Below are 1,153,433 nucleotides of genomic sequence, written 5' to 3'. Positions count from 1 at the left end.
TCTAAAGAAGACAATGACAGGTTTCAGAGTAACAGCTGTGTTAGTCTGTATTCGCAAAAAGAAAAGGAGTACTTGTGGCACCTTAGAGACTAACCAATTTATTTGAGCATAAGCTTTCGTGAGCTACAGCTCACTTCATTGGATGATGACATACAGTACAACCTTATATAACCAATAACAAAACAGACCTTTATTATATTTTAACAATATTACATCAGTAAATATTGATTGATCCTGACAAACCAGGGTAGTGAAAACAATCTGTTAAAATTGCACAATAGACTGGTTTCATCAATAAAAAGCACCCAGGTACATGCTAACAATGATGGAGGCTACAATTTTTTTTTGTTCTCTTGTGTTAATCTCAGAATTACTCAGACAGTTCTGTATGTATACACATAGAAAATAATTTCATCTTAGTAACGAGCACTCTATGCAACTTCTAAAAGTACGGTGGGGGGGTTTTTTGGGTGGGGAGGGTTAGTGTGCCCTTAGGCAGCACCTTGAGCACCAGACAATGTATAAACTGCACTGCCGCAGGAGGACCTCCCTGCAAGAAATTTTACCTCTCACACACCCTTGCCATGCTTCCCTCTTGCTCTTTTGCGGTGGTGGAGGGTTATTTTATAGCCCTTTACAGGGTTGAAACATACTTGCAGTCATCACAGGAGTGATGGTGCCATGGCTGTACCTCTCCCCACCCACTCTCCACCTTTCCCACCCTCTTGCTTACAAGCATGGAGTGATGGTATTGGGCATGCAGCCCCTATTCTCCTCCATTGCTTGCAGCTGCAATCCAGACAGCCTTAACACAACTGAGTGAATGGTCCCTATTTCACCATGTGGCTGCATTACTATTAGGGACATTCTAGGCCATTGTGATTAAGAGAACACCATAGGGGTGATAAATAGCTGAGCAAAGGAGGTCTTAGAGGGGAGATAAACTGTGCAGCACAAAATCCAATAATAAAATTGTATAACACTTTTACAAGCAATAATAGTTTTTAAAATACCAGCTCTAGCACACAAAGAATAACACCCCCCTCCCCCGCCCGCCCCAAAAAACCACATTAGTTTCATAAGAGTTCTCTTTTATTTCAGGGTTTTAATTTATTTTGGTGATCATTTAAATTGATCCATGATAATATTACTCAAGTAGGAATATACGGTCAAAAATAGCTTCAGTATCTGAACCATTTAGATTAACATCTCACACATCAATAACTCCTTCCCCGCCCTCCCCCCCCACCCGAAAGTGCTCCTTATATGATGTTTTAGCATGCTCATATAAAAAAGGATTTCTTTTGTTCTCAACAATAATCACACATAATTCTCAACAAAAACACAGTTTGAATAATTGGTCCCTGGGTCTCAAGTCTAGCTGAATTCTATCTGCCACAGGACAAAATGTGTTTGGGGCAAAGTTGGTTTTACGCTGTCACTGAGCTTCTCTGATCCTGAAGATAGTCTGGGCTCGGGTACAACTCAGAGTTACAACTGACTGACTGCAGCAATTCTCAAAGGGCTGATGTGGCAGCCAGGAGTTGCTCCCAGCCACAACTTCAATATGCTCCCTTGTGATAGGATGGATAAATGCTTCAATGAAGAGACAGGGCACAGGAGCAACTCTGGGCTGGCGAGTCCCCGCCCCGGCAAGCCTGCTGAGCATGCTCCAGTTTGAGTAGGGACTTGAAAGGGTGCCTCTTTAGCAAGTAAGGCGGTGGTCAGAGAGAGACAGATCTGCACTCACTGCTACAGAGGGACTATGCCAGAAGGGTATCCCCAAGGAGGAGTACTGCTGCCCAAAGCTAGGACTCCTAGCCTGAAGAGGTCCGTGGGTTGGGATGCAAGGGACTACTACAAGCCACAGTGCACCCCACGGAGGGACAGAGCCCATGGGGAGGGTGTCAGCTGGACTGCAGGTAGCAGATGCTGTATTTACGGTGCTCCAGAGGGCCCTTGAGTTGAAACCTGGTGGAGTGGGAGGGTCCTGGTACACCTATCCCTTATTGCTGGGCAGGGGCTTCTGCCAGAGACTGTAACCTTTGCATGGGTACTCACCTGCTCACTCGCCAGAAGCTGGGGTTGAAGCAGGTGAGAAGTGATATAGACCTGGCGTATGAAGCTGTATGTCACAGCAGAGTTTTTCCAAGTTGTAGGATTCTTCAGCTGGCTGTTTACAGTCCCTGTGTGCCACCAAAGCAGCACAGAGAGAGAGAGAGAGGGATCTCCCCATCCCAATCTTTAACATTTATACATCTTAAAAAGAATAGATTTCTATTTTCTTACGTTGTGATCATGGTGTCTCTTTTCCTTGTCAATTTCTGTCTTGTGACTGGGTAAAAAAAATCACAGAAAAAGTTGCTTTCTTTTATCTGAACAAGGAACTTCATTAGAATAAGGAAACAGTATTATCATAAAAGCCATGTTATCTTTTTCTGCTCCATTGTCGATCTCCCAGCTCTGCACTCCATGCCTGCCACTCAAAACTCCCCCATAACATACACGCATGCGTGCACACCACACACATGCATACTCTATGACCCAAGAACCCTGTGATGTCAACTGGCAAGGGGTTACAGGAATATCTAGATTCTGGTATGTAGATTCTGGTTCACCAAAGAATGTCATGTGAAGTCTTAAACGTAAGCCATGCTCATGCTGGTCATTAATATAAATGTATGTACAGATACTATGTATGGAATTTTGTATATATACTGAAAATGTGGTGTTGTTTTTTTAAATCTGTATCAACATATTAAGTCACCAGCAAAACTGAAAACCGGGTTTGCCTCCAGACAGGAAGTAAGAAATGTATCTCTCTCTGTCAGGGATGTCAAGTATTCATTGTAAGTTAACACAATGGATGCCCATTTATATACGAAGTATAATGTTAACAAGGAGATATGAAGTCAACAGGACAGTAGCACACAGGAAAAACAAGCCACGGGTGTTTATCCTGTCTCTATGTACAGGCAATGAATTTTGGGGGTATACGTAGAAAGCAAAGAGGACATCCCCTCATACAGCACCTATGAAGGTAAACATGCTGTCCATTTACTTCATGAAAATGGGATCTCAACCAACCTTGGTTGAAAACACTGCAGAAGGCTTTGGGTGAGAGAAACTTGTTTAGATAGGAGGTTAACCTGTTAGTTGAGTCTCTAGAAGGCATATTATGATTTTTATTTTATATGTAACCTTACACTTCCAGTAGCCTTAGTATCTCCTGAATCTCTAGTCTTTGATTAGTGAAAACAAGAATAAGCTTTTTTTATAAATATGTCTCAGGGCTGAGGTGTTAAGCAAAGTGCTCGGCCTGAGCTGGTACGTACACTGTTCCATAGCAGACATGGTATTTCTGTGAGTGGCCAGTGTCAGGAGCTGGATAGCACAGAGGAATGCTTCAAAGGGGCGTGTGGACTGGGATTCATCTCTTGTTAGTCTGCAAGATGAAGATAGGGCTGGTATTGCCCAGGGAAGAGTGCTTGAGTGGCTGACAGGCTGGTGGTGTCAGAGAGCTGACCCCAGCTAAACACAAACAAGACTCCCTCTCACTGGAGATAGGGGGTAACAAAGTGAATCCAGTCCTGGATACCCCAAGAACTGTCTTTTTCACACATACACTCCACATACATTCAGTCCACCAACTATTAATTTCTTTATCTTGGAGCAGATTGGTAAGGCACTGGGGCAAAAAGAAAAAATACAGTAATAGCTATACTGGTGGTAGCTATAATATGACCAGGTCTTTATGTGTAATAAGTGTCAGGTGTGAGGACATGCAGAGCAAACAGGAGCCCAGTTCAGATCTTCTCAGACAGCATCCAGCTGATCACAGGAGCAGCCCATGCTAGAGACTGGCTTACTAGGCAACCCAGTCAAACTGGAGAAGCTTCCCCATTTGCTGTATCAAGGTGTGTCCTTTCATTCAATCTGTGCTCTCTGACCTTCTAAATACCGTGTTCCACAATGTGGCTGGCTGTTCAAGACACAGTGTCTGAATCCTCAGTCTGTACTTTGATCATTTCTACCAGATTAATATTTTGACCAGTTCAGCCTTTATTCAGCTGTACTTACCTGAGAGGTTGATTTCCTCTTCACTAGAGTCTAGTTGATTTACATTTTGAAACACACACACACACACACACACTATATAATTCATTTTCATGTTCAAATCTTGTGTTGTAATAAATTAATGAATTGAACAAGAATTATTGCAGATATTGCTAAGGGACATGCATTTGATTTCATGTCAGTCAACTTCACGATGATTTCATTCCATTGCCTTTGAATCACTGGAAAAGATATTTTGAATCTTTTATATTTTCAGTAGCATTAAGCTATTAAAATAATTCTGTCTGCAAGATTGAATATATGAAACCCTAAGCAACAGTGTAAAAATGAATAATAGAGTATAAAGTGACTTTTATATATTTAATTTAAGCTAAACAGTGAAATATTTTGATCAAAATTGCAGGTTTCAATATAGCTGCTCAGTAACCCTGCAGAGTAAAAAGTCAGACTGTCTTCTGGTGTCATACAATACACTGGGTACATGGCTTTTATGTCTTTAATGATAGCCTCTTTAACTGTTTATATGCTAACCAGTAGATTTAGATCATTGCCTTAATCTCTTGAAGAGAACATTTTATCTAAAATACATATGTTTGATTTATTTTGACCCTGTCCATATCTTTTCACTTAGGGTGTACCAGCGAGATAGCTCACAAAGTAGGTTTGATTCAGTTCCTGGCATATATGCTATGATTAAAGAAATGCAACTTTTACATATGAATTAAACAGTATGCAAAGTTTGAGTGTATGCACTGATTCCATAATGTAAAATAAGATGGATGCAGTATTGGTGCATCCAACTGTGGGTGGGGCCTGATTAGCATAATGTGCCTACACAGCAAAAGAGCACCCAGGGACAATTAATCAGTGGGAGCCAATGAATGTTATGGAGATATACAAAACGGTGTCATTTAATGATCCAATGGTGGGACAAAAGAGACTTTATGCGTCCAGAGGACACACAATTGTACTGCTGGCTGCCTCAGTGAGACAGCTGGCACTCTGCTGGTGTCATTTCTGTACCTATTGCAGACTCATTGAGTGTCCTGTCAACCAACTTTGAGTACTTTTTATTTACATTGTGTCATGCCTCACTCATGGCTACCATGAGACTTGTGTTGCTTGCTCCACATGCAGAAAAGTGTTTGTAAAAACTCATAGCTGATAATTCTTTAGGCTCTTGGTGAATAGAAAGGTAACTTTTGAGCTACAAAATATTAAATGGTTGCTCTGGCAGCATTCATATGATAAGGTAAACAAATGTGGCTGCTCCCTGCTGTACACAACTAGTTGCCTTAGAGACCATGGCATAGTTCAGCTGAAGTATCTATCTGCAGAATGGCTAATACTTCTCTTAGAGGGCCTGTAGCAAGCAGAGGGGCTGTGATTGCCATTGGCTGGATCAATTAGATTAGAAGATAGTGAGTCACTGAAAATAATAACTGCAATTACTGCAAGTCTCAATTTGCAAACGAACAAATGGAACAATATTTTAAGTGTGCCCACTCAATATGTTGTAATTCTATTTAGGCAGGATTATATGTTTGGCTGTAGCAGTCTCTGTGTTTGGGATAAATGCCTCCTTTTAAGAAGGCAAACTAGGTGGCATCATTTCATGTCCAATATTTTCTCTGTGGCATTATAACCAGTCAATAATCAGCTGGCCTCAAAGGAGGCTTAATACCAAAGGTACAGTCAATCTATATTAAATAAGAGCTGAACCTTTTAGGCAAGTCACAGCTCATAAGTTTTTGAAAAGGATGAAAGAACTCTTTCTTTAGAAACTAACAGCACAATGTCCTTAGTATACAAACAGGTGCAGAGAAAAGAGCTGAGACTTGAAGCTTTGATAGTTTTAGAATATGCAAGCTGTTCTCCAAACAAAAGATGCTGTACTGTGAGGCTGATAAAACCTGTCAGAGAATAGAGACCAGGGAAATGAGGGTAAAGAAAGCAAGTTAAATAAATAATGGGTCTGATTCTCTTTGTGATGAGGACAGTTTTATACTGGTGTAATTTCATTATCAATTGATATACTCCTGATTTGCACCACAGTAAATGAGAGGAAAATCAGGGCCAATATTTCTACTCTTTAATTTTTCAGAACACATTCTCCTTTAATTTACCAGTAGCAGGTAGGAAATTTGACAATCGTGACAGTGTTCAAATTTCTTACAAGATTTGAAACACAAAAAGGCCATTATATCCAGATTAAATACTAATACAGTACAGCACTCATATACTGTACAGGGCTCATAGAAGGCAACATTCTACTCTCAGATCCATAGGACAATGCTTAACTCCAATATTCTGCTCCCTTCAAATGCACAGATGAACTGAGGTTAATAGGAATTATAGGCACGCTAGAAGAGCAGATTTGAGATCTTTTGAGTAGATCTGAGAGGAAATTTTTACAATTTGTGTTAATCTGGATGTTTCACAATTGTGCTTCAAACACCACATGGAAACCACCACAGTAGCAATAATGGATGACATCTTAGTTGCAATGGGTGAAAGCCACATCTCACTGCTAATAATATTTGAGCTTTTCTCCAGCTTTTGGCATGGTCTGCCACAATGAACAAAGTAAGGGGTAACTGCTCATCTTCTCCCAAATTCCTCTTCTGCAGAGTCCCCCAGGAATCTATTCTGTTCCCACACCTCTACCATATTTACATAAGACCACCTGGAGAAGTACACCACAGTATCTGCTGTCATAATAAACTGATTACACTCTTGTATTTCAGAATTTTTTCACAGCTGCAATCAGTAACAAGACAAAAATGCCTGTGAAAAGCTGTCTCAAGCTCATCCCAGCATGACTAAAGTGATGCTGGTGAGAAGGAGTGTCAAGGTTCCTCCCCCACTCTGAACGCTAGGGTACAGATGTGGGGACCTGCATGAAAAACCTCCTAAGCTTATCTTTACCAGCTTAGGTCAAAACTTCCCCAAGGTACAAAATATTCCACCCTTTGTCCTTGGATTGGCCGCTACCACCACCAAACAAATACTGGTTACTGGGGAAGAGCTGTTTGGAAACGTTTTTCCCCCCAAAATACTTCCCAAAACCTTGCACCCCACTTCCTGGACAAGGTTTGGTAAAAAGCCTCACCAATTTGCCTAGGTGACTACAGACCCAGACCCTTGGATCTTAAGAACAATGAACAATCCTCCCAACACTTGCACCCCCCCTTTCCTGGGAAATGTTGGATAAAAAGCCTCACCAATTTGCATAGGTGACCACAGACCCAAACCCTTGAATCTGAGAACAATGAAAAAGCATTCAGTTTTCGTACAAGAAGACTTTTAATAGAAACAGAAGTAAATAGAAATAAAGAAATCACCTCTGTAAAATCAGGATGGTAGATACCTTACAGGGTAATTAGATTCAAAACATAGAGAACCCCTCTAGGCAAAACCTTAAGTTACAAAAAAGATACACAGACAGAAATAGTTATTCTATTCAGCACAATTCTTTTCTCAGCCATTTAAAGAAATCATAATCTAACACATACCTAGCTAGATTACTTACTAAAAGTTCTAAGACTCCATTCCTGGTCTATCCCTAGCAGAAACAGCATATAGACAGACTGAGACCCTTTGTTTCTCTCCCTTCTCCCAGCTTTTGAAAGTATCTTGTCTCCTCATTGGTCATTTTGGTCAGGTGCCAGCGAGGTTACCTTTAGCTTCTTAACCCTTTACAGGTGAGAGGAGTTTTTCCTCTGGCCAGGAGGGATTTTAAAGGGGTTAACCCTTCCCTTTATATTTATGACAAGGAGAAAATACTCAGATGAACTAAATGGATCACTGATCACTGTCCTCCCTTTGATCGAAGGTGTCTGCAATACAAGCTAGCAAGGGCACATCAAAACTCCTCTGCTCTCCACTAGCTTCCTATGGCATTTTAATTCATGTTCTAGATCTCAGTCCTTATCTCCAAAGTGCTCCATGACCCAGATTCAAGATACCTAAAAGACTGCCTAAATTTCTAAGGCAAAGAGTGTGGTAAACAGTTATGCTTCTTTGGCACAATGGAACTCTCAACAATAAAAGTAAAGCTTGTCTGTGCAGGAGACAGAACTTTCTTAGGGGCAGTCCAAGACTGTGGAATGAACTCTCCTAAGATCTAGGGACCATCATAAAACTCATCACATTCCATAAAAAGTGCAAGTTGCATTTCTTTGACCTGCCGTCTCAAAACATAATCACCTAGCAACAGGCATACTTACTTAAAACAAACAAACAAACAAAAAACCCCTACCAAAGACACTTCACTGCACACATTTTTCTCCCTGGGAAGAGGATGAGGGAACAAACAGCAAGTGACAGATGTGTAGTCATGTTGCTTAATGCACTACTGGAAGTGCTAAGCGGGATGTAAGAATCTATATACAATAGAATAGGATAAACAGAATTTGTCAAAGTGGTGCAAAATCTCAGATCTTAGCATAGACACTCGTTAGTATCCATGATAAAAATGTCGTCTTCCATCTACAACTTGCTTGGAGACATTGCCTTTTCCTCTCGCAGGAGGTTATGCTCACAGTGATCTATGCTCTCACCATCTCTGTTATGATCCCTGTATAGGCTGCCCCTTCTGAGAACCTTTTACAGTTTCTCAAGTGCATCTCTGTTAAGTGGAAGCCCATGCCTCCACGTCTCTTTGGGGGGCACCCTGCTTTCTAACCACTCTGAATGGATTTCTGGGTTACAACTGTGATTCCTGGTTTCCAACTGTGATACAGAGCAGGTTCAGTGAGCTTGGTGCCCGCAAGAGTGTGCCTTCAAGACCCTGTGGACAGTAACAGTATGCAATGTTCCAGAAAAACCTGCTTCAAAACAAAGTGTGATTTATTTGCCAAAAGATACACAGCAATCAGAGAAATGGATTTAAAACTAGAGCCCTGTAGCCATACTGTTTTACCTAGGTTTGGCTTTCTGCTCCATCCCCTAGATAGACCTGACTTATCCTTGGTGCCTCTGTTCTCTTGGGGACCAAGTTATAGGATTTCTAGTGTGGATCCTGACTCTCTATCAGTTTGCTGCAGCTGACAACTTAACCCTTCACTTTCTATGGGGCAGATCTTTTGAATGATCAATTCTTTTGATTTCCAGATTTTCAGCCTTGGCAAAACAGCTATGTGACTAGGGAGCTATGTGACTAGGGTTGTGGCTGAGGTGTCGCTTCTTCACAGCTGGTTATTGTGTAGAGGGTTTGTTGGGATGCTCCTTTTCTAGCCCATTGTGTTGCCTTTCCTGCTTTGTGCCCCAGGCTTTCCTGTTTAGATCATGCTCCTTAGTGTAAATAACCAGTGGTATGCACCACAGCCATAAAAATAATACAGATACGTCCCAGTTCTCCACAGTCTCCACATTGGATTATTGTAATTCACTCTATGTGGGTCTGAAGTTGGCAGTAATTAAGGGTTAGCATACAAAGTGTCATAAAAGAATTACAAGCTATATCTGATGGAGACCACATCCTGAACTCCTCTTCTGGCCTTGAAACAAGCCCCTCCCCGCACCTGGCCAAACACATTAGAAGCAAGCTCCTCACAGACTAGACACACCAAATCAAAGCAGCACCAAACCCTGCCAGATCAACATATGCAAAATCTCCAGACATATCTCCACTGCTACGATGATCAGCACCATTCACCATTCAAGATCCATTGGTTCTACACCAGTCTACCACAATACATGATGTACCTCACACAGTGCATCAAATACCCAACAACTATTTGGCTGAAACCAGACGCTCTCGAATGGACTCATGCAGCAAAATGATAAGACAAAAACACCATATCACCTGTGTCTGAACACTTTTCACTTTTCTCAGTACTCGTCCTCAAAGGAAACAAGCACAACCCCTTCAAAAGACAAGCCTGGGAACTTAAATTCAGAAGCCTGCTAGACACTAAAACCCATGGACTCAACAGACACACTGGCTTTATGGCCAACAATTTGTAACATCCTACTGCTTTCTAACCCTTAATTGCCCAGTTCATTTTAAGTTGTCTCCTACAGCATATGCAAACCCCTTATACTTAACAATCTGTCCCAACGTGTGTTTAGCTTAGGTACTCTGGTTTCCTTCCCCAGAGCTGAAGAAAATCTCCGTGAAGCTCAAAAGCTTCTACATTTCACCAATTGAAGTTGGTCCAATAAAATATATTACCTCACCCAGCTTGTCTCTCTAATGTACATACTATTATTTAAAATAATGTGTTGCCCATGCACCATGGCTGTTCTCACACAGGATTGGATTTTACATCAGACATAGATGGGAAACCCCCAGAAACTGGAAGTATCAAGACTAAATCCTAGTCTCACTCAAGTTAATGTAAATGTTATCTTACTCTTTATTAGGCTAAAGATTTACAAATAGATTTTGTTAAATTAATCTGTTAGCACTGCCAGTTCAGTCCTTTTAATTTGCAGGTTACATGACATAGGGGCCCAGAGTGTGGTACAGAGAAACACTTAAAGAATATATTAAAAACTTTAAAGAACCATGTTGAATTAAAAAGTCATTAGCTGAGACTTGAAGCTGAACAACAGTCAGATTGTTGAAATGCTTTCAAGCAAGAGTTTCAAAACCGCTATTTAAGTGGGTTCCCTTGAGCTGAGTGTGTGAAGAACAGTTTCCTGCACCTGTATTGAGCCATTAATTTTGTTATGGAAATATTCTTCTGCAGATAGAAGCAGAAATGAATTTGCCTGAATAGAGCTGTCCCATTCTGGTTACTGACAAAAGGACAACTTATCATCATCAAGGTCAAATTGATTTTAGAGTAAGGGCAGCAACCGTTTTTGTTATTACTATTGCTGCTGTGTGACTAGCTGTGGCTATTATTTCCTGAGTCCCTTTTATTTTTGGACTCTGGCTGTGAATACATTAGAGCCTGTCCATATAAACTGTGCTAATGGAGGTAGTGGCTGTTGTCAGGGTGGGCTACAAAAATTTGAGATGGCACCCTCCTCAAATTATCCAGGTCTGAATCACTAAGAAGCTAGCTTTCACCCACAAAGAATTTGGAGCCAATTACCACTGTAGTCAAAAACAACTTTTCAATTGACCTCAGTGGAAATTGGATCAGAGCCAAGTAGAGCTATCTTTACAGTAAGTGCCAATGTAGACATGGATTCCATTGCTTGATTATTGTCTCCTGTTTCTGTTTTGATGTTAACAAGATTCTGATAGCTACAAGGAGTCAATAGTCCTCATGGAAAAAATAGCAGAAAATCTATGTTTCAAGGAAGTAGTGAAATTGAGCAATTATGCCACCCAGAGATGTGCTATAATGTGGTTAAAAAGGAGAAAAATACAAAGGAGAGCATTGAGCTACTCATAACATTCTAGCATATATTCATTTACTGGTATATGTTTCAGGAAGACAAAAGAAGCAAGTCTGTCAAATTAGTCTTCGTCAAAGAAGAGCCAAAAAGCAGCCAAGCTAGTGAATATTTCTTGTTAAAGAATTCCAATTTCAAAACATACCAGTGTAGTGGAAACAATTTACAAACTGGATGTCAAATCCTTCTGCTTGGTCCTAAGGATAAACAAAATATTCTCAAGTGCACTATCCATGATGAAGTATAAAATATTCCATATCCAAAAGAACTCTGTACATTAAAGAACAGTACTGAAGTTGTAAAGTCAAGCACTCAAAAAAAAAGGAAACTCCAGTATTAAAGCTCCCCATGTAACTTTGCTCCTTTGTGAATAATCATTATGATAGTCAATAAACAGTAGTTTTTCCACAGGACTCCTGTTTCTTTCCTTACTTATTTTCTCATGATGATTCCTGAAACTGATTTCTTCTTCCCTGCACATATTAATTTTCTACTTTCAATATAATTTATTGTGAGGGGGAAGAGTCAATACACCAATTTGCTTCCTCACCCCAGTTTGTAGCCAATTCCATTTGGAAGAGTTGGAAAGGATAGTTTTATGTACTACAGTTCATTTTCCAGTTCTACCTGTGTGTTCTTAGGAAGTTTCATAGATTTTAAGGCTACAAAGATTATCTTCTCTGACCTCCTGCATGTAAGGATCTGTAGACTAGAACCAGGGTCTGTAAAGCCGGAGGTAGCTGAGGTTCTCACAGGGCCACCAGGAGCCTCTGCAGTACTGCAGCCAGGAAGCAGTTTAAAGTGTGGGCGCCACAGGAAGTATCACCTGAGATACCCAGAGTGACAGTACTCTGAGGCTCTCTAATTGGCCAAGCCCCCTAATTAACCCTGGAAGGTGGCCCAGGAAATTTTTTGCGTAACCAAATACACTTTGGGTCTGCTGTAACTGTAGATCTCATCTTGTCTCCTGATCTCCAATCCCAGTCTGACCCTGTGCCTCCTGGTTCTAGCCTTTTGCTACTTCTGGTCTCTGACTCTGGTTTGATTCTGATCCTGATTCAAGCCTGATACTATCTCTGGACTCTGGCCTGACTTTGACCCTAACTCCTGCATATAGAGTCTGGCACTAGCAATTTCTCAGTCCCCTGCTCACTGACTACTCCTTGATGTGTGGACCACAGCCCAGCTGTGATTGCTAGGCCAGACTGTCCTGGTCCCATACACTGCAATTGATTTTCACCAATTGATTCCTGCATCAAACCAATAATTTTTGGTTGAGCTGGAATTTATCTTTTAGAAAGACATCCAGTCCCTTCAAATGATAGGGATGTAATGATGGCCAGCTCATGCCAAGGTCCTTAGGCCCCAAGTGAACACTGATGAATGCATAGCTGAGAACCAGTTTAGCTCACCTGTATGTTAGTATTAGAATAGGTATTAGATCTGAAAAAAATATATGTTTACTGTTTCGACTTTATGAAATGCTTGTAGGATGCTGCATGTATTAATCTCATTTAACATCTGTACCCTGTGATATAAGGTTATATTAAATGTTTGCCATGTCAACCTCTCTAACTGTGTAACTCGCCGAACTGGACAGAAGCACTAACTAATGTAAGGCTAGCTTCCTATATAAGGTGTTAGATTCTGCACACAAGAAGGCCCATTGAAACCAAATGAGCCTTTGTGAAATATCAAAGGACAAAGACTCTATTGATTATTCCCCTCCACACCCCTGAAGAGGAGATGTGCACAAAGGCTTGTCCCATCAGCTTGAACTCTGGGGGAAGGGAATAAAAATCTGTGACAGGAAGAACTTGGATCTCTGTGCTTCTTGGCCTTTGGGAGGGGAAGATTTCTAAGCACCAGCAAGCTGCTTAGCCTAGGTTAGTCCTAGAGGACATGTAGAGCTTGTATATTGCAGCAGCTTCTATTACCTTATAGAACCTAAGACTGCAACTCGTTTGTGTGTAGGTTTACTTGCTTTAACCTTGTAAATAACTCTCATTTCTTTTTCTTAATAAATTAACTAAATATTTATTTACTGTAGGATAGGCTACAGGAATTATCTTTTGTATAGGATCTAAGGTGCAACTGATGTGGGTAAGTGACTTGTCCTTTGGGACTGGGACTCCCAGTTTAGGAGAAACCTGAATATTGTTGTGAGTTTTGCTGTAAGGAACCATTTACCACAAAGGCAAGCTTACTGGTGTGGTAAAATAGCTTGGAGTACCCAGGGGGATTATCTGTGATGCCATGTTAAGGCTGTTGTAGTGCCTGAAAAGTTCACGCTTGATGTTTGGTTAGTGAAATCAAAGCACAGAATTCACAGGCAGTTTGGGGTTTGTGCCCAGCTTCTTAACAGTCTGCCCTGAGGATGGTACTTGTACTCCTGAGCCACTAGAGACAGCTTGAAAAGGGAAACCACCATGTCCTTAATTAACTTATTCCAACCAATTTATTCTTATCCCCCACCCCCCACTACAAAAATGTACATCTTATTTCCAGTCTGAATTTGTCTAGCTTCAGTTTCCAGCCATTGGATTTTGTTATGCCTAGACTTCGATGAAAACGAGGGTTTTTTTAGTTCTCTCTCAATTCCCCCCCCAAAATGGGGAATTTTTTTAAATTGGTTAAATCAAACAAAAATGAATATTTTTGAAATTTTTAGTGAATCAAAAGAGGTTGAGGAAAAAATTAATTATGTTTTGATTTCAGGTATTTTTAATTTTTTTTAAATTTAAAAATAAATAAAACTAAAAGCTTAGATAATGTTGAAACAATGTTTTGATTATTTTTAGCTGTTTGTCAGCCAAAATAATAGGGCAACACTGACACAAATTTGCAAATGTTTTGGTGTCACTGAATTTGCTCTTTTATTTAAAAAGTTTTAGTCAAAAAATTTCACTCAGGTCTGCTTAAATGTCATTTTGAGGTATTCAGTTGCCCCTTTGTGACTTTACAAACATTTATCTTACTACCGCTCTTCCAAGGCATGTGATTAAAACACAAATGGATATATTAGAGGAGCTTACAAAGCATTTCTCCCACATTTTCATTAAAATCACTCCATGAGCTCTGAAACTCTTGAGAGGTATCATATTGTAGGTTTTATGATTAAATACAGTAATCAGAATTATTTATGATCAGCAATATATTTTTTCACAAAGTATTTCTAAACTGATTTTATATTATGTAGGTTATAATGTTATTACCCAATAATTCAATGTCACACTATTAAAACCTAAAAACTATTAAAAACAATTACAATAATATAAGCATTAAACCCTAGGCATGTGAGCACTTCTATCTTAGCTTCTATAGCAACATTATATAGATGTCTTTGGATAACTCTACAGTTCTTATTACGATAACTGTCTGCTGGCAAAAATGAATCAATTGGAGGCTCTTTGCATAAACTATTCCTTGAGAACACTTTAAAGTTTATTGAAAAAGCCATGTGTAATTTGGCGAATGAAACATTTTATCTGTAGTCTGGTGTTCAAAGTTATTGTGGCAATAAATATTTTTATCTTACTGATAATGTGCTGTGACAAGTTTAGATTGAGTGCTGCTTTGATTCACAGCACTGCTATTTAAGTCAGGCTTAGAGTGGGGTAAGTTAATAAAGATGAAGTGGACATGTGTTTACAATATATTTCAAGTCCTTAAAAAAAAATGAAATGCTCAGTCTTGTTCAGCTACATACATCCTCCCACAGAGAATGAGGATCATTCCCAGTGTTTATCTATTTTTGCCTCATTTAGTGAAAAATAGTTATTAAGAACAGCCAAGAGTGAGATGGTTAAAATACGTACTATATAAACATTAATAGTTTGGTCTTTATTCTGAAATTGCAAGAATCGCAGGACTCATTAGGCGTTTAAGTCTCGAGATGCTCACCCACACCATATGCTTGAAGACTAATAGCTCGGCAGAGGTGCTCAAATCTGAGCTGGAAGGGCAAGAAGACTTCAGGCCTTACTGCACTGCATGAGAACTTGAATGTAAGGACTGCTCAGAGCTACTGTTGACAATGGCACAATAAATTGTGTTTCTGCAGCAGGGCTTTTGGAAGTATTGTGTCTGCCTGAGGCACAATGCTTGTAGGAGCTCCTGAGAGGATGGCACATTTATGCTTCACTTCAACTTCAGCCAGTGGCTTAAAGTAATAATCTGGCTTTATAAAAGTTGAAAAACAAATTTGCAGATACATATTTTAAGAGGCAGAAGCTTTAAACAAGCATAAAGGAGAACTGCACACAACACACAGTCAACCTGGGGAACTCATTGCCAAGGGATGATGTGAAGGCCAAAAGTATAACTGGGTTCAAAAAGGAATGAGATAATTTCATAGAGGATAGGTCCATCGTGGCTCGGCCTGGAAGACAGGGGATGGATCACTCAATAATTGATCTGTTCTATTCATTCCCACTGAAGCAACTGGCAGTAGCCCCTGTCAGAAGACAGGATACTGGGCTAGATGGACCATTGCTATGACCCGATATGGCCATTCTTATGTTCCTGTATTACTATAAGATTGAAAATTAAAATGCATACAGTAAAAATAATCTAGCAGCCTCCAAGGATCTCAATTTGCTTTACAAGATTTATGAATCACTCCATTCCAGTTCCCTGTGTCATAGGTTTTATGTCCATTTTGAAGATGAGGAAACTGAGGAACAGACTGCCATACCAATTTTAATTAGACTGACAGAAGCAGGCTGAATTCAAAGGGAAGCCCAGATGCCAAGCTGCTGCATGTGTGATCTCCTGAGTTAGGTAGAGCTCCTGCTAAAGTTTCACAATATAATATGTGAGTTTGTTTCGAATACTGTCCTTGACTGTTTCACATAGGATACAGCCAGATCTGTGTATACAGTGCAGGACTCTGATAATACGCCTTCTAGAGTTGTAGAGAGAAAATATCACCTTTTACTTGCACAATGCAATCAAATGGACTTATGGCAAAGCTAGGGCAGAGAAGGCCCTGAGGACTGAGGGGTCAAGACTCCGAGACCTCAGTCGGGGGAGACCCAGAGGCCTTTGACTAACCCAAAGAACTATCCCTTGCTGGACTTTTTATATACCCGGAAAGGGGCAGACAGAAAACACATGATCTGGCTGGAGGGCCAAGTCACGGAAGAAACAGACCCTGCTGACTCAAAGCGCCTTCAACAGGGGGACCAGGAAAGAAGAGGATCTGCTATGCCCTGCCTGAGCAGTGGGTTGTGCCTGTGGTGAGTGAGCTAGTTAACATCTTAAGAAGTGCAAGAAAAAACGGCTCATTTAAAAATCTTAGTGTATTCTGTGCACTGAGCTGTCAAAATACCATATATCCTTTGAGCTGTGTTTGTTTCTTCTAGGACGCCTTTTAAAGCTGATCGGCAAAGGAGGGGAAAAAAAACTTTGCGCAATTTTTTGCTTATTTACGATGGACAAAGTCTGAAAACTGTTTATCAAACTTGCTTCTTTTTAAATTATAAATTCAGGTCTTGTCTGTAAGGGAAGACTCTGGTGACTGCAGAACCAATAAAAAAATGGCATCAGAAGAAACTTGTAACCAAACTGTTTGATTTTTTTTCTTTGTTTTTGTTAATATTTGTTTGATTCCAATGGCTAACGAACATTTGGAAGAAGGGAGCCCTTTGTCAAAGACTCAACCTGTCTTATTACCTCTTCAGTTACGTTGTGGGAGTTCAAGCTAAATATTTAGGAGACCTTAAGAAGTCCTTCTAGAAAACCAGGTAAAGCCAGACTTCACATTATTGATGAAAGAGAAAAGCAGAAAAAATAGTTACTAAAAACACCACCACAAATTTCAGGTCTTGTTTATGTATCATAAAATAGCAAAAATGGCACAAACTGAAATTAAAAAAAAAATCCTTCACAAGTCTCTTTAATCCTCCATCCCTATTCAGCTTTGATCTCTTTGGATGGGAGAATACACGTTTGAATGACCTTTTGTTTAGTCCTCCTTTCGATACATTTTAGAATCTTTTGAGATTTCCACTTTTATTTTTCTCCATGTTCCAGGCTAAAATGTCATATGGTGTAAATTCAGTAACTCCTACACTATGCATCTGCTTTACACAGCCATCAAAAAGGGCATCTTTCTTCACTGACATATTTGGAAACTGTAGTTTTTTGAACAAACACAAAAAGGCTCTTCAATAAAACAATATAAAGCTGTCACCTTCCACCCAAGCATAAGACAAAAAACTCAGAGTACGTATTTCAGCCACTAGACAATGCACAAAACATAAAGCTATCAACACAAGAGACTGGAAAAGAGCCCTTTATGGGGCATAGAACTACATTCCAGATCCTCAAATGTGTTTAGGCACCTAATTCCCATTGACTTCAATGGACTTAGACACCTAAATACCTTTGATGACCTGGGCCTCAGTGACTTGGTTAACTTTTCCTATGTCAAATGCTCATTACAGAATTGAGTGTGCAGGGATTGGAGGAGAGAAGAGGTATGATAGTCCTTGTTTAAGAAGAGAGGATCAAAATAACATCAATGAACAGCAGCTGGGAAGCCAGGGTGCAGAAGAAGCACCTTTGAACCTAAGCATCTTGAGCAAAGATACAGTCCATTGAAAAATTGGAAATTCCCTTAATAATACAGGGCATCTAGTTCACTAAGTCTCTCTGAAATGAATTCATCTAAATGGCAATAAATGGCACTAAGAAAAATGAGTTCACACTGCTTAATGCATTTCCATTAACGCACTAGTCATTTCCCCCCCTCAAAAGAGACCGGGGCTAATAGCAGCACTGTGTCTAAAGATGTACTGTACAAACCTTGGTTGAGGTCACTGAGGGTTCACTGCAGTTAAACACTGTGACAAAGTGGGAATGTTCTTAATGTTTTCTCTGAATACTGTGTGGGTACCTCAGTTTCCCCAATGCAGTTCTTAAGTATCTAGGTAGTGGGATAAGGGTGTGTGATTGTTGCAGAGCCCTAGAGAGCCAGTGTGATGGTGTCTACACAGAGAATGGCTGACACCCTGTCTCCTGGCAACTGATGGCCTGGGCCCTTCCTCTGCAAGGGTGCCAACTGAAGGTGTTGGAGAACAAAGAGATCAGGTGGCCTCCTGGCCTGGGAAAGAGACAAAGGCAAGAGGAGGGGTGGGAGAGTTCCAGTTTGGAGCTGGCTGGGGAAATGGAGGGAGGCCCAGATGGGGCTCTGGCCTCCCTGCCTCCCAAGATGGACCTGACTGAGGGGTCCTGTTCTCCGTACATACAAGCTCTGTTTTAGACCGTGTTCCTGTCGTCTAATAAACCTTCTGTTTTACTGGCTCGCTGAGAGTCACGTCTGACTGCGGAATTGGGGTGCAGGGCCCTCTAGCTTCCCCAGGAGCCCCGCCCGGGTGGACTTGCTGTGGGAAGCACACTGTGTGGAAGGGGATGCTGAATGCTCCGAGGTCAGACTCAGGAAGGTCGAAGCTGTCTAAGCTTCTTGCCCTGGAGACAGCATGCTCACAGAGAGGAGGCTCCCCCAGAGTCCTGACTGGCTTCGTATGGAGTAGTTCCAGAGCATCGCCTGGTGACTCTGTGACAAATACCCATCACTGTCCATATCAGCTGACTCAGGCTTACTGGTCTCGGGCTCCAGGGCTGTTAAATTGTGGTGTAGACGTTCAGACTCAGGCAGGATCCTGGACTCTAAGAGCCTCACGGGGCCTATGGAGTCTAAAAATATGAAAGATTCCCAGGCCAAGAGGTAATGTTTTATAAACGAATTATCAGATCTCTGTGAAACTTGGTTTCAGTGCACAGGTTTTTGATCTTTTGGGGTTTATTGGTATCTTCCTCTATGGGCCAAATTCTGTATTGTACCTTTTGCTCTCCTTTAAAGTCAATGGGGTTGCATGGGATTTAAAGCCCTACAGTAACTGGTCTCTGGAATTTCACTCGGATTTATTGGTTCAAGCAAACTCCCCAAATCAAATCAAACCTCAGATGAAACTTCCATGTCCACCTGATTTAATGATGACAAGATTTCAGCATGAAAGCATACCTCACCCAAGATTTTCAGGAACTTGGATCACCTGCAACTGGGCCAAGGTTCCCTTAAGTAGTCTGCAAGCCTTTTTGTGAACCCGGGCTGAATTACATGTTTGTGATACAACAACAGTTCAGGTGACAGCTTTTTGTGATTTTTGGGTTCCACATGAAAGTTTTGCTCAGCTTTGTCATTCGTCTGTATAACAGTTTTATTCTGGGATCTCAAATGATTTAATAATGGAGCTAAGAATAAATATTTATTTAATGTTGATCATTAGATTTTAAATGTGCTCCTCCTTTCCTCTGGAAAACGACACTGCCATTGCCAACCAGCCAGGAAGCTGATCACCTAGGAAGCCAGGCACCTGGAAAGCCAGGCAAATGGCTAGAAGCAAGCAGAGCAGCTGGAAAGTTGGCCAAGCAGCCAGGAGCCCGACAATGGGGAAATTGGATAGCTTGCCCACCAGCTGGGGAGACAGGCAGCTGGCCAGTCCACCCACACCATCCAGGCATCTGTCCAGGCAACCCAGGAGCCAGGCAGCAGGCAAGCTGATCAGCAGGCAAGCTGGTAGCCTTCTTGTGCATCACATAGCAGCTATTTTTCATCTTTTAGGTATTTTTATCAGAAAATAAAGGAGAACTTGATCCATCAAACAATACGTTAATATTTATGGTAAAATTGGATTTCATCTTTTTATATTATTAAATCCAAGGAATTCAAATTACTACCTAGAAGGTGCTTTGTTGGTGGACCTGACAATAGAAACGGGTGAAATTTTTTAGATGAAACATTTTTTCACCAAAAATACATATTCAGGTAGACTGCAATGTTTTGCAAATTCATGTCAAATTTGCCTGAGGATTTTGGCTGGAAGAAAAAAGTCTTTTAATTATTTTGGGGTTGTTTTGACATTTTCAGAATGAAATATGTTTTTTTGATTGTGTGAAACAAAACATTTAATTTAACCTAATTTTTTTTAGCTTTTTCATTTTGTCAAAAGATTAGAAAAAATTATATTAGGTTGATCCAAAATTATTCATTTATTATTTTATTAAAGTTCGTTCCCTGAAGTGTGAAATTGATTATGTGCACAGCTCTACCTAACAAATTCAAATAGGTGTTTTATGACAATAAATAGAATAAACCTATAATCTTTTAACTGTTAACTGTATGCCTGGAGTGTATGGATTTTGTTTCACATGTATTTTGAGTTTTAATTTTAGATAAGACATGATGATATTTTACTAGTTTTAGTCATCACTAATATAACATCCTCCCTAATTGGGTGAAAGGTGACCCTGATTGTGCACCACATAGATTGGACTCCCTGCTGTCCGATTAGGGCTTTTATTGTACTGTGAATGTAGAGGTCTCCTGATAGCATGATTATGTTTTGTAGTTCTTTCCCTTAAAATCATCCCTAACTGCTACTCACCTGTTCACAGACAGACGAACATTAACCCTTTTGCCACATCATCACACTGGGTTTGGCTGTAATTTTTATGCCATCATAAAATCCATCATTCAGAATATTTTTAAAAAGCCCTATGCACGTCTGCTGGGATAATACTTTTAAACTGGATTTGGTATTGTAGGAATGGATTGGGGAAAAAAGTGAAATGAAATTAAAATATTTTTCTTTGAAAATGACTGAATTCCATTATTTTTGGTGGATCCAGTTGCCATTTCTTCCCTGGAATGTCTATTTACCTTGTCCTAAATGTTATCTCCTACTTCTTAAGCTGAAGAAGAAATATTTACTATGTGAAGTTAATGGAACGGCTATCCACTGAGCAGTCTTAACAATAGATGCACTATTTCTGCTTCTTGGCCTTTATGCCTATTGACCTCTGTTATTTTGTCTCTCAAAATGCAGGAAGCAGCAACAACTAAGTCTCCAGCACAGTGATACTCAGACGGAGGCTCGTCAGCTACAAGTGTCTCTTTAATGTGTTTCCTGCAGCTCTTTGCAGCACATGATATTAAAACACAATGTGATTTAATTATTAACCAATCTAAGTTATTAACCAATCAGGATGATTTTACTATGTTATTAACCAATTGTAGTTGATAAAATAATAATATTTGGTCAGTCATTTTGCTGTGAGAATACTATATATTTCCCCTGTCATACTGTTTCAATATGAACATATAGTACTATAGTAAATGATACAGTGAATTCACACTTCTGTGACTCTTTTCATTGCTAATTTGGCTCCTGAACCACTGAGATCTGAGTATCACTGGTCTAGCATGATACTTGTAAGCCAAAGAGTTTTAATTTTAAAAATTATATTACTCTATGGCAGAGTACTGATTCCATCCTACACTTGCATTTATTTATTTATTTGTATCCATACGCTCACATTTAACTCCCATCTGTTTTGTTCTTCATCTATATGCCAGCAGCTTTCATAAATTTTCAGCTGGAGGCCATTTACTATTATCTGAGGAAGAATAAGGAGTTTAAGTTATGCTTAAAAAGAAACCAAGCAAACAAAAAAAATCATGAGGATGCGAAAAGCATTTTCTGGCTGGGTTGATCGAAAAAAAGAAAGAAAGGAAAAAAGGCAGGCATTGTGTGAAATAACTGAAATGAGTCATCAAGAAAGCCTCAATATGTTTTGCAGCTGCCAAAGCCACTTCAGTTATTTTTCAGGGAAATAATTAACATTAAATCCAGCACTGCTTTTCAAAGATCAAATTGTAATTGTTTCCAAAAAGGCATTATTAATCTTTTATTGGTCAGAAGTCTGTGACTTTTCCTATTTGATGCACATCTTGCTACAATCATTCCTGCCTTTCCTTAAGATTAGACTGAAACTGAGCGCCTAAAGTCAGATTTCAAACTTCATATTTAAGTATCTAAATTAGTGGCCCACTTTTAGAAGTACCGATTGCTCAGCAGCTCCCAATGAAGGCTAAATGTGGACTTTGGAGCCTTAAGCTTTCAAGCCTAAGCCTAGATTTTTATAACAAGCTACCCATTTGTTGAACAACGTGTCATGCAGAGAACATAAAAGGCCAATATTCTGTGAATGATACTGCCTTTATATAAGTTTCTGTGAGGAGGTCAGTGAATTGGTGTTATGCTATAAAGCTGCAAATGCTCTGGGACCCAGTTACCTAAGAGCCCCCTTCTTTCCGGTGTCATATTGCTAGAGTAGAGTTCAGTGGAAACATGGCAGTAGGCGCTCTCACTACAAATGAGACTGTCAGCTGGACGCTGTTCAGGATATGAAGAATCCAAGACTAAAAGATTTGCTTTGCTCCTGGGTTCACCAGAGTCTGAATATGTTGAAGATTCAGTATGCTGTAAAGACCTCACTTTCCAATAGGCATTTAGGTAGGCTGGTATTTCCTAGAGGTAGAGATTGGAGGATGACTGATTTATGGTGGGATTTTATGGTATGATTGAGTTGAGTGTTTATTGCTTTAGTGGGAGACACTGTTAAGTGAAAATTGACATATATGTGACTCAGGGACCCCTTGGTGTCAACTGGCAGAGGGCATAAAGGATGCATGATGGATTCCCTGGTCAGATGTCTACATAACCATGCACAAGAGGGTGGCATGAGATACTACCAACAGCCAGTAATGCCCTGGTCATCCTAATTGTTGCGAGATATATATATGGATAATATTAAAGGAGTTATGTGTTTATATTGAAAACTGTGTTCTTAAGGTATGTGATTTAAGACAGGTCACCAAAGGTGGTGATAAGGTTCTATTCAGGCAGGAAGGAGCAGACACTTATCTCTCTGGCTGGTCACTGTGTACTGTGTGTTATAAAATGTAAGTCTAGTTGCATTACTGTGCCTGAAGCTAATGAAGAGATTGTAAATTCACATGAGAGAAGATCTGCAGAAACACCCCCAAAAAACATCAGGGTGTGTTCGGTTTATGACTAAGGTCAATGGATTTGGGGGGGAATAACTTGGGGTATTAAAGTACACCTGGAGTTCTTCACTGAAGACACAAATGCTCAGCGTGTTCTGCCTTATGCAAGGAGGGTCACAGCCAATCTGGCTGGAAAACACTGCAAAGATTTTGGGTGAGCAAAACTTTGTTAGAAGAGCATCTTAGTAATTAAATCTAGGCTTCAGAATACACATTATCATATTATTTTATATGCAACCATTTGTTTCCAGTACTCTGACTTGCTACTTCTTAAATAGCTATACTTTGTTAAATAAACGTTTGCTTGTTTTCACTATAAACCTATCTAAGTGCTGTGTGTTAAATGCAGCAGCAATCTAAAGGGAAACTGGCAAACTGGTGTGTACTGCTTCTTTGGGAGCAGCTAATCTGTAAAGACAATGGGTGTCCAGTGGATCAGGGGCTAGACAGTCCAGAGGGATGCGTGGCAGGCTCGGGTGTTGGAGCATGCTTATTGCTAACCTGCATAGGCTGAAGAAGCAGTGTTTGTATTGCCCATGGCTGGTGGAGTTGGGGAACTGACCCACAGCAGGCACAGCCAAAGCTTTCTCACGCTAAGGGCAGGTGGCCTCACAACCCTGGGATGTGTCACAGTATCAAAGTGCAGTACTGAAAAATATTTAGATTTTCTAATGGTGTGTTTTTAAATTGGAAATAGATAAGCAACACACTTTAAACATGGTTTGGGTTAAAAAAAAAGCTGATACATTAGTGTCCATTTGTAAGTCCAGTTAAATGTACATATTTTTAGTAACAGTATCAGACAAGGAAGTATTAGTTAGCATTATTGGTCTAATTCATTAACTTCCAGCATACCATGCCAGATCTCTAATGTTCCAGTAAGCTCACAGGTGGCTGTCTAGTGTGCACTCTTTCTAACTCTGTCTAGGACATTGTAAAGCTCATTTACAGGCTCATACCAGAAAGCGGTTTTCATGGTCCTATGTAGCAGACAATATCCAAAACTGATGAGTGAGCTTTCTGACCCCCTCTCTTTGTTTCATATCAATGCACAGCTAGAGATATTAATGTCATTCATTCTGTTCCTGCAAAGTGAGAGAGCCTGTTTTGCACCATTATCAAGAGCAGTGGGGGCTGTATTTTCTCCTTCTCCTAAGCTTGAACCAGAAATCAGAGTTTGCACATAAAATGTCTTTGTGAAATAGACAGCGATCTGATTCAGTATGTGCTTTTCCTGCCGATACTGCGATGTGCATACTCTAATATACACCAATACTATATTTTGCAGACAGATACTCCACCGCTGTTGTTTCGTTGTTGAGTTTCTTCCACAGCAAAGGGTTGGGTTGATGGTTAAGGTGGTGTGGGTTAAGTATCCACTATATATGTTTCCAATAACTGCCAATCTGCGCAAAAGTGATCTCAACACCATCCCAGTGATCCATTTCCTTTACTGTGCATGGCTTTCCCTGAGCAATGATAATGTGTCTCTGTAAATGACCAAACTGCTGTCACCTTGCAGAATTTGCAAACTTCTTTCTCAACCCATCACAGCTTTGATTATCTTTTTTCTGTGCTCAGAGCAGAGTTTTGGCATAAAACACAACCAAACCCAGTGTGATGCTGTGCAAAAGGGTTAATGTGATCTTTGGATACATGAACAGGAGTGTAGTGATTAGGGGTAAGGAGGTGATTTTATCTCTGTATACATTTTGGGTGAGACTGATACTGGAATATTGTGTACAGCTTGGGTGTCCACATTTAAAAGGGTTGTGAAAAATTTGGAGAGGGTGAAGAAAAGAACCACAAGAATAATTTGAGGGCTGGAGAAAATGCCTTTAACAGTGAGAGACTTAAACAAAACAGATTGAGCTCTTTATCTAAAGTACTGGATTACAATTTGTAAGTACCATCACAGGGAGAAAATATCAAGAACTAAAAGACTCTTTAATCGAGTGGTGAAAGGCGTAACAAGAACTAATGGCTTGAAGATGAAGCCAGACAAATTTAAATTAGAAATTAGGCACAAATGTTTAACAATGAGGTGATTAACCAGTGGAGCAATCTATCACAGGCTGCAATGAATTCTCCATCTCTTGATATCTTCAGATCAAGACTGGGTTTTTCTGGAAGCTATGCTTTAGCCAAATACAAGTTATTGGACTCAATATAGAGGTAATTGTGTGAAAAGTAGTGGCCTCTGATATACAAGAGATCAGATTGGATGATCAAATGGTCCCCTCTGGCCATAAAGTTTATGAACCTGTGAATCTATCTTATTCTTTCCTCATGTTGCTTGCCTGCAAATATCAAGTAAGCTAAGTATTAATGACCTTTATTGTATATGCAATCAGCTAAAGCTGCTAAGCATACTCAGAAAACACAGCTGTATCTCCTATCCATATTCTTGGGTAATATATCATATACGGATCTTTGCCATCAAGTTACAGTACAATTTTTCATTTAGGGTATCAATAATAAAATAATGCATTTGCATATGAGCTTTTAAAGCTTGAAAATTAAATTTGTAGTCATAAAATATTTTAAAATGAGCATTGTGTTAACAAACAATTATACTTGGTATTACTGTATAAATAGCAGGATTTTTTAATCTTGGACCTACTGCTATATAAGACTATTTTCATACTTGTCTTTGGAGACCAACTTGTTAGTCCAAGAAGGAGGAGTTTAAATGTGAATAAGACTGAATAAACCTTCTTTACATTAAGAACATTCACATCAGTAGAACTATACCAATTTAAGAAAAGGAGTACTTGTGGCACCTTAGAGACTAACACATTTATTTGAGCATAAACTTTCGTGAGCTACAGCTCACTTCATCGGGGAGCTTATGCGCAAATAAATGTGTTAGTCTCTAAGCTGCTACAAGTACTCCTTTTCTTTTTGAGAATACAGACTAACACGGCTGCTACTCTGAAATATATCAATTTAGTTAAACTGCACAATCCACTAATGCAGAGGTTCTCAAACTGTGCCCCCACGGACCACCAGTGGTCCGCAGGCTCCATTCAGGTGGTCTGCAGATAGTTCCCTCTAAGGTGCACACCTGGGTGGCCACACAGGAGAGAATGAAGGATCATCCACCTAATTAGTGGAGCCGTGCAGGTGTGGCTCCACTAATTAGGTGCCTGGACCATGGTGCACATGTATGGTGAGAGGGTGGTCTTGGGGGGGAATAAGGGGTACATGGGAGGGGGCAGTGAGAAGAGGGAATGGGGGGAATTTGGGACGTGCAGGGCTACAGCGGCCAGAGAAAGAGGCGGTTCAGCAGCTGCTGTGGTGGGGGGGAGAAACCCCCATCCTTCCTAGCCCCAGCTCGAGGGCTACCATGGTGGGGGAGAGAGGGCACATCCATCTCATTAGAAACGTAAGACTACTGATATTAAAATATGAGTTGTGTGCATTTATTTGTAGAAAAAAATGTTTATTATTATTAGGGTTTTTTTTATATAGCACTTTTATCCAAAGTGCTTTACAATAGTTAGCTAACGGTACAAACAACATTTGGAATGATCATTAAGTGGTCTGCTGAGACCCTCAGCAATTTTCAAGTGGTCCATGAAAAAAAAAAGGTTGAGAACCACTGCACTAATGAAAATGGGTTACAGTGGTGCAAAGTGGGGCTTCTAATGGTAGAGTAGGCTATAAGACCACATTTTTGTTGGTGCAATCTGTTTATGTGAGTGATGAAATCCGGACCCCACTGAAATCAATAGAAGTTTTGCCATTGACTTTAATGGAGCCAGGGTTTCACCTTTGGGTTTTACTGTGGGGGTAACTAAATCAATATAGTTACTCTGTTGTACATTTTTTTCAGTGTAGACAGGACTAATTCCTAAAAAAGGATAGAGAATGATGGCTAAGCAGTTTCATTTTCACTGGATATTGCAGACATGCAGCGTCTTGCATTGCGAGCATGCATCACCTTGAACAGAAAGTGAATGATCTTATAATGTAGGGGAAGGGTTGTCACTTAGGCTGAGACTTTCAAAGGGACCTAAGGCAGTTAGGAGCCCAACTCTTGGACTTTCTATGAGAGTTGGGTTCCTAAATACTTTCGGCCCCTTTGAAAATCCCAGACCAAATGTTTCTCAATTGCAGATGAAGGTTGTTAAGCAGACAAAAGTATGAGACAGCCTAGGGGTTTGATAGAAAGTAAAAAAACAAAAATAAACAAATGCAAAAAACCCTGAAGGTGCTTTAGGAAAGCAGGAAAAGAAGGAAATGAGACAACCAGGAAGGGGGAATAAAACAATAAAGAAGGTATTAAGGGTGAAGGAGGCATTTGCTGAAACATGATAAAATATGAAAGTTCAAATGTGCAGGCTGGAACAAGTAACTGCTAGCAAAATCAGGGCTGGAACTAACAATCACGGAATTAAATGCCACAGCCAAGTCACAAGTGAAATGTGTATCTATCAAATGGGGGAAAAAAGAAAACTACCCCAACACTGCCTCTTACCTCATGGTAATCCAGAGAACTAGGCATAAACTACCTGGGACACAGTCCAGATTAGCATTGTTTTGACAATCAAGATTTAATGAAGTCACTCAGAGCCAGCAGGAAAAATGAGACAGGATTATACAGAATAATAAATGAACACATCATTAGGCTCAGGTGCAGCATTCAGTGGAATTGTTCTGCAGCAGAATATGGAGTTGGGGATAGGCATGCAGCATTACATTATGTAAAGAGAGTGTTACAGGGTGTCAGGGTTCCTTCCCCACTCTGAACTCTAGGGTACAGCTGTGGGGACCCGCATGAAAGACCCCCTAAGCTTATTCTTACCAGCTTAGGTTAACAACTTCCCCAAAGTACAAACTTTGCCTTGTCCTTGAACAGTATGCTGCCACCACCAAGTGTTTTAAACAAAGAACAGGGAAAGAGACCACTTGGAGATGTCTTTCCCCAAAATATCCCCCCAAGCCCTACACCCCCTTTCCTTGGGAAGGCTTGATAATAATCCTTACCAATTTGTACAGGTGAACACAGACCCAAACCTTTGGATCTTAAGAACAATGAAAAATCAATCAGGTTCTTAAAAGAAGAATTTTAATTAAAGAAAAGGTAAAAGAATCACCTCTGTAAAATCAGAATGGAAAATACTTTACAGGGTATTCAGATTCAAAACACAGAGGATCCCCCTCCGAGCAAAACCTTAAAGTTACAGAAAACAGGAATAAACCTCCCTCTTAATACAGGGAAAATTCACATAAAACAAAAGATAAACTAATCCACCTTGCCTGGTTTACCTATACTCGTTGCAATATTGGAGACTTGGATTAAGGATGGGTTGGAGAAGATGGATTTCTGTCTGGCCTCTCTCACTCCCAAGAGAGAACCATCACGCAAAACAAAGAGCACAACAAAAGCCTTTCCCACCCCCCAAGATTTGAAAGTATCTTGTTCCCTTATTGGTCCTTTGGGTCAGGTGCCAGCCAGGTTAGCTGAGCTTCTTAATCCTTTACAGGTAACAGGATGTTGCCTCTGGCCAGGAGGGATTTTATAGCACTGTATACAGAAAGGTGGTTACCCTTCCTTTTATATTTATGACACAGGGCAAACAACGTATTATAGATGCATACCATTGGGACAGAAATTGTCCAGGGGGAAATGAAAGTCATGATATCCAGAATTAGCTAAAACTGGAAACAAGAAGAATAGAAGGGCCAACTACTAGCATGTCAAAGGGCCATGAAATTAAAACCCAGTGGTCTCAGATGTAAATGGTGTTTACATCTGGTGATGTACTCTGTTCAATTTACTCAGTAAGTTTGAAATTAGTCCTGACTATAATCATTAGTAAAAGGCAGAGTGTAGGAAGACTACAAATTCAGAAGGGCTATTTATTTATTTATTTATTTTCTGGTACTGCCTCAAGACCCCATTCAGGATCAGGGCCACATTGTGCTAGGCACTATATAGACAAAATGAAAGACAGCGGTTGCCCCAGTGAGTTTACAATCTAATTAGACAAGATGGATAAACAAAGATAAACAAGCAACATGCATGCAATATCATTCTTTTATGTTTAAAAAGTCTACAAAGAAACCTAAATCAATGCATTATATTCCAAAGAGGAAATCAGTTGAATAGATGTTTTTACAACAGTTGTTAAAACACTAATCTTAATTATGTTAACTCTGTGTTGTAGTGCTTTAATATATCCTTTCACAGAAGCTGTCAGTTTCATGCCTGTCCTCCATCTTCGGGGTCGGAGGGGGGAAGAAATGTACATGAAGAGATTCCTGTACCATGTTACAGATGGTCAGTACTTGGTATGATTTCTTTTCTTTGGAAAATTCTGAATATTTGAAATTTCCTGTCATCCCAGACTGGAATGAAAAGTCAAAATTTCCAAGAAATTCCCACAGTATCTCAATTTCATCAGATCAGCATTTTTTGACTAAATACAGTTCCATCAGAACATTTTCACTAGCTCAATAAAATTTATTTATTTACATTAATTTGAAATATTAATAAAAATATGCCTGTACAAGGGTCTATTACCTGAACAGTCTAACAAACCCGCAGCAGCATTAAAATAATCATTTTGAAAGGACCTCTACCAGCCTGCCACTTACAAAAAAGGTCCTTTCAACCCCTTCATCATTCTGGGAAGCAAACTGCTCTCTCTAAATAACATATTAAACAGATGCACAATATGGCAACTGCCTGTCTGAACAGGTGTGCAATTGTTCTTCTATGCACTTTCAATTACATGGGCTTTTAGGTGATGCTTAAGGCACTCATTCAGCGAAACATGTTCTTGAACTTCTCTCTTATTCAGAAAAGCACTTATACATATGTTTAAATCTAAATGAAGTGCTTTGTTGAATCAGGGCAAAGAAACAATTTTGCGTCATATAAGCGAGCAGGAACACTGAGGCAGGATATTCTGTTCAAGTATTTAATTGTATTTTCAGCATAATTAGTCATGTAATGTGCATCCATATTTAGTCAGTGAATTTGCAAATATACAACAACCATGATTTACTAAAAAGCACTTTTTTGTAATGCTGTCTTCTGGAAGTTACCAAATAATAATTTAATGGTTAATATCTGTTTTTTATCCAAAATTAGTCATTGAATCTCCCTCATGGTGAAAAATCTTAGTTACAGTGCTTGTAACTAATATAATTGGCTGGGTCTAACAATCAGAGATTAATAATATCACTTTATGCAAAGATACCTTTGAGCATAATTGTTTAGATTTCACTTCCACCAGGAAGCTTTTGTGCTCTAGTAATTCAAAACTGTCTGAAACTAGAAATATCAAACTTCATTTGTTTGGTAGATCTAATTAAGACCTAACTTTTAAACCATATTTGAATAATTCCAATTAGTGGCTGAGAACTTGGTGAGAATACTGCAAAATATTCGTTTGAATTTTTAATTTCACTTCAACGATGATTGCATTCACTTGTCTTTATTTCTGCATACATTCATGCAGTTGAGTTGTAATGGCAGAAACATTTGCAGAAAGGGAGGTTCATGGTTGGATGAAAGATTAAAAGTACACAGGAAATGAATTTTAAATTGTCATGCATGAGTGTTTATGCCAGAAGTGCCAATTAAAGAATAAAAAGTATATAATTAATAAGATACATGGTATTATTTTTACTCTTTGTTTGGTACATCTAGAAGGAGAAAAAGGTGGAAAAGGTAGTTATCAAAAATATGTATTTTAAATGCATAAAACTAGAGTCAAGTGAATAATTCACAACTATTAAGTTATCTGTTATTTTTCTATGAATTTTCATGATTTATTTCTAAGGGACATCCCAATTCATCACACATTTGTAAAGGACATACTGAATTTAAGCAGTTACAGTTTTAATACTACCAAACCATTTTTTTCCGATGTGGTTAGATTTTAAATTTTAAAGTAGATCTGCAAAACAAGCTTACTTTGAAGGCAATTTGGTTATGAATATTTAGTATTGGCAAATGCACCATGAACTAATACAAGCTTAACAAATGAATCATAAAAATGCCCTTTAAAAACAGGTGGAAGACATCTAATATGTACATGTTGAGAAAAGACACATTACTGTCTACTCCTATACTATTTTGGCTATACAGGAAGCTTGATTGCTGTATAGCTGTATGCTCCTCTATATGAAATTTAGCAATTTCACGGGCTGGATTATTACTTGCAGCTCTCACTACAGCAGCATGCTTTGGCATCAACCCTGGTGCAGAGTTGTGCCTTAAAGGCCTAATTGAGTCAACAAGGACTCATGAATGTGAAAGATCTGAGAATACACAAACTTTCTGATATAAATAAAACTTTATCTTTTAACACCTTGTGATGGGATCTACAAATCGCACCTGGCCGGGATAGGGTTAATGATCTGCTGTGGGTTTAATCTGCCCTGCTGTGCTACACCTGCAGTAGGGGTCAGGCTTGGAGGGAGAAGTTGAAGAGGGAAGAGCACAGGTGGTTTCAGGGATGATTGGAAAAGATAGCAGATGATTAGCTTGGTGAGAGAAGCTTGTCTGGGAACCCCTCTCCCGTGGCTATTTCCTGTCAGCCTTGCTGAGGGAAGGTAGACCTGATGTGGAACTACAGTTAGCATCTACCTCAGACTTGCTGTCTGATAGAGCCTCCCTGAAGGAAGGTAGGCCAGATATGAAACTCTGGTTTGCTATCTGTGCCTTGCTTGTGGCTAGGTAAGACTGCAGTTGGTGTCTTGCTTGAAGGTGATGACAGCTAAATAAAACCTTTTCTTGTTGTTTTACACCTAACCATTGGTCTTGGTAGTGACTTGACCTGAACTTAAGAGTGTTCTGGCTACTACTCTCCTATGTGGTAAAAGGTTCTCTTGATCAAAAGAAGAGGGGGTGGGAGGAATTGTATTTCAATGTAACTCACCATAAGCATCACTAGACTGAGATAACTTAGTTTAAATGTAGCTGAAATATTGTCTTTTCCTGATACATGCCGCTGGTAGTCAATGTTTGCTTTCACTATTAGTCCTGGATAAAATGCTGGTTCACACCTATTCAAATTCAGATATGACTAATGAGCAGAAACAACATGATTTCAGATTCTAGCTGCCCTGAACAGGCTTTCTGGAGAGGGATAGAAACCTGGGCAGTCTGATGTAACGGAGGGCTGAAGCTGGCCTATTATCCGCAGAGTGATTTGTCTGTTTCTGTGCAAGGAGTAGCCTTCAGCTCAACTCAGTCTCTCAAATGATATTACAAAGCTTGTTTTCCCCCAACAAAGGCTATTCTGACAGGAATAATAACTGTTAACCTTTGAAAGTGCTTCAGTAAAAGGAAACAAGTTAGTCTAGTGTGCATTTATATTAAGTGGATTTTAGTGCTCACACAGGCACAGAGCTGGAGAGTGAAGATCTCTAGCTATCTACAGAACTGATAAAGCACAGAGAATGGCACTGCATATTTCTTCTGTGCTGGTCTCCTCAATCTCCCAAAAAATAGCTATGTCTTGGGACCATCTCTATCTGTCTAGCTGAAGCTTTTCTACAGTGCCTATTGCCACAATATCCTAAGCCCTGAATATGTAATTTAAATAAATTGTCCATACAGACCTGTGGAGGTTTGAGAGTAATTACTATGAAGAAACAATAATTAGGGTTATCTTTATGGGATTAAAAATGGCCTGCCATCATTCCTTGCTTGCCTATTTGTTAATATTTCACTAATTAAGGTTTAGTGTTCACACATCTGTCTAGAAGGAGAAAAAAGATGCTTTCAAGTACTGTAAGTACGTCAAGATACAGGTACATGTTGTGAGCACAACATCTAATACCAATATTTTGGAACATATCATTTCATAAAGTATAATTTTTTCATGTCATTGAGCATGAAGACAGACTCAATCTGTCCTGTTTCAAGGACAATTGCTTACAAGAGAAATTTAGATTTTCATTGTGACACCCATATAATGGCATGCCTCTCTTTGCCCCCCCCCCCATTCGCCCCCAAAGATTGAACAGACAGTTACCCCTCCCAGGCACTCGCTTCGATATACAATACGAAACAAAGTAAGCTTTAGAATGGTTACAATCTGCTTCTAAAATGTAGTAATTAAGCACAGTAAGTTCCATAGCATTAATAGTTCTCTACCTAAACCCACTGCATTGCTTTTCATGCTTTGGTGTTTTTGTTTTTTGTTTTAAGCAGGCCCCTGTCAAGCTAGATCAACACAATGACACAGGGAAGTCTATATAACTATATAGTAACTTTACCTTACTGATCAAGTCCATATACACTATTCACAGAATTGTTACATAGCAGCTCCACATCTTACAGTACTTACATGTTACAGTATTTACATAATTTCTCTCAGCAATATGACAAAGCCCATTGCTTCAGGGAAATGGCTCAAGGCACTGAGCTACAGCTGCTCTGTTTCCCCTTCAGCTGTGCGGCAAGTGCCTCCAGTAGTCACCCGCTGTCCCACAATTGGTGAAGTTGGGAGGGTTAGAAAGAGAGGCACTCTGGAAGGTCCCAGGTCTGTTTGCCAGACACCAGAGAGATCCTAAGGCTGTAGGGGAAGCAAGATGGGTGCTCACCTGCCTCCACCTGAGCCAAGGAAGGTAAGTGCTAAGTACAGGATAGCTCCCTTCCTACCTCTCACATACCAGAGTTAAGGAATGCAGTTATAAAGAAGAGAGAAGGAGCCACTAGGAACCTCACAAAGGCATGCACAGAGCCCTGGAGATAACTGAGTGGGGAGGCTGGTATGCAGAGATTCAATTTGCAGGGAAATAGGCAGACCCTCCTCACCACTCCCCCCCACCCCCGCCCCAAACTAAAATTCTTTTTCTCTCCCCATAGCTCTCTGCAGCATCCCTGCTATGTTTGCCTAGCTACAGGGCTGGACAAACGTCATGGCTATTGGCACAAAACAGCTCTGCCATCCAGAGATATTAATCTCTTAGCCAAGCACCATAAGTTTTATCAAACAGCTTGGTAAGCGCAGCTTGAAAAGGTTTTCATTCTGCTCACTCCCAGTGAGACGACCAAAAATAGCTTGCTGCTATGCATTGTAAAGCCTGCAATGTCAGATCTAAATTGCTGATTCTCCCCCTGCCCCTCCTGCCCCCTGTAGATTCAATCCTACTAAGAATCTTCAAATTGTTTGTGCCTAGCTGGAGGCTTCTCTCTACATTCTACCAGTTTGTAGAAGGTATGAGATACCCTTCCCATTACAAATAGTGTAAAGACCAATATGTGGCACTAATTACTTTGAATAGTATCTCACAGCAGGCAGAGCCCCTTACTTACAAAGTGAGGCATTACCTTTATTCACAGGGAGTATCTCACAATCTGGTCCTGAGCTCTCGGCTACTTTTCTTAAATGTTTCTAAACATAATTTTTTGAATATTTTCAAATACTGTCCTATGTCTGTTCCTGTATATAACTTCCTAAATTCTGTTCAGAGCCCACACTAGGGTCATAGGCAGAGGTCCAGGCAAATCTTCCTTTTCTTATGTCACAGTTCAGGGCAACAGCATTTGTATTCCCTCTTAATGGTCCAGGAAGGGCACCCACTCTCAGGCTTCTAGTTCCTCAACTGTTGCCTTTCGTGGGTGGAGACCCACATTTCTCTTCCTTTTTACTGGGGTATTCCCAGATTGTGTAGTTTCCCTGCTTACACTGTTGTTCCCAGTACAAATGATGACATCTGCTTGCAGTCTCTGAAGTGAAAGATAACAGTGTTTGTCAACAGTTCTTGCTTAGAAAGAACATCTCACTCTTAAGGTAAAAGAATTACAGAAAACCTACTTAAAAGAACACAAGAATCTAGGCACATGCTAATAACATACCTGAGTTAACACTAACCCTAATATGGATTCTGGTAAGAACAAGCCAACCCCCCATGCCAGGGAGTTCTTGTGGTTTCAAGTTCATCATACTTCAGCTCAAAGCAAGCACCCAGACTTATGGGGCCTTAACAGGCCCAGTCCTTCCAATTCTTCCCAAAGGACCGGGGACCTCCATGGACCGGAGGTCTTGTCAGTTTGCTAAATCAGGAAGAAGGCCCTGAATCAGTTCAAAACCAGGCTATTCATCCAAAAATCCTTTCTTCGTCAGTCCTTGGAGAATCTAGTTTGAACTAGTATATTCAAACATTTCAGGGCGGGGTGGCTTCAAAGGTAAAACCAGAGCAATTACGTCAACACATACACCCTCCTCCTACGGGGACCCAGTTAATCTTAAAATTTCACACTGTCATAGGATCTTGTGAAACAATCTTCACAATCCATTCCAGGGATTGCATTAGTCTTTTCTTGCTGCTAAAGAAATTCCATACAGTCTCACAATAATACATAAACATTTGCATTTTGAAAACAACAAACCCCAAAGATGTTAAAACTAATTCAATAAGGTTTAAGTTAAATTGTTAGTCTGTCACAATGTTCAGGGTCTCTACTAGGACCATATATTAAAAAGAGACTTTTTTTATCTGAACCTCCTAAGGGTGTTTTTATCTGTTATAATGAACTATATCTAAGTCTAAAGCTACAGAAAGCAAGACGCTTGCAATGGAAGCCTTGTTAACAGTTCTACCATGGCTCATCACTCATGCTACCATCTTTATTGTCCTCATTTCCAAAAGCACCAACCCCAAATATGGTGTGTTAAAATCAAAAATTCCTTGGGGCTTCTGCAATTCCTGGAAGTTTAGCCATAGGTAGTAGATCTAAATAGTGTGTTTAAAATAGACTTTGGTTAGGAATTCTTTGACTACAGTGCGTTTTGTTTTGTTTTGTCTCCATTGGTAAAAACAAAAGTTTGCAACACAGGGTCTGGTTTGAATAATTTCCAGACTCAAAAGACTTAACGCTTTTGATGCTTTTGACACCCTCCGCCCCCAATCCAGTTTTCTGGTTCAAAAGACTCTTTTTTGAAATGTCAGTTAATTAGTCTGAAAAGCTATATTAAAGTTCAGAATCCAAACTTCTTAATTGACCCCAACAGCTTTTTCATAGGTATGTGAAATATCAGTCCTGAGACAGGAAGATTTATTGCATGATGCTAAATATATGTTTATTTGTAAGTACTAGGAAGAAGCAATTTGATACATTGAGTTGTAAATCCACACAGCAGGTTAAGACAGGAAAACTAATTTTCCATGCAAAGGCTTTGAATAAAATCTTAGCCATTTGCAATATTGGCTCTTAGTTATGGTAGATAACTCTAAAGGAAAAGGCTTTGTTAAAAACTGACTTCCCAGGAAGCAAAGACGTTTGCAAAAAAACTGAAAATGGACCATGTTCAGGTATACTTTTCTGAGAATTGGCACTATACTGAAATACCTGTAAAAGCAAACTGGTTGGGAGGTCAATGACAAGCATGTAGCCAGACCAGATTGTAGGATACACTGGAAAACATGCCGATTGCTATGTGATCTAGGCATGCAGCAGCTGAATTCACAGCTATGGAATACAAAAATAGCTGCTGAAGTCTCATTATATCAGATGATTCGCCTCATCAGCCACAGGGTGAAATGATTATTTGGTGCTTCTGCTTCACTTCTGCTTTCAAAGAAAAGATGGTCATTTTCCCTGTCGGTCATGAATGCTAGAAAGGTAGGCCAAAAAGAGAGAATATCCCCAGACAGGTAGAAACTTTGTTTTTAATTGTTGTCTCAGTGATGACAAGTATCCACTTTTTATACCTGGCCGCAAGGTTAGGCTGCTATATTAGTCTAACTGCTCCCACCTTTTTACATTTTTTTTCTTTCTTAAAATTGTAAACACATCTGAAGTCAGCTAGGTCTTGGCTGAACTTCAGGGTCAAAGCTAGGACAAAATTCTAGTGGATGGCCTACAAATTAGCTTGGAAGGATTAGATTTTTATCAGTAAATGTCAATATCACTGTGCATGCACAAACTGACAAAAAATGCCTATTTGTATATTTTGATTATCAATGGAAATAAAGTAAGAAAAATACTGCTTGAGAACTTATTAGAGTTTGACATAAGGATATTTACTCTGTATATTTTGACATGTGATGACAATTTGTTTTAACAGTTATAAAGCTTTAACTTTTGAATCTGTCTGTCATTAAACTGTCTGATTCCCCCATAATTTTGCACAACTGAAAATTTAAATCAATAAAAACTAAAATCTGTCAAAATTGAATAAATATAAATTCTACCAAGTCTACCTATAAGATTGGCATTTCAGTCCTTCCTTTATGGCACGCATATCAATTTTAAGTAGTCTTCTTTTGAAGAACGGGCTGTCATAAATATAAAGGGAAGGGTAAACCCCTTTAAAATCCCTCCTGGCCAGAGGAAAAATCCTCTCACCTGTAAAGGGTTAAGAAGCTAAAGGTAATCTCGCTGGCACCTGACCAAAATGACCAATGAGAAGACAAGATACTTTCAAAAGCTGGGAGGAGGGAGAAAAACAAAGGGTCTGTGTCTGTATGATGCTTTTGCCGGGGACAGAACACGAATGGAGTCTTAGAACTTAGTAAGTAATCTAGCTAGGTATGTGTTAGATTATGATTTCTTTAAATGGCTGAGAAAATAGCTGTGCTGAATAGAATAAATATTCCTGTCTGTGTGTCTTTTTTGTAACTTAAGGTTTTGCCTAGAGGGATTCTCTGTTTTGAATCTAATTACCCTGTAAGGTATTCACCATCCTGATTTTACAGAGGTGATTCTTTTTTTACTTCTATTAAAAGTCGTCTTGTAAGGAAACTGAATGCTTTTTCATTGTTCTAAGATCCAAGGGTTTGGGTTTGTGGTCACCTATGCAAATTGGTGAGGATTTTTACCAAACCTTTGCCAGGAAGTGGGGTGCAAGGTTTGGGAGGATTTTGGGGGGAAAGACGTTTCCAAACTACGTTTTTTCAGGAAACCAGATAAAGTTTGGTGGTGGCAGTGGAAGTCCAAGGGCAAAGGGTAAAATAGTTTGTACCTTGGGGAAGTTTTAACCTAAGCTGGTAAAAGTAAGCTTGAGAGGTTTTCATGCAGGTCCCCACATCTGTACCCTAGAGTTCAGAGTGGGGAAGGAACCTTGACACGGGCTGAGGCTAAAACTCACAAAGTTAGGTACATAAATCCACAGAATGACTTATTGACCTCCAGATCTACATAAAGAGATGTGGATGCCCAATACTCTTGAAAAGGAGGCCACCTATTTAGGTGCCTAACTTCAGGTACTGCATTTGAAAATTTTGGCCTTATGGAGGCCAATGTCTGACTTCCTGAATAAGGACGGAGTAGTGATTTCAAGACTGGGCCCAACAGGAAACTCTAAGTGGTAGTATTGTCAGATTCTACATTTAGAGAAGGGAATTGGGGAGAGAATCTGGCTCTTTATAGAGCAATTGGCAATTTCTTTTTCAGATTCTCATGTACATTAGCAAAACTGCAGGGATTGTTGTCCAACACATGTTGATTAATTGTATATTATCTTTTAATTCATGAAAACATATCCCTTCCTATTAGCTTTTGAATAGCTCATTTACCGAAGCCTAAATATTGGCCTTAATCATATAACAGACTACTAGACTGTTTCTTTGAGTACTGATGCTTAAAACAAATAGGATTGTAACAAAACAATCACATTAGAATGTAAATAGTCCAAATGTGCTTAGTGTAGCTGAATAATACACAAGGAAAGTTAGAGGCATGAGATTAGTGTTGTCAAAGATACTTAGCCCTTTGAATATGAAATAAAACTTACTGGCATGTAGTACAAATTTTGAAACCTGATTAGTAATTTATTATCCACATGAAAACAAAGAACTGCAGGGCTTAAGCCAAATTTTCACTTAAGACTAAGACGGTTGAAAATTCAACAAATGTAACTGAAATCAATTAAGATTTGATACTGAGATACCGAGAAGGTTGTAACAGCTATGTTTTTGAACAACTGTTTTTTTTTAAATAGAGAATTCCAATTCTTTCCTCTTTTATGAACTGTTTGTCTCCAGGCACAGGTTTATCAGTAAGTGACCAGGAAAACTGTATGTTTCCTTCTGAAATGTAGGCTAGAAGTTTCTCATCTTATTCTGGAAGTCAAATTATAACCATCCAAAACTTCCACAAATTAAACCTAGAAAAACTATTTTAAGGAAATACAAACAGGTATCAGTTGTTCACTATTCCAGACTTATTAATCAGCAGAAATAACTTTGGTTCAACTTTTCATCTATTTAATGTCTTTATTTTACAGTGACATTTCTGAGTGCCATCTTCTCTTTTAATTTCAGTCATTCATAGAGGAATTTGTACTGGTAAAATAATATAAATATGGGAAAATTCTCACTCATATTCCAGGCCGTTAAAGAAAAGAGTAGTGGTGATGACTGTAGTGGAGGCCTCCTCACTTCTCCCTATTAAAGCTTCATTGTATTCTAGATAGGTTCTTATATCACACTCATCACCATAGTATTGAGCATCTTCCAGTAGTGCGTGAAGCAGCGTGACTAATATCTGTTATGAGGTGGTGGTTCTCTGATCCTCCATTGAGAGAGTAGAAATGTGTGCAGTGGAGCATCTTGGTTGTATAGGGTTTTTTAAATAAACCTGTTGCATTGTATTTGTTAGAAAAGCCAAAGTCAAAAATAGGCCTCGTGCTTAGAGAAGGTGGTGAGATGTGCGAAGGTCCTTAATTCATTCCACAGTCTCAGTATGGCCCCTTAATTACAGAATTTATGGAGTATATACTATGAAGTCAAACAATGCTACAAATTTGTAGTTGTCAGTATCTAGAAATACTAAAGGGAAAGGACCAAAGACAAAGTTTGCAGGAGTAACGGAAGGGTAACACCACCAGAGATGTGGGGGAATGTGAGGAGGGGGTTAGAATCCTAAGGGTCTGGGGTGGAAATTTGAGAAGATGGTGGTCTGTGCTACAATGGACACTTTGGTTTGGTCACAAAGAGAGTAGGAAGTGGGACAACTTCAATATTGTATATTGCATTTCCTCTTTGAAAACTGGGCCCTCATCCAAATGTGATACTCTTATTGTAATATTACATCTGCCACCAAGTCAAAATCTTTAATTAATTAAAGAATTCCTTTATTTAGGGTACAGATGTCTCAGCTCAGGTTCTTCACCACAGGGTCTCTGGCTAGAACTATAATTTTGGAATGAGGGAGGTAATATTTTCTATTTCCTAGCTGACTGATATCAGGAAACATCTCCTTGTGTTGTGATGCCAAGGGATGAAAAAGGTGAGGTTCTAAGGGTATTCTACACTTCATGTTCCTTATGATGGTGTGTTGAGTACTTACACAGCACACACCCCAAAATGGGTATACATTGATGGTTAGATGGTGAAGCACTATTTAGGCAAGTAGAGTGGAGACCCACTTGAATGCTTATGGTACATACCCTACACAGCACTCTCTGCACCCAACCAGTGCCTCTCCCATCTACACTATTTTTACTAGTGTAGTGTCCTCCTGCTGGGAGCTGCCACAGCCTTTCCTCACTGTGGGGAGCCATGCATCATACTGTGGATGCAGCATGTAGCTACACATACTCCATTAATGAGTATGGGATGAGGTGGATGAGGCTTTCTTCCGGCAACTAAAAGAAGTTACTAGATCACAGGCCCTGGTTCTCATGGGAGACTTCAATCCCTGATATCTGCTGGGAGAGCAATACAGCAGTGCATAGACAATCCAGGAAGTTTTTGGAAAGCGTAGGAGACAATTTCCTGATGCAAGTGCTGGAAGAGCCAACTAGGGGCAAAGTTCTTCTTGACCTGCTGCTCACAAACCGAGAAGAATTAGTAGGTCAAGCAAAAGTGGATGGGAACCTGAGAGGCAGTGACCATGAGATGGTCGAGTTCAGGATCCTGACACAAGGAAGAAAGGAGAGCAGCAGAATACGGACCCTGGACTTCAGAAAAGCAGACTTTGACTCCCTCAGGGAACTGATGGGCAGGATCCCCTGGGAGAATAACATGAGGGGGAAAGGAGTCCAGGAGTGCTGGCTGTATTTTAAAGAATCCATATTGAGGTTGCAGGAACAAACCATCCTGATGTGTAGAAAGAATAGTAAATATGGCAGGCGACCAGCTTGGCTTAACAGTGAAATCCTAGCTGATCTTAAACACAAAAAAGAAGCTTACAAGAAGTGGAAGATTGGACAAATGACCAGGGAGGAGTATAAAAATATTGCTCAGACATGCAGGAGTGAAATCAGGAAGGCCAAATCACACCTGGAGTTGCAGCTAGCAAGAGATGTTAAGAGTAACAAGAAGGGTTTCTTCAAGTATGTTATCAACAAGAAGAAAGTCAAAGAAAGTGTGGGCCCCTTACTGAATGAGGGAGGCAACCTAGTGACAGAGGATGTGGAAAAAGCTAATGTACTCAATGCTTTTTTTGCCTTTGTCTTCACGAACAAGGTCAGTTCACAGACTGCTGCACTGGACAGTATAACATGTGAAGGAGGTGACCAGCCCTTTGTGGAGAAAGAGGTGGTTTGGGACTATTTAGAAATTCTCCCTTGGTGAATCCATGCTGACTGTTCCTGATCCCTTTCCTCTCCTTGAAATGCTTCAGAATTGATTCCTTGAGGACCTGCTCCATGATTTTTCGAGGGACTGAGGTGGACTGTAGTTCCCCAGATCCTCCTCCTTCCCTTTTTTAAAGATGGGCACTACATTAGCCCTTTTCCTGTCTTCTGGGACCTACCCCAATCACCATGAGTTTTCAAAGATAATGGCCGATGGTTCTGCAATCACATCCATCTACTCCTTTAGCACCCTTGGATGCAGTGCATCCGGTCCTATGGACTTGAGCAGGGTGTGATCGGGAATCCTCAGAGTTTCTCACAACCAGAAGTAAGTACCTTTTGACTAACCATCTCTAGCGCACACCTTGGTTTGGGAGTCCCTGAGACACCCCCTTTTTAATACAAACCACAATAGGATGCACAGGCAAGAGGACTGAACGGGAGTGTTTGTAGCCAAGATTGTTGGGGTGCAGGGATCGCTGGAGGCGAAGGCTGCACTGCCATGTACTGAGCAACAGGGTGTGTGCTGCAGTGATTGTTGGGGTGCAGGGATCACTGGAGGCGAGCAAAATTGGTGAACAAAACTGGACTCGGTACTCTAGTTGAGGCTTAACCAGTGCCAAGTAGAGTGGTACTATCACCTCCTGTGACTTGCATACTAGATCTGTTAATGATACCAAAAACTGCATTTGCAATTTTTGCAAGAGTGGTATTGCTGACTCATGTTGAGGTTGTGATCCACCACAACACCCAGATACATCTCAGTAGTGCTGTTGCCAAGCCAATTTCCCTCATCTCCCATTCCTCATTTGTGCATTTGGTTATTCTTTAAGTGAAGCACCTTACATTGTCTTTGAATTTCATTTTGTTGTCCATAGCCCAGTTCTCCAGAATATCAAGATCCCTCTGAATTTTAGCTCTATCCTCCAAAGTGTTAGCAACTTCCCACACTTTTGTGTCATCTGCAAACTTAATCAGTATGTGTTCTATATCCACATCCACATCATTTAATAAAGATATTGAACAACACCAGACCCAGAACAGATCCCTGTGGAACCCCACTTAAGGCCTCCCTCCAATCTGATGTCATTCAATTAATAGTTACTCTTTTTGTTTGCGAATGTTTTAACCAATTATGTAACCATTAATGGTAGTTCTGTCCAGACTGCATTTCTCCAGCTTTCTTATCAGAATGTCATGTGGGACTCTGTCAAAGCCTTGCTGAAGTCCAGGTATATTATGTCTACCAAATTGCATCTTCATTTTCCTCTTCATTCATGAAATTGCATCTTCTTTCTTATTATAAATAGCATGTATCAAAGTAAATAGCCATGCTATCATAATGACTTACAAGTAGAGTACAGAATCAAGAAAATTTTAATGATTTTTTCCAGTTATCTTTAGGAACAACTTGACAGTGTATGAATTCAAACCTTAACATTAGTTGATTTATCCTATTGCTAACAATTTTTTTAAACTTTGTACTTCAGAATAACTGATATTTCTTTACCCTTTATCCCCTTTGGCAGACTCAGGTGATGTATTTAAATTGTATTTGGAATAGAGATTTGACATATATTGACAGTTCCAGATCCAGACTAACATGGCTACCCCTCTGATGCTTGACATATATTGAGACAGTTATGATGCCTTTAATTAATCTATAAACAAGTGACCAGAGAGACAATATTAAAAATCAGTGGAATAGGAAGCATAGCTTCATTTTAATTGAGTTCAAGGCAGTCTTATAGCTATAGAGATATCTAGATGCAGAAATTATGTGTGGCTCTTCTCTGAAGATCACTGTCAGCTATTTCCATAGGATGAGCAATAACAAAACAAAGGGACTAAATAGATTTAATTTGTTATTTAAGACAATATGAAGAATAGGTTTCAAAGTTTTAGTAATTTTCCAGTTGCCCACTATGCATCTCCATGGCTGAAAATCAATACAATTGGGAAAAGAAAATGTTGATTCTGGAGAAATAGGTAATGCCTGTCTTATCCTAGGTAATAAGATTAAGATATTACATCACTTAGATTATTCCTTCAAAAACAGGTGATGAAATTACTCATTTCTGTCAGTTTTCCCAATGGGAACTTCAATTTTGTTGAAACCCTATTTTCTGGTGGGGGGAAGAGAACATTCCATCTTAAATTTTTTTGACTAGCGCCACAAACGATGCAGACTGGCAGGAAGCATGACAAAATTCCATCTGACTGGAACTACCTAATGTGATAGAATATGAACCATTAACAAAGATGGCATAGTTAGCAAAAATAGAGGCATGACTGCCACATAAACTGATTAGTAGCCAAACACCACTATCTGGCTATAATCAATTACCTCACTTAATGCTGTTAATTAGTTCTGTGTATTACAGTAGTGTGCAGAATCCCCAGGTACAGACGCTATGGCTCTAGGTGCTGAACAAAAACAGTCCATGACCAAGTTTGATCTTGCTAAGATGAACCGTAAAGAGCTTATCATAGCATGTTGTGTTGGCCTGTTGTAGGACAACCTACCCTGTGACAAAAGGGTGGCTCTTGTTTTGGACACTTAACTGGCTATGACAACAGGGTTTTGGCAGATAGCTAGGGTTGGTCTAAATGTAAGACTAAAATAAATGCTTTTTTTTTTATTTAAGAAAATTCTCTCCAGGATTACTTGAGGATTCACTGAGGGATTTTGACTGACTTGTTCTAATTCCAACTGTAGACTTTTGGAACAGCTTTTAAACATGTCATTGAGACAGATCTGTAGCTCGTCAGTTACATCAATTAGATGTAACTCCATCAAAGTCAATGAAGCTACACCGTTTTAGCTGAGGATCTGGTACAACAGGACCAGATGAAGCAATAACTCTTATATAATTTTGTGAAGTTCTTCTCACAGTTTTTCAAGAAGTTCCCAGCCCATACCTGCACTCCTCTCTCAAAAGTGAACATTTACTTTGATGTGTCTAACCTTAAGTGTTACCATGATTCTTGGGTATTTTAGTCGTACATTAAGATGCTTTCTCTCTAATAGGACATCTGATACTATTGTCTTCATATTTGAAAAAATATCAGAAACATGTTTTATTTCAAGTACATAGTTTAGACAGCAAGCTATCATGTCTTCCAGCATCTAATTTAAATGGGAAAAAGTCCCAAAAGGTACATCATAAATTCACAGTAATTCTGGATAAAGTTTTTTCATTATCTCATTTCATACTGTAACATTAAAAATGTAAAAGCAATCAGCTTCAAATGCCCAGGGGACTATTCCAATTACTACTTTTTTTTATTTTATTTTAAAGAGAGTGTGTCACTCAAGTCTGAGTGGCACAAAGGAAATGGTTGGCTGTAGTAGAAATGCAAATAGGGTCTTTTAAAGTATGTCCTTCAAAACACAATTTCAAGTGTGATTTTTTTTTTAAATATATAAACTGATAGAAGACATTTGTGGGAATAGTCTACTGCATGTATTTTAAGACATATGGAGGCCTGATTGTCTTCCCTTGAAATCAGTGGAGAAATCTCTCATTAGCTTCACTGGTCCAGGATTAGACCTTGAGTGCACAAATGTTCTTATATTTGGAGCCAAAGCTCTGCCCACTTTCTTGATCCAATCCTATTCCCACTAAAATCAATGGTAATCAGCCCACTGAGTTCAGTAAGGGCAGGAACAGGTCTTGTTTCAGTCTTTACTCTAGAAAACTTATCAATTGACTTATTGACATCAGGTGATGAAGATTTGCTGGAGTACGATTTGCAGGATTTAGCTCTGAATGTAGTACTATTAGTGCTTTTGTCCATTCTTCTGCGAAAGTATTTACTTCTAGCTCTTCATGGGAGCTATTCATGTGTGCTCAGGGACAGAACTTAATCCTTATTTACCATTAAAGGCCTACTCCTATTGAAGTCAATGAGTCTTGCCATTGATGTCAACAGGCCCCTGAGTGTGTGAGCGCTTCTGAGCCCTGGTCCCTGTCTCCTGTATAAAGCATCTATGCAGTGTTGGTGCTATGTCAAAAATATTACTAAATTAAAATAAACTATGTTAATAGTACTGTAAGTTTCTTTTGCTTGGGTTTATTTAATCAAAGTAGAAATCACCTATGCTGGAAATAGGAAAATATGAAAGGACAACAAACAAAGTGTTTTAAAAATAAACAACCCAACCCTACTCTCCCCCTGCCTCCTCAGTAATCTGTGGACATATTTTATTCAGTACAATTATCATAAACTGACCTTTTGGTCCAGATGTTAGATGAGGCTGATCTGCACCAAACATAATTCTGGGGTAAGCATGCAAAAGTAAGTTAAAGCTTTAATTTGATGCTCCCCTGACTCTTCTGCAAGCTCAGTCCAGGGTTATGCAAGAGGAGCCTGCAAACAGCCAGTAGGATGGACTGAAACTGTAGACTGGTGTGGCTTAGGGGCATGCTGGTCAATCTGTTTTTTCCACCCATGTCCTCTTTCTCCTCCTACATTCCTAGTAGAGGTGAGGGAGTGGTATAAGAGCCTCTGTCAGTTCTAGGCCACCGAAGGATAAACCTTATCCTAAACTGGTCCTCCCTGGGCCAACTGAGCCAGCTTTAATGTTTGTTTGTTTTTTGTTTTTGTTCTGACAAAGTGGCACAAAGCAGACATACTAGACTGGAGAGTCTATCTCTACTTGTTTACATATCAGTACAGCTACTCCCATGCTAGTTGTGTCTTAATTCCCCTTACCATTACAGATACTTTTAGCGCTCTAAATTAGAATACAGGAATTAAGTTGCATTTTGAAGTTAATTTAAATTTAGACTTTTCCATTGCCAGAGCAAAGACTCGCATCATTTGAATCTAAATACATTTTCAATTTTTATTTTCATGGTGTGCAAGAATATTCCACACAAAAATAACCCTTGATCCCTTTGCTTTATTAATCCTCTTATTGGATGCAGTTATACAAATCATTTCTCAGGAGAAACAAAAGTTGCAAACACACTAAATATAAAGGTTGGTCAAAATTGAAATTTAGCTTCTATGTCACATAGTCTTGATCGGAATCTCTTCAATAAGTGGCACTTACTATCAGTTTGGAAGGCATGGCGGTAAATGACTAAAATTGATAGCACAACTATTTGGAGGCAGAATATATAGAAAGTGTCAAAATTGCTATCACAGTTTCCCAATCTGATGTTACTATTCAGGAGTGTTAGAAAAAATGAGGAGTCCCTGTGGCACCTTGGAGACTAACAATTTTTTGGGGGCATAATACATCCTGAATGGTACACCCACTTTTTTGGGTGGAAGTGAGGGCCTGTATGTGCCCTGTCAATATTAGGGACACTTTTGACAAATTTCCCAGCATTGGTTCAGCTCCATGTAGTTAGGAACAGGAGCTGCTCCTTACGGAAGTCTGTGGCCAAACTTTCACTGGTGCAGGATTGAACCAGAACCTAGATCAATCAAAGCAAAGAACTAAGTGCAAGTGCAGGCTGATATCTGGATGCAATTTATGCTGAAATACACTGAATTTCTAAACAATGGGAAACTTTTTAGTTGCCTTTATTTGTGCTCCAGCATATGCATGGTTATTTCAGTGACAGAAAAAATAGCATGTGTATATATCCTGCCACTAATCTGTGTATCTCAATGTACTTTAGAACATTAAGGGTCAGATTGAAATGTTAAGCATCCATCTATAGAAGGGCCCTAAGACTTCAGCTTTCAGACATTTCCCACCATTCCAAGTGGCGGGGCTTCCTTCATCCAGTTAAATGAACATGGGGGTTTTTACCAGATGGGATGAGGGGAGGACTCAGGACTTCAGCATGGATGGCCTAGTCTTCAGTATCTTTCACTATAGCTTTCCAGGATGTGTTCATTGATAGCTAAGTGAACGCTCTCAGAGGGAGGTAATGACCCATGCCTCCTTCAGAGTTTTGTGTGTTTGTTTTTTTTTCCCCACATGATTCTACTTGTGATAAACCCATTAGGCAACCATATATGAGGTTGATCCAAAGTCCATTGATGTCACTGGAACGACTCTCTTAATATGAGCTGATGCAATTAAAGATTGTATTAGAAAGCATGTATACAAAGGGACAATTAAAATTGTGCATATAGTCTTACCTTGCCAGTTCCTTCCTTTTGACTGCTTCACTGTATGTCAATGTTTTCTTAATGTAGCTTGTAAAACTAATCTCATTTTAAACAACCTTTTGTAAAAAATTGGAGGGCTCATTGACTTATTATCGTGTATCATTCTTAATCTTGTACATTGGAAGAAAAACATAAGCCGCAAAATATCTGCTAGTAGGGTCTATTGTTTATCCCTTACTCGGAGGTATCCAAATCTTTGCTGGAGATACTATAATATTTCTAAAGAAAATGCCTTATCCTCTGAACTAGATCGGGTTAACCCTTCTTGTACCACATTTACCTTAGCTTGTTTCTATGCTTATCTCCTTGTTGCCAACTTCCATGGCAGAGAGCACCACTTGTACTTACTTGTCTGTTCTATATCTGCAAGCTTTTCTTTCCAAACCACCTGTTCTCTCGAAGGCCTAATTTCCTCTAGCCAAGTTCACTAACTGGGTCCTCTGTGTACTGGGTAGAGCGCATGATTGAAGCTTGACCAACCTGTCAACTATTAACACAATTTGGGAGTTTTACCTGGGAAAGAACTGCAAGTTCCTAAAGACAATTCTTGCCCTGATTCACACCTCTATCAAGTCCCATTGAGTTTAATGCTGAAAATTCTGCATCATTTACAGGGAGGGCAGCTCTCATTTTCTTCAGTGGCAAATGTACTCTTTTGCTAGGGAAGAATAAACCCCTTAAGCCCTGATCCCACAAAGACTTAGGCACATGCTTAATTTCATGCACAGGAGGAGTACAACCTCGTTATGGGTTGGGCGTAACCAATGACTTTAGATCATCCTGAACTGAATAAGTGACTGAAATAACAGTAGGCTCCAACCCCAAAACTCAGACACATGCCAAAAAGGAAGGCAAATGTAAGGCTGCCCAGAAACTTGAACTACATGACCTGGATGGAGGGGGTTTGTGGTATGTGACTGAAGTGTAGGGTTGTGTTAGAGACAAGCTGGACAGGCGTAATGTGAGAGACTTAGAGGAGGCTTCTGGTACTGGCAAGACTCAGGGCTGTAAGCAAAAACTGCTTCCTCTTTAGTTCCTTCTGTATTTGGGGAAAAAAATGACTTTGTGTAGTTTTGTAAATAAACAGGACTGCATCAACAAAAATACCTGACTCTCTCTTACCAGTTTCTCCTAATTGGCACAACCCACAACACCCCAAATATAGCTAACTGCTTGGGTCAGAAAAGTGTAATGACACTATCAATCCCTCACTTTCATGTGTATTATTCACACATTAAATTTTTTAAAAATTCTTCTGAAGCCTCAGGCTAAATATTTTTCAGATGATACGCATTGGAACCTGGCTAGTGACACTGTGTGGTTACACACTGGCTCTACTAAGAAACGTGGCACGCAAACACACGATACTATTATGGACTTGTCACCACAGGGTGGTTTGGCACTTGCTGGTGTATTTTGCTACCCTTTTGTATCCTGGAGGAGGCTGTAGCTCAGTAGCAAAGGGGTGATCTCTGTGTAGGCCACCTGTAATGTGCTTTGGTGTTATGCTGGAGGAAAGGTATAGAGTAAGTACAAATTATCAGAAGTTGATGCACATAGTACTGCCTCTTTTTCTTACTCATTCCTGGTTTCATTCTTTTGTCAAGGAACAGCAGCAGAATCTTCTTTACAATCAGACCACGTGCTTGGCCAGTGAGCTCTCCCCAAAGAAACCACTCATCACTTGTTCAGTACTAGTTTTAATTAGAACTCTCATGATCCATGTCCTTGTGTGTGCTCTGTCTGATCTTCATAAGAGGTGATGATGATTTGGGCAGCACAGCTTTAATAGGACATCTTTAATGTAATTATGCAAATCACCATTCGGCTAGCTTTTCAGGATGTATCTCATCCTCCACCTGCTAAATGGCAACAGAGCAGAAAACAGCAGCAGAATAGAGTTCTTCCTGCTTTGCATCATCACACTTCAATAGCCTTTACTATGCTTTTATTATCAGGCATCAGATATACACCAACACCTGGATGAAAAAGCTTGCCATGGGCTGATAAAAGAGAATTTAATTTGATAATTTTAAAGCCCAGTGTTGAAGAAATCTCGGACTCACATTGTCCATATCTCAAAGAGATTGTCCTTGACTTACAGCCATGTGCTAATAAAGACAGAACAACAAAGTAATATCTGGCATATATTTCCAAAGAATCCTCCACAGACTTCTCCTGTAATGGTACCAGATATATTCCAAACTCTAACCCATCTGCAGTAAATTACCCATTTTCCTCACGAGCAGGCATATGCCCAGTGTCATAAGGTAACTGAACTTTTCTAGGCCCCAAGCCAGGAAAACACTTCAACTTCAGTGGGACTACATATGTGCTTAAAATCAAACACGTTTAAATGCTTTGATAGAATCCTAAATAATGGTCTCCTCTGGTACTCCAATTAGACCCTGGGTTTTTGAGCCTGCTGGCTTTCATAGCTACCTGTATGACTTCTCTTGTTTCTACACTTTTACAATAGGGCAAATTGGTAATGGCCAGGTCCACTTTTGATGCTTTTGTTATTGGCCAGCAGCCTTCTACTATTTCTATCAGTACCCTTCAGGGAAAATGATTGCCTTTTGTTAATCATGTATCTCAATGTTTGATATTATATAATCACTATAGATTAGAAACTGCCAGTTGATGATTAGGCTCCATGTGTTTTTTCATAGGAAATGTGCTTCATCATTTTAAAATAGTCCTAAATACAGCTCATTGGGAATTTTTCAACTAATACCTACCTCTTCATCAGGTCTTCAAGTCTCCCTTTGTAAAGCACAAGTATTATCCCTTGTACATATGGGGAAACTGAGTGGAGGGGTTGCCCAGCTGGTCAGTGGCTGAGCTGGGATTAGAACCCAGGTCCTCTGAGTGCCATACCAGTGCTCTATCCACTTTTCATCAAATGTTAATTCTTTGAACCAAAACTTCACAAAACTGTGTGGTTTGGGAATCAGGAGATTTGTCAAATATTTTTGTTTTGATCAGACACAATTTCATTTTGGACATTTTGGCAAAAGCAAATGATTGGATATGCAAAATGGCCTGGGGGAGGGGGAGAGAGGGGTGAAGAGGACATTTCAAAATATACAAAGTAAATATCCCTAAACTCCAAATTCTCAAGCAACATTTCTCTTTCGTTGTTTATCTGTAATGGAAATATTTTTTTTCTGGTTTATGGGTGTATGGTGGAATCAATGTTTACTGCCTTTACCAATGAAAACCCATATGTACCCACCAATATAGGATCCAGTACTATAGTGGGATCTCAGCTTAGTCTTTTTACAGTTAAGGAAGTCTCCTGGAGATTCTCTGTTACACCTATTAAAATGGCATTCCTCAAATTATAACATCAGCTTGGCCAATGACTGAACATCGCCTATGACGTTGCACTCCATATGATTTTATGCAAATATGCTAATGAATGTGCATATAATGTAACTGGAATATGCTTCATGCAATAGGTCTCTTGTAAGGCATCATTACAAAGCTTATCTATTGAGTGTGGTCATCCTATTTGTATAAATGCATCATTCTTGTATCTGAAACTAGAAATATGAAATATAACTGATGTCCTATTGTAATTATGCAAAGTGTGGGCCATTAATGATGGTTTGGAATCTTGATGGCTCCCATCAACTAGGACAAATGGCTCTATTTACTTGCAAGCCATCCTGTGAGACCCCAAGCCTTCATTCTTCCTGGCCTGACACACACAAAATGTGACCATGTCACCTGGTACTGGAATCCATCTTACACCTGGTGCTTTTCCATTTAGAAGGAGGGGTGGGGACCCAGAGAGACAAGATCCCCGCCTTGTGCCAAAGCTATATAAGGGGATGGAACAGAACAAAGGAGGTTCCAGTAATGAGAAATCGCCTAGTTACCACCTGAACTGGAGTTAACAAGAACTGTACCAGGGAAAGGATTGGGCCAAGACTAGGAAGGAGTCCAGTCTGTGAAAGAAGCTTATTGGAACATCTCTGAGGGTGAGATTTTTATCTGTAATCAGTTTCTTAATGTATTAGGCTTAGACTTGTGTGTGTTGTTTTGTTTTGCTTGGGAACTTATTTTGTTGTCTGTTACTTAATATCACTTTTTTGCTTATTAACCCAGAGTAAGTGATTAATACTTGGGGCAGCAAACAGCTGTGCATATCGCTCTCTGTGTTATAGAGGGCAGACAATTTGAGTTTATCCTGTATAAGCTTTATAAAGAGTAAAACGATTAATTTGGGGTTTGGATCCCATTGGGAGTTGGGTGTCTGGGAGTTAGAGACTGGAGCACTTGCTAAGCCGTTTTCAGTTAAGTCTGCAGCTTTGGGGACGTGGTTCAGATCCTGGGTCTGTGTTGCAGCAGATTAGCATATCTGGCTCACCAAGACAGGGTTCTGGAGGCCCAAACTGGCAGAGCAAACAGGCTCAGAGGTAGTCTCAGCACATCAGGTGACGGTTCCAAGGGGGTCTCTGTGACCGAACCCAGGACACCACCATTCACTATCTTTCACGAAGATAAAGTGCTTCATAGGGGTAGCTGACTCTCACCTTTTAATCAAATGATTAATTTGCCAGTATTTTTTCCTCTAGATCGTCTGTAGGTGAGTCAAAGCTGCACATGTTAGCATCTAGAAGAGCTTTGGCTTATCTTAACATAACCAAAGAAAGTCTCCTAATCACTTCATTTTATATGCAGACGACAACCACTAGGGACACAGTTTCTTCAGACATTACGTAGATATGCTAGGGCTAGCCTACATTTCTACTCAGTCTGGAGCTGAACTCTGGATTGTCAGACTTTTATAACAGTGAAGACTTTATGGATCAATGTTGTGTTGCATAAGTATTGACTGATTATGCTATAGGAAGAACACCACATTGTTAGGATAATGCAACTAATCTAACTGAAGTATAGTAACACTAGTCCCAGTCTAACTTTTTTTTTCAGGTTCTTGAGTTATTTACACTTCTTGCAGACATGAATGGCTGTGCAGTAACATGAAAACATTGTGCACCAGGAATCATTCATTATCATGCAAATATCCAAAATATTACAAGGTTTAAGGAAACTAACAGTACATTTGTGATGATAGCATTCCCATGCCTATAATTAGTGAAAGTGAAATGAGACTTGAATATTTTTTAAAAAAATCTTCAATTAGAGACAAGATAGAAAGATTTGGGAAAAATGTGAAGGCCTAATACTGGGGTAACTATGATGCTGCTCAACCACTGCCCTATATGCATGTTCCCTGTCATAATGTTAGAAACATTGAACCAACTGTTTAGTTACACCAATTCAGTCGTCTTGAAGTCAGTGAATTTGTATGGGTATAAGTGCAGAATGTAGACCATTTAATTGCCTCTGTCTTCACAGATAAGGTCAGCTCCCAGACTGCTGCACTGGGCAACACAGTATAGGGAGGAGATGAGCAGCCTTCAGTGGTGAAAGAATAGGTTAAGGACTATTTAGAAAAGCTGGACATGCACAAGTCCATGGGTCCAGATCTAATTAGGGTGACCAGATGTCCTGTTTTTATAGGGACAGTCCTGTTTTTTGGGACTTTTTCTTACATAGGAGCCTATTTTTCCCCCCCCACACACACCCCCTGTCCCGTTTTTTCACAGTTGCTATCTGGTCACCCTAGATCTAATGCATCCAAGGGTGCTGAGGGAGTTGGCTGATGCGATTGCAGAGCCATTGCCCATTATCCCTGAAAATTCATGGCGATTGGGGGAGGTCCCGGACGATTGGAAAAAGGCAAATATAGTACTCATATTTAAAAAAGGGAAGAAAGAGAACTTGGGGAATGACAAACTGGTCAGACTCACTTCAGGACCCAGCAAAATCATGGAGCAGGTCCTCAAGGAATCCATTTTGAAGCACTTGGAGAAGAGGAAGGTGATCAGGAACAGTCAACATGTATTCATCAAGGGCTAGTCATGCCGGACCAACCTGATTGCCTTCTATGATGAGATAACTGGCACTGTGGATATGAGGAAAGTGGTGGATGTGATATATCTTGACTTTAGCAAAGCTTTTGATACCGTCTCCCACAGTATTCCTGCCAGCAAGTTAAAAAAGTATGGATTGGATGAATGGACCATAAGGTGGATAGAAAGCTGGCTATTTCATCGGGCTCAACGGGTAGTGATCAACTGCTCAATGTCTAGTTGGCAGACGGTATCAAGCAGAGTGCTCTAGGGATCAGTTTTGTTCAACATCTTTATTAATGATCTGGATGATGGGATGAATTGCACCCTCAGCAAGTTCTCAGGTGATACGAAGATGGGGTGAGAGGTAGATATTCTGGAGGGTAGGGATAGGGTCCAGAGTGACCTAGACAAATTGGAGGACTGGGCCAAAAGAAATCTGATGAGGTTCAACAAGGACAAGTGCAGAGTCCTGCATTTAGGAAGGAAGAATCCCATGCACTGCTACAGGCTGGGGACCAACTAAGCAGCAGTTCTGCAGAAAAGGACCTGGGGATTACAGTGGATGAAAAATGGGATATGAATCAGCAGTGTGCCCTTCTTGCCAAGAAGGCTAACATTATATTGGGCTGTTTTAGTAGGACCATAGCCAGCGGATCGAGGGAAGTGACTATTCCCCTCTACTTGGCACTGGACTATTGCATCCAGTTTTGGTCCCCACACTGTAGAAGGGATGTGGACAAATTGGAGAGAGTCCAGCGAAGGGCAACGAAAATGATTAGGGGGCTGGGGTACATGACTTACGAGGAGAGGCTGAGGGAACTGGGGTTATTTAGTTTACAGAAGAGAAGAGTGAGGGGGGATTTGATAGCAGCCTTCAACTACCTGAAGGGGGGTTCCATTGAGGATGGCTTTCAGCTGTTCTCAGTGGTGGCAGATGACTGAACAAGGAGCAATGGTCTCAACTTGCAGTGGGGAAGGTCTAGGTTAGATATTAGGAAACACTATTTCACTAGGGGGGTGGTGAAGCACTGGAATGGGTTATCTAGGGAGTTGGTGGACTCTCAATCCTTAGAGGTTTTTAAGGCCCATCTTGAGACACCCCTTGAGCAGGGGGTTGGACTAGATGACTTCCTGAGCTCTCTTCCAACCCTAATCTTCTATTTTTCTAATTAGCTAGTGTCAAGGTTCCTTCCCCACTCTGAACTCTAGGGTACAGATGTGGGGACCTGCATGAAAGACCCCCTGAGCTTATTCTTACCAGCTTAGGTTAAAAACTTCCTCAAGGTACAAATTTTGCCTTGTCCTTGAACCCTATGCTCCCACCACCAAGCGTGTTAAACAAAGAACAGGGAAAGAGCCCCCTTGGAGACATCTTCCCCCCAAAAAATATCCCCCCAAGCCCTATACCCCCTTTCCTGGGGAAGGCTTGATAAAAATCCTCACCAATTTGCATAGGTGAACACAGACCCAAACCCTTGGATCTTGAGAACAATGAAAAAGCAATCAGGTTCTTAAAAGAAGAATTTTAATAGAAGAAAAAGTAAAAGAATCACCTCTGTAAAATCAGGATGGTAAATACAGGGTAATCAGATTCAAAACATAGAGAATCCCACTAGGCAAAACCTTAAGTTACAAAAAGACACAAAAACAGAAATATACATTCCATTCAGCACAGCTATTTTACCAGCCATTAAACAGAAGAAAATTGAACGCATTTCTAGCTAGATTGCTTACTAACTTTTACAGGAGTTCTGAAGAGCATTCCTGATCTGTTCCCGGCATCACACACACAGACAGACCCTTTGTTCCCCCCGCCCCCATCCAGTTTTGAAAGTATCTTGTCTCCTCATTGGTCATTTTGGTCAGGTGCCAGCGAGGTTCTCTTAGCTTCTTAACCCTTTACAGGTGAAAGGGTTTTGCCTCTGGCCAGGAGGGATTTTATAGTTCTGTGTACAGAAAGGTGGTTACCCTTCCCTTTATATTTATGACAGCTAGTATTTTAATATTACCAAAAACGAAAGAGAAGCAGCAAAACTTGGAGATTGTGGTGGGGAACAGGAGACTTGCCACCTACCAAACTCCATGGAAAAGCAAACATGAGATTACATTTTAAATTCTTCAATTATTTACTAAGATGGTATTGCATTTTAAAAAAATGCAGATATGTTCTAGTGGTAGCTCTTACCAAAAATAGTTGAATTAGAAATCAGCTTAAATCAGATGAAAAGGGGGTGAGGTGGGGCAGGGCAGAGAATGGATGTCGCAGGAGACATAAATTTAGCAAAATTCTTCTCATGAAATTGAAATGGTTAGCTCCTATGCGTCCTATTTGGCCTCTCTTCCATCTTTCAAAGCAAAAGTAACTAGGTGAGCATGCAGCAGTGCTCTCTTCTGACTACACACTACTGTAATAATATTTGTACAAAATATGCCTTGTAAGGTGTTAATGAAAAGCTCATGACTCACTGGTTATTAATATTGCACAATGTAGGTGCAAACAACTGATGCAAAGTTATGGACATAAACTAAAATTAGAATTCTTAAACTGTTTGCCATCCAAGCAGGAATAACCTCACCCAGACAAATGTAGCTTTTCCACAAGGGAGTTACTAAAAAAGTACTTCTGAAAGACAATGAGAATGTATTTATATATTACATAAACAGATCCATCAAACTAAGAAGGTCTGAAGGAAAACCTCACACTATCATGGTGCAGGAGAATATTGACAATAACATGTTCAATGTTCGTTTAGTTACACTGGAGAGGGCAGGAATTAAATAACTAGCATTTTAGCAGACACCACTCCAGCAGTGGGGGAAGCAGCAGGGAGCTTCCTTCAAGAACCTCATGTTTTCCACAGCTGGAAATAGTTTTATCTGGGGGTCTCCTTGTGAAGAATCCATTTCAATGATTCATTGGACAATTACGGTTTCTTGGCCCCACTCTTATCAACCATTTGACACTGGGGGATAGTTCCCACATCTTGTTAGGAACGTGTGGTAGGGATTTTACCTTGAACCAAGTCTAGCTTGTTTATTTTAGTTACTAGAAAGCATGTTTTTTATTTTTCCAGAAACCATTTGACTTTAATCCTTACACTTGTACTTACTTAAAATCTATGTAATTAAATACACTGGTTTTATTTTTAATCTAAAGCAATCCAGTTCTTCATTTGAACTTAACTGTTTAATAACTCCAATTAAAGTAAGGAACTGTTGAATAACTGCTCCTTAAAGAAGCAACAAACATTAACATCCCTCTGATTGTTCCACACAGGACTGGAGACTTCAGAACCCACATTTTGGGGGAAATATGGGGGTGGGTAGAGTGTGGTGTCACCTTACCAGTTGTTAACCAAGGGTGGTGGAGCTAGTTTGGAAGTCTGTAGTATTGCAGGCAGGCTCCAGGATCCAAAGCATTGGACCTGGGCTTTCCAATATATATAGACAGAGCACGCTTGTTGCTGACTGTGGGTATCCCAGTCAGCAAGCTACAGAAGCAATGCATTGTGAGGCACTCGGGGTTACAGGGTAAGAGGTGATAACTCTTCATAGGTCTGTATTGCACCTCAAAATATGACCACCATTAATGCAATTCTGAAATGATCTAATTTCATAGTAATTACTGTTGTGTATAGGTGATCAAAAGTGAACTCTACTTTTTTTTTTGTCTGAATCTTTCTCCGTGTCATTCACTGACATGCTCATGGGGGAGGGACATTGATCTTTTCACTTAAAGATAGGGCATTCTGCTTTTTTTGTTCATGTGTGACGGGTGTAGAGTTAAGAGAGCTCGGTTACCCATGTTCTTTGAAATGCAGAGAATGTTCAGAGATTTATGGGGGTAGCATCTTGTCACTGGTGTTTAGCTGAGGGTTATTATTTATCTGTCAGTCAACATGAGATGAGTGTGTCTTGGCAACCACAGCGTGAGCTAATGCAATTTTAATTTAACACAGAAGAACTCGCTGCCACCCAGTTTTTTTCAGAAATTGTGACAGCTTGCATTTTTGGAGACTGGAATCTTGCTGGCTTCTTTCAGAGTAGCAGTCGTGTTAGTCTGTATCCGCAAAAAGAAAAAGGAGTACTTGTGGCACCATATGCTCAAATAAATTTGTTAGTCTCCAAGGCTGCCACAGGTACTCCTTTTCTTTTTGCTGGCTTCTCTGTATCTGTCACAAAAATGGCAAAGATCCAGATCAGAACAGATTAATTTAAACATAACAGATCACCATCTGAGATGTTTCCTTTCACCTATCAAGATTGCTCAATCTAGTCAGTGGCTGTGAGGTTGCCAGCCTGTCACAATTCTAAGAAAATGCCAGATTACAATAGGAGTGTGAAGTGCTTTTCTGTCATCAGATGTGTGCACCTTATGGGTCCTCCCATAGTCGGAAAATTAATTTTTCCTTATAAAAAAATCTTTCAGCATTCTCACAAAAACCCCTTTTCCAGTCTTTATTTTATTTATTTATTTTTGTATGACTGAAAATTAGTCATTACAAACAAAAGTGTGAATTTTTTAAATCAATCATTGCATTGAAGTCAATAGAAGTTAAGGACACCTTGCAGGATCAAACACCTCACAGGACCAGCACTAACTTAGTGCCAGAATTAACCCTTTTTGATTCCATGAGCATGCAGATTCCAGACTAGTTGTGTTAATTTCTATATGCCAGGATTGTTTTTTTTAATTTCTTTTCTCAAGGACAACATTGTTGTGTGTGGATTTTTTGTTTTTTTTAGCAACAGGCTTGTTTTTTTCTTCTTCTTTCTTCCTCTGACAAGGTAGGACAACTCCGCACACAACAATCAGAAAGATCAGCTGCAAGTATCCAGGCTGTCTTAATCCCCCCCCCCCATCATTCGCTTCTCTTTCATATTTTCTGTAGAATGTTTTTTTTTTTTCAGTCAAGAGTAGCAGATAAATAAGGCAGCTCCATATGGCAAGACTTAAGTGTTTGAACTCCCTTTGCTTTTAACCAGTGGTGAGCTGGAGCTGGTTCGCTAGAACCGGTTGTTCAATTTAGAAGCCCTTTTAGAACCGGTTGTTCCGTGAGGGACAACCGGTTCTAAGTGGGCTTCTAAATTTAACTGGCCAAAAGTGGCGCTTTAGGCGCCGATTCCATGGGTGCTCCAGCCCTGGAGCACCCAAGGGGAAAATTTGGTGGGTGCAGAGCACCCACTGGCAGCTCCCCAGCCCAGCTCACCTCACCTCCGCTCCGCCGCCTCCCCCTCCCCTGAACACGCCACCCCACTCTGCTTCTCTGCCCCCCCAGGCTTCCTGCAAATCAGCTGTTCGCACGGGAAACTGGGGCAGGCTGAGAAGCAAGCTGCGGCTTCCCGCTCAGGCTCAGGGAGGCAGAGCGGAGGTGAGCTGGGGCGGGGGGGCGCATGAAAAGGGCTGCCCACGCCGCAGGAGGTAACCCGGAGGGGGTGCGCAAGGGAACCGCTCCCCGCCCCAGCTCACCTGCGCCACCCTCGGCCTGAGCGGGAAGCCGTGACCTGCTTCTCAGCCCTCCCAGGCCTCCTGCCGAACAGCTGATTCGTGGGAAGCCGGCGGGAGGGGGGGCGCGGAGAAGCAGAGTGGGGCGGTGTATTCAGGGGAGGAGGCGGAGCGGAGGTGAGGTGAGCTGGGGCCAGGCGGGGAGCTGCCGGTGGGTTTTTTCCCCGTACGTGCTCCAGCCCCGGAGCACCCAGGGAGCCGGCGCCTAAGGCGCCACTTTTGATCAGTGGGGGGGAGCGGCTGCTTCCCTGCTCCCCCGCTAGCTATGCTCCCCCACCCCTAGGAGCCAGAGGGACCTGCCGGATCCTTCCTGGGAGCTGCCGCAGGTAAGCACCTCTGGGACTCCCCACCTTGCCCCCCGGCAGGTGCCTCTGGCTCTTAGGGGTGGGTTGGGCACCCACTACGGTGGCCCACGAGACCCTCCTGCCCAGTTCTGGGGGCAGTCAGGGGAGGGGGGTGGATGGGGCAGGGGTCCTGTGGGGGGACCTCAAGGAACTTGGGGGGTTGGATGGGGCAGGAGTCCCATGGGGCGGGGGTAGGCAATGACCTCCTCGTGGGGTGAGGAGGGAACCCGTTGTTAAGATTTTGGCAGCTCATCACTGCTTTTAACTATAGCTGGCATCTCACTAGCTGAAACTAATCAGTGACACTTTATTTCTGCAAATCTGAAAACATTAAGCAAAATAAGAAATTCTGAAAGTTACAACATTCAATAACTTATTCATGTATTTTTTATCTGTTTAATATTCAGAAACAATGCAGTGAACAAGTGCACTGTGAGCATAATTCATTGATATCGGACTGAGAGGAAAGCACCATTCTCACCTCATTGACTTTAATGGGTATTGGATCAAGTACATAAGCCCTGATTGAACAAAGCACTTAGCCTACGCTTACCTTTCAGCTTGTGAGCAGTCCGATATTTTAAAAACACACCTATTTTCTCTGTTATCTTCAAGCAGCAAACAAAACATTCAATGAGCCTATATGCATGCTCTAAGCTAAGCACATATTTAAGTGCTTTCCTGGATCATGGCCCCAGAGAAGAGCCTGAATTCAGGTTTTGAGCTTGGTGGGGTTTTTTTGTTCCCAGATTTGGGTATACTGAAGAGGAAGGCCTAAAAGGTAGGGAGTACCTTAATCACTTTTGAGATACACCTCTCTTCAAACCTGATAGTCCAGTAAGTCTACATGGAACTTAACATCAGTGATAAATAAAAACAAGCAGCCATTTTGAGCATGGAATGTTCAGAAGATGTCAGGTCTAGTCTTCCACAGTGAGTAAGGTCAAGTGGCATGCAGTCTTTAGAGAAGTAACTAAGAAGGAAAATATAGCTTCCCAGTGAAACTCCCTAACCTACGAGCACTCTTGAGTTACACAATTAGCAGAAACAACTTCTAAGAACTGTTTTGGAAACTCTCCAATAAGGACAAAACAGATTCCAGGATTTTAGACTTCTTGCAAAAAGAACGCAAAGAAAAGCAAGACAATCCAGTGAACAATTGCCTTAAAGAGGTGATTTTTGAACTGGTCAGTCTTTCGGTATAAAACCATTTTTCATCAAGCAATTATGGGGGCACAGAATCAAATTGCTTACATTCTAGGTCTTAGCTTTCACCATTTAATGACTTTAACACCCAAAATAAAGGTTTAAAGCTCTGGCTAAACTGAAATCTGTAACACAACTTTACTGTAGAGTCTCTACCACTCCATAAGAGTAACAGTATACCTAGCCTTATTACATTGAAAGGCAATATAACATGGAGGTAACTTAGCTGTGTATTCCATCATAGATTTGTCTCTATGTTTAATTCATGTACTTTAACCTCGTGAATAAAGTCTTCCTCAACCATGAATTCACAAAAGTTGGAGTACTATTTAATTTTTTTTAAAGTTCTAAGCTCTAGAGCATCATTCTTTAATTAAAGTGACTGACTTCTGCTGTCTAAACCATTCTTCAGACTTTTAAAAATCAGACATATCTGACTTCATTGCATGTTTGATCTTCAGTTGTTGTGCCACGGCTACTCTGGCCTCATTTATTGCACCATTTTTCTTCCAAAAAGGTAGGACCTTTTTTCGGGGTCCATGCTATATTTCATAGATCTGTCTAAACCTTAGATTTTACTTTAACAGGGTATGTATCTATATTATTAGTTCCTTTCCCTTCCCTCATTCATGTCCTCACACTTTTGCACAGGAATGGCCGTCTTTTCATCTGACCTGGCCTTTGTAGTATGTTTTAATCTTCTTGTATGCATCAAAGTCAACATCTGGAATGTTCAGCCATCAAACTGGTGTATCATTGAGGGTTGGAAGGTGTACTGCAACACCTTGTTGTTTTCTAATTAGACTCCACCACGTGTTTTGCCATTTGCATCACTTTCTCACAGTCACACTGAAGATAGGGCTAAGCAAACTTCTGCATTGTGGCAGCCACTCTGGCCATTCCAATCAGCAGCCTGTTAAGCCTAGTTCAGGATCTGCATCCCAGACTGCCAACAGATGGATGTAAGTTAGGCATGCTGACAAATTTCAGAAGCCCTGTCTCTCTATCCCAGAGTTGTTGCCACTCTGCAAGGATATAGCTATCAGCCCTGATGTGTGGTGGTTCAGCCAAGACTGGCAGTGGGCTGGCAGCACTGCACATGAGAGCATGCACGGTGGCTACAAAAGGATATTGCAAAGTAAATAGTGGCAAATCAGCAGGAACTACTGGGGTAAGTGTGTTCCTGAAGCAGGCAAATCTTATAGGAAGTATGCGCTTATTTACACCCATTAGAACCACTGTTCTTATACTTATAAGAAGCACACAGGATCTTTATAGGGAAGAAGGCAGCATGCCACATTTATTGAGAATACAACAGTTAGCATATGCCTTTCAATCTCTCTCTCTCTCTCTCCTGCCAGTTGATGTTTATAGTTACCAGTCCAGAGTCCGGATCAATCTAGTGGCCAGCCAGATTGGTCGCAGAGAGGAGCAGGGCTCTGTCAGTCACCATCTGATGCCCCTGGAGTGTGGCAAGACTAACCCAAAGTCCCATGGCCAAGCACCCTGTTCTTAGTCTTTTTACTCTGTTGAAGTCTATGGATTTTGCTGTGTCAGTTTGTGACTGGTTACTTCTTAATTGGTAAAAAGAACAGGAGTACTTGTGGCACCTTAGAGACTAACACATTTATTAGAGCATAAACTTTCATGGGCTACAGCCCACTTCATCGGATCCATTAATTGGTGCATCTTTTGATGTAAAAATTCCAGTACACCTCCGAGAGGGTCATCCTGTCCTGGTTCCGATTTAATTAATTGTCCTGTCATTAGGGGTGCTAGCCTTCACCTCAGGGTCGTCAATTTGTCCTTCCTTCATTATGGATGCGTGTTGATGATTCTCTGGTGTCGTTAAGTCTCTTTACTCCTCCTTCCTTGACCATCTGGCCTTCACACCTTATCTTTTCCTGATGCATACATTCCTCATTCACACAAACAATCTTTTTTACAGAGACCTTTGAGAATACAAACAGTGTCAGTATCTCCTTCACATAGACACAATACAAGATCCTATCTTTTACTTACTAAACCTTAAAACAAAGAAATGTATATTTAACTAGAGTGCCTAATTTGTAATACATATAGGAAACCATAGTAGACATTATAACTTACCCTAAAACAAAAGGGTGACCATAATTAGTCATAAGGATTGTTCTGGTCTGTCCCTGCCTTATCAGTACAGACACTGGCAGTCCGTACGATGCATTTCTACCAATGTCCCAGAGGGTCATTCCTTTCTGCTATTCAAAAAGGGTGGCTGGTAAAATGAAATCAAGACCTACATTAGTACCTCTATTCTTATAGTACAGTTATAAAATCCTGCTCCTACATTGTGAGCCTTGTGTGCAGCAGGTTACTTTCATTGATCATAGCCCTCCTCTCAACTCTATGGCTAATGGCATCTTGTCAAAATTTTGAAGGAGGTATAAGAGCCAACACCAATTAAATTAGATGTTCATATGTGGCTAAGAACAATAATACTGTGGTTGTGTTCACGATGTGCATGCTGACTTCTACCCCAAACTGCTACACAATGTTACACTGGAGCAAATACTTTGCCTCTGCTTCCCTGGAAGTTCCTGCTAGCTTCCAGAACAAGGCAGTGTGGGAGATAATCTGTTTGTTTAAGCATTCTAGACGGGACCAGTATGTTAGACTGCAGTCCAGTTTGACTCCTAAGTAAGGGACAACTGGCTGGAAAGGGAGTGGGCAATCCTCAACAGGGACTGTAAGGGTTGATTGGCCAGGTGATCAGATGAAAGATTGTGACCATCATCTTAGATTTCAGAGTAACAGCCGTGTTAGTCTGTATTTGTAAAAAGAAAAGGAGTACTTGTGGCACCTTAGAGACTAACCAGTTTATTTGAGCATGAGCTTTCATGAGCTACAGCTCACTTCATCGGATGCATAGCTATCCGATGCATATGCATATGCATAGCATATATATATATATATATATATATATGCATATATGCTATGCATATGCATAGCATCCGATGAAGTGAGCTGTAGCTCACGAAAGCTCATGCTCAAATAAACTGGTTAGTCTCTAAGGTGCCACAAGTACTCATCATCTTAGACTCATTTAATGTAAGTATCCACTGAGTCAGATAAGTGGCCAGAGTATTCATGTCCTGACTGACACACTATATAATACAGAGCACCATTCACATCAACAGATGTCATCCATATATACATACTTATCAGTCTCCGTGTTGATCTTAAATATATATTTTGCAAAGGAAAGGAGCTAGATTGGATCCTTGCAGGAGTCAATTATGGAGATGCCTAAGCCAGCTAGCTGACTTTGTCTCTCCTGCTTGAGACAAAGCTCCAATTAGTTATAATTGGGGCCCTACCAAATTCAGAGCCATGAAAAACGAGTCATGGACCATGAAATCTGGTCTTGTGTTTTTGTACCCTATACTATACAGATTTCATGGGGGAGACCAGCATTTCTCAAATTGGGGGTCCTGACCCAAAAGGTATTTGCGGGGATGTGTGTCGCAGTATTGCCACCCTTACTTCTGCACTGACTTCAGAGCTGGGTGGCCAGAGAGTGGTGGTGTTAGCCGGGTGCCCAACTCTGAAGGCAGCGCCACCACCAGCCGCAGCGCAGCTCCTTTTTGGGTCAGGACCCCTACAACTACAACTCCGTAAAATCTCAGATTGAAATAGCTGAAATCATGACATTTACGATTTTTAAAATCCTAAAACCGTAAAATTGACCAAAATGGACTGTGAATTTGGTAGGGCCCTAGTTATAATTTCCATGATAAACTGCATCATGATCTTACAGGGAATAGTGTTCAGCAACTTGGCAGAGGCAGCTCCACATGCCAGACAGTATTGTCTGCAGCTGACAGAACCACCAGAATGGCACCAGTTTCTCAAAGGCATCTTCAATGTCTTATGCTTAGATGAATGATTTGATCTTGGGTGCACGGTTCTCAACTGAAGCCAGCCTTAACACAGGACAGTTTTGGTTCAATAGCCTTGTTGATGTGCAGCAGAATCAGTCTCTCCATAAGCTTGTCCACAGATCTTGGGGATCTTCCAGAAGTATTCCTGGTTTTGGAATGGCTGAGCTTTGCCCTGCACCAGTTTTTTGGGATACAGTTGATGTCCCAAAAGCTGGCTGCTTTGGTTTTAGGTGAAATAGGAGTTCCCTCTGGATATAATCCAGGCCTCAAGAGCCTTTTCTGTTTTTCATAAGCTTTGTGGCTTGGTCCAGCTCTCTGAGAAAGGACCCATCAAGTCTGAATCCACACTAGGGTCTGTCACCTCTCTAACTTCAATTTTGACTGCAGGGCTGAAAGACTTATCCAAGTTCTGTGCATGGCCATTAGCCTCGAAGTAGGATGAGAGAGCAGTTGCGGTGACTGAAAATCATTTTTGCTGAGGCTGGAAACTCCAGAATTTTTTTTACTTATTCTGGCAGACCATGGAAAGTCCATCTTTGTGACTGTCTCCAGCAATTGTGCCTGGCTTGATCCAGCAGTTGAATGAGGTCCTTGCTCTTATTAATGGTGGTCTGTTCATTATCAGCAGATTTGAATTCCTAGTAGAGTTTAATTGCCTGTGACTACTACCCAGGGATATGTTGTCGGCGTTAGCCTCTGGAGATCAATTTATTCGAAGCTGCCTGAACTAATTAATGTAATGTTTGGTTGGAGGAGTTTACATTGCCTGGACATGTCAAGTTCTAGCTTGCTGACAGATGTCTGTCTTCTGCATACCCCTCATATCAAGCTTTCCAAAAATTCCATTTGGCCTTCTGCAAACTTTCCACCATGGGCCTGTCCATATCAAACAGACAACCAATGCCGAGACTTCAGGAAAGCTTCAAGCTCCTGCTACTCTGACAACTGACAGCAGTTGCTTGCAAAATGAAAAGGCTATGTTGGGTGAAAAACCAATTGTCCATCTGCTACTGTGAGCTTGGCGTTTGTTTTGCGTCCTAGAGTTGTATGTTAGCAACTGATGCCCATTCCATTAACCTCTCCATCTGCATTGTTGTCAATACAGCTTGACTTTTCAAGAATTAAAGTTGCCACCATAGAGTCGGTAAAGTTAACTGATGGGGGCTTGTAGATATTAATCAGCACAAGCTCTTATCTCTGCCTGCCATTATATGTCATTTAGACCAGATATGGATTTAGTGACAGTCCTTCTGTAATGTAAAAGGCTATTCCATACTGCATGTGATAGGGATGAGCCATGGCAGCATAGCATGGAACGGTAAGCTGCATGTCAGTGATAGAGTATATCTCCTGAAGGAAGATTGTGTGTGCTTTGAGGTTTGTAAGGAAGTGTGACGTTTAATGACATCTGTTCATTAGCACATTTATAAAGTCTTATTTCTGAGCCCATCTCTCTCCCCAGGATGCTCTGACATGCATGTGATCAGGGTAGGTGTTGCTGCTAGTTCCCCCTGGTTATAACAGAGGGAATGGCTGGCAGGGCATTCTCTGTAAGTATCCCAGGAATCTGGAACATCTTACTACCATGGTCCAAATTTTGTCAACTTTCAGGGTATCTTGCAAGGCCCATTTGTTTCATCCAGTCTCTAAGAGCAGTAAGGTGACAGAAGCATAGGATAATATTTTGAGGTGTTCATATTTGACTGTGAGCTGATGGAATGGTATCTTTCATTTTTTGGTTGAAAAATGCCAATTCACTGAAAGCAAAATGTTTCATGGAAACAGGACAATTTCAATGCGGGGTGGGGTGGAGGAATCCAACACAAAATAATCTGATAATTTGAAAATTTCCTCTGACTAGCTTAATTAAACACCTGTACAGTAAGGTTATCTATACTCACTGTGTCGAACACCTTGCCTTAAAGGTTCGGGGGATCAAATAATCATTGTGACCTACAGAACCACCAGCACATCTCCTAAATTCTGAATATAAATAAGCAAGTTCACAAAGAGAGTCAGGATTTGTTCAGACCGCAGCATAGGAAGTCTTGTATGGAAAGTAATTCTGGCAAAACACACTATCAACCCCCCAAAAAGCACAGCAGCGCTCTAGAAGTTGTCTTGTGGTAACAACCTTAATGTTCACTATTTCAGTCCCATAACAAACTTATGGCATCTTAACCAATAAAAATAATAAACAAACAACCTTTTGGTAACAAATGCCATCCACATAACAAAAGGCCTGTAAGTGCCTCAGTTTTTTTTAGGCCATTTCACCCATTCACTTCCTATACTTGGGCATGTGTGTGTTGGGGGGGGGGCGGGGAGGGGAAGGAATCATGAAATACTATATGCAAAGATCATAAGATCTGATCTAACAATAAATAGGTCTTACTAATCATCCTTTGCTACTTTCAGTTCAAAGTAAGTCAGTGTCAAGCTGTCTGGAATGACTCACGAATGCAGGTGCCAACCTCAGGGCAGACTGTTACAAACCAGGGCACAAACTCCAAACTGATGTTGGTTCTATAATTAGAATTCACCAACCATGTAACAAGTATGAGCTCCTCAAACACTAACATCCTTAACGTGGAGTCACAGACTGTCCCCTTGGGCACTCCAGTTGATCTTGCCACTCAGGCAAATTTGCCTTTGTGATAGATGGTCTCTTACACCAAAAATCACAATAATATTCAGGTTATTTCCAGTCCCAAAGGACCACTCACTTATCCCAGGTCAACTGCACCTTAGGTCCTACACCAAAGACCATGTTTGAGTCAAACCTATAATCAACTAAAGATTTATTAACAATGTTATTTACAAGGTTAAAACAAGTAAACATACACATAAACAAGTTAGTCTTAGATTCCAAAAGGTAATAGAAGCTCCTATATTATTCAAACTCTATATGTCCTCTAGGGCAACCCAGGCTAAGCAGTTGGGGATCCCAACTTATGCTTAAAAATCCTGCCCTCCCAAAGTCCATTTTGCATAGAGATCTAGTTTCTTCCTCTTGGGGATTTTTTATTTCCTTCTCCCAAAGTTCAAGCTGTGAATAAACTAACATTTTTGCATGTCCCCTCTTCATGGGTCCAGGGAAAATAATCAACAAATTCTTCTGTCGACTGATGTTCCACAGTGGTTTGTCTTCTGTTCATACGTCATCTTTTGTTGGGCAGGAGATAACACCTCCTGTGGTAAACAAGTATTTCACACTTGGTAATACTTTTTTCTTTTGACTGTGGGAGAAGATGGCTTCCAAGTTCACAGAAAACATTACTGGAATGACAGAGCAAACACTTAAATATTTACTTTTATAATACAGGATACAGATATTAAGTGAGATTAATGCATGCAGCAACTCACAAGTGTTTTATAAAGTTCAAATACTAAAACCATCTCTAAGTCTAATACATATTTTACCAACACTAACACACAGATGAGTCAGACTGGTTTCCAGCTATGCATTTGTCAGTATTCACTGAGGCCTAGGGCCCTTGGAATGAGCTGGCACCTGGTCTGCCAGCATCAGTCATTATAGTAGTTTAATTTATCCTCCTTTTCTAACTGCTGCTTGGTATCTATGGTTTATCTCGGTCTATAGTTTACCATGTGTCCATCTACCTCCTCCAGATGCATTTATTAAAGCTTGCACAGACTTAGAGGTGCTTTAATTCACTACTTTTTCATTTTCCTCTTTTCAGTGTAGCTCCCCTTTCAAAGTTTTAAAAGTAAACTTTTCAGACTTTAAATTATATACCAAACTATGCTTGCATATAGACTATTGTTATGAGGTCTAGATTCTGTAGTACTAACATGTTGGCCAAGATTCAGCACCCTACTCAAACTTCATTGGAGGCAGAAGCTGCAGGGAGCCCTGAACCTTTGCCACTCAGCCTGTGGCATAAATCACAGCTGCCAAGAAGCTGCTGTGTCCTGCCTCACTCCCCCCCCGACACTGTCACTCCTAAATTGGAGAAGAGGGTGCAGCTAACACACAAGATGTCTATACCACTTCCACCAGCTTTCCTTTAGCTAAGAGTGCAGCTGCATAATAGGGATTTTCCATTGAGCAGCAGTGATTGTTTCAGTGGGCACTTTACATGGGTGAAGACAAACACATGTTTGTGGGATTGAGGACCTGCTGTCATTATGGGACCTAAAAACTTAATTTTAAGCTCAATTGTAGAAATTGTGTAAAAGTTCATAAAATGTCACAAACCTACAACAAATGTTAATAGAAAAGTACAAAAGGGAGACAAACTAAATTAGTCTAAGCAAGCCTATTAATATAATTTAAGTACTAACATTAAACTAATGCTTAGTAAAAACACATAGAATGGAAATCTAGTAAACTAAAATTGGTGTCAAATATTAACCCTAACTGACCTACAGAATGATGGGATCGATTATTCCACCACCACTCCCTTTTTATGTCCTTAAAGGGAGATAGTTTTGGAGGGGGGTGAGAACAGGAAGGAAGAACTGATGGAGGCTACTAGAGTGAGCTTCACCATAGTGGCTGACACCTTAGGCCTTCATACTCCCTAATCCTCAAATCTGGTTGGACCAGAGAAAGGGACCCAATTAACACTGACAACTCCACTGGCTCCAGTTGAATCCCAAATACCACCTGAAATGAAACTGGATCAGTCTTTAACAGCTCCAGCTCCTCTCAACGTTTTTTTAACCAGAAGGACATTTATTACCATCATTAGTATCATTTAAGAGGCTCATACAAGGTTTTTTCCCCTACTGAAATGCTTTCCAGATACAGGGGAGGGAGAATAAAAGTATTACTTAATACTTTACATTTCAACCATTTTTCCTTTTTTGTATTGTTCATAAGAAGTTAAAGAAGGTCATACTACCTAGGCTAAATACCAAATCTTATTAAACATTAAACAAGATGTTGTATTAATGACTTTGGCCCATTTATTCAGTCTAAATTAATATAACATTTTTTTTAGCAGCCCAACATAGTGCCCAATGTGTAATATATACTCAGAAGCTGGCACCTTAGCAAACAGGCAATTGTTTTCAAAGTTAGCAGCTTGTTTTAAAATTCTTTACTATATTAAACTATTTAAAATAAGCATGCAAAGCAAATATTTTTCCTATTTAAAAAAAAACAACCTGAAACTGGTTGAGTGATTATGCAAAAGAAAATTAATTAGACCCTCTCAGAGTCTCTCTCCTTTTGAAATTAAAATATCAGTCACTTATTTGTTAACTTTTCTTTGATGAAAAGGAAAGTGTTCATTTTACTCTGTTTTGATATGTGAAGGGCATTCATTTTATCCTGTTTTTGACAGATAAGGTGGAAGAGAGACAGGATAGAAAAAGCTGTATTTAAACCATTTGTTGGTGGTTTTGGAACATTGGACCACTGGTTAGTTACAAGTGGATGCTTTGGCTGGCGATCTGAATAGAACACCTGCTGCTTCAACTCTGGTTCACATTTTGGTCAGGGATGTCATTTGATTGGATTGTTTCTTTTTAGACAAGGCAGCCTTGGATGAATTCAGTGCAGCTGATCTCAGGAGTTGATGAAAAGCTGAGAGAATGAGAGGATAGAAGAAAAGCTGTGTGGGGGCGGGAGGAGGAAGAGGAAGAGGCAGAAAGCAGCACAGCAATGGGAAGAGGTAAAACAATACAGGATTTTACATGCCTCTGCCCACTGATGGGCTGAGGACTGGATGACATGATGACTTTCAGTTGAGTCTGAGGAAGCTGAGATGGGTTGCAATCCTTGGAGACTGGGGAAAAGAGGAATTTCTTGTTTTCAAGCTCTCTTCAGAAATTACTGCACCCACTTTGTGTGTGTCATGCTGGGGCCAACACAGCTACAATAATGCAAACAAAAATTTAAAATAGATGGCTTCTCACTGTTTAGACTTAGTAAGTTACTGATGTACATTTTTGTCAAGAAAATGTTTGATCATGTACATATGTTCATTTGCTCACTGCATCTCCTGCTGTTTGTGTATACTCTGTGTGGGCGTAATGTAATTGGAGAATTGAGTTTTTTCCTTAATCAACCACCACCTTAGTAAAATGTAATGTAAAACAAGCAATCTCAACCTGAGAACTGTCAGTATAGCTTAAGTGCAATTCAAAAGATAAATCTGGCATTTTCACAGCATCCACACCTTGTTGCTGGTTCAATGAAAGTACATCCTCTTGAAACTGTGACATGATCCATACCCCTCTCATGGCTTCCATTATGCTGAATATGCTCTCCAAACTTTCCTTATTTTGAAAGAAAGCAGGCATACATCAGCTTTCCTTTTTCACTTGGTACTACAGACCTTTATTTCAAAGTGGTAATCACTGAATGCTACAATGGTACTTTTGGAGTGGGCTTTTTTTCATTTCTAGTGATCTTAGATGGCTTGACATTGCTCCTTTAATATGTTCCTGAACAGCACAGTACTATCTCCACGCTATTTGCCTCTGTTTACTTAGAATATTAAAATGTTTGTGCTGGTTGAAGTAGTTTTAGGTTACAGGGAGAAAAAAAAAATCTTGCCTGAATTCCTCACTCTTACTCCAAGATGAATCTGGAGTAACTCCAGGATTTAAGGCAAGTTACTATGGATTTGCACTAATATAATTGAGCAGACTTTGAACCTTCATATACACGTACTTTTATTAGGCCATAATGCAGCAAAGTTAAAATTGAATAACATTTCTTCTTTAGCATAATATTGTTCACACAGACATTTTCAAGCATATTACATGTTTGTTCCCTCTGGCAAGATAAACCCTTTGGCAATAAAAACGAGACAGAAGAAATTAAAAAGAATAAATGCAAAGATGACTTTTTACCCACAGTGTAGCATTTGTCACGTTAATTTAACAGTCTCTTTTTTCCCCCCTCCAGATCCTATAAATGAAGAAATCAAAACCTTTTATAAATTAAATATAACCAGAGTCTGATCATAGATGCGTGTTCTTACAACTTTGGGTAGTTGAAATGATCACACATTAAGAAAAAAGAATGACATACCATCAATTTCTAATGTCTTAAGTAAACAAGAATTTAAATATACTTCAAATATTCTTCATGCTTTTGCTAAGCCATGTTTTGTGTCTATCTGGTTATGTTTACTATTAACATCTGGATGGAGATGGGTCACAACCTGTTGGGTATTCCTGGGGGAAAATACCAAAACAGACATTGATCTCTTGATAATGGGAGATTAAAGATGAAAATGATTAAGTCCATGGACTTTCTATAGTATTTAAGAGCCTTCTTAAAGAAAGATCACCTGCTTAAACCCCTGTCAAGACTTTTTTAAATTCAAGATGCAATGCTAATCCTAATTCATAAAAGCTCTTTAACCTGTTACCCTCCACAAAAATCCTGTAACATGATTTTTAGGACCAAATTTTTAAAAGGTGTAAACTTTAGTACACACACAATACATGGATTTAGCCATGCAGCTGCATGAACAAGTGCACCATAAATTGCATACATCAGTTTTGAAATTTGAGTGTTAGGCACCTAAATACCTATTCTGCACAAGTAGTTAACTTACATACACAAATACAGAAACGGAGGGCCCAATTCTCATTTTCAGTAAAGCCTGTTTACACTGCTCTGGCAGTGTAAAAGGGCCTTAAAATGGATGTAAATGTTCAGTGTTTTTGAAATAAGAGATCAAATTCTCCAATTAACAAGAGGAGGGGAAGATTAACTCAACCAGATCCATGAGAGACTGACACTTCCAGCTTCCTTAGTAAACTCAAGTTATCATTCCTACTAGCTCGCTTTGCACAAAGCGATATACAATTACTGCTCAATGAATGGTAAACATGTAGCAAGAGTGGGTCCCCATTCTCTGGGGACATACACAGACTCAGATTTAGCAGCATTGTCTGAAGTGACTCTGCCCCATAGTGCTATGTTGTACTGAATTACCAAAACATGACATCTAACCTGCTCTATTTCTTTAAACAAATATTTGATAGAAATAATATGAATTTAACTTTGAAAATTAATGGCCTAAGGTATGCTTCTCTGATAGCAGTGAGTACAAAGGCACGAGGAGTCTTATTCCTTTTTGGTGCACTTGCATGGAGGACAGGTACAACCTACTGGCCACATGGGAGATTTCTGGCCAAGGCCAAGACAAGAACTTGGGCCTATGGTCTGAGATGACAGCACTGCAGCTAACTCTGTAAAAGGTGTAGGGAGGGAATCCATTCCCCACACTTCTCCAGGCTACTACTGAGTTAGTGTGTGTGGTTCAAAGGCAGTATCCTCCTTTGCCCCAGCATGGCTCAGGCTTATATGAACAGCAAGTTTAAAGTTGTGGGAAGACTAACAAATCACTAGTTTATTTTAAACTGTGCCTTCCCCCACTTTAAGCTGTTAAATACATATGGAGATCCCCTATATTTATATTGGACAGATTTTATCCTTGTTTAAATATATTGAAACTATGAAGAAATGAGTCTTTGAATTCAAATAAAATATCTTTTGTATAAAATGTGAAAGCAACTAGATAAAGCACTTTTATAAAGGAAAGTGATCCGTCCAAAGACAGACTCATCTGGAAAACAAGTTGTGTTAAGTAGGCAAGTAAACAGACCTTTAACACACCATTTTTATTTAAAAGGCAGCGCTACTGGCATCAAACCAGTGATAGAAAAATTAATGTAGATAGTGACTAAACTAGGGCTAGGTCTACACTTGGAGTTGGGTAGACATGCACTAGCTCTGAGCTTATTGTCCAAAGTATAGCCAATTACTTGACTACACTTGTGGTTCAATATTAAAAATGTTACAGACCAAATAGCCAATTTATTGTCTAAAGACAACAGTACAATATCTATCCTTCTGGGAAGTGGTTCTCACGCCCTACATGGCAGGTTTGCTCCCAAATATGCATGCAAAACCAGTCATATTTATAATATAGTAGTTTGAGTTAAAAACGATTTAACATGAACATAATACCTATTTGTGTGTGAGTATATAAAACATGTATAACTAGCTAAAAATAGTGCAACTGTGGCGGCAACAGCTTGGGATAGACACCAAGTAGAAACCCACCCGGACCCTCTGGGTATGTACTCAGGGCACCTAGTCTATGTTGCCATTTGCTGCTACCGTGGGTTAGATTATTAGTTTGAGCTAGTACATTTAAAAAAAAAAATCAGAGCTAGCATTTGTCTACTTGGAGGGGAGGGGGAGGGATAGCTCACGGAGGGATAGCTCAGTGGTTTGAGCATTGGCCTGCTAAACCCAGGGTTGTGAGTTCAATCCTTGAGGGGGCCATTTAGGGATGGGGCAAACATTGGGGATTGGTCCCGCTTTGAGCAGGGGGTTGGAGTAGATGACCTCCTGAGGTCCCTTCCAACCCTGATATTCTATGATCTACTTGAGCTGGGAATCTCACCCCCAAATCCAAGTGTAGAAAGGTGGGTCCTCAGTACAAAGAACTTCAGGTGTTTTTCAGCATTGATGCAGCTGTACTAGGGATACCAAAGGTATAAGATATAGTACGGTTCAGGCACAGGTTCTCTTCCCCATGTGGTATCAAATCCTAGGCTAAGAATATCTGGTGCTGCTTTTATAGTCTTTTTACGTAGTTAATTGTAACTTTTTCCCCACCCTCTAAAGTTGAATGTTTCAAGCTATTTTCTTTCTTAGTGCAAATATGAGAGAGAAGCAGGCTCTGAGACCAGCAAAGGATAACCTTTGTCTACCCTCTTGAACCACATGGTCAAAGCACACTCCTCGGAGAATAAAGACTCCCTGTGATCGCTGGAGGAGTGGATTAGGGCACAGAGCTTTCGCATTTTAATTTCTGAACCTGAACTCTTGATCCTGCTTATGTTGAAGTCAATTGGACTTTGGCCGTTTATTTTCAAAGGAAACAGGATGAGGCTCTGACTGTTCAAAGAGACAAGTTTTTTTTATCTGCTTGATATAAGGACAGACAGTTTGGCATATATAAGACTTTCTGCAGTTTTATGAATACATATTTCTAAGTGTTCTACCTTTTGTCTTGATACCTAACTTCACTCGGATTTGAAGTCAACAGGTTAACAATAACCAATAAAAATATAAAGTATCGGCGGAGTAGCCGTGTTATTCTGTATCCACAAATCCTCCCTTCTCTTCATGTGCCAGTATATGTATTTATGCCTGTATCTGTGATTTTTCACTCCATGCATCTGAAGTGGGTTTTTTACCCACAAAAGCTTATGCCCAAATAAATCTGTTGGTCTTTATGGTGCCACTAGACTCCTCGTTGTAAAAACAGAAAGTTACTACACTTTGTATTTCTATTTTTATTTCAGTTTCTCTCCTAACATGGAAATAATTGACTACTTGAGTTTTAATATTCCTGGTTCTTGGAATCCTGTTAAGACAAGAGATCGCTACTCAGGAATTCTGATCTGAAGAAGAGTTTGCTAGAGTGCCTAATCAGTCCTTTCTATAATACATTCCAAATATTTGGAACACCCAATTTCAGCACAATTGTGAGTTGTTATAACATGATTGCTTTTGTGCAGATGAGGCAAAACTGTAAAACCATAAGGGAAATATGCTACAGCCTTAACATTTAGTCCAGTTCTCATTTGATCATTTCTGTACAGATAGGCCAGCCTATATGTTAACATGTTTAGGGAACAGTTATGTTAAAATTCAGTGTCTTGCCCCCAGTACCATTATAATACAGAAATATTTGTAGCGTAGACATGTACTAGATCAAACAAAACAGTAGCATTCAATAAAATGCTCATTTCATTATCTGTATGACAATGAATAACTTAAATACTTGGTTTATACACCACACAACATGTTACAAGGTTGCCTCTGCCTGGCTTAAAAGAGTATTAGTGGCATTATGCAGGCTGAACAAAAAACAAACAAGTTTACTGAAAAATCTCAAATATATTTACAATTACACTTATGCTCACAAAATAGTAATGTTCATTGATAGTCCGTCCCGGAGCATGAAGTCTTCATTTGAGCCATTGAGCATAAGGAGCAGCGGTGCAATCTTTCCTACAGTGCTCTTCTAGAATACCTATACCCTGACCTGGAAGCTGGGGACCTACATTGTTTTCCAACACAGTTAGTCTTTGGCTTCTGACTGTTACTAAGAGTGCTAATTAGTTCCTTTATTGTGGATTTTGTGACATGGACACATGCCTACCAAGAACCAGAGTGAGAGTACCAAATTTATTTCCTGTAAGACTCCAAACAAGGCAACAGATGGGAAAAGCTTTGACATTCCTAATCTGGTCTCCATTTGAGTCTGCATCCGGGTGAACTGTTCCTTATCTTATTTGGAACATATCCACCATCTAGTCCCCAGACCAGAATAAGAGTAGATGTGGTCCTAAAAACAAATGTTCTCTTTACTGTGCACTGAAAGCTATCCTATATTTTCAGTGTGAAGGACTTTGACTTAATCTAAAACAGTTTTTTGCCCAAGAGAAAAAATCTCCCCCCAAACCAACATAGTTGTGAGAGCAAAACCCCCTCCACAGACCCCTTATATCAGCGAGTCACCCACATAGACACAGGTTATAGTAGCAAAAAAGTCTTTTGTCAGCATAGCTTGAAACTTTTGCCAGTATAGTAATGGCAGTTTGGGTTATGTTAAATTTTTTTTACAGACGCTTGTAGCAGCAAAACTAGTTTCCTAGTGTAGATGCACTTATACCACAAAAAAGTGCTTGTGATGGTATAACTCACTTCATCTGGAGAACTGGTGTAGCTATATCAGCCAAACATTAACTTGCTGCTATAAAATCATGTCTACTAGAAGGGATTGCCAGTATAGCCATAAATACCAACCCTTTCTTATGTAGACCAGGTCTAAGTCTCCTTGAGAGTTTCTCTTCTGTCACATACTGCATATGTGCTGAAAACAGAATAAGCATATATCTTGGCACAAATGCATAGTACTTAAATTTTTTTTTAAAATGCAGGCCACAGAAAACAAAGCTCCAAACTCCACATACAACACCTCTTGCATAACAAGTTCTATTTCAGGAAAAAAAACCAGTACATTTCAGAAAAAAAGCAGTACAACACATCCACAAGTGATCCTGAAGTATCTTTGTTTAGCTTATCACTTTTTGTGAATAAATCTTATTTGCTCAACAAGGAACAACTTGAGAACAGCACACATCTAGCTACATATCTGACAGTTTCTAGACTGCAAGCTATCACCGATTCTTAACAGAAATGTACCAGATTTGCAAGTACAAGACTGCACTTGCTGCTTTATCAGAGCATGATATGCCAGATGTATAAAATATTACAGTACAATGATTTCATAACTTGAGCTATTGGTTACCAGACTAGCTCTAAGCAGGATACCATGACTGGAATAGATTAGTCATTTGAAACCTCTACAGAGAGTATTTACATGTTATAAGACTCGTGGCCCACTGCATATCACCGGTTGTACACAAATGCCGCAGAAAAAGCGCATACAATGGTCGCTTAAAACCAGCTTTTCAGTTTGCCTTAAGTTCTCCTGAGGTTTCCTCAGCTGGAGGAACAGAGCATGCTGGCTGTATTCTTGTCATTACCCTGACTTTACAGCTGGGGATGAGTTGAATGGGGTTTGGGAGAGTGAAAATAATGGGGGCGGGGGGGAAATGGAGAGAATTTGTTAGAGGAGAAGGGTGGTCACTCTGTTCCCCAAGATCACATCTGCTGAGAGGAGATCATAGCTCACTGCAGGGAGATAGAAAACTCCCAAACTCTGCCCAATCAGGGTGTGTGTGTCTCTCTGTCTTGAAACTGCTCTTTCCCTTCAGCTATATTGAGGCAATATACCACTATATTTCAGAAACTAATATATTACTCCTGGGTAATATTTCACCACTGCTGGAATCTGAGCCAGCCCATATTTGTGAGGAATGAAATGACAATTTGGTATCTCTGCTACATACATACAAAGATACAATTCATGATGTTAAATTGTGTGTTCTGATTTGGTTTACATTACATAAGTTTATTTTTTACTTTTTACAACTGAGTAATATTACACCTTTGCTATTCTTTGCAACAGCTTATGATCACATAATTTGAAGCTGATGTTTTTTTCTTTTAAATGTTGACTCTCATAGCCAGCACTCATTAGTAGGAATACCTCCTACGGTACAAGAGTGTCATCTAGTGAGTGGTTTGGGTGAGAAATGTAGCTGAATGGCCATATGACATCAGATCCTCAAAGTATGTAGTACGTTGGTAACTGCATCATCCATACATTTTTAAAATTTGCGTGTTGTTTTTTTAACCGTCATCACTTTGCTCTAAAATAAAACACAACTGTTTGACAAATCTGCCATTAAAGAGGAAAAAACAAAAGGTGAACTTTAATAAGTGATTCAGATTTTCAAGGGTGGTAGAAGAAGCTTACTTAATTTTTAAGGCAATATGATTTATTTCAGCTATAATTCAGAGTTTCCAAACTCTGATGGGGTCCTACTCACCAAAGTGGCACCTCCTGCTGGGAGTCTGAGATTAGCTCTTTCAGCTAGAGCAGCCTCTTCTGGTGGCACCTCTGCTGCTGACCCATCTCGGCCCAGGCACTCCAGCATCTTTTTCATGACTTGGCCCTCCAGCTGTGCCACCATCTGTGTTTCTATCTCTGTCTGAATCCTTCCATTTCCTCAGTGGTGAGTGGAGGGGACCCAGGCCTGGCCACGACTTCAGGTCCCAGCCCAGGGATCCTGTGGATAGCAGTCGTCTTCTACCCTCCTTAACTTTCATCTCTGCTTCTTCTGTTCCCTGGGCCACTTCCCCATGGCCCCAGTATCTTCTTTGCCCTCTTCTCTGGGCCTCCAGACAGAACATCCCGAGAAGGAGCTCCCTCAGCCCTGGTCTACACTAGGAGTTGAGGTCGAATTTAGCAGCGTTAAATCAATTTAACCCTGTACCCGTCCACAGGATGAAGCCCTTTTTTTCGACTTAAAGGGCTCTTAAAATCGATTTCCTTACTCCACCCCCAACAAGGGGATTAGCACTGAAATTGGCTTTGCTGGGTCGAATTTGGGGTACTGTGGACGCAATTAGACTGTATTGGCCTCCGGGAGCTATCCCAGAGTGCTCTATTATGACTGCTCTGGACAGCACTCTCAACTCAGATGCACTGGCCAGGTAGACAGGAAAAGGCCCGCCAACTTTTGAATTTCAATTTCCCGTTTGGCCAGCATGACAAGCTGCAGGTGACCATGCAGAGCTCATCAGCAGAGGTGATCATGATGGAGTCCCAGAATCGCAAAAGAGCTCCAGCATGGACCGAACGGGAGGTATGGGACCTGTACGCTGTATGGGGAGAGGAATCCATGCTATCAGAACTCCGTTCCAGTTTTCGAAATGCCAAAACATTTGTCAAAATCTCCCAGGGCATGAAGGACAGAGGCCATAACAGGGACCTGAAGCAGTGCCGTATGAAACTTAAGGAGCTGAGGCAACCCTACCAGAAAACCAGAGAGGCGAATGGCCGCTCTGGGTCTGAGCCCCAAATATGCTGCTTCTATGATGAGCTGCATGCCATTTTAGGGGGTTCAGCCACCACTACCCCAGCCGTGTTGTTTGACTCCTTCAATGGAGATGGAAGCAACACGGAAGCAGGTTTTGCGGACGAGGAAGATGTTGATTGATGATGAGGTTGTAGATAGCTCACAGCAAGCAAGCGGAGAAACCGGTTTTCCCGACAGCCAGGAACTGTTTCTCACCCTGGACCTGGAGCCAGTACCCCCTCCAGGACCCACCAGGTGGAGAAAGGACCTCTGGTGAGTGTACCTTTTAAAATACTATACATGGTTTAAAAGCAAGCATGTTTAATGATTAATTTGCCCTGGCATTCGTGGCTCTCCTGGATATACTCCCAAAGCCTTTGCAAAAGGTTTCTGGGGAGGGCAGTCTTATTCCATCCACCATGGTAGGACGCTTTACCACTCCAGGCCAGTAGCACGTACTTGGGAATCATTGTAGAACAAAGCATTACAGTGTATGTTTGCTGGAATTCAAACAACATCTGTTCTTTATCTCTTTGTGTTATTCTCAGGAGAGTGATATCATTCATGGTCACCTGATTGAAATAGGGTGCTTTTCTTAAGGGGACATTCAGAGGTGCCCGTTCCTGCTGGGCTGTTTGCCTGTGGCTGAACAGAAATGTTCCCCACTGTTAGCCACGGGGAGGGGGAAGGGGCTAGCCACGCGCTGGGGGGAGGCAAAATGCGACCTTGGAATGAAAGCACACGTGCTATGTATGTAATGTTAACAGCAAGGTTTACCATGAAAGAGTGTATCCATTGTTCTATAAAATGTCTTTTTAAATACCACTGTCCCTTTTTTCTCCACCAACTGCATGTGTTTCAAGGATCACAGGATCTTCTCCTTCCCAGAGGCTAGCGAAGATCAGAAGGCGAAAAAAACGCACTCATGATGAAATGTTCTCTGAGCTCATGCTGTCCTCCCACACTGACAGAGCACAGACAAATGAATCATAGAATCATAGAATATCAGGGTTGGAAGGGACCTCAGGAGGTCATCTAGTCCAGCCCCCTGCTCAAAGCAGGACCAATCCCCAATTAAATCATCCCAGCCAGGACTTTGTCAAGCCTGACCTTAAAAACCTCTAAGGAAGGAGATTCTACCACCTCCCTAGGTAATGCATTCCGGTGTTTCACCAACCTCCTAGTGAAAAAGTTTTTCTAATATCCAACCTAAACCTCCCGCACTGCAACTTGAGACCATTACTCCTTGTCCTGTCCTCTTCTACCACTGAGAATAGTCTAGAACCATCCTCTTTGGAACCACCTCTCAGGTAGTTGAAAGTAGCTATCAAATCCCCCCTCCTTCTTCTCTTCTGCAGACTAAACAATCCCAGGTCCCTCAGCCTCTCCTCATAAGTCATGTGTTCCAGACCCTTAATCATTTTGTTGCCCTTCGCTGGACTCTCTCCAATTTATCCACATCCTTCTTGTAATGTGGGGCCCAAAACTGGACACAGTACTCCAGATGAGGCCTCACCAATGTCGAATAGAGGGGAATGATCACATCCCTCGATCTGCTGGCTATGCCCCTACTTATACATCCCAAAATGCCATTGGCCTTCTTGGCAACAAGGGCACGCTGTTGACTCATATCCAGCTTCTTGTCCACTGTTACCCTTAGGTCCTTTTCCGCACAACTTCTGCCTAGCCATTCGGTCCCTAGTCTGTAGCGGTGCATGGGATTCTTCCGTCCTAAGTGCAGGACCCTGCACTTATCCTTGTTGAACCTCATCAGATTTCTTTTGGCCCAATCCTCTAATTTGTCTAGGGCCCTCTGTATCCTATCCCTGCCCTCCAGGGTATCTACCACTCCTCCTAGTTTAGTATCATTCGCAAATTTGCTGAGAGTGCAATCCACACCATCCTCCAGATCATTTATGAAGATATTGAACAAAACGGGCCCCAGGACCGACCCTTGGGGCACTCCACTTGATACCGGCTGCCAACTAGACATGGAGCCATTGATCACTACGCGTTGAGCCCGACAATCTAGCCAACTTTCTACCCACCTTATAGTGCATTCATCCAGCCCATACTTCTTTAACTTGCTGACAAGAATACTGTGGGAGACCGTGTCAAAAGCTTTGCTAAAGTCAAGAAACAATACATCCACTGCTTTCCCTTCATCCACAAAACCAGTAATCTCATCATAGAAGGCGATTAGATTAGTCAGGCATGACCTTCCCTTGGTGAATCCATGCTGACTGTTCCTGATCACTTTCCTCTCCTCTAAGTGCTTCAGGATTGATTCCTTGAGGACCTGCTCCATGATTTTTCCGGGGACTGAGGTGAGGCTGACTGGCCTGTAGTTCCCAGGATCCTCCTTCTTCCCTTTTTTAAAGACTGGTACTACATTAGCCTTTTTCCAGTCATCCGGGACTTCCCCCGTTCGCCCGGAGTTTTCAAAGATAATGGCCAATGGCTCTGCAATCACAGCCGACAATTCCTTTAGCACTCTCGGATGCAACGCATCCGGCCCCATGGATTTGTGCACGTCCAGCTTTTCTAAATAGTCCCTAACCACCTCTTTCTCCACAGAGGACTGGCCACCTATTCCCCATGCTGTGATGCCCAGCGCAGCAGTCTGGGAGCTGATCTTGTTCGTGAAGACAGAGGCAAAAAAAGCATTGAATACATTAGGTTTTTCCACATCCTCTGTCACTAGGGTTCCTCCCGCATTCAGTAAGGGGCCCACACTTTCCTTGGCTTTCTTCTTGTTGCCAACATACCTGAAGAAACCCTTCTTGTTACTCTTAACATCTCTTGCTAGCTGCAGCTCCATGTGCGATTTGGACCTCCTGATTTCATTCCTACGTAGAATCATAGAATATCACGGTTGGAAGGGACCTCAGGAGGTCATCTAGTCCAACCCCCTGCTCAAAGCAGGACCAATCCCCAATTTTTGCCCCAGATCCCTAAATGGCCCCCTCAAGGATTGAACTCACAACCCTGGGTTTAGCAGGCCAATGCTCAAACCACTGAGCTATCCCTCCCCCCATTTTTATACAATATTTTTATACTCTTCCCTGGTCATTTGTCCAATCTTCCACTTCTTGTAAGCTTCTTTTTTGTGTTTAAGATCAGCTAGGATTTCACAGTTAAGCCAAGCTGGTCGCCTGCCATATTTACTATTCTTTTGACACATCGGGATGGTTTGTCCCTGTAACCTCAATAGGGATTCCTTGAAATACAGCCAGCTCTCCTGGACTCCTTTCCCTTTCATGTTATTCCCCCAGGGGATCCTACCCATCAGTTCCCTGAGGGAGTCGAAGTCTGCTTTCCTTAAGTCCAGGGTCCGTATTCTGCTGCTTACCTTTCTTCCCTGTGTCAGGATCCTGAACTCAACCAACTCATGGTCACTGCCTCCCAGATTCCCATCCACTTGTGCTTCCCCCACTAATTCTTCCCGGTTTGTGAGCAGCAGGTCAAGAAAAGCTCCCCGCCCAGTTGGTTCCTCTAGCACTTGCACCAGGACATTGTCCCCTACATTTTCCAAAAACTTCCTGGATTGTCTATGCACCGCTGTAGTGCTCTCCCAGCAGATATCAGGAAGATTAAAGTCACCCATGAGAACCAGGGCATGTGATCTAGTAGCTTCTGCGAGTTGCCAGAAGAAAGCCTCATCCACCTCATCCCCCTGGTCCGGTGGTCTATAGCAGACTCCCACCACTACATCACTCTTGTTGCTCACACTTCTAAACTTAATCCAGTTTCATACCGGAGCTCTGAGCAGTCATACTGCTCCCTTACATACAGTGCTACTCCCCCACCTTTTCTGCCCTGCCTGTCCTTCCTGAACAGTTTATAACCATCCATGACAGTACTCCCGTCATGTGAGTTATCCCACCAAGTCTCTGTTATTCCAATCACGTCATAATTCCTTGACATCACCAGGACCTCCAGTTCTCCCTGCTTGTTTCCAAGGCTTTGTGCATTTGTATATAAGCACTTGAGATAACCTGCTGATCGCATGGAGGCAGACAATGTCAGAGTGCAGGAAAGCACAGAATGATCAGGAGGAGAGGTGGCGGGCTGAAGAGAGTAAGTGGCGGGCTGAAGAGAGGGCTGAAGCTGAAAGGTGGTGGCAGCGTGATGAGAGGAGGCAGGATTCAATGCTGAGGCTGCTGGAGGATCAAACTCATACGCTCCAGCGTATGGCTGAGCTGCAGGAAAGGCACCAGGAGCACAGACTGCCACTACAGCCCCCCGTGTAACCAACCGCCCTCCTCCCCAAGTTCCATAGCCTCCTCACCCAGACGCCCAAGAACGTGGTGGGGGGGCCTCCGGCCACCCAGCCACTCCACCCCCTCCACCCCAGAGGATTGCCCAAGCAACAAAAGGCTGGCATTCAATAAGTTTTAAACTTTTAAAGTGCTATGTGGCCTTGTCCTTCCCTCCTCCACCACCCATCCTGGGCTATCTTGGTAGTTATCCCCCTATTTGTGTGATGAATTAATAAAGAATGCATGAATGTGAAGCAACAATGACTTTATCTGCAAGCGGTGATCGAAGGGAGGAGGGGAGGGTGGTTAGCTTACAGGGAAGTAGAGTGAACCAAGGGGCGGGGGGGTTTCATCATGGAGAAACAAACAGAACTTTCACACCGTAGCCTGGCCAGTCATGAAACTGGTTTTCAAAGCTTCTCTGATGCACACCGTGCCCTCCTGTGCTCTTCTAATCCCCCTGGTGTCTGGCTGTGCATAACCAGCAGCCAGGCAATTTGTCTCAACCTCCCACCCTGCCATAAACGTCTCCCCCTTACTCTCACAGATATTGTGGAGCGCACAGCAAGCAGAAATAACAGTGGGAATATTGGCTTTGCTGAGGTCTAACCGAGTCAGTAAACTGTGCCAGCGTGCTTTTAAACGCCCAAATGCACATTCTACCACCATTCTGCACTTGCTCAGCCTGTAGTTGAACAGCTCCTGACTACTGTCCAGGCTGCCTGTGTACGGCTTCATGAGCCTTGGGAGCAAGGGATAGGCTGGGTCCCCAAGGATAACTATAGGCATTTCAACATCCCCAATGGTTATTTCCGGTCTGGGAATAAAGTCCTTTCCTGCAGCTTTTGAAACAGACCAGAGTTCCTGAAGATACGAGTGTCATGTACCTTTCCCAGCCATCCCACGTTGATGTTGGTGATATATCCCTTGTGATCCACCAGTGCTTGCAGCACTATTGAAAAGTACCCCTTGCGGTTTATGTACTCGCCGGCTTGGTGCTCCGGTGCCAAGGTAGGGATATGGGTTCCGTCTATGGCCCCACCACAGTTAGGGAATCCCATTGCAGCAAAGCCATCCACTATGACCTGCACATTTCCCAGGGTCACTACCCTTGATATCAGCAGATCTTTGATTGCATTGGCTACTTGCATCACAGCAGCCCCCACAGTAGATTTGCCCACTCCAAACTGATTCCCAACTGACCGGTAGCTGTCTGGCATTGCAAGCTTCCACAGGGGTATTGCCACTCGCTTCTCAACTCTGAGGGCTGCTCTGATCTTGGTATTCTTGCGCCTCAGGGCAGGTGAAAGCAAGTCACAAAGTTCCATGAAAGTGTGCTTACGCATGTGAAAGTTTCGCAGCCACTGGGAATCATCCCAGACCTGCAACACTATGCGGTTCCACCAGTCTGTGCTTGTTTCCCGAGCCCAGAATCGGCGTTCCACCGCAAGAACCTGCACCATGATGCCCACATTTCCAGGGCCCCTGCTTTGAGAGAAGTCTGTGTCCATGTCCTCATCACTCACGTTACCACGCTGACGTCGCCTACTCGCTCGGTATCGCTTTGCCAGGTTCTGGTGCTGCATATACTGCTGGATAATGCGTGTGGTGTTTAATGTGCTCCTAATTGCCAAAGTGATCTGAGGGGGCTCCATGCTTGCCGTGGTATGGCGTCTGCACAGAAAAAAAGTGCGGAACGATTGTCTGCCGTTGCCCTGACAGAGGGAGGGGAGACTGACGACATGGCTTACAGGGTTGGCTTACAGGGAATTAAAATCAACAAAGGGGGTGGCTTTGCAAGAAACTGAATGGCCCCCTCAAGGATAGAACTCAAAACTGGGTTTAGCAGGCCATTGATTTCACAGAGGGAGAGAGGGAGGAGAAAATTAATACAAAACAAATCTAGTCTATTTCTTGTTTTGAGCCACTTCGTCTATCTTTATACATCTTGCTGGCAGCAGACTGTGCAGTACGACTGCTAGCCATCGTCATCTCCAAGGTGCTCGACAGAAGACGGTTCAGTATGACTACTGGCCATCGTCTTCTGCTACCTGCAGATTAAAAGACAGTGCGCTGCCGGTAGGACTGAATCACCATGAGACAAAACAAGGGAAATGACCTGGCTGAGTCACTCCCATGTTTGCCCTGGCACCCAGTTGAAAGAGCATCCAGGACTACGTCGACGACGGCTACCAGTCATACTGCACTATCTGCTGCCAAAAGGCAATAAACTGCTGCTGTGTAGCAATGCAGTACCACATCTGCCAACACCTAGGAGACATACGGTGATGGTTAGCTGAGCGGGCTCCATGCTTGCCGTGGTATGGCGTCTGCACAGGTAACTCAAGAAAAAAGGCGCAAAACGATTGTCTGCCCTTGCTTTCATGGAGGGAGGGAATGGGGGCCTGACGATACGTGCAAGGAACACAGTCCTCTCTTTTTGGGCTCCCTGTAGCAGCTGCCTCTGCTCTTCCCTACAGCTCCCTTTATGTGAGCCCACTGGGCTCTGAATGGTTGTTCCCTGCAGCGTTCCTCCAATTGGCTGCTTTCTGCTCAGCCTCTCTAGGCTGCTTGGAGGACTCACCTCCACTGCTCCTTTCTGAGACAGCGTGCAGGCCCACAAGGCCTCCATTAACCCCTCTTCTTCAGTATGGGGTTAACACCCCATCACACGAACCTAGGTGCCTATATCTATATTTAGGTGCCTGTTTTAGAGAAACATTTTAATCTTTATTTAGAAGCTGAATTTTAAGCACCCAGGCTTAAATTTTGGCCAGGAAAAATATGGACCTGATCCAAAGCTGACTGAATTAATGGGATTGGGCCTTGCAAGAAGGGGGCAAAAAGGTAAACTAGCAAGAGAAATAAGTAATATGTGAAAATGTTATCATTTATAGAGCACCTTATATTGGAGGATCTGCTACCTATGTACAAGTATTAATTAGCTGAACTTCATAACACTCTTGAAGTAAAACATAATTATACCTATTTTGCATATATGGAATATTTTGCCCTTGGAAGTGGGTATAAATGTAAACTATATCCACTTAGTCTCATTTACAGTACTGAAGCAGTGTGAAGAGGCCTTAGTGTAAGTGGGAGTCAGTACCCAAATATCTTGCCCTTTGCCACACTGTGCATCAGCAATAAATCTGGGAACCGAATCCTGGAGTCCTTGTAGGTTCTAACTCCAAGACATAACTCCTTGTAAAACTGTTTATGAAAACACTAGGAGAAATACTAAGGCCCTCCCCAATCTTTAGGGAGGCCCAAGAACTGCCCATGCACCAAAATGAACAAGAAAAATGGAAATATGAAGCCCTTAGAGAATTAAGGAAGGTACTAGATTTAAAAAACATTGAATAAGTCCTGTAGATTTTAAAAAAGGATTGAAGATGCTTTAGTTGCCTTAAATAAGCATTTAATTTTGATTTTATAAGATACTAAATGTATATTTAATGTTATATTTTTAAAAGAACACTTAAGCTTTATTAGACTTCTAATCTGTACAACTAAATAAAATTTAATTATAGTGAAATTAAATTCTTAGTTGAGCCATTTAAAGTGATACCCACTCCTGTTATTATCTAGATCGTGAGACTACTTCATCTGCTTCACTTCAGCTGTTCTTTTATGTTCTTGTTATTTGTAATCATTCCCTGGCCCTATTTCTAACTTCCTTTCAATTACAAACTCCTCTTCCAAATGCTGTCATATTTTCTATTTCTGCTTATCTTGCCTAGCTGTTCTAAGCTGTTCCTCCTTTTCTGACACATCTGTTATCATTCCCCTTCCTTTTAGCCAATTATACATTTTGCTTTCTTTTTCTTTCAGTTCTGTGGAAATACATGGCACACAAACAAAGCAGCCGATAAATAACAGAAACAGGATTCAGAGAGAGATTCAGCCATGACTATCCTTTTAACTTGCCTAATCAATAACAGGAGAAGATTCAATAAAAATTATGATCTTTTGAAGCATGTGGAGTTCTGTATTGTGCAAGTCTAGAGGTTTGTGATACAGACCTGGCAAATTATTCAGTATAAAACTTTTTTTCTGGTAATCTGGAATGGATCAGATATTTCAGTGTTGACCATAGTCACTTAAATATGAGGACAAAGTGGCAATTATTCCCAAAGTGAGGGCCTGTTATCATTGGTTCTCAGAAGTTTTCTACACTATTGTTTTGATTCACATCAAAACTCCTTTTCTGAGTCATATGCTTTTCCTTGGCTATAAACTTTCCTATCATTCTGTTGCTTTAATGATCACATTTCTGTTATCTTTAGGTTGTACTTTAGCTCCTTTATTTGTGACTTTTTTTTCCTTAGGAGAGCTGTCAAAATCCTCTAATCATTAAGCATGCTAGTCAGTATTTTGGTAGCATAATAAAAATCATATTCTACTTTTCACTTAATAGATGGCTCCCAATCTGCCAGCATTTGAAGTCAGAATTATTCTACATTAGGTCAAGCAATTATGACTCTTCATTCTTTATTCATTAAGGGGATTCCTATATATACACTGTAAGGACATCCTTTTGAAAAGGACCACACTTTCCATACATGGGATCCTAGATGGGGGAATGCAGATATCAGGTATTTCATGCAGACTTCCCCCCCGTTTTATCCCTGGGAATAATACAAAGACATCATGCTCTCACCACTGTTCTACTATGGGAATTCAGTTACTTCATTCAATAATATGAAGATAATCCTAGCCCTGGATGTGGAAGTGCCCAGACTGCCTTGGTATAAACTTAAAAGGAAAAACTACTGAATTATATTTTGCCCTGGTAGAATGAACATTTGTGGACATGGGGAATGTTATGTTTTTGTCTGTGGAGAGTAAAATCCACTATAAATTAGAAGGCAAGGTTTTTAACCTATGTAACCATGCCAGGGAACCAAATAAAACACTCTCAAATAGTTTATATAGAACTAAATTGATAAGAGATTGGTTCCCTTGATAACTGCTGAGCTCACAGAAAGAAAAAGAGGGAGGGATAAGTCTGAGTTCAGGAATTTCCTAATCTAGTTGTGTGGTCTGGGATGCAGTTGTCAGGGTACCTTTTAAATGTTCTAGAATTAGAGCAGTGAACACCCTGCAGGGTATCACCGTGCCAGCAAAGAACCATGGGCCTCTCAGAGGGGAACAGTCTCAGATCACCCTGAAGATATCTGGAGGGAGGAAGCATGCCACTAGGTCCGAAGACAGGCCACTACCATAAGAAATGCGGAGCTCAGAAGATTTAAGAGCATGTTTGGACTTTTACATCTCCCTCCTTCAAGAAGATTCCAGTGGTCCCTTCGGGCCTTACAATCTATGGATCTGAAATTTGACTCAGGTTTTGTTCGAAGGATCTGTACAAATTCCAAGTACATTTTGTTTAAATTGAACAATTTACTTGTCCAGTTTTCTTCACTGGGTTTATTCTGAGCCTTAGTGGACCCTCTTCTTTTTTCACTCCCTGTGATTTCAAGGCCAGATGTTACAATGACTATCGTCTGACTGAGGAAGTTTGGATTTGGCTATAACTCAACTGTTTCTATGGCTAATCCAAGAACACCTTAATGCTGGACAACAATGTAAACTGCTCATGCAAGGTTGAATTCGTTGCCTCCACACCATCGTGAGCTTGCACCAGCAATTGTCAGTCTTAATCTTAAAATCTGATTGTCTGTATGTTCGCATAGAGCACTAAGGTTAGATCATGAGACCAGCCACCATGTTATCAGTGAGCTCCCCTTTATTGTCATTAAACCCTATGTAGTAATAACACTAATACATATATTTTCATTTCATCACACTTGATTGTTCAAATTTAACTGCATGAAGTGAAGTTCATGTGCAATTAAATCTTCACATCTCTTTAGAGCTAATTCAGATCTCTAGTTTTTGATTTCTGATCAAATCAAGTTAAATTTATACCAAAGAGGATTTCCGCACCACTGCCCCCATTGTTCCTGAGGAGGGAGAAAAAAATACATACATTCATCCCCGCTTTGGAAGCCAAGAGTTCCTATAGTAATGCAAACATGCATTAGAACTAATTGAGGAAAAAGTCCACAAACTGATACAAAGGAGTATAAAAACAATAAGCCAGACACAGAAATTAAGTGAATAGAAGTATTCACTGCATTAAATACAAAAACAATCCACTCTTTCAAAATGTCGAATCTAAAGGAGTTCTTGCCCACAGTTGACAGCCATGTAACAGTATTTTGTGTAAGAACTTTGCATACATAGTAACATGCACTGAAGTTAACTTTCAGGATCTGAGAGGACTGTTCCTGTTATTCCTCTAGGAGGCCATCAGAGCACTCTCTCAACTCTTGGAAACTTCATTTTGTCTATAGCAAAGAGAGACAGAGAAAAAATGTTTCCAATTCTAGCAGAGGATTTAGAGCCAAAGTCTGCCCTCTTTGTTTAATTACAACAGTGCTATGGAGAATCTGATCTGTTGCCTCAAAGAGAGCATATCAGAAATATAAATGACTGTAACCTAAGTTAGCAAGTTAATCTGATGTGAATTCTGGTAACTTCCAGTTTTTTAAACAAAAGCCAGAAAGGCTATGTTTATCAAGTGCAACTTGGTTTTCTTACAGCAGGAAAAGATACCCAGGCTTGAATAGCAGTGGAATTCCTTTTAAACTACATAACTCATCCAATCAACTACAGTGCTTGTGAAAAATGAGCGCATGCATTTAAAAAATAGCTGGTTCCAGCTCAATTCATGTAAAACAGAGATGATAGTATTAGGAAGAGGGAAGCACTCCAAGGAAGTATCTAGGAAGACACTGACCTCTTCCTCTAACAAGGATGTCTAACCTCTGATCATCAGATTATTACTTACTAATATATAGTTTTATGATTTTACTGGACTCCTCACTGCTTGTAGACATAGATAGCAACACTTACTCGAAATGTGTATTTCCACCTTCAGCATACTATGCTTATTCCTCCTGAATGAAGCTTCATTAACCACCGTGAATCGTATTTTTGTCTCAACCAAGTACTGCAGCTCACTCTACCGAGGGATAAAGATATGGAAACTCCATCCTGTATGCCACACAGCAACTAGAGATAGTTAGAAAGTGGGAATATTTTTCCCCACAAAAATTCATGAAAAATTTGTTTTTTTGATTGAAAGTTTTCTAATTGAAATGTTTTGATATCGAATATAGCAGCACCAGCCTGTTGCACATAGATAATATAGTGAACATCACCCCAGTGCCCTGCATGGTCTGTGAATTCTACATTTGATTCTGGAAACTCTTTGAGGTCTAGTTTTAATCCTTAAGGTCCTTAGCTGGTCCCTCACCCATTATCTTAATTACCACCCCATCATCCTGCTTTACATTAAGGCAAAGAATTCTTCACCATTCATTACTATTGAATTTACAAGGTTCTCTATGGAAATGCTCCTGTTAACAGCTCAAAGATGCACCAAGACTGTATTTACTAGTTGTGCTTCAACTAACAATTTATTAATCTTTTAATTCTCCCAACATGTGTGCACACACCAAATCAACAGTAAGTTAACTAAGTTCATCTTCATTTCTTAGCTCATCTTAAGGATTTATATTCTAGTAATATTATAAATTGACTCTGCCTGACTGAGCCAAGAAAGCACTTACTTCACAGAAATAAGTGATTCAAAAGTCCTTGAGCATCACTTCTATTCAAAGCACACTTTGTGCTGCTGGTCCTTAAACAAGCATTGAAAGAAGGAACTTGTGTGCCAATTTCACACTTTTATACTGAATACCACATAACACACTGGCACTTTGGAGTCTTCGTTTTTTATTTCTTCTAAGTTGGGTGGCCAGTTCCTCTAGAAAATTGAACCAGATAATTAGTTTGGACTCCACTTGAGAGAGTAATGTGCATAGTTGGACAATCAGACAACCAGTACAAAAATTGGTTATCTAACCCAAACCAACTGTTGAATGCTTTTGTGAGTAAAACAAACTCAGCCCTTTTAATAAACTATAACCTTTATTCATCATATCTTTTAAAAAAAAGAAAATGAGATATGAGAAACCAGTTGTAATCAGAGTGGGAAACTAACAGACTGAGACACACATTTGTTGGTTACCACAAAGTGCATGGAATTTCTCTCCCCATGAGAAATGTTGGCTTACTTAAGTTATAAACTTTGGAGTAACAGAAAGATGTTGTTAGATCTAAATAACCAATTAATAAAACTTAGACTGAAAAGGTCTATATATAACCATAAGAACATAAGAATGGCCATACTGGGTCAGAGCAATGGTCCATCTAGCCCAGTACACTGTCTTTTGACAGTGGTGCCAGATGGTTCAGAGGGAATGAACAGACTAGAGCGATTATTGAATGATCTATCACCTATCATCCAGTCCCAGCTTCTGGCAGTCAGAGATTTATAAACACCCGGAATATGGGGTTGTGTCCTGACCATCATGGCTAAAAGACATTGATTGACCTATCCTCCTTGAATTTATCAAATTCTTTTTTGAACCCAGTTATACTCTTGACCTTCTCAACATCTCCTGGCAATAAATTCCGCAGGTTGATTGTGCATTGTGTGAGGAAGTCTTTCCTTACGTTTTGTTTTTTAAACCTGCTGCCTATTAATTCCATTGGGTGAGAAACCCAAAAAAATCCATTAAAAATTTGATGATTAGTATTTTATTTATTTATTTATTTTGAAGAAAAGAAAATATATTTTCCAACCAATTCTTCCCCTTGGAGCCTTCATCCAAAATACAAATTTGGTCTAAAATGAACCTTTTGTCTCAAGCTTGACATTTTTATTTAGGTGTTTAGAAATTTCACTAGATGGATTTTATTCTAAAAGATCTATAAGCTAAAAATAGAGGAAATTATCAAGTCATATTAATTAATAATGCTCCTTGTAGCTTTCTGTTATGTGGAAAGCAAGAGTAGTTTTCCAAGCATCTACAGATCTGTGGAGATTTTATGGAACAATGGTTTCAGATTAAACTAGACTTTCATTTGCTGCATATGAAATTAGACTTCTCTAAGTGTCTAACATCCTAGCATATATTATAATTTATCTCCTTTACTGTTATAGAGTTGTGTAATGTCTGGGAATTGTGACTGATGAACTGTTCCCACTGTCACTGCTTCAGTGAGTTACTCCATAGTCCTTTGTGCCAGTTTAAAACCTCTGAGCCATGTTTAGCTGTCAGAGTCCAGTGATTTTACAGCTTGGATGTTATATAAGGTATTTTAGTTTGGCTTAGCTTTGTTTTAATCTGTTCTAGTTCAGAATAGTAGTGTGAATAAAATGTTAAAACAGACGTTTTAGGTGTGCAATCGGTCACCATCAAACTGACCCAAGCAAGAATTGTAATTGACGTTATTTGCTAAGAAAATTACAATCTGACATTCATTATTGCATCTGAGAATACAGATGGAGTACTACTCTATCAATTCTCAATCAGTTTCTAAAGCGGTAGAAAAACAAATGCATATAAACTGTAGATTGATTTATGCATGCTGGCGGTGCTGAGATATATAATAAGTTCCTTTCATATGGAAAATGTTTCAGATGTCAGCGGCTAGAATTTAAGAAATCAGTGATTGTACCAAACAAACCACGTTATCTCGGGACTTTGAAGACTGACAAACTGCATTCTTCAGGACTGCTAGGCAATTCAGTGCTTCCTGTTTATTAAGAGCAAAAGTTCTACAATTTTTAAAATGGTTTTGTCTGTTTGAAATATATTACTCAAATTCCTTCTTTGAAAGGATTATTACGTGCAATTGGACTTTATTATCTTTCTAAACAGATGATGAAATGTGGTTCTTCAATTAAGTTAGCATTCCAATTTCTTTCACAGGAGAATAATCAAAAGTAAAGACATGTACGTCTGTCGGCATTAAAAAGATGTCTTTGTTCTTCATGTTAAAGTTTTGTTAAACATCGTTAAAAACAAGTGCATTCTAGGTAAAATAAGTTTTTTGCTGGCCTGGAATGAAAAAGGTAATAAAAAAAGATATGTTTTGTTAATTAAGTTCCATGTAGGCACAGAAGAAAAACTGGTCGTTTTTTGTCCATTCTACAATAAGACAAGATTTGTTCCAATATCCATCTTTAGCTGTTTCTGGGGCACTCGGGGGGAGGGGGGGGTGGGGGAAGAGGGTGGAAGAAGAGAGAGAGAGAGCGCACTAAGGAGCTAAGACAGAGAAAGTCCTGGAGGGAAATGCTGGTGATATCTCAGTGTCCTGTCTGAGCTTGGCTTTTGATTTATATTGTGGTGTTTGAAATGCACAAGAAGGTAGAATTAAAAATTGCAAAGGCAGCCTTAATTGTAGCATAAGAGGTTTTCTTTGCAAGTATAATGTATGTTAATAGAGGGTTTATTTTTGTATTGCATAAATTAGATTGGGATATCCCTAAATATAGGGATAATGGAGGAAATTTTCAGAAGTGTGCACATACATTTAAACATGCACAACGTATGTGGGAAAATGACTTTTAGCATGCACATCAGGATTTGGGCATGTCTACTTTGGGCATATGCAAATGTGTACAAGCACTTCTCAAAGTCTGACCCATAATAAATAAACACACAAAATGTGGAGTGAGGAAGCCAGCACAGGGAGCACTGAGAAGAGAAAGTCATAGCTATATGCTCAGAAAGTCCACAAATAGCCTTTGGTAGTCAGCATTAAGCTGAAGAGGAAACCTTTCATGATCCCGGCAGCCTAGTTTACATGTAACACTTCAGCTGGCATGAGAGACCAATAGTAACAGCAGAGTCAAATATGTGATTGTGATTCCAGATGCGTGTTCCTGCCAGTGGTGGTATAGCTATGTGGGTCCCAGGATATTAGAGATACAGGTGGGACAGAAGTTTGTCCAGTAAAAGATATTACCTCACCCACCTTTTTGTTCCAAATGAATGATTCTTGGCAGATATGTACATGGTAAGATCCAAAGTCAATAATGCACAGATTCTCTATGGTCAAGCAGCAAGATAATGGTGATGACAAAAGAATGTCGTTTTTAGGCCTCTGGGAGCTGAAACGTTCTTTCGGAGGAGCAGAATTATGAATTCTACTCCAGGATTCAGTCTTCTCGCTCTTTGTTGGATTAAATTTTTACTGTTGCATCATTTGATTGCAAACATAATTTCAACTACTGTTAGGAACATTGGGCATGCACCAGTTTCCAGGATTTATAATGGAGTATGGCACTCAAAAGAAACATGTATATGGAATTAGTTCTACTTTGAATAATCATCTCTCAGGACAATGTTTTACCTACATCTCCACAATTCTGCCATTAGACAGTGATTGGATGGTATTACAGGAAACTTTACATCTTATGTTAGTCAGAATTATCAACAGCATCTCTTCTTATCAGAAAAAAGAGCATATCCAACAACTGAGTCACTGGGGTCTGATCCTAAGGTCACTGAAGCAAATGGCATACTTTCCAGTGTGAAGTCAATGGACTAGTTAAGTGAGCTCTGGATCAGGCACTTGGAGAAGACATCTTCATAGGAGAGAAATCACCTTTAGCTGAACATAAAATCTGTCTCTCCCTCATCTCAGCCAAATTACAGGTCTAACCTTTCAAGGTGTTTACTGCTTCCTACAAAACCCTCATCTCTTAATGAGATCCTGTACGCTTGTAAGATTTGATTCAGAAAAGCAATTTCATGTGGACTTAAATCCCATTGACTTCAATAACTGTCTTATTGAATGGGTACTGTTTTTTTAACGTGTGCACACACACAAATGGTTTAGACAACATTAATATTTAAAAAGTAAATATCCTGTGGATTTCATGTAATACCACAATGAAAAAATTCAAGAAGCTACTCAGTGAATATTTTTGAAAAGCAACCATTTTGTTATGAACTATAATAATGTTAACAAGAGTACTTTTTGCACAACAATACATCAGAAAAATGCTTTTTTCCCTTTTAGAAGGTCCACTCAACTAGACTTCGATATATTATCAAAAGGAAAGAAGGAACTTTGTACATCTACAAAGGGAAATGTAATTTATTTTAATTATTTCAAATTTCTAGTGCAAGTACACATTTTTACCCACAGCATTTTGTTGGTATTTCCAATGTGTCATTTCAGTAGGAGTTAGTATTTTTATAAATGCTATACAAATCATAAAATGTACTGACTGCACTTATCTCAATGAGTTGAACTCTACCTACATATGTATATATACTAAAGATAAAGAAGTGCATGCATGCTTGCATTTGTGTGACTCAGAATATTGATATAAAGTTGAAATACATAGAAAGATTGCATACTCTAAACTTTCCAAACTGCATTAATAAAGACACTTTGGAAACATTTTGAGTACCATCTCTATGTTGATATATAGCTGAAACTGGCTTATAATGAAAATTCCTCAACTGTAAGTACAGCTTTGCCCCCTCGACACTGATATTGTATACAATCAAGTATAGCATTTCTCTTGTGACAAATTGTTGATTTGTTCATTATAAATAGAACTAATACTACCTGAAAAACCCTTACACATGTCAATTCACTTAGCTACTGAAGAGAATGCTGCTTAATAATTACAAGTTGCCTTTAGTAGTTGTTTTCAGTTTGTAAGTAAAGTCCCAACAAGTAGACTATTGCTTTTAAAGGCATCAGTTAAAAAGTAGTTCTCTACAAAACATTCATAAACCTGACAGTAGTCTTGGCTTAATGTCAGTCATAACATTGCTGGCATATAATACCATTGTGTCAACTGAGTGCATATGCATTAATTTTTAGGCATATTTGACCAGGTCCTATATATCATGGCTAAATAATAACAGTCCAAGGCCTGTATTATCTTCTCCACTGGATGACATGCAGGAGATGACAATAACAAATAATGTCCAAATAAGTCCAGGAAGCATTTAGGCCTAAGAAGTATCATCCTCCCACTGAGGATGCAGAGACCCCTTCCTCAGACTGACACACAACTGGGACTGTCCAGTTTCTGGAAGGAAAGCAGCCCATCTGGAGTGGTGGCAAACTGGCAATGACTGATCTGCAGTATTCTCCCCCAGACATAGAAAGTGAGTATGGAGTGTCCCAAGGGAGTTAATGTTGTTGATAGCAGCATTGATGTAAGCTGAATACCACTGCAAGGTTCCCTCCCCTTGATGAGAAGAGGAGAAGGGCATGGGGTGACAGTTAATGATTTTTTTTTCAAAATAACATGGCACATTTTTTATATAGGTCTGTGATATCATGATCAATGGCCTCATCTAGTGTCTAGCTTCAGTGTTCCTGAAATTTTTGAATAACTGTCAAAAGTTTGCAGTTCCTTTCTTTCGCCCACTGGAATTTATTGTACCTCTTCAGTGCTTCTAGGCATCTCACAGCAGGGTGAAGATTTCACCCTCTTTGACTCCTCTGAATTATCACTGATATCATGGCAAATTGAGGAGTGCTACAATCATCTTCTCCAGTTCTCTGCTAGCTCTCCTTTCTGAGGGATTCAAATGGCTTTCTTTGCTTCATTTTTTCAAAATATCTTTTTTCTGGGCCTAGTCATCACCAGGGGCTGATGCAGTAGGAGGAAGTCATAGCCCCAACTTCACCCTGACCCCAATGGACCCTGTAGGGGCAAGGTTGCGGAAGATTGGCGAGGAGCTAAGTGGTGGACTCAGTATGTGACTGGAGGTAAGTGGAGGATGCAGGCAGTTTCAATGAACTTTGTCCGACAGCCCCTGCCAAAAGATATTGTCGCATAGCTCAGCATATTTTTGCCTGTAAACAAGTCCGTTTATGTAATAAGCATAAATTATACATGTAAGAATGTAACCGGCTGTTGATCCCATGTAACCCCGAGATAAGCGAGGAGAATATAGCGCCTCAGAGGACTCCCCCCACAGTGGAGTCCTGCCTGGTCAGCTGTTCCGAACGGCCAGAGTCCCCTGCAGCCCCTCTGCGCGTCCTAGGGGCTCCCTGCGCAGATTGGAGCATAAGTTCTTCCTTCCTTCAATAAAGCATAGTTTACTATCCTTAGGCCTGAGTGTCCTCCTTTCGCTGGTATCTTCCCCCCCAGCCCTTGAGGGCACAGACCCAGTTTTTATGGGGTGATAAGAAAGCATAGGGATTATGCTCCTGCTATTGATTCTTGCTGGCCTTGCATTGAGGTGCAAGGGAGTGGGTAGGTACTGACACATTCCTCCACTCTGAAACTTTTCAGAGACTAGGCAAAATCTTAGCTATAATGCCACATGAGCCAGCACAACTCAGGCTGCTCTCCTGCTGTTACTCCAAAATATAGCTCAGGCTCCAAGAGCCTTCAATTGATGCTGTTGCCTCCAGTTGTTTTATATAACTGATGAAATCACTTCCAGCATTTCTTGCCAGAAAAAGACTTACATGGTTTTGTTTAATTGTTGTAGCAGCTCATCACACATGCAGCCATTGTTTTGGTGTTTCTGTACAAAGTCTTTCCTGATGCTACATATCATCAACAGCTCTTTTGATACCCACTTGCAAGTGTCCTCATTTGTTCTTACAGACAATGAAGGATCATATTACTCACAAACATAAACTCACTCAACTTCTAGGTAATTCTAGTACCAACATTAATATAATTCTAATAGACAATTTATTTAAAAGAAATATGACCCATTGCACCTAGGCAAAGTGCAGGAAGAATTGGGCCCCAAATTAGTAAAACTTGATACAACACCACCGTTATATTCCAAATGACAATAAACCTCTTTCTGTAGAGTAGGACTTCAGAATTTATCAGTCACCTAAGTTAGTTTTGATCTAATATCTTGTGCACTTTACCAAGTTTCAAAGATTTAGGGCATAGCAAGAGGACTCTTAGTCATCAACGGTTTTTATCCTGAGGCATAGACCTGGGTTACTTAAATGATCTGATAGGAGATATGACAATAAATGATTCTGACCAATCAGAAAAATGAGGTGCTGTAATGGCATCAGATGCTTAAATGCCCCAAAGACGAATTGCACGGAAGTGCTAACTGTCCGAGAAATAGAGTTTTGTGGAGAGCTGGGAAGATCCGATCAATATGTTTGAGCTTGTCAGTAGTCAGGTCATGGCATTTTGTACATGTTACAATTACAGAATATGAGCATGAGGAAGGCCAATAAAGAATTAGAGATTTCCAGTCAAGTCTGGAGGATGAGTGCACATATCACTTAATATCAGATGCTAAAAGCTCTCAAGAGGCCACCAATATCTCTAAGGCAGAGGAGGGAAACCTGTGATTAAAGCAAGACTCAAGGAAGTCTCTCGTAAAAACTTCATACCACATATTTGAAAAGCGATGGTAATACTATCAAAGTTCGGAAAGATGGTAGTGGGCGATAGCATTGATGGCCAGAAAGGAATAATTTTGTGTAAGTGAACCAACTGGCACTTAAGCGTAGCTCCACCAGACCAAAGAATCTGGGCCTGCATTTTATTTGGTGATCAGGGAAGACGTTGCATTTAGAGAGAGACACACACATTCAAATTAGAATAAACAACTATGCATTTGCATGCAGAAAGGTCTACCAGCTACCACCGAAAGGCAGATGTGATCAGTGACGCATTAGAAATGTTTCAGAAAGCATTGCAGGTTTTCTTTGTGCAAGAATGTTCGTGCCAGATATGGCTTACTCAAGCCCATGCCCTGTTGCTAAACCTTACAGTTCTCCAAACAAGGAAAAGAAACAATTCCACGTCACTAATCACCTAGTACAAATAAGGAATTACGAAAGCCAAAAATCCAAAGCAATAGTTACCCCGAGTAGTTTGTAAGAAAGACAGAGAAGCATTGTTTTAACTGAAGGATTTTGAAGAGTGAACAAATTAATAAAAACCTAAGTCATTTAATCAAGAATTCTTCAGGGGCTAAATGAATCGAACAAATTGTTTTTACAAAGAGTGTGTCTAATTCTAATACAGTAATGTTCTTGCCATCAGAATTTTTTCCCAGTTGGCATTTTGCTTGTGAAAAGACCAGGTAAAAACTAAATAACTATTTAAAGGATTTGGACCAATATTAATAGGGTTTTCTTCAGATCTGAACAATTAAACCAATGGCAACGGCCAACTGTTTATAAAAAGGAAACTAGACAGTGAAAAATCCTTAAAACAATATTTATATAACTACTGTAGCAATTTAGGCCCCAATCCTGTGATATCTGTAAGGTTAGACTCTTGCATACATGCAAAATCCCATTGGCTCCTTATGACTGCAGACACATAAATTACCATGGAGTTGATTTTTGGAATCAGAGTGTTTTGTTTTGTGAATTTTTCTCTTTATTTGCCTATTGTTGATGTTTGTGTTTGAACAGGAGCTATCTCCTTCTGATGGATCTTGTAATGAAATTATAGTCCTGTATTTATAATTGTTTGCCAAGCAAATGACAGCAAAGTCATATGTTCTACATTATAACTTTGCTTCATATTACATGAGCAGGAAAGGATGGAAACAAAAAGGACATGAAAAACTGTGAAAAATGTAGGTAGTTGCATATGGCAGATGTATAGTATAATTAAAGGAAATGTACATTTTTCCCCCAACTGTGAAAATCTCCCTTTTATGCAAGCATAAGGACCCTAAAGGAGTTAGAGATCTGAATTCTACTGAAATTCAATATGATTTCTGGTTTCAGAGTAGCAGCTGTGTTAGTGTCTATTCGCAAAAAGAAAAGGAGTATTTGTGGCACCTTAGAGACTAACCAATTTTGAGCATAAGCTTTCGTGAGCTACAGCTCACTTCATCGGATGCAGGTGCCACAAGGACTCCTTCTCTTAATATGATTTCTAACTCCGTTAGTATCCATTACTTTCCAGAACCTCAAAGGTTGTTCTAGTTTCTCCTTTGATGTTACTTGGAACTTGTGCTGGGTAATCGCCAAAGTGTAGACAAATTTTCCATTCTTTTACCATGTAATTCCTGTTTCATTTCTCAAGTCTATAAGACATTCTTTTGTTTTTTTGGAGGAGCTGGATGGAACAGGGTAGAGCAGTGGAACCCAATTATGGTATGGGACTGCTGTCCATGTTGTAACTACTCTAGTGCATCTGAGTTATGGTGGACTGTGCCTTTAAGGGCTAAGCTTCCCAAATAGAATCTGGGTAGGCTCTGTGAAGCTCTTGTTGTGATTGGCCAGTTGAAACCAGACAGAATACAACGGAGCTCTTGCAAGCACCTTAAGCTCTGAATGATCATATAATATCACATCTGCTAATTTGGCATCTCTCTTTGCTTCCCTTTTCTGTTCGATACGTACAAATTGGACCTCAAAACTGGAGATGGTCACTGTGAAGAGACTAGTAAAACAAACAAGAGAATTCCTGGTTATATTTTGAAAGATTACCTGAAGGGGCATAGAAGCCAGTCCAGGGAAGGCCACATCTTCCCATTTGAAGTCCATTATGAATCACAGCTGATCAATATCTCATGGAAGATGCTTGGCTTTCCATGACTTAGAAAGGTGCGATATAGTAAAAGAGTAAGGCAAAATCTAAATCAAAACTCAAACTAACAGAGAGACTGCAGCCCTTCTGGCCATGTTCGAAATGCCCTCACAGCCTCTTGGCTTTTTTTTTTTTTAAAATGTGCACAATAATCATACATAAATAATTCAGAAAAAATAGCACAAGAAAATTTGAATGATACTAAGAAAGTTCTCTTCTAAACAATAGTTTTGTTTTATCTTTTTCAGTTTGCCAAAGCTGCTGTGCATCCTTTGGATATTGCTACAACTTCCACTTCAATTTGCTTTTCAATTGCTAGCAATGCAGCAAATTAAGTTGTCACTTTCTATTATAAAATCTAAATTAGGTGGTTTATAATCACCTTTACAATTTAAAAAAGAGGAAGTTGTCAGTCATTTGGTACAGAACCATATAAAATGATTGAAAGAAGCTTTATTCACATGCTTCCTAAAGTGCTGTGTGTGAGCTTTTATTTATATATTACTGCTGTTGCGCTTTGTCCAGATCTTTTGTCGTACAGAAACAAATGTAATTGTCCCATTCGAACGGAGTAAGATCCTCAAGGGTTTATACAGAAACTTTCATTTCTGCATCATCGTTATGAAAGTAGCCCAGATCAAAAGTGACCCAAAAATATTTTAACTGTTAGTGGCTTATGTAAAATGTGTTGATGGTTTCCTAATATGCTGTGTGATTTGACAACTCTGGTTGTTTTTCTGGTTTGGGGGAGATTGGTGGGTTTATATAATAAATACATAAAAGATGCCTAGAACCCAGGATATGCACTGTGTCAATTCCAGGATATTCCAGGAGACACAAGGTAGGTGAGGTAATATCTTTTATTATGAGGTAATATTATTTGGTCCAATAAAAGATATTACCTCTTTCACCTTGTCTCTCTAGAACCCAGGATAGGCACTTTTTTGCCATATATGTCTGAATCAATGTGTAAATACGAGGAGAGACTGAAAACACTGGGGTAACATTGCATGCTGGGTCTCTAAGAGGCTTTAAGTCACCTTTGTGCCCCCTCATCCAGAGCTGCTCAGAGGGCTAGAATGGCACCTGCTGTAAGGAAGACAACCCTGAAGTCCTGTCTAAGTTATGGCTGTCTCCCCAAGCTACCTTATGGGCTGTAGCAGTGCTTGGATTCTCCAGTGATGTATGTTGTAGCCTTGCCCCCAGAACGTCCCTTCCATTCCCAGGTCTGCCCCAGAACAGTCCTACACCTGGGCTTGCCAAGAGTATACTCAGAGGGCAGCCTCATGACTATTTCCCACAATGCCTGCACATGGGTTTTTAGGTCTCTGCATGCCGCTTTGGCCCTTTCATCCTCCATAAATAGGCCAGATCCAGGGTCAAGATCTCACCCTAGGACTGTTAATCTACAAAGGAGACTACAAAAAATTAGTTATACAAAATAATCAATGGAGAAGAGAAGGTAAATTAGACACTCCTATTTACCCTTTCTCATAATGCAAAATTGAGGGGACACTGAGTGAAATTGAAAGGCAGCAATTTAAAACTGATAAAAGAAATATTTTATTTAAATGGGACATAATTAAGCTGTGTAACTGATTAGCATGAAATATCAAGGTCAAGAGCATAGCAGGACCCAAGAAATGATTTATGTGACTAATGAGAACAAAGAGGTACATGAGATAAGATTCAACAAAGAATTAGCGAAGTAAACCCACATGCTCTGGACATAAGACAACATCTAAATTTCCACTGTGGGCCATTTCTTCCATAACTGTCTACTGTGCAGTTTCTTGCACCTTTCTCTGAAGCATCTGGAACTGGCCACTCTGAGAGGTAGGATACTGGACGAGAGAGATGATTGATAATTTCTGTGCTCAGACACGGAGTCACAAAGTAAACATTTAGCATGAGAGCAGCAGCTATGGAAACAGTACTTAATTGCCTTATTTGTGCCAACTCTAAAGGGATTTTTCATTTAGATTACATCACTCTGAGATTAAGTATCCCTTTTAATCTTTTAATGTTGACACTACAAGTTTTAGTTGTCATTTGGTTTAAATTGGGAGGATTAAAATTGTTCTCTGGTTCCACTCCAGCAGCAGTAACACAATCAAACTGAGACTAAGGATGCTCCAGTTGGTAAGGTGATCATTTTTTAAATGTGAAAGATGCCTCCTTGCACATGTTAATGCATGTCTGACTAGTTCACTCATTTTTGACAAAATTCATGCTCAAGGGGAGACTTAAAGAAACACTTCCTGCTGTGCTTGACTGAGTGGGGAATGCTGTTTATTTTCTCTGCATGGATTTAGGCAGAACCATCCATCATAGCACTGCACACTGGAGTATTTGACACTATTAGGCAACTCAGGCAGTACTAAAAAAATTGGTCCAATAGTTTAGAAGAATTGGGTCTTTCCCATGGGATGGTCAGAGATTAAGCTGGTTTTTCTCCCGCCCCCACACTTCCACTTTAGGAGAAGCCAGAGAGAAAAAGAAAAGCTCCTCCTTTAGTCACAAGCAGGTGATATGGGGGAAATTTTGACAGCACACAAACTGTCTTCTGCTCTTGATCTGAAAGCCTATTATGTTGATGGCAATGAGAGTTGCATGTATGAATCAAAGGTAGTATATGGCCTGAATACATCTAATGGCTAAAAAAATGAGGAGGAGAAAATTACACAGAAAAAATCATTAGGGGAAATATTGGTTTGCAACCTGTACTCCATGTGAGCCATTTATTTAGAATAGCAGGGATATTGCTGATCAGCACAAAGGACTGTTATTTGCAGAGACACATAAATCACCTGCAGACCTGCCACAACATGCCACTCTTCAATGCCCCAGAGAACTTCCTTGGGTGCTATTTTTCATTATTTTTTTCCTCCATTATTTCAGCAAAATATCTTGAGGAATCATTGAATTCTGCCAAGCAGTCGAACAGCTCTGACAAATTGGCCAGTTCTAATCACTTTGGATAAAACAGGTAAGCTGTCGAATAAATACAGTGGCATTATATTTAATATGTAAAGGCACAGTAACTCTGACGTAATGTGGAGATTTAAAAGGATGAATCAATAGTTATTCTCAGGGATTGCGTTCACTACAGAGCTAAATCGGCGCTGCTGAGGTGGATGTGGAGGCATTGATTTAGCAGGTCTAGTGAAGACACATTCAATCGATGGGGGAGAGTTGTCCCATCAATTTCTGTACTCCATCTCAATGAGAGGCAGACACAATGTCAGCAGGAGAGTGTCTCTCATCAACATAGCAGAGTGTGGACCCCGAGGTAAATAGAGCTAAGCTACATCGACTGGAGTTACTCTACTAACGTAACTCAAATTGCATAGCTGAGCTCAACCCGCAGCTGTGGTGTAGACCAGGCCATAGTGTCTGTAAAGATATAGCCGATGTTTTATTTATTTCCTTATTGCCAGAATGAAACACTAGATCAAGTTTTTGATCAGTGTCCATAAAGTTACAAATATATTAAATAAATAAAAGCTTCAGTGTCTGGGTAAAATTAATCATGTATCTATCATTCTTTAGTTTACAAAATGATCTCATGTTAAAGAAAAATGAAAACCTATTTGCAATGCTGAGCACAACACATACAAGTCAACTAGAGGAGAAGAGCAGCATGGGCAAACCTATTTTTCAATGGGCCAGTGCCACTTTGTATATTTGTAGTATTTTTTCATTTCATAATATCATTTCATAATGTGTTAAAGAATTCCATAAAATATAAAGGAAATGTGATGGTACCGAGTTTAAGTTGCCAGAGCAAATATAACTCTTGGAATTTCTTCGGCTGAATGCTTGTTTTCACATCCTTACTATTGCGTGAGTCCTAGCTATAAAACTTAATTATAATAAAATTTCAATATATTTCATTACATCTTTCATGGAATTATCTCAGTGCTTTACAGGCAGTTAATTAATTGACACAAAACCCTGACAGCTACAGAAGTTTTTATGAGTACTTTTTTTGCTGATACAGACTAATATGGCTACCACTGTGAAAGAAGTTTTTATTGCATTCATTTTTCTGATGCAGAAGCTGAGGCTAAATGTTTAAAAGCGGCACTGTTAGAGACAGGACCAAAATTCCTTGTCTCCCTGTCCCATGCTGTAAGCATGACACTTGATGCTCTTGCCTCCAATTCTCTAGAGGCCAGTGAAATGAATATGGAGGTGATAGAGGTAGAAATGACCAGTACAAACTACTATCCTTATATTTGTGCAGGTGAATAGAAAGGAGGAGACATCTGTAAAAATATTACCAGTAATTCATTACAGTAGTTAATTAGCTTATTTGACTTAGAGACAGGGCTGAGCCATGAGATCTGCTCACTGCTTAATCTTCTGCTGATCATTTTGGGTTTTCAGTGTGTGTGTTAAATCTGTTCATATAATCTGCTTAGTTTTCTTGGATGGAGATGCAGACACTAGTTTAGCTGGGTGCCAACCAATTAATAGCATTGAGGAACAGGACAGAGACCTTGTCTGGTAAATGTAACATACCAGGAGCCAGTGGAGGTATTGGAATACAAGGATGATGTGTTGTGGTGGCAGGCTGATGCATTCTGCATGAGCTGGAGTCTGCATTGCTGTCACTTTCAGTCCCAGCTACACTTTAATTACAGTAATCTAGTTTGGAGGTGACAAAGGAGTGGATCGCTGTGGCCAAATCCTCATCCAGGAGAAACAGGTAACATTTCTTAGCAAGATGACATTGAAGGAAGCCACCTTTCACCACTGACACTACCTGGTCATCTAGTCTTAGAAATGACTCTAGTAGAACTCTTTAGCTATGTATCACTTGCATGAATGGGACACATTTTAGGAAGGGGAAGACCATGTCACAGCTAGTTCTTCAGGTGTTTTTGCTGGAGAATCAACTTTTTCAGTTTGTGGTCCTGCTGGAAAACCCTTGATTTTTTTCAGTGGTATTATTACTCCATACACGAAATACATGACATGGTGTCAGGAATAATTCTAGTGCCAGAAGACAGTAGAAACAGAAGGAACAAACTACAAAGGTTGCAAGTTCTCATCAACATGCCACTCTTCAATGCCCCAGAGAACTTCAGCTTTGACAAACCTTCATAATGGACAGATTGGAAGCAGTATTTTGAAAGATTTCAAATTGCTACAAAACTCTGTAAGGAAACTGAAGATATTCAGGTAGGCTTTTTAATTTATGCTATGGGGAAGCAGGCAGAACATATCATTAAATCATTTGACTTTACTTAAAATAGTCACAAATATGACTTTGAAAAAGTTCCAGCTATGTTTGATGTATATTTTATAACACAGAGAAATGTGGTTTATAAAAGAGCATGTTTTCACCAGAGAATTCAAGGACCAGGAGAAAATGTTGTGTTTTATAAGAGCTCTGGATGCATTAGCTAAAAATTGAGATTTTGGGGGAATTGCAAAACATGAAAATACCAGAAACAGGCAGGTTAACAGATAAAATTCTTTCACAGCAACTGCAGTTAAAAACAGACTAACCCTACCCACAGCTATATACATGCAAGGCAGTCTGAACTAATCAAGCAGCAGAACAAAAGGCAACTTGGAAAAACCTGAAACTACCTTAGAAGCTGTAAACAGCACGAAGACTAAAAATCACTGTTGATGAGGTTAATGTGATTTAAACTAATTGCTGAATATGTTTCTGGGAAAAATCTGGTAGTAGCAAACATTCTGTGATGGAGCCCAGCATCAGACTCCGCTATCCATGAGCTCAGAGATGACATAGTCATACGCGGATGCTGCGGACCTATACAAAACAGTGTCAAAAAAGACTACACCATCTACAAAAAAAGCAACCTTGACAGACATTAACTTCAAGAAGTTCTATGGTGCATGTGAATAACATATTTTATTTAAGCTAACCTCATTTATATCTGGTAGGTCATTTAAATCTTATGGAAGACACATCTCTGGTGTATCTCTGTGAGAAGGAAGTTCTGTAGTCTGTCCATATATGATACAGAAGCCCTGCAACCTACGGTATACACAAAACACATAACATGCTCCTAAGTCACTTAAGTTATTTTAAAATTTTCATTGTGTCCTTTATACCCTCCATGAGCTTACAAAGCCCTTCCCCAGTGGTGGAAACTGACCTTGCTGAATTTTCTGCATTTTGTTTCATTCAACTGTAGGTTTTATTGTGAGACTGATATCGGTCAAAGTGTTTCCCTAGAGTCATAGATTCCAAGCCCAAAAGGCACATTGTGATCATCTAGTCTGACCTCCTGTGTAGCACAGGCCATAGAGCTTCCCCAAAACAATTCCTAGAGCAGATCTTTTAGAAAAAACATCCAATCTCAATTTTAAAATTGTCTGTGATAGAATCACCACAACCCTTGTCAGATTGTTCCAATGGTTAATTACTCTGACTGTCCCCTTTCACCCCCCAAAAGTAATTTATTTCCGTACTGAATTTGTTTGGCTTGAACATTCAGCCACTGGATTGTGTTATACCTTTCTCTTCTAGGTTGAAGAGCCCATTACATATTCCCCATGTTGATACTTACAGACTGTAATCAAGTCATCCCTTAACCTTTTCTTTGTTATGCTAAATAATATGAGCTCTGAGAGCCTATCACTATAAGGCATGTTTTCTAATCCTCTAATTACTCTCATGGCTCTTCTTTGAACCCTTTTCAGTTTATCAACATCATTCTTGAATTGTGGCCACCAGAACTGGACAAGTATTCCAGCAGCAGTCAAATCAGTGTCAGATCCAGAGATAAAATAATCTCTCAACTCCTACTCAAGATTTCCCCTGTTTTTGCATTTCATTCGCCCTTTTGGGAAGGGACATAGAGGATAGCCTAACATGAGACTACTTCATTATTAAGGCAGGCTGAGAGGCTATTTGAATACAACTGTAGAGTGCAAAATTGTAAATACTAATTGAAGCCATTGTACTAGCAAGTGAATTAGAACAGATCCATGAGCCGGAAAGGTATGAAGGAGCAGCCGTGAGGATCTGGGGCCACAGAGCTCAGGGACGGAACAATGAGGGCAAAAAGGATCAACAATATAATTGTCTGCAAGAAGCAATGAAAATACTGACCAAGGAAGTCTGAAGAGGGAAAGGCAGTCTGTAATTGCACAGCAACAAAAGGTACCGAGAGAGAGACATGTAGATTTTCAGTCAAGATACACAAGATAACTCCCTGACCATGGCTCGAAAGGACACTGGAGTATATTACTGAATGCCACAGAGGATTGGACCTGCTGGAAATGTGGAAAGACTGGACATTTTAAATGGGATTACCCATTGATTAAAACTGATGTTGGTCAGACTGGTGCAAGGAATAGCACCACAAGCTGTCAGTTAATTCTAGGCCACTGAGCTATCTGAGTGCTATTTTAGAGAGTGATATCTATCTGCCTGAGAAGATTGGAGGAACCTCAGGTGAAATCCTAATTGCTTTTAAGACTATAACCAGGGTCATATTGGGTCAGATCAATGGTCTATAGAGACTGGTAGCCTGTCTTCCTATGGTGGCCATGCCAGATGCGTGAGAGGGAATTAACAGAACAGGGCAATTAGCGTGTGATCCATCCTCTGTCGTCAACTCCCAGCATCTGGCAGGCAGATCCTTAGAGACACCCAGAGCATTGGGGTGCATCCCTGACCCTCTTTGCTCATTTTGTATGTATAGTTGGTAATATGTTTTTTCAAATGTGCATTACTTTGCATTTGCCATTTTGTTGTCCAGTCACTCAGTTTTGTGAGACCCAGATCCCTTTGTAACTCTTTGCAGTCTGCTTTTGGACTTAATTACCTTGAGTAATTTTGTATCATCTGCCAACTTTGCCACCTCACTGTTTACCCCTTTTTCCAGATCACTTATGAATATGTTGAACAGCAATGATTCCAGTACAGATCCTTGGGGGACCCTGCTATTTACCTCTCTCCAGTCTGAAAACTGATAATTTATTCCTACCCTTTGTTTCTACCTTTTTACTGATCTCTAAGAACATTTTTCGTCTTATCACATGACTGCTTACTTTGCTTAAGAGCTGCTGGTGAGGGACCTATCAAAGGCTTTCTGAAAGTCCAAGTATACTCTATTCACTGGATCACTCTTGTTCACATTTGTTGACCCCCTCAAAGAATTCTAATAGATTGAGGCATGATTTCCCTTTACAAAAGCTGTGTTGACTCTTCCCCAATGAATCATGTTCATCTGTGTGTCTGATAATGCTGTTCTTTGCTATGCTTTCAACCAGTATGCATAGTATTGAAGGCAGGCTTGCTGGCCTGTAGTTTCCAGGATCACTTCTGGAGCCTTTTTTTTTTTAAATTTGGCATTACATTAGCTATCATCTGGTACAGAGGCTGATTTAAGTGATAGTTTACATATCACAGTTTAGTGACTTATTACAGTTAAATTTATCAATTTGTTCCAAAACCAACTTTATCAACAGCTCAAGTCTGGGACACTTCCTCAGATTTGTCAGGTAAAAGAATGGCTCTCTCACATCTTCTGCAGAGAAGACTGATGCAAAGAATTCATTTAGCTTCTCTGCAGCAACCTTGTCTTCCCTGAGGGCTCCTTTAGCAACTTGATTGTCCAGTGACTCCACTGATTTTTGGCAGGCTTCCTCCTTCTGATGTACTTTAACAAAAAAATTGCTGTTTTTTGTGTCCTTAGCTAGTTGCTCCTCTTCTTTCTTTCTTTCTTTCTTTCTTTCTTTCTTTCTTTCTTTCTTTCTTTCTTTCTCGGCCTGCCTAATTACACCTGACTTGCTGGAGTTTATGCTCCCTTTCCACTTTCTTCAGTAGGATTTGACTTCCAATTTTTAAAAGATGCCTTTTTGCCTCTAACTGCCTCTTTTACTCCATTGGATAGCCATGGAGGCAATTTTTGTTTGTCCTCTTACTATTTTTATTTGGGATATGTGTGACGGATTGGGTCTCAGAAACCCCCTTGGGACTGCCACCTGATGTTCTGAGACTACCTCTGAGCCCAATTACCCTGCCTGCTTGGGACTTCAGTACCCTGTCTTGTTGAGCCAGACATGCTAGCCTGCTGCAAACACCAACCCAGGTCTGAACCACATCCCCCAAAAGCTGCAGACTTAACTGAAAACCGCTTAAGAAGTGCTCCTGTCTTTAGCACCCAGACACCCAGCTCCCAATGGGATCCAAACCCCAGATAAATCAGTTTTACTCTGTATAAAGCTTATGCAGGATAAACTCATAAATTGTTTGCCCTCTATAACACTGATAGAGAGATATGCACAGCTGTTTGCTTCCCCAGGTATTAATTGCTTACTCTGGGTTAATTAATAAACAAAAGTGATTTTATTAAGTATAACATGTAGGATTTAAGTGGTTCCAAGTAACAGACAGAACAAAGTAAGTTACCAAGCAAAATAAAATGAAACATGCAAGTCTAAGCCTAATACAATAGGAAACTGAATACAGATAAAATCTCACCCTCAGAGATGTTCCAATAAGCTTCTTTCACAGACTGGCCTCCTTCCTAGTCTTGGCCCAATCCTTTCCCTTGGTACAGTTCTTGTTACCTCCAGCTCAGGTGGTAACTAGGGGACTTCTCATTACTGGAACCTCCTTTGTTCTGTTCCATCCCCTTATATAGCTTTGGCACAAGGCGGGAATCTTTTGTCTCTCTGTGTCCCCATCCCTCCTCCTAAATGGAAAAGCACCACATTAACGATGGATTCCAGTACCAGGTGACATGGTCACATGTCCTTGGAGACCCTGAGCCTTCATTCTTCCTGGCCTGACTCACAGGAAGGCTTGCAAGTAAACAGAGCTATTTACAACCAATTGTCCTAGTTGATGGGAGCCATCAAGATTCCAAACCACCATTAATGGCAAACACTTTGCATAATTACAATAGGACCTCAGAGTTATATTTCATATTTCTAGTTTCAGATACAAGGATGATACATTTACACAAATTGGATGACCACACTCAGTAGATTATAAGCTTTGTAGTGATACCTTACAAGACACCTTCCACATGAAGCACACTCCAACCACACTACACTCACCAGCACAGCCTCACAAAATCATATGGAGTGCAATGTCACAGTATGCATTTAATATTAGCCTCTATGGTGTGTTTAAAATGTTTCCGTGCAGCGTGAAGGCATTTAATTCTTGACTGTTCCTTTTAATTTCCTTTTACTAGAGTTCTCACTTCTGTGTAGTTCCTCTTTTTGAAGTTAAATGCTTCTCTACTGGGTTTCTTTGGTATTCTTTGCCCCCTCCCCAGGATGTTAAATTTAATTACATTATGGTCACTGTTCTTGGAGCAAAATCTGTGTGTCACTTAGGGCTAAATCAAGAATTGCCTCTTCCCTGTGAGTTTCAGGACTAGCTGCTGCAAGAAGCAGCCATTTTGGGCTCCAAGTTTCTGTTTTACTTGAAAAAGCTATGGAAAGAAGCTTTCAGCGAGCCAGCACGGAAATTAACATCCTACTCTGTGGTGGTCAGAGGGGAAAATGGCCAAAGACTGAATGTAATGGGCCATTGGCAAACCACCATAGAAACTGATAACCTTAAACTGGTATGGGATTTTAATGTAACAGAGGACTGTGATCAAGGGGCATTGGTTGGGGCTGATTTTCTAATGATGTACAGTATTAACCTTAGTATGCGGGGTTAAACATGCATTATAATTGGAAAATACATACCTGTACTTTGCCAGAATGATGTCACTGGTGTATTCAGTGTAACTATGGCAGAGGATGTAATAATTCTCTTAAGGGTGAAAGGAGTAGTTCCACCCCAGGTAATAAGTATAGCAAATAATTGAGACTAGACAGCATTATGGGGCCATGTGGTGTCATTGAGCAGGTATGATTTCATGATAATATACTCTCTTTGCTAATTTGCATAGTTAATTTATCAACAGAGCCTCAGAGCTTAAGATTCTAGTGTGGTTCACTAATTAGGGAAGTTTTTTCCCCCTCCAACTCCCTTTCCAGTTTTGGAATCCTGTTATGCCCAACACGAAATTAGACACTCTATGGTTCTGGAGTTTGCTGAGCACGCAAGCTCACCACCCAGCACAAGGATTCACGTGAGTTGGTGGAGCCTATAGATTGGTCACTCCTTTCGTCTGGACCAGTCACATACCAGATGGCTTCCATAGAGGTAACTGTCCTTCAGGGCCACTGAGAAATCCTCTAGTTTGGGCTACTTTGTGCACCATTCAGTTGTCCTTGGCATCCCCTGGCTTATCACCCCTGACACAAGAAGTGAAGTTTCTCTTGCCTTCTAACTAAAAGGTATATTTCATTCATTCAGGCCTATATGAGTTTTATTTTGTGGCTCTGTTTTGTAATCATCAAAAGCATTTGCTTATGCAATGTAGATTGACTGCTAAATTTTCATTATATTGACCTGAAATCACCTTTTCCAAATATGTATGTAAAAGGCACTGTGGTGGATTTTTTAAAAAATGATAGACAACAGAGAACTGCTTTTTAATTCATAAAAATTATGCCACCAGTCTGATGACAAATAAATTCTAAGTCCCCCCCCCCTTCATCATTTGGTATGGAAAGTGGATTGAGTAAATACTGAAATGAAATACACTAGCTGCCATGAAACATTTCTTTTCTCATTCACTGAAAGTGGACCTCTCCCATTCAATCATGCAATGAGAAACTGAGAGGAAATGTAGTGACAGTTTAATTTGAAAAAGCTGTCAGGCTTCTCCTGGTAACACAATTGGACACTATTTCAGCTGAGGAGCTTTAGGAAGCTTAAGCCTGACAGCTATGTAAATTGACTAAAACCAAAAGGCTTTAGCATCATGGATTTCATGTTTGTAAGGATTTTCTTCAACCATGTCTGCTTTTGCAATTATGCTTTTTTTTTTTAAAAAAAGTTATAATTACAACCTATATATCATACTGGCTTCAGTAAAGAGACAGAATGAAAGATGCTTTTTGAGTTGGGTGAATTTTCAGTTGCTATAAGTGCTAATTGTTATTCAATAGGAAGGTCACACTTCATCTACAAAATTGCACAGAAAGGTTAGATAATTTTAATAACTGAAAAAACCTCAGTGTTTCAAATCCTTGTCTTTGACAGCAAAAATCCTACCACATTTCATGATGCAGTTGTTGAATTCCACAGCTCCATGTCTGTAAACACAGGAACATAGAGCAGGAACAGTAATTTATTTAAATAGATCTTTTCGGTATCTGTGCTATTTTAAAGTGCCTGTGCAAAATAGACTAACAATGTTTAATGCTTTTTTTTTCTTTACAAACTGGAAGGGTGCTGTGCAAATTTTTGAAAGGAGGATATAGAGAACAAATGGGAAAATAAAATCTTCACCATTCAAATATTACGTTACTAAGGCAGAACTGACTCCAGGGCTTCAGCAGTATCCCTGTTTAATGGTGGAAATATACCTTATTTTTTTGTGAGGCAACATTAGCTAAATATAGTATTATGAGATCAAAATTGTCATTGTCTTTCTAGCTCCAGGGCGATTAATCTTTTAGAAAACAGTTAAGGTGGGGTTTAAGATCTGGCAAATCTGAGAAAAGTAGATTTGTCACATCTCTGTTCTAGTCAGAAGACTGATTGTGATCACATGCATGATTGCAATCAGCGGACAATACATCTTAGCAATTATTCCTACTCCCACCTATAGGGCAGGAAGGATGTGCGTTTTAGGGATCATACAGCTAAGACAGAACCAAAAGAACCTACCCTGAACGGATCCAGAATGACTGAGGGTTGATCTGAGAACAGACTAAACCCTTTGGGTCAATTTGCATTTCAGTTTTGTTTTTCCAAACCCCATTTTCCCAAACCCTCACTTCCTTATCTCCACCAAAAAGATCCATCTGCATTCAGAAAGTGTCCATGTTGGGATATGGTGTAGTTTTGTTATTTTAGTTTACATTTTCAAGAAACATCAGGAATTTAACACTTGTCTGATGAATAACAGTCTTCATTAAATTATATTGCAGTACCATAATATTGCACTTTGCATTTAGTTCTGTACTATGCTGCTCAGATTGCTGATCAGTCTTGCTTTACTGAACTTTTGTCATTTACTTTGAAAAATGGGAGATATACATGTGCTTATGGCATTCTTTGACTTGTTTAGAGCCTTTTTATTTCTAATAATTTTTTTTTATTTTTTATAAATAGGGCTCACAACATTTTTAATCTTCAAGCTGGTTTATATAGTTAAACTTAAATTAAAGTTGTGATTTTTTTCCCAATATAGTTATACTGGTAAAAGCCATAGCGTAAGCACAACTATACTGGTATAAAGGTACCTAATACTGTTACAGCTTATTTAGGTTCCTGAATCAGAATAAGCTAAGCTGGTATAAACAATGATATAACCAGCAATGCTTTAGTTAAATACAAGTTATTGGGCTCAATACCAATTCACTTTCCATGCTAAAGGAATATTAGGTTTCAGAATTTCCCACTACCGTAAAACAATTCTGCTGAAATATATTTCATATACAGCCAAACATTAAGCATGTTTTTGGATTGGAAATTAGGTCAAGAACCTTCTCATCTCCATTCTCTTTAGGATGTGGACAGATGATTTCTTTGGGACAGATTCTCCTGCACCTTTTTGCAGGTTTGTGGTCTTGGAGGTGGGAAGGAATCTCCTTCAGTCCATGCTTGGCCTGCCTGAGGACCAGGGAGATTGCAGTCCGTGTTCTTGCCCAAGCAAGATTCTACATGTGATATTGTTTCTATCCTGAAACATAAGGATCATGCAAAATTGTTCATCCAAAATCAGAGACTAGACTTGAAGTCACTTAAAGTAACAGGGTCAAATTAGTCTGTGATGTAACTCCATTGACTTCACCAATTCAGTATTAAGGCCAGGGCCCTTCCCAATCCCAGTGTGCCTCCAATGTAAGGGCGAGGCATGACTGCAGTCCCTGACATTCCCAAAGCACAAGGGATGATTCCCCCTATCACTTGTGTGGAGTACCTGCCATTGTTGTGTGGGGATGAGTGTGGCTGTAGAGACTGAGGGTAATCCTCCACTGTGGAAGATGAGGTTCTGGGTTCCAGGAGGCAGAAGAAACTGCAGCTGGCTGAAGCCTACAGGAAGCTTTCAGCTATATTATGTAATGTTTAAACAAAAGTAATTTGACTGTTAAATACTAGATCCCCATTCCTTAATAAGAACCTATCATCTTCTGGATCACAAGCTGCCAAAATGAGAAGGGAGAGCCACTGACTGTTTCCCAACCAGCTATGTGCTGTGAGGAGAGGCTATGCTAGGTGAAGAGATGGTGCAATGTGAGCACTTCAACTGCATTCCATAGAGCTCTGGGCAAATGTATCTCCTTGAAGCACAATGCCTCTAGACAGAGGGCCTATCCCCAAGGTGGCATGAGAGGGACCATCTGGGAGGGGTTAGCTCAGGCCAGCTCCTTCAAAGCACAAAATAATGAAAACATTCTATTGTCATCTTGGCTACTCAGCCCTCTCTTCCTTTGTATGTCTCAGTTCCTTGTTCTTATCTTTAGTCTGTAAACTCTTTGGGCAGGAATTGTCATTTATTATCTATCGGTCCAGTGCCTACCACAGGGGAGCACTTATAGGATTGAGACTTCTGGATATTCTTGTCACGAGCATAGAATAGAGAGAAATTTTTTGATTGCATCTATTTGTTATCCAGTTTTTATTCAGATAACTTCTTCTATACACCCAGAGTCCTAGGTGAATGTGGAAATGAAATTCAGGTCCTTTTTGTATTTTCCCCCTCCATAAAGAATATAGACAGTCTACCTTTCTGTAACTTGTACAGGCTGCTTCAAGATACGGGTTGGGGAGGGTTATCTATTTTGTGTGTTGTGCTTGAGACAGATTCCTGCACCTTTTCTATGATTATTTCAAACAGATATAAATTGAAGATACGTATTATGATACAAATAATCTGCTGTCTAAAGCAAATATATCTACATTGAATACCACTAAGCTAAAATATTGATAGAGTATTTGCCGGGGCAGCACCAGCCTCTTTGGGGGGAGGGGGGGTGGCTGGCTGGCTGGCTGAGGTGTGCCAGACAGAAAATGGGGGGGAGGGTTGTGCTATAAATCCTGTGGGCACACATGCTTATTTTAACAAAAAGCACTTAAACATATGTTTTTTTTCTGCTATCTGCATGGGGCTGCCCCCCAAATGTTCCCCTGTGCTCCCTTAGGGGGGCATACCACACAGTTTGAAAACCTCTGTTCTAAGGTCCCTTGCTAGTGTGCTCAGAGGCAAAATTTTGTTTCTTATTTCAGATCTGGCAATTGGTTTAATCCTGTCCATGTGAGAAAAAACTACTGTAGAAATCGAATTCCACTTACACCCTGAGATATCTATGGTGTCCAGTCCCCCCTCCTCCTTTTTCATATAAAGATTTGATATAAAGTTAGATTTCAGTTGTCCCAACCATTCAACAGACTGTAGTTAAGTTTACAGCAGCATTTATTTGTTTTAACACAAGTATTGATATGCAGGATGTTTAGTTCAGTCAGCATTTAGTTTGAGGGCCGCAATGCCTATCAGTGATTCTTGGATGATTTGGGGGTGCTAATAAGAATCTACACCCATGGCAACAGCCCCCCCTCAACTTCACCAAAAGAAAATAAAGAAAAAATGTTGTGCAGTGCAAGGCTCAAGCCAAGGAGACCAGGTGGGTGATTAAAGTCTTTCTTCGCATCAGTGGCATTTTGGCAACTTTAAATATATGGGTGCAAAACAAAAGCCGGTCAAATTAGGTTATATACATTACATGTATTATCATTATCAGACTTATTTAAATGAAACTAGCTCATTTTGTTCTCTAGTGCAATAAGGCAGCCCCTGAATCTTTCTTTAATCTGCTTATTGGGCCTCATTATTAAAATCACGCTTTTAAGCTGTGATCACTAAATCAAATAATACACAATGCTTGTGGAAATCTGCATAAGCTATTTTTGTTCATTTTAACTAAAAGATGAACTGGGCTTCAAACAATGAGCCTTTCTGTGACTACCAAGAAATCCCCTTGTGATTTATTCTTAATGCTATTGCATCTACCACTTGTGTGCTAGATGTGCACTTTTGTTTACTGTGTCTCAGTGTGTGTGTGTGTGTGGGGGGGAAACCTATTCATGTTTTATGCAGAAGTAATCTTGATTTTGATGCAACTACAAAATGAATTAATTTTGATCACACTTCTTCTGCTGTGATGTTGGCTGGTTCAGAGACTAACGCTGGAAAAGCAATTTGGGTTCCATACTTTCAGTGAATTCATCTACTACAGCCCAGGTGGGCTGCTTCTAGATGCTTTTCCATCTTAGCTCCTCCTCCAAAAATGGGGACATAGAAAGAAAGAAAGATATTGATATAGTCTGTGGGAGACAACTGTATGTATTTCTCAATGAGATTTAGTTGCTGAGAAGTGATCGATCAAACAAAGAGAAGTTTCTACCATAGGTTTGATACCAAGGGGATCAGTACTTTAGAAATATAATAGATGAATTAGATGGGCATGATAAGCACTGGAACTTTTGAATGCTTATCTGAAGATTATCAGAACCTCTTTGATCTAGAATCTGGGCTGTGAATCTCATAACTCGTACTGGTCAAAACTCAAAATTTCCATTCCAAGGGAAATTTCAACAGTTTCAAATTTTGTTTAATTCCAATTGGAACAAAAGAAAAAAAATCGATGTTTTGGATATCAATTTGAAATCTTGTTTTGGGTCAAATGCATAGAAATTCATAAAAAGCCTTGACAATCTCAGATTACAGGTTACTAATACTAGCGTTAATGACAGGTCTAAACTATAAAATTCAAATCAAATGTCCCAAACCTCAGAATATTTGGATCTTGTAATCTGGTACAGCCTGTGATAAATATAGGAATGAGCTATGAAATTCAGATTTGGGCCTGGAGTTGAATTCTTATCCTCATCCATCACCTAGAGGTTTTAGGAGCTGGATTTTGGGTTCAGGCTCACCTGACACCTGAACAATATTTGAGACAGTGCTTGGAGAGGTGGAAAGCTGCCTCATACTAGTTTGTCGGTCTGTCTTATCAGTAGGATTCAGCCTGCAGGCTGAACATTGCAGCTGGTTCTGAATGTTCAGGAAAAAGCCCCGCTGATTTGCTGCTGAAGGTAAATATAACATAAACCTATTTGCCCAATCCTAACAATTAGGAATGGGTCTGGGAGAATTTTCAGTAGTCATCAAATAAGTTGTATATGAAAACTGGGCACTAAACTTTTTCTACGGGAAGGGAGGGCTGTGTTTCTAACTCATGTAGAAGTATCCTACATATATTTCAAATGCATTGAAGAGTGAGGTTCAAGATACAGCTTTTGTAGACGTATATACCAGTGCTGAGTGCTCTTACATTTAAACCTCTGTTAAATGGAGCATGTCTTGGCATTACTGAGTCTCTGGCTAAGCAAACAGGAGGGCTGCTCAGTCAGGTAAGGATCAATGGTTACCTTGTTATATTAAAATATTACTTAACTGTACTTCCATTAGCAAGCATGTGTGCATTTTTTTGTCCATTTTCAAAATATTTTACTTGCAAATTTAAGTCTACAGACACTATGCACCCTTTGTGAAATGAGCCAGTTTGCACAGGACAATGGAATGGAATGCAATCACACAGGGCAAAATCCATTCCACCTGCTTAAACCTTGAATACTTGGGATTTATGTGGTTGGACTTCAGAGCAGCCAGGTCCTGAAATCCCATGCCCAGCTCTGGGGCTTGGAGTAGAAATGGGGTCCGGTAGTGTGGCTACCAGCTCTGTATAAAAGTCCAACTGTGAAGTCGAGCCTTGCTGAGCCCCAACCTGCCCCCACTGTTACCTACCACACTGGGCTATAATTTAGCTCCTATCCATAGTTCACATGCACATAGTGGTGCATGATGTTGAGGGCCCTGATTCAGGAGTGTGTGAATGTGTTTGGGGCTGGGGGAGGCATGAGCCACTCTTCTCTGAAGGCAGAGCTGCCTTCACAGCTGGGCAGCCAGAACATGGCGGCTGTTGATCAGGCACACAGCTCTGAAGGCAGAGCCGCAGCAAAGAAGTAAGAGTAGCATGGAATGGCATTGCCACCCTTACTTCTGCACTGCTGCTGGCAGCAGCCGCCGCTCTCTGGCTGCCTAGCTGTGAAGGCAGGGCCATACCATGCCACCCTTACTTCTGTATAACATTTGACCTTTGCACTAGGAGGGATGGCTACAGGAGGCTAAGGCAAATTTTGGGCTGGCTATTGCCTCTCATGTCTTCCCTAGCACTGCCCTGAGTGTTTCTGGGGTGTTTTAAATATAAAATTACTTTTTAAAAGCTGGTGCAAAAATTTTATTTCTCTCCTGTCCATCCTTCCCCACCCCCAATTCTTGCCATCCTGTAGCAACTGTGCAAAAATGGAGTCAAACACAATATGCTTAAAATATATATTCACAGTATGCAGTAATTATACTTTTTGTTACTGTGTTTTCAGCAAATTGTTTTTTTGATCACAATACACCTTTTTTTTATTTTTCACATCCACACCTTGCAATTACCTGTCTTTGTTCACTACAAAGTCAAAGTATTGTGTTTCTTTTTTAAATGCGAACTGGGAGTTGTTTCTTTGTGCTCAGTCCAAAGGATCAGTGTGTGTTGGTCACATACTGGACTTCATGTGGAGCATAAAATAACACAGTTCCCTTTGATACTGAGGGTGACAAACAGTGATTATGTTCGGTATTATTGATTTAAATGAGCAGACTAAGAATAGAGTGATGTCAACACAAGAGCACCCTCTCAAAGTTATGCTGACAACACTGCCCCAGCATGCTTTCCCAATAAAGAGGAAAAGCATGCTTCTTGTTTTCTTGATAGTTGCTGGCACTCTGTTGAAAAGATATTCCAGCCTTCCACTTAGTAGGACCCCAAATGTACAAACTGGTCCATGTGAAGACCCAGTGAAATCAACAAGGCTTTACAAGGGCACAGTAGTCACCCATGTGGATCAATTTCCAGGATCAGGATCTATGGTCACAATCTGGTCTATAGAACTACTTCTTCGTCTTCAGTGTAGGAGAAAATGCATCCTCTGTGATCATAATTTCACTGACTGGGTAGTGCTAGTAGAAAATGAGGAGAAAAATCAGATTGGAAAAAGTATTGGGAGTGTGCATGATTTTGGTAGTTATAAAAAGACAATAGTTTTTAAACAGCTCTTGTTGGCCACACACCTGTATTACATTGTTTGCTTGCAAGTGGCTACAACTAAACAGCAATAATTAGTAATCAGTGCAGTTTGACATTACTACAGTGTCCCCTTGCCGTTTCTACTCGCACAATAGGGAATAAAAGCACAGTAAGACACTAATATTGAAATGCTAGCGGCTTGATAGAGTGAAACTGATGACAGTGTAATAAATGCAGGCTTTTTTAATGGCATCCACACTTGTCTAATGATGCTCACTGGCTAAATTCTTAACTAGTATTAAGCAGTGCAATTCCATTGAAGTTTACACCATTTCTGAATCTGGCTCTTTGATGTGAGACTTTACTCTGGAAAAGCTTCATAGGGTTCCATTTTTATTGTTATTCAGTGATTTCTCTGAGTTCTCTTCAGTCTATAAGTATATTTTTTCCCATCTGCCATCCCTAGATGGGATGTGAGATTCAAGCTATGTTCTTTCTACTTCTCATATAATTAGTAATAGAAATTCTGCAACAAACTTAGTAAACAGTTCATTCAGCTCCTTCTCCCATTACTTTTATCTCAGCAGTGCTGAGAAAGGGAGCTAATGGGTTAAAAGCATTAAAACCTTACTTTTGTAGATAAGCAGATTAGGAGATTGCTCATAGGTTAGACAGTGAAATGTCTGTTCGTAAGTGGACTTTAAAGTGACACAAGTATATAATGTGAGTTCAACAAAGTAGCACCTAGAAGACTAAATAAATCAACAAAATATGAAACTCCAGCTTAGATGCTGACTCAACTCTTTAGAGAATTAAAGTCAAAAGCCAAAAATGTCAAGCTTGGACCAAAAATATCCTAATGTTAGGCTCTCACGTTCATACTTAGACACGTAACTAAGTAGCCTGAAGTTGTTTTTTTTCCCTGTCCTCCTCCCCACCCCCTGACGTTCTGAGTGCACACACACAGCTCTCTTTTGTCACTGGTGAGAATCTGACCTCTGGTGGTTTGGATTATGAATCTCTGGCTACCCATCAGTGTCACTAGATAATTACACTGAGTGTCATCAGCTTCACTCTATCAAGCTTTCAGCACTGTAATATTTCCAAGGTACGTGTCTTAGGCGTTTTCTAGCGCACTTTTTGGAACAAAAGGCTAATTAGAGAGAGCTGGTAAGACTGGCTGGTATCCACCTCAGCCTCTCAAAGGTTCTGGACCCATGGTGCTTATGGACAGGAATGTGTCTCCATATCCTTTTATAAATTTTATTAAACTTAAACAAAAATAAAATCAAGAAAATATATCCAAGCTAAACGATTAATAGCATTAAACTAAAAATAAAGCAATATAACAAATCAACAGGTTAGTCTAAATATTGGATTAAAATTGAATAATCAAACTAAATAATCAAATATTAAAAATAATCAAGCCTTATACAAATTCTAAGAAGGATTCTAAGGACATGGTTGTCTATTTGGTTATAAACCCAAACAATTTTTTTTCCAAAGCCAACTCTATAACTTGGAGCTGATTAAATATCTTAATACTGAAGCCAAATTATTATCAAAAGGTCTAAACCACAGCCTCAGAGCCAATTATAAAACTTCCTTCTTAAAATCCAGCTCTTATGTGGTGGCTAGCCCTTGCCCACCCAAAAGAGAGAGATTGTAATATAGACTTTAACAGATCTCTCTTGATAAACTGAAGTTTGATGAATCTTGCAGGTAACTATATTAAGTCTTTTAGGACTTGTAAACATAAAGCACAGAACATACTTTTTGTGAATAGTTTAATGAAACAATATTTAAGGCTGTTTAAACCTGGGGAATTTTTTTTTCTGGAACCTTCCCCATATGCTCTGTGTGGGGGCACACAGACACATGCATTCAAACAGCCACATTTCACTTCCACATCTTTTGAATAAAAAGGCTAAATAGGCTGAGACATGTCCCAGCTAAAAAAACAAAAATGCTAAAACAGAAAAGCAAAACAAGATATTTAAGCTAACGGGGGCTGCACACGCGTCAGCTCTTGCAGTTTCTGGGTTCTTGTAGAGTCAGAGCTGGATCTGCAGACAAGAAGCTAGCGGTGGTGATCTATTGACCCAGTGCTTCCCACTAGTGGGCCTCCTTTGGGTGTAGGGAGAGATTGGTCAAAGGCTGGAATGGCCTGGTGGTGGATGCTGTGACTTCCTTCCCTCAAGGTGACTAATCTTAGGGATTCTGGAATGTCACTCTTCTCTCACTTGGCTTGTTGATTCAAAAGGCAAAGCCTTCTTGGTCTTACTCTTCAGTCTGTTGGTTTGCAAAGAACTCAGCCTTATATAATCTCCTTCCAAGTCCTTCAGACAAATCAGGTACAATGGAGCAATGCAAATTGGTTCAACTGGGTTCAACTTAGGTCATGCTTAGCTAGCATCAGTCCCACTTAACTCAGCAAAATTTTAAAATATTTGAAGTTATTCATACTATGGAGACTGTTAGTCTGTGCATCCTCCCCTCCCCAAATATCAAAACTCTAGACATGTGAGACCACTTTTGAGGAAGCTCACATGGCTTTATCTGGGTTAAAACGTTTTCAGATGACATTGTGCCACCAGGTTATGGAAATTTTGACACACAACTCTATAAAAATAGCTGATTAGAAAAACCAATCACTCAATGTTCATTCATAAGCAAAATTAAAAACAAGTTCAAAATTATGACCTGATTCATCACTATCATTTCTTTTTCTTGGAGGTTACCATAACCTTTCTAATTTGAACCAGAGCTATAGGTAAAACAGCTATACTTCTGGAATCTACAGAATCTATTAACATGAAAACTTGTAAACTTTAAAAAAAATTCTTAGTCTATAATCTCATATATGCAATTTTTCATACACTGTGCACCTCTTGCAAGGTGGTTTAACTATGGTTAAAGTGATGTTTACTAGTTAACCTTTTCTCATGTGGATCCAGTCTAAGTGTATTTAATGCCCAAGGAAAAATATTGATAATATGTGATAAGACTCAGAAATGACCCATCTCCAGTATACAGAAGAACACCATCAACTGTATGGTGGGTTGTTGTTTTTTTTAGTTAGTTAAACTGGTCCTCCTTGGTGTTTTATTAAGGATTGTCTGAAGTTGCTGTTAAAAATTATATGCAGCAGTACCACTTATGTTGGTGAGACGCAATAATGAGGGTAAGATGCCAACAGCCATTTGGGTGGGCATGCTAATATAACAACATCCCCTCTGGTGAGACCAAGCATTGCGCAGTCTGCTTGATCTGTTGGGATGGTCAGTCAGCTCCTCTTGCCTGTGTCCCTCTGGTAGTCACATTCTGGGCTGTCATAAATATAAAGGGAAGGGTATCACCTTTCTGTATACAGAACTATAAAATCCCTCCTGGCCAGAGGCAAAACCCCTTCACCTGTAAAGGGTTAAGAAGATAAGATAACCTCGCTGGCACCTGACCAAAATGACCAATGAGGAGACAAGATACTTTCAAAGGTGGGGTGGAGGGGGACAACAAAGGGTCTGTCTGTCTGCATGATGCTTTTGCCGGGAACAGATCAGGAATGCTCTTCAGAACTGTAAAAAGTTAGTAAGCAATCTAGCTAGAAATGTGTTAGATTTCCTTTTGTTTAAATGGCTGGTAAATAGGCTGTGCTGAATGGAATGTATATTTCTGTTTTTGTGTCTTTTTGTAACTTAAGGTTTTGCCTAGTGGGATTCTCTATGTTTTGAATCTGATTACCCTGTAAAGTATTTACCATTCTGATTTTACAGAAGTGATTCTTTTACTTTTTCTTTAATTAAAATTCTTCTTTTAAGATCCTGATTGCTTTTTCATTGTTCTTAAGATCCAAGGGTTTGAGTCTGTGTTCACCTATGCAAATTGGTGAGGATTTTTATCAAGCCTTCCCCAGGAAAGGGGGTGTAGGGGTTGGGGGGATATTTTGGGGGGAAGATGTCTCCAAGGGGGCTCTTTCCCTGTTCTTTGTTTAACACGCTTGGTGGTGGCAGCATAGCGTTCAAGGACAAGGCAAAGTTTGTACCTTGGGAAGTTTTTCACCTAAGCTGGTAAGAATAAGCTTAGGGGGTCTTTCATTCAGGTCTCCACATCTGTACCCTAGAGTTCAGAGTGGGGAAGGAACCTTGACATGGGCTATGAAGGGCTATGCAGAAATTGGGCTTGTTTTTGGCTTAACTGGCTTGTGAGTTGCTTTTTGGCTTGTTGCTTGTTTTTGTTTGTTTGTTTGTTTGTTTTTAAAATTGTGTCCCAGCAAGCAGGGGCAAGGGGGGAGAGAAAGTCAGGGGTGCACAGCAGGCTGCCCACAGTCCCAGACTGTTTGCCGGGGGATCTAGTCACATAGTGTTGGGGTTCTTAGGCATTGGCTTGTTTTGGCCTTGTTTTGAGATGGGATTAGCTTGATTTTTGGCTTATTTTGAAAGTCGGGTGCTTATTTACTGCATGAAAGTTGGCAACTGTGGTGCTGAGTCATCCTCTCTAGTCAGGTCATATCACTCAGAAGACTTCTAAGAATGAGGTGTTCTTCTTTACAAAGAAAGCTTTTAAACCGGATGAAGGAGTACTACATTGCTGATATGCACCATGGTAAGATTAAGAAATAAATGACCACTTGCAGGATCCTGAAAGGTTACAAAAGATGTACAAAATAGGTACTTGCTTGACACTCTAATAGATCAAAGGTTCCAAGCTTTACAGATGACACATGATTTGGCATAAGATGAACTGTGCCAGGATGATTAAGAAAACTTCAGCTTGTTAGAAGGATAAAAGTGTAAGTACTAGTGCAGGAGCCTTTGCTCAGTTGGGTGCACAACTTAGCTGTTCCAAACTCACTAGTTTGCCTCTGTAGAGAAATGCTGAGTGGAGGAGTGGTTCTGTGACTCAAGATTTCACAGACACTAGCCTTAAAAAATCTGCCATAGGCTGTGTCAGTGCTAATTTAGCAAAATGTTAGCAACAGTTCTCTTGAATGTCAATGGGACTTGGGATCCTGTGTAATTTAGACACTACTGAAAATATTGCCCAATACCTTGTTCATCCATCCTGACTTACTATCACTAGTGAATCTAGTGAGTAGCACATGACTGGTGGAGAGATACTGCTGATCTATCCCCTTTTTTGTTAAGCTGATAGAGAGGGACACAAGACATTGCCATTGAATTGATGTTTTAATAATTGATGTGGACATAGTGGCAAAATGAGGACAGACATGAATGGAATTAAGTGATTGGCCTCAGTTTATATTAAACTTTAACAGAAGGGTGGGGCACCACGAGGGGGACAGAGGGTGAAGCAGGATGGGGCCCTTAGCCTGCAAGGGCCACAGGGTCTCCCTCATCACATGGGCCTATGACCTATCACCAAAATGCCAGGTCTTTTACCTCTGGGAACAGTTCACTTTATTCTCTTACCTGCACTGGAAACTGGCTGCAAATTGCAATAAATAAACACCACCCCAGTACCTCAGTGAGGTACTGACCACATTCCTACTTTCCCCACTGTGGCTTGAAGTGCTGCAAGGAAGGCAAAAACTCCCTGGTCCTCGGCCAAGTGGCCATGGGAAAGAAAATTCTTTCCTGATCCCCCTAAACAGACTATCAGCTAGACCCGCAGCATCTGTGAGGCCAGGTTCTCATTCCTGGGCAGTGTAGGCTAGTGGAATGGGACCGAGAGAGACTCTACATTCCCCCTGCACTGGGCTAAATCCTGGCAACAGGGAAATGCTGGCCAATCAGCACCCCTCTCTCCCAGGTGGCCAATGGGTACCAGAGACTCCCAGGAAGAGATCCTACCTATTGTCCCTTGGCAAGTGTCTTCCTTCCTTGTATTGGGACTTTCCTCCTTTCGCCACTAGCCACATCAATTTCCTCCACTCACTGATGCAGGCAGGTGGCATTAGGTCAGGTGGGTGGAGTATTGGTTACACCTTTGCACTGTATAATATATATGGCCAAGATTTTCAAAAAATGGCTATCTAAAGTTGAAATCATCTGAAGATGCTAGACGTTCAAGTAATTCTGGAAATGAGGCTAGTTCTTTAGATGCCTAAACCTGGACTTTGGACCTTAACTTTATGCACCCATTCTTGAAAAATCTATATTAAATTTTGAGAATCTTTCAAAATGCTTTATGAAGAAAAGAAAGTCTGTGGTGTTTATCAGACTATATAAAGTTCATGATGTTTATGTGAAAAGCAAAGGCAACACTGCAATGCCTTTTATTGTAGTTCCTACATTAACAGGCTGCATATAAATAATGATCACTGTCATCAGTAAAAGTGTGAAGGCATAATTTAAAAGGGCAAACATTTCCTAAATCTGTCTCTGTAATCAACTGAAGTCTCCCCTCCCCCCCCCCCCCCCACACACATAGTTTTTATAGTGGCAATAAATTTCATTTCACTAGGGATCTAGATATAGTACTGTGGATAAAATAGAATTCCATAAGCCTAACTTGACAGAATGGGGACTTCTGTTTAAAAAAAAAATCACATACCTCTTCTTTTCGAATGAACGTGAATGTTTCCGTGTAACTACATTGCAATGCTTGCCTACTGGAACATTTGCTATTTGTTATCAGACTGGCTGTTGTTTTTCATATTTATAACACTGAAAGCTGTTATTGGGAACATCTCTTCCTACCAATGTCCAAGGTTAATATTTTAAAGCATTACTGAACATGTGGTTAATATCTTCCTAATAGATGACAGGCTGCATAAGATCATAAAGGATATAAACCTGCTGCCTATTGTGTACTATAGAAAATATTCTAATATATTTATAATTTGTCAACATTTCATTTATTTCATGCTTGCTCCATTGCCAGCACCTAAGGGTCTGACCCCATCAAACATAATTTGTGAGGTAGCTGGCCCCTGAAATCTCCAGAGACCTCCTAAATTCTGCTATCAGAAACTGTTACTCCCTATTAGCTGGAGAAAATTCTGTGCTCTGTGCTCTTTTTTCTTTTAAGGGTGAAGTTCCAGCCTGACTATACTCGTAGGCCTGGTTCCTGCAAAAACTTAAGTGTGTGCCTAACTTTACATGCATGAATAGTCCTACTGAGTTCCATGAGAATACTCACATGCAGAAATTTGTACAAATGGCTGGGACCTTAAGGTATTACCACGTTTTTCTGTTCATGATTCTATACAGATCTAATTGTATAAAAAAAAAATTCAGGTGGCCACAGCTAATTCCAGATTAATTCAGATGTCTCAGTCAGTTACATTACTTAGAATGAGGAAAATCCTCTGAAGTAGTTTCTGTGCAGCCTTTTTGGATATGATCCAGCTGAAAAATAACCTGACTTCTGAGCTGCACAAGCCACTGTCACTTGTTGGCGGTGGATTCTGAAGCTGGTCATTCTAGTCCAAGGGGAATGTTGGCTTGCTATTGAGAACCAAAAGAAAAAAATAATACAAAGCCTGCCCAGTGTCATCCGACTGCACAAACTCCCATAGTGCACAGGTCTTGATCCTCTGCTACAGGTCCTGACCCTTTCCCAGCCTACCCTTTTTGTTTCATCGATCAACTTTCAGCTCAACAAGGATTTTGCAGAATTAGAGGGGCTTTGGAGAAGGGAATTGAGAATGGTTAAAGGTATGTAAAAAACTCTAACATGAAGAGAGATTGGGATTGTTCACCTTCGAAAAGAGACAAATAAGAAGGGATGCAATAAAAGTATACACAATAATGACATATAGAGAAGATAGGAAGAACAGAAGTTCCTGATCTATCTCATAACACAAGAATCATTCAGTGAAATTGACAGGGGAAAATTCAAAACTCCTAGATGGAAATACTTTTTCATTCAATGTGTAATTAGATTGTGGAACTCTTTGACTCAGGAAGTCATTGAAGCCAAAAGTTCAGCAAAATTCAAAAAAAGTATTGGATATTTGCATGGATATCAATGATATCCAGAGGAGTTTTTAATGACAAATGTTGGAAAGGATATTAAACTTTGTTCTTCAGGACTTTTTGGAGATCAAGATGAGACCTAATATGGTGGAAGGGGAAGGGGGGAAGGGAAGGAGGAGGCAGATTATCCCACATCTGCCTACTGAGGTAAATTTACACCTTCCTCTGAAACATCTGGTACTGACCTGTTATTGAGAAGGATCTGAGGTCTGATGGCAGCATGGCAATTCTATATATTCTATATCTATGATTCTATATTTCCAACAACCTAGAGGTGGTACAACTTACAGGATTTATCTAATTCCACTTCTATGCAGATAGGGATTTAGGAGGTTAATTGCCTTTGGGCTTTGCCTGTGTACTAAGTTTAGTTTAGAATGAAGAAAATTACCTGCAAGTGTGAAGTGGAGGATTCTTATAAAGAAGTGAATCAGGCTCTGCCCTTCAATTCCCAATGCCCTAATTAGCTGCTTCTATTTTTTCCAAGCTTCCTTTGGTCCTTTTCTTTATCTCCCTGACAAAGAACTGCAGTGTAACCAGGTTTCCCCACCCCCCGCTGTGAAAGCTTAGATTCACCCCTGTAAACAATATTATAGTATTTTATAGTGAAGGTCCAAAGTTCTGTATCTTACAGAAATGTTACTGCAGCATTTTAGACCTGTTGGGTAGAAACTGTAGTACTTTGATAAGGGAAAATAAGACAAGGAAAATTAATATTGTAGGGCAACTTAACACAATCCCTGATCCCATATTACTAATGGCATTCTGATATCTGTGAGAAGTAACCCATTGTGTAACATTATTAAAGAAGACTGACTTTTTTTTTTTCAAATGCAGTTTTAGGTTAGCTCAAGGTAAATCCTTTCCATTTTGGGAATTTACAAAACACCAATCGCTGAACTATGAGGACTTTTTTCTTTCTCTTTCCTCCACAATGTTACGACCAGTTCTATCACAGACCTAACTACGTAACACAATGTGGTGGCAACTGTAAACAACGTATTTACCATACCCATTCCCCAGAGTTTGGCACTTTAGTTCAGATTTTCTATTGAACTAAACTGACATAATGGACCATATGGTCAAAACATTTTTTTATATGCAAAGAGTTTGTGTATGTTTTGTGTGCACAAGCACTGCATTTGTGCATGCAACATTTGTAGATGGTTGTGGTGCAGATCAAGTAATTGGATACTTGTCTTCATAGCTGCATTCACAAATACCTATTAGATTTCCTAGATATTGATGTTGTATGGCTATGATAGCTGTGCACTCACATTTTATATGGGCACTTTCATCTGCTTTGAAAATGTAACCCAAAGGCTCTAGTCCTTAAATCTGGCTACCCTATATTCAGTATAGAATGAGGGGAGGGTCAGAAAGTGATTGTACACCACCTTTGTGTTCCCTCAGTAATTCCCATGGCAGTCAGTATATGGTATTCCCTTCCCTCCCCCGCCCCCCCAGCATATATTGGAGCTGTGTTGTCTTGTGGATTTGTAAGACTGGACTTTTAGAAGTAAGGCTTTGTTAGAACTAAAACAGAGATACATAAGACAAAGGAGAGCCAGGTGCTCCTAGCTATGTGTCTGGTGAAGCTGACTCTAGACTACTTCCAACCAGATCTTCCTAGCATGTGCTCTGCTCTTAATGGCACAGTATATACTCCTAACACCTCCCTTTTTCCAGCAAAAGCAACCCCAACAATTTAACATGTATACTAACTTTCTGTACAAACACAATAACATAATCATCTTTGTTAGCAGTGTTCAATGAGTCTTTCACGTGTTCTGTTCAGCCTATTAGATCTATGAGGCACCACTTCAATCCTTGCACGAGCTGAATCAGCAGCCTCTTCTGCTTTCTGGTCTGAAAGACCGTCAGTGGTTTTCAGAATTGCTTTTGCCTGTAGCTGTGAGTGAAGCATCTGCCTCCTTATCATCTTCTTCTTCTACTTCAAGAAGATGGCTGATGTCTTCTGTTCCTCTGAAATGCATGTCCTTCAGGAGTCTGTGCTTCATATGACCATGGGGCGACTTCACGAGTCACTCTGCTGTCTGTGTCCAGGAAGTACCATCATGAATCCGCACAGCAACTGAGGATTTCCAAGTCTCTAACACACTGGACCCACTGTCATAATACATCTTTTGTATATACTTATCATGTTGCTTGTATTTAGGGAGTCTTGTTCTCAGCTTCCTGCCAAACAGTCTCTCTGCAGGTGACAGTCCATGATTCATTGGTGCTGTTCTGTAGTTCAGTATAGACAAATATGGAGCTGTATTTGAGTCAGTGGCCTTTTTTTCAAAAGTCTTTTAATAATTTTGACACCATTCCCTACCAGACCATTGGATTGACACTTGGGAATTGAAGTTGCATGATTAAACCCATGCTCTCTTAAAAAAATAATTAAATTCATGTCCATCAAACTGTGTACCCTTATCAAACATAAATTCAGGGATTCCATGCCTGGAAAATATGGATTTCATGGATGTTAGAACATGCTTTGATATGGTATTTTCTAATAACCTCTGGATAATGAGAATAATAATCCAAAATAAAACCATAGTTTTACCTGCATATGTAAATCACACCAACTTTAGACCATGCCCTTAATTGTTCATTGTTTATCATCATAAACAATGTTTTTAAGGTTGGTATTTTTTATGTTTTATACATGAACAATGAGATAGAAAAAAAAATGAATTTGTTGCCAATACAGTATCTCTCTCTGACTCTGTTTTTACATTTCTGCATGCCCAAGCGTTCTTTATGTATTCTGGTGAGCATGTCAACTTGTAACATCTTAGACACGATTGTTCTATTTCCTCTAAGCAATATGCCATCAATAATGGACAGTTCTGTTTTGAACTGGAATTATGGGCTTGGTATGTAATGTCTTGGCCACACAGCGGTAATAACCTTAATTACCCTCTGTAAAGTCTCATCCTTAGCTGTCGCCTCAGAAAATTCATTCCTCTTTCTTTTTGAGATAAGACAATTCTTTATCAGGCTAACATGCACAATGTCTGACTGCTCCTGTTTCTACTACAATTTTATCAAATGGTCTGGGCAATGTGTCCCTTATCTCCTCTATCATATGTACTCTGTGTATCAGCCCAAGGGCTTGTTATTTTTTAAATCCAATATAGGTGCTTTATTCCCTTTACCCACCACTAAGTTTATCAATTCTATTTGATCTTTTACTTTCATTTCTAGTACACATCTAGTAGGAATGTCCAGAGTGTCAGCGTCCTGTTTTCTATTCATTATCTTTATTCTGTTCAGAGTGATTTCTTCTGCTTGCCACAGTCTTACTGCTTTATCCAAAGTGAGATCCATATCTTCCAAAAGTTTTTCTTTGCGGCTTTGGATCTCTGATCTGAATTATAATTTGACCCATTATAATTAAATCTGTTAACTGTCCATATTTGCAGGTTTGGCTCATTAGCTTGAATTCTGCAAAGGACTCTCCTTCCTTTTGTCTTCAAAGGTGAAGCTTGTACCTTTCAAATATTTCAGTGTTTTTAGATATACTATATTCTTCTAATTTCTGTTAAATTGTTTTATAACTTGCTCTCTCTGCCTGACATAGTTGCGTGCTATTAAAGACATCTACTGCCTCAAGTCTTGCAATGGCTAAAAAGGCTGCTATTTTCTGCTGGTTGTCTTTCTCATCAAAGGCAACTGCATGAATATGTATTTGTCCTTGTCCACATGTTTGCTGACTTCCTCAAAAAATTCTATTAGATTGGTGAGGCGTGATTTCTCTGTACAAAAGCCATGTTGACTCTTTTCCAACAAATCCTATTCATCTATGTGTCTGATAATTCTGTTCTTCACTATAGTTTCAACCAATTTGCCTGGTATTGAAGTTAGGCTTACTGTAATTGTCAGAATTGCCTCTGGAGCATCTTTTAAAAAAATTGGTGCACATTACCTGTCCTCCAGTCATCTGGTACAGAAGCTGATTTAAGTGACACAAAAAGTAAGATTTTAAAAAATGATTGATTTCATTTCAGAACATTGTTATTGATAAATTCATCTTTTTAAAGATGGATAGAAACTCTCCACTGATCTTCTTTTTTAACCTTTATTTTTTCTTTATTTCTTTATTTCATCCACCCAGAAAACCTGTCACATCGTGTCATGCTAGATACTGATTAGGAAAAACCAAATATCAGCCTTGAACAAATGGAGGACAATACAGCATTGCTGAAACTTAGCTATTGTTGGAACTTTCAAAAATGCTGTATCGGCTAACATAAAATAAATCTCTTTTGCACTCTTTTAAGTTGGCAATAGGCCATTTAAATTATTAAAGAACATTTAATACTGTTTTGTCAGCAATCTAATGCTCCAGTTCCAGAAAGTATCCCTATTCGGGGTAGCATTTAAAGACATGTTATGTTTAAATGTGTTCTTTAGTGCTTTCCTAAATAGGGGCCTGAATAAGCAATCCTTTCTTCTCACCATAGGAAATACTCTGGACCTACTTGTACCAATGAGTTCAAAAGGCATTTTTTGATTATGAGAAAAAAGAAAAATTTAACAAGAACTACAATTAAATTATTTAATGATTAAACAGAAATTGGTGTAGCATTAACTGAGTGATGCAATCAATACCTTTATCCTAATAAAAAAGCAAAATGTTTAGTAAAATTTGTTTTCAAAATATTTGTAGAAGTGTGCCACTTAAAGCTTCTTCAGTTTAATTATTTTGTTCTTGTACTCAGAGCACTTTAAATAAAACAGCTTGTTACAACTGAGCTAAAGAATTTTGAACTTGCCGGTAGTTTCAGAAAACTTAAATGTAATACAGATATGGCACTTAATTCTGAGAAAAGCCTTCACTACCAAATTTAATATGCAGTACCAATTGAAATCTACACTGGCTAATATTCTTTTTTGTTGCTACAGTATGTATTGTACATGTCTAAGTAAATATTAGTATAATTAAAATGCATTACAATGTGGTAGAGGTTAAGACCTCTCCAGTGAAATCTAACTTTTGATTACTTCTTTAATGTACCTGTTTTTTAATTTGTTTTTCAACATTTCTATTTGTTGTTTATGCTTATTTAGCATGGCCCATAATACCTTTTCTCCCAAGTTCTGTATGGATTAGCAGTGCAACTGTCTGTACACAAAAGACATAGTTACATAATCACAAAGGGAAAAAAAATGCCTGAACAGCTGGCTGAAAGTATATCTCTTAATGGATTTCCAGACAACATTTTTCTAACCAGGTATCACATTTGAGGATCAAATTACACTTGCCCAACAGCCTTCAAAATTCAGTGAGAGCACTATAACCAAGAAGTGCAAAAGTGCTAAAATTACATTTGAATTCTATGATTTTGAAAAAAAATCTATATTCACTGTTTAATAGTTTGAATAAATTCAATTGTATTGAAATAGAACACAATTTGCCAGTATAATATGGTGATATGTTAACTTAATGCAAATGTATCCTTATTACGTTGAGTACCACTAAAGTACTATCAATTCCATATACAAGTAAGAGCATAGGAGAGCAGAAAAAGAGGGGAGAAATCATGATTAATATGCTGTTTCCAAATATTTTTTTTAATTTGTGGAGGAGGTAAACAGAATTATGAATAATTTTATGAGCAGCATAAATAATATATTGAGTTCTACTAAAAATAATTTTGCTGCATATACTGGGCTTTTTCTTTTGCTATGACAGACTATAGTAACACACATTTTGGCCAGCCAGGGCTTGTCACATTTGCACACAAGGGGCTACACCCTCCTGCATCTGTAGGAGGGAAAATAGTCCTGTTAAACTTCCATGAGGCTCTTGAAGTTACTCCCAAGATTTCCCCTTTGGGTGGAATTAGTAGCTGTGTGGCTTTTGAGGAATGACAGGTGGCCTTCAAATGATGCTGAGGAAACATAGGAAGATCTGATGCTCACACTGGATTTTGGGCACCAAGACAGAGAGAGAGAGAGAGAGAGAGAGAGAGAGAGAGAGAGTCTCTCTGTGCTTCTCTTGAGTTGCTGTGGAGTGAGCGTTACTTCTGGTAGGACAGGAAGAATGGTTTCATGGTTAAAGTACACACTCTCTGCATCAATTTCCTCATCAGCCAAATGGGCAAAATGATACTTGCTATCTTCCATCCTTTGTCTGACTTGTTTGTTTGGACCCTGATTCAGCAGAGCATTTAAACATGTACTTATCCTTAAGCATGCAAGTAGTGCATTAGAGTCAATCTGACTGTTCACATACTTAAAGTTTAAGCACGTTGTCACAGGCAGGGGGGGTTGGGGCTCATGCTCACCTGTTCCAAGTTTAGCTGTCTCCACAGGTGGCTGGAGGGAAAGAGTATCGGGCTTATGATAAGTTTATAGGGTAGATGGGCTGCGAGGAATTCTCAGCCCAATTTTCAAGGTTCTAGGGCTTGAAATCCACAGTAGAGGGTAGTTAACTTGAGGTGTGGTATGGCCATCCTTGTCAATAATAAGAAAGAGGAATTGATTAGAGCCCAGGCAAGTTGGAAGCTGGGCCCAAGAAATGGGCTAAAGACAAGTGAAAGAGAACATAGTCTGAGAGGAAGGGTTGTGATCAGCAAGAATCTGGAGCAGAAGATCTGGTTTTGGTTGACTTACCTAGAGGACTAAGGCAGCTCAGTGACCTAACCATGCTGGTTCCCCACCTGAGAGTGGAAACTGAGGCAGCAGATGGGCCAGAAGCCAGACTGGGTAAGTCCCTGATACATGTGTGCTTAACTGTTCTGATGAATTGAAGCATTAAAGTGTACAGCTTTTGTTTTTGTTTTTGCAGTAGGGAGTGTCTTTTTTATCTATATGTACAGCAACTAGCACACTAATAAAAATAATAGTTTCATTCATGTTTTCAAAATACTTTGATACCCTTTTGTGGAATGTGCAGTAGAAGTCTAAAACATTATTTATTATTTATTTTATTATTAGCAGCATTAACTTCTGGCTTTTGTGACAGTTTCTATTCTATTCTTGAAATGCTATTAATATTGTTTTAAAGGGCAATACATTCTCACCTTTTGTTTTGTCTTTTCAAATCTTACAGAAACTAATTTTAACTATATTATGTTCTTAAAGTTTTTATTGTAAGATCTTAATAATTATTGAAATTAAACATGCTTTTCCATCTTTACTTTAACTTCTCTCACTTAATTCATTTTATTTTTATTAGCACCATAATGAAAGAAGATGGATTTAGAATTTCTGAGAATTATACACTTTATCACTGACATCATTTACATTTTTTCCCATCTGGCTGTAATAATTTCATATAGGTCACCCTGTCCACTTGTCACATTACGCACCAGTTTTCCATCCAGATAATACCATTTACCTTCTGCCATCTTTATAATCTTATTAAGCATTGGTGTTTTACTCAACCTGTTTTTAAAGTCTTTCCTGTGAGGGGAGAGAGAATATATGACCCATTCTTTAATCTGTCGTTAACCTCACTGGGAGCTTTACCTGATTACTGACTGCATAACACACCCTTCTTTGTGGCCACATTTTGATACCCTTACTTGTACTGTGTAGTAGTTTACTCCATTGAGTTGTATCAGTTGAATTATTTGTAGAATAAGCAACTACGCAACTGACACTGGGACAGAGGCAGACACTGGGACACAGGCTATGTCTACATTACCACTTATGTTGTAATAACTTATGTCGCTCACAGATGTGAATACGCCACCCCCCCTGAGTGACATAAGTTACACAGACCTAAGTGCAGTGTAGACAGCATTATGTCAGCAGGAGAGCTTCTCCTGCCCACTGGTTGGGGGTGGATTAATTGAGTCGACAGGAGAGCTCTCTCCGATCATTTTAGAGCAGCTACACTAGAGAGTTTACAGTGGAGCAGCTGCATCAGTGCAGCTGTGCCACTGTACGCTCTCTACTGTAGCCGTAGCCTTAGTAAGTAACTCAAGTTTGTTTGTCCTTTAACACTATATGTAACTTTACAAGATTAAACCTTTAATTGCATATATATAGCTATAGAGTCAGAAAAAGTTAGAAGAGGTGGTTTTACAGCATCTGAGAGATGGTAATCATATATGCAGATTGGTATTATGGGACTTTAGAAAGGCTTTACACTCCTTATGTGTTTATTCTAAAAATGAATTGCACTCATGTTCCTCTCATATCTGAACGAGTAGCTGAAAGCCCACGCTGTCACATGAGTGAAATTTGTAAAGTCATGTATATTAAAAAAAAAAAAATCTGAAAATGGCTGAGAACGTAAAAATTGGATGGTAACAGACCACAAATCCCTGTAATGATTGAACCCAGTGATGTTCTAACAAAAAGTGCTCTTAGCCATGCTTCTAGCTGTTCCCAGCATTTCATATTAACTGTACAGACATTCTAGGTTTCAGAGTGACATTCCTGGAATCTTATTAGATAGTACAAATAAGAGAGAACCTCTACCTCAATGGTCACAAAAAGTCTCCAGAGGAGAGTTGCAACAATTATCCTAACATCACCACTAAAATTATGGAAAAGATATGGAAAAAGAGAGAGAGAGAGAGGAAATATTATACAGAAAGTTTGTAATCAAAAATTTCAAGGCAGAAAATTGTATTAGAGGTGTGAGCATCTGGCATAGTTAGAAATGGAAAAACAAGTCAAGTAATGGTGAGACGCATCCATAACAACTTATTTATCAACATGGACAAAAGGGGAGAGAATAATTTGATTTCCCACATGACCTGATGTGTGTACTTTGTAGCAATTCCAGTGAATGCTGTTCAGGGCTCCAGTTTTGGAAGTGTGCATTAACAAAATGTAATTGCTCACAATGTTATCAGCTGCAAGAGAACTATCTGCCTGAAGTATTTGGCTAAGAAGCACAGTATAGGAGGTCATTGTTAATAAAATTATACAGCTTGGAACAGTTTAACCAGGCTCTTCTTGTGAACATGCTTCTAGTGACACTCGGCTCTGCCAGTTATATTCCTGTCCTCCTTGAAAGCCACTTACTTGAATACACTTGGAAAAAAATGTTTTGAACAGTTGTTCACTTGATAGATCCCAAGTGTGTATTTAACCATTAAAGTATTATTAAACTCCACCCTTAATCATTTATTCCAAAAAGCTTCAACGCCACTGAAAAGCCACACGTAGGTTGAGATAGCAGTGCTATGGAGAAGGTAGCATCCTGGTCTGAATCCCTCTGTGTTCCTTTAGTTTTATATCTTGACAGGAAGGTTTTCTTTTTGTATAAAAGAAAGTAGCAACAATGTTCATAGTGTCAAAATACAGTTTTTCCAGAAAATGGCTTTTATAACTAACTAAATGCCTCTGCTTATTGCAAAGAAAATACAGGTTCTTTGAGTGGTACCCCTTAACTAAAGTGAAACTGAACTCCAGAAGACATTCCATCTAAAAAAAAATAAGCATTTGTACAGATTCCTAATATAATATTCGGACAAGAAAGTGAATGGGAGAAAAAATAACTCCCTAAGATTGAGAGGGGAATTAGAATTTATAAATAAGGAAATAGCTATTTTGGTTTGTCTGAGAAACATGGGACTGGCGAGATATTGTACAGTATGCCAGATAAGGGTCACTTTCCTGATATGATTTGTCTATAGACAGTGATGACAAAAATGGAAATGACTTTGGAAAGATGAAATTCTCATGGCAGAAAGGCAACCAGTTCTGATATATAGCACTGACACGGAAAGGAAAAAAGGATTAAAAGAAGGCAAGCCTGGACTGTGTAATCTGATCCCTCGATTATGCTTGTACAAATCCAATTGCAGGACTGGGGCCTGAAGTCTTAAATGATGTTACAGGTTCTGATGGTAGATTAAATGTCTGGACATAAGAAACAAACCTTAGTTAAAAGCAATGTTCCTCTTAGGGTATATCTACACAGAAATTGAAAACCTGCAGGTGGCCCATGCCAGCTGACTCAAGATCACAGAGCTTGGGCTGCAGGGCTGTTTAATTGCTTTGTAGATATCTGGGCTCAACCTGGAACCCAGGCTCTAGAACCCTGTGAGGTGGCAGGCTCCCAGAGTTTGGACTGCAGTCAAGCTGCAAGGTCTATGCCATAGCCCGAGGCCTGCAAGGCTTAGTCAGCTGGCATAGGCCAGCTGAAGATGTCTAATTGCAGTGTAGACATTCCCTTAGGGGGCTGACAAAGCATACAGAGTTAGATTCTGTGGCTCTGCAAACCTAAAATTCAGTTTGAGAGCAGGTTGGGATTTCCAGACCTATTTTTTTCCCCTGTCATTTCAACCTATAGGGTTTTTCACAAGGGTGTTTTGTTTTGTTAATTTGAAACCTATGTCTTTTCTATGTATCGGAAATCTATGCTATGTAGTAGAGATACAAGCAAGCCCTAAAAGCTATGTTGGCAAATGAATGTGTCCGGTTTATGTCTCTCTGTCTCTCTCCTAATTTCATTGCTTTTCTCTTTCTCTCTTTTAGGTGGAATATGAACTCTATCATATTTGAATAATTTAGATTGCACACTGTTCAAGCAGATTCAAAATAAGGCAAAACAAACTCATCTCTGGGCCCAATATAGAGAGAATGATGATAGATTGGCATATGAGGGAAAGATTAGAAACAACTTTGTTGCATTTAGTGATCGAGCACTTGGAAAATTTAGGTAATGTGAAATGCTTGATGTGCATTTAAGTGTTTTGTGTACAGTGAGAACACTGCTGTGTTAAGCGAGACAAACGAGACATTCTCTCTGATAGTTGTAACTGTTTCTTGAATTTTTCTGTCTTGAAACTGGAAATATTGTAGTGCAATACTTCTGCAGCGGGGGAATGGACAGAGTAGTTAATTATGGAGTGGGGGAGTAGTGCTGCATTATAGTGTTGTGAGAGGAGATGTAGTGAGGGAAATAGGGAAGTAGTGCTCTACAATGTGTGTGACATACAATATGACAATAAATTGATCTTTTCTCTGAATCTTGAACTTCACTGTAAAGTGATGTGAGACTATCTGATGAGAGTTTCTGCAAGCACAAAATACCCTTATTTTTCTGTGAGATGGCTCCTAATGTGCTCATTACTTTAGCAGGTATGCACTCACTGTAGTAACTCAACACTGTTTGGACTACATTGCTCCTTTTTCAAATATCATGGAAAATTACAATAATTTCCCTCCCCCACCCCTTTTTTAATCTTAAACATGTCCATCTGCAATCTTAAAATCAAATTTTGGCCTTGCATCATTCTTGTGCCAGAATGACTTCAGTGGAGTTACTCCTAATTTACACAAGGGAGTGAGGATGATAATGCCCATAGTAAATGCAGCATATACTACTGGATATAATACCAACTGAGGTTGGTGTAGAGGGTCTTCATAATACGCAAGGCAGTAGATAGATAGAATCCTATTCCCAAATTAAGTGACCACTATCTCCTCTGGGATAGAAGGTTGTAGTACTAGATGTAACAACAAGAGAAGTGGATCAGTTTACTGGGAACTCCATGTTATATTGTTCAGTCTTTGACAGTTCAGACCCCATCACACTATATGTCAGGACCTTCTGCACTCAGAGGAGTGTAGACTTTTCCCTGGAGGTCCTTAACACTCATATGTGTTCTGATTTTCATTTTGAATCTAAGCAGGGGATATGAAAGTACAAGGTCAGTTATGAGATTTCATTGTCCACCTACTTTATATATTCAGTCAGCAAATGCTGCCTACTGTGTAATGATTAAATGCCTTTAAAAGAGTGTCACGCAAGAAACCTCTGAAAATTATATGCAGGAAAAAAGTCTGTTTGAATACAGAACAGCATTCATATTTAGAGTTCATTTCAACATAGTCACAGATGTTTGGACTGAATCTTATGTGTACACTGAATACTTTGAGGCAGATTGTCATCTGCATTTCAGTGGACAGAGGTGATGAAAACTTGATAAAGTACTTACTGAAGAGTATATGGAAGTCAGCTGCCTCAGCAACATCATGCCATATTGCTCTTAGATCCTTCAGAGGACTCATTGAGATGAGAATCTAAATGTCATGTAGGGAGGGGATGTATAATGAGGAGCATGGTGAATGCTAGGGCCAGAATATTTTGCTCTCTCTTCTACAGAAAACAGCTGGAAAGCCTTGAAAGTTTAATACAACCTGATCTTATATTAATAATTGTGTGGTCTTTTCTCAGGTAGAGCATGTTTGGATGCTATTTAGCTGCTTTGGGGTTGCGGAAGGGAATGCCCCTCATGTTTTCTGGAGCTCAACAAGATTTTGACCCCGGTTGAGGCTTTACAACCAGTTAATTGGACCATAATGCTTTTTGGGTACCTGGAATTCTGCTCCATTACCCTTCACAATGTGATGTTTGGAACGACTCTTAAAATTGGGCAATGCCAAATTTCTTTAACTCCCGGTATTTTCCCAGGATCTCTTAGAGGTCAAAGTGTATGTTATATAAGCATTACTTTAGTGAAATGTTTTTGTCATTATTGTGAAATTCACAGGAACTTAAGGTGCAAGTGAGATTTTGCAGCACCATGCTGCTGAAGATAACGGTAAAGAAAAGTTTTTCACATGATTAACTATCTCAGTGTTTATCTCTAATGTAAACTTTCCATTCCCTTTTGTGCACAAAATATGAGCAAGAATATAGGTAAAACCGTGGAATTTTGTGATCTCTGTGAAATCATTGAGAATGTTTTTTTTGCTAAGGCTTCAATATTTCACAGCTCTGCCTACTGTGCAGCTTAGTTTGGAAAGTCACAGGAGAGAGTGAAGAGCTGGAACAGTCATGACTCTTCGATGTTGTCTTGTTTCAGATAAAAAAAACTCAAGACTCTTGAACAAGGAATGACAAAGTATAGCAAATTGATACAAATTCAATATCAGAAGCCTGTCCAAAATCTTTCTTGGAATATAGCATACCAAAACTTAATAATACAGCAGAAAATTAGTACCATACAGAACATCTGATGCTCAACAAACAGCAAATAGTGTGGGTCTGCAAAATGTGGAAAAAGGAAGAGGCAGGCTTATGTACTACAGTACTTACCTATGGAAACAAAATCTAACTTCCTTAAGAATGCACATTGAAGCTGCTGTTGCTTATGGCAACAGTCATTTGTAAAAGGTAAGAATTTGATCAGTGGCCACGAGCCTCACCATCTTCAGCAAAAACATTAAAACCCTCCTCTTGGCTAGACCTAGCCACCACTCAGTAACATCATCAAAATCAAATATTATGAAATACATGCATAGAAGAAATATTGCAAAAGATGGAGGAAAGATCTCATGTGCAATTTAATATGTTTCGGATGCACCCAGTTACTTCAGTAATGGATACAGTATAATAACCTCTACAGATAGGTAAATAAATGAATATCTTATGACATTAAAAATTATCAGAAATCTGAGAACACGGAGGCCTTTGAACCCTGTATCTACCATTTTTTCTCCTGGACACCTGCTAGTTATTCCCCCTAGATGGGAGACTTGCTCTTTAGGATTGACATTTCTGATCCATATCTGCAGGCCATACCACTAACTTCATTAACCTGCACTGGTCTGGAGAGGGTCTTACACAACCCATCACACTGGCTGCATGGGGTTTGTTTCAGACATCATTAGAAGTGCAGGACTTCACTGATGGGTTTTCATAGTCAAATCTCCTGTAACTTACAACATTATGGATTCATATGTCATCTTTTGTTTTGTAGATTTTGGGGTCTTGTATATTTTTTTCCAGGAAATGAGAATATTTAGTCCAAAGAATAAGAGGTCTGCATTATATTTCTGGTGTCCTCAAGTATTTAGGTGTAAAATAGTATGATTGGAAGCCACTGGGATCTTCATGAAACAGATATGTATTTCCTGAGTATCTTGGTATGCACATTTATCTAGGTAAATAAAATAGGGTTCTACTGAAAGGAAACCAGCTGACCCAGTAATGGAACTGAAACTTGCTTTCATACAATTTGTAACTGTAATAAAGGAAGAGATAGAGTGTATGAATAAAAAGAACTAGATTAAATTTAAATCCTTTCTGCACCAATGGACAATCTTAGAGCCATATTCAGAGGTGAGTGTAAGTAGGTATAAATGGAGTCTAGGCTAGTGTATTACACACCACCTCCCAGTCTTCCCAATGTATGTTTCTCTCTCTGACATTCACTTATTGGTACATTGGCATATTCTAAAATGGTGTAAGTGAGCTTGATCCAAAGCCCAATTTAGTCAATGGCTTTGGATCAGTCCTCTGAGGCTAAGGGGGAGCATAACTTATAGCATCTTAAACATAATGTTTGAATTCTACCTTAAATGTTTAAATATTGGGGAAGGAAAATATTCATTTAGATTATATTCTTAAAAGGAGTGTCAAAAATGGGTGGCAAATGGAGATAACAAAATCTGGGACAGTCAAGAGACAAGGTGGAATATGTCTTGTATGCTGATGTACAGTACTGCATGTTCTAAGCCTGTAGACACTTTAGACAAAGGTTAAACTGTAGACCATTCTGTGTGGGTTTGTTTTGTTTTGTTTTCCCCCTCCCCCAAACAAAGTTGAGTTCTCAGACTATAGGAAGTGAACATGCCCTGTGCCTATACTTTCATAATGGAAGTGATACGAATCACTGTACAGGGACCATATATAGATATGATTTTCAGATCAAATTTAATAGCTTGATAAATGGAACTAAAACTGGGTACTAGAAATGGCATCTTTAATGGTGATTCATCAGAAAGATAAGCTGGGAAGTGACCCATTTTAAATTTTACTTTTCCTTTAATTGTACCGTATTATGCTTGATTATATAACATATGCATCCATGTTATGACTGTAGCTTACAAAAAACATTATTCATATAAGAATGGTACAGTTAATTATATTCATGTGATCTAAATCACAAAGATGCACTGGAAATGGCCCACCTTGATTATCATACACATTGTAAGGAGAGTGATCACTTTACATAAGCTATTACCAGCAGGAGAGTGGGGTGAGGGGAGAGAAAATCTTTTGTAATGATAAACACCCATTTTTTCATGATTTGTGTGTATAAAAACAAACATCTTCTGTATTTTCCACCGTATGCATCCGATGAAGTGAGCTGTAGCTCATGAAAGCTTATGCTCAAATAAATTGGTTAGTCTCTAAGGTGCCACAAGTACTCCTTTTCTTTTTGCGAATACAGACTAACACGGCTGTTACTCTGAAAGATGCACTTAGTCACTTTTAGCTATCCAAATCTCTAGTATATGTCTAAATGTCATCATTATTATTGTTTCTAAAAATTATGAATAAAAAAAGCCTAAAAAGCATGAAGTACCAAAGATTGGATACTACAAATTAGAAAGAAATAGAATCAGCTATAGGTACTCTGACTAGTAGCATTTATGCTATACGATGTAAATCTCCAATTATTCCCAAGAATAGAAAGAGGGTACAAGATAATTTAACTTCACTTCAAGTCTGCACCCCATTATTCAAATGAATTTGAGATTTGGAAAAGTTCAATTAACCTTTTAAAATTGTTGCCCACCTCTGCGCTTCCTGGTTTCAGTTAGGACTGGACGTGGACGTACCAAAATACCACTGAAAGCTCTTCTGAAGCTATTTTTAAAGAGGGGAGTGTTTGAGCAGTCACAGTGCACTAACACTTACGAATGCTCATACACCAAAACAGCCTCCTTTATAGTGCAGGTAACCCAGCATGGAGTGTGCTGGCACATGCCTTCCTCTTCCATCTCTGAGGGCTCCAATATAACTGGTAGCTCTTTTATCTCCACCCAGAGAGGTCTTCCCTGAGCAGCGTCCCTAAAGTTGGGCTCCTGAGTCCATATTCAAGCACCTAAGTGAAGTAGCTTGATTTTCAAAGACTATAACTCTAGCTCTCATTGGCTTCTAAGGGAGTAATAAATGCCTAGAAACTTTTAAAAATCAAGCTACTTCTGCTTAAATGCCTGCAAACAGGAATTGTCAGACTGTAGCGAATTAGTTCATTTTATCATTCATTTATTGTGTGTTGTGTGATGTCATGATTAACGTTGTATGTCATATATAATCACAGTATGCCGAATAGATTTAAATTATAGGATTATAAAAGTATAAGATTGTTTAGTAGTCAGAAGGGATAAGTATGTATTAGGTATCTTAGTAAATAGGGTTGAAACACAAGGCTTTTAGCTTAGCCATACTAGGCCATAGGCTTAAGAAATGCTTGACATAAGTAAGTGACCAAAAATGACCCTATGTGAAAGATTACAAGAAAAGATGTGCCAATGGGTAGTATTGCAAAAAATGAATAGAGTAATTTTTGACTACAAGATACCTGGTAGTCAGATTTTCTAACACATGCCCTAACAGCAGAGTGCACTGTGTGTAAAAGTTTAATGAGTTATAGTCAGAATCACATTATAAAAGATAGTGCCCAGACTGGGAAAAATGAATTCGCTCTGGGAAAACTGCAGCAGGAACCATCCTTCTACTGATGATCAATTGGCAAGGCATCCATCAGACCTTAAGAATATCATTAAGGATGTGAGTATAACTATATTTGTAACTTGTGCATAAGTCTTTATAGGATTTCTATATGCTTGGGTAATCATTACTTTAATTGTAACTTTAATAAACCTTGTACAAAAGACTAAACCTTGTTCTTATAAATGTATGTGTGGTCACTATCCTTGGTCTTCGTGTTCCTAGACACTCTAAATCTGAAGGAAGTAGCAGAGGTGACTTTCACTCTGTTGAGCTTGAGTCTGTAGCCACCAGAGATGAATTTACAGTGGTGTAACACCACATTAAAAAATTCACATTAAATAAAACAAAAGGCTATAATACAGAATCAGACCAATGGTCCATCTAGTCCATTGAAGGCTCTTCTTATGCTATTTTTAAGGTCCCTGACCTTTGCCAGCATCAGATTCTTCAGAGAAAAGCACAATCCTCCCCCCAGTAGGCACATATGAGATAATCTGGCTCCATGAAAGTCTCATCCTAATCTTTAATAGTTAAAGACTAGTTTAAGACTTGAAACATGAGACTTCATCTCTTTTCTAAAATTCTTTTTGTTAGCATTAACTATTATATAAACATTCAATCCTTATTTGAGTCTTGGGATTGATGACATCATGTGGAAATGAATTCCACAGTCTAAGTGAATGTATGGAAACGTTTCCTTAATTTTGAATTTGAATTAGAAACTTTGTTTTAATGTCTGTTCCCTTGTTCTTGTGATGACATAGGGAGAACATAGGCTCAAAATCTCAATAGGGATTTAAACACCTTGGTTTGAAAATTTTATCCTTAATATATGTCTAATAAAATTTTTGTCATTCTCTGCTTTTTCTCTGAGAAACTTCAAGCAAATGTATAGGCTCTATGAAAATGTATATTCATTTTGTATAATATATATCTTTCAGAAGCAGATACCTCTGTAGTGGCAGAAAAATTCAGGTAATTAGTATATTTTATTGTCAGTTTTTGCCCTTTCAACAGCATCAAGTTTCCATTTCCTCTAGAGTAATTCCAGTTGTTGTTGTTTTCTAGAGTAACGCTGCCTAAACTGAAGCTATTTGCATTAGAGCCACAGGTTGAGGAATGCATCTCTAGCATCCCTACCAGGCCATCACATTTTGTCCCTCTGGTCAATGGAATTTATACCTGTTGTCTTACAAAAATCTTCTTTCCTAAATATACTGATCAAAAGACAGACTGGACTAGTATGAGTTGACACATTATTGTAGAGAATACCTGTGTTACCTCATGACTGAAGAACAATAGTATTACATATTATTGACTGCACTAAATATTCTCTGAAAATTATCCATAAATTCATCTTTAAACCAATTTAATAAAAACTACTTGGAAGAATATATACTATTGTACAACCACACTGCAGTCTACCAGTTTTTTTTAATCTGTTCTAAATGTGACCCATCAAGTTCACAGAAATCTTTACAAGTGAAAATAGGTTCATGTCACGTTCACTTACCATTCTGAAATGATATGAAGAACTATAAAGCCTATGCAATTTGGCAAAGACAATTCTGAGAAGTTTTAGAGTTAAAATGATTGATGTATATTCAATAGCTTTGGCTGCAAGAGTGCCAAGTCACATGCCTGGCATACTTCTGGGCCAATGATATTCTAACACCTGCTATTCCAACTGTCATCTTGGATTCACCATTTGCACCAAATGCTGTAAAAGTTTTGACAAATAATTTATCAGCGAATCCATGTTTCTTCAAGAAAGTGAACAGATGTTCTGCAATGTCCTCATATTATACCTGCTAATTTAAATGTATATTAATGACTCAGACTCTATTGCTAGACAAAAAAGAAAAATCGTTTCATAGTGGTTAGTAGATTAATTGATGAAAATGGATTAGTCATTTGAACAATTTTGCCCACTGATTTTATCCATAATGTTACATATTTATGTGCCTATTTAAGACTACCAAGGGTGCTCCCCTGGCTGATGGCAAAAAAGACAATGTGGCTTGAGTCTTTCATTTTAAAATTCTGTTTCTTTGTTTGAGATTGACACTGCCTTTTGTCTAATCACTTAAATGCATACAAAAATCACTCTCCCCCCCACCACCACTCCAATGAGTAAAGGGGAAAAGACAGTTATCAGTCACTTATTATAATTACCCATAGACGAAAGCTGACTGTAGAGTGTAGCTTTCAAGCTCTCTGTTTTTCTCTTTCATAAAGAGAGAGTACTCTTTTATGCTAGTACTAATTGACTCTGGTTTCCCTTGGCCCTTGCCTTATGCATGGTATAGAATCTGAATAGGATTGGGAAATGTACTTTAAATGGGTACTGGTAAGTGGGAGTAGAGAAAAAAACAGCAAATCAGGCACAAGAGACTCAGAAATGACATTTAAGAATCATAAAAAACACAACACTTCAGTACCTATGAATTAAGTCAACAGTGTTCCTATAAGGTACTACCTCTATTTTGCAGATAGGGAAAGTGTGGTACAAAGAGATTAAGTAAATTGCCTGAAACCACACAAGAAGTTTTTGGCAGAACTAGAATTAAATTGCAATCAGATCTCCAGATTTCTAGTCCTACAACTTGACAATAATATTCCTTTCCTCTGTCCCCAAGTTCTTCCCCCGAACTGAAGAACAGTAAATCACTCTATCTTCCTCTATAGAGACAGTTACTGCCATCCATCCAGGGAGATAAAACTGCCTCATCTCCTGTGATGGGGTGCATGTGGCCTTTTCAGCTTTCTACAGGAGGCCCCACCGTCCACCTACACCCTGCCCCTGGAAGAATCAATGTGGGCGGAATGGAGCAGTGAAGATGGGTCTTCTACACCTACCAAGACAAGTATCTGTGGAGCAGTCATCTTGGAAACTACAGACACCTGGTCCTGGAGGGGCTGGTGACAGCCAATCATAACCCAGCAGGCTCAGCTAAAAGTTGCTGCAGCTCAGTTGCTGGCTGGGACCACAAGAGTAGGTAAGTTTGCTTTTTTCTGGTAGCAGGAGCCTGAGGACTAGCTAGGATTTCTCTCTGGCTGCACTACATAGCTGGGTTTGCAGGGAGAAAGGTGTAAGCCTAACTTGACATGAGTAAGATCTCATTTCTCTGTGGGCATAATTAAGCTGTAAATAAGGGTGTAACAAGTCACTCTAACTAAAATAAGCATGAAACCCCTGGTACTAGAGACAGTGGACAAGATAAACCTGGAATGTAGAGAACAGGTGATACATGGACAGAGCATGCTGTACAGGGATTGGTTCCTGCAATGTAACTAAGTGACTCATGAAGTGTGTGATGCAATGTATAGTCAGGAAAGCAGGTGTTAGTAAACCTATATATAAGGAAAGGTTTTGTTATGTAACTTTGGATTTGTGATGTACCTTGCCTCCATCTCCTGCGTTTGAGCCTGGCCAGCTCAGGAATAGTGTTGCTATATGCCAAATAAAGTTACTTGACTGACACATTCTGGAATCAAACTGAGTTTTTGGGAACCAAGTGGACAAGGCCGATCCCAGCAAAAGGGACTTGAGAACTTTTGACTCTGAGATAAGGCTGAAGATAAGGGGGCCAGGTAGGAAGAGGCCCATGAAAGTAGTAACAACAAATTGAATTAAATAGTACAGGCTTTTGTTTATAGGTTCCCTGGGTTGGAACCCAGAGTAGTGGGTGGGCCCATGTTCCCCTGCTGTCCACCAGCAAAATGGTGTAAACTCTGAGAAGCGGGGGCGGGCCTAATCTAAAACCTGAGGGATTGGGCTGAATTTAGAGAGCTAGGAGTGAAGACCTTGGGGAGGAGAGATACAATGTTTATTTGTTGGGCCCTTTGCTACCCCACAATGAGTTCGTTTTGATTGTGTGACCTCGCCAGAGAGTTGCGCCACTGAAAACCTGCCAAGTGAGGTCAACAACCTACAGGAGTTCCAGGAGTGGGGAAAAGTCTGAAATACTGCACCCAGCTGCAAGAAGGCACTCAAGAGGTGTGTCCCTCCTGACAATTCCCTTTAAAAACGAAACAAAAAATTCCATATCAGCCTTGATGAACATGGAACGGTGTCTGAGAGTATCCTTAACCAATGATAATGGCAATAAGAGAGAAGTAAACAGAATAAATATTTGATTCTGAATTGCAGAGAGGGTTGAATCCAGTCTCTCTTTATATGCACATTACAAGGCTGTGTTAATCATAACGTCAGATTTCTTTTTGCTGAAAGTGTCCAGATTTTATACACTTTAAACAGAAGCTTTTTATAGAAGATGAGGTAATGGGGTTGGGAGAAGAAAATTCCCAAAGCATCTGCTTTTCCAACATTCCTGCAGCTGTACCACCTCTCAGCTCTTGCACAGCAAGAACACACATCCAAAATATCATATTTAGACAGCAGTTTGGAAAAGATTTCTGAATCCTTAACAAAGATTATCATTGTTTTACATCAATTGTAGCTTAATTGATGCAACTTCCACAGTCAGTCTCTCTTTTTTATTTGCAGATGAGTCTGAATTTTTAGTTAAATAAATGCACCAGGATGACCAGACACTGATAAATACACAAAATTTCAACCAGCTCTACATTTATTAATTAAATAATGCTGCATGGTCCAAGTCACATTAATGTCAATCAAGGAATCAAAAATAAGGTTTAAGCTCAGTCTTGAAATTCGAATAAGGTACTACCTAAAATGATTAATAGCAATGCATACAAATGGTTTATAGCAGAGAGACTACAATAACTTAAAGTTTTATTGACAGGCCTGGTTAGAGGTGTCATGCATGTAGCATAATAATGCTTTTAATTAACACAGATTACAGTTAAACCCCAAATGAAGTCAGAAGGAGCTCAACACTGTGTTATTCACAGCAGAGACATGACACCTGCTTTCCTTCAATTCAGACATAGTTGACAGGTGTAATTGCTACAGTTTTATAAGGTACCACACTACACTTCCTATGCAAGCCTGCTTTTTTCTTGAGGTAAAAAGCATTACAAAAAATATTAAAATAGCATAAGTGCATGCTAATAAGCTTACCAGATATCATCCCAACTCTAATGTGGGCTCTGGCCAGATCAATCTTTCAAGACCCCACCACTGGGGTTTCCTCTGTGGTCACAAGTTCCTCACAGCCTCAGCACCCAGTCCTTCTACCCCCCACCCTAAGGATTGGGGCCTTCTGTGGACCAGCAATCTTGTCTATTTGTGGATCAGCAAAAACAGCTCTGAGGCTGTTTAAAACCAGGCTGTTTATTCAAAATCCCTTTCTTTGTTAGTCCCTGGAGAATCCAGTTTGAACAAGTATATGAAGCCACTAGGGGAGTGGCTTCAAAGAGCTGATAATGAAGGCAATACATTAGCATCCATGTCCCTACTAGCGAAGGTACATTCAATGCCACAATAACACGCGCACACACTTGCATTTGAATACAAAGTATTTCAAAGGTATCAACCCTAATTCAATAAGGTTTAACTTAATACAGTAAGGATTATCTTAATTCTATAAAGTTTGTTCAGGATATTATCAGTCTGTCACAAAACCTAACCTGTTTTCCCATTGCCATATAACAGCAAACTAGTATGAGATAACTGGGGATTGTTTTCTTCCCCAAATAATCTTTTAATATAGAAGGGGATAATCTGCCAGCAATGCAGATTTTAGTACTGTATTATGCATCACTCCTTAAAATAGCTCAAACGCTTTCCCTGGTTTTAGCCCCTTTATCCCCAGTGTTTCTCTGCCCCATTCCCTTATGTCTGTGCACATTTGAACAGTTTTTTGAAGCTGGCCTTTCAGTGCAGACTGAGGCATTTTCTCTTCTTGTTCCAACAATGTGCCAGGATATGGCTAGAGTACAAAATCAATTTAGAGATGCAATTCAGAGAAACATTGTTAGATATTGTAAGAAGTATCTATTAGTAAGTCTTTGAAATCCCCAGTCAACACAATGCTAGACAAATATATTGCCTCTGATTGATTACTATCAGCACACAGTATATTATATTGGTTTGTATTAAAGTCTTGTTTTTTTTTTCAGAAATAGCAGGTATACACATTTAAACAGGTGCATTGTACCAAAAATATAAATCCTTAAAAGCATTTTACTATTGGTGGTTTTTCTGTATATATCACCTTATGTGCCACACAGAGCACTGCATGCAAGATAGAAAAATTCACAATGCTTGTGAATTCATAATTCAACAAATAGTAAAAGGAAAGCAGTTGGCCTCCTATAGCCAAAATATAACCTGCTTCAATATTTTTTTCAGTTTGTTTCTCTTCTCCTGAGAAAGCATCAGTTTTTACACATTGCAATAAAGACTACATTGTTCTGATTTTGCCTTTACCCCTCAACCCACTGCAATATTTAAAGTGTCATGCACTTATATTTTCTTTACTTTCACCAAGTGATGTTTCCAGAGATGCTGTGCTATGTTACCTTGAGAAAGTCCATTCTGGTTGTAATTAACTGGCAAGGCTATATTTGGGCATTGCACTATTCAACTGAAGCACAAAGGAATTGTAATGTAGAACTTTATATTCTAATTTTATAACTTCAGAGAAAAAATTGTTCTTTGAAATATTATTGCACTGCATATTTCATCAATGTTCAGTTAACTCATATAAGATGAAAAGAAAAGGAGTACTTGTGGCACCTTAGAGACTAACCAATTTATTTGAGCATAAGCTTTCGTGAGCTACAGCTCACTTCATTGGTTAGTCTCTAAGGTGCCACAAGTACTCCTTTTCTTTTTGCGAATACAGACTAACACGGCTGCTACTCTGACACCTGTCATATAAGGTGAAGGACCTAGCGAAGGTCCACCTTGTGATCACACACCAGGCTGTTGTATTGGACCCAACCTCTGGATCCCATGTGCTTCCAAGCCTACTGGATCTGAGTAACCATCTCTTCTTCTGGCCTCTCGAGTAGTCTCCTAGAGTACAGACTTCCTGTCTGGTACCCCTTCTTGGGATGTAGGATCCCATGGTCCAACTGACTTAGGCCCCCACATATCCCCAGATGCTTAAACTCTCCTTCCCCAGAGTTTCACCTTCATAGGTACTCTTGGTTACAATTTAACTCAGGACTATGTGAGAGTTAAACATGTAACACACAAACTTTTGCAAAGGCACTTATTAACCATGCACAGTTTACTCATAACAAAGTTCACAAGTTACTCATCTAGGGAAAAATAACAGAGCTGTGCTCACAACCCTCCCTCCATTTTCTTTCCCCTCCTAGGAGCCTTTTGGGTATTAGGCAGTGGCCTTCAAGTGATTCAGAACACTCCTAACTCCACCCTTCCATCTCAAAAAGAAAAGGAGTACTTGTGGCAGCGTAGAGACTAACAAATTTATTTGAGCATAAGCTTTTGTGAGCTACAGCTCACGATGAAGATAGCTGTAGCTCATGAAAGCTTATGCTCAAATAAATTTGTTAGTCTCTAAGGTGCCACAAGTACTCCTTTTCTTTTTGCAGATACAGACTAACATGGCTGCTACTCTGAAACCTTCCATGTCAGTCTTCTCAGAAGCCTTCCTGTTTATAGGTGGTCTTGGACATATGTCCCAATGTGAGACCCCATGCCACAGCCATGCTGAATTCCTGTGCACAAACCCCCTTAATTTTAGGATGGAGCTGAGGGGTAGAGCTGGTAAGAGTTATTAGCAAGTCACTAATCTTTGTGAGCTGGCTGGAGAACTTTCTGTGCTATCTCTCCCCCAGGTAAGAAGCACCCACTCCTTTTCCAGTCTTGTTATGCATTACAAGCAAGCAATGCATATACTAGTTTAAGCTAGCTTTCAACACAAAGTACAAAGTAGTCATGTACAAAATGGAAGTTCTAATGCACAATGCAGAGTACAAAACAAAATAACTTTTGCAATGTGACACAGACTGGTTCCTTGAACAGTCACACAAAGTAAATAATGAATAACAGATTCATAGATCTTTTGAGGCTGGAAAGGACCATTTGTGATTGAGTCTGATCTCTTGCATAACACAGGCCATAGGTCTTCCCTGAGTTAATTCCTGCTTCAACTCCAATAGCTGTAGTTGAACTAGAGCATGTCTCTTTTAGAAAAAAACATTTAATCTGGATTTTAAAAATTTCACCACAACCCTTGGTAAATTGCTCCAATGGCTAATTGCCCTTGCAGTTATAAAAAAGGGGGGGGGGGGGAGGGAAGCACATTTATTTCTAGTCTGAATTTGTCTAGCTTCAACTTTCAGCCATCAGATCTTACCTTTTGTGCTAGATGGAAGAGCCCTCTACTAGCAAATATATTTTCCCATGTAAATTCTGTTTCCCATTTACTTATAGGCTGTGATCAAGTTGCCCTTAACCTTCTCTTTGATAAGCTGAATAGAAACACAGAATGATAGAAATGTAGGGATGGAAGGAACCTCAAGAGGTCATCTAGTCCTACCCCCTGTGCTGAGGCAAGACCAAATATATCTAAACCATCTCTGATGCGAGTTTGTCTAACCTGTTCTTAAAAACATCCAATAACAAGGAGTCCACAACCTTTCTTGAAAGACTGTTCCAGTGTTTAACTATCTTTAAAGTTAGAAAGCTTTCCCTTATATTTAACCTAAATCTCTCTTGCTTCAGATTAAGCCAATTACTTTTTGTTCTCCCTTCAGTAGACATTTTAAAGTTTATCAGGTCCTCTTTCATCTTTTCTCAAGACTAAACATACCTAGTGTTTTTTAGTCTTTCTTCATTGGTCAGGTTTTCTGTTTTGTTTGTTGTTTGCTCTCTTCTGGATTCTCCAATTTGTCCACATCTTTCTTAAAGTGTGATGATCAAAACTTAACACAATACTACATCTGAAACCTCACCAATGCTGTGAAACAGTGGGACAATTACCTCCTGTGACTTATGTATGACATTTTTGTTAATACATCCCAGAATACTAGCTTTTTCACAACTGCATCCTATTGTTGGTTTATATTCAGTTTATGATCCATTATAAGCCCCAGATCCTTTTCTGCAGAGCTACTGCCTAGGCGGTTATTCCCCATTTTGTATTTATGCATTTTCCCGCTTCGTATGTCTAGTATTTTGTGCTTGTCCTTATTGAATTTGAGCTCTTCAGTGCATTCACGGGCACGTTTTCCAATCCTCTAATCATCCTCATGTCTTTTATCTGAATGCGCTCCAATTTTTCAACATCCATTTTGAAGTGTGGACACCAGAAATATTCCAGTAGTGGCCACAAGAGTGCCAAATACAGAGGTAATATAACCTCTCTACTCCCTACTCCATATTTCCCCGTTTAGTCATACCAGGATCTCATTAGCCCTTTTGACCACAGGCAAACACTGTTAGCTCATGTTCAGCTGATTGTCCACTGTGAGCCTCAGTCTGTTTCAGAGTTAGTACTTCCCAGGATAGTCCCACATCCTGTAAATATGACCTATGTTCTTTGTTCCTTACATTTGGCCATATTATTTGTTTGTGCTTAATTACCAAGTGATCCAATATCTCTTTGTATCAATGACCTGTCCCCTTCAATATTTATACTCCCCCAATCTTTGTCATCTGCAAACTTTATCAGTGATGGTTTTTATATTTTCTTCCATGTCATTAATAAAAATATAGCATAGGTCCAAGAATTGATCCTGGTAGAACCCCAATAGAAACATGCCAACTCGATGTTTCTCTCAAAATATATTTTGAACCTATCAGCCAGTTTTAAATCTATTTAATATGTGCTATGTTGATCTTGTATGATTCTGGTTTCTTAATCAAAATGTTGTGTGGTACCAAGTCAAATGCCTTATGGAAGTCTGTTACATCCAAACCTTCACTAACCAGTCTGAGAAGTGATTCAAAATGAGGAGCCTCATTTAGTATATTAGGTAAAATTAGAAGTTCTGTCATGGCATGGCATGCAATTATCTACAGTTGTGATCACTTTAATGTGTTATGGGCCTGGATGAGGAATTACTTACTTCATATGTTTCTTGGGAAATAAAACGATGCATACCCCCCAGCAACAACTTTAGAGTAGGTAATCTTGACTGTATAGACTTAGATGTTGAATCAGGATTAACAAAACGAACAATTTTACTCGTTCAGCCAGTAGGATAACAAGGTCCTGATGCAAAGCCTATTCAAGTCAGTGGAAATCTGCCCACTTTAGTGGGCTTTAGATCTGATCCCAAATAATGTAAATATATGTCTGACATTCTGTCCAGTAGCTTGCTGGTGCATGCGCACATACACATCATCGTCAGCATATTAAAGATTGGCCCTATGTGCAAAAGTAACTTTAAATAATGAGATTCTGCATCTTTTTCTTTCATTGATCTCCTTCCAACTTCAGAAGTTCTGCATTGTGGTGCAGTTTGCTAGTGGTGTCTTCAGTTAGGCCAGACAAGTCAGCAGGGAACTATTTGATGCATTTCCTCACTCAGAGCCCTCCTAAAGAACAGGGTCAGCATAACTGTGTACTTATTTCATATTAAGCTTTAGGGGACATGCCCTCTAGCAACACATTATGTTTCTGTAAAGTAGCTCATTTAAAGCATTCATTATTTTAAACCACTGTGAATGTCTGTGGGGTTTTGGTTTTCTTTTCCCTCTGGCAAAGAACATCTGCTGCTGACAGAGGTGTATTTTCAAATATGCTGATATATTTTTTTCAGGATGTTTTATTGTGTTGTTTCAATTTGAATATCGTAATGCTATATTTAAGGTACAATTGCTTTATACTGGATACATGTCTCCCTATAAACGAATATTTACATAATTCCTATAATTTTATATTGTGTTATTAGAGGACTCACAATCTATTTCCAATCCTTGCAATGGCTGGGGTGCACTACACAGAATGTATTCTGTTAGCAGACAGGTTTTCCTTCTCTAGTGACACAAACACAGGATTTTATGTTCTTGTATGTTACTATCAAGAATATTTAATATGGAATAGAGCAAGGACATAACATACCAAGAAGAAGTCTGCTATACTTTCTAAGCAGCAATATTTGTCCATATTTTGGAAGCCTGTAAATGAAATTCATTGACAGCAGTCTTTACATTGGACTGCATATTCCTGCCTTTAACAACTGCACAAAAGACCTATGCAATTTCTCCTCAAAGCACTAAGAAATATGAATATTCAAATAGATAATTTGAATCTACTGATGGCATTTTTATTTAGAAAAACATACTCAGGTACACATATTGATTTTCAAGAGACACTGTTGCCAGTGTGCACCATGTACCTAGAATGTCATAGTCATTCATCTTTTTTAGAAGAAAACTACTAATAAAATAAGTACTCAGTAGTAAACATTCTTGCTCTTAATTTCCTCTCCAAATACAGATAGAAGGAACAATCCCAATAGTAGAAAAATTATGATAATGCTTGAAAAGATCTAGAAATGCCAGAATAACATTCAAAAAGTTGAACGTGCTGAACTTCTTTACTATTGGTTTAAATTAAAATTGACTGAAGGCAAGCCATCAGCATGACATCAGGTCTTAGTTTAACCAACTTCCATTGTTTTATTTTTAATGAAATATTTTTTCTTCAGATGACCTGACTTTGTTTTCCCTATTCCGCACAGCTAAATGTTTGCCATGAGATATGAGAGACCACTGCATACATATATGAAATATTTAAACACCAACTAGGAAGAGGAAGCTTTGAGTGCACTGAAACAAAGTGAAACTGGGAGTAATGGTTGACTAAAATACTTAAAAATAGACTGAAAAAGCACTATTAAATGAACAATAGGCAATAATTCAGTGATGGCACAGAGATGGACTAGATGACTGTTCCTATGCACAATGTCAGTATGACTTAAACAAGAGACACTTCTCCAGAAAAAAACTAATTCAGATGAAAGGTCACTGACACCTGCATTCCCGAAAGTGTGGGACGCACAGCATACTGTTATAATTATGGATGGATTATGTTAAAATGATGGAGAGGAGGGCATAGTTTAATATAACAGGCTTCCCAATTTGAAATGGGACCAATATGAGGCACCATTTCCCAATCTATCCCCATTACACAATCAAAAACTTGCAGGAAAGGGTAAGGTTGAAGAAAAATGGTATGTATTCACTATCAGCCCTTCACTGTTCTCTCATAATCCCAACTTTCCCTTCCTTTTCCTCCCCTTTGCGGAGATCAAGGAAGAAGGAGGCACGGCTCGGGGCCCTATTTCCCCTGGGGTGTTGGCTACTTCCCACCACCTAACACAGATGTAATGAGGTTAAGTGGTGTCCGTATAAAATAAGTAAGAACTACTGATTATTCCTCAAGGAAGGCTTTTAATGATTTCTGACTATAATAACAGCATAAACAAAACAAGAAAAGGAAAACCAAAGACCAGCACTGAATAAGAGTTACTCTACATATGCTGGTCCTGGCAAGTCATAATAAAAGCCCAGAAAACAAGCATAAGTAAGGCTCTTATTCACCAGCTTTATATTTCTGGTGACAAACTATTTCAAAGGCAACATAAAGCTGATGAACGACAGCACCACATGCATCCGCTCGGACTACTTAAAAGACAAGCACAAATACATGCAAAGCTATTATGCATCAGCTACCTATTATCGACTTTATACTATGGTATCGATACGACTATGATCAATTTGGCTTGAGCAACTAGACAACTTTACTCCGTAGACCTACCCTGCATTCGTCCGAAAAATACATTACCCTTCAGTCGGCCGCTTTCCACACTGGCCAGGTACAAACAGTCACGAAGTGCACGTCCCTTCAGTTCAGGGGGTGTGGGTCAGGTATGACCGAAAACACACACACACACACACACACACACACACACACACACACACAACCTCCATCCCCACCCCTTTCCCCAAGGCCCTGACCCCCACTCTGCCCCTTTCCACCTCCTCCCCCAAGGTGTCCCACCCACCTGCTTTCCGTCCTCCCCTGAGCACCTCCTGTGAGCCGCTGAGCAACTGTGGCTGGTGAGTGCTGAGCGCCCCACTATTTTTTTTCCCCATGGGTGCTTCTGCCCCGGCGCACCCACGGGATCAGTGCCTATGAGTAGATCAGCCACACGACAGTGCCTACATTGCATTTTGCTGTTACTGGTGAAGCTTAGTCTCATTAGCATCTAGTGACCAGCAACTCTTGAGGCTGATCTGAATTAAACTAGGAATCCTACAAACTATGTGAGAAGGCTAGAGCTGAATTTTATCTTAATTACTTTAATAAAAGAGATCCCCAGTGAGGAGGTGAAGTTTTGTCTCTACACTCTCTATTTTAGGACTACTTGGGAAAAGCACCTATTCACAATCTGGTTTTTTTCTGCTTCTTGAACCATGGCACTATTGCCCTCTTTGGTTGGCAGACATCTTTAGGGGGAAACAGAAATAAACACAGGTGAAGAGGTGCCCTCTGAAAAAGAAAATCTACTTGTGACAGATGTTATGGACACATGTAATATATATATGACTATAGTATCAACTTAATACATTTTATCAGTATTTCTGTAAGCTGGGGACTGTATGACGGCACCACGGGGGAGGATTACCAAGCTCCTTTCGGGAATTAAAACCAAGGGGGTAATTAGTGCAGCCTGTAGTATATAAGACCAGCCTACACTGGCTGAGAATCCCCACTTTTGGACTTGCCAACTGACAGGAGACTTTAAGAAAGGCACCTCTGGAAGTCTTTGAAGGCCTTTGAAGTCTACCTAATTACCCATGTGTAAGATGGGTGACTCCTGGTAAGCCACAACAGGCATGTACACCTTTTATAGTTTTCTTATGTTTTCTGTGCAATGCTTTTGTCCTAAAAATATATATATATGTATTTTTTTATAAAGGGTGACTGGTCACCGGTATACACTGGCATAGTCCCTGGCAGTGAGAAATTAAAACCGCAGGTATTAAACTAAGGGCAGATCTGCTGGTATGAACACTGTGAATTGCAGGGAAATGGCACATTTAATTCCACAGTCAAGGGGGTGAAGGATGTGGGCTTCTGGCCAAAGAAAGAAAGGGGCCTGAGACTTGAGTAGGTGCCCTGAAGGGGGTCAGAGGTGAAGTTAAGCCCAAAACTGTGACACTAATCTCTATCCATCTCTCTCTCTTTCTTTTTTCCTCTTCTGACTTTTTTCAAAGTAAAAAATGTAGAACTAGAAGGGAGCTCAATAGGTCATCTAGTCCAGTGGTTCTCAACCAGAGGTATGTGTACCCTTGGGGAATGCAGAGATCTTCCAGGGGTACATCAACTCATCTAGCTATTTGCCCAGTTTTACAACGGGCTACATAAAATTCACTAGTGAAGTCAGTACAAACTAGAATTTCATACAGATAATGACTTGCTTATACTGCTCTATATACTATACACTGAAATGTAAGTACAATATTAATACTCCAACTGATTTATTTTATAATTAGTAAAAATAAGAAATAAGCATTTTTTCAGTAATAGAGTTTGGTGACACTTTTGTATGTTTGTCTGATTTTGTAAGCAAATAGTTTTTAAGTGAGGTGAAACTTGGTGGTACGCAAGACAAATCAGACTCCTGAAAGGGGTACAGTAGTCTGGAAAGGTTGAGAGTCACTGATCTAATCCAGTCCCCTGCACTGAGGCAGGACTACGTATTATCTAGACCATCTCTGTAAGGTGTTTGTATAAACTGTTCTTAAAAACCTCCAAAGGAGGGAGATTCCACAACCTACCTAGGTAATTCGTTCCAGTGCTTAGCTATCCTTACAATTAGGAAGTTTTTCCTAATGTGTAACCTAAATCTCCATTGCTGTTATTTAAATCATTACTATTTGTCCTGTCCTCAGTGGAGAACAATGCATCACCCTCCTCTTTATGATAACTTTACATATTTTAAGACTTGTCATGCCCCCCTCAGTCTTCTCTTCTCCAAACTAAACACATCTAATTGTTTCAATCTTTCCTCGTAGGTCATGTTTTCTAGCCCCATCATCATGTTTGTTGCTCTCCTCTGGATGTTCTACAGTTTGTCCACAGCTTTCCCAAAAGTATGCCCCAACCTGGACACAATAGTCCAGTTGAGGCCTTATCACTGTTGAGTGGAAGAATTGTTTATCATGTCTTGATTACAACACTCTTCCTAATACATCCCTGAATGATGTTTTTGGGTTTTTTGCAACAGTATTATGTTGTTGACTCAGATTTAGTTTGTGATCCTCTGTAACCTCTAGATCCTTTTCTGCAGTACTCCTTGCTTGGCAGTCATTTCCTATTATGTATTTGTGCAATTGATTGTTCCTTCCTATGTACAGTACTTTGCATTTGTCCTTAATGAATTTCATCCTATTTATTTCAGACCATTTCTCCAGTTTGATAAAATCGCTTTGAATTCTAATCCTGTCATCCAAAGATCTTACACCCCTTCCAATCTGGCATGTCTGCAGACATTAGAAGTGTACTCTCTATGCCATTATCCAAATCTATAACTAGCCTGAAATATGTATGTGTAGCCAAAAGGCAAACACTGGTTAATTATAAATAAGTTCCAACCATGTAATTTACTCATGAGTCAGCTCATTTATAGCAATGAATAAGGACTGCTGTATTGGATCTTCTAACTCAAATTTTTTGACAAGCAATTATAAAGGAGTGAGTTGGATATGCTACAATATGGATTAAATTTAATGCCATAAGTATTATGTGAACAATGAATCAGAGATTATTGCAAAATATATAACTTAAATGAGTTAATTGTGTACTGCCAATTTTGTTTTATTAGGTAACATCAGTGCTAACCTAAATTCATATTTTAATTACGCAAGACCAAACTACCTCTAACTGCTGCTGTTTATCATCAGTCTATGTACTGAAGTATTTATGGTTTGTGCAAAAATGGATGCAAAGTTTAAATAGAGCTATATATCCATAAATGGATAATTAACTTGACATATCTGCATTAAATGGATAATTATCTCTGCAAAAGGATACAAATAAAGTCTTGGTAGGGTGGGAAGGAAGGCAGAGGGGAATGGAAAATGCTTAAAGAATATAAATTAAGTCACACAGGCAACGAGTATTCTGCACCAGTTGTAGTCCCTTACTATTATGGTAACTTAGGATACAGTCCTAGCCATACCATAATGAACATTTTAAACTATGCAGCAGCAGCCAGAACATATATTCCAGCATCAGTCTGAAGGACAAAAGGTTTTCAGCCAGCAGTATAAAACACTTGGAAGTCTCCAGAGTTTTGCTGTAAAATCATGAGAATTTAGTGAATGACTGTATAGTCTGAGTTCCCAGATAACAAAAGTTTTAAGGCTAATGTCTTATTTACATCAGCTGGCAAAACTTTGACAGCCACTATGATGGAGCATATGTCTTTTTTCAGAATTCTAAACGTATTTATACAGAAGCATTATACAGAGCTAAAGCCAACACTTTTGCTCCGTAAGAGAGTAACCTTTCTCCCTTACTCTCAACACGGGTTAATGATAACGGACATCTGCCTGTTTCTTGTCATCTTGGATTATAACTGTGTCTTCCTACAGGTGTGGACAAGTGCCTAGGACACTGCAAGTGCTGTCATAACAAATAATTATATCAATTCATTTGTCACAGGACTCCGAGCAGCCATGGGACAGTAACAACTTTTGGTCATTATTATGAAGCTGAGTTATGTTTGCATGATTATTGTTTGTTCTCTCTCACACAACAGAGTGGCGGAAAACCAGGAACAGAATCCCATTATGTAAGAGATCGTTTCTCCCCCAAAAGAGCTCACAATTTAAAGAGAGAAGACAAAGGGTGGGAAAAAGGAATGCATCATACAAGCAGATATAAGTACCATTTGTGGGAAGCTGTAAAGGTGTGTCTATCCAGAGGTGGGGGAGGGGGAAGGGGAGTGTGTGTATGCTTCTTATAGATGTGCTGTTAAGGTTATCTGACACTCCCCATTATAAGACTGTGTTTTCTGTTGTTTATAATTTTGTCAAACTTTAATCATTTGGGCTGAAAGTTTCCATGCCAGCTATCTGCCTGAGGCTGACTTTTTTTAAAATTTCAGCCAGAACAGTTCAGCTGTTTCTCAGAATGAGGCAAGGAAAATGTTTTAAAAAAAAAAATCTGGCCACTTTTTTACAGCCCTAATGCCCACAATCCTTCAACAAGGACTTACATTTTATAAGAGGGGTAGTCTTTATGTAAGGGTGTGGGGGATTTTTTGATCATCCTCCTGAAAATCCACCAAATTTGGCCAAGTTATAAGTCTTTGAAAAACCTCAGTTTCCACATGATCAATAGAGACTTCATAGATTTTAGCAGCTAAATTCCTTGAATATTCCATCTACACCAGGCATGCTCAAGCTGAGCATTCCTTTCAATTTCAGCTGTGGTCTGATGCAGGGTGTGCTGTGCTGTCAGTAATGACCCCTCTGCTGGATCCAGGCAGCTTGGAGGAGAAAGCTGCCTGATTCAAATGCAAAGAGAACAAGAGCCAGATCTGCCAGACTGAGCAGTAGGGAGGGGCAATATTGGGACAAAGGACCTGGGGGGGGAGAAAACTGGGCCTGAAGGCGGGCAGGAGGGAGCAGAAAATTGCAACTAGGAGCTGCAGTGGACAAGAGTGGGACTGGCCAGTCAAGGAGACTGGAAGCTTGGGACAGGGACTGTGATTCGCTGGGCAAGGAGCAATCTGTGGGACTGAGATCAGATGGGGAGGCTGTGGGGAAACCTGAGCAAGAAGACTGGGCATGTGAGCCTGTGAGCCATGGCAAGGAGGTAAATAGAAAGAGGAACTGATGAGAAACTGGAGTAGCAGGAGAACTGGCAAAGAGAGGAGGCAAAGGAGCTGGTGCAGGGAGATGGATTGGGATTGGGAGCCAAAGGGGCTAGAAAACATGGGTGAAGAAGAGAAGGGGGAAAGACAGATTGGATAAGAAGACAGAAGGGGGGAACTAAGACTAGCTAAGCAAGGAGACTGAGGCTGGTATGGCAAATTAAGGTTGGACAGTCTGCTTTAACTCTGGCATTTCATAACTTTTTAAAGTGCTTGACATTGCAGTTTTAATAAAATTCTTTTAACATGGTGTTTTGTGTGTAATTATATAACACACACAGCTGACTTAGAGTTGGAACGATTTGTATCCCAGTACTAATCTCCTATGCCATTCAGTCTTCCTTAGAGCATAGGATGAACTTGAGATGTCTGATAAAATATTACAGAATTCAGCACTCCTTTGAACACGTTTCTAATACAGAATGTAGTTTAAGCTGCAGAATCAATAATAATTATACAAGCTGTTACTAAATTGAATTCATTGTAATAAAATTTATATATCTCAAACATCCACATATAACTTTGAAGAAAATCAGGAAAGCATTTATTGTGGAAAATTCTGCAATTAGTTTTAAAAAGCCTTAATTTCACAAAGACATGAAAAAACAAAAGAATTCCCCTTTTCTGGTGTTAGAGATAAGAATTTGGTAATGGTTCTAATACAATATTCAGTTCTGTTACTTATCACCGTATTCTCTCCAAGGTTTAAGAATTCTCAAAAGTGAAACAGGAGAAAAATTTTTTAACAACATCCTATGCTGTCTGCCAGTCCCTCTCATTCTTATAAACTCAATATTTGCAATGAATTAAATGTATACCGGTGACCAGTCACCCTTTATAAAAAATTAAATGAATAGAACTAATTTCACTTTACTCTATGTGTTTAGCAATATGTTTCTCTCTTGATTAACAGAAAGCTCATTTTCTTAACTGATCCCAAAGAAATTAGAGAGAGGGTCTTCTTGCCAGTGAAAAATTTTCTAGTGATTTTACCAATCTAGTTTTAAACAGCTCCAAGGATGGGGATTTAAATTTAAATGAGAATTTTTTTTAAACACTGCAATAATACTGTACACTCAAGAGAAATATTGGCCTCTGGCTGTCCTAAACAGTGAAAAATAAATACAACAGTAAACTGTAAAGGAAAAGTTCATGATGCAATCACCACTGGTGTGTTTATAGCAATATTTACTACAAGTCCAAAGAAATAACCTGCATTTACTAAGAGCTTAACTAAATTATATGCAGCAAACAGCTTTCATAACATCTTCAAAACTTCATCTCTAAACTCTAGACTGGGATAATATTAGTACATGGCCACCAGGACAGAAGCATTAAATCAACAAAGATCTCTTTGGTTGCTCATACCATGAAGCCTTGCATCTAGCAGCATCTAAAAGCTGATATTTTTGGCAAATTAACCCTTTCATGAATGTCACATACACCACAAACTCACTTAATTCTGAATGTATATCTTTACCCCAGCCCTGTGCATGCTAGTACTTCCTTTAGGTTTTTCACTGTGGGTGAAGTTTGTCCTTGGACAGAAGGCTTGTAAAAGACTCTCCATACCATGGAAGCGCTGTGGTACTTCCATAGGGGTTGGGGAGGTTCTCTGCGCACCCAAAAGCTTATAGAAAAATATAGAATTCAATAGACAGCTACAGTGTATCACTGGGCTAGTTCAACAAAACCTATAGAAAGGTTAGCAATTTCAGTTAAAGGTTTCTTAGAGACATTGCTATACAATGCTATTAAATTTCTATAGGACCATGTATGTTTGATCCCTATTAAATTCCATAGGACTTTCCATATTGGTTATACCAGTTCTGAATACAAAATCCATGGGTAATGTATATATGTTGTGCTAAAATGTGAAAGCATGCCATCTTTTCTTATGCTGTTGGTAATAGCTGGCCTGCAATCATATAAAACTGCAAATACCCAGATGGTTTTGTGTGCCCTTTTCTCAGGGAATGACAGGACTTCTTTCTCCTAAATATACAGTAGACTTAATTGTGAAGCATTTCTTTACTGAGAACAAGAACATCTACATTTCATATAAAACCTTGGTATCTTATTTTGTTCTACAGTCTTTGTTCAGAAGAGCAGAAACTCTGTGGAGATTCAGATCCTTATCACTAAACAATGGCAATTTCATGATGAAACTGTGATAAATCAAAAATGCTACCTTGCTTACAGAGCTTCGTGCTCCTAATATTTCTTTTCCCCTCAGAGTTCCATCCTGTTCAAATTGTAGAAGGAGGTGAGTTGATGACAAGAACAATAGCTTGGTCTTTAAGAAGCTTAAAAGTAACTTGAATCTTGTATCCAAAGGAACAGCTAACCATCTTGCCTGAGGATTTACTGGAAGAGAAGTCCTCTACTATCCAATATGTCTCTTCAACACATTATTGCAGAAGATAGATACTTTTTATTCCACAATCATTTTTTTTCTTCATATAAAGCAAAGAGGGGATAAAATCTATCCCGTTTTTTGTTTGGTTTGGTTGGCTTTTTTTTTTTTGACTTTGTTACAAAATAATTTTTCAGGCAAATGTTTAGTATCAAGCTAAAGGGCTGATTACACTTGTTATATAATTGAATTTCGTAACAGGTCATAACTTTTAATCATTTCACTCCTTTTCTTGTCCTGGGATAGGCCATTCTCTACACACCTTTGAGTGCTAATTAATTCCAGGGGGCAGAATTAATGTTGCTCATGCAAACATAATTTTATCATTTGCTAACCTTTGAGTGCTGTGCTTGACTTTGCAACCTTAATACCATTTAAAAAAAATAGGGATTTTTAATGCAACTATGCGTAGGTTTAGGAATTATATGAACCTCTTTGAAAATCATCAAGCTTTTTACTCACTGTAATCACACTTAGCATAGAATCATATACAATAGATATAGGAAAGCATACTAAACCATCCAATCTATTCTCCTGACAATCTATATTGTTTCCTACAATATGTTTTCTACTGTCTTGTCTGTACAGCTTTTTAAATTATGCAATCAAAGAAATTCTACTTTCTCATAAGATTCATTCTTTATATTCAGCCTAATTTACCTTTGCTGATTTTCACACCATTACTTTTAATTGTCTTTCTTAGAAGACCCTAAGTAGTTCTATTTGGTATTTACATTCCTCAGATAATTAAATGTAACACACACATTTGGATAAATATCCTCTAAGGAGTGTGTGTGTGTGTGTGTATTTTTATATTTATATATGTGTCACCTTTTTAGTCTTTCCTTATAATCCCTTCAGAGCTTTAATCAATTTTTTTGCCCTTTTCTGAATTTCTTCAATATACTTTTGGCACTGAGCTGCTCAGATAAGAACATAATAATTTAGGTGTCATTTCACTAGTGCTGGCAAGAGGCCTATTGCTTCCCTAGTCCATTATAGTTCTATGCCTATATGTATAAACCTCATGTAGTTTACCCCTACATCATTGAGATCGCAACACCATGTTATTTAATTATTAAACTGAAATTATTAATTTAAAACAGTTTAAATAAAATATATGGTAAACCCATTAATAAAAATTAACAATGATGACTACAATGGGGACTGTTGAAGACATCATTAGCATAGGGTGCAAAGTAGAAAAATGTAAAAGTAAAAAGGTATCAGAAAATAAAACTAGAATTTCAGAGACTGTCTGAACAGATTTTGAACATAATCAACATTATAAAATGCTTTGGTTTTGCAGCTCAGGAAGGAAAACCAGGTGTACAGTATGCTACATAATAAGATCTTGTTTAATATTCAGTACATGGCTCAACATGGCAACAGAAGTTCTGCAAATTAAAATAACACTTTTAATAGATGACACACTGCCATTGTGCCAATAATTTGGGGGTCTTGCAGGTTGATGCTGTTAGAAGGAGAAGCGGCTGATGGAGTCAGGTACCTTTGATGCAGTCCTGTTTATTTATAAGGAATGTAGAAGCCCTGTTTCTATGAATACATGAGGAACCAAAAAACAGGAGATGGACTCTTTGCTTACAGCACCAAGCCTCCTTTCGGCAATTTGCCCAGGCTGTGTGTATTCTACCCCTGCTAAGTCCCTTCTTGTCAGGACTTCTGCTGGGAGAAAATGTCTTAAAGTCAAGTACTGTTTCCAAAAGAGAGATTGCAACATGATACCTCTAAACTGAAACAATTTCAACACCACCCAGAGAAATCAAAAGTTGCTGCAGGTGCGCAACCCATCTCATGATCAGGGCACTCATTTATGTGTTAAAATATGGATTTATGGGCCTGACTTCATGCACCTAATTTGAAAACTTCGACTATAGAGAGCACAATAAAGGCCAGAGATATAAGAAAACCTGCAAAATCAGGAGAATGTTAAGAAATATCTTCCCTCCTACTTACTTCATGGCATTTGAAGAAGGTGAGGGTCTTTTGTGTGTTTGTTGTTTTTTCAGGAAGTGTAGAAACAATGAAAGCATCAATCATTTATCTATTAAAGTTCATTTTTATTCCTTGCATTAAAGAAATAGCATTAAAATTCCTATTGAAATTGTGTTGAGGCAGAGAAACGGAAGAGGTTAAGCAGAGCCTTTGGGCTCAGCTAGCCCTGCCCCACTACACCTGCAGCCAATGCCAGGGGAGAGAGAAGAGAGAACCTGGCTCAGTTTGGGGCTGTCTGATGAAGAGGGAGGAACTAGCTTCCTCCCTACATGAGGGGAAGGATCACTAGCCTGCCAGACAAGTCAGCCAACATGTGACAAGCACTTTTTCCCAGACCAGAGGAGACTGAGGGTAAGGGGAGTACCTGGTCTAGGACAGAACTGGGTGACTGAAGTACTGAGACCTTGTGGGGTTTTAGTCCTGTTATGGGAGAATTAAACTTGACATTACTGCAGTCAGCCATTTTGTTTGTCCAATCACTGCTAGCTGAAAACCAAATACCACATATTTAGGAATCATTTTTAGGATTCTAAGAGGCAAGGCCAAACAGCTGTATGATTCTCCCATCCTTCCATTCTGATTAGTAAAACTGCAGAGTTAATGTACCGTGAGAATGGAAGGAATGTTTGGACAGCAGACATTGGTTTTAAGTGCCCCTAAGATACGTTTTATTGTTCAGTATGATCAGAAATACTAGAAATGCTTTGATGATAAGAGACAATTAGTAATTTGCTGAAGCTAGGAAAATTGGTGACCCATTAGGGGTTACTATGGTGACCTACAAATCAATTTGTAACCTGCGAGGAGTCACCATGCATTATGTGCTTTGTTTAAGTTATCTATGAAAGATTAATTTAAAAAAATACACTTTGGAGCAATCCGAAGGAGCTTTTCTTTGAGCAAGGAGATGACATCTAAACTCCCCAGCAGCTGGATGGAAGGAGGGCCTCTGGAAGCCCGGCTGTTGATCACTCAAAACCATCTCAAACTTTGGGTAACTATAATTTGGGGGTGCTCTGAATCTATTGCTATTGCATATGTGTGTGTGCACTTGAGATCTAATAAAAAAGTAGTTTTGAGTGAAAGCATTGTTGTTTGTACCAATCATTTATCATACAGAGGAGCTGAATCTCCATTGATTTATACCTGACACTGCCTGGAGAAAACAGGTTGTTACTATAGTTTTGGGGTTCTGAAAACACCGGCTAACAACCTTACCAAACTTACAACTTCCCCAAACTGGAGCAACCTGGCGCCACAACAGGACACTACCCAGGATCCATGCGGGGCCACTACTAGAAAAAAGCCACCACTACAACTTGGAGTATAGGGCTCATGCCCCAAACTAAAGGGACCACAGTAGGAAGTAGCCCACAGTAGTGGACATAGACTCCCTGCTGGGATGTCCCCTACTTGGGATGGACTTACCGAGGGCTCTGGGCTGGGACCCCGAGGACTGCAAGGTCCTGAGTCCCCCTACCTTTCTCTATCCTTAAAGACTGAGGCACCTTGACCAAGCAGACAACTGGAAATCAAGCATTCCAACCACTAGGCTGCCTGACCCTCCAAGCCCCCTGTTACAGAAATCGATAGGAACAGTGAGTTTCTAAGGTTTATGATCAAAATATAGATAGTCCAAACCTTAGAAATGCAGTGTTACCATACCACAGCTTTGAAACTTTACTATGAGGAAGAAAAATGCTGCTTTTAAACATCTTAATTTAAATGAAACAAGCACAGAAACAGTTTCCTTACTTTGTCAAATCTTTTTTTTTAAACTTTCCCTTTATGTTTCACACAGTGCTGTAATTTGCTTTTTTCCCTTTCTGTTGCAGCCTGATTGTGTACTTCCATGTCCAAATGAGGTGTATGCTTGACCGGTCAGTTCATAACTCTGAGGCTGTACTGTATTCCTTTTTATGGTACAACATGCACTTTTTATAGGTGTCTATATTCTGTAGTTTCTGGTCATAACATTCTAGTCAAAATTTATGTAATAGTAAGTGTGGAAAAATAAAATGCAGCTCTTAGAAAAATAAATCTGTATAATATTGCAGCACTAAAACAAGAATGTTGGTGAATTAATATTCAACAACCCACCCAAAAGTTCTAAGGAAAAAATAGTATATGCATTTGTAATCTTTATAAAGGCAGTAAGAACAATAGGAGCTTTATTTGCATATTGCTGTTTGAATCAACAATCCACAGTGATAAAAGATCAAAAAATACCGTCAAGAAATATGCATTTTCCTAAAGTTTCACAAGACGAGGGTTTCAAGACTTCCATCTCAGATGTAGAAGAACATAGTAAAGACACTCATCTGGTGTAAATCAATTTAGCTACAGTGAAGTTAGAGGAGTTAGGCTGAATTATTTGGGGGTATGGTCCACGGACTCTTTACAGGCTCTTTTTACGCATTGATTGTGGTAAGCAGAGGGAGGTCAGGGGACTGAAAGAAGTAGGGTTTCCTTATGGAACAGTCCAGTAGGATTCCAAAGATTTTTGAACCATCTTATAGAATTTACTAAAGAATTATACCCGTGCAACAGCATTCTAAAGCATCACTCAAAAATCTTCTAGAAATGATTACATTATCTATTATGTTCTATAGCTTTTCAGCATAAGCCCTTTATAACTCCATTGGTTTAATCCTGTTCAGTTCTAGAGGACTTTCTCATAAGGGTTACTGTAAGATCATGGTGATGCTTGCTCATCTTGTTGGTAAAGACAAGGTTAGGGGAATATCCTTTGTGGTGGATATAGAAGTAGATACAGGGCAATAAGCCTAACAGATAGAAACAGTGAAATATAAAAAGGCAGCAGTCATCACTATGGAGAGCTAACACATTTCATCAGGGATGCAAAACCTCTGACTTCAGATTTGAAGGCAATCTTTAATTATTAGGGATTAGAAAGAGACCTTTGTGGGGGGATGAACCATGCAGCTAATCCAGAATGGCAATTCCTATGTTCCTTTGAAATCCTCAGAGTGATTGGGAGGGAAAGGGGAGACAGAGTTAGGATTTAAAATCAAACATAAAAATAGGTGGATGAGCTGGGAGGGTGACATATCCAGTATAAAAGGGAGCAGGAGAGAAAAGCTGGAAGGAACTAAGATGTACTATGAAGGGAAAAAATGGGAGTGGTGAGGAGGAGGAGTTTGGAAGGAAGTGATATGAAACCTGAGGCCAATACCACTGCTGAAAGGGTGAGAGGAAATAAAGGAAAGGCTGCCATATAGGAGTGGTCACATGACACAGCCAGGTATTTGTCAATGTTAGGGGTAGAAGGAGCAGGTTCTGAAGAGAAAGGAGGTACAGGAACTGATCTGGAGAGCAGGAGGAGTAGCTGGAGAGAGGAAGATGAAACAGGAAAGGAGGTTTGAGGAGGCCAGTTGCTCAAAAATGGGTTGAGGAAACCAAAGGAGGGTTAGCAGATGGTGGGATGAAGGAATGGGAAAGATGAGGGTGAAAGCAGGGAGTGATGTAACCAGGTGCTGGCAAAGTACAGTTTAGTCAGTGAAATACAGACCACAATTAAAGTGCTGTAATAATTGGCACAGGGCAGAAATTAGATGATACAAACATAAGGAAAGTTAATATAATTAAATGAGGCAGATAAAGGATAAAGCAGGAGATGGAAGTGAGGTGCTGGGGTGATATCAAGGGTAAAATAAAGGGGAAATATCATGCTGCCAGTGTGCTGTGGAAGGTCCCTGAGGGAAGTTCTTATAACAGCAATAGGCTCAGGATCTACTAGTTGCATGGAGCCCGTGACAGCTAACTGTGTTTATACTTACTGCAGAAGTCCAGTGGCCTCCCCTTTGTTCTAGTCTCTCATACCCAGCATTCCTTTCTGGCCTTAAATTTTCCACTTCACTGTTGCTGCTTACTCTAGTTTCCCAAAGCCTCTTTCTACCACTATCCAGTCCATTCACTTGCCAATGCAACTGTCCTGTAACTTTCAAAGTCAGGACATCATGACCAGCCAGTTACTTGGAGGATTTAGTTGATCAGTGAAACAGAAATTATGGTTCAGAAGTCTGGAAGCATTTGACAGATCATTTGCACTATCCTGTTTATCTTGAGAGCATCACATTTTGGAGTGGTGTAATGTCTTGTGGAAGTAAATCAGCACATATGCTTTTATTGGTAGAGCTGCACCAGTTTGATCAATACTTCAGCAGTTTGTGCACAATTATAAACTCTAGCATTGTTGACATTCTCACTTTACAATATTGTATACCAGGATCTCTGGTGAGAATTTTCAGACCTGGATGCCTGAAATTAGGCTCCTAAATTCATACTTAGGCAAATAAATAAAAGTTTGGCCTGTTTTTTAAAGGTGCTCAACAACCACAGTTCCCATTGACTTCAGTGGTATTTGTAGGTGCTTAGCATTCCTTATCAATCTTACCACTTTTATTAATGTGTCTAAATATGGATTTAGGAGCTTAATTTCAGGCAACAGGTTTGAAAATGTTAGTCTATGTTTTTCTTTTCTAATGTTTGCTGTTACAGTTCAACATCAAATATGTTCCGACACTATGAAACCAAACAACTTTGATCACTCTGTTCTCATTAACTCTGATATATGTGTTTGTTTCATTGCCAGCAGAATATATATATGCTGCTGACAGAGAAACAAACAAAGTACCAGTTCTAATAAATAGCTCTGTGATGGACTTAATTCCATCATCTACAAGGCAAGGGAAAAAAATTCAATTAGTCATGCTCTGCACCTGGTGGGAGGGGAGTGATTAAATTGCCTCCTGGCCAGAGGAGGTGGAGCTAGATCTTGTAACTAGACTGGGGGAGAGACCACATAGGGATAGATCTCTTTGGGGGAGAGAAGCCCTCAGCTAGAGTTTAACAGACAGCAAATAATGTGGGAAGAACACTATGGAAGCAGGTTAGGACCGTGTAGGGAGAGTTCCTGAGATATGGCCAGCAGGAGAACTGCATTGGCGTCTGAGAGGGGTGGAAGTGGTATTAGTTTGAAGGTTTGTTTGTGCTTTCACTTGGACTTGTTTGTGTTTATGCTAGAAGGGGTTTAGACTTTCATTTGATGTGGCTGGAGGGCCAAGCCACAGAACACCCACAAGGGGAGCTGGGGAAAAAACAAAAGCTGTGAAAGGCCATTGTAGGGCTGAGGAAAAGCATAGTAAGGGATGCTAGAGATAAGGATCCTGTGCAGTTCTGTGACTAGAAATGAGGGGGTGACCATGAGGTAAGAATGTGTAACTACAAGCAGTTGTCTTGGCGGTTATGAACAGAGAACAAAATCCAACATTCAAGAGGATTTAATCAGTGAAAAACATGTAGCTACAATGTGTATAATTAGTATCAGGTTACAGTTGAGACATAAACAGCCCTTGAATAAATTGCTGCAAGTTCTTTGTGTGCAAATCCAAGCCATAGTGACCGAAAATTGTTACCACCTGCTGGCTGTTCATTGACCTATATAAAATGAGTTTAGCGGGCTCATCAATCTAGTTCCCAGTTGTCCTCGTTACAGAAACTACTTAAACTGGCAGTAATTGTCACCCTTCTAAAAGTTCGTCAAATACTGACTAAAAAGGTGACTGTTATTTGCGCAAAAAAAAAAGATAGAGTTCAGTTCCTTTTAATTGTGGTATCATATTATTAATGAATATTCAGGCAATGGCTGGATGTTTGTGAAATGCTTGCGAATCCCCAAAGTCTCCAAATTAATACATGTCGAAAACTTGTATCAGAAGAGCTTAATTTGTCATTCTTAGGGGAAAGGAAGAATCCTGGCCCTTCTGACGTCATGTTCAAATTCCCATTGAGCTGAATGAAGCCATGATTTCTTACCTCCACTTCAAAATGCTATAATTGTGAGGCAGATAGCTCTGCATGTAAAAAAAATCGAAACACACCATTTTGTGTAGGTGTGGGGTGGGGCATTGTTTTACTCTGACCAAGCGAAAGTCTAACCTTTCTCCCAGATTTTTTGTCAAAAAAGCTGCTCAAAGTTGAGATGCTGAATTCTAAAATATAAAGGGGAAGTTATAGGCATTCATCTGTTTATCAGGAATTGCCCTCTGTGGGCATGTAAGCACAACTGGTTTATTGCTATGATTACAATTCCAACATTTTTGCTAGCTTTGCATGTTTGAAATTGTTTTTGAGTCAGGGCTTTTTAGGATGGTTGACATAATACATGTGGACTGACCTATGTCTTTGAATGGCTTAGAATATCTATGACCATTCTGAGTGACTGGATCTGTTTTTAGAGATGTGGACTTTCTGAGCCAAAGTTGAGTTCATTTCCATAATGGTGACCTAATTGGACCCCATTTGGTGATAGCAGTTACCGCATTCTGATTTGCCAAGAAGCTCCTGAGAAGACTTAAAAGGAGGATGAGCCAGCCAGGTCACCACTTTCAAAACTGAATGAAAGGAAGAGGCAAGCAGTTGGCTGGTTTGCTTGCCTCTGTTTTTTTTTTTTTTTTTTTTTTTGTCTGCAATGGCTGCTGCTACAATCATTGTTTGCTGCCTCTGGTCATGCAATGCCCCCATTGCTGACAAAGTGGCCTGTGCTTCCTCTATCTTGGCATCTGACAACCAAGGAGTAGGAGTCCAACAATCTGTGACTTCTAAGATTTGACATCTACAAGAAAATAACTTCTAGCCAGACAGCAATTCAGTGAACATAAATAATCAAAGCCAATAAAGACCACCCACTTAACTTTTCTATCAGATTTCCTGAAGTTGAATGAAACCACAAAAAGTCACTACAGTAATTGGGCATAAGTATCAACTCTTTTAGTTATTTTCCAATCTTTATTAGTAGAGGAATGCCTCTATCTCAGCATTCTTGCGCTTGTGTTTTAAAACTCCAGTTGATGGCTGGTGAGGGGGAGAGTGTAAAACACACAGAATTTATCTGAGAAAGCTAGCTATAGATAGTCAGATACCTAAAACAATCTTGATGTCATCTGTTACATTTACTATTCAATCTGCTATTTTGAAGTGTGTTTCCATGTAACCCGGTGTTGGAGCGGGGTGGGGAAGACAAGATAATTTGGGCAGGCTGCTTTAAATGGTTTCAGAGTTATAATTTCAACATTAGCTTCAACCTGGAACTGATTTGATCCTCTCTGTATCAGCTGTTTGGCTAGAATATAAATATATCAGTTGACATTGAGACTGATAATGCCTTGTTACTTTTGGGGCTGACTGCTAAACAAGACTGCTGCCTTCCCGAATTATTATATAGAGTTTCTAAGGAATTGTTGATTTACTTTATACTGTTAATCAGCATAACTAGATTAATCTGCTAGTAACCTACTTTCCTTATGTTTGATTTAGTTTTACATATCAATGCTTTTGCTGAGTTATTTAGCCTGTTAATAATGTATATAAAATCAGAATCCTATTGATTTGGATGTTTCATCTTTTGACATAAGATCTCTGGACCTGAGTCATCACTTGAATAAACCAAAAGCAATTCTGTGACCAACTTAGTGGTAGTCCATAGACCTGCCCCTATAGGCCTTGAAGAACTTGTGCCTGAAGTGATCAACTGTTCCTTTTTGAATGAAAGTTGACTCATGTAGTGATCATTTCTTTTCATAAGCTATGTGGGTTCCAGAACCTTTGAGGGCCTAGTGAGCTGGTCAGAATAACATCCATACTGGGTCAGACAAAAGGTCCATCCTGTCTTCTGACAGTGGCCAATGCCCGGTGTCCCAGGGGAATGAACAGGTGGTAATCAAGTGATCCATTCCCAGTTGCTCATTCCCAGCTTCTGGCAAACAAAGGCTAGGGAAACCATCCCAACCCATCCTGGCTAATAGCCATTGATGGACCTATCTTCCATGAATTTCTTTTTTGAACCCTGTTATAGTCTTGGTCTTCACAACATCTTCTGGCAGAGTTCCACAGGTTGACTATGCATTGTGTGAAGAAATACTTCCTTTAGTTTGTTTTAAACCTACTGCCTCTTAATTTCATTTGGTGACCCCTAGTTCTTGTGTTATGAGAAGGAGTAAATAACACTTCCTTATTTACTTTCTCTACCCCAGTCATGATTTTATAGACCTCAATCATATTCCCGCTTAGTCGTCTCTTTTCCAAGCTGAAAAGTCCCAGTCTTATTAATCTCTCCTCATATGGAATCCATTCCATACCTCTAATCATTTTTGTTGCTCTTTTCTGAACCTTTTCCAATTCCAATATATCTTTTGAGATGGGGCAACCACATCTGTATGCAGTATTGAAGATGTGGGTTTACCATGGATTTATAGAGGCAACATGATATTTTCTGTCTTATCTATCCCTTTCTTAATGATTTCCCAACATTCTGTTCACTTTTTTGACTGCCGCTGCACATTAAGTGTATGTTTTCAGAGAACTATCCACAATGACTCCAAGTTCTCTTTCTTGAGTGACAACTAATTTAGACCCCATCATTTTACATGTATAGTTGGGATTATGTTTTCCAATGTGCATTGCTTTGCATTTATCAACATTGAATTTCATCTGCCATTTTGTTGCCCAGTCAGCCAGTTTTGAGAGATCCTTTATAGCTCTTCGCAGTCTGAGTGGGACTTAACTATCTTGAGTAGTTTTGTATCAGAACTACTTATAGATCAATTTATACGCTGGCCAGTTCCCCATAATAAGTCTATATTCTACGCACAGTCATTAATTAATGGAAAAGATTGTTCACCTCAGTCAATTACACACCACAAATTAGAGCTGGGAAAATACTGAATTTTTCATGTGCAACTATTGTTAATAAAGAGTAACAGTGAAATGTATTGATTAAAGTATTGACTAAATACTTTTCAAACAATCCTACCATAAAAAATAACTAATGAATAGTTGTGATGAAGAGGTTCTGAATAAACCACAGGTGGAAAACTATTTGTTCAAACTAATCTAGGAAGACTTACAAATATTGCATATATTCTTAGAAATTTGAACTGGTTTGTCAGGAACAACTCAACCAACTCTATTGTCTGGACAACGTAGGGACACCTGCTTTCTACCTGTTATGCGGATGCATGAATGGGAAGTTCTTCTCTATGCTAAATTCCTATAACTAAAAACTAAGTGCTGCAACTAATTAGATATTTGAGTGACTAATACAAATATATGAATCAATTAGACAATTCATATACATGATATGTCATGGATATTTGACTTGGTTTTGAAGAGAAAATTAAAATGTTCTGCCCTGCTGGGTGACCAGTTGAGCAGGATGTATTTTTATGTAGACAACTCCACATACTTGGCAAAAATATTCTGTGGAAAGAGCAAAGTCCTAAAGCATAAGCCTTATCCTCTATAGGTGACTAGCTCTGCAGACCAACCTTTACTCTCTCTGGTATTTCTGATTTATTTTTGACAACTACAAATACCATCTGTGGCCAAACATGAGTGGGTTTAATAGATTAGTAGTGTCTGCCATCTGGTGGCTGGATTTGCCATGAGACCATCTTGCTCATAGTGATGCTGAGACATCAAGAAAAAAGAAAGAGGTGTACTTGTGGCACCTTAGAGACTAAAAATTTATTTGGGCATAAGCTTTTGTGGGCTAAAACCCGCTTCATCAGATGCATGCAGTGGAAAATACAGTAGGAAGATATATATATACACAGAACGTGAAAAAATGGTGTTGCCATACCAACTATAACAAGACTAATCAGTTAAGGTGAGCTATTATCCTCATTGCCTGTAAGCAACAATTCTCAGGTGAGGGGGAAAAATAGAGCCTGAGCAATCCTTTGAAAGTTTGCCGAAATGAGAAAGGGCTTACTGGTATAGCTATACTGGCAGACTCTAGATGTATAGAGTGCAAGGACAGAAGTCACCATTATGATCATTCTATGTGGGCCATAAAACGTCTCTAAAATAATTCCTAGAGAAGATCTCTTAGGAAAACATCCAATCATGATTTGAAAATGGTCAGACTCCACTACAACCCTTGGTAAATTGTTCCAGCGGTTAGTTACTCACTATTTAAAAATTACACCTTATTTTCAGTCTGAATGTGTCTAGCTTCAACTTCCAGCCATTGGTTTGTGTTGTCCTTTCACTGCTAGACTGGAGACCACATTAGTAAAGATTTGTTCTCCATCCAAGTATTCACAGACTGTAACAAAGAGACGGTTAAGGGGTGACTTGATTAAGCTAAATAGTGTGAGCTCCTTGAGTCTCACTATAAGACATGTTTTCTAATCCTTTAATCATTCTTGTGGCTCTTCTCTCGACATGGTCTAATTTATCAACATCTTTTTTTAAATTGTGGACACCTGGAATACTGTGTCAAGTTCTGAAGTGGTAACACCAGTACCAAATACAGTGGTAATATAACCTCTCTACTCCTACTCAAGATTCCCCTGGTTATGCATCTCAGGGTGGCATTACCTCTTTTGGCTACAGTGTCACACTGGAAGCTCATGCTCAGCTGATTATGCATCACAACCCCCACATCTTTTTCACAGTCACTTCTTTCCAGGATAGCCTCCCATCCTGTAAATATGGCCTACATTCTTTGTTTGTTTATATTTACATTTAACTGACCGTATTAAAATGCATATTGTTTGCTTCCCCTCAGCTTTCCAAGCAATCTCGATCACTCAATCAGTGACCTGTCTTCTTCATTATTTACCACTTCCCCCAACTATTATCTGCAAACTTTATCAGTGAGGATTTTGGTTTTTTCCAGGTTATTAATAAAAATGATAAATAGTGTAGGGACAAGAACTGATCCCGCAGGACCCCACTAAAAACACGTCTATTCAATGGCCCACTGCTTCCAGTTACATTTTGACACCTATCAGTTAGCCTGTTTTTAATCCAGGTAAATTTTATATTCTAGTTTTTGTTACTCAAAATGTCACGATGTATCCCGTCAGACACCTTATAGAAATCTAAATATATTATGTCAACATTCTTACATTTACCAGCCAAACTTGTAATCTCATTTAAAAAAAAAGATATCAATTTAGTTTGTCAGGATTTATTTTCTATAAATCCATGTTGATTGATATTATATTGCCCTCTTTTAATGTTTTATTGAGTCCCATAACATCTGCTCCATTAACTTGCTTGGGATTGATCTCAGACTGATAGGCCTATAATTACCCAGGTAACTGCAAAAAGAGTACTTTGGCTACTAGAGCTGATACCAGCAAAATAAGCTATACCAGCAAAAGCTTTTTCTTCTTCCCTAGTGTTTTGGTGCAACTGTATCTATAGTAGGGCTTTTTCTGGTATAGAATTGTCATAAGAAAAATCATACCCCTAAATACCATTGCTGTACTGGCAAAAGCTTCTAATACAGACCTGACTTAAGTCACTATTTACTTCTGAATTATTTTTGAAGCCTCAAGGGCTAATCACCTACACACAGGAGGGTTGTAATGAATGCAGGCAGATGCTGTCTTCAAATAGATAGACATATCCAGTGCAAAGAGGTACTCTGTGTTTGCTAATAGATATCATTACACTCTTTCTGCATTAGAAATATGTTTATGAATGGATATTAACACTTCAGTCATGAGGTGTTTAAACAAAATAGGAAATCTCTATTAACATAATTTTGAATACAGTGGGCCAAACTCAGCAGTGATGCTAAGTTGTATTTTCTTTCCCCCAGGAAGCTTTTCACCAATTCACTTCTGACTTAAATTTACACCCACTTACCTATGTGTAACTTATGCATAAAGACACCCTACACATCTCTGAGCTTGACCTACTGAGTCTTGGGCATAAGGGACTCTTAGCTGGTGTAATAAGCATGCTGAGCAGCTAGAATAGAGGAGTTCGCGAGGAAAACAACTCGCAGGAAGGTATATGTAGGTATGTTAAATTGCCCGCACGGCTTTAACTTAAACTTTCTTCTGGCCATTCAATGTGTCACTTACTCCAACTTAAATTCCCTTGCTTTCATATATGGTTAAGTCTAGGGGAGTCTGGACAAGTCCGTACATTGCACCATGAGAGTGAGGGCTTCTACTTCTACTGTTGACCTTATCGTCCTACAATTGTTATGAATTGTAAGGGCGGGGGGGGGGGGTGGTCTTTTTTTTTGTTTGTGTTGATTTTATGTTTGTGTGTGTGTCTATATCTATATCTGTGTCCTTTTATCCTTTGCTGCCTCCCTGTGGCTGGTTGTAGTACTATCAACCACTCTTTATTATTGCTAATAAAACTGTTTAGTGAAAGTTTTTTAAACAGTGATTCTCATAAAGGGATAGAGATTCAGCCATGTGGAAAGGACCCAAGAAGGCTCTATGCTGCACTTCAGCCCTTCTGAGCTTTTAACACCAATGTATTGGTGGAGCACAGGGCCTTGTATATGCCTTCATCATTAAGGTGGTATGCAGTGTAGTAGTAGCCGTGTCACTCCCAGGATATTGGAGAGACAAAGTGTGTGAGGTAATATCTCCCATAAAATATATTACCTCATCCACCTTGTCTTTTTCTTCACTAAGGTGCAAAAACTGCTCTGACTTCCTTAGCACAGAAGCCACAATCCTGAAAAAAAAATGCTCTACTTGCTGGTGCAAAGACAAAGGGTCTGCTTTTGCTCTTATTAAAAGTCTCAGTTCAGAGAAGCACCTTATCATGTGTCCCTTGAAGAATGGGCTGCTGAAAACTTCATGATTCTAATATCTGACAGATGAAAGGAAGCAGAAATAATGGCCTGTGAATGGACCCCATATTTAAGATTGATCTATTTAGTTCTGCTATGGCCGGTTCCCAGTGATGAGCTGCCAAAATCTTAACAACAGGTTCCCTCCTCACCCCACGAGGGGGTCGTTGCCCACCCCTGCCTCCCAGGACCCCTGCCCCATTCACCTCCCTCCCCTGTCCCCTGACTGTCCCCAGAACCGGGCAGGAGGGTCTTGTGGGCCACCGTAGTGGGTGCCCACCCCACCCCTAAGAGCCAGAGACACCTGCCGGGGGGCGAGGTGGGGAGTCCCGGCGGTGCTTACCTGGGGCAGCTCCCAGGAAGCATCCAGCAGGTTCCTCTGGCTCCTAGTGGTGGGGGAGCATAGCTGGGGGGGAGCAGCTGCTCCCCCACTGATCACATCAAAAGTGGCGCCTTAGGCACCAACTCCCTGGGTGCTCCGGGGCTGGAGCACCCATGGGGAAAATTTGGTGGGTGCAGAGCACCCACCGGCAGCTCCCAACCCCGTGCCCGACCCCAGATCACCTCATCTCCCCTCCACCTCCTCCCCTGAACCCACTGCCCCGCTCTGCTTCTCCGCGCCCCCGCCCCAGCTTTCCGCGAATCAGCTGTTCGGTGGGAAGCTGGGGAGGGCAGAGAAGCAGGCTGCAGCTTCCCGCTCAGGCTGAGGGTGGTGGAGGTGAGCTGGGGCTGGAAGCGGTTCCCCTGCACGCCCCCCCGGGTTACTTGCTCTGGCGTGGGCAGCCCTCCTCGCGCCCCCCCACCCCAGCTCACCTCCGCCTCCCTGGGCCTGAGCGGGAAGCCACCGCCTGCTTTTCAGCCTGCCCTGGCTTCCCGCGCGAACAGCTGAAGCCGGGGCGGGGGGCGGAGAAGCAGAGCGGGGCGGCGCCTTCAGGGGAGGAGGCAGAGGCAGAGCAGAGGTGAGCTGAGGCCAGGGGTGGGGCGGGGAGCTGCCGGTGGGTGCTCTGCACCCACCAAATTTTCCCCTTGGGTGCTCCAGGGCTGGAGCACCCATGGAGTCGGCGCCTAAGGCGCCACTTTTGGCCAGTTAAATTTAGAAGCCCTTTTAGAACCGGTTGTCCCTCGTGGAACAACCGGTTCTAAAAGGGCTTCTAAATTTAACAACTGGCTCCAGCGAACTGGTGCGAACCGGCCCCAGCTCACCACTGCCTGTGCCACTGTGAAAGATATCAGCCTGAAAATGCAAGGAATAATTTACAAATGAGCAAGGACAGGAAATCTGAAGTAGAAATGGGGTTAGGGAAATGGATATCAAACCTATAAAGAAATCCAGATTGGCTATAAGCGTGAGGAGTTGCTGGAAGTATTTCTTTATCTAGGGCCTCTATTTGCACTTAACTAGATCTGGTATGAAACTTTCTGGAAAAAAAAAACAACAACCAACTTTTGTTGGAAAAAACCAGTTTAGCAAACTTGAAATCTCTAGTGAAAGTGAGTCAACTCAAATCAGGGCTTTCAGAACTTCCAGGATGTCTCCCACAGAGAAGGGAGCCTAGAAGCCCTGACTCTACCTGGAGCTCAGCTCAATGTTCTGGAGCAGGGAGACTGGAAATCCTAGGGGATCTCAGGGCTTCTAGGCTCAATGCTGCAGAGGTGGGAGTCTGTTGGTCCTGGAATGAGCTTCCCTGGTCCACAATTATAGGGCAGCCCCTTAATGCATACTGCCCTAGGACTGGCACTCTGGGCTTCCAGACTTTTGGTCAGCTGGCTCACTAGGCTGTCTTCTTGGGAGTCAGGTCACTCAAGTAGAAGCAGCGAAACTGACAAGAATCTCAACTTCAGTCAGCAGTTGCAGGTTCAGGGAGCAGATTTCATTTCATAAATGATTTTATTTGTCAGTCTTTATTTGACAGATTTCATTTGTCAGTCCTTCCAAAAAGATACTATTTCAGCATTTCCAGTACATGAGAAATTTAAAAAAAAAAGAAAAAGATATAACGCTGAGTCAGGACAAAACCAAATTTTAACATGCCAAAATTTCTTGCAAACCAGAAATCCTGCATTTCAACCAGATCCATGTTCAAGTTTGTTCCATTGCTTTGATAGGAATACTGCCTTGGCAAGCATCAGGTCTGTGTCTCAGATCTGGCCTTTCACTTTTTTGCTGCATCATAAACTAGGGTCTTTGGCCTTTCATAAGGAAGTCATCCAAATTCATGATGGGCTTAATTTTAAGAAGTCAACAACAAAGTATTGTAACATTTACCTTTCTTTCTGGGCCCTTCTTTCCTATAAAAACTATATTGTCTGAACACTCTCATGACATAATTATTCTCAATCTTTTCACTAATACCTCAAAGCATTCTTCCCCTTCCTCATCATCTGTTTCCTTAGACATGCATGGTGCAAGTATTTCAGCACTAGTAAGCATTAAAGCAGTGCAACATTTCTGGCTCATCTTCCATTTCACTAGCCCCCTTTTTTTTAACTGCAGTTCAAATTTCTATCTGAATTTTTCCCAGGGTTCCTCAGCATTCCTCATAATTTTTAGGGCTAGAAGGTAGTTTACATGACCTAGTTGCATAGACTTTACAGACATTATTTTTATTTTACCATTCACCTTGTAGCCAGCTGTTACAATTCAGGGTAACTGCACCTGCATTTCCACTCTGTGCTCTACAAAGGCACCCACTCTGTGCTTCAGGCTCCCTTGGCCATCACCTCACTTGAGCAGAAGCCTGCATCTTGCTCTCTTCTGACCAGGCCACATGGCTGCCTTGCTATACGGTGATATTCCAGTGAGAGACTCTGCCTAAGGAGGCCAGATTACTTTCTCTTCAGAGACTAGTAACAGAGTAATTGCCAGCTATTATAATGTACCACAGCACTTCCTATGCAAGCCTATTTTATTCTTAAGATAAAAGCACTACAAAGAAAGCTTTAAAAACAATAAAAGAACCAACACACAGGCTAATAAGTTTACTAGAGATCACCCCAATCCTAACATGGGCTCTGGCAGGACTGGTCCTTCCAACCTCCCCCCAAGGGATTTCCTTGTGGTTTCAAGTTCATTACCTCTTCATCTCAGAACACGAACTTAGGGAACCTCAGTAGTTCCAGTCCTTCCAACGCTTCCCTAAGGACTGGAGGCTCCATGGAGCAGGGGTCCTGTCTGTTTCCTGGATCAGGAAGAACCCCTTAAGCGTATTTTAAAATAAGGCTATTTATTAAAAAAAAATCCATTCTTTGTGAATCCAAACAGAACTAGTTTATGTGAGACTCTCAAGGGGATGGTTGTAAAGGGCTGATAATCAGAGGAATTACATTAGCACACCCAAATTTACATACAATCTCACAATTACCTTGGCGTCCCTTGTATTAAAAATACTTTAAACCTAATCCAGTAACATCTATCTTAATTGTCCAGGATATTGTCAGTCTGTCACACCAGCACCACTTTTGTGTCATCCAATTTTTGCATAATGCGGCTTTTTAGTCAAGATTGTAGTAGCTGTTAGGATAACTTATTTAGGGCCAGATGCTGCCACTCATACACAAGCTGAGGAGTGTTGTTCTCATTGAGCAGTCCCATTGAAATCAGCATCTAGACCTTGACTAAAAACAAGATATAATTTATCAAACAAATGTAATTTTGTTAGTGCTGGCTGCATTCACTATGTCTGTATCTGCAACTGTTCCTGCCTCTGTAGTTGTTTATAGTAGTGATTTTTTTTACATCAGTGTAACATTGAAAACCATGGTGTGAAGGGCTCTCTGGCAGCCATTTTCAATACTAAGATGATTAGTCTTATTTTGAGCAGATTTAATTGAACTGTACTGAATACAACTTCTCGGACCAGAGAGCTGTCTATGTAGGACTCCTGAGATTGTTAATGCCAGCGAATCTGAAACTATGTTAGCAAAAGTAACAAAATTCCTTCATGTAGGCAAGGAAGACTGAACAGGGCATGTGAACTTTGATAGCAGCCTGCAGGCTGTGTAGCAACTTCAGATTTCTTGAAAAAGATTAAGACTTTATAGTACATACAAGGGCTATTTGAAAAATGTTTGCTTTCCTCAAATTTTCAATTTTTCATCAGAAAATTAAAAACCCGGAAACTCTTTTTCTCTGAATTTTTTTTGACTATTGACCAAAAAGCTGAGTTCCACACAAACACATAAAATTTTCAAACCAATTCTAGCACATACACCAGCTTTGTGTGTCAGATTACAGCAGCCACATGACTGCTGTGATTTACACTAGCTTTACCTAAAAAAAAAAAAAAGGAGTCCTTGTAGCACCTTAGAGACTAACAAATTTGGTCATAAGCTTTCATGGGCTAGAACCCACTACATCAGATGCATGGAGTGGAAAATACAGAAGCAGGTATAAATACATGAAAAGATGTGAGTTGCCTTACCAAGTTTGAGGTCAGTCTAACGAGACAATTCAATTGACAGCAAGATACCAAGGGAGGAAAAATAACTTTTGAAGTGGTAATGAGAGTGGCCCATTTCAGACAATTGACAAGAAGGTGTGAGTAACAGTAGGGAAAAATAAGTATTGGGAAAATTAGGTTTAGGTTTTGTAATGACCCAAGCACTCCCAGTCTTTATTCAGGCCTAATCTGAGGGTGTCTAGTTTGCAAATTAATTCCAGTTCTACAGTTTCACTTTGGAGTCTGTTTTTGAAGTTTTTTTGTTGAAGAATTGCCACTTTTAGGTCTGTTATTGAGAGACCAGGGAGATTGAAGTTTTCTCCTACTGGTTTTTGAATGTTATGATTCCTGATGTCAGATTTGTGTCCATTTATTCTTTTGTGTAGAGACTGTCCAGTTTGGCCAATGTACATGGCAGAGGGGCACTGCTGGCACATGATGGCATACATCACATTGGTAGATGTGCAGGTGAACGAGCCCCTGATGTTGTGGCTGATGTGGTTAGGTCCTGTGATGGTGTCCTTTGAATCGATATGTGGACAGAGTTGGCACCAGGGTTTGTTGCTAGGTTTGGTTCTTAGGTTGGTGTTTTTGTTGTGTGGTGTGTAGTTGTTGGTGAGTATTTGCTTCAGGTTGGGGGGCTGTCTGTAAGCAAGGACTGTCCTGTTCCCCAAGGTCTGTGAGAGGGAGGGATTGTCCTTCAGGATAGGTTGTAGATCCTTGATGATGCAGCTGGAGAGGTTTTAGTTGGGGGCTCTAGGTGACGGCTAGTGGCATTCTGTTACTTTTTGTTGGGCCTGTCTTGTAGTAGGTGACTTCTGGGTACCCTTCTGGTTCTGTTAATCTGTTTCTTCACTTCACCAGGTGGGTATCAATGTAATTTTTTGGTAACTATGCTCCTTTTTGTCTCCATTACGCCTCTTTTGGAATTTGCCGTTTGGGTAAGGACTAGACAGAATACCTACAACTACTATCCTCAAACGTCCTCAAAAGTGTAGAGTACAGTACAGTTCACTAGTGGTAAGTTGCATGTCTATCCTATTCCAACTCTATACAGACACAACTACCCAGGAGAATAGAAGCCACAGAACCCAGGGACAAAAGAGAAGCAGGATAAATATTGCTCCTAGATGAAACATGTATATCTGAAATTTTTAATGATACAGAGCAGTGATCCAGATGTTAAAATTTAGTCACAGTTATTGTAATAAGGTTATTCTTGTGTAAAATTAACTCAGTCTTTTACTAAAAGGTTAATGTATGCAATATGTCAAGAATTTACATAGTTCTATTATGAATGCTGAATAAATGGGATACTGCTTTTGTTCTACAATGACTGGGGGGTGGGGGGCGTTAGTTTTTATTTTTAAACTTGTGCATGATTTTGGTGCTCGTTAATAGCATTGGTAAGTGTCAAGTTCTATTCTCTTCCATTTGTGGGCTTAACTTTACTAAAGTTAGTAATGAATCCCACATGCACAGTTCAGTCTTCATTCGTTTGAACAACTACAAGCCATTATACATCTTTAATGAATAAAGCCACTGCATTACATATTAACTCTATTTGCTCTTGACTAATAAGGTACATCTACACTGCCTGCTTTCAATGGCGTGCAGAGTACATAACCAATTATTTCACACACACACACCCTGCGCAGGTATAAATAGTGGTGTAGACAGCGAGGCTCAGCTGAGACGTGTAGAGTAAGAATGTCGGAAGGGTGTGGGTGTGTATGCAAGTGCGTATCCTATGTGGCTCTTTACTCGGCCAAGCCATGCCTGAACATCTATGCTGCTACATTTAGCCCTGGAGTGTCCTGCTGCAAGAGCCTTTCCCTCCAGCAGGGAAAGGCTCTGGCAGCAGGGACCTGCTGAAGCCTTTCTCTGGTGCTTCCCCACTACCAGATCCTTTCACAGATGTGTAGCTACACACTGCACTGTAGGGTCACCAGGTTTTTGACCGGAATGCATGGTAGAAAAGGGACCTTGGCGGCTCCGGTCAGCACTGTTGATTTGGGCCATTAAAAGTCCCGTCAGCAGTGCTGCAGGGCTAAGGCAGGCTCCTTGCCAACCCTGACTCCGCACAGCTCCCGGAAGTGGCTGGTATGTCTGGCTCCTAGGAGCAAAGGCAGCCATGGGGGCTCTGTGTGATGCCCACACCCACAGGTACTGCTCCCGCAGCTCCCATTGGCCGCAAAAGCCAGGGCAGGCAGTTAAGCACCGCCTGGCCAGAGCTTGCACCCCAAACACCTACCCCAGGTCAGAACCCGCTCCTGTACCCAAACCCCCTCCTGTACCCAAACCCCCTGCCCCAGCCCTGCATCCCCTCCTGTGCCCCAAATCCCTCATCTCCAGTCCTATCCCAGAGCCTGCACCTCCAGCCAGAGCCCCCTCTGGCACTCTGACCCCCTGACCCAGCCTGGAGCCCCATTCTGCACCCATAACCACTCATGTCTGGCCCCACCCCATAGCCCTCACCCCCAGCTCAAGCCCTTATCCCTTCCTGGACCCCAACCCCCTGCCCCACCTTGGTGAAAGTGAGTGAGGGTTGGGGAGAGCGAGCGATGGAGGGAGGGGGGATGGAGTGAGCCAGGGCAGGGCCTCAGAGAAGGGGCGGGGCAGGGGCTGGGCAAGGATGTTTGGTTTTGTGCTATTAGAACATTGGCAACCCTACTGTACTGTGCAGTCAGCCTGGTTTTCACTGTGGCATTTAGCAATGCATACCAAATATGCTGCCAAAAGTGGTGTGGTGTTAGACTCCTCTGGTTGGTGGGGAAATCCACCAGCAGTATGGGATGAATGATCCTCTTTTTTGGCACAAGGTCCCAGGTTATGCTGTATGGGTTGGAGCATGGGCATCAGCACCCCCTGGAGTGGGCCATCTGGAAACAACAGAGCTGCACCAGACTTCCTTCTCAGCCCTAGGGTTTTTGTGAAGATTCTGCCTAATTTGAACAGTGGATTTTCTGATATTGGGATGCAGACATTTGTATACACCAACTTGGAAAGCAGATACGGAAGCATGAGGACACTCTAAGACAACTGCCCCTACGGGCATCCTGGCTTTAGACGGGAGGAGGTTGTATACAGAAAGAGGAGGCTGATCAGTAGTCTTACAGTCTCTGACATTGACTTCACAGAGGTTTGGATCAGGTCCTTAGTGCATTAACACTACACTAATAGAAACTCTATTTAAAAATCCATAAATAGCCTAAATAAAAAAACAGCCAACAGAGTGCAAGATGAACTCATTGGGATGTGTTCAGATACTATATGGTGAAGTCCAGGTTTTTGTCTTCATGAGTTTTTTGTATGGAAATGTAAGTCAGCTGTATATTGATTGTGTGTGTGTTTATTTTTAAACACCTCATCAAAACAACAGATCAAGTCCTAGAAGCTGACTGAGAGAGTCTATGACAGAAGTGTACTAAACAAGTTTCACTGGAGGACAGATGTTATGGAAGCTGAACATCAGATTATCTGCATAAATACTGTCAAATTTACAAATGAAGTTGTCAAGTGACTGAAGGATGGCTATGGACTCCTTACAAACTGGAAAATGGAGCTATGAAACTGTCAGTAAGCCATTTATCCATAGAAGTTATCAAGTACAAGTAGAGATTTTATACAGAGATTTAAAACTAATTGTTACTGTGAGGGGTTTTTTTGTAATGGTAATTATTTAGTTTTCTACATTTGTAAATAGATGACATTGCAGTAACTAATAGCTTAAGGAAGACATTACAATGACCATTACTTTTAGCACAATTTTTCTACAGGTGACAAGGGTCCAATATACTCAGGAAATTGAAATGAATTGTCGTCTTCTGTTTTTGAAAAATACTGGCTTTGCCCTCAGAGTTATTCTGAATAGTGAACTTGTCAGACTGCGTAGCCCAGACAGACTGCAGAAACTCTTAGAGATGAATGGTATTTGGCCACTCCTTGTCCTTACGCATTAGTTAGCCAAGGATATGCTACAAGACCAGTTGAGACAGATTCAGTAACTACATTTGGAGATTAAACTATATTCTTGATAATTTAGGGAAAATAGCATAAATGGTAAGGGAAGGCACATGCTCTAAAAAGAACCTCTTTGGTTTCTATCAGTCCACTCCCTTTCTTAACACTGTTTAACCCATTTTCTCTCAATGTACATAGGACAAAAAGTGCATATTGTTACAAAGTAAGACTTGAAGGGCATCCTTCTGTTCTGATAAATATAATCCAATATCTGGTTAGTATTCTAGAGTATCCTGGTCTGGATGATAACAATGATGAATAACTATAACCAACTGTGATTCTAGGGGCTTCTCTTCCCCTCCTCCCCCTCACAGTGTCTGACAGTCTATGGACTAAACTTTAAACATCTCAAGACCATTTTTTCCTTTTGGATATAAATATATATTGGTGGAAATGACACATTCAAGAAGTCAGGAATAATTATATGTATATATATTGTGACAGGGTCAGGCCAGATGGCTATAGGAGAGTAATTTTTTTTTGAAGCAAAAGATGTTTTTTTATTTGCATAACACACTTACAAAATAAAAACAGCATCATATGCAATGTGTAACACAGCAATCAGTCACAATTGTTTTCTCATTAGCTTCAGGGGAGGGAAGTGTTCAAGCTTGCCTGGGCCCAGAGCGGGGGGCTTCCTCGACTCTCGTGGTCTTCCACCCTTCCGAGTTACCTGGTGGCCCAGAGCGAGGGGCCTTCATCGACTCTCGTGGTCTTCCACCCCTTCAAGTTACCTGGCGCCACAGCCAAGTGTCACCAACAATTCCCTCCTCTGAAAGCACCCAACAAAAGGGGCAGGCTGTGGGGTGGACAATCGGGGGGGGGGCACGTGCACCCACGCGTGAAAGGACCCCTCTAAGGTGGTGGTGTCCGCAGCAGCAATGGCTGGGGCTGGGGTCCCTTACTCACTCCCCCAATCAAAGGGTCAGACAAAGGGACCCAGATGGGGACACCGAGCAGAGAACCTTGGACAGCGCTCACCGCTCCTCAAAAGCATCAAGGGAGTCGGTGGACGCTGCCCAGAGGAACTCTGCCCGGATACGTGAACAGACCGAGGATTGGAAAACGGCCCCACAGTCACAGGAAACTCCATCGGCTAACCTCCTCTCTCTGGCTTTACAGATGGCCGTTTTAGCCAGGGCCAGGAGGAGGTTAACTAGGAGATCCCATGACTTTGTGAGGCCACGGATGGGGAGTGCATAAATAAAAAGGTGAGGGGAAAAATGCAACCAAAAACGTAATAGGAGATTTGTGAGGAGCTGAAACAGGGGCTGCAGCCTGGCGCACTCCAAATATACGTGCACCAAGGTTTCCCTCACACCACAAAAGGGACAAGTATCTGGGACGGGAGTGAACCGTGCCAAGTACGTGCCCGGTCATAGTCCAGGAGGTCTCCGACTCTCGTGACTTGTGCCAGGATCAAGCTCTGGCACACCGAGCGGGACTCCGCCACCTACACACGGAGCTGGGCGTTGTGTAGCAGGGGCTCCGTGAGGAGATCTACCCCCTCGGTGGCTGCCACAGACCTGGTCGTTAAAAACAGTTTCCAAGTCTGGAGGAGGTCCTGGTAAAAGACCAGCAGCCCCGAGAGGTCTCGCAGAAGACCTCCTGGACAGAGATAAAAGAGCTGCCGGTCATATCAGAGCCCTCTGATGCGGCGCAGGATGGCGTGCGCCAGTGTGCTCCACGCTGAACTGCCTGCACCATAGAGGAGCCTCTGTAGGGCCTGGAGGCGGAAGACATGGACCTGAGTGTGTAGACACTTCAGGCCCTGTCCTCCTTCCTTCAGGGGTAGATGAAGAACCCCTACAGGGGCCCAGTCTGTTCCTGACCAAAAGAACCCCAGAATCGATGTCCGGAGGTTGGTCAGGAAACCCGGGGCTGGGACCAGGATGTTGAGCCGGTACCAGAGCATGGACAGGACTAGTTGATTAAGCACCAGCGCTCTCCCTCGGAAGGAGAGACATCGGAGTAGTCCCATCCATTTCCGGAGCTGCTCTATCACCCCGCCCTCTAAATTTTCCCCATTCTCCAGCGGATAGGGATGCATGGCAGAAAGGTGAAAGCCAAGGTTGAGCAGCGGACCCGCGCTCCACTGGATGGTCTGAAGCACGGATGGGAGGGAGCTCGCCTGCCGCCAGTCTCCTACCACCAAGCCAGAGCTCTTGACCAGTTGACCCGGGCAGAGGAGGCTGCTGAATAGATGGCCTGGCAAGCCTCCACCCGAGCCAAGTTGCCGGGGTCCTGGATCATGAGGAGCATGTCATCAGCGTACGCCGACAGGACCAGCTGCAGCTCTGGCTCCTGCCGCACTAACCCTATCAACCTCCTGCGAAGGAGACAGAGGAAGGGTTCGCTCGCCAGAACGTACAGCTGGCCCGAGAGGGGGCACCCCTGCAGCACTCCTCCCCGAAGCTGACCGGTTCGGTCAGGGTCCAGTTGAGCTTAACCAGACACTCTGCGGAAGCGTACAGCACCCGGAGAAAACCCACAAACTAGGGTCCGAAGCCAAACGCCTGCAGAGTGGGTGATCTAGGAACAGGAGGGCGAACGACAGACTGTCTCTATGCTCGAGTTCCAAAAGGTCCTGAACCATAAATAGGTTATCAAAGATACTGCGGTCCGGGACAGTGTAGCTCTGGTCTGGGTGGATCACGTCCACCAGCACAGGCCCTAGCCGCAGCGAGATTGCTTTCACTACGATTTTGTAGTCAGTGCTGAGGAGCGAGACGGGATGCCAATTTCGTAAATCGCGGAGGTCCCCCTTCTTCAGCAATAAGGCGAGCACAGCTCGCCTGCACGAAAGAGGGAGGACCCCGCTCTGCAGAGACTCGGCCCAGACAGTGACTAGGTCTGGGCCGAGGACATCCCAAAACACGTGGTAGAACTCCACGGTCAGCCCGTCCATGCCTGGAGACTTATTAGTGGGCATACGATGGAGGGCTTCTGAGAACTCGACCAGATTGAGAGGCAATTCTAGCTGGTCTTGGTCGCTCGCGCTGACCGTAGGGAGCTCCTCCCAAAGCACTCTGCAAGTGCAAGGGTTGGTCGGATCTGAGGAGAAAAGACTTGTGTAGAAGGCTCGGGCCCTCCCACACATCTCCGCCGGTTCCGTGAGGGGGGTGCTATCTTCTGCCAGGAGGAAGGTGACGTGTTTCTTAGCCCCCCTCGTTTTCTCCAGGGCAGGAAGAAGCGGGAGCCGTGATCCATCTCCCGAAGGAGGCGGATGCGGGATCGAACAAAGGCGCCCCAGGCCCGATGGTCCTTGAGGGCCCGGAGCTCCTCCCGCTTCTCCCGGCACGCTCCGCAGAGGAGCGGGTCTTCGGGGCTGGCAGCCAAACGCCTCTCCAGCTCTAAGACCTCCCGTTCCAACTGCTCTATTGCCGCATTTCTCCATCGGCTGGTGCCCCGGGTGTAGTCGCGGCAGAAAAGCCGGGCGCACACCTTCCCCAGGTCCCACCATCGCCACGCCGAGGGAAAGGCACGCCACTGCCCTCACCAGGCCAGCCAGAATTCCCGGAAGGACGTCACGAAGCCTTCATCCTCCAACAGGCTGTTGTTAAAATGCCAATAGGCCGTCCCTGGCCTCTCCGCACAGAGGGAGGCTGTCACGGTGGCTAGGTGATGGTCAGAAAATGGGGCCAGCCAAATACTGGAGGAGTGGGCTCGTGAGAGATGGAAGCGTGATAAATAAATGCGGTCCAACCGGGAGTGGCTCGACCGATAGGCTTCCACCCGGACAAAGGTTAACGTGGAAGTGTCATCCAGATGTCCACTAGGGAGTGATGTTCGACTATCTCCCGGAGGGTGTCCGCGGCGGCCAGGCTCTGCTCGGCCCCCGAGTGGTCTCACTCCTTGAGGGTGGTATTAAAATCCCCTCCCAGGACCAGGCACTCGTGAGAATCTAAGGTGCCGAGAAAGGCGGACGCTTGCTGATAAAATTGCAGCCACTCCAGGCCCGATGTCGGGGCATAGACGTTAATGAGGTTAACCACAAGCCCCTCCATACGGCCCTGCAGAGAGCCATCCTACAACCCCGGGTGTTCAACATTGCGATGGTGAGAGGTGTCATGGGGGGGACTGAGGGGGGACCTCACTGGCAGGGACGCTCGCATCCCCCAGCGGGCTGCGCAGCAGTCCTTGACCCATCCCGTAGGTGAGTAATTGGTCATGGAAGACGCGGACCCGCCAGTAGGCCACTGCATCCTGCTTCCCCGTCCCTTTATCTTCCCCCATGAGGGCCCTTGAGGCTCGGAGGATTTGAACGGCTGGGGCTGGTGTCTCTCGCTCTTCCCCTCAATCAAAGGGTCGGACGGAGGGAACCGGACGGGGTCACCGAGCAGAGAACCCCGGTCAGCGCCCACCGCTCCTCGAAGGTGTCAAAGGAGTCGGCGGACGCCGCCCAGAGGAACTCCGCCCGGATACATGAATGTACTGAGGATCGGAAAAAGGCCGTACAATCGCAGGACGTTTCATGGGCCAACCTCCTCTCTCTGGTTTTATAAATGGATGTTTTAGCCAAGGCTAGGAGGAGGTTAACCAGGAGATCCCGCGATTTTGTGGGGCCATGGATGGGAAGTGGATAGATAAAGAGGTGAGGGGAGAAATGAAGCCAAAAGTGCAATTGAATATTCGTGAGGAGCCAAAAAAGGGGCTGCAATCTGGCACACTCTAAATATACGTGCGCCAGGGTTTCCCTCACATTACAAAAAGGGCAAGTATCCGGGATGGAGGTAAACCATGTCAGAAACACGCCCGTGCTCACAGCTCCGTGAAGGAGCCGCCAGCTGATGTCCCCGACGGGCCTCGGGATCAAGGTGGAGTACAGGCTGGCCCACCGAGGTTGCTCACCCTCCAAAGGTGGCAGGAGGTCCTGCCACTTTGTATCGGGGCGGGACACCAGGGTGTGGGCGTGAAGGGTGTGCAGCGTGAGTGTGTATAAATATTTCCATGGTGCAATTTGAAAACTGACCTGCTGCAGTTCATGCAGCCGGCTTGCAGTGAAAGGGTAGGGGTTTGTTGGGATCGTCAGGGTAGGGGCCCAATGGAAAGGTCCTGCGGACCTGGGGTAGAGGATGGGCGGGGTGCGTCCTCGCGCAAGGCTCGGTTGACATAAGCCCGAGCAGCGGGGGTCAAGGCGGCCTTCACCTCCTGAAGTACGTGCCGGGGGGTATGAGGGCTGGAGAGCCCCATGCGCCGAGCGAGCGTCAGGGGATCCAGCCAGTCTCTCCAGTCGTAGTCCAGGAGGTCTCTGACCCTCGTGACTTCCGCCAGGACCAACCTCTGGCGCACCGAGCGGGACTCCGCCACCTGCACACGGAGTTGGGGGTTGTGTAGCAGGGGCTCCGTGAGGAGATCTGCTCCCACGGCGGCCACCACGGACCTGGTCGTTAGAAACAGTTTCCAGGTCTGGAGGAGGTCCTGGTAGAAGACCGGCAGCCTGGAGAGGTCTCGCGGAAAACCTCTCGGACAAAGATAAAAGAGCTGCCGATCGTATCGGAGCCCTTGGAAGCGGCGCAGGAAGGCGTGCGCCAATATGCTCCACGTCGAACTACCTGCACTATAAAGGAGCCTCTGCAGGGCCTGGAGGTGGAAAACGCGGACCTGAGTGTACAGACACTTCAGGCCCTGCCCTCCTTCCTTCAGGGGCAAATGAAGAACTCTGACAGGGGCCCCGTGCATTCCTGACCAAAAGAACTCTAGAATCAATCTCCGGAGGTGGGTCAGGAAACCCGGGGCCGGGGCCAGGGTATTGAGCCGGTACCAAAGCGTGGACAGGACTAGTTGGTTAAGCACCAGTGCTCTCCCTCGGAGGGAGAGACATCGGAGTAGCCTCGTCCATTTCCGGATCCGCTCTATCATCCCGCCCTCTAAATTTTGCCAGTTCTCCGGCGGGGAAGGGTGCGTGGTGGAAAGGTAAACGCCGAGATAGAGCAGTGGACCCGCGCTCCACCGGATGGTCTGAAGCGCGAGTGGGAGGGAGCTTACCTGCCGCCAGTCCCCCACCGCCAAGCCAGAGCTCTTGACTCAGTTGACTCGGGCGGAGGAGGCTGCCGAATAGATGGTCTGGCATGCCTCCACTCGCGCCAAGTCGCCCGGGTCCTGGACCACGAGGAGTATGTCATCGGCGTACGCCGACAGGACCAGCCACAGCTCTGGCTCCCGCAGCACCAACCCTGTCAACCTCCTGCGGAGGAGACAGAGGAAAGGCTCGATCGCCAGAGCGTACAGCTGGCCTGAGAGGGGGCACCCCTGACGCACTCCTCCCCGAAGCTGACCGGTTCGGTCAGGGTTCAGTTGAGCCTAACCAAACACTCCGCGGAGGCATACAGCACCCGGAGAAAACTCACAAACTGAGGTCCGAATCCAAACGCCCGCAGGGTGCTCAGGAGGTACCCATGATCTACTCTATCGAACGCCTTCTCCTGATCGAGAGACAGGAGGGCGAACGACAGACCGTCTCTCCGCCCGAGTTCCAAAAGGTCTCGGACTAGAAAGAGGTTGTCAAAAATGCTGCGACCCGGGACAGTATAGGTCTGGTCTGGGTGGATCACGTCCGCCATCACGGACCCTAGCCGCAGCGAGATTGCTTTCGCTACGATTTTATAATCCGTGCCAAGGAGTGAGACGGGACGCCAGTTTCGTAGATCGCGGAGGTCCCCCTTCTTTGGCAGCAAGGCGAGCACCGCTCGTCTGCACGAGAGAGGGAGGACCCCGCCCTGCAAGGACTCAGCCCAGACAGTGACTAGGTCTGGGCCAAGGATATCCCAGAACGCGCGGTAAAACTCCATGGTCAGCCCGTCCATGCCCGGAGATTTATTGGTGGGCATGCGACGGAGGGCTTCCGAGAACTCGGCCAGGGTGAGAGGCAGCTCTAGCCGGTCTCGGTCGCCCACGCTGACCGTGGGGAGTTCCTCCCAGAGCACCCCGCAAGCGCCAGGATCGGTCGGATCCGGGGAGAAAAGGCTTGCGTAGAAGTCACGAGCCCTCCCACACATCTCCTCCGGATCCGTGAGGGGGGTGCCGTCTTCCGCTAGAAGGCAGGTGACGTGTTTTTTGGCCCCCCTCATTTTCTCCAGGGCATAGAAGAAGCAGGAGCCGCGGTCCATCTCCCGAAGGAGGCGGATGCGGGACCGGACAAAGGCACCTCGGGCCCAGTGGTCCTCGAGGGCCCGAAGCTCCTCCCGCTTCTCCCGGCACACTCCGCAGAGGGACGGGTCCTCGGGGTCGGCAGCAAGGCGCCTCTCCATCTCTAAGACCTCCCGTTCCAACTGCTCTATCGCCTCATTTCTCTGTCGGCTGGTGCCCCGAGTGTAGTCACGGCAGAAGAGCTTGGCACGTACCTTCCCTAGATCCTACCATCGCCGCACTGAGGGAAAGGCACGCCACTGCTCTTGCCAGGCCAGCCAAAACTCCCGGAAGGACGTCACGAAACTCTCGTCCTCCAACAGGCTGTTGTTAAAGTGCCAATAGGCCGGCCCCGGTCTCTCTGCACGGAGGGAGACCGTTATAGTAACTAAATGATGGTCGGAGAAAGGGGCCGGCCGAATGGTGGAGGAGTGAGCCTGTGAAAGATGGAAGCGGGATAAGTACATACGGTCCAACCGAGAGTGGTGCGACCGATGGGTCTCCACCCGGACAAAAGTGAACGTGGAAGTGTCATCTGGGTGATGGTCACACCAGACGTCCACTAGGGAGTGATGTTCAACTATTCCTCGGAGAATGTTTGCGGTGGCTGGGCTCGGCTCGGCCTCTGAGTGGTCCTGTTCCTCGAGGGTGGTGTTAAAGTCCCCTCCCAAGACCAGGCACTCGTGCGAATCTAGGGTGCCGAGAAAGTCAGACACCCGCTGATAGAATTGTGGCCGCTTTGGGCTCATTTGCGGGGCATAGATATTAACAAGATTGACCACGAGCCCCTCCAGGCGGACTCGAAGGTGCAGCAGGTGGCCCGGCACGGCCTCAGTGACCCCTAGCACCTCGGGCCGTAGGGTGGGGGAGAACAGGGTCACCACTCCAGCTTGCCAAGTCGTGAAGTGGCTAAAGTATACCCCGTCCCCCCACTCCAGCCGCCACCTGTCCTCGACGGTCGGGTCCGTATGGGTCTCCTGCAGGAAAACTACAGAGTACCCCCCTTCCCGAAGGTAAGAGAGCACCTGGGACCTGCGGAGAGCCATCCTACAGCCCCTGGTATTCAAGGTTGCAATAATAAGAGGCATCATGTGGAGGGCTGGGGGCATGGGGGTTTCTCATTGGTGGGGGTGTTCGTGGCCCCCGGCGGGTTGCGCAGCAACCCGTGACCCATCCCGTGGATGAGTAGATCATTTCGGAAGCTGCGGGCCCGCTCGTAGGCCGCAGCACCGTGCTTTCCTTGCCCTCTGCCCTCCTTTATAAGGGCCCTTGTGGCCTGAAAAATTTGATCAAAGTCCCCCCATAGCTGAAGAGCCATCTGTACCCTATTGTGGGCGCCACGGGTGTGTTCTAAGAACTTCCATAGTGCATGCCGCAGCTCATGGGGGGGTGGGGTTACGATTTCCGGGGTATTCCCTGGTGGGGCTCTTAATACAGCCTCATGGTCTGCTAAGGTGGGTAGACAGGGTGTGGACCACCGACGGGGCATCTGACAGGCTGGGGTTATTAAATCCATTTCGCGCCTTGGGGTGGAAGGGGATGGCGGGGGGAAAATTGCAACTCCTAATGAGTCGCGACTAGAAAGTGCAAAGACTGCTCCCTGGGGGGAATCTGCAAAAGGCGGAAAAAAAACAACCCCAGGGGCAGCAATAGCATTGCAGGAGGAGGTAAACTGGGTGGGGACAGGGGTGGGGGCAGGGGCAGAGGTAAGGCTCTGGGGTTCAGGAGGCAAGCAGCTAAAGGAAGGTGCCTCCTGAGCAGAATCAAGGGTTAAGGGGTAAGGGAGGGGGCTCCCAGTAATGCTAGGCGCTGGCTCCATGGTGGTCTTGGCGGCCATGGCATCAAGTGGTGGACCACCTTCTGCAGGGTGCTCGCCCGGGAAGGCAATTAGGGGGAGGGAGCATGGGGAAAGGGGGGCTGGGGTGAGGTTGCCCAGCTCGAGGCCAGCTGGCAGTAAATCATCCTCTCCCTGGGTGACCGGGGTCAAATCTAGGGCCTCAATCTCCGCATACACGGAGGAGAGGCCAACTCTTGCTACCCCGGGGGCCTCTCCTCTAGGGCCCGCCTCAGCGGTCGCCTCGGGGTTCGCGGGGGTTTCGGGTGGTATCCGGGCAGAAGGGGCGTCTTCAGGGGTTGCGGAGGGGAGGGTCTCCCGTGGAGGGAGGATTCTGCCCTCCAATGCCAGTCTGTCTTCCCCTCCCGACACCAGCGGATGGATCTCACTTGTGGCCGTAGCGGAAGGCTCGATATCAGTGCCTCCCTTCCTGGTCTTCCGGGGGGCTTCCGCGTCGGATGGATGCAGCGGAGCTCGAGCCTTCCGCTTGCCTCGCTTCCCCTGGACTAGGGTCCAGCCCTCCATAGCGTCGTCTGGGGGTTGGTTAGCAGGGGTCGTGTCGGCGGGCGGAGGCGATGGTTCAGGGGTTCGGGGGGGGTAGCAGTGAGGCAGCATGAGGGGCGGGGGGTTCTCCTTGGGGCGGGCCCTCTCCTGTACCCGGTAATATCTTTGCCACACCCTCCTCCATAGGCTCTGCTGAATTGGTAATAGCAAGGGTGGAACTCCCTTGCTCGCCCGGGCGTTGTAGGGAAGGTGTCTCTTGGGCCCGGACGGGAGCAGCGATGGGTTGAGTAGGAGGAGGGTTGGTTTCAGGTGCCGGGCGGCCAGGGGCGTCGGCAATGACGGGGCCGATGTCCTGTCGGGTCTCGGGGGTCTCGAGTGCCCCTCCCCCCCGGGCCAAAGGGCAGTCTCTGCGGACATGCCCCGCTGAGCGGCAGAGGTAGCACCGGGCCTCTCTGGTGGACTAAAAGACCCGATAGCGGGCTCCCTGGTAGGGGACTAGGAAGGACTCCTCAAGCGCCTCTCCGTCACGCGCCCCTGCCGGCGGTAGAAGCTGCACTTGCCGGCGGAACGAAAGGATGTGACAGAGGGTGGGGTCCTTGCAGCCCAAAGGGAGAGGGCTGATGACAGAGACAAGTTTCCCCAGGGTGGAGAGAGCGTGTAACAGGGCAACATTGGGTAAAAAGGGAGGAACAGAGGTGAGGACGAGGCAAACGCCCAGGTCTTCTAGCGGCTCTAGGGGGACAAACACCCCCCCCCACCGCCAGACCCCTCTCCACCGCCTCCTGGGTGGCAGCCTCCGAAGCTAAGAAAAAAACGACCTTCCCATACATCTTGGAGGCCGCCACAATAGCCGTGGGTCCTACCACCTTCGCCAACGCCTGCACATATGTCTCCACGTGGGGCGAGGCGGGCACCAGGAGGCAACGGACACCGTGCCTCCTGGTCAAGGTGGGGAAAGGGCCCCAGCTGCTGGTGATGGTAGCGGAGGCAGTGGGTGGGCGAGATGACGAGGCGGCAGGCAGGGGGGAGCCTGCCACCGCCCGGGCATACGTCCTGGGGGCCGGGGGAGAGACATTCGCAGAGCTGGTGGAGGGAACAGCGGGGAGGGGCGCCACGGTCGATGACGAGGCCACAGCTGTGGGGGCAGCCCCTGCCATGGAGGGCCTAGATGTTTTAGCGAGGCCATTTCCTTTCTTCCCACCCTGGCCTTTCCGGCCAGCTGGGGGGGGGTGGTTCCTAGAATCTGGGGGGGCGGTGGGCGCAGCAGCGGCAGTAATCGCCCCAGTGCCTCCTGCTGCCGGTGCCCCAGCGGGGGCGGTGGCAAGTATTTAAACGATAGTTGTGGGGGGGGACCTTGGAGGTTGGGCGGGGGGGTGGGGGAGGGACAGCTGATATTATTAGTGGGGCCCCACCCCTCTCATTCCCCGCCATTGTGAGCAGGGAGAGACGGGGAGACACTGGAAGGAGGAGGGGGGAGGGGGAAGCAGATTAACTGCTCCTCCCTGCTGGGCTGCAAGCAGTGGGGGGGAATGCCAAATGGGTTGGACTGGGGGGGGGAAACAAAAATCTGGGTCTGGTAATAGGGGCAAGCTGTGGGATAAGCAGTCCGGGGGGGGGTGTAGACCCACGCACGTTTGTCCAAAGAGTCTCGTTTGGTCGACTGTTATGTCCGGTCCGAAAGGCAAAGTTCAAAGCAAACAGCTGGATCTGAGGCAGATGGCAGGTTGCCAGCAGGGACGGACGGCGGGGGGCCGTGACAGTTGTAGTAATATTGGTGGGGGGAGGGGGCACCGATGGATCGGGAGGCAGCTCCGTGCCACACCCCCTGTGCCGCCACAAACGCAATTAAACCACAGTCAAACTCCTCCCCACGGGAGTATAATTCAAAAAATTACTCAGTCTTACGGCCCCCTCCACGATGATTTGTAGCTTCCCCGGGTGATTTCCTCTGAAAATCTTCTTCTCCAACTGTGTTGGCTGTGTTCCAAGGCTTCCGGCAGGCCGAGAATGTTGTAAAGATAAGACAGGAATTCCAAACAAACAGCGAAACGGTTGGGTCTGGGGGCTTCCACTCCCCCCTCCGGATAGCAAAATCGGCAATCTTCCCCCCCCTCCTCCGGGGGGTTCAGCTAAAACAAATAGCTGCGCCCGAGAGCAGGCGAGGGGGGGGGGGTGCTGGCGGCAAGCTGGAGGCCGACTAGCACGTAAACAACAAGAAGAAAAAACAACACAAAATCAAACCAAAACAAAAAAAGCGTCTGGCCCGGTTGGGGCGGGGGGGGGAACTAAGTCAGGGTCCAAAAGTAAGAAAAATCCAGGCCAGGGGGCTTTAGGAAAGAATAGAAAGCAGATAGCTGAGGAGCAAGCGAGGGAGGTCCCGTTTCCAGAACAATCAGGAACCTTCTGGAGACAATTAAGACAGGCTGATTAGAACACCTGCAGCTGATCAAGAAGCTTGCTAGAATCAATTAAGGCAGGCTAATCAGGGCACCTGGGTTTTAAAAAGGAGCTCACTTCAGTTTGTGGTGTGCGTGTGAGGAGCTAGGAGCAAGAGGCACTAGTAACTGAGAGTGAGAACACGGACTGTTGGAGGACTGAGGTGTACAAGCATTATCAAACACCAGGAGGAAGGTCCTGTGGTGAGGATAAAGAAGGTGTTGGGAGGAGGCCATGGGGAAGTAGCCCAGGGAGTTGTAGCTGTTGCACAGCTGTTCCAGGAGGCACTCTAGACAGCTGCATTCCACAGGGCCCTGGGCTGGAACCCAGAGTAGAGGGCAGGCCTGGGTTCCCCCCAAATTCTCCCAACTCCTGGTCAGACACAGGAGGAGTCGACCTGGACTGTGGGTTAAGAAAAACGGCCAAGCTGAGGGCACCGTGAAGCTCCAAGGTGAGCAAATCCACCAATAAGCGCAAGATCCACCAAGGTAGAGGAGGAACTTTGTCACAATATATAAAATACACACACACACAAACACTGTGTGACAGTTGTTGGAAAAGGCTAGGTTTTTACTCAGAGAAAACACCTTTAGATTTGATTTTTTTCAGCCGCTTGACAAGAATACTATACATTTCTGACCTAAAGGAGTTCAGTTTCAGCTTTCTCCACTCGCTGCTTAGAAAAAATAGAAAAGCACCAAGAGATGTTATTTTTAAAGGCTTCATTACAATACTCCTATTTCTGATTTACTACCTAAACCATGGCATTTTTTAATCATTGGTAGTTTACAAATACTTTTTTCTGGTATTTTGTGATCTTATTTAATCTCATCTAGATCAAGAAGTTGTTTTCTATTTCGGTTGACTGATATACCCTTTATGTTTTTCAGTGTGGGTCCTTTCCTTTTAAAATGTTTTCTTCCTTGATTGACTTGGTTCTTTCCTCCAAGAAGGTCTACTTTAGGGCAGGTCTTTCACTAGAACAACTTCACCTTATCCCATATTAGATTCTTGGTTTCTCCTTCCCAATATTATTACAACTTGACTTGTCTGTGTTAAGCTGTATTATTTCTGTACAATGCTGTAGTTAAGTATTTGCAATCCATAAGACTCTTCTCCACTATATAGAAGATACTTTAAGGAAATAGACAGCAAAGCATTTGTTGAATGAGGTCCTTCGAAAAAGTCAATACTCTTTTGTAAAAGAACACTGAGGAAGCAGTGTTCTTAGCATCAAAAGTCTAAAAACGCTTTGATCAGATGGCCTATTTATAACCAATTTTCCTCATGATTGTTCCTATTAGTAAGTCACATTTTGCATCTACAGTATTTTATGTTGCTTCCCTGATTTAGTGAGCTTCAAGCACAGTAGGATTCAATATCCACTGCAAAGGATTATTGGATTGGATAGTCTAGAAGGAAGACTGGGAAAATGCAAACAACAATTCACTCTCTATGCCATGGCACATCATGTAACTGTTATTAGTTTCATTGTTGTGGTAAAATTGAAGTCTGCAATGCTTGTATGTGAAACCTTTAATTAAGAAATTGAGCTGTTACCACTGACAATCAAAAAAGTATTCTTTTAAATATGCAAATCTGATCATAATTCAGCAATACTTGATGAAGGAAGTCAATGTTTAATAATGAACTCTTCCAGACAGGCTGTTTCAATAATGGGAACTAATAGATGTCAGAGAGTACAGATCAGTGTTAATCCAGGCAATTTCCTTCATGGTATACTGTCATAACGTAAACAGGCCTTCAATCTGTCTAAAAATATTTACTTAACACAACTAGAATCATTTATGAACATCAACAAGGCACCAACAGATGACTTTATGAAGTTCCCTGCAAGTGTAAAAAAGCCACCAAGGGAAGCAACCTATCAATTACATCCCTTAAGATTCAGCCTCCAATAATTCCTTTCTGATGACTTTTCATTTGAATTCCTACCTGACGGTATAATGTTAGTAACAGATGTATTTAAAATCAACCTATCATCATCAATCCAGCTTGCCTGTATTTCTGTCTGTTTTTAGTAAGGAAAGGAAATTCATTCATTAACTGTGTTCTCCTTGAGGAAAAAGAACAGCATTTGAAAACAAGCCATTATGTAATGCTGCAGGGTTATCAAATAAGAAAACCAATCCCACTTACGAAAGAGTGCCTTCCTGTCATCTTCTCAGAACGGGGTAGGAGATCAGAATATTGGGCGGCAGATGCATGAGCAAACCTGCTAGTGAATATAACAGGTAAAGTGACATGTTAGGACTAGATTTATCCAATGATCTCTGCAAAGGCACTAAACCTCCCCTTCTTAACTGGCTGTTTCTAGTGGGCCACTAGAGTGCCATGTTGAGAACGGGTCAGAGACTCAGCACTCCCACTATACTCAGCAAGCACTGCATCCCCCACTGCATGGTGTACCACAAATCCTCCTCCCCTCCACACCATCACTTCACTAGCTAACGTGTCATACTTCACTGCATATGGGCTATGTGTAGCTACAGTACTTTCACCAGTCAGTTGTTCCTCAGATTCCCCCAATACTTGACATACAACTGTTGCTGTACTCCAAGCCACCTGCCTGGATCACTCTCTTAAAGGGTGGCCTGAAATCACTGCCCTATCTGCCTGGACCTATTTATTGATACAGTCCTGTGAACAGTGTTCCTCAAAGTATGACTAGGCACAGTCAAAAAGCATGTGTTACAATATCTACAGTATTACATGCTGGTAGGATACCTTAGCCACTAATTAACAATGTTTCAGGTCCAGTAGGTGAAGGAGACTTACCAAGACTTTCGTACAAAATACCTACCACTCTGATGTAACTCTCAGCAGAATGACATACAAAATAATTTTATTACATTTATATTGACTTTGCCTAAGGAAGGGACACAAATAAAAGGGGGTCTTCCCCAGTCATGAAACTAGCTTACCAAAGATTAAAAACACAAACAACAAAAAACATCACCACATAAATCATTTCAGAACAACTATTACATGTCTTCAGTTTAAGAGAAAGGGGTGGGGACATTAAAAGAACTTCCTTAATGCTCTGGATGATGGGCTGGATTGCACCCTCAACAAGTTCACAGATGACACTAAGCTGGTGGGGGAGAGGTAAATATGCTGGAGGGTAGGGATAGGGTCCAGAGTGACCTAGACAAATTGAGGGATTGGGCCAAAACAAATCTGATGAGGTTCAACAAGGACAACTGCACTTAGGAGGGAAGAATCCCATGCACCGCTACAGGCTAGGAACCAAATGGCTAAGCAGCAGTTCTGCAGAAAAGGACCCAGAGATAACAGTGGATAAGAAGCTGGATATGAGTCAACAGTGTGCCCTGGTTGCCAAGGAGGCTAACGGCATATTGGTCTGCATTAGTGAGAGCATTGCCAGCAGATCGAGGGAAGTGATTATTCCCCTCTATTCGGCACTGGTGAGGCCACATCTGGAGTATTGCATCCAGTTTTTGCCTCTCCCCCCACTACAGAAAGGATGTGGACAAATTGGAGTCCAGAAGAGGGCAATGGAAATGATTAGGGGCTGGGGTACATGACTTATGAGGAGAGGCTGAGGGAACTGGGCTTATTTAGTCTGCAGAAGAGAAGAGTGAGGGGGGATTTGATAGCAGCCTTCAACTACCTGAAGGGGGGTTCCAAAGAGGATGGAGCTAGGCTGTTCTCAGTAGTGACAGATGACAGAACAAGAAGCAATGGTCTCAAGTTTCAGTGGAGGAGGTCTAGATTGGATATTAGGAAAAACTATCTCACTAGGAGGGTGGTGAATCTCTGGAATGGGTTACCTAGGGAGGTGGTGGAATCTCCATCCTTAGAGGTTTTTAAGGCCCAGCTTGACAAAGTCCTGGCTGGGATGATTTAGTTGGGGTTTGTCCTGCTTTGAGCAAGGGGTTGGACTAGATGACCTCCTGAGGTCTCTTCCAACCCTAGTGTTCTATGATTCCATGAACTAACTTCCCAACAAAGGAGAGAACAAAACATAATCACATAGTGATAATATTGGCCCAGAACATCCCCTTCTGCAGAAATACCAGTGGATTTAAAACTACTTACAGAAGAGCCCCTCAAGGAGTTCTTGAAGGTCATTCTGAGGGCAGCCTCTCCTTGCCATGTCTGCCCCAAAGACCTTCCTTACAGGCTCAGAGATGGTCAATAGAAAAGCAAACAGCAGACCAGAATTTTTTTCCCCCAGGTAATTCATAGGAGATATTAAAACTGAAGTGCTAGTAAGAGACTGACTTTTTATTACAGTGACCATACTGTCAAGCCAGTTGCATGTTGTCTGTATTCAATCAATAATAACTAATTATGCCATTTGGTCAAGATCACCTTTTTCTTATTCTTGCTGCTAGGAGGACTTCATGTTGTGCATGTATTTTTGGCAGCATACGTGTGTGAGTATAATGTATTGCATTCTCACTGAATCTGTTCATGGAGCACCTCATCATATCATTTAAGAATATATGCCATGACCTCTTCAGAAGACAAGTTATATACCTGTTTGATCACATGCATTTGCAGACATCTGTTTAACCCAAGTGCAAATGGATGTATGTTCTTATGCTGATTTCCAGCATGCCTTTCACTTGGCAGCTAATTTCTTGTAAAGAAAAGGCAACTGACTTTCCCACTTGACAATTTTATCTGGATCAAATTATTGAATGAGTTTATCTAGCAGTGTGCAGCCTCATTCATGTTCCCAATGGAATGTATTGTATTGTAGATGTCAAACGCCTCGTGGTCTGCCACGTGAAACACCCTTCTGTTTTTCTTTTTCTATATGATTGAGTGCTGGTCAACAGCAGCTGTACCAGCACTCTGATCACTAGCTTACCAATTAAATCGCCCTGGAGTAAACCTGAGAGGCAAAACTGTGGGGAAGGGGATGGGAGAGCTACAACTCTAATTAACCCATTAGTTTAGAAAGTAGAAAAGTCACAAGAAGGAAGTGCCTGGGGGCAGGGGGTGTGAGAGTGATTGATTGGCTTTTGAGGGATCTCTCAGGGTGAAGATACCTTCCGTCTTCCCTCTCCTTTGCTGAGTGAGCTAAGGAGAGTACGTTTGTAATTACTGAGCTGCACAAGTCTGTAAAAGTGGTGGGGAAATAAATATTTTGTAAATAAATTGTTTGACCAAAAAGAAGGTCTCCAAGCGGTTTGTGGCTAGAAAAGAAACAGAAGCAGGATGATGCCATACCACATTCTGCCATATTGCTTCTTTCAAACAAATTTTAGAAACAGTGCAGCCTACTCTTCCAACTCTTCCCTTCCAGACTGAGGGATCTGCCCCATTTTTGTAAAAAATGTCACTTCTTTCTGATACCATGTACACAAGGACTGAGACCCAGATGTTCATTTTCTAGTGGCTAGTTCTACATCCATTCCTTGGTGAGTTACTTGAGGCCTGCAAATGGAGTGGAACCTCTATGCTCATGGATCTCAGACCATGATCTCGAATTTCAGTTATTTATTTATGCATTGGCAGAAGGCCTAATGGAGACTTACAGATAAAATGGTTAGGTCTCTACCCCAGCAGTTAACAATCTAAACAAGACAATACATAGTCACACCAGGCACTAGGTAAAGGAAGCAGAAGGGCTGATGTGGGCTAATTACTAACAAAGGCAATTTAGTGTCAAATGTTGTAGCTTGATTAAAGATAAGTTGGGCCATTTTACCTATGCTGTACATTTTAAGTTACTAACAATCATATATATGTTACGGGGTATGCAAACCTGTACACTGGATTAATGAGGTTTTAGTGGTCTGGCCTGTAGACCAGGGCTGCAGTGATCTCTTCCCTGTAGCCCTTGGCAGAAATATCAAGTTTGGAGGCAGGCCCCTCAAGCTAAATGGAATAAACAGGCTAAAAGGAGGAAGAAGGGTTCAAGGAGTTGGTAATCCTGGTAGAGGAGAAAGAGCTCTTCTGTGGAAGAAAATGAATCCCAGGTCCTGAGAAATACAAAATATCTGGAAGTAGGGTAATCACCCATTCCTTATTTTAAGATGTATTGAAATGTATTAAAAGTAATAAGTAGTACCATTTTAAGCATTAAATTGAAGCGTAGGACAATTGCATTGTATACTTGAGGGCAACTTGAGAGAAAAATAAAAATACATAATATGCTATGAGAAATGTTGTTTCTCTAAGATGTCCCTTAAAATAAAGCATTGTCCCTTTATTTCCATCCAACAAACGTGGCCATGCTACTTGGAAGAGAGAAGGCCCCTTCAGGAAAGGAAAACTCAGGCTACAGAGTTTCCCATCCATTTGGTAAATGGGAAGACTGAGCCAGGTTTCTTCATCGTAATGAAAAGCTGGGTTGACAGTTATATGTGGGTTTCCCACACCCCTCGGACTGGAGTACACAAACAATTGGAAATGTGAGAGACTTTCCAGGATGACCTGAGGAAAAGAGAAGACCCAGAAGTATGGAGGGATTTTTGGTTCCATGAAGGAAAGGATGTGGTCGGATCTGGTATGACAAACCTTGGTCTGGTCTGGTAAGACAAGCCCTATATTCTTAATCCGTGCTGACTGTAAACAATTTGCCTTCACAGAAAACAGATCTGTAGCTATTAAACAACTTGCTAAAATCAGTTATATCAGACTACAAAACCAGTATTCTCTCATGGTTCTCTTGTTAAATATAGCAATTAGTTTAGAAAGTCCAATCATTTTAGCACTACACTGTAATCTTTAAAAATGGATTTTATTGAAAATGTATGTGGATATAACTATTAAGACTTGATTTTTAGTTAGTTCATTACAATAGTTAACGCTAGTTCATTCTTTCTATTTTAAAATACAGCAAACTGAGGCGGGGCGGGGGGAGACTCTTCATAAATAAGGCAACCCAGACAATGGAAGACTAACACTTCCTGTGCTAGGAATTTTCTAAAGTTGGGCTATAAAAGTATTTATGTTATCTGAGAGTTGTACACAACATAAGCACTGGTGTAAAGCATAAGCTGAGGGTGCAGCAAAATGTGACATGCCATAGGGAGTCAGGAAAAAAAAAGGTTGAAGGTTGCAGTGACTCTAATGTACAACAAATGCATTTCTTCTGGTAAACATTTTACATTATATATTTAGGTACAGTAGGTGTCTCTATCTCGTTCCCCAAAAATATGTTAGGGGCTGTGAAATGGTATGAGAAGGGTAAGAAAGTGTATTCATGACCAAATGAAATTATGAGCATTTTAAGAAATGTTCTGGAGCCATCATCTTGCTTTGTAAGCTATTTAATTACACTCAGTGTAGGAATGATGAGCAAATATCTAACAGAGCTAGCAAAAAGTATAACTCAAACGCAGGACATCTGAGAGTCACAGAAGTTTTACGAAAGGGAACTTTGTCTTTCAAACTACCCCTAGATGGCACTACTGACTTTGAAACAGGGTAGACATAAGCAGCATCACAGTCCATTTTCCTATTATTGTAGAGCAACACAGACAGCTGCAGCATTTCAGATTTTTGATTGCAAATTAAATACATGATATCCATCCAAGCACTAGTAAAATGCTGTGGGAAAAGGGAAAGAGTAGGCAAAGAGCAACCATTTTTAATATTAAAAATCAAATTACACTCATGTTTTAGAACCATTTGAGCAAACATCATTAAGAATGCATTTCCTTCCTTGCTTCCCCATTCCTACCTTATACTGTTACATCTTTAGAATGCTTCTTGTCTGCAGTATGTGCATTAGTAAAGATGAAAACAGCACATACCTCCCATTTTATAGTCCAGGAGTATAAAGGATGACACTAGTCTTCCCTGGATCATCTTAGCAGGCTGCAAAACAGTTTTCAGGGAAATAATTTATGCAATAGTTCTCTTCAAGAACATGTTATTACACATTTCCTGACATATCAGAAATACTGTGTAATGAATCCTGGGCCACAGATTAAAATCAGAGCATTCAGCACCTGGGAGGGGATGCACCTTCATGATATGTCATTTATTTTAGGTAGCTTTTTGGTGCTTCAATTCAGCAAAGCACTTGAATATACCATTAACTTTAAGCCTGTGGTTAAGTGCTTTGCTGAATTGGAGCCCCCAAAAGCTAAGCGCATGCTCAAGTGCTTTTGCTGAATCAGGCCCTAATTTGATGTCCTTCTTCAAGTATCTTTCAATAAGTTATCCCACCTCCACTTCCTTACATTTATGAAGTAAAATCTTAGCTCCATTGCAATCAATGGCAAAACTCCCATTGACTTCAACAGAGACAGGATTTCACCCATAGAGTTTAAACTTCTCCCTGTCATGAAAAAAATGTCCTGTTATGCAAGGTGAAGTCCACTGAATAATATCAACTTACTGGTTAAAAAATAAAACACTTCTCTTCTGCGGGACAAGTGAAACTTTGTATGTATTCATAGTGAAATTTTACAAGAATTGTATGTTTATACTAATCTTTAGCAAGTGGAATAATTTATGCTATTAGCAGCTTCTGTTCTAAACTGATAAACTGCACTGTTGCCTTTTTCCAGACAGCATATTAGATAAAATGTACATATCTGCCTTTGACAGAAGATTCTCCAAAGTGGCATAGTTTATTGTAAATTGGGGACTTTTAGCAATATGCGTAAGTTATTTATATTCCACCATCTAAACAGAAGTAACTGAGATGGCATTTCCATCTGTGATGGATATCATTTTGCTCAGTTGAAGAAAACTGTTCCAATTTTTCCCAGTTTAGCAGATTGCTCTGCTGCCATTTCCGGAACCAGTGAATTCAAAGTGAAATTCTGTCAAAGCCGCTGAGAGATAGGGTGACCATATTTTTCTAGCCTGTGTGTCCCCCAGCCCTCCCTCCCTCCTGCCCGTGGGTCTGGGCCAAGACCCTCCTTTCTCCCCCATGCGTGAGGCTGGCATGAGCCCCACCCGCCTGAGCAGGGCTGGTGTTGCTGCTTGTCCCCCTTCCCCCCCGCCACGTTTCTCTGTGCCCTGCTAGGGATCGCGTCTCCCCCCGCCCTTTTTTTTTTTGGCAAAACTGTGCATGTGTCCAGTTTGCTCTTTGCAACTAGCAAATGGGAAAATGCCCAGTTTTGCCAAAAATATCGGGACAGCTGGGATGGAGCTTAAAAAAAGGGACTGTCCCGACCAAAACCTTACTGAGGGGAAACCATAAGTCAACTCAAGTTTGCTCAGACATCAGTTCCCATCTAACTACAAGTTAAAAAATGAAGCAAAAATGGTCCAAGGTTTGGGCTTGTAACCAAAGATTTACACAGCACTATGCACCAGTCATTTCTTTATGACAGCCTTGCAGGCAAAACATTTCAAACTTGAGCGCCCAAAGTTAACTTTGTGCGAGTTAGATGTACCCGGTTTGCCCAACATAGATGAACACCAGTGTGCCCATTCACGGGCAAATCTTGTTTCCATTGATTTCAATGTGTAACTTTAGTGCCCTAGTGGCCATGATGGAGTCTGCTCTGCAGACAGCTCCAGCCAAGAAAAGGTGCATGCAGGAACACAGCAAAGACAATGCTCCTTCTGGGTCCTGTCCCCAGTCGGCCACTCTGTCCCTCCCAGGCTTCGGGCAGGTTCTCGGCTGCTTCGCTATGTGAGGGCCTGCTTGTTGTAGCCCTTCAGTCTGGAGCTCCAGGCACACATACCCTTTCACTTTCCCTGTCTCCATACTTCCCTTCCCAGAAAACAACCCTTCCTTTTCATGGAACAATCAGCACTTCTTCTCCTCAGGACAAAGATTTAAAGGAGCTCACACTGGAATACCCAACTAAAACCAAGTTACAGGCTTCTATAAAGTGTTGCCTAATGGGGAGAAGCTGGAAGGTTAAGTATTAAGAATTCAGTAATTAGAATTTTGGGGTTTAGAGAGAAGCTGGAAGTTTCTCCCCAAACCCCCAAATTCCAATTACTTAATTCTGTGTCCTTCCTGAAGGAAGAAAAGAGAGCTCTATTTGACTCCTACAGCAGCTCTGATTGGCTGGTCTTCCTCAGAAAGCGAGGGAGTGAGGAGGGCAGGCAGTCAGAGGGAGTTTTCCCCTTGGAGAGGCTGAAAATCATGTGAAGGCTGGATGTTTTCGTGTCATTCCAAACTGGCTCCAGCTGGGGCTAAAACTGAGTTCCTAGCTATTAAATTGCAAGAGTTGGCAACACTGTGCATCAAAATTAAGTAAAGAACAATACCTGAAAAGAAGCTTACACAGCTTATTCGCTGTGAGATTTGTTTCTAACCTGAACATCTATCAGGCTGGTTGCCTGAGTGCAATGAATATTTCTTGTTTCTGATCACCACAGAACTGAAAGTGCTGATCCAACCAAATGATGCAGTATAGTATCACCTCATCTTTGTAGCCTATATGATTTTTTTTAACCTCGGGAATAAAAGTATCTGTAATGAAGATTGTGTAGGACAATCCAAGTGCTTATCAAACTAATAAGTCTAAACTGATAGACTGCATTGATGCCTTTTTCCAGACAGCATATTAGATAAAATGTACATATCTGCCTTTGACAGAAGATTCTCCAAAGTGGCATAGTTTATTGTAAATTGGGGACTTTTAGCAATATGCGTAAGTTATTTATATTCCACCATCTAAACAGAAGTAACTGAGATGGCATTTCCATCTGTGATGGATATCATTTTGCTCAGTTGAAGAAAACTGTTCCAATTTTTCCCAGTTTAGCAGATTGCTCTGCTGCCATTTCCGGAACCAGTGAATTCAAAGTGAAATTCTGTCAAAGCCGCTGAGAGATAGGGTGACCATATTTTTCCAGCCTGTGTGTCCCCCAGCCCTCCTCATCTTGGTAGCCTATATGATTTTTTTAACCTCAGGAATAAAGGTATCCGTAATGAGGATTGTGTAGGACAATCCAAGTGCTTATCAAATCCCTTGATATTTCCAAAGATTATAAAAGTCAAACAAGGTCACACTGTCTGGTAGGGGGAAGGAGGTCTTGGGAAAAGAGAGGCTGCCCCAGAACTTTTTATTAAAAACAGTGCAAAGTGGTCAGGAGCATCAGTTGATTTTCACTTTGACTAAAGCCACAACTTCCATGAATTTTAAAGGCTGCATAATTTGAACTGTGTCCCATGAATGATCTTGACAATGCAAGTAGAAGCAAAATGTTTTGCATAGTTCTATATTTAGTCTCTAGGGTCTGATATTTTTAAAGGTGCAGAGTCCATGAAACTCTAGTTGAAGCTCAATGGAAACTGCAGGTGCTCAATGCCACTGACAATTAGGAATTTAGGGCTAGATCCTCAAAGATCCTTAAACTTCCTGCCTACCCTATTTTTTGGGGGTGGGGGGAGTTGGAGGGGGAGAGAAAGGACTTCAGTGCCTAACTCCAGGAGAGGGTTCATGGCTGTGAATCCAAAGCTTCTGGAGGGGAGGAGCATAAGATCGACCTCTTTTCTTCACATTTTCCGTCGGCTAATTTAGGTGCTGAGTCTAAGTCTCCCCTTTGTGGATCTAGCCCTTAATGGCTAAAAACATATTTTGTGCATTAATAAGTCTCATAATAAATCTATAGTCAATGTTTTCAAACAGTTAGGTGCTGTAACTATCCTGTCAGTTGTATAAAATTATAAATGCCATTAAAGAGGAGAAGGTGTCCCAGAAAGCTGACATTCCTCCCTGTCTCAGGTGTGTGTTCTGTAATAAGTAATTATTCTGAGTGCAGAGTAATGAAATCAGCTTGGAAGAGCTCAGATTTCAATCAACATGCAAAAACTTGTCTTTTTTGTAAGTGCCATTTCTTACAATTGGCTGAGTAAAGAATTATTATTTTTTGTTATTGCTTTGTGAGGAAACTGCTACTGTAACAAGTTTGTCAGGATTGCTGACCTGCTGGAAAATAGCACTCAGTATAAAAAAACCCCTAATCTAAGATAGTGCTTTAGGAAATTGTTCACAAACCATGAGACTCCACATGATTTGTACCAAAAATAGTCTTATTTCCACTTTAATTATGTTTCATGCCTGGCACTGCTGCAACTGGAGAGAGAGCCCAAGTCAATTTTTCGTTTTGCCAGCTGAAGGAATAGATGACTTTGCACCCTCTAATTGGCATTTTAGCTTTTGACATAATATTTCTGTAGTACTTGAGCTGGCTAAACAAATGCGATGATTGTATTACTTGGTCCCTGGAAGATATTTCCTGAAAGTCTGAAAAGAGTTTTAAGATTCCACTGCCAAATCCATACTTTATTTGTAATTGCTTGTGGATTCCATCTCTACTCTGTTCTATACCTCTCACTTTGGAGGTGTTAACATCAATGCAAGCATTCTTCATGTGTCTTCCAAAAGTGCTCTAAAATTTGTGCTCAAAGGGTGAAATTCCCCAAGGTGCAGAGGGCCAGTACAAGGCTCAGTGCTTAAACCCTGAGTTGGTATTGCATGGCAGAGCAGCTACACAGCGGGGCTTCTCTACCCATGTACCATGGAGGAGGTCTATGTGCTGGTCTGACACAGGACAGTATTCAGAGCAGCTTTGGGAAGGGTGGGAGATGAGCTAGGGGATTTATACTGACATAGATTGTGTCCCTGACACACTGCAGGTGAGGCACAAGGGCAGCAGCTATTACTTAGACTTAATGCTGGGGAAATTCGCCATATGGACCGTGTAATTGGTACTTTCAGCAGGCCTTCTGGATTGAATGAACTTCGCCCAATAACAGTAAAATACTTTATTAACTCTACTGCTTATAAAGATTGAGAACTGGGGTTATTTACTTTTGTACTAAGGGAAGAATGTAGAGACTTTGGTAGTAGATTATGTAAGTCATTAATAGGCAAAGACAGGTTTCCCATGATTCTTTTTAAACACTTTTTTTGTGAACTTCTAAGTAGAGTTCACTTCTCTCATTACTTCTATTATTTATTATTTAAGAGATATCAGTAAGAGAGAGGAGAGATCTTTTCAGATGAGGTTGGAAAGAGATGGAGAGTTGAAGTGGCAGAGGGGAAGTGGAGGCCTGTTACCAGAAGGCAGGAGTTCCAGACGAGAATGTTTCAAACTGGTGCTGAGTATGTGAGAAGTAGTGTTATACTTGTGGTATTGCCAAGCATTCAAAACGTCGTGAGATTTTACAATAATAACTGTAGGATCTTTTTTTATTCACCTTCTGATTTATGAGCTGTCAGGGCTCGTGGTTTCAAACTGTTTTCTGAAATCGTGAGTGATAGAAACGTCATTATTTTAAATGGAAAGTTGAGATCACCTGGCTCACGGAGCTGGGGCTTTAACAAATTCTAAATATCACCATAGCCACAGCAGTTCTGACTCTTCTGTTTTATTGTATTTATCTTTTTATCTCAACACAAATAAATATTAATTGCTTTGCCTAAGCATCAGTTTACATGTTTGCCTCTTAAATACCATTTTACTTCGTCATTTTTCAGAACAAATCACACCTTAATGTAAAAATCAATTAATTTGCATACTTATTTTTCAATGTGGAATTTCAGTGTAAGTTCTTACACATGCTTGGCCTACCCAGAATTCAGATGTATACCTGCTAACCTCTTTTTATCCTAAATATTATTTCCATACTGCATTCCAAGTTTCAGGTAGAAGTAATATTCCCAACCAAAACAACTTCGGGTATAAACTGGAGCAGCCTGGGCTTCCTATGGGAGGCAAAACAGCCTAGAGTCTGTAACTTAATATGATCCTTCTAGGGATAGACGAGCCGCATGAATTTCCAAGGTATTATGGTAGTTGGTGGGTTCAGTTTTCACAAAATGAATTGGAATTTGTGAATCTTTTTTCTCTGTGAAACCCATTGGTTCTGAGCCTGGGTTGACCAAGTGAAGTCGGCAGTGTGTCTGCACCTCCAATAGAGATATTCAAGTCAGTTGCATGTCTCTGGTTCTTCAGAATTTCCACACCCCGGATCTACTGACAAAGTCTGGAGTACAGCTGGGTGAAGGGCAGTACCAAAGGCACAGGGAAGTTGAACACAACTTCTCCCTCCTTTGTATGTTTCTTTGCCTGTCTAACAGTAATTCACAGGGAGCATAGAGTGACAGCATATGCTATAGAAATGCACTCATCATCAAGAGCTTAATCCAAATGGAAGGACTTCCAGTACCTTCAATGTTTTGGAATTTTTTTTGGGGGGGGGGAGAGTGAGGGGAGGATGCGAGCTCAATGAATCTAAATCACAGGGTCTCCTGCTTATGGAAAGGTGCATTATATTTGCACATTGGCATTCTAGCTTGGAACTTCAGTGCTTATCTTTGGTAACCTGCCCTGTGGTTGTTTATAGTCCAGGCAACCAGTAAGAGCAATTTCAGATCTACAGAATATCGTTCAGTTTTTTACATTGTTCTGTACAATGTTTGTGTATACTGTAAAACGTCTCTTATTCACAAGAAAAATTCTGCAAGCCACTAGTTTGGCATATAAAACTATGTATCAAGGTTTTGATTAGTGGTAGAGTATATTTTCCTTCTGGATCTCTTTTTCTAGAAAGAATTTACCTTTGAGGATGTGAGACGGTATCAAAATAGGCATACTGGATTACTGCACAGACTGCAAAGAAAAATAGAAGAAATACTAATGTGATGGATGTTACAAATTAGGATGCCATAATACCCAACATGTTGAAACCTGCTTTATGCCTTATATTTGCATAGGAATATAGAAGTGACTGATGGCTGCTATTATATGCAGACTGCTTATGACACCTTTACCCAGATATTGGGTGAGAATCAGAGCAATGTAACTTATGCCCAATCACATCCTGTTTTGGTCCAGACATGCCCATTTTGCAGCTTGAATAGAGTGATGCCACCCAGGTCACTGAGGGCATGTCTATACTGCAATAAACACCCACGGCTGGCCCATGTCAGTTGACATGGGCTTGGGCTGTGGAGATACGAAGGGTTTTGAGCTGCTCTGTTTTGTTTCTTAACCACAGCACTGAGAACATTGCTTGTACTGAAAACATTGCTTTGTCACCATTAACTGAAAATAGCGGGAAAAACAGAATAAAATTAACCTAATCGATAAGAAATGGGGTGGCAGCAGTAGACCATATCATTAAAGTGCACAAGTTAACAGTTAAGCATATACTAAAGAAATAAGGTGATGGTTTATACTTCCAAACTTTGGTAATTTAAGTGTATGTACAATGTTGGCACACTGCCAAGGATAGTGAGGTGGCTGTTTTAAGTAGTTAAGCTATGGTCAGTGTGTTAGTACAGTGGCCTCCAAACTTTTTGGATCACGCACCCCCAGGGCCAGCTCTAGGGAAGCAAAAAAAAACAAAAAACCCAGAGCTGCGTGCCGCCGAAGACGGAGCGGGGAGAGCCGAGCTGCTGCTGTGCCGGCAGCACTCCTTCGGCGGTGCTCCTCCTATCGCGCAACCCCAGGGATGGTCTTGCGCACCCCACTTTGGAGACCACTGTGTTAGTAGGCAGAGTGTGACGTGAGGTTAGGAAAGATCACTCCAAAACTGAAGGGAGGGGCCAGTCAGGCATGCTCAGTCCAAAATTATGTGAAGGTCACCATCCCATAATACAAAAACTTGCTGTGTAATAACTTTGAATGACAATTAGATTTAGCCGTTGTAATTGGTCTATGAGTATGGACCAATCAGAAAGGGTCTGAAAGTGATTGGAGGATAGGCATGCTAATGCTAGCATTTAGAATAAGCCGGTCAGAACAGGCCAAAAACTGTATATCAGGCAGAGAGCAAGCAGGCAAAAGGCAGTCAAGATAGGAGCGGGAGACGGAGGGAGAACCAGAAGCGATCAGAAGAAACCTAAAAGAGCAAAGAAATCAGAAGCAGCAGCAGAAGCAACCGCAGGGTGACAGCAGCAGCAGCAGTTCCTTCCAAAACAGAGGAAGAGAAGCCTACAGAGAGTAAGCATGCCCGCAATAGTATATAGAATAGAAATAGGGTTAATGAATGTGTATGCTTGGGACAATAAAGATGAGTGTCTGTGGAGTGTATCTTTGTTATTATATATAAATTTTAGGGTTTATTAAGACTGCTGTCAGTGTCCTGCATGTGGCTGATCACCATATGCAGAAATCACTTAAGTCATTCCAAATGTATGATGTTATGGTCTTGGGTACTTTAACTTGTATACCTGTGCTAAGGGATTTATGTTTAGTGCTTTAAATTAGGTTTAGATTAATTGTATTAAGAAAAGTTGGTTACACTAAATAAAGAAAATACTTTGTTTTGGAAAAGTACTGCCTGAGTGTAAATCCTTTGAGCGGAGGGTTGTATCCATGTCCTCCCAGGGATGAAAAGATCTAGTCTGTTCTGAGTTTCCTGAAGGGCACAGGGAGATCTTGGCACTTCTACTAAGGTAGGCCACCTCCTTTCACCTTGCAGGAACAGATTAATAGGTCAACATTTTGGGAATCTGGAAGAAAGCAATAGGAGGGCTTTCCTGGCATTCCTGGATCTGTTCTTGGAGTAACAGTGGGACTATAAAATTACAGTGTAGACATTTGGGCTCTGGGTTGAGGCCAAATGTCTGCACTGCAATTTTATAGCCCTGAAGTCCAAGCCCCTAAGCCCACATCAACTGACATAGGCCAACCATGGGTGTTTTATTGCACTGTAGACATACCCTGTATCTCCATATGCATGAACTTTACACAAGTGAAGATACCTAACTGGTGTATTTTGATTCTCTCTGATTCTGATTGGTGGTGTCATGCTCACTTTGCATCTGTGTAAATGCCTGTGCAAGGCAGTGATGAATCGGGTCCATAGGATTTCCTTGTTCTGACACAATCTCACTAAGTGGGGGCTCATAAGACCTGCTGGAAGGGAGCCAGATCCTGCAGACTGTTGGTAGTAGGATGTGGAATCCACAGCAAGACCTAAGAGGCTCATCTGGCCCCCTTCATGAGCCTTAGGAGGTTCACCAGGGAACTCCTTAACCCTTCTATTCCAATGACTCTTAATAGTCAGGCTAGTCATGATCATGTTAGAGTTCATCAGAGGCCAATCTGAGCCAGCTAAGGACTGTGAGGGCTGGCAGCCCTAATGCTCATGAGATGTGGAGGCCATGAGCTTCCTAAGGCCAAGAAGAGGCAGAGAATAGAGGCTGTCAGGTAGCTTAAGTTCCTAATATGTGATCGGATCAGGGAAAATCCCCAAAGGAATTTTGGGTGGGACCCAGACATCAGCAGAAGGCCACAGGGGAAGCAAGGAAGGGGTTCATAACCCATTTGGTTCCCTCTATGTCAGCTGAGAGCAACAGGAAGCCTTCTGTCCTTCCCACCTGCATCCATGCACATCCCTAAAATCTGCAGATTTCCCAAGCCTGCTGACAGCCACATTTCCTCATGCTTTCCCTGTCTGTGTACCTTAAGATGTTCTTTCAACTTTAGGAAGTCAAGAAGAGGGGACACTTTCATACACTTTCTGTATGATAGTGCTCTCCATTTTAAATATAGGGAATCGTTCTCAATCTAGTAGAATCTTTCAAACTGGAAAAAAAAATATTAATCATGACCACTGTAAGCATTCTCTAAGCTCTGCAGAAGGAGCCCTAATCCTGAGCACTTACAGATCTTCAGAATTGGGACTAACTCCCTCCCTAGGGTAAGGACAGTGATTGACAGGAGACTTAGGCCTTATCTATATACCTTTAAATATGCTGGTATAGTTATGGTGGCATTATTCAATCCAGTGTGGGTGCAGTTATATTGGTATAAAAATGCGTAGACTAGTATATTTTATTCCTCCAAGAGAAGGAGAATATAACCACACCTTGGCACACAGCTGGGGATGCCTGACCCTCTCCACTGCACCAGTGAGGACCCCAACTTGATACCTGTGAGATCTAGCTCTGTCCTCCCCTCCCTCGTGTCCCTCTTCATCCCCCACTATCTTTCTACTGTCCCATCTATTTCTTGGATTTCTATCTGATCCTGAGATCAACCACACCACATGGCACCAATACAGCTACATGAGATGGCCCATCCAGCTTTGTCCAGCCTGAGAAGGACCATGAAGGAGAGGATGTGACCAAACCACTCAGGTGACATCCCTGCTCAGGAAGGTGAGCTGGAATCCAGAATAGCAGCTGTTGCGGCCAACCTGCTGTCCCAAACCCAAAGCATCCATCCAAGACTGACTAGCTGACCTGGGGCCTGAGATCATCAACAAAAAGCCATATTTTCCCCATCTTTACCATCCTATCCTCTGTGTGTCTGTTTTGCCAAGAGCAGGAAAGTGCTTATCATTCATGAACGTATTGAACAGCACCAACCCTTTCTTCCCCACCAAGAAGGACTGCTTGACAGAATAAGAAGCTAATCCCTGGTGTCTGAAAAAGGGCCTTAGATAGCTGATTGCTTTTGCATAACCCCTCAGGTTCAGATTCAATGCTTCTTTTGCTTTTTTTTTATTCTTTTTCTTTTGTGTATGCCAAGCAATACATTTCTGAACTTTGGAATGAATTTTCTAGCACGTTTGTGATGATACAAAGCAGACTGTGGTTTCTGTACTTGAAACACAATTTCCTGGTGCAAGTGCTGTAGTAACCAAGTAGGGGCAGAGCTCTTCTTGACCTGCTGCTCACAAACCGGGAAGAATTAGTAGGGGAAGCAAAAGTGGACGGGAATCTGGGAGGCAGTGACCATGAGTTGGTTGAGTTCAGGATCCTGACAAAGGGAAGAAAGGTAGCAGCAGGATACGGACCCTGGACTTCAGGAAAGCAGACTTCGACTCCCTCAGGGAGCGGATGGGTAGGATCCCCTGGGGGACTAACATGAAGGGAAAAGGAGTCCAGGAGAGCCGGCTGTATTTCAAGGAATCCCTGTTGAGGTTACAGGGACAAACCATCCCGATGAGTCGAAAGAATAGTAAATATGGCAGGCGACCAGCTTGGCTTAACGGTGAAATCCTAGCGGATCTTAAACATAAAAAAGAAGCTTACAAGAAGTGGAAGGTTGGACATATGACCAGGGAAGAGTATAAAAATATTGCTCGGGCATGTAGGAATGAAATCAGGAGGGCCAAATCGCACCTGGATCTGTAGCTAGCAAGAGATGTCAAGAGTAACAAGAAGGGTTTCTTCAGGTATGTTGGCAACAAGAAGAAAGCCAAGGAAAGCGTGGGCCCCTTACTGAATGAGGGAGGCAACCTAGTGACAGAGGATGTGGAAAAAGCTAATGTACTCAATGCTTTTTTTGCCTCTGTCTTTACGAACAAGGTCAGCTCCCAGACTACTGCACTGGGCAGCACAGCATGGGAAGGAGGTGACCAGCCCTCTGTGGAGGAAGAAGTGGTTCGGGACTGTTTAGAAAAGCTGGACAAGCACAAGTCCACGGGGCCGGATGCGTTGCATCCGAGAGTGCTAAAGGAGTTGGCGGATGTGATTGCAGAGCCATTGGCCATTATCTTTGAAAACTCATGGCGATCGGGGGAGGTCCCAGATGACTGGAAAAAGGCTAATGTAGTGCCCATCTTTAAAAATGGGAAGAAGGAGGATCCTGGGAACTACAGGCCAGTCAGCCTCACCTCAGTCCCCGGAAAAATCATGGAGCAGGTCCTCAAGGAATCAATTCTGAAGCACTTAGAGGAGAGGAAAGTGATCAGGAACAGTCAGCATGGATTCACCAAGGGCAAGTCATGCCTGACTAATCTAATTGCCTTCTATGACGAGATAACTGGCTCTGTGGATGAAGGGAAAGCAGTGGACGTGTTGTTCCTTGACTTTAGCAAAGCTTTTGACACGGTCTCCCACAGTATTCTTGCCAGAAAGTTAAAGAAGTATGGGCTGGATGAATGGACTATAAGGTGGATAGAAAGCTGGCTAGATTGTCGGGCTCAACGGGTAGTGATCAATGACTCCATGTCTAGTTGGCAGCCGGTATCAAGTGGACTGCCCCAGGGGTCGGTCCTGGGGCCGGTTTTGTTCAATATCTTCATAAATGATCTGGAGGATGGTGTGGATTGCACTCTCAGCAAGTTTGCAGATGACACTAAACTGGGAGGAGTGGTAGATATGCTGGAGGGTAGGGATAGGCTACAGAGGGCCCTCGACAAATTAGAGGATTGGGCCAAAAGAAATCTGATGAGGTTCAACAAGGACAAGTGCAGAGTCCTGCACTTAGGACGGAAGAATCCCATGCACCGCTACAGACTAGGGACCGAATGGCTCAGCAGCAGTTCTGCAGAAAAGGACCTAGGGGTTACAGTGGATGAGAAGTTGGATATGAGTCAACAGTGTGCCCTTGTTGCCAAGAAGGCCAATGGCATTTTGGGATGTATAAGTAGGGGCATTGCCAGCAGATCGAGGGACGTGATCGTTTCCCTCTATTCGACATTGGTGAGGCCTCATCTGGAGTACTGTGTCCAGTTTTGGGCCCCGCACTACAAGAAGGATGTGGAAAAATTGGAAAGAGTCCAGCGGAGGGCAACAAAAATGATTTGGGGACTGGAACACATGACTTATGAGGAGAGGCTGAGGGAACTGGGGATGTTTAGTCTGCGGAAGAGAAGAATGAGGGGGGATTTGATAGCTGCTTTCAGCTACCTGAAAGGGGGTTCCAAAGAGGTTGGCTCTAGACTGTTCTCAGTGGTAGCAGATGACAGAACAAGTTGCAGGGGGGGAGATTTAGTTTGGATATTAGGAAAAACATTTTCACTACGAGGGTGGTGAAACACTGGAATGCGTTACCTAGGGAGGTGGTGGAATCTCCTTCCCTAGAAGTTTTTAAGGTCAGGCTTGACAAAGCCCTGGCTGGGATGATTTAGTCGGGGATCGGTCCTGCTTTGAGCAGGGGGTTGGACTAGATGACCTCCTGAGGTCCCTTCCAACTCTGATATTCTATGATTCTATGAACACTGAACCTGGTTTAAAACTGTTTAATGTTGTGATGGCAGTCATATTAACACCTATGATTCTCTGTGTTCATTTACTCCATTCAAATTAACACAGAAAAGCTTTGTTTGAGATGTACATTTGCCATGTTACTAGCATTTTTATCTGTAATATTTTTGAGCGGTAACATGCTTTCAAACAGCCTGCAACCTTAACTTCAGAATAATAAAGACTTTTATGGGGAAAAACATTATGTACATATTATTTTCCTTAGAATTTTATCTTACCTTCTCTGTGCCTTTTTTCACACGCTCTCAGTATTTATTTTTAATTCTGCCTGATGTATGATCCATTTACACCATATTTTATCACTGGAATATTTTTTCTCTTTCTGCCCACTCTCTGTCCCCTCCTTTCCCCCACAGTTTCTCTTAAATAGAGCAGGAACCTAATGATATTAAAGTTGAATCTTTACTCCTATGATATATGAATATGTAACAAATTAGACAAAATAAATTTGCTTATGTCCTACTTGTACTAAAGGCTCATGTGACTGAATACTGTAATGCAGTCTTACATTAAAAACTATGGCATGTAACTATGATCTATATTTGCATACCTTATTCTCTCTGTTGTTTCCTTTTGAAGACTCGGGGCCTGATTAAGGTTAACAGAAAGGCTTCTGGTAATATCAAATGGTATTAGATTTAGCCTTAAAACAATCAGGCCTGATTCTCCTCTCCCTTGCACCCTGTGTAATTATTTACATGGGGGTGTAAAACACACCAAAACTGATTGCAAATTTGCCCAAGTGTAAATTATGACACAGGGTGCATGTCAGTGGAGAATCAGGTCCCACATTTCTTTCTAGGTATATCTGGTTTGTTTGTTCTCTCTGTTGTTAATGCTGATTTCTAATTTCAGCAAAGCTTAAAAAAATTGAAATGGTCTTTATGTTCACTTCCCCCCTCTAGATTCACTTGAATACTTTCAGAACTGTAGGTCCTTGATTTGCAGTTGTTTATCATAAACACAAAGGGTCCACTTCTATAAATAGTTTGGCCTTCTAAATTGGCTTAGAGGATCACTGTAAAACATGAATTGATTGAATCAAACTATAAAATTGCTATTAAAAGTGCAAAAGCCAGTAAGCATTCTGGCCTTCAAATCACCTTTCTCTCTTTTGTATCACAGCTTTCTTGTTACAGAAGTCTATTCCTACTTATCTCTATTCAGGCTATACTGAGGTTCATGGCACTTACTCATTGACTAGAAAGCTTTTTTAGGGAAGAAGAAATCGAAGGCCAACTATTAAGTGTTATAAGACCACAATTACTATGATTAGTTAATTTCTGTCACTTCCTTTTTTCTTATTTATATAAAAAAGCCAGAATTCTTTCTCTTTGCAGCTGTAGAGTGAGTCCTTCCTCTGGTTATTTTGGTTTAATCCCATCTATCTTGTATGCAGGCAGATTTACATATTCATCTTTTGATGTATAGTATAAATACGTATTGTTCCTTCTATAGTTAAAATTATATTAATTTAGTTTGTTAATATCCATAGGTCCTCTTGTTTTTGTGCCATGAATAAGATATTTTCAAACGTCAGATTTTTCTATATGTTATAGAACAAAAACCAAAGCTTTGGAAACACCCTGAATATGTAGAGAGGAGGAGAGGGAGAAGTCAAAGTGGGGTCTATGTGCTGCGTTCTCGTCACCAGTGAAACAGTTACTTGCTGTGATATCTGTGTCCCCCCCAAAAGCAAACACATTGCAAGATTGTGGTCAGTCATGTTTATTCAGGTAGGAACATCTTCACTCCACCATCATTTCAAAGGCTTTTATGCAGTTTGGAATTCAGACAGTGAAATATATTCTGTGGATAAAGTTGAGGATGAAGGTGACATTAGTACCATTGCAATATCTTTTTTCTATTAGCATGTCTGCAACCAACACAGTCTGTCACTTGTAAAGATTTCTATAACCAGTAGAGCTCATTAGAGCTCGCACTCAGAAAATACCTAGATAGCTATAAAACTTCTGCAATTTTCTCCTGGGGAAAATACCAGGTTTGGGCCCTTCCATCTGTGCATAGATCCATGGTACTCTTAAATTTCTTTGAGGTGTTATTTCTCTTCTTTCAAAATTCACAAGGTATAGTGAGTTGTCTGAATCTTGGTCAGGCAGTAATTACTCAGGGAAGCCAAAGGAAAAGTTGTGGCATGTACAAAAAAGCGGACAGTGTGTCTCACTACTCATTAACTTTCTTCTCCATCATCTATAGAAAGCACTTGCAACAAAATCTCAGGGAGAATGGCATTGCTGTCTAAAAGCCATTAAAAAGCCTCATAAAACTACTTGAGACCAAAATAAACGTGACTTTTCTTCACCAGAATTGAGAACAGGATGTATTGTCACTGACATCGAGAGCAGTGTTTCTGGAGAAGTTCATGAGGAATATTTCACTCAATCTTTGTAGTCATTTTCTCAAAGTTGTGAATATTCTCTTTAATATACAAGCCAAACCAAAGTAAACTGTAAAGAAACTGATGCAAAATATCACTCTCAGTAGATTTTTACCTTGCATATGTTGCTATATTTTCACGAACAGGAAAAAGCTGTGCATGAGTACTGTGTGGACTAAGTAATCCCGACCTGCCTTTGGTCTGAAATAGCCCTGTTTGTTTATTGGTTTTTTTTTAAATCCTCAGGGCACATTATAAGGTGCATCTATTTGCACAGACTGCTGCAAAAGGGTAGGATTTGATGGGGATTTGCTATGCAATGGAGAAGGATGTTTTGTGTTTTTCAGCAGTTTGAGTTCTGCTGGCTGTTGGAGGAAAGTATGCTGCCTTTCAATTTTCTTAAGTTCTTGGATCAAAATTGCTTGTGCCAAGGATGCCTAGAGCTTTGCATAGGGGCCCATTTTTACAAATCTAAATAAATAATATCACTCGTCAATGGATAGTTTGATGCAGGAGTTTTGTCTGAGTTCATTTTAGGCTGCTACTTGTTTGCTTCGCATATTGGTACCTTTATCTGCTTTGCCACTTTAGTGTGGGGTTGAGAGTAACAAACTTTCAGTAAGTCCACTGAATGCCAATGGTGAGTCATAGGAATTACTAGTATTCGCTCTTGCCTACACATACGTTACTCAAGGCCATGAGCAGCAATGACTGGTTTATATCTGCATCAAAGGCTGTAAAGAATTATATTTATATGGGCTTGGAATGAGATGGGAGCTTCTTCGCTTACAGGGGGAAATCCTTAGACTGCAAGTGAGCTTTCTTGTAATCTGGATCATTTTGCCAAAGATTCCCAAACTACCTTAATTTGGGATAGTTTGTGGTTGTAGGTTCATAATTTGTAATTTGGGATTAGTTAGCCCTGAAAGTTGTAGATACCCTTAAATAAATTCTGATTCCTTCCTATCCATAGCGATGTTTTCTTACTTTACACTGGTGCATGTGATAGTCTGTTCTGGACACAGTAACAATTCTGGCCTGATAGCATGCTGCCTATGTGGTGTCCTCAGGAAGAAGGCCCAAACCTCTTTTGCCACAAGAGTGGTTCTTCCAGGACCAGAAGGGGTTAAACAAATGGGACCTTTGTTAACTTTCTATGGATTCTCCTGATTTCTCTGAGCTTTCTGTCCAGGGCCATCCAGGCAAAAAGATAAGTAGCTACATTATGGCTCTGGTTGGCCACAGTCTTACGAAAATTGCCAGTCTTCACTTGATCCAGATGATGGTTTTATCTCATCTTCCCATGCTAAAATTGGCTTTTCCTTACACATGTCATCCTTCTTGAGTGCACTTAGAAAAATGAGAGTGCAGGCTTTTGGCTGCCTGATAATTCTGGGTGAAAAATAAAAAAGTTTGTTTGAACTTCAGCAAGTTATTGTAGCTTAGAGCAGTGTTTCTCAAATGCAACCACCATGACTGCATGAGGACACCAAGGGCTTTTCTTTCAGCCTCAGCCTCCTGGGCAGTGATTGTGGGGGCCAAAGCAGCTGCCCCTCCCACTCCCCGTTGGTCCTGGATGTGCCACATTGGTGTTGGTTCTGCCAGCAGGGTTGGGCCCTGCCCTCCCTCTGGAGACACCTGGGGCACAACACTGGAGGAGCAGGCAGCCTGTGAGTTTCCCACCTTCCCAGGGGTGGTGGGGCTCGGGCTTCAGCCCTGGGGTGGCAGTCACCAGCCACAGGGCTTCAGGCTTCAGGCCCTGTCCTTGGGCCCTGGCTGTGGGGCTTTGGGCTCCGGCCCTGTCCCCTGGCTGCAGGGCCCCATCTCCTGGCCACGGGGCTTTGGGCTATGGCCCCAGGGCTTCAAGCACCTTCCTGGGGCACTGTGCCCCAGGCTTCAGGCTTTGGCTCTGGCTCCCCGCTGCCTCCCCCACCCCTCATTGCTCCTGGCCCCGCTGCCTATCCATCCACCTCCCTGTCCAGGGCTTAATTTGTCCCCGGGCTTGCCAGGGCTGAGTAAGTCTGCTGTGAAAAGTGATACTCGTATGTTTGGTAATATCCCTTTTCACAGCAGACTTAGTAGCTGGGAGGCTGTGAAAAATATTAACAGACATACAAATGTCACTTTTCACAGCAGCAGACTTACTAGCTAGCAATAAATAAATTACAATGATTTTGATGTGCAGATGTGCATATTTCTTTTTCCTAAAGTTAATTAAGTATTTTAGGAAAAATTGTCAGTGGCCTCCAACAAGAGTTGGTGGCCTCACTCTGATGCCACCAAGAAATTTGTCGTGAGAACCCCTGTCCTTGGGCCTCTTTGCACCCTGGTTTTAAATGTATTTGCCATCTCCTGGTTAGTCTGAAAGCAAGTGTTCAGTTCATTGTCTGTGATTAGGAACAATGATTCAGACTGTCTTTTCAAGCAATTTGTATGTTGTTAAGATCTCCCCACTTTCCTTTTCAGATAGATTGGAATGAAGATGATACAGTCATCTGTGGCAGCCTGTGCATCCTCATGGGGTTTATGAAGTCCATCAATAAGTAATTCAGAGATTCATTTTAGTTTTCTCTCTGAACTGACTTTTAATAGCATACCACTCTACATCACACATTTCACTAGTCTTGCATTTTAAGAACTTGGCATAATGAATGCATGGTCAATGTAATTATGTTTTTTATTAGGCATGAATGATCTCTGCATGGTCCTTGTATTAGATCCTGTAATACTGATGCTTTTCACTATCCATACTTTTGCCAGTATGGGTAATAAATTAATTCTTGTAAAGAGCCTTGAGATCCTCAAATTAAAGATGTTATAGAAATGAAAAGCAAATAGTCAACCTGACAATGATACCAGATCCCATAGCTCTACAGAAACCCAAAAGCAAACACTTTGTGCTTTTAACTCCTATGTGTCAGGCAGTAGAAGATAAGGTTCTGTTTCGCTGCCAGCAGGTATACAAGAACCAGAAGCGGGTCACTTAAAAAAAAATCTATTTGCAGAGACAATTTGTTCTGGTCTAACCAGTTGGTTGCAGGGGATGGAAGCTCTGCTTTGTTCATCCAAGAATGAATACATAGTTTCAATGCCAGTAGCTGAACAGCACAGAATACCCCACCTTGTGCACCCAAGATGAGCTTTTTCTGCTGTCTTACTAGACCAGGAGTATATAAGGGAGAAAAAATAAAAAAAAAATAAAAAAAAAATCCTGGCCAGCACTGAGAGGAATTTTAGTCTTTGTTCTACTGATACCGATGGAACAAGGCTAGTAAAGTAAGACACAAACATATACCTTGTGTGGGATGGCAACCAGTGCTCCCTCCCTGTCTCAACTGTTTCTAAACTGTCTTTGATAATTCTCTAGCAAGCAAACCAAAAGAAATGCAACTAATCATCACAGCATTGTTAGAATCCAGAACAGTCTCTCAGAAGTGTGTATTTAAAATACTACAATATAGTTTGTAGGCCAGATCCAGAAGTTTTCCCTAAAACCTTAGAATGTCTGAGTCTGCTTTTCGGTTGTTTCCCCACCACCACCACCACCACCACCACGACCCCCGCCCCACCCCAAGACTATAGACACTGGTCAAGTACAGAATTGAGTGAAAGAATCTGATTTCAATCTGAATGGAGTTGTTTTTTGTTTTGCTTGTTATTCTTTATTGTCACTACTGTAAACATAGTTACAGAGTAGAAGTTCTAGGGGGACAGGTTAACAATGGCGTTGAATCTTTTGTTGACTGCAGGTTAAAAAAGCAAATGGATGAGATCCTGGAGTTCTCTGTCAGCTGCCTTTCACAGGCATGTGACTTCAGGATCATCCCAGAGGCAATGGCAGAGCAGTCCAAAATGCTGTGTCAGTTGAAAAGCATCAAAGCATTAATCTATAACCAGAAAAATCTGAAAACAAAGATCCTTTTTAATGATGTTACTGTACAGTAGGCTAAGTACACTTGAGACTAAAGAAACCTCTCGTGTCATGCCTATTGTGACTCAGTGTTTGTTGCTATGATACTGAAGGGCTAGCTCTAGAGTAGATGAGCTCTGAGCTAGGGAATGTAAATGCTGCTTCAGCTTTGGGGTCTCATTTACTGGCCCTGTACACTAGCTGGAACTGCACAGAATACAGCCAGTTTTTGTTGGTGTTGCTTATTAAAGTAGAGACAAGATTCTGACTCAATAGGTGCTACAGCAATGACTCAGGGTACTGATGACAGAATAAAACCCCATTCAATCTTTACTAAATAAGGAATTCCGAGAATGGAGAATGTCTGGAAATAAAAAAAAAATGTAGATTCTAAGGCCAGAAGGGACCACTGTGGTCATCTAGCCTTACCTCCTGTATAACACAGGCCCTAGGACTTATCTGAATTAATTCCTTTTTTCATTCTAGAGCATATCTTTTAGAAAAGTATTAAATCTTGACTTAAATCTTTCCAATGATGGAGAATCCACCACTCTTGGTAAGTTGTACCAATGGTTAATTACCCTCACTTTTTTTTTTTTTTTAAAAGGTGTGTCTTGTTTGCAGCCTGAATTTGTCTAGCTCTTGCTTTGAGGGATTATACATTTTGTCTGCTAGATTGAAGGGCCTGGGTTGGGACCGGTGGAGTGGGAGGGCCTGGATTCCCCTACCTTGTTTCCCCTCCTCCCTGTCATGAGAGAACCCAGAACAGGGGGATGAAGGGTCATGCAGGAGAGACTAACGCCTGCTACATATGGCCTGGCAGCGCCCCCTCCAGGCCAAGCAGATTGAAATGAACTCTGAAGCCATTGCCTAACCACTAGGTCAGCTGGCTATTGGATTGACCTGCTACACCCGTATAGATACTTACAGACTGATCAAGTCTCCCCTTACCCTTCTCTCTGTTAAACTAAACATATTGAGCTCCTTTTCCAGTCCTTTAGTCATTCTTGTGTCTCTTCTCTGAACCCTCTCCAATTTATCAACATCCTTCTTGACTTGTGAGCCCCAGAATTGGACACAGTATTGCAGTAGCAGCCACACTAGTGCCAGTACAGAGGTAGAATAACCTCCTTGATATTCCCCAAGGATTGCATTAGCCCTTTGGGCCACAACATTGCACTGGGAGCTCATGTTCAGCTGATTATCCAGCATGATTCCAAGTCTTTTTCAACCTGCGTCCCAGGTTGCAGCCTCCCATTCTGTAAGTAAGGCCTTCATTCTTTGCTTTTAGATTTGAGTTTATATTTTACCATTTTAAAACACACACATTTTACCAAGTAATCCAGACCCAGTTGTAGATTCATACCACTCAGTAAATAAAATAAATAAATAAAAAGTGTGACCTCTAAAACTTTCAATTCTAGTGAAGGTGAGAAACTAGTCTGCAAATCTGAAGATGAGAGATCCTTTCAGTTTTCATCCTTGTGTGTACTTTGGACCTGTAAGTGAAGAGGAGCTGGAAGATGGCCTCAGTGGAACTCTTCAGTAACCTGAACAACTATTTTAAGAAGTTGCCCCTTTTCTTCAGAGCTTGGGCTTAGTGATCCATCCTCACGATGGTGACCCTCAACAGGTGACGGTGAAAACAGCTGAGTATTCATCTGCTTGCTTGCAGCATATCTCTTCTTTTTCACACAGCACTGAGGTACCACATGGTCCTGTCTAATCAATTAAGCCCTGCCTTGTAATATAGTAACACTTGCAGTCCTGCCTTTTTAACAGCTCAGGCACTGCATCTGAGTCCTAGTCCTAATCTCCAAGCCTGGCAGTTGTAGTCATTCCGCCCCATCAACTCTTTCAATCCCATTAAACAGAACAGTTCTCCCTAGGATTCAAGATTCTCACCTTCTTTTAGATGTGAAGCATGACCTTGTAGAAAATAGTACCTATCCTCAGATTCAAACCACTCTGCCAGTATCTTAATACTCATCTGTATGAGAAGGCCATGGTTGAATCCTGAGGTTTTATCAGTAAACTTTTCAGGCTATTGGTAAGTATATTCTGTAGCTTGCAAGTTGCAGAACAGGCATTTATGGAAGAGGAGGAGGGATGGAGGGTGAGGTAAGCAAAAGTGTGTTAAAGAATTTTTGATTTTCTAGAAAGCTAATTTAAATTACCCAGATTCTCCCATGCCTTCCATGTTGCACCATCCTACTCACTTTCTCTATAAGCTGATTTGTATCCAAACCAAGATCTTTTGTTAGCCATGAATCTGAAAGCATATACATGGGATGTGTCGCCTCAGTGCCCTGTACATCTCTGTGTAAACATAGAGGATTCAGCTCATTGGTTCTGCTTTATTCACAATCTCCCTTTCATCATTTGAGTAATAGTTGCTGTCCTTTGTTCTCCATGTTGATATGTCTGTCTCTTCTCCTCTGTCTTTTTTCTTCTAAGTGGAGGAGTCTTTTTGTATCCTTAGTCCTGGACAGAGTTTCTAAGGATTCCCTACTTATATTTTCCTTACGCAACTCCTCTACCATTCAATGAAGGCTGACTTCACCAACCAATATCTACTCCAGGATTACTTGATTCCTGGAAGAGCCCAATAGTACATTTCCCTGAACTAGATAGCACTTCAGAGAGTCTGTAGGTTTTAATTATAGAAGCTAACACTTCTAATTACCTGCTTAGTAGATGCAACATGGGAAGGTTCAATCATGTTAGTATTTAGAGGCAGATAAAGCGAGTATTTGTAATAACTGGTATCCAGGTTTTTCTCTAAGTCCAGGAACAAATGGGCAAACTAGACAAGAAGTCATGGATGGTGACTGCTAATGACTCTCACCTTGTAGTTAAATAGAGGGTCTGAATTCTTTCCTTCTCTATTGAACTATCCATTCCTTTCTAATGAAATGCTAGTTGTACTAATAGCGTTGAATAGTGCACACCAGTGCATGTGCACACATAGTCATGCAGGCATTCAAACATTCACACAGAAAACATGCTTTGATTTTCAGATACCTTGTTTTAAAAAGATTTTCTCTACCCCTGTATCCTGCTAATGGATTGAACCATGAACAATTGCTTGCATTATTTTAAAAGTATTTCATTTCATCTGTAAACACCAGTCTCTGACAGTTCATTCTGACTGAGAACCCTTGAATTTACACAAACCTTCTGTCCCTAATATTGTGTGTTTTATGGATGCTGGTAGTAGCTGATGCTCGTGAAAGTAATTGAACCCAATGAGTACATACCATAGGGAATACCCCAGCTTAGGAGCCAGTCCAAGGATGTAATGAGTTTCTTTCTTTACCTTCGTTGAGCAAAAGATACATAAGTTCTGGCAGCCATATTTCCAAGGAGATGAGGTTTAGAAGTTCAGCCCCATTGTGACAGCCCAACAAAGTGGTCATTTTTCCATTTACTTCCGCTCTCGTGATTTTTTGTTTTTCCTTTCCTTTAAGTATCAGAGCTTTATTTTCCAGGGGCTGTATTCTATCATAAAAATGAGCTCTGTACAGTACTCCATGTTTGTAATCCTTTCACTGAAGCAATCTCATTGTGGTGTTATTTTATCTATTGAGTTCTGCTGCATCTGCTGCGGAGTGATAGTCCTGTCCTTTATTGCTGTGATATTTTAGGTGACTTTCTGGACACTCTGCCAAAGTTTCTGTCGAGTGAATAGCATTGCTGCCCTGGACTTCTCAGCTTTATCAATTGAGCTGTGGATTCATCATATTGTGAAGATTGGTGTCAGTGGACATGATTTGAAGGCTAGAAATGGTGAGTGTGAATGTTTTTTGTTTCCGCCCTTGTAAGTGTTTGAAAGGAGCAGATGCTCAGAGAGCTTTCTAGTTTTCTCCATATATGACTTACTTTCTCTCTCCTACCCTGTATTTTGTTGCCAGGAATGTGCTACTGGTTAGGAAGTTTCATCTCCTGCTCTTAAAGGGATAATGACTTGGGTATCTTTTTCGTAAACTATAACTAAGGCCCTTAGATTTAGTTTTTATGATATTTTTACTTAATTTCCCAGTTTTCCCAAAAGCTATTATTTGCTTTTTACTGACGTGTATTTTTACTTGAATTTTGGACCACTCAAATATATGAAAATACTAATTATGTTAAGAAAACACAGTACATTAGGTTGATGTCTATTATAAATCAGAGAAAGTATAAATATGAGGCTGTCTGTTAAAGTAAGACAGTGTAGTTGAAGATACATATATGCATGTGTCTGTGTATGTATTGTTAATGTATAGTTCATTAAATAAACCAAAACATTAAACTATTTTTGCTTTCAATACTCTTACTTTTCTCTATTTGTTGCTTTTTTCCCTCTCCCTCAATCTTAACCCCAATATTTACCCAGAAAACTATTAAATTATTTTTTTGCACTGCTTTTCACCAGTTTTTAAACTTTTGCAGTGAACACTGAAATTCCTAGGCATTTGAAACAAAATAAAAGCCAATATCAAAGGGCCTTGACTATAACTCCCTTTCTGAAACTTGTTCCAGTTTCACTGAAAAGCCTGATCTACATTTACTGATGTGGTACTTGTTCAAAAGTGCAACACTAAAGAATGTTACATGTCTTGGTTTCCCTCTCAGGAGCTGGGGAGCAGCTTCAACCAGTCCCATAGAAATAATGTATCCTTTGTAACATAGCTTTGGGCTTTCCCCTGAGAGTCATGCTCTTTTACAGAGATCCCAGTGCAAAATCATCTCTCATATTTAGGCCCCAATCCTTATGTCTAAGTGATCTTTTCTTGGCACAGAATTTGAGGGGTGCAGGGGGGAAAGGTGGCTTTCTGAATCTGGATATGTCTCTGATGTGGTTGTATGAATGAAAAATGTTAGTTCTGGCTTTGGATAGGATATTGTAAAGCAAATTGTAACAATTTTAACTGACCTTGCAGCATACAACATTGTAACAATTGCCTGGGTTTATATTTGGGTATATCAGCGCAGCAGCAATTACCAATGAACTGTGTATTCTTAGGTTGCCGTACTAGAGTTACCGGCATTGCTTATTGTTATGCCAAAAGACTGTTCACATACAGGCAAGACTCCCATGAAGCTTTGTGAAGTAGTGCTAAGAGGGCCAAAGAATTACTTGTAGGTAGCTTTTACTTGATTATAGAGCAAAAATATCTATCTAAAGATTACAGGCCAAAGGTCAAAATTGATAATCCCCATTTCTTTTTCTTAACTGAAAATTGTATGAAGTTGAAATGGTGGGGCTAAGGGTTATTATACTGTAGATTAGAATCTCTTGTAATTTTCACAATCTATAAACCAGACCAATAAACCGTGTGTATCACCCTTAAATGAGAAACTATCGAACTATGGATAAATGATGAATAACTGTCCTGTCAGTCTTAATTAAGCTGCTGGATTCAAATATAGGTCTTTTCTCAGGGCAATTAACAGTTGGGAACACAAAAAAGTTTTTAATTCACAGTAAAGCCTTATGATACAGAGGAGAGAATGAACTGTATTGAATATAACAATTCACAATTTCAGATAAATTTACAGACTAGATTTACACTTTTGAAGAATAAAAAAGTGGGGACATATATGCATCTGAGCAAGGGGAAATATTTCTCCCTAGCCTGCTGAACAATGGCTGCATATCTACAATTATTCCTGCAAAGGTGCAGAGAAATCAACTTTATTCCTGATAATGTAACTAGAACTTCAGGTGCAGTGGTCATTGTGTTTAGAAACTGATTCCAGAGATATACAAATCTCATCCACTGTCAAGCCCCCACTTTCTTTTTATGTGCATGAGACAAACTTGGACAGGTCACATAGGAGAATATTATAACGTTCACAGGTTGTATGCTGACAATTAAATACCTTTGGTAGTTTCTGACACACCTGGTGTGATGCACAAAGAGATACTTAGAATCCTGTACTGACCTAGGGAGGTGGTGGAATCTCCTTCCTTAGAAGTTTTTAAGGTAAGGCTTGACAAAGCCCTGACTAGGATGATTTAGTTGGGGATTGGTCCTGCTTTGAGCAGGGGGTTGGACTAGATGATCTCCTGAGGTCCCTTCCAACCCTGGTATTCTATGACCTATCTGTAAAATATGGCACATCTAATCCAACCACTATTTTATCTAGGCATGGATAGCATTTGTGACTTATTCTGACTTCTTGGGTTTTTTAAATTAGCATGCATGTAACATATTTTCAGCCATAGTATAGGTCTTCTGTATGGTTAGGTGACTTATATGGTACATAAACCTTAAACTTTAGGTTTTCTGTTTAAATCCAGCCTAGCTCATTATCAAAAGTCCTTTTCTGCTGAATGCCTTTTAGTAACCTGTATGAAATGAGTTGTTGATCTCATTTCATTTCGTACTAGTCTCATATCCATATCACATTTTAGCATTAGTCTCAGCTGAGAGACCAAAGACTGAGTGGTAATAAAGACTGAACTACCTGTTAACCTCTAAAGTTAGTCCTTCTAGCTGAGGACTAGGACTTTTCTGGGTGGTTTGGGGAAGTTTTCACTGCCACTTACCATCCTGCACTTGCTCTCTGAAGACACAGTTCTGCAGATGTTATTGTGAGTAGTGTTTATTCACCTGAATAATTCCTTTGAAATCATGAGAAAGTACTTTCTCAGTATGAGACTGGGCTGCAAAATCTGACCTTGAATAAACCGAGGATTTCATACATCAGTGCTGTCAATCTGGTACTTTTAGCCGGCACTAAATACACTTGAAATAGAAGAGGAAAAAAATCTTTGACTTGAGGTGAATACTGTGGGAGTGCAGGATTCTATATTTGTATATTGAAAGTATACATTTGAGTACTAAGGAACCTATGTGGCATTTCTTATCCCTTACTGATGTAAATCTCATTAGTTTGGATTTCTGTGACTGATGTGACTTTTAATCTCTGACCTTGAAACTTTTGAGCTACAAAAATCTGCACTGCAATTACAAAGTAGAAAGACAATGCATTATAGTAAAATCTCCTTTAACTACTATTTAAACAAACAACAAAAGTGCAGAGTTCATTACAGGGGAGAGCCTAGAATGAGCAACAGATCAAATAGTCTGTGCAGTTTCTGAACAAACTTGTCATCAAAGTTAATGGGAAGGCTAAGTGTATCACTGATCTAGTGGTGGTAATTAGCTCTATAATTAAAGTTATGGTTAAAGGTCAATCGTAAAAAGTCTGATCTCTATTTCCTGGCCCTAGTCACATCATCTGGGGCTGAGTTACAAAAGGTTGCTAGACCTATCACTGGTTCTAGTGGCTGCTATTACGAAGTTCATAAAATGCCATAGAGCAGAGGGTCAATTCAGTAGGTAGAATGATGGAATAACTTCTGGATGGATGAGTTGCCAAGACACCTAGGAGAAGAAACAGATAACGCTCTCCAGCTTGCCGGTAAGAGACAGCACTGCTCTATTGCCGTACACAGCCAGCTCTTCCATATTGGGCTACAGAAGCTACTAAGTATACTGGAGTAATCGGATTTAATACCTTGGCCAGGATTACTTGTAAAATCACACATTTAGTCTTAATTGATTAAAACCTAAGGTAACAAGGTGAGATGCCTTTTAGGTTTTACCTTGTTTGGGAGAATGGCTTTTAGTTTAACTTTTTTTAATTGAAGATAAACAGAATTGTTAACAGTACAAATCATTTCTTTCCCACAAGCTCTAAAAGAGAGGGTGACAAATCTGAGAGGTAAAAGAACACAGCAGAGTTGAGTCAGTGTAGTTTGAGCTGTAGTTTTGGGTTGGTTAATTTACAAGGGTTAAGATTACAGTTTTAAAACCTTCAGTATTTATTATACCATTCAATAAAAATATTCCACACTTAACCATTTTTCAATGGCAAGGGTTGCAGAGTAGGAAAAAAAAAACTTAATTATGCCAATAGCTCCCTTATTTACAATATTATATGTATAAACTTATTACAGTAATTTATTAGCTATTATATGTGAGGAAACTAGTGCATATATTTTCTCTTTATATCTTGTTGAAAGACAGGAAAAAAACACTTATCTCTACAGAAGAGAGATGGTAAAATAATTGGACCCTGAAATTATTACAGTTGACTACAGAGCTAAAACATCAACAGTTGTGAAAGCTGCTGTCATGGCCAGACTTACCTTCATTGTAACTCCCACACACTGCTTTTAAAATGTCCTCCTCTTTGTCTATCATTGCATAGAGCTGTTTCTCGCTTCTTTAACTTATAAAAATAGTGTAATTAATAGAAAAGTGAGTCAGTCAGTATGGGGCTTCTTAACATAATTAGTTGTCATAAAGGTGCAAGCCTAATGGTATTCTAATTAGCTCTTTGAAATCTGATGTTTGGTTCTTTTGTTGTTGTTTTTTAATCTTTCCAATTCTAGAGTCAGGCTAAGGATTGTACTATCCTAGCACTTCTATACAACCATGAAACTTCCACCCCCATTGTGCCTAAAGTACAACAACCCCACATTAGGGTGGGTTTGTTCTGAATGTATTTCTTTTAAATGTGGATGCTGTATTTTTGCAGAAACCACAAATAAGTCTCCTCACACGCTGAAAGATTCCAGGGCCAAATCAAGATGACTGGGTATATATATTCCTACAAATAAAAGAAGATCAAGTAGGTCATAAACTGCCCAGAGATTTCACCTGGCTCATTCTGAATTCACAGATCCACTGACCAGTCCCCTCCCCCCCAAAAAGAATACCCGGTCATCATTGAAACAACACTTTTGAAAGGCCAGTCAAATCTTACCACACTTCTAGTTCAACAGCTGCAACCCTTTCCCTGCCTTCTCTCTTTTGGAGACTGCTTTCACCATTTCCACATGTGTGGAGGCAGATCACGACAGACGGGTGGGTCACAGAGGTCATAACATTGGGCTACACCATCCACTTTGTATCACTCCCTCCTTTCCAGCCCCCTCCCCATCCTTCTTAAAGGATGGGAGGGATAGCTCAATGGTTTGAGCATTGGCCTGCTAAACCTAGGGTTGTGAGCTCAATCCCTGAAGGGGCCATTTAGGGATCTGGGGCAACAATTGGGGATTGGTCCTGCTCAGCAGGGGGTTGGACTAGATGACCTCCTGAGATCCCTTCCAACCCTGGAATTCTATGACTTCTCTATTAGTTTTTAATGAGACAAGAAATAGACTCTCTCCTTCGATTAGTAGCTATAGAGCTGGTCCCAGCTCCTCACAAAGGAAGGGGGTTCTATTCAAGATATTTCCTTGTGCCAAAGAAGGGTGGATGGTGAAGACTGATTTGGATCAAAAACTACTGAACAAATTTGTAATGTCTCAGAAGTTCAGGATGTCGTCCCTGGCAGCTATAATCCCTTCACTAGAGGCAGGAGATTGGTTTTCAGCCCTCAATTTTCAAGATTCCTATTTCTACATAATGATACACCCATCTCACAGAAAATACCTATGATTTACTATAGGCCAGGAACATTTTCAATAGAATATTTCCCTTTGGCCTTTCCTTGGCCAAATGGTGTTCTCAACAGCTCTAGTGGTAGTGACCACTTGCCTTCATTGGGAGGTGATTTTAGTCTTCCTGGATCTTGACAACTGGCTGCTCAAGGATAGATCTTCTGAAGCATCCACTAAGATGGCACTCTTTTTTTTTTCCCAGGAACTGGGTCTTCAGCTCAACATAAGAAAATCCATTTTAACCCGGTACAGAGAATACAGTTCATAGGAGTGTACTTGCATTCATTGACAGACAGGGCATACCTTCCCACAGACAGATTGTTAACTCTATCAGATCTAGTCAGGACCATTCAAGGGAGTCTTCGAATCACAGTAAGGAACACCCTACAACTCCTGGACCATATGTCAGTTTACACCTTTGTGAACAATCAGGGAAGATTAAGCCTCTGATTCTTCCAGAACGGGCTCAGAATGATATGTTCACTTACCAAAGACAGTTTGGACAAGCAGCTCACAGTCCCTTTTCATGTGAAGAACTCCCTAGACTGGTGAAAAGATCAACTCATTGTCAGCACATTCCTTTTGTTCTTCCAACTCCAACGATAACCATGCAAGTGATGCATCTTAACACCCTCACTGCTCAAGGCAGACGGTCACCTCCGTAAACAAGTCCCAACATTAACCTGTTGGAACTCAGGGCAGTCAGGAATACTTGCCTTCATTTCCTAGCTGTCATGAGTGCATACCCATCAGGATCATGACAATATGGCTTGCATGTTCTATATCAACAGACGAGGGGGGCAAGATTCCTCCCTCCCCATGTGCCAAAGCAATAGAGCTGTTGAACTGATTTATAGCCCATCAGATCCAAATTTCAGCCTAACTTCCTGAGGTTCAGAACACCACAGCAGATCCTGTCAGCAGGCATTTCTCCCAGGAATACAAATGGGAACTGGACTCTAAAATTCTCCACAATATATTCCAAAATTGGGGACTTCCAGAGATGGACCTCTTCACTACCTCTGGGAACACGAAGTATCACCTGTTTTGCTCAAGAGGTAGTCTAGGCCGTCACGGTCTGGGAGATGGCTTTCTTGGATGAAAGGGCTAGTCTATGGTTTCCTCCAACACCCATAATACTGAAAGTGACAAACATGATCAGACAGGACAAGGCCAAGGTTATTCTTACAATACTGACCTATCCAAGACCAGTTTGGTATCCTTCCTACTTCACCTGTGTGTCCACTCAGCAATCAGACTTCTGATTATTCCTCATCACCTCTCTCAAGACACAGGTCAGTTTCTTCATTCCAACCTAGGGATTCTTTGCTTCAGGCATGATTCCTTGGTGTTTCATGGGGTTAGAATCTACCTGCTCTGTGGAAGTATGACCAATGGTACTGGATAGTACAAAGGAGGCAACCCAGTTTACTTACCTGCAGGAGTGGAAGAGATTCAATCACTGGTATCAATGCCTCTAGCCCTCTGCTATCCCGGATTACCTGTTAGCCCTAAAGATACTGGAGTTATCGGTTAGCTGGATGAAGGTTCATTTAACTGCAGTATCAGCTTTCATTCTCTGGGAGAAGGATTTTATATATTTGTTCACCCTATGTTTTCAGGATTTATTAAGGTTTTTGGCAACCTCTCTCAAAGCCTCCATTCAAACCAATGATAAGTTCTTTGCTTAACTTCACTTCTAAAAAGGCCACCTTCATGGATATCACATCAGCCCATAGAGTCAGAGAAACAGGGCCTTGTTGGCAGACCATCCTCTTGTGGTGTTCTTCAAGGACAAGGTTTTTTTTCACCCACACCCTAAAATTTTACCTAAGGTACAATTGGATTTTCATCTTAACCTGCCAATTCATCTGCTGGTGTTATTTTCCAAAACCACATATGTATAAACCCCCTTTCATATCTTTAGATGTTAGACAGGCCTAACATCTAGATAGGACCAAGCAATTTCAGACGTCACCTAGACTGTTTGTTTCCATCACAGACAGATCCAAGGGGTCCACGATTTCTGCCCACAGACTGTCAGGTGGATCTCTGAGTGCATTGCTTCTTGTTATGATGCAGCTGGTGTTCAACGCCCACAGACGGTGACAACACATTCTATCAGATCACAAACAGCATCCATCCACAGCATTACTCAAAAACATTCCACTATCTGAGATATACAAGGCTGCTAGCTGGGCTTCAATACACATGTTTTCTAAACACTATGCCTTGATCCACGCCATCATTTCAGATGCGGCACTTAGTAATGTGGTCCTATCTTTATGCTTACAGCACATATCTGTCTATGTAACCAGGTTATCTTATTCCAGTTACCATTTGTCCATCCTTTCATCTTTCCCTCCTACAATTTGTTACACTCGTTGCGTCTCGCTTCACTTTAGATCATAAGCTCTTTGAGACGGGATCCTATTTACATGTATGAAATATTGTGCAGCATGAAGAGTTTAGCACAATGGCATGCTGATTTTGATTTGGATCTTTAGGGTGCATCTGAAATATAAATAATAATAGTCCAGATTCTCAATTTGATGTAAATTGGTGTAGCTCCATTCAAGTCTATGGACCTATGCTGTATATATCAGCTGAGCATCTGGTTCAATAATTTTATTGGATTATTTGAAAAATACCTGATGTTAAACTATTGAGAGGTTTGAAAATGCATTCATTCCAGGGACCCTTCCAAATGATAATAACTTAGAGCTCATGAACAGTAACTAAAGAGCAAACAGGTGAGAACCATTCGTTTATCTAGAAGCTGAGACTTGTGTAAGAGGGAGAAATGTACCTGTTTACTGTGCCAATTTAAATCTGTGGCAGCAGCAGTTTTTTCATCAGGCAGCATTGCAGTATTTTGCAGAGAATGATTACACTTGCAGTAAATTCTCCTGTAACTATTACAATCAGAACTGTCATTCCCTTAAAATTATTTTCTTCTGTGATCAAGGACCAGTGCACTCAGACATGAGAGAGTGATGTTAGCTTGTTTTTATTGCAAGTCTGCTTTTTCTCCCAGAGGCATTAAAAAGCCAGTAAACCCCCCACAAATTCACATTCAACACAAATACTTGCAGCACAACTTTGACCCACTACATTTTTAACTGCATTTTTAGTGCTTATGAAAGTTACAGTTATGATATCTCTAGCACTCTGAAGTGTTCTGTTTAACTACAGCATGGTAAAACAGAGATGGTAGCAGCCCCACTTCCCCATTGCTATTTTTTTTTTTTTTTAACCTTGACATGGAGGGGAAAATTTTAACAGTTGTAGAATTTAGCTTTGGAAAAAAATGTTCATTTTTAAAATCCTTAAATTATGTCCTACATTTTGTAGTGAAAGCAACCAGTTTTCCTTAAGTATGTTTAGAAACAGATGCAGCACAAGGCATAGAAAGTGTAATATTACAAGCAAAGACTAATTCTGATGAGAACTGATTTACTGTCAGGTTATTCTTTTTCTATGGTAACAGAAATTAAGGTCAGATCAGAACAATAGTAATTTTAAATTACAGGAAAAAAACATACTATGGCAATTCATATTTAGCTGATATATCATAGAATGAGATTTGAAAACAGGAACTGTGTAGGCAATTTAGCATACACTAAAATAACTATGGCAACCATCTTCGGTGCTATAAGCAGAGTTTTGCAAAACTGATTTTTGAAATTACTCAAGATGCATAGCAGAGTCTCAAGAATCCAACAAAATGGAATTAGACTGGGTTTGTGCTCAAATTTGGAAACCTTGTATTATTCAGAGCAGTGCATATGTATGTAACTTTGCAGCTCTCACTAATGATAAGGAGACTTGTATGGCTATACACATTGCCCTTTTAGAACATGTAAGTCTCATGACCAAGATTTTTAAAAGTGACTTTGTCATTTTGGTTGCTTCACCCTTTTGGGTACCCATCCTGAGATGTCTTAAGTGTCCACCTTCTAAAAATCAGCCCTCTTCAAGGCATCTCAAATTGGGCAAACAAAATCGCTGGTCACTTCTTAAATATCTTGACCCAACTCTTTATTTAAACCTCTCTGTTAACTGTAGTAGTTTGGAATCCTTTTATATGTTTATTTCTTGAGTGGAATGCCTTTACTATTAGCCCTAATAGAGAAGATGGTTTGGTCACTGTAGTGGAAAAGAATATATAATCTCTACTCTGGAGAAAATGTATTCACGTGATGTTAGTTACGTAGATAGCACCTAGTTATCACCGTCAATGCTGAATTATTGGTGTGTGTGCACATGTACTAACCATAGGAGGGAAACTTTAGAATGCTATACAGCTAGGTATTTGGTGGTTTATATTAACATAAATATTTTGGAGAAATAAAGGAGTATTAACATGTGAAATAAAACTTGGAGGGCCTATCCTCGTCAAATGAGGAACAAAGGGCTTTACAAAAATTGGAGGGATAGGCTATCAAGCAGCTTATGTAATTTAATGTGGAAAAATGTTGATTAAGACTGAGTCAAAAATTCTGAAAGGGATTGTGACCTAAACGTATGCCATGTTCTCCTTTACTTACTACAGTAAAGCGACAGATATGGTAAGTTCCTGCAATATCCTGGACAAACCTTTCTGAATTAAGTTTCCATATCTTAGGAGTTCATTGTATTAAAAATGCAAATGTATATGTATTATTGTGGAATTATAGGTGATGTCCCTGTGGAGGAGACCTGGCTAATGTAAACATTGGGAAGCGTTATGAGCTACAAAGGGCTCTTTGAAACCATGTGCTTGACAAACAAAGTTAAGTGTCATTTCCAGGAAATACTTGGGTGGAGGGGTAGACTACTTCTCACTTCCAGGCCCAACCTTTTGGAGCTTCCTCCTGAGGAGAGCCCCACTATCTGCTGATCACCCATTACACAACAGCATGTTTTTTTATCCAAACTGTATAAAAGAGTGTCTCACAGATTCATGGGTTTGCTTGTTCTGAGCTAACAGCTGTTATGAACTTGTCTCCACAGAAAAGTCTGTGGATGGGGTTTGAAGGACTATTCACTTGCCAGAGCCTTTGCTGGAGCTGGGGTGATCTCTGCTAAATTTATTAACATGAATAGGCTTGTTTATTATTTGCAATGTTTTATTTGCAATGCTTTTACCTTAAGAATAAATGTGCTTCCTTTGAAAGAGCTGCATGGTAACTTAACTGTGGCTAATTAGGCTGCTTATACCTTCTGAGGGAGGAAATACAGGTGCAATTGCCCTGAATTGTGAGAAGTATAACTTTTGTTGCTGTATTTACTAGAATAGTTGCTCTAGTACTTTCAAAATAATTGATATTCATGCAATTATATTTATATCTGAGGACTGTCAGATACTGGCTTATTTGCTATGATTATTTGGTCCCCTAAACAGATTCATATTCTGCACCATGTACAATTTCATTTCATGAAATTTATGTTTCTAGTACTTATTGTTGGGAACCTTCTGCATATGAAATGATGTAGAACTATGTTAGATAACTCTGTGATGTGTGAGCTGCCCCCAGTCATTCCAATGGGATGTTCATTGTAAAAATTGATGATGGTATTTTGACAGACAGATTTTCAAATAATGTAGGGCAGAATTGTACAGCTAATGCAATAATGCTAGTATTTTTATTGTCTATTTAAATGCATCCATAGATAAACAAAGGATAGAAATACAGATGATCCTAAAAGCGTCCTGCATCATTTCTCCTTCCCCCCTCCCTCCACGGAGTGATGCTGAATGCAACACTAAATTCACTAGCTGAAAAATTAGGCCCCAACCCTACAAACACTTGTGCAGTATTGACGATCTCAGGCATTTAAAAATCATGAGTCCACTCCAAAATATCATGAAATTGACATAAGTCGTGATTTAAAAAAAATAAATGTTGGGTGCTTCATAATTGCCTCCTATTTTTAGGGCTTTTATTGTATACTCAGATCACATTTTCAAGCTTTGTTCCTCAACTGAGGGATCGATTTTTACAATCATGTGAATCCATGAGCTGAGGCTTTCAGAGAAACACCGAATAGGGGAAATTCATGTTACAACCATGAGAGTTGGCACCCATGCTTATGCTTTTGTTTAACTTCATTCATGTGAATAGTCTACTTAACGTCAATGAATTCCTGATCCAAAGGCCATTGACGTTAATAGGAATCTTTCCATTAATGTCAGTAGGCTCTGGCTTGGGCCCCAAGGGCCAGATTTTTAAATATATGTAGGTACCTAAAGGTGCAAGTAGGGGCCTAATGGGATTTTCAAAAGCATCTCTCTTGATCTCTAGGTGCCTACATACCTTTTAAAAATCTCTTCCTTAGGCATTTTCTAGACAAGCAGTTAGAGAACAGCAAGCTGGGTGAAAATCCACAGCTCACTAGTGTATCACAGACTAAATGTCCCTGTGGACCCCACTACCGTGCACTAAAAGTTCCCTAGTATTGATTGATTGATGTACTCCTGTTTCAAAGCTGTGTAGATTAAAGTTCCCGAGGGAACGTTTAGTGTGCAGTAGCAGGATCCACAAAGGCAACTAGTCCCCAGCGCACAATCACATTGTAGATTTCACCCAGCTTGCCACATACTAACTGTTCATCCAGACAAGCCCTTAGTTACTAATAAAGGACCATATTCTACGGTCAGTCTTCTTACAACATTCTGTCCTCCCATTATCATCTGTGGGAGGCCTTCAGCGGAACGAGGGTAGCACATCAACAAAGCCCTTCCCCAGAAGTCATAATTAAAAGTAAAGGAGTACTTGTGGCACCTTAGAGACTAACCAATTTATTTGAGCATAAGCTTTCATGAGCTACAGCTCACTTCATCGGATGCATACTGTGGAAAGTGTAGAAGATCTTTCTATACACACAAAGCATGAAAAAATACCTCCCCCCACCCCACTCTCCTGCTGGTAATAGCTTATCTAAAGTGATCACTCTCCTTACAATGTGTATGAATCCAGGGTTTAACAAGAACGTCTTGGGGGGGTGGGGGTGGGGTGTTAGGAAAAAACAAGGGGAAATAGGTTACCTTGCATAATGACTTAGCCACTCCCAGTCTCTATTCAAGCCTAAGTTAATTGTATCCAATTTGCAAATGAATTCCAATTTAGCAGTCTCTCGCTAGAGTCTGGATTTGAAGTTTTTTTGTTGTAATATTGCAACTTTCATGTCTGTAATCGCGTGACCAGAGAGATTGAAGTGTTCTCCGACTGGTTTATGAATGTTATAATTCTTGACATCTGATTTGTGTCCATTTATTCTTTTACGTAGAGACTGTCCAGTTTGACCAATGTACATGGCAGAGGGGCATTGCACATGGTGGCATACATCACATTGGTGAATGTGCAGGTGAACGAGCCTCTGATAGTGTGGCTGATGTTATTAGGCTCTGTGATGGTGTCCCCTGAATAGATATGTGGGCATTTTTTCATGCTTTGTGTGTATAAAAAGATCTTCTACACTTTCCACAGTATGAATCCTTTTCTTTTTGCGAACACAGACTAACACGGCTGTTACTCTGAAACCCATAATTAAAAGTGTTATCTGGTCCTTTGTGCAGAATGAGTTTTAACTTGCCCGCTGAAGTAAACAGTTTCTACCTATATAGTTAAAAGAACGTGCATAAGCTATTTAAAGATCACAGAAGGGGAGGTGGGCCAGCTTTGAGTCTCTCATATTGCAAGCAGATGCACTGCCAACAAGCCACAGGTGTATACTAAATAAACAAGAAAATATGAGTGTGATGGTGTGATTATTATTCATCTCAAATATCTTCTTTTTCTGACTCTTCTAATTTGGTAGTTTCCGGCTGTTGAAGTCTTGCTGCTGAAATCTGCCATCAGAGAATCGCATCCAAAACAAAACAGCTTTACCATTCTGAAAACTACTTCCTTTTCCAAAGGAATTTGAAACTCTCTAGACAGACAACTAAGTGAAGCCAAACATGCAAAAATAAATGAATACAAAAAATTGCAATAGAGGCTGTAGGAAAAGTGTAAAGTAGGTGATGCAAAAAGCAGAATGAAAAGTGTACACATGAAAGGGCTGGAAAACAGAATTGCTATTGCCAAATAGCTCTTCCATTAAAACTTTACATTAATAATATCTATGTAAATAGATTTATATATATTTTTAAAAGTGGCACCTGTCATGGTTTCAGAGTTAGCTGAACCTCAGACCTCTTCTCTGGTCTAGTACACCCCTTGGATCTCAGGCCCTGAGCCTTTACCTCTTCTGGGATTGAATCCTGCAATTCTCTCACTCTTAGACCAGGTCCCAGGCTACAGCACCCATTGTATCAACCATGCTTACCCCAGGTCAATACAATGGGTGCCAGGTCAAGGCTGGTGCAGACATTGCGGAGAGCCATCAGAAAGCCCAGCAGGCCCGACTGGGGTCAGTATCTGCAATTCCTCCCTTTGGGAGGTTGTGACCAGCAGCCAGCCAGCCTTAACACCAAAGTATTGTTTAATAGTAAAAGCAGGAAGAAAGTGTAGCATAAGAGAAAAAGGAGTTTGAAAACAACCAAAGGTGCATACAGGTCTATCTTACCTAAACTCTTCAATGGTGTAAGATAATACTGGACAGCACATGGATCCTTCTCACAGAAATGTTGGGCTAAGGTAAGTTGTATCCTGACAAGCAGAGGACACTAATAAGTGTCCCAAAACTCACCACTTTGCCTTTTTCATCATGATTCACTGCATTACTGACCACACCTGGCTAACTGCAATACTTCCTGAGAATAGGGGTGCCTACTGTTGTTTGCCTGCTAGATCATTCCTCATTACGTGATAGCTTGAAATAAGACAAGTCCAGATTTCCTGTCACGTACACCAACTTTAAACTGGTGTAGTGCCAATGACTTCGATGCAGTTAGTCCTAATTGGTAGAAGCAGCACCAGGAAGATCACATGAGGGCACCCCCACTCAAGACCTTGGCATCAGCTTGACCTCCTCTTGATCTGTCACAGAAACATTTGTGAAGTACTGCATGCTCGATCAATGCAGTGCTGATTGTGACACTGACCAGGCCCTTGTCCGGGTCAAGCTCCAATTACACTCTAAAAAGATCTATCGTGCAAAACCCAAAGGCAAACCTTGTATCAACATCACTAACCTGAAGGATTCTGACACCTGTGAAAAGTTTCAATGTGCACTTTATCTTGTTTCTGAAAAATGATTCCCCTGATTCTGACACCTTGTGGGAAAATTACAAGAGTAAGACACTGGCTACTGCCAAAGATGTCTTTGGAACAACAAAGGAAAAACAACCTGACTGATTCACAGCCTCTGAACATCTGCTGCTCCGCTCCCACTCATAGAAAAGAAAAAGCAAGCTCACCCAACTTTACTTCAACAACCAGCTGAGTCCTGAACTCTTAAGTTCAAAGAGGCTAAGGTTGCAGTCCAGAAAGACACCAGAGAATGTGCCCAAAAGTATTGGCATGACTTGTGCAAAAAGATTCAGACCTGCTTTGAAAGAGGGGATTTTTGTGGTACCTGTGAAGGAATCAAAGATGCACTTGGTCCAATTTGTAAAAAGACTGCAAACATGAAGGCAAAGGATGTTACCATCTTGATTGACAGGCAAGAACAACTTGACTGATTGAATGAACATTACAAAGAACTCTACTCAGAGGATGCCATTATCTGTGATACTGCCTTAGCTGCTGTCAAGGTTCCTTCCCCACTCTGAACTCTACGGCACAGATGTGGGGACCTCCATGAAAGACCCCCTAAGCTTATTCTTACCAGCTTAGGTTAAAAACTTCCAAGGTACAAACTTTGCCTTGTCCTTGAACCGTATGCTGCCACCACCAAGTGTTTTAAACAAAGAACAAGGAAAAAGCCCACTTGGAGACGTCTTCCCCCAAAATATCCCCCCAAAACCTACACCCCCTTTCCTGGGGAAGGCTTGATAAGAATCCTCACCAATTTGGAACAGGTGAACACAGACCCAAACCCTTGGATCTTAAGAACAATGAAAAACCAGGTTCCTAAAAGAATATTAAAGAAAAGGTAAAAGAATCATCTCTGTAAAATCAGGATGGTAAATACCTTACAGGGTAATCAGATTCAAAACACAGAGAATCCCTCTAGGCAAAACCTTAAGTTACAAAAAGACACAAAAACAGGAATATACATTCCGTGCAGCACAGCTTATTTTACCAGCCATTAAAAAAAGGCAATCTAACGAATTTCTAGCTAGATTACTTACTAACTTAACAGGAGTTGTAAGGCTGCATTCCTGATCTGTTCCCGCCAAAAGCATCACACAGACAGCCCAAACCCTTTGTGTCGTTCCCCCCCATCTCCAGATTTGAAAGTATCTTGTCTCCTCATTGGTCATTTTGGTCAGGTGCCAGCGAGGTTGTCTGAGCTTCTTAACCCTTTACAGGTGAAAGGGTTTTGCCTCTGGCCAGGAGGGATTTTATAGCACTGTATACAGAAAGGTGGTTACCCTTCCCTCTATATTTATGACAGTTGCCATTTCCCAGCTTCCAGTGATGCAGGAGCTGGAACAAATACTGACTCTTGAAGATGTAGAGAATGCTATCAAAGAGATTGTTCCTTGGAAAGCAGCAGGCAACAATCAGATACCTCTGGAGCTCCTAAAGGCAGAAGAGGGAAAGCTTGCTAGTGACATCTCTGTGCTTGCTGGGAAGAAACCTACAAACCCCAGGATTTGAAAGATGCAAATATAATTACTTTATACAAAAATAAAGGGGACAGAGCAGACTCCAAAAACTACTGGGGGATAACTCTGCTCACCATGCTTCACAAGATGCTTGAAAGGGTCCTGCTGAAAAGACTCCAAGTCCTCGCTGAGAGAGTTTACCCTGAGAGCCAGCGTGGGTTCATAGCTGGATGCACCATAACTGACGTGTACTTCACAATACACTTGTTGCAAGAAAAAACCCGTGAACCACAGGCACCTCTCTATGTAGCATTAGTTGATCTTCAAAATGCCTTTGACATGGTTAGCAGGAATGGCATATACAAGATACTGTCAAAAATTGTCTGTCTGCAAAAAATGCTCTCCCTGTTTAAGGAGTTCCATGAGGGAATGAAGGCAACTACCCAGTATGAAAATGAAACATTGTCTGAGTTTAGCATTGATACTGGCATGAAGTAAGGCTATGTCTTAGCGCCTACTGGCTTTGGCATCTTCTTCTCTATTCTTGTTAAGTACGCTTTTGGAAACAATCAATCTGGTGGACTAATTAAATCAAAGATGGACAGCAACTTGTTCAAAATCAGACAATTCTAGAGCAGAAGGCATGTCACCCAGCTCACTATTCAGGATCTGCTCTTCGCAAATGACACTGCATTCCTCTCTAAATTATCTGACGAACTTCAGGTCATGATGAATAAGTTCTATGTATCAAGTTCAGCATGGCAATCAGTATCAAGAAAACAGTTGTCATGTCACAGGATACCAACATTCTACCTAAAATCTACATCAATAATGAAGCTCTGAACGACGTGGATCACTTCTGCTATCTTGGCTCAACTCTAACTAGCTCACTTAGCCTTGATAGGGAACTAGATGTGAGAATCAGCAAAGCTTCTGTCACCTTTGGGAAACTTGTCTGGAACAACAAGTTGCTAACCCTGAACACAAAGGTGTCTGTTTATCATGCTTGTGTCCTCAGTACCCTCTTTTACAGTTATGAAAGCTAGGTCATGTACTCCAAGCAGGAGCAGAGGTTGAATAGCTTCCACCTTTGCTGCCTCAGAAAAATCCTTGCAGTCACTTGGGACCAACGGATCACTAACAACGAGAGAACCGGCCTACAGTCTATGCAGACTATGCTGGTTGCTCACAGGCTTCGGTGGCTGGGACACGTGGATTGTATGTCTCAAGATCGCCTGCCGAAGGTTGTACTCTATGGCCAACTTAAGAACCACCCACGATGCAGAGTAAGGCCAAAGCTCAGATACAGCAACAAGGTAAACCAAGGTCTCAAGGAATTCAGCATCCCACTGACATCTGGGAGAACTCTGCCCACAATCGCTCAGTCTGGAGAAGCCAGGTCAAGGTTGATGCAGCCATTGCAGAGAGCCATCAGAGAGCCCAGGCTCAGGCCTGCAGACGAGCCAGGAAGCAGAGAGTGCTTCAACCTCCATCTGACGAGTGGACTCATAGCCACTGTGGTAAGGTTTGCCTCTTGCGCATCCCATTCTTCTCCCACACTATTGTCAAGCACCATTGACTGACTTTGTTGTGTTTCCTTTCATGTCAAGTTGTTGGATGGCCATATATTCCCTTTATCTGGCCTACAAAGTCATCTTACACCGCAAAACTGTGAAATGGTTTGATGTCCGCTCATGCAGGAGGCAGTTAAGTTCAGAAATAGTGAAATTTTAAAGAAATCATCATATTTTGTTATTAGGATTTGTTACATAAATGTTGGTTCTTGTTTGATTGGCTGATTTTATTTCATCCAAGGTGACCAATTGCAGCTGAGTCTAGTTAGGCTCAGAGTCTTGAAAAGGGACTGGACTCCTATTTTCATGTTGAGGAAGGTTGTTGATGAGATACTAGGAGAGGTTTTATAGTGTTATGGAGTTTGTTGATTGAGGGACTGGTGCTAGATGTTTTGTTCGGTGGTTATTTTGGCTGCATCAGGAAAAAAATTAACCTTTTACTAAAAACTCTTCATCCTGTTCACCCACAGCTGCCCTGGGAGCTCCCATTCCCCCCTACATTTAAAGACTCTAAATTTTGGGGGGGTTAAAGTGGCCAGTTCTCTCCTCTAGTGGCTTCTAAGGAGAAATGCCATATAATAAATATAATGGGGGTCTGTCTGTACCTGTCAGGCACATATCACTCGCAGATTTCTATGCCCTGTTGGCCTAAATGTGTGTGTATGAGAGACAGGGTTGTCACATTCATACAGGGAGCACTCAAATGGCAGATTGGGTAGACTGAAAGAAGATCAGCTGTACTTTATTAACTCTACAATTACTCAGCTCAATCTGAGTCTTCTTAGGATCTTGAAACCATTAGTACACACTATTCATTCTCAGATTCATAACACAGGTGTATCCATAATCACTATCAAACTTGTAACCTCATACCTAGCCTATAGGCCTCTCTTGCTCTTCCTCAAGAGAAATCAATTACATCCCCTTCACACAATACACTGTCTAAAGACCTCAGCATTCACCTAAAGAATCAACATTACCTTCCCAAAGATGTTTTTCTTCAAAGCTTTTTTGAGCTGCATTATTTCTAACTGTGAAGCAGAATTGTGCTCTTCCTGTCAAACCCAAATGCAGTTATTTGTTTGTTTATATATCCTTGTTATTTTAAAAATGGTTTTATAAAAAAAAAAGTTTAAGTTTTTCGGGACACATTGGTAACTCTTCAACTACATAACTGAGTTAACTAATTCAAACAATAAGATATTTAACTGTTTTCTGTAATCAGATGAAAAAGCTACTACAGACAGGTTTTGGGTTTTTTTTAAATTCTTTTTAAAGTCTGTTAGAGAAAGGTTTAAAGCTTTATAGTCAATGAACAGGGACAGAGAAACAAATCTTCACTTAAAATAAACAAACAGAACTTCTAAAGGAGATGCAAAGGAAAAGATTAAAGCAGTTGCTTTTGCTTGGAAGATGTTTTTACACTTTGGAATGGTTTGATATCAAATATTTTTAGCTTAATTAACAGTAATAGTTTTATTAGTTTATCGTATTCTCTCAAATGTTCTCATTAATAATGAAAGAATATGAAAGTGACAGTATTTAGTTACCTTACTGTTTTGTATGGGGGTTTATTATTATTATTTTATTCTGTTTACTAACTTCATGAACTTCCTATTTTCAAATCTTACTTCTTTAGGTAAATGACTTTTAGATACAAAATGAGGTATATTAAATATGAAAAGAGCATCTCTTCTCAACTCAGTTTGATGAAGAAAAAATAAAACCTTTTCCTCCAGAAGAAATGAATGAGTCCGGAAGTCTAGGGGAAATAGTCTTTTGAAATTTGTTCCTCCCCCCCCCCCCCCATCATTTGAAATGTCATGATGAATTTTGACTGGCTCTACAACTGGTTAAAATATTGTATGGGGGGGGGGGGGGACATTGTGAATATTTGTTCAAAATGTTCCTGTTTATTTTTGAAATTTCTGAAATTCAAACATTTTAAAGTTTTCAACCAGCTGTAAGAATGGCAGTGAAACAACAAATCTCTTATAATTACAGGATATTGGAATACCTATATCTACAACATATATTAAAAGTAGAGATAGGCTCCCTAAGTTAAAACATGGCAAAATATGGATCCAGCTCCACCCTCTCTCACCCTGAGAATTCCTCTGGCACAGGGTTTTTGTTTGGGCCTAATTAATATTAAAAAATATTCTTCCTGATCCTCCCCATCTTGACCCATGTAGCCAGCCATGCTGTCTGTCTCCAGTGATTCCCCTAGAAGATCAATTACATTCCTTGTTACCAGTGTCTGAGGGCTATGCCATTCAGTATGTTAATATACACAAGAAGGGCATGGCCAAACCTGTGGGCATTGCTATCTCTAGGAAATTAGTAGTTTTCATGAATTCTAATGTATTCCCCAGTACAGTATTTAGGAGGAGTTTAAAAAGATGGAGAAGAAAGAAACAGAAGATGCATCAATTTCTTAACAAAACAGCAGCAAGTGAGCTTGATTTGGTGTGCTATGTATTCATACTCAAGGCCATTCAGGACCCTGGGGTCCAGTCTCAAGCATCATCACATCAGAAGATAGGTATATCAGAAATGAGGACATGCACTAGTTAAGGCACAGAGATTGAAGTGCACATACTGAAAGGGAGATGAAAAGGAGAATTGAAAAAGGGAAAGAAAATGGGGAGCAATGAATGCTAGTGAAGGTCAAGAAATTTTAATTAAAGCATATTGAGTAAAGTCTATGCCTGATTCACTTCATTTAGTGGTAACTATGTTAGCAGCAAAGGCAGTCTTTGAAGCAGAGTAGAATAAGGGAACAGAACTATGGAAATGCAGAAGCTCTGAAGTTTAGAAAGCATTATTACAGTGACCTTAAAGTGAGAAGAGGCTATTTTTATAAAGATTTGCTTGCTTGACTATTTCATTTTCTTGTTTTTCATAGTTTCCATAATAGGCACTATTACCTGATCTGCCTGGCACTGAGTGACCACACATTTTAATCATGTGTTGGGAAGTGGCGATCTGTGGTCAATTTAGGCTAGTAAAGTAGCACAGAAATGGATGGGGCTTAGCTATTGTAACTAATGTGTGATTCTCTGAGGCATTAGCCATTGTGTGCTATTGTGATCCATCTGAACTCAGGAACATTAAACAGGACTTTGCAGGAGCTTAGATATAAATTGGTCTCTGATGTCAAAGCTATTATTTATTTGTCTAGGGCCATCAAATAGTCCAGCAAGGAACTCTAGAAACAGAGCTGACTATCCACGCTTGCAAAACAACAAGCAAAGCATATACATTTGTAACTCAGGTGATAAAGAACAGCATAATGAGATACATGTAATGGATGGTTTAGGACAAGATATTCAGTTCAGAGCTCAGACTGCCACAGAACTGGTAAAATGGCTTTCTGGGCTGGAGGTGGACAGATTAAATAAAATGTTAATCTGTCTAGTCACAAAAGGTCATGAAACTCCAAAGCCTTTAACTGTTCCACTCTTATAAGTTGCATTTGCATTAGTTAATTTCTCTTGTGAAATGCATAGGTGGGTGGAAACAGGCTCTTAGGCAAAACAGGTGTGTTTATTTTTTCAGTTGCATTAGCTAAGCCAGTTGAATTAATGTTAGTGAAAACTTTGCTAAGATTCAGGCTAGCATATCTAAAGGTATGTGAACTGCTTGCTTTGCAGCCTAGGCTCCCCTTTTATGCCCATTGAGGCAAGACATAAATATGTCAAGGTTTAGACAGATGTGTATGGTTGATATTTTCTGTATGTGATTTCCTGTCATTCTTTTTTGTTTTGTTTTGCTTGTACTAGGCAATATAAGAGGTCCCACTGTCAATTAAGAAACTGGGGTACAATTCCTGGCCCTATGAGAGTCAGTGGGAGTTTTGTCATTGACTTCAGTGGAGCTAGGATTTCACCCCTGGTTGTTCCCATTTTTTTCATTGGCTCACTGTGTAACTTTTGGCAGGTCACTTAACCACTCTGTGCCCTCACTTTCTCCATCTGTAAAACAGAGATGGTAATGCTGTATCCTAGCCCTGTCAGTTGATAAGGATTGGAATACAGGAACAGCATTTAGGGCACAGGTGTGGCCCCAACAGATGCTGCTGGCCAAAAAGATTCTGAACTCAAGATCCCGGGTAAATATGTGCCAAGAGTGGAATACACATGGACAATCATTCAAAGAAGAACTAAACCTTTTAAGACACGCTGAAACATTCTGACATTTGACTGGATCTAGAAGTGGGTATAATATAAACAGAGAGAAGTGGATGTATTTCTGGATAGAAATAAGAAGCCTGTTCTTGTTAAATTTGCAGGCCCATTTTTTCATACTGAAGGGATTTGATTAGTTTGAATAAGCACCAAAACTTTTGAATTTGGACTCTAAATATTTTGACTTGTGCCAATTCCCGGGTGTTTGCAAGCTGCAAGCAAAATGGAGGTAGTTGGGATAATTAAGGGGAATTGAAAGGTTGCATCTGAATGCAAAGAAAATTGCAGTGACTAGAAAAGAGCACTAGTGACAACTAATTAACATGACTACATTATATTATATTTGTTATGCCTGCCATTTTGGTATGGAAGACAAGAGGCACTTACCATTATTTTAGGGGGGAAATATATGTTTCAAACTATACTACTAGATAGAATATCACATATACCATGTTACAAAGATATTCTGAAACAATGTGTTCCCCTACAGAACCTCAACAAATGGTTTTAAACTGGAAAAGCAAAATTGAAACCAAACAAAATAGATTTAAACATTTTGCTATATCATGTTTCATATAGAAATTAATTTCATAAAAACATTGGTGTCACTGTACCTCAGTGGGTCACAACTAAGACTACCAAATTCAGGACAAACTGCTGAGACATAGGGTAGACTCACACCAAAATGGAGGATATTCTATCATTAGATTATACCAAGCCAGTAACAAAAGTAAACTTCTGTTTCACCACATTGGTTAACAAGAAGTCAAAAATGCAGTCTCTTTAGGCATTTCAGACTTTGTTTCACCACCCAGACACTGGACTCTGATAAGTAGTTTTTGAAAACCAATTTAATCAAATATAGGGCTCTTCTAGTCCCAAGAGATCAGCCACATAGCCAGGTCAATATATAACCCAGATTTTACCCAATAATCATGCTGGTGCTAATCCTTTAGTAACTAAAAGCTAAAAGGTTTCATAATAAAAGAAGGAATAAGAGTTAATAAAGATTAATAGATTCTACACATAAAAATAATTGCAAAGTCCTTATATCAGGTGTGTGGCAGTGATGGAATAACTGCTGACTTATAAAGTCTCCACTAACTTCTGAAAGATTGGAAGGTCCTCAGTCCATAGTTCAATATGCTCCTTTTAGTTGTAAATCCACAGTCCAGAGAATCAGAGCAGGACAGAGGCAAAATGGAGACATCTCAGGGGTCTTTTATATCCTTGGACATGAGCCTGGAAATTTACTGTCTCAAACAAAGCTCTCAGCCCAATTGTAGAAAATTACTGGCACAAGATGGAGTCTAGGGTCATATGATCATATCATAAGTCCTTATATGGCTTGATGACTCACAGGGAGTAGCCATTGGCCTCTTGGAGCCTGAAGCTTCAGCAGAGAGGGCTATCAAGGTGGAATGTGTTTCTTCCATGGCCCATTGTGAGCGCTAAATGCCTTTGATGAGCCATCAACATGTAGCTGTCTGGCCTCAATATACATTTTATCTGGTGGGTGTTATCCAGGAATACAATCACATGTATAGAATACAAATCCATAAGCACATATAAACATTATAATCATCCTTAGCAAATAATAACTTTCCACTGACACCCTATATGACAAACTTTGTATAAGATGTGTTGCAATTGTATAACAGTGGCAATATCAATGAGATAAATAGCTGTGTTCAATCACACATCACTAATCCCTCAATGCAAAATTGATGCAAGAAGGGGTTTCCCAGACACTGCTGAATACATCCTAGGAACTTCCCATTCTTGGTCTTATATTATTACAGCTTCTAACCCAACATTATAAGTATCGGTGTATAACAGAAATGATTAATCAAAATCAGGACTGAATAAAGCAGGCCTTTTCTTTATAAGGTCCATTATGGAAATAACAGTGTTACTGAATTCCTTTACAAACTCCTGGTAATATCTGGTTAGACCAATAGTGGATTGTATCATGCATCCGATGAAGTGAGCTGTAGCTCACGAAAGCTCATGCTCAAATAAATTGGTTAGTCTCTAAGGTGCCACACGTACTCCTTTTCTTTTTGCGAATACAGACTAACACGGCTGTTACTCTGAACCTATCTGCTCTTGCAACATAATCCCTGCATGTTTCGTATGAACTGACCAGGAGCTACTGAAAATAGCTAATTTAACCATACGGGCTCTGGCAAATGTTTGGAACCCCTTTAGCATTAACTCAATGTAAATATTAATGTTTTCTGTAGCATATGCATTTTGGCATTTAACCATGAAAGGCATGGATATCTTTATTTTGATACCATATAAATTGTTTACAATGATAGGGGATGAGAGTATAGATGTTTACCATCTCAAATATTATTTATAGTGAAGTAAATGTTTTGTCCCTAAATGTACAATATATTTGATCTTTTTAGCTACTCATACAACTATTTATGGAAAAGTTCTATGCAAATAGATAGTTATTTTGCTTAATCAATCTGAAATGTTTATTCTAGTCAGTGCTGGAATACTTTAAATGCTCTCATGATCAATTCTCTTGCTTTTTATGTGCCTTTCTCGTCTGAATTTATTTCCTCGACTAGTTTTTGTCATCTGGCTAAATAAGTCTATTAGCGGTTTCTGATGTCTGATGAGCTCCATAGTAAGGTGTTTATAAATTGTTCATTTTACCATGCTCAGGGACATTCTTTAAAGTTCATAATCTAGTTCATTAAGGACTGTGAACATTCAATGAGATTTTATATACATAAAGATACATGAACCTTTAAAAAGTATCTAGGAATTTCTAATGAATTCTTATTCATTAACTGTGAAGAATAAGTTCATGAATGGAACAATATGATAAATGTACTTGAACTTTTCTGCAGAGTTCCTGACCATTTCATTGATCATGAATAATTTAATAGCCTTTTAATTAAATTTTCATGTACTGTTCGTGAGCAAGTTCATCTTAGCCCTAACATGTACCTACAATTAAAAAAATGCTGTGAGATTTATTGCAGTATTCAAGCATTAATTCCAATGCAAAAAATATCATTAAAATTAAAATAGGACCAATAATATATCTGAAATATTTTTATTGGCTTAAATGGCAACACACCAGAGAGTCTGAATACCAACTATAATAAACTTATCTAGGACCTTTATTTGTCACCCATGCTCCAAGGTGATTTATAATGTGAAATTATGAATAATTTTCTGTCATAACAACCAAGCTTTTACAAGAACTAATAGTTTTTTCTATAGTTTAAGGTGCTAAAATGGGTAGTCTTGTTCATTCTTGTTAAATCTTGCAAACAACTTTCAGCACATTATTTTTGATGTTACTAACTTCACAATGAACTAAGAAAATTATATATGCATATACATATATTATAAAAGCATGCAAACTATATCTTCATCTCCAATCCATCTTTAATATTATTATGCAGGCTGACAGTAATTTGGCTTTCCCATATAATTAAAATGCGATAATTTCAATTTTTTTTTCTAATTTCATGTGGATTTTAAATGGTGCTTGCTTTAATTAAGCTAATTAAAAGGGAAAAATACAGATCCCTGCTTTCATGTTTGTTCATTCAAACTTTCTTAAAGGATCTCTGAAACTTTTGCCGGTTCCATAAAGCATTTCTTATTAAAAAAAAATTGCCTTTTTCTTTCAAACTCTGCTTCATCACTGCAAGGTTATATGGGTCAGAAGGGTCATGCTGTTTTTTCATACCTATGTTCACCTGTCCCTTCTGATAACACAGATAAGATAAGTAGTTGAGAAAAGTCTCAATGTCAGAATTTTTCTAATAATTTTATAAGGCTAATGGCTGAAGGTGAATGAATTTCTGCAAATTACAAAATGTCACTTCTTTCATCTTGTTCTCTCACATCAAGTGCCAGTAATTCTAATTGTACAGCATCCTGGGGGAATGGTTCTGGGGGCTAAGTATATTTATATAAATTGTTGTGTAATAAAAGCCCAATAATAGATTTTAAGAGCATAATTCCTTAACTGTGACCTTCTTATTCCACGTACACATGTAGTATATACTTAGAGGTGTAAATAACACCTCAGCAATGTCATTATCAGGTGGGCTTGACTGAATACGCCATGTGAGTGCTCTGACATTCAGTGCTAACAAAACTGCAAATGATGCAGTTAGTCAAATCTGCAACTTTTATAAAGTAGTTTGGAATATGACTTTCATAAAAATTAATGTTTGCTAAAATAAAGCAGGCATAGTTTGCCCAAGAACACTTACAGGTGCTTCCTAAAATGTGGGACTGAACTTGATGTTTTAAAATGATTTATGCAACTAGACAGTGTAATCAGACTGTCAGTGAAATGAAACACTGGCCACAGTCATCACAGTACAGATCTTGTATGGAAGATTCAGGATGTGTGTGAGAGATAAGGTAGCTGGATGATACACAGGAGATTGCAATTTCAACAGCAATTTACCAGAAAGCTAAAAATAAAGAAACTTCCTTTCCTAGAAAAATGTAGATGTGGTTTTGCTGAAGAAAATCATAGTTTTATTTACCTAAAAGATTAGAGAATTTGCTTCTAATTCTCAAAGAAATGTAGGGACTGGAATGTAAGTTATCCCCAAGGGCATTTCAAAAGATATCTGCAGCAATTTGATAGAATCCTTACATATTTTTTAAAGTGTAGCATAATTCTTGTCAAGTTAAATTCCTGTATTTTTCTTTTCATTAAAATCTTTCTGCCCAGAGAAAGGATGCTTTATAAGGTAATCAGTACACAAGTCACATCCATCATGCTGAGTGGGAAAAATGGGGGATGGTCAGGAGCACAAAGACTGAGTGAAAAAAGTGTTATGAAAAAATCAGACCACAAAAATATGTGTTAAAATAGTGTAATTTTTGTGTTCTTCTAATAGTGTCCGTGTCTTAACTCCTATGTAAAAAACATGTCAGTAACCATTTAGACCAGTAAAATATTGACTTTCATATAGGGATATAACTGGAAATACTCCTTTTGCTTCTAAATTATCTTTTGGGTTTTGAGAGCGGATAGTATGTTGCAGATTTTCTGCCAAGTTCAGCTTGCTGCAACAACAGGGCAGTTTCCAATGAAATTCATTATCATACCTATAAAAAGATGCAGAGTCATTAATGAACATCATCTAATACACAGAAAGAAGGAAATGTGATTTGGCCAGCAACCTCTGCAGATGCCTTTCATAGCCCAGTAATTACAACACTGGCAGCTAAGAGAGGAGTGCAAGCCAAGCAGGAAGTGGAGACACTACTTAAGGAATTAACAGCAAATTCAAATGTTACTGCTTGAATGATATTTCCTGGAGCCTGACACTTGCCATTAAATGTTTACTTGAAAGCTTAGGGAAGTACTGAAAGAAGATGGAAGGGCACAGCATGAAGTGCCATTACTATTAAGGAAAGGAGCAATTGGGAGGATTATCATTTCAATAGTGCTGCAAATGTATACATACATCATCTAGATTTCTTACAGACTAACATTAAATCTACCTTTATTCAAACCCATTAACAAGGACTAAAGATGACTAAAGACAAAAAAATGAAGTAGTGTGTTTGGTCACAGGATTACTGTGATAGCAGATTTTGACAGCAATGACGATGTACTACGGTGTATGCTCAGTCGGTAAGTTTAACTTAAATATTTGCACACAAATGGCTAAATAGATGCCAAACTACAGTAAAAGCTTTGTTATCTAGCATGTTGGGGGAATGGTGGGTTCCAGTAAGTAAAAAATTCCAGTTAACTAAGAGAGAGAGAGTTTGGGTGCGGGATGGGGTTCAGGGCTGGGGATTGGGGTGGAAGCGGGGTCTGGAGCAAGGATTCTGGGAGGGAGTTTGGGTGCGGGAGGGGGCTCGTGGCAGGGGGTTGGGGCGTGAGAGGAGGTGTGGGGTTCTGTATCCAGCGGCGCTTACCTTGTGCAACTCCCCATAAGTTTTGACATGTCCCTGCTGCTTCTAGGTGGAGGGGCAGCTAGGTGACCTCACTCCCTGGAAAAATCATGGAGCAGATCCTCAAGGAATCAATTCAGAAGCACTTAGAGGAGAGGAAATTGATGAGGTACAGTCAGCATGGATTCACCAAGGGCAACTCATGGCTGACTAACCTAATTGCCTTCCATGAGAAGATAACTGGCTCTGTGGATGAGGGGAAAACAGTGGACGTATTATTCCTTGACTTTAGCAAAGTTTTTGATACGGTCTCCCACAGTATTCTTGCCAGCAAGTTACAGAAGCATGGGCTGGATGAATGGACTATAAGGTGGATAGAAAGCTGGCCTCTCTATCCAACAGGCTCAATGGGTAGTGATCAATTTTCTCCATGTCTAGTTGGCAGCCGGTATCAAGCGGAGTGCCCCGAGGGTCGGTCCTGGGGCCGGTTTTGTTCAATAACTTCATTAACGATCTGGAGGATGGTGTGGATTGCACCCTCAGCAAGTTTTCAGATTACACTAAACTGGGAGGAGTGATAGATACATTGGAAGGTAGGGATAGGATACAGAGGAACCTAGACAAATTAGAGGATTGGGCCAAAAGAAATCTGATGAGGTTCAACAAGGACAAGTGCAGAGTCCTGCACTTAGGATGGAAGAATCCCATGCACTGCTACAGACTAGGGACCGAGCGGCGTGGCAGCAGTTCTGCAAAAAAGGACCTAGGAGTTACAGTGGACGAGAAGCTGGATATGAGTCAACAGCGTGCCCTTGTTGCCAAGAAGGCCAATGGCATTTTGGGCTGTATAAGTAGGGGCATTGCCAGCAGATCAAGGTGATTGTTCCCCTCTAATCGACATTGGTGAGGCCTCAACTGGAGTACTGTGTCCTGTTTTAGGCCCCACACTACAAGAAGGATGTGGAAAAATTGGAAAGCGTCCAGCGGAGGGCAACAAAAATGATTAGGGAACTGGAACACATGACTTATGAGGAGAGGCTGAGGGAACTGGGATTGTTTAGTCTGCAGAAGAGAAGAATGGGGGGGGGGGGGGGGGCGGGATTTGATAGCTACTTCAACTACCTGAAAGGGGGTTGCAAAGAAAATGGATCTAGACTGTTCTCAGTGGTAGCAGATGACAGAACACGGAGTAATAGTCTCAAGTTGCAGTTTCACTAGGACGGTGGTGAAGCACTGAAATGGATTACCTAGGGAGGTGGTGGAATCTCCTTCATTAGAGGTTTTAAAGGCCTGGCTGGGATGGTTTAGTTGGGGATTGGTCCTGCTTTGAGCAGGGGGTTGGACTAGATGACCTCCTGAGGTCCCTTCCAACCCTGATATTCTATGATTCTATGACTCTGCCTACTGCCCCTGCCCCACCCCAAGTGCTGGCTCCATAGCTCCCATTGGCAGGGAACCCCGCAGGTGCCACCCTCACAGCAGCAGGGACATGTTGCTGCTTCTGGGTGCTGCCCATTTCCAGCACCCTGCACCCCCTCCCATGCCTCAACCCCTGGCCCACGCCCCCCGCTCGCACCCAAACTGCATCCCAGAGCCCACGCCCCATACCTCCTTCTGCACTCCAAACCCCTTGTGGTCATTCCTCTGCCTAGGAGTAGCAGGGACAAGTCTGGGGAGCCACATGGTAGGGAGCCTGCCAGCCCCGTGCCAACCAAACTATAAACTGGACTTTCAACGAAGATCAGAAATGCCAGTTTATAGAGTTTTCCGGTTAGTAAATTGCCAGATAACATCCGATGAAGGTGCAGATAACATCCAATGAAGTGAGCTGTAGCTCACGAAAGCTTATGCTCAAATAAATTTGTTAGTCTCTAAGGTGCCACAAGTACTCCTTTTCTTTTTGCGAATCCAGACTAACACAGCTGCTACTCTGAAACCATAGATTTTACGGTATTTTCCCATTTAAAAGTTTCCAACTAATGAATAAAACCAGTAGCAACTGTAATTTGAAAATACAAAATACAAAATGTTCAACTTTGCATTCATCACCAAGAATTGGATCAGTGACTGTGGAGTGAGCTGTGCTGACACTGACCAGCAATTTCCTAATTTATGTGCAGGGTATCTATATAACATGATAAGAGAAAGATGAGAAATGCATCAACAGTTTGGTAGATTAGATAGATTGGTCGATTTGCTTGGTTGGAAATGTATTAATGCTTCTGACTCCCGCATTGAAAACTCAAAGTTAAGTTCTTTTAGAGAATGCCAGTGGACATGTTAAATAGAAGGTAATTATTGGAAATTATTGGGGGGGTTTCAGTCGTCCCTACTGAGGTCAAATATGTTTTACTGTTTCTCTCTACTGGATTCAGATGATACTGGAGGTACTTATCAATTCAGTGGTCTGTGGTAATTGTTCTATGCACTCTTAGAGCACTGAGAAATTGTAACTATTTTTTTTTAAAAAAGTAATAAAGACATGAATCACTGAATGTTCATAAGAAACTTCATTATCCCTGTGCATGAGTAGGTCTACAGGAGGAAAGATCTTTGGTCCTTGGGTGAAGACTTTAAAATCTCCAGTTATTTGTATTTTAAAAAAAATTGTCTGTACTGTGACACATTTCAGACAGCTGATCAACACAGTTGGTGATATTTTCATATTCTGTCTCTAAAATAAACCATTTTACTTAATGAGACAATTCTCCCCTTTGATAGACACTGTTGTCTAGGCCTATATGGCAACTGAGGCATTTAGTTCACAAACAGAACCTCACCGTTCTATTTGCTTGGGTCAGCAGAGACCCATCATCATCCAGGTTGGCTTAGAGAGTTGTGAGGAAGATAACTAAATCCTGCCTGAGTGCAGGGGACTGGACAAGATGACCTACTGATGTCCTTTCCAGTCCCACATTTTTATGATTCTATGGCCACTTCCCCATGGTGGCTCAGGTTTGTTGAACCCAAACCTCTATCTACAGATATCTCTACACCCCATTCTATCAACCTTACCGTTTATGTGTTTGGATGATGGAAGGTGGCTAGTATTTAGGCCTTCTGATATTTTTGGAGCCGGTTGACCTCTCCCACACTTCACTTAGATGGTCAGGGACTGACGGATTGTCATTCTTTCCAGGGGACTCCAGTAAGGAACACTGCCTTCTCCAGAGTTTAGACTTCCAAAAACAGAGTAATTGTCCGTTCCCTCCATAACCAGTGCAGCTAGAACAGAGAAAATACAGATATGCCATATTTTTCATCTATGTCCTACACTCGTGGCACCTGGAAGTCTTCATTTTCAAATGCACAGGCCTCTATCACTTTAGCTAAAGAAGAACTACAGCACCTAGTAATAGGATTGATAGAGAAGATATGCTCTAGTAAACCTTCAGTAAGCCAGAAAATGCATGAGCAAGTTTAATGTTCTATCTAATATTGGGTAATACATTATACCCCAGTTAGGCAAAGCAGAAAATTTCAGTATCTAATATAGTTGAAGCCAGATAACAGATACATTTGAGTGACTCACTTCAACACCCATTGTTGAAGTCAATTAGAATTGTGCCTGAGATCTGCTGGACTGGACTCTTAATATTCTAGGGTGGCTAACTACGTAGCACTTGAACATTTACTGTGTTTCTTCATTGCCAATAAATAAACCCTAAGGTTCTTAATACTGATAAGTATGGCAAACTTTTTAAAACAATCATATTATTTTTCTTGGACAAGGAGCATTTCTAGCTCTATGTAGACATCTTACAAATTTTCTGTTCTTGATTAGGAGAATGGCATCAGGGGCATAAAGTATTCTTCAGCAGCAGAAATAAGACAAAAATGTTCTTTACATTACAAGCACGCATATACCTTACATTATTTATTGTGGTAACCAAACATTCCATTATCTTAGATCAAATATTTGTATATGCTCCTGCCTATCTTGGCAGATCAAGAGTGTCACCTTTAGTACAATTAAGGTGAAAGAACCACTGAGCAAAGCTGAATGTTGTAACTGTGCAACTGTAAGGATATGGGAGGTGACACTCAATCTTCAATCGATATAGAGAAGTGTATATTAATATTTCATAAATCTTTGTGGTTGTAAAATTTTGGATACGTTTCAATAACTTTTTTCTCATTAATTTTTTCCAGTGCACACCACAGAAAGACCCTGATTAGTCTAGCTAGAATGATTCATAAGCAATTTAAGAAGGTTTATTAAACATCTCTGATTTTTCACATAAAGACATAATGCAAACTAAAAAATATAGTATAATTTACTGGACAATGTTTTTTCCAGGAAAATGTTGACGGTGATATTTAAAGGTGCCATACCAAATTATTATTATTTACGCTATAGTATAAAATTCCCATCAAGCATGCAAATAAAAGATAAGCAGCACAATAAATCACAATACTTAGGATATATTTTCTTCTGAGCTCTTTAGCAGTAGCTATCATATTGTTAATATTAAGGATTTCCTGTCTACTTCCAGCCATTATTGTAGCTAAACTAGCTTATACTGTTGACAATTTAGCACATTCTAGGGATAAGATAAATGAATATAGGTGTGCTGAGTTTATAAAGCAGAGAAAGCAATATTCATCTGACAGATATTTCATTTGCCCAGACAGAATTATGCCTGGTTGGTGCTTCTTGGGTGCATTCATCCTGTAAACCATGTTAGGAAGTTAGGAGAAGTGAGGTGTCCCAGTGTTGGACTTATGGAAATCTTCTGATGCCAGAAACTGATTTTCGTTAGGCTCAGTGTGTCCTGGGCTTTCTCACTCCCAGTATGTTAATGCGTCAATTAAGAAGAGAGGAACATTTCTTTGTCCACTTGTAAGCCAGGTAGAATGGGCTGTTGTAAAGGCTCCTGACCCTGTTGTTACCAGGAGGCAGATCTTCAGCTGGTGTAAATTGTAAATAGCTCCATTGACTTTAATGGTCTTTCTTTCCTAGTTTAATTTTCAGAGTAAGGTAGTTTATTTCTATGGAACTGTAACAGTTTACATCAGCTGAATTCCTGGCTCCTGGATTTTTGATGAGCAAAGCAGCTAGCCACACAAAAACCTCAGGGATTAGAGCATTAGTAAAAATAGAGATTGCCGTCCTGACACTTCTGAGTAAATGAGGAAACCAGATTAATTGGATTAAGGTTTACATGGAGAAGGACTGATATTGTATTGGGAATGGAGTGGAGGGAGCACTGAGAGTTGGGAATCCTTAATATGAGTATAATATGAATATAATACAAATCCAGTAGTCAGCCCAGCTGACCATCACTAGCTCCTTGTTGTTTCATATAACAATTTCCATACCTTCTGAAGCTAATGTGGAATCTACAATAAAAGCTCACATTCTCATATCTTGGACCTATAAAACAAGAGGCTGCCATACTACAACTCTTCTCTGTTTTTCACCATCTTAATATGAAAATTAAACTTTGAAAGACAAATAGACTAGTTGAGAGAGACATGTAAAGAAATATAAAATCCAGGAACATGATCTATTTTTTCTAAACTATTTCCTTTCATAAAGTTAAACCACTTAAAATAAGGCTGTAGTTTGCATAAAATAAGCTTTAATTTCTAGAAATTGTCCTCCCCCCCCGCCCTTTACTCACTTAAACTACTTTAAAAGCCAAACATACAATTTGAGGGACAGGTAAAAGGGACAGGAATAATTTTAATGTAATGCTCTAATAACTATTGTGTCTTCCTTTTCCATACTGAAGTATTCCCATTAAGTATGGGAGTTTGGAACATCTGTTGAAAAGACTGAGGAGTGAAGGGAAGGAAGCAAGACACAGAGTGAAGTTACAGAGCCTCCACAAGGAGACCTTGGCCCCCTTCTCTCAGAGGAACCCAGTTTTGAAGGCAAATGTACAACAAACTAGTGTTTAGGCCCTGATTCAACAAAGCACTCAAGTACATTTATCTTCAAGAGCATGAGAAAATGGATCCCAATTAAGCAAAGCACTTAAGCACATGCATAAATCCCATTGAGTTCAATGAGACTTCAATACATGATAAAAGTTAAGCACATACTTGAGTGCTTTGCTGAATTAGTGCATAAATCTCTTGGTTGTTCTACATGTGACAAATCTCAAATTTTTAAATACAGAAAAAAATAGTCAAAATTATCTCCATGGGTGCCAGTTTTCTGCACATACAGCACAGCCATTCGGTAATTATCACTAGAAGCATATTTTTTTTAAGTTCAGGAATCGATATATAACAAATAGGAATGCCATTTACCATTAAAATTTCACAAAAGAAAAATAGCTGTCCATTATTCCAAAGACTAATCTACTCCAATGTCTTCATCTGTTTCATAAAATATAGGAGTAATATTTACATTTCCCTTAAGATTAATGCTACAATTTAAAATATTTTATAATGATATGAATAGGAGAAACATTTTTAGCAGAAGGAACTGTAAACTGTCAGATTATAGCTCAACAATGGTATTAATAAAATGATTAATGAATCAATCAAAATAGTGTGTAATCAATTTTTGACACCTGTTTTTGATATGAATTAGATTATAAGAGTCTCAGAACAAAAACTGGTTTTAGAGTAACAGCAGTGTTAGTCTGTATTCGCAAAAAGAAAAGGAGTACTTGTGGCACCTTAGAGACTAACCAATTTATTTGAGCATAAGCTTTCGTGAGCTACAGCTCACTTCATCGGATGCATACTGTGGAAACTGCAGAAGACATTATATACACAGAGACCATGAAACAATACCTCCTCCCACCCCACTCTCCTGCTGGTAATAGCTTATCTAAAGTGATCACTCTCCTTACAATGTGTATGATAATCAAGTTGGGCCATTTCCAGCACAAATCCAGGTTTTCTCACCCTCCGCCCCCCCCCCCCCCCCCCACACACACAAACTCACTCTCCTGCTGTTAATAGCCTATCCAAAGTGATCACTCTCTTTACAATGTGTATGATAATCAAGTTGGGCCATTTCCAGCACAAATCCAGGTTTTCTCACCCCCCCCCCCCCAAACACACACACACAAACTCACTCTCCTGCTGGTAATAGCTTATCCAAAGTGACCACTCTCCCTACAATGTGCATGATAATCAAGGTGGGCCATTTCCAGCATAAATCCAAGTTTAACCAGAACGTCTGGGGGGGGGGGGTAGGAAAGAACAAGGGGAAATAGGCTACCTTGCATAATGACTTAGCCACTCCCAGTCTCTATTTAAGCCTAAATTAATAGTATCCAATTTGCAAATGAATCCCAATTCAGCAGTTTCTCGCTGGAGTCTGGATTTGAAGTTTTTTTGTTGTAAGATAGCGACCTTCATGTCTGTAATTGCGTGACCAGAGAGATTGAAGTGTTCTCCGACTGGTTTATGAATGTTATAATTCTTGACATCTGATTTGTGTCCATTTATTCTTTTACGTAGAGACTGTCCAGTTTGACCAATGTACAAAGCAGAGGGGCATTGCTGGCACATGATGGCATATATCACATTGGTGGATGTGCAGGTGAACGAGCCTCTGATAGTGTGGCTGATGTTATTAGGCCCTGTGATGGTGTCCCCTGAATAGATATGTGGGCACAGTTGGCAACGGGCTTTGTTACAAGGATAGGTTCCTGGGTTAGTGGTTCTCTTGTGTGGTATGTGGTTGCTGGTGAGTATTCGCTTCAGGTTGGGGGCTGTCTGTAGGCAAGGACTGGCCTGTCTCCCAAGATTTGTGAGAGTGTTGGGTCATCCTTCAGGATAGGTTGTAGATCCTTAATAATGCGTTGGAGGGGTTTTAGTTGGGGGCTGAAGGTGACGGCTAGTGGCGTTCTGTTATTTTCTTTGTTAGGCCTGTCCTGTAGTAGGTAACTTCTGGGAACTCTTCTGGCTCTATCAATCTGTTTCTTCACTTCCGCAGGTGGGTATTGTAGTTGTAAGAATGCTTGATAGAGATCTTGTAGGTGTTTGTCTCTGTCTGAGGGATTGGAGCAAATGCGGTTGTATCACAGAGCTTGGCTGTAGACGATGGATCGTGTGGTGTGGTCAGGGTGAAAGCTGGAGGCATGTAGGTAGGAATAGCGGTCAGTAGGTTTCCAGTAGAGGGTGGTGTTTATGTGACCATTGTTTATTAGCACTGTAGTGTCCAGGAAGTGGATCTCTTGTGTGGACTGGACCAGGCTGAGGTTGATGGTGGGATGGAAATTGTTGAAATCATGGTGGAATTCCTCAAGGGCTTCTTTTACATGGGTCCAGATGATGAAGATGTCATCAATATAGCGCAAGTAGAGTAGGGGCGTTAGGGGACGAGAGCTGAGGAAGCGTTCTAAATCAGCCATAAAAATGTTGGCATACTGTGGGGCCATGAGGGTACCCATAGCAGTGCCGCTGATCTGAAGGTATACATTGTCCCCAAATGTAAAATAGTTATGGGTAAGGACAAAGTCACAAAGTTCAGCCACCAGGTTAGCCGTGACATTATCGGCTATTACCAGCAGGAGAGTGAGTTTGTGTGGGGGGGGGCGGAGGGTGAGAAAATCTGGATTTGTGCTGGAAATGGCCCAACTTGATTATCAGACACATTGTAAGGAGAGTGATCACTTTAGATAAGCTATTACCAGCAGGAGAATGGGGTGGGAGGAGGTATTGTTTCATGGTCTCTGTGTATATAATGTCTTCTGCAGTTTCCACAGTATGCATCCGATGAAGTGAGCTGTAGCTCACGAAAGCTTATGCTCAAATAAATTGGTTAGTCTCTAAAGTGCCACAAGTACTCCTTTTCTTAGAACAAAAACTGTGCACTCTGTATGCTGTTATCAGAAATTTCCACGTCTTGTTATCTGCACATAATTGCTTTTCAAAGATAATTTCTCTCTTTGGATAGTGCTGAAAGATGGGAAAAGATTAACCCTTTCCTTTTCCTTTACCTCCTTTTATAAAAATTAAATAATAATGAAAACAGAGCTCAACATAACACTAAAAACTTACATCTCTTTAATCCCCTGTGGATATACTGTAAAACAAATGTTCTTCCAGACAGCCCTTTGTAATTTGTTCATTAGAAAGAGGCTGCTGCACATCAAAGAGAAAATGAAATTTTAAAAACTCTAGACATGCTTAAACTGAACTGCTAATGTAGTTTTTATACCCCACATTAGATGAGTAAGTATATTTATTATACAAATTTTAGCACAAAAGTAGCCCTTTATTTTCTGTTCTGATAGTATTCACGGAGAGATCAAAATGTTCAGGAATATGTTCATTAAACCTATGTAAAACTATGTGCAGTTTATAAACTGTTCTGAGAGTACTAGTTCAAATATTCAGTATCTACAGTTCAAAAATCAAGATGCTTATCAGCTATAAAAATGCATGAAAAGTTTCTGTTCTCAGATTACTGTAACTCTGGATGAGTGTAAAATCAGATTTCCAATGCAAACAGATTTCTAATGCAAATCATTATGATTTCAAAATTAGCTGTCCACCAGAATTCACTAATATTCCTGCCAGTAAACTTTTCTGATAGCATATTGTGGAAACAACAACTACTCCAACCCAACAAAAAGCGAGATGAGAAGACTTGTCTTGAAAGCTTGTCTCTCTCAGGAACAGAATTTGGGCCAATAAAAGATAGTACTTCACTCATCTTGTCTCTCTAATGAGAGGACTTGAACATAAGTGTGATTTACTTCAAAAATATAAATGAATGTTCAGAAATAATGGTATTGTGATGGGGGGCATGCACCTCCACACAGGGTACGTCTACACTGCAATTAAAACCCCACACTGGCCCATGCCAGCTGACTCAGATAGGCAGGGCTCAGGCTAACGGGCTGTTTAATTGCAGTGTAGATGGTTGGGCTCAGGCTGGGAGCTGGGCTCTAGGAACCCACAGGTTGGGAGGGTCCCAGAGCTTGGGCTACAGCCTGGGCCTGAACAGCTACACCACAGTTAAATAACCTGTTAGCCACTGAGCCCTGGGAGTCCAAGTCTGTTGGTATGGGTCAGCCATGTGTATCTAATTGCAGGATAGACGTATCCTGAAAGAGTTAATATGGGCTTCTTAGGCCAGTTATGCTACCCAGCTTCACCTGATAGTTAATGATGAAGTCAAGCTGGAGAATTAGTTAGGTGAGTGGTATAAACACAGGAAGTTGAAGGCAAAGGGGCCTAGAGGAGAATTTTTCAGGCCCTTTCTGGGAGTAGAGTGTTAAAGACTGGTATGTTAGAGAGGAATCCTAGGAGGAGAGAAAGTCTCTGGATCCCCTCCTGCCTAGAGAAGTCTGGCTAGGCACACAGAGAAGCTATAGGAGTAGAGCAGTAAGATCTGCTGGGAAGCTCTGATCAAAGGGCAGGAAGTAGAGTTCTAGGGAGATATCCCTGAGTTGCATTCAAACAGGGAATAGATCCCACGGAAAGCTGGGTCTGTAAGGTGAAGCTCAAGGAGGGTAGAAATGGGCTTTTGTGTTTTCTAGCTTGGGTGTTTGTTAGGGGATTTCAGAGAAGTGTGCTGGCCCTGTTTAGAAGGGTCAGGCTAGAGAAGTCATGGGGAAGGTAGCCTGAGAAAGGCTGGGTAGGAAGAAGTCTAGAAATGCAGCAGCTAGGAGTTATGCAAAGCAGATCTTGGCTGCTGATTATGGGGTCCCTATGTTAGAGCCTGGTATAGTGGAAGGCCCTGGCTTCCCTTTCCAGCTATCGGGGAAGTTGGTATGGAGCCCCCCACAATGTAGGGGGAAAGGACCTTCAAAGTCCTGGACTAAGAAGGTGCAAGGGCCATGGGGCTCAGTTGGGGGTGCAGATTTTCCTTTTGTCAGAACATTGGACTGTTTTCTGTTGCTCTGGAAGGGGTGGACAAAATCATGACCTGGCTGAGTCATAGGAAGAGGGGAGCCACCACAGGACCCTGGGGTGCCAGATGGGGAGAGAACTGCTATGCCCAGCCACAAGGAGACTCTAGTGGTGAGGCCACACTTTCACTGGTACGTAGTCCTCTATCTCGCTGTAGTGAATCACTTTTAAGATGCTAATTATTTTTGATATTCTAACTAGCTGCTGCACTGTGTCTTTAAGTTGGTTTGTTTTTTTCCTGTTGGGCTGATAGTAATTCAATGTGTTTACTTCTCAAAATAATTCTAAAATTATATATAGTAAATGCCTGAGGCATGCTACAATTACTGCCCATAATAGTTTCCTGTCTCTTGGCAATACTTGCAAAGGAGAAATAAGTGTGAATAGCCTAATGCTTATCTATCTCTGAAAGGACAAATCTGAAAAACACTGTAAATTGTCATGTCTGTTTTGATTACATATAGTTACATTCCATTGTAACTTTTTAAAATAAACTCTCATTACTTGTAATCACCAAGTGGAATCTACATGTTTATAATCAGAATAATTTGACCATCACCTGTGTCAAGAAGGTCTTGTTTATTTTACCCTGTTCTTTGATGTGTTAGCCACCTTTTCCTAAGAGGCTTTGTTAAAGGTTTTGGGGACATAACCTTTACTCAAGTACTTAAACAGTGTCAAAATGTAGACTACTCAATTGACTTTTTCATTTTATTATGGTCTACCTTATGAATGTTGGACAACATTTTTCTTGCTAAAGGAGTACCTGCATACAGTTTGTTAGCTTTTATTTTGCATTGATGAAAGCAGACATGGACAGAATTAGAATTTTCAAATTGTAGCAAAGAGGTTATTGTATGTCAGAACTCCATTATCTTCATGTTATATTAGTTGATATTTACAATAATGTTTGTCTTCAAAACTTCTGAAAAATACCCTTCTGATCTCCATTCATCCTACTCATTTGTTTATCCATCTATTTTATTTAGAGATAGGGGGGGAAAAAGAATGGAAGTGATCTTGCTCTAAGTTTATCCTAATTACTTGGATGATATTTCTTAGATATTTTGAATGTAATAGTGGTTATTTCTTTGTGAATATACTGAAGTCTAATTACTAGTTAGAATTAGAATAGGAAATCCAGCCTATGGAAGGCCTGCAATGTAGTGGAACTGGTGTGGCTCTACCATGCAGGGAGGTGACAGGATGTGGGGCTTCCACGGGGCCACAACTTCAAGTGTTCTGGTATTCACTTCTTCAGGAGCTCTCTGTCTCTCTCAGCACAGAGGCATGTTCAGGGTTTAGGCAGATAGATTCATAACTACACACAGGGTATGTCTATACTTACACCCATACTTGAGTACTGTATCTTGTAATACTCCTGAGTGCTTCCCAGATCAATGCCAAAGAGCTCACATGTGCAGTGGTGGATATGGGTGTAATACTGTGTAGACACACATACACATGTCCACACTGCCGCTGTAGGTTTGTGACACTGGAGCTACCATTTCAGGGGTGGTATCCCAGGGTTCTTTGTACTACAGGGAGACACGCTCTAGGACCTGCTTTGCTGTGTGTTGTGGTACTGTCTCCCACCTTCACACTCTTGATGATGGTAATTCCTGATCATGTTCCACCCAGTTTTGCAAGGAATACCAGGAGGAAGACATGGAACAAGTAGATTATCTGATTCTGCTCCTGCCATTATTGTGTGACAAATGGCTATACAGTGGAGTGGGTGCTTGGTGAGATGATGGATGGAAGTTGGGTATCTTCTGACACAGGAACCTATCCTTGCAACAAAGCCCGTTGCCAACTGTGCCCACATATCTATTCAGGGGACACCATCACAGGGCCTAATAACATCAGGCACACTATCAGAGGCTCGTTCACCTGCACATCCACCAATGTGATATATGCCATCATGTGCCAGCAATGCCCCTCTGCCATGCACATTAGTCAAACTGGACAGTCTCTACGTAAAAGAATAAATGGACACAAATCAGATGTCAAGAATTATAACATTCATAAGCCAGTCGGAGAACACTTCAATCTCTCTGGTCACGCAATCAGAGACATGAAGGTCGCTATCTTACAACCAAAAAACTTCAAATCCAGAGTCCAGCGAGAAACTGCTGAATTGGAATTCATTTGCAAATTGGATACTATTAATTTAGGCTTAAATAGAGACTGGGAGTGGCTAAGTCATTATGCAAGGTAGCCTATTTCCCCTTGTTTTTTCCTACCCCCCCCCTCCCCCGGCCTTCTGGTTAAACTTGGATTTATGCTGGAAGTGGCCCACCTTGATTGTCATGCACATTGTGGGGAGAGTGGTCAGTTTGGATGAGCTATTGCCAGCAGGAGAGTGAGTTTGTGTGTGTGTGTGTGGGGGGGGTGTGAGAACCTGTATTTGTGCTGGAAATGGCCCACCTTGATTTTCATGCACGTTGTAAGGAGAGTGGTCACTTTGGATAGGCTATTACCAGCAGGAGAGTGAGTTTGTGTGTGTGGTTTTTGGAGGGGGGTGAGGGGGTGAGAGAACCTGGATTTCTGCAGGAAATGGCCCACCTTGATTATCATACACATTGTGAAGAGAGTGGACACTTTGGATGGGCTATTACCAGCAAGAGAGTGAGTTTGTCTGTGGGGGGGCGGAGGGTGAGAAAACCTGGATTTGTGCTGGAAATGGCCCATCTTGATGATCACTTTAGATAAGCTATTACCAGCAGGAGAGTGGGGTGGGAGGAGGTATTGTTTCCTGGTGTCTGTGTATATAATAATGTCTTCTGCAATTTCCACAGTATGCATCCGATGAAGTGAGCTGTAGCTCACGAAAGCTCATGCTCAAATAAATTGGTTAGTCTCTAAGGTGCCACAAGTACTCCTTTTTCTTTTTGTGAATTCTGACACATTGACCCTCTAGGTCAGATCTCGTCAATGACTTCATTCAGTTCACATTATATGCGTGCATGAATGCCAATATTGCCACACTTTATCCTTTTGCTGACTGTTTCTGGTGCTGTTAGAACCAGCATGTCATGGTGGGATCATGTTTTGGAAACCTGGGATGGTCAACAGTGGCTTCAGAATGAGGAAACAAACCTTCATGGCAGTGTATAGGTAGCTTTACCAAGACTCCAATGCCATGAAAACCTGAATCGGTATCGCTTTCCTGAATCAAGTGGGTCGCTATTGCCCCATGGAAGCTGGCTACACCAGAGAGCTATAGGTCTGTTGCAAACCCCTTTGTGGTTGAAAAGCTATCTATCGGGGTCATGGGTTTGCTGGTTTGTGGCAGTTAATGCTGTGGTTTAACCACTGGTGGTTGCTATAAGAAAAATTCTAAAAATAGCAGCTGGATTTCAGAGGATGGGGTTTCCAAAGGGCAGTGACATTTTGAGTTAATTTGAAAATGACACTTCATTATCAAACTTAGCTTTATTTTTTTTTTAAATAAAACATCCAACAATGAAAACACACAACCAATTTTAAGGTTAAACAAAACACTTCATTTCACTCCAGATGACCTCTTTTTGTTTGTTTGTTTGTATTTTGGTTCAAACTGATTGTGTGGTTTTTGATTCAGCATGTGTACACGCTAATTTGCTCCACTCTAGAAAGGAATTGACTAGAGGTGAACACAAAATTCCACTGAGCTGGATTGGTGTGACGTTAGATTTAAGGGATTTTGTTAAACCGGGTCAGTTGGCATACTCTGAAATGGTCCACTGATTGGACATACCATTCCTGGAATTCTTTGCCATTTTGGTGGCAGTGACTGTTTGAGGACAAGCATTTACAAATAAGCGTGTAATTCTAGAGGGACAACTTGGTGGTGGTACATTTATTCAATAGCCAGTCCTCCATCCTGAGAGATCTGAAGGCATTTGTCATGCCATAGTTAACATAACATCTGTGTTACTGCTAAATATATACCCAGGATTAAAGATTACAGTTGGACAGATTTTGAGTTGGTGCCAGCAGTCAATAAGGAGCCCAAACAAATGCTGGTGGCCTTATGAAACCATGGCTCATGACTGCTCTTGGACTAGTGCAGTAATCAGGAGTGAAGAGATCAGTAGAAATATCTAGGATTATGTTGGGGGTGGGGAGGAATTAAGGCATTTAATGCGGTTTCAGATGAGGCTGGGTCTGCCTAGGATTTGGCCCATCTCTGAAGAGCAGGTATTTCAGTATCTGGTGTCATTGCACCATAAGCTACCATCAACCACCATTCCTGGTCACTTATCCCACTATAAAATGTGATGTCTGATAAAAGTTACCTAGATCCTTTTGGTGGGATTTTTAGATTGGAGACTGCTAGATGATTGGTTTCTAGCCAAAGGCCCTGAGGAAGGTCCCCAACAACCTATGACTATTCAGATTCTTAAGGATCTGGTGCAAGTTCTTGGCCAGATACGCCAATGTGACCAGCAGGTAGCCTCTTTAAAGGCTACATTCCTGGTGGCTTTATTTGGGGTGGGGGAAGGGAGCATTTAGAGCTGGTGAATTGATGCCTGGGTTAGCAAGGGATACTTCAGGCAGGCCTATAGGATTAAGGAGTTTACACTGTGGTGAATGATTGGTCATCTTGAGCCTGCGGTTGACAAAGCAGATTGGGGAGTGCAAGGTGAGTCCCTAGAGCTACAAGAGGGTAGCAAGGCAGATTTCCCAGGCAGGTCATTAAGGCTTTATATAGTAGCAAGCTGGTTGGAGATGAGTCCCATCACAAAACCCCAGATTGTGGCAGTTTTAAGAGGGATTTATTGACTCCAATGGTGTGAGTGACTGTGCTATTGATCCAATTTCATGACTGACCAAACTGGTAAGCTGGCATGTGGATTTGCGGACAGTGTTGTCCACTGGGCCTGCAGGCAGCCAGTTGCCCCAGGGGTTTGGAGCTCAGCCTCAATAGTAAGACCGACCTGAGTTGGCCTGGAAGGAGAAGTTTGCTGTGAGACCAGCTGATGTTTCTGGGACTCTATGGCAGCTGCTGCCACCCTATTTGCTTAAATGAAAGCAGATTGGGATTTTGTGACTGAGTTGATTTTAATCATTGGGCAAAGAGATCTTGGACAGGTACATGACTTTCCAAGAGGGGGATCGGAGGAGTAGAACCCAGGTCTGCAAGGTATTGGATGACTGCTTCTAGGCCACAACCTGGTAGCTATGGTAGAGCCAAGATCAATATACTAGAAGACCAAGCACTCTGGGAAATGCTGCCTCTGGCCTGTGGTCCAGGAACACTATTTAAGCATGTAGGGAGTTCCAGGAAGTTGTGTGTATGGTACCTGGCCTGCTGCTACAACAGACTCTACTCAGTTCTTCAGCTCTTATCTTTTCTTGATTCCTGATCCCTGAGTCCAACTATATGACTAGACTCCTGGATCATGACTTTGGTTCAGAGCTTTGGCTTGGCTCCAGGTTTCTGTCTCTGACCCATGTCTCCCTACTCCTGCTCTGACCACTAGTGCTTACTCCTGGTCCTACCATTAGCTCAGACTGCCCACATCCCAGTGGTGACAGGTGACTATAAACTGTTCTAAAATGCTGTAGTAAAGGGTGTGGGAGGGAGTTAAGTTTCCTTGATTTGACAAGGCCAGACTCCTGAGTTGGGAGGTGTCAAGGTTCCTTCCACACTCTGAGCTCTAGGGTACAGATGTGGGGACCTGCAGGAAAGATCCCCTAAGCTTATTCTTACCAGCTTAGGTTAAAAACTTCCTCAAGGTACAGACTTTGCCTTGTTCTTGAACAGTGTGCTGCCACCACCAAGTGTGTTAAACAAAGAACAGGGAAAGAGACCACTTGGAGACATCTTTCCCCCAAAATATCTCTTCCCCACCCACCAAGCCCTACACCCCCTTTCCTGGGGAAGGCTTGATGATCCTCACCAGTTGGTACAGGTGAACACAGACCCAAACCCTGGGACCTTAAGAACAATGAAAATTCAATCAGGTTCTTAAAAGAAGAATTTTAATTAAAGAAAAGGTAAAAGAATCATCTCTGTAAAATCAGGATGGTAAATATTTTACAGGGTAATCAGATTCAAAACATAGAGAATCCCTCTAGGCAAAATCTTAAGTTACAAAAAGACACAAAAACAGGAATATACATTCCCTCCAGCACAGATTTTACAAGCCATTAAATGAAAGGAAATCTAACTCATTTCTAGCTAGATTACTTACTAACTTTACAGGAGTTGTAAGGCTTACATTCCTGATCTGTTCCTAGCAAAAGCATCACACAGACAGCCCAAACCCTTTGTTTCCTCTCCCCCCCCCCCCCCCCGCCGCGATTTGAAAGCATCTTGTTCCCTTCGCCATTTTGAGTCAGGTGCCAGCAGGATTACCTTAGCTTCTTAACCCTTTACAGGTTAAAGGATTTTGCCTCTGGCCAGGAGGGATTTTATAGCACTGTATACAGAAAGGTGGTTACCCTTCCCTTTATATTTATGACAGGAGGTCACTAAATCTGCACACAAACAGGGAGGCTTGCTAATTACCCAAGTTAGGGGTATACTTCAACTGGGGAGCAGATGTTGGTTAACACTTCCCTCCCTGTCAGGGAACCTGGCTGGGAGCCTTCTGGAGTAGGAGGCAGTCAAGCTAACTACTGTCTCCTCCTTGTGGTAGGTGTCCAGTGTAGGTACTCATTTCATATGTAAGTGGGGGAACAGTCCTACTATTGTGGGGAACTTTCCTGGCTTCTGCACTACCAGAGTGAAGTGGGCTAGCGAAAGGATCTGAGTCCTCGCTCCCACTTCCTTTACCCAGAAGCCTCCCTGCCATTGAGGACTCCCCTTCCACTCTCCTGTTTGGCAGAGTCCTCGTAACCCCAACAAGGCTGGGCTCAGGATTCCTGGGGGCTTGACCCCCAACCCTGCTGTGGTCACCTAAGACAGGGGCTAGGGTGTCCCCACTCTGGGGTACTCTCTCTGTACTGGGCACTTCTCTGACCCACTGACCATTACATACAATTTAAAGCAAATGCAAATTATTTAATCAACAATTTTAAAAAAGAATAAGGAAAAATAGGAAAGGTTAAAGGAAACACATCACCCCACTCTGTGGCAGGGAACAACACAAACAGTGTCTCTGGAATGTCAGGGCAGTTCATAGTCTGTTACTTGCAAGTCCCAGGCCTCCTTCTCCGGCCCTGGCTGTGCTGCAGGGATGCTGTGGGTTGGACGCTCGCTCTGGTGGTGGCCACACTGTCAGGCTCTAGGTGGCAGGGTCTTTCTTCCCAGCATTGCCCCCACCCTGTCAGGGTTACCAATCCCCCTCCGAGTCTGGCCTGCAGAGCCTCCTGGCTGAGGCATCTCCCTGTGTTGGGCCCACTGCCCAGGGTCCCCCCTAGCTCTCCCCAGTTGCTCATGACTCCCAGCCCCAGACTGCTCCAGCCCCAGCTCCAGCTCTACTCTGCCTCAGCACTGCTGCTGCTCTGCCTCCAGCTCCCTGGGCTGCTTCTCTGGCCCCTCTGGCTCTGGTTGCTGCAGCTCTGCTCCCAGGACAGGTCTGCTCTGCAGGCTGCTTCTGTGACTCTGCTCCCAGCACTGACTTGCTTCGTGGGCTGCTTTTGTGGCCCCTCTGGCTCTGGTTGCTGCAGCTCTCCTCCCAGGGCAAGTGCTCTCTCTGGGCTGTGCCTCTGGCTTTGGGGCTGCAGCTCTGCTCCCAGGACAGGGTCTGCTCTCTCTGGGCTGCTCTTCTGGTCCCTCTGGATCTGGCACAACTTTGGGCCCCTGCTTTCTCCTTAGCTCAGCCCCACTCTGTCTGACCCAGGCAATTCCAGCTCACACAGAAGACAGGACCTCCCTGGCCTCCTGACTCCCTGATTAGCCTGCCCACGGTGTCATTCAGGCTGACCTGGAGCATTGGCCTCTCCCCATTGCTGCTAGGTACTGGCAGTCTCAGGGTCCCAATTCCCCATCGACCCTTTCCCCTTTTAGTACTGGGAGCTAGCAACTAAAACACCCCCACTGAATGTTAGTAAGGGGGAAACAGTCCCCTTACGCATAGGACATCTGGTTCCCTGATAAAGCAGCGTTGGATGTGGACTTGGGGGATGCTTTCTCCTGAGGATGGTGGAGTTGGGGCTTCTAATGTCTACTACAGCAAGGAGGCTGCCCCCCTCCCCCTTAACCCTCATATGGGTGGAGTGTATGGGGAGGGCTGTGGGGGCTGATGACAGCCCTTCCATAAAAATGGAAGCAATAACCTGCACTGTACAAGTCAATGCCAGATCATTCCTAGATAATTTATTAAATTTGTAGCCTAATTAAACCACATCCTTATCTCTTTATTCTGTCTGTTTGGGACAGTAATACTTGAAATGGCATAGTAGAGGCAACTGAACATTGTCTGTGGCTTGTCAGGGGAAGGAAGAAAAGGTTTTAATCACAGAAGAAGTTAGTGCTAGCCTAAAATGCTTAGAACAGTAAATGTTTTATCCTAACAGTATTTAGAGGAAGAGTAGAAACATTGAGTGGTGGTGACTGATTACTCTAAAATTGACTTAAAGTTCCAAAAATAATAAATGACTAGGGACAACTAAGAAAGATACACCTATTGATATTGGGAATCTTGAACATGTACTAACAATGACACAGCTTTCAAAGGTAATTGCAAGTAATTGAGAACTGCAGAAGTACAGGCACACTGCAGAAAAGCAAGTGTGGCTGCAACTTCCAGAAAAAAGATACAAGAGTGATTGTGGCAATTAATGCTCTGTGTGTGTAAAGCTTTTTTACTTGGGATTTAAATTATGGAACACATCAATAGACTTAAAAAAACAAACACAAACTTTCTGCATCTAAGATAATGGAGCCATGGGCAATACATGTATATACGGCAAGTCTGGAAGACAAGTTGATTAGCTTTGCCTTTGTTTTTTGACACAGTTCTGTTCAGCCAGTAACACAGCAAGTGTGATAATTTAGGATAATGTCAGAATGTCCTTGAAGTCTTATTTGTAAAATTAATTCCAACTGGTTTGGATATGATCATCATGTAGGCTGAACTCTTATACAAATGATCGTGATTACCACTGGGTGAACTGTATTAGATGCCTGAAGTAGACACCCAGACTTCTAAATATGTTTTTATATCTTTATAAATACTGATTCAGTTAATGGTTCTCCTAATTACTTTTTGTTCTGCTATATATTAAAATAGTTGGTAAATGTTCCATTTATTAACTAAGATTTTGAATTTGTCTTTTTAAAATTTTTATAGTTGTTACACCCTAGAAAACAGGTTTGCACTAAAAATAGAACTGATTATCTTACTGACAATTTTTGTAGTAAAGCAAGGGAATTGCTTGCTGACTTTTCAGAAGATAGCATAAGAATATTTCTAATGTCCTATATTTGTTTTAAATTAAGTACATGAGCAAATTATGCAATAGCCTGCTGAGACTTAAATTGGTGTGAGAATGAGAAGACCAGAAATTTGTCACTGACTAGTGGTATGCAATGAAAGAAATAAGACTTGTGTGGCCTTGCATTTGAGTTTGTTTCAAGGGAAGTGTAAATCTTCCTGTTATCTAAACATAGCTAGAATATTAATCTCTTTCAAAATGGGAAAGTGTTTACTACACTGGATTAGAAACCTAAGAAGAAAATACAGTAAAATCAGTTGTCATTAGGAATGTGCACAAATAGATAAGAAAATTGGTAACAGATTTACTGACAGATAATTAACTCAGTAATTTTGAAATGTCATCTTCTATAATATAGATGCAAAAGATTGAGACAACCTCATAGGTATTTCTCTGATAAAGAGTTCTCTATTCTTATCCCATACAAATGTTACCCAAACTACTTTGTACATCTAAGGAATAATCTGCTTTCCATTAATTTGTGCTATCTTTTTGATGGATATATACATTAATGACTTGTTAAGTGTGAAAGTTAGTTGTGCCCCAAATGTCCACACCAACCTCTTTATGGAAGAATTTTTAAAGATGTGAATTAGCAGGTACTACACTATACACAAGCAGGTAGCTGCTTACTAAGCAGCCACTTGTGGCCAGGGGTTGCCTTTGCAGGTCATTTAAGAATTCCACATCATCTCTCTTGGTGCTAATAGCCCCTCTACCCATGGCTAGCTTAATAATAAAAAGGTTCAAACAGTGCTCAGGGTCCCTAAAATAAAGTCCATGACCATAAAACAAGGTCATACTTGGCCCTGGTTCTTCTGACACCCTGAGATCTTCCTCTAGCCTAGTCTGCTCAGCTCTCTGGCCCTAACTTCCTTCTCCTGTCACCCATGCTCTCTGTAACTTCCTGCTGCTTTTGATGAGGAGTCCTTTGATCCATCCCAGGTGTCTTTAGTAATCAGGGTTGGCTAGCCTCCCCCCTTGGGAAGGGGGGAGCAAACCACTCAGTTACACAGCCCTGCTGTGAATTGGGAAGGATCTGTGCCCATTTATTTAGTTAACTTTAGTGGCCATTGGGTCAAGGTTTGATCCGGCTCACATTGAAGAGGAGAGGCAGGCCTGAACTGACCAATGCAATAACTCTGCATAATGCCACACAAGTAGTATTTCCCCCATGTATTGTGACAATTCAGTTTTAATGAATATTTTGTGATATTTCATAATTTTCAAAGGTGCTGAGCATCTACAGCTCCCATTAATTTCACTTGGATTTCTGCTTGCTTGCCACTCCTAAAAATCAAACCATACTTAGGTACATCCTTATGCCCAGTCTAAAGATTTCAAGACATTTGGAGGCTTGGACTTTAAAAAAAAAACAAAAAAACCCAAATATGTGAGGGGGCAGAAGAAGGGAGGGGTCATTGTAGGCAGCTCAAAACCTGGGCCCAACTGTCCTTTTCTGCCACAACTCAATGTCTTCCCCCTCTTCAATCCACGGTTGCCTCCACTGTGTTCCACTTTCTCCAGTTCTTTGCTGCGTTCTTGTTTCCTTTGCATGCACAGCCCCTCTGCTCCATTCATGAGGCACCGTTTAGCTGTGACAAAAATGAACAAAGCACTCGGCCCTGCCAAACACCTCTTTATGTGCAAGAAGCAAGTGAGGAAATTTGAACAGCTGGGGTTTTGTTTAGGTATTCTTTAAGATCCCTTACTATTGTGTGCACTCAAGTACCAGTAACACAGAACAAAATTTGGTGCCTTTTATTGACTTAGTTTAATTTGTTTGCATGCTTTAAAAAATGATTTTTCTGCACAAGGGGATAAATTGTAGAAGTTTTTATTTTTATAGTGTAGTTTTGTGTGGTTTTTTTGGTGTATCAACACCTCCACAAGATCATAAGTTTTTTACCACAGAGAATATAACCATAATCCCACAGCATTTGGAAGGAACAGCTAGAGAGGTAGCTTTCCCCCCCTCTTCCCCCTCCCCCCCCCCCCCTCCCTCAGGTTCTATAGAATTGGATAGATTGGTTTAAAAATTCTAAAGAAATGTCATAACATTCTGAAGTACCCATCAAAGTTTTCAGTTTTTTAGCAGTGGGCTTAGTTCACTAGCCCTTGATACTTTTGCAGTAAAAATTAAAATTAGCCTATTTTTTGAAAAATATATTTCTTTGAACAAATTATTCAGGTAGCCATTTTATATTCTGAGGATCAGTTGTAATTTATATGGGTGATTTAAGAATGTCAGGCAATTAAGCAGACAAATTGATGTACAGCTCTGTAACATGACACCTACTGCAGTTGAATCATTATTTACCCAGTGTGCTAATTTTAGTCCTGGTCTCATTGAAGTCAGTGGCAAAACTGTCACTCACTTTAATAGGACCAGGATTTAGCCCTCAGGCTTTACAATTCATTTGAATCAGTCTCATGACACAAATTGTAGTGAGCATAGAGTAGTATTAAATCCATCCTGTTTATCCAAGATTGAGTAATGGAAATGTTAACAAGTTAACTGTTCTCATCACAGATTTAAGAAATGCACATTCCCCTTTTTTCAGTTGATATTTATCTTTAGTCATAATTCCCCATAACTCGCTATATAATAAACAGTGGCAATAACAAAGAAGTAAGATAAGTAATAAATAAAAGGTACATAAGGTACAGTGAAGTGCTCCTAAGAACACTTGAATATATGCTCTTGATCAGAGTTGGATGCCTATGTAACCCTTCTGCCCGTCAGAGTTGGCAGCAACAAGGGCCGGGTTCAGTATCTAGCGGTTCCATTCCAATAACACAATGCAAAACTGGCTCGAGCCCCCACCCAGTGACCTGGGACAAATATATACCACCCCCGCTGGACACCTCCAAGAGGCAATACTTCCCCTCTCACAAGCACAGAGTCTGAGTGTAGCAAAAAGCCTTTTAATAACAGAGAGAAACAATGTGGCATTATGTTGGGGAAACACTACCAACAGGATTCAGAACACAACCCATGAGCAAAAAACCTGCCCCAAGCAAATTGGGGCATGTCCTTTCCCTTTGGTTCTTGAGTCCAGCAACCCAAAATCACCCAAAGTCCCAAAAGTCTCTGTTCCTGGTCAGGGCAGCCCCAGAGTTCAAAAGTTTATCTGCAGAGTTTTACCTCCCAACCTGGGTGGAGATGGGGCCGGCGGGGGGAGGGGCGGAGGTTAAGGGGCACCTTACATGGTCCAAAGCTGATTGCCCCACCTCTCCATGGGGCTCCGCTCTGCCAGCTGCCCCATGAGCTGCTCCAGGCATCCGACAAGCTGCTCTGCTTGCAAACTGCTCCGCCATATATCTTCAGGCTCCCCTGCTACTTAACACAATACTCAGTGATTTCAGCTCTAGTAAGCTTAGCTCTTCTGTGATTTCAGCTTGTAGTAGGGGAGCCTCAGTGCTGGTGCACCATTAGCCCAAAGTGAATTCAGCTCAGCAGCCTGTAACTAGACTCCTAATGGAATCAAAATTAGTTCTGATATTCCACAGTGGAGAGAGGAGGAAGTGTAATTAGCATGTAAAGCCCTCACCAGGTAGTATTAATACCTCTCCCCAGCCTCTCTCCATTCACTGGGTTTTGGAATGCATGACCCTTGCCCAGTGAGTGCTGCTGAGTTGATGGTGAGTCCCTCCATCATAACAAAAGGCCGAGTACAGTTCCACTGTCCTTGATTCACATGATCAGGATAATAGCTTATTCCTGCCCCAATAACAGAAACTGGGGCTCCTACAGCAGCCAAAGTGACCACCTAGGCAGGGTGGGTGTGCCTATGCAAATGAGATCAGCCCCTGAAGTTCTTTTCCACAACCCACTGTGACTCGCCACCAGATGTCAGGGTAGAGCTCATCCTGACTCAGCTTACACCTACAACCCAGGCTGCACTGTAGCTTGTGTGTGCTGTACTGCTAGTGCAAAGAGGCTCTAAAGCTGATGTACCTGGCCACAGCAGAATTATCCTAGTGTTCAGAGATCCTTTGGTGGCATAGAACTGATGTAGTATTGGCTCCTGTGCTTATCCTCCCCTCCCTTGTGGGTTGCGTAGGGAACATGGCTAGGGAAATAAGGCATGGCCCTACACCCCACTGATCCCTGGCTGCCTCTATGGTGCTCTGGTACTGTTGGAAGCTGGCACAAGCTGGACAGCCTTCAGGCTGCTCTGTCATATGCCAATGGACCAGCCAGGATGAGGAGAACTCAAAGCTGGTTTTAGGCCATTTTTCAATACCCCTTCCTGAATTGCACTCAGGCCTCCAGAGCCACAAATGTAGTCCAAAATATTTGCTGCATTCTACAAGCATGAAGCTAGTTTAATGCTGAAGTGAGAGGCAAGGTGTTACATTCAGTCCTAGTACTGTCAGTTGTCCCCCAATAAGCTTAAAGTGGTCAAGGCAGTTTCATGTCCTTGGGAATTGGGATCTAGAACTTACTGATATGTTAATTTTCACATTCATGGAAGATAATATTGACATGCAATATCACAAGTTGAAGTGGTCACCAAATCATGCCTTTTCAAATTAGTCACTAATTAATCAGAACAACAAAACCACATACTCAAAAGATAAAGGAATCAATGAGTGGAGTGAGTGGATGCTTACATCTTCATGTGCAGTTTTTTATGCTGAAACTATTTTTCATGCCTGACTTCAGTAACAGTACAGTCTTGTGAGTAGAGGACATGCATGCACAGTGTCAGGTGGTCAACATTTGCACAAGAGTCCTCCAGATCTTGATGGTCATCCCTAGCTTGTCCTTGGTAACTAATGGGTCAGGGGAAAGAGATGAAAGAACTTGTGTTTTGTTGGCCAATTATTACTTTCTTCAAGCAGAAGTCTTTTCTTGCTCTAGGATTTCAAGTCCTTTCTCATCATTTTGATTCATGCTGCTGCCATCTTCGGTTTTTGCAATTCATTTTATGTACGTAATATTGCTAAGCTCCACACATTGAACAACCCTGTCAGGACCCAAAAAAACATAAGATTGGCTTAAAACCCATGCGATTTTAAAAAATACCTGTTTGTCTGGGTTTCAAGTGTTAATAGAAAGCACAATGTAGGGCTGGAAGGGACCTCTTGGAGTCCTCTAATCCATTATTCCCCTGTGCTGAGGCAGGATTAGCTATACCTAGATCATCTCTAACAGGTGTTTGTGTAACCTATTTTTAAAAACATTTAAGGACAGGATTCCACAATCTCCATAAGTAACCTATTCTAATGTTTGCTATCCTTATGTAGAAAGTCCCCCCCCATTATCCAACCTAAAGGTCCCTTGCTGGAAAACTAAGCTGACTACTTCCTGTCCTACCCCTGCTGGACATGGAGAACAACTGATCACTGTCCTCTTTATAACAATCTTTTACATATTTGAAGACTTCTGTTCCCTCTCAGCCTTCTCTAAACTAAACATGCCAACTTCTTTGAACCTTTTCTCACAGGTCCTGTTTTCTAAATCTAATTTTTGTTCCTCTCTAGACTCTCTCCACTTTATTCAGACCTTTCTTATAGTATGGTCCCCCAGTCTGGAGACCATACTTCAGCAGAGGCATCACCAGTGTCCAGTAGAATGCAACATTTACCTCCTGTGTCTTATGACACTCCTGCTAATGTATCCCAGAATGACATTTCCCTTTTTTTCACAACAGCATTATGCTGTTGGCTCGTAGTAAATTTGACTCATTGTAATCCCTGGGTCCTTTTCAGCAGTACTACTGCCTAGTCATTTATTCATTTTGTCTCTGTGCATTTAACTCTGCCCCCTTTCTTAAGGACTGAGGGTTTGTCTATACTGCAATGTAAACCTGGGCTCAGACTTGGCCTTGAGCCCACCCCACCCCATGCATCTACACAGATCTCTCAGGCTTGGTCCTAGGACCCTGTGAGGCTGGAATGTTCAAGCCCAAGTCAAGCTGAGACCCAGGCCCTATTTCTTTGTGGTGTAGACAAAGTCCTCCCCCCACTTGGGTCCTGGCTACTTTTGGAAACTCCCAACCCAACAATGCCATCGGTTAAATGCCTTTGTCCTCTCTCTAGCCCAAGAATCTGCAGTCAACAACAGGGAAACAGAAGAACCCCCCCACCCCCTGTCTCTTGGTGCAGTGAAGCAGTTTAGTGAGTGAGCGTTATGGTGGCCTTCCCTTGTCTTCTAATTGGCAAACTGCAAATGCACCATCCGAGAGCCTTCTGTGTTTACAGTGGAAAATGAGCAGAGGAAGTCTTTTGCGAAGTGCACAGCTTCATGGTCATGGGAGCACCGACAATAGTAAATATTTGCAGTGTAGACACACACTAGATAAACACCTGTGGCTGGCCCACGTCAGTTGACTTGGACTTGCAGGGCTCAGGCTTCAGGGCTGTTTAATAGTGGTGTAGATGTTCACATTCAATCTGGAAACTGGGCTCTGGGAGCCTGTGAGGGGAGGCAGATCCCAGAGCCCAGGCTCCAGCCTGACCCCAAGTATCTATATGTCAATTAAGCATCCCCTGAGCCAGTTGACATGGGCCAGCTGTGGGTGGGTGTTTGCAGTGTAGACATATAGAGTTCAGTTTCAAGCCTCTCTTCCCTCTCTCCATTAGGGCTGAGGTTCTCATGTAATATTATTCTAGGAGCTGGAACTTTAAGAAAAACAAATTGCAAGACTTTTGACAATCATAGAAGTCACAACCCTGCAAATGGGGGTGGGGAGGTTTCCCTTTCTTTTATTCTGACTATTTGGAATTGAATCTGAGACTTGAACTCATTTCTCATTTCCCACTTCCCATCATGTACAGTGGCAATCTGTACTAAAATTAGCTATGTAAGAATAAAGCTGTGGTTGTTCTGACAGTACTGAAAAATTGTTTGCAATTGGAAGGAAAGGCAAATGTCCCTCATCTTAAAAAGAGCCCTGACTCTTTACCAACATATTTGGTGGTGTTCAGCAGGTGGTGCTGTTACACATACTCTTTCAAATTTCTTTTTCTTAGCATGCCAGCAAATATTCACTCTTGGGAAGAAATTCTTATGTTTACTTAGTTATGCAAATGTAAGGGGACTGCTGCCCCCTTACTAACATTCAGTGGGGGTGTTTTGGTTTTCTAGCTCCCAATACTAAAAAGGGGGAAGGGTCGATGGGGAACCAGGACCCTGAGACTGACAGCCCCCAGGAACAATGGGGAGAGGCCAATAGTCCTGGTCAGCCTGAATGACAGGGCGAGCAGGCTAATCAGGGAGTCAGGAGGCCAGGGAGGTCCCATCCTCCCTGTGAGCTGGATTTGTCTGGGTCAGACAGAGTGGGGCTGAGCTAAGGAGAAATCAGACGCCCGAGCTGAGCCAGATCCAGTGAGAGCAGACCCTGTCCTCGGAGCAGAGCTGCAGCCCCAAAGCCAGAGGCGCAGCCCAGAAGGAGCGGACTTGCCCTGGGAGGAGAGTTGCAGCAACCAGAGCCAGAGGGGCCAGAAAAGCAGCCCACGAAGCAGGTCAGTGCTGGGAGCAGAGTCACAGAAGCAGCCTGCAGAGCAGACCTGTCCTGGTAGCAGAGCTGTAGCAACCAGAAGCAGAGGGGCCAAAGAAGCAGCCCAGGGAGCTGGAAGCAGAGCAGCAGAGACAAAATGGTGCAGCTGGGGCTGGAGCAGTCTGGCCCTGGGTGTGGTGAGCAGCTGGGAAGAGCGAGGGGGACCCTGGGCAGCGGGCCCAGCACAGGGAGACGCCTCTGCCAACAGGCTCTGCAGGCCAGGCTTGGATCGTAACCCCGACAGGGTGAGGGCGACACGGGGAAGAAGGGTCCTACCACTTAGAGCCTGAGAGCGTGTGGCCACCACCACAGCAAGTGTCCAACCCACAGCATCCCTACAGCACAGCCAGGGCCTGAGAAGGAGGCCTGGGACTTACAAGGAACAGACTGTGAACTGCCCTGACATTCCAGAGGCACTGTTTGTGATGTTCCCTGCCACAGAGCGGGGTGATGTGTTTCCTTTAACCTTTCCCATTTTTCCTTATTCTTTTAAAAATTAATTGTTGATTAAATAACTTGCATTTGCTTTAACTTGTATGTAATGGTCAGTGGGTCAGAGAAGTGCCCAGTGCAGAGAGAGTACCCCGGAGTGGGAACACCCTACCCCTGTCCTTGGTGAGTTGGGGGTCAAGCCCCTCAAGAATCCTGGGCCCAGCCTTGTTGGGGTTACGAGGACTCTGCCAGACAGAGTGGAAGGGGAGCCCTCAAGGGCAGGGAGGCCACTGGGTAAAGGAAGTGGGAGCGAGGACTCAGATCCTTTCGCTAGCCCACTTCACTGGCGTAGTGCAGAAGCCAGGAAAGTTCCCCACAAGAGCAGAACTATTCCCCCCGCTTACATAATGGGTTTTAGGAGAGGGAGTTGTGGCCTTTGATTAGCCAATTCTTGAGGCAGAACATGGTACCTGATTACTATGAAGTTTCTGAAGGGCTAACTGTAGGGGCAACAGTAAAAAGGGATAACTTATTCAGGCTGCTGGACTTGGACTCTGCTGTTCTTGCAGACTAGCTCATGTACAGACAAACTAAGCTGTGAGGCCTAATGTCACCATATGCAATTTCCATTAGTTCTCACCTGAACTAAGCATTTACAGGAGAATGAAGGTGTAAATTTTTTGTCTTTACGTCCACCTGCCACAGCAACTAATCTAAAATTTATATTTTGACCTTATTCAGTAAGGCCCACTCTTTCAAACTTGGCTGACTAAAATCAGGCACCTGAATTTATATTTAGGTACCTAAAAAAGTGGTGGTATTTTTCAGAAGTGCTGATCACCTATATGTCTACTGAATGCAATGGAAGTTGTACGTGCTCAGCATCTCTGAAAATAAAGCCCTTTTTTTTCTTTAGATTCCTCAATATTAATTTAAGATTTAGGTGCATAACTTTGGATTTCCAGTTAGGAAATCTTTGCATCAATAACACATCTAACACAGACCATCTTTCTGCCTTGCGTTCAGTTTTTTTATAATGTGGTACATTGTAAATATGGCCCTCTGACGCTAATCCCATTGCAAGTTCATAAACTGACTAAAAAGGCACTAAAAATCCAAATCACATGACTGACCTGTGTATAATTTGGTGTGATTTTTGTATTCTGCTCTTAATTACTGTGCTGCAAGTCAGGCATTAAGGAATAAATGTTGTGAAATGAGTAGTTTTTCTTGTGAAAGTCAGGGTATAACTTTTTCACTCCTAATTAGAGAAAGGAAAGGTTGTTAACATTTTAACAGTATGCCATTTTCTGTTTCTCAGTATCTGTCACAAGTTTATTTTAGTTTTAGTCCTTGGAGTTGAATGCTTCCTTACAGCTGAAACAGTTCTAGTAAGACTAAAAACTATTCATAAATGTCATTCTTAAATTAATAACTTAATTTTATGGGTTGTTAGGAATTTAAGATTTAATGTGCATTTCAGTGGAATCCTTGTAACATCCCCACCAAAAAAAACCCAACCCCAAAACTCTTTATTTAAAAATATTCACTGATTAAACAAAATAAAATATTGGAAAATAAACATAAAGACATTCCTTGTGAATGGCAAACCGAGTTTTGGCCAGCTCTGATCTGCTGCTCCATCTTTTGGAAGCCCCAGAAACTCCCCAACTTGAGCCCCTTGAGCTGGGGTTCTCAGGACTTTTGGGCTCCCTGTTGTGAATCCAGGAGCCAAGTTACTGCTTGAGCTGGAGCACCCAGAACCTTCAGGCTCCTGCCTCCATGCAGGGAGCCTAGAAACCTGACACAGCGAGGCGGCTGCTGCAGAGCCCCAGAGGAAGCCTGGGATCTGAATTCTAAGCTCCCTGATGTGTGGGGATGGGGAACCTAGCTGCCCCAAGAGCCCTGGCTTCAGGGGCTGGCAGGCTCCTGACTATGGAGATGTGGACCCTGGAACATGGGCTCCTGGGACAGTTTCCAAGGGAAACCCTGCCTGTGTTTCATTGAAAGTTTTGGTGACTAAACATTATGCTTTCTTTGAATGGGTAGTTTCTGACTAAACTAAGTTTCAATGCAAAAGTTCCAACCAGCTCTTCTACAGCCAGTGTACCTGACAGGATTACAGCTGGGGACCATGACCTATAAACCATATGCTCCTCAATGCCCCCAAAAGTTCACTGTTGATAACTATAACTGCTACCATGCCTGACAAACACACTACACAACTGTCATAATAATATTTATCTAAAGTGTATCTTGTAAGGTGTATTTGGTGGTTTTTTTAATAAAACTGACACTCTGGTCATTAATATTCTTGCATAATGTATGGTTAGCATGTGAAGAGTTATGCAGGTGTTCTAGAAGTATGTTTTGTTTCGACAAACAGGTTTGTCTTGGCGTATTTCTACACTCAAAACTTTAAACTATATGAGGTTGACTTGTACCACTGCAGTAATTACTGAGGTGGCTGTATGTCCACTCTAACCTCCTTGGGCTGGTATGCATCCTCACCAGGAGTGCTCTTACCAACCTAAGAGGGGCAGTGTTGGGAGCTGACAGCCTGGTCTCTCAGCTCCTCTTGGCTCCCTGTTTCCTGCCAGGAGCTGAGGGGAAGCTGCCCAGGGGCTTCTTGCCTCCCTGGTCCCTGCCAGTAGCTGGGCAGCCTTGTGAATTTCACAACTCCAGCATGGAGCCCTGAAATGGACAAGACAGCCAAGTTTCCCATCCAGGAGCAGAGGCAGGGGGAGCTTACAGGAACTTCTCTCCTCCCCATTCCCTGCTGGCAGCAGGGTCCAGCCACTAGGGCTTCTCATCCCTGGGGAACAGGGTCCAGCCACTGGGCTTCTAGCCACACTCCTAGCTGGAAGCATGGCCCAACTTTCCAGGGCGGTGGGGCAGCTGAACTCAAGGGCTTTTGGCTAGAGTTTTGAAATTTACATTGGCTGTTCGCTATCTTGTCAGTAACAGTGTCTAAACAGACACTGTGTTGCCCTAACTATATAGATATAAGCCCTCAGCGTCTTGTGGAGGTGGAGTTATGTTGGTGTAGTAGAGCACTTACACTGGCAGGACAATGCTGTAGTGTAGACACTGACATAATTAGGTCAACATGAACTGCCTTAAATTGACCTAACTGTTTAGTGCCTGGTCTACACTACCCAAAGAATGTAAATTTTCCCAGTCCACTGGGGTCAAGCTTTGTAAGCCAGAGACAATGGATAATATATTTGCTGATATATATTAAACTGATTGATCAAGCTAATAGGTGAAGGAGTAAACAGTGTGGCTTGATTACAAGCAAAACACAATGAAAGTATATTTGCATTGAAGGTAAACAGAATGATCAAACTAGCAAGAAGAGGGTCCCAGCTTGCTGGAAAGCAAATAGCATGACCAGAGCCTGAACCCCAGGGGATCATCCTGGTTCTGGGGACAAAACCAATGAGTTTTATGAAATAAAGAGAAGCCATTTTCACATCCATTGTTTTGGAGACAAGGGGGTCAGCACCCTCTGATTCTGTGAATGGTGGCTCCTCCTTCCTGAGGGGCTGGAGATGCTGATAGTTTCATTAGTCAAAGATTGTAGCTTGCTAAAGTTGTGTTTTTAGTCACTAAAATGCATGTTTTTGTTTTGTTTGTAACATACCTGTTTCTTTTCTCTTGCTTAATATCACTTAAATCTATGGTCTTTGCTAATAACTTGTACTGAACTCTGAGATGAGTTATAGTGAAACTGAGAGAGTGTGTCCTCAGTTGAGGACACAAACAGATTGTGTATATACTGTCTCTTTGGAGACAGTGGACTAAATAATTTCTGTGACTGTCCAGTGACAGGGAACTTGGGTTCACTGGATATTACATGCAAGGCAAGGCTGAGACTGATAGAATCTGGAGGAGTTTACTGGTAAGGTTGTCTGACTGGTACATCAGATCCCTGATGCAGCTTAAGTTCTGCCAAAGTTCTCTGTTGCAGAGGCTAATGGTGACTTAGGGTTCTGATTGTCCCAAGAAAATATCACAGCAACCTTTACTTTCTGTGGAGATGATGAAGGAAAAGCAATAGATTCCACTGCTGGTGAGTTTCTTCCATCCTCTGATGTGTGAGGAAGAGGAGGAAAATTTTGCCACTTCCCCTACACAGATTCCAGGGATTACAGAATGGTCCTCACAGATCCATGTCCCCGTTTGCATTCCATTGGGCTGGTCTATTTTACCGCTTAAGTTGCTGTAATTTACATTGCTCAGGGGTGTGAAAGACACCCCTCTGAGCAATATCAGTTACATCGACCTAAGAGCTGTCCACACAGGTGCTAAGTCAGTGGAAGATGCTCTCCCTCAGCCATAGCTTCCACCTCTTATGGAGGAGGAATACATATGCCAATGGGAGAGCACTCTCCTATCAGCATACCATGTCTTCACCAGATGTGCTACAGTGGTGTAGCTGCACCCATATAATGCAGTAATGTAGACTTGCCCATAGTGTGGGGAGATGGAATGGAATTAGGAGAAGAGAGCAGGGTGTGAAGAAGAGCGAGGAGGATAAAAAGGAAAAGGAACATCAGCGTTTAGGAGAACTTTAGATGAAAAGTCAAGAAAAATTAGAGAATCAAGAGGCAGCAATGGGGGAGGAAGTGAATTATTGAAAGGAAGAAGAAGAGAACTTGAGACATAATGGGCCTGACTGATCTCTATTATATCAGTTATGCACCAGGATAACTCTAGTGAAAAGTCAGAAGCAAGCCTACATAGACAAAATTTCTGTCTGTTGCCACACTGTTACACTGAACAATTTGTTTGGTTTGCACAGAACTGTGTAAAACAAGGTTTGAGAGAGCTGACTGAGTAGCAGAGCCACACAAGAGGCCAATATTCTGTTGTATAGGGGAGGGGATAACTTGGGGTTTTGTATTTTATTTTGCATCAGTTTGCTGGCCCTTGGACTGCTTTAACATGTGTTAATGTGTCTGGAAGTATGAGAGTGAGCTCGAGGCATGGTGGCTTTGGCTGCTTTGTTTTGACTCTGTCAGAGGATCTGTCCAAGCATTAGTGTAGGAAATCTCCTCCACCAGTGTGTGGTTTAAGAAAACAATTACCCTACTATTTTCCAGCTTTATTTCAATATGGCTATTCTGTTCATTTCTAAACTCCTTGATTTGGGGGAGAGGAAATTCCACAAGCTGTTGATCACAGAAAAATAGCATCTTCTGTTTAGCATTTTCCTTTTCTTGAATGCAGATCTTGGGTGCACCTAAGGGCATGGCTACACTTGCAGGTGTAGAGCGCTTGGAGTTAAACCAGCCTTCATAGAACACGGTAGGGAAAGTGCTACAGTCTGTCCACACTGGCAGCTGCAAGTGCACTGGCATGGCCACATTAGCAGCTCTTGCAATGGCCACAGAGAGCAGTTCATTGTGGCAGCTATCCCAGCATGCAAGGGGCTGCAACATGCTTTTCAAATGGGGGTGGGGTGGGTGGAGTGTGTATGTGTGGGGGGAGTGTGGGTTTTTGGGGAGCTGATAGCGTGTCAGCATGCTGTCTTGTAAGTTCAGAGAGCAGCAGACCCTCCCTCCCCCCACTTCTCTCTCACACAGCATTCCACAGTAATGGTTTGCTTTGTCTCAGAGCAGATAAGCATGCCACTGTCAGAAACAGAGCTTTCAAAGGGCATATCCGCATTCCTGCAGCGATTCCAAAACAATGAGAAGAGTGGGCCACTTGACTTAAGGGGATTATGGGACGTTTCCAGAGGCTGATCAGAGTGCAGTAATGCAACACCTCATTCACACTGATGCCCAGGCATTTCAGCCAAGGCACACAAAGTGTTAATCTTCTTGCCGAGGTAGAGTACCAGGGGCGCTCTAGCCACAGAGTCAGAGTGCTCTACGTGCCTTGCCAGTGTGGACGGGTATTGAGCTAGGGTGCCCAGGGCTGCTTTAATGCACTCTCACAAGTGTAGCCAAGCCCTAAGCCAAAATGAAAAGTAGTGTTCTTCAGGTACCCGTTTCACACTATTTTTATCTTTGCTCAATACTGCCTGAAGCCTGGGGGGAAAAGCTAATTCACATATCCAGTGGTGAGCTGGAGCCAGTTGTCAAATTTAGAAGCCCTTTTAGAACTGGTTGTCCAGAGGGACAACCGGTTCTAAAAGGGCTTCTAAATTTGACAACCAGCCAAAAGTGGCACCTTAGGCGCCACCTCCGTGGGTGCTCCAGGGCTGGAGCACCCACGGGGAAAACTTGGTGGGTGCAGAGCACCCACTGGCAGCTCCTCGCCTGGCCCCAGCTCACCTCACCTCTGCCTCCTCCCCTGAACATGCCACCCTGCTCTTCTTCTCTCCCTCCCCCCCTCACCCCGCCCCAGCTTCCCACAAATCAGCTGTTCACGTGGGAAGCTGGGGCGGGCTGAGAAGCAGGCGGCGACTTTGCACTCAGGCCCAGGGAGGCGGAGGTGAGCTGGGGCTGGGGGGGCGCGAGGAGGGCAACCCGCACCGCAGCAGGTAACCTGCGGGGGGGGGGGGGGGGGGCACAGGGAAACTGCTCCCTGCCCCAGCTCAACTCTGCCTCCCTGGGTCTGAGCACGAAGCTGCTGCCTGCTTCTCAGCCCTCCCAGGCTTCCCGCACAAACAGCTGATTCGCGGGAAGCCACAGGGGGTGGGTGTGGGGGCAGAGAAGCAGAGCGGGGCGGCATGTTCAGGGGCGGAGCAGAGGTGGGCTGGGTGCGGGGAGCTGCCAGTGGGGGCTCTGCACCCACCAAATTCTCCCTGTGGGTGCTCCAGCCCCAGAGCACCCAGGGAGTCAGTGCCTAAGGTGCCACTTTGATGTGATCGGTGGGGGGAGCAGCCACTCCCCCTGTTCCCCTCCCCCCCCCAGCTACACTACCCCACCTCTAGGAGCCAGAGGGAACTGCCAGATGCTTCCCAGGACTCCCCACCTCATCCTCCGATAGGTCCCTCTGGCTCTTAGGGGCAGGGCATGGTGGGCACCCACTACGGTGGCCCACGAGACCCTCCCACCCAGTTCTGGGGGCAGTCAGGGGACCAGGGAGGGGGGTGGATGGAGCAGGAGTCCTGGAAGAGGGAGGGGGGAGCAGGCCATAACCCCTTCATGGGTTGAGGCGGGAACTGGTTGTTAAAATGTTGGCAGCTCATCACTGTGGAGACTATTTATAGGCACAAACAAAAAGGTCAAAATAAAAGGTCCTGTGGGACTTAGAAGCCATTTTGACAAGTGAAAACATGGGCTCTGAAATAATATACTTTAGTTGGCTGAGTAAATGGAGTCAAACCAAGAAAGCTCTGAAAATACCAGTATGAGCATTTGTTAACATCAATGAGAGCTTAAGTTATCAACACTGTAAAACATTCAAAAAGAGTGAAAGGAAACAATGAAGGAGCAAAACCCCATTCAACACAGGTACAGTATGCAGTTTACTTCAAGTATAATCATGTTTGAAAGGAATAAACAGGAAAGCCAATATGAAATGTCACTTTAAGACCCTAAATACTAATGGTGAGTGGAGATGGGTGAACTTGAGTGCCTAAATGAGGATATTGGCATCTATGCACCAGAGCAACTTGGTAGAATTCTGACAATCAATGGAACGCTGTAATACCAGGCTACAAACTATATTGGAATGATCGAGTGAGTCTTGCTGGTGAGGCAGTGGCACTTTGTGAAAGAAAGCATCGACTCAAATATAGTAAAAATCTTAAATCAAACTGTACCATAGAATCTCTATGGATAGAAATTCCATGCTTGAACAGTGAGTATAGTTGTACAAATATATTGCTGATCTGACCTGACCTGGATGGTAATGGTGATTGTGAAATGTTCAGGGAGGTTAGAGAAGCTATAAAAATAGAAAACTCCAATAATGGGGGATTTCAACTATCCTCATTTACTGCATAGGTCACCTCAGGATGGGATGCTGAGGTAAAGTTTCTAGTCACCATTAATTACTACTTCTTGGAGCAGCTAATTCTGGAACCCACAAAGGGGAGAGGCTATTCTTGATTTTAGTCAAAAGTGGAGCACAAGATCTGGTTCAACAGGTGAATAAAGATGAACCATGCAGCAATAGCAACCATAAGTTAATTTAAACATCCTTTGGGGGGAGAGGGGAATACCAAAAAAGCCCACCACAGTAGCATTTAACTACAAAAGGAGGAACTTCGTAAATGGAAATTAAAAAAGTCACGAGTGAAATACCTGCAAGCTTCATGGAAAATTTTTAAACACCATAATAGAGGCTCAAATTAAATATACTCCAATTTAAAAAAAAGAATAGAGGACAAAAATAGCTAAACAGAGTAAAAGATGTGGTTTGAGGCAAGAAGGAATTCTTTAAAAATTGGAAATCACATTCTACTGAGGAAAATAGAAAGGAGCATAAGCTCTGGCAAGTCAAGTGTAAAAGTATAATTAGACAGACCAAAAAAGAATTTGAAGAGCAACTAGCAAAAGACTCAAAAAGAAACAGCAAAAAATGTAAGAACATCAGAAGTAGTGGGGCCACTGGATGATCAAGGCCACAATCATTGGGGCCGCTGGACAACTGAGGTACTAAAGAAACACTCAAGGGAGACCAGGCCATTGCAGAGAAGCTAAATGAATTTTTTGCCTTCGTCTTCACCACAGAGGATGTGGGTGGGGGGAAATCCCACACCTCAACCATTAGTTTTAGGTGACCAATCTGAAGAACTGTCCCAAAATGAGATGTCAATAAGGGAGGTTTTGGAACAAATTGATAAATTGAACAGTAATAAGTCACCAGGACCAGATGTTCCAAAGGAACTCAAATATAAAATTGCAGATCTACTAATTATCATATCTAACTTATTTAAGTCAGATGATTTGAGGATAACTATTTTTCAAAAAGGCTGCAGAGGCAATCATGGAAATTACTGGCCAGTAAGCCTAACTTCATTACTGGGTAAATTGGTTGAAACTATAGCAAAGAACAGAATTCAGACTGTTAGTACCTGTTCTTACGATCTACTTACCTTTAGTTCTTTTTTCTGTATATTTGATTCATTTATTATATAGGCGTTCTTTAGAATCTTTGTCTTCAACAAAGAGTGTCTGTCTGAAGTCTAAGGCCCAGAACACTGGTCTTGACCAATAAGTAACCCTATTCAGGAATTTATTCATTATGCTGTATTTAATAACTCTAGGGCACCTTAGTGTCTATAAAACTCCAGATACTCTTGGAAGCTAACAAACATATATAGACTAGGGAAAGTAAAGAGATTATTGTTATAGCAGATATTTTCTGTTGGAAGTGAGGGGGGAAATCAACATGGAAGAATGATTGTGAGGTAAGAGACCCACTGAGAGATATTAACTTGAATTAATTGTTAGTCCTCTGAGCTGTAAATAATCATGCCTTCATACATGAGTCAGGTAAACTGAGACTGTATAGAAATGACATCACAACATTATTATGGGAGAATATTCTTGGCAACTAGGTTTCCTTTGTCTGAAACCCTATATAAGGATAGTGAATAAAAACTCTGCATCCCTACCAGATGCGGGAAAGACACACATCCAGCTCTTAGTCTGACAACAAAGGGTGGTAATATATGTATGTATTTCTGTATCATGCTGTACTAATTTCTGATTAATAATCTTAGATTAAATTTCAATGGAGCCTGTTATTTCTACCATCTTGAGTTATTAACTCAGACACGCAACAAGACACACAGATGAACATGATTTGTTGGGGAACAGTAACACAGCTTTTGTAAAGGAAGTAGTATCTCACCACTCTACTAGAATTTTTTTTTTTTTTTTTTTTGCGCAGGGAGAGGGGGATCAACCATGTGGACAGTGGTGATTCAGTGGATATAGTGTACAGTGGACTTTCAGAAAGCCTTTAACAAGTCCTTCACCAAAAGCTCTTAAGCAAAGTAAGCATTCATGGAATAAAAGGGAAGGTCCTATTGTGGATCAGTAACTGATTAAAAGACAGGAAACAATGGGTAGGAATAAATAGTCAGTTTTCAGCATGGAGAGATATAAACAGCAATGTCCAACAAGGATCTGTACTGGGAACAGTACTATTCAGTATTGCATGACAGACCCAGACCAGTGGGATACAGGAGTCTGGTAGAAGGCAAATATATTGGCCCTTGGATGAACAGTTTTCTGTTCCCTGAGTGACCAGAGCAGGAGCTGCCCTAGAGCAATCAGGAACCTGCCAGAACCAGTTAAGACAGGCAAGCTAATCAAGACACCTGCAGCCAGTTAAGAACTTTCTAGATTCAATTATGGCAGGCAGGCTAATCAGGACACCTGGTTTAAAAAGGACCTCCCATCAGTTAGTAGGAGTGTGCCCCAGGAGCAGGGAGTGAGAAGGTGTCCTGCTGGAGGAGTGATCAGGCTTCAGGAGGAAGATCCTGCAGTGAGGATAAAGAAGGTGCTGGGGGGAAGGCAATGGGGAAGTAGCCAGTGAGTTGTAGCTGTCATGCAGCTGATACAGGGAACATTGTGGACAGTTGCTATCCTCAGGGCCCTGGGCTGGAACCCGGTGTAAAGGGTGGGCCTGGGTTCTCCCTCCCCAATCCCCCCAACACCTGATCGGACACAGGAGTTGATCTGGTCTGTGAGAAACATCAGAAGGGAAGGCCTAAATTGGAAAGGGATCTGCCCTGTCCCCGACCCACTAGGTGGGACACAGACTGTGGGGATTGTTCTGTTTCCCCCATGCTGGCCAGTGATGAGGTCAGCTGAGTGGACGGCAGGTTTGAGCCATTAGCAAGAGTGGCCAAACTGAGGGCTGTCCTGAATCTCTGAGGCAAGCAAATCCACCAATAAGTTCAGGACCCACCAAGGCAGAGGAGGAACTTTGTCACAGTTGATAAATGCAAAGTAATGCATATTGGAAAACATAAACAAATTAAACATGATGATAAATTAGCTGCTACTGCTCAAGAAAGAGATTTAGGAGCCTTGTGGCTAGGTCTCTGAAAATATCCACTCACTGTGTAGTAAGTCAAAAAAGCTAATGGAATGTTAGGAACCATTAGGAAAGGGATAGATAATAAGACATATAATGACATGACCTAAATCCATGGATACCCACACCTTGAATACTGGATTCAGTTCTGATCACCCCATCTTAAAGATGTATTTTAACTGGAAAAGGTACAGAGAAGGGCAACAGCAATGATTAGGGGTACAGAACAGCATCCATATGAGGAGAGATTAAAAAGACTAGTGGTGTTCAGATTGGAAAAGAGATGATCAACAGGGGATATGATAAAGGTCTATAAAATCATGAGTGATATGGAGAATGTGAATAAGGAAGTGTTTACCCCTTCACATAATGCAAGAACCAAGGTCACCTAATGAAATTAATAGGCAGCAGGTTTAAAACAAAAGGAAGTACTTCTTCCTGCAATGCATAGTCATGTGGAACTCATTGCCAAAGAATGTTGTGAAGGCCAGAAGTATAACTGGGTTCACAAAAAAATTTGGAAGTATTCATGGAGGATAGGTCCATCAATGGCTAGTGACCAAAATGGTCATGGATGCAATCCGATGCTCTGGGTGTTGCAGTCAGAGACTTAGACAGATGCTGGAAGTGGAGGATCCCTTGACGATGGATCCCTTGATTGCTCTGTTCTGCTCATTTCTTTTAAGCATCTGTCATTGCCCACTTGTCAGAAGACATGGTACTGGCTAAATTATCATTGGTCTGACCCAGTGTGGCCATTTTTATGTAACAAAGCAAAGAAATTCTGTCCCCATTGAAGTCATTGAGGATTTTTCCATTTACTTCAATGGACTCAATTTTTACCAAAAATCCCATGTCGTAGGCAAAGCTACAGTGCTCTTTCCTGGAGAATAGAGTGAAATCTTAACACTGATGCTACTGTAGGTTCTGTTGCACTGAAGGGAATCTGAGAGTAGTCAAGGCTCTACACTAACTCTCAAAGGAGTTAGCAAGATTAGAGGATTAAGAGGTGGGTGACGAATTTAAAAAAAAAAACACCAAATTGTTTAGTGTAGAGAGGAGGGGAATAAGAGGAGACATGGAAGAGATGTACAGAATGATGATTAGGAGAAAAGGTAAATCAGGAGCTCCCATTTTCCCTTTGTCCATAAAAGGAAGGGCAAGGGAACACTCAATGAAACTGATAGAGAATAATTATTTTTTACAAAATGAATAATTAAGTCGTGGAACTCACTGAAAGGATACTGTGGCCAAGAGGTTAGGAGGATTCAAAAAGTTATTAAACATTTATTTGGCCAATGAGAACATCCATAGCTATACGATAGGAAATAAAAAACGGAAGGGTTAACCCTCATTTTCACGGCACAAGACAGCCTGTCACTGACCGAGATTAGGAAGAAACTTTCCCCATAACCTTGTTGTTCTGTGCCTCCCGAGTAGGAGATTTTTTTTGCATCTTCCTGTGAAGCATGTACAAAATTAAAATGTTCCATTTCTTTCTCAAATTAGTTCCCCTGGTAGCTACACAACAAACCAAGAAGATTTAAAAAGCAAACAAACCTTTTCAATCAACCTGACACAAATGAAGGTTCAGATTTCATAAAGAAGCATTGGTAAATAAAGCCTGTGATTCAGGCTGCTTCCGTCTGACTCCTGAGACCTCCACAACTGAGGTCTGATATTACAGGCAAGGTTAGGGTTGGAAAGAGACTAACAAAGCTCTCACTGAAGGATAAACATATGTCTTGGCTAAGATTTTACTGTTTGAATCCTATGCAAGTTAGTTCAGTCTACTTATCTAGATTCATTGCATTTCTTACAGGGATTTGTAGTGCTGTCCCATTTCTCTTAAAGACCCATCCCACCCCAATCCCCTTTCTTTCCAGTGCTGCCACCAGGTAGGGTTGCCAACAATCCCTTATTACAGGGCACAGCCTTTGTTTTTTTTCATCTCTGTACAAGATCAGGAGTTGCTGAGTGCCGCAAAAAGCTGCGAGAAATATTCCTGGCAAATGTAGGAGTATACTGCTGCTTATTTATTTATTTATTCATTATTAATAATGGCAATGATATCAGGAGGAGGGGTGGAGTGGGGGGTGCTAAGAAAACAATCCCTTATTTTTATAACACTACCAGGAGAACTATTTTGAGGAAAGAAATAGATTACTTCTACTTGTTAGTCTTTCTTAGCCACGAAGCATATTTATGTGACTGTCAAGGTTTCTTCCCCACTCTGAACTCTAAGGTACAGATGTGGGGACCTGCATGAAAAACTCCCTAAGCTTATTTTTACCAGCTTAGGTTAAAACTTCCCCAGGGTACAAACTATTTTACCTTTTTTACCTATTTTACCTTGGACTTTATTGCTGCCACCACCAAGCATCTAACAAATACATAACAGGGAAAAAGCCCGCTTGGAAACGTCACCCTACACCCCCTTTCCTGGGGAAGGGTTGATAAAAATCCTCACCAATTTGCATACGTGAACACAGACCCAAACCCTTGGATCTTAAGAACAATGAAAAAGCAATCAGGTTCTTAAAAGAAGACTTAACTGAAGAAAAAGTAAAAGAATCACCACTGTAAAATCAGGATGGTAAATACCTTACAGGGTAATCAGATTCAAAACATAGAGAATCCCTCTAGGCAAAACCTTAAGTTACAAAAAGACAGACAGGAATATACATTCCATTCAGCACAGCTTATTTTATCAGCCATTTAAACAAAACAGAATCTAAGGCATATCTAGCTAGATTACTTACTAAGTTCTAAGACTCCATTCCTTTTCTGTTCCTGGCAAAAACAACACACAGACAGAGAACCTTTGTTTCTCCCCCCCTCCAGCTTTGAAAGTATCTTGTCTCCTCATTGGTCATTTTGGTCAGGTGCCAGTGAGGTTATCCTAGCTTCTTAACCCTTTACAGGTGAAAGGGGTTTTCCTCTGGCCAGGAGGGATTTTAAAGGTGTTTACCCTTCCCTTTATATTTATGACAGTGGCAGTGTAAGAACCTTCAGGACTAGAACCTGGAATTAGGTAAACTGCTGATGCATCTATATTACCAGTAGAAGCTGAGCCTGTTTTTCTGTTGGAGGACCCTGTGGAACGAGGCTGTTTAGGGACGCCCAGAAGGACCTAAATGGAGGCCCATCACAGCCCCCGATGCTAGTATTTTTAAACCAGGAAGCCATCATGAGGAGCTTTTTGAGCAACAATGCAGACTTCCTACCAGACCTTGCTTGCTGTAGATGCTAGACTCAGGCTGTTGACTCTGGTTCATCCTTGACGTTTCTATTTGCTTGCTGTCTATAACCTGGTGCCTGACCCTGATATCCTGACCCAGCTTGACTCTGACTCTACTAGTCACCTGCCATCTGCAACTAGGTGTCTGACCCTGACTTCCTGGCATTCAGATCCAGCTAGCTCAAGGCCCCATTACTCATCTCCTGACTGCAGTTTAGCAGTTGATTGGTGCACACAGTCTTCCCATGACCCAGCTCTGAGAGGCAGTGTACTGTACTTCAACCCTACGACTGTTTACTTTATCAAAAAACAACTCACAACTGCACATGTTGGGGTATTTTAAATTAGACACATTGTACAGTGGCGGCACATTACCTTCCCAACCACTGTGCTGGGATGTGTGAACATGTACACCATGGAGCATATTCCCCTTTTTAATGCATGCACAGACCCCTATCCCCCCACTATTAACATCAGCAGGAGTTAAATATGCCACAAGAAAAGTGAAGGTGTAGCTGCTGTATTACTGTTTCATGATAGTTGCTAGACATTCTTTGTTTTGCAGAGACTTTGCATGTAAGGATTCTTACAATGATCCAGAAAGTTTTATCTTCTTCTATACAATAACAGGATGTTATGTTATATAATGTGGAATAGAACAGCAAATACAACTTAGAGTATATCTAATCCATAAGTAAGAGGTGAGAATGAGTTACTGTTGTAAATTTAGGGCTATTCTATTTTATGGAGCTATGTAATGATATCAAGAAATAGATGTGTAAAATACTGACCCAAGAGCTCAGTGCCCATCCAGACCCCACTCACTCAATACAACCAAAGAATGGGTCTTTCAGGCACTCTTTTGCAGGATTTAGGGTGACTGCCAGAGACTAACAATGAAGGGGCTAAGCTGCCTCCATCAGATGCACCAGTGCTAATTGATAGCTCCAGGCAGGAACTTTCAGCCAGGCTTATAGGGGAGGAAGGGTCCCCAACCCCTGCCAAGTCACTGAACATGGAGGGAAAGCAGCAGGAGATGCTGTGATTCTCAGTTTCTGTGAGACTCTGAATATGCCCTGAGGTTCCTATGTTTACTCTCAGCCTGTAGATAGCTCCATGGAGACTATGTAGCAGGGCACTAGTAGGGCAGGGCACTGTACCAAGAAAAGAGGGGCAGGATCCAATAAGGGGGCAAAGGCGTTAATTTGCATGAGCTCCCTGTGCCCTTTCTTAGATCCAGGCCTGTAGCCACTAGGCAGTTTATACCATCCCCCACCCTTCCCACTGTGCCCGTCAAAGTATCCTCAGAATCCGTTAGGATGGTATGGTTCTCTGGCACACCCCCTGGTACAGTTGTGTCTCAGTAGCTGGTCCTTAGAGCTGCTACTCTTCCTTATTCCCCCTCGGCCCAAAATGCATCTCATAAGCAGACTTCAATTATCCCTCCTGGCAGTAAGGATATTTGAAAACCCTAAAATGGCTGCTACTCATCCAATGACTGAGAAATTACATTACATGTAAGGACGTACACGCTGGCCACCCAGTATCCCTGCCCATCCCCATTCAAGTCCATGTCCCAAGCTCGACTCATCCATGCTTTGAGTGCCAGTGGTTTACACTGCTGAGCACTGTACACATTTATCTGTCCTATGTGGCTGGTCCTCAGCATTCATCAGTACTTGTGCAGAGTGCTGTGAGCTAACATTCTGGTTCTCAACATTTCTTCTTTCAGCAGCCTGCAGGATCAAATCCCAACTGACTGTTCACATCAAAATCCCCAGGGAAATACACTGGTAAGCCTCCCATTGATTTCTGTGGGAGCAGGACTAGGCTGAGTGATAAATCAAGCCATATTCTGTTGCAATAAATATTCCTGTCAAGCAGTCCAAACAACTTTACTGCAACCAATAATCCTTATGTCTCTTCCTCCCCTGTCCCCCTTTGCATACACCTTGAAGGCTGATCTATCTGTCTGTAAGATTAGTACTGCAACTTGATGCTTTCACTTTGATCCTGATGCATTCTTCAGTTTCTCTAGAATTTAGTAAATCAGCAGCAATAGATTAAAAATGTCATCCTTTACAGGCAGTTCAGTTGTATCATTTGCTTTTGATCTTAACAATAAAACCTACTGAGATAATGTGAAAACCTTCTAATTCTTAGTAAACAGCAGCCTCAGAATACTATCCTTCTAGTCTGTTTTCCAGTGAACAATGGATTGCCACCTCTTGCCAATTAAATGGTACACAAATCATTGTGCATTTTACCCTCTTCTTTAAGTACTATCTTGCAATATTTTACCGGTCATGTTTTTCACTGCCATATTTGAACCAAAAAAAAATCTATTACTCAGATAGCAGTTTCTGTTCCACTTCTCATCTACGCCCTTCCACCTGTGTGTGTTTGTTATATTTTTATATAAATATATATATATATATAATATATATTTATTTATTTTTATATGTATTATATTACATGTAATGTTTGTTTTTATATAAATATATAATATATAAAACATAAAAAAAGTTTAGATAAACTGGACTTGGTGAGTAATTTATTTCTGGTGTAATTCTTTTTTGAAGTGAATGGAATTACATCAGGAATTAACTAGATTGAAATTTTATGAGAAAATAGAAATGAAATAAAATAGCAGCTTTTTATTGTAAAAGTACAATAGCTGTGGTCATAATGTCTCAACATCTTATATGCATTCAAGCCAGCTGCTTTTCAACCTAGGTCTCCCTTTCAGTACCAGTGTGGTTAAAAAAAACAAGTGTCACAGCAAAACTTTTCTTTTAAATTACTCTACTTATATAATAATCTGTATTTGATGCATTTTTACTAGAAAATTCATGTATAGCATTGCACGCTAATATGATTGCAAACATCTGAGTTATTAAACCTTTGAAAAATGAACTTCATAGTATAAATGTTAAATGACTCCATAGCTACTGAGAGTTAAATGGGCACTACCATAATTCAGTTATTAAGCAATGCATAATGATGCCATTTTAATTGATAGTACATGTATATAATTTACAAATACATAGTATTTGAGACCTCCGTTTTCCATATGAAAATCTATCTTTTTAATTTTAAGGAAAATACTCAGAATTTAAACTATTCCAGCAATAAATCTGGAGGAAATTTTATAAATCCTATATTTTTAAGCATGGAAACAGACTTCTGTCACTAATACACTCATAGTTTGGGATTTGTACTTTGGGGCACATGTGGAGGGAAAAACCCTTTGAAATCCCTTATAACTCATTTATTTTATGTTACTAAATATTTATCCAGAGATTAAAGTAGGACAGAATGGTGGGGAGCCCATTGCCCTCCCCTGGCTGGAAGCCAGGGTGAGCTTCCCCTTCACCACCACCCTGCTTGGGTGAGCAGCACTCTCCACAAAAGTTCACCTTTCTCCTGGGCTGGTGCAACGACATCTCTTCCTCCTATTTCAATTTACTCTAGCCATCTTTACTGGTTTTACAAAGTGGGAATGATTGTGTCATGTGGTCCTCCGTTAATAGGTGGAACTTGTCTGTTGACATATGTTTGAATATTTACCTCTCCGGTTACTAACTTCATTTCATGGGGGGAGAAAACCCATGTTGCTATCCTTTGATGGAGGGTGCTAGAGAAATATCTAATTCTACGTAGGATGCATAGGAAAGAAATTGCTAATGCAAGAATGACATTTAAACCCCAATAATTCATATGTCTATACTATGAAATTAAGTCGATTTTATAGAGGTCGATTTTTAGAAATTGGTTTTATACAGTTGATTGTGTATGTCCCCACTAAGCGCATTAAGTCGGCGGAGTGTGTCCTCAATACCGTGGCTAGCATCGACTTACGGAGTGGTGCGTAGTGGTAGCTATCCCACAGTTCCCGCATCTCCACTGCCCATTGGGATTCGGGGTTAAGCTCCCAATGCCTGATGGGCCAAAAACATTGTTGAGGGTAGTTTTGGGTACATATCATCAATCACCCCGCCTTCCCTCCGTGAAAGCAACGGCAGACAATCATTTCGTACTTTTTTTTTCGTGGGTACCCATGGAGACGCCATGCCACGACAATCATGGAGGCCGTTCAGCTCACCGCTGCTGTTGTAAGCATTGTAAACGCCTCGCACATTATCCTGGAGTATGCACAGAACCGGGCTAAGAGGACGAGGACGACTGTGATGAGGACATGGACAACAGACATTCCTGAAAGCACGGGCTGTGGCAATTGGGACATCATAGTGGCAGTGGGGCTGGTTGATCTAGCGGAACGCTGATTCTGGGCCCGGCAAACAAGCACAGATTGTGCGACTGCATAGTATTGCAGGTATGGAATGATTCACAGTGATTGCGAAACTTTCACATGCGTAAGGCCGCTTTCCTTGAACGTTGTGAGTTGCTTTCCCCTACTCTGAAGCGCAGGAATACCAAGTTGAGAGCTGCCCTGACAGTTGAGAAGCGAGTGGCAATAGTCCTGTGGAAGCTTGCAATGCCCGACTGTTACTGATCAGTCGGGAATCAATTTGGAGTGGGCAAGTCTACTGTGGAGACTGCTGTGATCCAAGTAGCCAATGCAATCACTGACATTCTGCTATCAAGGGTAGTGACTCTGGGAAATGTGCAGGTCATACTGGATGGCTGCAATGGGGTTCCCTAACTGTGGTGTGGTGATGGATGGAACACACATTCCTATTTTGGCACCGGATCACCTTGCCAAACCATATATAAACTGCAAGGGGTACTTCTCAATGGTGCTGTGCAAGTACTGGTGGACCACAAGGGACGTTTCACCGACATCAACATGAGATGGCTAGGAAAGGTGCATGACGCTCACATCTTTAGGAACTCAGGGCTGTTCAAGCAGTTGCAAGAACGGACTTACTTCCCACACCAGAAAATTACTGATGGGGATATTGAAATGCCAATAGTTATCCTTGGGGACCCAGCCTACCCCTTGCTCCCATGGTTCATGAAGATGTACACAGCCAGCCTGGACAGTAGTAAGGAGCAGTTCAACTATAGGCTGAGCAAGTGCAGAATGGTGGTAGAACGTGCCTTTGGATGTTTAAAAGCTCGCTGGCACTGTTTGCTGACTAGGTTAGACCTCAGTGCAACCAACATTCCCATTGCTGTGTGCTCCATAATATCTGTGAGAGTAAGGGGGAGACATTTATGGCGGGGTGGGAGGATGAGGAAAATCGTCCGGCGGTCAGTTTTGAGCAGCCAAACACCAGGGCAATTAGAATAGTGCAGCTAGGTGCGCTGTGCATCAGAGAGGCTTTGAAAATCAGTTTCATGACTGGCCAGGCTACGGTGTGACAGCTGTGTGTGTTTCTCCTTGCTGCAAACCCGCCTCCTTTGTTGATTTTAATTCTCTGTAAGCCAACCACCCTCCCCCCTTTGATCACTGCTAGCAAAGGAAATAAAGTAACTATTGTTTTGAAACCATGTATTTCTTAATTTAAAAAAAAAAAAGACGTGAGAACCAACAAGGTAGCCCGGGTGGGATGGGGTGCAGGAGGAGGGAAGGACAAGGCCCCATTGCTTATTGTAGCCACACTACAAATCAAAACTGTTTGAGTGACAGCCTTCTGTTGCTTGGGCCATCCTCTGGAGTGGCTGGGTGCCCAGAGCCTCCCCCATCGTGTTCTTGGGAGTCTGGGTGAGGAGGATATGGAACTTGGGGAAGAGGGCAGGTGGTTATACAATGGATGCAGTGGATGCAGTCTGTGCTCTTGTTGGCTTTCCTACAGCTCCAACAGATGCTTCATCATGTCTGTTTGCTCCCCCATTAGCCTCAGTATCACCCCTTCCCTCTGCTCTTTGCGCTCACTTAGTGCTTTCCTGGCCTCTGCCACTGAATGCCTCCATGCATTAAGCTGTGCCCTATCAATGTGGGAGGACTGCATGTGCTCGGAAAACATGTCATTGCGAGTGCATGGTGGTTTTGCTTTGTTTGGCCTTCTAATCTGCAATAACCTCAGGGAAAGAGATGGTAGGGAGAGCATAGAAACATTTGCACCTGGGGGGAGATAAAAAGGGAGAGTAAAAGATAAGATATATTTCTGAGAACAAAAGGGAGACTCTTTCACAGTGAATCAAGCAATTCACAGCAGACAGCACATGTGCTTTAGGTAAAAGGTCACATTTTGCCTTTTATATTGAGCGCCTGCCGGTATGGTGACACATCACACACAGCTGGGCAACAGAATTTGGTTTCCAGGCAGCCATGGTAAGCCTTTTGGTATGTGGGCTTGGCTTCTTCCGCCTTTATAACATGTGGGAATGGTTTCAAACTGCAGCACCATCCTTTCCCAAAGTGAGCAATGCCAGTTGGGTTTCATGTTTAAAAGGAGGAGCTGCAGTTTTTGGGTGGATGTGCAGCACACACCTCTCCCGCACCCCACCACATGGCTATTCTCCGGGATGATCCCTTCACCCCTCCCCGCCGCATGGCTATTCTCCGGGATGATCCCTTTTAGTCAAGTACAAACAACCCAGCACAAATGGGGTCCTTTTACTGTTCCCTTACAAAAATTCCCCTATTTCAACCAGGCGACCATGAATTATATCACTCTCCTGATGCTAACACAGAAAGATATAGACCGAACGTTGCTTGAATGCGACCAAAACCCAGGCCCATTCGCTGCCATGCTCCGTGCTGCAATAATTCCAGAATACTGGCTTGGTGTGGTAAAGTGTCCTTTCGTGGAGGACAAAATAAGGCAGCCCTCCCCAGAAACCTTCTGCAAAGGCTTTCAGAAGACCTCCAGGAGAGCTTCATGGAGATGTCCCTGGAGGATTCCTGTTCCATCCCCAGACACGTTAACAGACTTTTCCAGTAGCTGTACTGGCTGCGAATGCATCCTAATTCTTCAGGGCAAATCAAACATTAAACGCTATTGCTTTTAAACCCTGTACTGTAGTTACAAATGTGCACTCACCAGAGCTGCCTTCTCCAGCTTCAGGGTCAGGGATCCCGCCTTGGGAGGGTATTGGCTCCGGGGTGATGAAAACGTCCTGGCTGCCGGGGAGAACAGAGTCACCACTTGCCTGCAGCATGTTCTCCTTCTGCTCATCCACAAAATCCTCCTCCCTGTTGCGTGAGATTCCCCCCTGGCAGGTGTCCACAGACAGTGGTGGGGTAGTGGTAGGGTCCCCCCCTAGAATGCCATGCAGCTGATCATAGAAGCAGCATGTATGGGGCTCTGATCCAAAGCGACCGTTTGCCTCCTTTTTCTTTTGGTAAGCTTGCCTGAGCTCCTTAACTTGCATGTGGCAGTGCTGTGTGTCCCTGTTTGTAGCCTCTCTCCACCATGCCCTGTGCAATTTTTTTTGGCATATATATTAGCATTTCTTCTTTTTGATTGGAGTTTGGCCTGCACAGATTCTTCTCCTCATACAGCAATCAGATCCAGTGTCTCCCGTTCACTCCATGCTGGAGCTCGTTTGCGATTCTGGGACTGCATGGTCACCTGTACTGCTGAGCTCGCCACACTGACCAAACAGGAAATGAAATTCAAAATTTCCCGGGGCTTTTACTGTGTACCTGGCTAGTGCATCCGAGTTGAAAGTGCTGTCCAGAGCCGTCACATTGGAGCACTCTGGGATAGCTCCTGGAGGCCAATACCATCGAATTGCATCTGCATTACCCTAAATTTGACCCAGCAAGGTCGATTTTTAGCGCTACTCCCCTTGCTGGGGAGGAGTACAGAAGTTGATTTTAAGAGCCCTTTAGGTCGACAGAATGGGGTTGGTTGTGTAGACGCATTTGTTTTAAAACTGAACTAATGCAGCTAAATTTGACTTAACCCTGTAGTGTAGATCAGGGATAAGTTAAGCATAATGGACATTCTATATGTAGACTTAAAACTTATTCTCTTCAGGCTTGTTACTGGCCAAAACAAGGAGTACCTTTCCATTGATGAAGGAAAAATACTTTATCAATCCTTACCTGGATTATGACCCAAATATGAAGTCTAGCCTCAGAAGAAGTAATCTGTATTAAAGGAACAAAATATAAGAAAATACTATGTAATATGGGACTGTCAGGCTTTCCTCCCCACTCTGAACTCTAGGGTACAGATGTGGGGACCCGCATGAAAGACTCCCTAAGCTTATTTCTACCAGTTTAGGTTAAAAACTTCCTCAAGGCACAAATTCTTCCTTGTCCTTGGAACGGTATCGCTGCCACCACCAAGTGAGTTAGACAAAGATTTAGGAAAAGGACTACTTGGAGTTCCTGTTTCCCCAAAATATCCCCCAAGCCCTTTCCTGGGGAGGGTTGAGAGTAAACAAGGTGAGCACAGACCAGACCCTTGGGTTTTTAGGACACTAAAAACCCCAATCAGATTCTTAAAAACAGAACTTCTATTATAAAGAGGGAAAAAAAGTAAAAGAAACACCTCTGTAAAATAAGGATGGAAGATAATTTTACAGGGTAATAAGATTTAAAACACAGAGGATTCCCCTCTAGGCAAAACTTTAAAGTTACAAAAAAATAGGAATAAACCTTCCTCTTAGCATAGGGAAAATTCACAAGCTAAAACAAAAGATACTCAAATGCATTTCCTTGCTATTACTTACTATTTCTGTAATTTTAGATGTATAATTCAGTAGGAGCTGGATTACTTGCTTGGTCTCTTTTTGGGCTTTTGTTGTTCTCTCTGGAGACAAACAAAAACCTTCCCCCTCCCCAGATTTGAAAGTATCTTCTCTCCCCATTGGTCTTTCTGGTCAGGTGCCAACTAGATTAAGAGAACTGATTAATCCTTTACAGGTAAAGGAGGGATTTTATGCTACCCTTAGCTGTATGTTTGACAGGGACCAATTCATATAATACCTAGAAGTGGATGACTTAGCACATTGAGCTCAATCTAACTCTCATTAAAGTTAAGACTTCCATTGACTTCAGTGGGAGGTGAAATAGATCCTTTATGCAGGAAGTCAGTTTACAGTAATATCATTTAGATTGTGTGCACATGGTGCCAAATCTTGTCATCAATCAAACTCTTATTGGTTTTAGTGGGAATCCTACATACGGAACGATGGCCAGGTCAAGCCAAAGTGTGTGTGTGTGGGGGTTTTTTTGGTTGTTTTTTTATTTAAATCTTTGTTAGCATTTGAATTTGTGTTAGAGGATTATATATGTATAACTTTTGTAGTCCTTCACATAGCAAATTATTCATTGTAATCCAAAATATAGGACCATATATATAAAACTAAAATGAAAATAAATACACTTTATAAATGTTTTAAGTTAACAGACAAGAAAAGCCTCCTATTCAAAGTGGGGGAGGGCGGAGGAGGAGGACCATGAGACAGAAGGGAAATCAAGTTTCCTGAGGAACAGGGGTGAATGATAGTTTTGTTTTCAAATTCTGAATAAATATTTGTGAATGTTGCAGACTTTGGAGACAGCTAGCCTTATGCAGCTACTAGTTTACAGGGCTTGTGAAAGATGAAATCCATGTTATCTGCACACCTGTCCACAAGTGAACCAGCAGTTGATGAAATCTGATCCTGCCACTCCTTAGTACCACAAGTCTGAAGCCAATCAATGCTTTGGTGAAAGTCTAGAAGACAGGCTAAAACAGAGCATCTTAGGTCTGGTCTACACGTATATTTGCATTGGTTAAATTAAGGTCAGGTCTATTCTTGGAAGTCTTTCCCAGGAGATCTGTACTAGTATACTATATCAGCAACGCATCCCTAATATAGACACAACTTATAATGACAAAGCTGCCCTTTTGTCAATATAGCTTATTGCACCCACCTCCAAGCAAAAATAAGCTATATTGGCAAAATCATTTTTTGTTGATCAGGGATCACCCCCTTGACCAACATAACTATGTTGACAGAAGTTTGTAGAGCAGACCTGGGCTAATTGTATGATTTTTATACTGATTTAGTTAAACTAGTGCTGTAGCTCACGAAAGTTTATGCTCAAATAAATTTGTTAGTCTCTAAGGTGCCACAAGTCCTCCTTTTCTTTTTGCAGATACAGACTAACACAGCTGCTACTCTGAAACAACTCCTGTTTTAGTTAAGTTTAATCCATTTACATGTCTCAATTCAGTTTTGGTTTTTTTGTTTTGTTTTTAAACAAGACCTTAGTATGGATATTAATGTTTACCTATACACACAGGAGCATCTGCTTTATGCTTCAATTTGAAAATATCCCTAAAAGATGATTTTACATGAGTAGTGAACAATAAAGCCACCTCCTCTAGACCTCATACTTATTAAGTATGCTTCCCATCAACAATGTTCTGCATCTATCAGAAAGATGAGAAAAGACAGTCACTTTCCAGAGATAAACAAATGGTAATGCGAGGAGTAGGCGCAGTGCAGGAGCACAGGGAATGATAGCTTGACGGCAGACTTCTTGGAGGGTTTTGTTGGAAGGATTTTAAGGTCAGGATTAGGACTTTGAGGAGGAGATTTGTTTGTCTGTACTTGTACATTTTTAATATTTTAATGTCTAATTGTAATGAGTTGCTGTGTCTAGATATTAGCAATGAAAAAAACAGACACCGTTGTGGTGGTGGGGAAGCACTTTGAGAGAAACCTGTCCTCATTTGCATTCCTCCTCAAGGCTTACTGCTACTGTGACACCTATGAGAAATGGTCCATGCACAATGGTTAGGTAGATGGTATTAGGAATCCCTACTGGCCTATTTCAGTTATTCTATTTCTCATGATTTATTAAAAATGAACTGGCTCAAAAACATCTATCACATAGCTAGTGTTTGTAGCCACATCTTCCTCATTATTTACATTTGTACTCCTTCCCTTGTCCAATTGTTTACATCTGCTTATTACATCTTGCCTTAAATTTGACTGCAAGCTTTTCACGGGCAGGCCTCCTCTAGGCTCAGTGCTATAAAAACGCTTAGACATGTTGACATGGACTCACTGGTCGTGCCCACTCTTGGCCCCGTGCGGGGGTGCCCCTTTCAGTGAGCCAGCCCTTCTCGCGTGGGTCCACTCTCTCTCGGGGTTAAGCCCCTCCACCTCCTGGAGCCGCATCTCACTGAGCCTTAGTACACCTGTTTCTCACTGTGGGCCCCCTCAGGGAGTCCACTTGCTCTGGACCCCCAGGGCCTCCACCCCCCAGAGGGGATGATGCAACCCTGTTCTCTAGACTGGAGTGACTCTCAGCCAGCGTAAAACAGGAGGGTTTATTGAGTGTTGAACACAGCACAGGAAACTCTCAGGCCTGGCCTCCCTCAGCACAGCACATCCCAGTCTCCCCTGCATCCAGGTGGGCTCTGCCTGCTTCCTCTCTCCAGCCCAGAGCCCTCCCACTGGCCAGAACCGGCTGTGACTCCTGAGCTGGGCCTCCAGGTCACCAGTCACTGGGGTTTCCATTCTCCATGCCAGCAGTTGGGGTTTCAAGTTCCCTCGCTGGTCCTCTGTAACAACAAACTCCCTCTCCCTCACCTTGTTAAACCTGTAGCACCTAGGGAAACTGAGTCCCACCCCCTCTGCATGCAAACCATAGGAAAAACAAGAAAATCCCCCATAGGAAACAAGGAAGAGCAAGAAACTCCCCCACTTCGTCACACGTGTTTCTTGCCCTGAAAAAGCTACTTTGTTGATCAGTGGTAGCAAGGATCTTCATTTAGTTTGATAGGTTCTAATGCTTAAACCTAAAAGGGCATAGTGCGAGTGACTTCTGCCAGTTTAACAGCTGCAAGGTTCCAGCACAAATTAAACATGCCTTCCTCCAGATGCAAACCCAGAGGGACATGGATATTATAACACAGCACACTCACAGCTGGGGTGACGGTAGTTTAGTTAGATTAGACAGGTTTAATCTACACCCTGTGTAATTCTAGCTAAATCTAATACTTTTTGTTCTAAATGGGATTAGATATTAAAGCTTGCTGATTCTTGCTCTTAAGTACAGTATTAAACCAAACACCAGCATTAGGTGAAGGAAATAGCTAGGGCGTGTTGACGAGGACCGTTTCTTTTTTGTTTTTACTTTACTGTGGAATATTGGAGGAGGAGTGGATTAGAAATAGGTGACCGTGTGCCACATAGTCTATTTCTTCCTGAGATAGCAATGGGGCAGAAAAGCAAACATTAATTGACCTTTGTATCTTCTTTGTCTGGATTCAATTGATGTGTGTCATGTTAATTTTAATTTAAAAAATTGTATGCCTGGAGGCTATAAGACAAATCACTGTCAGCTGTAGGTCAATCATATAGACATTATCAGGCAAAACCTCAAAAGAAGTCATGCATATTGCACCAAAATCAATGGGAGCTCAGCCTGAATAAAGACTGCAGGATCTGGACCTATAGCTTTTACCAGATCCAGATAGTATGTATTTTTCTGTGATGTGTAATGTTGGGGGGGGGGGGGGGGATTTTTTTTTTTTTAAATAGAAGAGGACTATTAAACTAAGACAATCTATTTCAATAGTTTTGAAAATACATTGCCTTGAATTTTAGTGAGTTCATTAAAGCTTCAATTATTTAATGATTATTGCCAAGAGACCATCAAAGTTAATAGTGCTTTGCTTTTTGTTTTTTTCTTTTTCTTTTTTTCTTTAACATCATTGTTGTAACATTGCTGATAGATAAACTGAATTAAACATGACTTGCTTAATTCTTTATATAACTATTGCACAAAAAGTTCAAAAAAAATAAATAACTCATTCTCCAAAAAGCACTTGTGGTAGTTGATTTGTTTATAAATGCATTTCAATCTAATTTTATAAAAAAGGAAATAATTGTGGGCCTGTAGTGTACTAATGAATGAATAAAATCAAAAGGTCCATACATCTCAGGAGGATATTTGCTCTTCTAGCAATCCAGATTTTAATTGCACAATGATTTGCTACAATTTCAGGAAGGATACTGTTTGCATGCTTCTCGTATTTTGAGTTATGTCACAGTGAACTTCCACAATATAGTATAATGAATGTTTTGCAGATTGCTCAATTAGTTAATTTTTTAAAATAGAACACTGAATTCCTATATTTCATTTTTGTTGGTCACTGACTATGACAGATTTATTACAGCACAGTCTTAGTTTCCCCCTATTTCATATTTGGTGTGAAATTTATAGAGGGTAGTGGGAAAACTCAAACAAAAAAGCACAAATACTAATAGCTTAAAATTCTGAGGTACAAAGGAACAACCGCAGCACAAAATTGAGAAGGAAGAAGTGTTCCAAGCTGTAACAAAACATCCATAGAGAGGTTTCTAATTATTTAACTAAACAAAACAAAAACACTGCTGGGAGATCCAAACCAGTGCAGACATGAGGCGATCACCAATTTTTTCAAATCTGAGTGACTAAAATTAGGCTTCTAAATCTATGATTAGAACCCCAAATTTGTGGGCTGTTGCTCTTAATGACGTAATTGAGAATATCGGTCCCTAAATATGAATTTGGGTGCTTAGTGTAAGACACCAATGTTACAAAACATTGTCCACTGGGCTCAAGTGCCTCAAAAGAGGAAATAAATTAAGGTAGAGATGGTCTAACTTCACTACTCCAAGATATATTAGCTTTAGGAAAAACATGACTGACATACCAAATAGAGCAAGCTTCAGGGGATATCTATTCAAGTTGTTGCCAGATGTGTATTTTGCCATTTTCCGCGCCATCATCCCCAGGCAATACTAATGGTATATATCAAACCTAGCCATTTACTTATGATTGATAAGGATGAGAAGGAATCATAGTCTCTTACAGAGTTTTAACCTATTCAAAACAATAATACTCCCAAGTAAGAGAGCAGCAGTAAAATGGTCATGTACCAATAAGCTGTAGAAAGGAAAGGAAATTCAACTGTTATAAGACAGGGTAGCTTGCATGGGAATGAAGCTTGTTACAGAAATTAAGGTACAATGCAATGTGTTTTCCTTACTTTTAACACAGAAAGATGAGCTATGCTATCCTTTTCATTTTTAAATACAATACTCTGTTTATGATATACAATTCATGTCATTTCAGTACTCTGCAATGGAAAACTAGATTTGTTATGGTAACCATAGTATGCCATGATAATAGTTTAAATCTGACAAATATTTTGAAGATGTGAAAAATTCCTACAAGAGATTACAAAACAATGTTAGGGTGATATATTGTAAGTGATTTTCACGGTGCCTTATATTAAAATCAAAAAGAAAATCAATATGGCTCAGCTGTAAGCTAAATTGAAAGGAGAACCTTTGCCCTTACTCTTAAAATCACTTAGAGTGGGTCCTTCCATGAAAGGCACTACCAGATTAGTGCAGGAACATTGTGTGAATAAAGCTCACTCAAAGAGAAAAGTTTAGTTGCTAAAGGAAAGTCCCAACCAGAAGAATGTAAAGATTTGAACAGGGTACACAGTTCAGCAAGGATGGTGCTAGACCATGTACAACAATATTCAGTACTTGACAGATGAAATTTAAAGATTAATGTGCTGACATGAAAAGACCTAAAGTGACCCAAACACAGGAGTAATATGATCAGAAAATTCAACTTATGTGGAAAGCTTTGCTGATGTATAATAGAAACAGAGAATGTCTGTATAACAGCAGAAAGAAGTGCACTAATCAAATCGACATAGAATAAAATCTTGAAGACTGTCAGCACAGAGTGTGTACGAGTTATCCTCACTGTATTTTTTTCAAATGGAGACAACTGAGTTTAAGAGGGTAGTCGTATGTTCAGATAACAAGTCTGTAATTCCAAATGACCCAAGGCTGTTGACAAAATCAGCAGCTAGATCTATCGTAAAGTACAAGCTAAGGAAGCTCAGCTTTATTGTCCGGCATGTCGAAAGAATGATAGGAGGCATTAGATATGAGGTTAATCAGGTTGCAACTTTATTATTAGATGTCTGGGACTAACCTGGCAGATACATTTTGCACCTGCACTGCACATTTTATGTCCCTCCAGCAGATCCACTGCTGGGACCCTCCAATTCCAGCCAATTTTTTGTGGGAGGGGGCTTCCACAGGTCCCCCCCTATTTATCCAGGTCCCTCCAGCAATTCCTTTGCCGGGACTTTACTGACCACCCCCACTTATAGGAGGGGTTAAGGTGGACTATAATGATGGGGAGGTTGGCTCTCTGCTGTACCAATCAGAGGAGTCCCCAGCTGCCCCAGGCTTGCTCAATCACCAAACACCTCTCCTTAATTCTTTTCCAAGCCATTTTTCAGTTCTTTTGTGCCTTAATTTATGGAGTACCTGCACTGAACATCTGCTATACTCTTAAATAAAGAGTTGCCCCATATGGCCTACCACCTGTCATGCTATCATGAACAGAGCCCACCTGAACCTGCTGCAAGGAAGGTGACACCTCCCCTGCACCTGGTCAACATGGTGGTAAGGGAAAAATTCCCTCCCAGCCACCCTTAGCAGGGCGGCTAGCGTAATGCCCACAGCAGATATAGCTGAACACCCGGCATATTTGTGACCTACATACGGAGGGAGTGTGGGTGCTGACAGGCCTGTTCTGAGTGAATGAAGGGAGTGGCCAGGCCCAGGCTGACCTTTTTAAACCCTCATTCTTAGGTGGTGAGTCATCCACCATGCTGACTGCTCTTCCAGCAGTTTTACATCTCCTCTCCTCCCTCAAGCCAGAAAGTTAAATGCTTAAAGAGCAGGGCAGTGATTCTCCAGTGTCTGCTATCAATCAATTGCAATTCACTTGTGTCTGTATTAAGGTAACGTCAGCCGACCATCTAAGAGCAAAACTCAGTCAAGCAACTTCACAAGAAACGCTTACCAGGCCAAGTATACCCTTGTTAATGCACAGGACTATAAATCAGGATATCTGGGTTCTATTCCCACCTCTGTCACAATCTTTCTGGGTGTCCTTGGAAAAATTAACTTAATTTCTCACTCGGTTTCCCGTTTCCTATGTGTAAAATGGATGATAACCATTCCAGTTCTCTACTTTTCTTCTGAGATTCTTTATTCATTAATGATTGTGAGGTGTTCAAATATTATAGAACTAACTCCAAATCATCAGTCAGAAATTGAGCTAAATATTACTATCATGAGTCATTTATTTAGAGGCCTTTTTATAGTAAAGTGTCTCTTTCAGTACAGATAAGCTTATGATCTGCATGACTGAGAGAACAACTTTGACTGTCTAAGGACTTGTCAACATAGAGAGTTACTGCAGAATAGCTGTTCCTGATTAACTCCCTGAGTGGATACTCTTGTTCCAGAATGAGCGCGCTAGTGAATTAAGCTAATTCAGAATAAAACACTCATTCTGCAGTAAGAGCATCCACTCATGGAGTTAGAGTGCTGTATTCTGAATTAGCTTAATTCACTGGCGCTCTCGTTCTGGAACAAGAGTATCCGCTCATGGAGTTAATCAATCATGAATAGTTAATCCATGTTAAATCCTTGCCCCCACTTTATTCTGGATTACCTTTCTTGTGTAGACAGGCCCCAATCGTGCAATCCAGAAAATGGCCAATTTTTGAACCAGCTCCAGAAGAGAAACTGGATGACACAAGGGGCAGTATTTTCAAAAGCATTCAGCATTGTTTTAACTCTCTTTCTACTGGAGTCAATTCCACTGACCTCAGTGGTAGCTGGGTGAGGTCAATGCTGAACGCTTTTGAAAATCCCATCCCATATGTACTTTTCTCAATATTTCAAATGTATCATAGTCTTATTTAGGAGAACTGTAGGGAATGTTCTAAGTTTATAATGGAGATTTATGCTCCATTGGGCATGTTTTGAGATAATCAAACCAAAATATTTAGATGTTCCAGTAAAAGTGTGTGGATCACAGTGACAGTCTGCTGAAATATGTAACTGAACTGTTAAAGTCTAAGGATGCGATATAGAGATAATGTGCTGATTGTAGTTTCTGACTAAAACAGTCTATGTACTGTGACCCGATTTTTAAAACTGAATAATACCAAACACATGTGCCTAAGGCTGGATTATCATGGCCTTTCTGCCTATACAAAAATAGTCAAATTATAAATCTCATAAAATACCTGCAAGCAATAGAATAAAATAGAAGTCAATTTCTGAAAAGAAGAAATCGGCCCACTGCCAAAACATCAGTCACAAACTGATTCAAGCACAAAAATACACTTTGTGAAGGAGCCACTATGATCATGTAATTAGAACTCTAGAGAAGAGACCATCTGAAAAGTTGTCTTAGCCACAGGAGAAGAGGGTTTAAGTCAGACACAAGGAAAGTGTTAGGCCCACTTTTAATATAATATAATTAATGGAGGTGGTGGAAATTCAGAATTCTGACATTTCAAAATGTATCTGTTTCAAATCTGAACAAAACGAAACAATAAAAAATGAAATTTCCTGTGAAATGAAATTAAAAAAAAAATAGTTATGGGTCAATTGAAATGTTTGTTTTTCTAGGAAATAGAAGTCAAAATAAAAACATTTCCATTAACTTATATAAAATACAATCTATTTGAAATGAGAAATCAAAATGTTCCATTCCAATAATGTGTGACTGGAATATTGTGACCTTATCAGAATGCTTTTTTTCTATTTTATATGACAAAATGTTGTCAATTGACCTGTGCCCAGAAAAACTTTTGATTTCAACAAAATAGCATTTTCTTATGGAGACACTTTCCACTGGAAAATTTTCGAGCAGCTCTAATAAATGGCCTGGGGTTCTGCAGGTCAACCACTATGACCTGAAAAACTGGCAAGCCAATTGTCCGGAAAATTATCTCTGTTTTCAAAGGTTCAGGTTCAAGAATCTTCTTGAGGCTGAGAAAATGTTAAGTGTCTGGAAAAGGATTGCTATCTTGTCTTTTTATCTTAGCATGAAAGAGCTCAGCTAGCCATAGTTTATCTCAGGGGTGGGCAAACTACGGGCAGCATCTGGCCCGTCAGATGTTTTAATCTGGCCCTCAAGCTCCCGCCGGGGAGTGGGGTCAGGGGCTTGCCTCACTCCATGCAGCTCCTGGAAGCAGTGGCATATCGTTCCCCCTCGCTCCAGCTCCTATGCATAGGGGCAGCCAGGGGGCTTCTCACACTGCCTTCAGCCCAAGTGCTGCCCCCGCACCTCCCATTGCTGGGAACCATTGCCAATGGGAGCTGCAGGGGTGGCACCTGAGGATGGGGCAGAACAAAGAGCTGCCTGGCCATGCCTCTGCATAGGAGCCAGAGTGGGGACATGCTGCTGCTTCTGGGAGCTGCTTGAGGAAAGTACCTCCCAGAGCCTGCACCCCTGAGTGCCTCAGCCCCTGCTGTGTCCCCCCTCCCACCTTCTGAACCCCTCAGTCCCAGCCCAGAGCACCCTCCTATACCTCAACCCCTTATCCCCAGAGCCCACACCCCCAGCCGGAGCCATCACGCCCTCCCACACCCCATCCCTGATTTTGTGAGTATTCATGGCTCTCCATATAATTTCCATACCCAGATGTGGTCCTTGGGCCAAAATGTTTTCCCACCCCTGGTTTATCTGGTGTGGTCAAAGCACAGACAATCCACTTATTTAGCTCCCAAATCAGGAATTTATCCCTATTTAGGAAAACAGATACTCATATGCTAACCTTAAATGTGTGCATACATCTCACTGAAGTAAAGTACTTTCCTGAATAGTGATTGGGCTTAAGCCTGTGTGTCACTCCTGGGCTATCAGCAACTTTTGAACCGTCTCAGTCATCCCCTCCGGGTGACAGCCTTCTAGCCTTCACCTCCCTGGGGTGGAATCTTGTGATTCTCCCACTCTCTCATATTGAAATACTAGGGTACAGTCCCCTGTGTAACACCTGTCATTGCTCAGCAGGCCTGACTAGATTCAGCTGCCCTGCAAGACTTCCCTTCAGGAACTGTGTCCAGTGTGAAGACAGTGACAAAACAAAGGATTGTTTAATATCAACAGAAGGATCACAGCATGACAAGGGATATTAACACAATGAAGTGTCTGTGCCTCCTGCTCTCTTCCCAGCTTTTCATGGGTGATTGGTCCCTTTTGTCCCCCTCAAAGTTTCCTGAACCTGGCCAAAGCAGTTTATGCACTCCATCAAGCAGCATCTCAGATAAACTTCACAATAGTTGGTCTCTGTATGCTGTCTACTTTCCTGATGGAATTAAACCCTTGTAACCAGTAGTGAGCTGGAGCCGGTTCGCACGAACTGGTTGTTAAATTTTGAAGCAGTTTTAGAATTGGTTGTTAACCCGCTTCCCTGCAGGGGGCATTGAGGCTTTCATGGGCTCTGGCCGAGAACTGATGTAATTCCTCCTCCGGCCGCTGGGGGCGCTGCGCTGCAGGAGCCATGTGGGCTGCCGCCTGGCCCTGGACACGAACCCTGTTGCTGCTGCAGCTCCCCCGACCCCTGGTCCTGGGGCTCCCACTGCTGCCTGGTGGGTCCCCGGCTGCTCTGCTGGGCCTGGGCTGTGTCCTGCTGCTCGGGCTGCTCCGAGCCGCTCTCCCCAGAGGACCCTCAGCCAGCCCCTGTCTCCAGCCAGCTCCGCACCCCCGCCCTGCCCGCAGCCAGCCCCGCACTCCCTGCCTCCAGCTAGCCCTGCCCCATGCCCCTGTTTGCAGCTGGCCCCACGTCCACTGGTGCCTTGCAGTTCCCAGGGCAGTAGCCCTGCACACCTGCTTCAATGAGGGGGCTAGGAAGCAGCTGGGACCCACACATGTGCACACCCTAGGGTGACCAGACAGCAAGTGTGAAAAATCAGGACGGGGTGTGTGTGTGTGTAATAGGAGCCTATATAAGAAAAAGGCCCCAAAATCGGGACTGTCCCTATAAAATCGGGACATCTGGTCACCCTAGCACACCCCCAGGAAATGGCAGGGACTCACACATGAAACGGAGCTCATTTCTAGTTCAGGCCCATCTTTTTAAAAAAGAACTTTAGGTAGGGTTAACATACTCCCGTATTTTCCCGGACATGTCAGGCTTTTTGGTTCTTAAATTGCCGTCCGGGAGGAATTTTTAAATTTTAAAAATTCCTCCCAGGAAAATATGGATGTATGGTAACCCTACTGGTACAAAAAATACATACTGGGGCACATCCCTTAAATCAGAACTTTTTATAGGGAACCGGTTGTTAAGATTTTGGCAGCTCATCACTGCTTGTAACCATGTAGCAAACATAAATAAGATCAAAGAATAGATGAATATATAGTGTATCATCCTTCACAGCATGCACTTCAGTTCTTTCCTGAGTTGGGACTCTAGAGAGATCAACTCCCAAGTCTGAAATATCACTATGGCCCAGATTCAGCAAGATGACTAACTATCAGCATAAATATTTAAACTTAGGTATCAGCTTGAGTATCCCTCTGAATTGAGGACAATGTGAGCCATGGTCTGAATGACAATATCTAACTTAATGACAAATATGACTCAGGGAATTTTCTTTCCAGGGGTTCTAAAATAGGAAACAGAATAATGAAAGCTACCATATGTGGTCAGCTGGAGAAATCAACTATAGCTGGGATCAGTAGGAATCAGATTTAATTCCATCTCAGACAATACAAGGAAATTTGAATAGGGGCTTGATAGTAGAATAACTGGGGATAGTTAAAAAATTAAAGGCTGATCAATAACTAATGTTAGTTTCCAATGAAAATATCAGAGGTCAACTGAAGAAATTCCCTTTCATTAATTGAGGGAGGTATCTTGTGCTTTTTTAAAATATGTCCATAAAGTAAAGCGTTTGTCCAAACAGTTAAATCTGATGCAGTTAGAACTGTGCTGCTAACTGACACTGAGAAATGAATAGATGTATGTGACAGAAAATTCTTGTGGAAGCCAGATATTCTATAAAACCTGTGTGCAGCCCAGAAAGGAGTCAGATCAGATCAGCATAATATGAAGAGCTAGATTTCCCCCACCCCACCCAGATTGTACTCCTGCTTGGGGGGCGGGGAGATAAGGGGAGTCAGACATATGGATCTCTCAGATCTGTGGTGCAGGGTTTGGAAGCACTGCATGTGTGCTAATTCTTCCCTCTAGCACAGTTGAATGGGAAGGGAGAAGCCAGGAATAGGTGGGGGCATCCTCCTTCAAGTGTCATGGGGGGGGGGGGAGGATAGCTCAGTGGTTTGAGCATTGGCCTGCTAAACCCAGGGTTGTGAGTTCAATCCTTGAGGGGGGCATTTAGGGATCGGGGCAAAAATTGGGGATTGGTCCTGCTTTGAGTAGGGGGTTGGACTAGATGACCTCCTGAGGTCCCTTCCAACCCTGATATTCTATGATTCTGTTCTATTCCAGTCAGCAGAGCTGAGCCAGCAAAGGGAGTGGTAGTAATGTAAGGCTAATATAGTCCAGCAGCAATTATTACCTCCTTCAGCCCCAGTTCCTTCCTTGGGATACTCCTGGAGGTAGCTGTGTCCGTGGAAGTACCATCAGTGAACAAAATGGACATAAACACCCCCAAAACATGGAGATCTACAGTGTTAAATATGCCAAATTCTAGAGCTCATCAGATTATTCATTGTGAATAATATTAGTTGCCCATTGGAAATCATTCACACACTAATTTAGATTTCTATGAATGTACTGATTCATAGGCAAGTATTCACTCACTAGCTTGTATCCACAAAATAATTAGGCCTATAGGTTGTTTATGAACAGTTCTCTTCAACCATTCACTGCTTGTTATTTAGGATGGGTGACAGAATTATATATGCTCTCTAGTGGGATACTGAAACTTTTTTAAACTAGTGAGTAATGGTTGAAAAAACTGTAGATGATAAATAGTTAACAACAAATATAATAACGGTCCGTATGATATTTTTAGCTGAATAATGAAACTTTTAGGATTCGTGAATATTTTCACAAATACCCAGTAGATGTTCATATACTCATGAATGACACACATGAGCTCAGCAACCTCAGTGCTTAAACGTGATGATATTCTTGAAAGACAATATGGGCAGCAGTTGAATTGTTCTAGAAGGGAAAATGAAAAAAATCACTACAAGGTGCCACTGAAAAGAAAACAATAGTAAAATTTAAAATTCAGTATATGTCCCTCAGATAAAATAATCTGAGCGTTAGAACCAGTCCAGGTCTCTGTAATGCAAGCCATATTAACGATATAATCATAAATGAATAAGGTGGGACTTATTTGATAGAGAGCTACCATTTAATGAAGCAGTTGCTGAAATGGCAAATAGATGAGGAGAAATATTTTCAAGATGTTCAATGGCAAACTGACATAAATGACTAGGAAAAAAAGTAAATATTTTAACAATATTTAAAAGGGTAAATAGGATATCTCAGGGAACTATAGGGCAGTTACACTGACCTCAATTCTGGGCAAAAACTTGGAAAGGCTTAAAATTAAAAGATGGTAGCATAATTAATGGAAATAAACATGGCTTCATGGAAAATAGGTCTTCTCAAACTCAAGTATAGTTTTTTTGATGAGATAACACCTTTTTCAATCAAACTTAACATTTGATATAATATTCTAAATAGAACTGCCCAGGAAACCATTTCTGTTACATGGGAAATGCTGATATTTTGAAAATTTTCATCTGACTGGGAACAAAACAAACTTTTGAAATTTCCAGCAAAATAATCTTCAAAAATATTATATTTGGTCAATTGAAATGTTTCCTTTTGTGGCATTTTAATTTTTTACATTGCATTTTTATTTTCTTTTATATTTCTTTATTATAACTTATATGATAAAACTTTGAAACAAGAAGTCATTTTAAAATCAAAACATTGCATTCTGATAAGGTCCGAATGTTTCAACCTTATCAAAGCACTTTGGATTTTTTTTCTGAAACAAAAGTTTGTTGAAATTGACATTCCCATGGAATGTCTCAGTTAATTGGCATTTTCCAATGGAAAAACACTTAGTTGGAAATTTTCTGACCAGCTGTAACACTTAGAGTTCTGCAAAGCATTGTACTTACACCTGCTTGATATTCTAAACTTAAAAAGTCTATTGTGAAAATAAATTAATTAAAAACTCACTAAAAGTAATTGTAAATGTGTGTATTCCTAGGAGGGCCCCACAGAGTTCTTGTTCCAATTCTATTCAATATCTTTGAGTGATCCAAAAAAAATTTCTGGTGAAGTTTGCACATGACACCACAATTCATAGAATCATAGAACCTCAGGGTTGGAATGGACCTCAGGAGGTCATCTAGTCCAACCCCTACTCAAAGCAGGACCCCAACTAAATCATCCCAGCGAGGGCTTTGTCAAGCCTGACCTTAAAAACTTCAAAGGAAAGAGATTCTACCACCTGTCTAGGTAATTCTTTCCAGTGCTTCACCACCCTCCTAGTGAAAAAGTTTTTCCTAATATCCAACCTAAACCTCCCCCACTGCAACTTGAGACCATTACTCCTTGTTCTGTCATCTGCCACCACTGAGAACAGTCTAGATCCATCCTCTTTGGAATCCCTGTTTCAGGTAGTTGAAAGCAGCTATCAAATCCCCCTCATTCTTCTCTTCCGCAGACTAAACAATCCCAGTTTCCTCAGCCTCTCCTCATAAGTCATGTGTTCCAGTCCCCTAATCATTTTTGTTGCCCTCCGTTGGATGTTTTCCAACTTTTTCACATCCTTCTTGTAGTGTGGGGCCCAAAACTGGACACAGTACTCCAGATGAGGCCTCACCAATGTTGAATAGAGGGGAATGATCACGTCCCTCGATCTGCTGGCAGTGCCCCTACTTATACTTCCCAAAATGCCATTGGCCTTCTTGGCAACAAGGGCACACTGTTGACTCATATCCAGCTTCTCGTCCACTGTAACCCCTAAGTCCTTTTCTTCAGAACTGCTGCCTAGCCATTCGGTCCCTGGTCTGTAGTGGTGCATGGGATTCTTCCGTCCTAAATGCAGGACTCTGCACTTGTCCTTGTTGAACGTCATCAGATTTCTTTTGGCCCAATCCTCTAATTTGTCTAGGGCCCTCTGTATCCTATCCCTACCCTCCAGCGTATCTACCACTCCTCCCAGTTTAGGGTCATCTGCAAACTTGCTGAGGGTGAGATCCATGCCATCCTCCGGATCATTAATGAAGATATTGAACAAAACCGGCCCGAGGACCGACCCTTGGGGCGCTCCACTTGATACCGGCTGCCAACTAGACATGGAGCCATTGATCACTACCTGTTGAGCCCAACAATCTAGCCAGCTTTCTGTCCACCTTATAGTCCATTCATCCAGCCCATACTTCTTTAACTTGCTGGCAAGAATACTGTGGGAGACCATGTCAAAAGCTTTGCTAAAGTCAAGGAATAACATGTCCACTGCTTTCCCCTCATTCACAGAGCCAGTTATCTTGTCACGGAAGACAATTAGATTAGTCAGGCATGACTTGCCCTTGGTGAATCCATGCTGACTGTTCCTGATCACTTTCCTCTCCTCTAAATGCTTCAGAATTGATTCCTTGAGGACCTACTCCATGATTTTTCCAGGGACTGAAGTGAGGCTGACTGGCCTGTAGATCCCCAGATCCTCCTCCTTCCCATTTTTAAAGATGGGCACTACGTTAGCCTTTTTCCAGTCATACAGGACCCCCCCCCCCCCCCCCCCCGATCACCATGAGTTTTCAAAGATAATGGCCAATGGCTCTGCAATCACATCCACCAACTCCTTTAGCACTCTCGGATGCAGCATATCTGGCCCCATGGGCTTGTGCTCATCTAGCTTTTCTAAATAGTCCTGAACCACTTCTTTCTCCACAGAGGGCTGGTCACCTCCTCCCCATGCTGTGCTTCCCAGTGCAGTAGTCTGGGAGCTGATCTTGTTTGGGATGACAGAGGCAAAAAAAGCATTGAGTACATTAGCTTTTTCCACAACCTCTGTCACTAGGTTGCCTCCCTCATTCAGTAAGGGGCCCACACTTTCCTTGACTTTCTTCTTGTTGCTAACATACCTGAAGAAACCCTTCTTGTTACTTTTAACATCTCTTGCTAGCTGCAACTCCAGGTGTGATTTGGCCTTCCTGATTTCACTCCTGCACGTTTGAACAATATTTTTGTATTCTTTCCTGGTCATTTGTCCAATCTTCCACTTCTTGTAAGCTTCTTTTTTGTGTTTAAGGTTAGCAAGGATTTCACTGTTAAGCCAAGCTGGTCACCTGCCATATTTACTATTCTTTCTACACATCAGGATGGTTTGTCCCTGTAACCTCAATAAGGATTCTTTAAAATACAGCCAGCTCTCTTGGACTCCTTTTCCCCTCATGTTATTCTCCCAGGGGATCCTGCCCATCAGTTCCCTGAGGGAGTCAAAGTCTGCTTTTCTGAAGTCCAGGGTCCGTATTCTGCTGCTCTCCTTTCTTCCTTGTGTCAGGATCCTGAACTCGACCATCTCAAGGTCACTGCCTCCCAGGTTCCCATCCACTTTTGCTTCCCTACTAATTCTTCCTGTTTTGTGAGCAGCAGGTCAAGAAGAGCTCTGCCCCTAGTTGGTTCCTCCAGCACTTGCACCAGGAAATTGTCCCCTACCCTTTCCAAAAACTGAATTGTCTGTGCACCGCTGTATTGCTCTCCCAGCAGATATCAGGGTTATTAAAGTCTCCCATGAGAACCAGGGCCTGCAATCTAGTAACTTCCGTTAGTTGCCTGAAGAAAGCCTCATCCACCTTATCCCCCTGGTCCGGTGGTCTATAGCAGACTCCCACCAGGACATCACCCTTGTTGCTCACACTTCTAAACTTAATTCAGAGACTCTTAGGTTTTTCTGCAGTTTCATACCAGAGCTCTGAGCAGTCATACTGCTCTCTTACATACAATGCAAGTCCCCTACCTTTTCTGTCCTGCCTGTCCTTCCTGAACAGTTTATATCCATCATGACATCCATTATGTCATGTGAATTATCCCACCAAGTCTCTGTTATTCCAATTTATAACTTTACCAATTCCAGTTGATAAAGTTATAAATACTTAGATGGCTTGGTAAAGTAGACTCATTTGAACAATGAGTTTTTAAGACTGACACACGTAGGATAATACACCTAAGATCAAAGAAAGTGGTCACATTTACAAGACGGGGGACTGTATCTTAGAAAGCAGAGATTCTCAAAATAATTAATATTCATGATACAAAACTAATTGAATATGATCTCCCAGTGTGACACTGCAGCTTAGATGGTGCAGTCAATGGCAAAACTCCTACTGAATTTTTAAAAAGTTCATGAAGTGCAATGAGTTCCTAAGAAAATTAGTAGTCTCCACAGATCCAATATCTCATAACCATTTCCAAAGAAGAAACAGGGAAAGTAGAACTTACATATAAGTGAAGACCTTACAAATGAATTTTATTTCACAATTTAAAATTTTTAGCTCTATAAATGAAAACTTGTAAAATCAATGTTATCTATACTGCTAGAAAAGAGAAGGGGAAAAAAAAAACAGACTATTGCCAGTAGAAGAAAGTATTAATGTAAAAACAAATCACTAACGCCAAAATGTTAAAACTTTAGGTTGCGAATATCAATGGGATCTAAGGGTGTTAAGTATTCTTGAACAATCATGTATTTTATTTCAGTGCCCAAATATGTCTTTAGGCATCGCAAGGAACCTATATAGCATCTGGAAATTTAGGACTAGCATTGTAGGCAAACACTAACGTGTGTAGCTTTCATCAGGAAATTGAACTAACTCTTTCTTCTCCTCATTGCGATGATGATCAATTACTTCACCAAAACCCACCCTTCTAGAGATTTCTTTGCATGGAATTGCTAAATAAATGGAGATGTAACAATATTTAGGAAATATACGTTTATAAATATTCACTTGACTCTTATGTTCCGTATATCAGATTTAGTAATGGAGTCAATGGAGTAATGGAGCTACTGATACCTTAGAGTGAAGGGAAATGTGTTGTATCTGATAAAATGATTTAAGGCAGTATGGATTTAAGGCCCAATCCTGGTAATCTAATTAATGCAAAATTTTAGACTGAAAATAGGGCATTCAAACTGGAAATAAGTATATTGTTAATTGAGAGTAATCACTGGAACAATTTACCAAGGATGTTGTAGATGGCACTCTGGCAACTTTTAAATCAGGATTTGATATTTTTTCTAAAAGATTTGCTCTGGGAATTACTTTGGGGAAGTTCTATGGCCTGTGTTATACAGAAGGTCAGACTAGATTATCACAATGGTCCTTTCTGGCCTTGAAGTCTAGGAATCTATGAAAATTCCAGTTGGGAGTTTTTGTTAGTAGTTTGAGCAGGATTTGATTCCTAGTGGGCTAGGCAGTACAACTAGTAGTGGAACTGGCTGAAACATATAATTTCTGGTTTGTGAGAAATGTTAGCATTTCAAAATATGGTTTCGTTCCAAATTGATTTTGTTCCAATGTTTTCAAAACTTTTCATAAACCAGAAACTCCGGGGAAAAAATTAATTTTGGAAACACTGACATATTTCCAAAACAAAATTTGCTCCCTGGGACTGACAGCTGCTGTGTGACATTTACATTCATGTTGCTATTGCAGTGGGGAAGCTGGCAATATCAATTTCACTCTGCAGCTACTGTGGCTGCCAGTGTTTGCAACTCTGGGGAGAACCCTACCCTGAAGTCTGCCCCAGAGCTGCAGACCCTGGGATTCATCCCAGGACTTCGAGGCTCCCAGGTCTACAGCAGCGAAGCTGGGAGCCCTGAGAGACCCAAGGATTTCCAGACTCCTTGCTGCTTAGCCAGGAGCTGAGCTTCAGTTAGTTGGGTCTCCTAGAGCTTCATGGTTCCACGGCAAGGAGTCTGGAAACCCTTGCATGGAGGAGCTGTCCCAGAGCCATGAACCCTAACACCTGGAGTCCAATCAGCCCACCAGGCCAGCTCTCAGGATTCCCTCAAACCCTGTCTGGGCTTCAGTGGAAGTTCACCAAACCTGACTTGTTTTTGTGAGAAATTTCAGGTTAATCGCTGGAAAACTATTTAGGGCTGAATCATGTTCCAACAATCAGTCTTAGTCTAAATGTTTTCTGCAGGCTGACTGAGTGGAGCAGACATGCTTTGAGGAAAAATTGTGTACCTCTGCAATGAATGAGCTGAAGTATTCCGGACACCTCCTGCTCTGTTTTTAGTATTGATTAACTGTTAAAATAACAATGAAACAAGGGAGCTGCAACTATTAATTGAACACCAGGATAGGATCATAGAGAAGCAGAGGTGAGTGAACTGTTGCAGGATGTGTAATGGTTAGTTCAAGCCTATCATTGAGATGCCAGCCTGTGAAATGTTGCCTGATGAGCTGTTGACTGGGTGTAGAAATGAGATCCATGCATCTAAATTACTATAAGCTGTTTTCTCTGCTTTCCTTTTATACGGTAATAAAATCTTCTTTTTCATTTAGGGCCTAATTCTGCAACCTTTACTCACACAAATAGTCCTATTGACTGCAGGTACATGCCTTTATTTATTTGTTCTAATATTGTTTTAATGTTTGAACAGTAAATGTAGTAAATGAGTTCCGTTAATCTCATTTTAAGACTGATCTTTTCTATGCTGTCTCTGCCTCCTCTTAAGTCCTTTTTTTAAATTGACTTTGAGTGAATGTTTTAATTTATTCACAACACAATGTGCTAGAGTCTGCCCTCGGATATGTTGGTTTAAATCCAGAGAAGTTTTATTGACTAGAAAAGTGATTCCTGATTTACCCCTGTGAGCGCGCAATCTGGCCTCATGTCACTATAACAGGGTGGTCTGTAACATGCACCATGTACTCTCTTCTAGAAAAGATTTTGAAATACAGTTCTAAAGAAAAGCATTGTGTAAAATAAAGCGGAATTGTTATGGTTATTTAGAGTTCAAAAGCCTGTTGTTAGGTATCTTGTGTGTCAGAAGTTAGGTACAACACTTTGTCCATGGGTTCTGTTTCCCAGAACTTGGTTTGTTACTACTGTGGGTTTGTGCTAGATAGGGAGATTACTCTCTTTACGTTTGGTAAAGGGTGGATGTGCCACCCCAGGGAGTAGCCCTGGAATGGAATTGTCAGTCACATTTCCTACCCTGCTGCCCAATTGCTTTAGGGAGAAAGTAATTAAGTGCAGCCTTGGAAAGGGTGAATCTTACTTCCCCTATCATGTCAGATGAGCTCTACTGGCTAGTGGGGCGGGGGGGGGAGGGATTGGGGACAAAGCCAAGTTTAGTTATACCTCCCTCCACTGTCTTCTCTCCATCCACTTGCTCATGGGTGGACTTAGCTTCTGCATGGAGCTTGCTGTCTGGTACAAACTGAGTAAACCCTGTACTGCCAGGAAGGAACCTGCACTACATGCACTAATTCCTTTGCATGGCCACAGAGGGCTCTATTTCAGTCTAGCCCTAAGGAAATAGCAGATGTTAAATTATAGGGTGTAATTTCACTGTTTGTGGTTTATGTAATATAGAAGGATCTAAATCCTTTTACTTTGTCAGCTTATGAATTGGTTGTCTTAGATCACAGATTTGATTTGTAACTTTGGTTTTACGTGTGGGTTTATTTGCATAATTGTTTACACTGTCAAACAATATCATGGCTGACCCCAACAGAAGAATACCTATGTCTAGCAGAATCTGGGTGCTTAATAGTGTAGTGTGATTTAATCAATGTTGTCTAATATTTTTCTTTCTTTTTGAAGGGATAGCTCAGAACCGAGAAAACAATTCACAATGAATAATTCATTAATCGTGCATCCTTCCCCCCACCCAGTTAGCCAAGTTTTCTGTTCAACGGTTCTTAAATTAATTCATTATTCAAATGTACATGTGAATTTCTTCAGTAAAAACACCTTAAACTTCAGATAATTTGCAGTTTATTATGAATATTCACAAAATTGTTGTTGCATCTGTTCCTTGATTGGATGACTTATGGAAATAGTAGCATGTGACTTGCAAATTGTTGCTATTGAAATCTAATAGAGCTGGTCAAATAGACTACAGTCTAATAGATGGGCAAATAACCTAACTAGTCTGAAAATTGAGCTAGATATGTTTATGAGTGGGGATTATATACTGCAGTGCTTGCAATAACACGGGACTGGACTTGCTGACCAAGGAGATTGCCTCCAGTACTATGTCCCCATGTAAATACTGAAAACCAAATTTTCACAGTTTTGGGATGCGGAGGTAAAGTTGTTTTTGTGCCTTAATTCACACTTCCATATCTTAGCATGTTTGGATTTCTTTAGTGTAACCATAACTACTTACAGTCTATCTATTCTTGATTTTGGGATAATTTAAACTTCCCCCTAAAGTATCTTACCCAAAACTACCGATATGTGTTAGAGAGCTTATTCCTTCACTCTCCCACTTCCCTGGTCCTTCTCGCATGACCAGAGAGCAAGAATACCCGAAGTCCGAAGGTGCAAACAATTCGATGTTTATTGGGGTGAACTTCCAGCAAACTTAAATACAAGTTCCTTTTTCCTTATTTTTGAATCCCAACTTACTTCCTGTTTGCCCCTAATTTATATAGTAATATTCTTAGCTATACCTTAACCAATCATTCTACTGAAATTTAACTAACCAATCCTAACATACTGTAACATGATTAGCTAACCAATTATATCCCACCACCTTAATTAGTTTACACCCAGCAAAATTAATTATACAGCAGACAGAAACAATCACAGAACCAGACAGAGACCATGCCAATAAACAATAGCAAAGTGGGAACTATAATGACAAAACAATACAGAAACGAGGATTTCACAACTACATCTATAAAGACATAAGAGTTTCCCAGCTGTGTTTATTGATAAGTGAGTTCTTACCAGACAGAAACCTATCAACCTCAATTTCCTTTTACATCTTCTAGGCACTTCCCTTTCTCTGCAGGTGATAGGCACTCTCAGGACAGGATTGTATTCCTAACAGCCCAATAGCACCTTCTTTCAATGTGACTGGTTTGGAATGTGAGGAGGTGACCGGTCGCTTCCCAGCTTATGGCTGCCTCTATCGCTTAGCCAAAGGCCTTAGCCTAAGAACAGGGCCTCAGACTGTCACAGTAAGAGAAGGACCTTACACTGGCAGACAGTGATTTTGATTCTTTCTTTTATACCTCTAACTAGCCAAGTGATAAGAATACACCTAAATTCTTAAAGTACAGGTCTTTACAGACAGGCCTGAATATCTATATCCTAACAATATGCACTGTCCATCTTAACTTCATCTTAACAATTTTTTTCTCTGGGAAAGTAGAAAACAATAGCTAACAGCATTAATATAGCATATTGGATAGGAGATGGATATTGGCAGATAGTCGTCTGATCCTTCTTTGTGGTGCTATAATGGGGGATAAACAGAACAAGCATCAACACTGAATTGTGATGAAGCTTCAGAAATGTCAACTGCTCTATTGGGTGAGTCTTTTAGATATGTCCCATGGGATACTTGTTTGCTTCCTCTTTTGAGTATATAGCTTGACTGAAATAGTCTTGTGGCCAGTCTGGAGCTCCTATTTACCCTCTCCCAACAGAAGGGGCAACATCTGATGAAACTGAAAGGCAGCAAGTTGAAAATAACAACACATATTTTTGCACAATGCATAACTAAAGTGGAACTTACTGCCACAAAATATCATTGAGGTCAAGAGCTGAGTAGGGTTCAAATAGCTACTAGGCACTTACATTTATCATAAAAACTCCCTCAGTTACATTTAATAGAATAAAATGTATAAGGGATGCACACTCTTATGCTTCAGGAAATAAGTCATCTAGTTGTATGTGGTGAAAAGGCAGCTGGCAATGTGGGCATGGCATTCAATTAAGTTGGAGGAGGAGAAGAAATCTTTCCTAGAGGTGGGTTATTCCTTAATTGAATACAACAGCAGGACAGGTCCTGCAGCAATATCTGAAACAATTGAGACTTGCCCAAACTCACAGGGAATGGTAAGGCTTAGGGAAGATAGTCCTGTATAAAGACTAGTAATTCTTTTAAGGCCTATTTTTTTCTGAAATGCTTTGATTCTAAATAAACAATATTTTGCCATAAGATGTCTGTGTGGACAATGGATGCTGTTGGTCATAGCTGCTAAGGAGCAGAACTGCAGGTACTGAACCCAAGTCAGGCCTACTGAGGTAATCACAGTTAGCCCCAGGTAACTGCAGCCCAAGACCCTGTCTGAGCCCAAGACCCTGTCATGTGACAATCTCTCCATGCTTTGCTCTCCTCCTGCCTTAACTCTTTTGCTCCTCAGTCCCATCACAAGGTCAGCCCTGCCAGCTCCCAGCTTTGGCTCACCCCAGCCTCCTTTTCCTCTGCTCCTGTCCTCAGGCTGCAGAGTCTCTCTGGTGGAAATACTGTGACCAGGCTGACTTCCACCACTACAAATTTATTCTCTTCTCCTAGGTTCTGCCATCTTTGTAGCTAAACACTCCCATTTAATTGAATCCCATGCCTGACAACCCAGGTGCCTTTGGACTACCTTTAATTCACTCCTAAAACTCCTCCCTTCCCTCTGCCTTCACTATTCTCTCTACACAAGATCTCAGGCTTCTCACAAGAGAAAATTGACAAAATAGTACATGATCTTTCCTCTCCCATTGACTCACCTTCCCTACCCCTTCCTCTCCCACAACTCCCTCCTCCTCCCCAGTCAGACACTGAACTTTCTTGTCTGCTGTCCTTGTCTAACTGCTTCAGTAAGTATAGCCACCATTCTGAAATCTGTATACTGATCTGGAAGGAAGGATTGCCTTGTAGTTAACATAGTTGAATAGGAATCAGAAAATCTGGGTTTCTAGTTCCACCCCAGATTTCCTGTATGATCTTGCACAAATCCACTTATGAGAAATGGAGATAATATTTCCATACTCAGAGCTGCTTCAGGGATATATCCATAAATATTTGAAAAATGCCGAGATATGTGGTGAAGGGAGCCACATAAGTACCATAAATAGATTTCAGAGTAACAGCCGTGTTAGTCTGTATTCGCAAAAAGAAAAGGAGTACTTGTGGTACCTTAGAGACTAACCAATTTATTTCAGCATGAGCTTTCGTGAGTGAGCTGTAGCTCACGAAAGCTCATGCTCAAATAAATTGGTTAGTCTCTAAGGTGCCACAAGTACTCCTTTTCTTTTTATAAATAGATTTGACACTTGTGAATATGAACTACTAATCTAGCACTTCGCTTAAAAAGTGGTGAATTTGTTTCCTTGTATTTCTTTACTACTAGTTCCTCTGAAAATAGTGATTGTGATTTGATCTTAATCCCATGACAATGGATTTTTTTCTAAATTTCTTTCCAAAAACATAGAAAGAATAAGCAGTATGAATCCATTCAGCCTCTTTCCTGACTTTCAGACTGAATGGAAAGAATATATGATTTTCCCACATGATATTTTGCACAAGATGATCTTTTGAGTATTTGAATAGACTGAAGTGTACTTTTCTTGTCATCTTTTATAGATATTTGAGGAATTTTTTTTGAATGAAAATTAGACTTTCCTGACAAATCTCATAATTCTCTAAATAATAAAGGATGGTGCTGATAAAAAAGAGACTTTAGCACTTGACTAGTATGTCATATTTAATTCAGAGTCCCTAATTTTAAATTAGCTGAATTTTGGAAAAGCATTAATTAAATCCTGGAACAGATTTGTTATTAAAATGTACAGGCACTAAAGAAGCTGCACTTTCAGCTCACTAACAAGTAACAAGTACCTTTTACTTCCCACTTATCTGCGAAATGTCAAAGTGGGCCTTTTAGTACTTCATTTTATAAAACAGATGTCTCTTTTCAATTAAAATGTTGAACAACATTTGGTTACAATGTTTATAAAATATTTGTAATGGTGTTTAGTACTCTTCAGCCCTTCCTCTCCATTTTCACAATGTATATTAGGATTAGTTAACTCAAAATCAGTTTCTAGCCTTATATTATGTTAGCATGTTAATGATCAATTGCCCTACAATGTAGAGTCCTATACAGCTCAAGTATCATGGCCCTGTTATTTGTTAAGAAGGTATGTGGTTACTGACTCCATAGCTAGCTGCTGTAATCACAAAAAGGGTTGATTTGCAGATGGCAAAAAGTGTGGGGTGGGGGTAGAGGGGCAGAAATCCTGTGTATCCTGGATTTGTGGACTGGGCTGAGAAGAGGAAAGGGAAGAGAAAATCATGCACATTAGAAGCCTGGAGGCCTATTTTCTCCCCCACCTTCAGGATACTGGAAGTTACTTGTATCCTGCAGGGGAGGGAAAGGGTAGGATGTGGGCCTCCCCCTTTGTTACACAGCTCTGTACCATTTGGGCGTTGTCATTTTATTTGACACTGGAACTAAGGCATGCTAACTCCTCTGTAGTCCTGAAAGGGAGAGGGACAAAGTAGGAAGTGGTTTAAAAAAAAATTATCTGCAAAAGAGATAAGGGAGTTTCACCTAAGAAATTCCCTTCATCCACCAGATGAGGCAGTAACACTAGTACTTGCCTTGAAAATAGGTGATTGTAAAGTGTTCTGGGACCTTTTGTCCCAAAATGCAGAGACCCTGGACATTGCAACTAGAAAAGATTTGCAAGCTTTTTGATGGTCTGTGTGTAATGACACTGGCCAGAATTGGCGTCCCTATTAATTAAGGGTTCCTGGAATCAGCTAAAGGGCTGTGGCAGACTCCAGACACTCTTCACCCTCCATCTCCAAGTACATGGAGAAAAGTTGCAGGTGCCCAAGAAATCTTTGAGCAGTGCTTTTTTTAAATGGCTGCCCACATTCATAGTCTTTGGTCATCTTAGTTCAAGAAAAATCAAAGTCCACTAAAGGCACTTCTCAGGAGAAAGATTCCAAGAAACTAGGCATGTCTGGGTGAAAGGCATATTCATCAGCTTCTGGTTGCAAGCTACCAGGCATTGTTTGCCAAGTAGAAATATCGTCCATGGGAAATAAATATCTCTCTTCCTTTGAAAAATCCTGCAGAATGGCAGAGATGAAATGAAAGATGAAGTAGAGGCAGTTAATAGCTAGAATATCACTGCAGGTGGCCATGAACACCTCTGGTACAGCTGTAAGGTCCATGGCCACAGACGTCACTATGAGACAAGTTACCTGGCTCAAGTTATTTGGCCTACCACATGTAATACAGACCACAATCCTTTCAAGGAAATGGATTCTTCAACCAGAGGACAGAGAGAGAACTCCATTCCCTTCATGACCACTCTGTGGTACCTGAGAATTTTCACCCTGGCTCCCTACAGAAAGTCCTACAAGTATCAACCCCAACAAAGAGGACACCTTCCTACTTTCAAGGTTCTCAATATAGTCTTCCTGAGACTGATGGAGAATCCATTTGAACCTCTCTCAGAATGTTCCTTACTCTGAAGACTTACTTCTTGCTATAACTGTGGCCAGCAGACTACATGAGCTTCGGGTGCTTATGGACAAACTTCTGTATGTGATATTCCATAGGCACACGGTGAAGCTGCAGCCTCACCTAAAGTTTATTTCTAAAGTGGCCTCAGATTTTCATCTAAATAGGTCAGTCAACGTCCCTGTCTTCTTCCTGAAGCAATACTCTGCACTGGGAGAAAAGAAATTGCATATGTTAGATTGACAGGATCAAACCTTTCGGACTGTTGCCCCATCAATTTATAGCCATAGCTAGGTGTGCTAAATGTTTATCTCCTTAAAGGATATAAAAATGACCACCACATTATATGTCATGAAATTACCGCTTAACATACAGGCTCACTCCACCAGAGCTAAAGCAACATCCTCCACCTTCTTCAGGAATGTGCCAATATCACATTGGTAGATGTGCAGGAGCTTCTGTTAGTGTGGCTGATGTGATTAGGCCCTATGATGGTGTCCCCTGAATAGATATGTGGACACAGCTGGCAACGGGCTTTGTTGCAAGGATAGGTTCCTGGGTTAGTGTTTTTGTTGTGTGGTGTGTGGTTGCTGGTGAGTATTTGCTTCAGGTTAGGGGGCTGTCTGTAAGCAAGGACTGGCCTGTCTCCCAAGTGATGGGTCGTCCTTCAGGATAGGTTATAGATCCTTGATGATTCACTGGAGGTTTTAGTTGGGGGCTGAAGGTGACGGCAGAGGCTCGTTCACCTGCACATCTACCAATGTGATATATGCCATCATGTGCCAGCAATGCCCCTCTGCCATGTACATTGGCCAAGCCGGACAGTCTCTACGTAAAAGAATAAATGGACACAAATCAGACGTCAAGAATTATAACATTCAAAAACCAGTCGGAGAACACTTCAATCTCTCTGGTCACTCTATTACAGACGTAAAAGTCACAATATTACAACAAAAAAGTCAAAAACAGACTCCAAGGAGAGACTGCTGAATTGGAATTAATTTGCAAACTGAACACCATTAAATTAGGCTTGAATAAAGACTGGGAGTGGATGTGTCATTACACAAAGTAAAACTATTTCCCCATGTTTATTTTTTCCCCCTACTGTTCCTCACACGTTCTTGTCAACTGCTGGAAATGGCCCATCTTGATCATCACTACAAAAGGGTCCCCTCTTTCCCCCCCGCCTCCTGCTGGTAATAGCTCACCTTAACTGATCACTCTAATTATAGTGTGTATGGTAACACCCATAGTTTCATGTTCTCTGTGTATATAAAATCATCCTACTGTATTTTCCACAGCATGCATCCGATGAAGTGGGCTGTAGCCCACGAAAGCTTATGCTCAAATAAATTTGTTAGTCTCTAAGGTGCCACAAGTACTTTGTTCTTTTTGAGATGTTGTAGTCAGTGTATATTCCCTGATCCAAGGGCTTTGAATTGTGAGGGAACTGGGGGAGGGTCATGACCACCCCACCTTTTATTCCCTCTGAGGGGAGCACAAGCAGGCACAGGTTCCATGTGTGGTCCTGACAGACACTGGGTTTTTTTAACAGCAATCTTACATGCATGAGGCAGTGACCTGCACTGACAAAATCTTGAAGAATTAGAGTTTCTATGGGGCAAATAACCCTTCTCTGTTTTACCATCTGAGAGATTAAGGTTTAATTCCTGAGCCAGGCACCTTTCTCTTTAGGTCTTCAAAACAATTCCTCAGCCATATATCATCTCAGGAAGGGGCTATCCTCTGTTGGGAAGGACAGAAATAAAGCTTAGCACTAGGAGGCCAAGCCTAATGAGCCTGTTATGGTTTTGAGTCTCAAGAATAAAGAGTTTGGTATTACTGTACTGGAGCAATGTGGAAAGAACATTAAGATAAAGATGAAAACTTAAACCTAAGATTATGGCAATCCCAGTTAATGAATACACAAGAATAATCCTAAACCCCTTTTTAGTCATACTTTGTTTAGGTATTGTGGCAAATTGCTGGCACTACTTTGATGAGTCTCACGCTTTCTCTTCTTGGGGAGGGTTCAGGGCACCGTTTCTCACCCCTGAACTGGGGTATTAACTGCCCCACTAGTGTCCTAGAGGAGGGGAATGGAGAGGGAGGGACTCGGGCCCACCCTCTACTCCGGATCCCAGCCCAGGGGCCCTAGGGATAGCGGTAAACTGCTTGAACTAGCGGTTCCTTCCCTCTCCTGCCCTTCAGTCTGTGGGGCTTCCTGCTCTCCCTCTGCACAAACCAGGTGTCCCTTTACCTAGGGTCTTGGTCTTCTTAGCCCACTGCAGCACTTCTCCAAACTCTCCTCTGCTTCCCTCCAAACTGCTCTCTGCTCCAACACCAATCCACTCTGTTTCAACTCCTCCAAACTGCTTCAACTGCTTCCCTTGTCTGATTGAAGCGTGTGTGTGTGTGTGGGGGGGGGGGGTAATCAGGTGACTGGCTTCAGGTGCTTTAATTGGCTTCAGGTGCTTTAATTAATTTATAGCAAACTTTCTTCCCTCTACAGCGAATAAGGCTCCCTTTTCACGCTCTCCTGCTGCCCCCTGGCCTCGGCTTTCCTTGCTTTTTGCCCCTGCTTTCAGCTTCCCCCCCGGCCGGACCAGACGTTCTCTCCCCTCCTCCCCCCTATTTTTTTTTCTGCTGTTGCTTGAGTGCTGGTCAGCTGCCGGCTGACTGTTGCCCGCCCCCCCGGCCCACCCTCGGACATTGCTGCCGCTCCAGCTGAGGCCCCCTGAGAGGGGGGGGTCTGCTGGCCCAGTCCCCAGAGGGAGGGAGTGGAGGGACCCAGCCCCCAGACCCAGCCGCTTGCTGTTTGTTCATGGATCCGTATCCGGCTGAGAGAGACTCTTATAATCTATTCCGGCATCCCTGGAATGCTACAGCTACAAAGAAAACCCGGAAAAGAAAGGGAAAAAGCCACCTACCGGAGGAACACCGCCCGGGGAATTTACAAATCGCCGTTGAGGGGGTCTTAAGACTGAGTAACTTTCGAACTATGCTCTCGTGTGGGGGGAGGCCTTGACTGTGTCTTGACTGTGTTTGTAGGGACACAGGGGGTGTGGCACGGAGCTGCCCCCTGATCCATCTGTGTCCTCCCAACCCCCACACTACTATCTTCACCACTGCCCCCCTCCACCGTCTTTGCAGGCTGTTTAACATCTGCCTCTGGACTCAGCTCCTCACCCTGATTTCACCGTGTGGGCCAGAAGCACCAGCCAACCAAAGAGGACTCTCTGTACAAGCGTACGGTGGTTCATGTGCGCCCCCCCACCCTGAATGGTCCACCTCACAGCTTGTCCCTTTTTACCTGACCCCAACTCCTGTTAACCACCTGCCACTGCCCCCGCTGGGGCATCGGCAATGGAGGGCACCGGGGTGACCTCCGCCGCTGCCATGCCCATCACCTCCCCAGACTCTAGGGAAGCCCCCCCAGCCGACAGAAAAGGCCAGGGCAAGAAGAAGGGGAAGGGCCCCGCTAAAACCACCAGGTCCTCCATGCCAGGGGCCACCCCCACTGCTGCGGCCCCGCCACCGACCATGGTGTCCTTCCCCGCTGCCTCCTCCACCAGCTCTGCGGGTGTCCCTCCCTCAACCCCCAGGATGTATGCCCGGGTGGTGGCAGCCCCCCCGCCTCCCGCCTCGTCATCTCTCCCGCCCACCGCCTCCGCCACCATCAATAGCGGCTGGGGCCCCTTTCCCACCATGACAAGGAAGCACGGTGTCCGATGCCTCCTGGTGCCCGCCTCGCCCCACATGGAGACCTACGTGCGGGCGTTGGCGAGGATGGTGGGGCCCTTGGCCATTGTGGTGGCCTCCAAAATGTATGGGAAGGTTGTCTTCTTCTTAGCGTCGGAGGCTGCTGCCCAGGAGATGGTGGAGAGGGGCCTGGCAGTGTGTGTGGGGGGGTGTTTGTCCCCCTAGAGCCCCTGGAGGACCTGGGCGTCCACCTGGTCCTGACCTCTGTCCCTCCTTTTCTCCCCAATGCTGCCCTGTTACCCGCTCTTTCCACCCTGGGGAAACCTGTTTCTGTTATCAGCCCTCTCCGGTTGGGTTGCAAGGACCCCACCCTCCGTCACATCTTTTCTTTCCGCCGGCAAGTGCAGCTTCTACTGCCATCGGCGGCGCGTGACGGAGAGGTGCTCGAGGGGTCCTTCCTAGTTCCCCACTAGGGGGCCCGTTACCGGGTGTACTTCTCCATGGGGGAAGCCCGGTGCTACCTCTGCCGGGCGTCAGGGCATGTCTGGAGGGACTGCCCCTTAGCCCGGCAAGGAGGGGCACCTGGGATCCCCGAGACCAGGCAGGAGATCGGACCCATCATTGCCGTTGCCCCTGGCCACCCGGTACCCGAACCCGCCCCCCCCTCCTCTTCGGACCACCACTTCTCCCGCTCAGGCCCAAGGGGCACCTCCCCTACAACGCCCAGATGAGCGGGAGAACCCTGCCCTCGCTGCTGACAATCTGGCAGGGCCTATGGAGGAGGGTGTGGCAGAGATACCACCAGGCATGGGAGAGAGCCTGCCCCAGGGAGAATCCTCCCTCCCTTATGCTGCCCCACCGTTCCCCCTCAAGTCCCTGAGCCACCGCCTCTACCCCCTGACACGACCCCTGCTAACTAGCCCCCAGATGATGCCATGGAGAGCCGGGCCCTAGTCCAGGGGAAGCGAGGCAAGCGGAAGGCTCGAGCTCCACCTCATCCACCCGAAGCAGAGGCCCCCCAGAAGACCAGGAAGGGGGGCACCGATGCCGAGCCTTCCACCTTGCCCACGAATGCGTCCCATCCACCCTGTCAGCCGGGAAAGACGTGGCAGCACCGGAAGGTAGTGTCTCCCTTCCATGAGAGACTCTTCCCTCCGAGACCCTCGAGGAAGCCCCTTCTGTCCTGACACTACCTGAAGCCCCCGTGAACCCTGAGGCAACCGTCATGGCAGGTGCCAGCGGGGAAAACCCCGGGGTGGTGGAAAGTGTCCTCTCCTCCATGTTTGAGGAGATCGAGGCTCTAGATCTGACCCCGGTCGCCCAGGGGGAGGATGGCCTTTTGCCAGCAAACCTCGATCTGGGTGACCTCACTCCACTCCTCTTTTCCCCATGCTCCCTCCCCCTAACTGCTGCTTCTGCTCCCACCTCCGAGGAGCCCCTGGACTCCTCCATTGACCCGGCCGCTCATGGCACCCCGCTGACGACCACTGAGCCTGCTTAGGTGACAGCGCGTGCCATGCGGCTGGGACACGAGTCGCCAGGGGCACCCCCGTTGGTGCGGAGCAATCTATTTCCTTCCCGGGCGGGGGCCCTACAGAAAATAATCCACCTCCTGATGCTGTGGCCGTTAAATCCACCATAGAGCCCATGCCCGGTATCACTGAGAGCTCCCTCCCCACCCCCTTAACCCTCGAGCCTGATCGGGAGGCGCCACCATCCAGCTGCTTGCCTCCCGAAACCCAGAACCTCGCCTCTGCCCCTGCCCCTGCCCCTACCCCTATCCAGTCTACCTCCTGCAATGTTATTGCTGCCCCCGGGCTGTCTCCTTCCCTTTTCCAACTGATGACCCTCAGGGAGCGGCCTTTGTGTTCTCCTGCCTCGACCCATTAGGGGCTGCTATTTTCCCTCCACCGCCCCCTATTGCCCCAGCATTTGAGGCGGGCCTAGAAGCTTCAGCCCATCAGGCACCCCGTCAGGGGTCCGCACCCTGCTTGCCCGTTTTAGTGGGCCACGGGGCTGCACCAAGGGCCCCGCCGGGGAACAAATCAGGAAACCGTAACCCCACCCCCCCAGGAGCTGCGAGGAGCGCTGCGGAAGTTTTTAGAAGATGCCCGTGGCTCCCGCAACAAGGTACAGCTTGCTCTTCAGTGATGGGGGAACTTTTCTCAAATCCTCTGGGCCACCAGGGCCCTCATGGGGGAAGGTAAAAGGATGGGGAAGTGGGATGCCGCGGCCTATTGGCGGGTCCGCGTCTTCCGTGAACAATTACTCACCTACGAGATGGGTCAAGGACTGTTGTGTGGCCCGCTGGGCCATGCGAGCGTCCCTGCCAGTGAGGATTCCCCCCGGCCCTCCCCATGACACCTCTCACCATCGCAACGTTGAACACCCGGGGTTGTAGGATGGCTCTCCGCAGGTCCCAGATGCTCTCCTTCCTTCGGGAGGGAGGGTACTCTGTGGTTTTCCTGCAGGAGACCCATATGGATCCGACCGCCGAAGACAGTTGGCGGCTGGAGTGGGGGGACAGGGTCTACTTTAGCCATTCCATGATTCAGCAGGCTAGAGCGGCAACCCTGTTCTCCCCCGACCTACAGCCCGAGGTGCTAGGGGTCGCCGAGGCCATGCCGGGTGGCCTGCTGCATCTCTGGGTTCGTATGGAGGGGCTCGTGGTTAACCTTGTTAACGTCTATGCCCCGACATCGGGCCTGGAGCGGCTGCAATTCTATCAGCAGGCGTCCGCCTTCCTCGGCACCTTAGATTCTCACGAGTGCTTGGTTCTGGGAGGGGATTTTAATACCACCCTCAAGGAGCAGGACCACTCGGGGACTGAGCAGAGCCCGGCCGCCGCAAACACCCTCAGGGAGATAGTCGAACATCACTCCCTCGTAGACATCTGGCGTGACCACCACCCCGATGACACTTCCACGTTCACCTTTGTCCGGGTGGAGGCCCATCGGTTGTGCCACTCCCAGTTGGACCGCATTTATTTATCACGCTTCCATCTCTCACGAGCCCACTCCTCCAGCATTCGGCTGGCCCCATTTTCTGACCATCACCTAGCCATCTGTGCAGAGAGGCCGGGGCCGGCCTATTGGCATTTTAACAACAGCCTGTTGGAGGATGAGGGCTTCGTGACGTCCTTCCGGGAATTCTGGCTGGCCTGGGAAGGGCAGCGGTGTGCCTTTCCCTCGGCGCGGCGATGGTGGGACCTGGGGAAGGTGCGCGCCCAGCTTTTCTGCCACAACTACACCCGGGGCACCAGCCGACGGAGAAATGCGGTGATAGAGCAGTTGGAACGGGAGGTCTTAGAGCTGGAGAGGCGTCTGGCCGCCAGCCCTGAGGACCCTCTCCTCTGCAGAGCGTGCCGGGAGAAGCGGGAGGAGTTCCGGGCCCTCGAGGACCATCGGGCCTGGGGCGCCTTTGTTTGATCCCGCATCCGCCTCCTTCCCAAGAAACACGTCACCTGCCTCTTGGCAGAAGACGGCACCCCCCTCACGGAACCGGTGGAGATGTGCGGGAGAGCCCGAGCCTTCTACGCAAGTCTTTTCTCCCCGGATCTGACCGACCCTAGCGCTTGCAGAGTGCTCTGGGAGGAGCTCCCTATGGTCAGCGCGAGAGACCGAGACAGCCAGAGTTGCCTCTCACTCTGGCCGAGTTCTCGGAAGCCCTCTGTCGTATGCCCACTAATAAGTCTCCAGGCATGGATGGGCTGACCGTGGAATTCTACCACGTGTTTTGGGACATCCTCGGGCCAGACCTAGTCATTGTCTGGGCCGAGTCTCTGCAGAGCGGGGTCCTCCCTCTTTCGTGCAGGCGAGCTGTGCTTGCCTTATTGCCGAAGAAGAGGGACCTCCGCGATTTACGAAATTGGCATCCCGTCTCGCTCCTCATAGCGAAAGCAATCTCGCTGCGGCTAGGGTCTGTGCTGGCGGACGTGATCCACCCAGACCAGACCTACACCGTCCCGGACCGCAGTATCTTTGATAACCTATTTCTGGTTCGGGACCTTTTGGAACTCGGGTGTAGAGACGGTCTGTCGTTCGTCCTCCTGTCCCTAGATCAGGAGAAGGCGTTCGATAGGGTGGACCTCGGGTACCTCCTGAGCACTCTGCAGGTGTTTGGCTTCGGACCCCAGTTTGTGGGTTTTCTCCGGGTGCTGTACGCTTCCGCAGAGTGTCTGGTTAAGCTCAACTGGACCCTGACCGAACCGGTCAGCTTCGGGCGAGGAGTACGGCAGGGGTGCCCCCTCTCGGGCCAGCTGTACACTCTGGCAATCGAGCCCTTCCTCTGTCTCCTCCGCAGGAGGTTGACAGGGTTGGTGCTGCGGGAGTCGGAGCTGCGGCTGGTCCTGTCGGCGTACGCTGATGACGTGCTCCTCATTGTCCAGGACCCGGGCGACTTGGCGCGGGTGGAGGCTTGCCAGGCCATCTATTCGGCAGCCTCCTCCACCCAGGTCAACTGGGTCAAGAGCTCTGGCTTGGCGGTAGGAGACTGGCGGCAAGCAAGCTCCCTCCTACCCGTGCTTCAGACCATCTGGTGGAGCGCGGGTCTGCTGCTCTACCTCAGTGTTTACCTTTCTGCCACGCATCCCTCTCCACCGGAGAATGGGGAAAATTTAGAGGGCGGGGTGATAGAGCAGCTCCGGAAATGGACGGGACTACTCCGATGTCTCTCCCTCCAAGGGAAAGCGCTGGTGCTTAATCAACTAGTCCTGTCCATGCTCTGGTACCGGCTCAACACCCTGGTCCCGGCCCCGGGTTTCCTGACCAACCTCCAGACATCGATTCTGGGGTTCTTTTGGTCAGGAATGCACTGGGCCCCTGGAGGGGTTCTTCATCTACCCCTGAAGGAAGGAGGACAGGGCCTGAAGTGTCTGCACACTCAGCTCCGCTTCTTCCGCCTCCAGGCCCTACAGAGGCTCCTCTATGGTGCAGGCAGTTCGGCATGGAGCACACTGGCGCACGCCATCCTGCGCCACATCTGAGGGCTCCGATATGACCGGCAGGTCTTTTATCTCCATCCGGGAGGTCTTCCATGAGACCTCTCCGGGCTGCCGGTCTTCTACCAGGACCTCTTCCAGACTTGGAAACTGTTTTTAACGACCAGGTCCATGGCGGCCACTAAGGGGGCAGATCTCCTCGCGGAGCCCCTGCTACACAACCCCCAGCTCCATGTGCAGGTGGCGGAGTCCCGCTCTGTGTGCCAGAGCTTGATCCTGGCAGAAGTCACGAGAGTTGGAGACCTCCTGGACTACGACCGGGGAGACTGGCTGGATCCCCTGACGCTTGCTCAGCGCATGGGGCTCTCCATATCTCGTACCCCCTGGCACGTACTTCAGGAGGTGAAGGCCACTTTGCCGCCCGTTGCTCGAGCTTACCTCGACCGGGTCCTACTTGAGGGCACGCCCCGCCCACCCTCTACCCCAGTCCCGCCGGACCTTTTAATTGGACCCCTGCCCCGTAGACCCAATCGACCCCCTCACCCCTTTACTGCGAGCTGGCTGCATGAACTGCAGCCGGTAGGCTTCCAAACGGCGCCAAGGAAACATCTATACATGCTCGTGCTCCACACCCTTCACGCCCTCACCCTAGTGTCCCGCCCCGACACAAAGTGTCGAGACCTTTTGCCACCTTTGGAGGGTGAGCAGCCCCGATGGGCCAGCCTATATTCCACCTGGTTCCGAGGCCCGTCGGGGACATCAGTTGGCAGCTCTTTCACGGAGCTGTGAGCACGGGCACGTACTTAGCGCGGCTCACCCCCATCCCAGATACTTGTCCTTTTTGCGGTGTGAGGGAAACCCTGGCACACACATATTTGGAGTGCGCCAGGCTGCAGCCCCTGTTCCGGCTGCTCACAAATCTTTTATTACGTTTTTGGTTGCATTTTTCCCCTCACCTTTTTATTTATGCACTCCCCATCCGTGGCCTCACAAAGTTGTAGGAACCCTTAGTTAACCTCCTCCTGGCCCTGGCTAAAACGGCCATCTATAAAACCAGAGAGAGGAGGTTGGCCGATGGAGTTTCCTGTGACTGTGGGGCCGTTTTCCGATTCTCGGTCTGTTCATGTATCTGGGCGGAGTTCCTCTGGGTGGCGTCCACCGACTCCCTTGATGCTTTTGAGGAGCGGTGGGCGCTGTCCGAGGTTCTCTGCTCAGTGTCCCCGTCCGGGTCCCTTTGTCTGACCCTTTGATTGGGAGAGAGAGTAAGGGACCCCAGCCCCAGCCATTGCTGCTACGGACAACACCACATTAGAGGGTCCTTTCACACATGGGTGCACGTGCCCCTCCGCCCCGGATTGTCCACCCTACAGCCTGCCCCTCTTGTTGGGTGCTTTCAAAGGAGGGAATTGTTGGTGACACTGGGCGTGGCGCCAGGTAACTCAAGGGGGTGGCAGACCTTGAGAGTCGATGAAGCCCCCTCGCTCTGGGCCACCAGGTAACTCGGAAGGGTGGAAGACCACGAGAGTCGAGGAAGCCCTCCGCCCTGGGCCCAGGCAAGCTTGAACACTTCCCTCCCCTGAAGCTAATGAGAAAACAATTGTGATTGGTTGCTGTGTTACACATTGCATATGCTGTTGTTTTTGCTTTGTAAGTGTTATGCAAATAAAAACACCTTTTTTGCTTCAAAAAAAACCAACAACACTTTCCTGCTGCCCTCTGGCCATGCTGTATCACAGTACCAAATGTTTAGTCCTTAACTGTGAATTTCATCTTTGTATGGGATTATTGGTGTTTTTTATGTAAAATAAATATTATTTCAGTTTATCTAAACATGAATGGCACACTATGTAAAAATCAGTGACAGTGCATTGTTCTGAACATATTTAAGTGCTCAAGATTAGGTTATCTTGTAAATTATAAAATGGAAAATATTCACTGTTATTGCCATCACTTTGTATATAGTAACAGAATTGCAAGATCAGCACTAATACACTATTTGCTTGCCTTTCTTAAATCCCACAATGAACCTGACCAATTTTATCCACAAAGTCCCCACTAAAATATACATTTATTATTAGTTTGTGGAAAATATGGAATAAGAGTTAATTATTAGGTCCTGATTAATTCCAAAGGCCCTTTTCTTTCACATGCAGTACTAAGGTTCTCCAATAGATGCCCTAAGAGATCTCTTGTAAACATGACCACTTACTACTGATTATCATCAGTATTGTGTTTATATACCTATAAAATTTGCTTCTCTCTACATATCAAGTGCTTTCAGATTTCAAAGATATGTTGAATAATTAGCTTGAAGATCTACTACTAGTCCAAAAAGACTGGATGTTAAGAAATTAAATATTTAGCACCATTTTTTAAGATTGGCTTTAAGTAGTAATTTTAAATGTCATATAGATTTTAAGTGTATTTTACATTTTGCTCTATTTGTAGAAATAGCAGATCGATGTAGTGTTACCTCATTATGCATTATTACCATTGCAAAGTTACTACAAACGTGAGTAAAAGAATAACATTTATTTTATTAGAAATAATGGCGAAAGCTACAAGTCTAACATCACTTCAAGTTCTCCTTAATGAATTTACTTTGGTTATTTTGTTTTATGCATTGGCATTATTATTTATTATCACTAACTTCTTATTGTGGATGTGCTCTCTACCCTAAATGCATCTTTTAAGTATATTTCCACCTTGCTTTTTTGAGGATTTGAGTCCCATGTTGGGAAGTTGTCTTGATGAAGTATGGTATCCTAATGTCCTACATCGCTATCATTCTTTGGTCAATAGGGAATTCTCTGATTCCAGATGGTTGGTACACCCTCTCTCCAGGGTCCCATCTGAATAATTATCTTCTATACCATTGTCAGTGTCTACCATCCTCATGCTCAGGATATCCTGCTGTTAAGCCAGATCATGGCAAATATAAAGTCTCATTGCATTTTGCTTACTCTGTAAATATGCTCACAGTCTATAATTTTATGCAACAACATTTTATAAATTCAAATTTATTAAAACAGACAGCAAGTGAATGTGTCCACTGGATGATGTGGGGAAGAAAGTCAGGCTTCCAAGCTTCATTTTGTGAGAGATTAGTTGTATTTGGAACACAATTCATTCTGTCTCATGTTGGATACAGAGGAAGCTAGCTAACCTCTCTGCAGCTATTTACTTCTAGCTAACCAATGTACTCTACTAACATCAGCTGCTTTAGAGAGGCCACTACCCTCTAATCAGTTTTTCCTTCCTTCATTGGAATGAAAGTAATGATTTGGAGGGAAAAGGAAAATAAACATTAGAGGAAGGAGATCATTTGTTCTAAAAGAACATTTGTTTAGGGCCAGAATCAATCAAGTAGAAATATTAGTATGGCAAGCACTCATTGATTTCAATGATACTCATCATAGAATCAGATATTACTCAATGGGCCAGTTTCTCATCTGTGTCTCAGCTCTACTCAGATAGTGATGGGAGGGAGAGGAGACTTCTAGAAGCCAGCTGTAGCTCTGATCTGGCACCACTTGGCCTAGGTGCAAGAGCAGCTCTTAATCAGTGGTTCTCAACCAGGGATCCGGGGCCCACTCAGGGGCTGCGAGCAGGTTTCAGGGAGTCTGCCAAGCAGGGCTGGGATTAGACCTGCTGGGGCCCAAGGAAGAAAGCCCAAGCCCCACCACCAGGGGCTGAAACCAAAGCCTGAGCAACTTAGTTTTGCAGGGCTCCCTGTGGCAATTACCCTGCTTGCTACCCCATAATGCTGGCCCTGGCTTTTATATGCAGAAAAACAGTTGCTATGGCACAGGTGGGCTGTGGAGTTTTTATATCATGTTGGGGGGGGGGGGGGGGAGAGGGAGGGGGGGGATTCAGAAACAAAAAGGTTGAGAACCCCTGCTCTAAATTACACCATTAATGTAAAACTGCTACATGAGCTTATACCAGTGAAGAATTAGATGTAGCAGAACTTGGCTCCACCATGCCCTTGGATATGCTATTTGCCTCCCCTACACCAGAGGAGTGGTAAGGTAGTCTGGCCACCTCCAGCAGCTTTATACTAGCAAAATTCCCCTGTGCAGGCCGTTTGAGTCTAGTTCCCATTACTTTCTGCCACTTCAGCAGCACAGGGTGGATGTAGCAGAATGGAAGGGGAGAATGATATAATTTGGTCCTGAAAGATATCTCCTTAACATTAGTTCCTGAGACAATACTTAATAAGAGAAATCAATGTGTAAAATTGATTGGAAATTAGAGTATAACTGGTGTGTGTTTAAATCATTGTACTGGCTTGAGTTAAAGAACATTTGTTTGTATTTGTCTTGTAAGTATAATTCAATTCAGGTTTGTTCAGACTTGTATGTTACAAACTAGCAAATAACAGGAAATAAACTTTATTGATACTGGGAAATATTCAGATGCAAAATTCTCTAATTCTAAGGTGACTTATTATACTTATTATACGTATATATATTATACGTATTATAACGGTATACGGTAGATTAAAAATGCTATGCTTCAGTGGAAGAACTTTCTTTACTAGACCATAAAAGAAGTAAAGATAAATCATTGCCAATATTAAACATTTTAGTGCATTCAGGGCTTGAACCACACATAGAAGTTACTGGAAGTCTTTCCATTGACTTTTATGAGCTTTGGATAAGGCCCTCAATTCTGCCGAAGAAAGATGAAGTGATCATTCAGCACCATATTATGTCACCCTTACTCCTGTTGTAGTAGTACTTTGCCCCACTGAAGACATTGGAATGACTTGTGGAGTAAAGTGCAACTCCACATGAGCAAGGGTGTCCCTCTGAAACTCTTTTGTGCCAGCATGCTGTATACTGTCGCAACAAGCCCCAAGTATAGAAAACTGAATAAAGAAGACATGAAGTACTAAAAATGGAAAAGATAACAGAAGCAAAAAAGAGAAAAAAACCTACCAAGTGTTCTTGCACTTTCACGTCCTAATTCTACATTCCTTTTGCATCCAAAACTTCCAATGCAAAGAATTTAGGAGAGGGCCCTTATACATTTGTAGAAGAAAAAACAGTCCCAAATCTGTCAGACTAAAAATGGGCCAGTTGTTCAACATACTGTAAGTGTGCCATACATAATAAATGAGAGAGATGTTGGACAAATAGTCTCTGGTGTTTGAACAACTTTAATCAGGACTTATCTTGTATTTTCCTCTTAATCTTTGTTCTGTTGTCCATCCAACATGTGGTATACTGCTGCACTGAAGCCTGCCGTTTTGTTTTGTTTTAAATCATAAAATGTTAAAACAAAGAGCAACACTGCCTCTCAAGTAGACTTAAATTAGTAAGGCAACATTCACTGCAATTTATCACAATCTTCTAAGAAAGTCAGCAGGTATTCAGCTATTATACAGCAGAAAGAAACTGTAAATGCTGTGAGTATAACAGTTAAGGTTACCAAAAGGAAGCAAAACAAACATTAACAGGTAAAAATCATGCATTTGGGATTGTGAACTATAACTAATTATAAAGAATATTGTAGTGTATGGCATATTACACTGCATCTGGCAAGATGTCAAATACCATCCAAATTAAACAGCCCTGGAAAGCAGAAACATGAAACTAAGCACCAGCAATTCCTGCTACTTAACAAATAATTTCTAAATACAGACCACATTCTCCATAATGTGGTGTGTATATGTGTGTGTGTTAGAGCAAGGTACAAGTAATCAAGTGAATGTTCATGCTGTAATACAGCTAAAACTCAGTGGACTTAAGCTTTCCAGCAGTAAGTAGTGATGGTGCAATCTATTGCTTGCTTAAAATAGTTAAGAAGAAGTCTGGGTTAATTAACTCACAAAACATTTTGCTTTACGGCCTCCTTTTCTGGAGTACACAAAATGAAAAATGGTAAACATCATCTGTCCAGTGGAAGATGCAAAGCTCAGGTTTTCAAAACAAGTGTTTTTAATTAGCAACAAATATTGTCATGATAACTGATGCAAGAAGGGGAAAAATAAAATAGTATATGTATTACAAATACAAAAAAGAATTATAATTAAATGGAAGTTTGCAAAATTAGATGTCACAGCAGGTGTCCAGAAAAGAGAAGACAACAGGAACATGATTAGAGAAATGTAATTCATTATACATACAGAAGAAATGCAGAATGATCTTTCTAATTCATGTATGTCATTCTCATGTGTACACATTTAGTATCCAAATTAAAAGGCTTAAATGGACATGAGATATGCAGATTAGAATATTTTTCTACTGCCTTCAGTTACTACTTTTGGTGGTCTTTTAAATCAAAAGCCCTACCAACTCAAACAGTATAAATAAGGAATATTATGTTGTCTTTGTCAGAACTTACATAATCTAGTAGACTTTGGTTTGTTTTTTTTTCTCTTCATATTATACATGCTAGTGTTGATGGTTTATTCCTAACTATCTAGATAGTCTCTATATGTGCTATGTGGGGTCCTGATTTTGCTGTCATGTACATGAGTTCAACTTTTCCTGACTTTAGAGCAGAAGTTGTGTTTGGGTTAGATCTTCACCTGTGCCAGAGCAGCTCCAGGGGTAGCTGAGTAGTTAGGAGTCAAAGCTGTGTGGACATTTCAATGCAGCTCTACATTGTACTCCAGAAAGGAGATTCAACCATACAATGGTGCTTAACAATCTCCCATATACCTATTCTGTAAATCACAACAGGGCTGGAGTAGAGCCAGCTTTGCTGGCCCTCTGCGGATGATCCAGAATCCTCTGGAAGTCAGTTAAGCTTGCTTTCATGATCCTATTGCACAATCAGAATACAACAAGTGGAATGTATGAGGCTCAGGATATGGCCCTTTGCATGTACTACATATATAGCCAAAGGGACTAGTCTCATGAGTAAAGATGCATATTTAAGGTATTATGCCTATCTCTGTGTGTGTATAACAGCCCCACCACCACAATAACAAATGCAATCATAATGTGACATTACATTTTTTCTGTTTTAAATAGTTGAGTTCTTAAAGCTAAATGTTGTGTTTACCTAGGTCCATGCCATATCAGATATATCGAAAAATTAATCATTTAGAATGATCAAATATTTGTTAATGTTTGCTGCTATGTGTGTTGATTCTACATATAGCAGCAAGGATAATTCACTCATTTGGCATGCTACCATAGATCACTGCAGCTGACCTGAGTCTGTCTCAGCATAGTCATGGATGATGTAAAGATAGTTTAATACTTTAATCTGGAACATGTATTAACCCCAAAGGCCAGAACTATGTAACCTGTAATTTCAACACCAGTAACCCTTTCAAGAGAAGAGGTTCATATTTATTAATTTTCTACCATAAATTTAAAAAGTAATACCTCAGATTGTTCTACGGGGGAGAGAAGAAATTTGACACCTCCCAGTGAATCTCTCCATGGGGTATATTTATTTTTGCACAAGTCTCCTATCTCTATGAAAATATTGCTAATGTTTTAGGTATTCTATTGCTGTCAATTTCTTTGTTTCTGCTCTTTACAAAGGGACCAACTTTCTTTTACAAGAGCTGAGTATCATAATGGTCCTGCTCTTCAGCCCCATTTTTCCTTATGTGTACTAACTAAAAAAATTACCCCATGTGTGAATTCTGCCTGAGCGACCACTATCCTGATTCTAGTGAAAAGCTCCATCTCAGAACTGGGCCACTAAAACATGATATAGAGAGTAGAGATTACTGCTCCAGGCTGTGCAATGCTTCTAGCATACTTGATCTTTCAGTTAGCCAGTTGACCTGTGGTATCTAATAAATATTGCATAACAGCCATTCCGCCTTTAGAATGGAAGCAGACTCTGGGTTCAAGATGGGAGCTATTTGCTATTTTGGGGGTGACTGCACTCTTCCCCCAACCAGACATTGGACAGACTCTCTCTCTCTCTCTCGCACACACACACATCAGTGCAGACGATCAGGGCCGGGGTTGGCTGTCTTTAAGTCCCAGTGTTTAGGGGCGGGGGAGGGGGGACTGCATCAGTGCAGTTAGAGGTGCTAGTTCGTTACCAGGGGTCCAAAATACGAGGGGTGGGGGGTTAAATTCCTGTTTCTCATCCCCTTCAAGAAACCCAACAAGTTCTCAGCACGTGCCCACGCCGGCGGCAATGAGACGTGCTTAGGAAACCAGGCTCCTGCAGCTCTGTGCGGCGGCTGATGCCCGGGTCCTGGGCGTACAAAGACTGAGAACAGAAAGAGCCGCCTGCTCAGCGGCGGCGGCTCGTGGGCTGGGAGCTTCGCAGCCGGAGGGCTGCGGCGGGGCGGCGAGCCCCTGGCCGTCCCCGCTACCCGCTACGGCCGGCTGCTCCTGCTGGCTGCCGAGCTGCCCGCGGCTGCCCCCTCTTCGGCTTCCATGCAAATGAGGGAAGAGCCGGGGCTGACGTGCGGGCTGGGGAGGGGGAGGCGGGACACGCCGGGCTGAGTGGCAGCGCCGGGGAGAGAGGAGGCGGGAGAGCCGGGCGGGTTCAGTGACTGAGACAAACTGGAGGCGAGAGGAGCTGGTGCTGTCCACGGCGCTGCTGGTGCTGAACCCGGGACCGCGCGCCCGCTCCCCCCCTCGCCCGCCCCAAAGGCCAAACCGCCCCCACCCCCTTCCACTCCACCCCCCACCCGCCTAGGAGCAACTTGGCAAAGGAGCTGTTGGCCCCTGGAAGAGATTCCCCCGGCTCTGCTGCTCCTGGGCGCCCGGCTAGACGAGTTCCTGGGGATTGCTTCAGAGTTTTACCCAAACTGTTGGCTCCCTTTTCTCTCCATTGCCTGATCCCAGTTTGGAAGTGTGGTGAAAAGAAATATTTCTGTATGCACCATTCTTGCCAAAGGACACAACCTTTTCTTCTGGGGGACTTTTGTGACTGTTAGACCAGGTAAGGAGGAAGCTGGGTTTGAATGGAAATGCATGTCTAATTGTCGGAGAGGGGCACTGACCAAAAGAAAAAAAAAAGTGCAAAGTTGTGAGCTTGTTAGCCCTGAGGTCAGTGCAAAGGAAACCCTTGGGAAAGATTTCAGCAGCTTTCAGCTTCAAAATGGGCTCTGCAAACAAGAAATGAATGCAGAATGGGAAGTTAGGAGGGTTATTTTTGTTGCTAAGTTTCTATAGTCCTGTCGGTTGGGTTTATCATAAACAAATAAATGAACAGTTTGTAAAGGTGGGTATTATATTTTTGACGGATTTTAATTCACCTGCATTGAAAAAGGTACTCCACATAACTTCCAGGTTTGGGGGCGAGTAAATCTCTAATCGATTTCGCCTGGGAGCGAGTGGTATGTAAGGTCAGGCTGGGAACTAGTGAGCAAAGTAGGAATTAGAGAGGATTTGCAAAAGAAATGCCTGATGTTTGCCCTGGCGGCTGTATGTGTGGCTGAGAAGAGGAGTGATGCCTTAGGGTAATTGATAAGAACAACAAGAACAACAAACTTGGGAAATTGAAATCTCGCTGAGGGCTCGTCCTCGCCTCTTCCCCAAGGTGGATAGGGGTGCGTGTTTTGCAAGTTGTGGGTTGTTTGTTTCGGTATTGACTGGTGAATGTCAGGCCTTCCTCTGGGCTAGAAGTAGATGTAAATGTGGAGCTCTGATTTAATAGTACAGTATTATATTGTATTATAGGGCCGCTGCTGTTTGGTAATTGAATGGAACTGGGAAGCGTGGGCAGATGAAATGTCGCTGTTTCAGCAGCGTTTAACCTTCGGCGTGCTTAGCAGAGTGATCTGCTCCATTTAAGGGTTTACTATTGAAGATGCGTTGCTTGCTTCTGTGAATTCTCATCGTCCTGGGTATGCAACGAGAGGAGCAGGGATTTGTGTGTGTTGAGAGCTAAACGCTGACTCCAAAATGAATGGACTGGTCTGCTTGTAGCCAGCGCCAGTGAGGTGACTGAGCGGAATAGGGAGACAAATTAAGTCCCCATCCTGCATTTTGTGACGTTATTTATTACTTTGGCCAACACAATGAATTTTCCTTAGACTCCAAATCTAAAACTCATGTGCTGCATCACATATTTGTAATGTACAAGTGGCCTTAATAGGTATAAACATGAGATAATCTCCGTTTATCTGTTTGATTCCAGAAGCAGAAAAGTTATGTGCCACGTTATTACAGCAACATTTTTTTCTGTACAATTTATTTAAAGTTGAAGTGTGATGTTAGTGAATATTTATCAGCTACAGAATAAGTTAGGCTACTTGGCAGCAGTGCATGCATACTGAAATGGAAAGTTAAAAGCTGATCAATTCAGGCAAAAGTAAATGTTCTATTACATTTAAGTAGTATTGAACCCTGTTACTGAGTTCTAAGAAATGCCCTTTTCCCCTCACTAATTATAAAGCTGCTCTCCCCTCTTCCTACCCCAAAGAAAAGGGGGTGGGAGTTTATATACAGCATTCAAAATAGACTGCTAACCTTCATAAGCCTACAGTTAGAAAAGATCTATATCTCCTTGAATGCATGTGAATATTTGTTTATAAATATATTCAGGTTTTTCGTAAACTAAAACATGTTCATCCTTGATTTTTGTCTCTGCCTCTTTTTTTTTTTTTTTTAGAAGTGTGCAATTTCAGGAAGTTTGCTTTCAAAGACTGATTACATTATTGTTTTGAAAACTATATTCTAAAATAAGTTACATGAACAATTCAGTGAAAATTTAAAAAAATAAAGTACACGACCACATTTTGTAATGTTGACATATACATATAAAGGGCCTGAGCCTTGTTTACTGGAGTAGTCCCTACTCATACATAGGTAGTCATGTTAACACCAGTGTCACTGCTTGCAAGATTAAGGACTACTCCCATGAGGAAGAGTGAGCAGAATTGAGCTCTCTGCCATCAATTATGTTACTAGGGTTAATCATATAATAAATTATGTACTTAGAATTTACAACATGTAAATTCTTATTGTACCTCTTGTAAATCTTTATATGTGACTGTGAGGTTTACACTATGCTGCATTCTTTTAGAGCTATGAATCACAGGTTTAAAAATAACAGAGATTTTTACCTATTGGGCAGAGAGACTTTCCAAGTAGTAAAATTATTATCTTGTTATTATTATTATCTTGGTATTGTTATCTTCAAACAGACATTTTAAACATATAATCTAAGAGTAATTCAGACATTGTAGCCCATGAATATTTCTTTTGTTCAGTTTGTGTGATTAGGCAACAGTCATTTTTCATCCTTGCAATACATATATACTTATAACAATGGGATTTGTTAGTGTAAAGTTCCAAAAACTCTAAATTACAAAATTATCTCTTGATAGCCGATGAAAACTATACTTATACAGTCAAATCACTGGTATATTGAATTCTCAAACTAACACAGCTTCACACAACATTATTGCCTATTTTAGGTCCTTACAAAAATCATTATTCAGTCAAACCCTCCCATTTACTAAGGGCCGCAGTGTTAGCCTTGCCAGCACTGACCAAGTACGTGAATGTATTTGCAAATGCATGTACAAGGATTTTATCAATGTCAATAAAAAGCCTTCCAGTAGCTCTTAGCATACCTTTGTTTGTGGACCATTCAGTTATTTTGCTGAGTTATACAGTGGCATCTAAAAGTTATTGATTGGGTTTCAAGTGAATGTTGTCTGTGTTACTCTGAAAGATTTTCTCGGTTGTGATCTAATTATACTGAACTGTCATTCTGCACTTTTCTTTGTGGTTGTCTAGCCTTCAATATTTCTTTAAAAGATAAATATTTTACCCATCTAGGTTAAGACCCATAACAAATACAAAAAATCACAAACTTCCATCTGCAATAAGCAGTATTCTAAATTTCTATACAAAGTAAAAGAAGTAAATTTTCCATTAGTTTCCCTAGCTTCTACTGACAGCAATGCTACACTTCAAGTCCTGTCATTGTTTCCATGATAACACCCATCCTTAAAAAAATCAAATTCATACCTGAAACACAGGAGGACAACTCCATTATGCACCCAGTTACAGCAATTCTGAGTTTAGCCTAAAGGGCCTAAATTAAAGGGTTCAAAGCCTAGATGTAAAAATTGGCTTTGAGAAAAAAAATTCAGTTTTCAGTTCACAATATTACACTATTATTGCCAGATGTTGCAGTGATCTCAGAAAAGAATATGATGTAGCTCTCAAAGGGTGACTTATGGGTCATGTCTTAACTTTAATATTTTTATTTTTTTAGATTAAATTAGGCAATCTTTTTTATTTACTATAACTTGTTCCATTACATTATGTAATTCTAAAGCAAAATGGATGGCTTAGTGAATTCATTTGCTCTTCTAATTTGCAGCCATTTCAAAGCATTGGTGGTGCCTGACAACAAATCAAAAGGTAGGGAATTGTTGTCAGGATATTATAGTTTGATGCAATAGGGTTGTTGTTTTTTCTTCCTCGTAGGCAGAAAAGACAGTTAGCTCTCTTGTGTATTTTGGTAAAAGGGCCATAAGTTGCAACTTTCATTATACACATTATACTGGGTAATAAAAACCACGTTTCAGAGGTGCAGGGCATCCAGAGCAACCTTTGATTTCAGTGAGAGTTGTGGGTGTCCAACAACTCTGAAAACTGTGCTGAGCACAAAGCTAACCCCTTTGGTAATGTCTAACAACTATTAAGGCCAAAGTTACTATCATTGCCCAGTCTTCAGGGAAAACAATCCTTTCCACCACTCCCTGATTTCACTCTCTGCCCACAGGAAGAATAAGCCCACTTGCAATGGTTCTTCATATCTCTTCACCATAATCTAGGGTGACCATATTTCCCAAAGGGAAAATGGGATACCCTATGCGGCTAGCCTGAATCACTCCAGCTGCTTGCCCGAACCCCACAACCCACCACACAGAGCTGAAGTTGCTGCTCACCCAAGCACTGCCTGCCCCCTACACTAAGCTGGGGCTGGCATCATTGCTCGCCTGAGCCCTGCCTGCCCCCTGCCTGAGCCCTGTTTTCCCTGCCCCTCCCCCCTGCCCCCGGCCTGAGGCTGGCATCACCACTTACCCCCACCCCACGTTCCTCTACATCCCACTTTTTTGACAAATTCCCACTTTTGCCAGAAAAGTTGGGACGGCCTGGACAGGGCTTAAAAAAGGGACTGTCCCTGCCAAAATGGGAGATATGGTCACCCTACCATAATCAGACTTTCCTCTGTGGCTACTTTGTGGTGTTCACTTTCCAAATTCTATACCCAGGTTTTGTGTTAGTGACACCCTCTCTAATTTTTCCTGCTTGAAGGCACTCCTTGCTGACAGATACTGTAGTTATGAGTTTGAAATAAAAATATCAGTAGTAAAAATGCATTGAATGAAGTAACAGACATGTTATCATTAACTCTGTCCCACCTTTGCCTGAGCAATAAAGGGCAGGAAATCTGGATAGGGGTAATTCTTCACTCTCTGTGTGGGAGAGAAGCTGAAGAGCTGTTTCCCATTGACAGCATCTTCCATTCCCCATAATCATCCATGTGAACAGGTGAGTAGATTGGTGTTCTTCAAATCAACTAGTCCTATTGGGACCCAGAAATTTGTGATTCCCAGGTGAGTGGGAGTGACAATTTGAGTGAACATCGAATTATACATTTATTATTCTGTGTGATACAGAGATATATTTATTTATTTGGCAGCTAATTTTCACTGAGATATTTCCCTTTACTGTTTTAGAAATAAACCATGAAATAAGCACGACTGCTTGATTTAATTAATTACCGTTCTGACACATTTAAAGTGAAATTAGTGGCATTTTATTTGGATTGTATCACTAGGTTGTCCAAACCACAAGGTGCTAAAAGAGTATGAAGAGTTAAATCTGAGGACTAGTTGGCAGTACTGTCACTGATTACTTGAAGTAGGTTGAAGTTCAGGGTTTATTTGCATTTGAATTAATTGAGATTGGTGTCCAGCTGAGCTTTATAGAACAGGGTTCCGAAAAAACTTTAGTATAATAAAGTACTTGATGAATTCTTGTATATGTTAGAGGGAAGATGGTGAAAGATATTTTCAAGATATTTTTCTCTGTCTGACAGTTTTTTGTACTTAAATATGTTTTATCTAAGCAAGCTTTATAGTAACTTTCAAATACTTATACCATTAAGTATGCATTCTTGTGTTAATAAGGGCCAGCGTTTTCAAACCTGGGTATCTAAAGTTAAGCTTTTATAAAGGCATGTTTAGGTGCCTAAATAAAAATGGCTTATTTTCAGTGGTATTGAGCACCTGCGTTGACAATTAAACTATGTATGGTTTATCTTTTAATATTAGTCATATGCACTATAGTCTATCACTATAAGACAGTTTAATAAATGAGAGAAACTTCCAGTTTATTAATATTGATCATTTGGATTAAAAAAGGCACCACAAAATGCTAGATGCTTTCTATAGTGTAACTCTTTGGAAAATATCTAAAATTTTGAGGTAATCCTAATACATAAATTATCTGGACAAAGCTCTCAGTTGCACTAAAACAAACCTAGTAATGAGGGAATTCAAGAGTAAACAGGAGGGAAAATTGGTGATCTTAATTTATAAGGAAATAAACAGGAAATAATTTGCCTTTCAAATATCTTGAGTACTGTATCATGTTTCAAGGTAGAATATTTTGTGTTGTTTTATATTATAAATTTGATTTAGCACAATGTTGTATAGCCTGGTACAGTGTGTCACTTATGGGACTTACTGGGTTTAAATTAACAGTTACCACTCAGGAAAAAAAGATTTGGCATCACTGTGGATAGCTCAGTGGAAAACTCTGCTCAGTGTGAAACAGCAGCCAAAAAAGTAAGCAAAATGTTAGCATGTATAAAGAATGAGATAGACAATAACAGATAATATAATTCCGTTCCTTCTTACCTTGAATATTATATTCAGTTATGGTCACATTATCTCAGGAAGGCGCTAGGAGAGCAGAGATATGCAAGGTTCAGAGATGGGCCACAAAAATATTGGATGTGGGTGTAAACTTCCATAATTGATAAGACTGAAATGATTGGAGAACAGATGAAAAAGGCAGGACATGATAAAATAATATAAAATAATGAAATATATAGAGACAGTAATTCAGGTGAGTTCCAATTACCCTTTCTCATAGCACAAGAACAAAGGGACATTCAATAAAATTGAATGGAAACAAATGTAAAACTGATTAAAGGATTATTTTTTTGCACAGTACATAATTGGTCTTTGGAACTTATTGCCACAAGTTATCACTGAAGCCAAGTGATTATCAGGGTAAAAAAAGAAGTAGACACATATAGATAATGAGAATTTCCACAAATACATTACATAAAAATGAAAGACTTTATAAGAGATATAAAAACTCATCTTCAAGGCATAAACTCACCACTAATTTAAGTCAGGAAGAAATTTCTCCTGTGAATTATGTATACCTTGATTTTTCCACTATGGTATTTCTTGTTCCTTCCTCTAAAGTATCTTATATTGACCACTATCAGACATAGGATACTGGATAAGATGGATCTTTGGTCTGATCTAGAATGGCAGTTCTTATGTTGTTTAAGAAAACATGCTTACCTACTTGCTTGCTATATTTTATTATTTAATTATATATAATTAAAATAAAAGTACGGTTGCCTTTTCCAAAATAGTTCTCAGAAAGCGTTTGTTCAGAAATTGAAATATCAACATGAAAATGCACCAAATGTAAATATGACGTCATTCAAACAATACCATGTTGTTTTTCTATTTATTTAAGCAGAGTAATCACATTGTGAAAAAAACAAACAAACACAAATATTCTGCAGATGTATTTCATTTTTTGGAACAGATAGGCCAGATTCTTCTCTCTCTTCTTTTGTGTGTCTGTGCCATCAATGCCATATATATGGTCTATACAGTTGAACTTTTAAAATAAAAGTTAATACACAAACACAAATACCAGCATCTGCTCTCTTAATGCTGGAGTGCTGAATGCCAGAGAATGTTATTAAGAGTTAAGTATGCACGTGAACAAGAGAATAAACCCTTTAATGATTACCTCCCCCACCCCAGATATAGGAGTCTACTCTCTCTTATTGATGTGATAGGGAGGGTTTTATGCAAATAACTCCCATATGTACCAGTATGAAAACAGTTCCTTAATACTCATTTTGAGAGAGACCATATTTTCCTTTCATAAGCAAGGAATCTCTCTTTTAGGTTTGATTTTTTTTTTATTGCCTTTTCGACTTCTGTATGCCACAGTTTTGTTCTTCTTTCCATTTTCTCAGCAATGACTATTTTTTTTTCTTTTCCCCCATTCTAAGGTTCTGCTCCAAAGCACATCTAAGTCAATAAAATGTCTCTCATTGTCCTTCCTGGACTTTTAATCAGAACCTAAGTGATTATTCATTTTTTATAAAAGGTGATGAATAGTCAGCCCTGGAGAGTGAAGTCATCAGACCAAGTACCTCATGGGAAAGTGCAGGCTTTCTGAATGTTGTCTCCAGTGGTCTTTCCAGTCCTGACTGGGAGGGATCAGACAGTAACTCAGAGAGTAATATAGTCACTATACATTCACTGTCTAAGCTCTATCTTGTCCACAGAGGTCCAGTGGCTAACCGATCTACGAGAATGGTGGTGCAGCTTGTTCCTCACAATGTGTCCTCAATCTGCTCTGCAGTCTGATACAGGGGTATAGCTCCTGGAAGTATACAGAGAAACAGCAGTCCTTGAGTGCAGTTTTGTCTGGCCCTTATTGGTGCTATGTATGAGTAGAGAAAAGCTCCTTACCCACTTGTCACACTATGTAAAGGCTAATCATGACATCATCCTCAGTGACAAGCCACGGCTGTTGTGGAAAGTATACTGGCTTTCAGTCACTACTGCCATCAACCAAATTGCGATAAATAATCTGTAAATGACAGACATTATAACATTACTAATCTCCGAAAACATTTTGTTCCTAAGCAGATATAATATTTGATCTTATAACAAACCATACGACATTTTTCACCACATTATCATGATTTGAAGATAGGTAATATTGTCAGTTGAACACATTGTATATTTAAGAAGAAAGAACCTCAGCTACTGCAATGGAGATCTAAAAGATTAATCCTAAAACAGTTGCCTCCAATGCACCTGCTGTGCTTCTTTCATCCATTCATATTCCATTATTTTCCTTAGACCATTCAGAAACAGAGCAACTGTCTACTGGTTATACATAAAAGGAGAGATATTCCTATTTTATTTTTTATGGTTTTGCTCTGGAGTAGTTTTTGATCAATAGTAAATTTTAGTAAAAGGTATTCTGCTTATTAATGCATGGGCAGTTTAGTTATTTGCTTGGTACACTAGAAACTGAACAATGTTTTTCCTGAGGTTTAATTTTGGTGTTATGCTAAGTAAAAGCCCTGAACTGGTGACAGAATATCAGATGACTTTAGATGGGGTTCTTTGGCTATGTTACATTTTTGTCTATTGTCACATACTAGACTGATTTTGTTCCTTCATACCTAGAGAATTATTGCAACAAACATACTGGAATAACTTGCATGTTCATGTTCTTGTTGCATTCAACAGGGAGGGTAGGATGCCCCTGAGGGTTTTCCTCTGAAGCATAAACAGAATGCTGTAGGCCTCAGAAATTAAAAGAAGATGCCCCTGTAGGCCAAAAATCTAATATTTTAATATATTTGTGTTATTTACATATTTTCACTGTGAATGTCTCATTCATGGACTGATCCAGCCTCTCAGTTAGTAAATTTTCTCTCCTATAGTTAAATTTTTCAAATGGTATGTGTGCATTTGTCTTTGTATATACTATCTGTATTTTCACTCACAAAAATGCTAAAACAATAGTAAGGTCTTGTTTATATCCACACAATTGTGGAAATTCAGTATGAAAACTGATAGCCTCTCTTCCAGTTATCCAAATATTCCTGGTTATTGCAGCTCATATGATACATTGTGGTATGTATGATTAAATGTACCCTATCATCCACAACACATGGATACAAAGACATGAGTTCAAATTTCATATGCAATTTGGAATATCCTGGCTATTGTGAGTCAATCTGTTTTATTCAAGTTCATATACCACACTCATCACCATAGTACCTAAGCATCTTCCAGAATTGTGCAAAGGAACATGACTAACATCAAGGATGTGTGTATCCTTCTTCATTCATCTCTCTGGGGAGAGGAGAAGGAGCCAAAGTTGCATCCACCAGACTTGTATTTGAGTGATAAAATAGGTATTTGTTCATGAAATGAGTATAAATGTTGAACATAACTTGAAATATTTGAAAGTGCAGCTCTTAATGTGATTTAAATGTGAGTGGGGACTGTGTCTGCAATTATGTTTCTTTTTAAAGCAGAAAAAGAACAATAGATTGCACTCATGGAAGCTCAGAGTTTTTTTTAAAAAAATGCAATTATTTACATAATAGATTCTTTTTTGAAAATACTGCAGTTTGAATACTTATATAAGGACTTGAAAAAAAATCAGCCTGATCTTAATGGCTCAAAAGCAAGGTTCACATAAAGCTTCAAATTTATCTGAAAGCATAGTGGTTCTGGGTTTCCATTATGATTTTGATCATCAGATTAGTTTAATCAACATTTGGCAGACCTAGACCTCTGCTGTGTGGAGAGACTCTCTAGCAATTCCATTCCTGGTAAAGCACTCTGTTAAACCCTGGGATCACTCTGTTTATCGGAATTTTCTTCAGAAGAGAGAGAGAGCAGAGGCAAGATTTCATAATCTCCTAGCCTGGTGGTGCCTTAACTAGTGTGTAGGGGGCACCACTTGGCCTGCCTCACTGGAGCTGGGTCTCTGAGGAGACCACCAGAGAAGGGCCACTGCCCCACAAACCACTGAGTCTTTGTGGGAGCAAGAAACACACCTCCGTTTGACAAGACACAGTGCAGTACAGTTGAGTATTCAGTACTGAGTATTTAGTTCCTCAGGTTATTTGTCTGCCTTGCATGCAGACTAAGCCTATGTGCTAACAATCCATATGAAATTTTCATTGCTTTTGACAAGTATCTGAGGGATCAGCTCTGTCACAATCTTGTACCTACTCTACCTCAAGTGCATGTCTTGGCTGGATATAATATCTGTCCCAGGCATCACTTTCCTCACACTTGGCACTTATAGTGTCCGCCAGCTTCTATGTTGCTATTTTTTTCCATTTTTTCAATGCATTTTTTATCTTCTTGTGAGTCATTTTTTTTCTCAATTCCTTTCTTTGTTGTATAAGTCAGAGATTATTTGATTACACCCAAACATAAATTTACTACCTCTTCAGTTTATAAAATATGGAAATCATAATCTATGTGGATATAGAGTACATCAGTTTTAAAATCACAAGTCATAGCATAACTAAACTGAGGAAAAAGTAATTTCAAAGATACTCAAAGAGCCACATAAGAAAGTCACACCTCTTCAAGTCAACCCCTAATGCAAAAGTCTGAACAGACAGTCCTGGCAATGTGCAGTGAAAATTAACAAACTTAGGCTCTATCAGATCAATGAGGGAAGTGAGCTCTGCAGTTGGAGATTCTCAGCTGAAAATGATGTCTCTTGACAGAAGCATTCTAATATGGTAAGACCAAACAGATTTTTTTTTTTAAATCGTCTTCACAGATTTATCTTCAGAATTCTACATTGTTCTATATAGTCCCCGAAAAGCACTTATTGGTGTTTATCACTCTATATAATATATTTTGGAGTTATTCAACAATCCATTTGTCTGAACAAGCCACTTAAAAGACAAGGTAAGTGGTATTGCAGTACACTTCTGGGCTAATTTCTGCTCTCAACACACATGAACTGCACTAAGTCAATGAGATATGAGACATTTAAACTTGTCCTACACTTTGTTTTTAAGTGTCATAAATAATAATGCTAACATGAATGTGAGGGACAGAGGGCCATGTCCCTCAATCCATACAGGGACACATTGCCATTTTTCTATTCAGGAGGAAATAGTTAAGCACTGCAAGAGGTTATCTAGGGAGGTTGTGGAATCCCTGTCATTGGAAGTTTTTAAGAACTGGTTAGACCAGTAGTTCTTAACCAGGGATCTGGGGCCCCCTAGGGGGCCTCAAGCAGGTTTCACGGGGGCCTCCAAGCAGGGACAGCATTAGACCTAGGGCAGAAAGCTGAAGCCCCATCACATGGGGCTGAAGCCCAGGTCCCTGAGCCCTGCCACCCAAGGCCGAAGCTGAAGCCTGAGCAGTGTAGCTTCATGGGGGCCCCTGTGACTTGGGGCCCCAGGCAATTGCCCTGCTTGCTACCCCCTAATGCCATACCTGGCTTTTATTTGCAGAAAACCAGTTATTGTGGCACAGGTGCGCCATGGAGTTTTTATAGCATGTTGGGGGGGCCTCAGAAAGAAAAAGTTTGAGAATCTCTGGGTTAGACAAACAGCTGTCAGGCATTCATAGATTCCTAGATTTCAAGGCCAGAAGGGACTATTGTGATCATCTAGTCTGACCTCCTGTATAACACAGGGCAGAGAACTTCCCCAAAGTCATTTCTAGAATGGATCTTTTAGAAAAAAACATCCAGTTTTGATTTAAAAATGGTCAATGATGGAGAATCCACCACAACCCTTGGAAAATTATTCCAATGGTTAATTATTCTCACCATTAAAAACTGACACCTTTTCTCCAGTATGAATTTGTTTAGCTTCAACCTCCAGCCATTGGACAGCATTATACTTTTCTCTGCCAGATTGAAGAGCTCATTATTTAACATTTGTTCCCAATGTCAATACTTATAGACTAACCAAGTTACCCCTTACTCTTCTCTCAGTTAGACTCAAGCAGCTCACTCTATTTAACTTATTGCTATAAGGCATGTTTTCCAATCCTCTAATAATTCTTGTGGCTCTTCTCTGAATCCTCTCCAATTTATGAACATCTTTCTTGAATTGTGAGCACCAAAACTGAATGCAGTATTTCATCAGCAGTCACACCAGTGCCAATTACAATGGAAAATAACCTCTCTACTCCTACTTGAGTTTCCCCTGTTTATGCATCACATGATCACTTCAGCTCTTTTGGCCACAGCATCACACTGGAAGCTCATGTTCAGCTGATTATCCACTAGGCTCCCCAAATCTTTTCCAGAGTCACTGCTTTCTGGGATAGAGCCCCGTCCTGTAAATATGGCCTACATTCTTTGTTCATATACATTTGCCGGTATTAAAACAGTGTTTGCTTAAGCCTAATTTACCAAGCAATCCAGATCACTCTGTATCTGTGACCTGCCCTCTTCATTTATTTACCACTTCCACTGTATCATCTGCAAATTTTATCAGCAATGATTTTATGTTTTGTTCCAGGTCATTGATAACCATGTTAAATAGGACAGGGACAAGAACCAATGATTTAGGTATACCTAATCCTGTTTCAGCACAGGGAGTGGTAAGGGATGGACTAGGTGGTTTCTTGAGGTCCCTTCTATATTTCCATTTCTGATATACTTCACTAGCAAAAATCTTCTTGACCACTTGATAGATTTTCTTCCAGCAAAGTCAGTGGGTAGCTATTATTATAATCCTACAATAAGAGAACACAGCTCTAGAACTTAAAAGGAAATAAATATGGCTGAAGAGTTAATATGTTGAGAAATACCAATTTGACACACTTTTTCCTCCTCACAACTTGTTAGAAAATTTACAGATTCCAGAGCTGTCTCCAATTTCTAAACTAAATTAAAATTTTGACATTACTGGTCACATTGCTGATTCCAGGTTTCCAGTGGAAATTTTGAAACAAACCAATGATCCTCTTTTCCTTTTATACTAATTTTAAACTGATGTAGTTTGTGAGGAGGTATGTACCCCACACAGGTAAGGAAAAGATTAACTGCAGCTGGAGAGCTCAATTATGGTACCTGGTTGTACCTGGAGGGTGGGTCAGGCACAATGAAAGATGGATCTCAGCTGAGGTGGAGGTGAGTGGTTATAAAGAAAGGAAGGAAAGGAACTGAACTGTGCAATCCTTCTTTTGGCATTAAATGGAGTGACTGGCAAGGTCAAGGAGGAAGCCTAGAAAAAGAGTTGCCCCTGGGATCTCCTGAGAAGAGAAGGGTGACAAGAGGCCAGGAGAAACATGAAGAAAGCTTACTTCCTTATAGGTATTCAACTGAGGAAGAGAGCAGAGGAAACTTAAGAGGGAGGAAAGGTCAACCCTGAGGAGGGCAAATGTTTGTTTAGGTTTATACTTCATTTGAAATATGTTGGGGAACTCAAGGGGGGAAGCCTTGTGAGACCCACCCTTGAAAAAAGAATGAACCTAGAGAATCTGTGAGAGAGGCTTTGCTGATAGCCTGAGGTAGGAAGAAACCCACAAGGGTAGCCGGGGGTGGGTCTGAATAGACAGACCTTGTGTTGTCATTAACTAGTACCTGGGCTGGAACTCAGAGGAGTGGGAGGGCCTGGGTTCCCCTACCAACTACTGGGGAAGATGGCATAAAGCGCCCTTTGATATACTCAGATGAGGACATTTGAAAAACCTGAGATGGGACCACAGGGCCCAGAGTTGGAGCTGAAGACCTTTAATAGGAACATTGGAATTTTGTTATCCTGAAGGGAGTGGGACTAATGATGACCTGGCTAGAGGGCTGAGTCACGAGAAGAGGCAAACTCCCACAAGGCTGGAGTGGTTGATTGTCAGTAGGGGGCACTAGATGAGAGCTGGCTATGCCATACCCCGCCATGAGGGGGCATGCCAGTGGTGAGACCACTCTTACACATAACTTTATTGACATTAATAGGATCTTACCAGGTGTACATCAGTTAAAAGGAGAGGAGAATCAGGCCCAGCATATTCCCATTGCAGATATAACTACTGAAGGGATATTATAGTAATTGGAATAATAAACATTATGCCACCTCACTATCAGAAATGTGTCACTTCCTCAGTTTCCATGTATGCATGTTAGCTTTTGGCTGTCTGCATGATATATTATCAAATCCAAGACAGTGTTTTACTACAGCAATGAAAGCACATTCATGGTGATGGATATGTGGTATCAAGAAAAACTACATTAATTTGACTTGTGTAAAGGTAGCTGTGGCCAGCAATGCTAAAAATTGTTTTTTCTGTATCTGAACAAAATTTCCCAAAGTGGAATAATGTATGCATTACAAATGCTGTCTACATCTTCAGTGCTAAATGAATGATTTGCTAGTGTTCTGCTCTTCTCCAGAAAGCATGTGTAAAGGGATAGTGGGACGCTGAGGAAATATGTATAACGCTACTGCATGCCCTTCTTCCTGCATCTCAGATTAACTCTGGACATGTCTAAATGATTAGTTAGTGTGCTGCAAGTTGGGGTGTATATCTACTGCACTCCAGTGTGCTCCACGCTAACTGTCCATGTGGACCCTGCTGCCACATACTAAAAGTTGCCTATTATGCTTTGCGTTGTTCATTGTGCACTAGCGAGCAGCAGCAGGATCCACGTGGACACTGGAGTACAGTAGATTCACACTCCAGCTTGCTCCAGACTAATTCATTGTTTAGACAAGCTCTCTTTCCTGAAGCACAGGCCAGAGTTGTGTCTATTTCCGGACCTCTCAGAAAGTATTACACAGAGATAAACCTCAGGGTTATTGTATGTAATACCCTGAGGAGTAGGTGGTAATAGTCCTCAGTCAACTTCAAAGAGTAAACTATACAGTTTCTTTGTAGACAAACATTTAGTGCATACAGAAAACATTATAAATAGTACATGGAAGACGATGAATAACTTTTAAACAAAAGCTATCAAATAGTAAATCTACTGGTGTTCCTCATATAGACTTCCCTTCTCCCCCTCCCTCCCGCTCCCTTTTTTTTTTTTTTTTTTCATATTTAAATGCAATGTTTCAACTTAACATTTACACTTCTATACTTTAACACATATCAATGAACTCACTTCCTTCTGATCTTTTTATAGAGATGATGTATTAGTCTCTGTAATGTGACTGTAATATGTAGTATGTGTCACCTGGATTCTTCAGAACTTGGGAAGAGTGGCAGCATCTCAATCCTTTCAAATTCTTCAGAACCCTGACAGCAAATTGTCTGGGAATCTGTACAGCTAGCAGCATTCGAGCCCTTGGGCTAACAGTTGACTGGTCTCCTCAGTCGATGGTAAAACAGAAATCTCTGGTCTGCATCCAGAGTGGTACAGGTAGTGGGATCAGCATATAACATATCCATTCCCTGGATTTCTACAAAGGTTTCACTATATAGGTCGCTATCTTTTTTCCATAAACTCGGGTCATTCAGGCAAGAATTTACAAACCTTTACCTCCCTCAGCCTAGCCCCTGAGAGAGTCCCAGTTAGTTAATAGCTGTGTAGCCTCTAGGGGTAATAGATGCTCCCCTACCAGCTCTTCCTCTAGGTCCATATACTGGGGTGGACCAAACATGTTAATGGAGAGCTTCCCTAATAAGTAAAGCTGGAATAGCGCTGACCTGTATCCAGAGTGCTTCTGGTATTGGAACCCACCTTCGCAGCAGACACATTCCTCAGTCCTATATCAGTCAGGGCTGTCTTTAACCCATATGTTTATATCTTTTCCTTTATCTTCCCAGCCCCTATATCCTGAGTGGCTCAGCTCTCAGATTAGTGAATAGAGTGTGACCTACCACAGGGTTCATCCAACACAAAAAATACCTATACAGCTACAAAAACAGCTAGTGAGCATGTTTAGTTAACCACCACATCCTATTTCTGGATGTTTCTGTGCCCTTCTAGCTGAGTTGACCTGCACAGCATTCTGCAAGTGTATAAAGACAGAATATTCCAGCTGAAATCCTTATGTCCTCTCCACTGCTTATCTCCCTTTCTTTAGGCCAAACAAAGTCAAATGCTTCAGTCAAGAACATGTGAGTTACACATGCATCTCTGGAAACAAATCTTCCATATTAATGTAGGGAGGCTTGGCGAGCATAGACATAAACACAGAAATTGATAGAGCCACCAGTTAGTGCAAGAAAAACCTGCAGGTGATCCTTGTTTAAGAAAAAGTATATATTTCAGTGTCACCTGTTGTTAATGGAGAACTGTAAATAATTCTTGCTAATGTATCTAATGGGAAAAAATATTATTATTACTACTATTTAGCTTCATTATTTAATATCTTAATATTTTATAAATATATGATTTTATATTAGACTTTCTATTTAGGCTAGCTTTTGGATAAATGTAATAATATTAAAAATAGTCATCAGCTTCCAAAGCAATATTAAGGAGGTGAGGATTTTAATGTAAATTAAGTTGTAATACAGGTGTAGTTCTCATGCTGGCTCTGCTGTAACCTAAAAGATTTGGAGTGTTCAAACACAGAATGAAACCACATAGTTCTGTGTCTATCATGCTTGAGGAACGTTGAGTAGTAGTTTTGAGCCATGTAGTTGTGGTTCTACAGATCCACTTTTACAGTGTATTTTTGACTTTATTTTTTATATTTAAAAAAACCTGCAAGAGATTACTTCCCTTGAATCCCATAAAGAGTTCACAGAGGAAGCTGAGCTGTTTTCTGTTACCTGGTCTTTATTAACATTCTACAAATATTGATGAAACCAAAAACCTGCCAAATGAAATTAGTGGCCAACTAATGGAAAAAAATAAAATTAACCGGGACAAATATGTATGGAACACATAAAGACCATATCAAAGCCACATAAAATGAAATAGAAGGACGGGAGAAAAGCAGCCAGGTATACCTAACCAAATATTATGAAATATAGAAAGGTAAATAAAAACCTGCTACAAAAGCATGATCAAATAAACTGAGCAACATGAAAACATGAATGTTGTCACAAAATAATCATGGCTGGAAGTAAAACTTAGGAAAAAATTCTACAAAATGATTGAAGAAACAGCTCATAAGATTAACAAATTTAAAGAAGAAACAAATCAAGGACTAATTTTTGTTCAAAAGGAATGCAGACCATTTTAGACCATCACACACTGAGCTAGAAAGTCTGTGGAAAGAATCTGTCTGAATTACAACCTACAGTTCCTTCTTCAGGAATTCAGGAAAGTCCTACAGAGGAAAGTTACGCTTTTCTTTTATGCTATGGAATCCAGAAACAAGTTTACAGCCACAAAAAACTGTGACAAGTGCTTATGTAGACAGCTTGGTTAATCAATCAATTCAGAAACCAGTCAGCTTTGAAGTAAAATAATATTTTGAAGCTTATTATGCTCATTTTGAGATAATAGGGCAAATGAACCAATGGACCAGAGAACAAAAAGTTATATTTCTTGCTCCTAGTCTAAAGGGATATGCCCTTATTATGCTAAGTTATTTATCAGAAAAAAACCAGGAACAAGTTTCAAACTACATTAACCCATGTTTTGGAAGTTGGATGCCAGACAGCATTGGCCAGAATCATTCAAGAACTGTATTAGACTGGCTGACATAAAGATTCTTTACCAGAACTGTCTGATGATATTGAGAAAGTAAGGCACAGAACTATCCAAATAATCTGAGGAACTACAAGATGTTTTAGACCATGTCCAATATAAAGATAGTTTTCTTGTAATTAAACGGAAACTGAAGGTAAAACAAAATTACATTAAAATGCTAAGAGAAACTTTGGAATATGCTCTGGAAGTACAAACTCACTATCTCACAAATCTTTCATAAAGAATGAATGAAAGACATGATGGTTGACAGTAAATCAAAATCTAACAAATGAGCCTTCACCAGATGTACACAAAAGTCATTTAAACAAAGTGTGAGCATTAGGATAGCTGTGGCCTCCTATGCTCCCTCCCCTGTCATGTCTCTGGCATGCACAGTACAATAGGACGGGCTAGAAGGATGTTATGTAGTGCTGGCTGGAGCTAGCTCTGGTTCCCCCATGCAGGGGGAATGCTTAGATGCCCTCCTAGGGCACGTTTTCAGCCTTTTTGTGCCACTAGAACATGAGCCAGCATCTGAGGCATATCCTTAAGGATGATGATTAAAGAAAACAGAATTCTAATTTGAGAGACAGCTAGGTTCTTTTAATAGTAGTTCTGATAACATTGTATACTATGTTTTTTCCTTGAAAACTGAAGAATAAGGTCATTGTGTTGCACATATTTTTAACTAGAGGTAATTTTGTTGCTCACTAAGGAACAGTTGCCACCATTGAAATGGTGAGTGTTCTACATCCCTTAACATTAAGAATTAATCTTCCTTGATCCCCTCTTTCAACTTACTACAAGAGTTAGCATTTGGAGGTTGATGCGTGAAATTAAACTACAGTAGTGAGGATTAAGAAATAGCTGATTTATACTCTTCAAGAATGGGTGGGCATGCCAAAGACAGTTGCATTGCATTTCATGGATACCAATAGTGTGTTCTGTGTTTGAAGGCCAATTTCTTTGTATAATGAATCTGGCGATATCATAGGGATTTACAATCTGCCCACAGTAAGGAGAAACATGTAGTTGCACCATCCCTGGAGGAGCAGTCTCATCAGTCTCATAAGCAGTCTCATAAGTCATCAGTGTGTATGTGTGTGTATATATTTATATATATATAATATGACCATTGTCAATTCCAGTAGTTTTTAATTATTTACATATATTTACATATATTAACACTAAACTATTAAAACTCTTTTGAATCAAATAAAATTAGTTTGAGCATAATAGTACATTGCATGCTATGAAGTTCCTGATTATAATAGATGGGATTCAGAGGAGACAGTAAATAAATTCTTATATCATCAATGGCCTTGCAATAGAAAAGCTGAAATGAGATTATATTAGTGCAGTTAAATGAAAATATTTTATGCATTGATAGACTAGAGGTCTATCAATAGTAGAATGTATATGCTAGAGACAACTCCTACAATTATGGTATATATGTTTCATTGAACATGATAGTCTGTGGGTTAGAATGTTTGCTGCTGCTACTTCTTTATCTGTTGTTCTTTAAATGCTTGAAAATATGTAATTGACTTTATATTCCCCACAGTTCTATTTAATCTTCAACAAACTGTCCAAGTGAAGCCCCTAGGCTAGCAGGCATGATGGATCCACTTCTAACTGGTGCCAGAGATGTCTCTCCAAACTGTTCCCAAAGACTGAAGCTCTGATAGGTTCTGGAAGCTTCCTCAATTGACAGATCTAAGAAAGATGTTGAATATATTACATTACCCTAGCAACTCAAGCTTCTTTCCTGACTGACAGAACAAGTGCAATTTTCTGCACTTATTTCTGACTATGATATATTCAGCCTCATCAAGAAAGTTGACCTTGATAGCTTTAACATAGAACCAAAGCTAGCTCCCTCCCAAGCAGAGAGGAAAAAACCCAGAGCAATGAAACAGGGAAGAAAAAATATTTTCCACAAATGTATATTTACCTTAAGCATAGAACATGGTCAATTATTTTGTATTATTTAAGGACCTGTTGTTATGATTTTATAAAGTATTCTTTTAGAAACTTAAGATTTGTTTTCATAATTTTTTTAAACTGATTATTGGAGAGCGAGAAGGAAGAATGGCAGATTTCATATCAAAGATCTTTTTTGCTCCATTCTTTCTCTGTGCACCAGCAACATCAATGATATCAGCACAGTTCTAGAAACAGGGTGACATCCTGGTCCCATTGAAGTCAATGGAAGTTTTGCCATTGATTTTTAGCAAGGATAGGATTTCATCCATAGTCTGTTGGAGAATTAGTCTGAGATGGTCAATGGGGAAAACATAATTTGGGTCCAGCCGTGACAGTTGCTGAATGGTCTTAACTCCCATGGTAGTCAGTGACTCTGAAGGGTGCTCAAAACCTCATGGTATACACAGCTTGCTCCAAAATCTGGAGATCTTTCTAGGGACTTCAGTTGGCTTTGGCACAGACCCACTATCTAACTAATTTCTAGCTGAAGTGCAGACTCTGGAGTTTCCCTAGATTGTCAAAGATTAAAGGGGATGTTAAAATAAATAGTGCATACTGTCTAAGGCTGGACAGTCCGATATCCTTCAACCCGTTATCTTAACTGATTGGACAAACATCCATTAACTTTAGTGGGCACTGTTCTTGCTACAGGATAAGCAAGAATAAGTTTATCAGTGAGAATAATAATTAATAACAATTAATTGTTAGAATAAGCCTAACAGTGAGTTGACATAGTAGCAACTGCTGTTTTTTCTTCTCATTATTTTAGTTGTTCAAACTTAGTATTTTCCATAGCCAGAAAACAAAACAAAAACAATCAATACTTTTTAAAAGAGTGGGTGTTTAAAATTATTTCAAGGTTATATTGAAAAATTATATGACAAAAATCTATCTCGTGCACAGAGAATGTAGAAAGTACCATGCTGAGAAGTTAAACCCTTCATGTTAGAAGAAACATACACCTGCACTTTTTCAAACCAGTTCTGCACCTCTCTTGATAACTGTCCTAAACCTGTGCAATGAAAAAAAAATAAAAATACTCGCCAAAATATTAATATTATTGAAAACATAGAACATAGTGTTTACATGAGTTTTAAGATGACAGACATAATACTCATGATTTCATAATATACAACAGTTGTAATTCCCACCAGTTCGGCAGCTGACATGATCATGTACATGAATCCCCTAGGATATTAAGGAAGCAGTAATAACAAGCCCAGTTAACAAGAGAAGAAAGGGACTGCTTAGCTGACTATACATGTTCTGTATACTAGCACTGAGTACAAATAGCAATGGTGGTAAACACAGTAGTTCCATGAGACTGAGCTTTGAAGCTTTATGGGAAAATGAGATCAACAGGCACAGCTCAATTCTATTAAAAAGGCTCCTCTGAGGCCTGTGAAGGATAATACCTTTATCATGTTTCTTTCCTTACAGCATTCAGGAGAGACTCTGAGATTACAATCTCAAGGATGTAATGAGAAGGGGTTAAGTTTGCAGTGTTTCCCATTTCATTATATTCCATTTAGATCTGTGTCACAGGAACTAAGGAATCTGGTATTATTATGGGTATATCTAATTTTATTTATTGCAATAATGTTAATATTAAATTCAAGTTAAAAATAAGTGTAAATAATTTACTAAGGCTTCTCTTTTTTCTCACACAGCATACTATTCCAATAATCTTACTCATGTTTGGTAATACCCTATTCTGGTAATTCCTGACTTCCATTGACTCTGTTGGGACTTCTCAGAATAAGGTACTATCTAGCATGCATAAGGAAATTTCCCCAAATCTACTTACTTAATATTTTTCCCCTAAGAGATTTTCTTTTCTTTTTTAAGTCTATACATTGAATGTGAACAATTCAGTCCATTATTCTGTATTAGGAAATTTAATTATGTTAGTTGTGATTAGTCATGGAAGGACATTGTTTCTGTTCTTTGAGAGAAAGAGACATATAAGGACAACTTGAGGAAGACACTGGGAATAAGAATCTTTCAGGGACAGTGAGCAGTTTAGGGAGAAGCTGTAGATAAGACAGCATTGTAGACATTTATAAAATGTTAAACCTTTTCTGGGCGTTATTTCTAGAAAATTTGGCTACTCCAACAATTATTGGTTCAGGTGATTGTTCACTGCCATAGCTCCTTGGGACTGTGGCAGATAGACAGAAAACTGTTCTAGTTTATGCTATCTGTAGAGCCCCAAGATTTCAGTCACTTAATGGTGATCAATGGCTACAACTATATCTCTCTTGATCTGTGGTTCATGCACCTCAGTCTCAGGATCTAGCTCCAAATATGTAAAAATGTACATAAAATCCATATAGTGGATTTCATTGTTCAGCTCTACCACTAAGGGTAAATATGACTGGTTTTCTTGTATATCATACATGGTTCGTAGCAGCAGTTCGAGACACTCTTAACAAAGTTTATTTTTGAACAATCTATAATTGACGTCACTGAACATTCTCCATCATTCCTATAAAAGTAAACTTGTTTGTTCATCATGCTATGAAAAAAGGAGTGCATATAGCAAAACCATATTTAGGAAAGGGTAGCAAGTATACTCTTCACTGTCAGGAATTTATTTGCATCAGCATATACAATGATGTGTTCAAATTATAGGCAGTGAAACATAGTTTATATTTACCACTGTAGCTATACTATAAACCTATTAATAACACAAAATATGATGATTGAACTCATAGCCAATGCCTGGTCTATAGTAAATAATTAATTATTCTCTTTTCCAGATTAGCAATTTGAGTAAAACAACTGTCAAATCCTGAAACTATATAGAAACACTCCTTGATATTTTTAATATAACCTTTCTGATAGGGTCAAATGAGGTATCAGTTTAATATCTGATATGTTCTCTGTCTTAGAGATGGTCTCAGGAGAATGAATTCAAGAGTCCAACCAGTATTTAAATTCCGTTATTACTTTTTACTAAATGTATCGTTGATTAACATCAATGTCTTTGGATAGGACAGTTTTCATATTTTCAAATGAATTATATGAAGGTTTCTAATGACAATATCCTGGCTAGCTGCCCTCAAGTAATAAAGCATAACAGTAAAATATGTGAAAAATTTCCTGTAGCCATTTCTTTGAAACTTGAAAACTTGATAATTAAGGTATAAATACATTCATATTCAAATAGGATATTCCCCTCTTTAGATACAATTTCTTTTGTATAATTGAAGATGTGTTTCAAAAGTCAATGAACTTTAATTCATTTGGAACTTTGGTATATCCAACTATACATATATAGGTTCAACTTTTTAATGTAACTGATTGGTAAGGGTTGTCCAAAACATATACTTTTATTTTTCTTATCTGATATATTTCTTAATACATCAGGGTACTTAAAAGTATTGTTTAGCATATGCCTAGCATATGGGGTCATATGCAATAATTGCGGCAAAATTAATCATGATGTCAAAGCTTGCAGCAAAAGAAAAAAGTCATCCTCATATTGAGGAAAGAAGCAGCGACTCAGAGGATGATATTTTGCATGTATATGACATTAATATCAGCAAAATAGCCAAAATAAATGGTTTATGAAGCTCAGACTAACACCGGATGCAAAGGCAAGGCAGCAACACAAAAACAAAGAGGAAATGGAATGCCAAATAGACAGTGAGACACCAGTAAATATGCTAAGCTACAAAGATTTCTCTCAGCATTATTCAAGAGAAGAAAGTGAAATTACAACCAAGCAAAGTCAAATTAAAAATTATACCAACTGAATGATCATAATATCATTAGGAAAATGTAAATTATGAGCAGCATACCAAGGAAACCTACACAAGCTGAAATTTCAGGTAGTACGCAGAAGCCACTTTTTTCAGCTAAAACAAATGAAAGCATGAACCTAGTGATATTAAGCCAGTGACACATTATTCGTACAATAGACAAGCAAGCAGAACAAAAAAACCAAAGAACTGTGGCATCCCTGCTGAAAAGCTGAGAAAAGATTACCAGGATATTTTTGTAGGACTGAGATGTCCTCCAGGAATGTTATATCTGGAAATAGATAAAATGATTCAGCCAGTACAGTGCCTGAGCTTTATAAACCATTTATTTTGGCTATTTTGCCTGTATTAATGTCAGATTTCAGCCTGTGTAGGCTTCCTTGGTATTCTGTTCATCATTTACGTTTTCCTAATGGTGCCCATTGCATTAAGAGAAAAAAATATTAGGTGCAATAAATTAAATAGCAATGATTCCTTCATATTCTAAAGTCACAGCTCCCACATGTTGGATAAGTGGCATGATATCTGTTGAGAAGCTTGGCAAATTGTGCATTTGCATAGATCCAAGCAGCTTATACAAAGCAATTAAAAAACCTCATTATCAAATGCTTGCAACTGAAGAAATAGTACCTACTTCACGAAACACAAACTATTCTCAGTACTTGATGTCAAAGGCAGATGTTGGCAAATGCAACAGAGTAAGGAAGGCAGCTACCTCATCATATTTTGGATTCCACAGGTAGGTAGAGATGGTTGAGAATGTGATTTGGGATCAGAGATGCAGTGGAAGAATATGAACATTACCAGCAAGATATGCTGACAGGACTCACATGTATGACAGTCATAGCTGACGACATTCTGATGAATGGATGCAAAGACAACATGGTGAAAGTTGTGACAGATCACAAGCACAACCTCATCTGTCTGCCAGAAAGAGCCAGGCAAATAAATCTAAAATTGAATATAAACAAGATTAAATTGTGATTGACTATAATACCATACATGGGACAATTGCTGACCTCTGAAAGGCTGCAACCTGACCCTGAAAAGGTAAAAGGAATACAACAGATGCCTACAACTAAAGATATTAAATCAGTTCAGAAACTATCTGACAAAATATTTTCCAAACCTGTCAGATGTGTCTGAACCCCTAAGGTGACAATTGGACAAAGGTGCAGAATGGACATGGTTACCTCAATCTGATGTACCTGTGTTGTGTATCAAGGAGCTGGTGACCAACTATCCCATCCTGAAATACTACGATGTGAGTGATGAACAACCATACAACATAATGCCAGTAAGATAGGGCTTGGAGCATCACTAAGGCTGTGATTGTCTCATGGAGGTTGCAGAAGTCACAAATTCTGTGACTTTCTGCAACTGCCGTGACTTTCACAGCAGCTGGTGTGTCTGAGTCTGCTGGAGCGACCCAGGGCCAGCTGCTTGGGTGGTCCCCAGGGCCAGCTGCACCAGCAGCTGCTTGGGAGGCCCCTGGTAGCTGGCTTTGGGGACCATCCAAGCAGCGGCTGGTCCCGTGGACCACCCAAGCAGTGGTCCTGGGGCCGGCCCTGGGGAGTGCCCAATCAGCGGTTTTGGGTGGTCCCTAGGGCCAGCCACACTGGCCACTGCTCAGGCAGCCCCAGGCAGCTGGTTTCAGAGACTGACAAAGCAGCAGCGGGTGCAGCTGGCTCTGGGGAGTTCCTAAACAGAGGTCCTGGTGACCACCCGAGCAGCAGCAGTTCTGGGAGGGCTAGATCAGTGGCCTTGGGGCGCCCGGAGGCTGTCCGGAGAGTAGTCCCTGGGGAGCAGTGGCCAGGGGCAGTCAACCCCCAGCACTGGAGCAGGGGCCCCTGGAGCAGCAGGGCTTCAGAAGTAGAGTTTCGTCAGGGGTGTTTTTGGTAAAAGTCATGGACAGGTCATGGTCCATGAATTTTTATTTATTGCCTGTGACCTGTCCATGACTTTTCCCGAAACTACTTGTGACTAAATCTTAGCGTTAAGCATCACTGCTACAAAAGTAGTCTCCATAAAAAGGGTACTACTGTCAAAGGAACAAAAATATGCTGAGAGTGAACAGGAATGTCTTCCACAGTGTTAGAGAGATAAGGTGGCTGAGGTAATATCTTTTATTGGACCAACTTCTGCTGGTGAGAGACAAGCTTTTGAGCTACACTGAGCTCTTGCTCTGGCCTGGGAGAGGGACTCAGAGTGTCACCACTCTCCAGTATCCTGGGATGGACATGGCTACAACAACATTGCATAGTTTTCACACGTGAAAAGTTCAACCAGTATGTTTAAGAGTGGGAAATTATTCAATAGAAAGTGATCATAAATCAGAAGCATCAGCTTTTTACAAATGACAGCTAGTGGCCCAAAAACAACTTCAGTGCATGCTGCTGAAACACAAGTGCTGCAAATGAGATATATATTACAAGAAAGGGACAGACATGAGCATAACTGACTTCTTATCCAGAGCAGCCTTGCAGCATGAAAATAAGGCAGCTGGACAAGAATATGATACCCACAACCTGGTAGAAATATAGAAAATACAGAAAGACACAAAAAAATCAGCTAAATCAATTATTTGTCAGTTTCAAGGCAGCAGCTAGAAAGAATCTGAGAACAAACTATACAAGCTATATATTTCAGTGCTAAAATTCATCATTCTGTTAGGATGGCCAGACACCAGTGGAGAAGCCCCACTTGCTTCCCAAGAATACTGGAACTATCCTGAGAATCTGAACATCCAAGATAGCTTCATCTATAAAGGCTGTCAAATCATAATGTCCAGACTATTGAGAACAAATTCTCAAAAGAATATATCAGAACCGTTATGGAATAGAAGCATGTATCTTGAAAGCCAGAGATATAGTATACTGGTCAAACATGACCCCGGATATCTGAAACCTGGGGAGCAGTTGTGATACGCACGGGGAAATGCAGGCCAAGCAGCAGAAAGAGACAATAAAAATGGACAGAATCACTATCAGACCTTGGAGCAAAGTAGGAACAGACCTTTTCACTGCAAACCACACTCAATAACTACATCATTATTGCAGGCTACTATTCAGACTTCTGGAAACTAGGCCAACTGTCAGACACTATGGCAGTGACCATCACAGACAAAGCAGTGAAGCATTTCATCACGCATGGTATCCCAAACTGTGCAGTTTCAGATAACGGACCCTTACAGTGAATTTTAGCAATTTGCCTGGGCATGGGAATTCATTCGTAACATATCATCACCACACCAGAGACAGTAATATGGTAAAGCCAAATTGGTAGCTTAAAATTTCTAAAGCTCTATTAAAGAAAGCTGTAAAAAACAACACAAATATATGGCTGGATCCTTGAACACTCCCACCCAAGGCATTAATAGCAGCCCAGAACAATACTTAATGTTATGCTGCATGTGTACCTATGTGTCTATAGCCTCAGCATACTGGCAGTGGTGAAAGAAGTAATAGACTAAAAGGAAAAAATGATCTGAAAGGCCAAAATCTACCACATCCGACAAACAAAAAACTTCCCAGAGCTACATATGGGAGATCGTCAAACTATTTTCTCAGGATAAATCATGCACTTGGAAGCAAGCTATATGTATTGAGCAGATAAAACCTTCTTATAAGTTACATAACAGTGAATGGTGTATAATCACCAAAATTAAGAATGCATTCACCCACAAGAACACAGGAAAGAACCAAGAATGTGAAAGATGACAAAATGTGCATTTTGCTGTTACTTGATAAGCAGGACAAAGAAGGAACAGACTCTCAAAAATACCCCACCAGCAAAATCAAGTGCAAGGTAGTCTCCCATTGCCGTAAGAGAGACTCACGTTCTCTCTAACATCAAACCACCTGCAAGGTTTACACAAGACTCTGGATAATCTTAATACTTTAAAGAACAATCCTCTCAAACTCAGAGGAAAATACCTTAATTGCCAAGCAAGTAAGGCCTTGATTAGCTTAAAAAAGTTGGTGCTAAGTTTTATATGTATGATGCTGTGACCTTTATGTAGGTATAATAGAATGTTAAGTTTGCAAGTACATTATGGTATTTAGGGTTAATTTTGTTATTTCAAATAAATATGACAAAAAGGAGCTTAGGATAAATAGCTTCTCTCTCTATAAAGTGCTATAGCATGACTGCATGTAGGAACTTAGAGAACTCTACTTTCTGGAAGTGCTTGATGAGAAAGAAAAGCTTATGTGGGGGAAAGAATAAAACATGAATATTGCACTATTTTGCTCTATTTCTTTTTATGCTGGAATATGGAAAAAGAATTATATCAGTTCTATTGTTGTGATATTTACAATGGTGCAGTAATTTCAGACGATATGTGCTGAGTGGTAGGGTATCCCTAATCTCTCTTTTGTTGCATAGAATTCTGTTGTTTCATGCTTTAACTATAACCCAGGTGTGTGTGTGTGTGTGTACTGGGCAAAAGTATGAGAGGCACTGAGCACATACAACTCCTTGGGATTTAAATAGGAGTTGTAAGTGCTTAGCACCTCTTAGGAATTATTTCACTGTTTAGAGGAAGTTTTGCTGAAGTTTAAATTACTGAGGTGATAGTCAAACTTCAAAATATTTGCAGGTTCAGTTCATATAATCTTAGCCAGCTCAAAAATTCAGATACTTATAGGATTGTTATCCAAATTATCCTGACCTCTTGGGCCTTGGATATACTTCAAGGGTAAAATACATTAATTATAAAATAATATTGGACAATAAGAATCCATCAGCAGGTGCAGGAAAGAGAAACAGGTTCTCTGGATTAATCTCATGCCTTTGGTATGGGTAATGTATGGGTTTCCCTCATTTTGTCCACTTTAGCAGAGAGGAGCAGCTTAATTAACTAAATGATTTGCGGCATTGACCACTCCAGTGACAATCAGAGGGTGTCAGGATTCAAAAGATGTGTTCCAGTACAGTCATCTGGCCAGACTAAAGACTCATCCTGACTGAGATCATTCTGACCAATGTATTTATGTGTGGCACTTTCAAGTAAAGATTGCATGTGATCATATGCTAGGTTGAATTCTAATTGTTGAAGTGGGAGGTTTTACACTTAATGAACTGCAATTATGTAGTTTTTGCTGCTGTTTAAGATTATTGAGGACAGTGGTTATATATGTATCTCCTAGAGGTAGATAATATAAATGTGATATTTGGAAGTGCAAATGATATTCTGTGATGGCTGCTGAATGACAATCCCTGTTGGTGTGAGTGAAAACAGAATACAACTAAGACATATTTTAAAAGTAATGGACCCAGAATGCTTTTAGCAGTATAATGGTGAACAATATACTGTAGTGAAGTAAGGAAGAGTTACTTCTTGTGTCTTGTTTACCACACTCCTGCTAATACATGATGCTAATATTGAGGATAGAGTTAGAGAATGTGTGTTTTGACTTATTCCGAAATGGCTACAAATGTGTAGTAGAAGACATATTGTAATATATAGGCTTTGGGTATATGTTGCCTGACTATGCCAGAAGAAGGACAGGAGGCACTGAATGTGGTTTAATTAGGCTGCAATATTATTCTACCCGGTAGTTAAAAGTGTACAGTGCAGGTAACTCCATGATCATTTTCATATATACATAAATATTCCATCAACCCTCCCCCATATACCCATCCTGGACCCCAGCCAACCTGCTGGGATCTCACCATCCCTCCCCACCCCTCAAATGAAGGTTGGGGGGGCTATAAAGGAGGAGGGATTGGCTTCCTAATATGCTAGTCATAGGAGCCCCAAACCTGCCTTTTTTAGCACTTTAATGAATACTGGCTTTTAAATTCTTTATCAGTCCATTTTATCTGATCACTGTATCCCTTCCCTATGGAGTACCTGCACTGGACATCCACCACATGCGTTGAGTTGTGACATCATAGCTTAGCTTCTATTCTATGTTTGCCCCAACTAAGCCCCTCCCAAACCCCAAAGCTGCTGTGGGAAAAGTGACAAACCCCCTACTTTGCCTTGGACAATCTGGTGGTGAGGGGGAAGATTTCTTCCCAGCCCCCCAAGAAAGAAGTGACTTGTGCAATGCCAACAGCAGATCCTTACAACCTGCTATTTCACCACTTCCATGCATGGGAGAGGGGATGCTGCTTTGCCTGGGTCAGGTAAAGGTGGGCTTCTCCTGCCTGGCATGGACCTATATAATACCCCTTGCTTCTGGTCACCTGCAGGGAGGGATGGGTCAACAGCCACAAACTGTTGACAAAGCTGACAAAGCTGTTAAAGGTTACACATGACTGAATATCTGACAATCTGATCAAACTACTTTCACAATATGAGCAAATGATTTATTCATTGGCTCTGAACCACCCCTTCCTATATGCTGTGCTTCACTGGCATAATCTAGCCCTAAGCAATGGTGAAGAGAAGCAACCAACAATTCAATAGGGAGCATAGACCAGTATTATAGCCCTTGCCAAATTCTCTGGTTGTTCCCTCAAGGCCAGCATCTCCTCTGTCTTGTCTGGGTAGAGCTCCAGCCAGCAAATCCAGACCCTAGTCTTCATAACAATGGGACCATAAAGATCATGTTGCCCTTGGGGGGATACAGTGAGGCAGATGCCCTAGTTGCCCTTTGTTAGGTGAGGAACACAACACACTCGGGGCTGATACACTCAGATTTATTAATTCAAACCTTTATTTGGACTAAAAGCATACCTTATGATTTCAATTACTGTTAAAACAACAAATGACAGATATACAGAAAAAGATATTAGTCAATTGACTTATTCTGGGGCATAGGATGGGTTTCTCTTACGAGTTTCCAACTATCCCCTTACACTCTAGCATAAGTATTTCCCTGTTCTGTCCCAACTCAATCACTCTGCATGACTCATGCTTATGACGTTTCTAACACCTTTGACTGTCAAACAGAGTCAATCTTAGTGGGCACTCAGTTTTTATGTTCAGGAGATTCAAAAAATTAAAGTCGAGCCCTCTTTCCACACTGTTCCAAATATCATCTCCCTTTGCAGTGATGGAAGTAAAATGCAAAGGATGCATGATTTTTGTACTTGCTGGGTGCAAAAAAAAAGCTACTTTTGTTGAGAAAGTTTATTTCCTGAAAACATTTTTTTCCTTCTACATATTAGAATTTTTGGTAAATCTGTTTAATTTTTCAACGCTACATTTTCTTTGAGATACAGTTTGGTCCATAGCTTCTAATTGTATCCATCAGTTATCCTCAGCTCCCTTACTTATCTACAAGTCTTATTGTTGACTATTACTTTATATCGCAGTGAAAACATGGTATATAAATGTACCACACATTCTAATGTAATGAGCTGTTAGAAAAGGGCACTGCCATTTTGTGCTTAAACTTATCCATTCTATGTGAATGTAAAATTACACAAGACAAAAATGTATCAAAATCTTATTCAGTTACTACATACTTAATGATTAGATTAAAATCAATAACCAAACAAGATTTAGGGCCCAAGTCTGTAGTCATTTACATCAATTGGTGTTTTGGGTGCTTAAGCAATGTACACTGGAGACCATAAAGATCGTAATGTAATTTGTTGTAGTTGAATCATGGCAGACGTCCTCCAAGTACAACATAAAAGAGTAACATTTTTCTAGGATGTTTAATGGTATTTTTCCTGGTGGCTACATTCTCAAACTAAATGTATTTTTATTTATTTGTGCTGTGGTAGTGCCTACAGGAATTAGGGTTCCATTGCATTAGACATTAAACACATGCAAAGGGCCAAATCATGACTTTTGGTACCCACTTATGTAGGACAGTAAGGGGACAATATGAATTGTGGATGAAGTTTTAGTGTCTCCTCTTATATAATATAGTAAGTTTCCCTCCTTGTTTAGTCCTCAAAATTGAATAGTATTAATATGTAAATCATGTTACTCTTATAATGAAGATGTAATAAAAAGTAGTCATTGATTTAAGGAAGAGTAGTACTCCCTGCAATGACTTTTTAAGGTAGAAATGATCATTGTATCAATCACATTATGCAATAAGTTCAAGAGAAATTTTGTCTGACTTTGACAAAAGTTAAATGAGCCTCAAATAAGAACTGCAGATATCATACCTCTGGGATTTTAGGCAGAGCCTGTCCTAAAAGCTGCATTTCTTCTTTAATTTATATTTTAAGTGCTCATCAAGTTAAGAGGCAATGAAGTCAGAAGACTGAACGTGTAATAATTTTCTCTTCTTTTGAACCAGAACAAAGAAAAAACCCTTCAAGGTCAGATAATTTTTAAAATTGTAAGGGGTCTATTCTTTCACACCACATGTGGCCACAATTTATGCAGTTTAGATGGAAGAGTGGTGGAATGTCACTCTCCTCTCTGTCTTATGTGAAATTACTATTCTGTAGCCTACATTTACATTGTACAATGTCAGGTTTCAGAGTAACAGCCGTGTTAGTCTGTATTCGCAAAAAGAAAAGGAGTACTTGTGGCACCTTAGAGACTAACCAATTTATTTGAGCATAAGCTTTCGTGAGCTACAACTCACTTCATCGCATGCATACTGTGGAAAATACAGAAGATGTTTGTTTTTATACACACAAATCATGAAAAAATGGGTGTTTATCACTACAAAAGGTTTTCTCTCCCCCCACCCCACTCTCCTGCTGGTAATAGCTTATCTAAGGTGATCACTCGCCTTACAATGTGTATGATATTGTACAAGGTGGGCCATTTCCAGCACAAATTCAGGTTTTCTCCCCACCCTCCCCAACAAACCCACTCTCCTGTTGGTAATAGCTTATCTAAAGTGATCACTCTCCTTACAATGTGTGTGATAATCAAGGTGGGCCATTTCCAGCACAAATCCAGGGTTTAACAAGAACGTCTGAGGAAGGGGACCTACTACAGGACAGGCCTCACAAAGAAAATAACAGAACGCCACTAGCCGTCACCTTCAGCCCCCAACTAAAACCCCTCCAACGCATTATCAAGGATCTACAACCTATCCTGAAGGATGACCCAACACTCTCACAAATCTTGGGAGACAGGCCAGTCCTTGTCTAGTTTTAGCATGTATAACTGTTAACTTCAAGGTCAGTGTCAGCTAGAGGTTAACAAATAACTACCTTCAAACATTTTCACCAATATACTAGATACAAATAAGCTTTACCCCAACATTAGAAGTCAAGTTTCCTTGTTTCTACATATTTTTTTTCTAAATCATTGTTACTGGAGACAATAAAAGAAAAATACCATCTTTGTGTATACTTGAATTCCAAAATTCCAATGAAATATATGCCAATATTCCATACTGCAGGGCCATTTCAACTCTTCAGTGCCAAAGATCTGCTGGGAATATTTGGTTTTCCTCTGTGTTAGCCTGGTATTAGTAGCATCTATATCTGACTTTGAATTACCACCAGAGTGTTTTAGTTACAGAACATACAGAGTCAGAGACTTTTTGTGCATCAGTTTACTTATGCAAAAGCATCCCTCTTTAATAGAGTATACTGGCCCTTTAAGAGCAGGCATGGGCCAGAACATCTGTTAAAGGGCATCAGCCTTGTGAAGGCCAGGAATTTTTGAAGCTGTAGTCTCCAAACTGGTCACATCACTGCAGACTGGAATCATGGACTGCTGAAACAAGGGATGATGTAATATATAAGGGGCAACTTTACCCTCAGGAGGAAGAGGACTAGGGAGGATTACATGGTGGGAAACCTGGAAGGAGCAATAGTAGTGGCTTGCTGGTGGGAGCTCTCCAGGGAGCTAGGTTTTGAACTGAGACAGGTGTGGGGGTCTGTGCTAAGAGAGAATGAAAGCTGGGTCGGGCTTGGCAAATACCATAAATAAAGACAGAAACAGGCAGAAATAGTAAGTAGCCCTTATAAAGAGGAACAGCTTGAACACTGGGGAAAGCAGCTGTTTCGCTACATATGGTCCCAGGACTGGAGCCTGGAGTAGAGGGAGGACTTGAGCTCCCTGCAAATCATGGTAGTCAACACCTCTAGAGGAAATAGCCTTGCTTTCAGGTGAGTTGAAGGACTGCAGTTGTATGTTGTATAGTATAGTCACAAGCTGTCAAGGTTCCTTCCCCACTCTGAACTCTAGGGTACAGATGTGGGGACCTGCATGAAAACCTCCTGAGCTTACTTTTACCAGCTTAGGTTAAAACTTCCCCAAGGTACAAATTAATTTTACCCTTTGCCCTTGGAATTTCCACTGCCACCACCAAACTTTAACTGGGTTTACTGGGAAACTTAGTTTGGACACGTCTTTCCACCCAAAATCCTCCCTACCCTTGCACCCCACTTCCTGGGGAAGGTTTGGTAAAAATCCTCACCAATTTACATAGGTGACCACAGACCCAAACCCTTGGATCTTAGAACAATGAAAAAGCATTCAGTTTTCTTACAAGAAGACTTTTAATAGAAGTAAAGGAATCACCTCTGTAAAATCAGGATGGTAGATACCTTACAGGGTAATTAGATTCAAAACATAGAGAATCCCTCTAGGCAAAACCTTAAGTTACAAAAAAGACACACAAACAGGGATAGTCATTCTATTCAGCACAACTCTTTTCTCAGCCATTTAAAGAAATCATAATCTAACACATACCTAGCTAGATTACTTACTAAAAGTTCTAAGACTCCATTCCTGTTCTGTTCCCGGCAAAAGCAGCAGCAGACAGATACAGACCCTTTGTTTTTTTCTCTCCTCCCAGCTTTTGAAAGTATCTTGTCTCCTCATTGGTCATTTTGGTCAGGTGCCAGCGAGGTTACCTTTAGCTTCTTCACCCTTTACAGATGAGAGGATTTTTCCTCTGGCCAGGAGGGATTTTAAAAGGGTTTACCCTTCCCTTTATATTTATGACACAAGCATAGAGGAGTAGCATAGTTCCAGGAGTGTGGACATAAGTATGTAGGATAACCACTGTTCCTCAACTTGTTCACATTTTCAGTTCAGCTGAGTTCCCATAAAATGAGTAAAAAGTAAATTATAGTCCAGACTTTAACATTCTAATCACAGTCATGTTCTTGGACTCCTAGGGCACTCTTCTGCCTCTGTGTAATTACTCGTGTATCTTTTTGTTCTTACCAAAAATCTACAAATTGGCAGCAGAGGGATACTAGCTGCAGGATGCTAAGGGAAAAAGTAAATAGTAAGTCATCTTGCATAGAGAGATCAATCTGATCTCTTATTTCAAGACTGAATAAACAGAATGACTTGCATAGATCTCAGCCCCCATCTTTTTACTGTGTTGTCTGTGGAGATGGTAGTTTCAGTATATAGCATATCTCTGAAATGCATGGTCCTATAAGAAATACAAACAGGAGACTCTCAGACATTTTGTATAAGACTGTAAGTGTGATTCTTATAGGTCCTTCCTGGATAGATTTTATCTGGTCCTTACTAAGTTCCTCGTAATTAAACTTTGCTTGTTTTTAAGTAGTTTGATTTTTCTCTCCCTATATACCATCATTAATATCATTGGGAGTTATGCATGTGTAGGTGGAGGAGCAGGGGATTCCAGTACATTCCAGATGACAAATAGCAATCCACCTAAATGATAAAAGTATCTGCTGCACAAATGCTTTCCCCCACTGTCCATGCCAGTTAGCTGGGCTGGGAGTTGAAGAGTTCATGTGGTGAAGGGGAGAAGAAACCATTACGAGTGCCCCTCAGCAGATGCAGTAGTCTCTCCAGCCTGATCTGCTCCTCACTCATCTCCCTTGTATAAGAAGCCAGAGATCAGTGAAGCTTAACTTCACAGGGGAGAGGAGTAGCACTATCATCATGGCAAACAAATTCTGTCCCACCCTTTGTGCAGTGAAACAATCCCTGTTCCTATGCCATTTTGCAAAGGTTAGGTTAGGATTTGCTTTGGAAGGAACAATCATTAATGTAGGACTGATACGTCTGATAGAGGGAAGGTATTTATAATGCAGAAGAGTTTGCAAGCAGGTGTAATTTTGGTATCTCAATGGATGATTTTATAGTATCTTATAGAAGAATGTATGGAGCATCCATAGACACTTACAAACTCTACAGAGTCCTCTATAGAAGCTGAATAGCCAGAAGACTTTTATTTATAAAATATAGTATATGATATGGGCTCCCAGTACCAATGGGAGATATATGAACCCTAAAAGGAGAAATGCACCAATTTCAATAACAGATGTATTGATTTTCTCTTGCTCTTTATAGAATATAATGTTAAGGGATAAGGTTGGTCTTGTGTATGTGAGGTGCTCAGATAATACAGGTTGAACATATGTAAGTACCTAAATAGAATTTTCTGGAAAGCTTATATAAATTACCTTCCCAGCTGTATTTCTGCTTCTCTAGGTGTCAGCAGAAAGTGAGGAGATCTGAACTAGCAGAGAATATTAACAATTTGTTTTAAGAAAAGATTTCACCTTTCCTCAGAAGCAACTGTGACATGAACTTTCTATGACTTTCCAGTAGTTCCTGGCAGCCTCTTTTGTGTGTCATAATTTTAAAGTCTGATATCTAAGGACCTGCCAGAGCTAGAAGCCAGTGCATTAGCTTGGATTCTCCCCTTTTCACTAACATACATTTCCTATTTTAATCCTAATAAATCAGACCATAAACCTGTCACTTGCCTGGGACTGAATAATGTATGTCCAGCACCTCCAGAACAGTGCAATTTTGGTGGGGAAATTCCATATTGGGATGAGGGCCTGAAGCAAACATTTATGTGCTATGTTGATTTAAAAAAAAAAAAAAAGACTTTGGAGCTGCTCAGAGATTTGGAATGTTAGAAAGAGTGCAGGGTAATGGAGTAATGGGTAGAGTGCAGGTAAGGCCGTCAAAGGTGCATGATGTATGAAATTTAGCATATTGATATCCCCATCCCATGTATTTATAATTATTTTTAAATTTAATAGTCTGATTTATATCTGTAAAGAGCAAACTTGGCCTGCCTGTACATGGGTATGAACAGCCTAAAATTGAGTAACTGATGTGGTTCCATCAGCCAACATCCCCTGCGCCCAGAATAGGAGATTGCAGCAGCAACAAAGGATGCTCTGGATCTAAACAAGAGGATTCTGTCCCTTTTTGATTCCTGCATAATCCAAAGCAATGTCCAATAACTGGGCTTTGAACAAGGAGATTTAAATTCTATCTCTTTCAAGTTTCAGTGTATCATAAAAAGTTACATTGAGTTTATCACATGATTTTCAGCATTCCCACTGAGCTGTCAACAAATTGACCATTACCTATGCAAATAAGAATAGCTATTGAGGTGTTTCAGCACCTGAAGTTAGAGATGCTACTTCAAAATATTGTGAAATAAATTATCCCTGTGTTCTTAACTGTCTTTCAAAGTGTCCTCTGTGGTGTTCACACCTTAAAATGTTATTTACAATTCAAAATGACTGAATATGAAGTGAAAAAGAAATCTTGACCTTTTAAAATTATTTCTAAAGGTGAAATACGTTAACTAAATACCACTAGCTTTAATACAATTGTATTAAGTATGAGTCCTGGAAGATCATGTTGTGACTCATGAAATCTACCTTACTAAATTTCAGTTGCCTTTTTGGATTTGATTCTAAAGAGGCTCAGGATTGAGAGGCTATTTTAAATCTTTAGAAACTTTGATCTTGGATCAACCCTTTTGAGGTAATTAGCATTCAGTATTTAGATGGCAGCAGTTCTCAAAATGTTGAGTGCTTTCTAAACACAAAGCAAGATACTCTGTTTCAATTGCAGAAATAGCCCAGAATGGAAGCTGCAGTTTTCTGAGTTATGTGGAATACTTTTGAACTCTATGGTTTTACCAGTGGGCTTTCCATCCTTTTCAGCAGATCATGCTGTATGCTTTATAATAATTTCTATAGTATCATAAATGTGCATAGTGCATGATATATCTTTTATAGGTCACTGGTAATAGAGGTTTACCTTGCGCCTGTACCAAGCCCAGGTAATTAGGCTTGGCAAAGGAGAGTTCCTCAAAGGCTGAAATTGCTTAAATCTGTCTCCCCAACAAAGGTTATGGACTGTTAAACTTTTGAACCCACAATGACTCCTATTATTCCTGCTCCTCCATTCTCTGAGGGGTGTATGCAATGGTTGGTGAATCCATAAACTGTTGGATTTACTCACCCTTCCCCTCACTCTACCTTTATCTTTTCTCCTTCATCATCCCCACCAAACTTAGGTGAATGGAAGTAGTCATTATTATTTATTATTATACTACAATACCAGGCCAAGATCCTGGTCCCATTGTGCTAGATTCTGTATAAACATATAGTAAGAGAGAGTCCCTGCCCCAAAGATTTTACAATAGGAGTAGAGAAGACCAGAGCTGAGCAAATAATTGAAATTTCAGCTCAGTGGCCAAACAGGAAATCTGGTGGGGTTGAGGGAGGGAAAGGAGAGGACGAGGAGGTTTTTTTTTTTTTTTTTTTTATAATGAAACTGCTTTTTTTTCCCCTCACAAAATTGAAAGACAGAAAAAAAAATGTGTTTGAGTCACAGAAAACATTTGGAATGTTGACTTGAAATATCATTTTCTAAATGAAATGTCATTTTGGATCACTATTTTGCTGTTTGTTTCAAATTGAAATGGTTTGTTTTTGTTTTGTTTGTTTGTTTTCAGTTCTTATTGCCAAAACTATTTGCTATATTCCATCCAAATTTGTTAAGGGTCCTCTAGACAAGACACACAAAGGAAATAAGAAAGGAAGTATTATCTTAATTTTACCAATGGGGAACTGAGGCACAAAGAGATGAAGTGCCTTGCCCACGTTCATACAGCAATTCTGCAGCAGAACCCCAAACTGAATCAGAGTCTCTTGAGCCCCTGTCATAATCACAGGATCATCCTTCATCCACACACCTTGAGTGTGTTCCAAAAAACTCTTTCTCACTCCACAAACGTACACAAAGTAACAGCACTGCATATGCAAACAAAACAACTGTCGAAAACATCAACTGTTGAAAAGTCAAGTTATTTTGTTGTTTTTCTGACATATATCTCACCTTAGGCTCATGGATTTCCATGGGTGGGTCTGGGCTGAATAGCGGGGGGTGAGGGGAATATGTTAAATTCTGAGTTTACTGATGTTAACAGGATATAAACCAGCATAATGAAGATCAAGTTTCCCAATGTATACTTATAGATACAGCACCTAGAATATAGTAAAACAAAACAAAGGTACAAACAATACCTCCTTTAATTCTGGGTGATGGCTAGAGAAGTACCAGTTCACAGGATATTTATTTTATATATTTAAAGTTATATTTTCCCTGTCTCATACTTTAGGGGATACACACTATAAAAGGAAAAGTTGTAATGAAATTCACTAAACATATCATTAAACAAACATATAAAACCTTCCTAATCCTTAATCCTCCTGTGTGTGATGTCTTGAGGATAGACTGTCCAGGTTCCTGATTGAGGCCCTACTTCTGGGTTTTATTATGGCTTCTTCATTATGCCGCCTCTGCTGGGCTACAAAGTCAGCAGAATTAGCCATTAGTGAATACCAGCCTAGAGAATTCTTCAGGTGTCCTACTGCTGATGGAATAATAGCCTTGTAACACAACGCATACAGCGCTAAGGGACATGTTGTGTTGGGTAATAGAAGGTGTATGGTGGGACTATGCTACGTTCAGTCCAGGGCCCGGATTAGATGACCTCTCGAGATCCCTTCCAGTCCTATGATTCTATGAGTTTATCTACTCTTGGCTGTCATTGCAGATAATCACAGCTTTATAACAGCTCCTGGGGCTGGTCTATTTTATGCCAATGATCAGAGTAGTCCCTGACAGGTTTTAGAATCTTTGTTCCCTCACAACCTTCCTAAGCTATGCTAACTGAGCTCAGCCACAGCTCAGCTGGGGGTTTTGAAACAATCAAAGAAGAGTTTTCTCCCAAAGAATCCAACCCATTTTTTACACATTTCATCACATATTGGACCAGGACTTCGGGATTTTAGTCACTGGAATAGAAATACACATCGAGTGCAGACATCATTAATGAAGCTCATAAAATGTGTGCCCCCAGTACCTTGATTTAAGAAGTTCTCCAGCATATTGGGACATAATAGGGCATGTGTTCACATGTACAATGCATTGCATATAGTTTATGTTTGCAAATCCTGTACGATAACTAGAATAGTGAATATATATGGGAGATGGCATCATACATAGACAGTGCAATGCTGGAGAATATGCTTATAAACAAAAAACACTGGGCCATGTCATTGGTGCTCTCCTTCTTTTCTGCTCTTCAGTTTAAAAAATATTTTTGTTTTCTTCAATGCTTTTCTTTTATGTACTGTCCTTTACATATTTTTTTCCTCCACAGTCAAACTATGGTATGGGTGCTGAATGCTGATTAGAAATATTTAGTCCAATACAACCTAGTCATTTTTTGATTCCTGAACACCAGCCCATCATTATTTTTTGGGCTATCAGACAGATTATGCTAGATAATTTTAATAGCATCTATTCTAGTCTACAAATGGAATTTAAATATTTTTAGTTTTTATTAGATTATTTGTGGCAAAATTATTTTAATGGTCTGTCATTAATCTTTTACTATTTTTTTATTTTGACAGGAGGAAACCAGTAAGGATGTTTATGTGGTGGTCAGCTGTTTTATTTCTTGGATGCATTTTGCTGGGAGCAGAAGGTTGGCCAGCCAAGGAAGGATATGACTTTAAGCCCTATCAGCCTCTAGTAAGATTACGCCACAAGGTACTGATTATTTTCTAGCATTCTTTGCTTTTCCACAAATAAAGAATAATTTACTCAGTAAACTTTTATTTTATCAGAGTAACCATTTAGGAAGAAACTCTTTCCAATAATAAAATCTTCAGAATATTGCTCTAATTAATTAGTATAATGGAGATGCTTTGCAACTCTCCAGGGATCAAAACAGCCTTAAATCCAGTTTCCATAGCCACCAGATAACTCCCCTTGCATACAGTGATTCTCTAGTGGTATAGAATCATCATAGCGTCTCCTAAACTGCTCCTCACTGGGCTGCCAATGTAGGTGAGTGGCCATGGAAAGGTATACTTGACTGCTATAATGGGCCCTGGGGGTTGCCTAGTTGGCATAGACTAAAACAGCCTTTAAATTGCTTTAACTTATGCCAGAGACAGAAGCAGCAGCTGGACAAGCATGGGACCACAACTGTGACTTAAAACCACCTTTGCCCCCTACTTCTGGGCTTGTGCCAGGTGCACTTCAGTTGGAGAATCAGGGCCATTATCTGTATTAAATATCTAAGTATTTTGAAACCAACTAAGTGGGTTGCTGTTAACATTTCAAGGTGTTTTAGTTAAATTTCTTCATGTACTTCACAAAATATCAAAACTATTTCCTGATATTTGTAAGTTTGTAAAGATGAGCCCAAATCCTGAAGTTCTCACTCGGTCTATATTCAGGTGAAACTCACCATTGAAACCAGTGGAAATTTTGCCTAAGTAAATATTGAAGGATTTGCCCATGAATGTACATTTTTGTGTAAGTACAGTATATTTCTTACAGATGGAACATAAAATATGTAAACACTATATGTTAGTAAAATTACAAAGAAATGCTGTAGTATGAATCCTCTGTGGATTATTGTTCCAATAACAGCATGTGCTAAGAATGTCTTGAGTATGTGAGGCCCAGTCCTGCAAACACTAAATTATGTGCTTCATTTTAAACGGGTAAGTGGACTACTTGGCAGGATCAGGGTCTTAGACTTTACCTGTTAATTCAGTTCCATTTATGCAATTTCAGAGAAGCATACTCTACTATAGTAGCAAGGAGAAGAAAGAAAAAATGAGAAAATAATAGACTGAAACTAGGAGGAAATTAAAACAGACAGACAGGAAGGGTGACCATGAAAACAACACTGGAAATACAGACAGTTTAGGTGGAAAAGAAAAAAAGAGGAAGAATGGAGATGAAAGCAGAGATAGAGACAGAAGCAGGAGATAAAAAAACAACTAAGAATACATTTTTTAGATTTACGTGGTCTCTAGTTAATACGTCTTAGGTTACCATTAGTCTGTTTGTAGTGTTGTTGGTGGAGTAATTCTTAGATAGCTGTTTTATGTTTGGAACAGAATATGATAGAGATTACAAACATAGTTTGTGGAGATTAACATAGATAAAAAATAGAAGATTATTTTTTGTCTCTCATCTCTAAACCATCATTGCTTTATTTTATTTAGTCAATTCTATTAAAAGGCCTCTGATATTATACTAATAATTGTTTGTTTGCAATTAGTTGTGAGAATGTACCAGTCTGGCAGTGTTTTCCTGAAACACCCTCCATCTAGTGAATGTTGGTACTTTTGGGAAAGGTTTAAATGAGTCCTGTTGACTCACTGAGATGACTTGTCATCACCATCTGTCTATAAAGGAAGTGGGATTCTCTCTCGGGGAAAAGAAAAATGTAGACTGTGGACTGAACATTCCTAAAGGGGAAAAATCCTCTGAACAGTCAAACCTGGTAGAAAGCGTGAGCTGGTGTTTGTTACTTTATTGCTGTAAAGCTAAATCCCCAGAATTAGGTGAGTTTGGATCTTAAAGTGTGTGGAGGTTTTTATACTGCAGGTTGGTAATGGCTCCTGCTTACAGAGTGCAATCAATGCTGGATAGAGCTGGTCAGGAAATGGTTTTCCTGTCCCATGAAAATTTACAAGCTCTCAAAAATTTTCCCATTCCACACTGGTATGAAACCAAGACTTTTCAAAGTTTTTCGATAAACACCCAGAATAACCTTTTAGGTTACCCACTGTGATATGGAAGAATCTTCCTGATTTGGATCGGAGACTTCATTCTGAATCTTCCACATTTCAAGTGAATGCCCTAGCCACCAGGCTGTTGGCTATTCTGGGGTGTCATTCTATTTCTTTCTCTCTCTGGTATTGACCACAATTCTATCCCAGACTTGGGGAAATTTTCTAACCAAAGTCTCATTAAAATTGATACATTCCCATTAAACGTTTTGATTTTGACAAATTGGCATTTTCCAGGGGAAAAAAACCTACTTGTCAAAAAATTTCCTGACCAACTTTAATGATGGGAATTATTAACTTCTGATTTACTCTAGTGGAATAATTCCTGAGTTACACTAGTTCAGAATCATGTCCACTGTCCTTGAAAATAACTGTTAAGAAGTAGGGGGACTGGAATGTTATGTTTTACTGCAGAAGTGATGGCACATTCTGTTAGCATACCTTGTATTTTTATTTCTTTGAAAAAGATAAAATTAAAGTTTTAAAAAGAGAAAAAAGGTGAGTGATAAAAGTGAAGTAGATAAAACTGAGAACTAAAATGCGTTCTGACCTCTAACCAACAAAATCTGTGTGTTGATTATTTTCTGGAAAATGTTTCTAGATGATAAAATGATCTAGCTTTCAATATTAGTGTAAAACAAAAAGATAAAAAACATGTCCTAAAGTCAGTTTTTTTGGAATCAATTCTGGCACAGACATACATTCAAAGTATTTAACAAATAATATTTTATATCGGGTATGTACTCTGAGAATCTGAGCCTTTTCTGCTTCCAACAAGCATTTTATATTTCAAATGTTTAAATAAATAAATTCAATTATGCAAGATTGCTTATTGCGGGTAAAAGATGATCACAAGTACAGCAAGGTGTTGCTTGCTATTGAGTAAGTAACATTTCTGAATGGTTTATGGCTACATAAAGTGAAAACAAATGATGATTCACTGTTGCTGCAGTGCTGGGAAGCTTAACCAATGATTACAGTACAGTCAGAGTAGTTTCAACTGTCAGGTGAAAACACGAGTATCCCATTTCTTCTTAGTTAACTTGAAATGATTAACTTATCAACTTGAGGAGGTAGTTACTGTTTACACTGTTTCTGTAGTTAGCAAGTTTAGATATTCACAAAGGTTTTGTGCATTTATATTTAAAAATGGGTTATATACCACTTTTGTGCAGATTTTTTTTTTCACAGAGTTGCAAGTAGGTATAGGAAAACTCAGGCAACTTTGAGGTTAATTTAAATGGTATATATATAATTTACAGTATTCATGACCAAATTCTGAAATTAGTGGGTTTCCATGGATGGAATTTAGTTCTGAAGGGAGATCATTGACTATTAAAATGTCACAATGTTACACACACAAACACAAAATAGCTGCCAAGAATGTTACCAGGGAAAGCTATAGTTGCCACTGAAGGCAGCAACATCCTTGCTAAAGATAATAAAAAAAGAGAGAAGATTCCCTAATCTACTGATTTAATAGTCTTAGTAAAGTCTATTGTAAATTAAATCAACAAGTTCTTCAGATATCACTAGCTAATGCTCAGTGTATGAATTCTCTAGAAATACGATGCAAATTAGCCAACTGAAACCACATCACCCAGGAAAACAAATATACACATCTTATACTTACCAACCTCTAGCTTCCCCATGTAAATCCTATTGTACTGTGAAAACAGTGGAAAAGGACCTAAATCACCAGTGTTTTTCTCACCGTGAAGACATTATAATTCGGAAGTGGGTCACTGTCAGCTTTCCTAGAAACATCATATGACTTCCCACAGCCCTTCTTCCATTTGCCTTTTCCTCCTGCCCCAGAGAACCTCTCTATCTTACAAGCAAACAAACACATCACTTGGTTCCAAACTGTTTCTCTTTCTCTCTTGCAATGCTACCCTAACCAGGGTTAGAGAGGCCTGCGGGGAGAGATCAATGGTGAGTGCTTGGGTTCTTTGATCTCTGTGGTAGCAGACAGAGGAAGACAAGGCAGAAAGAAATCATGTCTACAGTGTAAACCAGAATGGAGAGGTTTAATATTAATCCAACTGGTATTGCTTGTCATTAACTCTCAGTGTGATGTTGCTAAACAAAGATGCCGGTTTTAGGTTCGTGATGCTAAGTGCATGTTCAATGGTTAATAAAGTTTCAGATGTCCATAATTTCATGCAAATGGTTTGCATTGCCTTACTGAAAGCTTGTTGGGTGATGCTGCTGGACTGCTTTTGGTGCAGCTGATTCTGGCCAGGTGTTCAGCTCAGCTTGAATTAAGGAGGAATTAATGAGGAGGTGATATGGCTGTGCTTTGTGTATCCAATCTGCAATTCAAGAGGTGCCCTACACCATAACTGGATAGAATACAATGTATCTATCTTGCCTGGGAGTCATGAGGTGGAGTTAAATTGGGACTGGTTCTGCTGTACCAGTCATTTGCTAGACAGGAAGTCCCTGCATGAGTTTATGGGTTTCCTCACCACAGTGGCATTGAAGCCTCTGTGGCTGCTAATGCTTTGTGCCTTTAACAGCCATCTCATGACATCTTTTGAATCAGCTCAAGATTTCTTAGCTAACAAAATGACCATTGAACTATAACAGGTAATAACTGTCTCATTTCACATAATTTGCCACACTCTTAATTTAGTTTCTGGATTGGGATTGTAGGTTAGGTAGTAAGCACTTTTGAATTTATCCTGGTCTGGTCATTGCCTTCCTCAGTTTTGAGATTGGGACAGATTTACTTTGTTGGGGTGAGGGACTTGTGTTGATGGTCTGCCCTTACTGGTCAAGGGAATCAGAGCTCTTTCAGAAAGCCACAAGAGTCTGTATCCTCTTAAAAGATTTTTTTCTTTATCTCTTTTATCTGTTTATTTTTTATTTTCAGCCATCAGAAGGGTAGTCTCTGTTCTCTGGCTTCATTTTCACAGATCATCTGGGTTTACACATACCTGCAATAGATGAAATATGATGAAAGATGTTTGACAACAGATGCTTCAGACTGATTGGACCATACAGATTATACAAAAAAATTATGCTGAGACTGTAGAGAACTTATTCCTTTATGATTGATGCAGGCCAGCAGGGAACAACTAGTCTCATCATTGACGAAGACTGTTAACACTTCCCTGAGACTATATGTACAAGACTTTCTTAAGGATACAGCGGTGCTGTCTTTTGCATCACTTGACATTGACAATCTTGCAAACAAGCTTTCAATATCTAATCTTTCATTTTTGGCTAACTTTACACAGAAAGATGTGGCAATATAAGTCTGAGTACTTAGATACCTCAGTTCTGGGCCTGGGCTGCAATGGTCCTGGCCAACCCCAGTGCAGTCTAGGGGTGTGGGTGATCACACTGGTAGTTAATGAATATTTGGATCCAATGCCACTGGAACTACCATTTCCCCATTTGCAATTTCTCATGACAATACCATTACATATAGTTATATGTTAATAGAAAAAAATGTTTAATGTTATTTTGATAGGTTTCACTTTATCATTAGGAATTACCAGAAATTTCTTCCCCATTTGAGCTAATCAATTCACTTTATAGTATTTCAGTAAAAAGATCACAAAATGTGAAGGGTCCATACAAGAAAATGATTTTATGAGAAGAAGTCTAATTTTATCAGTTATTAATTGAAACTATTAAAAGTTTCATTTATGGTATTTTTAGTACCCATTATACAAAATGACCAGCTGGCATCTAAGCAGTATGTCTCATCCTGCCTTCTGGAAATTTTCTAAGGGAATAAAATTCAATTATCTGTAACTTGTCAACTCTGTGCATGTAAATTGACAATAGTTCAGACATTACCATAATATCATGTCAATTAAGTTCAAATATTTGACTGTATGAATTAGACTTAAACTAATGGACCATTGGACAACTGGGAAATTTCCAGTTATCAAGAAAATGTTCTTGTGATTATGTCACTTTGGCTCAACAATAGCCTATTATATTTGATCCCAGAATTTTAATTACTGCTTAGTATCATATCTCTGTGGTCCAAAATGGGGCTTCTTAAAGAGTACATTTCCTTTAATAAGATTTTCCATTAATTTTAGAACAGTGATCTATATTTATATTTTAATTGTGCAGTACTATTAGTTGTCTGGTCTTGTTTAAGTGGTTTATCATCACTGGTTTTATTCAAAAGAACATTGTCAAAATTATGCCATGCAAGAAAAGAAAAAGAAAATGAACAAAATCCTTGTCCTATCTTTCACTGTGGTCACAAAAACAGAAAATCAGGTCGAACAGTGGGTTTAGGTATAAGGGGGATTTCATTGGTGTAATACTTCAGAAAGATGAATAAGAATTTCTAGAATCTGGAGGAGATTATGGGTAGAATTTTTAAAAGAACTCAGCACTCGCCTAACTGCTGCTACTCCAAGTCAACGGTAAAACATCCGTTGGCATCAATAGAAGCATTTAGTAAAGTCAGTGATGAGCGAGCATTTCTAAAAATTTTACTCCAGGTTGTCTTTTTAGATCAAACTCCACAGAATATTTTGCTGTGGTTATTCAGAGGGATAACCTAGTGTCCTGGGTATTCTGCCCCAAGTGACTTTTGAGGAGACATTCCTGTACCCCCACTCTTCCTTCCCCAGTTTCCTCCTCTTGGCCCCCTCCTAAGACACATTTCTCTGTGCTCCATAGGAAGGGTTCTATCCCTTGTTCATCTGTAAAACTTTGCCAGCTAACAAGTGGGATAGTTTCCTTAATCACTGACAACACCTCTCCTGCCCCTGTGCCTGAGGGCATGTTGCCTTCTGTTGGAAAGGAGCTAGTCTCAGCTAGTTAAGCTATGTCTGAATGTTATTTGGGTTTACTGTTTTGCAAGTTTCTCCAGGTTCTCCATAAGCAAAGACATTGAATAAATGTGTAAGGGCCTTTCCATTTGGAAGTTGTCTTGCATTGCTGATGAGCTGTTGTAGATCATTTATTAATATGAAGTCTCACATCTGAAATCATTAGAAATTGTATCTTTATGATACCACACCTTCTGTTCAGATAGTGTAGTTTTAGGTTAGTTTGTTCATTACCCATGGTGTCCTTCAACTCTCTCCCATGTAATCAGTCACTGGTTTTTCTTTCCCCCCAGTATTCCCCTCTGTGTTGGCTCTTAATTTAAGAATGTTTCTGGAACTTTGGTGCCTCAGGGTCTGGCAAGATAGGTGTTCAGGGGGATCCTGCACATTGACTGGTCCTTTGGGGAACGGTCTCCCAACCCCAGGACTGTACATATGTAGGAAATCCAGTTCCCTTTTTGAGGTTACCTGGTGTTTCCCCCTCCCAGCAGTGAGTCCTTCCCTGCCCCCTAGAGGGCTGTGATCTGTGATCTGTGGGCTAGGTGTGTCTACCCTTTGATCACATGCACCTCTTCCCAGCAGCTTTCCCATAACTGCTCCCTGTCTCTCACTAGCCTGCGGGAAAACACCCCCTTTTGTCAGTTGGGTCATTTGTGTTCTTACAAACTACCACCTGGCAATTTCTTGATCTCAACTCTTCTGCTGTCACAAGTGTTGGAGCTGCATCTTGATGTAAAGCGACAGAGTTACTTTCCAAAAACTTATCAGAAACAGCATCCTGAAAAACTGGGACCTGGCTTGGGGTACCCTCCATCACCCGTTTCTCTGTCCCTGAGAAGTCAGCTGTGTGACTGCTCCCTTCCAGGAGGTCAGTTACACAGTTCCTTCTCAAAACCTGGGTCATAGGCTGAGTGCCTGGGTGCACAGATGCTGACCCAGCCATCCTCCTAGTGTCCTGGGCATTCTGCCCCAAGTGACTTTTGAGGAGACATTCCTGTACCCCCACTCTTCCTTCCCCAGTTTCCTCCTCTTGGCCCCCTCCTAAGACACATTTCTCTGTGCTCCATAGGAAGGGTTCTATCCCTTGTTCATCTGTAAAACTTTGCCAGCTAACAAGTGGGACAGTTTCCTTAATCACTGACAACACCTCTCCTGCCCCTGTGCCTGAGGGCATGTTGCCTTCTGTTGGAAAGGAGCTAGTCTCAGCCTCTCCCATTCTTGGAAGCACACTGCTTCCCTGTGTTACAGAGTCACAGGAATCCTCACCCACCTCAGTGGTTTCTGAGATTCCCTGCCCCTTCTCTGGGCTCTTCTCTGGGACACATTTCTCTATGCTTCCTAGAGTCGGGTTTATTTCTGGTTCAGCTGTGACCTGCTGGCAGCTAACAACCTGGACAGTTCTCTCCCTGGCAGGCATTACACCCCCATCCATTCCTGATGTGGTGTTGCCTCCAGTTGCAGTGCAGGAGTTGGTCTCAACCACCCTCCCACCTGGAAGCATGTGGCTTCCCCCTGCTGCAGAAGAATCAAGGAGACTCTCTTCCATTCTCTCAGCAGTTCCTGAGACCTTACCCTTTCCCTCGGGTGTCCCAGTATAAAACTCCCTCCTGCTGCAGGCAAATACTTTAACCTGAGCTACACAGAAAAAATCATTACCAAAAAGCAGGTTGACTAAGTCAAAACACTTTCCAAACCTTCCCACACCACATGGATTTTAGCTAGTGGTATGAGGAATCTGCTTTTGCCCACCCTCACAATCTCTGCCATTGGCCAGGTAGCATACTGGCAGTTGGGACCACACTCTGCTTAACCAGAGAGATCTGGGCCCCTGTATCCCTCTGCCCCAAGTATGCCCTGCCATCTATTTGGACAGCCTTAACATGCTCCATATTTGGTTCTGCAGAGGCTAACCTCACAAAACCAATATGATAAGTTTCAATTGCTTTGGGGGTTTCTGTGTTGAGGACAGAAGAGTTAACATGAGCTATTGGTTGCCTGCTTCCTCCCAGCACAGGGCATTTATTCCTCAGGTGATCAGTAGAATTACACTGATAGCACCTTATGGGCTCTTTTGCTTTTACAGGAGATTTGGGATAGGAGTGACCAGTAGAGGACTGTTTTTGGGTATAAGAGAATGTTTAGGCTCCCAACCCCCTTCTCTCTTCCCAGGGGCAAAATGGGATCCTCCCTTCCCACCAGTTTTAAACCCTTGTTTCTATGGCCTGCCCTCAATAGATGCCTGAATCTGTTTGAAGGCATAAGCTAAAAAAGCCATCTCATCCACAGTCTTTACATCTTTGTCCCATAGACACTGCTTTACATCAGCCTCACATATGCCTAGGAAATGCTCTTGAGCAACAAGATCAAGCATTCCTTCAAAACTTGCCACCTCTTTACCCCTCACCCATTTTCCCAACAAATCTTTCATTTTGTTTACATATTCCCCATTACTCATCCTAACATCCCTTTTAAAATTCCTAAATTTAATTCCATATGTTTCTGGGGTAATCTGAAAACTTTCCAAAACATTATTTTTAAATTTACAGTAGTCTAAAACCTCTTCGATAGACATTCCATTGAATACATTTCGAGCTTTACCAGTTAATTTCACAGTCAGGGTAGGAACTCTCTTATCATCAGGGATTTCATGTATTACACACAGCCTTGCAAAGGTATTCAGATATTCAGCAATATCATCCTCTTCACTGTATGCAGGACATAAGTGTTCCCATTTGTGGATTTTTGGAGTGATGGGAGTCATTGGGGTCGGGGGCCTCTGGTTCTGCTTCTCGAGCTGGTGTTTTCTCTCTCTTTCTCCTCTCTCTCTCTTTTTTTCTTCTCTTTCTCTCCCTTTTTCTCCCATATTCTTCTGTGTGCAGCTCCTCTTCTTTGAGCCTCATTTCTGCCTGCCACACTTGAAACTCATGGTCCTTTTTCTTCTCTGCTACTTCCAGACTGGCCAGCTCTAGTTTTGTAGCTGCTTCACTGGTAATCATTTTTCTGCTTTCTTGTGCTTATTTCCCCCACCTGAAATAAACAGACATAAAATAACAAAACTGTGACCTCCTTCTGACTGTTCTTAGCCAGTGCACTTAAGACTCACTTAACATCACAAATATCAGTGCTTAAAGTATGAACTCCAAGTGGAGTAATAAGCCGCACATACACCGTGCTTGCTGTGCCACTGTGACATTCTCCTGGTGTTATCTGGACCGGTGATCTGCTAGGTCACTCCAATCCTCAACTCAGGGAGCCAGCCTTACCCTGCTCTGCTGTGAGAACCCCCACTCCTGGGCTGTTTACGTACAGCCTCCAGCATGTAAGCTGCTCCTTCGATTGTGCAACCGAATGACATTAGCCAATATCTCTGGTCCCAGACACAACCCTAGGAACCTTGGTCTTGCAGTGTCCAATTATGCCTGCTGGACGCTGCAAGCTTATATGAATTAGTCAATTTAACAAAGAAATTGATATGTACCAAGCTTGTTATCCCAAGGGGAGTCTCTGACAGGACCGGCCCTGAACATTTTGGTGCCTGAGGTGAGGAGCTCAAATGATGCCCTCATGCCCCGTCGCTTGGGCCAAAACTTTGAAAGGTCTCAATTCTGCCTTCTTCCTGTTCCTCTCATGATACTGCTCTGCTACCTACCCCAATAAAGGAGAACTAACAACTTAAAATGCCTTGTTCAAAAATTTTAAGTAACACTTAACTTTCAAACACCTGAACAGCAAATGTAACTTTTTTTGTCTGCATAGTAAACACTGGCATTTTTATCTGTTTGAATAATCAAAGTGGTGCTTTCCATGCCTTCTTGGTTGCAAAGATTTGAACTGCTGAAGGTCCACAGTCTGGGCCAGCTCATGCTCTATTGAGATGGTTGCAAGGCTGACCAGCCTCTCCTGTGTCATTGTGGAGCATAGATGTCTTTTTATTAACTTCAGCTTGGAGAAGCTGTGTTCTCCACTGGCAACTGTTACAGGAAGTGTTCGAATTATGCACAGAGCAACAAAAGCATTTGGAAAGAGGGTGGTCATCTTATATGTGCACATATATTCCAGAACAGCCTTTGGAGTTCATCCTGCTGAAATGTATCTTGAAAGGGTTTTCGGTTCATCACCTAAATCACTCGCATCAATATTGCGCATGTAATCATGTGTCAACACTGTCTCTAGTGCCCTGCATTGCTGGTGTAGGTCTTCTTCAGATATAGTGAGGAGTTTTGGAATATCATACAACATCCCAAATGTACTGCTGTGTTCCTTGAGCTGCATGAAACGTTCTTCAACTGACTCTTGCACAATCTAGCACCTGGTTAAAGAATTCAACTGTGAATTGTTGTTTGGGATCTCTTATGGGATTATCCCAGGCCTCATAATCAAAATGTCTTCTTCTTTGGTGACTCTTGTATTCTTGAATGGGTGGGAAAATAGCTTCAGTGTGAAATTCCTCTGCCAACTTCTGGGCACTCTTCAGAACATTTTGAAATCCCTCATCTGACCAGTAATACTGTAGGTATGACTTTGCTTTGTCCAGTTGTTCCATTGCTCCAGATATATCAAGGTCAACACCTTGGAGTCTCTTGCTTACAACATTTATTTCAAACAGTATGTCATGCCACAACACTAAGCCACACAGAAATTTGAAGTTATGTATGTTTCTGGTGATTCCATTTCCCTCTGCCACTGTTCTCCCATGAACAGTTTCTGTCATAGCATTATCCTCCATAATGGCAACTATGGCATCATCTACCTTCCCAATTTAATGTTTGATAGGCTTTATCGCCTCCGCTCGACTTTCCCATCATGTGGCACTCAGTGGTTTCAGTGTCAGAGAGGATGATCCCTGATGTTGCTTCAAAATTTCCCATCGATGAGCTGATGCAGAGAAAAATACATAGATGCTCTGAATTACATTGAAAAATTCAGCAGCCTCACTAGAAGCTGATGCTGCATCACTGACCACTAAAGTCAATGAATGAGAACTGCAAGGGACAAAAAAAACTCAAGGGTTTAACTCTCGGATCCATGTTTGCAGTCCTCTGTTCTTTCCTCTCATGTTGGCACCATTATCGTAGCCCTGACCTCTCATGTCAGCTAAAGCAATTCCCGTATCTTCCAGCTTTTTAAGAACCACATTTGTCATACCAGCTCCTGTAGTATCATCAATGTCAAAAAATTCTAGAAAGTGCTCTAAGACAGTCACCATTGCAGGGACATTTTCACTAGGTTCTGTTGTTGTTACAAAATGCACCATTAAAGTCATTTGTTCTGTATGGCTAATGTCTGGAGTGCAGTCCAGAATAACAGAGTAATATCTTGCTGACTTCAGATCTGTCACAATCTTCTGTTTGACTTTTGTTGCCAGTAACTGTATGATCTCATTTTGAATTGTTTTTCCAAGGTAGTGGTGTGTACATTTCTTGGGTGGTGACTCTTCTTAGATGCTCCTGAAGTACAGCATCAAACTCAGCCATCAGCTCCACAATTTTAAGGAAGTTTCCATTGTTTGGCACATACAGCTGATCCGAAGTGCCACACAGTGCTAGGTTTTGGGTAGCAAGCATTCTCACAATGGCGATGAGCCTTTTCAGAACATTTTGCCAGTAAAGAGACTCTGATGAAATCTTCTCTTGATGCTGATCATCTATGGTGGCCTTTAGCTTTAGCCTCATCTCAAGCTCTTTCCACCTGTGGAATCCCCTCTGGTGATTTGCTGCCTTTTCATGGCATGCCAGATTTCTAGCCAGATTTTTCCAGTCCTTTTGTTCCTGTAGAACCCAAATTGGCTGAAACATTAGAGTGGAAGAGTTTGCAACAAAAACAGTATGTAGCATTCTGGGTTTTTGAGTACATAAGCCATGGCCTCTTCACTTTGTCACCATTGGGGATTTCACGGCAGTAATGTGTTGGCTGGAAACTTCTATTTTCATTGTCTTCAGGGAACATAAAGATTTTCACTTGCTGTGGCCCAGGCAGTACAAGGAAGTCCCTCAGGCTATTGCTCAAGTGCGTCCACAGTCCTGGATCATCTAGACTTAAGGAACTAAACTCAGCAGCAGCTGTTTCTTGTACCTCCATCACACTCTTTTCTGATCTACATTTTTCTTCAGGAATGTGCATGGTTACATCCATTTGAGATGGAGATATGGATGCTGCAGTAGCTGCCAGGTCACCTGCACTCTGACTAACTGGAAAATCAGGCATCTCCTCACCACTCACATCCTCACTGAGGCTGGAAGGCTCACCATGAACATTTGTGTCTATGTAACTCAGGAGAGCTCCTTCCTGCTTAGATAGAAAAGCTTCCTTTGCTTTCTTTCTTTTTCTGAATGCTGCCCCAGAGGGGCATTTTTTTTCTTTCACTCATGACTGGTGTTCTGTGCCAGCTATAGTGGCTCTCAACACTCAGTTGAAGGGGACAAATAAGCAGGCTGGTAGCAGGGCCTGAGTGAGGGAAGATATCAGCATCTTAAGGGCCTAACAGGCTCCTACTACTTCAGTTGATTGCCTGTTCTCCTCAAGTGGGTTCAGGGAAGCAGCAGGAAACAGGAAGCTCCCTGAGAAGCTGGTGTTAATCAGTCCAGGCTCCTGGGGGTGCTAGAGAGGTACATAAGAGGCTGCTCCTCCTCTGTCTCCCTGCAGCTCCTGCTGCTTTCTGTTATTCCCACCTTTTCTACTCCCTGCCTGTTATGTCTCTTGTTCCCTCCTTCCTCCAGCATAGCACTCCACCATCTCTGTGTATCTAGAGCAGAGAGGATACATATGCACCAGCAGCAGACACAATTTTCTACACTCTGGGTCCTAGTGGTGCCCTCCACAGTCTGGCACCTGAGGTGGCCACCTCAGTTCGCCTCATGGTAAGGCCAGCCCTGGTCTCTGACATGCTTCAAACCAAATGCACTGCTTCAGGTAGAATAAACAAACAAATTTATTAACTACAAAGATAAATTTTAAGTTATTATAAGTCAAAGCACAACAAGTCAGATTTGGTCAAATGAAATAAAAGCAAGATGCATTCTAAGCTGATCTTAACACTTTCAGTGCCCTTACAAACTTAGATTCCTCTCACCATAGGCTGGCTGGTTGCCCTTCAGCCAGGCTTTCCCCTTTGATCAGTGCTTCAGTCGCTAGGTGGTGATGTCTGTAGATGGACGTGGATGAGAGAGGAAGAGCATGGCAAACGTCTCTCCCTTTTATCATGTTCTTTCTTCCCTCTTGGATTTATCCCCCACTCGTTCAGAGTTAGGTGAGCATTACGACATCATAGTCCCAAAATAACAAAATGAAGGGGGGTGGCTCACTCAAGAGTCCAATAGATCCCTTGCTGCTGCCTAGGCCAGTGTCCTTTGTTCCTGTGAGGCTGGGCTGGGTTTGTCCCATACATGCCCTGATGAGGTGTGAACTGCCCCTCTGCTTTTGGGGAGTTTTGCCTGGGCTTGTTTTAAGCTATGAGAACACATTTTCAACCTCATAACTACATACATGAAATTACAACCTATAACATTACTATAATAACAATACTCAGTGCATCATGAGACTTCTGAAGACACCCGGCATGAAAAACTTTGCATAGGATACCACACAATCATATAAGGGTGAACATGGGCGTGCAGAGTGTTCTGCTGAGGTACAGAACATCACAAACACCCCCTTCTTAAAAATAATGTTTCTGATTCTTATTTCACCCCAGTGTAACACATTTGGAAACCCTCTTAACTTACAGTTAAGTAAGTGTGAGAACAAAGAAAATCCACAACATTCAAAGTTTTCTCAAATATTTCTATAAGTCCAAATATTTCCATTTTTGCCTTCTTATGAAAAATCTGCACTTTCAGGTGAAACAAAGAAGGGAAATAGAAAAATAAAATGTTGTAGGAAGAAACAGATGCATTCCAATTAATATAATAAATTGGGATAATACATTATTTTCGTTACAAATTATGAAATGTAAATTAGTTAGAATGTTGTATAATGTATATCAGCAAATGGGAGGCTTTATACAGATGTTCTTTTCAATGATATATGTACTGTGTATGCTAGTTTTTTTTTTAAGGTTACACTCACATGCTCATTTGGAACATTTTATCCAGGAAAGATTACATGCAAAATAATGCTACTCAGAGATACAGAGAGGGGTCAAGCAGGCAAAGCCCAGATTATAAGGCTCCAAACAATCCCAAGTTTAAAAGTTCACAGTGTTTATCTAGAAGTCCTGCCTGCCTGAAGGCTCTGAGAATTCATATGATTTCATCCCCTTAAATCCTCTCTGCCCTGGAAAAAAGGCTTTCTACTGCTGTAAAATGTAGCAGTGAATGCTGGAGACTCAGAGTACAGTGCTGTTCTCACTTGTAAAAAATGTGAGAATTCTTTTATTCCTGAAGGATCTTATACTCTGTACTCATTGCCCTTTTAATATGTCCAGGGATTGAGTTGCAAATTCCAGGTTTCCCCTAAGCTACATGACAGCTTGGTTTTGTTTTGTTTTTTAACTGTAATCCTATAGTCTTGTAAACAGTAACAATATTTAATATTTTCTTCCAGATATACATGAATAAAATTTGACAATTTAATATATTATTTCTTTCCTTTGTCCATTAGTATTTTCAGGACATAACCTATTTAAAAAGTGCTATTATAACCATCATACGGTAGCTGATATTGGTTGGAAATCAAGAACATTCCCTCCCATAGAAAACCCTTGAAAGGAGTTTTTTTGGGAAGGAAATTGAGGTTTCCCTTAAAAAGTCTACTGCACATTGTTTCTTCCACCCACTAACATTCCCTGTGGAAGAAGCAGGAGTTCTAGCCAGAAACACTACATTCTGCAAAAGGCCAGGATTATGGATGCAGAGGCCCTGTGCTGGGTCTTACTGTTGGCTGTTGGCAGCATCTGGCTGCACTACCTTCACTTGGGAAATTCTCTGGTGTCAATGATGAGAGAGGTAGAAGTTTTAGCACCATCCACTGTCCTCTCCACCCATGTGAATCCTGACACTGGAGGTGGTTGACCTCATCCCATTCTTCATGGGATGGATGAGATCTATATTCATAGGGCTCTTTATGCATGCAGATATCAGGGGCATCACCTAGAGCTTGGTTAGCAGCATTGCTTCATGTCACATGCCATACTATGGCAACCATAAATGAACCATGTATAGTCCATGTCCTGGGGAGCTCATGTAATTACCTTGTGAATCATAGCTTCTCTACCTCGGCTCATAACTAAGTGTTCGGAGGCATGACCACCCTGTCCGCCCCATATTGCTAACTAGGAGGAAGGGGGCTGGGCATTCCTGGTATAGACAAGGTTAAGAACCACTACTACTAAACCTTTTCTGTGTGCTGCAATTTAATGATGAATAAAATATTGTTTATGTTGAATCACATGGGCCTTGGTTTAGGAATGTGACAAATGTACAAATGAGGGTGCTTTGCTCCTGGATTCCTATTCACACAATTCTGATCCCTAAGATCAGAACAAATACGAGATAGTTAAAATAGCTGTTACCATGTAAATAAGCAAGGTCCAGATTCCTCTCCTCTGGCCACTCTGTCTTTGGTTAGCCTCCCAGTCCCCCAAACCTGTTCCCTATGCACTCCCAACTGTGCATCAGCCCAGCACTGCATAATGAGTTCTTTCTGTCCTACTGCCTGGTTCCGTCTATTCCTCCTAGTATCTGATTATCCATTTTTATTATCTATAGAATGATGATACGCATAACCCAGTCTCTGATGAATGAATGAAAATATGGATTTGTACATTCTTTGTTCTGACTCCATTGTTCATGTAATTCCTTCATCCCCTCTCTAGGGTGTGAGAGTTTGGGCAGCACTGGGACAAAGTACATACATTAAGTGAATTACAGTGTGTTGGTGAGGTGTGATCTGCACACATTATCACTTGGCTCATATGAGTGAGAATGATAGTTCCAGAGAATACATATTAATTGAATAAAATTGTAATATAAAATATAAAATTCAAAATCAAATGAAAGTCTTATAGAACTATATGTAATCTTAGCAGGACAATGAAGTCAATCTAATCATTAATAGTGGTGTGTTGACAAACTGGCATGCACCCCAGCTCCACTGTTTTAAATTAATGAATTTTTAAAATTTCTATTCTGATTCCAATTAGCAAACTGCTGTAGTATAAATCAGAAGAAATATATACTGTAAATATTGGATTTTGACACATCAACATACTGTTTTTGTGTACAGTAATATGCTATCCCGGGGATACAAATAATGCTAGTATGGAGCGGCATTGTTAAAAAAAAAAAAAAAAAAAGAGGGTGAACTGTAGAAGTTATTTTGTTTGTGCCTGCCTTTGGGGTTCAGGCAAAGAATTTGTGTGGAATTTAATTCAGAATTTAGATCTGATCCCATTTTTAATTCATGCATTTATTTTGCTGATTTATTTTTAAGCTTTTAAGCGTCTTTCTCTCCTGTTTTGTCTTTGCGGGAAAAACAAATGACTTTTCACAGAAAAATGGCCTTCCTTTTAACATCAGGAAAAGATCTCAAGAATCTTAACTCCCATTTCTTCCTGGTTGATTTAGCCTAAATTCCCCGAAGAAAAAGAAGGCAGATTATTTTCAAAAGATTTTCATTTGAAGATATGCGTTTCGAAGACAAAGAAAGGGTCTCTGGAGGATCCTGTGCTCCACTTACTTAATAGGTGCATTAGCTGGACTCTCACATGGAAACTGAAAAGGTCTTATTTATATAACTTTTAGCAAATATAAATAACTTTTTAATTCCTACTGTAGCTTCATGACTTTTTAACCTGCTGATCTCTTGCCTTTTATTCATAGACTGTATATTTGCTGCTTCCTCTCTTCCTTCTATAATAGATTACCATTTTTTATAAATTTTTTATTGGATGTCAGAATGTGTTACCAAACTGCATCATGACATTAGGGCACCTCCTTGATCATTCTTTTATTTTATCATAGGGAGCTAGATTTCAGTATTCAGTGTACAATCTGTGAAGCACTGCTGTCATGGAATTTCTTGGAAATTACTGCAGTATACCATATGATATGAAGGCAACAGAAAAGGTGGTGGCAAACTACTGTATATTCGTATTTGAACTATTTCCCAGTGTTTAGAAATACTGTATTTGTAGATTAATTTTTTTAATAAACGAAAAAGGGACATTATTATCATGTAGTCTGATCTACTGAATAACACAGGGAACAGAGTTTCACCCAGTAATTCCTATATCAAGCCCATAATTTATGGTTTAAGTAGAGCATATCTGTTAGAAGACATTGTCTGGATTTAAACACTTCAAGTGATGGAAAATGCATCATCTTATAGTTTCACTGGTCAATTACCTTAATTATTATTTTTTTCCCATTGGAATTTGTCTAGCCTCAACTTCCAGCCATTGTCACTTGTTATGTCTTTGTCTTCTGAAGCCCTCTAGTATCAGAAATCTTCTCGCTATGTAGGTACCTTGACTATGATCAAATCACCAGTTAACCTTCTCTTTGAATGTGGATGCGAGACACTGACACACTATTTCAGAAATGGTCTCTCATGGTGCATGTAGAGGTAATATCACCCTCTCCCCCAACTCCTACTTGACATTCTCCTGCATGAAAGAATCATGTTACACTTTTAGTCATAGAATCTCATTGGGATCACATGTTCACTTGATTATCCACCACGACCCCAACGTCCTTTTTACTGTCACACTTTTCCAGAATACAGTACCCTGTCATGTAAGTTTGACCTATATGCTTTGTACCCAGATGAACGACTTTGCTTTGGGTTACATGCAAATGGTTGATTGCACCCAGTTTATCAAGTGATCCAGATCACTCTGAAAAACTGACTTGTTCTTTTTTAAAAAATTATTTACCACTCTGTCATTCTTCATGTCATCTGCAAAATATACCTGCAATAATTTTATATTTTCCCCCAGACCAATGATAAAGATATTGCTTAGCATTAGGCCAAGAACAGATCCCTACAGGACCCTATTAGAAATATCCCCATTTGATGATGATTCACCATTAATAACTATATTTTGAAATCTGTTTTTAATCCATTTAATATGTATTACATTAATTTGATATAGTGATAAATCTGAGTATTTTGTCAGTTACCTTTACAAAATTTGAAATGTCCTAAAAAACAATAACAAGTTTTGTTTGACAAGACCTATTTTCCATAAAACCATGTTGAATGGTGCTAAATATTCTACTGTCCTTCAATTCTTCATTGATTAAATTACCATATCAGTTGTTCCATGATTTCATCTTGTAGGTTAACCAGCCTACAGCTACCCAGGTCATCCCTGTGATACAGAGACCTCTTGGCAAATGCTCCCCTATTCTTTGCAAACAACTCTCCCCTCAGACCTGGTAAACTCATTACACAAAATACCTTACAATATATTTATCCATAAAGAATAACATATAACGTAGCTATAGAAAGCTCTTTACTGTTTCAGTACAACAGAAAGTAGGGAAAGGCACTCTGGATTCATTCACTAAGGATGTCCATTAGGGAGCAAGGGATTTCCAGGAATGTTGGATTCTGGTTCTGGTGAAACCTGCCAGCTCTGCAATGGACTGAACTTTGTGGAGGAAGTTACTTATTTATATAGTCTATAAGTACATAGGCTATATATTTATTATATAAGAAATATAAATATTGCTAATTGTTGGCCAAGTTTAGTGTTTATGATTTTGTTTTGCAGTTGTTTATGATTTTGTAACCAGTTGTTTCCATCACTTTCTCTCACTTCTAGTTAAATCTTTATTCTTTCTTAAATAAACCTACTTTTGTTTTATTATACGTGCTCACAAGTTCTTTGTGGTTTACAGGAGTAAGGAACTAAGGTAAAACTGGGGTATGCTGCACCTTTGGGTAGAAAAGATCTGGAATTTCTGTGAGCAGCCAGTGTCAGGAGCTGGATATCACAGGGGAACAATCCTACTAGGTGAGGTGAGGGTTGGCATAGCCCAGAGGAGAGTGCTTGAGTGGCTGAGAGACTGGTGGTGTCAGGGAACTGACACCCAGCTACCGCAAAAAGACTCCCTTTCACCTGACACAGGGGGTAATAAGATAGCACTCATTTCTGCATGCCCCAAGAACCAACACAATCCTGTTTACCCTTTAGGGCCACAGTGCTCAGCTCTTTGCAGTAAACTCCTGTTACTGAAGGATTGTTCTCTAAGGTACTTTTTTCGTGTGTTTTTCCTCTCCAGTTTTAAATGTCTCCAATGATGAGTTTCCACCAAAGCCTTTGGAAATGATTCCATTGTCTAATATCTTACTTTCAGAAAGACTTTATTGATATCCAACCTACATTCTAAGAGTATTTGCATGTTGGTAAATTATGTAGATGGCAATCTAAATCATTTTCATACATCACTGGAAAATAATTTTTCAAGGACACAAATTTTCAGGGTTTAGTACATTTTAAACTTCTATATTTTTAGTGAGTTCCAAGTGTATTTGAACAAGTTCTATCCTTTTCATTATGCCAAACATTTTGTCACTGAATCTGAATGTTTTGCTAACTCTTGTGTTCAAGTATCAGCAAATACTGGACTAGGACTTGCTTCATTCATTTCAGTTAGTGTATTACGTTCAATAGAGTATAGATGCACCACTACAGAAATGCTGATTCATCTGCAAAGCTGAAGGAGAAAGGGATATTCATAACATCAAATGGATTTTCAAAGATGCAAACTGGTAATTTTCTCTGTCTTTAAATAAGGCTGGCACTGGAGTTTCGGAACTGCTACAGCAGTCAACACTTTTATTAATGGTAGTCAATCATATAGTGTTGCCAGATATATCATTACTTCTTTCAGACTTTTACTTCTAAAAGTCTGTCATTTGCTTAACTATTTAAATATTTCTGTTTTATATCTGGGAAAAGCTATTGCATATATTCATATCCTATCTGAATCTAAAACCTTGCAATATCAGACATCGCTTAGAGCGTGAACAAAGCTCCACCATCCCGATGTATTCTATGCTGCGTTTTGCATGCCCTCTTTGTTGCTAAGTCCTATAAGTTTTTCCCCTCTTTGTGTTTGATGGAGGATTTTTTTCAGACAGCCCCTTTTGCATGTTCCAAAAAGCATGCTACACCTTGTACTCTCTGCAGTCTCATGAGTGCACCTTTCCTTGTGATAGGTCTGGGTCTCCAGTTCAGTCAAGGGGGTCCTGTAATAGCCACTCTCTTTGGGTCCCTGTTTCTCACCAAAGCTCCTTCAATAGGGTTAATTTGGCTTGGTTCCCTGCAGGAGTCTTCTCTCTTGAGATGTTTGTAACTAGAAAATGTATGCAGTGATACAGTTCAGTCTTCTAATAACAAAATGATATTTGTCTACAGGAACACAGCTAGAGATATGGGTTAAAATAACAAAGAACCCCTACATGCATGACTCTTGCCTATCCTTCTATCTTCCCTAGGCTTATTAAAGCAGGCCCTACTTAGCCCAGCAGACTTAAGTCTCAGGATGGCAAAGCAAGGCTGCATATCATATGATGATGATGAAATACTTTCTATTCCAATAGTAACTAAGAAGGATGTTAAACAACATCTACTAAAGTTAGACATCTTTAAATCATCAGATCTGGATAACGTATGTCCAAGAGTTTTAAAAGAGCTGACTGAGGGACCCTTAGTGTTGATTTTAAGGGAGGCTTGGAACACTGGGGAAGTTCCAGACGACATGAAGAAAGCTGCTGTTGTGCCAGTATTTAATAAAGGTAAACAGGATGACTCGAGTAATTATAGGCCTTTCAGCCTGACTTCAATCCCAGCAAAAATAATGGAACTGCAGATACAGAACTTGGTTAATCGAGAATTAAAGAGGAGATTATAATTAATGCCACTCAATGTGAGGTTATGCAAAATACATCTTGTCAAGCTAACTTCGCATCAGGTTTGAATGATACTACAAGTTTGGTTCATTAAAAAATAATACTGTTGATATAAAAAAACCTTCTGTAATAGATTTGACTTGGTACTGCACAACATTTTAATTAAGAAACCAGAATGATACAAAATCAGCACATTAAATGAATTAAAATTGGCTAACTGATAGGTTTCAACATTTAATTGTACACAGGGAACCATGGAGCAGATGTGTTTCTGATGTGGATATGTAGGAACTGGTTCTTGGCACTATTTAATATTTTTATCTATACCTTTGAAGAAAACATAAAATCACTGATTAAGTTTGCAGATGACACAAAGATTGAAGCAGTGATAAATAATGAAGAGGGCATCTCACTAATACAGAGCAATTTGAATTGCTTAGTCAGCTGAGTGTATGCAGATGTGTTTCAGTATGGCCAAATATAAGCTTACACAGCTAGGAATATAGGTGTTATGACGGGGTCTTGAATGGTCTAACCTAGCGGTCAGAATAAGAGTCAGCATCAAGCCAAGAATTGGAGTTGGGAGTTGAGCCAAGGATAAGAGCTGGAGTCAAAAAGTCGGAGACCAGGGGCAAGGTTGAGGAAAAGGTCAGGAAAGGAGGAACCAGGGACAAAGCGAGAAAGCAGGGCTCAAGAATCAGGCAAGAAGGTTGGGACCAATATAGCAGCCAACCAGAAATTCACCCAGTTGTGCAGACAACTTCCTGTGCCTCTCATTGGGTTTAAATAGAAAGCCTTGACCAATCAGAGGTCCAGCTGTTCCTCCAATCAGGGCCCAAGGGAACCCTCTCTGATGTAGCTTCAGATTTTATGGTCTCTCTTCCCAATTGGTTGGTAGCAAGCCATTGTGTGAAATCAGGGAAATGTCAGTTGTCTGGGAACCCCATGGACCAAAGTCTGAGACCTGTAAAGTCATGACAGTAGGCCATACTACAGGATGGGGCATTATTCTGTAAAGTAGTTTCTCTGAAGAAGCCTTTGGGATTGTGATGGGTTGGATCACAGAAAACCCCTTGGGAACTGCCACCTGATGTGCTGGGACTACCTCTAAGCCCATTTTACCTGGAAGCTTTGGACTTCAGTGCCCTGCCTGGTTTGAGCCAGACACACTTGCCTGCGGCAAACACAGACCCAGGTCTGAACAACATCCTCCAAAAGCTTAAGGCTTAGCTGAAAACAGCTTAAGAAGTGTTCCTGTCTCCAGCACTCAGATGCCCAGCTCTCAGTGGGGCCAAACCCCAAATAAATCTGTTTCACCCTATATAAAGCTTATACAGAATAAACTCATAAATTGTTCACCCACTATAACAGTGATAGAGAGGTATGCACAGCTGTTCCCCCCCCCCCCCCAGTATTAACGGATACTCTGGGTTAATTAATAAGTAAAAAGTGATTTTTAATACAAAAAAGTAGTATTTAAGTGGTTCCAAGTAATAACAGACAGAACAAAGTGAATTACCAACAAAATAAAATAAAACACGCACACCTATGCCTAATACAGTAAGAAAGTGATTACAGATGAAGTCTCACCCTCAGAGATGTTCCAGTAAGATTCTTTTACAGACTAGCCTCCTTCTAGTCTGGGTCCAGCAATCACTCACACCCCTGTGGTTACTGTCCTTTGTTCCAGTTTCTTTCAGGTATTCTTTGGGGGTGGGGAGGCTATCTCTTGAGCCAGCTGAAGACAAAATGGAGGGGTCTCCCAGGGGCTTAAATAGACTTTCTCTTGTGAGCGGAGACCCCCTCCTCTCTCCTATCCAGAATCCAGCTCCAAGATGGAGTTTTGGAGTCACATGGGCAAGTCACATGTCCATGCATGACTGAGTTCCTTACCAGCCAGGCCACATTCCTGGGAAAGCTCAGATGTGGATTGGTGTCTCCAAGTTCATTGTTAGCTTAAGTGTTTCTTGATTGGGCACTTACTGAGAATAGTCTTTCTCAGGAAGCTGACCAACTGCTTCACTGAGGGTACTTAAAATTAAACATGTACATAGCCAATATTCATAGCTCTGAATACAAAAATGATACATGCATACAAATAGGATGAATATATCCAGTAGATCATAACTTTTGCAGAGATATGTTACATGGCATATCTAGCATAACATATATTCCAGTTATGTTATATTTACTTTCATAAGCATATTTCTATAAAGCATTATGGGGTGCAACGTCACAGGGGTCATGGTGGATAATCAGCTGACCGGGAGCTTCCATCACAACTCTGTAGCTAAAAGGATTAATGAAATCCTTGGATGTATCAGTAGGGGGTTACTGAGTAGGAGTAGGGAGCTTATATTACTCTTGTATTGGGCATTGGTGCAACTGACATTGGTCCATATATCTATGGATGAATCTATTACAATATGTTCCAGTTATTATGAAAAGTGAAACATGTAGCTACTGTATTGCCAAACATGCTATAGATATCCTGGCATTTCACTGAAGATTGTTGAAAGTATCTTTTTTAAATGGCTACATGAGTAGAAATGTCCATGACTCCCTGTCTTGCTGTAAAGTGGTTAAATATTTCTAAAAGTAGAGGGAAAAGTTATTACATGTATGCCAAAGTGAACTTTGCGATAACTGCTTTTATGACCCCTGAGTCACATTTGTCACTTACTCTGTCGGTTGTTGAAGTTTTGAGGTTTTGACATTAATGTTGTCAACACGGCCTCATTGATGGTAAAGTTTTGGATTGATACATGAAACTACAATGTCTAAGTAAAAAGAAGTGTGTATCACTACTCTACAATGAAGATTCTCTGAATAGGTTTCTACATATATAGTGAATTAAAAATATATTAATCCATGGCCTATTCCCTACTGGAGATAGTGATATAATTTGTTTATCCTTACTGTGGGAAAACGTCAGTTTTTAATTGTAATTATATGTGCATTTGGTGCTGATAAATATAATAAATCAAAATGGTAATATAGAACACTGGCAGGAAGTAGTACAGTATTACAAACACAAGTCACATCTTACTTCTTTAATTAGCATTAAGTGATTCCTATTAAACGTACAGGTCATAACATCTAAATCATAGATTACTGCACTTAAATTTTAATTATGCTAACTATTAAGAACAAATTATACCAAGAAAAATGGAATGACAGTATATTGGCACAAAGTGAATACTGTGGTTATTGAAACAATTAACACTTCATTGTATTTGTATTCTTTCTTTAATTCTGTGTCACAGTGAGAAGTCCTGGTCCTACAGAAACTTACTCATGTGCTTAATTGTAAGCATATGTCAGTAGTCCCATTGTCTTCACTGTGTGAAGTCAGATAATAAAAACAATGGTTTCCTTTTAGCCACTACTGTCAACTGAAGCCTTTTTTGGGAGTGTATGAACTCCCTCAATATATATTGGATTTTTCATGTATTTACCTAAAGACCCTTAAGAATTAATTGAAGAAATGCAATCAAATACTCATTCTCTGGGACCTCCAACAAACATCCGTTTTTACTGCATGCCCATTTTTCCAAAAGTTCAATTTAGTGGTGAGTGGTTTTGTTTTCTTCAGTTATTGCTAGGAGTAATATAGTAAGTTTAACCATTTTTATTCCCTGCTTCATAAGGTCCCATTCAACCAGCACTGATACCTGATTCATTATATTCATGTGGGTTTTGGAGTAATAACCTCAGGGGCTAACCTGTCTAATTTGGTATCCATGGCTACCACAGGAGTTTACAATGAGGTTAGGATGATCAGATGTCCCGATATTATAGGGACAGTCCAGATTTTGGGGGCTTTTTCTTACATAGGCTCCTATTACCCCCCACCCTGTGTCCCGATTTTTCATGCATGCTGTCTGGTCACCCTAAATGAGGTATTCTTATTGCTATGATTTTTTTTTCAGTATATTGTTACCCCTAGCATTGGTCAAAAAATGTTTCCAAAAATTGTTTATCAAAAATGTTACCAAATTTTGCTGAAAAAACCCTCTACATTTTTACCAGCTTTAATTACCAGACTTTGTCCCACTCACAGAAAACTGAGGCTTGTAAGCATCTAAATCAGTGCTACAAGGTGGGTCTGCCATCTTCTAGCTATTCTGAAGAGTTTTTAAAAATCTTACATCAGTGGATATTTTTGTCTTTACAGATTTTTAGTTTTACTGTGGGCTTCACAAAGATCTCTATTTTGGATCAGGCAACATCTCTGTTCTGAATCAGGTATATTCTAACGGTGTGAGTTCAAATGTCCTCCCCTACATATCCTTCTTCTTGACTGACTAGTTGCACTGTTCCTGTATATGTAGTTTGAAATGAACCTGTGATATGTTAGCAGTGTATTTTGTTGTAACATAGAGAAATTGTAAACTCAAAATTACCTCCAGGGTCTCTTTCAGTAGTGTAAGTGATGAAAAATATTATTGGACAGCAGAAACCTTATCTATTTAGAAGGTGGGAGCACATTTCTTCCTCCATAGACTCTAATAAGAATATCAGAACTGAAGAATTCTTAGCAGCATTCATCCCTTGATAATTTTAGGTGTAGATTTTAGAATGCTATATAGTATCAACCTTTATTTTAAAGTTAATTTCTATTTTACCTGCCAAACAAATTGATTTTAAATGGTTTTCTGAATTATTAATAGCCCAAAGAACAGTATTTATTTTTGTAAAAAACAAACAAATACATTGTTTGTATGAGGCATGGAATACCTCTGCATGATCTTCCCAGCTTCCAAGAGCCACAGCTGAGCCATCCAACCCTATATTCTCAGACAATAGGAAGATGAGTCCCTCTTTGAATGCCCTTTATTTATCCCCAAACATCCATAGGTAATTCAAAGATTTAATGTTTTGTTTTTTATTTTGCCCCCCCTCCTTTTTGTCACCATTTTGGTGGTGGTAGGAATAATTCTCATGATGTATACTGCAACAGAGAATCCAATACGCAGAGCACTCCTCATAGCTCTAGTGGAGGAATTAAGTTTATCTGCTGAACAAAGCACTAAGTGTATTCCTTCTGACAGATAAAAAGGTAGAATGGTGCATATCACCAAAACAAAAGTTTTTCTCAGTTGCTCAAAACTAATAATCAAGCATCAGCCTTCCTTTGGCTTTACTTACTATTGTGTTATTACTATGAAACCTGGAGAATAATTGGTTTGCTATGATCAGAATCTGGCACCCAGATGGTCATTCTGGATACCAGGACAGAGCAGCCCACCCATTGTGGATATGTTATATCCTTTTCTTGATTTGTTTGATATCACCTTCCCCTAATCCAACCTGTGTGAGAAAATGAATGGTGTTACCGCTCAGGTTGTTAGATACAGGCACAGAAATTAAACTTCCCCTATCAACAAAAGTTTCTGATGGATAACCCTTTTTCTGTTGGGGAAGCTGCTGTGATTCTGTGTGCATGTGCAAGAGTACACAAGAGCTTTTTTAAGACTCTGAAATCCTGGCCCTATTGAAGTGAATGGGAGATTTGCCAGGGACTTCAATGGGACATCATTCCACCCTGATCTTAGTTTTAATTTTAAATGAGTTTTGAGTTATTAAATGTTATTTCTAATCTACCAATATCCAGGGATGAATTACTTCTTTCTCAGCATTTTCTCTAATACCCAACACTGCAGGATCTAAGTGCAGCACAAGTAGACCTGCACTGTGAAGTCCTTGGGAGACTTCATGGAGCATTCTGCTCTTCACCTTTCCCATTTATGGTGGTAATTGCATAAGTGGTCAGACTCTGGATTAGTCTAATTGTCTTTGCTAACTTGTTCCACAGCCAATCCCCCTCAACCAAGAACACCATCCTCATCACTATCTCCAACTCCACCCAGCCATACAATAATGAAACTGCAGCATTTTAAACTACTAATCTCCCTTCGAAACTTCACCTCCCTCCCTCCAGATAATTGGGCTCAAAATCTTAAGGGAGGAAGTGAGAGCTCCTCATAGTTCTGGTCAGAGCTGAACCACCAGGAAAACAGATATTCTAATGATATTTTGACTGAAAGTAGTAAGTGTTATGTTCTGTTTTGTTCTTTTCTTTGTCCTTTTCATTTATGCACCCATTATCATGGTATCCAAAGCTTAAAAGGAGACTATGGTTTCCCTATGAAGTTTCCCTATGAACACCCCAAGATATTAAAACAAAACCAAAAATCCAGACATTATGAACTTCAGAAAGGTACAATTTGAGCTCAGTTCTAAATAAAGCTGAGGAATTAAGAAGATGCTTCTTATATCTGAACCACATAGCTCTTCCTTGTCTGAATTCACCACAGCTAGTTAAGTATTACTACAGATAGCTTTATATTTCCTATATCAAGTATAACAGCAACAAATATTTCTTTAAGTGTTAGTTTATATTAAAGCATGGCTGCTTAATGATCCATCAGTTCTTAATTTTAGCTGCTAATTATACTTCTTTTGCTTGGATTCATACACTCTGGACATTATAACAATATATGAAAACACAATTCTAACAAGCCCCTTTTTTCTTTCTTCCCCTCCCCCCCCAAACATCAAACATTTATGGCATGGTAAAGTACATACTTTGGGAAAAACAACCAATAATCCAGGCTGTAATTTTTATAAATAAATCTGGCATTTCATCAATGCCTTAAATGTACATTATAAATCTGCTACAATGCTACAATACTACTGCTGTAAGACAGTGCAAGTTCAGTCCCACCAGCCTAAAACTGAGTCATAAATACATACTGTAATTCATGCTCTCTGAAGATCTGTAGTCCCGTTTAATATCCTTGTGTGTATATACTAAAACCAGACAGGTAAATCATTTGCAATTTTAACCAAATATATTAAACAGAATCTCTGATGTAAAAAGCTTATCAGTTGTGTGAAACATGAAGGGTTAACTAGTTCAGTAAATAAGGGAATGAGCACATGGGTTCCCTCAAAATTCAGCACAGGCTAGAAGATTTCCTGAGAAGAAACATATGGCTTAGAACTTTGACTGTATGCTCAAATATGGAGAAAAGGAGTGGAACAGGTTCCACTATCAGATGAGAAGCTTCTGGGAAAAAAAAATCTTCCCCTTCTTATTTAAAACTTTTCAGAAAATACAATTCTTCCATGAAGCCTTCAACAATAATCCATCCAGTTTTTTTAATGGTGTCCTCCCACTGTCTTGAAATATGGCAGTGATAAACTGATATTTGTTTTAATAAGGGACTCCCTCAAAAGTTGTTTAGCTAACAGAATGTGGCATTTGCTGGGTAAAATATTAACCCCCTTACTTTTCTCTCCTCACCTAAGCTTCTACCCCAAATCATTTCTCACTGCTCCCACAGGACATACATTGATTTCTTCAAGTTCTCTGCTGGCAACATGTGGTTGGGGGCAAATCACCCTGTGTGTTTGGCAGGGGCATGGTTAATCAAGAGAGGAACTGGTCTCTCTCTCATTAAGGGCTGGGTAGTTGATTGGGGAACAGATTTTATTTAGTTTTTGAAGCAGGTGGGTCATCTGTAGCAGTGGGTCTCCTTGGGCTGTTGGAGGGAATAGGATTCCCCTGGGTTGTGGTGCTGGCTGATTTGGCAACAGGTTTCCATGCGCCATCCTAGTACAGATTGTTCAAACTGTGGGCTGGGCTAGAAAGGGGGAAAGGTGGCCTTCAGCTGCTGAAGGGCTTGCATTCAGTGGAGTGGTAGGTGGGCCAAGTCTCCTCTTCTCCTCCTCCTTCTGTGCAGAGACAAGTCTGTCTGTATGGGGGTGTCTATGTGATTTATGTCCTATGTTTTCCAAGTGGAACAAAGGGACTCTGGGATAGTGAGGAGCCAGACAAAAATATTCAGAGATCAGTATGTCAGAAGTGACATTAGGGTGATCCAAATGAGAAAGCAGAGCTTCCATATCCAGGAATTTTTTTCTTAAGTGGGGACTGCAAAGCAACACTGGGACATCCAACACACAGCAGAATAGGCAGACAAAATTCCTCAGGGAGATGGAAAAGTTTTTTGGAATGAGAGAGTGGAAAATGGTGAGAGAGAACATGTTATGGAACTTTTTCATAGACATTGATAAATGCTGTCATGTACATGGGGTTACATATTTCTCTCACTTTCTGTGTTCAACATGAAAAGGAGTACTTGTGGCACCTTAGAGACTAACAAATTTATTTGAGCATAAGCTTTCGTGAGCTACAGCTCATTTCATCTTTATTTGAGCATAAGCTTTTGTGAGCTACATCTCACTTCATCGGATGCATCTGATGAAGTGAGCTGTAGCTCACGAAAGTTTATGCTCAAATAAATTTGTTAGTCTCTAAGGTGCCACAAGTACTCCTTTTCTTTTTGCGAACACAGACTAACACGGCTGCTACTCTGAAACCTGTGTTCAACACTATGACCTATATGGAGTGTGCATGAAAGGACAAATCCTGCCTTTCTAATGAGAGTCTTCCTCTTACAAAACTCCCACTCAATCGCTGCAGGAAGGATTGAATAAGGATTTGCCTCTAGCAGTGCTTTACAACCTTACTTTACAATTTCACTACATTTTTGAAGGTCATAATGATAACATTTTTCTAGATTATTTGTTTGATTTTTTTTAACAAGTAGTATAACTAGCCATGATAATATGAGCTATTGTACTGAAGTGTTACTATACTCACATTGCAAAACATTTTTTTACTATAGGGACTGCCACTGATTCTTACTCATGTTGAGTAGGACTTTACTCTTTGAATGCGCCCAATTGGCAACAAGTGGTACATAATTTAGCATTATGTAATATTGTTGCCATAAAATTTAGTTAACATTGTTGAATCATCTACATAGTTTTCATCAGCATATAGTTTTGATATGGTCATTTTCCACCATTAGATCTCCATAGAACAACATACTCATCAAAACTATGTTGATGTCATAATGTGTCTTGATTTGTTGCAATGGTATCAACATGAGACTGTCCATCAATTAAACTCCAATTTAAATGAATGATCATTACAATATTAATACAAGAAAATGGAAAGGACTAAAAGCCTGATCCTGATCCTATTTCACAGATTCACAGATTTTAAGGCCGGAAGAGATCATTAGTATGATCTTCTGTATAACACAGACCATAGAATTTCACCCAATTACCCCTCTATTGAACCAATAACTTGTGCTTGACTTAAACATGTGCTCTAGAAAGGCATTCAGTCTTGATGTGAAGACATCAAGAGGTGGAGAATCCACTACCTCCTTGGTAGTTTGTTGCAATGGTTAATCACCCTTAATGTTTAAAAAAAAAAAGCCTTCTTTCTAAATGGAATTGTCTGGCTTCAACTTCCAGACATAGTGTTTTAATGCCTTTCTCCACTAGATGAAAAAGCCTTTAGTATTCAATATTTATTCTCTATGAAAGTACATATAAACTGTCATTAAGTCACCTCTTGATCTTTTTTGGTAAGCTAAACAAATTGAGCTCTGTGTCTCTCACTGTAAGGCATTTTTTCCAGCCCTTGAATCATTTTTGTGGCTATGTTTTTGCCCCCTCTAATTTTTCAACATCCTTTTAAAAATATGTACCCCAGAATTTACACAGTATTCCAGTATCAGTCTCACTAATGCCATATAAGGATGTAAAATCACCTCTCTGCACCTACTCACTATTCCCCTGTTTATACATCCAATGATTGTATTAGCCCTTCTTGCCACTGCATTGTACTTGGAGCTCAGGTGGAGTTGCTTGTTCACTATGACTGCTAAATCCTTTTCAGAGAAATTGTTTCCATGAGATCTTTACTTATTCTGCAGGTATGACCTGCATTCTTTATTCCTAGATGTATGACTTTTCATTTAGCTATATTAAAACTCATTTTGTTTGAAATCAGTCCAGTTTACCAGCTGATCCAGTGTTGTACATATTGAAGGCAGTGGTTGCAGAATTAGGTCTAACAGCCAATGTCCTCATTCAGCAAAGTGCTTTCACACATGTGGAGGACAACTGGTTTGAACTAAAGTCAGCTTTGTGGGAAATGGCACACAAAGTCCTAGGAGTGATTAAACCAGTGCCAAAAAGGATAAGGGGGAGACTTGGTGGTAAAATCATCAAGTTAAAAGCTCCATTGAGGGGAAGAAAGGGTAACCTTCAAAAAAATGGCAGCCCAGTGGCTTGAGCAGTGATAAGATGGCATATGTGGAGGCAAAAAAGGAGGTCAGAAGAAGTATTGTGACAGCTAAAGTATGGCTTGTGATGAGCTATATAACCGACTATGAGGACACGAAGGACAGAAGGCCATCTGTAAACTCCCCAAGTGAAAATGATGAGGGGTGTGAACGAGTTTGCTTACATTAGAAATGAATATGGTATTTTGTAAATGAATGGTGAATCAATCAACAAAGTTTGGAGTGATTATTTTGAAAGAGTGATCGATGAGGAGAACCCAAGGGTGGAACTGAGAACATGTAAACCAAATTGGGGCATGATAGATTGTATACAGGAGGAAGAGATTGCAGAGGCATTTAGGAAAATGAAAAAGAAGAAAGCCCCTGGCTGGATCCAGTACCAGTGGATCTGTTGAAGTTATTGGTAAGTGAAAGCATCAAATATCTTAAAAGTTTGTTCAGTTATATTCGTAAGAAAGGGAAATATCAGATGAATGGCATAAAACTTTATGGTGCCTATTTTTAAATATGAAGGAGATATAATCGCTGACCCCAGATAGGGAAGGGGTAAAAAAGAAGAACAAAAGTTTAAGCGTGTGATTAAGTCTAATTGAAGTCAGTGTGTCTTAAGCATCCTGATTCTGGGCCTATATCCTGATTCTACTGCCTTTTGCCACTGGCTTCAGGATTTGGCTGTAACTTTTTGACAAAGATAACTTGTGATTACATTTTCAGCAGTTCTACAACTTCAACAACATTAATGGATTTAAACCATGCTTTTCATAAATTGAATTCATACTAATACTTTTTATACTACCTTTCAACACAATGCAATTTGAAATGGTTGCAATATTATAAGACATTTAAGCAATCTTGAACTCATTCAGCCTGGCTGACGAGTGGCTTCCTTTGCTTCAGTTGACATTAAAGCTTCTTCGTGGATAAGCTGTCAGAAGATACTCAGAGAGAGTGTGACTGCTACTTGCTTCTGAGAGCTTCAGAGTGCCACTTTTGATTTCTGCAACCTCATAAATTCGGGAAACTTGGGACTACTGTTGAGCTAAAGTTAGGTCATGCAGAGCTGGTGTCAAACCACTACATTAGCCTATTGTAAAGAAGTGCAGTCTTTTTTTTATCATATTATCAGCTGTCATCATATGATTTAAAGTAAGAACATTGTAAGTAAAGCAAGAAGCTGATCGCTGACATGGACGTTACGAGAACTGATCGAAACAAAAGTGAGACCACTGAACAACTATACACAAGGGTAAAGGGGATAAAGACAAGTTTCCAAGGTATAAAAAATAATTCCCAAGGCACAAATGAAGAAGCTGAGAAAAACCCAGCAAAATGAAGACCTCATCGTAGAAACAATGAGAGTCTGACAGGAGATCAGAACCAATACAGGGAGGTCACTGCAGAACAGGTGTCTGTGCTCTGAAAAAAGGAAGTGTATGTACTTTAGCAATTTCTGCTAAATTAAAATCTGATGTGATGTGTTCAGGAAAAGAAGATGAAAAGCTGATGGCTGTTAAAAAAATTGATATGCCAGATCTAAAAAAGCAAGGTGAATAATATATACGTTAATGCTTAATATATTTAGAACAATTACAACTGATTTTCATTTCTGTTATTAAATTATTATTGCATTTGCTTTAAAAATAAGAAGCTTCCTGCCTTTAACATAAACACTAAAAGAAAATAACTAAAAGCTTTAAACTGATTACCTGCTTCACAGTAGGGTGATTGCAGTCAATTGCCAGTACCTCTGTAGTCTGTGTAGCTCTGCTTTCTAGTTAATTCTGAAAAGTTTGTTGACATGCAGTTATCACATACTGATGTAATCTGGAATTTTCTAAGATTTAATAAAGAATTACCATCTTAATTTTGTACTCTAGTTTTGTAAATATCACAAGTAGGCAATATAATATTATCTTTCATCAAGTCTGAAGTTAGAATGAGCCTATCCCTCAAATATTTGGTCGGACACTTTACCAAAGGGCAGATGCAACTGATTAATATTCATGTCACCCACTTCTGTTTTTCTTTGCAACATTACCTTATCTGGCCTTTTAAGGTAAAAGCAGTATATTATTGAATGGTAAAAGCTGTATATTATTCCTAGAACATTCCTCAGAATCTGGTTTCTAATCAATACCACAGGATATGCTAAAGTCTGTTCAATAATTATGTCTCCAAACAGCCTAAATAATACTTACATTCTTGGTGAGTGAGAAGGTAACTGACAATAAAGCTGTAAAACATCTTACTTTTCAAATTTTCCTTCTTCCCTCAGATTTTTCTTGTATCTCACCAAATTTTTGCAATGAGCAAGGAACAAAAAAATACATCTTTCTTGGTAAGATCAGAATGTGCTTTAAATAGGATGAATAATGAAACGCAACACAAATTATGTGATTTCTTAGAAAATTACAATTAAACCCCCACTCCAAAATTTTCAGAGCAGAATGGGATTTTAGTAAATTACTTCCCATTAATGTCAATGGGAGTTGTGTAGCAAAAATCCATTTGTGATTTTTTTGGAAGAAAAAAGACAATGTTCTTCAGAAGAAAAATATTTTTTAGAAATTTGTAAAGATCAAGAGCTTTAGGAACTCACAGGCTGGAGAAGGTAATTGTATACCGTTAAATCGGTCCCCTGTTACACTGAATAACAACTGATGGTGTTGAAATCTCATTTCTCGAAATCCCTTTAACTTTTTAACATGCTACCTGAATCTGGGGTATATCATTGGGTACTCTGGACATATTTACAGTACAAATAACCAGTGGTTACCTCACTTTTTCAGGTGTTTATTATTATGCATGTGAGAGTACAGCATATTAGCCTTCCCACAATACCTTATTTCTTTCTCAGTAGTGATGTGTAGAAAAATCTCTGTACTGCTCATACACAGACAGGTACTTCCATGCTGAAAGCATGTTTTTATTGCTTGAGTAGTTAAATTTTAGGGCAATAACAAGCACTAACAGTAATAATTCAGCTCTGTTTGACCACTCTTTGCAAAACATGTTCTGCTCCATGGCCATAACCAAGCTGTTTCTGCTCAGTTCAGGAGCTTTCCCAACTGAAACTAGGAGATGATCAATTCAGTACAGAAGCTGGTTATGGAAATCCATGTAGCGGTACTGGTCATATTCTACATTCTTCCCAAGTGAAATATATATTCCAGTTTATACCACTTAATCCTCATGTTAAGATTTCAAATGGAGCTTAGTGTGGAGGGCTTTGCACTGGTCATCTTAAATGAAGAGAATTTAGGGTGACCCGATAGCAAGTGTGAAAGATCGGGACAAGGGTGGGAGGTAATAGGCACCTATATAAGAGAAAGTCCAGCATACCAGGACTGTCTCTATCAAATCAGGACATCTGATCATCCTAAGTGAATTCCAGCCTTAGTGTAAAAGAGGAGTTACTCATGGATGGTTGTCAGGCAAGCCTTTTTCTAAACCAGTAAGTTGTGGGGTGGGTGAAAGCAATGACAAAGGTCAAGTAGAGTGATCAGGACAGTAGCCATCTTAGAGCAACACTCGAGAGCTAGTAGATCTAGATTTAAAATAAACAAACAGCGGGAGAGTGCTTTACAATCTGACTGGAAAGTGATGATTTAGTGAAATGAGGTTCCTGGAATTTAAAGGTAAGATAAAAATAGAAGCTGCATGTCAGCTCCTTTCAACCATAAGTGCTAATCAGGGCAGATGGATCTAACTCTAGCTGGGGGTGCTTAAATCCCTTCGGATCTATTTGCAACCTGCTGCACATAGGTCTTTTTACATTAGGCAGCAGTTTTCAGCAAACATTTCTCACATCATCAGTGATTTTGCAGGTGTAAGCTTCCCAGATGAGTGTTTGCTTTTAAAAGAGATTCCTCTTTCTCTCTCACTGCCTCTTTCTTTGTTGGTCAGTATAAGGTAAATAAGTTTGCAGCAATCTACATGATTTATACAATACTACTGTGATATTGATTCTCATTTTTGCAGTGAGCTGAATGCAACTGATGACAGAAAAGCTGTAACAGAAATAGTCACGTGCTAGATTGTGCCTTTAGGCACAGTCTCAATTAAGGGTTGGTGCACTACCCCTGAAGGCATTGTAACTAAGAAACACGCCTCTATGTCACAATTCCTCTTTGCTCTGATGCAGTAGTAATTCGCTGTGGCCTATAACAGCAGTGCAGGAGGGTTACCAAATATTCCCCATCTGTGAGTGCCACCGTGTCTGAGTTTTCCATTCTTCCATGGCTCAGCTCAATAAAGTCTCAAACACAATGTTCGCAAAAAGAAAAGGAGTAGTTGAGTAGTTGTTAGAGACTAACCAATTTATTTGAGCATAAGATTTCGTGAGCTACAGCTCACTTCATCGGATGCATACTATGGAAAGTATAGAAGATCTTTTTATACACACAAAGCATGAAAAAATGGGTGTTTACCACTACAAAAGGTGGTAAACACCCATTTTTTCATGCTTTGTGTGTATAAAAAGATCTTCTATACTTTCCATAGTATGCATCCGATGAAGTGAGCTGTAACTCACGAAAGCTTATGCTCAAATAAATTGGTTAGTCTCTAAGGTGCCACAAGTACTCCTTTTCTTTTTACGAATACAGACTAACACGGCTGTTACTCTGAAACGAAACACAATGTTATGTTTCACACCAGTCTTCCCTGGTGGAGTTTCATTTATTATTAGTATTAAACAAAATCCCTCACTCTGGACTTCCCCAATCATTTCTAGGGTTTCACAGTTACCCTGCTATCAAGGCTTCACCATGTTTTCACCCAGGAAGGCCTCCCATTAGTTTTGCTATTAAGTCTGTGCCCCAGCTCCCTCTATGCAGGTAACTACTCTGGACCCTTGGCACTGCCCTTTCCTAAGCAAATGTCATTCTTCCATTCTCCATGGTGAGGCCCACAGCATCTCTTTTTTCCAATCCGTGGTCTATGTGTGTTTGAGAAGCAGGCTCAGACTTTTATCTCCTGCCTTCTTCACATTATCAGTAATATGACCCCGAGCCTACATTCCCCATCAGTTGCTCCAGACTACATCCCCAGAAGTCCTGGTTTTAAAGGGTAGAAGCCTTATAACAGCAGTGCTGGGTCATGCCTTCAATTTCAGGACCACTACCTTTTACAAACAGCCAATTACAATACTCTCTCTGATGGCACAGCTGCCCTGCCCAGTGAGTAGCGGGGATGTAACACAAGCCCTGCCCATTCTATACCTTCCTACCTGTCTGTTGGGGCTGCTTTGGAGAATTAGTGAGTGTGCAGCCTTGCTTACTACTGTGTGCCAGGATGGCTGTGCAGGAGTGGAAGGCTCTTGCTCCTTTCCCTGGGTGCTTAGTGTATGTCACAATCTAGTCCTGTGTGTATAATCTATACAAAGGCAGGTTACCCTGCTATTGCATGGCTGTCATTGAGAGCTTCTGCTGAAAAATGATCCATTAATTCTTTTTGTAAGAATACATGTCTGCTCATGATATTAGTGACTGAATTTTATTCTCCACCAAGCTCTTGTCGCTGTGCTTTAGTTGTTTACCTGGTTCTGACTGTCCTAATGCAGAGTTAGCTACCTATCCAGGAGAGAAGAAATTTCTGTAGGTGTATAGAGCATAAAGATACTGGGGATCAACTGGTATTAAAGCTGTTATATAAATGTAAGTTATAAATATATTGTTATTCAAATACTTGAACATGTGTGGGCTTTTGTTAAATCATGGAAAATTTGATTTTTTTTATTTCAAATGTTCTCATATCAACATATTATATTTTAATAGCAATTATTCCTTATGGTTCATTACAAAAAATTATTAGTAATGAAATATGTTGTTAGTAATTAAATACTATCACAGAAGGAACACAACATTTAATGAGTACCAGAGTCATATTCTGCATCATAACTACATCATATGATGATTAATGATGATTTTTCATTATAAAATATGTTAATCAAGGAAATAGGTTTATAGTCCCTCTTCCTTCCCAGTTTCATTAATTAGTAATTTATGTTTGCAAAATTATAATCATTCATTCACATGCCAAGGACAGCCTACCGTATGTTAGACTAATTATCACTTGTGTTTATTTTAAGAGTTTTATTGATTCAACCTTTCCACTTTTAATACAACAAATATTCAAAAAGATCTGTTTAGCGTGGTAGAATTTGTGGGAGGCTTTGAGGATGAAGAGATGTTGCTTCTCTCCTTCATCCCTGACCCAAAGAGGCATATGTGTAATACAACGCTTATCTCTGTGGAGATAGGTGCTGTGAGAGTGCATATGTATCTAGGAAGAGATTTTCAAATGTGCCTAAAGATTTTAGGAGCAAAAGACCCATTGAAACTCAGTGGAACTTGTGCTCTGAAATCCCATATGCCCGTTTGAAAATCTCTCCATGTTGATACATAAATAAATATCAACTTCGCTTCAGCCAGCTAGGCATAAATAACAAACAAAACAAAACAGAAGTCACTAAGTATAGATTTAAAAAGGCTCTGAATAAGAAACCACATTCCTTCTTCATATAATGGTCTGGAGGTTTTAGTTAACATATATTATCTCCCAAGTCTGTCACTCTGCATATCTTTATGACTACCGGCCTATCTCTTTCTCTAGTCCTCTTCACCTCCCAGCTCCGCTATTCTGTTTCTTTACTGTCATTGAGAAGTTAGTGATAAAGCTTCCTTGACAAATAAAAAAATTTAACTACACCCATGCTGTTTACCCAGTCATAGCTGAGCAATAACAATGTCAGAATCCTTTAAGAAAGATTGAGTGTATTTGTGTATTATGACTAAGATATTATAGCAGTTACTATAAAGGAAGATTTTACCCCTGCAAAAGCATTTCAGTGTATTTAAATCAGTTCCTTTGCATCCCCTGGTTTAAGATATACTGCAAGTAGCTTATAACTCGAGATGTGCCAGAGTAGCAATTTGTGTGGCCAGCCATCCGTGATCTTTTCTAGTTCACAAACAAAGTGGAAAATTTGACATTTTCTCCACTTTCATCTACTGTGCTTTGAAAAGTTAGGTTTGAATAGAGCCTGTCTGACACAAAAGACTGGCTTCTTTCCAGTTCTGATGTATTCTGTATTGCTACATTTCACTGGACTAGGCTGACACAACATGATGCAAGATAATATGATGCAATGCCATGCAACTCATCAGATTAAGTTGGCTGGAGCATACTGGATTCAAAACTATTTTGGTACATTGTGGCAGATGAGAAACTCTTGGGAAGCAAGATAATTTGTGCTGGTTGCAAATGACTTGCAGCAGTGGATACTGTTGTATGTTTTAAATCACATAATCATTTCTGTTTTTATTTAAATAGATCTCCTTTCCATGAATGTTAAACCATCAGTTGAAAATGCTTTGCTTATATATTACAGTGCAATAGCAGAAATTTGTTATAATATGTCGTAGTATCTCTTTATATAGAGATACACTCTTACTTTTTTGTATACACAACTGTCTGTTTTAATTACAACACAACAGCAGTTGAATATTTACATGTAATAACTGTTAAAAAGATTAATTATTTTGATGTATTATTTTATTAAAGTAGCACTCAAAGAGCCCATTTAGGATCAGAGACCCATTGTGCTGAACAAACACTAGGAAAAAAATAGAAAAAATCTTCCCAAGTTCAAATAAAAAAGAACAGCTTGTTGACCTCACTGGTGTGTATGGGTTGTGACAATTGTGGCTGCTGATGACTCCTGCCAAGCGAGGGGGGAAGGGAATTCTCTCTGTCCCTGAGCGTTGGCTTCTCCCCTCAACAGGGCTGTTCTTTGTCCCCTTAGGATGCAAACTTTATATTGTTGAAATATAGATTTTTAAGACATACTGCTTACTTATTTCCATTTTATACCAGAATCCTCACTAACCTGTGCTGTTTTTGTTTGTTTGGGTACATTTCATAATTTAACCCAGATAGTGGTAGTACCCTGGTGGTACCCAGGATTTAGGTAGTGAGGAATCTGAATGTATGCACTTTCACTGAAAGCTAGCTTTCTCTACATTTTAACTCTCCCTTTTCTGGTCAAAGGCATCACTTTGCAGCAAATTCCCTCCAGCCAGAAGAGATAGATAGGATTTCTTTCATAACTCATTAGTGTTGCTTCTAGCCTGATAACTCACAATTCTTTCTGGGTGAGCATCACTTTTATGAGTTCTGGTCTGACAACTCAAATAGCACTGAGGGTAGGAAGCTAGGTGGTATAAAACCAGAATTCACAAGGCTGGAGTCTCTTGTCAGGGAACTGAAACTGAGACTCAGGTTCTTGCCTAGAGCTGGTTGAAAATTTTCAGGCTGAACTTTTTTCAAACTGAAATTTGGATTTTCAACAAAACAAAAAAAATTACAGATAGCATCTGCTTTTCTGGAAATTTTACTTTTTTATTATCAGAATCTTGAAAAACGAAAACTCTTCTGTTTTTGCTGAACACTTTAATGAAAACAATTTTCTTCATTAACATCTTTCCCCATTTTCTAAACTGTTCTGTTCCTGCCCTTTCTGCCAGAGACAGGCTGAGAGCACCACGTGCAAAGCATCTCTTCATGCGCCTGTCTAGTGTTCCCCTTCCCATCCCTTTCAAAATGTTTTTGGTATGCACAAAATTCATTTTTTCAGTAGATGATTCACCTCCTGCTTTGCTTTCCTACAAGGCCCCTCTGATTTTACAGTCAGTGAGGTCTGGGTCTTCATAATCTAGTTATTATAGTCTCAAATTTCCATTCTTTCAGATTAAGGCCTATGGAGTAAAATACTGTTATCTCTATGTTGACACAATTCTAACATTTTTCAAATCTGAACCTGTTATAAGCAGGGCCTGCTTAAAAGAGAGATTCTGCTCTTGGAATTTGATGTAAATGTGAAGAAGTTAGAGTTACAACACCTCTTAACTCCACTGAAGTTGTTCTAAATTTACCCCATAGGAATGAGAGCAGATTCTTCACAGGGTTGGAAGAAAATGTAATTTACACCAATTTAGACTCCCTTAAGCAAAATTATGGCTTAATTTACACTGATGTCAAAGGAGTAAAACTAGTGTGAGATCAAAATTAGATCCTACTATTTACCTTGGAATTTGATTTATGTGGTCTGTTGAAAATGTCAGGAAATATCATCCCATTGTATAAGGAAACATTTAGCCATGTAATCTAAAACAGTTTAAGGTCCATTGTATTATCCATTATGTTGCAATTAAGACTAAAGTATATCTTCTAATTAGTTTTTAGTGGGGCTTTTATGCCACACTGGAGAGCAAGGTGTTAAGGAGCAGCTCTGAGCTCAGGCAGCCTCACCCATCCACATGTGCAAAGTCTGTACAAGCTAAAGGCAGGGCTTTAAAAGGGGCAGCAGAGCAAGTCAGAGGCAGGCAGTGGAAGGGAGCAAATGGCTGCTCTGAGGGACAAATACTGGCCAGGGGCTCATTGCCTGAAGCTTGACACCACAGACCTGTGCAAGCCCATGAAAGAGAGGAAGGTGACTGAGTGTGCAGGTCAGAGACTTGATTTACTCTGGGTAGCTAAAGGAGACTGGGGTAGAAGTGGTCCAGGGAGGCAGTGGCTTAGCACCCCAAGGTGCTGAGTGTAGCTGCTCACCACTGGGTCCTGGCCCAGAGGCAGGTGGTGAGGGCAGGCCTAGGCTCCTCTCTACCCACTGTAACCCTTCTGCCCGTCAGAGTTGGCAGCAACAAGGGCCGGGTTCAGTATCTAGGGGTTCCATTCCAATAACACAATGCAAAACCGGCTCGAGCTCCCACCCAGTGACCTGGGACAAATATATACCACTGCCGCTGGGCGCCTACAAGAGGCAATACTTCCTCTCTTGCAAGCACAGAGTCTGAGTGTAGAAAAAAGCCTTTTAATAACAGAGAGAAACAATGTGGCATTATGTTGTGGAAACACCACCAACAGGATTCATAACACAACCCATGAGCAAAAAACCCACCCCAAGCAAATTGGGGCATGTCCTTTCCCTTTGGTTCTTGAGTCTAGCAACCCAAAATCACCCAAAGTCCCAAAAATCCAACGACCCAAAAGTCTCTGTTCCTGGTCAGGGCAGCCCCAGAGTTCAAAAGTTTATCTGCAGAGTTTTACCTCCCAACCTGGGTGGAGATGGTAGGGGGGGGGTTAAGGGGCACCTTACATGGTCCAAAGCTGATTGCCCCACTCTCCATGGGCTCCGCTCTGCCAGCCGCCCCCATGTGCTGCTCCAGGCATCCGACAAATTGCTCTGCTCCACCAGCCGCTCTGCTCTGCCAGCTGTCCCACAAACTGCTCCACCATATATCTTCAGGCTCCCCCATTACTTAACATAACACTCAGTGATTTCAGCTCTTCGTAAGTTTAGCTCTTTTGTGATTTCAGCTTGTAGTAGGGGAGCCTCAGTGCTGGTGCACCATTAGCCCAAAGTGAATTCAGCTCAGTAGCCTGTAACTAGACTCCTAATGGAATCAAAATTAGCTCTGATATTCCACAGTGGAGAGAGGAGGAAGTGCAATTAGCATGTAAGGCCCTTACCAGCGGGCCCATACCACCAAGTATTAATACATATCCCCAACCTCTCTCCATTCACTGGGGTTTGGAATGCATGACCCTTGCCTAGCGAGTGCTGCTTAGTTGATGGTGAGTCCCTCCATCATAACAAAAGGCCAAGTACAGTTCCACTGTCCTTGATTCACATAATCAGGATAATAACAGTTTATTCCTGCCCCAATAACAGAGTAACTGGGGCTCCTGCGGCAGCCAAAGTGACCACCTAGGCAGGGTGGGTGTGCCTATGCCAATGAGATCAGCCCCTGAAGTTCTTTTCCACAACCCACCATGACTCGCCACCAGATGTCAGGGTAGAGCTCATCCTGACTCTGCTTACACCACTAAGGGAGGACATTACAAATAGTAGAGTCTTCACCTAGGGTGAGAGACCAGCTGAAAAGACCTTGACTATTCAAGGGCCCAGACCCCAAATTCCCTGTGCTTAAATCCTTGGGGGCAGGAGCAGAGAAGGACAGGACTGTGTTTTAACAGGGAGATGATCTGCCAATTCCCGTCTGACCTTAGGGAGCACTGCTGGTGATTGTTCACTTTAAACATACCCATATGCAGCATGTTCAAAATGCGCCTCATTCTAGATCACTGGTCCCCAAATTGTGGGGTGCACCCACCTAGAGGGTCATGGAGCACCACCCAGTCTCACTTTGCCCCAGCTCTGCTCAGTTGCTGACTCCAGCCATGGCCCCTGCTTCCAGCCACTGCTCTGACCTGCAGCTCTGTCCTCAGCCTCTGGCTCCTGGCCTAGCCATGGCTTTACACCTGGCCGGAGCCCTTGTCCCACCCCTGGCTCTGAGCATGGTTCTGCTCCCAACACTGCTCCTGCCCCCAGACCAAGCCACAGCTCCGGCCCTGTTCCTCACTGTGGCCCTGCTCCCGGCTCCAAACCGTGGCTCGGGGGAGGAGGTGTGGACAGAAGTAAGAGGCACTGTGATGTAAAAAAATTGGGGACCACTGTTCCAGATAGATACAGCATGGACCCGTGGCCACTAGGAGACTATCCTATATAAAGAGAATGTTTTAAAGTAAAAATAATAAATATGTTTGGCATCACGCAGGTGAGAAAGTCTCACAATGGAGTTAAGTTTCTGTCTATACTAGACTAATCAAATACTCTCTCAGTGCTCAGAGTAACAGCCATGAGTACTTGTGGCACCTTAGAGACTAACCAATTTGGTTAGTCTCTAAGGTGCCACAAGTACTCCTTTTCTCTCAGTGCTGTGATAATTTTGTTCCCTACAATTGTGGGATACCCAGTAGCTTTTTATATAAGTATGTAGAAACATAAAAGTAGCTTCAAGTGGTGAAATTTTGTCATTGCCAATAGGCAGAGACTGGTGTTAAGTCACAGCATATCATCACTTGGTGGCTTCTGGGAAAAAGGAATGTTAGAAGGGTACTCTGGAATCTAGACACAAGCATATAGCACTAGGAGAATCTGCTTCTAATTCCCATCCCGCCACCCATGAGATGTTCATTGTGTGTAATGTTTAGCTTGTTCATGACTGATACAAATGAATTTTATATGGGTACCACAATAATAGGAACCTTAGAAATACTTTAGATAGATGTTTGGTAAATGTTATAGATAAAGTAAATAGAATAATGCAATTGGACTTTAAGTGTAATCAGCCTGATTTATTTTTTGTAGGGAAACACACACACAAAATGCCCAGTATAGTTAAATTTGGTTAAGTATAGTTAAATGGTTAAATTTAAGATTAGTCTCTCATTACTAGTTATATATAAATTTGCCACAAAAACAAAACTCGAAGTATCATAGCTACTTTTCAAGTATTGTAAATACTCATGTGTTCCAATAAAAATAGATTCTTGATGAGGTATTTTGTGTTAACTTATTCTCAACACACATTGCTGGTATAATAACAGTTGATAGAGAACAAAAGATTTGAAAAAGTGCCCAAAATAAAGAAATCAGAGACTGACTGTTGTGGCAGCCATTGTGCAGAATAAGAATGTGCAGAATTATTATTATTATTGTGCAGAATAAGAATGTTTGAAGATTTGGGGACAGGTCTTATTCAGGTCATAGCTCCACTGAAGACAGTTTACACTTGAGGATATACCTCTCTTTTAAACTCTGAATATTTCACTAAGCAGTACATTTTCTTTATTGTGCTCCTACTTTAGAGAAAGTTATTAGGGTGTTTAGTGACCATGTGCAATTGTATGTGTGTACTTGTCAGACACCTACTTTGAGTTAGGTACATCCAAACTCGAATGTTACATGGACTTCAACACTACTAGAAAAGTAACTTGTCAATCAGAAAGTAAAATATGTTTAAAGATTAAATTAGAAGAATATGGTATGATGGCAGTTAGTGCTTGAATGAGAAATAATACTTCCTGGGTTGCCAAGCAACCAGCAAGATGTGTGTCAAATCGAGAGACAGATCTAAATGAATAAACAGAAGAGTTGTCTACTTTAGCTTTTGTTTCAGATGAGTGAGAGGGGGGCCCTTTGGTAAGTTAACTGGAAGGATTGCTGAGAGTTCTTTGTATCCTTCTGGGGAATTCCACAGCTTGCTTGACCCTTTTCTTTATTCCTTATCAATGATTTATTATTAATACTAGGTACAGAGTTCAAACTATTTAGTAAGTTATTGTTAAATTGCTATCCTATTCCTAATGGGAAAAAATAGAGCTTTTAAGATGGAAGCCACCTAACAATGAGTTTCTGTATTAATATGCTACCCTTAACCTTCAAATTCATTTTTTTTCACTCAAGATATTGCTTTATTATATGAGAACATATAACATAAATGGGAAAATACTGCAGAAAAAAGCAGAAATCTCTGTTCAAATGAAAAAAAACCAAACAAACCATGAATTCACTTCAACTGTTTTCACAGGCCTCTCTGTTCATTCTCCACAAATATTTGTAGGAGAGATTTGTAATTGTTTGCAGGAATGTTTGTGGCAAGTAAATGTCTTGTGGAAGCTCATTTAGATATATGTTTGTGGGAAGGTTGAGACTGGAAGTGCTTATGAAGACATCTTTAAATCTCTTTGATTTCCTTCCTCTTCGTTATAGATGTTTCTCTAATGAAATTGCCAGGCAAAAAAAAAAATAAAAATTAAAACCTGATTAAAGGAAATAGCTTTTTATGTTATAAAAGAATCAATGGTACAACCCACTGCCATACAATAAGTGGATAAGAACTTTTCAGGATTAAAAACAATTTGTAGCTATTTATATGGACAATGAGAGAAGATAGTGTAAATGTTGTCCTGAGCTTTGAAATGGCCATTACTGTCTCCCCAGCAGAAGACTGAGCTGATGCAGTTTTTGGCTGATCAGAGACTGATACTTTGATAGATAGCTGAGTCCCTCCATCTGAGCCAGTAAAATGACTTTGGGTCTGGAATCCATGTCAGGAGACACCTTGAAAGGAAGGAGGATAAAATAGTATGTGTCTGGTGCCCAGGGGAACAGGAGATGCATCTGCATCCCTCTGAATCTTAGGAGAGGAAAGGAGGCTCCAGGGATGCAGCCTGAGGAAAGTGAAGTGTCACTTCTGATGGAGCGCACCATTCCTGGATGAACCTACCGTGTGTTAGATGCTCATATTGCTCTGAGAGTTTGCCTCCAGGGTTGTGGTGTGGTTGTCATAGCTACCAATACTAACCAATTATTGTTCACGAGTGTGTGCACAAGCTCAGGCCTGTCTCAGGGATGAGGAAGCAACAGTTATAACATCTATAAGGGCTATAGATCAACCACTGATTACTTGGAATGAGGAGAAAACATCCCTTGAGGGCAAGTTATTGTGTAATTGTCCATCATGGGTTGTTTTGCACCTTTCTAAGGCACATCAGGTATTGGCTGTCAGAGACATTTTACTGGACTAGTCTGATCCCTACATTTCTGTGTCATCCAGTCAGGGAGTAGAAACAATATTATGTGGCTTAGGTGACCAGCTCCTCACCACACAGAATGACTGGTAACATTTGAAGATGTAGTGGAAGTATATTCATTGAAGGACAATTCATAGGCTAAATATGTATAAAGTGTTAATCGGACAATTGTTAATAATAATAATAATAATAATAATAGTAAGAAGAAGAAGTATTAATAAAATCAGAATATATTCCCCTATGTACAGTTCACCCAGATTTAGTCTTCTGAGTGTAAAAAGAACAGGAGTACTTGTGGTACCTTAGAGACTAACACATTTATTTGAGCATAAGCTTTCATGGGCTACAGCCCACTTCATCGGATGCACAGAATGGACCATATAGTAAGAAGATATATGTATAATACAGAGAACATGAAAAGGTGGAAGTAGCCATACCAACTGTAAGAGGCTAATTAATTAAGATGAGCTATTATCAGCAGCAGAAAAAAAAAACTTTTGCAGTGATAATCAAGGTGGCCCATTTAGACAGTTGACAAGAAGGTGGGTGTGAGGATACTTAACATGGGGAAATAGACTCAATATGTGTAATCACCCAGCCACTCCCTGTCTCTATTCAAACCCAAGGTAATGGTATCTAGTTTGTATATTAATTCAAGCTTAGCAGTTTCTCATTGGAGTCTGTTTTTGAAGCTTTTCTGTTGCAAAATTCTGAGTGTGTCTACTTTAACTCACTTTCTCTGCTTATTTTAAAAAAGGGATTCAGATCTCCTTTTCTTTAGCTAATTAAGTTTTACAGACACGCCAACGGACGTTATTACTTATATGGTGCTGTTCTCAGTGGAATAAACCTTTTCCTTGTTAATTTGCTAATACAACTAATACAGTTAATGACACATTTTTCTTTCTATTTTTTAATTCCAGCAAGAAAAGAGTCAAGAAAGTTCAAGAAATAAAGGTAAGTACTAGCTATTTTTAAAATGCAGAAATAATTTTAATGCCATTATCAGGAGCCTAATCTTCATAGCTGTTTAAAATAATCTTCATGTTATTTACTGAGTGTTTTAGTGTGATATAGAACCAAAGCCAAAGAACTTTTGACAAACCTACATAGAAAAAATATATATAAAAAACCTGGAGTTCACATTACTACATTTCCAACCCTTGCATAGAGTTGATCCCAATTTTATTTACAAATTATCCGGGCCTCAGTGGACCTCCTTAGGAAACAATAATATACTGTGTTTTAGGCAAGCATGCACTTCTTTATATTTATTTGCCATTGCAGTTTTCCTACATTTCAGTGATTATACACTAGATTAAAATATTATATCAGTGTAAAACAGCATGAGGCATGGAAATTGAAGGGCCTGGACCACAGGTGCTGAGTTTTTCTTTTCCCTAGGAATGCTCCACCCCCGGTCCGCACCGAGACCCCACCCCCGCTCCACTCCTCCCCTAGGGCCCTGCCTTCACTCTGCCTTCTCCCCCAAGGCCCTGCCCTCGCCCCAGCTCCTCCTGCCCCTGCTCCTTCCCCTCCCCAAGGCCCCTGCCCACTTGCAGCTCTCCGCCCTCCCCCCTTCCCCAGCCACCAATCAGCTGTTTGGCAGCACCTACAATCAGCTAAGCCAGGGTGAAACAGCTGATTGGGGATGCTCCAAACAACTGTGGCTGAGCACCGCTATTTTTTCCCCATGGAGTCAGTGCCTATGGCCTGTACCAAAAACTGGTCACTCTGGCTGAAGGAGGTGCAACAGATCTGTCTGCATAACATGATTTCCCTTTTCCATCAACTCCATGGGAGCTCCGCGAACAACCAGATCTGTTGTAAAAGGGCAGAGAATTCGTGCTCCACCAGATTCTCCTGCCACTCAAATTCAGGGGACAAACTTAAGAGTTACTTCAGCTAGTGTTTAGCTTCTGCAGTTATTTGCACTGATTACTCTTTTATACTATTCTAAGCAGGCTCTGAAGGCAGTGGCAGTCCAGGGAGCCCCTTCTCAGTCTAGTTCTTGCAGGAACTGCGCTGTGCAGATACAGAATTGAGGGAGAGGAATGGAGGGAGGGACAGGTGCCATTACAGAAGCAAGGGCCCTCCATGTGGTTTCATTTTGCTTCTTAGAGATCTCAGGAGACCCATGTACTTTGGGATTTGAACCCTTTGCCATTTCCACATGAGGAAGCAGACCACATTCCTCTGGCACAAGAAGTATAAAGAAATGCTATGCATGAAAAACTTGTTGAGTTGCCAAACCTAATTTCCAATATAGGTCTAATTTATTTCCACATATTATTTATACTGTGGTAGTACCTACAAGGCCCATCCCCATTGAGCTAGGCACTGAATAAGTATATAACAATAAGAAAGTTCCTGCCCTGAACAGTTTACTGTGCAAATATAAGACAAAAGACAAATGGTGGATACAGCACAGACAGGATGGGTGCAAGTAACAGTGAGATCATTCAAATTAGAGTGTTATGCAACAGTCACAGCATACCAGCTGCCTAATCCTTATCAAGTTTTTTGAAGCCATTATAGCAGAGTTGATTTTTAAGAATATATTTGAAGGAAGACAGATTTTTGCAGGGAACTGTTTCCAGGCAAACTGTTTCCACCCAAAGTTGGAAAGCTTGCCAAATGGTTAATGCAGGCTGGCATCACTAAGAGGTCAGACTATAGGCAGGGATCAATGTCTAGTTAGTACCACAATAGAGGTGAGAGGTAGTGCAAGGATAAGCCATGATGGGCTTTAAAAATAAAGACAAAGAGTTGGTGTTTGATGCAGTGAAGAAGCAGGAACCAGTTGAAGGATACAAAAAAGAAGGGTGACTTAGTTGAAGAGACATACCAGGAAAATGCTCTTTGCAACAGTGCTTTGAGTGAACATAAGTGTGCGAGATAACATCTGTCAAGCCAGAGAAGTGGAGGCTGCAGCAACATGTAGAGGAACAGAGAGGTCTAGCAACAGAATTTTATTTGATAAGATATTTATTGGCTTTTCTGTATAGTAACCTTTTCCACTATATTTATTATCATAATTATTATAATAATTTTGATGCTTTATCTGTATTGCATTTACTATTATTTTTTTGTTATGCCATGGGAGGAAATGTTGCTGCAACACAAAGAAAAACAAAATGAAACATGAGGCAGTTGAACAGAAGGGGAAAAACACTAAGCAATTAATATAAGTTAAAGTCCAAGAGGCTAGAATCTAATTTATGTATTGTATATGCAGCTTATTATAACAACCTCAAAAAACACAAAGCACTGTTAGTAGAAACTGCATATGTATATACACACTCACACAGTAGTTCTTGCGTTCATTTGTTCTCCTATGCTTCCTTGGCACAGCGAAGCCTGATTTTGCTTCTGAATAACAGGTAGATAGATATATTACAGTTTGTGTCTTGAATTAGTCTGAAATTGTATTTCTATTTTTTAACTGCACTACTGACACTGGTGCTGCTTACTCGTTCATTAATGTCCTGGTGAAGTGCTTAATTGTATTGTCTGAACTAGGTGTTACAATTTACAGTAAATAAAACAATAATTAGTATATATATAAATATAAAGCCCGCTTTCAATAGTCACAATTTGGGCCCCACTACCTAGAGCGGTCTAAAGATGTGGGCCAGATCTTTAGCTGGTGTAAATTGTTATAGCTCTATTGACCGCAATGGAGCTATGACAGTTTACACCGGCTAAGTATCTCCCCCTTCGTCCTTAGCCTGAAGAGTTTACAATCTAAGACATTTCACTATTGCCCTCGTGCATTTGTGTTTTCTCAGACAGCATAATCCACAGGTGAACCCTTCAGAACTCTCATTGGTATGCCATGATACATTGCTGAAAACATTCACTTACTTTATTCACCAGAACATTTAGGTGAAAATAAATTATAAATTTGTGGATACAGTACATAAGTACGTGCAGCTTTGTATCTACCCATGAGAGAGCTCTCAGGCCACTTATCCAATTCTTACAGCATTAAATTATCTGGAAGGTATGTCATGGGACATGCTGATTGGTTAGTTTTTATTTATTGTTTCTGGGTGTTACCTCCATGCAGTGAGGAATATATTAAGATAGGGAACCAATTACCTGCCAGTTGGCAGGGCTCACATGTTCAGAGATGCATTGGGCTATGAGTTTAGCAGACTAAATAAGTAAATAATTGTCAGGGGCTTACAAAAACTATGCCAAGCACTAGTTTCAGGGATAAATCCATTACCTCCAAGCAGTCAGTTAAATTGGTGTTCAGCTTCATGGTTATGACTTTGACATCTCTAAAGGAAATTTTTAATCTACTGATATTTCTGCATGCTGTGCATATCTCTGTTTACGCTGACAATCCAACTTTGAAGATTCCAGTGATTTGAAAGGACACTGAGGCACAAGGCACTCTCTGGAAAATTGATTCCACTTTTCTGCCAAATAGACACACGGATTGGATTTTACAATAATGTTCATATATTCTTTTGTGCTTTTGTTCATATAGTGCTTAGTGCTTTTCTCATGCGTTTCATTGTCACATTTTTCATTCTTTTTCTCTGTGCCATTGTGAAGTTTCCGAAAGTGATCCTTATTTTACATGTAGAGGAAGATGTGTTACAGTAGCAATGGTTGGATCAACACTAAATAATGTAAGGTTACATTCAAATTTTAGTTTATAGAAACTCCTTTACTGGCAACAGGGAGTCCCATTTCTCCTGTCATTCACTTCATAAAACTAATGTACTGTACCTATTCTTATGGTAAACTTAAAGTAGTTTTAAGTTTCCAAGACAGAATTTAATTATGTTTCCTACATCCTATGCACAGGATAACTACTGTGTACACTGTATGTTGTTCTGAGATAATGCCCTTCTAATTGCCTGATTCTAAAAAGAAGTAATAGACTCCATTAATAATAGTCTTTAATTGGGGATACATAAAACTAATAAACATCTGAAGTTCCTGAAATGTTCTGAACCTTTCAGGACCTCTGTCTTGTTTTAATTTGGAGGGTAAGTGAAGATCATGTCCAACAGCTTTCCCAAAATATAAATCAAGGGTTTTTTTTCTTCCAATTTTAATGATTTGCAGTACCTCATAACTCTTGGCTGCCAGTTATACTCCGATACCTTCTCCTTACCCTGGCATTTCTTTGAGTTTTTACCTTATAAGATACCTATCCAGCTAAGGCTTGATTCTGCATCGTTGAAGTCAATAGGACGTCTTCTGTTGATTTGATTTGGAGTAGGATCAAGCCTTTAGTATCTAAGTACGAGTCTATAATTGTCAGTCCTATAATAAATTCCTAGTGATTGTGTTGTATCATTTTTGATGCCGGAGTTTATATTTATATTTTGGTGTTTTTTTTCCTTTGCTCCTCTGTTCCAGCTGTTACTTCTGCTATCATCCTCAAGTCACTCACACCAAAACTGAAACAAATAAACTAACTGCTTTCTGTCTGTAATATTGTCTTCCTTGTTCCATAAAATGGATCTCTGAACTTTTACCATGCATAGCTTAAGTCAGAAGATTTGCTTCTGTTTACAAAGTTACATAATTTTAAAATGTTCCAATCACAGCTTTAGAATGTGCTGTCACCCTTCCTTATGTTACTAGAATATTTTTGAGATGATTGTGATTTCGTCAACATCAGAAAGAATATAAATTATGCTTAAAGTAAGTGAGGGAGTATCCTAACACAAGTCTCTTGTTTAATTATGTGCAAATTTAAACATAGCATGTGAGTGGTGGTAGAATAGGGCCTTAAAGTAAAGTAATGCATATAAGCTTGGATAAGGGTCTCCTGTCTAATTTTAGATATTTTAAAATATATGAAATGTAACATACCATAAACTGTTAGAAACTCAAATTAGAGTACTTATGTAAAATTGGTGTACTTGATCTGTTTTAATAGAATTCGTCTAAATAAAAACCATAACTAAATTGCAACTAGGATTGCTCAAATGCATATGCCAACAACACAATGATAATAAGGCAAGAAATGACCAGCTAGGACCTTGTCCGACCTTTGCAACCAATAACTACAGTTTAGCGTTCTCCAATATTCACCACTTCCAGATAAAATGAGCAGCCTTTTAATTCCAACAATGTGGGGTGCTGAGAAATAGTTTGTGGTCAGTCAGCTAGAATAGCAGAGTTTGCAATAAATAAATAAAGCACTGAGGTACAGTTTGTGGAGGCACAAATAGTCTAATAAATCACTGTGGTTCATGATCAAAAGTTGAACTCACACCAAAGCTGTTTTGAAATGCTCCCACAGTGAAAGTAGAAAAATAATTATAGCTCTATTTCTATTTCCTTTTTATTGATAATGACCACACCGCACCTTTAAGTAGGGGCAGCGGGCAGCGTGGAATGTGGCTGGCTGGCTGAATGAAGGGAAGAGTGCTTTATGGCTTCAGGGCTGCAGGGGTGGGGGGGAGCAAACTGCTGCAAAAGGGGACAGGGCACCCACTGACTCCTCCACTGGGAACTAGATGGGTAGGAGGGTTTAAAAGGGGCTAGCCCTGTGCATGAAGCCCCCTATTATATGGATCAGGCTGAGGCAGCATCTACCCTCCCTCCCCTTCAGGTGGTGAAATACCAGGTTTGGTCAAGACTTGCTGTGGTCATTGTGCTAGCCGTCCCTTGTTTGGTAGGGCTGGGAAGGAATTTTTCCCTTACCACCAGATTGGCCTAGGTGGAGTTGTTGGTTTTTTTGCCTTCCCCACAGCGGGTTCAGCAAGGGCTCTGTTCATGCATGGTATGAAGGGCAGTAGATTGTAGGTCGCAACTCATTATTTAAGTGTAAGGTGGATATCCAGTGCAGATGCTCCACAGGGAAGGAATACAGAGACCGGGTAAATGGCTTGGAAAAGGACTTAGAAAGGAGGTGCTTGCTAAAGGAGTGGAATGGGGGGATGTTTGGAGCTCCTATAACTGGTATCGCAGGCAGCCAATCCCTTTCTCATAGCTAGGGCCCTACCAAACTCATAATCTATTTTGGTCAATTTCACAGTTGTAGGATTTTAAAAATCGTAAATTTCATGATTTCAGCTATTTATACCTGAAATGTCATGGTGTTGTATTTTAGGGGTCCTGACCAAAAAGAAGTTGTGGAGGGATTGCAAGGTTATTTGGGGGTGGCGGAGGGGGTGCAGCACTGCTACCCTTACTTTGGTGCTGCTGCTGGTGGTGGCTCTGCCTTCAGAGCTGGGCAGCTGGAGAGCGGCAGCTGTTGGCCGGGAGCCCAGCTCTGAAGGCAAAGCCACTGTTAGCAGCAGAGCAGAAGTAAGGATGGCATGGTATGGTGTTGGCTCCCTTACTTTTGTGCTGTTGCCTGCAGAGTTGGGCCCTCAGTCAGGAGCCGCCACTGTCTGGCCGCCCAGCTCTGAAGGCAGCAGTGCAGAAGTAAGGGTGGCATGGTATGGTATTGCCACCCTTACTTCTGCGCTGCTACTGGTGGGGCGCTGCCTTCAGAGCTGGGCCCCCGGCCAACAGCCGCCACTCTCTGTCCATCCAGCTCTGAAGTCAGCACAGAAGTAAGGGTGGTAATACCGCTACCCTCTTAAAATAATCTTGTAACCACACTGCAACTCCCTTTTGGGTCAGGATCCCCAGTGTGAGAAACACTGGTCTCGCCCATGAAATCTGTATAGTAGAGGGTATACAAAACACCAGATTTCACAGCGGGAGACCAGATTTCATGGTCCGTGATGCATTTTTCATGGCCATGAATTTGGTAGGGCTCTACTTATGGCCCACCTTAACCGTCCTATGGGGGAAGTGGATGGTAAGGTCCCAGCAATGGATTGGCTGGGGGACCTGGATGGAAAAAGAGGGGGAGCTGGCGAAAGACCCTCCATGTAATTATTGAATGACATGGGGTTACCTGCACTGTACACTTTTATCTGCCAGGTAGTCCCAGACATCTAATAATAAAGTTGCGGCCTGATTAAAACCATATCAAACGTCTCCTGTCCTTCTTTCGGTATAACAATAGAACAATAGAAACTAATTTATAGTCAATGTCCAAGAACCCATTTTACCAAATATCAACAGAACGGAAAAACAAAACAAAATCTAAAGGACTAGCATCCTGCGGTCACTGACTCATTTGAAATCATACTGGGCAGAGCCCAATGTTAATTTGGGTCTTTCACATAATAACTTGTAAGAGAGAGAATAAAAATATAAAAAGGGGCCAAATGGATATTGGCAAAAGACAACATTTTTCAGTTTGTAAGCAATGGCATATGTGCTTGGTTGATTTGAATGGTGTTAAAATTTACAGTATAACTGTTTTTCTTTTATTTAAACTGCATTTTAGAAACTGACTAAAAATTTTCAGGTTTTTATGAACTGCTACTGATCAGCTGAGCATAGTGTCACCAACACACACAACTAAATAGAAGAATATTGATTGACAGCTCTTTAATTACAGTATTAGTTTCTCAAAATGTTCAATCCTTTTCATTTTATGCTTACTTTAACAATATGAATGCAAAATGACTGTTGACTTACAGATGAATTTCAAAAATGTAATTCTCTATTATTATGAACATATTGCCAGCCTTTTCTGATTTCATTAACAAACATCTGCCCCTTTTCTAAACTTTAGCTATCAGGAATAAGGAGTATACCATATGGGAGTCACTTGCATATCTTACTTGCATTTAGCACTTGGAAAAAGACGACACACATACACAATAGCAGTACTCAGGACCAATCCTGTTTGGAATGCCAGACTGATACTGTAGCTAGTTTCATAGTATTGTAAATGCATACACTTTTCTGTGCATAAACAAAAGTAAGAGGAGAAGGGAAGAACAGCTGAACACTGTTCAACATTAAAATATATTTAGGAAGGAGTCTAAAAGCGACCTTTGTCAAATTGATTGCCTCTGCTAGAAAATGGCCAGAAACGTTGTCAGATACTGTCAGATGCTAGAGAATGGGAAATACTTGACAGAAAATATTTTAAACATCTTATAGTATGGCAATCTTTGATATGTCTTTTAATACTGAACAAAGCAAACTACATTAAAATTTACAATATACTGTATCTGCTCCTGATATTACATCATATGCACACACTTCATTATATCACTGTATAAACATAATCTTTTGTTCCTGTTTGTCATGGGTCATTTGATACATGGCTGCAATTCTGCTCTCAGACACTGTTCTAAATTCCAATAACTCCACTATTTTCAATTAAGTGATGTTGGTGTAAGTGTGATCAGAATCAGGCCCAGAATATCTTGATACATTCTGATATGGACTGAAGTGATTTGTGTTTGAAGTGATTGAAAAAAAAAATCAGTTAAGCTCATGACTTTTTAATCCAAAATGTCCTTCATGCTGGAATAGAATCATGAACATATTTGGTCTATTACATTCATCCTACATTTAAATGAACAGTTTAACCATGCCCTTGAAAAGAAAGTTAAACATCTATTTTTTGGTTTGGGTGTCCTTTTGTTAGTATTACTCTAACTCACCTCAGGACAAAATGCAGAGACAAAATTTCTCAATACTTTAAATGACCGCTTCTTGAAGCAACTGGTACAGGAACCCACAAGGGGAGAGGCAACTCTCGATCTAGTCTTGAGTGGAGCGCAGGTCCAAGAGGTAACTATAACAGGACCTCTTGGAAATAGTGACCATAATGTAATAACATTTAACATTCCTGTGGTGGGAAGAACACCTCAATAGCCCAACACTGTGGCATTTAATTTCAGAAACGGGAACTATGCAAAAATGAGGAGGTTAGTTAAACAGAAATTAAAAGGTACAGTGACTAGAGTGAAATCCCTGCAAGCTGCATGGACACTTTTCAAAGACACCATAATAGAGGCTCAACTTAAATGTACACACCAAATTAAAAAACACTTTTTAGTAAAAGAACTAAAAAAGAGACATTGTGGCTTAACAACCATGTAAAAGAAGCAGATAGAGATAAAAAGGCATCTTTTAAAAAGTGGAAATCAAATCCTAGTGAGGTAAATAGAAAGGAGCATAAACATTGCCAAATTAAATGTAAAATGTAATAAGAAAAGCCAAAAAGGAGTTTGAAGAACTGCTAGCCAAAAACTCAAAAATTTTAATTAATAACAAAATGTTTAAGTACATGAGAAGCAGGAAGCCTGCTAAACAACCAGCGGGACCCCTGGACGATCGAGATACAAAAGGAGCACTTAAAGACGATAAAGTCATCACAGAGAAACTAAACGAATTCTTTGCTTCAGTCTTCATGGCTGAGGATGTTAGGGAGATTCCCAAACCTGAGCCGTCTTTTGTAGGTGACAAATCTGAGGAATTTTCATAGATTGAAGTGTCACTAGAGGAGGTTTTGGAATTAATTGAGAAACTTAACAGTAACAAGTCACCGGGACCAGATGGCATTCACCCAAGAGTTCTGAAAGAACTCGAATTTGAAATTGCAGAACTATTAACTATGGTTTGTAACCTGTCCTTTAAATCAGCTACTGTACCCAGTGACTGGAAGATAGCTAATATAACACCAATGTTTAAGAAGGGCTCTAGAGGTGATCCTGGCAATTACAGACCGGTAAGTCTAATGTCAGTACCAGGGAAATTTGTTGGAACAATAGTAAAGAATAAAATTGTCAGACACATAGAAGAACATAAATTGTTGCTCAAAAAGTCAACATTATTTCTGTAAAGGGAGATCATGTCTTACTGATCTATTAGAGTTCTTTGAGGGGGGTCAACAAACATGTGGACCAGGGGGATCCAGTGGACATAGTATACTTAGATTTCCAGAAAGCCTTTGACAAGGTCCCTCACCAAAGACTCTTACGTAAATTAAGTTGTCATGGGATAAGAGGGAAGATCCTTTCATGGATTGAAAACTGGTTAAAAGACAGGGAACAAAGGGTAGGAATAAATGGTAAATTTTTTAGAATGGAGAGGGGTAACTAGTGGTGTTCCCCTAGGACCAATCCTATTCAAATTATTCATAAATGATCTGGAGAAAGGGGTAAACAGTGAGGTGGCAAAGTTTGCAGATGATACTAAACCGCTCAGTATAGTCAAGACCAAAGCAGACTGTGAAGAACTTGAAAAAGATCTCACAAAACTAAGTGATTGGGCAACAAAATGGCAAATGAAATGTAATGTGGATAAATGTAAAGTAATGCACATTGGAAAAAATAACCCCAACTATACATACAATATGATGGGGGCTAATTTAGCTACAACTAATCAGGAGAAAGATCGTGGAGTCATTGTGGATAGTTCTCTGAAGACATCCATGCAGTGTGCAGCGGCAGTCAAAAAAGCAAACGGAATGTTAGTAATCATTAAAAAAGGAATAGAGAATAAGATGGAGAATATCTTATTGCCGTTATATAAATCCATGGTATGCCCACATATTGAATACTGCGTATAGATGTGGTCCCCTCATCTCAAAAAAGATATAGTGGCATTAGAAAAGGTTCAGAAAAGGGCAATTAAAATGATTAGGGGTTTGGAACGGGTCCCATATGAGGAGAGATTAAAGAGGCTAGGACTTTTCAGCTTGGAAAAGAGGAGACTAAGGGGAGGATATGATAGAGGTATATACAATCATGAGTGGTGTGGAGAAAGTGAATAAGGAAAAGTTATTTATTTGTTCCCATAATATAAGAACTAGGGGGGGAGGGATAGCTCAGTGGTTTGAGCATTGGCCTGCTAAACCCAGGGTTGTGAGTTCAATCCTTGAAGGAGCCATTTAGGAATCTGGGGCAAAAATTGGGGATTGATCCCTCTTTGAGCAGGGGGTTGGACTAGATGATCTCCTGAGGTCCCTTCCAACCCTGATAGTCTATGATTTAAATGAAATTAATGGGTAGCAGGTTTAAAACAAATAAAAGGAAGTCCTTCTTTACTCAGTGCACAGTCAACCTGTGGAACTCCTTGCCTGAGGAGGTTATGAAGGCTAGGACTATAACAGGGTTTAAAAGAGAACTGGATAAATTCATGGAGGTTAAGTCCATTAATGGCTATTAGCCAGGATGGGCAAGGAATGGTGTCCCTAGCCTCTGTTTGTCACAGAGTGGAGATGGATGGCAGGAAAGAGATCGCTTGATCATTTCCCCTTAGGTTCACTCTGTCTGGGGCACCTGGCATTTGCCACTGTCGGTAGACAGCATACTGGGCTGGATGGACCTTTGGTCTGACCCAGTATAATCATTCTTATGTTCTTATGTTAACTTGTCCCAACTTACGGCATCCTAAAGGTTGATCTGCAGATATACAATTCTCATTGTATGAGACACTGCACCACATCCTCTTCAACCCTTGTCAAACACCTTCAGAGTCCCCTTTATGTCAGTTGAAAATACTCCAGTGCAAGGGCACCCAATAACCATTTGTCCTTATAGGGCAATTCACCATCCCTTTTACACCATAAAAGCAGTACAAAAGGAACAGAATTGGGTTAAGGATCTGATCCATGAGGTCAATGTAAGAGCAGTTACTGGTCTCCTGACTCTCACAATCAGTCCCATTGATGTAGATTTGGATCATCAATAGAACACTTTAATCTTATCGTTTGGAACGGCTTGAATATGTTACATGTTTGTGATTTTCTTTAGTTTATGAACCAGTATAGAATCAATTGATTATAACATGAAACTCTGAAACAAATTGTGAAGGGTCAATGGTGTTTTTCCCACAAACAGACTCTTCATTTAACATAATTCCATTTGTGGAGATAACTGACATTTGTTGTGAAACCAGCTTTAGTGGAGAAAATAAAATATGTGGATCTGATTCACCAAGGTGTCATTCCAGTTTTGCACCAGTATAGTTCTTTTGGCTTCATTAAAGCTACATGAGCATAAACTGGCATGAAGTGGTGAATTAACTTGTATCTTAAACTTTGATTCTTTTCTCCTCTGACTCAGAGTACATCAGCAGTAACTCCACTGATGTTAATGGAGTTACACAGGTATAAAACCAATGTCAGATAAGAATAAGGCCTATATAGTATAACAGGTGATCATCTTATTTCAATATACTAATTAAAGAGAATCTAGATTCTAGTTAAAAGGAAGTCAGCTCTTTCTTTGGTGTATTTGTGGTCCAGTGACATTGGGCCAAATTTATTATTGGTACAAGCTGAATGAAGACTTTGGAGTTGCACCAAGGATGAATTTGACCCACTGTCTTTTACCTTGCTAGGCTGGTTCTACTGAAATTACAGGTAAATGAAGAAAATCAAAATTATTCAAGTGGTAACAGGTAAATGATGATTCAGATATTGCATGCATATTATATCATTTCTGTACTATTTAACATTTCTTAAATGTAGAGGTGATTAATTCTGACCTATTGAAAGTGAGAATATTGGCCAGAGTGTCAGGCTTGAGGTCTGTAAGGATTATGTGTCTTCTCATAGAATTTCATAACATTGGTTTGTGCATAACTTCAATATTGCAACCTATGATTTATTTTTAATTTCCTTTTGATAAGAGAGACTCGACTCTGATGTTTGTATGTTCGAAAATCTTCTGCTTTTGTTTTTATTTTGTTATATGTATACCTATAGCTGCAACATAATAGCCAGAAAACATAATATTTTTCTATTTTTGATGTTGATCTTCAAAGCATTGTAACAAATCTCTGACCACCTAGGGACTTCACAGTTGCCATTGTTTCCATACTCAGAATTTTATCATGGCAGGGGGGATAAAGCCTCAATTTGTTTTATCAGAAAGAATGGCCTGGCTCATACTACTTGAGGCAAAATATAAACTGTTAGTTGTTAGCAATGTATGGTCTGTGATTTGCATTTTAGCAGTTCTTATACCATCCAGCAGAGGGTAGTAGTACACATACACAACACTAGCCAGTTTGGGACATACACCTGTCCTGAGAAAAAGCTCATCCTTAAGCATCTGTGGTCAAAATCTCACTTCTCAAACTGATCTAAGACCTGCTAAGGCTTTACAGTTGTCACGGTGCTACATACCTGACTTATTCATAACATATCAATAACAGCAGGAACCTAAGCAGACCTGAGACCCTTTTGATAAAAAAAACACCAAATGCACTGAGCATTTGAGCTAAGGGATAATGTCCTTTAGCTGTTAGTAGTATACAGCTTCTCACAGGGTATGTGGAGCAGTTGAGCGGTTCTAATTGTCTCAAGTAGATAGCAGTGACACATAAATACACTAGCCAGTAGTCCATTACGTTATCAAAGGGTCTTAGAAAAATGGGAAAAAGCCATTTTGCCATTTTTTTAATTGAAAAAATTTAGTGCAAATGAAATTAAGAGATCAGTAGCACTTATTTCTAACCTGGGTAAGCATGTAATCTGCAAGCCATTGCAAAAGCCTTCCTGTTATACATATACTGAATAGGAAAGTTGAAAAATTTGAAATGTATTACTAGATAATGGGTATGTTTAATTTGCTGAATTGGGCAGTGTGAAGGGTTAACTAGGTCTGTAGATAGGCACTGGTGGTTAAATTGTAGCTTTGTCACAAATCCCATGTATGAAGTCAAAGAGTCAGAATCTATTGAGCAGTTTCTCCCTGCTCAGGGGATGTGGAACATTGTACCCTGTATCATCTCTATACCTGATGTAGCATATGTCCTTCAGCGTGCTGGACCAGCTATGTTGCCTTGGCTCCTCTCACTCTTCACCTGCAAGCAATCCCTGCCTGCCCACTTGTGCGAAGGCAGAGAGTAGGTTGTTTCCCTGCCAATTCCTTCTGCAGGAGTGTCAAACAGGCCCAGAATAAGTAAATGAGATTGTGGAAGTTCAGTATCATAGTAAAATGCAGGATGGAATAAATCAATGCGTGACATGGAAATGTGACTGCCAAAAAGCCTCTGGAAGATGTGTAGTCTCTCTCTCCAGGCCCTTTGAGGGATCTTGGCATCTAGGGGTTGCTAGGCACAAGCAATCCCTACACCTCTCAGGTAGTATGGTTGGACCTGACTGATACACAGGGCAGCAAAGAGGGTGACAATGTTTCTTGTATCATCCCTTCATTCTCCAGGAACAGACATGCATATTCTGTCCTTAAGTTGTTTTGAGGCCTGATTTTCTACACATTGAAGCCAAAAGGAAATATACCAATTGGTTTGATAGGATTAGGATCAGACACTTTGAGTACCTTTGTATCTATAAACCACAGAGGGAATCCTTCCGAAAGATGATTTTGTCTGTGGGTAGTACTGCATGATTAAAAATCCCTACCCACAAATAGTGACTGGTAGTGGATAGTCTAGGCCAAATTGAAATCTCACTTGCAGTGATGTTAATCTGGGATAATTCCATTGATTTCTTTTTATGACTTTACTCTAGATTTACATCCAGGTAACATGTCAGAATCTGTACCTCCCCATCCCTTCTCTAAAATCTAAACATTCTTGTTTCTCTGAGATCAAAGATAGTTAAGTACATTCTGTATCTGTTTGGTTTGCCTAGTTTAACTGATTTGTTATTATGAAATGTAAAACTAAAGATGTACTGGTCATTTATCTTTCTTTGAGAATATATTTTGCTTACATACTTTATTAAAAATATTATTGCTTGTTCTACTTCAAAATGTCTTTGAAGGCAAAAATAACCACTAATAAGAATTTCTGTGTATAATAGTAATCAGTTTCCTATCCTGGGCAATGTGGCTTTTTATGCTATTTAATTTGTTGATTAGCGCCATTTCAACAATCCTGTCTCATCCTGAGTAACCCAGGTGACTGATGCCACTGATGTAGACATCATGGTGTATTTCCAGGGTTAAGTGCTATTCAGTGTCCGTAAGAATTGCAGAATATGATCCACAGTAAACAGTTTCAAATTTATATATAATCCCTGCAGATAGCACAGAATATACATCGAAGGTTGAAGACTTGTCACTAGTGGCACTAAAATAATTGGCATATTATTGTATAATGGGGAAAATATATGTAGCTAAATTGTATTTCACACTGCAGTTTTATTGTACTGCATTGTAAATGGAACAGAGTTCAGCTGGAATTTATGTAGAATACTTATTCTGTGTTTCAGTTGCATAAGCACCTTTAGAATGACACAAAAATGGCAATCCATTATTATTTATTTTCCTGCTCATAGTTTTTGCAAGGTAGAAAGATTGTCATTTAGACTGCTCTTTGTTCCAGTGTGACCTCTCTGTCATTCAGCAAGCTCCAGAGAAAATGACCTGAAGAACTCCCATATTGCAAAATTATCTACCTGCATTAGGATGATGTGTAACAGTCGCTACTGTATGTGGTAACATGGTAGAAAGCCTGTCAAGCTAACGCCATAGATTTGTATCACCAGCTTCTTTTCCTGTTAATGTCTTTTTAAAATTTTGGCTACATGCTGTTAAATTGTTAAAACTTTGAAACAAACATTATGAAATATATTGGAGAGAGCATATTTCTATACAATATATTATTCATAAACTTCCTATCTCTGTAGTGAACATAACATTTCAGGTTGCACAGATACAAAGAATAAGAAGTTCAATACCGTGAACGAGAAGAAGGGCTTACTGGGCTAAATTCATCCCTGGTGTGACTCCGCTGACTTCAGTGAATTCACCCTAGGGATGAATTTCGCTATTTTTGCTTAATTGTTTGAAAATGTTTTAATAGAGTGAATGTTAGTGATGTGTGAACCTCCAGTGGTTCAGGATTCAGGTGGAATTTGAATAATAATCCTAATGCAATCCCTGCAACCTCAAAGGTGTGTGTGTGGGGGGGATTTGTCTAGTCAGGCAGGAAGAAAGGAGTTGTTGCTCCTGTAAGGGTTCCTTCTCTCCTGCAAGTTGAATGAGGATTAGGGGGCATCATCTGAGCTGCAGATTGTCCAGAGGGGCTCAGGTATGCCATTGGCCCCAGGACACCAGGGGAAAGGTATATATTGAAACTTGGTCCTGACAGAGTCCCTCTCATTCCCAGGTCAGCAGTCCTCACCCTCCTACCTATGGGATCAGAGTAGGACTGGGTGTTTTGGTCTGCTCTGGGCAATGCATAGTCACCTCCTTCAGGACTGGTCAGGAATTTTTCCCCTCATTGCTAGATTGGCCAAGGTAGAGTGTGGTGTGTGTGTGTGTGTGTGTTTGCTTTCCTCACAGCAGATCAGGGACCCAGTGGAGTAGGTCAGGAGACATGGCTCAAGTTGTCACAATCTAGCAGGTGTCAGATGTTAGGTGAATGCAGGTACTCGTTCTATAGGGAGTCCAGTTTTCTGGTAAACTGGAATTGAAAGTGGGTTTAGGGGGAGCCATCCAATAAAGAAGCAGGGGAATGCGGTTATGTTTCTAATGTCTGGTACAGCAAGGAGACAAGCCCCATTCTTCAGCCCCTTAATCCTCAGATGAGGGGAAGGCATGAAGCTGTTGCCTAATCAAACCACATCCCTTTCATTTGGTCATTCTTCCTGCATGTCCAGAATAAAGCTTGGGTGCTTTTCCAAAGCTTACATGAATTTATCTGATCCTCTTTGGACTGGACATGAGGCTGGAAATACTTCAGAAGCAGTATTAGTAGTATCTTATTGTATTTTGGTACTTGTATTCTGGTCCAGGCTGTAAAGAGGAAATGAAGAATCACGTAGGAGTATAGTTGTTTGTTTGGTGCTGCTCCTCTCCTCCCCTCTATTTTTTAAACGAGTTATTTTAGTTGACATTTTAGCTTCATGTTTGGGTCATTTCATACTTTAAGGAACTTTAATGGGCTTTGGCTCAGGCTGTATTTCACATGACAGAAGAAACAGACTAAAGAATGCATAATGTTAATACAATTAGACTTCTTTTACATTTTATTTTCCTAAAGTAAGACATTTCTGTATATAAGAAATATATTTCCATTGTACTCTACCATTCAAATTAGCTCAAACACAAGGATCTGTACAGTTACATGAAAAGGTGAGTAAAGTATACAGAGGAAAGAATGTGTTTACTGAGTTGAGCCTTTTTTCAGTTTTTGAATTATCCATTTTGATTTTGACTAACTTGTTTGTTAAGTGAACTTGTTTGAAAATATTTTGCAAAGATACTTCAGCATATGCATTGTCCACAAACATTCAACATTTTTGACTATTCAGTATTTGTGGTGTGTTATTGTTCACTTGCTATTGTTTTTGTTCCCTCTCTGGTTGACCTCAATATTTACAAACAGTGGAAAAATCAAATTTATGCATGGACTCCATGGCTTTATTTGTATTTCATGTGTAATTGGAGAACAAATATGGCCTTGTGGTTACAGTCTGGATTGGAATATGAGAGATCTGGGTTTGATTATTCTCTGTCACTTCCTATGTGACTTTTGGGCAAGTCACTTTAAGTCTTTGTGCTTCCGTCCAAACCTTAAAAATAGGGAAACTGTTTCCTTTCTTCAAGGCTTCTGTCCTGTCTATGTGACCTTGGAGCAATAACTTTTTCTTATTATGTAAATAACTTTTCTCTTACTATGTTAACATATGCATACAATGTATGTGTACTAACTTTGTATGTATATTAACTTACAGTGTATGTAGACTAACTCAATTAAATTGGTTAGTCTCTAAGGTGCCACTAGTACTCCTTTTCTTTTTACTCTGAAACTTTCTCTAAGTTTCTCTTACTTTCTCTTACTATGTAAACATATGCATACAACACCTAGCACAATGTGACCACAAATTCACTCTCTGGGCACTACTGTAATATACGTAATCATAAACCTGGCTACGTAAACACTTACAGCACAACTACATATTTGCCTTACGGCTTTTTCACTTTCTGCAAATAAACAAAAATATCACTAGCACTAACATTAGAGATGATTTAAACAATGAAGCATAAGGTTTTATATCCCTTCCTCACAATGCATTGGAAACTTTTGTTCTCCCTTTGCTTATTGTTAATACTATTGTTTTCTCTGGGATGTGTACATGGTGGTCCCTTTCGCCTCATTTTTTGTGGGAGTTTTTATTTCTCTTGGTTTTCAACAGTTTGGTTCCTTCAAGCAGCCAAGACATGCTGTTTTGGTCTGTTAGTACGATACAAATAATTCACAAAGAACATGAGTCCTTACTAGGAAGAAAGGAAACTGTTATAATTAAAGTCATTTTCGTGTAAACTCTTTCAATGACAACACAAAATTGATAGTTTCTTTAAGGTTATTATATACCTTCAAAATAGAAGTAAAAACAATTTGAGCACACAGCCGTGGTTCTCTTTTCTTTGAAGAGTATGCCAGAGTAATTATTACATCTCAAAATAACATGTTTATTAAGTCCTTTGTATTTATATGGTGACTTTGTATATTTTACTTACTAAATATCATGAAATTGTTACTATTATGTATGTTAACTACATCAGTGTTTAGAGACCCACAACCAATATCAAAACCCTGTTGTTCTAGGTACTGTACCAATAGAAAGAGGTAATTATTGCCCAGAAGAGCTAACAATCATAGAATCATAGAATATCAGGGTTGGAAGGGACCTCAGGAGGTCATCCAGTCCAACCCCCTGCTCAAAGCAGGACCAATCCCCAATCAAATCATCCCAGCCAAGACTTTGTCAAGCCTGACCTTAAAAACTTCTAAGGAAGGAGATTCTACCACCTCCCTAGGTAACGCATTCCAGTGTTTCACCACCCTCCTAGTGAAAAAGTTTTTCCTAATATCCAACCCAAACCTCCCCCATTGCAACTTGAGACCATTACTCCTTGTCCTGTCCTCTTCTACCACTGAGAATAGTCTAGAACCATCCTCTCTGGAACCACCTCTCAGGTAGTTGAAAGCAGCTATCAAATCCCCCCTCAGTCTTCTCTTCTGCAGACTAAACAATCCCAGTTCCCTCAGCCTCTCCTCATAAGTCATGTGTTCCAGACCCCTAATCATTTTTGTTGCCCTTCGCTGGACTCTCTCCAATTTATCCACGTCCTTCTTGTAGTGTGGGACCCAAAACTGGACACAGTACTCCAGATGAGGCCTCACCAATGTCGAACAGAGGGGAACGATCACATCCCTCCGATCTGCTCGCTATGCCCCTACTTATACATCCCAAAATGCCATTGGCCTTCTTGGCAACAAGGGCACACTGCTGACTCATATCCAGCTTCTCGTCCACTGTAACCCCTAGGTCCTTTTCCGCAGAACTGCTGCCTAGCCATTCGGTCCCTAGTCTGTAGCGGTGCATTGGGTTCTTCCGTCCTTCAATCATATGCCCTGTTTGACTTCAATGGGACATCTTATACTGGGTAAAATTAGGCATATGCATAAAGTCTTTGTAGGATTAGGGGCTAATTAATTTCAATTTTCTGTAGATTATTATTATTTAGAAAGCTCTAACAGCATGTAGAAATGATGTGGGGGGGATTCCCTTTCAAAATCGTCACTGAACTAAGGTTATGGTTGTTCAAATGTATTTTCTTGCCACAGAAACACTAAACACATAAACCAATATTTATGTATTAGCCACTAAAGTCATTGTAGTTAGACACCCATATGATAGAACCCGGTCTAACATACTCATTGTCAATTTAACATTATCACCCTCAATACACATATCAGGAATTGAAAATCACACAGAATGCACAAATTTAGCTCCATATTTAGAGTGCTACATTCTGTAATATTGTAATGACAATTTAAATCTTAAAATTACAATATTGGGTTACAGTTGTGGGAGATGCACCATTGTTTGGTACCATACCACAAATGCATGGTGGCCCTAAACCTGATGAATCAGGACTTGGGTTTAGACCTGATTGGGATATGACAATTCCATTTTGAGACAACTTTTGAGGTTTTAACATTTGTTTTTATTCCACAATTGGAATAAAAACACAACCTTTTGAATATTTTCACAAAAACAGAATTGGACTGAAATGTTTGTTATTAGATCAAAATGTGAGTTTTCTTTGTGTGTGTGTCTACATACTTGTGGTTAGGGCATTGACCTTTGATGTAGGAAATGCTGGTTCAAGTATCTACTATGCCTGGCTCAGAGAAGAGTTTGTCATTCTGAATCAGGCAGAACAGAGACTTATGTTGGCCACATCTCAGGCCAGTGCCCTAGCCATCAAGCAAAAGAGTGTGAGAGCTCTGTCACTCTACCAATTCTTCCCACCCCCCAACAATTCTTGATGAGAACTCCATCGAAACCAACACATCTCCACAAAACATTTTGGCTTCGACAAAATTTCATTTAGTCAAAAGTGTTCTGAGCATCTCTAGTTGGGAGTACCTCCATTGCATAAAAGTATGTTCAGGCTGCACAGGGGGTATAGCTGGGGCCCCCCTATGTCCTAGCAAACCACAGCTGCGGTAATGGCAGGTTGAGGTACTGGCAGCTAGAGCAAGTTAGAGCAGTCTATGTGTGATAGCAGATTGAATTTACACAAAGTGGTCCTAGGATCAGGGACATGCAAAGGACATCTTTGCACCCTCCTCGGCTCTGCTGAGTGTTCCTCAGATCCTGCCATCAGCATCTTCATATGCCTTACACCAGACAGATAAAGAATGCAACTTTGATTACATATTCAAAATTGTTTACCCTGTCAAAAAAAGAAACTACTTCTGTGTAATTTACAATGAAATTGAAAAATACATCAGCTATAAAACACACCAGGTCAAACTGTGTGTACATAAATAATATTTAAATTTAGACATATACACTGTGCCATATGCATATTAATAAGTATGTGTATATTTACAAGATATCATTTAATAACTGTATAGATCAGAATTGTTTGCTTGTTGCAGTGTGGTTTCCTTTTATATGAATGAGGCAATGTGGATCTATTAGAGCAAGTGCTTTAGTTTGTCAGCAGATTCTAGAACATCTATTTGACAACAAATATTAAAGAAAAATAATATTAGTTAATATTTCCATTGATATACATTGTGGTACACATATAAATGGTTATGATGCATAGTATTAATAATAAAACTTGGTGAAATTGTTTGGCCAAAATATTTTCACCAAAAAATGTAGTTTTTGGGTCAAATGAAGCACTTCATGACTTCAGGTCAATTTGCTTTTCAGTTCAAAATTTTGCTTCAGTGTGTTTTAAAAAAATAATTTAGCTTGAAAACAAAATGAAACATTCCATTTCAGCTCAAATAAAATGTTTCATTCGACCCAAAACAATAATTTTTCTTACTTTTCTGTTTGCCATTTTTTTTTTTTTTGGAACAGCTAGCAAACCAAAAAATCAGTTATTTTCACAGCTCTAGTTAATAAATTAAAAATCCACACCAATAAAATTTAAAAGTAGTCTCATATTTTGTTATACTCTAGATGTGAAACAATTTTCAAATCACAGAAAATTTACACTGTAATATAATAGTAAATACTCTAAATTTGGGAAGGACCCTTGACATTATTCATGCATAACAAATAAGCGTAATTCCTCCTTTAAGTGCCAATCTCAGGCAACCTGAACTAAAAGAAGCTGCTATGATGCCTTCTTACTGAATTGAGAGGAAGTTGTGATCTCTGTGTCAAGGAGTTTATGATCTGAACATGACACATATGAAGGACTCTTTTAAAAATGGTACAAATATCTTTAGGGAATTCATCATTCAAGTGCGATATAGAAGTGCTTTTTAAGAGAAGACTTAAATAATAAATATAAATATGTAGCCCTTTTCACCCACAGATCTTTAAGGAGAAGTGTAGTTTGGTGTTTGAGGAAGGGAAAGTGTTTTACATGTAAAAGGGTGGCATGAAAGATGAATAAAAGATGAAAGGGGGAGTATGTAAGAGCAAAAGTTAATGAATCACATATCCTGGCTTTACAGAACTAAATTGCTGTACAGTAAGTACCTGCAACTACAGAATATGTTCATTTAAATAGCATGCCACAACATGTTTACAATAAAGTTAAATAGCTATCCGTTATCCTATAACTAGCAAAGAACATTTGGGCAATATGCATGATCTGTTAAGAACACTTTTGTGCAGAAAATCCAGATTTAATTGTGTTGAACAGGGTTTACAGAAGCAGTTTTCTTACTCATGCCATCTTAGACAAGGTATTAGCTTTCTGTGCTCACTCTGAATTCTTTGGAGTGCTATTAATTATATATTGGGAACATATTATTTTCTCATATCTCTTACAAGCAATTTAAAGGACAATCAGAACTTACGTAACCTTGAAATATGAGTCCAATGAGTATGCTTTTTTCTTCATGCATACTCTATAATTGCAGCACTGTACATTATGCAGGTGCCTGTTGAAACAATTACAGTATTCATTTTGTGCTCTAGTCTTTGCATACAAGGGTTGACACATTTCATTATCTATTAAGGTCATGTTCTAGTTTACTCCAAGAACACTCTTTTGCCACTGTTCCAGACATTAGAATACTATTAATAGTGTCAGATCCTGTTAACATTTACATCATAACTGGGAGCAGATATTAAAGTGAAGTTCACATTAAAGACTGCTAAAATGCCTGCCACTGACAATTATGGTGGGGCTGTATTAAATTTCTCATTTATTTCCAAAGGTCAGATTAATAAAGCTGCATGGCACATTATCATAAAGGGTGGACCTAGCTGTCTGTTTTGATTATGCTTAAAATCTAGTGTTTCTAGGGAGACTTTGCAAGGAATGAATTCATCCATTCTTAACTAGCAGTTTAAATGTGGGTAATTATTAGACCCATTTTTAGAAAGAGGCTGCTGTCAATCAAATGTCTTTCTACTTTTCAGTTTACAAGTACAAAAAACTCAGTTTCTTTTCTAAAAGAAAAGAAAATTCGTAATCCTTCTATTTAAATAGCTCCTTGAGTAGCTGAGGCTATCCAGTTGGAAGCACCAGCTGCAAACTAGTATTACTTTGGGTATTAAAAATAGGACAGTCTAAATCCATTCAGGCAAAATTATGAGAAATTTATTGGAATTTTATTTCTTCCCCTTTTCTTTTGCTGAGGATGTCTGTCAGGAACCCAATTAAGAAAATAAGGGCTCCTTTCCCAAAGCAGGAACACTCCAGCTCTGGCAGTAGTTTTCTACCACTGTTTCTACTTAACAGAAATATGAAATGCTGTTCTCTGCCACCTGTCTCCTACTCTGAGTAACTTAAGGGCCTTCAGAAATAACGCTAACTCTGTAGGCATCTCAAGTAAATGAACCTGAGTGTGATACCACAGCATGTTCCATATGCAACAATTAAACCAACTCCAACGTTTAGAAATGTTAGAAAGTGAAATCCTGTGACTGGAGAGAGAGCAATGGACCTATTCTGTGTGTCAAGATATACACATTAGGCCTGATTCTCATTTACAATAAGGTGCCTTCATATTACTCTGGCAGGGTAAAATGGCCTTAAAATGCGTGTAAATGAGAATCAAGTTTATGAAGTATAATCCTCAAGTATAATTCCAAATGGATGCTAAAACCAATTACTGTCAATGGGCCTGAAGTCTTAGGCTTCCCATGGCAAGATGGCTCCCACCTCCCATTGTTTCCAATGTGGCTAAAGCCAGACTGTCCTAAGAGAAGATGGTGTCTTCTTAGTCACCATATGAGGGCTAGACAGACGACAGGAGAATGTGGAGGTGCCTACAATGCAATTGCATGGGTAGGAGGAAGGGGAAATCTGGGCATCTACTGGGAAACAGGACAGGACGCTGTAAGGAGTCAGAATAATGGGAGAAGTAAGAGAAGACGGAGGGCTATGTAGGGAGCAAGGGACAGACTCAGGCAGGTAGAGGAGTATGGAGGTCAGAAAGCAGACTGAGGGGGATTCAGGGAAATGTGGGGAGCTGGATGCAGAATTAATAGGGTACAGGAGGATGCGGTGTGTCAGAGTAGGAGACAAGGGAAAAGGGAGAGAAATATGGGTGCAAATGAATGTAGAGGAGAAGTTAGGGACAGGAGACTGTGCAGGAGTATGGTGAGAGAAAGTGACCAGGACAGTCTTCCCTGTCTAGTTAAAGATGGAAAGACTGTCAGCTCCCCACAACCCAGGGACTAGGAGAAGGTAAATGGAGATCCATCCAAGTAGTGAATAGGGAAGCCTGCATATTGTATTTATGGTTGAATTCTGAACCTGAGCTGAACCACCAAAATTGAGAGTAGGTAACTTCCCCCTAAAGATGAAAACAAATAATAAGATAGGCAAAATAATGTGATTTTTTAAAATTTTCTAAAATCTCATTATTTTTAAGTCAATCTCTGAATAAAAATATTCAAAAATGGATGTGACTCAGGATTTCGGAATGCTTGGACAATACTGCTGCATCCCCAGGCCAACAACATTTTTGTTTAAAAACAAATAATTAAGGTGGAAAATGTTTGACGAAGGCAGCCGTACTCTGTTACCTCACCAGGTGTTGAGGATTAATTAGTGTTTGCAAAGTGCATTGAGATCTTCAGATGAAAGGCACTGTATAAGTACAAATTATCACTAAAAAGTGTCCTACTTCTTATGCATGCAGTATTTGTTGCACTCTACCAGATTTTTCTATATGTGAAGGCTTCTGTGTGGCTATTTGTTCCTTGTTATGACTCGTCAGCACCCCCTTCCCCGCCAAAAATATTTAAATGTTAGGCCTCTGAAATGCAGGAATTGTTCAGGCAATTTCTATGCATTACAGACTCTTAAAAAAGGGAGGTCTTATATTACATATTCTGATTAGCTAAATGTAAACTGGGTTACCGGTGATCTGTCTACATTGCCTTAGTCATACCTGAAATCAATGTAATAGATATTTATTTGCCAGTATTACAAGGTTGTGAAATACAGAAAGGATTAGGATTATTATTTGAGGTAGCCTAGTTTAAACAAGCAGTAGAAACACTTCCCAAAAATGTGTACCTGCTGGTAATTTGTAGATACCTTTATTCTAATAATCACTCTGCTATTCAGCCATTAATTTCCATAGCAACCGCTATGCTAAACAGCTCTTATACTTCTTGAAAAATGCCAATAAATGTGTGCCAATATCTCCATCTATCTCAGCCCACAAAGTAAACAAGGTTAAGGGACGAAGTCTGCTCACCTTACTCCTTAGAGTGGTCATATTGAAGCCATTTACTTATAACATAAAAGGATAGAACTCCCATTTACTTCTGTTTGACAACTTCACAGGAGGAAGATAAGCAGGGTTTGCTCTTAAACCTAACTGATATAGAAATATGCAAAAAATTGGATTATTTGGGTGGGTGCTGACGTGTGATTTTGTTTTGATGTATCAACAAGGAAACAAAGTGCTAACTGAAATTTGTGCTTTGGAGCTACTCAGATATAATCTTTAACACTGATTCACTTTATGCCATTCATTGTGCAGTTATACCATTCAGTACTCTGGCAGTTTCATTAATTCATTGAACTAGCTAAATTCATGGCGGATAGGTCTATCAATGGCTATTAAGATGAGCTGGGATGGTGTCCCTAGCCTCTGTTTGCCAGAAAATGGGAATGGGCATCAAGGATCACTTGATGGTTGCCTGTTCTGTTCATCCCCTCTGGGGCACCTGGCATTGCCACTTTTGGAAGACAGGATACTGGGCTAGATTAGGATACTTTGGTCTGACTCAGTATGGCCGTTCTTCTGTTCTAATTCGTTAAAGGACACCAACTGATATTACATTCATTACACATCCCAAACGAATGAGGACATACAATTTTTATACACAATTCAAGGACATTTAGTAGACCAATGCTCATGGTCCTTTCTTTTGCCCCAAGACATTTCCAAGGATGTGAGCCTCTCTTTAACTTCCGGTTCTTGCAATTTATTTCAGTATCTTCTCTGTGGCTTCTTAATCCAACAGTGAAAGATATGGGCAGACAGCATAGAGCAACTGAACAATACTTTTACCTATAGTATTTAAGACACATTCAAAAAACAATCCACTGACCATCGCAATAACCTCACCCCCATTCCCTAAAAGAATCCTTGTAACCTCAACATACATATTACACTATGGTTGACAGCAATGGATATTATGTGTTCAGCTTTAAAAATGCAATCCGTAATACCTACACACAAGAAGGAAAAGTGGGAAAGAAATGCCTTATTCCCCCTATCACGGCATAGTGAGTTTTGTCAGTTACTTAGTTATTCACCTTTACTGACATCCTTTTGGGGGAAACACAGATGCTACCGTTTCCAAGCACTGTAGAATCTGGAAATGAAGCATATCTGCATTCCATCCCAAGAAGGAAATATGACTATATATGTATATGAAGTATGTCTGCATGTGTATGTCTACAGATATTACACATACAAAAACTACATGGAAAGAACATTATTAAACTTGAAAAATCAAGCACTCAAAAGTTAGGAAATGCCAGAATTAAGATTGTCTGTGCGACCTTAATTCACACCTCTTGTGCATTATCATTATGCTCCAATCTTTAATTACATGAGCATGCACTATGTTTTCCACAGCGTCACTGTCTCAGTGCACAGGATGGATGGTATGCACTGAATGAGCAGCTATTCAGTATTTTGTTTTCTCCTCATTGTTCACTGTGTGGCCTAGGCCTTATTTATTGCATACTATTCAAATCGTTTTCTGAAGACAGAATTATTACTTTCCACAGAGGTTTTTCTATAGTTCTCATCACTATAGTACATGAGTACTTCACTAACTTTTAATTAATTAATCTTCACAATGCCCATGTGAGATAAGGGGGTGGTATCATCCCCATTTCACTAACAGAGAGACACAGAGAGAGTAAGCACAGCAGTATCCATTAATTTTGGGTGCCCAATTTGAGATGCTTAGTTTCTGATTTTTCAGAGTACTAAACATCATATAGCACTTTCTGTATTCAAAGCACAGCTCCCACTGACTTTAGTTGCAGCTGTGCGTGCACTAGTGCTGGCTGGAAAAATTCTGACAAAATATTTTTTCATTGAAATTTGCGGATTCATCAAAATCTAAACATTTTGCGGAAATGGTTCAATTTTCACAAAGTTTTGATGGAACCCTGGCAGAGTTCTGTTTTAAACCTACCTGGTTCCTTCCAGATCACTTGCCCCACTCTTCTGCAGTTTATCTGGCAGGCTAATGGTGAGCCCCAGGCTCCCATGGTCTGCAGTTCCAGGGCAGCCCTTCAGGTAGATTTATTTGGAGTCGGGGACCCCACAGTTTCTAGACTACTTGGGCAACTGGCTCCCCATGCTGTCCAACTCCCAAGATTCAGGCAGCCCGGATCCAGCTGTCCCATGAGTCAGGGTGCCAGGCAAACTGTTGCAGAGCTGCAGCTTCCTGGCTCCCTGGCAGCCCAGGGCTGAAGAGGAGCCTGGAAGCCATGAGGGTATGTCTATACAACAAACAAAAACACACAGCTGGCTCATGCCACCAACTCAGGCTCTTGGGGCTCAGGCTGTGGAGCTATTTCATTGCTATGTAGACTTCTGGGCTGGAGCCTGGGCTCTTGACCCTCCCACCTCGCAAGGCCCGAGCCTGGAAGTCTACACATTAATGAAGCAGCCCTGCAGCTCAAGCCCCACAAGCCCAATTTGGCTGGCATGGGCCAGCTGTGGGTGTCTAATTGCAGTGTGGACATACCCTGACAGGGCTGCCTCCCAACCTTTGGGCATCCCAACTCAGCCAGGACTCCCAGGACTTCCAGGATCCCAGGTCCACTTCAGCGTGCCAGATGGAATTTTGTTTTGAAAATATTGAAACAAAATGTTTCAATTTTTAAATTTTTTTAAAATTCTGTTTCAAAGAGAATTCAAGCATTTTTGTTTGTTTTTCATTCCAAATTGAAATGAAAACAAATTTTAAAACCCTGAAATCCTTTGCGAAATAGTTACACCTTTCTTTGCCCCACTCTTCTCAGCACTTCTGCAAATCAGTGCTCGGCGACACAAGTCAGTCATCCAGAAAATGAGGAATGAGGACTTGCGCAACATCATGTCAGAACTCTGTGGCAGAAGCAGGAATAGATTCCAGTGCTCCAGGACAGCATTCAACTGCCTTAGCCATTAGTACCTATTTTCTCTTTTTGCATTATCCTGCCTTATTGACTACACACCTTCCAGCTTTGACAACAAATGAGGTAGGGGTCCAACCAACAGTCTCCTTCATTATATAACTCTGATTCATCCCCAGAGCAAGCCCATTCTGTGCATTGAATAAGGCAGGGATCCTGTAGAAAAATATATATGATCATATAATTAAATATGTAATCATAATGCCTATGCAGAAAGGGGGCAAATTAAATTTGAATAAGCCAAATCTGGGTGGATTTTCATTAGGCAAGCAAAAGTCACCTCCCTGACACAAAGGACACCAGTCTGCCGAATTTCAAGTCCTTGTTGAAAAGATTGGACACTAGAACTTAAAAAATAATAATAATAATAATTTTTTTTAAACATAAGTAAAACAATGTAATTTTCCCTAGCCTCTTTCCTGAGAACAGCTGAACCATTTTGGATGAAATTTTCTGAAACAATGCAGCCTAAGGCAATCACATGGCATGGCAAATGGCAGCCCAGACAGTTAAAGTTTGGCAAAGTTATAAGCAACTGAAAACAGGGTCTTATAATGGGAAGTGTCAGTCAACCATAATAATAGGCAGTGCTAACAGCCCCACTTATAATTTTCTGTAATTATTAAAATTTGGCTTGCATCATGGCTACAAAAATATGGTCAGAAAGCAATAAGGTGGTACAATTAAATTAAATTCTTACTTGATTTTGAAGCAATATTTATTTTAAGAATATATTCAAAGTGGTTTTCCTTATGGGCAGATTTCCATAGTGCTGTAAAAGTCAGGCAGTCATTTGCTTCTTATGCAATGCTTATGAAAGTTAAAGCATTTTTGTTTGAGTTCATATAACTTAATCTTTTGGACTAGAACCTTCTCTTTTAATTTTCCACCCGCACTCCATTTTGCAGGTACAAATTCCCTATTTATCCATCCAGGCCATTCGTGCCTGGCAAGTTTAATAAGATGCACTCAAAATTTCAGGGGAAATATAACAATGGTGCGTAATTTGAATGACAGACCCATGCTATGCTTCTTCTGTATTTAAACTGGACTGAAATAGTAGATACAAAGCATGTAGGGGGAAGCAATTTGAGGATTTGCTGAAATCTACCTGATCTTTCAAAGGAGGGTGTCTGTCTGTTTTTCAAACTAGTTTACAGCCATTACTAGTACTAAAACTCTAAGACTGAGTCAGCGGTAAGAAACATCTTAATTTGCCCAATTGATTGTGCACTTTCACTCCAGACTTAAGCCTTATCTCTGTCATCCATCCCTGTGTCACCTTTAAACTACACTATTGAAATGAGGCTAACCATACAGACAACTGTGAAGCTCTTGCTAGAGTAGAATCTGTCTTCAGAGTGAAACAAATAGGTGAGGGCATTTCACCCCCCGTGTTCTACTCTCTACACTGATTGCTCATCCACCAGGTGAAGTTCAGGGTGAAGGTTGTTGCCTTAAGCTCCATGTAATTAGTTATCATCTGTGGTTTTAAGGCATTTCTAGGCCTACTTTGATTTGCCTGCCATGGATGCCACTGATTATACCCGGCTGAAGGCAGAGATCCTAACACAATCAGGGATGATGGCAGCAGTACGGGCCCAGAGGTTCAATGAGTGGAAATACCAGGAGAACAAACCTCTGAGATCCCAGCTATTTGACCTCGTACACCTTTCATGGAAGTGGTTACAGCCTGAGGTGTGCAGCCCAGAGGAGATTTTGGAGACCCTGGTCATGAACCATTACATGTGAGGACTACCACCAGATCTTTGCAAATGGATAGGCAAGAATGATCCGTCTACCTATGATGAGATGATCATGCTGGTAGAAAGATGCATGACAGCCAGGGAATTGACCTAACTACCCAAGGAAGGCCCCTTTTGAAGCAAGCACCTGACCCCAACCCTGGAAGGTTGGGCAGCCGGAGTCCTAGGTGGAAGGGGGGGGGGCAAAAACCAGAGGAGACCCCAGAAGGAAGGGATTGGCCTGAGTGGGGGGAACCCCTTGGGACTAAATCCCCTAATCTCCATGATAGGGGAATGATTAGAAACAGTTATAGATGTTATGCATGTGGGGAGTGGGGACACATAGCAGCACAGTGTCCCAACACCAAGAAGCCTGTGCAATGCAACTTGGGGGATTGGGAGGTCCCGTGCTCCCTTATCCACCTTGTGGGCGTAGCATTAGCCCTGCATAACTACACCAGGGCGGTGAAGATAAATGGAACAGCGACTACAGTGCTTGTGGACTCTGGGAGTGCTATCATCCTTATATCGCATAAGCTGGTAAAAAGTAGCCAGCTGCTACAAGCCAAATGCGTAGCAGTGACATGCAGGCATGGGGCTGTGAGCCATTACTCCACTATCACAGTGGAGATAGAGGTTCAAGGGAACCCCATTGAGGTGACAGTGGGTGTAGTTCCTAAACTCCCAAATCCTGTAGTCATTGGAGGGACTATCCAGGGTTTGATAATTTACTCCCCCCGGAGAGGCTGGAGGGAGGTGGGGACGCTGAGAGCAGCAACTTGTCACCGGGGAATGTCAACCCCCGATGTTAGCTGAGATTTCTCAGGATCTGTTCTCAGCCCCTCAAAAGACCCAGAAGACAAAAAAAGAGAGGAAGTCTGCAAAACCTTTGAGAACCCAGATCCTGACCCAGGGCCAGAAGGCTGCTCTAGTAGGCAGATGGACACAAGCAGCCATTCAAGAAACTACCACCATGGAAGGTGAACCGGAGGCTGGCCCCAGCCGTGATGGCAGCGAGCCGTTGGAAGAAGCAGAAGCCGGCCCCTGGGAGCTCGGGCAGGTTAGTCCCAGGAGAGAGACTTCCGGGCGGGACCGGGCAGAGGACCCTAGATATGATAACCTGGAAAGAGATGGCCGAGATAGATGGGATACCCATGGATGGGAAGGTCCGGGCTCCAGGACCTTACTTTATAGTGAAGAAAGATTTCCTGCGCCACGTGATGCAAATACAAGAGCATGAGATACATCAACTTCTGGTGCCACAAAAACATCAAAAAGCCATATTGAGCCTCACCCACAGTCACCTATTTGGAGGACACCTAGGGATAGAGAATACCCAGGCACAGATCCTGCGGAGGTTCTTCTGGCCAAGAGTACACGAAGATGTCCAGCAACACTGCACCTCTTGTCCGGAGTGTCAGCTACATAGCCCTCGCCCACACTTGCAGGCCCCTTTGACACCTTTTCCAATAATAGAGGTACCATTTGAGCACATAGCTATGGATCTGGTTGGGCCCCTAGAGAAGACAGCTCGGAGCCACCAACATGTGCTGATTGTACTAGACTGTGCAACCCGATACCCGGAAGCCATCCCCCTATGCAACACTGCTTCCAAGACAATAGCTAAGGAGCTAGTACAGATCTTTGCCCGGGTTGGGCTACCCAAGGAGATATTGACTGATCAAGGGACACCTTTCGTGTCCAAGTTGATGAAAGATCTCTGTTCATTGCTCCACCTACAAGCCCTATGGACCTCTGTATACCACCTGCAAACAGATGGCCTTGTGGAAAGGTTCAATAGGATCCTCAAGGCAATGATCAGGAAAGTGGTGAGCCGGGATGGGAAAGATTGGAATACCCTATTCCCTTACCTCATGTTAGCCATCCGGGAGGTTGTGCAAGCCCCCACAGGTTTCTGTCCATTCAAACTACTATATGGGCTCCACCCCAGGGGCATATTGGATACAGCCACAGAAGCCTGGGAAGAGGAGCCAAATCCCTGAAGGAACATAGTCGAGCATGTACTGCAGATTAGGGATCGGATAGCCTGAGTTACGCCCATTGTACGGGAACACTTGGAGAAAGCACAGGAGACCCAATGAACCCATTATAACCACCAAGCAAAGCTTCAACAGTTCCAACCAGGGGATCGAGTGATGTTCCTGGTGCCCAGAGCAGAAAGTAAATTGTTGACCCAGTGGCAGGGACCCTACGAAGTGATCGAAGCAGTGGGAGAGGTGAACTATAAAGTGCGGCAGCCAGGCCTCAGGAAACCGGAGCAGATTTACCACATCAATCTTCTAAAACCTTGGCACAATTGAGAGGCATGCTTAGTCACACAGGAGACCCTTCCCAAGGAGGATAACTTAAACAAGAAAGTGAGGATATCACCCAACTTAACGCCGATCCAAAAGATCGGGGCAGCTGGCATGATTAATTGCAACCGAGATGTGCTCTCTACAAAACCAGGGTGGAGAACTGAGACCTATCATCATATCCACACGATCCCTGGAGCCAAGGTAACATTGAGACCCTACCGAATCCCAGCAGCCAAAAGAGAAGAAATCAAGGCCAAAGTAAAGAAAATGTTAGAATTAGAGGTTATTGAAGAATCTTACAATCAGTGGTCCAGTCCAATTGTTCTAGTGCCTAAACCTGACAGTACCATGAGATTCTGTAATGACTTTCGCTGACTGAACGAAGTATCCCAAATCAAAGCATACCGCATACCACGCATTGACGTCTGGGTAGTGCCCAATTCTTGACTACACTGGATCTGACAAAAGGGTATTGGTAGATTCCCCTGACTAAAGAAGCTAAAGAAAAGACAGCGTTCTCCACCCCGGACGGGCTATTCCAGTACACTGTCCTCCTTTGCAGGTTACATGGGGCACCGGCCACAATCCAGCGCCTCATGGATAAACTGCTGTACCCCCATACTAGTTATGCAGCCGCATACCTAGATGATGTCATAATCCATACGCCAGACTGGGGAACCCACTTGGAGAAAGTTGAGGCAGTACTGCGCACCTTAAAACGGGCTGGCCTCACTGCTAATCCCACTAAATGCGCCATAGGGTTAGCAGAGGCTAGGTACCTGCAGTATATTGTAGGAAGGGGTATAGTGAAGCCCCAAATGAATAAGCTAGAGGCAATTCAAAATTGGGCCTGGCCAACCCAAAAGAAGCAGGTCCGCGTGTTCCTAGGCGTGGTAGGCTATTACTGTCGTTTTATTCCCCACTTCGCCACTAGGGCAAGTCCCCTAATGGACCTGGTAAAGGCCTGAGTTCCAGACATGGTGAAGTGGACCGACGCAGCAGAGGGGGCATTCACAGACCTTCGGATGCCCCTTTGTAATGACCCTGTACTCATAGCCCCGGACTTTAACAAGGAATTTATTTTACAAACAGACTCTTCCAATGTGGGGTTGGGGGCAATTCTGTTACAAATGGTGGGAGAAGAGGAACACCTGATCATCTACCTAAGCAGAAAGCTGCTCCCAAGAGAACAGAAATACGCAGTAGTCGAGAGAGACTGCCTTGCTGTCAAATGGGCAATGGAAACACTGCATTATTACCTCTTAGGCCGGCAATTTACACTTGTGATGGACCCCTCCGGTGCATGCAGTGAAATAAAGAAAAGAATGCAAGGGTCACCAGGTGGTTCTTATCCCTCCAACCGTTCCAATTCCGCATACAGCACAGGGCTGGATGCCACCACGGCAATGCTGATGGTCTGTGACGAGCACACTGCCTGGTGTCCCAAGTTGCCCAACTCCATGGTGTTGAGCAGAGGGGGATGGGGGGAGATATGTGACAGGGAAAGACCAGATGGCTATAGGAAACTAGTGAGAAACAGGTATGTTAGCCCCAGGCTAAACAAATCCCTGTTACCGTGGTAACCAAGTGGCAGTTGCTCCAGGTTAATCAAGACACCTGGGGCCAATTAAGATTCTTCTAGAAAGCAGTGGAGACAGCTAGGTTGATTGGGACACCTGAAGCCAGTCAGGGGCTGGCTGAAACTAGTTAAAAACCTCCCAGTTAGACAGGTGGGCGCGCATGTCAGGAGCTGTGGGAGGAAGTTGCGCTGTTGGAGAAACTGAGCAGTACACACCATATCAGGCACAAGGAAGGAGGCCCTGAGGTAAGGGTGAAGTGAGCTTGAGGAAGTGGGGGCTGCTGTGGGGAAGTAGCCCAGGGAATTGTATGTGTCCTGTTTCTAAAATGTCAGCTACCATAGCTGATACTATTTAGGGTCCCTGGGCTTGGGCCCAGAGTAGAGGGCGGGCCTGGGCTCCCCTCTTTGCCCCCCTGATTAATCACTGAGACTGGGAGACAACAGAGACTGTGCAAGGGAGGGTAGCTTCTCCTCACCTCCCTCGCTGGCTTATGATGAATATGGCTCTGTAAGCTGTGACCCTTGCCTCTAGAGAGAGAAGGGCTATGTGGAGGGTCACAGTGAGCCTCTGAGGCTAGTGAAATCCACCAGGAAATGTGGGATCCACGGAGACAAGGACAGAACTTTGTCACACCATATAGTAGTTGTCTCTTAGTTGATATTTGTGCTCCCCCGCCCCCAGGATAACCGTCTGAGTTTTGAAGTGATAATTTTGGTATGCTAATCAATCTCCCTTCAAATGTTTTCTGTTCCTTTTTTCAGTTGTTAACCTGAAACCTGTTCTTTAGAGACATGCGTTCTATTTTTCAGTAATTCCATTTTAACCTTATTTCTGTTGTATATCATATATGAACTACTGACAGATTAAAGTTGATCTTTCACACTGGTTTTGATCTAGAAAGCCCTAAATGGCCTAGACATAAATTACTTAAGAGATTACTTCTCCTATTCTGACCTTTTACACCACCTGTGTACATCCACAATGTTTAATCTAATTGTCCCAAGAGCAAGGCTTACTGGATCCGATGATAAAGTCTCCTGTAGAACTGGAAATAAATCAATATATTACAAGAGGCATCTATTTACCGAAGCTTTGCACTAATTATGAACTTTTGTTTCTCTAAAGCTTCAGCCCACTGTCTGGACTTCTGAGTACATTAAATTACTGTGCTTCAGGGGTCTCTGTGCATGCACTGCTAACAATTCATGTTAATTTGCTCCCAAATTCAGTGCATATTAAAATAAATTAGATATCACTGTGAATGACCCTTCCAATGCTAATTGGCCAAATCCCGATGTCTTTACTCAGTTAAAACTCCCTTAAAAATCAATGGGAGTGTTTGATTTAAGACTAAAGAAAAACTGAATAAGCACTTCATTATTTGTCCCCAAAATTATATTTGAATACTACACTAAGCATTTTTCTTAGCTGTAGAACATGCACCATAGAATTCTGAGGAGGGAGGCAGAATAAAGAATTTTAACAAATCAAAATGACACACAAAAATCCCACTCCTGTTTTATGTTCCATGGAGGCTCTAATTAGCACACACATTGATTCACCCCTGTAAAATGTAAGAGTTGTGATCTCATAGCTTTAGGGATAATTGCCCACTAAAAATGTGCTACAAATGGAGAACAAACCTATAAAAATAATATTCTGTTATCATAATTTCTATCCCTAGAGGATCATTTGTGCATCTTGCAATATGATCTAATTAGCACTAAAATGACCTCCCTCTACCCCAAACACTGAAGAATCCTGTTACTGTTTATAAGGAAGTCAGCAGACATCTCAAAATAGAAAGTTATGCAGAGTTACAATTACAAGAAAGTAAATAAAATTGGCATAGCTGGTAGAGCACCACAAAGCCTGGAGGGAATATGTTTAAGTGTCTCAAATAAAATCCTCCTTTAAACAGAGTCTCTAGAGTTCTTCAGCACACTTTTCTTCTACAAAAGGAATAAGATCACTAATAGATGTTTTTTTTTCACATATGGAAAGGATAATAAATTATATTCATTGTTATCTTAGGTTCCCTTTTTTTTCATGGCAAATAGTGGTACAGTTAGTATGCTTTATAAGATTCCAGTCAAAATGCAGCTTATCTTTTCTTAATTATAACTAGAAAAATATTAAAAAATCTGACAATAAGTATTTTAGATTATTTCTTCTATTGTAGAGTTACATTTAAGCTTCTGTGATCTAAACATCTGGAGATAAAAGGTTGTCAGCATAATAGTGCACAATTTGTTTGGATACCAAAACACCAAGAAAATATGATGAAAGACATTTCAGTTTAACAATGGAATGTCATACAAGACTTGATAATGAAGCTGAGTTCAAATATTTGACCAGAACAGTTAGTATTGCAGGAACAGCTGCAATGTGAGCTTGTTCCTGGAGGCCTACTTGTACTTGTGTATACAGGCATTGTGCTGGCAGAAACATACTGGGGAGAGAGGGCTTAAGTTGCTTGGGGAACTGGTTTAACTTCACCTGAAAAAGTTGAGGATTTTCTTGGCAGAATTCAAAATTGTGTATGGACATGTGCAAGGCTGTGCAGACAGAAAACAAGATTTTGCAGCGTAAGCCAGGCAAAAATCTTTATTTCTTTTTCAGTGGTACTCTATGGAAGGCTTTTGCTACCCATTGTGTGTAACTTTGTAATTTGCACAAGACAAATTCAGAAGTTATGCATAAAATGTGTGTCTTCAGCCCTTACATTCAGGCCCTTCTCATGCAAACTGTGGTTTGCCAGTGAACCCCTGCACCCACACAGAGCTCCACTGACTTCAGTGGTTCTTCCTCTAGGGATAGGGATTCATTCACACAAGTCGTTTGAAAGACGATGTGCAACTTACATGCTGAGGAGTCAAAAGAGTATCTGAGGGGTGCAAATTAAAGTATGGAAGGGAGCTTGTATGTTCTTCTACCTCCTCAACTACATCCAGTTGGGCCTCCTTTCACATAAGTAGAATGGGTGTAAGTTTCCCTAAAGGAATCTCTGTGTAAGGAGGGTCTGACTTACATGAATTTAGTTTACAGATCATCGTGGTTCATACGTATGAATTTCTTGACTGACTGACTTTATAATGTTGTTCTTCCTTTGATATTTTAATATTTTGAGATCATTCATAGTCAAGTTATCAGTGCTTTTATACAGAATTTGAAATGTATGGGACAAATTGAGTTCCTTATTTAGATTAAAAAAATGTAACCAGAATGTTAACTTCAGAGGCAGTATTAATTTGAACATATAGGCTGGGATTTTGTAAAAGGCAGTTAAGTGCTAATGGTAGTTGGTGCCTAGCACTCTTAAATCCCTTTAAAATTCCAGGCTTAAATTAAGAATATAAACACTATTTTTTTCAAAATATGTAATACAATTCTTTCCCATAGTATTGAAATTACATTTCATTTTGCATTACATCACCAAATATTATCAATAAATTGTGATGTTTCACAATGATAAACTGTGTCAGGTAACAGTTATTTTAGGACTAAATAATGGCTTTGCCACAAGCGCTGAGTAGGGGAAGTGGTTGTGCTGCCCCAGGAGACGGTTTACTGGTCCCTGGTTTCTCCTTGCTTGGCTGGGGGCTCGGAAGCAGAATCTGCCCTGGTTTATACTGCTGCAGATTATTTTCTCTGTTGTGTCTGCTCAATAACCAAAGCAATGCACATGAGGGGGTGGAGTGGAATCAAGGTTCTGTCTACTCCTGGCATCTACCCATGAAGCATATTGGAGGGGTAGAGCAATACTACATAGGGTATTCTTTCTCCTCTGCACAGCTACCCACAAAAAGAGTAGCAATCACACAGGAGTAAGGGAGTTCTTTATGCCCGCTTACTCCGCTCTTTGTACCTACAGCAAGATTCACAGAATAGCCTTTAAATTGTGAGGCTGGTTTGAAAAGCAGTGTTATTAAACCTGTGCATTGCTACCATTTGCAGGATTTTGTTTGTTTTGTTTTTGTTTTTTTAAATGTTTAATTATCATAACAATCCAGAAGTATCTCATATCAGTGTAAATAATTTATTTTGCTATAGTGACTCATGTAGAACAATGTAATAAGGATTTAGACTGTATGGTTAAAAGCTGTAGTGGTAACTGAAAAATAATCAGATAATGTTTGTGGCTGGCAAATTCAGAAAGTCTTGGTATGAAGGAAAGACAATCTGGTTTAGAGGAGGGGAAAGATATGGCCTTCTTCTCAGCCCAGATGCCAAACTGAACTAATCCCGACCCTGGTTACAACAATTAGGACTCCACCTAATCAAACATCTCTTCTGCTATCCGACAGTCCCCATAACTATGTGGCTTGCAATATCTAGTCTGACATGGCTCTCACTGTTGGGCTGAATGTTATGTGATGGGTGTTGGCAGAAGGCACCCAAAAAGTAACAGAGTGTAATATGTCCAAGGGTAAAGGGGGAGGGGAAGGCCAGGTTGGGGAATCAGTAAGGGAGGGAGAGGGACATCAGGTATTGGTTATTTGGCTGGAAATGAAGCTAGGGCACAAGGAAGGTAAGAAATGGGTTGATATAAGATGTAGGATGGAAGGAAGAAGACCTCAATAGTTTTGAGAAGCTTTGTACAGCCACCTAAATGTTTCAGAATTATATGAATGAAAACTTTTGACTGTAATTTATCATAGGTAGAGTTGGGAAAATAAAGGGCTTTTCAGTTTGCTGACAATTAAAAAGGGGGAGGGGGACAAAATGACATTTTTTGGTTAAATACAAAGTAAAAAATAATTCAGATTGAAACAAATGGAAATATTTCAGTAGTATCAAAACAAAATGTTTCATTTTGACCCGGAAAATGTTGGTTTGATTTTTTTTCAGGCATTTTGACAAAAGCAAAAGGAAGTCTTCACAAATGGCTGTAGGGGGAGGTTCCACTTTTTATAAATAATTAAATAGCCATGGTAGCATGTATTTGAACTTGGGTCTTCTACATCCTAGGCAAGTGACCCAATTACCAAGGTGTAGGGTCATTCTCAGTTTTTCATTGGTCCAATGACTATCCACATTGTCCAGCTGCACTGGGAGAAAGACAGGAGGCAATGACTGTTGTTTATTTAGGCCGCAACTTTATTCATTTAAAATATGTGGGAGCACCCAGCAATAAATTGTACAGTCCAGGTCATCATCATTTCCTTAATTCTTTACATGTAATCCCAAACTTGGCCCCAGCTATCTCACTGCTGGAACCCTGCCACCCTCCCCTGATATGTGTGCTAAAGGGGGCTAGAAAAGGATCGGCTCTCCACTCTACCATACCTAGGAGCACAAACCCCACTTACTCAGCTCCCTGAAGGGATGCTTTTCTTCAAATCCTTTTCATCCAATGACCACATCCAATGGTCCATCCAATGACCATACACTGGATATCTTCCACAAGGAGATGCCAGCAGGTATGCTTGGCTGCTTCCCCCTCACTCCTGCTGAGTTCCCAGATATTCACTGATTCATTCCTTAATATCAGACAAAATTATATATGTTCCCCAATCAGAGAGGAGTACCCCATCCACACTGAATAACTTGGGTGCCTGTAAGATATGTCTGGATGTGGAACGACCAACCCCCCTTTGTTGCATATGAATCCAGACACATTCTTATTCAAATACCTCCTGGACTTATCCACTCCAGATGCTTCGCTGCTCCTCAACACCCCCTATACTGCAACATGTAATCCCAAACAATCATCATGCTGGGAAAATATCCTGGATCTGCCCCAAATCCCTCTTAGATCTGTCTATCAAGTTGACCCCTTTACACCTTCCCAAATCATTTTAATCAGTGTGAACAATATATTTATCTATTGCCTGCTCTGGGACAGCCAAAGAGTGTACAAGGTGCATCAGTTGGTCTCAGAATATGCCCCTACTTGACCCGTCCCTCTAGAGAGTGTCCCTCCATACATGCTAACTCAGAACTGCCTCACTGCTGAGACCAATCCGTGAACCTTTGGACCAAATGTACAAGTTTAAGCCCAAACATCCCGTCGCCAGCACCCGAATCCAGTCACATGATCCTGACGTAAGGAATAAACACTGACTTTAGCACATAAATTACTCTCTTTATCCCAGGGTGCCAACCTTGTATGTATTTGGGTGCCACCATTGATAGGTTTGATTATAGGGCTTCTATTTCAAGCTGTGGTGTGGGTATAACCAATGCAATCCTGCATGAACTCACCAGGTTAACATCAACAATATGCATTCTTTGACACGACCACAAACTGAATTTTCCTTCTCCAAGGTAACTCCATTTCCCAGGAAGAAAAGTGGCACCTACACTAAGCAAGTCTGTATTACTTTGACTGGGCAAATCCCAGCCTCCTCCGTGCTCTTGTAGAATTATGACTTTCCTTTTGCCCCTTAAGTGGTTTTCTGGCAGTCTGCAAGTCAGGCTGCCAGGTCACTCCCACCTCCCTGAATTCCAAAGCCCTATCTATAACTTTCCTTGCTGAAGCCCTCCTTAACACAGATAAAGACTGTCACTCCAACCAATTCCAGCCTTCCCCACACTCTTGTAGCATTACAACCTGCCTTGCCATCTCTCATCAGCTTCTTGACACTCAGTTAAAGGGTCAGATCTCTCCTGCAGATCCCCAAAGCCCTATCCAGAGGTGCTGGAATAAGAGGTGCTGGGGGTGCTGCCACACCCCCTGGCTTGAAGTGGTTTCTATCATATACAGGTTTACAATTTTGTTCAATGGCTCTCTACACCCCCACTATACAAATTGTTCCAGCACCTCTGCCCCTATCTAAATCCATCCTTATCAAAAGCCTTATTAAACTTGATAATGAAGTGAAGTAAATTCTCCCACACTCCCCAAATTGGTCAAAATAGAATCAGGCTTCCTGAGGTCTCCCTCCACCCAAATTGTCTCTTTTGATGGTTCTCTACACCAACTCTCAAATTCCACCCACCTCATACTCTGAGTGACTAGAAGACTCAATGTGGACCCCTGCCTGAATCACTTCCCTAGTTATGCTCCCATCCGTCCCCACATCCAGTGCACACCGCTCCATTTTCAGGTCTGACCTCTGACACCCCATCCGCCCTCCAAGGAAACACTATTGCACTGAGTAGGTGATTGTCCAATACTCAACCCCGCTCCATCTCTTAATTTTCCCTCAATAAATGGGATCTGCCATGACTAAGGAAGTGTACAATGCCTATCCCAAGGGGACCACCTGGGGTGTGAAATTGAAGATGGCTAAGCATGTAGTTCATGCAAAGTAATCAGCGATGCCTGTCCTCCTAGCCAACTCCCTCCATCCTGCCAGTTTATTAACAGGGAATAGCGATGCCTGCCTGCCTCTAACTTGTCACCAGACAAATGAGCTGTGGGCTGGGGGTGGTGGTAGTTGTATTATGTTTTGCTAGCAGCTCCTAACCTACCAGACAGAGTGCAATGAAGTCGGGCTTGCATCTTCTTTTGAATCCACTTGCTGCAAACAAAAATGAATCCAGGTGGCGCACCACATGCAATGCTGGTCTTAAGTTATACCTGGGCTTCAATTACTCACTGTCAGATGGGGAAGATTCATGTCCCCTCTCCCCACTTGCTATAGCATCCCTTTCTGGGGTGGTTGTCTGCATGTATAAGGAAAATATCTCCCCTCTTTAGAGTTAAGGGTATGTTTCTTTCCCAAGAACAACTTCTTATTTCCACCACAGTGTGCGTTGTGAGCCAGGGTCCCTTGACTGAGGTGTCCCAAAAAATCCAGGGTTGACCTCTTTAAATAGTTCTTAGTTATAGGCCACAGCTTCCCAATTGCTGCACATGTATCTTGGATGCCGTGCCTCACTTTCTGCAATGTCCACTAAAATCTTGGCCAGCGACACATTGGGCTGTGCTTCAGCTTCCCAAATTTCGGCAAGGAACTTGGCCACAGCCACCCTGGGCCATGCCTCAATTTCCCCAAACTTGGTCTCAAATTTCCACTGGCAGCCACCCTGAGTACTGCATGATTTTCCCCAGTTGCAGTTTTCAGTATCTGCTGGAAGCGTGGCTGCATCAACCCTGAACAGTACCTGTTTCCCCAGTTTTGGTCCCCCATTTCTGCTGGAATCTTGACCACATCCATCCCACACTCCTGGGCTCCTATTCCAAGGGCTACAGTTTCCCCATTTTGTTCTCCAGTTTTGGCTAAGTCTTAGCCATTGACAGCAACCCTGAATGATGCCTCAGTTTTACCAAATTTAGTATCTAAATTGGGCTGGAGTCTTGGCTGCAGCCAACCTTGAGCTGTTCCTCTGTTTCGGCAGGTATGGCCACCCTGAGATATGCCTCAGTTTCCCCAGTTTCTGTTACCTGAGGATGTGCTTGTCATACCGCATGCCCCTTCCTTGTAGGGGGAGTTCTCAGTGGTCTTTGCCCCCTCTCCCTAGATTCCTTCTCTGAGCTGGATCTCAGGTGTTTGTTCTGTAACACTCTGCCTTCTGGGGAGACCCAGGCTTTGCTGCCTGATGCCTGACCCCGTCCCACATCCCAACATAGCCTGCAGTGTGTCTATGGGGTTTCTTGCCTACTCTTTAATGTCTGGACTCTAGAACCTGTGGAATCCCAGGCAATAAATTCCAAACTCTGGGAATGTGCTTGTATTTTCCCTGCTCTCCTTCTTGCCCTTCAGACCTCTGTTGTGGTGGGGAGAACGCTGCTGCTGCCCTGTCTCCATCCTCTCCCAAGAGGGGCCACAATCATGTGGCAGGAAGAGCACATCCAGTCATTGTCCCCAACTCACCTTGGTGCTTCCCTACTAACTGCCACACAGGACTGCATTCCATCCTTACTAGAGGGCAGTTCTGGGGCGAGAGAGAGGGAGCTCCCCTTCCTTCCATGCCCCCAGGACCCTGACTCTGCACTCCCACTTACTGCCTGGATTGGTTTACCTCTCCTTTGTGCTAGTACCCTAACCCTGCACCTTGTCCCATGTGTTTGGCCTCCCCCATTCCCAGGCCATGCTAATTAGGGGTTCCCTTCATCCTGAGAGGGAGGATTTCCCCCTCCCACTTTGCTGTGGTCAAAGCAAAAGGGGCACCATCTGAGAGGGCCCCCCAGACTGAGTGGTAACGCAATCTGGCATACAGGGTCAGAGCGCCAATTCGGTTGGCCCAGCGGCCTTTCTGTCATGATGGAGGGGTGGCCAAGCCAAGCCAGAGTGGGCCTGCAACCCCATGTGCCAGATTTTAATGCCCATTGCAGGGAGCCAGGCTCAGCCTTGCTGCACAGGAGCCGAGTCACTGGGCTCACTCTCCATCTGGGACCTCCCCTCAGTGGTCACTTTTTTGGAAGGGCAGGGCCCTCAGTTTCAGATTTTGCTGTGGGCTCCAAAAATGTTCTCTGCTGTCCTGGCTGTGGTGAGCACATGCAGGCACCAGAGCAGCAGCAGCAGTTGCCAGCCTGGTCCAAGTGAAAGAGTGCTTTGGCTGGACTATACAGGATACAAATACACCCACCCTCACCTGGTCCAGCTGTTTCCTGCTCTTCCTAGCTTCATAAAGGTGAAATTTCCCCTTCCTCCTCTCTGGTACCAGCTACAGGTGGAATCCTTAAAAGGGCAACAACCCCCTTTCTCCAGCCAGCTAGACGAGGATCCACTACATAAAACTGCAGTGAGCACACTGTCATTCATAGTGGCAATTCATAGTCATCTGTGTGGCTTTTCCCCTGGGCTAAAGCTTATAAGGAAAGCAGCACCAATACCACCTCTTCCTCCTGTTCCTGCAGCCGTTTTGGGAATCCTTCCCTTGGCATTTTTAAAAAAATGCCTGAAAATTGAAGCAAATTTTATGGGTTGAAATGAAAATATTACCAAAACATTTAAACTTTTTTAGTTCAGTCTAAATTATCTGGCAAACGTGACATAAACTCCTTAATAGTTTTGGTGGCCCTGAAACTCCATTTTTCAGCAAATAAACCGTTCATCTGAAAATATTGCCTAGCTCTATTCATAAAATATCTGCAAGTTTTATTTTTAATAGACGATGAATAGTGGTGATGGCAATGAAACATGATACACGTCCTCTCTTACGTGTGCAGCACCAACGTGCCCAAACTGGAAAGAACAATAGTCAGATATTTTTGTAGGTTAAGTGGAAAATGACTTGATTATCTGTCTAGTTTAGAAGCAAGAATTTAATCAAATGAGATACAAATTTTGACCACTAATGCGAAGGACAGATTAACCTTTGATCAAAATGTAATAAACTAACCCTTTTTGGAGGTTAAAAATATTAACTTAACAAACATACAAAAAACTTGCACTTTCTCACACTGTCCTGACCAGAGCCAGGAAAAGTGGAAATAATGAGAGAAGCAAATCTCACACTAGTTCCTAGCTAGCCAGAACATAAAGTACAGGAAATCCCAGAAGAAAGCATCCTCTTGTGAGTTTTCCAGACAAAGAAGGTTTAGATAAACTTTTGAATGCTTATTTTAAGCAAACTTTTTAAAGTTACCCTTTCACCACTGTCAATGCCTACTGCAAGTGTAATAAAAATAGTGGAAAGTACAGAGACCCTTTCGTTCCATTTCTTATCTTGTACTTTGTTTGGAAATGCTGGATTAAGCATTTGGAAAAGTGTTTGGAAGTATACAGTAAATGCAATTTCACATTAAAACATATTCCTGGATCTACTATGGAGAGCTATTGTGCCACACTTTGAGTTTTGTAAAACACTGTAGGAGAGGAAACTCTCTGATTGCATCCTGGCTTGATCAGTTACTGTTCAAATATTAAATGTTTGAATATATTTATATGTACTAATATTTTGCTGGCAATACTGATCAGCGGGCACACTCTCATCTGACCTTTTTATCATCACTTTTGCTTGCTTATTCAGAAAGAAGACCCTTTTTATGCTTCTGAGTTGTCTTTATGAGCAGTCTATTGCAGCCTGCAGTTCTTACTTGCCTTGCATCTCTAGAGAAACATTATGAGACATGAAGCCTGTTTACTTTCTTTCAAACCTTTTTGTAGTGACAGAGACTGCCCTTTTCCAGATGTCTATTATATTCTTCCAACTGTGGCAACTGTTTAAAGGTTAGGGGAATCATAAATGCAAGTAGACTACATGGTAGCCATATAGGGCATGAAGGTCAGTACGGCTTCCCACAACGGGACTGCAATTTTCCATCAGACACTTTAGCAATCTGATCTGGTTGCTATCAGAAAAGTCAATATTTGCATTCTGTTGAATATGCATGCCCACCACTGTTTGGAAAAAGGACTGCTTGATATCTGCACTTGTATGATTATCTTGTTTGCATTCACAAGATACTATCTGCAAATCCTCTAATGATTCAAAGACAACACGTAAGGGGTTATATCATTATTAGAATTAACTCTTTTTTTGCTATTCCAAATAAACCAGCTTTAGCATCGTTTCCCCTAAATCAACTAGAGCACTAGAAGGACAGCTTGAAGAAAAACACAAAAGAACATTGTTTTGGCCATAGAATGCTAAGTGCACATGCAGCAAGGTAGCAGCTATTATTGGAGTTTATGGTATGCTAATATATTGCTTCACTGGGGGCTTTTGAACCAGACTGAGCACCCAGAAGCATTAACTTATAGGTAATTCAGCAGTCCAAGAGGACTAATGACGTTTTTGAATCACTGATTATTTCTTCCAATTTTTTAAGCTTCCATTTTGGTGGTGGTGGTTATTATTTGTTAGATTCCTGTAGCTCATAGGAGCCCTGGTCTTTGACCAGGACCCCACTGTGTGAGACACTGTATTAACACGGAACAAAAAAGATGGTCCATGCCCCAGAGAGCTTACAATCTAAATATAAACAAGACAAAGATGGATACAGACAAACACAGGAATATAACAAAATGGGCAGCATGATAGGTGGTGGTCTCAGCACATCAGCAGCTTAATCGATGTCAAGTTTTTTTGCCTGACAGCAAAAGAGGGTTTTCAGGAGGATAATGAGGTAGTTTTGTGGATATTTACGAAGAGCTTCTCCCAAGTGCAAGGGGCAGCACGAAAGACATCATAAAGGTGCTTGTTTGAAAATTTAACAAGTGGGCAGTGGAGGTTGACATCTGGGGTTAATCAGAGATGGGAGTTGACTTTTTGATGCTGAATGAGAAACGATAGGTAGGATGGGCCTTGAAAGTAAGACAAGTAGCTTATATTTGATAGGAGCTAGTGAAAGGATGCAAAGAGAGCAGTGACATCATCAAAGCAATGGACTAAGAGAAAATGATAGGGCAAGATTGTATTTGTCAAGGCAGAGAAAAGGATGCTGCCGTAATCAAGATGCAAGAAGATAAAAGTAACTAACTTTTATCTCTTCCTAATCTATACATTTCTTAGCCAAGACTGATATGGCCAAATCATGAATATTTACTCTTGATGTGCAGTCATGATTTACGGACTATGAGGCCACATGGAGCCACATTGTTTTCAATGGCTCTGAACAAGGATGTGGGGATCTGCCTGCATAGATAGGGGCTTAATTCAGTTAACTCAAACCAGAGCACGTCACCATTTCTGAAAGTGAGTTTTCTGAATAAGCTAAATTATCCTCTTTTATGGTAAATGGCCCTCATTATTTCAGCTTTCATCTAGGAATCTTTTGACAGGCCTGTCTAAAACAAAAAAAAGATCATCCTGCAATTATTTCACTTTTCCAAAGAATTCACAAAAATTCAGAAGAAACAGAGAACATGCGTTTGCCAAATTGTTCACATATAATTTGGACACTAATGAATGGGAATCAGTCATTTAAAAGCTTGTAGTCTGTTTTTACTGCTTCAGCTCACAAATATACTCTTGCTTTCCAAATAACATGACGCATCCAGTCATACGACATTGTGAAGCCACATGCCAACAGTACAATTTTTGTTTGACAGTTTCTAAATCATGTACTGAGCTCACTATGAGTATTCTCACAGTGAGTATTAGATAATACTGTCTTCATAAGGCAAAAGGCTACATGAATTGTAGTATCCTGTCACTTCTCTCATTATTAAATAGTTTTTCATATGTACTTCTACAAGGAATTTTTACCTCACTTCAAAGTAACTATCAACATCTTATTTTTTTTTTTTTTTGTAAACTGTAATTTCAAAGAATTACAGTTTACAAATAAGGGCCAGTTTGTGGTTTACCATCCCAGCCACACTAATGACAATGCAAAAGGGCTGCGGTCCTCATGAGACAGTCTGAATGACCCTCCCTGGGGGCTTCCAGGGAATGCTGAGGTGGCTGTTCTGCTATTCTGAGAGAGGGTGCCCCAGAAACTGGCCTCTTGTCTCCAGCCACCCCCTGGAGGTGGTAGGGATAGACTTGGAGCGATTGGCTGCCCTCGTTGGCCTTTCTCTCCCTTTTTGTGGCGGCTACAGCTGTTGGGGGCTCTAGCCATACATACTGCCTGTGCTTCCCATGTATGATTCCTTTCCTCCATTCTGTGTATCTGTGAAAAGCCAGACACAATCCGTCACTAAAATGGAAAGCAAGAGAGAGAATTCTAAGAGAGCAATGCTATATGACAAAAAGATTAAAAATACGGTCTCCATCCTCCTCCCATTTTGAAATCAAAGAACTTCCATCAGTGTGAAGAGAAGCAGGATTGGGCCGCAGATAGGCTTAATGGACCAGACTCTGAGATATTCTGAACACCAACAACTCCTTGGCACCTCTTGTGCTTTTTATCTGGTAATTTTTAATTAATGAAGAATCGGATTCAGTTTTGCTATACAATTTAATTACCTGCAAATTTATTTTTGGTTATTTTCTACAAAGAGAATGGGTAATTTAGCTGATAAACATCTCCCCCAGCTTGTTGAAGCCATAAAATTTAGTGCAACTCCAAATTATGTAATACAATGCAAACTTAAACTTAAAAAACATTTTCTGTCCTGAATTGCCTGCTTAAATTCTGAAGATAGGTCTAAAAGGGCTTTGACTTCTCTGTCCTTTGGTTTCAGCCAGGCAGCTCTCTCCATGTTGTTTCCCCTTTCCCCCTTTAATTTTTGTGTGTTTGGTTTTAGTCATAAAACAAACGGACTGCATTCTCTGACCAGCACAAAATTTGGGGCTACCAATACCCTACCAATAACAACAACAAAAGATGGGAAAACAAAACAAAATAACATATTTTGCAATTTCATCATTCGATTTAAAGAGAAGCTGTAATACAGCATTTCTGCCACCAAGTGGAGCTATATGAAACTATAAATTGGCATCACTGCCATGATTCCTGGATGGCATTTTCCAGCAGTAAGCAAGTACTGCTGGTTTCACCTGGGCCTCTGTCATAAATATGACACCACTAGCCGTCACCTTCAGCCCCCAACTAAAACCCCTCCAACGCATTATTAAGGATCTACAACCTATCCTGAAGGACGACCCAACACTCTCACAAATCTTGGGAGACAGGCCAGTCCTTGCCTGCAGACAACCTCCCAACCTGAAGCGAATACTCACCAACAACCACATACCACACAACAGAACCACTAACCCAGGAACCTATCCTTGCAACAAAGCCCGTTGCCAAATGTGCCCACATATCTATTCAGAGGACACCATCACAGGGCCTAATAACATCAGCCACACTATCAGAGGCTCGTTCACCTGCACATCCACCAATGTGATATATGCCATCATGTGCCAGCAATGCCCCTCTGCCATGTACATTGGTCAAACTGGACAGTCTCTACTTAAAAGAATAAATGGACACAAATCAGATGTCAAGAATTATAACATTCATAAAGCAGTCGGAGAACACTTCAATCTCTCTGGTCACGCAATCACAGACATGAAGGTCGCTATCTTACAACAAAAAAACTTCAAATCCAGTCCCCAGCGAGAAACTGCTGAATTGGAATTCATTTGCAAATTGGATACTATTAATTTAGGCTTAAATAGAGACTGGGAGTGGCTAAGTCATTATGCAAGGTAGCCTATTTCCCCTTGTTTTTTCCTACCACCCCCCCCCCCCAGACTTCTGGTTAAACTTGGATTTATGCTGGAAATGGCCCACCTTGATTGTCATGCACATTGTGGGGAGAGTGGTCAGTTTGGATGAGCTATTGCCAGTAGGAGAGTGAGTTTGTGTGTGTGTGGGGGGGGGGTGAGAAAACCTGGATTTGTGCTGGAAATGGCCCACCTTGATTATCATGCACATTGTAGGGAGAGTGGTCACTTTGGTTAAGCTATTACCAGCAGGAGAGTGAGTTTGTGTGTGTGTGTTTTTTGGGAAGGGGGGGGGGGGGGAGGGTGAGAAAACCTGTATTTGTGCTGGAAATGGCCCACCTTGATTTTCATGCACGTTGTAAGGAGAGTGGTCACTTTGGATAGGCTATTACCAGCAGGAGAGTGAGTTTGTGTGTGTGGTTTTTGGAAGGGGGTGAGGGGGTGAGGGAACCTGGATTTGTGCTGGAAATGGCCCACCTTGATTATCGTACACATTGTGAAGAGAGTGGTCACTTTGGATGGGCTATTACCAGCAGGAGAGTGAGTTTGGGGGGGGGGGGGGGGGGCGGAGGGTGAGAAAACCTGTATTTGTGCTGGAAATGGCCCAACTTGATGATCACTTTAGATAAGCTATTACCAGCAGGAGAGTGGGGTGGGAGGAGGTATTGTTTCATGGTCTCTGTGTATATAATGTCTTCTGCAGTTTCCACAGTATGCATCCGATGAAGTGAGCTGTAGCTCACGAAAGCTCATGCTCAAATAAATTGGTTAGTCTCTAAGGTGCCACAAGTACTCCTTTTCTTTTTGCAAATACAGACTAACATGGCTGTTACTCTGAAACCTGTCATAAATATAAAGGGAAGGGTAACAACCTTCCTGTATACAGTACTATAAAATCCCTCCTGGCCAGAGGCACAAAATCCTTTTACCGGTAAAGGGTTAAGAAGCTCACGTAACCTGGCTGGCACCTGACCAAAAGGACCAATTAGGGGACAAGATGCTTTCAGATCTGGGTGTGGGGGGAAGGTTTTGGTCTGTCTGTTCTGTGTGCTTTCTGGACACGGATCAAGGGAGCAAGCAATCCAACTCCATTAGAATTACTAAGTACTAGCAAGGAAACGCGTTAGCTTATTTTTGTTTTGGCTTGTGATTTTCTCTGTGCCGAGAGGAAGGTGTATTCCTGGTTTTCTTTCTGTAACTTTAAAGTTTTTGGCCAGAGGGAAATCCTCTGTGTTTTTGAAACTGATTGCCCTGTAAGATTATCTTCCATTCTAATTTTAAAAAGGTGCTTCTTTTACCTTTTTTCTTTCTAATAAAGTTCTGTTTCTTTTAGAATCTGATTGGGTTTTGTGTGTGTGTGTGTGTGTGTGTCCTAAAAAAACCCAAGGTTGGTCTGTGCTCATCTTGTTAATTCTCAAGCCTCCCCAGGAAAGGGGCTAAGGGGACTTGGGGGGATATTAGGGGGGAGTAGGAACTCCAAGTGGTCCTTTCCCTGAGTTTGTCTAAATTACTTGGTGGTGGCAGCATTACCTAATCCAAGGTACAAGGGAGAATTTGTGCCTTGGGGAGTTTTTAACCTAAGTTGGTAGAAATAAGCTTAGGGGGTCTTCTATGTGGGTCCCCACTTCTGTACCCTATAGTTCAGAATGGGGAGGGAACTCTGACAGCCTCAGAATCACGAGGGAAGCAGTTCCAGAAAGTAAAAGTGCCCAGTATCTCTTTGTAATATAGTAACTAAGATAAAGGAGAAAAATAGCTTGGCATTATGCACCAGGGAATTAGTCTCCTCTGTTTTTCCTTGGAATTTGATAGTAGACTTTGGAGAAGGATTTTAATGTGATTAGAATGTCCTTCTGGTTTAACCGTTCTTTGGTTGTAGCTGGTAGGCTGTCTCATTCTCAATGTAGGATTGCTACTTCAAAAGTGAGTGTAGAAATACTAGCTGTCTGGCCTACTAAGAAGAGCCAGTGTCCAAATTTTCATAGTGAGCATGAGAATTCCATTGACTTGCATGGAAAAGGGGAAAAGAGGACTGAGCTGTTCCCCCTTCTAATTTAAATATATTTAGAACTTGTGAATATTTATAGGAATTAGGAAAATAGTGGATGGAGATTTCCTGTTAAACAGTCAGAAGGGAAACCTTTGATGTGGAAGGCAATGATAGGAGGTAAAAATCTAGTTTCACCATAGAGTGCTCAGTCAACAAGCAGAGGCTGATACTTCCCACCATGGGGCACAAGTGCACATGTTGTAAGTGTAACCCACACACCTTTTGGGTGTGGTGTTGTCTCCCAACTAGTGGCACCAAGACCACTTAGAGAGAGTAAATGAGTCTGCTCTACAGCCTTCACTTAGAGGCAGTTGGCTTTTAGCTCATGCTGTAGAGGCTCATGCACTAAGCTCCAGAGGTTCCCGGTTTGATCCCACCCACTGACGACCAGGGTCTGTCAGTGTTAAAAGTGAGGGCTCGTTTAGGATTTCAACTGGGAAGACTCTGAAGCTCAGGACCCCCTTCCTCAGCTAGGGGAAGTATGTAATCTGCACCTCTTCTGGTGTGTTGTTGTGTCCCATCTAGTGGCATCAAGACCACTTAGAGAGAGAGAGAGTAAATGAGTGTGCTCTACAGCCTTTGCTAAGAGCCAGTTGGCTTTTAGCTCGTGTGGGAGGCTTATGCACTAAGCTCCAGAGGTCTCTGGTTTGATCCTGCATGCCGACGATTGGGGCTCTGTCGGCGTTACACAAAGATCACACAAATGTTTCAACCTGTCCCTGGAATGGAGGTCCTATACATGTGGACCCACTGCTGCTGGCCAGCAGTGTCTGAACTGTTCTGAATACTTGGCCAGCATTGTCTGAACCAGTTCTAAATAAACCTGATCTTCCAGCAATCCATTGGGAAAAGACCCCAGTGTCAGAAAATATTGCCCCAGTACATAGACTTTATTCCCTTTCCATGGCACCTAGCTATGCCCCCTGTATCATCTCATGTTTTACCAGCTCAATAAAATGGTGTATATGTAACCTATCCATGGACTTTTATTATCTATATTATCTGAATGCTTTATGATCATTAATGGATTTCAGCCTCATAATACTTCTATGAGGCAGGGAAGGTTTGTCCTCTTTTTACAGATGGGGAACTGAGGCCAATTATATGAAGGCTATGACATAGTCAGAATTGCACCTAAGTCTCAGTCCATTGCCCAATCCACTAGACCATCATTCTGCCCTAAGTAGGACCATCCTTATTATCCAAGTATCTGACCAAGTACTTGAGCAAGTCAGTGTGCATTTAGGTGCCAGGACTCTGACTTGTCTTGTGCATATACGTGGACTTCTAAAACATGGCAAAATAGTGAAACAGAGAGAGGAGAGATTGAGGCAGAAACACATTTTTTTAAAGGAAAATTGGAACTATTTTACATGTATAGCTTTATTTCTTTTAGCTTTTAAAAGATTGATGGGGTGAGCAAGCATTTTAGACATTGCGTGTTATTCCTTCTTTTATTTTCTGTCTTCAGCAGATGCTGCTTTTCTCTTGTTGCTTCAGAGTTTGTTTTTTGTTTTGTTTAGTTTTTTGGTCTCCTGCTCTCTCTCTCACCCCCACCCCCTTTTTACATTTTGGTGTCTCTTCTTTGGAAATAAAGAAGCATATGTCTGAGAGACTTTTGTTTGTGGGGCCAAAAAGTTCAGCCAGCCCTACACTAAATGAATAAGCAGCAAGTGATAAATAATGAAACTGTTCATTTTCCCCTACTAAATAATGAAAGCCATATAATGAAAAATAAACCATTTCATTTTATGTTGTTTGAAAAATTGATAATGAACTATTTTGTGTTTTTATAAGTCTAATAACTAAAAATACAGATCTGATCTCATCTTCTCTTCAGCCATCACAACCGACAGTGATTACAAAAAGCTGAGTTCTTATCTTCTCAGTCTTAACAACCAGAAACATTTTACACTGCATATATTACATTTAAACCCATTACAAAATCTATAACTTAAGAAAAAGAAAGTGGGTGCATGTAATTGCATCTGTATTTTCTTTGTTAGAACAGGTTTTCCTCACTTTTTCTTCTTTTTAGTGAGTAGGAGTGAGTAGGAGAAAGGTAGAGGTGAATTTGCATTCTGATTAACAGCAGATGAGTTTTCTTTTTGACTTCCTTAAATACAAATCTTGTTTTTGTTCTTTGTATTGTTTTTGCAAATGTCTCTGGATAGTTCATAAACTATAATTTTATGATTATAATCTTTGTGATGGGGTGGAGTAGGCCCAGAGTCCCATTCCAGGAAAGGAGCAGTGGAGCTAAGACCTCCGAGCAGCTTAGAGACACTGTGCAGGAGGCAGTCAATCAGGGAAAGGCTGCAGGACAAGAAACAGAGTGTTTGCTATAGATGCAAGTTACCAAACAGCACTGGCTATGCAAGTCTCCTTTATTCTTAAGGCAAAAAGCATGATGGAGAAAACATATTAAAAATAATAAAAGAACCTGCATGTATGCTAATAAATTTACCAGGCATTACCCCACCCTAGGGGTTTCTTTGTGGTTACAAGTTCATTGGAGTTTCACCTCAGAACAAGCACCCAGTCTTATGAGGCCTCAGTAGCCCAGGTTTCATGGGATGGATGGGTCACCTGTTAGAGTAGGAAAGACATTATCCTCCACAGCATTTTGCAATTAGCTCCATTCTGAGACTTTTGTGTTTCCCTCTCTGAAGTAACCAGCACTGTTTCCGACTGAAAACAGGATTCTGGGCTAGATACATTCATTTTATTCTGCAATGGCTGTTACTATGTTCTTATCAAGGATTTCCTGATTTTTTAATTGAAATGTTGGTGAAATTCCAAGTGAGCTGTATCTGGCAAATGTGCATTTTTATGTTATCTTTATACTGCAGAACAATTTGAGCCTTGTTTGAAGTTTGCCACAAGCTCACATGAAAATTTCTTGAAATGAGTTTAATTCATATTTCAGTGCTAGCCGAGTGCTCCTGGAATAGGCTTTTTTCCTGAAAGTGCTTCCCTAACCAAGAAGTGTTGTCTGATGTTTTGTGGTACAGGATACAATGTCATACACAGCAGGGCCATTTGATTATTAGGTTCTAAGAGTGCTAATTCCCAACAATAATGGCACAGCTGTTAGCGGCAATGTAGTGTAGATACTGTGTAGTGAAGCTGATGTCTTATATGGTGCAGCACACTCTGTGCCACTGGGGGGACTTTTGCTGGAAATTAAGAAGTCCTGCGTCTGGCAACTGAAAATTACATTTGGCTGCCACCAAGTTGTTGTGGTCACACAGTGCACAGAATGGAAGTGGCAAAGGGAGGAAGTACAAAACAGAGAATACAGGCTTCAGTGGGGCTGATTCTTGTCATGGTCTCAGGGGAAGAGCATACGGCTGGAAGCTCCCTGCAACGTCCACTTTTTCCTGCTTCCTGTGTCTGCTTCCTCAGGTCCAGCAAGTAGTAAGTAAGTGGTTCTGAACAGTGTGAGGGTGGGGTTCCCGAGCATGATGGTGAGTGGATGTCACGTAGGAAGCATTAAGATTCTGAACTTATGGAATGTTTCTGAACTGTGGAGAGTTTAGATAGGAAGTAGAAAGGATTCTTAGTGGAGGTAAATGTGTGTCTGGATGGGGTGTGTCTCAGCTATTGGATCTGGATTGGAGAGGTTCTGAGCAGGGAGGGGGACAGGTTGGGTAGGCAGAGTTGAATGGAGTCAATTGGTGAAAAGGGTGTTGGGGAAATGGTGGTGTGCATTGTGGAGAGGAAAAAGACATTCTACCATCTCCCTAGAGTAACCTGTACATTGGAGGGGGAGTGGTTGTGAAGCGTTGACAGATGGATAAATACTTGTTTTCTCCCATCCTATCCTTCACTGATAACTGTCCCAGTTATTCATTCTGAAAGGGCTAGGCAGGAGAGAGAAGTGGCCCTTTGTCTTCCCAGTTGCCCACCAACCTTCTTTACCTCCAGGAGAATGCTTCCCAGTGACACCTTCACCCCAACACTACTGTTATCTCCCCCCATCAGTTATTTGGGGCAGCAGCCACCACTTTTGAAGCCATTTTAGTGATACACACTGTAACTATTCCTTCCCTGATGTACATCTTGTTTACTTTGATAAATACAGTATAATAGTTGTTATCCTTTTGCCTATCTTCAAATGATAGCTCAGTTAGTTCAAGTATAATTACAATGTAACAATCATATAATTTACCTAAAGCTCAGTGTACACTGGGGCTAAAACTGCTATCAAATAGGACTGTTTTTAATTGTAGTTTAAAATTAAGATGGACCTTCAGCACACAAACTGTCAGTTTGCGCCCATCTTGTTTAAGTTGGTCTAATGTGGACAAGTCGTAACTGTTTTAGAATTGAAATTGTATTCTGGAAACTGGAATTTAACTTTGTTGAAACCAGAATTGAATTTATCCTATGCAGTATACTTAATGTAGACTTCTGAAGTAAACAAATAAATACACGTTTTCAAATTGGTTATACCAATTGATTATCTCAGTTGGTTTTACACACACTGACCAAACAAATCATGTTAATCATGTTTAGTTTGCATTGATTTGAACCATTTCAGATGGGGTTTAAGATAGCAGTTTACTATATTATTTTACAATAGGCACCACATAAATCTTATATGTACATGAACGGTCCTTTCATGATATTAATGCACATGTTATAGATACTAGAAACAGAGGCCATCTTTGATTCATGGGCAAGTTACTGATAAGAGGGAATTTTCAAAGAATTGCATGTGATTGTAGCTGAGACTGCCATTACTTTTAATGAGTCATGTGATAAAAGGCCCTGCACACAGTTTTTGAAAATTTAAGGGTTGGTATTTTATATGTAGCTTGGGTCTATTTAAAAGACCAATCGAGGTGATAATTCTTTAAAGGAGGTTATTAGCAAACTTATCTATTGGTGAGCATATCCAGCAATAATAAAATCAAACAAATCCTGTGATGGCCCTAAAATGAACTGTTGCTTTAACAAGCTAACGCCATCACACAAAGGTGACTTGAGCACAGTCATGAGCACAGTGCAATCTTTTGCTGGGTTCTGGGATTTATTTACTTAAAGCAGGTGCTCCAGACCTAACACAGCCAAAGGATTTATCTGTGGGATCAATTTTTAGCTGGAGTCTATGTACAGTATATAATATTTTGTGAAACACTTTCACACCTCTAGAAAAGCTCAGGGTGGGTACCCTACCTCGTAGACAAATGTTGTTTGTGTAAAAGACTCTCTCTGACAGCAAATTGGATGTTTTCCTACACAGTACACTATTGATGATCTTCCCAGCAGTTATCATTTCTTCCTCTTTTTCATTTATTTGTAATTGTTAATGGACAAAGCAGAATGAGTGGCTTTTCCTCAGCAAGGAAAATGGTGTAAAATCATAGTAATTAGAGATGGAAGAATCCTATTAGATCATAAACTTCACTTTCCTGCAAGGGCAAGACAGAGCCGCTCAACAAAGGACATAACATATATTAATTGATACCATTCTGAATCTTAGCAAAAATGTTATTTGGAAGTTCTAATCCTAGTTAAAAGATAATGTACTCTCACACAACAAGATAAGTACAATATAGTAAGACATGCTAGCAGTATATATTCATACAAAATCAGGGCTGAATTCTCTGATCCTTAAAGATTATTCTGAGCCCCTGTCCAGCCAGTGGAGGATTCTCTCATGCACCATGCCCCTCTTGTCACTCTGCTCCCAGCTGGTCCCTGGATGACCGTATGGCCTGTATAGGTTATTGGCAGTTGCTGTAGAATAGAGCAAACTACTCTGTTTCACACCACGGACCTGGATGCTGCCCAGTGGCTGCAGAATTGGAAGAGTATAAAGGTGGCTTAAGACTGCCTTTGCACCTTGTCCCCATTACCTGACTGGTGCCAAGTGCGGCTCAGTTGGCCTAGAGAATCCAGGCCCCAAATTGTAGTAATTTTCTTTTTTCCAAATAATGTCCATATAAAAAGTTACACTGGCAATATGTTGCTATTTTTAAAATGAAATATTCAATCTGTTTACTGAAACATTCTAATACAATAGATAATATGATGTGATTTTTTTTTTTTTTGGAGCAGTAGCTTATTAAAGTTGGGACTTCCTGTCTATTAAAAGTTCAATTTGTCCACCTTCAGTTGATCAAAACTCAGTCAATACATATGGAAGTTCTTATGTTTGCTTCTCTGCCAATGGAGAAAAGTCTTTTATAAAGCTTGGTCTGGAGTGAATTGTACAAGGCATTTAAGGATATACAGTAATTTAAACATGGAGGTATTTCACCATTGCCCTTTTATTTTCAGATGTCCTACAAAAAAATGTTTGGCTGTACTGTAGCAAGATGCCAGACACAAGGGTCCTGCATAAGGATATAGAACTCCTACTTTGTATCTTGTTACCAAGTACCTGTATCATGCACATTTAAACCATGTATGAAGGTGTAGTGTATAATTATTACTAAGTCATACTAGTAAGTGGATTATATTATCTTTAACTAGGCTATGGAGGGGGTGGGAGCCTCTCTTAAAAACAGAAGGAACTAGGGTTTAGGACAGAGGTCCTGCAGGAAAAAACGGAGGTACAGCCGTGTGGACAAATGTGTAGGCTGAAGTTTCTGTTGTGTTTTTGTTTTAGGTTAGCAAGAAAGCCAAGATCCCAAGATGAGGGTAAATCTTGGCTTTTTACAATGTGCTCATACATTGTTCAGAGCAGAGTAGGAACTTCACCCGCCTACAACTATATACTCCAAATTTATTTTTCTTGTTAGGCCTCAGCCAGCACTGGTGTGTCTAACTTTGTGGGAAATTCTAGGATAGTATTTTTAAATTACTCAGTTCATATTTTCCAAACCTAAAATGACTGCATGGTCTGATTCCAACTGTACAGCCCTGACATTAGACCAAACTGAGATAACAAGGCTAACCTGTATATGTTGTGATTAGGAAGAGATATTGAGGACAAATGGTCTAATAAACAGAGCAGCAGGTTGAGCCAGGACCTCCTGAGTTCTATCCTTGGCTTTGCCACACTGTGTGGCCTTACCACTACCCTTACATATCACCTATTTACACAATATTAAATTTGCTTTGTATCTACAAGGCGAGGTAGGTGTAATATTTTTCATTTTCCAGATGGGAAAATTGAAGTTCTCAGAGGTTACTTGCTCCAGACCCTGAGCAAGTCAGACCCAGAGCTAGAATGGAATTCAAGTCATATCGTGGTGTGAGAGAACGAACTTCTCAAGATTTCTATAATCCTATAGATTATTTATTTATTAGGTGCCTCTTCATTTTGGGGGATAAAGAGAGCAGAATTACACAGCACAAAAGCAATATTGCTTTCTGCATATCGGTTTTGCTCCTTTCCACAAAGTCCAGAAGATATATAGACAGTTGTTGTGGCTTGACAGACGGTGGCGCTTGTTGGAATGAGCAGAGATATGGCCAGGGATGAAGTTTATCGTGTTCCAGCCAGACAAAAACTGAAGTAAAGTTTGGATCCTGATGTGACGTTCAGGGGTATGGACCCACCATAAATTGGTGTATATCCCACATAGTTATATGTATTTTTGTGTAGGCGACATAGGCTCTGTAGTGGTCTTATTCTCAACTCAACTCAATAGAGTAAATGTCATGTTTGACATATCCCTAGTTGCCTTTTCTGAAAGATGCAGTGGAATAATGGTATACAAGAACCATGTTTCCTTGCAAACTCATTAAAACTTTATGGATTCTTGCTACGAGCTCACTCTTCTTAGCATCAAAATACATTCTAAACACTTGTATGACCCTGAAATGTGTTTAATAAGTAAAGCAGCTAAATTTGAGATGGCTTTTATTGTACTCTGGTGAGTGTCTCTGGGATTTTGTTACAGACTGACAACCATGTGATGTGAATTGAAAACCTGGAGTCAGAGTAGTTCTTCAGTAGAAAAGAGTATGTGCATAAGTTTGCTCACTGACATCCTTTATTCTTTTTATTCTTTAATTAATGCATAATTTATCATGCTTTCACTTTGATTTCAGACTGCAAAATTTGCAAGACTGTAGTGATAACATTTCTCTAATAAAATATAGAGGGTTATGGCACTCCTTCTCTGAAGACATTTTCTAGCAGAATCATACATGAGGAAGATTTCTGTTGGATTCGTGAAGTGCAAACTTTTGGCTTTTCTTCTATGTGCATAAAGTGCATCACATGTCTTTTTTGATAAGAACAGTTCCGGTTCCATGGAATAATAGTCTATATTTGATATAGATTAGAGCTGCCCAGTATCCTAACTAATGTAGATCAGGAGTGACCACAGCAGAATAGAATATTTTATTTACATGAGAGAGCTTGTCTTAAATAATATTAATGGCTAAATATTTTAAAGATCTCCTTTAGTCTTTATTTCTCTGTTACCATACTAAATCCTTTCTCATCCCTTGAGGTCGGATTTCCTTTCTGTGTATAGGCAAGACTCTGCCACACTTACATTAAGTAGTCCCTTACTTTGCAAGTACTCCCCTTGAAATCAGTCTTTATTTGAACACCATAGGATAACTTGTGGAGTTAGGTGCTGATCATCATGAGTAAGGTGACAGAATCTAGCCCTGTGAAAAAGCTTATATTTAATTGATAACATTTCATTCTCAACCTCTAAATATTAATCCCTTCACATGTTTGCTCTCTATGGCTCAACATGCCAAGCCATAAAAATTGGTGAAAGGAAGTACTTTTTTTTCCTTCTGTCTGAAGCAATAGAATATCAGAACATGACATTTCAAGCATTTCCAAATACATACAGTGAGCGACGCTTTCTGATAGGAGGCAGACACTACTGTATGCAAAAAGAAATCAGTCTTTCTAAAATATCCAGCAAAGTCCTTTTCAGATTGTATACTTGCAGCAGTATTTTGTAATTATTTAAGTGTATGATACTGATACTATACTGCTTCTTTGACTATTTCAGGGTTCACACTGATTTTAGAGTGCGTGGATTTAAGCTCATTGAAAGGTTGGAGGAGTACACTATTTACAGTGAAACCTCTAAGTTATGAACACCAGAGTTACAAACTGACCAGTCAACCACACACCTCATTTGGAACTGCAAGTACGCCCTCAGGCCACAGTGCAGAACCTTCCCCCCGCCCCCCCAAAAAGCAAAAAAAACTCCAAAACAAATACATTACTGTGTTAAACTAAACTATTAAAAAAAATAAAGGGAAAGTTTTAAAAAGATTTGACAAGGTAAGGAAACTGTTTCTGTGCTTGGTTCATTTAAATTAAGATGGTTAAAAGCGGCATTTTTCTTCTTCATAGTAAAGTTTCAAAGCTGCATTAAGTCAATGTTCAGTTGTAAACTTTAGAAAGAACAGCTATAACATTTTGTTCAGAGTTGCGAATATTTCAGAATTATGAACAACCTCTGTTCCTGAGGGGTTTATAACTGAGGTTCTGCCATATCCACAGTCTCCTTGATACATGCATGTAATGCCCATTGATGTTAGTGATCATTTAGTGTAACTCTGTGGGGCAGGAGTCTGTGAAGGAGTGATAGCATAGCTCAGGCTGTCTATTGATCCCAATCCAAAGTGCGGGGCTAGGAAGAAAGTGGTCTGGGACCATCATCAGGCAGTCGGATAGTGGTCTTCAGTTTCAATGTCATATACAGATTGTGGCATTCCTCATCTGATCCTGGATTCCTCTCATTAGGAAGAGGTATTTGGGGGAATTCTGGCAATTGCCTTAGTCCTCTCCTGACTTGGATTGGAATGTATGAACGAAAGTAGCATCCCCAGTGGTGTCAGACTGTCAGTAATTGCATACTACACTGGATTGCTATAGTGGTAAATGACATCTGAAAGGGCTCTTATACACTAAGCCTTTACAGTTATTGTTGCTTGTTTAAGCACTTCAATAAAGTTGCAGGAGACAGTTCAACCAGAGCATATGTATTCTGGGTGTTATTTATATGCAGAGTCCACATCAATCTAGATTTCTGAAAATAGCTTATTTTTAAGTTTTATTATATTCCCTTTTGATATTAAAAATGTTCTTTAGAAAGAGAGAAAAATATATTATAGGTTATAACTTGAGAATACTAATGTAAAATTTTACAATACAGTTTAAAACCCAGTATTAGTATTACTTGTTATAAAGCTTTTAAAGGTGCTTCTGTCTTTTTGTCAACAAAGAGAAAACAGCCTTGAAATGACTCTTTTACAAAGTTTGATGTGCCTCTCCATTGTGTCCAGGATTCTAGCAGAATCCAGCTGTGCAAAAAAGAAGACTTGGCTATCTGTGCGTAATGGTGACTCAATTTTGTTGCTATCCATTAGGGATTTATATGTACTGTACAAGAAATGTAATTAACACTGAAATTCCTGCTGTGTAAACCTAGTTCTCTAGTTTCAGAACAATCAGTACCTCATAGTCTTAGGATAATAGCAAAAAAATTCTAAAAGTTATTATGTGCATTTTAATGGGGCATGATGATTGATAAATGTAGATTGAAATTTTTTTAGAATTCAGGAAGCTGCAAGATACTGATTTAGAATTCAGTTTTTCTTAAGTGAAAGATCCAACACAAATGTAAGTGTATGTTGCAGAGATTCCAAGTCCATTTACAGTGAACTCAGTCTATAAATACATTGGTTTTTATTCATTACTTCACAATCTTTTGTTTCTTGGATTTGACTTCATAGTGGGAGAAACATACTTTCAAGTAAAAATATTAGACTTTTTTTGTTTTTCAAATCAAGCCAGATTGCATTCCCTTTAATATGGGTATTTCGAAGCAAACTTTCAGTTAATTAGCAAGGTAATATTTTGTTAAATGCAATTATATTCTGTTTTACATACACTATATGCTAATATAGGACATTTCCTATTGCTGTGCCATGCAAGACTGATATGCATATAGTATATGGAGGATATCTAAAGATTGATAAATATATAGTCCAGTATACAGAGACTGTCCAGTGGTGAAGGGTGCTCTAAGGTATTTATAATCGTAGGATGACTGCATTGCTCAAGTGTGTCTAAAATACAAGGAGTGGCAGGAATAAATCCAAATAGAATGGTGGTTGGACCAGGTTTGGTGGCTTCCATTACAGCTCTCAATATTGCCTAATGATGGGACATTGCCTAATTACATGGTGATGGGGGGCAAGAAGAAGAGAATAAAAGCCAAAGAAGAAATGGAAATGCAAGTCTTTCAGACTATCCAGAAGGTGTGCAGCCAGCTGAACAAAATTGTGCATGTGTTTGTGTATTGTGTGGAAATACAGGGGGGGAGGGAATATTTTTCCTCCTCCTCTCTCCTGTTGGAGAAAAGAAGGGGGAGGGGACAGAAGTTTTGAGGAGTGAAGAAGTGGCCAGCAGATTCCTGCTTGCGACACCTTTATTCCACCATTAGGTGCTGCTACTTTTGTTTTGGTTCTCTCCCTAAGCATCCCTTCTTAGAATTACATGAGTTACTATAATAGAAGCAATGACGTCACCGGTATACCAGAACAAAGTGGTGCACATGACTATAGAATAAACTTAATTTTGCATAATAGCTTGCAATTTATACTAAAGTTTATAAAATATAAGAGCGTGTATTATTATGAATACTGTGTGTCTTGTTTAGTAATAACAGATAGTGTCTACACAAGTACTATAAGACTCTAACTTATTGATTTAAAATGCATTTGTTCAACTCAATTTAGCCTCAAATTATATGAGGGCTTATTTAGGAGATTTCTATCTACACCAAAAATCAAATGTTTGTTTTTAATTCTTTGCTTTGGGTTAATTTTAAGAACTTCCCATGAAATTACTTATCCTATGCATCATTTACAGTGAAATAGTTTTAAGAATGGAGTTAATTTTTTGCAATAATTGTTGATGATTATTAATAAGCATTAAATAGGACTTTGTTTTGATAAGACATTCCACGACAATACAGCACATCTTACAGTTTATAGATTATTTTTTTCCTAACAATTTGTTTTGCTTCTTTGATCCTGCATTCCCTGTGCATCAAAGAGAGACATATTTCCCATTATGTGGTTTATAAATATAGCTCCACAAAGGAAGCAGAAGAACAAAGGTGGGACTTATTTAGATAAATGTTTACCTCCTAACACTCTTCTGTTGTCTAAGGAGACTGTAGAAATGATAGTCGTTCCTCACATTCCAGTCCTTGTCACTAGTCCTTTTAACAATTGCCAAGCTGGAGAGAATTAATCTTGGTGACAAAACTTCATAATTTCAATTTCATTTTCTGTTGCTATCCATAAGTCTCTCAAAATTACTTTTTGTACCTGGAGGAAACACTCAGGCCATTCAAGGCCCAGAATCTAAGTTTGAACGAACAAATGCAAAAATGGTTTATCTGGTAAAATGTTGTAGAAGCTAGGACTGTGTTGCTAGAAACAGACTTAAAGAAGATGCAAAAAAAGGTTTATTTGGAGAAGCAAGAAAACAACAACACTTACCAGTAGGCAGAGTGGTTAAAATTCTTAAACCATTTTAGGTCTCTAATACTAGATTTGCTTCTGATATCCAGTGGTGATAGAGTTTTATAGTTCTCTTTATGTTTTTTTATTTGACAATTTATTCATTTGACAATTTTGATCTCTCTGGGAGAAAGTCCAGGTTACTTGGATCCATAGGCTTGGTCTTTCTCTACATTGGTATTCTGGGTATCTCCTGATGGTCACATTGGTGGCCCCCTTCATGTCTTCTCTCTGCTGCCTTGAGTGCTGTTTGCCCACATTCTCTGCTTTTGTTAGTAAGACATTACATAACACAACCCTGGACCCATCACCAGAGTCTGTGCAAATATTCCTCCATACCGCATTCTTTGCTCTCTGCCAGTTGCTGCCAGCCCAGCAGTGCAGTCCACTGCTGAAGCCATGCTTTCCCCAATCCTGGCTCTGCTGTTACTTATTGGTTCCCCTATCTTCTTTCAGTCCCACCAGATGGCAGTGCTCTTTGCTTTTCTGTCCTGGTTCAGGCCAACTTCTTCCCCAGCGGCTTGATCGGCTGCTGCCCATCAGACCCTTCTGTCTGTCCTTCCCCCTGAAGTCAAACCAGGCTTTTCCCTCCAGTCTCCTGCTCCCACCTGCCAATTGCAATCTCCTTTTGTCCTCATTTTCTCTTCTAGGTAACTAAAGAATACATAGTGCTCTGTACTAAATAGATGATTATCTGGATTTCAGACCCTCCCAGGATGACCCGTGACCAAATCTTTTCTGTCTGGAAATGTCTAGTTTCAACTTCCAGCAACTGGATCACGTTATACCTTTCTTTGCTAGATTGAAGAGCCCCTAATAAAATATTTGTTTTCCATGGTAGTTACTTAAAGACATTAATCAAGTCACCCCTTAACCTTCTCTTTGTTAAACTAATTTGATTGGTCTCTTTCAGTCTGTCACTAGTTTTACAACAGCGCAGCTCTGATGTCAGTGGAGTCTCTCCTAATTTATAACGTGTAAGGGAGTTTAGAATTCAGGATCTGTGGGGCGGAAAAACCCAGAACATCTATTGCTGAATGGCTATTCCTCACTAACTGTCTGACTGGACACTTTATTCTGCAATAAAAGTGTCTTTGTGTGGTTTAGGTTAATTGACAGAATAACTATTCCACTTTAGTTTTGGAAGTGGATTAAGCTAAACATCACAAAGCCACTTTAATGTAGAATAACAACGTCTATTCTGGGACTCAGTGAGAAATAGCTTTTGCAATTTAGATTGATACCCTAACTATTGTGCTCTAATTTCCCCATGAATTTGTCATATAGACAAACCATAAAACAATATCAATTAGCCTTATTTGCTTGACTTCAGTAAACAAAAAAATATCATGGAGGCTGTTCAGAAAATGCACAGCTTGATTATTCATTTTTAATATATATATAAAATTAAGAAAACACACTCACCAAGTGATAAACAGTCCACCTACCCAAAACACTTTGAAAACCTGCATAATCTAATTATTACCACATGGTCTGCATTATGTGTGGATCATGGGAGTCATGAGTACAACGGTACTCAACAGTACAACGTCAGATGGTTTCTTTAATTCTCCATTCAGTTACATGGAGAGCTGTGGTATCAACTTGTGGTTTTTTTCTCTGTCTTCTTTATGAATATTTTGATTAGCAGTATATGCAAAATATTTTTTTCTAGCTGGAGTTATTCCAAGGAAGCCTAACCTTTCCAATAAGCAGCTTTGAAGATTTTTTTTTTTTTTAAAGTTTATCATAGATGGGCATACACTGGTTTGGACATTACTGATAAAGTTAGGTTTGTGCATTCAACAGGGAGGAAGGTATGTTGCGTTTATAAGGGAGTCAAACAGTTAAATGTGGTCCAAGGTTTTCTGTCAAGTCCTTGTTGGCTTACTCCATTGTAACAACCACCATTAAAAATCCATTAATGTCCCTAATCTATTTAGTTTCCTAATTCCTGTTAGCTTTAGGTGTGTAGAGTTTTTTATAGGGGAAAAGTTATGTTTGATACTTGTTTTAAATGGTATTAAAGTTGGCATCAATTGTTGTTTTGGGGGGAAAAGAAAGTTTAGTTTAGATGGTCTTGAGCTGCTGTTGTTGAAGTCTGATCTTATAACAACAAAACAAGACAAACTCATACAAAGAGAGAGAGAAAAGAATAATGTTGATAGAAAACACAGCTTCTGCCTTTGGGACTGACTTTCACTTGCAACCAAGATCCTAGGGAGTACAGGCCCAGCACACACACTTACAACTACAAGCTACTTTGAGACCTAGCAAACTTTTACCATTGTCAGACTGTTCAAGACACTGGTCTTAGTTTGTCTTTTGTGTCACCAGCTTACAGCAGAGTTGAAAAAAGTGAAGTTGTCTTGACCGGATAAGTCAGAGTTTCATTAGACAGAAGGCAAAAAGAGATATAAGGCAGGCTAAGGAGGAAAACTGGCATAATAAGGCAGACTAACAGCAACAACCGAAGACTCACATCTCAGTTGGTGTTCAGAATGTACCTGGAGCGGATGAAGGTGGCAATGTCATATGGTTCCCTCGCTCTGACCTGGTCTGGTCAAGATGGTTTTCAGGATCAGTACAACAAAGACCAGTATTGTCACGGTGGATACCCAGACTCTCAGAAAACAGTGAATGTGGCAGCAGCCCTGATGGTGAAGCTCTATGAGGGATACACTAGAAGATAAGCAATGTCCAGAAAGAGGTGGAAACTGCATCCCATTACAATTAAACAATAGGTGATTTTTAACTACAAATGTTTCCTCCTATTTCTAGAATCTTTCAGCTCATTGTTAAGCAAAGCTATGATTTTAACAGCCCTGAGGGCATATTATTATGATTCTTTTAACTTAGACTGGTACCAACTGTGTTATTTTCTGCCTCTGACTTTGGCTGACTTCAGTAAACAATTTTTATGTAATGGACTGGGTTGGACTTTTGTTTCATTGAAAAACTTGGAATACAGGCCTCTCCATACCAGGCAGTTAAGCCTGTACTCCTAGTACTTGACTAATTCAGGCTCTGCTCTAGTTTGTTCAACAATTACATCATCTGATTTTAAGTAATTCTTAATAAAAATATATATGGTATTAGTCATAAAAATTGCTAACTTTCATACCCAAACCAAGTAATCACTAGTCAATGGCAGGTATTTTACCTTCAGTAACCAAAAAATATGAAATATTTTTTCTTTGAGTGGCCATGCTCATTATTCGCACCCTGTTGCTTAACATCCTTATGATTATGATTCAGATTTTTTTTTTGCATCAGGTTCACAACAACTTAAAGTATGGAACTGGGTTATTTCCAGCCAAAGCTTCATAGCTGCCACCTTTGTTGCAAAGAGAAATTCTGCATTATGATCCTTAATGCTAATGAATATACACCTTATACTTAATTACTTCAAGAAGTAAAACTAAGTAAAACAACTTCAAGGCTACAAAGTCAAGCACTCACAAGTTAGGAGTTGCCTGTGCAATCTTTAGTTCCACACAACTGTTGTCTACCACTTAAGCTAATGGAGTTATTAGCAGCAACAGAATGCTGTTATCTTCTATGTAGACCTGTCACTAGAGTGGGTTGGAGTCACACTTTGCCAGTGGGTTTCACAGCTATTTTCTAGCAAGCAAAGGAATGTTGACACTAAGAAATAATGACAGGTTTCAGAGTAACAGCCGTGTTAGTCTGTATTCGCAAAAAGAAAAGGAGTACTTGTGGCACCTTAGAGACTAACCAATTTATTTGAGCATGAGCTTTCGTGAGCTACAGCTCACTTCATCAGATGCATACTGTGGAAACTGCAGAAGACATTATATACACAGAGACCATGAAACAATACCTCCTCCCACCCCACTCTAAATGTGTATGATAATCAAGGTGGGCCATTTCCTGCAGAAATCCAGGTTCTCTCACCCCCTCACCCCCCTCCAAAAACCACACACACAAACTCACTCACAAACTCTTGTGCTGGAAATGGCCCACCTTGATTTTCATGCACGTTGTAAGGAGAGTGGTCACTTTGGATAGGCTATTACCAGCAGGAGAGTGAGTTTGCGTGTGTGGTTTTTGGAGGGGGGTGAGAGAACCTGGATTTCTGCAGGAAATGGCCCACCTTGATTATCATACACATTGTGAAGAGAGTGGTCACTTTGGATGGGCTATTACCAGCAAGAGAGTGAGTTTGTGTGGGGGGGGGCGGAGGGTGAGAAAACCTGGATTTATGCTGGAAATGGCCCAACTTGATGATCACTTTAGATAAGCTATTACCAGCAGGAGAGTGGGGTGGGAGGAGGTATTGTTTCATGGTCTCTGTGTATATAATGTCTTCTGCAGTTTCCACAGTATGTGTCTGATGAAGTGAGCTGTAGCTCACGAAAGCTCATGCTCAAATAAATTGGTTAGTCTCTAAGGTGCCACAAGTACTCCTTTTCTTTTTAAGAAATAATGGGTTCATTTCCAGGTTCTATACAGGAATGTTCTCTAGTGGTTACAGACCATTCTTCTCTTGTCCACACAATCTCTCTCTGTTCCCTTTGTCTCTCCCCTCTTCTCCTCCCCAGTTCATGCCTCTGTCCATCTTTCCCCCCTCCCTGCACCTATCTTCCTACCCAGCTCCTGTTCTAGTTTATCTCCTCCCTAGTCCTGATTATGCCTCTCTCTGCTCATATCCTCCTCCCTATTCTTTCCTTCCATCATCTCCCCTTTGTTCCCGTCCCTGTCTTCCTTCTTTCCTCACTTCAGATTCCTATCCTCCCTCACTCCTCTGCCTGGTATCTTTTCCTCCTCCCTCACCCCCCCCACCCCAGATTCCTCACACCCTCTGAATTTAAATCATGTGGCTTCCTCCTTCTCCATGCTCCCAGAGTATCAATGGAGAGCACAGGAGAGACTGTCTCCCAGCTCTGATTTGTGATGCTTGGTGCCATAGTAGCCCTCAACTTGAAGAACAATTTTGAGAAAAGTCCTGCTCAGGACCTGGACCCCTGGGATGGAGCATGCACAGTTGCTCTGTATCAATGGTGAATACTCAGTTTGTTTAGCACCATAGGAGCTGCTAAGGGATGACGCATATTCAGTGAGGTGGAATCTTTGGAGAATTTAACTGCTAAACTTTAAGAAAACTCTACCAGGACTTTACAAATTGTGCATTTCAAAAGCTTGATATTCTCTGAACATGGGCAAATTTTCATGGGGTTGGCAAAAGATATATCCATGACACCAAAGTGATTACCTTGCCAAATTTGAAGTCCCAGCTCCAAAGCATGGAGGTACTAGAATTTATCAACAAAATGATTGAAATAATTTTTTAACATGAGCAAAACAGTGTATTTTTACTAATATTGTACACAACATTGTGGCTGTGGTGGTCCCAGGATATTAGAGAGACAAGGTGGGTCAGGTAATATCTTTTATTGGACCAACTTCTGTTGGTCCAGAAGTTGGCCCAATACAAGATATTACCTTACCCTATTTGTGTCTCTATTTTCCCTTATCTCATTCTCAGAAATGGCTGGACCATTTTGCAAGGTTGCCGAAGTTATAAATTACTGAAAACGGGTTTATACTGGAAAGAATCAGACAACCTTCATCGTAGGTATCATTATCTGCATCGCCTCTAATTATTATTACTGTTATTTACATAGCACTATGTTGCTTTACAAAGGAAAAAGAGATGGTGCCTACTCCAAGAAGTGTACAACTTCCCAACCAGTGCCTCAGATGAAGAAAGACCTAATTGCTACGGGAATGATTCAGAACTGACCATGAAACACACACCTCCTCACTAACCCTGCAACCCCCATATAAATGTTGAAAAAAATAAGTGAAAAAGTAGAACCCTACTGCAAGCCATACTTGATAGTAGTCAGAATGGCCATGAAATCCTGAGCTGACTTAGAAAATTTATATTCTCCATGGATATTGAATTCACCAAACACAATTACCCCTTTTGGGGGATTCTCAATACCATGATAGTGAGAAGCTTAATTGAAGCCAGGGTCTTTGCATTGGACTAGGGTGATAGGTACTTTGAAACTACTCCCACCTTCACCCTATCCCATGGTTTATATAGAAGATGAACACACTAGTTCAAATTTAGATATGGAGCGAGAGATCATCTACAAGTAAGGCATGACTAGCAGTACGGTTATTCCACCTCCTCCCCAGTCACCCATTGGTTCATGATGCACTGAATACCTTTCTGGAGACAAATGAGCCAACACCAACTAGCACTGTCCTCTAATTAGATTTTGAATATCCATGCAACGTTGGAGATCTCATCCCTTATGGAATCATGAATGATTTTGGAGTCTTATTTATCACCAAACTTACATTAATCACCATGAACTGAAGAACAGAGGACCCTTGTCCACTGACATCCCAAACTCTCGAGAAATAACTATGGAGAAATCAAGGGGATTAACATAATCATCTGACAACTAACATTTTCACAGTCTTCCAGATTTTTTCCCCTGTCTCTATCTCCTACCAAAGATCATGGAGGATCCAGCCTGCCATGGATCAAGGAATTCAAACTCCCACAACGATAACACCAAGGCCTCTATATCCCCTCTGTACAGAAGCATAGGATCAGCCCCGCAGCCACCCAATGCGTGCACTGAAATAAGGATCTCCAGGGCAGACTAAAAAAGCCATGTCATAACAAAGTTTCTGGCACTTTGCTGTGGTAATTAAATGAATATATCTATAGTCGTTTAATTTTATTATTCATGTGTAAGAATAAAACTACAGTATGACAGAAATACATGTCTTCCGGAAAACATTAACATATTGACATCTTGAAGTAAGTTAAATTGAATTAATAAGGCCATGCATATTCTATTTAGGTCTCTTTACCGGCTTTCAAACTGTTGGGAAGAGAAGAGACCTCCTCTGGTAGTAAGTAAGCTTAGAAGAAATACTCTGCATTGTAGTTTCAGCCATTTAATTTTAACTTTAAAAAATTGTGTACAAATTTCTATCTTTGTCAAAAGAGATTAATAATGCATAGCTGGAATGTGAAAAATAGAGTGGCTAAACTTGTAGAAACTTTCAATTCAGTGTGATTCATGTGAAATTTAGTGACATTGCTTCCTGTTGCGCAAATGGTTATTCTTAGTGCAAAATGTATGAAGCTTTTTTTTTAATTATTGTGAGGGGTTTTTTTTAAACAAAAATGTTTCATGCAAGCCAAGATCTAAGATCTATGGCTCTGGCACAGTAAGTTTTAAGTAAAAACACAGGATTATTTATTTTCAATAGTTTTGCATTAGTACCAGTTTTTCTTTACTTACATAAACATTCACCTAGAGTACAGAATGTGTCGGTCCAGTGACTAGAACATGAATTATCCTTTCTACTGCGATCTAAAATACTTTCCCCTTACATTTACTATACAAAGCACTTTCTTAAAAGTGTTCATCTTTCAGCATCGAGGACATGGGTCTCATTTTATTTGTGCTTTAAGTGTCTATGGCATATTGAACACAAGGATAAAGGGAATAGAAATACTTGTGAAAGGTATTCTCCTGTGTGAATAGGTTTCTAACCGAGAATGTTGGTCATTCTTATATACTTAAAATCTGTTAATGTGATTTCACATCTAATATATTCTGCAACATTCTTCATCAAGTATATATTTATGAAAACATCATTGTATTATCAGATACAGTGTGTTGTCATTAGTAAATGGAAAACATAATCTTCAATAGTTCTATTTTTTGGGTCATCTTGTTACAGTTAGTAAAGGACATCATCCTTACAAATAGTTTATTCCTTTTCCTTACACTCATTTCAATGGGCTTCTCTGCAATATTTGACAGGTAGCATTTAGAACACAGAAAATGTAGTGGGTTTTTTTTTTATAGACCTTTCTTTGTGTGAACTTCTTCTATTGTATAGTTTTTTAAAAAACAGTGTCCTTGCAAATATGCAGTCTCTACCATACATCAAAATTAAATATTTCTTTTACTTTATCCTGCCATCTTCATTTCATTTTAATCAACCAGTATTCATGCCAAATAGAGAGGGGGAAAAATCGTTTTACTTTTCTCTGTCTTAGCGAGGTCTGCTCATCACAGTTGTTAATGAGTATGGAAGTTTCACAACAATTGAGTCCATCAGAGAAAATTCTAGGTTTCCTATGCTGATCAGTGTCTGCTGAAATATATAGACTGTAGACAGAAAACAGACACACATTGTGCATCTTATGGATTCTCAACTGATTTGACAAGTAATTTTGCAGTGCATACTTGCATAAGAGAGCAGAGCTGAGCCATGAAGTTTCAGTACCTACAAAAATCAGTGTTGCATGTTCCATTGCTTGCCACAGGGGCAAAAGCAAAGGGCCTTACCATACGTACAGCCATTTTTAGAAGAACCAACCCTTTGAAGATTCTATCTTACTGCCTCTGAAACATCATTTTCAGACATGCCATTGATGGTACGTTTAGAAATGACGTTTAGGTTTGGACGTCTCTATCCAGAAATCGAGATTCACATGAGAATGCTATTTATGTCAAAGTTTGTTGTTTGAGTTAGGTGTCTTTGGGGAGTATCTACTCTTGTTATGAAAAATTCAAAGTAGGCCAGTTCTGCCAAGTGATTCTCAGCTCATTTTTTTCCCCTTTCTTCTTCCCATCAAGAGCCTGGCTCTAAGAAACAAGATTCCATATTGAACAATAAACAATAAATTGAAAAGTTTGTTTTTTTTATTTCAGTTGGGAATTTGTGGATCACTCAGTTCCCCCCTCCCCCCGAATTTAAAAAGACAATACACATTTAAGTTCAGTGAACAGGTAAACATACATTATGGAAATAGGATTTCTAATTCTGTAACTCTTTTAATAAACAACTCGAAATATCAGTTAAAATTCATATGGCTCCCTTTGCATTCACTTTTACATGATATGAGAAACATTAATATACTTCTGTAATAAAATGAATAATTGATGGCAGCCCATGCACAAGCACGTTATGGATTTGTGATAAACTGAAATTAACTTGTAGAGATGAACTCGTGTCAAAGTACTCATTATTCACAGCCCTGACTACCTTAAGCAGGATTCTTCAGTCTGGCCTCATGCAACTAGGAGCAGCTTCTGAGTGCTTGCTTGACGATGAGCAATTCAGGAAGTGAATAGTAATTAATTTTTTGTCAGAGCTGCTTCCAACAGTTTTTTCCAACTTCTTATTTTAACAAGTAGTCTTCTGCTAATGTACATACACCTTTCCAGGCAGAATGATGGACACCTATTGATGATGATACAGATTGAATTTGTTGGAAAGATCCTGTCCTACTCTGGGCTCATTAGAAATGATGGAAGCAATCTATAAGCTTACAAAGGGTGCAAGTGCATGTTGCTGCTCTTTCTGGATGATGTTACTATAGTGATTTCACAGGACTCTTGCCCTTTTTAATATTCCCAAAAGATTATATTTTTCATGAGAGTACTTTTACTCCAACTGGGTGTTGGAGAGATGACAGAACATTTTATGTCCCCTAGCATTTTTAAGATCATCCTTCCACTAGTTTGAAGTAGAAACTGTATATATCAACTCTTATCTTGTATTTGGTCAAAATAATATTTTCTTTCAAAATTCTATTGACTCTGGAGTTATAAGGACAGCTTAGAAATTACTGTACATTTTTCTTACCCTCTTGACTCTGTTTCATTTTTTTCTCCTTCTCCACTTTTTTTTAGCAAGATGTCATGATGCCTGAAATGTGGCAGCGCCAGACCAACACTCTCACGTCTACTGAGTTCTTAGTTTTTCCTGCACAGTTATAGTGCTGTATTTTGTTGTTTGTAACTTTCAACCATATTATGTAGTTCACTGTACACTGTCATGTCTGTAAGAGAGATTCATGTGGAACTTAGTTTGAAAGCAGCTGCAAACTGTTCTACTAGGGAGGGGGGGTCTCAAAGAATTTTAAAACATCAGGTTTTATACCTTACTAGCATAATATTTGTATAATATTACAATAAGTTGAAATATAGCAAAGAAAGACTGAGTGACATGCCTTATGACTGATGCTGATTCAGTGGAAGAGTCTAACTAAAACCTCTCCAACACATCATCAAGGATGACCCATCACTCTCACAGATCTTGGGAGACAGACCAGTCCTTGCTTATAGACAGCCCCCCAACCTGAAGCAAATACTCACCAACAATCACACAACAAAAACACTAACCCAGGAACCTATCCTTGCAACAAAGCCTGTTGCCAACTGTGTCCACATATCTATTCAGGGGACACCATCATAGGGCCTAATCACATCAGGCACACTATCAGAGGCTCATTCACCTGCACATCTACCAATGTGATATATGCCATCGTGTGCCAGCAATGCCCCTCTGCCATGTACATTGGACGTAAATCAGATGTCAAGAATTATAACATTCAAAAACCAGTTGGAGAACACTTCAATCTCTCTAGTCACTCGATTACAGACCTAAAAGTGGCAATTCTTCAACAAAAAACTTCAAAAACAGACTGCAAAGAGACACTGCTGAATTGGAATTAATTTGCAAACGGAACACCATTAACTTAGGCTTGAATGAAGACTGGGACTGGATGTGTCATTACACAAAGTAAAACTATGGCCCCTTGTTTATTTCCCCCTCTACTGCTCGTCACACGTTCTTGTCAACTGCTGGAAGTGGCCCACCTTGATTATCACTACAAAAGGTTTTCTTTCTCTCCTGCTGGTAATAGCTCACCTTACCTGATCACTCTTGTTACAGTGTGTATGGTAACACCCATTGTTTCATGTTCTCTGTGTATATAAATCTCCCCACTGTATTTTCCACTGAATGCATCTGATGAAGTGAGCTGTAGCTCACGAAAGCTTATGCTCAAATAAATTTGTTAGTCTCTAAGGTGCCACAAGTACTTCTTTTCTTTTTGTTTCCTTCTGTTACTTGGTGGCACTGGGTAAAGCAAAGTTACCAGACTGAAGGCTTGTGTGCAGTGCTGCTACTGAAAAGCACTCAACTCATTTGAATACTGGTCCCTGTATCTGTAATGAGGCAAGTGTGTCACTTCTCATTTTGCTTTAGCTGTCTGTTGTTTGTCACTGGTTTCACAAAATTGAAAAATAAACATTTTTAAAAAGACAAAATATGTGAGAAGGAACACAGTAAGTGTTAGGTGCAACCAAGAATTTAATGTCATTTAATGAATTATTGTCTTGAAACTACCTGAAGGACATCAGTCTACATTTACATCTGAACTCCCTGGTGCTCATTTTATAAGTCTTCTCAGCTGGTTGTTTCAAATCTGTACTTTCTTTCCATTTCTATCATTTAAAGCATTTAACTTGCGTAGAGCACATGGATGCTTTACAGCTTAAGTGCCAGTGAGCAAATGAAATGGAGGATGCCCACAGGTAGGGTTTTTCATGCTGCTTAGGATATTGCCTTGAGCAGTGAGAGGAGTAGTTGTGGGCAGAACTGGGTCAGAAATGATTTTCCCATCCTGTGAGCATTTTTGACATATTTTAAAAAATATATCATTCCTGCATTAGGACAAAACTGAGACTTTTGGAGTATTGTTATGAAAAATGTGAAAGACCAGCCCCAGCATAGCCACTAGCTCAGTGGTTAGAGCACTTGCCTGGGCTATGTGACGCAGGTTCAATTCCCGTTTCTGCCTGGTTCAGATGGACTTGAACCTGGGTCTCCCACATCTTGGGTGAGGGTCCTAACCACAAGGCTCCAGGATCACTCTCTCATTTTGATCTAATGAATATTTGATTATTTATACAAAGTTGAACAGATCCAGGAAGAGATTGAAAGACACCAACCTCAGAATAGCCAATAGCATGGTGGTTAGGGCATTGTCCTAGGAGGTGTGAATCCCAGCTGCAAGTTCAGTGGCTGCCTCCAGTACTAGGCCTGGGCACTTGCCTGGGCTAGGCACTCCCTGTGGGACATAGCCCTGGAGCAAGTGCAGCTCATTGGAGCTGTCTCTTCTCCTGCCATCCACTGATGTTTGGAGCCGTAGCCTTACCCTCCAGCCCAGTGCAGTGAGAAGCTGTTAGAGCCAAAGGAAAATCTTTCCCCTAATGTCTGGAGACAGGGAGGACAGCTGCTGAACCCTGCTATTGAGGGGACTCTGGGAGCAGTGGGGCTGTGTGAATGGCAGAGCCTGCAAGTGTGTGGGGCTGCTAAAGTCCGCCAATGGGTAGCAGGTGCACCAGGGAATTGCAAAGGAGAAAGGGGATGACAGGAGTGGAGGGGTGAGAGAACAGGTACTTAGAGAGGGCTGGGGACAATAGGAGGGTAGTGAGGGGGGTTGCAGAGAAGATACACAAGGGAATCAGGAAGTGTGGGGGTAGGACATTGGGAAATGGGGGAATTTGTATCAGGTGCACAGGGTAAGCAGGGAGTGGAAGGGCTGAGCATATTGTGGAAGGAGAGGGAGTTGGAGAATAGGCACACAGGGAAACAGGGAAGGCTCTGGGCAGTAGGAGAGAGGGATGTGGTGAGTCTTACCAGTGATTTTTCTGCTGCAAGTTGGAGCTAGTGCTGTGAGGAGCTCTACAGCTTTCTTTTTCCCGTTCTTCCTTAACCTAGAATGGGCCTGTGTGATTGTCTTCCTGCCTCCTCTATACTTTAAATTAAGGGAGTAATGTATGGTTTTTCTCCCTTGCCTCAAGTCCAGGGAGAAGATCCAGGGCAGCCTGTTGGGAGCAGCTGCAAAGTAACTTAGCTGGCATGGAGGGAACAGGGCTGAGATGGAGTGATGAAAGTAGCAGCTGAGCGGACCAGTTTTTTAACAAAGCCCTCAAAATGTTCACCTTACTATGTAACCTGAAGTAGTAACTGAGATGGAAACAACAAACCACACAGTCTTGTTAGCATCACCTTTTTCTCTCCCTTCTCTTGTTCTTTAGTCTGTCTATGGCCCTCTCGTGTTGCGTTTAGATTGTAAGGGGTCATGTCATTATTTCTGATTTGGTGGCCCCTCGCACCAATTTGGAAATTTAGAAATTGAACTGAAACAGGCTATAAACAAAGCAGACACAGCGATTTTTTGAACGTAATCAGAGGAATGCAAAAGTTAATCAGAAAAAGTTCTGAATCACAAGTACGTTACTTCAGTTTATACTGGTGTAACTATTGACACCAAAGGACTTATGCTGATGTAAAACTTGAATAACACTGTTTTAGTGAACATAGTGACAAAGAGAGTTTTAAAAATCAATTTCACTTCTGACTACCTAGATTCTTATTAGTAACAGGTAATAATTTTAATTTGACAACATCCATTTAATTTTCAACTATTGTAAATATTTCAATTATGAGCTCATTTTTTCTTTAGTATTTTTCATAACACAAAAGCATTTTGTTGAACAGCCAAATTACTCGATGCTTGTGGTAGCAGTTTTGTTTTGTTTACCCAACATAATTATTCCTTTTAAGAAGCTTTTCTTTTCATTAATCTCCAAATTCTCATATGTTTGGTTATTAAGATTATGTGAACTGCCATTCTAGTATTTGAACTTTTGCAAAAAAGATTTTCCAGAATGCCTACAAACAAATGATGTATTGTAATTAATTTGTATGTAGTATGGGTAGGAGTGGTGGGTGGACCCATAAATCTTTGCTTCAGGATCTTTCCAGATGTGATCTGGGAGACTTTTGTGTTGACTATAAGTTGGTTGGGGCAAGGGACCATCTTTCAAGATGTTTATACAGCCCCTAGCACAATGGGGCTATAGTCATGATTGGAGTCTCTGGGAGCAACTGTAATAAAAAAAAATTGAAGTTGAACAGCTAAACCATAGTTACCATAAATACAAATACCTAAAGACTGTGCTACAGAGCCTAGGATTAACAAATTAGTAGTACAAAATAAAAACTTAAAAGTTCAGAATTCAGCTCTGTTCCTTGTGTGATAAAAATATTGATTCAAAAACTAGATGTGTCCTTGCATGTTTAATTAAGAACAGTAGGATATCTATAAGGACAATTTACACTGTACATTGACTGCTCTGTGTTTTGGTAATTCTCTGTATGATAGCTTTTCCATAGTGATACTTCCAACAAATATAGTGAGTGCTTCATCTATGCCTATGGCTATTTACTCCTCTAAGGGCAAGTCTACCAGTGGGGCTGTGCACAGTACAGCAGTGTGATTTCAAAAGAGTCCTAAACTGTTGTGTGTTAATTGGTCCATGTAGACCCTTCAGGTCCACACTAAAAGCTGCCTAGTGTGGTTTAACATAGTACTGTTTCAAACAGCACTACATCTGAGTGCGTTAGGGAACTTTCAGTGGGCAGCAGCATGGACTAATTAATGAGCCCCTCATTAGAGTGCTTTAAAGTTCTCACCCTTGTAGTGCACATCACCATACTCTTTAGAAAAGCCCTAAGTGTCTTGTCTAACTGAATGTGCCTTTTTCTGGTTGTCCAATACAAAAAAGAATACTTGCTTCTTTACAGGACCATACGCCAATAAGTAATTGTGATTAACATTATGGGAGAAATCATTATCTTTGACTGAACAGGTGCAGTCCAAGCATTTTAGCCAGCGCACGTATGAATAGGGAATACAGTTTCTGCAACTCTGATGTACCATTTGGGAACTGTGGGCTCATTCACTCTCCTCACATGAGTAATATTCAGAACTTCAGTCAAACTGCTATTTGGGCACCCAAGAACTGTAGTTCTCTCTGTCTCCCTGATTCCTTTATCTCAATCTTCCTTACTACCAACTACATTGTGGAGCAGACTGTTTCTTTTATTTTTTCAGTTATCCAGGATCAGTAAAGTGCTCAAAGTGGGGATCCTTGAGTACACAGCATATCAGCACACACTTTCTGTCTAAATTCTTTTGTAGCATATTGCCTATTGGAGCAGTTCGGAGAACTTTTTTTCTTCTTCATGTATGCCGCCACCTGTTTCTCCTAAATAATGTTGACCCTCCGTGATCTAGTGACATGAATTTTATATACTTTGCAGTTTTTTTCAGAAATCTCCCACGGTTGCACCACCAGTGGCGTTGCACTGATAGAGCAAGAGTGGAGATTTCCTGAAAATTCTGAGTACAGACACAGCCTTTTCAGAAATGGCCCACAACTCCATCTTCGTCTTGGTTATAGATGGCTATTCATATACTAACAAGACGAGCCTGTGACTAGGCTCCTGAATGGAAGGAAAGGGGTACTTGTGGCATCTTAGAGACTAACAAATTTATTTGAGCATAAGCTTTCGTGAGCTACAGCTCACTTCATCGGATGCATTCAGTGCAAAATACAGTGGGGAGATTTATATACACAGAGAACATGAAACAGTGGGTGTTACCATATACACTGTAACCAGAGTGATCACTTAAGGTGAGCTATTACCAGCAGGAGAGCGAGGGGGGGGGGGGACCTTTTGTAGTGATAATCAAGGTGGGCCATTTCCAGCAGTTGAGGAACAGTGGGGGTGGGGGGGGGATAAACATGGGGAAATAGTTTTACTTTGTGTAATGACCAATCCACTCCCAGTCTCTATTCAAGCCTAAGTTAATTGTATCCAATTTGCAAATTAATTCCAATTCAGCAGTTTCTCTCTGGAGTCTGGATTTGAAGTTTTTTTGTTGAAGTATTGCTACTTTTAGGTCTGTAATCGAGTGACTAGAGAGATTGAAGTGTTCTCCAACTGGTTTTTGAATGTTATAATTCTTGACATCTGATTTGTGTCCATTTATTCTTTTACGTAGAGACTGTCCAGTTTGATCAATGTACATGGCAGAGGGGCATTGCTGGCACATGATGGCATATATCACATTGGTAGATGCGCAGGTGAACGAGCCTCTGATAGTGTAGCTGATGTGATTAGGCCCTATGATGGTGTCCCCTGAATAGATATGTGGACACAGTTGGCAACGGGCTTTGTTGCAAGGATAGGTTCCTGGGTTAGTGTTTTGTTGTGTGGTTGCTGGTGAGTATTTGCTTCAGGTTGGGGGGCTGTCTGTGAGCAAGGACTGGCCTGTCTCCCAAGATCTGTGAGAGTGATGGGTCGTCCTTCAGCATAGGTTGTAGATCCTTGATGATGCGTTGGAGAGGTTTTAGTTGGGGGCTGAAGGTGATGGCTAGTGGCGTTCTGTTACTTTCTTTCTTGGGCCTGTCCTGTAGTAGGTGACTTCTGGGTACTCTTCTGGCTCTGTCAATCTGTTTCTTCACTTCAGCAGGTGGGGATTGTAGCTGTAAGAATGCTTGATAGAGATCTTGTAGGTGTTTGTCTTTGTCTGAGGGGTTGGAGCAAATGCAGTTGTATCGTAGAGCTTGGCTGTAAACAATGGATCGTGTGGTGTGGTCAGGGTGAAAGCTGGAGGCATGTAGGTAGGCATAGCAGTCAGTAGGTTTCCGGTATAGGGTGGTGTTTATGTGACCATCGCTTATTAGCACCGTAGTGTCCAAGAAGTGGATCTCTTTTGTGGACTGGTTCAGGCTGAGGTTGATGGTGGGATGGAAATTGTTGAAATCATGGTGGAATTCCTCAAGGGCTTCTTTTCCATGGGTCCAGATGATGAAGATGTCATCAATATAGCGCAAGTAGAGTAGGGGCGTTAGGGGACGAGAGCTGAGGAAGCGTTGTTCTAAGTCAGCCATAAAAATGTTGGCATACTGTGGGGCCATGCGGATACCCATAGCAATGCCGCTGATTTGAAAGGTACACATTGTCCCCAAATGTGAAATAGTTATGAGTGAGGACAAAGTCACAAAGTTCAGCCACCAGGTTTGCCGTGACGTTATTGGGGATAGTGTTCCTGACAGCTTGTAGTCCATCTTTGTGTGGAATGTTGATGTAAAGGGCTTCTACATCCATAGTGGCCAGGATGGTGTTTTCAGGAAGATCACTCTTCTAAAATAAAGATCATGGTAAAGTCGGAACTGACTGTGACAGCTAGAGCAACTTCCTGCAATATTTTTGGTAAACTAGTACTGCATTACGTGTATGAATGCTTTATGTATCATTGTGGGCTAGGGATTGTATGTATGCTACAGAGGGAGGGCTACCATAGCTCCTCCAAGGAAGTAAAAACAGTAGGGGAAGATCAAGATAAATCACTCAGGTTGTAACACCTCCAGAAACATACCACAAAACATCCAAAAGATATTATAAGTGGAGCTACTGGTCCTTCAGTTTAAACTCTATCTGAAGGAGGCCGTTGGTTTAGCAATCCCAATCCTTCCAAGATATTTGCAATTTTTCCATTAGGAAATTATGGGGACATGGGGTGGACCTACTGCATTTCAAGATCAGTGGAGGTTATTTGCTAGTGCAGAATATTAATTTACAGCATTCTGTTTTTGTGTAAACTTACTCAGATCTTTAAAAGCAAATTCCTATTTGGCTATGTTCTGTGAAAATAATATAGACCATTTCTAACTTCTATGAGAAAGTTAAATGGAATTGCACTTGAATAGCTTGTTAAATAAAGAATATCAATATATCTGTTTCAGATGGGAACTTTTATGTATGTTCAAGTGTATTGTATTCATTTTTTTATGGATCCACAGTCTCCTGGACAGTGTCTAAAATCTACATAATATATCTTATTTACAAAAAGAAAAGGAGTACTTGTGGCACCTTAGAGACTAACCAGGTTAGCCGTGACATTATCGGGGATAGTGTTCTTGACGGCTTGTAGTCCATCTTTGTGTGGAATGTTGGTGTAGAGGGCTTCTACATCCATAGTGGCCAGGATGGTGTTATCAGGAAGATCACCGATGGATTGTAGTTTGGCTTGTAGAAAGTGGTGTTGGAGAGCTGCCGAGCATCTTGTGCTTTTTCAGGAAGTTTCTTGAGCAAATGCTGTAGATGCTTTTGGTAACTCTCAGTGGGATCATAGGGTAATGGCTTGTAGAAAGTGGTGTTGGAGAGCTGCCGAGCATCTTGTGCTTTTTCAGGAAGTTTCTTGAGCAAATGCTGTAGATGCTTTTGGTAACTCTCAGTGGGATCATAGGGTAATGGCTTGTAGAAAGTGGTGTTGGACAGCTGCAACAAGAGGCTGCTCGGCAGCTCTCCACACCACTTTCTACAAGCCAAACTACAACACCATCCTGGCCATTATGGATGTAGAAGCCCTCTACACCAACATTCCACACAAAGATGGACTACAAGCCGTCGAGAACACTATCCTCGATAATGTCACGGCTAAACTGGTGGCTGAACTTTGTGACTTTGTCCTTACCCATAACTATTTTACATTTGGGGACAATGTATACCTTCAGATCAGCGACACTGCTATGGGTACCTGCATGGCCCCACAGTATGCCAACATTTTTATAGCTGATTTAGAACAACGCTTCCTCAGCTCTCGTCCCCTAACGCCCCTCCTCTACTTGCGCTATATTGATGACATCTTCATCATCTGGACCCATGGAAAAGAAGCCCTTGAGGAATTCCACCATGATTTCAACAATTTCCATCCCACCATCAACCTCAGCCTGGTCAAGTCCACACAAGAGATCCACTTCCTGGACACTACAGTGCTAATAAACAATGGTCACATAAACACCACCCTATACCGGAAACCTACTGACTGCTATTCCTACCTACATGCCTCCAGCTTTCACACTGACCACACCACACGATCCATCGTCTACAGCCAAGCTCTGCGATACAACCACATTTGCTCCAACCCCTCAGACACAGACAAACACCTACAAGATCTCTACCAAGCATTCTTACAACTACAATACGCACCTGCGGAAGTGAAGAAACAGATTGATAGAGCCAGAAGAGTTCCCAGAAGTCACCTACTACAGGACAGGTCTAACAAAGAAAATAACAGAACGCCACTAGCCGTCACCTTCAGCCCCCAACTAAAACCCCTCCAACGCATTATTAAGGATCTACAACCTATCCTGAAGGATGACCCAACACTCTCACAAATCTTGGGAGACAGGACAGTCCTTGCCTACAGACAGCCCCCCAACCTGAAGCGAATACTCACCAACAACCACATACCACACAACAGAACCACTAATCCAGGAACCTATCCTTGCAACAAAGCCCGTTGCCAAGTGTGCCCACATATCTATTCAGGGGACACCATCACAGGGCCTAACTACATCAGCCACACTATCAGAGGCTCGTTCACCTGCACATCCACCAATGTGATATATGCCATCATGTGCCAGCAATGCCCCTCTGCTATGTACATTGGTCAAACTGGACAGTCTCTACATAAAAGAATAAATGGACACAAATCAGATGTCAAGGATTATAACATTCATAAAGCAGTCGGAGAACACTTCAATCTCTCTGGTCACGCAATCACAGACATGAAGGTAGCTATCTTACAGCAAAAAAAACTTCAAATCCAGACTCCAGCGAGAAACTGCTGAATTGGAATTCATTTGCAAATTGTATACTATTAATTTAGGCTTAAATAGAGACTGGGAGTGGCTAACTCATTATGCAAGGTAGCCTATTTCCCCTTGTTTTTTCCTACCCCCTCCCCTCAGACATTCTGGTCAAACTTGGATTTATGCTGGAAATGGCCCACCTTGATTATCATGCACATTGTAAGGAGAGTGGTCAGTTTGGATGAGCTATTGCCAGCAGGAGAGTGAGTTTGTGGAGGCGGGGGGGTGAGAAAACCTGGATTTGTGCTGGAAATGGCCCACCTTGATTATCATGCACATTGTAGGGAGAGTGGTCACTTTGGATGAGCTATTACCAGCAGGAAAGTGAGTTTGTGTGTGTGGTTTTTGGAGGGGGGTGGGGGGGTGAGAAAACCTGTATTTGTGCTGGAAATGGCCCACCTTTATTATCATGCACATTGTAAAGAGAGTGGTCACTTTGGATGGGCTATTACCAGCAGGAGAGTGAGTTTGTGTGTGTGGGGGGGGGGAGGGTGAGAAAACCTGGATTTGTGCTGGAAATGGCCCAACTTGATGATCACTTTAGATAAGCTATTACCAGCAGGAGAGTGGGATGGGAGGAGGTATTGTTTCATGGTCTCTGTGTATATAATGTCTTCTGCAGTTTCCACAGTATGCATCCGATGAAGTGAGCTGTAGCTCACGAAAGCTTATGCTCAAATAAATTGGTTAGTCTCTAAGGTGCCACAAGTACTCCTTTTCTTTTTGCGAATACAGACTAACACGGCTGTTACTCTGAAATATATCTTATTTACAGTTGACAGCTTATAGGTCACATGAAGGCAGAGAAAGCTATTGACCAGACAGCTGTGGAGTCTCATACGTTTAGTCCAGCAATTACATGAAATTTTGTGTTCATGAAACATGAACAAATAAGGCACACTTTTGATATGACATTTGATGTGCAAGGCTTTAACTTCCTGCTCTTTAAGAATGGTGCCACTTCAGGGGATATTAAAGCTTAGGTCCATTAGATGCTTGTAACTGACCCAACTTTAATTTAGAAATACCAATACGCTGATACATCTACCTGTCTGAGTAGAGAATGAAGTTAGCTCATCAAATTCAAATTTTTGGGGCTACTTTCATTCAGTATTCAGATTTCAGGACCAAGTATTCAGTCAGTTACACCAGTACAATCACTATAATTGTAACTGAGAGCAGAATTTAGCCTCAGGAGTCTTCGGCTGGTTTATTGTGCCTAAGTATTTCAGGGAATCTTTTCAAATGGTGCATGATAATATTAAAATTCCATTGTGCTGTGCTACCTAGGTGAATTAACTGGATTAATGATGAAATATCAGGCCCAATACTTTATTTGTCTTTCTGGGTTTAAGCCAGACTCTGACATAATTTAGAAATGTGTGTGTGATAGGTGTGAGGAGATGATATTTTATCTAGCAGAAGTTACCCACACAAATGCTTCAGTGTTAATAGATAAAGTACCTAGTTAAAAGTTAGCTAGTTGCCTAATTAACAAGTATATTTCCTCCCCTCACCCCACGTATATATTTTGGAGGCTTACTCTGATAGCGGGGTAATAATATAGATGACATGCATAGATAGACGGAAGGGTCATTGATCACCACACATATCTCTTTACCATCAGATTTGGGTCAGATGTTCTGTAAATTATCAGCTCTTGATATCAGAATGTTAGTGTTTTCATCTGCCACTAAAAATGCCCCTTACTTAGGCATTTCAAAATATCTGGGCTCTTTTATATGTTTTTGTTTTCAGCTTAGAGATCTAATTCTTCCTTCTGCTGCACATGTGTGTTTCACTGGATTCAATGAAAGAGATGTGAGTATGCATCTGGGGGAACAATTGGCTCAGTAATTCTTCAAAATAGTACTTCACACCACTTTCCTTTCTCCTCTCGATGTATTATTCAGACATAGCACTTACTAATATACTGGTTTTCCCTTTTCTTTTGATCTTCTCAGGGAAAGAATGTTCTGAGAAGGTTCTGAGAGCCTTGCACCTTTTATTGATTTTGGGTTTGATCCTGCACACAGTAAGGCTCTCATTGACTTCAGTGCTCAGGATCAAGTCTTTATTTCTATAGATGACCTTAACTCACATTTTTATTGTACCACAATTCTTATTTATTTTATGTATCACAATTTTAAAAAAATATTTTTCCATATATTTTTATTTTCCTATTGCTTCTTAGTACCTATGAGTTTATTTACATTTTCAGGCTTTGGTACATACCTTAGTTTAGATTTAGAGTTGGGTTATTGTGAGCCTCATACCACCTTATTTGAAAAGCGTGGGATTCTTTCTCTTTCATTTTGTGCCACATGTGACCAGTAAGCACAAGTCAATGGCCTTCTTTTTAAAAACAAATCTCTGAAGTGTTATACTTCAAAACATACTATTGTATGATACATAAGCTTAAAATACAGTGCACTGTTACTCCTTTTATGAAGGTCATTAGACAATATGCTGCCATTTTCTAAATTCAAATTAAAACCTGCAAAACTATTTCCTGTGCTCTTTTTAAATATATTGAGGCCATTCAATAACAAATGAATTCCAGATCAAGACTGTGGGTGAAATTCTCACCCTGTTGAAGTTAATGAGAGTATTGTTTCATTTTATGGTTAGTAGTATAAAGCAAACAGTTGATAAAAGGTCTTTCCCAGCAAACTAATAATGCAGTCTTCCATTAGGAGAGAGAGCTTGTTTGTTTAATTCCGCATATGAATGTTACTTCTGGCATATAGTGGATATCAGATTGCATTATATATATTATTTTCCTTTGTTCTGAAGAAGCTATTTAGTTGGCCTTTTACTTTCAGGTATCAGTCAATTACATTACTAAAATCAAATCCCAAGCAAAGTCTCACTTCAGTCTCTACTTGCACAGCAGTATGCTGCACTATACATTGTTAAGTCTCCACACATACTGCAATAATTCAGAACAATTGCCAGTCTCTGATCCTTATCTTCTAATTCAGAAAGCAGAAATAATAATGATTTATAGACTTTGGCTTCACACTACAACGATTCTATCCCTTCATGGGAGGGAGTCTCATAATTTTATAATGTGTGTGCACGACCTAGTCCATAAAGTAGTCTCAGATCCTGAAAAATGTTACTTTATTTGAGATTAGTGGTTATATAAGGAATTTGGATTTACATGAACTTGTATCAGTTAATATCTAATGCCCACCCATAGTAATAATTTCTTGGCATCTTAGGTAAAATTTTCATAAGCACCAAAGTGACTTAGGAGCCTAAATCCAATGACACCAAACCTTCAAAGTTACTTAGGCACTTATGAAAATTGTACCCATTAAAACCAATCTGGCTAGCGAGTTCCTCCCATATATGTTGAATACCAATGGAATGCAGAGATATATTAGAATTATCACACATTAAAGACCACATGCATACTTAAGTTTTACCCCCAAATCGGTGTAACACAATGCAGCAAAAGGATCTGTCACACCCAATGCTAATTTCCATGGTTAAATGCTTTCTGTTAGATGTTTGGTCTCCAAAATGAAAACACAGCTGCTTTCATTGCATTTACTTTAGATAAATAACTTTGTATTTGGAACTTCATCATTCACTGGAACAACACCAATTCCCAATTTTAAAAATTTGCCGAGATTTGATGTGATACTACCATATGCATTTAATGCTGCCCTATTTTGAAATACTTTTGGAGCATCTTTTGAAGTTCATTTTTTTTAAGGAAAAGGAAGCAACATTGTTCATAGTGGGGGTGAGCAGATCAGAGTTTGGACAATGGAACTGACCAACTGGTTGGGAGAAATATTGTGTTTGTGAGTCTCCAGGTGGAAAAGAAAAATAAAGCTATAGAAAATACTAGGGGATAACTTTTATTCAGAGGGACTCATCATGCTGGGTAATTTAAAAAAACACATATAAAGGGGTTTTTCCCATTATTATGGGCAAAATATATGGATAAGTTGGAAGTATTTTGTACCTTTTAACGTCTCAGGAAAAAAAAGCTGGATGGTGCGCATTCAATGACATCAAGGACATCCTCCAAGGAAAGATCAGCAAAACAACTCGTGCAAATCTTTTTAACACGACCGTGCTTCCAGCGATGTTATATGGCAGCGAAACATGGTCGCTGACAAAGATTGAAGAACATCAACTGTCTGTCACACAGAGAATGATGCAATGAACATTTTTGGGCATTTCGCTCCTTGATCACATCCCCAACGAAATAATTAGGCAGCAGTCTGGAGTGCGAGATATTGTTGAAAGCAGGCTCAGCAAAATGCGGTAGGTGGGACATGTGGCCCAACTCAGAGACAACAGGTGGACCGCAGCTATATCCGAGTGGTATCCGTGAGAACAGAAACGTCCACGCGGTCAGCCTCCAAAGAGGTGGGATAATTTCCTAACAAGGCGATATGGACAAGCATGGTGAAGGATGCCCAGAGTGAGAGAAGATTGGAAGACGTGTTGTGATTGGCTTAGTCTCAACTGATGAAGGACCGACAGTCTACGCAGTATAGCAAAATCAATTTAAAGAATGGCATTCAGGGCAAAGGTTGCCTGGGAAAAAAACAGACAAACTAGAAGATCCCTTTGGGGGACTGTACCCAGGGCATTACTTCGCAACCCTTTCTCTGTCCCTGCAGAAACCCCTCTGTAAGGGCTCCCTATGGCTCCATATGTGCAGTTGGGAAGGGGGCAGACACATATGGGAGACAGTGAGGCCAAGTGATTGTGTTATCTCCATGTGTCATTACCCTAACCTGTGGTAAATCTCCACCTAAATTAGTGTAGTTCTCTTCTGAAAAGCAGTTGTCTATGATGGCTTAATGGATAACCATGGTTATTTTTTCTTAACATTAACTAATTAACATGTGTTTAGTTTATGAGCAAATTTCCTAATTGCCAACCCTGTGAACTAAGCCTGGAGTCTCAGAGTCAGGCTGGCTGGTTTTTTTTCCTTCTAATGCATCATCACCAGTAATAAAATACTTCAGGACAAACGGTGTGTTCATTTTCCCATTGCCTTTGTGTTATTCCCTCGGTGACACCTGTATACACCAATTGCCTTCAGGGGGTTGGCAGAGATGCAGTTCATTGGCCCTGATATTAAAACTCAGAAAACCAATTGTGTTGATGCACAGGAAAGGAAAGAACCCATGTCTTAGCTGTATTAGTTCTATAGGACTAACAAGGCGATTGTAAAAAGTAATAACGTATTTTAATCATTTAAGTCAGCATGAGAGTGAATGCACTCAGGGAGCATATATGTTGAGTAAGAAGTTCTCAATTTTCATAGTAGAACCTAAATTTTATGCTATCTAAGGCAGAATTACCTTTGACACTCCTCTTTTTTTCTGTCACTATGAGCCACTGGGGATATTGGCTGGCAGCAGAGTCCAGCATGGATCTGGAGAGGGACTGGGAAAGGGTTACAATGGAGCAGAGAGCCAAGAGAGAGTTTGGAACAGCTACCACTTTGGGAACTAAATGTCTTGCTCATTCTGGGAGTGAAAAGCAAACCCTAAAAGAATATCACTAAAAAAAAACCTGAAGGGGGAACCTTATGGAGTTTGCAGACCCGCAAAGTGGGTTGTTACAATATGGAGAGGTGTTTTCTTGTGTTTAATATTACTGACATTATGGGACAGTGAATATTGTATATTCTACATTATTGACCTACCAGAGGAGGTAATGACTCGCAGTTCTGTTTTTGTATGGGTAATTTTTCCTATCAGCCTTTTTGATACAGTTGTTTGTGGGTTTTTAAATAGCTATATAGTAAACCATTCCAGTGATATGAAGTATTGTAGTAGATTTTTTTTAAAGAAGACTTGTAAGAGTTGGCATGATTTAGTGTGAAAATATATCTTTTAAGAAGAGTAAATTATGCAAAGTTATTGGTTGCTGCTGATTGCAATTCATTTAGTGTATAATGACAACTGAATGTATACCTAGTCATGATAATCAGATTAAATTGATTTAATCTCAGGCTGAACTATGTTTCACATTAGTCATGGATAATTACAGTCAGAAAGGCCATGTTCTCACCATTCATTTACATAATATGGGATGCAAAAGGATGCTTGTATGGATTAATTACATTTTGTTTAATTGTATTGAAGCTACTTAGAATCTGTACGTTTGCATGTGGTGTAAAACAGATAATTAATTCCTAGAAAATGGCTAATTTTCTAATGCAACCAGTTTATCTGTATTGCTAGTTTTAGGAATACCATATTTGATGTTGTACTGTAAATGCACACTGTATTCCATTTTCCCCCCTACATCACTGATACTCAGTTTGAAGCCTGCTTGACATATTAGACTGCTACTCTTCCTTTCTGTGGGATCCATAGCTGCCATTTATCAGGTTATTTTCTGTGTGAGGAAAAGCATTCGCCCCTTCCACTGCTCTTTGCAGGCCTTGTAAAGTGGGCTCTCATGCTCACTACTTGACATAAGTATCTAAACAGTCAGCATAGGTAGTAGTGGAGCAGAAAAATAAAGGCCTTGTTCTATAGACAACAGAGGAATATTGTTATTTTATAACATGATTGCCCTAGAGGTACCACAGTAAAACCTGCACCAAAACCTTTCAGTCTTGCAGTCCTTTTGTTATACCAATAAAATAAAAACCAGCAGGATCTTGTAAAAGGGAATAAGGCAAAATGCCACATTTATTGTGAATACAGAAAAAATCATAGTAAACATTTAGTTATAGCTATAATATTCCATTCAATTTCATATTTATTCACACATTCATTCATACACACACACAGGTTCTGCAAGGTTGTTATCATAGTTATCAGCCTTAGAGTTGCTCATGCCAAGCCACTGGCCAGGTGACCTGGACACGAGGAGGGAGCAGGACCTTGTCAGATGCTCATCTGATGCTCCTGGAAGTTGGTTTGCAGAATCAGAGCCCCGAAATTCTCAGTTTCTAGAGTCCATTTTTATAGGAATTTATTCATATGCCAGTCTATGGAAATTGCTTCATCATGCTGTTGCTGAATCAAGCAGCAGAAGGCACATTCCTGACGGCTCCGTGCTGCCAGATGTTATCTTGTTCTTCGGTTCTCCCGTCCTTGAGGCTGTTGGGTGGATTCCAGTCTGCCCTCTGGGGGTTCTCTGGTTGATTCCACTTGACGCCTTCTTCGGCCAGTCAACACTGGATTCTTAGGCTGGCACCTCCCTGATCATTCATTTATTATCCACATCAAGCATCCATCCACATACATCCTCTATCTCTATTTTAATCACAATTGTTAACAAAGCGAGATAAATACAACAAAAGGGCAGGGAGTCTCTGTGTGCTGTTTCTGTTGTTACAAAGTATCGCTTTGAGTCTCTCTGTGTGTGTTCACCTATTCAAATTGGTGAAGATTTTTATCAAGCCTTCCCCAGGAAAGTGGGTGTAGGGCTTGGGGGGATATTTTGGGGGAAAGACGTCTCCAAGTGGGCTCTTTCCCTGTTCTTTGTTTAACACACTTGGTGGTGGCAGCATAGGGTTCAAGGACAAGGCAAAGTTTGTACCTTGAGGACGTTTTTAACCTGGTAAGAATAAGCTTAGGGGGTCTTTCAGGCAAAGAAGCCCTTGAGGAATTCCACCATGATTTCAACAATTTCCATCCCACCATCAACCTCAGCCTGGACCAGTCCACACGAGAGATCCACGTCCTGGACACTACGGTGCTAATAAGCAATGGTCACATAAACACCACCCTATACCGGAAACCTACTGACCGCAATGCTTACCTACATGCCTCCAGCTTTCATCCAGACTACACCACACGATCCATTGTCTACAGCCAAGCTCTACGATACAACCGCATTTGCTCCAACCCCTCAGACAGAGACAAACACCTACAAGATCTCTATCAAGTGTTCTTACAACTACAGTCCCCACCTGCTGAAGTGAAGAAACAGATTGACAGAGCCAGAAGAGTACCCAGAAGTTTAACCACGCACCACACAACAAAAACACTAACCCAGGAACCTATCCTTGCAACAAAGCCCATTGCCAACTGTGTCCACATATCTATTCAGGGGACACCATCATAGGGCCTAATCACATCAGCCACACTATCAGAGGCTCATTCACCTGCACATCTACCAATGTGATATATGCCATCATGTGCCAGCAATGCCCCTCTGCCATGTACATTGGTCAAACTGGACAGTCTCTACGTAAAAGAATAAATGGACACAAATCAGATGTCAAGAATTATAACATTCAAAAACCAGTTGGAGAACACTTCAATCTCTTTGGTCACTCGATTACAGACCTAAAAGTGGCAATTCTTCAACAAAAAAACTTCAGAAACAGACTCCAAGGAGAGACTGCTGAATTGGAATTAATTTGCAAACTGGATACAATTTACTTAGGCTTGAATAAAGACTGGGAGTGGATGTGTCATTACACAAAGTAAAACTATTGCCCCTTGTTTATTTCCCCGCCTACTGTTCTTGTAAAGTGCTGGAAATGACCCACCTTGATTATCAGTACAAAAGGTTCCCCCCATCCCTCCGCTCTCCTGCTGGTAATAGATCACCTTTCCTGGTCACTCTTGTTACAGTGTGTATGGTAACACCCCTTGTTTCATGTTCTCTGTGTATATAAAATCTCCCCACAATATTTTCCACTGCATGCATCCAATGAAGTGAGCTGTAGCTCATGAAAGCTTATGCTCAAAGAAATTTGTTAGTCTCTAAGGTGCCACAAGTACTCCTTTTTTTTTTCTGTGTGAGTAGTTGTTGTTACAAAGTATTGCTTTGAGAACAGACTCTGTCTTAGGATGTACTAACACAATTAGCAGCTTGCAAGTTTCACACAGAGAGGGAGAGATACAGTAAAAATAAGAGACCGAAAACCAAGAGACCTCTTAATTTACCCTGCAATTTAAACTATGGGGAATCAATCTCATTTGTGATTTTAGTACAGATCTTCTTTATATGATCCAACATAACACTTTTCTGCTCTGTTTAGCACTTTTGTCTATTTTGCCAACGTATTAGTAAAATTGTTTGGAGGCCTGATTTTGTAAATGCTTTGTCTGGTCAATGAGGGCACTCACATGTGTGGAGCAGAGATACTATTTTCAAGGTTGGACATTATGTATTCACTAGAGAAGCAAATGGGAGAGAAGGGGACAGATGATAGAATATAAAACAGTGGCGAATAAGGAAGAGAAAATCAGAGCAGGATAATTGGGACAGAGTATATGAGCAGTAAGGAAGACAGAAGAGAAGTGGGGGGAAGAGAGGAGCAAATGAGGAGGAGAGACCAGAGAAATGGGCTGGTCTGAGAAAGAAGAAAAGAGTGAACAAGGGGAAGGAAGTGGCTATCCTAATCTGGTGAAAGAGGTGGTTATATTTTTAATAGGAAGATAGGTGAGAGAAGGGGAAAGAACTAGTGAGAATAGAGTGTTCTGATTTTTTTTAAATAGTGAATTCCTTTCTTTCTTGAAATATTCAGATGTCAATACTGTTAAGAACAAACATTCCTCTTCATCCCCCAATTTGGTTCACAGCTGCCATTTAAAATGAAGTTCTCACCCACAAAAGTAAAGTCAGCTCCTCCAAAATTGGGTTATTAAGTTGGAAGTTAGAGTTAAAATTTTCTACTGAGCCTCAGAGTTTAAAAAAAAGAGTGAGAGGAGCCACAATTGCAATTGACTGAGGATTGGCTTAAATGCAGAATCTTTAGGTAAAGTAAATACATACAACAAATAATTCATGGGAGAAATAAAGTATTTTCAAGCTTCTTGAACTTATAGTGAGAACAGTAGTGGAATTTAAAGTTATTGCTAATTGATCTTATGGTTACAATTTACTTAACAAAAGCACTACAGACTATTTGCAGTATATTGTCATTAACTCTTCTTATGCAATGGTATATCATTGTTTCTTCATCAGCCAGAGATTACATTTCCTAATTTTCTAAAGACTGGTATTCTAAAGTCTGCCTCTTTCAGAAACCTTAAACATCCTATTTGGCTGTCGGGCAGGTTTGGTATTCTCCCAATAGGACATTACATTATAACTGGGTTCTCATTCCTTATACAAAGTATGCAAACAACCTTAAAAGAATCAGAGGGTACTGACTTGATAAAATCAGGGGATTTAAAGTAAAACAATGCCCCATTCCTAGTAACCCTTACAGAGTAACCTACTCTGTGGATTGTAGAACTATGCTTTCTCATGTCACAATTCCCACCCATGCAAATCACAGACAATTCTTCCTTCTATGGTATGTAACAATTTATGTGAGATTCATGGGGTCCAATTTCTGTTTTCAAAGAAAACCTGCAGGCCAGGTGTTATATATTATCCTGGTTGTCAGATTACATGTTAATTCATAGCCTCTTTTTTTCTTTTCTTTTTTCCTTTTTCTTAGGGCACATTGATCAGGATGGCCCCTTTGGATCTTGTGAAAATAAATACTGTGGTCTAGGTAGGCACTGTGTTGTTAACAGAGAGATTGGCCAAGCTGAATGTGCATGCATGGAACACTGCAAATCTCACTACAAGCCTGTGTGTGGTTCTGATGGAGAATTCTATAAAAACCATTGTGAAGTGCACAGGGCTGCCTGCTTGAAAAAGCAAAAGGTTACCATCGTTCACAATGAAGACTGCTTCTTCAAAGGTAAGTGGTTGGACAAAGTCTGGAATACTCTTATCAGGTACATATTTTGAAGCAATTCAATTAAAGCACCAGTGAGACTGCACAGAGTGTATTTGAAGAAGTGATGCAAAAAGTTGATTTGACAAGTATCTCACTCTAGAGATTTCTTGCAGCTGTTTTTTTTCATTTTACTCAATATCCTCTGAAAACAGTTTGTATAAACCTGGGTAAGTCAAAGTGGGGCTCTGGGACCAATATACCCAAAGAGCTATACAAATGTAGCTGATGACCACGTTCATCATTAACGTGAGGTGGTAGTCCCAACATGCAGTATAAATTCATGCCAGTGACACAAAAATTCAATCAAAAACTTCCATGGGGTTCCATATGGGTGCGGGGGTCCCCCTGCGCAGAGCTGCTTGTAAATTGAAGGCCACACCAAATGCTGAGAGACAGCAGTTGGCAGCAGCTACATCTATCATATTAAAGATGAGAGCTGTTGCAGCCTTTTCCATTTTATGAAACTGAAGTGCAGCTCTGAGGCTCCTAGAACACCACCAGTACAGTCCTTGGTAAAACAATGTTTGTATCCACCAATGTAAATGATGGAAATATTTTAATGTATTTTTTTCTGAATTCTGCATTGTCTCTTTTTCTTGTTTAAATCAGAGAGAAGCAGATGGCTTTTCAAGAAAAGCTTCTTTTTCAAGTGACAAGTATCAGAGGGGTAGCTGTATTAGTCTGTATCCACAAAAACAACAAGGAGTCTGGTGGCTCCTTAAAGACTAACAGATTTATTTGAGCATAAGCTTTTGTGGGTAAAAACCCCACTTATTCAGATGCAAGGAGTGAAAATTACAGATGCAGGCATAAATATACTGACACATGAAGAGAAGGGAGTTACCTTACAAGTTTCCCTGTCAACACTGGGTCTCCACTTGTAAGGTGTGTCATGTGTCAGTATATTTATACCTGCATCTGTAACTTTCACTCCATGTATATGAAGAAGTATATTTTTTTACCCACGAAAGTTTATAAATAAATCTGTTAGTCTTTAAGGTGCCACCAGACTCCTCATTGTTTTTTTCAAGTGAGGCACTCTTAATGGCCTGACTAGGTTGAATTAATTTGTGTTCTTTTTGCGACTAACATTATTTTATTAACATTTTTGTGATAAGTAATGTTTATAAATACCTGTGAATGGCTTAGTGGTCCAACAATGAATCTGAAAATAACCACTACATGAAGATGTCCACTCAAAACTCAGAAAAGAGAGTTCCATTTCACATAAAACAATACAACTAGGCAACATCAAATGTAAATAAAATAATAATTGTAAGTCATAGAAATTAAGAGAGACTCCAAGATTTTTAAGGAAAGTGTGTATGTATTTTAAATAAGAGAATGACTTGCATTATGGTGTAAATTTATGCAAATATTATGTGTTAAAATGTTCACTCCTGTGTTTTCCACTAACTTTACAGTTTAGAAAGATGTATTAAATAACTGAAATTGCCCCTAAAATTTGAGCTTCTTTCTGGTAATAAGCATGTAATGGCTAAAATGAGTATAGCACACTGCATCATGTACAATATAAAAAAGCTGTTCTACATCGTTTTTTATCTTCCTGGGGAAAATGTTGCTTTCTAAATTTTAAAAAAGGAGGTTTTGATCTCTTGAAGTTATGGGCCGATTATCCATGCTTTGTCACTGTCAGATGAATTATTCCTATGCGCCCTCCATGTGGTATCCTTGAAGATCACTTGAAGATCACTTCAGCTAGTTTAGGCAACCAGTTCAGTCATTGCAATGGTGTCTCTCACATGCAGAATATTATAGACCAACAGTCTATTTTAGAAGGTTTACTGGGAGTGCTAGACAAATGCTGTTAGAAGTTTTACTGCACTTTTGTTGGCTAAGCTCTACACGATTGGAGTGAACACTGGATCAAATTCTGACTTCATTGAGGTTGCGCAGGTGAGACTGGTGGCAGAGTTTGACAAACATTGTTTTTCTGTTACCTGTTTTTGTTAATTACATTGGGGCATATCGTGTTGTTCGTTTTTTGTTTTTTGTTTTTAATTTAAGTAGGGACTTTTGTACATGAATGGCATAATATGACCCCAGGGTATTAAACGGTTGCATTGCAGTTCAAGAACAGTTGAAATTGTAGACTCAGCTCTTTTAATTAATTTAAAGGGTGGCCAGTTTTGTTTTCTGAATTTGTTTTTAAAATCATTGAACGTTTTCCTGTGCTGCAGCCCACCACCACACAGTACAGTCACTTTCTAATGCCTCTGTTACCACCATTATGACAGGAAGCAGGGTGCAGGAAGCTGTTATACAGCAGCCAATTCAGAGAGAGAATGTAGAAAGGAAGGTCTGTAAGGAGAATGCATCATTTCTGAAAGGCTGAAGTTATGTGGGCTGGATTCCCACCCACCTTTCACCATACTTGTGTGGAACAAGAGCGAGAAAGGAATTTTTTCCATCTCCCACACAAATTGAATATAGTAGTTCTGCTTCTCTGACCATATCATCTTACAGAATTCCCAGGATGTGCTCAGTAGGGCAGTGCCCTTGAGTCAGTCAGTAGACAAAACCTTAAGAGCTAAGAAAATTTTCTTGCATGGATGGACAAGAACTAACAGTCAGAACCTGAATAGATGGTGTCCTTAGAGAAGAAGAATTCCATAACCATCAGCTGCCCTTAGCTGGGCTGTGAGGCAGGTCCTCTGCCGTGGATCCTCATGCACAGAGGATCTGGTCTTAATCTACCACTGATTATAAATAATGTTTAATTATTTTGAAACTAAATGCAGAAAACAGCTAAGCACTCCTGTGTTATCACAGGTAGGGTTTACTCATAGAGATTTATTATTTTTTTAGTAAGAAATAACTTTTTCTAACTGTTTCCATTCAAGATCAAATACATCATCATCCATTATCACTGACACCATAGATGCATTTTGAATGATGCCTTAATATAAATATTTCAATTTCTGTGTAATGCCTAGTCATTCAGTTTTCAGACTAGGCAGACATTTACTTTGTCATTTTCCTATAACTTTACAACTGATCTAATCCATACAGTTCTTTCTAACAAGCACAATTTCTTCCAACACTGACACAGGGTCAGTCTGTTAGAAAACATAATTTACTTGCTTGAGGTTTAAATTTAAAGCTTCAGACAGAAACTGAATATAAATCCTAAAACAAAATAATTGAGAATGACCCCTTTTATAAGAAACACTACTACATGGAAAACCACTTGCCATTCACTGACTAGAGAATGAAAATCACAGCAGCAAATGCTCTGTGCACCTCAATTAGCATCACAAACAATAACAGCTTAGCAGCTATAATTGTTAAAATAATACAATGTATATTTGAATAATTTTCAAATTGATCTTCAAGAACTTCAGAGCTCTGGCTTAGTGATGTGAAAATTGCCCTTTGAACAGAGGTGTGTGTTATATGTGAGGGAGGGAGTGACATATTAGACCAAAAAACCCCCAAAACCAACAACAACAAAACTCCCCTTCCCCCACAACCCTTTTGGTTTATTTTTAGAAACTTCCATTGAAATCATTGTCTTGTCTGAGGTCAGTATGTTGTCCTGTAGACAGAAGGAATAACATTCTGTACTAATACCTGAAATACCTTTGAAATATGTATGTAGAGACCGTGAGCTTTTGAGGAGATGTGGTCAGTCCCTCTGCTTATGTTATGATGCAATGCAGATCTTCAGATATCCACATATTTCTTGTTTATAACATAAATTATTTGTCTCTAAAGCAGTTAGACAAATTTTTGCATTGGCCCCAGTGGCAAGCTGTCAGTCTGTGTGGCTATGCTAAGTGAACTGACAGCAGCAGAATCAACAGATCAGTTGTTCTCCCCTCTCCAGTTTTTTTGATAAAGAATGTTCTGATATGGCCATGGGAAGACTCACTGGACCACTGTCCTCTGCCATTTTCCTTTCCAACCACAAATGATACCTTATGTGTCTCCTGGGCATTGGACTGCACTAGCATGGAATAGCAATCAGAGGAGAAGGGTTTTGTTAGATGTTGATCTGTATGCCTTCTGAGGTTTGGGGACAAATGTACTCTGCTGGGAAGCTAACCTCTATATGAAACACCCAGAAAGTAGGATCATATGCCTCATCAGTATCTTCTGAGCCAGAGTTACTCAGCTGCATAGTCAAGTATCCCCAGTCAATGAATGCAATGTACAGCTACCACTGTCAGAAATGTGATCAACCTTTTACCATATGTGGATGTTTAAAACTGCTATTGATATCAAGCCTAAAATATGCTGAACAATTAGGAGAATGTTTGAAAGACCTGGTCTGTGCCCCACAGAGCTTACATTCTAAGAACGTACCAATTAGAGGACAGGTGTTTATATAAATTAGATCATAGGGTAGGCTTGATTTGTTTTGCATACTTCATGGTGATTATATGTGATAACATTTTAGTTTGCAGTTTCTGGACAATTACTTTAAGCTTTTCTGAAGATAAGAGAGAAAAAAAAAGATGATGGAGGGTAGGAAGAGAAGGAAGGAAAAGAGAGGGTGATGATGGCCATGGAGAACTGGGTTAGATTAGGGAAAGGGTGTTATGCCTGATGAACTGAAGTGGACAGTATAAGACAAAATGAGAAGCTGAAAACCATCTTTCTGATGTCAGCGGCTTGTGAGATCTGCTGTGCTCCTGCTGCCTGTTTGGCTGGCTGGCTGAAAGGACTTTTTGGATGTAGAGACCACATGCAAGCCACCCTCCATGATGTTGCTGATCTTGGGCCATGTGCTTTGTGCCCCAGAATTGCTTTTGACTGGTGTATTGGGAGAACTGGGAAATGGCTGGATGACTGCACTGGTTGAGGAAGAAGAGGAGGATGATGATGATAAATAACCCCCTGCTTTCTGTTGCCAACCTACCTTTAACAACCTCCAGTGGGTGGTGATTTCAATTGATTAGAACTGCTCTACTGTGTGCTTCTGCCAGCATCTTTGCTGCATGTATTCTCAGCTAGAGCCAATGGCTGCCTGGCAAGTTTAGAAGGCTAGAATTGTTCTTTCACTTGGAAACTGGACTTCTTTTATGTGTGGGACAATAAACTGTGTGATTGAGCAGTGACGTCATCAAACACTACAATTGATATGTGACACACAGTAGATGGCAAGTGTCCAAAACTGGACATTAAAGAGACTTTAGTTTAGAGTTTTTCCTCTTTTGTCACATGCACTGCACTGTGTGTTGGCCTCACTAAATCCATGACAGTAACTTTGATAAAGTTTTATTTCAATGGTCAACTAGAAACTCCCCTTTAACACTAGGTATTTCTTTTTCACTTATGTTACACCACAGACCTGCCTGCAGTTCTCTTGTAATATGGATTTCTGTACAGAATGCCACATGGCAAGGAATTTTGATCCTTGTTTACTTTTTTATTCTTATGGGGAGGCTCTTATTCTAAGCTGTTTGCCTGAGCTGCTGATTCAGTGCTATCATCACTCAAATGGCCATACCTGGGAGGCATGGTGCTCATATTTATAGCCATGATGGATAAAGTGTTGACCGTATTGAAGCCATAAATAGGACTAAAATCCTTTGGGCAGTTTTGTAGCAGTTTTGTGGCCCAAATGCTGGAAAATTTGTGAGAATTGGAATGGAGTCTGACGCTCCCCTTTGCCCTGATTGCTTTAGAAACAAAACCAGTTGAGTGGGTTCAGATATGAGTTCCCCTCAAAATTCAGAATGTTGATTTCAGATTTGGAATATCTGGGCCATTTTTCATTCCAATACATTTTAATTTCACTAAATCTTTTTTGAGGTTTCTGTTTTCCGTTTTACCTGATTCTGACATTTTTGAGATCCTGGCATTACAATGCAATATGTTGGCTGATCTTTCTGCTGCCTGTGATAAATATTAAATCTGATATCTTTTCAAAGAGATGAGACAAAGTATACAAAGTGGCGTTGTGTATTTCTATGTATGTATTTCTTGTATCATTCAAAACATATCAAATTCTATACTTAATATTTTAGCCTATTGGTAGTTTAAAAGAAGACACACTTCTATCTTAAATTGTTTTCTTTCTTTTTTACTATTTTTTAGAAGATTCCTATCCATTGAGATACTACAGAATACTATTTTTTCACTAAATTGCTACTGGCAAGATTCTTTGTTTGTTTTTATTTTGCTGAGATTATTTTTCTACCTGCAACACTTAGATACTGAAATTGATGTCTGTCTTTCTTTTTTGGACATTTCTAGCCTGTAGTTTTACTCAGCTTCAAACCCGATGGACACAATTTAAGCTATTGTATTTATTTCATGGTTGCTGGGGATGTTAGAATATTTCTATTAGCAGGTTTGGAAACAATATAGTGGCATCAAGAAGAGACCTTTTTTTTTAAAAAAAGTCAAAAGCATTATATTCACTGCAAACACATGATTGAGAAATACTCTGGTAGCTCATAATCTCTAGGTTAGTGATTTTCAACCTGTGGTCCACAGGCCCTTGGGGGGTCCACAGAAGATGTCTAAGATTTCCAAAAAAGTCTGCACTTCCATTCGAATTTTTTTAGGGGTTGAAAATCAAACTGTAATTCCATAATTCAGTATAAACCATCATAGAAATCACTTTATTACAGGAATATAAGGCTCCAAATATCACCATTGGCCCCTAGAAAAACTATATGGCATGTAACATTGAGGCAACTCAGACACAGATATGTGTTACTGGAGCTCATTGTCAAAGTGATGTCTCAAAGCCTCCCTAATTCGAATAGCCCCCGCCGGGCTCCTCTGACAGCCCTGGTATCTGGCTGCTCAAAATCAGCTACCAAGCGGTCTGCCTCAGCATCCCAGCCCTGAGCAAACCTTTCACCCTTGGCTTCACAGAGATTATGCAACGTACAGCATGCGGCTATGACCATAGGAATATTATCCTCAGTAGGGTCCAACCTACCATAAAGACATCACTAGCGCATCTTCAATCTGCCAAAGGCACATTCAGCTGTCATCTGGCACCTAGTGAGCCTGTTGTTGAACTGCTCCTTACAGCTGTACAGTTGTCCCATGTAAGGTTTCATAAGCCATGGCTTTAAGGGATATGCAAGATCCCCCAGGATCACTATGGACATTTCAACACCATCACCCTGTAATCTTGTGGCTAGGAAAGAAAGTCCCTGTTTGCAGGTTTCTGTACAGGCCGGTATTCCTGAAGAAGTGTGCATCATGCACCTTCCGAGACCACCCTGTGCTGATATCAGTGAAACGTCCACGGTAATCCACAAGTTCCTGCAACACTATGGAGAAATATCCTTTCCCATTGATGTATTTTGTTGCAAGGTGGTCTGGTGCAAAAATTGGAATATGTGTGTCATCTATAACCCCTCCACAGTTAGGGAAACCCATTTCTGCAAAGCAGTCCAGTATTTCATGAAAATTTCCCAGACTTACGGTCCTTCATAGCAGGATGCGATTTATGGCCCTGCACACTTGCATTAATGCATCCCCAATGGTTGAGTTCCCCACTCCAAATTGATTTCTGACTGACCGGTAGCAGTCTGAAGTTGCCAGCTTCCACACAGCAATGGCCACACACTTCTCTACCGAGAGGGCAGCTCTCATTCTGGTGTCCTTATGCCACAAGACTGGGGCGAGCTCTGCGCACAGTTCCAGGAAGGTGGCTTTCCGCATCTGAAAGTTCTGTAGCCACTGCTCATCATTCCACACCCACATGACGATACGATCCCATCATTCAGTGCTTGTTTCACAAGCCCAAAAGTGATGGTCTACCCTATGCACTTGCTTTGTGAATGGCAAAAGCAATCTAAAGTTGCTCCTATCCATATCACACAGAACATCAGGCGCCTGCGAGTCTTCCTCATTTAGGAACTTCACGATTAACTGCACTGCCATCCGCAATGTCTTTGTGATAGTTAACAGAGGATAGGAATGCAGTGCAGGATCCATCCTTCTCACAAAGGTGCCAAGTTGCACAGCAAAGGAGGGCCGTTGAAAAAATCCCATGAAAGAAAGATGGAAGCCCATGGAGTTCTGGGACAGAAAACAATGCATCACTGGACATTTAGCACTGTCCCAAGATGCACTGTGATCCGCACCATCATTCCACAACAGATAGTGACAGAAGGACCGTGAGATAGGTACCCACAGTGCATTGCTCACACTGTCGATGATAGTGCCCCAACTGTGGACACGATCTGCCGACAGAGGGAGCAAATGTAAACTCGAAATTGCTATTTTTATTGTGTCTACCTTTGGGTGTTGACATCATTTTTGTTGACACAAATTGGTAGTGTAGACAAGGCCTTAAATGAGGCAAACTCCTTTAGGGTGGAGTTTTCAACTTGTGATCCTAATGTGGTGCCTGAGTCTGATATAACAGAGGTAGAGGTGAGAAATACAGTCCAGGAAATGAAGACTGGTAAGACAGTGGGACCGGATGAAGGGATGGCAGATCTGGTGAAAATCTTGGGCAACAGAGATATAAAGTGGATGAGCAGAGTGGTTAACGTTGTATGGCAAGGTAAGAGAATTCCTGAAGACTGGTTCAAGTTTATCCTGGTCTAATACATAAAGTAAATACCCAGGAATGTGGAAGGTATTGAGGGATAAACCTCTTGTTGCATGAGATGAAGGTACTGGAATGGGTCCTGGTTGCTAGTATTAGGAGAATGGTGAGAACTATCCCCTCCTCAAACAAGAACAGTTTGGCTTAGGAAAGAACGGGGAGCCACAGATATCATGTTTGTAATTCCTCAAGGTGTAGAGAAATGACTATTCTGCCAGCGGGATAGCTTCCAGATTTTATAGACTTAGAAAAGACATATGATAAAGGGGATAGAAGGATGCTCATACCAGTGCTGGGGAAATATGCAGCATCTGAGGATTTAATAACTGTGGTGAATGTCTTTGTGATAGTTAACAGAGGATAGGAATGCAGTGCAGGATCCATCCTTCTCACAAAGGTGCTAAGTTGCACAGGAAAGGAGGGCCATTGAAAAAATGCCATGAAAGAAAGATGGAAGCCCATGGAGTTCTGGGACAGAAAACAATGCATCACCGGACATTTAGCACTGTCCCAAGATGCACTGTGATCCGCACCATCGTCCCACAACACATAGTGACAGAAGATCACCTAAAACAGTGATCTGAACAAGTCCCTTTGAAGTGAAAGCCAGACTGTGCCAAGGGTTGGCACTAAGTTGCTGCTATTTAACATATTGATGGGCTATGTCAGCAGGAAGACCCCAGTGGGAAAAGGTGAGAAGCTGCTATATTCAGACAACCTAGCAATAAGGGAATCCTCAAAAGAAAATCTAGAGGAAATAATAATGAAAATGAGCATGACTAAGACTGAGGTTGTGTGGGTAATTAAAGGAGCCACAGTGTGACTGGACATAATGAGATGAGAGCATAAACCAGACTCACTAGTTCAAGTACCTTCATGGCCAGGTCATGGAAGATGGTGGGCTTTAATGTGAGATACTGTCCAGACTCGAGGGTGTTGGAAGAGTGCGGAATGATATCTCAGGGGTATGCCATTGAGACTAAAAGAGAAACTGTATAATAGAATAATGGTGTATCCTGTAGTATGGTGCAGAAGCATAGGCAATAGAGATCACAGGTTCAACACCTACAGATGTCTTTGTGCCACAAGAGGAGTTGCATGAAGAGACAGGATTGGAAATGAAAATATTAGGATGAAAGTCAAAGTCTGTGATGTGGCTGACAAAATCCAGGAAGCAACAACTTTGCTGATTTGGATGAATGCAGAGGATGAATTAAAGACACTTGGTCACAACAGCAAGGCAGGAGATGGTGGTAGAAAAGAGACACCAAGGAAAGCTGAGGAAGTGATGAATGGATTGCACCAAAGAAAATAGTAAACAGATGGATCTTAAGGCCCCATCAAACAAACAAAGATAGTGGATGCTTGCATGTTGACCGAACCCTAGTTGATGGGTTAAGAGGAAGAATTAACATAATGTAACCTGTTTAAAACAATGACAAATCAGCAGAATGAAGTGACTTTATTCTTCAACTGGTTTATACTGCAGACGTTTTGTGCAAACAATCTGACAAAGGCATCTTATCTCTGTTTGATGCCGCAGGTTATACCTATAAGAAGTGCCTCCAAGGTTGTAAATTCTGCATTAGTATGCAGTCAGTCACTGTAGCTGCAACAAATAGTGCAGAAGTTAGATTGTCTCAACCCTAATGGATAGGAAAGGGTCTACATTAGTACTGGAATATGAATATTTCTAAAACTAATTTCTCAGCAACTGGTAAAAGAGGTCTTTTTACAATGAGTAATGGTCATATGCATTTAGTCTTAGGTGCTGGCAGATGTAGTTTATAGATAAATAAGGTTAAAGCTGTGTTTTGGCTTTTTAGAATAAAGGATAATTCAAATTGGTTTGTGTGAGATTCTTTATTCACTTATTATTGTAGCATGTTTTAGATTTTAACAATTAATATTTATCCAGCTTGTGTTAATGTGTATAAATAATTAGATGGAACATGATAATATTGTTCTTTTTGGACTTTATTTTATTGTATAATTATGTAGCTTGATTAATCAAGTGCACTTGTCTAAGTTTCAGCTGCCTTATACATCACTTAAGAAAAAAATCTGGACCGATAGCTATGTAAAACACCTTGGTCTGCTCCAAATAATGCTCAGATTTTGCTCCATTTAATATCCCCACAACTTCTGCAACCACTACCAATAATATCTACATCCACAATCCTACTCAGTTCACTTCCTCAGAGAGAGCCTGGAAAATAGCCCTTCCAACATGCTCTGAAGGCCAGCACATCTGGACACTGTTGAACCAAGTATCAGAGTTGAAAAATTCTCTGCTACCAATCCTATCCCATTTAAACCAGAGGGCTGTTGGCAGGAATTATTTCAGGAGGAATGGAACCAGGATGGTGGTGTGGCTAGGGGGGCTTCAGTGGAAATATTGTGGGGGCTCTGCCCCCATATAAACTCATATATGCCCAGGGGAAGGGAAGGGGAGGGTGGAGATGAAAGAGGGATCCAGGGGCACTGAAGCGCCCACTGTGGCGTCTGGGATCGGGCCAGGGAGCAGGACCAGAGGGGCTGGAGTGGGCCTGGGAGCAGGTAGGAAACTCCAGGATCTGCATGCCTAGCCTGGACCTTTCCCCTGCTTCCCCCCCCCCCCCCCCACCAACTCAGTACCTTCTGTCACTCCCACTCGTAACTCTCTGTCCCTCCCTCTTCACAGAGAGCTTCCATCCCTTATGAATTCACAGATGGAAACTGCCACACAATCACTAGAAAAGAGGTGATCTCAAATATAGCCCTATCCAAACCATTTAGAAATTTATAAGCCAAAAATAATATCTTCACTCAGAAACTAATTGGGATAGTGAGCACATTATACCTGTGCTATGCATGTAAAATTATCTACATAGACAGTTGCATTATGCATTGTTTCATGTTTCGGAACAGTCTTTATATGTAGCTGTTGTACAGCACAATGCAGCAATCCATTTGCAACCTGACAAAGGCATGGATAACTGAAGTGAGGTTTTCGTCTGAAAGAACAGGGTATTAGAAGACCCTGTCCCTCTTTGTAAATTGATGTAGCAAGATTCATAAGCTTTATCACTTTGTGGGTTTAATTGCAAGTGGTGATACTATATCTGCATGAATAGTTTCACTAATGCTTAAAAACACCTACATACATGTGAAGTGCAATACAGTAATTCTCCAAAACTAGTATAATTTGACTTCACTAATATATTGTGAGCAAACAAGATCTTTGTTTTGTAGAAAGAGATCCACATCTTCTTCATTCTGTTCTGAAGAGTGTATAATATTTACCATGTGCAGTAGCTAGAACATATATAACATTATTTATAAATTGGTCTACAAAGTACTAGATTTTTCATAAAGGATGAAATTCCCCCATTCTCTTCCCATCCTAAATATAACACATGTAATCAAACCCGGTGTGGAGAGTCCTGGGTGAGTTAGACTCCAACTTCCTTCTCTGTACCAGGACCAGCAGTTAAGTTTTGCTATTGCAACACAGCTCCTCTCTGTTCCTTGTGATGGGTAACTGGGACACGGGATCCATGATAGTGGAGATCCAGGAGACCAATCCTTAGTTCTCCCTATATATTAGCCAATTCAGGATCACTGTAGAGCCACCCTTTCACAGCACCAGTGGTGCAGAGCCTGCTGAATGATTGCTCTACCCACCTCCCCCAACCTGCTTGAAAGGCAGAGCAGGGCTGATGTGGTACATGGAGCTTCAACACCTGGGCAACTTTCATCTAAAACAAAATTATTAAAAAGTGAAAACAAACACTTCATTGAGTGTGTTAAAATAAATATCAGCACTCTTTGCTTTGGGGGAGTTTCTCCTAACACAGGGAAAAAAGCATAGGCAACCGTGGCCAACAGTATAGCAACATTCTGTCTGCTCTGTCAACTTCAGCGCTGTCAGGTGTAATTCCAGGTTTTTATCAAAACTGTTACTTTTAATCAGAGACAAAGTGAGCTAGTGAAAAGGGATAGTAAATCAAATTAAAATTGAACTATCCAATCATAAATTTAAATGTAACAGAAAATTGATTCTTTCACAGACATTTACATGAATGTTCGGAATAACAACAAAGCATTTAGCTGATGCACATCAGCTAATACAAGGCATACAACATGGGTTTTTTTAGTTTTAATTAAAGTCATGCCAGAATTATCATTAAATCTGAGGAACTATGTCTGATCAATACAACATATTTTTGGCCTTTAAAGATCTTAACAGTTGGATAATGTGAATGTGAATTTCCACATTTACATGACATAGTGGCATAATAGCTGTAACTCAGAGATAGCTGGTATATGACATAGCAGTAGATAAAGCAACAACTTCTTTCATTAATAATAGAGTAAATAGGCATATAAACACACACACAAATTGTCAGTGCTGAGTAAGAGGTAGTTAATAACTGTCAGGAAAACAAATTTGGACTGGATAGAGCCTATACGTTACAAGCATGTCTTGTGCAGTTTTCCATGCTCTTCCCATTTACATGCTAGCATGACAATCCTAATTTGTTCACAACATCATGTGAGGCACATCTGGTTTAAGATTTCAGAGCTGAGAGACATAGTCTTTTCCTTAGTTTTCTTTTTTTATATATTTGAAAACTATTAGAAGATTTTTGTTGGAAAGGGACCCTTGAAAAGTGACTCCTCCTTTCCTGCTTATTTATTCCTTCTCCATTCTTGGTCCCCACTTTTGCAGTTTAAAATGCCTCCAGCTGCCAAGGCTGCATGGAATTAGCTCTGGAAGCTGGCTCTGCTGTTCAGAATATTGATCAGTCTGGGCTGCTTTCTCTTCACTTTTTTGCAGCTAGATTGTCTGGCCTGCCAATGGCAGAAATGTGGTGGGGGCGGGGGGAGCTTGTTGTTGGGTTTTTTTAAGAAAAAATTGAGGAAAAAACAGTGACAGAGAAGAAAACTTCTATCTTTTTTTTTTTTAAATAGAATAGTTTGATTTCAGGAGAGTAACAATAGGGCTTGGGAGGTGCGATATTATCAGGAATAATTCAGACTAGTTACTATATACGGTAGTTGACAGTAGTTAATTTGCATACTGCAGTTCTGTTGGTTAACATGCTGTAAGAGTTGAATGTGGTTTTGCTCGTGGTTGTTAGGAGTAACAGGATTTTAGTAATCTGATATAAAAGCCATGTATTTCTCAGTTCAAATGGTTAACATCCACTGACAGTTTACAATGATGTGATGGCCTGTAACCTTCCTTTCCTCCCTCCTCAGCTCCATTGGTTGGCATGTGCAAGGCTGGAGATAGGACTCTGACTGCTACACATCCCTTTCTTTCCACACTTCACCTACTTGCTCAGAGTATCAGGTGTACAGTTCCATTGTCTGTCTCCCATTCCAGAGCCATGATCCAGACAATTCGAACATGGTCACACAGGAAGTGAGAGGTGATGTGCAGCCGTGATGGATCAGGGTACAGTGTAACTCAAAGTTAACTGTTAATGATCATCTTCGAGAACTCATGGAGAAAGGGTGAGGTCCAAAAAGACTGGAGAAGAGCAAACATAGTACCTATCTTTAGAAAGGGAAACAAAGAGGACATAAGAAATTATAGACTAGTCAGCCTAACTTCAATAGCTAGAAAAATAGTGGAACCAATTATTAAACTATCAGTTTGTAAGCACCTCAAGGATAATAGGATAATAAGAAATTGCCAGCATGGATTTGTCTGGAACAAATTATGCCAAATCAACCTAATTTCCTTCTTTTATGGGATTACTGGCCTAGTTGATGGGGAAGAAGCAGAAGATGTGACATACCTTGATTGTAGTAAGGCTTTTGACACAGTCCCCCATTTCATTCTCATAAGAAAGCTAATGAAATGTGGTGTATGTGAAATTGCTATAAGGTGAATACATAACTGGTTGTAAGCCCGTACTTAAAGAGTAGCTATCAATGGTTCACTGTCAAATTGAGATGATGTATCTAATGGGGTCCTTCAGGGGCCTGTCTTGGATATGGTACTATTCCACATTTACTTGAAAGATTTGGATAGTGGAGTGGAGACCACACTTATAAAATCTGATGAGGACACCAAGCTGGGAGGGGTTGCAAACACTTTGGAGGATAGAATTGGAATTCAAAATGGCCTGGACAAATTGCAGAATTGGTCTGAAATAAACAAGGTACACTAATGCACACTAGTGAACTCTTAGCATAGGGATGGCTGAATGGGGCATGTAGACTGATATCAAGGTTTGAGTTGATTCACTAAGAGTTTAGATTAGAAAGGCAGGGAGGGCAGATTCATATTAGGTCTGATGGATTTGAAGCTGCTCTGTAATAATTTATGAATACTATATGTTGGTCTGGCTATTGGGTAACTCATTAGAGGGCTGTCTGCGGGGGAGGGGAATGGAGGAAGGAAAAAATCTCTTTAAGATAGGTAAAGGCTCCCCAGGATGTAGATGAAGGCACAAGGCCTGACATCTGAGTGGGCTGCACTCAGAGAGATCACAACAGGACAGAGGTGTAGCTAATTCTGGAACAATGACAAAAGGCTCTGAATAAGGCAAGGATAATAACATGATGTGGTAGAGAAAGCAGATCAAGGGGAGAGATTCAAATTTAAAACTTTAAAGAACATCTTCTTTATAGAACTACCTCTCTTCATTTTACTTTCTATAACATAATCTAGAAACAAAATAAATTACACTACTAAACTGTTCTCTGATATCCATACATGATTCCTACTGAAGTCAATATGAGTTGGCCACATGACTCTGATGGCAGAAATTGTTTTAAAGAAATTCTTTCCAGGAACAACAAAACAGGCTTGTTAGCCTCAATATTAATTTAGTTATTTTTTGCTGGGATCTGAACCTTCTTCCATTGAAATCAATGGCAAAACTCCCGTTAACTTCAATGGGAGTAGAACTAAGTCAGAGAGAGAGAGAGAGAGATTGATTTTCTCATTTTATAAAGAAACTCATTTTCCAGAAAAGTGGTTATTTGAGATTGGAAAACATTTTTATGGCCAATTGTCCTTTATACTTGAAGTGAATATTAAATGAAACTCATAACAAATTGGGCAAATACACACTAATTAGATTCACTGATTTTCTGTCTGTAATGATAACATTGATTTAGTTTAAAATGGTTAGAATCAAATAAAAGAAAAAATGAAAACATACTACAACAAAAACAGCTTAAAATGTCACCCCATGACATAAACTAAAGTACAAGCATACAAATACTTTCATTCGTAATGGATAGGATTTGGAATTTTTGCATTTATCTTTATTTGGTTGTGTCACAATTAAGTTCTGAACTGTATACTGGCTGAAAAGTTTGTCTCCCTGAGGGCTGGAGCAGATGGTTGAAATATTTAGAGACCAGGACTGCTGAATCTGTGGGAGAAGAAAGCATGCATTCACTGGGAAAAACTGCTGATGTCAACCTAAAGCAATAGGGTTCTTAGCAGTGCTCTCTAAGGGATGATTGCTGAGGCTGCCAATAACCATATACTACACTGAAGCCTTTGTTTTTCTTCTTGTTTTAATAGTAATTTTATAGCTATTTAGTAATGTTATATTTGTGTAGGCTAGAAAAAGCAAAAGTACTGAGTGTTTAGTATCTGTGAATAAGATATTAAAGCATTTTCACTCTCCATGTTCTAGGAAATTCCAATGTGCAAGGAAGACACAAAGAACTTAGCATTTTTCCAAATATCTTTTTCATAAGTTTAAAATGAAATCCTTGAAACACACAGAGAACTCTAATTGCATTGCTGTTAAGAATCTGGAATTTGCTTCTGCTTATGTAATAGTTTTCGCACAGGAAAGTGAGACGAAAAACAGTCTAGATTTTTTTTTTAATGGTAAGTTTGATATATTGATAGGAACATATTAAAGTGAGGAAATACCTTTCCAGTGTTAAATACTAATTATGGTTAAGAAGTTTGTTTCATTAGCACTCCTAAATTTAAAACAACTGCTGAATGGATCATTTCTTTGTTATTTGCCCATTTCAGTTTCTCTTTGATAAAGGTCCTTGCCATTCAAATGGAACATAAAGATTTTATTGGTCCCTAATGATGCAAACTACAGCTGTACAATCATCATTTCAAAATCTGAGCTCTGTATGCTCTTAGATCTGCTGTCACTTTATCACAATTGTAGAAGCATCTTTAAGTGTATTTGCTTAAGCAGATGGTGAATGGTCACACTGGGAATACATCCATCTTTTTTACTGTATGATGGAGTTTTAAAGCAGAAATTTTAACTATGGGGGTAGGAAAACACAGACTTGTATAATCAACTGTATATAAAAGAACTGGTATAAGACCCTGAAGCTTCTAATACTAGAGTGTAGGAAATTGGTATAGATTTCATAAATCAGGATTTGTGACCTAAAATTGCATTCACTTATATTGTGGATTTAAGGACTCTAATAATTTTTTTCTTAATTTTTTTTTGTAACTGTTTTTAGAATAAATGTTTGATTAAAAAAATCACATGCAGGCATCCTTCCAGAATGTTAACTAAAACAAAACAAGTAGTAAGGATTTCTGGCAAAAGGCTTAAAGTAAAGAAGTAGCCAGGCAATGGTATAATTCACTGGAAAGACCTCATATCAGGATTGATATGAATACCAGTGACTTTAATGGACTTTAGATCAGGCCCTTGAGGAGAAAAGCATAAGGAGTATCATGCAGGCAAAAAGCAAGAGCTAGGGGAAGATCCATAGGACATTAGATGGAAGGCTTGGGAGGTGTATCTGGAGAGATTTCAGCTGGATGAACAAATGCTGGCAACCTTTTTTCTGTCAAAACCAAAAAGTTTCATGAGAATGTGCCAGTATTAATTAACTTTCTGATCGGGAAGATTATTCAGGTCCAGGATAGAATCATAAAGAGAAAGCACCAAGCCACCTTAACATAGGTAATAGCCTGGTGTTGTCAGAGACTCTGGTATGCCTGATTTGGAGCAAAGACTTAAACTGAAGTCTGTCCCAAACTAGCACACTAACCACCAGGCTATGGAATCAGTCTCTACTTGGATCAAAGGATATTTAAGAATTCATACAAAGGGGAAAACCGCTCCAATAGTAGAAACTGATATTATAACCCAGTTGCTACGGCACTGACTTGAGGCATGGGTTCAAGTCTCTGAGCTGCCAGATTTGGACGAACCCAAGATCTTTTGAATATTTTGTGAAAACAGAGAAAGAACAACCTACCACCACCTCTCACACACAAGGCTATTGGCTATTCTAGGGTGGAGATGTGTCTGTCTCTGTTTTCATGAACAAATTCAAAAGGTTGAAGGTTCACTCCATATTGGGACAAAAACAGATTCTGAAACCTCAAAGTTCTTTGTGAAATTGAATTGTTGTTTACTGGAAAGAGGTAGTAGGAAGGCAACATTAAATAGTCACAAGAGAAGTGCCGTAGGTGTCAGCACAGATGATGCCTCTAAATTGTTATGTAGCAATTTCTGTCAATAAATCTAGTTTTCTTAGGGAAAGATTGGGAGAGGCAACGGCAAATGCAGGTTTGATTAGACCCTGGCTGGTGGCTGTTTGTTCATATTACACAGTATCCCAAATGGTACCCGTGTGTATCAACTCTGATGTGTTTTCAAATTAAAACTGGATCCAATTTTTAGGAACTTTCAAGAAACTACAGTTGGACAAACACTTGGACAACTCCATTTACATCCACTGATTTTACAGAATGTTTTGTGTATGTGTTAAGAGGTCACTGGGAGCAAGGTTTCTCTTGCCCGCTCTGCCACTGAGGCAGGGTGAGGCCTGGATTAATGTTATTATTTATATTGCAGTAGTACCTGTATACCCCAACTCATGCTGGGTTCCCATTGAGCTAGGAACCGTACAAGCATAGAGCAAGAGACAGTCACTGCGCCAAAGAGCTTAAAGTCTAAGCAGATAAAATATACAAGGGTAGGAAAGGAAGCAGAGACACAAATGTCAAGTTACTTGCCCAGGGACTCATAGTGGGTCAGAGGCACTGCTAGGAATAGAATCCAGGTCTCCTTTACACCCAGTCTAGTGCTTTATCACTAGAAAACACTGCCTTTCAGATTAATGCTTATAATCCTTGCTCCATTGTTTATTCATATATAAAATGGGTATAACTCTAGTGTACCTGGTAATCTTTCTATGTGCTTAATTAAGGTCTGTACATTATTTTGAGCCTCTTTTGAAAGCTGACCTGTACAGAAGGATTAAAATTTATATCAATAAAAAAAAATTACAAGAAAAATCGTGTTTAAATTAAAAAAAATAATTTTGTCGTTTGCTTTCAGTCAGTATTGAGAACATTTTCCTACATTTATTCTGGTTGTTTAAAAAGAAGAATAATTTGAAACTGAAAATAGATGGTGGCACAGATAACTTACAAGTCCTGCACTTATTTTTATTAAACATAAAGCAGTGCTTTCCCTTCATTTTGCCAAAGAGATTAGGACTTTGAAATATTAATTTGATATTGCATAAACTTGTTCACAAAAATGATTCCTCTAACTGTGATAAGGAACAAATTCACGAAAAAATCATGACCAGTTCCTGTGACCATTTGCAAATAGAATAAGGACAAAATTCAAGGAGCAAATATGTCAGTAATTCCCATTAAATTAGAAATAAACAATCCATTTAGGAAGTTGTCTCAGCGCAGCCACACCCTTGACTGCTACTATATAATCCTAGGGGAGTTCATCCTAAAAATAAGAGTATAAAGCTATAACCAAAACCAGTGAGAAGCAGCATCTGAAGTACAAGTTTCTGATTGAAATTTACTAGGTAACTTCTCTCCCTGGAAGATGCTTGTGTGCTGAATGGGCACTAGGGGTCTGAGGTTGGTGGAAGGACTCCAACTGACTTCAGTGGGATCAAATTCTTTTGTTGTATCTTTTTTACAAAGATGTTTGACTATGTCTCACATTTGTGCATGTGTGATATAGTACACAAGTGAATTAGTCAAGGAAAACCCCTTCTACAGCTGTGAGGCAGTAACTAGACAGTATATACAAAGATAGATCTACTTGATGGCAGGGACAGCAGAAGGTAAAGGCAATACAGAGTAAACTGTCTAATGCCTGAAATCACAACAGTTCTTGAGGCCTCAATATCTTGCAGAGTGGTCTGTTCACAGAAATAAAAGTGGGTATAATAGGTAATGATAAACAGACACTACAAATTCTGATGGGGATGCAACTATTTACACTTAAACTATTTACAAACAATAAAAGCAATTACAACTAACATATATGGACATAATTAGTAAATGTGGTAATTTCTGAAGATGGTGTTTACCTATAAGTGAAGTGGAAGTCACATCTGTATTAAAGTCGCTAAACAGTTCCCTCTACAACCCCCTATTTTTAGACACTGATAACTTTGCCAAACCCTATCTGTTAGTCTTGAAATACTCTATGCTCAGTCTGTGCAGCCATGTCAGCAGCTCACATGTCTGTATCATGAGTCTTACAATGTTTGGTGTTTTTTCCTAAAACTCGAGCTCCTAGTATCATGTTTGTGGGAATCTTAGCTGTCATTAAAACAAAAATAAGTTTCTAGCTATATAGTTTCAGAGAAGAGCTTGGGAAATTTGCCGCAGAATGCTCAAAGACAGAAAGGCAAATAAATACTTATTTTTTAAAAAAAATCTCATGTTTTAAGCCAATTTAATTATTTTTTTGGAAGCTAGGTTATTGATTTTTGAATGTTTGGGAGTGATAATACTGTGGCAGGTAGCATTTCTTTGAAAGTTTGAGCAAAAATAACATTTTTGAGAACAAGGTTAATGAACACTAAATAGTTCTTTCAATGTTAAAAAACATGATGCTTTTAAAAACAATTGTAGCATCTCTGTGTTTTGGGGGTAAGAACTTGAAGTTAGATGGGGTATAATTTTGTGGTCAGAGAGTGCCTTTTGATGACCCTTTAATAATCCAAGTTGGCTGATTCACCAGCTGTGGAAAATTACCATTTGCACTTTTACTATACAATGGAACACTGACCAATTTGAATCTCCTCCTGTTTTTGCCCATCAAAATAAGGTTTGTTCTAAGGGATGGTGAACTGGACTGGAAGCCAAGAAACTAAGTTCTAGTCCCACTTCCTATATTGATTGGAGTTAATAATTCGGTGTACTTCACAATATTATTATTGAGCCAAATCTGATATGCCAGCCCTAGGTAGGTGGCAAATATCAGCCTCCTCTCTCCCATTTTACAAAATGAGTAACTGAGAGGTTGTAAAGGTTAATCTGAGTACAAACCAGGTTTCTAATATGATAGACTCAAGTATCAGCCACTCTTCTCTGTCTACGTGCTTGTCTATGCTATATAAATTGGACTACTTCAGCATATGTAACTCAATTGTTCAGTGTATTACATGCCTTCTTTTGTCGTTAGTCTGCAGACCTACTCCTGCTGCCAGCTAATTAAGTTATTAGATATTTAAACTCAGTCAGTAGAAGTCTATGTGGCAGTTGTGAAGTTCAGACATTGCAGATGAGTCATGCACAGGGGTTATACATGATGTAATTTCTTTTATTTTCTTTCTTTTTCCACTTGGCATTTCTTTAAGTGGAACGTTCCATTAAACAATTAAACAAACAAAAAAGCTAAATTGAAAGAATATTGTTAAGGCTGAAAAGTCAAGCACTCAAAAACTATGAAATGTCTTTATTAAGGTGTCATGTGCAATCTTAAGTCTTCTTCCTCATGCACTTGCATTATGATCTAGCCTTTGGTTATACATGATTGCCTAATGTTTTTTTTTTTCCAAAGGGCCCTGCATTATGAATGGATAGTGCTTAGTGAATGATTTAGGGTTCTGTTATGAATGAGGTTGTCTGTAGGTTCTCTGCCTCATTTACTGCAAAAATTGGAAGGTGTGAAATGAACTGGGGTAAAGGGGCTGGTTGAAGAGAGAGGATGGTCTTGTGTTTAAGATACTTGACTGTGGCTCAGGAGAACTGGATTCTATATCTGACTCTGCCATAAAATTCCTGTGGGATGCCACAAAAATTATGTCAACTAAAATTTTCAGAGGTGGCTGTTAACTGTGTAGATTTCATTTTCTGGGCGACTAACCTGAGACACCTAGAAACTGATTTTCAAAAGAGCTGAGTGTTTGTAACTTCATTTTAAGTGAACTCCATATTAAGTAAAAATAAGGCCCAAAACATTTCAAGTTGGGCACCCAGTCATTGAGGGACTGACAATATATGGATGCTATTGTACATTTTGGCCTTAATCACTTTGTGACTTAGTTCCACATCTGTAAATCTGAAATAATTGCAGGGGTCCTGTAAAGATAAATTTGTTTATGTTTGAGAGACACTAGGATACTAAAATCATAAGATTTATGTAATTAAAGATAATGTCATCAGACTTACACATATGCATCCCTAATTTTGACATTTCCTAATTTTCAAATTCTTGACCTAGCAACCATATTTTTTAACATAGGGATTTTTATTTGTCTGGAGCTAGGCTATGCAGTGTGCTTGGGAAGCTCACAGTTTAATAGTACCTCAGTTGCTGTAAAGCACTTTGATTTGGCTATGGGCCTAGTGTACTTGTTAAGACAGTCCCAGTACCAGGGTCTTGCTAGTTAATCCCTAAACTAACACATGTAAAAGCTGTCATAAGGTAGAAAAGTCACAGAGACTTTCAAACTCTCAGGCTGGGTTTCTGACAAGACAAGCCATTCAAAATGGCTATTGCAGGCATCTTACTTTCTTCCCTGACAAGGGATTGCTGGCTGCACTAGTTGGTGAATTGACTGGCTGGCAGTGGCTCTACACATCTTCCAGGTCTCTATGGTACTCACAGGATCTGGCAGTATTCAACTGTACAGAAAAATAACCCAGGATGAGTCACTAATAAGATTAAAGGCAGCTTTACTTAGCACCTGACTGATGCATAACTTCCGTACTGGCTCTCAATATAATTTGTCTCCTCTCTCCTTTCTGGATTGGTAGGAAGACTCTTTCTTGTGTAAATGGCTTCACATAGGTTCACAGATGATAATCAAATTTGACCTTCTGTATGTGTATCACAGGCCATAATTTCTGGTTGAACTAGAACGTGTCTTTTAGAAAGAGGCCTTGATATGAAGGCTTCAAGTGATGGAAAATCAACAACATGGTCCACACCCCTGAGTAATTTTTTCCCAGGTTGACTACCCTTAGCCTTAAAATTGGGGGCATTTTTTCCACTTTGAATTGGTCTAGTTTTGAATTCCAGCCACTCAATCTTGTTATGCTTTTTTCTGTTAGTTTAAAGAGTCCTCTAGTAACAGAAGTCTTCTCCCAATGGAAGTACTTATAGACTGTGATCAAGTGATCTCTTTAACATTCTCAGTGTATTTTGTTTAAGTCTTTCTCATCCGAGGATGGCCTCTGAAAGTTGGAATGTGCAAATTATATTGTATTATTGCAGTAACCTATTACAGGTGCAATGGTGACCCCATGGATGGCTGAAGGTGGAAATTTCTCTTCTAATCTTACCTACAGTAAGAAGTAAATAGTCTTCTCTGGGATGATAGAGAGTAACTCACCAATTTCTCTGAGAGAATGACTTCTTTATTCACATTCAGTGCACCTAAATGTCCCCTAATTTAAGGGGTGGAGATATGTCACTCTAACTTTATGAGACTTGACATCATCCCAGGAAGTTTAATAGGTTTTTAGCCATTTCAGAAATAATTGGCTATACTGTTCCCTTGACAATGAAGGTTTTTGTATACAGAGAGGAGACTGTACACCCATATGTGTAGTTTGCTTGTTTTATCAAGTCACATTATAGTGAAGCTCAAATTTAAAATTTACTATTAAAAACTTGAGTCAATGTATAAACATTTGGCTACTTACTCAAACTTACTGTTATTTTTTAGAATGAAACCCACTCATCCAGATCTCCTCATTACACTCTATTCTGAAAATCCCACTGCATGCTGGTTATTAAGGAAGCAAAACTGAACTATCTGCACATTAAAAAAAATCAGTATTTTTTCCTCCTCTGTAGAAATCAAATGTGTGATTTTTGTCTCAGTCGTTGTAGCATTGTTGTTTGTTCAAGGGCATTCAGGAGCTCTGAAATAGTAATGTAAAAGGATGGGTCTAATGCAGATGTGATTTCCACCAGGTCCCTTGTGATCATAGAAAGAACTGTAGACCACTAGTTTAAGCACTGGATTTGGACTGAGGAAATCCTGAGTGGTAGTCCAGGATTCTTGTCTGGACATCGATACTGACTTTATCTGTGGCAATAGACAATTTACTTTGCCTCTGGTTCAATTTATGCATATCTGAAATGAGGATAATACCTTCCTTGCAGGAATAATGAGGGTTAATTAGATAATGTTTGCAAAGTGCTAAGTATTATTATCATTACCTTCATTAACCTGCAAACCATCCTGGAGTATGTACTTAGCAGTTTTGAAAACATGGCAAGGTTGTGAGAAAGGAATCTCTATGTTAGCCTGATGGTAGTATTGCTTAATTTGCAGTCTGGTTCTTGTGCCCATGAGTAAAGTGTTCTGTTTTTTCATTCTGTATTCAGGCATTATGACATTTGGGTAGTGTGTGTCACTCTCCCTACCCTGACCACCAGAATAGTTCCTGACACCACTTTCTGAAGTGTGCGAGGGAAGTCAAGTTCACAAGTCTACACAGACTTATGAATTCATAAAACAATAGCTTTGAAATAAAATACTCATATTAGCCTGATTTGTACAGAACTATTCATAATTTTTGGTAAATTCTATAATGTCAGTAGCTAAAGGATAGAATATAAATATCATAAACAGGCCACTTCAGTTACATTCAGAAACAAATATGCCCAAGGAATTTGATTAAGGCATTTAGTCTGAACTATAGAACCAACAATTACAAGCAAGCATTAATACAAAAACATAATAATTTGTAACTGTCCTGTACCTATGCCAAAATATTCCAACTAAATATACTGAACATAAGTCCTACAAAACAAGGGGAATGGTTTCTGCATAGTAATCTAATATATTTAGAATATTTGCTTAACCAAATAATTTGTGTTATGAAGAATATGCAGTACCACTGAGTTAATCTGTTCATCTTAAAAATATGTACATGGTCTTATCTTAGATACTGATTTTGTTGAGTCTGGTGGAGGTATTCACCCATGAAAGCTTTTGCTCGGATATGTCTGTTAGTCTGTAAGGTGCCACAGGACTCTTTGCCGCTTTTACAGATCCAGACTAACACTGCTACCCCTCTGACACTTAGATTAAAATATTATCAGTCCTTGGCTTTAATTTTATACTAGTATTGGCTAATGTGTTAATATTTCTGAAAAATGATGTCACAGTTACTGGGCAAGCTGTACTTTGTAGAACCCTTTTAGTCTCTCTTGAGTGCATCCCTTGGCTGGCAGACCTGGCCTCCTTCACCTTACTATGTGTGGAACCACATAGTCCAGCCATTCCTAGACTGGGTCTCTGCACTGCACTCTCCCCGCCCCCCAACTCCCAACCATCTTAATACAAGAGGCTAATTGTGAGAACTTTTTCGCTGGGGACCGGTGGCAGCAGCTGATTAAAGTGACTCAAAAGCAGCATCTTCAAAACAAAGTAGCGTTTAATTCCCAGAAGGATCTCTGAATATAGGAAATGGGTTAACACAAAGAAGAGTCCTACACATATTTTCTTACCTAAGCTTACACTCTCTATCCATGCCTCATGTAGGTCCAGCTCATTCCCATCTCTGGCTTGCAGAAGCAGACTGTCCTGCTTGAAGCACGCTGTCTGTCTCCCTGTATGCCTATCAGCACTGACTGACTCCCCGGCAGCCTCTCCTACTTCCTGAAGCCAGCATCTTTAAGGCTAAGGATGATCCTGGGCTTTCAACCTTAGGAAGTAAACTGTGCCAGCTTGGTGAGAGTCAAGCAGATAGCATCTTCACAATTGGTGGCCCTTCCATTGTTTTCTTAAATCCTTCTGAAGCCGTTTAACTCAAGGTTTTTGTCTATGCCATTGTTTCATTCGTTTGCTTCCCGTTTAACTCCTGGCAGTAAGGCAGGATAATATCAAACAGATAACTTGGGGGCCATATGATATTTTCAAAAAATACTACACAAAATTCCCTCATTCTCCACATAGGATCAAGGTTTCCATTGATTTTAAGTTTCAGGGTGGTAGCCGTGTTAGTCTGTATCAGCAAAAACAATGAGGAGTCCTTGTGGGACTTTAGAGACTAACAAATTTATTTGGGCATAAGCTTTTGTGGGCTAGAACCCACTTCATCAGATGCATAAAGTGGAAAATACAGTAGCAGGTATAAATACACAGCACATGAAAAGATGGGAGTTGCTTATTAAGTGGGAGGTCAGTTTAACGAGACAATTCAATTAACTGTAGGATACCAAGGGAGGAAAAATCACTTTTGTAGTGGTAATGAGAGTGGCCCATTTCAAACAGTTGACAAGGTGTGAGTAACAGTAGGGGGAAATTAGTATGGGGGAAATTAGGTTTTGTAATCACCTAACCACTCCCAGCCTTTATTCAGACCTAATTTGATGGTGTCCCATTTGCAAATTAATTCCAGTTCTGCAGTTTCACGTTGGAGTCTGTTTTTGAAGGTTTTTTTGTTAAAGAATTGCCACTTTTAGGTCTCCTATTAATAAGTGTTCTCCTACTGGTTTTTGAATGTTATAATTCCTGATGTCAGATTTGTGTCCATTTATTCTTTTGCATAAAGACTGTCCGGTTTGGCCAATGTACATGGCAGAGGGGCATTGCTGGCACATGATGGCATATATCACATTGGTAGATGTGCAGGTGAATGAGCCCCTGATGTTGTGGCTGATGTGGTTAGGTCCTATGATGGTGTCCCTTGAATAGATATGTGGACAGAGTTGGCACCGGGGTTTGTTGCAGGGTTTGGTTCCTGGGCTGGTGTTTTTGTTGTGTGGTGTGTGGTTACTGGTGAGTATTTGCTTCAGGTTGGGTGGGTTCTAGCCCATGAAAGCTTATGTCCAAATACATCTGTTAATCTCTAAGGTGCCACAAGGACTCCTCATTGTTTTTGCTGATACAGACTAACACGGCTACCACTCTAAAACCTATCACTATGCAAGGCACTGAATTTAGCCGTATGAAGTGGAAATCCATCAACTTCATGAAAAAACTCGTGCAGATACAGACAGACATTATCTTCCTTTCCAAATGCAAACAAATGAACATCATACCAAAAGGACTGAATGTAAAAAATCCATTACAATCAACATACCACACAGACTGGTGAGAGATTGTGCCACACACTCTCAAAGAAACTGCGGAACCACCTGATCAACATCTTATACAGCAAACTGGAGAAGATCAAGATTGAACTCTCAAAACTAGAAACTCTCCAAAAAAACCAACCTTCCACACAAACTCCCTCGTGGCTGGACTTTACAAAAACTAGACAAGGCATTTACAACACATACTTTGCTTCTCTACAGAGGAAAAAGGACACTAAACTATCTAAACGCCTTCATGCCACAAGGGGCCACAACAGTGGTTCCATTAACTCACCCAACAATATTGTTAATCTATCCAGCTATACTCTTAGCTTGGCAAAGAGTCTGTCCTATCTCGGGGCTTCTCCTTCTGCCCACCATCCCCATGAACATGATACAGTTCTGCGGTGACCTAGAATCCTACTTTTGACATCTCCAACTCAAGAAATATTTCCAACACACCACTGAACAGTACACTAACCCACAGAAAGCTTTCTTCCAACACTACAAAAAGAAGGATTCTGCGTGGACTGCTCCTGAAGGTCAAAACAAGAGACTGGACTTCTACATAGAGTGCTTCCTACGACGTGCACAGGCTGAAATTATGGAAAGGCAGCTTCACTTGCCCCATAACCTCAGCCGTGCAGAACACAACGCCATCCACAGCCTCAGACACAACTCTGACATCATAATAAAAAAGGCTGACAAAGGAGGTGCTGTAGTCATCACAAATAGGTTGGAAAATGAATGAGAGGCTGCTAGGCAACTCTGACACCACATTATACAGGCCATTACCCTCTGACCCCCTCTGAGGATTACCAAAAGAAACTACACCATCTGCTCAAGAAACTCCTTGAAGAAGCACAGGAACAAATCTACACTGACACACCCCTAGAGCCCCAACCAATGGTATTCTATCTGCTACCCAAAATCCATAAACCTGGGAATCCTGGATGCCCCATCATCTCAGGCATTGGCACCCTGACAGCAGATTATCTGGCTATGTAGACTCTGTTCTCTGGCCCTACACTACCAGCACTCCAAGGTATCTTTGAGACACCACTGTTGTCCTGAGGAAACTACAGTCCTTTAGTGATCTTCCAGAAAACACCATCCTAGCCACTATGGATATAGAAGCTCTCTACATGAACATTCAACACAAAGATGGACTACAAGCTGTCAGGAATAGCATCCCCAATACTATGACGGCAAACCTGGTGGCTGAACTTTGTGACTTTGTCCTCACCCTCAACTATTTCAGATTTGGGAACAATTTATACCTTCAAGTCAGCGGGACTGCTATGGGTATCCGCATGGCCCCACAGTATGCCAACATTTTTATGGCTGACTTAGAACAACGATTCCTCAGCTCTCGTCCCCTAATGTCCCTACTCTACGTGCGCTACATTGATGACATCTTCATCATCTGGACCCATGGGAAGGAGGCCCTTGAGGAATTCCACCATGATTTCAACAATTTCCACCCCACCATCAACCTCAGCCTGGACCAGTCCACACAAGATATCCACTTCCTGGACACTACAGCGCTAATACGCGATGGTCACATAAATACCACCCTATACTGGAAACCTACTGACCGCTATACTTACCTACATGCCTCCAGCTTTCATCCAGACCACATCACACATTGTCTACAGCCAAGCTCTAAGATACAATCACATTTGCTTCAACCCCTCAGACAGAGACAAACACCCACAGGATCTCTATTAAGAGTTCTTAAAACTACAATACCCACCTGGTGAAGTGAAGAAACAGATTGACAGAACCAGAAGGGTACGCAGAAGTCACCTACTACAAGACAGGCCCAACAAAGAAAATAACAGAACGCCCCTAGCCATCACCTACAGCCCCCAACTAAAACCTCTCCAGCGCATCATCAAGGATCTACAACCCTATCCTGAAGGACGATCTCTCACTCTCACAGACCTTGGGAGACAGGCCAGTCCTCACTTACAGACGGCCCCCCAATCTGAAGCAATACTCACCAGCAACTACACACCTCACAACAAAAACACCAACCCAGGAACCAAACCCTACAACAAACCCCGGTACCAATTCTGTCCACATATCTATTCAAGGGACACCATCATAGGACCTAACCACATCAGCCACACCATCAGGGGCTCGTTCACCTGCACATCTACCAATGTGATATATGCCATCATGTGCCAGCAATGCCCCTCTGCCATGCACGTTGGCCAAACCGGACAGTCTTTACGCAAAAGAATAAATGGATACAAATCTGACATCAGGAATTATAACATTCAAAAACCAGTAGGAGAACACTTCAATCTCCCTAGTCACTCAATAGCAGACCTAAAAGTGGCAATTCTTTAACAAAAAAACCTTCAAAAACAGACTCCAACGTGAAACTGCAGAACTGGAATTAATTTGCAAACTGGACACCATCAAATTAGGCCTGAATAAAGGCTGGGAGTGGTTAGGTGATTACAAAACCTAATTTCCCCCATACTAATTCCCCCCTACTGTTACTCACACCTTCTTGTCAACTGTTTGAAATGGGCCACTCTCATTACCACTACAAAAGTGATTTTTTTTCTATCTTGGTATCCTACTGTTAATAGTTTGCACTGGGGTCTTAAAACTCATGAAAGTGGCTACTCTGTGTGTGTGTGTGTGTGTGTACACATATATTTAAAAACTCATATGGATGTTGCCAAGAAGGTGAAAGGCACAGGTCCTGGCGAGCCCAAAACCAACCAACCAGTCCAAAGCCAGTATTATTTTATGTATGCGTGTATGAAATTACAGACCCAGAGGAGAGTGGTGTTTTTCTCTTGTTCCTAACTGCTGGAGAGAAATGGAGGCTAGAAGGTCCCTACACCACTTATAATTACTGGGGATTCTGTAATTCAGGTTTCCTCAATCATATCATCTCAAGTTTTGTGAGGTTTGGGGAAGACACCTTCAGCATATTGGGTTCCTTTTGTTTCCCCTAGAGCTCTCCATAAGCGATTTGTCAGCAAAGAAGATAACTTTTTTGGATCCATGGACACTGAAATTTCTTGTATGACTGATAGGTTGTCAGTAGAAGTGGTGGAAGACCATCTAGGTATATAATCAGTATGCATATGTACAAAGGGAAAAAATCCTCATCAGTCTAGGAACAACAATATCAGAAGGAAGTCACACTTAATATGATACAGTAGGTTAAGCCTATTAGAATAGATTAGAAGATAGTTGGGAACATAAAACTACAAGGGACTGAGACTAAAACTTGTTGGCTGGAAGTTTTGGGAATTTTTCAGATTAGAAATCATTCATAAATTGTATTTTTTCAAAAGAGACTTGGAGCCAGAAAGAGAAAATTAGTATAAAAAGATATTTAGAAGGAAAAACATACAGCTGATAAGTGAGTCTAAAATCAAGACTGAACATATAACAAGCTTTTTTTCTTCAACGTGAACTTTAAATGACCAGTTCAAATGCATATACAAATAAATGTTCCTTAATTACCTGGTCATCATCTTTTCTCAGAAAAAAGGCAGTCTTCTCCAGGTAACACTCTTTTGGATATTTCAATTGTCTTCAGCATGCTGATAAAATGCATAAAGGGCCATCAAATAGCTTTGGGCTATGTTTCAAAGTACAGGCATTTAATAGCATTTTAAACTCAGTTTTCAGGCAATTGCACCATTTCCTTTTTTAATAGAGTAGAAACCTCTTAAAGGTAAAAAACCCATCAATTGCACTGTTTTCAATTTCCTCAGCTGACATGCAGTATCATTTCTCAGATACATCCCATCCTGTTATGACAGCTGAATCATGTCACAGCAATTGAGTCAGCCTAACATATCCCAAACCATATCTTTAATTCAGAATTGGAAAACTATATAACTTTAAACAATTCTGCACACCTATTTCGTCACTGGTTTGCTTTTTGTGTTTCTGTTTTAAAAATATTGTTTCATCTACACACATTCAAACCTCTCACCTAGCACAAGAACTTTAGGTTATGGTTTATGGTACTAAAGTATTTTCCTTTCTGGTAAAATCATATATTAACAAAGCCAGGGAAAGAAAAATATTAGGACCACTTTAGCCAAACTGTGAGGGTGGTACTTACATGAGGGACTACATGAGGTTTGGTAATATGATTTAGGGCTTAGTACAAAAGCCATTTAAGTCAATGGGTGTCTTTCTAATGACTGCAGTGGACATTGTATCAAGCCCATATAACCTTTATTCTAAGTCATCAGACTGAATCCACTTGAGATCTGTATTAATTGAAAGTTATCATCCAATAGCTGTCTGGCTTGAAACACTTTGAAGTAAGTTTAATGATCTTGCTCGCATTTCCATTGAATAGGTGACTACATCAACACCACCAGCACTGGCACCTTTGTTGTCAGTATAAATGGAGAGGTCATAAAAGCAATTCCTGTAGAATAGTATTCAGGCATAACATGAAGGAGTATGTGCTATCCTGGCCCCTTCTGTATGTAGCTGGTTGCAGTATAGCTATCCTTGGTAACTTCCACACGCACACAGGACACAGCCTGGTATAGTCTGTTAACTATTTGGTAGAGTTAATTGGAATAAGAAACACACAGCAATGAATCTGATGAAGTGAGCTGTAGCTCACGAAAGCTTATGCTCAAATAAATTTGTTAGTCTCTATGGTGCCACAAGTCCTCCTTTTCTTTTTGCGAATACAGACTAACACGACTGCTACTCTGACGCCAAATTCAGAAACTCTGACACTTTGTAAAAATTATTTAATCATCTTATTTTCACATAACAATACACTTCATTTTAAAATAAAAATTTGTGGATTTATAGCTGATGAAAGGCATTAGCTTGATAGCCCTGCTGAGTGAAGCCCTCTATTTAATCTACAGGGCAGCAGCATGACAAGCTTCCTATTCACACTGCCCTGCCAGCATCTCTCAACTTTCATATGAGGCAACTTCTAGGGATAACACAGGTGGTCTCAGTGGCCACGGCATTTCTTGGCCTGTTGAGTTACCCAGTTAGTGCAAAGCATGGTGGTGAAATTGTGATTTGGGAACAAGCACTAAGACCCACCAAATTCATCTCATATAAGGGCCTGCAAACAACTAATGATTTTTTATTAATTTTTTAATTAATTACGTTTTGATTTTTACTAAGATGTGCTAGATACAGACTAGTGAGCTAGCTCATTAATAATGATTTAAGGTGTCTAATCGTCAAATATATGCTACTGTTATACCTTCTAGAGTGAGATTAATTTAAAAAAATGTTTATTAAATCAAATTTTGACATTTTAAAGTTTACTTCAGCATTCTCTGGACACATGGACAAACACTGGCCACATATTGTTCTGTCTCTTGCAAACATACTTCACAATCAAGTGCTCTCTTCAGCTTTTTTTAAGGGACAACTCCATTCACCAAAATACAAACAATAAAATGCAACAGTAAAAAATAAATGTTACCACAATACTCATTCACTTCTAAATAGGGTGTTTTGGAATATAAAGTCATTTTAACAAGTGTAAAATCCATTACAATTATTCTCAGGTCCTCAAGCTAATTTAAGAAGTAGTTTATTCTCTCTCTCTCTCTCTCCGCCTCTGCTAAGATTGTTCAGGTTGCAAAATCAAGCTCTTAAAAGTTGAGAAATACCAATGTTCATGTTCTGCCCACTTGTGCGTAAGTTCTATAATACATTTTGTAAAGATATTATTTTTTTCTGTATTGGTGGTCATCAGAATTGAAGCCAGGCCCTTTAGATACAAAGTATATGCCACTTCCACATGAGCTGAAGTAGCAACTGGTACTTCACCTCTGTGGACCAGCTCCTAAATGGAGACACAACACACAATTTGTCATGGGTTGTACAGCTATTTGTAAATAACAGAATGTTGGTTATCAGGATTCTTGGGGTTCTACTCCCAACTTTGGGAGCAGAATGTGGGCTAATGGTTACAGACAGAATAGCCAAACATACAGATTTATACATTTTTGTCTGAAAGTGTGTGGCTGAGTGGATTAGAGTCAGGTCTGTCATATTAGAGATGTAGGTTTGTTCAAGGCTCTGCCTGAAATGACATTCTGACATTGTGCTCTCAAGATACTTAGTTAACTTATTTTCTAAAAGGGATGATGGTTGCTGCCACTTAGAACAGGTATATACCGTCAGTAGAAGAAGTGAGACCAGGGCCTGTGCTAGCCTGGTTCCTAGAGCAATGCACTTTCCTGTAAGCCAAAGTGTATCTTGTGGAGATAGTTTCTGTCTCTCTCTCTCTCTCTCTTTGTCTTGTATGCCAGCAGGTGTGACAGGGCTGTCAGATACATTAGTGTCACTTAGCAGTTTTGCTTATATTCTGTTCAAATTGCTTTTCTATTGTAGCGTACAAGAAAATAGAGTGTAGTGCAAATATACATTTTATTTATACACTATAAGCTCAGACATGGGATGCTGAGGATTGTGATTGCTGTGTAGCTCAGATAGTTAACCAAAAGTGCGCACACACACACATACATCCTTTTCCTGGGGGAGATTTACTAGTGTCCTGCCAAAATGTATCCTAATGGATCGAGTTCAGTTTTCCAAGCAGTTTTAACTCTTTTGGGACACAAGAGATGACATCCCTAAGTAATCTGTGAGAGAATTAGTTGAAATTTTGTGCTTTTGAAGTAGAGTCAGTAATCACTTGAGAAAAGCCTGAATTAGATGGGGACAACTTGAGGTAAGATAGGCAATCCATTTACAGTCCATTAATGCTGTCTTACATATTATAGAAAGAAAAGGGTATTAGTTCCTTCACCATCCTGGGACTCTGACAGTATTGACTAGTAGGGGGAAGGAGAGACTGAAAACAGAGCTTTGAAGAGGGATTAGTGATGCATCAGGGAGGAAATTCCTTAAGGCATTTGATCAGTTTACTTCTATAAGAGGGAAGTGAACCAGGCACTCTTGATCTATGTATTCTCTCTTTGTAGCTCCAAGATGATGAGATACATATTGGTAAAGATGGTAATTTTAAGATTACATAAAAAGGCTCAGACAAGGACTTAATCATATTAGCTCAAAAAGATAAGGATCCATTGCAAGTATATATTGTGCATATATTTTCAGTTCTCCAGTATGACTTCATAAAACACTAACATGGCCCACGCCATGAACAAGAAGGATATTAGAATCTTAATATTGTACAAATAGTATGCATTTCTTGTATAAATATGCTGCATCTTCTATAGAACCATTTAAAAATAAACAGAACACAACACAACACTTAAGAAGCTTCCAGAGCTCGAAGCATCTTGTTCTTTTTAAGGATGAAGGAGTATCATTTTGACAGATTAGATAAAAAAGTGCTAATTGTTAGACCATTCAGAACTCTTAATACAAGATAGCCTAAAATAAGCTGGAAAAATACCACTTAGAAACTCCTACAGTTCTTCACAGAAAGCATTCTGCAAAGATCATTGATGAACTGCGTGAAACTGTTCATCTCAGCGTTGTTTCAAACCGTAATAGCTCCCTAAAGTGTACTATTATAATCCTAATATTATAAGTAACAACATAACACAACAAAATATTCTGGTGATATACTACCATTAAATATTTATGGGAATAGGGACTTAAACTTGAATCTCCCATAACCCAGGAGAGTGCCCTCACAACTGGACTCTAGAGTCAATCTCTCTTGCTGTCTCTCTCTATGGCCCAATGAATAGATAGTTCTTTAATACAAAGTGGAACTACTTCCGTAGGAGAGACTGAGAAACATTTACCTCAGGATACCAAATAGCCTGGTGGTTAGGCTAGTATTTTAAGATATGGGAGAGCTCTGTTCAAGTCACTGCTCTAAATCAGGCACAGTAAAAATTTGAAATCAGGTCTCCCAAATTCCAGATGGGTGCCCTAACCACTGAGTATACATTATAATGGTGCAGGAGGTGTCTCACTGTTTTGGGTGAGGAAGGACTGGCCTGGCTTAGGGAACTAACTCTTGAAGAGGGTTGACAACTATTAATCCCAAGCAGCATTAAATACCTAAGAAAAATGCATCATTAACATAAGTATGATGAAATGACTTTCATATATTTATTTCCTTCAACAAACTATTTAATTCTGTTCAAGATGATATTTCTATCAAAGCAACAATGTTCTGAGTTTTGCAAGAGTTATTTTTGGAACTAAAATTGGCAGAGAGTCACTAAGCAAAATTATTTATGGGTTTCAGAGTAACAGCCATGTTAGTCTGTATTCGCAAAAAGAAAAGGAGTACTTGTGGCCCTTAGAGACTAACCAATTTATCTGAGCATAAGCCATCCAATGAAGTGAGCTGTAGCTCACGAAAGCTTATGCTCAAATAAATTGGTTAGTCTCTAAGGTGCCACAAGTACTCCTTTTCTTTTTGAAAATTATTTATGAATGTCTACGACCACTTATCATCTTTGGACCAGACTATGGCCCAATTTGTGCAGCTGTGAGAGGTAATAATGAGGCGTAAGGGTTCCCTTTACTATCTTATAGCAGGTATCTGTACTGCCACACACAGCACAGAAGAAAAATCAGACTCTGTAGAGCTGCTACTTTCATTCATGAGCAAGTGTAGAGAATAGACATTAAATGGTGTCACAATACCAGAAAGTCTTCTTTAAATTAAAGGACAAAGTTATGTCACATTTTATCTTAACTGAGAGGAATTATTTTTTAGGAGAAATCTTCAACATGTGCATACTTTCACAGAAGGCAGAATTGCAAATGACACTCGTGTAAACATTTGAGACACACTAAGCAAATAATGGTGGGATGGGAAACCTTAGATGATCACCACGGGAGACTCTCCAAAGAAGACTTGCAATTTTGTACCGAATATATCTCTGGGAATGTTTAATTGATGATATATGGTTATGATTATTAACATGTTAAATATACAAGAACAGTTTCACTGTAATTTTTATTTAAAACTCGTGATTTACAAGGGAAAAGTTTACGGATCATCTGAGAGAGAGGTGGCAAAGGATTATTAAATTTGTCTAGGAGAAGAATTTACTATGTATGAAACAGGACGGGGGGGACTATGGAATATAAGATCCAAGAGGAAATAGATTACTGGAAAATTAAATGAAGTCTTTAATTGGGGAAATAAACATTTTCTATGAAATCACAGAATCATAGAAGATTAGGGTTGGAAGAGACCTCAGGAGTGGGACAACCCCAACTAAATCATCCCAACCAGAGCTTTGTCAAGCCAGGCCTTAAAAACCTCTAAGGATGGAGATTCCACCACCTCCCTAGGTAACCCATTCCAGTGCTTCACCACCCTCGTAGTGAAATAGTTTTTCCTAATATCCAACCTAGACCTCCCGCACTGCAACTTGAGACTGTTGCTTCTTGTTCTGTCATCTGCCACCACTGAGAACAGCCAAGCTCCATCCTCTTTGGAACCCCTCTTCAGGTAGTTAAAGGCTACTATCAAATCCCCCCACGCTTCTCTTCTGCAGATTAAATAAGCCCAGTTCCCTCAGCCTCTCCTCGTAAATCATGTGCCCCAGCCCCTAATAATTTTTGTTGTCCTCCACTGGACTCTCTCCAATTTGTCCACATCCTTTCTGTAGTGGGGGTGGGGGTGAGGGGGCAAAACTTGACTCAATACTCCAGATCTGACCTTACCAGTGCCTAATAGAGGGGAATGATCACGTCCCTCAATCTGCTGGCAATGCTCCTACTAATGCAGACCAATATGCCGTTAGCCTTCTTGGCAACAGGGGCACACTGTTGACTCATATCCAGCTTCTCATCCACTGTAATCCCCAGGTTCTTTTCTGCAGAACTGCCGCTTAGCCATTCGGTCCCCAGCCTGTAGCAATGCATGGGATTCTTCCGTCCTAAGTGCAGGACTTAATATTTGTCCTTGTTGAACCTCTTCAGATTTCTTTTGGCCCAATCCTCCAATTTGTCTAGGTCACTCTGGACCCTGTCACTACCCTCCAGCATATCTACCTCTTCCCCCATCTTAGTGTCATCCACAAACTTGCTGAGGATCATCCCATCATCCAGATTATTAATGAAGATGTTGAACTAAACCGGCCCCATGACCAATCCCTGGGCCATTCCGCTTGATACCGGATGCCAACTAGACATCAAGCTGTTGATCACTACCTGTTGAGCCCGATGATCTAGCCAGCTTTCTATCTACCTTATAGTTCATTCGTCCAATCCATACGTTTTTTTAACTTGCTGGCACGAATACTGTGGGAGACCATATCAAAAGCTTTGCTAACGTCAAGATACATCAGTCCACCACTTTCTCCATATACACAGAACCAGTTATCTCATCACAGAAGACAATCAGGTTTGGTCAGGCCTGACTAGCTCTTGGTGAATCCATGCTGACTGTTCCTTATCACCACCTTCTCCTCCAAGTGCTTCAAAATGGATTCCTTGAGGACCTGCTTCATGATTTTTCCAGTGACTGAAGTGAGGCTGACCAGTCTGTAGTCCCCAGATTCTCTTTCTCCCTTTTTAAAAGATGGGCACTATATTTGCCTTTTTCCAATTGTCCGGGACCTCCCTCAATCGCCACAAGTATAAAATGTATTTCTATTGTACATGTATCTGTCAATTTAAATATCTCTTATAAAATGGACAAGTTTTTAGAGCAACTTTATTTAGAAAATATTATATAAAACACCAGCTATTTTTTGCAATGAGAAATATAACTAAATGATGCTTAGAGAAAAATCTGTTGTCTTCCCATTATAGTAATAAATTATTTCCTTAATTTATATGGGTTCAGAAATATTTTATAAAGACTTCACATTGGGGACTGCTCTATGCAGTACCTGAAGTGAGCTATACCCTGGGTCAATGTTATTCAATTCATGTGGTCAGATACAAATGGCTGTTTGGTTTGTTTGTTTTTATTTGGAAAAAAATTGCAGTCATATAAGTGAGAGACCAATAGCACTAGCCAAAACTTGTGGGAACAGGTGGCACTTAAATCTGTAGCTCATATAATTTTGTACAGGTTGGATCACTTGCTTTTGCAGTCATTCCTACCTCCTGGTCAAGCATTTTATTTTGTTTTATTTTAGAAATAGGATTTAGGAACAAAGCTGAAATCAGCAAATGTGTTTCACAGAGAGCCTTAGCTAGATGTAAACTTAAGCCTTTGGGATAAAAAGAAAAGCCAAAGTTTGTTGCTTCACTTATCCTATAACACAAAACATTTGAGCAGAAGTTTTATTTAGTGCATAAGCGGTCAGACATGCAATGTATATATCAGAAATTATTCTTGTTCTCTATTATGAAAATCATTATAGCTCACATGTCCTGCTCCAAAATTAAGGAAAGAGAGGGTGTGATGAATTATTGGTGAGAAGTAGTAGTTGGGGAAGGATTCCAAGTAGCAATGGCTTTTAAGGAGGGATTTAAAAATGGGAGAGGGATGGAGTACACCTGGTGGACAAAAGAGAGCCTACCTAGAAGACAGCATGTGAAGCTAAAAGTGGGAGACAGAGAAATGGAAGGAAAAGCATTTAAACCTCTGCTTAAATCATCCCTATTCAGCAAAACACATAAGCCCAGCAAGTCAGTGAAACCTGTACTTAAGTGCTTTGATGAAATCGGGGCCTGAAAACACTGATTAGGTGGGAACTAGAGTAATTAGAACCATGAAATTGAGAACAGGAAGCTTGGATTTGATGTTGTAAGAGTCAGAAAGTAAATGAATGTAGTTGATATCTTGGCTAGACTGAATGAGAAACAGGTCATGCAGAAAGACCAGAGAAGGTATAATTGCTGAGATGATAAATTTCCACAGCATGTGAAATGAATCAATGCTGTGAAGGGAGTATTTGGTAATAGACAATATGAACAAATTAGTGTCATTCACATTGATATTTTTATATTATATTTTTTACTATAATTTATATTTTACATAATGATTCCACAGGCAGAATTATTAGGATACAAAACAAATTCAGTTCTTACAATATTTAATGCAAAGAGCCATGTTTTCAGAAGCAGTGTATTTTTGTTCAATTCAACATTGAATGTACAGAGGCCAATCTGATGGCAAAACAGCTTCCGAAGGAAGAATTTTCTCCTTATTTTGAGGTGTATTAAATAGAATGGAAGGTCTTTTATGCTTTCAAGTAGCTTTTTAGACAAGTGGAATAAAGTTGTCATCATATTCAGGCTTAAGTATCCTACTTAAGTATCCGATGAAGTGAGCTGTAGCTCACTAAAGCTTATGCTCAAATAAATTGGTTAGTCTCTAAAGTGCCACAAGTACTCCTTTTCTTTTTGTGGATACAGACTAACATGGCTTCTACTCTGAAACCTACTAAATAGTAGTTATTATCTAGAGAAAATGTTCAAATGAAAATAGAAAATAGCAGACTTTCCTTACAAACTAAGCACCATGATCTTTATATGAGAAAATCGTCAGTAGCTATTGTTTTGTTCAGAAAATGGGTTTTAGAAGAATAGATTTATGACAAATGTTTCTTACTAATAAGAGTAGATATGCAAAGTATGTTTTGCCAATATCTACTCCATGTTCCATGTTCATTATGCAAGGTTAAACAGTATTAGCCTGTGGAGAATGTGCTAATGAATATAATTATTTTTAAATAGTTTACAAGGTCCAAATATCTATAATGAATTGACTGAAGGTTTTGTTTTATAAATTGGACTGTAATGCATTAGTAGACTGAAAACAAGTTCATATATTTGAACCTCGTTTGCCTAGTGGTTCATAACCAGAAAATATTCTGTTAATGATCTTTGCACAGAAAATGTACTTATTAGCCCTAATTGATTGATTGAAATTGAAAAACATACTGAAAACTGAAAATCAGCTACTTTATTTTTCATTTTATTTGAGAAATAGTCCATAATCAGATCACTGTGAATGGCTTTATAATATAAATTAACATGCACAAACACTGTGCAACCTTAGTATTTTTTATGGAATTGTCTAATTTTTTTCCTCTTTAAAAAATCCATCATATGAAAATAGAAACAAGTGAAACACAGGACACCTTATAAATTGATTCCATGCTTTGAAGTGGGGACTTAGAATTTTGCAGAGGGGTAGCCCTGGCATGAAAAGAGTTGGTGTTTTTTTGGTGTCTTTTTGAAAATTCACCTGTATTTGGCTGAGTATAACCCTCTGAAAATTTGTTGTTTGCACATGCCTAATGGAGATTTGTTTTAGGCTGATATTTTTTAAAAATCTGATGATTCCATCTGAACTGAGCGTGCTATAGGTGAGAACAACAAGGGTTGAGCAAGACTTGTGTAACTGCTACTTCTGGAAGTAACAGAACTATGAACAGAAATGCTGGCTTCCAGACAGAATGAAAGAGAAGGAGAGGGCACCCTTACTAGAGTACAGTGGGGTGAGTAGACGGGAGATAAGGATAGGTTGAAGGGTTGTAGTAAAAAGGAATAGGAACAATCTGGAAGTTACAGGCACAGAAGTATGTGAGGGTGGATGTAGGGTTTAAGAACAGGTTTGGGATGATGGGAGCCATGGGGATTGGGTCAGTGGAAGGAGGGGGCAACAAGATAGTAGGGGACATACTGGGGAACAGGAGAAGAATGAGGTGTGCTGGGAGAAGGCAAGAAAATGGGAAGCAGATAGAATTCCAGGGAATAAATCAGGTTGGTATGTGAATGAGGCTGTTGTCTGTAGAACCTTTGCCTTATTTGTAGAAGAAGTTGGATGGTACGTGTTGAATAAGAGATGGAACTGCGAGAAGAGAAAGTAGTGTCTCATGGTTAAAGCAGTCAAATCACCATCCTATGGAACAGTCATTGCCTCAGAATTCCTATGTGATGGTAGGCAAGTCACCTAAACAAAACTTTTCACAGGTAGACACTAACTTTATATCTCCAATTTTTGGGTACTTGACTCTAAATCGTGGGGTCTGATTTGCAGAAGTACTGAGCTGTCACAACTTCAACTGAAGGCAGTGGAAGCTATTCTTAAATATATAAAGTACTGTCGCAATACTAAGTATTCTGAAATGTCAGGCACTATGTATCTCAAGTTGGGCACACAAAATTAGTGGATACCTTTTCCAGTTTTGGCCTTAATATGTCTGTGCTTCATTCCTCCACTCTTAAATGGATTTAATAACATCTCCTCACCTCACCCAGGAGCGTAGTGAATTCATAAATGTTTGTGAAATAGTCAGATACTACAGTGATGAGTACAATAGAAAAGCAGGTGAGAAAATAAAAAATGCTTTATTCAGTTTAGAGTATGGAGGAATTGTGATAAATATGCTCTAAGGCAAAGACATTGAATAATGAAGATATAGAATCATAGAACTGGAAGGGACTGCACGAGGTCATCTAGTCCAGTCACCTGAACTCATGGCAGGACAAAGTATTATCTAGACCATCCCTAACAGGTGTTTGTCTAAGCTGCTCTTTAAAATCTTGAAAACTGTTATGTCCCCTCCCAGTTTTCTCTTCTCCAGACTAAACAAACCCAATTTTTTCAATCTTCTCTCATAGGTCATGTTTTCTAGACCTTTAATCATTTTTGTTGCTCTTCTCTGGATTTTCTCCAATTTATCCACATCTTTCCTGAGATGTGGCACTCAGAACTGGACACAGTACTCCAGTTGAGGCCATATCAGTGCGAAGCAGAGCAGAAGAATTAGTTATTGTGTCTTGCTTACAATGTAGCACTCCTGCAAGTACATCCCAGACTTATGTTTGCTTGTTTTGCAACAGTGTTACACTGTTGACTCACATTTAGCTTGTGATTCACTATGACCTCCAGATCCCTTTCTGCAGTACTCCTTCCTAGGCAGTCATTTCCCATTTTGTACGTGTGCAACTGATTGTTCTTTCCTAAGTGAAGTATTTTGCATTTGTCCTTATTGAATTTCATTCTTTTTACTTCAGACCATTTCTCCAGTTTGTCCAGATCATTTTGAATTTTAATCCTATCCTCCAAAGCACTTGCAACCTCCCAGCTTGGTTTCAGCCTCAAACTTATAAGTGTTCTCTCTATACCATTATCTATATCATGATGAAGATACTGAACAGAACTGAAACCAAAACTGATCCCTGTGGGATCTCACTCAATATGCCCTTCCAGCTTGATGATTAACCACTGATAACGACTCTCTGGGAATGGTTTTCCAACCAGTTATATATCCATCTTATAGTAGCTCCATATAGGTTGTATTTCCCCTAGTTTGTTTTTGAGAAACTGAAACAAAAAGTCATTTAGCACTTCTGACATTTCCACATTTTCTGTTATTATTTTTCCCTTCTCATTGAATAACGGGCCTACCCTGTCCTTGGTCTTCCTCTTGCTTCTAATATATTCATAAAATGTTTTCTTGTTACTCTTTGTCTGTAGCTAGTTTAATCTTGTTTTGTACCTTGCCTTTCTAATTTTATCCCTACATAATTGTGTTATTTGTTTATATTCATCCTTTGTAATTTGACCTAGTTTCCACTTTTTGTAGGACTCTCTTTTGAGCTTCAGATCTCTGAAGAGGGTGGTCTCTTGCCATGCTTCCTATCTTTCTTCCACAGTGGGATAGTGTACTCTTGTGCCCTTAATAATATCTCTTTGAAAAACTTCCAACTCTCTTGACCTGTTTTTCCCCTTAGACTTGCTTCCCATAGGATCTTACCTAATCTTACTCCCTGAGTTTGCTAAAGTCTGTCTTGTTGAAATCCATTATTGTTACTGTGCTGTTTTCCCTCCTACCGTTCCTTAGAATCATGATCGATTTCATGATCACTTTCACCCAAACTGCCCTCCATTTTCAAATTGTCAGCCAATTCCTCCCTATTTACCAAAATCAAATCTAGAACAGCCTCTCCCATAGTAACTTTCTCCATCTTCTGAAATAAAAAAAACATCTCCAATACATTTCAAGAACTTGTATAATCTGTGTCCTGACATGTTAGTTTCTCAACAGATATCTGGGTAGCTGAAGTACCCTGTCACCATCAAGTCCTGTGCTTTGGATGATTTTGGTAGTGGTTTAAAAAAAGCCTCATCCACATATTCTTCCTGGTTATGTGGTCTATAGTAGATACCTACCATGACATCACCCTTGTTTTTTACCCCTTTTATCCTTACCCATAGCCTTTCAAATGCCTGTCTCCTATTTCCTCAGTCCAAGTGTATACATTTTTAATATATAAGGTGTCACCTCCTCCCCTTTTTTTTCCTGCCTGTCCTTCCTGAGTAAGCTGTACCCTTCTATAACAATATTTCAGTCATGTGTATTATTCCACCGAGTCTCTGTGATGCTGAATATGTCATAGCTGTGTTTATTAGCATTTCAAGTATGAAGAAAGATGGAACAGCTGCACATTCAATAAGCATAGTCTACCCTGTACAATAAACAAGTCAGGGTTCTGTGGAAAAAATAGTATGTGATAATGTAATTGCACAAGGAGGATGAATTAAGATTGCAGATGAAACCTTAACTCTGGCATTTCTTAAATTTTCAGTGCTTGACTTTGCAAACATGTATTTGTATATCCATATTATCACATGGAGATTTGTGTGTGTGCATGCATGTGTGTGTACATAATGTATATGTATATACTATGGTTACAATTAAAAAGTCATTTACCAAAAGTTACTACATAGGATATCATGGTTATTTTCCCTATGTAACAATTGGTGGCCAAAACTACTCTTAATGTGTAATATATATTTATGAGTATATACTTTGGCAGGGAATTCATACAATTGTCTGCTGAGATGGACTTCATAGCAACATGACATTTAATCTAGTTCAGAAATCCAATCAAAGTTCTATGTTTGAACAACTTAAACTTATTCAGAGACTTTATTCAGATTGAATGTTAGTATATAAACCTCAGTTATTTTATGTTCTACACTGTAATATTTATAAGGTGCAGACATTTATGTCATGAAGAAGCTGTGTAAAGGTTAGGATTACCTGTGGGGAATCTGCCTTGTGGAGGTTTTCATTGCTTTAACTTCAAAAAGTAATATTTTATTGTAATATAAGATCCAACTTCATATTCCCTTGGATGGGAATGGCACACTGCACACACAAACGTTCTTTTAAATTTCACTAGGATGGTGCAGCAGCAGCACATGGAAGGCCCAAGTTCTGGAGAGTCCTGATTTGTGGTATTTTGACCTGTTCAGCACAGTCTTGATGCTTCTTATTATATAAATGTTCTTGAGTGGCCAGAATTTTTCCTCCCTTCAATTAAGTGTTTCCCTCCCTACAGCATAGTTGTTTGGAGGAGGATTTAATGGGTGTGCATTTTAGCTTCTTGTCTGTGACTAGGAGTGAAATCCTGACTAGATTAAAGTTAATGTGAACTTTGCCATTGACTTCACTGTGGCCAGAATTTCATCCTAGGGGCACAAGGGCAATAAGGAGGCAAAGCAAAATATATAACCTTTGTTTGAACATGAGGTAAATGTATACATGCTGCGTCTTTATTTGAATATCCAAATAGTGACTATTGCAATTTTGTAGGAGGTACATTTATACTACTTTATTGTAACTCCAACTTGCACTACAGTAAAGTAACTTTAACCTACACTGTCGGGGAAGTCCATTGCAGATTACTGATTTTTTTTAATTAACATTTATAGTGGAGGTATAATATGATAAGCCTACTGTAGCCAAGTATGCTGTAGTCCACAAATGGGCAACAGAGGATCACTAATGTGTAGATGGTAAATAAAGGGGGACTTTTGGAATCTCAGTGATAAGTCCTCTATCTCTTTGTTTCAATAAGTTATTGAATAGGAGCTAACTGATGTGGTCCTCAGCTGAGCATGGCATAACCATCACACTAACCATGACAAACTCCCTCTCCCCAATTCCCTAGTCAGCTTGTTCAATATCCTGACTCACCACAGGATCAAAACAAAGAAGCGGCAGAATATGATTGGCGGTAAGAATGGGTTGTGTGGATGGTTTGGAAGTATTGTTTCTATTTCTTCCTTTGCTTCTTGTTCTTTGTTTTGTTTTTGTTAAACAGAAGAAACTGGAACTTCCGGATATTGGCTGCTGATACAGTTGACTCTCTTGTTTTCTTTTACTTGCTCTTCTCTACTCCCTTCTTTTTCCATCTATGACAATTGTATTACCTGCCATCTGTCTCTTTTTCTTTACCAGCTGCCATGAATTCTGCCTTTAAAAAAATGGGGTGGGGGGGGATTTATGACTTCTGCGTGCTACACCACTGTAAGTGAAGTCAGAATCAGGCCCATAGTGTGTTCACATGTGTTCATCTATTTCTTTAGAAGGTTGTTATCTAAATTGGTTTGGTCAAATTATCTTTTAGATTGTAATGTACTTATATTTAGCGAACTCTCTGATAGTTCCTAGTAGAAATAGATTCCTTAACCTTTTTGATGCTCATCTCCTTAGATTGCTTTAACTCCTTAAATTGGTAAGGTGCTGCCAGTAGGAACTTTCAGTTGCCCTTTGTTAAAAATCTGCTCCCAGACTGAAGGGAGGAATAGAATGATATCTATTACTCTCATCCCACCTCTGTATTCTACCATATCATTTCTTACAGAGATGGTTTATCATTAAATTCATAAGTGACTTCTGAAGTGCCTGTAACCTTTGACATAAGTATATGGCCTAATGGTTATCTGTTTAGACTTTGGGGAACTGAATGTGTTTACCAAAATTCTGGAACATAGCAGTAACCACAAGAAACACCACAAGAACATGGAAGTAACTATCCAGGCCAAAGGTAATGGGTTTCAAGAATGATATAATTGGCATTAGTATACATGGATATGTAAACCTACAGAGTAAATGTACCCTAAGGTTTATGTAGGTGAGGGAATGAGATTCAGAAATGGAAGGTTGAGTACTGACATGAATATTTAGGATAGTGCCAAGACCCTATAAGAGGGCAACCCCCCCTGTAGAATTAGGTCTTCTTTGACTCTTTGATTTGTATAGATTTTTAGTTTTCTTCTATTTAGCCATCAGCTCAGCTTTTGCAGTATAACTTAGCTAGTCGACACTTGACCCTTATTGCCACCATCTTGGGTTCGAGGAACCTGTACCATCGGAATCATTGGGCATGCCAGAGACGAGGCTGGTCCTTTGTCTCCCACTACCAGGTCCCCAAGGCAGAGTATAAGTATGCTAGTCTAAACAGCTTTAGTAAGGAATGGTACCACAAGTGCCCATAGAACTGTACTACCTTTTTGACTCTATCATTTGGAGCTTTGATGACTTTTTAAAAGATATAATCATATCACTCTCTGGTTCTTTGAATGAAGAACCCATTCAACATGAAAAATGAATACCATTTCCACAGGTCTTCTTGGAATGGAAAAAAAATCAGATGGACCAAGTTAGGAAATGCTAGTGGTGTTATACTATGTTTCAGTGAGACTTAAAATATTAAATATACACTAAGATAAAGTAACTACTGCATCCCTAGATACAGCTCACTAAGCCTTTCTGAGCAGCTTACTCCTATACGTTTCCCTTCCTTTCAATTTTTATTGCAATTTAATTTTCATAAAGTAGAGTAAGGAGGCAGCTTTCATAGCCCTTGTTTATATCAGTCATGATTTCCCCACCCCCATGAATCCTCCCCTGTCCGTAGTCCACAGGGACATAATGATGATGATAAACCCAACTTCTGTTAGCCCAAGCCAGAGTTCATCCTGAATTAGCCTCCAAATATAGACCTTGCAGATTCATGGAACAGCATACCTGAAAGCAGAGCTTCAGTACCAAAACAGCTACCTTGTTAACTTGAAGAAAATGTCAGAACTGGCATTTGTTGAATTATGTTTAGTATTATAAACATCTCAAATCAGTACTGATAGGAGAAGGGAGGGAGATGTGCTGTGGTAAAAACACTCATAATCATTTCCAATATGAAGGATACTTTCAAGGTTCCTAAGTGCTAAATATAACACACACCCTCCCCGCCCCCCCCCCCGCATCACCAATATACGCACAAAATTCCTTAACTTTAAAATGCATCCTTAATATTAGAAACAATAAGAAGAAAATATATTGATTGTAATGAAGTTTATGTACTCTATACTGAGAGTAGCCAGAAGGGAGAGGAGATTCTTCCTTGTTTCCAGGCAATCAGGCTGGACACGCCGCCACACAGCTGCCAGAACTGCCAATCACAGAGGCATGCACCCACACCTGTGACCAATAAAGAAAACAAGCCCAGCTATAAAGGAGGGAGAACAGAGAGCAAAAGTGCAGCAGAAAAGTCTGGGATAGTAGAAGGACAAGAGTCACCATGCATGCTTTGAAGAAGGTGACAAAAAGAAGACTATAAGTCCTTCAGTTGAAGAGCTGGTAGACTCAGGTTAAAAAGCATTTATGGACTGGTCTAACTGTAGGTGAATTGAAGGGGACCACTTAGGAGACAGCTGGGACCCCAGAGAGACTGCACCAAGACAGGTTGCCACTGTCATAATTAAAAAGTCTCATTGTCTTACAAAATGCTTTAGAAATTTTATCATTAGAAGATGCAACTTGAACAAAAGCTTCCAGAACACTCTCGGTCTCTAGTTACCCTAACAGGGACAATACACCTTCTCTGATAACTCAGACAAGGATCCCCACTGCTAAATGTGCAGTGAGGTCAGTCTCCTAGTCAGAATGCAGAGTATCACTGAATGAGAGTATCCTGTTGTTGGAAATTCAGATACCCATGCATGATTTGTTCTTTTTTAATACTATTTGTTGTGGGGTTTGGTTTTTTTTTCTAGGAAGCTAATAAGAGCTGAAAGTCTTTGTTTATACAAGATACTAGTATTTGAATCTGAGGTGAATCACTTGCATACTGGTGACTATTTACACCTTTTGTAGCTCTTTAGTATCTTTTACACATCAATTTTAATGTCAAATGTACATTTCTTTGTGCTACTAAATAACAAATTGAGAGGATATAAAATGTTGCAGTGCAAACTACTATGCACTAAGGGGATAGTCTCTAAGTGTGTGTGTGTGTATAATTTTAAGTGCATGTCAGGCCTGAATCTGACTTTATACCTGTTGTAAACTGGTGTAATTTCCTAGATTTTAATGAAGTTAATCCTTCTAGTGTAAGTGACGTTAGAATCACATTGTTTAGAGTATTGTCTTGGAACATGAAGATAGCGACTAAGTGAAGAGAGATGATTTGTTTTATTTAATTATGAGATGTTCTTAGGATGATTTCTATTTTGGTCATGATGGGGTTGAACTAGAATGAAGAGCATGAGCCTTTACAGCTTGACCTAAAGAACCAACTTCTATATCTGGGAGCTGTAAAATACCCATTGTGACAGGTTCCCCGGGGTGCAACCTGGAACAGGGGTACCTCTGAGTCCTCTGGCATACCAACCTGGGCTCCCTCTCACACTGTGATGCTCTGACGAACTGCAATGCTCTCATGATCCTGCACTTACACAGCCATCCACAGGCAGGGACAAACCCAGCTGAGTTATATGAATGCTTCTCCTAGCCACTCAAGAAGTAAAAGTAGAGAGGCTCCAGACAATTCTCCCAGCTCCCCAACCTAGGACCCCATAGCTGTACTAGCTTGCCCTGGTCAGAAGCCTGACCAGCGTAAGTTTATTATCTAGTCCGCCACTTCCACAAAGGAAAGTGGCCATGCACCAGCTTTTGTACGCTGAGCAGATTCCCCGAGTACTTCAAGCAACACACTGTTTTAGGTAAAATATAAAACCGATTTATTAACTACAGAAAGCTTTTAAGTGATTATAAGTAGTAAGTGTACAGATCAAAGCTGATTATCTAAAAAATAAAAGTAAAAATGCAATCCGAGTTCTATAAACTAGACAGGATTTGAATCAAGCGCTGTCTTTATTTTCCAGATGTATTTCCAGGTGTTGAGTTGTGGGGGAATTGAGGCCAAACAATGATGTAACTTCCCCTCCTTTATAGGTTTCAGAGTAACAGCCGTGTTAGTCTGTATTCGCAAAAAGAAAAGGAGTACTTGTGGCACCTTAGAGACTAACCAATTTATTTGAGCATAAGCTTTCGTGAGCTACAGCTCACTTCATCGGATGCATCTGATGAAGTGAGCTGTAGCTCACGAAAGCTTATGCTCAAATAAATTGGTTAGTCTCTAAGGTGCCACAAGTACTCCTTTTCTTCCTCCTTTATAGGTTCCTCCAGTTTGCTGGAAAGATCTTTCCAGCAATCTCCGTTGTTTACATGCTCTCTGAGAAGCCTTTATTGTATGCAGATCCTGTGATAGTCCTTAGTAGTGTGGATTCCCCTTAATGGGCCATCAACTCTATCTGGTGGCCCCATTGTTGTACCTGAAAGGATGGTTGTGGGTGTTTTCAATTTCACAATATATTTCAGTAACACACACATAGCAAAACTTCATAACTTCACATACAATAACAGCACACACAATCCAACAGGATATTTAAAGTTCAACAGATCAAGACTTTTAGAATGATACCTCACAAGGCATAATTTGTACAAAACATCAAAATTATATCACCGTGGTAAATAAGGGGGTGCCAGGGTGTTGCTTTGGAGTACAAAGGGTCACCCCCATCCACTATGGATCATTCACAGAAGGGAACACATAACACACTGAACAGTAATTAAGGGCGGTTTCTTAACATATGTCAGCCAACATTAATGATTCATTAACTGGTTTAGAGACAGGCAAACAGAATTTATAAATAGTAAATGTGGTCCTTTTTGGTTTTGTAAAAACAATAACAAAGGTTATTTTTTCAGAGGCAAATCCCATTTGAAGTTTGTGGGGTTTTGCTTTGTTTTCTGATTTTGGTTGGTTGTGTGTGGTGTTTGTTTTGGCCAGGAATACCAACCAAACTTGCAAGTACTGACAGTGGCTCTCTCTCATTACCAGTATTGTTTAATCATGTGCTCTAGGGAAGGGAAGGAATGTTCTGCTATGGAACAATTGATTTAACTTTAGAACAGCCTTTGTTGGACATTTTCTATTCCTGTGAATAACTATATATAGATTGGTTTCAGAGTAGCAGCCGTGTTAGTCTGTATCCACAAAAAGAAAAGGAGGACTTGTGGCACCTTAGAGACTAACAAATTTATTTGAGCATATGCTTTTATGAGCTACAGCTCATTTCATCAACTTGTCATCGCTCCAGCAGTTAACGAGAATGTCTGAGGAACAGTGGTGGCGGGGCGGGGAGGGAGGGAATAAACATGGGAAAATAGTCTAGGCCCACCTTGATTACCACTAGAAAAGGTTCCCCCCCACACACACTCTCCTGCTGGTAATATTTCACCTTACCTGATCACTCTCTTACAGTGTGTATGGTAACACCCATTGTTTCATGTTCTCTGTGTATATAAATCTCCCCACTGTATTTTCCACTGAATGCATCCGATGAAGTGAGCTGTAGCTCACGAAAACTTATGCTCAGATAAATTTGTTAGTCTCTAAGGTGCCACAAGTACTCCTTTTCTTCTTAATACTATATGACAATCTATATATAATGTGTTAAGTGTTAAAATGTCATTTTTACAAATAAATGTATCTAAAGTTTTCTTGTGAATGTACCACTGATGAGAGACTTATTTCCTATCTGTATCAGAAGAGGTATTCTTAAACATTTTTTACTATCTTAGTGTGGATTTATTCCTGTTACTTAAAACCATCTGTTTAAACATAAAAGCTGGAAGATCTAGAAACATGAACTCACCTCCTCATACTGACAGTTTTTAAACAGGATAGCTCTTGGGACTTTATTCCACAGATATGTTCTGATTTTTTAAAATTTTCATAACATTATTCTCATGGGAATTCAAGAAGTAGAGAGCCAATTTGGTAAAATGTGCTTTTAAATTGCCATTTGATAAGTAGGATTTATAACACACAGCAGAAATAACCATGACATCTGAATTTTTTTCTCAGTTCATTTTGCAATTAGCTATATTGCCAAAATACTTCACTAGCTTCAGCATCATGATCTTTTGTGTTCCTGAAGGAATGTGTGTACTATAGGTGTTTAATGGCTATACTTAGCGTGTAAGCTCTGTGGGGCAGGGACAATCTTTCTGTGGGGTTTAGGTCCATGACTGGTGTTCTTCAACTATAGTAATGAAAATAATAGTTATTAATAATACACAAACCCATTATTATCCCCCATTACATTTGCTTTTCTTTTATGTATTTATTTAGTTTGAAGCAGAAAGAACCAGTCGCATAATTGTTACAAACACCAAAAAATAATAATAAATAGACATTCAGATCAGGTAGAGCAGAGCTAAAAAATAATCATAATAATTTAGACTGTCCTTAAGAAAAACATATCTTCTCTCTAGTGCAATGAGCTTAGCTTGCTTTGGGAAACATACTTCAAATTCAGCTAAACTAATGTGTTCTGTTTTGTGATATTGTTTCTTACAAATAAATATAAACCTGTAAAGATATCTCAAATATTTGGATGTTATAAAAGGGACATTTGGAAAGAGGAACACATGTGAAGCCTTGTTCTAGACCAAATAGATTCCTATTCCAGTTATCTACTGATATCATCAAATTTTAAATCTACTATAAATGTACTATCATCCAAATGGCACCTCTTCTGAGACAACATTTTTCCTTTCAGTTTGCATTCATTGGATTTTTCTTTACTGTGGAGCCCACTTTGCATTGTTTTGTATCTCATTCTATTGATTTAATCTTTCATATAAAGACTCCACTGTGTTTTTATTCTACCTACCAAAAAATTTGGTAGTCCCTGTTCAATGTCCTCTATGAATTTGATTAATGTGCTTTCCACTCTATCCTCCTAGTTTTTAACTATAACCCTGAACACTCACCAGAAATCGCTATAGGATCTCACTCAATTCCTCCTCCCTACTTGATACTGAAATGCTAACAAATTGATGGCAATTTTTGACAAATCCAGATTACCAACTAATCACTTTATTGTCCTCTTGTTGCTTACAAAATGATTGCTTTATTATGCTAGCAATTTGCCTCGCACTGAAATTAAACTTGCTGGTCTGTATTTTCCTTTGCAAAAATAGCTATGATGTTTTCTGTATTAAAACTCAAGACTAACTACATGTTGGAATTTACATAACCAACAATGGCTAAGTTTTATTAAAGAAAAGGTTTCTAAAATATGATAGAAATTAAAATCACCATTTAAGCATTTTAGAAGCTAGCTCTCTTTTTTCCATCTGCTCTCAAGCTATTTTTCTGGAAACTTTCTGCAGATTAAAACAGATGAAAGCTAGAACATAGTTGCAACAATGTATTTCTATTTGTTCCCATGCTCTGCTAGTCAGTGGGACGTGACAACTATTAGTATTATAATTTAACCATATTCAATAAACTAAGTGATAATTAACCACTTTGTTGTCGGATTAACATAACATATCTAGCAGTCTGTTTGCCATTAGAAAATCCTTTGCCCATCCTTCACAAATTCTCAAATAATTGCCTTTGATTCTGATTCCTCAGTGAGTTCCTCTAGTACACTATCAGTATGAATTTCATCAGGCTGTGCTAATGTGAAGTCCATTCAAATTGTCCATTTGTTATTTAATATGTTACTTTCATATTATATCCTGAGTTTTTTCTCTTTCCTCTCTTACTATACTATTATTGCATTAAACATCTTGTTGTTCTATTATATATGGGCTGAATAGGATAGCAACTATACATCTCAGATTTTCCTTTTTTTTTTTTTAAGACTTAAATCATCCTCTTGCTACTAAAGTGCTTTAAATCTTTTTTCTCGTTCCCCTTTATAACCTTCCTAATAGTATTTCCATTTGTGTCTTTGCTGTTCTGAATTTTGCTCCTATATGTCTACAGTATCCTCGTATATCTCAGTCTGTCCATGATTCTCTCTATTTTCCTTGAACCATTGATCTGTTTTTTCCCCACTTATTTTTTTTATTCTGTCCGTAAATATTTTGTCCTTTAGAAACTTTTACCTAACTTGAACCTTTTCAACCTTAAATTAACTTCTTCGTCCATGAGAACTTGTATTTTTAAATTAAGAGCCATTTAAGTAAATCTACTAGCATAGACCCAAATCTTGCAGTCCTTAATGAATATGTGCTTAAGTCCAATTTTCAGGCAGTTATGCCTTAATAAAGACAATAAAAATTGCTCTAATTTTTTACTTAAGGGATAATTTTTTTGAAATCTATTCCTTTGTACTTCTGTTGTATAAAGTTCTTTATATTAACTATGAAGTTTCATTATATTGGTTTGGTTGGTGTTTGATATCTCTGGGAATCATGCAGATTCTTTAATGACAGGAGTCTGACACTGTATATGTAATTATCAACGTATATGTACTAATGCTAGAAAAAAGACAGAAACCCATTCCCAAAGTGGAGAAAAAAGGAGGCAGAGTCATTAGTGTTTGCATTTCTGAGTATCCTATCTAATAGGAGAGATGCACAGGAACCTTCATTTACTGAGAGCAGAAAGGGTAGGTTTCCCCGCATTCCCCCAGATAATGTTCATGGGTAGACAGTGTGTGCTGAAAGAGACTTCAGTTTGTTTGGGCATGGAAACTCTAATCCTTCTGGTACTATCACTATGTTCAGTATTTCTAGGAAATCGTTTGTTTCTACCTATTCACTCAGTGTGCCTAAGTGAACATCAAAACAGGATTGGGGAAGTGAGCACACAGTGGACACAAGTCAAGGGCTGAACATTCAGTTTTTGACTGCAGACAAAATGGACCATAAGTATTTTTTTTTCATAATACCTTTTGAAACCACATCTGCTAGAAACCAAGATGTAGCCTTGCAAATGTCCTAAATTATTGAACTTTCTAATACTACTGCTGCTGCTATTCATCTAGTTCATCACACTGCTAGAGGGAAAAGGAAAGGTTCCACCTAAGGCCACAGACCCTTCTGTGAAGTTTTACAATTAATCCTCAGGGTTAAGGTATGCCTGGCAAAATACAGGCTTATAGTGGGTGAAACTGTAGTGAAGAAATTACACTGATTTTTCTTGTTCAGATCAAATAGATGTTCAATTCCCATCTATAATCTACAGAAAAGTCTATCCTTTTTCATCTTGTGAGATTGAAGGAAAATAGTCTCTAGCCTGATCACACAGGAATCAAAAAGGAAATATCTGGTCTTAAAAAAAAGGCTGCTTTAGTAAAATAACTAAAAAGGTTAATTGATTATGTAAAGCCTGACATTCTTCTAACTGTCTAGTAAATTTTATTGCAAACTAACAATCCACACTTGAATGATACTAAGGTTTTGTAGGATTTAGGCAAGAAGGTGACTGTAGGAGACTATTTGAAGACTATTTGAATCTTAACCAGAACTATGGCTAGGGATTAATATCTATCTTAAGAGCATGTGTTTTCATTTGCTTTTCAGTGCCCTTGTGAATGTTTGGCACATAACAAATGGTATCCAATTGCTGCCTAAGATATTAAAAGAAAATTCTGTTATGTTTCATATTGTGTAAATCAAGTACTTCAGCTGAACTTAAATTCAGGGGCATTACTGCTAATTTGTACTAGTATAACTGAGCAGAATTTAGCCCCAAATGGTTATATGACATAACAGTGCTTCTGTAATGAAGGTTCTTGCAGTACACTAAGACATACTTGAGGGTTATATATACTGGATAAATCCTCTAAGAGCTAGAATTCCTTTTTTAGCATAGTTTTTTTTTTTTTTAAATGAAGTATTGCAGTTTATCACAGACGTGCTTAATATATCATTCTAAGACCGATAGAAATAGAGTAGGCCAAATGGTGCTCTCAGTTACAATAGCATAAACCTGGAATAACTTTACTAAAATCAGTGGAATTATTCTGGATTTATACAGGCATCACTGAGAGCTGAATTTAGCCTTTTAACCTTTTTTTACCTTTTTAGAGTTAGGTCTTGTATACAAGGTGCAATAATGCGAACCAGCAAAGTGTGAATTCTAAAGAGCACCAGTGGACATTAACTGGTCCATGTAGACCCTGCTAGCATGCACTAAAAATTCCCTAGTGTGCATAAATATACAACAGAATATTTAGTGTGTTAACAAGGTCTACATAGCCAGTTAGTTTGCAATGTGTTGGCTTTGGCTCTGGCCCCAGGCAGGGGGGCTTGGGTTTCAGCATCAGGCCCCAGAAAATTTAAGCCAGCCTTGGCGAAAATGTGGTTGCGACCCACTTTGGGGTCCTGACCCACATTCTGAGAACTGCTTAATCAAAAGAAGTGTTCTTATGTGACACACAGGTAAATTTTCCCTCTCATTTGTAATATGTGAGGTTGTATGGATATAAACAGGTTGTATGGTCAGAATGGGGCCAGAAAGTGGAAGTGTGATTGTTTAAGAATTATAAATTCAGTATTGCAAAATAGATTTGTCATGGAATCAGACAGTAGAGATGGAAAATTACTTATTGGGTCATCTAATCGATCTCCTAGTAATGATCTCTAGGGAGTACTGATTCTTGTTTATTTTCTAGTATTTTGTCTAGTCTAGTTGTAAATGTGTCACGGGAAATGTCTCCCACCATTGCCATAGAGAAGTTGTTCTACAACCTAATAGACTTTACAGTTAGAAAGTTATCCTTTTTATTGAGCCTAAATATTCCATTTATTAATTTCATATTATTCCTATTTGTGCTTCATGTGCTAATTAATTCGTCTTTTGTCTTGATTTGTACATTTTTTTTCAAATACTTGGAGACTCTTATGTTCTACCTTTCATTTTAGTTCTCACTTATGCAAGACATTATATGTAGCTCATTTTAAATCTTAGCTTGTACATTTGTCAATAATTTTCTAGTAATGTGCCCAGAACAGAACACACCCTTCCAGCTGCGGCTGTAAAGAGCAGCATGTTGAGTATTCCAGCATTGCGTCAGTGTATGGTATATACCCATATACCTAGCGCAACACTGCCCTGCCCTTTTTTGCTGTCCATTCACACTGAAAACACAAGCAAATTTGCTTTCAAGTATCACCTATCAATAACTGACTGTGGGCTTGTCTACCTAGCGAAGCAATGCACACTAGAATCGTGTGACTTCTTCTAAAGTGCACCAGTGTACTGTGAACTACTTGGTCTGTATAGACCCTGCTGGAGTGCACTAAAATTTCAATAGTGTAACGTAGTGCAGTCTGAAATTGGCCTACATTAAATGTGCATGACTGTGCCATGTAAACAAGCTCTGTGTTTAAATCCCCCCACCCCAATTTAATCTAATTTCATTATTTTCTGACCATGTTTTGAATCTCTTTAGATCTTTGTATAATTCTTCTGTCCTTGTTGGTATTTCAATACCTACCAATTCTCTATAATACGTAATTTTCATCAACTTGCTGCTCTATCATCCAGTTTATTGAGGAAGATGACAAAAAACACTATACCTAACTCAGATTCATATAGTACCCCAAATGAAACCTCTCCATAATTCAATATGCTGCAATGCCTCATAAATGTATGAGTACAGACTTTCAGCAAGTTTTCAATCCACATGGTTGTTTGCATCCAAAGCAATTTGAATTAATTTTGAAAGCAAGATTTTAGTCTGTATCAAATGCCTTACTAAAATCCAAATAGTTTACATTTACTGCTTGTTTTTCTCTGTCCATATTTGTTCATTAATTTAAAAAGTTGGACAGAAATTGGACCATAAGGCTCACTCTTCATTTTCCTTTCCCCCACTGCAAATTGAAACAGAACTTGCCTTTCCCAGTTTTTCAGAGTTTTGAATACTGCTGCCTCAGGAATTACCTCTACAGAGCACTATACTGCCCTGGATGCAAGCCCATTTATATCACATCAGCACTAGTAACCCTTTAGATGCTGACTCAGGAAAGCATTTAAGGATGTGCCTAAATCCGTTCCTATTCTGGAAAGCATTTAATGATCCTTTTGTCATTCTCCACCTACTCTTGTGCCATGCAGAAGCTGGCATCAACACCCAAACTTGCCACCCCTTACTTGAACAAATAGTTCCACTGATTTCAATGGAATGAGTCATGTGAGGAAGGGTTTGCAAGTTAGGGCCCTGAGTTACAGATACAATATATAATATGGTGATGATGAGGGACATACGGCCTAAATATAAACAGTCTTCCTAGAGTAAATATGGAATTATATTGATCCCTACCATGGGTCTTCAAAAGAGGTTGAAATATTTAGATACACAGAACTATACTAATGGAGTAAGTGGTAGCAGCACTTGGCCAGCCCCTAATGGGCAATGAAATACATACTTTGCTTGTGGATTTCACAGCTATTTGCTAAACAATACAGAAATGCTGAAACTGAGGATCTTGTGTTCAATCCTAAATTCTGAAGGTGAGTGAAATTGAGCCTTAGCATGGCTGCCAGCTGTCCCTTTTTATGCTCTTGTTAACTTCTGCTGCTATTGCCCAAACCTAGTCCTATTCTAGCTTCCCCTATCCTCTGCCCAAGTCTATACCCATCATCTTCTGCTTCTGTTGCCCCTTGCCTAACCCTATTCTGACCATCTTTCACCCTTCTGTATCATGTCAGGCAGCTTCCTCCTTCTACTCCATTCTCCCCGAATGCCAGTAGGAGGCACATTGATATCATACTCGAGAGTCTCCTTGTTCTGTTTCTGTGTCTGGTGCTACAACATCCATAGCATCTCTTGGTAAGGCTTCCATGGTTTTCCATGATCTCTGTGAGTTCTGCAGCAGTCAGGGAGGCTGACCCCAGGGCCACCCAAGCAGCTGGGCTGTCTCTCACTATGCTTTGCCAGTGATGAGCAGCAAACCCCTCCAGGCACAGTTGCCATTCAGCCACCAGCATGCAGAGGCATACCTAGCTACATTGCATGAATACTTTCATGAAGTTTGGGTGTTGATGCCAGTTTGGGTGTTGATGCCAGCAGGAGACCAGAGAACCTCACAAGCCCTCAGCTTTGCACCCCAGGAACATACTGTCTTGCCCTTCTCTTGAGCAGTGCAAGTTTATTAACTAATTCACCACTTCATCAACTGAAATTGGACCTGTAACCTGAACAGATTTCCCAAACGCTTCAGACAAACTCACCGGTTAAGATAAAACATTTAAATAAGTTTATTAACTACAGAAAGATAGATTTTTAACTGATTGTAAGTAGGCATAAAAGTCAGATAGATATAAAAGAAAATAAAAGGTAAGGAAGCAATATAAATCCTAAACCTTATTAGACTAAGCAATATTTGGATCAAGCAGTTTCTCACCCCACTGGATGTTGCAGGTAGCTTACAGTTTTCAATTTACAGGCTTTCCTTTAAGCCTGGGACTGCTCTCCTCAGTTCAAGTCTTTGTCTTCTCAGAGTCCTCGTTGTCGTCAGTTTAGGTGTGGGAGGAGAAAGGTAATTGCATGATGCCACTGTCCCTTAGAAAAATACCTCAGTCTATGTGCCTGGAAAATACTAGCCCAGACATGTCCTGGTGGGCCTTGCTGAGTTGCAGAGCTGAGTGATGTTTTGCAACTCTCTTACAGAATTGTAAATCCCTTGTTTACAACTCCCCTGCTGATTAATGGCTGTTCAATGCATGCCTGGGTGTTGGTCACCTCCTTTGTCACTGGAGAACTAGCACTGGGTAATGCCTAAACTCACTACATATTTCAGTAACAACCGTACAGCAAAATCTCAGAACTTCATGCACACTAACGATATACACATTTTGACAGGACAATGGGTTTCAGCAAATCATGACCTTTCATATAATATTTTACAAGGCATGCGTTGTATGAAATACCCAACCATATATGAATGATGAATATGGGGGTTACAGAGTGCTACTTTGAGGTACGGCGTGTCACAGAATGTGTCACAAGTAACATCATCCCCTGGTCAAATTTCAATATCCTGCTCCATGAAGCCACTGAACCTTCTCAATGAAGTGGTTGTATTTCCTCTAGTCTCATTCTTGGAAAGAGGTGAACTGTTTTTGCTGAGACTTTAAAAAAAAAAAAAAGAAACCCAGTCTGCGTTAAATATCTTGCAAAGAAAATGGATAAAGTTTGGCAGAGTTAAAAACAAGTGAAAATGGTGGTGAGACTATTGGAAAATTTAGAAAAAGTTAGACAATCTTAAATATAGACATTTCTGGCACCTGTCACATCTGTTTAGTTTAGTTTAGAAATTGTACAATGGAAGAATTTAACAGCAGCCATCTTTTTGCTATGGAATAATAATATTTAGCTCTTATATAGTACTTTCTATTTTCAAAAGCACTGTACAAACATTAGTAGGACTTGTATAAGAGAAGATGAATCTTTCCTATCTGGTATGCTCCTGTTACTGTGTACCTTTCTCATAGGAGTGAATGAGGAATTCTTCACTAAGGAAAATAGCTAAAGATAACAGCAGTAACCAATTGCTGAACTCCTGTAGAGGGAGTTAAGAAGACTGACTAATCTCTCAGTGTGGATTCTTAATATAAAAAGAAGAGGGTCAAAAAGTGAAAGATGCTAGAATTGGGGAAGCTGACACGTATAGAAGCCTCCTACTAGTATCTCTCTTTAACCTTGACAATAGAGTTTTGCAATACAGAACATCTGAAGCTCTCTGCATGGCTCTGAGAGACTAAAGGTAATGAGAATTTCCATCTGCTTTGACAGCACAGAGAAGTTAGTCTTGCAGAGAATATAACTCATCGGTCCTCTGAAACCCATGATGCTCTCAAGTTTTATTTAATTTTGTGGTGGTGGTTTGTTTTTTGGTCATCTATATGCCTGAAGAACAGGGAAAAGCAGCATGGTCAACTTCCCTTCTGACCTCTAGAGAGAAATTCTACTCAAGGGCTAGTATTTTTGTTCTTTGTTATTTTCAGTTATTAGTAACAGAAATTCTTTGCAAGTTTTCTGATTCTGATCAAGGATTTCTTTTCATGTGCACACAGGGAACAAATAAGACTCCATGTAATGCAACAACAACAAAAGTGTAAACATTTTTAAATTAGATACAACAATGTGCATTCTACTATTTTCCTTGAATAGCCTGAATACATTTGTTAGAATGTGCAGTACAGAACTAGCAAGTTATACCTTGCAACTATATGGAAATAAGAATTATTAATAGGATGCTTTCCAAAGTACATTCCATTTTATTTGATTGTACTAGTCTCAAATTACAAAAGGCCAGGTCATCAGATAATGATGTATATTGCACAGGTCCGTTGAATTCGATGGAATCAAGCTGTTAATGGAGTTATGCTGATTAATGCCTGGGGCGGGGGAGGTCTCTCAAAGTATCTAGAATAAATTTGTAATGGAAACTATTATATTATGAAAACTGTGGAAATATGTGCTCCTCTTGTGACTTGAATAAAACTTTCAGAGATATCCACACTTCAAAAGGTTAAGAGATTCTTTCGGTAATTATCCAGATTTTCAGAAGCTTATCTACATTACTCAAACATGATTCCAGTGATACATCAAATTCCATCCAAATCAGCAAAATAGTGCTGGAAATTTCATGAGGATAAGTTCTTCCACAATTCTTTGGTAACCTCTGCTTCTGGTAAACTGAAAATACTAGAACTAGTTGGGAGTTTCTGGACAAAACTTTTTTTTTTTTTAATCAGAAAATGCCCATTTGTTGAGACATATCCACATAAGTTTCAGCACTCAGCATTTTTCAGGCCTAGGATAGTCTGAGAAGAGAGGAAGATTCACTCACACAAGTGGTTAAGGAACTCACCTGAAAACAGTAATCCTGGGATGTGGAAGATTCAGGTTCAAGTCCCTACTCTGTCTGATTTGAGAAACCCAGGTTTCCTGCTTGCTAGATGAATGCCTTGACTAATCTGGGGCTGGCTTCCCCCTTGTTTTTTTCATGAAAATTTTTGAAAGGTCTAGTTTTTGTTCTTACACAGAGTGAAAATAAACATCAAAACCTTGAAATAGTTTGTAAAAGAAAATTCTAGTTTTCCAGCCAGCCCTATGAAGTACAGCCTTTCTTGTAGTACAATGGTACTTCCAGATGGGAGCAGAAATAGAAATTTGTAGCATATGAAAATGTATCTTTCCAAATCTCAAGAAAGGATTGGACTGAATTTTGGCACAGAAATTCTGGTTAGTTCTTTCTTTATCTGTACCAGCAGACCTGAGCTTAGGCACATAGATCTTAGGCTTTTGCTTTGTTTTCTCCTCTCCCCCCAACCCCCCCCCCCCACACACACACCTTTTCTTAGAAAATTTGGTCAGACATGAGTGTGAGAAAAACCAAAAAGCCCTTTAGCCTCTTTCCTTTTCAAGTTTTTAATAAGAGGTGATATTTGACTAAATGTGTAAAACTGTTTTTTTTCTAAAACAAATTGTGTGGTTTCTGAGGGGGAAATGCCAGGATTTTTTAATGGGGATGGAAATGTAAAGGACTCTTGTAAGGTGTATAGACATGAAAATGTGTTAACTACAGTTCTCTTACTCTGCTCTTCTATCAGTCTGAAGCAACTAAGATTGACACCAATCACTCTTATGCATCTTCCAAACTCTTAACTTCTCAGAAATAAAGACAATGAGGATCAATTGGCCCACACCAGCAAGTGGGAAATCTAATCTGGGAAACATTAAGCTAAAGTTAAAGTACATAATTCCCAGGAAAGGGAAGCTCTGAGATTTGGTAAGGAATTTTCCAACTTATGACTCCCACAATTTACTTATGGATAAAACTTTCTGTCACGGTCCTGGGCAACTGCACCTGTATTTCCCCTCAGTGGTTCAGCTAGGGTACCCGCTTTTAGGCTTCCAGCTCCCCAGCTGTTGCCTTTCTTGGGTTGTGACATGTCTTTCTCTCTCCCTTCTGATCAGAGTAATTCCAGGCTTCACAATTCTGTCCTTACTGTGTTTATTCCCAGCAGAGACAGGTAGCCTAAGCATACTTGCTTGTTGTGCCTTCAGAGACAGTTAATAGGTGTAATTGCAATGGTTAAGTTACCACACAGTTCTTTATTGCAAGCCTTATTTATGAAGGTAAAAATACTACAGAGAAAACATATTAAAAACAGTAAAAGAACCTACAATCATGCCCATACATTTATCATAGATCACTCCACTCCTAACATGAATTCTGGCAGGAGAGGTCTTTCAGCCCCCACCACCCCAACCCAAAGGGATTTCTTGTGATTAGAAGTTCATTAGAACTTCAGCTAAGAGCAAGCACACTCATAGCATGTTTAGTCCACCCTTTTTACAGTTCAGGGGTCTTTGATATAGAGTTACTGAGAGCAGGTAATTAGTAGACAATGGGTTTTCCTACCCAGGACTTAGCTTCAAAAGGATGGATTTGAAATGGGTCATTTCCATTACCTAGGTACTTCCTAGCAAATCCACTACACAGGTATTATTCCAAAAAGTCCTTTGAAGTTCCTAAAACCTTCCAGAGATTGCATTAATTAGTCTCCTAGAGAAGACTACATACATATAACACACACATAATTGCATTTTTAATATAATGGACCCCAAAGATGTTAAACTTAATTAAATAAAATACATTCAGGATATTGCCATTCTTTGTCATATCCATCTCTCTTAATCTAAGAAGAACTGCTAGGTGACAAACTTTTTTACTGCCTCCTTTTCTGTGCAGAGTAACCTATTGTTTCCTATATATTAAGAAACAGGAGTGGAAAAACAAAACAAAATCAATTAGGAATAGTTTGATCCCAAAACCTGAAAGTTTGAGGTCAAACATCATGATCCATAAAAGCTTCTTGAGGGTGTGTGTATGTGTGTACATGCACATTTGTTTGCCTGAGGAAACAGATCTATATCTTCTCCTTGTGAATAATGTCTTGTTCCTTCCATGTAATGTCTTATATCATATGATAAACCTTGAAGGATATGAAGTGACAGGTATTAGTCAAAGAATGAATGGATTGTGTGCACTGCATTTAGAAGAACTATAAGGGATTTTGTGTGTTTTCTCTGATTGTGATTGTTGCACTAGAGAAATTATAGCAATTGTATTAGTGTCACTGTCTGGAGTGCAATCAGACAAGTGAGAGGTTGTGTCACTGCCTGCCCTGTAACCCTAAGTGCCTCAAAATCCTCTGCTGGTGTAGCTCCCCTGTCTGGGCATTTCCAGTCAGCATACAAGCATGCACTGGGTGTCAGTAAGTTAAGTAGCGCCGGCTCAGCAACTCTGATCCCAGCAGCCCGCTTGTTACACCATTGCCACATTCTTGCCTCCTCCAGCCTTGGCTACACCTGGTAAGATGACCCCTTTCTCCCAGTTCCAAGTTTTCCCCAACTTGTATGCTCTTCAATGTTTAGCTCTCTTGGACAGTTCAGAGATATTAAGATTCCTTGTTCCTTTCAAGGTACAATACCTAGCAGCTTGCCACCTTAACTGTAGTTAACATTCACTTTAAATCAAACACAGCACTGGGTTGTTCTAGATTAGAAGTAAAACAAAAGTTTATTAACAAAAGGGGAGAGGACTTTAATTAAGTTCAAGTATAAAGGATAGCATTAGAAATGGTTACAAGCAAATAAGTGAAAATGCTTTGTAGAGCCTGACTTAAAACAAGCTATAGCCTTTGTTCCAAGCTACCTTCCAGCAAGATAGCTGACCAGCTCCTGGTTTTTCAGGTTCTCCCACAAAGTCCAAAGAGTTCAGCTCCTTTGTCTTTTTAGGGGAAAGATGATTTGGTGTTCTTTGCCTCTCTCTCATAGTGCTGTGAACTGTTGAAATGGATTTTTCTGAAGGCACCCCCCCAAAAAAAGTGAACCTCATTCAAGCAGTGAGGAGGGCAATATAGAGCTCCTGGAAAAGGAATTTTCATGCTGGTTTCTTCCCCTGCTGTGTCTGCTAAAATGCAAATTGATCTACTTCCTGCAAACTCCTTCTCCAGCTGCGATGCTGGGTGGTAATCTCCTCCCTTTGTTGTCTTGATGGTCCTGTTTACCTTCTACGTAAACTGCATTCCAATTGTCTCTGAATGTAGATTGCAAATACCTTCAAAGTTGCAGAACTAAATTCCTTTGTCTACCGTGGGGTAACTTCTAAAGCCCTACTTGGCAGACTTTAAGAATGTAATTTACAATATGTTTGTAATTTTGAATGTGTCCTCTATACAAGCACCATGTAATAATATTACTGATCAGTATGATATTAGCTTTCTACATGATACCTTTTAGAAAGACAGCATGGGCGAGGTAATATCTTTCTCTTGGAACAACTTCTGTTGATTGCATAAGCTTGAAAGCTAGTCTCTGAGCTCTTCTTTGGGTCCTTTTAGATACAGGTTATGAGATTAGTGAATTACAGTACATTCAACTTGACAGTCAGCTGAAACTTACTACTAGATACCTGCAAGCCCCTTGCCCCTTTGCACTGTTAGGATCACAGTAAGCAGAAGGTTGGAGAGTGGTTTGGGGAAAGGAATGTTGAAAGTTATAAGCACTAGCCAGGATAAACTTTGGAAAGCTAAGAGAAATAGCTTTAGAAAGGTGATTCCAGCTGATAGTCAGGGCTAATACTGAAGTGCAATACATGAAATGAATTAAACCCTCTGACTAAAGAGCATTGAAGGAATTTCTTATACACCAACACCATCTACTTAATAACAATGGACGCAACAGAGAAATTAAGAGAATTTAAAGCTGAGAGCCATTTGGCATATGGCCATATCAGAGGATGGTACCTTCCAGTACACTTTGGAATTGGGATATAGAAAACTGAGGCCAGTGTGTAAGACCTCAGAGCTTGCTAAACCCCTGTGTGGCCTCATCCAGGGTCAGAGGACTAAGAAGAGTTACCTGAACTTCTGTGAACACCTCTCTTTGGCCAGGGTCACAGGACCAAAAAGAGTTCACTGAACCCACAAAGAAACTTCAGAATCCCAAGTGTGACTGACGCCTGGACAGCTGTATGGAAAAGAGTTTTCCTCATTCTAGGGGTAACAGGATAAGAAGTGGCGAGATTTCCTTTCAAATATTGTATTTAGTCTTCTGTTCTTTAATATAAATAACTGACGGTTCTCTTGTTGAGTGCACACACTTAGTGAGACTTCAGATAACCTAAGTATTGCTCTAGGCATATCTTCCTTTATAAATCCAAGCAAATTGACCCAAGGGATTTGAACAATAACTTTAAGCAATGGGTTTTGATATTGTAAACTTGTCCCTTCAATATGAAATCCTTAAATAACAGGGACCTCACTCTTAAAGTGCATCCTTATTTCTTGGAGAAATACTGGAAGTGTGATAAATATGTTAGATACTAGATAACTGATGATCATAAGTAAATGTTTTATGGAATCTTGTTGATTTGTACTATTCCTTTATAGAATTACTGAGCATCAAACCTAGTCTGATAATTGCTTGCAAGACTGAATTGGTGAGTTCAGTACACACCTAGAGCAATAGTTGTATTTATATCTGATTGAGGAACTGATGTGGTTCGGAATAATTAATAAATGGTTGATTAGGTAAGAATAACCAGTTTTCCTGTTTGAGAGATACTGTGAAAGATGAAAGCAGACCTGAAGGGAATATAGCTTTCTATTAGTAAGCTAATTCTCCATAGACTCAGTAAAAAGGGAGTAACACTTATCCAATTGACAAATCTAGTTTTAGATTTCAATTTTAAAATCTAACTGGCACCTCAGCAAATTCATGTAATTGACTCCCTTTCATGCTTACACTCCTGTGTCACCAGTGGGTGCACAAATAGTTTTCATTATTCTTTGAGAACTAACAAGATAGTGATTGATTGTTAAAAACACTTTATATATTGGAAATTAAGTTAATGAGAAATTATTACAAACACCCTGTCTCTATAGTTACTACTTATGATGAATTTACCAGGTTGTTGACTTCTGCTAATGGGCTAAACCAGACATTACTGATTTTACTGTAAGACCTTCTGTTCTTTTTTTTTCTAAAGCTTTAATTAATATTTTAGCACTGAGTCAATTAAAGATGCACCCTGTATTGTGAGAAAATGTTCTTAGACATTAGATTATTTTGTTTTTAACTGGAGCGTCTCAAAAATATCCAGGATTGAACATGCAAATAAACATTTGCATATGGTAAGAAAAGAGATTCTGATTGGGTATTTTATTAACATCTATTTCAGTGAGGCTTGTCAATATAATTAGAGACGTTCCAAGTTAAATTATTCATGTGAAAGCAAACACTGCCTAATACAGGCCAAGACATTTTGTTTGTTTCTTTAGTTATAAGGGATATAGAGGTAAAAATTACAGCACCAATCTTTGCTTATAAAGCCATGTCTCCACCCGATTGCAAATTGTAATAAAATCTAAGCAATACAAGTACGAGGCCACTGAGTTGAAATAAGCTTCTCTTGATGTTGTGCCACTTACAATACCCTGGGTATTACTGTCAGTTTCTTTGAAAAATCTTTTTTTCCCCTCCCTTAGGTCACACCTATTTGTTGTTTATTAATTTAATTCAGAACTGTTAATGTGATTGGTATTGTTTTTAACATAGAGGAAGCCATTGCTCCTTCCGAGGGTTGTGGTAACACAAACACCCTTATGGCCATCTGGCATTACGCTAGCTAGTAGAACAACTTGGGTGTTCTGCTCAAGCTAACTGTTGCAGTGAAGACAAGGCCATGGAAATAACTGGAGACCGACATGTGGGATGCAGTGCAGGTTGTAGGTGTTTTGTGAGACTGAATCCCTTTGCAGTGCTGGGGCCAATCACAGTTCCAGCACTCAAGAACTTACAAATCTACAGATACTGCATGTTCTCCTGCCAGCTCTCCGTTGCCAAGAGATAGGAGCTGCCATGCTGCACATTCTGCTGCTGCCTTTGTCTGAGCAGTTTACCTGCCTCTTTCCTGTTTGGCCCTTTACTGCACCTCTTTCTCAGCACCAGCTTATCAAGGAGGCAGCACACAGGGCTTCCACAGAAAGCACAATCTGTAGAAATGCTAGGGCAGAGAAGCAGGACATAAGGTGGCCAGCAGCAAGCAAAGGTGGACATTCCAGACAAGTTGAATGAGGTTGAGTGTGAGACTCTTTCCAAGACTGGAACAAGGGGCTCCTGGGATCCTGGAGAAGGAGTCTAATATGTTTTCCTATTTTGTTGTGATATTATAACTGACCTTACTACCTGCTCTCTCCCACCCCCCTTTCTTGTTCAGTTCTGCATTGGCAGGGAGTTTAATTATGCCCTAATTTAGTAAAACAGTTTCATAGAGCTAGTGGATAAAAGCCTACATTTTACAGGTCCTGCTTTACCCTGCCCCAAATCATACAGTTGGGCTATTTTACTGCATTTTATCATATGTTGCTTGATTAAGATGTTGAGAGAGATGTCTCTGCTGCCACAGAATCTCACGCTGTTCCAAGGTATGCAGTAAGTAAACCCTATTTGGCCTTATCTAGATTAGGATTTAAAGTGTGATGTTAATGTGGTAGCTAACAGGTTTCAAAAGTCCAGTGTAGACAAGGCAGACTGCCTTTCACATGTGCTAATTTGGTAGAGTTAAATTTTGGGTTGGCTATAACTCAAACGTTTAGTGCATTTGATAGGTGTTGTGCCTTGTCTACACTAGACTTTTAAAACACATTAGTTAGCACATTAGTTAACATATGGTGACATCCCACTTTAAATCCTAATCTCGACAAGGCCTTTGCTATATTAGGAGTTGTATTATCTTCCCCTTCTTTCTGCTCTCCAACTCAGACTGATGAGAATAATGTTCCTCTGGGAACGTTGCAATTGCTGGTTTAAAAGTGGACTCTTCCATGTCTGCAAGGTGGAAAATTTAAGTAATGGATCCAATTAGCAACTACTCCATGGTTTGAAGCCTTGCTTCTTTGTTGAGAAAGAGAAGAAAAATGACCAAACATTTTTGTGCATCCTACAAATGTGCGTACGTATACACACATCTATATCTGCTTTTGTATATTGATATAAAAATTCTAGGTCAAAGGTGCTCTGGAAAGGGCAAAAGTTATTATTCAAGTCTGTCTGTTGTAACTCCAGGGTGCTATGTCGCCCTAAATTGGAGGAGAGCATGATAATTGGTTATATGCAACATGGGAGTTAAAACATTTGTTTATATGAGCTCTCCATGCGTTCCCATAATCCTTCATTAACTACCAAGGAGCAGCTCTGGGAAGTGTTTTCCAACTATGAGGAGTTAGTAATGGTTTCCAGGGCTTGTGCAGATCTGCATGCTCTGAATATATTAAGTTGGATCAGGCCACAATTGCCAACCAGGTAATTTTTAAGATACAATGTCTTTATATTAATATGTTTCTCTATATAAATATTATCTAGTGACAACGAAGTCCAGTTCTGTTAAATAAATTACAGAAAAATGAAAATGTCAAGCTTAAACTTACCATGTCCTTTATCTACCCTTCCATACTGATATGTGCAATATGAACCATATAATCAAATGGTACAGAAATCACAAGTTAATAATATTTAGCATAAACATTAATCTTAGTAAATTAGTTAAATTTATAGCCACCCTCTTTCAAGTTACAGTTCAGATACCAAAGAGAGATGGAATATGTACCCGAAGATTTTACCCTGGTAAAATGAGGGATGTTTGGCAATATTTGCAGTAGGTTCTTACTTGTTTGCACATTAGTATCTCCATTCCAAAATCCTATCCCTGAAGCAAAGCTTGTAAAATATTTGACTTGAACCATAAAATACTCTAAATCATCATTGCTTTGACTTCAGCCAACATCTGAGAGTCACCAATAGCTTGTTAAAACCTTTTGGTTTGCAAATTACTGTGAACATTATTAGCCTGTGGTTTGTGATGTTTTCAGAGATCAAGCTTGCATGTGTTGGCATAGATGACATTGATCAAAACATTGTGGAAGTCATGTAATTCTTTGAGCAGTGTTGCCTAGTAGATGGAGCACTGATCTGGGACCAAGGAGATCTGGGTTCTATTACCAGCTCTGCTACTGGCCTAGAGGGTGACCTTGGGCAAGTCACTTTGCTTATTCGTGCCTCAGTTTCCTTTTCTGTAAATTGGGGATAATGATACTGGCATCTTTTCGAAAGTGCCTGAGATCTACTTCTGCAAAACACTGTATAAGAGATAGGGATTCTATATGTGATTGACTGAACATGTACCTTCTGATCAAGAGGAATATCCAGATCAGTATATTTGAGATCCACATTTTAAAATAGCTTGGTGAAACTATTGTCGGAAAGAGACTCTGCATTTTATTGCATTTTCATCCAAAGGAGGGGGGGGGGGGGAAATCCAGAAAAAATATTCTTATCTTCTTTGTCACTGGTAAGCAGTGACTTAGTACATTACCTTCTCTAAGGGCGTGTCGACACTTACAGTGCTGCAGCTGTACCACTGTAGCATTTAGTGAAGATGCTATCTACAATTATGGGAGAGCTTCCACCTCCCCGAGTACTCCACCTCCCTTAGAGTCCATAGCTATGTTGACAGGAGGGCTTCTACATGGGTTGTTAGGTCAGTTATAACTGTGTTGCTTAGGGGTCTTTGATTTTCTACAGCTCTGAGCGACGTAGTTATACCAATGTATGTTTTTTTTGTAGTGTCGCCCAGGGCTAATTCTGCTATTATTGGGAGTTATTCTATATTTTGGCTGACATAGCCTATTTTTACAATGAAAACCTTTCCTGATGCTGGGGTCCTTTTGTTGTACCAGACGAGCACTCTGTGTGTTACTCCTGGACAGAAGCCTACATTATCCCATAGGTTTATAGTTCTGTCTGTTGGAATGCCTTCAGTTACTATTTTCACTTGATATGAGCTTATTTCACACCAGCCATTCCCCAAAACGTGAAATAGGTTAGTTTTGGGCATTGTAGCAGTGACACAGATGTTGTGGGGGGGGGGGAGGAACAAGATGCCAAAATCCCAAATTTACACAAGCTCCGACTTCTTCCTCAGGGTTGTGGCTCGCTATTAACTTAGACATTGTTTGTGAATTCATGAGAGAATTTCCTTTACTGCTCCCTATAGTTTTTATGCTGATACTCCCAATAGTTTGCATGGTTCAAGTATTTGTGTATTTTAGTAGGAAATAAGACATTCTAGTGGGAGTTCATCATTGTTGAAGGGTAGTTTGTCTGCCTCTGGTCTGGCAATAAAGGTTGTCATCCATTCCTCACTATTCATATGCCATCATCCTTTCCCTACTCATGATTCTCATTCATAGAACCTGTTTCAGAGTTGTGGCCAATTTAAGGATCTGCAAAGGAGAGCTCCTCTCTAGAATCAGCAATAATAACTCTCATTGCATGTGCATCCCTGGTAACTGCTTGGTCCTGGTTAGGTTTGGTTAATTTAATGACAGATGAGTAGTGGGGAAAGCAGCTTTCCTGAATGTTGCAGGAGGGACTGTGTTTGGAAGGAAATATGTGGACCCATTGCTAATGCCTTTTCTTATCAAGGTAACAGAGCCAGATGAAGAATAAGACTGACAGAATTTATTTCCCTGGAATTAATACACTGGCTTTGGTAAATCCAACTCTTTGGGGACGAGAGCTTGCTCAAAGCATAACTCACAGAAAGTACATTCTGGCCAGAGGAAATCCTGTTACATTAGATTTGTGCAGTTTATTGTGTTGAAAAGCACTGTGCAAAGTAATCCAGGTGATTTTACTAAACAAACAGAGTAAAGGAAACCTAAAGGAGATCATATTGCTATTCACCATCTATAAAAGTTAAAGGTTATGAAGAGCCATAGAAGTAAACTTATGCTTCTGTTTCTATGTTAGCTGCCTTCAACGAGCCAGTATGCAGTATTCATAGTGCACAGTGGGTGTCCATCTTAATCTGAATCTCAGTCCGGTACTTGAGATATTACATTCTTGTCGATGTTTAGTAGCTTTTTGACATACAGGATCCTATAATAAATAGTTCTTCCCTTGGTAAATTGCCATTGATTTTACTAGGTACTTGATAAACTCTGTATCCATTTGTATATGTAAGTCCCACCAGAGTGGAGAGAGAGGAGCATTTCTTGGCTTGTATCTGTGGGCCCATGCCAGAGAAAGTAAAGATTTTCTGCTCTTCAGATAAGAGACGCTCTTCCCCACACAAATCCCCAGCTTGTTACAAGTGTCTCTTCCTTTTCCCTAGTTGAACATGAAGTACATGAGGATTTTTTTAAATGGCTGAATTTGAATCTAGTGCTCTGCCATCTGTCTTTCAAAACACTGTGGTGCACTGTTGCTTTCCCTCCCTCCCTGCCTGCCTGCAAACTGAAAATCTGTTCTTGGTTCTAACTTGAATAAATTTTCCTAAGCTTCTTTAGTATGTCCTGGCAGAACAGTCACTCTGAAATATCCTTTCACTGCATGATAAGTTAATGATCAGAGCTGATGAAATTCAAAATGATGTTCCCACAGCACACCTGCTAATGCATAGGCACATTGACTGCAGTAGGCTCTGCAGTGCCAGCTATATTTCAGGAATTACTATGCTAACTTAAAGGAAGAACATCAGGTTGACAGATTTAAACTTCTATAGCCCCTTTTATTTGGCTGCTTTTAATGAAGTGCAGTATATTAAAATATTAAAAGTAATGATGATGATCCTGTTGCTAAAATATATATCAAACTCTGACCCTGAAGAATTGAAAGGAGAGGCTGACTGGAAACAGTGCACAATATTGCACGAGTGCGGAGAACAAAAGGAAATGTATAATTCTAGGCCAACAGTGCTTTGTGGTGTCCAATGGGAAATACATTGCTGGGCTGCCTCTGGAGTGGCCAGAATGGAAACTGTGCATCACAGTATTTCTCGGTCATCCCACTGCTCTGGGGAAGGAGTGAACTGTGCAAGGTCTATTGCCAGCACAACATGTGCTCTCTGAAACAACAGCATAACTTCACCAGGAGGCTGTAAAGGCTATGCCTACTCCTTGCCCTCCTCACCTGCTTGTGTGGGGGGAGGAGGCATGGATTTAGTTCCTAAACAAGTGGGCTTCAAAGGGATAGCCATAAAAACCTGGGAAGAAATGTATCATGTGATTTACGATTTGTGATTGATCTGAATTCCACAGTTAACATTATTTTAGTACAACAAAACTTTACTAAACCACAATTCATTGGGGGGGAAATGTCTCTCCCCTTGCATCATGATCAATGGAAGTGGATTCAGAGGGCCCATGATCCCTGGAGGGGCTGTTACTGACCCTGCTACCAATGAGAGGAGACCTGCAGCAGCCAGAAGGATGGAGACACCACCAAGAAGAAATGGCAAACAATCAGAGAAAGCAGGCATGAGAATTGGATGGGTCAGCCAAAGACTTACCGGCACTGGAGAACTCCTGTGAGGATCCAGACATTAGAGACAGCAGAAGAAGTGGAGTAAGAGTCATGAGGAGTGCAGTGGCACCCAGGTCATACAAGGTGATTATGCAAGAGGGACAAGTGAGCCAAAGGATCAGGAGACACTTACAAGCCAGCAGACACAACACCCAAAGAGAACCTATATAAATATGGAGATAATCACAGAACAGAGACAAAATCATCCAGAACCCATCCCCACAGGGAGGGAGGAGACTCCACAGAGTATTTGATAGATTTGGAGTTAGGTGAAAGTTGGACAGGCAGAGGGCCCTCCTAGTTTGGTCTCCTTAACAGGCAACCACATGATCTCAAAGACTACTACAGACTCAGCTGGTTACATAATGGGATATGGGGTGGGGTTCTGGCCATCAATTATTTGTTTCTAATGTTTATATTAATGTTTGTAAAATAGGGAAGGTGTTTCATCAGGGGAACTGGAGTCTGAATGCCAGTGTTCCCTGGAGAAGCTGTTATTGATGGGACACCAATGGGACAGGAAACACAGGGAGTTAAGCTGGAAGCAACTCAGTTACATGGACAGAACAGTCCACAAGGTTTAACAAAATTCCCTTTGTTCAGCATAACATGTGTTTCACATCACACTTTGCAAATGAAACACCCTCTTCTCAGCTAAGATTTTAATATCAAAGTCCTGGAGGACAGTCTGATACTTCCCACAATGTCATTATGTTCTTAAATCATTGCATACTGTTTTTTACAGCGTACTGTGAAGAACTAATATTTTAAACATCTGTAAACTGCAATTGCCAAAGCAGTATTGTATTGTGGTTTGCATTATCTTTGCTTTTTACTGTGTGTTTGCCTTTTCACTAGGGCCCCAATTCAGCAAAGCAGTTAAGCATAACTTTAAATCCACCCCTATTCAGCACAGAATTTAAGCGCTATTAACTTTAAGTGGAATTGTCAAGGCAAGTTCATGGGCAGGCAGACCTAGTAGTCAGAACCAGAATCTGCAACCCTGAAACAAGAGTAAGTGTTGGTTGGGTCAGGATAGTGGAAGGTCAGAAGCAGGAGACAAACTGGAGATCAGAACCATGAGTCAGGTACCAGGAGTCATGCCAGGAAATCAAGCCAGGGAAGCAGGAAGCACAAGGAACACAGTCAACAATAGGGTGAAGACCAGTTGATCAAACAACTTCCCATGCCTGCTACTGGCTTAAGTAGAGCCGGGGGTTCATTAGCTGCTCCCAGACTCTGCCAATAGAAGCTCATGGGTGGAGCCTCAAACTGGGGCTAGGCTTCGTGGGTGCCAGGTAAGCAATGGTTAGCAGGCTGCCAGATGGCAGGTTGAGCGTAGCTGCTCCTATGAACCCTGCAGTCCTGCTGATTATTTGAGATCCATGGATCATGATAGGAATTAAGCATGTGCTTAAATGCTTTCCTGAATTGCAGACTGGCTTACAACATTTGGTAATGTGTGGTGGATGGAGCTCCATCACAATGGTCAATTAGTGAGGTTGTGTTATATGTATATTATACTCCAGTCTTCTCTAGAATATGACAAAAACTCAAATTGTCTAACTGGGAAGTATTTTGGTGGGTTTTTTTTCTTTAAAGTGAGAGTTTGTGCCTGTGCAGAGACATCTGTTTAATTGGAAGTTAACATATGTGGCTTTATCCAACACTCAGTAAAGTCAATGGAAACACTTCCGTTCCTCAATCTTTGAATTATGCCATGTAATTAGCAAAATAAATAAGTAATCATTTGAGAACTTTTTAACTGCATGATGCATAAGGTTGGAATTTATAGATAGTGTTACCAAAGGAAGAAAAAATACAATACCTTATGGGGGCATGTCTGATCTTACTAGAAGAACAGAGTGCTAGAACAGAACTCTCACTGCTTTGTGAAAACTTGGCTTGGCATGAGGCCAAGCCAGTAGAATTCACAAAGGGAGTGGCCAGAGTGTGTGTTAATGCAGGCTATATTGTTGATGATGGTGAGGGGATTGTGACACTGAAAGAAGAGAAAAAACTTTATGCCTATTGAATAGCGCACACATGTAGGGGAGTGAAGTCATTAGGAGTACTTGTGTAAGTACCACTCTGTGAGAACAGGGATTTCAGAATCTGGCCAAGGGTAACTAATAAATGCAACTAAACTTATAGGAATTTTTAATTGCTTAATGTTTTGTTTTCTAAAAGCAGATTAAACTGAATCTATTAATATTATCCAGCTATGCCAGAAGGTGGACAAGAGGCACTGGATGTGGTTTAATTAGGCTGCAAATTTATTCCTAAATGTCAAGGAGTACCCAGCAGATAAAAGGGTACAGAACAGGTAATTCCATAATCATTTACAGATACCCCAGAGGGCCTGCAGTTATTCTATCCTGGTCCCCAGACAACCTGCTGCTTGGACTTTCCCACCCTCTCCCTTTAATGAGGGTTAAAGGGAGCAATAGTGAGGGGGGTTGGCTCCCTCCCATGCCAGTCATAGGAGCCCCAAATCCTCCTGTTTCTTGTCCCCTTGTTTATTCCCCCCCCCCCCCCACTATTCCTCAGATATTCTTGTTAACTGCTGGAAATGGCCCACCTTGATTATCTCTACAAAAGGTTTTCTCCCCCCCCCCCACCCCCGCCCCGGTAATAGCTCATCTTAAGTGATCACTCTCCTTACAGTGTGCATGATAAACACCCATTTTTTCATGTTCTGTGTGTATATAAATCTCCTCACTGTATTTTCCACTGAATGCGTCCAATGAAGTGAGCTGTAGCTCACAAAAGCTTATACTCAAATAAATTGGTTAGTCTCTAAGGTGCCACAAGTACTCCTTTTCTTTTTGCGAATACAGACTAACACGGCTGCTACTCTGAAACTTGTCCCTTAAAGAATACCTCCTTTAAATGCTTTCCAAATCCATTTTATCTGGTCACTGTATCCCTTCCCTATGGAGTACGTGCACTGGACATCTGCCCCAGGCTTACATAGTGAGTAGCGACATCATAGCCTAACCACTGTTTCATGTTCACCCCTGCTAAGCTCCCAGCCCAAAGGCAAAACAAAACCAAAAAACCTCCTCACCTTGGCCAATCTGGCAGTGAGGGGAAAAGTTCCTTCCCAGTCCCCACAAGAATGGAGTGACTAGCACAAAGTCCACAGTAGATCATGAAAAAACCTGATATTTAACTTCCTTGGGTGGGAGGGAGGATGTAGTTATGCCTGGTTTAGGTAAAAGAGTGGAGCTTTTCCTGCACTAGATTGGACCTAAAAAATAGTGTCTCCTCTCTTCTGGTTGCCTAGGGAGTTGGGTCAGCATCCCCATCTGAAGCTGCCATAGCAAGTCATGCTCTGGCTATTTATCCCTTAAAGGGTCGCAATACCTTTTCCTACAAACCATACAATAGCCCCCACCACTTAATGTGCAGTGAGGCATTATTGCTTGAATCTAATCTTTTCACTGTTTTTGTATCTAGAGCACTAAATCATGGTTGTAAATGTTTTGATTTGTCAACTAGTGAATCCATTTGTTAATCTTCCGATTTGATTTTGTATGAATTTTGCAATACACAAAGGAGAATTGCTGTAGGAGACATATGGCAAATTCCGTTCCAGTACCATGATGGGACATCTTAGGGTTTGAGCATCTGTTCAGGAATATTGCTTAGTAATTTTGCATTCAAGTGGATCATATATTCCAGTACATTTATTGAACTCTTTGGTAAAATGTTCAATAAACACATAAAATAGATTACAAAGAACAATCTGAAAAATAAGCTTGGTATTTTTAATGTTTGTAATTCATGTAAATGCTAAATGCTTGTCATAAACTGCATAGAAGAGAAGCGAAGAAAGGGAATAATTTAAGTTTAGTTCAAAATTTGGCATGTAGCTTTAATGTGAACAATACAGAAGATGGTGCTATTCTGAAATGGAAGATAAATAATAGAATTAATATGCTTACCTTAAGTGAACATACTGAAAATGGGAAATGAGATACAAATGATGTAGGGAAATACCTACTAGTTATAACTAAAAGACACTATGTTGTTTCTCACAGCTATGTCAACTTTGGCAGGTACAATCACGTATACATATGTAGGAGAGAAAAAAAAAATTCCAGAAAGATGACCTTGTCTCTCTCAACCATTGACACAATCTGATAAATAAGTCTGTGATGCTGCTAACATGGATCTGCCTAATTTTGTGCACATTAATTATCCCATTGGAATCAATGGAACTACCCTAAAATGTAAAATCATTGTATGTATGTATATAAGTGTTTGCACGATTGGGGCCTAAGAAGGTATTACTAATATTTTGCTTAAGGGTTCATATACTGCACTGGGAAGGGTTTATTCTATACACCTAGGCTGATAAAAAGAGAAGTTATTTGGATAATGATGCAAGCAAGCAAGGAGGAAAAACCACTAGACCCCTCAAAGTGATGCTGTGATGGATATGATATATATGATATAACATCATAAGTGAAACTAGAAACTCAGGTCTGTGTCCAAAAACCCATTCTCAGGCTACTTGAGCATTTATTTTAGCAGTTGGCAGCATTAAAATTCTTGACACTCACTTGAGCAGGTCTGACATTCCACTTTACAGAGAACAGATTTTACACATACGCACTAGCCAATGTGTTACAGACCTCAGAATTAGATAAGTATTAAAGCAAAAAATACCTTGCCCAATCGCTGGGGACATCATAAAACACTATAATCCTGCATGACTTTTGCACGTATATCTACAGATGACAAATACAACTAAACGTATATAACAAAAAGATTCCTAATGTATTGCTGTCATGCTCGCTCCGGGACAGGGTTACAGTCCCTCTCTAACATTTAAGTTCAAAGGAGATAGTCTTCCCTCGTTGGTTGTCAGCTTCATCTCTGCAGAGGCAAATTGAAAATGTCAATAAATAAATTTGCTCTAATAAACAGGCAGAACAGACAGGATCCACTTGGCCAAACAGAACTTTTCAATTTAACATTGACAAATCTGTAGATACCAACTCAATCATACAAAATTCAACCTATTCTATTAGTACCTTTGAATATTTACAGTGTATATTCCTGTTTGGAAACTCCTATGTTGTTTAAAAAAAGAAAAAAAAATCAAGGCCAGTTCTCTGTTATGTTAACAGCTTACAGAGAAGTTATGTAAAACACTCTTTGTGGAAGTTTGCAATGTAACACTACATTATTTCTTAAAACCCAGAACCTCAACATGTAAGAGACAAAAGTATAAAGTGAGAAAGCAGGCTGCTCCCTAAAGTAGAGAGGCACACCCAGCCACACCCCACTCCACCTTGCTTTAGGGTGGCTCCTTGTAGGCTGGTTTCTTAAGACCCAGATTGCACGCTTTCCTACAAAGCTCTCAAGCTTCAGGCAGAACCAGGAAACATTTAGAATTTAAAGTTATATTAATAGCTTATTATAAATACTGTTTTCAAAACACCACAGCTATATGCCCAGCAACTCCTACTCAGTCACTGCAGGGACTCTATTGACTACCAAATCCCTCTTTGATTTTTTCAATGTGGCAATAAGTATTTTAGTGTGCCAGTACATCTAATACAGAATTGTATTTACATCAATTACGGTATTCCAAAAAAGCACACACTTTCTCTCATTGACCATACATGCTCTTAACTGAAAATTTTTTCCTCCTTTTTTTAAATATCTAATTTTTTTCTTTAAAAAAGACCAATTCCTGTTTTGTTTTTCAAACAAAACAAATAAGGTCATACAGAATCATTACTCTAAATAGTCTGCCCTTTATTCATATTCCTACAGTGCCAACATTTATAGGAATTACTACATAAAAACAAACATATATAATGCTCATAGTTTTCTGTGTGTTTTAGTTTAATTAATTAACACTTAATTAACTCTCTCTTGAGCACGGCTGAACATAATATTAACTAATCAGAAACAATCATAGTTAACACATTTTAGATTTCCTTAGGGTCAAAGCTGTTGGTTCCCTCCTCCCCCAACCTAATGAGAATTTATTTGCTTCTTCTGCTCACAGATCTTCTCTTGAATTCAATCAAATAAATTAGTTACTCCATATGCAGACCTCTCTTACCCTCCCCGCAACTTACTGATTAAGGGACCATCCGTAACGTTTACGAAACTCACTTAGGAAAGTATAATTATTTCAGTAGTTATACTAAATTTATTCCCGAATGAACAGAGGGAATATTTTTAAAATGTCAGATGTATTCCAGAAACAGAATCTGATTATAATCCTGATATTTTAAAAAAAAAGTCTTGATAATGAAGAGATGCAGATGTGAACAACTCTGTGTATATAATGTCTTCAAAACAATCTTCCAATATACAGTATACAATGTAACTAATGGGTTTCAGAGTAGCAGCCATGTTAATCTGTATTCACAAAAAGAAAAGGAGTACTTGTGGCACCTTAGAGACTAACAAATTTATTTGAGCATAAGCTTTCATGAGCTACAGCTCACTTCATCGGGTGCATACTGTGGAAAATACAGTGCGGAGATTTATATACATAGAGAACAGGAAACAATGGGTGTTACCATACACACTGTAACCAGAGTGATCACTTAAGGTGAGCTATTACTTTTCACCTTAAGTGATCACTCTGGTTACAGTGTGTATGGTAACACCCATTGTTTCCTGTTCTCTATGTATTAAATCTCCGCACTGTATTTTCCACTGAATGCATCCGATGAAGTGAGCTGTAGCTCACGAAAGCTTATGCTCAAATACAAATGTAACTAATATATGTTTCACACAAGTTCTGATCAGACCTCACCAAGTTTGGTTCCGCAAATTGTGCAGAGCTGAACAACAAAAGTGCTCACCACTTGAAAATTCATTGGGACTAATAACTGAGTCTATCATACAAGCGTGCGGTGGGGCATAAAATAAAAGCAACAAATTACAGATTGGCCAGACAAACTAGTTTAAACTAGCATGTTGGGGTGGGGAGGGAGTATTTCTGAGCAGATGAGGATGGAAGGGAGAAAGTGGTTTGGGGCATTCTGAACTGGGAGGGAGTTGTTTGAGCAGGGTTGGCAGGGCTGAGTGCAGCAAGGCATGGAGTCAACTTGATGATGTGCTTGTGTGTATGGGGGAAAAAGCACGGTAGGGTAAGGGCAAGATTGGAGGGTTTGGGCTTGGGACTAGGAATAAACAATGAAGGAATAACAGAGTGATAAATACCATTTTCTCCCATCCTGCTCTTTGTCAGGAAGTGTCCCAGTTTTTCATTTTGAAAGGGAGAAGGAGACCATCTTTCTTGCCACTCCCCGACCAAAAGTTTCCCTGCACCATTCTCAACCACAGCATCCTCGTTTTTTTTTACTTTAAAGATCTGATCAAGTTGCTGGCTGAAAAGATGGGGAGGGCTACAGAGTGCCACCTGCAGCCTAGTCACTTTATTTGATTCTCAGTCATCCGTGTTGTGGTTTGCGTTTGGGGGTAAGATTATTTTTTAAACGTTCACTTAACCCGGTTTATAAAAGTTCCATACATTCATTTAGGTGTGTTGCTTCAAGTAAGTGTAGCATAAGGAGTGTTTTGTTATGATCTCTGTGATTTCACTGCGTAACTAGAACTGCAAAATGATTCGATATGTTCAATCAAGTAGGCAAAAATGCAGTGATTTGTTGGCCTTGGTGAAGCTAACATTTTTCTGCCATTTGCCAAGCTAAAAGGCAGCATTCTTGATCTTGGCCATGTCTTATTGCATTCAATGTTTCTGAGATTTTTGGGGTTTTTTTTAATAAACTTTTCTTGGTGTGTTGGATGTCTATAAGCATATTACACATAGATGTTCAAGAGAAGCTGGAAGAATGGAATTAAGGTTTTGTTGGCTTTTGTAGTTTGATTACACTGAGTATATTGCCATGCAAAAACAGGTGGCAAAATGCGAATCCAGGGCAATAACCATTATGTTCATTTACTTTACCATTTAGGAAGCACAGATGTTAACTATATAACAACAAGGTTGTTCTTATTGTAAGCACCTGCTGTTAGGTAATTCTGCTATCACAGTAGCCAACGAGATTCTTGTTGCTTTGGCATGTACAATACATTTATTACTTTGTTACTAACGGAACTGTGTGACCTGTTTTTCATCAATAAGTTTTTATAACCTGCTAATACCTTCTGAAGAAAAGCAATGACAGTTTTATGTATTCTTCAGAAGATTTTTGTTTGAATGTCCTTTTCTCCGATAGTTATCCCCAAATAACACCTGCCATGGCTACACCCAACATATGGCTGGAGAAAGAGATGAAAATTATTTGTCAACCTCTGTCTTAATTAGCTGAACATGTGTCTTAGAGGTGCAGCTACTGCTTAAAAAAGTCTAAGGGCTTGTTCTTCCTATTATGTACACAGGTGTGAATAACTATCTGTTCTCTTGACTAATGAATGCTCAACTGAACACGTTTACAACAATGTCCAAACAATAATACATTTTTTAGCCCCAAATCCTTAAATGGCAGCAATATGTTGAAGGGGAAAAAAAACCCTGATTCTGCACATCCTTTACTTCAACTGTGAACACCATCACCTGTTATCACAGTACCTAAGAGATCAGCTCCTGAATGATAAGCAGAGAGCTGAACTGTGCAAGACAAAGAAATCCTTTGTAGAACTCTCCACTACCATAATGTTTCCCTCCATCAAAAGTGTCCTCAAATAATTGAGACTTTGGGGTACTCATTCATACTGGATACCCATATAGCTATGTCTGATTTTTTAAAGACCATTTTCCACCAACAATTGGACAGGAAACTGGATGTCTTGTTTATATTTGAATGATTCAGGTTAAAATATTGCCACTTGTACTTACCAATGAAGGCATCGGTTTCGGGGGAAAAGCTCCAGTTTAGAATGTAACTGCCTGCTTACTTAATAATGCAGGTTGTAGAGTGCACAATATCCCTGTGCTTTGCTCACTTCACCAACTGACATTCAAAGTCGCGATCCTAATTTTCAAAACCATTCATAGGGTTTGCCCAAGCTACCTGAGACCATCTGTCCCCCTCTGTCTTTCTCTCTGATCATAACCTCTCATAACTACATTCTACAGGAATAATGGAACTATCCCTCTACAAGGTGTGACTCCTGAGTGCAGTCTCCTGGCCCACAACTGTACAATTCACTTCTGGGAGAGATTAGAATTAACGTGGATTTTAGAAATAAAATGAAAAACCTGTTGCTCTGACATAGCTTTCCCCAAAAAGAAGTGAAAGAAAAGGTGGAAAATATCCTACCCTCATGGGCAAGGAAAGAGATCTTGTAATGTAACGCGTAGGCACTCAAACACCATGTGATTTCCATGGTGTAAATACATGAATAAGTTTAATTCTGAAAGGGTTTTAAACTAAGTGTTTAATCCTCTAGCTTGTTGTAAAAATATTGGTGTTAGTTTTCCATTTCAAATGTAGAAGAAAGTGACATAGGTTGTATCAGCTTGTCATGTACTGATCCTTCCAAAAACTTCCAGTATCCAGAGAACACTTTTTCCAACTAACATTTTTATTTGTTTAATTGCTTATATGCACAAAGATTAACAGAATCAAGGAGGAGGACTATAAAGCACTAGTTTAACTATGTAGTAAAACTATGTATTGTGTGCCTTAAAGGACTGCCTGGTGGTTCTAGAGAACGGGCTAGCCATATGATGCAGACTCTTGTCTTGGTTTCTAGCTGCTGAACTGCATTAAAAAAGCTAACAGGACATTAAATACTTTACATGGAAAATTAGATTTAGGAAGCAATTGTAGTTGTCATGAGATTATTATGCAATAGCAAATTGGAGCAAAGATGGTCTGTGTGAGCATGAATGGGAAGAGAGATGTTCCACAAGGTAATATAGTAACATGTGGTCCACTTTATTAGTCTGAAAAACATCCTCCCTTTGTGGTGCATTTACTATATGTCCTGAGAAGGAGGAACCCACTGACCAAAAATGGATGGAACTAGCTGGGCTGCAAATATAGGGTATAAGGAGGGGGAGAGCATTTTCAGTGTTCTTACTCACAAAAGCTAGCACTGCAAAATGAGATCCTGCTTTGTCATCTGCCTGGATTCAGAGAGAAATGTTAGTGCAGTGCAGAAGGTTAAAAAATATGCTGAGCAGAATATGATAGGGGCAATAACAATTTTCTGGAATATAACACTACACTTTCCATGGACCTGGTGATTGTTGGAATTTGGTAAAGACAGATTAAAATAGAGTAAGGTCTTCTCTGAATTTATAGCAGGACTTCAGCTGCTGGGGCAATATTGTTGCAGTGGAACTGTCAGATGTAATGACATGAAAGCAAATTAAAGTATATCAGATTCAGCACCCATTGCTAAAAATGGCTGTATCTTATCAAAATGCAAATGTTGCATTTTCTAAATGTATGATATATGAAAAAAACCATGATGAAGTGAAAGGTATATACTACAAGCAGAAGATTAATTCTTTGACGTTATAAACTCTGCTCATTTTGTTAGCAATAAAAAACTAAAATCTCAAAATATTTTTGAAGATTATTCACTGAGCTTGTTCCCTATATTTTAGGCAGTAAATTGCTAGTTATTTGCTGAGTAAGTTTCTTGGCAAAAAAACAAAACAAAAAATAACTTTACTGTGAGAAACACTTGAAGAAAAGTTTATGGCCAAAATATAAAGTACAGCTTCTATATGCCATGCTCAACCTACAGTTAGTGGGGTTATGTGGTTATAAATGATGACAGTATTTGGGTCAGTAAGTTGGAAAGTAAATAAATAGGATAAAACTATTTGGTTTTACACAAAAAGCAAAATTAATGGCTGCTATATATCTCTACTTTTAGAGAATAATTATTTAAATGAATATTGGGAAAAATAAGAGTCATTGTTTTATGTTAGCCAGTCATCTAGATAGAAAATCCAACAGAAGACCAATGCAGTTCACCGGTGGCCTCTTCCATTGTGCATTAACCTCAGTGGGCATTGGATCTAGTACTGACTAAGCACCAACAAAATTGTAGATGGAAGATTAAAATATTGAGCCAGTTTTTCCAAAGCATCTGTTGAAGTTGTCACAAAATTTGTTTGCTTATTAGGCACACAAATTTTGCATTTGCTTGTTCTAATTAGTATTTATGGGTCAGATCATTCCCCTCCCCCAGGACAAAGCACATGCTGTAGCACACCCCATGCCTCTGGATCGGCTCCCTTGTATGAACCCTGTATGTCATTGTCCCCCCTCATCCATATTCTAGATCCATTGAGGAAAAGGGTCAGAAGCAAAGTTGCCTTGGAGGTATGTACATTTTCCCCACTCTACCTCCATCACTCTGGCAGAGGGTCAGCAGAAAAGGTAGTATGACCGGGGCCTTATCTCCTCTGTGGGTTTCACACTGACCGTCCAGTTCTCAGGGAACCTGAGAGACAGGGAAGGTTGCCAAGAACCAGAGCTATGTGGAGGCATAGGACTTCAATGTAGAAGGTGCTTCCTCAGTATTGCCAACCCCAAATATTCCAAAATCATGAGTTAAGATCATAAAAAAATCATGAGATTGAGATTGTTAAAAGAATAGATTTGGTGTTCTTTTGATTTGCCTTCTGCTTTTTGAGCCTTTAGGGTGCACTGGGGTCACATTTTGAAGCTTTCTCCACAGCCACAAGGGCTAGAAACTTACTTTTTCTTTAAGAATGAAGGCTGAAATCATCACATATCCACTTGACTCCAGGAGCTAAGGCTTTAAGGGAAACAGTAATTATCAGACACAAAATCATGAGAGTTGGCAACACTACTTCCCTTCCACAAGTTCCCCAGGTTTGTGGGTGGGTACACTGGCTTATTCTTCCAAGTCAGCTAAACGCCTCCCAGAGGAAGATAGGAGGAGGAGTTTCATAAGGGGATACTTGCAAAGATTTTCTCACCTTGAGCCACCTCCTTATTTTCGTGCTGATTGAACTATTTGCTGAAAATAGGTGTGTCCCAACGTTTTTGTGGCTGCAGCTTGGTGACCATCTTTGAAAAATGTTAATGTTCACAGATGTAAATTTACAGACATTAGCTGACAACAGACAGTACAAGAGAGGTACAAAAGGTTTTGCCAAGAAAACAGGAAGATATTTGCAAAGTGAATAAGAAAAAAGAAATAGTACCATACAGTTGAGATTAGCTTTCCTAAGCCAAACACCGAAACTAAACTCTTCTAAACTTTGGAGGAAGGCACTGGTTTTTTTTTTTTTGAGATCTTTATCTTTATCCAGACTGGAACTTCTCTGCTGCCCTCTTGGTCTTTTTGCTTAAAACTTTTATTTAATTAGTATTTTATGTTTCATTTATTTTTAAGTGAATTTTGCAACTTATATGATAAAACACCTAAATCTGGTTTCTCTTTTGTTGCAACGCAAACACATATTAACTGGTAATGAAATGTTTAGTAAGAGAATCACAGAGCCTTTTAAAATGTAATAGTAAGTGGGGGAAAACCATTTAAAAAAAGTACAGAAAGAATAAGTAAAGGAGAGTGAGGAGAATGGGAAAACAAAAGAAGTAGAAAATAAGAGTGCAGGAGGTGAGTGATTTAAGGATATGTGTCAGGGAAAGTGCATGGAATATCAGTGGTCTATATAGGTGTACAAGATTATTCAATAATTTGTAGAAAATCAAATGTAAAATAAAGCACAGTCAGCGTTCTCTTGGTCATTGTGATTTTCCTCCAGAAACAGTATTGATGCATTTTTCTTATTTCCAATCATTTATGGCTAGACTGTATCACTCGGAGGGCTTGTCTACACTTACAACACTGCAGCTGTGTTGCTATAGTGCTTCAGGGAGGACGATATCTAGGCCAACAGGGGAGCTTTTCTCCTGTCAATGTTGGTATTCCACCTCCCCAAGAGGCGGTAAGTATGTCAATGGGAGAAGCACTCCTGTCAACCTAGTTTTGTCTACACTGGTGATTAGGTCAGTATAACTGCATCACTCCGGGGTGTGGAAATGACGTAGTTATGTCGACATAGGCTTGGTCTATAGTAGGAACTTTACTCCACTATCTAGGCCTTAGTGGTAATGGAGGGCGAATGTGGAGGATATTTTCAATGATATAGAAGAATATTTTTTAAATGACCTCTCCTGACAATATTGGTTTCTGCAAGTAACTTGTGAGAGTCTGGTCCTTACCTCTGTAATGTGTCAAACCAAAACCCCATATGCTGCTAATTCCTTTTTTTGAGTAAGTGAAACCCAGATCTGAATTCTGAAGTTTGGGTGCACATCTGGTACACACTGACTTTAGTACACACTATAATTTAAAGAAAATAAAATTATTTTCAGGAATTTTTGCTATAACATTTTAAATTCTTAAACGGTGTTTATGTTGTAAACATCAATACAGAAATATAATTGAAAGGAAGCCAAGGTGCCTTGAAATAGATCCTTGTTGAGGAAGTGTATTGTATGTACCACAGTATTAACTTCCTAGTGTAATGATTCAAACCACTTTACACACTATAATACATCCATGAGTACACGTTTACTTGTTTAGTCATCGTTCCAGTACAATATGGTTGTATTAGTTTTAGCAGAGCTCATGATCCTTATGATCTCTTTTGCGAATGACTTCATGAAAAATGAGTAGTTGGAAAAGCCATCAGTTTCAGGCTATAGTCTGAAACTCTAAGAATACATGTCTTTTAAATACCTGAGACAAGACTTAACACAGTAATACCTTTTTAATGTATACTTAGTAATGTCTTGTAAATAACTTCCATTAATTTATACTCTATACCATACTTAACTTGTTTTCTTCTTTCTGGTAAACATTAAATAGATAGAATTACTGGACTATCTAATAACATCCACAACTAATTTTCCTAGTCCTAGTTCCTTGTTGTATGCTATAGCCTCTATAATTGTTTTGGTCCCTCATCTCATTATTTTACACTTTTTTCATTGAACTTCATGAGCCACTAATACGCTCATGAAACTAATCTGTTCAAAATAATTTAAATGTGTTTGCTTTGTTCATTTGTATTTGCGCTTCTTCCCAATTATTTGTCAGAAGCAAACTTACACACTTTCTCAAAGTTATTTCTATACAGATTAAACAAAACTGACCCTTAAAATATGTATTCTTTTGGTTCTCCAGATACACAGGTTCAGAAAGTAAGTACAACAGTAGCAAAAAAGAGACTGACTGCTGTCCAACAAAAATATGCTTTTGGAAGTTAGTCTAATACATGTGTGCCTGGGGATAAATATTGCTTTATGAAAGGAAGCAAAATAATGTCATGAAATGTTAAAGCACTTTAAATTGTATAGAGGCAATAATTTAGCAACATTAATTTAGTAAAAGACAATTTTTGACTAAAACAATCAAAAAGGAGCAATCTGTTTTAGTTAATGCTGTGTTAGTATCTTATTAAAGCACTAAAACTAATTTACATCTTTGAAAACACTTTATGTAGGTAGATTTTTAGGAATGAGGAAAACTTAGACCTTGATCCTGCCAACAATTACTCATGTACTTAGTTTAAAGCATGAGTAGTTTAGTTCAAGCCAACTTTAACTCAGTTAAACATTTGAATCTTCTTCTTAATATCTATTTGCTATTTTTTTTAAATGTGATCCTTAATAAGGGTAAAACAGCTAATGTAGATTCATTTTAGTAGTAAATGAAATGTTGAAATACAGTCTAGTATTTCTTTAAACTTGTGTTACAAAATTGTGTAAAAATCCATTTATTTAATACTGAGTACATGAGATAGGGAACAATGGTCTTTCGTCATGTTACAGAAAACCACAATTAGAAATTCTCTAGCTACAGATTTTCACAAAAACATTCAACAAATTTCTTTTTAATATTATATTAAATTATTCATGAAATAGACTAAGACCAGAACATGGGATATATTTTGTTTGAAAGCTACCCGTGAAAAATGCATTACTGGAACACATGCTAAATTTTTAGATGCATTTATTGATTTTCAACAACACAGAAGCCTTTAAGAGTCAAAAGTAATTCTGTTAACTGAATTTGCATTGGATTTACTACGAAAGTTTATAAAAGCTTTAGAAAGCATATACAAGTAGACAGTTTTTAGCTTTTTTAGCAGTTTTAGCTTTGCTAAAAACTCTTTGGGATTATTGTGTATATTTTGTTTACATATTCCATGAAAACAAGGTTGAGTCATGCATTCTTTTCAAGCACTCTTTCAGAAGTAATATTGTAGAAGACCAGATAATAGGCATTTTTATTCAGCAAAAATTCTGCAACTTCTCTAAAAAATGTTCTTAACCAATTCTGTGAAAAGTAGTTGTAGCCTTGTTGGTCCCAGGATATTAGAGAGATGAGTTGGTCAGGTAATATCTTTTATTGGACTAACTTGTGCTGGTGAAAGAGGAGTGCTGAAGAAGAGCTCTATGTAAACTTTCAAGCTGACACAGAGCTCTTCTTCAACTCTTCTCTTTCACCAATGCAGGTTGGTCCAATAAAAGATATTACCTCACTCACCTTCTCTCTAAATTCTGTGAAAATGTTTTCAATGACAAATTATGAGGTTGGATCTTTTTTATTTTTTTCCCCTCCAGGGGAAACAAATTCAGATTCATCAAAAGCCCCAAACAGTACTTGTAGAGCAAGTAATGATATTTTGTTTAGTTAACCTAGTTTTATGATGAAGATGCCATAGCAGAGTCCCTTAACCATAGGCACCTAAGCTAAGGATGGAAGCCCTTGGCTAGGAATCCAATCATCAGCCACAAGTGATGTCCATGTGTTTTGTTGCTTTTCATGCATAAATGTAGGCTTGGTATTTTGCTCTCTGCTCTATGAACAACTTAATTTATATTTATCGCACTCTTCTGTGACAGCAATACCATGTTGATCAGGATACACAAGAGAATGAAACACAGAGACAGCAATGGATTTTTAAATGGAGCTGGCCTCAACTTTTATAACTTTTATCCAATGGGGAAGTACTGTTCATATCCCTTGAAATGTGCACAGCTGAGGTTTCCAGAAAGACGTTTTATTTTACCTGGTAGAAAGCGACACTATACCATGATGACAGAGTAGATGGTATTTTGTGTGCAGTAAGAGTGAGGAGCACAAGCTCTCAAGATACGAATATTTCAGGTGAAAGAGCAGACACTCAACAGAAGGTGTCCAGTACATCTACAATAGGTCTGTTGATGTGCAACAATGGCAAAAATACATTTTTAAAAATATTGATTCTTCATATCATCCATGTTTGTTTGCACCTTATTGTGTAGGGCTTACAGGAGGTGAAAGGAAGAAGACAGCGTAACAGAATTTTGTGTGCATTATGAGACTCTGAATGTCTCTTTGCAAAGGCCTTTTAGGTATTTACAGAACCCTGTGTTTCACTTTAGAGATGACTGGCTGATGTGTTTCTGCCAGCCAGTCAGCTTTTTAAGAGCCTTTCCTTCATTTATGAATGTTTCTGTTCTCACAACACATGTTCAATTCAGTTATATTATTTGTGTGGGCCACTTGCTTTTTTTCAGCTGCATGGTGTAGTGCCATGAGGCTGATGGCCATGGAAATTAGCTAAAATGAGACATCCTTAGCAAACTGTGCAGCTCAAGGAATAGAACCTTGTTGCACAATAAAATTACTGTATTTTTTTTCAGTGTTCCTAGAATATAAGAACAGCCATACTGGGTCAGACCAAAGGTCCATCTAACCCAGTATCATGGCCATTGCCAGGTGCCCCAGAGGGAATGAACACAACAGGTAATCATCAAGTGATCCATCCCATTGCTCATTCCCAGCTTCTGGCAAACAGGGTAGGGACCCCATCCCTGCCAATCATGGCTGATAGCCATTGATGGACCTATCCTCCATGAATTTACCTAGTTCTTTTTTGAACCGTGTGATAGTCTTGGCCTTCAAACAGGCTGACTGTGCATTGTTTGAAGAAATATTTCCTTTTGTTTGTTTTAAACCTGCTGCCTATCAATTTCATCTGGTGACCCCTAGTTCTTGTGCTGTGAGAGTGAATAAATAACACTTCCTTATTTACTTTTTCCACACCAGTCATGATTTTATAGACATCTATCATATCACCCCTTTTTTGTCTCTTTTCCAAGCTGAAAAGTCCCAGTCTTATTAATCTCTCCTCATACGGAAGCCGTTCCATACACCTAATCATTTTTGTTCTTTTCTGAACTTTTTCCAGCTCCAATATATCTTTTTTGAGATGGGGCGACCACATCTTATCTGTCTTATTATCTATCCCTTTCTTAATGATTCCCAACATTCTGTTCACCTTTTTTGACTGCCGCTGCACATTGAGTGGATGTTTTCAGAGCTCTATCCGCAATGATTCCAAGATCTGTTTCTTGAGTGGTAACAGCTAATTTAGACTCCCCCTCAGTTTATACATATAGTTGGATTGTTTTCCAATGTCCATTACTTTGCATTTATGAGCATTGAATTTCATCTGCTATTTTGTTGTCCAGTCACCCAGTTTTGAGAGATCCTTTGGTTAGCTCTTCGCAGTCTGCCTGAGACTTAACTATCTTGAGTAGTTTTGTATCATCTGCAAATTTTGCCACCTCACTCTTTACCATTTTTTCCAAATCATGTATCAATATGTTGAATAGGACTGGTCCAAGTACAGACCCCTGGGGGACATCACTATTTACCTCTCCATTCTGTAAACTATCCATTTATTCCTACCCTTTGTTTCCTATCTTTTAACCAGTTAGCAATCCATGAGAGGACCTTTCCTCTTATCCCATAAGAGCTGACTTTGTTTAAGAGAGATTAGAGATAAAAGGTAGGTGAAATGATATCTGTTATTGGACCAACTTCTGTTGGTGAAAGAGACAAGCTTTTGACTCATAGAGGTCTTCAGGTCCTCAAAAAGATTCTCTCCCCAACAGAAGTAGGTCCACTAAAAGATATTACCACATCATTTTGTGTCAGTAATTTTAAATTCAGTTTAACTCCCATGTCTGCTTTCAACAGTATTGGGAGGGGGTTGATTACCTGTAGATATAGAATGTTTACATGGAATCTTCCAACAATGTCTGCAAAGGGAATGAACTGGCCAAATCCATATTTTTAATCATGTCCCTTAGTTTACCTTTGTATGCAGACCTTTTACTGTCTGAATAGTTCAGTGATATATTATTAAATAAAATTGTATCAGAGTACACATTATATCTGAAATCCAAGCCAGCAGATCACTAAATCCATGCAGTGCCTCTTCAATGGTTAGATGCATTTGGATATGACTCATAATGCATTTATTTTTGTACAAGTGCAATTACAAATTAATCTACAAAGAGCATTTTTGACAATGTCTTTGCTACTAAATAAACCTGTAGTTCTTTACCAGAAACATAGTGCATGATGCAAAAACTCTCTCAAAAGTCATTTTATGATTAGTAGTGCAATTTGTTTTGACTAAAGCTGACTGAGGGAAATTTTGTGTTAACTGTAGACCATGAAAATGTACTTAAAATCCCATCACCATGTTGATTTTAAATGCCCATTGTTAAGATGAAAGTTTAATTATAAAATAACTATATTTTGACTGTTCACATACATGTTTTAGTTTTTTGGTATGGAGAAATATGCTTTACATTTTGTATGGGTGTAGTATGTAGTTATGAAAAACATAACACCTCTTGTTGCAGTGAGCTATCTCTAGGTGAAATGAAAGATAAAATCTAACCTGTTTTAAAAACATTCTAATCTAGTTAACGTAAACCAAAATATAAATATCAGATTTAAAAAATCCTAAAATACGTTACCAAGAAAATAACTTCACCCTTGTTATTTGTGTTGGGGATATACTTTGCAACTGTGATCACCCTGGGACCAATAGAGTATGAAAAGTTAAGTTATTTTTCTTAAAGCAATAGAAAAAGCAGCATTAGAGCTTTGATTTTAAATGGGTTGATGGGACCCACCAACTGTGGACCACGGTCTGCAATTTGGTGTAAAATTTGAATTAATAAGTTATTGCTGCTCATAGATTTACTAAGGATTGTTTAACAAGCACAATTACCTCCAAGTCTTAAATACAACACTCCAATTAATGGTTTCAGAGTAACAGCCGTGTTAGTCTGTATTCGCAAAAAGAAAAGGAGTACTTGTGGCACCTTAGAGACTAACCAATTTATTTGAGCATGAGCTTTCGTGAGCTACAGCTCACTTCATCAGATGCATACTGTGGAAACTGCAGAAGACATTATATACACAGAGACCATGAAACAATACCTCCTACCACCCCACTCTCCTGCTGGTAATAGTTTATCTAAAGTGATCATCAAGTTGGGCCATTTCCAGCACAAATCCAGGTTTTCTCACCCTCCGCCCCCCCCCCCCCCCACAAACTCACTCTCCTCCTGGTAATAGCCCATCCAAAGTGACCACTCTCTTCACAATGTGTATGATAATCAAGGTGGGCCATTTCCAGCACAAATCCAGGTTCTCTCACCCCCTCACCTCCCTCCAAAAACCACACACACAAACTCACTCTCCTGCTGGTAATAGCCTATCCGAAGTGACCACTCTCCTTACAACGTGCATGAAAATCAAGGTGGGTCATTTCCAGCACAAATACAGGTTTTCTCACCTCCCCCCCACCCCCTTTTTTCCAAAACACACACACACACAAACTCACTCTCCTGCTGGTAATAGCTTATCCAAAGTGACCACTCTCCCGACAATGTGCATGATAATCAAGGTGGGCCATTTCCAGCACAAATCCAGGTTTTCTCACCCCCCCCCCACCCCCATACACACACAAACTCACTCTCCTGCTGGTAATAGCTCATCCAAAGTGACCACTCTCCCTATAATGTGCATGATAATCAAGGTGGGCCATTTCCAGCACAAATCCAGGTTTTCTCACCCCCCTCCCCAACACACACACACAGACTCACTCTCCTGCTGGCAATAGCTCATCCAAACTGACCACTCTCCTTACAATGTGTATGATAATCAAGGTGGGCCATTTCCAGCATAAATCCAAGTTTAACCAGAACGACCGGGGGGGGGTGGGGGGGCTAGGAAAAAACAAGGGGAAATAGGCTACCTTGCAAAATGACTTAGCCACTCCCAGTCTCTATTTAAGCCTAAATTAATAGTATCCAATTTGCAAATGAATTCCAATTCCGCAGTTTCTCGCTGGAGTCTGGATTTGAAGTTTTTTTGTTGTAAGATAGCGACCTTCATGTCTGTGATTGCGTGACCAGAGAGATTGAAGTGTTCTCTGACTGCTTCATGAATGTTATAATTCTTGACATCTGATTTGTGTCCATTTATTCTTTTACGTAGAGACTGTCCAGTTTGACCAATGTACATGGCAGAGGGGCATTGCTGGCACATGATGGCATATATCACATTGGTGGATGTGCAGGTGAACGAGCCTCTGATAGTGTGGCTGATGTTATTAGGCCCTGCGATGGTGTCCCCTGAATAGATATGTGGGCACAGTTGGCAACGGGCTTTGTTGCAAGGATAGGTTCCTGGGTTAGTGGTTCTGTTGCGTGGTATGTGGTTGTTGGTGAGTATTTGCTTCAGGTTGGGGGGCTGTCTGTAGGCAAGGACTGGCCTGTCTCCCAAGATTTGTGAGAGTGTTGGGTCATCCTTCAGGATAGGTTGTATATCCTTAATAATGCGTTGGAGGGGTTTTAGTTGGGGGCTGAAGGTGACGGCTAGTGGCGTTCTGTTATTTTCTTTGTTAGGCCCTGTCCTGTAGTAGGTGACTTCTGGGAACTCTTCTGGCTCTATCAATCTGTTTCTTCACTTCCGCAGGTGGGTATTGTAGTTGTAAGAATGCTTGATAGAGATCTTGTAGGTGTTTGTCTCTGTCTGAGGGGTTGGAGCAAATGCGGTTGTATCGCAGAGCTTGGCTGTAGACGATGGATCGTGTGGTGTGGTCAGGGTGAAAGCTGGAGGCATGTAGGTAGGAATAGCGGTCAGTAGGTTTCCGGTATAGGGTGGTGTTTATGTGACTATTGTTTATTAGCACTGTAGTATCCAGGAAGTGGAGCTCTTGTGTGGACTGGACCAGGCTGAGGTTGATGGTGGGATGGAAATTGTTGAAATCATGGTGGAATTCCTCAAGGGCTTCTTTTCCATGGGTCCAGATGATGAAGATGTCATCAATATAGCGTAAGTAGAGTAGGGGTGTTAGGGGATGAGAGCTGAGGAAGCGTTGTTCTAAATCAGCCATAAAAATGTTGGCATACTGTGGGGCCATGCGGGTACCCATAGCAGTGCCGCTGATCTGAAGGTATACATTGTCCCCAAATGTAAAATAGTTATGGGTAAGGACAAAGTCACAAAGTTCAGCCACCAGGTTATCCGTGACATTATCGGGGATAGTGTTCTTGACGGCTTGTAGTCCATCTTCGTATGGAATGTTGGTGTAGAGGGCTTCTACATCCATAGTGGCCAGGATGGACATCCCAGAATATTAGCCTTTTTACAGCTGCATCATATTGTTGATTCACTCTCAATTTGTAATCCATTGTAACCTCAAGATCTTTTGAGCAATAATACACCTAGCTAGTTGTTCCCCATTTTGTAGTTGTTCATTTTATTTTTTTCCTAGCTCAGTGTAGTACTTTGTATTTGTCTTTATTGAGTTTCATCTTGTTGATTTCAGATCAGTTCTCTAATCCAAGGTCACTTTGAATTCTAATCCTGTCCTCCACAGTGCTTACAGCCCCTCCCATCTTGGTATCATCCACAAATACTATAAGCATAGTTTGCACTCCATTATTCAAGTCATTAATGAAAATTATTGAATAGTACTAGACACAGGGCTGATCCCTAGAGGACCCCACTAGATACATTCTCAAAGTTTGACAGAACACCATTGATAACTATACTTCAAGTAAAGTCTTTCTTTCAACCAGTTGTGCACCCACCTTATAGTATTTTCATCTAGACCACATTTCTATGGTTTGCTTATGAGAATGTCATGTGGGACTGTGTCAAAAACTTTACTAAAATCAAGATATATCATGTCTACTACTTTTTCTCTATCCACTAGGCCAGTAGTAACCCTGTCAAAAAAGGAAACTGGATTGATTGTACATGATTTGTTCTTGACAGACATATGCTGGCTATTCCTTATAACCTTCTTATCCTTTAGGATCGCTGCTTACAAACTGATTTAATAATTTGTTCTAGTATATTTCCAGGTACTGAAGTTATGCTGACTAGTCTATATAATTCTCTGGGTCCTCTTGGTTTCCCCTTTTCAAAAATAGGATCTCTGTTTGCCCTTCTTCAGTTCTCTCGGACTTCACCCATCCTCCTGGAGTTCTTGAAGATAATTGCTAGTGGTTCTGAGATTGCTTCATCTAATTTCTTAAGTACTGTAGGATGAGTTTCATCAGGCCCTGCCAACTTGATCACATCTAACTTATTTAAATATTCTTTAATCTCTTTCCCTATTTTGGCTTGTGTTCCCCCCCCCCCCCCCGACCCCCTTCTGAAACAAAATGTTGTCCCCAATACATTTTGGAAATTTTTGTGTTTAGCCACATTTCTTTTCCAACAGGTGACTGGATAGTTAAACCCCCCCACCCCCACCCCATAACTACCAGGTCTTGTAGTTTGGATATTTCTCTTACTTGTTCTGAAAATGCCTCATCCTCTACCTTTCCCTGATCTGGTGGTCAACAGTAGATTCCTACCAGAATGCCACCCCTATTTTTTCCCCACTTTTGTCTTTACCCAGAGACTTTCATCTGGTCTGCCTCACCTCCTGAACCTATATCTTCTTGATATATAACATGACATCTCCTCCCTTTTCTCCCCTGTCTGTTCTTCCTGAACAAGCTGTTCCCTCTCTACCATATTCCAGTAAAGAGATTTAAAAACAGCACTGCTATGTTTATAAAGTACTTTGAGATCCTTGGATGGAAGATGCATTATAAGTGAAAATTATGAGTACTATTCTAGAGTCCATTCTGCCACCATCCTTCATCACACACACTGGTATTGACACAATTGTTTAACATGCATCCGACGAAGTGGGTATTCACCCACGAAAGCTTATGCTCCAATACATCTGTTAGTCTATAAGGTGCCACAGGTCTCTTTGCTGATTTTACAGATCCAGACTAACATGGCTACCCCTCTGATAATTGTTTATACAGTTTCTAAATGTGTTGCTGAATTTCTCCATCCATTTCTAAGTAAAGAAAAAGCAAGATGTATTACAGTGTCTGAATTATAGTTCTACATGTCCATCCATACAACTGGTTTACTGCTGCTTATTTCTATATTTCCCAGCTTGTTAGCAGTAATAAATTATTATTATTCAATTAATGGTAGAGAAGTGTACCCTTGCTTTAAATAATTATTCTCTAGTAAATAGAGAAATGCAACCTTAATGGGGAAGGGAGGGAGAAGGGAAAGACACAAAAAAGTCATGACTCTCAGCCATTCTTAAACACCTGTAAGTTAATGGGGGAAAGGAATTACATCCCAAGTATTCTGCAGAGTGAATGTGCAAGCCAGTCCTGGGTTATCAATTAGATCTTCATGTGGCCTCTGCAGCTCTTCAGTCTCACAAAACATGTGTGTGCATGTGTGTAATTTATTACACTGGCAGTTTTATAGTGGGGACAGCACCTGAAAAAATAACTTTGGGGATAGGTTGTGGAATTAAATCAAGTGCTGAGTAAGTGGCAGCACCTAAATATGCAATCCCAGGAGCAGATCAGGGACCAGACTATCAGAGTCATAATTTAGTCTCCCCTTGCCTGTTCTTTACATAGGAAGCAAGCTGCACTTTCTGCTCCTGCTCAGCCATACTGGCCAACAAACTTGGAGGGGGTGGTGAAACAGCATCAAGGCTTTGCCCAATCCTCAGTCCTGAGCACGTGGGTGGGAGGGAGAGTAGTGGCATCAAGGAGGCATCTCAACCACATGCACTTTGATCAGTGATTTAAACATATAGCTTACGCTTTTTGGAGATGAGGGGTAAAGGGACATCTCTGGGGCAGTGGGGTTAAAGGACATCCTACTCCACTGTGTTGGTGCCTGCCATATGTTACAGTTTGGATTGTAACAGACAGTAATAAATATACAGAAACAACATTTCCAATCTTTGTGCTGCTTTTCATGCTTTCATGATGGAAAATTACCACCTTCCTTTGTTTAAAAAAGCACTGTGCTGCAGGATGTGTGACAAACATCTCATATGGCCATACAGTTGCCATTTATAGACATATGTTACCTCTGCAAAGAACACTCCAGGGGTTAATTTGAGTTAAGGAGATACTCTATGTGACTTTGCTATTATTGCAAACTTGACATATGGTATTGAAATAAATATCTTGCTCAATATACTTTCCCAGTTACTACAAAACTTACAGATTTTTTTTTCTGTAATTATACTTTGTATTTGCAGTTTATGGATTTAACAATCTATTTAAGTGACACAGTGAGATGGTCTACATTGCCTAAGAAGGCCTTTCTGGCCCTAATATCAATTAATGTAGTATTTTTTTTATTGGTGCAGTGTGATGACAATGAATGCTTTGAAAGACCAGTACAAAGATTATACCAGATTCTGATCTTGGTTACTATCATTTTTTAGTACTCATAACTGACGTACATAAACATTGTCCAGGTAAAATCATAGAATATTAGGATTGGAAGAGACCTCAGGAGGGCATCTAGTCTAATTCCCTGCTCAAAGCAGGACCAACACCAACTAAATCATCCCAGCCAAGGCTTTGTCAAGCCGGGCCTTAAAAAAACACTATGGTAAATTAGGTCTGCAAGACAAGGTTCCTAGTGGACTTCATGATAAAACCTTTGAAAGAAAACTCTTGCTGTGTGCATGCACCTTATGTGAAATACTGGTTACAGCGAGAGGGAATACTCATGGGAAAAGAATCTTGCTACGTGCATTAAATGTGGTCAGAATCCCAATTAGTTTGATCTCCTCTGGAAGCTCTTTCAATAGCTGAAACCTCTCAACTAACCATGCTTATCTCCTGCATTCATTGACTTCATCGTATGCTATCTGTCAGCTGCATTTTCCCAGAGAAGTGTAGGTGTCTTGGTTGGTCACATAGAGATGCAGTTGCTGATTCAGCTGCATCTGTTGTTGATGGTTTTAAGTATTAGAAGCAGGGTCTAGAACTGGCAAATGAAGCAGATTAGGAACCGCTGAAGCTCTGGAGGTGAGCAACTTTATACTGCTGGAGCCTTTCCAGTACTTAGTCCTTTTAGTCCCGGATACACTGAATTGCAGTAATCTAGTCTGGAGATGACAAATGCATGGATCATGATGGCCAGGAGCAAAGTTACTTCCCAAGTAGAAAATGGAAAAATATGACTCGTATCATTAATTTTCCCTCATCATGTAGGCCTAATAATAAGTCTTCCAGCTGTGTCAATGTTTGAATAAATGTGATGGAGGCAACTTTGATGGAAGAGGAAGACAACGTCTGCACTAAGTGTTTCCCTCTTCCTTAGGGTAGACATCTCTTAAGTCTACCCTACCTATAGTTTGAGCCAGCTGTCCTTCATCCAGTGGCTGATTTCCTGTAGGCTCATGACACCCTTGTGATGGTTTAAGAGATTTAGGGTATGTCTACACAGCAATTGCAAGTATGATTGCAGCTCATAGAAACAGGACCACACTAAAATAGCAGTAAATACAAAGTGTCATGGATCTTAGTGTAGGCTAGCAATATGAGTATCTACCCAGGGTTCTGGGTGGGCTTGCACAGCCTGCATCACTGCATCTTCACTGCTGGATTTAACTTCTCTAGCTAGATTAAAACTAGCACAGGGTATACTATCACATCTGCAATTTCAGTATAGACATACCCTTATTTGTGTTTGGGTGATGAGTTTGGAAGCCTGATGTTCTTGCAGTGGGTATGGAGAAGGAGAGTAACCTGTTTTATTTTAAAAAACTGAAACAAAGGTAAAACCTTCACAACCACTGTTACTGCTTTATTTTTTTTAAATGGTTGGGGGGGGGGGGTGTCAGAGAGAGAGTGCTACCCTGTGAATTTGGCATGCACTCTGGGGCAAGTTTGTTAGAAGGCAGGCTTTTTTTCTTCTTCTTCAGCATTAGTTATATCATGGCAACAGTAGAACTCGGCATTTAATAAAAGAGATGAAGACAACCATGCTCTGAATGTTTATAATATAATTACAGACAAAAAAATCTAAGTTAAAATAAAACATTCTTGTGAAGTCAAAAACCTGAAAGTTAGGAAATGCTAGATTTATGGTTGCTCACACAGTCTTAATTCTTCCCCCTCATGTGTCAAATTGTGCACTGAAAAAGTGGGAAAAATAGGTTATAACTAAAGTCTGTTTCATAATACATTTGCATAAGTGATCAGAATTAATGCTTCACAGACAACTTTAAATCTGGTTTTCCTAACTTTTGAGTGCTTGACTTCCTAACCTAAATAACTTTGTTATATACTTTGTGTGTAATTTCCTATGTTTAAACATGGAAAAAGGAACAAACAAACAAGTCCTATTATGTGCAACTGACACCCATCAAGAATCATCAGCATGGTTTGAACCCCACATGTACAGTACAGTGGTACAGTACTACAAGATAGGCTGCTAATACTTGAGTTTCAGGACCAACAACCTTTAGCCAGCAGTAGCAGGAAGGTTGATTTCCCAGAGTAAGGGATGGAGTGCCGATTCCAGCTGCTGGGTCTATACATTGTTCAGAAGGAAGGCCAGCCTGACCTGGGTCTCTCTCCTCTGCCTCCACAGTTGGGGGGTTCCCTCCCGATGAGGCAAGGGTTGCTACTGGTGCCATTTGCTTCATTTGAGAAGTAGTTGAGTAGATCCCAGATTGGCCTGTTTCACCACAGGAGTTGTGGGAGGACCTATCTCATGGGGTGCCTTTGGGCAGGAGGTACATGGATTCTGGGGTCATGACTACCAGTATGTGGGGGTTGTGGAAAGACCACAGAAATGCAAATAACCAAGCTTCAAGAACAGTTGTCCAAAAACAAATTAAAATTTCCTGGCAGTGCAGCAGCTGCTCTGACTGAAGGACACATTGGGCTTTGACCTAACATCAGTGCAGCCACAAGGGGAGTAGCACCCTAAATTCTGCATCTCAGTTGTCTCCGTATCTGGTATATTCAGCCCAGCATGACAGTGCTATTTACAGAACTCCCAAGACTCAGCCAGAGGCTTGAGGGAGATTTATGCCATGCTGAAAGCAATGTGGGAATTAGTTTGACCTGTTTTTACTCCCTGTGCCTTATTTCCTTATAAGCCTGCCAGTAATTGGAGTGTTGCACACCTTCAGATTGCCAGCCCATTTCCCTGTCTCAGTGTGCACTCACTTATGAGTCCACCCAGACTCAATGTGACTCACAAAGCCAGAGCAAAGAGGATCAGGAGAATGTTCAGATATTGGAGAGCAACAAACTTGATTCTCTGCTTGGGCTGTGTGTTTCCAAAGCAAGGGAGGGAGAGGAATGGACTGGTATAGCAGAACGGAATGGGAGCCGTGGGCAGAGATGTGGGGAGGGTGTGGCTTGTGGGGAAAGAAGAAGAAGTTCAGAATATAGAACACTCCTGCTCTACAAAGCAGTTGTGGTAGGCCTGAACCTAAAGGCTGTTAAGTATGAGAGAGAGTTGAGCAGTACTAATTCCTGAGAAGCTAAATAGGTAGTTAAATATCATGATCAAGGGATGGGGTGGATCTTGCATGCTGATATCTGACAAGGTAGAACAAAACTGTTGTTTTCTTCTTAACATTTAATCAAGCAGAACATTCCTAATTTAATGCAGAACTAACCTTTTGTCCACAGAAAGAGGTTGAGTGTGCTGTTGCTGTAATTTACACAAGTTGCACCTCCACAAAATCCTCCAGCCATCTGCCATCAGTCAATAAATCCTTTTTTAATTTCCATTAATTCTTATTAGAAAGATTGAGGAATATCCACCCATCTGCTTGATAGAAACATCTTTTCCATGGGGAAAGCATGTCAAGCCTTTTATCACCATTCTTTTCTATTTACAGGGGAGAGGGAAGCAATGATATAAAACAATTTTAATCGTGTATGAAAATATTCAATAGATATGGACAAGAATCCATATATGTTATTTCATAGGTAGACTGAGGCAGAAGGCATTGTGATAGTTAAGCAACACAGTACTAATGGATTGGCATATAGGGTTTTTGTTCTTTTTTTTTTTTTTTAACATGACTGATCCCATTGGAGTCAATGGGACTACTTGGGTTTATAAGTGCTCACCAGTGAGTAAGGGGTTCAAAATCTGTGCTTAAGGAAAAATCAGTGGGGGAGAGACAGAATGAAAAAAAAAAACCCTCTAAAATATTCTGTTTTCTTCCATGTCTCTGTCTTTTAGAATGTAGTGCCTTCTCTGAAGGGCATCTCTCTATGTATTTTCTGCAGCAGCAAGAGTTGTTGTTGCTGAACAAACAATGGATAATCTAAATAAAATAGGCCCGATTAACTTCAGCTGACAAAAAAATAATAGAAAGCTCAGCTTTTTCTTTAGAAAGCTACATCTTAGAATTCTGGAAACAATATAGGTCTTGTCATTGGCTAATAATTCTGTTTGACAAATGTTGAGGTACAAAAGTAAAGGCTGTATTGCGAAAGGCTTAGAGGAGCAAGTCCAGCTCCCACCTTTGTTGCTGAGAAGCACACCCTGACGCAGAATCAATGTCATTCTGCAGTGCCACAGAGAGAGGATATAAAAGAATAAACAGGGATTGTGCACTGTCCAGTCTCAGAGGTTTGTCAGCATGGTACCCTGTATATGGAAGGGTTGGGGGTGGGTCACAGAATCCTCTTGTCCTTTCCCCACCTGGGCACATGAGGATTGCTTCAACATTTGAGCTGAAGCAGCTTCTACTGAAGAGAATTTCTTGCCCTCACCCATCCTGCTGAAGTACCCATTGCACAGGCAGCTACCTGAGTAGGACTCAGCCCTTGGCTTGTTTACTTGAAACAATGTAAAGGTATTGTGCTGCACTCAGTATGGGCTTGCTTAAATGCATATTTCTTAACCAACATAAATAATTTTTACAAAACTCCAGAATGTCACCTTTTGAATCTTGGGCGATAAAAAATCTTGTTTCCTTCTTCTACCATATAATTTTTCCAGCATGTCTAATATTAGGATATCTAATGGGAATGTACTGCACTTTTAGGAAGTAACCAGGTGAGTAGTGATCTTTGATTTTAAAAATAATAAACTATAGTAATAAATTAAGTATGAGGAACAGAGAAATAGCACTGCGGTATTGGATGGCTTTGGACAACTTTGATTCAGCTGCTAGATTCAGTTTTGTTGTTTATTAAACACAGCAAAATTTGGCTGAAAATACTTTTTTGCCCAGTGAGAGCAGAAAAAGCAGTACAGTGATTGAGCTTCTGTGTGACCCCCAGCTGTCAGGAAACTACGTCCTGTATTTGGTAATCTAGTGGAAATGTAGGGCAATATTTAATTTTCAACAGTAATGTCAATCATATAACACATGGGCTGGAACTGACCTGTGGAAAACTTTAATCTTGCCAAGTAAACCCGCAGAGTACTTTAATCCAGCTCCTGCTCTAGAAGAAATGATAAAGGCTTCTTAGCTGTCTGTCTTCTGATGTATGAATGAAGAAGTCACGCCTGTCAATGCATGAGAGCAAATGGAGGCTCTGTGATTGATGACTGAGTAGGAGCGGGTGACCCATCAATGGTAGGAAGCCTTGAGAAGTTTTAAAAAAAAAAACACACTTGGAAAAAAGATATTTAGGGAAACACCTCAGGGGATCGAAAGCTCTTTCCACTCCTGCCATGCTCAATATCAAGAGGCAGATTTAACTGAGAGAGGAACACTCCTATATATTAGAACCACTCTTGACTATATAGATTCAGAAATCTCCCTCAAAACCCAATGGGTTGCATTCTTCAGTATTATCAGTCTACTTTCCAATACATTCCTCTATTAGATTTAAGGCCATAAAAATGAAAGTTATGAGGGCAATCAGATAGTAGAACTAGAAATTCTAGAGATTAATGGTAGTAAATAGCTGCTTCCTGTTCCTGCACATACCTTTTGGAATATTTGCTTCTGGTAACATAAGTAATTGTTGGAAAAGAGTTTTAGAGCTGAATGAAACGGTGATGTTGAATCACAGGACTCTTGTTATTGTGACATGGTGCACTCACCTCTCGTGAGTGTCTCCTGTTGGCTGGGTGTGGTGCTAGTTTTCTTTTTCTGTTGGCACCCCTTGTATGTTGTTGACCTCATCAAGCAGGTCTTCAGTGGCTGAGCCCTGAGGTTCAGTCACACAGTTGTCAATGGATGAATCCCTTCTGGGGTTACAAAGGTCCAAAAGGGCCAATCACTGTACCCTTGTTAGTGTTTTTAGGCTCAGTTCTCAGCCCTTTCTTGGCTAATTTTAAGTCCATCCCTGCCCTGTTATAGACAATTGCCCCAGTGATGAGCTGCCAAAATCTTAATGGGTTCCCTCCTCACCCCACAAGGGGGTCATTGTACACCCGCACCCCCCCGGGACTCCTGGCCCATCCAATCCCCCTGCGTTCCTTGATGCCCCCCTGGACCTCTGCCCCATCCACCCCCCTATCCTGTCCCCTGACTGCCCCCAGAACTGGGAAGGAGGGTCTCATGGGCCACCGTAGTGGGTGCCCACCCCACCCCAAGAGCCAGAGGCATCTGCCGGGGGGTGAGGTGAGGAGTCCCGGAGGTGCTTACCTGGGGTAGCTCCCAGGAAGCATCCGGCAGATCCCTCCGGCTTCTAGGGGCTGGAGAGTGTAGCTAGCGGGGGACCAGGTGGAGCGGCCGCTCCCCCACTGATCAGATCAAAAGTGGCACCTTAGGCACCGACCCCCTGGGTGCTCTGGGGCTGGAGCACACACGGGGAAAATTTGGTGGGTGCAGAGCACCCACCGGCAACTCCCCACCCCGCACCCGGCCCCAGATCACCTCACCTCCGCTCTGCCTCCTCCGCTGAACGCACTGCCCCGCTCTGCTTCTCCGCGCCCCCCTCCCCAGGCTTTCCGCAAATCAGCTGTTCAGCGGGAAGCCTGGGAGGGCTGAGAAGCAGGCAGCGGCTTCACGCTCAGGCCGAGGGTGGTGGAGGTGAGCTGGGGCAAGGAGCAGTTCCCCTGCATGCCACCCCCCACCCCCACCCCGGGTTACCTGCTGTGGCGCGGGTGGCCTTCCTCACACACCCCCACCCCAGCTCACCTACGCATCCCTGGGCCTGAGCGGGAAGCTGCAGCCTGCTTTTCAACCTCCCCCAGCTTCCCGCACGAACAGCTGATTTGCGGAAAGCCTGGGGGGGGGTGGAGAAGCAGAGCGGGGCGGCGCATTCAGGGGAGGGGGAGGTGGCGCAGCGGAGGTGAACTGGGGCCGGGGCGGGGAGCTGCCGGTGGGTGCTCTGCACCCACCAGATTTTTCCCTTGGGTGCTCCAGGGCTGGAACACCCATGGAGTCAGCGCCTAAGGCACCACTTTTGGCCGGTTAAATTTAGAAGCCCACTTAGAACCGGTTGTCCCTTGTGGAACAACCGGTTCTAGCGAACCGGTGCGAACCGGCTCCAGCTCACCACTGAATTGCCCCTCAGGGCTTTCTCCCTCATGACTCTGGCTTCACTGGTTCTCACTGTCCCAGCTCTCCAGTCAGGTTGCCCCTTGAATTCAGTCCCCTTCCAGGGTAGCAAAATTCAACACATGAGCCTTGTCTCTGGGCTGTTTGAATTCCAGCCCCTTTGTCAGGCTTCTAGCAAATAGTCTTATCCCTTTCTTGGGGCTTAGGCCACTGCCCCAGTGGCCAGTGGGGGGGACCCAGGCCCACCCACTACTGTGGGTCCCAACCCAGGGACACTATGAACAGCAGTCACACACAGCTCCCTTTAACTCCATCAATTAGCTGCTACTGTTTCTCCTGGGCTTCTTCCCACTGGGTCTCTTCTGTGTCACACAGCACTTCAGGGTTAAAATTCTCATGTCTGCTCTCTCCTTGCAGAAAGCAAAATGCAACCAGAACACAACTTCTGGTTATCTCTCAGGCTCCTGTGACTAAAGCCCTACACAGATATCCAATTTATATCTGTGGATATAAATTTTGTATCTGTGGAGCTGCAGGGCTCTATCAGGAAATGCAGAGGCAAAAGCAGCCAGTCACAGGAGCCAGTGCCCTGCAGGGCAGCTCCTCCAGTGTGGCTGTATGGCCCTCAGCCCCGCCCACGGAGGGAGGCACCAGGATCAATGGCAGCTGTCCCTCGAACAGGAGACTCAGACCGCTGCATGGAAGGGACTCCTGTCTGGGAGCGTTCAAGCCACTGCACACACTAGTGTGACTAGAGACAGCTACCAGTGAGCCTGGTGCCCACCCTAGTGGGTTGGGCTGGGGGAGGTACAGCGAGGCCAGAGGAGCTGCCCGTGCGGGACACTGGCTCCTGCAAGCGGCAGCCTGACCTATTGCTGCTTTTGCCGCTGCAGTCCCGGTAGAGCCCTGCAGCTCTGCAGATATATGATTTATATCTATGGATATCCACATCCTCAGATATTAATTTTGTGTCTGCGCAGGACTCTACCTTTGACCAGAACACCCTTCTTTGCTACTCAGGAACTGGTTTGCTCAGCCCCTTTTAACTAAGCCTGCTGTGCTCTGATTGGTTGCTCCCTGCAGCTTTTCTAGTCAGGTCAGGATGACCCAGGTTCACTGTTCTTTTTCTTGGGGCAGGATGTGGTAGGACCATGAGGCCTCCTTTAAATACATACATATAATTAGTTTCATATGGTTTTACATTTCTTGAATTGGAGAAAAAGAGAGAAAATTGGCCAAATCCAAAGGTATTATTCTGTTTCCAAATAAAATATAAACAAACACTCTCCTCCCACTTATTTTTATTTATTTATTAGCAGGGATCCTTTGTGAGGATTTCTTGGGAACTGAAGATTGGGAAGATAAAGGAAAGCTTATGCAGGCCAAATCCTCTCTTTTATCTCTCTTCACATTCCCTAAGGACAACAGAAGATAAATGAGAGATTCTAGGACTGTTGGATGATGGGGGTTTGCCAAAAACTGAATCCAGCTTAGTCCAAAATGTTCATGAATGTCACTGAAACTTTAATTGACACTATACGAAGTTGCAGGTTGACTGAACTTAAGCTAAGTTGTTATGTTTCAGAGTAACAGCCGTGTTAGTCTGTATTCGCAAAAAGAAAAGGAGTACTTGTGGCACCTTAGAGACTAACCAATTTATTTGAGCATAAGCTTTCGTGAGCTACAGCTCACTTCATCGGATGCATACTAAGTTGTTGTGAAATCCTAATTTTTCCAAAAAAGATTCCTATAGTTTCCACTTATGTCCAGTACTCAAAGTGTTCACAATAAAGACGAGAAATGGGCTGTTACATCTCTTGCTATAACATAAATATATATATAAAAAGTAAGCACTTGCAAGCACCACAGCGGTGTACCCACATTTCGCCCCCACCCCTCGCCATCATACTTTAAAGAGGAAATAACTGTGGTAATAAAAACTGTTAAATACTATTTATCAAATAGGTTACACAGTGAAATTGAGCACTTTAACTGAATAATCAATTCAGTTTTTTTGTATGTGTGCAGCTTTGAGCAAATATTTATCGGATACATAATTCATCAAATGGCAAATATTTTTGCATAATATCTCACTCATGCATTTATATAACTTTTTCAGTGTATTTTACTAACTCTAGGGGTAACTCTGGTATCTTTTAGCAAAAGGTGGCTTCTTAATAAGGACTATACTCAAAGGGGTAGCTTAAGGGTAAGTTACAGTGCCAACACTGAACTGGTTCTAAATTTGTGTTTATGACTTAGCAGACTGACAGACCAACTAATACATTAACTGCCAAATCACCTTTTTTCTTGGCTGGATTCTTCATTTTACTTAGGAGGTTGTTATTTAATAATTGGATGAAAGGAGACACTCCATGGATACACCTGTGGATGATGTCTGTGTTAGTAATTAAGTTAATTATGTGTTTTTGTTCCTCTGACACAGTATTCTCAATTGGTAACCTAATTATTGTTGCACATTTAATAGCTCATTGAATTTGTAAGCCATACTATACCAATTTTCTTCTATAACTTCATCTGAATAGTTGTAATATTAAAATTAGAGTGTGCTGAAAAACATGAATGTAGCAACACACCTTTCTAGGCTAGAATATGGAGAATTAAGTCCACAATTCCTCTTTGTGAGTGATTATTGTAATACCCTGCTGTGACATACCCAGGGTACAATCTAGACTAACAAGTAGCTGTATTACCCCTGCCCTCTAACTTGGGACACCCTTTACAACACTTGGCTGCTGTAGCTTCCAGCCCTGACTGCTCACAAACAGCCTCCAGCAATCAAGTCACTCCCAGCTGTGTCTGCATGTGCTGCAGCCAGCCAGCCACCCTTTATCTCTTACCAGGCTTAGCTATACTGCAGGGTGACCCCAACACTCTCAGTCTTAGATTTTCCCCCAGAAATGTATGTTCTGTACTGCCCAGCCCTCTCCTGGACTATATAAGTTCATATAAAGTCCATTATTGCTTTAATAGAAATAATATGCACATAACCTGCCACCCTAAATGGAGTTTCCCTAACACTTCAATTTAAACACACTGTATGAGATAAAAGAATAAAACAAGTTTATTAACTACAACGAGAGAGATTAAGTAACTAAAAGCAATTAGGAATAAAAGTCAGAAATGGTTACAAGAAACTAAAGATAATGCTACTAGTGCCTAACTTAACAAACTATGTTAAATTCAAAGCAAAGTTTTCTCACCACAATTCAGCAGTCTTACTGACCAAACTTCTTAGGTCATGACCCCTTCGCCCAGTGTTCAACGAATGCTTCCTTTGTCCCTTCTGGTGCTGTGACTGCAATGGGTGGGGAGGGGGGATGTCTTGGAGTGTTTGCCCCTCCTTTTTTATAGTGTCTGTCTCCTGAATCTCAGTTGGAAATGTTTTTCAAGGGATGGGGGCGGTATAGGGAAGGATGTTTCCTGCTGCTTTTCCTCAACTGTTGAAGCTTCTTTTGTTTCCATTCCTGCTTGCTGACCGTTTACTGCGTAAGTGCAAATTAAGCAGAGAACACATTCCTTTGTTTGTGACATATCTGTTTGCCAACCTTAGTTTGAAACGTGTTAAGAACACCATACACTGGAATCTTATAACTTCACATACAATGTTTCCAGACACATTTTATTAGGACAATAATGACCAGCAAATTATGAATTTCAAATCACACCTTACACGGCATACTTTGTACAAATATTATTACAGTAGTGTGTAGGGTCTGGACACAGGTACATTCTGTCACACCTGCCCACTTTGTTTGAATTGCTAGCAAACAGGAGCATCTAACGGGAGTTTTGCAAGGCATTTACAGGGGGAAGTGGGAGTGGGGGCTAGATACACTTAACATTCCTTAAGCTACTTTAAACTTAAAGCCCAAAACACCCCCTGATAAAAACAAAAGAACAACAAAAGAATGAGCTTCAGGAATTAAAAGATAATGAAGGCAGAAGTCCAGAAACAGAGTGGGGGCTAACCAGTTTATTGCACACAATGTAGCATGTATGATTACCTGCCCTGTGGTCAGGTGGCCTATGTGTGCATTCAGTGAAAGGTGTTTCTGGCCTTCAGAGACCGTGTATGGGATTTGGAGACCAGAGTGGTTGAATAGGAGGAGCTAAGGGAGACAGTGGTATATAGATGAGACTTTCCGGGACACAGTGGAATGGTTCCACCCCTGGTCTGTGCTGTTGAGGAGGATGAAAGTCTCAGGGAAGGAGAACATCCAACTGGAGCAGAGGGAAAAGATCCCATAGTTGGGACCCTCCTTCCAGTTGATGATGTCGTATCCTCTTGTACTGAGGATACCTCTCCAAAGGAGGGACCTCCAGTTATTAGGAAGAGACAGGTATTAGTAAGGTGTGATTCGATCATTAGAAACATAGATAGCTGGGTTTGCAATGACAAGGAGAACCGCATTGTGACTTGCCTGCCTGATGTGAATGTTGCGGATCTCTCGAGACATCAAGATAGGCTTATAGGTAGTGCTGGGGAGGCCGGTGGTTATGGTACATGTAGGTACCATTGACATAGGGAAGGATAGGAGAGAAGTCCTGGAGGCCAAATTTAGGCTGCAATGTAAGAGATTGAAATCCAGGACCTCTATGGTAGCATTCTCTGAAATGCTTCCATTTCCACGTGTGGGGCCAGTTAGACAGGCAGAACTGCAGGGTCTCAATGCTTGGATGAAACGATGGTGTAGAGAAGAGGCTATTAAAATAAAAAACTCAATAATAATGGGGAATTTCCACTATCTCCATATTGACTGGGTACATGTCACCTCAGGATGGGAAGCAGAGATAAAGTTTTTTGACACCTTAAATGGCTGCTTCTTGGAGCACGCAATAGGAGAGACAATTCTTGATTTAGTCCTAAGTAGAGCACAGGATCTGGTCCAAGAGGTGAATATAGCTGGGCCGCTTGGTAATAGAGACCATAATATAATTAAATTTAACATCCTTGTGTTGGGGTAAGCACCACAGCAGCCCAACACTGTCACATTTTATTTCAGAAAGGGGAACGACACAAAAATGAGGAAGTTAGTGAAACAGAAATTTAAAGGTACAGTGCCAAAAGTGAAATCCCTGCCAAGCTGCATGGAAACTTTTTAAAGACACCATAATAGAGGCTCAACTAAAATGTATACCCCAAATTAAGAAAACATAGAGATCCAAAAACGTGCCACTATGGCTAAACAACAAAGTAAAAGAGGCAGTGAGAAGCAAAAAGGCATCCTTTAAAAAGTGGAAGTTTAATCCTATTGAGGAAAATAGAAAGGAGCATAAGCTCTGCAAATGATTTGTAAAAATATAATTAGGAAGGCCAAAAAGAATGTGAAGAACAGCTAGCCAAAGATTCAAAGTAATAGCAAAAAAAATGTTTAAGTATGTCAGAAGCAGGAAGCCTGCTAAACAACCAGTGGGTCCACTGGATCACAGAGATGCTAAAGGAGCACTCAAGGATGATAAGGCAATTGCGGAGAAACTAAATAAATTCTTTGCATCGGTCTTCATGGCTGAGGATGTGAGGGAGATTCCCCAACTTGAGCCATTCTTATTAGTTGACAAATCTGAGGAACTGTTGCAGATGGAGGTGTAATTAGAGGGGGTTTTGGAACAAATTGATAAACTAAACAGTAATAAGTCACCAGAAACAGATGTTATTCACCCAAGAGTTCTGAAGGAATTCAAATGTGAAATTGCAGAACTACGAACTGTAGCCTGTAATCTATCATTTAAATCAGCTTCTGTACCAAATGACTGGAGGATAGCTAATGTGATGCAATTTTTAAAAAGGGCTCCAGAGGGTATCCTGGCAATTACAGGCCAGTAAGCCTGATTTCAGTACTTGGTAAACTGCTTGAAACTATAGTAAAGAACAAAATTGTCAGACACATAGATGAACATAATTTGCTGGGGAAGAGTCAACATGATTTTTGAGAATGGAAATCATGCCTCGCTAATCTACTATAATTCTTTGAGGGGTTCAACAAGAATGTGGACAAGGGGGATCCAGGGGATATAGTGTAGTTAGATTTTCAGAAAGTCTTTCACAAGGTCCCTCACCAAAGCCTCTTAAATAAAGTAAGCTGTCATGGGATAAGAGGGAAGGTCCTCTTATGGATTGGTAACTGGTTTAAAAGATAGGAAACAAAGGGTTGGAATAAATGGGCAGTTTTCAGAATGGAGAGAGGTAAATAGTGGTGTCCCTCAGGGGGTCCATACTGGGCCCAGTCCTATTTAACATATTCATAAATGGTCTGGAAAAAGGGGTAACCAGTGAGGTGGCAAAATGTGCAGATAATACAAAATTACTCAAGATAGCTAAGTCCCAAGCAGACTGCGAAGAGCTTCAAAAGGATTTCACAAAACTGGGTGACTGGGCAACAAAATGGCAGATGAAATTCAGTGTTGATAAATGCAAAGTAATGCACATTGGAAAACATAATCCTAACTACACATATAAAATGATGGGGTCTAAATTAGCTGTTACCACTCAAGAAAGAGATCTTGGAGTCACTGTGGATAGTTCTCTGAAAATGTCCACTCATTGTGCAGCAGCAGTCTAAAAAGGGAACAGAATGTTGGGAATCACTAAGAAAGGGACAGATAATAAGACAGAAAATATCATATTGCCTCTATATAAATTCATGTTATGCCCACATCTTGAATACTGTGTGCAGATGTAGTCACCGCATCTCAAAAAAAGATATATTGGAATTGGAAAAGGTTCAGAAAAGGGCAACAAAAATGATTAGGGGTATGAAACGGCTGCCATCTGAGGAGAGACTAATAAGACTGGGGCTTTTCAGCTTGGAAAAGAGATGAATTAAAGGGGGGGATATTGCAGAGGTCTATAAAGCCATGACTGGTGTGGAGAAAATAAATAAGGAAGTGTTATTTACTACTTCCCATAACACAAGAACTAGGGGTCCCCAAACGATATTAATATGCATCAGGTTTAAAACAAACAAAAGGAAGCATTTCTTCACACAAGGCACTGCCAATCTGTGAAACTCCTCGCCAAAGGATGTTGTGAAGGCCAAAACTTTAACAGGGTTCAAAAAGGAACTAGAAAAGTTCATGGAGGATAGGTCCATCAATGGCTATTACCCAGGATGGAGAGAGATGGTATCCCTAGCCTCTATTTGCCAAAAGCTGGGAATGGGCAACGGGATGGATCACTTGACCTGTTCTGTACATTCCCTCCGGGGCACCAGGCATTGGGCACTGTCGGAGGGCAGGATACTGGGATAGAAGGACCTTCGGTCTGACCTAGTATGGCTGTTCTTATGTTCTTAAGTGTACCCTGTGTGTGTGTATCTTAAAAGATCTGTGGATTATAGGGTTTTTTTGTAGAAGGTATTATAGCTCTTTAAGGGGTCTGATTCTCCTCTGACTTAATTTTTATGCTAGTGTAACTCTTCTCTGGAGTTCAGTGGAGAATGTTATTCCTGACACCAGCACAAATGTGAGGTATATCAGGCACAAATTGTCTAGGCTACACTGACAGTATAAAGCTCATGGTAAGTCCACAGAAATCCACCCTTACATCTTTCTTTGGTAGATTTGTTCTCTACACTTAGATGAAATGTTGACTCATCCTTATAGTTTAATATAATCAGTATATAACTCACTTTGTTGGTGGGCAGTTTATTGGTGGTGATTAATACTTTACTTTTCATCCAAGTATCCCATAGTGCTTTACACACTTAAAAACTACACATACCTATCTTCCACCCATTGCTAAAAAGCAGCCATCAGTTGGGTAGAAGACTGCAGTATTAAAATAATAACAAAAACACAACACAACAATTTAAGGGCAGAAAGTGTAGAAGAAAATATAACCAACAAAAACTACCACAGAGGAATTTTTGAAAATAAATTACCCAGTTAGAATTTAGCCAGAAAAAGTGAGGATCAGGAAGACAGAAACCCCCTCAGGGTAGGAAACATGTAAGCATGTTTTTTTCCTGTCTTTGAAATTGCTTTGGTTTTATTCCTTCTCTTAAATGGATTCTTTCCCCCCCTTCAGAAAATTGTAATAAATAGAACTATTTGTTGGAACAAATGCATATGCTAACATGTATACATAATTCCCTTCAGAATTCTCCTCCCCGCTCTCCCCGCCCCCAGTTGTTTACACTGATTGGAGTTGCCATAAATATAAAGGGAAGAGTAACAACCTTCCTGTATACAGTACTATAAAGTCCCTCCTGACCAGAGGCACAATATCCTTTTACCTGTAAAGGGTTAAGAAGCTCAGGTAACCTGGCTGGCACCTGACCAAAAGGACCAGTAAGGGGACAAGATACTTTCAAATCTAGGGGCGGGGGAAGGTTTTTGTCTGTCTGTTCTGTGTGCTTGCCAGAGAGAGATCAAGAAAGCAAGCAATCCAACTCCATTAGAATTAGTAAGTACTAGCAAGGAAAAGCGTTAGTTTACTTTTGTTTTGGCTTATGATTTTCTCTGTGCTGAGAAGAAGGTGTATTCCTGGTTTTCTTTTTGTAACTTTAAAGTTTTTGCCCAGAGGAAAATCCTCTGTGTTTTATATCTGATTGCCCTGTGAGATTAGCTTCCCTTCTAATTTTACAGTGGTGCTTCTTTTACCTTTTTTCTTTCTAATAAAGTTCTGTTTTTTTAAGAGCCTGACTGATTTCTCTATGGTCCTAAGACCCAGGGGTTTGGGTCTGTGATCGCTTTGTAACCAATTGGTTAGGATATTATTCTCATGCCTCCCCAGGAAAGGGGGTGTAACGGCTTGGGGGGATATTTTGGGGGAATAGGAACTCCAAGTGGTCCTTTCCCTGATTCTTTGTTAAACCACTTGGTGATGGCAGCGTACCCTCCAATGGCAAAGAGTTTGTGACTTGGGGAAGTTTTACCCTAAGCTAGTAAGAATAAGCTTAGGGCGTCTTTCATGCAGGTCCCCACATCTGTACCCTAGAGTTCAGAGTGGGGAGGGAACTCTGACAGGAGTCATGAATGCTCAAAGACAAGGTCCTTTTTGGGATGTGGTTCAAACTATGATGCCTATAGAAACTACATAATAAAAGATGGCATAGGATCATTAGGTTAGGTAGTAGCTCAAGATTCTGTTACAACCAGAATTTGAATCCAGTAGGGTTATAATAAATGAATCAGTGTGTTCATATTCAAAAAGAAAATCAAAATAATATCTATTAAGGTGACACAGTTCATTTACCTAGAGGCAGAGGCAGTGACCTAATGGAAGAGTACTAGACAGGGACTCAAGAGACCTGTTGTATTAACTTAGGTGGAATGTATGAGGCCAAAGAGTCAAAGGTGTTAACATGACCCTGAAACTGTCCAATATTAAACAGTTTTAAACAAGGTTTGCAGTCTGGTATACAGAGACTTCATCCTGCTTAGCGACATGGCAGACCATTAAACCTCTTTTTAACCTTTTATTAAAGCTACAGAAAAAGAAGGGGAAACAGCTTAAAGCATTTGAAATGTAAAGTATTAAGTGAGGCTTTTATTTTAACAAGATCCCATGTTCCCTTTCCCTTTAGCTGTAGAGAGTCTTTGGGGGCTGGGGGGGGGAAGGGGGAAAACATGTTTGATGGTCTCTTACATGATATTAAAGATGATGATAACTGTCACTTTTGGAGAAAAGAGAAGAAATTAGTTGATGGTCTGGAACTGTTGTTGTTAAAGTTCAATTCAAGTTCCTAGAAGACTCAACAAAAGAAACACACACAAAAAGGTAAACAAAAGAACAGCAAAGATAGAAAATGCTGCTTTTATCTCTGGTGTTGATTCTCACTTGCAACCTCACTGCTGGAAAAACACAGGCATGGCACATTGTTTTATCAGCCACTCTGAGACTTCACAAACTTGTATCAGCATTGGGCTGGTTAGGGCCCCGCTTTGAGCTACTTCTTTCAGTTCATCAGTGTTGCAAAATATGCAGTCTTGGCCAGCTAAGCCAGACTCTTATTAGACAAAAGGAGAGGGATAGGAAAGAGAAGAAATAAGGTGGGAAAGGAGGAGGACACATAGGTTTGTGTCCAGGTAGCAATGTCATCTGGCTTCATCCTTGGCCCAGTCTGGTCAGGATATCTCTTAGAATTAGGAAAGAAGGTCTCGGGTCCCAGAAGATCATGTTTGTTTTAGCCATAATGGTGATGCTTACTTCTTCCCTGTCTTTCAGTCAGCCATCATCGAGGCAGCGAGCTTTTTCTCCACAAAGTGTTTTCTTGTTTGTTTGTTTGTTTGTTTTGAGGACCCCAAAAATGAGTGATGGGACAAATAGTCTATCCTCTCATTGTTTTGTACACCAATTAGGCCTAATTCCCAAAATACCAATTTTGGTTCATTAATTTCTGGTTCCACCCTTTTCTTGTTTACCATGCATGATGTAACAGTAGGCCTTTTTGATTGGACTAATTCAGCCTTTTTGTCTACCTTTTTCATCTTTTCCTATCAACATTTGTTGTTGCAGTTGACTGAGTCATTTTATAAACTTCTGCCTACTTTACCAGAGTTTGGCTCACAGCAGGAGTAGGTCAGCTAGGCCCCAATTATGACAGTAGACTGTGGTTCTATTCCCAACTTGGCCACTGGTCTGTTGGTTGACTTTGGGCAACTCGTGTCACCACTTTCTGCCTCCATTTCCCCATCTATAAAATGGGGATGATGATGCTTGCCTCCATTTGTAAAGTGCATTGGGATCTACTGATAAAAAGAATTAGGTGGTGGTATTTTATTATGAGGAGAGTTTATAGATATTCTTCGTTTAATTTTATCATGTTTGCCTTTGATCTGAGTTCTCTTTTAGTTAAAGGTTCTATTCTCTAATATTTCCAGAACTCTAAGGTAAAGAAGAAATTCCTGTGTCTTCAAAGATTATCTTGAAATATCATATATTTCAGTTCAGTGAGTAAACAGAACACACCAGCAGCATGTCTCACCAGGGGGTCCTTTCTAATATGTTCTCCCTAAATTTCAATCACAACTCATCTGGAATACGAACAACTTGATGAACACAGTGTAGTACCTTTGTGCAGTGTACAGAAATATTTTATCTCCATGTGGTTTCAAAAGGAAATTGTGTGATGCCTCAAATAACTAAATCTGTTAATAAATAAATATATTTTGTATAGAAAGTGCAATTGAACAAAAAAGTCATATTTTCTTCAGGAGAAATGAGTGCCAATATTATCAGGTGGTCTTTATATCCAGTAAAACCCCTCAGTTATCTAGAAGATTCTAGGGACAACTCAAATCTTCAAATAGTCAAAGGAGCGAAAAGATGCCCATCTCTGAACACAGATTTCAGAGTCTGCTCAACAGGTTACCCTGGTTATAACCTTTTGAGACAAACAATCCCCCATTTAAAACAAGGTCAGATACTCCAAAGGAACTGGAAGGATGAGTGGTAAACTGGCTTTGGGCAAACAGGACAGTTTCCCGGTCTCACACACAAGTTTCTAGGAGAGAAGTGGTGCTCAAGCAAGGCAGAATTATGGTTCAAACCCTACTTACTCCTGAAAATTCCGTAGCACATTGCCCCATTTTACACAACCTTTTTTATCAGACAGGGAGCAGGGGAGTTGTTCCATGGTATAATTACCACATATACTTTTATCCTCAAATTACCATAAAAATGCAGTTGGCTGAGACACTATCACACGGCATAATGTTTTTCAATCTTGTTTTTTGCAACTGATTCTTGGTTGAAACAAGGTCAATTAAATCAAGAAGCAGGCAACTGTGTTGCTCTATTTGAGATATTTCATAACTTATTCTGCCCAAATGCTGCACTTTCTTTTCTGCTCCTTTCTTAAAAGCAACAAAAATGTCTAGAAAACATGACCTATGAGGAAATATTGAAAAAAAAATGGGTTTGTTTAGTCTGGAAAAGAGAAGACTAAGAGGGGACATAACTGTTTTCAAGAACGTAAAAGGTTGTTACAAGGAGGAGGGAGGAAAATTGTTTTTCTTAACCTCTGAGGATAGGACAAGAAGCAATGAGCTTAAATTGCAGCAAGGGAGGTTTAGGTTGGACATTAGGAAAAACTTCCTAATGGTCAGGGTGGTTAAGCACTGGAATAAATTGCCTAGGGAGGTTGTGGAATCTCCATCATTGGAGATTTTTAAGAGCAGGTTAGACAAACACCTGTCAGGAATGGTCTAGATAATACTTAGTCCTTACATGTGTAACCCACATACCTCCTGGGTATGGTGTTCTGTCCCATCTAATAGCACCGAGACCACTTAGAGAGAGATTAATAAGTTTGCTGTATAGCCTTAGCTAACAGGAAGTTGGCTTTTAGCTCATGCAGTGGAGGTTCATGCACTAAGGTCTAGAGGTTCCCTGGTTCAATACTGCTCACTGACGACTGGGGTCTGTCGGTGTTACACGTGCAGGGTACTGGACTAGATGAGCTGTCAAGGTCCCTTCCAGTCCTATGATTCCTATGAAATGCATGTTAGCCATGGAGTGGAAGAAGCAATGGTGTAAAAACTGAAGTTAAAATGGCAGGAAAATATGGGAAGATTAAAGGTTATTATCATCTAGTCATTTTATTGAGGGATATTTCTAGTAGCTGTGCCTGAATTTCTGCTTTTTCATTTAGTGATTTGTTATTCCTTTAAAAATATATTTATTACTATAGGAAGGGCTGGTAGCATCACCTGCTAACGTAGCCTAGCATTTCCCATTATCAGAACGTGTAATGCTTAAAACATTGACAAATGTTAACCATTCAAGCTGACGTTTTCCATGCTGGGTATCGGCCTTGGGTTGTATGCTTTAGAAAATTTCAACCAAAATGGGTCAGCCATTTCTGAGAATGAGACTAGTGAGTAATTCATTGTTTTCCCCATGTTAAAAAAAAAATCAGATGACTTTTTCTTTGAAAAGCTGTAGCACTCCGTGCTCTGGAGCAGCGACTTGTAATTTGATAGGTTTTTTTGTTTTTTGTTAGGGTTGTGACGTTGGTTATCACTGTGAAAATCTGCCTAAATTTGGCCACGTTATAAGCCTTCAGAGAATCACACCTTGCACATGTACATTTAGATATGGCTTTACAGCTAAAATATCTCAAGATTCCATCTGCTGATTCTGGGCTGCTGAGGGCCAGATTGGGGCTAGACACCAGAAATGGGAGCAGGGAGTGGTTTCTCCTATGTTCTCAAGGGCCCCAGTGTTGGTGTCCAGACAGTGTAAAGGAGGAAGCTACCTGATTAGAATGAAGTGGGAACAAGAGCTAGACCTAGCGTGGAATGGGATTGCTTTATTTTGAAATCTCAATAGTATTCTTGTAATGTAGTTTGTTGTGTGAAATTTAATATCTATATCATGGAAGTGCCTTTGTGCATCAGCTCTGATGGAGTTGCAAGCCTTGCTTAGGTCTCTCAGTTAGTTAGTAGCTTGGGTTGCAGGCTTTAGTTAGAATAATAAGAGCCATGGTAGAGCCTATGGTTTAAATACACAGACTAAGCATGGGACTTGCAGGATCCTTTGGATTCAAACTTTTCAAGGGGAAAAGGCCAGTAACAGTGTGGGGTGGCCTTTGCCTCCTCCATTTCACTGCTGCCAGGGCAGGGTGCCTCAAGGAATTTTGCTATTTTAAAATTACAAGATTATAGTGGTGTTGCAGCCATTTAGCCAAAAAGCCAAATGTCTATCTCCATCCTCACTCTCCATTCACACGAGAGAGTGGAGTTGAAGAAGAGACATGTCATAAGTTTGTTTTGATTTAATCAGATCCTGTACCCCTACTGCTAATCAGGCCTTCTGAATAGCTAGATAACTTCATATCTCTAAGTTACTGTGACTGAAAAGTGTATGCATTTCAAAATAAGGTGCTCTAGATAGCAACATACCATTTCCTTGGGTTGAACCCTTAACTAATTATGCCATTTCTGGTTTGTGACTAATGGACAAGATAGATGAAATTTCATATCCAAACTGATATCTGTGGAGCTGAATTTAAGTAAATGCTTTCCATTTTGACAGAAACATCTTTCATGGCTTGTTCGCATAGTCCTTAGTCATTTTCATTTGTGTCTCTGTGAAATAGAGGGAGAATCATATTCATAATATGGAATAGAATAGAAACCATGTACCTTTTTTATTAAAAGGGCTTATCTGTGAATGAGGGCTCTCTTCTGAAGGCCAAAAGGTGAAATAGAAACTCAAAGGAAAGACAAGCTTCACTGTTTAAAAAAATAATAATCTGGGACCAAATTGTGGATTCAAATCCTTTTTAATCACACACTTCTGCATCAAACCACAAAGGAAGGATAGTGATATGAAACTGCACTTGAAGACAGCCTATAACACCTTAACTTCAGCTATTATGTCAACAGCCTCCTTTGTAGTTGTATAGAGATATCTTGCGTTGAAACATTTATTTCTTAGTAGTGAAGCTAGAATAAAATGATTGATCTACTCTCTTAGGATAACCTTTTATGTCATCTTCTGTAAGAGGAAACTGTGATCCAGATGTTGTATAGGAATGACTTGTCACAACACGCCTGTGTGTGTCATCCCATAACTCATGAAACAAATCACACATCAGAAAGTAAGCTACTGTAAATCTATCTGGGCCTGACTTTGCTTTCACTTTGGCATGGCTGCAGTGACTGGTGCGAGAGAAGAATCAGGTTCATTATATTGCACACAGTACAAAAATGTTAATTAGCATAATAGTAATTTTTTTTATTTTTATCCCCAAAATCAGGAATTACAGATTTAAGGCACCTTTAACTTCACCCTTTTTATGATGGGAGATAATGTTCAGGTCTTTCATTACATGATCACATAACATTAAAGAATTGTGGCATGTATACTGCAGCTCTTTATCTTAAAAATGAATGCAGTAGTATTTAACACTGAAGTTGCATTACATTACAATATTAGATGCAATAATTGACTTTTAGTTTAGTGATCCTTAATTTATTTTGTAGATGTAATTTGTACAAAACTGGTACGCAATGCCAAATTATTGTACCATTTGCTTGGTAGTGAATACTACAGCTAAGATTTTTTTTCACTCTCATAGCTTTCCAAAATATTCTCCATTTGGGCTAATGTTACATTTGTTTGTAAAAGCCAAATGTTTTGTTTGTTTGTTTTGTTTTAAAGTTCAAAGAAAAATACTAACCTATTTCTGAACTGCGTTTGGCTGAAAAAAAAGTTTGAAACTCAGTGTGTAAATACTGCTAATTTTACATAACATAAGAATGGCCATACTGCGTCATACTAATGCTTCATCCAGTCCAGTATCTGGTCTCTAGCAATGGCTGGTGCCGGATGCTTTAGAGGGAATAAACAGAACAGGGCAATTTGGAGTAATCCATCACCTGTCGTCTAGTCCCAGCTTCTGGCAGTAAAAGGTTTAGGGACACCGGGAGCATCAGGTTGCATCTCTGATTATCTTGCCTAACAGCCATTGATGGACCTCCGTGAATGTATTTAATTCTTTTTTTAATCCAGTTATACTTTTAGCCTTCACATCATCCCATGGCAATGAGTTCCACAGGTTCACTGCATTGTGCGAAGAACTTTTTTTTATGATCCTTTTAAACCTGCTACCTATTAATTCCATTGGGTGACCCCTAGTTCATGTGATGGAGTAAATAACACTTCTCTGTCTACTTTATCCCTAACATTCATACTTTTATACACCTCTATCATATTCCTCCTTAGTCATCTTTTCTCTAAACTGAACAGTTCCAGTCTTTTTAATCTCTAATCATGTGAAAGCTGTTCCATATATCTAATAATTTTTGTTGTCCTTTTTGTGTATCTTTTCCATTTCTTATATATATATATATATTGAGATGGGGGTGACTGGAACTGTTCACAGTATTCAAGGAGATGACATATCATGGATTTATATAGTGGCATTATATTTACTGCCTTAGTGTCTATCCCTTTCCAAAGAGTTCCTAACATTTTGTTAGCTTTTTTTTGACTGACACTGCACATTGAGTGGATGTTTCTGGAAAACTAACCACCATGACTTCAAGATCTTTCTTGAGCGGTAACAGCTAAATTGAATCCCATTCTTTTGAATGCATAATGGGGATTCTTATTTCTAATGTACATTACTTTGAACTTCTCAACACATTTTGTTGCCAAGTCACCCAGTTTAATGAGATCGCTTTGTAACTCTTGTACATCAACTTTGGACTTAACTATCTTGAGTAATGTTGTATATCAGCAAATTTTGACACCTCACTGTTCACACTGTTTTCCAGATCTTTCATGAATAGCAAAGGTGCTGGTACTGATCCTCTGGGGATCCTGCTATTTATCTCTTACTGTTGTGAAGCCATTTATTACTACCTTTTGTTTCCTGTCTTTGCCCTGTTACTGATCCATGAGAGGATTTTCCCTGTTATTCCATGAATGCTTACTTTGCTTAAGAGCCTTTGGTGAGGGATCTTGTCAAAGACTTTCTGAAACACCAAGTACTGATCCATATGATTTTTGACTCCCTCAAATAATTCTAATACGTTGGTGAGGCATAATTTCCCATTATTAAAACCATGTTGACTCTTTGCCAAAATATTGTGTTTTTCTATGTCTGATAATTTTTTTCTTTACTATAGTTCCAACCAGTTTGCCTGGCACTAAAGTTAAAGTTATAGTTACTGGCCTATAATTGCCAGGATGGCCTGTGGAGCCTTTTTAAAATATAGGCATTGCATTATCTGTCCTCCAGTCATTTGGTACAGAGTCTGATTTAAGTGATAGGTTACAGTCCACCATTAGTAGTTCTGCAATTTCATATTTGAGTTGTTCCTAGTGACTTATTACTGTTTAATTAGTTTGTTCCCAAACCTTTTCTACTGACATCTCAGTCTGGGACAGTTCCTCAACCTTTATCACCTACAAAGAATGGCTTGGGTCTGTCGATCTCCTCCATATCCTCTGCAGTGAAGACCAATGCAAAGAATTCATTTAGCTTCTTTGCAACAGCCTTGTGTTCCTTGAGTGCTCCTTTAGTAGCTCAGTCGTCCAGTACCCCTTCTGATTGGGCAGTGTTCCTGCTTTTGAGGTACTTTAAAACAAAAAAAGGGGTTACTTTTGTTACTTTCTGTGTCCTTAGCTAGTTCCTCTTCAAACTATGTTGGCCTGCCTTATTATACTTTTGCACTTGACTTGCAAAGTCTATGTTCCCTTCTATTTCCCTCAGTGGGATCTGACTTCTAGCTTTTAAAAGATGTCTTTTTGCCACTGACCACTTCTTTTATTCTGTTGTTTAGGCAGGGTGGCATTTTTTTGGTCCTCTTACTAGTGTGGGTGTGTGTGCGTTTTATGCTTGGTTTTTCTAATTTGTCATATACATTTAGTTTGAGCCTCTGGTATGGTGTTTTTGAATAGTATCCATGCAGTTTGTAGGCATTTCATGCTTTTGATTTCTATTTATCTAGTTCCTCATTTTTTTCTGTTCTTCTTCTTTTTGAAGTTAAATGCTACTGTTTCTTTGGGTTTCTTTCCCTCCTACAAGGATGTTAAATTTAATTTTGTTATGGTTACTATTAAGGAATGGTTCAGCAATATTCACCATCTGGATGCCATTTAGGACAAAATCAAGAATTGTTTCTCCCCTTCTGGGCTCCAAGAAGCAGTAATTTATAGATGTCTAGAAATTTTATCTCTGCATCCCTTCCTGAGGTGACACATTGTCAATATGAGGATAGTTGAAATAGCCCATTAATTATGTGTTTTCTGCCTTTGTAACCTCTCTGATCTCCCTTAGTATTTCCCAGTCACTGTCACCACCGGGGTCAGGTGGTTGGTAGTATATTTTTACTGCTATACTCTCATTTTTCAAGCATGGAATTTCTATCCATAGAGATTCTGTGGTACAGTTTGGTTTATTTAAGGTTTTTACTTTATTTGATTCGATGGCTTCTTTCATGTATAGTGCCCCCTTCCCCCCCATTGCCACCTACTCTGTCATTCTTCTATATTTGTACCCTGGTATTACTGGATACATCAGTTTTCAAATTAAAAATAAAATGGTGAATATTAATAAAGTTGTGATTCGTACTTTTGAAAACTGATCCCCCTTCATGAAAATGAAACCAATAATTACCCTCCTCTCATGTCCTCTACTATGTGCTGTTAATAACCTACACATCATCTTCCATGGCATTTTAGGGATTTTATAGTGTGGCCTATTACTGTAGTATCTAGTTCTTCATACATACCCCCAAGGAAAATGCTTCATAGTATGATAATTACTTGTTTTAATATGAGCACTGAGATAGTTAACAGTATGGAAGTTTTAAAGTAAGGGGACTGACTGAGCAGCCATTGCAATGAATGGGGCAGTTAACACTTCAGATATCTCTGCAAACTCATTGGTTTTATTCACTTCACATTTTTGTTGTATTTTAAATGAAAGCTGAGTCTCTCTAGAGAATAACTGATTGGTCGAGTATATGGTAAACATTTGGGAAACATTGAAGATAGTGGCTTAATATAATCCACATTTCCCTTTTCCAGATACTGTGTGAAAGGGTAGCAATATAGCCTTGTGGCAGAGATGACAAGAAACAAAAGCAAACAGTTTGTGTAGATTTGTGGCTAACTCAGCACTGCCTTAGAACCATAGGGTCAGAAGGAACGGCAGGGGGTTACACTAGATGACCCTTGCGAAGTTGCAGGATTTGTTGTGTCTAAACCATCCAAGACAGATGGCTATCCAGCCTCCTTTTGAAAACCTCCAGGGAAGGAGCTTCCACAACCTCCCTAGTCTGTTCCATTGTCCTACTGGTCTTACAGTTAGGAAGTTTTTCCTGAGATTTAATCTAAATCTGCTATGCTGTAGTTTGAATCCATTGCCTCTTGCTCTGCCGTTTGTGGCAACAGAGAACAACTTTTCTCTATCTTTGTTATGGCAGCCTTTCAAGTCTTAAAGCATTTTCCTTCTAGATTTGGGCTTTGTTTTGCCTTTCAGTATTTATTTTAACATGTTAAAACTGTGGTATTTTATACTTTTAAAGCAGAGGTGGGCAAACTACGGCCCGCGGGCCACATCCGGCCCACGGGACCCTCCTGCCCGGCCCCTGAGCTCCTGGCGCAGGAGCCTTGCCCCTGGCCCTCCCTCCGCTGTTCCCCCTCTCCCCGCAGCCTCAGCACGCCATGCTGCCGGTGTAGTGTATTAAACTGCTCCACGTAGGAATGTGCTACTGGTAGCAGTTACGGAGAGCAATTTACTACACTACGCTGGCGCAACTCTCTGGGCAGCACAGCTGTAGCGCTGCCAGCCACGGGTGCCCTGTGCTGTGCGGTAAGGGGGCAGGGAGCAGGGGGGTGGTTAGATAGAGGGCAGAGGAGTTTGGGATGGTGGTCAGAGGGTGGGGAACATGGGGGGGTGTTTGAATGGGGACGGGGTCCCGGGGGGGAGCAGTCAGGAAGGAGGGGAGGTTGGATGGGGCGGTGGGGGGTAGTCAGGGGCAGGAGTTCTGGGGGTGGTCAGGGGACAGGGAGTGTGGGGGGGGAATCGGGATGAGAAGCAATGGGGGGCATGAATAGGGAGCGGGGGCACAGCCTCCCCTAACTGGCCCTCCATACAATTTCCAAAACCTTCAGGCCAAAAAGTTTGCCCGCCCCTGTTTTATAGTATTATTCTGAATAAATATTGAAAAGCAAAAATCTCCAGGTCCTATAGGAGAAGGTATGACAGAAACAGTTGGGCTAACTCCACTGGAGAGGAAAATAAAGCACCACTTTGAACTCCCGTCTTGACCTTTGCTTTCAGCGATGTCTTCCTGGGGGACAGGATGCTTTTGTGTCTTTCTCACTCTTATTTTTTTTCTTTGATAGATTGAGTGAATGGAAAGTATAGAGAACTGCAGGGTTAAATTTTTGTTAAAGTTACATATAGAGGTGTTCAGTTCTGTTGAAGTTGCAAGTTCAAGGGGGCAAGTAGAAAAATAAAACAAAAGAGATCTTGATGGTAAGGATCAAAAAGGATTGAAAAAAGGGGCTAAAGTAATTCCCTCACTGCCTCCTAAGAATTGATGATAAATATATATAAAAAAAACTATAAGTGGAACTAAATGGAGTGTCTGGAAGATGTATTTTCTTTAACAAAGTCACACACAGATATATTATTTTCTGAAAGAACCTGAGTCTTTTCTTTTATCTTTGATTACCAATAATGTTTGATGAGCCCTATTCTGTATAATCAAAGAACATAGAATGAATAGTAGATTGTCAGTGAAAACACAGCTTTGGGTAACTTGGTCTATTTAAATGTTCAGTTATGTAGATCAATGGCATTTAATATGAAGTGATATCATCTACTGAAATAATATAAATCCTAGATAACACTAACAAAAAGGGAAAAGTATAAAGTCTTTAAATATAACAACACTTTTGCAGTAAGGAAAAAATAATCATTAGACTCTGTTACCCATGCAGAGTCATCAGTAATTACTAGAATAATGTAATCACAGTCAAGCTATTATTTACTCTGTGCAGCTCTTACTGTGATTAATATGTAACTGTGGTCAGAATTTGGCAAATACCACATTCAGACAAGTTACGTAAAGTAGCTTTTGACATCCTAAATTATTTATTTCAGCTTCTACTAGTGTTTGCCTTAACTGGGACATTATCTTTTGGATGAGATTGAATAATTTATCTGCATATTGTAAATTATTTCTTAAGTACTGAAGATTTGTCTATATGTCTCTGTAGACAAGATATGACACACAAATACATGTCAACTTGATCCTTAATTAAGGAAAACAGTCTAGGACTTTCAGAAACTTGAGTTTTATACCAACACTCTAATGAAATTTCAAAATCTAGAAGGTATGTTTTCAAGTTCTACATTTGAAATTCTTTTTATTGAAATTCAGAAAATATAGCTGGCAAAGATGTCATTTACCAGACAAATTATTGATCTGGAATATATTTTAATTCAATATTTTATGACTCATATTTTGGAGATACCAGCATTATTACTCTAATAGCTCTGAAAAATAAAAAATAAAATATTATGACCCATAATTAATAACTAAAAAAGGCATGCTTCATTAGAGTCAGTCAAGACTTACATAGTAGAACTGAGAGTAGAATATGACCTCAAGTCTGTTGTAGAAGCAACATGATGATGAATGGAAAATGGTTGTAATGGGACCAAATATGTGTAGGAGACAAATTATCATAAATTCATTGTATGTGATTGTTATATATGTTGCTTATTACATATTGTTATATTATAACAACCATCATGGCAGCTTACTGGATGCATCGGATGTATTTTCACTGCATGTCATAGCCACTTAAAATTTCACACTGATAAAGGAGATAAAATTTAGATTCTGATGTCCTAAAAACACAAGTACCTATTATCTGGAGCTAAAAAAGGATCTCTGTTTAGCTTTTAACAAATAGGAGAGTACTCCTGATTACTTGCTAAGAGTGATAGTGATAGATGTGTGCATTTGCGCTCGCACGCCAGTGCACACACCTATACATCCTTCCGTTGAAGTAAATACCTGAAATGTAACATGCCACCAAGGTCGAAGAAATCTCCAGTTTTTGAATTAATATGGCTTGAGGTAATTCCCAAATTTTTACAAAGTTGTTTACTGATGTCAAAAATCCTACAGAGGCATCCATTATTATGTTATAAAAAGATCTTTTAAAGTGCATCTTTTAGCACTATGAAAACTGTAATTTGTTCCCGCAGAACACACACAAGTTTGCTTGCTTTTTGGAAGCTTAACTGGAACTTCTAGGTTTGGCCATATTATGGCAAACACTTCCTGTGTGACCTTGGGTAAGTCACTTAGCCTCTTTAGATATGTCTACGCTGCAATTACAATCCGATGACGGGCCCATGACAGCTGACTTTGGCTCATGTGGCTCAGGCGAATGGACTCTTTAACTGCAGTGTAGATGTTCGGTCTAGGGCTGCAGCCCAGGCTTTAGGACCCTTCAAGATGGGAGTTAAATAGCCCCTTTTATTTTTTTAACCATGAGACCATCCTTTCTCTCTACACACTCAAGTATTTTCCAAAAACCTCTGTGATAAGTAATATTTTATAATTTGAGACGTTAAAAATAATTTCCTAGAATACCTTTATTTAGAGCAATCAGAAATATTTCTTCACACAAATTTGTAATGCTAGTACAGTATTTCCTTTCCTAACTACTCTTTCATAAGTATAATCCAATTAATTTTCAGTGTTTCTGCTCCCCTTACAAATTAAATAAAACTTAAATTGTCAAATATTTACTTTTCTTATGCATAATAGGCAAACATCTATTCAAAACTTTGCCTATGAGGACAATAGCACTTAAAAATTCCGCTTTACAACTGTTTCCTAGGTAACTAACACACAGCTAAAAGAATGAATTGCAGAATGGAAGGAAACAAATAGGAAAATCATTAAATTTTTTCACTAAATTTGAACTCATATTAACACTCCCCCATTCAAACCTACCAATATTTCAAAAAATAAATATACAAATTGGGGGACAGAGGAGTGACACTTCTTTTACTCCTGTTGGTTCACTTGTTTAATGTTATTTAAGTTTCTGCATGCATTAAAAAAAAACTATGTTATCTAAAACCCAATATGAAGCCAATAAAAAAGTAGTGAAATAAATCATGCATAATTGCGGGGGGAAATGTTGTAGATGCAAGAACCTGAAAACCTTATAGCTGGATTACTTCCTCCCATGGAGCATTCAAGCATTAAAGATGGAAAAGAATAAAACACAGAATATAATTAGTATTTACCACTAGTATCTCCTTTTAAGCTTTTTTCAAGATTATAGTGGTTATGAGAAACATTAAGGGAAAGATTGTACCCAGCTCCTTTGTGCAGATTCAAAAAGGGGGAGATGGAAAAAGGCAGCCACAATGGCTTTGATCGAGGAAAGCATGCAAGCATGAGTTTATACCTAAGCATGTGAGTAATCTTGTGAATTCTAGTGTGACTAAAACTGTGCTATTAATCTTTCCTCCCATGCCCTTTCCCCCTCCTTCCTTTCTTTGGGTATGTCTACACTTCAAGCTGCAGGTGTAAATTCCAGCTTGAGGATATATACCCACATTAGTTGTGACTGATCTAGTGCACTAAAAACAGCAGGAGGGACTAGCCACCCCAAGGGCAAGTTGCTAAATATGTACTCGAGATGGCTAGCCCCTGTGCTGTTTGGACTTCTGCAGCTATCCTTTATTTTTATCATGCTACCATGATCAGAGCTCATACAGGTATGTCTCCTCGAGATGGAATTTTTACATCTCCAGCTCAAAGTATGGATATGCCCTCAGTCATCATGAAGAATGCAACCATCCTGTTTGTTACTCAGACCCATAACCATCTTTTGACTCTGGCCTCTCTCTAGGTCCTCACATCCAGGCTGTGTTTAAATATTGTTGGGACTTCCTTTGTAATACCCTAAGATACAGCTTTTCCTCTCCACCACACAGCTGAAACTCTGGCCTCTTGATTGCTGTAACATCCTCTTCTCTGGTCTTGACAAATACAATCTTGCTTCACATGTAACTATTCATGTGTAACTGCTGCAGAGATAATTTTTCTGTCTTCTCACTTTGGCCATGTCACCCCTCTCGTTTCACCCCTCCATGCTCCCCCAGCTGCTGTTTCTCCATGACATTAAAAACAAATTACTTGTCTTCACTTTCAAAGCCTTCATGTCCTGTCCCTACCCTGCTTACCAACTGTCGTATGCTATTGAGATGTCAACTCGTGCCTCTGCTCTGTCAAAAATGCAAGCCTTCATCATCTACTGGTTAAATTTTCAAACAAGCATCTCACTCACAGATATCTGCAGAGCCACCTCGTTGCCCTTCCTTTAAAGCTCTCTACTTAAAACACTTTGCCATGTGTTCTACAAACAAATGTGAAAATAAATATTCAATGGGTTGCTGAGACCTTTGCCTATCATACTGACCAGCACTCTCTGGTTCCTTGTGCTCTCCCTTTCCATCTATTATATGCCTTGTTGTATTGTGCGTAGATTGTAGGCTCTATGGGGCAAGGACTGCTTTTTAGGTATGTGTTTGTGTAATATTTAACAAAATGGGGAGTTAGTCCATGACTTAGGCTCCCAGCTGCCACAACAATGCAAGTAATAAATAATAGTTCCTTTGATGTCAGCAGGATTACCTATGTATTTAGAGTTAAATATGTATAAATAAATATGTGGTGCCAGTCACTGTCCTTGCACACACTAATTTATCTTTGCCCAGACTACTTCTAAAATTCTGAACCTATGAGGAGTTTCAAACAGATGCTATTTCAAAAATCATACTTTTTTTAAATGACAGAGGAATGTTTTTTCCTTTCCCCTGAAATGTGTATTTTTCTTGAGGCCCATATAAATGGCAATATTCAGTATTAGATCAAGGCTGATAGGTTTATGATCTGTTATCTAGCTGCATAGTTAGGAATAGGAGCTTTATATTTTTGGAAAGAAAAGATTCATAGCTTCCTATCAGGATGCCTATCACTACTTTCTAGCCCTGGAAGTCTCAAAAATATTAAAGTTGAAATATTGAAATACCAGAAAAAATACTTGTGATCACTTTTAGAGGTGTGTGAAATTTTGATTGATTTTTCTCTCCCTATGACTTCTGTACAATTGGACTCATGCTGACTAAGACATTGAGCTATATAGGCAGAAGCATACACAAAGTTATCCCAATTTTTTAAAAGACTCTCTAAAGCATAAATTTCTGTGGTATGTAGGGCATATGAGCATACATGATGGTATAGTATATAAGACTTTATTGGCACTCATTTGGAATGACATAGCTTCACCATTTTAAAGTAATTTTGGCCATGCCAACTTATGCCAATACAAGCTTTACACTATACTACAGTATTGTGTATTCTTAGTGTATTTATATAAATTAGAGGGAATATAGGAATGAGCTGGAAGACAGGAAGTCAAAGCAGCAGTTCTAAATGAAATTTCAAGGAGCTTAGAGGTGAAAAGAAAGGAGAAGGGATGGTAATTGGAGAGGCAGGTCAAACAGAAAATGCTCTCTGATTCTGTTATACTTACTTATTTTACAGATAAAGAGAACTAAAACCAAATTATTTTAACTCCATATTCTTACATATACCTGTTATATCACAAATATAATCATCTTAAACCATTACCAAAGGTTAAACTGCTGCTAACATAAAACAAAATTACTCTGTAGGAACACCTAGTGATGTTGAGAGGTGCACATCATACAAAAGTTTCCAGAGCCTTCACAGCAATTTTGATACAAGGTAGCAAAGTTCAGCATAAGCTAAGTTCTTTCTGTCAAATACAATGAAAAAGAAAGAATGGTAAGGAAAGTTAGACATAACCACACTTTTCTATAGAATTGTCACAGGTTGTGCAGGTTCTTGATTCATTCTTACTCTTAAAGAATGCCAATGGTAGTCTGTACCTTTCTACCCATCCTCGTTTCTTTGACTTGTTACAACGTTAAGAGGAAACTGTGTAGAGAAAATGAAGGCTAAAGAATTTGAGCATGTGTTGAAAAGTAGTTATACTTTTTATTTATATATTTGTTTTGATTTAAAATATGTAAACATGTATATATAACCGCTAAGCAATCTAACAATGAAAACTTAAAATTTATAGGGGTATCAGTCAGCAATATAAGACAATAAAATAAGTTAGCATACTAGCCAGTAAGTACATCAGTAAATTATATATCATCCTCCACCTGGATTCAGCCCTCCCCTGCAGTATTGTCAAATTGATGCCTTTTGCAGTATGCCTGAAGGTCAACACATTCAGGCTATTTTTGCATTATTTATTGATAGCTGTCTTGAACAATTGAAAAGAAACAAACAAAAACAATGGTAACAGAAAACTTATTGCAAGTGTTAGGAGTTATTTTCTTTTATCATTTCTCAGGCAGCAATAGACAAACATAATTATTGACAATGCTTTTATATAATGCTTTTGTACACAATAACTTCAAAGTACTTTACAAGAATTGAGTGCTCTTTCTGTGAGTTAGGGGAGTATTATTCTCATTTTGTAGATGGGAAATGAGGCACAGAGAGGTTAAATAACTTGCCAAGGTCACAAACAGCACAGACCTAACTGTAAAAGAACCTATACAACTAGAGCATTTTAATTACAGTTGTCACCCTATTTTATTTGTATTGGGTGTGAGAAGTACAATGGTATCTGTTTAAATCCTAACTGATTCAGACAAAGAGGGTTTTTTTTTAATACAATAAATAATTGCTATTATTGTCTGTTTTGAAAAAATGGTCATGCTTTGGTGGCTAAATATTGACTATTTTTGTATATCACTCTCAAAGAGATGAAGATTTTGGATCACACATTACTATTGTGGCTGGAATTGTATGTAATTCAGAATCAGGTTGATCTGTAGAGTGAATAGGTACACAGTGAAAGGAAATTACAGCTATTCTCTTACTGAAACAACACCATAGAAAGAATAGGCTTAAACACTGAAGTCTAGTCTAAAATGATCATCTGTAGGAGATGGGCTATAGACATATACAATTGCTTTGTGGATAACATTTACTTCGTTTATAGCTGGCTTGCCCGAGACAAGCCTTGTGATTAATGTTTCAGAATCTATACAATAATTAGCTACCGATTTCTGTCTCAAATTAACTACAAGTAGTTTCTTTCCTAAATCTTTTTTCACATTAAAATTGTTTAACCTAACAATCATTAATGGTATACTAACACAATAAAAACTCTGTTAGTTTTGTGTGTGTGTGTGTAACCAGCAAGTTATACCAAAGGTTATGATTTCCCCTTAGAAAAAAATATTAAATTTCCTACCAAAATCAAAGATATAGGGACCAGAAATTACCTTGATTGTAGAAACCCCATGACAGACTTTTAGTTAAGGAAGTATTTTGTCCATGAAGACTTGATTTATCAGTGTGGTAAGTATACACTGATAGGGGGTGATTTAAAGTATTTAGTTGACAGTGACACCGTTATAGTGTAATTAGAGTGACTGCAGGCAAGAGTTTAGGTGAGAGTTTAACTGCATCCCTCCCTTAATCTATAGTCATGGTGAATCACCTAAAAGACAGTATCTAAATTATTATGCCAATAGTAAATGCCATATATCGCTCTGTATGTAGTCAGTTAATGCAGAACAGAAACAATAGATTCCCCATCATTGTCAAATCTAGATGTAAATTATAATTATGTACTCCACTTTGTCTAAATATAATTACTGTAGTCAATTTGAGATAAGCAAGCTATGTAAATAAAAGACACAGAAACATTTCTATATTTCTCCTCTGCCTGTCATAGTAAGTGTAATTAGTTCAAGTAACTGACCTGTTCAAACTTGAGAACTAAAACGGTTTTCATTAAGGAATGAAAAATGTCTTCATTAGTAAGTGATTGAATTCTTTCAATAAAATTCACTTGCATAATTAGTTCCTTAGTATGTGTAGTGACATTTAAAGTAAAATTATTGAACTTTCACTATTTAAGCGTTATGATTTTTATCTCAAATTAAAGTCAAACTTTAAGTAATTTCGTATCTACAAGAAGATTTGATGCTCCCCATGTGAATCCTTCCCACATAATAATGTTTACAGCTTTATAATACTCCTGTGTGTTAGAAGTGTTATCTCAACTACACAGATGGGAGACCCTAGAGTCAGCTTGGACCAGCTAACAAAGTAAAATATATTGACCTAAGTCTACACTCGAGAAAAAGCTATGTTTTCTTTAGTTAACCTTATTCTCTTTTCAAAAACTAGACAAACCCTAAACCACTTGCCCAAGGTCACATGTTAGATGTCTGTGTCAGAAATAGGAATTGAACTGAGATCTCCTGAGTCTCAGTACAGTACTTTAACCACAAGGCATCTGTAGATGGAATCCTTTGCAAAATTGATAGCAAAGACTGTTAACCCTTTGGTCATGGAGCATACATACGACCCATGAGGCAGGATCTACATATATTATCCAGCATTGAGAAACTAAGAGCTTGTAAGACACAATAAATATTAGATGTGATTCGTCTTTAAGTCTTTGTATGAATGCCACTTGTGGCATGCAACTGGAATCTTTTGACCAGCAGTGTCTGTTGGGGCTATGCCTATGCCAGCCCTGTCCTTGTGCCACTCTCCTCAAGGGCATATGGGACAGAGTGGCCAAACCAATTTAATTTCCTTCTTTGACAGGAGAACTGGCCTAGTAGATAAGGAGGAGCAATAAACGTAATATATCTTGACTTTAATAAGACTTTTGACACAGTCTCAAGTGACATTCTCATAACCAAACTAGAGAAATATGGTCTCAGTGAAATTACTATAAGGTGGATGCACAACTGGTTGACAGGCTATATTCACAAAGAAGTTATCAACAGTTTGCTGACAAACTGGGTGGACATATCAAGTGGGGTCCTGCAGGAGTCTGTCCTGGGTCTGCTACTAGTCAATATATTCATTCATGACTTGGATAATGGAGTAGAAAGTACATTTATGAAATTTGCAAATGAGCTGGGAGGGGTTGCCAGCACTTTGTGACAGGATTAGAAATCAAAATGACCTTAAACAATTTAAGAGCTGATCTGAATCAAGATGTAAATCAATAAAGTGCAAAGTACTTCACTTAGGAAGGAAATGCCAAATGCATAAATACAAAATGGGAAATAATTGACTAGGCAGTAGTACATCAGAATAGGACATGGGGGTTATAGTGGATCACAAATTGAATATGAGTCAACAAGATCAAGAGATCGTGGAGTCATTGTGAATAGTTCTCAGAAAACATCCACTAAATGTTCAGCAGCAGTCAAAAAAGTGAACAGAATGTTGGGAATCACTAAGAAATGGATAGATAATAAGAGAGAAAATTTCATATTGCCTCTACATAAATCTGTGGCACGTCCACATCTTGAATACTGCATGCAGATGTGATCGTCCCATTTCAAAAAAGATATATTGGAATTGGAAAAGGTTCAGAAATGGGCAACAAAAATTATTAGGGGCATTGAACAGCTTCCATCTAAGGAGAGATTAATAAGACTGGGACTTTTCAGCTTGGAAAAGAAACGATTAAGAGGGGATATGATAGAGGTCTATAAAATCACAACTTGTTTTTAGAAAGTAAATAAGGAAGTGTTATTTACTCCTTCTCATAGCACAAGACTAGGGGTCACCAAATGAAATTAATAGGCAGCACATTTAAAACAAACAAAAGGAAGTATTTCTTCACACAGTCACCATGTGGAACTCTTTTCCAGAGTATGTGGTGAAGGCCAAGACTATAACAGGGTTCAAAAAAGAACTAGAGAAATACATGGAGGATAAGTCATCAATGACTATTAGCCATGATTAGCAGGGATGGTGTTTCTTGCCTTTGTTCACCAAAAGCTGTGAATCGGCAACAGGGGACAGATCACTTGATGATTACGTGTTCTGTTCATTTTCTCTGAAGAACCCGGCATGGCCACTGTCAGAAGACAGGACACTGGTCTAGATGGATCTTTGGTCTGACCCAGTATGGCTGTTATGTTCTTTTGTGTGATGCTGTTGCAAACAGAGACAAATATCAAGTGGCTGGGGAGAGGGGACTGTTAAAGAAGTGTCATATGTAAGACACAAAATAAAATTATTCTGATCTACTCTGAACTAGTGAGGCCTTAGCTGGAGTATTATCCATGTCAACTGAGGGTAGGATAAGAAGAAATTGTCTTAGTTTGCAGAAAGGGATATTTAGGTTAAACATTAGAAAATCTTTCTAACTATAAGGATAGTTAAGCACTGGAACAGGTTGTATAGGGAGGTTTTGGATTCCCCATCACGAGAACTTTTTGAGACAAAAAGGTTAGACAAAATCTGGCAAGAATGGTCTCGTACAGTGGTTCTCAAAGCCGGTCCACCGTTTGTTCAGGGAAAGCCCCTGGCGGGCCGGACCAGTTTGTTTACCTGCCACGTCCGCAGGTTCAACCGATCGCAGTTCCCATTGTCCGCGGTTCACCGCTCCAGGCCAATGGGGGCTGCGGGAAGTGGCGCAGGCCAAGGGACATGCTGGCCGCCCTTCCCACAGCCCCCATTGGCCTGGAGTGGCGAACCACGGCCAGTGGGAGCTGCGATCGGCCAAACCTGTGGACGCGGCAGGTAAACAAACCTGTCCGGCCCGCAAGGGGCTTTCCCTGAACAAGCAGCAGACTGGCTTTGAGAACCACTGGTCTAGTATACTTAATCCTGCCTCAGCCAGGGACTAAATGATTTCTGGAGGTCCCTTCTAGTCCTACATTTCTATGATTTCTGTGATCTCAAGAAACAATTGTGTCTTGAAACCTTAAGCTTGTTTCTAATATTAAAACAAAACTTCTCTCTTCACCTTGAAATGTGGCCTGTATGTGCGTGAGGAGGTTAGAGGAAATTAGGAGGTTTTATTACATTTTGTTGTAGAGAAAATAGCTTCTATAGTCACTGTAACCAGGACATGTGCATAATGTAGTCCCTGATTTATAGAAAGACTTGACAATGAAAGGAATAAACTAGATCTTTTTATATGCAGTTCCATCATAGCTGTGTTGATCCCAGGATACAAGAAACACAAGATGGCTGAGGTAGTATCTTTTAGTGGACTAACAGAAGCTGGTCCAATAAAATATATTAACTCGCCCACTTTGTGTGTCTACTAGATCATATGTCATAGATATTCTTGCTCCCTCTTACTCTCCCTCCCCTATTAAAATTAAATTCGTATTCCAGGTGGATAAAGAGGTTGGGTTGGTTTATGAGTACTCACAGTTGTCACTTCTGTTTTTAAAGTCAAATCCTGTTATGAACTGTATACATTTTGTAATATATCATTTTCTATCATGTTTACCATCATTACCACATATATTGTATTGCAATATATACTTTGTTAATGTTCATTCAAAATGTATTATGTATAAAATTCTATGAAAATTTTCCAATAGTCCAGCTCTTAAATGACCTACAAGGAAAAGAATAGCGGACTGCTGGACACTGTTTAAGTTGTTACAAAATGTTTTTAATGGTAAGTCTTGTGAGACAGAAAACTAAGCAAACACATATGATTGTTACACCTTTATAAACCTATTTGGCCTCACCCAAAGCACATATAGGTAAATGGAAAGCCTCCCACTGATTTGGATTCAGCCTTTATAGTACAGATCTCTAGCTCACTAGATGTACAAATGAAAACGGCAATGCACCCACATGTGTCAACCCTGTTGGATAGTGTTGGTAAAAGAAGATATCGCTGTCTTCTGTATTTGCATATTTTCTTTATCCATTTAAACAATTTTTAAAATCTGCCTCAAAATTATCTTGTGCATTTCCTTTCCAGGGGACAAGTGCACATCCACTGAATACAGCAAAGTGAAAAATATGTTGTTGGATCTACAAAACCAGAGATACATTGCGCAAGCAAAAGAAAAAAATGCTGAAGATAAAATGATTTTAAAGAAATTGCTGGTGGATCAAATGTTTAAATATTTTGATTCTGACAACAATGGACTTGTGGACAGTAATGAACTCTCTCAGGTAAGATTTGGATTTTGCTTTCCTCAGCACAATACCTCTTCACTTTGCCTGTGGTCAAGTTTGCAAAATCTCTACTGCGGTGTAGATATGTGGTATGTGGTGTCCTTTGATGCAACCCTTTTCCTTCATTTGATACTTACATGTCGGCTTAATAGATGTGAAACTTCACTTAAGGATTTAAGACTGCTTGAAAAGGATTATTATTATCCTGAGTCATTAAGACAATGTTAAGGTTGAAATAAGTCAGGAAATTCAAAAATTCTGTAAAAATGTTGACCAGGCTGAACTGCACTACTTAATCTTGTATCCCAATATAATCTTCATACCATTCCATTCTGTATATAATGTCATGGGGTGTATGTACCCCACGTCAGCCCAGCAACCAAAGGGTTAACACAGGCATTGCCAGCCACTGCTTGCTGTCAGCCTCATAACAGCTAAGAGACAAAAAAGCTTGGAAGCAGAGGGGTAGGGCAGCTCCCAGAAAAGTGAACTGGCTGGAAAAAAGAACTCCTGTCAGCAAGCTGCTGAAAAGCTACTTGGGTACAACACCCTAGAAAGAGATGACCAGACCAACACACCGAAGAGCCTGCGGAAACCCAGGGGAAGGTAGGAAGGAGCTCAGGCCACATCCAGAGTTGACAAACCCTGATCTAGCTTGAGGGCCCTGAGCTGGAACCCAGTGGAGTGAGTAGGCTTAGGGCCCTACCATGCGCCTAATGGACTTAAGAGCATAGAGGGCTTCCAGATTCCTGGGGACCAAGGATAGACTAACAGCCCCAGCAGGCTGAGTAAATTCAGGTGCAATGCCCGGTCTGGCCACAGGCGGTGCCACTGCACTGACACATCAACTGACATGCCACATTTTACAGGGGAAAACAGAAGTGCTTAAAAACACATTATTGGTACTATTAGTCATATCTCTTCATCTGTAAAGCCAGGTAGCCTAGTTAGTTAATCCAATTCTACAGACAAATTTTAAAAACTTTCTAAAATACCTAAAATAGATTTTCTATATGTTATATCATAATTAAATATTGGACCTAACATGATCTAAGAGGGCTAGATGCATATGTCTTATACTATTAGGAAGAGGGATTCATAGCTTTTGTATGCCAGCAAACTCCAATTTTTAAATCTGTCTTGAAATATATGACCTTGAACCTGTCACTGGTCCAAACATTGCCTATCTTGGATCTCAGTCAAATAAGTAGTTTGGTGGAAAAAAGAAAACCTATCCCTATCATGTACTTTATTTAAAGAAAAAAAAAACAGATTGGAGGTATTCTGAAGGCAAGTTAGATATAGTCCTAGCAGAGATGTGTTAATGAGCCAAATGAAAGTCAGTTGGTTAAAGGTGCAAGATAAAAGTGATATGCAGTTAATCATATGAATAGCACAACTATGTCTGTGTGTAAAGCTGAGTGTCAGTGTTGGAAATTGTTTACAATGGGTTGGAAAAGTGAATAACAGTGAACAACTCAGATGAATCAGTTGGAGACTTCACTGAAATAAGGACAGCAGGATTTGGTTCCTGATTGGAGTATTTTGGTTCACCAATCATGAAATTTCTTCCCACAATATGTGAGATGCAAATACCTTTCCCAGCAAAGGGATTATGGCATTTGCAGTGGTAAAGCTGTCTCCTTTTATGAATTGTTAAAACTGATATTTCCAAGAGTGAGATCTTTCCAAAAAGTTAATTTATTTAATGTATCATTACAATATCTAAAGTTGGCCAATAATTAATCATTTTCTCTTTCATTTGAACAACCATAATCCTGATGTGATTTGTTATTAACAAATGATTATGTGATTTACTATAATTTAATACAGCATTACAGCTCAAGAATATATTTACCTCAGTTATCCAGTGTAAATATGTGACACATTGTGTAGTCTTTACTCATGCTAGTGACCACTTACTTATGCAACTATTTTAATGGTCACTAATAGGACTACTCATGTGGGTAAGTGCTAACCCAGGATGGGTAAAGTTTGCACAATCTAGACCATACTGATTAAGATTTCATCTTTCCCCCTCTCTCAGAAATAACAGTGATTCAAAATATCTTAACAATTTGTAACAATAGGAAAATTCAGTCAAGATTGAAGGCATTTGGTACCTTGCAGGATCAGACTTCAGGTTAACCAGAATAAAAGAAGATAATACATTGGCCCTGCTGGTGGTTAGCTATGAATAAGGTTAAGATTCTGTTACAGATATTTTTGGTAAAAGTTAGGGACAGGTTGCGGGCACTAAACAAAAATTCATGGAAACCCACTACCTGTCCCTGACTTTTACTAAAAATACCCTGATGGAGGAGAGGACTAACAGTCAGAGCGCTGCCAGGGGCTGACCTCCAGCAGCTTCTCCAGTTCTTCTGCTGCTCCTGCTGCAGGGGATGATCCAACCCCATCTGATGCTCCAGCGGCACTGAGGACTGCTGCTCCAGCCAGCTGTTCCAGCACTGACACTGCTCCTGCCACAGGGGATGACCACTGCTGCTCCAGCCCTGAGGGGGCTGATCCAACCCCAGCCATTGCCCTAGCGGCCCTGGGGCTGACAGCTGCTTCAACCCTGCTGCTGCAGAAGTAGTTATGGAGGTTCCGGAAAGTCACAGAATCCATGACCTCCGTGATAGAATCGTATCCTTAGCTATAAATTGCATCTGGCAAACTCACTTTCTAGCTATCTGTTCTCTCGCACACACATAAAACAAACTATTATTTAATGCCTGTTTATAAACTCTGCCTGTTTTCTTGTTGTTGCAGATCTCTTTGTTACTTAAGTTACTTTATACTGCTATGGGTGTGGGTATGAGAGAGAGAGAGAGAGAGAGAGAGAGAGAGAGAGAACAAGGATCCAAAGTATTATGGGGAGACATGGGAATAAAACTGTGCTTTTCCGGTGAAGAATGCAGTTGTTCCCATATGGTGGGATTGACCTTTTACAAACAGTAAACCACCTTTCTTTTTTGCCATAAGTGTTCACTGAAAGGTATTTGGGCTTTTAATACGCTTCATCAAACTCAACTAGACATATTGAAGTGCATTTTTTTGCAGTACTATAACAAAAAGATGAAACAATTTTATACTTGATTAAGTCCCCAGACGCTATATTTTGTTTTGCTACTGTATTTACTCGTTATGCTTGGGGGCCATCCAAAAGAATGTATACTGATGAAAAAGGGGGAAAATCTCCTAAAAGACTTGATCCAAAAGCAGGTTAAGCATGTCAGGTAGAATAATGATGAAGAATGAGGTCTGCTTCACACTCTTATTCGTGACCTACTGTTTAGAGTATCAGATGTCAAGATATATATTTTTCTTTTCTTGTTTTTTTTTTTTTTTTGGTTTAAAATATGACAAATGAAAACATTTAGTGGGATATTTTTTAAAACTCATAATTATTCTTTCGTATTTTGATATTGTCTCAGTTTGAATACATTCCAGTTAAGGTGGTGGGAGACTTGTTATGTATTAGTAAATTGACTTATGAAGTTGACTGCTATTTCCAAGGGTGAGGCATTGAAGCTATAGAAAAAACTTTAAACTCAGATGAGGAATACACCTTTTTAATGTATTGCCAAAAATTTTACACTGCAAGCAAAAGTGGAGGCCTAGTGTCTGATTTCTCATGAAGCACAGCAATGTAAACAAGACTCCTATTTATACTTGGGATGTTTGTACTAGATACAGGACAAGCACAATTTAAATATACAGTATGTCACAAGGCTAGCTGCACCTTTGATCTCTCTGAGTGCATCCCCCTCAGGTGTTAGACGTCTTGCCTTCACCTATTCTGGATGGAATGTCATGGTTTTCCCTACTCTTTAGACCAGGTCCAGGGTACACCCTGTGTACCAACTGTGATTGCTCAGCAGGCATGTGATCATGTAATTAAGGAATGTGTTAAAATGCATAAGGCACTAGGGGACTGAATTTAGGTTGCATAGGCAACCGTAATCCTGGCATTTCCTAATTCTTTGAATGCTTAACTTTGCAAACTTAATAATGTTCTTTAAAAGTGTGTATGTGTGGTTTCCTAGATTTTTTTTTTAAAAAGCCAACATAAAGAACAGAAGTTGTATCATATGACAGCATATTGGTACCCATGTGGCTCATCAGCAGGGTTTGGGACCTTTAGACCCAATGTACAGACCCATTGTACTCTGCCATTTGAGTAACTAATAGTAGTAGGTTGTTAAATTATATGAGTTAGTGCTGAAAGGAGGTGGGATACTTTGCCAGAGAGTTTCACAGCTATTTGCTGACAGAAGACTCCACCCATTTCCCCCCAAGCTTATGACCCCTTCTCTGTCTCTTTTGACCTGGCCCAGTATTGTCTCTTTGTTACCCATTGCTCCTCATTCTAGTTCCATTCTTCTCACATTACCAGTGCCAGTCTCCACTCCTGACGTTTTTAATCCCGTTTTTAATCTTTACCAAGCCATTCTTAGTTTCCCCCTACCCTCTGCCTGCCTCCTGATTTCTCGTCCCTCCTCTTGCACTGCCATGGCTTTCTTTCTTTCCCCACCTCTGCTCCCTGTTGCACTGATTTATGGTACCAGTATCCTCGCCCAGCTTTCGTTTGCTCCTGCTATTCACCCAATCTCAGTCTCACTCTCACTCACTGACTCCCAGTCCCCCTATTCCATTTTCAATCTGTTTTCTAGTCCCATTCCCCCTGCTTTCCAACTCCCAGTTCCAGTTTCGTTTTCTTTGCTTCCCCCCCTCCCCCCCCCCCATCCAGTTCTGGTCTCCCCCTCCCTGGGTCTTCATTCCAATAGATTTCACCACACATACACACACTCAACCCCAGCTCTTGTCCCCATTGCATTTGACTCAAGTGGGGCCCAGCAATAATTAGGAGCATAGGAGAGACAGGGTTCCTGCTGTCAGTTCAGATGCCTGGCCCAGAGTAGCTATTATGTGGAAAGTGAGTTTTTGCCCTTGTAGCCCTGGCCTGGCCTTGACAGTGCAGGCTCTGTTGCTCTGAGGGATTCTGTGTACACAAAGTTCTGTTTTCATGAGCCAACTGTGAATTTTAACATCCACAAGCATCTCAAATTTAGAAGTTAATTAGCTGAAACTTGTAAGACTTCTATAACAGTGAGATTTCCAAATGCTATAAGCACAGTAACTAACTTGGAATGTAAGGTATGTATATTTAATTGTCTTTGGCTGCATTTCTGCCTTTTATCAGCCAGCTAAGGAGATGTTTGAGTGGTTAAAGACATCATTGCATAGATTCCATACAGCATCCTTTTTCTGCATTCTGGTGGCATTAATCGTAATAAACAAGCTACATAAATAATGCATAATAGTACTAATTTTCTTCAGGTAACATCTTATTTAATAACTAAACTATTTGCATGGTGTTTTTTATGGTTTTTGTGCTTGTGCTTCTATAAATTATCATTTATAAATTATTAACGAGGTCATTATACATTTTTAAAGAATTTTGTACAGCTCTATAGGAGAGCCATCCCATCTTTTAGGGAAAAATAAGTTTGCACTTCCTATCTTTAGGCTTATTGGTCCTTTTGTTTTATGGTATTTGCATGTTTGGAAATGTTTTCATTTGCCCTAAGGAGAGCTGTGAATTCAGTTGTCAGCATTGCTCCTTTCTGCTCTTGTTGTCCCTTGGGTGGAGCAATTGGAATATCCCAATTACATATTTGTGAAACAGTCTGAATCCTCTACATTTGGTTTTGGGAAAACATAGCATTCAAAATTAATAGTGTAAACTGTAATATCTCTTCAGTTGAAGTATAGGTTTTTATTATTTATTTGTTTATATTTATTTAAGAGGGAGAAAGTATATGTTTTATATTGAATTGAGCTGTGTTCACTGCAGAAGTTTGAGCTTCTTGCAGCATTACAACAGTTGACTGTGTTTTCTTTGATTCTTATGGATGCATAATTAAGTTTTCTCTTTAAGCTGTGCTGTAAAACACAGGCCTTGAGCATTTGTTGTTATGAAAGATCTCATGGCACTTTTAAGATATTAGGTGCATCAATGGGATTTGCAGACTAGCATCTGGCAATTTTTGGTGTAATCTACATTTGTCCTTGCAAAGTCTAGAGACTGAATAGAAATGATGCACAAATTAGAAGAACATTCCTTCAGCAGAGGTTCATTAGTGTTAAAATCTAATAACCACTAATTATAATCCACTTACAAAATGGATGCCCCCCTCGTGGAGACACTGAGATATCTTTTGAGGTCTTTTATAACAGGTTCTTAGTAAATATAATAGGCTTGTCAGACGTGTATAAGAAGTTGATGTAATTGCTGGTGTAATAAGAATTGGAACCAAACGAAAATAAAAAAAGTTCTGATTTGGGGTGAGGGAAAGGGAGGGTAATAGGAGGGAGAGACTTACTATTAATCCATGTTGTTATAAGGAGGACAATGTCCTTGTTCATGCATTTCATTTTTTTTTTTTTTTTGGTCAATGTCATTGTAAAGAATTTCAATACAGTGAAATCTTACTTGCAAACCAGAATATCTATGCAATGTTATTACATACTATGCCAAAGTATATATTCGTCATATTTCACAAACTTTGGTGTAAACTCATTGGCACTGACTTAAAGGTATTAAATTTCTAAACTGTAATAAATAATTATAAAGCAAGTGGAAATCCCCAGCTTTACGCAGTTTCAGTTCATTGCCCCAAGCAGCCTTAAAATGTTTCTAATAATCATTTAATAGATCAATTAATTATACCGCAAAACTCTAAGAGTTCAAATGTAATTTCATGGTTATAATTTTCTTGTCAGGTAATAAAACAGGATGAGCTTGGCAAGGATCTGTCTGACTGCTCTCTATTCGATCTGCTGAAATATGATGATTATAACGGTGACAAGCACCTACTTCTAGAAGAATTCTACAGAGCATTTGGTAAGTACAAGATTTTTTTCTACTCTTCTCACAATTTTCTCTTTCTGTCTCACTTTTTAAAAATAAAATGTCCTAATTTGAAGTGCCATGATGCACAGTGAGCACAACTTGATCATTATGATGTAGGGAAACATCCTGAAACAGAAATCAATAGGAGATGCATTTGTGTCCAGTTTTCTCAAGACAATGCTTCTGATAAAGGGGCATTTGTAGAAGATCAGATTTTCTGCCAACAAACGAATGTACGGATGCACTAGTGAAAAGCTACTGTATTCAAGATCAGGTTGTAATCTGTAAAATTGGTCAAGCCACATCCCTTTTCTATATTCTGATTGCTACAAGCCTAACAGATACAGGTATTCATTTCATGCTGATATACCCCTGCTGTGCTTGTTCAACAAAATATATTGAAGGGTACTCTATAGAGGATTCGTAAAACAAGGTGAATTTTCAGTGTAACTTGTGGGTGATCCTTGTTTTTTGACAACCATCCCTCATTACTGGATCTCCAAGGTGTCTGGGAACAAAAGTTTACTGCTATATGGTATTGTTGCATCTCCAGACACTGCTGTTCTCCCTGTCTCTGTTCCATGACCCCAATTTTTTGGCTAGCTGCTTGAGTCAAAAGGGGGAACAGTTTTCTTTTCTGCTTACCACTACAAAATGTTAGAGGAGTCCATATTTAAAATTGGGAAGCTATTGGAAAACAAATGGGAGGTGATGGATAATGGAAGCATTGCTACACAGCCACCTTAGATTTTTCTGTTAGGAAATGAAAAGGTGGATTCACCTCTTACTGTTTTCCAACTGATGTAACTGCATTGATTTTAAGGGGCATATAATTTACATTTATATAAGTGAGAGCAGAGCAGTCTGGGAGTGTAAGGTGTGTTTGGGTGTTAATTCTCACTCAGATCACAAGTGGAAATTAATTTGGTGTCTTCTTCCTAGTTGCTGTGTGCAGGGCAAAGGTAAGCCATTTCATAATTTGCCACATTCTGGCATAATCAGCAGTGAAACCTGGGAGTGTTGAAGGTCAGTCTTGAGAATCAGTGACAGAGCTACGTGGAGAAACCTGCACAACTACTGCATGCACTAGCTCTGGTGCTGGCTATTAGTTGCTATTTGTCCTTTTCATACATGAGAGCCAAACTTCACCCTTTTGCAAGGGAAATAATTGAGTGTATCCAGAAATATCACACTCCTGCTCTTTGAAATGTGCAAGCATGATGATCATTTATAAATGATTCCATATGAATTATTCTGTATGGCTTTAAGGAAGGGAGTACTAGTGGCACCTTAGAGACTAACCAATTTATTTGAGCATAAGCTTTCGTGAGCTACAGCTCACTTCATCGGATGCATTCAGTGGATGAAGTGAGCTGTAGCTCACGAAAGCTTATGCTCAAATAAATTGGTTAGTCTCTAAGGTGCCACTAGTACTCCTTTTCTTTTTGTGGATACAGACTAACATGGCTTCTACTCTGAAACCTGTATGGTTTAAAAATTCTTAGGAAAGGCCAGTGGATACATTATTGTTCAACTTAAATTATGTGTGCATATTAAACCTTTTGTGAAAACAATAAAAGTTATTCGTCCCCTTGTTGATATATGCAGGGTCCACCAGGAAGCTAGTGTATGACACATGATATGTCTGTATAATGGTTTTTTATCATGAAAGATTAAGAAAATGAAGATAGGCATAGTATTAAATAGTTTACATCACATACTTTATGTATTGTTACATACGTTGTTACACTCTTGGTTGTAGCCAGTGAGAATCTGGACATTTAAACAAGATACTGAATACGATTGTTAGGGATTGGATAACTCATTTAAATAAACTTTGATCCATTTAAACTATTTCTGGGGCAGATTTTCAAAAAATCATTCTCTGATTTTAAATGTGCAATTCTGCTTATGCAATCCATTTTGGGTACATTAATACAGTTAAGAAGTTTTACTATTTGTGTTATGGGTCAGATAGGTAAAGTGGGTGAGGGAATATCTTTTAGAAGACAAATTTTTGTTGGTGAGAGAGACAAGAATTTGAGCTTGTAAAGAGCTCTTCTTCAGGTCTGGGAAACTTAGTGTCACTGCTAAATACAAAATGGAACAGAATATTTAGCATAAGTACTTACCACACATTTCAACATCCCTCCCGTCACAGAGAGGAAAGGAAAGGGGAGGAAAAAACAGCGGTGGGAAGGGTTTCTATTGGGTTATATATAGTTGTAATAAGTCCAGTGTCTCTATTCAATCCATGATTTTTAATGTCTAGCAAAATTAGGAATTTAAGCTCCCAGGCTCGTCTTTTGAAAGTGTGGTGCAGGTTTCCTTGGAGGATGCGAACTGATAGGTCAGCTATGGAGTGAAAACTTAGATGTGTCTGTGGACCCTCAGGGGTCTGTAGACCCCAAGTTGAAAACCACTTTTTGTAGTAACAACCACCTTTTGCAGACCCCTTAGACATAGTCTGTGGACCCACTGGGGTCTGTGGACCCCATATTGAAAACTACTTTTTTAGGCAATTAAATTTCATTTCAATATGCGGACAAGGACCAGAGTGCAATATCTGTTTTAATTAATTATCTTTTGTTTCATTAGCATCTCCTAATAGTTTTTTTTTTTTTCCCCAGCAGTGTAGTTGATTATAGCCTTGACTATATAGTCACATAAAGATTGTAAGTTCAGAATCAAATATGACCATGAATTACATTGTGAGTTTTACGATAAGGCTCCAGTCAGGCAATATGAACTTGTATTTTTCTTCTATTAATAACTACCTTCAGGACAAAGAGAAATCATCCATTTTAAAGATTATAATACATATTTTAGATTAAAGAGGTTGGTTTTCTTGATAATAAACTGGTAGTTGCCTAGTGTAAAGATTAACATATTATATTCATATTCATTTACTGCTAATTATTTAGACAATATCTCTTCAGCTGACAAAATGCATTTGAGATAAATACTGGGGGGTGTTTCCCACTTTTTCAATGCAAGTAAAATAAGTATGTGTGAAATAAGCAAATATAACCCCTTAAATATGCAGTTCATTTAAATTTGCGGTTTTTTAAGTTGTGTGTATTTGTACTCTACTTTTACCAACTATCAGTTCATATAACAGTGTTGCTGACAAAAGTAGATGTCATCATTCCTAGGAAGATTTGTAATTTAAATAGTAAGTGGTGTGTTGGGTTAAACCTCCATTAAACAGCTGTGAGCTCCACTTTTCATTTAAGATAGCTGTCAGAGACAGCTAAGTGGCACCCCTTAAAACAAAGGTCTCTTTCAAGTATCAGTGGGTTAGTGTAGTCTGGTATTTCTGGTATTTATTGTAAGGGAGAATACAGAGTGACAGACTGTATCTCTTGGGATGAAGTAGCCTAGAGTTATGGTCCTTAAATTCAGGGCTTTTCCTCTTCTGTGAGTAGGTGATGAAGTCAATAACAGCGAGGGGAGAACTGCTTCTGACAGAACTCTGTTTTGAAATCTAGTGACTTGGGCCCCAGTTAATCAAGATAATTCAACATGTTTGGAAATGTAAGGATCTGAGTTGTCCTATTGGTTTCAGTAGGGCCTTGGCATTTGTGGGGTTTTCATATTTTGAGGCTTTTGTTCTTTTACCCTTAATATACATATGCCAGTGTTAGCCGTTTTACATATATCATGAGCTTTTGGGGGGCTACAGATTATATTTCCAGGCCTGCTATTTGAATGGCACAATCACAAAGGAGCAAAACTAATTATTTCCAATAATAGTCGGGGTAAAAAGGAAAAAATTAACCTGAATATTAGGAAAAGAATTCCTAATCAGATCTTGTTAGACTTTGGAACAGTCTCTCAGGGCAAGACTCATAAACAGGGATCATTAAATCTAAAATGATAAAGATATATTTAAAGCAGGGACATGGAGTATGTAACATAGATAAAGTTTTCCCTACCCTTCTGATTCTACCTGACCACCTTTTTAGGTCAAAACGGAATTTTTCACTGTCTGGTGTGTAGGTTGGAAAAGGTTGAATATTGACTCTCATTATAGCTGCTCAAACTTGGAATTTCTGTTCCATAGGAAATTCTAACATATCAGAAGAAGTTTTTGTTCAGATTCAGGTTTTTGTTTTCTCTTGTTTTTTCGTTTTTGTTTTTGTAATGAGAAATTTCCTGTGGAAAGGAAATTTTGGTTCTGAAAAATTGGAACATTTCCATTTGAGTTATCTGCCACCGAATGGGAAGCTTAGAAACCAGGAAATACTTGGCTCAAGCTTGGACTCCTACAGCTTCCAGGGCCACAAAGGCCCTGAGGAGTAGGGAGACTAGAAGCCTTGAGATCTCCATCTGGAAGCAAGGCCCCCAGGACTGCAGGGCTCTCAGTTTCCTCTAGACAGACTGCTGAGGTGCCAGGGAGGCAGGAACCTGTGTGGTTTCTACAAAAGCTTTGTTGAAATCAAGAGGTTCCTGCAAATGTTTTGAGTTCAAAGAATGAGCATTTGTTGACCGAAATGATGTCTGTTGGAAAAATTCAGACTGACTCTAGTTATCACATGGTTCTGAAGTTTAGGATATGGATAGCCCATGTGTGTGGGTAAAATATAATATATATAATGTAAGCGCACACACATTCACACACACAACAGACCAAATGAAAGTAAAGTCAAAGGGATTTATATTTATGAATACCTCTTTTAATAATGGACAAATAATACATGTATTTTGTCTCGGAGGAGTGGCTGAAACATAAGACGATGGAGCTAGTCAACAAGTAGAGGAATCAAGTACAGAATATTCAGAGTTTTAGGTTCTGTAAATTAAAAATTATTCACAAAAGAAGTCTTTTATTTTTCAAGGATTTGCTGACTTTGTATAATTAATTGGGCAAAAAAGTTCATTAGTGCAGAGTTAAGGTTTCCCAGTGCCAGCTTGTGCCCTTCCAGCATGTCAAGTTCAGCAAAACTCAAACTTCAGAAAAAACAGCATTAAGGTAAACACCCAGCTATCCTTAACTTTGCTTTCCTGGAGCTGCAACAGCAACTGGGAATTATCTGCATTCACTGCCCTGCATTCACTGTGTGAGTTTTAGCAGCATTAAATGCTTTGAACGGTGGAGGCAGTAGGTGGGGCAGGTTGGTAGAGGTATATTAGGCCCTATGATGGTGTCCCCTGAATAGATATGTGGACACGGTTGACAACGGGCTTTGTTGCAAGGATAGGTTCCTGGGTTAGTGTTTTTGTTGTGTGGTGTGTGGTTGCTGGTGAGTATTTGCTTCAGATTGGGGGCTGTCTGTAAGCAAGGACTGGCCTGTCTCCCAACATCTGTGAGAGTGATGGGTCGTCCTTCAGGATAGATTGTAGATCCTTGATAATGCGTTGGAGAGGTTTTAGTTGGGGGCTGAAGGTGATGGCTAGTGGTGTTCTGTTATTTTCTTTGTTGGGCCTAGGTTCCCCTCCCCCCCCCACTCTCCTGCTGGTAATAGCTCACCTTACCTGATCACTCTTGTTACAGTGTGTATTGTAACACCCATTGTTTCATGTTCCTGTGTATATAAAATCTCCCCACTCTATTTTCCACTACATGCATCCGATGAAGTGAGCTGTCCTCATGAAAGCTTATGCTCAGATACATTTGTTAGTCTCTAAGGTGCCACAAGTACTCCTTTTCCTTTTGTGGATACATACTAACACGGCTGCTACTCTGAAAACTTTCCTGGGAACCTTCAGGCCAGCCCTGAAAAAATGGAGAATGGGGTCTTACAGTGACATGTAATCATGTCACCTGGTACTGGAATCCATCTTAAACCTTATGCTTTTCCATTTAGAAGGAGGACTGGGGACACAGAGAGACAAAATATCTCCGCCTTGTGCCAAAGCTATAAAGGGGGGTGGAACAGAACAAAGGGGGCTGCCTGTCATGAGAAATCCCCTAGGTGCCACCTGAGCTGGAACTAACAAGAACTGTACCAGGGGAAAGGATCGGGCCCAGACTAAGAAGGAGTCTGGCCTATGAAAGAAGCTTATTGGAACATCTCTGTGGGTCAGATGTACCTGTATCCAGTTTCTTAAATGAATGAGGCTTAGACTTGTGTGTTTTGTTTTATTTTGCTTGGTAACTTTTTTGTCCTGTCTGTTATTACTTGAAACCACTTAAATCCTACTTTTTATACTTAATAAAATCACTTTTGTTTATTAATTAACCCAGAATAAGTGATTGATACCTAGGGGAGCAAACAGCTGTGTATATCTCTCTCTCAGAGTTATAGAGGGTGGACAATTTATGAGTTTACCCTGTATAAACTTTATACAGAGTAAAATGAATTTATTTGGGGTTTGGGTCCCATTGGGAGCTGGGTGTCTGGGTGCTGGAGATAGGTGACTTGCTGAGCAGTTTTTGGTTAAAGTCTGCAGCTTTGGGGGTGTGGACCAGACCTGGGTCTGTGTTGCAGCAGACTGGCATGTCTGGCTCAACAAGGCAGGGTTCTGAAGTTCCAAGTTGGCAGGGAAAACGGGCTCAGAGGTAATTCCAGCACATCAGGTGACAGCCTCAAAGGGGTCTCTGTGACCAAACCCATCACAAGGGTCTCTGTGACCAAGCCCTTAGTTTACTGAATTAGGTAAGGGAACATGTTGCCTTCCCCAACAGACCTCTCAGAATATATAAGTTTACCACAAAGGCTTGTCCATCTGTTTTTGTTTGTTTTTATTTTTGTTATATTTTTTTTACTCATTTGCTTCTTTCACTGCCTCAGAGAAGAAGGGAGCTTAGGGACTCTGTTTACATGAATAGGTAAATATTAATTAGATTATTAACCTTAATCGCAGACAAGAACAATTTTCAGAAAAGCCTTTCAGTACTGTCTAAATTACTTAGCTTTACTGAGCATTCATGTTAGTCTCAATATACAGAAGGATAGATTATGTTTCAAGTTGCTCTTTTGGAGTAAGCACCTACGTAGTATCACAAGAGATCTGTTAGAAATGTCTAAGATACACAGGACTGGGCTTAATTTAAAAAAAATGTTTTCAAGTTTGCAAAGCTTTTGTAGAACTTTGTGGTGTAGAAGGTGGATAAATTATTTTACTGAATGTTTTTAAATATGAAATGCATACAATGTGAACAAAATCAGCATTAAAAAAAATCTCTCTATTTCAAGGAACAATATTAGAGGGGGAAACCCTTTTAGTTTCATTCTGTTGCTTTAGAAAACAACATCATGGCAAAATGTACTGATTTCAGGAAATTCCATTACAAACTCCATTCCCAAAAGTAATAAGCACATTTTCAAGAATTACTATGGTATTAATCCATAGCTTTTCACTCCTGTATCCTTTTTTTCCCTTTAGTGTTGTGCTCCCATAACGTGCTATCATACTATGATTTCTTTAAGTTCATGTCTTGCCTACATCAAAGACCTGGAAAGAGATTATTGCTCACCAACTGAAATAAAAATAAATGTAATATTGGATGTAAGAATTTATAGAAATCTTCAAAGACAGGGTGGGGGTAAATAGTTAATTCTTATTCTATATGTAGTCAACTTATTATACTTGGTTTTGAAATAGATAATCAAAGCTTTTTTTTTCATATCACTTAACACAACAAACTTAACAATTCAAGAAACTACTAAAGTTTATTACACCCTGGTTTTCCTCTTTTAAAATGGGTAATATTGTGTTTTTAAATGTTGTTGAATTTTGTTGTTTGTTTAGTACCCAGTGGTCTATAACAATCAGTTCCGCGTGTGTGTGTTTATGCATGTATGCACAGATGCACATAGATTTTTAAATGGGCCCAGTTATGCCCATTGGGCCCAATTATGCCTGTGGATAATGGTCCCTTCCACATGGAAGAAGGGAGAGCACCTTTATACTCCTTCCACGGTGGTATTCCTACCTCCATCTTTCCCCATAGAGCCTGGGGATTGATCAGGGCTGCAGTGGGCTAGCTGAAGAAGGGAGTGTAGAGATTAGGGGAAGTACATTCTCTTGTCTCCCGCATTTCCCTCCCCACCTCTCACCCCACAGAAAGTTCCTAGGAAAAAATACTACAGCTGGACATGCAAGTGTTTGAGGGAAGCCTCTAACTCACAGGTTACCAATTTCTTTCTGGTGGTGCCACCCTTATTGTAGGCCCCTTTGAAAAGCTGCTATTAGTTACAATAACCCTTATGAAAGTTTCAGGGTGCCCCACCTCTGGTGTCCCCTCTTGCCATTCCCTGGCACAGTTGTACCATTTTTTTCCTACCCATTTTCTATCTTCTATTCTGCAACTGTTCTGTGCCCCACCCCCACCCCCCTAAAATGTGACCCCTTTTTGGTCTTGCTTTCTAAAGTTTTTAGTACATTTTATTTTTGTTTTGTGGCTTTCTCTCTGTACTCTACTCTACTCTACTCCCACCTTAGCAGAAGGTTAAATGATGTTAAAGGTTGGGGTTTCATGTTCCTGCAGTCTAGCTGAGTGCTATTGGAGAGGAGGAGTACCCTGCAGAACTGTGCATGTCAGCTTCACCTGTAATCATTTCCATTAGCGATGGTTATGGAAGAAGAAAGGGAAAAGGGGTGTTTTTCAAGAGGGTACATTACATGCAGTTACAGAAGTATAGTTTCACTGCAGAAGAACAGATCCAAATAATCCACCCAAGTATTGTTCCCTTCTCTGTACCCCCTGAACTAGTTAGGGCACCCCTGCTAGGGCCTGGTCCCTAAGTTGGATATGCTTCTCTAAATAGCAAAGAAGATTTAAAAAAATTATTTCATTTTGAAAATTTAAAGTCACACAGTATTGATGACTTCAAAATCCCTGGTTTTAAACACACTAGACAAGTGGGACAATTGCATTACACAAAGGTTTGCAGTATTTCAACCCATCTTTACCCCAAACCCCAAATTGAACAATAAAAAATCTGTAGTAGCTCTTTCCCTACTCTTATCTTACTTCCTTGTTCCACTTATCTTACACAGTCTTAATGCTTTTTTTCCCTTGTAGAGTAATGAGGACACTGCCATCACTTAAATAATAAAAATCTGAATTTTGGTTTTTACTTTTTATTTAAAAATGAGTAAATCTATCAATTAGCAAATGAGTGCTTATTTTAGCTGGGGAGTAACTTATTTTCCTAGTTTCTTAATTTCCTAGTGCTCCTGCTATACAGTAGTCTTAAAGTTACCATTTAAAAGAGCAACCTCTTTGAGAGAAAAAAAAAAGATATGAAGGAAACCTTTCTTTAAAGAGAGACTACTTCTGTCTCTTTAAAGCATCAAATAATCTCAGCAGGGCACTGTGTAGTAATGATCATTTCCAATAACCATATTTGACTGTGTCTATCATTTTGGTACATGCACAAGATGCTTTTCTAAAAAGCTTTCCATTGTGACAGCTGGCTATTTCTGACTCATTGATAGATTTGGGAAGTCTAAACTAAACATGAAAAATCATTTTCTGCAATCCTATATGGTATGAAAGCTGAATATATCTTTTACTAACCATAAGCTGAACCCTAAGAGCTATTATGAAGTCTTGAAAAGTAGGTCTCTTTAATCCTCTAGCGATAGATTTCTTTCAGTATATTTTAAAACTGGAACACACAAAAATTTATGAGACTGTATATAAAGCATGGATCTTTTGTCAGCCCATGTTGCATGGTAATATAATTTAATTTTCTTTTTTGTTTACACAAAATATGTCTACTGTGATCACTGCTAAAAAGTCAAAAAAGTGCCAATAATTGCTACACTTTGGTTTATTTCTACTCTTAGAATAGAAAATAATTGTAATATTCCAGATAGAGTGGTATGGTGATTCTTAGTAAGTGCTGACTTTTTCATAGAAACCAATGCATGTGTGTACTGGAGAAGGGATGGGGAGTATCAAATGCTTCAGTCTGTCATAGTTATTTTTATGATCTCGGCTAACAATTGGAACAATTTACCAAGGGTAATAGTGGATTCTCCTTCACTGGTAATTTTAAAATCAAAATTGGATTTTTTCCCCATGATAGTTATGGTCTTATTTTGGGGAAGTTCTATGGCCTATTGTATCCAGGAGGTCAGACTAGATGATAATCGTGATCCCTTTTGGACTTGAAATCTATGAAAATTAATGTTGTTTTACAGTGATACTCATCACTGCTGATCATTGCTGGTTTTCTGCCTATTCAAATAATAGTACATCATAATTACATATATTTACATGTATATTTGTATATTGTATAGACCTGTCTCTGTGTGTCTGTGAGAGAGAGAGAGAGCGAGAGAGCGAGACCAAATTAACAACATATAGGGACAACTCAATCACTGTGGACTGTGATAGGCCAAAATTCCTAGGTAGCTAATAGTCCTGTTCTTACTACATGTAGGGTAACCACCTGTCCTGAATTGGGTGGGAGAGTCCCGAAATGCAGAGTTCAAGTCCCAGTCCTGAGCTGAATGACTCCAGGGACAGCATTTGTCCCGGATTCCCTGCAGCACCACTCTGTGCCTGCCCGAGACTCGGGGTGGTACCAGCCTCTTCCTGGAGGGGGAGGGAGTTAGGTGGGCTTTTGCACCGCCTTTGCCTCCAGGTCCTGCCCACGTTCCTCCTCCTTCCCCTGAGGCCCCACCCCCGACCAGGCCAGAAGCCAGAGCCGGGCAGTAGTAAGAGCTTCCCAGGGAGCCTTGGCTGCTGTGGGGAATCCCGAATGCTCTACCTGCCCTGGGCGGGGTGACCCTGGGGGCGGGGACCCGGGCCTGCTCTCGGGTACCTGGCACACACACTCACACCCCTTGCACATACCTGTCCGAGGTGGCTCTTACTATGGCCTGGCTCTGGGTTCTGGCCTGGCTGGCGGCAGGTGAAGAAGAGGGTCAGGGAGTGGAGGGCTTGGGAGGGAGAGGAAGAGCAGGGGGTGGGATTATGAAGGGGGTGGCTCCTGCATGTGTCTTGCTTTCGCTTTTTGAAAAGGTGGTCACCCTAACTGCATTTCATAATATACACTGCACTTCCACTTACCCAAAATCATGTTTGTTCAGAGATTTTTATATTTATTCCAAAGCCTTTCCAAAAACTGGGGTTGTGCTGTTCCCAAAATAAACTTATCAATGGATTCTTGAGCCCATCCCCTGGAATTCTTAGGTACCCAGAATCCCGTGTCACTAAGTGAATAGTGATTTATTTATGAAATTCCTGGAGGGCACCACTCAAAGGTTTCAAAGCTGCAGGCAGAGGTAAATATATTGCAGTATTGTGTCACAAAAACCATTTAGAAAGAGATAATGCAAAACAAAGGAAATATAGAGGAGGAGGGAAACAAATGTTTTTTCTGGGTGGGAAATTATTGAATATACAGAGCCAGGGAATAGATTGTTTAGAATGGAAGTGAGGTTGGGGAAATTCACCTGGTTACTTCCCCGGCAAATGAGTAAATCACTGAAGCTAGAAGCAGTGTTAGTGCATTTTATTCTTATTGTATTATAGATACAATCCCCCACATTGAGGACATATGGTAGTGGTTGATGATGTGTTGGGGGGAAACGTATATTATTTCAAAAACAGATTGGACTTTGAATGTAATAAATCACAGAATCATAGAACTGGAAGGGACCTTGAGAGGTCATCCAGTCCAGTCCCCTGCACTCATGGCAGGACTAATCTAGACCATTCCTGAAAGGTGTTTGTCTAACCTGCTCTTAAAATCTCCAATGATGGAGATTCCACAACCTCTCTAGGCAATTTATTCCAGTGCTTAACCACCCTGACAGTTAGGAAGTTTTTCCTAATGTCCAACCTAAACCTCCCTTGCTGCAATTTAAGCCCATTGCTTCTTGTCCTATCCTCAGAGGTTAAGAAAAACAATTTTTCTTCCTCCTCCTTGTAACAATCTTTTAAATACTTGAAAACTGTTATCATGTCCCCTCTCAGTCTTCTCTTCTCCCTTTCCGCAGTACTCCTTCCTAGGCAGCCATTTCCCATTTTGTATGTATGCAACTGATTGTTCCTTCCTAAATGCAGTACTTTGTATTTGTCCTTATTGAATTTCAACCTATTTACTTCAGACCATTTCTCCAGTTTGTTCAGATCATTTTGAATTATAATCCTATCCTCCAAACACTTGCAACCCCTCCCAGTTTGGTATTGTCCGCAAACTTTATAAGTGTACTCTCTATGCCATTATCTAAATCATTGATGAAGATATTGAACAGAACCGGACCCAGAACTGATCCCTGTAGGACCCCACTCATTATAACCTTCCAGCATGACTGTGAACCACTGATAACTACTCTCCAGGAACGTTTTTCCAACCTGTTTTGAATCCACCTTACAGTAGCTCCATCTAGGTTGCATTTCCCTAGTTTGTTTATGAGAAGGTCATGAGAGACAGTATCAAAAGCTTTACTAAAATCAAGATATCTCATGTCTACTGCTTCCCCCCTATCCACAAGGCTTGTTACCCTGTCAAAGAAAGCTATCAGGTTGGTTTGACATTTGTTTTTGAGAAATCCATGCTGACTGTTACTTATCCCTTTATTATCTTCTAGATGTTTGCAAACTGATTGCTTAATTATTTGCTCCATTATCTTTCCGGCTACAGAAGTTAAGCTGATTGGCCTGTAATTCATTGGGTTGTCCTTATTTCCCTTTTTATAGATGGACACTATAGTTGCCCTTTTCCAGTCTTCTGAAATCTCTCCTGTCTCCCATGACTTCTCAAAGATAATCGCTAATGGCTCAGATATCTCCTCAGTCAGTTCCTTGAGTATTTTAGGATGCATTTGATCAGGCTCTGGTGCTTTGAAGACATCTAATTTGTCCAAGTAATTTTTAACTTTTTCTTTCCCTAATTTAGGCTCTTCCAATCCTGCCTCATTTTCACTGGCATTCATTACATTAAACGTCCAATCACCAACAACCTTCTTGGTGAAAACTGAAACAAAGAAGTCATTAAGCACCTCTGCCATTTCCACATTTTTTGTTATTTATTATTCTGTTTGCTAAAGTCTGCCGTCTTAAATCCATTGTCTTTATTTTGCTGTTCTCCCTCCTGCCATTCCTTAGAATCGTGAACTCTATCGTTTCATTATCACTTTCACCCCAGCTGCCTTCCATTTTCAAATTCTCAACCAGTTCCTCCCTATTTGTCAAAATCAAATCTAGAACAGCCTCTCCCCTGGCAGCTGTCTCCATCTTCTGAAATAAAAAATTGTCTCCAATACATTCCAAGAAATTATTGGATAATCTGTGCCCTGCTGTGTTATTTTCCCAACAGATGTCTAGGTAGTTGAAGTCTCCCATCTGCAAACAGTGCAGATCAATACCTTCTGGGTGAATTTCTGAAGTTTCTGATATTTATTATTTTGACTATTTTTATGTATTTCATTTTTTATTACCTGTGTTGTTGGGTTTAAAGCTGTGTTGTTCGGTTTCAATATTTAATTAAAAAACCCACAAATATTTGGGGGTCTGATGTTTTTAAAGCTGTGGTTAATATATATTTCTCTCTGCCACCAAGCGTAAGTGTTTTTAAATATGGATGTATTGCTGTGGGCTGGAAAATTCTATTTCAGAGCCAAGGTGTACTACAAGTATTTTAACAAGGAACTCAACAAATAGTTCTCTCATTCCCTGATCCAGCCAAGCACTTAGGACTGTGAGAAGTCCCAATGGAATTATTCATTTGTTCAAATGCTTGCTTGGATTGGGGCCAAAGTGCTTAGCACCTTGCAGAATCCAGCTCTTGGGCAAACACCTATAAACATGCTTGACTTTAAAAACATGAGTAATTGCATTGATTTAAGGACGCATGAAGGTATTTGCAGGTTCGGAGATTTAGTCTGTTATAGGGCTCCGCTTTGATTTCAGAGATGTACAGTACAGTGAAATGGCTTCCTGGCTTCAGAAAATGTCTCTACCTCTAATCAATCAGCAAAAAGAGGATAAATGTTTCATTTTTTAAATGTTTTATCTTCATCTAAGTACTCCACCTAGCTAAAGAGGGAGTTGAGGCAGATCCCTGATCTAGAACACTTCTAGCAAGCCCCTTTAAAATGTTTGTAGAATTTATATTTATCTATTTATTTTCCTGGTGAAGAAAAAGGGGGCATATAGGGAAGAGGATTTATTGATTGATTGTGAGTCCACAAAACTTGTTCACATTCGTACGGTAGAGCTTGCTGCAATTATAACATGTGGTTTTTAATTGGCCATATCTGTGACACATAGAAAACATAAAAAGACTGAAGATGGATGTCTGTTGACATGTCTAATATGCAGCTAGTACTAGAGTGTTTTCATCTTCCTTGTTGAAAGCAAAACATGGAATTAAACATGCATGATGCGGTTCATAAATTTAGTCTAACAACATATAATGAAAGCTATACTACAAAAACCTTTCTGTTTATGACATTGGGTATCTTCAATAACAGCCATAAATTCAACACACTCTTGATATTAATACCATTTTCCTGGCAGATAATCTTTGTTTAATTTAAGAATTTCACAACCAAGGATGCAAATTGTCCTTGCTGGTTTTGTTTGCTTCTTTTCAAGGTTACTTATTTTGGATCCACTTAAAATATAGCCTGACTCTGCTCTTGTTAATATCACAAGTCATTTACATTCGTTGTATCTCACATAAACCATAAGGACAGGATCCTAATGGTCAATGATCTCAAAACTATAGCAGAAACGAGCTATCTCATTTTCTGTTTATAGCACAATAACTAGGCTAGGGTTATGAAAGTAAAATTTTGTTTGGTAAGCTTTTAAGAGGAAAAAGTGTTGTTTTTAACGTTTCTTTTTCTGTGTTAGTAGTTTAAAATTGTATTTGAAGTGTTTTTTACATATTTATAAGAAACAGAAAACAGAAACAGACTCCAACGAGAGACTGCTGAATTGGAATTAATTTGCAAATTGGATACAATTAACTTAGGCTTGAATAGAGACTGGGAGTGGTTGAGTCATTATAAAAAGTAACCTATTTCCCCTTGTTTATTCCTCCCCTCCTCCCCCCACTGTTCCTCAGATGTTCTTGTTAAACCCTGGATTTGTGCTGGAAATGGCCCACCTTGATTATCATACACATTGTAAGGAGAGTGATCACTTTAGATAAGCTATTACCAGCAGGAGAGTGGGGTGGAGGGAGAGAAAACCTTTTGTAGTGATAAACACCCATTTTTTCATGATGTGTGTGTATAAAAACATCCTCACTGTATTTTCCACTTTATGCATCCGATGAAGTGAGCTGTAGCTCATGAAAGCTTATGCTCAAATAAATTGGTTAGTCTCTAAGGTGTCATAAGTACTCCTTTTCTTTTTGCTCAAATAAATTTGTTAGTCTCTAAGGTGCCACAAGTCCTCCTTTTCTTTTTATGTGATATACTGTGGCTATGTGACATACATGATGTTACTGAAACACTATCATTGGCAGATAACTCTGAAACTATAGAAAATGATGGTTATCTTGAAGGTGGATGGTCTTCAGAATCCTGTATGTTGAGGATGGATTCTCCTAAACAAAATAAGTCAATGCAGTTATTTAATTATTACCATACTGCTCATTTAGTGTTACTCATTACATTCACTGACACTCAGTACTACTTTAAAGGTGAAATTGTAAAAGGAAGATCTGCCTATTTCAGCTATTTATTTTTTATCACAACTGCATCTAAAATGATAGTACCATAGAGTAACTATATTTTTTGCTCAAACATGAGAATTCAAGAATAGTCCAGAAGGAAGACAGGCAGTCCTTAAGAAAGAAGTATGAAATAAAAAAGTTTACATACCTAAAGATCCTGCATGTTCAGACATGTTCATTTCATCATCTTCAACACAACTTCCTCCTCATGATGTTGTTTTATTTGGGAAACCAGGCCTTGCATTTCTTTGTTGCACTGTTTGCATTTTGCATGCATGCCTGTTTTACCCACAGGTAGAGGAACTTCATTGAAATATTCCCAAACTGGATCTCTCTTATGGCCTGCTGCCATTATAGATTTTCCCTTCTAGTGAGAGAATGGTACGGTAGATCTCAAATCAATGAAGGCTACACTCAGAAAGACCTCAAGACTTCTGGAATATGTTACTCAAACAGTTTTACTTTTGTTTCTACTGCCTTGCCTCTCCCTTCTCACATTTATTTCCCGACTTCTTCTCCTTGTCCAGATCTATTCCTCCCCCAACAATCTTCTATTCATTGAACTTTTTGATTTGCATTTTTAGAGAGAGGTAAGGGATTGACTCTGTGTACACAAATTTGCAGAAGGTCTGTTATTTCTCATCTCTATATATTATTTATTTCTTTTAAAACATTTTTTCTGTTAACAAGCATGTTATCTCTGGATACACAAATCCACAGTTTGAAAACTTCAAAACTAAACATCTCTGATGATATCTTCTAGACTGAGCACTGAGTCCCACTGGGTAGATAGAAAGATTAACCTAAATAATGTATAGAGAAGCCCCTGAAACCCCATAAGATTGGGACCCTAATCCATGAACTATTGGAACTCATTTACAAAACTTTTCTTAAACATTACATGAATATATTGTTTCATACTATAGAATTAGAATTTATAATCCCTAGTCCATGATGAGATCTCTTTGAGCTATAATATATCTTAATTAAAACTATCTTTAGATAGGTCTTTTCCTCAAAAAAGCATTTTATCAAAAAATCCTATTTAAATAAAAAAATCCAATTTTTTTTATTTTTTTTTAAATAATTAATTTTTATCCACCCTGGTTCCATGCTAGTGGATTCAATTTCATGTGCAAGGCGAAAGTTTGGATGCTTTTATGAATTCTCAGAATATCCTAAGCCTTCAAAACTGGGTTGAAATTATAAGATGTATTGCATCTGATTAGACTAAAAATATCACAAGAATAACTTTTTTTGCACTCTTTCAGCATTTTGTTTCTGGTTCAGTCTGACACTCAAAAGTATAAAGGTACATGAAAATTTAATTTAAGTGTAGAAGTTATCTAACCTTTCACAGACAAAAAATGTTCTCTTCAGATTAATTTGGGTGGAGCACTGGGTTGATTTTTATGTTATCTGAATCATATGACTTGTAAAGAGTTACTATATGTGAAATATCAAATCATGGGGTGAGATGTTTTGCCTCTACTCAGGTCTCTGGCTGGAGCAGTGTAAATGAGCCCTGCAACTCCCATTTGAGGCTGGGGAAGGATTTCTCCAGCACAAGAACTGAGGAAGCAATAAAGCTGCCTTCCAGGGACTCATCATACCGTGATTTTACTGGGGGGTGGGAGGGCCAGTGGCATTCGGGGCTGAGCTGTGAAGGTGAGGGAAAAATGCAGATTATTTTTCCTCAAAACATTTTGTGGATTTATGTCAATTTTACCAAATTGGTTTTATTTAACAAAACAAACATATGAACCAAATATTTTGTTTCAACATTTTCTAATTGAAACATTTTGATTTTTTTATTTGAAACTACTTTTCACATTAAAATTTTCTATAAGTTATTTTTTTAAATAGTTAAAATATTTAAAAATTTGAAATGAAACATTTTGGTTTGGTTCAAACAAAACTTTACATTTGACCCAAAAACAAGTTGTTGTTTTTTGTTTGTTTCTTTTTTTACTTTTCTGTTAGCTGAAAATTAAAAAAAATAAAATAAAAAATTCGGTTCATCCTGAAGCATTTGCTTTCCAGAATTGCCAGCAACCAAAGGTTTGTTACTTGCTCAGCTATATTGCTGAGCCTCTTTGGGTATATAACTACAGTCACATGTGTGATTGCAACCTGGGTAGTAGTGTTGTCAACTTTCTAATTGCAGAAAACTGAATACCCTTGCCTTGCCCCTGCCCCAGCCTGAGGCCCTGCCCCTACTCTGCCCCTTCTCTGAGGCGCAACCCTCTGCTCACTGCATACCCCACCCTCCATCACTCACTCTCCCGCACCCTCACTTGATCATTTTCACCGGGCTAGGGTAGGGGGTTGAGGTGTGGGGGGGTGCGGGCTCTGGCTGGGAGGGGGGGTGCGAGCTCTGGGATGGGGATGAGGGGTTTGATGTTCAGAAAGAGGCTCCAGGCTTGGGCTCAGAGGTACAGAGTGCAGGAGGGGGCTGAGAGCAGGGGCCTGGGGTGCAGGAGGGAGTGCAGTGCATAGGCTGGGTGCAGGCTGGGGTGCAGCCAGTGGGAGCTGTGGAGCTGGCACTTTTGGCGGGGGCAGCATGCAGAGCCCCCATGGTCGCCCCTGCACCTAGGACATGCCGCTGCTTCCAGGAGCCGTGCAGAGCCAGGGCATGCCTTAGACCCACTGCACCATGGGTTGGACTTTTAATGGCCTGGTCAGGGTTGGTGACTGGACACCAACTGGGCATGCCGGTCGAAAACCGGACACCTGGCAACCCTATTTTGCAGGCATGCCCATGCTAGTTTTAATCTAGCTAATACTACTGAAATTAGCCATGAAGATGACTGGTGCAGACCACGCTGTGGGCTATACAAATCTGCCTGGAATCCTTAGTACAGTGGTTCCCAAACTTGTTCCGCCGCTTGTGCAGGGAAAGCCCCTGCCGGGCTGGGCTGGTTTGTTTACCTGCCGCATCCACAGGTTCGGCCGATCGCAGCTCCCAGTGGCCGCGGTTCACTGCTCCAGGCCAATGGGAGCTGCTGGAAGTGGCACGGGCAAAGGGACTTACTGGCCACCGCTTCCAGCAGCTCCCATTGGCCTGCAGCAGTGATCCACAGCCACTGGGAGCCGCGATTGGCCGAACCTGCAGACGTGGCAGGTAAACAAATCGGCTTAACCAGGCAGGGGCTTTCCCTGCACGAGTGGTGGAACAAGTTTGGAAATTACTGCCTTAGTACATACTCGTGCTCCTAATCCATGCTGAGATCCATGCTGCCATGTCTTCACTGCTATTTTTAGCTACACTAGCTAGATTAAAGCTAGCACAGGTATGCCTACCCGAGCTGTAATCACACCTCTGATTGCACTGTAGAAGTACCCTTAGAGGTACAGTATGTTATCTCACCCATAGTTATTAACTGAATGCACAAAGTATTTTTTTAAAATAGGAAAAATACACACTGATGATTCTCAGTTAAAATTCAGTAGTAGATATCTATTGTATGTCATTCATCAAAATTCTGTAAATGAAAATAAAATCTGTGCACTTAACTCTTTCGTAAATTATAAATCCAACAGTAGATCTGTGCAAAAACTTAGTTCTCATTTAATATATATTTTACTGCAGCTCTGGAATTTTTGTACATATTTGGCTACCAGTTCTGCAAAAAGAGTTACATACATGCCTTGATTCAAGAAAAGCCCTTAAAGTTAAGCATGTGCTTAAGTCCCATTGCCTTCAAATTAAGCACATGCTTATGTGTTTTCTTGAAAACAGGTACTTTCAATAATGGGGGCCAGTGAGTAGTTGGTGGGACTACCCACTCTGTACAAAATTAAACCTATGTTTAAGTCTTTGCAGAATTGGGGTCTAAATATTTAGCCACCACATCCATGGAATCTCACCAAAGTTTGCTTTATACAGGCTGGAAGCATTTGTGAAGGCCGACTAGGGTTGTAGTTTAGCTTACTACCATCTCCTCTTTCGACACCAGGAGTTCCAGCAGACCAATTTAATTGTCTAGTGTGATAAGAGCTTTCAAGTGCATGGTGATTCACTACACTGGGGATACTGAGCCCCTCCGCCCCCCCACAAATAATTGATTGTCTGTTTTCTTTTGACTTGGGATTTGTCTAGTTTTGTTGCTAAGATTAAAACACACTGGTTGAAATCTTGTCCTCAGTTAAACCCTGTGCAAATCCACCAAAGCCATGGGAGTTGTGGGGGATGTAACTGAGGACAGAATTTGGCACATTGATGTTAGTGAGGATCAAGCAGTTACAACCCTGAACAAAGCTTACAGAATATGCTCCATCATGCTCAGTTTATACCAACTAATTTAATTTAAGAGGTGAAATTTGGTTTCTTGGCAAAGCACAAACATTTGATGGAAATCAGTATTGGTGGGGTACGGAAACCTTCCCACAACCAATAGCCAAAATGAATTGCATCTGCACAGCTGGGTGGCAGCCATTGCCTTCTCCCTCCATCTTGTATTATTTCCCTCTCCCCTTGCCTGTGAATAATTGTCCAGTTGATTGATAGATTTGCAGAGTCACTTGCTGGACCACTGCCACTCCAGCTCAAACTATTTCCACATTTCAGACTTCTGTGGAGAGCTACTGCACAGCTCCACTTTCTAGTACACAGAGAGCTGTAGAGTTCTTCTTCTGATCCAGTGGAAATTCTGCAATTCTGTTATGTTTCAGGATGTCTGAGGCCCCTCTGTGGTTAGGAAGATTTAATCTTGATGACTATATTAGATTTATTGTTTTATCACTTTGCTGATAGAACTAGAAGTAAAGACAGTAGTTACACAAGTCTGATTATTGTGAAATTCTAGATAATTCCAAAGATTGTAAATATTTAGTCCTTCTACTACAGTTTTGAGAAAGGAACATTGGAATTCAAAATGTAAATCAAGCTATGCACTAAATAAAATGGGTAAATGTATTATATTTAAAAAACCCTAAACCTTCATGTGTAAAACCATGAGTTACTGGGGATGTCAACTCTTCTCTTAAAATTCCCATTACTATTGATTAGTTCCAGAAATACCTTGTAGATTGAACTGCTGTATTTAATTTTAAGTATTTAATTTGAGGTAACTGCAAGTATGCAATATTGATGTTCAGCATCTGTATTTGTAGTAAACATAAGAAGCATTAAATTGGGATCTATACCAATAAAATTGCTTGAAAATGTTTGCTAAACTTTTAACATCTAATTAAAATATTTTTGCTTGAGCTAGTCATGTGCAAACACAACAGATGTTCATTGTAACTGATTTTTTCATAAATTCACTTTTCCAGTTAGACAAATTCACCAAACTATTCTACAATATATTAGGCCAAAGATGATTAGCCTTTTATTCTAATTATATCACTATCACTTTAGTGAACTGCCGTGTGCATTTGGTATAGGGGCTAAACAGTGTTTTACATAAAACTTTTTATATAAAACATTTTCAGAAAAAAAATGTCAAATGATTTTATTAAAAGTAATGAAGATGTCGGCATTACCATTTTGTGTATGTTTGTAGCTACTGGTCATTGTTGGTCAAATTCTGCCCCCATTTATAGCCATAACCCCCCCTTAATAAGTCTAGGAAGTGTAGCTAGCAGCAAAATTTAATTCTCACTCTCTCTCTCTCTCTCTCGGCATAATAGAAACCAGTATAGTGATGTTTTTATCTTTCCTTCAGCAAGAAGGAAACAGGTGGTCCAGATTTAAAAGTAATTAATTCGTCAGTTATTTATAGTGAACAACTGGAAAAGTCTAAAAAGCAAAACATGAATGACTCAGATTTCTCTTATTTCTTAGTGACCAGAATGTTTAATCAAATATTGTCCCTTTGAAAATGCGTATTCTGTTCCACATCACTTTATTCATTGGGGGAATTATACTGAATTTCAATTCTTTGTATTGCATGATGGGTTTTATTGGCTAGCATTCTAAGATCATACCCTGTAGACATAACAGAAAAGAGAGTCAACACATCATTTGAAGTTATAAATGAAACACTGGAATAATCCTTTCTTTGTTACAGTATGAGAATTTAACAAATTTATCATTAACCCTTTGAGCATTGTTGATCTCCAGGCTGCTACCCAATTAAGTGCCTAGGATGCTGTTCAGTTTTTAAAAGGGTTGAGTAAAGTAAATTCAGACTAGTCTTCAGCTGAAGTTGCATAACAACATCATCTGTACATCAGAAATGAGTTCCTATTTTGTCTCTTAGGCTATTGGTTTTAGATGCAATGTGTGGAGATACAAATTACTTACGAAAACAATAATTTATATTATACTGGAGAGCTTATTTCCTGTGCTTCCTAGTGGTTTGATGGACACTGTAGAAAGTTCCATTGCATTCCGGAAAATTCTTGTATCAATAGAAAGCAAACTTCAGGGGCAGCTGATAATAAGCTCAAGCCAAAGGTAGTCCTTATTCAGGCAAGACTTCTAATGATCTAATTTTATCTGATGATGTACATATAGCCTTACTGGAATTCAGAAAGATGATAAATGATGATGGTGGGGGATTGGAGGAGCCAGGGGGTTGGGAGCTGGTGGAGGTGTGCGTAGGGAGTGGGGGGGCGGGGGGGAGGAGGTTGGAAGAGACAGAATGGGGAAGGAGGGGGTGGGTATAAGCGGAACAAGAAATAGACCCTTCTGACACTGTACCAGTCTAACTACTATGTCAGCTTTCCTATATAACCTGACATTGAACCAAGTTTCTACATTCTCTGCTGTCAGAAAATGCCTATGAACGGGGCCGGCTCTAGGCACCAGCAAAACAAGCCGGTGCTTGGGGCGGCATATTTCTAGGGGCAGCATTCCGGCGCCGGCCATGCCGCCCCTAGAAATGTGCCCCCGCTGCCCCAGCTCGCCTCCGCCTGCTCCCCTGAGTGCCTTGCCACCGCTCTACTTCTCCCCCCTCCCTCCCAGGCTTGCCGCGCGTGAAACAGCTGTTTCGTGTGGAAAGCCAGGGAGGGAGGGAGGAGAAGCCGAGCGGCAGCGGTGGTGGAGAGGAGGTGAGCTGGGGCAGGGAGCGATTTCTCCTGGGACCCCACCCCATATCCAACCCCCCCTGCTCCCTGTCCCCTGACTGCCCCAACCCCTATCCATACCCCTGCCCCCTGACAGGCCCCCTGGGACTCCCACGCCTATCCATGTAGGTACCAATGATATAGGGAAGAATAGGCAAGAAGTCCTGAAGGCCGAATTTGTGCTGGTAAGTAAGAGATTGAAATCCGAGACCTCCATGGTAGCATTCTCTGTTCCATGCTTTCAGTTCCATGCATGGGGTCAGTTAGACAGGCAGAACTGCAGGGTCTCAATGTGTGAATGAGACAATGGTGTAGGAAGAAGGGGTTTGCACTTATTGGGACCTGGGGAACCTTTTGGGAAATGGGGAGCCTATACAGGAAGGATGGGCTCCATCTAAACCAAAATGGAACTGGATTGCTGGCACGTAAAATTAAAAAGGTCGAAGAACAGGTTTTAAATTAAGGGCTGGGGAAAAGCCGACAGGCATGGTTCGAGGAGAGGAGCACATGGTTCGAGCAGAGATTTCCGTTAGGAGAGGATCTGTTAATGGAGATTTTCTATATTCTAGTAAGGAGGAAAGGATGGAATATGATAAAATATGGGTAGGATCTGATGAGAAACAGTTAAATGTAAAAGAGTCCCATTCAGTTACATCACATAATGGCAGACAGCTAAAAAGTGACAATTTTTAAGTACTTATGTACAAATGCTAGAAATCTAAACAATAAGATGGGTGAACTTGAGTGGCTCATATTAAGTGAGGATATTGATATAATAGGCATCACAGAAACTTGGTGGGATGAGGATAATCAATGGGACACAGTAATACCAGGGTACTAAATATATCAGAAGGACAGAATAGGTCTTGTTGGTGGGGGAGTGGCACTACATGTGGAAGAAAGTATAGACTCAAATATAGTAAAAATCTTAAATTAATCAAACTACCATAAAATAGTAATTCCTGGTTGAATAATAAATATATTGCAGTAGGGATGTACTACCGACCACCTGACCAGGATGGTGATAGTGACTGTGAAATGCTCAGGGAGATTAAAGAGGCTATAAAATAAAATAAAATAAAACCCACCTCACTAATAATGGGGGATTTCCCTATATTCCCTATACCTATCCCTATATTGACTAGGTGTATGTCACCTCATGACGGATGCAGAGCCAAAGTTTCTTGATACCCCAAATTGAAAAAAAAACATAGTAAGAGGACCAAAAAAGATCCACAATGGCTAAACAATGGAATATAAGAGGTGGTTAGGAAAAAAAAGGCATTCTTTAAAAATTGGAAGTCAAATCCTATTGAGGAAAATAGAAAGGAGCATAAATTTTGGCAAGTCAAGCGTAGAAGTATAATTAAGCAGGTAAGAAAATAATTTGAAGAGCAACTAGCAAAAGACACAAAAACTAACAGTATTTTTTTTAAGTATATCAGAAGCAGGAAACCTACCAAACATTCAGTGGGGCCACTGGACGATTGAGATGCTAAAGGAGTACCCAAGGAAAATAAGGCCACTGCAGAGAAACTAAATGAATTATTTGCATCAGCCTTCACTGCAGAGGATGTGAGGGAGATTCCCATATCTCAGCTAATTTTCTTAGATGACAAATATGTGGAACTGTCCCAGATTGAGGTTTCAGGGGAGAACGTTTTGGAACACACTGATCAATTAAACCGTAATAAGTCATCAGGAGCAAATGGTATTCACCCAAGAATTCTGAAGGAATTCAAATGTGAAATTGCAGAACTACTGATTGCGGTATGTAACCTATCATTTAAATTAGTTTCTGTACCAGATGACCGGAGGATAGCTATTTTGACGCCAATTTTTAAAAAGGGCTCCAGAGGTGATCCTGGCAACTATGGGCCAGTAAGCCTGACTTCAGTACCTGGTGAATTGGTTGAAACTATAGTAAAGAACAGAATTATTAGACACATAAACGAACATGATTTATTGAGGAAAAGTCAGCATGTTTTTTTTTAAAGGAAAATCATGCCTCACCAATCTACTAGAATTTTTTGAGGGGGTCAGCCAAGGGTGATTCAGTGGATACAGTGTACTTAGATTTTCAGAAAGCTTTGATAAGGTCCCCCATCAAAGGCTCTTAAGCAAAGTAAGCTGTTATGGGATAAGAGGGAAAGTCCTTTCGTGGATCGGTAACTGGTTAAAAGATAGGAAACAAAGGGTAGAAATAAACGGTCAATTTTCAGAATGGAAAGAGGTAAATAGTGGTGTCCCCCAGGGATCAGTTCTATTCAACATATTCATAAATGGTCTGGAAAAGGGGGTAAACAGTGAGGTGGCAAACTTTGCAGATGATACAAAACTACTCAAGATAGTTAAGTCCAAAGACTGCAAAGAGTTACAAACGGATCTCACAAAACTGGGTGAGAAAATGACAGATGAAACTCAGTGATGATGAATGTAAAGTAATGCACATTGGAAAATATAATCCCAGCTACACAAACATAACAAAAGGAGGGAATGTGGAGGGAGGACGAGAGAAATAGTGATAGGAATACATAGTTGTCTGTGTTTGCATTGTCTGTCTGTCCATAAACCCTATAACCTTCCACTTGAATTCTATTTTATGAACAGTTACATAACTTTATCAATTACCTCCTCATAACTAAAAGCTATATTTTGAATTTAAAATTTGCCATCATTCACACATATATAATTTGAACTAATTTATTTAAAGTTCCAAAAATTAGCATTCAGTTCTTGTTCCTCACATGCCATCAACCATGCATGCTGTAACATGCCACTGTTTCCATGGGAAACACTATTTTCAGCTTGATGGGATTCCGTTTTATCATTTTCTAATTTCTGATATTGGATGAATTTGAAATTAATGCTGTAATAAACCTTTATAATCAGGCTTATCAAGACTCATGATTGACTTTATTCCTCATTAGACTTCCTGTGTGGATTTAGAAAATGCCATATGTAATCACTGATCTATTGTATGTCAACCTTTTGTAAACGATGGAAGTTGGGAAGTCCTAGTTCAAATATTGTTGAAAAGGCACCAGTCATAAATAATGGTTCACTGCCTAAATATGTGTAACATAAGCATCTATTGAAAAGCTTTAACATGAAAATATTACTGGTAAATGCATAAATATAAATCTATTGTATGTAGTACTTCTTATTTGGTAGCATTTGCTTGTTTATAAAAATGTCAGGGTTTGAGAGTTTTTACTTGAAAGATGCACTACATATGTGTGCATTCTTTCATAAATTCACATTTGGAGTGTACGTTAATATGGCCTGACTGGAGCTATTTAGCTGCCCTGCCCCCAAATCTCATGTGGAATCCACACAAAAGATGATTCAGCCTATTGCTATGTAATATTATTTGAGCTAGGATAGTAGTGGTCTAAATAAAACTCTCTCTTGTCTTGTGCAACAAGTAAAGAATTCAACAATTTTACAGTTCTGATCCTGCACTTCTAAGTGACAGAATTCTTATTGATATCAAGATTTTACTCAATAACTTCCATTTTGAATAAGAAGTGTAGGATTAGGATCTAACAATAGGGCATGGTTCTGAAAACAAATGAGTTATGGAGATGGGTGGACAAACTCATTGTGCTAAAAGAGGGACTGACCAGGAAGCAGGGTGGAGGAAAGTGGGGATGAGAGGAACAGAGACAGATGTGAAAAGGAGCTAGGGTGCAGGGGAAGGCTGGGACTGACTGGGCAATGAGGGATCTAGAGGAAAGACTGAGTCAAGGAGCCTGGGTTGGGGGATACTGACACTGGATGAAAAGCCCAGTCAGGGAGATTGGGACTATGAACCAGGTTGTGGCACAGGGGAGATATACACTGGGTGATGAGCCAGGAGAAGGGAATTGGGACTTGCTGGGCTAGAAGACTGAGGACAAGGATTGGGGCAAGAGCGAGAGAACTAAGATGGGATAGGCAAAGAGAATGGGACTGGGACAAAGATGCAGGAGTAGGGAAGAGATAGGATTGTGACAGGTAGAGGGGGCATAAGAGGTCATGCTTGGGGGAAAGAGAGAAGAAGAGTCCATGACCCCTAGAGTACATTCCCTTCTGAGCCTATAATGGAACCCAAAATTCTTGAGTCTCCCCATTCCTCTGCAAATATATGTGATTCCACTGACAAAGTATGTGTCTTACCTCCCCTCCCCCAGTGCTGGGCCATATAAAGGATGAGATGTTATCAGTTACTTCTTTAGTTCAGGTGGCGGAGATCAGAGTAGTGGATCTAAAGGTTCCAACCCTACTAGTGACCCATATGTGTAATCAATATGATGGAATATCATTTTAAAAACAAGGGAAATTCTTAAAAAAAACACACTAGGGAATTACACACAGACAAACTGTGTTAAAAGAAAATTATTAAGGTTGCAAAATCATGCACTTAAAAGTTAGGAAATGCCAGAGTTAAGAAAGCTAAGGAAATAAGGCTGAAATAAGGTTGCACAGGCAATCTTAATTCTGGCATTTCTTAATTCTGGCCTGGCTATGCAACCTCAATAGTTTTTTTTTTCTTAACATAGCTTTTTGCGTATAATATAATAAACATTTATTTCACCAAAGCACTTGAAAAGCCTAATATGAATCTGAAATTTACAACAAATTGAACATGGTCCCTTGTGTACTAAAATGCCATTTTGTTTGAACTGAGCATGGAAGATTTTGCAGTGAGTACTGCCTTGTATATAATGCATTTGTATTCATGTTGTAAAAGGTCAGGTCATGGGACTAGCCTGATGAGCTGCCTTGGTCTTCACATACCAAAAACATTTATTTATTTTTGAACATAAGCACAGCAATTAATTTGGACACTTCATAGTCAAAATCCCCCTGCCACTGTCATCCTTGCCATATATTGACATTACAGCAGATCTTGTAACAGATAACAGGAAGCTGTTAAATTAATTATTTGAGCTGTGTGGTGAATTGAAGTTCAGTTTCTTGAAGGATTTCAATATTTTGAAATTCAGCTTAGTTATGAAGTGGAAGAAAACATAGAAACTTTGAAATGTCTCATGAAAGAAAATTCTGAAAAAATTTCTCAGATTAGTCAAAGTATTTTGTTTCTATGTAGACTTTTTAAAATTGTATATTACATAATAAAATGAAATGTTAAAAGAACTGGAAAAAATCATTTTTTTTAATTCCAAAAATGTCAAAACATCCAATTTCAGTATCACCAGAACTTCTCCCTCTTTTAGTATTAAATGATATTCCAGTAAAATTGACCAGATCGTGCAAAGCATTTTGATGAAACTACATATTCTGTCAATATGATTCTGTTGAAGTTTCTCTGACCAAGTAGGATAACTTATCCTAGTATTGTTCACATTCAAGGCCAGACAATCCTGTTTTATTTAATTTCATTCCTATTTTCCATTTCAGCTGTTTGTAAATGGAGTATCTACTTGTAACTGGATGAGTGGATTGATATGCCCTAAGGTTTCACTCTTGACACCTTACTCATTTTATGATTGGAATGAATCAGTTGTTTCCATACAAAGAACTATTGTTTTTTCTCTATATTGAATTTCCTGTTAAAAGATTTGGGTTATCATTATAAACTCTCATTTTATGGGTTTGAAAATGGATCACGTGATTTATTTTTGGTTCATGACTTGCTATGGGAGGAATCGGCCTAGGAGCATATTTGTTTTTTGTTTTGTTTTAGGGGTCAGGGGTGTCTTTGGTTTAGCTAAGCATTGAATAAGGTAAATAAAGGTGATTTTAAGATTTTTTTTTACCTCCATTAACTAAAAATAAGTAATGTTGTACCTTTGCTCTGTTAAATTTTAAAAGCATCTTACTGTACGCATATAGTAACAGGGGCTTAATTTTCTTTTGACTTGAGGGAAAAACTAACCATACTCCCTCTTCCAGATGAAGGAATTCTAATGTGTTAAAGCAGTAGGGTGGAAATTTTATTTCTGAATGTCAGCTAGCAGTCCAATTAACATTAGTACTTTTTCTCTGTTCCCTCTGTTTAATGCCCTCTTTTCTGTTACCATTAACCAGTATTTTAATATTTCTTGGGATTCCTTTCATATGCATTTCTTCCCTCCAACTTTTGTTCTTGGAAAACATGAGAAAATGTAGGCTCTTTGTACTACTTTCAATTACAGTTATTCCTATTCTGCAGCTGGAGAATAGGGTTGAAAGATTTTAAACTATGGTTGTTTAATATGCAGGTACCACACTTGCCTTAAAAGAAAACATCAGTGGAGATGATATATTCTGTGAAGTACTGTATTTGAATGTACAAACAGAAAAGTCTCTAAGCTGTAACAAGATATGCCATTACTGTGTGACTGGAAATATTGTAGCAAGAATCTGTGGCTTGAAAACTGCAGAATTATATATTTTTTACTTCAGCTAAATAGTGGAACTGTTATACTTGATCCTTATATATGCATTTACTTGATATTTTGGACTTAGATTCCAGTGCACTATTCCACCTTAAGAGGTAGTTTCAATTATTAAATGTAACAATCTAAACCTTGTGTATGTGTGTGTGTGTGTGTCTGTCTGTCTGTGTCTGTCTGTCTGTCTGTCTAAAAGTAGATGCTATGACCATGTTTTTGGTAGCAGGAGTGCAAGCTTATCCTTATCTTCAGTATAATAGAGCTATGAGGAGTTTTTATAAGAAAATACAAACCCAAATAAAACTGACCTCTGTACATCTTGAAATCTAGAGCTGACACATGAAAGCATATTTGAGCACCAGTAAGAGTGTACATGTGGGTGTAACGGAATCACTGAGCAGAAAAGTGATGAGGTTTGTGGGAAAAGTTTAAAAAGTAGTGGGCACAGAAGAAATTAGATTGGTGGGGATAAGGAGAGACAGCATAATTCAGGGAAAGAAAGAAGTGGAACAAAAGCTGTGAAGGAGAGAATGACGAAATCACAGATCACTGAAAGCAATGGAGGAAAGAACAATAAGGCTTACTATTGGAAAAAAGAGAAAGTGAAGGAAGAGACAAAAGCAAGAAAGATCTAAAAAAAATTCTGAAATAGATTGCCAAAATGTTACTATTAAATACATGAATACTGTCGTAGATTCTATAGATGTGAGATATACATATGAGTACTCTTTGAACTGAATATAGGACTGCAAGGGGATCCTTGCTTTTGTTGCATTTCAGCCTCATTTCTTAATACATGTAAATCACCCTTGTAATGGATTGTTTTTTGAAAAGATGTCCTTTGAAGATGGTTCTGAAGAACAACCTTTCTGTCCTTTGAGGGGAACAGTTCTCATGAAATTACAGGTATTTTTCAAAATATTTCCCTGGGGAGAATGTGCCTAGCTTTTTACTAAGGATTTATCCCTTCTGTCTAGTCGTGCCTTGGATGAGTGGTTCAGAAGGTGTTGCTTGGGCTGCTCATAGCAGCTAGTTGAGCCCTGCCCTCTGAGTTTATACCCTGATCTATCCCCAGTCGGACTGCCAATATCATTACAGTGAGAGTCTTTAATAGCCCTCAGCCACTTCCTTTTTCTACCACCAGTCATTGCTTCATTCAGGAGATCGGAAAAATATACGCTAATAAAATCTGTTGCACCACAGATATCATTCTTCAGAACCCTTCCTACATATCAGCTTTTTCTGTCTGAATCCTTCCTCTTTAAAACTGACATACAGGCTATTAGGCTTATTATTATTAGTTTGAGTGTGGGGTTAATAAGTACAGCAACCTTTCTTCTTTTCCTTTCCCCTTATCTCACTATGCATTATTGATAAACTAAACTGTAATAAGTCACCAGGACCAGATGGTATTCACCCAAGAGTTCTGAAGAAACTCAAATGTGAAATTGCAGAACTACTATCTGTTGTTTGTAACCTATCATTTAAATCAGCTTCTGTATCAAATGACCAGAGGATTGCTAATGTCACACCAATTTTTAAAAAAGTCTCCAGAGGTGATCACAGCAATTACAAGCCAGTAAGCTTGACTTTAGTACTGGGTAAACTGGTTGAAACTATAGTAAAGAACAAAATTGCCAGACACATAGATTAACATAATTTCTTGGGGAAGAGTCAACATGGTTTTTGTAAAGGGAAATCATGCCTCACCAGTCTACTAGAATTCTTTGAGGGGATCAACAAGCATGTGGACAAGGGGATCCAATGGATATAGTGTACTTAGATTTTCAGAAAGCCTTTGACAAGGTCCCTCACCAAAGTGTCTTAAGCAAAGTAAGCTGCTATGGGATAAGAGGGAAGATAAGACGTAAATCGTTGTGGCTCCATCAAGGTCAGTACAGCTACATCATCCCTATGCTATTATCATCAAGTATTATAAGTGTAAATCACCTCCATACAAAATTAGTACAAGACACTGGGCTATACTCACCTTTGCTGGTTGTAGTGAGCTGCAAATTCTGTCTCTGTATGGCTCTTGAGGCATCTCTGGGGTTTTCAGCTTTAACTTGTGGTTGGGCCTCATGGAAGCCCCATCAGCAGAGATTGTCTGGGAGATGTACTGAAAAAGTACATTCTCCGTCCTCCCTGGATGGTGCAACCCTCTTTTGGCTCAGTTATGGCTGATGGAGCCAATTGGCCCCATTTTCTGGGTGCTTTGTGTCACTGCAATGCTTGCCAGGTTGACCTTCCTCCATGAAAGCCAGCATGACCCATTTAGGAATTTCACTGGAAGCCTCTGGTTCAGCTACACCGGTTACTGATCACCAGCAGCTAAATTGCAATTGTTATTTTGTAGTGTAGACAAGGACAGAGATAAAGGGATCAGTCTGGAGAGAGAGAGTAGTAATATGGGAAGGGGTGATGTTCTTGGAGTGACAGAAAAATGCAATATATAATATAGTACTCAAGCCTCTTTTCAGTCTCAGATTTCTGTCTGCCCTTGACTAATTTAAAACATAGTCAAAAATTCATGTAGGTAATGGTCAAAATGAAATTTTGACTCATCCTAATAATCTTGCAAAATATTTGATGATATATTTCACCTGTTGGGCATGATTCCCTTAGGTTCAGGCCATTGCTAATCGCTGTAGAACTCTATATGATAGTAAGTATCAGAGAGGTAACCATATTAGTCTATATTCACAGAAACAAAGAGGAGTCTGGTGGCACCTTAAAGATTAACAGATTTATTTGGGCATGTGTCTGATGAAGTGGGTTTTTTACCCACGAAAGCTTATGCCCAAATAAATCTGTTAGTCTTTAAAGTGCCATGGACTCCTCGTTGTTTCTATATGATAGTAAGAGGGTCCCTCATATACTATCTTTAATCTTTTCTTTCCTTTTATTTTGCGTCCTTTTTTTCTGTTTTGGTCCTCTTTCTTCACCATCCCACTCTCTTCTTAGCTCATTCCTCTCCACCTTTCCCTTTCTGTCCTTTTCTGTGCTCTCATTCCCTTCTCATTCATTCTTTCCCTGTCTGTCCCACCTTAGTTTTTTGATCATTTGTACTTCTCCTCTTTCCTAATATTTTTGTGTTTTCCTTCAAGTCCTCTCCTATTTATTATTATCCCTCATCACCACAGTTATTAAAAGATTAAAACTTTGGTCGCACATACCAATTTGCCTCAAACTAAACAGAGATGTCATTAAAAGGTACTGAGGCTAAGTTTAACATGACTGTTAATTTTTATTGCTTTTGGTTTGGGAGGAGGGGGCTGAAACACCACCTGCTGCTGCTACTGTTTACCTGCTAAATGCCCACAATGACATATTGTCATTAAAGTTAACAAGAAATGTTCCTGTGTTTATTAGCACAAAATCACTTGAAATCTAGCCTATCCAGTGTTCTCCTTAATTAACAAAGGAACCAATATTACTGTAGTGAGACATATTGCCCTGAACATTTGTCTAACATGTTCTTTGGTGAACACTAAATATAAACACTAAAAATATGATATAATAAATGTCACAAACAAAACAAGGGAATTCAGATTTAAGGCATCCCAATAGTGCCTTATCAGTTTTAGACATGTATGCTAATTAGTCCAATACACTGCTACATTCCAACTCTCCCCTCTTTATTTCACAAAAGTGAACTTAGTTAAGGTCAAATTGAACACACAGTTTTATTTTCCCTGCAGCTCTTAACATTGGCGATCATATTTCCTTGTGGGATTTTTTTTTTAGCAACTATTACCACAGTAATAGCAATTTTTAAAGTAATTATCACCACATGATTGGTGCAAGAATGCACTGGGATCAACAAATAATGAATGAGTGAGTGACTAAGGATAACTGGGTGGATGAGCTCTCCTGGCTGCCGCTGTCATATCATCACATACGACAAAGTCACTCCAGCTCAGTACATAGCCCCATTGAAGTGGCTCTTTTCCCGTACAGTGATGTAGCACTGTAGGTGGGAGGGCTAATCACTTTTCCAAACCATAGTGGATTCAGTTCGTGCAGGGAGTATGATTAGTGAGCAGCTATTTTAACAGTGCCCAACCAATATTAAATGTACTACTTAATATTTGGTAAAATACGTGCAAAGGATAAAATTACAGATGACTAGAAGACTATAATTTTTTGTTGTTCTTTTTTAGATCAATTTCTAAATATACTTTGTTAACATTTATTTCAAATTTATTGGCTTCAAAAATGCTATTAATTATATACTTTTAATATTTGCTATATAAAAGGTTGCAACTCTGCATACACTTACACAAGCTTGCAACACCATACATTTTGAGAACACTGAATAGATCAGTCAATCCAGCATCATTTATAAAAATATTCTTTGAGCCAATACATCATGCCATGAGAAAAATGATATAATTATTGCATGACTTGAGGTACCCTGATGCTATATTCGTTTTGAAATCTTTACTAAACACAAAATCAATTACAGAACAAATCCAGGGGAAAAGTGAAGGTCAGATGTGGAGTGATAGTAAGTGATGGTGGCAGGGACTGGCTGAGTTGCTTAACTTTTCATTTCTATACTTTTATTATTTGGTTTTCAAAGTTAGTAAAGGTTTTGTAAAGTAAGTTTAAGATTTGGGGGAGTGATAATTGGAGTATGTCAAAACATACTTTCCACCTTAAATTGCTTTTAACTTTTTGGGGGAATAAATATTTTAATCATAGAGAGAGAAATACAGGCCTTATATTGCAGTAACCCCTCTTAAAATCTTGCTAATTTCCTTAGGTGGCATTGGCAATGGTGAATTCAATGGGACTATCTGGGTCCTTAAATTTAAGAAACTCTGTAAATTTTTGTAGGATCAGGGTCCATATATCCTACCTAACAACATCCTCAGAATGAAAACCTGTAGATTACATAATTGCAAAACTGTACAAAAAATTAAATACCTTTGCATCAATATATAGATAAAAAATTGTATTGAACTTGGGAAGAAGGAAAGCAGAGAAAAGCTCCACTGTTTCATTCTCTTCATTTATTCCCCAACCAGCATCAGCTTTTTATTCCAAAATGTCCCCAGATAAAATTGGTTTATTTTAAAAATGCCATCCCCAAATTACATTCTGAAACTCAAATGCACACTCCCCAATTTCATTTTAACCTCCTTCTCCTTCATCTGTAGAAGCCTCGGGTGAGGCAACCCAGGGAACCTCTGCTGAGAGGAGGGCTGGCCAGGAAAGATCCTTCACCTTCATTCCCTAGCTTTGGGCAGCACGGGAAGGAGTCTTGTGTTCTCCCAGGCTTGTGCTAGGATCACTGCTAGGAGTCACACTGGGGCTGCAGAACCTGCATGCCAGCCAGCAGAAGCACTTCCACACTTCATTCAGTGGAGGGGTAGAGAGCATTAGGTGCTCCACTCAGTGAGTCTGTCACTCAGTGCATGCTGAGCTCTGACTGGCTGCTCTTCCCCAGGAAACAGAGGAAGGGAAAGGGCAGCCAGTGAGGTGGGGATTTTCCTATAGGCTACCAGTTTTCCCTGCAATAGGAGGGGGTGAAAGCTCCCTAGAGTTGGCAGTTCTGACACATCATTTCTACCAATCCTCCAACTGACTTCATCAGGTCAGATCCATGAGTGGCAGGGAGCCCCACTGAATTCAGAAAAGGTTCCTGCACTGTCAGTTGCAAGATTGAGGTGTATATTTGAAGTATTCTAAGTATTCCTGTAGTAAGCATCAGGAAGTATAAATGATACGGAAAATGTTGATATCAAGTTTTTGTTTTATCTAAGCCACGGTTAGCCATCTTTCCAATGTTACCTCTTTACATGTCTCTTATTTCAATTATTTTGACTTTTTTTAAGGTAAATACAGAAGATAGATGATTTTAGATCATAGTTTTATTTTAAAAATTGTTGATATGTAATCCTTGTGAATCTAATTAATTTCTTCAATGAAAAAGGAATTTTGTCTGATGAAATACACAAACAGCCACTGTTAAAACGGAAATTTGTTGTCACACCTGTGTGACAGTCAGGTTTCACATAATGTGTTGACAAATGGAGAGAAGGAGCTGCTCTTTATCCAGAGGAATGCTTATTTTCCACAAACCCCATACATATAACATGTAGTGCGTTTTTGTCTGTGTTTTTAACTTCTGAGTATATCCCTATTCAATGATTAGCTGAACTGCAAGTGCACTCCATTTATTACACTTCAGTATTAAAGGTCTGATCCTGTAAGATGCTGAGCACTTTCTGATTCCATTGAATACTGAGGGTTCTCAAAGAAGAAGATCAGGACCTTACAGGATTGGCTCTTGATTTTGCCTGTTGTGAGTATTTGAATAGCAACTGGACTTTCTTACTTTACAAGGTTGGAGGCTTAAAATATTAATTCCTCTTTACCCTCCCACCCACAACCTGGCTTTTCCTACTATCTTGTTAATATTGGAATATATTGGTCCTGGTGAAGCTGTCAGTTCAAGCCTATACATAGGTATGTTAATTAACCCAACTCTGCATTTTCAGAATTCTCTTCCAGTCATATTGTGTTCCTCGGGAAGGTTTATAGATAGATCAGAAGAAATTAAACAAGGATAACTTTGGGTATTTGTTTCAAGATGAATTTTCTCATCAGTCATTGAACAGTGAAAAAAGAACAATATCCTCATCTGTTGACTGAAGAGAATGTTCATAAAGGTTCCTTACAGTTATGCAAAAATATTTGTACACTGATAAAACCAACACACAAGATTTTTTCAGCAGCTTCAACAAAATGTTCCATTTATGTGGTATATCTTCAGTTCACAAAAGGCTATATTTTTGTGATTGAAAATTGCTGTTCAAAAGATTGTATTATTATTATTATTTATTATTTTATTTTATTTTATTAGTTTTACAGTAGCACTGATAGATTCCAAGCAAGATTAGAGTCTTATTGTGTTAGACACTTTATAAACATGTAGTAAGCAAGAGAACATTCCCTTCTTCCCCAAATGGATGCCAGGAAGCCCAGTCTCAAACACCTTGCACTGTACGGTTAAATCTGAAGTAAATGGGAAAAAAAATATTTACTCTGGATTCCTACTGTTTGTGGATGTTCTACCTTTCTTTCACCTTCTGCATGTGTCATCTGTACAGTCTATCTGGCCTATATAAAAGTTGAAGTTAAGTGGGGAGGAAAAAAGTTCTCCTGCCATCTGACTCTTCCGTTCTCAGTAAACCAAGTAACTTCAGAAACTCTGAGCAATAAACAGAAGGTATTTTGAGAGAGAGAAAAAAGCAAAATAAAGTAGTTAAAAAGGGAGCTATCAGCCATCATTAGGCAATGTTTAATTAATCGTGTCAAACTATGTATCAGGAAACCTTTACCTTTAGCACACAGGGCCAGATTTGGGAGGGGAACATTTATAGATCTCAATAAAGAGCAAGAAAGAAATGATATCACTGAGATCAAAAACATTAATTTACAAGCTTATTAACTGACAGTAGTACCTTCCAATATTACTTTTATTAGTACATTTATATAAGAAAAAATATTATGTTAACCCATTTTTGTGTCATAGAGCAAGTTTTGGGAAAGGATTGATAACTTTGTTTAAGATACCAGTTCATAACAATAATTAAAAAAACAAAAGAATACAAAACTAACCGCCCCTACCTCCCCCAACCATAAAGAAACTATATAAAGCTAGCATTATGTTCCTGGAACATTCCATCTGGTTTATCAGGTGTCAATCTTAATGTAAAGGGGTTAAGTGGGTCCTACTGATTCACTGAGCTGGGTGATTCATTTTCCTTCCTGGATATAAGGGAGGTTGGAGTGGCTCTCTGGAAGGAGTGTATCTAGGTTGTGGGCTATATAGTCCTGAGGAGGAATGCTAAGAGCAATTAAATCTGAAAATAGAGGTTTCACCTGGTCTGTTTTATCTTATTAATATTTGTTTTGTTTCTCTCCTCCCCCCACTCATAATTCCAACCCCAGGAAGAGGGTGTGTTTGAATTTTATAAAAGATGTAGATCATGTTTGTAGCGTAGTTTAGTTAATGGCACCTGCTCCCAGAAATTTATTTAATAAATAATTTTGAATATAACATGGTATTTATTATTTAAAACATTTTAGTCAAACATTTAATAATGACATTGTAATTTTAAATAATTATTTTCTAGGGCTGTCTTTGTAATTCATATTTTCCATACTTGTCATTACTACCTTGACCCCTAGTACCAAAATACCACAATCTGTTATTAAGAGCTTCTAATGTAAAATGTTGAAACCCTTGTTTTACCTTGTACTGATCAGTGTTATACAGATTATGTATTCATTTTTGTATTTATCATTAGTTTCTTTCCTTTTATGAAGAACATGAACACACTATGAACTTCAGAAGACAGGACCATTAAAATTGTTGCAATCACAGATCTGACAGACATTTAAATCAGAGACGCTGCAACACCCTCATACAGATAAAGTATATTAATTATATTCAGATGACAGAGTTAAATGGAAATTGACTAAAATATAATGAAAAATGTTGCATTTTTCATTATTAAAACAAGTAGATGTACAGTTGACAGTTTTCCATGAGTAACAAGGAATAGGCTGAATATAGTTGTTTGCATTTACATCTAGGTTACACAAATTTCCTAATCATTTAAAATGTGAACATATTAAAATGTTAAAATTCCCTGCAGCATATTCAGGACTTCCACAAAATCTTCAGCACCCAGAAGAAAGTAGCTATGATGTTCTATTAAGTGTTGATTTGATTGAGTTGTGTGTGTGCATGTGTGCATATGCTTGTTACTTTTTATAACATAGTTATTTTCTTGCATTTTCAGATTTGTATTTTGATTTTTGAATATCATATCAGTCTGTGATCAGCTGCAAAATCCCCTTGTTCATAATAATATTTTGGTAGATGTTCATGAATCAGATAATTGCATTCGCCTCTCGCAGCTATAGTAATTTGCATTACCTATAGAGAATCTATAAAGTAATCCTTTTGCTTAAGGCATACAATTGTAGAAGTTATTTTCCTGGGCACGTTTTTTATTAGTGAAGGCAATTATTCCTTCCCAGTGCTGCTTCTTGGAGACATTTTTTTTTTGCAAACCAACTCATTTAATTCCAAAGTGGAATATATGGAAATGAGCTAAGGATTATCCCTAATCTGTTTGTGCTGATTATGTTTCTGTCTGACTTTTTTTTTAATGTGGTTACATTCTAAGTCTTTCTAAACAGTGGCATTGGTAGTTTTAAATACAAAAATATTGTAATGTTAATGCCTTTTAACATTTCAATGTATGCAGTATCTTAATTTTGTTTTCCAAGTATTCCAGAGATGTGCAAGTAAAGGCATATGCTTTATTATGTATTGCCCGATATGAATCGTCATCATCGCTGTAGCAACAGAGGGCCTATTCATAAATGGAGTCCCATTGTGCTATACTCTGAGCAAACAAAGAGATGTTCCTTGTCCCAAAGAGATTATAGTCAAAACATAAGTGAGTGTAACAAATTAAATGGATGCTATAGGATAACGATGAGAAATTACATAAAAGCTTTGGGTGGTGGGTTTTTTAGTTTTAAAATAGATATAAATTATAAATATTAATTACACTAATAATCCCTACTAGTATCATTTTGCATTTTTTTATCCTAAAACTCATATACTTTAAGCTTATTTGCCCTTTCAAATGCAGTCTAATTAGAGCAATTTAAAAATATCAGAATAATTAGAAAACAATATGTATAATACTATTTAATTAATCCATGATAATACACTTGAGGTTCAGAAGATAGACTACTCTATCAATATATCTAAATTACTGCATTATAGTAATACTTGAAAGAATAATACAAAATGTTTGTCCTGTTGGGGTCAATGGAGATGTGCTAGAGATGACTTTGTTCCCATTGCTAAAAAGTGAGGACACTATATCTGGGAGGAGAAACTAGAAACAGGACTTACTAGATGAGTGCCATATATGAACCTGAGTGTCACTGCTTGTATTTTCTAGGATGGGGCTCCAAGGTCACAGTGAGTCAGATCAAACTGGTATAAATCAGCAAAGCTTTGAGCTTAGTGGAATTTATTTGAATAAAGACCTGAAGATCTGGCCCAGTTCTTACATTAGGTGAAGACAACTTTCCCAAACCTCATTCAAATACAAAACAGAACAAATAAAAATGTTGTAAACCATAATTTCACTAGAAGGGTGGTGAAGCACTGGAATGGGTTACCTCGGGAGGTAGTGGAAACTCCATCCTTAGAGGTTTTTAAGGCCTGGCTTAACATCCCGGCTGGGAAGATTTACTTGGTGTTGGTCCTGCTTTGAGCAGAGGATTTGACTAGATGACCTTCTGAGGTCTCTTCCAACCCTAATCTTCTATGATTCTATAAACATGTAATATGATAGGAACTAGTAGATGACGCTGTCTCTTACCAGTGTTCTTATGTGACATCTTTATTACATCTTTTTTTTAATAGAGCATTAATTCTCACCTTTACAATCTGAGAACTGAGATGCAAATCTCACTAAATATATATATACACATGCACACTGTGAGTTTGAAATTAAAGTTTTTAATTAGCCCTGCTTTTCATGCAGCCAGAAGGAGCCATTTTGTTATAATAACATTATGAAAAACTCACTGGTTGATTTATATAGTTTTGGCAAACCTATACCAGTGAGTTTAGTTTATCTTATTTTGTTTTCTTGGGACTTGCAAGGTGTGCCCTTGAAAACCCATTTTCCCTTAAAGCCTTTGTGGTTGTTAGACTAGCTTACTGACTTCCTTCCCTGCATTTGAATTCTGAGGGAGCGGTTGTTTCCCCAGACATCCTTTGGAATAGCCTTATAGCACACAGGAACCAAATTCAAAGTTAATGATATGGACTAGATTTTCTTAGAGAAGTTTTTTTTTTCTGACGGGGGCAGGGTTTACACATGCAGCAGCAACAAGCAATTCATTAAAGATCCTGTACCTCCACAGTGGACACCATGCAACTTCCCTGGGCTCTCTATTACAATGTGAATCCAGCATTTGGATTGTCCTGGGATTCTGAGGGGTAGTACGGAGTGGGGGAGTTTCCTTCACAAAAGTTATTTCCCAAACAAAAGATGTAGTTAAAAAACAGTATTTCATGGACTCCAGCTAGCCACCTTCTCCCTCCCCTCCCCAACACTCCTTGAAAATACTTTCTATAAAATAAAAATACAGACCATGAGGGTTTGCACCGCTGCACTTTTATCAATGCACAAACCCCCACTGTAAACCATTCCTATACATGTGTTCAAGTCATCCAATACAGTTTCATTCCCAGTGAGTCCTTTGCATCTCTGGCAGAACCCTGAGATGTTCATAGAATCATAGAATATCAGGCTTGGAAGGGACCTCAGGAGGTCTAGTCCAACCCCCTGATCAATGCAGGACCAATCCCCAACTAAATCATCCCAGCCAGGGCTTTGTCAAGCCTGACCTTAGAAACCTCTAAGGAAGGGGATTCCACCACCTCCCTAGGTAACCCTCCTAGTGAAAAAGTTTTTCCTAATATCCAACCTAAACCTCCCCCACTGCAACTTGAGACCATTACTCCTTGTTCTGTCATCTGCTACCACTGAGAACAGTCTAGATCCATCCTCTTTGAAACCCCCTTTCAGGTAGTTGAAAGTAGTTATCAAATCCCCCCTCATTCTTCTCTTCTGCAGACTAAACAATCCCAGTTCCCTCAGCCTCTCCTCATAAGTCATGTGTTCCAGTCCCCTAATCATTTTTGTTGCCCTCCGCTGGACGCTTTTCAATTTTTACACATCCACCTTGTAGTGTAGGGCCCAAAACTGGACACAGTACTCCAGATGAGGCCTCACCAATGTCAAATAGAGGGGAACGATCATGTCCCTCAATCTGCTGGCAATGCCCCTACTTATACAGCCCAAAATGCCATTGGCCTTCTTCGCAACAAGGGCACACTTTTGACTCATATCCAGCTTCTCGTCCACTGTAACCCCTTTTCTGCAGAACTGCTGCCTAACCATTCAGTCCCTAATCTGTGGCAGTGCATGGGATTCTTCTGTCCTCTGCACTTGTCCTTGTTGAACCTCATCAGATTTCTTTTAGCTCAATCCTCTAATTTGTTTAGTTCTCTCTGTATCCTATCCCTACCCTCCCGCATATCTACCACTCCTCCCAGTTTAGTGTCATCTGCAAACTTGCTGAGGGTGCAATCCTTGCCATCCTCCAGATCATTAATGAAGATGTTGAACAAAACCGGCCCCAGGACTGACCCTTGGGGCACTCTGCTTGATACCAGTTACCAACTAGACATGGAACCATTGATCACTACATTGTCCCAACTTTAACCCCCACTCCAGCTTTTCTGAAAGCCCTGAAGCATTAGCATCATCCTTTTATCTGAAGATGACTGTCTCGACAGGTCTGCCTTAAAAGCCCATCTGTTGCTCCATGATCAGTCAAAGGTCACTGTTAACTGACAGAAGGCCATTTATTCCCGTCCCATCAAGGGCCAAGCATACTGTCTTTGGAATGTTTCCAGTTCCTGTCAGCCCAAGAAACAAGAGCCCTGGACCTGGTAACTAAACATGACAGTCCTGAATAACATACTAGACTAGAGAACATCGTGCAACATGTAATCAGCCTTACTATTCTGTCAACAAAATAGTTTGCCTATAATTCCCTTAATGTTACCAAAATGCTAAGGAACAAATCAAAATAAAATCCTTTCATTAACTCTGTAAAGTACTTAAACTCTAATTGGCTGAGTATTCCTATCAGATTGACTGAATATTTCCAACCTCATCATTTTGCATAGGGATTAGCATTCTTCATGCTGCAGAATTAACATTTATTTTAACTATTTTTCTTTTTCATTTTAAAATTACAATGTGAAGAATAAAACTAACTTTAATAAGACAAGTATGTACTATTTTATTATTGCCAAGGGAGTTGGGCTTCTTAGGGAGTTTATTAATTAATTGATATATTATTATTATTCTCTTTCTTGACATCAGTCTTTAATCCAGGACTCCCGCTCAAACAATGCCTATGATGGAAACAGGGGGTTCCGGAGTCAGTATGGAGATGACTTCTGTATTGATTTTTTTTTCTTCTGGCATATCTTCCTAAATCTGTGGATTTTGGAAATGGAACCTCCTGCCTATACTCTGGGAAGGAAACAAACTTCCTCCCCAAGGAAACAGTCTTTACTAAATTACTTGAGGGTCACTTCATGAATGATTTATAAACAGGAGAATAATGAGTAGGAATAAGGAGGGTTTTTTTTATTCTGAATATGTCATTGGTGAGATGAATACTGGGTACATTTTTGGTGTCCACATTTTAAAAAGGATGTTGAAAAATTGTAGATGGTGCAAAAAAGAGCTACAAAAAATATTTTGAGGGCTGGAGAAGTACCTTGCAGTGAGACATTTAAGGTATGTCTACACTTCAATTAAACACCTGTGGCTGGTGACTCAGGCTCCTGGGAATCGGGCTGCAGGGCTGTTTAATTATGCTGTAAACATTTAAGCTCAGGCTGGAGCCCAAGCTCTAGGACCCTGTGAAGGGGAAAGGTCTTAAAATCTCTGAATCAAAGACATATTCTTCATTTCCCATTTTTTATCATAGCTGAAGTCTATCTTGCTCATAATGCACATCTTGTATGTGGAATGCAGATAAAGTGTTGGGGTTTTTTTCCGGTCATATACAGAATCAGATTAGACACACTCTAACACAGGAGCCCCCACTCCTCTTTGGGATGGTATTAGCCATGGCCACTCACACAAAAACAGTTTGCTGGTATGTAGGGAGCACACAATGATTCCTTTTTGGAGAAGGTGAGCCTCCTCCCTGTGGGCCACTGTTTTGTGCCCTCAGGAGTGCACCCTAGAGTCAATAATGGAGTGGCAGCAATGAAGACTCCCTCCCCTCTCTACTGAGGTAGTGTATGGAGAGGTTCCAGAGCAGCAAGCTGGAGAATTAACAACTTATTATGATGTGTGGGATGTTTCAGACTTTATGCATACTCCAAAGGAAGTCACTGCATTGGTTGCACTCAATGTTTTTGTCACAGCCATGAGGTCTGGAAATGGATTTTTTTTTCTCCCTAAAAATTAAAAACAACAAAAACTGAGATTCGGATGTCATCTTCCAATTCCAGAAACTGGGACCCTGTGTACTTGCTTATATCTTAATCTGTTCCTGAGGTATAAATTCCTATGGATTTTATATATTTGGGAATTGTTTATATGTGGATATGAATAACTATAAATATTGTTTACACTAGGGAGGATAGGCAGTCTTTAACTCAGATGGAAAATTGCACAAGGCCCAGGACTGAGAAAAACTTTTAGATACACCAGGAAATCTGTTTACCATATTGTGGTTCCCATGTTAGGAAAGATTGAGAGATTGTACCAAGCACAGTTACTGTTGAAAAAGTACATGTAAAATTCACTCTAAATCCATGCACATTTTTAGCTATGAAATTACGTAAATTTATATTCAGGTTATAAAATGTTTAGTAGTTGGTTGGTATTACAGAAATTGTTGTCTCCTTGCATACCTGCATCTAGTCCATTAATTTACTTCAGTGCCGATATGTCTTGTTCGGACATCTGCTTCTATTTAATATATTGGCCCTAATCTAATCAGAAGTTGAAAGATGTTTCATCAGTTCCAGTTAATGCAGGTATCTAATAGTGATTTGACTAAATCAAGATGTTAACAGAGGTATTTCACCTTATTAGTCATGTGAATAATGCTCATTTTAAAAGCTGAAACATTCTTTTGGTTTTCCAGACAATAAAATAAGAATGTTGCATTCTGTATGTAATTTTAAAAAAGCAGTGTTTGCATGTGTTTTAGCTCTGTTATGTATTTTTTTCTTCCTCCTTGAAATAGATGTTGACTAACATGACCTATAAATTACCCTTTATTAATACTCATTGCTCCAACATACAAATCTTTTACAGATTTTTTTACAGTTTGTAATGATTTTCTTTATGGAATCAGCTTGTGCAAGATATTTTACAAACTTGAAATGTTCTAGTATTAGCTTTGTATGTCAACAGAAAAGTGACTTTCAATTGACTTGGGAATAGAGTAAAAATGTATTTTAATTACAGCTGTAATGTATTCTAATTTATTAGGAGTTTTTGTTTTTGGATGCCATATTAATGTGTTATAAAGGCATAGTGCTCTGCTGGTCTAACCATAAGGCTGGCAACCAAAGAAATACCAAAGCCCAGCACAGTAGCATGTAATTTCAAAAAGAGTAACTACACAAAAATAAGGAAGCTAAATAAACAGAAATTGAAAGGAAGAGTCACAAGAGTGAAATGTCTTCAGGGTGCATGGAAACTTTTAAAAATACCATAGTACAGGTTCAAAATAAATGTATTTGTGAAATATAAAAAAATAATAAGAAAACCAAAATAAATAAATAAAAAAGCCACCATGGATAAATAGAGTATAAGCGGCAGTAGGGGGGAAGAGGGAAGCATTCTTTAAAAATTGGAAGTCAAATGCTACCGAGGAAAATAGAAAGGACCATAAACTCTGGCAAGTCAAGTGTAAAGGTATAATTAGGCAGGCAAGAAAAGAATTTGAAGAGCAACTAGCAAAAGACACAAAAGCTAACAGCAATTTTTTTAAATACATGAGAAGCAGGAAGCCTGTCAAACAATCAGTGTAGCCACAAGATAAGCAAGGTGCTAAAAGAGCACTCAAGGAAGATAATGCCCTTGTGGAGAAGCTAAATGAATTCTTTGCATCAGTCTTCACTGCAGAGGTCATGAGGGAGATTCCCATACCTGAGCCATTTTTAGATGACAAATCTGAGCAACTGTCCCAAATTGAAGTGTCAGTAGAGGAGGTTTTGGGGAAAAAATGATAAATTAAACAGTAATAAGTCACCAGGACAAGATGGTAGTCACCCAAGAGTTCTGAAGAAATTTGCAGAACTATTGTCGTATGTAACCTATCACTTAAATCAGCTTTTGCACCAGATGACTGGAGAGCAGCTAATGTGAAGCCAATTTTTAAAAGGGCTCCAGAGGTGATCTTGGCGATTATAGTCCGGTAAACTTAATTTCAGTATCAGGCAAGTAGGTTGAAACTATAGGGAAGAAGAGTATTATGAGACATGTAGATGAATAGGATTTGTTGGGGAAGAGTCAACATGGCTTTTGTAAAGGGAGATGCCTCACCAATCTATTAGAATTCTTTGAGGTAGTCAACAAACGTGGACAAAGGTGATCCAGTGGATATAGTGTACTTCGACTTTCAGAAAGTCTTTGATGAGATCCCTCACCAAAGGCTCTTAAGCAAACTAAGCAGTCATGGGATAAGAGGGAAGGTCCTCTCATGGGTCAGTAACTGGTTAAAAGGACAGGTAACAAAGGGTAGGCATAAATGGTCAGTTTTCAGAATGGAGAGAGGTAAATAGTAGTGTCCCTCAGGGACCAGTATTGGGACCAGAACTGTTCAACATATTCAAAAATTATCTGGAAAAGGGGATAAACAGTGAAGTGACAAAGTTTGCAGATGATACAAAATTACTCAAAACAGTTAAAACCAAAGCAGACTGCAAAGAGTTGCAAAGGGATCTCACAAAACGGGGTGACTGGGCAAGAAAATGGCAGATGAAATTCAATGTTAATAAATGCAAAGTAATGTACATTGGAAAACATTATCCCAACTACACATACAAAATGATGGAGTCTAAATTAGCTGTTACGACTCAAGAAAGAGATTTTAGGGTCATCATGGTTGGTTCTCTGGAAACGTCCATTCAATGTGCAGCAGCAGTCAAAAAAGCTAACAGAATGTGAGGAACAATTAGGAAAGGTATAGACAATAAAACAGTAAATATCCTAATATCACTATATTAATCTATGGTACACCTACACCTTGAATACTGCATGAAATTCTGTTCATCCCATCTCAAAAAAGATATATTGGAATTGCAAAAAAGTGCAGAGAAATGTGTTAGGGGGCTTATTCCTTCACCCACTTACTTCCCTGGTCCTTCTCGCATGAACATAGAAGTATAAGGAGGTGTGCAACGAGAGAACTTTATTCCCCAGCCAGTCTATAGCTCTTGGGGGTAAAGGTGAGCTCATGTAAGCAAGTAGAAGTTAGAACATCTCGAAGGCTACTTTAAATTATGATAGGGGTGCTGCTAGCTATCTCCAGAATTAGAGAAACAGAAAGGAGACTTAAAGTGCAGCTCAGTGATACCTGAAGATCACTGGTCCCTGTCTTTAAAGCAGTATCTTACTATATATTTTTAAAAGTATGGTATTATTGCTATTAGGTGCTAACTTGCAACAAAATTATGACAGCCCATGAGGCTTAGTGATGAGTGGCATGAAGTTTGCTTCCTTATTTGAAGGAAGGATATCCCTGCAAAATGCTATCTTGTCTGACAATATTTATTTTTCTTTGAACCCTGATTGTCCCTCTGTCTGGTAAATAGAGAGGCCTCCAGTACACAGCAGTTAACTGGAAGTATTCAGAATAAAATAAAGTATTCCCATTCTCTGAGAATTGATATACATTTCAGCCATTCGGCATTTGTGATGACTTCTCCAGAAATCTCTCTCAGCTGATCTCTTCTCCTTTGCTTCGGTTGCTGAAATCTTAAACCTACCTAATGTGATCAATGCGATACCCGTTATGTCTAGTGCAGTGAACTCCAGCAGTGAATAAAGTGGAATCAGTAGCAGTAAATTCACAGTCTTTAGGTAGTAAACTTTGGGGGTGTAACGGGGGACACATTGTGCCCCTCCAGATTCAGCCCCTGGGCCCCTCTCCTCCGTGAATCAGGGACACTTCAGTCTGTTGCAACACCTGTGTTCTTTATTCGTGATCAGTTTCTCACCACCAGTTTCCAATTATATACAGGCTTTTTACAACAGCTTGGCCTACCACAGGCCTGGCCAGCAACAGACTAGGAGGCTCCTACTTCCTCTGAGCCTGAGCTTGACCTCCCGCTCTCATTTTCCGCCTCCCCCCTTTCTCTCACTTCCTCCCAGCCTTATAGCTCCCACTAATGAGGCTGGCAGGTGTAGTCAGTTACCAGGCAAACATAGGGCGGTTCCCCCAGCCTCAATCCATTCTCCCTGATTGGGTCTGGAGTGGCAGGAGCTGATTAAGAATGTCTCCAGCAGCATCTTGCCACAGGGGGCAATAGCTGTCCTTTTAAAGCTCTGCTATGACACTAATAAATAATCACACAATCATAGAAATGTAGGGCCGGAAGGGACTTCAAGAGGTCATCTTGTTCAACCCCACCCCCATTCCTATGGTGAGGCAGGATTAGAATAAAAATAAGAATGTTTTCTTTTGAAAAGTCAATCATGGACTACAACAATATTGGGAAGTTATAAATGAGAGGACATGACCTCCTGGGTCTTGCTTATGCTACAAGATTGAATGGCCACAGTTAACCACTGATTAAAAATAATTCCTTTTTGAAGTATAGACATGGATTTAGGCTTCACCTATCTAGAGCACATCCCTGCACTAAGCAGGACTGTCCTATGTGTAAAATTTAAATATTCTAGCCAGTCTACTTCTAAGGACTTCAATGATTTCTCTTGGTAAAAAGATTCCATTTTTTAACTGATGTCACTGTTATTAAGCATTAAGAAAATATTTCTGACTATTCTGGATTCAATGTCTTATTGTAAAATCTTAAATATCTCTGGCACAGATATTGGGTTAACTGCACCTTTGAACCACTCCCACTTCAGTCTTTCTCAAGGACACACACTTCAGGCTCACAGCCATCAACTTTTTTTCAGCTGTTCATAACTCAGTTTCCCCCTCTCTCTTTTCACTATTCATCTCCCAAAGACACTGAGACTTTTCTCTGTTATTTTCCTTTCTATAGGAAACAGCACTGCTTTCGGCGCTTTACTGGCAATTCCACACTGTCATAGATTACACATGCTGCCACCATATAGTCTCAGTTTCAGGGTTAACTGCACATTTGATTTCCCTCCTGGTCTTCCTTGTGGACACTCAGGCCTGTTGGGGATATTACAATATGAGACTGGACAGTGCAGCCTCTACAACCTAAAAAGGGAGTGGGAAAAGGTCTCTACGTGACAGAGGTGACTGCGGAGAGCCTGAAACCAAAGGTTGGTTCCATCAAAGACCAAGGTGGGAGGAGGTGTCAATGGTGCAGTTAATCCTGAAAGTGTGACAATTTCTTCCCCCTCCCTTTCTTGCTTCCAAGCAGTTATTTATGCACAATTGTGTATTACCTCCTTTGTTGTCATTTTCTCTAAACTTTGCATACAGCATTCCTATCATTTTTCATCTAGTTCAACAACCAACTTCTTATCTATGTGATCATCATAGTATAATTATTCATCAATTTAATTTCTCAACTAGATTAACATGTGAAGATCATATTTCAGTATTATAGGATCATTGCATTGCCTGTGTATGAAACGTGTAATTGCCTCATAGAAGGACTATTGTGGATTGTCTGTTACAATTTCCTTTTTAAACCCATTCTGTCCATTGTGTGTGCAAGAAATTTCTGTCTTGTATTTACTTTGAAATTTTCTCCACTTGTTTGTTCAAATATTTACACTATTGATGTTAGACAAACTTTCCATTAATTTATTGGATTTCCATTTTTATTTGTCTTCAATCATCTGATAACTCAGTCCTCAATGAGCTGTTTAAAATCATGACTCATAGTTCTGTTATCAGTTCTAATGCTTTGGTCATATGTTGATGATCAGTTAGTGTAAGGAAGAAATAGGCCTCAATTGTTAGACAATGTTGTGAGGTGTATGTGTAGTGTAGACATTGTTTTATACCTTCCAATGAGAACTCTGACAGTGATCATTGTTGGAAACAGTATACCAGACCATGTCTGTTTGGCTATGGCGATTCCTATGTACCTGTCTTTTTAACTTCTTGAATTACAAATATGCATATGAAAAAATGGGTATATTCTTGAGTCTTTTGTGAAATTAATTCAGCACAAAAGTTAGCTATTTCTGCTTAGTAAATTTTTTAGTGGTATAACTGGTTAAATACTACTATTTGGGTAAAATTATGATTCTTTTTGGTAAGTAGCAAGAGATTATTATAGCAAAAATGAATATTTCACTGGAAAAATGTAGGTTTCTTTATGAAAATTTAGTGTATAAAATATATTTGGATTTTTTTGTAGAATATCAGAAAAAAAGTAAGATTTGTTCAACTTGCACAATATTACCGGTACACAGGCCCGCTGACGGGGGAGGGAAAGGGGGCAATTGCCCAGGGGCTGAGTGATTTAAAAGGGCCCGTGGCCTCCTGGTAGTTGCAGCAGTGGTGTCGATCAGGGGTCCCCAGGCCCTTTTGAATCTCCCGGGCGGGCATTGTTTTATACCTCCAAGGCGCACACAACCGTGCTGGACAATCGTGCCAGCCTGCGGGGGCCCCCCAAAGCGCATGGACTGCAGTGGTCACGCGTGCCTAGGAGTGACGGATTCATCACTTCTGCCCCAGGTTCCCTCCGTCCCCCCAGGGACAGCCCTGGCCCTGGGACCTGGCATTGCTGTCGACAGGCCTGCCTGTACAAATACATAATTTCATAATTACTTTTGCATTGCATATGTAACATACATATGGTGTTTTGCAAAATAAATAAATAGATACATAAAGGACTTGCAAATAGACTTCTCCCTATTTGTTTTCTTATTGCATTTATTTCTTTACACATCGAGTACATTGACCAGTTCTGACCTGGCATGACTCATCTTATGTTTTAAAAATATTATACATATGTATGTATAATTATAATCATAGTACAAAAATGAATATTAATGTATATTATATAAAAGACTGAGTGTTACTGAAGTCATTTTTAGGGAATTCCTCTATCAGTACTATAAATTTTACCTTGATTTCCGGCTCATTATTTGCGATTTAATGAATTCTTAATGTACAAGGTTATCAGTACCACTGGTTAGCAGAGCAGTAGAAAAATATATCTTGCACATGGCTTATTTATATCACCTCAATCAAGTGGTAGAGCTAGTATATCTCTTTAATTGTGTATGCCATCTTGGTTAAAGTGGTAAAAGTTGTCTTTTCTGCTGGTGAAAAATTATACTTTTTCTCAAAATTTAAAAATCTGACAAACATTTCTGTTATGTGAAACATAACTCACTGTCTTTGTTTACCTGTATGTACAAGTATTTAGAGTAGTTAAGTAAAACTAATAGTCATAATATTTCTTGAAGCCTCTTTGTCAGGTGGAGAGCAATATTTGAAAATCTGTCCTCCTTCCCTTTTGGCAGTTTTAAATTTCTCTAATGCATGCAGAAAGTGTGTTGTGCCTGGCACAGTTCAGTTCAACAAAGAGACAATAGCAAAACACTATTGTTTCAAGGATATCCGATATTAAGGAATAGTGGATCAGGCAAATCAGTACCACTTCTGTGTATATAGAGATTATTCTCCAAAGCAATCTAAACTCAGTGAAAATCAGAAACTTCCTCATATCCATTAGGCCAGAACTTTACAAGTGAAGGTAGGTTTCTGATATTCACGGAGAAACTGAAAATATGAAAGCTGTTATTTTATAGCTTTTCTCCTAATTTCTGCCTCTTGCATTATAATTTGTAAATAGACTTTTCTCACTTTGTTTGTTTTCTCATGGCTCCCTGGAGAAACACAGAACTAGAACTGTATTTTATGTGTAAGTAGTATATCAGTTATCTAAAAGCCTAGTATTAGAAGTGTATCTTCCATTAGGGGTACCTCGCTGTATTATGTAATCATTGTCCCTGCTGTCACTGACAGCCGTTAAAAATCAAGGAATCCAGACTTTCATCCTTATTCACTTTTAATAGTTCCTTGGAATCAATGAATATTCATAGGGCCATAATTCAGCAGTCCACTCCAATTAAACAAAGCACTTAAGCACATGCTTAAGTCCCACACACTCTGAAAGTTACATGTTTTGCTGAATAGATATGAATTTCAAGATGTAAAATTATTTGCTGAAATGGAGCCAGACTATAGTACTACTGAATATTAGTAAGGGTGGACGAATCAGGCCCCAACTTTGAGTGCAACTTTCAAGATTAAACTAGAATCTATATTGCATTAAAGATAAAGACATTAACAAAGTTTGTTGGAGACCAAGGGCATGAAGAAACATAACCATTCTCACTGTGAGCTAGTATGAAAGGCAGGCTTCCTGAGTAGCTAAAGAAAATGAGAAGATAAACATAAGGTTGATGGTTTCCACCGTTGGAGGCAACATGGCTCGAAAGGTTCTATGGCAACATTTCCGCTCTGCTGAACATTTCAATTTGTAATATTTCTAGTTTGGCAAAGACATGTAAAAGATAAAAACAAAAATCTTAAAACAAGTGAGACTTTTGTATTTTATTTTATTTTATTAAAGTTGCTACTCTGCAATAACACTTGGCATTGTGGCATGGTATAGAGGTTAAGGCACAGGGCTAGGAGTCTTGAAGACTAGTCCAACTCTGGCTTCCTGTGTAACCTTGGACAAGTCAATTAATCCCCCTATGCCTCTGTTTCCCCGGGTGTACATTAGGATTAATAGAGTCACGGTGTTTAAAGCTGATCATCTAGTCTGACCTCCAGCATACCACAGGCCACTACCACCACCAATAACACTTTGTGAAACTTCTTGAGATCATTGGATGAAAAAATAACTGCTACACTACTATAAATGAGCAAAGTATGTGTTTGTCTCCAAGAAGTAATTATCTGTTTTGAATCTGCCAGTGGCTAAACAGATAGTTTCAGGAAGTCCACCCCATATATATCTCTAACAATGTGGAGGGAACAGGGGATTGAAATATTCCAAATGGATATATTTGACCTTAGAAACTATAATACATGACCACAGATCTTCTACTTGATTCACTTCTTTCTTTTCCTTTTTAAAAAGATATTCTAGCTGATGACATTCATAACTGTATGTCACATGATGAGTCCAGTAAAACAATGTGTAAATCACATTTACATGTCTCTTCTGGGCAATATATTAAGCTCTGACTTATGGAGCATGCCTTTTGGAAAAGAACAAATTGATGTAATTTTTCTTCTTGTCTAAATAGAAGATTAATATTTATACTCCAAAGAAAACTGAAATATTGAGTTTTATGATTTAATGATGAAATAACAAAGCTTTGCTTCCTAAAGCAATTGAAATACTTCTTTGATGCCTACTATTTGAAACACATTAGACAAAATTTACTATCTTTTTAATTGTGCTAATGCTAATCACTAAGTGTTGCCTTGGTGGGTAAAAAAGAGCTAGTTAAGGATCTCAGCATGTTCATAGGTTGCTGTTTTGTCATAATCTAAAGATTAATGCCTGTTTTATATGAACCTAAAGTAAAAAGAATGCAGAAAAGTGAAGCCTTTGGGGGTCACTCCAGTGATTTAAAGACTGATAGATAAAATAATTGAAGGTTTTTCATTTGGCAGTGAAATGGTTAGCCTGGGATGAACCCTGAAAGGGTTCTCCCCTTAATTGCATTAGAGGATGAAAGCCCTATAATGTTAAGATTTTCACATTTCAGCAGTTGTATGCTTGAGATGTGAAAGGGAGGTTAAGAATTTGTTGTAAACTGAGTGTTTCTTTGACTCCATGAAAATTTCTGAATGACTGAAGTAATTGTACAGAAGATGGAAAAGCGAGAATGACATTGTTATGTGATTTCTGCAGAAGGAAACCAGGAAGTTGTCCTGTGGGGAAAATGATGTGCATTTCAGAAGAAAGCATAATGTGGCAGGAAAGCCTTCAAATAATGATCAGGAACAGAGCAGCCCGTTCAGTGTTTGCTCCACCCTAAATCCTGTGTATTCACTTCTGTTGCTTCTAGCTAAATACTCTTTAGGCTTTTTGACTTGTTTGAGTGAGTCAGCCTGGCTGGGGGTAGGAGAGAACAGATTAAGAGAGAAGTCATGATGTCCTTGTTTCCATGAACATCTCTCCAAGGATTCCTGCTGGTGGAAACAGCATGAACTTCTCCTCAGCACCTTCTTCCTGACCTCTTTAAATTCCACACATGTTCCTAACTATGCTGTTTCTTTTAAGTATATCACTTTTAGATTATTTTGGATTAGATTAATCCAGCAGCCAAAAATACAAGCTTTCAATGTTCCAACTCTCAGAACCCCCAACTCCCTTCTCCAAAATGAGAAACTGTAGACAACACTCAAGCGAAAATCAGGCTCAGTATCTGACCAAAACAACATTTCTTATAATAGGTCAAAAGCTTTTGGTTTTGGCTGGATTGGAATAGGTTCAAAGCAGGACCTGCAGAAGTGTATCTTGGGTTTGTTTGTTTGTTTTTAAATGAACAATGGCTAAGATAATTTGTTATAGGATAAACATATTTTCATTTCTAGGACACTGGGTCTAATTGAGTCCAGGTTAGTAGTTGCTTTAAGTCATTACGAGCTGATGGATCTTCAATAATCTAGGTGAAATGAGTTGCTGTTCTCAGTCCAATTTGTAGGGCCCAGGTGACCACAGAAGAACACTCTCTTAATTATCAATTACTTGCATCTTTGTTGGCCTCAACATGAGGCCATGGATTTTGAAAGGACATAAACTCTGCTTTCACCTGGAGTCGTGGTCCCTCCAGCTCCTGGCTGAGACACAGAGTTGGACAATGTATGGAAAGTTACTCTTAGCTTGATATTCCATTGCTCTGCTCCTTGTGACACCAGAGCAAAGTGGGTGTAAAATGCTACCAAGTCAGAATGGTAGCATTTTATATGCACTCATTTTGCATTGGTGTAAATGACTACACCAGGAGCAGAACAAAAGAGTAAGCTTCTGCTACTTCATGTTCAGTACTGCTTGCCTTATGCACTAGATCAAATGGACGGATGAATATGGATGTGGATAAAAAAGATGTAGTATATTTGGGAAACAAATGTTTTTAAATGTCATACAATGCATCATAAACAATTGTCTCTCCCACTAAGTCTGGATGCAGTCAACTGATCTTCATTTCAGAAATACTGTCTTCTAGCAGAAGCACCATTCCAGCACTTTGGGGATTCAGATTCTCTAGTTCAAAAGGTCCCTGCTTTGGCTGCTGTGTGCCTACTTGTTGGAATCTCTGGCTCGCTTCTCTCTGCAGCGCACATGGCAGGAGGAGGGCAGGGGAAGTAAAGGAGGGATCGCCTGCGTCCTCACGTCCCCAGAATGTTGTCCTAGACCTTCAGAGTATCCTATGATTAGGGCCCTACCAAATTCACAGCCGCGAAAAATGTTTCATGGATGGTGAAATAAGCCCTTCCCCATGAAATCTGATCTCCCCCATGCTGCTGGGAGTGCCCCACCTGGGGACTCCTAGCTGCGAGTCCTAGCTGGGCTGGGGAGGGAATCAGATGCACCTCCAGGTACTTTTTGGGTTGGGACCTCCACAGTTACAACACCATGAAATTTCAGATGTAAATATCTGTAAACATGAAATTGGCGAATTTTAAAACCCATGAAAATGACCAAAATGGACTGTGAATTTGGTAGGACCCTACCAAAGGTGAAAGTAAGCCGACGCCTGGTACAGTGTGCCAGCAAGAGCCCGTGCGCCATACTGGCGTGGATCGGCTTTCCCAGGCGGCAATGTAAAGGGCCTGCGGTTCCCAGCAGCAGCTGGAGCCCTGGGCCCTTTAAATTGCCTCCAGAGCCCTGCTGCTGGAGCCCTGGGGAAGTGGCAGCGGGGCTCAGGCGGCAATTTAAAGGGCCCGGGGCTCCTGCCACAGCTACCAACCCGGGCCCTTTAAATAGCCGCCGGAGCGGCAGCAGGGCTCCGGGGACGATTTAAAGAGTCCGGGGCTCCGGTTGCCACTACCGCCCTGTGTCCTTTAAATGGTCCCCGCAGCCTGCCGGAGCCCTGGGGTAGTGGCGGTAGGGCTCTGGGGATGATTTAAAGGGCCCGGGGCTCTGACCGCCGTTACCACCCCGGACCCTTGAAATAGCCACCAGAGCCCCGCCGCCACTACCCAGGGCTCCGGCAGGCTCCGGGGACAATTTAAAGAACCGAGGGAGGTAGCGGCAACCAGAGCCCTGGACCGTTTAAATCGCCGTCCGAGCCCTGCTCCTGGAGCCCCGGAGGTCACGGCTGCAATTTAAAGGGCCTGGGGCTCCGCTGCGGTAGTGGCGGCTGGGAGCCCCTGGCCCTTTAAATCGCTGCCGGAGCCCCTGACTGCCACTGCTACCCCAGGGCTCCGGCAGTGGGGCTTGGATGGCGATTTAAAGGGCCAAGGGCTCTCACTGCTGTTACCCTCTGGAGCCCTTTAAATCGCCACCCGAGCCTGCTGTTGGTAGTGGCAGCGGGGGTAGTGGCAGCGGAGCCCCTGGCCCTTTAAAGCTCCACCAGAGCCCGGGGCCCCTTTAAATAACCTGGGGCTCCGATGGTTATTTAAAAGGCCTGGGGCTCCACTGTAGTAGCAGCAGCTGGGAGCCCCGGGCCCTTTCAATCACCCCCTGAGTCCTGGGGCTCCCAGCTGCCCCTGCAGCTGGTAGCTCCGGGGTGATTTAAAGGGCCCGGAGCTCCCAGCTGCTGCTACCACAGTCCCAGCCCTGGGCCCTTTAAATCTTGATCTTGATTTAAAGGGCCCGGGGATGTAAAGGCACAGCCTCTTCCAGAAGAGGCCACACCTCTTCAGGTAGAGGCCCTGCCCCCTCCTAAGGACTCTGGAGTACCCATAAATCCTTTAAGTTACTTTCACCCCTGGACCCTACCTACGATATACCAATTCCCTGATATTTTATAGTTTGGATGATGGGACTCAGTGTTCTTCCCCTTTTGTTTGGAAGTGAAAGCCCACTGAGATTTTAATTAAATAAACACTTGACCGAAGGTAGAAACCCATTCTAAGTGGGCTGTGTTTGTGTGTCTAAAATTCAGTCTGGAGAAAGATAGGACTGTTGCTGTCTTTTTTTTATTTTTAACTTCTGTGAGTGAGTGTAACAGGAGCTCTTCCTTTCTTCCTCCAATTATGTATGTGTACGGGGTAGGCTAGTGGATTTATATACACACTACTAAGAAGGAAATAGGTTGAAAAACAGCATTGTTTTGTGTCAGTCCTCACTACATTATACAGATTTAGGTCTATTGGCTCTGGTTCTGGCAGAGAAAATCCTCCTGGCTCTGTGTGATGTGATGCAGTTATTAAAAAAGCATGCTTTTCTAACATAAGAAGCATTTAGTGGGTCACGCATTAACTGTGTTGTTTACAGCAGGCTGGCCTGTTTAAATTGCCAAGACTGCCTAGCTAGATGGCAAGCTCTAAACTATAGTACAGCAGAAATACAGCTGAATAAGTCAGTTTTATCCATGTTTGGTTCAAGTATTCTTAAGTGTTGTTGTTCTAAACTTTTATTTATTTAGAATTTTAAAAAGGGGGGGAGCATCTCAAACTTTAGGCACTTTGTGTTAAAAATAACTGAATAAAAAGATGCAATATATAAACATTGTTAGTGGAGTACTTTGGATTTTTCATGAAATGGATAATAACCAGCTCTCTTATAATTCCAGTAGGAAAATGTTATTCTCTTCCTCGGGTACAAGTACAGTAGTCACATTTTAAAACTTAATTTTTCTTAGATTACTAAATACCACTCTATTTGCAATATCCCCCTCGGTGTTCTCCATAGTAAGTATAAAGAGGACAATGAAAAATGCAGAGGCAGCATTAGTCTATTTTAAGTGCAATGACTGTATTAAATATTTTTTATGTATGTGATTCTGTTACAGTGCAAAATTTTAGTTTTAGTAAGAAATGTTACATGTAATGTTGTTGTTTTAGCACAGACATTGTGCTTAGTTTTTCTTAGGTGTTGAATATGCTCTGCTGTCTTACATTTGAACTGGACGTCTGTATGATCAGTACTTCTGAAAACCTGACCCATATAAAACAGAAAACGCCGGAAAATCCAGAAGTAGAGATAATTTAGTTGGTCATTTGCTTTTTAAATATTGTATACTTGCATCTTGTAAGCATCATAAAAGAAGTGGATTTCCTGGAGGCTTGGCAAACTGAATTAGCGAGAAGAAAAGAAAAGGAGTACTTGTGGCACCTTAGAGACTAACAAATTTATTAGAGCATAAGCTTTCATGAGCTATTACCAGCAGGAGCATGGACCGGGGGAGGAACCTTTTGTAGTGATAATCAAGGTGGGCCATTTCCAGCAGATGACAAGAACGTGTGAGGAACAATAGCGGGGACAGGGACGGGCGGGTATAAACATGGGGAAATAGTTTTACTTTGTGTAATGACACATCCACTCCCAGTCTTTATTCAAGCCTAAATTAATTATATCCAGTTTGCAAATTAATTCCAGTTCAGCAGTCTCTCATTGGAGTCTGTTTCCGCATGTTTATCCCCCCCTCCCTCCCCCCACTACTGTTCCTCACACGTTCTTGTCAACTGCTGGAAATGGCCCACCTTGATTATCACTACAAAAGGTTCCCCCCCAGGCCCGCTCTCCTGCTGGTAATAGCTCACCTTACTTGATCACTCTTGTTACAGTGTGTATGGTAACACCCATTGTTTCCTGTTCTCTGTGTATATAAATCTCCCCACTGTATTTTCCACTGCATGCATCCGATGAAGTGAGCTGTAGCTCACGAAAGCTTATGCTCAAATAAATTTGTTAGTCTCTAAGGTACCACAAGTACTCCTTTTCTTTTTGCAGATACAGACTAACAGGGCTGCTACTCTGAAACCTGAATTAGTGAGGACATTCCATGCATAGGGGATTGCATGTGATAAATATATGGATCTGAAATACTATAACAACGTCCCCTAATTCAGAAATATGTTGCCTCTTTAATTTTTACCATAATCTAAATAGGAAGCTTGGGACAAGAGACCGTGCAGCCCTTTTAATCTTCTTTGAATCAGTAAAAATAATTTTTACTCCTATTTTACAGACAAACTTAGACCAAGAGTTTGATTGACATGCCAATGACCATAAAAAGAATCTTTATCAGAGCCAGAATTAGAACTCTGATATCCTCGGTTTCAATTCCTCTGCTCAAGCCACTAAGAACACAATATTTCTAACACTGACCTCCTTAAAAATTTTTGTATTAATTATGCCAGCTTGATAATGTAGATTGTGTGATTCTAAGGTTAACCAGTTAAAGAAATACTGCCTCACTGTTCCTTAACAATATCTGTGTGCTTATTTATTTCAATATTTAAACCTTTTAATTGCCAAAATGTCAGTAATTCTGTCTTCCTTTGGGAGCCATGTATACTGTAGAGAGGCTCTTCTTCATTTTCGCAAACTTACTCAGTTTCTCTAATCTATTGTATTTAAATTGCTGAGATCCTCCAATCTTATTGGACTCTCTTATTTTTGCTCTTTGGGTGATATACTTTTGCAAATAGGTCATCAGAACATAGCATATCATTCCTAACTAAATTCTAACCTCCTTCTATTCCCCCTACTGTTTCACTTAGAATAAACGACATGCACTTTAATTCTTGTCCTCAGCTGTTGTGTAAATTTGCCATGCTCTATAATAGCTGCCATGTTCCATCACAGAAGTAGGTTGCTCAGTGGATGCAGTGATTTGTGTATGTACTCTGTAAAGTGTTTTGATCTCTTTTGAATTCAAAGGAGTTCCATGCATGTAAAATTTGCTCTTTACTATTACTGTTATGAGTTTCATAAGAAGTCAAAGGAAACATTTCACTTACTGCAGTAATCCAATAGAAATTAATTTAGTTCTGTTTCTTTTTAAAGGAAATAATTTGAAATCCTATTGTGCTCAGTAGATCATGGATAATAAAGTTCTTCTGAGAGATAGAAAGAGAGAACATTCCCACCTTCATTAGCAGTGCTAGCTTGATAATAAACCATGATTTTATTGACAGAAAGAAGGAAAGCATAAGCACAATAGATTTGTCTCTTGACGAACTGCAACAAATTCCTTCCTCTTATTTTCTGAACACAGAAACCCATCAGGTGTTCAAATAAATATTCTAATGAGGGGGTGATTGAGCCAGATTTAAGTGAGAAGTGTCATGTTTTATTAGGGCTCCTTGGTCAGGCTGGATTAATTCAAATCAAAGCAAATTAAATCAACAATTTTAATCATGATTTAAAGCAGAAAGCAGGAAACTTTGATTTAAATAAGTGATTTTAATCTTCTTTTGCATTAGTACTTTTTAATTATATTCCTAAAGAAAGTTTGATTCTCATTCATTGGTAACTATTAAAACACGTTGATTTGCAACTAAACATAGCCTTTACTCTAAATTTGTCTGTCTTCTTGCAAACCAAGAGGATATGCTGTGTGTATACACTCAATTAAGTAATTATATACCTTAGCACACTGACTCAGATTCTTAAAGTTAACATTTAATATGATGTTAAAAATGGTAAATAATGCATTTCTTATCTACTAGGTGATTTATTTATGTTTATTCATACTTTGTGTCAAATTCTATTTGGATGGGAATTGGAATTCAATTAAAAATGTACAAAACAGGTTTTATATGTTATTTATTTATAGTGGTTGTATTTTTTTGTAAATTTAATTGATTATTTTTTTCTGTTCACCATGTCCTTCAAGGTAGTAGAACTTGTAAATTTAGAAATTTCTAAGTTTTTATTCTTGGATTAATAGAAGAGAACAAGCTTTCCTGCTTTTTTCAACACCCAATCAGTTTCTTAACTTTAAATGAACTAGTCAGTGAAGTGAACTAGTTGAGTAAACTGAAATGAAGAAAATATTCTCTACACCTGCAGAAGAGGCTATTATCCAAAGCTGGTTTAGCATGTCAACACACTGTAGTTTCAGATGCTTAGCCATTGGGTCAGTGCTTGACTTTCTTTACAACTTCAGCAGCAAACATGCATTGCCTAATCTTATTTTCTTTTTATTTAATTTACATGATATTAATATATAGTAAGTTTAAGCCTTAATACAGGTTGTCATAATTTCAAATTTAATTTTGAATAGGTTTATTTTTAAAACAAAAATATATGTAATTTAAATTAAAAATCCAATTTAAATAAAAAAATCTGGTTATTTTTATTTATTTCTTTTAAAAAATCAAGTGATTTTGATCCACCCTGTATTTGGTCAATGAAACATTAACACCTTATTATACTGTGGGACATTATTTGTAGGTTTTTATTAGTACTAAAATGTACACTTTTTCTCAGCTTTTTGGAAACTTTCCTTTCTTTTTTCAGGTTATAATGTTCATTTTCACCTCTTCCCTGGAGACTTTTAGATTAGACAGGAAAAGTCTTCTTTTGGATGTTTGTATTTCTGGGACACATTTTCTGTCACAGTTCTGAGTTCTTTCAGTATTCTTTAAATTGGTTTAAATTAGGATTTTGTCCATATTGCCTGCAACGTGTCCCATTAGAGCAAATGTTTGCAAATAGCATCAAAGCAGGGTTTTTTTTTGGAATAGTCTAATCAAAATACTATGTTGTGTTTTTTCTTTAATATGTATAAAAATATTTGTACAATTGCTTCTCAACAATAAATCAGTTTAAATCAGCTTCATCACTTGCCTGCCATAACCTTATATTCTTGAGTTAAACTGGTTCTAAATAAAGGAGGACTAGATATAAAGAAACAAACCTACATTTTACAAATCTCCTGTTTCAGAGCCTTATCTTAAACACATTTTATTTTCCCTCTCATGTGTTTCCAAATACATGAGCATATTTTATTCATTCAGCTGCATTTATGTTCTGACTTAGCAGGAAATGAACATGTCTCAATGGCTATTGTAATGATATATTGGTGAATAAACTGATCTGTTTTGGTTCGATTGCAGATGCTGGCTTGGCAGTTAAATAACTTTGTGTGTGTCTACCTTTGGATCTAGTCTGCCATATTTATTATAACCGTATCTCTGAAATTTATTTCATGTTAAATGCTTATTTTCTGACTAGGCGATATGTGTCAGTCAATTTAATTGAAATGTCATGCTGACCTTTTATTTGGAACAGTTTAAACTTCCAACAGTCCTTTGAAAGTTCTTTTTCCTTTGATTCAAATTAGAATCCTTAAATTACAAAGGTGCGGAAACTGCATGCCAATTAACCTTATGAAACTGCATGCTAATTAACCTTACAAACAATATATCTTTTACAGAGATTGTTCAGCTGAGTCTGCCAGATGATCAGAAAATAAGTGTCACTACAGCAACAGTAGGACAAAGTGCTGTCCTAAGTTGTGCCATTCAGGGAGCCCTGAGACCTCCTATCATCTGGAAAAGGAACAATGTCGTTCTAAATAACTTAGATTTGGAAGACATCAATGTAAGTAATGAAAGGCTCCAAAATGATTTAATGTCCTCATTATAAAATGTTAGCCATAAAAATTAGCAGTGTTATTTGAGCAGCTGATAATTGCCTCTGATGGAATATTACTCACAAATGTTTTAACCAGATGTTTGCGAGTAATATAGAAAAAAGAGGAAGTGAAAGAGTTAATATGCTTGTTTTTATTGATGTATCTTTGCCTTATTTTGTGTCATGCTGAGCTTGGATATATTAAATTGTGAATGTTTCTTTACAGCCTAAACCAAATGAAAATGAATTGTTTTCAGATCTTTACTTATCTATTGGTTTGTAATGATTGTTGTAGGGAGCCAGGGTGGCTCCCCTCCGAACCAGAGGGTAAAGAACCACCCCTCTCAGCCTGAGTGGGTGGGGCCAGGCCAAGCTTACGCCAATCCCCGGAAGGGGAGGGGTGGGACAGGAAGTACAAAGGGTGGGATCCTTTGCCCACTGAGGAGAGCACCAGGGTGGGAGGCAGACACAGGCTGCTGGCTGCTCCCTCGCGATCCTGCTGCTGACCCAGGGGAGGCCCTGGGCAAGGAGGAACCTGACTGGGAGGAAGGCCTGTGGCAACCAGGACTGCCAGCCGCTGACTACCCGCAGGACCTGGAGGGGCCCGGCTGTAGCCCGGGCCAGCATGAGTCCGACACAGAAGGGGAGCTGGAGCTGCCAGCAGCGGAATACCCGGACGAGCTGGAGGGACCGGAGAGACCCGCTTGAGAGACTGGGTAGGAAGTAGCCCAGGGGCAGAACTGCACTGTGGGGTGGGTGTGTTTGGTCAGCGGGCGCGGATGGCCCCCGCTGACCCAGCAGCGGGACCTTTGCCTCCCGCCACTGACCAGGCCCTGGGCTGGAACGCAGTGGAGTTGGGTGGGCCTGAGTTCCCCTACCCTGGCCAGCCTGCCTTGGGTAGCAGAACTGTGCGCTACAAACCCATACCGGTGCTCCCCTGCCTGAGGGGCACGCTACAGACTCGGGCCGGCGCTCCCCTGCCTGAGGGGCACACTGCAGACTCATACCGGCGCTCCCCTGATTAAGGGGTGCGCTACAGACTCGTGCCGGCGCTCCCCTGCCTAAGGGGTGCGCTGCAGACTCGTGCCGGGGCTCCCCTGCCTGAGGGGCGCGCTGCAGACTCGTGCCGGGGCTCCCCTGCCTGAGGGGCGCGCTGCAGACTCGTGCCGGGGCTCCCCTGCCTGAGGGGCGCGCTGCAGACTCGTGCCGGCGCTCCCCTGCCTGAGGGGCACGCTGCAGACTCGTGCCGGCGCTCCCCTGCCTGAGGGGCGCGCTACAGACTCCGGCCGGCACACCTTCCCCGCTAATTCCCCAGCGCCCGAAAGGTGTGACTGAGGCCTGCCAGTGGGACCATAGCTCTCCGTCGCCCCCTAGGGGCTCGGAGGACCGACTGAAACCTGTCACAAGTGGTGGAGAATGCGGGCAGGCGATTCCTATCCCTGCAGAAAGGGGTTAGTGCGAGGGGGCCTCTGAAGCTCCCCTACTGGAAAGATGGAGATGGAAAGGCTTCTCAAGTTCCTGGCTGAGAGCCAGCAACAGCAGCAGCACCAACTCATACAGCAGCTGGGCGCCCACCAGCAGCAGTTGCTTCAAACCCTGAGGGCCCAGCATCATGAACAACAAACCCAATGCTTCCAGCAGCTTGCAACCCTGTGGCCGGGCCATGGTGGTGCTCAACCGGCGCAGGCAGCCACCCTGACCCCGCCCACCCCACTGATCCGTCTGGCCAAGATGGGGCCTGAGGATTACCCGGAGGTCTATCTAGTGACCTTCGAGCGGGTTGCCTCAGTGGCTGGTTGGGCGGCTGACCAATGGGCGACACTCCTTGGCCCATATCTGACGGGGCTGGTCCAGAGGCTTACCGTGGGCTCCCAGATGATGAGGCCCGCATTTATGCTCGAGTGAAAACAACTATCTTGGATGCCTTTGACATTACCCCGGAGACTTTTCGGCGACGGTTTCGGGAAAAGGTCTACCCACCGGGCGCCAGACCCCAGGCCGTGGCCCAGGAACTGAAGGACGCAGGTACCCAATGGCTCCAACCCGAGCGTCGAACCACAGCTGAGGTGACTGAACAGGTCATCCTCGAACAATTCGTGCACATTCTCCCACCCCAGGGGAGGGCTTGGGTGTTGCAGCACCGGCCACAAAGTCTGAGCAAGGTCGTCGCGCTTATGGAGGACTTTCTCGAGGCAGAGGCCCCGATAGGACCGGCCGCCCACCCCCCAAATCCTGGACCCAATGCACAGAAACTTGAACGGAGGGGGCCCACCTCCCAAACCAACGCACCCCACCGTACCCAACGACCAGATGGCGGCAGGACCGAGTTTTCCCGACACCCCGAGTCCACACCACTCTCCGGCCCTGGACGCTTAACCCGACCACTGGGCCCCAGCCCACTCTGCAGCCCCACTGGTGCCCCCACGCGGCCGGCGTGCCCAGAGGTAGGACCTTGTTTCTGATGTGGCGAGTATGGTCATCTGCAACGGGGCTGTCCTGCAATGGACTGCAACTTTGGCCTGGTGTGCGCAGGGGAGTGACGGGCCCATCTGCCCTCAGTGGCCAAACTGATAGCTCCCATGGAAGTCGCCGGGGTCCCCGTGGTGGGTCTAGTTGATTCGGGCTGTGGGCAGACTCTTGTCTGCCAGGCGCTCTTCTCGGACACCAAGCGGACCATTGGGGAAGTACGGATTCAGTGCATCCACGGAGACGTAAAATCGTACCCCACGGTTCGGGTCCCCATCACAGTGAATGGAGCAACTCAGTTAATGAATGTGGCGGTGGCGTCATCCCTCGCCTATCCAGTGATCCTGGGCCGTGACTGGCCAGACTTCGTCGAGGTGCTCCAATCCCTACCCACCAAAGAGGCATTCGAGGGAGCCCCGCCTGAGAAGAAGACAGGACCTGACTCGAGCTCCGACCCTGGAGCTGACCCAGGTCCCACCCCCGGGCAGGATGGCCTGGAAATGGCTGGTCCCCCTCCTGACCTGGTGGACTTTAGCCAGGATCAAAGGGAGGACCCTACGCTCCGGTTTGCCTATGAGCAGCTGGCCCGGGTGGATGGTGAGGTCGTGGAGGCGCGGCGCACCACCCAATGGCCCAGGTTTGAACTCAACCACGAGTGGCTCTACCACCTTGACTGAGACCCCCAGACCCAAGAGGTCCAGACCCAACTCATGGTCCCCCGCATTCATCGTCGGGCTGTCCTGAAGCTTGCATATGACATCCCGGCTGCCAGCCATTAAGGGCAGGAAAAAACTGTGGCCAGGGTCCTGGCCAGGTTCTTCTGGCTCGGCATCCATCGTGAGGTGAAGAATTACTGTGCGTCGTGCCTGGACTGCCAACATGCAGCCCCGGCAGGGGTACGGAAGGCCCCCGGTCCCGTTACCATTCGTAGGTGTACCATTTGAGCGGGTAGCAATGGACCTGGTCTGGCCTTTTCCAAAAAGTAAGGTGGGCCATCAATACATCCTCATCCTGATGGACTACGCCACCCGCTTCCCCGAGGCCGTCCCCTTAAGAAGTATCACCGCCCGCACTATCGCTGCGGAGCTCGTGAAGATCTTTGCAAGGGTGGGCCTCCCACGGGAGATACTCACTGATCAAGGGACCAACTTCACATCTAAGCTGTTCCGTCAGGTATGTGCCCTATTGGGGATTAAGAAATTGCAGACCTCGGTCTACCATCCCCAGACTGACGGATTGGTCGAACAGTTTAACCGGACCCTGAAGGGAATGTTGCGGCGTTTCCCCACCCAGGACCTCCGCCAGTGGGACCAGCTGCTCCCTTCTTTACTACTGGCAATTCGAGAAGTCCCACAGGCGGCCACAAAGTTCTCCCCATTCGAGCTCCTCTATGGGCGGCGACCCCGCGGGGTGTTGGACCTCTTGAGGGAGACTTGGGAACACAACCCATCCGCAACACAGGGTCTCTTGCAATACGTCTTACAACTGCAGGGGCGGCTGGCACGGGCGGGCGAGCTCGCGAGGGAGAACTTAAACACAGCCCAAAGAGCCCAGGAGCAGCACTACAATCGGGGCACCCAGGCTCGATCATTTGGGCCAGGGGACCGAGTACTCCTCCTGCTCCCCTCGGAGGAACAAAGCTTTTTGCCCGCTGGCAGGGTCCGTATGAGGTCCTCCGCCAGGAAGGGCCGGTCACCTACGAGATTCGGCAACCTGGTCGCCTTAAGGAAAAACAGATTTATCATGTAAACCCCTTAAAACCCTGGCAGGACCGGGAAAGGCTCCTAGTTGCCCCATATCCCCCCGAACCGGAATTGGGGCCCCAACCGCCCGAGGAGTCGGATAATGGCGAGCCCCAGCTAGCAGAGACACTCACAGTTGAGCAGCAAGAACAGGCACTCTCCTTAGTAAGGGCATTCCCCAAGACGTTCACCATGAAACCCGGGCGGACTACGCTCACCTACCATGTGATCCAGACGGAACCCAGGGTGGTGGTCCGAGAGACAACCCGGCCATTGCCTAGGCGAATGTGGGAGGCTGTAGAGGAGGAAGTCCAGGTGATGTTGGATCTGGGTGTTATTGAGCGCTCCCAGAGCGAGTGGCGGAGCCCCGTCGTCCTCGTACCAAAGCCAGATGGGAGCCGGCGGTTTTGCATTGACTTCCGGAGGGTAAACGCCATCTCAAAATTTCACGCCTATCCGATGCCCCGCGTCGATGAGCTCCTCGACCGGCTCGGGGAGGCCTGTTATATCACCACTTTAGATCTCACCAAAGGGTACTGGCAGATCCCCTTGGATCCCAGGTCCAAGAAGAAGACCGCGTTTGCCACCCCTTCAGTGTTATACCATTTCACCCGGATGCCTTTCGGCCTACATGGGGCCCTGGCAACCTTCCAGCGTTTGGTGGACCGGGTGTTGCAACCACACACGAAGTATGCTGCGGCCTACCTGGATGATGTGGTCATCTATGGCAATAACTGGGAGGAACATCTTAACCAAGTAGTGGCAGTCCTCCGGGACCTCCGCGCAGCTGGGCTTATGGCCAATTCAAAAAAGTGCCGAATCGGGCGAGAGGAAACCACTTACCTGGGGTACACCTGGGGCCGGGGACAGGTCCGCCCCCTCATCGGGAAAGTCCAAGCACTCCAGGAATGTCCGGTGCCGACCACGAAGAGGCAGGTGCGTCAATTCTTGGGCTTAGCTGGTTATTACCGGCGGTTCGTACCCCACTTCGGAAGCATTACGGCCCCGCTAACGGAGCTCTTGACCAAGGACAGTCCCCGCCAGGTGCATTGGTCCAACGAGTGCGAGACGACCTTTCGAACTATCAAAGAACGGCTGTGTAGCGATCCAATACTCTTCAGCCCTGACTTTCGTCTTGACTTTATTGTTCAGACTGATGCCTCAGGCGTAGGGCTTGGGGCGGTCCTCTCGCAGGAGGTGGACGGGTAGGAACATCCGATTGTTTACCTCAGTCGGAAGCTGTTGCCCAGAGAATGGAACTACTCCGTCGTGGAGAAAGAGGCCCTAGCAGTTAAGTGGGCAGTTGATGCTCTCCGCTACTACATCCTCGGGGCCCCCTTTATACTGGTTACGGACCACGCACCCCTGAAGTGGCTTAATAAGATGAAGTACAATAATGCCCGGTTGATGCGGTGGTATCTCGCTCTGCAGCCCTATGCCTTCACGATCCACCGTCGGGCGGGACGAGACAACGCCAATGCGGATTTCCTATCCCGCCTCGGAGAGGGGGAGGACGCCAGCTCCGAAGTTCGGGAGGTGAATTTGAAGGGTGGGGTATGTAGGGAGCCAGGGTGGCTCCCCTCCGAACCAGAGGGTAAAGAGCCACCCTCTCAGCCTGAGTGGGTAGGGCCAGGCCAAGTTTACGCCAATCCCCGGAAGGGGAGGGGTGGGACAGGAAGTACAAAGGACGGGACCCTTTTCCCAGTGAGGAGAGCACCAGGGTGGGAGGCAGACACAGGCTGCTGGCTGCTCCCTCGCGATCCTGCTGCTGACCCAGGGGAGGCCCTGGGCAAGGAGGAACCTGACCGGGAGGAAGGCCTGTGGCAACCAGGACTGCCAGCCGCTGACTACCCGCAGGACCTGGAGGGGCCCGGCTGTAGCCCGGGCCAGCGTGAGTCCGACACAGAAGGGGAGCTGGAGCTGCCAGCAGCGGAATACCCGGACGAGCTGGAGGGACCGGAGAGACCCGCTTGAGAGACTGGGTAGGAAGTAGCCCAGGGGCAGAACTGCACTGTGGGGTGGGTGTGTTTGGTCAGCGGGCGCGGATGGCCCCTGCTGACCCAGCGGCGGGACCTTCGCCTCCCGCCACTGACCAGGCCCTGGGCTGGAACGCAGTGGAGTTGGGTGGGCCTGAGTTCCCCTACCCTGGCCAGCCTGCCTTGGGTAGCAGAACTGTGCGCTACAAACCCATACCGGTGCTCCCCTGCCTGAGGGGCGCTACAGACTCGTGCCGGCGCTCCCCTGCCTGAGGGGCATGCTACAGACTCATACCGGCGCTCCCCTGCCTGAGGGGCACGCTACAGACTCATACCGGCGCTCCCCTGCCTGAGGGGTGCGCTACAGACTCGTGCCGGCGCTCCCCTGCCTGAGGGGCGCTACAGACTCGTGCCGGCGCTCCCCTGCCTGAGGGGCGCGCTACAGACTCCGGCCGGCACACCTTCCCCGCTAATTCCCCAGCGCCCGAAAGGTGTGACTGAGGCCTGCCAGTGGGACCATAGCTCTCCATCGCCCCCTAGGGGCTCGGAGGACCGACTGAAACCTGTCACATTGTGCATTGTTATAATATGACCCCAGCAACATTTGGATAATCAAGTTTGTAAAGAATATGCAATTTGAGACGGAGTATTTGTCTACTTACCTTGGTGAACTCTGGGTTTAGCACATCTCTCCTGACAAATGTAGAGCTATACAAGATTTAGGTTTTTATACAATACTTGTCCATAAAATGAAGCAACCAAAAAAATATCTTTTAAGTGAAGTACTTTAATATCTGGCACATATTATAGTTTTACTTTAATTATTGGTCTTTTAGTGCCAGTATTCACCAGTTTATCCACAGTCACTTGTTCACCAGCAACTGAATTTGTTATACCTTTTATGATGATCAATAGTGACTGCAATGTCTACTTGTGCTCCCATTTAAGTCAATGATAAAACTCCTACTGTAGTGTAAGATTCAATAGTAAAAGTCACACACAGAGAAACCAAGATGTATCCGATAACCATTTCAGAGAATGAATATAGCAATGTAAGAATATTGAGACAAGATCACATATTAAAATATAGTTAGTGTCATACTGCATATAATAACATCAAGATCTTGTCGATGAAAATGAATCATGGTACAAACAGATCATAATAAGAAGAGTAACTGCTGACTTTTTTCTTTAAAAAGGGAAACTGTTTTTCATAATAAGGGACTTACTGTGAATAGGAGGCTTTATTAAGAATCTGATAGTGTATATTGTATATCTTAATGTGATCATGAATATCACAAAATTTTTGGTAGCATTTTAATTATAAATAACTTTCTTTAGAATTGCAATTTTGCTACATACAAAAACAAACACCTCCAGATGAAACTTGACATACAAACTTTCAGCTAAAGTAATAGTGTTGGTCTGGCCATTTTAAGTTACCAAATATAAAACTTAGAACTGTGAGGTTTTACATCTTTTGTTTCAAGAAAATCTCCATATTAATGTTATTCTTAGATGGGTTTGGAAGGATTTCATTTTTATCAGTAAATGTCAATACATTTTGATATCAGTGTACAAACACAAACCAAAAAATAATATTTACCTCGATAATAATTAAAATGTACAGATAGGCAAAGTAAGAAAAATCCTGCTTGAGAACCTATTGGACTTTGATTTAAGGGTATTTTCTTTTTGACAATGATGTTGATCATTTGTGTTAACAGTTATAAGGCTTTAACTTTTGAATCTCAACATCTACTGTCATTAAATAATTATTCTCTAGCCCTTTTGTTGTCTGACCCCCCCCATAATTTCCCACAACTGTGAAAACTTAAATCAGTAGAAACTGGAGAGGGGGAAGCTTAACACCGATAATTTTGAACTATAAAAATGTATATAGATAAAAATTGAATAAATGCTTAAAAATAAACATTGATGCTATCCCTCAAAATTATATTAAAATAATCAAATTCTGCCAAGCCTATTCATAGAGCACTATGAGTGTACATAGCACTTTACAGGCAAACAGGAAAATTCCTGCCCCATAAAGCTTGCAATATGATTTAGCCATGGCACAGCATTACATTACAAACACAGGCAGATCACTGTTGTTGGAATAATAAACTACCAACGATACAATTTGTACTGATTGAAAAATACATGCTACCACTTAGAGAGAGTTAAATGAGTCTGTTCTACAGCCTTAGTTAAGAGCCAGTTGTTTTTTAGCTCATTCGGTAGATGCTCATGCACTAAGCTCCAGAGGTCCCAGGTTAGATCCCACCCGCCGACAACCAGGTTCCATCAACGTTACACCATTAAATGTGTGAGAGATTGATCCTGCATCGGCCTAAGCAGTACAGCTGCAAGCATGAAGAGAATTTGTACATCATGGCAAACACACATGAAAACACTCCAAATGTAGAAATGACAGCCTTCCCCTACATACAGCTTTTCACACAGCATTCTGGGAGTTTTGCCATTGACTTCAGTGGGGTCAGGATTTCAGTCCATATTCCTAAATCACCCACTATAAACTCCACTTTTGTGTCATAATACATAAATGGAAAAGTGGAGTCAGAAATAGGTCAGGACCTCTTTACACCCAATTCTGAAGATTTAATCTGGGTATTGAATAACTACTCTGATCAGGTATCCATTGGTGTTTTCTTTAAACTCTGAGGACATAAAATATAGAAAAAATACTGTTTCCTTCTACTGCTCTCCACCCCTCTCATCTCTTTACCCACTCTCTACTAGCAATAGCACTTTTCTTTCATTACAGCACGTCTGGCCACTCTTTAAATAGTATTATATTTATACTACAACTAGTCAGATAACTAGTCCACTACAAAAGTTTGTTTTGCTGACATAACTAAACTGGTTGCTCTTTAAATGTTCTTAGTTTAGCATCTAGGTTTTAAGTAAACTAAAGGCATCCCAGCTATTTCTGAAGTACCTGGATGGAGGAGAAATGTGGTGTTCCTTTTAGGAAATGTGAATTTGGTGGTCTAATTTGGAAGGAAAAAACAATTTCTCTTTTCTCAACAACTTTATAGATGTTCTGGGATTTAGCTTTCACTAGTAAAGACAGAAGCATATCAAATACACATCTGAGGTGTAATCATCCTGCTGTGTCCTGTACTGTGAGGGAAAGAACTGTGTATGGGTTCCACCATTTTCTTACATAGGGAAGTATCAGCTGCCTGAGAGATACACTTACACTTACTCTACCTGCATTTGCAAAGGCATGTTCCTTCTTGCCCTCTCCCCATTTTCTTTCCCCAAAGTCCATCAGTGAATCCATGAGAAGTCAATATCCCAGAGATAATGCTCCTTTCCACAATGTAGAATTGTGTTTCACTAAAGATTCCAAGCACATACTCTGTGAAGGAAGCCTAAAGGGGGAAGCAGGTGAGACAACCACCACTGAAGAAGTACAGGGCTTCAACAGAGATGGCCTTCTTTAGATATCTTACGATACATGGATTGTGGGAGTAGAGCCCCCCTGTTAGAACTGCAAGGGAGAAACCTGCCCTTGCTCCTCTGCATGGCTTGGAAAAAGCTCTTAGGAGGACCTTATGCAGTACTCCTTGTCCGTGGACCTCTCCCGCAGGATGAAGTGATCAGGCTCTTGTTTTATCATATTGTATGTATTATAAGAGGAGGCTGTTTTAGATATTTGTAGCTGACGGCAATATTCTTAGATATGGTTATCCTTTGTTCCCAACAGAATTTTGTATTCTGTGTTTGTTCTGTATTCAGATTAGAATTTCAGTCTAACTAGATAAAAATACAGTATTGTTAGGTAAATTGGCTTCTGACTAGCTAGTTTTAAAATAAATTCTTTAAAATTTCACTCAGTAAATAGTGGTCAGTCAACCAGCAATGAAATTAGTTGCCAAAATTCCACTTGGTGCACACTCTTTAGTATGTGTTCCCAACAGACGGTGTGAAGGTCATTTTAACAAACTAGTTGTCACTTTTCCTCGTATGTTATTTTTATTGAGACACTCAAACTTATCTCCTACCTAGCTCCTATACTTTTTATTGATTATATTTTCTGAGGTAGTCGCATTTGACTAATAATAATTCATCAAAGTTGGCACATTTCTATTTTTATCATACGTTATCTCTTAAGTATTAAGAGATAATGTCTTCCAAGTCTTGAGTATTATTATTTACTTTTTTCTCTTTCCTTATTGGATCAAATACCAATACTGCTGGCTCTGTTAAATCTTTAGAATTAAACATCAAAACAATTACATTTGTTTTAAATTCTCACTGATACAACTGCCTATTATTTAATAATACAAACACCTTTCAGTTTTTTTACTATCTTACTGCTCATAAAAGATAGTTTGTATTTTTTATTTATTTATGTTTTTATGGAAAAAGTATTTTGTTTTGACCAATGTTATCCCTATATTTACTAGCCCTTTTCCACAGTCACTTTTTCCATCTCTTTTTTGGACCCTTATTCACAATGAGCTGTATTTAAAGAAATAGTGACATTATTCACATGATCCACTGGCATTCAAGGAGTAAGACTTGTAGGATCATGCTCTTTTTATATGCACCATCTCATTTGTTTTCATCTGTTTGAACATTAAAAGGACTTTGTACATTTATATTTTTATTGTTTTTTAATATTTTTCATTATGTTGTTCAGTACTATAGAGTAGGCGCTATGGGTCTAGGTACTCTCCTGCTCAGAGATCTGCTCAGCACAGGAGAGAAAGGGGAAGGAGATGCATTGGGGTGCCAGTTACAGTTCACCAGTTATTTGGGTTGTTTGGACCTGGCTTATGTCAGAGCTCTAGGTGCTCTGACTTAAGCTAAGAGGGAACAGTCTCCCAGAACCTTTTGCCAACTATAATCTGAGCTCTGGCCACATTCAGTATGCTGGTGGCCAGCTAGTTATATCAGCTATATATCATCTGGGAATTCTGCCCTGGTGGAAGAATTCCCTGCTGGGGAATGAGCTTTCCACTTTCTTTGTGCCACAGGATTGTTGCAGAAGCAGCATGTGCCTGAACCTGTGCTTGTTGATATCCATGGGAATTATACTATTCATTTCAATGGGAACAAAATCAATCTCAGAGGGCCAAACTGATCAAGACACACAGAAGTATGAAGACAAACAGGGATCGATTTAAGTGGCAAGCCTCAACTTCATTAATTTAACACCTCAGAAGGGTGCTTTCTAACTCATCTCTCCCAACTCTCCGGTACCAGACATTTAAGTGGGCTAAGAGACCCGAAGAGTTAAGGAAAATAAGGAGGTTTTTTTCAAAATATATTAGGAACAAAAAGAATCCTGACAATGATATTGACTCATCACCAGATGGAAATGGTAAAATTATCAATAACAATGCAGAAGAGGCAAAGGTGTACAGTAATATTTCTGTTCTGTATTTGGGGTTAAAAATAGATGATATAGTCTCATCATATGGTGATGGTAACTCTTTTCATTGCACTAGTCTGTCTGGAGGATGTTAAACAGAAGCTACTAAAGGCAGACATTTGTTAATCAGCAGGTTCAGATAAGTTACAGCCAAGAGTTTTTAAAGAGTGGTCTGAAGAGCTCACTGGACTGTTAATGTTGACTTTCAGGGGAAGTTCCAGAAGGCTGGAAGAAAGATAATGCTGTGCCAATTTTTAAAAAGGGTAAACGGGATGACCTGCGTAATTATTAAAGATAATGGAATGGCTTGATTAATAAAGAATTAAAAGAGGATGATGTATTTACTGCAAATCAACAGGAGTTGATGGAAATTGTCAAAGTAAATTGGTATCTTTTGTTGAGTTTACAAGTTTGGTAGCTAAAGGTAATAATGTTGATGTAATAATACTTAGACTTCTCTAAGTATTAGACTTACCACATGGCGTTTTGATTAAAAAATGAGAAGAATATAAAATTAACATGGCACACATTAAATGGATTAAAAACTGGCTAACTAATAGGTCTCAAAATGTGATTGTAAATGGGGAATCATCAGCAAGCAGGGATCGGTTCTTGGCCCTATGCTATTTAATGTTCTTATTAATGAAGAAAGCATAAAATGATCACTGATAAAGTTTGCAGATGATCCAAAAATTGGGGTAGTGGTCAATAAAGAAGAGGACAGGTCACTAATTCAGAGCAATCTAGACTGCTTGGTAAACTGGGCAAAAGCAAACACTGTGTTTTAATATGCTAAATGTAAATAAATACATCTTGGAACAAATAATATAGGCCATACTTACAGGACTGAGGACTCCATCCTGAGAATCAGTGACTCTGAAAAAGATTCAGGGGTCATGGTGGATAATCAGCTGAACATGAACTCCCAGTGTGAAGCTGTGGCCAAAAGGACTAATGCAATCCTTGGATGCATAAACAGCAATTTCGAGTGGGAATAGAGAGGTTATTTTACTCAATATTTGACACTGATGCAGCTGCTGTTGGAATAATGTGCCATTTCTGGTATTCACAATTCAAGAGTGTATACAATTTGGAGAGGGTTCAGAAAAGAGCTACGAGAATGAATAAAGGATTAGAAAACCTGCCTTACTATGATAGACTGAAAGAGCTATCTATCTAAATTCTATTTAGTTTAACAAAGAGAAGGTTAAGGGGTCACTCAATTACAGCCCCTCAGTACCTACATGGGGAAGAAATATTTGGTAATAGTCTTTTCAGTCTAGCACAGAAAGGTATAACACAATCCAAGTACCTGGAAGTTGAAGCCAGACAAATTCAGACTGGAAATATAAGACATAAATTTTTAATGGTGAGAACAATTAACCATTGGGACAATTTTCTAAGGATGGTGGTGGAGTCTCCATCACTGGATATTTTTAAATCAAGATTGGATGTTTTCTTTCTAACAGATCTGCTCTAGGAGTTATTTTGGGGAAGCTCTATGACCTGTGTATACTGGAGTCCAGACCAGATGATCAAAATATTCTCTTCTGGCCTTCGAATCTATGAATCTTTGAAAGTGTGAGGGTGACAGGGCTCCCACCATATAACATATAACTCAGGGTAGACTCCCCCTCAGCCTACCCAAAGGATTCTGCTCATGCTTGTGAATCCTCTTAATCTTCCTACCCCTAAGGGGGACCTCGGTCAGAGAAGTCTTCAGGTCCCCCCTTCTCCAATAGATGTAAGGACCACCTATGAAATATGAGGTGTCCGTTACTTCTGGAAGCTGTCCTTTTTGCCTTTTATCTGTGCTGAACTCCAACCATGATGAATTAAACAGCTGTACAAATTCCTAATATTAATTTCTAGGTCCTCCTCTTTGATCTAACTGTGTCTCCATGATGCTATGAGTAAGGTGAAAAATCCCATCAGACTTCTGTCAATTTGTCCCCAATGAAAACAGTTCCTTTCTGATCCCAAAACAGGCAATCATGCTAAAAAAACACAGCCCCTATACTACAATTAAAAGGAGGGAGGGTGGGACACTTAAGAGAGCGAGAGACTCCAAAAGACCCAGTCAATGGTTTAAATTAATGGCCGGGGGAGGAGGGGAAGAAACAGGAGTTGGGGACCAGTCAGATACCATCTCCCTCTGGCTGGTCAGTGAGAGGTGGAGAGCTTTGGAAGCGGAGGGTCCCACCTCTGCATTCTCCAGCATCCACCTCTCCGCAGGACTGTTCACCACACTGTATGTCCAGTCAAGTCTCTGACCTGTTGAGCTGCGTGCTGTGGCATTCTGTTCTCAGGTTTCCATCAGAGTAACTGAGGGCAGAATCTGGTCTATGGTCTTCCAATGGCTGACAGGGGGAGTGCAGCTCTACATGGTCCCCTATGGTGAGACGGGTGACAACTTCTGTTACATGTATTTGTGTTCTATTTTTTTGTTTTGTTTTGTTTTCCATTAATTCTCATTTTACACCCAAATGTCTTTTCTTTTAAACATATCTAAATAAGCTGGGTCTGTTAATAATTGTTTTTGTCTTTTATAACTTCAAATTGAAAGGCCTTATGTCCCTGAAAGGCTGTAATATAAGATGTATATCCATTCCTAACTTCCCTGATGAGAATAACCTGAAACAACCCATATGAAACTAGCTAGGAGATACGCACGAAATGTTTTATATGAATTGCTAACAAAATGAGAAATTATCTTGCACATCACTCTGAGAATTTTAAACATTTTCTTACCCTTACATATATGTTTTGTTAGCAGTTATAATCATAAAATTAAAGGGATATTGCCAAATTGACATTTTTTAAACTAATTTTAAATCAGTTTGCTATCATGACACTCCTGAGCATGCTTTATCTAAAACACCCTTTTAAAAACAGTTAAAGGGAATTTTCTGATCCCTGCTTGTTTAGAATGGTCTTTTGATTAGGCTGAAGTACACCCTCCAGTTTTTGCTCTTCTGCTGCTTTTAATTGGAAACACGTTCTTTTCAGCACTGAAAGAAGCGCATGCCATCAATAAACAGTGAAATTAACCCTACACAAAGTCATATGCTGTGGCCACAACTTATCCCACTTATACTTCTCCCTGTTGTTGTCTCAGTTTCCACTTCTTTCTCATGTAAGGAAATTTCACTCTGTGGGTGTTTTCTCAGTAACTCTTCTTTTGGGAGTCTTGTTTATTAATGTAAATTTCAGAGCAACACAAAAAATTCCACCCAGATGTCTCACAAGCTCTGGAACAGGGTTCTGTGGAGGCTTTCTTCCAGCGTGTTTCCTCCCCACACTCGACCCTTCCTAGCTGGCTCCTGCTCCCTAAAGGCTTGACTTTCCAGATCTCTGCTTTAGGACTAAGAGAGTCTCTCTCTTATTGTTATAAATACAGAGTAGTGCTTAGGAGCTCCAGGAGTAGAACCCAGTTGTACTAGGCACTGTACAAACACAGAACATTAAGATGACTCCTGTCCACCACCAAGAGTTTACAATCTGAGTACATCTTTCTGTGTAGAGCAGCTCACTCAACCCTCCTGTTTCTTTAAGTCCCTCACTGATCTCATACTGATATATCAGCAGGCATGGTTGTGAGTCACAAACACTTATCATGTAACTCCTGAACTTATTCCCTTCACCAAGGGAGGCACCTCCCAGCCCTCTTAAAGAGCCAGCTCACCCTGTGACAGTCTCATTGCCACCTTGGTATGGATCCACAACTGGGCTTAGGTGTTGCATTGCCTAACATCTAGAAAATCACTGGAAATAACTGCTATCCACAAAGCCTAAGTTAGCCTAAGCCTAGACTCCCTATATATAATGCATGGAGAGAGAGAGAGAGAGAGAGAGAGTTGCCTAAGAATGCAATCCACAAAAGCCACCCCCACTAGGTGGGGACACCCAAGCTAGCCAATAGGAGATGCTGGCAAGAGGAGTGTGTCTTAAATTCTACCCCAGTCACAGAGTTCAGCACCTAAATTCAGGCTGTGAGGAGGTACCTCACAAGTTGCAGTAGGGGGGAGGGATAGCTCAGTGGTTTGAGCTTTGGCCTGCTAAACCCAGGGTTGTGAGTTCAATCCTTGAGGGGGCCATTTTGGGATCTGGGGCAAAAATTGGGGATTGGTCCTGCTTTGAGCAGGGGGTTGGACTAGATGACCTCCTGAGGTCCCTTCCAACCCTGATATTCTATGATTCTATACCTATCTATTGCAATCCACAGCTGGGAACCCCTTCCACTTCTTGCAAAAATGAGTTAGGTGCCTGCCTAACTTCACACAAAATGGCCAGGGAGGAGTCCTCCCTTGAAACCTTTAGCTCAGTGGTTTGGGTACTTACTCAAGATGTGGTAAACAAGGATTCAGTTCCCCCTCCCCTCCCCCCCCCCCGCCCTCTGCCTAATTAGGTGAACAGATTTGATCAGAGTTCTCCACCTCTCAGGTGAGTGCCCTAGCCACTGGACCAGGGGCTATTCTGATGTGGGTCTCCCTCAATCTCTCCTGTTAAAGCTCTTTAATTCAATAATTAAATATTAATTGGGCCAGAGAAAAAGTAACAATCACTCTATAGTTCAGTAGTTAGGCACTCACCTAAGAGCTGGGAAATACTTGTTCAAATCCTTTCTCCTCATTAGGGGAGGGGAAAATTGAAGTGAGATGTCTCTCATCCCAGATGGGTATCCTAACCACCGGGCTAAAGGTTATAAGGGTGGAATCCTCCTCCTTCCCCCCATCTCCTGCTTTCTGTGGACTTAGGTGTCCTCTGAGCAATTCTACTACACTGGGCCCTGCAGGCAAGATAGGTGCTCCTTCACTTCATAGAATCATAGAATATCAGGGCTGGAATGGACCTCAGGAGATCATCTAGTCCAACCCCCTGCTCAAAGCAGGACCAATCCCCAACTAAATCATCCCAGCCAGGGCTTTGTCAAGTCTGACCTTGAAAACCTTTAAGGAAGGAGATTCCACCACCTCCCTAGGTAACCCATTCCAGTGCTTCACCACCATCCTAGTGAAAAAGTTTTTTCCTAACATCCAAACTAAACCTCCCCCCCCCACACTGCAACTTGAGACCATTACTCCTTGTTCTGTCATCTGGTACCACTAAGAACAGTCTAGATCCATCCTCTTTGGGACCCCCTTTCAGGTAGTTGAAAGCAGCTATCAAATCCCCCCTCATTCTTCTCTTCTGCAGACTAAACAATCCCAGTTCCCTCAGCCTCTCCTCATAAGTCATGTGTTCCAGTCCCCTAATCATTTTTGTTGCCCTCCACTGGATGCTTTCCAATTTTTCCACATCCTTCTTGTAGTGTGGGGCCCAAAACTGGACATAGTACTCCAGATGAGGCCTCACCAATGTCGATTAGAGGGGAACAATCACGTCCCTCGATCTGCTGGCAATGCCCCTACTTATACAGCCCAAAATGTCGTTAGCCTTCTTGGCAACAAGGGCACACTGTTGACTCATATCCAGCTTCTTGTCCACTGTAACCCCTAGGTCCTTTTCTGCCGAACTGCTGCCGAGCCATTCGGTCCCTAGTCTGTAGCGGTGCATGGGATTCTTCCGTCCTATGTGCAGGACTCTGCACTTGTCCTTGTTGAACCTCATCAGATTTCTCTTGGCCCAATCCTCTAATTTGTCTAGGTCCCTCTGTATCCTATCCCTACCCTCCAGCGTATCTACCTCTCCTCCCAGTTTAGTGTCATCTGCAAACTTGCTGAGGGTGCAATCCACACCATCCTCCAGATCATTTATGAAGATATTGAACAAAACCAGCCTGAGGACCGACCCTTGGGGCACTCCACTTGATACCTGCTGCCAACTAGACATGGAGCCATTGATCACTACCCGTTGAGCCCGACAATCTAGCCAACTTTCTATCCACCTTATGGTCCATTCATCCAGCCCATACTTCTTTAACTTGCTGGCAAGAATACTGTGGGAGACTGTGTCAAAAGCTTTGCTAAAGTCAAGGAACAACACGTCCACCACTTTCCCCTCATCCACAGAACCAGTTATCTCGTCATAGAAGCCAATTAGATTAGTCAGGCATGAGTTGCCCTTGGTGAATCCATGCTGACTGTTCCTTATCACTTTCCTCTCCTCTAAGTGCTTCAGAATTGATTCCTTGAGGACCTGCTCCATGATTTTTCCAAGGACTGAGGTGAGGCTGACTGGCCTGTAGTTCCCAGGATCCTCCTTCTTCCCTTTTTTAAAGATGGGCACTACATTAGCCTTGTGCTCGTCCAGTTTTTCTAAATAGTCCTGAACCACTTCTTTCTCCACAGAGGGTTGGTCACCTCCTCCCCATGCTGCCCAGTGCAGCAGTCTGGGAGCTGACCTTGTTTGTGAAGACAGAGGGGGAAAAAAGCATTGAGTACATTAGCTTTTTCCACATCCTCTGTCACTAGGTTGCCTCCCTCATTCAGTAAGGGGCCCACACTTTCCTTGGCTTTCTTCTTGTTGATAACATACCTTGTTATTCTTAACATCTCTTGCTAGCTGCAACTCCAAGTGTGATTTGGCCTTCCAGATTTCACTCCTGCATGCCTGAGCAATATTTTTATACTCCTCCCTGGTCATTTGTCCAAACTTCCACTTCTTGTAAGCTTCTTTTTTGTGTTTAAGATCAGCATCATCTCATGGTCACTGCCTCCCAGGTTCCCATCCACTTTTGCTTCCCCTACTAATTATTTTCTTCTCCTAGTTTGTGGATCATAATGGCACTTAGTCAGGAGATAGGAATCTAGGCTGGTAGAGTAAGGTAGCAGTGTGTGTACCCAGAAGCAGAAACTTAGGCACCCAAAGACGTTTTACAGCAGAAATTCAGGTGCTGAGAGAGTTTAGGCATCTACGGAGGTAAGTGGCAGCTGAGTAGGGGTTTTATGTCTCACAATAGTACCTAAATCCCTTTGTGGATACAGACTCTGGCGCTCCCCTTCTCTCGCTGCTTTCGTGTATCGGCTTGTAATGTAAGATTGTGAAGGAATGGATCTTCTTTTTGTTCTGTACCTAGCACAACTGGACACTGATCTAATTGAGGCCTCTAGGCAGTACTGCAATATAAATAAATAAAAAGAGAAACTGACCCTATACAAAGTGCTGCCAGATAATAAACAGAAATAGAGAGAAAGATCTTTCCCTTTCCCAGTCTATTTGAGTTATATTAATCCAAGGAGTTTCTTGTGACAACAATAGGTACAAGATTTCAAAACAGATGTGTTATTGTCAATTTGATTTCCATTGAAAATCCAATATTTTAAAAGCATTTATTGTCTAATTAAACTTTGCACCTTTCACAACCTGAAATATTTTAGTAGAATTAAGTAGGAAAATTCCATTTTGTTGTTTGTATACTATCAGTCAAATACACTGTTTCCTCAAGCAGTATTGCATCATATCACAGCTACATATCTAATGAAATGTGTTGTACTATATCTTAATTCCAATATTTTTAACACAATATCCCTACTTAAAATATATTGTTAACTGTTTTCTGCTCGAAATTGCTGAATCTCCCACTTTAGTGACTTGTCCCAAGTACTGGGTAAAAGAAAACTGCAATTGAACATTGTGATAAGGAGTATGGAAAACTAAACCATTTTAGTAGAATGTACAAGACTGAGGATAGATGTCAGAGTTGTTGTTTTAGAATTGTACAGGAAGTGGATGGCCCCATAGACAGTATGGGAAGATAATGATATCATGATTCTCTACCTAATTCCAAATACATATAGAGGTCAGAGACTTGGGGCAGAAGAGCAATGGGGCAGAATACCAATATCACTGTATGTAACAATGTTTTTGGGGAGCCACCGGCTTAGATTACAGCTGGACATTGGGGCTCATGTAGAGTGATCGATCCCCCAGAGTAATTCCCAAACTTGACTCTTTAGTCAGAGCAGGTGCTTTCAAGGTAATGAACAGTGAGAGCACAATACAGCCAGTATGAAAATGGATCTCACATTTACAAACCAGAAAAAAGATGTGGTAGCGGATGTAAACTGCCAGTAACCCCAGCTAATGAAGCCAGGGATCTGATTATAAGCACTGAGCAGTAGGAACTGCAGATTAGTCCGATGGACTATGGAGATGATTTGAAAGAATGGGTGATGGCTGTCCAGAAGGAGAGCTGTGACTGGAAGCAGAGGCATTGGTTGAGTCAGTGTGCTCATCAGAGAGGAAAATTCAATTGGCACTGTATGACTGTGTCTGTGAGAAGAGGTATCAGTGCTGTGTTAGATTCCAGTGTCCCCTGGATAAGCAGCATGATGTCTATAAAGAAGCAGAATGCAGATCTCTTTCCAATAATTTGGTCTGTCTACTGCAACACTTATTGCCAAGATAGATAAAAACTGATGATTTAAAAAAAATCAGACTTTATAAATTGGCTTTTTTGCCATTTAAATGTGGGTTTTTTTCTTCAAATAAACCCAATTAACATTTTAAATTTGACATTGACACCCTCTGTTAAGGCCTAAACTTACTATAATATATTAAATAACTTATGCTGAAGACAAAACTAATATTAAGCATTACACGTTTTCTCCCAAATTTTAAAGAAAAACAAATCACTGAACTGCTGGAAGTCACTGGCTAAGTACTTGGAACCAGAGTTTGTTGAAGTGCTAAACCAGCTTTTGATTACAGTAGCCTCTTTTGCAGATGCAGAGAAAATATTTTCTGTATTTCAGTCGATTCAAGTAGTTCAATTCAATGACTAATTCATTCAAAGTTTAAAAAAAAAATTGGAAGTTGAAAAAGCAGAAAAGCTTGTTTTCTTCTTCCAATAGATGAATAAAAACTAGGTGAGAGAGTTCATCTAGTAAATAAGAAATGCATCATTCATCATTTTTTAACGTAAGAAAAATGTAAAGTACAAGAATCTGAATAAATGGAAATTGAGTAATATTATTGTTTAAATATGTATAGATATAGTATATTCTCCTGGGTGGCAAACAGAAGCACCACATTTAGTGTAAAGGCTATATTTAGTGGCAAATCAACATGTGTTAATGGTTACCAACCAATAAGAATCAATCTTTCTTTAGGAAAATAATGGAAAAAGTACAAATTCAAAACATGATTAAAATTGATTATTTAAATCAATTCATTATTTATTGTAATAAAATAACCTTAAAAAGATAGATTTTTTCAGAAAGTTCTGAGAACCCACACTCAAAATCTGGCTCGTTTAGGTGTTTCAAGTTGGGCACCCAGAAACTGAGGCATCCAAAATCACTAGTCACCTTTGAAAATCTTGATTTGAACATTCAGTTTAAGTAAGGAGCAAGCTTCCATTCATGAGGAGATACTGGGGAGACAAAAACATGTATGAAAGCTGGGTACAGAGGCTCATGTTTGCTAATTCAGTCCTTGGGATTTCTCTTTCACATTACAGGAATTGAGTATCAGAAGCAGAACAAATGTTATCCAAAGATTGCAGCAAAAGCATAAAGGCTTGGAAAGAGTCTGGATATTTCTGAGTTAAATTTTCAACACAGAAAATGTACTCCTAAAAAAACAAAAAGAGTGCATGGCTATTTTATATGCTGTGTTAGGGAAGCAAGACACTGCATGTGTTGTTTTTCCCTCGAGCACACAACATTTTACGTTGTTCATTTTACACACACTTAACAACAAATGGGAAGGAGCATAAATATATCTGCAATTTTAAACAAATGTCCAGGTTTTTTAAATAAAGCATTAAATAAATGTCTAGATTTTTTAAATAAAACATGAAAGTATCATTTTATTTGTAAACATCCTATTTATTGTTTTGCACTAATGCACATTTTTTTTGGTTTTAAAAAATAGTTTCTTCTATCAGAACTATAGAGCTAATTTTGTCTTGTGAAAGAAAACAAAAAAATCTTTCTCCTGACTTGTATCATTGTTTTTAGTATTTTCCTGCACAGTTGTGCCCTGCGTGATACCCGTTCTATTTTTAAGTTGTATGAAATGAATAGCAATTAACTGTTCATGATTCTTTAGAAATGTGGGCATTTCAAGAAAAAAGGAGGTCAGGGACCCCTTCCAGACTTGTTTCTTCCTTTTAGCAGGCATTTCTCTGATACGCATTTCTCTGAATTTATTCTTTCAAAAACTATTCTTTAGTTCTATTACTACAGTAGCTTTTAGTACTTTTCCAAGAGATTCCATCTAATTTAGTGTCCATTCCTGCCTTTAAGTTTATGCCTCATCATTCTTGCACAGAAAACACTTTTTTATCCTTTCAGCTTGCCTCAGAATTTGTGTACTTTACTGTGGTCTCCTTTTCATATGCTCTTTCTCTTAGATCCTCTTTAGATCTAGTATCACTAACATTTTCTCTACATCTCAGAATCTGAGCATCATTGTTGTCTCCATTGTAGGGTGACCAGGTGTTCGGTTTTTGACTGGAACACCGGGTCGAAAAGGGACCTTGGTGGCTCCGGTCAGCACTGTAGACCAGGCCATTAAAAGTCTGGTGTGCAGTGCTGCAGAGCTAAGGCAGACTTGTCCTTGCCTGTCCTGACTCTGCACTGTGTCCCGGAAGTGGCCAGCAGCAAGTCCGGATCTTAACTGAGCACAACAGCACTACCCTTTGGTTTAGGCATCTGGGGAAGTTGAATTTAGACAGGCAGAATGTAATTACCATGCTTGGAATATGGCCAGAGCTAACATCTATAATGTTCCCCAAAATACCATACAATCCTTAAGTACTGCAAGAGGACAGGTCAACAAGTGTTTCATCATAGTGCTGTGGCATTGATTCAGTACTGACTCAAAAAGCAGATTGCCTCCCACTATAAAATCACTAGCACTATTCCCAGCCGAACTGAGATGCAGCAAATTACTTATCCAGATTACCCCCCGCTTAATACGTGAGCTCTGACAGGATTACAACGCAAGATGGTCTGTCTGACATACTTCTCAAGTGATGTCACTTAACATTTCTCTAAATTAAACTGCTCACTGATCTATCTACCCATGCTCCTAGTACCTTGCATGCATTTACTTCTAAATTTTATTGATGATCTACTTTAGTACGGACTGATTTCTCTTTCCTCATTGCAAGTTCTGTACCATATATAAACTTTAACACCTTCCTGTGTATTCCTTTTTGTTGTTTTATACTAAGTTAAAATCCATTTAAATAATGTACCACTCATTTTTCACCACTTTTCATCCCAAATTGTTTCCACTTCCAGACATACGTAAGTAGCCTTTCTTTTCATAGCAAGGCATTTTATATGTTCAAATAGCTCTCCCTTTATTGGGTATTATATTATTTTTCACGTTTCTATTATGGAATATTGAACAACACTGTACAAAATTTTTCTTAAACTCATGACAATGAATTCCCCACATAAAACTTGGAATACTTCCTTTTTTACTTGATTTGTCTGGCATAGTTTCCCTCTTTTAAATCCATGCCTATTATGCTAAATTGCCAATTTTTAAATGCATCTTATGTCAAAAGTTGTTTGTTTTTTAATTAAAACTTTTCACTAACCTCTGTCCTCTCCTTTCTTTACACCCTTTCCTTGGATTATGTCTTCCATTCTCCATGCTTCAACTGCCTTCTTTATGTCCATGACTCATAAGTTTACCTTTCCACTCCTGATTTTTCTCCATCAATCCAGTTCTGCTTTTCACCCTCTCTGTTCAAATCCTGCCATGTCATTTTGCATAACATTTTTAAATGCTGTGTCTTTGTGTCCACACACCCAAAAGTTTGCTCAAGTCCTCTGATTGTCAGTTCTTTGTGCCAAGGACTGTATCTTCCTCTCTACGGCATATAGCACAGTTAACCTTGATCCTGATTGTGGCCTCTGGATGCTCCCATAATAATGTAACCCTTGTGCCCGTCAGAGTTGGCAGCAGCAAGGGCCGGGTTCAGTATCTAGGGGTTCCATTCCAATAACACAATGCAAAAGTGGCTTGAGCCCCCACCCAGTGACCTGGGACAAATAGATACCACCCCCGCTGGGCGCCTCCAAGAGCCAATACTTCCCCTCTTGCAAGCACAGAGTCTGAGTGTAGCAAAAGCCTTTTAATAACAGAGAGAAACAATGTGGCATTATGTTGGGGAAACACCGCCAACAGGATTCATAACACAACCCATGAGCAAAAACCCACCCCAAGCAAATTGGGGTGTGTCCTTTCCCTTTGGTTCTTGAGTCCAGCAACCCAAAAACACCCAAAGTCCCAAAAGTCCAACAACCCAAAAGTCTCTGTCCCTGGTCATTGCAGCCCTAGAGTTCGAAAGTTTATCTGCAGAGTTTTACCTCCCAACCTAGGTGGAGATGGGGGGGGGGGTTAAAGGGGCACCTTACATGGTCCAAAGTCGATCGCCCCACCTCTCCATGGGGCTCCGCTCTGCCAGCCATCCCACAAATTGCTCCACTCTGCCAGCCACCCCCATGAGCTGCTCCAGGCATCCCACAAACTGCTCCACTCTACCAGCCGCTCTGCTCTGCTCTGCTCTGCTCTGCCCTGCCCTGCCAGTCATCCTATGAGCTGCTCCAGCCGTCCCACGAACTGCTCCGCACTATATCTTCAGGCTCCCCCACTATATAACACAACACTCAGTGATTTCAGCTCTTAGTAAGTTTAGCTCTTTTGTGATTTCAGCTTGTAGTAGGGGAGCCTCAGTGCTAGTGCACCATTGGCCCAAAGTGAATTCAGCTCAGCAGCCTGTAACTAGACTCCTAATGGAATCAAAATTAGCTCTGATATTTCACAGTGGAGAGAGGAGGAAGTGCAATTAACATGCAAGGGGACCCATACCACCAGGTATCAATACCTGTCCCCAACCTCTCTACATTCACTGGGTTGTGGAACCCATGACCCTTGCCTAGCGAGTGCTGCTTAGTTGATGGTGAGTCCCTCCATCATAACAAAAAGTCAAGTACAGTTCCACTGTCCTTGATTCACATAATCGGGATAATAACAGTTTATTCCTGCCCCAATAACAGAGAAACTGGGGCTCCTACAGCAGCCAAAGTGACCATCTAGGCGGGGTGGGTGTGTCTATGCCAATGAGATCAGCCCCTGAAGTTCTTTTCCACAGCCCACCATGACTCGCCACCAGATGTCAGGGTAGAGCTCATCCTGACTCTGCTTACAATAATAAATAATGTAAAAGGAAGTATTGGTAAATATTCAAACTGGTAATGTCATGAAATTTCAATATGCATGATTTCCCCCCCCCAGTTCTATGAAATAGAATCAGCACTTGTGATTACTGAGGAATGGTGGAGGCTTTGCCTTGTCTGCATGTTTTGGACACAAGACACATATTATTCTTAATTTTAAACAATTTATTCATGAGTGAAAGCAGTGTAGTTTAAGCAGATAACATTGAAACATTAAAACATTTTAAATTGAAGTAAAGAAATAAAACTCCTTTGCTACTTTTTGCCCCCATGTATGATTTCATTTTTCTAAAGGTCTTGTTTCTGGAATGAGTAATGTAACCTATCAGCAACTGTTGATGGTAGGGTTATAAATAGACTAAAATATAACTGAAATTAGGGGTCAGCAAATGGCATCAGCAATTTAAAGGAACCTTTTGTGCCCTTCAGTCTTCCAGCTAAGTATGAACTCTGCCTAACAAAAATTGCTTACTAGTGCTTCCGTAACCCAGTCACATAAGCTGACATTAACATTCATGGTTTACAATAGTAGTACCTCTGCATAGTCTATTATGGAAATGTGTGACAAAGCTGCAAAAAAAACAAGTATTTTCTAGGTATGTGGTTTCATGGTACACAACGCAATATGCCATCTGAATGAAATTCTGAATGATGCTTAATTTAGAAAACTATGTGAGTGAAATAAAGAAACAGACTAAATAAACAACTGAAATCAGCTAGGTATTTTTATTATTTTTATTTCTAAAGAAAACCCATCAAATTTCTAGCAATAGTTTGCTAAACAGGTCAAGGTAAGTACCTCATAAGTTACCTTGTATTTCTGATGTGGATGTGGAAAAAGCTAATGTACTCAATGCTTTTTTTGCCTCTGTCTTCACTAACAAGGTCAGCTCCCAGACTGCTGCGCTGGGCATCACAAAATGGGGAAGAGATGGCCAGCCCTCTGTGGAGATAGAGGTGGTTAGGGACTATTTAGAAAAGCTGGACGTGCACAAGTCCATGGGGCCGGACGAGTTGCATCCGAGAGTGCTGAAGGAATTGGCGGCTGTGATTGCAGAGCCATTGGCCATTATCTTTGAAAACTCGTGGCGAATGGGGGACGTCCCAGATGACTGGAAAAAGGCTAATGTAGTGCCAATCTTTAAAAAAGGGAAGAAGGAGGATCCTGGGAACTACAGGCCAGTCAGCCTCACCTCAGTCCCTGGAAAAATCATGGAGCAGGTCCTCAAAGAATCAATCCTGAAGCACTTGCATGAGAGGAAAGTGATCAGGAACAGCCAGCATGGATTCACCAAGGGAAGGTCATGCCTGACTAATCTAATCGCCTTTTATGATGAGATTACTGGTTCTGTGGATGAAGGGAAAGCAGTGGATGTATTGTTTCTTGACTTTAGCAAAGCTTTTGACACGGTCTCCCACAGTATTCTTGTCAGCAAGTTAAGGAAGTATGGGCTGGATGAATGCACTATAAGGTGGGTAGAAAGTTGGCTAGATTGTCGGGCTCAACGGGTAGTGATCAATGGCTCCATGTCTAGTTGGCAGCCAGTGTCAAGTGGAGTGCCCCAGGGGTCGGTCCTGGGGCCGGTTTTGTTCAATATCTTCATAAATGATCTGGAGGATGGTGTGGATTGCACTCTCAGCAAATTTGCGGATGATACTAAACTGGGAGGAGTGGTAGATACGCTGGAGGGGAGGGATAGGATACAGAAGGACCTAGACAAATTGGAGGATTGGGCCAAAAGAAATCTGATGAAGTTCAATAAGGATAAGTGCAGGGTCCTGCACTTAGGACGGAAGAATCCAATGCACCGCTACAGACTAGGGACCGAATGGCTAGGCAGCAGTTCTGCGGAAAAGGACCTAGGGGTGACAGTGGACGACAAGCTGGATATGAGTCAGCAGTGTGCCCCTGTTGCCAAAAAGGCCAATGGCATTTTGGGATGTATAAGTAGGGGCATAGCGAGCAGATCGAGGGACGTGATCGTTCCCCTCTATTCGACATTGGTGAGGCCTCATCTGGAGTACTGTGTCCAGTTTTGGGCCCCACACTACAAGAAGGATGTGGATAAATTGGAGAGAGTCCAGCGAAGGGCAACAAAAATGATTAGGGGTCTAGAACACATGACTTATGAGGAGAGGCTGAGGGAGCTGGGATTGTTTAGTCTACAGAAGAGAAGAATGAGGGGGGATTTGATAGCTGCTTTCAACTACCTGAAAGGGGGTTCCAAAGAGGATGGCTCTAGACTGTTCTCAATGGTAGCAGATGACAGAACGAGGAGTAATGGTCTCAAGTTGCAGTGGGGGAGGTTTAGATTGGATATTAGGAAAAACTTTTTCACTAAGAGGGTGGTGAAACACTGGAATGCGTTACCTAGGGAGGTGGTAGAATCTCCTTCCTTAGAGGTTTTTAAGGTCAGGCTTGACAAAGCCCTGGCTGGGATGATTTAACTGGGACTTGGTCCTGCTTCAAGCAGGGGGTTGGACTAGATGACCTTCTGAGGTCCCTTCCAACCCTGATATTCTATGATTCTATGATTCTATGATTATATGCTATTGGGAATTAAATAAAAAACTTGTTGAAAAACAGAATGTTTTTCTTTGAGTGATGTCCTTATGAGTGCTCCATTGTAAGTGTGACAGCGCCCCCTGTGACTGGGATCAGAGGTCTCCAGTAGCAGTGCCCATTGGACCATAGATTCACACCTTCCCATCTCACACCGTGAGCAGCATCTATATATAGCTGTAAGCGGGCAGACAAGAAATATTATGTCCCACTTATGACATGGAGTTCCTTTTGTCTCATCCCACTCCAAACTCCCTAGTGGTCAATGCCGTTCATGAAAACGGGCACCAGTTCCACCCACGATCCACCCTTTTAACAGGGATTGGAAGCAACTTGATCTCTTCAGTTGCAAGGCTTATTCTTCCACCATGCTCCAATTCTGCATCTCCAAGTACGAAGCTCTCATGGCCAAATACAACAATCTCAAGTATTCCAAGATACAGGAGTTCTGCCATGACCTTCCTGATCACAAGAAGGAGCAGGTTCAGGCGCTCGGATCTGAAGGACACCACTAGCCTCCTTGGATTTTGCAGATACAGTTGTCTGTTTCATTGTGACGGCCATACATCATGGCTATACCTCTACAGTCTCCCTAAGAAGATAGAAACCATTGTTAAGGACCTACCATTTGAGGGCCCCAAATTATTTGCAGAACACACTGACCAGTTCCTACACTCCCTAAAGGACTCATGGGCAATTGTCTGTTTTCTCTGCATTTATATGCCGGCCCCGAAGAGACAACCTGGAAAATACCAATCTCTCATGAGACCCTGACCTCTATCTTTCACTCCTTATCGACAATACGACACCCAGTGCCAACAACAGAAACCACCTTCGAAGCACAGACACTTGACTCTTCAAGGGGCTACATCTCATATGCCTTCATCCAAACAACAATTTTGAAGGTTTGGTTGAGTCCGAGAAGCCTCCTCCCTATCTATCCCAACAAGCTACCCTTTCTCTCCGTCCCTCCTCAGGGACCCTTCTCACAAACACATGTATGAGAAGAAATAAACTACCTTCTGCAACTGGGAGCCATAGAAGCAGTCCCATCCCAACACAGAGGGAAGGGTTTGTACTTCTATGATCCAACAGAAATCTGGAGGGTGGAGACTGATTCTAGACGTACAAAATTAGAGCCCTGCACAGCTACACAATTGTGTATCCGCATCTGATCCACGATCTGCAAAAATGATCTGCGGATTTGCAGGGCTCTACACCAGGGCTGAGCCGAATTGAGGCTCTGAGGCACGCGTGTGCGCACGCGCCCGCACACACACACGCACACACGCCCGCACACACACACACACACACAGAGCCTGCTCTGGTAGAGATGCGCTGTCAGCTATGTGGCGATGCGGTGGACCCTCCACCTGCCCTGGGCAGCCCTCCGAGCAGCGCTCTGCCCAGTGTCTCAGCCCCTCACCCAGGGCAGGTGGAGGGACCCAGGCTCCCCACGGCTGCCAGAGCGACTCTCCCTGACCCAGCTCTGGCCAGGGGGCCACTTCGGAGCTGCACCCCTGCCATAATAAGAGCCGGGCAGGCAACTGTGCAGAGCCCCGGCAGACCCTCCACCTTTTCTGGATGTGGGGCCCGAGCAGTCCCCGGCCTCCATCCCTGCCCCCCAGGCTCTCTTCCCTGGGCAGGTGGAGGATCTGCGCCGTGATTCCTCAGAGCTGCCCACTTGCTCTTACTGCCAGAGCCCTTCTTGGATACAAAATTTGTATCCGCATCCACGCTGGTATCTGCAGAAATGGTTCATGAATATAAAGTGGATACCTGTGGATTTGCAGGGCTCTATACAAAACTTCAACAAGTTTGTCAAACTGCAGCATTTCAAGATGGTTACTCTATCAACCATTATCCCTGCACTGGAACAGGAGGACTGGTTCTCGTCCCTCGACTTCAAAGACACAGGTTTTCATATCACAATATATCCTGCCCCAATTTAACATGGGGACCGACCACTACTAATACAGGGTACTACCCTTTGGACTCTACACACACAACCGCCCCCAGATATTCTCCAAATTCCTCGAGATAGTGGCTGCCTACATACGCAAACAGGGCATCGTCGTACGTCCATACTTAGATGACTGTTTCTTCAGGGCCCCATTCGAACCTGATGCCATTCACACCATATAAGTGACAACAGACCTCTTTTCGAGACCTGGACTTCACATAAACGTAGAAAAATCAGCATTGTCACTGGTGCAATACCTAGAGTTTATTGGGGCACAGTTGGATGTCATAGAAGCCAGAGCTTTCCTCCCTCCTCGCAGATTTGCAGCTATAATTTATCTCATATCCATAGTGAGAACTTGTCCCCAGATCTCAGCCAGGATGTGTCTCCAGCTATTTGGCCAAATGGTGGCAGCCACATTAGTGGTAAAGGATGCATGGTTGCACATGTGCTGCCTCCAGGTGTGCCTGTGTATAATTATGTACCTCTCAGACACAGCCTTCACAAGCTACTATCCAAGCCTATCAAGGTCACCAGTTCATGATGCTGGTGGACTAAACCCAAAAATATCTATGTTGGAGTCCCTTTCATTCAACCAGCACTGTCCATGATATTAACAAATGATGCTTCCTTAATTGGTTGGGGAGCACACCTACAGACCCATCCAGTGCAGGGCAGATGGTCCTTAACCAAATCCACCCTGCACACCAACCTCCTAGAGCTATGGGAGGTCTACAATGCCTGCTCACATTTTCTACTATTGACCTGGCATCACACTTTAAGAGTTACAATGGACAATATTGCCTGCGTGTTCCACATCAACAGGCAAGGTGGAGTGAGATCCCACTCTCTATACTCGGAGGCGCTGAAATTATGGAACTGGTGTATCCAACATCAGCATGACATCAGCATCTCAGCTGCGTGCCTCCCTAGCCACCAGAACACCACAGCAGACTCATTGAGCAGAAGATTCTCCCACGACCACAAGTGGGTGCTGGACGCACAAGTCCTAGACTACATACCAGCCGCTGGGGATTCCCCACGATAGATCTCTTCACCACACTGGAGAACACACATTGTCCTCAGTTCTGCTCAAGAGCAGGCCTAGCCGCAGATCCCTGGGAGACACTTTCCTTCTCACATGAGATACCCTGCTAATCTTCACTTTCTCTTCCTTCCCCCTTCTGTTCAGAATACTCCACACGATCCAAGCGGACCTTATAGCTCCAACATGGCCACAACATTATCTGGTATACTTACCTGATTCGCAAGGCGGTATGTCCTCTGATCACTCTGAGACTGATTCCACAACTCGAGTTGAATCCTCCAACCCAATCAACAGCTACTCCATCTGAAGGCATGGCTCTTCCATGGTTTGGGGATTCAGAGATGAGCTGTTCAGAGGCAGTAAAAGAGATACTCTTGACTAGGAGATGTGACACAACTTGACACGCTTATCTCCAAAAATGGACAAGATTCTAATCCTGGTGCACCACCAATCATGTCATGCAATGAACGTTCCCTTACCACTCATCCTAGATTGTGTTTTACATCTTAAAGAATCAGAATTATCCACCAGCTCCAATCACATACACTTAACCGCCATCACTATTTTTCACCCTGGTATGTAGGGTCACTCCATTTTTACCCATTTACTCTTGAAAAGATTACTGAAGGGTCTCCAAAATTTTTATCCTTACATATGGGATTCCACTCCTGTTTGGGACCCCAGCCTAGTACTCCGCTCCCTTATTAGAGCACCATTCGAACCAATGGCAACATGCTTTTATATTCATTTATCCATGAAAACAGCATTTCTTGTCACTATCATCTCTGCCCAACAGGTGGAATAAATTGGTGTGCTCATGGTATTTCCCCCCATATACAATACCTCATAAAGATAAGTTTACCTTACATTCACGACCAAAATTCTCACCCACAGTACCATCCTCTTTCCATCTAAATCAACCAATCCACCTTCCATGCTTCTTTTCAAAACCAGACAACAATCAGAAGGAGCAAGTTGGACTTCAGATGAGCATTAGCCTTTTACCTGGCCAGAACTAAACCTTTCAGATGGTTGCCACACCTATCAATGGCAGAAAGATTGAAAGGCAAGGCCATTTCCAAACAATATCTTTCCAAGTGCGCCGGGTGGCCAGCCCTGGAACACTAGGTGGCAGTGCCTTTAGGTCCAGTGCACAGCATCCCCAGCCCTGGTGTGAATCCTGGAATGCCAGACGGCCAGCGCCTCTAGCCCCGGAGTGCCGGTTAGCCAAGTGGCATGTTCCGAGCACTGGACAGACAACATGGCACCAGTGCCAGCTACCCTGAGTCCCCATAGCAGGCAGGCCGACCGGCCAGCCTCAGGCAGCTTGGGCCAGGGCAGAGCGCTGGAAACTTCAGGAGGGAGCCTAGGAGCGGACCGTGGGCGGGTCCATGCCAGGCTGTTTGGGGAGGCACAGCCTCCCCCAGCCTATAATACCTACTGCCCATGGGACACTAGCAAATGGGTAATTTCCTCACCAATTTCCATCCCATAGGTACAAGATAAGGCAAAATAAAAAGCAATGTGGGAGAGAAGGAACACAAATGTTTTATTTCAGAGTAGCAGCCGTGTTAGTCTGTATTCACAAAAAGAAAAGGAGTACTTATGGTACCGTAGAGACTAACAAATTTATTTGAGCATAAGCTTTTGTGAGCTACAGCTCACTTCATTGGATGCATTCAGTGGAAAATACAGTGGGGAGATTTATATACATAGAGAACAGGAAACAATGGGTGTTACCATACACACTGTAACCAGAGTGATCACTTAAGGTGAGCTATTACCAGCAGGCGAGCGGGGAGAAAGAAAAACCTTTCGTAGTGATAATCAAGGTGAGCCATTTCCAGCAGTTGACAAGAATGTCTGAGGAACAGTGGGGGGGGGGGGGGGGATAAACATGGGGAAATTGTTTTACTTTGTGTAATGACCCATCCACTCCCAATCTCTATTCAAGCCTAAGTTAATTGTATCCAGTTTGCAAATTAATTCCAATTCAGCAGTCTCTCGCTGGAGTCTGTTTTTGAAGTTTTTTTGTTGGCCATAGTGTGTAGAAAAGACCAGGCCTTTGTTACTTCAGGATCAAACTACTGCAATTAGATATTGCATAAGGTTACACCTGAAGTCTATTTGGAAGCTAAAGCTTATGTGCAATGAAGCTCCCTGCATTTTTGATGTGCCTTGATGGGATTCTTGCTGGCAGTACCGGGCATGAGAATTCTGTGATCAACACTGGTTATGAGTTGCCTTCTGGATAGAGAATAAGGTGCTGATGTCAACAGATAAGCCCTAAATTTTCTAGGGCCTGCCTACTTGAAAGATAACCTGCCTTCTCCACTCCCTGTGCAATGCTGCCATAAAATAGCTGAGGTGCTTGAGCTGAGGATCGCTGGCTGTGTGGGAAAGTAAGCAAACTGTCAGCATAGCATTCCCTGTGGTTTTGGAATTCACATTTCCTTTGGTCCAGAATGGTCAAAATCTGTTGTGCTGTGCCCTGAAGAGTTGTGTGTGTGGACCGTTTTTTTTAAGCTTTTGCAGAAGGTGGGAATACAGATGGAAGTGGGCAAGGTAAGGCATAATAGGTTGTTGTTAGAGTTATTTAATTTCTTGATAACGTCTTGGTTTCACATCATTTGCAAAAGAAAAGATGTCACTGGTTTCGATTCAGCTCCAACCAGTAACTTCTGCCAGTGCCATATAGCTGCTGAATCCTTTTTGTGAAGACAACTTGTCCAACACAGTAACCAACAGTGTCCCCCCTTCTACCCCCATGCTCTGCCCTCCTTTAATAGCCTACACCTTGCCTGTTCAGAACACAATATCAGAGTGAAATACAAAGCCATTTTTAAAGAGGCCACCTTTATGACCCTTTCTGGTAGAAGAAAAAAATTGAGTCATTCCTATGTAATTGGTTTCAATAGTTACAATAAAAGTGTTGAAGGTGCTGCCAATGGAACGGAAAGGTCTTTTCTTCCACTTCTGTAACAGAAGTGATCTTGCACAGTAAAGTTTTTCTCATGATATAAGATTAATCTGAAAATAATTTTACATTGTGCTAGAGATCTGAGAAAGGGAATGTCTAGGTATTCAGTTTGCCCCTAACTAAAACTGACATTAAACATAAACACTTTGCTTCTCTAAACTTCCAGTTTTTAATTAGTGTAATTCATCATTCTCTATGTATTTGTTTACTAATTTATTCTACTTGCTGTACTCCAGCTGATGCTAAATTCTTAGTTCAGATTGACTGGAATTAAGCCGTTTTCACAAATAATTTATTTAACAAAAAAGATACAATGGGTGTAAAGTATGTTAAGCTGGGAAAAGCCCTAGCTTTTCCTAGCCCTAGCCTAGAACAAATGTGTCATCTTTCACCACTTTGCTTTATCCATAGTCTGGGAACTAAGGAAGAAAATGGGAGGAATATGTCACTTGTGTGTGTGTGTGTGTGCGCACACGCGTTTGCGTATATGTTAGTCTATATTCTTTTCCTATCCTTCATATAGGATCTTTCTAAAAAATAAGTGGCCTTCAAATCTTTTTATATATATTTGTATCATTTTGTTATAATGAACTGCCAAAATGGCAATCTGTTATTAATCCTGATGAGAAATGCAACAGTTACTGTTAGCACTATGTTGTTGTTCGGAGATTCTGTGTGGCTGCTGCATATGACTTGAGAGCTAGGAATAGGCAAATAAACTCAAATAAGATTCTTCAGTGTTCCCCAAAATTATTTTCTGGTGTTTCCCAAAATTAAATAGCTGAGTCATTTTGATTTAAGGCTACTAGGTGTAATTATTTTTTTATTTTTTAAAAAAAATATTTTTGTTCCATTTGGGATATTAAGCAAAAGATCTGGACTACAGTAGGAGAAGCTATTCTTCTGAGAGTTCCTATCTAATTCTGTAGACCTACATGTTAGGAGCACCCCACTTTGTATCAGAATCAGCTGATAATTCACAAATCTTTTTTTCCCATTTTTTAAGCGTCAGATACTTTCTTAATGTCAAACAAGCAACTGTTTTGAAGTATGGTGGGCAATGTCTAAATGATTGGTAGACAAATCTTCTGTGCTTTGGTTCAGATGAGTACCCAAAAGTGGGTAAGCAGCTTATTTGATCTTTCTGAATGCAAAACTGGGTAAGAGATGCCACGAAAGCAATTGTCTTTCAAGTTTCTCACCCAGAAGTACCACAGCAACTGTTTTTTGTTTTTCTTTTCTCTCTCTTGCTTTTTCTCTTTCAATGCCAAGTGTGCAGAGGATAACTCAGGGTCTTCCTGTTCCCCATCTGGACCCAGAGGAAACCACTCAGGGCACTGTGGTCAGCAGTCTCCCCTTCCCCTGTCTTGCCATTAATACTTGGAAATTCTGTTGTGGTGAAACTGACTTGTCCTTCTTTTATGGTTTTTAGAAATATTGTAGACTTTGAATTCAAGTGAAAAGACATGAAGATACAGTGCTGATTTTGACCCACTCGGACACTTGGAATTCTATTGTAACAAAGGGCAAAGGAACCATCAGAATTTCCAAAACTTTCCAGTGTATCAATACAATGTTAAAAACAAGCAAAGAAAGAAAGAGTAGCCTTCTTGTGCATTCTAGATGCAAGCAGGATAACATAAGACAAAGCTTTGAGGTGGCTCTCAAATATCTGCATTGATTGTAACATACTTGAAGGAAAGGTATATGTTTGGCAGGGTGTTTTATTGTCCTTTGGGTGTTTTATCGTATCTGTGCAGGTTAGTGTTGTTCCCCAGTAATAAAATGTAGACTTAGCTCACAGAGCTTTTGTTGCCTGTATAAACCTCAAAGACGCATATGTTTTTACAGACATACTGTTTCTGACAGTTTTGGAAATGTGGATGGATGAAAAATGCAGGAACATAGGTTTTAAGGCTCATTTTTGTATTTTATGGAGAATTTTGTAAGCTCCTAAACATGCAACCAGAGAAATTTGGTATAATCAAAAGGGAAAAAAGAGAGAAAGCTGTTACCTACAGTATCTTAAAGGAACAAAAATATATATTCAGCCCTTCAGTCTAAAATTGTAAATTACTTCCACCATAAGGGAAGGGGTTTGCACAGATGGAGTTAAATCTGACCCCCAAATAGTGTTTCCATAATAGTCAAAAGAAATATACTTAAACATCTATAACAAGTTCTCTAAGTGTGGCTTTAGAGCAAAGTAGTTGGAATAAAGGTAATATTAAAGTCACCTCCAATAGACGACAACAAGCTACTTCTAATGCAGCAATGTTAAGGGCTAATAGTACTAACAGTAGAATAGCAGTGTACATTCAGCAGAGCTTCAAGGAAAAAATAATGCTTTTAACATTTATTTGCAACATCAATGAAAGGTGAACTCATTCTCATCTGGACAATTTGAACTGGTAGAGTTGGGGTTTTTTTAGCACACATTCTTGTGTTATTGGATGTGAAGTATTAGGATACTAAAGTTATATGTATTGGATCAGATTATCCATTGTGTGCATTCTCTTTGGGCCATGCTGTTCACATTGTTTGGCTTTAAATCTAATGTCACTGACTGAGGGGAAACTATCTCAGACTATGGGACTCTAATGCCATTTACCCTCCTTGTCCTCAAAAAGAAAAGGAGGACTTGTGGCACCTTAGAGACTAACAAATTTATTTGAGCACAAGCTTTCATGAGCTACAGCTCACTTATTGGAGTAGCAGGGAAAGAAGGATGTGACTGAAGGAAAGAGGGCAATGCTAGGATAGGGTTTCAGCCATAAATTATATCAGTTCTCAGACTATTACACTATTATGTGTGGAAAGAGATATAAAAGAAATAATTATATACACCCTGTGTACAAACCATTTCTAGTTTTGAATAAAGCGCCTCCAAAATAGCTCATTATTTGTGAATTGATGGAGTACTTTCAGTGGAGCTGTGCTCAAAGCTGGAAGCAAACCCAGGGTACAGGTTACTTTATTTAGAAATATGTAGAATTAAGTAGTTAAACGGTAACTGCAAATGAAAGAATGAAACCAAGAGTGAAATAGTCTCAACCACATCTAAGTTTTTTTTTTTTTTTTTTTTTTTTTTTTTTAAAGGTGATATAGTTGACTCATGAAATGGTGAATTGGTGACAGGATGCACCCAGAAGAGTGACATATTATGGTGTTTGGGGATATAGACTCATTGAAATTAAGCAAGCTCACTGAGGGCCATATTTTGCCATCTGTATCTAGAATGAATAGTGCTATTAATGCTTAAGAAGCCCCCCGGATCCTGTACAACTAGAATGTAAAGATCGCTTTGCAAGAGTAAAGGTTGACATATTCAGAATGAAGAAAGTGCCAGGTCCTCAACTGATGTAAATCAGTGCAGCTTCATTGCTTTGAATAAAGTGATACTGATTTACTTTAGCTGAGGATTCAACCCAAAGTGTTTTTCTAAACAGTTTCAGTTAAACAGAACTTGATAGAAAAGGTTTCGGAAGCGGCTGGTTTCTTGAGGCACATCTACAGAGAGAATGCATTGCTTTTATTGTAATAGGTGGCATGCTGAGGATGAAAATGATGGGAAAGCTTTATTACAGCTTTTCACTCAGGGTTATATTTTTTCCAGAATTCATATGGAACATGCTGTGTTAAATTCACCCTAGCTTAACTTATCTTTTATGATTATGAGGATGGAGTAATTGTTACAGAGGAATGTCAAAAAAGTGCATGAGCAATTGTTAAATCTGTCTAATGGGGAGACTATGCTCAAAGCATACTGGGGGAATGCTAAATAGCTTTACCTAAATAAACTGCAGTGTATAACAATGTAAAAATAATAATAAAATGAGAGATCTACTCACAAAATACTTTTCTTTTCTCATTATTTTTTAAAAAATAAAGTAATTTTTAATTAAATTTTCACTAAATATTGTGAGACAATGTTCCCATAATACAAACACTTCAGTGTGTAGTACCAGTGAAATCAAAGACACAGCAAGACTGGAAAAAAACAGATGGGATAGAACTAGCCAAGATAGAAAAAACAACTTTAGTGGAAAAGAAAAGTCGACAAGTAGGTAGAAAGGTGGACTGTGCAGATGGCACATTAGTTTTTAATTTGTGGAGCTTGATCAGCTGACACAGGAATATTATATAAATATTCATAAGATATCAGAATATGCATAGGATTTTCAAAAGTTCCTAAGCGATTTAGGAGCACAAACTCTGTAGAAAGTCAATGAGATTTGTACTCCTAAAAATCTTAAGAACTTTTGAAAATCCCACCCAGTGTATAAAATAAACCATCTCATAAGGAGCCGCACTATCAGAGAACACAGACCTTTTAGTAAAAAGTCATTTATAGTCATAAAGTGGAGAGTTGATTGTCCAAAAATTAATTTTGTCACACTTGGTGATGTAGCAAGCCAATATACACTCCAGTAGATGGCCTTCAAGAGTCAGTATTCTAAACTGGGATTCAAATTTCATAACCATGTCTTCCAATATATGCCATCCAACTTCTATTTTCATGTCTGTTTTCATCATTGATTCAGAAGGGATGGCCTTAGCACTTCAGCGAGAAGTGTTGCAAGAAGGAAAGGCACCTTCTCTGTCAATGTCCAGGGGCTGACTATTCTACTCTCTTCTTCCTCTGGTTGGTGATGGTGCTATGAGATCTGTTGGATTTATCATTACTTTCTTAGAGGGGGCTGAGCGATATCTCTAACTCTTCAGTCCTGAGCAAGTGATACTTTCCCCCAGCCAGACAGAGCCAAAAAGCAGCCCTCACTCTGTCTGCAGATTTTGGAGAGCACAGAGCTGGTGGATATTTGCAGCATAAAACAGCAGCGGGCAATAGCTGTTGCCATTTATTTATCTCTTGTGTAAAACTTCAGTCCCTATTGTATACTCAGAATTGTGAAGAGGGAGGGAGGCGTTAAGGCCAAATCCTCTGCTGGTATAAACAGACACAGCTCAATCAATTTAAATGGATTTCACTCGTTTAGAGTAACAGAAAGTTTCTCTGCCAATTCTCAGACTTGCTGGGCCTTCTCAGATCCCATTGATTTCAGAAGGAGTTATATATGTTCAGCAAGTGCTCTTTGAGAGATAGCAGATAATGTATGATCCCTGTGCTGTTTATAGGTAGGTTTGCTTCATAGAGTCATAGAACTGGAAGGGACCTCAAGAGGTCATCTAGTCCAGTCCCCTGCACTCAAGGCAGGACTAATTATCTAGATCAGTGTTTCCCAAACTTGGGACGCTTGCGTAGGAAAAGCCCCTGGCAGGCCCGGCCGGTTTGTTTACTTGCCTGCTTCCCCCCATCCACAAAGCTTGTTGTCCTGTCAAAGAAAGCTTGTTGTCCTGTCAAAGAAAGCTGCCAGGTTGGTTTGAAATGATTTCCTGTAGGTTTAGGCCCACATTTGTAGAATATTATAAACTATTAATTTGTTTTGTGTTTATGCTAGTAATTCATTTTAATCAACTCAAATTTTCTATTTCAAAATAATGTCTATGTCCTGTGAGCCATCCTTTTTTCTGTATGTTTCCTCTTTTTATTATTTTTGCTCCAAAATGTGGAGTTTTAGAAAGCAGGTACCCATGCGAGGTTAATGTTTTGAAGTCATTTGTAGTCCATAAAATCATATTTTAAGGCCATAGGGAACGAGGGTGATTATTTAATTTGATTTGCCTAACACAGGCCACAAACAAACACTGGTATAGAAGTGTGCATATGCACATGGAGCCAACCTAATTCACAACAGCTCATTTTGGAGCACTTCAGTTCTGTGTTACTACTATCTTCAGGACTTCTTCTAAGTAAAAGAGTTGCTCTTGGAGAAGTCATGGAAGATTTGGAGAACTTCAGGTCTTAACCCCTCAGGTTGAGAGAGATAAAGAACAAGGCCAAGTGCCCTACTAAATATTGTGCCATGGCAGCCCTCCAACATGCCATATGTTAGGTCGTCCCTTTTTGAAATCTTGTATGACTGTAGGAGATTGTTTCCGAAACTCTGGTGCATGCCACCTCCGGAAAAATTCTAGAATATTGTATATTGTGTGAGGAGATATTGAAGGACATCTTGTGTGTGTTGCCTGTGATATCTTTGCACGGGGAGATTTTGCAGGATGGGATGAGAGGGAGAAAGCCACTGATGGTTTTCTTCTTTTTTATTGTTTTTTAAAGTAAGATGGTGTTTTATAACTGAGAAAAAGGATCAGAGTTTGTGAGGGCAAATAGGAAATATATAAATACACTTTAAGAAAGTAATATAACAATAGTTTAATAATATAATGAAATTTATGTATGAATTTACACACAGATTGGAGTTAAATTGCTTTCTTTATACACACTTCCTCTTTATTGTATAGGGTGGAAGCTAGTGGCTTCTAGAGCCACACATAATCCAGGACCAGGAAGTGTTCACAAACTCCTTCCATCTGCGTAGGGATTAGCACATGAAAACAAACTGAAAATGTAAAGAAGATAAAACGACCAATTTGAAAACAAATATCACTTTAGGTTTCTATTGTCAGTAACATAATTAAGTGAAAATTGATTGTAAACATATTTTTTAGTTTAACAGAATCCCTTTAATTGATATTCATCACACACATGCTTAAATGCCAAGTCCCTTAGAGTATACAAGTCCTTTTAAGAATCATGATTTCCAAAATAACAGTTGAATTTCACAATATTTTTGTGTGATAAAAATAAGGAAAGAGATTATCAATTTAATTTTAGAAGTTCTAAGAGTTTATATTTCAGAAGTGGTTACCATGCACTCTCTATGCTTAAGAATGCCATATTTTCAAATTCAAAAACTGGGAAACTTTTGTAATAACTTTTTTTTTCAGGTGACAAAACCTTAAATTCCCTTTAAAAGATAATAGAATGCTTCCCCCTCTTCCCCTGCCCACCCCCATGTGTTCTGAGGTTACTATTACCAGCTTCTGACTCAACAGTGACATCTGCTTGTTTTTTCAGAGCAAATAATTTTTTTCAGGGAAAATTCTACTTGGTGTAATAATATGCCATGAACATTTATTCTGTATTTATTAAAAAAAAAACCTTTTTGACTGATGAAATGAAAGACTGGGATATTTCATCTGTCCCAAAAAGATATCCTGGGATATCATATGGAAAAATGGTGCAGTCCCAATAAAACTAAATCACATGATTGATTTACCCGTAGTGTATAAGCAGTAGGAAAGAACAGCCTGTTTTCTACTCCTCTCCCTCTGTTATGGCTCTTTTGAAGGTACCTACTGCCTCCATTTAGTTAAACAGCCACTCCTGGATAATATGTAGCAAGTTAGTGATGAGAAAATATCAGTCAAAGGAGTTTATTACTTCATAGAGCCAAGAAAGAGATAAAGAATATAAGTATCAAACCTCAAAGTTTGTCTGGAGAGATTTTCTGCTGACAAACCAAGTTTTGTCTGCTCGAATAATCCAGCTGAATGCTAAATTCTAAGATGTAGTTTCTTCATAAATATAACAGTATCTCACGTGAAATAGTGAAAAGACCTATTAATTGAGTGGCACACTCAGGAAATAAGACAATGTGCACAGTCAGAACTAATCAGTGATCATTACATAAAGCTGTGTCATTTATTCATTGTTGTTTGGTACTTCTAGAATATTATCTTTTACTCAATATGAATTTTATGTACATACATACAGAGTATGACAAATTAGGGTAGAATAGCTTGTCATCTCCATGTTTAAAACAGAAGTCACATTTTCATGGAACACTGGGGATAATAGAGGGTCTATGATATAGGTGAACTTCCTGACATTGCTTCAAGTGATTAAAATACACTGAAAGGCAGAGTTAAACTGATCAGCACAACAGGCACATTTTTGAGGAGCTCCAGCTCTGAGTTTAATGTAGGAATTTTCTTCCCTTGGATACAGATACCATGTGAGTAAAAATCATTCTAAGTTTTACAAAGGTTATAGTAGCCAATTATATAGTGGCTTAAGGCAGCTACTAACCAGAGAATATAAAATTGGTTCAGCTATGTGTTCTTGCTTAAACTCAAGCAGGTGCTCTGGCCTATTTTGGATGGCAGAAGCCTGATACATCATATTACTGTATGAATTTCACTCCAGTGATGTCTCTCTATAATCTGCTTTAGAGCTGCAGACTCCGGTCCAGTGAACTACATAATGCATTGCAGACTTTCACTAGCAACAAGAGCTAATCAAAATGTTTCAGTGTTTTCCCTATTAAAACATGCCATGTTGTTGAAACTGAAATGTTTCACAGAAATGCATTGGTTTCAATGAAAATTTTATTAGGACAATTTCTCAGATACAGGATGGAATTTTTAGTTAGAGACATACCCCAGAATAGCCAAGTGATTAGAGCACTTTGGATGTGGAACACCAGGTTCAAGTCCTTGTTCTGCCTGATTCACAGGATGGACTTGAACCTGAGCACACATACCTCAGCTGAGTGCCCTAAACCACAGGGCTATTGGCTGTTCTGAGGTGGTTCTCTTGTGAGGGTTTTTTTTTCTTTTTTTCCCCATAAATTTTTGAACAGTTGTGTTTTCATTCTGCATTGGAATGAAAACAAATTTCAAAACTACAGAATTCTTGTTTTCTGGCCAGCCTTACTAGCAGCCTTCGACTGTGAATGTTCACAAAGAACATACTGTATGTGATGAAGAAAGGAGGTCCTCTGGTAAGGTCTTGCTAAAAGGATATGTTGCATATTTAAACACTTTTAGTATTTTTTTCTTTCATTCATGACAAAAACAAAAAACAAAAAAACTACATTTGGCAACAAGGATCAGCTGACTCCAGGTAACTCAGCGCTAAATCTCTGTGCACAAAATCTCTAACCTATCAAAAGCAAACACAGAACCCACAGCACTATAGTGAACCCTGAAAGCATTTCTTACCTCAAAGGACCAGGACTGTGACAGGTGAGAAAAAAAATATTGTTGGAAGGCCTAAATTTTCGCAGAAATAACAAACCCCAGACTAAAAGGGGGAGGGGGGAAATAGACAGACCAGCTACTGAAATAAAGCACACAACACAGCAATATATATAGGTAATTACAAAAAAATGCCAAATGCCATTAACCAGATAAAAGAACAAAGTGAGAGTACAGGGGGCAGATATCTTTAAAGCCTGGTTCTACTCTGAAAAAGTACTCTAAAACAGTTAGAATTAATTTTATGTTTGTGTGTCATATTAAATATGCACAGTTTACACACACACACACACACACACACACAATTTCCCCCCCTTAACTACCAGTCCTACAAACTCATCTGGGCTCTGAGAGGCATGTTGGGTTCTTTCCTTCTCATGGATCATCACTAGTACCAAAGATTCTACAGTCAAATGATATATCCTTATCCAGATTTGCTAATCCCTTTTTCATCAAACCCCACTGGAGTTCCAGAGGTGTAACTGAGTGAGGGCATACTTTTTGCCCTTGTGATGATTATGCATGAGAAGCAAAGATGGAGTTTGCTGTGCTATCATTCAGAGGCTAAGTACCAATAATTCAGCTTTCCCCTCCCATCCTGTTTCTGTGAGACTAGAATTCTGAGTTTGAGGTTGGGTTAGGAAGTATGGGGAAGACCTCTGCACCTGAACAGAGGTTTTCTGACCTTGTAGGTAGACGGTTTCTGAGCTTGGGGCAGGAATGTGTGAAAGCCAGGGGTTTCTGAGCTCTGCGGAGAGATGCAGAGTTTGCTCTGAGCTTTGGGCAGATGGGTAGAAAATATGTGGGGGGAGTTCTCAGCTGTGGGAAGGGAGATATTTTTACCTGGGAGGAAGCTTCTGAGCAGTGGGAGGAAGCCAAGGGGACATGGGTGATATCTTAATTGGTAGGGGGATGGGTTGGTGTCAGCTTGCTGTATAAGTAGATGTGGGTGAAGACAGTCAAGAGTGAAAGGAGGATAGTAGAGTAGAGGGAAGGAGGGGAAGGACAATAATAGCGGAAAACAGTCAAGTGAAAACTGCACCTCTGACCCTTGCTGGTCTCTTCAAGTGCATCTCCTCTCAGGTATTGAGCCTCAAGCTTCCACCTGTCTCTCAGGATGGAGTCACATGATTCTCTCACTGTCAGACTAGATCCTGGGCTGCAGTGCCCCATTTATCTGTTGTGATTACCTCCACAGGCCTGACATAGGTTAAGTACCTGCAGTTCTCTTCCCTCCAAGAGCAATTACAGTGGTAACCAGTGACCTGACAATCTTCTTAAAGCAAAGTATTATTTAATTGGAACCAAAGCAGTTCAGAGAAAAAGATGTGTTAAAACAATAAATAGACTATACATGTCTAGCTTACAGGGTGTCTATGTATGTTCCACATGGAGATCCTGGTATGTCTGGTGATGCAGATGCCTTTTTATATTCTCTGCCATGTGGCTTTTACATCTTTTTTCCTAAACACATGCTCACAGCACATGGGCATAGAAAAGTATTTGGAGTCCCCTGTCCCTAGGCATGTCACTAAAAGTCCTGCTGACTCATAGGCACAGCCCTTAGCTTCTCTCAGTGGGTTTATTGTACAGCTGATTTTCCCTTGTCGGGCCATCCAGCAGGCTGGAGAGTGCTGATGCCTATCTTTCTTGGAGTGTCACCCAGATGCATAGCACAAGTTTGAGATATCAATATACCACACATATTTATAACTCATGATACAGAGATGATATACACATATAAAATAAGCTTACTATATTTAGCAATTCATAACTTTTCAGGTGATACCTTACATGGCATATCTTGTATAAGATTCATTGCAATTTTCTAATCTTGGTATCAATAATATTATAAATAGTCACCCATATTCCATACAGCTTGCACCAGTTTCCTAAATTCCACCTGGAAATCAACAAGCAGCCAATGCAGATTACTGAGTACTAGTGTCATGTACTCGTAGCAAGATACATAAAGTGACAAGTGGGACACTGTCTCCTACACACCACTTTCAGTTTTCAAGTAGAAGTAAATTATAGCCCTATACATAATATCAAGCAATAATCTAATCTTCAAATACAAAGGCATAAATGACAGTGTGGATCACATCTAAGAGTCATTGCATGTCATGACTAGATGCAGTTTAGAAAAAAGTCATCCTGGTCACTGGACTCACAGCATTTGCTACGCAAACAAAACCCCAAGATTGAACTAAAAATGTTAATACTTCTCATAATTACTGTAATAGATGCTTCTGAAAATGGGCAATTTGGACTGTCATTGTACTCTACATACAATGACTAATAGCAATAATAGAACCTAGCTCTTATTACATAATTGTCTGTCTTTGATCAGCTGCTTATACTAGTCGATAATTGTCTCTGGTTGATTGTTGTAATAGAACTTGCTTTTGTTCTGGTATCATCTGCTTTTGATTTATCTCTGGAGTGATATACAGTGTGTTTGTATTTTAACTGTATTTTTATGGCACTCTAATATCCTGTCATCTGAACTGGATTTTTTAAGAGAACAATCATTGTATCAGCATTTACCTGTCATTAATGAGGATGAAGATTCAGTCTCCTCCATGATTAAACAAAATAGCTGCTTTGATACTTTTTGCCTCCCATAGACAGCTCTAAACTTGTCATTGCAGCATCTTGCAGGAACTCTCAGTAAGCTATTCTCCTCCACCTCTCTTAAAATGTCACCCTCCCCGTCACACACACAATGCCAAAAATCCATTAAAGAAGATGGGCCAGAGATTATTTCCAACACTGAAATATACTCAGCACAGGGGGGAGATAGAGATTCATCAGGTTACTGCTTCCTGATTCTCAAGGGTCTTAGCCCAATCCTTATGTAAGTGGGCCATATGCCAACTGAGTATTGAAATAGTGGAATAGAGGTATGCCCTGCCACTCATACTCCGATGCCAAGAAGTGGGGACAATTGACATTGGAGTCACCCTAACTGGTTTTATGAGAATTACCCACCATTGCAGCCCAAATATGTCCACTTTGCTCCCACTTAAGTGGTGCACAAGTGGAGCTGAGAATCTGGCCCAATAACTCTTCCTAGTTTGAAAATTAATGTTTACAAATTTATTGCTTTTGTTGCAACGTCCTTGACCCTAATGAGGCACACACATTAATTTATCACTGGCTGCCTTGTGTTTAGCAGAGTTCTAGTCAATGAGGCCTGTTTGATACTTGGTTTTCTATATATGTACATTCAAACCATTCAACTCTTTATTGCTTTAGGAAAGATGGCTGTAGTCCCACTGACCTATACCCTCTTCTGTCCTTGCAGGTTTCTAGGCTTTGAAAGTCTTTGTTGTATTTCGAAAAGTGGAAGGAATACATTTTTTTCAAAAATTTCTGTAGTCTTTAAATTAATTTTCCATTGTATTTCTTGGTGCTGAATTAAATATCAGACAACAGAAGCTATCTTGGCGAATAATGCAAATACAAAACAACCACATATGCTATTAGGTAACAAGCAGTTAAGCATATGAGGAATATGACTTTTATGTTAAAGTTACCAATCTTTGAAGGCATGAAAGATAAGGAAAACTTGAATATGTTTCAATAGCTATATTGCTATAAATCTGCCAAATTGCCATAACTGTTAACCTCTTGTTGTAAATTTGAGGTTATATCTTGTTACTAAAAATAATGTTTTAAACTTGACATTTTTATTCCAAAGATTTCACAACACTTTATAATGAAAAGTATATATTGTCATCACCATTTTGCAGATGGAGAAACTAAGGAATAGAAAAGTAGTGACTTGTATATGGTGAGACCTTGGCAGTGGGGAACCAAACCTAGGTCTTCTGATTTCCAACCTGTGTCCTAATCCTGTGGAACCTGTCCACTAATTAAAGTGGAACTAGAAGATGTAATTTAACAGTGAGAGCAAACTTCATGAAAAATAAGATTATTTTCTGTATAATAGCTCATGTCCAAGGGTAAATATAATCTTATTCCTGCAACATGTTATTTGATTTGTTACTTTAAAACATTACATACATTGGGCAGTGATTGATGGTTTTTTCCATGTGAACAGGTAGAGGCAAAACTAACCTCTCCCCCATAACTACCATAATTAAATAAAAAAAATAGATGCAATAAAAAGTATACTAATACTAATTTTGAGGTTTAATGAGTTACAAAAAGAAAACTCGTAAAATTAAGATGAACTGCAGGGCAGGGAAGGCACACACAAAAACAAAGCTATAGATAAAATATTAACACCAAAGTCTGCTTTTATGTATGCCACCAATGCCTCTGTGGTTCGAAATGTAGATGTTTGATAGTTGCATCAGCTCTGTTGCCAAGGTGAAGAACGCAATTATTATAGTGCTGCTGAAATAATTATGATCACCTTGTTTTTAATCTTTCCCTGTAGGATTTTGGAGATGATGGGTCCTTGTACATTACTAAGGTTACCACAACTCACATGGGAAATTACAGCTGCTATGCTGATGGCTATGATAATCTCTATCAGACTCATATCGTCCAAGTAAATGGTAAGGAAAGAAGTTCTAATTGCCAGTCGTAGGGCAGTTTCTGGATATTATTTGGTAGATTTTTTTTTCAGTTATTTAACTTTATATTACAGCTGAATACAATAGTAGATACAGCAGGCAATATGTTTTCGTTAATAGCTTTTCTTCTGTATAAAAGATTGCAGGAAAACAAAATATAATCACAGTATTTAGTGATCCTACATAAATAATATTTATTAAAAAGAATAATAAAAAACGAAACATTTTTTTCTGTACACCAATCCCTTAATATTGTTAATGCACGTTATTACCATGCTATTTGTACAATAGGTATTTATAAAAAAGTAACTTTGAATAACAACATAATCATTATACTGCACAATCTGTGAAAAAATATGTTTGCAGCTCTATTTCTCTGCAAAAATATTAAGTATAATACAAATTGAAAAAAAACCACATTTGTTTTTAAAAAGAAAAGGCGTAAGTGTTGAGCTTCAATTAATTTCCATGAGAATCACTGGCTTCTCTATTTTTTTAAAAATCAAAGCATCTGTTTAGGTGCCTAATTGTGGTTTTTGGAGTACAAATTTATGCTTCGGATTTTGAAAATCTAGTCCACAATGTTCAAGGCCTTTGTCAGCATATAAAGCCCCATTCCTGTATTCCTTACTCAGGCAGAACCTCAACTGAAATCAGTACTAGTATCCTTAACATCTGCCCTTCCCTTGGCTTGCAAGACACTGTCCTCTCCTTGCTCTCCTCCCACCTCTCAGGTTGTTCTTTCAAGTTATTTTTGAGTGGTCTTCCTCCACCTCATGGAGCTCAGTCCTTGCCTCCTTCTCTTTTTCTGTTTTATCATTTCTTTGAAAGACTTCATCTGTGCTCATGGCTTCAATTTCCATGTTTATGATGATATTTACCTTTCCACTCCCAGATTTCAATATTCTTCATCAATCCAATATTTTTGGTCAGGATTAAAGCTTTTAAAGTCTGTTTCTCTGTAATCTGGCCCTAGATGTCTGGCCAGCAGCCCAAAACTCCTTATCTTTCTGCTAAAGCCTACTCCATTCTCCCAGTCTTTGTTACTGTTGGTACCACTACCGTTCTCCTTTTTAGCTAGGCCCAAATTCCTGTAAACTTTGATGCTCCGTGTCTGTTCAGATCCACTGAATGTGTGTCCACTCCCTGACACTTCTTCTCTCAACTCTACAATATGTCCTTTCTTCTCTGACCAGACATCTGTGATTCTCATCCATGCTCTCATTATTTCCTCCCTTGATAACTAAAATATTCTCACTGGCCTCCCTGATATCCACATTTGTCCATCCTGTCCATAAAAAAATGCACCATTCCCTTGTCCTTCAGTCTGACTACATCCACCACCTCCACCTTTGCATTCCCCTGGTAACTCCACTTTCTCCATCACATCAAATTCAAGATTCTTGTTATTGCCCTAACTTAGTCTCTTCATGATCTTTCACTCTCACATTGTCTTCCCATTCCCTGTGTTCCTTCAGTGCTGTCAGCCTTGAATGCCTGTTTGTCCATATCTTCCACAAGTGTCTCCGTGTTTTCTTCCAGGCAGCCTGTTGTAGGTTGAATGCCCTTCCTGCAGTAATGCATAAAACCACTAACCTTCCTCCTTGAAATCTCTCCTCAAGCTTTGAAGCCAACAAGAAGCCAGCCAATTAACTCTGGCTAAACTGAGGAGGAAATAGAGACAGCTGATATTTATTTAAAGATAAACATTAAACCTGAAATTTGAATACATAGCAAGGCTATGTAACTACATGGACATATTAGTATTACCCTTATCATCATAGTGCATAGCAGAATAGGGACCCTATCCTAATGAGGGGTTTTGGGTGTTATTATAGCACAATTAATAGTGTTGTGCAGTTCTTAATGTATGTCATTTGGACCCAATTTAGCACTCCTTACTCAGGCAAAACTCCTGTTGAAGTATGTGCAAGCTTTGCCTGAGTAAGCAATGCTAGATGGTTCCTAAAATATATACATCAATGGCCTGATTATCCAAGTACTGAGTACGTGCTTTGTTGCTGCTGCTGCTATTGTTGTTTATTATTTATATTGCTGTAGCGCCTCGAAGCCCTAGTTCCATTGTGCCAGGCACTGTACATGCATAGAACAAAGAGACGGTCCCTGCCCTGAAGAGCTAAGACAAGAGACAACAGATGAATGCAACAGATAGACAGAGAGTGCCCAAGGAAACAATGAGATGTAACTTCTTCAACTCCCTTGACTTTAGTATGATTTGTTGGTGCTCAACACTTCTGATAATGAGGCCATAAAAATGCAGGACACTAGAGGTGGAAACCATTTCATGCTTTCTTGGCTATCTTCAGAAAAGCACTTTTCTTTCAGAATGGGTGCTTATACAATAAAACATCCACAACTGAAATACTGATTTTTTTACACATTCTTGCAGTTGCAGGATATGTCCATCAGCATATTACTGTTACTGTGTGTTAGTCATTCAGAGCATATTGTAAATGTGCATGGTGCTGAAGGCAATAGCTGCCTATGCTACTACATGTCACTATCAGATTATTTAAAGCTACCCAAACAAATTGACTAGTCCGTTTTTTCTCTGCCCTGACAGCTGCTGCTCTAAGAGTCAGCACTGGAGTGACCCCTTCTCTCAAAAGTTTGGATACTGTTTTTCTTTAGCCTGTCAGATCTAGGATCAGGTTAAAGTAATTCCTGATGGGCATTTAATGCCGAGGTTGGTGTGTTATCGTATTATATATGTGAACTGTACCACTATGTATTTAATGTAATAGCAAGAATATTGTATATTTGAAGACACCGTTACACAATTATTTTGTTTCTGTTGTAGCATTATCTAATGAAACTGCATGCTGATTAACCATTATAATTTGTATGTTGTAGTTAAATGGGATGAAAAACATTAAGTTTAATGTTCTGGTCAAATGAACAGCACTTCCATAGATTACATTTGTACATCTAAACTGTAATGTTCCTAGAGAGAGACAAGATAGTCAGTACTCATAGGCTAGGATAATAACCAATTAATATAATGACACTAGTCTAACAGAAGAGTCAAAAGAAGGTTAATGAGATAGGGAGGCTTAGTTGATCTTAACATCTAGCGTGAGGGTGCTATATATCTATATATCTATATTGCATTCATCAGTTTGCCCAATCCTTAAACATTGCAAAAAATATTTTATACTTTGGCTTATTTTGTGTATATCAGGATTAAACGCTAATGTTCTGAATTGGCATATTAAGTGTTAAAAAAAAATCAGTGAAGCCCTTATTTAAATAATACAGATAATCACTGCATAAAAATTTGCATTTTATGGACAGAATACATTCTTTACTTTTTATGTAAATAATGTTTTATGTGAAAATTAATTATTTTAAGCCTTTTCTCATACATATAGTAAATAGACAACTCATCACAAAACAATGCTGGTGCAGGAATAATTATTTTACTGATTAATAATTCTTTTCACTTATATAACACTTTACATTGTCAAAGTGTTATAGAATCATTAGATAATCCTAATAAGAGAATATTTAAATTCTTGCTGTTGAGCATAGGATTGATCCCTTTCATCCAAATGTTTCCATGGGTCCACACTCAATTTTCTCTGGTGAAATCAAGCTAAATTATATTGTCAGCATACAGTAGGTAGATCTATCACTACATGTTGTGGGCCCAGTATTGTAGCTATTGGCTGTGTAATTGACAGTGCATGACTGGGGCCCTGTATTAAATGAACATATATCACATTTGGAATCTTTAAAACTCCACATGTAAAATGTAATGGTTGAAGAATTCTTCCTCATGACATGGATTATTTCTAACCTGAGGGACTAAGATACAAGACTAATTAAACCTATTCAACAAAAATGGCTAAAGATTTGGCTCCACACTAAATGCATTATTCAGCATGGGAATGTTTTTGGCTGGTCATTGAAATCCTGCTTGATGGTGGAGAGCTCATGTAGCTGAGTCTTCCTGACTCAATAGATCATTCCCCACAATTTTGGATATGTCAAAAACTGAAATGGGCTATTCTTAATTCCTTTATGAAATACCTATTTTAAAACACTTAATTTTTGTCAACAAAATTTCTTCTAAAATTTCTGTGATTTGATGATGATGAAATTGAGGGATTAATGTGGCCATAAAATTTTGAGCAGATTATTTAGATATTGGAGTATGTTTGCATGTTTTTAAGATCTGACATGTTTCTATGTTGGAAACATTAATGGTATGGGAGGGTTTTTTGTTTGTTTGTTTTTTGTTTTGGTGGCAAGAGATAATATGAAAATCATGAAGCCTGTTCTAGGACAATGATGGGGTGAATTGATTGCTTTAATAATATTTCAGACAAAGAGGCATTGGCTAGTTCACTAACCCATAACATATTTATAAAATCAGCCCCATAATTTTTCATTGAAAGCTTGCTTTAGTCACAAAAGAACATAGTGCAAATAGAACACCACAAATGTAGTGGTGAGTTACCAGTATTATAAAGACATTTGTATTCATTCCATCAAACCTATTTCTAACCCTTTTTACAGCAGTTGTATGACTACACTGTGGAAGAACAATGGCAGAATTCTTTAAAACAAAAGAAAATAATGGCAGCAGCAAAAACTTTTTTCAAAAAATCTAACTTTTTGATTGGTTTACTTGTGAGTGACCTTATGATTCACCTCCAATTCATTCTTGTTTTCTCCTGGAATAAAACAATTGCAGTGGGTCAGCTATTCATCCCAAATATCCCCAACCCACTGCTCTCAAAGTACCTACATGATGCAATTTTCCTACTTGAATCACAAGAGTTCAGTTAGTTCTCAAGATAACAGATCACACTTTGACGCTAGGGGAAAAAATAGATTGTATCATAGAAGAGTTATTTTACTTCCTTGCTCTGGGATGTTATTCTTTATTCTAACTGAATGTATTTATTAAGGACCAGTGCGGAAAATAAATCAATCTTTTTGTTGTTGTTCTTTGGGATTATGTTAGCGTGATATGATTAGAACAATTTACAGTAACCTGAGGTTTCAAACGATGACTCTACTTCAGCTGACACATGCAAGCTCTCAAAAATGCCCTGGGAAAAGCATAATGTAGATATCTTAGAAGTAATTGCATTTGGGTTTTCTTTTTCTCATTACCTGAACATTTACCATGTCATCTGAGTATATGATGTTGGTCTTATGGATCTATTCTCTCCATACCCATGGATGTTAATCTTACTGATTCTATTGGGAGTTATGTGCACAATATCTAGATGACACCAGATCCTTATTTACAGCTCAGTTGTTCTAACATGTAAATGAAATGACCATAGATATACTTTCATGGCTTTTCCAAAGGATAAATTCCAGGACTTGATATCTTTTGTGATAAAGAAAAGTCAGGATTTCACCTGTTAATTCAGGCATATATTTTTTAAAAGCTGGAATAGAAATAGTTTGATTTCCATTGTGTATTTTACAGAAGAGCTAAATAAGTAATAACATAACATGAGATCTTTATCTCTGCTCATTACTATTGATTTTTTTCCCAAAAGCCCCACTGACTTCTATGGAGCTTTCGTGCAAAATGATTGCATGTGTTCTCCTCATGCCACATTTGGGTTCTGGACTAAACCCTCTTCAGTGAGGTTATATTTTACTACTTCAAAGGAACAATCACTGAGCTAGATTCTTAGTGGGTGTAAATCAGTACAGCTATGCAGATTTACACCAGCTGAGGAACTGGCCCATTGTACTCAAGTACCTTTTAACCTGAATAGCTTTTTGCATCCAAGTCAGATATTTCTCCTTAATTCTAAAAGAAAAGATGATTCTTTAGAGCATTAGTAGTTTCCAGTTCATTATGGAATTATTATTATTTTTCACTAAGTAGATTTCATTTCATTTCTAGCATTTATATTTCTCTGGGGAATAGGGATCGACAACTCTTGCCTGAGGCATCATTCCTAGAAAAATTATGTTACTGTAAAATTTATTAGCTGGAGATAGATTTCTTCCTGCATCACATTCAAATCAAGTAATTCCATGTACTTTGATGGTCTTAGTTGCAAAGAGTGTAGTCAGAACCTTCTTTGATTCATTTAATTTGGCAGGGCTCTGATGAGGGGACCTAGGAACCTTATCCTTGCCATTTAGTCATAAGATCCTCTGCCCATAATAAAACTTTTGGTTTAAGTATTCAAGCATTTGCATTTAAAATACACCATTAATGAGTGCTTTAGCATGCATGCATAAAATTTTCTTTCCATGAGCATTCTTGCAAGTAGAACTAAATTGTACAAAAGTTCAGATGGAGAACACAAAGGGAGCACAACCACAGCTGTTATTAGTTATTAAATTTGAGAAAATACTCTTAGGGTGAAGCTCATTTCCTAGGGTGTATCACAACGAGGCTATGGAAAAAATAGTATGAGATTGTGTAATTAAAGAATGTATTATAATGCATACAAACCAGCAATATAATATAGTTTGTATGAATAGCCTTCATTCTGGCATTTCTTAACCTTTGAGAGCTTGACTTTGCAACTTTAATAACTTTCCTTTGATCATAGAATATCAGGGTTGGAAGGGACCTCAGGAGGTCATCTAGTCCAACGCCCTGCTCAAAGCAGGACCAATCCCCAACTAAATCATCCCAGCCAGGACTTTGTCGAGACTGACCTTAGAAAGCTCTCAGGAAGGAGTTTCCTTAGAAACCTCCCTAGGCAACCCATTCCAGTGCTTCACCACCCTCCTAGTGAAAAAGTTTTTCCTAATATCTAACCTAAACCTCCCCCACTGCAACTTGAGACCATTTCTCCTTGTTCTGTCATCTGCTACCACTGAGTACGGTCTAGATCCATTCTCTTTGGAACCCTCTTTCAGGTAGTTGAAAACAGCTATCAAATCCCCCCTCATTCTTCTCTTCTGCAGACTAAATAATCCCAGTTCCCTCAGCTTCTCCAAAAATAAATCATGTGCCTCCAACCCCCTAGTCATTTGTGTTGCCCTTTGCTGGACGCTTTCCAATTTTTCCACGTCCTTCTTGTAGTGTGGGGCCCAAAACTGGACACAGTACTCCAGATGAGGCCTCACCAATGTCGAATAGAGGAGAATAATCACCTCCCTTGATCTGCTGGCAGTGTTCCTATTTGTACAGCTCAAAATGCCATTAGCCTTCATGGCAACAAGGGCACACTGTTGACTCATTTCCAGCTTCTCGTCCACTGTAACCCCTAGGTCCTTTTCTGCAGAACTGCTGCCTAGCCACTCGGTCCCTAGTCTGTAGCAGTGCATGGGATTCTTCATCCTAAGTGCAGGACTTTGCACTTGTCCTTGTTGAACCTCATCAGATTTCTTTTGGCCCAATCCTCTAATTTGTCTAGGGTCCTCTGTATCCTATCCCTACCCTCCACCGTATCTACCTCTCCTCCTAGTTTAGTGTCATCTGCAAACTTGCTGAGGGTGCAATCCACACCATCCTCCAGATCATTAATAAAGATATTGAACAAAACTGGCCCCAGGACCGACCCTTGGGGCACTCCACTTGATACCTGCTGCCAACTAGACATGGAGAAAATTGATCACTACCCATTGAGCCCAATGATCTAGCCAGCTTTCTGTCCACCTTATACTCCATTCATCCAGCCCATACTTCTTTAACTTGCTGGCAAGAATACTGTGGGAGACAGTATCAAAAGCTTTGCTAAAGTCAAGGAATAACATGTCCCTTGTTTTCCCCTCATCCACAGAGCCAGTTATCTCATCATAGAAGGCAATTAGGTTCGTCAGGCATGAGTTGCCCTTGGTGCATCCATGCTGACTGTTCCTAATCACTTTCCTCTCCTCTAAGTGCTTCAGAATTGATTTCTTGAGGAAGTGCTTCAGAATTGATTTCTTGAGGATCTGCTCCATGATTTTCCAGGGACTGATGTCATGTTTTTGTTGTTGTTCAAGATTTTGGTTTTTTTATAACTTCCTTTGGTTTATTAAAAAGAAAACAGGCAAAACATAGTATACTATAACTTCAACTATAAAAGAAAAGGAGTACTTGTGGTACCTTAGAGACTAACAAATTTATTTGAGCATAAGCTTTCATGAGCTACAGCTCACTTCATCGGATGCATTCAACTATAATGCTTCCCTTCCATACATCATCAGCAGAGCATGAACTCTGGAGTCTCTGCGCTGCAACACAGATCACATGGGCTAAATGACTAAAGAGCAGTTATGACATAATCGCAGATATGCCCTGTGGACCACTCACTAGAAGAAGAAGCGTAATTAATTGAAATAGTGTGTTATGTATACATTAGTAATCCCATTTTACTGACAACATAGCCAAGCACATATAATCGGCATATTCTACCTGAGAAGCAGAATGGATAAGATTAAGATCTCCCACCTTGTGTAATTTTTCTGTGGGGTGTGAAGCTTGTTCAACAATAAATTTTGAGAAAACCACTGAATTATTCATCATTTACCAGAAGTGGTAAGTTTAGAATGTATGATCTCCTGGTTCCCAGCCCTGTGCACCTTCCCTAAGCCAGAGGGTATTTTAAGGAGATGGCAGAGGAAGAGATTCAATTCTGTACAATGCTGGGAATATACTCAGATGAAACCGTCAGTGATTTTAGCAACAGGCTTTAAGCAAGCTCTAATGAGCTTAGTGCATACTGCAAATGGCAATTTTTTGATATCTTAAAAGTCAGTTGATTCTGAATGGAGTTTCATGGGGAAAGAAAAGCCTCTCCCTGTTGCTAGGCCTACTCCCTTTCAGATTTAAAGATTTACAGGGAAACAATGTTGTCTAGTGCTTAGAACATTCTACTGGAACTCAGGGTTCTATTCCTGGCTCTGTCAGTGGCCTATGGGTGATCTTGGGCAATTCTCTTCACCTCCCTGTGCCTTACTTTCTTCTTCCAGTTTGTGCTTTAGACATATGACTGTATATGTGTGTATTTTATTATGGAGCATTTCACAATAATTGACCTGAGGCAATCCAACTAATTGTTCTTAAATCCCAGAGCCAAACCACCTGTTTAAATGAGCTCCAGAGGTACAGGCCACACTAATCTGCTGTACTAACAGTCCCCTTAGCAGAAAAATAACGATAATCAAGAACATTTATCAAGGTCTTGTAAAGGTGCTACAGTACACAATTATCAATGAAAGTCTGCTATGTAACATGTCACTATTGGCAGAAAAAAGATGTGATATCACAGTGGGCATATTCCTATTAGTAATCAATGATTAACCAAGATTTCTTAAATCTGCTAATTAGATTTTTTTAAGCAAAAGTAATTGGTGATCTTATCTTTAATTATACATTAAATAGCAGGAACTTTGAGCTTCTTTGTAAAAGAGAAACAAGTTGTAATGAAGGTTAAAGAAACATACCTCCCTTTCCCCAAAGTTTTATTTCCTACAATTAAATAGAATTTGGAGCAGTTAACTGGTGTCACAAAACACAGTTGGAGAGATATGAAGTAAGATAACTAAATGAAAAAATGAATCCCATTCCAACATAATCAGTTAAATATTTTCAAGTGTTATCCAACTGTTTACAAGAAATGCCCCAGTATGTTGCCCCATTTAGATCCTGTTAATAAAGAAATGCTTCAGATTTCTGCCTACTAAGAAGTACACCAATGTATTGTACCTCAGGAAGGATGTGTAAAATTAGAGGTAGCAAGGGGGTTCTAATATGTAGAATTACAGATTAAAGGCTTCCAAACACCATATATGGCAGACTAAAACATCCTTTTCTCAATAAAAAGGATTTTGCTTTTATCCCTGAAAGAAAAATATTTATCTGTTACTTCCTGCAAGTGTCTTCGAACAGCTATAGGCACTCTTCCATTTCCTAAAAATAAACAGTTCTATTAGCTAAATAGTCTGACAAGCTCCTATACTTACTAATATATCAACCTGACCAGTTCTATTAAAATTTCTGTTTTTCTGGTTGCCACCTCCTCCTTCCTCCGCCCCCCTACCATGGGCATGAGTTCTAGTTCCCTCTACCTGATGGAATATGTAAGAGCTGCTCAAATATGTAAGATGTTTAAATCCTAATCTACAACTAATGCTGTCAACAAATATTTTTATTTACAATAGTGCCAACCCTGAAGGTTCAAAAATTAGGAGTCAAAAATGACTTTAAAAAAACAACAACAACATGCTTTTTAGTTGATTTTTGAACTTCCCCCACCCACCCCTGTGTGTCTCCTGCAGCATGGCCCTGGCTGGCCTGGGTCATCTGACTTGGGCTTGCAGGAGGGTGGGACTCAGAGTCAGGGCTGCAGTCCAAGCCCAACCACCTACACTGCAGTTTTTAGCCCCAGAGCCCAAGAGCCACAAGCCCAAATCAATTGACCCAGGCTCTGAGACTCAGTGCCAATTTTTTATTGTAGTATACATGTACCCTCAACCTCTACCTGGCTGGAGCTCAGCCCTCTGACTTCCAGGGCCCTAAACCCTTCTCCCAGTCAGGATCTCTAGTAGGAACATCCTGCTCACTACAGTTCCTCTGTCATAACTGCCTTAATCTTAGCTTGTCTACACTACGCAGCTTTTAGCAACAAGGCTGTGTCATTAAAAGTCAGTGTGTATAAACGCTCTCTGTCGGTATTTTGTCAGCACTTTTGCCGACAAAATACTTCCAACCCCGCGAGTGGTGTTAGCTTTGTCAGCAGGAGAGCGCTTCTGCTGCCAAAGCCGCATTCACAGTGCCACTTGCGTCGGCAAAACTTTTGTCTTTTGCGGGGAGGCTTTTTTTAAGTACCCGTGAAAGACAAAAGTTTTGTTGACAACGTCACAATGTAGACAAGCCCTTAGGATCTTCCCTGCACTAGTCACTCACAGTCTTTACCATTTCCCAAGCTTTTTGGCTCCTCCTGCTCTTTATAGGGAAAGTACCCTGATCTCTCCCAAGTATGGCTCATTCTGTAATCAGACTTGGCTAGCTCCCACCCTTAAGGGGATCTACTACAAGCACAATAAAACTGGGTGGGAACCAAAAGTGGGAACCAAAAATCATTTTTAATTAGAGGAGTTCACTGTTAGGATAAAATTAATTAATTTTTTTCCTGTGACTTTAAAAGTTATATTTAAGTTGTCATACAGTAGCTATAAATTATACTGTAGGTCTTCAGCTACTATTTAACAAAGTGATCAGATGAAAATAAGCTTCTGATTGAAATGTAGCCATGAAATATGATTTTTTTGCTGCTAGTGGAATTTTGGCTGTATCAGTTAAATGTGTAAAATACAGATATCCAGTATTTCAGGAAAAACATTCCCAAAAAACTTCTAAGGGCAATATAAAAAATGACATACACCATATATGTTAATGCTTTCAATACTATATAGTGTAATGAAGTATTGGTGGATACTGTACATGTGGTTGCTGTTCTGAACCTTTCACCGGATCATTCAAGCGTTATTCCTTGGCAGTGAAGATGAAGTTAAGCACGTTATGGCATGGAAGGAAAGCATCTCTTCACCAGTTTTCAGTAATTATTTTGTTGTTTATTCTTCCTTTATGTTTAAGTAATATCTCTTACCATAACATTTGGGCACCATAACAGCATTTAAATGTACATAAAATAGTACCACGTAGGAACAACAAGTTTAAATTAATAAATTATGAGGAATATAATGAGTTTTAATCAAAGTAAAAAAAGTGCAAGCATTTTGCCTCTAAACCTCATTAAATGTGTACTCTGATGGGCCTTCAGTGTGCGCAAATTCTATAGGTGCTTTGAACCATTTTTGTTGTATAGGCATCCAAAAGCAGTGACACATTAAGAATAACTCATACACTGTGGATTGTGTGGGTGAAAGGAAGAACACAAGGCGTGCACACACAGACCTTCTCCTTACTGATATACACTACTTCCATTTTATCTAGATTGAGCTTCTGACAGTATTCTGTTATCCATGTCACTACCTCCAGTAACCTCTGGGAGGGCAGAGACACCACAGCATCCAGATTCAACAAAAGGAGATGTGAAGTTAAATATCATTCCTATATTAGCAATACTGCAGCCTAAAATGTAGGGGCTCCCAATTTCTCTTTTTATAGACTGGCTGATGGATGCCCCATGGAGGTGTGCTATCCAAGCATATTTCAGTGCTCTCTTCTCCCTTTATTCTCCTACCCTTTATGCCTCTGTACTCTTTCCATTTAATCTTTTTCTCTTTTCATTATTAATTATTATGGTTATTAAATTGCATACAATGTCTTAAATATGCATGAGATTTTTCAGAACATGAAAAAAGGCATGCCCCAAATATCTTATGATCTACGGCCCCAATCCTGAAATTGAATCTGTGAAAGTTAATCTTTGTGTCCAAGCAGAACCACGTTGATGTCCGTGAGTCTCTATGCATGCATACGGATCCTTCCACATAGAATCTTTGGGGTCTAAACTTAAACTTAGAAATAATGTAACAAATGATAACAGGCAAAAAGGGGTGGAGGGTTCATGGAAGGCAGGCTCAGAGCAATATAATAAATTTAAGCAGTTGCTTCAGTTTTTATATGTTTGTGTCTTGCATGTTCAGTTTTTTTTATAGTTATGTCTTGTAAATGTTACTTGTAGTTCATCAGTAAAGCTGATTGGAATTGTTTCTCTTTTTTTTCTTTTGTGGGAAAATGCTGATTTGTTGAAACTGAAACTTTTTGTGGAAGCAGTTGCTTTGATGATGCTTTTGTTGGGAAAGCATCTTGGGTCCAGGAGGGTATCTCTGGGGAAGCAGGAGGGGGAAGAAGAGAAAGCAAAGATCTTCTGCTAATAGCCAGGTGGTTAGCACACCACCTGTGATGTAGAAGACCTGCATTCAAGTCCTTGCTCTGAATCAGGTAGAGTAGGGACTTGAAACTGGATCTGTCTCTCTCCCCTTGTTTTTTTCAGTAAACGTTTCCAAAGATCTCTGTTTTCTTCCAATATGCAATGCAAACAAAAATTGAAACCTTAAAATTTTTCACAACGCTAAATTCTTTTTATCCAGCCAGCCTTATTTATTAATTAAAATAATTAGGACTATAGGAATTTTTGTATTGGATCAGACCCAGGTCCATCTCACCCAGTATCCTGTGTCTGACAGTGGCCAGCACCTCATGCTTTAGAGGAAGGGACATGAAACCCTGCAATAGGCAATCTGTCCCTCTTAAAGATCTCTTTTTAATTCCTAAGAGTTGAGTGTTGATTTATCATTCACTTTTTTTGTTAGCATCAATTATTATAAGTATGGATATTTTTGTTCATATAAAATGGATTAATGCTCGTTGCTTGGAAAAATGCTCTGTGAGGTGATGGGGTAAAGGCTGAGATATGAAGATGCATGACAGCACAGGAGGAGGATGGAGGAGAACGTTTTTCCAAGAGTGTAAACCAACCAAAAATATCATCAAACTGTGAAGTGTAGGTAAAACATGATCTGAACATTATGTATAAATCCTAATGAAAGATGTTGGTATATTGTAAATGATTCATACAAAATCCTGTTCTTCAAAGGAAATATATATAAAGAAATCAATATCAAACCCTAAGAACAACTGAATTAAAATTCAGAATTGTGCAGTCACACTGTTGACAAGGGAAAGAGGGATTTCTCAGAATGACATGCCTTCTCTTTTAGAAATTGACTTGCTGTGGAATGCAATGCTAGATACTGTTAAATATGCTGGTAATATCACAATACCCTTTCATTATCTCATTATATATGGCTTCAAGGTTCTTAGAATCAACTGCTTGGAGAATTTTTTTTTTAATGTGATAATTTTGCTTTTCATTTGACTGATAATTGTTTTCTGTATTCAGTTCCACCAGTCATTCGAGTCTATCCAGAGAGCCAGGCCAGAGAGCCTGGTGTGACAGCAAGCCTCCGATGCTACGCTGAAGGTATCCCAAACCCACAGCTTGGTTGGCTGAAGAATGGAATTGATATTACTCCAAAGTTATCCAAACAGTTAACCCTTCAAGGTAAAGAGGCATACTTACTGTCTAAGCGCAAGTCTTGATTTAAAACAAACAAAGCAGCACTATGGAGATTCTACAGTAGAATTCTACGTTTCATGCTGCTTTAATTTATCTGTTTAGAGAGACATTGTGCCATTAGGCACAGCCCTGAACCAAGGAGACAAGTGTGAATTGCACCACCTCAGGAGACACTGTGCCTTAGAGGTACCCTCTGAGGCACAAATCCCTCCCTGCTCCCCCTTTGCTTGAGTGAGAGAATGGGGAGAGTAATTGATTCTGGCCTGTACCTGCAATACATTTCAATACCTGGACCTGTCCCCAGTCCTGCACTAGAGTTTATCTGTGTGGGCCAGCACAATGAAGATCTAAGACTCCTCCTACCCTACAACCTGTACCAGATGGGGCAAGTGATATTAAACCTAAGATCCATGTAAATGAAGGGTGATGATTCTTACTCTCCCTTACTCCTCTGCACAGGTCTGTGTAGTACAAGGCACACAATCCTGACCATAGTTTAACTGCAATTCAGCACTAAAGTTTTTGACTTGGAACTACTGCAATTTATGCTGTTTTTGCCATTTACCTAATTGAGGAGCAAATAATATGTTTAAAACAAGATAGCCCAGAATCTCAGTTATTGTTTTTATTTGTTACACTGGTGTAAATCAAAACTCATTCTATTGACTTTAATGGAATTTTTCCAGATTTACTCCACCATAAATGAGAGCAGAACTTGGCCCAGTGTTCCAAATTCATTTTTTCTTCTACCTCCATTGAAAACAAAAGAGTTTACTTTAGGGATGGATTAGGATTTAAGTGAATTTTGTAAATTTTGCAGTTTCTGTTAAAACCAGCAAAATCTGTTCACTGAGATAAGTAAAGAATGACTAGAACAGAGCATTAATCAGTTATTGGACATTATAATGAAACATATATAAATTTATTAGTAAAGGTGTCTCATACCATTTTGTAATACATGCTGTAAATAAAATGCAAGCAAAGAGCTGAACTCTGCCAAAAGCCAGGCTGAAAATATAGTCTTTTAAGATTTAAAAACCACCCTTGCCTGCTGGACAGGAATTGGCAATACAGGAAGCACTAATAGAATTGTCCAGCAATACTAGCAGTTTCCTTTGCAGGTTGAGTAGAAGACTCCAAGAGTTAAGTATCTGAATTGTCATGATCCTATTTTGCCACCTTTACTCACAATGGATGTGTCTTCTCAGCACAGTTAGCTTGAGTTATAACTTGAGTGTTACCTCAGCTGAACTCCTCTCCATACAGAACAATCTCTAGCTGGAGTTAAATAGTGCTTTAAACTCAAGCTAGCTAGTTCTTGGGGGTAGGGTGAAGGGGTTGTTAAAGCTCTGTTGTTGTTGAAGCTTGATGTCAGGGGACTGTTGCCCCCTTACTAACATTCAGTGGCGCTGTTTTGGTTGGCTAGCTCCCAGTACTTAAAGGGGAAGGGTCAATGGGAAATCAGGACCCTGAGACTGACAGTCCCCAGGAACAATGGGGAGAGGCCAATGTTCCAGGACAGGGTGGGCAGGCTAATCAGGGAGTCAGGAGGCCAGGGGGGGTCCCGTCCTCCGTGTGAGCTGGAATTGCCTGGGTCAGACAGAGTGGGGCTGAGGTAAGGAGAAAGCAGGGGCCCAAGCTGAGCTGGGGAGCAGAGCTGCGCCAGATTCAGAGGGACCAGAAAAGCAGCCCAGGAAACAGGTCAGAGTTAGGAGCAGTCACAGAAGCAGCCCAGGGAGAGCAGATCCTGTTCTGGGAGCAGAGCTGCAGCCCCAGAGCCAGAGAAACAGCCCAGGGAGAGAGCAGATCCTGTTCTGGGAGCAGAGCTGCAGCCCCAGAGCCAGAGAAACAGCCCGGGGAGAGAGCAGATCTTGTGCTGGGAACAGGGCGGCAGCCACAGAGCCAGGTGTGGTGAACAACTGGGGCCAGTCAAGGGGGGACCTTGGGCAAAGGGCCCAGTGCAGAAAGACACCCCCAGCCAAGGGTCCTTGCAGGCCAGACTGGGAGGGGGATCTACACCCGATGGGGGGCTGACGCTGGCAAGAAGGGTCCCACCACCCAAAACCCAGAGGTGTGTGGCTACCACTATTGCAAGCGTCCAGCCCGCAGCATCTCTGTAGCACAGCCAGGGCCTGAGAAGGAGGCCTTGGACCTACAAGGAACAGACTGTGAAGTGCCCTGGTGTCCAGAGACTGTTTGCAATGTTCTCTGCTACAGAGCAGGGTGATGTGTTTTCCTTTAACCTTTCCCATTTTTCCTTATTCTTTTTTTAAATTAACTGTTAATTAAACAACTTGTATTTGCTTTAAATTGTATGTAATGATCAGTGGGTCAGGGAAGTGCCCAGTACAGAGAGAGTACCCCGGAGTGGGGACACCCTACCCCCTGTCCTAGGTGACCACAGCAAGGTTAGGGGTCGAGCCCCCGAGGAATCCTGGACCCAGCCTTGTCAGGGTTACAAGTACTCTGCCAGACAGGAGAGTGGAAGGGGAGTCCTCAAGGGCAGGGAGGCCTCTGGGTAAAGGAAGTGGAAGCGAGGACTCAGATCCTTTCACTAGCCCACTTCACCGGTGTAGTGCAGAAGCCAGGAAAGTTCCCCACAATAGTGGGACCATTCCTCCGCTTACATTGAGATAGAAATGCAATGTGGATGCAACAGCTGGAATTACAACAATTCATCAGCAGCTATTGCAATCGCTCTGCGCTGGTAATCAAGTCACTCTGTGTAACCTCTCTGTTGTTTTGAAGTGTGGACAAGATCTCTGAAGCTAGGCTAGTTTGAGTGCAGTTAACTCTAGTGTGCTAACTCCAGCTAGCTGTCATGTGAAGACATAACTGGTGAGTGGTACTTATTCATGTGAGTAATCTCATTGTAGTAAGTGGGGATACTATTGTGAATATCTGTTACTTGACCTGAAAAGGGGTTGCAGAATTGAGCCGTTAGTGTGCATCCAGAGGGTTTGTACTGAAGCAGTTAGCCCATGCCTCAACCCTTCTAGTTAACCAGGTCTGTCTATCCACGCTGGGAAGTAAACTCCCAGCTGCAGTGTAGACTTGCCTTTGGTGACTGGAAAAAATCCTCCCCTCTGAGAAATATGCAGGTGTGAGTTAGCAACAACTGTGCAGCATTTTTGAAAATATGTTCTTTTTTATCTTTTTGTAGAGGTATTTCATGACAAAGTGTGTCATGGTTTTTATTTTGAAAATGCGCCAGGGCCAGATTCTGGCACCCTTACTCAGGGTGAATAGTATCACAGCGTGTGAGTAGTTCCACTTATGCCCGTGAGGCTATTCAAGGAGTAAGGTACAACTCAATAGAAGTAAGGCTGTCAGAATATAGAGAAAACCCTCAAAGTTGGTTTTAGACAGCACTGAAAATGTGGATGCCACTTTTGGCTGGAAATTGGACAGAGGGCTTCATGAGATTTCTAAATGTAATGAATCTGGTCAGGTCAGATATATCACAAGATTCGCCTTTTGCAGTATTTCAGTGCTTCCTGGCCTAGCCAAAGTAATGATATAGAGAAGGGCAAAAATGAAAGAAAAAGAAAAATAATCAACATTTTCCAACTCCTAACAAAATTCGCTTCTGGTTCATTTCAAGTTTGGATGAAGATTCAGGTCAGTTCTTATCATATTGAAGCGGCCTCTATGCTTTCTAATATCCAGAATGCAGTCTCACGTAATACTATGTGGCTTTATTTTGTGTACGACTTTCCATACATATGTTATCCCCAGATACTTTAAAATGTTAAATAATTGATAAAAACAGAGGGAGGATATAAGTTTCCATATGTTTTCATTTTAATATTTAATACAAATTTGTAAATAATGGCAATCTAGTTCTCTAATATGAAAGAAGAATCCCAAGACACAAAGTCTAGTTCTGGATCTTTCCCAAAGTTTGGAGTGGGATCAAATCCTAGGGTCCAGTTTTATCCTTAACTCTAAAACAAAATTTAAATAATCCTCTATTTCCCGACACTAGATTCAGTTGTATTTAAAGTTGCTTTGATGGATCTAATTTTTAGTGTATTTTTAGTCATTTAGGTCTAAATTTCCAAAAGTGATTAGTGATTGTAGGTGCTTCCACTTTTGCCCAAGTTGGGACACCTCAAAAGGGTCTGATTTTTTTCAGGGGCAGATGCACAGAACTCTTGAAAATCAGGCCCTTTTAAGAGGTCTCAGGTTGAACTCCCAAATATTGAGGCACCTGAAATCACTTGTCACTTCTGAAATGTATTTGTGTTTTTAACTTCTTTACTGCTCTAAGATAGTTCTTGGGCTTTGGTAGGAGCTTTGATTGAACATCCATTGAAATGGATATAATATAAGGATGCATGGGAGATCCTGCAGCTTTCAAAGTACAGCTGTATACTTATTTCTATATTAGCAACTTGTACTTTATATAAAGTGTAAATTAAAGGCCAATCTTGGGCTGTTAATCTCCTCTCTCTATTTTTATAAAAGTGCAGTCTTATCCACTTAATCCCAAGGACTTCCCACCCTTTCATAGGAGAGGGTCCCCCAGTGCTGAGAGTTACTATGTTGTCAGCAACGAGTTAGCAGGCTGAATTAGCAGGCTGCCTAAACACAAGGCTGCCCTAAATTTTGCTAAGTTATTGGGAGCGGGAAGGAGAGGAACACTCAGACCTCTGATAAGGAACCTGGTAGCAGAAAGAGCAAGAAAAGCACCCAAAATATGCACAGCTAGTGGGGATGCTATGAAAGCTCTCTTGAAGGGATGTGTGGGGAGCACTCTTGCAAACAGACAATCTAAAGGAAAATGCTTTTGTGAAACAATAAGAGGCAGATAAAGGGAGTGATCCCATGGATCTCAGGCAATGTTCCCTCTAATTTTTGACAGGCCATGTGCGCAAAAAAATTCTTCTGTGCAAATTGTTGTGCTTCTGTGCACATTTTTGTGCGCGTGGTGTTTCGCGTGTGCGTGGGGTTTAGGATCTGTGCGCACATGCACATGCGCACAGCTTACAGGGAACAGTGATCTCAGGTCTGTCTGAATGCAGGGTAAATAGCTCATTGAGATCCCTTCTGTTCCATGTGCAGAGCTACTTGTTATCCATCCTTCTCTTGGACGATCTGCCACTTTAAGGGACCCTGTGGTGTTAGTCTCCCTCCACAACTCCATTATGTTCAACTTCAAAGGTAGGGCATAGGGCAGTGACTCCTCTAGACAGAGAAGTGTCTGGGGAGTGTGAGAGTGTTGAGTTCCTATCAACAATAATCCAAAGTGCATCTGGGGAAAGAGCACAGATGGGAAGGTAGCAGATAGCTCTGTGCAGAGAGTGTTGTATTTACCCTTATAGGTGATCATCCTTAGCTCTCTTAACCACTTTCGCTCCCGCAAGAGACATACCCACTTTCCCCTTGAAGGAGCACTTCATACCATGGGAACATTTCCTTCTGCAGGACCACTGTCCATGGGACCATGCCTTCTCTGACAGCTCACTTGTGCTCTGGAGGGTTGTTTAGGGATGTTCTCTTCTGACTTTAACATTAGATGTCTAGAGATAAATACAATGAGGAGAATGATCTTTTTTCAAGGAAAACATATTTCATGTCTTCTTACTTAATACACTTTATTAAAAATTAAATTATGGATAATCTTAATACATTTTTCCTGTAACCTGTCTATCCTTTACCCCACAAATCAGCAGTAAAAAAAAGATGTAAAGACTGGAACAAAAGAAAAGTGCTCCTTGACAAGCTATATGCCACATCCCTGAGTCCCATTTTGTCCATATACAATTGTAAAGATTGGATTCTTAAACATGGATTCTGAATTTGAGCAGGCACATTTTGCACTTACAGCAGAGTGGCACTCCTATTACAAAAGGGTATTTGTATATGAATATCAGAAAATTGTACACCTATCTACCCAAGTCCACATACAATTTCTCATTTGTATGCACAAATATTGATTTTGGGTGTACAAACTTGTGCACAAAACACTATTTGAGTGTACTATTTCAGAAGCATATCTGAAATATAGCCCTGAAATTGTTTCAGAGACAGGTTTCCACAGAATCCTACTATAAAATCCTGTAAAAACTTGTCAGCTGCTATTCTGCATTCACTTCCAGATGTACTAATCACTATGGCTGTTTTTTTTTAAGGCAGAATTATCAATTGAAAAGTGTATTAGAGCAATATTGCATATTTGAGAACCGTTTCAGAAAGGTGGATTTTCTTAGACTGATATTTCAAAGGACCCTCATCCCAGCCTCCTTGAGTAGCATTGCATAAACTAGGAGCTATATCTGTCTTTCAGCGTGTGGTGTAGTTGTGCTTTTGACAGTTTGCATTTGTTTGACTTTTATTGCTGTAGGCACATATGAGTGAATTTTCATGTGCATTTGTCCACATTTTGCACATATAAACTGTCATCTGCGTGTGCAGTGGCACTCTGATTGGTGAGCAGGAGTGTACACATGAAAAAGAGGTTGGGTTATGCAAATTCGACTCTCCATTTTTCTAACTCAATTATACCAAATTATAAATAAATTCAATTAATATAGCATCCCATATGCTAGAAGCTATTTCTCTTTCAGCTTGAATTGAGCTGAAAATTTACCCCATTATGTTCTATGGAAGCCATGTTATTTTGTGTTAAATCAGCAATACAAGACACCAGAATGTCAATGATTGTATACAGCATAAGTAACAACAGCTAAAGTCTATAGAAGAGGGCATATCAGCACTCAAGCAGGTATCTAATCTGGAACTGACATCCAGATCCAAGCAGCAAGTACAATTGAGATATTCCTGTTCTCTGTGAAATGGTTGATAGTACTACTACACCTTTGGAGTAGTTTGGCATGGCTCAAAAGCATGTACTCAGGAACGAAAGCAGTTTAATTAGGATGAACTGAGAAAACTGCCTGAGTGTAATCTGAAAGCACTGTAGCAAAACTGAAATTGTTGTTCACATGGCGTGTTCTCCCTCTGTTTTCAGCAAATGGCAGTGAGGTTCACATTAGCAATGTGCGCTATGAAGATACAGGAGCGTATACTTGTATTGCAAAGAATGAAGCAGGAGTGGATGAAGACATTTCTTCTCTCTTTGTGGAAGATTCTGCTCGGAAGACCCGTATGTATTGAGAAGAAAGTCTATTTCTTATGTTAGCCCTCAGCCATGTGTTAAGAAAATTGATATTGGAAACCACTGTGAAGTATTAAAGTTTGTATGTCTAGAGCAGTGGTTCCCAAACTTGTTCCGCCGCTTGTGCAGGGAAAGCCCCTGCCGGGCTGGGTCGGTTTGTTTACCTGCTGCGTCCGCAGGTTCGGCCGATCGCGGCTTCCACTGGCCATGGTTCGCTGCTCCAGGCCAATGGGAGCTCCTGGAAGCGGTGGCCAGTACGTCCCTTGGCCCATGCCGCTTCCCGCAGCCCCCATTGGCCTGGAGCAGCGAACCGCAGCCACTGGGAGCTGCGATTGGCCAAACCTGCGAACGCAGCAGGTAAACAAACCGGCCCGGCCAGGGGCTTTCCCTGCACAAGCAGTGGAAAAAGTTTGGGAACCACTGATCTAGTTAGTAAAGTCTAGTAGATAACAGACTCCAGTGAGTCCAAAGAATTGTAGTCTGTCCCTGCAATCTTGTGCTCTTGCAATTCTCCCTGCATACCCCAAACCTCCCCTAAGCACCTGTTAGCCTGGGGAAATAAGAAACAGCAGTGATGCTAGTCCTATGCCAGCACAGGATTCTACAATGCCAGAAAAATCCTTAGCTGTTATCTTAAGGCAGCTTTAACGGCTCTTTGCAGAACTAGAGCGATACAGAGGAATTGTAGATGCCGAGGATCTTACAGTTGGTCTTTATATCAACTGAATAAGAGACACCTCCAAAGAATCCCCACCTGGTTTTACACTAAGCCTCGTTCATGGCGGAACAACTCTGCAAGTTTTATTTAATACCATGCAGATTCCCATTCACTGCAAGTACATCCAGTATAGTTTAATAATGAGTGTTGTATTAATTCAAGGAATCCCTAGTAACCTGGGTGATTATTCAACAATCATAGGTATTATAGATGATATATATATATAATATTACTGTATTACAGTAAGGTTGTCTGACACTTCTCATTATAAGACCCTATTCTCAGCTGCATATAATTTTACCAAACTTTAAGCATTTGGGCTGAAATTATGCATGAGGGATATCTACCTTGGGCTTTGTGGAGGTTTCGTTTTTGTTGGTTTTGGTTTTTAAACTTCAACCAAAAAGGTTCATCCATTTCTGAGAATGAGGCTCTCAGGAAAAATACTTTTATGCACATATTAAAAATTTCTGGTCACCTTTGCTATGAGATGCTTTGGAGTAAGGACCTGACATTTGGCAGGAGCTGGTTTTTATGTCAAAGATGTGTCTTTTGCTTTCCCCAGGAAAATTCACCCGAGTTTTGCTAAGTTATAAGCCTTTGAAAAAATTCAGTTAGAATATGTTCTGTCAAGACTTGCTAGGGCTTAACAGCCAATATCTCTGAAGAGTCTGTCTGCACTGTGCATGGTCCAGAAAGTGAAGTTGCTACTCTTGTCCATGCTATGCTATGTCCTGGTACCTAAACTGAGGCAGGAAAGCCTGTTTCTCCTGTGCTCAACCTGCTGGGACCATGCATTGTAGAGGAGGAAGCTCTATGAATCGAATGCAGAGTGGACAGAGCCAGATGGGAGTTGTGAGTAAATAGATTGGGATAAGATGGGTGTGGGGGAAGAGACTGAGGTTGGAGTCTATGCCCACTAGAGAACATTCCCCTCCAGAATCTGGAATGGAACCCAAGACTCCTAAGTCTGACTATTTCACTTCTGTCAACAAATATCTGTTAAACTCACTGACAAAATGTCTGATCCCGATAGTAGCACGTCCACCCTTCAGGAGTGCCCCCTTGTCTCTGGTCACCATATTTCATGGAGTCCCCCTATTGGGCTCTCCGTTGGATTTGCAATGTTCTTTCTCAGCCTGCATCTTCTCCTGGCTCCCCCTTGGGGTATTGTATGCGGTGGCCCTCCAGCCAAATCACATAAAAGTTTAAGCCCCTTACAGGTCTAAATGAAAATCCAAATAAATCTTATAACTAATAGCCATTCCACGCCTTTCAGACATCACTTGTTCATTCTGCTCAAGGGCTTCCCCTGCGGGAGTCTAACCTGGTCTTGTAGTGTTCTTTCTCTGTTGCTTTCTGTCTGTTAAACCCTAAGCTAAGACTTTTCTCCGTCAGAGAGTCCAGTCACCTCTGTTGTCTCTTTCCAACTGAGCTCCATCAGTCTACTTATAAGGCCTAGCTCTGTGTCCTCTGGCCAGAAGGCAATCAGTTAATTACCATCTAGGTGGGGAACATGGGTTCTTTCCTTTGCCTTGCAGGTGCAGGGGGTAAACTCCATCAAAATCTCCCTCTAATACTTGTCCACTTAGAGGATGACAACCAAATATTTCTATCAGTTGCTCCTTTACCTCAAGTGGCAAAAGTCTGTGTGGTGGATCTAAATGACACAATGGGTGTCATTTTCATAGAATCATGGAAGATTAGGGTTGGAAGCGACCTCAGGAGGTCATCTAGTCCAACCCCCTGCTCAAAGCAGGACCAACCCCAACTAAATCACCCCAGCCAGGGCTTCATCAAGCCTGACCTTAAAAACATCTAAGGATGGAGATTCCACCACCTCCCTAGGTAACCCATTCCAGTGCTTCACCACCCTCCTAGTGAAATAGTTTTTCCTAATATCCAAGCTAGATCTCCCCAATGCAACTTAAGACCATTGCTCCTTGTTCTGCCACCACTGAGAACAGCCGAGTTCCATCCTCTTTGGAACTTCACTTCAGGTAGTTGAAGGCTGCTATCAAATCCCCCCTCACTTTTCTCTTCTTCAGACTAAACAAGCCTAGTTCTCTCAGCCTCTCCTCATAAGTCATGTGCCCCAGCCCCCTGATCATTTTTGTTGCCCTCCTCAACAATTGACTCTGTCCAATTTGTCAACAGCCTTTCTGTAATGGGGGGCCCAAAACTGGATGCAGTACTCCAGATGTGACCTCACCAGTGCCAAATAGAGGGGAATAATCACTTCCCGCGATCTGCTGGCAGTGCTCCTACTTTTGCCTCCCAATATGCCATTAGCCTTCTTGGCAACAAGGGCGCACTGCTGACTCATATCCAGCTTCTCATCTAGTCTAATCCCCAGGTCCTTTTCTGCAGAATGGCTGCTTAGCCAGTCAGTCCCCAGCCTGTAGCGGTGCATGGGATTCTTCCATCCTAAGTGCAGGACTCTGCACATGTCCTTGTTGAACCTCATCAGATTTCTTTTGGCCCAATCCTCCAATTTGTCTGGACCCTATGCCATGTGATAGATTTTCTATTTTTGCGGGTTTTTTTTTTTTTAAATCTAGGAAGTTGTACACAAAGAACTACATTGAAAGAACATTATTAAGATTGCAAAGTCAAGCACTTAGAAGTTAGGAAATGCAAAGGGATAACCTTAATTCTGGTAACCTTAGCCCAACCCCCTCTTGCACATGCATGTTGATGTAGGTTTTAATTACATTAACACATACTATTTTTTTCACAGAATCCCTGCCTCATTCAGTGCACAGGATGGTGCTAAAGGCATGCAGCCTTCAATATATTATTGTATCTTCATGATTCAGTGTGTGGCCCCAGGTTTTATTTACTGCAGACTATTCATATCCTGTTCTGAAGACTGAATTAGTAATTTCGTCAGGGGTGTCATCACTATGGTATCTGAGTGCATCACAAACATTCATTGATTTATTTTCAAAACACCCTTGTGTGATGAGGGGGGATATTAAAATAAATTCTTCATGATGCTAAGAATGTACATGAAAGGGTGTGAAGGACAATTTAAAGCTCACTTGAACATCCATGATCACAAAGAAATCCTGCATATTAGTTTTGCTGTTGAAGGATTACAAAACGGATACCGTAAACTTTAATTTTTATCAAGGCTGTCATCTTCAGTTTGAGTAACTGTTAGATTTTCCAGGATCAGGAGGTCACGTTTTAAAGAGATGTATGTGTTTTAAGTAAAGTTTGGGGCCTTTCAACTTTAATGTTCAATATATATCCTTTTTTGGATTTTTTAAACTTAATGTATAGTATTTTTCTATTTTTGATATCTTTATTGCAAACAAAATTAGTATTATTAATATTATTATTTATTATTTTATGCTTAACAACCATGTATATTCGTCTTAATTTATAAAACTGAGAACTAAAGTTAGTCAGAGAAAAATCACTTTAAGTTGTGATATTTATGAGGTCTAAACTCAGAAAAGATTCCCTTTACAAATACAAAATACTGTTTTCATGAATTATAAAATGATGCCAAGACTTTATAGCAGCTAACTTTATAAGACTTACAATGCAGTCAGGTTCAGTAGAAATATGTTGGGAGCAGTTAGTGTAGACATTTGGGTTTAACTGAAATTTGTAACAGGAGAAAAACAGACTATAAACCTAAATGTTTCTAAGAGGATCCATCTAAGTAAAACAGACTGCTGTATGTTGGGGACAGGGAGTATTATTGTCCTATTGTTCAGAGATTCTTAAGATGTTTTTTTCTAAAAATCTGTGACTGTATAGGTATGGTTTCAGAGTAGCAGCCGTGCTAGTCTGTATTCGCAAAAAGAAAAGGAGTACTTGTGGCACCTTAGAGACTAACAAACTTCAAAAACAGACTCCAAGGAGAGACTGCTGAATTGGAATTAATTTGCAAACTGGATACAATTAACTTAGGCTTGAATAGAGACTGGGAGTGGATGGGTCATTACACAAAGTAAAACTATTTCCCCATGTTTATTTCCCCACCCCCACCCCCACTGTTCCTCAGATGTTCTTGTCAACTGCTGGAAATGACCCACCTTGATTATCCCTACAAAAGGTTTTCTTCTCCGCCCCCGCCCCGGCTCTCCTGCTGGTAATAGCTCATCTTAAGTGATCACTCTCCTTACAGTGTGTATGGTAACACCCATTGTTTTATGTTCTCTATGTGTATAAATCTCCCCACTGTATTTTCCACTGAATGCATCCGATGAAGTGAGCTTTAGCTCACGAAAGCTTATGCTCAAATAAATTTGTTAGTCTCTAAGGTGCCACAAGTACTCCTTTTCTTTTTGTATAGGTATGGACATTATTGTCCTCAGCTTCTTATACCTCATTACACTTTGAATGAGTATTTCAAACGTGGGTTCAACAGGCGCTTCCAGAAGATGCACGTCCACTCAAAACCTATATTTGCATGTCCAATTCAGACATATGGGCATATAAATGGAAATGGGTAGTTACTGTCAGCATCCAGTTGTTGTTTTTACATGCACAAATGTTAGCCTGTCTGCACAAGTACTGATCTTTTGTAGACACCAGGGTGCACACTTTTTTTGGCTATCATTTCTGTTGTATTCTTATTGAAAAAGATGCACCTTTACAGAATATTTATTTAATTTATATTTGAAGTTAGAGGAGGAGGGCTTTGTCACTAACTTCAGTCTGCTTTTATTCAGACCCCTCCAAGCACTGCATTTTAGAAAAAATTGCTTTACCCTTTTAACAGGGATGAGACTGACACAGCCAGAACCGTCTGGTTAGTTATTTGTTACTTAAATACAACATTTTTTTTTCAACTATAATCTAATTCCTGCTGCTGAGGCTACGGTTCTGATCCAAGAATGTCCTCTGGTGAGTGGTGCAAATGTGATTTCATATGATCTCACATAAGCTGTAGCTCTTATATATTACATTCATTATAAATGATTCCACTTTTATTCTCCATTAAGGGAATAAAGTGGACATGTTTATATTCTTAATCTAGGCTTTTTTTTTTCTTTCTTACTGAAGCACAGAAACCTCCCTGTTGGAAATGTTATAGTGGAATTCTGCATCAGGAGGGAAGCAACATAGCTCCTCTCCAGCTTGTCAGCTTGCTTGAACTCCCCTGCTTTCTGAGAACAGTATGTCAGAATATTGGGGAATTCAGAATGCTGATTGGCTGTTGAGGAAGTAATGATTTATAATGAGCATTTCCAGGGTCTATCTGGAGTATAAAGAGTTTATAATTGCATTGCATCGCACTTAATATTACTAACATAATGATCCACTCAACAAACAAAAGTACACAGAGTGTAAATATTTCGCTTCTGGAATGACTGGTGCCTTTCTGCACTGATTCCATCTACTGTTTTTGTATGCGTGTAAAACATTTTGGCAATGAATATAGAATCAGTGTTCCATAATAGATTACATTTGGCCATTTATCTCTGGGATCTCATTTTCAGTCCAACAAAAATGAGTTGCTTAATTTGTGTATTAAAGAGTACACACAGTGCTGTGAACATAAACATAAATGCTATCTTCTCACCAGAGACCTAGAATTATCTCGTGTAAAGAATGAATTCCTTCTTGGACCCACAAAAGGTCTTGGAAAGAACAAGGTCTTGCAGAATATGATAATAAGGCTTACATTTTCCTGTGCTTCTGCCATAATGTCATCACTTAGGTTTCATTAGCAAAAATTAGACTCTGAAATTTGCTTTTTTGAAGCCACTGACTGTAAACAAAAATCAGAGCGTTTCCTTTATTGTTATATTTTAAATTTGAGATTAGATTGCTGAGATTTAATAGTTTATGGTGTGGTGTGTTAGAGATGAATGTCCTGTGGTTTATAACAGAAAGAGAAATAGAGTGATGGATAGGACCTGTAGTGGATTGTGTGGTGCCTGATGCTAGAAGCAAGAATAAAAGGAAATAAATAGTATGAGGTATGGTTTAGGTAGATCAGTAAGGACGTTATTTATTTTAAAATTTCTAGCAGGTAGCATAGATATTTGATACATTCCCATTCCTAGGAGACGTCACTACACCTAGATGGTAATGATTCATCATCAAGATGGAAATTCGAGATTAAAGTAGATGAAAAACATTGTGAAAGAGCTTTGTCACCCAGAGCTGTTAAATTTATGCCTACATTAAACAATGAGCTGGTGTTCTGTTACATATAGGTAAGATTTTAATAAATTATGGCAATCTCAAGAAAAGTCCAGCCTCTGGTTAGCCCTTGAGCATTATGTAGTATATATTTTTAAAAGAAAACAAAACAAACTTTTAAAAATACGTTTTCATGTTAGGATTGTCCCAGAAGCACAATACTTGAATATGCAAGAGCATTTTCTTTCAAACAACGCACTTTCAGGGGATTACTATGTCAACATACAAACTCCCTTTTGAATTGAAACTTGATATATTTTACATCTGAGCCCAAGAATTGATACCTTTTTCTTGCCAGATCTGAAAAAAAATGCCATGAGAATTTTTCTAGTTACATACTATTCCGCAAAACATTTATATTATATGCAGAAAGAAAAGGAGTACTTGTGACACCTTAGAGACTAACCAATTTATTTGAGCATAAGCTTTCGTGAGCTACAGCTCACTTCATCGGATGAAGTGAGCTGTAGCTCACGAAAGCTTATGCTCAAATAAATTGGTTAGTCTCTAAGGTGCCACAAGTACTCCTTTTCTTTTTGCGAATACAGACTAACACAGCTGTTACTCTGAAACCTGTCATTATATGCAGAAGTTGCCTGATGCTTCCCATCATTAGACCCTATTTTCATTTGCTGAGCCTTAACCGTTCAGGCTGAAACTTTCCATGATGGTTGTCTGCCTTAGAATGCGTTTTTTGTTCGTTTAAGTTTCAACTAATAGATTCAGCCATTTCTGAGAAAAAGGTTAGGGGAAAATACATTATTTTTGATTATGTTTAAAAAAATAGTTTTATTGAGCAGCTTTAGCATATCCACATTTTGGAACAAGGACTGGAATTGGGGGGGGAGGGGTGACACTGGGATGTGCCTTTTGCCATCCCAATTAAAATCTGCCCAAATTTGGTCACATTATAAACCTCCAAATAATCCCAGTTTATACACGGTCAGTAGAGATTTATTAAAGTTTGGCAGCTAAGTTCTCTTCAAATTTTGTCTCTACTGGGCATGCTCCATCCTTAGGGCTACAGGAACTGAGCAGGACTTCCCGTAATTGCTTTCTTGGCTGTTGGAGGCCACTGTGGAACTGGTACAGAAACTGAAAGCATAAAGTCTTTCCTTCCTGTACTCAGTGCTCCCCTGCAGGCACCTAGACTGTACGGCAGAGAAGGAGAAAGTAATTGATTGGAATGCAGAGGGAAGAGGAATCCAGGGACAAGGAGAGAGGGTTGCTAGAACCAGGGACTAAAGAGTGTGGGGAAACAAAGGATAGCAGGTGTGCAGGTGTGTGGATAGGAGCAGAGAGTGTGGTTCTGGAGTTATATAGGCATAGAGCTAGAGGATGGCAGGAACTGTGGGATTATTAGATGGATAGAAGTCAGGAGAGGATAAGAACAGAGGAGCAGCCTGGGGTAGTGGGGTCTATAACCATGAGAGCACCCTCCTCTACCTGAAACTGACCCCAGGTGTCCTCACTCTTTATATTCCTCTCTTGTCAGAAAATACTTGTGAAATCAATGGCAGATGTGTGTCTCGTCTACTCTCTAGTATCTGGTCCATATAGAGGATAATTGTGTACTGCTGCTACTAATTACTAAGTAAGTTCAAGTGCTAGAGGTCTATGCTGTGAATATAATGATCTGAATCCTGCCGATGACCCAATTTGGGGCTCAGTGTGGTTCCACATGACAGATTTTGTGGGGGTTTTTTAAATTTTTTTTTAATTAAGAAATTCTATATAAAAATGTTAGAAATAGCTTGCAAAGCCAAGCACTCAAAAGTTAGGAAATGCTAAGATTAAGTTTACCTGTGTAAACTTAATTCGTCCATCTTTTATGTATGCATTATGATACATGCTATAATGACATGATTATATACTATTTTTTCCAGAGGATCCCTGCCTCATTCAGTGTAAAGGATGGACAGTGCTCCACAAATTAATCAGGATTGTGTAGCGAAGGAGGCTGTTGTTTGTAGAACACCTGCCTGATTTGTAGCAGATGTTGAAAGATGTGTGGTGGCAGAGAACTGGAAAAGATAAAGGATGGTCTAACGGTTAAGGCAGTTGTATTCTGTCCTGAAGAAATGGACTCTGTCCCTGTCTCTGCCATGGAGTTCCTGTGTGATGCTGGGGAAATCTCTTAATCCAAACTGCACCGTTGGCCAGTAATATTGTGTTCCTCATTTTCTGGATACCCAGGTGAGAAACCGCAGGACAGATTTGCAGAGGTGTTGAGCAATCACAACTGCAACTGAAGTCAGTGGGAGCTGTGCACTGAACATATACTGTACTATATAATGCTAAGTACTCTAAAATATCAGGTCCTAGGTGACTCAAGTTGAGCTCACAAAATTAGTGGACACTTCTCACAGTTTTGTCCTTAATCTCTCTGTGCCTGAGTTCCCCATTTACAAATTGGATTTAACACTGACTGCCACTTAATCTCACAAGACATTTGAAAGTTAAATTCATTAATCTTTGTGAAGCACTCAGATACTATGATGAAAACACCATAGAAACATCCATGAGGAAATTAATTATTTTTATTCAGTTCAGGGATTGGATGGTGTATGTTAAATAAGGCCTAGGGACATACATTGAATATGGAGAAGAAAATAAATATTGAATAGCTGCTGATTCACTGCATGAGGCTGGGTTTGTGTGGAAAAAATAGTATATGGCCATGAAATTAAAGATTGTATCATAGTGCATACACACAAGGAGATCACATTAAGATTGCATGGGTAATCTTAATTCTGGCATTTCCTAACTTTTGAGTGCTTGAGTTTGCAACCTCTTATTGATGTTTTAATATAGTTTTGTTAATGTATGTCTATATCAGTGGTTCCCAAACTTGTTCCACCACTTGTGTAGGGAAAGCCACTGGTGGCCCGGCCGGTTTGTTTACCTGCCATGTCCGCAGGTTCGTCCGATCGCGGCTCCCAGTGGCTGCGGTTCGCTGCTCCAGGCCAATGGGAGCTGCTGGAAGTGGCGCAGGACGAGGGACGTACTGGCTGCCGTTTCCAGCAGCTCCCGTTGGCCTGGAGTAGCGAACCGCAGCCACTGGGAGCCACGATAGGCCGAACCTGTGGACGCAGTAAGTAAACAAACTGGCCCGGCCCGGCAGGGGCTTTCCCTGCACAAGCAGCGGAACAAGTTTGGAAACGACTAGTCTATATAATCTATATGTATTGTTAGCATACATATCGGAGTTAATTGGTGCATGCAGTTCTGTATATGTACACATTGCATTCTGCTTTGTAGATTTTGACCTTAAACTAGTGGCCCAACCCATTTTGGAAGGAAAATGCCTCTTTAAACGTTAAAATAAAATACTTTACAATTAAAGCAAATTTTTATACACCAAAAATTGGTAAAATTTCTAGCACATATATTCAGTGTTCTTGTCTAACAGTAATCATATTTAAATGAAGACCACTAGCTATATTTTAATTCGTTATTTATTCTGTGGACTAAAAAATAGCACGTGAGGGTGTAGACTTCACTCTGCAAACAAATTCCTGACACCAGTTTTATTTTAATACAGGAACTACAGCAGGATGCACTCTGACAAGCTTTTAACCATGCAATGATACCAATGAATACATTTTTTCCTTACATCTGAAGCAATCCATTTTGGTTTCCTCACAATTTAGAGAGCCAAAACCATTTGAATCAGACTTTGTAAATGACATCCAAATGGTCTTGTGGTTAGTGCTCTGTGTGGATTGTGTTTTAGGTCAGCAGAAGACAGGAGCAATAGTGGAAGCAAAGCAAAACCATTCTAAAGCCTATGAAGTCAAAAGGAGTCTTTCTATTCATTCAGTGGAATTTGGCTCATATGAACATAAGAACAGCCATATTGGGTCAGACCAAAGGTCCATCTAGCCCATTATCCTGTCTTCTGACTGTCTAATGCCAGGTGCTTCAGGGGGAATGCACAGAACAGGTAATCCTCAAGTGATCCATCCCCTGTCATAAGCTCCTTAGTGGTGAATTAAGCAGGCTTTGTGAAAGTTTTGTAACGAAACTGGAAAATGCCTATGGTTACCATTAACTTTTCAGCAAACTTCAAGTAAGATTTTTGACCAGGACCCATTCCCAGCAGGTATTGATCTCCCAAAATATCAGATGTCTCCTTGGATTAGGATGGGAAGCTTGAGCACCATTTAGCCCATCACCTCTAGTGTCTTTTGGATACTTATTGTGATAGGAAGATCCCGGGTAGTTTCATCAGTTTCACAATAAAAGCAATGAAACCTGTTGGCTTTCCAGTTCTGTCTTATTTTGTTTGGCATCTCAAATTCAAGTGAACTCAATACTCAGAGTGAAACTGTAACCACTGAGAGTTCAAGGCTAGAAGGGACCATTTGATCAAGTCTGACCTCCTGTATATCACAGGCAATCAAATTTCACACAGTCATGGCTGTTCAAGCCCAGTATCTTGTGGTTAGCTAAAGCATATCCTCCAGAAAGGCATCAAGTCTTCGTCTGAAGACATCAAGAGATGGAGAATCCACCACTGTCCTTAGTAGTTTGTTCCAATGGTTAACCACACTGACTATTAAAAAAAAAATTGTGCCTAATTGCTAATTTAAATTTCTTTGGATTTACATTCCATCCATTGGTTCTTGTTATGCCTTTCTATGCTAGATTAAGGAGACTTTTAGCTCAGGTGTTTTCTCCCCTTGGAGGTATTTATACACTGTAATCAAGTCACCTTGTCTCTATGATAAGATGCGTGGATTGAGTTCTGTAAGTCTTTCGCTATCTGGCATTTTCCCTAGCTCTCAAATGATTTTTGTGGTCCGTTTTTGTACCTTCTCCAGTTTTTCAACACCTTTCTAAAATGTGGACACCAAAAGTGTACACAATATTTTGGGATCAGTCTCTTCAATACAGTATACAGAGATAAAATCACTTCCTTATCCTACTCTCACTGCTCCCTTGTTTACATTACTCAGGATTGCATTAGCCCGTTTTGCTACAGCATCCCACTGGGGGATGATGTTGAGTTGCTTGCCTGTTATGACCTGGTCCAGAATCATTGCTTTCCAGGTTAAAGTCCCCTGTTCTGTAAGCATGGCCTGCAGCCCTTGTTCCTAGATGTATACTTTTGCATTTGACTATATTAGAACATATTTTCTTTAAATGGGCCCAGTTTAACAAGCAATCAAGATTGTGCAATATGAATGCCTTGTTTTTATTATTATTTATCACTCTGCCAATCTTTATGGAACACCCCTAGAAATACCCCCATTTGATGATGATTCCTCATTGACAACTACTTTACTACTTTTTGAGATCTATCTGTTATCCAGTTCTTATTCCATTTAAAGTGTGCCTTTTGATATATTGTAGAGTGCTAATATTTTAATCAGAATGCTGTGCAATACTAAGTCAATGTATTACAACTTTGTAGTACCTTTATCAGCCAAACTTGCAATCTCCTCAGAGAATGAAATCAGATTTCTTCGATAAAACCTATTTGCTTTAAACCTATGTTGACTGGCATGAATTATAGTCCTATCCTTTCATTCTTTATCAGTTCAATCTCTTATCAGTTTTTGCATTATTTTGGTTGGGATTATGTCAGGCTGACTGGTGTATTGTTACTTAGGTCATCTCTCTTGCTCTTTTTGAATATTGGCACAATAATAGCACTTTTCCAGTTTTCTGGAATGTCAGTGGTGTTTCAAAATTTAAAAATTAATATGAATGAGCCATAGATTTTCTCAGCCAATACTTTTGGGACTCTTCAATGCAAATTATCCATGTGATAAGTGTATATCATCCTACTTCTTTCCAAATAAAGACTAGAAATATTTATTGAACAATATTAACAATGAAACATGCTATAAAGTTTTCCAACATCCATTCAAACCAAACCTGACAGGTTTTAAGTAGCTCTTAAAAGGGAATATTTTTCCTTCTCTACTTACAGCTTTTCCACATGATTTAGCATTTGGATTAATTATCTTTGTACGGCACCATCTGGCCATATTTTCTTTCTCCTCACATACATGCACATATTTGCTTGAATCATAGAAATATAGAGTCCGTGCCTGCCACACTGAGGCAGGACCAAGTATACCTAGACCATCATTTACAGGTGTTTGTCTATCCTTTTCTTACAAACCTCCAATGATAGGGATCCCACAACCTCCTTTGGTAACCTATTCCAGTACTTTACTATCCTATGGTTAGAGCCTTTTTCCCAATAGCTAACCTAAATGTCCCTTGAAGCAGATTAATCCAATTACTTCTTGTCCTAACTTCAGTGGACATGGAGAATAACTGATCACTGATCTCTCTTTATGACAGCCCTTGCCATATTTGAAGAATATTATTAGGTCCCCCTTGGTCTTCTTTTCTCAAGACTTAAATATGTCCTTTAAAAAAATACTTTCCCTCACACATCATGTTTTCTAAACCTCTTATCATTTTTGTTGCTCTCCTCTGACTCTCTCCAGTATGTCCACATTTTTTTAAAAGCATGCACTAATAACTGGACATAATATTCCAGCTGAGGTGTCACCAATGCTGAGTGGAACAGTTACTTCCCATGTCTTACATGTGACAATTTTGTTAATATAATATAGAATTATGTTTGCCTTTTTTGCTTCTGCATCACATTATTGTCTCGTATCTGATAGGTTGTTGTGATGTGGCCTTTGTTGTTATGGAGTGGAGGAGAATAAAATGGCATGGAATGAATTTCAAGCAGCTAGAAATAATTCCTTCGGTTTAAAACAAAGGTATCAAGTGTAGTTAAAGCTACATCTTCTCCTAAGAGGAACAGTTAATCTTGCTGTTTTCTGAACATGATTCTTATTCCAGTAGTCCATCATCTCCAGCAACAGCTGATAAGACAGCTGTTTCTTTTCGTAGTTTGCCGTACATGCAGCTGAATTTCAAGAAGCTCTCAACTCTCTCATTAAAGTCATTGATATGAGCAGCTTCTCCCTCCATCATAATGAATGTATCATTGATTAGATTATGTGAGTGTGAGTCTGCAGCAGGCCCTGCTGACTCAGTTTACTATACGTGTTCTTACTATCAGAATTACAGTCTGGTCAACTGGGTGCTGAAAGCCACCAGGCAAAGGGTGCAGGTTCTCTGGCTGAGGTACTGGCATTCATTAAATATTAATGAATGTGAGTAAATTTGAGTTGACAGCATCTAGGTGACAATGCAGAGGATGACCATTTTAGTTAGGTTTTTATTTACTGTATCAAAATGAAACATTGAGGAGGCAGAAGTGATTTTGTCTGTCTGCGGGCTATTTTAGTTTCATTAACCTAAAGTTAAGTTACAAATCCTTCCAGGTAGTAACAGTGCTGGTAATATATATCTCAAGCTTTAGTTTAGTAAAAGTAACATCAACCAAGATGTATTTGAATAAATAGCTAAGGAGCAAGCCTGAATTTTGCATTCTGAGAGAAGAAATGCAAAGTTGGGAGGCACAGTGAAATCTGTCTTAAGTGGAAACTCAAATCAGGTTGGAAAAATAAAGGAAAGTTACAGAAGTAGAGTAGTATTAATTACATGTTTAGGAGTGTGGAATAGATTAGACAGGGAGGGGAAAAGATAACCTGACAGTATAATACAGAAAGAGCTTTAAAAGAATGAGCATTAAAGAGGGAAGAAAGTGTATGCCAAAGGGACACTTTCAATACTAATTGTCATGTATTTAAAAAAAAAACAAAAAACTTTTTTACCTAGCCTACTAATAATTACTAACAATATTTTAAACAAAAATCCTTTAATTTTTTTCTGTTTAATTTTTGCTATTCACTCAGTTTTGACAATGCAACTAGATAAATTTCACTTGCTTATGGTTAGTTTCATTGTTGTGTCATTGCACATTCGCTGAATATTACAATATTGGGCTTGCAGATAATGAAAATATGTGTTCTTTTAAAATCAACTGGTTCAGTTGATTTTTGTTTATTTTTAAATCATGGCAACACTTCTATTGTTTTCAGACTTTCTAGAATGTTGTTTTACAAAACAAATGTCGGATCTAAATTGAACAGTGTCTCTTAAATTGTTTTTTTAAAACTAATTTACTGCCTAGATCTAAATTTTCATGTAAGAGATGTACCTGATAATCTAGTGAGATAGAAATTTGTCACATAATGTCATTATGGTATTTCTGGAGCAGTTTAAGAATATTTGATGACTTTTTAAAAATTTTATCAAGCAGGTTTGATTCTTTAACATCAATTACAGCTTCCCATGTACTCACTTTAGCCACTGTGACGCTGTCACATTCCATGAAGCGACTTTTTCTATACAATGCTTTCGTCTGTTCACCCAGAGGAAGCTGAAAATTATCTGCCTCGTGTACTCTCTGTCTTGGGGCTGTATTTAAAAAATAATATGCCTTTTCCATGCCGTTAAATAGATCTATGTCTAACACAATGCCTTTTTGGAGGTAATGTCATAGTCTTATCACCTAACAAGAGGTTATGTGATCTGAATACTACTGACTTGACAGGTTTATGGCCATCATAAGCAACCGGGCATCTCTGCTGCCTAGAATTTGGAATAAGACTAAAAGCTTTTTGACTATGTTTTATTGCCTAAATTTTCCCTGCAAGGCTTTATGCACCTTTAATGGAATCTCCCTGTCGACTCTCATACTCAGTGACACCTATTTACCTAATTTCTTTGGAGATAATTATGCTGGCATTTCATTTTATGGCTAGGTATTCAAAGCTTAAATAAGGTTAATCTTTCAGATTATTTTCATGTACATTGTATTGCGTTAGGGTGCTCTGACAAAAGAATTCAGGTTGGATCACTACCAGAACTTACAGAAAATAAATAAGAGCGCAGTGTACAGGTCACGAACATTTATGATGAACTCCAGAACTATCTTACCCCTGAAAAGTCAGTTCCACTGAAAAGTGTCAATATTTAATCTCTTACAGCAAAATTATTTGTGTCATAATATGCACCACTATCACTGAAATGTCATCTTTGCTATGCTTTGTTACACTATCTCAAGATATAATTATGAAAAATTAAAATCAAACAACCTTCTGCTCTGAGCAATATAATCAGAGGAAGTAATATGGCAGTTGTGACATTTTAACTGATAAATAAAAGCTTAATAATTAGTCAGGACAATAAATGTTAGATAATTGGTTTTAATATACCCCAAGATGAAATCAAAGCACGTCTCACATGAAGGGAGAGCAGGCTCATTTTTTTCCTCTTAAATCTGAGATGATGCTAATAGAACAAAAGAGTCAGGCTTACTTTGTCAGATATACTTGATCACATGAATACCAATTGAAATAAGTCATGGTTCTTTTTGAAAAAGTGCATTGTTTTATTCCCATACTAAGAATTATTAATGACACAACATTGTTCCTATCACTTAGGAGTATCGTGTTTATGTTTTAGAAGTACCAGAAAAAATTATATCATTAGGGATTGTGACAAAGTTCCTCCTCTACCTTGGTGGGTCTTGTGCTTATTGGCGGATTTGCTCGCCTTGGAGCTTCACGGCCGCCCTTAGTTTGGCCATTTTCGTGAACCCACAGTCCAGGTCAACTCCTCCTGTGTCTGACCAGTAGTTGGGAGGATTTGGGGGGAACCCAGGCCCGCCCTCTACTCCAGGTTCCAGCCCAGGGCCCTGTGGAATGCAGCTGTCTAGAGTGCCTCCTGGAACAGCTGTGTGACAGTTACAACTCCCTGGGCTACTTCCCCATGGCCTCCTCCCAACACCTTCTTTATCCTCACCACAGGACCTTCCTCCTGGTGTCTGATAATGCTTGTACACCTCAGTCCTCCAACAGTCCACATTCTCACTCTCAGCTCCTAGTGCCTCTTGCTCCCAGCTCCTCACACGCACACCACAAACTGAAGTGAGCTCCTTTTTAAAAGAAGTCCTGGTTAGCCTGCCTTAATTGATTCTAGCAGCTACTTGATTGGCTGTAGGTGTTCTAATCAGCCTGTCTGTCTTAATTGTCTCCAGAAGGTTCCTGATTGTTCTGGAACCTTCCCTGTTACCTTACCCAGGGAAAAGGGACCTACTTAGCCTGGGGCTAATATATCTGCCTTTTATTACTCTTCTCCTGTAGTCATATGGACCGACCCTGTCACAGGATATGGTTTCTTCTTGATGGGTGTATATCGATGTACAGCTGTTGCCTATGAGAGTTATCACCATTTGAATCAAGCAGAGAATGTCTCTCCCAAATAATGACATTATTTTTCAACAATTAATCTTATAGCTATTACAGAGAGCAGAAAAAGTGTACTGCAACTACCTTCCTAAAATTCACTCATGTCTCTCGATTAAGTTTAGAAGTGTGTGCAACAAGAGTGATGTAGTGGTGGGAGTCTGCTATAGACCATCGGACCAGGGGGATGAGGTGGATGAGGCTTTCTTCCGGCAACTCACGGAAGCTACTAGATCGCATGCCCTGATTCTCATGGGTGACTTTAATTTTCCTGATATCTGCTGGGGAGAGCAATACAGCGGTGCATAGACAATCCAGGAAGTTTTTGGAAAGCGTAGGGGACAATTTCCTGGCGCAAGTGCTAGGGGAGCCAACTAGGGGGGGCGCTTTTCTTGACCTGCTGCTCACAAACCGGGTAGAATTAGTGGGGGAAGCAAAAGTGGATGGGAATCTGGGAGGCAGTGACCATGAGTTGGTTGAGTTCAGGATCCTGACGCAGGGAAGAAAGGTAAGCAGCAGGATACGGACCCTGGACTTCAGGAAAGCAGACTTCGACTCCCTCAGGGAACAGATGGCCAGGATCCCCTGGGGGACTAACATGAAGGGGAAGGGAGTCCAGGAGAGCTGGCTGTATTTCAAGGAATCCCTGTTGAGGTTACAGGGACAAACCATCCCGATGAGTCGAAAGAATAGTAAATATGGCAGGCGACCAGCTTGGCTTAATGGTGAAATCCTAGCGGATCTTAAACATAAAAAAGAAGCTTACAAGAAGTGGAAGGTTGGACATATGACCAGGGAAGAGTATACAAATATTGCTCGGGCATGTAGGAAAGATATCAGGAGGGCCAAATCGCACCTGGAGCTGCAGCTAGCAAGAGATGTCAAGAGTAACAAGAAGGGTTTCTTCAGGTATGTTGGCAACAAGAAGAAAGCCAAGGAAAGTGTGGGCCCCTTACTGAATGAGGGAGGCAACCTAGTGACAGAGGATGTGGAAAAAGCTAATGTACTCAATGCTTTTTTTGCCTCTGTTTTCACTAACAAGGTCAGCTCCCAGACTGCTGCGCTGGGCATCACAAAATGGGGAAGAGATGGCCAGCCCTCTGTGAGATAGAGGTGGTTAGGGACTATTTAGAAAAGCTGGACGTGCACAAGTCCATGGGGCCAGACGAGTTGCATCCGAGAGTGCTGAAGGAATTGGCGGCTGTGATTGCAGAGCCCTTGGCCATTATCTTTGAAAACTCGTGGCGAACGGGGGAAGTCCCGGATGACTGGAAAAAGGCTAATGTAGTGCCAATCTTAAAAAGGGAAGAAGGAGGATCCTGGGAACTACAGGCCAGTCAGCCTCACCTCAGTCCCTGGAAAAATCATGGAGCAGGTCCTCAAAGAATCAATCCTGAAGCACTTACATGAGAGGAAAGTGATCAGGAACAGTCAGCATGGATTCACCAAGGGAAGGTCATGCCTGACTAATCTAATCGCCTTTTATGATGAGATTACTGGTTCTGTGGACGAAGGGAAAGCAGTGGATGTATTGTTTCTTGACTTTAGCAAAGCTTTTGACACGGTCTCCCACAGTATTCTTGTCAGCAAGTTAAGGAAGTATGGGCTGGATGAATGCACTATAAGATGGGTAGAAAGCTGGCTAGATTGTCGGGCTCAACGGGTAGTGATCAATGGCTCCATGTCTAGTTGGCAGCCGGTGTCAAGTGGAGTGCCCCAGGGGTCGGTCCTGGGGCCGGTTTTGTTCAATATCTTCATAAATGATCTGGAGGATGGTGTGGATTGCACTCTCAGCAAATTTGCGGATGATACTAAACTGGGAGGAGTGGTAGATACGCTGGAGGGGAGGGATAGGATACAGAAGGACCTAGACAAATTGGAGGATTGGGCCAAAAGAAATCTGATGAGGTTCAATAAGGATAAGTGCAGGGTCCTGCACTTAGGATGGAAGAATCCAATGCACTGCTACAGACTAGGGACCGAATGGCTAGGCAGCAGTTCTGCGGAAAAGGACCTAGGGGTGACAGTGGACGAGAAGCTGGATATGAGCCAGCAGTGTGCCCTTGTTGCCAAGAAGGCCAATGGCATTTTGGGATGTATAAGTAGGGGCATAGCGAGCAGATCGAGGGACGTGATCGTTCCCCTCTATTCGACACTGGTGAGGCCTCATCTGGAGTACTGTGTCCAGTTTTGGGCCCCGCACTACAAGAAGGACGTGGATAAATTGGAGAGAGTCCAGCGAAGGGCAACAAAAATGATTAGGGGTCTAGAGCACATGACTTATGAGGAGAGGCTGAGGGAGCTGGGATTGTTTAGTCTGCAGAAGAGAAGAATGAGGGGGGATTTGATAGCTGCTTTCAACTACCTGAAAGGGGGTTCCAAAGAGGATGGCTCTAGACTGTTCTCAATGGTAGCAGATGACAGAACGAGGAGTAATGGTCTCAAGTTGCAATGGGGGAGGTTTAGGTTGGATATTAGGAAAAACTTTTTCACTAAGAGGGTGGTGAAACACTGGAATGCGTTACCTAGGGAGGTGGTAGAATCTCCTTCCTTAGAGGTTTTTAAGGTCAGGCTTGACAAAGCCCTGGCTGGGATGATTTAACTGGGAATTGGTCCTGCTTCGAGCAGGGGGTTGGACTAGATGACCTTCTGGGGTCCCTTCCAACCCTGATATTCTATGATTCTATGAAATTTATTTGAGCGTAAGCTTTCCTAAGCTACAGCTCACTTCATCGTATGCATTCAGTGGAAAATAGAGTGGGGAGATTAATATACACAGAGAACAGGAAACAATGGGTGTTACCATACACACTGTAAGGAGAGTGATCACTTAAGATGAGCTAATACCAGCAGGAGAGCCGGGGGGCGGGGAGGGGGAGAAAACCTTTTGTAGTGATAATCAAGGTGGGCCATTTTCAGCAGTTGACAAGAACATCTGAGAAACGGGGAGGGGGGAATAAACATGGGGAAATAGTTTTACTTTGTGTAGTAACCCATCCACTCCCAGTCTCTATTCAAGCCTAAGTTAATTGTATCCAGTTTGCAAATTAATTCCAATTCAGCAGTCTCTCGTTGGAGTCTGTTTTTGAAGTTTTTTTGTTGAAGAATTGTCACTTTTAGGTCTCTAATCGAGTGACCAGAGAGATTGAAGTGTTATACTTGGTTACACGATCTAAAGATAACGCAAAAAAACCAAACACATGCAAAAATTCTCACCTTGTTTCTTGGTTTCACGACTAAGCTAAAACTCAAATTGGGTTCATTTAGAAATATTGCAAACTGTGTGGGTTTAAATGATAATCAGGAGACCAAATGAAACCTGATGGTTTTGAATCCAACCTTTAAATTGAAATTCATGTGATATAAACTCATGATCACAATTAATGAAAATGTTTGGAATTACTGCCTTTAGAAGCCAACTCTACAGAATCCCCTTCCTACCCTTGAGCATCTGCAGAGCCAGTAGGAGGAATTCTCAGTCGATATCCTGACCCCTATAGAGCAGTCACCCTAGGTTGTTGGGTTAATGTGAAAGGAGGTTACTTGAGTTGTGGTGCCAGTGTGCATGTATCTATTGATCCATCTGTTGGAATTAATAATACTAGACAAAGGAACTTCTGGGGATAGTCTCTTATGAGGGGGATAAAGAAACAGATGACATGTATTGACATAATAAAAATTATGCACAACCCCCTGAAAAATGAAACTGTTGATTCACCATCAATTTGTCAGTTAATATATTCTTATTAAATGCAAACTATGGAAAGGCATTTTGAGGAGTTAGAGATGCAGAAATTTGAGTTTGAGTTATATTTCATAAGGTGTCAGGAGAGATCATTGTTTTTCTCCATTTGCCAGGTTTCCACAAATGGATGTTCAGTTTGAAACCTGTTAATTTAATATCAGAAATAACAATGTTGAAACAATGTATTTCTTACTAGTTCAGTATGCAAACCCAGAAGAGAATTTGGTGTCTTTTTTGTTAGGGTTTTTTTCCCCGTCTCTTATGAGGCTGTTTTGAATTAAAATGTTCAGCCAGCATAGTGATTCTGGAAACTTTTCTAAACTTAAGCTTTCAATTGATTTGCACTTAGTCTACATTAGAACCAAAGCAACAAAATGGTATTGAAAATGTTTTGTTTAGCCCTGTGATTTGAAATATCAATGGAGAGGGAAGGAAAGCTTATTTAACCACAAGCTGCATAATATAGGTCCAGTAAAAAAATGACAATACTTCAGTGAAGATAAAAGCTAATAGATCTTAAAGGTCATCAGCCATTTTTTATATGATGGCCATTGAAGCATGTGAGTCAAGAAGTAAAACTGTTCTATGGAAAACATGAAAGAGCATTTTTTTATACAAAAGAAGTGACTTTTCTGATTCTCAGTGGCCTCACCCTTTGTTTTCTCCTGAAACATAGTATACTGCTTATTGATTGCTGGCAATATGATGATCCAGTTATGTTGGCAAAAGGAAATTGTTAATTCAACTGCAAAATTGTTGAATTTCAAGTCATGTGAAAAACAAACAAGAAAGATCCCATCATTTGTTTCCATTCTCCACCATTTCAATATAAAGAAGAAAATTAGGACACTGTAATACCATGTGATGTGGCAGAGAGGTCCCATACTGGCAGAGAGGGGTTTAAGGAAGCTGGCAAGCTCTCCACTACTAATGAAAGGGTTGGGGAAAGCCTGAGAATCCATATGGTCCTACCCCACTACATCTGTAGCCAATCTTAGATGTGGAAAGGAGAGCTAAAAGGAGGAGAACTAGCCAAATTCACTGTTGATGAGGAAGGAGGGTAAGGCCTCTCCTGATTGGAGAGAAGCCTGGTTGCAGCCTTGGGACAGAGTTTGCTTGGCAGCCAAATTTGCCCTCCTAAAAAGGTCAACCAGACCCAGTGGAGTGGCAGGGGTGAGGGGCAAGGGAATTGGCAGAAGAGCACACTGTTTGGGAGACCAGCCCTGAATGGAAGGGTGGGGCCTCACCAAAAGTTTGTGGGATGACACTATTTTGAATTGAGTTTGTTGTGTTCCTGATTACCTTTTAATATTTATGCCCTGAAAGTCATAGGACTGAGGGGTACTCTGGCTAGCAAGCCAAGGCACCACTACACTGGAACTTATCAAAATAGAGACCTACCAGCATAGACCCCCAGTGGGGTGACTTGTGTCTGGAGAGGCCACAAGAGGGTGGCACATCTTTGAAGTTTTGGCTGTTTTAATGAGTTCTTATGGCGGAGTAACTATAATTACAATAGTTTGGTGGCAGCACAATGTAGTAGGATACAAGAGACTTCATTTTGAAAATAATGAACTCCTAGGAGTAGCATGTTGTTGTTTTTTCTGTGCAAAAGGCACAAGAAGCTGCATTGTATAAGAAGATTCATCTCAGACAATCTGTGAAATGCTAATGGTATATTTATGAGAGCTGTATAGCTGCTTTCCATAAAGAGAGACAGAACAGTGGCCACCAGAGAAGGAAGATGAATAAAAGGCTGAACAATTGAAAAATAGGTTTTAAAAATGCATATTAGTAACTTATGGTCAGGTGTTGGGAAAATGGCGCCTACCACAAAAGCATAGAAATATATTTATAATTTGTAGTTACACTGCATTTTCTTTACTGAAAGTCATCTTTTGTAAATACTGAGTATGTGTGTTTTCCTAGCCATTCAGAGCTTCTCTGTCCTATTTGTGGAGGTTTCTGATTATGTTAAGAACACTTCTTGTTCAAGGGGAAAAGATTTGGATCTTGACCAGTATTACTATTTAATAATTGTATATTGTATATATGTAACTGTTTAATCAGTAGTTGTAGTGCATTACATACCGCATTTCTTGACACAAAAAAGACATGACTGGAACATGGCAACTCTCCATTTTAATACATGGGAAGAATTTTCATCTATGAGATTACTTATAATAATTGTGCATTTGTTCCACCTTGAGCCTAAGAAAAATGCAAGAGTTGAGTATTGGGGTATGGCTGAATGATTAGTTTTTATTTAAAATAGAATCTGAAGGGTATGTTCCTTGTAGTGCCTCCCATCTGTAGTGCAGATGTGGTGGATCCTCCATTATGGAAATCTTTATATCAGGACTGGATATCTTCCTTAAAAATATGTTATAGTTCAAATAGAAGTTGTGGACTTAATGCATAAAATATTGGGGCAGTGTCTTTGGCTTGTGCTCTCCAGCAGGTTAGGTTAGATGGTGATAATGGTCCACTCTTAAAATCTATAAAATCTGTATTTCACACCAAGCTGCAGTTTCAAAAAGCAATGCTAAATCTTCTTCCCACTACAATTTATCAGGTATCTTGTGGTATTTTCAAGCTAGTAAGTCAGTTTTTCTAAAGCTGAGGGGTTTTTTTTCTTTATTCATTTTTTGTCTTGTGTAACAATCTAGATATCATATATGTCATTTTGCATTAACCAGATTATTTGTATTCTGTATTGAATGTCTTAGATGTCATGCATTTGTTAATGCCATGTCCTTACATGTAGTTGAAATAATTGGGAGAATGGTTTTAATTTTCTTTTATCTTGCTCCCCCATTTCCACCTTTCCTAGAATTTATTGTTCACATGCAGGAGTTACAGCTCCGTGCAGGAGGCCTTGAATACATTTGGGTCACATGCTGTCCTTCTTTAAGAAAATCTTTGGAGAGGAACACTAATTTAAAAAAAAAATCCTTCCAATTTGCTCTAGGGCAGTGGTTCTTAACTTGGACCGCACGCACCCTCTGGGGGTGCGAGACATGCCAGATTTTTTTAGAAGGTAAATCATCAAAAACACAAATTAAGCGCAGGCACATAAGTACAAGTACTTTGTTTCATCAAACCTATGTATTTATTAACATTATACATTTTTAACGATTACTGTAATATACAAATAGGTTTAAAGAACTGACCTACTTCAACAATTTTTGATAAGGGGTGCGAGAACATATTTTGATTTTGTGCAAGAACATATTTTGAGAACCAAAGGGGTGCAGGCTGAAGTAAAGTTTAAGAACCACTACTCCAGGGAGACAGCTTTTGAGTCTTGCAGAGAGACCCTGCATAGCATTACATAGGCAAATTGAGTCCACAAATGCTGCAGATCCTGAATGTCCGTGCATAATAGTCTCCAGCCACACTATCCTAGTGCATCTGCAAGGACACCCTGCTCATCCACACTGCTCTCTGAATCCCTATTTATGCCCTACCCCCCTGCAGATGTACAAAGGTACATCTGCATGGTGTTAACGACCATGTTTGTTTTTTTTCTTGGAAAGATTGAGTTACTGGGGGTGCATGACATGTAGAATGTTTTTTCTTGTTTACCCCCCCCCTTAGGGCTGGTGTCCCCTGCACGTGAAGAGGCTCCACTGCAGGTTGTTTGCAAAGAGGGGCTTCAAAGAAGTTGAAGGGAAGGGTAATGCTTTATTGGCTGTACTTCCTTCTCTTTATGGGTATCACCAGCTCTCACCTTCCTGTGCAGAAGAGGGAATTCTTGGCTCTGTAGCAGCAGGACTATGATTATCTCATTGAAAATTTTCTTTAAGTAGAAAAAAAAATCCAAATTCAACGTTTTTCTCTCCATTGTCTGGAGTAACACAATTTAAAATCTATATTTTATACCATCTCAATTTTTTAAAATATATATCTATATATATATATTATGAGAGACCCAGGCCAGTTGGGTACAGAAGAATAGCCTTATTGGGATCCAGGAAGTGGGCGGGCTAGCCCACTGCTAAAGGATCCCCCCCCCAGCCTAAGCAGAAGGCAGATATACTGGCCACTGGATTAACAGTTTTCTGTTCCCTGACTGACCAGAGCAGGGGCTGCTCCAGGCTAATGAGAACAATTAACCAGCAAAGAGTCAGGTGAGTCCATTAAGCTAATGTGACGACCTGACTCTAATTAAGGCCCCTCTGATAATATAAAAGGGCTCACTCCAGTCGGGCAGAGAGGAGCCAGAGGAGGGGAAGTGCAGCTGAAGGGCTGGTTAATGAAGACACCCCCAAGTCATTGGTAAGGAAGCCCTAAGGTAAGGGAGAAGCAGGAGAGCTGTGGGGAAGTGGCCCAGGCAAATGTAGCAACTCTGGCAGTAAAAGGTTGGCTGCCAACAGCTGCTACCATTAGGGTCCTTGGGCCGGAACCCGGAGTAGAGGTCGGGCCCGGGTTCCCCCCAACCCTCCACTACAGAAACACCTCCTGGGAGGGGAAAACAGGCCCCTGTCAGGACAGGAGGCTAAACTGTTTTGGCATAAGTCCGTAGGAGCAACAGAGACTTTGGGAATTCTCTCACCTACCTCCATTGCTGGCTTATGATGAAAAGGACTCCGTAGACTGTATCCCTGGCCCTTGGGAGAGAAGGGCTATGTGGAGGGTTGCAGTGAGCCTCTGAAGCTAGCATAAACCTCCTGGAAGCACGGGACCCATGGGAACAAGGTCGGAGCTCTGCCACAATATATTTGCCCTCTTTATGTCAAGTTGGTTTCTTACTTCACAAAGAGAATCAGTCAATAAGACACCAAGCTCATCTTCCATCCCTACATGAATGCAGCTTACAGCAAGAGGACTAGATCTGCCACAAACTGTTAAACTCTTTTACACAAGGACAAAAGAAATATCATTTAGCAGAACAGCCAAATTGCTTACACATGAGTAGTCAAGTAAAAAATATTGTACCTTACACTAACAGAGGCATATTAAGTACTGTGTTTGTGATTGCCAACGTAATATCACACTGCAAGCCCAGCATATTTTGTACTGTTAACACAGAGCCCAGTTCTGCCCTCCTCACTGTTGCTGAGTAGTAATTTACTCTGCAGATTGTCCCCAGGTATCCTGCTGCTTTCAGTGAGACTGACCCTGAGCTGGTGTAAACTGTCATAACTCCACTGAAGTTAATCTCTTTTTGAAATAAGAAGCCAACCTGACTTCAAAAGAGCAAATATAAAAAATAAATTGAGAGAATATACAAACAGATTTTAATTTGCAGTGTCTCAATTTTGATTTCAATGGGTCTGTTACAATTTACACCAACTGAGAAGGATCTGCCCCCTTATGTAGAAATGTCATAATGTGAATAAAGGGTGGCAGAATCAGGACCACAATTAGTATTAGCCGTTTGTAGCGTATAATACATTAATGGGTCACATGTTGAAGATAATACAGTGTTGGGAGTTTGAAGTTACTATACGCCCAAGGGGCAATTAACAAAGGCACAAAAATTAAACAGTTATAAAGCTAATAAACATTAATATAGTAATATGTTAATAATGTATGCTCTCATGTAGAAGAGTGAAGCTTTGATTCCAAAATTCAATAATGCTACATTTCACTATTTCTACTAATAATTTACACTTATATAGAAAACTTCATCCATAGATCTGAATGTTCATAAACGTTCTCCTCCTCTAGTGCAGATAGGGAAATTGAAAGACAGTGAGTTTAAGTACTATGGCTAAGGTCATATAGCAAGTCAATACTACTAAGAGAGACAGTGTGTGAAATACAATGAGGAGGCAATAAGGTAATAAGAAAAACCCAACTGCCATGTTTTCCAAAGCCTCTGAATCATTAACTTAGAAAAAAGTCTAATGGTGTTCTCCAGGGGCTTACAAAAACTTTTTTTCTCTCTCTCTTTGTTCCTTTTCCTTGAAATATGTATGTATTTGTGAGGACAGTTATTTTTCAAGGCATTCGTGTGTTTGTTTGATTAGTTTCTTCCACTTCAGGCTGTGCTTTAAATATTTAGAAATATTTACCGGGTAATTATATTTAGGTGCTATATATTTAAATATATAGTTATATTTAAGTACATTCTATCCCCCCAGATGGAAGGAGTAGCAGAATTTGTATAATTCATTTTTCTCCATCCCACATGTCAAAAATCCAAACACTTCAAGCAAGAATTTCAGATATGGCTCATGATGTCATGTAAATGTAACAACTCACAATTCATGTGTGTTTGCCCCACAAAGTTATTGTCCCTTTCTGCTCTTTTTGAAGTCAATGGCAAACATACCATTAACTTTGAAGGATCAGGACTCATGTTACAGCAGGATAGAAGTAACAATGATTTTTAAGTGCCTCTTATAAATATGTTCTTAAGTGTGTACGTCTCTCATCACTTTTTTCTAAAATGAATAATTCTTCAAAATTCATTACTTGCACTAAAAACAGTAGATGAAAATTATCTTCAGCTATAGTCTTATCTATATTTCTATGAACATAAACTTGAGATATGTTAGTAATGGAATATTAAACACACTCTTTACTAATAAAAGGCTAGAAATGTTAATTGCAAAAAACATCAACAACAAGCATGGATAAGTCATTGCTTTTCCCATTTTGAAGTACAATAGTTTGATATGAAACTTTTGGTAAATTCACTGTATTTTGTAAATACAAGTTCTTTAGTTTATGAAACAGAAAATGTAGCATCATAATTATTTCAGGGACTGATATACCATTTCATGGGTTTTTTTTCTTGTTCATTTGTCTCTTCTGTTCTTTCTCTCTTACATGCTGCAGTTGCAAACATATTGTGGCGAGAGGAAGGTACTAACACATTATTTTTTCTATACTATGATATTTTTTCTTTTGTGCCTATTACATTTCTCGTTAGCAGTCAGTAGTTCTAGTAATTATCTTTTCATTTGCAGGGTTTTTTTTTTTTTTTTGTAAAATATCATGGCCTTTATATAAGCATGCTTATTTTGGGGCAAATTGATTATTTACAACAACTTTTTTATTGTTTGTATTTAACCTACATCTGTGTAATGTTAAGGGTATAGGAACAAGGAAACTCAGAGTCAGAACTGAAAATCCAGGCTGTTGCTTTGCCCTTAGCTTGTCCTGTTGATGTTATAAATCTTTCATCCATTCAGCCTATCTGTAGTTAGAATTTTGACTGCATGCTGTGAATCATTTGTCAAGAGTGTCATCTTGTGCAGCTCGCAGAATAATAGAGAATTCTGATTGGTTAATTAGTCCATAAGACAAAGCAGTTTCTTCTTGATATAACGTTGTGACTCTGGGGGAAAATTTCATGACCTTTTGGAAACTTCTCTAAGGGATACATTTTATGGCATAAGCAGTATCAGGTGTTTGTGCAGTTTAGAACACTGTTGCCTTCTAAGGTTTACTTCCAATGATAGGTATTTTGCAGGATCTGAGTTCTGTGCTTTAATATGACTTACCATAGCAATATCTAGGCACAAGCAAAAATGTTGAAACCGAAATGTTAATAAGACCCTTTATTCTTAACTCTGACTAGCCCTATATTCAATTAAAGTTATAGGGAAACTTTCAGATATTTCCATAAATTTAAGGTGGTTTTTTTTTTCAATTACTTCCAATGAAAGATTCATGGTAGCTGAGTTTCCCACAGATTTTGCTCTGTGCTACAGTGCTCTTTTGCCACAGTAGATGTTGATGCGTGGTACTCAAATACACTTTTTGTGACTGAATTTTCTGTTCCATAGAAATCAAAGTTTAAAATATAACATTTGACTTGGAAATGGCCTAATTACAAAATAAAACTTAGCACATATTCTTTATGCTGCCAAAGTGCTTTACAGATATTAACTAGTTCTTTCAACATCCCTATTTTACGGGTCCAGATATAAACCTGCCAATCCAGTGACCTCAGTGGAGCTAAGCCAATGTACACCAGGTGGGAATGTGGCCCAAAGAGTTCAAGTGAGTTTTCCAAGACAACACTGAGAGTCACATACTAGGGTTCTTGAGTCAATTGGTGGGGACTGAGAATCTAATATGTATCACCCTCCAAGCTTATTTTGCAACCTTAGCAAAGGGTTTTCTCATTTCTTGTCTTATATAGAACTGGGTACGTTATTGGCCCTTTTTTGTCTGCTGAGTATAAGCTGAGTGTAAACTTTTCAAGCCTGATCCTCTGTCATCTTCTGTGATTAGAGAGTACTATCACATTTTTATTGCTTCTGTAACAATAGTTATTAATAATAAAAAAAATGATGTACCAGTGTGTGGACTGATGAAAACAGAGTAAACATGTCCCAGACTCTTGTATGCCCCCAGGACTCCTATTTGTGGAGCAGGGACTGTAACCAAACACTCACAGGCCAATGGCAGTTCTGTTATTGTCAGGTCAGTCCCTGTGCCTTTAGCAAGTATTGCGGCTGGCAGGAAGGTGACAGCAGACATCCAGTAAAGGCAAAGCCAGAAGGAAGTATGCCTTTTCTCCCTTTCTACACTGTTGCAGCACTCCCACTATCCTTACCTTTCCTTTAAGTCCGATATTTACTTATTGCTGTGCCTTGATGGAGTTGAGTATTGACAGTCCAGTTAATATAGGCTCTCACAGTTGTAGTTATTGGTCAGCATGGATTCATCTGGACCTTGAAGCAATTATGTGGTAAGGTCCCAGACAACTGGAGAAGGGCAGGCATAGTATCTATGTTTAAAAAGGGGAACAAAGAGGACCTACAGAATTATAGAACAATCAGCCTAATTTTGATACCTGGAAAGATAGTGGAACAGATTATTAAGCAATCATTTTGTAACCTCCTAGAGGGTGGTTACATAGGCTTATAAGGAATAGCCAACATGAATTTGTCAAGTCCAAATCATGCCAGACCACGTAATTTACTTTCTATTTTTTGACAGGGTTGCTGTCCTAGTGGAGAGGGGGGAGCAGTAGACATGATGTATGTTGATTTTAGTAAGGCTTTTCACATGGCCCGCATAACATTTTCATAAACAAACTAGGGAAAGGTGGTCTACATGAAATTACTAAAAGGTGGGTGCACAACTGATAGAAAGGCTGTACTTAACGAGTATTTATCATGGTTCACTGTCAAACTGCGATAATGTATCTAATCCCACATGGGTGTGTCCAGCGTCCAGTACAATTCAATATTTTCATTAATGACTTAGATAAAGGAGTGGAGAGTTTGCTTACAAAATTTGTGGGATGAAAAGAAGTTGGGAGTGGTTGCAAGCATTTTGGAGGACAGGAATAGAATTCAAAATTACCTTGACAAATTAGAATATTGGTCTGAAATCAACAAAATGAAGTTCAATGAAGACAAGTATTATACTTAGGAAAGAAAAATCAAATGCACAACTAGAGAACAGGGAATTACTGGCTAGGTAGTAGTACTACCGGAAAGGATCTGGGGTCATAGTGGATCACAAATTGAATATGAGCCAACAGTGTGATGCAATTGTGAAAAAGGCTAATATAATTTGTGGGGGAGGAGCGTTGTATGTAAGACACAGGGGTTCTACTTGGCACTGGTGAAGCCTCAACTGGAGTACTGTGTCCAGTTCTGAGTGCCACACTTTAGGAAAGATGTAGAGAAATTGGAGAGTGCAGAGTTCAGAGAAAAATGAAGGGGGGGAAAAAAGGGGGTTTAGAAAACCTGACTTTGGAGGAAAGATAAAACTGGGCACACTAACCTTGAGAAAAGAAGTCGGGGGGAGGGACATAATAACAGTCTTCTAATACGTTTATAAAGAGGATAGCGATCAGTTATTCTCCATGTTCACTAAAGGTAGAACAACAAGTAATACTGTTAATCTGCATCAGGGGAGATTTAGGTTAGATACTAGGAAAAACTGTCTAACTATAAGGATAGTTAAGCACTGGAGTAAACTTCCAAGGGATGTTGCTGAATCTCTGATACTGGAATTTTTAAGAGCAAGTTAGACAAACATCTATGGAATGGTCTTGGTATACTTTGTCCTGTCTCAGCACAGGGTGCTGGACTAGATGACTTCTCACGGTCCAGTCCAGACCTACATTTCTATGATTGTACAGTGGCTAAACATTTGTGTTTGTTCAAATTAGCATTAAAGTAGGCCCCCCTTCTTCCATCATGACTTTCCAATAAAATATTATAGAGAATATCTTATTTACAGTACTGAAAGAAATGTGATATATAATAATGAATAACTAAAAATCAGGATGGTTCTGTTAACGTTTTATAGAAATTATTTGCACTCATCCCTCAGAAAAGGAAAAGTGAAAAATATGTGGAATTTATTTTCATTTGATCCGAATGTAAAAAAAAAATTACATGATCATTTTCATTAATGAAGCTCTCAATATGGTATACATTTCCAAGTCTGTGTTCATGAAGCCCACTGGCTTACTCGTGGGGGGAAAAAACAATGTGAAATCCTGAATAATGTCATTTTTTTGTTTTAGCTAAACAATAAAAGATCCCATAGGATTAGCTTTATTAACATCATGCACATTAATAAATTGATCTCATGCCAGTGATATGGTGAGGGCTTGCATTCAAAAAGAGGAGTTGGTTGTGTGTTTTTTAGGCTCTAATGTTGTTCATTTGAATGTGTTTTTGTTCCTAAGGTCTGGGAATTGGGAACATGTTCTATGTGTTTTATGAAGATGGAATCAAAGTGATACAACCTGTAGAATGTGAATTTCAGAGACATATTAAGCCCAGTGAAAAACTCCTTGGGTTTCAGGCAAGTATTTTATGAATTTATTTATAGGGTTTTTTTTCTTCAGTGATTCTTTTCTTTTAAAATAAAAATGTCAATTTAATGCTGGTCAAATGTGCCAGGATGATGACCATGGAAAGTGAAGTCTTCTACGTGTCCATTGTAACAGGTAATTGCTACAAACCAATGTGCCTCAGTGCTGAACTGTTTGTATTGTTCTCCATTTTATTTTATTTGTCTAAATTAGATTGTCAGCTTCGGAGATCAGAGACCTCTGCTGGTGTAAATTGTCATAGTCAATGGAGACAGTTAACACCAGAAGAGAATCTCTCACTATGGACCACAATTAAAGTTGATGTAAGCAGTTGCATCTCTTTGCAATGACTGGTGTTGTACCCAGTTTCATCCACTTCTGTGTTAAATTTTTGTGTGTTTGTAAAGCACTCTGTAAACAGTAATTTAGTCTCCATGTCCACTCATTCCATTATTGACTGGGGTGATGGGCACTTCTGATAGGAACACTTGTGTGCTCGTATCTAGATTAACTCATTTTGTATAGTCCATTATAAAGCCTTCGAACGGTAATAACTCTTTCTCACTGCACATCTGGACTGGATTTGACTGATGGAGCTTTAGATGAAAACCTCAGTCTAATAATCCATGAGCAATCCCCCATGCAATGTTTTTCAATTACCAAAAGTACATTTAAGTAAAAAAAAAAAAAAAACAGAACTGTCTCTATGGAATTTGCCTCTTCAGCTGTCATTACAGAAGTCATAGTATGCAATGCACAACAGCAAGATATATTTTTACTGTGAATAATTATACTTTCAGCAGCTAATCATACCTTGATTTGTGCCGCTTAAGTTAAATTAGGTTGACACAGCCAAAAATAAGCCAAAGACCTTTCTTTATGGATGGTTAATTCAAAAGCTGATTATTTAAGAAATCTCTGAAAATTTTATTGGGTTAAAGTGAAAATGAGAATGGCATATTTTAAATGTATCCTGTGTTTTGTTTAAGAATTTAATGATCTTCAGAATGATTAATGGTATGGATAAGTAAGTTTAATGAAAAAAAAAACACATTTCTTTTTTGCAACTTTCCATTTCCAAAATAACATTCTAATTAAGCCAAGGAAATGTTAGAGAGCGACTCTTTTCTTTAAATAGGAACAAACTTGGTGTCTCTGTAGAATGTATTTTGGTTTATGTATAAAATTTATAAGGTAGCACATGGATATATATATATTTTAAAAAGGGAGGAGCAGTAGATTTTGCCCTTGAATGTGTGGGTCACCTCCATTAACATCAATACTAGCGCTGCACGTACATCAGAAGACTGACTTTTTCCTCCCTTGAATAGGCAGGTTAATGGGAACTTTTTCTTGCAGAAAGAAACATGAGAGTATTCAGACAGTTACCTTGGTGTGTGTGTTTTGTTTCGTTGTAGTTGTTTGGTTTTTTGTTTCTGTTTTTACAAATACTTGTTAAACCACTCTTCACTTCCCTGTCCAAGAAAAAGGGGTTGATTTTCAGTGAAAGATTCTGGAGTGTAATAGGACAAATAGAAGTCCATTGAGATTTTCTTCCTAGAAGAAGGATTGAAGTGTGGATTTAACAGAATTCCCTATATACACTCTTAATATCAAGACAGCAGCTGTGTGCTACTCAAAATAACTCATTGAGCAGGAACTTTAGATCCACTCTGCAAAGGAGTCAGTTGTTATCTTTCTCATACCTCTTTGGAAAAAGCTCTGGGTTTGTTCTAAATAAAAAATCAATTTTGGTGCAGTGTCAGATTTCATCAACTTTCAGCTTGTGCTCATTGACTGGTCAGGATTCATGTGATGCATTCTGAGTTATTCTTTCTTCCGGCTTCCTTTGCCAGAGAGCTTTACAGGGTAGTATTTTAGATATATCTACTTTTATAGCTGTGCATACATTTTTTCCCCACCACTTAATATACCTACCATGGATGAAACATTTCCATTATTTAATTCTTTGATATGTTTACAAGAAACCATGCAGTGTTTTTTTACAAAGCTTTCTAAATATGAGGCCTTCAGTGGAAGAAGAAGAAAGCGAAGCATATGCACAGCTCCTTGAATTAGTTTTTCTTAAACACCTTTCTGATGTAATGCTCCATACACTCAAACTCATATTTAGGGCTCTTTGGTAGTTGTGTACACTCTGTTCAGTAAATTAGATGTCTACATTTTGATGAGAGAAAATGTAGGTTCCCACCAAGTATATATTAAGATTTTCTAGGTACTCATTCTATTGAGCCTCAATCCAGCAAAGCATTTATACAGGTGCTTAACATTTAAATCAATGGGACTACTCACATCTTCAAAGTTAAGTATGTGCTTGAGTACTTCACTGGACTGAAGCCTTGTTTTGTTGCATGCATCCATATTTGGTTCAGTGGCATCCCAAACTTGCTCTGTTTTTTCCCCAGAAAAATAGAAGCCTACACTCCTTTCAGAAGTTTCTGAATGTATTGATTCCTTTCATTACATTTGTGCCAGAGGAAAGTGGATCTCACTTATTCTGAGAGCAATAATGAAGAACTTAAAATATTTCGTAGATGGCTTTGGTTCTACCATTCTACAATTCTACCGTTGTGCAGGGGATCTTTTGCCCTACAGAGTGAAAATCATTGAGTTACTCTTAAAACAAGCAAAAAACCCAGATCCTTTCCCTTCCCCTGAAGCTGATGGAAACCCAGGCTCACTGAAGTCCATTACAGAACTCCCGTTAACTTCAGTGGAGCCAATATTTCAACCCTTGTCTGTCCTCTACACAATTATACCAGTTCATGACAGCATTTAAGCACATAAAGTTCTAATGGGGCCAGATTCTTTAACACTATTTCTTATCCTGAAATTGTGTTGTAATTGTTGTTGTTAAATTACAGGTTTAACGTTTTAAACCAGGATCCTGTCCTTCTAAAATGAGTGCACATAATAACAACATATACAGTATCTTGTACAACCTGATACCATACAATAGCTAACACTGATACCAACCAGTTTTTCTGGGGACAGTATACACATTCCTCTAGCTTTTTCAGGTTGCTGGTCTATCTCAGCTGAATTACACTAGCAAATGGAGGACTAGATTATGAAAGGGAAGCAATACTTCACTGTATACTTTGAAAAAGCCACGACTGGTTCAACGTGCCCAAAGACAGTTGTACTCTTTGTGAGATATGTGTGGGGTGCTCACCCTGAATTTCAGACTGGAATCTTGTCCAACACTTTTTTATGGAAAATTATTTGCATTGAAAACTTAAGCCCTAACCAGTAGAAAGAGGGTTTTTTGAGATTATTAATTACAATTATGTAATAAGAGTTCATCAGATTATCAAATCCGTGTTTAAATAACTTGATTGAAAGCCCATGACATACAGTTGGCCACACTGCACCTTTAAGTAGGTGGGGAGGGTGTTGTCCAGCTTGCCGGAGGAGAGGGAATAGTACTTTATGGGTTGGAGGGGGGAAGAGGGGTTCAGAAGCTGCTGCCAAAGGCAGAGTGGGTCAATGTGGCGATGCTGACTCATCCCCAGGAACTGGCTGCGGAGTTAGAAAGGGTCAAACCCGGCAGAACAGTCTTTTTCCTGGACCAGACGGAGCAGCACCTCTCCTCCCCATCCTTGGAGGTGGCAAAATACTAGGGTTGGTCAGGACTCAGGACCTGCTGTGGGCATCACACTAGTTGCCCCCTCCTCGGGAAGGAATTTTTCCCTCACCATCAGATTGGCCAAGGTGGAGTGGGTTTTTTTTTTGTTTGTTTGTTTGTTTTTTGCCTTCCCCACCGTGGGTTCAGGGAGCTTTGTTATGGTGATTTAGGCTATGATGTTGCAACTCATGATGTAGAAGTCCGGTGCAGGTACTCCACAGGGAAGGGTTACAGTGACCAGATAAATGGCTTGGTAAAGGACTTTAAAAGGAGGTGTTTAGGTGTGGAATGGGGGTGGGGAGTTCTGGGCTCCTATGATTGCTACAGCAGGGAGTCACCCCCTTTTCTTATAACCTACCTTAACCCTCATTTGTTTGGGGGGAGAGCTTGGTAAGGTCCAAACTATGGGTTGGCTGGGGTACCTGGATGGAAAAAGGGGGGACTGGTGAAAGCCCCCCAGGTAGATATTGAATGAACATGGAGTTATCTGCACTGTATACTTTTAGCTGCTGGGTCATGCCAGACATATAATAATAAAGTTGTAGCCTGATTAAAACCATATGAAGTGTCTTCTGTCCTCTTTTTGGTATAGCTGGACAATGGAATCATTGTATTGACTTCAGTGGCTTTGGATTAAAGTAAAATTTGTCCACAAACAGATGTTTTCTCTTTAGAATGTATTGTTGCCTCAACATCTTCAAACATTCTTTACAGTACATCCAAGGAATTATTTTCTACCATCCCTTGATTTGATTTAGGAGAGTCATTTTCTGAGTAGGGAAATGCGGTGAAAAGAATTAAATAAATTAACTTTTTCCATTGCCTTTTACCAGATGTTTGCTTGTCTCGTACAAAGGCTAAATTAGAAAAAAGGTAAATTGCTCACTTTTTAATTAAAAAAAAAAAACTAGTGCATTTATACCTATACTTTAAGGGAAAAAATATTTTATCCCGTTACCCAACCCCAAGGGAAATTAATATTGAATCTTAGTAGCAGAGAGTACAGTTTTAAAGAGAACTCCAAATTCAGCCTCCTCACATAATTTTTACCTCTTTAAAAGGCAAAATCTCAGCTCCATTAATCCCGGATATTTCTGGGACCTCTCAAATGCCAGATAAATGGGGGAATGAATAAGTGGGGAAACAAATGGGAAATGGATTCATGTGGGGAAACAAAATCATATTTTAGATAAAAGAGTTTGGAGATTGTAGTGTTTTTATACCACTGATTTGAATCTTTCTATATATTTTTGTAGAGGATGTTTTGGGGGAGAGCAAGGGTCAGCTAGCATATTGTGGAATTTAAAAAAAAAATCATAAAGCCACTATACTGACTCCATGGTTGCATTTGCATTGGGAGTTTAATTTATAAACTTTAATTTGACCACCTCTTTAATTTATTATTTGAGACAGCATTTGCTTTACATTTTGTGTGTGTGACGTAGAATAGGAGAGAAAAAAATTCTGAATATTCCATATCTCCAGCTTACTTTCACATAATTGCAAATTTTAAAAAAAATATTAGCACTTGAAATTTGGTTCATGGGTCTCATGATTTTTACTTCATTTTCACATAGAGATACATTTTAAAATTCTCAAATAGCTTGATCTATGCTAGGGGTCTCAAACTCAATTTACCTTAGGTCCAGTGCCAGTCCTCAAATCCTCCCAGCAGGAAGGAAGAGAATTTTTAGAGTGATCCACAAGGTTATACATTTGATTAATTACATAAAACTGAGAAAATGAACATTTAGGCTGAGCATCAGAAATAATTTCCCTGTTGATAAACCCTGAGCATAAAGAGGTGTCAGAGGCCATCAGCATGGATCTTTCTGAAGGAGTGATGGCCAGGAGGTCTGAGGGATAGTCTTTCAGAGGAGGTGATAGAAACTCCATCACTTGAAATCTGACAATTATGTATCATGTTACATATTTGCTTGCTCATACTAGCAGCCTTATATGTATACTCTTTACACAAGAAAGAGCTATGTTAAACAATATTTTAATAAATATGCAAGAATTTCCCTCATCTAAATTCATGCTGTTTTTTTTAAACATATCTTGTTCCTTGAACTAGCACAATTTTATAGCCAGTGCCAAGGGAATTTTATTCTGCATTCATGTTCCTTTAAAGGGCATGTTTTTTATGTACTATCTCAGGGGTTGGCAACCTTTCAGAAGTGGTGTGCCGAGTCTTCATTTATTCAAGTAGTAAAAGTTGGAGAAATAAACGGGAAAAAAAAACCTTGACGTTCATCTCTAAACAGAATATTTTCCAAATTCTTCCTAAGGCTTCAAATTCAATGGACATTTTTGCTATTAACTTCAATGGATTCAGGATTTCACCTAAGAGACTTTGAAAAAAATTCTGACTTAAAGGTGTTTGTCCACATTGGTTTTAACACTAAGATGATAAACTCCTGGAATAGTCTATACTCTAACCTTTTTTTTTTTTAATTCCTTGGATGAAATGCAATATCCCTTGTATTTGATCCAGGTGGAAACATGTTACAAACAGTAATTGTGACCAGTCTTTTGCATTGCTTGAGTTTATTGTTTTGATTTTCATTTCTCTCTCTTATTTGTTTCTCTTGCATTATAGGATGAAGTTTGTCCCAAAGCTGAAAGAGATACTGTTCAGAGGTGTGTGTGGGCATCTGCTGTTAATATCAAAGACAAGTTCATTTACGTAACTCAGCCTACTTTGGACAGAGTGCTTATTGTTGATGTACAATCCCAAAAAGTTGTGCAGGTACTTATTTCTAACTTTACAATTAATGACAAGTTTGGATGCAACATCTCCGGCTCTGCTTCTCTATATGCTTTTCAGGGACACAGTCAACCTGACAATTACCTCAACATATTATTTTTACAATTCACACCAAACATTACTTACACTGAAAGTAATTAATGAACACTTCCCGCCCCAAACCAATTTGTTTACTTTGCGTATTTGACAGCAGTTTGTGTTTAGTCACTTTCACTTTTCCCCTGCATATAGAGAGTTAGCAAGAGAGAAACTAACTGAAAAGACCTTTAGAAACATAAAGAATCAGTACAACATTAAATATTTTAATATACTATATAAAGGGTGCTCCATCAGAAAATGATTTTTTTAATTTGTCAATTAAAAAAATAGTATCCATTTTAGATGTTGTTATAGTCCCTATATACAGACATTCAAGATGCTACTTGTTAGGTTCTGTGCTGTGCCTCTTAAACACAGTGTAACCCACACACCTCCTGGGTGTGATTTTCTTTCCCATCTAGTGGCACCGAGACCACATAGAGAGCAATTCATGAGTTTGCTCTACAGCCTCAGCTAACAGGCAGTTGGCTTTTAGCTCATGTGGTAGAGGCTTATGCACTAAGCTCCCGAGGTCCGTGGGTCGATCCTGCCCTCTGATGGCCAATGTCTGTCAGGGTCTGTGTGTTATAAGTGGGGGCTCGTCCAGGATTTCAACTGGGAAGCCCTCTGAAGCTCGGGTCACGCTTCCTCAGCTAGGGGAAGTATGTAACCTACACACCTCCTGGGTGTGGTGTTCTGTCCCATCTAGTGGCACGGAGACCACTTACAGCAATTAATGAATCTGCTCTACAGCCTTTGCTAACAGCCAGTTGGCTTTTGGCTCATGCTTTAAGCTCCAGAGGTCCCCGTTCGATCCCACCCACTGACGACCAGGGTCTGTCGGCATTGCAAGAGCACAAAATTCCACAGCTGAGGGAGAGTGAAGCTCAAGGTGACTTTAAGCCACCTTTCTGTCCTCTCAATTCTCGGCTGCTATGGCAGTAGGGAGGCCCCCAACATGACTTTGACAAATTGAGGGGCTTCTTAAGTTATGGCAACCTGTTTTCTCCATTTGGATCAAGAGGTCTTCAGGCTCTTTTATGCTTCCACAGAAAGGTTCAAGCAGAGGTGAGAATCCCTCCCAATTGCTCCATGGTGTACAGTTTTGATTTGTTAACAAGGCAATGTAAAATCTTACGATAGACTCGGTTTTGGTGACATTACTCACATGTACAGTCATACTGATGTCAATAACCCAGTAGTCCTTACTCATGTGAGTCCTCCATTTAAGTCAATCAAGATGAGGATTCATGTGAGTGAGGACTACAAGACTGAGCACTGTGGACCTGATATTGCCCCATTTGAACTCAGTGCAAACTTGACATTAATGGCAGCAGGATCAGGCCCTCTATCACCAGCTACATGGGGTGCTCAAATATAAAAATATGCGTGGAGAATAATAGAATAAGCTTTACAATGTCTAAAAATGTGTCTTCAAAATACGAAGAGGTTACTTGTTATAAACTCTCATGTGTTTACAATTCATAACAAGACAGATAAAATTTACAAAGGCACAATTGCAGTAGAATTCCTTTTCCTCTTAGTTCAGTTTGTCTAATACCTCTACAAAGGCATTATACTCAGTTTTTCATTTTTAAGCCAAAGATTATATACAGTGGAATATATTATACTATACAGTCTTTTTGACTGTTGTCATCCGACCAAGAAAATTAGCTTTACTTTGTTTCCAGCTTCAACACAGGTCAACCAATTACAGGCATTCAGTTTGGAACTGTCAACAGTCTTTTGCCAGCAAAGGAGTTTTCTAATTACTGTCCATTTCAGAACATGTAGAATCATCTTTAAACTTATTTTAAAAGTAGAACTCCGCACTTGCTAAAATTTAACTCTATTGCAAGCATCTATGAATTCAGTTCATGAATAAGCCTAATAACTTGTTAACAATTCAGCTGTCATCCTCAGAATAAAAGGCAATTATTTCAGTGAGGGTTTCTTATACCACAGTGCATGTTCTCATTCAAATTGCAATCACACAAGTGTTTATAATGTCTACAGGATTCTGTGTAACATGATGTAATGCTGATGCATAACACATGCTTTTTAACAATATATAAAGTTGATTTTTAATAACACTTTAGGATTCTAACAAAAACTATGCAAATACACTCAAAGTTTTTTTACTTGAGGTATAAATCATTCCAATTACTTGTTTTTAAAATTATCTTTTTTGTCATCATAAAATGCAGTGGAATACATCGTTAAACTACCCTAAATTAAAAACAACAACAAAGGCCTTTTTCTGGAGCCCACTCTGTGTTCCCCTGCAAGAGTCCCTAGTGCTGGGGGAGGAAGAGGATTGTGAATGGGGAACAGAGCTATCCTGTTCTGCACCAGGGACTAAGACATCCCCTTAATATGGGAGGCAGTCCAGACTGACCCTACTGCCAGTGCAAGGATGACTTCCCCAGAAAATCTAAGTTTTTGCAAAAGAAAAATTTGAATGTCAAAGAAAATTGCTATTGTAAAACTGAGAGATATTTATATAAAGCAAAATATCAAATGATAATACTGCTGGATACCAACTTAGGGAACTACAGAGGTGGCTTTTGTCCAGGAATATAAGCCTCAGTCTTAATGGTACAAGGAGACTTAGTGAAAGAAATGCATTTTCCCCCAATAAACTTGAAAATACTTAATTCAGACAAATATAAATATAAGATAGTCCTCAAAGTTGTTATAGGAAGTAGGATAATAGGACTGAGAATAACTGTTGGACTAGAGAAATGAACTGAAAGGCAGCCTGTCTCTCTGTTGAAGTGATTGAATAGAGCTTCTTTTGAGCTCAACTGATTTTCCTGAACATGGGATACGCTTAGCCAATCACTGCAAAAATACCATGGGACTTGCCTCATATGACTGGTTGCTGTTAACCATGCACATACTTAAAATATATAGCTTGACGACAACCTGAAAAGTCTGCAAGTGTTTGAGTAGAGAAGAAGAAAAAAGTCCATAAAAAGTTTCTACACATAGTACAGGAAATACTTTGCTCAGCATTGCTGGTATTACCGCAGAAACAGTCCTGTTTTCCTTATCTTTTAATAAGACATCTGCTTTCACCTCCACACCCTTTTTTCCTCTAAGCACTAGTAATTTTTTATTTCCCTTTAAGTTAGGTCTGTAAATATATACCTTAAAATTGAGTGAAAAGGGAGTTTACCTTATTACTCAGGTCAGTTGTTTGAAAAGTATTTATTTCTGTTGTTCATATGAGTATAATTTCCTTGCACAGGAAATTGCAAAAAGTCAAAGTTTCTTCGAAAATACAATAGTAAGCTGTTTGTTCAGCTGCTCCTTAATAGATTGCCTCCTTTGTAAGTAACTAAGGTAAAATCTAGAAAACCTGTCTCCTCTGTATATAAATACGGCCATACCTCCTAAAATGCAGTCCACCTGGCTCAGTGGGTTAAAGACTTGATTGGACCTGCTGGGAAGGAAACAGACTCTGCAGGTAAAAGTGGGGTGATACAAGCAGGAGGAATGCAGGTAGTACCTCCTCTTCCCTGGGCTCGCTGTGTCCTATTGTCCAGCAAGAGGAAGACAGGACCTGCTTGATGCACTCCTCCATCATTAATTTAAACCCTTATCTGTTTTTGTTTTTTTTTGGGGGGGGGGTTGGGGGGAAGGGAGTTTGGAGTCTCTTGTTCCATTTCTAGCTGTCCTCTATTTTAGTAATATGTTACTTAAATACTGAGCATAATTATTGTCAAGTTGATTATCACTTAAACTCTAATTCCTCAAGATAAAACTGTATAAAACTAGTGTGGAGAAAGTAAGTGTTATTTAATCCTTCTCATCACACAAGAACTAGGGGTCACCAAATGAAATTAATAGGTAGCAGGTTTAAAACAGACAAAAGGAAGTATTTTTTTCACACAACCTGTGGAACTCTTTGCCAGAGGATGCTGTGAAGGCCAAGACTATAACAGGGTTAAAAAAAGAACTAGATAAGTTCTTGGAGGATAGGTCCATCAATGGCTACTAGCCAGGATGGACAGAGATAGTGTCCCTAGTCTCTGTTTGCCAGAAGCTGGGAATGGGTGAGAGGGGATGGATCACTTGATGATTACCTATTCTGTTAATTCCTTCTGGGGCACCTGGCATTGGCCACCGTTGGAAGACAGGATACTGGGCTAGATGAACCTTTGGTCTACCATAGTATGTCCATTCTTATATCTGCTTTGCAAAATTGAGTTTTCAGACATGCAAAAGTGTTCTCATCAGGATCAAAAGTGGGAAAAACAGAGGCATGGATTCAATAATGAAAAAAAAACTATCAAGGTTCTAAAGTGAAGAAACTCTAAGTCACTAAAATCAATTTTTCATATTTTGTGCAAACTTTTATGCTGCAGAGTTCTGGTTTTTCCTATCTAAATTTTCTCTCTTATTTTGCTTCATTCATTTATTGTCCTTTTTAATTTCTGTGGTGATTTTGTTTGGACGGAACTTTTTCTAGCTAGTTTTATTAATTTCTTTGATAAAAATCAACAGTAAAGGAAAAAATGTAGAGGTATACCTGTGACAATTTGGTTCTAAGATGATGGTTTTTAGGGAAAATATATATATATTTTATATATATATATATAAAAACAAATAGTGAAGATGAGATGACCGATCCTATATTGAATGTTCTGAGTTAGAAATGGTTGTTGCAAACAAGCACATGCTTAACTTTAAGCACGAATGAGCCCTTTGACTTTAGTTGGATATTCACATGCATAAAATTAAGTATCTGCAGGATATGGACCTTAAGCAAATCTTTAGGGCAGTGATTGTCTTCTGTGTTTGTGCTGTGTCTGGCACAATGGGGATTGGGATTGGGAATTTGGGGCACTACCAAGAAGGAAGAAATGAAATCATTCACGTGTAATCATAAATATTTGTCATTCATACCTTTCCTTTGAAGTAGCTAAATGGAAATTTGAGGCAAATTAAATAGTACAGCAGTCTAGCTATTGTTTTAGACAGTAAGTAGCTTAACTCAACAGTACTATAAAAGTTTTATAAAGTGTGAATGACTTTTTACAGGAGTTATCTTGCTGCTTAAAAAAGAGCTAGTAAACAACTGGCTTCATTTTGTGTGTTCAAAAGGAAAACCAGGTTCTGCTTAGATGCAAAAGAGGCTTGTTCTGAGCCCTCAGGAGTACAGTTAAGTATCATCTGCAGTCTCATCCAGCCATTAGTGCATTATCTTGAGGATCGACATCATTAGTTTAAATTAGGTTCACTTAATTAGCCAGCTGGTACTCTCCTTGACAAACTGATAAACAAGCTGTGCTTTAGAGTTCCATAATGGCAAGACCAAAAAACAGAGTGCCACATGTTATTTTTTCTACTGTAATGACCAAAATAGAAAAATTAGCCCTACAGTTGTTTTACTTCACTTATAATACAATGTGTCACTTAATCAAATGCTCTGTTGTCCTCCACTTATAAAGTCTTCAGATACGTTCTCAGCTGTGTGATTTTGTTAACAAGTCATTTCCAAGAAAGGAAAGAAGAGCATGCAAATATCTAAAATAATTGGTTGGGCTGAAGAGGCACGGAACTCAAATTAGTTATACTGAATTAACCTGTTGAACTCTGTGACCTACTAGGACTTGATCACAAAGCTTCAAAGAGCAGGGAATGTTACTGGATCCAAAATTCTGATCTCACACTGGTATAACTGTTGATACCAACAGAATTACTCCAGATTGATTGATTTGGGGCTAGATTCACAAAGAAACTCAGCCATGGTGATGCTGTACCCCTGTAGGACTTGGGGGCAGCTGAGCAGAGGTTTTGTGAATTCCACTGTGGCCTGATTCTGGTATTCAGGCACCTGAAGTGGCAGGATCTAAGTCTGTGAATCCAGCCATTAGTGAATTATTACAATTACTGGGAGGAAAAAGTCTACTTTTTCTCTATTCCCAATTTTTCTCTAGCTTTGCAATTAATTTAAATGTTTAAATATTTCTGTATTTTATTAAGGTTATATGAAGAGTTCTGGTGGAATTCTGAACTAGCATGAATACATTTTCTTTGAGTCAGCCCAATACACTTTTCTACATGTTCCACAGTCTTGAAATGACATTGCATCCTGACATATTTTTTTCTAGCTTAGTGAGGTTTCTGTTGTAATATCATTACATCATTAATGAAGATCTCACACTACGGGTGTGTCTACACTGCCATCAAAGATGTGAATGTAGCTTAGGTAGGCATATCCACACTAGCTTTAATCTAGCTACTATGGCTAAAAATAGCAGTGAAGGCATGGCAATACAGGCCTTAGCACAAACTGTACAGTTGCACCTGAAACCGTAGCCTGGTCCAAGGTTCAAGATGCTGTATCTTCACTGCTACTTTCAACCACACTATCTAGATTAAAGCTAATGCAGGTATGCCTTCCTGAATTGCAATCACATCTTTGTGTAGATGTATCCTATATGACCTCAAAAGTATAAAATATAGATTGTTTGTTTGCTTTTGAAGCTAGCTCTCTTATCTTCTCTTTTTGAAGATGGGCTCCAAGCTTCTTCTGGGGTCTTATTGCATATGATGTCACATAGTAGTTTTAATCAAATTGAAAAGTCAGAGCTGCCAAAAATGTAGCTAGAATACAAACCAGAACATCTTTCACCCACCCACATAGTTTCCCTGCAAATACCCCAGAACCAGTGTTGTCCCATCCAATTGAGAACATTTTATATAGTGCAATAAGATTTTCACTCTGAATAAGAGAAGGCAGGTGTTACCTACTTTTGACAATTCTGCCTCTATTGTAAATACTGTTAAGGGTTGGTGAGATGTTGTACTGAACGTATTTTGTAAAAATACAAAAATATCAAAATATGAACTGCAATGAATTTAAAAACAAAAGTAGTATTGATCTGTAGAAGAAGAACCCAATTAGGTAGAATAAGAACATTTTATAGCAGTCATTTCTTTCAAGTTTAGTAAATTAAATACCAACCATTAACAAATGTTGACTGACTAATAAAAGTACTAATCTATACACAGTACTATACAAACTGTTTCCTTATTGATGGTGGCCTTGTCATTTAAGTAAACCAGCTGGGAAAGAAATGTGTTGTACAAATGTGCTTGCTGTTTTAAGCTCTGAAATTTTTAGGGAGATTTTTCAAACTTTGATCCACAACTCGAGAGAAATGCAAAACATTTAGCGAAATACATTATCAAAATGCCCTTCCCTTTTCAGTCAATGTCCAGTAAAAAGTCTTATCCATATTCATTAAGTGTAATATACAATGTGGTAAGGAGGTTAAATAAACTTTTGGCTGACTTACCACTTTTGTCTTGAGCTTCTTTGTAGCTCCAGTATAGTATACAGTCAGATGCTGAGTGAACATATATCTGTCATGTTATGCAAATAATGAAGATTACTATTTAAGCAGAAGTACAGTAGCTTCAAATTAATCAGAGACCTGCTTCAACAATTGGCAGCCTGATTTTTATATGTGGTCTTATGGCATCTCAAAGATCTCATTCAGTCATAATTTCTTGTATTATTCTATTTTATTTTTCTCTTCCGAAATCAAAAAGAGTGATTATTTCTACTTTTTTTATACTATAGGCAGTAAGCACAGACCCTGTTCCAGTGAAACTACACTATGACAAATCACATGATCAAGTATGGGTGCTCAGCTGGGGAAACATGGAGAAGAATTCACCGACATTGCAGGTCAGTATACTTTGTGAATCTTTATAGTGATGCTAATACTCAAGCTTAACAAATGTCAGTGGGTAGTGCAGGCCTTGCTGGAGCCCTCGGCTTAAAATATGAACTAAAGAAAGGTTATGAATCAAAGCAGGCCTTGTCAGAATAGTGACACTCGGTATCAGCTAACTAGTAAGCATGTCCCTGACCTGAGAGAATGGCATAGGAACACAGAGAGTGTTCAACAGTATGTAAACACATTCCTAAGATGGTGGTACAGGAAACCACAGACCTCCTGTAAAGATAAGGATGGGATGACAGGATAATGGATGAGGATGTTTTGTTTGAACTACAAAGTACAAAGGTGTTAACAACATATGGAATTTAATATGTAACTTGTTTGTATCAATGTATAAAAAGAGAGTGGAAGGAGGGCTGTCTTCCTATTGGCCTAGGGGATAATGCTGTTGATTGAGCTGGTACCTTGTCATGGACATACATGTGTTAGTGTCCCTGTGAACCATTGGACAGGGCACTAGCACAGTGCTTTGCTGACAATAAACCTTGCCATGCCTTCACCACCGAACCGAGCCTTTGGTCTTTCTTTGAAAAACATCGAGGTCTGCTGAATCAACAAACTACACTCTCTGCTGATGCAGAATACATATGAGCTCCAGAAATAGCAGTACCAGAAGCCTAGGATCTCAGACAGGTACGATCTCGTTCCTCTCTCACATCGTGCCTTGGGAGAATATAAGAACCTTAAGCAGTGGGGCACTAGCAACACTAACAACAGGTCAGTGGCAGATTCATATCCTGGCATTTTACCATCTAGAGACCTGGGTTCAAAATTTTTATGTCGTAGGTTTGGGACCTGATTCAGCTAAGCATGCAAGCCCTTATATATGTCCATCCCTATTCAGGACAGCATTTAAGCAAACATTTAATGTCTTGAATAAGGATGCTTTCCCCAATCAGGGCCTTGATGGGATCAGCATATCCTGGGAGGATACTTGTGTGCACGACAAAATAGCAAATATAGAGTTTTATCATGGCAGGTGCTGAGGATCTTGAGCAGTCACTGACATCACTGGGAGTCTAGAACGCTCGTCACCTCCCAAGAAGAACTCAGCATCTCTCAAAATTGAGCAAAAAGAATGGAAGACACTAGTCAAGAGAAGAAAAAAAGAGATAAAATATTTGGTCTATGTGTGTGGGGTTTTTTTTAATATAGAAACTAAGACACTTAAACAAAATGTTGTTGGGGAAGACCGTTTTCATTGTATACCCAGATTAATTTTTCACTGGGAATACTTTTTCATTCGTCAAATAAAAAGTGATTTAAAAGCATCTAGTTCCAAAATTATTAAATTATATGGAAACCTGACAATCTGCTTAATAACAACATTTTTGTTTGTCTTCATTTAAACATAATATTAATAATCTCAACAATGGTGATAAAGTGAACTACCTGAAAATAATTCAGATAACCGGTGAATTTGTTTACTAAAGTTGGTTGTTTTCATCATATTCATTTCTAAAGGTGTGATTCTACTGAATTGATAATGGCAGTGGGACACAGGTTACAAGAATAGCATGGTTTATAGCTGCATATCTTTTGAATGTAGATTGTATGTGTTGCTACTGACTGTGACTGAGTGTCTGGTTGGAGCTTTCAGCGGATTTTAAGCATGTTGATTTGCTGCCTAGATGTAGCATTATTAAACTGTGTTTCAGTAAAATTATGCGGGCTTTATAGAGACGTGGGCAAGCTAACAAAAACCCATAATGTGAACTTTTTTTCAAAATAAAAGAATAAATAGCTTCACTTTTACAATGTTTGTGAGCATATGCAAGTCTAAGTACAGTCACTGGAGAGCAATTTAAAAAATACATTTCAACAGTTGTACTTAAATTTTATTTTTTCATATCATTTTCTACTTCTATTTAAAACAACATCATGACAATATGGTAATCTCCTGCTCTACCTGACATTTTTTTACTATAATTTCAGGGTATCTGGCTATTTCATTTTACCTTTTCATTTCTTACTGCTTTACAGAATCTTCCCCCATACATCCTCTTTTTTGCTGTATAAAGGCCAAGATTTTTTTTATTTTTTTTTAAATGAGTGCCTAAACTGAGGCTTCTAAATTCATGTGTAGGCACCTAAGCAAGTGGGGTGGTTTTCAGTGTGAACTACTGGGTACACAATTAGGGCAGGCATTGTGGGATACTGGCGGAAGCTAGTTCTGTTGACAAAACAGTCAGCAGTGTCTAGACTGGCTCTTTGTTGACAATAAAGGGAGGGGAAAAGACAAGTCTCTCGTAGGGGTGGAAGTTTTTTGTCACCAAAACTGGGTGTTTTTGGCTACAAAACTTGCCAGTGTAGATAAGCCCTTTGAAAATCTGGCCCTTTAATTTAGATGCCCCATTGTGGATTCAGCAGCCTGATTTCAGGCACTCATTTAAAAAAAAAAATCTTGGTACCTTGACCTTGGCCTGAGAAAACTGTACTAGAATAAAAAGTAAGCATGAGGGTGGTTGTACTAATTTAGATGGAATAGATGGGCCTGTGACAGAGTGAGTGTAGCCTTAGGCTGACTCACCAGGCTGGGCATTTGCTAAGCATGCCCACATGGGGCAAATTAGGGAAATAATTAGTTAAGGACTGAATGATTAACCAGTTAACAAGGTTCCTCAGCTCATCAGCTCAGGACAGCTAAGAGAGAGACAGGAAAAGGGGAAGGCTGGAAGAAAGAAAGAAGCCAAGGATCTCAGAGGTGTGATCTTGTTCCTCTCTCACACCCTGCCTTGGGAGAATATAAGAACCTCAAGCAGTGGGGTACTTGTTTTTATATTCACACTGTAAATAAAGCACTAGGTGTTGAACTTGCCATGAGTTCTATGTTCATGAAGACTATTGGCAGTAAGGACAGTGAGGGAACCCTGCCCTGTGACATGGCCCAAAAAGTAAAAGGTGTTACACAACCCTGTGCAACATTAAACAGTGTTAAAGAAGGTTTGGTACACAAACACCTTAGCCTGCTTAGTACCATGGCAAATACAACATTCAACATCTTGTTAACTTTTTATTAATGACACAGAAAAAAGGAAAAACAGTTAAAGCATTTGAGATGCAAAGTATTAAGTGAGGCTTTTATTTTAACAACAGTCCTTGTTCCTTTCCTTTAGCTGGAGAGAGTTTGAGAAGGGTGGAAAACATCTTGTTTGACAGTCTCTTAGATGGTATTAAAGATGGTTGTAACTGTCCTCTTGAGAAAAAGAGAAGAAATGAGTTGAGATGGTCTGGAGCTTTAGAGGCTGCTGCTGTTAAAGACTAATCCTGTTTCCTAAAGAAATAAAACAAGGCAAACACACAAAAAGGGAATAGAAAAGAATAGCAAAGATAGAAAATTCAGTTTGTCTTTGATATTGACTTTCATTTGGAACCTTACTGCTGGAACCTTACAGCATACTGTCTTATTAACCACTCTGAGACCTGGCAAATTTGTACCAAAATCAGGCTGTAGGGCATTGCTTTCAGCTGCCTCTTTTTGGTCACAGACAGGAAATAAGGTTAGCAAGGAAAAGAACGCATAGGGAGTGTGAGGAAGAAAGACAAAATCTCACATTCCAGAACTGGTGGAGGTGGTGGTGTCATCTGGGTCCCTCTCTGGCCTGGTCTGATCAGGCTATATCTCCAGGATTAGGATGAAGATGGTCCAGGTCCCAGAACATGGTAGGGGTAGCAGCCATGATGGTGAAGTAGCCAGTTATTTTCCAAAATCTCTTTAAGTACCCCAAAAGAAATTGGTGGGTGGAGTAGCCTTCATCATTTTGTCCACCAATTAGGCCCAATTTCCAACACATCAATTTTAGTTCATTAATTTCTTATCCTTAATTTATCTTGTTTACCGGTCATAATTTTAATAGTCCTTGAATTATATTAGTCGGACTTTTTTGTTTGTATTAATTCAGTCTTTGTGTCTTACTTTGCACCTTTTCCCATCAATATTTGTTATTGTTGGTTACAGTAACGTTTTATAATTTTTATGCACTTTTACAATTGAGCTTACAATTAGGATAAATGTATAAGCCCAATCATTACAACAGGGTTAAAGCCTGGACACAATGTTTCTCCAAATTCTGTCATACCAGTTAGTTTTACTCCATTGTCCTTTGAACTGCTCTTTATCAGCATAGCCAAAGATTATTCCAAACAGGAGTGGAATAAAAAGGCAACTGAGGATGGACTGTTACCATTTATTAAATTTGACTTGCATATAATAGCATTCCTGTGCTGACAATGGTGGAGTTGAGTCAGAGAGGGTATCTTTACACCTTTTTATTATTTTGAATCAAACCCCATTAATTCCAACTAATTGTTGGCGTATTTTTAAAGCATGTAATACTGTTATTATTATTCTAGGTAATAACACAGGCCAGTGGAAGTATTGCTCACCACACAATCCATACTCAGCCCGTGGGAAAACAGTTTGATAGAGTGGATGACTTTTTCATTCCAACTACAACCCTAATCATCACCCATATTAGGTAAGTCCATATGAGTCATAATATTTTATAATTAACTTTCAAATGAGCCATGATATCTCATGTAAAGAAAGCACTGTATTGTTTGAAAAAAACCAAGTAATGATAACATTTATTACTGTGTTATAAAGTTATTCTCTATGGGCCTACTTCGGTGGGAGTTTTGCTGAGTATAGACTAAGTATGTCAGACTTTGGCCATGTACCAGCATATCTCTTTCTGATCTTGTCATATATTGAAAACTTCCACTGATGTCAGTAAGGGCTCCACACATGGAATAATGTTGGGATTGAGTGTTCTCTGGTTATTTGATTTATTTGTGGAGTCTGGATGCTTCCTTGAATGAAGGTCACAGATATCAGTTTGTTAGTTTTGCTATGCACTGCACACACACTTGAAAGTCCCATTGACAATACAGAATTGAGCCTTGGGTGTCTTGATAACCATAGAGCATCTTTTCTGACATAGACTACATTAGATGTCACCAATTGCTTTCTTGATTGTGCCCTCACAAATTAATGTGCATTAATTCTTGTATAGTGAGTTTCCCATTGTTTCTTCATGACAAAAATACACCTCTTGGAGGTGTTAGTGGGAGCTCATTACAATCTCTGCTGGAAGAGGTGGTAAATTTCATGAACTCTAGCTGTTTCTCTCAAGAAGTGTACCAATCCACTAGTTGAACCACTGGAGCCTATACATTTCACGAACTATGCTTATTTGTCCTACAGACTATAAACTCTACCTGTAATATGAATATACCAGGTATGGGAGAAAGTGGCCAGTTGGATTTTATGGAGACATGGGTTAGTCAGAGAGGAAAGAGAAATTGTGAAGAGGTGAAGGAAGGAGGGAAATATTTTAAATGAGAAAGAAATGAGAAAAGAAAACTCATGTTTCCACCCACACTCCAATCTCTCCCTCCCGCCCACTTCAAGGGAGAAGGGCTTGGTGATGGTGTTGTCCCCACACCATCACCAAGTACTGTAACCAATGATATATGTAAATGTATGTCAATTTTAATTATACTAATTTTTTCTCCGAGCATGTTAGCAGGTATATTAAATTGCTTTTTCCCCTCAAATTTGCCTATAGCAGTTACTAGTGCTTCAGTCCACAGAAGATGCAGAAGTCACATATTCCTTCCACACTTCCAAAACTTGCATTAATTCTCATTGGGAGCTTTGTGTGCTCAAGGAATGTAAGGTCAGCCCCGGAATAACCTAGTCCTGCTTTTACTTCAAACCAGTGTTGCAAATAATTGAGCTGTTTGTTTAGTACTTGTACAAAACTGCTTTAATTAGGAATACCTTCACTATAAATGAACAAGCATCATTCACCCTGAGGGAGATTCAGCTACAATTTCAAATAATATATATCCTCCCTTTTTAAAATATATATTTAGAAGTTTGGCATTGGCTTTCTTTTAAATGTGAAATTCAGAAATTTATCAATAAAAATATTTGTCAGTTTCTGAATTCAAATTAGTAGGATAGAGACTGAGCTGTTGAAATTCATAAAAGTAAAAATATTCCCTATACCTTTGAATCTGGTCCTTTGTATCAGAAAACATCTTTGCAGTTCTCCTGAAGATGCTGTCACATTAAAAGGCAAAATGTCTAATTTTCCACATAATTCCTAGATAACAAGTGAATTATCACCCTGTCATATGTAAATGAAAACATATAGTAAATGTAAATTAACACATTTGAATAATAAATTATGATTCCAAGTACCATAACTGTGCACCTATTTCTTTAATTAAATCGATTTAAACGTGAGTATACACTATCCCTGAATAAGTGCACAAACCGTCCTTATCTTCATGCTTAGAAAATCATTAAACCATGTCTGCTACATTTTGGAGTAGTAGTACTTTAAAGCCAATGGCCACTATTTATATAAAGTAGCAATCAAGTAAGGAAGCACTTCTCCTAGTATTAATGGAACATAATTTTTTATATCTGTATTAATGCCCTTGGGAGACTCGGTTTTTATTGAATTCTGTCATTAATGGCATGCAGTGGTGGTGGTTCTTACCTGGACAGGTGCCCACAAACCCTTAATCCACAATGTAGAGCAACATTTAAAGGAAAGAGCTGGCATTGATCTACCCTAAAGTGCTGGACTGATTGATTTAATTGTCTTCCTGGGCAATATTTCAACTAATGGATCCTGTTGGGCACTTCTACATGTTGCTAATTGTATTCAGTTTAAGCAGTATAGCTTAAGCATAACAATAAAATGTGGTGTTCTTTTACATCCCACAGCATGGCTACCAGTAAAAAGCTTTGTCAGAATAAAGACTGAGTCAACTTTCTAAATTAAATATAGGTATATGTTGTAACATTTTTTCAGATAGGCACATATTGTGCCATCTTAGTAATGAACCTTATTAATATTAAATATATTTATTTTGTTTCATGAAAGTCAAAAAGATCCTACACTATTTAGGCAGACACATTTATTTAAAGAGATGCTACCAACTTTATCTGGGCCAAAATTTAATATAACTATAAAATATTTCTTGTGCAGATTTTTACAGTGGAAAGGCACAATGGAACAGAGGTAACATTTCAATTCGGTACATTAATTTCCCTACAGTCAGAACAGGAAACAGAAATATAGAAATGGACATATAAGAACAGAAGGGCCTACTATGATCATCTAGTCTGATCTACTGTGTAACACAGGACATAGAACTTCCCTGAACTAATTCCTCTTTGAGGTAGAAGATATCTTTTAGAAAAACAACCAATCTTGATTTTAAAATGACCACTGATGATGAGTCCACCACAACTTGTTCCAAAGGTTAATTACCCTTACTGTTAAACAAATTGCTTCTTATTTCCAGACTGAATTTGTTTAGTTTCAACTTCCAGCCGTTGGATCTTGTTATACCTTTGTCTCCTATGCTGAAGAGCCCACCGTAAAATGTTCTCCATGTAGGTACTTTTAAAATGTGATGGAGTCATCCCTTAACCTTCTCTTTGCTCAGCTAAGTAGACTGAGTTCCTTGAGTGTAATACTATAATCATTTCTGTGCCTCTTCTCTGAACCTCTGCCCATTTTTCAACATCCTTTTTTGAACTGTGGACACCAGAACTAGACATAGTATTCCAGCAGTAGCTTCAGTGGTGCTAAATACAGAGGTCATTTAACCTCCATACTCCTACTCAAGAGACAACAGTGGCAGGGGAATGGGAAAAGACAAAGGGCCTGATCCAAAGCCGATTGAAGTCAGTGAGAATCTTTCTTTTGGCTTCAGCAGGCTTTGCAATACACCCAACAGAATGAAAGGGAAGAAGAAGAGAAAGAAAACTAAAAATTGAATTGTACACATTAAATTTTAAATTAAAAATACTTAGAAAAGAAAGACATAAATGGAGTGAAATACTGAAAGAATGAAATAGGATAAGGAGTGACAATATAAAATAGAAAGAAACACAACTTTTAGGATTAGTGAATTTTATTTTATTTTTTGATGCTTCTGATTTCTCTAACTTCTAATTTCTTTTGCACTTTCTTTTCAAGAAATAGTCTAAAATAAAATGGCTACTGTTTCAAAAGGGCTTATAATATTTTTCCTATGCTGACATAATTGATTTATGTATATAACCAATGAAATTAATTCACCAGAGTTTGATTGGTTTGTGCTGCATTGGAAATGCCCTAAAATATATTTCCAAAAAGACAACCCTCCTCATGCTTAGAAAAAACTCCTTGAAGGATGTGCCATTTTCAAATTTCTAAAAGTGCAAATAGTGCCCTTAATTTTTAATTAATAGAGTGTTTAAAATCAAAAAGTGTTTTTTGCAAATAGTTTGACAGTATACTTTTTAGAGTATCATTAAATGCATTTGATCCTGAGTAGAAAATGACTTCTTCCTATTTAGTAATCAAAGAGGTAATTATTTGCTTTTTCCTCTCTTGATATTATTTTCACCAAAAAAAATCTTGATTACCAATAGTTCAAATACTTCAGCAAATTCTCCCAATATTCATTCCAATAAAACAAATCCTGACCTTGGCATGCATGTGGAGCTTTTAGCTCCCAAGGAATTTGACACTAAAAAGAGCTGGATTTTGATTGTTAAAATTGTACCAACTCTGACTGCATCTTGTATTAAAAAAAAAAAAAAAAAGCAATGATGCAGACAGAGATCACGTGTATATTTTTCTTTTACTTTTCTGGAGTAAATCTATTTAAATTTGTTCATTATTTAAAGAATTCAACTTCAGTCACCTTGCCTGACTTTCAAACACTTTGAAGTTTTGTTTAAATAAAAATGAACTATATGTGCAGTGTGTCAGGGAAGGTTTTAAATTAACTGCAAAAGAGAAATCCATCAAATTAGTAGTGGTATGGAAAAACTGTCTAAATCTAACCTGTCATCAGTGAGCTATGAAAATACTCAATAATAGCACAAGCGTGTTAAGGACGTTAAGCAACAAACATCAGATTTCCTGCTTATTATCCTTTTGTGTACAAACCAACCAGGAGAACATGTCATGAACTTGAATAGCAAGAGACAGCTACAAAGGAAATAACCCCACTGGCTGAGTGAGTTGATATGGTTAACTTAACTGTTCAGGAGCTCCTCTTTGCTTTGTTAGAATTCAGTCCCCACTGACCATGCAAGAGCAGAGTTTTCCATCATAATGAAAACCTTCTGGAGGTACGCACATTTGTCACTTGTAAACTAATTCTTTGAATGATGAGGCAGATTACAGAATGTGCATGTTTTACCAAATTGGTGTCCAGGACAAATCTGAGTTTATCTTGTGGCAACTCAAGTCTGAGGTTTTTTGTTTTGTTTTTTAAAAAAGGCATTTCTGAGCCATCTGACGTTGTCTTGTAAAAAGACTGTAGCTCTCAAAAGATGTCATACATCTTGTGTAAATTAGAGCATGATGTAGGTGATATCATTTAAACTTTTTAATGAGTTTTTATTTGTGAAGTACACAGGCTAAGGAGGTTTGTATGAGAGGGATAGTGTCTATATGTTTGTATGTACATGTACATAAATGAAAGTGATGAATGTAAAGCAATGGTGGACTATTGGTTCTGTCTCATTTTTACCTTTTAACACAATTACATACTTATTTAAAACTTCATGTAAATACAGATGAGTTTTATATTTTAATTTGAATGAGACTAACACGGACAGAATGATGTGTGGTCAACCCTAGCTGTTAACTGGTTTTAATTTTACATTTAAAAAAGAAAAATACACTGCTTCTAAGTTACTCTTTAAAAAAATCTGTCATATAAAATTAGTTGTTACATTTATCCATTTGTCATTTAAAAGGTATTCCTTGCTCCTTACCAGCATTAACAGAAATGAATTATGCAAGACTTGTCCACTGTGTACTGTACTTAAAACATTCACCTAAATGAGCATTGGCCTATAGTTTTCAAAGCTCTAAGCATTTAAAAGACTCCCAAGAGATGTGAACTTTTGAAGTTTTGAGAACATTGATTGATGTGGGGAAAATAAGTTAAACTTTGTGTCTATTTCACTGAATAGTTGAATTAATCTGGGTGCTGCTGATTATTCTCTGAGAATAATATTTGAGATAGGACTGGGTTAATGGCTGTCTGAACATTATTGTAATGTGTTTTCTAAAGCTAATCCAGAACTGGAATCTGGAGTTTATTTCCAGGGTTTTTGACCCAGATACACAGATGAATGCAGACACAACACACAGTAGATGGGTTTAAGCAGCAGACCATAACTTTTTATTGATATGAATTAATGCTAGGGTGAAAAATATGACAAATTCCATCAGGCAAAACAGTGGTCCGATAAAGGAAAATATGACTTTATGCTACACCAACAACACAAACAAGGCTCAATCGCTTAGTATCCTAAAGGTCTACCCAGCCACAGATATCCTCCTGATTCCTCCTGTTCTTGTTAGGGAATGGGGGTGGAGGGGAGTTACTGTGACCAATGCTACACTGAAGAGACTTCCTCTCACTCTACAAAAAGTGAATTTAGCCAATGCTTTGAGTCCTGTGCTCAGGTTTATCCCAGTAGCTGGTCAACTGACAGCTACACTAATCCCATGCTGGACACCAGCTAAATGTTGTGTTGACTCTCAAAGCCCATCCCACCCAAAAAGGCTTCCCAGGTATCGTGAGTAAGTAAAAAGCAAAACAACAAAAACTGAAAATCCTCAGAGCAATGGCCCATGCTCTCCTGAGAGAAAATTTCTTCCCAAACTTTCCTCTTTAACTGAGGGGTGATATGGCTTAGCTGACAGCATAGTGGGAGTCCCAGGTATGCCATTTTCAGGCCACTTAAGTACCGAGGAGAGTGAGTAGGAGCCATTTAGACATCAGCAAAGATTGTGCCAGGGCCTGGGGAGAGACCTCATGAGCTGACCAAACCTGGTTGGTTCACTCCCCAAGCTAGCCAGATGAGTGCCAAGAGGGGGTGGAGCAAGTGTCCAGCTTTGTCTCTGAAGCCACCCCCAGACACCTTTCCTTCTCTCTAAGATGAATGTGATCATGCAGAGGAGAAGGAAGAGGAGGAGGGCCACGAGCATTGGGAGGTGAAGGGCTGAGTGACACCCCTACTCTATCTTGCAGCATGGCTAAGAGCACAGGGTGTGCCTTTCTCCCTCTAGTCTGTCAAACTACTCCTCTCCCCTGGTAAAATAATGTTAAACAAGCTACCAGACTCTGGCCATGTTGCTTTCTTGTCAGTTAACCATCTTTAAACACCAAAGCAAACCATACAATAGAGGGTTGGTCTGTTGTTAAAGGTAGCTCTAATATCTCCAGAATACCTTGTCCTTTTTTCTAGTTACCAAATCCATGCCTGATTTTCTCAAATGCAGATAGGAAGCGTAAGATTTCCTCAACTACTCTAAGGTCAGGGAAGCACTCCCTGATGAGCCTCTGAAAATCTTGTGAATTTAACCCCATAATCCTCATGTCACTTTATGGCTTGGGTGGTCCCCCTGCTAGTTACATTGGGACAGGTGGTGTCATGTATGTGGGAGTTCCTCCAAGGGACAGCAGAAGACCTTCACCCCCTTGAGACTTAAAAATGAAGGACACATGCTTGAAGTTGTTACTCAAGTAAAAGTTCCATTGACTTCAGCAGAACCGAGTAGTGACTTCTGCACTGTTTACTGAGACTCTAGATCTACTAGTTGAGTCCAGTGCCCGAGAATTCCATCTCGGGCAGATCACAAGCTGGAAGGACACTGTGGTACAACCCACTAAGGCACCAGTGATTCCAAATCTATAAATAAATGAGGGCTTGGTGTTAGGAGTGTATGGTCCTCAATGGAGGATTTTTGTTTTTATTTTTCATTTTGCAAATCTTGAAAAAATATGTGTAGCCTGTTATCAACTGCTACTTTGTTAGTACCTGTAACATATTGGCTCATTGCTGGTTTCAGTTAAATCATGCCTGAGCACATGCTCTCTGTGTGTGTGTGTGCGCATCTATGTAAAAATATAGTTTCTTCTATCCACATTTTCAGAGTGCACAGCCTGAAAGTAGATCCCACTGTTGCAGCCAAGGGCACTCAGATACCATGGTCATACAAGGAGACAAATAGTTAAGTTGGAACGTAGTAGTAGTAGAAGAAATCCCAAGGTCCTTATTCTGTTTTACTTAGTTTTTACTCAGACAAACCTACACCCAATTTATTCCCTTTGGAGATTTGCCTGTAAAAATTGAGTAGGGGCTTCAGTCTTTGGCCCCATATATTTACCTTGAAGAAAATTTCATTAAATGAACCACCCTTCCTGCTAAGATAGATCAATACAAGCAATTATGTTGTCTCTTAATATCTGTTCCTTATCATAAAAATAGACATTTGTAATTAGTGTGTGGGGTGGCTGCAAAAAGATTATTTTTGCAGTGCCCATGAAAGGATGTTCTTAGAAGTCTAAGGAGCACAAGGGCTGATTATTTCAGTTCCGCAGTTCATAAATCTAAGTGAACAAAAGATAATTGGAATAAATTAAAGTCTATCATTACACTGCTGTACAATGTTTCTAAGCAATATTAAATGAACTAGTTGTAATGGATTCTCGCTAACTCTTTAGCTGTTTTAATCTTTTTAACAAGCATTTTGACCATCATACAGTTACCTGCCTCAATCTGTGAAAGAATGAACAATCAACCCACTGGTGAGGGAAGGCTCATGAGCTGAGTAAAATTAAATATTCTCTGTTTGAAATGTTTCATTCTTCTCTTTCTGTTGTGTAGATGATATTAGGAGAAATATCCACTCTGAAATTATATTCATTGGTTCACGCCAAACTTTCTGAAAACTGAGCCGTTATAAAAAGAGATTGGAAATACACCATTGTAAGAGTTCCTAAAAGTAAGCCCTTTGGGAAGAATTAATGCATTCAAAAAACTCACAAGGCTTCCAACTTCATTCCAAAGCATAGGCTCGCACACTGCTGTGGAATAGCTGAAAAACTGGAAGCACATTCTTTGAACCAGGTGCAAATCAGCACATTAAAAAAAATATCACTTTGCTTCAGGAATCCTATAAGATTAGAAATCATGAAATTTTGCTTTGCAAATCAGATGATGCAAGCAGTAAATTCTGTGTCTATCATTGTCAAAACAACAACAAAGAGATACAGTTAAATTTTGGGTTGTATATCCAACTAGCTAATGTGGTCTAGTTCAAAGATAATAAACAACAATTTAGTATTTTACAAATACTACTGAAAGTTGGGTAAGGAAAATGATAATTTATGCCAATTCACACACATTAGTGAACAAAATATTAATGATGGGTTTATAATATAGGGAGCAGTGCTTCTCAGCGGTAATGTAAGCTAAGGGGGAAGTCATTTCAGGTGGTGCTTAAGGACACAGTTATAGAAGGCTCAGCAGCATCACAGCACACTACCTTAGACCAAAAGAAGCTAATATGCCCCAACCCTGTGGGATCAAGACTTCCAAGAGCAGATGCCTTCTCTGAGGAGGAGGAGAATCTGTGGAGCAACTGCAGTTGATAGTAACTGTAGTGTCCAGTTGACACTCTGAGCAGCCAGCAGCAGCACAGCTTGTGCAGGAGCAGCAAAGTTTGGAGGCCTACGCTCACTCTGACTCTCTAAAGTACTTAATGGTGAGGAGAGCATTAGCTGGAAACTGCAAAAATAACCTTGCAGAACTTTTCAGTCCTCTTTCCCATTCCTATGTCCCTTCTCCCTGCCCAAAAAGGAGGAAAGAGTGCAATTGGTTTTACAGGAAGAACGTGAGACAGATAAAAACCTTCCATAAGACTTTATCTGCCTCTAGTTTTAAATTGTTCCCTTCCAGGATCTGTACTTTAAAAGCAATACAAAGAATGAACAAAAGAGAAGAGATTTAGCTTGTATAGGTCATTCAGTATTTATGGAAGAAATGAACTGGTGTAACAGTTCAAGTTAGGTCTGTGGATTCATCTGACCATTGTTTGCAAATGAAATTGATAGATAAAAGAGAATTAATACACATTATTTTGTATGGTACAGTTAGCAATTCATTTCTAAATTCACCTTGTGGTCTTTATTATGTTTATTTAAAAGTCATTGATTTATACAGACAAAGGCTATTTCAACATAGCTAACTCTTACATTTATTACATTTATTAAATTAGCCTTAAAAAACATGAAAATTGACCATTGTTTCAGGCATGAAATTTACTTGCTTCCTTTATACAGTGAAAACTGATGATAAAGAAAAAAAATATTTGATTTAATTCACGCACACACCCAAAAAAACCCACCCAAAATCTTTGTTGTGAATGAGTGGAGTAGAATTTTTGCAAGGGCTGCAGAAGTATAGCTGTTAATTGTTAATTGAGTAAAGATGATAGTAAATACCTAACTCTTTCAGTATAACTATCAAAATTGATGCTTAGTACTCTGTTAGAAACATGTGGGATTCAGACCAGCTGTGTGCTGTGGCACAAAGGTTGTGGTGAAAGGAAATTCCTTGTGACCTATCCTACTTTCACAGCAATTCAGGCACCAGCTAGAATCTGGCCATAAATAAGTTGTGTGCATGAAATCTTGGCCCCAGTGAAGTCAATGGAAATGTTGCCATTGACTTCAATTAGACTAAAATTTCACCCTATATGTTTCTTCTTCCCTAATGCCTGTACAAATATCTTTAAGAGCTGGTGTACAGGAGGGGATAATGGGTACCCAGTCCATTAGAAGTGGCCAAATAAACCATTATTTCAAATAATTGTAGCACCTTCTTTCATCTACTCTTTTTGGGACAGCAGCATGTAGCACTACATGGAAATAAAGCACACGTGTGTAATATATTCTAAAACACATTCAAGTATAGCAGAAAACTAACCCACAGAGGCGTAGCCTGTTGTCCATGGTATTCAAAGAGCAGCAGGTAACTTTTTTTAATGCCCTCCTAATTAATCATACATATTTCAGATAAATCAAATTATAAAGACTATGGCAAGTGATGGCAAGACGTATTAAGTGATCTTGAAATTTAACAGTTACCCATTTTGTCAGCTTCCAAAGCATGATTTTTAAACTAAATTCACTATATGTGGTAAGGGACTGTTTTTTATTTGTTTTGTTTAAATGTTTTATTGTTTGCACAGAATGACCACAAGTTAATTAAACTTACTTTGGTGGCTTTTCCACCGACAAGTTAAATAGCAAATGATAAAGTGGATTGTATTTTTGAAATATCTATCAGACATATATTCCTGTGTCTGAATTATAAGAACAAAAAATGTAGACTATAACCCAAGGTCCCTCAGATATACGGGAGCTGTTGTTCAATCATTTTTTTTCTAAGAGGGTTTGGATTTCTTCACAGTTATTATACAGGTTTTTCATTGATGCAGCTTCACTAATGTCAGTGGAATTAATCATGATTTACACTTCTGTGAGTTAAAGTCAGACCCAAGTTTTTCCACACTTCAAAATTACCAACCCCACGGTTTCAAAAATGATGTGTCAGGCTCCTGAAAATCAGGAAATTGGTGTAAATAGAATTAGATTTGCTTTCTGTATTTTTGAGCCTTTAAGGAACACTCACTTTACATTTTCAGGCGTTCCTCTGCAACCACAGATGCTAGCAACTTACTTTTAATTTTTGTCATGAAAGTCGGGATTCTCGTGTAATGGCATGACTCAGACTCCTTTCTCCCCCCCACCCCCAAGCACCAGGTACTGTATCATGAGATTTGCACTAAAATTGCAAGGGTTGGTAATGAGGTTTTTGTTAATCACTTGCAGTTAGTTACATGGCCAAATTCTGTTCTCATTTACATCATTATAGTTGCATCGAACTCTTCATGAGCTCTGCACTTCTCCATGATGGACCAGAGCTTCCAGGGGACTCGTCAGCATCCATTTGAGTCTCAGGATTCATGGGTTCTCAGGCTGAACCTGTAGTCTTTTCCTTGGGGACAAACCACTCCCAGCTATCCACTGCAACAGAAGAATTATTCAGAAAATCCAAAAATTTGCAACTCATGAAGTTCTTTTTCCCTTCAAGGGTTATTCCAATGTAAGGGAAATGGAGCCCTAAATTTGCTCACATTCTGAAGTATCAGCTAGATGGGCAAGACTGGTTTGCAAAGGAAACCCTCACAAATGCTTTGCATCATCATTATTATTATTGCTTTATCACTTTAGCATGCTGAAGTTTGGGCTGAGGTCGATAAATGCACATTCAGTAAAAGTAATGAATTTAGAAGTGGGAAAATCCTTCCATTCTTCTCACTTACACACACAGTACTTATCTCTGTTTCCATGTTCATAAGCTCTCACACATCTTTAGGTTTGTTTACAGAGCTCAGAACCCAGCACTTCCTTTGGAACAGCCGTGTTCTGAGCAGCATGAACAGTCTGAGGACTAAAGGAACAGTCCTATCATCAATCCTGCATTTCATCAGAGCTTACCTTTTGACTTGGGGGTAATGAGGGTGTTTCACACGGTGTTGGCTGTTTTTATGCAACAGTTTATAAGACTCAGTTTTCCTGTCATTTCTCTGCTCTGCCTTTTTTGGTTGGCCTTCTAATCCACTCCCATATTGTGATCCTCAGAGTAACAATATTTGGATTCCCCTAATGAGTAGATTACTAGTGATACTGCAGTATTACAGGCTAGTAAAATAGTGTTGTGTTTTATATAAAGAATATTGCAATATTACTCTCTGTGATGCAACAAGTGAAATAAATTGTGGAAGGAAAGGCAAGGGAAGAAGGCCTTCAATAACAGAAACAACACAGAATTATCAGTGTGTGCCACTTAGATGAATCCTCAGTCAGGTGGACTTCTACCTCCTTAGAATTTTCACACACAAATATTCCAAACCAAAAAATGAATGATTAATCTTTCCACAGAAACAGAGCACTAAATATTGATGGAAAAGTTCAGTATCATTTTATTATTCATAGAGAACAGCAGGAAAGGAAAATTAAGGAAATGAACTTTAAAGGTCAGAGACTGTAATAGCACCCAAAAGAAAAACAACTTTTTATTCTGATGAGCAATAGCCACTGGCAATATCTACTTAGCCTTTCCTTATCATCAAACAACAATTTTTGAGTTACAGAAATTAAACAAAGGGCCCTTCTTGGCATCTGCCGGAAGTGTACTGTCCTAGGCAAGAATGAAGGGATGTTTGCTGTGCCCTTGCTGACAGTTTTTGACATCAGAAACAGTTCAGTCTAAAGTATATGTTATCTATAGATAAATATATGTACGTGTAATACATAATAGGATATTTTAATATAAAATGGTTCTAAAGAAGTATAGCCTGTTTAAAAATATTTTAGTCAGAGAAGGTTATCCGTGTGGTACTTTAAAATGTCCAGATCAAATAAATGATCTGTGCAACCAGTCAATCACGCTCACACATCCATCTCTGTGTAGCTATAAACTGGAGAACAACAAAAGAAATAAATAGCTAATGCTCGGGATACTAAATGTCAGACTCCTAGAGGATCAAATATTTAGAGTGAAAAGTGTAATAATTTTGATATTTTATTTATCACAAAAACTAAATGGGCCCCTGAAAGTAACTGAGCTGAACAGCCTAGTAAAGCATGCAAAAACATGCTTCTTTTTGGTTTTTTTAAACGAATATTTCCCTCTCTGGGACTATATTGAATATTACTCCATTTCATGAGAAAAATAGCTAGTAGATAACATTTTGCTTCTTTTGAATTTTGTTTGTGATAATTAGTAGTTTTTTATATGGATTGAAGAGACGCTCTTCATGATGTTAGACCCCAGTCCTTCAAAGGGTTATTTACAGACAGTTATGTAAACATGGAGTCCCATGGTCTTGGGCACCACTAAATCTTCCACTGCTCTTGGCTGATAGAAAGGATAAATCCTGCTTCTTTAATTGGTCCAGCCCTTTCTTTTCCCCCCATTTTGTTTTCCTTTTGCTATTTTATTTATTTTTATTTTGAGAGAGAAATTTGTCCTTAAGTGCCCATTCTCCTTCCATAGCATCACATTCTTGGGAGTACTCACTCACTCTATTTACTCTTGATTCCACAAATATGCCTCTTGACTTCCGTAGGTATTTTGTGGGAGCAGGGACTAAGATAGAAACTGAAAATGACTTTATATTTTCCATAGACTACAGCACATTCCATTCAACCAATTTTCCTGCTCATTTCATTAGATAAACATATTTAAAAATAAATATAACATTTACTTTTTTTAAAAAAAAGAAAGAGAGATAATGCTAATTTTTCGCTATTTGAGTGCACTTTTCCTTAATTATTTCTTTCAGTACCTGTATGACCTTCCTTCTCTGCCAAGATATCCCTGTGTAATAGCGAGCACAGTTTCTCTAAGAAGTAACATTTAGAATAAGACCAGACTAAGGGCACATCTTCACTAGTGTTTGTAACTGTCTGAAACTATTTTCAGAATAACAGGAGAGTTGTGAATAAAGTCATACATCTGAGGTTTCAGACGATATTACTCTTCACTCTAGGAGTTAACTGTATCAGATGTCATCATGGCAATAGTGTACTGTTGGGGATGCAGTGTTACTGGTATCGAACAGCCTAGAGATGTTCACATTCAGCAGCTAGATACAAAGTTTGGTCAAATCTGAATCACCTGAACTCCAGAAATGGGTTTCAGAAATGCAGGGAAACAGCTTTTCGTGCTCCCCAGAGATCAGTTCTCAGAAGGTGCAGTTCTTTTTACCCTTGCATCTGACCCTTCAGTGACATTTACATTGAGGTCATATGATGCAGCAGTTCAATCAACGTTAATTGGACTAAAACTAAAAGCAGCAGGAACTCAAATGTTACTGCTTTAAGTGGCCTTGAATTTCTTCCTGAGCTATCCACCCAGCACTAGCGTGTTGTACAGAAGTCAGATATCACACAATTCACACAGCCATCTCCTATACTAAACAGTGGGAAATTATAGTAACCTCAAATATCACTGTGTGAAACAATTGGCAAATGCTGACTTCTTTTTTCAGTGGTGGCCATTCTGTTCCATACATACATATTATGTAAAGATATAATATATAGCAGTATGTGCATGCCACCTAAATGAGAGAGGCCCAGTGGCCATTAGAAATTCATGGAAAGTGGATGTCCAATTTCCTTATTATCTTTGACAGTATCAGCCTGTGTGTACATACAAAGGCACACTCAAAATGTCTTTTTTTAAAAGGAATAACTTAAAATAATTAATCACACCAATCACAATATTTCTTTAAAAACCTCCACATTATTATACACTAACTATGTGATTCAGTGCTTTGCGACTGCTGTGTATTTGGTAGATTTTAAAAAAATCATCTTGAGTTATTTAGGTGTCATCCATAAAATATTAAAGCTACAGTGCCGATAATGTATATACGATTTCCTGGGGAAAAATATTAATGTTTTCTTCAGAGTTTAATCTTCCTTTCTAAACATTTTTCCACATTTGTAAATGGAATATCTGAAAGAAATCTAGTAGAAGCCATATCACTGGCAGCTATCACATTAATGCTAGCAAAGTATGTCAAATCTTTTAGTTTAATAGTAAAAACAATATCTAGCACATTTAGATTTGCAATAAGCACAGTTACCTTTGGAAAACTTGTTAGGGGCCTAGAAATGCAAGGGAGAATCACAAGTTTCTTTCTCTTTTTCTTTTTTTTCTTTTGTTTTTCTCTTTCTTTCTCTCTTTCTTTCTTTCAAATGTCTAGCCCTTTTCCTTGGGAACATAGTTTTGAAAATGTAAAAGTATAAAAATATCTAAATTGATCACTAGTGTTTCAAAACTAGTTTTTCCCTAAAACACAGAGTCATTTATGGTCCTTCATTACAAATACCCAGGACTAATCTTTGAAGCCTATAGATAGTATTTGCATAGATCCCTGAATTTTTAGAAGGAAACCAAATCAATTTGCAAATATGGTGGGCACTGGGACTGACATCCATCACCATCCTAGCCAGTTACTTGTAGATGAGCTAGCTTCTCTCTTGAGCAGCCATTGTGATTTCTGACCATGGAGGAAAGTAGCCTGAGTGTCCGTCTGAGCTAGCGGACTATGCCCTGGACAGGGGAAAGGGCCACCGACATTTGAAATCTAGTTCTGGTTCTGATTCTCACTGCAGCCTTGGTCATTTTTAGCTAGAATTTTCAAAAGTATTTACAGATTTTTGATGCCTCCATTTTTTTGGATGCCAAATTTGAAACTTTTTGGAGTGTGATTTTCAGGGTTGTTGGGCAACCACAACTCTAAAATCCTCAGGCCTTTGCAATGCATAGTGGTGTGGTCATAGTGAAGAGTCATCAGTTGCATTTGGTTAGAAAAGTAATGCTTTGCTTCACAGGCTCGCTCAAAAATGGTAGGCTGGCTTTGGACACCTACCACAAGGAGAAAGCCAAAAGTTTTGGAAGCTGTTAGTCCAACAGATCTAAGTAGCATGTGAGGGGTTAGTTGACTGCTTAAGAGTAGTGATGACTAATGGTCAGCCCACCCTGTCACCTGGCATGGCCCTTTAAGAGTTAGAAAGATCCAATTATAGCTACAAGGAGATCTTAGATATTGGAGCAGAAGCAGTCCCAGGAGTACTTTGTGGGGGAGGGATAGCTCAGTGGTTTGAGCATTGGCCTGCTAAACCCAGGGGTGTGAGTTCAATCCTTGAGGGGGTCATTTAGGGATCTGGGGCAAAAAAAATAGAAAATAAATTGGGGATTGTGTCTGCTTTGAGCAGGTGGTTGGACTAGATGATGTCCTGAGGTCCCTTCCAACTCTGATAGTCTATGAGTAAGAAGTGTTCAGGGGGAAATCCTTTTACAGTTTTTTGCGGGCCTGAGACCAACTATGCAGAGAGGGTAGGGTAAGGCTTCCCTCTCCCGCAGCCAGTTGGGGATGAGGTGGGAGAATAAATGCTGCCTCCTCCCTCACAGCAGGGCAGACACCAGGAGATCCCAAAAAAAGAAAGCCTAGCATTTGACACAGACTTTACTTCTGATCTATTTCTTTCTAAAGGAAGGAAACAGAATTTTGGTGTCAAGGGTAGGGAGGTCACATGACTTTTCTTCTCTAGTCTCCTCTCAAAAGGCCACAGGTAGAGTTAGTGCAGAAATGCTTCTTTTGCATGTTAGCTACTTTTGCGTCAAAGAGAGGTTCCTCTTGAATGTAACACGAGGCCCTCCTTCCTCCCACCCTCAAAGGATGAGCATACTGCCTCTGCTTATAAATAAATTCAGTCTTGTGCTTCAGTTTATGAAATGAATGCTCAAATTTATACTTCTATCTCATAGAACAAAGTACACTGCTAGAGATGGACCCAACAAGTCCTGAAGTTTGGGACATTCACCATCTAGGTCCAAATTCTGCAGCTCAAGCATATTTTAGCCTCATCACCGTTGGCGATGTTTTCGAACGCTGAACATTTAAAAAAAAAAAAGACTCTGCTTCTTAGGACCAACGGTACAAAGGCATTTGGTAGAACTGCAGATTACACTGCTATATTTTTAAAGTCTTGTATTTCCCACAATGTATGTCTTGGATCAGTTTACCAATAAATGGCATGGAGATCACATCCCCCCTTTTGTTTTAGGCATGGTGTTACACATGAGCCCTGCCTCATTGCCCTTCACTCAGGTTACAAACAAGTCCAGACAGACCTTTTTATCAAAGAGCATCCCTTTTCCTATAAGTGTAAATAGGACCTTACCCAGATGCACTTGGGCATTGATCCTCTCTGACTCCTTCATTCTTCCCTGCACAAGGTAACACACATTGTTTCTGGAACCCTTCCCAGTTCCTTCTCCTTTTCAGACTTTTCTTAAGCAGGAGGTCTACTTAAAACAGAATTCCCTCCAGTTCTCCTGCCTGGAGCTGTTATTCACATTTTCTAGGCCTTCTTAAGTAGGAGTTCTCCCCTCTCCTCTCTGGAGCTAAGTTAAGGTCAGTCTGACTTCTTTATCGTAGACATTCTTCCCTAGCTACTTGTGTCTCTATTGCAGCTTGCATACCCTGCCAGGGTGGCATATAGGGAGTAGAATCAGCCTGAGGGAATGCAGCTTCCAGATGAAAGCATTAAAAATATCATAGTAAATTTTTAATGATTTAAAAAGAGGCTACAAAATTCATTCTTCAATATGACTATCAACCTCTGCTGTCACGTGTGTCCTCTGGCTCTATATCCTCTCTTCAGAGGGGAACTGGACAACATTTATCCTTCTTGCTTCACAGCCATGTATATTGGTTTGGGTAAATAAGACAATATGATCCCTAAACAGAGATAGAAGTGCTGCAATGAAGCTCACCACTGTGGGAGTTTAGAAGATGGTTCCCCCGCTCTTCTCAGTGCTAGAGAATAGGAGGAGAGGTACCCAGACAAGGTTGGTGGAGCGAGAACCTATTGGCTATAAGGGGTGTTTTTTTTTCTGGGAGCAAGGAGGATTTGGGGTGGGGAAGCTTCCATAGGCTTGGTAGTTCATATAAGATTTCAGATAAGCTTCTGGACTTCAGATTCATCTATCCACAGAGTCACCTAGACTTTAAACTGTGCTAATACCTTCAAAGCATTTTTAAAGTAGGGGTAGAAATAAAGATGAATATAACACAGAAAGAAAATAATCAAACTGAGGACTCTCCTTCATCAATAAAAGAGAATCTTTACTCCTATTGGTCTACTCTACGGCATCAGGGAGGGTGCTCCAGTCCAAATGGCACAGACGTGGAATTTGAATAGGGGTATTATATAAAGCATATCCAACAGTGGATATTACCATGTACTGAATTCTTTTTCTGCAGTAGCAGTAGCGTTGGAGCAGTTGTGAAAATAACTCATGCACTAAAAGACAATGACAAATCTCTTATGTAAATGTTTTAGATAATGGAAAGGAGGTAGCTACATAAATCCCATGGTGACATCAGAATATGTATACCACACTCTTACACAATATTTTCTCATACGGTGAAAGACTTCTGTTCTATTCCTTTTGAGGATATACATTACAACCTAATATATTTGTATAATGTATGATTCATTCTTCTCAGATCACAACAGTTAAAACAATGGAAAAATATTGAAAAACAATGTAAGAGTAGGTAGAGATAACTAACAAAAGGAGGCAAGTAGAACTTGAAAAACCAATAGAGTCATTGTAATATGGATAGCGTGAATATCCAGAATTACCATTGTTAGGATTTAAAAATAAATATATTTTGAAATCTGAATTAAACCCCCTTGTTTCAGAGCATAAGCCAACTCTAAATGAAAAGGCTGGGGAAGAAACTTTCCCTGGGTGCAGGTTATTTCATAACTTCTTACTGCAGGGTTTCTTAGATATCCGGTAGTGACTACTGTCAGACAGGATGCTGGACCAGACAGACCACTAGTCTAACCTGCCATGGCAATTCCATTGATTCTATGAGAGAAAATGGAAAATTGATCACACCTAAAGTATGCAGGTACTCACTGGTTGAGACAATAGAGATAAAATGAAAGAACGAGGAGTACTTGTGGCATCTTAGAGACTAACAAATTTATTTGAGCATAAGTTTCCGTGGGCTAAAGCCCACTTCATCAGATGCATGTAGTGGAAAATACATTAGGAAGATATATATAGAGAGAGAACATGGAAAAAATGGGGGTTGCCATACCAGCTCTAACAAGACCAATCGATTAAGGTGGCCTATTATCAGCAGGAGAAAAAAATTTTGTAGTGATAATTAGGATGGCCCATTTCAAACAGTTGACAAAAGGTGTGAGTAACAGTAGGGGGGAAATTAGCCTGGGGAAATAGTTTTTAATTAGTGTAATAACTCATCCACTCCGAGTCTTTATTCAAGCCTAATTTAATGGTGTCCAGTTTGCAGATTAATTCCAGTTCTGCTGTTTCTCGTTGGAGTCTGGCTTTGAACTTTTTTTTGTTGAATAATTGCGACTTTTAGGGCTGTAATTGAGTGTCCAGGGAGGTTGAAGTGTTCTCCAACTGGTTTATGAATGTTATAATTCTTGACATCTGATTTATGTCCATTTATTCTTTTGCATAGAGACTGTCCGGTTTGGCCAATGTACATGGCAGAGGGGCATTGCTGGCACATGATGGCATATATCACATTGGTAGATGTTCAGGTGAATGAGCCTCTAATAGTGTGGCTGATGTGATTAGGCCCTATGATGGTATCCCCAGAATAGATATGTGGACAGAGTTGGCAACGAGCTTTGTTGCAAGGATAGGTTCCTGGGTTAGTGGTTTTGTTGTGTGGTGTGTGGTAGCTGGTGAGTTTTTGTTTCAGGTTGGGGGGCTGTCTCTAAGCGAGGACTGGCCTGTCTCCCAAGATTTGTGAGAGTGAGGGATCGTCCTTCCGGATAGGTTATAGATCCTTGATGATGCGTTGGAGAGGTTTTAGTTGGGGGCTCTAAGTGACAGCTAGTGGCGTTCTGTTACTTTCTTTGTTGGGCCTGTCCTGTAGTAGGTGACTTCTGGGTACTCTTCTGGCTCTGTCAATTTGTTTCTTCACTTCAGCAGGTGGGTATTGTAGTTGTAAGAATGCTTGATAGAGATCTTGTAGGTGTTTGTCTCTGTCTGAGTGGTTGGAGCACATGCGGTTGTATAGTAGAGCTTGGCCGTAGACAATGGATCATGTGGTGTGGTCTGGATGAAAGCTGGAGGTATGTAGGTAAGTATAGTGATCAGTAGGTTTCCGGTATATTGTGGTGTTTATGTGACCATCATTTATTAGCACTGTAGTGTCCAGGAAGTGGATCTCTTGTGTGGACTGGTCCAGGCTGAGGTTGATGGTGGGATGGAAATTGTTGAAATCATGGTGGAATTCCTCAAGGGCTTCTTTTCCATTGCTCCAGATGATGAAGATGTTAGCAATGTAGTACAAGTAGAATAGGGGCATTAGGGGATGAGAGCTGAGGAAGTGTTGTTCTAAGTTAGCCAGAAAAATGTTGGCATACTGTGGGGCCATGAAGGTACCCGTAGCAGTGCCGCTGACTTGAAGGTATACACTGTCCCCAGAAGTGAAATAGTTGTGGGTGAGGACAAAGTCACAAAGTTCAGCCACCAGGTTTGCCGTGACATTATCGGGGATACTGTTCCTGACAGCTTGTAGTCCATCTTTGTGTGGAATGTTGGTGTAGAGGGCTTCTACATCCATAGTGGCTAGTGTGGTGTTTTCAGGAAGATCACCAATGGATTGTAGTTTCCTCAGGAAGTCAGTGGTGTCTCGAAGATGGCTAGGAGTGCTGATAGTGTAGGGCCTGAGGAGAGAGTCTACATAGCCAGACAATCTGCTGTCAGGGTGTCAGTGCCCAAGATGATGGGGCATCCAGGATTTCCAGGTTTATGGCTCTTGGGTAGCAGATAGAATGCCCCTGATCGGGGTTCTAGGGGTGTGTCCGTGCAGATTTGTTCTTGTGCTTTTTCAGGAAGTTTCTTGAGCCGATGGTGTAGTTTCTTTTGGTAACCCTCAGTGGGATCAGCAGGTAATGGCCTGTAGAATGTGGTGTTAGAGAGCTGCCTAGCAGCCTCTCGTTCATATTCCGACCTATTCATGATGATGACAGCACCTCCTTTATCAGTCTTTTGATTATGATGTCAGAGTTGTTCCTGAGGCTGTGGTTGGCATTGTGTTCTGCATGGCTGAGGTTATGGGGCAAGTGATGCTGCTTTTCCACAATTTCAGCCCATGCATGTTGGCGGAAGCACTCTATGTAGAAGTCCAGTCTGACCTCAAAGTGGGAGAAGAGGCTGTTATTGGCAGAATGGAGAAACTGGAGAGAGGAATTTTGAGAGGCATGACCATGAAGGGTGTTGAATGAAAAAGAGCTAGTTTGCAGTGGCTGTCAATGGATATAGGAAGGTAGTGGAAGTCTTTCATCATGGGGGAGGGGTGAGAAAACATGCTGCAGAGATCTAAGCTGGTAGTTTTTTCCCATTCTCTGGTTTTGCCTGTATACTGGTTATTGGTTCCATAAATCTAGAGCTCAGAAGAGCTCATCCATTTCTCAACTATGTCCCAGCATTTGAGCTATTCAGAATGTGTTCCAATTCTAGCTTTAGAGCTATAATAAATGTATCCATTTGTACTTCTCTGTGCATTTTTTTCTACTAACTATGAATGTAACTACTATTTAAGAACTGAAATATTTCACCTCAGCTTTCATATGAAGTTCAGCTAAAAAGCTGTTTCTTTTGTATTTTAGGCTGAACATTACTCAGTCTTTCCTTTACAGGAGGCAAGACACATTAATATAAGCACAGCTAAGTATTAAGGAACACGTAACATAGTAAAAAAAAGTCTCGTGTCAGATATAGATTTTGAGATAATACAGGGAGTCAGCTGGAACATATTGTTAACTTAGTTAGTTAAAGATACTATATGTTTTAATATAGCTACTTTCATTTGAATTAGAAAAATACATAACTATCTGTATTGGTTGTGCTTTACTTCTGGGGGAAGTATGGTCTAATGATTAGAGCAGGGCACTGAGTCAGGACTCCTGGATTGTCTTCCCACCTGCGCTGTGTGATTTCAGAGAGGTCATTTAACTTCTCTTTGCCTCAATTTACCCAAGCTGGTACTATAATAATAGTACTTACCCAGAGCACTTAATGTGGGTATTATGAAGCTTAATTCATTCATGCTTGTAGAGTGCTTCTAGCACCACAACCAGCTAGAAAGTGCTATAGAAGAGCAAGGTATTATTGCTTCAATTTTCTTCTTTTGGTTCCTTAGAGACTAACAGATTTGTTGGAGCATACGCTTTCGTGAGCTACGAAGTGAGCTGTAGCTCACGAAAGCTTATGCTCAAATAAATTTGTTAGTCTCTAAGGTGCCACAAGTCCTCCTTTTCTTTTTGCGAATACAGACTAAAACAGCTGCTACTCTGAAACCCTTCTTTTGGTTGTTAGTCACAAAATACAATTTGGCTAAATTTCTTTACCTCTAGGAAGATTGAGATTTGTATTAGACAGTCAGATGGAATAAATGAAGAAAGAAACAACTGACTACAGCTTTTGAAACTCTGACAAATATTCTACATGCAGTGATGTGCCTGCAGGTTACAACTTCTCACCTTCATTAATTGTAAAGTAAATGGTTGAAAAAAATAAGTTTTAGCTACTTAGTCTTGCAGACTTGAGTTGTTTGAGCTCCCAGTACATGCTCTGACAAATGCCATATAGGCTGCCTGATACTGTGCATGATTTTATTGCATGGAGGAGATATGAGGGTTGAACTCATAAATATTAATCAGGGATTAATGAACAGTGGGAGGACTCTGCATATCAACTTGTATGAGAGGAAACTTTGCATTAAACACACCACGTCTTACCCATGAATCATTTGGGAAAACTGAAGGCTCTGTGATGTATCACTTGTTCTACTGGAGGCCTAGTCATAAAATAGTCGTACAGCACATAAGCCACAGGCATAATTTCTTGGCATGATTATGCGTGGCTATATTTTTTTAAAAAACAAAAATATTTTAAAATTAAGTGCTTTTGAAATTTGTCATGGAGATTGAATTCCTGCATCCACAGAGCAGGTGAAATATAGGGGGTAACAGTACAGACTTCCCCACACAGATCAGAAAGAACCTTATATAAAGCTAAGTGGATAGTGAAATCTCTGCCGAATCAATCACTAACCAATCTGCTGAGACTGTCAACAATAGGTTCTATTTAAAGCCAGTTTTGTGAAGTGGACATCCTTCTCCTAGGAATCAGGACTGAAATAACAAACCATTCATTTCATATAGGACATTGAGAAAACATGAGATGGCAAAAATGGCCATTTCATAGAGTCATAGAATCATAGAAGATTAGGGTTGGAAGAGACCTCAGGGGGTCTTCTAGTCCAACCACCCTCTCAAAGTAGAACTAACCCCAACCTAATCAATTTGCTATTAATCTAGGCGAAATTCTAACTGGCAGTGTCATAGACACAAAATGGGTGAGGTAATATCTTTTACTGGAAATTTTCCATTGGTGAGCAAGACAAGCTTTAGAACTCTCACAGAGCTCTTCTTCAGGTCTGGGAAATGTACTCAAAGTGTCACAGCTAAATACAAGGTGGAAAAGATTGTTTAGCATAAGTAGTAAAGAAATATTTCAAGGGACTGTTCAAAGTAAAGTGGCTCATTAGTATCCTTCCAGTCTTTGGAGACAAAAGAAGTGTGGTGAGGGTTTTTTTTTAGTGGATTATAGATTGTTGTAATAAGCCATAAAACTAGTGTCTCTATTTGCTCTATAGTTTTTAGTTTCTAGCAAAGTTAGGAATTTTAGCTCCCAAGCTCATCTTTTGAAAGTTTTGTGCAGGTTTCCTTGGAGGATGAGAACTGATATGTCAGATACAGAGTGATCACTTTGTGAGAATTGCTACAGCTGATATGGTGTTTTTGTCTTTTTTTCATTTTCCTGTGTTAGTTCATTCAAGAGTGCAGTAATTGTCTGGTTTCACTCACATAGTTGTTACTGGGGCATTTAGTGTACTTGATGAGGTACACTACATGATGTGATGGCATGTGTAGGACCCATGGATATTGAAAGGTGTATTTTGGGGGGTGCTGATTATTACAGAGGTGTCAGGCACTCGGATACCACAGAATATGCTCTGAGGAGAAAGTCTGGAATATACACCTTAATGCATTCAAAACCACCTTCACCAAACAGGGACACTCCACCAGAGTAGATTGCATCATGGAATGGGCCACCCAAATACCTCAAGAGAACCTGCTTGAATACAGAAATAAACCCCCTTCCAACTGCACACCCCAAATTGCCACCTACCGCCCAACATTGGAACCATATAGGGTATCATCAAATAATTACAATCCATACTCAATGGGACCCCATCCTGAAAGAAATCTTTCCTAAACTCCCTCCTCTGTCCTTCATACAACCCCACAACCTCTCCAACTCATCATCAGAAGCAAGCTCCCCACAGACCAGGACACACCAACTCAAAGCAGCACCAGACTCTGCCAGAACAACCAAAGCAAAACCTGCAGCCATATCTCCACTGCTACAACGATCAATACTGCCTGTGACACACCTTTCAAGATCCAGGGGTCCTACACATGCCTATCACAGCATATGGTACCTCATCCAGTGCACTAAATGCCCCAATAACAACTATGTGGATGAAATCAGACAATCACTACGCTCTTAAATGGACTCTCACAGGAAAATGATAAAAGACAAGAATACCACATCACCCATGGGTGAACACTTTATATAACCCACTAACAGCCCCCTTGCCCCTTCCCCCCCCACCTCCAATGACTGGAGAGGTATTAATGGGCCATTTCACCTTGAATAGTCATTTGAAATATTTGTTAACTACTTATGCTAAACAATCTCTTCCACTTTGTATTTAGTTGTGACACTCTGTGTTTTCCAGACCCAGGGCACATCTTCACTAGCAACATTAAAGCGCTGCCACGAGGGGCGTAGCTACCAGCACTGGGAGTGCAGTGGTAATGCAATGTTTTTTCATACCCCTGAGCAAGAAAGTTGCAGCGCTGTGAAGTGCCAGTGTAGACAAGCTCTCAAGCTTGTTTCTCTCACCAACAAAAGCTATTGGTCCAATAAAAGATATTACCTCACGCACCTTGTCTCTCTAATATTCAGGGACTGACACAGCTACAACAACACTGCATACAACTGGCAATCTTGAGAGAAAAGCTTCCATATCCATCCCAGTGCTAGTCCCCCAAGCCATTCACTGCTACTTGAGGAGTTTCCACATTGTTATGGCTGATTAACATAAAAACACCTGTCAGCAATGGTGCATTGTATTAGTATTTATTTATGTAGATTTATATCCCTCAAAAGAATGGCCAGCCTTTTGACAGTCTTTTAAAATGTAAAATTATAAACACCAACAAACCCCCTCCCCAGTTACTAGATCAGTGCCTTATAAAAAGACATGGTTTTAGGCTGGAGGGGACATTTAGTTTGAACAGTGTATGATCACAACTGGTCATTCATTCTTTTTATTTCAGAAAAGGTTAATTGAAATGCCCTTGTGTGAAATCAGCAGAGTATGGACATGATAAAAGCTATAGACCAAAAATGTTGTGAGGTTAATTTAAAAACTAAAATCTTTCTTTTTAAAATGGTCCAAACATGGCATGAAAATCCAAGGTCTATATGAATACATGAGCCTCTGCATGCTATCTTATGGCATGTTTACTTTATAGGCTTAATTTTGAAAGGAACCTAAGTGAGTTAGGTGCCCAGCTCCTTTGAAAATTCCAGCCATAAATGTTTTAATAGAGTGGGCTGGAATCAGCAACCCAGTGTTTATTCTGGTGAGTCCTTGGCTGTGGCCTTTGGGAGAGAAAAGTCTATTGGGTAGGGTTTGTAGCAGAAGGCAGCTGCAATCTTCCCTCCACTGAAGGACTGTAGGGGATCAGCACAGCCAACATGAGGGAAGATCTGGCCAAGAATAAGTTGTCAGGCCAAACTGAGATGTGTTGATTTAATGTGTCCACACAGCAGCTTGGCTGATGGGACTCTTCTGAGATTGAACCATAATCTAATTCTGCTTCCTCCCACCAGACTTTCCAAGCGAGAGAAGTGGCAATACATCCTACCTCCAATGGCTGGAAGTGTACATTCTTTTTCCTTTTATTTTTATTACAGTAGCACCTAGAGGCCCTAATCGAGATCACCATCTAGTCATGCTGTGTTCACAGAAAGTAAGAGAGAGCCTCTGCCCCCAAAAATATGAAATCTAAGAAGATGACAAAGGATGTCAGAAATAAAGTAGTAGTATCGCTGTTTTAGAGATGGAAATTGAGGCACAGAGAGATTAACTTTTTAAAGGTCGTACAAGCAGTCTGTGGCAGATCCAGGAACTTAAACTGGATATCTGAATCCCAGTCCAGTGCCTTAACTAGCAGACTCTCCTTTCATGCACGCACACACACACAGCTGCCCCCCGTACACACATACACCCATCCCCTGCACATTCATATACCCATCCCCATCCCAATTTCAGAGACTCTCTCTAAAAAAGCCAGTTATAAATAGAAAAGAAGCCTTTTAAAATGCTCTTTAAAATCTCTCTCTTCCTCCCACTTTCCCTCCAACTGATTTTTTTTAAACTGGTGATTTTAAGGTTTTGCAACAATTCAGTTAAATTACAACTTTTTAGCTGCTAGATAAGCTGGCTTGCCCGCAGCCTATTTGGTGTTACTTGAGCCCTTGACTCCACAGGAAAATGTCATTAGTTTAACTAAATTGGTTCAGAAACAGATTTTGTTAAATCAATCCAGCCCCCTTGTATAGACACTCTTAAACCAAAATAAAGAGTGCCTAAATAAGGAGGCTGTATTAATTTAACCTCAATCAGTTTCTAAACCAATTTCATTAAATTGATGTAATTTTCTTGTGTAGAGAAGGCCTTAAAATAGGACTAACTGTGTGTTTCATAGTTTGAGGACAGAAAAAAAACATTAATCACCTATGCAGTGTTATCATAGCCATGATGGTCCCAGAGTATTAGAGAAACAAGGTGGGTGAGGTAATAGCTCTATTGGATCAACTCCTGTTGATGAGAGTTAAGATTTCTAGCTTACACAGAGGTCTTCTTCAGGGCTGGAAAAAGTACTCACAGTGTCACAGCTAAATACAAGGTGGAAGAGATTGGTTAGCATAAGTATTTTAAGGGATCATTCAAGATGAAGTGTCCCGTTAATACCTTTCCAGTCATAGGAGGGAAAGGGGTGGGGGAAGCTGGAGAGGGAGAGGAAGTGGGTTTAGATTATTATAATAAATCATAAATCCAGTATCTCTATTCAGTCCATGATTTTTAGAAAAATTGTGTATTTAAGCTATCAGTCTAGATCATCTAGTCTGCCCTTCTTGTATATCAGAGACCATTAAATTTCACCCACTTAGTCTAGTATAGAGCCTAACATCTTGTGTTTGACTAAAGCATAACTTGTGTTTGGCTGAAGAAGATCTTACAGAAAGTCTTGGTTTGAAGATAACAAGATAAGGAGAATCCACCTCTTCTCTTGGTAGTTTGTTCCAGTGGTCAGTCACCCTCACTGTTTAAAATGTATTGCCTTTAATTTCTAATTTGAATTTGTGGCTTCAGTTTCCAGCCACTGGTTTGTTTGTAATGTCTTTTCTCACTAAATTAAAGAGCCCTTTAGTACCCAGTATTTTTTTCCATATGTACACACTGTAATCAAGTCACACCTCAATCTTTTCAATAAGTTAAACAAATTAAGCTCTAATCTCATCCTGTATGGCATTTTGCTCAGCCGTCAAGTCACTTTTGTTGTTCTTTTCTGCACCCTCTCTAATTCTTCAAAATCTTTTTTTTTAAATGTGGCCACTAGAATTGTACACAGTATTCCAGTATCAGTCTCACCAATGCTATACACAGGAGAAAAATCACCTCCCCATGCCTGCTCTCGATTCCTGTGCTATACATCCAAGGATCACATTAGCTCTTTTTGCCATAGCATTGCACTAAAAGGTAATGTTGAGTTGCTTGTTCACTATGGGTTTGTCTTCACTATGGGGGTAAGTCGATCTAAGTTCCGCTCCTCCAGCTACGTGAATAATGTAGCTGGAGTCGATGTAGCTTAGGTCGACTTACCGCGATATCTTCACTGCGCTGCACCGATGGGAGATGCTCTGCTGTCAACTTGCCTTAATCTTCTTGGGGAGCTAGAGTACCGGGGTCAACCGGAGAGCGCTCTGCCGTTGATTTAGTGAAGACCCGCTAAATTGATCCCTGCTGCATCGATTGCAGCAGCAGTGTCGATCTCCTCTTAGTGAAGACCAGCATATGACCCCTATGTCTCTTTCAGAGTCACTGCTTTCCAGGATACAGTTGCCTGTTCTGTAGGTGTGGACTGTGTTCCTTATTCCTAGATGTATAATTTTTCATTTGATAGTATAAAAAAGCATTTTGTATGAATGGGCCCAGCTTGTCAAGTGATCTAGACCACACTGTATGTCTGCCCTATCATCATTATATACTAGTAGATGCTGATTAATATCCTCCTTAGTTACAGATGAACTAGAAAGTACTTCATCATTCTTATATGAGATGAGTACACCCTCTGTCTCTTTCCAGATACAGAACAGAAATATTTATTGAACACTTCTGCCTTTTTTGCATCATTAATAATACTTTTACCATCTCCTCTAGTGATGGGTCTATATCATTGCCATGATTGTTTGTGTTACTAATGTACTTAAAAAACCCTTCCCCTTATTTTCTTTAGCCATGAATTTTTCCCTGGTGTCTTTAGCCTCACTTATCAATTTTCTACACTTGATAGCATCTAATTCCAATGAAGTGAGCTGTAGCTCATGAAAGCTTATGCTCAAATAAATTTGTTAGTCTCTGAGGTGCCACAAGTACTCCTTTTCTTTTTGTGAATACAGACTAACACGGCTGCTACTCTGAAACCCATCTAATTTATATTGCTTGTTGTATGTTTCCTTTATTTTCTCATTTATCTGTTTCTATTTTATTTCTAATTTCTGCCTTCACTTTACCACTGAACAAAGTTGGGCATTTAGCCAACTTTGTCCTTTGTCTTATTTTTTTGGAATCTTGACTTTTTGGCCATATAATACATTCTTCTTAAAGAATTTCCAATTTTCACTCACATTTTCCTGTCTAACTTTTTCCTCCCAAACAGTTTTGCTCATAATTTGCCTCAGCTTTGGGAAATTAGTCCTTTTGAAGCACCAAGTATTACCGGTTGAGATTGTCCTCTGTTTGCCCATATTGAATGGAATCAGGTCAAAATCACTGGTCACTAGACAATCACCAACTTTCAGTTCAGTGCTTGATGACCATCATAATGAGGTCCAAAATAGTTACCTTGTGGTGGATGCAATACTTTTTTGTGTTAGAAAATTATCTTCTATAACCTTTAGGAACTTTATTGGTGTTTTTACTACTGGCTCCCCCAAATTGACATCACAGTTTTTTTCTTTCCACACATTACAGGCAGATGCTTAAGGAGTTACTCATCCTGTTCTCGTTGTGATTTGCTGGTCTGTAACTGACCATCACAAGTATCTTCTCCTAGGCGTTGATAGTTAGCACATTGATATATACACATTAAAGATCCAGTGGTTCTGCATTATCAATAGCTGTAAAATAGGCAATGGTGTCTTTAATAGAGTCACCACATCTTTGACCAACTCTCTCTATTCTAAACAGATTATAACCAGTGATTTTTAATATTCCAATCATGTGAATTGTCCCACCAAGTTTCAGTAATGCCAATTATATCTTTACATTGTTTGTCACATGCTGAGTTGATTTTGTACCAAATTTGTCTCCATACCTCTTCCCCATTGCTTTGTTAGTTTAATGCACTCCTGGCACTCCGGTGGAAAAGATTAACCTCCCCTTACTTTTGAGATGTCAACTGTTCTGTTTATACAGGCCCCTTTCCCACGGAAATATGGCCCAGTGTTCCACAAAACCAAAACCTTCAGCTTCACACTATTCACACAGCCAAGAATATCATTTGGACTTTCCCCTTCTTCAGCTCCCTTTCCCGATACCTGATGTTTTCTATATATGTGCAGTTCCAAATCATGCCATGTCATTTGCTCCAGTGTATATGAACATCAGTGGAGACTTGCCACATGACTTCAGAGTCGCATCCAAATTGCAGTTACATCTCATATTTTCACTCCAAAGAGACAGCACATTCTCCTGCTGTACTCGTGTCCCTTGCTGAAATCTTGGTCCAGTCTTCTCAGTATGGAGTTGCCCATGATGAATGCTTGCCTTTTTTAGGATGACTGAAGAATCTTTCTTTGTAGCTGCTTGGTTCATATGGCAAAGATATCCATCAGGTATATCCTGTAGCTTTCTCTTCTGCCTCCCAGAGACCAGTTCCTTGGTAGTCGACTCATGAGTATCTGAGAATGATTCAGTACATCTAGCTGGGTTGAATGTCTCCTGGTTCTCTTTCACCTCTTGGTCACAAATCACCAGTCTGTTTCTTCAATTTCTATTCTCTTCAATTCCTTTATTGTTGGTCGTTCCCCTTGTGGCATCTGTGTCAATGATTTCTGAGTCTGATTGTCCAAAAAGTCTTTGTTTTCTCATGCTATGCAATGTGGAAACTTGCTTTTCCAGACCATATATCTTCTCATTCAGTGTAGGCACCAACTTACAGTTTCTGCACCAGAAATCTCTTCTGTCTATCAGAAGAAAGGAAAACATAGCATACCCAGGGCAGGCGTATCAGTTATTCCATCATCCTACATATCTCCCATCTGGTGTAAAGCTCTACCTAAACAGAAGGAACCAAACTCCCTTGCTTGCTGCTCCTGTACACCTGTTATCCTGGTGACAGACTTATATACTAAATTCCATTGTTTAACCCCATGCTGACAAGACAGAGAGGGATTAACCACTTGGGATGTGAATACACTGCAGATGGGAGGTGTGATTCCCAGTCCTGATAGAACCAACTCATGCTAGCTCAGCTCAAGGTAGTGCACTACAGATACCAGCATGGGCATTGTGGAACTGGTGGCAGCTTCGGCTAGCTGTCCAAATCCAAGCCTGCCGGTCCCTCTGGGTCCAAGGTCAGGTGTCAAGCCCCAATCACTGCCAGTGCAGCAACATCCACACTGCTCTTTTTAGTGTGCTATACTGAGCTGAGCTTGCCCAAGTCGCACCGCCCAGCTGCAGTGTAGACAGAGCCTCAAAAACCTCAAACATGGGGTCAGCCGCACAGTCCTCATGCAGGTGTGAACAAACAGATCTCTCTCATCTAGCTTGTTAAGAGGCCCCTAACCACTGTCACTCAGCCCTCACAGAGACAAACAAATGTACCAGAAATACAATTCATTGAGTCCTTATCTCCAAGCACAGGTTTGGCAGCTACTCCCTCCCAAACTTCCCAGTCTGCCGCATCTGTTCAACTATATTGTTGGGCTGACTGAGTATTTCTGAGTCTTTCCAACTCTAATGTGAAGTGTTTGAAAGTTTGTCCCTATATGACCAGCTCAGTAAAAAATAAGTCAATGAATAATAACTTTGATAACATGTTGCTAGTCGTAATCAGTTACTTATTATAGGTATTCTGTTCTTGAACTTCTTCCCTCCCCCCCCCCCCCAGTATTTTGATGAAAACTTGCCAACTTGCTGCTTTGGATAGTCATTATGTTCTAAGGAACAGGATTAGATTCATTTTAATGTTTATAAATATTGTTTTCTTCAAATGTGATGCAGATACTCTATTTTTAAAAGAAAATCTTTGTTATCTCTATCTGTAACATACTAACCATTTTATGATAATAGCCATTGATAGACCTGTCTTCCATGAACTTATCTAATTCTTTCTTGTTCCCAGTTATACTTTTGACCTTCACAACATTCCCTGGCAATGAGTTTCACAGGTTGACTGGTTTGTGTGAAGAGTTACTTCCTTTGTTTTAAACCTGTTGCCTTTAGATTTCATTGGGTGATCCCTAGTTTCTGTGTTATGTAAATAACACTTCCTTATTCACTATCTCAACACCATTTGTGATTATATAAACCTCTCTCGGATCTCTCCTGAGTCGTCTCTTTTCTAAGTTGAACAGTCCCAGTCTTTTTAATCTCTCCTCATATGGAAGCTGTTCTGTACCCCAAATCATTTCTGTTGCCCTTCTCTGCACCTTTCCCAATTCTAATATATCTCTTTTGAGACGGAGCAACCAGAGGAGGGCTCATTGTTCCAGCACATTTATTTATTTAAATGTTTTAATTGTAGCCTTTGATAACTTTAGAGTGGAAATTGCACAGGTCACTAACAACAGATTCTTTTCTTCAGTCACTTTTATTATGTATGAGATTGGTAGGTGCACGCACAGACATTGAGTTTTAGGTGTTACAGATAAATATAATTGAAAGAATAGAAAATTATCATAAAGCAAAGTAAAGATAACAAAATGTCCCCCTCTCTTGCTCATACTTATAATCTCATGGAGACCTTTAGAAATGAAGATGGAAAGAACAATAAGTGGAGCACGTTGTAAGTGGAAGTGAGGATCTGGCCTGCTGCCTGCTCTTGTCATTCTGTTGAACCCACTTGTGAATATCCACACATTAGCTTTTATACCCTGAACACCCACACATGTCCAGGATGATAACTTGTTAAATTTAAGCCTCTTGCCTGTGTATGGTATCCTGAAAGACCATAATTAAGGTTTCAACTCTTAACATAAGCTATTTGCATCAGTACATTTCCTAATAGTTTTAATACATCAATGTGATCAGCTCCTGTTACAAAGTTCCTAAAATTTCATTATTTCAAAAGTTGTACTGGTACTTTTGCAGTTTACACATTTATCACAAGGCACATATTGCTAAATCTTATAATCTATGCTAACTCCTATGCTATTTCTACTAACAAAAATATAACAACTAATAGACATCGCTAGGCTTCAGCTTGATTGCCAAACTTACCTTAACATTAATAATGTTAATATTTATACTGTATGTTTTCTGTTTTCACTTTAGCTATATTGGCTTGACTCATAAAGGTAATTTTGCAAACTATATATAAATTAAGTTTGCCTCAGAACCTCTTCAGGATCATGGCCACAGGTCAACTTATAAATTGTAGCAAGTTTAGGCCTTAATATACATTGTTATAATTTTAAATTTAATTTTAAACAGGTTTATTTTTAAAAGAAAAATGTATTTAATTTATAAAAAACATCTGATTTAAATGAAAACATCTGATTTTTTTTTAAATCGTCAATTGTATTCACTCATCTCAAAAGTCAAGAAATGCCAAAGGTTAAGATTTTCTCCCACAGTGTTAACTCAGCTGTGTTACAAATACATGGTGGTTTCAAATCCTGTTTTCCTTGTTAAATGTATTTTTTGTTTTTATTAACGCACACCATATAGTAGAAAGGCTGTGTTGTTAAGCTGAGTTAATGTTGTGGGACAAACCATTTTTGATTTTTATTTACTGACTTTTGAATGCTTGACATAGCAATTTTCATGTTACAATTTTTGTGAGGGAAGAGGAAGGAATTTGGTATTAAAGGTGAAGTCAAAGGGGAGTTTTGTTTCAGAATTGAAGACGTTATCTGGCCCAGTCATTGCTTGCCAAATAAAAATCCAGTTGAATGGTTCGTATGGGAAAGATTGAGTAATAGGTAAGTACTGTTAAGTGTGTTAAATCGGTTGATTCATGGAGAGTATGAATCCATTGTTGCGACCAATTAATGTTCCTTTACATTTAGCACTGGAGGTGTGGGGATCAATCCCCAAAGATAACTCTCAGTGGAGGCCATTACATAAAGGACATCCGGATTTAGTTATTATTTACTCTTTTCTAGTCACCTTTATTAAATCCGGCTACTTCTCTGCATTTGGATGCAGTGTGTTGATATGTGCATTGAAGTGGGCCGTATAGTTTTAAGATTTCATATTGTTGCTCGACAAGAGACCTCGTGTTACAAATGGTAGTTCTGTATGTAATTGTGCCCAATATTGTTTTAAATGCCTGACAAACGTGTGCATTTGCCAATTCACAATGTGTGTAGCATTAGCCAAATTACATTGCTCTTACCACAGAAGTATGAATACTGTATTTTACCTTCAGCAACACAATATCATGCATCAAGAGTCTCAGTAGGCTTCATGAGAAGAGTGTGGGAGCGTATTTTAGTCAAGGTCAAAGCTAAAAGAAAAGGCATCCAAAATCAGACTTTCCAAAACACAATATGAGCCTAATCTTGTTCAATCAATCCATTCCAATTTCCTGTCCCAGCATCACTGTCATCCTTATTTGTTGTTAATCCTATTAACCCGTTGGCTCAGATTGTCAGGCTTTCCAGATATATTAGCACTCAGCAGCAAGAAAACCTGGCTCTCAGGATCCAGGGGTCAGTTAGGGTTTGAAATGTGTGTCGAGATGAAGCACCTATTAAGAAAAAATGCTGCTGATGCTCTTGTCTTGAAGGGAAACAAGTACTGTGCACTTCCTAAGCTTTAGAAAATGTTTAAGGTTTTTGTGTGAGTGCAATGCAATAATTAATGGGACCAGAAATGCTCCTTTGTGGGACAATGTGCAGATAGTTAGAGAACTACTATGGAGTTTATATTAATTTTTTTATCAATATAAAATTTAGGGATTTTAGGGTTTAATTGTACAGCTCATTTTCAATCGACATTCTGTGATTTAAGAAGGGCTGTTTAAAAATTTTATAAATGAGGTCCTTGTGGTTGAAAGACATAAATTTAAATCCTTATTTGATATTTATTTCAGATGAATTCAATTAGAAGGATTTGGATTATTATCTGAATAGCAATTCAGATGGATTAATCTGATGTTCTCAACAAAATATGAGAACTAAATTAAGTGAATTAAAATATGTGGGATGTACTGCATCTTGATATTCAAGCTTTGTATCCCTTCTGGTTTTGGTAAAAGTTACTTGATTTTATAACTGTAACATAGAAAATGCCAATAGATTTAGACACATCCGGAATAATGTTTACCTCTTACCCTTTGTAAAAAAAAAACAAATTATGCTCTTCCAATTAACTAGATCAATGGTTTTAAAATATTTTGCTTTACAAATTCTGAATTATAATTGCAAAGAAGCCAAGAAAACATAGATATTTATAAGCAGCTTACTGTTTGAAACATTTGAAGCTGAGATATGCAGGAACATATTGTTATACATCTTAACTCCTCTATTTGCTTACATAGATTGCACGTTTGTGCATAATTAGACTATGGGCTTTCTTTCTTTGATGTTGTGCTTTTTCCTCTTAGGTTTGGATTTATTCTTCACAAAGATGAGCCTGTGCTCCAGAAAATTGATCTTGAAACTATGTCATACATCAAGACAATTAGTTTAAAGGATTATAATTGCATTCCTCAGTCTCTGGCTTATACACACCTCGGAGGATATTATTTTATCTGCTGCAAGCCTGATACAACTGGGGCCATTCTACCACAGCTTATTGTGGACAGTGTCACTGATTCTGTGATTGGATACAATGGTGATGTGACAGGCACCCCATATATCTCTCCAGATGGGCACTCCCTTGTCAGCATTGATGATGTGAAAGGTCTCATGAGGGTCCAGTCCATTACAATCAGAGGAGAAGTACAGGATGCATTTGATATTCACACTAACTTGCACATATCTGATGTTGCTTTTCAGCCATCATTTACTGAAGCCCATCAGTACAACATCTATGCTAGTTCCAGCACACAAACTGATGTGCTCTTTGTAGAGCTCTCCTCTGGCAAAGTGAAAATGGTGAAGAGCCTTAAAGAGCCTGTCAAGACAGAAGAATGGCCATGGAGCAGTAAGAACCGGCTAATCAAGGACAGTGGTCTCTTTGGCCAGTACCTTATGACACCTTCCAAGGAATCCCTGTTTATCCTGGATGGAAGACTCAATAAGTTAAATTGTGAAATCACTGAAGTTGAGAGAGGCAACACAGTAATTTGGGTTGGAGAAGCATAAGGAATCATATTAGATAATTACCGAATGAATAGTTCTACAGTACATTGCACTTAACTTCATTCTTTAAATTTACATTGTTTTCCTTTGAAATTTAGACCCTTCTGTATCTGTCATTTGTTTGGTTCAGATACAATTTGATATTAACTCTGACATAGAAAATTGTTAAAACCGATTATTCATCAAAGGGACTTATTACTAATGACCATCTGAGGATACGTTGGTTGATTAAAATCAATATTGAAATTTATGCTACACCTTAATAATGAGAGCAATTCTAAAGCTTAATTATGAAATGATGATACAATATTTTAAGGTAGTAAAACAACAAACCTATGCTTCAGGGAATTTCAAATGACTTAATATGATCCATTGCATTTGTAAGTGGCATACTGAAATATATTTAAATTCCAGTTTGGTTTTCTTCCAACAAAAATAAGAAGTGTTGTGCAACCTTAGACTTCTTAAACTGAAATGTTCTATCCTGTCCACTATTTAATCTTTTTGTGCCTTGAAGGGAATGTCTCACAAGGAAAAGGAAGAGTAGAAATTATATAATTTATTCCCAGTGTGGCTACAGGATTTTGTGTCATTGAAAAGAAGCATTTAGTATCTCAAGTTTTTAGTCTCCATCAGGTTGTGGAGCACATTAAGGAAAAAAATGGCAAATTATATTTGCAGTTTTTTCTGTACTCTGTTTTTTGATCACTGTAGTTTGAGAAGTTTATTTTTATTGTGAGTTTTAGTTGAGATCATTTCAATTGATAGCAGAAATTTTACCTTTTTTGTAACAGATCTAAGTGTCAGGTTATTTTGCTATCACAGGGTTGCATCAACAGGGAGTTTCTACTAAAGAGAAACAAGATGTGTATCTGCTTAGAATAAATCACACTTTCTCATACTGATATGAAGCTTCACTTGTACTGGCAAGAAAACTGTTATTTTTTAAAATAATTTTGTGAGACATGCATTTTGAAGAACTTAACGTAAAACTCAGAACTGGATTTAAGACAACAACCAGTGGATAGAGTTTTTGCTTGTGCATTATGTCATGTACAAGTATTTCATAACCTCTTCCATTTGCTTAGTAGATTTGCCACTCCAAATCTCTAATTGGATTATAGCAAAAAAAAGTTCCCTTGTATTTTTTTTTTAATTTAACTAACTGTTACTCTAAATTTAAACATAGCTTGCACATCTAAATGAGAATAAGGTTCTTAAATTTAGAACAATGTTAGCACATAAAATCAGAAAAAAATAAACATGTGACTAATTGAAGCCAGCAGTAAAACATCTATCCAGACTTACAGTAATGACATAAATATTTGGGGGTAATTTTTATTTATTTTTATTTTCCTAAGGAATGCTTATGAGCTCTTAAGCTGTCCTCTGTTTACTAAAGACAATTAGAAAAAAAAAGCTTTTCTAAGTAAAATTTTGCTCCAGTTTAGATTGTGTAAAATCACTTAGAAACCTGAAATTTTCTAGCATTGTAATTGTGTGTGTATTTAGCATCCTGTGCTGTGTGATACAGTAGATCTCTCTTTAGCTTGAGGAAACTTCCTGGCAGGTAGATTTAATTAAAATAAAAATCTGCTTACATTTCTAGCTACTGAATCTGTTTTCCTTTTTAACAATTTTTTCCCATTGTGAATGAGAGCCATGTAAACTGTTACTCAATTATTTACAGTAGTCTGTCTCTTATGCATTTTTCTTCTGTAATTTATACCATGTGGATGTTCTGTATGTAGAAAATGCTTGACAAAAGGAGAATAAACCCTTTCAATTTTAAATGTTCTTGACTTCAGTGAATGTTGCAATACAGCCATAAATTATATTTTATTGTAGTGAACCAAGAAACATATAACACTGCTTTTTATTTGAAGGCCAAGGGAGAAGAGGCTCATCTGCCTTTCATCACCTACTGCATATCATGAATGATATATGCAGCGTATGTTTTTTGTTTGGAGAAACTTTACCAACTGGGAAGCTTTACATTTGCTTTTACACAGAAAGACTCAGGACTTCTATTTATCTGTAAAGCATAGTGTGATTATGTCTCCAACAGTAAAGGATATTTCTGAGAAGCTGTGCCACATTGTGTGTTAGCCCCACTGTCTCACTGAAGTATAAATAAAATAGTCAATTACCAGTTTGGTCAAAGTAAATTTCTTTAAGAACTCAAAAATATTTGGTAGTAGTAGGCACCTTCAGTTGTAAATTAAATATGTTAAACTTCCATTAACATAGTGGGCCAAATTTTCTGCTCATGTGCACTGGAATAACTCAATTGGCTTCAATGAAATTACATTATACGAGCATAGAATCTGGCCCAGTAACTTGCTGAATTCTAGTTTAAAATCCATTATTGTAAGTATATTTGGATAAGGTGGTTGGAGCAGTTGTTTGCTTGCTTTGTTCTCACATTTTGCTGTCACAAAGGCCCACAATTTGGTTGGTTTCCAGTTGCTGATTTTAAAAAGTCTTTCCAGCTTCCCTGCATCGGGGGGTGAAGTTCTGGCTCTGTTAAAGTTAATGGCAAAAATCCTATTGACTTTGATGCAGCCAAAATTCCACCTTGATGTGCATATGCAAGATACAATAGGCAGTTTCAGATCCTTACTTTATTAATTGTTGTTATAAATGAAGTCCCAATCAATGCTATCTCTTAAAATATAGTCTAATAATGTTCTGTGACAATATTTTAGCATGGACCTCCCACAAAAATGGAAGAAGTCCTGTGGTAAAAGTCCTGATTTTCCTCCATAACCTGTGGTCTGCTCATAGATTTATGGTCTGCTCATAGATACAAATTGAGAAACCTAGTCATAACACAGAAAGGAGTCAAAAACCACATGGCAAACAAATTTACAGTAAATATAAATTTGCTGGAAAAGTTTGTTTCTGAAAACTGAGTATATTGAAAGAACAGCACAGCATTAAAATGTGTAATTTGACCGGTATGGGGTACAATGGAGACCTCCACTGGGAATTGTGTTAGCTTCCTATGTGTTCAAACCTGAACTATTCCAAAAGAATGCTGTACTTTTATGAGACAAAGTTCTGGCAGGGCTGATTTAGCAGTATCCAGAGAGAAGAATGAACTCCACCTGAGGCAAGGAAATCATGCTAAATTTTCCATCAGTTTGACAGGAGAAGGGAAGAGTGGTGGAGGCAGCGCTCTGGAGCACTTACTTTTTAATAACTTCTTTCATACCAATAATCAGTTGAAATATGATCTACCTGCCTTGTGTTGAGTACCTACATCAATGGACGCAGGGGAGGGAAGGTGAGAGGTCACTGCAGTTTCCTTCTATAAGCTAGTGAAGGTATCCACTCAGAAATCTGATGGTTGTATCTTCCAACATGTACATGTTGCCTTCAGTTACATTCTTTCAACAGACTGCTCTGTTTCCTAAGTGTTAATTAATCACCAATTAATTCGCTCACAGAAATAGGTAAACTAAGCTCAAAACACCTACTTTAACATGTTTAATTATATATGCTGCAAACAAGTTATTTCCAGTGTGAAGACATATGGCACAAAAGAGTATATGGGCCCAAAAACACCTTTGCAAATATCTGAAAGTTTCCCATCCCATCAAAAATTCAAGCATATTTGTTGTTCATACATTTACAGACACATTTTAAAAAAAACACCAGTGCTCGTAATGGTTTAAAAAAAGTATAGGCTGAAAATTATAATCATTGAGTTTTGTCTCTATCAATGCCATCTCAGATGTGATCTTGTCAGCTACAAAAGCAAATGTTAAGAAGCATCTGTCTTAAGTTCTCACATCGGAGACTTCTAAAGAAAAGACTATTGCTATTGTAAGTGATGTGGATGGCAGTGGAATTAACATGGTGTTAGGTGGCTTTTACTGGAGGGGTTTTTGCTGGGTGAGCCCCTGAATATTTTTAGCTTTTAAAATCTCATAGCATTATTTGGTTTTTAAGTCTTGAGTCTTGGCTATACCCGAGATAGGATAATGATATTCTGTCTTGCTATATATTACCTTGCAGTTTAAATTAGATGCAGATTTTTTCTACACTTTCAAGTTTAAATGGGTATAGTTTGCAGTGTGCTGTTAAGCAGCTGCTATTTTCCACCCAGGGATTTCAGTGATGAATGAAATTATTCTTAAATATATTTGCAAAGTTATTCAGGAGAATTATAAATGAAGAATAGTGTATAAATGTCAAAGTATAATTATTAAATCCTTTTGCCCACTTAGCTCAAAATACTTGGGTACCCTGACTAGGCTTGTAACTGAATTAGCAATGCCAGCTTAATTTGGGCCATTTATTTTAATTGGCAGGAAAGGTGTCCGGCTAACTTTTGAAAAAGGACTGCCAATTATTCATACACGTCCTACAACATTTACCAGTGTTAGCCATTCCATCCTTTTTCATTTCTACTTGTGATGTTTAACTTTTCACCTCTCATGGTATTTTGAGTAAGGATAATCACCTGCATCAATATTTCAAAAGCTCCTAAAAATACACATATTAGTTGTAAATTAGCCATAAATTTGCACCAATTCCACCATCCAGGAATACTTCCACTGTTTCCCCTTAGCCTTGCAATCATTCATCCCATTCCCTGGGGGGCGGGGAGATGTGTGAAAACAGTTGAGTTTTATTTCATGTTCTGAAAGTCAACAGACTGTGTTCTTGCTTGATCATATTTGTGGAAGTAAATTCCTTGCCCACTCCAGCGAATCTCAACTACCAATGCATTACACAAAGAAATTGTGGTATCTGATGTGACCAGCCCCAACCTGCTGAGAATTTACGTATCGAAACCAAGAGCTTGAATTGCACCAGAAATAAACAGGAACTTAGAGCTCATACTGAACCATGGTCTGTAGAAATAGTTATGTGAGTCGATACTTGTATTCTGCACCAAATGCAGTGTCTGAAAGTTGTCTTCAAGTATGAAGAACGTGCTGTGGTAACAGAGGACAAACGAACGGTTAAATGTGATGAGAATTGTGACAAAACAACTCAACACCATCATCATTCTGGCTAAGCACAGGTGGAAAATTGACTCTGGGTGAGGGCCACTGCCACTGCTGCTATCTCCCTACGTCCAAGGATCCATCAAGACCTCTAGGTTGTAAACCTGAGTAACAAAGGGGCGACCCATTGTTACTCATTAGAGATCACTAGTATAATCTCTGACAATTCCTCTGGTTGTTTCCCCAAATCTACTCTGTTCTCTTTGTCTTTACATGGACTGAGTCTAAATCAGTAAAGTCCTGATCTTTGCTGGATGTTGGGAAAACTGAACTAGTGAACTATCCAATGGAAGAGCCGTAGAGAGGCATGTTCTCCACATACTGCAGACACTGCTGCCCTCATCGCCTCACTGTCTCTGCTAAAAGACTCAGCATGGACACTTAATTTTTGTCCAATATCAGAATGAGATCATTGAGCAAGGAGAGTAGCGGTCTCACTTAAGGCCCATACAAATACCCTTTCTATGTGGTTTTGTTACATTTGTTACTTGCATTCATAACTTCTGAGGCCATACATGTATGTGAACATTTACATGCATCTTACTGAAAATTTAGCTCTAAATATTTAACAGATGAACCAATATAGAGAACCATCACCACCTCAAACAATCAAATGGTCACCTCATGACATAGGCTGCCTCTTTGGTTTGTTTAGTAAATGGCTGATACTCTTCTCACCTACAACGATTTTACATCAGTATGAATCCATTGACTTAAAGGCACTGACTCTTGATATAGATGAGAAGAGAATAAGACCTTAAAACTTTATACTAGAAAAGAAAGTTTAAAATTAGCTGTTTTTTTTTATAGATCAATTGGGTTTTTTAAAAAATAGAAACCATAGTTACTATCCTATAAAAAAAAAAACAGTAGTTAGAGAATGACATGGTGTTTCTTGAAGTATTAGCAGGTTTTAATCCAAGCAGTATTCATTCCATAGCTTGAAAGAGTATCTGAATTTTGTTCCACAATGCATTTGTATAGGTGTGTATGATGGGTTATTTTTCTAGTAGCTCTTGAATATTTGGTTAGGGGGAGACACACTACCTCAAAAGCCAACATGAAGAAAAGATGGCAAAGAGGAGATGTGATAGCATAATCAAGGGCAAGATTCATAAATGCTGGCTTTCATTTTTGCTCATGAAACCAGTGCTTGAAAATAATTACAGACATAATTTAAGTGTTTCAAATGTCAAACTACTTGATTGCACTTGCATATCAGTGCTTAAAGCTAAATTGTCTAATTTGCGAGCGTGAAGCCCAGAGACTCAGTTAGGGAGGGGCTAAAAATCTGGCCCAAGATACAGTCAGAAATCTGTGTTGACATTTGGCTAATCTAGAGCCCTGAATATTTCATCTTGAGGCAGGAGCAGTCTCATGTTGATGCCTAGAATGCAGTCCTCGGGTGTCAAATAGAGCCAGGTTTGCAAAGGAGCCTGTAACGGGCATTGCACACTAAGTACTCCTTTACAAATTGTGGAAGAACAGCTACAGCACAACTGAAGTGGGACTCAACTGCAGCTCTGGATAGCGCATATACAAATCTGAACCTCACAGCCAAGGCCCGCCCCTCCCAGACTTCCTAATGGCCCAGTTGTAGTGGGCCTCCAAATGGCCGAGACCTGCCACAGCTCTGATTGCAGCAGTTCTGGGTGTTTTATACACTGGACAAATATTTAATATTAGAAGCCTACCATATTGTATTCATCATGGGGGTATGGTAAAGTAGAAGAGAAGCTAACTGGTTAATTGGCTTGAGACAGGCGAGAGCATGTCATGTATATAGTATGAGTGTCTTCAAAGGGAACTCTTTGCTCATGAAGAAAATAGTATTAGCCTCCTGGAGAAAGCCAAAATTGGCATCTTTGATCTGTACAATCTCCCTTCGGTCTGCTTATTAATTTTCATTTGAATCAGATTCTCAGAAAGCTACTAATTATGTCATTCTGTCTATGATTAGCCATGAACACAAGGCTATTGCTATGGAAGAACAAGAGGAAAGTAAGGAGTATGCAGTTGTAACCAGACAATAGAGTGAAATTAAGTGATCAGTGACTACAGCCATCATGAAGAGGTGAAATTTATAGAAGCAAAACTGAGTCTTACAATTTTAATCCTCCTAAATTCAGATAGAGCTAAAACAAGATACACTAGAAAGTAGTAACTTTGTAGTTCCTCTGCTTTTCCCTCCTCTCACATAACACAAAGGTGCAGAAAGCATTTGGCTAAAGGTAGTTAGTGCTTGGGGGACTCATGGAAGATGTGGATTTTTGGAGGAATGTGAAGTGGGTAGAACCCTGGTATGCTGGGATTGGGAGGCCATTTCAGACACAGAGAGCAGCACAGAAATAAGGCATGAATCGGAGCAGCAAATAAAGACAGTGAGCTAATCTATATCACGGGTACACTGGTGAAGACAAACACTCTGGAAGTGCTAGCACTCAGTAGCTTTTGCTAATGTCTTCAGTTTGCACTAGAGACATATCTATTCGCCATCGCATATAAACTCTGAATAACTGCTAATTGGAGCAGTCACCTGAGTAACAAGAAAAGAGCCTAATCTTGGCTTTAAGAATAACCATGTGAAAATCACTCTTTAATAATTGCAGTGACAAAAAGTATGAGTGTAGAAAGAAATGTATTAGTCTATCATTGACTGAACATTCTTAACCATCATGTTTTTTTAACTTTTTATATTAATCTATTATATCTCTTTTAATAGTAAAATTGCATCCACTGACTGTGCCAGTGCTTTTAAAAATATGCAAAAATTATCCTCATCTGAACATCTTCAGCCTAGTAGCATCTGAGCAGCCTTGGATGCTAGCTAGCAACAACTCTCAAAGGATCAGGTGCTACTACTCAAAACAATGGTATCTCTTTAAAAAACAACTACTTGTTTGTTCCACAGGAAGTTTATTCCAGCTAGAGCAAGTGATGCTTTACTAAACTAAGTGAGGCAAAGTGTAAAAGTACGTACAAACTCTTAAATGGAATGGACATACAGGTACATTCTATTCATGTGATGAGCCCTTACTAGTACGCTGCATTTCAATGTGTGTAAATGGCTTTGTGAGTATTGAAACAATTCAACATATATTCTATAGAGGTGCATTTTCAGCGGAGCAGCAGCCACTGTAATGCAAGTTCAAAACGAACCCTTGTTTTTAAAATATATGAGCCCAGATCTTCAGCTGGTGTGAATCGGAATAGCTTTTTTGACTTCAGTGCAACTGTGCCGATTAACAGCTGAGCATTTGGCTCATCAGTTTAGTATAGTGGATTAGTAGCAAGAGCATACTTCAAGTTGAATCAGGGATTTCCGTTCAATGGGATTCTCAAACCTTTAAATCTAGTGAGCCAATGTAGTTTTTTGAATAAAATAAACAGGGAATCCAACATTTGCAGTGCTTTTGCATTTTTTTTTTTTTTTGCGGGAAGTCTGAGTAATTCCAGATTCCTAGAGTCCTTTTCAAATCCCATTATTTTTCTGTGCAGTTCAATTATTTTTTAAATGTTTTTCATAACAAAACTATTGCTCAAAGAGGACTGTAGCTTAGGTCTCCAATTTACTCCAAAACTAATTTTGAGCTGACTTCATTCATATTTTAAATAAATAGATGTTTTCTTCCAAAACTGATATCATGGTTACGGGTGAGTTGCACCTATAACCACTCCCCCAGTGTCTCTGTGGGTACTCTTTCCAAGTGACAGTCCTCTTCCTGCACTTCCTTCTGAGTGGAACTCTGAGGTTCATCCTACTTTAGACTGGATCACCAAGGTGCAACAACCCCCGTTCCCTCTGGACTGTCACAGTTACAGGATGAGCTGTGCCTTAGATCCCTTTGCAGTCCTCTCAACTGTCCCCTTCTGTCCCCTTCATCTCTCTGAGTGGAACCCCATAGGTCTGCCACTATTAGACTGCATACCAGGGTGGCAACCCCCCCATCCCTCTTTTCAACCATCATAAATCCACAGGCCCAACTTACTTGGCACTTACAAGCAACTTTCCTTTGGGAGTCTGTGACCAGAGGCTAATTAAAGTTATTCAAAACAACTTCTTCCAGACAAACATGTTGTTTAATCACCCATAGGTACATAGCCATCAGAGGACAGGGCTGAACCTAGCAGAGCTGTAGACCTTGCCTAAACCTTAACCTTCCTTTCCAGATTTTTGGTAAATTCCTCTTAATCCAAGTATACCATCACCTCTGGTCTGCAGAGACAAGTCTCTTGATGCAGACTTGCTGTGAATCAGTGGCTCTCCTCTGCAGCAGCTGCTGACCACTCACCCCACCCCCACACTTTCTCTGGGGAATCTTTTCAATTTTTTAGAGTTCTGTTGAGCTCTAGGTGCCCAATCTTAGCAAAGTAGCTGTGCAACTCATACTGGAGCCTGGAAGTGGCCTCTTCTCAACTGCTAGCTCTGCTGTTGTCTTTCAGGTTGGCTGTTCCTTATCTGGGCTGTTACTGTTGCCTGCCTTCTTGTTGTCCCAACAGTCCAATATTAAACTGTTGCAAGACATTCCCACATTCCAATGGCCTGATATAGCAATGCATTGGTTCACTGAGTAGATCACATATTCATACAACTATTACAGATTAACCTAATGTGCTCGATACCTGAAAGGGCACACCCAAAACCCAGCTGTCATTTGCTAATGATAATGTGGAGACAGCAGAACTGAGGGCTCACAGTGGAAGGCTGAGCAGGATCAGAGCTAGAAGATCCCCTGCAACGGTTCTCCTGACTCCAAGTTTCAGGCAAGTCAGTATGGCAGCATCGATGCTCAGAACACTAATTTCCCAATCTAATCCCAGACATGTCTGCCACAGTGTGAGTCACCTGAAGGAGGTAGGGACATTTTCCCTAAGCCCCCGTGACGTGATTGACTTGAACTGGGACCATATAGAGCATTGTTGCAACCAAGGTCCTATAGTGGCACAAAATCTTGTATAAAGGGGGTCAAATAAGGTGTCTAAGACAAGGTTATGATTTTCTGGTTATGATTGTGCTATCTGTATATGTGTATCATTTTTGTAGTTGAAGTTATGAACATTGGCTCTGTACTGTCTGTAGTTCAAACTTGTGCTATGCTTCTGGGTGACACCCCAGACAAGTTGGTGTCAGCCCTGCCTAGCCTGCTTGATGGCCCATTAAGGACCATCAGCTATACAATTCACCCATTGAGAGAAGGCAGACACGCCTTGCGACTCAGCAAGGCATGCAGGGACCTGCCTATGGACAGAACTCTGAGGTTTTTCCAGGCCATGTGATGGACAGCTTGTCTTTGGAACAAAGAAAGAAAGACCACATGGCAAGAGACTATAAAAAGCTGCTGCAGCTCCTCCATCTTGTCTTCAATCCTGCTTCCTACCTCTGGAGGAACTTTGCTACACTGAAGCTTTGAACAAAGGACTGAAGGACCCATCCCAACTGTGGATGTACTCCAGAGACTTGATTTGAACCTGCAGTTTATTCTATCACTGCTGCAAGCCTGAACCAAGAACTTTGCCATTACTGTATGTAATTGATTCCATTTAACCAGTTCTAGCTCTCATCTATATATTTTTCCTTTTATGAATAAACCTTAAGATTTTAGATTCTAAAGGATTGGCAACAGCATGATTTGTGGGTAAGATCTGATTTGTATATTGACCTGGATCTGGGGCTTGATCCTTTGGGATTGAGAGAACCTTTCTTCTTTTACTGGGGTATTGGTTTCCATAACCATTTGTCCCCATAACGAGTGGCACTGGTGATGATACTGGGAAACTGGAGTGTCTAAGGGAATTGCTTGTGTGACTTGTGGTTAGCCAGTGGGGTAAAACCAAAGTCTTCTCTGTTTGGCTGGTTTGGTTTGCCTTGGTGTGCATAGAAACCCCAGCCTTGGGCTGTAACTGCCCTGCTTTAAGCAATTTGTCCTGAATTGGCACTCTCAGTTGGGTCTCGCCAGAACCAGCATTGTTACACCTCCAAATCAACCTTTAGACCCCATTTTTCTCACACAGTAATGCTAAATGTGTCGGACCCAGCAGCATGTCCATTGGAGCTGTCCAGTGCTCACCCCATGGGTACAAGTTCTTCTTTGCTCTTCTCCTACCCTCTATGTATGCATGTATGTAGTTATTTATTTATTTTTATGATCCAAATAAGACATATTTTCTTTGATTCACCAGAGGGATGTCTTGGCCTCCTTTTCATGCCTCTGTTTGTTGATTTCTGAGGGGAATGTGTATTATTCTTGAACAGCTAGTGTTTTGTATGCCCTGGGAGCAGCACTCCTTTGTGTCCTCTCAGGAGGAAAGCCATAAAGCAGGGGTACCACCATATAAGTCAAGATCTCCACTGAAGAAAACAAAAAGCAATAAGCACTACAGTACTGCTATCTCATGCTAGACCCATGCTATTTCTCATGCTGGTGACACTGATGCTTATACATAAATATGCTTATACATAAATATCTCATTATGTCATGATAGCAGTTAATGACAAAGTAATGGAGTACTACCAGGCAAATAGAATAGACTGGCTCAATATTTATTGAACTCCAAAACAAACAAAAGCCCCAACTATGGTATCTAGATTGCAAATCTACCAGCTGTGTAAAACAGGAGTCTGATAAAATTCCTATCAAAGTCAAGGGGAGTCTTTCCATTGACTTTAATGGGACCCCAAATGAGCACAAGGGTTCATCTCAAGTGTCAGCCACTTAGAAAAAATATCTAGGAATGGTTTCCAGATGCAGTACTACAGTAGATTACCTTTCTGTTATTTTGGTGTATTTGTACAGAGGTTTCACATAGCTCTAACAAAAATATCTATTATTCTATAACATGGTTCCTAATCATATTAATAGTTACATTTGGCAAACACTGAAAATCTTTGGTTCAGTAAATGTGAGTACTTTTCAATAATCTAATACTCTTATTTCTTAATCACCAAGAAAGAGGATTTGGAATCAGATCAATCCTTTTCTTTAATTAGGAAGCTGCTTTGTTTTGTAGATTTAAAACAAATAAAAAAAAAAAAAACAAAAAAAACAAAAACCCAGCACTGCTACAACATTGTTTTTAGAGCTTCCTGAATGCGGGTTTTCATATAAAGAGATTGATTGTGATTTTTTATACCTAGAAGACAGTTTGTTAATTCAGTAGTCTATAAAATTAGGGAATTGCAGTCTTCATACTGCTTTTCTAAAGTTACTTTCACTGATCATTTAGCTAGAGCCTTCAGGACAGTTACATGTAGTATAGTGCCTTCCATCCATCCTTGTATCATTTAGTATCAGTATTATCCTCATCATGCAGTATTTATTTCCACAGAATCCTGAAAAAATAGATTCATACTTTTCCCTGACACAAGGAGAGGGAGAAAACTGGAGATGTTTTTCCATTGCTACCTGTTGCAGTAATTTTGAGGTATCCCAGTGGTCCGTTACTAATTCCATGGCGGTTTCATTGCATGGCTGAGGCTGAGCAACTCTAATGTTCATTTAGTAGCATACTGTAAGTGAGCAGTACAGCATGCTACTAAACCAGCGTACCAAATTCGGTGATGAATCCTGGGCATGTGCCACCTGAGGCAGGTTGTGCATATGCTAAGAAGACATGACCATTTGTCTTTGATGTCTTGTTTCCAGGAAAACATCTTTTTTTCCTCCCCTCAGAATTTCAGGAACACTAGTCATCTTACTGGCATCTGAGACTCTGCTCATTGGCAGGCCCATTAAAGAGGTCAAAGCTGTAATATTTCCTCTCATATTGACTTTGCTGATTGAGTGATCTCTAACTTCAGAAAGGTACACTTTATTTCATCAGAATAAAAGTCTCTGTAGCATTCACAGCCAGGATCTTGCTAACATAAATTGCTTCTAATCTAACAATGTATTGTCCTTTTTTGTAAATGTAACAAAATTTATTTCAATCAACATACTCCAGTGCAAGACAATGAATTAGGTCACCAGTTATAACAATCAATTTGTGTCCCAAAACTATACTTAGTAGAGCTGGTCAGCAATTTGTTGACAATACTGTTTTTTTTTTGGTCAGAAAATGCCAGTTTGTCAAAGCCAAAGTTTCAAAGTTGTCAAAACATCCCATGTTGACATTTTATAAATGTGTTTGTTTATTTTTTTTTTAATTTATAAATTTAAATTAATTTATAGTAAAAAACCCAATAATTCTTTAAAAAAAGGTCAGAATTGAAACAAAATATTTTAATTGACAAGATCGAGCTATTTATTTTATTTTATTTTATTTTATTTTATTTTATTTTATTTTTGGCTTTTTGGTGCAAAAAACATTGAGATTTCAACTGTCCTGATTTCGGGCAGGATTTTTTTTTTTTTTTTAATTTCAGAAAATCTCACAGGACAGAAAAAGATTTCCTACTCGGCTCTAGTTCTTGGATCCATGTAAGTGGACACTATCTTTGTGCACATCTCCACTAAAGTAAATAGGTGTCTATCCAGCCATATTTGACTGCAAGATTTGAGGCTTATTCATGCTTATACTTCAAATTACAATTTTTCATTTGATGCTAGGAATTGTTAGTTATCATCAACCTGGAATCAAACTACCAGAGTATTTGTGTGTGCCATCACAGTAATTATATAGGTGTATGCTACCAGGTTTGTGCCTTTATGCAAATTTGCCTCATAGTTTTGACAGAATTTATTACATTGTAACTGTTTTGTATCATTATTATTCAGTATTTTGAATTATTTTTTATCTTTTTTTCATACAAATTTTATATTTCATTCCCTTTAATCACAGAACTGTAGAGTGAGTTACTTTAAGGAAAACAGAAAATCATAATAGCCTGGTAAATATCTGAAAATAAAAAAAAAACCCTACAAAATAGCCACAGTTGATGAGATTAATACATGTTAATTCATGGTAACTGTCTCTACTACAATATTAACACTTGTCTCAAAAAAAAATATATAACCAAGAAAAGATATTTTACTTTCTCTTTTAGGTAATCCAAGCAGAGGATCCAAGTTAAGAACTCAGATTAGCTGAAACAAGTAAATGTTCTTTTACTTCCATTCTAGGTGCACAATAGCTGTTTAGCTAAATTTAGTTGGATAAATTCAGTTTTTAAACAATGCATTGCCCTATTTCTCTGATGTTTCCTTTTTATAGTGCTCCCAATACATACTAAAAAGAAAAGGAGTACTTGTGGCACCTTAGAGACTAACAAATTTATTTGAGCATAAGCTTTCGTGAGCTACAGCTCACTTCATCGGATGCATGCAGTGGAAAATACAGTGGGGAGATTTATATACACAGAGAACATGAAACAGTGGGTGTTACCATACACACTGTAACAAAAGCAATCAGGTAAGGTGAGCTATTACCAGCAGGAGAGAAAAAAAAGAAAACCTTTTGTAGTGATAATCAAGGTGCGCCATTTCCAGCAGATGACAAGAACATCTGAGGAACAGTAGGGGGGAGGGAAATAAACATGGGGAAAAAGTTTTACTTTATGTAATGACACATCCACTCCCAGTGATGGGTCGTCCTTCAGAATAGATAGTAGGTAAGTTCTACAGGACAGGCCCAACAAAGAAAATAACAGAACGCCACTAGCGCCCCCCCTTACAGTTCCTTACCTGATCACTCTCGTTACAGTGTGTATGGTAACACCCATTGTTTCATGTTTTATGTGTATATAAATCTCCCCACTGTATTTTCCACTGCATGCATCCAATGAAGTGAGCTGTAGCTCACGAAAGCTTATGCTCAAATAAATTTGTTAGTGTCTAAGGTGCCACAAGTACTCCTTTTCTTTTTTTGGATACAGACTAACATGGCTGCTACTCTGAAACCTTTAACTGTTTATCATTCAAGTACTTCACAATCTCTCCTGTCCAACTGTTCTTTTTATCAGTCTGTCACCTGTTAGAAATAACACCTCAGAAATCTGTTAGAAAGAATAGCATCTAATCTAATTAGGAAAGTTCCCACCATCTCATTGAAGTGCCTCCCATCAGCACTAGTTATGGTAATCAGTGTGAAGAACTTTATGCAAGATAATTTGATTTTGAAAAAGAACTCCTTGTATTAATGTCATCCTACCAGTCAGGCCAAGTTTATGGTTCAGTGGAAAATCAATGTGCAACTACAATAATTCAGGCAATTGATTTAGAGAAAAGTTTGGGCCCCTACATATACTGGTAGATGCCCTGCTGGGTGCAATGAACAGCACTGGGCCTGATTCTGATCTCACAGTAGTGTAATTTCCTCAGTTTCAGTGGAGTCTGTCCTGCTTTCTACTAGGATAAATGAAACAAGAATTCTGTCTATATCATGTGTGGAATGACATAAATCTATGGTACTGTAAGGAGGGAGAGGAAATGAGTGGGGAAAATGAATAATCTGAAGAATAAAGAGAGAATATTGAATTAGAAGAGGAAGAGCCATGTTAATCAAGAAAGACACAAAACTTTTATCTGGCATGTATACAGGTGTGGAGCACTTTATTATTTAGGGAGTTCTCACCATTTACACATAGATGTCTGTTGTATTTGCAGGAAGGTAACAACCATTCAAATACATTTTAACTGTCCTATTATTTATTTGTAGTATTATAGCTTGCAAACATCACTACATAAATAAAGTCAGAAAGTTTGCTATTTAGAGTGGTCCTGAGTAGAGTGCAGAACTTCTACAGAGAATAGCCATCAGACAGTGTGAGCTGCCCATTTGCATCATTGGCCTGCCGGTGGTTGTGTTGCTTGTGGGAGGGAGATAAGAAACATGGCACTCTCTTTATTTCCTGCCTCGGCCCCCCAGCACTTTTGGAGAAGCTAGCACGCTATGGGGCACTAGCTCTTACTCTCAGGAGATCACAAGGGGCTTCAATACTGGCTGATACCAGGGAGAGTTCATGCAGGAAATGGCTATCATTTGGCCCATAATATTAAGACTCTAAAAGAAAAAAAGACAAATTGAAATAAATGTCTGAATTCAACATTTATGGTGAAGTTTCTTTTCCCACCCCAAAGGAGTTGTTTCACCTTTTTTTTTCAGAGTTTAAAGTACCTAAAATGAGTGAGAGGATGAAAAGAATGAGAGAGCTTTATGCTAGTTCAGCGCACAAAGAAATGGCAGCTGCATGTTTTCTCTCCACCTGTGGATTATTAGGAAATGCCAGCAAATATTGTTATACTGGACTGCTGAGAATTGCTTCCCATGAAGTATGAGATGGTTGACTCTCATCTCTGGAAAGAACAGGCAAACAAGGCCCTGCAGGCAGAAAAATAGATCTTTCCTAGTTTTCTTACATTCATGCTACTAGACTCCCATTAAAAATCCAATATGAGCTACAGAGAAAAAAATCATCTTGTTAAAAGGGAGACTTCAAATTGCACAATGGTAACGTGCTCCCTGTTAATATTACTTTGTTTTGTAGAAGATGAGAGATTTCATGCAGGTGTTTCCTCAATAGTGTTCTTCAATCCCCTAATGTGCTCGTTGTAATGAATGGAAAACTGCAGTTACATGGTTATCTCTGTGAGGGTGTATCACTGTGCAAGGCATCTGTGTAAGGTGGACACCTGCTACTTTTCGCATGCTTGCTGTATGTCCCAGACTTACTGCAAAATCCACCTTTTTCTGCTGTGTAAAGTTATAGGATTGGAGCCAATCACCTGCAGGAAGTCCAAGAATCATGCAGCCAATGTAGGGCAGGATGGCTCAAAGGGAAGTCTGTCCCAGGTTGTTTTCTTATTCTTGGGATAATTGTGGTTAGTTTTCTGACTGAAATATTTTAATGCTTGAACTTTTTCTCTGTAACACTATACTTGTTCAATTTCACCTTTATGTTTTTATGCCTCCTGGAGGTTAGTCATCACAATTTTTGAAATGAATGACACAACATTTCATATGGTGGAGTTTAAAAGATTGATCTTTTGTGTTAGTGCACAGACTTTAAAAAAAAAAACCAACTAATCCACAAAGTGAGTGATGTACGCACACCAGAGACGCCCATAAAATATGATTTTGCATGCTTCACCAGTCCAAGTTACCTGGAATATGTTGGTTCCATCGAAAATACAGGCAACCAGAAATATCTCATAGCAAAGTGTAGAAATATGCCTATGATTTCCCTGTATCATGTATCAACACCAACTATTGTACAATGTATGTCGGTACATGTGAGAGACGTAGAATTAAAATATGATTTGCATTAGAAAAGCTTGGAGTCAGACAATGAAAGGTCTAGATGCTCATAGGAGCTTCTGCATGCAGTTAGTATTTTGGATCTCTAAATAAATTATTATTTTGTTTGAAGGGTCATTTTATTGTTGTTTTCAATTGACTCTCAGAGAACTAATGTCTAATTAAAAAAATTAAAAAAGATATATGCAGATATGCAGTCCAGCCTCCATTTCTATATTATTTGTTAATTTTCTTAACCAATATCACTTGCCACTAGAGCTGGCTGAATTTTTGGTTTTCAGTGAATAGTAAATTAAAACGATTAATTAAATTGAAAACATACTTTTTTGATTCACCATTTTTTTTTGTTATTTTTCACATTTGTTTCGACCTGAACCTATATTTTATTTAACGGTTTTCAGAAATTCCAGTGAACCAAAAATGAATTATCCATCAACCTCTTCTTGCTCCCTCACATAATCTAGATTGGAAAACATGCCTTATTGCGACAGACTCAAGGAACTCAATCTATATAGTTTAACAAAGAGAAGGTTAAGCAGTCACTTGATTACAATCTATAAGTACCTATGTTGGGAACAAATATTTGATAATGGACACTTTAATCTAGGAGACAAAGGTATAATAAGGTCCAGTGGCTAGAAGTTGAAGCTAGACAAATGCAGACTGGAATAAGGTATACATTTTTGTCAGCAATGGTAATTAATCATTGATACAATTTACCAAAAGTGATGGTAAATTTTCTATCACAGGCAATTTTTAAATCAAGACTGGATATTTTTCTAAATGATCTAGTTCAAACAGGAATTATTTTGGGGGCAGTTCTAAGGCCTGTGCTATGCAGGAAGTCAGACGAGATGGTCACAATAGTCCCTTCTGGCCTTAGAATCTACAAATCTATATCACAGGACCTCAGGACTTACCTTAGCACCGGGGTGGCCAACCTGTGGCTCCAGAGCCACATGCGGCTCTTCAGAAGTTAATATGCGGCTCCTTGTATAGGCACCGACTCGGGGGCTAGAGCTACAGGCGCCAACTTTCCAATGTGCCGGGGGGTGCTCACTGCTCAATCCCTGGCTCTACCACAGGCCCTTCCCCCACTCCACCCCTTGCTGCCCCCTCCCCTGAGCCTGCCATGCCCTCACTCCTCCCCCTCCCCCACAGAGTCTCCTGCATGCCACGAAACAGCTGATTGGGAGGTCGGGGAGGGAGGGGGAGGCACTGATCAGCAGGGCTGCTGACGTATTACTGTGGGTCTTTGGCAATGTGCATTGGTAAATTCTGGCTCCTTCTCAGGCTCAGGTTGGCCACCCTGCCTTAGCAGATCAGATCCCTTTTGTTTTCAGTTCTGTATTAATAACAAGTTGGGGACTAATAACAAATTTTTTTATTATAAGCTGGGGATGCATCACTTGGAAGTAACAGAGGAGGAGAAGAACCTCGGACTATTGGTTGATCACAGGATGACTATGAGTCACCAATGTGATATGGCTGTGAAAAAAGCTAATGCGGTCTTGGGATGCATCAGGCGAGGTATTTCCAGTAGAGATAAGGAGGTGTTAGTACCATTATACAAGGCACTGGTGAGACCTCACCTGGAATACTGTGTGCAGTTCTGGTCTCCCATGTTTAAGAAGGATGAATTCAAACTGGAACAGGTACAGAGAAGGGCTACTGGGATGATCCGAGGAATGGAAAACCTGTCTTATGAAAGGAGACTCAAAGAGCTTGGCTTGTTTAGCCTAACCAAAAGAAGGCTGAGGGGAGATATGATTGCTTTCTATTAATATATCAGAGGGATAAACACCAGGGAGGGAGAGGAATTATTTAAGTTCAGTACCAATGTGGACACAAGAACAAATGGATATAAACTGGCCATCAGGAAGTTTAGACTTGAAATTAGATGAAGGTTTCTAACCATCAGAGAAGTGAAGTTCTGGAACAGCCTTCCAAGGGGAGCAGTGGGGGCAAAAGACATATCTGGCTTCAAGACTAAGCTTGATAAGTTTATAGAGGGGATGGTATGATGGGATAGCCTAATTTTGTCAATTAATTGATCTTTGACTATTAGCGGTAAATACGCCCAATGGCCTGTGATGGGATGTTAGATGGGGTGGGATCTGAGTTACTACAGAGAATTCTTTCCTGGGTGTCTGGCTGTTGAGTCTTGCCCACATGCTCAGGGTTTAGCTGATCGCCATATTTGGGGTCAGGAAGGAATTTTCCTCCAGGGCAGATTGGCAGAGGCCTGGGGGTGGGTGGGGGAGGGGGGGTTCGCCTTCCTCTACAGCGTGGGGCACGGGTCACTTGCTGGAGGATTCTCTGCACCTTGAAGTCTTTAAACCACTATTTGAGGACTTCAATAGCTCAGACATAGGTTAGGGGTTTGTTACAGGAGCGGGTGGGTGAGATTCTGTGGCCTGTGTTGTGTAGGTGGACAGACTAGACGATCATAATGGTCCCTTCTGACCTTAAAGTCTATGATTCTATGTGTACAATTGTCATTTTAGCAATAAACACCAAGACACATTATAGTTTCTTGGGCAGACAGAAATATGATATTTTCTCTTTTCTAGAGGAACTGCTTCTCAGACAGTTGAAACATGCAGAACATGCATTGTACTAATCAATGTAACTACTGGCAAAATTGTACCAGGGCTATGTACTATCTGAACTTTCAAATACATCATAACTACTGGTAATCTGGACATCCTGGGAAGTAGCTACTGCCTGATTATTCAGAGGATGAAAAAAAAAACCAACACAATTCTTCCCATAATGCACCAAGCCACCAGTGCAATGATCCATATATGTGGAAAAAATCCTTTCTGGCTCCCTCAACACAAGCAACATACGCCCAAAATTTAAATGTAAATTTCCTGGCTAAATAAATGTATGGTAGGTTTTGCAATATCTAATAGTTCTGCCTGCTACCTGCAAAATGCTTCTACTAAGATAATAGTATTCATCTTCCTCTGATTATATTAATGTTTTATAAGTCCCTTGGCTCCCATTGTCTTCCATATCAAGTTTAAACTCCTTAGCCTCATCCTAACCTTGTATGCTCCCATTCACCCTATAGCTGTAAATACTTCTCCACTTTGCTCCCTCAGTGAACTCCATCTCACCTCTCCTAATCCTTTTCCTATGCTCATCCCTTCATTTTCTCCTTCCCAACACTGCCCACGCTGCACTAGGAATGCCATCCCCTCCCTGGTGCAGCTAGCCTTTACACATTCCTCCTTTTAATCCCTCCTGGAAGCATAGTTCTTCTGTAAGGCCAGTCAGTTTAATTTCCAAACAGTTACAATTCATTAAACAAAACAAGGATATGGAAGGCAAGAAGATTGGCAGAGGATTTTAAAACATTGTCATCTCAGATTTGTAAACTCCTTGGGGTGGGATTTCCATCATCCTTCATGATATTTACAGTGCTCCCCTCAGCCTCTCATTTGGTGTGAGTTTTACTTGTAGGCATAATTGTACATGCTCAGTCGAGGGCACAAATAGCAGCAATTATTTGCACTTGAAAATCAGGTAGTGATTTATCTAAATTCTGTCCTTTGTTCCTAAAGTATAATCTAGCCACAGATGTGCTCCCACAGTTGATTGTTGGCATAAAATAGTGACTACATTAGAAACTGTTTTTGACAATTTGTCCTTTAGTGTGAAAGTTAACATTAAGAAATGGAACATGATACGCAAGTAGGTCCAGCTGCTGTGTCCTTATTGTAACCCCTTTGCAGCACAAAGAGGCAAGATTCTTGCTCTAGGTACAAGCAGAGAATTCCCCAGATGGAGGGGAATAGTCAACTGGTGAAAAACTGTCATAACTGGCTCCTATGCCATCAGCCCCTCCCCTGAGGTAGGGGACAAGTCAGAGATAGGGAACTCCGTATGTCAAACCACAGCTGGTATATGGTCCCTTAGGGCCCAGAGCCAGGTGTCGTAAATTAGAGTAGTCCCTAGATTGCTCCTATCTATCTACCTCTGTGTCAGGACTGAGGCAGTTTGAGCAGTAGGGAGAGGTAACTGGCACCTCCTCCATCTAGTGCACCAACTGAATAGAAAGATTCTGGCCCATCTCTGTATGGGAAAGAAAAGATCCAAAAGGACAATTATTTAAAGGTGTATGCTAAAATTTTAAAACATGTGTGCCCAAAGTTAGGCACCTGAATCAAAATGTAGACAAGTAAATGTGCGTCTCAGCTCCTGTGAAAATCAGGCCACGTTTTTAGATGTCTAACTGTAGGCACTGAGGATTGAAAATGATGGTTGCAGTTGTGGGTTTTTTCCTATCTGTAGTTAGGATGCATTTAAATCTGTATATATAAATAAGAAGGAACTAAATTACATTGTTATGGGTTAGATTAAATCTCTTTGAAACTGGGGCAAGGAGTATAATCATGACTCATCATGTAAGATAATTGTAGAAGCTAATGAGCTGTTTCATATAGGTGAAAATAATAGTGGCTCTACCTCAAACGCAGGCACATGTTACCATCCAAAGCAAAGGCACATGTGGGTGGAAGTGCTTTGCTGGCTATTATTATGTGTCGGTGAGAGAAACAGCAGCAAGCCAGAATCTTTACCCAGGTTCTTTGAATATTCACCTGATCCTGAATAAGTACATAATAAGAATGTTAACATTTTATTGTAACTCAATAAAAAGTAAAAAAGAAAAAAAAAACAAAAAAAAAGATCAGAGAAGCTGATAAAGAAGTCAGAAAGGAAGCACCAGCTACAGCGGCAGAAGCACTGGTAGCCTTGCCCTGAGAGAGAACTTTTGTGCTGAATGCTGGTTGGAAAGAGGCTTGGAGCTGTGAGCAAGAAAACTATGTTGTTATTTGATTTCTCCTGTGTTCAGGGAAACAGGACTTTGTACAATCTTTGTAAATAAACAAGATTGCATCAAAGTTACCTGATTCCCTCATCAATTTCTCCTCCTAATAGAAACAATCCTCAGGGCCCTGCACGTTAGCTAACTACTCAGATCAAAAAGAGTTACCAATCTGATTTGCCATACAGAATATGCTGTTTCTTTTATGATTTGGAAATCGATTCAGAACTTTTTTTTGGCATCTGCAAATGCTGTCACAATAAAACTCGTCATTTGGCTTTGCTCAAACAGTACATGTTGTCAGGATCCGCTGTTTCTGAAAAGTCGTGCCTTTCAGGGCTTCCCAGAAATAGAAAGTTAATAAAACGAACTGACTACACAACAAAGAGCCTGCTATGTAGATAGGCCCCAGAAGCTGTTAGAGAGAAAGGATATTTCTAACTTTTATGACAACATCCTTTACTTGTATATGTTCCGCCCTCTCTTAAATTGATAGAGCAGGGTTCGTTAAAAAGAAAAACAAACACCCCCCTCTTACCCTTATTGCATAGCATATAGATTTCTCACTTTTTTAAGGGAAACAAATGCATGAGAGTTTCTGCAGATTCATGAATATGAGGATGTCACTAAGTTACCAGAACTATGTAATACAGTTCTTACCACTGGCAAAGCCAGTAAACAGTATAGAACCATAGCACTGTAGACATGTAGACCTGGAAGGAACCTCAAGAAATCACCAAATCCAGTCCCCTGTGCTGAAGCTATACATTTCACGTGTTTCCATAAAAGCAACATTTTTTGTTTTGTTTTGTTTTTGCCTCTAATTTGGGGGTGGAGGAGAAGGAAGATTTTTCCTTCGAGAAACTGATTGTGCTACTCAATGGTTTCGTATTTCTGATTTAAATTTTCTGAGATTTTTCCTTGTGTGCAAATGAATGACATGACTTTGCCCATGTAATAAATTCATCCGTTTTCTAAAAACCCATATGTATCATCAGGAAATTATAATCTCATATTTAAATTGCAAATACTCTATTTCCAAGAGTAGCCATTTTTGCATGTGAATGCTAATATATTGGCAAATGTTCACAGCTCTGTTATTTAAAGTTGTGTGCTATATGAGCTGACATTTGTTCCAAAATAACTTTATGTGCTTTGGTGCTAGAATTCAAACTAACAAAGTTAAAATGTAAATCTGATCTCTCAAAGGTACATAGTCCTTCAGGCTTAAAGCTTCACCTTTGTTTGAAGAAAAGGCCTATTGGGTTTTATCAGAAATGTAATGTTATTCAGAAGTGACCCTGCAGGACAGGTGGAATTTTTAAGGTTCCACAATCGTAAGAAAATTGGAAGGTACAATTATCCCATATTCTATTGCTGATTGAGGTGGATTTTCTTCTCACTAATGCACTGTTAGCAGCTACTACCTCTTAAGGGAAAAAATACATTCAGGCTTGGGAGAAAGAAATCACAGAGAGAGTTGGACAACTGACAGGTGGAAAATCTGTTGCGTAGAAGCTGCCAAAGAGTTCTAAAAACCTTCGGGAACTTTTGGCTGTCAGAGAGAATGAACAAGGCAAGGTGTTCAAATGATGAAACATTCTGGAAGTGCCTGCGGCAATGACAACCTGCAAATCTGTCCCTCAGACTACTCCTGTGTCTTGAAGGCAAAAATGTATTACACTGACATTTGTAACAGCCTCTCCTTCTTGCTTGCAATCATATATTTAGTTCCATCTTCTAAGCACTCTACTTTCAGTCTCCCTGTTCCTAATTTCCATCTTTCTCCATCTGCCTTCAGATGGGTTTCTCTTGCACTAGCTATAGCCCTGAGAGTTCTAATGAGACAGTGCAAAGTGCCACATACCTGATGAATGTAAGAATGATTGTGATCGTCCAAGCTGGCATTAATGAAAATAATACTGACAGAAGAAGGAGAAGAGTGCATGATGACATTTGGAGCCTTTATGATAGGCTCAGTAAGATTCTTTCCATTCTCATTCAAGCTGAACTTTTGACTAGACAGTTTGTTTTATGTATTTTACTACTTTGGGGCCAAATCTTAAGGTCAGTGTATACAGCAGTATAGAGCATGGGAGTCCCAGCATACCATAAAAACTGGCTACAATAATTCTGGGGCAAGAGTCTCCTATGGAAGGTCAGGCATTGGTGTATAGCAGGGGCAGGGACCCCTAACTGCTGTGCAGTCAGAAGCTGTAAAACTGCTTGTGGGGTGAGGCTCACATTTATATGTGCATACTGCAACCGGAACAACCCTATGTTAGAGATGGTCAAAACTTTTGGATTTTTCAAAATTTTGACTTTTTTTGAAAGAGATTTTGTTGTTTATTTTACTGGTTGAGAAAGTGAAAATCATTTTTTTAACCTTTTCTTTCTGCATTTTTTGACCAGCTGAACCCTGCATGTGTCCCAAGCAGACATGCCAAACCTGCAAAAAAAAAAAAAAAAAGCAGAAATTGAGCTTGTTTTTGGCTTAATTGGCTTGTGAGTTGCTTGTTGGCTAGTTTTGGGTTGTAGCTTGTTTGGCTTGTAGCTTGTTGTCTTCTACATCCAATACATTGCCACAAGTTTTGGTTTGATTAATCTGCATTTTCTAACAAAAGTTTGTTCCAGTGAAAAATTCTCAATCAGCAACAGTGCTTATATTTCTACAGCTGTGGAACTCAGCTGTTACAGAAAGCTGGGTTGGGCTTCACACAGTGGACATGGACCCCCAGGCTGATACTTGATTCTTTGTTTGTTTTACATTTTGTTTGTTTTATGTATGGAGTTAAAATGATTTTTTTAAAGAATCAAAAGGGTTTTGTAGCAGCAGATATGAAAGAGTGTACAAACCCCACACTGGCCAGGAAAAGGTTAACAAGCATCTGTGAGCTTAATCAGCCCTAGCCTGCTACTCTTGCCTTAGGTGCTAGGCTTGGGGGGAGGAGTTAAAAGGAGAGAGCCTCACCTCTAGATTGGCTGGGAAGAGAAGTAGGCTTCTAGCTTTCACTTTGAGTCAGGAACTGCTTGAGAAACTGCTGCCTGTCAGAGCCCCTGGGAGGGAAGGTAGGCTTGAAGTGAGATTATTGTAATGATGTGTTGCAGTGCTTTGTTTGTTGCTGGGTAAAGTTGATGCAGGTGGTGCCTTAGGAATAGCAAATGGGAAACAAAATAATGGTCAGATAAGACACCTGAAGTCAACAACTTTAAGGGAGTTAAGATAACAGTGAGGAAGCTACTAATTGGAAGGATGCTGTTTCCTGGTGCCAGCTGTTTTTTTGTTTTTGTTTTTGGCAAGTCCGGAGTCTAGATTCAGAAAGGCCAATGAACAGTTGAGACCCCTACCTAGAGAGGCAGGGTGGGGGTGAGTGGGCAGCAGTTACTTGGGCAAGACACAGAGGCAGAGTGCTGCAGATTTTCTTTTCCAGCCAGCAATAGATGAGCTAAGTGGAGCTTACCAAAATTTGCAAAGAAAGGATAATGTTTAGGTGAGACTGGATGTGTACAGACTTCTGTTTTAGCTCATTTCTCTGAATATGTACCTTTGGGTGAACAAATGTAGTTTGTTTTGAAGGGCCTGTTTTGAGTCACTTCAGTCAGCTGCTGGTCACAAGGTCCTGAAGGAAAGTTCAGATGCCAAATACAGTTAGGCCTATTGATTATCATGAGTGGTAAATGGGGACTTTGTCACTGAGTCTATGTGCCAATGTGGTAGGACTGCATAGTTCCACCCAGAAAGGGGTGAAGGTAGCAAAGTTTACCCGCGGGGCATATTCAAGAGGGACTGCAAAGTGACGCTCACCCTCTGTGACCACCCAATAAGAATCCACAGGTGAGGGTCTGGTGGTGGAGAAGCAGCTGCATGTAATGAACCTGTGATTCAGAATGTGAAGGATCTCAGCCATTTCAGTGCATTTCAATGCATATCTGCACTGGGGTTGGAAAATGGCATCATTCATTAATCAAATGATGCACAGAGACCCAGCAGAATGAGTATGGCTAGGAGGTCATCATCCGGTGGTGCTGCAACTGGTGTCTCTGTATCCTGCTCTGACTTTAAGTCTGACCGGCATCAGGCTATTGGCATTTAATGGGTGGTATTAGAAAAACAAAGTTTCTATCTTCTTGATTCTTTCCCTTAGAAAAGGGAGGATAAACATTGGGCAATAATTAGTTCAGCTCATGCATTGTGAACACAATTTTTAACCCTAACCTAACCCTCATCTTTACCTTAAATTGTATATAGAGGAACAAAACAATTGCACTTTACTGACCCCAATAATACACCTTTTTTGAGTCAGGAGTGCTTGCAGTTCTCAAATTGTTCTGCCTTATGCCAGCTTGGTGAACCAGGGCATTTTTGGCCATCTACCCTTTTTATTTTACTTCTGGGCTTCCTGATGATTTCCTGTCTGCTCCTCAACAGCTATTTTGTGTTGTCCGTGGCATCATTCTCCTAACAGAGGGAGAATGATCCGAGTTCAAACACAGCTGTAGCCCCACCCATGAAGACTCAGTATAGGGGGAAAAAAAACAATGTCCCTCATGAGAGGAGCTCTCCCTATGGGTTTGTCTGCTGGGCCCCCAACTTCTGCCAGTTTCCCCATCTTTTGCTGTCTGAAACCCCTGGGAGGGAGTCTATTTGCTACCCTCAACACAGAAGCAGCAAGCATTTCTGCCTTCCTGAGAGAGAGAGAGAGAGAGCACTAGGTAGAGGCAGCAGCAATATTGCTACGCCCACCAGAACAGGGTGCAATAGCCAGATAGGCAATATCTCAACTAGAGGGAACCAACCACCCCATCAATCTCAGAGGGACAAACGGGTCCCTCTGAGAACAAACTGAGCCCAGAATGACGTCCAAGCCTGACAGAGGACAAGCAAAGTTCCACTGAGGGTGAGTCAAGACCAGCAGATGTCGGAGGAGGATTCAAGCTCCACCATGGGCAAGCAAAGTTGAGCATGGTTGAAGGCATAGGTGTCTACCTCATTTTGGTGTCTGTCTCAACTGGATGGAGCTTGGGAGAAGGTCAATTTCCCCCCACACCACTGGGCTATTTCAAGCCTTGGGTACATGACTAGAAAGAACAACTCAGCTTAGTTTTTAAATGCCTGAGTGAGTTTTGCAGAATTGACTGCTGAGGAACAAAAATCTTCACCCTTCAAGACTGAGCAAATTTGAAACAGAATTGTGCGGAGACAATAAACATGGAGCCCCATAATGACGCTCTTATAGTCACATTTAGGATGGTAATCTCATTTTAATAAGATTTACAGACCAATTAGGTTCTTCAAGAACTTGCTGACAGGAACGTTTTTTTTTTATTTCCAGTGGTCTTGGATTTTGAAAGGTATTACTGACTTCTGATAGTTTTGTTCTCAAGATGGAAAATGTGGGGGGTTTTCCTCTTAAATGACATACCTTTCTGTATCTCTTGCCTTTAGTCATGATTGAGGGAAAAAGAGAGCTGAGTTCCTTTTCATTGTGCTGCTTTCCTCAAGACTCTCTGAAGAGGTAGTATTGAAATATGTCCTATTGAAAACATTTAGGTTTTCTTTTTGGGAGCACTCTCCTTTACAGAATATTGATATTCTTTTTGTGAGAGCAGGCTGCACCGTTTCTCATTTCTAAAGAATGTATTTCAATTTCACAGATGGAATGCAGAATTCCAAAAGACTTCTTGCAGCATTTTTCAATACATATTGAGCTTTTTTTTTTTTTTTTTTTAAATTCTGATTAAGGAGCACATCTTTAACAGCAGGGGCAGCTAAATGGACAGTCAAGAAACTGCTTTTTAAATTGCATGAGCACAGAAAGCCAGCTATGAAAATGAATTGTGGGACCTTTAAATGCTAATATATTTTATGCAGGACTGAAATCCAGCACTCCTATAAGAAAGAAACAACTGTTTCAGATAGTTTGCCTCATAAGTGATTATATTATGTTGGCCAAATAGTTCCATTAAAATGTTTGTTTGAAATTCATTCAATATGTTAATGTTGACAAGCACCCATCCAGTGTATCAATTCACTTATAACTTACTTCTCGTGCATATCTTGAAGTATTTTACAAAAGAGCACATAAGATAGGTGAAAAGAAAATGTCAGTGACCTACAATGAGCAAAGCAAGAGTAAGCAGACAGGTCCATTTTAACAAAATTAAATAGAAAAACCTTAAACTGTGATTTAAAGCATGAAAAGATGTGACAGACCTAATGGTGTTGAGCCAAATGTTCTAAAGAATAAAAGTCCTTGTGCTGGCAGTTTAAGGGCCAGGTCACTAGCTGTAGATGAATGGGGGTATGTTTATATTGCAATTAAAAACCCTATGGCCATGCCAGCTGATTTGGAATCACCGTGCTTGGGCTAAGGGGCTGTTTAATTGCATTGTAGATGTTCAGCTCAGTCTGGAGCCTGGTCTCCAAGGACCCTGTGAGGTGGGTCCCACAGGTAGAGTGCAGCCCAAACCTGAATCTCTACACTACAGTTAAATAACCCCTTAGACTGAGCCCTCAGAGCCTGAGTCCTCTGGCACAGGCCAGCCTCAGTTGTCTAATGGCAGTGTGGACATATCCTGGATGTTTCCTTAATGGGAGATGTATACTGATATGGAGGAAAACGCTGTTAAAGTTAGAACTGAGACCTTCTCTATCAAGGAAAGATTTTTAGATTCAGTCAACAGCTTTGTTCATTACATTTACCACTGAATCAAAGTGGCTATGCTCTGGCAGATTTGCCAATTTATACCTGATAGGAGCTTTCAGTACCAGATAAAACCACCACCCAAACCTCCAAATTAAAAGGATTTGCAGTGGATTAGGCTGGTAGAGGCCACAGAAATTGAGGCATAGATGAGTCTCATTAAATAATATACTTTATTAACTATATTAAATATCTATATTGCCTCTGTGTAAAGGAACCCAAATGACATTACACTTCTCTCACCACTGAAATGCAGCCAACTTTGGTGTGAATCACAACAGGTTAGGAGAAGGAGTGTGTGTGTTGTGTGGGGGGAAGAGGGGGAGAATGAAAAACATCCCTCTGTTAAAACAATTATTTTTATTTAATGATTTCTCTAAAATGCAGATTTTTCCTTCAGACTTAGCCATGTTTTTTATTACAAATTTGATGCATGAGAGAGTTGCTAGTGTATATTTAGCACTCTTTTGTCAGCCACTGGGGAACTTGGTAATTTTGTTCTGTGTAAAGAAACATGACGAAAGTATAGACTCTATTATAAAGAAGATTTTTTAAAATGTGATTTATATGTAAATGCCATTAGCCTGATATTTTTGCAATTTTCTGAATGTCTATTTAGCTTCCACAAATAAATTTATAAAGTAATTATAACTGGATTGTAGTTACTAAGCATATTTCATACTAATATCATTATATAATGATATTGAATTATTTTAATGAACAAGGCACCTGTGCTTCTATGTGTGAATAAAAATTGGAGTTTAGCTTGGAGATTCATTCCTTAAGGGATCAGACGTCCCTTACAATGAAAAGAGGATCCTTCTCTTGGCCTTGTTTCTGTCTCACAACCTTTGAAGTCCTGCTTCACAGCCTCAACTAGAAGGATGGTGGAAGAATAGGTGGATTTCCAATTGCAGCCAGTCTCCCTTATCCTGCCAGAAAGCTCACTTTTAAGTTACTTGAGGCAAAAGGTAGTCTCTCTCTCTCTCTGTCTCTGAAATTAAGTGAGCTGTGAATCCCGACCTCTGCAGACTCTGAAAAGAGGGACCAAGATCCTACAAGAAAGCTTTACTTCTGATAAATTCAATGCCAGAAAGAGATTTATTGGACCTCATTAGCACTGCCTTCAGTATAGCAGGTATGTTTGTTCCCTAGCCCATACTTGCTTTCACTCTCCCTTGATACTGTTAGCTCACATGTCCAACATGTAAAAATGTTTAGCTTTAATATTCAGGCTGGAGACTGCACGGTAAATTACATAAACTGTTGGGACAACAGAATCCGCTGCATCACTGTTTAATTGAGGTTGGAATTAGTGTGCTAACACTGTCTGTTACTTGGCTTGGTTTATTTTTTTTCTGGCCTGATTGAGAGAGTGATTGCTGAAAACTTGAACTATTTTGTTTATTTTACTAGTTGATTTGGAAGTATAACCTAAATCTTCATCATGTATTTTATTCATTTACTTATTGCTATTTTAGTGGATTTTTTTCCAACACAGCAATGAAATTCCTAAACCTTAATCAAGCCACCTAAAACACCTCAGTAAACGCAAGTTAAACTGACTCTGTGGCATAGTTCAGTGGAAATAAAACAGAAATGGAGTCCCTTAATACCATAAAGAGCAGCCTTTTGTGTGCTTAAGCTAAGCAGAAGAAAATGGGGGAAGAACGATATTAAGTTTTTTAAAAAAACAAAAACAAAACCTGACAAGGAGAATATAGAAACAATAGGGTTTGGTTTTAGTTTTTAAGTCACATCTCTTAATGGAGCTGGTTCACCACTTTGATCTTTGTGTTACAAAACTGGCATAAAACAAGCTCAATATATCAAAACTAAATCATAAACCAAAGATCAGGCTCGAGCCATCAATAGGAATCGCCAACCTAGATCAGAACTAGGAATTAGCTAGTCCAGAATCCTCCTCCTGACAGGGGCCAGAGCCAGGAGCGTCACAGGAAGGTGCAAGAAATGTGATTGTTCCACATCTGCCTACTTTGCATTCATCTCCCATGAAGGTCTCAACCTAATATGTAATAGTTGGAGATTGATTTAAGTGCTGAAGCATGGGGTTTTGTATGCCTTCCGATTTTTTTGTTAGCATTAACTGTTACAATTCTGAATATTCTTGGTCATAAATGTCCAAACTCTTCTTGAATCTTGCTAAATTTTTGGTCTCCATGCCATTCTGCGGCTATCAGTTCCACAATCTAATTACATTTTGCTTGAAAAACTAGTTTCCTTTATCCGTTTTGAATTTGCCATGTTTCATTTTCGTTGAATGTCAACCTTCTCTAACCATTCATTCTTCTATCATGTCAACTCTTACTCATCTACTTTCTAAGCTAAACAATCCCAATCTTTTCAGTCTCTCCATGTGAGAGTTTAGGCCCTTAATTGTTCTCATCATGTTTCCCTCCATATCCTTTTTGAGATGGGGTCACCAGTACTGCACACTATTTCAGATGGAGGTTATACCATTGATATAATAGAATGATTTCCACATTCTCTATCCCACCTCTTATATATCAGAGGTCCCTAATCTGTGGGGCACACCCCCTAGCGAGGGCACGGTGGAACATTTGGGGGGGCACAGCTGGGGCCCTGGGCCAGCCCTTATAGGGGGTGGGGAGGGAGCACCACCCAGCTCCGCTACTGGCCCTGCAGTCCCACACTGCCAGCTCCACTGCCAATCCCAGCTATGGCCCCAGCCTTGGCACCCTTACCCCTCTCCGTGTCCCCTTCCCTCCTGGAAATCTGGCCCCACTCCTGGCAGAAGCTCTGGGAGGCTGGAGGTGGTGTGGACAGGGGTAAGGTGGGGGTGTGCTAAATGAAGGGGGGTGCGGAGGGGTGGGTAGCTCCCTTTTATGGACAGCCAGCCAGCCAGTTAGCTATAAAATCCCTGTTAGTAGCTATTCTCTACTCCCTTTACCTGTAAAGGGTTAAAAAAGCCCATAGGTAAAAGGAAGGGAGTGGGCGCCTGACCAAAAGAGCCAATGGGAGGGCTAGAACTTTTTTAAATGGGGGGGGGGGCACAGCAGGGGGCTATGCTGTAAAAATCTGTAAACCGGGTATGAAAATCACCAGATCATACCTAGAAACTACTCAGTTTGAAACCCCCAGATATGTAAGTAGATCAGGAAATGTCTAGAAAGACGCGATTAGGTTTATCTTTTATTTTTGTAAGGCTTTGAACTCCTCTGTGCTAACTCCCAAATGCTTTTGTTTTGCTTGTAACCATTGAGCTGGACCTCAAGAAAACCATTCTTGATTCTTAATTATTATATTTGCTCTTTTTAAATCTAGCAAAAGCCTAAGTTCCAGATGTATTTTAATTCTTAGTAAAATTTACCTTTTTAAAGAACTGGATTGGGGTTTTGTGTGTCCTAAAAGGTTTGTGCATATGTTTAATTAGCTGGTGGCAACAACTGATTTCCTTTGTTTTCTTTCTCAGCTCTTTCCCAGAGGGGTGTGTGAAAGGGCTTGAGGGTACCCCACAAGGAAGAATTCCCAAGTGTGCCTTCCTGGGTCAAAAGGGTTTTTTTGCACTTGTGTGGTGGCAGCATCTACCCATACAAGGTTAGAGAGAAGCTGTAACATTGGAAGTTTAATACCAGCCTGGAGTGGCCAGGATTAATTTGTATAATCCTTGTAGGCCCCCACCTTCTGCACTCAAAGTGCCAGAGTGGGGAATCAGCTTGACAGGGGGCATGAGGTAAAAAGTTTGGGGACCCCTGTTGTACATACTAATATCTTGTTGGCTTTTTGGACCAGAGCTGCACATCAAACATAGAACTTTCCACAGTGATGCCAAGGTTCTCTTCCTGAATTGATATGGTTAACTCAGAACTCGGAAAGATATGAGTACTCCGGCTTTTTCCCTCCAATGTGTATTACTTTTCATTTATCAGCTTTGAACTACATTTGTCATTGTTGTCCAATCACCTAGCTTGGGTGGGTCCTCTGAAGTTGCTCAGTCTTCTCTGGATTTGACTAACTTCAATAACTATTCACTTTTAGAGAGGCAACATACATGGTTGTTGCTACCTCCTCTTAAAGATGCAGCCCTACCAATTTTTTTATCCTTTAGTAGTGATTTAGCCCTCCAAAAAATCATACACTTAGTAGATCAGAATTTAAACAATTTCGTACATTAAAACACACTATTTTTAATATGTCTCAACCTAACCTCTAATCCAAGTGGGGTGCAAAACTCCTCGTATAATGAATAGTGAGTGCAAAATGGCACTGCTCTGCTGATGCAAAACTTCCTTAAATCTGGCAGATCAAGATCCTAAAGGAATATTCCTGGGTAGAGGATTCCTCAGGTGATTCAGAGCTCCTGTACTATCCATGCACATCCACCAGTGCCAACGGCATGGCTGGATTTCCCTTAGACCCTGGTATTCTCTGGTCCCAAAACAGCCCCTTATGTGGACCGATGCTTGGGGGCACCAGGAGCAGGGGGCCACTTCTGCAACTTCATCTGTGCCAGTAGATCATTAACAAGTGATCTGAAGCTGGAAGGAGTCACTGTCAGGGACACTTCTAGTCTGTTTATAAGTGGGAGTAGACTTTTTTTGGTCTAGCTGATTTTGGTGTATTCTGGGGTACAATCCAAATCAGTGAGAGGTTGTCACCATCTGCCCTGAAACCTGGGGTGTGTCTACAGCTTTTCTGCTGTAGCTCTCAACCTGGGCTCCTCACAAACAGCATGCAGGTCACAACCTGAGTGTCTGAGTATAGCTGCAGCTTGCTAGCAACACAAAGCCCAGCAGCCTTAGTTACTACCTGCAGGATGACTTCGAAAACTCTGTCCCAAATTTCCACCCAATCATGTATTCTACACTGCCTTCTCATGCAAAGTCCAGATATTGGAGGCCTGTTGCCCCTGTACGGGAACAATATCTAACAATTGACTACTTTAAATGGAGTTACTACACCGCCCAGTTTAACCACAACACTGGAATAGTTTTAATTAAAGAATAAAAAAGTTGAAGTCAGAAATGGTTACAAGAGAGAAAAAGATAACTTCTGTGACCGGGGTCCTAGTGGGGAGCCAGATATGGTCACTCAGTTAGGGTGAACTGCAAAGAATGGGGCAGACAATCCCCATAAAGCTAAGTGATAGATTTACCAAGCCAGCATAAAACTGCTTCTTATTTACCTTACTGGTTACTCAGAAGTCCAAAAAACACAGTTCCCTTAAGTGATCCAGCCTCAGGCCTCCAGCTACCCACGTCAAATATGATGAAAATTTCTGTAAATCTTATTTCATCATATAAAAGAAAAGGTTTTACCAATCCCAAAGGATTGAACACATTACTGCCCAGGTTAATGAATGTTTCAGATCTTACCCAAATACACACTACAGCCAATTCTAATTAACTACACTAAAATTTATTTAAAATAACGAGAGAATGGTTAAAAGATCAATATACATACAGACATGAGTTCAGTCATTGAGGTTCAGATTCATAGCAGAGATGGTGAGCTTTGTAGTTGCAAAGAGTTCTTTCAGAATTCAGTTTATAGGTCGTAGTCCAATGTCCAAATATCATATTCAGGGCGTACCAGCATAACTGGGACCTCAGGCTTGTAACTCAAACTTCCCCTGATGAAGCTTAAGCAGATCTGAGATGACAGAATCAGGATCCAAAGATCTTTTATACAATTTCATGTCTTTTGACAAGTTGGAGTTCCTCAGGGAACAAAAGGTAATTAGGATGACTTTGAAGGAGGTCCTTCACCAGTACTTAGCTAGATGAATTAACATAAGGCCATTTGCTTGTTCCTCCACCATTCACAGTACATTTAAAAGAGACGAATACTGAGAGATCCTGTGTTTACAATTCATTTAAATGATATCAGAATACAGCACAGATGGGGACTGTTGATTACATTGTTGACCCTACTCATGCATACATAAATACACAAAAACACAAACATTATCTCCCTACATGTCTTTTGAGGGTTATTTATTTTGCAGGATGTTTAACCCTTTCTAGCCATGCATCACAACTTCCAATAACTAAATTTAAACAAACTAGACTTGGTTCAAAGTAAAATCCTTCCCAGCAACGGGACTCACAAAATTGTCAGGTCAGAACCCTGTCCAAAGGTCTAGTTTATTTTGCCATCTTCTGTGTGAATGTTAGAGGAAAATAATAATAATTTAATACCCGGGATCCTTTTGCCTCTCACTTTTAGTTAGATCCCCTTTTGAAATGGATTCATCTGAGGACTACCCCTCAAAGCGAAGTTTACTTAAACAGTAAAGAAGGAGGTGGGAGTCTGGGATGTCTCCCTCTTGCTGTCTCAAGGACCTTCTTTACTGCATATGTAAATTGAGGTAGACACTCATTCTTTTAAAATAGACCTGCTTGACCATTCCTACTTAACTGGGGCAATGTGGGTTTGAACAGCTGCTACCAACAGCATTCGGGGGAATGCATAACTTTACATATAATGTTGCTACATATATTTCACCATGATATTACTGACCAGTGAGGTATCCTTTGAAATCTGATAACTCATAAAGCATATGTAGCACAAAGATTATTACAATGGTGCGTAGGGTGTGAATACAGGGATGTGTTCAGTCACGGGGTGTTGCCAGGGCCATTGACCAGGGCCTTGGCTGTGAGCAGGGCCGGGCCCCATCAACTGCCAGCTGTTGGTATAAGTGCATTGGTGCAAACCCCTCTGGGACACTAGCCTACTAGACTTGGAAAAACCCTTCAGATAAAATAAGACACAACTCAAACCTTCACCCAAAAGTTGAACCAAACTCAGATCTGCTCTTTGCTCAATTTCTCAGAAGTTCGATTAACATTTAATATTTTTCATCCAGGCCCACTGTAGGTACACTAGGCTGCTAACGTTTTTAGGACTTCTTCTAAGACAATGTTTAATAACAAAAAGGATGCAGCTCCAAATTTGTGTGTTAGTACACATGTGCTGATCATTAGAGTGAATGTGCTCTTTCATGGAGACTTTATTTGTACTTGATTTCACTAATCATAGAAATGTAGGGCTGAAAGGAACCTCAGGAGGTCATCTGGTTCATTCTCCTGCACTGAGGCTGGATGAAGTATACCTAGACCATCCCTGACTGGAGTATATCTAGCCTGTTCTTGAAAACCTGCAATCATAGGTATCTCATAGCCTCCCTAGGTACCCTGTTCCAGTGCTTACTTAAAGAGCTTTTTTCCTAATATCTAACCTAAATTTCCCTTGCTGCAAACTAAGATGATTACTATTTGACCTATTGTCAGTGGACATGCAGAACAATTGATCTTTTTAGAACAGCCCTTAATATTATTGAGTTATCAAGTCCCTTGTAGTCGTTCTTGCAGCCTTTTTGATGTGATTTTGAAGCTATACCAAATATACAAAGTTGAAACTTGATATACTATTTCCTGTTAGTTATAATGTGCTAAAAATCAAAGGGTAAATTGTTAATATTGCAGTCATGCACAAGCGCCCATTAGAACAACAGCATATTATTACCAATTACTCAAGAACAATGGAAGCTTTACAAGGCTTTTAACTATGGTAACGGAAAGTTTAATCAATTATGGCAGTTATGGATTTCTAAAAATACTTGCAAATTGGAAACCCAAGGTCATGCCAATTGTTTAATAGTGGTTAGGAGTCTTACAAATGATTTGCATCTTCATAAAATGCATTGTTTTACAGCGTACTTCACATACAATTTAACTAGAAAAATTCTTTAATTCCATTTGCTCAGTCTTTCAGAATAACTAACTAACTATGCTAGTTCATTTGAGTATTGATATGGATTTCCCCCACAGCCCCAGAGCAGTTGCACTGCTTCGTGGATGAGGCTATTCATGCCATCTGTCTGCAGTATCATATACTCATACATGTAAGATCTCTGAGATTGATTACAGGCATTCTGTGGGATTTACTTCATCAGCTCAGTGAGCTTTTCATACTTAAGAGACTAGCTTCCAGAGCAGATATTTATAAATCTATGATGCATGATTTGACAATAGACTTCAAATCAAATCTACCTATCTTGATTCTTATTGCAGGATTTAATTTTATATTATTGGAGAAAAGATGATGCCCCATTCTTGTTTGAAATACATTTATCTTCAGTTTAGGCAGGTCAAACAATTAAATTTGCTTTCAGTGTATACGTAACCACAAAAGGCTTATGCAGCGTCTACATGTCTTTCTGTGCCTTTTTTAAGACACTGTTCTGCAAGGCAGTTTCAAACTCGGGAGAAATTCATAGAACTCCCTTTGGAGCCAAAAACACTGCTTCTAAATCTGCCTGCAGACTTTTCAACGGATTATTGAGAGACTGCTCACTGACTTGTATGTCTCCTGACTACTTTTGGACCAAGAAGTAAATACCAAGTTAGGCAATTATACTCAGCTCTTCTATATGCAGTAAAATGTGCTATGCTAGCAACATCATGTTAGTTGAGAGGGAAGTTCATTGTCTAGGTATACTGAAAGAAGGACAGGAGACACTTGATATGGATTTTAATCAAGCCACAACTTTATATGGCTGTCTGATGAAGTATACAGTGCAGGCAAATCCATATTTATTCAAATCATTACCCAGTCTCACTTCATTTTCCATCCAGGTCCCGCCAGCCAACCCATGGCTTGGACCTTACCATCCACCCCCTCATAGGAGGGTTAAGGTGGGGTATGAGAATGGGCGGCTGGGGGGAGGGATGGCGGTGGCTCCCTGCCATACCAATCATAGCAGTCCCCAATCCCCCTCCCCCATTCTGTTATTTTTATCCAGCACCTCCATTTAAGTCCTTTACCAGGCCATTTATCTGGTCACTGGATGCCTTCCCTATGAAATACCTGCACTGGACATCCACCACAAGAAAGCACCAACAATTTGCTTGGCTGCCTCCTCTTCTCCCCCTCCCCCCACCAACCCAGTTGGGTTCCCAGACATCTCCCAATGACCTCTTGTATAGCAGCCCCAATAGGTGAAGCCCCATTCTCCTGAAAGAACCCATTGTCCCTTGCACCATGCCAGGATTGTCAAAGGGCACCAGCAGCTGGGTTGTCCTCAACCAGGTACCACAACAATCGCCCTCTGTGGTGGGTAGTATAGGTGACCAGCACTCTGGATCCTTACATTGAAAACTCATTTTTAAAAAAACCCAACCAAACAAAAAAAAACCTTCTTACATAGCTCAACTGTGTGCCCTGAGTCACAAATCTCCATGACACTGACTACATCATATGCTGAGGTTCCATAGAGCCAGCAGCATCTGCACAGATTTGTTGCTAGCTCCTTGTGCAAGCTCACAAAATCTCTCAAACTGGAAATGAGACAAGGTGTCTGCTGTGCCATTATCCATGCCCGGCACGTGCTTGGAAGATATGCCCTCGTTGGTGTCCAGCTTGATCCCCAGGTCGGTCAGTGTAATGGAAGGGCCCCCTGTGTATGTTTGTATTTTGTTTTGGTTTTGGTTTTTCTTCTGTTAGGGGTACCCCCAACTGTTTAGCCAGGACTGAAATGTCCATTAGGTCCATCTGACCAGGCTCGTCCTGCAAACAAAAAATTATCCAAATAATGCACTACTTGACATAGTTCTGCTGCCTGCACCACTGCCTGGTGCGACAGTGTATTACATTTTTCAAATGCTGAACCGGATACCGAACAGCCCATGGGCAGAGCCATAGTCAAAATAAAATTGTGCCTCAAAAAAGAAATCCAAAAGGTCAAAGTCCAATGGGTGCACCAGCACCAGTTGAAAAGCAGACCTGATATCTCACTGAGCCATTATTACCCCCGGGCCAGAAGCCCTAACCATATGAACGGCTTCGTCAATGGAGGAACCGTGCACAGAACATAGCGCCGGGTCTATCCCATCGTTAACGGAGCCACCTGGTGGGTACGGCAGGTGATTAATTCATCACCCTCGAGTTTTCTATAGGTAATTGGTCAAATGGCCCAGCTGCCCTGCCCTCCTTTAATTCCTATGTAATCTTTTCTTGAACAATATAGCCCATCCCAGTTACTAACTTTTTAATTTTTTGACATCACATGAGTCCTATTCCGCACAAAGGGGATCTGAAATCCCACAGTAAACCCCTTCCACAAATAGGCCCCATCTGTCTTGTTGGGTAATCCTATAGGAGAACCTTTAACACAGCTAGCAGTGGTGCCCATGCCCATTGCACCAGTACCAACGGGGCCCCCTCCCCAACTTGTGTTCTGTGTCCCATACCCTGTCCAACTCAGCCAAACCTCAGTTGGCACTTGAACCACCCCCAGTTATGTTTTCCTCTTGCAATCGGCCCCTACGGCTCAGGCAAGAACAGGCTGAATGGGTCCCAAAACATATCTTGCACATATCCTTGAATCTACAGGGGCTGCAACAACAAACACTGTTATTAAATGCCCAGCAAATATTATGTGACTCGTGCCTCTCCTGAGCTTGCAGTGGAAGGAACAGGCCACTATTCGTGTGAAATCCTGGTCCCTGTGGAGTCATCCACTCTAACCACAGCGTGTGATGTGGTATGTGTCACCGGATCCCAGTTTGTGTTACTGCCCTTAATCGAAACTGCTCGTCATAAGTAAACCAATACATGCCCCCAAACGTATTGTATGCCCGCCTGATTCTATCCATATACTTAAACAAGGCTGAGCTTCTCTCTGGGTAGGCCTGCACTATAACATCTGCAGAAATAAGGAAGGCAGCCTCCCAATTTTCCCACGTTCTAGGCACTCATGGCCGCTTGGGCAACTCATTCTGTGCACTGTGTTCCAGCTTACTTTCTGTCAACGCCTCCCTGTGCAAGAGGGATAATAGGTCCACATATTCCCCACTCAGGATTTTGTCCTTCATTGTACTGAGCAGGTGAACGCCCATGAGGTCACCCACCCGAGCATAACCATACTTGGGTCTGACTGATGGGGCCTCCTCTGTGCCCTGTTCCCCCACAGCCTCCCCAGGAAGCTCAACTGTCTTCCAGAAGGTTATCTGTCAACAGCCAGTGAGTTGATGTGCTCAGGGGTTTTCACCACACTGCTGCCCCCCGCACCCGTGCAGGGGAGTCTTCCCTGCCGGCCTGTCTCCTGACTCCCAAACTCAGGCCCATGTTGGGCCTCCCCTGGAATCGAGGCCAAACTCCTCACCCACACATGCCTGAAGCTGTCGCAGCAACTGCAGATTAGCTTTCAGCAGCTGCACAACACCAGCAGGGGTGTCTCCAGCCAGGGTGCACCCTCCAGATGGATCTGATATGGATTCTGGGACTCCCATTCCTGGCCCTGGCCTATTTGTTACCCCACAAGGCTCGGTCCTGTCCCCCTCCAGTACACTCTGAGATGGTATAATTTTAGCCCAGATCCTGCACCTCCCTGAGCCCCCCTCCTCCCCCCCACCTCTGTCTGTTGCAAAGCACCAGGGCCAGCTCTAGCTTTTTTTGCCGCCACAAGCTCCGAGCACATCTGCCCAAGCCAAAAAAAAAAAAAAGAAAGGGGTGGGGGGGAGTGGCCGGAACGCCACCCCTGGAATTGTGCCGCCCCAAGCACATGCTTGCTTTGCTGGTGCCCAAAGCCGGTCCTGCAAAGCACACTTACTGCTGGAACCAGCCTCACCCCCGTCTCCTTGATTCAGTGTAGAAGAACATTGTGGTTCTGGGTGGCTCAGTACACTTTGGAAGCCCTGCAGTACTGTGGAAACAACCTCACTGGTCACTTGCTGCAAATGGCTGCTGGCTAACCCACCAGCAAACAGCCTGCTCACCGGCATGTGTAGTTGCTTCCCCTGGAGCATCCCCTTCCCCCAGTGCATGAGTCTACCCTGGGTGATCTACCACACCACTGTGGGGGTTCCCCAACCCCTGTCCTGGTGGTAACCCCTTGCCCCTGGTGTGGGGAGCCCACCCCAGGCCACCATTTACCCCTTCACCTCCACTAGGACTGCCCTGTGCAACATTTGTTACCCTCCCCGCAGTGAAGGTAAATTTCTCCCAGTGCTAATCTGGCCAAGCAGGAATGAGGCAAAACCTAATTCCCCATGGATTTGGTAAAAACAGGGTTGGGACAAGAGAGAGCTAAGCTACCTCCTCTCTCTCTCTGTTTCCCTCTCCCTCTCAATGCCTGGCTTTCTGATCTGACATTGGGCAATCACACTAGCTCATAAAGCCCCCCCAGCCATAAAGCACAGCTGCCCTCCTTCAGCAAGCCCACCCATTTGCCCCGCTTTAAGTGCAGTGCAGTCAACTGCTTTATCTAAAATTGAGCTTGTGTAAGGGACTGATTGGTAGAGGATATTGAGCCTTTCACTGGCTTTGTGTTCCAGGTTTCAAATATTACAGTGACGAGTGCTATAGAGAACCCTAATAAAGTTTAATAATTAGGTCAGATCCTCAGCTGTAGAATTCTGCTGACTTTAGTGAGTCCTATTGATAAATCAGTTATAAAACACAAACTATTGTCATTGACTAGCTTTTTTTTTTTCATATGAAATAAGTTTGTGGATTTGAGTCGATTCTTAATGGGGAAATGTCAGCCCCACAATCCATATTTGTATCTGTTGATCGTTTTATCCAATGGACCAAGGAATTGAGTCTGCATGCATTACTCTCTTAGAATTGGAGGTTATCCCACTAGGTTAGGGTTGGTACTGTGGAGGGACTGATATTTCCACTGGTACTGCTAGATTTCAATGATGCTATGCTGATTTATGTTAGCTAACGACCTAGCCAATGAGAAATATATTAAAGTACTATCAACTGCTGTAAGAAAAAAAGTTAACGCTTAAACAAGAAGAGAGAATCTTGCAATGATAGAGGTGAGCATGAGGGAGTTAAACAAAATGACCATAAATGCTAGAGGAATCACTAATCACATTATTTTCTCTGTCTACAGGATCTTGAACTTTGTAGTTCATTAGTAGTGAGAACTTGTACAAACATCTTGACAATCCTGGTTTACAATTTAAGGTCCTGAGTCTGTGACCATGTACACATGCACTTCACTTACATGAATAGTCCCATTGACTTCTATGTGCTTAAATGTTTGCAAGGTTAGGGTCTATATAAACCTATTACTTTTCCTCATGCCATTAATATCTTTAGAGCTGGTCAAAAAATGGAACCCCATTTTGCAGAAAAACTTTAAATGTTAGTTTTTCAGGGGCCAATTTGGGGAAGAGGTAGTGAAATGTCTTGGTAACTTTAAGTGTTTAGCAAATGATTGCAAATGTATTAAAATGGTTATCAGAATTGTTCATGCACTGAAAGCCTTGGTAAACAGTGTAACCATTTAAATCATTTAAATGTCTATAATTTGATAAGTCTCAAAACACTTTTTAAAAACAAGTATTGTATGTTTTTTAACTTAAGGTTATTGTCCTTGTTTGTGCCCATGACACAGACAGAGGATGATTAAATGCAGAGGCTGCAACTTTATTTAAAGCTTTTAATTGAGGTAACTACTCCAAACTACCTGGCAGGTTTGTTTTGGTGCAGTTCTCAACTGTCACTCGTGGCCCAACACACTGCAAACCTGAGGGTGGGTGCGAAGGCCATGCCCCTTTTAAGTCTGGAAAGGGACCCTAAGTGGAAGCCTGACTCCTGAACCACTCCCCTCCTTCACGCTGGAGATATGAGACATAAGATGAGGGGAGCAACAAGCGGTGCCAGACATAGAGGCATACCTCCTCACCATGCATTGTTATGCCCAGGTAGTCCACTGGGTTACAGTGACCTCACGTGGACACTTCCTAATTCCCCATCCACATTGGAACTTGCCAGAAGAAGAGGAGGTGGATGAGGCATTGCTAGAACACATAACCGAAATATTCCAAAACACAAGACCTGGTACTAATGGGGGACTATAAATATCCAGACATCTGTTAGAAAAGTAATATTGTAAAACACAAAATTTCCAGTAAGTATTGGGGCAACATTTTGTTTTAGGAAGTAACCAGGACGACAGTCATTTTAGACTTGATTATGACCAGCAGGGAGGAATTGGTTATGAAAATATAAGAGCAGTTGGATGAGAATGATCATGAAAGGATACATTTCTTGATTCTAAGGAAAGAAAACATGAGCGAAGCAGAATAAGAACAATGGACTTAAAAAACAAAAAGCAGACTTTAACAAACCCATGAACTGGTAGGTAAGTTCCTGTGGGAAGAAAATCTAAGGGATAAAGGAGTTCAGGAGAGCTTACAGTTTCTCAAAGAGACAATATTACAGGCACAACAACAAAGTATTCTGATGCAAAGGTAACATTAAAAAATAGAAAGATAACAATATGCTTCTACCAGGAGCTCCTTATGACCTGAAAATCTAAAAGGAATCCTACAAAAAGTAGAAATGTGGACAAAGTGCTAAGGAGAAGTGCAAAAGACTAGAACAAGCATGAAGGGACAAAATCAGAAAGGTTAAAGTACAAAATGAATTACGCCAACTAAGCAACATTAAAGAACTTCTTCTTATTGCCTTTTAATACATTAGGAGAAAGAAGGGAAAACTGAGGGAAAGTGTAGATCCTTCTCCTTTCCTTCTGCTTATCAGGGAAGGAAAACTAATAACTGATGACCTCAAGAAGACTGAGTTAATGCCTATTTTGCTATAATCTTCTCTAAAAAGGTTAATGCTGACTAGCTACTCAACACAATTAATATTAACAAGGGGGTGTGGAAGTAAATAAAGGGAATTTGGATGCAGTCCTCTGAAACGAGCAGGAGTCAGGCTAACTCTAGCTTTAATAACGCAAGATTTGTAGAAACAGGGATAGCGCGAAGCAAGTGGAAAACAACTGTGAAAGAGGCTGTTGTGACCTTGTATTAGATAAGAATAGAATGCAGACTATAAGAGAAATGGTAAGAAAAATAAGATATCATGAAGAAATATGTATAAACAATATGCAGTTATTGCTTATTATTGTCTGTAATAAAGGTATAAATACTTGCTCAAATTGTCTGGGAGAGACCTGCCTAGGTGGGGGAAACCCTGTGTCCTAGTGCACTCTCTCCCTCTGTGCAATTGCTTGAGATAATAAAGTGTACCTGATTTGCTGCACCCAAACTGAGAGTGAGAACTCTGTTTTTCTCCGACAGGGGGAAGAACACAGGCCAAAATAGGGAAAGAATAGGTTAAAGAATATCTAGTTACGTTAGAAGTAATCAAGTGGGAGTACTGGATGAAATTCATCCTAGGGTACTTAAGGAACTAGCTGAAGGAATCTTGGAACCATTAACAATTATTTTCAAGAACTCCTGGTAGATGGGTCAGACCCCAGAGGATTGAAGAAGTTACTATGTTTCTCTTATTTTTTAAAAAGGGGGACAAAGATGACCCAGGAAATTATAAACCTGTCAGCTTAACTCAATACCTGGAAAGGTACCAGAAGCTAATTACTAAACAATCAATGTATAGCGACCTAAAGGATCACAGGATTAGAAGGGATCTCCAGCATATATTTGTCAAGAATAAATAATGGCAAATCACCAGTTTCCTTCTTTGGCAGGGTTACAGCCTAGTGGATGGCAGTGGGGAAGCAGTAGACACGATAGAGCTTGGTTTTTAGTAAGACTTTTGACAGTCTTATTTCTACTTTGCGTATGAAAATGTCATATATGTGGTCTAGATTAAATTTACGGTGGGTATAAGGTGGGTGTGACTGATCCTCCCCACCCCCCCTTTGAGGTGCTACCTGGAACTGGGGCACTATTGAGCCCACCAGCCTGGGCTCCCTTTTACCCTGTAATGCTGTGGCAAGCTGAAGACATGCTTCCGGTCTCTCATTTTCACCAGCACAGAGGTAGGGACATACCCAGCTGCAGAAACACAGACCCTGAAATCAGCTCTGCATGGGAAGGCTCAGCTAAGGAAATTGCCCATTACTCAAGTGGACACCCCCCTGTAGAGGGTAAACACAAAATTATACTGTCTTGCACTGCACAGAGAACAGTACAGGATAAGCTCATTAAATTTGCCCCCTCCCTCAGAGTGGAGAGGGATATATACAGCTTACTGCCCCAAATTATGATTTCCCCACACAATTTTTAGACCAAACGAAACAAGTTTATTCACTAAAAGAAAGGGTTTTTTAAAAAAAGTAATTATAAAGGATAGCAAACAGATCAAAGCAGATTAACTAGCAAATAAAACAAAAACACAATCCAAGCTTAATACACCAATAAAATTGGATATGAGCAGCAAATTCTCACCCTAATTGGATATAAGCAGCAAATTCTCTAAATTTTGTTCCCTAAATGCTGTTCTAAGCAGTGCAGCTTGCCTTCAAGACTCTCTGCAAACTTTCTTGCAGCTTAAAACTCCAGATATTCCATTCACAGGGTAGACCACCCTCTAGCCCGGTTTCAGCCCTTCCCCTAGTTCAGTCCTTTTGTTTCTCAGGTGTTTCCAGCAGTCTTCTTTCTTGGGCACGGAGTCAATGAAGAATGAACCACAGTGATGTTACTCCCCTGCCTTAAATAGCTTTTGCATATGGTTGAAATCCTTTGTCTTCAAGTTTGATTCTCACTCCCGGTCAGTGGAAAAACACTAGTATTATCATGAAGTCCAGTACCAGGTGACTTGGTCACATGTCCCTGAAGCCATAACTCCGAGGCTGTTTGCAGCATCCCCAGGAAAGCTCCCTGGTGGGAGATTAGTATATTCAAAGATCTATTGTTCTCCCTCATGGCCCTTCCCAACCAGCTATCTAGTCTGATTGCATTCTGTCTAGTGGGTGTTCCCCAGGTAAACACATTTGTAATAGGTGCATAGACAATATTTCTAACTTCAGATACAAAAATGATACATCATATTCAGTAAATCATAACCTTGCCAATGATGTCTCACATGCCTTATCTTGCATAAAATACATCCGTTATGCCATAATGCAGTAACTCTCACTACCAAGAATATGGGGGCGCAGTGCCACAGTGGGAGCGCAATTGGTTGAAAGATCATACTCAAAGAGTAGTTACCATTGGTTCGCTGTCAGACTTGAAGGATGTATCTAGTAGGGTCCCATAGGTCAGTCCTGAGCCTGTGACTGGTCGATATTTTCATTAATAACTTTGGCTAATGAAGTGGAGAGCGGATTTATAAAATCTGTGTATAATGATAAGCTGGGAGAGGTTGATAGCACTTTAGATGACGGGATTGGAATTCAAAATAACCTTGACAAAGTTGTTGGAAAATTGGTCAGAAATCAACAAAATGGAATTCACAAATGTGAAGTGCTACACATAGAGAGGAAAAATCAAATGCCCAACTACAAAATGGGAAATGACTGGATAAGCAGAAGTACTGCTAAAAAGGATCTCTGCGTTTATAGTGGATCACAAATTGAATGATTTGTCAATGCAATGCATTTGCCTAAAAGGCTATCATCGTTTTGAGGTGTATTAACAGGACAGTCGTATGTGAGACACCAGAGGTTATTGTCTTGCTCTGTTTGGCATTGGTGAGTTCTTAGGTGGAAAACTGTCCAATTCTGGGCACTATGCTTTAGGAAAATGTGGATAAATTAGAGTTCAGAGGAGAGCAACAAAAAATAAGGTTTTCTAAACCTCACCTATGAGGAAAGCTTTTTTTAAAAGGGCATGTTTATTCTTGAGAAAAGATTAAGCAGAGACCTGACAGCTCAAATATGTTAAGGGCTGCTGTAAAGAGTATGGTGATCAATTCTTTTCCATGTCCGCCAAAGGCAGGGCAAAAAGTAATAGGCTGAATCTGCAGCATACAATATTGAGGTTAGATATAAGGAAAAACTTTCTAACCATAAAGGTAATTGTGACCAAAATCACCCCATATTCACATCCTCCACAATATTGTAATGTTCAGTGGCACTGTCGCTCTTTATAGAGCATGGTGTATGTGCCAATGAATTATTTAATGGCTGTTAAGTCTGATGTGCAAATGACAGTCCCATGCACAGGTAGGGCACGCCCACGCACAGGAAGTACTCTGAATCAGAGTAGCAGATTCTTTCCCCTCTGATGCCCATCTTCACAAACTTCATCCAGTCTATATTGTAATAATATGTATACAAAATGTGCCATGTGAGGTATCATTTGAAAATGAATAATTAGCGTGTAAATAATATGGTGACGTATGTAGCAACATTACCGAAGGCATGAAATCCCCCTGTATGACTATATTGGTGCATGTTCCAAACTGCACAGCCCTGCTCAGGCAGAAGTAATGTCCACAAAGAAATGTTTACCTCCATTTACATATAAGTAGTAAACATGGTCCTTGAGACAGCAGGGAGAGAAGATGGCAAGAGACAAAGCAAACTTTGCATTTAAGTAAACACAGGTGAGGAGAGGAGTCTGGTAGTGAAGGAGGCTCCATGCTCCCTGTTGCCTTCTTTGCTGTTTTTAACTAAATTTTGCTTTGAGGGGTAACTCCCAGAAGAATCAACTTCAAAGATTAACGGAAAAAGAAAAGGAGTACTTGTGGCACCTTAGAGACTAACCAGTTTATTTGAGCATGAGCTTTCGTGAGCTACAGCTCACTTCATCGGATGCATAGCATATCGTGGAAACTGCAGAAGACATTATATACACACAGAGACCATGAAACAAAACTTCCTCCCACCCCACTCCCCCGCTGGCAACAGCTTATCTGTTTAACGGGATTAAGATTAACGGGACTATAAAAGAGCTATCCCTCTTTCACTTAAGAAGACAAAGGAAGCAGCCCTTTGCCTTTAGGGGGCAATCCTGACCTGAAAATTTGGTAAGCCATGTTGCTGTGTACATGTGGGAAGGATTTTACCTTGAACCAAGTCTGTCTTGGTAAGTTTTGGGTGTTAGAAAGTGTTTTATCTTGTAACTATTTGTGACTTTAATACTTGATACTTGAATTCATTTAAAATCTTGTCTTTTGTGGGTGGGTTTTTTAAATTTTATTTATTTATTTATTTAAACCAATTCACTGCTGTTTAAACTGAACTGTTTGGTAGCTCCAGTTAAAGTAGCAGACTGTTGACCTCTTACAGGGACAAGAGACCTTTAATATCTGAACTGTCCAGCCCTCTCCGGGACAGCGCAGAACACATGCTTTGGGGGGAAATTTGGGACTGGGGTGTGTGTTTGGGGGGTCACCCTACATTAAGTAGCCAAGGCTGGTGAAAGCCAGAGTGTGACTGGAGTGCTGCTGGGGTCAGAGCTGCTGGACAAGGGCTGCAGCTATGCACAGACACTCAGGGTGTGACCTGCGTGATGTTAGCCTTTTTGTGAGTGGCCCAGGTTCGGAACTACAATAGCAAAGCATTGTGAGGCACCCAAGGTTATGGGCCAGTTGGAGACACCTCTCATTGGTCTGGTTTGCATGCCAGAAGTTCACAGTAGTTAAGCTCTGGAATAGGCTTCCAAGTGGCATAGGCACCGACTTCTACTGGCGCCGGTGGGTGCTCGACCCCCCCTCTTGCCCTGCCCCCATTCCAACCCCTTCCCCAAATTCCCGCCCTGGCCCTACCTCCTCCCCTGAGTGTGCCACGTTCCCGCTCCTCCCCCTCCCTCCCGGATCTTGTTACGCCACGAAACAGCTGTTTTGCGGCAGCAAGCACTGAGAGGTACGCGGAGGAAGCAGGGACGCATCACGCTCGGGGAGGAGGCAGCGGTGAGGTGGGGTTGGGGGGGCGGGGAGGGGAGCCGGTGGGTGCACAGCACCCATTGTGCACCCTTTAATATTTCCCTGTGGGTGCTCCAGTCCCGGAGTACCCATGGAGTCGGTGCCTATGCCAAGGGGGATCAGTGGTTTTTAAGAACACGTTATAGAAACACCCATCAGGAATAGTCTAGATTTATAAGATGTTGCCTCAGTGCAGGGGGGTGTACTTGGTGACTTCTCAAGGTCTCTTCCAGACCTATGTTTTATGAGTCTATTAAAGTTGCAGCACTTGTCCCCTAACCCCCAAAATCAGATTTCATGGATATCTGTGGAAAGTGGGGGGGGGGGGGGGGTGGAAGGGAGGGGGCATAATCCATCACAGTAATTGGCCAATTTTCCCATGTGGTAAAAATTCCTTGCAGATGCCCTGATTGATGACTGTCCTACCCCTCAGCATCACCAGAAATCTAGCTAGTAAATTAAGGGTAGGGCTGAAACTGGGAGCCCAGGCTAGGTACCCTGGCTAGATAGCAAACTAACAACCTCCCTCTCCTTGCATCACCACCACCTGGCTACAGGCCAATGGTAGCAGCAGTGGGAGGGGCAGGCCCTGGAGTCCAGACCCCAAACTCAGTGTGACCCCACCCTTCCCAGTGCCCTGAGTATAAGGAAGAAGTGGGGGGTGAGACTGGAAGAAGACAGAAGCAGTCCCCACATGCAGAAATCAAAGGGACAAAAAGAAAGGGGAAGAGAGGTGAGGGGGCATGTAGAACACTCCTTCAGCTGCTTGCAGTTAAGAACTCTGTACGCCTCTGGCCCCAGATGTTGTCTCCACTGCTCCCAGCCATATCAAGCCTGAACAATAACTAGCCAGGTGAACATTTTTTTATATATATGAAGAATTTGAATTAAAAATACTTTACCTAGGCCCAACAACCTACCTTTTGTAATGTGTGGATTTCAAATGGTTAGTGGTAACATTTAAAATTATTTCATTTTTTAATAAATGACTTTCCTTATCTCTGGTTACAGCCTTTAGTTTGGAAGGATTTAAAATTATGAAGAAAATATACTCTCCTATTCCTATGTGCTGGACCTACAGTTGCAGGGGGTGCATCATATCCCCTAGCTTGAAGTGGATTCCATTATATACAGGGTTACCATTTTGGTTCAATGGCTCTAAGCATTCCCAGTATACAAATTGTTCCAGCATCCCTCCTCCTATTGTAAAGGAACTATACCGTCTGACTTGAAAACCAGCATGTTAGAATTTCTGATGCGATCAGACCTCATACTGAAATGGCGGCTCTTCTTATAATGACTTATTAAAAAACTGACTTTTTCAAGAAGCAACTGTAACCAAGGATCCTGACCACTTGAGACCATAAAATATTGTAAGCTTTAGGACTTTCTGCACACATCTAGTTATGAATTATGGCTGACCAAAGCAAGTCTGCAGGCATAATACACCTCTCAGATGTAACTTAGTTATGGTATGGCTACAAAGAAAGAACTCAATGTGAGTAGGAGGGAAGATAGTTGGCAATTTTTTTTTAAAAGCAAAGGAATGTATATTTCCTTTTGTCCTCTCCTCCTCCCCCATTACGATAGAGCAAAACTTTTAATGGAAACATTTAGTGAACATTCTATTCCACGCCTCCATTTTCAGAGCATTTTACAGATCCCTATTCTTTTGTGAATAGTGTGGTCCTTTTGCAATCTTCACATTTAATCTCCCAAATGTCAGGCCATGTTCTGTGGGGGAAACTACATTATAGTCTATGGAATCTCTGGAGGAGGGGGGAAAAAACCTGATGGTAGGATATGACTAATGGGAAAACTATAAATTTACAGCTTTGTTTTAGAATCAAAGCTTTCTGCACAGCTACAAGGAGTTTCAAGGTGGTTTCCTATTCCCAGCTCTGAGTCAGATATGTGGTGGTTTTAAAAACTGTTAAAATTGTAAACTGTCCTTTCAACTTTTGGGGTTTCTCCAGTCCTGCTTGAAGTCTAGGGGGATTTGTAGTGAGTGTAATCTAGGTCTAGCAGCATTCACTATACAAAGAGCTAGCCTAGAGTAAGGAGGGTGAATTATGCCTCGCTGCCTTAAGGAGCAGCCTGCTTTCTCCCTCTCCGGTGTTTAAGATTCTGGATTTTAAAAAAATAAAAGCAGTTATGCTGCAAACTTCCATAAAGAATATTTTATTTTTATCTACATACAGACAAAAAAGAACATAAACACATGCCAGCAAAAGCACATTTGGAGCAGAGCAGGTTTAAAAAAAATTTGGGGGGGGTGAAAACTTTGTTTTATTTTTTTCCCCAACACCCCTTCCATCCCCACTCCTCCAAAAATGTTAAAGAAAATTTCTCAAGGTTTTTTTTATTTATCTTTGATTTCTCAGGTGGAAAAATATTCCCCAATCAGATCTAACTTTGATAAGATATGTTGCATAGTATATGTTAAGGTTCTCAGACTTTGGAGTCTTCCCTCTAGCATGAGACTATTGCCTCTCTAGTCCCTTAAGTTTACATTTTAAAAGTTGTCCGCTGGCTTTAAGTGCCCCACTTGAAGTACCTAAGGGGCTCAATATTTTTGTATATGGGGTGGGTATAGGGCAAAAAATTATATTGACCACCAAAAAGTTGTTTCTTTATATGCTTTCAAAAAAATTGGATCAGTTTTAGCTTAATCTTGTTTTAATTATTCCTGTAACATCAAAGTAGGAGGAGCAGATGGGCTGGAATAGAGAAAACTCCTTTGGGTAAACAATAAAACCATTTTATAATTAGTAAAAGTGGCAAGGGAAATTATTAACACAGGAGAAGCAAATCGATCTTAGTTTTAAATAGGATTTGTTTGCAAGATTAGCTCAGAGTGGCACCTATTTTAAATTCAATTTCAAGTTTTTTTATGACCCATAAAAGAAAATTTCACATAACACAAGGTGACAAATCATATTAAACAAAATCTAAATAAAATAATTCCAGGCCCTACCTTTCAAATGCTCTAAATGGATGTATTGTATGAGTCCATATTTAAGGGCATATTCTTTCTATGTTCTGCATCTTTATAATCATGATAGCTCAGCACCAAGTTAAAACAAAAAAAATATTCCTTCAAAATCTTGTGCATACACGTAACTTTGTCACCTAAACAGTCCCATTGACTTCAGTGGGATTACTCATGTGAATGAAGTTAAGCAAGTTCATGTATGTTTGCAGGCTCAAAGGCTAAAGGTAGCACTAATTCAGTCCAAAAGGACCTAAATAACAGTAACCCTAGTGCCTATAGTCATATATAAGGAGCCCATTGTGCTAGGTGCTGTACAAAAAGATCCTGACCCAAGGGGCTTACAGTTTAATTATAACTTGGGAGACAACAGATGCAGTACAAGGAAACAATGAGAAAATGTTGGTCATCCTGATAGGCAGTGATCTCTGCAATCCAACAATCCCTGCTTGAGGCTGTTCCAGTGCTTAGTTATTGTGTGTGTGTGTGTGTGTGTGTTTTTTTAAATTCCCCCCATAAACATCCTTTTTTCACTTCTTCTCTCTTGCATCCTCACCATCCTCCACCACCTCATGGGAGAAATCATGCAAAGAGGCTAACTTCTATTGTGTGCTTTAGACTTGGGCTCAATGCGACCTCTTTCAATACAGTTCTGCAGCTTCAGGGCCCTCTGCTGAGAGGCCTCAACCTTGAGCTCCTGATAAGTTTCATCCTGGGCTTTGTCAACCACAACTTTGGGTGCAACTCTCTTTGTGGGTCACACAGGGAGAAGGACTGAGAGCCTATTAAGGATCTTAAAAAATTAAGACCAGGACTGTGAATAGGATCCACAAATAGATCATTCATGAAAAAGTCCTAGTATACAATAGAGGTACTCTAAAACGCATAGAATTTAATACACATTGGATACACAGTAGAAATTTTTAAATGTCTTATGGAATTTAATAGATATTTACTTGCTACAGAAACCTATAGGTTAATTTAAAAAAATTGAGACAGATGTTACTGTGGTGTATTCAAGTGTAAAAATTACTAGCTGTCCCTTTAAATCCTAAGGGGGTTACTGGTCCTTCTTCGGGGCTTAGAGGGAAGTGTGCATTCTGTCCTCTACCAGTCAATCTGCAAAAAGCCAGCCTAGGACATGGGGTTGAGTTGTGCCTCGCTGCTTTAGGTAGCAGCCTACTTTCTCTCTTCCTCTCAGTATTTGGTGGTGGTTGTATGTTAGAATTCTGGATTCTTAAGGGGAAAAAAGTAGTTACTCTTCCTGACAGATTGCAATGTATTTGTTTTGTTTCGAACTGTGTGTGTGTATGCCACGAACATAAGTTCCCTCTCTTTGTAAATGTTATGAGACTTTTTGATAAGGCTGGAGAGGCACAACTGTAAATGCAGTACAGATAGAGGGTGGATTTTTTTTTGTAAAGGACTTTGATGTTGGGATAACTGTTTCCATGTAAGGGCTTGTCTATGTGTAGGTTTTAAACTGGATCAAACTGAGGTTAATCTGGTTTGAAAACACTTGCATACACATGATGAAACCCATCACTGCACATATACTCAGCATTTATCGGGCATCCTCTTGCAAAGTGGACTAGAATTGTTTTGAATTGTATTAGTGTTTTGTGTACATGCAGTTGCTGCATAGCATTGGAAGCATGCAGAAAGTGGTATTGCACAATGCTTTGTAGGTCAACTGTTATTGGCCTGTCTGTTTACTTATGCACCCTCCCTGCCCTGTTAAGTTTCCAGGATGGCCCTTCCCCCTTTTAAAAGCAGAGCCAGATTTTGCCCATTTACTCCTGGTAAATTGTTCTGGTATATTGTTCTGGTGATACAATCATGATCGCACTCCTGAAAGCCCACAACATGTCTCACATAGCTGCTTTGAGCCATGCTGAGACCCTACATCTCATTGTCATCTGGGGAGAAGCATCACTTCATGAAGCTCTATTGGCCAGGCACAGGAATGAAGACCCTTTTGTGGATATTGCTAAACAGATATCCATGAGGAGTCATGATTGCAATGCCAACCAGTGCTGGATAAAGAACAAGCAGCTCAGGGGAAAGTACACTGAAAAAAGGAATAAAGAGACATTTTGGTAGGGCACATGGGACCTGTTCACTTTTGGATGAACTGGGAAGGATTCTATGCAATTACAGGACAACTGTCCCAGGGGCTATTAGGAGCCTGCTGCCTGCACTTTCTCCCCCCACCCACCCCCGCTGTGGATGACCAGCTTGACCCATTGGGGGATGAGCAGGAGAATGATAAGAGGGCCAGCCCCCTGAGAGCCCGGATCTTTTTGGCATTCAAGATCTCAATGACAGCCAGCCTGTCCCAGCGTCCCCCCCTCTCACCCCTCCCCCCGGCCTTTTGCTGTTTCAAAATGGCACACGCTAGCATGGTACAGTTGTACTCTGTACCTCATCCTTCTCCTGGCCCACCTCCCACAGCAGATGTGAATACATATAGCATTCATTTGTGCAAAGTTCCAACAGTTCACTGAGACAATGCTTACAGGAAAAGATACTTGGTTAGTTCTTGTAGTTTACATGATGTATGCATAACCTCTCAAGGCACAGACAGTAATGCTCCTCTGTATGGCTTTATTAGCCATGGCACCAGAGGATAGTCTGGGTTTCCCAGAATAACCACACTAACCTCAACACCATTAATGACCACAGTGGTCCTAGGGACAAACAGTCCTGTCTCCATTAATTTAAATAGTACTGAGTTCCATAAGATCCTAGCGTTATGGACTGTCCCCTGCCTGTGTCTGTAAAGCTACTGCTGGGTTCACTGGCCCTTGGAGCACTAAATAAATTTACCCAGTTCTGTTTATAAATTCTGTGCTTTGCCTAGGGGAAGAGGCAAATGATAGGTACATGTGTTCTATCAGTTGCACTTCTAGTTTGGGAACCTCATGAATGTAAAGCCATCAACAATTTCCTGAGCATTACCCTGCTTCATGATCCAGTTAGACAGCTAGTTATCAATGGCAGAGCAGATCTGCAGGAAAGTGTCCTTAACAGTTGATCACCCCGTGCTAAAATTGATTGACTATACACAGGTAACATTCTGGGATGTCTGGCTTCCAGCTGGCAATGGTGACCCATTTCTCTATAGGTTTAGGACACAGCATGTTGGTACACTCTCGATGAAGCTCCAGGGCCAGTTCTGCATAGAGCTCAAAAATGGTAGCTGCCCCCATCCTAAAGTGGGATAACCAGCTTTAGCAAGAGAACATCTGCAGAGTGAGCCTCCCACCAATCCATGTTGGTTTCCCAGGCCCAGAAATGGCACTGAATGCTGTTCTGGTGATCCATGAACTGGTTTTCTTGTTCCAGCAGTTCAGTGTCATCCTGTTCTTCTTCTGCCTCATCCTGCTGCCAGAGGAGCTGCTGCTGACAGAGTGTTTTCTTGCTCCATCCGCTCAGTAGTGTGATGGGTGAAGTCCAATGTTAAATTCTTCTAGCTCTGACTGCTGTAATACAGCCCAAGTATCCTGTGCTTATTCACACTGGTCACCATAGTGGTGCAGAGCATTGTTTGATCCTTGCTGGCCAACAGCAATTTGAAAATGATGTGAGACATCCCAGAAAGGAAGCATAGGGGTGGAGACAGTGGAATCAGGGTGAAAACAACCCCAGGATGGATACTGCTCTGAAGCAACACAGAGGACCATGGACTACACCTTCAGTTCACAGCAAACTGCTGCTGTGTGTTCACATGATTTGAATTGAAAACAAACCAGGCATTCTATGTGTACACTATTTGTGTGACTTGTGTACTGTGAGTTACCTGATGTGCATCAGAAAGCTTCAGATTAACCCCCCATCCCTACTGTGTAGACACTCCCTAAATCAGTGTTAATGTTCACATTGACATTGATAGAAGCAGAATGAGGTGAGTGCTGAGTGCTTTTGAAAATCCCACCAATTAAGAGTGAACGGGTAATCTGGTGGTTAGGACACTAGCCTGGGACCCTGAAGACTTGGGTTCAATTTGTTGCTCCATCAGAAACAGCCTGTGTGATTTTGGGCAAATCACTTGGGACTTGTTTACAGCGGGAGGCAGCAAAGTAGGGTGTGAATTTAAAGTGCCTTTGTGCATTTTTCACACCGATGCTTGCTGAGCGCTATCTTCCCCCCTGAGGACAAGACCTCACTCTCTGTTCCAATTCCCCATATGTTAGCACTTCCCTACTTTGGGGGTATTGAGGATAAATACATGACAGATAGAGGTACTTGGATATTACAGCAACTGAGGGCATATAAGTGCCATAGATAGGTAAGGTGGGTTGCCAGGTTAATCTCTAAAGATACTTGTTCACAGAGTATAGCTAGCCAGAGAACCTTTCCCCTGTGTAATGCCAGGGGCCGGTTGAGATGTCTCTTGAAGGCCATGGAACAAGCTGCTGCACCTTGCACAAAAAAGGGGAAAAATGCAGTAGGGGAAATAGAAAGCTGTTCGCTTATATGGAAGGGGCATAACTAACAGTATAGTGAACTAAGGATTTTGTGTAGCAGGAGTCACTGGACAGAGAAGTTCCTGAATAAAGAAAGACTGAAAATTCAGATATTTTACATAAGGTGGGATGCTTATCTGAACCAAACCAGGACTCTAAACTTTCTGAAAATTATCCATCACTTATTAAAATCCCTTTCTATGCCAAACCAGCTGTCAAGAACGTGCAAACATAACCTTGCTTCTCTAAAAGAAATTTAGTTAATATAATTATGCACTGAACGTTTTAAGCAGGCTTGTAAGAATGGGTTTAGAAGAACTTGGCCTTTAGGTTTCATACATAAGTTAAAATGAAGTGCCTTTAATAGAGCAAGGAAAAAATTCAGGGCCATTTTAAGAGAAAAGGAACACGTTGGTCATGATGTTAAATGGCGAGTCATTGCTCTGTTCAATGTAATGTCAATAAAGACTGAACTCTTCTATTGTTATTACAAGTATTACACTAGTATTATGCTGACTGTCAAATATCATGGTTGTCTTGGTTTTTTCCCCATCTGTTTGGAAAGGCTAGTAAAAACTTAATTAATATGGTTTCTGTGAGTCAAGACTTTTGCCTGACAAATGGTAAGAAGCAGTTATAAGAAAGTCCTGTGGCGGCACTATGAAAGATTAACTTTTGAAATGAGCACAAGTTATGTCTTTATTATAATATGTTTTTCTGTTTAGAGTTTCGTGGCACAGGGTAAGGATAAATGCTCTTTTCATATCACCTTCGGCCACATGTGACACAAGTGGTAACTATTGTCCTTAACTTTTTGTGTATGCTTTATATTTTATTAAAGCTTACTACTATTCCCAAATGTTTTAACTGGGGAAGAATCGTCTATCAAAATGGTATTAAGTGGCACTCAGAATTGATCACAAAAATTACCATTCTATCATTAATAGTAGAATAAACAGCTATACAAAATTGAGCAGCAGCTGAGGAAAAAATATGTTGCCTTCCCAAAAAAATAAGATCAATGCTGGTGTGGTGAGTGCAACTCAGCTCACAGTTCTAAATCAATCAAGCACAATGAATATATCTAATCAACAAAATGGACCCACTGGACCTACATATTGCCAGGCTGCTCCTGAGTCAGCATGCCCTGCAATGATCTCCAAGTAGATCTGCTAATCAGGTTAGTGCAGATGATTAAATCGTAACCAGAAAAAGAGGGAGCAGAGCAAAGTGTTGTGCAAAACAAAAAAAAGTTTACAGTGCTACACAAATAGCTTAATTTTCACCTTTCTCATCTTACACCGAGGACTGAAAATTGAATGGCTACATAGTCACTGCAACCAAGGAACTTTTAAAGCTTTGTCTTAATCATCTGAACTTTATTTTTGCCTGTGTGGATGCTGGGCAGTGACTTTAAATTCCTATACAATTGGAACCCTGTCTAATCTTGGCAGGTGAAATCCGAGATTTAGGAATCTCAGTAGCTGAAAATAAGTGGATGTAAAATTTAAAAACATCTTTGATACAGGAATTTTCACACTGTGAAAATAGAAATTTGCATTCACATTTGTGAGCCCAAAAAAATGGAGATACTTAATTACATGTGAAAAATATGCTTCTAAACCTCAAAGTATAGAGGCTGACCATGGGGAAATACTTCCTTTAATTGTAGCTTTTTCTACTCTTGATCTGAATTTATACCGAAGGGCTCAGGGGAGTGTGATGGGGTGCTCACCCCACACTTGCCCTGACAGGGTTAATGGAGGGTAAGAGGAGGGCTACTGAACCCACCAGCCCACAGCTGAGAGGAATCGGGTGCTAAGTAATCCCTGGACTGAGTGAGGGGAGCACAGCTGGGGAGAAATGAGCTGGGCTGGATTTACAATGACAGGAAATTGGTAGCAGAAAGACAGGGTTGCTGGGAAAGGCTGTAGTCTCTCCCTAGGAGGAGGGAGTGGTGAAGCTGGTAGACCCAGAGAAGAAAGGGAGAGCCAGAAGATTAGGAAAGGGCTCAGGGGAATGTAGCAAGGTTTGGGGTGGAACAGATCTTGACTGCTGACAAGAGGGTCCCTGAGCTGGAACCTGGAGTAGAGCTAGAGGTGGGCCTTGGTTCCCCTGCCACCCACTGGGGAAACGGCACCATGGGGCAGTAAATAGCAAGATTGCCTGAGCCTGTTTTGGGGAAGAGACTTTCCAACCCTGGAAGAGGAAACCGTTTGGTGACCTGGCCAGTGGGAAGGGCATCAACCTTGCAAGCTATTCCCCAGAGTGACCAGGAGAGGGTGCCATTCCAGCAGTGAGTGGAGTACCATGTCACATGGAGGAAGGAATTAGAAGAAGGCCCCAAATCAGAGTATATTGCAATGATGTGTAGGAATATCATCCATATGATTTAATTTTTTATGGTGAAAGAGCCACAGTCTTTTCCCCAAAATGTGCAATCTAATAGGATGTAGACAGCTGAAGGGTTTGAGAAAGGGCTTTAATATATAAGCAGAGCGATCAGTGTGATGACAAACACTGTAGTTGTTGGGGTATTTTTTAAATTGAGAACACTATTCCCTTGCCTTCCACACCCTCTTTCCTTAGTGTTTATGCCTTTCTGCCTCACTGCTTCTAATGTCCTATGCCCCTTCCGTGCTCCCACCTTTCACTTCCCTTCTTCTGAATACCATTTGATCAGCATTTATTCATGAGAGAAACAAAAGTAATAGACAAATAGATGCCATAGGGCCTGATCGAAACCACTTTGTCAGTGGGGCTCCTTCTATTGATTCAAGTGGATTTTGGATCAAAACCTTAGTTGGCTAGTTCTTGTAGGCATTGCAGAGTAAGTAAGTGTTTGGGAGAGATTTAAATGTGAAGGGTGGCTTGTGGACCAGTTCAGAAAGGATGTTCCATGAATAAGAACGATGTAGGAAAAGGTTGGCAAGTTTTATGCAAATGATTCCCACGTTTGAGTTAGTCACAGGTTTCAGAGTAGCAGCCGTGTTAGTCTGTATCCACAAAAAGAAAAGGAGTACTTGTGGCACCTTAGAGACTAACCAATTTATTTGAGCATAAGCTGTTGTGAGCTACAGCTCACTTCATCGGATGCATGCAGTGGAAAATACAGTGGGGAGATTTATATACACAGAGAACACGAAACAATGGGTGTTACCATACACACTGTAGCAAGAGTGATCAAGTAAGGTGAGCTATTACCAGCAGGAGAGCGGGGGTGGTGGTGTTGGAACCTTTTATAGTGATAATCAAGATGGGCCATTTCCAGCAGTTGACAAGAACATGTGAGGAACAGCGGGGGGGGGGGGGGGAATAAAAATGGGGAAATAGTTTTACTTTGTGTAATGAAACATCCACTCTCAGTTGTTGTTCAAGCCTAAGTTAATTGTATCCAGTTTGCAAATTAATTCCAATTCAGCAGTCTTTCGTTGGAGTCTGTTTCTGAGGTTTTTTTGTTGAAGAATTGCCACTTTTAGGTCCGTAATCGAGTGACCAAAGAGATTGAAGTGTTCTCCGACTGGTTTTTGAATGTTATAATTCTTGACGTTTGATTTGTGTCCATTTATTCTTTTATGTAGAGACTGTCCAGTTTGGCCAATGTACATGGCAGAGGGACATTGCTGGCACATGATGCTATATATCACATTGGTAGATGTGCAGGTGAACGAGCCTCTGATAGTGTGCCTGATGTGATTAGGCCCTATGATGGTATCCCCAGAATAGATATGTGGACACAGTTGGCAGAGGGCTTTGTTGCAAGGATAGGTTCCTGGGTCAGTGGTTTTGTTGTGTGGTGTGTGGTAGCTGGTGAGTTTTTGTTTCAGGTTGGGGGGCTGTCTCTAAGCGAGGACTGGCCTGTCTCCCAAGATCTGTGAGAGTGATGGGTCGTCCTTCAGGATAGGTTGTAGATCCTTGATGATGCGTTGGAGAGGTTTTAGTTGGGGGCTGAAGGTGATGGCTAGTGGCGTTCTGTTTTCTTTGTTGGGCCTGTCCTGGAGTACGTACCTTCTGGGTCCGCTTCTGGCTCTGTCAATCTGTTTTTTCACTTCAGCAGGTGGGGATTGTAGTTGTAAGAACGCTTGATAGAGATCTTGTAGGTGTTTGTCTCTGTCTGAGGGGTTGGAGCAAATGTGGTTGTCTCATAGAGCTTGGCTGTAGACAATGGATCGTGTGATGGGGTCTGGATGAAAGCTGGAGGCATGTAGGTAAGCATAGCGGTCAGTAGGTTTCTGGTATAGGGTGGTGTTTATGTGACCATCGCTTATTAGCACCGTAGTGTCCAGGAAGTGGATCTCTTGTGTGGACTGGTCTAGGCTGAGGTTGATGGTGGGATGGAAATTGTTGAAATCATGGTGGAATTCCTCAAGGGATTTTTTTCCCATGGGTCGAGATGATGAAGATGTCATCAATATAGCGCAAGTAGAGTAGGGGCGTTAGGGGACGAGAGCTGAGGAAGCGTTGTTCTAAGTCAGCCATAAAAATGTTGGCATACTGTGGGGCCATGCGGGTACCCATAGCAATGCCGCTGATTTGAAGGTATACATTGTCCTCAAATGTGAAATAGTTATGGGTGAGGACAAAGTTCAGCCACCAAGTTTGCCGTGATATTATCGGGGATACTGTTCCTGACAGCTTGTAGTCCATCTTTGTGTAGAATGTTGAATGTTGGTGTAGAGGGCTTCTACATCTATAGTGGCTAGGATGGTGTTTTCAGGAAGATCACCGATGGATTTTAGTTTCCTCAGGAAGTCAGTGGTGTCTCTAGGATAGCTGGGATTGCTGGTAGCGTAGGGCCTGAGGAGGGAGCCTACATAGCCAGACAATCCTGCTGTCAGGGTGCCAATGCCTGAGATGATGGGGTGTCCAGGATTTCCAGGTTTATGGATCTTGGGTAGCAGATAGAATACCCCTGGTTGGGGTTCTATGGGCGTGTCTTTGCTGATTTGTTCTTGTGCTTTTTCAGGGAGTTTCTTGAGCAAATGGTGTAGTTTCTTTTGGTAACCCTCAGTGGGATCAGCGGGTAATGGCTTATAGAAAGTGGTGTTGGAGAGCTGCCTAGCAGCCTCTTGTTCATATTCTGACCTATTCATGATGATGACAGCACCTCCTTTGTCAGCCTTTTTGATTATGATGTCAGAGTTGTTTCTGAGGCTGTGGATGGCATTGTGTTCTACACGGCTGAGGTTATGGGGCAAGTGATGCTGCTTTTCCACAATTTCAGCCCATGCATGTTGGCGGAAGCACTCTATGTAGAAGTCCAGTCTGTTGTTTCGACCTTCAGGAAGAGTCCACCCACAATTCTTCTTTTTGTAGTCTTGGTAGGAAGGTCTCTGTGGGTTAGTAATGTTGTTCAGAGGTGTGCTGGAAATATTCCTTGAGTCGGAGATGTTGAAAATAGGATTCTAGGTCACCACAGAACTGTATCATGTTCGTGGGGGTGGAGGGGCAGAAGGAGAGGCCCCGAGATAGGTCAGATTCTTCTGCTGGGCTAAGAGTATAGTTGGATAGATTAACGGTATTGCTGGATGGGTTAAGGGAACCACTGTTGTGGTCCCTTGTGGCCTGTAGTAGTTTAGATAGTTTAGTGTCCTTTTTCTTTTGTAGAGAAGGAAAGTGTGTGTTGTAAATGGCTTGTCTAGTTTTTGTAAAGTCCAGCCACGAGGAAGTTTGTGTGGAAGGTTGCTTTTTTATGAGAGTATCCAGTTTTGAGAGCTCATTCTTAATCTTTCCCTGTTTGCTGTAGAGGATGTTGACCCGTGGTTCCGCAGTTTCTTTGAGAGTGTGTGGCACAAGCAAGAGTGTGTCAGCATAGTCTGTGTGGTATGTAGATTGTAATGGATTGTTTACCTTCAGTCCTTTTGGTATAATGTCCATCTGTTTGCATTTGGAAAGGAAGATGATGTCTGTCTGTATCTGTACGAGTTTTTTCATTAAGTTGATAGATTTCCACTCCATACGGCTAAATTCAGTCGACCAGATAGTACAGATAGTCACAGTAGTTAAAAGAAAAGTTATTGGATGATTTATCATATGCGTACTATTGATGATGGAGGTTATTAAATTGATAAATTCCCTCCAGGTAGCATTTTCTGTAATGATTAATCCCACCATTGCAGATAAGCCTGAACTTCAAATCCTGGATCCACAATTATCCCCGGCACCCAAACTTGAGGGTAGGTTGGATCTATATCTGAATTTTGAGGATAAGTCCTATCTTTATAATGGTCCTCAATCACTACAATTTAAGACCAGCTTACACCTAGTCTTCCGGAAAAGCTGAGTCTGGATTTGAATTTTATAGTTTAGATCTTATCACTGGTCTTTACTGAATGATTTTGCATTGGGGGAAGTTTTACTCAATATATCTGTATGAGAGAACAGTGAAAATGAGAGGATTTAAGTAAATTCTGTGACATACATTTTCTTTGAAATTGTTATGTCATGTACAGAGCATAAGTTACTACTTTCTGAAATCAGCTGTTTGCATAATATTTTTTTCTGTTCAATTTTATCAATGTATTCATGTTGTGGATTTGGAAAGATTTTAATGTTAACATTATTTGTGTGTTTTTGTTTACTATCTGAACAAAATTGACTGTTTTGCATTGACAATATCATTCCCAGTCCTAAATTAAGAATTCCTGTTTAACACAAACTAGTTTTAATTAAGTGATTTGATTAGTAACTTGCACAGTTGCCTTTTTTTCCCCCCTTACCTGCATTAGTACATTTCCCTGCCCCAACATTTTTTAGATAAGCTAAATTTTGTTGCCAGGCACACAAGGTTTTAATCAAGTAATGATTGATAACCATAGTTAAACAGAATATTAACTGAACGATGAATGTAGCATAATTATTTGCTTATGCACAAGATTTTTTTTCCTAAAGAGGAAGCAGAGTTTCCTTTCCCTAAGTCCCAATTGGTTCAGCACTCTCTCCAGAAGTGTGTCCTTAAGATTAATCTTCTCCTGATGGACACAAATCCAAACACAATGCATTCATCCTCTGATTCCCCATTGCCGGTCAGAGCCACATCTTCATGCTGCAAAGATCTGAAGGAATGTTCAATGGCCCAAGTTGAGCCTGAAAGGGCAGGAGCAGGCAAGATGACCATATTAATGAGAGGGTAAAATTTGATATGTTCCAGAATTCTAGTGTAACCCATATTCTCCACAAGCATTCTGCTACGAAATCACAACATAGCTGTATCTTTGAAAATAGCTGTGCCATGCACACCTTTGAACATTTTTAGTTTCTTGAAAGTCGCTTGGGAAGGATTATCTTGAGCAAGATGAATCCTGGGTAGTTCTCTGAAGAAAACCAACTGAAATTTTTTTTCCAGTGTGGCTAATTCAATCCTGTTTGTCCTTTTTATATAAGCCTGATGTGCAATGTGACACAGACTCCTTAGCAAAGGGTTCCCTGTTCTCTGCAAACAACTCTCACCTCAGACATGACAAACTCACTACATCAAATACATCTCTTACAGGATATTTTTCCGTAGAGTAACATGTAAAATATCTAAAGAAAGCCCATTAATTGTCAAGACTCGTAATCATTCTGACATGTATGAACAGGCAATATTTAAGGGGATAATGTATTTGTACTGAAAGTATGCTTTATGGATCTGGCATGAAAATTAGTAGCCAGGGGATAATATGCCTCAGTGGTGGTCCATTCAAGCAGGAGGGAGTCGTCATTCAGCCCTGTTTAGCTGGGGGTGTAAAGCAAGGCTCAATTGTTTAGTCTTGCTCAGTACCAAGACTTTGACTGGAAAGGCATCTGAGGCAACTGCAAACAACCAAAACTCCTTGAATGTACAAAAGGAATGTTACAACAAGACAGGGGTTTACCCGGTCTATCGATAGCAACTAAAATAAAAGACTGTTTCAGTATAATGCAGAGGGAGGAATGGTCTCTTGACTCCATTCACTGAGGAAACCCCTTGTGAAGTGGGGATGTATTCATGAATGTTTGGATGCTTGTCCTTTTATGCTTGTCCAGAGTGAACTTGGAGGTAGGGAGGTATACTTGGAGGTATACTTATTAATAAAGTATAGAGCCAGGTTTGTGTTGTAAGTATTTATTTGTTTCCGAGATTGCAAGACTGGCATCGCCCAAAGGAGAGTGCTCGAGTGGCTAAGAGGCTGATTGTGTTAGGGAACTGATATCCAGCCAGGCACATGAAAGATTTCCTCATGTTGCAGGCAGGGGGTAACAAAGTGACTCTCAGTCCTAGGTGCCCCGATAATTGTCATGTGCACTTGCTGCATGAAAGAATTAGTGTGCAAGTTACCTTGTCTGCCTGTTTCTGGTACAAACAGGGCTTTGCAAACTATGTAATATTGGATGTGAAGTTTGCAGTAAAAATGGGAATGCTTTATTACTTCTCCCTTTGAATCCAGCCTATCCTTATATAGCATTGGTATGGAAAAAATGAGGTATTTCCTTAGTGTACTATCTCAAAGTATAGATAATTGTTTGACAGATCTGATCATGTTACACACCTTTCAAATAGTTAACAACCAGTGCACACATTGCTATTGACGATTTGTCCAGTTATGCCATGAGCACCTTCTGGATTCCTGTCAATCCTGAGCAACCATCATATCATAGTCACCAACTGTTTAGTAGAGAATGAGTCCGAAACTCCCAACTGTCACTATTTTATGTCACCCACTCTCCGTTTTAAATACGGATACAAAACTCAAGTATTCCTCTCTAGTGAAGGCACCTCTGTGCGTAAGTTCAAAACAGTTTTCCCTAAACCTAAACAGTTTTCCCCCAAACCAAACACTTATTCTATTCTGTAGTCAGCTACCACTCCTGGGCTCTGTAGTGAACGGACTACTGCTTTGCTGTCCTATTCCATGCAGCTGCTTGCCAACCTTGAGATTTCAGACTGAAATAGCAGCTGAGTAGACCAGGACACCCACATCACAGAAAGTGCAGCTAGCAAGGGTACAGGGGTAGAAACCCAATTACAGTGGTCTATAGAATCACTGAGGGTGAGAAAATGGTGTTATCTTTCTCTCACTTCTCCCACCCCTTCCATGTATGGAAGTCTTAAGAAAAAACATTTGTTAATCGAGAACTAGTGCCAATGAAAGTAAGAGATGTGTCTGAATCAGTGGAAGGGCAAATGTAATTTCACCCCCATATGTCCAGTCAACAGTGGGACCATACTAGTAAGTTACAAGTCATTTCACCTTTCTGTGCCTCCGTTTTCTCATCCATAAAATGACCTCCTTTGTAGAATGCTTTGAGAGCTATAGATGAAAAGAGCTTGGTAGTCATCCTAGTACAGTACTAGTAGTAACAAAATTTGAGCATGAAACTATATTTTAGCTTGCAATATTAATAGTGAATAGTAATATTCTTTATTTTAAACTCTTTTCAAACATCTGGATTCGGAGTGTAGGGACAATGGCCTCCATGTCCCTTCCCCTCCTATAAATGGAGGTCCAGGATTAGGACTTGTCAGATTCTTTGCATGCCACTTTCCTACCTCTATTCCAGAGGAATTCTTCCTAAAGATCCTAGATGTGAAGGGTGGAGACAGGATGGAAGAAGGTTCCAGCCAATTCCTGCTTTCTTTCAAAAATCTATTCCAATCACTTCAACACCAAAAGGTTATAAAAATTGGATTGTTTCACCATTCTTCTCTGGTCTCATTGTTCTCGGATGCTCTTCAAAACTTTTAATTTTCAGTTTCCATTTTCAGTTTAACATTCAGTTTCCACACCCAGTCGCTCTTTAGTCTTTGCTGAATCTGGATCTCATTGGAAGCCCACTGAAGACAATGGGAATCTAATCTTCCAGTGGGCAAGTGTCCCAGTTAATTTTGTTGGTGGTGGTTGGGGGGGGGGGGGGGTTATGCTGCAGATACATCTATTAAGATCTGGACTGAGACCACAGATTCAATTAGCATAAGCCATTAAACAGTGTTAAGAAAATAGCCAGTTTAACACGCTCTACAGAATAGTGTTCCACGATCATGTCTGTGATGAAGCAGCAGCAGCTCTCTGTATTACTTCTAAACAAATATTGCAGCAAATTGTTCTAAAATTTACAAAGAATCAGTTGCAGTAAACTTAACATCCATTGATGTACAATAAGTCTGGGAGAATAACTAATTCTTCAGTTGGTTGGAAGTTCTGGAAATCAAAAAATATTGGGCTGGGTCAAACAAACTAAAAATTCCAAAAGTTTTTGACAAATCTAAAATGAAATGGGTTAGCTTTTTTTGTTGCCCAAAACATTTAATTCAGCCCAGGCTAGTTTTTACATGTTTGCTGAAAGATGAACTGGGGTTTCACTGGGCAAGAGACAGAGCATTAGAACAACTCTCTGTCTCAGAGGTTAGAGCATGAATCTGGAACATAGGAGATCTAGACTCTAGTCACTGCTCCATGACTGCATATACAAAGTTGAACCACTTCAGCAGTGGAGACTAAGACCTACCCCAGAATGTCTCAAAGCACAATAGTTAAGACACTCACCTGGGAGCTCAGAAACCCCCATTCAACCCCGTTCTCCTCTGGCAGAATGGGGAATTAAACCTGGGTTTTCTACATCCCAGGTGAATTCCCTGGCCAATGGGTTATAAGAGCATCATCACTGGCAAATAACTATTTGTCTGGAAAATTTTGCTCATATCTAGAATAGCTTATTTCTCTGTGTTTTTTATATCACACAAAGTATTAATGGATATGAAAAATAAGAAATCACTGTCTAATGTGGTTAAAATATAAATAAAGCATCACTACTTTCTTATAAGTACAGGTAGAAAGTTGACTGACTTTATTCTTTGCATGTTGAAAATATGCTCTTTTATGGAACACTGCAAATAAAGGTTTAAAATTATGACCTAAATAATCCTATTTTGGTATTAAATCTTAACTCCTATTCTGGGTTTATTTGAATTCATATATGGCAGTATAACTGAAAACACACTTGTGCTTCATCTATGCAAAAGTATTTTTGTACCTGTTCACCAGTTACAGGGAACAGTTCATTCATCCTATAAATAAAGAACCTATTCAGCTGTATCATTTCAATACAACTAACATAAAGAGGAAAAAAATGGTCACCATCTGCCCTTTAAATGAGCTTCCCAAAATATAAAAGGAACAGATCCTAAGCTGGTATGAACTGATGTAAAGAGATCTGTGCTGATTTATACCATCTGAGGATCTATCTGTTCCAATGTCTTTAGGAATTACATTTATCATAAATACCTAGTTCTTCTACAGCCCTTTTCATCAGTAGATTTCAAAGTGCTTTACAAAGGAGGTTAGTATTACTCTCCCCATTTTACAGATGGCACAGCTGTAAAGTAACTTGCCTAAGGTCACACAGCAGACCAGTGGCAGAGACAGGAATAGAATCCAAGTTTTCTGTGTCCTAGTCCAGTACTGTATGTACTATATATAAGAATTTTAAAAATGAAACAAATTTATGAATAAAATATAGGAAAACATTTACAGTTTGAGGACAAGTGCAACCTTTGTTGTGCACACATGTAGAGGAGTAAGGGCAATAAAGCGCTACATTTATCAGAAAGTTGCAGTATGGGCGACCTGTATTGTAGCCTGCAGTTGAGCAGCTTTGCAGAGTCACCACTGCTACTCCAGTGCAGGTATGTGGGGAGTGGGAAGACACCACAATTTGACCCTGGTCTACTCAGATGCAATTACAGTAACTCCCCACTTAATGTCCTCTCGCTTAACATTGTTTCAATCTTATGTCCCTACTCCATTACAGAACATGCTCCATTTAAAGCTGTGTAATGCTCCGCTATAACATCCTTTGGCTGCCTGCTTTGTCCACAACTGGCAGGCCCCCTATCAGCTCCCCTACACCCCGCCCCCAGAGCCTCCCCCCCCGCTGGCAGACCCCGCGGATCAGTGCCTTCCTGCCGCCTCCTGCCCGTGGCAATCAGTTGGTTTGCGGCATTCAGGGGGCAGGGGAGGGAGGAGGAGGAGCAAAGACGCAGCGCACAGCCTTCCCCTCCCTCCCCTGCCTCTTGAACACCACAAACCAGCTGATTGCCACGGGCAGGAGGCAGGGGAGGGAGGAGGGAGGCTGCCCGCTGTGTCCTCTCTTCTCCCCCCATCACTCCTCTGCCTCCTGAATGCTGCAAACCAGCTGATTGCCACAGACAGGAGGCGAGGGAGGAGGAAGGAGCGAGGATGCGGTGCGTAGAGTAAATGGGGGCGAGGGCGGGGAGAAGAGGTGGCTTAAGGCTGGCTTGCAAATCCTGAGAGTTGACAATCCTGACAGGGAGAACAGCTCCAAAGTGATGAGGGGAGTTGGTCATCTAATGACTTGCTATAAAGAAATTTACCAAGGGGGGAAAAAAAGGAAGGCAAAACAACAATCTCTAGATGTGTTTTTTCGAGTTCAGAAAGTTCAGCAAGAGGAGCAGCTGGACAATCCACCCTCTTCCACGCTCTGACTCCACCACCTCAACCGAGCTTCATACTCAGCAATCATGATTGTAGTATTAAATTGTTTCTTTAAAATTGTTTAAAACTTATACCTATATTAAATTGCTTGTTTAAAAAGTATATAATGCCTTTTGTCTGGGGAAAAAAAAATCCCTGCAACCTATGCCCCCCGCCGTTTACATTCATTATTATGGGGAAATTTGATTCGCTTAACATCGTTTCGCTTAAAGTCACATTTTTTCAGGAACATAACTACAACATTAAGTAAGGAGTTACTGTATGTGCAGTTCCTAACTCAATGCTTGTAGCAAAGTCACAAGCCAGCCCTTAGAATCTAAAACAATACTGTGGTACTAGTTGTTTTCAATATTACATGAGATAAGGTTGGTCAAAATAACAGTACTTACTGAACTGGTTTATGTTCTCTGTCTCTAATCTGTTTTTAAGCAAATCAGTGCAGCAGGCAGCAACCCCCCACAACAGAACACATTGTTTCACTTTCCTTTCCATCAGCCTCACTGAAATCATGCCCACTTGCAATCCAGACAGTGAGGGACTGGAAGCTCATTACAATATTTTAACAGAGATGAAGCAAAGATTTGCTTCCAGTATACAGGGCTTAAATTCTCAAAAATTATTTCCTGAACCCCCACCCCTGGGCATTAGGGCTGCGTGGGGGGGAGGGGGGAGGAGAGAGAGAGAGAGAGAGTGAGTGTGCACGCGCACGCGGGCTGAGGGCTTTAGTTTGAAAATATTTACCTCCATTCCACTCCAATGGGTTCCGGCTGAATTTAAACCCTGACAATATAAATTGACTAGATTAGCACAGAAATTGAGTTAATATTTAATTATGAGCTATGATTATTTCAACATATAATTAAACTCGTACTTGCACTGTTCAATGAAAAAACAGACCACCCTAAAATCAGTGTAACGGAACTGAGAATCAGGCAGGAGCTGAAGGGAAGCCGGCCCCCCGCTCCCCTGGGCAATGCTTGTCACAACTCCAGTATTGTAAAATCCTTTTGTTGTATATAGAAGTAGCATCACTCTCTTTAATCCTTTCTTTTCTGAACCAGGTTTCAAATTAATTGTAGTATAAACTTGCAAATCAACATAGAATAAACACACATTTTTGTCATTTTTATACAAATTAAATAGTATTACCCTCTTTTGGCCTGAGTGGTTAGCCAATATTCAGGGCCTGGAAGGTTGTTTCTGTTAAGAGGAGAAACCAACGATTGTTGGGTATTTCTTTGATGCAAACCTGCTTTCTTACAAAGAATATACCCAAAGTCCTCCTTCCCTGAACACAGTAAGAAATAAACAGGACAAAGTTTCCTTGCTCATAATTCCAAAAAACTTTCTCTTTGAGCCACTTTGTCAGTGCTGCTTTTGTTTCATGACTTTCTGCTTGTTTTTGGCTGGCTGCTTTTTACTTACAGATGTACACAGCTCCACCAAAAAAATATTCAGCCCCCACATTTGCAGTCAGACCCCTCAAAAGTCTGTGATTTGGACAGCGGCTTCTATTTTTTTCTAGTATTAATAAACAAAGGGGATTTAACTGATAGCTACCTTCCAGTTCGGCTAAAGCTATTAAGCCCACCAATTTCTGCAAGGCTTGTGACTCCCTCACTGATAGAAAATATGCTTGCAGGGAACCACCCAACCTCCAGCATATCGATACTAAGCTGTATTATAACTTTGCGATGTCATATTGGCATGAAGTTTGTATTGCAAGCTCCTTACTATAAACATCAATGGAGAACTGAAAGAAAGAGAGATCACGTGGTCTAGTGATGTAAAACTGCCTTGAAAGAGACCTGGTTTCCATATCTAGTTCTGTGCTACTGCTGATGGGAATGGATGTAACTCCTGTATGCACAAAGCATTCATCTCCTGAGAGCATGGAGCACCTTGTCTTCAGGAGGAATCTTTTTTGAGCAATGCTATTGTTATCAACCCTGTGTATGGTATAGTGTTAGCCTAGCTTAGCTACATCCAGGTAAACTACCCTGTACTTTGTCTCCCCTAGGATTTTACAGAAAGGGGTAATTTGCATTAGTTATCTTGCTGCTATTAAAAACAAACACACCTGATTTGGAGGAAAAGACATGGCCCTACATGTTTGTTTGCATGAGCAAAGGGTTATGTCGTAGAAGGCATGCTGTTGCTAGCAGTTCATTGCTGATGTTGTTTGCATACACAAAAAAAGGTATTTTATTGGATGAGTCACTCAAGCTAAATCACTTCTTCAGTGCAGAGCAACTGCCTACCGATATACCCACAAAAGGCAATACACATTGCATGGCATCCAAAAATATTAACTCTCAAACCTGCCCTAAATCATATTTTCAGAGCATCTCAGGAAAGAAAAAGGAGAGGGATGAAGAGACATCTTAATCTCATTTTCAGAGTATTTATTATATTGCACACAGTCCTGAACTCAGTAAGGATATGTAACAAAAGGAAATGATTCTGAATATTCCTTTAAATGAAGACAAATTAGAGCGAGAGCTTTTGGAATATTCTCAGAATTAAACTATTTCTATTTCTTTTGGCAAGAAATAAGAGAGCATAACCAATACGCATGTAACATGCGTCAGCATTTGAAAGTTTGAAACATAAAACTCTTCACTGCAAATCTGAAATAGGCATCAGTATTAATTAAATAACAGATGCAAAAAGACACTCAGCCTCAAGTGAAGAGAGGAAGTTTAGAAGCATGAGGCCAATATCCACCTCCCAGAACAAGATAAGTGAGAAGTTGTTGAGTAGTGCAGGAGTGGAGATTGGAATGAAGTTGCAGGACGTTCTGAGGATGTGAGCTTGAAGCCATTCTTGAAGGAACCAGCAGATGTGGTAGTACAGTGATAGTAACAGTGAGAGCTAGTATTGCAGTCCTATCATAACAGACAAAGCTGAAATATACTAGCATTACTCCCTGTATTCAAATTCCTCCACCATTTTGGAGTCTGTCAGACAAAGTAAAATCCAACAATCTAAAGTAAAATATCACTTTTCCTTTAGTTACTGTGCATTGAGATGCAGAACCCAAGTTACACAGCTTGTATACATGTATACATGTTCAGAGAATGTTAAACATGCAACTTCGGGAATTCATTCTGTTCAAGAAGGTATTGCTAAGGAAGCAATCCAATAGCACCTGGATTTTACCAGTGCAGTGTAAAATTAATTCATTGTCTGTGACTGCTAATACCAGGATATTTTCCCCAAATATATTTCTCATCTCTACTAAAAAAACCTGGAAAAATAATTTGATTTGAGGGTTTAATAGCATAAACTGAACACCAGCCTTCTCAAAGAGTGGGCTATCATTTAGTGTATTAGATTTTCAAAACTTTGACTTCTCAGAAGTGAAATAACAGTGCTCCTGGACCACTCATTATGAAAAGGAAACACTAGTTTGTTCCACCTAGTCTTTGGTTCTTTTGGCAAGAAAGCTATTTAAAGTTCTGAAGTTGAAACATCAAAAACATTGATTTCTTAGAGGAAAAATCTTAAAAAATAACCCCAAACCTTGCATCTTACAGAGGTTCAGGAAGAACACGATGGAATTGCAGTGCAAAAAGTCAACAGCAAGTACTCAGTGCCTATGTCAGGGGTGGGCAAACTTTTTGGCCTGAGGGCCACATCTGGGTATGGAAATTGTATGGTGGCCCATGAACGCTCACAAAATGGGGGGTTGGGGTGAAGGAGGGGGTGAGGGCTCTGGCTGGGGGTGCAGGCTCTGGAGTGGAGCCAGAAATGAGGAATTCAGGGTGCAGGAGGGGGCTCCAGGTTGGGGCGTGGGGGGGAGTGGGAAGGGCTCTGACTGGGGGTATGGGCTCTGGGGTAAAGCTGGTGATGAGGGGTTGGGGGGTGCTGGAGGTTGTTCTGGGCTGGGATGGTGGGGTTTGTAGGACAGGAGGGGAGTCAGAGCTGGGTCAGGGGGGTGGGGCATGGGAGAGGGTCGGGGTGCAGGCTCCAGGTGGCTCTTACTTCAAGCAGCTCCCAGATGCAGCGGCATGTCCCCCCTCCAACTCCTATGTGGAGGCACGGCCAGGTGGCTGGGGGGGAAGCATGCAGAGCCTCCTTGCTGTCCCTACGTGTGGGAACCGGAGCAGGGACATGCTTCTGCTTCCGGGAGCTGTGTGGAACAGGGCAAGCCCCCTCCCCTGCTCTGCGGCTGCAGCGCCGGAGCAGGGCAAGCCCCAGATCCCACTCCCCGGCGGTAGCTCGAGGGCCAGATTAAAACATCTGGAGGGCCAGATGCAGCCCCTGGGCCGTAGTTTGCCCACCCCGGCCTACATCCAAGGCAAAGTTCACTAGTTCCCAACAATGAGAAGAAAACATAGGAGGCTAAAGGATAAGTAAGATCTAGTTATTAACAGAGATCTGTTAAACCTGCAAGTTGTCACAAAATTTAAACTCCATTTGTTTGCCAGGATATTTCCTATTTACTTTATTTTTCAAGCTTGGACAAATGTAATGTGAAGCTCTCCGAAACTCACTGGGGTGGAATTATATAATAAATCCCACAAACAATGATTTTTCTCATTGTTTTCTAACCTATTTACATTCCCCTTCTATAATCCTATTTTAAATCTATTTTTGTCTCATTATATCTGGAATCCACTCTGGGGATGGCATAAGCCATATTTTGCAATATAAATTTTGAGAGCTGGCCAGAAAAGCAGAATTTTTCCTGTGAAGATTTCTCTAGGTTTTTTCCTGTTTGGAAATTCTGGTTTTCCAATGGGAAATCTCAAAACTGTGAAAGTAAATAACTTCCCATGCTTCTTACAGTTTCCCAACATTTTCAAGTTTGCTAAAACCCTATTTTCTGATCAAAAGGAAAACTAAGGGAAATTTTTAATCAGCTCTACAAACTTTGTAACAGTGCACTTTTTTCATAGAATATTAACTTCCTAAATAGAAGTGTCTTCCAAAAGTATTTTCAGAACACATCATGAGTTTGCTTGTTTTCCCCTACAAAATCCCTTTGGGCTTGTGAAAACAGATAAGCTTCAAACTTATCACAACAGTTCAGGCAACAAAGGCAGCATGCTTTCGAATGATATTTCAGGTATTCCTCTGTCATTCTTGTGCAAAGGGCCTATCTAATACTTTTATGACCTATGCTGTTAGCTATGGCTATTAGCTATGCTACCATGGAGTGTAGGTTCACTCATTTTCTTCAAATCTGGAAAAAACAAAGAATTCACCAAAGGCCATAACATCTCATTCAGTATATGGGGTTGTTTTTTGTCCCAAAAGTATTGTTTCCAGTTTCTAATCATAGCCTTGCTTAGGCTGAAATTTATTTTTGATGTTTTTTGATGGAAGTGTATGACCTTGGTATTAAAAGTTGAAAACCATTGCTATAAGAGAATAAATACTTTATATGGGCACATACCATCTACACTTGAAAGTAAATGGCTGAAGTCTAAGAAATTATATCTCATCAAAAGATAATTATTAGGTCTGGGAGCGAGCAAAATCTGCTAAATGAGTGGTTGAATAGCAATTGAAGTAGAAAAGTGTAGAACGTGGAACAAGCATTCATCAAAGATACAAGCCTTGGAAAAGCTGGCAAAGTGTTTTAGAAGTTTTATGGTCACTTAAACCTTGATAGCTCTTCTATGGTGCTTTGGTAAGAAAGATACCTTGAAAGTGTGGTTTTAAAAAAAATTATAGGACTGCCCAATGTATTCTATTGTCTCTAACTTAAAGGCAAAAATCCTGACAGTCACTTACATTTTTGTGCTATATTAGCATTCTGGAAAATCATAGGGTAAAGTAAGAAAAATATCATCCTTCAATTTTTAGGATGTGCATTTTCACTGAATGTATTGTGCAACTCTTTTGGCTGTTTATGGAGGTTGTGTGTCCCATCCACTGTGGATGACACTAAATATGCATACATGTTTGACTTTATATATATATTTTTAAAAAAGTGCAATTTAAATGAAAATGGCTGAGGTGGCATTGGCAAATTTCTTGAAGGAGATTCTAATAGAACCCCTTCTATATTACCACTTTCTGTGGAATTGTTCCTCTCACACCCCCCCCACCCCATATCCCTCTGCGGTGGGTGGGCGCCCTGCAATCCAAGCTGAGTAAGGGGCAATACACAACTCTACTGCCCCAGGGACACAGCATGGACTGAATTATGGCTATAGGCTTTCCTCTTGCTCCCTCTGGGTTCTTCCATGGCCCCATTCATGCCCACGTACACAGGATGAGGGGGATAGCAGCCTGGTGACAATTGCTGTTCCTCCCGCGTAGGGTCTGGCAATGTGGCTACTCCCCATATGTGTATAAGAAGACTACTTACAACTCTCACTCCCATACATGGGCACAATGCCATGTTCCTGGGATGATCCCACCCAATGCTAAAGAGTGGTGCTAAACAAATAATTAACATAGTTGGGGAGGACATGACTTCCAGCTCCTCTTTGGGAATGTTATTTGTACTGCCAAAGTCTGGCTGACTGATTTTTTTATTGATGAAGGAAGCGAGGAAGGAAAAATTTCCTGTGTGCCCTTTGCAAAGTCCATTGACAAGTGAGAGTGTGGAATTTATCTGTAGCCGTATTGGTTAAGGTGATGGAGGATGAAACTGAGCAGGCAGATTTTCATTTATTGATTTATTTATTATGAATTTGAGAAGTGTGGGGGTTAGGTAGAGTTCGGCAGGAAATGGTTTTTTCGTCACAGGAGAATTTTCAAAATTAAAAATATCTTGTAGGCCCAAATTGGGACACAGTCAAAATCTCAAATTTTTGCAAACTGAAAATCCAAACATTTTGGAGTGTCAATTGAAATGTTAGATTTTGATTTTGAACTTTTATAAATTTGTTTACTCTAAACTAACTTAAATTTCTAAACAAGTCATTCTGAACCAAAAAACTGAACCGTATCATTTTGAGAATATCAAAATGGGGCATTTTGATAATACTGAAAATTTCAAAATAGAAAACTTGTTAAATCCCTTCCCATGAACATGATTTTGACAAATCCAGCATTTACTAATGCCCCCCCCCCCCCCTTTTTTTTTCAAATTCCCAACCATTCAAAAAAAATTCCCCTGGCTTTAGCTTGTTCTACCTGCGCTGAAGGGCACAGAAGTGTTCACTACTATTGTTACACACGCTAGCTAAATTCAAGATAGCTTAGATAGGCTAGTCCAAACACAGCTTTTGTTGTATAGCCATACCCTAGAGTCATGTCTACACTAGTGAGCTTGCAACAGGACAGCTGTACAGATGCAGCTGTCCTGCTGTAAGATTGCTTGTGTAGCTGCTCTATGCCGGCGGGGGAGAGTTCTCCCACTGACAAAATAAAACCACCTTAATGAGCGCTGGTAGTGATGTTGGCAGGAGAAGCTCTTCCGCCAGCATAGCGCTGTGCATGCTACCACTTATGTTGGGAAAAAGTATGTCACTCAGAGGTGTGGAAAAAACACCCCCCGGGGTATAAGTTTTGTCGACATAAGTGGTAATGTAGACATGGTCTGAGTCTCACTGCTCTTGTGAAGAACTAAATCTACCACAGATTGCATCAAAGGAACAAAGAACCCTGGTGTGATGCAAATGATCTGAACAGCTGCTGAGTGTTGAATTACAACAATGCTATAAGCAGCTGAATAGACTCTTCTCCTCTGAGAAAATAGTATTTAAACTGCAACTAAAATTTCTGTGTAATATTCCCTATGGGAAAAAAAAAAAACCTTGATGGCTGAAAGTTTGGTAATTAACCTATAAGTGACAATTTAAGATTACTGAACATTTTGTCTAACTTTTTTTTTTTTACGGTATACACTCAAGACTCCGCTGTCTCCAATCAAATGAAAACACTCGAAGATGCAAAGGACCACAGTTAAACTTATTACCAAGTCATAAGAAAAGTATAGAGTGTTGTCCTAAATAACAAGGATATTTTCCGCAATGTTTTGCAGAAATGTGGAAATTGCCAAATATTTGTATATAGTTATTTACTATGAGCTAGATTCTGTAAACACACTGAATAATTTTATGCACATGAGTAATCCCTTTAAGTTCAGGATTAGGAACTAAGACTTTATCTCTTCAGTCTCTTGGAGTATGTTGAACACTATGTACAGGACAATGAGTGGTTCTATAAAGATGGTTATATCTGAATGATGGGACACACTGTCTTGGAAAGCAGTGACTCAAAGAAGGATTTAGGGGTCATCCTAGATAAGCATCTCAAAATGAGCAGTTCTGCCAGACTCTGGCAAAAAGGGATGTTGTGAACTTGAATGTAAAAGTCCATTTTACCTCAGTATACCACATTGGTAAAATAACTACTAAAATTCTGTGTCTTATGATGTCCACACTTCAAAAAGGATTTGGAAATACTGGAGAAAGTTCAAAGGATCGCTACAAAAATGATCCAGGGACTGGAAAACAAGTCTTATAATATAAGGCGTAACAGGCCCAGCTTATTAAAGAGAAGGTGGAGAAATGACTGGTCGCTGTGTATACGCCCTTACACATGGGGGAAAAAAACATCTGTAGTGAGGGGCATTTCAACCCTGTTGTTGAAGACATAACAAGTTCCAGGAGCTAGACACTGAAGTTAGACAAACTCAGTCTTGAAATTAGACACAATATCCTAGCTGTTTGGATCATTAAACATTGGAACAGCACACCCGAGGAGGTGATGGACTCACGATTTGGAGTATTGAAAACAAGATTAGAGATCTTTTTAAAAGATAGATTAAAGCATATCTTCAGGGAGAAACTTCATGGCCCCTGTGTGCAGGGGATTGGACTGGATGGTCATGGTGGTCCTGTCTGTTCTTGGAGCCTGTATATCAGCAGATCCCCTGTTCATCTCCCTTTTTTTTTTTATGGGCCCTGGGGATAACAGGACTTCCTGTATTGCTCTCAACATTATGCGAACACTTGCACATCTGCTTTAAACTAATTACTACAATCAAATCTCATGCTTCATGGCTTCAGCCTGCTGCCTGCATGGATTTGGGGGGATTTCCCCCCAAAGCACAATTGACTAAATGTACTCTGTTCGGGGCGGGGGAAGGGGGTGTTTGTTTTTTGGGGTGTGGTTTTTTTGGCCTTCCTCTGAAGCATCCGAGATTGGCTACTGCTGGAGGTGGATCACTGCTCTGAGATGCTACAGAGAATCCTTTCTGGTTGCCTGGCTGGTGTCTTGCTCGCATGCTCACAGATCTATGCTAATCTCCAGATTTGTAGTTGGGAAAGAATTTATGTTCCATTCTGACCTGAGAGAATCTTTGTTTTTTACCGCCTTCTGCAGCCTGTGGTAGGGTTTGCATGCTAGGATCATCTGGACACATCATGCCTAACCATTTCCCTCACATTGTAGGCTCCTGAGCATTGGTGCCAACTTGATCTCTGGTTTTCTATCTGTGGTGCACAGTTTAGTTTCCTGAGGCCTGAAATGTTTTGGTCTAAAATCTTTGGGCTTAATAGAGGGGTACATGCGTGAAATTTAATGGCCTGTGATATACAGGCGGTAAGATTAGATGATCTATTGGTCTCCTCTGGCCTTAAGTTCTGTGAAACACTACTAATGAATAAATAATGAATGGTATTATTTATACTGACTATAAAGAGATCTTTGCTTTAATCTCAGGAATGCAAATTATGCTTTTCTAGTATGGCGAAAAAAGACAGAAAATTATAGTCCACAGGTTGACACAGTGTCCACGTAACAATGTTTGTACAGTGCTCTGAAGATGAAAAGCCTTGAACAAGTGTTAAACATTATCAAGTATTAAAGATCAAATAAGGTATTTTCTAAAGTGATTCCCAACTGAATCCCTTTAGTTAATTTCCATAATAATAATAATTGGGATGATGACTCATGGAATGCCCACTAGACACTGATGTTTTCAGATTCTTTGTGAATTGGTTGGCTTACATAAAATGAAAATATTTCTTTTAGAAAAAGGTAACATTATTTAGAGCCTACTTTTCCAGGGTTAACTAGCAACTGATCAGCTTTTTCTGTACAGTACTTTGTTGTAGAGAAATGTCCATTATATAATGGGGAAGAGGGAATAACGAAGCAGATGTTTATGGAGGAAAATAATGGAAGTTTAAAGCTCATTCTTGACGCCATATCTAATTAATCCTATCAATGTTTGTTCAGGCCCTATGGCTGTTCGTATTTATGGTCATTTGCAATTAAATGTAGACGTGCTTAGCTGATTTTTTTTTTCTTGGCAGCAAAAGCATAAAATTATGTCTCGCTATTAAGAAGGCTGTATATTCCCAAGGCTAGTATGGACCTTTTAAATATTTTGTTTCATTAGGAGTCTCTGTTAGAGTTTAAATTGCTTAAAGCTCAAACGAAAAGTAAATCATACAAATTGTTTTAGCTACATTACTTACTGAAAGTCAGTTAAGACCAAAATGCTATCCTTTCATTATGTGTAAGGAGAGTGAGAGCTACTGGTCTAATGATCTGAAAACAGAACTAGGATCCTGAGATTTGTCAGTACCAGGGATGAGGTGGGGATGATTCCAAGGGGTCAACCTCTTCTTCCCTGCTCCATATGCTCCAGCATATATAGTCCCAGGCTATGCCAGGCAAGCATTATTGGTGATACTAGCATCTCCATTGTGTGCAATGATAGGTGAGCAAAGAAGCAGACATTGCACCCTCTTCAAAGATGGCACTTCTCAGAGTGCTCAGTATCACTCTGTCTCCTTCAGGCACAATGCCTTTTGGAGCTGCCATTGCACCGCCTCATGGGGCCTACCAATGTAAAAGTGTGCTGTAAATATGTGCTGTAAAAGTTCAGTGAAATCTGTAAGTATTATCTATTTTATTCAATTTGGATAGTGGTGAGATTCAGGTAAGGTGACCAGATGTCCCAATTTTATAGGGACAGTCCTGATATTCAGGGCTTTTCCTTATAAAGGTGCCTATCCCTCCCCCCCCTGCCGCCATCCTGATTTTTCACGCTTGCTATCTGGTCATCCTAGAATCAGGATTTTTCTTATTTGTGGCCTGTCTGGACAAGAGAGCCCATCTCCACTCTTCTGATTTCCCTTACTCAAATCCCCTTGTCATTTTCCCTCATGTGCCATTCTCCCCACCTGCCTTCTCTCACATGACACAAGAAGAAAGTTGGAGAGTCCAACATTTATTTCATGGGCAGTTGAAGGGGCGTTAAAATGTATTTATAATTTTTGGGTTTTTTTACCTTTTCGTCCTTTTAAATTTGACAGAATAATTTGATAGAATTATTTACATGAAAATGCTTGTGGTTTATTGTACTGTACTGTTCAGATGTGTTTTTCACAGAATGGAAACCTTATGTGCCTGGTCTAAAGCGCAATGAAATCTACTCAGTGATTTTCATTAGGGTTGGGATCAGGCAGTATATTTTTAACTGAAGTAGTTATTTAAAATTAATTTATTTTAAAATTGTACTGAAACACTTAGTTTTACCACTCATCATTTTTTCTTAGTAATTTATAGTAGTAAACAAGAGCAAACAGAAAAATGAGTTAGCACCAGGTATTCACCCCCGCTCCCAGAGAGGCATTTGGCATCACAGCCCTTGTCAGCTTACTCAGCTCCACTCATCGACATGTGATTGGACATTTGTTAGCTGTAGGAAAAGACAGGATTCTGAAAATAAAGCAAATGCATTTTTATGACTTAAAGTGAGGGAAGTATATGAAAACCAAATATATTTACTAAGTAAACTGCACTTTCTGCAATCTTTTTTTTTTTTTTTTTTGCTACCTGCATCCCTCCAGTACACACAGACTCTTCCTTTTGTCCTCCAGCTCTTTGACATTTTCATCTTCCTGAAGCAAACTGCCTCTGTTCCTACATCAGGCATTCTCAGGCATCTTCCTATCCTGGGTCTCCTACTAGCCATTGCACCGATGCTTGGACTGTCCTTAATCATAGAAATCTCCTTTTCTCTCCTTGTCCCTTAGGCACTGGCATTTTATATATGTTGATGCTCGGTCTATATATATTCTGCCTTTCCTCTTCCGCTCTTCACTTTTCTTTATTACTTAGTCCATCTTTGAACCACCATTGGCCAGGCTATACTGCCTACCATACTCAAAACTGCTTGCTTTAGTACTCCTCTCTCTTCCTCCATTGATGCTGCCTCCGTACATTGAACATCCTGTATAACTGAACAGCTGCAAAGCACTACCCACTCAGCACATGCTTTATGTAAGGTTGTAGTAGGGAGCATAGTGTGGGGAGAAATTGTGCAGCAGCAACTCACTTCTGCTGTTTACCTCCGAGACAGCAATACCTCCCCTCTGCAGGTGTACCAAATACAGAGCCTATATAGTGATATCACAGTGTAAACCATGAAGATTCATTATCTCAGCACGGCCAATAGCTTCATGGAAACCCATAGAAAGGGCAGACAGTACCTCAGGAAGCCAAGAGAGTGCTGCAATCTAGTAGGTTTAAGGAAATGCCCCAAAGCCAGATGTTAGGCAGATCTGCTCTTGAATTCTGATCGAAGTCTCTCTTTGGCCTTGTGCAAGTCACTTTAATCTGGTCTACACTACAAACTTACTTAAATAAACACCCCTGAGCAATGTAGTTGTATCGACCTAACCCTCTGCTGTAGACAGTGCTCTGTCTGTGGGAGAGTTTATCTGTCAATATAGCTACTGCCTCTTGGGGAGGTGCATTAACTATGCCAACAGGAGAAGTTCTCCCTTCAGCATAGAGCATCTTCATTAAAGCCCTACAGTGGTGCAGCTGCACTGATGTAGCATTTTAAGTAGAGGCTAAGGGCTGGTCTACATCTTGGTGGCAGAGAGCTCCTTGGTGCAGGAGACAGTGTCGAGATGGGTGTTATTAGGGAACTGGTTCTGTCTACCTGATTCTGAGGCTGCTCTAAGTTATACCACTGGTTTATGGACCCTATACATGTGGAAAGTAGGCAAAACAGAGCACCACCACATTCCTTCCTGCCTGTGTGACAGTAATTATGTCAGGAGAACTGGGGAAGAGGTTCACGGCTTATCAGCAGTAACTTAGGCAGGCATGTAGGCCTACTGGTGCTCCCCCAGGTTTTCTGATAAGGAGAAAAGAGACAGTCCACTGCTTCCTCTTTTTGGTGAGGGCAAAGAAGAGGTGGCTGGTAAAGAAAGGACAGGCTGTAGGTAAAGAAAGGAGTAGCTGGGGGGTGGGGGGGGAAGAGAAGCAGGTGAGCCAAGAGGCAGTTGTCAGGACTATATAAGTAGCCATTGAAGTCAGCAGATAGTAATTCCTGTTATGTGACAACTATTAACATTTTGGAACCCTGGCCCACATCAAGTGACCAGAGCCAGGAAGGTAAAGATCACTTGGCCTCTTATTGGCACTCCTATGTCATCGGTACTTGAACATGGGGAGAAGAGCAAAAGAGAGAGATAAGGAGGGGAAGCTTACTGAATCCCATCTGCAAAAGAGGTAAAAAATGGAGATGAAGAGAAATGGGCAGATGGAAAGCAAATTTGGGTGGGGAAAAATACAAAAGACTGAAAAAAGAGAACATTTTGGCGATAAAAGGAAAGACAAAGGAATAAAGAAATGGAAAAAATGTGGATAAGGAAGAAATGTTGCCTAAGACAAATAAATTTAATGAATGTGTTTTAAGTTCCTACATCTTGTGTGTTTCTTTCCAGGCTAGTTGTGGTCCTGATGCTGCTCCCAGTGAAGTCAGTGGGAGTATACTGCAGGATTGGGCCCTGAATTAGACGCCAATAAAAATATGTACCTCGGTGTAGGAAGGCCTTCTTAACACATACCTATTAAGTAATCAAAGAAATTGTAGTATGACATGTTACTACAGCTGTAGGTCATTGATACATGAGATAGGTCTGTTCAATATCTTCATCAATGATTTAGCTAGTGGCATAGAGAGTACACTTATCAAGTTTGCGGACGATATCAAGCTGGGAAGGGTTGCAAGTGGTTTGAAGGTTAGAATTATAATTCAAAATGATCTGAAGAAATGGTCTGAAGTCAACAGGATGAAATTCAATAAGAACAAATGCAAAGTACTCCACTTACGAAGGAACAATCAGTTGCACACATACAGAATGGGAAATGACTGTCAAGAAGGAGTACTGCGGAAAGCGATTGGGGGGGTCATAGTAGACCACAACCTAAATATGAGTCAACAGTTTCTCCAGTTGAGCAGTCTGCATGGAAGTTAAGGGTTAAATGCCAAGCAAGAACATTTTAACCAGGAGGTTGCTTTCACTTCCTGGGAAGTGAGTGGTGAGTTGGAACTTTTGGAATTGAAGAGCAGGAAACCACAGCCCCAGGGGGTTGTAGAATGGCTTTGGCAGACTCTCCAGACCATAGTCTGGCAAACCACACTTGAGCTGCATCCACACTGAAAAGTGACTTGACCAGCAGGACTCAAGCTCTGACTCAATCCTCTTGCTGGGTCCATTGATCCAAGCCCAGAAGAGTTCCTGGACTGAGACTAATCTTGGTGTGTAAGGGGAGCGGGGCTTGAGTTTAAACCTGAGTCAGAGTTTGGGCTTTGTGTGTTGTGTAGACATAAAATGTTGTCACAGAGGGTAGCAGGTCATGTTAATCAGTCAAATGTGAAACTATTACCATAGCACTATGCCCTAGATTATAGAATCATAGAACTGGAAGGTATTTTGAGAGGTCATCTAGTCCAGTCCCCTGCACTCATGGCAGGACGAAGTATTATCTAGACCAGCGGTTCTCAAACTTCATTGCACCATGATCCCCCTTTTGACAACAAAAATTACTACGTGACCCCAGGAGACCAAGCCCCACTACCCCGGGCTGGGGGGCCAAAGCTGAAGCCCAAGGGCTTCTGCCCTGAGCAGAGGGCATGTAACCTTAGCCCTGGATGGTGTGGCTTGGGCTTGGGATTCAGTCTTGCTGGAGCCCAGGGCCAACACCAGCCTTGGCAACCCCCTTAAAATGGGGTCCCGATCCACAGTTTGGGAACCCCTGATCTAGACCATCCCTGACAGGTGTTTATCTAACCTGCTCTTAAAAATCTCCAGTGATGGAGATTCCCAACCTCACAAGTATTAGCATGGATAGCACTCAGAAGAAGTCCTGCATCGTGTGTGCTGCTAGTTGACTAGAGGAACACAGCTGGATTCTAGTTAGCCACTGGTGTGAGGCAAGCAAGACATTTGGCTTCATTTCTTGTGCTCCTGCTGCTGCTGTCTACACAACTATATTTGAGCAGCTGGCAGCATTAGGGATTGACTGGATAGAAGAACAAGGCAGAGAGTGAATCAAGCAGCTGAAGACAAGTCAAGAATGCTGGTGGTACCTCTGGGAACTCCCCATCTCCATGCCTCTTTTATGAGGAATTAAACTGGGTTCTGGGAACTGTAGTAAGCACTGAGCCCACAATGTGCATGATGAGCTGCTTAGTGGGGATAGCACCCTTATAACTTTCCCCATCCCAGGTACTGCCAGAGGAGAACCAGCTACCTAATGAAAAGTAAGAAGTGACCTGGTGCTGAGATTGGTAACCAACGACATTATGCCAACACAGCAGCACATCTTCAGTCTGTACTTGGAGGTGGTGTTTGGGGATGGCTCTGGAGAGCAGCCTGCTGGGGAACCAGCATCAGAGCAAGTGTTGGAGCCTGGTAAGTTTCTGCTGTAGTGTTTTCTTTATTACAAATACATGGATGAGAGGGATTTCCAGCTTAGGAGCCTGTTCAATTAATACAAGTCAGGGATTTGGTGTGCTTCTGTTCAGGGCAGAATCATGCCAGTCTCCTAATACTCCCTTCCCTGGATGTCCTCCTTAGTATACACAGTTGGCTGTCCTTCGCTGGCCTGAACAGATGTTCACACTTCCACTTGGGAACCTCCAGAATATCAGTGTTCTCCAGAGCTTGCCCTGCCTGACAGAATTGAAAAACCATAGCTAGTAACTAGACCACTCCTAAGCCTTGCAGCCTGCGCTGGAGAGAATGAAGGGGATAAAGAAATAATTTCAATTGAATTTTGTATGTGTACCTTAAAACAATGTGTGGTGGTCTTCTGTGCTGCTCCAAAGGATATCTGAATTGACCTGTATTATTGTGTGAATAAAATACAGCCCACTGATTAAAAAGTATTATTTTTTACTTTGAATTAGTGCAACGTCTTTCATAGAGTGGGAAACATAATCTTTTTTTCACGATCAGATGATAATGTGCTCCCTCTTTCTCATTTCAAGGCTCTTCCACCTCCACAGGGCAAACACCTGGCACCAGGAGCTTGGGCATGAGGACCAACCTAATGCAAGCAAACAAAAACAGTTCTGAGAGGAGCTGATGGGAGACCTGCTAGATAAAATGAATGCCAAAGTTCCAGAAGGACCAAAGGAAGTATGAAAAAGACAAGGACCTAAGAAAGGTGGAGAGAGGCAGAGGCTGCTCAGTGTGAGAAGAAATTGGTGGACAGGTTTGTTCAGTGTCACTGCAGGTTGAGGAAGAAAGAGCACAATAGAAGGAGTTGTTTGAGTGATTACTTGTGCTCATGGCTACCAGACTGCACCTTTAGCACCTGCTCCTTCCTACTCCCTGAGTTCCCTCTGCACTATTGTGCCCTGAAGATCACGCAGCCTTTGGACAATTCGGGAGATGGCTGGACCACGTCAGATGCAATGATTACTAGCACATGGCATGGACAAATGTACCCTGTGCATTCATCTACTCCAGTCCAGTCAAGGGCCCCATGTTCAAAATGCACCAAAAAGGCCAGAGGGAGAAGGGATATCTAGGAAATAACTGGACATGCCATTAGGGAACATGGACCTTGGAATGTTTTGGCACTGAGTTTATTTATTGTGCAGTATGTTTTGATGTCATCTGGTCTGCCTTTCTAGTTCTTGCATTATTTTACATGCCAAAGTGTTGAATTTGCACACAAGTCTATAATAGCAGGGTTTATTATATGTAATGTTCAGTGTCACAGATTTTAATAAATCACATGCCTATTCTCAGTAACTTTCATAATAAAAAGTTTACGAACTGTCATCATAGAACTTATAAACTCAGTTGCAGTACATGGCTGGTTTTGATAAAATGCAGAACACACCTCCATACACTTCATGGAAGTGTTTACAGAATTTACAGTCCATAATCCCAACATATTTAATAAACATCCCATAGCTGCCCCCAATAACTCCCAATAACATTTCATGTTCTTTCATGTATGGGACAGTACAGACCCATTATATGGGTGCACAAAGCATTCCTAACTTCCATTGCTGTATGTAATAGTTCAAAAATTTAGCACTGTCTTGAGTCTGTTTTGATGAAAAGATTCCCCCTTTTCCTCACAGACATTGTGCAGAACACAGAAGGCCATATTTCTGTGGCCTCTATTGATGACACTGGCGTCCAAATGGCTTTGAGGGCAGCACCAATGTGAGTTTTCAATCTGCCAAATGTACATTACATCAGCTACTGAGTGTGTAGTTGAATCTTCTTTTGCCAGGTCCTCTGAAATCAGGTTATGGTTTCATAAGCAATATCAGGGTGAGCAGGGTCTCCTAGAATAGCAGTAATTCTTGTGGGAATAATGTGCCAGCTTGTCTATGAAGGTAAAGTCATGATCTCTGGAACGCTCTAACATGGGATGCACTGGAAGGGTGCATGGCATCAGTGCCCATGAATCTACCCCTGTGGGGATAACCAGGGAGTGTATAATGAACAAGTAGTACCCTTTGTAGTTTGTGCTCCTTACAGAGGGCAAACTAGAGGCATATGAGTCACATTAATGGTCCTGGTGTGGTTTGGAAATCCCATTCTCAAGTCAGCAATAATTTCAGGAACATTTGTAATAGCCACCACTTTTTGGGTACATCACAATCCAGCTCACCTCACAAACCTGCCACAAACCCCACAGTTGATTTGCCAACTCCTACTGGTTTTTGACTAACCAGTTTGAAGACTGGGGTAGCCATCTTCCAGATGGCCATGGTGACCTGCTTCTGGACCAGCATGGTCTACCTCTGTGGTGGTCTGGTGCTGGCATAAACTAATCACAAACCTCAAGGAACATCTGCTTCTTATCATGAAAATTGTGAACCTACTACTGGTCATCCCAGGTCTGCATGATGATAGGATCCCACTGTTATCCGGGGTTCTTTTAACCCAAAGCTCTTGGTAACTTTTATTCTGTGAGAGGTGGTTTCAGGAAATAAATCAGGGGAGACATGGCCGTCCGACTGATAGATGGCTTGCGCAAACAGGACAACATGAGTGATTTCACTTAAAGCTAAACTTTAAAAAAAAAAAAAAAAAAGAAAAGGAGTACTTGTGGCACCTTAGAGACTAACCAGTTAATTTGGAAAGGAAGATGATGTCTGTCTGTATCTGTACAAGTTTTTTCATGCAGTTGATAGATTTCCACTCCATGCGGCTAAATGCAGTGCCTTGCATAATGACAGGTTTCAGAGTAACAGCCGTGTTAGTCTGTATTCGTAAAAAGAAAAGGAGTACTTGTCTCAAGCACTTATACATGCCTGCAACAGGTTAGTAGAACACCCCCAACCCTTGATAATTACCGAAGCTGAGTGTGGCTCTCGAGTGGCACAGCGGCAGCCTTCCAGTCACCAAATATTCTGTCTACCGGTGGGGACCACAAGATGTATCCAGAGGGAGAGTCCAGTTCTGAAGAGTCCAACTATCTCAAACTTTTCACCTTATTTATAAATTAGTAACACAATGACATGTCCCCTAAAGAAAACTTTGCTTAGCAGCAGTTTCAATGGTCAAGCAAGAGGTTTCCTTCTGATTATTGATTAACCAGGTGTGGGTTTTTCCCAGAGTTTGTAGCCTTGAGGTCCTAATAGACATTCCTGAGGGCACATCCTGCTCTTCTAAAATGCATGTGTCATAAATATAAAGGGAAGGGTAACAACCTTCCTGTATACAGTACTATAAAATCCCTCCTGGCCAAAAACACAATATCCTTTTACCTGTAAAGGGTTAAGAAGCTCAGGTAACCTGGCTGGCACCTGACCAAAAGGACCAATAAGGGGACAAGATACTTTCAAATCTGGGTGGTTGGGGAGGAAGGCTTTTGTCTATCTGTTCTGTGTGCTTGCCAGAGAGAGATCAAGAAAGCAAGCAATCCAACTCCATTAGAATTAGTAAGTACTAGCAAGGAAATGCATTAGTTTACTTCTGTTTTGGCTTGTGATTTTTCTCTGTGCTGAAAGAAAGGGGTATTCTTGGTTTTCTTTTGTAACTTTAAAGTTTTTGCCCAGAGGGAAATCCTCTGTGTTTTAAATCTGATTGCCCTGTGAGATTAGCTTCCCTTCTAATTTTACAGAGGTGCTTCTTTTATCTTTTTTTCTTTCTAAATAAGTTCTGTTTCTTTTAAGAGCCTGACTGATTTCTCTATGGTCCTAAGACCGTGGGCTTTGGGTCTGTGATCACTTTGTAACCAATTGGTTAGGATATTATTCTTGAGCCTCCCCAGGAAAGGAGGTATAAGGGCTTGGGGGATATTTTGGGGGGATAGGAACTCCAAGTGGTCCTTTCCCTGATTCTTTGTTAAATCACTTGGTGGTGGCAGCATACCCTCCAAGGGCAAAGAGTTTGTGCCTTGGGGAAGTTTTACCCTAAGCTGCTAGAAATAAGCTTAGGGGGTCTTTTATGAGGGTCCCACCTCTGTACCCTAGAGTTCAGAGTGGGGAGGGAACCCTGACAGCATGTATCATCAACTTCAACACGCTTCTTATCAGGAAGGACGTGAGGTCAAGCTGCCCTTTCTGTGGCACCCAAAACCCCCTCCCCAAGCTGCCTGGTTAAACTGAGGCTGCTGCATGGCCAATTTACGGCCTGCTGACTTGGCTGCTTTTAACAATAAGCAATAGTGGTTTCAGGCACTTCAGTGGTTTGCTGAAATCTCCCCATACACTACCACACTGTGCTTGTGGCCCTGCTCCATAAGCACTAGCCTTCATCGGGAGAGTCTGCTGCTCAGGCAACAGGCCTGAGCAGCATCAGCTGGCTTATAGCCAGCATGATATCCCCCTTGGAGGGGTGCTTTTGGCAATTCAAAAGTGCCACCAAAATGTCCCCCAGCATCTTGTAGATGCTCCACCTGTTTCCCGAAATAGGACTGGCAGCATGAGATAGTAATGTTCTCCCACTAGGTCGGGATCCGTGTTGATGACTGTGATTACTAGGGCTGTGCAGACACAATGGTTTGGGTGAATGTGTTCATGGGCTAAAAACCCTAGACAAATTCTCCCACAACTACTATGATCTGAGCTCTAGACCATTTTCAGCCAGTGGGGGCACTAAAACCCCTGAGATATAATAGCATATGCCCACAGAAGATGAAGTTGTGACTCAGGCCTGCATAGTGCCAGTACAGTTGTGAGGCCTGGCTTTCCAATATAGTGTGGATGCTCAAGCACAGACTTGGAAACAGAGTTTTCAGGCTAAGGTACACAGACCTGGGTTTAATGTGCCATGTAGACATATCCAGAAATACTTATCTGTACAGACCAGTTGAATGATTTTTCAAATGTTTATTAAAATTAAAATTAAAACTGTCATTTATTTACCATCAGATAGCAGAATATGCTGTTAAGTGATTCCATAACAGTGGAAATACATCTGGGTTCATGCTTGACATTCCTTCTTTATCATGATATCAGAGCATATTAATTGTCCCCATTGTAAATATTTATGGTTGTAGACAAGATGCCACAGAAATGGTTTGTGAATATTATCACTGCAGTACAGATGTGTAACTCATTCTTCCAGAAAATCCCATGGTGCTGGAACATAACACAACATAATCAATAGCAAGTTGTCATTTTGATGGGAAAAGCTCTTCATAGTCCAATTTTAGTGACTATTTCATCAAGCTACCTTTCACATACAATAGTCTACAACAGAGCCAGAAAGTCTCACCTATATACCATCATTTCAGCCACTGTGATTTTAATCCCCCCCCATAGATTCTATAATCTCTCAAATATAGAGACTGACTGACCAATAATTTAAGCAGGAAATGTGTTTTGTATTACCTGTGGACATTTTCTACAATCTATAAGACCATTGAACAAAGCAATGAACATGTTATATTGAAAAAGATTTCTGAACTTACAAGCATTTGAATAAAAATCTTTCTAAATGATTAATGTTATTGCAGTGTGTATCTAAAAGGCAACAGCACTAGCAATCCATTTACCATTAATTCCCATGCAATTTGTAAAGTTATTACCTATTTGGAATATTACCTACTTTTTTCATGTACCCCATAAAAATTTATGATGTATTCCCTTCAAATGCTTGTATAAAAAAGCATGAATAACAATAAAATGTGATTTGTGAGGAGAGTAGGAGGTACATCTTCATTTTTAATTACCTTTTTCTTGTCAATGAACACTGTAAAATAGTGAGCTAAAATATCTGCTGCAGTTTAGGGATATACGTGCTGATATTGAGCATTTCATCCCTGTATCAGGGCAATGAATGAATCACAGCAGCAATACAATCAAGACATTACACTACTGTACACAGTGTGAAATGAGATCTTAGACAGAACACATAGCCATGGCCAGTGAATTATGTTGTTTAAACATATAAACTAGGCTTCGTGAGTGGGGGGGGGGGAGCAGGGGAGAGAGCAGTGTCAGCAAGTTTGCTAAAAAGCAAAATATAAGAGACACAAAAATTCTTCACGGGGAGGATAGTGCAGAATTTAGCAGTACTCTCTTTATACTATATTATCTTTAATTCATTCTAGACTTTACAGAAAATAAATGACAGAAATTAGACATGGACGATATTAAGGAACTTTAACCTGTAGATATAGCAGGAATATTTGAGCAGTTTCAACCCACCATTCTTTAACACCCCCCCGACCCCTTCCACCCAGAGGATCTGTTTATGGGATTGTTCTTTTATTTTCATTTCATAAATACAGGAAAAAGAGGATGAACATTTCACTCCAGGATCAGTTCTTCCAGGTCCTTCACTTAAAGCCTGGCCCAGCACCATCTGAAGTCTGTGGCAAAGATCCTATTGATTTGAATGGGAATAAGATTATGACCAGACTCTGCTCAAGCAAAACGCACATGGAAGTCTAAGGGAGTAAAGATGGAATAAATAGGATTCATCTTGTTGTATTCTTAACACACCAAATATCTTGCAAGCCATAAAAGACTGGGTGAACTGAAGCCATCAGTTTTTTTTATTGACGCTCTCAATTCCCTGAGTGGTAGTGCAAAAGGATACCTTTATGAGTATAATTACTGCAACTACAGTTAGCTTGGCACTTATGTCTGTTCTCTTTGGCTTTTCCATTACCGCTGTACTCAGGCTTTTGTTCTTGTTGGGTTTTTTGTTTTGTTTTTGTTTTTAACCACCTGAGGTGCTTTGAGGAGACTAGTGGAAAGCTTATTTTGAAGGTAGAATTTGCTGCCATCATCATTAGGGAAAACACCCAAACTAAAAATTATTCTTGCACATTTGCATACTAGCAAAATGGGTTGTGAGAATGAAGTAATATATTTTAAAAATTATTTTCTAGAGTATTCATTTTATTTCCTCAAAGATGTTTGTAATTAAGTGATCTAAATTAATAATTTTTTTCATTCTGCATTTTGGATGAATGAGTTACCTTAAAATTAGTTCTGTTAAAATGCAAGGTAGACAACAAGTCTCACCTGCCACAGGAAACACAGGGAGAAAGGTTGTCGTAGAATTTTCCAAGCCCCAACACACTGAAAGGCATTTACAGTCTAAGACAATGGTGGAGCTCCCAGTGATTTAGGGCCAAATTGTGACCTGCTATACAGAAAGTATTCCCACTGCTCCTTATTTGAGCCACACAGAGCACAAGGGATAAGCTATACTCTCAGAGCTGCTACCCCCTGTCTGGCACAGATGGGAGGGGAGTGGATAGGCAGAAGTGGAGTCAGAGGAGACTTAACTTCTTCAGTGTGCCACCCAGCACAGCCATTTGCACAGATGGGGGAGGAAAGTGATATGCTCCAGGTATTGGGAAGATTATGTCTCCCCTTGGTCTAAGTGGGGAACCAGGGACCAGACTGTGCCTCTCTCTGAGTCAGACCAGTCTAATCCCTTGCCTTCCACTGTGGCAGTGCAACTATGTCCTACCCTATTCAGGTCTTGTGGCAAAGTCCATAATCTAGAGCTTAACAGTGAGAGATCAGGTCCTGAACATTATACCTTAAATTGCCCCCAGTAATTAAGCAGAAGTCAGTGGACAGCTTGGAGCACTGATTTAATGTGCTTCCAGCAAAAACCACCCTTTAGCAGTTTGCACCAAATGAAGATTTTGAACTGTCTCAAGATGTTGCCCATGTAGAGAACATGCAGTCTAAAGGTGTTGAAAGGAATGGATCACCACAGCAAGGTCCATGTCCTAAAGAAGAGGGCACAGTTTCCTGAGATTTTCATTTTACATAGAGAAAACAGTAATAGCCAGGTTGGCATAAATGTCAAGAAATCCCTTACCATTTAGAATCAATTAATGAAACCCAAACTTATGCAGATCTTTGTTTTCCTCTTAAATGCTGCAACATATTGCCAATTATTTTTAAATGTATTATTTAGATAGAGGCTTTTTGTACCATTGGAATTAAATACCCTCAGAAAAATAAAGATGTCACAAGTGATTAATAGAGGTTTACTTTTTAAAAAATGTTATGTGTCTTACCAATTTAGCTCAAATCATGTGTGCTTAGATGGATTCCCACCAGCAATGCATGGAGAGTTTTTTCAACAGTTCTTGGATTTTTGTCATGACACAGTATCTAGTAATGATAGCTTGAAGGTAATTTTCTGCATATGATAATTTAATGAGAACTGTGAAAGTAGTACCTCAATTGACTCAAGTATTATCTTTACAAAACTGCTGATCACTATTTTATTGGAGATATATTGAACTACTGTGTATAGTATTTACTGGACCTCAGTGCCTATGTTTTCTTTTGTTTGTTTTTGCTTTTCATGAAAGTATGGCATGTAATGAGTGTGACTTCTGGAGGTAAAATACAATATCATCTCAGAAGCCCAACAGGTGCCTTCCAATCAATGTACATGAATTATTTCCTATGAAGGTGTGTGTGAGCGCTTTTAGGGGAATTGTGCAATGTGGAAATAGAGAAAGGAACAGATGACAAAGGAAGATCAATGGACAATAAAGCTCTTAGGCACTGCAAGATTGACAGTTCTAGTTTATATGTTAGAAAGGAAAATAATAAAATACACCTGACACTTAAATCAGTGGCACCATCAGTTATGAAATAATTTGCTCTATAGCCTTGTTAAAATTATTTGGAGACATATTACTTTATGGACTAACTGTGTGATAAACTTAACTAGTTGACTCACTAATCCTTGTAAATGCTGGCATTCCTCTATTGGGAAATTTCTAAATAATTAGCTTGTAGAATACATGAGTTCCCCACCATCAAATCATACTGTATGCAGCTCAGTCCCTCAAGCTAATGGGAGAGCTCCATCAGAAATGGGACTTTTGAATAAAGGAATATTAATGTGAATCATTTCATTGGAAAGATCATTAAAATCCAGAGCTAAAAGCAAATCTATTTAAAGTATATTTTATGAGTGTGACTGGTGAATACATAACTAGTTGGATGACCATGAGAAGAAAATGTATTTTTGCAGAGAAACAGCTAAGTTAAGAACAAAAGTAATATCTCTCCAACAGAGTTCCAGTCTGCTGGATGGACTTTAATAACGAAACATTATTCACTGAAAGTCAACAGCAAAAGGTCAAGATCTTAATTTAAAATCAAGAGAGACTGGTATTAGTCCAGTGGTTCTCAAACGTTTTTACTGGTAACCCCTTTCACATAGCAAGCTTCTGAGTGCGACCCCCACTTTATATATAAAAAAGTGTTTTTAATTTATCTACCACCACTATTTATGCTGGAGGCAAAACGGGGTTTGTGGTGGAGGCTGACAGCTCACAACCCCCCATGTAATAACCTTGTGACCCCTAATGGATCCTGACTCCCAGTTTGAGAACCCCTGAATTAGTCACTCTGCAGAGCTAGCCATTAAAAAGTCAATACTTACTGAGTTATCATACTCTGGAGTCTAGTATGCCTTGTCTAGTATGCCTCTGTTTTTGTGGTAGTGAAGAGTCATCTTGCCCCAGTAGATTCTTCTGAACAGCACAGCTGCTATACCAGCTCTCACAAGGATGTACCCTATTTTCCCCTCCTTTCGGGCCAGATGCCCTGCCTTCTCCCTACTGCCTTTGGGAAGGCTACTGCTGCATAGCTGAAAACAAGGGGGATATGCTTCTAGCCTCTCTTCAGGGTATGGGCACAATCTGTCCCTCTGGTATCTGACCTATTTCTCTCTATTTGGAAAAGGAAATACTACAATACAGTACTATGAAAAAATGGCAACCATCACATTGTATAAAATAAAATGGTTCAGATGAAATGTGGAGCAGGTAGGTCAATTAAATGGGCCCTTTAAAGACCACTGACTGGAAAAGTTAAACCAAGCTGGGGGGCTGTTGATATATGAAACTTGCATAATTCCATACTTTTGTTTTCTGTTCTAGTAGTTGACAAGGTAACAAAAGTCAAAAAGGTAGGCTGCCATTAAGGTCCTTTGACTTGGTAGAGTCCCTTTTTATGAAATATCTAAATATAAAGATCAATAGGCTTAGTTCTTTGCAGTGCTGCAAAAGAACAAAATAAAAGAGAAATACAATGACCCTAAGTTCTGGTCCAAGATATAAAACAGAGCCAGAAGTTCACCAGCAGCAGTAGGAGTCAATAGGGATACAAATTGTTAAGCAATATCCTAACTGTCAAAATGTCATAAGCAGAGTACATTCATCAGGGATAAAAACACACAGCAAAACATATAAAACTAAACCAGTGTCCTACCCATCAGTCCTATTGTGACACTTGGAGGCTCTAATCTTTCCAAGTAGGGTTGGGTCCTCCCTTTGACAAAAGGTCATAGCAGTTTGCTGAATCAAAAAGAGGGCTCCTGAGTCTGTATAAACTCAGCCTTTTACCCCCAACGCCTTTGTTTCCCAGTAAAACCAGTCACTGCTCCTTTTTCCCCAGGGGGCTCAAGTTTCAAAGGGCTGGGTATTTGTATAACCTGCTTTGGAACTTTGCATTAATTGACCCCTACTGATTCTGGATTCCATAAGGAATCCTTCCCCTAAGTGAGTCAGGAGAACACTTATTTTTGTCTGTGAATAATCTAAGGGCTCTCATCATCTGGCCTATCTCAGTATAATGGTCTTTGAAGTTTTCATACTTTCGAGACCTGGCTCAAATATACAGATAACTTTATGTTAAATATAATAGTCTCAGGTTCATCCTACTTTTTGTTTACTGAAGAATCTGCCAAGAACCATTTTGGTAACAATTTTGTTACAAGTTTGTATTAAAAAAATCATGAAAAAATATGAAAGTCAAGTTTGGGGTAAAACTTTTCATGTTCAAAAAAGGGTATTTGTGGATGAAAAGAACTTTTAATTGAAACACTTTTGCTGAGTTCTCATTCTGACTGCTTGTGGGGGTAAACTATACTTTGCTTTCTGAACCTACCAAAACAAAAAAATCTGGGTAGATGTGGCATTAAGATTATAAATAGTTTGACCTGACCATTTCCCCCACCCCCACCTCTGAGGAAAAATCTTTTGGGGAAAGAGCAGAGGGGACAGAAAATCCTGTGGTGAATGTCTTGCTGAATCTTCCAGGCACATACTCTGATGTAGAAAGAAAAGGAGTACTTGTGGCACCTTAGAGACTAACAAATTTATTAGAGCATAAGCTTTCGTGAGCTACAGCTCATTTCATCGGATGTAGCTCACGAAAGCTTATGTTCTAATAAATTTGTTAGTCTCTAAGGTGCCACAAGTACTCCATTTCTTTTTACGGATACAGACTAACACGGCTGCTACTCTGATGTAAAAGTGATCTTTGGCGCATAGAGTGGCCAGGGTCAAAGCCTTCAAACTTACATATCCTCTGTATTCATGGAAAAGGAAAGCCTAAAGACCACTGAGTCAGAAAGGTTCTCAGGGAGATTTCACTTTTCCACATGGCCCTTCCCACCAGACAGCACTCTGTAAAGGAGCCACACTGCCGTTGGCTAACTTCCATGTTACTATATAGCATTTCTCTTCTATCACGTCTGCAAGGCACCTATTATGCCAGCTTTGTGCCACTGATGACTTTACATTTGCTTTGTCCTCTCACAGTAATGGAAAGAAAACATAATGGGGATAAGTCTCTGGTCCAGCATTTCACATGGTAAAATCCCCCATAATCAATGTAAAATACCCACAATCAAGTACCAGAGAAAGTAGAAAAGTAATCAACCTAAAAATCTTAAGCCATCAAACTATTCTTTTTAATGCAGAGAGAAATCTAGGAAGACTCAAAATATGTGTCAACACAGACTTTCACTAAATGCTAGAAAAAAATTTATCCATACCCACTAATTTGTAAATAGGCAAAAATGATTGTTTTTTGCTGATTATTTTGCCTTTTAAAAATAATTGAGAGAGACTTCACATCTTGATGTAAATCACATCACGAAAATACCAGGATTAAAATTAAAAAGTAACGTTTAGATCACATTCCTTTAATCCTTCAAATAATGGACAATCTTATCCTAAAAGGAGCAGATAGACAGGTTATGTTCAAATTGAACTTCATTTGAGGGAACTGCACTATAAATGCTGTACTTCAGCCCCCACGCAATTTTTTTTTCTAATTTCTTCTTTACTCCATCAATCTATTATTATGGCTGCACCCACTTACTTTCTATTAGTGCAATGTTGAATTGAGCTTTAATTTGGGACAGTCTTGAAAATAGAAGAAAATTCGGCTGAACATTTTTTTAAAATGAATTATTTTTTCCATAGATGATAAAAATAATCAAAGCAGCCCAGATTTTTTTCATGTGTTTGTAATTGAAGAAAGCTTTGCTTCCTTATGAAAAAGTTAATTTAGGACAAGGTTCTTCCAGTCTTCTATTGATTAGTACTTACTCCATGAATAGTCTCTTTGAGATAAACCATGTGGTTTTCTTTCCTGCTGTTGAGGTCAGTGGGATTACTTATGAAGTAAAATATTACTCAGTGAGGAGAGGTCTCAAAACTGGACCTGACTGCAGTTCTTTCTTAGGCAGAACTCCCACTCAGGTCAGCTGAGTTTTGCTTGAATAAGAACTGTAGGATTTTCTTTGATCCTTTGTTCTCACAGCATTTAAATTCTTGTCTGAAGTAGAAGTATGGTTTCTGAAGCTGAGCACACAACTATATAATTTACCAAGACGGAAGCTGGTGATGATGTCACTCTCACTGTTTTACATATGCATATGGAACAGTCTAAAAAATTATAAACTGAATGTAAAGAAGGTAAAACCTACTTGGATTTCTAAAGTGATTTAGAGAAGGCATTTGCTATATTAAGAAAAATTAAATTAATTGTATGCTGGAAAAGTCTCCAATTTAAAACAAAATACACTAATGAGAACAACTCAAGCATTTTTGTTTTAAAAGCCTTCTGCTAATGAATGCACTTGAGGTAAGCATTGTGGTCTCTGCTGAACTCTGTGCAGATAACGGCATAAATAAAAACCTCTCTTTGGTACAACTGTCAGTATTTGCTTAGATGAGTATGGGGACTCAATTACATTATCCAGGTAAAATACGGTCTTTTCAGGTCAGGACTGAAGTGCAGCAGTGTAGTGCAAGGCATAGTTACTAGTAGAGCAAAGAAAGGCTTTTTGCCCCCAGTATCTCCCTACTAAAAGAAAATTATTGTGGAGTTTTCAAAACTGTCATTAACAAGAAAGGAAGATGTAAATGGATGGAACAGAAACCCATTGTTATTTAAGCATACAGAACATTTTCCTTCAAATGTATAGAAGTTAACAAACTAATTTCTTATCTGTTCCTGCATCTGTTTGGAATTGTCAGTGTGGGTTCAAGTGGCAGTTTAGATGTCTAGTCTGGTTAGAAAATTTTAGATGAAGGTCTGTTTTTGCCAAAATCGTTTGTGTCATTTTTAGCTTATATGCTCTATCCCATTGTTCTGCTCCCTTTAGGTAATTAAACTCAATTTTAGATAGCATTAGAGCTAAATTATGTTAGTAATTATAGTACAATGATAGAACCCCAGGCTATTGATTCTGGTGATATTTGTACTTATCTTTTATTCACTGCACTGTTTGAAAATGATTTATTACTGCCTCAGGCCATAGTTAGTAAAATGAAAGCTCTGAACTGAGAATATCCATTAATACCCTTTGGGGATCCGAAAGGCTCTGTCTTCTATCTTTGTCCAAAGATCACAAGTTACATGTGTGAGTGAATGTAATGGGAAAGGCTTTTCAACTTCATTTTTAACAAATAGCTTAGGTGTCATTAAATTATTTTCAGACCCCATCTGCGCAAAAACAAAATCAGAGTGCAGAATGAAAAACAGGAGAGCTATTCAGAATGATCAGTAGAAGTTCTTATAATTGTATTCAATTTGTGCACGCAAGGCCAGAGTTTCTTGTCTTCTCTACAGTAGTTTGTTTGTTTCTTGTGATCCCGGCAAATATTCAAGCCTAGTAATGTTCATCCCACCAAAAAGTGTGATACATTTTAACTCTCATATTAAGAGGATCAGTCTGAGAAGTTTGTTTCGCATACTATCTTCTACTGCTTAGATAAGGAAATATATTGTACTGGTAAACAATTGTTTCTTTAGTAAAATTAATAACAGAATATGTACTCCAAGTGGGTAAACAGGTATTAATGGGCAAGTAGGGACAAATTTTGCTAAGACTAAACCTCAGTTAAACTCATGCTCTTCAGACAGGAATATTCTTCTACTGTAGCTGAAGAAGGCAGAAAAATAAATTTCAATAAATATTTGGAAGACATCAAATCAGGGGTTTTTTTCAACCCAAATTGAAATATAAGTGCTCTGATCTCTCATTTAGGCTATATATTCAAATCAAACATTATCTTATTCAGGAGAAAAATAAGAATGTACTGACTAGAGAATTGTCAACAATAGAAACCTTTATTAAAAATAACTGGAGTGCAAAGGGACTGCAATCTGCTATTTACAGAGCACTGAGCAGCAGGCATATAGAAAATAAAAGAAATGAAAACATGAAAAAGTCCTAGATAAATAGATTCAACTCAAAGACTAGAGACATATTTGGAAAACCAATAGAAACCCGTCTTGCTAGGGGCTGAGCACATACATGGAGATAAGAGTCAAGGGTGCTCAGCACCTCAGAGAATTAGGGAGAATTACTTCAAGTTACTGCACCACTGTTACTTATTATTGATTATTGTATCAATCAATATAAACCATAGCATGCAAAGTTGTTTTCTGAACCTATCAAAAGACACAGGTTGGTCCACAAAGAGCTTACAGTCCATAAAAGATGACAGACAGACAAAGTGGATGTTGTGTTAGTTCAAACTATTAAAAAAACAAAACAAAACTGTAAATGAGTGCTTTTTTGGAGGAGGGGAAGGAAAGGAAAATTTGAAAGAGAAAAATAATGAGGAGAAGGATGAATAGAAGGGAAGAAAGGGAAGGAGGATACTCAAAGAGGGAAGGACGAGAACCTCATGCAGAACGGGGTGGCAGTTGCAGGAAAGAGTAAACAACCAATCAGCATAATTGAAAAGTGAGAAGAGTTCATGTGTGATCATTCTAATTGCATCTAGAGCTCTGAAGGCCCAGCAGATGCTGCAGCTGGTTTGCTCTCTTGAGGATCTAGAGGAAATGTAATGTCACTCCCAAGCTGCTCCTGCTGTTCCTGGACTATCATGGATTAGAAAGTGAGAGGAGGCCACTGGTACTTGACATCCCTGCTCTTATGTTGGGTCAAGGTCAGAGCTACCAATTCCAGAGGGAATATGGAATTGCTTCATGTCTTAGAAGGGGAGAGACTTGCTTCATGTCTTAGAAGTGGAGAGACTTGCTTCATGTCTTAGAAGGGGTTTCAGAAACTCCCAGTGACCTTAATGGTGCAATATTAAGATGTTCGCTGGTACAAAAGATGTCTGTATATATGTAAATAGTAATTTCTGTGTTTGTCCTGTGAGGTTCTTTTACATAGAGCTCTTATGCGTACCTTTAAATTGTTGATCAATACATTTTAGATGAGCTGAGAAAGAAGATTAGAGATGCACTTAAAAAAAGAGACATGCACATTCATAACTGCTTTATAATTAAAAATGGCTCCATGAGTTTTGTCCAAGTTTTCAATATTAGTCTCTTTGGTATGAGGCTACGTGTGAGAAATTTTAACCCAAAATAATGTGTTTGTGAAAGGTAGAAAAAGATTTAAAATATTGATTAGAATGGAATGGCCAGGGTAACATTTTACAGTGAGAGTAATTAACAATTAGAACAATTTTCAAAGAGTGATGCTGGATTTCACTGGAAATTTTTAAATTAAGATTGGATGATTTTCTGACAGATATGCTCTAGGAATTTTGAGGGGAGGGAGTTTTATGGCGTTTGTTATTCAAGAGGTCAGTCCAGATGATCACAGTGATCCCTCCTGGCCTTGGAATATATGACACTACAGTGTAGCTATGATAAATATATTGATAAGTTACAGATATACCAGAGTAGTTAGTATATTTGAGGTCTGATAATCATTTGCATAAATCCCTTCATGCCACTCTGGCAGTGTAAAGGGGATGCCACAATGATGTAATGGAGTTAGAATATAAATGAGAATTAGGCTTTTATTGTTTTGTTACATTTTGCAACAAAATTCAGATTCTGTTATTATGTTTAATTTCTTAACTGAACACAAATTAAAAAATCTGGCTCCAGTTTTTAAATGCCACTAATATGGGATATGTGAAGACATTCTAATACTCTGATTTCACTTCTTTGCAATAAATAAGTATGAAGAGGATGACTGAATTATTGCAGCGAGTAAAATTAAGTGATGTCAGTTGAGAATGAGTGAAAATGCCACTGCCAACTGAAAATCAACACATTGAAAAACTATTAGAACTGAGGCTCTAGCATAATTACACAAAGCCGTAGGCAGAGTTGATCTCATTTATGAGAAGATGCTTGTTGCACCAGAAGAGTAGTGTAATATCAGCTCCTTTTGTAATATGTCCAGCAGGTCTTTAAATGATACCAGTGAAATGTGTTTAACTTTTTAAATGATGGAAAATTCACTTTATCAAAAATTTAATGCAATCTACTATATATTGTTGTCAATCATTAATTCTAAACTCAGTACCCTTTCCCATCTTGAGACAGTTATGGAGTGCATTAGGTGTCATATTTTATCAATGGTTTTATTAGACAGCATTGTTACTAGATGTTGAATGAGACACAGAAGTTCTCCACTGCACACTTTTTAATTCTTTCAGAAATTCCTATCCTGATTCAGTTCTGACCCTGGGAACCCCTCAGTGCCAACAGGCAGAGGACCACCCTCATGATGCAACTCACATCAAGCCTGACAGACTCATTCCCCAGCACACTGATAATATATATTTCAAAACTGTCATGTAAGGTATTGTATGTAAACTGGTGACATGCTGGTCCTGAAAATCATTTTGTGATATACATACACATTGCGTACAAAGCCTTATAGATGGATGCTGGATATATGTACTTAAAATGTTTGAGAGACAGAGCTTACAACCTAGCACGCCCTAGACAAAGAAATGTGTGTTTATCCATCTGGGTCAAGCTTTGTAAGCCATAGGACAATCCAAGTACATTTACATATAAAGTAAACAAAACCATTAAGCTAAACAAGCAAAGGATAATTGAATAACCATGCTGGGGGACAGAATCTGTTACCCCAGGGAACCTTCCTGGATCTTTCGGCAGGGGCAATGTATTTTGAGTAATAACAGGGAGCAAAAAGATCTTTTTTTGTTAATCTTTCTCAAAGAGATATAGGATACAACACCCTTCAAACATGTGAAAGTTGGATCCTCAGTTTGAAAGTCTGTGGATGCTGGTAACTTACTGTAAGTAAGAAAACAGCTTAGGCAAACAATGTAATGTGCTAAGATTAAGTTTTAGTCACTAGAAAGTATTTTTGTTTTATTTTATTTGTAACCAGACCTGTCTCTTTTTCTCTTGCTTAGTATCACTTAAATCTCCGGTCTCCATTATTCTTGTTTTATTATAAAGCTATCTCACTGCTGTGTATTAAAGTGAAGCATGAGGCTTTAACTAATTGAACAGGCTGATGTGTGCTCTCTCTCTTTGGAGGCAGCAAACTTAACAATTTCTGTGAGTGTTCAGTGAAAGGGACTGGACAATGCAGGGAGACCTCTCTGGGGAACTGGGGTTCATTGATTGTTAACTGCAAGGCAAGGCTTAGACTGGCAGAGTCTTGAAGAGTTTGCTGGCAAGGCTGGGAACTGACACTCACAGTTTAGCAGAAGCAAAGCTCTCACTCTTGCTAAGGCAGAGCAGTAACACAGTGGCTCACTGTGGGTGTCATGAGCAAAATGTCACAACAGTACCCCTGCGTCAGTATATAAACGGATGGGTAGTAGGCCCAGTCTGGAGATGCATTCATCTGAATGTGTTCTGCTTTTTAAGGTTAAAAACCATGATACAGTATCATTATGCATTATTGTCAATTAAAGATACAAACATTCAGGAATAAATCCTGGTCACATTCGTCATGAAAACTATGATCTCATTCAATGTAATTGGAATATAGTTGACATGATTAAAGTGAGTAGGATTTGTAGTATTGCATAAAAGCAAAAGTGGAGAAATTACCAATCAAAGTAACTATAATATGGATTGCATCTAGTATTGGTAACTCAATTCAGAATAATCAGTTATTTACCCAAAAGTAATCTCTCCATTGATCTAAGAGAAGGAGAAAGCAGTCGTTAGCTTATTTACTGGGCAGGCAGAAGTGTGGAGACTTTGGTAAGGAAGAAGGCAGCATAAACACAAGAAAACATTCAAAACAGTTCAACAAAAATAGTCAAAGATAGTTTAGTCTTCTCAAGCCTTTTGTCAGCATAGTTGTACATTTGCTCTTTGCTGCCTTCTTGTTCCAGGCAAAGATTAGGGTGACTGCACATTTAAGGTCACAGGAACTTTAACACCAACCACTAACAAACAGATCAGAAATTAAGCAGTTATTTTTCACAGAAACGCACGCATTAGCATTTACTTTTAGATTGAAAGTGATGACCTAATTTTTTGTGACAAGCCAGACAATATACTTTGGTTATTTCTGAGGGCTGTGCTAGATATGAGCAGAATTAAATATATCCAGGAGTTGTAATGAAGCCTGATGGGAGCAATATATTCTTGTGTTACAACACACTATTCCTAGAGCTAGCCTTTTGGCTTACATCTATCTGTATTAGAAGATATTTAATTAGTGTTCTATCATGTTGAATGAGTTAGCAATTTTTTTCATAGTAACAAAACTATGTGGATATTAATCTTACTAAATTAACTACTAATGTTAAGCATGTCCGTAAGTGCTTTTCGGGATCATAGATTAAATCCAAATTGAACAAATGATTTTATGGGAGCACCTAAAAAGCAAAGTATGGTAATCCAATTACAAACTTGTGGTGGCCAGATAGTGATCAGATTTTTCAGGACTTGATTCCAACAAGAGACACTGTGGGCTTTCAAATTTTATGATGATTTCTTCGAAAGACTATATAGCTAGATGTACCAGAATACTTATTTATTACCTCTGCTATTGAGAATTCTATAGGGCACGAGGCATTATTTCACCAAAAATAAATTTGTTAATAACTTATTCTCAAGGTTCCTTCCCCACTCTGAACTTTAGGGTACAGATGTGGGGACCTGCATGAAAAACCCCCTAAGCTTATTTTTACCAGCTTAGGTTAAAACTTCCCCAAGGTACAAACTTTTTACCTTTTGTCCCTGGACTTTTTTGCTGCCAGCACCAAGCGTCTAACAAATATAACAGGGAAAGAGCCCATTTGGAAACATCTTTCCCCTCAAAATCCCCCCCAAGCCCTACACCCCCTTTCCTGGGGAAGGCTTGATAAAAATCCTCACCAATTTGCATAGGTGAACACAGACCCAAACCCTTGGATCTTAAGAACAATGAAAAAGCAATTAGGTTCTTAAAAGAAGAATTTTAATTGAAGAAAAAGTAAAAGAATCACCTCTGTAAAATCAGGATGGTAAATATCTTACAGGGTAATCAGATTCAAAACATAGAGAATCCCTCTAGGCTAAACTTTAAGTTACAAAAAGTCACAAAAACAGTAATATACATTCCATTCAGCACAACTTATTTTATCAGCCATTTAAACAAAACAGAATCTAACATATATCTAACTAGATTGCTTACTGACTTTTTAAAGGAGTTCTGACCTGCATTCCTGCTCTGGTCCTGGCAAAAACAACACACAGACAGAGAGAACCCTTTGTTTCCCTCCCTCCTCCAGCTTTGAAAGTATCTTGTCTCTTCATTGGTCATTTTTGTCAGGTGCCAGAGAGGTTGTCTTAGCTTCTTAACCCTTTACAGGTGAAAGGGTTTTTCCTCTGGCCAGGAGGGATTTAAAGGTGTTTACCCTTCCCTTTATATTTATGACACTTACTATTGATAATTCATATAGCTGACTTATACTAGCAACATGTTTTTTAAGAAAATTCCCACCAATTTATTCTGCATGACTTTATTCTCTTTTGGAAGCTTTCAGGAGATATGTATGTTTTGCAATAAAACATGCAAAAATCTCTAAAAGCCCTGGACTGAGAGTTTAGAGCTCTCAAATGCATACTATGTTTGCTAAGAAATAGAATAATTCATGTGCTCATATCTTTTTCTTCAAAGGTCATATTTGTATTCTTGCTCAGCTTGTTTAAGGTTTGCCTCCTGCTTTGTAAGATTCTCTTTTTGTGTATTGGGGAGATCAAAATTCTATCTATGTTTTAAGTTCACTATTGAGCTGGAGTTATATGGGCAGCTTGGTGTGAGACTGAAGAACAACCCAGAGAGAGGAAGGATGGTCTGTTGATTACGGACAGGACTAATCAGGAGACCTGGGTACTATTCCTCCATCTACCACAGATATCCTGACTGACCATCCAGAATCCACCACCCAAAAGCAGCCACGATTAATTGTTGTGACTTTAGTCTCAGAGTAATTTGCAGTTACATCCCGTGGTAGGTTTGGAGGCATAGTACCAGGATGTCCTGATTATCATACCTGTGCTTGAACCAAAAACCCATTCATCTCTGTCAAGCCAAGTTTTGTCTCTTGTCTCTTGTCTCTGTCACAGACAAGCAAAGATTTGGAAAGTAAATCTATATATTGTAAAACAAGATTTTCTGAATCTTTATATATCAATATATAATTAAATTCATGTGTGTTTCCCCAGTATTCTAGGCACATCAGGAATTCTTAGACAAAATAAAATTGCCTTGTACATACTAAAGATTTACTCTGAATGATTTATAGACTTATGGTATATACCACAGTGCATATACACCTTGATTATTAAATACAGTAGCATCCCCTTCCTTTATTATGTCATACCTCATTAAATATTTTACAAGTACAATGAATGAGAGAAGATATTCAATAGTTCCCTGACAATTTTAAATTGATTCATATTAGGTTCAATTCCTTTCTCCAGCAATTCAGTCTTCTTCCAAAATATGATAAAATCCATGGCAAGTATCAAGAAACATTTGCAGAATTAATTTGATATCCTGGCTTAGCCATGACAAGAATTTAACAAATAGCTACTGTAGCAAACCTAAATTCCAGTAACAATTAAAAAATACATTTTTTTATCTTTTAAGTAAAATTTATTTTAATGACTATTAAAGCAAGTGTGTAGATTCTATCGAGAAAAACGCATTTTACAGTATGTTCTACTAGTGATGGTCGGTATGCACACTTGAGGCTTAGTGTGGCACTTGCAGATTTCATAGGTCTTACTGAAACACCTTTTGCTTTGCCTTATCTAAAGCAGAGTAAACTGAACGCTCATTACAGGTGCATTTCCCACACTGCTCAGTTACAAAGCAGTTTGGGAGAAATAGGAAAACAGACTGGAGCAGGTTCCTTCTCTAACTCTCTAAGCAGCCAGTATGGGTACAGAAGGGAGATGGATCTAATATTGCTTCCAACAGAGACTCAGAGAGCCACAAACTGATAATATAATGATTAGAGGTGGGCAAAAAATATTTTTGGCAAACAGTAAATTCACTGAAAAAACATTTTTTTAGACACCAAAATTAATCACGAATTAATCTGAATATGGTAAAGAATTTTGGTTGGAAAAAAAAGTGGGGGAAAACTGTTACTGAAATGGTTTGTTTCAACATTTTTTAAAAGAACCATTTTGACATTTTGTTTCAAAATGAAATTTTCAATACAAAATGTCAGTTCAAATAGACAGTCAAAATGCTTCATTCAGTCAGAACAAATTTTTGGTGGTTCTGTTTCAGTGAGAGAGAAATTCAGTTTCTGTTAGAAACAAACTTTTTTTTTTTTTTTTTTTTTACTGTTTGGTTCAGTCACTGAACTGAAAAATTCTTCTTTCAGCTCTAATAACACTATCTTGTCATTGCCTGGGAATATGTTGCCTATATTCATGTATATGTGTACGTGACATGGTGTTGTCAGTACTAGGGTAAGGTTTCCATTCTGAAGAGCTCCTGGATGAAATAGTTCCACTAAGACAATGGAAACCACAGGAGATGTGTATAGGTGTGCAGGGGAGACAACAGTAATCAGTGGTAAGAGAAAATTTCTATTGACAGAGCATCATTTTTGTCTATGGATGAGCAAGTTATATACGTTGCTTTGTGTCATGTCTCTTTGTTACTGTTTTTGCTAGGTTAGGTGCATGAGCTGGAGTGGAGATCAGTGGTGGAAATTTGGTTGAAGGAAGAATGGATTGAAGAGAAATTTTGAAGGAATAAGGTGCGGTCATTTGGGGTCATATCTAACATCAGTTGAAGTCAAAGGGAGTCTTTCCACTCACTTCAGTGGGCTTTGTATCAGGCTCTTGAGACTCTAATGGGCAAGGTATTAAAAGTTTCCAATTACCACTGAATCCAAGTAGTTGAATGCAATGGGGGCAAAGAATATGCAGCTCCTAGTGAAATCAGATCATTTATATATAAGAAAAAGGAGGTAGTGTCAGGCTTAGGAGGAAGATGATAAAAGACATGGATCCATTAGTGGGAAAGGTCAGAAAAGGAGCATCAATGACAGAGGAGGAATTCTCAGGGAGAACGTAGATTTTACTGATAAGCGACAGGTCTCATACTCATTTATGGTACACATAATAATAGTTAGTAGATTGACCTTTTGTATTACAAATAGCACTAAAAGAGACATTTCATAGTGCTTGTGTTTCATAGTGACAATATTGATTTGCATTTCTTCCTTAATGCAAAGTTACAAAGTGATTGACTATATTTTTGATACTGTGATAAATTTTAATTTCACATTGTTTATTCTTTAATAATATTAGAATTTATTCTATTTATAAGATAAATGTTATAGAACATAGCATATGTATTCATTTACAGTGGAAAATGTGAAACCACAGTAAATTAGGGTAGTGATTCCTACAGATGTTTCAGTTGACTTGGTTTCATTAACACATGGAATGTATTCTATTGTTACTGAGAGGTCTGTAAAATCTCACCATGTGGAATTTGCATAGTTTCCCAATAGACTAGTTTTCCAGGCACATGTGCAATACAAACAGCCATTTCTCCAGGTTCGGATGAATGTTTGATCTGATCTTCCACGATCATTCATGTAAAATCAAACATGCCAAAGCTACTGATTTTGCTTATTCATTTCCATCAAGTAAAAAAATATTACGGGAAGGAGGAGCACAGCTGCACAGAATTAAACAAAATGGCATGAACCTCAATATTTGTCATAAAGAGTATCCTTTATAGGTGTAGATTTATTTTCCCATTGGATGTATTGATTTTAACAGATACATAAAGACTGCTCCTTCTCTGGCCTGCCCTGACCCACCATCACCTGCCCTTTATATGCTGGCAGTGAGGGACTTTTAGGAAATGACCTCCATACTGGCTAGAAGGTGTGCTCCGCCTGCATGACACTCCGGCATCCTGACACCTTCTCTGCTCAATGGAACTGTTTTCATGCTGCTGCCAGGAAATCCTGTGCTGCTCTGATGTCTTTCCATTGAAAACTACTGCTGTGTCACACACTGATTTAGGCAGAAATGAGAGTTAGACTAGCAGGCTCTCCCACACCATTCACCTTGCCAAAACAAAGCACAAATACCTCTTTGACAGGCTGCAGTTTTATTTAAACCCCAAAATATTAATATGTTTCAAAGTAACTGGCTATAGAACAGTTTTATTAGACATCTTGTCAGAAGATTCCTGAAACTAAAAATGCCTGTCTTTATAAAACCTTCTGTCATTTGTTCCCTTTTTTCAACAGTCAGAAGAGATCTTTACCTAATGGGCTTTTGAATCTACCTGAAAGAAGCTGAGGTACAAGGCAACAACTAATGATCCATTTCATATCCATTTATTACCTCTTTCCCATTAATGGTATTTATTTGCCTTCGTCCTTTAGAGCTGTGGAAGGAAATTCATGTGAGAACAGCAGTGGAACTAAATTCTCTTGGCCATCTGCTACTTTTGCCTCTCGCTCATCCCTCTTTTCCCAGCAAGATATACGAAGGAAAAATATCTAGATTATTATCCCTTTTTCTAAAAATCATGAAGAAAAGCAGTCAAGCCATTAATCCACTTGGCCTTTCTAACTCCTCACAAGCATCAGCAGTGTGTTGCTCTCGAATTAACTCACTAGCCTTCAGATAACCTAGCTTTCTCATTAAAATCTATCATGATTTTTGTGTTCTCTCTCTACTTACTGGACTGGCACCACAGCTTAGTGGAACTCTACTTCTTAGTTCTGGAACAATTCTTCATGCAGTCATCCCAGCAGAGACAACCATTTACCAGAGCTCCTTGACTATATTTTGTAATACAGCTCGCTACAATTGTTTGGGAGCCTGTGCACCAATTGTTTTGGTTTTGCCACTCCAGTTTCTAAGTAGTCACTCAAATTCTCTTTTTCTGTATCTCCGATCTACCAGCCTGAATATATCCACTTCAGCAGGACATAGCAGTGAACGTGCTATTGGTTAGGATGCATAGGTATTGTATCCTGTGACCTAGGTTTTGTTTGGTCATGTAATTAAAACAGCTCATTACACTTCTTCCCAGGAACCATCTAATTCACATATCCAACTGTATAGCGCACCCCCTTCCTTCCCCTTCCCCCCCGCAATGCTTGCTGATTGTGCACAAAGGTCATGATTTTCACAAATTTGTTCATTATTCAACATTCTTTGCACAATGTTTAGCCTTTTATGTATTTATGAGCTAACTGTTATGAGTATTTGATGCTTCTCATTTGACATTTATGCCACATGATTGGTTACGTATGTCATGTGGTATTGTTTTTTTCTCTGTGAATGGATATCCTAATTTTTATAAACAGTTGTCCCTTTTCTACACTCAAATTATCTGTGAACATTAGATCTGTGCAGAGAAATGTAACTCCATTTCACAGAGAATTTTGATATTTCAAAATCTGACTCTGTTCTAATTTGGAAAATAAAAATAAAAAAATTGAAATTCTCTGTGAAGGGGAACGGTGCCCTTGCTCCAGGTCAGTCTGCCTGGCTGGTTGGCCTGGAGTCACATACCCTGGAAGCCCTAGGAGTCTGCTGAGGAGTTGCAAGCCTGGGAACTCACACTCTGACAGTTCCTTGTGCCTCACTTCCTGTCATCTCACCTGCAGGTCTGAAGGGAGCTGGGAACCCACCAGCAAGCTGCAAAAGAACGGAAGGGCCTAGTGTTTGGGAACGTTTTCAGTTTCAACTAATTTACATTCTACTAAGAAAAATGTCCAACCAGCTGCAGTGAACATTCATAAATGTTCAATACATCTATTCTGTAAATAATAAAAAGCTTTTCAAAAAGTATATGAGCCCATTTCCAATTTGTATACTTTCCAAAATATCTATTCACACTAGTTTCAAATGCCTTTGCTTTTCATGAACATACTTCTGAAAAAAACTCACTCATTCAAATATTCAAGCACTAGTGAATACAAGAGGTAGTTATCAGCAAAGTGTATTGGAAAGGTTTATTCACAAGAATATAGAGGAATCTTTTTTTGCTGTACGTGTTCAGATTTAGCTGTGCTAAAACAATGCTGGAAATCTCCTTCCAGCATTCACATGAAAGAATTTTTATAATAAGCATTGCAATTTAAACACAGTTTTCATCCAACCCCTTTATGTCTCTAGCCATCAAAAATATGTTGTAAGGTCTCTTTCATGTCTGTCAGCTTTTGATGTCTCTTTGTTTATTTTAGACCTAACATACAAGCCATGCAACATAAATAATTGATATTTTTAAAACAGGTAAAAGAATAATAGAATTGGAAGTCTCTCCTGAGTCTTCCATGAGTTTAAAAACAAAGTGTTTTGATATTTCCAAACATGAGGACTTTACTCAGTGGTTCTTAGTATTCTTTGCTCTTCTCCTGTGGTGCCTGAATTCTGAGAGAGAGTACAGACAGAGGACTTCACTGCAACAGACATGCAGAGGACAGTAGCTTACCAAGTACCTTAATAAAGCTGAATCTCTAGCTGAAGTTGGTGGTGGCACCTTCAGGTGGGTCCTTGTAATTTGGGACTGGAGTCCTTGGGACTAGAGACAGATTTGTAAAGAGACTACTTCAGTCACTGATCCTAACAATTAATGGGGTTTGGTGGACAGGTGAAGTGGTACAGTCAAGAGACTATTACCTGTGGGACATGTTGACTGGTGGCCAGGAAGGGAGTTAAATGGACTATTGACAAATATACTGGCAGAGGAAATATTTCACTCTCTATTTGCATATGCCTTTGTGTGTGTGTGTGTGTGTGTTTTCCCAGATTTATGACTGGACCATTTCCCATAATAAAGATTCCCTTATTTGTATACAGGCTCAGATAGCACACAAGTGTAGAATGGGAGGTCTTGAGTTTCCCAAGGTTCCTGGCTGGGGGTTTATGTTGGCTTAGTTATTTGTCAAAAAGGACCATAGGTATATTGAATCTGGTCCTTCTGCCCTACCTGACAGAAGAGTTCTATTTACAAATTGTTTTGGGATCCTTAGAAGGAGTTATATTAGTGTGAAGTATTATTTTTATTTATTTATTGTCATTACAAGGGCAAAACCACTTTCTGGGACTATGAAATGGCCCACATTTCCAAGTCGTTACTCACAATTTGCCAGACTGTTACTGGCCATTATATGGGCATGCAAGTGAAGGAATTATGCAAGGATCTGTTGCCTGATCAATTGATTGCATAATGATTATGTTACTGATTTAGTTTCCCCAGTTAGCACTCTGACATTTGGTAGGTTCTTGTCCTAAGATCAGGCCCAGTATTATCAGAATTATCACTTGGGAGCCCCGAGGTACACAGTGCAACACCCTTACTTAGAAAGTCACACTATATTTATAATAGTTTTATTAACACAGTTAGCAAAGTCACAAACACTCCAACCCAGCAAGGCAGGTAGAGATCATATAGATCGAGGTCAGCATCCAGATACTTACACCACCCCTTTAAAAACAACCTGAACCATTAGTTATCATCTTCCTCATCTTTCCCCTCACCATCATCCCCATCTCCAGTGGTGGTCATCCTGGTATCTCACAAGGGCTACATCTCTCTGTCTCTAAGCACACTGGCTGGATACAACTTTTATAATGTGTTACGCTAATATCACTATTCCAGATGCATATTCAGCAGGGCTTTCAGTACCTTTTCCTCATTTGTAGTTCCTACTAATGTTAGGGAGCCCTTCTCTCATAGGTTATTAGTCCTCTTCCCTCAAACTTATTAGCATATATGTCAATTGGTTACCATGACATTCCTGTGCTCAGACATTAGTTGATGTCCCTAACTAAAAATATCCCAAACTGTTATAAATCTTGTGATTATCTACCAGCAGTTTAGCTATCTTGTGTTATCTTATGATCTGGGGTTTACCGTGGTTAGCTACATATGCTAAGGCTTTTGGGGCCTTATCCCTTAATTAGTTTGGCTAAGCTATTGTGTTACAGGCTTGTAGGTGCATTGCATTATTACCTTAACTTCTACTTATACCTCACCTAGAAAATACCTATAGGCTACAAATCCTTTCCCCCACTTAAATTCTCTGTTAGTACTCTTTAGCTAGTCAATGTCTTGCTGCATTAAAGGCTCACAAAACTCTTAATGGGCTGGAGTACCTGTGCTCCAGTGTGGGTAGGATCTGTCTTAAAACTTTGTGGAACAAAGAGAACTCGTCAAGGTGAAGGGACAGTTTCTTTCCTCTTTAAATCCAGACCAGCAATCATATCTCTTTGTGACATTGCCTAAAATGAGGTCACACTTAAAGCTCAATCTATGGTAGTCCATATCTACTATAAACATAGCAAGGCATCACTCATGATTTCAAACTTGATAAAGAGTTGCACATTAAAAGACTAAGGCCAGTAACCTCATATTCTGAGTACTACTGTTTGTTTGGGAACCACTGCAGAAGGACAATAAATCTATGAGATAGCAAGAAGTGCTGTTTGCCAGAATCTAAACTGAGGGCCTCATTTAGGATGAGTAGCAGTAGGGGGTGCTTTTAGCTTCAGGAAAATGGTACCCTTTAAATCAAGTTTCTCTGTTTGCAGAGTATCTGGATTTCATTCAAGACAACACAACAGTCTTTCCTGCTGTTTTGATGGAAAGCCTTCTGCAGTTTATAAATCAGAAATAACTTCACTGAGTCAAGCAACTCCCACATCCCCTGCTCCCTGTATCCAGTATGTCATTTAAGGAAGACAGAATTTCATCAATCTTCAAAATGTACAACAGGATAAAGTCCCAGTGCCTAATTCTCTATTTTTGTCTCAAAACTTTTGCCCAAATAGACGAGAGGAAGTGCTGTTAAAGAGAAAAGAAAAGGAGTACTTGTGGCACCTTAGAGACTAACAAATTGATTTGAGCATAAACTTTTGTGAGCTAAAGCTCACTTCATCGGATGCATTTAGTGGAAAATACAGTGGGGAGATTTATATACATAGAGAACAGGAAACAATGGGTGTTACCATATACACTGTAACCAGAGTGATCACTTAAGGTGAGCTATTACCAGCAGAAGAGCGGGGAAGGGGGGGACCTTTTGTAGTGATAATCAAGGTGGGCCATTTCCAGCAGTTGACAAGAATGTCTGAGGAACAGTGTGTGTGGGGCGGGATAAACATGGGGAAATAGTTTTACTTTGTGTAATGACACATCCACTCCCACTCTTTATTCAAGCCTAAGTTAAGTGTATCCAGTTTGCAAATTAATTCCAATTCAGCAGTCTCTCATTGGAGTCTGTTTTTGAAGTTTTTTTGTTGAAGTATTGCCACTTTTAGGTCTGTAATCGAGTGACCAGAGAGATTGAAGTGTTCTCCAGCTGGTTTTTGAATGTTATAATTCTTGACGTCTGATTTGTGTCCATTTGTTCTTTTACGTAGAGACTGTCCAGTTTGACCAATGTACATGGCAGAGGGGCATTGCTGGCACATGAAGGCATATATCACATTGGTAGATGTGCAGGTGAACGAGCCTCTGATATTGTAGCTGATGTGATTAGGCCCTATGATGGTGTTCCCTGAATAGATATGTGGACACAGTTGGCAACGGGTTTTGTTGCAAGGATAGGTTCCTGGGTTAGTGGTTTTGTTGTGTAGTGTGTGGTTGCTGGTGAGTATTTGCTTCAGGTTGGGGGGCTGTAAAAATCTCCCCACTGTCACATATGCTCAAATAAATTTGTTAGTCTCTAAGGTGCCACAAGTACTCCTTTTCTTTTTGCGAATACAGACTAACACGGATGCTACTCTGAAACCTGTTAAAGAGAAGATTATTCAGAGGATGTAATAAAATCCTAACCAAAGCCAGAAAGGTCAACACTTCAGTTATTTATAACAAAATGTGAAGCATTTTTATACTGTAGTACATTACACCTATTTCAATGTTTTGATATTTTTAACAAAATATTGTGATGCCAGTGAAGCTTTCTGCTGCTGCTTCTTTAAGAAACCAGTTGCTTGAATTGTTTTCTCTCATCCCAATTTTTCAGCATAATTTACATTTTTTAAAAAAATATTCTTCTCACCTCTAAAGAAAATTATAGCTTACTGGAACTTTAATTGATTCAAGGCAATTCATTAAAATCCTTCATTTCTTGATTTATATTTATCTCCCAACCTACACTATTCTAACATTATTTCAAATGGAAGTTTTTTGTTTGTTTGTTTTAATGTTTCCAGAGGTCTTAGTCGTGGGTTTAGGGGTTTGTATGGTTTCTAATATACAATAATAGAAATGTAGGGCTGGAAGTAACCTAGAGAACTCATTGAGTCCAGACTTACAACTCTATCCACTTTAGAACACATATGGTCTTACAGGCCAGGAAGAGTTTGCAAGGCTGTTTATGTTGACTGTGTAGCTTCAGACTGACCTATTAAGGACAAAGGTTCACCCACTGCATAGGAATAAAAAATAGAAATACTAGCTTGTCTGACGCGAGTTGTGGAGCTGTCCTGGGTCTGGGCAGCATCCATCTTGTTCTGGGCTAGGCCGCAGGCCTATTAGGAGTGCTCCGAAAGAACGAGGCCTACATGCACCAAGACAGCGAGTTATTGGCTTTAAGGAAGGTAAGTGACACACCCGCAGTGGGGACTCCAAGCGTTGCTGTCACAGAGGTGGGGAACCCAGCGCACCGGAGCTCTGCCTGGGACGGAGTCTGACGAAGGAGCAACCAGCGAGCCATAATAAGCAGTACACAGAAACAGCTCATGAATATATAATTAGGTATTTTTCTTAAGGGGCTTTCCGCTACCTGGCAAAGGGCCATGCAGGGCAGACAAAACCGGCCTAAAGCTGGTTATAGCTGGTTTTCCATGTCCTACAGTGACCCGTCGGCTCCGAGAAAGTGGAAGTTCCCTAGCTAGGCCGTAACAAAGTCTTCCGCAGTCCCTTACACACCTCCTTGTCACAGATCCTCCATTCCCTCCACCCCATCTGCTGAGGTAGTGACTACCACAGTTGTTACTACAACCCTAAAGCTGGAGTAAACTCTACTGTAGTCAGGAGGAAGGTAATGTCAGGATTAAATTACAAAAATAACAATGTCACTCTTACAGTAATATAAAAATTCTATGTTATCTGTCATTCTATCCCCTTCTTAAAAAATGAATTTATCAGTTCTAAAAGAACTCCATTAATTTCTAGAATAATATTACCACTTACATATGACAGGACAATCCTTTACATTTTACATATTCTTTATGCATGTTACTCCAATGATGGAGAGCGGTTCTTTATTCAGAGATTTTCATGCACAGTAAAGTAGCTGTACTGGTTTGGATTGGCAGTACTGTAGACCATAATCAAGTTTCAAGGTTGTTGGTTTTTATAATGTGTATAGACCTGAGACTAGAACTGGGTAAAAGTTGTCAAGTGGTAAATTTTCCTGATTTTTATTTTTCAAGGAAGTATGTGTTTTGGTTAAATTTTCCATTTTTTATGGGAAAATTCAAAATTCAGCATTTTCAAACGTCAAAAATATTGAGTCCTTAATGGGCACTCAGTTTGTTGATGATTCAACACAATTTCATTTTATTCATTTTTCCTTATATCATTTTTCTAATGCGATCCTCCAGATCTGATAGGATGGCAAAGGTGACAAGCATGTCATGTGGGAATTGCAGTTTCTCACACTGCTTGCCAGACACTAGAATATACTTTTCCTTTAGCAGAATTTCCAAATGCAGGACTCCCTTTGCTTCCATACATTTTTGCAACTGAGACTCAAAATAGGATCTTCCTGCTCCATGGGCAGCAGGTCTATGAGGGAATCCAGAAGGGCTGATCCCTCAGGATAACCCCACCACACCCAAAAATGAACACCCTGCTGAAATAATGGAGGTTGAGAAGCATATGAATCCCTCAAGGTTGCTTTTTGAACCTATGAGTTGCCACCAGGCTGGGAAATCACATTCACCTCAACTTGCAAAATAGGAAAGTAAAATTTAGCAGTCTAAAAACTGAAAAATACATTGTAGTACTCCAAGATTATGTGATGGTAAAGTGTGTCCCTACTGATAGCCAAATTACTCCCTTTTTATCCCCTTTAGGTGTGTTCTCAAACAACATGTGGCTGCCAGCAGCTAATACAATACTCCATTTCCCCTGAAAGTAAATGGATAATTTTATTTTTCAACACAACAGTCATAGGCATTTTACCATTATCCTAAAATGACACTTAAAAATCAGACTCTGAAAACTAAGTCATAATCTACTACTAACACCTGATATTATGAGTAGAGTTTCAAATCATCAGTCTAAAAACAATTTTGTTTGTTTCACCTTTCTACAAATATAACATATTTTTGAATATCCCTTTATTCACTGTAATACAAGAAAGTCTGTATGAAAAATGGAAGTTTACATTCATGCACTCATTCACAGTTAATTCCATAATAAAAACATGACATGAGGAAAAGTACACAATAAAATGTATATTAATAGTTTTAAAAGTGGTGTCAATCTGGGAGAAATGGGAGGAAGGAGAGAAGAAAAATAGAAGAGGAAGGCAGTGAAAAATAAAACAAAAATCTTCAGGGGAAAGAAAAGGGAGATACAGAGAACTAACATATGGTGCCCTATCTAGCAGTCACAGAAGCATATACAAATGAATAATGGGGCTATTCACAGGGAAACGTTTGCATAAACCTATAGGTGGTTACGTAGATTTTTTTTTAAACCATAAATCAAATTCATTTATTTAATGCCATATTTATAATACCATTTTGGTTTGATAGTGACCCAAAGGAATTATCTGGGGATAGATTATAATCTAAGCCCTGGTCTACACTAGGACTTTAGGTCAAATTTAGCAGCGTTAAATCGATGTAAACCTGCACCCGTCCACATGATGAAGCCCTTTATTTCGACTTAAAGAGCTCTTAAAGTCGATTTCCTTACTCCACCCCGACAAGTGGATTAGAGCTTAAATCGGCCTTGCTGGCTCGAATTTGGGGTACTGTGGACACAATTCGATGGTATTGGCCTCCGGGAGCTATCCCAGAGTGCTCCATTGTGACGGCTCTGGACAGCACTCTCAACTTACATGCACTGGCCAGGTAGACAGGAAAAGAACCATGAACTTTTGAATCTCATTTCCTGTTTGGCCAGCGTGGCAAGCTGCAGGTGACCATGCAGAGCTCATCAGCAGAGGTGACCATGATGGAGTCCCAGAATCGCAAAAGAGCTCCAGCATGGACCGAACGGGAGGTACGGGATCTGATCGCTGTATGGGGAGAGGAATCCGTGCTATCAGAACTCCGTTCCAGTTTTCGAAATGCCAAAACCTTTGTCAAAATCTCCCAGGGCATGAAGGACAGAGGCCATAACAGGGACCCGAAGCAGTGCCACGTGAAAATTAAGGAGCTGAGGCAAGCCTACCAGAAAACCAGAGAGGCAAACGGCCGCTCCGGGTCAGAGCCCCAAACATGCCGCTTCTATGATGAGCTGCATGCCATTTTAAGGGGTTCAGCCACCACTACCCCAGCCATGTTGTTTGACTCCTTCAATGGAGATGGAGGCAACACGGAAGCAGGTTTTGGGGACGAAGAAGATGATGAGGAGGAGGAGGTTGTAGATAGCTCACAGCAAGCAAGCAGAGAAACCGGTTTTCCCGACAGCCAGGAACTGTTTCTCACCCTGGACCTGGAGCCAGTACCCCCTGAACCCACCCAAGGCTGCTTCCTGGACCCGGCAGGCGGAGAAGGGACCTCCGGTGAGTGTACCTTTTAAAATACTATACATGGTTTAAAAGCAAGCATGTGAAAGGATTACCTTGCCCTGGCATTCGCGGCTCTCCTGGATGTACTCCCAAAGCCTTTGCAAAAGGTTTCTGGGGAGGGCAGCCTTATTGCGTCCTTCATGGTAGGACACTTTACCACTCCAGGCCAGTAACATGTACTCGGGAATCATTGTACAACAAAGCATTGCAGTGTATGTTTGCTGGCATTCAAACAACATCCGTTCTTTATCTCTCTGTGTTATCCTCAGGAGAGTGAGATATCATTCATGGTCACCTGGTTGAAATAGAGTGCTTTTCTTCAGGGGACACTCAGAGGAGCCCGTTCCTGCTGGGCTGTTTGTCTGTGGCTAAACAGAAATGTTCCCCGCTGTTAGCCATGGGGAGGGGGGAGGGTTGAGGGGGTAGCCACGCCATGGGGGGAGGCAAAATGCGACCTTGTAATGAAAGCACATGTGCTATGTATGTAATGTTAACAGCAAGGTTTACCCTGAAAGAGTGTAGCCACTGTTTTATAAAATGAAAAGGAGTACTTGTGGCACCTTAGAGACTAACCAGTTTATTTGAGCATGAGCTTTCGTGAGCTACAGCTCACTTCATCGGATGCATAGCATATCGTGGAAACTGCAGAAGACATTATATACACACAGAGACCATGAAACAAAACTTCCTCCCACCCCACTCTCCTGCTGGTAACAGCTTATCTAAAGTGATCATCAAGTAGGGCCATTTCCAGCACAAATCCAGGTTTTCTCACCCTTCCCCCCCCACACACACACATACAAACTCACTCTCCTGCTGGTAATAGCCCATCCCTCTTTGAAACCTCTCTTTATAATGCGCATGATAATCAAGGTGGGTCATTTCCAGCACTAATCCAGGTTTTCTCACCCCCCCCCCCCAACACACCCCCCTCCAAAAACCACACACACAAACTCACTCTCCTGCTGGGCTATTACCAGCAGGAGAGTGAGTTTGTATGTGTGTGTGGGGGGGCGGGGGGGGGGGAAAGGGTGAGAAAACCTGGATTTGTGCTGGAAATGGCCCTACTTGATGATCACTTTAGATAAGCTGTTACCAGCAGGAGAGTGGGGTGGGAGGAAGTTTTGTTTCATGGTCTCTGTGTGTATATAATGTCTTCTGCAGTTTCCACGATATGCTATGCATCCGATGAAGTGAGCTGTAGCTCACGAAAGCTCATGCTCAAATAAACTGGTTAGTCTCTAAGGTGCCACAAGTACTCCTTTTCTTTTTACGAATACAGACTAACACGGCTGTTACTCTGAAACCTGTTTTATAAAATGTGTCTTTTTAAATACCGCTGTCCCTTTTTTTTTTCTCCACCAGCTGCATGTGTTTCAATGATCACAGGATCTTCTCCTTCCCAGAGGCTAGTGAAAATTAGAAAGAAAAAAAAACGCACTCGAGATGAAATGTCCTCCAAGCTCATGCTGTCCTCCCACACTGACAGAGCACAGACGAATGCGTGGAGGCAAATAATGTCAGAGTGCAGGAAAGCACAAAATGACCAGGAGGAGAGGTGGCGGGCTGAAGAGAGTAAGTGGCAGGCTGAAGACAGGGCTGAAGCTCAAATGTGGCAGCAGCATGATGAGAGGAGGCAGGATTCAATGCTGAGGCTGCTGGAGGACCAAACCAGCTCCAGTGTATGCTCCAGTGTATGGTTGAGCTGCAGCAAAGGCAGCTGGAGCACAGACTGCCACTACAGCCCCTGTGTAACCAACCACCCTCCTCCCCAAGTTCCATAGCCTCCACACCCAGACGCCCAAGAACGCAGTGGGGGGGCCACCGGCCAACCAGCCACTCCGCCACAGAGGATTGCCCAAAAAAAAGAAGGCTGGCATTCAATAAATTTTAAAGTTGTAAACTTTTAAAGTGCTGTATGGCATTTTCCTTCCCTCCTCCACCACCCCTCCTGGGCTACCTTGGTAGTCATCCCCCTATTTGTGTGATGAATGAATAAAGAATGCATGAATGTGAAGCAACAATGACTTTATTGCCTCTGCAAGCGATGATCGAAGGGAGGAGGGGAGGGTGGTTAGCTTACAGGGAAGTAGAGTGAACCAAGGGGCGGGAGGTTTCATGAAGGAGAAACAAACAGAACTTTCACACCGTAGCCTGGCCAGTCATGAAACTGGTTTTCAAAGCTTCTCTGACGCGTACCGCACCCTCCTGTGCTCTTCTAACCGCCCTGGTGTCTGGCTGCGCATAACCAGCAGCCAGGCGATTTGCCTCAACCTCCCACCCCGCCATAAACGTCTCCCCCTTACTCTCACAGATACTGTGGAGCACACAGCAAGCAGTAATAACAGTGGGAATATTGGTTTCGCTGAGGTCTAAGCGAGTCAGTAAACTGCGCCAGCGCGCTTTTAAACGTCCAAATGCACATTCTACCACCATTCTGCACTTGCTCAGCCTGTAGTTGAACAGCTCCTGACTACTGTCCAGGCTGCCTGTGTACGGCTTCATGAGCCATGGCATTAAGGGGTAGGCTGGGTCCCCAAGGATAACTATAGGCATTTCAACATCCCCAACAGTTATTTTCTGGTCTGGGAATAAAGTGCCTTCCTGCAGCTTTTGAAACAGACCAGAGTTCCTGAAGATGCGAGTGTCGTGTACCTTTACCGGCCATCCCACGTTGATGTTGATGAAACGTCCCTTGTGATCCACCAGAGCTTGCAGCACTATTGAAAAGTACCCCTTGCGGTTTATGTACTTGCCGGCTTGGTGCTCCGGTGCCAAGATAGGCATATGGGTTCCGTCTATGGCCCCACCACAGTTAGGGAATCCCATTGCAGCAAAGCCATCCACTATGACCTGCACATTTCCCAGGGTCACCACCCTTGATATCAGCAGATCTTTGATTGCGTGGGCTACTTGCATCACAGCAGCCCCAACAGTAGATTTGCCCACTCCAAATTGATTCCCAACTGACCGGTAGCTGTCTGGCGTTGCAAGCTTCCACAGGGCTATTTCCACTCGCTTCTCAACTGTGAGGGCTGCTCTCATCTTGGTATTCATGCGCTTCAGGACAGGGGAAAGCAAGTCACAAAGTTCCATGAAAGTGCTCTTACGCATGCGAAAGTTCGCAGCCACTGGGAATCGTCCTAGACCTGCAACACTATGCGGTCCCACCAGTCTGTGCTTGTTTCCCGAGCCCAGAATCGGCATTCCACAGCATGAACCTGCCCCATTAGCACCATGATGCATGCATTGGCAGGGCCCATGCTTTCAGAGAAATCTGTGTCCATGTCCTGATCACTCATGTGACCGCGCTGACGCCGCCTCCTCGCCCGGTATCGCTTTGCCAGGTTCTGGTGCTGCATATACTGCTGGATAATGCGTGTGGTGTTTAATGTGCTCCTAATTGCCAAAGTGAGCTGAGCGGCCTCCATGCTTGCCTTGGTATGGCGTCCGCACAGAAAAAAGGCGCGGAATGATTGTCTGCCATTGCTCTGACGGAGGGAGGGGCGACTGATGACACGGCTTACAGGGTTGGCTTCAGGGAGCTAAAATCAGCAAAGGGGGTGGCTTTACATCAAGGAGTATTTCAGGCAGGACTTCACGGAGGGTTCCAATAAGAAATGGTGCACCTAAGTTATTGTTGTTATTGGAACAAGGAGGTTAGTCTGGCCTCTGATTGATACATGGCTAGATTTACCTCACTGCATCTTCTCTGTGAGTGACTGCAGTGTGACCTAGAGGAATGAGTTCCCTAGACGGGGGAGGGGGGGAAGCAAACGAGTACAAAACAAATCTGGTCTATTTCTTGTTTTGATCCACTCCATCTATCTTTTACATCTTTGGCTGGCAGCAGACGGTGCAGAGGGACTGCATGTCATCCACATCTCATGGCTGCTCGGCAGAAGATGATGCAATAGGACTGCTAGCAATCCGTATCGCCTGCCTGCTCACCATAAGACGGTTCAATAGGACTGACTGCAGGACTAAAGAGAATGACCTGGTCAAGTCACTCCAAATTTAGTCCCTGCGCCCATGTCTGCCCAGGCGCTCGTGGCCGACGTGGCCAGGAGCACCTCGGACATGATGATGACGGCTACCAGTCATACTGTACCATCTGCTGCCACAAGGCAATGGGTTGCTGCTACCGTGTAGCAATGCAGTACCGCGTCTGGCAGCACCCAGGAGACATACGGTGACGGTTACCTGAGCGGGCTCCATGCTTGCCGTGGTATGGCGTCTGCACAGGTAACTCAGGAAAAAAGGTGCGAAATGATTATCTGCCCTTGCTTTCACGGAGGGAGGGAGGGAAGGGGGCCTGACGATATGTACCCAGAACCACCCGCGACAATGTTTTAGCCCCATCAGGCATTGGGATCTCAACCCAGAATTCCAATGGGCAGCGGAGACTGCGGGAACTGTGGGATAGCTACCCACAGTGCAACACTCGGGAAGTCGACTCTAGCCTCGGTACTGTGGAAGCACTCCGCCGAGTTAATGCACTTAGCATTTTCTGTGGGGACACACACACTCGAATATATAAAACCGATTTCTAAAAAACCGACTTCTATAAATTCGACCTTATTCTGTAGTGTAGACATACCCTTACTTTCAAGCCCATAGTAAGGGCAGGTATATAGTTGCCCTTTTTCAGGGTAGTGATATTTTAAAAGGTACAGTTCCCTCCCTAGTTGCCCACCTGCTTCAGGGCTGAAATAATCTACTATTGGCCTATACCAATAGCGAATCACTTCTCCCTCCAACCCACAGCTGTGCTGTGCTTACTGGTTCATTGAAAGGTGGAGCCAAAGCTACATCCTTTCCCCTCCCGTGCCTGCCTATTTCTTGACCATTTACATGGAGGTAGAAGTAATGACCCCACAGAACCTTTTTCATTCCCCTGTTCAGACTGGTGATATAGTAGGCAACCCAAGAGAAGGAGTAACACTACCTAATCCTATATGGGCATCTAGGACAAGATGCAATCTTCCCCCCGCACCTTTATCTTTGTATTCCTTGTTTCTGATATAACTAGAAACTTGCAGAAAATCATGGATTGCATACAAATGTTCTGATTTAATGCTGGTAAACCATGAAACAGAATAGTAATATATATTCCCCTACATTTTACAAAAATAATTTAAATTACTTATTTTTGTACCAGAAGTATTTTTTATAAACAGTTCTTTATTGTTTATCTCTTTTGCTACTTTTAGTATTTCATCTAAAAATAATTAATGTATTTTATAATTAAAAATGTGTATCATTTAGAAACAGTCCCAAACATTCTTATGCCCTCAGCCACACACTCCATCACCAGTAATCATAATTTTATGCACACTGCCAAAACTTAAACCCTATTTCAGCAAAAGTTGGAGGTATAATCCATTTTCTATATTAGCCTCCATGATAGCACACATTCTCATTAAGGCAGCACATCATTCATGTATTCATTCATGCACTTATACATATTAATAATTTGATAGTGAGTGAAATCCCTTTACAAGGAATCGAGCAATTTTTAAACATAGTTTTAAAAACACATAATTGACATTAATGGCTGCTTCAGGGCTATTAAGTTCTACAAATACATATTTTTTACAAATATTTACTTGGTGATTTACTCACAGGGGAATGAAGAGAGAGACTGCTTAGCTTTTCTCCTGAAGAAATATGGAGCCAGATTCTGGCCCCTACAATGGGCTGGAGAAGAATTTCCCTGGCACAAGAACAGCATAGTGTCTCTATATGTGACCCTATGTTGCTCCCCCTCCCAGTAGGCCCCAACCTCAGGGGTAGAGCTGTGCACAAGGAGGCAGATCAGGGTTCTTTTAGTGCTCAGCTCTATTGGGGATTCCGGGATGCAGAACAGTCCAGGTAAGGGTGTAATAACCATAATGCCAGTGCTTCGCTAACTCGTTCCAGGAGAGATTTCAGCCCCTCTCACAGCCCAGGCTCTATGCAGTAACGAGTTGCATAAAGACTTTCTCAGGGGATGCAGCAGAGAATCTAGTCCAGGGGTTCTCAATCTTTTTCTTTCTGACCAACCCCCCCCCCCCACCCCACCCCCTAATGTGCTTTAAAAATTCCATGGTCCAACTGTGCCATAACAACTATTTTTCTGCATATAAAAGCCATGGCCAGCATTAAAGGGTAGCAAGCAGGGCAACTGTCTGCAGGCCTCACGCCACGGGGGCCACCGCAGAGCTAAGTTGCTTTGGCTTCAGCCGCTGGTGACGGGGGTGGCCCTGGGCTGCAGTCCTGCACAGTGAGGCTTTGGCTTTGTTTGGCAGTCCTGGGCCCTAGCAGGTCTTACGCAGCTGTGCTTGGTGGACGCTCTGAAACCTGCGTGTGGCCCTCCAGGAGGTCCCGGACCTCTGGTTGAGAACCACTGAGCTAGGCCACCAAGTTTATTTTTAAACTTTTGCTCATTATTAAACTTTATCTTTTAGTGGTTTAGCTGTGAAGGAGAAGGCTACCTCAAAGTTAGGCTAAATTCTGCCTTCATTGGCACTCACGGAATTTCACTGGGTTTGCTCATTCCTAAATAAACCATCTAACTAAGGCAGAACAGCAGACAGAGCACTCTGCTGCTATTGCATTCTTAGAACTCAAATAAGCATCAGCAAGTATTATGCACACAGAGCTTGATTCTCATTCCAGCTGCTTTTACACTGGTGTAACTCTTTTGAGTTTGGCAGAGTTAGTCCAGATTTATATTGGTGTACAAGCTGAATCTGGCCAATAGAGTAGCCTACTCTTGTTCATTCAAATTTTCTGACCTTGTATAACACTCTTAATATTATTGAAAGTTAGTTCTTATGTTGCATTTTTTGACATGTTTATCTAAGAAACTAATACTTTACATAGACAATTTGAGACATTTAAAATATCTATCTTGTTTGACTCTCTCTTTTACAAGTCTGTTAAGAAATTAACTATTGCACTGTATTGATATTTATTAAACATTCAGTTTTGCTTTTAGTTCACTTTAGATTTTTTTAAGGGATTAATTGTCATTGTCATTTTTCGGGTAGGATATTTTCTGGAAGACATATCAAAGAGCCAAGAATTCTTAACACAGGTAAGCCATTTTAGTTATTATTATATTCTTTATTAGGTATGTAAGATATTACATCACTGTTGTTTCAGCTTAAAAAAAAGAAATGCAGGACCTTCAGCTCATTGCTTCATAGAGTTTAAGGCTAAAAGGGACCTGTGATCACCTAGTCTCACCACTTGTATAATCACCCAGTCATCACTTTATAGAATCCAATAACTTATGTTTGGCTAAAGCATATCTTCCAAAAAGGCATCTAGTCTTGATCTGAAGACATCAAGACATGGAGAATCCATCTCTTCCCATGGTAGATTGTTCCATCCTTGCTGATTTTTAAAAAGTGCCTTATTTCTAATTTGAATTTGTCTGGCTTCAGCTTCCACCCATTGGTTCTTGTTATGTATTACTCTCTCTCTCTGATTAAAAGCTCATTCAAATCCAATATTTTATCCCCATGAAGGTGGTTATGCACTGTAATCAAGTCACAACTCAGTCTTCTTTTTAATAAACTAAACAGACTGAGATCTTCAAGTGTCTCAGTGTAAGTCATGTTTTCCAGCCCTCAAATAATTGTGTGGCTCTTTTCTGCACCTTCTCCATTTTTTGAATATCCTTTTTAAAGTTTGGACACCAGAACTGTTCACAGTATTCTAGTATTGGACTCATCAATCCCATATGTAGAGGCAAAATTACCTCCCCACTCCCCTGTTTATACATCCAAGGATTGCGTTAGCCCTTTTTGCCACAGCATTGCACTGAGAGCTCATGTTGAGTTGCTTGTTCACTATGAGTCCAATGTCTTTTTCAGAGTCACTGCTTTTCAGGATACCCCATTCTGTAGGTATGATCTGTATTCTTTGTTATTTGATGTATCACTTTGCATTTGATTGTATTACAAAACATTTTTGTTAGAGTGGTCCCAGCTTTCCAAGTGATACAGTTGGCTCTGTAGGACTACTCTGCCCACATTCTTTACCACTCCACCAATCTTTGTCATTGTAAATTTTATGAACAATGATTTTGTATTTACTTTCACATCAGTGATGAAAACATCGGGTAGCATCAAGCATAGTACCAAACCCTGTGCAAGCCTACTAGAAGCACATCCATTTGATGATTACACATTGACTACTACTTTTTGAGATCTCTTTTAGTCAGTTCTTAATCCACTTAATGTATGCTTTATTCATACTGCTTAGTGCTATTTTTTTTTAATCAGGATGTTCTTCAGTACTAAGTCACACGCCACACAAAAGTCTGAAATTATTACTCCTGTGCCCTTACCTTTACCAGCCAAACTTGTAATCTCATCAAAGACTGAAATCAGGATTGTTTGATAAGACCTAACTTCCATAAAACCAAGCTAACTGGTATTAATTGTATTCAGCCAGTTCTTTTATGTATCTGAAGTGCAAGTTATCTGTCCTGCTTATTTAAAAATGTTTATCCCTAGTAGGTGTTCTTTAACATTCTCCTTAAAGTATGGCGGCACTGCTGTCAAAGGCATGATTGCAGCACACACAGACATACCCGAGCTAGCTTTAATCTAGCTAGTGTGAGTACCAATAGCTACACAGCAGCACAGGCTTCAGCATGGGCTAGCCACCCGTGTACATATCCAGGGTCCTTGGGCAGGTTCGTATCAATGCTTTTTTTTTTTTTTTTTTTTTTGGAGAGTCATAGGCATGGATTTATTTTGGAAGCTGTAACTTGATCAATAGGTAAAGGCTTGAACAAAGTGATTCAATGAGGCTGGATGAAAAGCTTATTGTATTACTTCTCACTGTGGTGGTTCAGAAGCAAAATCTGGGACTGAATGTTCACGACTGATTACCAATTCCAAAATAAGATGAAACCTAATTTGCTGAACCCAAAGGGGAGATGAGCCAACAATAAAGAGAAATTAACACTTGGATCCTGTCAGTATATCGAATATTAACAAAGTGTACTACTAGTATTTTTTCATTTTTTAAAGAAAGCCCTTTGCTGCAATCTGTCTTCAAACTATGTTTAAACAAGGTTTTCAAAAGGTATGCACTCAGAATTTAAAAACTCCTTCCAATTAATAATCATTTTTAAAGGGACACAAAGGAGAGTTACTTGCCAAACTCCCATTGAAAGTGAACAGCAGATGATCCCCTAACTTTCCCTTTGGCCTTTGAAAAGCTCCCTGAAAATACCCTTAATTTTTGAAGGCCACTTGACATATAGATAGGCAGACCTGGCAAAAAATGAATAAAATAAATTGCATTCAAGATATAGTTTCAAATATATTGAATTGCAATTCAAACACATGCCAAAAATCAATGAGAAACTGCTTCTCTCAGTTTTTTCATCATCAACAAAACATTTATGAATGTTTTGTTTCAAGCAGTTATGAAAAAACACATCTTTGTTGGTATTTCTCCTGGATCATGGTAATGAAACTAATAAGTCATGTGTTGGGAAATTCAACCTGCATTCTTATGCATAGCCTGGGTGGAATTAGACAAACATTCCCAAAGATTTCTCATTTTCCAGGCCATTTAGTTATTCTTTTCAAGATATAAAGTAATTAGACTTCTCCATAAAAGTATTTGCTTCTTAATCCAGAGAAAAGGCCAGAGTGTGTTCTGGGCTGTAACCCAACATTACTGTCAATAAGTATTTATTGTATAGAATGTTATAAGATATGAAAGGAATGTGATCACTGAAACAAGCAATAATTAATCAAAATATATGGCACAATATGTAATCATTGCAAAAAACCCCAAACAAAAAACAACAACAGTTCCTGAACAAAATGGGAAACTTTGTGAACTTCTGATGATAAATGCCCTGCCCCAGACGTGTGTGTGTGTGTGTGTGGTGGTGGGGGGGTCTCTTAATTGGCTAACTACTGTTATTGTGACTGGCATCCAATTGGCTTGTGCAACTTCCTTCCTTTCCCTTTCTTGTGTTCATCTTCCTTCACACATGTAGCATTAAAAGGCTGTCACATTGGGAATGCTGATTTTCTCAAGAAATGCATTTTCTGTATTAACATCTCATGAGTTTAAACACCTTTGTATTGCGCATGCAATAATCTTTGTTTCCTTGAATGACTTCAGAACACAGCCTTTGCTATCTGCTCTAAAGCCCAACCATGCTAATGTAAAATACCATACCAAGCAACCTGTAGACAGTGAAGTACATCTAAAGGAACTTTTTCCTTCTGTCCATGAAAGCTTTCTATTTATGGTTACAACTTTCATTACAGACCTTAACGAAATGTAACAAGGAAATTTGACCTAGTGGATTTAGAAGTTTTAATACATATTAGTTGTGCTGCCACCAAATTAAACCTTTGTTATTTTTGTCTAATAATGAAAGCAAGGCTGTCAAGGTTCCTTCCCCACTCTGAACTCTAGGGTACAGATGTGTGGACCTGCATGAAAGACCCCCTAAGCTTTTTCTTACCAGCTTACGTTAAAAACTTCCCCAAGGTACAAAATTTGCCTTTGTCCTTGGACCCTATGCTGCCACCACCAAGCGTGTTAAACAAAGAACAGGGAAAGAGCCCAGTTGGAGACATCTTCCCCCTCAAAATATCCCTCCAAGTCCTACACCCCCTTTCCTGGGGAAGGCTTGACAAAAATCCTCACCAATTTGTACAGGTGAACACAGACCCAAACCCTTGGATCTTAAGAATAATGAAAAAACAATCAGGTTCTTAAAAGAAGAATTTTAATTAAAGAAAAGGTAAAAGAATCACCTCTGTAAAATCAGGATGGTAAATATCTTACAGGGTAATCAGATTCAAAACAGAGAATCCCTCTAGGCAAAACCTTAAGTTACAAAAAGACACAAAAACAGGAATATACATTCCATTCAGCACAGGCTATTTTACCAGCTATTAAACAAAAGAAAATCTAAAGCATTTCTAGCTACATTACTTATTAACTTTTTACAGGTTTCAGAGTAGCAGCTGTGTTAGTCTGTATCCGCAAAAAGTAAAGGAGTACTTGTGGCACCTTAGAGACTAACAAATTTATTTGAGCGTAAGCTTCCCTGAGCTACAGCTCACTTCATCGGATGCACTTCAGTGGAAAATACAGTGGGGAGATTTATATACATAGAGAACATGAAACAATGGGTGTTACCATACACACTGTAATGAGAGTGATCAGGTAAGGTGAGCTATTACCAGCAGGAGAGCGGGGGGGAAAAAAACCTTTTGTAGTGATAATCAAGGTGGGCCATATCCAGCAGTTGACAAGAACGTCTGAGGAACAGTGGGGCGGGGTGGGGGGGGGAATAAACATGGGGAAATAGTATTACTTTGTGTAATGACACATCCACTCCCAATCTTTATTCAAGCCTAAGTTAATTGTATCCAGTTTGCAAATTAATTCCAATTCAGCAGTCTCTCGTTGGAGTCTGTTTTTGAAATTTTTTTGTTGAAGAATTGCCACTTTTAGGTCTGTAATCGAGTGACCAAAGAGATTGAAGTGTTCTCCGAATGGATTTTGAATGTTATAATTCTTGATGTCTGATTTGTGTCCATTGATTCTTTTATGTAGAGACTATCCAGTTTGGCCAATGTACATGGCAGAGGGGCATTGATGGCACATGATGGCCAACATATCGCACTGGTAGATGTGCAAGTGAACAAGCCTCTGATAGTGTGGCTGATGTGATAGGCCCTATGATGGTGTCCCCTGAATAGATATGTGGACACAGTTGGCAACGGGCTCTGTTGCAAGGATAGGTTCCTGGGTTAGTGTTTTTGTTGTGTAGTGTGTGGTTGCTGGTGAGTATTTGCTTCAGGCTGGGGGGCTGTCTGTAAGAAAAGACTGGCCTGTCTCCCAAGATCTGTGAGAGTGATGGGTCATCCAACCAACAGGATAGGTTGTAGATCCTTGATGATGTGTTGGAGAGGTTTTAGTTGGGGACTGAAGGTGATGGCTAGTGGCATTCTGTTATTTTTTTTTGTTGGGCCTGTCCTGGAGTAGGTAACTTCTGGGTCCTTTTCTGGCTCTGTCAATCTGTTTCTTCACTTCAGCAGGTGGGTATTGTAGTTGTAAGAATGCTTGATAGAGATCTTGTAGGTGTTTGTCTCTGTCTGAGGGGTTGGAGCAAATGCGGTTGTATCGTAGAGCTTGGCTATAGACAATTGATTGTGTGGTGTTGTCATAAATATAAAGGGAAGGGTAAACACCTTTAAAATCCCTTCTGGCCAGAGGAAAAATCCTTTCACCTGTAAAGGGTTAGGAAGCTAGGATAACCTCGCTGGCACCTGACCAAAATGACCAATGAGGAGACAAGATACTTTCAAAAGCTGGGAGGAGGGAGAAAAACAAAGGGTCTGTGTCTGTCTGTGTGATGCTTTTGCCGGGGACAGAACAGGAATGGAGTCTTAGAATTTACTAAGTAATCTAGCTAGATATGCGTTAGATTATGATTTCTTTAAATGGCTGAGAAAATAAGCTGTGCTGAATAGAATGGATATTCCTGTCTGTGTGTCTTTTTGTAACTTAAGGTTTTGCCTAGAGGGATTCTCTATGTTTTGAATCTAATTACCCTGTAAGGTATTTACCATCCTGATGTTACAGAGGTGATTCTTTTTATTGTTACTTCTATTAAAATTCTTCTTTTCAACAACTGAATGCTTTTTTCATTGTTCTTAAGATCCAAGGGTTTGGGTCTGTGGTCACCTATGCAAATTGGTGAGGATTTTTACCAAACCTTCCCCAGGAAGTGGGGTGCAAGGGTTGGGAGGATTGTGGGGGGGAAAGACGTTTCCAAACGGGCTCTTTCCTAATAAAATAAACCCAGATAAAACGTTTGGTGGTGGCAGTGGAAGTCCAAGGGCAAAGGGTAAACTAGTTTGTACCTTGGGGAAGTTTTAACCTAAGCTGGTAAAAGTAAGCTTAGGAGGTTTTCATGCAGGTCCCCACATCTGTACCCTAGAGTTCAGAGTGGGGAAGGAACCTTGACAGGTGTGGTCTGAATGAAAGCTGGAGGCATGTAGGTAGGCATAGTGGTCAGTAGGGTTCCAGTATAGTGTGGTATTTATGTGACCATCGCTTATTAGCACCGTAGTGTCCAGGAAGTGGATCTCTTGTGTGGACTGGTCCAGGCTGAGGTTGATGGTGGGATGGAAATTGTTGAAACCATGGTGGAATTCCTCAAGGGCTTCTTTCTCATGGGTCCAGATGATGAAGATGTCATTAATATAGCGCAAGTAGGGGCATTAGGGGATGAGAGCTGAGGAAGCATTGTTCTAAGTCAGCCATAAAAATGTTGGCATACTGTGGGGCCATGCGGGTATCCATAGCACTGCCTCTGATTTGAAGGTATACATTGTCCTCAAATGTGAAATAGTTATGGGTGAGGACAAAGTCACAAAGTTCAGCCACCAGGTTTGCTGTGACATTATCGGGGATACTGTTTCTGACGGCTTGTAGTCCATCTTTGTGTGGAATGTTGGTGTAGAGGGCTTCTACATCCATAGTGGCCAGGATGGTGTTTTCAGGAAGATCACCGATGGATTGTAGTTTCCTCAGGAAGTCAGTGGTGTCTCGAAGATAGCTGGGATTGCTGGTAGCGTAGGGCCTGAGGAGGGAGTCTACATAGCCAGACAATCCTGCTGTCAGGGTGCCAATGCCTGAGATGATGGGGCGTCCAGGATTTCCAGGTTTATGGATCTTGGGTAGCAGATAGAATACCCCTGGTCGGGGTTCTATGGGTGTGTCTGTGCGGATTTGTTCTTGTGCTTTTTCAGGGAGTTTCTTGAGCAAATTGTGTAGTTTCTTTTGGTAACCCTCAGTGGGATCAGAAGGTAATGGTCTGTAGAAAGTGGTGTTGGAGAGCTGCCTAGCAGCCTCTTGTTCATATTCCGACCTATTCATGATGGACGACAGCACCTCCTTTGTCAGCCTTTTTGATTATGATGTCAGAGTTGTTTCTGAGGCTGTGGATGGCATTGTGTTCTGCACGGCTGAGGTTATGGGGTAAGTGACACTGCTTTTCCACAATTTCAGCCCGTGCACATCAGCGGAAGCACACTATGTAGAAGTCCAGTCTGTTGTTTCGACCTTCAGGAGGAGTTCATCCAGAATCCTTCTTTTTGTAGTGTTGGTAGGAAGGTGGGTTAGTATGTTGTTCAGAGGTGTGTTGGAAATATTCCTTGAGTCGGAGACGTTGAAAATACGATTCTAGGTCACCACAGAACTGTATCATGTTCGTGGGGGTGGAGGGGCAGAAGGAGAGGCCCCGAGATAGGACAGATTCTTCTGCTGGGCTAAGAGTATAGTTGAATAGATTAACAATATTGCTGGGTGGGTTGAGGAACCACTGTTGTGGCCCCTTGTGGCATGTAGTAGTTTAGTGTCCTTTTTCTTTTGTAGAGAAGCAAAGTGTGTGTTGTAAATGGCTTGTCTACTTTTTGTAAAGTCCAGCCATGAGGAAGTTTGTGTGGAAGGTTGGATTTTTATGAGAGTATCCAGTTTTGAGAGCTCATTCTTAATCTTTCCCTGTTTGCTGTAGAGGATGTTGATCAGGTGGTTCCGCAGTTTCTTTGAGAGTGTGTGGCACAAGCTGTCAGCATAGTCTGTGTGGTATGTAGATTTTAATGGATTTTTTACCTTCGATCCTTTTGGTATGATGTCCATCAGTTTGCATTTGGAAAGGAAGATGATGTCTGTCTGTATCTGTACAAGTTTTTTCATGAAGTTGATAGATTTCCACTCCATATGGCTAAATTCAGTGCCTTGCATAATGACAGGTTTCAGAGTCGCAGCCGTGTTAGTCTGTATCCGCAAAAAAAAAAAGGAGGACTTGTGGCACCTTAGAGAATAACAAATTTATTTGAGCATAAGCTTTTGTGAGCTACAGCTCACTTCATCGGATGCATTCAGTAGAAAATTCAGTGGGGAGATTTATATACAGAGAGAACATGAAACATGAGTTCTGAGCTGCATTCCTAATCTGTTCCCGGCAAAAGCATCATACAGACAGACGGACCCTTTGTTCTTCCCCCCCCCCTCCAGCTTTGAAAGTATCTTGTATCTCCTCATTGGTCATTTTGGTCAGGTGCCAGCGAGGTTATCCTAGCTTCTTAACCGTTTACAGGTGAAAGGGTTTTTCCTCTGGCCAGGAAAAGGTGGTTACCCTTCCCTTTATATTTATGACAAAGGCTAAGAGTTAAAGCATTCTTTATAAGATGTGTTTAGTATCATGTTTCAGTAGCAGTTAGATTCCCCCCTTTCTCAATCAAAGAAAAAGAGGGGCCAGATCCTCCACTAGTGTGCATTGACATCTGGTGAAGATCTGGCCTAGTGAGCGGAAACTGATCACAATTCCCCAGTTGAGGATTTCTCTGATATAGGCTTAGGCTCAGGTGTGGAACTGGCTTCTACACTGTGCCCCCTGTAGTTCCAGCACATAAGGCGATTTCGGGGTGGGGAGAGGCATAGAGAGGGTGTACTCTGCTCTGGCAATCCCCAGCTAGTGAATAGTATCTTGAATATAATTGACACAGCAGATAGTCTGGCCTTCTTTTCTAAACTAAGATAATTATTATATGAGAGCCTTATCACCACCTCTTTCTTACCAATTAGCTACCTATTCTGCTCTGAACAAAACTTTAACTTTGTTTTCTCTTTCTGAGTGAGATGATCATCTGGGTCGTCTTCTGTCCTTAAACCCAACTTTCAATCACTTCACCTGTAATGTTGGGAAAGTCACCTTCACCCAAGGCACATTCCAATCCCAAGACAGGATTTATCAGTTGAGAATCTCAACCACATTAAAGGTCTACTCCTGTTTTCATTAAAGTCAATAGCAAAATGCCATAGAGTTCAATGGGAGCAAGAACAGAACCCAACTAATAATTTCAGGGATTTGTCTGTGAAACGTTACTTCGTGAATATGATGGCAGTAATATACCCCCAGCTAGATTATATATAGAAATCTTTTTTTGCGGGTTATGTCCCCTATTAATAGATCCCAATGTCCAAAAGTGTTACTAGTTTGGGGAATCCACATTCTAAGCACTACATTTTTGTATATACAAAATACCTGATTTGTGTGTACAAATGGCACTAATGTGTCCTCACTAGCTCCCAAGCATTCACAGGGTTAGGCAAGAGAGCCATGAGTTCTGAGATGCATTACTTTCAGCGTATTGAGAATAGTGTTAAAATTGTAAGTTGTCACTTTAAATTTCAGGGAATTTTCCTGGTCCTTTTTGCAGGCCAAGGTGTTCTGTGAGGAAGTGAGCAAGGTGGGCCTGGCAGCAGTCAGGCTGCAGTCAGTCAACCTATAGTAAGGTAGGGTGAGTTATGCTTCTCTGTTATAGGCAACGGCCTGCTTTGTCTCTCTCTGGTTTGGGTTCCTGTGTGTTGTTTTGAATTCTAAGGATTAAAGTAGTGTTATGTTGCAACCTTTCCGTGAGAGTGTTTGTTAGTTATCTATTTCTTCTGTATGTATGCCATGAAATGAACTACGACTAAGGCCCCACTGGAATTGCTGGATGATTGTCCAAAAATTGCAGCTGAGTTGCGGACAAGCCATGGAAAGTTGCGGAAAAATAATATTGGGTCTTATTATTTGTGGTAATAAGGTACGTTGTTATTTTTCCATGATTTTCGCTGTCTGCCACTCAGGGTTGAGAGCCGGGACTCAGGGCTGAGAGTGGGAGTTCCCACTGTTGACCACCCGGGGCTGAGAGCAGGTGCTCCCCACTATCGGTCGGCTGGGCCTGAGAGCAGTGACCCGGGATTGAGAACGGGGGCTCCTGTTCTCAAAATGGTGGTGGAAGCCTATTATTGCAGGATCCACAATTTTCACAATATTGTGAGTTAAGTAGGGCCTTAACTATGACAAATGTAAGAAATCCCAGGGACTTGTTATTGGAACCAGGCTGAGATATGATGGAAGAACATACTGTTCCTGGGCTAAATTCCTCTCTCCATTTATCTACATATACAGGTGTAATACACCTAAACATCAAATTTAAAGACAGTGGAAATGAATAGTAAAAACCTAACTTTTAAAAAAGATTGTACATATTGTAATATAATTAAACATCCAAGTCCATATAATGCTTATATAACACGGAGTGGGGTTCTGACATAATATTACATTTAATTCCATTACATGTTCCATTTTCCTGCATCTCAGCTCAACTCTTTGCTACGGAATAGGCCAAAGTTCTGCCATTTCAGGACTTTTCAGAAAGCATTACACAGAGCTAAACCTCAGGGCTATCGTATGTAAAACCCTGACTGTAGCTGTCATAGTATTAGTTCCCAGTCAGCTTGAAAGACAGGGTACCATACAGTTTTTAGTAAACAAATATTTAATACAAAAAATTGTGAATAATATTTGCAATACGTATGAATAATTTTTAAACAAAAGTTGTTAAGTAGTAAATCTACTTATACAACCTTCCCCACTTTGTTGCTGTTACATATATTTAAATGCAGAGTTTCAATACACTCCTGCACTTTAGTATACACATTCCCCTCTGATCTTCTTTCAGAGATGATTTCTCAGTCTCTGTACCATGGCCATAATATGTAGTGTGCGTCACCTGGATTCTTCAGATCTTGGGACGTATGATAGTATTGCTGTTCTTTTCCAAACACTGCAGAGCCTTGACAGCAAACAAAAATCTGGGGATCCTTACAACTAGCAGCATTCCTGTCCTTGGGTTCATACTGGAGTAGTCTGCTCAGTTGGTGATAAGAAGGAAAACCAGTAGCTGGTAAGATAGGAAATCAAAAGTATGGGGATCAGCATATAAAACATCCATTCCTTGGATTTCCATAATTATCTCACTCTATAGGACACTATCTTTCCACATGAGCTCAGCTAAGTCAGGCAAACATTTACAAATCTTCACCTCACTGAGCTCTCCTGTTCTCTAAAGGGGATAAAATCCCAGTTTAAAGCAGCTAATGAAACACAGGCTGCTCTAGCTACTTGAGAACTAGGCAGCTGCCTAGGCTGGCAGATTTGGCCCTGCCATCCCTCTGCCATTATGGACAGATGGCTGTGTTGTGACCCAGTACATGAGGGTGCAATGCTATTCACTTAAGTTTGGCGTGGCCACTCCTCCGTTATGATAGCCCCATTAGGAAGGGGCTGTGGGGTGGGCACACTTAAATTTTGCCTAGGATGGCAGGTAGTCTTGAGTGGCCAGGCCTAATAATTAACTGTAAGTTCCATAACCTGTGTAGCCTCTTGGAGTGTAGCTATCCCTCTAGTTCCATAATACATTGAGGTGGACCAAATATTATCCTAATGGAGAGGTTCCCTAGTAAGTACATCTGGAATAACACTGACCTCTATCCAAAGTAGTACAGGCACTGAGACCCAGCCTTCTCAAAAGATACATGCCTTAGAGTACAGCTACAGGAAGAGCTACTGAGAATGTCTAAAAACTGCCACACCCTATTTCTGGATTTTCTGGTCCAATGGGAGCTGAGGAAAGCAGCGTCCCGCGCTGCTTCCCGCAGCTCCCATTGGGCGGGAACAGCAAACTGTGGCCACTGGGAGCTGTGAGCAGCCATACCTGCAGACGCTAAGGTAAACAAAGGGTCTCACAGCCTGCCAGGGGCTTACCCTGTACAAGCCGCGAACCAAGTTTGGGAATCCCTGCTAGAGAGGCATCCTGCTAGACCAGTGACATAAGACTTGTATTGGAAGTATCCTCCTAGGGCTGGATGAGTTTAATAATTACAGCTAGATAAATAAATTTTAACAAATATATCCAATCATTTTGCCTATTTTTTTTCTGTTTGAAACTCTTCACAAAAAGGTTCCAATTTCCTAAAATCTATTTGATCATAATTATTTTCCATTAATAAGTCTTGATGTATAGCTCATTTGTTTGACTGACCATATAGGTTACATTATGTTGTTTCTGTTCCCTGCATGGATGACTGTAACCCTTAGATTTAAATTCCTGCTACAATGCTTGTGATTATAAAGCTGAGTCACCACAAATATTCTGTAAAATTCACTTCAACTATGATGTTTCTGTGAATGTTCCTGCCAGTGATCTCATTTGCTAAAATATTTGCTAAAGGGGAAAGAGGTCACTTGAAAAGAAAGTTAAACAAAGCCTTAATGTATTTTTGATAAATGGTATTAGAAGGCTAGCATTTTTATGATAAAGTCCGAATTAATCAGTGTCCCCATGTAATAATTTAAGACAGAGACTAATTTAAGACTGTAGGCATCACCCATATAGTAATCTAGATTCCATTTTTTTATTACTGCCCATTAGACAGCAAGAAATTAAAAGGGCAGATCACCTTACAACACAATTCAGACAGTTTCTACATTGCCTTGCAAAATCAACCCGACTGCAGTTGATGGATTATGTTACATTTTTATTTCAATAGCTGCATTCTGAAGTATGGTGTTAATAGATAATTAGGAAAGGGTTTTGTCTGGCCCAAGTAATCTGTTAAAATGTAACATTAAATGTTCCAGCAATTACTTTTTTTCTTTTCAATAAGTGTTAATTTATTTGCATTCCCCCCCTCCAACCCCATTCCCCGCACACACCTCAGCTCGCAAACTGCAGTGGTGTAAATTACAGTGTTAGAGCCTGTGTAGTTTTACTAAAGGCAATATAATTTTTAGCTAGATATAAATTAGATGCATAGATGTTTAATTATTTTCACACGAATCCTTGAGAAAATGTTTGTGCAGTATTCACTCAGCTTTATTAATAACAAAGTTTCATATGGCATATAAACTAGTACAGTAGAAAAGTACATTTTTTAAATGAATAGTGAGATAGACTAGGATGATTGCCCTGCTGTTGATATTAAACTTGGAGAGGCAGTGTCCTAATGTATTTAAATATCCACATTATATTTGTGGATAGCATCACTGAGCATAGGGGAAGTTGTAGAGAAGAAGAGGAATCAGTGAATTCCATGTAACATGTATTTGAAATCTAAATCATCAAAATAAAGATTGGCCGTTATGAAATGACCAGTTCACATGAACTTACTGGAACTGCAAATGCTTACTTCAAAATATAAGAGACACATCTCAGCTCTTTTGTATTAATTTCCAGATTAACTATGTAGAGACAGTTACAAAAATAAATGTTTTCCTTTCTTTTTATTGGGTCAGTCCTCTATGGACAAAGAGAGAATCCTGCTAGGGAAAAGGCTGAAAGAAAGAATAAAATAGAATAGTGGGAGGAGGATTTAAAACTAACCAAGCAAAAGGTGTGTGTGTTTAAAACAAAAAGAGATATTCCACTGCACACACCTCTCCCTCTAGGGAGAGAGGATGAGAGAACAAACAACACATGACAGCGAGGTAGTCACATTGCTCAATGCACTAGTGGAAGCCACTAAGATTCTGCGTTGATAAAAACCTATACAGAATAGAATAGAATGCTGGCTCAGATTGTCAAAGAAACTTCCATTTAGACATCTACATCGAATGGACAGATGTTAAAAACTGCTCAGCACCCATTATCTCTCTTCTTCTCAGTAGGAGTGCAGCACTTCTGAAAATGTAGCCACTTCATTTCGGTTCCCACATGGGTGACTGAAAAACCTGGTCTATTATCAATTGAGAGAGAGAGACCCAAGATGAAAATTTACAGCCATACCTGAATTTCCCTAGAATTTGAGAGTGTTTGAGCATGGGATTGCCATTGGGCTCATCTCTAATTGAAATGAGTCATATTAAAGGCATTTTTGGAGAGGGTAAGAGATAATATGGGAAATTAGTGATGTGTGAACCTGCCCAGCAACAAATGTTTCCTCTTCCACTGTGGCAGGGTACCTCCTTTGCCTCCTCGGCCTCCGCGTTTCTCCCTCAGGCAGTAGGGGGGCTAGAGTAAATCAGTCTGACTCCAAAGAGTTTTTCTCTTTACTCTGGTTTTCCTCTGTTTTCGTGGTGGGCCTCAGGGTAGACCCAAGAATTTCTCTTAAGCAAACAACACCCCTCCCCCGCAAAATGCATAATGCAAACAAATACTGTTCCCTGCCCCCTCTCCAGGGGGTTATGTTACCAGGCTGGCTCCTAATTGCCAATCCTTCCCCAAGCGGCTGTTAACTTAGGGTACGTCTACACTGCAAAGTTGTCGACAAAACTTTTGTCTTTCATGGGTACTTAAAAAAGCCCCCCCTGCTAAAGATAAAAGTTTTGCCAATGCAAGTGGCAGCGTGAACTCAGCTTTGTCTGCAGGAGCTCTCTCCTGCCGACAAAGCTAACACCGCTTGCGGGGCTGGAAGAATCTTGTCAGCAAAAGTGACGACAAAGTACCCACAAAGAGCGTTTACACACGCTGACTTTTAGCGACAAGGCTGTGTCAACACAGCCTTGTCGCTAAAAGCTGTGTGGTATAGACAAGCCCTTAGTTTATTTCCCTGTAGGGAGGAGAGTCAGCATTCCATGCAGGGGAAGCCTTTCCTTCCTGCAGCAGTGTCTCTCTCCCCTCCTCCTCTCTCACCAGAAGGAGGGTTTTTTAAAAGGTCACTGGCAGACCTTAACTGGCCTCAGGTGTCTTTAGTTAACCTGGGATAACCTTTTTTCAGTTCATAGGGAACAGTGCCTTCACCATTCATGGGCTGATAATCTGCCCTCCACCATGCTCTTATATCTGTCATCAGTGACTTTGTCACACTACGTTACTTCCTCAGGCCTGAAACCAATCTCTCATCCTGCCTCCCCTTATAGATTCATATCTACTTATCTTTGAAACGCAACCTAGATGTCTAATCTGTCTGCTTGGTCTTGGATTAATTTCCCCTATTATATGTCATGTGCTTCAGGAATTTTTTTTAGTGGTGTCTATATATCTTGTGCTTATCTGTCAGGAAAAATCCATAGAAGAAAAGTTTTGAAAGGTGAAACTTGACTTGAGTAAGGAGAGACTGGAGATCAGCAGGGCTCTATCCTGGAATCAACAATTGCACTCGGTGGTGGTGTAGGGGCATTATAGAGAGTTGTAGGAGGTTGGCAGAACTTGCAGAGAAACTGTGTGGAGGTAAGGGTAGATTTTAGAGCCTTGGTGGAATATCTGATGAGAAGATGCTATCTGGTTAGAGAAAGTGTTTGTCTCCTTCAAAACCTTCTAAAAAGTCTTAGCTTCTGGTTGGTGAAAGATTACTGTTTATCAAGGCTGTTATTTTTTATGACCTAATTCACACATTCCTAGAGTATATTTGGTCTTTTATGTGAGACATTTCTGTTTTCATAAGTATATTGTGAAGTGTATAAAGATATTATGGGACACTGGTCAGCCTTTAGGTTAACCAGCTGATATCTACCCTACCAGGCCCTCAAAGGTCCTGGAAGCCACATTGCTTATTGAATGAAATGATCAACCTCGAAACTCAGAGTTCCTCTTTAACAACTGGTTTTGCAAGGTCAATTCTACGGCCCTCTACTAGATAGGTCAAAGAGTTGCCTCTTGTATTTATCCTTAGATTCCTCAGGACTGAAATCCTGAGATCTGGGGAAGAAACATCCAAACCACGCAGGGTTTCAATTTTATACATTTTATTAACTAAACTAAATAATTCAGCAAAAAGAAAATAGGTTAATATAAAATCAAATTAATGTAATTACTAGATTAAACCATATCTGTTAGGGGGCTTATTCCTTCACCCACTTACTTCTCTGTTCATGCGAGAAGGACCAGGGAGCAACAATACCTGAAGTCCAAAGGTGCAAACAATTCAATGTTTATTGGGGTGAACTTCCAGCAAGCATGATTCCAGTTTCCTTCCTTAGTATCCTCCTTCCCAGCTCTGACACCACAGAGCCTTACACCTGTGTCCCTGTTCCCACTCCTGCCCTTAGCAAAACATGATTCCAATTTCCTTACTCCCATTCCCTGTTCCCATTTCCCCCTTTAGCAAAACATGGTTCCAATTTCCTTACTCCCATTCCCTGTTCCCATTTCCCCTCTTTAGCAAAACATGATTCCAATTTCTCCACTCCCATTCCCTGTTCCCATCTCTCCCACACACACCCACCCCCTCCCACTCAGGCCCACCCACTTCCTCATTGACTACAGATTATATAGTAAAACTTGAGTTCTGCTTAGCTATACCTTAACCAATCATTTTCCTGAAATTTAACTAACCAATCCTAACATATTGTAACATGATTATGTAACCAATTATATCCCACCACCTTAATTAGTTTACACCCAGCAAAATTAATTATACAGCAGACAGGAACAATCACAGAACCAGACAGAGATTATACAGACAAACAATAACAAAGTGGGAACTATAATGACAAAACAATATAGAAGTGAGGATTTCACATCCCAGTATTGATAAGTGAGTTCTTGCCAGACAGGATGCTGTTTCCTTTTACATTTTCTAGGCACTTCCCTTTCTCTGGAGGTGATAGGAATTATCAGGACAGGATTGTATTCCTAACAGCCCAATAGCACCTTCTTTCAGTGTGACTAGTTTGGAATGTGAGGATGTGACTGTTCGCTTCCTAGCTTATGGCTGCCTCTGCTGCTTAGCCAAAGGCCTTAGCCTAAGCACAGGGCCTCAGACTGTCACAGTAAGAAAAGGCCCTTACACCGGCAGACAGTGATTTTGATTCTCTTTTGTACCTCCATAACTAGCCAAGTGATAAGAATACACCTAAATTCTTAAAGTACAGGCCTTTACAGACAGGCCTGAATATCTATATGCTAACAATATCAAATAGACCAACAATTCTTTATACTCTGGATACTAATTTGTTAAGGAAGCAGTCCTGTTCAGTGATCAACTCCAAAGTAATAGGGTATCATCAGTCTCAAGGCCAATTGATGTATTTATGTTCTAACCAAACAGCTGAGACTGGGAGAGTCAAATCACTCCCAGATTGAAGCCAATGTTGAGATGCCAATTAAGGCAGCCTGCCCAAATTATTGATGATTGGGCAATGGCCACTCTTGTTACCCCTGCCCCAAGATAGTGTTTCATGTAACACTACAATACAATCCAAAATTATGCAGCTTTTTACCTTTAATATTCAAATCACAAATGTAGGTGAAAATAAAGTGATTTCTTAAGATTAAACATACAACTTCTAACTCATTAAATACATGTGTGCGCACGTGCAACTTTTTAGACAGGAAAGTTGTTAAACCCTTAGTAATGACACATCCATCCAGTTTAAAACCCTTAGTAATGACACATCCAGTTTAAAACAAAACAAAAACCAGGCGTTGTGTTTTTTGTTTTGTTTTAAACTGTTTCGTCCATCCTACACTTATACCATCCATTTGCAGATAAACCACATGCTTTGATTTCAGATTGTAAGAAAATGATTAAAGTGCAAGATTACCTTATATAAAAAGACCACTAAGAGAGAATTGCTCTCCACAGCAGTTTCCACTGCTCTTTAAAAATCTCTCGTCAATGCTAATACAACAAAAAGAGAAGCAATGAATTAATAATGTGTGGGATACTATTTTTCATCTTTTTGTCTATGGATACAAATGAGTGCAAAGTCATCTCTTGTTTATCGGGGACTATCTAGTCTCAACTCAAATTTCAGTCACACACTCATTAGCTGAATTTAATACAACAGAATCGTGTAAATGGATGCTCCTTTGTGTGGCCTCCCATTTAATAGAAGACCACCATTTAAACAGTAATGCTGTTATCTGGGGAGCAACAGCATTGCAATGAAAGTACATCATGATACTGAACAAGCCGTTGATGTTGGAGGGAGGCACTATTTGCACTGGGATAATAAATGAGCTTGCTGCCCACCCTGCATCATTGGCGGGGGCAGCTGTAAAATGCCTAGCATGTGGTATACTCTGTTGTTGTGAACAAAGCCGACCAATGACCAGGAAAAGGCAGTGGTGAAGACCTGCTTTTCTATGTGTATCACAGAAAAAGAAGGATGGAAAGAAATGCTTAATCGGTATAGCAAATCTTTGGTGTCTGATTCTGCTACTACTGAAGACAATGTCAGCACTCCTACCGATTTCAATGGGACCTTGATTAAAATATATATTATTATGGTAGACCTAAAGAGAAGGGTAAATAAACAATTAGAAATATCTCAGCTGTGAATGTGAACCATGGTGCATTTATTACTCAACATTCACTATATTGCCCAGGCATCAAAATATAAGCTTTTTAAGTTGTCTTTGGGTAGCAGTGACTTTGAATTTCATGTCTTTGACACAGAATTAAACCTTGACATGTGAATCTGATGCAGAGCATCCAAAGTAGAAGCTGGATATTATCTCCTTTAGTTCACAGCAGGTGACTAATTCCCACTGATCCAGAATGCCAAAATTGCACGTACACTAGGCTCAGTCAGATTAAACAGCGTACTTAATTTCTCTCCAAGCACCTGTCATTGTTGCACACTGTTTTAAACAGTTGTTCTTTTATTAACTGATAAGTGCACACAACTAAACTGTCTAAAAGCCTCAGCCCTACAAAGACTTATGCTTGTGCTTAATTTTACATTGTTAGTAGTCCAACTGACTTCAGTGGGAATACTCACAGGGTTAAATCCTGGCTCTATTGAAGTCAGTTGCAAAACTCCCCTTGACTTCATAGGCTCAGGATCTTACCCAGAGAGTTTTATGTACCACATGCTAGGCAATAACATGAAAGAATTCCATGCTTGAAGAACTAAAACTAACTATTTACAGAAATGCCCAAACTTCAGCTAACATTCTAGTCATGTGCATGTTGTAATACAGACTGACTTCATCGAATGCCCTCTAAACTCCTCCTTCCAAGTGGGTTGCTACATCTTTCCTTTTCACAATTTATGTTGTGTCTTTTGTGCAAGTGTTTCCATACTATTACTAGTAAATGTCCCATTATAAGGACATGGGCTTTACCACCAGTCAGGCCTCATATTCCTTCAAATATGCTAGTCTTGAATAAGTCCGACATCTTCGTGCTATCCTGTCGGTGGGATACTTGCTTCCAATCTGTTTCTGCCTTCATTCCATTGGGTGGTGTCCTGTTGGTCGGCTGTATCACTCATACGCCTGGTTTCTTCTGCCAGTCCTACCTCAGACCAGCTAATGGCTGAGGCTCTTTCTAAGTCTGTCTTGTCCTGGCTTGGGCCCTGTCTGTCTGGATGTGCCAGCTGTCTTTTACCACTCCAAAGTGGTCTTTGGTTTCAGCTCCACTGCTATCCTGTGTCTGTAGCTACCACTTATGACCCGTCACACTGCAGCTTAGACTTTTGCCTTTGGCCATTGCCTTATTTAGCTATTTGATGTCTAGGCTCAGACCCATGCATTTATGTGGAGTGGCTTCATATTTTTGGATCCTTTGTTGTAGTGGGCTGCCTGTTCAGCTTGGCATTCTCTTAACTTCTGTGTCCTGTGCATTGTTCTGCAGCAGCCTGCCCCCCTCCAGGGAAGGAGAGTCTTGGTTCTCCAACCTATTAGTCTCTGTACAGGGTTACCATGTAGTCCCTGGGAAGGTGTATTGCAGTTGTCCACCGTTGCCAGGTGGATATCCCTTTCTGTCTGTTTTTCCTTTGCCATCAGTCTCTTGGATATCTCTGCCTGCTCTGCCTTCCCACCTTGTGAATACCAAGGGGAACACAGCTTGTGCTCAAACTTCCATTTGATGCTGAATCATTTGAATTTTATTGCAGCATACTGTGGCCCATTGTCTGTGCATGACATGTATGCCACACCTTGAGAAATGTGCCTTCAATTTCCTGATCACAGTTCTTGCTTGAGTACTCCCTGGATAGTCCCCCTCCCAGAAACAGGAGTAGTACTGTGACCAGGCAGTTCCTGTCACTAAAAGTTAATAGGTCTGTTCTGATTGGGTTGAGATTTCATGAGGCTGTAGCACCCCCTGGTTCAAGTACAGCTACTCTGTGTTTAATCCTTCCATTTAATTCTGAGCACTGAACTGCAAACAGAGGGAACCATCTCCTGTGTTAGCTATGGCCACCAACAAAAAGAAATCCTTTGCCAACCATGCTGCTACCTGCTCACAGGAAAACAGTTTCTGACGAATCTCTGGTGTGAGGTGAACAAGATGTTAGACTTCAGTAGCAGTACCAGAAATGACCATGTGTACCAAGAAATAGCAGACAAACTGGTAGCCTTGGGGATTAAATGGACTGGTAACAAGTGTAGGATGTGGCCCAACGGGCTTAAGAGCAACTATTGGAATGAGCAACTATTGGAATGAGAACCATATCCCCAGGAACTCTGTCACCCTGCCTCTCTAATCAGAATTAATATATATGTATAAGAAAAGATAAAAGGTTACAAATAAGTTTGTGTAGCAAAGGGAGGTTGAAGCTGTATTGCCTAGTGCTGGAAGTGACTGTGATGAGATTGTCCTTATGACCTTCCCCACTTGTAAGTAATTAATCACTACTTGCTGAGTGTTTTGCCTTAATAAAGATTTGTTAGACCCATATGCTGAGTAAGTGAATCTCAATCCAACAGTTGGCCAGCCATATAAATTGCTGGATTCCCTTCACAACCTTTAGTCTAGGCATTTCCTTTTTTGATCCATTTCTCACGGTTTGTTTGGAGTACTTCAGAAGTCAACAGATGTCTGATATACAGGACCTCATTTTTCTTCAGCTTTTCTGCATTTAACTTAATATTCCACTCCTAGAAACTAGTTATGAGTTGTTACTTGATCTCCTGGTCCTGGATGGTCACTTCCTTCATGTTTTTTTCCTCCTAAAATGAAAAAATCAGAACTGACTGTAATTGTTTCAATGAACTCTTCATTGGGAAGGGTTCTTAGGTCCAGAATAGGAGTTTTGGTCAGGGAGAGCATCCAAAGACTAACCAACAGCCCATTGGTTAGGGCACTCAACTGGAATTGGGGAGACCCACATTCAAGTCCCTGCTCTGCCTAATTCAGAACTGGGATTTGCACCTGGGTCTCCCACATTCCACCCCCCGCCCCCCCCCACTTCCAGCTGAGAAGCATAATTACCGGGTTATAGAGTCGGTTGTTCTCTGGCCCAATGAATATTTAATTGTTTATATAAAATGGAACAGAAGATATATAGAGAGACACACTCATTGTAGACTAGCCAGTAGCCTGGTGGTCAGTGCATTCATGTGGGTCTCCCACATTCCAGGTGAGTTCCCTAGCGTCTGTCTCTCCAAAAACATTTTAAATATCTCATGTTTGCCCCAATGTGGAATAGAAAATGTTTTGAAGTCTCAAAATTTCACAGGATGGGAAAACTATGTCCCACCCAGCTCTGGTCATCAGCTACAACCTTGTAGTCTGGGAGTTCCACTAGGACACCTCTGGTGCCAGGCATATGCCCAGAAGCATTTATACCCAACAGTACCAGACAAAAAAATGCCAAAGGTTATCAGCTGCCTGGGAGACTCATCAAGCTCAATAATCCAGAAGTCATTTATCACAGCATGCTTCCTCAGTTCTGCTGCTCCTTGTGCTGTACTGCCTGGCCAGTTTACACGGTCTCTTATTCACAACACATGTACAGTCCATTTCTTTTCCCCCATGGATATCTTTAATTATTATATTCTAAGCACTGCAGAATATAGCACATGCATGTGTCACGAGGAGCCTTCCACTCAGCTTTCTCTACCATACCCTTTACTTCCTGCTTCTGTCAATTATATATCTTCTCTTTATTGAGCTTCTTCTCGTTAGCACAACCATTACCCCCAAGTGACAACAATCTCCACCATAACAGGTTAATTGACTCCAGTGAAGCCTGTAATCTTCTCTGTAATGAAATTACTTAAGTGACCAGGGTGTTACAGCTAGCACTCACACCATTCTTAACATCACAAGCAGTGAATACTTTAGCTCTGGATAGATCACGTAGTATATCCTCAATCACTGGTCGGGGTAGTGACTTTTCAATGTTCTGTCCAGTGGTTCTGGAATAATGCAGAACCTCACTTTATCTGAAAGTTCTTTCATGATTACTATGCCGCTGATCAACTATATGTTATTCTCAAGGGGTATAATGATGCCTCTGTTGGTTTGCTGGTTCCTTCTTCGGTGACTCCACCAGGGCAAATGAAACTATATTTTGATTAGTTTCTCAAATTGCACATGACATGGTGTCAGTGTTATCTGCATAATTTAGGACTATCACACCCCATCCCACTCTTTTGGGTGCTCAGGAAGTAAGGGACCCAACTTTACCCCTCCATGAGCTCCAGGCTAATACCCATTCTGGGTGGACTCAGGTCTCTACAGGTTTGTGGGGCCTTTTACCTGTGAAAGCCTTACACAGTAATATCCTTAACCTCTATTAAGAGTTACCAAAACAGAACACGCGCGCACACACACACACACACAATGCTCACTACTCCCAGTAAGGCAGATGAAATTTTCTTGATGACCAGTCAAGATTACATCCTCCAGCTCCCTGGACGGTGTGATTGACAAGACGTTGAGGTCTGGCAGCTCTGATCTTAAGCTGTATTCTGGAGTTAGAGAACTTCAGAGAACATCCTTTTGGACCCCAGTTTATATAGTTAAAACATGGGTCCTACTTAGCTATACCTTAACCAATCATTTTTAAACTGAAGTATTACAAAACAGTATTTTTCACCAATCCTAGCCTATTATGAAACAATTCTTTAACCAATCGTACCCCACCACCTTAGTTGAGTCATATCTTGCAAAATTAGTTATGCAACCATCAGAAACAATTAAAGAATCAGACAGAGACCATACAATGAACAATAAAGGCAAAACAATTGAAGTCTAGATTTTACAATCACAACTGTTGATCAGTGGTGTCTTACCAGACAGAATGTTATCAAACAAAGTTTTCTTCAAACATCTTAAGATCTTTATCTTTATCTGATGATGGTTGGTACTATTAGGACTGGAGAGTCTTCTTAACAGCCTGATATTACATTGTTTTGGTGCAATAGGTGGAACATTAGGATGAGACTTGCTGCAGTGTAGCTCATGGCTGCTGCTGTTACTGCAGAAGGAGGCCTCACATCAGGTATAAACTAAGAACAGAAACAGAAGGAAAACAGAGCAAAAGTTGCAAACAGAATTTAAAAAAGCAACAAAGCTTGCAGGATCTCATCAATGCACCACTCTTCAAAGCCCCAGAGAACATCAGCTATGACAAACCTTCGGAATAGACAGAGTGGAAATCTACTTAATGCTGAACAATACAGTGTACACACACCTGTACCAGAGTGAGATCTTAGAAGAGATTCTTATGCTGGTAAACCAGGTGCCAGCTCTTACCAAAGTGTAGGCATCAGCTGATCACTGAGAAATTCATAGCTGGAAACGAGACCAGCTCACCTGTATGCTAATATTGTTCAAGATGGGTATTGAACTTGTAAGAATGTGTTTAGTATCTAGACTCTATAAAATGCTTGTAAGTTGCTGCTTGCATTAATCTTACTTGTAACTGCTGTATCCTGTGCTATAAGGCAATATGTAAGTTTGCTTTATCATAGTAAAAATGTCTGCTCTATACTTGTGAGCCTCGGCAGGAAAAGTGGTTCTCCCACCTATCCAGAAGAATTATCAAGACTAAATGGGCCATTGTGGTTTAATGGCCCTCTTACACCCATGAATGTACTACATGTGAGAAAGTATGTCCTATAAGCTTGAAAGAGATAAATAAAGATAGCTGACATGAAGATTTTTCATTTCTTTGCTGTTTGGACTCTTACAAGGGCTGGAGGTAAGAAACAAGAAGAAGAGATCCCCAGGGCAACCTCGGTTAGCTCTAAAAAGATGTTCAGTGTCGAGAGATTACTACATCTTTGTCACTGTTTGTAGCCATAAACTGAACTCATTTGTGTATATATGTTGCCTGCTTTAACGTGTAAATAACTCTCATTTCCTTTTCCTAGTTAATAAATCCTTAGTTCAGTATAGGATTGGTTACCAATGTTGTGTGAGATCTAAGGTACAAAATGATCTGGGGTCAGTGACTGGTCTCTTCAGGGAGCAACCTGAATATTTTGAGATATTTGGTGTAAATGACCATTTATCACTAAGTCCAGCTTGCCTGGGTGGCAAGATAGATTGGGGAGGGGTCAGGGAACTGTCTGTGACTGCATGGTAAGACTTATCGTGATCCAGGAGTTCACATTTGTTACTGGGTTTGTGAAATTTGTAGAACATACCTTCAGTTTTGGGGTGTCTGCTCTGAGATTAGCACTCTTGGTCCTGAGACACTCCAGATAGCATGAGAGAGACAAGCTGCAGATTTATGCAAATTCAGAGGACATTACTTGGTCATCATTGACTACTTATCCAGGTATACAGAAATAACATACTTAAAAAGACATATGTTGCAGTATTATGGAAAAATTGGAAGTGGATTTTTGCTCACTTTGGTATTCCAGAACCACTAGTGACACCTCTACACGAGGATGATAAATGTAGAGCTTAACAAAGCTATGTGCATTGTTACTGGGACTTTACGTGCAACTCCGTTGCCATGGCTGCCAATACTTAGTGACATAGCACTGCCCCATATTAGCCATGAGAAGGCCTCTGTCATCCTGCTGGCCAACATCCATGAGAACAGTGACCTGCCTTTTTGTATACAGGTCTCTTCAACCAAGCTCGCCTGTCTTCTAGACTTCCTGCGGTGGCATACAGGATGTGACGGTGGCATCTGCTTGGCCCAATGAGTGGTCACCGATTACCGTTGTTAATCATTCTCTCATTACTGACCCAACCTAATTAGATCTGAATGGGTTTCAAACAGGACAGGGCAACTGTGCATCTAATCTCTTTAAATGTTTTTTTTCCCTAATGACTCAGCTGTGGTCAACTTCAGATTATGCCACATATCCTTGATGAGTGCCCACGGACCTATTTTGATGGCGAGCTACTGGCTCTCCACCTGGTTGATGCGGATGCTATCAAATGGTTGGGCACACTGTGCATACGCTCAGACACTAGTGACAAAGGACCACAATTCATTGCAGCAGAACTGAAGTCATTCCAAATGAAATATGATTTTGATCACAGTACTAGCTGACCACATTACCCATAAGCAAATGAAGAGATTGAGAGAGCTGTACAGACATCCAAGAAAATCCCACAGCAGTACGATCCTTTCCTTGCTCTTCAGAGTTACAGAACACCACCAACAGCAACTACTGGATACAGTGCAGCACAACCCCAGATGGGAAGACCACCCAGAAGTACTGTTACAACTTTGGAAAATAACCTGTCTCCAAAGTGGCTAGACATGAAGAGAGTAGCCAAATTGGACAAAAAGGCTAAAACTTTTATAACTGAGTGACGTCTGTTAGAGAACTACCAGTTCTCGACCCTGGTGACTGTGTGTGTCAAATTAGATGGAGAAAAAGAATAGACAACTGCAGCTGTCATAAAGAAAAAGAATTCCAGCGCCCAGATCATAGGTTATCCAGACTGACTGTGGAGAGGTCAAGAGAAACTGTCAACATCTACAGTCTGTTCCTCAGAAAGAATAATCAACTGAGGAAATTTTACAGATGGTAGATACAGGAGAAGACGACTCCTCAAGGATTCCAAACTGAATATAGTCAATTGTCACAAATAATGGACAGCCAGGTGACCAAGCTGTTACTGGTTTTCTAATTACCTGACATGAACGCGTATGACTCAGAGATGCTTAACAGACTGATCCATAAAACTTCAAAGATAGCAGAATAGCGTAAATATTGTAAAGGGTAGGAAAGTAGACTTTAAAGGGAGAGATGTAATGGGATGCTCAGCTATATTATAGTAGCCATCCACTGTGTGAAAAATATTTTCTTTAAATGAGACTCACCCCTACCTGGAAGAACATTAAAGGATCTTATAGTGAACACATCTGGTGTATATAAGCAAGCTCTGTGACCAATCCATATATGATACAAAAGAACATGACAGCTGCCTCTCCAGACACAGCACTCCACATAACAATTGCTTTGGTCAGCACATGGTGCTTTAGAAACTAGAGGCTTCATTTCATTTATGACCGTAATCTGTCTATGATGATCCTACAACCCTGGCTTAATTCATCCTATTTCGTCTTTTGACTTGCCTCTCTTTTTAGCAAAGTAAATTCATCTATACTTTGAATGTTATTGAAAACAGACCTGATTTTGTGCTACACACTTAAACAATTTCCCTGCTGAATATTTTCTTTTGGCTCATATGACAGGTTAATATATGCAGGAACTTGTGACAGGTTACTACTCACTGACTGATTGACACAATTAATTTCCTTGTTCCTGATGAGCTAGAATCCTGAAATGTGGCACTAATTGTTCTTTTTTTCTTTCATGAGGATTCAATACATCATATTGAAAGACAAATATTTATTTTAATTTTTTAAGTTAGAAACTGGGAACAACATTTTGAGAATTGGTTACATAAATTGCACATGCAACCTCTCATTTGTTTGCTCAGACAAGTACGTACGCACACAGGCATTGCCTCCTAAAGCCTAAAAACTCTTCCAGTGTTTGAGTCCAAAAAAAAAAAAAAGACTAACTTGAAAATTGTAGAATGCACAACTTAAGTATACCAGCATTTTATGCTAGCTTGGTTTATTATGATTTTGGTACCTTTATGACCAAGGCATTTTTCTAATGTTAATGCTATCTATTTTAGTTCTTCTTTCTCTAGCAATGTAGCAAAACAGGCACTTAGGCACACAGGCATTATCTCCTGAAGTCTAACTCCTCTTCCAGTCTTCAGGGAATATTTTCCATATCTTTCATGTATACGACTTCTCAATTTATCAAAATCAAGATGCTGATTATTTGTACTAACCCCAATAATTAGGATCCTTTGGTGCTCTTGAAACAGCACTAAGTAAAACCAGTGGTGTTCAAGTAGTGGAATAAAAAGGTCTAACAGACATTGCAAAGTACTAATCTGGTGTGCACACAAATAAAATGAGTTTCTACATGTTTATGGGTGGGGAACATAAGACACTGTGAGAAGGTTGGGTATACTTCCATATATTAAATATGTTCTTACTCATTAAATGGCAGAAAGTGTATGATCCTATAAAAAGTAGCCCTTGCATTACTGTCATTTAAATCAATGTTATATGCACCATCATTTGCGGTGTACAGAAAATCAGGAACCATATTGAGAATGTGTCCTTAAAGATAAGAAATTTTTCAATTATTGCCCACTGAAATAGTCGCTTATTCAACTGTTAAAGAATTGGAGAAATGGAATTAAGAAAAGGCTGAGACAAATATTTGAGGACTTTGACCCAATGACCCTGTTGCTTCAAAGCCTTCATTATGTTGCAATGATTGCCTTGATCCTAGCATGACATGTGGGTGTGCACACTATATAGAGCATTTTTTAAAATCTACTTAACCTCCATGCCAGACATAGGAGTGGTTTTCTGACGAGAAAGAGTATTGTTCTCCCTCATATTTCAGATTAGAAAAATAGTATCTTTAGACAGACTAAATAATTCTGATTATTAACCTAGAAAGGTCAGCTAAGACTATTAAACTGTTCATAGTACTACTGAGATTCTTATCATGAAGAAAGTTTGTCACTGATTCCATTGTAAACCCTGTTCTTCAAGAGGTCTAGAACCTAAACACATTTATTTTCATATATATTATGTATATACAAGCTGTCAAGCCTGGATTCTTTGATTTAATTCTATGAGTTCTGCTACTGGCTGAAGTACCAGTTACTTGTACCAATTGATGACACCTGGAAGTAAAACAAATCCATGTTTCATAGAATGAGTTCTCCATGACCTTCCCTCCCCTTCACAGAAAATACTTTCAATTGTATTTATCTCTAGTCCAATTAACTGGGCTACTTTCTTATTTGCAGCAAGCAAAAAAGTTGTAACTTTATTTCTTAATAAATCTACAGGACAAGGTTATTTCTGGCCTTTGTTTGACCCTTGACACTCCTTGTCCACCCCTCAGACTTGTAGAGTAAAGCTCCTGGACAAGTTTTGAGTTACAGCGACATTACCAAAGGCCGCTGGTTATCCTGTTCACAACCAGAGTGGTTGTGGGCTTTGTATTAAATATGAGTCACCCAAGAGTGATAAGTGGTAAGAGATGGAACTTTATTTTCTGGTTTCAGTCACCTGATAATGGTCAGCTACCAACCGGTTATATCAAATATTCCACTCAAATAGGATCTGCAAAAGCTAAAGTTGGCTAAAATTGAAATCTTTCTTATAGAACCAGAGTATACTGGCTCTATTTTGTCAAGCATTGTTAATAAAAGAAACATCTTTAATGTTACTCCTACCTGGTAATTCATCAAAAAGAGGTGTGGCCAGTATTAATTTGGGTTATTCCAGCCTCCCATAACTAGTGTAAAGAAATACAATCCTGCATATGATGAGATATAAACTAAACTATTTTGAGAAAAGAGGAAGGGATAGGCATGCACCACTGTTTAAACAAATATGTGCTTTTAGTGTAGCACAAACAAAACCCCTGCATTGTGACACACAGAGATGATTAAGCCAGAGTTAAACAAGGAATTACTGTACTGTATAAAGCATATATTGTAGTGCAGACCTCTAGGACAGAAATTAACTTAAACTTGTTAATGAGGTGCATTCAGCCATACAATATGAAAATAGAGCAAATGATTACAGAGCATTTTATAACTGGTAGAAAATACAGTAGTGTAAATGAGAAAGTACAGAATAAATACTATACAAAATAAATAGGAACTGTTGTCCCTTCATCTTTCAGTTGGGACCAGTTTAAGACTATGTAAGAGAAACCAATGGGAGTGAATGTATTGCACTGTTTAACTATGTACGTTAATAAAAATTTAAAATAGATGTGTCCTGTACTTATGTATTTTGTAGGCCATGTCCCTTTAGGGAGTTGTCTGGCTATGCCCAAAGAAGGGCAGGAGACATTTGACATGGGTTTAATCAGGCCACAACTTTATTATTAGATGTCTGGAACTACCTGGGAGATAAAAGTGTACAGTGCAGGTAACCCCATGTTTATTCCATAATTACCTGGGGGGCTTTTACCAGCTCCCCTCTTTTTCCATCCCGGTCCCTCCAGTAAATCCATGGCCAGGACCTTACCATCTACCCCTCCTTGTAGGAGGGTTAAGATGTGCTATAAGAATGGGGAGTTGGCTCCCTGCCGTACCAATCCCCAACCTCCCCCCATTCATTCCTTTAATGAACGCCTCTTTTTAAGTCCTTTTCCAAGCTATTTGTGCAGTCACTGTATACCTTCCCTATGGAGTACCTGCACTGGAGATCTGCCACAAGGAGGCACTGGCAGTTAGCTTGGCTGCCTTCTTCCCCCAGCCAGCTGGGTTCCCAGACATCTCCTAATGCAGTCTTTTAAATCAGTTAAAAAGATGACAGCACCTAAGTTGGACAGGTGAACCTCATCCTCCCGAAACAACTCTGCTGCCCCATATACTATGCCATATACTATGTCGGCCTTGAAAGCCTGAACTGGGCAGACCCCAGGCTCACCACCCTGCCGGAGGATAACAGATTCACTCTGGCTGACTTGATCCGTCTTTGAGTTCGCAGGTGTAATATCACTGAATGCACATGCCATTGTATATCCCGCAGTTGCAACGCCCTTCCTGTAGAGTCCCTACTGGACCCAAGTACTAGCTCACTGATCCTGAAAGCACCAAAAAAAATGCTGTCAAGAATGCTGCCCTGAACAAGGCCAGCTCATGTCCACTATGACATAGAGTGCCAGGTATCTGCACAAGATCCCTGAGGATGTAATCCATGATGGGAATCCACCCGGGGCCACCGGCATGCGACCACCTGTCCAAAAACCATTGCAAGGATCAGAATAACCATTTAGTCTATTGACAAATGTAATGGCAGAAAGGTGATTCGAGATTGTGGAGGAAACCAGTTGACGGGTTGTCAGTGACAGCCTGTACCACAGCACCTGGTCCTCTGTAATGGGCCATATTTTTGAGCAGCCTTTCTGATCCTGACATTGCATGAAATCATTAAAACTTCTCTCATAGTTCTGCCATATGTGCGAAGCAACTGATCTTTGCACCACACTGACAACCATTCTATGCCATAGCGCTAGTGGCATCTGCCTGGGTTCCTGGCTGGCTCCTGGTACCAGCTCCAGAAATTTGTGTACCCCCTGCCCTTGGTGTTTCCCTCTTCTCCTGCAATCACCCGAGTGGGATGTCCTAGATCTGGGCAAACCATTAAACCATGTATGGCCTGCAAAGCTGTGGAACTGACCTCAGATGCAATAACCCTAATTACGTGTATCAAATCCCCACTGACTGACCCACCACTAAACGCAACCAGCTCACTTGCGTGGATGAGTGCTTCACATAGCGTCCCTCCTTCCCCAAGCCTGATAGGCTGGCTTTGATACTCAAAGGCACTATTCCAGGCTTTCCCTCCCTCCTCTTCCACAAAGAGCCAAGTCGAGCTATACGCTGGAGCCCTCCTGCTTCAGCCTGGTCTGTGTAAAAAGGGAGGCTACAGGTGCAGAGCTGCCCCTTTTAAACCCTGCATTCCCAGGGGATGAGTCAGCGAGCACGCTGACCCTTTTTGCAGCAGTTTTCATCTCCCCCTACCCCCAACCAGCCATAAAGCACTGTTCCCTTCATTCTGCCAGCCAGTCAAATACCCCCTACCCTGATTAAAGGTGCAGGGCACTCATTCTAACAAGATTATTTTTTCTTTAGGATTTAAAATTGTACCTACATAGTAGGATATAATTCTTTATAGGTTGGTTTAAAAATTCTGTAGAAAGGATATTAGTTTCTTTGAAATTCTATAATGTTGTAGAGTTATTTCAGAATAACCTCATTTAAAGAGGCTCTGTAAGCAGAATTCTTCAAATGTTTAATTTTAAGAATTCAGTTTTCTGATAGTGTATTCTTCTTCATAAAGGTCTTGTCAGAAGCCGGATGGAGGGGAGGGGACTGAGGAGGTTTGAGACTGCATGAGAACTACAATAACCAATGTGCTCAGTTCCTGCTCTTCCTCAACCATCTGTGCATGTGTTTCTAGCAAGCAACATGCTTTTGATTTCCCCTTCTTGTATTCCAGCTCTCTGTGCTTGTCTAGGGCTGAGAAGTGTCAGGTATCCTTGTATGCCAACAAGATCCTCTTGTATCTAGCCAGGTTATGGGCTAGAACTACAGTTCTACTCCTGGCCACTGGAGGCTACAGTGCCACCTGCTTGGTGGGCCAAGCCAGCAGGAGGAACAGCGAGGGGAATTTTACTTTGCCAACAGAGCAGTGACTGGTCCGGCAGGGTGAATGGATGGTCTGAGAAGGAGAACAGCTCAGATTGGGGTGAACTGAATGGAGATCTGAGAAAGAAAGACTGATATGGAAGAACTGAGTGTGAAGATGAAATGGGGGAAGTATTAGAAGATGGGAACTGAACTGGGAGTTTACACTGGGGGAAAATGAGAATTAGGGAGTTGAGATGGGGACCTGAATAAAGTTGAGAAGGTGGAAAAATAAGGCAGTGTCTAAAAATGTAGGAGGCTGATCTATATAGGGGGAAAATGGGGGCGGAGATTCCCAGGTCTTCCACACCATTAAGAACCAACCCCCTGACATCCACTGCCCACCCACCACAATTGTGCCAGTCTCTCTCTTAGCCCTCTAATAGTTACTCCTTTAGCTCAAGCATAAAAGGCGTGTGCTGTGGAACTAATAGCCCTCTTCAAATCCTTCTGATCATCCATGCTGGAAGACGCAGTTTCTGATTATTTATTGAAGGATTATATCTTCGTAACACATATGCACAATGAAGCTGAATTAAGGTTGGATGGCTAACCGCAAATCTGGCATTTCCTAACTTTCAGGAGTTCGATTTTACATTCATAACATTTTATTAACATAGTGTTTTAAAGTATAATACAGGGGATCCCCCTGTAGTTAGCCCTTACTGGGGGAACCAGATGCGTCAGGGCATTGCTAAAGAATGATGAAGTCTTTCATTTCTGGGTCACCAGTTTGACTCTAGCAAATTTTAGAAGTTTGACTCTAACAAGTTTTAGAAGTTAACCCCATTTAATGGCTGTTTGGTAGCCCCTATACGAGATGGGTTTGGTAGGCTTGTTACAAACTGACAAGCATGCTTTACAGCAAATGTGAGACTCAGCACGGGGACCAAGAAGAGAATGAGCCTTGGAGACAGAACTAAAAGGAAGTCCCTGCATCAGGGTGGAGGCACATTGGAAAGTTAGTGTTTGTGGAAAACGTATTCTGTTGTCTCTGTTGATAAACTTCGTTTACCTACTTGGAACTCCCAAAACTCCGATGATCTAGACAGGGCTTCCTCACATCTCAGAGCCACCTTGATTAAGGCCAGTGATCTACAGTGGGAGGGCCATTTGGAAGAATTTATTGAACTGCAAAAATTGACATGTCCTTTTTAAGGCAATGGCCTTCTTTGCCTGTATATAGTTTGCTTTCAGGTGTATGTGACTTGGAGGTGAACTTGCTCCTTCCTGGGCCTATTTATGTTTTTAGCCCATTGGAATACTTCTCTTCCTCTCAGAAGAGAAACTGATTTTGTAAGTCTATTATTTTTTATATTATCTCAATGCAGAAATTTTAAACTTATTTCTCCTTTCCTTTTTTCCCCGCTTGTTTTTTGGGACCTGTGATGGGGTTGGGACTCACCACTGCAGCACCTCCTGCTGGCACATCTGGGAATTAGCTCTGTCCTCTGCAGGGTGCCCTCTGCTGGTGGCATCCCATCCATCTCTCACCCTGCTGGTGTCTGGACCCACATTGCTCCTTGCTCAGCAGAGTCCTCTTCAGGACACTGCCCTCTGGCAGTGCCCACTGCTCCAGTCTAGCCCCCTTCTAGGGGTTTGGTGTTATCAGCAGTCCACCAGCTGCAGCCTCAGAGTCTAGCCCCTTTGTCGCAGGGGCCAGCCACAGCCTGGAACAGGCCACTCTCCTCTTCAGCCAGGTGTAGCTCAAGGGGGAAGCGCCCAGGCCCACCCCCTACTCTGGGTCCCAACCCAGGAACCCTCTAGCAGCAGCCTCTCTGTCCTCCTTCTCTCCCCTTGCCCTGCAATTGTCCCTGGGCCACTTCCCCTTCAGCCCTATGCACCTGCCCAGCCCTTGGTAACTAGGCCTGGGGTTTTCCTTGGCTGGAGCTCCTCAGCTCCTTCTGCCCTTCCCCAGCACTGCTCTGGCCAAGGTGCTACCTTTCAGCTCAGGAGCCAGACCTCCTCCCTTGACCACCAGGAAGAGACTGCCCTGCTCTTTGCTAGGCAGCCTTTATATAGGGCCTAGGCCGGCCCTGATTGGCTACCTCTCTCCCTGCCCTGATTGGCTCTCCCCAGGCCTTCTCTGATTGGCTGCTGCTGGACTGTGCAGCCTCTCTGGCCTGGTTCAGCCCTTCTTCTCAGGGGTTGGGGCACCGCCCCACCACGGGACCCATATGGGGAATGGAGTTCCTTCACAGCATCAGTTTAAAAATTAATTTAATTTAAAAGCTTTGCAAACATAACATTCAAGTGATCCCCATAGGCAGCAGCCTATAATGCATGGCATACTACTACAGACCTTCAAGCACTTGGATCAAAATCCTCCAATACCTCAGTACAATAAGACATAAAAAATGCTTGCTTTTTATTTAAATCAAAACAGTAGTGCTATTTTGATGTATTTTTGTGCTAATGTTTTACGAATTACAGTCACTCAAGGGGTGGTGTCATTTTTTTCCTCATTTGATCTGCTGTATTAGACTACAATAAATAATCACATTTTTTGACAGGCTATCGTTTCATTTTCCCAGACTAATGATATGATTAAAAGTAAAAATTGGGATATTTACTTTCACTTTGAAAAGCCTGTGCTATATAGTACAGTATTAATGTCAGGTATTTCTCAAATACACAGCTGAAATTGCAGAGACCAAGATAATCTTTTTTCAATCAGTGCTATTTGCCTAGCAGGTTTTTTTTTTATTATTATAGAAAATAGATTGCTTGGTAATATTTTAACTTGTTCAGGGCTTGCTGGAGTATAGGATCTCTTACATCCTGAAATGTATTGTTGTTTGTTTTCTCCATTGGGTTGTGTCCTAATCTGTGATGAGAATCGTGAAACAGAATAATTAAGCAGAGATAAAGTATGCAAACACTGCATAACAAAGGTAAAGATCAAGTTAATCTGGAACTGGAAATCTTTTTTGTGCTCATTACTGTGTTCAATATGTGCACTGTAATTCCTGTTTATCTTCCTAGTCACAAAAATATAATTGCAGGTTTAGTAAGAGCGCATATCTGGTAACATGACATAAAATTTGCTGGATAGTTCTAGGCTATACCCAGTTTTTCTGTACACAATAGAACTTACTTGGATGATGAAATTCAGTCTTATTCAGAAAGCCAGCCCAAGGCTTGGTTGTATAACATTTAAATCCAATTTAAGCCTGCAAATAGGGTTTATTTGGGATTGAAGTGGTGCATATGCCCTGTTATTGGCCCTCTGTACAGAGGTAAATTTAACCTTTCGTGCAAGAAATAAGCATGGTTTTATGCAGGGCAGGTGGGGGGGGGAATTCAATCCTTCAACCAAAAGGCACACTGCAGAACTATAAAGAGGGCCTCTGCAGGACCTTTGTACTAACTACTGTACAGGTGGAATCAGTGACTGCAACTCCTTCCCTACTACTATTTGTGTGGAGGTCTATGGAGTCTGTCTTGCTGTATCTGCAGAACCAATATCCCAAAGTACTGTGGCCTATCCTGAAAATATAAGAGCAATATTGGGGTGAAATATAGACGGGGTAATCGTAAGCTATAAATATAAAAAAAGAACTACTTAAAAGTCTTTTAAGAGGGATGGTGGAAATCTTGCACTGAGACTCATTATAAAGTAGACTGAACAAAGAACTAAGAAAATCTATATAGAGAAATACTCTTATGTTGACAGGGCAGTAGATTAAATGCACTAATAAATATTTTCCATCTCTAACTGCTATGATTCCATTAAAATACATAAAGGACCCAGTTCCTATTCCATTGTGGCCCCTTTATATTGCTCAGGCCTCCACTGGCATAACAGGGGCATTACGCCTAAGAGAAATGGCCTCCAGGAACTAGATGGTATAGATACAACAGAACAACCCTACAAAAGGAAGAATACAAAAGAATAAATATTTAGATACATTAGGTGTATTCAAATCAGCAGGGTCTGATGAAATTCATCCTAGGGTATTTATGGAACTAGCTGTAGCAATCTCAGAACCATTAACCATTATCTTTGAGTAATCATACAAGACAAGTGAAGTCCCAGAGAAGGGCAAACATAGTACCTATCTTTAAAAGATGGAACAAAGAAGATTCATGGAATTATAGACCAATCAACCTAACTTTGATACTTGGATACAATCAATTTGTAAACACCTAGAGGCTAATAGCATTACAAGGAATAGTCAGCATGAATTTGTCAAGAGCAAATCATTCCAAACCCATTAATTTCCTTCTTTGACAGGATTATTGGCCTAGTGGACAGGGGGAAGCTGTAGATAAATCTAGATTTTAGTAAGGCTTTTGGCCCAGTCCCACATGACATTGTCATGCACAAACTATGGAAATATTGTCCAGATGAAATTACTATAAGGTGGGTGCACTACTGGTTGAAAGTCCATACTCAAAGTGTAGTTTTCAATGGATCACTATCAAACCGGGGCAGTATATCTGGTAGGGTCCCCATGGGGTTAGTGGTGCGTCTGGCCGTATTCAATATTTTCATAAATGACTTTGATAATATTGTGGACAGTATGCATATAAAATTTGTGAGAGGGGTTGCAAGCACTTTGGGGGACAGCTTCCCACAGCTCCCTTTGGCCAGGAATGGCAAACCGCAGCCACTGGGAGCTGTGGGTGGCCGTGCCTGCAAATGGTCAATGTAAACGCTGTCTCGCGGCCCGCGCTCCACAGATTGCCCACCACTGATCTAGGTACATGTGGTCCTGGATTTGATGACCTCTCCAACACTACAATTCTGTGATTCTACAATACACTAATTATACCTTCACATTAGTTTCCTGGCCAAGACATGCTGCACTCCAGTTATTCTTATCTGTGGACCAGGCTCTTGGGGGCTTAGTTAGAACAGCCCTGAGCCCCCAGCAAGGCAAAGAATTCAGCAGGCACAAGGTGTTTTAAAGTCACCTTGTTCTTCACCCCTCCTTTCTGTTATTATCCCAAGCACAGCCAGAGTGAACAGTGAAGCCCACAAACTACATTTCAACTTAACAATGCATAAGTTAAACACCTAGAGAGACAAGGTGGGAGAGGTAATATCTTTTATTGGACCCTATGGCAGGGCTTGTACCTTGACAGCCCCTTAAGTCAAGGGGGCGGTAGGTAACCCAGCCTCTCTATGTCCAAGTCCATGCTCTAAACACCTCTGTAGTTAGCACAGTGTGGCCCAAGGGCCAGAGTCCATGTACTTTCCCTTTCCTAGTGGGGTAATGCTGCCTGGCGGCCGGAATCCATACAACGCACCCCTAGAGCAGTGTGGCCCAATGGCCAGAGTCCATCTAATTCCCCTCCTCTGGTGGGGTAATGCGCTCTAGTGGCTGAAGTCCAACCAACTCACAGTGGGGGCCACCCCCTTTAAAAGGTGGGTGTGAGAGGTAGGAGGACCCGGTCCCGCCCCCTGCCCCGGGTCCCAACCCAGGGCCCTGTTGGTGGCGAGTTCTCTTCACCTGTGGTCTGGCAAGGATCCTCCCGAAACACGCTGGCCTGAACAGTTTTCAAACCAGCGTTCCCGCTCTAGCTACCTCCAACAGAGGTCGCGGACCCACTGTGCCACGGCCTGCAGTTTGGCCCTTGGTGGATATTTCTTTTGGTGGAGTCTCTGCTGGTATGTCTCCGTGTTGATGCCTGTTTGGTCTAGGACAGCAACCTTAACCATCTTGTATTGCAGCACCTCCTGAGGGTCAAGACTGCTGTAAGCGGCCTGAGCTGGCCCCGCTAAGCCGACTAGAATAGTAGCCCAGTGGTCAGGGGGCCACTGAGTGGCAGTAGCTACCCACTCAAAAGTCACCAAGAAAGCCTCGGGATCATCCCCAGGCCCCATCTCTGTAACACGCACGAGTACTCCCCCAAGGCCATCCCCAGGCCCCCCTCTGGCCGGGGTGGAAGAGGGACTTGGAGCTGTCCTCAACAAGGTTGCCACCTGTTGGAAGAGTCGGTCCTGATTTACTTGCTGCTGGACAGCCAATTCCCAAATAAGCTGTTTATGTGCTTCTTGTTGTGCCACCTGTAGTTGTTCCTGGGTAGCCAGCAGCTGCACCTGCTCTTGCTGTTGTTGGGCAGCTTGTTGCTGCTGGTTTTCCAGCAGCCATTTCAGGAGCTCCTCCATCTCCATTCTGTAGGTGTGGGTCCTTCCATCAGGCTCTGGTTGGTGCCCACATTCTCCACCATGTGTGGCACGGCTAGTACCTCGACAGCCCCTTAAGTCAAGGGGGCGTTAGGTAACCCAGACCCTTTACATCTAAGTCCGTGCACTTACATGAGAGGAAAGTGATCAGGAACAGTCAGCATGGATTCACCAAGGGAAGGTCATGCCTGACTAATCTAATCGCCTTTTATGATGAGATTACTGGTTCTGTGGATGAAGGGAAAGCAGTGGATGTATTGTTTCTTGACTTTAGCAAAGCTTTTGACACGGTCTCCCACAGTATTCTTGTCAGCAAGTTAAGGAAGTATGGGCTGGATGAATGCACTATAAGGTGGGTAGAAAGCTGGCTAGATTGTCGGGCTCAACGGGTAGTGATCAATGGCTCCATGTCTAGTTGGCAGCCGGTATCAAGCAGAGTGCCCCAAGGGTCAGTCCTGGGGCCGGTTTTGTTCAATACCTTCATTAATGATCTGGAGAATGGCGGGGATTTCACCCTCAGCAAATTTGCGGATGATACTAAACTGGGAGGAGTGGTAGATACGCTGGAGGGGAGGGATAGGATACAGAAGGACCTAGACAAATTGGAGGTTTGGGCCAAAAGAAATCTGATGAGGTTCAATAAGGATAAGTGCAGGGTCCTGCACTTAGGATGGAAGAATCCAATGCACCGCTATAGACTAGGGACCGAATGGCTAGGCAGCAGTTCTGCGGAAAAGGACCTAGGGGTGACAGTGGACGAGAAGCTGGATATGAGTCAGCAGTGTGCCCTTGTTGCCAAGAAGGCCAATGGCATTTTGGGATGTATAAGTAGGGGCATAGCGAGCAGATCGAGGGACGTGATCGTTCCCCTCTATTCGACACTGGTGAGGCCTCATCTGGAGTACTGTGTCCAGTTTTGGGCCCCACACTACAAGAAGGATGTGGATAAATTGGAGAGAGTCCAGCGAAGGGCAACAAAAATGATTAGGGGTCTAGAGCACATGACTTATGAGGAGAGGCTGAGGGAGCTGGGATTGTTTAGTCTGCAGAAGAGAAGAATGAGGGGGGATTTGATAGCTGCTTTCAACTACCTGAAAGGGGGTTCCAAAGAGGATGGCTCTAGACTGTTCTCAATGGTAGCAGATGACAGAACGAGGAGTAATGGTCTCAAGTTGCAATGGGGGAGGTTTAGATTGGATATTAGGAAAAACTTTTTCACTAAGAGGGTGGTGAAACACTGGAATGCGTTACCTAGAGAGGTGGTAGAATCTCCTTCCTTAGAGGTTTTTAAGGTCAGGCTTGACAAAGCCCTGGCTGGGATGATTTAACTGGGACTTGGTCCTGCTTCGAGCAGGGGGTTGGACTAGATGACCTTCTGGGGTCCCTTCCAACCCTGATATTCTATGATTCTATGATTCTATGATTCTAAACCCCTCTGTAGTTAGCACAGTGTGGCCCAGTGGCCAGAGTACACCTAGTTCCCCTTCCCTAGTGGGGTAATGCAGCCTGGCGGCCGGAATCCATACAACGTGCCCCTAGGGCAGCACAGCCCAGTGACCAGAGTCCATCTAATTCCCCTCCTCTGGTGGGGTAATTCGCCCTAGTGGCTGAAGTCCAACCAACTCACTGTGTGGGGCCACCCCCTTTAAAAGGTGGGTGTGAGAGGTAGGTGGACCTGGTCCCACCCCCTGTCCTGGGTTGAGGCGAGTTCTCCTCCTCAGTGTTCCGGCGGGGATCCTCCCAAAACATGCCGGCCTGAATGGTCTTCGCACCGTGCCCCTGTGGTCACTTCCGACCCCTTCCTCAGATTCAACCAGATCTGTAGCATCCTCTGCTTCACCGCTGCAGCGCGTCTGGGTATGTCTGGCTTCTGCATCTTGGTGTGCGGGCCATTCTTCTGCTGGAGAGAGTGATGAGCCTCCTTCCCCTCCAGCAGTCCACCCTGACTGAGCAGCTCTGCAGGCTTTTATACCTGCCCTGAGGCTCTACCAGGAGCATGCCCGGCAGGAGGGAAGGATTAACCCCCACCGTACCAATGTTGGGTCGATCCTCCTCGTCACAGACCCAATTTCTGTTAGTGAGAGAGACAAGCTTTTGAGTTTATACAGAAAAGCTCTGTGTAAACTTGGAAGTTTGTCTCTCCCACAAACAAAAGTTGGTCCAGTCAAAGATATTACCTCATTCACCTTGTTTCTCTAATGTCCTGGGACCAACAGGGCTACAAAAACACTGAATACATATAAGCTAAACAATATCATACAAGTATTATGTAATAGAGTGCATATAATAAATACTAAATTAAGTTGATAATAGTATAATGGTTAAAAAATAAAAACTATTAGGGAGAGCTCAGAGCAGAATAAGCCTTTGCTCCAATAAATCCAATTGTGGACAGACAAAATATAAGCAATAAAATGGCATGATCCAAGGGAAAATTAGAAGTCTTCATTTGAGATTTTGGAATACCTATTGTTTAATTAGTCCCACATTGTATTCCTTGCCAAAGGCTAAGCCTTTCTCTTTTTAGACCAAGTTTTTCCTTTGATATAAATATTTTTGAATGCATAATTTGAGTAAACATATTAATTACCAATCTTATCTACGGGCTAACCAGTCATCATTTGTACTTCTTTTAAGTTGTGTATAAATAATAAATAAAATAATTAACTAATAGTATAAAGACAAGCCAAAATACCTAAATAATTTAACTGCTGACTTTTGTCTTGAGAATGTCAGTTTGAATATACAGAATAGGTGCTTTAATCACTTTGCTTTCTTTGAATGTTTCTTTTCATGGCAATAGTTTTAATAATAACTAAATAACGTTACATGTAAGTAAACATTTCAAAGAGTGAACGTGAAAAGAATGGTGCTATTGATACATTTTTTTCCACCAAGCTCCACTGCACATTTTTTTGGTATGAATTTGGTACTCAAAAACTAACAGCCCTGTTGATTAAATTTCACTTTTAGGGTAAAATTCATACCCTGTGCAGCAGAGGTATAGCATAAGCACATGCACCAGTTTATTCCTATGTTGAGGTTTTTAGAGAGAACTAACCTCCTTTGTGTTTGTGTTAATTGCACCCATAACCTCCTGTATAGCAAAAGAATCAGTAGTACAAACTTCCACCCATGAATACATCCATCTGACACAAATTGTGCTAGCTGGATCAGTGGAAGATAGTTTTGTTTCTTTGCCCATTAAATCCCTGTTCTTTTTCTGAGGCTGCCGGCAAGATTGCCATTGCCAGCTTGTATTGGTGATTTTTATGATGTGGACATCTATCCACTAGGAATATCAGTGAAGCCAAAAAACTCATTTCACATAGACCACCAAAAATTGATTTAGTGATCACTCTGAGCTGCAGATGAACCAACCATCCAGCCTCCTGAACAGGCCTTTTAGTTGAATTGCCATCCCATTGGCTGTCCAGCACTCCTTGCCTCATTTTTGTGGGTTGGAAAATACTTTTAGGGTTTTTTTCTTTTTTGCACTAAAATGCTATCCAGTGTTAGATATTATACATCACTTGTACAGAAGTAGGCAGTTAACTGAATGCCAATTGATGGTTCAAATTGATTCCCTGCTCCATCCACCTCTCTCCTATTGTTTAGAGTAGCTTTGTGCCGTGATTCTTTCTAAAGCTTTATATTGAGTACAATGCTATATTTCACTTTTCTGTACTATAACTGTTGCTACACAGTAATACAGTACATGCTGATTCCTACTACTAAAGTCCCTGTATTTCAGACTCAGCATATTAACAGGGTACAAGAACATATTCAGGATGTCATTCCTTTTATCATGATTTCCACATTTAAATTTGAAACCATTTTGCAGATTCACTTGCCAGGTCTAGAGCCAGCTCTAATCATATGTGTCTCCCTACTCCTGCTGCTTAAAACAGAATGTATACTGGGACTAATTCTTACTGCAAAGACAATAAACCACCTTCTTGCCTCTGATTTTGCTGTAGGCATCTTATCTGCTTCTCCAACCATTGCTCAAGAGATGGTTAGCCTGTATTCCTGCCCAGCTGCCGTGAGTGAGTCTATGCATCCCAGGGTATTAATTTGCCCTTAATCTTTAGATTTGACAGTGTTTCCTATTAAATTGGTACTAATTGCATTTTGAACTAAATAAACTTGGAGGCTGAAGATCAAGTTGTATATTGCCTGGATACAGTTATCATCAAATTAATAGGGAACCGCCTCAAATTTTCATTATAGAATGACACTAGGAAATTCTGCAGTCTAATTAGTGAAACATCAGGCATCAAACTTATTTTGGGGGGAGGGAGGTCACTTTATTTTTAGTCATTTTACAATATCAGGACAGTACAGAATACATGGTAGAAAGAGTATAAAATGATACTGTAGTTAGCTGAGTTAGGGAAGATAAATTGCAGTTGCACCCTGTAAAAGTGGAAGAAGTAGAGAGCAAAAGATGGGGTGAGTGGGCTTGGGTGGGAAAGAAAAAGAAAAAAATATGGGGAGAGGAGAGGAAACCTCAAAACCTACAAGGAAACAAAATCAAGGAATTAGGTCTCTTATAGATGCATCCGTATAAGTCTTAATTTTGCTATCAGTCACTAGATAGCACAGTGATGAGTGCATTAGAAAAGCATACAAAAGATTGGAGTGGCACTAGTCCTTTCATAATCAAAGCTGAAGACAGCATCCATAATGTTATACTGGGATAAAATTTCTTTAGGAAACTTGACAAAAATCAGAAAAGGGGCTTTGGAGATTTGGCAGTTCCATAAGAAAAGATATCCATTATTTTTCGAAATATTTTCCTATGTGGGGGAGGGGGGGCGTCTACATCACGCAGATGGGACTTATTTTACAAAATTCAAACTAGGATTGTCATGCTGCCCTTTATTAGGGAAAACACTTTTCAGTATTTTGAATGGCTATTTTGTGCTAAAATTTAGAAATGAAATGATTTAATCACCTAAATATAAATGTGCATATATAATGAAAACTAAATGTGTAGTGTATTTTTCTATATATGATATAGTCACATTGGGATGCCTGCAGTCAAAATAATTAGGTCAGTGAATACTGACGTTGTATCTATTGTGCTGATATTTAATATGGGCTCTATTCCCTTTGTCCCAATGGGACTACTCTCTTACTCAAAATTAAGGTAATAGAATCATAGAATACCAGGGTTGGAAGGGACTCAGGAGGACTCAGTCCAACCCCCTGCTCAAAGCAGGACCAATCCCCAACTAAATCATCCCAGCCAGGGCTTTGTCAAGCCTGACCTTAAAAATATCTAAGGAAGGAGATTCCACCACCTCCCTAGGTAACGCATTCCAGTGCTTCACCACCCTCCTAGTGAAAAAGTTTGTCCTAATATCCAACCTAAACCTCCCCCACTGCAACTTGAGACCATTACTCCTTGTTCTGTCATCTGCTACCACTGAGAACAGTCTAGATCCATCCTCTTTGGAACCCCCTTTCAGGTAGTTGAAAGCAGCTATCAAATCCCCCCTCATTCTTCTCTTCCGCAGACTAAACAATCCCAGTTCCCTCAGCCTCTCCTCGTAAGTCATGTGTTCCAGTCCCCTAATTGTTTGTGTTGCCCTCCGCTGGATGCTTTCCAATTTTTCCACATCCTTCTTGTAGTGTGGGGCCCAAAACTGGGCACAGTACTCCAGATGAGGCCTCACCAATGTCGAATAGAGGGGAACAATCATGTACCTCGATCTGCTGTCAATGCCCCTACATATACATCCCAAAATCCCACTGGCCTTCTTGGCAACAAGGGCACACTGTTGACTTATATCCAGCTTCTTGTCCACTGTAACCCCTAGGTCCTTTTCTGCAGAACTGCTGCCGAGCCATTCGGTCCCTAGTCTGTAGCGGTGAATGGGATTCTTCCGTCCTAAATGCAGGACTCTGCACTTGTCCTTGTTGAACCTCATCAGATTTCTTTTAGCCCAATTCTCTAATTTGTCTAGGTCCCTCTGTATCCTATGCCTACCCTCCAGCGTATCTACCTCTCCTCCCAGTTTAGTGTCATCTGCAAACTTGCTGAGGGTGCAATCCCCGCCATCCTCCAGAACATTAATGAAGATATTGAACAAAACTGGCCCGAGGACCGACCCTTGGGGCACTCCACTTGATACCGGCTGCCAACTAGACATGGAGCCATTGATCACTACCCATTGAACCTGACAATCTAGCCAGCTTTCTACCCACCTTGTAGTCCATTCATCCAGCCCATACTTCTTTAACTTACTGGCAAGCGGGAGACCATGTCAAAAGCTTTGCTAAAGTCAAGGAATAACACGTCCAATGCTTTCCCCTCATCCACAGAGCCAGTTATCTCATCACAGAAGACAATTAGATTAGTCAGGCTTGACTTGCCCTTGGTGAATCCATGCTGACTGTTCCTGATCACTTTCCTCTCCTCTAAGTGCTTCAGAATTGATTCCTTGAGGACCTGCTCCATGATTTTTCCAGGGACTGAGGTGAGGCTGACTGGCCTGTAGTTCCCAGGATCCTCCTTTTTCCCTTTTTTAAAGATGGGCACTACATTAGCCTTTTTCCAGTCGTCCGGGACCTCCCCCAATTGCCATGAGTTTTCAAAGATAATGGCCAATGGCTCTGCAATCACATCCGCCAACTCCTTTAGCACTCTCGGATGCAGGGCATCCGGCCCCATGGACTTGTGCTCGTCCAGTTTTTCTAAATAGTCCCGAACCACTTCTTTCTCCACAGAGGGCTGGTCACCTCCTCCCCATGCTGTGCTGCTCAGTGCAGTAGTCTGGGAGCTGACCTTGTTCGTGAAGACAGAGGCAAAAAAAACATTGAGTACATGCTTAAGTGCTTTGCTAGATCAAGTCCAGAGTCCAGCATTTAGTAGGATCAGGTCTGAAATGAGTTGCTTTTTCATCCAGTTTGTTTCTGCAGTGTTCAACTTCACAGTCAAATGGATGCTAATCTTTCTAGTACATGTAGTGTTGGTCACATTGGCAGAGGCTTACACCACACATAAACTAGGAGCAGTTTGAGTTTTGAACAGGATTATTATTTTATACCAAATTATTTCTAATACAAGTCTGTTCTCTGCCTGTAAATGTTGCTATCTACTGAGTACCACATTTTCAACATGCCTCCTATCTATGGTATTATGTTGTCCTTTTACACTTTTTTCTTTTGGTACATGAAAAAGATCATTGGAAAAGCATAGAGACTTAGCTTTAAAACTACAGTATCAAACCAAAACCATGGTTATAAGTGAATGTAACAACATTTAGTGGCAGCATATCTTGTTGATGCTTAAAAGTACACTGATATTCTCCTGTCATATTTTTATGCAGCTTAGCTAAATTATTTCTGCTGCTCTGACAAAGTGATTTACATCTTTTTTTTTAAATAGCCACATATAATGATTCTACCCGGCAGAGAAATTTCATGACTATTTTTATTTATTTATTTAGACTTATAGCTAAGAAAAGAAAATGCCTATCATCGACTATACGCACCCAGATAGAATTTTAAAAGTACAATGGTAGGTAAGTAAAACACTGTTTCTTCAGATCCATAAAACAACCAATCAGAGATAGTCAAGGGCATGTTGCTGTTGCAGGAGAGGAAAGTTCCTTAATAGTGCAGTTGTTTGCAGGATCAAGGACATAGATTATGTGTATCAAAGTGTTTATGCTCTCTTGTACTCTCTCTGTATATATATTTGTACTATACTGACATGGTCCTTTCTGCCATTTAATCAGAATTGAATTTCAAAACAATCCCACTACCTACCTATCTTAGAACTATTCAACTCAGACAGTGAAAGGTGATTTTAAATGAGTAAGAATATCTGACAGCAAATGTACACTAAGTAAATGTCATTCTTTGGTCAAGGATGAAATGACCGAAAAAAGAAAATTAAAGTAAAAAGACAGAACAAATATCCGTTATGAAATGAAGTCCATTGAATAAACATAGTGCAGAATATGTCATGGACTGATTTTAGTCAGTAGGTGTGGAAATACCTCAAATTTTTGCCTTTGGTTCCACCACTTATGAATTATTGAATCTTTCTTCACTTGTGAGCTAAAAATCATTTATACAGTGACATTTTCTATATAAGTACAACTGGAGGCTGTCACATATACCTGCTTAAACTTCTATGCAAGAATAAATGTGCAATTAAAAATAATTTATATGGAAAATTCCTCTGTGGTGCTAGAAGAGATGCCTTTCATTTCTCCAGCAAATATTCTATTACTTGAACCAAAGGAAAAGCTCTGCACAAGTACAGTCTGCAGGGAATCTGTTACACTTAATCTGCAATTCATTTCCTACCTTGCTGTGTTCTGCTCTGAGTCTGTACTCAGTGTTCTTGGGCCAAGTTCAGCACAGATTTATACTTTCTGCATTCCCATGGATTCATTGGGAATACACCGGGTGAAAATCTATGCTAAATTTGGCCAGTAGTATTCAGTGGGACTTCCATATATGCAAGAGGTGGCATATGGCCCTATTCTCCCTGTGTATGTTGTAAAGCAGAATGAAATGATACAAGCATGTCGGTGTGTGTAACACTTGTGTCTGCATTATCCTTTTCATCCTCCCAAGCATATTACTTTTCTCACTGTGTACACTGTCCTTATTAGGAGGGAAAAAATTAACACCCTCCTCCCCCCCAAAAAAGAAAGAAAGACCCACACCCTTGACTTTCATTTATTTTAAACCAGCTGCTTTAATTTGCCTTGACCTTCCTCTTGTAAAGCAAGGACAATCCGCAACCAAGATATTCTGTTGTTCTTTCCACTGAAAGACACTATAATTAGAAGCTCCTGAAAAAGTAACAACACAAAGCAGGCAAATGTATGGGAATTTAACAAGAGACAAGCTTTCCAGCCATTTTGGCTATTCTGCCTTTCAGGTATTAAAATGTAATCATTTTATGCCATGATTGTTTTTGATTTTTGTTTCATTTCATTGGTCTCCATGATTTTCAAAGTTACTTTAGCCTAACTAATTTCAAGATTTTCTGAGAAAGAATGTTATTGAGGCCTGGTCTACACTAATGCTGTAAGTCAATCTAAGTTTCCCTAATTAAGTTACGTAAATAACGTAACTTAAGTCGACATACCTTAGATCGATTTACAGCAGTGTTCAAGACGTACTGGCTGCTGCTTCCAGCAGCTTCCATTGGCCTGGAGCAGCGAACTGCGGCCACTGGGAGCCATGATCGGCCGAACCTGAGGACGCGGCAGATAAACAAACCGGCCCAGCCTGCCAGGGGCTTTCCCTGCACAGGTGGCGGAACAAGTTTGGGAACCACTGGTGTAGACAATGCCTTAGGCTTTTAAGATAAGGAAAAATGTGCACCTCAACTATATATAAAGTTGATTCTACTGTATCACTAGAATCCTTAAATGGAATTATAGTCTTAATGAATGGATATTTCAGGTACTCCATATAATTATACATGGGTTGTTCTTAATTCCAATGAAACAACTTAAACTCACTGGAGAAGCAAAAAAATTGAAGCTGTTGGCAAACAGAGTTTTTACAATTATTTTCTGTCTGTAAAATCAGAAAAATACAGAATGGACCAAATTCGTCTCTTTGTAGCTCTGCTGAAAATCAATAGAAATGCATCAGGATAAATTTTGCCCAAGAAATTTGTAAAAATGTACTTGTGATTATCTTACCTCACACTCCTATATATAATATGGATATTCTTGGCTCATTTTCATGGCTAGTTCAGATAAAGGTCAATATTTTTTACAGCATAATGATAGGAGGTGTAATGATTCTTGAGGTGCTGGTTTTGGAATGAGGCATAAAATTCAGACCCTAGACACTTGCTGAAGGTCATATGACATTTTTCACAAATGTAAAACTGTTAGCCTTGGTGTCCTTGCTAAATTTAGTAATTGTATTCTATCTAAATCTCTCCCTTGAAATTTCAGTTGGGTATAGTGGTAATCTTTATTTTTGATGCTAAAATATTATACAGTGTTCCATTGTGTTCCTGTTAAACATCTGACCACAATGGTGGTAGCATTTCAGTTCTGGATGAAGTGTGTAAAGTACTTTGGGTTGTTAGGAACTATTTAAATACAAGCTCACAGTACTTTACAAAGTATTATTATCCCCCTTTTGCAGGTGAGGCAACTGAGGCACAAAGAAGTTATCATTAAAAACTCTTGCAGTTTTTATACAGTCTGTATGCCTTTCATTAATCTGTGTGTGTTTCTTGGAAACATACATAAAAAGGGGGGAAATGGACTTTATATGTCTGGGCTTAAAATTAGGAACTCTTCACACTATCGATAGGCATATAATCAATAAACATTCAGACAGATACTGAGTGTGATGCTGTATGAAAACAATGATGATAATTTATATCACTATTGCACAATTACGCTAAGTCTGAAACAAGGTATATCATGTAAGGTGTCAATGGAAAAGTTGTAACCTGCTAAATATGATAATCCTGTTGATATGCACATATCATCTTTGAACCTGAAGTTATGAATATTTGCTATGTATTTTTATCTCAAACATGTGTTTTGTTCTTGGTGACACCCAGAAAGTAGTTTTACATCCAGTCCAGTGTTGATGAACAATTCAATTGTTGATGGATCATTCAGGTGGTGATGGGCCATTAAGAGGAATCAACTCTTCAGTGAGCTCTTCCTGAAGATGCCTCAGAGAGCCTGGAGCCAATGACTTACCCCCGTAATTCAGCAAAACATGTATGGATCTGTGACCTAAGACTCCATCTTTGCCAGTAGCTTTCCATGCATATGGGCTATGGGCATTGTTTGGGACAGTAACCTCTCATCATATAAGACCAATTTGTCTGGATGGGAACCAAGGGCTGGAATGCCTAAAGTTTATTGTGTTTGGCTTCTTGTTAACCATCGTGGTGCTACAGAAACTCTTTTGTTACTGGTTTGATGAACCTAATTATAGAACAAACCATCAGTTTTTGGGGTGTGTCTGCCTTTTTCTTGCAGTCTGCCCTTAGTGTGGCTAAGGGTTGCCAATCCTCCAGGATTGGCCGGGAGTCTCCTGGAATCAGCTTCAATTTCCCAGTGACTATTAAAAGCAATCTGGGATATTTTAATAGGCCAAACATCTGGTCAGTGGTGCAGCGGGGCTAAGGCAGGCTGCATACCTGCCCTGCCTCTGCACAGCTCCTGGAAGCGGCCGACATGTCTGGCTCCTAGGCATAGGCGTGATTAGGGGGTCTCTGTGTGCTGCCCCTGCACCCTGAGTGCTGACTCTTCAGCTTCCATTGGCCAGAAACTGTGGTCAATGGGAGCTGTAGGTGTGGTGCCTGCAGGGAGGGGCAGCATGCAGAGCTACCTGGCCGCTCCTGAGCCTAGGAGCCAGACATGCTTGTCACTTCCGGGAGCCACCCGCGGGAAGCGTTGCCTGGCCAGAGCCCACACTCCTCACCCACTCCCACATCCTGCCCCAGCCCTGTCCCCCCTCCTGCACCCTAACCCCCTGTCCCAGCCCTGAGCCCCCTCCCACACCCAAACTCCATGCCGGAGCTCACACCCCCTCCCACACTCCAACCACCTGCCCTAGCCCTGATCCCCCTCCTACACCCCACATCCCTCGGCCCCAGCCCTGAACCCCTTCCTGCATCCCACACCCCTCATCCCAGGCTCCTCCCCAGAGCCTGCACCTCAACCCCCTGCCCCAGGCCTGAACGCCCTCTTGCACCCAAACTCTCTCGCAGAGCCCGAAACCCCTCCCATACCCCACCACCCTGCCCCAGCCCTGAGTCCCTCCTACAGCCTGCACCCCCTCTCAGACACCCAACTGCCTGACCCAGCCCTGATCCCCTTCCTGCATTCTGAACCCCGGAGCCCCCTCCTGCACCTCTCATCCCAGGCCTGTCCCCAGCCACAGCTTGCCCGTCCCCAGCCTTGAATGCTTCAGCCTGGAGCACCCTCACACACCCTGAACCCCCCATATCTGGCCCCACCCTGGAGCCTGCACCCCAACTCCCTGCCTCAGCCCAGTGAAATTGAGTGAGGGGGGGGAAGAGTGAGCGGGAGGTGGGGTCTTGGAGAAGGGGCAGGGCAGGGGTGTGGCCTCAGGGAAGGGACAGGGCAGAGGGCAGGGCAAGGGTGTTCGGGTCTGTGCGATTAGAAAGTTGGCAACCCTAGGGTGGCATTCTCAGTGTCATCCATTCTAGGCACTGGTCAAACTGTGTAAGCTCTGACAAACATCTCTGTCAAGGTTCACGAGTTCTCCATCTAAACTGAAACATCTCTTCTATTCTAGTCTTAAACCTCTCTTGAGAAAACTGTAAATTGTATGTCTGTGTCTATGTAGCTAGATTTACATATCATGAGCAGATCAAATTTGGGTCAGGCTGCCAAATTTATTTTTGGATAGTATTTTCAAAAGTGGCTAAATACAATTTTTAAAAATCACTTAGGTTCTGAGCAGCCAAAGTTTCACTGAAGCGCAATGGGACTTAGGCTCCTAAGTCACATAGGCACTTTTGAAAAGGTTACCCAATATCTGTAACCTTAATCAGAATTTGAATTCTGGTCTCCCCATTAATTGACTGCATTACTTAGGCTATTCGTCCCTGGACCTGGTTCATCTCCATTGTGAGGTACTAATGCTTTTACTGTGCCTCAGAAATTTGAAATAAAAAGTTAAGAAGGCTCACTTTATAATGAAGAATGAGAAACTTACTTTTCACAGTGGTTATGCTTTTTGGACAGTTGGAGGAAAATCTACCTGTAAAACAAAAATATTTATCTCACGTAAGTATTTTATAATTTTACCTCCTGAAAGAAAATGAAAGGAACATTTTCCACTTTCTATAAACTGCCTATAAGTATTGGCCTTCACAAACCTTGTCATTTTGACAACCTGCTATATCAGAAACTCGGGAAAGAGACCGTGATGACAGATACTAACGATTAAACTCCAGGAGCATGAGTCCAACGAGCAACTTCACTTAATACAAATTTATTTCAGTGTGCCCAGTAGACAAGCATATCCATTTTAAAACATGTCATTCCTGTGTAATTGTTTTTCAGTGTATCCTGATGAGACACAGGCTGTCTCATTCTCCATGATGGGCAAAAATAAAACCAACCTATTAATTGTAGGTCTTTCATCATGTTAACACTAAGATAAAAGGGAAAAAATCTATTTTAATTGACTTCTTTTTGACAGCTTTAAATCTCAAGGTAAAAATAAAGGGCTTTTTTCCCCTCCCCCAGATAAATGAAGCCCCCTTTATCCCCTCCCCCAGATAAATGTTTACTTTTCTTATCTATTTCTCTTCAATGGTTTTGACAGATCTACTGGGTAGATTCCAAACTAGAAAACTGACAATGTGGCTGTATAACAGAAAATATAATGATGCAGCAAATTTTCTGCTGGAGTTTGTTCTACATAGATGTTGTCAAAGTAAAATATTTGCCAAGAGAAGTAACATGATATTCCTTTGTATAAAGAGGAACACTATATTTTAAAAAAATCTTTTGGGATAGTTTTACTGAAAAGTTTCAATAGTATCTCTACTGGCAATTCAGCCACCCACTTCACAGCACAGTATGACCACTCCTGAAAATATCAAATGCAAGATCTGCTTTGTATCAGAACATCATTTAAAATCAATACATTCCCAAATATCAAGACAGATTTAAATAGTTCACTAAAATCTTTCCTTTGAAGAATGAGAGTGAACATGACTTAATGACTTTGGATATATTACAGACAACAATCAGTACTTCATTGAAATATTTCATTCTGTCTTAAAGATGTCGGTTTTGTGAAAAAGACTTCAAAATCCTTTCAGCCATATTACCAGCTTCTCATGAACTCAATGTTCTTAGTTTCCATATTGATGCAAAATTAAAAAACAACAATAGACCCAATGCCTCATGCTAAAAAGGAGAGAAACAAATAGCACTTAGAGTCAACCATCGATCTGCCCCAGCCTTCTTTAAACAATAATTAGGGAATGGATCAGAGAGGGAATTCAGCTGGTAAATGGAATTTAAAGCTAATTGCTTTCTCTATTGTTATCTATGAAAGTATTAGAAACATCTGTTTTGTTCTTTTTTAGTGATAATTCAGCATATAATTTTCGTAATGAAAAATAAATATACACTGTATATTTCCTAGGACTGCAAGTATCCGTTTCATCATAGTATTATGAAAATAGTAGCATTAGCAAAAATTAGAAGGAAGAGCTGAAAGAGATTTACATCATCCCTATATCATTAATGCAGAAGAACTGTATAATCTCACATTTCAGGCCACGGTGATTCTACTGACGTGACATGAATGTCATATGAAGAAATTGAATAAGGTATACATAGACCAGGCTTAGTTGTGATAACTTAGGTGTAGATTTACACTCTGATACAAAGTTAGGATATGAAGATGTAACCCACATGCTTGCATTGCAGCATTTAGTGGTGTAAATAAGGAGAGAAATGGTGGGAAAAATATGTAGGGCCTTGTTTTAGTTTTGGGGATACACTGTGTGCCTGCAGACTTCCTGGACTGGGCAGGGTGACTGCTGGATGGGCCAAACTCATCCAGCAATTGGGTGTCATGGGCACTGGGTGGTGTGTGCTAATTACCTACATAGCTTCTAACAGCTAATTTCCTTTGGGGGCAAGCAGCCTGGTGGGACTACCACAGGCATGCACTGAGAATGGAACTAATGGGAGGGAACTCAAGGGGAGGGGAAAGAGTTTACAAATAGGAGAAGTGGGAGCCAGCTTGAACAACTCAATGGTGGAGCAGCTCTAGGATCAGAAGGGTCCGCTGTAAGGCTTGTGTTCCAGAGAATTTGACAGATTGCTGGATTTAGACTGCAGGTTCCTTCACACCACTGGAAAAGAAAAGAGGATGAAAATTGCTGAAGGCTGTGCAAATTGCTGACTGATACTGCAAAGACTCAAACAGAGTTTGATGGAGCCTATGAACAATCATGTGTTTCCCAGACTTTAAGGAGCTGTCATGCCCTACAGAGGGTTTGGACACCATTCCATAGAAACAAAGAAGGGTAAGTGCTCTCAGAAAAAAGCCCAGAGATGTGAGTGTATGTGTGCATGAATGATTATATCTTATACTTGTAGTAGTAACAAGTACTAACATTTGGGGGGAAATCCTGAAAATGTGGGCTGTAAACAAGAGTTATTCACAATTTTTTTCAAGGGTTATAAATTAGCTTCTGTATGTATATCTATAGCATCTAGATTTAGTAAATGTTTTCCCTTTAGTGATTTTGCGTCATTTTTGTTCTCCGAGATTTAACTAAATATAAAATAGTTTTATATAAGATGTACATCACAATCCTGAAAACACTGATCTGTAGTCCAGCAGAGAGGTTAGCTGAGGTACAGGAAAGGGGAAAGAAATATTAGCATAATACTTTCCCCACCTCTGTTACAAAGACATAAATGTCTGCATGTTTATTTTTATTGTTATTTACCATGTTTATTATGGTTGTGTCTAGGAGCCAACCAAGAATGGCACTGTACAAATATGGAGTAAGAGACAGTCCCTGCCTCAAAGAGCTTATCATGTGAATAGATAAGACAGATAAAGGGATAGAGACAGGGATAGGGCTTACAGTCTGAGTGACCAGTGCAAGGGTAGCAAATATGTTCATTCTGGAATTTTTGTTTTCTTGTATTTTAACCTTTTCATGGGGCTATGTTAGGAGGGAAGCAGCTAGATGGAAAGATAGGAAAAGGAAGGGGATGGAGCAAACAGCCAATCAATACAATGGAGAGAATGTTCTGAGTTAAAAGTGTAGGAAGCAGTCTGACCTCAGTGTCCACCAATCCCTGCTTTCTGCTGTGGCTGGCAGGCTGAGTGAATATATATATAATGAGAACTAGTGTATTTGCCGAAAATGCAGCTTTGGTCAACCCAAAATAATCTGTGAATTTGACCTGATTAGTTTCAGTGAGGAAAAAGGTTTTAGAGTCAGCTTTGGAAAAGCATGTGTGTGTGTGATCCTTTCGCCCAGTAGTTCAGGTAGTTGCCTGGGATGTGGAAGATCCAGCTTTAAATCTCCACTCTGGAATAGAGACTTGAAAACAGATTTCACTCCTCCCAGGTGAGCAGCCTAACCATCAGGCCATAGGCTGTGTTGGGGTGAGTTGCTCTCAATCTCTCTTGCTGAAGCTGTTCCACTGTGTATAAATACATAAATATTCACTGAACCAAAGGGTGTGAGAGTGACTCTGTAGCCTGATGATTAAGGCAGTACCTGGGAGGTAGTAGATGTGGACTAAAAGCCCTCCTCTGAATCAGGCAGAGAAAAGATTTGAATCCATGTCTTCTACCTCCCAGGTGAGTCTCTTAATAACCAGGACATAGAATCATTCTCTCTTTGGCTCACTTAATAGTTATGTATGTATACAAAGTGAAACACCTTCAGCAATAAACACCTTCCTGGCACTCCAGAATACCCAAGTATTTGGGATGCACCTAGGCATGGTGCAATTTGACTTCAAGTCCCCTCACGTTGGAGATTCAAACTGCAGTCACCCACGTTCCAGGAAAATGCCCCAAAGAAGGGATGTGTGTGTGCCCGCGCACACATGTTCATTTTCTGAAGCTGACTGGGCTTTTCTCATTGGCTAATAAATTCCAAACATCTTTGGAACTGAACCGAATATTTTTTCTGATTTTATTTTTTTTCTGGCCAGACTGAAAAATCAATTATTTAGTCCCTTCTACTGCTGACTTCTATCTCTGGCTGGCTGCTCCCTGCAATTTCCATCCCAAAGCCTCCAGAGAGGAGGGGGGGGGTCTCCCCTGTACAGTTCTGAGTCCTAGGGTGCTGGGCTCCATTTTACCACTTCCCTTCTCCAGTGCAATAATACCTTCTTGAACTACTTTCTGCAACTACTCTTCCGGCCTTAGTTTCTGGCTGACTTCTCCCTGCAGTTTTTCCCAAAGCCTACATATTCGGAGAGAGTGGGGCAGCCAAATGGCTCCAGTGCCCACAGTGGGGGAGTCTCCCTTGCATTGTTCTGGGATGGCCCGGATAGTGGTCAAAATCCAAAAGTCATTCATGTTTCCTTTTCCTCTGCTGTTCATCCCCTAATAGGCTTCATTTAACTCCTTATGAACACCAACATTCCAGGAACCCTCCCCCCCACATTCTTCTCTGTAACCCCTCCTCCTTCCAGCTCCACATGTGTTTGAAAAGTGTTGTCTGCTTCTCTAAGCCTGTTTCTTCCACAAACAGCTATCATCAGTGAGTTGCTTCAGGAGCAGATCAGGCAAGGAGGTTTTTGCTAGTGATGTGACACCTGTGATCTCATACTCTACTGGAGAATGTTGGTGGGTGTAGTATTTATAGAACTAAACAGAAATGGAACTCTCCTCCATCTTACTTTTGCAGCTTCATTGAAGCTCAGCTGAATATCCCTTAATATCCATAACATCAGTTCTCTTTCTAACTTGTTCCAGACTCTTATATTACTAATACTCCAAAAATAACATGTCCAATGGCCACCGCCGCCTCTATTTGATATCTCATTATGCGGCTTGGCACACTTCCATTCTCTGTTGGACACAGGACTGGTTTCTCATTTCAAAACTAACATACTTTGGAGAGATGAATCCATAAGTGGATGGGGAAAGCCCAACAGAACATGCATTTTTAAAAGAAAAACAGTCCTATTTGTTTTATATATATATAAAATGTGCTGTGTGTGGGGAACTTTGAGGTAGAAGCGAAACTCAAACAGCTTAATGGGACTAAATCGGGGGGCCCAGATAATCTTCATCCAAGAATATTAAAGGAATTGGCACATGAAATTGCAAGCCCATTAGCAAGAATTTTTAATGAATCTGTAAACTCAGGGATTGTACCGTATGATTGGAGAATTGCTAACATAGTTCCTATTTTTAAGAAAGGGGAAAAAAGTGATCCGGATAATTATAGGCCTGTTAGTTTGACATCTGTAGTATGCAAGGTCTTGGAAAAAATTTTGAAGGAGAAGGTAGTTAAGGACATTGAAGTCAATGGTAAATGGGACAAAATACAACATGGTTTTACAAAAGGTAGATCGTGCCAAACCAACCTGATCTCCTTCTTTGAGAAAGTAACAGATTTTTTTTAGACAAAGGAAACGCAGTGGATCTAATTTACCTAGATTTTAGTAAGGCATTTGATACCGCGCCACATGGGGAATTATTAGTTAAATTGGATAAGATGGGGATCAATAGGAAAATTGAAAGGTGGATAAGGAATTGGTTAAAGGGGAGACTATAACGGGTCCTACTGAAAGGTGAACTGTCAGGCTGGAGGGAGGTTACCAGTGGAGTTCCTCAAGGATCGGTTTTGGGACCAATCTTATTTAATCTTTTTATTACTGACCTTGGCACAAAAAGTGGGAGTGTGCTAATAAAGTTTGCGGATGATACAAAGCTGGGAGGTATTGCCAATTTAGAGAAGGACAGGGATATCCTACAGGAGGATCTGGATGACCTTGTAAACTGGAGTAATAGTAATAGGATGAAATTTAATAGTGAGAAGTGTAAGGTCATGCATTTAGGGATTAATAACAAGAATTTTAGTTATAAGCTAGGGACGCATCAATTAGAAGTAATGGAGGAGGAAAAGGACCTTGGACTATTGGTTGATCATAGGATGACTATGAGCTGCCAATGTGATATGGTCGTGAAAAAAGCTAGTGCGGTCTTGGGATGCATCAGGAGAGGTATTTCCAGTACGGATAAGGAGGTTTTAGTACCGTTATACAAGGCACTGGTGAGACCTCACCTGGAATACTGTGTGCAGTTCTGGTCTCCCATGTTTAAGAAGGATGAATTCAAACTGGAACAGGTACAGAGAGGGGCTACTAGGATGATCCGAGGAATGGAAAACTTGTCTTATGAAAGGAGACTCAAGGAGCTTGGCTTGTTTAGCCTAACTAAAAGAAGGTTGAGGGGAGATATGATTGCTCTCTATAAATATATCAGAGGGATAAATACCAGAGAAGGAGAGGAATTATTTGAGCTCAGTACCAATGTGGACACAAGAACAAATAGATGTAAACTGGCCACCAGGAAATTTAGACTAGAAATTAGACGAAGGTTTCTAACCATCAGAGGAGTGAAGTTTTGGAATAGCCTTCCAAGGGAAGCAGTGGGGGCAAAAGATCTATCTGGCTTTAAGATTAAACTCGATAAGTTTATGGAGGAGATGGTATGATGGGATAACATGGTTTTGGTAATTAAATATTCATGGTAAATAGGCCCAATGGCCTGTGATGGGATATTAGATGGGGTGGGATCCGAGTTACCCAGGAAAGAATTTTCTGTAGTATCTGGCTGATGAATCTTGCCCATATGCTCAGGGGTTAGCTGATCGCCATATTTGGGGTCGGGAAGGAATTTTCCTCCAGCGCAGATAGGAAGAGGCCCTGGAGGTTTTTCGCCTTCCTCTGTAGCATGGGACACGGGTCACTTGCTGGAGGATTCTCTGCTCCTTGAAGTCTTTAAACTACGATTTGAGGACTTCAATAGCACAGATATAGGTGTGAGGCTTTTTGCAGGAGTGGTGGGTGAAATTCTGTGGCCTGCGTTGTGCAGGAGGTCAGACTACATGATCATAATGGTCCCTTCTGACCTAAATATCTATGAATCTAAGTTATGAACTTAGAAGTGATGCTGGAAGTCACTGGGACGCCTGTTGGTAGAATGTGATACAGAAAGGATGAGTTGCTTATCCAATCCTGTAAAAATTGCACATTTGGCTTGAGGATAGGTTTGATATTTGGTCAATTCTTATTTTTTATGGTTTGGGGTCAGGCTTCTTTTCAACATAATATAGTGACAGAGCGCACTATAGGGGTGTGATTTCTAACATGCATTACTGTGTTGGGCACTAACTGGTCTGGGTAGACCCTGCTAGTGCACAGTAACAGTTCCCTAGTCAGCTTCGATGTAGCACCATTTGAACAGTACTATTTTAGACAACCATTGCTAATTAAATACCTTTTACATCTCACTGCTGTCATGGAAAGAACATACGCACAATAATCTTCTTGTGTCCCCTAGTCATAAATAATTGTCATTAATACTGTTTAGCCTATTGAGAGATGCATGACTGTCGCTATTTTTGGTGGACAAAAACACAGGCAGAGCTTGACAGACAAACCAATTAAGCAAAGAACACAATGGGAGAGATACTGTCACCTTTAGTTATGTTGATTTATATCTTGCTCCGTGGGCAGTCTCTTTGAAGGATTATTATTTTTGCATGCCTTTGTGTCCGGGAGAGAGGGTTATGGAGAATAAAGAAAGAACACTTGGGGGAAAGAGTTGCTGCTCCCTGTAAAATGTTAAAACATGTCCTTGGTCTTCTCCCAATGCTGTAGTTTGCTTTCTGCATTCTGTTAGATTTCAGTTTGCTTTACAGATGGCTTGCAGAGGCAGAAGGCATTACAAGAAAACCTATCAATAAAATATATCTTCCTAGGATGGACTCTGTTTGCATTGGGATAAAAACTCACTGCTTGAAGCACACAGAAAATAAATAAATAAAACAAAATCAATATTAGAACGGGCTCTTCTCTGTGTTCTCTTCTCTGTGTTGTCTGCAGTTTACTTTAATATGTAATATTCAGTTCTGTCTTATCCGTTTATTTCTTTTGCACTCCCAAGAAACAGAACAGTGCTCCTGACTTTTTCATTTTAAAATGCTATATAAAGTACATATCGATATTACCACTAGGGTAGGTCTAATGTATACAAGCTAGCAGGCTGCAGTAAATGCAAGAGAAATTTTGTGGTGGTCTAACTTTAGAAGGTTTGATGGTCTTACTTAGTAAAACTACTGCATTTTGAATGTTTGTTTGAACCTCATATAATTATCCAAACCTCTTTAGTAAGCAAAATTCATCTGCACATTTTTAGAACAGGCTCTCGCCTTTGAGATTATTCAGGTATTTCCTGCTAATGGACCATCTAGAACTAGAGATTCATGAACCTGAGAAATAAAAGTAATTACAAAAAGTAAAACCTAGACAACCAGTTTTGAACCTGTATAATGTTTTCTTTGGTATGGGGTTTGCATTTGCTCCAGTTAGTCTGAATGATTTTACCCATCTCTAATGGGAACCCCAAATTTACTTCAATAACTAGACCTCATAGGGTAAAGTTTTCAAAAGCTCATAAGTGACTTAAGGAGCCTAAGTTCCATTCTCAGAAGTGTGAAAGCAATTTAGCTCCCATTGACTTAGCTTCTAAGACCTCTAGATACTGTGAACACATGAGCCTTCTTATCTAAAGTATTTGTGCTTAACGTCAAACATTGATTTCAGTGGAAATTAAGCATGTGCTTAACTGCCCTGTTGAACACATCATAGTGAGAGAGAGAGGTGGAAGTATCTTGATGCTTACACTGGAATCTTGTACAATAAACAGTATCTTATTTAAAGACAGGCCCTAAACCAGAACCACAAATCTGAAGAGCCACAAACTTTGAGAAGATTTGTATGAAGAGCTGTACCACAGTCTTGCAGCTCATATCCAGCTGTGCTTGTTTATCAGCTACTATAGTTTTGTAAGCTTGCCTTGGTTCAAAACAAATTTTAAATGACTGAGGATAGTAAAATGAAATGATAAGGACAGGGTAGGGATGGGATGATCTTGTCATCTCTAGATCTTCTTTTTCTCATTGTTTTTGCATCCACATTTTTTCCTTCAACACCTTGTAGCCAAGTTCAGCAAAAATAGCACTCTTGTTTTTTCCATGGGTTTCTAATTATTGTGGGTTTCAGAGTAGCAGCTGTGTTAGTCTGTATCTGCAAAAAGAAAAGGAGTACTTGTGGCACCTTAGAGACTAACAACTTTATTTGAGCATAAGCTTTCATGAGCTACAGCTCACTTCATCGGATACACACAGTGGAAAATAGAGTGGGGCGATTTTATATACACAGAGAACATGAAACAATGGGTGTTACCATACACACTGTAACAAGAGTGCTCAGGTAAGATGAGCTATTACCAGCAGGAGAGAAAAAAAACCTTTTGTAGTGATAATCAAGGTGGGCTATTTCCAGCAGTTGACAAGAATGTGTGAGGAACAGAGGGGGCGGAAATAACATGGGGAAATAGTTTTACTTTGTGTAATGACACATCCACTCCTAGTTATTATTCAAGCCTAATTTAATGGTGTCCAGTTTGCAAATTAATTCCAATTCATCAGTCTCTCATTGGTGTCTGTTTCTGAAGTTTTTTTATTGAAGCATTGTGACTTTTAGGTCTGTAATCGAGTGACCAGAGAGATTGAAGTGTTCTCCGACTGGTTTACAAGTCTCTGATAGTGTGGCTGATGTGATTAGGGATGATGGTGTCCCCTGAATAGATATGTGGACACAGCAGGCAAAAGGCTTTGTTGCAAGGATAGGTTCCTGGGTTAGTGTTTTTGTTGTGTGGTGTGTGGTTGTTGGTGAGTATTTGCTTCAGGTTGGGGGGCTGTCTATAAGCAAGGACTGGCCTGTCTCCCAAGATCTGTGGGAGTGATGGGTCATCCTTCAGGATAGGTTGTAGATCCTTGATGATGCGCTAGAGAGGTGGGGAGATCCATTAAATCAGCCTTTGATTTGGCTTGTGAACGTACAGCTAGAAATGGAATTGAATCAGATACCTTCTATCTTCCTCACAAATTCTGGGGAAGCTTGGATATAGTTCTGAACATTGCTTCTCAGGTCTATTTCTATAATCTGTCACCCAAGGAGTCTCAAATTTAAACCCTCCCAAACAAATTTTAATTTGTTTCTATCATGTTGTGCGGTATTTAGTTAGAGTATGGGCATTCAGAGTCTGATGCCAGCTAAGCATCAAAGAGCTTAGGTGATACTAACATGAGTTCTTTTCCCTCCCATGCGTCACTGCAGCTCATTCTCCACCCAGCTCTGTCAGCTTTTCTCTCTTGCAATTCTAATACCTAATTTAAGTATCTAACTTCTCCAAGTTGCACCTAATGACACCTGTTTATCTCTTCTACCCCTTCTTTCTATCCGCCATAGCCCCCCACCTGCATATTTCTATGTAAATTCCTAACAAGCCCCTTTACCTACCCCATTGCAGTAGCTCAGCAAGTCTAGCTGATTGGTCTGTATTTGCACTGGCTATTGTTATCAAATCTTACAGTTTCTGCATTCTTCAGAATTTGTTGAGCCTCGGATCCTGAGAAGGATCCAGACAGCATGAAAATCTGAGTGCAGTAGAGAGCCCAGCAAAGACCCCCCCCTCCATCCCCCCCACCCACCATAGACTTAGAAGGATGATCAAGTGTAGGTAAAGAAGATCAACTGTAGGTAGAGAAGTGGAATTTTGAATCACAAAGCTTTAATGAACTATTCCAAACTTGCAAATCAAAAAGGGTTATGGATCAGCCAGAATTGCTTTATAAACCACCCAAAATCTAAATAGTTTGTTGCTCCTTTTTTCACAGAAATAGAGGATGATCTTTTTAAGAGTCCAGCCATCCCCCTATCTTTTAAATAAAACCACTATTTTATCGAGACAAAGTGAAAGGAATATGGAGTCAGTAAAAAAGGTGGGTGAGATGTTCTCCCCATGGAAAGTGATAAAATGTTAGTATATAAATAATCATTGGCACATTTTTTAAAAATATATTCCCTCTGTTCTATTTTGTTATTGTTCTAAATACTGTACCATGCTATTCTTATACTTCCCTGCTGCTTGCAAGCCACTTCTTATGATTAGAAGAAAATGACATATCACATTAGCTAGCTACACCTGTCTCATTCTATAGCTGCTTCTGGCTAACTGGCAGCCCCTGTTCTGTCTTCATATTACACAGGAGACTTCATTAGAAAAGACTCCATTCTAGTCATTTTTCAAATATTCTCTATTAAATCTAGGTAGAAAAGTGTGAGTGCACTTCACTACATGTTCTGCAAGATATGGGTGAAACTATGAAGATCAAAGTTGCTGTAGCATACATAGGAGCCAAGATCTTACAGGCAGAAAGTCATAATTCAGATTTACTTTATGCCTTGTCATTTGGCATGACATTCTTGTTGAAGTTAACCATAGCAACAAGCTGTTGGTAGAAATCTCAACTGACATAATGCGTCTGTCACGGTGACTGGTGCTGCTAACAAATGTTGCTGCAATACAGGAAAATTGCTTTGAATGTGCATTAGCAGATAATTCTGAGCTAGAAGCACTGCATATGAACTTCCTCTTAAACAACTGAAAATTAAGATTCTCTGTACCACCACCACCATAGTCAGAAACAACTCAGACAATAGCATGCAGATTTTTAGAAAAAGCGACAACCCCTTTCCTTCAGTCACAGTTTTGAAATTTCACCTAATGAGAAACTTTTTTTGGAAAATAAACAGCCAGATCCTCAGGTCTCCCAGTCCAGCCATTTTTTGCAGCTCAGACAACACAGAAAAGCCCTCGAGCTGCACTAATGAGGCAGACAGGAATTTCCCGACAGAGATACCACATAGGAATTCCTCTATCACCCATTCCTATGCTTGGACTGCTGGGTTGGGAATAGGAGAAGGTACGGCCAAAGTGCCTTGCACTCTGGCAATCCCCAACTGGGAGAATGGTCTCTGGAAGGCTGTTGCTGTCAGCATATTTTTAGGACATCCTGATATTAGGCAGCCAAGGTAGGAAATTTCTGCTCGTGTGTCTTTGGTATACATGCAGTGACATCATTACCCATTACACCTTTATAGTATTGGTACCCAAGCAATGACATTAAGGGCATTCTTGTTGAATACATGGATTGGAAAAAAAGTGGAAGAAAAACACTACTTCTTTATACTGGTATATCCAGACAAAAGAATCCTTCTAAAACTGTGATAATCCCTAGCGATTAGTGGCTGAGGACAGAAATACCAAAACAACCTTGTTTCTAACAGTGTGCACAGCATCCTTATGATATTTCTTGTCTTCAATAGTCCCACTTTTATTTTCCCTTTCTACACACACAATTTATAACTTTACATTCTGTGGAGATAGGATGTTGCCTAATTTGTCTCGGTTTTCAAAAGCACTAACAAAATAATAGATTTCCTTCTCTGCATTGTTTTATCAGTAAATGCTGATTTTACAAAATCAGAGTGGTAAGATGTGAATGATTTATGCAATTAAAACTCTATCTAATGCAAAAAAAAAAAACCCAACTAACCAACAGATCTTGGAAACCACTCTCTTTGCCTTATTTGCATCATGGCATCAAAGACACAGAAACGTTATTTTGCTGATTTGTAACCAGGATTCCTTGCACACCTATAAACAGCAAAACCAAACTAAGAAGGCTGAGGCACACTTGAGTAAGGGATGATGTGGAGTTATCCTACTCCTGGTGGATCTCTGGGAGGTATCAGCTGCAGAGTTAACAGAGGTACATGACCACTATGCTAACCTCTAGGATGCAACATTTGCTCTGCTCCTCAGCTAGCTAATTCTGTCCATCTGAGCTTTTCTTGCAGAATTAGGCACTAAGGAGTGCCTGAAGCACTGGCCCTAAGCTCCACATAATGGCCTCAACCCATTTACATCATTAAAGGTCAAAATAAATATTTTGAATTAAACTCAGCCAGTGCAGTTTAGGGAAAATCTTCTCAATAACAGAAACTCTATGGTAGTTTCTGTTTGTGAATGATTTCTAGGTGTAGGCCAAGATAGCATATATCACTTCAGTCTAGCATTGAGGTGCCAAAAGCATAAATAATTATCAGGTGCAAATGGAAAAGAAATGTTGGCCACAGCTGCCCCCTGAGCATTCCACAGCTGATCAGGTTCAACCAGCCTCATAAATTGTGAACTTGTGCTGCAAACAAAGACCACATCCTTTTCATCAGAATGCTCAGGTTGTTTTTCCAACCTACCAACTTTCTCTTTCTTATCCAGGTAAAGCTTTGTGCCTTCACCCCTCTGTATCAGTGGTGAGGACACAATGGAGACACAAAACTGAGTTGCCTCAGAATAGCGAACACCATGCAGACTGTGGCCCAACACTAACCCTCTTAGCAGCTCACAACCCAAGTAGCCAGATTGGCTACTGGAGGGGAAAGGAGGAGAAAGTCTTTGCTCTAAATTATTAGATGACAGTAGGCCTGCTCTAGCCTGGTTCCACTACCATGAGCCATTTTCTTATTGAGAGGGGTCTTTTTGAAAGTACTTTACACGCATAAAGCTAACTCATAAATTCTATAGAGATAGTGCTTCAATCTGACTTGAAAATATATTTTGAATATTTCAGGTTATTGTTTTCCACCTAACTTCAGATTTCAAGTCAATGGGCTCATGCAGGATTGAGCTAATATACACTGTCTGAATCTGTCCAATTACAGGGCCTGACACTTGATGAGTCCTCATAAGACTCTTTGGATCCTACATGGACAGTAGAGTTAGGGTATATTTTGTGTGGTACAAAGCACAAAACACTCGCCATTATATGGAAAAAAACCTATATTCCAAAGGAAGTAATGAATTTCATTAAAATCTTCCCTTATGCTTGTGTTACCCCGACTACTGTTACCATTCAGCAAATAGGTGTCTGAAGCACTGGACTAAATTAGTATAAATTAGTCATCCTTCAGGATAGGTTGTAGATCCTTGATGATGCGTTGGAGAGGTTTTAGTTGGGGGCTGAAGGTGATGGCTAGTGGCGTTCTGTTATTTTCTTTGTTGGGCCTGTCCTGTAGTAGGTGACTTCTGGGAACTCTTCTGGCTCTATCAATCTGTTTCTTCACTTCCGCAGGTGTGTATTGTAGTTATAAGAATGCTTGATAGAGATCTTGTAGGTGTTTGTCTCTGTCTGAGGGGTTGGAGCAAATGCGGTTGTAGTGTAGAGCTTGGCTGTAGACAATGGATCGTGTGGTGTGGTCTGGATGAAAGCTGGAGGCATGTAGGTAGGCATAGCAGTCAGTGGTTTCCAGTATAGGGTGGTGTTTGTGACCATTGCTTATTAGCACTGTAGTGTCCAGGAAGTGGATCTCTTGTGTGGACTGGTCCAGGCTGAGGTTGATGGTGAGATGGAAATTGTTGAAATCATGGTGGAATTCCTCAAGGGATTCTTTTCCATGGGTCCAGATGATGATGTAGATGTCATCAGTGTTGCAAAAGTAGACTAGGGGTATTAGGGGACAAGAGCTGAGGAAGCATTGTTCTAAGTCAGCCATAAAAATGTTGGCATACTGTGGGACCATGCGGGTACCCATAGCAGTGCCGCTGATTTGAAGGTAAACATTGTCCCCAAATGTGAAATATGGGTGAGGACAAAGTCACAAAGTTCAGCCACCAGGTTTGCCGTGACATTATCAGGGATACTGTTCCTGATGGATGGATGTAGAAGCCCTGTACACTAACATTCCACACAAAGATGGACTACAAGCCGTCTATTTCCACATGTTTATTGCTCCCCCCGCTGTTCCTCAGACATTCTTGTCAACTGCTGGAAATGGCCCTCCTTGATTATCACTACAAAAGTTTTTCCCCCGCCCCCCGCTCTCCTGCTGGTAATAGCTCACCTTACCTGATCACTCTCGTTACAGTGTACAGTCCTCACTGTATTTTCCACTGTATTTTTCACATGCATCCGATGAAGTGAGCTGTAGCTCACAAAAGTTTATGCTCAAATAAATTTATTAGTCTCTAAGGTGCCACAAGTACTCCTTTTCTTTTTGCGGATACAGACTAACATGGCTGCTACTCTGAAACCTGTGGAGATGCTATTAATTGTCAAGTGCTTAGCAGCTAGCTGAGAACCACAGAAGAATAGCACCATAAAGCCTGCACACACAGAAAGAGGGTCTATTATCTAATCTATCTATCTATAAACTGACAGTGCCCCTATAATAACTTGTACACGCAGAAGGTGGGTCATGTGTGTAAAATTAAATAGATATTAAAACATATGGAGAAATATGAGCTGATTAAAAATAACTAGTATGGTTTGAAATGGAGTAAGCATGGTCTAATGCACAGGACTAGGATTCAGGATATTTGGGTTCTATCTACAAGGTTTGTTATGGGCTCACTCAGAGATCCAGGCCAGTCACTTAACATGCTTGACTTAGTTTTAGATATAAAATTAAGACAATGGTTATCTGTCTTACAGAAGCCTTCTATGTTTAGATTTGTAAAGTGCTTACAGATCCTTAGGTAAAAGGCTCTACAGAAGTGCAAGGTGGTATTATTTATTATAAATCTCATCTGACTAAGCCGTTGGAATTTGTTTTTGATAAGGCAACAGGGAAAGCAGTGAGCGTTGAAGCCACTTGTGTTATGAAGAGATCTGACAAAAGTATTGCACTATAGACCTTCATTACATAAGAGTAGCCAACACAATATAAAAGCCATAAACATTGAAGTGATAAGATCATGACCAAGCACACGTTGTGAAGGAAAATATGTATTGTTCAGTGTATAATATGAAGGAAGCTAAATGAATTATCATAGGGTTTAGGACTCTGATCTTACATTACAATATATGTACAGTTGTACAGGTAAAAAGAGAGAGATGATGGTATTTTGTGTTGAAATTTGAAAATGACATCAAAGTCAATAGACCAGCAAAAGAGGCAGAGAGCTACTACAGGCACAATGACATTGTTTGAACATAGTACATGGGGAGGAGCGGGATAGACAAGATGACCTCCTGAGGTCCATTCCATGCCCACCTTTCTATGTGTCTGACAGTGATCTGAGGGATAAAGTGCAAGTTTTTACAGTGTATTACTGTTCTAGATTTGTTTCAGCCATTTTTAAAATTGTCTGCTGCTTCACAGCATATAGACATTTACATTTTTAAAATAACATCTGCAAAGAGGCTTGCAAGTCAACAGAATGAGACCAAAAGACTCAAAGACTTGCCAAATCTTCTAGTCTTTGAACATGAGCATTTACCACTTTTATATTTAAAATGTAAATTATGCTAAAAGATAAATGCCTAGGCAGACAGGGTTAGTAAATTTCAGTATAAACATTACCATTAAAATATTTGGAGAAAGCATATACCAAACGAACATTTGTTCAGGACACATAAAACAAAGGCATTATGGTAGACAGAACCATGAAACAAATACACTGTAAAGAGTTTGAAGAGACACCGCAATAAGCCATATTTATCTGTGATGTAACTCTCTTGACTTCAGTGGAGTTACACCAGGGATTAAATTAGTCCTAGTAATAGAAAGCATTTTAAATAGGAGCCTAGAAAGTATGTTAATTAGGCACATGTATCAATTTGTTCTGGTACTCTAGAAGAGGCCTGTTAGACCAACTTTATAAAATTATGCCCAAACAAGGGGCAGAAAGGACCAGATGAACAGAAGTAAGATTACTACATGGGTCTGGAAACTTATCACATACAAGAAGACTGGAAAAGCTGGGATTTTACTTGCTGATTAAAATACCTCTAAAGGGGGCACCGACTAATATTCCCTAGGTGCTAAGAGAAGCGTGATGGTAGACTTGTTGAATTAATACTACATCATAGGACTTTGAAACAGACTGTGAATAATGAAAACAGAAGGGGAAAAAAAATCAATGCAAAACAGTTCCAGAGAGGTTGGTGAACTAACAGAACCAAAAGGAGGCAACAGATTTGAGGAAACACAGATCAAGTTATATACATATACTTTTATTTCCATTTGTTAATATATCGATTTCTACCAAACTGGTGAGGACTGCTCATGTTCCTCTTCTATGACAACATGATACAATCCTGCCACTGCTTTTGGCTCATTGCTCAGTCTGTGCTCTGTGGTGACATGCTCTTTTGACAAATGATGTTCAAAGCAGAGGCAGAATGCAGCAGGCTGGCCTGGCTTCCTTGACTGTGGAATAGAGAAGCATACTCAGAGGTTGTACCATCAAGTTTAGGATTTGGATGGAGGAAGAGAAGCAGTTTAGGGGGTATAAAATGTCTGTAAAATATTTTAATATTTTGTTTAGGAAAGATAAGCTTGGAGAGGTTCAAGGACTGGGAAGAAGGGGGAATTGAAGGAGTGAGAAATATATATTGCAGTATATTAAGTTATTAGATGTCTCTGTGTGCTTTATACAGGTCCAGGCAGGGTGTGGTTCCTGATAAACCAGAAGGCTAAACTGGAACTCAGTCTGTGTGGAAGCTGTTTCTTTGTGTCTTTAATTGTAGTTATTTTCTTGAATAAATGCCTCCTGTCGAGGAAGACCCATGAGTCCAGGACAGAGAAGGTGAGAGTCAGAGGATGAAAAGAACATGGGGAAAAGATGAGAAAGGAAAGAGAGAAGAAAGTTTCTCAATAGAGAAAATAGAAGTTTAAAGCAAAAGGAGAAAAGAAAAAATGAAAATAATTAGTGTTTAAATAATGTTTCAGCTGTACATCCGGAAGTATTTTCAGTATGCAGCAGCATAACGTCTAGATGTGATTCTTGGAGCTGGTGGCTGTTGCAGAAATCTGGATGCTGCCAATAGAAGAGCAGGGCTCTACTAACGCTATAGGAAAGGGAGACTGTTTTACTCAGATGGAGTTCAAAGCATGTTTCTCTCTCAGCAAAGTAAAAACCTAATCGGATTCAGCCTTTCAGCTCAAGAGAATCTTCAAGAGAAGATTTTACTCATACGTGATTCAAAGTGCATTTATCTTTTAGCCATCTACAAACAGCTCAATACGGTATTTGGACTAAGTGACCTTTTTCAGGGAATTAGGAGCATTGAGCAGCAGAAGCATAGTTTAAAAAGACACTCAGTGCCAAGCAGAAGTGAGCCCTGCAGACAGCAAGATTCCCCCACAGCTAAGGACATATAGATGATGTGAAATCAACTGTGGGAAATCCTGCTGACTTGGGGACTTGCATCTTTTGGCACTGAGACTCTTTTCAATCTAGTCTTTTATTGTGCTTTTTGCACAAGGCTCATAATTCCCTTAAGAAAGATAAAATATTTGATTGGGCTTTGCTTGTGGGTAAAAAATTAAAGATTCTTATTTTGAACTACACATGTATATAACCTTCCCATAACAGAGGAGTATTGATCGTACTGAGAATACTGGTAGCACTGTAATTAAAAAGTGAAATGGCGGAAAAGAGGTAATGCAGGAAACACAATGAAAGGAATATAAATATGTTGGAAAAAAGAATAAAAAGAGATGGTGGTAGGTTGTATTAAGAAAAAGTAAAAGTTGTTTTAAGTATTACTGATAAAATACTAAATATTAAAACCACATAATGAAAAGATTTTAAAAGCGAGGCTCATAAAAAGATATAGAAAGTGACACACAGTATTATTTTTTTTCTCTTATTTGCAAGAGGAGTGTAAAACAGTTTACAGCATTCATAACAGATATTTTCTTTATCTAATGTTTTCTTCCTGTGGTGTACTGAGTGCTTTTGTTAGAAACTAGGTGGATCACTTTCAAACACTACCTACACATTTTCTAATACTAATTAATAATAATGTAGGTTTGATGCAAATCCATAGCTGAAGTTTGGGTACATGCCCATCAGCACTGTTGGTTCATAGGAATATAGAAGTGGGAGGAGGTTTTAATATTCCTGCAATAGACTGTCTGTCTGTGGTTCCTCTGGTGTCTATCAATTCAGCTTCTCATGGCCACCTTTAGGGAATGATCCCTTTTAAAACTGTGATATGATGTTCCATTTGGTTCACAGAAGAATGAGACATGTATCAATAATTATTGGAATTACAGAAGGTAATAAAGTACTACCTCACTGCCTGCCAGAGACAGACAGACAAGGAAATGGTCAAGGGGGGCTAGGGGGATTTTCTCCTCTGGATCAGAGAAGTAAACAAAAAGGTACCTGCCCCTCTGTTTCTCCCTTATGAAACAAATGAAAATAATTTCTGAGTAGGGCTAAACCTCCTGATGACATGACAGTGACACAGTCAGTGAGAGACCTATATATATATATATATATATTATTTAGACTGTGTGATCTCTCCCAAAGACCAGACTAAAAGTGAAAATATACTATGAAGAGCAACCTAGTAACATTTGCAGACATATGAATAGAGCAGAAATGTTCACAAAGGTTTCTCCTCATAGTTTGCAAACAAACCAAAATTAAGCAGCCCACTGCTTGTTTAGGATGCAGTTTGATTTTTTTAATTTGATTTTAGTATTAGGCCACATAGTGATACATCTGAGCACCTTTTTTTTTTTTTTTAAAGTCTGACGTATCTAAAGTCCTCAAAATATTTACTCAGATTGAGTAAAATTTTCTGTAATTTTAAGTCTCCATTCTTAAAGTTCACATAACATAACACAACTATTTCTATCAGCAACAATATACTAACTTCTGTTTTTCCATACAGTGGGATTGCCAAAAAATTTCCAATCCACACCTGTTTTTTTCTTCAAGTTGTTTAGATGACATTTAATCAAGAATGAGTCACCATCTTTATACACTGACTCCAATCCAATGTTTTCCGCATTGATTTTATTTATGATTTCAGTTTCTTGCTGTGAGCTTGCTTTCTTCTATCTCTTATTTGTATTGCTTCCATTTACCCACATTTATTTCTGTCACATCTCAACTTTCTTCAGTCACCACTTTTCTTTGAGCTTCTCTTGTGTGTCTCTTTTGCTGTCTCCATCCACAGTTTACATAATCTGTGCTTGGCTTCTTAACTACCATCATCTTATTTACAGTCTCCAGCTGGAGCGACTACTGTTGCATTTCATTTGGATTCGGCATCTTTCCTGCAATCTAACAAATCTTCTTTGCCGTTACCCAACAGTTTGACTTGCAGCTGGTTCAGCAAAAAGGGTAAAATTTTTCATTTTATTTCCATCTTGAATTGACGCTTTTATCTTCTGGATTGTTCTGCACATTATCACCTCCACATGTGCAATCATTCTCCTCTTGGCACTTCTACTAGTAGCTTCAACTGGATAGTAGATTTAATTCCATCTTTTGTATATTTTCTTGTGTAGTATACAGATAAGGAAGGTGCATTATTCATCTCGCATTGCCATGTCCTCTAGAAGAGTTTTTAATCAATTTTGTTTTTTTCTTGCTTGGAACAGTGTCCAAGATCCATTGCTCCATTCCCACCGCTATAGGCACATGCCAAAGACTCTGCTCTTTGGCCTCCAGTTGCTGCACCAAATCACATCCTTATTGTCTCTGCTGAGAGACTGGAGACTTCCTAAAGAATAGTGACCATGGTTCTTGAAGTACAGTTGTAAAAACCATATTGTATGACTTTTATACACTTTGCTTAGTTTATAAAACAAACTATTTTGTTATTCTAATTGCCAGCACAACCAACTCAGTCTGAAATTAGAAACTCAAGTTGTGTTCTGAAGGCCAGATTTAGATCTAAATCTGGATCTACTATTGGATTCAAGACTTCAGCTTTACAGTAGTGTGAGATAAGAATCTAGTCGTGTGTCTTGCAGTTCTTCAGTCAACTTTTTATCATCACTTTTGTTGATAAGCTTGTTGTAGAATGCAATCTAGCACATTTATCCATAGCTATATTGTCTCTGTATTGCTATCCAGAGTAAAAATTTGGGGGATAGAACAATATATATGTGAGTAGATATGTTGAATAAGATGGTGCCGTTTTTACAGACACTCTTCTTATTACAAACACACTTGACTTAATTATACCATTGAAGTATAGTCACTTCTGGTACGAAAGGAAAGCAGCCCATCAACTGTCACACAGTAGGATGCAGAACAGCGTGAGTTAGGGAAATGTTGGCCAAGGACATGAAAACAAACCTACTTTTTACAATAAGAAACATGGGATCATAAATACCTAAGGAGAGTGGTCGTGAACCCTACATTTAGGGGCTCATCCAAAAGACCTTGTGGATAGAGTAGTTGGTGGTGTCTGAATTCAGGCAGCTCTGCATCCCCAAAAGCAGCAATGATCTAAAAGAGGTCATAAAAGACACTGCACCCATTCTTACAGCTTGTCTGTTGGTTAAACAACAAGCAAACGAACAAACACCTAATCTGATTCTCCAGCCTCAGGAGAATGACACAAAGCTCTTCCAGAAGGGTGTCTGAAATAAACTGTTCCCAGAAATTAACGGTCACTTTTCTCCAGGGGATAGTAGACAAAAGTGCTGAGTGCTTGGTTTAATTAAATAAAACCTCCCTCTCTAACAGACTAAAGCCCCAAGGATTTTGAGCTCAATAATCTCATTGTAGGTCTGTATGGGGAGAAATTCAGCTTCTACCCACCCAAGACTTGCATCTCTTTGAACCTTGCTCCCTAAATGAGGGAATCAGCATCCACGTTCAACAGCTTCTCCTACAATGGACAGTAGCATTTCTTCCCTTCTTCCACTGGAATACTTTAGTTCCTTTTTTCCTCTTCTTGGTCTGGGTTATGTAGCCCTATCTATACATTATATATTGAATTGATTACTTAAGAATTCCCAGTTTTGAGGGTTGATGGGTTCTTGTTCCAAGATCAGACCCAGTATTATTTAAATTATTATATAGTTGGGAACCCTGATGTGCACAGTTGCAACACTCTCACTATAGGAATTCTTCTATATTTACATATAGTTTATAAATACATTTAGCAGTCACAACTCAGTAGGGTAGATAGAGGTACTACAGAATGTACATCTGCACATCCATATACTCTCACCATCCCTTGCACAACAACCTGAAATGTTAGCCATCGTCTTCCTCATCACCATCCCCTTCCCCATTATCACCAGTGGCCATCATTCTGGCACCTCCCAAGGACTACATCTTTCTCCTGTTGCCCCTAGGCTGGGATGCAACTCTTATAATATGATATGCTGACGCCATTATGTTTGATGCATATTCAGTAGGAGATTTTCCCCTTTTCCTTATTTGAATTTCCGCACCTTACTAATGTTGGGGTGTCCTCCTATAGGTTATTATATCAATGATCTCAACTTATTCTCATATATGTCAATTTTTCACCATGGCTCTCATGTGGTTAGGTATCTGCAGATGTAGCTCATGTACCTGTTATGTATGTCAATTCATTGCCATGACACCCTGGTGGTTGCATCACATTCCTCTGGTCAGAAATTCCCTTAAAACATTGTATTTTCAGCTCCTCAATACTTGGGGTTTTCCCATTGGGCCGTTTATCTGTTCCAAGTTCATAGTCCTCAAGCCTTATGGTAACTTGCTGAAGCTAATGTCTTACAGGAGACAGACCTGTAAGTTCTAGCCCTGTGGTCTACAGCAGGGGTCGGCAACCTTTGGCACACAGCCCATCAGAGTAATCCGCTGGTGGGCTGCAAGACATTTTGTTTATGTTGACCATCCTCAGGCATGGAGCCCTGCAGCTCCCAGTGGCCGTGGTTCACCATTCCCAGCCAATGGGAGCTGTGGGAAGTGTTGCGGGCCGCAGGGACGTGCTGGCTGCTACTTCCTGCATTTTATGGGGATGATAACCTATATGTTAATAGGGTAGCTAGGTAAAAGATCTGGGAGTGGGATATTCAAATGAGCTTATGGGAGTTAGGTGTCCAACTCACACCCTAAAATTCCACTGAAAGTTAGTATGTCTACTATTACTTTTTAAGGTTATAATAAACAAAATGTATCACTGGTAAATAGAAATATTGTCAGAAACAGGTCCTCAGATGAACTTTCTTTCTACAGCAAGCCCACTGTATCTTATAAGAAAACAATTACCCTCGAAAATCCTAGTCAATAAAACAAAACTGCTTATAAATATTAGATGCATTCTGCCAGTTGGGGAGGAAGATGAATGTTCAGAATTTTGTAAATATAGAAATGACAATTGTGAAATATTGCAATTTTTCCGCTAGAATGGAAGATAAATGATCGTTATTCCAATGTCCCAAACTTCAGTTCATCATTGAAACTTACTGTTTCCACTGCAAGAGAGTAGGGAGGAAAAAAAGATTTGTTTTTAATATCTAATCATTTGCATATGCACCAATGAATCTTTTAGTTCTGAGGTTCCTTTCCTCAACATCAGATGGTTTCTGGCTGCTTAGGACTGAAAATATGCATAATTAGCCTAATAACCATAATACAGAGTGCCACATTCCCTGCTAGTATGAGAAGGTACAATTCTTTTGGAGTCAATGGCATTTGTAATATCTTACATTAGCAGTGAATATTGTCATAAAACTTTGTTTCTCAGTGTTCAAGTGCTACATGGTACAGACTTGTCTGTGCCTTAAATACAAGGCAGCTAATTTACATTTTCCTTTTTTAATTATCCCAAACGCAAAGTTGGATTCTATTGGCATAATGTCAATTGCTTGGCAATGAATGAACCATGAATTCCTGGCATCAAGAGACTCCACCTCCTCCCTCCCTGTCATGTATTTGCAAACATTACAAAAGAGCTGGAAATCAGTAGTTTAGCTCTGTATGTGCTATTTTTCCTTGTACAGCTGTAGTGCTATGTGGAGAAAGTATATGTATCCAGTTTAGTGGAAAGTAAAGACAGAATAAAAATATAAAATATTTAATTGTATTTATTCTAAAAATCTGGGCACATATTATATTTAGCTACTTCATTAGAGCTGGGTGAATTTTTTCAAGCAACTAGTTTATTTGCCAGATGCTGCAAATTTGGTTTGACAAAAAAATTGCTGAATTGTTTTGGACAAAAACAAAACAAAACAAAACTTTGGGGCTCGATTTGCAAGGGAACCTAGGTGCCATTCAGAAAATGTTGTATGCAGGCAGCGTTACTGCCCCAGCTGCCACATACCCAATGATTAGGACACTCACCTGAGATGGGAGGCACCCTGAATTCAAATCCCTGCTCTATACCCTGGAGGTCTTCCCCCATCCCAGGTGTATTCCCTAACCACCAGGCTATAGGCAATTCTAGAGAAGGGCTCTCTCAATTTCTCCTGCTGAAGCTGTTCTACTTCAAACAAAATACTCGATTAGTCATTGAGCCAGAGCAAGAGCATGAGTCTGATTCTATAGCTTGGTAATTAGGGTACATATCTAGGATTTGGGAGACTTGTGTGTGATTTTTTTCTCCTCTTCACATCTGATTATACTATGTCTAAACCTGAAACAGGAAAGAAACTAAGGGCTTGTCTACACTTGAAACATTACAGCTGCACCACTGCACCTATGCCACTGAAGCGCTTCACTACATAAGCAGATGGGCGGGGTTCTCCCATTGGCATCGACAGTCCACCTTCATGAGTTGTGGTAGCTAGGTTGATGGAAGAATTCCTCCATCATCGTAGTGCTGTCCACACAAGGGGGTTAGCTTGGCTTAACTAAGTCACTTGGGGTATGGATTTTTCACATTCCTGTGAGATGTAGCTGGGCCCACCTAACTTTTTAGGGTGGACCAGGCCTAACTCTCACTCAGAGAGGATCGATAGCTAGCTCAGGTATAACCATTCCATAGATCTCTGTTTCACTGGAGAAATATGCTTTTCCACTCTACCTGCTGCTGCTATGGCCCTTTTTGGTATTCTTTCCAGCCTGAGATAATGTCCAGCAAAATAAGTTAAATGGTGAGATCTTCTGCATGTGTAAATTGGCATAGGTTCACTGGAGTCATGGAGCTACTCTGATGACAGCTTAGAATCCAGCCCCAAAACATTAAGTGCTGACTGACAAAAAAAGCCAGTATCACACCAATGTACAAATCTAAACTCTTTTCATTGCATCTTCATTGCACTGCCTTAATTTAAGGTGTGATTTTAAACTGATTAGTTAAACCAATACAAAAGGATGTGGGGACACGCTTATTTTTTATTAGTTTAAGTTGATTAGAAACACATTTCAGTTACTGCAATAAATGTGTGTTCACACAGGAATTTGTACCAGTTTAATTCACCCTGTGCAAGTTTGTGTGTAGACAAAGCCTTATGCTTACCAAAGAGCTGCAGGCCAAGAACAATACTGATATAAATAAATAGAAACATAAGAAATAGAGATGGTCCTGAGCTGCATAAATGGGGTCTAGTTTTCCATCCTCCTCACAAAGAATGGAGGTGTTCAGAACTGGATTTGGTGTATATTCATCTCTGAAAAAGGACTGGATGGTGGGAGACCCATGTGCAAGTCTCTGTTCTGCCTGATGCAGATAAGGGACTTAAGCAGGGTTTCCCCACATGCAGGCAAGTGCCATAACCAGCTGGCTATAGAGTCAGTGTTTTCCTCTTTGTTTCAGCCAGAAATTTCATCTTGGATCTGAGAAACCTTCCTAATGATAGATTAGTGAAAAAAATTTGGGGAAACATTAGGTTTGGATGAAATGGCATTTTTTGATGCAAGCAAGTTGAGTCAATTTTTGACCAGCTCCAGTGGCTAGCACTATTAATGGAAACACTGAAACAGGCACTATCTTACTATTTTATTTCATTCCAACAACAAAAGATTTCCAATACTATAATGGGAACCTGTAGCGAGGTGGGACTCACTGGCACAGCGCCTCCTGCTGGTCATCCTGGGAATTAGCTCTTCCAGCTTTTGGAGCACCCTCTGCAGGCTGGTGTCCTGCTTGCTTCTGCCTTCCATGTCCCTCCCAGACCCCAGTGCCCCTGTACATTGGGGTGCTACCCCCTGGCAGTGGCCCCACTCACTGGGTCTCCCCTCCCCAGGGAACCCCCAACCCTTTATACCCACCTTGCCTCAGTCCATGGCTACTGCCAGTCACCATCTAGCCCCTACTCACTGGGGCAACTGCAGTATACAAGCCATTCATCATTAGCAAAGAGGGGGGAGGGTTGGACCTGCTGCCTTTACCTAACCCCTAGGCTACAGCCTCTGCAACCCCAGTACCTGGTTTGGCCTGGCACTGGGCCTGCAGAGCTGCCAAGCAGGAGCTCCTCTCACCTTTCCCCAGCCCTGCTCTGTTACCTGCACCCTCAGCTCCTACATAGCTAGGTCCTTCTCCCTTTGAAGCTGGAGGAAGAATCTGCCTGAGTGCCTGGCTAGCCGCCCTTTTATAGAGCCAGCTGCGGCCTGACTGGGGTGTGGCCCCAACTGTGGCTGCCTCCTCAATCAGCCTAGCATATTTGCTCCCAGGGGCAGCCCTTTCCCAGGGTGTTTTAACCTGTTTGGAGCCGGAGCAGGTGACCACCCCACTACAGGACCATATAAGTATCTAAATAGATAGAAACATGTTTAAAGCACTTTGTTTCCCCATCATAAATCTGGGTAAACAAGTACCTATACTTTCACTTGCATTAGATAAAAATAGGGTTTTTCTGAAATTTTAAAAAGTATTTTTTTTCTCTGTGCCCCATCTTCCTCTCTGTTCCTGTAGAAACAATTATGTGGGACCTAGGTTCAAGAAGCCTCACAAATACAGGTACACAAGATGTATTAATTCACATGGCTTTTCAGGACAGGACCCATCTTTCTGATATGTTTGTACAGTGCCTAGTATGATGGTGTTGGACTGGAGCTCATTGGTGCTGCTGCAATATAAATAATTATCAATCTTGTAATTAGAAGATTACAAAAACTTTTTTTTTACTCATCTCAGTGATGAAACAAGTGACTACTAAATCTGGATAAATAATGGGCCAGCTGGTGGAAATCAACATAGTTGATTGACTTCACTCATTTACACCAGCTGAGACTCTAGCCCAATCCTATATTTCTGCCTAATATGGATTATAACCACAGGGTTATTAAATCTCTCAAAAATGAGAATTAAAAAGGAAATGCTGACAAAGATTTACCTAACTGGCACTGGAAGATGTCCTTATAATGGAATAGTAAATATTTTTAGAATTAATTTCCCTGTTGCATTCTCTTTCACTCTAAAAAACTGCTCACGAGCCAAAGAGAGTAAACATGCTCTATTGCCATCTTTCTCTAGCTCACCTCTCTTCATACCCATATATAATACACAAGTAGATTTAAAAGACAATCATTATTGGGAATAGGTTGTGCCATATGATCAGAGTGCAATGTATTAACTATCGAGGCATCTAAAATGCAAGTTGACTGCTTAATTAGATTTCAAATGTTGTTTGGATGTTTTTGATTCAGTACTTCTTGCTGGGTCCTGTGTTTGTTAATTTCTGCCTCATTTGCTTTTTGGCAGCTTGAGAGCTATGGCCTGAGGGGGAGAAAACACACAAATAAAACCAACCCCACTTTGCAAACCTGTTGCTGCTCAAACAACTTTAGTTGTTCATGCTATTATAAGTCCTATACCAAAATGAATACACATGGATTTAATACAATAAAATAATTATTTTGTTAGGTTTTGACAATGCAATTTAAATTTTAGGTAACAGAGAAAAGGAAAGAGAGAAATAAGAAATAAATTAATGAAAACTTGATGAACTAGTACAGAAGGAATGGTAAATAAAATTCTATCATACGTCAAAATCCAAAATTAATGCAAAGGGAATATATTTGGCTTTGACTGAAAGTCTATGTTGCCATTAGCTACTTGTTTGTGTTTTGTGCAGTGAAATAAAGAGTTGACATGCTCCAAATCAGTAGTCATCCTGATTTTGATGTTACTGAAATTCATTATTTAGGGTTATATGTAGCAAAACCAAAACACGAAGTGGTTTGAAGCTGACTTCTATCTTAACCACCTGGCTAAGGAACTACTTTGGATAAATGGTTCCAGTATTGCTCAGTCTCTAGCAGTGGTTTTGTTTTGTTTTGTTGTTAAAATGGGCTTTTTAAACTTAGATGTCCTGCCACATTTTGTGAAATTTCTACTTGAAGGTTTTCTGATATTTTAAAGGTATTGTTAATGCTTTAAATTTAACGTTCCCTGAAAATACGTTTGAAAGTCTGTTTCACAAAAAAAGTTTTGTTGGCTTCCACAGAGCAGAAGGAATGGATGGTAGCAAGATGTGTTTTGTTGAGCCCTTTCATGAATGTCCTGTTTGACAATTATTAAAGAGGACCCCTACATTTATCACTGCACCTAGCTCTGTGCCTAGCATGCTGATTTTGTACTGTATATGGAAATGGATTATTCACCCAAGGGATAGCAGAGCATACCCACCGAGAGAGAGAAAAGGCCCTTTCTAATAGTTGCCTAACCTAACATCTTACACTTAAGGTTTGTTAAGAGAATGGAAGAGTGAGCAATCTTACTGGCTCTATCTTCTCTCCTTGGGGAGCACTGATTCCCACTGAAACCAGCCTGAACGGAGTGGATTTAGCTGGGAGAAGAAGATTGAGAGTCTTATACAGAGGAGGATCTGGGCTGGCCAGCATAATGTAAATTGGTTCAGTCTGTTCCAGTAATTTAAGAGGAAAGCCCATCTCCCTTAGCTTGTAGTGAAGCATAAGATTAGATGGGACTAAATACACATGTAGGCTATTTGTTCTATTAAAACCCCTTTTTTCTCTTTCTCTCTCTAATGCTGCTAAATAGAAATATTTTGTTTCAGGTAGGCTGTTGGTCAACATCACTGTTTGCAGGTTTTCAAAAGAAAGCACAGCTATCCCAAATCCAGTCAGACATGCAGGTTGTGATATGTGGTTGCTATGCATGTACCAAGTCCTAGTCTAAGAGTGGAAGAATCATGAGATTCAACCCTGAGACAGGTAAGGGCAATAGGCTACACATCTGAGGGTGCACTCGCACCCCACAAAGGGGACAAAGTGCAGCTAATCCCATGTGATAGCCTAAATACATAAACTTTATCAGAAAGACTCTGTTCTTCCCCCAAAGAGGAAGGAACACCAATTCTGATTTGATAGATGCAAAACCTGGATTTCTATGGTTATGAAAATATTCTTACATCACATGATTTCTAGAAAAAGAGGGCCAAATTTTATTCTCAATTACATACAATTGTACTCATGTAACTGAGAAAAAAATCTGGTCCAGAAGTTCTCCAATTATTTCTGTTTTGACAGCCCTGGATAAGGATCTTTCCCATAATACTCAGATTTGATGCATATTTTGGTTTTTTCTTGAATAGCAGCAATCATGGCCATCTGTTGGGCTGCCATTCTGCATATACAGAAATTGTATACCAGTTTAAATAAAGGTATTCCTGGGGGAATTCTGAGCCACTACACAATGCTGAATTTGCACAGAATGAATGTTCTGCACTGAATTCAACTTTTTTCTTGCAAAATTGCTACTGTACAGCTGCTGGCCGCTGCTAGAGGCTGCTGGACCCCACAGAGCCATGCCCCCAAACTAGCAGTGTGGCTGTGGTTCCTGGGTTTGCTAGCCCCACTTGGTCATGTGGTGCAGCAGCTGCCAGAGCTTATAAACTGAGCCCCATGGGGAAAGGCATGGGCAACAGTTGAGAACTGCAGGGAGGGGACACTGCTTTCCGGGAGGGGATATTAAGAGAAAGGTGGGGGAGGCCTTCTGGGTGAAGGTGTGACTAGAGCTGTTCTGGGGGCTACCAAACCTTTAAATTGTGCCCCCCCACCCCACCCCCCCCACTATCATCAGATATGCGTTGTCTCTGCCTGGCAGGACAGTAACTAAGCTGTGTGGAGAAGAGTTTGTGGCTGGGCTCTGGAGGGGACACTACTATCCTCCCAGTAGTGTCCTCTATTTGGGAACTTGAAATATGATAACCCTAAGGGGGCAGGGCAAAAAAGTTTTGCCTCAAGATGTGCCCACCTGGCTCATGTGACATACCCAGACTGAGCCTCCCAACAAAAGCATAGCAAAGAAACAGGAACTGAGTTGTCACAGGTTTTTCTAGGAGAATCTTTTTTGTTGTCTGTATTGTTACAGACGTACTTGCTGACAGATACTCTGAAATAAATTACCAAAATAACTGAACCTGGTGTGATTGTATTCTGTTTTTTGACAAAACATGGGTACTTTTAAAGTATTGGGTGAAGATTTTTTTTTTTTGGATGCGGAATTCCCGCAGAAGTAATAAGACAATTGGTCCTGCATGCCTTATCTTATACGTTTCCTACTTTGTCTCTTTTCTTAGTCTCTCTTGGGCAACTGGAATGATAAACATGGAAAATGAAATATCTTTGTATCTCTTTATTCAGTTAGTGCGCTATGTACTCTATAGAGCTGTTAAGAAGATAAATTGTAAGATATTCAGAGCAAAGACTTAAGTAGAAATAAACAAAGATGGAGGCAAATGAGATACTATGGTGAGTGCTATAGGAAGCCCACAGAAATAGCAAGAGAAGCAGCAAACTGGTATAAGCCATGCGAAGTGAGGCATGAGTCCTGTTGGTTTCATAGCTGATTTTGATAAACCCATTCTCTTTCCCTCCTGTACCTCCCCATCTACACTGATGCCCAGAAGTGATTATTCCCCATTGCCACCCTATGGGCATGTCTTCACTACTTGCCACATCGGCGAGAAGCAATCGATCCAGCAGGGATCGATTTATTGCGTTTAGTCTAGACATGATAAATCAATCCCCGAGCGCTCTCCTGTTGGCTCCTGTACTCCAGCGCTGTGAGAGGGGCAGGCAGAGTCGATGGGGGAGCAGCAGCAGTCGACTTACTGCAGTGAAGAAACCACGGTAAGTCGATCTAAGTATGTTGACTTCAGCTATGTTATTCACGTAGCTGAAGTTGCATACCTTAGATTGACCCTCCCCCCTAGTGTAGATCAGGGCTTAGTTAAAGGACCCTCCACCTTCTATTCTGCATTTACCCTGTTGCAGCTGACAGTGATGCAGTTACAAAAAAGCAGCCGCTTAGAAGACACCTCAAAGATCCAATTATCCAAAATTAGCCTCTGAGGCTCACTGGGCAAAAGGCTTCACCAAAAACCTCTCCTATTCCCCCCCTCAATCTCTAAAGCTAGAATTTTCAAAAGTTCTCAGCACCCATAATTTGGGGACAGATTTTCAAAGGAGCTGTGCACACTGGCTGCTGAGTTCTGGCCACAAGTATCTCAGTGGGGACTGAGCACTTTTGAATAAGTGGACGTTATTCAGATGCCTAGATGCTTTTCAAAACCAGACCCCAGTTGTAGTTGCTGTGCGCTTCAAAAGAGCTCCAGGTCAGACTTTTAATAATCTGTTGCCAAATTTAAATCCCTCATTTAAATGTAAATGAAAATAGCATATTTCACAATATTCCATCGATCTTTCAAGGCAAATCTTGACCATCCTAAGATTACTTCATATATTCTAAAAATATAAATGTTAGAGGTATGGAGAGATGCCATAAATGACTACCTCTCCAGGATGATCTGTGAAGAGAGACACAAATTATCTCCTCAGGTATTGTCTGGTCAAAAGTCTTATTTTAGATCTCTCAATCTTTGACGCTTCAACCAGAATGATAAAGTGAATGTGTTCTTACTATTTTATATTCTTCCAGCATTTTTTTAACCATTAAATTCCTTAATACAGGAATTTTTCAAAAGTTCATGTGAGATACATTACTACAAACATCAGCCAGATCATCCGTCATGTGCCATCTGGTTCAGCGCTTAGAAACAATGCTGGTCTATTGCAGGTGGCATTGATGTAAGTATGCTCTGGCCACAGACAGTCTGCCAATTACCTTTATTCTACGGTGGTACTCACATGGCCTGAGGAGCTCACAGACTAACACTGAAGGAAATGCCGTGGACATCATTACCATAAACAAATACCATGTACACTCACCAAGGGATGCATAATCATTACAGCTGGAGTATTTCCTGTAGTTAGGTGGGTTTTCAAGAATTTCTTAGACGAGAAGCTTTAAAAAAGCACCGTACCTTATTTTTATTCAGAAAAACTTATAGAACAATTCCACGTATACTCTATGGAATCTAGCGATATCAAACATTTATTGTGAGAATAACCCCTGCTTTGTCCTCAGTCAACATTACCATTGTGCTGATTTCTTTGTGCAGGACTCAATTGTGTTCCAAATTAACCTGTGTATTTGAAGTGTTTCAACTTTCACTTTCATTGGCTGGGTCTTTTGGGAATGTCTTTATCTTAAACGGTTACGGCTTCCTGGTTTTATTTTTATGGAGAAGTGTTCTAAGTTCTTAAGTTTCAGTTTCAGATGGTTATGTTTGTTCATTAATGTTTTTAATGTCCCTTGCTGAATTGCTGTCACACTTTTACTGTCTCTCACATCAGGCTCACAGCTTGGAATTTGTCTCACTGTAATGAAAACTCGGGACTGTGACCTAAATTCTAATGGTATAAAATACTCAATCACTACATTGTACACATTGCAGTTAATTGAGTGTGTTGTTGGCACAGGGTTTTTTTGGTTTTGCTTTAATTTTTGCTGCTTCAGTTATGTACAGATTTCATGGAATAGCAAGGATAAATAGGCCTGTTAGGAGGAAAAAGATTGTGTGCTGAATCAAATCAGCAATATAGAGGGTAAGGATAAAGGATGTTTTATGGTTCTTATATCTGAAGGAATAGTGACTACAGCCAGTGGTGCTGCTGGTAAATCCCTGTTAGCTTTGAATATTGTGGGACACTTGGCTAGTTATCTGGTTTAATGAAGTTTCTCCCCTAAATGATGAAAGGCTGAGTTTTTCCATCAAACCTATGAGGCCAGAGCATCAAGTATTTATCTGATTTGATGCGTGTACTACATCTCTCTAAATACATCATTAATTCATTTAAACATACAGATGACAATGATCCCCAGTCCATAAAATCTAAAAGGAAAACAACTGTTTATGGTTCACTTTCAGAAAAGCCTAGATAAATAGATGACCCTTTCATTGTGACCTGTATCAAGACAGTATTGGGGATGGGGAGGACATGGAGGAGGGAGCTGAAGGAGGAGACAAAGGGATCATTGGTCAGATGGAAAAGGAGAGGGGAATGCAGGAGACAAAGATCAAAGATGCTTGGGCTGAACAAGGTGGAGGTGAGGCCTTGAAGGCAAGGACAAGAAGAATGAGAATTGATAAGAGACTATATAAAAACTACCTACTTTGGAGATGTTAGAGCATTGATAACTGTGGCAAGATCCATGTCTGATGGGAAAGGTCACAGTCTTCCTGGCCAAGCACAGCTGTTGCAGGGCTAGGGGCAAAGAATGTTGATCGCTGTTTCTATCTGGACACCCAGACTCTGTTGTGAATCAAATGGACTCCTAGCATGAACTTTAGTAATAAAAGATGCCCCTCTGCCTTCCAACAAAGGGGCCACTTGCTGTCTTCAATCCACCAGCATCACCTTTGTTTCACTTTCTATTACTCAGCTCTTTCCAGCCCTCACTATCAGCCAACTCTGGAAAAACCTACTCACCAGGGGCTGGTCAAAAACTTTCTGTTGAAACTCCGCTAACAGGGAGTTTCGAGAGAGAGTTCTCCAGGTGATGGAGAAGCAAATACGGGATCCTTGGGGTAAGTGGCTGTCTGTAGTGTGTGTTTTGGGGGTTACTTGCTGTGTGCTGAGCTTGTGTTTGTCTGTCTGTTTGTTTTTGTTCGTATGTTTGAAGGACCGTGTGCTGTGGCTGGCAGTTGGAAGCTGTGAGCTTCTAAACAAGGTTTGAAATCTAGAAGCCTCTGTTCGTTAGCTGAGCCTTAGTTAGGGGGCAGGGCTTTATAAAGTAGTGAGCAAGCGACCAGGGACTGCTAACAGGGAGTTTTGAGAGGGAGTTTGGAAAGGGGGCAAAGTACACTTGCCATTGTTTAAAACCTTTAAACTAAATTATAATAACTTCTTGATTTAAACAAAAACCCTATCATTAACTTAGGTAGCTGCAGGAGAGAATGCAGGCAAAAGCCCAGCAGCAGAGTGAGGGCTATCCTGTTTATTGCACTCAGTGTAGCATGTATGATTACCTGCCCTGTGGGTGGGTGGGTGGCGTATGTGTGCATTCGGAGCAAGGAGCTCCTGGCCCTCAGAGACTGTGTACGGGCTTTGGAGGCCAGGGTGGCGGAACTGGAGGAACTAAGGGAGGCAGAGAGGTATGCTGATGAGGCTTTCCGGGACACTGTAGATTTGTCCCACCTCTGGTCAGACAGCTCCTGTGCCATTAAGGAGGATGAAAGGCCCAGGGAAGGAGAGCAGTCACCGGGAGCAGAGGGAAACCTTCCTATAGTTGGGACCCTCCTTCCAGATGACGTTGGGATATCCTCTAGCACTGAGGTTACCTCTCCAGGGGAGGGAACTCCAGTCATTAGGAAAAGGCAGGTATTAGTAATGGGAGATTTGATGATTAGAAACATATATAACTGGGTTTGTGATGACTGGGAGAACCGTATGGTGACTTGCCTTCCTGGTGCGAAGGTTGCGGATCTCTCGAGGCATCTAGATAGACTTATGTGTAGTGCTGGGGAGGAGCCGATGGTCATGGTTCATGTAGGTACCAATGGCATAGGGAAGGGTAGGTGAGATGTCTTGGAAGCCAAATTTAGGCTGCTAGGAAAGAGACTGAAATCCAGGACCTCTACGGTAGCATTCTCAGAAAAGCTTCCAGTTCCACGCGCAGGGCCAGGGAGGCAGGCAGAGCTTCAGAGTCTCAATGCTTGGATGAGATGATGGTGTAGAGAGGAGGGGTTTAGATTTATTAGGAACTAGGGAAACTTTTGGGATGGGGGAGCCTATGCAGGAAGGATGGGCTCCACCCAAACCAAAGTGGATCCAGACTGCTGGCACTTAGTTTAAAAACTGCTCTGCAACCTTTTTAATGTTAAGAGATGGGGAAAAGCCAAGGAGAGGAGAGTTTATTGATAGAGATTATCTAGGTTTTAGTCAGGAGGAGAGGATGGAAGAGGATAAAGTATGGGCCAGATCAGTTGAGAAACATTCACTTAAAGAATCTGACACATCAGAAAAGGGCAGACAAATAAACAGTGACAAGTTTTTAAAGTGCTTGTACACAAATGCTAGAAGTCTAAATAATAAGATGGGTGAACTAGAGTGCCTCGTGTTAAAGGAGGATATTGATATAATAGGCATCACAGAAACCTGGTGGAGTGAGGACAATGAATGGGACACAATCATTCTTGGGTACAAAATATATCGGAAGGACAGAACAGGTCATGCGGGGAGGGGGAGGGCACTATAAGTAAAAGAAAATGTAAAATCAAATGAAATAAAAATCTTAAATGAATCCACATGTTCCATAGAATAGTAATAGGATAGTAATTCCATGCTCTAATAAGAATATAACAGTAGGGATCCATTATCGACCACTTGACAAGGACAGTGATAGTGACAATGTAATGCTAAGGGAGATTAGAGAGGCTATCAAAATAAAAAACTCAATACTAGTGGGGGATTTCAATTATCCCCATATTGACTGGGTACATGTCACCTCAGGACGAAATGCACAGACAAAATTTCTTGATACTTTAAATGACTGCTTCTTGGAGCAGCTGGTACAGGAACCCACAAGGGGAGAGGCAACTCTTGATCTAGTCTTGAGTGGAGCGCAGGATCTGGTCCAAGAGATAACTATAACAGGACCGCTTGGAAATAGTGACCATAATATAACAACATTTAACATTCCTGTGGTGGGAAGAACACCTCAACAGCCCAACACTGTGGCATTTAATTTCAGAAAGGGGAACTATGCAAAAATGAGGAGGTTAGTAAAACAGAAATTAAAAGGTACAGTGACTAGAGTGAAATCCCTGCAAGCTGCACAGACACTTTTCAAAGACACCATAATAGAGGCTCAATTTAAATGTATACCCCAAATTAAAAAACACAGTAAAAGAACTAGAAAAGAGCCACCGTGGCTTAACAACCATGTAAAAGAAACAGTGAGAGAGAAAAAGGCATCTTTTAAAAAGTGGAAGTCAAATCCTAGTGAGGTAAATAGAAAGGAACATAAACACTGCCAAATTAAATGTAAAAATGTAAGAAGAAAAGCCAAAAAGGAGTTTGAAGAACAACTAGCCAAAAACTCAAAAGGTAATAACAAAATGTTTTTTAAGTCATCAGAAGCAGGAAGCCTGCTAAACAACCAGTGGGGCCCCTGGACGATCGAGATACAAAAGGAGCACTTAAAGACGATAAAGTCAACGCACAGAAATTAAATGAATTCTTTGCTTCAGTCTTCACGCCTGAGGATGTTAGGGAGATTCCCAAACCTGAGCCGTCTTTTGTAGGTGACAAATCTGAGGAATTGTCACAGATTGAAGTGTCACCAGAGGAGGTTTTGGAATTAATTGAGAAACTTAACAGTAACAAGTCACCGGGACCAGATGGCATTCACCCAAGAGTTCTGAAAGAACTCGAATTTGAAATTGCAGAACTATTAACTATGGTTTGTAACTTGTCCTTTAAATCAGCTACTGTACCCAATGACTGGAAGATAGCTAATGTAACGCCAATATTTAAGAAGGGCTTTAGAGGTGATCCTGGCAATTACAGACCGGTAAGTCTGTATTTGCCAGTACCGGGCAAATTAGTTGAAACAATAATAAAGAATAAAATTGTCAGACACATAGAAGAACATAAATTGTTGCGCAAAAGTCAACATGGTTTCTGTAAAGGGAGATCATGTCTTACTAATCTATTAAAGTTCTTTGAGGGGGGGTCAACAAACATGTGGACAAGGGGGATCCAGTGGACATAGTGTACTTAGATTTCCAGAAAGCCTTTGACAAGGTCCCTCACCAAAGGCTCTTACGTAAATTAAGTTGTCACAGGATAAGAGGGAAGATCCTTTCATGGATTGAGAACTGGTTAGAGAACTGATCCGAGAACTGATCCTTTCATGGATTGAAAACGGGTAAGAGACAGGGAACAAAGAGTAGGAATAAATGGTAAATTTTCAGAATGGAGAAGGGTAACTTGTGGTGTTCCCCAAGGGTCAGTCCTAGGACCAGTCCTATTCAACTTATTCATAAATGACCTGGAGAAAGGGATAAACAGTGAGGTGGCAAAGTTTGCAGATGATACTAAACTGCTCAAGATAGTTAAGACCAAAGCAGACTGTGCAGAACTTCAACAAGATCTCACAAAACTAAGTGATTGAGCAACAAAATGGTAAATGAAATTTAATGTGGATAAATGTAAAGTAATGCACATTGGAAAAAATAACCCCAACTAATACAATATGATGAGGGCTAATTTAGCTACAACTAATCAGGAGAAAGATCTTGGAGTCATCATGGATAGTTCTCTGAAGACGTCCACGCAGTGTGCAGCAGCAGTCAAAAAAGCAAACGGGATGTTAGGAATTATTAAAAAAGGGATAGAGACTAAGACGGAGAATATCTTATTGCCCTTATATAAATCCATGGTACGCCCTCATCTTGAATACTGCATACAGATGTGGTCCCCTCATCTCAAAAAAGATATACTGGCATTAGAAAAGGTTCAGAAAAGGGCAACTAAAATGATTAGGGGTTTGGAACGGGTCCCATTTGAGGAGAGATTAAAGAGGCTAGGGCTTTTCAGCTTGGAAAAGAGGAGACTAAGGGGGGGATATGATAGAGGTATATACAATCATGAGTGGTGTGGAGAAAGTGAATAAGGAAAAGTTATTTACTTCTTCCCATAATGTAAGAACTAGGGGCCACCAAATGAAATTAATGGGTAGCAGGTTTAAAACAAATAAAAGGAAGTTCTTCTTCACTCAGCGCACAGTCAACCTGTGGAATTCCTTGCCTGAGGAGGTTGTGAAGGCTAGGACTATAACAGGGTTTAAAAGAAGAAAAGGAGTACTTGTGGCACCTTAGAGATTAACAAATTTATTAGAGCATAAGCTTCTGTGAGCTACAGCTCACTTCATCCGATGCATACAGTGGATAATATGCCTTCAGCCCCCAACTAACCCAAGAACCTATCCTTGCAACAGAGCCCGTTGCCAACTGTGTCCACATAGCTATTCAGGGGACACCATCATAGGGCCTAATCACATCAGCCACACTATCAGAGGCTCGTTCACCTGCACATCTACCAATGTGATATATGCCATCATGTGCTAGCAATGCCCTTCTGCTATGTACATTGGCCAAACTGGACAGTCTCTATGTAAAAGAATAAATGGACACAAATCAGACTTCAAGAATTATAACATTCAAAAACCAGTCGGAGAACACTTCAATCTCTTTGGTCACTCGATTACAGACCTAAAAGTGGCAATTCTTCAACAAAAAAAAACTGCAGAAACAGACTCCAACGAGAGACTGCTGAATTGGAATTAATTTGCAAACTGGATACAATTAACTTAGGCTTGAATAAAGACTGGGAGTGGATGTGTCATTACACAGAGTAAAACTATTTCCCCTTGTTTATTCCCCCCGCACACACTGTTCTTGTCAACTGCTGGAAATGGCTCACCTTGCTTATCACTACAAAAGGCTCTCCCCCCCCCGCTCTCCTGCTGGTAATAGCTCACCTTTCCTGATCACTCTTGTTACAGTCTGTATGGTAACACCCATTGTTTCATGTTCTCTGTGTATATAAAATCTTCCTACTATATTATCCACTGTATGCATCTGATGAAGTGAGCTGTAGCTCATGAAAGCTTATGCTCAAATAAATTTGTTAGTCTCTAAGGTGCCACAAGTCCTCCTTTTCTTTTTGCGGATACAGACTAACACGGCTGCTACTCTGCAACCTGTCATTATGCAAGGGTTTAAAAGAGAACTGGATAAATTCATGGAGGTTAAGTCCGTTAATGGCTATTAGCCAGGATGGGTAAGGAATGGTATCCCTAGCCTCTGTTTCTCAGAGGGTTGAGATGGATGGCAGGAGAGAGAGATCATTTGATCATTACCAGGTTTACTCCCTCTGGGGCACCTGGCATTGGCCACTGTCGGTAGACAGGATACTGGGCTGGATGGACCTTTGGTCTGACCCAGTATGGTCATTCTTATGTTCTTATTAGACAGAAAATTCAGTTTTCAATTAAGCAAACATTTTTTTCTGGAATCTGTCTGCTTTCGTAGAAAGCTTTCAGTTTTTCATTGGAAAACTGAAAAAATGGTCAGTTTTCCACTTAAATGTTTTTGGTTTTCAGTTGGGCAATGTTTTTTAACTAGCCTTACTAGTGACCACATCTGAATCCACTGAAATAGTTGTGTAGACTGGCTATGCAACATCAGTACATTATTAGATTTGTAGCCCCAAATGTATACATTAGCAGACACTCACATCTTGAACAAAAGAGGAGACAGAATAGAGCTTTTCAGTATTTTACTTGAGTGAGCACTCAGGGCAGATTATACCTAATACTAGACACTCATTTCACCTAGAAAGAAAAGACAAGAACAGAGTTAGTCAAGTCTGTTCATTGCTGCCTGAGTCCTTGGACATCTCATTGTCCATGGTATCAAAGGCTACTGACAGATCTAAAAGAATCCAATTGGACACCTACCTGTCTTTTGTCTCATGGGAAAAGTGAATTGACCAATGAAACTATTGCTACCTCATAACATACTGCATTTCAAGGGGTCACAGAAGTCTGAAGACATCAAGGTATTGCCAGAGTTGCTGAAATACAAATGAGTGATTTTTAGGCTCCTGCTGCAACAGTCACTCTTGACACTGAATCTCACCAGTTATCGCCCTGTCTTTTATCTTCCTTTATGTGAGAGAATTATTGACAAGGTTGTGAGTGAATATTGCCTACTTCAAAAATGGCATTGATAGTCTAACAGAACCAATATTTCCTCTGAAAGTTTTGATCAAGAATTTAAATTGTATGGATCCAACATCATCCTGCTGCTGGATGGTTGATTTCTTTAAAGGCTCTTTTTCTGTTAAATATTCTATTGTGATTTTTTCTCCCCCACCCCCGCCCCTCCTTTCAATATTTTAATTTTGTGGGAATCTGAAAGAATAAATCAGCAGGACAGATGCTATAACTACAAATTATAATAAGGGATTTGATATTCCTTTCCCTTTCTGCCACGAACCTTTACCTTAAATAAATAATAATGTTTATTTAGGCCAAGAATCTGCCTCTCTTCAGCATGTTGGCATTTGCAGCTTTTTAAAATTGGTCTGTGATTCACCCTGATTTCACATCTTCAGATTCAATTTTGAAATGAATACCACATTGCTATCTGCTTGCTTTACATAGTACATTTTTGCAACAACGGGAAGCAAGTTGAATTCAGCATTCAGATAGCTTGTTCTCTTATCAACAAAGCAGCCTTCATTATGAGACATCCCTGTTTATCTAACCTCTTTCTGTTCACACTATCTGAATGCACTGTCAGCCTCCTCTGGGTTATTGTGGCTACAATAATGCCTGTGGAGAACAGCTCTCTGCAAGGAACATTTGTTTTTCAGATTAAGCGTCTGAACATTATCCCCTTTTCAGGGCTTTTTAAAGTAATACAAGGAAAAACTCTCAAATGCTTAAAAAGGATTTGTGACATTGAATGAGGATTTGGCCCAATGTCTTTTGCTAAAAGTTGAGTCCTGCTAAACAATGTTTCTAACTAAAGGCTAAATCCCATTCAAACCCACAGAAGGCAGGAAGGGGAAGCCATTACCTCAGTTCCTGAGCTACTGCCACTCATAGAATATCAGGGTTGGAAGGGACCTCAGGAGGTCATCTAGTCCAACCCCCTGCTCAAAGCAAGACCAATCCCCAATTTTTGCCCCAGATCCCTAAATGGCCCCCTCAAGGATTAAACTCACAACCCTGGGTTTAGCAGGCCAATGCTCAAACCACTGAGCTATCCCTCCCCGTATTGTTTCATCTAGGTCTAGGGTCTGTGGAAGATTGGCTGCAGAAGTTGGGAATGGCTTGACAATGTCACAGAGAGGCAGGGGGACAAACCCACAGACAGCTATCATACTGTATTATGCTCCACATAAAACTTTGCCTTGTGATAAGCATGATCCCTTCTGCACATGAAGATTGCTTTTTGTGGCATAGAAAAGCAGTGGAATGAAGTTGTTACTGTCTGACATGCATTTAGCATTGTATGTTACTTCTGTATTTGAAGTCCTTCAAAAAGAATGTTCTGCACAATGTAAGTTCCCTTAATGTCTGCTTTTACCCAGCCCTTCATTTCAATCAACTATGCAGTAGCCATTGAAGAGAGATAATTACACAGTGGAGATGAAAATAGTACACAGCTGCTGTTACACTTTGTATACCATTTCCTCTCTTTGACTCTTCTTCATGAGGTGTAAGCTATTCAGCTCCCTTTCTAGCACGTAAGCAGAATGGAGCATATCTGGCTATCTTACCTTTTTTCAAAGGTGTCCATCACCATAGCATCTATAGATCTAAGTTATGTATTCCATTAATAATTATTGTGACTGATGTTTCTGAAAACATGGTAGCAGCAGGCTTATTGTTATGTTTATAAGAATGTGCCATTTTAATACTCCTTATGTAAATACATTGATAGAGTTTTGGCATATGTTGGTCTTCATTTCACTATATTGTTTAAAATGCAACAAAAATCCACTTTAGGCTGCTTTTGGTTTTTCTTCCTACATAAATGGATGGAGGTTCTACATTGATGCCACAGAACTAAGCAGCCCTAAGATAAGCGGCATACCTATCTGGGAAATGACTATCAGAGTCTGATTGCTAAAACTACTATAGTCTTTGTCACTAAGGTCAAATATATTGCTTTTCTATTTATGCCTTTCAGATATGATAAAATGCATTTCAGTTCTCAGGATCACACAACTGACAACTTGCTCCTACATTTGACTTAAAAAGCTATGTTAAGAGAATGCTAATGTTGCACCATTAAGCAGTAAGTTATGAAAGGCCAAAGTGAAAGATTGCACCTTCTGCCTATTGCTATAAGGAGCAGCACAAAGCCACAAGCTGACACCATTTTCCCTCCCTCACTGGCTGAGAGAGAACAATCCCGGTGTGAAAAGAATTCAAAATGGCTTTTGCTAACCTTCCTGACCACTAAAGTGTTAACTAAATTACTCACAGAACCAGTATCAACCAGTATCAAACCAACCCAGCATAAAAATTGCAAAATTAACATGATGTGGCTAATGAGAAATATTGTTCACATAATGTGCTTTTAAATAATTTTTATTTAATTTTTGTGTGGAAAATTCTCTCTCTGCTTGTAAATACAGGTGTACTTTGATGGGGGAAGAGGGGAGAGGAAGGGGAAGAAAGGCTAGAAATAGTTACATACTTTCCCCAGCATCCTCAATGAGGCTTTTAAGCACTAGTGAAGGGAAGTAAGGGTATGTCTTCACTACTCGCCGGATCGGTGGGCAGCGATCGATCCAGCAGGGATCGATTTATCGCATCTAGTCTAGATGCGATAAATCGACCCCTGAGCGCTCTCCCGTCGACTCCTGTACTCCAGCACTGCCAGAGGCCCAGGCGGAGTGGACGGGGGAGCAGTAGCAGTCGACTCACCATGGTGAAGACACCACAGTAAGTCGATCTAAGTATGTCAACTTCAGCTACATTATTCACATAGCTGAAGTTGCATAACTTAGATCGATCCCCACCCCACCCCCAGTGTAGACCAGGGTTATTATTAGCACACTATGAAAGATTAAGGTTGATCGTCATTCTAATGAGTTAATATAAACTGTTGAAATCCACTGGGTATTAGGAACTTTGTGGAATTTCCATCCTCAATTATTTGAGCATCATAAATGACAAGGAACTGTAATTAAAAACTTCAGATTTTCAAAGACGCTTCAAAAGAATTGGTTTTAAAAACTCTATGGGCTACATCAAAGCCTAGGTTTACATATGGGATAAACGTTTCAGATTATAAATCACCATACACCCTAGTAACTGGTATGTCATTTCAGGAAGAATACGCATATAACGCTGTGCAACTGAAAACATTTGAGAGCAATGAATGGGAGTTAGAAATTATGTGTGGATCTTGTCATGTAATTTTGGGTGGAATGCAACCACAAATACTTTATTTCTCGTATTACATAGTGATGTGGGGTGAGAAAGCTGTCTATTGGAGATTTACAGTTTTCAGTGGAGAAGAGCTGAAAGCAGGACTGGCTCATTTTAAGTCATTACACATCACAAATATATCCCATTAAACAGACAAAGGGCTTGATTGTGGGAGGTGCTGAATACCCTCACCTCCCTTTGGAAGCATCCATATTGAGGAGGAAAGGAAGGACCCAGCTCGGATGAATATGAGCTGTAAAAAGAGTACATTGTTATACTGTGCTTAAAGAGAATAAAGAAGTCAAACATATTTACACCACTATTTAACAGCCCGCCCCCAAAATAAAAACAACTGTATGAAAAGATTGTGTGCATTTCCTTCTTTTCACCCATCCAATGTTTTGTTTTCTTAGAATATAAAGCCCGTGGGGGCAGAGATCAAGTCTGTCTGTTTTTGAACAACATGTAGGACAGTGGAATCCCAAACTTAATTAAAATTCTGTGTACTACTCACATATATATATTATATTTTAATATTACATAAAGCCCCTGGGACAGAAGCCTGAGAGGGCTTGAACTCTCTGCTCCCTCTAGAAGAGAGAAGGGGAAAAGCCAACTCTGGCAGGCTTCGTTCACAAGAATTATGTTTACCTATAATTCCACCAAGTTTTGTTGCTTTGGTTGGAAATTGGTTTTTGATTATATAAATAATAGATTATGTACTCATTAAAAGGCACAGAACTGTGCAGTTTATGCCCTGGAGTGAGTAGGTCACCCTGAGTGTATGGGTCAAGGACTTTCGATCGGTATTAAACTCAAGCTCAACTCGGGGGGGGGGAGGGGGGAGAATCTGTTTCTTTTGCTCTGGGTTCCACCCTTTGGAGAATCTTCCTCCTGTGTGGAGTAATTCTGTGGAACTGGAACAGATGAGGGCAGTACAGAGCTGACTTCACAGTAAGGCCTGAGCAGACCCTTTCCCAGGACGTATGAATGGTTTGGGGGCACTCCAGTGTTCCCCAGTTGGAAAATGGCCTCTTGGGGGACATCACAGCTGGAATAATTTACAGTAGCTTTGAGGCTGCTCTAAATTACACTGAAGGCCAAATTGTGACCCATGATAGCTGCAGGGATTGGGGGAAGAACAAAGATGGGTTAGTCATCTTGCTCTTTCTCACCTCCCATCCCTGTTTTACTTAGATCCAATGAGCAGAATTCTGAGGATCTAGGCTGCTGAGAAAATGGCAGAGAGAGCAAAAAGCTGAGGGGGAAAATCATAAGTGAAAGTAGAAATAGTCTATTTAGCCAACTGAAGGAAAAGTGGATAAAAGAGAAAATATTGGCACAGTTAAAGTTGAAACAGGCATGATGATAAAGCACATGAAGGAATAAAGGTAAAACTAAATAAATGCTTTCAGGGAATACTTACAGCAGGAGGGAACAACCAAGATCAAACTATTGAAAAGATGCTTGTATCATTTCTTGGTAAATCATGTTATCTTTCATATAATAGCAAAACCAGTGTATTGCTTTTTAGAGACAGACATCAGCTTACTGGACAGTATTCATCCTGAATTAGGACAAAAATAAAAAAAAGAAATGCGTTTCTATATGGCTGATTGGAATATTTCTTTAGTCTCCCCTTGAACATTTCTCCCCATTAGGCTGTGATAATATTGCAGTACCACAGAGGTTAGAAGAGATTTCAAATAGTTAGTGTCTCTCTCCATTCACTTCTGCCAGACACAGTTCAAGAGTTGCCATTGTTTCTGCTTTCTTTATTAAAGCCAGCATGTCACTAGTAAATTACAGAATTTACAGCTATATTAATACTAGCTCTCCATATTGGCTGATAAAACCTTGCTATGTTATCAACAAGATTTCCAGATATTTCGAACAGTTTTAATTGCCAAATGGTTCTTAACCATCAAACAAAAATATCATCTCACTTTGTGACAGTGTGGGGGTCAACAATATTCAGTATCATACATCTGCAATAATATTAAATAATAATTAATATCTAGCTCTTATATTGCAATAACATGCTGAAATGATATAAATTATATTTGTGCATTCCTTTATAAGCAAATCTGAATCATCCCTATCTCTGTGTATTGGAGAAGATTAGTTTTCAGTGGTTCTCTGTCACTGCTGCAGCATAGCCAAGAGAAACTAGAGTATATTGCCCTATTTGGGCTTTTACATGGAAAAAGTTTTGAGCAGAAATTTTCACTAGCAAAATAAAAGCTGTAAGATGTCACTTCAAACAAAAGATGCCAATAGTTATACAACTTCTCCTTCTTAAATGAGTTGGTGAATTAATTCCAATGTATACTGGACAGATGTCCAAATCCCAAAAACATTGCCATATTTTAATTTCACACTAATTCTCAGTCTTGATGTCATTTGCAGCACAAAGGGCTGAAATGGGCATGGAGAACCACCTTCTCCTCTCTCTCTCACCAATGCATGGCTAAGGCAAGTGTTAGAAGTCAATAGGTCGATCACATCCTCAGGTTGTTAGAGGATGGCTCTAATTTGTTTAATTGGGTAATGGCTTCTAAGAAGCCTCTTTGCCAGTCTGGACTTCATTGTGCTTTGATCCTGTATGATTTATCTATTCCCTACCTCCTTCCCCTCTCCCCCATCCTGGAATCCCTCCATCCTGTGAAGTAGAGGAGCAGGTGGCATAGAGTTGTCTATGCTAGGTGAATCCCCATCTTCTGCCTTAAGGCAGTTTTAAGTCTCCCTTGCACCACTGGAGGAGCAAAAAGGGGATTGAGGAGGAGCCTTTGAGATTGTCTCTAATTTAAAACCCTTCAATTGGTGATGTAGATGATCCAAAGAGGTAGGCAGAACAAAAGCAAGTGGAAAGAGGAACTTCAGATAAAAGGAAATTGTTTCATTTAAAATGAAGTGTCATAAATATAAAGAGAAGGGTAACCACCTTTCTGTATACAGTGCTATAAAATCCCTCCTGGCCAGAGGCAGAACTATTTCACCTGCAAAGGGTTAAGAAGCTAAAGTAACCTAGCTGGCACCTGACCCAAAATGACCAATGGGAGGACAATATTCTTTCAAATCTGGAGGGGGGGACAAAGGGTCTGTCTGTCTGTGTGATGCTTTTGCCAGGAACAGATCAGGAATGCAGCCTCACAACTCCTCTTAGTAAGTAATCTAGCTAGAAATGCATTAGATTTCCTTTTGTTTAATGGCTGGTAAAATAAGCTGTGCTGAATGGAATGTATATTCCTGCTTTTGTGTCTTTTTGTAACTTAAGGTTTTGCCTAGAGAGATTCTCTATGTTTTGAATCCGATTACCCTGTAAGGTATTTACCATCCTGATTTTACAGAGGTGATTCTTTTACCTTTTCTTTAATTAAAATTTTTCTTTTAAGAACCTGATTGATTTTTCCTTGTTCTTAAGATCCAAGGGTTTGGGTCTGTGTTCACCTGTACCAACTGGTGAAGATTCTTATCAAGCCTTCCCCAGGAATGGGGGTGTAGGGCTTGGGGGGATATTTTGGGGGAAGACTTCTCCAAGTGGGCTCTTTCCCTGGTCTTTGTGTAAGACTTTTGGTGGTGGCAGCATACTGTTCAAGGACAAGGCAAAGTTTATACCTTGGGGAAGTTTGTAACCTAAGCTGGTAAGAATAAGCTTAGGGGGTCTTTCATGCAGGTCCTCACATCTGTACCCTAGAGCTCAGAGTGGGGAAGGAACTTTGACATGAAGTTTTAATATTATTTAAGATTTGACACTTCTAATGGTATCAAATCACACCACTGAAACCTTGATCCCAAATTCATTTAAATCAATGGGAGTTTTTCAGTGTGATGCCAAGCTTGTGTGTGGGTAAATTAGGATGCACAATGTGAAATTATCCAATGAGGGGCTAAGAAAAGATGTTCACAGACTACCTAGATAAACTGCTGCATATAATAATGCTTATTGATAAAACTGTAACATGGTGGCATTATATGGGGGAAATTTAGGAAGTCCACAGAGGATCCATTAAGCAGTGTTTTGTGACCCTGGAGAAACCTTGCTGTATTCCAGAGGCAGAAAGCCTACTCAAGGCAGAATTATTGTGATTCTGTTTTAGATTACATTGCATGAGGTTTATCTACAGCTCCAGAGTCTGCAAAACAGTTGTAGATATGTCAGAGCTACTCACGTTTTGTAAATGGGTAAATGCGGGCATACATTGTGTTTATTTACACACAGGATTTTTCATCACATTACTTAGATCATAGCTTTTCACTATGTTTGTGTGCCATTAGTTTGTGTGCCATGCTTGAGTTCAATCCTTGAGGGGGCCATTTAGGGATTTGGGGCAAAAATTGGGGATTGGTCCTGCTTTGAGCAGGGCGTTGGACTACATGACTTCCTGAGGTTCCTTCCAACCCTGACACTCTATGATTCTATGCTTGGAAATTACAGTGAGTCTAATGTATATCTTCTATAGTTTTAAATGCTTTAAAAGCAGATAATGTAAGGAAGCAGGACGAACAGCTACCAACTAATCAATAGTGAATGAAGATAAGAAAAAGAAAAGGCATAGTAGACAGCATCTAACTCCATTGGGGCTGGTTGGCTTTGCTTGTTTGGGTTATATCACTGTCACTGGGTTAATCTTTCCCAATGTTTGCAAGTTGACTCATCTGCCAGAGAAATGCACTTTTTGTTTCTGGATAGGGCATGATGCCCTCTAAAGGGTCTGAGACTCACAACATTTGCTGTTACTCTGAAACATTTGCTATGAATGTTACCAAAAATTAACTGTAATTAGTAAAGAAATTGGGGAGGAAGGTTAGATGCAATTTGACCAATTTAATTATTTATTTTTAGTAACTTCTCTTTCTTTCACATTGTCTTTGGTTGTGTATTATTTTGTTACTGACCATCTATGTATATCAGTGCATGAATTATTTCATTTACATTATTGGCTTTCTAGCAATATTGTTACTTTAAGAGAGCTCACTCCTCATAATAGTTTGAGAAAAGCAGTAACTACAAAAAATTGTCATAGTTTGTTACTAGTACAAGATTAGAAGCCATTTAGAAAAGTCTGGCCATCAGTTGCTGCAGTATCCAGAATGCTAAATAGGACATGTTCAACTGAAGTCTTCATAAGGATAATCTGTCTTGAAACATATTGCAAAAGATCCTTTGTAACTACATTGTAATGGCGGAAGATACATATGATAATTGCTTTGCCTTTTAGTGCAAAGCCATTTAATTTTAGATCAATACTAACCGCTTTCTGTCAGACAAAATAACTAAACTTTACCTGGGCCTAACCAAGTTACCGTAGTATAATCAGTATACTTATAACCAAGCAGCAGGTTGTCCTCAGAGGTCATTTTTAAATCTCCTATGTACTATATCCTTATAAAGTCTTTCTCAAGTAGGGTGACCAGATGGCCCAATTTTATAAGGACAGTCCTGATATTTGGGGCTTTTTCTTATATAGGCACCTTTACCCCACTTCCCATGTCCCGATTTTTCACACTTGCTATCTGGTCACCCTATTCTCAAGAGATACAAACACAAAAGAATTTCAAACCACAGTGAATCAGATAAGTGTTTCTTTAACTATAATGTGAAGAATTCAGTTTGCAACAGTTTCTTTTAGGGATAGTCTGTTGATTTAACTTAAAAATCTTTAAAGCTTAATTCCTTTTTGGGGGGGGGGGGGACAGAATGCCGTTTTCTGGATTTTATTAAGTGAGAACTAATTTTCTCCCCATTTAAAAATTCATTTCAAATTTTAGCTGGATTCCATTACAATCTGTATCCGTTTTGGTCTAGATTGACCTCTGAATTATTTCCAGTAATTGGTAAAAATATAACTATATAAAACGTAAAACAATTCACTGTCTAGCATGCATTTATTGTCTGTTTCCTTTTTAGTGATAGTACTTTACAGGCCAATCACGCCATTCAGCTGAAGATCTCAAAGGGCTTGACTGTGAAACTCTTACTCACAATGGTGAGCATTTACTCAGGTGAATAGAAGTTCCACAATAATTTACAAAGAGAGGACTAGATTTAGCCCACAGTTCTGCCAGCTTCCATGGAGACCCAATCTCTGCACTTTCAGCAGCCAAGAGTCTGGTTAACAAAGAGCTTCCACCTGCATTCTCCTAAAGTGCTCACAATATAGATGTGTAAATAACTTATTTTTCAGTTCACTTGCAGTTAAAAAAAAAAATACATTTTGGGTCAACCTAAAAAATGTTTTTCAGAATTTTTGACAAATTAAAAATTTGGAAAACATTTTGTTTCAGGTTGAATGAAGAGTTTTGTGGGCATTTCTAAGTATTTTTAATAAAATAAAAGAAAACGAAGGGCTAGATTCACCAAATCCCCTATAGCCCATTAGTTAAGACACTCCTACTGGATGTGAAAGATCCAGGTTTGAATAGCTGGTCTGCATCATTTGAACCCAGGTGTTGCCCTGTCTAGGTGAGTGCCCTAACCACCAAGCTATAGAGCCATTATCACTCTCTGACCCGCTGCATATTTAATTGATAAAGAATGGAGAGATTCTACAGGAGAGATTCTACAAACACCCTATAACCCAGTAATGAGAGAACCAATTATTTTAAAAAATAATTTGAAAAACTTTCCTTTCTGTCCATCCCAGATGGAGTGAATCAAGCCCATAAATTAGTAGATCCATTTGACCATTCAATTAACTGAAGCATAGTGAGGTTAAATTAACAGTAAGTCACAAATTTTAAATACAACCCAACTGTCTTGACTCCAGCTCTATACACTAACCATTTGGCTGTGCTTCCTCACTCTTTGCCAATAAACCAAGTGCATGGATTGTGTAGTGCTCGCCATACCACTTAAGACTGCAAAATAAAGAAGAAAAATAAGGTGAAACTAGAAGAAAATAGGAAAATAGTATTCAAATGAAGGAAGACATCTCTATCATTCAGATTTATACACCATCATTGATGAGCAATCAGTTGTCTCCACGCCTGACGTTTGTGTGTCAGTGCTTGAGTCTCTGCAAAGTCCATTCCTGTCCACTCTTTTATGTTGTCAGTCCCTCTCTTCTGTCTACCTCTTCTTCTCTTCCCCTGCACTGTCCCTTAGAGGATGATCTTGAATAGGCCAGAGGATCTTGTTACATGGCTGTACCACTTCAGATTGTGCTTCTTCACAGTCATCAGGAGGTCTTCATATGACCCAGCGCATTGGGTGATGATGTTGCGGACCTCTTCATTAGTGCCGTGGTCCAAGTAGGAGATGTCCAGGATTTTATGGAAGCATCTCATCTCTACTACCTGTATTTTCCATTCAAGTTCTGCCATAAGGGTCCATGTCTCGCACGCATACAGAAAAATGGAGATGACCAATGCGTGCAGCAGTTTCAGTTTGGGTTCCAGGAAGATGTTCTTATTCCTCCAAACTGGCTTAAGCTTTGCCACTGCTGCTGTAGTTTGTGCAGTTCTTGCTCAAATTTCTGCCTTGGATCCTTCATCAGTGATGATTGCCCCCAAATACTTGAACAGTTTCACTGTCTCCAGCTCCTGTCCACTGACAGTGAAACGTGAGCTGATCCCATTACGTTTGTTTGTCATCAGCTTGGTTTTCTCTGCACTGATTTCCATGCCATATTTTATGGAGGTTTCATCCAACCATTTCAAAAAGTTGGCAAGTTCATCTTCGCTGCCAGCCAGGCCTCAATGTCATCAGCGAACTGAAGATTTGAGATTGTTTGCTCCCCAATGCTGACTGTGCATATGTGATCTTCTAGGGCATCAGTCATTTTGCGCTCCAAGTAGATGTTGAACAGTTTGGGTGAAAGAAGGCAGCCTTACTGGACTCCAATGGTGCGAAACCGCTCTCATATTGTGCTATTGACGAGAACTGCACGGCTAGCCTTGGCATACAGTTGTTTAATTGTAGGAATAAGCTTACGACCAACATTGTACTTCTTCATGGTTGCCCAGAGAGCTTCGTGCCATACTCTGTCAAATGCCTTCCTGAAGTCAACAAAGACATGGTAGATGTCCTGCTGGTGTTGTAAGTACTTCTCACATAGAACACTAAGGTTGAAAATCTGTTCTGTAGAATATGCCAATCAACTTTCAGATAAGCAATTTAGACTCATAGACTTTACTGTCAGAAGGGACCATCATGATAATCAATTCTGACATCCTGCACGTTGCAGGCCAAAGAACCTCACCCACCCACCCCTGAAATAGACTCCTAACCTCTGGCTGAGTTACTGAAGTCCTCAAATCATGGTTTAAAGACTTCACGTTACAGAGAATTCACCATTTACACTAGTTTAAACCTGTGAATGAGCCACGCTCCATGCTGTAGAGGAAGGTGAAAAACCCTAGGGTCTCTGCCAATCTGACCTAGCGGAAAATTCATTCCCGACCCCAAATATGTGATCGGTTAGACCCTGAGCCTGTGGGCAAGACCCACCAAGCAGACACCTGGGGAAAAAATTCTCTGTAGTAACTCAGAGCCCTCCCCATCTAGAGTCCCACCTCTAGCCATTGTGGATTTTCACTACTGTCAGTCTCTGATGGGCCACATGCTATTGTAGGCAGTCCCATCATACTATCAAGTTCAGTCTTGAAGCCAGTTAGATTTTTTTGCCCTCACTGATTCCCTTGGAAGGTTGTTCCAGAACTTCACTCCTCTCATGGCTAGAAATCTTTGCCTAATTTTAAGCGTAAACTTGTTGATGGCCAATTTATATCAGTTTGTTCTTGTGTCCACATTGGTGCTTAACTTAAATAACTCCTCTCCCACCCTGGTATTTACCCCTCTGTTGTATTTATAGAGAACAATCCTCTCTCTCCTCGATCTTCTTTTGGTTAGGCTACATAAGCCAAGCTCTTTGAGTCTCCTGTCATAAGGTAGGATTTCCATTTCTCGGATCATGATAGTAGCCCTTCTCTGCATCTGTTGCACTTTGAATTCATCTTTCTTAAACATGATAAAGCAGAATTGCACACAGTATTCCAGATGAGGTCTCACCAGTGCCTTGTATAAGGGTACTAACATTTCCCTGTCTCTACTGGAAATACCTCACCTGATGCATCCTAGGACTGAATAAGCCTTTTTCACAGCCACATCACTTTGACAGCTCATAGTCATCCTGTGATCAACCAATACCAGGTCTCATAGTCATCCTGTGATCGATCAACCAGGTCTTTCTCCTCCTCTGTTGCTTCTAATTGATAAATTCTCAGTTATAGCAAAAATTCTTGTGGTTAGTACCTAAATGCATGACCTTGCACTTTGCACTATTAAATTTCATTCCATTACTACTACTATTTACAAGGTCATCCAGATTTTCCTGTATGATATCTCAGTCCTCCTCCATATTGGCAACATCTCCTAACTTTGTGTCATCCGCAAATTTTATTAGTGCACATTCACTTTTTGTGCCAAGGGGGCAGTAATAAAAATGTTAAATAAGATTGGTCCCAAGACTGATCCCTGAGGAACTCCACTAGTAACCTCCTTCCAGAGTGACAGTTCACCTTTCAGTATGATCCATTGTAGTTTCCCCTTTAACCAGGACCTTATCCACCTTTCAATTCTCATATTAATCCCCATCTTCTCCAATTTAACTAATAATTTCCCATGTGGATAGTAAGTGCCTTACTGAAATCCAGGTAGATTAGATCTAGTGCATTTCCTTTATCTAAAAAATCAGTTATCTTCTCAAAGAAAGAGATCAGGTTGGTCTGTCACGATCCTTTTGTAAAACCATGTTGCATTTTATCCAGATTACTGTTCACCAATATGTCCTTAATTACTTTCTCTTTCAAAATTTGTACCAAGACCTTGCGTACAGTTGACATCAAACTAACAGGCCTGTAGTTCCCTGGATCACTTTTATTCCCTTTCTTAAAAATAGGAACTATATTAGCAATTCTCTAGTCATAGGGTAGGACTCCCAATTTTACAGATTAATAAAAAAGTACTTGCTATTGGACTTGAAATTTCATGTGCCAGTTCCTTTAATATTCTTGGATGGAGATTATTGGGTCCCTCTGATTTAGTGCCATTAAGCTGTTTGAGTTTGACACTTACCTCAGATGTGGTAATTTCCACATCCGTATCCTTGTTGCCATTAGGCACCCTGCCACTACCTTAAGCTCTTCATTAGCCTAATTAAAAACTGAGGCAAAGTATTTGTTTAGGTGTTGGACCATGCCTGGATAATCCTTAATCTCTACCCCATCCTCACTGCTTAGTGGTCCCACATCTTTCCTTGTTTTCTTCTTATTTATATCGCCATAGAACCTTTGACTATTGGTTTTAATTCCCTTTGCAAGATCCAACTCTGCTTGGCTTTTGGCAATTCTCACTTTATCCCTACACTTTATGACCACCAAGAGGTAGCATTCCTTGAATTAACTCATGATCACTCAAACCAAGGTTATCCTCTACAATCAGTTCTTCTATGAGGTCCTCACTACTCACCAACACCAAATCTAAAATGGTATTCCCAACTTGCCTTCTCTAAGCTAAAACAAAACTCTTCCTGAGGTAATGTTTTATAAGTATTGAATTTTAGCGGGCTAAACTTGGCTTTCATTTCCACAGTGTAAATTTGGGATAATGTCACTGAAATCAGATAAAGAAAAATATACATATACAGAAAAGCCAACGTAGAGGGAGGACTGACTGATTATAAAATAATAACATTCTCAACATTCTGTCTGAGAGTCTCACTCATTTTACAAATATTATAAAAACAGATTTCACAATATTCCTGTGAAATAGGCATTATCTCACTGTATAAACAGGGAAACTGAGACATAGAAGTTTGGTGAGAAAATTTCTCCAGAAACTTCTCCTTGTAGTCAGTATCATAACATTTGAATTATACTTGTTAATAGTGGTTATCTGCCAGGTGTCCAAATAGTATTATTTTATTTTGCCTTCCATTTGGTTTCTCTTACTTTTAGATTGCTCAGAAAAGAATTAGGTAGTTGGAACCATAGGTGCTTAGCACCCACCAGCAGCCAGCTCCCCCTCCCCATCCCCATAGCTCCTCCTGTACACCAGTGGCCCCGTCGAGCTACTCCTCCACCTTCCTCCCAGCACTTCCTGCCCATCGCAATCAGCTGTTCTGCAGTGTGTAGGAGGTGCTTGCTGAGGGAAGAGGAGTAGTGGGGATGGGAGGGGGCGGAACTGGACGGGAAGAGGTGGGGTGGAGCGGGGGTGGGAAGAGGCGGGGAAAGGTTGCAGTGGGGACAGCGTTTGGGGCGGAGTGGGGGTGGGAAGAGGCAGGTGGGGGTGGAAGCTTGGGGAAAGGGGTGAAGTGGGGGAAGGGCCTGGGACAGAACAGTGGTGGAGAACCCCCGGAGCAAAGAGGAAGCTGATGTCTGAGTTGGAAGTAAAAAAGTAGCTGTCCAGAGTTTTCTGTTTCTATGAAAGTGAACTGGGGAGCCCTGCCAAGATATCTTATAGGTGATCTGCGTATTAGGGCTTGGTATACTCCCCATTAGCCTCTGTGTCATCAATTCCTTCATGGTCAGCTACTGGCATTTAGTTTATCTGAGGTTACAAGGATGTTTGAAGTATTATACAGTAGCTTACAATAGGTTTGTTAAGATCCTGGGAGAAAGCGAGGAGAGGCTGCATTCTTGTGGTCACTTATGTTTTAATAAGCATTCTCCACAAACCTTGACAAAGGTTTGTGTCAGCATAAGTTTTATTGTTTTGATTTTTCATGAAAAAGTTCCCTTAAACTTAATTCAAGATTGTAGGGAATTAATAATTCCTCAGCAGTGACATTTTTCACTTGGCTGGTGCTCCTAGATGTCAGGTGGAGGGCATTAAAGTCTATACCTACCTTTGAAAACCCTTCATTTCATACAGTGAGAAACATAAATCCTCTGCAGATCCATATTATTGTAGTACAAAGTTCTTGCAATTTCCCTTTTCGTGGCAATACATTACTGCAACACTGTATGTATTCCTTAAATCACTGCTTTCTGCATTATTAACAGCCATGACTACAAGTTTACACTTCATTGGTTTCTTTTTGAGCTGGCAACAATGCTTTAAGTTAGTTATAATGGAAGAATTTTAGTGTTGGCATTGGTCCAAAGCAAACAAAAGAGGCATGTTCTTTTCAGTGACAATGAAGGGTAAAGTCAGTAGAGTCTATTCAGGTATTTCTACACTGGCAGAGTTACAGCGCCTCTCAGAGAGCCCTGAAGGGAAACCGCTGTTGTGTTCTCACACTGACAGCTGCCTGCACAATGGCGTATTCACACTTGCGGCACTTGAAGCGGTATTCGGAGTGGTGCACCCTTGGCAGCTATCCTACAGAGCATCTCTTCCTCTTCTGCCGCTAAGAGTTGTGGGAAGGCAGAGGGGGTTGCGGGGCATCCTGGGTCCTGTCCCAATGTCCCATGATGCATTGCTTCACATCCCAGCAATCCCTGTGCTTCCGTCCATATTTGGTGCCATCTTTCAATGGTGTGTCTAATGCGCGCTCTGCCTCTTCGGTCTGCAGGAATGGATCCCAAACTGTTGACCAGTATCCTGCTCGCTCTGACTAACACATCACAAGTGGCCGTGGAGTTATTCCTTAAACTACAAAGAAGAAGGAGTGCCACATTGATCTCACCACGCGTAGTAGCTATGACACAAGATTGCTTGTGGCATTCATGGAGGTACTAACCACAGTCGAATGCCACTTTTGGGCTCAGGAAAGAAGCACTGAGTGGTGGGATCACATTGTCAGGCACGTCTGGGATGATGAGCAGTGGCTGCAGAACTTTTGGATGAGGAAAGCCACATTCATGGGACTGTGTGATGAGCTCACCCGAGCCCTGTGGCACAAGGACATGAGAATGAGAGCTGCCCTGCTGTTGGAGAAGTGTGTGGCGATTGCACTGTGGAAGCTGGCTACTCCAGACTCCTACCAATCAGTCACTAATCAGTTCGGAGGGGAAAGTCAACCATTGGACTCATGGTGACGGAAGTGTGCAGGGCCATTAATCGCGGCTCCGAAAGACCGTGACTCTGGACAACGTGTGTGACATTGTGGATGGCTCTGCACAAATGGACTTCCGTAACTGCAGAGGGGCAATAGATGGCATGCATATTCCAATTCTGGCATTAGACCACCTATCCACCGAGTACATTAATCAGAAGGGGTATTTCTCAATGGTTCTCCAGGCGCTTGTGGATCACTGTGTTTCACAGACATTAACGCAGGCTGGTTCAGAAAGGTGCATGACGCATGCATCTTTCAGAACACTGGCCTGTTCCGGAAGCTGCAAGCCGGGACTTTCTTCCCAGACCAGAAGATCACTGTAGGGGCAGTCGAAATGCCCATTGTGATCCTGGGAGACCCTGCCTACCCCTTAATGCCATGGCCTATGAAGCCATACACGGGGCAAGTTGACAGCAACAAGGAGAGGTTCAACAACAGGCAGAATTACTGTAGAGTGTGCTTTTGGGCGTTTAAAGGCCTGCTGGTGCTACCTATATGGGAAGCTGGACCTGGCCAATGACAATATATCTATGCTTGTAGCTGCATGCTGTACGCTCCATAATATTTGTAAAGGGAAGGGTGAGAGCTTCACTCAGGGCTGGACTGCTGAGGCTCAGCGCCTGGAGGCTGAATTTGAACAGCTAGAGACCAGGACTATTAGAAGGGCACAGCACGGGGCTATAAGGATCAGAGATGCCTTGAGGAAGCCATTTGAAGCCAAAAAGCACTAATATTTGTTGCTATGCTCAGGAGTGCAGTGCTTGTAATACTAGGAGGTGATTGTGATTGGTGCAGACGATGCAATATGAAGGTTTAAGATAATTGTCTGTTGCTTTGCAGGGCTCTGTTTGCTTTCAATTAATAGAATAAAGATTGGTGGACTGTGACAGGGCAGGAGTGGAATGCAGCGGGTACAGACTGGAGCCAGGAAGTTGATAAGAATGTGTTGGCAGTGTCTGGGGTGGTGCATGGGAAAGAGTTTTGTGACAGCGGTTGCAGGGGAGGGCAGGTGCAGAGCTGCTCAGTTTGCAGTGCTAGTAGTGCCTGGAGAGCGTCCACTTGGACCTCCATAATGTTTAAGAGTCGCACCGTGGCTTCATTCTGTCACGCCGCATTCTCCTTTCTGTCCCTCTTCTTGCTGTCCCGCCACTCCTTCAATTCCTTGGCCATGGAGCACATCGTAGTGTCACGCAGAAAGTCCTCCTTAGTTCTTTGTGGCCACCTTCTAATTCTGCACAGCCGTTTAGCTGGCAATAAATAAAGAGGGCGGCTGGGCTCCCAAGGTCATCTCTGTGAAGCCAAAACGCAACATTTTGCAGAAGCAGTGTTGTTTGCAACACACAGACCACTGGTTCAGTGATTTAAAACATAGCAAGTATTCATACACCTGTCACTGACTGGCTGACCCCAGGCAAGCACACATGAGCCACAAGACTCCCAAAATGGTGAGTAGCTGCAGGTGCAGGATAAATCAGTGTTCCTAGACCCTACTGTACACTGGGACCATGGCTCTTGGGGAGAGCCAGCACTGTAGGGGGGGCCTGATAATCATTCCTGTCTCCACATTTTCCACAGGCTGTGATCAGAATGGAAGATATCTCGCTGCTGAGAGTGAGGAGGGAATCAAGGAAGGGTCTTCTCCAAGACTGCAGCTTCCACGCTGGCCCTTATGCAACAATGGTCCGCCCCCCTCCCGCCGTGACTACACAGTGGCATGGGAAAGTTACCGTTAATGGGGCAAGAAACAAAGCAGCTCTGCCAAAGAATCTGCAGCAGTGGATTGCCCAGTATCTCCATGAGAGTTTCCTGGAGATCTCTGAGACTGACTCCCTCACTTCATGGGCTTCTATCAGCAGCCTGTTCCGCCGCTCAGACTAGGCATGTGGTGGTACGTGCATCATACAGACACAAACCTGCTTTCTGCAACCCTCCTGCCCCCAACAACTCGCTTCAGCAATTCCCAAAATCAAATCCACTTACAGGGGCCTCCTCTCCAATTTGTGCTTCACCAAGATCCAGCAGGTGTGATTGGCTAGCCTCCTTCTAGGGTAGAAAAGAGCTCCTGGCTGCATGCACCTCTGACCTCAGAGTCACCCTCTGCCTCTGTGTCCCCCTCCCCCACCACATCCTCATCCAAGATTTCCTCCTTCTGGCTTGGTCCACTCTCGACTGGCACGCGTATCCACAGTGGCCTTCGCAGTGGAGGTGGGGTCGCCACCCAATATCGCATGCAGCTCTTTGTAGAACCTGCAGTGGGAGGAGTGGCTGTTTGCCTCCCACGCCTTGTGGTAAGCATTCTGCAGCTCCTTCACTTTGACCCTGCACTGCAGTGTGTCCCAGTCATGGCCCCTTTCTGTCATGCATCATGAAATCTGTCCGTAGGTATCATAATTCCTGTTGCTGGAGCGCAGCTGGGACTGGACAACTCCTCTCCCCAAATGAGGACCTAATTGTCCAGCTGCTCGGCATTGCTCCAAGCGGGAGATCACCTGGTGCGAGGAGCCGGCATGGCCACCTAGAAAGATGCTCTGAGACCACTGCACGCATCACCAAGCAAACAGGAAGGGAACTTTCAAAATTCCAAAGGGGTGGGGATGATCATTGGTCACCTGAGGGCAGGGCAATAGAGTTCAAACCAATGACCAGAGAGGCAAGAACAAGCATTGTGGGACACCTCCTGGAAGTCACTCACAGTACTGTAATCGACCAGGGTGTCTACACTGGCACTGCGGTGCTGTACCCCTGGCGCAGAAAACTGTATGCCTCTCGTTGGGGTGTCTTTTTTTTTTTTTTTTACAGAGCTGCAACTGCGCAGTTTCTGTGCACTAAGTGGCTTGGCAGTGTGTACACATTGGGAGTTACAGGGCAGAAAGCTGCTTTACTGTGCAGAAACTTGCCAGTGTAGACAGGGCCTTAGTGAATGGAACAGTGAAAGTCATAGGTCAGATTCTAATGTCATTTAGAGTGGGGTAAATCTAGAGTAGCACTGACTTCAAAATGTCACCCAGTATTGGGAAGGAAAATTATTTTTTTTTTAAAAGAGAGATGCACTTGAAGTTCTTTTTTTCTATAGATTCCTAGCTTAAGTAGAAACTGTAGCCAGTCTCTCCCCAAGCTCCTATTCCTTTGAATCAGTTGTCAGTTCTGCATCATCAGGAAAAAGTGTATTAAACTTGGAGCTAAAAAGTATGTGAGATTTTTATAATAGAAAACTATTCAAAATCAAAACTTTTCCATATTTTGTCAACTGCAAGATTGTGTGTGCACATGCACACACAAGAAAAGCTCTTTTATATGGTACAGACTGTTTTTTAAATTGAAGTATCTCTTTCCAATCAAAAATAAGTTAGTGAAGATGAAAATCACATAAGAAAAAAGGGGGAGGGAGGTTTGCAAGTTTTTTTCAAAAATGGCTACTGAAATTGTGAGTAAAATATTCAGAAGGTGTGAAATTACCTGAGACAAAATTATAAACATTTTTGAAATTCTACCAAATAAAAGCTACACATTTCATACAGGTCTATTTGGAAGGTATTGCAACCAGGACTGACAGTTGTACTCGCGGAGCTTGGGGCTGCAAAAAACCTAGAGCCGGCCCTGATGGCAACAGAAAGACGAATACCTCAACAGCAGCTAAAACCATTTCACCTAACTCTATGACTGAGACAACACAATATGAAGCCAGTAATAAACTCCCCAAAATGATATGTATGGGAGGCACACAGTAAGGTTTAGTGAGGTTTAGTACATATAATACTAAAACACATATATCTGCCTTTAAACTTACAACAGGGTGGGACAGTTTTTTCTTTAAAACAATATATAAATGCATTATATGCATTATCAATCACATGAGTTGGACCATCAGTAACTACTGTGTTTCAGAATAATCACAGATAATGGACAATTCTTCAACTTAGCCAATTCTCACCCAAACACAGTTTAAAACTACTATTGTAAATGCTGTTTAAGTCTCTCTTCAACCAGGTAATTCAGCATGAGCATAACTTTAAGCACATTAGTGCCATGGAATTAATCAAATGTTTAAGGAGACAAGGTGGGTGAGATAATCTCTTATTGAATCAGCTATATTGAATGCTTAAGTTAGCCATGTGGTATATAATGTCCCTGAACTGGGACTTATAATGAGATGTAAGTAGAAGTGGTGAAGGGCTTTTATTAAGGAACCAAACTGAACCAAATGGTTCAGTAGAAAGTATGTTTTTAATAGAGTTCTGAAAGACAGAAATTCTGTTTTGTGAAAGACTTTAAAATGTTTCGTTGTTTTTTTTCCGATTCAAAATGAAACCAACTTTGAAATTCTCCAAAGGAAAATTCTAAAAATCTTCAGGTAATTCTAAGCACTTCTGAAGAAAATTATTTTGGTTTTTTGTATCATATTATAATATACAAAATATTTTTTAAAACAAAGCCATTAAAGTCATTTCCAAATTTAAAAAAAATCAAAACTTATTGTCCTGAAAGTATTAAAAGGGATGTTTTGACATTGTCAGAACTCCCCGCTGCCCGTTTTAAGACAAAATTCTGGAAAGATCTAGTCTATTTGAAAATATTTAGATTTCAACAGAACTACACATTCCAATGGAATATGGTTCCGTGAATGTTTTTCCAGGAAGCTCTAGCTTTTAACAATATGGAAAGGAGTAGCCTATTGTTTTCTTCTTCCTACTATGTAACTTCCATGTTGGTTTTAGTAAAGTGTCATCTGTTGAGATCCGTATTGACCACTGAACATTCAAAAATTCTGAGTTTGTAAAAGCTTAGCAAAATAATGCTCTGACGCAGCCCTGTCTTTTCTCTGGGTTTTTAAGACCTTTCACTGGAAGGAATTCAAGACATCTCCCCAAGGATGTCAGCCTCACAGTTTGTGTGACACTGGCTTAATAAAATGTAATACTAATATTGTGCCCAATTGTGAAGTTCTTATTCACTTTTCAGCTGGACAAAAATCTGAATAAGGACTTCAGGTTTTGGCCCATTGACATTAAAATATGCTATATATTTCTCAGATTATTTCTTCACCAAATGCTGCAGAAGGTAAATGGGTAAACATTCTTTAAGACATAACTGGTAATGGCAGTAATATTTCAAGTAGTGTTCCACAGTTTCTGTAAATAGCTGTTTTAATCCATTTTCATTTAGATGTTGAGGAAAATAATGGCAACAATTAATGTTTTTAATAAATAAAAGCATAAATAATTTGAAAACTATGGACCAACATTTTAATAAAGGGCACAATAGGTGCATACACAAATGCATGATTTTGCAGGAAAATGCTGCTTTTGTGGGTGCCACGTGTACATCAACAGGCATGATAACCTAAATGTTCTATCATCCTTTATTAGTTTTGCCCAAAATGTTAAATTCTCATGTGTGGATATATCCTTTTGTTTACAGCAAAATATCCTTCTGTTTACATAAAATCTTTTTTTAAGTTTGCTGCTCCAAAAAATGGATGCTACTGAGTTTTATGAATATCCCGGAACCACATAGTGAATTGGTTCTTTCTATTTAGTCCCAGACCATCTGTTAGCAAACAACAACTGCATATCATATAGTGTAATACAGTTTGAAACAGCTGAAAATTGCTATCATGGCACCAGAGATCTGTTAATTAAATGTATTATTGCTTTCTTGTATGTTTCCAGAACCTCTTCCAGCAATGTCCACAGGACAGAAACTGTGGCGTTGAACGTCCTGTTATTGCTTCTTTTTAGATGTGCATGCTGCTTCAGTGGAGCAAAACTGGATGTGTCACTGATATTAATGTCATTCATAATTTTGCATACAAATTAATGCTTTTATGAGACTTTTCCATTAGGCTGCACTACATTATAATGTTTTATTCAGTTATATTCCCAATATTGAAAGACAATAGAATATATTGCACAGGATTGACAAATTTATAGTGGACTGATTTATATATGCAATATATTTAGATTCAGTGTATCACTTATAACTTTGCATATAGAGTTGTGCTTTTATGCTTTTTTCATTCATCTTTATTATATTATACCATTTTATTCAGCAGTATATCTAGGATTGTAAGGTGTAGGACTACACTGCATAAGTCTGAATTAGACCTGCAGGACTTGTTTCTCTTCTCTCACACCTCTGAAAACTGATGTAAAGGTGAGGAAATTCAGACTTGCAATATATTAAAAGCCTGATTTCACTTTTTTCTGCTAGTCTCCAAGTCCTATACAGCTCATTGACACAAGAATAGGAATTAAATTTATACTCTGACATATGAAAATACTGAACACCATTAGAATAATCCAGGAGAGGAAGAGTTCATCATTCAGTCAGAAGAATCTTGCCATTTTCTATATCCTTTAATTGCTGCTTCCAGGTCCATTACCCACACAAGTTACAAATTTTCCTTTCACCACCCCCAGGTGGTTTCTCCTGACTGTTACAACCTACAAACTGTTCCTAAATTAAAGCAAGAAAGCTCTTTCTGTTAGGTAAAAAACTTCTGAAAATGTTACTATCACAGTTTTGTATTTGGGTCCAGGTCTTACTTGGGGTTAGTGATGGCAAAGGCAACTAAGTGAAGATTCTGGTATTGCCCTTCAAGGAGTGGTGCTTTCTAGATTGTTGGGTATTTTAGTGAGTGAGGAAGAATGTCAAAAGTTTTGGTCTAGTTTCAAGAATTATCCAAAAATTTGGATGCTTGACTGAAGTTTATTCAAATTATCCCATTCTTTTGGGCATCCCTTACTTTTCTTCTCATTATCCCCTCCCTCTTCAACAGCCATCTGACTCTCCCTTCCCTTGTCTGGCCCACCAATTTCTCCTGGTTCTCCCCTCCCCTCCCCCCAAACTTTCAATAGGAACTTTGTTTCCCTCTTTCTTTTCTGTGACCTTTCCAATAGTCTACACTCAGCTTCTGACACACACCATGATCCTTCTTCTTCTATAGTCTTCATCAATTGATGATGACGACGACGATATAAGAAATATTGTTACAGTGCTGCAGTTTTAAGGCATTGATTCTCTTCTCTGTCTGAGCACTGCCTGGATGGAGGAGCTGAAAGGGAGGTGGTTGTAGACAGATACTTGCTGACAGTAGAAGAATGGTGAGATTCAGGAATCTTACATTCCGTTCTAGGATCTGGAGGGGAGTAAGCATAGATTCTTCTGTCTTGTCCCCCTCTCAAACCCCAGGATCCTTGTCCCAGCCCCAGTCTCCTAACTTAATACTTCTCATTTCAGTCCCAGTTTCTTTACCCAGCCACTCTGTTATACCCTTGAGGGCAACAGTTTTAGGAAGAAGTCACTGGAGACACAGAGAGGTGTAAACCCTGGAAGCAGCCATTTATTGCCACACACTGAACTAACCAAACACCAGCCAAAACTGGCTGGGCTATCCCCTAATAATCTAACTCAGTTGCCACAGCAACACAAGATTCTATTACCACAACAACCAAATACACAACACAGTCCTATTCTCCCCCTTCAACTCACTTTTAGTCCCAATCTCCCCCACTAGTCCTAATTTCTCCTCCTCCTCACTTTGTGTTTTTGCATAATCAGTCTGAGTTCCTCCCTCCCAGCTCCTCATCCTACCTGCCATGACTCCCAGTCCAGCCTCCCCTCCACCCATCCAGCTCCCAATCCCAGACTTCTCTCCCCCTTCTTGCCCAGCCCGTCACTTTCTCTCACCCCCGAACTCATCCCAGTCTCACCAGACTCCTTGATCCAGTCTATTTCCTTCCCTCTCCCCCATCTAGCTTTTGTCTCTTCTGCATTCAGATCAACTAGCTACTTCCTTCAAGCTGCCCGGTTGCCAGCGGGGGGTGAGGGAGGGGGCACTGAGAGCACAAGACAGATTGTCTTAGTTCTACGGCCTGGCTGAGGTATTATGAGCTATTATGGGGGAAGTCTGATCCCCCAGTCCCCACACCACCAGTAGCCCCGGAGAGACCATAATCAGTTGCTCTATGGAGGTGGCAAATGAACTGTCTGATCACAGACAGGAGCTGTGAGGGAATAAAGAATACTTACCAAGGACAGATGCTTCTGAGATTTTAGCTGCTAATATCAAAGTCCTTACTGAGCATGTGGGAACTGCCTCCCCCTCCCCCACCCCGACACTCATAATTTGGCTAGGGTGGTTATCATTTCAAAAGGCAAAAGTGGGACACATGCCCCTCTGTGATCCTGCCCCCAGCCTCTCCTCTTCTCTCCGAGGCCCCTTCCTCAGCCAGGCCAGAATTTGGAGCTGGGCCATGGTAATATCCGCAAAGGTAGAGGGCCTGGGTCCGGGGTTCCCCACAGCAGCCTGGGCTCCCTGGGCAGCTCTTACTATTGCCTGGCTCTGAATTCTTGGGAAAAATATATTGTTTTGCCTGACCCTCATTCTTATAAACAACTGAACCAATCTGACTGAAATTTTCAGAAAAATACAGCCTGAGGCAGACACCCAGCATGGAAATGCATAGTCCAAAGGGTTAAAGTTTGGCAAAGTTATAAGCAACTGAAAACAGGGTCTTATAATGGGATATGTCAGGCAAACTTAATTGGTGTTTACAGTCCCATCTAGAATACAATTACAACACTCAGATTTTATATTTTCCACATCAACAAACTTTTCAATAATACGTGTCACTCAGCCAGAGCCCAAGATATGTAGGGTTAGTCTCTATTCAGTGTCCAATTTAAGGATTGTCTCACTGCTGCTTTCTCTGAAACTACCTGAATCCATCACGGAAGATGGCAGAAAATATTAACATACGTCTAGGACAGATTAAGAACAAAGAAAAAAAATCTAAGCAATGCACACTTAAGACAGAACATTAGACCTGCACTGCACAATGACGACCCAACTTCGAATATTGACACAAAAAGAAAAGGAGTACTTGTGGCACCTTAGAGACTAACCAATTTATTTGAGCATGAGCTTTCGTGAGCTACAGCTCACTTCATCGGATGCATACTGTGGAAGCTGCAGAAGACATTATATACACACAGAGACCATGAAACAATACCTCCTCCCACCCCACTCTCCTGCTGGTAATAGCTTATCTAAAGTGATCATCAAGTTGGGCCACTTCCAGCACAAATCCAGGTTTTCTCACCCTCCGCCCCCCCCCACACAAACTCACTCTCCTGCTGGTAATAGCCCATCCAAAGTGACCAGTCTCTTCACAATGTGTATGATAATCAAGGTGGGCCATTTCCTGCACAAAATCCAGGTTCTCTCACCCCCTCACCCCCCTCCAAAAACCACACACACAAACTCACTCTCCTGCTGGTAATAGCTTATCCAAAGTGGCCACTCTCCCTACAATGTGCATGATAATCAAGGTGGGCCATTTCCAGCACAAATCCAGCACAAATCCAGGTTGTGTGTGTATTGGGGTGGGGGGGTGAGAAAACCTGGATTTGTGCTGGAAATGTCCCACCTTGATTTTCATGCACGTTGTAAGGAGAGTGGTCACTTTGGATAGGCTATTACCAGCAGGAGAGTGAGTTTGTGTGTGTGGTTTTTGGAGGGGGGTGAGGGGGTGAGAGAACCTGGATTTGTGCAGGAAATGGCCCACCTTGATTATCATACATATTGTGAAGAGAGTGGTCACTTTGGATGGGCTATTACCAGCAGGAGAGTGAGTTTGTGTGTGGGGGGGCGGAGGGTGAGAAAACCTGGATTTGTGCTGGAAATGGCCCAACTTGATGATCACTTTAGATAAGCTATTACCAGCAGGAGAGTGGGGTGGGAGGAGGTATTGTTTCATGGTCTCTGTGTATATATAATGTCTTCTGCAGCTTCCACAGTATGCATCCGATGAAGTGAGCTGTAGCTCACGAAAGCTCATGCTCAAATAAATTGGTTAGTCTCTAAGGTGCCACAAGTACTCCTTTTCTTTTTGCGAATACAGACTAACACGGCTGTTACTCTGAATATTGACACACTGATTAACAGTTGTAGAACACTAGAAAAGTCCCTTAATCCTGCCAGTCCCTCCTGCCCCAATAAGCAGGTTATTTGTGTTAACTGAATGAAAAAGAGTACCTATAAGAAAAGGACAACAAATGATTACTTGATTACATAGAAATATAAAATTTTTGTACTGAGCCAGATCCAAGGTACATTTAATGATCTCAACCTAAATGATTTTATCATTTGCAAATGCTGCTACCTCACTACTCACCCTTTTCCAAATCGTTAATAAATATATTAAGCAACATGGGACCTAGTATAGAACCTTTAGTCATCCTGCTGTTCACCTTCTGTCGTTGTGAAAATGAGTGTTAATTCCTACTCTTTTATTCCAGTTTTTGATCCAGGACAATACTTGGCCTCTCAATCCATGACTGTTTCTTTAGGAACCTCTTGTGAAAGGCCTTTTGAAAGTCTAACTTGTATCGACCAGTTCTCCCTTTCCTACTGAAACTACTTTGTTTTATGCCAAGGAAAACAAAGATGTTGCTAAACCTTTTGTTCTCTAATGTAATTGGATTCATATTGTTAATGGTCTTTCCATCATTAATAAGGCTCAGATGGATTTTTGAAAAGCTATGCAAATTAGTATTTTATCCAAAGTATATCCATTGAGATCTTATAAATAATGCTTAACAATATATTTATTCTTTCCTAGCATTACAACAATAAAATATTATAGATGCATCATTAATAAAAAATATATTAGATGCATCCCTGACACACTCTTTCTGTGAGGGTGTTGATGTAGGGATGGCTGAAAAAAAAACGTTGAAAAACCCAAGTCCAGAAAAATTATTTTTGTGCCAAAAAGCCAAATGCCTGAAAACTGAACTTTCCATTCCAAAAGGCCACTGCTGTGCTCCACAGGAACTATAGTTTGGTTTCCTCATGTCTTCATTTTCTGCTATTGGCTTGACTCCCCAGATGAACGTCATCTTCCACAATGCACTACCTCCCCTCAGAGAGAAGCCCATGGTGCATCATGGGAAGTGTAATCTGACGAAGGAGCTCAGTTGCACAGTTGAGTTGCAGCATGAAGCTTCTTAAGTAAAACTCCAAGGCAGCACCACAGTGGCCTTTCAGAATTGAATTATTTTGGGGTTTGGGTTTTTTTGTTGTGGTTTTTTTTCTTTTTTGTTTACTTTTTATTGGGTCGAAGGAGGAGGAATCTGACCAGCTCTATGTAGGTGAGAAGGTGGTATTTCTTTTACCTCTGAAAAATATTTATTTTTGTTTGGTTTTGAAATAACTTGAGTTCATATTTGGCAATACTGAATTATGACTGACAATAAAAATGAAACATAGAGGGTAAAATCCTTACCATCTTCACCTCAGTTGAAACTCTCATGGATATTAGTGAGATCCAAGTAGATTACTCAAAATGATTAATTTATTCTTCAAATTTAACTCTCCCCCATTTACAAATTGTTCAGAGTGAGGAAATTCTCAGATTATTTGTAAATTTCTTCAGTGAATAATTGTTGATCTTCAGATTGTTCAAATAAATGCAGGGTTGGTTAGTTATGCAAATCAAACGGCAGTTTGTCTCCTGACTAAATAATTTACATATTTAACCAACATAGCAAGATTTTTACGGTTGAATATAGAATTTATAATTTGATTTTTTTGATATTTTTGAGCACTCATGCTTAAAATATGCACACTAGTAAAGCTTGAATATGCAAATGCTTTCATAAAGTGAACATGACAGTCTTGTGAATTTGGTCAAATCAAAATTTGTTTTAGAATTTGAATATTTGTAGATTTTTTTTTTCTGCTACTCCATGAGCTCTAGTATTCACACTGTATTAGTCTACCAGTTTTCAACTTTGTCTTGCTACAAAAGTATTTCGGAATTTAAGAAACATTACCATTCTTAAGAATAAATCAGTATAATGCATTTTAAATCACTGGAGGCAGTTGCAATCCGCTCTTATCCTTCGATTCAAAGCCCAAAGTCAGCCACTGGATGGATATTCTTTAAATGGTTCCAACTATTTTGCTTACCAGATGTGGTAGCAGAATACCTGTTAACTAGTTACACCACAGATAGCAGAAACCACTATTTATAATTGCATGAGACCATATTTAAGATCTACGAATTCACAGCTGAGGTTGACAAAGCAAAATCTACAGAGACAGAACCTACATGTAAAGAACTTGTTATAGGATCTGTTCTGGGAGCTATGTTTAGTGAGTGAAAAAACAATTCTAAGACTTATTTTGTGACATGAAAAATGAATAAGAGCTTAATTTGGGGGCATATGTTACATAGTGTAATTTTTGATCAAATATTATATACAATATATGTAAAATAAACATCTCTTTAAGTTTGGGGTATTTTTAAATAACTCAAACTCACTATATAAGAACTATGACAGAGCCAATATTGGTTACACTGGTTAATTAAACAGTTTATCCATGTTAAGATGTAGTTGCAATTCTCAGCCTCACATTTCTGTTTCATCTAGGGAAACTGTATCACTGCCTCAAATCTTAGGTGAAAAAGTTTAACTACCAAATTAATAAGCACTGTTACAAATAAAAATTAAAGAAAAACCCTGCATGCTGTACCTATGCAGAATTTCCAGCGCGGTGATCATTTCCATACAGTGCTCAAACTGCATCAGAGAGGCAGCAAATTGAGAGAACAATCATTTTCAGCATCTACCTATGTTTAGAATTAATAGTTTAGAAATATAATGCACTCCTCCAATATACAGGCCTGGTCCTGCTCCCATTGAAACCAGTGGTAAAAGTCCAGGTCAGGAAAAAACTTCCCTTTTAGAAAACAGCAATGGGATATAATTTGATCTCCCACATTGAAATCAATAATTATTTTGGATTTACATTAGCGTAGCTGAGATCATACAGTGAACCAAGGTTTCATATTAACATATTATCATAAAAAAGCATGTATAATTTCACTCAGACAGTAAATGCCGGAGATATGAAATAGGCTGGCTGAGCAAGATGGCAATGCCTTTCAAGGCATACACTTTTATTGACTAATGGAAGAATGGATGATGTGCCCTGTGAATTGTTATTAGGATTTATCTTTCATCTTCCACTGCATATTTTTATCAACTGAAGATGAGAAGCTGGGTATTGTGGTGAGAAAAGGCTGTGTAGTAAGCACACCACTGTTTAAATAGAGTCTTTAATTTTGCATTTTACTGACAGAGCACATTTTAGGACTTTTTGATGCAGTCCAACGATTTGCTGAAGACAGAGAGCAACTGAACATAATGCACAACCAATTTCAAGTGCAAACAAATATTCCAGATTTTAAAAAAGGCAGAAATGGCCTGGTTTGAATGGATTACATTTTCTTGAGAATGCCAACACTGAATTTACCAGGATTTTGATTCTTGCTGTGTGTAACCATTACAACATATGCAAAAACATGCTTTGGAAGCATGAGCAGAGATTAGATCAGCATTAAAAAGCCAACGTCCTGTTTCAGAAAACGCACTTATGCACATGCTTTAATGTTAAGCATGTGCTAATGTGCTTTGCTGAATCTGAGTTTAGGTGAACAAAGTCTCAGGGAGAGAGTTGAGGGAACTGAGTTTGCTTGGCACATAATGAGGCCATAAGAAGTGTAGGGTGCAGCTTTGGTTAAGGCACAAAGTTGGGAGTGGAAGGAGACAATGGGAGCTCTAAGGAGAGGACAGGCAGAGTGTGCAGTGCAATATACGGAGTAAAGGAGAGTGCTAAAATGTTGGTAGGGAGGGAGCAGTATGATGTTGTCAGACTAGGTGCCAGCTCATGTCCAGGCCTCAGTTGAACACTGATAAATGCATAGCAGGAAATCAGTCTGGCTCACCTGTGTGTTATTGTTAAAATAGGTATTAGATTTATAGGATGTATTTGAGTGTTTAGGCACTATGAAATGTTTGTAAATTGCTGCATGCATTAATCTCACTTACTTTATAACATGGGATACAGATGTTGTAGTATTTAAAGTGTTTGCTTTGTAACTATAAAAGTGTTTGTTCTAAAACCGTAAACCTCAGTCAGGAGAGAAGTAATTACTAAATGTGACAAGTTTACCCCAAGAGGTTTCATCTCCTGCTCAACATCCCCCCCCCCCCCCCCCAAAAAAAAAAAAAAAAAAAGAAGAAGAAGAAGAAGAAGCCTATAGACACCAGACAAGCCATTGTGGAATATCGGTGAACAAAACACTTTGTTGATTGTTCCCCCCACAATTATGAAGAGGAGATGTGCACAAACACTCCTCTCATCAGTTTATGCTCTTGGGGAAGGGAATAAAAACCACTGTCAAGAAGAAATGATCACTATGCTGTTTTGAACTTTGAAGGGCAAAGATTTCTAAGCATAAACAAGTGTTTCTCAGCTTGGCCTGGGTTAGACCTAAAGGGCATACGAAACTTGCATATTATAACAGAGTCTATTACCTTTTTGGAACCTAAGACTAACTCAGTCGTGTCTGTTTACATGCTTTAACCTTGCAAATAACATTACTTTTCCTTAGATAATAAAGCTTTAGTTAGTTTATTACAGGATTGACTACAGGTGTTGTCTTTGGTTTGAGATCGGAGGTGCAGTTGACCTGGGGTAAGTGACTGGTCTTTTGGGACTGGGAGTAACCTGATTATTATTGTGATTTTTTTATATAAAAGACCAGCTGTCACAAAGGGAGGCTTACCTGGGTGACAAGATAGACCAGAGTACCCAAGGGGATGTCTGTGACTCCACTTTAAAGCTGTTGTAGTGCCCAAGAAGTTTACATTTGACACTTGGTTGGTGAGATCTAAGTATAGCACTCATAACCAGTTTGGGATTTGTGATTTGCTTTGTAACAAGCTGCCCTGAGGATGGCACTCGTGGTCGTGAGCCACTCTAGACAGACTGACAAGCATCTGAAGGGGAAGTCAGGAGCATCTGATGCTAATGCAAAATCCAACACACCCATCCTTACCTATCCCCCTCCCCTCATTTCATCCCAAACCACTCCTCCCTATTCCCGCCTGATCTTCCACAAAATCTCCCTCCCCTCCCCATGAGTATTTATATGTGTAATTTATTTTCTTTTGAAAAACCGTTTCAGTGCCTTCTGAATATTGTGCTGCACTCTGATTTCCTCAAAGATTTTTTTTTAAAAAATCATACCTTTGACAGAGGCAGATTGTAGCAAGATGCCTTCTTTTATAATTTCATATTTCTGTTTAGGGTTGCATTTGAACTCAGTGTCTTGGATCTGGTCCATACCTTAAAATTAGTGACCTAATCACCTAATTAGTGACCTAATTCATTGCACATGTCCCCTTCTGACAACAAAAATTACTGCACGACCCCAGGAGCAGGGACTGAAGTCTGTGCCTGTCCGAGCTCTGCTGCCCCAGGCAGGGGGGCTAAAGTCAAAGCCCAAAGGCTTCAGCCCCAAGTGGGGGGCCTGTAACGTGAGCCCTGCCACCCAAAACTGAAGCCCTGGACTGAAGGTGGTGGGGCTTGGGCTTTGGCCCCCAGAAAGTCTAACACCAGCCCTGGCAACCTGATTAAAATGGAGTTGTGACCCACTTTGGGGTCCCGACCCACAGTTTGCAAACCGCTAACCTAGCTACATCATCAAGGGCTGTGAAAAATTTTGCACCGGCAGCACTTACTTAGGTTGACTAGGCCCCCAGTGTAGTCTACCTCTCAGAGAAGGGGATTAACTACATGGATGGAATACCCCCTTCCCTCTGTAAGAATTGCCTACACCACAGTCGCACAGCTTCAGTGCTTTAGCTGTGCTGCTGTTGCCATTGTCATACAGACATGGCATGGATAGTGTTTAGCGTCAATGGGTGTAATATTCCCCCTTAAACTATTTGGATCCTGAGAGTCATATCTAGCTTTCACATGTGATCTTTAGAACTGCTTGGTGTGTCCCTCAGTGAAGAACCAAACTCTTCAGCTAATAAAGTTATACTCTGTCTTCCCCAAAAAAGCTAGTGGGGTGTGTGCATTTGAGACCCTGATGTGATGATATCACACCTGGTTTGATCTCTGTCTGTTCACAAAAATGTGCCAAAACATGACAACTTCAAGAAAACAAACAGCTTTTCTTAAGGGGCAGATTGTATTTTGGAAATCCTATGGTTAAATGGGGCCAAATTTAGATCAGTAACCAAATCCTACGTCCCTATGAGGTACAACAAATTTCAAGGCAATCCAAATAATCCCACATATTTTAGAGCATTTACAGGAGTCAAGCTTTAAACTAACCAAAAAAAAAAAAAAACACTGTCTTAACCTTAACTATAGCACAACTGGCACTCTTCTATAATATACTTCCCAGATTTCAGATGTTCTGCTATTTTTCTCTTCTACAGCGCTAAGTACATTTCCTGCGTCTATCAGATAACATTCTATATACAGAAAGAGAATACATGATATTGTGGCATCTTTTCCTGGCATGAGCCTGGGATGGTTTCATTTCTTAGACCTGACACAGCTCAAGCTCACGTTGGCTCCTACCTGATCTGAACTGCTTTTGTCCTTCACATCTTCTCAGTGTTGTTGGAGGAGCTCATAAGCACTTTGACAAGGAGAGACAGTCATGTACATTTTCTTAGGAAACATTCATGTGGCCATTGCAATCTGATAGACTTTCCATTATTTGATATTGCTAAACATTAATGCTAGTTTTCATTAGCTTTATCTAAAGTGTTAACTAAACAGAAACATGAATGTCTCATCTAGCTATTACAAGGAGTCCCAGAAAAAAAAATAATTTTTACAGATGCAATGTATGACAGAGCAGCTGATGAAACAGCAACCTCCTGTGGTGAAAAAAAAGCAGAAATAATGAGGAGAAATTCTCATGAGGTAGGCAGGAAATCTTGTTTGCAGAGTAACACTAAACTTTCTGCATGTTCTATAGTGCAATTTTGCTCAGTATTATCAAACAAATACATACACAAGTTGTCTAATAGCTTGCAAAGGAAATAAGATCTGTTTGTTCAATGACTGAAGAAGACATTTAATTCCCTAGTGCTAATGATATAAAGGTTTCCTTGTTAAAGGAACAAAAACAAAATCCCACTGAAAATTATTAAGTACAGTACCCTAATGCTGGGGAGAAAAAACACACAAAAACATTATGTACATTTTAAATGTCTTGTTAATCCACAGAGATTAGTTGTGGAGCCTGTTTTCTCAACTCTACAATATAGCAATAGTAAGTTTGTTTAAATTCCGTATTCATCCCACTACAAATTAAATGTCATTTATAAAAAGACTGATCTTCCTGCATACTGTGTCTAACTCATTCAAGGGTTCTTTGAATTCTGATAAAATAGGATATATTTTTGTCATTGACTGACAATATTTTACTTTGCATCAGCAGTTTTAGTTACTTATATTAGAAAGTTTTCAATATAACGGCAATATTAGAAATATAAAGACCTGAGACAAAAGTAAGATATAGGATTCATATGGCAAGTTGTTCTGTAATCAAGTTCCACAGAATGAGACTTGATTAAAAGTTAGGTGACAGTTAACCTGATGTTGAATTTCATTGTGCCATAGGACATTTATGCTATTTTACTTTTTTCTTTAAAATTGTTCTTCTGCAAAGCTTTTCTTGCTTGTTTCTTTTTACCTCTTTTTTTGCCTAACATCTTCCCAGTTCATTATTTGTTTTCATCTCATGTCTCTGTTTTCTTCAGTATTCATCATTTTCCTACTTCTCAGATACCCCCTCCAGAAGAAACTCAGAATGGTTTAGCAGGCACAGACCTCCCTTAATGAGGCCTAGTTTACAGGATTGCTCAGGCTACCTCATTCGCTAGGGTGCTGCCTTTTCTCTCCATCACAACCTACCCTTTCTACAGACAGGTGTGGAAGTGGGATGGAACAGTGATTCTGCCTTTTGGGGTGATGTGAATCCTTGCATTCTCCTGACCACAGAGACTGCAATTGTGATTGGCCATAGTGCAGAGCACAAGGGGAGGAAGGCTACCTGAGCCTCTCCTCCACATACTCTTGCAAGGTTGTCACAATCTGGCCCATAATGTATGTTGCAAAAGCAGGACAGATGTGCACCTGCTAATATTCTAGCTGATACTATACACAGAATGCAATCTAACTGGGGACTAAATTATGGCTATAAAAGGCACTGGGGCTATGTCTAATGAGGCAGAGTGCCAGTGGCATACTACTGGCATAAGGCAGAGGGAAGCATCATGCCTACACAAGCACTGGAGGGAATGTGCTCCACAGTGGAATGTTTTAAATTGTATTTCCCCAGTGACAGACTTCAGGTACTAGCGTGTGTAAGGACCCTGGCTATGTCCTCTACTGAACAAGTCACGTCCCGTTTGGGTGTGCAGTGCCAGCTGCCTAACCCAGCTTTGCAGTCAGTAAACACTGCTTGTGGAACTGTGGTTGCCATCTGGATGGGTGAATGAAGGGAAGGGACTCCATGCCTTGTCTCTTCCTCACCCCCAACCCCCAAATAATCCACCTCAGGTAGCCATGATTTGGCCCTTTGCCACATGAATAAAATGCATGGGCAAGCTGTACATAGGGATCATTACATGGTCCAGGTTTTTGCATGTCTGAACATAGATCTCATCACTGGACTTTTTCAAAGATCTAGTATGCTCTTCGCTAGCTCCTGGCATGCAGTGAGATCTGTGGTGTGACCTCGTCACAAATATTTAGAGGACCAGAATAGCAGCACCATCTTCTATCTTGCACAAAAGATGCAGGGGATAATATTAATTGACTTTCTGGTATGCAGATATGCACACAAGCAGACAGAATTTGGTCCCTATGTTGTTAACAAAATGTTAAATCTGTTATCTAGGAGGCCAGCAAAAGACTCATGATTTACAAATGTAATAGACATTAAAAGGCAACCAAAAAAATGACACAGGCCTCATTCTAATAAATTTTGGGGCTGATTTCTGGGAACTTACAGGAGCATAGCTATGTCTCTCAGCGGTGTGCAAAATCCACACCGCTGAGAGACATAACTGGAAAGACCTAATCTACAGTGTAGACAGTGCTAGCTTGACCGAAGAATTCCTCTGTCAACCTAGCTACCAAAAGAGAACCCCTGCAGTGTTGCATCTGTGCTGACATAGTGATTTAAATGTAGACATATTCTTAGTGTATTTGCACTGACTTCAGTGGTGTTACTCCTGATTCGCACCGCGGTAGTGTCGCTGAGAATCATGTGCTTAGAGTTAAGTACATGATTAAGGACCTTGCTGGATTGGAGCCTAAATGAGATCAGATGAGGTCAGAAAATTTAATCACTCTCTATTCTTGTGAGAAACAAGCAGATGGATTAATATAAGAGGCTCTTCCCTTCCCGTCATCACAGTCCCTTACACTGTCCTCCTCTAATAATATTCTGTGCCATTTATCCCTCAGAGGCAGCTCTATATGAGAGAGGAAATAGTGGCTCCTTTGCCTGTGACATAAAACTATATCCTTCTAGCTCTAAAATAATTAAGAAAAAAACCTTGCTTTTGTATTTCCTGATGCCAATGGTAGCATTAGAAGCCCTGCATCAGAAATTGTTCCCATACTGAGTCGTCATGCTGCTAACTAAAATGGCTTAATCTTCTGCCACAGTGATTCCCTCCCCCCGCTTTTTGGAACTTTCTTATTGTTGCCTAGTTTATACATTAGATGCAGAGTTCTGTTAGACTTTAATGATTGATAATATGTCTCTCTGAGGGACATAATTGACATTTCAAACCATTTTGAGTTTCAAACCCAGGAATGAATGGCTTTTATTTCTTGTGAGGTTACTTGATGAGCTTTTTTCAGCCAAATGTTTAAAAAAATATACAAATAATAAGGGCAACAGGGAAGCCTGTAACAACATTTAGCTTCTATTCAAAAGAAACATGCTGTATAGATAACTGAAGGGATAATGGGCTCATGTTCTTTGGAGCCTAGATAAAGACTCAAAGGGCTGGGGATTTTGGGGGTTTTTTTTCCCCCTTTCCAGAAAAACAGTCCTTTAAACTCATTGTCAGAAGCCTCACAAATCTATTATTTCTGTAGCTGTAGAACATACATGTGCAGCCTGCTAACAGAGATGAGAGAATGATTATAAAGATACAAATCAACAGGAACTCAGAGAAGGGATCACTTGATAGAAGCACTTAGAGACAATTACTCTGGCAGCTTGCTCCCTCAGGAATTCATGGGGTTACCATGGCTATTCTTCTCAGGAAGGTTCGGGAGATTGTCTTTCATCATTTAATAGCACTGGGTACTGTATGGAGCAAATTGTGTTAGATTAATAAACTTAGTACAGTACTCCTTCAAAAATTGGGATAATGGACAATAAACCCTCTGTTGCTTTTAGGATTCTATACACAATGCAGTTTTTTCTAAACAAGCTCTGTAGTATTGTGAACATGAATAAAGAGGTAGTTATTTAAAGCTATCCCATTGATTTCAATGGCAACGCACAAATGTAAGTGAGGGCAGAATTTGGCCTGTGGAGTAATCTGTGACACAGGTGAATGAATTTAATACATTTGTAAGGCTTATATTGGAGCAACAGCTTGTCTTTATGTAATTTTATCTGTCCAAATTTTAAAGAACAACTTAGAAACAGACTAAGAGAAACTGGAGAAGGAAGATACCTGGTAGATCATCTAGATAATATCCTGCCACTGCACTGTTGTTCTCAACTGTGTGGTTTCTACGGTTTTGTCCAGACTGGTTCTAAAAGCCCCAGGTAACAAGGTTCCCACTTGATAAGCAGGACTAGGATTTCCAAGCTAATCCATCTCATTGTTGGAATATGGACACTGTCCTTTTCATAATTTCATTCCAAAAGGTCTGAGGTAAACTATGGGGAGGGTATAGAAGGTGCACCATCTCTTATTTCCTGCTTCCCATTGCTGCCTGTAAGAAACAACTGCTCAGAGCAGGACAGCTCTCTGCCTCCCACCAGGGCATGAGGAGCTCATCCCCAACCCCAATGACAGCCAACTGAACCTCCCTTCCCTTTTCTAAGCCTAGAATTCCACCCTCTTCCTATACCCTGTCTCGTGGCATAAACATTTAACAGTGGGAGTAATTAACCATTGGAACAATTTACCAAGGGTTGTGGTGGATTCTCCATCAATAACAATTTTAAATGAGGATTTGATGTTTTTCTACAGATCTTCTCTTGGAATGATTTTGGGGAAGTTCTATGGCCTGTGCTATACAGGAGGTCAGACAATATGATCACAATGGTCCCTTCTGGCCTTGGAATCTACAAATAAACTCCTCACACTTCTATGTGGTAGCATCAGATCAAATGCCTAATGTCCCCCTTTACTCCTGTTTAGTCACTTGCCTCACAAAGCTTCTTTCCCTCTTTTCATCACAGAGCCTCATACACATACTCATCATCCTTCTTTCCTTTCCCCAAATTCTAGAGCCACCAACAGCTCCTTCCCTCTCCACACTGACTCCTCACTGTCCATGTCCCACCTACTCCTCCATCCCTCCTGCCACTGTTCTCTACTTCCATCTGCTCCTTCACTGTGCCTTCAGATTCTCCTCCCCTCTGCTTATGCACTCTGCAGCTGTGGCAGAGGGGTTGGCAAGGACAAAGAAACTAATTGGCTTCAATAGAACTGGTATAAGAGATTCTCTAATTTGATCTCAGAAATTGTGTAGAGAAGCTGAGTCACCTTTTTTAAAAAAAATACCGGGCCCAACTCTGCTCGGTTAGGGTAAAACTGAACCAACTATATTACTGCACACAGAGTAAAAGCTCACCAGGTTTGGGATTATTTATTTTTATATTTATTTAAAGCCAGGCCTATTGGGCAGGACCACCAAGTCCCAAAACTAAACTAAACCTACGAAATGACATTTCAAACTTCATCAGTGTTTAGCTCAGCTAGGTGCAGTATGTTCAGCTGAACCTCTGTCTGAGGTTTGCACATCCCTATTCATGACAGTGTTGTGCTCGCCAAATCTTGCAGCTTTTAGTTTCTAACTTCCTATGGTTCCTTCTCTCTCTTTTTGAGCTCCCAGCTTTAAACTTTCAGAGAGGTAGTCTGGCAATCTCCCCAGTGACTGCTGTTCTCTTGACTTCTCTGGAGTTCTGCTGCTTTCCTTTTCACTCTTCACACCTTTCATCACAGCTCCTACATGCCTCAGAAATGTCATGTTCTGTAGACACATGCTCAATTCAGTCACCTCGTGCTTCCAGCTTAAACTCACATGCTCCTTTTATTCACAGGTTCAGAGTCTCCCCTCCCCCGCATATCTAGGAGTCTGATGAGGATATATATTTATTCATTTTATTACCTAGCAGTCCAGGCTGGTATGTACTCAGGTGGCTAGCCCATGCCATCTCCTGGGCCACCCTGGCAATACTGCTATTTTTACTGTGCTAGCTCTCATGTCTATGCAAGCTGAGAATCATGACCCCAAATCCACCTGTAAACATAGGTTTAGTGTGGAACAAGAGTGTCCCCATGGGGAGCTAGTGTGGCAGAGCTATTGCACTTCACACTCCAGTCTATTGCATACTAACTTCTCCATGTAGACAAGACCTTAGACTCTTCAGATCAAATTCTATCAGTTACACAGCCTTTAGCTTTGTAGCAATATAGTGCTAAATTGAGCTGATTGACAAAGTTTTCATGTTTTCCCTCATAAATGAAGTTTCAAATTTAAAAAGTTTCACAGAAAAAATGTGATTTTGATGAGATGTTTCATTTTGACTATCATTTTGATTTGACATATTACAATACTTTATTAGAGTTATGTATTATATTTTATATTAAAATATTCTGACATTATCAGCGCAAAACATTTTACTGGTTCCTGATAATTATTTTTCAGAATTTCTGTTCCGTGAGAACTTTTTGTTCTGATTTGACACAAAAACATTTCAAAAAGGCCAGAATCTCTCACAAAACAGAAATTCCATTTTCTGACTAGCTCTAATGCTAAGGTTCAAGCAATAGCAGCATTTTTGGTTTTTCTTTTGTTAGCTACAGTGAGGCTGCTTCCCAGGAGTGGGCAGAGCAAGATACGCCTGGGAACCGGTTGCCACCACAGAGACTGAGATTATACAGCATACTTGCCTCTATGTACAGCTGTAGTTGTGTTGCCGTTGGTTACTACATTTCATTTAGCTCTATGGGTAAAATGTTTGATGCGCAAAGAAGGTTTAAGCAAGGTTATTTCAATATTCTCAGCTCTCAAACATTTGTATGGTGTGCCGTTTACTGTAAAACATCATGGAGCATCAAGGTTCGCCTCAAAATGCACTGAATTCTGAGGTGCTCCTTTTTGTATCCACTGCTTAAAAAGAGAGGGACACACATTAAATTATAATTAGATCTAGTTGGAAATTTTTCATGAAACTTTTGTCGAATAAAATGTCTTTGATTAAATGGAAATGCCATCTTTATAAAAATAATATTTGTAAATTACTGAAAAGCATCCTTTTTGTTTTTCAATGAAAATCTGAAAAGTTCTGCAAAGAAATTAAATATATTGAAACATTTTGGTTTCATTGTACATTAAGGAGAAATAAGATAGTTTTCAACCATCACTAATTAAACATACATAAAAAGGGAGCACCTCTTTAACACTTATATTTTCAAATCAATGCAGAGGGGCTGAGCTGGTGCTCACTCCCATTAACATCAAATGGAGTTCTGTCATTAGATCCCTATGCAACACTTGGAAGTATAGGAAGAAGGCAGTAAGGGCCCAGTGTTCTTCTAACTAGAGAGAACCTGGATATGGATTGGAAATCAGCAAATTTTTATTCATTCTTCTGTTGAGTATGTGAGGTGATGTTACCCTCCTGCAGAAGGCAAGACAAGATATGTGAATGTGAGAGCTCATTGGTATAAAATACCTCTCTCTCCACCCAAGCCTGACATCTTTGCTCCTGAGAAATCCAAGTGCTCTCCTACCTGCTGCTGACCACTGCATCACCCAAGGAATAGGAAGGATCACAAATTAAAATGCTGACTCAGTTAGCATTACTTTACACTGGGTTGCACTTCAGGTTGTGTGGTGAGAATGGCTGAATGGTGAGAATGGCCAAAGCCTCTCTGCAATGTGCATTCCCCCCCTCCCACTTCCCCCATATGCCCATCTATGGGGCCTGAAAAGCATAGAACAAGCATTGAGGTGTTTGTAGGATCAGAAGAACCTGGCACTCCTGCCTTCTGTGCTCTTGCGGTTGGGATCTGTATCATCTGCTCATATAAGCATAGGGGAACATCTGCCTCTATGTTGCTCACTCAATAAGTTATGTCTTTTACAACCAACAGTATCTAATCTTCCTACCCTGAGCAAGCTAATTGAGAAGTTCACTAAGGGTCACCTCCAACTCCATCGAGATACTGATAGTGATCTGAACCCTTCCGAATCATGCCATAGGCAGGCTATTGAATAGGCACCATGCCAGCAGTATTGATAATCTACTTTTGACCAGGGACTAGGGCCATATACCCATACAGAATTTAAGAAGGTTGACCATGGAATTATATTAACCCGTGACTGCTCAAACGTAGGCCAATTGCCAAACCAGCCCCTTGTTATCCCCAGGATTAGGACAATATATATGTGGCATTTTTTCCCACCCACAACAGCCTATGATGATCATATCTTGGCCAGACCCAAGGATATGACTACCTCTTTATAATTCTAATTCTTTGTGTTGCAGATACTATGGTGAAGGATACTGTATAAGGACTTAAATGATTAACTAAGCATAAGGAGCCAAATTCTGCCTTTAGTAGCATTTGCAACCCCAATGGCTCAATTGGGTTGCACAAGTATAACTCAGGGTAGAAACCATTGTTTTTAGGGGGTTTAAATGTGGGCAGAATTTGGCAGAAAAGGCCTAGTTAATCAGCTATCTTATCCAGATTCTTGTTACTGTGATATCAGATCTAAAAATTATAACATGTCCAGTAAAGATATATATTTTCTACCTTCCTCCATCAGAAGTGACTAGACAGAGTGGGTTGTCTTATTTTTTTTTATTGTTTCAGTGGGATACACAGATGGGCAGAATTTAGCTGAATATGTTATTTACCAAAGCCTGGAGGGGATAAGAAAGATGACACCCTGCTCATTGACTGTCTAATACACTACAGACAGCTGCTGATTACCTCAACATGGCTGAGGAAGTCAGTGTTTGTAAGCTATCAATTTAAACATGCACATAAACAGTTCAGTCAGACATAGGAGGACCTGATGCAATTCTGTGACTGTGTCAATGTTAAATGACAGTCCCTCTTGCTACATTCTACATCAAGATGCTTTTATTTTCTGCGGTAGCACAAAATTTTCCAGCTGTATAAAACACTGAAATTTTACTTCCAGTCAAATGAAAAGCCATTTTGAAGCACTGAAGATTTTTTTTTGCCCATCACTTTCAGTGAAGTATTTCTATAGTTGATTCACAGCCAGCAGTCTTTCAAAATACAGTTAAGTCGGAGAGCAGCAAAAACCCAGTGGCTGATATAATGTATGATGTACGCAGTACAGTTGCCAAAAATAGACAAAAGTTTCTAAGTATTAGTACAAAATTTCTCATTCTGAGAAATCACACAGAGCCCATGTTTTGTGACTTCAGGCAGAAAGCTTTGGAAATCTACACCTAGCACAGTGTTATGATGTCCTGCATGAATGGACCAAGGAGCTGAATTCCCTTGGTTCCACTGGAAGAGAGTTCTAAAAATTATCCAGCCAAAACTGTAAAAGGTAGTTTTTTTTATTTTCTTGTTTTAAGTTTTTGGTTTTTTTGTACAAACAGACCAGAAACAAAGCAACTTAAGAAAATAAAACAAAATATAAGTCAGATAAATGCTATGTTTCTCTCAGATTTAACAAACACTTTTTTCTATCCCTACCCAGCATATTCATCAGGGTTTAGCTTGAAATAGGCAGACAGGTATCCTCCATTGCACTCCCACTTGGTTGACATAGGAAAATGGCTTCTCCTTAACTCAGTCACATTCTGACATTACTAAATTCCTCTGAAGTCCAGCTAGAACATACAATGGATGTACATCTCTTTTTAAACCCCACAGAACACTGAGTAGACTCTTCACAGCCCAGTACAAAAATATTGAGAAAAAGCCGTCATGAAGACAGACACTAGGAACAGAGATGACCTGTAGTGCCGATAGGGGGTGGGCAGAGTGAGAGCAGCGGCTTCAGCAGATGTTACTGAGCATGCTCAGTCCATGTGAGCATGCTCAGTTCAAGCCAACCAAAAAATCCAGGTGGGTATGTGACCCCACATTCCCTGCCCCATGTGTTACCTGTGCAACAGGAAGAAGTTAGTAAATGGAGCTATCTACACAGGGACAAATTCAATGGTGATATGAAGTTAGATCCCTTCACACTCACCCTTCCATTCCACCATCTGTAAAGAAGTCTAATTTGTTCTGAGTTACACACTGAGGAGCTGGAAGAAGATATAAATTAAAGCTGCCCCCACTCTAGACTAACTTAGACTCCCTTAAAAACTGGTAGTGGGTGCAAGTAAGTCATAGGTAGGGTAAAGTCTTCTACCTACCATAACTTCTGAATTTGCCTCTTTATGTGGAAATATACCAAGGCATCAGGTTCTATTGTGATTTGTAACTTGGTTCATGCTGTGGAAAAGGCTCTTAACCATTATAAGCCCATGTTTTTCTACACCAGCACCACTCCCTGCAGGGAATGGGACTCTCCAGCTTAATCTTAGATGCCTTTGAGGGAAGTTTGTCTCAGTCCTGCATTATGCTGGGGCCAGCAACCTCCTCTGACTTCCCTGGCCCATTAGAGGCTGCTGGGTGGATGCCCCAATGAGAGCCGAGGCTTTCCCAGGTATGGCCGACTGCCCTCAAAGGAGAAACACTTCTGTGCCTGTTAGCAAGCAACTCCTGTACAGATCTTCAACAATCCCTAATGGGAATTTTCAGCCTCAGGGTTCCTCAGGGTTCTCTATCACCACGGAGGGGAAGCCCAGTAAATCCTAGTTTGTACTTTGTGGTCTCCTAGTTTGTAACCTCGTGGTCTTTAACAGTCATGCATAGGATTACAGGGTATTTCTACAGCTAGCTCAGTAAAGCCAGCAGGTAGAAGCAGGAATTTTCCTCTCTTATTGCACAGCCCAGGGGCATATCAGCTCCAACCTTACCTTGCTTCTGAAGATTTTGTGCATGTTGTGGGGAAGGAAGTGGTGCAGAATAGGTGGCTAATTGAAAACCATGCAGGAAGGTGAATGGCCATTTGATTACACTTTGAGGGAAGAGTTGGCTACTTGGCACCAGGAGGACATGGTGCACGTGAGGCAGTCTCCAGCTAAAGACATCAAAAGGTAAGATGGGAATACCTTGGATCTATGGAGGAAGGTGGCCAGTAGTATTGAACTTCTGCCTGAACTTGCACAGTCTGATCAAGCACCAGTGTCTGTGAAAGCTGGTTCTAAGTCATGGACTAAGTCAGCTGAATACTGCAGGGTTCAGAGAAACTTCCTTTGTAATAGAGAGGGACTTAAACCAAAACCCACAGTGAACTCCCCTCCACCCACCTCTGCAATTCTTGGTGATGTGTAGATCTGAGTACATCAGAATTTTTTTGCTCAGACCCACTGCTACTTTCTGACAATTCTCCTAGAACCTAAAGTTTTTTAGACTTTTACAGTCAAACAATCTTACAAGGGTACAATATAACTTCAAAGAAGCGGACCTCTGGTCTCTGTTTTATGGTTACCCCATTAAGCCACAAAATAAGCAGTAATTTAAGAAAGAAAGAAACTTCTTGAATGAATATACAAAGACTAAAGAGAAAATATGGATTTGAATAGCACCCAAATAGCTGTGTAATTGCTGTCAGTTTCCTTTTGTTTCCTGATTTTGCTTTGCACTGTAAAATCTGTTCTCTACTCTGTGAAACTGAACACAGAGTGAAAACTGAATTCTAATATAGTTTATCTCCATTACCTGTTCTTGCACGTTTGGCCTTCAGCAATAAAGCTCAAGTTCTTGCCTTATTGCATTTCAGAACCTGGAATGGTAAAAATAATCCTCATTTTTCTAAGTGCTTTACCAGGAAGGAGTAGCAGATTATCTTTGTGGATATCACTTGTAATAAGGATCTGTGTGTAGGGTCATTTGGAACACAATTACCCATTACAAGAACTGTAAATTAAAGTAAAATATAACAATCATGCAAATTATGATTAATTGCTCAGTCAAGCCCAGGGGACTATTGCTATTAAAGGAGCTATTCTTCCACTTAATGAATATATACAATGTAAATAACAAATTTTAAAATGAATCAATTTTAGTAACTGAGTTTGTCCTGTAAATCTATGCACTAGCAAATCTACGTCATTTGTTTGTCTGTATGTTATCTGTATTGCTGTCAGGAAAATTTCATTTCATTCAAGTTGTAGTTAAAAGTTGAGACTTTAATGCAATTGTATACCATCTGTCTATCCGTATTTAGAGCACCAATCATCATAGTTTCTAGGCACCAGATTTTAGATATTTTATATAATTAATTTTGTCTCATTTTCCTTATCTGCTAAATGGGAATATTCACTTGTCAGACAGGGATATTGTGAGCTAATGCCTATATAGTGCTATGAACACACAAAATGGTATATGAATGCAAACGTTAAGGGTTTGCAACTAGATTTGAAAAGGAGACTTAGATGTTGCAATATTTAAATCCCCAGGCTCCCTCCCACCTACTGAATTTCACACCCTTGACTTAGGTGCCCAGGCTCCCCACATGTTGCAAACTGAGCAGAGAATCACCTAAGCAGGACTGTATTTCAGAGGAAAAGGGCAAGATTAGGGCCCAGATTTACAACAGGATTTAAGAACCCAGCTTCCTTTGATCTGAGCCTCAAGCACCTGATTGACAAGGCGGAAGGTACCTCCCTATGCTTGGAATTCCCAGCTATGAACCTTCTCTAGGAGTTAGTGCCTAAGCTACAGAAGCTCTTTCTCATGAAAAAATGACACACACGTCTCACTGGTTAGGGCACTCACCTGGGATGTTGTAAGATTGGCAACCCTTCAGGATTGGCCTGGAGTCTCCAGGAATTAAAGATTAATATTTAAAGATTATGTCATGTGATCAAATCTCCAGGAATACGTCCAACCAAAATTGGCAACTCTAGTGTGGGACACTTGTTTGCAAATCTCTGATTTGGCAGGGACCTGAATCCAGACCTCCAACCTTCCAGTTGAGTGGCCTAACCATCCAGCTATTGGTGCGTGGGTGTATTCAGGTGTGGGTCTCTCTCAAACGCTCCTGGTGAAGCTATTCCACTTTTAATTTATTTAATACACACACCCCTCTATAAGTCACTGGCTATGGCACTCAGGTGAGAGCCCAGTTCAAATCCTGCAACAATGGGGTCAAGTCCCTGCACCAAATCAAGATGAGTGGGGATTGAAATCAGAGTTTCCCACATCTCAGCTCCAAATGCTCCCAACCTGCTTGCCTCTAGGTGTTTTTTGTGGGTTAAGCATGCTAAGAAAGCACACCTACCAGATCAAGCCCTGTAGGCAAGCTAGGTGGAGGAACATCTAGTTTGAGAAACTCATCAGGGCTTTGGCATGAGCTGGAGCTCAGAGCAGCTTGTAGCTGTGAGGTTGTATCAGGACTTAAGAGGCTTTGCACATGCCTCCCAGGGGAAACCTATGGATATTGAGGTGTCTGTTGCTGAGCTGGGGTTCTGAAGACTGCAGTAGTACCCAAATGTTAGACTTAGGGCAACATCAACGTACACTAGGGAACTTAGTGCATATCAGCAAGGTCCACATACACAGTTAGCATGTGGCATACTGGATCACTGTTGGGTTTTATACCCCATCTTGCTGCACAGTACTTATTTAGAGATGCCCTTAGGTGTCTAAATGGACAATTTGGCACCTAAGTCACTTCTGAGGCCCTCCGGTTTAGAAAAATTGACATTAGTGACTCAAGTACTTAGAATTAAGCATGTGTTTACATATTTTGTTGGACTGGGACCGGAGTGCTTAGTTGCCCTCTTTCACTGATAACTCCTTGGAAAAGTAGATCACTCAGTAAGAACTGGCACAAATCCCAGTGTAATTGTACACTGTAACTAGAACTAGACCTGAACAAGATCTTTCGATCCAAATATTCCTGACTATGGGGGGAAATTCATATCTGAAATGGGATTTGAACTTTGCTACACAGCTTATCTCTAATTGTTATAGAGTTCCTGTGAATTCTCTGAAAGCCTGGTCCTATTGTGCTCCTAAAAGGTATCACTAGATTGTGCTGTAGAACAGTGTTATTCATTACTGGTGAAAATACAACCTTTGGTAACATTAAGGGTATCATATTTGTGATATAAAAGAGTTTTTTTATGATTATAATAGCCTAAAACAGTTTGAGTTATCTGTTTTAAGTGGACCAAATGTTTATAACAAAAGTGAATTACACATTTTAAACATAATGAATTTAACAAGAGGAATATTAAACAGGATTAACAGTCAACCAGACTAAACAATATATATCGCAATACGTGTATTAATAAGTTATGAAGCAACCATGGTTTGGGGCGGAGTAAAAGGATTCTGGAACTAAACGAGACAAACTAAAACTATGAGAGCTATATAAGGAACTGAGGAAACTCTCGAGCAACTGTCAAATAAAACAACAGGGACAGGGAACTGAGCTGATCCTTTCCTGAGATTCAGGGACTGTATATGTGAAAAATCAATTTCTGTCATAATTTTCTAACTAGAAGGGGCTAGGGATTTTATTACATTTTTACGAGACATAATGCTTATGCCATGGTAAAAGGATTACAAATGTCTGCACCTGTAAATACATCTGATTTTTTCCTTAATCTCAATTAAGCATGTGTCCTTCCAGAAGTTAAAACCGGAACCTAGTAGAAATATTGTATAACATGTTTTGTCAAAAAACTTAAAGAAATATAGATGGGTTATGTAAAAGAAGAGTACATGCCTTAAATAATATTTGTAAGAAATAAAACTGCAAAGATGAATTAAATCACAATAAAAATATTTTGTAACAATACAACGCATAGGTTTAAAACTGTCCCTAAAGATAAAAAGCCAGTGGAGATGTCAAGAATGTTGCTATACTTCCAGAGGAGGGAAAAGATGCTGTCATTGCAT

The 1,153,433-nt window shown here is 40.4% G+C and overlaps 1 protein-coding gene and 2 long non-coding RNA genes across 5 annotated transcripts; 2 read left to right on the top strand and 1 right to left on the bottom strand.

Annotated features, from left to right (window-relative positions):
• The first annotated feature begins 353,222 nt into the window (after positions 1-353,222).
• Positions 353,223-893,811, top strand: FSTL5 (follistatin like 5). Of its 3 annotated transcripts, XM_007071285.3 has the most exons (16): positions 353,223-353,976; positions 393,749-393,887; positions 441,143-441,176; positions 534,054-534,302; positions 669,345-669,541; positions 676,334-676,454; positions 737,622-737,788; positions 784,469-784,589; positions 798,422-798,583; positions 805,575-805,709; positions 833,344-833,370; positions 837,170-837,288; positions 843,550-843,699; positions 851,396-851,503; positions 855,912-856,036; positions 891,300-893,811. In XM_007071285.3, exons 2-16 carry the CDS (start codon positions 393,765-393,767, stop codon positions 892,000-892,002), a joined length of 2,541 nt encoding a protein of 846 aa, XP_007071347.2. In that variant the 5' UTR covers positions 353,223-353,976; positions 393,749-393,764; the 3' UTR covers positions 892,003-893,811. The 3 variants fall into 3 exon arrangements, with proteins under 3 accessions (XP_007071347.2, XP_007071348.2, XP_043401859.1); XM_007071286.3 differs by lacking the exon at positions 833,344-833,370 and having other exon boundaries at positions 353,319-353,976; positions 891,300-893,810; XM_043545924.1 differs by lacking the exons at positions 353,223-353,976; positions 833,344-833,370 and having other exon boundaries at positions 393,752-393,887.
• Positions 634,195-641,322, bottom strand: LOC122465691. Its single transcript, XR_006290699.1, has 3 exons — positions 641,215-641,322; positions 635,919-636,042; positions 634,195-634,404 (listed from the first exon to the last, which is right to left on the bottom strand). It is a non-coding gene; the product is annotated as an uncharacterized LOC122465691 (long non-coding RNA).
• Positions 893,812-917,037: 23,226 nt separating the features above from the next.
• LOC122465690 lies at positions 917,038-977,325 on the top strand. The gene is made up of 3 exons (XR_006290698.1): positions 917,038-917,118; positions 975,772-975,957; positions 976,536-977,325. It is a non-coding gene; the product is annotated as an uncharacterized LOC122465690 (long non-coding RNA).
• The last annotated feature ends 176,108 nt before the right edge of the window (positions 977,326-1,153,433 follow it).

Source organism: Chelonia mydas, chromosome 4, assembly GCF_015237465.2.
Source record: "Chelonia mydas isolate rCheMyd1 chromosome 4, rCheMyd1.pri.v2, whole genome shotgun sequence".
NCBI classification, from domain to species: Eukaryota; Metazoa; Chordata; order Testudines; family Cheloniidae; genus Chelonia; species Chelonia mydas.
This window is presented reverse-complemented; position numbering and strand designations above follow the sequence as displayed.

What these genes read in the sequence shown, in the direction of transcription:
- FSTL5 (XM_007071285.3), top strand. Translation starts at nt 393,765, where the DNA reads ATGTTTATGTGGTGGTCAGCTGTTTTATTTCTTGGATGCATTTTGCTG. An exon ending in TAGATTTGGAAGACATCAAT is followed by an intron (nt 737,789 to 784,468) that starts GTAAGTAATGAA and finishes CTTTCCCTGTAG; the next exon opens with GATTTTGGAGATGATGGGTC. An exon ending in AATCCCAAAAAGTTGTGCAG is followed by an intron (nt 843,700 to 851,395) that starts GTACTTATTTCT and finishes TTTATACTATAG; the next exon opens with GCAGTAAGCACAGACCCTGT.